General features: G+C 44.9%; 2 protein-coding genes, 1 long non-coding RNA gene and 1 other non-coding gene across 7 annotated transcripts in view; 2 read left to right on the top strand and 2 right to left on the bottom strand.

Moving 5' to 3' along the window:
* FBXL7 (F-box and leucine rich repeat protein 7) overlaps window positions 1–361,300 on the bottom strand; it is a 498,006-nt gene extending 136,706 nt beyond the window's left edge. Inside the window, exons 1-2 of the mRNA XM_030207251.1 lie at window positions 360,784–361,300; window positions 170,790–170,879 (exon numbers count right to left, since the gene is read on the bottom strand). Coding sequence (XP_030063111.1) covers window positions 170,790–170,879; window positions 360,784–360,820 — 127 coding nt within the window. The 5' untranslated portion in view covers window positions 360,821–361,300. The remainder of the gene's footprint in view (window positions 1–170,789; window positions 170,880–360,783) is intronic.
* On the top strand, window positions 288,832–288,933 carry LOC115460844. Its single transcript, XR_003940617.1, has one exon. It is a non-coding gene; the product is annotated as a U6 spliceosomal RNA (small nuclear RNA).
* Window positions 361,301–619,520: 258,220 nt separating the features above from the next.
* ATF7IP (activating transcription factor 7 interacting protein) lies at window positions 619,521–1,122,645 on the bottom strand. Of its 4 annotated transcripts, XM_030207208.1 has the most exons (17): window positions 1,007,051–1,007,062; window positions 1,006,863–1,006,946; window positions 994,455–996,139; window positions 939,590–939,673; window positions 911,851–911,996; window positions 911,606–911,740; window positions 870,847–870,912; window positions 863,976–864,049; window positions 855,370–855,455; window positions 829,031–829,138; window positions 801,651–802,280; window positions 743,664–743,731; window positions 701,890–701,977; window positions 673,397–673,558; window positions 653,349–653,534; window positions 643,088–643,191; window positions 619,521–624,450 (listed from the first exon to the last, which is right to left on the bottom strand). In XM_030207208.1, the coding sequence occupies exons 2-17, from the start codon at window positions 1,006,931–1,006,933 to the stop codon at window positions 624,037–624,039; spliced, it is 4,107 nt and encodes a 1,368-aa protein (XP_030063068.1). In that variant the 5' UTR covers window positions 1,006,934–1,006,946; window positions 1,007,051–1,007,062; the 3' UTR covers window positions 619,521–624,036. The 4 variants fall into 4 exon arrangements, with proteins under 4 accessions (XP_030063068.1, XP_030063076.1, XP_030063085.1 ...); XM_030207216.1 differs by lacking the exons at window positions 1,006,863–1,006,946; window positions 1,007,051–1,007,062 and adding an exon at window positions 1,122,517–1,122,645; XM_030207225.1 differs by lacking the exon at window positions 1,006,863–1,006,946 and having other exon boundaries at window positions 1,007,051–1,007,093.
* On the top strand, window positions 980,331–998,998 carry LOC115472802. Its single transcript, XR_003942559.1, has 3 exons — window positions 980,331–980,346; window positions 990,040–990,049; window positions 998,912–998,998. It is a non-coding gene; the product is annotated as an uncharacterized LOC115472802 (long non-coding RNA).
* Window positions 1,122,646–1,153,433: the final 30,788 nt, after the last annotated feature.

The following is a 1,153,433-nucleotide window of genomic DNA, read 5'->3' as shown; positions in this document are numbered from 1 at the left end:
AAAAGAGACCGTAGTAGATCAGGTGTCCCTAAATAAAAATAAAAATCAGACAAAAGATTGCAAATTAGTACTGTCAAGTACTAAGCATGATGTAAATAGGAGCAACAAACACAGTTTGAAATGTCTATATGCGAATGCCAGGAGCCTAAGAAATAAGATGGGAGAGTTAGAATATATTGCACTAAATGAAAAATCTCTCTATATAAAAGGCACCACCAACATTCTAAATGAAGCCTCCAGCCGGAAGTGTGAAGGGGGAGAGATATCCGGTTTCCCCATGAGTGTCTGCCCCGCCCTCGCTCTCTCTGTAACACAATCAGTGAAGGAAAACACAGCAAAGCATGAAATCAAATGGCTCTCTCTGTAACAGTGAAGGACTCAGAGGGGGGAGGGGAGAGAGGGCAGAAGCCCTCACTATCTCTGTAACACAAACACAGCACAGCAGGAAACTTAACACTGAAGGACTCGACCCAGGGGGGAGGGGACAGACAGCACAAGGGAAGGGAGAGAGGGCAGAGGGCAGGGACACACACACTCCCACATGCCCACAGAAGAAAACCTTGCTAGCCCCCGTTTCATTCGCATCAGAAACGGGGCTTTTTTACTAGTTAGATATAATAGGCATCTCTGAGACCTGGTGGAAGAAGGCTAACTAGTGGGACACTGTCATACTAGGGTACAAATTATATCGTAGTGATAGGGTGGATCGAATTGTATATTAACGAGTGCCTTGAATCAAATAGATTGAAAATTCTGCAGGAAACAAAACACTTCTTGGAATCACTTTAAAAAAAAAGCGTTTAACTTTAAAAAAGGAGACTATGATAAAATGAGAAAAACGGTGAAAAGAAAACTTAGAGGAGCGACTGCGAGGGTCAAAAATTTACATCAGGAGTGGATGCTGTTCAAAAACACCATCCTGGAAGCCCAGACCAAATATATTCCGCGTATTAAAAAGGGAGAACGGAAGACCAAACAACAACCAGCATGGTTAAATAGTGAGGTGAAGGAAGCTATTAGAGCTAAAAGAAAATCCTTCAGAAAATGGAAGAAGGAACCGACTGAAAATAATAAGAAACGGCATAAGGAATGTCAAGTCAAATGCAAAGCGCTGATAAGGAAAGCTAAGAGGGACTTCGAAAAAAAGATTGCCTTGGAGGCAAAAACACATAGTAAAAAATTTTTTTTGGTATATTAAAAGCAGGAAGCCGGCAAAAGAATCAGTTGGACTGCTAGATGACTGAGGAGTAAAAGGGGCAATCAGGGAAGACAAAGCCGTAGCAGAGAGATTAAATGAATTCTTTGCTTCGGTCTTCACCGAGGAAGATTTGGGTGGGATACCGGTGCCGGAAATGGTATTCAAAGTTGATGAGTCGGAGAAACTTAATGAATTCTCTGCAAACCTGGAGGATGTAATGGGGCAGTTCTACAAACTGAAGAGTAGCAAATCTCCTGGACCGGATGGTATTCATTCTAGAGTACTGATAGAACTGAAAAATGAGCTTGTGGAGCTATTGTTAGAAATATGTAATTTATCCTTAAAATCGAGCGTGGTCCTGGAAGATTGGAGGGTGGCCAATGTAACACCGATTTTTTTAAAAAGGTTCCAGAGAAGATCCGGGAAATTATAGACTGGTGAGTCTGATGTTGGTGCCGGGCAAAATGGTAGAGACCATTAAGAACAAAATTACAGAGCATATTCAAAAAAGCATGGATTAATGAGACAAAGTCAACATGGATTTAGGGAAGGGAAATCTTGCCTCACCAATCTACTACAGTTCTTTGAAGGGGTGAACAGACATGTGGATAAAGGGGAGCCGGTTGATATTGTGTATCTGGATTTTCAGAAGGCGTCTGACAAAGTACCTCATGAAAGACTCCAGAGGAAATTGGAGAGTCATGGGATAGGAGGTAGTGTTCTATTGTGGATTAACAACTGGTTAAAAGATAGAAAACAGAGAGTAGGGTTAAATGGACAGTATTCTCAATGGAGAAGGGTAGTTAGTGGGGTTCCCCAGGGCTCTGTGCTTTTTAACATATTTATAAATGACCTATTGATGGGAGTAATTAGTGAGGTAATTAAATTTGCTGATGACACAAAGTTATTCAAAGTTGTTAAGTCGCAGGAGGATTGTGAAAAATTACAAGAGGACCTTACACGACTGGGAGACTGGGCGTCTAAATGGCAGATGACGTTTAATGTGAGCAAGTGCAAAGTGATGCATGTGGGAAAGAGGAACCCGAATTATAGCTATGTCATGCAAGGTTCCACGTTAGGAGTGACGGACCAAGAAAGGGATCTAGGTGTCGTCGTTGATGATACGTTGAAACCTTCTGCTCAGTGTGCTGCTGCGGCTAAGAAAGCAAATAGAATGTTAGGTATTATTAGGAAAGGAATGGAAAACAAAAATGAGGATGTTATAATGCCTTTGTATCGCTCCATGGTGCGACCGCACCTCGAATACTGTGTTCAATTCTGGTCGTCGCAGCTCAAAAAAGATACAGTGGAATTAGAAAAGGTGCAGAGAAGGGCGACGAAAATGATAAATGAGATGGGACTACTTCCCTATGAGGAAAGGCTAAAGCGGCTAGGGCTCTTCAGCTTGGAGAAAAGGCGGCTGAGGGGAGATATGATAGAGGTCTATAAAATAATGAGTGGAGTTGAACAGGTAGATGTGAAGCGTCTGTTCACGCTTTCCAAAAATAGTAGGACTAGGGGGCATGCGATGAAGCTACAATGTAGTAAATTTAAAACAAATCGGAGAAACTTTTTCTTCACTCAATGTGTAATTAAACTCTGGAATTCATTGCCAGAGAATGTGGTAAAGGCGGTTAGCTTAGCGGAGTTTAAAAAAGGTTTGGACGGCTTCCTAAAGGAAAAGTCCAGACTGTTATTAAATGAACTTGGGGAAAATCCACTATTTCTGGGATAAGCAGTATAAAATGTTTTGTATATTTTTGGGATCTTGCCGGGTATTTGTGACCTGGATTGGCCACTGTTGGAAACAGGATGCTGGGCTCGATGGACCTTTGGTCTTTCCCAGTATGGCAATACTTATGTACTTAGAATTAAAAATGTGCAGACCAAAATTGAATTGGAAACAACAAGAAGCCAGGTGTTGCATGCAATGTGACTGGGTTTTAAAAAGGTTTGGACAAATTCCTGGAGGAAAAGTCCATAGTCTGTCATTGAGGCAGACATGGGAAGCAACTGCTTCACCTGGGATTTGTAGTATGGAGTGTTGCCACGATTTGGGTTTCTGCCAGGTACTTGTGACCTGGCTTGGCCACTGTTTGGAAAACAGAATAGTGGGCTAGATGGATCATTAGTCAGACCCAGTATGGCTAGTCTTATGTTCTTATGAGAAAGAGAAACTGAAACATGTTTTACTCATAGGAGAATTCTGCACAAGTGCAATGTGGATTTCTGTAGAATTCTCTGCAGAAGAGGGATAGTGAAGACAGAACATTATCATCAGCCCTTGTAGGCTGGAAGGAAGCATCAGCACATTGCAGAGGATGGAGCATTTGCAGAGGGTCACACAGGCTGAGGTGCAGCTCATTACAGCCCGGGAGAGAGAGGCAAATTGAGGAGTCAGGCTTGGAGAAGAAATCACTTCACCCCACCTAACCTATGTGTAGTTCGATTTCCATCCTCTGTCTCTGCTTGTTTGTAGCAGTGGCGTAGCCAGAAGGCAATTTTTGGGTGGGCCAACAGGTCAGATGGGTGGGCACCAGTGTTGCCAACTTTTTGAAACTGAAAAACTAGCCACCTGATGCCCCACCTCTACCCCACTGCTAATAACTTCAATGAGAGTAGCAGTGCAGGCTTCAGTGACTGCAGGCCACATTGAGGGCTAGAGAAAAGTACAAGAGATTGCACTCTTCAGCCTCCATTGAGCCTCGGTCCCCTAACACACATACTTAGCCTGTATAGCAAGACCAAACACTTTTTAGCATATCTCTCCAGTTACACGCTGTAGAAATGATGCCAGAAAGTATAGTCTACTCTAGTATTAAATTCTGCAAATAAATTCTGCATTCATAGAACCCCCTGGCTTTCCCCCAATGGGTGCAGAGCAGAGTTAGGACATTTCCCCATAAAACTCACCGTAATGTCAACAGCCACCATATAGTAAATAAAACAATCTTTAAAACAAAATGTCACTTATAACCTAGAGCAAATTTACGATGCCAGCACTAACGTCCAAAACAAGGATCCTACCTATGAAAAAGGCATTGCCTTACATATTACGGAGGGGCCCTAAAATATCAATACATCTATTGGGAAAACTAAACAAACCAAACTTACTACAGAAGGCTACATAGAAAATTCATGCTAACAGAATACCTCAATCACACGCATGGAACAAAAATGCTAAATATAGAATAACTGACTACAAATTATAAAAATAACCAAAACCCCAGGAAGCCAGACCTTGCATGCAATACAATACCAGAAAAACAGAACGAAATGCATTTCCTCCTGCGCAAAATATAGAGGTAGTACGTGCCGGGGATGGTGTTAGAGGAGTGAAACTGGAGCAATTGCTGTTGGTCCCCTGACCAGAGAGCCACAAGCATGATGGAAGGTGAAGGCAGTACAGCCTGGTGATTGGCTTTGGGGTTCCCTCCCAAATTTATGACCTGGGCTCCAGCCATGTCTAACACCAGCTCTGGCAAGATGTACATTCCAAATCTGACATATTCTAATCAGAAAATAGAAAATAATTTTTTTTTCTACCTTTTGTTGTGTGGCTATTTTACTTTTCAAATCAGCTTGGTCCTAGTCTCTGGTTTCTTCTTTCCTCTGTCTTAACTTACTCACCAGAGTCTCCTGTCTATTTGTCATGTCTTTTCTCTCCATGTCCACCATCCATCTCCCTTCTCTGTGTCCCCATGGTTCCTTGTCCAGTATCTCCACTATGTTCAAATTCCTGCATCCATCACCCTTTTATCCCCTACCCCTGTGTCCAGCATCATCCTTTGTGTCCCTATGCCCTCCCATGTCCAGTACCTCTCTTCTGAGTTCCTATTCTCCCCTATGTCTACTATCTGTCCCCTTTGTGCATATACCGCTCCCTCCCAGTGACCAGCATAGCCTCTCTATTCCCAAATTTCTACCCCCCTCCCCCCCGGTCAGGCATTGTCATCCCCATATAGCTTCTCACATCTGTTTCTGTATTTCCCCTTTCTCCCTCACCCACACCAATGTCTCTCTCTCTTCTGCGATCCCACCTATCCAGCTTCTCTCCTTCCAGCTTTGGGCTCTTTCTTCCACTGTGAGGTAAACATTTGTCTCCCTCTTTCTTCATCCCCTTGACCTGTCACCTCTCTCCCTTCCCTCTAATCTCTCCCCCTGATACAGCACCTCTGTTCCTTCCCTCCAGCCTCTAGCCCCCCCCCCCCCCAGGTCTAGCACCTCTCTCCCTTCCTTCCAGCCTTCCCCCCTTGCAGGTCCAGCAACTTCCTTCCTTTCCTCAAGCCTCTCCCCTTTGTAGGACCAACACCTCTCTTCCTTCCCTCCATCGTCCTCCTGCTATTACAGGTCCAGAACCTCTCTCTCTTGCTTCCAGCCGCCCCCCCCCCATAAGTCCACCTTTGCCTCCAGTCTGCTACTCCCCCCCCACTTTTGCAGGTCCAGAACCTCTCTTCCTTCCCTGCAGGCAGGCAACTCACCACCCACACACAGACACACCCCACCACCCACTCACATGGTCCAAAACCCTATCCCTTCCCTCCAGCCAGTTAGCCTCCTCCCCCCCCTTGCAAGTCCTGAACCTCTCTCCCTTCCCTTCGGCCTCTAGCCCCGCCCCCCCGGTGCAGCCACTGTCTCCCAGCCCGCCCCACAGCAGGTCAGCATTACTCTGTCCTTTTTCCTCCCTCATTCTGCGCTGCTAAGTTCTAGTTTAAATTAAGGGCACCAGCCGACAGCGATTCCGAAATGGAGGCCCACTCCAGGGCGTTCCCTCTGCCGCGATCCGCGCTCTCTGTTACAACTTCCTGTTTCCGAGAGGGCGGATCGTGGCAGAGGGAACGCTCTGGAGTGGGTCTCCGTCTCTGAATCGCTGTCAGCTGGTGCCCTTAATTTAGACTAGGTGCTTGGCGGGGGTGAGGGAGGGAGAAGCTGATTCACCTCAGCCACGGGCCACCACTCGGATCATGGAAGGCTCCGGAGTTGTCTCGCTGAATCTCTGCTGGCCAGCGCCGGAGCGCCCTTAATTTAAACTACTAGACGCTTCGCGGTGGGGCTGAGGGAGGGGAAAAAAGCTTCATCTTGGCCACCGCATGATGCCCGATTGCGATCCACTGTTTTTAGATGGGCCTAGGGTAGAAATGGGTGGGCCTGGGCCCACCCAGGCCCACCCGTGGCTACACCCCTGGTTTGTAGTCTTTTCTTTAGTTTCCTCTCTGCTTCTACACTCCTCATTTAACACTTGTATTGTCTTGTACTCATTTCTTTCATTTCTGTTCTCTACAGTTTTGTCTTCTCTCATTTCCTTCCAGTCAGTCTCAAACTACCTACCACTTCCTTCCCTCTCCTCCCCTGTCCTTTCCCTCCCTCTTTTTAACCCTTTCATGCCTCTTCCATCCACCATAAACCCCTCTCCTTATAAACCTTTCCCTTAGCTCTGTCATGCATACACAAAACTTCACAGATAACCGGATGTCCTCTTTCCTGACAGTAGATATTCAAGAGAACTCGATATTCAGCTGCTAATTTCTTAACGAAGGCCTGAACTTACTTTCGAGAGCAAAACAATCCCAAAATAAAAGCAGGAGTGTATGAGTGGAATTAGGGGGAGTTCATATAGCCTTTTGCGATATAAAATGGTATTTTATAGCTTCAGCGATCACTGGTCACAAAAATCCATATGACCTCTTACTTCCGTGACGTCATGTACAATTCATGAAGTGGACTGGAGGCAAATAGGCAAATAGGGAGGCAAATAGGGGAAACAAATTTACTTGGTAGAAGCAACTCAGAGCTGTAGTGGTAATCCAGCATATAATGGTAGATAAACTGCTACTTCACAACAGAGAGCAGGATGTTATAAAACTCGGTTCCTTTTTCTCATTCTTCTTGGGTTCTTAGTCAAAGCATTCCTGCAGGCAGAACTCTTGTGGGCACTAGGCCCATACCACAGAATGAGCGTTGCCAGATTTTACCCTTAAGATTTCTGTCTTTGATTCTTTGTGTGTGCTGTAGAAATACCTAAATAAGGCAGTCCCTGCTTCCTGGTCCTTGCAATCTGGTCAAAACAAAATAAACCTTTTTTTTTTTTTTGCCTGGATTAGGCCTAGCAGGATTACTTTACTTTGAATAAACTAATTTTGTGGTGGGGCCAGGTCAGGGCCAGTGTCACTATGGAGACATTGGCAAAAACAATCCACACTCTTCAGTGGCACTCAAAAACACTTTGAATGGACTGTGTCGTCATTGCCACGTGCTTAGTAAACATGGGGGGTATGTGCTTATAGAGAGAGAGTGGTTGTATTTATAAATGACAGGTTTTGTTTTTTTAAATAATATTGTGTAGTATTCTTCCGTTCTCACCCAGCTACTCCTTTATGCCACCAAGCTGCCAAAACTTTATGGGGAGAACATTGTGGTATCAAGGACTAGATTCTGTATATGGCGCCTGAAAAATCGTTGCCGAAAATATTTCCTCCTAGGTGTGTTCTGTAAACAGTGCCTAGATTTAGGCGCGGTTTATAGAATATGCCTAGCATCCATGCCTGCGCCTAACTCTAGGCGCATCCATTTACACCAAGTAAAACTTGGTATAAATACCGGAGCTTAAGTTAGTCCAGAGCTGGTGTATTCTATAACCGTGCCCACGCTCCGTCCATTTCACGCCCATGGTCATGCCCCTTTTTGGCAGCGTACATTTGAATTTACGTACACAACTATACAGAATATGCCTAGCAAGTTGTGTGCATGAATTCTAATTAATGCCAATTAGTATCAATAATTGCTAGTTAAGTGGCAATTATCAGCACTGATTGGATTGTTAAGTAATTAAATTGTGTGCACAAGTCCAGAATACGACCAGATTTGCGTACACAATTTCGATCATGCTATATAGAATCCGGGAGCAAATGTGTAAATGTTGAGAACAACACTGGTTAGTCCAAGATTTTGTTTATAATGTTGCATAATTGTACTGCTATTGGTTATTTTTTTTTTAAATTAAATATATGAGTTTTCCTAGTTTATGTACATAACAGCTTCCTTTCTATCCACAAATTAAGTATTGTGTGTGTAGGAGTAAATTCACTTCCAGTTCTGGCCCTGCCCCCAGTTCCACTTCCTCTTTGTTTACAAATTAAGCCTTGGCAAGAACTTAATTCAATGCAAAATACTTATGCCTGACGTAGCCACATTTTGCCAAATCCTGAATATTTCCTACAGGACTTATCCCCTTGAATATCACAATAGAGAGAAGTGTGCATTTGACTTTGCCTCTCTAGTTTCGCCTCTGACGCAGCCTTTGGCGAAATGTGGCCACATCAGGCATAAGTATTTTGGGTTGAATTAAAGTTCTCACTACTACTTCCAATGTGTGTTGGTCTGCTGTTTGTTCTGCTGTGCTTGCATCACAGATTTTCTGCCTCTTCTCTTTCTCTAGTGCACGGTACGTGCATGGGCATGTTATACCAGTTTATTTTTACATAGACTTGCAATTTGGGCATGTTATTTGCAACTGTGCATTATCTCCCACATGCTAAATAGAGTGACTTAAGTTGTGCATGCAAATCCAGTCGTATTCTGAATTTGTGCATGCAACTTAATTTAACAAGCCAATTGGCGCTGATAATTGCCAATTAATAAGCAATTATTGACAGTGCTTGACATTAACTAGAATTTACGCGCAGAACTAAGCGTATTCTGTAATGTGATACACGTAAATTCTAAGTCACATAGCTGGAATGGGGGTGTGGCCATGGGCATGGAATGGGTGGGTCATGGGCGTTTCTAAAATCTCTGCATGATGTTATTGAACACACCCGGTCTGCACCTAATTTAGTTGTGGACATTTAATCCAAGTTTTACTTGGCGTAAATGCCCGCAACTGAATTTAGTCATGTGAACAGCCACTTGGCGTGTTCTATAAACTGTGCCAAAATTTAGGCTTATTCTATAAAGTACGCCGAAATCTAGTTGTACTTTATAGAATAGACCTAGGGGTATTTTTTTTTTTTGCATGTGGATTTTTTAGGCATAATATATAGAATCTGGTCCTATACACCTAGAAATACGGTACTCTCCTTTATAGAATACAAGCATAAATCGAATATGTATGTGTGCACTTTGTTGTGAACACAAGCATGTGCCTAAATGCATGAGGTATGCATGTAACTCGTGTGAGCCCTGCCCACATTCCATTTATTTGTACTCCCCTCTGTAAAAATCCATGCTATGTAAGAAAAGCACATATTTACAGAATATGCTAGTAATATAAATATTTGCATGTGCCACTGCCACGCAAATGGTAACGCCTACTTTATAGAATTACTATCTTTGGCATAATAGTGATTTTTACTTGAGTGAACTAGTCTGCATTAAAACTACCCTCCTTTATCCATCATGTTGACTTTTCTGCCCAAGTAATTTCTTTTTCAAAATATAACTAACTGCAAACTATATACAAGTAAAGGTTTCTCAAAAATTGCCCCTTGCTCAGACGACATGCAGGTTCTCCTTTCACAATCTGGCTAAAAACACTAAGGGCAGTGAGTATGAATAATAGAAAATGGAGCTGCTTATTTTCTTTGTCAAATATTTTTTTCCTATTTTTCACTGATGATCTTTCTCAGAAAAAAAAAATAAAGTTCAACAAATAGTCAAAGCTGTCTTTAATTAAAGAGCTGCTGGGAATTGGAGAGTAGAGATTATTTACTGCTTCATTGCTTGGGTACTTAGTCCAGCAAACATTTTCCCATAAAGATCTTATAATTAATTCAGCAGCTCAGTGTGTGTGTGTGTTTTATATATATGTGTATTTGTGTAAAATATTCTTTATTTAATCCAAATTTATATTTCACACAATCTGGCACATATTAATCTCAGCAAAGAACATCAAAATTAAATAATACAAATAATATTAAAACATTAAAAACAAAGCATTAAAAGATGACAATTTTTGAAAAACACATTTTAAAATCACATAAACTTACCAAACACGTGAGAAAATAAGAATGCCTTTAATTGCTTTCTAGACACCAAATAATTTATTTTGGTCCTTAACACCACAAGAGGAGAGTTTCATAAAAGAGGCCTCATCACCAAGAAGAGCATCTTACAAGTAAAAACTAACCTAGCCAACTGAACAGATGGTACCAACTAACAAATTAGTCCCAATAGATTTCAGGATCCTAGCAAAAGGCTGAAAGGTCAAAAGCCTTGCCAAATATGCAGGACTGTCTGCATATAGGGGTCAATGAATTAAACAACAAATGTTAAACTCAATGCACTTACATACTTTACATCAGGCGTTCTCAACCCAGTCCTCGGGACACACCTAGCCAATATGGGTGAGAGATATAAATAAATAAATAAATAAATATGTGTGTGTGTGTGTGTGTGTGTGTGATTATATATATATATATATATATATATATATATATAATCACACACACACCAATGTGAATATGGGGTCCTTTTACTAAGGTGCGCTGAAAAATGACCTGCGGTAGTGTAGGCGCGGGTTTTGGGAGCGCACAGATCCATTTTTCAGCGTGCCTGCAAAAAATGCCCCTTTATTATTTTTGCCAAAAATGGACATGTGGCAAAATCAAAATTGATGCACATCCATTTTGGGTCTGAGACCTTACCGCCAGCCATTGACTGAGCAATAAGGTCTCGCGCGTTAACCGTGTGGTAATCGTTTACACGCACAGAATGACAATTACCGCCTGGTTTCTGCCATGCACCAGAAAACAAAAATTATTTTCCGGCATGTGTAGTGCACGTGCATCAAAAATGAAATTACTGCAAATGCCACGCGGTAGCTCCAAACTGATGCATGTTGGGTGCATGTAGGCGCCTACGCAGCCTAGTAAAAGGGCCCCTATGTTAGAACACACACATCAGGTTGGGCTTAAATAGAGTTTCAACCAGCTAAAAGTACAGGCATGTTTTCTTATGTGTGCATACTAATACCCAAAATTAACTGAATAACCAAGAGAAGTATCTCAGGGCAGAAGACTGCATGTGTATATTAAAGGTTCAGAAGTATGCTCTGTAGATGTGTGTTCGTAACCTCCTTTTTTGACAAGACTTAAAGTACCTGAGTAGATTTCATTTACGCAAGCAGCCTGTGGCGTTCCTAGTGGCGCTGACACCCGGGGCGGATCGCCGATGCGCCCCGCCCCCCCCCCCCGGAACAGCGCGAACCCCCGGCGAAAGAACCCCCCCCCGGAACAGCGCGACCCCCCGGCGAAAGAACCCCCCCCCCTGTTCTGGGGCAGAGGGAGCATGAAAACGAAGAGCCGACAGGCACACGGCACCCCCCCAGCAGCGTGCACCCGAGGCGGACCGCCCCCCCCCCTTGGTACGCCACTGCAAGCCGCTGATCTTCAAACGCAAACTACACAGACACTTTGCATTTGAAGATAAGGTTAGTTTGTGAGGGCTGCAAACATATCTGTTAATACCTAGCATTTTGTTTGGACTGAACTGAACCCGCTCTCTGGCGCACATGCTGCTTAAAAAACAATACACAAATTAAGAAGTAAAACTTATTATTGGGGTTCCAAGATGGCGCTGTGACCGGACGCACCTGAGTTTGCTGCCGAAGAGACTCTGGAGTTCGCTGCCGATTTCGCTGCCTTTGAGGTCTCCTAGATGGGGAAACGAAGGGGGAAAGTCAGGGAGCATTCCTCGGCTCCCGGGGCGTCCATAGCGTTGCGACAGACGACCCTGCAGTTTCCTAGTCAGCAGCCGGGACCTCGGGGAACCTCGACCCCTTCTGCCGCTCTCGACGCGTTGGTGTCGATTGAGAGCGCGAACGGGGCTTCCCTGAGCCCCGTAGAGCGCATTGCTCCGCCTCAACCCGGAAGGGAATTACTGGCAGCCCAAGCAGGAACGGCGAACGACGACGCTCAGCCTAACCTCCTCGAGGAAGGGTCTGCGGTAATAGAACATGTTTCCCAGCCTAGAGAAGTACTTTTTCAAGCAGCCATACAGGTACTTCCACTGGACACCGTCTCAAAACTTTCTCAGGTTGGTGAACAGGCTCAATCCCTTCCTGGAATTTCTGGTGTGGTAAGACCTGCAATTGTGACCTTAGAGTCACTATGGGACATGGTACATGATATTCAAATCTCCATGCAACCTACTTTAAAAAAGAATACTGAAAATATAAGAACTCTTTCTGAAGCTGCGCTACTCCAAGCACAGGTAGCTGCACAACAGGCCACTAAAATGGAAAATTTGAATATTAAATTACAAGAGATGGGAAGTTTAGAGAATGCCTTGGTTAAAGATAATATTTTCCTTCATAAACGGACTGAATACCTTGAAAACCAGATTCGTAGGTTTAACCTTAGGTTCCTAAACTTCCCTAAGTCTCCTTTAATTTCACCTCTTGAAATGGTCAAGAAATATATTGTGGACATTCTTGGAATGGACAAAGACTCATTGCCCCCCATAACAAGGGCCTATTATATCTGGAACCCACAGGGAGACGGTCGAAATCTCCCAAGGGTGGGGGATGAAATGAACTTAACTTCATTCCTTGAGAGCTCACTGGAGATAATTACGCAGAGGTCTACTTTGCTTGTTACCTTTGTGTTGGAGCCTGATCGCAATGCTATATTGAGACTTTCTTTAAGACACTTAGAAAACTTGTTTATGGGTTCAAAGGTTCGTGTTTTTCCTGACCTCTCAAGGCCTACTCAGGTTAGACGCAGGGCTTTTTTAGAACTGCGTCCTAAGGCATTGGCCTTGGGGTTTAACTTTGTATTACGTTTTCCTTGTATTTGTAATTTGATGCTTGAGGGAAGTCAGTTTCAATTTGTAGACCCTAAACAGTTAAAGGAATTTCTTGATGCTAGAGTAGATACGAATCCTATGTGCCCCCCGTAAATAGCAGGCTGGGATCAGTAACCCCGAGATATGCAAAAGGTGTTTTTTTTTTTTTTTGTTTGTTTTTTTCTTTTCTTTTTATTGCTGTTTGTAATATAATTCCCTGTATCTTGGAACCAATTTCCTTAATTGTGGACGAACAGGCCTAAAAATTTATTCTTAGTTTTGTTATTTCCTTTTTAATGCCTAATGCATATACATAATTTGTTGTTAAATAATGATTAATACTAATAAAATAAAAAAAAAAAAAAAAAGAAGTAAAACTTATTCTTTAAGGGGCCCTTTTACAGAGTGGCGGTAAGCCCGCTCGCTCTTCCGGGACTACCGCCGGCCCAACGCGGCCACCTGTGGTAGTCCTGCCCTGAGTGCATGCCATTTCTGTGGGAAAAAGAAAACTTACATGGTGATAACCTAGCGGTAATCGGGCATTGCCACACGCTGCCCAGTTACCACTGGGTTAACACAGGAGCCCTTATCACCACCTCAATGGATGGTGGTAAGGGCTCCCTGCCGCATGGCCACACAGTAAGAGTTGTCTCACTGTGTGGCCATTTTTTTCTCAGCTTTTACTGGCTTTGGAAAAAACAGCCCTGGCGTGTGAGAAAACGGCTCCGGCCGCTAGCACAGGGCCCTTTTTCCCCGCAGCTTGGTAAAAGGACCCCTAAATTATTTGAGCATTTACAGAGACCTCTAGAAATCGGTCTGATTCCCATTTCAATCTGGAAAATATGATGGAATCTGTTAATTTTCAGTTTCCAATGACATATCACAGACTCTTCTCCACTTACTTTTCTGCTCTTCTCGTTCTTTCCCAATTTCCAGTACAAACTTTGTTCTCACGGTCTCCCGTTGAAAGCTACTCTATGTATTATTTACCTTTCAGTACTGTGTCTCCAGCTTACCATCTAACTGCAAATTAAGTTTATATATAGATTGCTAAGTGCACTAATTTCATAATTGCTGAAGCAAACCATTGGTTTTAAAATATTTCTGCATTTACCCTTCATTTCACAATGTGAGTACTCTTGCTTTTTGAAAGTTCACATAGTTGGAAAACACAGCAAGACCTACTGAAATTATTTTATTTATTTATGCATTCTTGTATCCCACTATTATCCAGAACAAGTTTCGGTTCAAAGTGGCTTACATTTTACGTTTTGGTGGAGTTACAGTAGTAATGTGGAGAGGGCATCTGTAGTTTGTGTGGTTATTCATAGAGTTTTTGAAGAGAGAGATTTGAAGAGGAGAAGGTAGTTCACATGTAGGTGTTAAAAATTGATCAGATTTTGCAACATGATCATACTGCCATTGCCCTGCTGGAAGCCAGACTCGGTAATTTGTGCATTTACTCTCGGATATACATTGTAATTCACCTCTATCTTAGTTCCCGATTTCTCTATATACATCACTTGTGTCCTGTACATAGGTCAGGATTAACCTTTGGTGGGCCCTAGGCAAACGAGTAGATTCCCCCTCCCCCATTATCATGTAAATATATTTTAAAACTCTGACAAATGAGGCCCTGTGTGGTTTTGACTACAATGGAAACAGACAGAGAAGACACAAGAACGAAGTGCAGCTCACAGATTCCTCCTGTTGGCTGGAGGACAAGGGGGATGGGAAGTATAGGCAGAACTCTGTGAGTGGCACTGTCTCAGGCTCTTCCTACTCTCCATTGGTCAGCAGCTGATTTACCAGGGCTAAAATCTGTCTTGAGAGTTATTGAATTAGTACTCTGAGAGGGCCTCTCCCAAACATTTAGGCCCCAGTCATGTGCCTAGTGCTCTTATGCCTTAATCCTGCCCTGTTTATACCCTATACACCTGATGACTCTGCTCTTTGTTTCTCTTCTTGGGCTCTGAACCAAGACACCACAGGATCCCTGTAGGAATTCAAGTGCCAACATGCCATTCCTAATTGTTGGCAAGGTTAAAGCATTTCAAGATTTTAACATTTCCAACCTCTTGATGCCCAGTTTTACATCAAGTTGTGCAAAATATTTTTTATTAGTCTCCCCCCCTCCCCCACACTCACATATACCCTTCACTCCCATTAATAAAGTTTCCTTTTCTTTACATAGAAAAAATATAATCCTCTAAGCCAAAAACTGGTGTCTGCAACTCTTTTGACCTGAAGCATAAACTAGCAACCCACTGGGTTTCTTTTGTATGGTGTTGCTGAACATGCCAACTTCTTTGAACAATCTGCCTGTTGCTTTTCCTCAGAGGCTGCCTTCTGTATGCCTGTTGTGCACTCGGGCAGCTTGGGATGCCCGTGCTTCTGTTTTCAGTTGCAGACGACAGCCAAGGAGTTGGAAACGGCAGTATTTGATGCCGCTGCTGGTTTATTTTTCTTTAATAAATTAGTAACGGCCCCCAGGTGGGTAATGAAAACCTGAAAACTGTTGAGTTTAACGAGGTGGTTAATGTGTAGGGAAAGAATGGCTGAACCTGATATTCATGGAGTAATATGTCAGAGGAATAATGCATCGAGGTAGTACATGTGATCTGCAGCAGCTTGATCTTTCTCTAAAGTGTCTCCACTCTCAATTAAGAATCTGCAGAGTAGCTTCCAGCATGCTCATGCCTTGTGCCCAGGGACCGGTCAGAAGTTTGTGGGTCCCTGGGCCAACTAGCACATAGGGGTCCCCCCCAATTACTAGCCACAACTGCCAAGTACATAGTTTTACTACCCATCACACAAGGACCACATATACATGCAACTTTTTTTAACAATTCCAATTCTTATCTTTTTCGTTTTAAAGTTTGCACTTAGCAGCACTACTTAAAATCTTACAAGTCATGTAACAGTATCGACAACAACTGATAAAATTTCAATGATAAATGACGTAAGCGGAAGTAGGTTGCATAGAGTGTGAAATGTATCTATGTAGATATCAGTAGATGGAAGAAAAGAAAATATTTTGCTTTGTCAAGTTACTGTAGTGTTATAGGGTATTGACACGAGCATGAATAAATGGTAAACATCAGTGTTTTAGCAGAGTTTATAAACAGATTTATCACATTCCTGAAAAACACAATCACTGATTGTACAGGTGGGCTGCTATGAAAAGTACGCCTTGATAATGAGAAGGCTTCCCCCCCCGAAGACCTTTGGGACCCTGGGCCCGGGCCCAGGCCCACTAGGCCTGTGCAGGAATTTGTCCCTCCCCGGCGATCAGTGCTCTGTAGATAATGAGAAGCCCCCCCCCCCCAGATCTTTGGGACCCTGGGCCTGGAACCGAGCCCAATAGGCCTGTGCAGGAATCTGTCCCTCCCCAGCGATTAATGCTCTGTATTCCATATCTTAGTAGTACTATTTAGGGTTGCCAACTGGCTGCTTTTAAGTTTTGCAAAGGCCAGGCTGGATGCTGGCAGACCCTTAAAACCAGCATCCAAAAAGCTGTTTTGTTGGATTCACCAGGCACCTTGCCCCTTAGTCCTGTGGGTTCAGCAGCCTCTCCTCCTCCATTTCCTCACCCCCCAAAAATATGGTTTTTGCCACCCCAAAGTCGCTCCTTCCACCTCCCCCCCCCCCCCCCCCCCCAAACTTGCTCTCCTTAGGCAGCTCCCTCCTGCTCCAGTACTGTCTCTGGGTTACAAAAAAAAAATAAAGCAAAGGGCAGCTGGCACAGAGCCTCGGCTGAAGCTCTGTACTGGCCTGACTGAGGGCTAGATGCATCAACCAAACGTTAAAAAATCTAAATCGTAAAAGTGCTTAACGAATTTGAAACAATGAAGAATGCACAAAAGAAACAGCTCAGAAATGTTCAGTGCGGTATTGAAAAGTACAATGTATCAAGCGTTCGTAATCCCCCTCGTTAATTTGCCCCTTAAGCATGCGCAGAGCAGCCACAAACGTATTAAACCTACGTAGGTTGCTTACGTCAGACTGGGGCGTGCGAGGGGGGGATCCCGACCTGCAAGCCTTTTAGCTGTCTGATCTAGCAGAAGAGTGCAGTTGAAGATAACTCTAAAAAGAACGACCCTGTAAATCCCCTTTTGTAACAAAAGACCTCTTTGCAGCTTGTTTACAGTACTGGGGAAATTGGCTTCAGGGGATAGCAGAGAGTGTTAATTTTCAAAGCTGTGGGAGAAGGGGAGAGACAGGATTTTTAAGCTGCAGGGAGAAGCAGTATGTTTTGTTTTGTAATGATGCAGGGGAAAGCGGAGAGCCAAGTGTTTGTGTTTGTATCTCACTTTTCTTTTTAAACATGCTGGCTTGGATTTTTATGGTGCAGGGGGCAGCGGGGAGATGATAGACAGGTCTGAGCGCACGTAAAATTTCTGACGGTAAATGATTCGTTGCAATCGTCGGTACGGTTAGTGCATTCCGAATTGTCCACATTTCAATAGTAGTTTCTCCTTTGCATTCTGTTTTCGTTAGCTGCTTGCTTCGTAGGAAAAAGGCCTTTAATGTATGCAACGGTTAGGAATTTCCTTCGTTAAAGGGTTGTTAGAGGGTCGTTAAGGTTTAGTGCATCTAGCCCTGAGAGAGCTGCAGCACCAGCCTTTGCTTTATTTTGTTTTTTGTTTTTTATCACACTGCTGACCAAGGAGGTTTGATTGAGAAAAGGAGACGGCATTTCATTGAAACACTGAAGCCACTTAGGTTAGTCTATGTTTCCCCTTCCCCACACAACCATCGCTCTGCATACACTCAAAACAAAGCAAACAAACCTATGAGCTGCTGCATCCCTGTTGTCGTTCTTTATTGTTGGTAGCATTTTTATTTCAACTCACTTATATTTTCAAACATGCCAGCTTGTGCAGCATACGGATGTGCACAGAGGAAGTATAATAACAGAATAACTTTTCATAGGTAGAGTAGTAACTTGTTATAAATCGTAATCAGTGTGTCATTTGGAAGGTCTGGTTATAGGGATATGTGTTATTCGTGCAGAGATTTTTTTTCCTCCTGCAAAAGGGCCACTAAAACAGACATCATGTTATGAGAATCAGGTGCTCAACATTCAGAGTATCTATCTATCTATCTATCTATCTACTTATTTATGGCAGTTATATCCCACATTAAACCAGGGGCGTATCTGCGTGGGGCCACAGGGGCCTGGACCCCCGCAGATTTCGCCCTGGACCCCCCTACCGCCGTCAACCCTCCCCCACCGTCACCTACCCCCGCCGAGGTCCGCTTCCTCCTGCCTGCCGGTGCCTTTTACTTTAGCTGGCGGGAGACCCCAACCCCCGCCAGCCCAGCCGAGGTCTTGTTTAAGTTTTCTTCCTCATGTTGTGCTGTTAAAAGCTGCATCCCTTCCCTTCCAGTTTCAGACGGAGTCTGACATTGCAGCACGTTGTACGTGCAGGACGTCAACGTGCTGCGACGTCAGACTCCGTCCGAAACTGGAAGGGAAGGGATGCAGCTTTTAACAGCACAACATGAGGAAGAAAACTTAAACAAGACCTCGGCTGGGCTGGCGGGGGTTGGGGTCCCCCGCCAGCTGAAGTTAAAGGCACCGGCAGGCAGGAGGAAGCGGACCTCGGCGGGGGTAGGTGACGGCGACGGCGGGGGGGGGGGGGTTGACGGCGGTTGGGGGGGGCGCCGGTGGCGGCCGGGGGGGCTATAATGTGCCCCTCACTCTAGCCCCTGCCCCCCCTACCGCTGAACCTCAGATACGCCCCTGCATTAAACATGAATTAGGTTGAAACCTGGGAGCATTTAAAATCTTTTTTTTCCTGTGCCTAGATCAAAAGAGAAAGATGGTTTGTGAGAACTTGCTCCTTTTGTTTTGTGGAATGCAGTGGTATATTACAAAATGCACTTAATATTTTTATTACTACTATTTAAAAGAAAGATTATTAAATAATGAGGGCAGAGCTACCTTCATGCAGAAGTTCAGTGTTAGTCTAAATATGCCGACATTTCTGTGATATATATTTATTTCTTCTTCAAGTTAGTTTGCAACAGCATTTTCTCAGTTATTACCCAAACGTGAACACAATTATTATGTTAATTAATACGTTTTGGATGTTATTGAATTCTATTATTCTGTCTCACTGTATTTCCAGTTTCGGCACAGTATAAGTCATCACAAGGTCAAAATATAAGAAAGCCAATGGACTGCATTAGGGGCTTATAGCCCATTTAGATATGTTTAAACAAATGAGAGCTCTGCATGAAAGAAAATATTTATTTTTATTCTTTTGACTTAAGAAAACCACTTGTCCCTGAAACATGCTCAGAACAGAATAATCCATTTGTACAAAAGAGATTAGGTGAAGATGTGATTCCATGTGCCCCAATAAAAGGAAAGTTTAATTTTACTTCCAATTTTTATAACACCAGGCTTCCCAAGGCAGATTACAACAACAGTTAAGATGAACCCATCAGTAAACAGGATATACTCACTGAACTTTGGCCATATGTTACTGTATTGTATAGAACAGTGTAGAATAATGAGCACAAATACAGCCTTTTATTAGTGCGTTTTCACAGTACAGGTCTCATAACGTGGCCAGTGATGTTGTTTAATGCTCAAATTACTTTATAGTAGTTCATCTAATAACAGAGTTCATTTATAATCATTTTATGAAACCGGTTTGAATAAGGCAACACATTTGTTTCTCACAATCTTTTCCAGACATCTGTTCTGTTTTCAGGAAGGCCTTGGGATAGACAGGCAGTGGGAAGAAATGAATACAATTGAATCAGTTATGCTGATTGTGAAAACTGAACAAGATGTGCTAAAACCCAACAAAATTTACAATGCAATAATTTTTTTTTTTTTGGGGGGGGGGGGGGGGGGGGTTAAGTATCATTACAGCAGGAGTACCCATAGTCATTGTCTCCTTCAGGCTTGAGGGGTTCAGGTTTCTTATTCAAGATATTCTCTTGAATAAGAAACCAAGTTTTCATATGAAAATATTAATGCAATTACAATAAAGTAAATGAAAAAACAAATCTGAACAACTACTCAGGTCCTCAAATATGTGGAGATTAAAGATATCAAGTGGCATGAAGAAAAAAGATACAAAATCTTCACAATGTCAAGAAATCAACCAAAAAGGAGGACTGTGCAAAATATCCATATGGTTATAAGACAGGATTGAGACGAGTACTCTAAGCCCTTGAACACCACCCTATTACTCAGCAACAAACACAACAGAGATGGATTAAATAAATAAATATACATATAACTCTAGGGCACATTAAAAGAAAGTGCATATATTTTTTCTGAGTAACCTTTGCAACATCTGGAAAATTCTCACAACTAAGCGGTCCTTTTACTAAGGTGCACTGAAAAATGGCCTGCGCTGGTGTGGACACATGTATTGGACGTGCGCAGGTCCATTGTTCAGCACACCTGCAGAAAAGGCCTTGAGGGGGGGGGGGGCTGAAAATGGACATGCGGCCAAACAAAAATTGGTGCGCGTCCATTTTGGGCCTGAGACCTTACTGCCAACCCATTGACTTAGCAGTAAGGTCTCACGTGTTAACCGGGAGGTAATGGTCTACACACGTAAAATGACGATTACCGCCCGGTTTCCACTAAGCGCTGGAAAATAAAAATTATTTTACAGTGAGCTAGCAGGTGTGTGTAAAAATCAAAATTAGCACCTGGGCCACGCGGTAGCCAGGCGGTAACTCCGAATTGATGCACGTTGGGTGTGCATAAATGCCTATACGGCTTAATAAAAGGTCCCCTAAATGTCTAAAGTTCTTTCGTAGGCATCTGGTGTAAGAGGTGTGGGTGTTGTGTGGAGGGGAACAGTAGAAAGAGAGAGCAACTGAGTGGGGAAGGGTCAAAATGGTAAACAGGCACCATTAAAAACCAGTACAGTGCAGGGTAGGAGAAAATGAGGCTGTTTGAACTACAGGGTAGCTTGTGAGCTCTTGGCCTCTGCTGGGTCTAACCTTTTTTCAACACAATACAAGAGACTGAGAACTTACAATCTGACTTCCTCTCCCTTGCTGGCAGCTGTCTCCAGAGACACCTAAGAAATCTCTTTAGGTGCTGGTCTCTCCCTTCTTATTGCCTGTAGCTACCTGGGAGGGGTGTTCTCTACTGAGTGAAAACCTAGTAAACAGTAGAACTGGGACATCCTGCTCTTAAGGTGCAAAAACCCCCATCTATCTCATAGCCAATTTTAACAATAAAAATATCAGGCTTTCCTTTTCGAAAATATTTGAGAAGAACGTTCTTGTACTGAAAACATCCAAAACGAACCGCCGTTTTCCAACATGAAACATTCAAAATAAGCAGGCACAAAAATGTCTGTCTGGTACCATTTATATAAAAATGGCTAAACAGACATCCCTGCAGAGCAGAGAGGCAGCCTAGTGATCAGTGTAGTGAACTTTAAACAATGGGAACCAGGAACAAATCCCACTTTATTTCCATTATATGTTATTGTGAGCCTTCCAGGAACAGATAAAAACCTACTGTACCTAAAGACACACCACCACTACAATAGCGAGTCCAAGGAGTAGGGTAGATTCTATTGCATGTTCACAGACTTTGGAACAAACTTGTTGATTTAAAGTTGCATGTTATTTTGGACACATTGCCTACCTGTGTACAACGAGCAGCACGAGACTCCTGATGCAGGCGTTTTGATGCCGAAACACAGCTGTTGTGTTGAGTCTCATTTTGTTTCAATAAAGATCACCTTGTTTGAGTTGACATCTCCCTTGGTTTTTTTGGAAGAGCCTAACTACCCTACTCCTTGGACTCTCTCTTGCTGGTGTATGTAGGGACTGAGTGTTCCTCTACTTTGTGTGGTTGACACCACTACAATAGCCATCATGCTTGCAGGTGTCATACCTGAATTTATTTTTATAAATTTTCACCTGCAACCATGATGTCTGTTGTAGTGGTGTACCTTTAGGTACAGTAGGCATTTCTGTGTTCCAGGAGGTCTCAAATATTTGTACAGATACAAGAGTTAAAGTGGAGGAGTGGCCTAGTGGTTAGAGTGGTGGACTTTGGTCCTGGGGAACTGAGGAACTGAGTTCGATTCCCACTTCAGGCACAGGCAGCTCCTTTGGACTCTGGGCAAGTCCCCTTAACCCTCCATTGCCCCATGTAAGCCGCATTGAGCCTGCCATGAGTGGGAAAGCACGGGGTACAAATGTAACAAAAAAAAAAAGTCCACTGCACTGACCACTAGGCTACTCCTTACACTTGCTGGTCTATTATGAATGGCCATAATACCTGAACCTGGTATCCACTGTCAGTTTCACTTCTTAGGTAGTGGGAGGGGGTCAGTAACCATTGGAAGATTAAAGAAGGGTTATGCCTTCATCCCTCCAGTGGTCAGCTACTGAATTAGGACACTTTTTTTTTTTTTAACCTGGATATGATTGAAACAGATCTAGATAAAAACGTCCTTTTTTGCCTTGGATGTTTTGAAAGATGTCCTAATTTTGGGCCTGCCATAGTCCCACCCAGAACACACCCCTTTGCTATTTGGACGAACTTCAGTGTAAAACATCCAATTCTGCCTTTTGAAAATTGTGATTTGGATGTTTTCGGCAGGTGAACATTTTTTTGGCCATTTTGAGACATCCATCTGCTTCAAAAATGAGTGCCTTAGGGCCAGGAAAGAAGGATAGTGCTGAGATCATTCCTGGAGGGGGAAAGGGAACAGATTGTGAAAATGTATATGAGAGAATGTCTGGGCTACCCCAGGGTGTCTAAAACTGAAAAGTTCCCAGGTATGTTCCTGGGGCCTGCATGTTTCAATTTCTAGGTGCAGTGTTTTCCTTATGTTAACTCAAGTTTGCAATGTTTCTTAGTAATTTTTGCCACTTTTTTCTGGAGGAGAATATGATGTATATATATATATATGAAGTTCTACTTCTTTTCTTAAACCTCCCCTGCCCATTTCCATGAAGTTCAGAATCTAAGCGTCTACCAAGGCCTCCCCCCTGCCCTACTTCTTCCTCTCCTCTGGCAAGAACAGGGATGCTTTCCTCCTGCTGTCTTGCCCACCACTGCCAAATTGGTGCCTGTTAATACTGCTTTTCACTTTGACCTGTGTGTGGTCAGAACATGATTTTGACAGCAATGGGCAAGATAGCAGGAGATAAAGAACCTTGGAGGGGAGGGGGTAGGTTTTTAATCGTGCTAATGTCAGCATTGTTTTTTTAAGTCCTGTGTCATGAAGACATTACATATGTGTCTCTTATATTCCGCTTATTCAATTAAAGTTCAAAGTGGATTTCAAAAACAAGAGCCAGACCATTTGTCCAGGAATTACAATTATCAGTAATACTTACATATCTAAATATAAAACTGATTACGTGTTCTGACGTAAAACATATTCCTTGAATAATCTACTTTTGATAGCCATCTTAAAAGCTATACAACTATCCAAAGATCTTATATCAGCAGGAAGTGAATTCCAAGCCTTTCCTGCTTGATAGGAAAATAAAGAGGAAAATATTTTTGTGGACTTACTGCTTCTAGGATTCGGAAAAATCAAAATACCAGAAATGTGACAAGGATATTTCCTATTAAAACAGGAGAAACAAATTAGCTTATACCTGTAGCTGGGTGCAGGTCCCTGAAATATTCTAAAAAATCAGACTGTATACAAAATTCTGGCTTCTACAGGGAGCCAAGGTAGCTCAATTAACAGCAAAGTTACCCTTTCATATTTATGAAGGGCAAATATTAAGCGGGCTGCTACATTTGCACTGTTTGTAATCTTTTTCAAAGATTTTTTTTGTAGAATCCAAGTAAACGATATTACAATAATCCAATTTAGACACTATCAATGATTATTTATACAACCAATCTAAACTTGTCCTGTTGGAAATATTTTCTTATTTTCCTCAGTTTACACATAATCCAAAAACAGCCTTTCACTAATGAATTCACTTGTGTCTCCATACTCCAATGTAATCCATAGTTCTTCAGTAAGGTTCTAATTTACACACTATGTTGTCAATATCTAAAAAAAAAAATTCCAAATTTTCTTTTGTTTTAGTCCCAACTAAAAGGAAGTTCGTTTTATCCCGGTTTAGTTTAAGATGAAAGGAAGCCAGCCGTTCTGTGATGGGGAACAAATTGATATCCTTGATTTAACCCCATTGAAGTAAAGACCCACTGGTAGCAAAGTAATAATATTGGCAACATAGATACAGACATGAAATACAGCTTCTTCTAATTTAGTTCCCATGGAAAACATAAGAACATTGAAGAGGATAGGAGAAAATGGGGAGCCCAGCATCTAGGCAACCTTTTTTGTGTTGAATACTTGCCAAAGAGATTAACATGTAGGGGCATAATCGAATGGGGGCGCCCATCTATAAGGTCGGCCCCATAAAGCAGCGTCCCCGATCGTATTATCAAAACAAGATGGGTGGCCATCTTTCGTTTCGATAATACAGTCGGGGATGGCCAAATCTCAACATCTGGGTCGACCTTAGAGATGGCCGACATTGGTTTTCGCCGATAATGGAAACTAAGGACGGCCATCTCAAAACCGGCCAAATCCAAGCCATTTGGTCATGGGAGGAGCCAGCATTTGTAGTGCACTGGTCCTCCTCACATGCCAGGACACCAACTGGACACCCTAGGGAGCACTGCTGTGGACTTCACAAATTGCTCCCAGGTGCATAGCTCCCTTACCTTGGGAGTTTGATAAGGTCCCTCTGGTTTCTTTGCACTTTGTAAGATACGATCCATTCAAAGCTATCTAGATTTTGTGTCTCTTCATTCATTGTTTCATGCATTTATTAGTTCCCATTTAGACCCTCTCTAACCGCCCAGTTGTTAAGATCTATAAATGATCATAGACTTGTTCTTCCAGGCCCCTTACAATCTACAAGAAAAAGTGCTTTCTACTTTCTAGTCCCTTTTTTAAATGGAATGGACTTCCTCCCTCACTTAGGTCTGAATAAATCTTTTCTCTTTAGCATTCAATTGATGGCTGCTTGAGATCCATGGACGATTCGCAATTGGTTGATGTGTTTTGTTATTTTAAGGCAGTTTTGCCAGTATGTTTCTCGTTTCCCCTCTTTCCCTTGGTATGTTTGTTGACTATTCTGTACTTTATGGAGTTCCTTTTCTTGCTTTTATTATTATTATTTTGTGATTGTTCATTGCTCTGATTTACTTTGTAATAAGGGTGGTTTTATCAAACCTCAATAAATAAATTCTCAGGAAAGACATTTCAAAGTGCAAGGCAGAGTGGGAGTCCTTGGTGTTTAAATAGCTTCAAGTACCAAATCGGAAAGGTTGTATCATCAGGGAACCAATCAGAACAGGTCACATCATCAGGATACTCCTTTCACTGAGCACAGCATATTAAAAATAAAAAAAAGTAGTCACACACTGAGCACTGGTATAGCACACTTTTATGTTTGATTGTTATAAGGTTTCTTGATCCATATTTTAGAAATAAAAGAGTGGAAACCGAACTAAAGCTAACCCGGAAGAGTGTATTTGAACTAAAATTTAGGTGTCAGGAAAAATCCACACTAAGCACTATTCTATAAAGGATGCTCCGGGCTGAGTACTCTTTACAGAATAGCGCTTGGCACTGATTCCTGCACCCAACTTTGGGTACAAGGAGCTACGTCTGCTAAAATCTGGTGTACATAGTACAACCCCGGTATTCTATAACACTGCACCTAAAGTTTTGGGACACCTTTGACCTTCCCATGCCTTTTCCCTTTTGGGTTGCAGATGAGACACTTGGGGCATGCAGGGTTACAGAACAGCAGGTAGGCAGATGCACATCTAAATCCAAATGAGTACCATTTAACTCCAATCAACATCAATAATTGGTTGTTAGCACCCAATTGACTATAGTTTACATGAACATCTGGATTCTGCACCCAACTTTGGGAAACCTATATAGAATCCATAGGGATAATTTTATAAGGGACTCGAGCATGTAGAACAACAAAGGGATGAGCAAGTTGAAGGCACAGGCCAGTCAATGAGTGGGATAGCACACGGAGAAATAGATATTACAGTCATTTTAAAAATGTTGAAGTTTCAAATATATAGTAAACTTAGGTATTCTGAGAGGCAAAATATAAAATTAATCAAATCATATAACAGATTTATGGTTACAAATAATTACTCAGTACGCTATCTAGCTGACCTCAGATTCACCCATTCTACAGTCATTTCTTTCTATAATAGATAACTTAACACAGCATTCCTTTCAAACCTGTGAGAAAAGGAAAGATTTTTCTTACTGAGAATCATTAGCACTAATTGGCTAAATCCATTTAAGTTATTCTAGCTTTAGCACAGTGGGCTGAGAACCTGGGGTAACTGGGTTCGATTCCCACTGTGGCTTCTTGTGATCCTGGGCAAGTCACTTAACCCTCCATTGCCTCAGATTGTGAGCCCACTAGGGACAGAGAAAGTACCTGTACATAATAAGAAATGTAAACCACCACAAAAAGGTGGTCTATCAAATCTATTACCCTTTACCCTCTTTCCAGCTTTACTGATGCTTGAGTAAGTAATGAGGAAGAGCCTTCAGACTCAGACACAAAGGCCAGATTTTCAGAGTGTGTGATCAACAATGGCCAACCTAATCCTCAGGCATGTGTACACGAGTACTGGTGTGTGTTTTTCCCTAAATGTGAAGCAGGGGCCTATGTGATCATGCAATTTAATTAGGGAGGTCTGTTCATCTAATACACGATTGCCCAACATGGAAAAAGTTGGCTTTATTTTATTGACATACAATAAAAAAAAGAATTTCATAAACAATGCACAGGTCTGGTTAAATTGTAAAGTATAACTTGGAAAAAAAGCTGGTAATGATTTCTCCATCGTCATAAAGTTCTAGTCTGCGTTTGATTTTTCCAGAGAAATGAATTAGGGAACACCCAACCGGGAACCTGATACCTTGGACATTCTATAACTATCCAATAGTTGGAGTGCTTTCTCTGTTATCCTATGATCACATGAATGTAGAACAGTGCTTTCCAAATTGTGGATCTGGACACCAAGTGGAGGCCACACCATCAGTAGATCTAGTCACAGAAAAAGGGCTGCTCATACTTGCCCTCCCTCTGGACCTCCACTGCAACCTAGGCCCAGGAATCGCTTAGTATGGGGACTGAGAGCTAGTGAACATTTAGAGCTCCTGCCCCCCTTCTCTGTGGGTTTTCTGTTAGACTGGAAACACATTTTAGAGTCTATGAGCACACACTGACATTCTGCTATCAGTGGTGTAGACAGAAGAGAATAATTATTTTTTGGAGGGGGAATGGGACAATAGTTAACATAGGTGGGCACTTGGAACCCCTTTTCCTCTTCCCTTTCTCCTTCTGCCCTTCCTCCTCTCACCAAAATAAAAAAATAAAAATTATTAGCTAGTGGGGATCCATAATCCTCGCCAACTGAAGAAAATCCACAGCCTGCGCCAACTCAGCAGAAGGAGCTGAGGCAGAGAGGTCTCCAGGGACATAGTTGAGAAGTCCCACCTCCAGTCTGGCAACCTCTGTGCTGCTACAAAGGAGAAAGATATCCTGAAGGGAGAGCATCACTGTGGAGAGGTAGAAAGTGATCCTGTAGCCAGGACCTACCCTCCAAGGGATGCAACATCCTCTCGCAATGAGGACGTGTCTCCAGGGGCTTCTGCCCAGGAGGAAAGGGTTAGGACTGCTGTTGCAGTTGGAGATTCAATCATTAGGCATGTAGATAGCTGGGTGGCTGGTGGACATGAGGATCGCTTGGTCACTTGCCTGCCTGGTGCAAAGGTGGCGGAACTCACTCGGCAACTAGATAAGATTTTAGACAGTGCTAGGGAGGAGCCAGCTGTATTGGTACATGTGAGTACCAATGTACATAGGAAAATGTGGGAGAGAGGTTCTGGAAGCCAAATTTAGGCTCTTAGGTAGAAAGCTCAAATCCAAAACCTCCAGGGTAGCATATTCAGAAGTGCTCCCCATTCCATGCACAGGGCCCATGATATATATATATATATATATATATATATATATATATATATATATATATATATATATATATATATATATATTTAAATCAGTTTTCTTTTTCTCCAGAAGCTTGGTTCTATTTCAGGTAAAACCTTCTATTCACACTTAGAGGTAATTCTACAGAGTGAGGCAAAAAAAGTAACCCCCTACAGTTTTTTCTGCAGTTTTCTCAGCAACCGCTTTGAATGTCAGTGGGAAATTGAGTTATCATTCTTATGTATTACTATTAAACAACATTTAATTATCTTAAGCTATGTTGATGTTACTAACATTTAGCATTACTACCTAGCGATTTTTGCGCATTAAAAATGTTTGACCTACAACACAATAAAATAACATCACTCAAAGATTACATTTAACAATGTGTCAGAATTTTGTAGTCATGCTGATACATTTTCTTCACAGTGCTGAACTTCCAGTTCTCAAGATAATCCTCAGCCACTATCGCCTTGCAGCTCTGAAATCTTGTTCATACAGTGTCTGGATTCTCATTTTGTCCACTACCGACATCTTGCCCAGGATTACTATTCCAATCTGAAATGCTTTTAAAGAAATTATCTGTATATTATCTTATTATCAAAAATAAATTATTCATATTTAAATTATTGTTTACAAAGTCTACGTCACTGTGATATCATTAACAGTAAGCTGGTACCCCGGGGTTTTTTTTTTCAACTTTCCAAAAATGTTACCATCTTTTATAGTGCAAACGTTTTTGAAAGAGAGAAAATTGTTTAGTGATTATGCTAAAAAGTCTGCCTACCTATACAATATGGGCTGGATTCTATAAATGGCACTCAAAAATTTGACACTGAACTGTATTCCATAACGGGCGTTCTGGGATTGGCACCCTTTATAAAATAGTGCATGGTGCCGAGATCCGTGCTCAAGTATGGGAGCAATGAGTTACAAACTGAGGGCATGGATCTTAATTGCTCTATAAAGACCACCAAATAATGCGGGCCAGCAATAACATCCTGGCCACCAAAGCCCAACCCAACAAGATGCAATCTGGAGAAAGCAGATTAGTCCAGCTTAAAATACCACAAAACAGTCAGAGACTCTTGGAAGCCATGAGCCTCAGGGCAGTGGAGAATCTGGCTGACCAGGCAAATTAAGGCGTGGTAGGAAACTCAGGCTTTTTCTGGGGAGTCCATCACCTCCCAGCATCCTGCATGATAAATTTTCAATATTGCTGGATAAATTAACATAAATTGAATATCTTTCTCAGCAAGTGTACAGCAGATAGGTGCAAAGGTCTGGCATTTCTCTGAAAGCACAACAGAGTAATCCTGAAAAATCCGAATAGGGGTATAGTCAACAATTCCCTTTTAGCTCTATATTGCTGTAGGATATCCATTCTCTGCTAGGGATAATGAAATTTCGATATGATGATTTGTGAATTAACCTCACCTGCTTGACGGCGCTCCAGATGATGTGCACGATCCAGTTGCACATGGCTCAGGCCTTCTCATAACAAAAACTCCTTGTTCAACCAGTCCTCCAATATGGTGACAATCTGGGAATCAGGCAGCATTTCAAGAAAACCACAAATTCTCCCAACGGGAGCAGTTTTCAAGGTCCTCCAACTGCTCATAGCGTAGTCAAGCTTGTGTACAGAGTGTCACTATCTCTGTCTTCAAGGCCTGAGATTAATTCTCAGTCTGGGATAGTCGACTTTCCAACACTATGGTTCTGGTGGTAATGTCCATGAGCAAAGATTCTAAATGAGGCATTTGTGCAGAAATTTGTGACAACCATGGCTCCATCACGGAGGTCACCACTGCGGTTAGCTCCAACAAGGCCGAGGGTGTAAATTGTGAAACTGATATCCCCAATACCTCTGCCAGCTTGTCCTCGATGAGTTTCAGGCCTGTTCTTCTCATTCCAAGTTGATTTAAATGGCTTGAAGGCATATTTTCAAAGAACTTAAGACTTACAAAGTTGCATAGTAACCTATTGTACTTTGTGTGTCTAAGTACTTTGACAATGTGCTCCAAAGTCTCTCCAATTCTATTTAGATATCTGTTCATATGCTGTTCAAGTCAGGGGCTGTAAACTTTATAATGTGCCGTTTGAAAATTTCAAAGAGGGAGGCATAAGAGTGGGGGTCCCCTAGAGCTAGCAATGAACACGTCCTCACTCAATCACTGCATCACGTGACACCCCCTCTGCATTATTTGATAACACTGCATACATTGTAAGGGAATGCCCCTGACTCCCCATGCTTCTCTCTTGGCCACGCCCCCTTTGCAAATCCAAGTGGAAACACTTAGGCGCTATTCTACAAATGAGTGCGTAAGTGTGTTTTCACACAGATCTACCATTTCTGCACTGTTTTGGCTCCTTGCAATCCATTAGAAAACTCAGCACGGAAGTAGCACCTAACATTAGGTGCCATATAGAGAATTCCCCCTCAAAAGGAAAAGAAAAATTGAAAATTCTAACATCTGTCTTAAATGTAGACATAGAGCATTCAGTATGCAGGTATTTAGGCAAATGCAAAATAGTGAGTAACTTCAAGACTTGCTTTTGAAGGAAGAGGAATACACAACAATATGGGTTGTTTTAGCACAGGGTCCCATTTTATACAATAAAACTTTGTGCTAAAATAGCACAACTTGTGGTAAAATAAACCGTCTTAATGGTAGCCCACATTGATACCTTTCCCCCTAAATAGTACTGGAGCCAGTACAGAACCCTGAAAGAAAGGATAAGAAGCTGACAGAGTGGAATTAATCAAGCACAAGCCTGTGTGTAACCCAGCTGTTACTAGCCTAATGCTTTGCTGGTTTACATTTTTCATTTTACAGGTACTGGATCTATCCCTAGTGGGCTCACAGTCTAAGTAGTACATTGTACTACTGTTGTACCTGGGGCAACAGAGGGTTAAGTGAATTGCCCAGGGTCACACAGAGATACAGAGGGAACTGAACCTGGTTTCCCAAGATCTCAACCCACTGTCAGCCAGCAGCTGGAATAGAACCTAGTTCCCCAGGTCCACAACCCACTACACTAACCATTAGGCCACTCCTCCACCCTATGCACAATCTCCAGTATTTTCTTCCCACATCTCAGCCAAGTATTGCACTAATCTCTGGCCTTGAGTGCAGAATGCAGCTCGCTTTCAGGTAATTATTATGTACCCTGGTTTAAGAATGAGGTCCATTTCCATCACTCTCCAAACAAATCACACCCAGCTGGAGACACTATGAAGAGAGTAAAGTGTATGGTCTATTAGATTCATGTGTGCTGCCTCTGACACAATTCCATTATTTGTATTTGTCTACATCAAATTATAAAGTAGGCATTTCTGGAAAAGTCTTCATTTCTTTTCTTATTTGTACTTCAGAGATTGATTGTGGGCTCCACACTGGAGTGCTGCCATCAACACCACCAAGGCGTCCAGAAGGCCACAGCAGTAGGTGGCATCAGCCTATGAAACATAATACAGCTTGGACCACTGCATGCATTGATCAGCTGAACAAGAAAAGATAGCTGACATCAGCATATTGCTCACAGCATGAGAAGGTCTATGCCCTGTGGAGTAAAACCATTCCTGTGAACTCTGAGGCATGCAGTGTATGTGCGGTGCCCATTAGTGAGCTTTTCTGTTTGAGTCCTTTATTTTTTTTAAAAGCATTTCTTCATTCCCCAAGCCATGTTATCATATCCAGTCTAAAGGAGGAACAGTTTAACACAGTCCTGCAAAAGCTGTCAGCTGCATCGGACAGCTCAAGTACTTAAAAAATATTTTCGTGCTGTGTTGAAAGCGAGCAATGCTGATTATCCCTCTTGTCACGTTTCACGAACTGCTGATCCAAATAAATATTAATTTTAGCAAACCGAGATCCAGGGAACATTTTTTTAAAGCTAAATCTGGCCAAGCTAGGCACCGACAGCAGTTCGTCATTAACAAATGACGCAAGGCAGAGATCCTAGAACCATCATTGGCCAGGGTGGGGAGAAGAGCTTTGCCATTGTCTTTTCTTCAATAAAAATAAAAGGGAAAATTTTGCTTGAGTGGCTTTTTCATTCTTCTACTCTATCAAAAGTTCTTAGCTAATGGGAGAAGCACTCTAAAGTGTGACAGGTTTGCCCTGTAGTACACAGTTAGTTATCAGCCATATCACATGAAAAGCTGAAGTCTGCCTGGGGTGCATGACAACAGAAAGATCTGAGTCACACAGCACATTTTGTTGTCATGAAGGCCACACACAAGTCAACTACAGACTTCACAGACAACCTCAACCTATTCTACTACTACTACTACTTATTTCTATAGCACTACTAGACGTACAAAGCACTGTACACTGAACATGTAAGAGACAGTCCCTGCTTGACAGAGCTTACAATCTAATCAAGGCTGACAAACAGGACAAATAAGGGATAAGGGAATTACTCGAGGTGGGAATTATAAAACAGACATGGGTACTGAATAAGTGAATAGGAGTTAAGAGTTAAAAGCAGCCTGAAAAAGGTGGGCTTTTAGCCTAGATTTGAAGACGGCAAGATGGAGCTTGATGTACTGATTCAGGAAGTCTATTCCAGGCATATGGTGCAGCAAGATAAAAGGAACGGAGTCTGGAGTTGTCAAGTGGAGGAGAAAGGTACAGATAAGAGAGATTTACCCAATGAATGGAGTTCCCGGGGAGGAGTGTCGGGAGAGAAGAGTGGAGAGGTACTGAGGAGCTGCAGAGTGAATGCACTTGTAATTCAATAAGAGGAGTTTGAATTGTATGCGGAAATGGATAGGGAGCCAACAAAGTGATTTGAGGAGAGGGCTAATACGAGCATAGTGACACTGGCGGAATATGTCATGCCACAGAATTTGGAACAGATTGAAGAGGAGAGAGATGGCTTAGTTGAAGACCTGTGAAAAGCAAGTTGCAAGTTGCAGTAGTCTAAGTGAGAGGTGATAAGAATATGGATAAGGGTTTTGGTAGTATGCTCAGAAAGGAAGGGACAAATTTTGGTGATGTTACAAAGAAAGAAAGGACAGGTTTTAGGTTTTCAGTAAAGGCATTTGCCTAGCTTTAAAATATGGAAAAAACCAACAAACTTTGTACAAGATTTCTATACAAGTTTGAGGTGGAAGAGACAGAGTATGTGCAAAATTGCGCCAATGCACTCAGTTCGACAGAGCATACACACCACTGTCCTGTTTGTCTGTCCTAATTAGATTGTAAGCTCTGTCGAGCAGGGACTGTCTCTTCATGTTCAAGTGTACAGTGCTGCGTATGTCTAGTAGCGCTATAGAAATGATCAGTAGTAGTAGTAGTAACAAAATGCAATCACATCTTCCATAGCACATGCAGTGAGCATGTGTGCTAAGCTTTTGGTAATTTTAGCAGCTGAATGTAATCTCCTTCTACTAGATAAATGACTAGGTCGCTACTGACTATTTTAAAATTTGCTTTTTAGTACCTCAGGCCCCATATTTATCTAGCAGCAGTACTGTTTACAACCTTTGTCCTCTATAGCAGTTGGTCCCAGTTTGTCTTTTTGCTTTGGAAGTCAAAAGTTGTCAAAGGACTCGGCACACATTAAACCTAACCACAGCTTTTAACAGTGATTATCTCAATTTTCATTTCAGAAGACTGTACCACATAAAAAACAGAAATAGTGAGGCCTGACTAGTCTGCATATTTTCTCTACCCATGCAGATCCTACTTTTCGACTAAATCCTTCTTTTCCTATCCTCTCTCCCTCGTCCATTCATTTTAAATTCTGACTTTTTAAATTCTGACATTGTTATTATATGTATTAGCTTCACTGGAAGGCTACCCAATCAATCCACTTCTCTTTCTGTTATGGAATTTGTATCTGTTTATTTATTTATCTGATTTAGGACTGACATCTTGGTGATGTACAAAGTTGTAAAGCAAGCAGAAGTCATTAACAATACCACACAAATTTAAAAAAAAAAAAAAAAAACAACTACTCTGAAACTATAAAATCTTAAATAGGCCACACAAAAAGTGTGAACAATGAATAAGACAATATCAATAGCCTAAGACCATGAAAATATAACAGTGTCCGGGGAGGGGAAGGGAAAGAACAAGCTTACCCAGCATCAAACATACACAGAGAATTAACTAAAGATATATAGCCATGTCTAACATTTAACTTATTACAAACTCTTAACACACACTTTCATGGGTAGTGCTTTGTAAAGTGAGGGACCCAAAAAACTTGCAAGCAGCTCTATGGGATTATTCCAATCTTAACACTGAAGGCAAAAGAATAACCAAGAGATTAGCCTAAGGAAAGACCATTGGGGTAAATGAGGGACGTGAAAAGAGTTGAAATAAACAGGTATTCCATTATAGAAGATGTGATGAGCTAACATCAAGGTTTTCAATTTAATTTTACTGCTATTTGGGAGCCAATGTTGCTTAACCAGCAAAGGGGACACAGGATCTGTGTGGGGTGTGTTTTTTTTTTTTTTTTTTGGGGGGGGGGGTTACATTATATAATATTTTCATGGTTATATTTTGCAATGGCTGTATACATTTCAGATTATAATATCTAGCATGAGTTAAAACAGAGATATAGTACACCAATCAAGTAATAACTAAGGGGTCCTTTTACCAAGCTGCAGTAAAAAAAGGCTCTGCGCTAGTGGCGAGGGCCTTTTTTGCCACGCGCTGCAGCCCTTTTTACCACAGTGGGTAAAAAAAGGCTGAAAATGGCCATGGCCATATGGTAAGTGGAGGAGTAGCCTAGTGGTTAGTGCAGCGGACTTTGATCCTAGGGAGCTAGGTTCAATTCCCACTGCAGCTCCTTGTGACTCTGGGCAAGTCACTTAACCCTCCATTGCCCCAGGTACAAAATAACTACCTGTACATAATATGTAAACCACTTTGATTATATATTATGTAAACTGCTTTGACTGTAACCACAAAAGGTGGTATATCAAGTCCCATTCCCCCCTCTTACTGCAGGGGGGTACACTTACTGCCACCCACTGCCTGATTTCTGCTGGGTAGTGCCAAACTATTAAATAGTGGGAAAATACGGGTCCCTAGCATGGGAAGTAGTGTGTGCTGGAGCCCCCATAGGATGAGGTTTTCAATGCTCAAGGCCAAGACATAAGGAATTTGATTTTCCTATGTATATAATAGTTGCCTAGAGAGAGAATGGTCTGCTTGGTGGGAATCAAGGATTCCAAAATACATGGCTGAAAAAGAGGAATTGTCTTGTTTCTAGAAAACCAAATAACCTCTGACTTCAGGGGTTCAGAATAAATTTATGAGAGACCTGATCCAGTTAGCAATACTTCCTGAATGACAGTGTTGCAATTCAGTAACCAAATACTCGCTTGCAATAAGTAAGTAGGTGGAAATGCACTACTGTAAATGCTTATCGCTAGGCCATATATTTGGGTGGTCAGTGAAGCAAGGAAAATATTAGAGTCAAGTCCAGAACTAAGCCTCTCATTTAATTGTTTTATTCTTGCGTCTATCCATTTGCTGCCTCGTATAATGATCCCTTCCTCTACAGCAATTTTCTATATAACTGCCTCTAGCAATTCCCTTATCTCTTATTATGTCCTGTTTGTCCTAATTAGATTGTAGGCTCTGTGGAGCAGGGATTGTCTCTTTATGTCCGGTGTACAGCGCTGCGTACGTCTAGTAGCGCTATAGAAAACATAAGTAGTAGTAGTAATCTCACCAACCTCTACTCCCAATTCTGTTCTGATTTAAATACCGACCTCCCATCCTCCTCTTTCCATCTCTCCTTAATCTTATCCCTCCTTACCCCTTGTGGGAAAGCGCGGGGTACAAACGTAATAAATAAATACCTGTAAAGTATTTTAATGCCTCAGTTATATCCCTGCCCCATCTCATCTAGAACATATTAAGGCAAGTTCTTAACTTTTATTTCATAGGGCATAAGGAAAGATTTTGTAGTAGTTTGGTAGTCCTTCTCTAAGTGATCTCTACTCTTTCCTGAGCTCTCTGGTGATGTTATGGTTTATTCAAATTTTCTATGCCACTTTTGGTAAAATTTATGACAAAGCTGTGTATATTTCATACAATAAGAAAGAAGGAAGAAAAATCTATTTCTGAGATAGGCCAGATCCTAACCACAATCAATCAACCAACCAAAAGATAACTGTAAATGGGGTTCAGAACCCTATCAAACAGAATCACATAGTATAGGTCAAAAAACATGCAGAAACAATATCAAAACGTAGGTAATCACATCCATTCTTCTGCACTGATCTAATCCAGTGTCCCATGCATAGCAGGCAAATAGTTCACATATCAAGTGGGTCGTATACCATAAGCTATAGTGAACATGTGTGTTTCCTTAGCGTCCCTCCAGACCGGCCCAGGGTTGGACTGCTGGGTTGTGCACGCCTTCTAGCAGGTGGAGACTGAGAAACTTCTGACTCTAGAGAGCCAATAAGAGCCCTGGCCATGTGACCCTAGCCTCAGTATTTTCTGAGTCTCCAGCAGGCAGTAGAAGGTGAGCCTATTAGTCTCTAGCTTTGGCACAGTGCCCCCTTCCTTTATTAGTGGTGACTCCAGTACAACATCCCTCTTACTCTCTCCTTTTACCAAACATCAATTCTGGTCGCTGTATCTCAAGAAAGATATAGTAGAATTGCAAAAGGTGCAGCGAAGGGCGACTAAAATGATAGTGGCATGGGACGACTTCCCTATGAAGAAAGACTAAGGAGGCTAGGGCTTTCCAGCTTGGAGAAGAGACGGCTGAGGGGAGACATGATAGAGGTATATAAAATAATGAGTGGAGTGGAACAGGTGGATGTGAAGCGTCTATTCAAGCTTTCCAAAAATACTAGGACTAGGATGCATGCGATGAAACTACAGTGTAGTAAATTTAAAAGAAACCGGAGAAAATATTTCTTCACCCAACGCGTAATTGAACTCTGGAATTCGTTGCCGGAGAACGTGGTGAAGGCGGTTAGCTTGGCAGAGTTTAAAAAGGGGTTAGACAGTTACCTAAAGGACAAGTCCATAAACCGCTACTAAATGGACTTGGGAAAAATCCACAATTCCAGGAATAACATGTATAGAATGTTTGTACGTTTGGGAAGCTTGCCAGGTGCCCTTGGCCTGGATTGGCTGCTGTCATGGACAGGATGCTGGGCTCGATGGACCCTTGGTCTTTTCCCAGTGTGGCATTACTTATGTACATAAGTACTTATCCCTTTCTTTTTCCTAAGCACCATTATTTCCCCACTTCCCATGATGTGGAAGGATATGGGGTTGGCACAAAATCACTTCTTTCCTGTGTTTTCCTATAGCTCTGTAGCATGGAGCTTGCAGCCCCAGATCTACAGACTTAAAGGGGAAAATATTTGTCCCCCAAGGTGAAAAAGTAATCTTCATACCTGGATCTGGCTTCAGTCTGAATTGCATTTGGATTGAAAACAAAAGGATTATGGCAGTGATGATGAAAAAGGTCATCAGTTAACACCCCTGCCATACAGAAGAGGGAATCCACCATCCACCTAAATTTCATCAGAGACCGAGGTTCAGATCCCTAGTGCTTTTTGTGTTTGCTATATATGGATGCTACGAGAAACATGTACCATGTATTAAATCATTTGTGCTGAATAAGTTTTACAGTAAAGACTTATTTTTTCAATCATCACTGTGGGGAGAGGTTTTATTGAAATCCAGTACCTGGAATCTTGGGCCCTGACAAATAAATTCTTTCTGCCATTAGAGATCACCACCAAACACAGAAAAAGCAAACATTTTCCAGATCTATATAGAAAACTTGTTATAGTAATAGAAATAGAAACCGAAATGCAAGATATCAGAGACGCACATTTCCCAAAGCTGACATATTCCAATTAATAAAGGAAAAAATACATAATTCTATCTTTGTTGTCTGAGCATGGCTTTGGTCCCAGTTTCTCTTTTCTGTTTTTCTCAGTCTTCTTCCTTAATACTCATCCTAGGGTCTCCTACCCTTTCGATATTTTTTCTCTCTATATAACCACCATCCAGCTTTCCAACATCCATCTTTTCTCTGCATCCCTATCTGTCCTGTCTAGCATCTCCCCTCTGTGTCTCTGACTCTATCCTCTCCCCCCCCCCCCCCCCCTGTGTTCAGCATCTCTCCTCTCTGTCCCTTATTTTACTCTGTCCAGCATTCCTCCTGTGTTCCAATCCCTCCCTTTGTATCCAACATCAAATCTATGTCCCTGTCTCTCAATGCACCCTCAATGTTCAGCATCTTGTGTCCCTGTCCTCCTCATGTCCATCTTCTCCCCTCTCTCTTCCCTTCCTAACACTTATCCCCTCCCCCATGGTGCAGCATACCTCTCTTCCTTGATCCAGGTCTTTCTTTCTGCTTTCCCCTCCAGGTCCAGTATCTCTCCCCCTCTTTTTTGTTCCAGGTTTCTCTCTCTTCACCCCCTCCCCGGCATGTCCATCATCTCTCCAACACTCCAACACTCCCTCCTCCCACCATGCCTTGGTCCATCATCTCTGTGCCCCTTCCCTGCACATCTGGCATCTCTCCCTCCCTCCCTCCCTCCCTCTATCCATGAGACTACCCATCATCTCTCTGCCCACCCCCACCCCCACTGCATGTCCAGCTTCTCTCCATCACCACCCTCCTCCCACCTGCGCACTGGTCCTAAAGCTCTCAATCCCCACCTGGTCCTCCCAAAATCACATGGGTCACTGCATCACACGGGTCACTGGCCGAGGCAACCCTGAAAACTAGCTGCATTGGGCTTGGCTCCTCCACGGCCTTTCTTCTGCTGCATCCCGCCTGTCTGATGCAACTTCCTGTCGGTGGGCCATTGCAGAAGAAAAGTCCTGCAGGGCTAGGCTTGATGCAGCTAGTTTTCAGGGCTGCCTCGGCAGCTGATCCATGCATGTTAGAAAGACTGCAGGGTAGGTGCAGAGGAAGGGAGGGATGCTGTAACTGCAGGAGGGGTGCAGAGCAATAGAAGGGATGCTGGAACTGAAGGGGGCAGAGAGGACAGATGGGGTACTGGACCTGTGGGGGGGAGGGGGAGGTTTTGAACTGCAGGTGGCCCTGGGCATTTTGCCAAGCTCACTTAATGGTAGCTATGCCCCTGATAGGCAGTAAGAATGATTCAAAATCTTATGTATATTTGTTTATGTTCTCTTCTGATATGCTTTGTTTGCATTTAGCTAAATCTGTAATCATTAATCAGTTTTACAATAAAAAAGAACTGAAAGAAAAAACATTATAATATACTGTATGCATTGTACCACTGTAAAACAGCCTAGGTTATGGGGCTTTCAGTTTCCCACTAGTCTGGTTTTGGCTGAACAAAACCTCTCAGATAGCTTCCTTTTTTGGTAGCCGCCACTCTTGTGCATAAGAGTTGAGAAAAATAAAATTTCTCCTGATCACACTAATCCATGCTTGCTGTAATGGCCTGGCTCAAAGCCAAGGTCATATATCTGAAGGGTCACCTCCTCCTGAGCCTTTTCTTTGTTACCATTACACTTCAAACAATGGTCATTTTGTTCCAAGGTTAAAACATGGGAGCTGTAATGCAGCAGACAATTGTGAGATCCTTGGACAGACCTGTGTCCCAACTTTATTTGGAAACATGCCGCAGAAAAAGGCTTTTGAGTAATCCCTTTGAAAAGATAAAGGAAAGGATAGGAAGAAACAATAGGACAATGCCATCGGACACAATGCATTTGCCCAATTTCATATTTCTCACAGAAAGACTTGCTAACATTTTGCATTTGATGGAAAGGTTATGTAATATTCCCTCCGCCCAGCCCCATATACTACAGTATCTTCAATGCATCCTGTTAACTCTGTTCATTTCCAGTACATGGCCTGAGGAAAGGAATTAAATAGTCTGAGAGCTTGAACTTCAAGTAATTGCTTTGCCTCCTAACCGCTTTTTCCTTTAATTTTAACTCATCCTGTAAAGTTATTACGTTTTACTTCTCTCTTTTGAATTGAGGCATTACTACTACGCTTACAGGGATCTGAAAAACAAAAACACTAGTCTATAACAGTCTAATTTTTCACAGCAGCGTTTCTCAACCTAGTCCTCAGACCACACCCAGTCAGTTGGGATTTCAGAACATCCACAATGAATATGTATGAAACAGCTTGAATACCAAGGAGGCAGTACAAGCAATTCAATCTCATGCATATTCACTGTGGATATCCTGAAAACCTGGCTGGCTGAGTGTGCCTGAAGGACTGCGTTGAGACACAATGCTCTAAAACTGCAGTTCTCAACCTTTTCTTCAGGAGGGACACATCTGACGGGCGATGCTTACATACGTGACGCACTGTATACATGTCCCTTAAGGACCTTTGGTCTAATACAATATAGCAGTTCTTATGGATTAAATGTAAATGTGCTCTGTATCCACAAATACCCTATCTACCCACAATTGGCACAGATCATAACTAGCACATTTTGTCCATGGAAGTTACCATACAAAAATAACAAAGCAAATAAAATTATGATTCTCGTGTCATTGGAGTGTAATAGCAATCTCTCCACTACCAGCCACGATGTGGAACAAGACCTGAAACAATCCTAACTCAAAATACATGTACTACTACTACTACTATAAATCATTTGTATAGTGCTACCAATCATACGCAGCGCTTCACAATTTAATATGAAGAAAGACAGTCCTTGCTCAAAAGAGCTTACAATCTGAATCAAAAGCAAATCTACCATACAATAGTGCTCAACATAAATTTTAATGCAGTGTCCCATATCAAAACACATTATTCTTATGAACCGCTAACTTAGCTCTGTGGTATCCTGCCCAAGGCTTCCAACAATTCACCCATGTGGCTTTCCCAGCTCTACTTTCCACCAACACAGTTCTGTAGCTTCTCACTGCCCCGGCAATGCATTAATGTTCCAACAAAACACAGGTACAGCTTTCTAGAGCAGATTCACCCAGCAGTACTCAGGTCTTAAAAGGTCTCCCACACAGCTTCTTAAGGGTTTATACAGTCCAACAGCTTTTAGCACAAATATGTCTTAGCACTGTTAAAGTCTCCACACTATCTTAATTAGCAACAGAAAAAATATCCAGCCCTGGGGTTTTTCTACCTCTGCCACCAGAGCTGGGGCAGCCACCTCCCTTGCAGTGTTCCATAGACACTGCCCATAGCCATCATAGAAGAAAAATAGTACACTGTGGCTAGCACTAAGCACTGCCAACCTAAAACAATACAATATTATTTAGGGACTTATCTCATTGCCAGATGCTAAAGACAAGATTTAATTTACATAGACATCACATGAAAAATGCCAGTGCCAGCCAAGATGCCACATCTGTGGGGCAGCACTTTACAAAACCAGAACACTGTACCAGTGATTTCATAGTAAGAATCCTGAAAGGTAACTTTAAAACAATCCAGGAACGTAAGACCTTTGAAGTTAGAACGATCAAATATTTTGACACCCACCAAACAGGACTTAACAAAGATATGGGTTTTCTAGCCCATTATAAACCATAAAGTTGTAATGCTCTGTTTGTCTCCATGCATATCTACCTGTCTCTCACCCATCCACCCCCATCCTGTTAGACTGTCACTGAAATGCTTTGATGTTTCACTTATATATACTGTCATCTATCAACATTTGCTTATTTTCGATCTGTCGAAGAAGGGCAACCTTCGAAAGCTAATCAAGAAATGTATTAAGTTATGTCCAATAAAATAGGTATCATCTTATTTTCTTTTCCATGTTTTATTTTATTTCTATTGATTACCTTTAAAAGTGGACTAACACGGCTACCACACCTCTCTACTCAGGGTTAGTATAAAAATGGGAGTTTCCTCTTCACTCCAGCTCACTGGCCTCTGCTGGTTCCATGTGCTTGAACCACATGCCTTTCCAGAGTCTCCTGGCCACACTCCCTTTTGAGTCACGCACTGTTAGAGTTAGGCGCCATGCCTTATAAAATAATGCATAGCCAGATGCGTGCGCAAATTTTAATGGGTGCCAATTGACATCAATAGTTGGATGTTAACGCCCAATCACTGATGTTAATACTACTACTACTACTACTACTTAACATTTCTAGAGCGCTACTAGGGTTACGCAGCGCTGTACAAATTAACAATTAAGGACGGTCCCTGCTCGGAAGAGCTTACAATCTAAAGGACGAAATGTCAAGTTGGGGTAGTTAAGTTTTCCTGATTAGGTGCCGAAGGCGACATTGAAGAGGTGGGCTTTGAGCATTGATTTGAAGATGGGTAAGGAGGGGGCACGGCGTATAGGCTCAGGGAGTTTGTTCCAGGCATGGGGTGAGGCGAGACAGAAGGGGCGGAGCCTGGAGTTGGAGGTGGTGGAGAAGGGTACTGAAAGGAGGGATTTGTCTTGAGAGCGGAGGTTACGGGTAGGGACGTAAGGGGAGATGAGGGTAGAGAGGTACGGAGGGGCCGCAGATCGAGTGCATTTGTAGGTGAGTAAGAGAAGCTTGAACTGTATGCGGTATCTGATTGGGAGCCAGTGAAGTGACTTGAGGAGAGGGGTGATATGAGTATATCGGTTAAGGCGGAAGATAAGACGTGCGGCAGAGTTCTGGATGGACTGAAGGGGGGATAGATGGCTACGTGGGAGGCCGGTCAGGAGTAGGTTGCAGTAGTCAAGGCGAGAGGTAATGAGAGAGTGGATGAGAGTTCGGGTGGTGTGCTTGGAGAGGAAGGGGCGAATTTTGCTGATGTTATAGAGGAAGAAGCGACAGGTCTTGGCTATCTGCTGGATGTGCGCAGAAAAGGAGAGGGAGGAGTCGAAGATGACACCGAGGTTGCAGGCAGATGAGACGGGGACGATGAGGGTGTTATCAACTGAGATAGAGAGTGAAGGGAGAGGAGAAGTGGGTTTGGGTGGGAAGACGATGAGCTCAGTCTTAGACATATTCAGTTTCAGGTGGCGGTTGGACATCCAGGCAGCAATGTCGGATAAGCAGGCCGAGACTTTGGCCTGGGTATCCGCAGTGATTTCTGGTGTGGAAAGATAAAGCTGGGTGTCGTCGGCATAAAGATGATAGTGGAAACCATGAGAAGAAATCAGGGAGCCTAAGGAAGAGGTGTAGATTGAAAAAAGAAGGGGCCCAAGGACAGATCCCTGAGGAACTCCAACAGAGAGCGGGATAGGGGAGGAGGACGAACCATGAGAGTGTACTCTGAAGGTACGATGGGAGAGATAAGAGGAGAACCAGGAGAGGACAGAGCCCTGGAACCCAAGGGAGGACAGGACTTATTATCCAATTAATTTGCAAGCACATCTCAGGCAGCACAAATCATGGCACCATATATAGAATCTGGGGGTAAGCGTGTATGCAGGTATTTTATAAAATAGGTGTGCACATTCCCCCAAATTCTATATATGGCACCTTAAGTTGTGCACATTAATTTGCCCACATGGCCAAATTGCATGCACAACTTAATTGATAAGCCAATTAGTGCTGGTAATTGGTATTTGATAACCAATTAGCAGCACTAGTTTGCTTTAATTAGACTTTACGTGCACAACTTTTTGGGTACATTCTATAACGTGGTGTGCGTAAATTCTAATGCATACAGTTGAAAAGGGGGCGTGGAATGGGTGGGTTGTGGATGTTTCAAAAAACTATGCACACTATTATGGAATACAGTTATGACTGCCGTTGACTTGGCATAACTGTTGACACCTAACTTTAAGGATGCTGATGCCAACATAAGCTAGTATTCTATAATGGTATATTGGCGCCCAGATGCTGTTATAGAATTGGTGCTAAGCACATGAAAGTTGGGTACCTAAATCTTGGTGCCAATTTATAGACGTGCCACCATAATGTTTTTATTGCATGGCTAATTGCATTTTATTGTAGTTTGTATTTTCACAGAAGAAAAGCTGTAAGCTCCTAACTTGGCATGAAGCTGAGACACAAACTTGAGTTGGCAGAGAACATTTCTGGGGAATGTCACTAAATTTAGTCACGTGGTTGGGCGCTCAGCGTATTCTATAATCCACGTGGAAATTTAGGTTTATTCTATAAAGTATGCCTAAATTTAGGTGTAGTTTATAGAATATGCCTAGGTGTATTTCATTTCAGTGCTGATTTCTTAGGTGTCATATATATAGAATCTAGTCCATATTATGTTAAGATGAATACTGTCTTTTTAAAAATAATGTTTAAGAAAGAAATCGGAGGTGGAAGAGAAGGGAGGTATAGTGGCTAGCATAGGCGCCAACTCCATGGGTACTGTGGGTTTTTGAGCACCCCCAATATTTTGACCCGCCGGAAGATCCCTTCCCAGCCAGCCCGATCTGCCCGGTGCCCGCCCGCAACAGTCCTCCCCCCTCGCCTTCCTGCATGCCGCCCAGAATTTAAAACTCATCTTGCCTCGGGGTCCTGGCAGCAGCAGTTAAAGGCAAGCAGGCTTGGCGCTTCAACCTTCCCTTATCTCTCAGCTCTGGTCCCGCCCTTGCGGAAACAGGAAATGAGGGCGGGACCAGAGCTGAGAGAGAAGGGATGGCTGAAGCGCCAAGCCTGCTCTACTTTCACTGCTGCTGCTGGGACCCCGAGGTAAGATGAGTTTTAAATTCTGGGCAGCACGCAGGAAGGCAAGGGTGGAGGACTGTTGTGGGAGAAGAGGTTGGGCTGGGGTTGGGACTGGCACTTGGAGGAGAGGGGGTCTGGAACTCGGAGGGAGGGAGGGGCCTGAAACTCAGAGGGAGGGAGTGCGGGGGCCTGGAACTCGGAGGGGGGCCTGGAACTCGGAGGGAGGGTGGCCTGGAACTCGGAGGGAGGGCGGGCCTGGAACTCAGAGGGAGGGAGGGGGCCTGGAACTCGGAGGAGAGGGAGGGGGGCCTGGAACTCAGAGGACAGGGGGGCTGAAAAGGGGCAGGTGGTGTTTGGGGCGCATTACTGGATATGGAGGGGAGGGGAGCAGTGGCGTAGCCAGACCTGACATATTGGGTGGGCTCAGAGCTAATATGGGTGGGCACTATGTATGAGTAGTGTTTCTTGGGATCAGGGGCATAGCTACGGGTGGGCCTGGATGGGCCCAGGCCCACCCAATCTCAGCTCAGGCCCACCCAAATGACGACGACTGTAACGGCGACTTTTTTACTCGAAGTCGCAGCGATGAACGGGCGGGCAGCGCTTCGGTAGTAAAAGCAACAAGGAGGCAGGTTGACTGCTCCGTCATTCGCTTCTCTGCTTGCCCTCTGCGTCCCGCCTTCCTCTGACGTCATTTCCTTTCGGGCAGGCGGGACGCTGAGAGGGCAGGGAAGTGAAGGACAGAGTCGAACCTACCTCCTTGTTGCTTTTCCTACCGCTGCCTGCCCGCTCGTTCATCGCTGCAACTTCGGGAGTGCAAACAGCAAGCAAACCTGTGAGCTGCTTCATCCACGTTGTCCTTACAGGTGGCTGGGAGATGCTGCGAAGGGGGAGAGGGGGGGAGATGCTGGACAGAAGGGGGAAGGGGATGGGCAGAAACAGGATGGGCAGGGGAGAGAGGAGAATTGCTGGACAACAGGGATTGATGGAGGGGATGGGGAGAGAGGAAATTTGCTGGAGATGGATGGAGGAGAGGGCAGGGGAGAATGGAGAGTTGCTGGACGGAGCGGAGGGCAGGGGAAGGAGGAGAATTGCTGGGGATGGATGGAGGGGAAAGGGGAGAGAGGAGAATTGCTGGGGATGGATGGAGGGGAAAGGGGAGAGAGGAAATTTGCTGGAGGTGGATGGAGGAGGGGCAGGGGAGAATGGAGAGTTGTTGGACGGAGCAGAGGGCAGGGGAAGGAGGAGAATTGCTGGACACGGATGGATGGAGGGGAAAAGGGAGAGAGGAAATTTGCTGGGTATGGATGGATGGATGGAGGGGAGGGCAGGGGAGAGAGGCGAATTGCTGAACATGCAGGGGACAGAGGACATTTGCTGGATATGGGTGGATGGAGGAGATGGCAGGGGAGAATGGAGAGTTGCTGGACAGATGGATGGAGGGAGGGGAGAAAAGTCAGGGAGGAGATGCGCATGGATGGAGGGGAGGGAAGAGAGCAAAAATGCTGGACATGGATGGAGTGGAGGGCAGGAAAGAGAGGAAAAATGTTGGACAAGGATGGAGGGAAGGAAAGATAAAGGAAGGAAATGCACATGGATGGAGGGGAAGGGAGAGAGGAGAAATGCTGGACATGGATGGAGGGGAGGGAAGACAGAGGAAGTAGATGCGCATGGATGGAGGGGAGGGAAGACAGGAAGTAGATGCACATGGATGGAGGGGAGTGAGGAGAAATGCTGGACATGGATAGAGGGAAAACTGCTGAGTTTAAGGGCTGGTTTGGAACACGTTAAGGGCAGATACTGAAACTCGGGGAAGGATAAGGGACAGGGCTACAGATGGTAGACAGGACACATAAGGAAACAGGAGGATGGTGGACATGGTGAGAGAAAAAATATCAAATAGAAAGAAGACACTGCATAAAACAGAAGACACTGTGACCAAAGCGAATAGATCAGACAACAAAGGTAGAAAAAGTATTTTATTCAGAATTTATTAATTGGATTATGTCAGATTTTTGAAATGTGCATCTGTGATATTTTGCATGTAAGTTTCAATTTTTCTGGTATTGCTGCATGCTGAGTCTGACTTCTTGAGTTAACTTTCCAGTTCAGTATTTTGCCTTCATATTTTTTGATTTCTAGTTCATTGTGTCATGTCTGTTGTGTCATGTGTTTTTCATGTGTAATCAAGGTGCAGTATTCTCTAGCGTGTAGTATTTGCAGCCCTTTTTGTTTTGCTTTTTTTTTTTTTTCACGAGGTAGTGTATTGGTGTTTTAGAGCCTAGTGTAATTACAGTTCTGCCTTTTCAAGCATAAGGTTGTAGCTCATCCTGTCCTTGGAATTAGTGCTGTTATGGTTTAGTAAGGGTATGAGTGAGTTTTTGCACAAGTTTGTGTATAGCATTTTGCAGTAGAGAGATTGTGGGATAATGTAATTATATTTAAAAATATCAATTTTTCCATTAAGTATGTATGTGGTTATACTGATGCAGGGCAGCTGTTGGGCAGACTACTTAGAAAACCATCATCAAGTGAATTCTAAGGCATTATTTTGTAGGATCCCAAGAGACACTACTCATATAGACAGTGCATGCCCACCCATATTAGCTCTGGGCCCACCCAAAATCTCAGGTCTGGCTACGCCACTGCTTGGGATCCTACAAAATAATGCCTTAGAATGCACTTGATGATGGATTTTTAAGTATTCTGCCCAACAGCTGCCCTGCATGAACATAAACCACATACATACTTAATGGGAAATAACAATATCCTGTATAATAATTCTCACCACCAACATTCTAATGTGGGACTGCCTGTGTCCGTGGCTCCTGGAGTTGCTGAGCTAGGCTCCGTAGCCAGGATGACGTCAATCACAGCTGATTCCAAGGCAAGGGGAGGAGTAGGGAAACACACGTGTTTCCCTACTCCTCCCCCTGCCTGGGCATCAGCTGTCAGTGCGCCGCTCCCTGCCACTTCAGAGCAAGTGGGAGGGAGCGGCACATCAAAAAACTACAAGCGCGGCACCACAGAACCCCCCCCCCTCGGCGCATCACCCAAGCCCCCCCCAGCACATCAAACACCCCCCCGAAGCACATCAAACACCCCCCCGAAGCACATCAAACACCCCCTCCCCCCACCCGAAGCACATCAACACCCCCCCCCCACACACATGTCACGGTCTCCCTCCCTCCCAGATCTTAAAAATCCATCATCAAGTGCATTCTAAGGCATTATTTTGTAGTACCCCAAGAAACACTACTCATACATAGTGCCCACCCATATTAGCTCTGAGCCCACCCACAGTCTCCCTCACACTTTCAGGATCCCCCCTCCCTCCCTCCCTCCCAGTTCCAGAATCCCCCCTCACTCACCGTTCCAGGGTCATCGTGCCTCCCTTCCTCCCTCCCTTCCGTCCACTGCCAGCCCCCCTCCTTACGAATTTTTGAAGTCTTAGTTACCTAGTTGGGGTTATGGTGGACGGCGGTGGCGGCACCGGCAGCATCATCGGTAAACGGCGTACAGCCTGGCTCGGCCCATCTCTCTCATCTCTGGTCCCGCCCTTGAGGAAACAGGAAATGAGGGTGGGACCAGAGCTGAGAGACAGAGATGGCCCGAGCCTGTACGCCGTTTACCGATGCTGCTGCCGTCGCCGTCGTTGTCGTCAGCCGTAACCCCGACTGGGTAAGTGAGACTTCAAAAAATCGTAAGCAGGGGGGCTGGCAGTGGACAGGAGAGAGGAAGGAAGGGAGGCACGACGACCCTTGACACCTATATTTAAAAAAACCCTGCAGCCACTAAGGAAGATACAGCTAATTATAGACCAGTGGCATCTATTCCTTACTTTAAAGTAATGGAGGCAGTAGTAACATGACAATCAGTGGCCCACTTAGATCAATTTAATTTGTTACATTCATCACAATCGGGATTCCGTGCTGACCATAGCACAGAAACATTATTGATCTCATTGTTGGATTACTTCAGGTCTCTTAAGTATCGGTCAGAGACCTCTCATTATGCAATCGGATTTATCAAGTACTTTTGATTTGACTGATTATAAGGTTTTACTGGAAATTCTTGGTAAATTTTGGTGTCACGGGTAATGTTATGTCCTGGTTTAAGAGTTTCTTGACTACAAGATCGTATTGTGGTAAACTTCAAGATCAAATATCCGAGGCTGTGTCTCTCTGTGTGTGACACACACAATCAATCGACATTCTGTCTTTCTCCATCACACACACACTCTGTCACAGTCTATCTCTCTCTCACTCACACACACACATACACACTGTAACACACTCGCACATTCACTCTCTCTCTCACACACACTGTCACTGTCAAACACACTCTGTCAAACATACACACTCAAAAGAAAACTTTGCTAGTGCCCATTTCATTTCTTACAGAAACGGGCCTTTTTTACTAGTTTTTAAATATAGTTACATTATACCATATATAAGTTACAACAAACCAGATATGTCTACTATAAAGGTAAATATGTCAACATACATAACAGGATTCTGCAGTAAAATTACAGCAATGGCATATGCTTTGCTTTATAAAAAATGTAAATGCCTGATTAAGTAAAACAGGTAAAATACCTTTGAAGTCCTTTTCCCTTCCTTTGGCACCCAGAAAAAAAAAAAACGTCTACACCCATAGCTATGCCCCCAGATGGCAGAATCTGAGGCTGTGGCTGTTCAGTTGCTGTAAATCTGGGTGGGCCTGGGCCCACCCGTAGCTACGCCCCTGGAGGGGAGGGAGGAGAAATCGTTGGACATGGAAGAAAGGGCAGGGGAGAGATGAGACTTGTTGGACATGGATGGAGGGAGGGGAGGGCAGGGGAGAGAGAGGAGCATTCACTGGACATGGATGAGAGGGGAGGGTAGGGGAGAGAGAATTGCTGGATATGAATGGAGGGGAAGAGAGGGGTGGAGGGGGGAGAGGGGGAGGGGGATGCACCACCCTTAAAAAAAAAAGTTTCAGCACCCTCAATCATTTTGAAAAGTTGGCTCCTATGGTGACTAGCTAGAAAAAGTTATCCTGACTGCAGTCTGCTGCCAATATTGTTAACTGCCTTTTCACTAACCCCCCCCCCCCCCCCCCCCCCCCCCAAAAAAAAAAAAAAATTCATGCAGTAATAGCCACCTTGACTGAGTCCATTGTCTTTTCATGGCCAGTAAAAGAATAATAAAGTTAATCTGGTCAATTTCTTAGGGAATAGAGCAGTACTTTGAGAGGAACAGATTGTGCAGGCAAATATGAACATTACAGCATACATTTAGGGCCCTCTTTACTAAGGTGCATTAGTGTTTTTAGCACGCCTCCACTTAGTGCATGCGCTAACCATGTAGGCGCCTATAGGGATATTTTAGGCACGTACATGGTTAATGCACTTTTAAAATGTTAACGCGCCTATAACACTGCTTAGTAAACAGGGCCCTTAACCAGCTGGTCTTCCAAAAAAAAAAAAAACATAAACCGGGAAGCATGGTTTACAGTATTTCTGCTAACACAGAGCAAATGCAAAATAATCATAGCCCATGTGGAGCAAATTTTACCCTATACAGAGGAACAGCTATAGACAATATTCTACAACAGTTTCAAAGTACAGCACTCATACACCACAACACAAACCAGATGCTGCCCAATGTAATTTATGACTGAACAAAAAAAAAATGGATCTTTATCTGTAATGTCTAAGAAATGCCACTGTTGCAGTGCAGCTGTTTGATCCTTTGCTTTATTTATAACTGATCTCATCTCTGAAGACAGTGGTAAGAAGCTTCCCAGTGGCCTCTCAGACAGCTTATCTGGTCTACGAGGCATGATTTTATTTTTGTTTGTTCTAACAAAGAAAATCAGTCAAAAGCATCTGATATCAACAGCAAACCAAAGCCAAGCATGATGTACTCGGGTGCGATAACACAGATACGTTGTGGTAACAATGGTATCCTGTACACAGACCATTTCTTTCATAAATGGGGGTTGTTGCAGCTGTAAATTACATGTGTCAGTGATCCCCATATAAATACGGTAATGGCCTTGTTCCAGGTGAATGATGAGTGGATTAGGCAAGTCTGCCCACATCTATAATTGTTTTATCAACTGTAGAGCAGGATAAATTGGAAGTAGTGTTAAGTGCAGGTTACAGCAAGTGAGAAAGCAGCATTTTCACACTAACTGAGTGTCTACTATACTGTGGTTGCAAGAGAAAGGAAGAGGGGAAAAAAAGCTAGAGGGCAAAGATAAGGCAGACAGAAGTAAGGGAAGGAGGCAGGCAGGCTCAGACTGCATGGAGAGTTGAAAGAGCTTAAGAACAGCAAGACAAATGAGAGGCTACAGCAAGCACTGATGCAGAGGTGGACACACAGACAGTGCTGAACAACAGGTTTTGGAACAGGGATGAACTGAGAGTAGTCTGGGCCCCCCACATGGGAGCTGCCCGACACACCCTCTACTGCCGCGCTGCTGCCCTCCCCTCCTGTTGCAGCTGATACCCCCGCTGTCCCGGTCCTACCTGAAGGGCCCCGGTGGTCTAGTGGTCTCTGCGGGGAGACGGGGGGGGGGAGCATGTTCTTTCCTGCCCACTGTGCTGCTGCTATTCCCCCACCTGCCAGTGTTGCTGTATTTTCAAAATGGCAGCTGAGACTTCCCGCGGTAGTCTCTTGGGTCTCAACAGTCTTGCAAGACTTCAGCATGGAGTCTCGGTCACCATTTTTAAATACAGTGGTGCCGGGCAGGGTGAATGGCAGCAGAATAACAGGCAGGAAAGAATATGTCCCCCCCCCCCCCCCCCCGAGGCCACTAGATCACCAGTGGCATGCCTTTAAAGGTAGGACCGGGGAGGGCTGTAGCGTGTGGCAGGCATCTGGGCAGAGCCTCTGGGTCCCCTGGGCCCTCGGGCACTGCCTGGTTGCCCAAATGGTCAGTCCACCCCTGTTTTGGAACCAGGACCATATAGCTGGCCTGTCTCAAGGTTGAACTCATCTGCAGGTACGGATGAACCTCAACGCCTTTATGGACTTATATGAGGAAATCAAAATGACATTGATCCTCTAACAGAATCTCACACCTGATCCTTCTAAGCTTTTGCACTTCTAGGCCTATTTGAAACATCATGGTTATAGCTAGAATGGAGCTAGCCACCTTCCCTGGGTGTTTCAAGTATTATGGGTGGAGCTTCTACTCTTAGTTGTTTATAAATTGACCCCCTCAATATTTAAACTCTGCGCTTGGTGTTTCTCTGGAAGCCAGCTGTGCCATTTAAGGATATACCCAAAATTTCAGCACAAGCCGCAATGGGGGGGGGGGGGGACAGCAATGAGTAGAAGCAATACAGATCACTGGCAAGCTGTTTCCAACAGGCAGAATCTGTATCCCCTCAATACCCCTTCCAGGAAGAGGTTCTCTTCTGTCTTCACGGAGAGAGTGGTGGATGCTTGGAATGCCCTCCCGCGGGAGGTGGTGGACAGGAAAACTGTAACGGAATTCAAACATGCGTGGGATAAACATAAAGGAATCCTGTTCAGAAGGAAAGGATCCTCAGGAGCTTAACCGAGATTGGTTAGCAGAGCCAGTAGTGGGAGGCGGGGCTGGAAGTTGGGAGGCAGGGATAGTGCTGGGCAGACTTATACGGTCTGTGCCAGAGCCGGTGGTTGGGAGGCGGGGCTGCTGGTTGGGAGGCGGGGCTAGTGCTGGGCAGACTTATACGGTCTGTGCCCTGAAGAGCACAGGTACAAATCAAAGTAGGGTATACACCAAAGTAGCACACATGAGTTGTCTTGTTGGGCAGACTGGATGGACCGTGCAGATCTTTTTCTGCCGTCATCTACTATGTCTGCTGTGGAGCTCTGAAGGCAGGGTAACCTTCTTTCCCTTTACTTAGTTCCACGCTCAGTCCATTATTCTACTAGACCCATCCTTCCTGCTTGTCCCCAGCACCTCCCCTTAGCAGTTAAAGCAGCCCTTTCTTCTTTCTATTGCCACTGCTGTTGCCCCCATGGCTTCCCATAGTTATTCTTGCAGCCCTGAGGGTCTTTCCCGCCACTGCCACAGAACTTGCTGCCTAATACAATCAACAGCTGTTCAGGTGGGAGCTGTCCGGTGCACTCCCTCTTGCTGCCGGGTCTGCCTCCTCCAACTCCTCCTGTGGCTGTTTCTTTCACAGCTTCAGGGCACCACAGTCTACTCCCGAGAAGTATTCTTTACCTATTTAACAAATTTGTATCTCGCCCAGGGTCATCTTTTTTCAACTGTTTATAGAAGAAACCAGACTACAAATATCGAAATCCACTGGGATACAAGTTCAAATCCATAAATGACTGAAGTTTCTCTCGAGGAACTGGATCAGCTGGCAGTTCTGTATAAGCACATGCACCTATGTTAACAATATGTGTACATTTGTTTCCAAAGTAAATGGTAAAACACATATAACATTTTTTTATTGTTTCTTGTGGGGTAAAGAAAAATGATTATACCCCCGTGAGTGGACCTGCCAGAAAGAAAAGACTATAATACATTATTGTGCTAGATCACTTACTATGACGATGATTTCCTCAGACAATATCACATTGCAGAATGTCTCATGCTGGTATTTCAATTGAGAGGCAATCTCGAGTATTCTGTAGTCAATATCTTTAGCATGTCAGCATTCATGTTTATCACTGCAGTCTTGGGCACAGAATGTTAGCAAAACCTAATGAAAACCTGATTTGGAGTGCTGGCAGATACTACTAAAACAGTGGTGAAACAAAAGTCCAATCAATACCAGGCTCAGTGGGACAATTGCTTATGAAATGTGATGCCAGAACGCTGCTAACCTTCCCTCCCCTCATCTTTTCCCTCAGCTCCTTCTAATGTTCCTATCCTTGAAGCTTGTATGTGTACAATCTGGATTTTGGAAGTGTTCCTATTTCAGTTTGCCAAGGAAAACATGACCGATGGAGCTGTCAAATTCTCTTGTGAAGGAGTAGATGCTTTTCAGCCGTGTGTGGCTTTGGGCTGCAACAAGTGTAAATCATGAAAATCTCAAGGTAAGCTGGGTTCCCAGAGATGTAAGCAACATCCATAGGACACCATCAACATCTGCCACACGGAACCCCCTTCAGAATACATGAAGTGTACACAGTACATGTCTTAGATCACTGGTCACACATTTGTTTTCCTTATAATATCAGATTCTTTTTCAGGGAGACAAAACACATCTCTGGTTGGCCCTCTGGAGACTTCTGACACAAGCACACAATACTTCAGCTGCCCAAAATAATGCAAAACTGAATTTTGTGGTCCTCAAAGAGAGACTGAAAAGAAGATTACCTTGAAGGCAAAAGCACATATTAAGAACCTTTTTGGGTATATTAGAAGGAAGAAGCCAGTAAATGAATCAGTTGGACTGCTGAATGACCAAGGGGTAAAAGGGGCATTCAGGGAGGATAAGGCCATAGTGGAGAGACTAAGGGGCTCATTTTTGAAACAGAAAATCATCTAAAAAATGGCACAAAGCAGCAGATGGATGTTTTCTTGCAAAAACATCCAAATCACTATTTTCGAAACATATTTTTAGACATTTTTCTATGCAGTTCATCTGCAGTACATTCAAATCACAAGGGGGCGTGTTGGGACTGTTTTAGTGATGGGATATGGGCATTCCTAACACTTGGACATTTTTCTGCAATAATGGAACACAGCAAAAATGTCCAAGACTAAAACCTAGATGTTTTGGCCTAGTTTAATAACGACTAAATCACAAAAAGGTGCCCCAAATGATCACGGGAGGGATTAAGACATGACACCCCCCCTATACTCCCCCAGTGGTCACTGACCCCCTTCCACCCCCTAAAGATATAAAAGAAACAGTACATGCCGGGCTTTATGACAGCTTCAGATGCTATGGCCAGTCCTATTAGAGCAGCAAGCAAGTCCCTAGATTAGCCTAGTGGTCAGTGCAGTGTACTGTAGAGAAGGGGACCCAGGCCCATAAACCACTTTAACTGTTACACTTGCGGTGGAAAGTGTAAGCCCTCCAAAACCCACCAAAAACCTACTGTACCCACAAATAGGTGACACTTGCAGACATAAGGGCTATTGTAGTGGTGTACAGTTGGGTACAGTAGATTTTTGGTGGGCTTTTGTAAAGCTCACCATACAATAAGGGGGTAATGGTGAGATGTATACCTGGGACCTTTTATGTGAAGTCCACTACAGTGCCCCCTAGGGTGCTCCTGCTTTGCTGGGTTGTCTATGTAGCCAGTCTACTATGAATGATGGCTCCTCCTACATCCCAATTGCTTGATTTTGTGCGTCTTTCACTTGGACTTTTTTTTTTTTTTATAAATGGTTAAAAAAAAGATAGCTGCATTGAGCATAATATCTAGCAAATGGCCATTTTTGAAAAAAAAGATGCTTTTCAGGTTCGAAAATGGCCATGTTCGCTACTGGCTTTTTAGACATTTTACGCACAAAGTCTAAAGTTGGATTTAGATGTCACATTGAAAATGCCCCTCTACATGAATTCTTTGCTTCAGTCTCCACTGAGAAAGATATGAGGGAGATACCTGTGCCAGAAATGGTATTTAATGGTGCTGAGTCAGAGGAACTGAAACAAATCTTTACAAACCTGGAAGATGTAATAGGGCAATTTGACCAACTAAAGAGTTCCAAATCACCTAGTTCAGATGGTATGCATCCCTGATTACTTACAGAACTAAAACATGAAACTGCAGATTTATTATTAGAAATTTGTAATTAAACTTTAAAATCAAGCATGGAACCGGAAGATTGGAGGGTGGTCAGCCACTGTAATTTCAATTTTTAAAAACTGTTCCAAAAAGTAACCGGGGAAATTATAGACCAGTGAGCCTGATGCTGGTACCAGGCAAAATGATAAAGACTATTATAAAGAACAAAATTACTGAACATATACATAGGCAGGGATTGGACAAAGTCAACATGGATTTAGCTAAGGGAAATTTTGCCTTACCAATCTGCTACATTTCTTTGAAGGGGTGAATAAACACATGGACAAAGTCGAGCCAATTGATATTGTGTATTTAGATTTTCAGAAGGCATTTGAAAAAGTACCTCATAAACGACTCCTGAAGAAATTAGAAAGTCATGGGATAGGAGACAGTATCCTATTGTGGATTAAAAGATAGAAAAGAGAAAGTAGGAAGTAGGCTTAAATGATTAATCATCTCAATGAAGAAGGTAAATAGTGGGGTTCCCCAGGAATCTGTGCTGGGACTATTGCTTTTTAACATATTTACATATGACCTGGAAATAGGAATAATGGGAGAGGTGATCAAATCTGCTGACAACACCAGGACTGTGCATCCAAATGGCACATGACATTTTCCTTGGGATTCTATATATCGAGCCGAGATTTCTGTGTGAAAATTGAAGCGTATTCCAGAACAATGCACATAAGCTAATTGGTTAACAAGCTAATCAGCATTGCTAATTGGATGTTAACAACCAATTATCACGGATATCAGGAATAGAAGTGAGCCCTTGTGCTGATCTAGGGACTAGCAGTCAAAAGCCCAATGCTTCACCTGTGGCGACCACTGTTCGCCAGCGGTTGAGCCTCTGGGTTTAGGTGGCCAACAGGACTTAGGAAGTCGGGCGAGAGAGAGGACTCAGGCTCAGACAGAAGGAGGTGATGATCAAGCTATGCAGAAGTCAGGTCCAGGCAGTGGTCAGGTCCAGGCAGTGGTCAGGTCAAGGCAGGCGGAAATCCAGTAGTGGTCGGGTCCAGGCAGTAATCAGGTCAGGCAGCGATCCAGCAGATGTCAGGTCCTGGCAGTAGTCAGATCAGGTGAAGAACTATGGAAGAGCACCAGACACCAAGAAGGTAGTAGCCATGGCAATGAAGTAGTGAGAAGTTCCTGGTTTTAAAGTGAAGGCGTCTGACATCAGAGTAGGCGCGCCCAAAGTGGAGATACTCAGAAGAGAGGTATTAAGTGCATCGCAGGTGCGTATATCTAGCTCCACGTTTGATATTCCAGGTTCGTAATACCAATTATCAGCACTAACTGGCATTAATTAGAATTTACTCACAGAACTGTCTAAGCTTATTCTGTAACGTGGTGCGAGTAAATTCTAAGTCGCATAGTTGAAAAGTGGGCATGCCTATTTGTGTGGAATGAGCAGGTCATGGGTGTTTCTATAATCTATGTGCATTGTTATAGAATACAGCTGGTCTGCACATAAAATTTAGGCGTTGGGATTTACATCAAGTTTTACTTGGCGTAACTGCCCATGACTAAATTTAGTCACACAGAGCAGCGCTTGGCATATTCTATATACACCGCAGAGAAATTTAGGCTTATTCTATAAAGTACGCCTAAATTAAGGCATACTTTATAAAATATGCTTAGGTGAATTTCAATTTGGCACCAATTTTTTAGGCGTGTAGAGCATCAGCCTAACAAGTGAAATACATACCTAGGATTTGGAGCTGCGGTAAGTGTTGGTACCTAAATGTCTACATTCCTATATGCAATAGGCTCCTACCAGGCGCCCTCTGGCCCCCTAAGTTAGTCCATTTTTGCTGCATTAGGCATCAGTTTTTATCATGTACATGCATACATTATATGTCATAATCTACTCGTATTCTTGAGCTCTCCACCCACATTCCACCCTCGCGCACACCCACTAGCAAAGTATACACCATCATGTCATGGCATGTAGTTTGCAACTAGCTGGTATTCTGTAAGGGATCATTTATGCACATATGTTGCCACATCCACATGTAAATGATCCAAATACTTCACAGTGGGTGTGAAGTTTACCACTTAAAGTTCCTACCCCCTTATGGAATTATTCATGTATGCATTTACACCCTTCCTCAGCATAAGTGTAAGTGGGTGCATCAGTATTTGAGTGCTACTGGAGCTGGATATGGGAGCTTATTTTACAAAGGAACATAGGCACCTAGCTTGCCTTTACAGAACAGGCTTAAAATACGTACCTTTTTAGACTTCTCACATTGTCATCCGGTTATAAGATTGAGCACATTAAGACTAAACCACTGAATTTGTCATGATTTTGTTTGCTATAGTAATGGTTTGTTTTGCTAGTGCTAATGTTTCAATAAAAGAATGAGGGTAAAGAGAGGCATCAGAATGTTCCATTACCATTTTCCTGTAAAAGAGCACAATAGTAAACATAGATCAAGAGATAAGGAAATGGTGGCCAATCCATCATTCTGTGGGGATGACAGAAATCTGAAGACTAGTGATGAATGAAATAAAACTTCCTGATCACATGGGTTAAGAACCAGAGATATCTCTTCTAGTTAGTCAGCAAACTTACCAGTACAAGCACTGTTTGGAAGGAATTATTGAATTGTGAATGTTTTTTTTTTAATGTTATGCAATTTTAGTGAGATTTTTAAAAATATATTAGTTTTATCTTTTGTTATATATTTATTCTAATTGATTTGATGCAATTATTTATGAGATGTGGCTTAAATTGTTGAATTTATATTACTTAAGTTTCAATACTCAAAGAAAATTAATATAGATACATATACTATCCAGTATTGACCTGACCCAGAAAGATCAAAGAATAATTAATTGCGCTAATTTTGGTGTGTGACATTCTCTGCTGAAATGTCAATGTGTGGTTCTCTTGGCTTTTCCATGTTCATTTTAAACAGCAACACAGACCTTTCAACACAACTTAAATCAGGGTGACAAAGGAAGTCACATTTTGTTTAACATTGGGTAAAACAATTTGAAATAAATCTAAGTCCAATCTAAAAGAGGAAGGAATTTTTTATTTTTATTTTATTTTTTTAGAGATTAACCAGAAGAGGTTGTGATTTGGTACTGACACACTGGAAGGATTTCCTTTTGATTGAAATCCCTCTTGATTCCAGTGTAACCTTTTTTGTTCTGGTCTGGATGTGAACTATCAGAAATCTGAATTTAACCTTGACGCCTCCCTATCATTTCTACTCTAGATTGCACATCTAATCTTTCCTTGTTAACTTTTCGACAATTGAGGGCCATTCGCCACCTCTAACCACAATAATTTCCACTCACTTATTCTCTCCTTTTTCACTTCCCGTCTAGATTACTGCAATATCATTTATGCAGGTTTACCATGCACTACTTTGAAAAGATTACAAACTCTTCAAAACACAGCTGTCAAACTGTTATGTAGATCCCATTGTACTGACCGCTCTATACCGTCGAGCACCGCGTTCCTTACAAAATTGCACTATTAACTTTCAAGGCATTCATGGAAGGTTCTCCTGACTATCTAGCTAGTCTTACTATTGCCTACTCACCAGATAAGGTACTTTGCTCTCTCAACAACCATCGATTAGTTCTTCCTAATCCTAACTGTGCATCTTTAGAATCTACCAGGCACTGTGCTTTTTCTTTCTTGCTCTTTTTGTTTGGAATAATCTCCCCCTCACTCTTTGAAGTGATCTGTCTTATAAAAGCTTTAAAACCAATCTTAAAACACGGCTTCTTAGGCAAGCCTTTGGGGAGACAGTTTGATTGGACTCTCCAGATAGAGACATCTCCTAGTTCTTCTACTTTCTCCTTTTTTGTCTCTCTTTGTGTAACTGTATCACTTTCCTATCATTGATTGCAGTACCTTTTCCATATTGAGCCTGCAAATAGGTGGGAAAATGTGGGATACAAATGCTACAAATAATAATAATTTTAGCCTGTACACTGCTCTGTTCCACCTCGGTGGCTAGAGTGGTCTAGCAAGTAAATAAAAATAAATAAGTAAATACTTCTTGCAAGTTTCAAGTCTAAGTAATTAGATACTTTGCCTTTGAAAATTGGTGCAAAGTTCACAGGTTAAAAAGTACCCATAGTCTTTGTCCTAATACAGACAGCTTGAAAATTAACATAAGAACGTAAGCGTTGCCATACTGGGACAGCCCGAAAGTCCATCGAGCCCTATATCCCGTTTCCAACAATGGCCAATTCAGGTCACAAGTACCTGGCAAGATCCCAGAACAGTAAAATAGATTTTATGCTGGTTATCTTAGAAATAAGCAGTAGATTTTCCCAAGTCCATCTTTATAATGGCTTATGGACTTTTCTTTTAGGAAATGATCCAAACCTATTTTAAATCTTGCTAAGTTAACTGCTTTCCCCACATTCTCTGATTTGTTTTAAATTTGCTACTTACTAGCTTCATTGCATACCTCCTAGTCCTAGTGTTTTTGGAAAGAACAAACAAGCGATTCACTTCTACTCATTTCACCCCCCCCCCCCCCACCCTCAGTATTATAGAGACCTGTATCATATCTCCCCTCAGCTGTCTCTTCTCCAAGCTGAAGAGCCCTAGTCGCTTTAGTCTTTACTCATTGGGAAGTCATCCCATCCCCTTTATCACTCCATCACCCTTCTCTGTACCTCTTCTAATTCTGCTATACATTTTTTGAGATGCGGTGACCAGAATTGCACACATTAATCAGTCATGGAGCAATACAAAGGCATTCTCATTTTCCCCTAGACTACTAACAACATAGTTTCAGAAAAATGTACTAGTATATCATCATAGTCTTAGTTTTATGATTTGCTTGAGACAGAAACCAAAGTTATGTCTTTTTCTGACATCTTAAATTGTTTGGTTTTTAAGCTATTACAGAGTGAAGCTCCATTGCTCTTGAGCCAGCTATTGATCTTTCCTTCTCATCTGAAAAACTTACAACAAGGAACATAATTGCTCCATTTCCCAGATGTAAAGAAGATTAAGTACAAAAGGATTTTCTTACAAACAACAGCATATCAAGCAGTTTTAACTTGGAATGCACTGCCCTTGGAAATCAGATTACTAAACAACTATATGATAATTTGTCAGAAATTGAAAACTTCTCTCTTTAAGAAACACTTATCTGGTTGATTATATTTTAACTTTATTTGGTTATCCGAGGAATGCCTAGATTCTACCTTTGTAATTCGCATAAGACCATTTTGGTAACATGTGGAATATAAGTTTCATCTGCATCACACCACTGCAGGTATCTACAGTAAGAACCCAGACATCTACTGGAATATAAGATTGTCTTTACCAATGCTGTGAGACAAGTGATATTATGTTCACTTTTGTATCTCCAAGAAAGATATAATTGTGAAGGAACTGAGAGATTCTTGCCCACTTCAACTGAAACTCATACTCATAGGAGGCTCATAAAATAGCAGAGGCTTGAGTATGGAACCAGAGGCAGTAAACTGGATCAGAAATTGATCAATTGAAATGTAGCATAATATGGTAGTAAATGGAACGTACTAAAAAGAAAGAAAGGTGAATAGAGGAGGGCCTCAAGGATCTGTCTTGGGGCCAATTCTATTCAATATTTTTGTGAGTGATATTGCCAGATGGTTAGAAGTATGCCTTTTGTGGATGACATGAAAATTGGCAACAGAGTGGACACCATAGAGGGAGTGAAATGCATGAGAAGTGAAAAGAGATATAAGTTGGGATTGGGTGAGAAAAATTAGAAACTTAGGCTAATGCTTGTCAGATAAGCTTGAATAGGAAGAAATTTAGGGTGATGTATTTAGGGTATAGAAATCCAAAGGAGCTCTATGTGATAGAAGGTGAGAGGCTGATGTGCACGGACCAGGAAAGAGACCTTGGGTGATAGTGTCTGAGGATCTCAATGTGGTGAAACAATATGATAGGTGGTGGCCAACACCGGATGCACTGAGAAGGATCTAACTATCAGAAAAAAGGAGGATGATGTACAAGTCATTGATATAGAGTAATGTGTTCAGTTTTGGGGGTCATTTCTAGCCAAAGATGTAACAAAAAAGAGTCAAAGGGGTTCAGAGGAAAGTGACCAAAATGGTATGGAGTCTGCACCAGAAGACGTATGACAACAAACTTGAAGACTTGAGGATGCTGGGCTCGATAGACCCTTGGTCTTTTCCCAGTGTGGCATTACTTATGTACTTATATGTATATCCTAGAGGAGAGGAGGAACAGGGGAGATATGAGCCAGACATTTAAATCCTGGAAAGATAGTAGCCAAAAAACCTTTTCCAAAAATGGTAGGCTACAGAACTAGAGGATATCAAATGAAGTGGCAAGGAGGGAAACTTAAAAGCAACATCAGGAAATACTTTCTATTATGAAGAAGGTTGTGGATGCCTGCAATGCTTTCCTTGAGGAGTAGTGATGAAATTCAAAAAGGCTTGGGATAAACAGAGGTTTCCTATATGGCATGAAGATGCAAAGCATAGAGTATAGAGCATTTCCTGTCAAAGTAAAACAAATAACTCATACTTTAAAGAATTTTGTTTAAAAAGAGACATGGGGGAGGGGGATAAGACTGCATCAGATATAAGTTACAACCCTAAAGACAAGGGTGAAGGTAACCCACACCAAGTTGCGGGTACAACTCTGCCACTTTTCTGTGCAGACTGGATGAGCCATGCTGGTCTTTATGAGAACATAAGAGTTGCCCTATTGGGTCAGACTAAGGGTCCATCTAGCCCAGTATCCAACAGTGGTTGGTCCAGGTTACAAGTACCTGGCAGAGTCCCGTAAATTGGCAAATTCCATTCTACTTAATCACAAGGATAAGTAGTGCAGGTCTACCTTAATAATGATTTATGGACTTTTCCTGCAGGAATCTGTCCAAACCATTTTTAAAACGAGCTACATTAACTGCTTTTACCACTTGCTCTGGCAAAGAGTTCCAAACCTTAACTATACACTGAGTGAAAAAAAAACCCATTTTCTCCTATTTGTTTTAAATATACCATCATGTTAATATGTTGCATCTTTGTGAGGTGTCTTTTTCTCATGGCCGGAGTGATGGCATCCCACCAAGATGGATGAAACAGCAACGCTCTGGCCTGGTTTTCCTGACATCTGCAGTCTGCACGTTTTTCTACAACTTGCTGTTCTTTCCTTGTGTTTTCATTCTTTGGCCAACTGCTCAGTAAATTGTTCCTGCTTTATTTTTAAATATTTGGACTGTTTTGTTTCCGCTAGGAATCTAAATATACCACTAAGGATTACTACTCTCACTACATCTTCCATTCGTTTTCTTTTTTTCACCTGAAATAAGGCACCACTGAAGGCACAAGCTGAGTTAACTAGTATCTTTATACTGGACTGAAGGGTGTTACACACTGTTACTCTGCGACAGTGGCATAGCTAGGTGGGGCCACGGGGGCCTGGGCCCCCCCCCCAAATTTTGTCCGGGCCCCTGGTTTTGCTGGCAGGGGTCCACAACCCCCACCAGCTGAAGCCTTCTTCAGCGCCGGTCTCCTGCGCGCCGCATTCCTTGCCCTGTGCTCTTTCTTCCTCCTGACTTCCAACACGTTCCTTTAGGTGAAACTGAGCATGCTCAGTTTCATTTACAGGAGTGTGCACAGAACATCAGCAGGAAGAAAGAGAAGGGCAGCAAACGCGGCAGCCTCAGAGATCGGTGCTGAAGGCTTTGCTGGCGAGGATTGGGGACCCCCAACAACAAAGGTATTTGCTGCTGTGGGATGCGGCGAGGCGAGGCGATGGGGGGGCGAGGTGGGGGGGCAGCAGACTAAAATGTGCCCCCCACCTTTGGCTCTGGCCCCCTCCAACCGCAAGGTCTGGCTACGCCCCTGCTCTGTGATTATACTACGTGATCTTTATTCTTAAACAGATCTCTTTCAATGTGCTTGAATAAGTGCCCTGGCACTACCAGTCTGTTCTTACACTCCATACGATTTTTTATTTAATTTTTCTTTTGTCTGGCTATAGCTGGCTTTCAGCATAACCAGAAGTGTTGGAAGAAATTTACAAGGTGAAATCATGGGTACAGTACATTCACACTATTTGGACATCCTGTAGTTTTAATGCATATACTTCAAGCATGGAAAATACTGATACTAATACTGTCATACTCCTGAAGCTGTAATGAACCTTATCAGAAAAAAAAAATCAAGAGAGGAAGTGATGAGGGACTGTACTGGTGGTGGAAAGGAACAGGGAGGAGTAGGATCATATGTGACTGCTGTGGACACTGCAATTACAAAGAATTACGATACTGCATCTATCACAAACTTTGCCTCCAGGGATGCCCGTCCACACATGTTCTGAATAAAAGTAGCAGCTATCGTTTAGTGAAGTGGTTTTCAACCCAGTCCTCAGGGACTACGTGGCCAGTCGAGTTTTCAGGATATCCACATTTAATATGCACGAAAGATATTTGTATACAGTGGAGGAAGTGCATGTTAATACATCTCATGCATATTCATTGTGAATATCCTGAAAACTGTCAGACATTGACCTGGTGTAAGTGTTCACATCTAAGTACCAGAGATACACAAACAAATTATAGCACTCTGTAAGTTATGTGTGTAAGTGTGATTCCTGTCCACTGTATATGCTCACTTGTAAAATATGCACTGTGTAAGATACATGCATCTTGATAGGAAAAACACTTATGCAGAACTTTGGCATTTACATAAGTATGTGCTTTAAGGTCCCATTTGTGAAAGAGAGAGAGAAAGAAAACAGAAATCTTTGTGTTACAACTGAGCATTTCTATAGTGATTGCAATAATACACAAAAGAGAAAGACAGCCATGGCAAAAAGAAGCTACATTCCTGTGTAAGCTGTGATACCTATCATAAACCTAGCACAAGGGAGGTTCTAACACCTGAGCTTTGAAGACCACATAGGCCCCTTGTCAAGAATGAGACACTAAAATTAGAAAGACATATTAATGGCTTAAAAAGCAAAGAAAGTGAAATATTTTACCATGACACCTATTAAGGATGCAGAAGCAAAGATTTTTTGGTTTGTTTTTGGAAATGTTCCCAATTTTTTAGTTCTTTTGAATCATTTCACATATTCAAGTTTATTTGGAAACTTATTATCCCACCCATCAAATAAATGTCTAGAGGGTTACAATCTAAAATTAAAAGTAAGAGAAGATTAGACATTAATCCATGATGACATGGAAAAAGAGGTAACAGGGAGGAACTACAATGCTGAAAGGAAAAGGGTGGGGGGATACACAAGGGTTATTGTTGCTCTCAGGACACCCTACAGGTGGTCATTTAGGGATAGTAAAAGAGCAAGAGTGAACTGAAGCCTAAGGTGAAGTGGTAGTGCATTCCAGAGTTCTGGACCCTGAATAGAAAAAATAGAATGTCTAACAGAGTCATGAGAAATCTCGCAAAAAAGAAGGAATAATGAGTTTGTTCTGCTAGAGGGAACATAGGTTGCGTGATGGACAGTAAGGGATGAGGTACTGAAGGAGGAATGAAGGATGACCAGTGGTACAAATTTTAAATACCAGAAGCTTGAACAGAACACGGCGAGAGACTGGCAGCCAGTGGGCGTCTTTCAGGATAGTGTAACATGATCATACTTCTTCTGGCCAGTAAGGAGTTTTATAGCTGTATTTTGTATAAGTTAGAGAAGGTGTAAATCTTTAATTCTGATCCCCCGGTATAGGGAGTTACAAAAGTCGAGCCGATTGAGGCCAAGTGAGTGATGAAGAATATTTTTAGGGCAGAGGGGTCCAAGAAGGCACAGATAGAGCGGATCACGCAGTGGGAATTGGGCCCAGTTCCCCAGGATTGGGGTCCACTGCACTAACCACTAGGCTACTCAATTTACCATAGAAGAGGAAATAAACCATTTAACAAAATAAATTAATGTAAACAATGAAGTGGAGTGATTAAGCTGTATACCTAGGCAGACTTATACGGTCTGTGCCAGAGCTGGTGGTTGGGAGGCGGGGCTGGTAGTTGGGAGGCGGGGATAGTGCTGGGCAGACTTATACGGTCAGAGCACAGGTACAAATCAAAGTAGGGTATACACAAAAAGTAGCACATATGAGATGTCTTGTTGGGCAGACTGGATGGACCGTGCAGGTCTTTTTCTGCCGTCATCTACTATGTTACTATGTTACTTGTAAAAAGAACTCTTAGTTAAAAGGCTCCAAGATAACCCTCAGAATCTTTACACTGGGGAGGAACGGAACAAGAGGAACTCAAAAGTAGAGGAGAGACCAGTGTCTAGTCAGCAGAATTGGAAAAGAGGATAGCATGGGATTTTGTAGGGTTAATGGACAATTTATTCTCGCTTAACCATGTTGTGACTGCAAGCAGATTCTGATTAATAGTTGAAATTCATTGGACATTATTGGGATCAACTGGAGCTAACACCTATATGTCATCAGCGTAGTCCAAGGCTGCAAGTTCAGGGACTGGAGGAGGGTTTGTAACGGAGCCAGAAAGATGTTGACTAGGGTAGGGGAGAGAATGTGCCCCTGTGGAACCCCCGAGTCCAGAGTGAACAGTGAAGAGGTAGAATCACTGGTGTGAACTATATAATGATGGTCAGAGAGACAGGAAGAGAACTACTTCCATATGGTACCCTGCAAACCTATCCGGTGCAGGCGATGGAGAAGGACAGAGTGGTTCACTAAGTCAAAAGACACAGGTAGGTCTATGGACAGAAGGAGAACCGATTTGGTGTGATACCAAGAAGGGTAGCTTTTGTATCATAGTGGACCCGGAACCTTGTCTGATTTGGATGTTGCGTCTGGACTTCAGTCAGAAAATCCTGCAACCGGCTATGGACGATGAATTCTAATACCTTTGATGTAAATGCGAGATGCGCAATAGGATGATAATTGTTACACTCAGTAATATGATGGCTGGAGTTTTTTTTAGCTTGGGTCTCAGGGTAGCTAGTTTCCAGGCTGGAGATACATCGCCATCAGTAAGGCTGGCAGAGACCAGTGAGAAAAGAAATGGGAGTAAAGTGGTAAGGAAGTGTTTTATAATGCCTGAAAGAATCGGGTCCTGGGGGGCCAGTAGTAAGTTTCATAGATTATATGACACGGGATAACTGATTCTCAGAGGGGAGGTTGAACTGGACGAGAGTGCCTTTATGAAATTAATTTTAGTAAAAAAAATGTTAACATACACACAAATCATGCCCTGTTATACACACACTATGAGTCTGGTACTATCTCATTTCTATTCATCTGCTTTGACAGTCTGTATAAATTACAGATCTAGTCCAGTGCTCTGCACCATTTCTCTTATGTTCCTACTGCTGATGTTATCTCTATATATAAAAGGCACCACCAACGCTCTAAATGAAGCCTCCAGCCGGAAGTGTGAAGGGGGAGAGATATCCGATTTCCCCATGAGTGTCTGCCCCACCCTCGCTCTCTCTGTAACACAAACAGTGAAGGAAAACACAGCAAAGCACAAAATCAAATCGCTCTCTCTGTAACAGTAAAGGACTCAGAGGGGGGAGGGGAGAGAGGGCAGAAGCCCTCACTATCTCTGTAACACAAACACAGCACAGCAGGAAACTTAACACTGAAGGACTCGACTCCGAGGGGGGAGGGGACAGAGAGGACAGACAGCACAGGGGAAGGGAGAGAGGGCAGAGGGCAGGGACACACACACTCCCACATGAACACAGAAGAAAACCTTGCTAGCCCCTGTTTCATTTGCATCAGAAATGGGGCTTTTTTACTAGTGAAATGATAAAGAAGCAGCAAGATTAAAGGTCTTATTGTTTTATTTCCCTTTTTTAACACTGCACACACTGATCAGCAGTCACCATTAACTTGGAGAGAAATGTGCCACAACAGTAGGTCTCACCAACTGGATGTAAAATATTTGCTCACATTTAAACACACAACCCTTATTCAGAATGAAGATGGCAAACATATATAAACAGTGTTGTAGCCTGTGCTAACTCTAGTTCTTTTTGTTTTCTTTACTCAGATGGTAGTCACGGCATCCAATGGCTCCACCTCCACAGTTGGAGGATAATTCATTGTGCATCTATTTAAGGGCACCCAGAGGGCACCTGATAGGACCATACTCTATACGTGAATGTAAGCACCTTCTTTCCTTTATAGAATATTAACATAATCGGATATATAGGTGCGTATAATTTAGGAATAAGCACTTACGCCAGCAACAGAGCATATAGAAGTGCTCACGCTCAATGCTGTAGACGCGTGCATAATTTACAGTGTTCTATCAGTTATACATTTAAGTGCGAGTCCCACCCATGTTCCACCCAGGGCCGCTGAGAGGAGACAGGGGGGCAAGATTCTCCCTGGCCCGGCCTCCAAAGGGGGCCCGGCCCTGGGGCCTGTCTCTCTCTTGCTCCTGACGCAGGTAATCACGTCCTGACAGGAGCAGGAGAAAGAAAACTCTGAGGCTGCCCCCCCCCCCTTGGAGGCTGGGGAGGAGTAGACACAGGGCTTCAGAGCCTCTGGTTTGGCTGGCGGGGGTCCCCAAGCCCTGCTAGCAGAAGCCTTCCTCCAGCGCTGTTCTCTGCTGCATTGCCTGTCCTGCAGCTGCTTTTCCCCTCACGTCGTGCAGCTTCAGGGCAATGCAGTGGAGAACAGCACTGTAGGAAGGCTTCTGTGGGGTCAGGAGCTTAACCGAGATTGGATAGCAGAGCCGGTAGTGGGAGGCGGGGCTGGAGGTTGGGAGGCGGGGATAGTGTGGGGCAGACTTATACGGTCTGTGCCAGAGCCAGTGGTGGGAGGCGGGACTGGAGGTTGGGAGGCAGGGATAGTGCTGGGTAGACTTATACGGTCTGTGCCAGAGCCGGTGGTGGGAGGCGGGGATACTGCTGGGCAGACTTATACAGTCTGTGCCAGAGCCGGTGGTTGGGAGGCGGGGCTGCTGGTTGGGAGGTGGGGATAGTGCTGGGCAGACTTATACGGTCTGTGCCCTGAAGAGCATAGGTACAAATCAAAGTAGGGTATACACAAAAAGTAGCACACATGAGTTGTCTTGTTGGGCAGACTGGATGGACCGTGCAGGTCTTTTTCTGCCGTCATCTACTATGTTACTATGTATGACCCCCGCCAGCCAAGATATATAGAGTTGCAGCAGGGAGCAGGGAGGTGGGGCAAAATGTACCCCTCTCTGGGCTCCACCCCCCCCCCCCAATTGTTGTGGTCTGGCTATGCAGCGGTCCTGGGGGGTGGGCAGTAGCGGCCCTACCCCAGGCCTGGTTCAGTCTCTCAGCGGCCCTGGTTCCACCTAAGCTCCACCTATGGCCATTTCTAAAATACGCGCTACGTAAGATTTACGCATATTTACAAAGGAGCACTTAAGCAGAATGTTGGCATTTACATGTGTATGTACATAAATGCCATTGTTACAATCATTTATGTACGTAATCGGTGGATAAAGGTTTGCACCCACTTATAGAATTAGCCCCCTTGGTACATACTGTAGCCCTCCCCCATTTAATACATGTACAAAGGAAGGTATAGTAGATGGAAAAACAAGTGCTGAGTTGAAAGAAAGCAGCATATATCAGGCCTCCTGGCAATGCTACATACTTTAAGAGTGTCCTGATGTGTTATAAATTACTGTAGAAATGAAGCTAATTACACTTCAGTGTACAGCCAGAAAAATGTACTGTGAAATGAAATGCGTCAGAGAGAAAAACATTAATTAATATTGCAAATATTTGTAGCACTGGATGATTTTCAGGCACACAGCAAAATGTTATTCTATCTCTTAGCGAAACCAAAACAAAAAGAAACTCATTAGGAAACGTTCACTCCTAAACAGATTTACTGTTTCTGGCATGCCTTGTAAAGATTGGGGTATAAATCAGTTTAGGTTCCTGATGATATGACTTCATTGTATATATAGCACTTATTCTGTAATATATCAACATAAATGTTCATATCACGTTAGGCTCAGTGAGTTGATTCATAGGAGGAAAAAAGTTCTGGCTTCCAGTAGGTCAATATCATGGTGGTCGAATGAGCCATTTCCAGCTGTGCCATCCTGTTCTCCTATTTCTTGTTTTATTGTTGTCAGAATACAAAGTTTTTATGGTAAACGTAACATTTAGAGCCATCGATGAAGGCAACCAACACCAATAAGGCAAACATATAAGCAGTCTATTCTTATCTCTAAGCACAATTGGGGCTCATTTTCAAGAGACTAAAACCACTCCAAAATGACATAAAGTGGTATTTAGATGTTTTCCTCTATATTGCATCCAAATCACAAGGGGGCAAGTAAGGGGTGGGATCTGGGCATTCCGAAAACTTGGACGTTTTTCTGCTATAATGGAGCAAAGCAAAATGTCCAAAATTGGATTCAGACATATCAAAAATGCCCCTCCATATATCCCAAGGTGGGAAGATTATTTTATTTATTTATTTGGATTTATTTGCCGCCTTTTTGAAGCAAATCACTCAAGATGGTGTACAGTAAGAATAGATCATACATGAGCAATAGGCAATTATAGCATTAAAAATATTCAAATAATAAAAAGTATGGCATAGTATACTACTTACAATGTCGATACAATACGTAATAGAACATTTTAATTGCCAGTGTAGGGTATAAGCAAAGATGGAACATATAGATAGGTAAGAGAGTAAGAGGAGTTAGAAAGTAAGGTGACTAATTTAAAGAAAGGTGCACTTGAGGTCAGAGAGAAGGTTAAATATAATCTCAGCTAGGGTAGGAGTGGATAAACCTGTCTTGCTGCAGTATGTGCAGCCCGAATCATTCCTTGTGTGTGTGAGTGAGACCAACACGTTAGTTACTTCTTCCATTAAAGGCCTGGTTGAAAAGCCAATCTTTCACCTGCTTTCTGAAGTAGAGGTAGTCTTGTGTTAAGCGGAGATTTTCAGGCAGTGCATTCCTGCAGTAAAAGAGGGCCTTGGCACGTGTCAAAAACACGTGCTGATGTCAACGCAGGCTCCCTTTTGCCATAACATGACAAAAGGACCCCATGTGCTGTATCCTACAAAATCCAACAATGGATCGTCTCAAAAATATGGCTGGGAGAGACCAATCCCTCATCGAAAAGTGCCGTAATCGTTCTGCAGCACTTTTGGAAAGCGCATGAGCCCTTAACTACACCTAATTCTGCTGCATGACTAATATTCCGCCAGTGTCGTTATGCTCATATTAGCCCTCTCCTCAAGTCACTTCACTGGCTTCCTATCCATTTCCGCATATAGTTCAAACTCCTCTTATTGACCTATAAGTGCATTCACTCTGCAGCTCCTCAGTACCTCTCCACTCTCATCTCTCCCTACATTCCTCCCCGGGAACTCCGTTCACTGGGTAAATCTCTCTTATCTGCACCCTTCTCCTCCACTGCTAACTCAAGACTCCGTTCCTTTAATCTTGCTGCACCATATGCCTGGAATAGACTTCCTGAGCCGGTACGTCAAGCTCCATCTCTGGCCATCTTCAAATCTAAGCTAAAAGCCCACCTTTTTGATGCTGCTTTTAACTCCTAACCCTTATTCACTTGTTCAGAACCCTTATTTTATCATCCTCACTTTAATATTCTCTTATCTCTTGTTTGTCTGTCCTAATTAGATTGTAAGCTCTGTCAAGCAGGGACTGTCTCTTCATGTTCAAGTGTACAGTGCTGCGTACGTCTAGTAGTGCTTTAGAAATGATAAGCAGTAGTAGTATTTTCTAGGCCGTAAGGGCACACAGTAATCAGTGATATAAATGCAATGATTAGCACTGGGCATGCTTACTCTCTACCCTCACCAAATACACCCCCAGTGCTAAAAAATAAATAACAAGTATTAGTGCATACTGCAACCTAATAAAATGGCCCCTAAGTTGCTATTATAACATCCAGCTCTTAAATCCCAATGTAATATGCCAGAAAAAAACACTTCCCAAAATACTGTAGTAAAGTCCAAAAATATACACAGCAAAACCAGTTATTCTAAATCATGTACAATTAAAAAAAAAAAACTTATCCTGAACAGCTGCATCCAAAATCTAAATATATTAATAAAAGCAATATTCTGACATAGGTGTGTTTCACCCCAAAGAGTTTCATCAGGGAACTGTAACTTCCCTGCTTTGTTTAATCCAGGGGCGTAGCCAGACCTCGGCGGGAGGGGGGGTCCGTCCAGAGCCCAAGGTGGGGGGGGGGCACATTTTAGCCCACCTCCCCCAGCCACCGAACGCCCCCCTCCGCCGACCCTTCCCCACCACTTTCGACCCCTCCCCGCCACTGCCGCTGTAAGGTACCTTTGCTGGCGGGGGTCCCCAACCCCATCCAGCCTTAGTCTTCTTCAGTGCCAGTCTCCGGCACGTTCGCTGATCTGTGCTGTGAGTCCTGACATCCTGCGTTTCACTTAAAGGAACGTGCAGGACGTGCTGGATGTCAGGACTCACAGCACAGATCAGCGAACGCGCCAGAGACCGGCGCTGCAGAAGTAAGGCTGGCTTGGGTTAGGGACCCTCGCCAGCAAAGGTACCTTGCGGCGGCCGGTTGAAAGTGGCGGGGGAGGGTCGGCGGGGGGATTGAGAGTAGAGGGGGCCAAGACTAAATCTGTGGTCACTGAGGGGAGTGACTGGGAGAACCCATAGTATTCCTATAGGCATCCTTATATGGTTAGTGCGCGCTAAAAACACTAGCGCACCTTTGTAAACAGGGCCCTGTTACCAAACTGTGGTAAAAAGTGGCCTTTAGCACATTTTTATGCGGGTCATTCCTGTGTGCTAAGGCCATTTTTACCACCAGGGGTAAAAGATGGCCGATTTTTCCATTTTCCCCATTAATGGCCACAAGCTAATTTTCCCATTAGTGTGTGGCCAATAGCGTGTGAGCACCTACCGCCACCCATTATGTAGACAGCAAGGGCTCACGCATTAGGTATGCAATAAGTTAGCACAATGCAATCTAGCTTCGTTAACCAATTAGCGCTGAAGTCGCCCACTCTCTGCCCCAGCACTAAAAACACAAAATTTTATTTTTTAGCATGTGGGTAACGAGCACACATGTAAAAATTACTGTAGGATGCCTGAGCGCACCCCATAGTAAGTCATTTTTTGCTGCGGTAAGCATGCATTAGTCCTTACCACAGCTTAGTACAAGGACTTCTTAGTTGCTATTACAGCATCTAGTCCTTAAATCCAAATGTAATCATGGTGTACCAGAAAAAAAAACAAACTTCCCACTTTATAGTAAAGTTCAAAAATGTACAACAAAACCAGTAATCCTAAATCATATAAAATTTGTAAAAGCTTATTTTGAATAGCTGCATCCAATATCCAAATATATTGTGTCTCCATAAAATAAGCTAAAAATAGGTGCCCTCCTGCCCTATTAGTCTAGGCAGGCAGAAAATGTAAGCAGAGTTTACAAAATACTGAGAATTTCAATAGGTGGCTCAAAGCCTGGTGTCATCAAGAAGGTTTTAGGTACAAAGGCATTTAAACTAGAAGGCGGGGGTAGCATATGGAGGCAGGTCAATTCCAGTGGTCAGCCCCCCCCCCCCCCCCAGCTAAAGACAAGGTGTGACAGTTGTTTTCATTGTTTTCTTTGCTACTATCTTAGCAAATCACTTCTTACCAACACAGCAGAAATTGAGAATAAAGAAAAAATCTAAACCGAAGATGAGACTGTCACCGAAATGTAACTGGAAAGCGATGACCACAAATGCTCGCAGTCTAAGCAACAAAGTTCATGATCTGCAAGCACTGATGTTAGAGGCAGACTTAGACATTGTTGCTATCACGGAGACATGGTTCAATGCTTCCCATGAATAGGATGCAAACATACCAGGCTACAATCTATTTAGGAAGGATAGAGATGGTTGTAAAGGTGAAGGAGTAGCTCTGTAGGTGAAAAACGATATTACAGCAACTGAAATGCCAGGGGCCTGGGGAAAGGAAGAAGCGATATGGATCACCTTGAAAAGAAATGATGGAACCTCTGTCCACATGGGTGTTGTCTACAGGCCTCCGACGCAATCGGAGGAACCAGATAAAGATCTGGTTACATATATCCAAAAATTGGAAAAGAAAAGAGAAAAGTGCTTTTGCTGGGAGATTTCAACTTGCTGGATGCGGATTGGAAAGTTCCATCTGCGGCATCGGCAAGAAGTAGAGATCATGGATGCCTTACAAAGCGCTCTGCTCAGACAAATGGTGACAGAACCCATGAGGGGAGAAGCGACGCTGGATCTGGTACACACAAATGGGGAAAGTGTGTCTAATGTCCGAGTGGGTGCAGACCTGGGTAGTAGTGATCTCCAAACAGTTTGGTTTGATATAAAAGCTAAAGTTGAGGGCAGTCACTCAAAACTCAAAGTCCTGGATTTCAAACATGCTGACTTTAGCAAAATGAGAGAATACCTGAAGAAAGAGCTGACGGGCTGGGAGGACATACAGTACGAGAAGTGGAAAGGCAGTAGTCCAGGCTGAAAGGAGCTATAAATATGGCTACTAACCTTTATGTAAGGACAGTAAATAAAAGCAAGAGGAAAAGGAAACCAATATGGTTGTCCAAGCAAGCAGCTGAGAAAATAAAAGCAGAAGATTTGGCATTCATGAAATAAAGAAAAACTCAAGAAGAACACAAAGAGGAATACCGGATGAAACTGAAAGAAGCCAAGAGACAGATATGTCTGGCAAACGGAAGAACAAATGGCTAGAAATGTAAGGAGGGGCGACAAGAAATTTTCAGGTATATTAGTGAAAGGAGAAAGACTAAAAATGGAATTGTGAGACTGTCACTTACTATATTACTATGACCAAAGAACAGATGGCAAAAGTCCAAACAATTTATTAATAACAGCAGCAGTGAAAGGGGTAAAACTGTGCTCAACTTGGCCAAGTTTCAGGGCCTCTAGTACTATAAAACAAAATACATATATATATAAATTCCACAATGAGCACAATTTTAGGAGTGCGGTTGTTTTTAAATAGGTCCTAAGTCAGGCTTCTAAAATTGTGCCCTATATTCAGCCAAACGTAAGAGCTGAAAATCCATCTTCACTTGAGGCCTTAAACGTTTTGGCCTGATAGTCAAAAAGGTTTAACCAGGCAGGGCTTATTTTAAAATGGTACCTAAAGAAACATATACTGAGCACAAACACGTCGGGAAAGTAGTGATTTCTGAAAAAAAAAAAAAAAAGACTTTTTCCAGTTTGAAAATTGCTGTGTTCAGGATGAGAATTTTTGAGGTACAATTGGGCTTTGACATCATATTGAAAATGCCCCTCCACATGTAGAGAGGGCACACTTTTCTTAGAATGAACAATTAGTATTGAGGGTGCCCTCTTCTTAAAGAAAGCATAGTCTTTCCCAATAGTGCGTACGTGCATGGTTTTTCGTATGCACAGGGCTGCCGAAAGGGGGGGACAAAATTCACCAGGCCTCCAAGAGGGGCCCGGTGCTGGGGTCTCTCTGTCTCTCCTGCTCCTGACGGGACCCGAGTGATCATGTCCCGACGGGAGCAGGAGAGAGAAAACTCCAGCGCCAGACCCCCCTTGGAGGCTGGGGAGGACCCGGAGCTTCCTCCAGTGCTGCTCTTCTGCCCATTGCTGAGTGGCTGCTTTTCCTCTCAGGCGTGCATTCTCGGTTTTGAAACCAAGAATGCCCCCAAGAGGAAAAGCAGACGCAGGGGCAGGCAGTCAGCACTGGAGGAAGACGTTTTCTGCTGGCGGGGCCTCAGGATCCTTGACAGCCAAGGTATTTCAATCTTCAATCCTGTTGTGGCAGCGATGGGGGGGGGGGGGACAGCGGCAGTGATCGGAGGGGGGGTGGCAGTAGACAACGACTTGGGGGGGGGGGCAGTGGCCCTGCCCCGGGCCCGGTTCAGTATCTTGGCAGCCCTGCGTATGCATGATGATTCTCGTATGCACACATTATTGAGAAAGAGTGCACGGTCTTTCACACAGTACACAGTTTTAAAGAAAAGTATGCCCTCTTTACACAGTGCGCATTCCTTTGCAAAGTGCGTACTCTTGACAACATTTGTTCTAGAAAAATGACACAAGATTTTTTTGGCTGCTCATCCTTAAAAATTACATTACTTGTCTCCAAGGGAGGAAGGGAACAGTGAGTAAACCCATTTATGTTTATGATGTTAATACAGAGAGAGAACATCTTTATTAAAAGTGAAAATCCTGAAAGCCCAGATCAGAGGAAAGGCCTTAAAACATATTTGTTCCCTCCTATATTAAAGAATCCACGTTGTTTGCAGTAAGAGGTGAAAATATATTCTTTTGTCATATGATGCTCACTTCATCACTGGCCTAAAACCCGGAATGGCTGTTAAGCAAATATTTCAGCTTGCCAAGAATTAGCTAAACAACCCCAGAAGTTAACCAGAAGGGTATAAAGTCTATTGCAATCCCTCCATTAGAATATCAATATTTCAGCCAACAATCCAAGTAAAGACATCGAGCCAGCCAAGCAAAATTCTCCTTATTTGACCTGCATTTGAAGTTAGAATTATCTGCTTAACAGTGAAGGATATTTTTTGACCATTTCCAAGAGTAAGTTACAAAAGTATTATAACACCACAATATTGCTATGATTCATTGGTTCCTAAGGTTGTTCTTAGGCTTCATATTTCGTTTATTGTGGATTATGCTCTTTTCCCTTTCAATCACTCTGTGTAACCACAAATAAAGTAAGAAAAGATTGTAGCATTTAGGGATACTCCCTGCAGCTGAAACTAGTGTCGGATTATTCAGAGACAGAGGTTCATATGCAACAGAATGTGGAGTATGTCTTGGACAACACACACTGTTTGAAAAGCATGGACCACGTATCCAGAAATGAAAAGGAAACATTTCTGGACCTTTCCACTTGCCATGGCACATGAATGATGCACTGATTATCACACCATAGGTATTTTTTCAAGCAGAAGGCGATGTTCAACAGTGATACAGAATGGAAGCTTCTTATGAATCGTCGGAGATGCTTTCTAACCATCACAGAATTTTAAAAACACAATAGAGGAAAATAATTACACTCTTCTGTGGTTAAAGGAATGGCACGTTTAGTACTGGCTCTCTGATGATGGGGCTTTGCAAATCACTAAGGCTGTTTGTAGTCTACATTATTATTAAACACTGGAAAGCATCCGCTCCAATGATTTTCAGTGGTGGAAGCCAAGCCCAACCACAAATGTTCAAGAAGGGGGCAGCAAATGCCTATAATTTTTCAGTGGTTGGAAACATACCATTTAGCTACTCAAGGTGGATGAGAGATCTTAGTGGTCAGCCTATACATGCCTACCGTAAATGGAGAAAATTAAGAAAAGCAGATCGGGGAGTCCTGCTGAAGAGGACTAGGGTCTCTTAGCAGCTAATTTTGTGCCTATGGGTGTCAACACTTTAAATCAGTTTGTAGTATTGTGTGCTGTGTTTTGGTATGGTTAGCCTTCATTTTTGTTTCGGGAGGCAATCTTTCAATATAGTGGGCATTATTTGCACAGAAGGCACACTGCAAAGAGACAAGAAGTTACAATCATCAATAGGAAAGACGGGAAAAGAAAAGGGAAAAAGAAACAATTCAGACAACGTATGTTAAAATAAATCTGCTGTCATGCATCCCAAGACCCTAATCCCAAACTAGTACTCACCCAAGTCAAAAACATCCACTAAATTACTTATGCATCAAAAGCCTTATTTAAAAAAAAAAAAAAAAAAAAGGTTTTTTTTAGGCCAATTTTATTTTATTAATTGAAGGTAGTAATCTAAGATGCAATGGAAGATAGTGTGGGTAGAAGTGTAACACTAAGGGGGAAGTTATCAATGTGGGCTAACGTTAAATTGGGTTATTTTACCACAAATTGAGTTATATTAGCACAGGTTCCTATTTTATGCAATAAGACCCTGTGTTAAAATAATCCGATCTGTGGTAAAATAATCCAAATTAAGAGTAGCCCAAATTGACAACTTCCCCCTAAACAGAGAATGACAAATAGTATCTGGGTGCAGGGGCGTATCTGGAATCCGGCGGTAGGGGGGGCCAGAGCCAGAGAGGGGGGGCACATTTTTGCCTCCCTTCCCCCCCCCCCCGCCGCCGCCGCCGCCGCCTCTCTCCACCCCCTCCCCGCCGTCAACCCTCCCCCGCTGCTTACTTTTGCTGGAACCCCCGCCAGCCGAGGTCCGACCCGCAATCTCCATATTTCGTCTTCCTTCGTGGCCATGTGCTTCAAGGAAGTAACGCTGCAGTGCTGATTGGTTGAATCCAGTTCGGCGTCTGACGTCGAACTGGATTCAACCAATCAGCACTGCAGCATTACTTCCTTGAAGCACATGGCCACGAAGGAAGACGAAATATGGAGATTGCGGGTCGGACCTCGGCTGGCGGGGGTTCCAGCAAAAGTAAGCAGCGGGGGAGGGTTGACGGCGGGGAGGGGGGCCAGGGCGAAATCTGCGGGGGCCCAGGCCCCTGTGGCCCCACGCAGATACGCCCCTGTCTGGGTGGATAATTCTGAAAGCAGGAATCTCAGAGTACATGACGACAAGTAAGGAATCAAATGATGGAACAAGAAAAGAGTAAAACACTTTGGTGGATACTTTACAAGTGCTATTCACACTTTAAACATCTCAATCCCATGTTGGGGCCGGGTAGGAGGCATGTTTTAGGTGGGACTAGGGAGGGCCCAAAAACAGGACATCCAGCATCTATAATCAAACAGGAAGAAATGTCCAAGTCTTAGATTTATGATGTCCTAAGTTAGACCTGTTTCAGCCACGTCCAGGGTAAAAAACAAAGTACTCTGACTGAGCAGCTGACCACTGCAAGAATTAAGAAATGACCTCTTCCTAATTCCCCAGTGGTAACTGTCCCCATCCCTCTCCCCTGAAAGTGAAAATGGAAAGGAAAACCAGGCTCTATGAAAGCTTCAGGTATTACAAGTAGGGCTGTCAACTAGATCCAGATTCGCCCGACAGGGTTGAGCCAGTCCTGGGCTTACCCTTTTGCATGCGGGCGCCTGTGGTTCCAATTTCCCCATTGAATTCCCTAAGAAAAGCAGGGCTACAAGCCCCTGCATGCATTGGGGTAAGCCCAGGGCTGGATCAACCCTGTCTGTCAAATCTGGATCCAGTTGGCAACCCTAATTCAGGGGCGGACTGACTATTCGGGCAACCAGGCAGTGCCGGTATTAGGGGTGGGCAAAAAGGGCAATTGCCCTGGGCCTCCATGTCACTGGGGGCCCCAAACCTGCCTATAGTTGAAAGAGGGATAATCTACAAGCAAGCTTTGGGGCTCCCTCCCTAGCATCTGCCCTGGACCCTGTCATGTCTAGTACTGACCCTACCCAAGGGCCCAGAGGCTGTAGGGGGCCCAGAGACTCTGCCTGGTTGCCCGCTGCCTATGCACACTACAGCCCTTCCCGGCAGTCCTACCTTGAAGGGCCCTGGTAGTCTAGCGGCCTTTGCGGAGGCAGGAAAGAATCCTACTCTTTCCTGCCGACTACCGCTACTCTGCTTGGTGCCCCATCACCTTGTTTTAAAAATGGCTGCCGAGACTTCCTGTGCAGTCTCTCTAGACTTCAGAGATCCACGAGACTGCTGTGGGAAGTTTCAGCAGCCATTTTGAAAATACAGTGGTGCCAGCCCCGGGAACAGTAGCAACAGCGGGCGGTTCAGGGAGGGCTGGAGATCCGGTGGGTCTCCAACCCTCCCAACCCCCCCCCCCCCCAGAATTGGCTAGGGTCTCTGGTGGTCCAGTGTCAATCCTCCCCCCTCCCTACCCCCTACCTTGGGTTGGAGGAGGGAGGTAGCCTGCCTCCCTCCTCTTTCTTCGACGCTGCAAAATGGCGACGCCCATCCCTGCCCAGTGCATCCTGGGATGCGCTGGGCGGGGCTACACACCATATAAGGCACTTAACCGGCTATATTTTAGCTGGCTCCCTATACCCAAAAATTCAGTGCAGGAGCCTGCACATGACCTGACACTGAATTGCCAGGTATAATGCTGGCAGTGGTCGCTGCTGGCTAAATATTGGGCCTTCCAAATCCTGACCACTCAGTCCTCTTATTCTCCAGACACAAAAATAAAAATCAAACTTGTATTAGACTTCCTATACTGAAAAAGAGAACCAAGGAAAAAGCAAATGGCAAGCTGTCATGCAGGCTGAGCAGCGGTGGGAAAGCAGTCATCCCAAGATTTCCTTATCTCCCTTCTGTCATAATAGCGCCTGTCGTTCTGGCACTGTGTCCACGGCTTCCCTCTAAACATGCTCTTACAATCACAACAATAGTGTCCTCAGAACAACCCCGCCACAATCAATGCTGGATGACCCCATTCATCATGGTCAGTAGGTAGTGCAGAATTCTAAGAGCTGTATTTTTCCTGGAGAAAACAGATTTCTTTGTGGCTGGGACATGTTACATTTAGACCAATGTACGATCTCACCACCCGGAAAGAATCAAAGTATTTCTGAAGCTGGCTACTTTCAATACGCCACACAATGTTGAGAATGAATCCTAATCTCACTTTCATTAGCTGATGCGGTTTCTGTGGAAAAAAATTCAGTCAAGAAAATAAACACAGTGTTAGCTTTTAAACCTCTATGAAATATTAGATTTTAACTTGACTTGGGGGAAATAATTTGATGTAAAAATGCAGACTTGTAGTGTTGCTGAAATCCTGTCTGTACTTCCAAAACAACAACATAACGAGGACAAGTTTATGACAGGTTACCTTGATCCAGAGCCCAAATAAATGCCTTTTATGAAGGCACACATAAAATGCAAGCACAAAAGCAGCCAAAGTCAGAGGTATAATGCGACTGCATACATTTACATCAGTTCAGGAGCAAGTGTAAAAATATGTTGCTGAACTAGGTGCATACTTCATGACTACACCCACAGTTTTCTCACCAGTGGCATAGCCATCCCTCCCCACTTTGGGCTCAGGCCCCCTCCAAACCTGCACTGCACCTGTTAAATGTCTGGTGGGCATGCCAAAGCCCCACCATCCAAAGAAACTCCCTGCTAAGCCGCTCCCCTCTTCCTTGCGCTGCTACAGTAACCCGAAAGTCGGCGGGGTGCCTCCAGCCACTGACGCCAGGACTCCTCATGCATGTGCACTTTGCACAAGAACTGAGCGTACTTGGGGAGTCCCTGATTTGAGGGTACTGCAGCTGCGTGAGGAGGAGGGGAGCAGCTCGGAAGGAATTTCTTTAGCTGGCAGGACTTTGGCATCCTTTCCAGCAAAGGTATTATTTTTAATACACTAGGGGGGCCTCCCCAAAATCTTAGGGCTGGCTACACCTCTACTGCCCACACTCCTTCTCCAAACACATTTACAGCCAGGTTGCATAGTAATAGGGTAGATATTCAGCTGGCGGTGGTCAGCATTTCTCTTGACAGCTGCTGGCATTCTTGGATATTCAATGCTGGATTTTGTCCAGGCACTGGCATTCAATATCTGGTCATAATTAACTTACATGGTTAAGTGCAATATTAAGCACTTAATCACATAAGGTGAACCTCATAAAGATAGGACTGTGTTTTATGCGGTTACCTTATGCAGTCAACCACTGAATACTGGCAGATAACCACATAAGTGCCGACTCTGCCCTCGGACTACCTACAAAATAGCCGGTTTTGAGTTTGGCAGGTAGTAGTGAATAATCAGCAGATATCTCTTGGCCAATTAAATCACTTTAAATATCAACCGGTACATTTATTTGGCAGAAGACCATGGGTGTAGTTTTGGGGGGGGGGGGGCAAGGGGGGGAATTTCCCCCCCAAACGCAGGGCTGGTGCAATGCTGCAGGCAGCTCTCGGTCCCTCCTTCCCGCCCTCAGCTTCCCGACAGTCCTCCTCTCCGTTCCTTCCTCCCCCCCGCGTTTAAACCTTTTATTTTCAATTGCAGCAACGGCAGTGAAGAAGACAGCACAGAGGGCTCACCTCCAGCTTCTCCTTTCCCTCACACAGTGTCCCGCCTTCCTGCGATGATGTATTTTCTGTTTCCACGAGGGCGGGACACTTTGTGAGGGAAGGAAAAGGCTGGAGGCGAGCCCACTGTGCTGTCTTCTTCACTGCCATCGCTGCGACTGAAAATAAAAGGTTTAACCGCGTGGGGGGGTGGGGGGCAGGAAGAAACGGAGAGGAGGGCTGTCGGGGAGCTGAGGGCGGGCAGGTGGGTCTGGGTTGGAATTGAAGGAGACTAAAAAGGGGAGCTAGGGAAGTCACTGGACATGGATGGGAGGGGAGAGAGGTGAAATCACTGGATATGGAGGGGAAGGGCAGAGGAGAATCACTGGACATGGAGGGGATGGGAGGACAGGGGAGAGAAGAGAAATCGCTGGGCATGTAGGGGAGGGCAGAGGAGTGAGGAGAATTTCTGGACATGGATGGATGAAAGGAGGGGGCAGGGGAGAGAGGAAATTTGCTGGATATGGATAGATGGTGGAGAGGGCAGGGGAGAATGGAGGGTTGCTGGACATGGATGGATGGAGGAGAGGGGAGAGAGGAGAATTGCTGGACATGGATGGATAGAGGAGAGGGCAGGGGAGAATGGAGAGTTTCTAGACATGGATGGATGGAGGGGAGGGCAGGGGAGAGAGGAGAATTGCTGGACATGGATGGATGAATGGAGGGGGCAGGGGAGAGAGGAAATTTGCTGGATATGGATAGATGGAGGAGAGGGCAGGGGAGAATGGAGAGTTGCTGGACATGGATGGATGGTGGGGAGGGTAGAGAGGAGAATTGCTGGACATGGATGGATGAATGGATGGGGCAGGGGAGAGAGGAAATTTGCTGGATATGGGTGGATGGAGGAAAGGGCAGGGGAGAATGGAGAGTTGCTGGACATGGATGGATGGAGGGGAGGAAAGTCAGGAAGGAGATGCACATGGATGGAGGGAAGGGAAGAGAGGAGAAATGCTGGACATGGACGGAGTGGAGGACAGGGAAGAGAGGAGAAATGTTGGACAAGGATGGAGGGAAGGAAAGACAAAGAAAGGAGATACACACGGATGGAGGGGAAGGGAGAGAGGAGAAATGCTGGATATGGATGGAGGGTAAACTGCTGAATTTAAGGGCTGGATCGGAACACTTTGAGGGCAGATGCTGAAGCTGGAGGAAGGATAGGGACATGGCTACAGATGGTAGACAGGACGCATAAGGACACAGGAAGGATGGTGGACATGGTGAGATAAAAAAATATCAAATGGAAAGAAGACTCTGCATAAAACAGAAGACACTGGGACCAAAGCGAATTGAAAAACTAAATGATCAGACAACAAAGTAGAAAAAGTATTTTATTCAGAATTTATCAATTGGAATATGTCAATTTTTGGAAATGTGCATCTGTGAGATTTTGCATGTAAGTTTCAATTTTTCTAGTATTGCTGCATGCTGAGTCTGACTTCTTGAGGTAACTTTCCAGTTCAGTATTTTGCCTTCATATATTTTTATTTCTAGTTCCTTGTGTCGTATCTGTTGTGTCATGTGTTTTTCATGTGTGATCAAGATGCAGTATTCTGCTAGCGTGTAGTATTTGCAGCCCTTTTTGTTCTGTTTTTTTTCACTAGGTAGTATATTGGTGTTTTAGAGCACAATGTAATTATAGCGCTGCCTTTCCAAGCATAAGGTTGTAGCTCGTCCTGTCCTTGGAATTAGTGCTGTTATGGTTTGGTAAGGTTATGAGTGGGGTTTTTTGCACATGTTTGTGTATAGTGTTTTGCAGTGGAGAGATTGTGTGTTGGCCTTACTGAGGTGGCACCAAAACATCAGAAAAGGTGTAGAGCCTAAATCATGACACACTACCTCTTGAAGGTTCTACATATAGAGCTTATGCATTTCTAAGGTCTACACTGGCATGGTATGGGAAAGGGGGTGGGGAAATACTACTGGAGAGGAAGAGGGAGTTCTGGATAAGGATGAAAGAAGGAAGGAAGAGAGAAAGAGCTGGCTTTTTTGGGAATAACCATAATGTATATGTATGAGATATCTCATACATATTCATTATGGTTATTCCCAAAAAAGCCAGCTCTTTCTCCCTTCCTGCCTTCCTCCATATTAGCATATCATTTGCCCCCCCCCCCCCCCCCCCCCGCCGAATGAAACAGTCAAACTACGCCCATGCAGAAGATATACCTGTGGGTGGAGGAAGCAGTTTTATAAGAGCTACTTTATGTACCCATATCTATTGTATCCTATCTCCTAGGTGAATATGCGAGTCTGTAGCATAGGTGTAGTTTGGGGTGGGGGGCGAGGAAGATCATTGCCTCCCAAACGCTGCTGGACTGAGTGCCTCACTCTCCCTACCCTGCCTGGCGCATTCTAGTATGCATCTCTTTCTCTCTCCTCCTTCCTTGTTCTGCTTTGTCCTTTCTTGACCCCCCCCCCCCCCCCCCCAATGCATCCGCTCCCTCCCTTCAAACCTATCTTAGTCCCGTGGCTCCTTCCCAGTGTAGCCGCCGTGAGCAGGAACTAAAAACAGCTGGTGCAAAGTCCTGTGTTTCCAGCCGGGCTCTGCCGGACCACCCTCTCTGGCGCACATCCTGCTGCTGTGGAGGCAGTTCTGACAGAACCCGGCTGGAAGCGCAACAGCATGAGGCTCTGCGCCTGCGGTTTCTAGTTCTTGGGAAGGTCTATGGCTGGTGGCAAAGACTGAGACCCAAAATGGATGCGCGGCAATTTTGATTTTGTGGCATGTCTATTTTTGGCAAAAATTTTTAAAAGGCATTTTTGGTAGGTGCGCTGAAAAATAATTCTGAACGCACCCAGAACCTGAACCCTACACTACCGCAGGACACTTTTTACCGCGCCTTTGTAAAAAGACCCCTTAGCTCTTTTCAAAATTTTTGAGTCAAGTAGTCTGATTGTTGTGATTTGGTTGAGTAACCTGCAGGGGTGGAAGAGCTGTGGGGAGGAAGGGATTGGATGTGGGTTCTGTGTGTTTGGTCTATCCTATATTTTATGGCATTCATTTCTGTTTTTATTGGATTTTTTATATTGTAAACCACTCTGACTGTATCACAAAATAGAGTAGTATATCAAATGTTTTAAACTATTAAACTGACTAATGCATTAGAATTGATTCTGAATAAATTACTCTACACGTAAAAAGTCTTTTGATTTTTAAAATATCAAAAGAAATGGGCCGGTTAGATTTCCTTTGTGAGCTTGCTTCCTGGGGACAAATCAGAGAACTGCCTGTATACAATGTGGTTTTGTTTTTCTGTTTATCCTCACAACTGCTCCCCCCTCTTAATTCTTCCCATCTGGTTTTTATCGAGACCAGGATGCACACTTCCAGTATTTCTCACTCAAGGCCAGCTCAAGGGCTTGTGGTGCCCTGAGCCAACTTTTGCTTTGGTGCTCCCAACTAAAGGGCAAGTCATGCTGTATGAACCACACAAAGATCAGAACTCATACCACAAGAATGGCCCCACACCAGAAGAAATCTGGTGCTGGAGTTTAAATGCCATTTTTTTTACCCAATTTTGGGACTTTAAAAGTATTCTACACATGCAGATCCCAGAGATTGGTCCCCCTCCATAAATGAGCACTTTCTCAGCTGCTGCCATGTTCTGCCTCCCTATCTGTGCATATGCAGACTCTGCACCCTCCCTCCCAGTCTCCCCTTACTACTCCAGCAAGTCCAGTAACTGCGCCTGGCAAGCTCCAACAGAGCCAATCGGAAGACAGCAAACTGCACTAGGCATTAGTCAACTTGTGGTAAATGTGAACGAGGGTGGGCCCTGAACACAGGTAAGACAGAGCCACACTGCGGTTGCAAATGAAGGAAAATAACATTTATTAAAGGTGTTAGGACAGGGATTCTGTTCCATCCACAGGTCAGACAAAAAAAAGGAAACAAAACTAGTCCACAAATGTAACAATGTCCTTGTGTGGCCTGTTCCTGCAGGGCCAATATGTACCTTACTGTCTCTCATCACAGCAGTATATTTTACTTGTTCCTGGCCTGGTTCCTCAAAGTTACCTGTGTAGGCTCTAGCAATTACAAAATCTGCAAGGTTCCAAGTAGAGCTTGACCTATCTGACTGTAGCAGGTGCAGTTGTAAATAATGAGCAGGGGTGTGCATCCTGAAACAGAAGGAAAGGGCACTTTGAAACAAGGTAAAAAGGTTTAAGCTATGTGAGCCGGGGACTCATGATCTGATATGACATTCTTGCGTGCAATCAAGCGTGGGAAGTGAGTAATTATGGATGGACAAAGGAATGTGGTTTGGTAGTTGAAAGAAAACAGAATGATCTTTTAGGAAGATAATTTGTTAAACCTATGGGAACATAAAGGATATAAAAATAGTTGAAGCTGTACATTACTTTGGAGAGACAGTGGCAGAAAACACCTATGTGTAGCGGTGGCTGTTCTCCCATGAGAAACTATTGATTATATCTGTACCTTTATATATCTGTATTTTGGTAAGTAAATAAAAAAAGATTACTTTTCTCATACATAGCCTTTCTAGTCTTTTATCACTTCAAAATATCGTAGCTGGTACATAATTGTTTTGGGGTGGTGGTAAAAAGACTAGATTAAAACATTGGTAACCCTGACGTCGATAGAGGGGATTGTTGACAAACGCCCCTCTGGTTGACCCTGTTTTCAGGTTCCCAGTGAGAAGGGTCCTGGTTCAGTCACGAGATTCCAGGCCCAAGTACGGAGTGCCCTGGTTCAGTCCGGAGATTTCCAGGCACATTAAGGAGAAGAAACAGTATCCTGGTTCAGTCCGGAGATTTCCAGGTACGTTCGTGAAAAGAAACACGGGTGTCGATTCAGCTGCAGGATTCCTGACACCACAGACACTCCTGGCAAGGACGAAGATTGGTAAGTCCCAAATTTTTGTTTAAACTTTGAAACATAATGGCTACGCCTCTTGAGATAGTGATTAAGTACTTTCCATTAGAACAGAGAGATCTGATGAAAATATGCCAAAAATGGTATAAATGGAATCAAAAACAGACTGATTTCTGTTGGCCCCTAAATGGATCCTTTGATTTTAAATTTATTATGCAAATTGATTAAATATAATGCGACCTATAAAAAAGGTAAATCTCGTATGAAACATTTGCAAGCCATAAATAAATGGATCCTTATTAGCAATAAGAAATTTGAATCAAAATCCTTGCCCGATTCCTCTAAGTTTCCGCCCCCTCCACCAGCACCCACAGCTCCGTCTCCTCCACTATATGGTGAGCCGACTAATACGGAAACCACTAAATTATTACCTTGTGGGACTGCTGTATGTTATAAGAAGTTATATCCGGATTTAAAAAACGAAATTCCCATTCAATCAGGAAGTAATTATGTTCAAATTAAGGGAATAGTGGATCTTTGTGCTCCTTCTGTTTCTCATGCTTCAACTGAAGACGCAGAATCATTTAAACAGTTTCTTGGTCAGAAACGTCATCGCCAGAGCAGTAAATCCGAGTCTGACAACATAAGGGTAGAAGAAGAAATTATACAAACCGTCTCCTCCTTTAATCAATCTGGAGAATGTGTTATAGAAGATAGTGCCCTGAGTTCAGGTACTGTTACAAGATCACAAGTCAAAAGTAATGAAACTAAAGCATTAGTTCATGCCACCGAGGAGAAATCACATAAACCCAGTGACAATTTTGTGGCATATTGTGGCTCTAAGCCCTCCACAGTCAATGAATATGTAGCCCAACAGGAGAATTCCTGGTATTTTGTGGTGCCATGGACTGATAACCTTGCGGTTTGGTCCGAATCCTTATGGCCCCAATTCAGTGTGTATCCCCGTGAGGGATCTGTCACAACTGAGAAATTGAAAGTTGCTAGAGACCTAATTAATTTATACCCTGACCCCGGATGGGATCCTTAGGTTAAGACTTATATGATTGAAGGTCTCAAAGTTTGGGCAAAATATGAGGGCAAATTTCCCTCTACAAAGTCCGGCCCTCCAACAAACATTTTACCCTTGTTTAATAAATTATCCACGGGTGTCCCACATACCAAGTATACCCCATACTCTAATGTAGAAATAAAAAGTTTAGCCCAACAATTACCTGATCTTACAAAAGGAGGAAGTAAATGGATACGCAAATTCAGCGAATTGACTATGGGGACTACAATGGCTATAGGGGATATTAAAGCATTATTAGGGCGTATCCCGCAAGCTAATGTTATTGATCTTTTCGCTGCTGCCGGTTTCGGTAATGCAGCCACAGCAAATACATGGGATGGTGATAAATTTTCTGATGTTACTAAAACCAGAATATGGACAGCTATCCGCACTCACTTTCCAACACATAAGGATTTCTCTGTCCTAACTTCCCAACGATGGGAAATTACTGAGCCTATTGAAACATATATGCTTAAGTTACAACAGTTGTATAGAGAAGAAACGGAGGAGCGCTTTGATGCCCCAAATAGTCTCCCAATATTTTATCATCTATTTAAAGAAATCCTACCTTCTAAAATTAAGGAGGGTCATGATAATACTGTAGATCTTTCCCAGAAACCATGGCCGGAAATGAAAGAACATATTTTCCACCACTGTAGAACATTTCTGAAAAATACCCAAAAACAAGATAAGGAGATGCAGAAATTGCAAACTCACTTAATGTCCCTACAAATAAAGCAAATTGAAGATCAAAAACCCAAACCTAACTCTCCTTCATGCGGAGATTCACATAGTAATCCTTCTGTTCTAACTTTGATAACAGCTCTCACATTCTGTATATGACTGGCAGAGGCAGGACAGCAATTAGAGGGAATTTCCGAGGTAGAGGGATTTTCATGGGAGACAGGGAAGTTTTGGTTTTCTGGTCGTGCTAGAGATGGGCAACCTAGTCTACTCGCTGACATACTACTATTTAGCATTTCTATAGCGCTACAAGGCATACGCAGCGCTGCACAAACATAATATCCAGTGTTGGCAATGTAATAACATAGGTCATTTTGCCTCAGAATGCAGGAGTGGACCCCAGACATGAGGGGGTTCCCAAAACAATCCTTTCTATCCTCCCCAGCATCAGTCTTTTCCATTATGGAATCCCGACAATCAGGAGCAGACACAGTGACTAGGAGTAGTACACACACATGCAGGCTACAGTGATCCTATGGTAACATTACAAATTAAAGGTATTCCTGTATCTTTTCTGGTTGATACCCAGGGCTTTTTTTTGAGGGGGTACTTGGGGGTACTGAGTACCAGCACCTTTTCCATTGTCTGCTAAAATTGATCCATGGTCCCCAAGTTTTAATGAAAGATCTCAGGCTCTACACACCAATTCTGCCTTGTCATAGATTCTGTGAGTGGTTGCAGGGAGCCTGGCTATTGTGGGATGGGTCTCTCAGTGATCACCCCATCCCTGAAGGGTGGCCCGGCATTTGAGTACCGGCACCTTTTTCGCTGGAAAAAACGCACTGTTGATACCTGAGCATCATGCTCAGTGTTAGCTAGCGCCCCTCTGAAATTGCAGAAGCAATTGTAATTGTCCACTGAGAATGTTACCACAATGGGCTTTAATGGATTACTAACTGACACTCCTATGTTAGAAGCAATGAACATCCAGTTCTCAGGTCAAGAAATAATAGCTCCCTTGTTATATGCCCCATTGTGCCCTGTGAATTTGTTAGGAAGGGATTTATTAACACAATTTAAATTTCAAATGTATTTTGATATCCCAGAGCTAACTCAGAATAACTCTTTGATATTTGCTGTGACAACTCTTGCTGAACAGACAGTATCTAGAGCACTACAAAAATTACTTAACTATCTTTGGGCATCCCCGGACACACCGTACCGGGAGGTTCAAACAAAAGCACATCGTATTGAATTGCTGCCTAAATGTGATGGACCTAAAATAGGACAGTATCCCTTGAAGCCTGAAGTTATACAAGGAGTGAAAGAACAGATCCGGCAACTGCTGAATCAGGGTATCATAGAGGTGTGCCATTCACCGTATAATATGCCATTATTTCCCATACAGAAAAAAGAACCAGGGCAATGGAGAATTGTACAAGATTTACGTGAGCTTAATAATATGGTAAAACATATTTTTCCCAATGTAGAAAACCCTACTACCCTGTTGCACAGCGTTACTTTACAAAATTACCACTTCACTATTGATTTATCTAATGCTTTTTTTTCTATTCCACTTCACCCTGACAGCAGACCTTTAACTGCCTTTCAGTTTGACAATGTGACCTACCAGTAGACCTGATTGCCGCAAGGTTTCACTGATAGCCCCACCATCTTTTCCCAGATTCTGGCACAGCATATTCAAGAATTTAAACCACAATATGCTTGGCCAAATCATATCCATTTGCTACAATATGTGGATGATATATTGATAACTTCTCATGATTTTGATATGTGCGTACAGGTGACCTGTGATTTTCTAGCCTTTTTAGCTGAAAAGGGGTATAACGTTAATAAGAAAAAATTGAAGGTGGCACAGACCCAGGTTACGTTTCTGGGCCATGAAATTGGTGCCCGGAAGCGGAGCCTCGGTCCTGAAACTTTGAAACATGTTTCCCAATTACATATGCCTTCCAATGTTACTGAACTTAGAGATGTACTAGGTATGCTTAACTTTTGTCGCTTGTCAATACCTAATTATTCAGAAGGAACTAAACCTTTTTACCAGAAATTGCTAGGCAAACATAATTCTAAATATGAATCTCTTGAATTTACTGATGCTGAAACATTAGCCTTAGTGACTTTGGTAAAAGATGTAATGCAGAGTTCTCCACTTGCTACAGTTGATGTGTCCCACAAAGTACATTTGTGGATAACCCATGATGAAAATACATGGGCTGCTTTGATAAATCAGCATGATGATGACATAGCTTGTGGAGATTTATCTGGAACTTTTACCCCAGTTGAATTAGGATTTCCATTGTGTGAAAAAGGACTCGTAGCTGCCACTACTGCTGTTTTAAAATTGTATAGCTATATACCTCATCTGCCAGTAGTTATTCATAGCTCACAAGATATAAAGTATCTTTTGGACAAACATATTAGTCATATGACCCCTTCACAATTGCATAAACATCAAGTGGTACTACTCAGCATTGTGCACCATTTACAGCCCCTTACTTCAACAGATTTGCAACGTTTGGATCCTTTGATTACTGTTAATGAAAAGCCTGGTTTATTTCCTCACCAGTGTACTGCTCAGCTACCCTCGTTGCCTGCTTCTTTAAGGATTCAATTTGAAATATTGCATACGAGACCCGTTTGGTTTACAGATGGCTCCCACCAAAACGGCAGCGTAGGCTTTGCTGCGGTACATTACACTGCTGATGAAATACCTATTGAAATTGTATAATATAGACTTCCGGACACTTATACTACCCAGTCTGCAGAATTAGCTGCTGTACTATATGTCTTGCAGTTTAAAGCATTGCAGGAGGATGCGTCTATAGTTACTGATTCTAGCTATGTCTTTTCCTCATTATACTCACACATTCAGAAATGGAATCAGAGAGGTATGATCTCTTCCACTGGTCATCCTTTAAGTCATATCACTTTGTGGAATAAAATGTTTGAGGCGTTACAAGAACGCTACAGGAAAAAGTTATGTACAGCCATTAAATGGATTAAAGCCCACCAAGAAACTGTGTTCTCTTATGAAATTAATGGTAACCATATGGCTCATTATTTAGCTAAAGAAGTTACTGACACACCCCTTAATGCTGATGATGATAGCACAGAAGATGTTATTATGGTTGCAGATACTTCTGTGTCCAAAATCATGACCAGGCATGAGCTGTATGAAGTTTTACAAGCCTCGGTCACACAGGCCGAATTACGAACTTGGCAACAAGCTGACTGCTCCCTGAGTCCTGAAGATCTCTGGGTGCACCCTGCTGGCCAGATTTGTGTAATGCAATAGCATTTATTTTTATTGTTACATTCCCTTCATTACCTTTTGCATTTGAATGCTAACACCCTGTATGATCACTTATCTTCCAAACTCTGGGCACCACAAATGCTTTCTGTATGTCATGCTATTGTACAAGGGTGTTATAAATGTTTTTTGCACACCCCCAAATGTGGAAAGGTGGTACCATTTGGTTAGGGTTACCATATGGCTCCAGAAAAAGGAGGACGGATTGAGCCAGCCGGGTTTTACTTCCATTGCTTTCAATGGAAGTAATTGAGCCGGCCGGGTTTTACTTCCATTGCTTTCAATGGAAAGCAATGGAAGTAAAACCCGGCTGGCTCAATCCGTCCTCCTTTTTCTGGAGCCATATGGTAACCCTACATTTGGTCATCTACCCACAGTCCAGGGCCCAAGATTGCACTGGTACTGTGATTTTACTGACATGCTTATACCTGTTAAAGGGAAGAAATTTTTACTTGTGTGTGTTGATGCTTTTTCTAAATGGGTTGAAGCAATTCCCTGTACCCGAGAAACTGGTCAGGTGATGGCACAAGTACTCTGTAATGATATTATCCCCAGATTTGGCATTCCTTGTAAAATTACTACTGACAATGGTTCTCATTTTGTTAATGAGCTAATTCAAACCTTGACTTCTAAACTGCAAATTACTCACTGCACGGTGAGCATTTACAAGCCCACAAGCAATGGCTTAGTTGAAAGATACAATGGCTTGTTGAAAACCAAATTGCGACAACTTATGTCTAATGGCATCAAATCCTGGTTAGATGCCTTACCCCTGGTGCTTCTCACTCTGCGCGCCTCACCATCTGCCTCACTAAAGTTGAGCCCATTTCAATTCTGCACTGGACGTAAAATGCGTCTCAATCCCGGTAACCCTGACCATCACCTGCCAGATGCTTACTCAGTGTATTGGCATCAATTACAGTCTATAATAACATCTCTGTCTTGCCTTTCCCAGGAATTGCCAGACAGAAGGGGGGATAGTTCAGAAAACTCCAACTCCAAGGTGTTGGAAATAGGAGACTTAGTCTACAGAAAATACTACACCCACAAGACTTGGAAGGATCCTGTTTACATTGGTCCATTCAAAGTTGAAGCTGTAACTGCTACAGCAGCCAAGCTTCAAGATCATACCTCTTGGGTTCACTTAAAAGACATTAGGATTTTCAGTAAAGTACATGCCTCAAAATCAGGAGGTGTCCCTGACACGACAATTTCAGGAAATGAATAACATCAAACTTACAGTTTGGGGACTTGTTTTCCTGTGTACTTTTATTTTAGCATTAATCTTGATGATTCTTGAAAAATACTGTATTATCTTTTGTTAAGTTTTTATAGTTTTAATTGCAGATTGTTTTAACATGTATATTACTTATGGGGCACTCACTATTATTACCTTTACCCTTGTCTCAGTCACCTCTGCAGATGATTTTTAACCCTTTTGGCTCTACCTTTGATTACATAGCAAAAGGCCTAGACCCCCAGGAGGTGGATAAATATTTAGGACGCTATCCAGTCAAGATTACCATAAAATTTAATGCAACTGATAAGTCACATTGCAATTAGATGTTTGTAGTATAGCCTCCTGTGGATCTTTGACTTGGCAACAACGGTATTTCAAATATCCTGTTTACCTATGCATGTATGAAGAAATGCTTGATTATGCTTCTCCCTGCCCTCACTGGGGACGTATATGGTGGTACACGGGACGTGGGTCTTTCCCCTGTGACTCACCCCACCCTTCTGACAACAGAAAGTTGCATCAGAATGGTGGGACAGGTCAGAGGGGAAAGTCCCACTGCATGCCGGAGGCGGCCAGTGAATAAGGCTGCCACCGGTGCTGCAGTAACGAAGACTTCAGGAAAGTTACCAGTAACAAAGAGCAAGTGGGCAGGGCCGTGCGAGGAGACGGAGGGAGAGGGAAAGAAGGGGAGTGTAAAGGGGGGGTCTTGGGGGCCTGGGAGAGGGGCTGGATGCTGGGTAACAACTACTGCCTGAGAATCTGGTAAGTCCAAAAATCCGGACTGACCCAATCCCCAAAGAGTCCGGAGTTTTGGACTTCTACTGTATAATTATTCATTCACATGGAACAATCACCAACAAACCAATAAAACTCCCCAACAATGGGTCACAAGAAGAAGTAAGAAGTTTCACTTTACAATTCAACATTAAAAAATACTATTCTATTTCTGCCACCACAGTAGTGACGGAAACACAAAGTCTTCATTCTTCTGGTCACAGACACTGCGTGATGTAACAAGAACTCAGCAAAAAGACACTCTGAAAATCACCACACTATATCAGTAGTGAGTCCAAAAACTCAAACTGCATCAACCCTACATATTGGGAGTCAGCACTGCAAATATTCTAGGGAACCAGTGCACGTCCAGTTAGGAAAAGAGATCATGCCGGGTAAACCTATATGTTAACAGAATCCTTCACTGCAGTTACACATACAAAACAGAGACAGTCACCTAGTAAAGAACAAGAGACTGCAAACAAGAAACAAATATCCAGACAAAAAATGAAATGGAAAACCCAAGAACAAACAATCTGAAGCAATGGAATACCAAAGTAAGAAACAAATATATATCCTCCTCTATGGAGCAAAATACAAATAAATGCACAAATTCAGGGCTCATATATTTATTCTCTAAAAACTGAGAATAATCTTTTTTGGCACCTTTGTTGTCTGATTGTTTTATATTTCCAGTTGGGTTGGTCCTGGTCTCTCTTTATATATTCCTCTTGTTGGTTTTCTCCTATGACCTTTTCCAGGGTCTCATTTCCATTTTCTGTTTTTTCACTCATGTCATTTTCCCTTCCTGTCCTACATCTATCTCCAACATTGATCCTTCTGGTTCTTTTTTCCCCCCCATTTTCCTCACCTGTCTTTTTACCTACGTATAGCTAGATTTTAATCCTCTTCCTCCTGCCTCCTCTCCAGTCTCCTTCTTTTCATTTTTCAACTACTTACTATTTCCTACTCACATCCATAATCTTCCCATTCTCCACCTGACTCTTCCTCTCCCAGCTCCTATCCCCCACATCCTTTATCTTTCTCTCGTACCTTTCAACCAATCACCTAATCCTTCTTGTCCTTTTTATCCTAGTTTTCTCTGCCCTGCTATAGCGATGTACACTTGTTATGTCTCTCTTTTCACTCCCTCCCTTCTTCTGTGTCTTAGTTGTAGTTAATAGAATACAGTTAATTATTGTGAATGTTAAATTTGACTTTTTGGTTTATTTTCTAATATAATTTTGATTTTACATAATTAAACTTGTAGCCTAGGCTATCCTACCCTTTCTTTCGCCTTAATTTCTTCAGTTTTTCTATATGATTTTTTTTAAATATTGTAAACCCCTTAGATGTCATGATTTTGTGGTATATTAAATAAATTTGAACTGTAAACTGGTAAAGCTGGTCCAAGATCACGAATAGAAGGTGTGGTGAAAGAGGAGGAGGGAGGAGAAAAGTGAGTGACATACAACCCACATGCAAGAAAAATCTGTTTATTTGTAAATATTAAATACACAAGGCAAAGCAAAATAATAAGAGCTCTTTTTACTAAGCAGTAGTAAGCCCAACGCAGGCTTACCGCTTGCTATTAAGGAAATACCGCCGGGCCACTCCTACCGCACCGTCATTTCAGACACCACACAAATTTGTAGCGCTGGATACTACCCGGCAGTAATCGGGCAGTACCGGGCACTGCCCAGTTGCCGCTCGGTTAGCGCAGCAGCCCTTACCGCCACCTCAATGGGTAGTGGTAAGGGCTTCCCCCCTGAAATGGCCGAGTGGGAAGTGCTTTACTTGCCGTCCGGCAATTTCCTGGGATAAGCATCATAAAATGTAATGAACGTTTTGGGGATCTTGCCAGGTATTTGTGATCTGGATTGGCCACCAACTGTTGGAAACAGGATGCTGGGCTTGATGGGCCTTTGGTCTGTCCCAGTATGGCTATACTTATGTATATACTTATGGCTCTTTTATCAGCTGCAGTAAAAGGGGGCCTCGGTGTGTGACACCAACGCAGGCCCCCTTTTGTCACAGCTTGGTAAAAGGGGGCCTTAATGTCTTCAGATATGTAGGTAAAATGATGCTGCAAATATCTTAATAGGAATTACAGGGCTCCTTTTAGAACACACAGGAATTCCAATTATAGCAGTTTATAGCAAAGCATGAAATTTCAGATTAAACTTCACTGTCTGCCCCCCCTAAAAAAAATGCTGACCTGCATCCTTCAGTGAGATGTATTGTATGCATTTGGTTTGGGGGATTAATGGCAGTGGTGGACTGTCTTGCAGCCCTCTTTTCTCTATTTCTTGATCAACAGGCTTCTCTTCCTTCCAGCCCTCTTCTTTCCCACTCCTTTTGGTCTACAGCTCTTACACCACACCCACCACCACCACCAACCAGTACTCATTTTCTTCCCTCTCCCTTCTCAAAGGCTGGCAGCCATCTTCTCTCTGTCTTCCTTTGTTCTACAGTACTCTACCCTTCCCTCTAGCAGTTCTCTCCTGTCTCTTTCCTTCTCATCCCATCCTTATTCTTTTTTTTTTAGCCATAGTATATGGATGGGAAGATGATTTCAATGTAATTACTCATCTTCCAGGTCGTGGGGAAGGAATTCCCTGGGTGCCTCCTCTCTTTATCTGACATCATCCACTGACAGGAAAACTGTGTTGCTCAAGGCAGTGTTATCCCTGAGTAGATGGCACCAGGCATTCAAGAAAACTGTTTTCCATTCACTAGCTATAAATTCTTGGCTGCCACAGGCAACCTGCCAAACATATATTTTGCACTGTATTTATAACATTGTTAAACCATCTTATTTGCCTTGGCTTGGATCTCACAAAGAGATTGAATGACTCTTCCTCTGGAGAATTCCACATCTTCAGTTACAGTGCTGAGGCAATAAGCAAGGCGCAGTCACATTAGTGTATACGAGGTACAAGCTAATAACTGCACCATTCACAGTTTGATTTTGGAAAATAGAATGGCCATCCTTTTGACCTTCCAAGATACAAATGTTCTTTCAAATGTTTATAGATTACAGTGCTGCCAAACCTTGTAATATGAAGTGGTCAATTTGTCATGTCTTTCGGCACAAGCATTTTTCTAGAGCGCCTGTCACAGTGAAAGGAAAGAAAAGCTGTACAGCGATACTACTATTATTTATTCTTAGGATTTATTTTTATTAGGATTAGTAAAGCAACAATGAGTTCAATAGCAAGGAGGAATGGAAGACTTTTTTCTAACATAATGGTGTCATGTATAATCCATCCTCAAACCTCCTTTAAAAGCTAAAACATGTAAAACTATTTTAGACAGCCAATCAGCTTTCTGTCTGCCTTAAAATATAACAGCCCCTCTCTTCTAGAGGGAAAGCAAAGCTAATCATGTACTGTGAAGCCAGGCCAGTTTAGTCTGAGAGACTTATTGCAAAAGAAACCACAGAACATATGAAGATATGGTTTGGATTGTACCATTACTAAAAAAAAAAAAAAAAAAAACAGTAAATATTTTGAAAATTCATCTGTGTTTTTGTTTCAGTTTATTAGGGTTTTCAATCATGAATGAGGAAAAGCTGATTTTTATTTATTCACATTGATATTTCAACTTGTTTTAAGTATGTAGTTTGATATCAACAGCAGACATCCCTGCTGCCTGCAGATCCCATAACACAAAGTATTTTGCTTCTGTTTTGATGTCCTAAATATCTAATAAATACTGTGATCCTTCTTATTGATAACTTGGGGTAATTTTTTATAAATTTGTGGGCTGAAATTTACATTTGTAAGTCACTTTGAAAATTAACAAAACTATTCACAAATATTTATACCTATACTTAGTTTTTTTTCTTTTGAGAAATTTACATGCATCCTTTTTAAAATCAAAAAGTATATGCATATATGAAAACTCTTCCCTTGTACCCTGGAACGTCTAAAGGGTTTAGGTAAAAGTACATCCATACATGGGTTATTTGCACATTTTTAACTGCATATCTGAAGGGCATCTTTACAAGAAGACATTTCTGTATGTAAAACACTGATTTACCTATGGAAATGGTTTTCAAACTGTCTTCATTATGATTTACCAATTGAAGAGCCAATAATTTTCCTCCAATCTAGGCATGGGCAGGGCAGTTCTGTAGAAGGGCACCTAATAGGAGCCTATTCTATAAAGAAAAGTAGGTGCCTATTGACTTCCAGTATGCAAGGGAGCTATAGCGATGCAGGAGAAGAGAGGTCCACCATGCCTCGTTAAGGAGTCCTTTTACAAAGGCGAGCTGAAAAATGGCTTGTGGTAATGTAGGCGCAGGTTTTGGGTGCGCGCTGATACATTTTTTAGCGCGCCTGTAAAAAATGCCTTTTTTTGCTGAAAATGGATATGAGGAAAAATCCATTTTGGGTCTGAGACCTTACCACCAGCCATTTACCTAGTGGTAAAGAATCTGGGCAGCAATGACCTACGGGCATCAAATGCCACGGCGCATATCTACTACACTCGGCCGAAAAAAATATATTTTCCAGACGCATGTTGGGCGCACGTAGACACGCGGTTTAGTAAAAAGGCCCCTAACTAAACATGCTCAGTGAATTCTCTCTGAAATGCAGGTAGCAGCAAGTAGCAGCAGGTGCAAACCGGAACCCGATGAGTACCAGGTGAGTTCATGGCCTTACTTACAAGATGGTGAAACAGAATGTCAGCAAAAGTACCTGGCCTGGACGGGACAAGAGCAAGAGTGGAAAATGAAAAATGGCAACAGAGGGTGAGAGGCTATTTGCAGGAGATCTCTAGGACCATACTGGCAGCCCTGGAGGATAACTCAAATAAACTTCAGTCAGTCCTTGATGAGATTCAATAGAAATTTGATTCTCATGGCACCTAGGGGACATGGAGGCCCGAATCTCAGCCCAAGAAGATGTGACAATGTGTCCGAAGGAACAGATGGCACATTTGTAGGCAGACAGTGCTAAGATGATCAAGCACCTCAAAGACTAGGAAAATTAGAGTAGGCACGACAACATTCGGATGATTGTTTTACTGGACACTGTAAAAGATGTGGAGTTGGTTTACATATTTGAGTCTTGGCTGACTCAGAGACTAGGCCTGATGGGTCAGGAGACCTTGATTAGATGTGAGCCGGCACACAGAGTGTGGCTGAAGCCAGTCATTGCCTAAAATATAAAAGGAGCATATAAATACAAACATAGCATTACTGTGAAGAGTTGGTATTTGCGGGTAAAAAATTGTTCCTGTTCCAGGATTACTCAACATAGGTAGTCATAAGAAGGAGAAGGATGGTGTCAGTATGTTTAGATGTTTACCCTGTTCTTCCTAGGCAAGCTTTGGGTGAGACATAATGGATGGTTCTTTTACTTTGTGACGGTGGAGGAAGTTCATATTTTTTTTGCGTCAGCTTAATCGACCAGGAGATACACCTTGAAAGGCCACAGCCTTTATGCACATAACACTGAGTTATGTGACCTGCCCAAGTTAGGTGGAAGGAGGTTAGGACACATTTCAGGGTTACAACCCAAAGAGTTGCTGAGAAGTGAACAGTTTGCAAGAGATAGGTTTTTCAGTTTGGCATACAGACTCTGATGTACACCTAGCAGGCTTATGGGTGTTGAGGACTAGTTGTTCTGTGTCGGGTGCCTAAACTGGCCAACTCTGTAGAGATTGGAGTGGCTATATGGAGGGCTGAGACTGAACTGTGTAAACACCATTCAATCAAGGAGAGGCTCTTTGACTACATTAGAGAGAACCTGTAGGCATAGTAGGCAAATCCCTGTGGTCTATAACAACCAAAAGACATGTAAAAAAATGGACTGTTGGTGGGGGGGGGGGGGGTTACTAGTGGCTGTGAGGTCACTGAAGAAAGATGGGAGCGATGAACGTGTTGGATGAGTAGCAAGATGAAAAGGTCAATCAGGGAGTTGGGAATGGGATGAGGGAGGAATCCCAGCACAGGAGGGTGGTGGAGTTTGGAGAGTGAAAGAGGGTTGGGAATCAAGGAGAGGAAGAGAGGAGTGGCATAGAAGCAGTTGTAGTATGGGAAGGAGATGAGTGATATCAAAAATCCCAGAGTGCTTAGGCTGGGAGCCATCACTGAGGGAACTCTGCTGGGGTGAGACAGATATATAAAATAGCAGACATATGCTCTCTCATTAAAAAAAACCATTACTAAATATGTTCAAAAGGTTAGAAATTGATATTGTGTTTAGGAGAAACCGTGTCTTAAAGATGTTGAACATCACAAATTAAGAAGGGAATGGGTGAGCCAAGATGGGTATTTGGCCTTTAATAGTAGGAAATGTAGGGAGGCCCTTTGAAATGGAGGCTAACGCTGGGAATGAAGTGGGATGGTATGTGCTTACCGCTGAGAGTTTATATGGGTGGAATGTCTTGTTAGGCAATGCATATACCCCTAATGTTTGCTCAAAGAACTTTGTCCAACAGTTAATTGCAGTAGCACTTAGGTTCCCAGATTATCAATTGATACTCAGTAGATATTTCAATATATATAGTGAACAGATAAAATGGGAATTTGCACATTTTACTGCATCACATGAGTTACTGTGTACCTATTTAAGTCAAATTTTCAGTAAATATATAGGAACATATTAAAAACAAAGCAGTAACAATGCTCATTCCCACACTCTAATGCTGTTGTCGCATACATACCTTGTACAATTCAAAAATTTGAATGAAACAGTTGGCCAGTTAGCAAAAACTTATGCTATCTTTTTCACAGTAACAAATGTGGAGCTACTCTGCAAAGTAAACGATAAAGTTAATTTCAGTCAGTTTGTTTAAAAAAAGACATTAGTTTCAATTTTGGCTTCTCAGTTGGAAGCCAGCCCCTGACTTAGTAGAAAAAGATCAAACAGGATTTATTAGAGGGCAGAGCATGATAAATAACATGAATAGATAGCTGCCTTCATTTGGGATGAAGGCATGGCTTTGAGTCTGGATGCTGAAAAAGCATTTGATATAATCATATAGAATGTATGTTCTGGACACTGGAACAGTGAGGTATTGGAGATACGATAATGACTTAGATTCAATTATTATATTCCTAGCTTAGTGTGAGACTTCTAATCAACGGGATAGTGTTTATGTTTATGTGCATGAGCCATTTGACAAACCATCTTTCTGTAGTACAACCTAAGCGGTTTACAGTTAGATACGGGTAAAGTAGGTGTTGGTGCTGGAATTTGGCATTGATGAAAGGAACCAGGCAGGGCTGCCCTCTCATTCTCCCATTTTGTGTTTACTGCAGAACTCCTGGCAATGCGCTTAAGACAGGAAAGAGGGGATAAGAGGGATAAAGGTGGATGATGATATTTTGTAATTCTTGGGTGCTTCTCAGCACACTGTGCTGGGGGGGGGGGAGGGAGGTGGTTAGATCTATTGGGGCAATTTGAACAGTCTGCAGGGCTAAAGGTGAATTTTAAAAAGTCGGTGGCTATGCCTGTGAATTTATTGCTACTGGAGCAGTAGCGAGGGCCTGTCCCATTTCAGTGGCAAAGGGAGATAACTTAATATATGGAAGTATGGAATCCTAGGAAGCTGATAACCTCATATAGGCTGAATGTGGAGGAAATGGTGGATAGGACAGGGAAGCAGTTAGATCTCTAGAGAGGTCTAACTGCTGACTTTATTGGCAGGTGCACATTATTTAAGATGGTACTCCTGCCAGGGTTGTTGTACAGCCTTCAGGTAATACCCTACCAGTTATTGTGGAAAAGATTTGACTGTGCTATAAACAGCAATTAATAGATTTATATGGAGGGGGAGATGCGTTAGAATAAGCAGGGCTGACATTAGGGGTGGCAACCAGGGTAATCAACCTGGGTCTACGTGCCACAGTGGGCCCCATGATTGCTTCAGAAGGAAGGAGACAGAGTGCGGGAGGGCATTGGAGCCCCCTTGCCAGTTTCTGCCCTAGGCCTTTGCATGTCAACGCTGGCCTGAGAATAAGTTCGGTTAAAATGCAAAACTCAAAGTTCTTAGATGGGATGGGGAAGCCCAACCTTTGAATGCATAATGTCATCTGCCAGATGAGGGTTGTATGAGAGTGGCTCTCTGGGCAGTACATATTCTGCATAGGATTGGTGGAAAGTATGTTGGCCCCTTACCCCTGCAAGTGGTAGGAATAATGGCTTTTATGTGCATATGTGTGACTTATGTGTGTAAATCCCAACATTTTCCCTGTTCTGTAAATACATGAATATTTTACACAGAGACGGCGCAAGACAATCTGCCGCCTCAGGTGAAGAATCCATCGCCGCCACTGCCTCCTCCTGAGGCAAGGAATGAGCCACCGCCACTGCCATGCCACCCACCCACCACAGTCTGCCATCTTCCCCCTTCCTTCCACAGCCCCCTTCCACCAATTTACCTTTTCTTTCTTGTTTTTCCAAAGGTGCCAGCAGCGATTCCCAGAGGCTGTCCTGCCATTGGTCCTGGCCCCTTCTCTCTACTGCGGCCCGCCTCTCTGATGTAACTTCCTATTTACTCCGAGGCGAGGCAGGCCACAGTAGATAGAAGAGCCAGGACCTGCGGCAGGGTAGCCCCTGTGGGAATCCCTGCCATTGCTTTTGGAAATACGAGAAAAACATGTAAATTGGTGTAAAGAGGTTGGGGAAATAAGGTGGGAGGCGATGCCGCATCAGAAGAGTTCTGCCCGAGGCCTAATGGTAGGGCCGCCCACAATTTTACATAATGCATATTTTACAGGTACACATAGGGCAGAACTCATACTTAGATACCATAAGTTAGCGTGAATTTCTGACATTTAGGTGCAAACACAACACCAGCTCTATGGCTGGCATATGTGCTCATACCTAAATCCTAGGGGACCGATATTCAGACCGCGGGAGTTGGACTGGCTAACTCCTGCAGTCGGCGTTGAGCCTGGATTTTCAATGCCGGGCCGTTTCCGATGACCGGCATTGAAGATCTGGTTTATTTTTGGCTGGTTTAAAGATAACCAGCTAAGTCAATATTCAGACTTAGCCAGTTATCTTTGAACCAGCCAAAGATCTCCCATGTTTTCACGTGACCAAATATAGCCACTAAACCGGCTTTAAAAATCAGCCAATAGCTGGTTATATCGGACGATATAACCAGCTAGCTGCTAACCAGGGATATTCAGCAGGGGATAGCCAGTTATCCCCCATTGAATACTGGCGGATAGCCAGTTAAGCGCTATTTAACTGGTCAGTAGACATTCTGGCCAGTTAAGTAGCACTGAATATTGGGTGTAGGTGTGTTTTCACCCATTAGGTTAGTAGCTGAATATTGGGGGTAGGTGTGTTTTCACCCATTAGGTTAGTAGCTGAATATCGGGGGTAGGTGTGTATTTCACCTGTTAAGTTAGTATTGTATAAAGGAAAGTAGGCATCTACTTCTCTTATAGAATAGGCTCCTATCAGGTGCCCTATTACAGATTTGCCCTGCACATACTCAGCAATGGTCCAAAAGCCTTCTTTCAGTACAATAGTACAGGAAATTAGAAAAAAGACCTTAAGTCCCGCTGAGTACATACACAGATGAAAACTGGGCAAATTAGACATCATTCCACCTCATATTTAGTCCTTGGCAGATATTCAATGCTGGGCCATGTATGGTTCCAGGTATTGAATATCCGGGTCTCAGCAGTTACCCGGAAATTAATCGGGCACTGTCTGATATTCAGACCATAATTATGAATCTTATAAAAAATATTCTTTTTAAACAGGAAGCAGGAACACAATCAGTACTGGAACTCAAGAATAAAGAGAGAATCTATCATGGTGGGAAACTGAGAAAGTCTAGGGCCGACAAGTGGGGTCTGTGCTACTGCAGTAGGCAGGGAGAATTGGGAGTGACCAGGGCCAGACAGAGCATGAAAACTTTGCGGGTGCTTTTGGGGGCACTTTCTCCCTTTCTAACCCTCTTTTAAATCTTCCCCAGCCCAAGACCCTGTAGTGTTTCTGTCAGTTCCCCCACTTGTGCAATCCTCTCTATAACTAGAGGAAGCAACGGAAGTAAAACCCGGAATGGCTCAATCTGTCCTCCTCGTTCTGGAGCCATATGGTAACCCTATCTACAACTCTACCTTCCCCACCCCACACACGCTTTTCCCCCAGCCTTCCTCTGGTACGCAAAAGGAGAATAGTGCTCCATACCTATATCTACCATTCCTATTGCCTGGCTTCACTAAGAGGTTTCAGTGCATGGCCCTGCAAGTCTTGCAAGACAAGGGCAGCTTCCTCCATGTGTTCAAACCATTAGAGGAGGCAGGCGTGACATGAAGTGCCACTTTCCTTCCATCTGAAGGAGGGAATGTGAGTATTTTCCTGGGCTGGGACTGATGAATATGCATGAGGAGTGCAGGGTCAAAACAAGGAGGAGGCAAATATCTCCTACTTACCCCGCCCCTCCAGTGGTGACAGGCCTGGCAACATTGGCAGTTATCTGCTGTGACATTACTCATTCCCGGGCATACAGGAATTTCTGTTCTGTGCTGCTGGTTTTCTCAACTGAATACTGATCACCTTCCTGCTTCCAAATGTAGGCAGATCGTGGCTAGAAGGCCAGATATCCCAGTTTTTATCTTCATTTTGTGATCATGACTAAGGGCCTGTCACTCCCTACTATCTACCTTTGTAGGGGATGTGCTGTAGTAGCACCCTGTCTGCACAGGATGCTGACAATGTAGGTAAGGTAAGTACTTCCAGATGTGCCTGTTTCTTTGCAGCGAGGGCAAGAGCAGCGAGGGCAGGCCATGGAAACATGCAGTGATATTGTGGAACTTTCTCTGTCTGTCTTTAACCTTCAAGCAGCGAGCAGCACTTGGAAACAGATGGGGGCGAGGAATTGTTGGTGGTGGCTCTGTTGTTACAGTACTTTTTGGCAACACTGCAACTGGAGTTAGCGAAGCTCTTTGTGGTACTTTACAGGCGAGCCTGGAGTATCCATTTCTTGGACTGCTGCAACAATTTAAAGAGAAAATAAAGAGTAGGACACCCACCCACCCTCCTTACTAAAAGCTGTTACTGCGGAAACAAGTTGGAAGGACTTGAGGCTCTACAGCCATAAATGGTAAAAGCTACCCTGCTCCACTGCCAATGAGGCCTGTGAGAGAACAAGGTTTTAATCTGTAGGAGCAGCACAGCACAGGTCTCACTGCCAGACTTCCTTCACGGCTGCTGTAAAATGCGGTTTGCTGTGAAAAGGAGGGATTTAATAAGCAGCCTGAAGCATTGGCTGCCCTCTCATTCCACAAGGAGGCTGCCTGGGATTCTTAACCAGAGGTGCTTGCCCAGATGTCAAATGGGGTGGGGAGAAGAGTCTTGAAATCAGAGGCAATTTATTGAAAGCAGTTACCAGAACAGTTATTGGTAGTATATACCTGTGTACTACCGTAATTTTCATGGAATGTCAGCAGTTAGCACTGATAGCAGCTAACAGCGCAAGAACAGGCGACCACTGTCCTCGAGGGCCACAACTCAGTCAGGTTTTCAAGATTTCCACAATGAATTTGCATGATATTGATTTACATGTACTGCTTCCATCGTATGCAAATAGATCTCATGCTCATGTAGAAATCTTGAGAATTCAACTGACTCGTGGCCCTTGAGGACTGTGGTTGCCCACCCCTGGGTTAGAGACATATGTAGCTGTCAGTAGTCACTATTGGATATGTAGTTTAGGAAGGAGGAGCAAGAGTTTCATTGATCGGTGGGAATGAAACTGTGGCAGACAGGTGGTGGCAGAGAAATTGAAACAGAAAATTGAAAAATTGAGATTTTATGGTCCTGTCCTTGCTATGGATTTTCTACTTTTATCCCTAACAAAAACACAGCTCCTCTCAGGTATTTCACACACACCCTCTCATATTTTTATTGATACTGTAACTTCCATTTAATTTTAATTTGATCATGCCCTTCATTATGTACGCATGCAGCCAGATTCAGTAAATGGTGCCCAAAGTTAGGTGCCATTATGATCCGCGCTAAGGGGTCCTTTATACTAAGCTGCGGTAAAAAGGGCCCTGCGCTAGCGGTGGGGGCCATTTTTGCAGCATGCAGCGGTCCTTTTTACCGCAGCGGGTAAAAAGGCAGAAAGAAGACATGGCCATGCGGGGGGGGGGGGGGGGGGGGGGATGACTTAACAACACCTATTAAGGTAGCAGTAAGGGCTCCTGCACTAACCCAGTGGTAACTGGACAGCACGTAGTGCTGCCCGATTACTGCCGGGTAACTGCTGCGCTAAAAAATAGGGACCTATTTCCCCTAGCATGGGAATGGCATGTGCTGGGGCTGGAACTTCCAATGGTGCCTGTGTTGGCCTGATGATAGCTCCAGATTGGCGCGTGGTCGCTTTGTAAAAGGCCCCTATTCTGTAGAGGGAGCTCCGTGGAGACTGCCTTGTACAGAATAGTAAATCGGTCGCTTCTCACGCCTAATTTTGGGCACAAGTGCTTATATTTTGCAAAAGCTGATGTGAACACTCACAGCCAACTGATGGCCGTTGGGTGTACAAATCAAAGCATTCCAAAACATCGCACCTAATTTCTGGGATGCATCTATATTCATTTATAGAATAAGCTCCCGTCAGGTGCCCAATTGTAGTATCCCTGAAAGGGATAATTTTATAAAGCCATTTTCACACCTATATGCCAAATATATGCACATATAATACCTCAAAAAACTGCCCCACATGTACAAGTTTGCACATTCACCCAATTCTGTAAAAAAGTCACCAAAAACTGCATGTGCAAATGTGGAAATGCGCCCAATCTGCCCACACAATTTAATTGAATAATGAGCTAATTAGTGCCAGTAATTGGCTCTTTAACAAGCAATTATCAGCACTAATTAGATTTCACTGGAATGTACATGTCTAAATTTTATGCATGATGTGTGTTGTACATGCATTCATTTATGCCTGCCCTCGAGCCAGTGAAATGAATGTGGGGGTTCCTATCTGCGATTTCTGCAGGATTTGTGCTAGTATTTTATAAAGACACACAGGCACCTTTTCTCTCTGTCAATCCAAGTGGCCTTTTATTAAATTATCCCCCAGATGTTAGAAAACCCTTGGCTCTATGAACGAGGCTCCTAGAAGTACCTATATTCTGTAACTTAATTTACATCCAGTGACATATCAAGGGCGGGGTGGTCTGCCCCAGGTGCAGGCAGAAAGGGAGTGCGCTGCGCAGTTGTGTGGCTATTGGCTCTGACGGTCTCCTGCCACCTCTTACGTCAACTTCCTCTTCTGGGGCAGGGGACTGACAGTGCCGACAGCTGCGTGACTGCTCAGTGCACCCCCTTGCTTGGAGGAGGGAGGGCGGGGGTTGACGGGCCTAGAGGAGGGGGGTGCTCTGCCCCAGTTGGCTACCAGGCTAGGCATGCCACTGTTTACACCAACATTAAAAAAAGAAAGAATTTGTTTTTCTACAATTTCATTTCCACAGCCCTAACAAGTGTCCCTTCCATCTTCAGTATATTCACTCGGGGCTGAGACAAAGGCTATGAGAGGAGCATCCATTCTATCCTGAAAACCTGACTGGCTGGGGTCCCCTAGTACCAGTGGCGTACCAAGGGGGGGGGTGGGGGCGGTCCGCCCCGGGTGCACGCTGCTGGGGGGGGGTGCCGCGCGCCTGTCAGCTCCGCTCATTCTCTGCTCCCTCTGCCCCGGAACAGTCCTGTTCCGGGGCAGAAGGAGCAGGGAACAAGCGAAGCTGACAGGCGAGCGGCACCCCCCCCCCCAGCAGGTAAAAATGCACCTGGGGGGGTGTCCTTTCACCGGGGGGGAGGTGTCCTTTCACCAGGGGTGGGGGGTTGCGCTGCATGCATCCGGGGGGGGGGGGCGCTGCACCCGGGGGGGGCGCATCGGCGATCCGCCCCGGGTGTCAGCTACCCTAGGAACGCCACTGCCTAGTACAAGTTAGTTGACATTCCCCATATGCTTGTGCTTCCCTTTATTGAAATGTTATGGGCATGTCTCTTTGGAGAGTGCTTGTTTGGAATGTCCACAGGGCAAAAATTGTCTTTATTTTTTTTTACTTCTCAGGAGTCTTGTTGACAGAGCTAAGGGTTTTCTCCCATCTTAGGGGTAACTTTTGGACTTTTTTTGTTTGTTTTGCACATTGGTTTTGATTAAAAAAACACGTTAACATACATTCACACTTTTTAATACATGCTAATCAACTCCACATATACTAATTCATAGCTTAATGCATGCTAAATTGATTTAGCATGTGCTACATTTTTAAAGACAGATTAATGAACCAAATGCACACTGAACTCACATTCCTAGAGAATGTCCCTACTCATCTGTCACAATTTCCACGGCATCTATCAAACACACATTGTTCTACCAGTTCATGCTATCAGCTGGATAATTATCAGCTTTCTACAACGCAAACAAATATTCCAGGTCTTTGCATTCAGATTTTTTTGTTTTTGCAGGCGCATCCATTGACAGTTCATAGTAAAGTTTATACAGTAGCTGCTGTTTGTGGTCCTGCAGGGATTATCTGTCAAACTGTCCCACCAGACTCTGCACATTGTCAGCACTTCATTTGGTCCTCACATCTGTGACAGCTGCTTAACCTCGCTCTGGCTGCCTATGAACATGTACACACACACACGCACCCTCTCTGCTGCAAAATAAGTCAAAGAAGAAACACAGTATCTAGATTGTGAGATAGCTATCCTTAGAGTCACCCATCAGAGGACATTTGATGCACTTTGTGTGTGAGGCCATGATTCTGCAATAGCAGCCTAAAGAAAACCATATGGGCCTTTCCCCTTTATGTGAAATAGGCTGGGGCAGGGGTATGAGATTCCTCCATTGACTGGTGTCTGCAGAAATCTGCAGCAAACATGTCCACCACTACTGCCCTGAAGTGATTTATTAGGAAAAGAGGAATTCAGGGGAGTCTGTCCTCCCTTTCCACTGCATGACATATGTTCCTTCATCCATCCAAGCCACTAAAGAAAGCATAGCCTCCAGATGTCTGTGCAAGACACCTTGGATTGTTTTTCTATTTTGCGACTCATGATCAGATGTTGAGCTATGGGGTTGGAAGAAGAAAAGGGAGGCTGGCATTCACAGGCTGGAAGGAAAAAAAAAGAGGCAGACTCATGCATGAGAGGACTACAGAGGCTGGTGAGGTTATGCCTGTAAGGGAGGGAAGAAGCGGAGGGAACAGAGATCTGGGGAACAGGTCAGGGGAGAGGGGGGAAGGGAAAATGGAGGGTAAGACTCTAGGGAGGGCATGAGGCGAGAGAGACAGAGTGTGAATTGAATTCAGGCCTAACCTGTAATGCACCAACTACATTACTCCTGGGAAAATGCTGTTTTACATACATAAAGGGCCTCAAAAAATTACTCCTCTGGGTACAAAAGTAAAGTACACATTGTGATGCTAGGATTTTATAATAGCAGTTGTGTACACAGTTCATCAGCATGCAGCAACCTGGTACTAAAGTTTAGGCAATCTTTTGAACATTACCCAATATTATGGGCCGGATTCAATAAAAGGTGCCCAAAAATAGGTGTTGGGAAGCATCTGAGTTAAGCGCTGTTCTCTAAAGGATGCTCCAGGCTGAGCAGCCTTTAGAGAATAGCAGTTAATACAGATTCCTGCATCCAACTTTGGGTGTGAGAATTTACACCTACTGAAACCTGGTGCACAAGTTGGGAGGTAATCCTGTCTAAATGTTGGGAATGCTCCTAACCTGCCCATGCCTCTATTGTGGCCACACCCCCTTCTGAGTTGTGCATGCAGTGGTGTGCTGGAGCTGGCTCGCACCAGCTCGCAAGAGCCGGTTGTTAATTTTTCTGACATTTTGCGACCAGTTGTTGAGGCAGGGCGACCCAGTTTGCCTCTCCTCCCCCGAGCCGCAGGGTCCCAGCACTTACCTAAAGGCAGCCACCCTGGTGGTTTAGTGGATTCTTCGGGGCAGGAAAGATCCCCAGTCTTTCCTGCCCGCTGCCGGCGCTGACCCTCCGCTGCCGCATAGCTCTTTAAAAATGCCTACCTAAAAGGAGAAGGCATCTGACATAAGGGGAAAGGCAGAACCCCACAAGGAAAGCCAAAACCGTCTCCAAGGGGAGGTGCCATGATCACCGGCTGGAGCGAACAGCAGCGCCCGAGAGGGGAGGAGCCAATTGCGCATATTGGTGGTGGAGTAAACCGCCAGCAACAAGGAAACCCTCAGCGGCAGAGAGAACTGCTGGCAGCACCCACAGCCTGCCACTGCACACCTGAAGCAGGAGGAAGGTGGCTAAGTGTTCTTGTGTCTGCCGTGTCTCTTGCATCCCCCCAGCACTGTGACAGTACCTAATTCCCAAGAGCTCCCCCCCCCCCCCGATTTGACCCCTGTCTTGAAGAATAGCAGGAGTGGAATTCTCAGATAAACCTGGAGCATGAATGTTAGTTGCTGGCTCCCAGGAGTTATCTTCAGGACCGAAGTGCTTCCAGAAGAGTAGATAGTAAAGGCGACCCGCGCGTCACTTAGAATCCAGGATCTCTGCTACTTTGCCTTCTGGATCTGGAGTGGCATCGGGAAGGATGGGTTATACTGGTTCAGGGTGCCATTTAGAGGGTATGAAAGGATTCAGGAAAGAGACATGGAAAGCATTATATATCTTCAGGTTGGAGGGTAAGCGTAATCGATAAGTGACGGCTCCCACAAGGGACTGTACAGAAAATGGTCCAATGAACCTAGAGGAAAATTTATAGGAAGTCAGATGTAATCGCATATATTTTGTATTGAGTCAGACCTTTTGTCCTGGTTGGAAAACAGATGCCGCTTGTCTTCTTTGATCAGCAAAATATTTGTATCGGGCTGAGTCCTGCTGAAGATGGATTTGGACCTTCTTCCATATGTTCTGAATATCCTGGAGGGTCCAATGAACAGTTGCAGGCTCCGAGGTCCCAGGGATCAGTAGTGGTATTCGAGGATATAGACCATATACAATATAGAAAGGCCATATTTGAGAGGATTCATGGAAATTATTGTTATAGGCAAATTCTGCCCAGGGAAGAAGAGAGGCCCAATCATCTTGTTGATTGTTAACATACATCCAAAGGAAGCTCTTGAGGGTTTGGTTTACTTGTTCTACTTGACCATTCGTCTGGGGCTGATAAGCTGAAGAAAATTGGGAAGTGATGCCTAATGTGGAACATAGAGACCTCCAGAATCGTGAAGTAAATTGAGGACCTTGGTCACTCAGGATTTGCAGTGGAAGTCCATGGAGATGGAATATATGTTGGACAAAGGCTTGGGCCAAAGTCGCTGCAGAGGGGAGAGATGTCATAGGTATAAAATGGGCCATCTTGGAAAGGCGATCAACAACCACCCAGATCACAGTATTACCTTTGGAAATGGGTAGGTCTGTGATGAAATCCATTGAGAGCTCCTGCCATGGGATTTGAGGAACAGGTAGCGGTTGAAGAAGTCCCCAAGGTCTGGTGTGAGGACCCTTATTTCGGGCACAGGTAGGGCAAGTGCCTGTGCCATGCGTGGTCACCAATAGTGTCACAAGATAAGGTACAAGGTTTTGTGAAATCCTGGATGTACAGCCAGATGTGAAGAATGCCCCCATCGAATGATAGCCTGTCTGAACCGGGGTGGTACTAGAGTAGCAGTAGGTGGAGGAGAAATACCAGTCATGGTTATAATGCAAGCGGGATTTAACATGGGTCAGGTCTCTTCAGATTCCTCAGGAGGTTCAAAAGCTCTGGATATTCTGCCTGGACATTCTTTTCACTTGGTCTACAGGTCAGCTAAAAGTTGAAATGGGCAAAAAAACAAGGACCATTGAGCCTGTCAAAGGTTTAAGCGCTTAGCCTTTTGTAAATATAGAAGATTCTTGTGATCCATTATGACAGTGACTGGATGAACTGTTCCTTCCAGCAGGTATTGCCACTCTTGCAGAGCTAATTTTAGGACCAACAACTCCCGGTCTCTGATGGTGTAATTACGTTCTGTAGGGGTGAACTTCTTTGAAAAGAAGAAACAAGGATGAAGTTTCCCAGGCACCGAGGCTTGAAATAGGTTGGCTCTGACTCCAAGGGAGGATGCATCAACTTCTAAAGTCAAAGGCCGTGTTACGTATGGACTCTGAAAAACAGGTGCTGACAAGAAGGCTTGCTTCAAATTGTTGAAGGCCTGAGAAGCTTCTGGGGACCAGTGTTTGACGTCAGCCCCCTTTTTAGTGAGATCCAGCAGGGGAGCAGTAATAAGAGAATATCAGTCTATAAAGTGTAATAGTTTTCGAATCCCAGAAAGTGTTGTAAAGGCCATAGACCCTGTGGATGGAGGCAAGTCTTGGATAGCCCAGATTTTATCTGGATCCATTTGTAGACACTTAGATGAAACAATGTACCCTAGAAAGAGGATGGAAGATAGATGGAAAATACATTTTTCAAGTTTGGCATATAAATGGTTATCTCAAAGTCGCTGGAGGACAGTTCGTACATGAGCCAGATGTTCTCATGGAGAGGCTGAAAAAATAAGGATATTGTCCAGGTAGACAATAACAGATGACTATAGGAAAGCCTGGAAGATATGGTTGATGAAGCCTTGAAAGTTAGCAGGAGCATTACATAAGCTGAAGGGCATGACCTGGAACTCATACTGCCCATCATGAGTATTGAACGCAGTCTACCATTCGTCTCCACTATGAATTTGGATTAAATTGTAAGCTCCACAGAGGTCTAACTTAGTGAATATCACCACCCCTTGCAGGCGGTCCAACAGTTTGGATATAAGTGGAAGGGGATACTGATTCTTGATGGTAATATCATTTAACCCTTGGCAGTCTATGCAAGGGTGGAGTGTCCCATCCTTTTGGAGACAAAGAAAAACCCTGCCCTGGTTGGAGAGGTGGAGGGTCTGATGAAACCCTTTTTAAGATTCTCCTGGATGTAGGTACTCATAGCCTTAGATTCATCTCGAGAGAGGGTATAAACCCATCCCCTGGAGGGGGCGTCTTCCCAGAAATTAGGTTAATAGGACAGTCAAAACTCTTGTGGGGAGATAAGACCTCGGCCTCCCTCTTACTGAAGACATCTTGAAAGTTGGCATATTCAGGTGGTAGGGAACAGCCCCGGGTAGGAGATGATAGAATGGTGGTTGTAGCACCGGGGGTCATTTTCTAAATTTACCATTGGCTTTGAGACCAGTGCCACGTGATGACAGACGTCCTGTGCTGAAGCCACCAGACAACTGTACCTTAGACCTTGATGATGACAAACCAACAGATGAGACATTGGACTTCAGCAGTGAAAATGATCCAGATTTTCTGCCATTACAAACAAACCTCATATAATAACTCAATTTAAATTAAATGACTTGGACAGTGAATTACACATTTCAGCCAAACTCTGTGTGACAGCTACACTGCAAGGTTATATTCTGATTCAGGGTTGTAAATTGTTTAGTGTTATGGAGTCAATATTTAAAACCTGCAGTCAGCTTTAAAAAAAATCAGATGAAGCATTTAAATAAATTATGTATATTCATCACCGCTATCCATCTAGTCAGGGCCGCTGACAGAGGGGGGCAAGATTCCCTGTGCCCAGCCTCCAAGACGGGCCTGGCACTGGGGTCTGTGTCTCTCCTGCTCCTGTGTGTCAGGACCCAGGTGACTGAGTTAATAAGATAATCAAGGTCCCGGCACATAGGGAGAGAGTGACAGACCGAGGGAAGATCAGATGCAGGAAGGTAAGGGGGTGGGAGCTGCCTGAGTGGGGGGTGGGGTGGGGCCAGCCCGAGTGGGAAGGGGCAGCGGAGGCCCTGCCCTGGGCCCAGCTTTGCCTCTCGGTGGCCCTGCATCTAGTAAGCAGCACTGAATAAATGTAGAAAATGCTGATCAGCACCAGCTCTACAGACAGTAACAAGATAATTTAAGTTCTTTAATATAGGACAGCTGGCCTAAATTGAACCCCATAGCTATATGAATAGGCGCTAAACATCACTGGCTATCCATAGAGTTACCATCAAATCAATATAAGAGGTTCCACAAAATTGATTTTTAAAAAAAAAAGCTTTGGACCATCAGAAGGTGGGTATGCTCACACTGTGTCTCTTAAAGAACGTCAACACAAACAAACAGTGGATCCAAAAAGAGTCCTCTCATTTTTATTAATTTGGAATAAAGACCTTGTTTAGGAAACACCTTCTGTGAGAGGACACTTTTTGGATCCACTGTTCGTTTGTGTTGACTTTCGTTTCTCCTGTGGAGAGATCACCCTCTGTTGGTGTTGGCTTCTCTTAAAGAACACCATATACTATCACCAGTTGTTCTCATCGGTCCTTCTACCATATTTTTTAAAGAGTTTTTTTTTAATATAGTTCCCAAAATTCATCACTTAATAGTCACTTAAACATTAGTAGTTCCCAAATTTCTTCACTTTAAGCAATTCAACAGTTCAGTACTTCTTAAATTCATTATTCATACAAGCAAGCACTTATCTCAGAATTGTAGAGTCTCCATTTTAGAATCCACAAACTCCACAATGGTAATATTAAGCGTATGGCCAGAAATGAAACTAATAGAGAAAAAGGCAGTTTTATGGCTGTGCATGAAATGAGCTTAGTGCGCTGGAAAGACCTGTGTAAGGGCTAAGCCCATTTCTTTACACAACTTAGTAAAAGAGCCCCCTGGTTGTAAAATTAAGCACCAAACAGCATTAACTGGCACTAATTTGTAGTTATACGTGTGACTGCACTTAGACACTGTTCTATAAACGTAGGGCCTGATATTCAGCAGGCAGCAATCAGTGTTTTGTTGACCGCTGCCGGCATTATCCCTGAAAGTTTAATCAATTTTGGGCCACATCCGGACTCCGGCATTGAATGTCCAGGTTTACAGAGCCAATGAAAACATGGCCGGCAAAGGAGCCCTTTTACAAGGCCATAGTGCAGCTACTGCAACATTGGAGCACACCAGTCTGGCACTACAGCCAGCTTACTGCAGGAGCTGGCAGTAGTACCGGCCCAGCATGTGCCATTTCCGGTGCAACCAGAAATATTTTTTAATTTTTCTGCCAGGTTGGCACAGGAGCCCTTACCGCCTCCTAAATAGGAGGCGGTAAGGACTCCCCCAGGAAATGGCCGCATGGCAAGTTTGTGCTTACTGCACAGCCATTTCCTTCTTTAAAAAAAAAAAAAAAAAAGCTGCAGTAAATCCACCCTCCACTGCAGGGCCCCTAAATGCAATATTCAGCACCTAACCAGCTAGGTTAAACCACATAAAGAAAGAACTGACCTTTATGTGGTTCCATTAGCTAATTATCAGCATTTAATCAGCAAAGTATGGACTCTGCCCCTGGAATACCCCCAAAACAGCCAGTTTTGAGTTGGGCACCAACCAGTTAAGTGTCATTGAATATGACTGGTAAGCCTTGAACAAGTGATTTAACCAGCCACGAACTGTTTCTGGCTGGTTAAATCATTTTGAATTTCAACCCTCTAGCCCCTACATGCTATAGCATGGAACTACAAGGTGTGTGTGGGGGGGGGGGGGGGGGCGTGCACATGGATGAGTCAGGGGTGTTTCTTACAGTTTTGTGTGTTATTACAACTTTACACATGCCATTACCAACTTTACTACTACTACTAATCATTTATATAGCGCTACTAGACATACACAGCACTGTACACATTATATGTAGGTACTTTCTCTGCCCCTAGAGGGCTCACAATCTAAGTTTTTGTAGCAGAGGCAATGGAGGATTAAGTGACTTGCTCAAGGTCACAAGGAGCTGCAGTGGGAATTGAATCCTGGTTGCCAGGATCAAAGCCCACTGCACTAACCATTAGACCTCTCTTCCCTTTAGGCCACTTTAGGCGTGAGTATTACACCAGTGTTTGACAAGGTGTTAAGTGCTTGCACCTAAACTTAGGCGTGCACTCTTACCAACTTAAGTTGTATTCTACCATGATAATTTTACGTGCAATTGCCGTAATAGAATTGAAGCGTGGAGGGGCATAATCGAAAGGGGCGCCCAAAATTTCCTGAGGACTCCCTCGCAGGATGTCCCGGCGAAGGGACTGGGAAACCCGTATTATTAAAACAAGCCATCTTTCATTTCAATACTATGGTTGGGGACATCCAAATCACGAAATTTAGGTCGTCCTTAGAGATGGTCGTCCCCAATTAGCGGCGATAATGAAAACCGAGGACGCCCATCTCAGAAACAACCAAATCCAAGCCATTTGGTCATGGGAGGAGCCAGCATTATTAGTGCACTCATCCCGCTGACATGCCAGGACACCAGCCGGGCACCCTAGGGGGTTCCCTTACCTTGTGTGCTGAGCCCCCCAACCCCCCCCCAAACCCTACCCACAACTGTACACCACTACCATAGCCCTAAGGGGTGAAGGGGGGCACCTACATGTGGGTACAGTGGGTTTTGAAGGGCTCACATTTACCACCACAAGTGTAACAGGTGGGGGGGGATGGGCCTGGGTCTGCCTGCCTGCCTGAAGTGCACTGCACCCACTAAAACTGCTCCAGGGACTTGCATACTGCTGTCATGGAGCTGGGTATGACATCAGAGGCTGGCAGAAAATATTTCAAAAGGTTTTTTTTGAGGGTGGGTTAGTGACCACTGCGGGAGTAAGGGGAGGTCATTCGGTCAGTTTGGGCACCTTTTTGAGGCTTGGTCATAACAAAAAATGGACCAAGTAAAGTCACCCAAGTGCTCATCAGGGACACCCTTCTTTTTCCCATTATCGGCCGAGGACACCCATGTGTTAGGCACACCCCAGTCCCGCCTTCGCTACGCTTCCGACACGACCCCGTGAACTTTGGTCGTCCCCGCGACGGAAAGCAGTTGAGGACACCCAAAATCGGCTTTCGATTATGCCGATTTGGGCGACCCTGGGAGAAGGACGCCCATCTCCCGATTTGTGTCGAAAGATGGGCGCCCTTCTCTTTTGAAAATAAGCCTGTTAGTGTCTATAATTTTTGCACCTAATTTTTGGCACACTTTTCTTGAATCTACACATTAGAGGGTAAATTTTTAACAGAGTGGCTAGGATAAGAGGGTAAGAAAGAGTCTACTTACAATAACAATAACAATTCCCTACAAATTACTAGATATGCTTAAGTCAAAAATTATTCCAAATTTGTTCTATTAAGAATTCTCTGAAATAATCAGGGTTTCATTTTTTTCTGAAAACACATATAATCTGTCATGAAAGGTTATCTGGAAGATTATTCCAGAGTTTCACCATCTAATAAGGGAGAGACTGTTCAGTTTTCCATATCTTACTCCTTTCCGATTTGGGAAATAAAATTTAATAGAGGCCCTACTTTTCCTTATAAAATACTAGCATAAGTGACAGGTGTAAATATCTAGACAAATATTTGTCATCTCTGCGCGTAAATTAGAATATTTTAGAATCTATATGCACTCTTCCCAAACACCACTCCTGTGGACGCTCACCAGCAAAGTATGCATCATCATGTCATGGCATGTACTTTTCAACTAGTCCATATTCTGTAAGGGGTCATTTACACACATTATGTTACCACATCTGCACATAAATCATTAAAATACCCCCTCTTATTTATATTACATACACACCACTAATCCACCAGTGACTGTGTTTTCCGTCTAGATTCACTACTGCTTGTTGTCACTCTACAAGAAGACTGAAGAATGAACTCCATATGAATCCGGAAATCATTTATTCCACTCACTCAGTGAGGCAGCTTCACTTCTATTCCTGCCATACCTATTTCAAGGACAATTAATTCTGAATTACATTTATGTGACCACATTTCTAGAACTCATTCCAAAAAAGTGTTTGAACATACACAGAAGCCCTTCCACGTTTGGAGGGTCATTTTTTTTCCAGAAACTTTATTAATTTTATTTAATACAAACAAAAATGTACAAATACAACCAATTCTCTAAGGGGTCCTTTTACCAAGCTGTGGGAAAAAGGGCCCTGCGCAAGCGGCGGGGGCCATTTTTCCCACACGCCAGGGCCCTTTTTAGCGCAGCGGATAAAAAAGCCCCCAGACACACATGGCCATGCTTACCACATGAACACAAGAAAAGCAAACACTGGGCCTTCAGTATTGAGAAAAATGTTATCCTTTTATTCAGAAAATGATCCAACACGGGCCATGTTTCGGCGTACAAACGCCTGCCTCAGGGGTCAAAAAGATCCTATGGGTATACTCATAGACATATGAGATAAATCAAACAATCAGGATGTATTTCCCAGAATATGGTGATTGTCCGTACAAGCTTTGAAATGCAGTCGGTAAAAAAACCCTGAGGCAGGCGTTTGTACGCCAAAACACGGCCCATGTCGGGTCAATTTCTGAATAAAAGGATAACATTTTTCTCAATCCTGAAGGCCCACTGTTTGGTTTTCTTGTGTTTCTGTTGATTTTTGTATGCTGTTACCCTCTCTTTTGTGACCTTGCATGCTTACCGCATGGCCATGCGGCAGGAAGCCCTTACTGCCACCCATTGAGGTGGCGATAAGGGCTTCTGTGCTAACCCGGTGGTAACTAGGCAGCGCTTGGCAATGTCCGATTACCACTGGGTTACCGCCATGCAAACCATTTCCGGGAGTTTTCTTTTTCTACCAGAAATGGCATGCACTCAGGGCGGGACTACTGCCAGCAGCTGCGTTGGGCCGGCGGTAGCCTGGGAAGAGAAAGCGGTAAGCCCACGTTGGATTGATCACCACTCTGTAAAAGGTCCCCTAAGTTACCTATATTGAGGCAAATTGCTACCTATAAGCAGTAAATTTACCATGTAGTAACAAAAAAAGGTATATAAAGGGCAGTGCATTTTTTCTAATGAAAAAAGTGCCGGTACTCAAAGGTACTCAAATGCCAGGGAACCCTTCAGGGGTGGGGTGATCACCGAGGGACTCACCCCACAATAGCCAGGCCCTCTGCAACCAGTCACAGAATCTATGACAAGGCAGATTTGGTGCGTAGGCCCTGAGATCTTTCATTATAACTTGGGGACCATGGGTCAATTTTAGCAGACAATGGAGAAGGTGCCGGTACTCAGTAGTCCCAAGTACCCCCTCAAAAAAAGCCCTGATAAAGGGTAATTTTAAAAGGCATTTCCATGACTAAAAAAGTGTTTTTATGTGCAGAAATGTGGAGTGGGGGTGGGGGAAAGTAGGCAGAGGGATTATGAACAAGAGTTGGAGGGGAAGATGGTGCTGTGGCTGAGAATAAAGAAGTAATACAATGGGACCCAAACAGCTTGGATGCATGTATAGAAAGCAATATATCATATCTATGTAACTAAATAAAATAACCAACTCTTTATAAAACTGCCAAGAGTACACAGGCATAAACATATAGGCACCCAACTTGTGTACATATATGTTTATCTGACCTGAGTGGAGGTGTTCCCAGAGATGGGTTTGCAGTGCAGTTTGGATTTATGTGCATAAATTATAAAATGGTACCAAGTTAAGAAAAAGATTAAAAAGGACCGATGACGACAAGGGAGATTTATTCTCGATGGAATATGAAACTCATAACCGTTGAGTTTTTCCAATGAAATTGTGTAATAAGATCTTCTATGTTCAGGTTGTTTTATTTAGTAAGTGAGTTCTGATTTTTTGACACCTGAAATTAGTAGATTATTGTCAAATATATTAGTAAATTATAAAATATGTGCATATGTAGGGAAAATTAGACAGAAGTGTGACATGTCAAAGAGCAAATGTAAACATATACATGCATTTCCATGGGGTAATTATTTGTAAGGGAAAGTATGTACATACTTCCCCTTAGAAAATGCTATAAATGCTATTTGAGTTAGGTAGCCTGTTATAAAATTTACTCTTTTCATTCTGGAGTATTATTTTATTTAGTACACATCTTTTCAATACTAACTCAAGGTGAGTTGCATTTAGGTAAGAACATAAGAACAGCCATACTGGGTCAGACCAGGCTTGTACAGAATTACCCCTGTATGCACACCTAACTGATTAATATATGTTTTAATTTTACCCCTACAATCTATAAATGGAGTGCTGCTGAGATGCATGTGCAACTTAATTGTCAAACGAGCAGTTAACCATCAATAACTGGACGCTAACAACCAATTACAGAATACTGGCTTTACCCCTGGATTCTATATAGTGCGAGTTAAGTTCCACACGCAAATCCGGTCATATTCTGGAGTTGTGCATGCAACTTAATTAATTAACAAGCCAATCAGCACCAATAATTGCCAATTAACAAGCAACTATTGACACTAATTGGCATTAATTAGAATTTACGCACACAACTGTCTAAGCATATTCTTTAAAGTGATAGGTGTAAATTCTAAGTCGCTTAGTCGAAAAAGGGGCATGGCCATGGGTGTGGAATGGGCGGGTCATGGGCATTTCTAAAATCTGTGCGTGTTGTTATAGAATACACCCAGTCTGCGGCTAATTTAGGCGTCGGCATTTACACCAAGTTTTACTTGGCATAACTGCCCACAACTAAATTTAGTCATGCGGATGGGTGTACTTTATAGAATATACCTAGGAGTATTTTTTTTGCCACCGATTTTTTAGGTGTGATATATAGAATCTAACCCTTAACACAACTTTATGTGTGACCAATTATACCAGGTCAAAGGCTGGTGGAAACATTCGAACTTAAATGCTGACAGTTACTCACTTAACTGAAAGTGTTCTATATCCTTAGTGTGTAAGTGCTGGACACATCCCTGACCTGCCCATGCCTCTCCTAAGTCCACAGCCCCTTAGCAGTTATGGGCTAAAGGATTTAGGTGCTAAGGTTACACAATTACAACTGAAGCCCCAATGCTCAAAACTCTGGCGCTGTACTGAACAGCCCTGGAGAGATAACGCCAGAACAGCACATCAAAACAACTCCCTAATGCTCAATGCTAATGAGCTGCAAATATAGGTGCGCTCATGGCGTTGAGCATTAGGGTGTTGTTTAGAAGTTAGGGGGAAGATGATGCCTAGCGCACACCCTCAAGAGTTGTGCGCTAAGCAGAGCTCTTCAGCGCATGCTCAGAACGCCAGAGGGGAGGAGGAAGAGGTGCCGGTTATCGGTTAGATACATACCTTTATCACTGGGTGCATGTTCTGAAGCACATATTGGCATCTGGTTTCTGTGCCTTTAAATATAAGTGTTTCAAAAATTTTTTTAGTGTGGAATGCATATATTTAAACACAGGAAACAGGCGCCAATATGTGCTTTCATTTTTGGGTCTGCTCTGACTCACGCACATTTGTTTCTCACAGCCCACACTTACAGGCTTCCACAGGCCATCTTCTGCTTCCAAAACCAATCAAAATCGGCAGATTTTAAAGAAAGAATCACAAGAAATCCTATCTTCAAACATCCTAACACCTGCTCTGAGCAGGCTTTATTTTTTGCAGCAGTAAGGCGGCTTTGTTTTATGCATTGTTCTCTGAGCATTTGGAGGGAACAGGAAATGACCTCATTTACATCCATTTGAGTACATTAGAATGCTACTTATACTAATCCTTGGCACACTCATTGTTTCCCATGCTGCAGCTTTCTGACCATTCTGCGCTAGTTAGTTCAAATGTTTATTAATTTTAGCAATAAATCACAATAGCATATAAAATAGGTAAATAGCAAAGACATTTAATCCCCTCACCCATCTCCCTCCTTTAACAACACTATCGACCACCAAAATGAAGGAAACCTCCCAAAATCAACCTAGGAAATCCTCCAGCGGAAAACAGCCTGGACTCTTATGACTCTCCCCAAGGAAGAAGCCCAACAGCAAGCATTGAAAAGATGTATGAACACACCCCCTCCCAACCCCTCCCCCTTATATAAACCCAACCCTACAAATAAAGGCAGATACATACAATAAGTATTATAAATTCAAACCCCTGAGTACTAAACTACGTGCTCTGCATGGTAAAGATTGGATATATACACCCTATATCGCCCAAAAAGTCTTCTTGCGTTTAGGGGTGTGATGAGCATCTCACATCTCCACTACCATTAGAATGTGAAACAAATTCCTCCAATACCAATATGAAGGTGGGTGATCCAACATCCAATATTGCAGCAAACATTTTTTAATCAAGAAAATAGGATTTATGGATCAGCAACCGCTCATACTGGGTGAACGACCCACAATGGGCCATCTTCCCAAACAGAACAGCCAGTGGGAATAGCTTTCTCCCCACAAGGATTGTAAAAAGTGCAACACTTTAGCCCAAAATGCCTGAATTGAGGGGCAGAGCCAAAAAGCATGAGAAAGAGTCATGTCTGCACAAAGCCAGTATAATAAACTTGTTTTGGAGAGAAAAAGGCTCTAGTGAGCATCCAAAACTGACACTCTCTATGGGTAGCACTGTGTACCAGACTTGGTATGGGAGTAATAGCCCTAAGCAGATCTGCCAGCTGCAGGTGGATCCAAAGCTCTGCAATCCATCTCTGAGTTATAACCTCATGATCCTTTGAGAGGGCTAATGTAGTAAGCAGCTTATAAAGACTAGACACAGACGTTGGTGGTTGACCCGATGAAGCAAAAATGTTAACTAGAGTACCAGCCAAGCCTTTTGCAAACGTCCCTTGTAATAGATATGTGACATAACGTGAAATATCTGAGTCAGGTAGACAATAGCTAGAGGGTTACAAAGGACTGCAGCCTCCCCTCTACTGTCAGAAGGTCCACTACCGAGGAAATTCCCTTGGATGCCCAACAATGAGAGGTACCAGTATCTAATCCTGGGGTGAAATCTACATTCCCCAGGATAAGTAGCATGTCAGTAGAAGTAGCAGATTGTTTAAGCGAGGTTAATAAAGTATGCCATGTGTCCCGCATAGGTGTTAGAAGATGGCGAAACTCTCCAGGTACATGGGATCGGGTGGCATGAAGAAGTTGAGTAAGAGTGGTAAGGTTGAAAGAAATCTTTTTCAATAGACCATGGCGTAGACTCCTCCGAACCCCATACCCAATCCTGACGATGCCTTAAGAAGCATGTCTGGTTGTATCTCCGAATATCACTAGCCCAGTTATCTAATATAAGGTTTAGTTTTAGCTTTGACTTCCTCCCCTTCAAGCAGAATTTCGCCAAGGCCCAATATGGGATCCGAAGATCCTAATTTGTTACCTGGAGGGGGAGCTGACGAAGGACATACAGCCACCTGGGAAAGACAAAGCATAAATGTCTTTCTGGTTGGACGATAAGAAGATTCCCAAATATCAAAAGCCTGCAACTGTCCATTTTAAAAGAAAAGCCCCCACCCATCCATCTCAAAGGGACTGAGTAGTACCAGCCCCCTCAGATTTATCCATATTAAGCTTAAACCCCAAGAATGCTCAAAATTATATAAAGCTGTCTAAAAGTACTGATAAAGATTCTTGAGAATTAGTAATATGAACCATAATGCTATCTGCAAAGGCAGATATATTCAATTTGGATCACCCAATTCGGATACCCTGAATTTCAGGATTGGCCTGAATCTCCCGGATAAGGGGGTCCAACATCAAAGCAAAAAGTAACGGAGAAAGCACACAGCCCTGCCTTGTTCCACGAAATATTGGGAGCGCAGATGACATGATACCATTCACTGACACCAAGGCAGAAGGTGAGCTGTACAAAGCCTGAACTGCATCTGCAAAAACCCTCCACGCCATAATGGTGAAGCACTTGAAACAAGAATCCCCAGTTAACGCTCTCAAATGCCTTCTCAGCATCAAAGCCGAGGTTGGGGTATGAGATGCCCGGGCCACTTCCAAAGAAGCTATGATGCTCCGAATATTTTTCACCGTGTGGCGGTCCTGAATAAACACTACCTGGGATGCCGCTATAAGAGTAGGGAAAACCCTAGCTGGCCAAGTGGATAGGATCCTAGCAAGAAACTTAGCCTCATAACTAATCAGAGATATGGGCCAATAGGACCCTGACAGAAACCTGGAAGGGTGGGATCCTTCCCTGGTTTGGGAAAAATTGTTGACCTCGCGGTTTCTAAATGAACATGGAAGACACTTAACCTGCATTATCATATTAAACATGGCGGTAAGGGGTTGGGTGATATCATTCTGCACTAGTTAATGCGGGCGTTAGTCTGGTGCTAATGGCCTCTAGCGCTCACGCTTGCTTCTGAGCATTGGGGCCTAAATGCAGTTAAGTGTATTAACTGCAAATTATGGCAATTAGCACAAATTAATTATAGCCAATTATTGGAGGCTGCCTCCCATGGGCCAATTCCTCCCTTGCCAGCCTTCCACAGGCCCATATCTATCAGAATGTCCAAATTTCTCCCAAACGAAGCACACTCACATTTCATAGCCAGTAGTTTCAAAATCTGTCTGAAGACTTGCAACAGAGCGGCCAAGTTACTCAGCTCCAGGATGGAGTCTTTCTTTGGCCAGTCCTTATATACTAAAGGATGTAAGGAGTGGAGAAGTAGTCTAATGGTTAGTACAGTTGGCTTAGAACCTGGGGACATAGGTTTGTTTCCCACTGCAGCTCTTTGTGACCTGGGCAAGTCACTTAACCCTCCATTGCCTCAGGTACAAACCTTAGATTGTGAGCCCAGTAGGGACAGAGAAAGTACCTGAATATAATATGTAAACAGCTTTGGTTGTACCACAGAAAGGCAATATATCAAATCCTAGTGGTTAGTGCAGCAGACTCTGATCCTGGGGAACTGGGTTCGATTCCCACTGCAGCTCCTTGTGACTCTGGGCAAGTCACTTAACCTTCCATTGTCCCAGGTACAAATAAGTACCTGTATATAATATGTAAACCGCTTTGAATGTAGCTGGAAAAACCACAGAAAGGCGGCATATAAGTCCCATTCCCTTTATTCTACCCACTGAAGTCGATGCTGCAGGTTCCGTAATGCACCTGAAAGGGTTGTCACAAATCCACGACTAGCCCAAAATCTCCTTCCTGGAAATGGGTAACTTCACAACTCTGGGTACTTCTAGCTCTGTGGGTTCTTCCTCAGTTGGTTTGTCTGAGAACTCTGAAGGGCTCTCCAGTAAACGCCACCTCCTTCCCTGGACCACATCACTTACTACTTACTAATCCAGAGAGGTAGCTCAGACATATACTTTCCCACAGTTTCTAGGACAACAACTGGAGCCAGGGCTGCTCTCTAATTCAGTGCCTACACAGCTATTTAAGCAGTCCTACTTCCCAGTTAGCTATGCAGGTACCACTACTTACGTATCACCAGTGCCCATGTAACTCCTAGCTCTGCCCAGACTCCATCCCAGGACTGCCCTGGCACCAACCAAGGAGTACTGCGACAGTCAGAGGGGATATTCAGCAGCTCTGCTCAGGTAAGTACCACCAAATACCAAGTACCTCTCCTGACTCAGCGTGATTTATGCGGGCAGAAGTCTGGTTAAGTGCTGCTGAATCTCAGTGACTAGCCAACTCAGCAGGGTATAACCGAGCAGGAGCCTCTCCTGTCTGCTTAAACCCTTTTGAATATTGACCTCTTAGAATTTTCCTTTTTATTCGCTGGCATACAGTTCTGGAAACATAAGAAACTATTAATTAACCCCATCCAATACAAACATATGATGACCACAGATTAACCCCACCCTATGTACTTATCTAAAAGCTGTGCAGTGCATTTTCGGCAGAATCTGAAATTCTCCCCCCCCCCCTCCACCCCCGCAATCACGCTCTGCCCCCCCCCCCCCCCCCCCCCATTTCTACTGGAACTGGCTATGCACAGGAGCAATTGGAGATAGGCCCTAGAGGGGGCCATCACAAAGGGGTGGGCTCAGAAAGGGGGATGCCGTCAGGGGTTTTTAGGGAGGGGGGTTTTATGGTGAGGTGAGGGAGTGGGGACTGTTGGGAGATGGCAGGTTTGGTTTCACTTTCTGCCAAAACTGAGTGGCCAATTTCGGTCGCAGATTCAGTTTCAGCAGAAACCAAAGATCCTGGTTTCGGTTTGACTCTACACTTATCTTCTAGCCATACAGCAATAGATTCAAGTAGCCACGTTTTTAAAAGGCATCAAAAATGGAAACAATGTGATGTCTTCATGTCTAGAATAAAGTACTGTCCAGGTTATAAGAGAAGAAAGGTTACAATACGGGACATTTTCAATAGTGCGTCTAAGTCAGACTTTGGATGTTTTGAGCTAAACATACCAAATCCAAATAGGAAATATATCCATTTTCAAAAAACAAAAACATCTTTTTTTTTTCAAAAATACCATGTCAAACAAGGTTTTGTGCTTTGTGTGTTCATCTTTTTAGGCCATTTTCAGGAAACAAAAATGCACAAGTTTAAAAAACATAAAATGAAGCCATTGGGATGTAGGAGGAGCCAGCGAATTCTCTCATCCATCTGACCTTGTGACCTTGCTATATAAAAGAAAAGTTCTGTGACACAGGCTGTCTCAGGGAGTAGTGCAGCCAATCAGCATTCAGCTCTCTTAACCTCAGGCACAGCTACACTTGCCAATTTTAATTCAGGTTTAAAATAATATCAAACTTTGCTTTAGTATTAAACTTCACTTATAAATGTCAGCAGACCCTAGACTTTACTTTTATGCAAAAAATTAATCCCACAATTTAAGCTCTTTAGAATGTTATAATTGATTCTGAACTATTTTAATCAGAGACAAGTGTAAGGGGGGCTCCTGCCACTGCTTAGGAGCCACTTACAACTCTCCCAGGATCCCCAGATGAAAAAAAAAACTTTAGTTACATTAAACAGAATAATTTATGTTGTTCAGAGCACTACAGTAGTGCTTTGTGAATGTTCATGACACAATTTGACTATTCCTCAGCCTGAATTCTCAACACTGCAGCTATCTTGCATCCTTGGACAGGATTCTTTTAATTCCAATTTCCTCTCCTGGTGTTTGCTTTGGAGTTATTGTTGTTTTGGGGGGGGGGGGTTTCCTGTTTATTTGCTAAAGCTGACTAGATCTTGGCACCATAGAGACTAATATTATGTACATCACTTCAGCCTCACTGAGGTCAAGCTGGCTAGAATTTCAAGGGAAACAAGGCCCAGGCAGCAAGGACAGCTCCATCTCACATCCTGCAGGAGGAGGATGGAAATGGAGAAGTGTCAGAACATCACATCTCAGCCTGTGTCATTTCAGAGGGTTACTGATGTTTGATGCTTCACAGCTGTCAGTCAGGTTTACATCTCCTCCTTAAGCAATTAAGATAAGCAGTGGCTTCATTGATTTATTTTCCATTTGGGAGTAGAAAAATATACAACTGGCCTAAGAATTACAAATTGTTACATTCTGCAGTCCATACATTTTGTCCCCTTGAAATTTCAGATGCTAAGGAGCTTTGGGCTTGATGGCATATCTCCTAAGATCACTGGGGCCTATTTTCTAAACTATAGTAAGGAGTCCTTTTAGGGCTAGGTTTACTAAGCGGCACTATAGGCGTGTTAGCATTTTTAATGTGTGTAAATAGTTTACGCGCATTTAACACTAATGCGCCCATAGAAATGTATAGAAGAATGCAGATTCTGCATCAGAACTTTATACATGTATTAACAACATTTCAACAAAAGAACTAAGAAAACCAAAATCGAGGCGCCACCAGTACACCAGAGATCAAGCTGATTGTAGCTGAATGCATGATTACTTGGATGTCCTTCTACACCATTAATTCATGTCATTCTTGAAAACTCAAATCAGTTAATTCATCCTGAGACTGAAATGCTTCACTAAATATATTTACCCTGGCAGGCACTGTTAGGAGCAACACATTGGAACATTTGCTGAATCTTATAGTGATTTAAGTGTATCAAAGGGCAGACAGGCATGTGACTATACGTGGGTTGCAAAGAGCAGACTATCAAAAAACTCCAAACTGCCCAGAACACTACCGTCAGACTCATATTTGGAAAAACTAAATATGAAAGCTCAAAACCCTTAAGAGAGAAGCTCCACTGGCTCCCACTTAGGGAACGCATTGCGTTCAAGATCTGCACGATTGTACACAAAATCATTCACACGGACGCCCCAATCTACATGATAAACCTCGTGGACCTACCTCCAAGAAACGCCACAAGATCATCCCACAAATTTCTCAACCTACACTTCCCCAGCTGTAAAGGACTAAAATACAAGCAGATGCACGCCACCACCTTCTCCTACATAAGCATGCAAATATGGAATGCATTGCCTACAGACCTAAGAACAATCGAAGAAACAACTGTTTTCCACAAATCTCTGAAGACTTATCTCTTCAACAAGGCCTACAATGAGAACCAATAGCCACACTAATCCCTCTCACCAACCCACTCAGTTAAGAAAGCCCACCTCCTATAATTACCCTAACCCTTCCTTCTTCTTTCTTCCTTCACTTAATTTCTACACAATACTAAATGTATCTGCTATCCTGTAACGACAATGTTTACATACTATGTAAGCCACATTGAGGCTGCAAATAGGTGGGATAATGTGGGATACAAATGCAATAAATAAATAAATAAAATTATGGTGTTGTGGTCTGAGCACTGTAAATTGGGATGTCAGGCCCAATGCCCTAACCACTAGCTTGCTTCTCCACTCAAAAATTGTTAAAGGATAGAGCATACAGGTTGCACTTAACAGAGGTGTCCTTAATGTCCATTACCTACCCTGTGTTAGCAGCATGGATGCATTCTCCCAAATGCCAGGAACGCCTCAGACTATTTCCTCGGAGCTCATGCAGCTAGAACAGCATTTGCAGCTATTACGGATTAATGTTTGCAGTTACTATACCTGAACTACAAAACCTTAATGAGTTTTAGTAAATAGGGACCATTATTAGATAACAGATCTTCTAGTTTAAACCATTATAAAATAGTGTTGCTTGCTACATCTGTTGATGTTTTAAATGTTGCAGGATGTGTCTGGATCCACTCTAGTCTTTTTTCTTCCCTCTCAGTCTCTATGCTGGCTCTACACAGACTTTGCCCCTGGAAAGTGCAGCAGCAGTTGGAGTGGATATTCAGTTAGGGTTACCATATTTTCCACAAGAAAAAAAAGGACACATACCCCGCCCTGCCTTGCCCCATATCACATCTCACCCCGCCCACTGTCACACCCTGCCCCGCCCTGTCACACCCCCTAGTCTCGTGAGGCCGCTGCTTGAGCTCTCGGCAGCCATTTTGAATCGGCGCCAGGAGCAAGAGAAGTCTACAGCCATGCCAGGCAGGAAAGAGGGGGTTCTTTCCTGCCCCAAAGAAGTCACTAGACCACCAGGGCACCACATTAAGGTAGGGGAGGGGAAGATAGGACACCCCTGAGGCCCGTGTGCCCCTGCCTCCGCCAGCCTACCTATTCGTCTGTAAATCTGGACAAACAGACGGGCTGGCAAAACTCTCCCGGATGCCCGGGACACGTCCGGGTAAATCCGGATGTATGGTAACCCTATATTCAGTGGCACTGTCTGAGCTCAATTTAACAGAGCAGGAGCCTCTTCTATCCAGTTAAATCATTTTAAATAGCAGGTCATGTGTTTCCATTCAAAGACTAATTCAGAACCAGTGAAGAGTTAACAAGATTCATCCACCCTTGACAGTCAATGAATATAGAGCTGCAACAAAATGTCTATAGATACAGATATCTATATATGTGTAATTATTGTTGCCTGTGGGCTTGGAAGGGGCTCTGCATATCCGGATCCCACTTCGCAGGCGTCCTCTTCCTGCAGTTATTCCAGATAAGCTCTAGCCAGCTAAAACAGTCTACACAATGTCTATATAGAAAAGAATCACTTCACAAAGTGGTTATTTAAACCACTCTTTTCCCAATAGTAATGACCAAAATAGATAGCTTCATTAGTTTCAAGACCAGGTCCCTTTAAGGAAGCTGGGATCAGTAGAGCACTGCTTGCATCCAGCTATAAGTGGGTGTGTAATTCCCTGATAGGCAGACTTGGCTCAATAAACAGTTTTTATCTTAAGGCTTTAAATAATAGCCTCTTTCTTACATCATCTCAAAATACAATACAATCTGAAGCAGTCTTCAGAAGTCAGCTTTCAAACCTCTGTAGCAATCCTGAGCACAGAGCAGTTTACAAACACTCACAAAAAAAAAAAAGAAAAAGAAAACTGCAGTCAGCATAAGTCCATTGACTGCCCCTCCCTGCCCGTTTCAGTGCTGTTCAAGGAAACAGGGCTGTAATAGCAGCAACCTCCCTTATGGTAGCTAAAACGTCACTGCTTCCATGCATGCTGTGTAAAGAAAAAGTAAGAAAAGTTCTAAACAACACAATAAGGCCCAGATGCTCAAAATATCGACACAGTTCCAATTAGCGTCATTTAAAAAAAAACAATGAAACAGCGCAGAAAAACAGCTCCCTAATGCTCAATGCTAAGGAGATGCAAATATAGGCACACCCATAATGTTGAGAATTAGGGGGTTTGGCGGGAGAACTGTGCTTGGCGCATGCTGAGAGGTAAGCTTAGCTCCTGTGCGCATGCGCCTGGCAAAAACCCGAACATGAAGCACACATTGGCGCCTGTTTTCTGCGGCCTAAATACAAGCATTTTTAATTGTTCTCTTAGCTTGGGCGCTTATATTTAAATGCAGGAAACAGATGCCAATGTGTGCCTTCACTTTTGGGTCTGCTGTGAGTTGCGCATATTCGTTTCTCACAACCAGCACTTAAGGGCTTGCAAGGGCTTCCTTCTGCTTCCAAAAGCAATCAAATCCGGGAGATTTAAAGACAGAATCGCCCTAATGCCTGCTCCAACCTGGCATTACATTTGTCAGCAGTAAGGCAGTTTTGTTTTGGGCGCTCTTCTCTGAGCAATGGGAAGGAATAAAAAATGACCTCATTTGCATGTGCTCAACTACAGTAGCATGCTACTTGCGCTGTTCAACTGCACTCGTTTGCTCCTGCGCTCCAAGCCTCTGAACATTCTGTGTAGGTAAATGTAGGCACTAGTCTGGCGCTAATGGTCTCTAGCGCCCGCGTTTACTTTTGAGCATCAGGGCCTTAGCTTCTTGTAACTGATTTTTGAACCTCTTACTATGCAAAGCAAGGCATCCCTTGTTCCACATACTCCATCTCAAGTTTCCTGTGGCTCTGGAAAAAGGCCAATCTCTACCTCCATAAGTTGTTGTGCTTCTTTTAACAGCTCCCATGCTCATGTGACCACACACTCCCTACCTGGCAGTATGACATACACTTTGGTCTCCCAAAGAAAAACTTCCTCTCTCCTGGCCTGCCTTCCAGTGGTAGGAAACTGCTCTAATTCTCCCTGACTGACTTCACTATGCTAAGCTACCACTTTTCAATCCTCTCTTGGAGGCACACCTAGCCATTCAAGTTTTCAAGATTACCACAATCAATGTGCATGAGACAGATTTGCAGCCAACTGGTTTCCAGCGTATGCAGATTTATCTTATGCATATTCATTGTGGTAATCCTGAAAACCCAAGTAGCTAGGTGTGTCTCCAGGAAGGGTGTTGAGAAGCACTGCCTTAAAGACCTGTTGGTTCCTCCCCCTTTCCTGGAAATAAGGTTTACTGCTGGGCTTGGGAGGCAGCAAGAGACTCCTCTTGTTGTTTCTTTAATTGATGGGTCATGAATGAGAATAGATTCTTGGGGTCTATGTTATGATTTCCCCTTGATGTTTGCTGGAAAAGGAAACAATAGAGAATGAGCCAAGTGTGGCCCTTCTCTCTGTATGGAGCAGGCCTTTCTATCTGGTGGCCTCCTTGGACAGTTCCCTTTGGTGCCCTCCAATCTCTTTCACATGGATAATCCAACAAAAGTTTGGACTGTTGCTGATGTGTCATGGGGTTCCCCTTCTAGTGGGCAGCCTGGGATGTTCCTGCTTAGCTTTTCAGCAGTTTCCTTGGGATATCCTCCTGTGCCATGCATCTGCCTCCAGATGGAGTGTGCTTAGCTTGCCTCTTGTCTCCTCTGGGATACACACTTCCACCACAAGTGCCTCCAGATAGGGAGAGACAGAGAGAGAGAGAGAGAGAGAGAGAGAGAGAGAGACTGACTCTGGAGTGCCCTCCAACACGACAAGATAATATCTTCATGCTTGCACTTTCCAGGATATGAGGAGATTTATTGGTGTCCCAAAATACAAATGTTTGCACAGGTTCAATATAAAGATTTGCACCAGTCCCTCCTGAACAGGTTTATCTTCAGGTGAGTTCCAAATTCAAACCTTCAGTCCTTCACAATTTCAACATGATATTCAACAGGTCCTTGAACAAACTAAATAAGATATCTATATATGTGTAATTATTGTTGCCTGTGGGCTTGGAAGGGGCTCTGCATATCCGGATCCCACTTCGCAGGCGTCCTCTTCCTGCAGTTATTCCAGATAAGCTCTAGCCAGCTAAAACAGTCTACACAATGTCTATATAGAAAAGAATCACTTCACAAAGTGGTTATTTAAACCACTCTTTTCCCAATAGTAATGACCAAAATAGATAGCTTCATTAGTTTCAAGACCAGGTCCCTTTAAGGAAGCTGGGATCAGTAGAGCACTGCTTGCATCCAGCTATAAGTGGGTATGTAATTCCCTGATAGGCAGACTTGGCTCAATAAACAGTTTTTATCTTAAGGCTTTAAATAATAGCCTCTTTCTTACATCATCTCAAAATACAATACAATCTGAAGCAGTCTTCAGAAGTCAGCTTTCAAACCTCTGTAGCAATCCTGAGCACAGAGCAGTTTACAAACACTCACAAAAAAAAAAAGAAAAAGAAAACTGCAGTCAGCATAAGTCCATTGACTGCCCCTCCCTGCCCGTTTCAGTGCTTTTTCAAGGAAACAGGGCTGTAATAGCAGCAACCTCCCTTATGGTAGCTAAAACGTCACTGCTTCCATGCATGCTGTGTAAAGAAAAAGTAAGAAAAGTTCTAAACAACACAATAAGGCCCAGATGCTCAAAATATCGACACTGTTCCAATTAGCGTCATTAAAAAAAAACCAATGAAACAGCGCAGAAAAACAGCTCCCTAATGCTCAATGCTAAGGAGATGCAAATATAGGCACACCCGTAATGTTGAGAATTAGGGGGTTTGGCGGGAGAACTGTGCTTGGCGCATGCAGAGAGGTAAGCTTAGCTCCTGTGCGCATGCGCCTGGCAAAAACCCGAACATGAAGCACACATTGGCGCCTGTTTTCTGCGGCCTAAATACAAGCATTTTTAATTGTTCACTTAGCTTGGGCGCTTATATTTAAATGCAGGAAACAGATGCCAATGTGTGCCTTCACTTTTGGGTCTGCTGTGAGTTGCGCATATTCGTTTCTCACAACCAGCGCTTAAGGGCTTGCAAGGGCTTCCTTCTGCTTCCAAAAGCAATCAAATCCGGGAGATTTAAAGACAGAATCGCCCTAATGCCTGCTCCAACCTGGCATTACATTTGTCAGCAGTAAGGCAGTTTTGTTTTGGGCGCTCTTCTCTGAGCATTGTGAAGGAATAAAAAATGACCTCATTTGCATGTGCTCAACTACAGTAGCATGCTACTTGCGCTGTTCATCTGCACTCGTTTGCTCCTGCGCTCCAAGCCTCTGAACATTCTGTGTAGGTAAATGTAGGCACTAGTCTGGCGCTAATGGTCTCTAGCGCCCGCGTTTACTTTTGAGCATCAGGGCCTTAGCTTCTTGTAACTGATTTTTGAACCTCTTACTATGCAAAGCAAGGCATCCTTTGTTCCACATACTCCATCTCAAGTTTCCTGTGGCTCTGGAAAAAGGCCAATCTCTACCTCCATAAGTTGTTGTGCTTCTTTTAACAGCTCCCATGCTCATGTGACCACATACTCCCTACCTGGCAGTATGACATACACTTTGGTCTCCCAAAGAAAAACTTCCTCTCTCCTGGTCTGCCTTCCAGTGGTAGGAAACTGCTCTAATTCTCCCTGACTGACTTCACTATGCTAAGCTACCACTTTTCAATCCTCTCTTGGAGGCACACCTAGCCATTCAAGTTTTCAAGATTACCACAATCAATGTGCATGAGACAGATTTGCAGCCAACTGGTTTCCAGCGTATGCAGATTTATCTTATGCATATTCATTGTGGTAATCCTGAAAACCCAAGTAGCTAGGTGTGTCTCCAGGAAGGGTGTTGAGAAGCACTGCCTTAAAGACCTGTTGGTTCCTCCCCCTTTCCTGGACATAGTTAGGGCTCCTCCCCCAATTCCCGAACTGTTCTTTAAGGCTGTCATCATGATGATTTTGAGTGAATGCTTGTCTTCTATGTCTACAAATTTTTAGCTATAATGTTCTACTTCAGGTATGCTGCACTATTTCCCATCCCCCATTTCTCTTTTCCTATCAGCTATATGCAGGAATTTCTGGCTGGCCACAGACTCTGATTGGGCCTCCTGTTGCTAGGGCAACTCAGCTACCTGTTATAACTTGTTACAAATGTAATTTACTGAGAAGAGGTGTGCCAAGGACACCAATTGCCATCCTCCAGCACATATGCAGCACCTATGATTGGTCCAGGGTAGAGGAGAAGTGAATGCTCACCACAGCCTACAAAAGGACTCTGCAGACAAAGAAACTCTGAAAACTAGCCATGCTGGTAAGAGAGTTTCATACCCTTCTCATGGCCTATTTTTCCCGAAGGGGGGGTACTTTCCCCCCCCCCACCTCATACAAACTAATTCTCTATAGCTAAGAATCTTTCTTTCTTCCTTTCTTTCTCTCTGTTCTATGACCTTTGTATGACAGTGAGGAATAAAATTTTCCTTTGTTTTTAATGCATGTAAATGGTTTACATGCGTTAAATGCTACCGCACCCATAGAAATGTATAGGCGCATTAGCGTTTAATGCGCCTTAAATTTACAGGCACATTAAAAATGCTAACGCACCTAGGATGAAACAACTGAAGTAAATGTAGAAAATAATTTGGAGAAATGGCAGCTTTTACTTCTGTATATATTATTTGTTTTGATTACTTCTCTAACTCTACCACTCCCCCCTCCTTGTTTTGAGGTCTAAGAAAGGCTAATTGTGTTTCTTTAATTGATTAGTTAATTCTAATTTTCTTCTCCCGTATAAGATATTTCTTCTTTTTTTTTTCTTTTAAGTTTTGATCAGTGCAGGATGAGAATATCAATATTACTTATTATTTGCCTGTTTTATGTTCGCAAGGTTAACCTTGTTAATTGTATATTGAATACATAAATAAAGAATTTTTAAAAAAATGCTAACGCACCTTAGTAAACATACCCCTTAGATTGTGAGCCCTCCAGGGACAGGGAAATACTCAGTGCACATGAATGTAACTCACCTTGTGCTATTATTAAAAAGGTGTGAGAAAAAAAACAAAATAAAATAATTAATGGCTTTCCTGTCTCATGATTTTATATGTTTTGAATTTTATTGGACATCACCCAGACCCTTGATGATCTTGGATTAGGCGGTATAGTAAATTTTATTAAAACATAAACAATATGCATATGTATGTGACAAAATATGGATAGAAGAACTCAGATGCTGCATCAGAACTTTATACATGTATGAACCTTTCAACTAAAAAAAACTGTAAGGAAACCAAAATCGAGGCACCACCAGTACACCAGAGATCAAGCTGATTGTAGCTGTGTGCATGATTTATTACTTGGATGTCCTTCTACACCATTGATTCATGTCATTCTTCAAAACTCAAATCAGTTAATTCATCTTGTGTCTGAAATGCTCCACTAAATATATTTACCCTGGCAGGCACTGTTAGGAGCAACACATTGGAACATTTGCTGAATCTTATAGTGATTTAAGTGTACCACAGGGCAGACAGGCATGTGATTATGGTGTTGTGGCCTCAGCACTGTAAATTAGAGAGATCTGACAGCGTTTCCATTGTAATCCACACTTTCTAAGGTTTTGTAATCTGACCAAAGCAATATATTTAAGGCTGTATTTAGAAAGCAATGTTTCAGTCTGGAGATGGGATTTATGTATTTAGTTTTCTTCAATGTGAAATTTTTTTTAAAAGCATGCTTGAGATACTAGAGGAGTAACTGTAAAAACATTGCCCTAGATAAAATGTTCTTTTATATGTTTTAATACATTGACCAAATATATGGGCCCCTTTTACTGAAGTTACTGCGCATTCAGCCTAATACAGAATAGCGGTAAACACTTTTGCAGTAATTACAGCATGCTAAGTTGCTCGTTGATAGCATTTTGGGTAGGGCTGTACGGAAAATTTGTTTTCGATTCGATTGGGCCCCGAATACATCATTCACATTCAGCCAAATAGAGATTTAAATACGAATATGAATAATCCAAAGCCCTACTGTGCTAAATCCTACTGAAATAAACATTTAATCTCTGATTTCACGTTGCTTCTTCTATTATTTGTTATGTTAATGCTCAGTGTCCGTTATTCATATTTGGTATTCATATTTGGACGAATAATAGTCTCCATTATTCGTATTCGACCAAATACTAAAATATGCTATCCGGTACAGCTCTAAGGAGTCCTTTTACGAAGCTGCGGCAAAAGGGGGCCTGCGCTGATGTCAGTACATATTTTTGACATGCACTGAGGCCCCCTTTTACCAAAGTGGGTCTTTTTTTTTTTTTTTCAAGAAATGGCCATGCGGCAAGTGAAGCACTTCCCGTGCGGCCATTTCGGGGGAGGGGAGCACTTACCACCACCCACTGAGGTGGCGGTAAGGACTCCCATGCTAACCCAGGACACAACACTGCCCGATTACCACCAGGTATACATTGGCGCTACAAAAATTGAAATATTTTTGTATCGCCAGAAATGGTGCACGCTGGGGGTGGGAACTACCACTGGGCTGCTGCAGTAGCCCGCCAGAACTTCCCTTTTAGTGAGTGAGGGTGAAACAAAGTGGGCCATAGGTGGAGAAAGGGAATGAAGTGCTGTTAACATGCTGAACTTACTGTGCACTAACCAACCAATGCACTGTTAACATGGGACCACTTACTTACTACTACTTAACATTTCTAAAGCACTACTAGGGTTACGCAGTGCTGTACAGTTTAACATAGAAGGACGGTCCCTGCTCAAGGAGCTTACAATCTAAAGGACAAGTGTACAGTCAGTCAATTAGGGGCAGTCAAATTGGGGCAGTCTAGATTTCTTGAATGGGTATAAAAGTTAGGTGCCGAAAGCAACATTGAAGATTCCTAAATAGGAATTGTTAGGTGTCTCCATGCTAACATCAGTCGGAATACTATGCATTAATATCAATGCCACCAATAGTTGCTAAACGTTTTGCAGCTACTGCATGTTAATTCCCTGCATTATGCCATGGTAACTGCACACATTCTGGAATTTGTTGCCAGAGATCATGGTAAAAGCAGTTAGCTTAGCAGGGTTTTAAAACGTTTTGGATAATTTCCTAAAAGAAAAGTCCATAAGCCATTATCAAGATGGAATTGGGAAAATCCACTGCTTATCTCAGCATAAAATCTGTTTTACTGTTCTGGAATCTTGCCAGGTACTTGTGACCTGAATTGGCCACTGTTGGAAACAGGATACTGGGCTTCATGGACTTTTGGTGTGTTCCAGTATGGCAACGCATATGTTCTTATGTAAAATCAAATGCACTTTAGTAAAAGGACCCCTGTATATAGGTAAAGTGCCTACAGTCTTTTTGTGCTTAAATGTACTTAAATAAGCAGTCATTCCTGGGAAGGAGGGGGAGATTAAGGAAGGATTAATTTATATGCATGCGTGCATAAAATAATTCATAGAAAAGGAAGACCTTATATTAATATTAAAATAGTAATGATTGAATCAATATAAAACATAAAAGATAAAGGGGTTAGTTATTAAAAAGCTGAGCTTTTACCACACCTTAGTTTACCGTGGTTAGTTTACTGTGGAAATCACTAACCTGCAATTTCTCTGTGACTTCCACAGTACACGAATAGCACAGCTTGTCCAAAAGCATATCTTAGAGGGGATGCTGAGGAGGTATTGTATATTTAGTTAAAACTGAAGATGAATGGAACAATTTTTATCATTTTATATAAAGTGATTGTGATATTGATAATGTGAATACAACTATGCTATGTGCTGTGATAGCTATTGTAAGTAATTTTTGGAGAATATGGTGATGTTAACCTTAACAAACACTGTGGGCAAGCTAAATGATATTCTCTCCCCTTTTTTCAAACATTTGGTTTCTCTTCCAATTAATAGCAGCTCGGCACTAAGGGGGGCTTTTACTAAGTGGCCTGCGGTAGTATGAGCTCGTCTTTTGGGCGCACGCCTGGCCATTTTTTACCACGTCTAGGAAAAAGGGCCTTTTTTAGGAGCCAGAAAATGGACGTGCGCTAAAATTGAAATCAGCCTGCATCCATTTTCGGCCTGAGACCTTACTGCCACCCACTGACCTAGCATTATCAGTCCTTAGTCCGTTATTGAGATGGACATGGGGGAAGCCACTGCTTGCCCTGGGATTGGTAGCATGCAATGCTGCTACTATTTGGGTTTCTGCCAGGTACTTGTGTCCTGGATTGGCCACTGCTAGGAGCAGGATACTGGGCTAGATGGACCTGTGGTGTGACCCATTATGGCTATTCTTATGTTCAGGTAGGAACCATTTCTACCTGGATAAATACCATTAATTAGTGCCATACCTAAATTTTCAGCAGTATTATTTGGATACTGCTGCTGAAAAGTCTTTCTGACCACTTTGGCACTATGAAGGCAGTTCTAGGACTGGATGCCTCTGATTAGACACCTGGAGGGAGCCAACTTTCCTCTATAGAATACTAGTGTAACTGGGTATTAATTTGCCTAATATTCAGGTGCTCAAACGCTACCCATCAAGCTGGTGTTCAGCCGGAACATGTGTAACTTACAGCAGTGTTTCCCAAGTCGGTCCTGTTGTACCCCCTTGACAGTCAGGTTTTCAGGATATCCACAATGAATATGCAAGAAAGAGATTTGCATACAATGGAGGTAGTGTGTGCAAATCAATCGCATGCATATTTATTGTGGATATTCTGAAAACCTGCCTGCAAGGGGGTACTCCAGGAACCACTTGGGAAACACTGACACAGTATTTCCCGCCTATCCTGCTCATGTCCATCCCCATGTACACCCCTTTGCAAATATGCACTATGTAAGTACGTATTTGCAAAATAGGTCTTAGGTGGCACTTATGTTCATAGATACACACATATGCATGTAAATGCTAGCATTCTAAACATTTACGTGCATCAGAAGCTGTCCTAATTTAGTTTGCAAGGGCTCAGGGTAAATAGTTAGCAAAATGCTGATTCAAATAGGACTCCTTATTACCTCACAGCTAGGTTATAGAATTGCCTTGTATCTGGGTAGTGCCAGGGGAGTCTGGGGAGGAGCCTAAGCAAAATGTCTGGTTACCCAGTTGGTGGTGATATTGAATCTGCTAACAGGTAACTATACGTAAAGTCTGAATATCAGAGATACCCAGCAAGGTTATATTCAGATAGTCAGTGCCAGCTGGTATCTAGATACCAGTGCTAAATAGCCAAGTATAGCTGAATATTTGGGGAAACAATTTTAAAAACACTTGCATAGCAAATGGGCCCATTCAGTTCAGTGGAAAGTCAGGGAGGTCAGAGTCCCAGCACATTATGATGTCATCAAGCACCATGAAAGCTGCCCTGTCACTGGTGAACAGTGAGCATTTTCAAAGCTAATCTGCCATTGGTTATTCCTTGAGGTCAAAGAAAGAAATTAGGCACCCTGAAATGTTCACACATCTCATTAGTTATGTGGTGTTTTCCTGGTTTTTTTTTTTTTAAGTTTTTTTTTACCTGTTGTTGAAATACAGAGAAACACATTTCAAATCTTGATCAAATTTGGTGCATGCTGGTTCTCGTTTTTAAGTAATTTCATATTTAAATTATGCTACCTATTCTCAGTGGCTTAGGCCCAAAACTCCCACTGATGCCAATCAAAAATGTGCTTAGCTAGCAAACAAATGGATGCACACTAAGAAACAAACTCCTCAGAAAATGTAAAACATCATTGCAGAGAGAAGAATAAAAAAGAGAAATGTCAGCAAAACTTCCAATTCAACAGTGAAATGGAAAGAAACATGTTTTGCTTGTTGGTGCTTTCTTTCAGACCTCATGCTGTCTTTGATCTATGAGCAATTCCTTAGAGTTCATCTTTTTCCTTTGCTGCCTTCACTATGTTTTTATATGATCTGCACCTGTCATAATCCTATGTTTGTATGATTTAGCTTTAACTGTTCAAAGGACACCATTGAACTGAGCTTTCTTCGTTGGCTTCTTCTGGGACTGACCTGGCAAATGGATTTGAAAAACTAGTGAACTGGCTTAGTTATTGTTTTGGCAAAAGTCTCGGCTGACAGATTGGGCCAGCTAATGAATCCAGTCAGTCACAGGAAGCACAGGATGACTGGGAAACTCTTCAGACAACTAGACTTAAACACAGTGAAATGATTGATTCAGTGGTGGTGCCAAGTACAGCACAGGTGCTTCATGCTATTATGGAGGTCCTTTGTTGGTGTGAGGAACACGCAGTCCCATCTGAATCAGCATTTTGCTGACTGCATACTTTGAGTCCCTGCAAACTAAATTAAGAGAGCTTTTGAGAGACTCAGAGGTTCAAGTTCTAAGATTTAACCAGCAGGTGGAGACCTGAAGAACGAACATCTCATCTGTGCCACTTCGGGTCCTAGCATGGAATTCCCTTCCAGGCTGGACCATCTTAACGCCTCTAGGAAGACAATGAGGCACCACTGCAGAATCTGCTTCTTCAAGGAGCCTTTTCTGTACTCTGCTATTGAGGACTGTGTCGGGACTTTATACCGTGCTAGTATCCCTCAATATTTCTAGGATGTGTTAATAATTCTAAGCCAACTGTTCACAGGGCGCCGGTACTGAATATTGCGGCATCCACATAACTGCTGGCTCCTCCCCAATCCCACCACCTATACTTCCCCTGATCTGCCCTTTTTTTTTTTTTAAAGGCCAGTCAGAGCCGATATTCAGTGGCACTATCCGGTTAAGTTGCTGCTTAATATCAGGGGTTGAGAAGCCAGGAGCTATTTAAGCCTCTCTTTTCCACTTAAATTGTTTGAATAGTGGGCTGAAAGTATATAAAGCATCTGGCAGTGGAATGAGAGTGCATTAAGGTGATGCCATTTTAACATCCTAGCTCAGAGGTACCTGAACCTATCCTGGGGAGTGGAGACTCTCAGTCATTCAAGTTTTCAGGATATCCACAATGAATATGCACAAGATAGATTTGTACACACTGTCTCCATTCATTGCGGATATCTTGAAAACTGACTGGCTAGAGGTCCTCCAGGATAGATTTGGAAGCCTAGTTTCATTATTGAGAAATATGGAGTGTGTGTTAGAGAACTAGAGGAGCAGGTTTTATATTAAGATTCTGTCCAATTTTATGTAGAATCTGGACTTCCACTCCCATATACAGCAGAATTATTCACTGAATGATGCTATCATTTGTTATGGTTATTGGTACTGGCTGGTGGCTTTCTGCACGCATAGGCGTTTGGGATTTCTTTTTAATGTAGTGTCTTTAGTAGGAGGAGGACTCTGATATTACAGTAGGCACGGTGTGGACAAGTCATTTTGACTTGCCACCTTCCATGCCTAACGTTCCCTCCTCCCCCTCCCCAACCCAGTGTTACCTCATTTATTTCTGTCTAGAGATGCCACTGCGACAGTGGCCAGAGTTTCATGGTCCTTTAAAACACCACTGCTTTGAAGAGTTACCTGAACCAGGAAAATGCTATGAATTGACAAACAGATCATCATTTAGAGATTTTGCCTGGGATTCTAGACATATTGTGTCTTAATTTCCGTTAGGAAATCGATGCATATTCTATAACAATTGCTTAACGAGCTAATCAGCACAGTCAATTGGATGATAACAGGCAAATATCAGCACTAATTGGCATTAAGATTTATGCATGCAACTTGCTAAGTGTATTCTGTAACGTGGTGCGCAATAATTCTAAGTTGCATAGTTGAAAAGGGGGTGTGGCCATGTAAGCATGGGCGGGGCATGGACATTTCTAAGCACCTGCTCTGCACTTAATTTAGAAGTAGCGATTTACACCAAGTGAAACATAGCGTAAACGGCCACAACTACATTTGGTCACATGGTGTAATTCTATATGCCACATGGAAATTTAAACCTATTCTATAAAATTTAGGCATACTTTGCAGGCACCATATATAAAATCTTGCCCCTTACAAGCACAATTATATATTATTTATAAAACAGTCTCTGTAAAAACAGCTTCACTAGTGGTTGCGAATGTGGTTGCAAGGATGTGATTGAACATTTTTTGTTTTTAAGCCAGGCCACCATTTTATCTTTTTTGTCACATGAGGTTATAAGTTCACCAGTGAAGCTGTGAGTATTTACAGTGACTGTTTTATAAATAATACATAATTTGCATGTAAAATGTCTAATGGGGGAAGTGATCAATGTGGGCTATTATTAAAACAGGTTATTTTACCACAACCTCATGCTACTTTAGCACAAGTTCCCACTTTATGCAATGAGACCCTGTGCTAAAATAGCATGACTTGTGGTAAAATAGCCAGTCTTAACTGTAGCCCATGTTGCTAACATCCCCCACTAAATGATGATCTTTTTTTAAATTTGATGCCATTTTCCTGATCCAAGTGACTCCCTGAAGCAGTGGGGTTTTAAAGGACTGTGAACTGCTGGCCACCATCAACAGACTAAACAATTGCAAACTAAGTAATACAATAGTGAAGTGGGTTTGGATGCAAGAATTTTAAGCATTTTTATGGAGCACAAACACAAGAGAATTGTTTTAAAGATGATTTCAGGAAGGTTTTTGCTGATGACTGAGAGCGGGGAGTTGGGCGAGAGCCTAATAGTTCTCTGAGGCTTTTTTTCTTCCTGTTGGAACACTTTGATTAAGCTATTTATTAAAACTTTGAAACAGAAAAATTATTGTGACAAGAACTGAATGATCCATTAGTGGCACAACTCCAAGTCCAGTGACATCAAGGTGACTTTTGATCTGGACAAATGTGCAACTGAAACGTTCCTTAAAGGAAAATTGAGCAAAACTGAAGAAAAAAAAATCCTTTTGATTGAAGACATTGAGATAAAAGAACTTGAGCAGACCTTATAGACTTGCCTACTAGGAAAGCAAAAAGATCATTACGCACATTCCTCAACCTCCACTACCCTAACTGTAAAGGGCTAAAATATAAATCCACCTACGCGACCAGTTTCTCATATATCTGCACGTAGCTATGGAACGCACTACCGAAGGCCATAAAAACAACGCAAGACCTAACCATTTTCCGAAGGCTACTGAAAACAGATCTGTTCAAGAAGGCATACCAGAAACATTCATCCTAAATACCAAATAATAACTTTATACACGATCTATACAAAACCAAACTTTTATCGCACGACTGCTTAACCTCTCTGCTATTAATGATCAAGAACTACCAATTGAACCTTATGTCGAATAGGGTCCCTCTAAAGTCGATGACCTAATCTATGTTACAACTCAATTTATTACTCAGGAACCTTCATGCAATACCATAATGTATTCCTCCCTACCATGTATGTATGCACACGATATATATACATACCATGATCTGTTCCTTATATATTATGTTCCATGTATGTTATTACTACTACTACTACTTAACATTTCTAGAGTGCTACCAGGGTTACGCAGCGCTGTACAGTCTAATAAGGAAGGACAGTCCCTGCTCAAAGGAGCTTACAATCTAAAGGACGAAATGTCAAGTTGAGGCAGTCTAGATTTCCTGGATAAAGGTATGGAGGTTCGGTGCCGAAGGCGACATTGAAGAGGTGGGCTTTGAGCAAGGATTTGAAGATAGGCAGGGAGGGGGCCTGGCGAATGGGCTCAGGAAGTTTATTCCAAGCATGGAGTGAGGCGAGGCAGAAAGGGCGGAGCCTGAAGTTGGCGGTGGTGGAGAAGGGTACTGAAAGGAGGGATTTGTCTTGAGAGCGGAGGTTACGGGTAGGAACGTAGGGGGAGATGAGGGTAGAGAGGTAGGGAGGGGCCGCAGATCGAGTGCATTTGTAGGTTAGTAGGAGAAGCTTGAACTGTATGTGGTACCTAATCGGAAGCCAGTGAAGTGACTTGAGGAGAGGGGTGATATGAGTATATCGGTCCAGGCGGAAGATAAGACGTGTGCAGCAGAGTTCTGAACAGACTGAAGGGGGGATAGATGAGGAGGCCAGTGAGGAGTAAGTTGCAGTAGTTACCATGTATGTATGCACCTTAGCGCAATACCACTTGTAATTCTGTTACCCGGAAATGGCAACCGCCATTACGGCAAATGTAAGCCACATTGAGCCTGCAAATTGGTGGGAAAATGTGGGATACAAATGCTACAAATAAATAAATATATATATAAATATCTAGGAGTCAAAGACAAGCATAAATCACTGAAATAATACAGGAGATTAAAATAATACAGGAGATTAAAATTGATGCTGAAGAGTGCACTGGCATCATAGAATAAAATAAAAGCCAGTAATCAACTGACAATGTCTGCACTTCCATACGGCTTTGGTATTGCAGTCTGGCATCTTAGAGAACTTGAAAAACTGTGTGTATGAAGACAAAAATTCCACCATGCTCACTAGGTCATTTATAAGAGTAAGTGTATGCCAAGACCGTACATTCCCTGAGCTGAAGGAGGATGGGTTTTATATAAATAAATTATACCTATGGAACTGCTATCATAGACCACCAGGCTTACTTAACAATATCATCAGATCCAAATAGGAAATCCAGAAGAGGAAAAAGAAAAGATGCAGAAAGAGCAGAACAGGTCAGAAAAGCAGAACACGTCTTCTAACAGTTGAAAAGGCTTTTATTCTTGCCTCTTTAAAACACAACCTGTGGCCGGGTGAGCCCGGATTGGTTTTGGTCTGATAAATGCACGCATCCTGGGAGATCAGCGGCTCACCCGGCTGCGGGTTGTGTTTTAAAGTGGCAAGAACAAAAGCCTTTTTAACTGTTAGGAGACGTGTGTTCTGCTTTTATGGACTGTATCAGATCCAAATATACAAAAGATGTTGATATATGAAAAGCAAATTTTCAGAATGTCTCCATTATTAAACTTGGACAAGCATTCTAATGAGTAGAAGAAATGAGTATTCACCAGTATAGGGAAGGAAACAGCAGAATTTGCAAAAGAGGAGGAAAAATAAAACTCTTCCAAGAATTAGATCAACAAATGAGAAAGTGTTACTCCAGGAACCCACTCACTGGTCAAATCTGAACACATGAATGATTAAGGAGAGGTGAATTAAAACTCTTGGTTGCAACCCTGGACAGAGGATTACAAATGAGATAGCTCCGGCAAGCAGAGAAAAAACTGGCACAACAGGTATCTGTAGATTTTGTAACAAAGAGCTGGAAACAGTTACTCATTTCATAGCTTGCTACAAAGTTCTTCTATATAGAAAGGCATAATAAGGTGACATGTCTCATCAATTTGAAACTCTGTAAACATTACAGTGGCATAGCCTAATGGTTAGTGCAGCAGCCTGGGAATCAGGGGAGCTGGGTTTCATTCACGCTGCAGCTCTTTGTGATTTTTGACGTCTCTTAACCCATCATTGCCCCCCCCCCCAAGTACAAAATATATACCTGTACATCATATGTAAACCACTTTGATTGTAGCCACAGAGCGATGGTAGATCAAATCCCACCCCTATCCCTTTCCTTACTGCAGTACTGAAAAGGCAGTAGTATCCTGACCACCTGAGACATCCCCGTTCTGACTGATAAATTGCTGGATGCAAGGAAGCTTGAGAGGGATAAAATCTTCAAGTATCAAATAAACAAAGTCAGAGACCAATAAAATGTGACAGAGAGATACAGAAATATTTCCTATTGTACTCGGAGACACAGGTTTTTCAAGTATGAATTCTAGAAGGAAGTTCTTTTTGGCATGATGCATGGACTACACAGCAAGCCTTAGCAGTAAATCTGAGAGACTCCTTATACCCTGGCTTAGGGGTAAAGGTTCACTGCCATTCATGGTATCCATAAAATTAACCCATTTATTTATTTATTTGGTGCATTTTACCCCACATTTTCCCACAAGAGCAGGCACAATGAGGCTTACATTAATTCAAAAGGATACAATACAATACATAGTAGGCACAGATACGGAATGAGATAGGAGGGGAAGGAACATGGGATTACACGGGGAGAATGTCATGGGCGAAGCAACCGGCAAAAAAAACAACAACAAAATAAACCCGTACAGTCAACAAGAGGTAGAGGAGACATTTGGAGACATTGCCCCTACAGGTAGTCTGTCAGAGCCCTACTGTGCTTGAAGAGGGTTCAGGTTATAGAATCACTCTGCCCTTTTCCAATAAACAGAAAAAACAGGCAATTCAACCAGAAAGGAAAGCACTGAAAATAAGGAAAGCACTGAAAATACGGAGCAACCTAGTTTCAAACTGACTAGAAGTAGCCTTCTTGGCTCAGGGCACACTATTTTGTGTCATTTCATTTCATTTTACTGTAAACTAAACTAAGTGAAGTGCAATTGGGGTAATTTTATAATTGTATGCTAGTTCCTTTTTTTAGGAAAAAAAAAGATTTAAGCACTAAGAGGTCCTTTTACTAAGGTGCACTGAAAAATGGCACATGTTTTGGGAGCACGCAGATCCACTTTTTAGCGCGTCTGCAAAAAATGTCTTTATTTTTGCCAAAACTGGACATGCGGCAAAATGGTACATGTCAGTTTTGGGTCTGAGACTGTACCGCCAGCCAATGACTTTGCAGTAAGGTCTCTCACGCATTAACCAGGCAATAATGACCTACGTGTGTCAAATGCCACTTGGCGCGTGTAGCAAACGACCACCAGAAAATAAAAATTATTTTTGGGATGCGCATATCGGACGTGCACCAAAAATGAAATTACCACAAAGGCCACGCAGTAGTCGGACACTTACACGGCTTAGTAAAAGGTCCCCTAAACTTCCATCCACATCCGTTCCAAAAGTAGCCACCAGAGTTGATCCAGTAGATATAAGATCCTGTGAAGATTTCAAGAAATCTATTTACTTAACTATAGAAGGATTCTTACCCAGTTGAGCCTCGCCTAGTTTGCCATTAGGTAAATCAGTAACAAAGGAAACATAATACCCTTTAGATATAACCATAGTATTAGAAGGCTGGGACATGCTTCCATTTGGAGAAAGCATTTTAGTTGGAAATTTTGAAACATGTCTGTTCCTAGGATATGAAAAGGAGTGAGAAAATGACTAGGCTGACCAGGCACAAACAAGGAAACTTCTAAAGATGATAGAACGTTTATTGGTGAAGACTCGACACAGCACTTTGTTTCGGCAGTCAGCCTGCTTCAGGAGTCTTCATATCATGTATGGAAAATGACCAAAGGGTAAATGATCATAGATGAAAGTAGATAAAAAATCTGGTCTTTAAAAAGACCTTTGTAGCATAATGGAAAATATGGGTTTCCCCGCCCCTGGATGGGGACGTTTTACGAGGGCGTCCAATTCGAAATGAGGACGTCCCTTTCGATTATGCCCCTTCAAGACTTAATTTTATTGGTTCAGAATAAAACCTGGACTGGACCGCACTTTTTGAGAGTAGAGAGAAATAGGGGTGATTCCAGGGGTCAACTGCCCGGCTGGTCCCAACCACAAGAACCCTATATCCTATGAGTGGGACACTTATACAAAACAGTTCACCCCTCCCATATGTACCCCAGGTCTCCACCACAGTGAATTCCAACCAATTGAGGAACCACAGACCATGGCAGCTACACAGAAAAACACTGTGAAATAATAATGAAACCACACAAAAACCGATACAATTTTCTACATAAACACACAACTCACTTTTAGCTACACATTATGGACACATATTTGGATATGTTACTGGACATATGGCATGGCATAATTCCCACCAAGGGCAGTGATGTAAGTAACTGTGTTCAGTAATCTGAGGAGCACATCTAGGTTTCTATCATGTTATCATATGAAACTAGGCCTCTCACTTTACATCACATGTTAAACAGTTAAAGGGAATTATAAAAAGTGCATTATTGCACATAATCTCGTAAATGTCATGGAAATGTCATTCCATTCTACAGTGCCCATCACTGGCTTACCACATTTTATAAATATATGGCACGGTGGAAATTTCAGTCTTGATCCTATTATGGCTGGGCACAAAGCCACCATATTGTTTTAATTATGAAAAGACATCCAAAATATATGTGGAAACAACCAAATCCTACTGAGGGCAGACTGTAGTCACACTACAACTTCTTCTAGCTCAACAGTAGAAAAAGAAACGAAACACGCCCTGTTCTATCTGGCTGCACTTCTCAGTCAGATGTTTCCTTAAAAAGGCCCTATCAAATTAAAACAATGGGAGGGTCTTCAGAACACAAATTCAAGCCCCACCTAAACAAATGTTAGGCAGTCTAACTTGGGGCTGGTTAAGAAAGTGTGCAGATGCTTCTTGTTTAGGGAAGTGTGAAGTACTGATTCTCAATCTCAATCCTCTCCAGAGTATCTACAAAGAATATGCATAAATATGAGGTTTCATACATATTCACTGTAGACATACTAAAAATCAGACCTGGGGGATTGGGTTGCAAATCACTGAGGGGCCCTTTTACTAAGCCACGTAGGTGCCTATGCACACCCAACAAGTGTCAGTTTGGAGTTACTGCCCGGCTACTGCGTGGCCCATGTGGTAATTTCATTTTTTTTACGCGTGTCCACTATGCGCACCAGAAAATACATTTTATTTTCTGGCACGTGGCAAAAATCGGGCGGTAACTCCGACTTGACATGCATAGGCGATTACCGCACAGTTAACGCGAGAGACCTTATCGCTAAGTCAATGGCTGGCGGTAAGCTCTCAGACCCAACATGGACATGCACCAATTTTTATTTTGCCACATGTCCATTTTTGACAAAATTTTTAAAGAGTCCTTTTATACAGGTGCGCTGAAAATTGGATATGTGCACGTCCACAACACGCGCCTACACTACTGCAAACAAAAAAAGCAACACTGGGCCTTCAAGACTGAGACAACAGGAGTATTTTATTGATAAGTGACCAGACACGGGCTGTGTTTCGGCATTAGACAACACCTGCCTCAGGGATCTCCGAAAATAGACAGAGAAGATCTTTAAAATCAAGCTTGCCTGTCGGGATCAACAGCCACAATTTAGAGTTTCCCAGATGTCAGTATGTAGGACCTTTAATAAAGTCAATGGTATCAGCACATCAAGAACCTAATACGGTCATGTTTTGGTTTGTGAGCCTGCTTCAGGGGTCAAAGAACCTGTAGCATATTTATTTATTTAGATTTTGCTCACACCTTTTTCAATAGTAGCTCAAGGTGAGTTACAATCAGGTACACTAGATATTTCTCTGTCCCAGGAAGGCTCACAATCTAAGTTTGTACCTGAGGCAATGGAGGATTAAGTGACTTGCCCAAGATCACAAGGAGCAGCAGTGGGATTTGAACCGGCCACCTCTGGATTTTAAAACTGGTGCTCTAACCACTAGGCCACTCCTCCACTATGTTTCTGTACAATGGTCCTATACAGTGTATGGAGATACATTTGTAAACTGTACTGGAGCGCAAAAAAACTCAAGGTGGAGCGTTCTGGCTCTGGGAGAACCGAGCAGCATTCTGCATGCAAATCAGACCCACACACACACACACTTACAGCAGCCAGAGAGACGGGCACAAATAATTTACAGTATTCTGTTAATCACATAAAAGGGAGCCCCACCTATGTCTTGGCCATATTCCAGTCCTGTATACTTGCCCTTTGCAAATATGCAATATCTATGTTACTAGTATAAAAGGCCCGTTTCGGTAGGCAATGAAACGGGCGCTAGCAAGGTAATCCCCCCCCCCCCCGCAGCGTCCTTCCTGTCTCCCCTGCCCCCCCTGCAGCCACCCATCTGGTCTCAGGACCCCCTCCCCACCAACCCTCCTCTCCCCCTGCAGCTACCCATGTCCAGTGACCCTCCTCTCCCTTGCCCCCCTGCAGCCACCCATGTCCAACGACCCTCCTCTCCTTTCCCCTTGCCCCCCCTGTAGCCACCCATGTCCAGCGACCCACCTCTCTCCCCTGCCCCCTCTGCAGCCACCCATGTCCAGTGACCCTCCTCTCCCCTTGCCCCCCTGCAGCGTCCCTTCTGTCTCCCCTGCCCTCCCCTGCAGCCACCCATCTGGTCTCAGGACCCCCTCCCCACTTTCCTCTTCCCTGCCCCCCCCCCCGCAGCCATCCATGTCCAGCAACCCTCCTCTCCCCCTGCAGCTATCCATGTCCAGTGACCCTCCCCTCCCCCCCTCCAGTCACCCATGTCCAGCGACTCTCCCCTCCCCCCTCGGCACATCACCCAAACCCCCACCCCCCCCAGCGCATCACCCAAGCCCATACACCCCCTCGGGCACATCAACCCCCTCGCCACCCGCAGCCGCCAATACTAACGCTGTCCGGCCGCTGCTGCGTCTCCTGTTGAGCAGCAGCGGCCGGTACAAAAAGAAAAAAGCCAAAAATAGATTTTAAACCTGAAACACGGCTCCGTAGACAACCATCTGGCATTGGCTGTCATCTCTGCAGCCGCTCCTCCTCTCCCCTCTGACGTCGCTGTGCTCCTCCGGGGTCTTCCTGCAGGGGCAGTGACGTGAAGGGGAGAGGAGGAGCGGCTGCAGTGACGACAGCCAACGCCAGATGGCTGTCTACAGAGCCGCGTTTCATGTTAAAAATCTTTTTTTGGCTTTTTTTTTGTACCAGCCGCTGCTGCTCCACAGGAGCAGCAGCAGCAGCCGGACAGCGTTAGTATTGGCGGCTGCAGGTGGCGAGGGAGTTGATGTGCCCGAGAGAGGGGGGGATAGGGGCTTTGGTGATGCGCCGGGGGGAGGGTCTTGGGTGATGCGTCGAGGGGGGGGTAGGGGCTTGGGTGCTGTGCCGGGGCGGAGGAGCTTGGGTATTGCGCCGAGGGGGGGCACTGAGAGCTGATTGGTAGGCTCGCGGTTTTGCAGGGCAAGGGCTTGGGTGTTGCGCAGAGGGAGGGGCACTGACAGCTGTTTCCCAGGCAGGGGGAGGAGTATTTTCCTACTCCTCCCCTTGCCTTGGAATCAGCTATCACTGACGTCAGTGCATTCTAAACTGCCTAGCAGACCACCTCCGAGGGAGCCACGGTACCAGGCACATTAGAACGTTGGAGGTGAGAATTATTATATAGGAAGTGGGTATTTGCAGAATTGTCCTTTATCCTCTTCATTCTATATAGTTCATCAAATGTTAGGGGCATTCATTTGGGAGGGGTATGTGGGGGCCATGGGTCTGTCACCACGCGGCATGTGCAACTTATAGAATAATGTCAGTTGTGTGCTCAGGGTACTACATTTAGGCACATGGCGTAAGTGGGTGTGTCTAAATGTTGGCATGTAACTGCCAAATTAGGCTTATACTCTAAAACAGATTTGGCACGCAAATTTGCTGTTATAGAGTACTAGCTTAACATTCAGATGTTTGGCACCTAACTTTTAGCACCCTTTACAGAACTGTGCTCTATGGAGTTAAGTTTAAAACTGGTCGTCTCGAATTAGGCGCCAATTCTACAACGGCTCTTAGGCATGCCCAAGTCATTATAGAATACTAGCGTAATTAGCACGCAGCCATTTTCTAAAATTACCGCAGATGAACTTGCGGCTTGAATCTAAAACATAGTATTAAGACGAGGGGCACTTCTGCTTCACTGCAGCTAAAATTGTCTTAGATTTTGCACATCAAGAAATGAGAGGTCAGTCAATGAAATCTATTATTTGGAACACAGATCAGACCAGGTCAAACCCTTGAAAATCTCATGACAGTTTATAAAATTGATTTAACCATGATAGTTAAAGCAGTGGCGTAGCTACATGGGGCCACGGGGGCCTGGGCCCCAAAAATTTCCTATGGGCCCCTGATTTTGCTGGCAGGGGTCCCCAACCCCCGTCCGCTGAAGCGTTGTCCAGTGCCAGTCTCAGTTTCACTAAAAGGCGTGCCGGATGTGAGGGGAAGACAGAGCAGGGAAGGCAACGTGGTGCCGCCACACACCGGCGCTGGACAACACTTCAGCTGGCGGGGGTTGGGGACCCCCACCAGCCAAGGTATTTGCTGCGGCAGTGGGTGGGGAGCAGCAGGGCAGCGAGGCAGCAGACCAAAATGTACCTCCACCTCAGACTCTGGCCCCCTCCCACCGCGAGGTCTGACTACGCCCCTGATTAAAGTCTGTTTTAAATACCATAAGTCAGTATTCCATCTCAAATAGCAATAACAGAAACAATCATATTAATATTTTCTTTAAAAGCCACAACAGAATCCTAAGTAAACACTTATTTAGACAAACTATAGAATGCTGCAGACAGTTAAATTGAATTTCAGTAATTTAGACCATATTTGTTCTAAGGCAGAATGTTTTCCTTTTCTCCAGAATAACAAATTATCACTAAGGGGCTTATGCAATAAATATTTTAACTTGTAAGACAGCAAACATTAGTCTACATGATAAATAATACTTAAATCTAATCTAATCTAATACAGCAGTTATATTTTGCAAATGGCCTCACAAGTTCTATGCGGATTACATACGAAGAAACCAGGCATACCTGGGAATATACAATAAAAATCCTTGCTATGTTAATAGCTTACAGATAGTCCAATAACCTTTGTCCTTAATACAAATTCTTCTTGAATAGCCATGTTTTAAAAACTTTCCAAAAGAAAAAATATTTATTAAAGATGTAGTATATTCGACAGTAGCACATTCCACACTTTAGTTCCTGCAAAGGAGAAGGAAGACTGAATGAACTTCTTTAACTGCTTTAACAGAAGGTAAATGCAGAACCAAAAAAGCCCTCAGTTTTACAGTACTAGCATAAGATAGAAAAATTATTAATAGGACCATATATTGAGGAACTAGGCCATGCAATATCTTGAAAACAGCAGTACAAGTTTTGAAAAATATTCTAGCCTGAAAAGATAACCACTGGGCCTTAATCAACAGTGGTGTTACGCTGTCGAATTTTCCCACAGAGTAAACCAACCGCTGTATTTTGCAAAGTTTTCAACCTTCTTAAAAGTGTATTGTTACATCCTACATACAACATATTACAATAATCCAGCTGACTCAATATCTAAGCTTTCAGCACCAACTTAAATTGTACACCTTCAAAACCATGCCCAATTCTTCTTAGTCTTTCGTAGACACAGGAAAACTGACTGATTTGGATTGAATAATAAAAAAAACTTATGTTTTATCTAAGTTTAGTTTTAACTTATCAGCAGTAAACCATTTCTCCACTATCAAACATATAAATGGCAAGTGACCAACTCACCTGCAAATGCGCAGTAGAGACTTCCCTCTCTGTCCCGCCCTCACGTCAAGACATGATGACGTCAGAGGGCAGAACAGAGAGGGAAATGGAGTCGGACTGTCGGACGCTGCTGCTGGAGCCTGGAAACGAACATCCACCCTCCCCTCATCTCCGCCGCCACTCCCACCCCCCTCCGTATCGGGCCCCCTGCACTGACCTGACAGCACCGCTCACCTCCGTGTGGAAGAGCTGCAGGCAGCAGCAGAGCAATCTGCTGCTGCCTACAGCGCTTTCACACAGAGGTGAGAGGCGCTGTCAGGTCAGTGCAGGGGGCCCAGCATGGAGGGGGGAGGGAGCGGTGGCAAGGAGGGTAGCTAGACATGGGGGGAGGGCAGGGGGGAGAGGGCATGGTTGCTGGACATGGGGTGAGAGCAGGGCAGAGAGGAGGGTTGGTGGACGAGGGAGGGGGAGACCAAGGGAAAGAGGAGGGTTGCTGGATATGGGGGGGGAGGATCGCTGGATGGGGTGAGGCCAGGGGAGAGAGGAGGGCTGCTGGACATGGGGGAGGGCAGGAGAGAGAGCAGGGGAGAGAGGCAGGGTTGCCAGGTGGAAAAATTTTTTCCCACCCAAACGAGCCCAAATCCAGCCCAAAACCCCCCCAAAGTCAAACCCCACCCCTGACACCCCCACCCCCGTGTCATCACCCCGCCCCCGCCGTCATCAACCCCGCCCCCGCCGTCATTGGCCCCACCTCCCCCGTCATCGGCCCCGCCCAGAACGTCACTAACCCCGCCCCCCACGGCCGAAAAAACCACTTTAAAAACCACCCAAAACAAGCCCAAAAAACCGCAACCGTGGCGGTTCGCGGAAAACCGCCCAATTGGGCGGTAAAACCGCCCACCTGGCAACACTGGAGAGAAGATGGTTGCTGAACAGGGGGGGGGGAGGCCAGGAGATACAGGACAGCTGCTGGACATGGGGGGGAGGGCAGGGGAGAGAGCAGGGTTGCTGGACATGGATCGGGGGAGGGGAGGGCAGGGAAGAGAGGAGGTTTGCTGCACATGGATGGATGGAGGTGAGAATTATTACATTTTGCAAAACACAAATCTTGCCCGTTTTAACGGGCTTAATGGCTAGTATTAACATAAAACAGATTAATATAATCTGATATATCTTTTATTTACAAAAACAGTGTAACATCATCTGCATATATAACATTTTTAACTATGAGCTTTTCCAGAGCTTTCCTCAAAAAGATTAAACAATATAGGTGACAAGGGGGAACCCCACATCCTGCCATCCAAGATGGGGCTAATTCATCATTCATTTATAGGTTCTAAGGGGAAAGGGAAATGGGACTTGATGTACTGCCTTTCTGAGGTTTTTTGCAACTACATTCAAAGCGGTTTACATATATTCAGGTACTTATTTTGTACCAGGGGCAATGGAGGGTTAAGTGACTTGCCCAGAGTTACAAGGAGCTGCAGTGGGAATTGAACTCAGTTCCCCAGGATCAAAGTCCTTTTACTAAGCTGTAAACCAGATAGAGTCCACAGAGAAACCACTGCAGACTGTTGCAAAATGAATTCAAACAGCTGAGGAGATTCTAGACTTCTTGTTCCCCTCTCAGAAGCAGGAACTTGATCTCTGGGGAGGACTCCTCCCCCCAAAAAACTTCCACAATTGCATTCTTCCCCTGGGTGCAGCACGATCTCCCCCCCCCCCCCCCCCCCCCCCCCCGGGTGCATTCTTGGCTGCTCGGAGCAGCCACGCGGCTTCGCTGGCTCCCTGTTCCCTCTGGCCCGGAACAGGAAGTAACCTGTTCCGGGGCAGAGGGAACAGGGAACCAGCGGAGCCGACAGGCGCGCGGCTGCTCTCTGCACCCCTCCAGCGGCGTGCACCCGGGGTGGACCGCCCCCACCGTCCCGCCCTTGGTACACCGCTGGAGGCTACCATCTTGCTTTGCTGCAGGTGGGTGTACATATGAGTGGTCTCTGGGTGGAACATATTTACATGCAATCACCAAACAGTATAATATCTCTGACATTAATCACATCACGTAAAAATGAACAAGAATCTTAACAAAAACTTCCCAGCTTTAATAATACATTTTTATTTGGATTTTGCTCACACCTTTTTCAGTAGTAGCTCAAGGTGAGTCACATTCAGGTATACTGGATATTTCTCTGTCCCTGGAGGGCTCACAATCTAAGGGGCCCTTTTACTAAGCTGCGTAAGGCTTTACGTGCACCCAACGTGCACCAAGATGGAGTTACTGCAAGGCTACCGCGTGGCTCTTGTGGTAATTTCATTTGTGGTGCGCAGCCGATATGCACAGCCGCAAAATAATTTTTATTTTCGGACACTCGTATCGGATGTGCGACACGTGGCATTTGGCGTGCATAGGTCATTACCGCCCGGTTACTGTGTGAGACTTTATTGCTAGATCAATGGCTGGCGGTAAGGTCGCAGACCCAAAATAGATGCGCGGCAATTTTCATTTTGCCGCATGTCCATTTTCGGCAAAAATTTTAAAAAGGGCTTTTTTATAGGCACACTGAAAAATGGACTCACGCATGCCCAAAACCCACACCTACACTGCCACAAGCCATTTTTTAGCACACTTTAATATTTATTTATTTTTATTTATTTATTTATTTATTGCATTTGTATCCCACATTTTCCCACCTTTTTGCAGGCTCAATGTGGCTTACAATACATCATGAATGGTGAAGATGTATAAGAAATAAACATTTAGTATTACATAGGATTTTGGGTAACATGATAATGATACAGCATGATATTAGTATAACAAGCAAATATTCAAGGCAGTGCTGGATATATGTGAAGGAGTTCACATTTGTTGGTCTTTGTGGTATGCCTTGTTAAAGAGATGGGTCTTCAATAGTTGGCAGAAGTCAGTTAGTTCATAGATCGATTTTAAGTTGCGCGGCAGCGCATTCCAGAATTGTGTGCTCAAGTAGGAAAAGGTTGACACGTGCATTAGTTTGTATTTTAGGCCTTTGCAGTTGGGGAAATGAAAATTGAGGAATGTGCGGGATGATTTTTTAGCATTCCTGGATGGTAATTCTATCAGGTCTAGCGTGTAGGCTGGAGCATCTCCGTGAATGATTTTGTGGACTAGGGTACAGATTTTGAACATGATGCGTTCTTTGAGAGGGAGCCAGTGCAACATTTCTCGTAGTGGTTTAGCACTCTCATATTTTGTTTTGCCGAATATGAGTCTAGCTGCTGTGTTTTGGGCTGTCTGAAGTTTCTTGATTATTTGTTCTTTGCAGCCAGCATAATAAAAGGACCCCCTAAGTCTTTGTACCTGGGGCAACAGAGGGTTATGTGACTTGCCCAAGGAGCTGCAGTGTGAACTGAACCCAGGTTACCAGGATCAAAGCGTGCTGCACTAACCATTATGCTACTCCTCCACTGCTGTGGTTCAGAGATACACATGTAGCTTATAGTATTTTATAAGTTATGATTTACGTTTGTGAATTATGGAAGATTGAATATAAATTGTTTTATTTAAATTTTTACTTGTTTTGGTGGGTTGGATTTTTAGATAGATAGATTTTATATTTGAATTTTATGCTGTAGTCCGTTCAGTACATCTTTTTGATTATACGTAAAAGCAGATTATAAGTGATGTAATTAAATGAAATCTGTTTTTACTGACATAAGCCGGTCTTCTCTATTCTTGGTCCGCTAACGTTCATGACATTTTTTTTTTTGTCCATCGAAGACTGAATTTGCCCCATCCCCATCTCCAATTACATTCGATTATTATGACTGAAATGAAGTCATTTTCTGCATTCTTGCAGGGTAAGGCAGGGTTTCAACCTGAAAACGATGCTCGGTATTTCCACATTTCCTCCCCTATCCAGAGGAAGTGATGCCTTAAGCAGCAGGGCCTCAATTCTGCAGGATTCCCAAGTTGCTAAACAGTGATATTCAACCCACAGCATTTTTTTACACAGCTGCAAAAAAGTCATCAGAATAATATGCAGAGACAGACTCTTGTGTGGCCTATTTTCACAATTCCAGTGTTTTCCCACAGTTTCTTTTAGAGGCAATACTCAGCCTGTGGCAGTCATCATTTTTTAAATGGTGGCCACCATCTGCTTTTTATACCTGAATATCCATTGCCGGGCCATACCCGGATACCGGCACTTTATATCCAGGCATGTAGAATTGATATTCAGACTGATACCCAAATCACAGCATTTTCCTTGATAGTTACTTGTTTAATGGTCTGAATACTGCTTCCAACTGGGCAGTGGTAATAGTTACTGGTGGGCCTGGGTGGGTAGGGACCACTCAGTTTGGGTTCAGACCCATCCGGCAATGCAGCTGCTGCACATTCCCAAGCCTTGCCAGTTGAAATTCTTATGCTTCAGTACTAAACCAGACCAAATCCCTAAGTCAATTACCGTTAACCAAGTGAACTTCAATCTCTCTCCTACCATTAAACTCCTAGGCATTCAAATCGACAGCATTATTTCCATAGAAGCGCAAGTCAATGCCCTGACCAAAAAATGTTTCTACCTAATGAGAAAGCTCCGTACCATCCGGAAGTACTCTGAAATCAACCAATATGAAGGACTGGAAAACGCACTGGTACTATCATTGCTTGACTACTGAAATGTAATATACCTAGGCTGCACAAAAACCTCATTCAGGAGACTCCAAACCATTCAAAACACAGCGATCAGATTAATCTTCAGGTTATCAAAATTCGATAGTGTCTCCCCTTCCTACATCACACTACACTGGCTCCCCTTCAAGGCGAGAGTATTGTTCAGGCTGGCCTGTTTCCTCTTTAAAACACTGGAAGGACTGATCCCCAGCTATCTACTAGCTCATTTCTGCTTTGCAACTGCAACCAGATCAAGTAGAAAAAAAAGCCACCAAATTTTTCATTATCCCCTCAACTGAGAGCAAGATGAGAGTAGCACCTTTCGACAAATCTCTTGCCATTCAAGCTGCCAGACTTTGGAAAGACATTGCCGGAATGTATTCTCCTACACAATTTTACCTCACGCTCCGACATCTGCACTTCTGTCTCTGAACCCCATCCTTCCCTGTTGTACCATGCAGGCATCTTTGGTGCCTGCAGCAATTCATTCTCGCTGCTTGTGCCAGCCCCGCAGGCTTCCATCTGCCACGTCCCATCAGACAGGAAATAGGTAATGATGTCAGTGAGGGCGGGATAAAGGCATGTGGCAGATGGAAGCCTGCAGGGCCGGTGCAAGCAGCGAGAATGAATCCCTGCAGACGCCAAGGATACCTGTATGGTATGCCAGGGAAGGACGGGATTCAGAGACAGAAACACAGATGCCGGGACGCTGCGGAGAAGAGGAGGGAAGATGCGGGGTAAGTGAAAAAAAAATCTCTATTTTTAAAAATATCTCCTGGAAGATATTTGGAGGTTTGGGGTGTGGAAGGGCCCATCCAAGTTACCTCTGGGCCCATCCAAAATACTGAGTCTGATTATGCCTCTGCTCCAGTACTCTGCCCCATTAAACTACAAATTCTTTAACGGCTCTTCTTTTCCAACTCAATGCATGATACTTTTATGTTTTTCACAGGTATTTGCTTTCAAGAGCTACAGCAAATAATGGCCAACGAAGCCAAGCATTACACACCATAAGTTTTGTGAAGCATAATAAACTCAGGTTTTATACATGTAAACCAGATCCCTTTTTCCTGCCCTGTTTGTACAGACCTCTTCCCCTCTCCCCTTGTGATACATGGAAGGATGGAGTCCACTCATCTGTTTCCTCATGCCAGTTCTCCCTCCCTATGTGAAATGACACTCACCCACCTGCATACTGGATTTCCAAGACCCACCTCACTTAATCTACTGTAACCTGAACAAGCAACAGGACTCTTTCCTTCATGCAGAACACCTGTGCCAGTTCATTAGCACAAAATACTGGTGCATTCATTCTCCCACCAAAAACATGTCATAATATAAATGCACAGCTGGTTTGTTCTCTTTTTGCTTGTTTTTTTGGGGGGAAGGAGACTTCAGTTAGGACTGTAAGGCTTTGCTTTAACGCCATGATTATACAATGCGTAGTAAATGTAAATGATACACTCTCAAAGTTAGGAGCATAAATCTTTTAAATATTGAGCCCAAGTTCTCTCCTTCAGGCTGTCTAACAAAGTGAAGTATACCTGAGACAAAAAGACAGTTGGTAAAATAAATACAAAGCAACTCTCTAAGTGGAGGCTTAGGGAAGCACCTGGGTGTCAGATCCCTTTCCATATGCAGTGCTGAGTCCTTAAGAGGCATGGCTGGGATGCACCTGGATGTCAGGTCCCTTCCTACAATACTGAGTGTTCTTTTCCTCCTCTCCCAACAGAGGTATAGACAATTACCTTTCCCTTGGTACACTGGAAGGGCTGCCGAAAGACTGAGCCGGGCCCGGGGCAGGGCCGCTTCCCCCCCCCCCAAACGCTGCCACCACCCCCAACCGATCACTGCCGCTGCCACCCCCTCCTCACTGCCGCAACAGGAAATACCTTGGCTGGCAGGGATCCTGAGGCCCCGCCAGCAGAAGACGTCTTCCTCCAGCGCTGACTGCCTGCCCCTCCGGCTGCTTTTCCTTTCAGGGCATGCTCGGTTTCAAAACCAAGCATGTGCGCCCGAGAGGAAATGCAGTGGCTCAGCAGAGCAGCGCTGGAGGAAGCTCTGGGTCCTCCCCAGCCTCAAAGAGGGGCTCAGCACCGGAGTTCTCTCCCTCTTGCTCCTGTTGGGACGCGATCACTCGGGTCCCATCAGGAGCAGGAAAGAGCGAGAGAGACCCCGGTGCCAGGCTCCCCTTGGAGGCCCAGGCCTGGCGAATTTTGTCCCCCCTGCCTCCTGCCCTCCCCCTCTCAGCGGCCCTGTACACTGGCTCTTTTGTTGTTCAACTCTCCCTTCACTCTCCTCCCTTTATGCAGCCTAGCATCTTTCTGGCTACAGCCACTGCTTTGACACATTAGAGGGGAGAGAGTGATAAGCACAGCTCAGGAGAGAGAGACCATGGGGTGATGGTGTTTGCTTTGTCACCTTAAGCTCCTCAATCTCATGCATCTCCTTTCCACTGTGCAACTGAAGTGCATCACTCTGCACTTCTCTGCATTAAATTTTAACTACCAGCCCTTAGACTATTCTTCTAATTTTTGTAGATCTGCTTTCATGTTTTCTACTCCTTCCCTTCCAGTATAGAGGGTGGTAGTAAATGAAACCTGCTCAGAGGAAAGGTAGGTGAGTAGTGGAGTGCCTCAGGGGACAGTGCTGAGTGATGCTGCCGAAGGGTTAGAAGGAAAAGTTTGCCTTTTTGCAAATGACACGAGCATTACCCAGAGAGAGGGAGTAGAAAACACGAGAGCCAGTCTACAGAATGGGATAAACACAAAGGATTCCTATATGGAAAGAGAATGGAATCAAAACCAAAACTTAGTCATGCTTAGACTGCGAATCCAGTAGTTGAAAAGACTGGTGCCGGGCAGACTTCTACAATCTGTCTCCCAATTGGGGCTAAACAGATATAGTTGGACTGTAGTGGGCTTCAACAGCGGCTTCAGTACTTAAAAATTAAGCCCTTACCGAGCAGACTTTTACAGTGTGTGCCCTGAAAATGGCAAGGACAGAGCAATCTCAAACATAGATATATCATATGCTATACGTTTATCTTGTTGGGCAGACTGGATGTACCATGCAGGTCTTAATCAGCCATCATCTACCATATGACTATGAGCCTTCCTTATTTGTGTACTCCTTTTTCACTTTTTTTTCCAGCATACTGCTGGTTCGTGCCTTCTGGGCTGTAGGTAACTGTCACCTTTCTTGCAAGGCCAAGATGGTCACATCAGTTGCTTCACCCAGGCTATGCTGTGCCCAAGCTGTGGGCTTAGTCAGGCTCTCCCTATTCCCCTTTCTCCTTGCAGAAAGACGACCCTGTGCACTTTTAAGCCAGGCCGTTTTATAGTTGTAGCCAATTAAGTGAGGCAGCCTCTGAATGACAAGGACGTCTATCCTGCTTTACACCATATTTCTAGGGTTTAGTTAGAAGCAAGGGGCTCCAGAATGTTCCTCAGAGAGCTATTGATAGCAGATTGATGTATCCTATTATACAGTACAATATCTGCAGAAAGTGAGTGTTCTGCAGCCAGAAAGTTTATAGCCATTTAGGGATGGGGAAAAAAAAAAGCTTTTGTTCAGCATTCATCTGCCCATTCTGGTCTCAGTTGCCTTCAAAAACTGCTAATTTTGGGTTGCCAAATCTCAGATCATTTTGTAAGGATGATGTCATGACAGAATGATCTTTCAAAGCAGTCTGGAATTCAAATGGTACCAGAAAGTAACAGGGCTATGCATGCTTAAAAGTCATCTCTGAACTAAGCATCATTGAAGCCAGATGGGCTGGAATGCTGCAGGAATAATCCTAATTAAAGTTCTGACCTTGTCTAGGCCCTCTGACAAAACCTACAAAACCACAGCTAGAAAATGTAGTTTATATCTCAAAATGTAGCACTCTCAGCAGGTAAAATCCATGGTAGTATTTCAAAGGCTATAGTGCTTTCTAATACTATTTTGCCTAGAAAACCAAACATGGACAGTTGTACAGATAGATAAAGAAATGGACATAATAGTCCTCACAATCTATCAAGACACTCTGGGCTTGGAATGGTCACTGTATTAGATTAATTGCTACCAAAACAAAGCAGGAAAGTGCTTCCACAATAATGCAAAGTAAAGAAAAGAGTGGAAGAGATAGTTCCAAGAACTACCAGAAGTCAAATATCTTCAAATAAAAGTTTATTCTCCAATAAAAATAACAGACACCATCCAGACCCTACACGGGCCATGTTTCAGCTGTGTGCCTTCTTTGGGGGTCACAACAGACAAAAGTAATGTCAGCAATAAACATCATAGTCAGCAACTGTAGTGCAGCGTGTCTGTCCAACAGATGAATAGTTTTGCACCAAAAAACGCTGACATTGCGGTTATTCTCCATATTGAAAAAGGAACTGCAAAAGTTAAAAAATGGTCTAATGTTTGCCAATTAAAATTCAATGCAAAGAAATGCAGAGTGATGCACTTAGGGAGTAGAATTCCGAGGGAGATGTACTGTATGTATGAGGTGGCGAGAGGCTGACATGCACAGACATGGATAGGGACCTTGGGGTGATAGTTTCTGAGGGTCTGAAGGTGATGAAGTGTGACAAGGCGGTGGCCGTAGCCAGAAGGATGCTAGGCTGTATAGGGAGAAGTATAACCAGCAGAAGAAAAGAGGTGTTGATATCCCTGTACAAGTCATTGGTGAGGCCCAACCTGGAGTATTGTGTTCAGATTTGGAGGCAATATCTTGCTAAAGATGTAAGAAGACTTGAAATGGTCCAGAGGAAGGTGACAAAAATGATATGGGGTTTGCGCTAAAAGATGTATGAGAAGAGACTGGAAGACCTGAATATGTATACCCTAGAGGAGAGGAGGAACAGGGGACGTTTAAATACTTGAAAGGTATTAATATAGAAACAAATGTTTTCCAGAGAAGGGTAAATGGTAGAACTAGAGGACATGAATTGAAGTTGCGGGGTTGCAGACTTTGGAGTAAAGTCCAAAAATTCTTTTTCACGGAGAGAGGATGGTTGATGCCTGGAATGCCCTCCCAAGGGAGATGGTGGAGAAAAAAACGGGCAGAATTTAAAATGGCGTGGGATAATCACAGAGGATCTCTAATTAGAAAATGAATGGTACAAAAAACAAAACTTAACGGATTGCATATGTGTTTGCATATCAAGTGGGGCTTAGTTGGTAACTCTGGCCAGTGCCGGAGTGGCTTGTATGGTCTGAGTCCTGCATGTAGCAATCTGGTTTAGGATGAGCTGTAAAGAGCTTCGACAGAAATTCCAGTAATTTGGAATGTGAGGACAGTGCTGGGCAGACTATTACGGTCTTTGTCCCACAAATGACAAATCGGATAGGCTGGAGTGGGCTTTGACAGCAACTCCAGTAGCTGGAACATAAGGACAGAGCCGGGCAGACTTATTTTGTCTATGTTCCAGAAACAGCAAAGAAAGACCATGATCAAGTGTATAATATCACGTTCATTGTTGATTTAATCTTGAACTGATAATGAATGTGACTGTTGGGCAGACTGGATGGACCATTCAGGTCTTTATCTGATGTCACTTACTATGTTACTACGTATTCATCTGTCACCACTCTAATACTACCTGTTTAGTTTAAGACTGAAGCTAAATAGATACTGGTCGATATTCATAATGGTTTAACCAGTCAGAAACTGCCACTGACCTGTTAAATCACTTGTTCAGGGCTATCCGCTAATTTTCAGTGGCACTTAAGTGGTTATCGCTACTGAAATTAGCACCTAAGCCAAGGTCGGCTATTTTGGGGGCATTCTGGCAGCAGAGTCAGCATTTGGCCGGTTAAGTGCTCATATCTGGCACTTGACTGGTCAGGGTAACCACATAAATAGGACCGCATAAAACACAGTCCTATCTTTATGTGGCAACTCATAACCAGTTAAGTTCTGAATATCAATTTGAGCAGTCTTGTGTTTGCCGGTGCCACATAAACCAAATTTTCAGTGTCAAAGCCCAGACATGACCCAGCACTGAATATTCGAGAATAAAACCGGCGGCAATCAGCAAAATGCTCACCACCGCCGGCTGAATATTTACCCCATAAACATCATTTAACAGCTGAATATCCACTAACCCCTGGATTCTATATAATGCATTGTGAGTAATGTGTGTTGAATTGTGCATGCGCCCAATTTACACGCACTACTCAACTGAGTAACGAGCCAATCAATGATGAAAATTGGCCAATAACAACTAATTATCATCACTAACTGGCAATAATTAGAATTTACATCCGCTTCTTTTTAAGCGTATTCTAAAAAGAAGTGTGTGTAAATTGTAATGCGAATAGCTGAAAAGGGGGCACAGTCATGGGAGAAGTGTGGGCGCATCAGGGCGTTACTCAAATTTACATGCACTGTTACTGAATTCGGGCGAACGTGCCTACATTTAGTCGTGGGTATTTACACCAGGTTTTCAGTGGCGTAAGTGGCCTCACTTAAATGTAGGCTTGTTCCCTGGTCCTATGCGCTATTCTATACACCATGCCTAATCTTAGGTGTGTTATAGGGAATAGCACTAGGCACTTTAATCGGATGCATCTAGATTTTAGACACCATTTACAGAATCTGGCCCAAAATGGATAATTTCTGGCACTGCCTCTGCACCTTCCCTAAACCGACCCCTTATTGTACGGATACTATGTGGCCATTTAGCGATTTAAATGGCCTGATATTATCTGTATAATTTTTGAAAATACAGTACAGTCTCAATTATCCAACCTTCACTAATCCAACCATCCGGCATATCCGACATAACCCCCGGATGATGTCACTGCATTGCCTTTACGCGCGCGACTTCTCTTTATGTTTTCCAGTGTAGCACAGAGGAAGGTTTCACACCTGAGACAGTCAGTTTCAACCCCAGGACCCTGCTTGAACCGCAAAACAGTACCATTTTGAGCTGAGACCCTGCTTTTACTGCACAGTGAGTTTTAACTCTCTTTTTCTGCAACAACAGTAGGTATGTAATACTGAACTACCGTGCTGTATTTTTATTCTTCCCTTTTGGATCTGCAGAAGATCACTTCTGAAATGGCCAGTCAAAAGAGGAAAAAAGTTTGTTTTGTCTATAGAGTAGAAACTTGGCGCTTTAAAAAGAATTGACAAGGGTGAATCCATCCAAAAAAATTGCAACAGAACTAGGAGTGGGGAGAGTAACAGTTTTTGACTGGAAAAGGCAACACAGCGAGCTGGAGCAACGGAGCTCAAATCATTCCTCTGTTTTCTTTGGACACTAAAAAAACTATGAAAAAATGCAAATATGAGAAGGTGAGCGAAGTCTTATTCCTGTGGTTCACACAGAAGAGACAAGGGAATACCTATATCATGGCCTGTATTGCAAAAGAAAGCCCTGTTTTTTTCAAAACAAATTCAATCAATGACACTGATTTCATTGCTAGTATCGGGTGGCTTGATCGATGGAAGAAAACATATGGAATAAGGCAACTCTACACTACCAGGGAAAAGCTGTCAGCGAATTCTGAGGAATTTGTCACATTCAAAGCAAAATTTCAGAATCTTCTTAAAAAGGGAAGGCGTATCAAGGGACCAGATATACAACTGTGATGAAACCGGGTTAAATTTTAAAATGTTGCCATCAAGAACTCTTGCATCACAGCTCAAGGCCTCGGCTCCAGGTTATACACAGAGTCGAGAATGAGTGACTGTTCTGGCCTGTAGCAATGCAACTGGTAAACATAAATTACCACTGACTTTAATTGGAAAATTGAACAATTCAAGGGCTCTCGCTGCACTTCTAGTGTCCTATAGGGACCAGAGGAATGCCTGGATGGACAAAGACATTTTCCGTAACTGGGTTTTCAAGGTATTTGTTCCATCAGTAGAAAACGTCTGGAAAATAATAAACCTGCCTAGGAAAGCAATCTCATCTTGACAAGGACGAACTGAGAAGTGCTGACATCAGTGTGCTTTTTCTGCCTCTCAATGTCATATCATTGTGTCAGCCAATGGACCATGGAGTATCGGAAGCCTTAAAAAATATAAATCACCATAAGCTTCTTACAATGCTTGTTTGTGCGCTTAAAGAACTTACCACATTCAAGATCTGCATGATTGTTCATAAAATCATATACGGAAATGCCCCATCATACATGATGGACCTCATTGACCTACCACCCAGAAATGCTAAAAGATCTGCCCGAACATTTCTTAATCTACACTTCCCCAGCTGTAAAGGAGTAAAATACAAACTAACACACGCGACCAGCTTTTCCTACATGAGTACACAATTGTGGAATGCGCTCCCAATTCACTTGAAATCGATCAACGAATTAAGTAACTTCCGCAAATTTCTGAAAACCTACCTCTTTAACAAGGCTTACCAGGAGATCCCATAACTAACTCCTATCTATCTCTCTATAAACGCTTGACCAGATCCTCTTGTCTTCCTTGACTTCTGTATAACATCAATTGTATTATGTACCCTGGGATGGCTATGCCATAACAGGTCTCTGTAAGCCACATTGAGCCTGCTTAAGGTGGGAAAATGTGGGATACAAGTGCAATAAATAATAATAATAACTAATAATGTTATCTTCTGGATCGCTCAGTCATGGGATGAAATTGAGCTTCCAACCCTAGAAAAATCATGGAGAAAGTTAATTCCTGAGATGTGAAAATGAACAAGGACATGACACTGGACACGGAGCAGCCAAAGAAGATGTCTACCCTTTGTTACAGGAAATACCGGACTATGCGAATGCTTGTGAAGATGACATACAAGAATGGTTGCAGGCAGATGAGCAAGAATTGCTATCTGACAATGATGTGATTGCTCTGGTAAATGGAAATGGAGATGATGGTGATGAAGACACCTCGAGTGAGGCTGAACCTAGAATTGTAAAAATCAGTCATAGTGAAGGTATCAAGGCAATTGAGATTGCACTGGCATATGTGGAACAAGAAATGACAGCTACTGATATAGATAATGTTATTGAGATGCTTGCAGTGAGGAAGAGAAGTAAAATAGGAAAACAAACATTAATGACAAAATTTTACATAACCGTTTTACAATTTACAATTACCAGTTGCATCGCTACTAGGCATACAGTACAGTACGTACTCTTCCTGATTGTGTTTTTACAGTTCTGTGGTGGTCTTATTTTACAGTATAGTACAGTGATTACAGAATATTTTTGCACTGTAATCATGCTGCAGACTGTGCTATAGTGCTGTTAATAAAGAATTTTTGAAAATCAGGAACTCTATGCCTTTCTTTATGCATTTTTTAAGGGGTTACCATTGTTTTCTGTATTACATGACTTTTCAATTATCCGACACTGGGCCGGTCCCATTTATGTTGGATAATCAAGATTCTACTGCATTCTAGTAAGCAAGTTATACATTCACCACCCACAGTGAATGACTCGTTCTGAATATCAGCCAATCTGTTGCTAGTTGGTGTTATACATTGAGATACTGGCTCCAAGTCATATAGGCCGGCTGAACCAAACCTGGTTTTACCTTTTACCCTATGTTATCTATGGACTTTGGCAAAGGCCTGGCCCCTCCTTTTCTTAGAAAGATCGGGACTATAGGCCCACAGATTCAATGTAAAATTCAAACCAAGAGAAAATGATTTTACCATTTAAGCATTTTCAAATGGTTGTCTAGCTGATAGTTGTCTCTGACGATGCATGAATTTAGCAAGGGAAAAGTTCTGCCTTACAAAGCAATTTGAGTTCTTTGAAAAATATGAATTAAATGCATCTAGATTTCACAAAGTCCTTCAAGAGAGGCTCTTCAGGAAATTAAAACATTGTGGAAGAGGAGACAATATCCTAGTTAGGATTGGTAACTGGCTAAAAAAATAAAAAGCAAATGTGAAGGACTAAAAAGTCAGTTTCACAATGGAGAGAGGTAAATAGTGGTTTGCCTAAGGGATTTGTACTAAGACCCCTGTCCATAGGCGCAAAGATTTCAAAATGATTGGAGGTGTCAAACACAATACAAATCACCCTTCCTTAAACATAATGAAGAAGCTTGCTCAATATTGGGGGTACTCAGCACCCATTTACTGGCTGCTATGGGTGTAACTTTTTCATTAACAAATTATAAAAAGGAACAAATAGTGAGGTGATCAAATTTGGAGATGACACAACAATTATAAAATTAGTAGAAAACAGGGGTGTAGGACAGATCCCCCCCCCCCCCCCCAATTTGGGCCCAAGCTCCCTACAATATTGTGGCACTGGATGCGGATGCCCAAGCCTTGCCAGACAAAGAGATTCTCTGCTGGAGCCCCCTACAAAGGGGTTCTACGTCGATCTTATCACTCGCAATGGGTAGCCAATGATAATCCTATGCAAATATATAACAAGCCAATTAGTATTAAAATGAGCATTCCGAACGATGCACAGCTGTTTCCAAATGATGCACAGAAAACAGTGCTTACCTTTAATGTGCAAAATTTTCTGGGAGGTCTGGAGCTGTTGTAGCATGACGGCGACTTCTCAGCGGAGCGGTCTGCTGTCATATTTTAATAATACTTGCAAGTGTATGTTAAATATTACATATGTATGAGCAGCTGATGCCGGCATTTCCATGCATAGGTTTAAAAAAGGTTTGGAAAGTCCATTATAAGTGAGACAGACATGAGAATAACTTCCTATTTTAGTGGAAAGATGTATTATCTGCTATATCTGTTGGGTACTTCAAAATAACCTGGGTTGGCCTCTGTTGAAGTCTAGACCCTGATCTTGATGAACCACTGATCTGAATTAACAGGGCACTTGTGAAGAGCCAACTTGCTTTCCCCCCAACCCTGCCACCCTGAGTTTTAATTCTCAAACCTTGACTTTTACATGAAGTATGCTCTTTAAAAATGTTTTAGCATCCCTGGAGTTTATTAAAGAACTAGGAGAGGGATGAATCCTGAAACTGTAACTATCACATCATAGATATTCATTTTAATAAATATCGTGTCCATACCTTACTTCCAATAATAACCAAAGGGCCATATTTACTAAAGTGTAGTAAAATTTTGCAGTTATTTTGCATTGTCAAAATTAATACACGGAAGCTGAAAAACTCTGTGTTAACTGTTGGAGGTGTCCCTAGAAGTTTCCCATTACTGTGTGTCAAATCCATGGCAAATAATGCAATGCAGTTATACCTATTAGGGTGGTTTCAACTATTCCACATTATCTGCCACGTTAACAAATAATAACTGCCTCCACATTAACTAAAAGGCACCATCCCAACCAATTTCTACGCCTCCTTACATGTTAACTGTTAACATTGGCAATTAGCATGCATTATCAGTTAATGTGGTTGTTGGTATATGCTCACTTGCACATTAAGAGATAACACAGCTCAGTAAAGAGGCTCCAAAGCCTGCTACAATATACCAAAATTATAAAAAAAATTTCTATCCACCAAAGCCAATTAAATCAATATGAAAAATAAAACTAACATTTAAAACATATCAGCTAATGCATAATCTTACAAAACAAACCCAATTCCATTGACTACCAGAAGGAAAAATTGGTTCTTCACCAGTAGAAAGAACAAGACCTATGACAGTACATGTGAGAAGAGCAGGAACCAAGACACTGAAGAATGTGCGCACACTCTTGCCAGACCAGTCTTCATGACTGTCCATCCTTCTGCCTTCCACATTGTTTAGAAAGGAATTATGCTACAGGAAAACAAGGCCTGTTGTGATGCATCTGGGAGCATGTGCTCAGTCATTCTGCCCCCACAGTGCCATGATTTGGAGAAAGAGATCAGGGCTCAGCAAAAGCAGTCTCTCCTGCAATTTCAAGCTTAAGCCTTGTGCTCTCTCCACAAGACAATGGAGAGGAGGAGCATTAGTGGTGAATGTGGAGTTAGACTGCCAAGATGGTGCCAAAGAGTGAAACTGAAGGAAGCATCAGGCTTCTTGTGTCATACATCAGAGCTGTGCAACCATTCATGAAAGAGTTTGGAATGCCCTCTGGAAGCAGTGGCGTTCCTCGGTCGGCTGCCACCAGGGGCAGATCGCTGCTGCGCAACCCCCCTCCCCCCCGGGTGCAGCATCATCTGTCCCTCCCGGGTGCAGGATGACACCCCCCAGGTGCAGCACAACCCCCCCCCCCCGGTGCATCACCTCCACACCTTCAAGCCCCTCCCCCCCCCCCCCGGGTGCATTCTTCCTACCTGCTGGGGTGCTGGGAGCAGCCGTGCGGCTGTCGGCTCCGCTGGTTCCCTGATCTCTCTGCCCCGGAACAGGAAGCAACAGCAGAGGGAGCAGGGAACCAGCAGAGCCAACAGCCGCATGGGTGCTCCCTGCACCCCTCCTGCAGAGTGCACCCGGGGCAGACCGCCCCGTCCTGCCCTCAGTACACCACTGTCTAGAGGTTTTGAAGCTTGTTCTGGCTCTTTGTTTTTGTGAACTGCTTAGAACTGAAAGGTGTGAGCGTGATACAAGTCTAGATGTTATGTTATGTTATTTTATGTTATGTTAAATTAGTTAATTAAACTTAAATAGATACGCCTTGAATCTGTGAGTCTGTATTGAATTTGAGGGATCCTTGGCAGGCAGATCCAATGTGGATTCCTACAAATTGGTGGACCTGACTCAAAATTCCCAAAATTCCATCATCTGAAGCAGATTGAAAGGGGATGGATGGAAGTCCATCTGGTTCAGTTTTGACCTCAACATTTTCATGCATCTTTACTGTAAAATACCATAGCAGCTGCTCCTCTTCCTAGAACGACTGTCAGACAGAACTGTATTTTCTGACCCGATGTCCTCTTGTACTCTGCCCAATACAGACACTACTTTAGAGAGCTTACATGGGGTTCAAATTCAAAACAGATCTATGCAATAGCTAGCATACTTGGGTCTATTAACACAGTCAAAGAGATTATTCCTCCCTGCTCCACCTTTTATTAACACTCATCACTCAAGCTGTTCCTCTGTTTTACATTTCCATCTCCCATACAGTTGAGGGCAAAAGGCTTAATCTCAGTTAATGGTACAAGCTACTATTACAGCCAATTATTTCAGGCAAATGCTAACTACAGAGAAACAAAACACTTAAACATAAAGTATATAACCCTAGCGCAAAACCATTCACCAGTAAGCCAAAGTCCCAGCTGGAAGTATTTCCACCTGTTCACTGTTACTCAAGGCATGTTTGACTTTGTGGTCAGAATCTTTACCTTCTCAAGGTTTGTTCCCACTGAACACTGTGCTTTATAACATCATAGAAACCAAAGGTTTCAAGGCTTCCAAACAGCCTAAAAACATTTAAATAATTGTAACGTTTAACACTGATCTGAAACAAGACAGCCCATTGGATAGGACACAGTTCCAAAACCACATCTGCAGTTTCAACACAATCATGGCAGTCTACTAAATACTTCTGAAAATGTTCTTTATCAAGTCTCAAGCTGACTTTCTTCTATTTAGAACAAGAATCTTGGTATTACTTTAGAGCATTTCCAGATATATTTTGCATAGGTGTCTGTATATGAATGCATACATCTCTCTCTCTCTCTCTCTCTCTCTCTATCTATACACATATATTTCCTGAAAATATAGTATTGAATACAGTGATGGCAAGCAGAAATCCAGAGAAATACAAAAGAAAATGAATACCAGACGCCTACCTTCACTGGTAGCCACATTCCTCTGGGCTTTGGTCGGAGTGTGATCTGTACTTGAGCTCACGTCGGATGAGATGCTTGAGCTGCCTTTGCCTATGAAAGTGAGCAGAGTAGGAAATAGCATCAGTTCATTTAGTGAGCAACATAAGGTGCCAAGAAGTGGCGCCGTCACAGTCCCTCATAGCTACAGTACAAGGAGTTAAAGGGTTTTCTGGTAGTTTGTCTGTTTCCACAGGTTAAACCACGCAATATTGAATTCTTCAGAATCTTTCTGGCATGGATAGAGAGAATGAAAGCACACTAACCCCCAGATTCTATATAGAGTGAGCTAAGTTGCATGCACAAATCCAGTCGTATTTTGGATTTGCACACGCAACTTAATTATTTAACAAGCCAATCAGCGCCGATAACTGCCACTTAACAATCAATTATTGACACTAATTGGCATTAATTAGAATTTATGTTCAGAAGTCTAAGCTTATTCTATAACATGATGCTTGTAAATTCTAAGTCGCATAGTTGGAAAGGGGGCGTGGCCATGGGCATGGAATAGGTGGGCCATGGGCTTTTCTAAAATCTATGCGCGTTACATAATACACCAAGTACGCACCTAATTTAGGCGTCAGCATTTACATCACGTTTTACTTGACTTAACTGCCACTACTAAATTTAGTCACGAGGACGGGTGCTCAGCGTATTATTTTATATAATTAGCCTAAATAACCATGCAGAAAGTTATGCTTATTCTATAAAATACGCCTAAATTTAGGCATACTTTATAGAATACGCCTATGCATACTTCTAACTGGCTAATATAGAGTTAACACAGGACTGCTTACTGCCTCCTACATAAGAAGCGCTAAGTGCCTCTGCATTAACGGAGCAAGTATTGCACATTAATCTGAATGTTAACGCATGTGTAGATACCCCTTCCTGATGAAGCATTAGTTTTGGCATTGTCGAGTGTTAAAATTCTTTATTATAGTGTGTTAAGACAAAACTTAATGCATTTTGGGCAACCTACATAGAATCCCTTTTTTTCTTGGGCATGCATATTGCAACAACACTTAGTGAGTGACTGTTTTACACATGCGCTAAGCACTTTCCCTATGAGCTACTTGCTGAAATTTCATGCAGTTCATTTGCATGCGATTTCCTTTGAGCTTTGCTCGCTATTTTGAAATCAGAAACTTCAACTGTGGATCTAAACGTACACATTTTTACAGTGATTTTTGCGCATCTGTCCCTTAGGGAAGTCCTGGCAACTCAAGTTTTACATTTTCAACACTACTTTAGAGTCAGGAGTGGTTCTAGAGGAACAGAGACAGGCAAATGTGGTTCCTCTTCACAAAAATGAAAGTAAGAAGGAGGCTGGCCATCATAGGCCGGGCCGTCCACTTGGTGGTAAATTAATCTCTGCTAAAACTATCAACAATCAACAACTCAATGCTCAGCCATCAATGGGTTACAGAAAGTCTCCACTACTGTAAAGGAGAACCTTAGGTCCCAAATGGCCTATGGCCCCTCACCTGGCTCTAATAGCTTAAATAAACAAAGGACCACTACGAACGTACTTAGTTTTATCCTTTTCTTCCACCTTGGTAGTTGACCTCTAATGGTTTAAAGACATGCACCCCTGCTTCATGTACTGGACTTTAGCCCAGCAACAAAGCAGCTACACAATCCAACATCTTACTTTCTCAAGGGGGGGGAGCAATGTACTGGAGATCAAGCCTGGACTGTAGGAATATGACCAGCACATAAAGGAGAGATAACAGGCAACCCAGGGTCACAAAGAAAATAATGCCAAAATAGGTAGCAGAAATGACAAAAAATAGCTCCTATGTGGAGTTATGTGGGATAAACATAAAGGAATCCTGTTCAGAAGGAATGGATCCTAAGGAGCTTAGCCGAGATTGGGTGGCAGAGCCGGTGGCGGGAGGCGGGGATAATGCTGGGCAGACTTATACGGTCTGTGCCAGAGCCGGTGGTGGGAGGCGGGGCTGGTGGTTGGAAGGCGGGGATAGTGCTGGGCAGACTTATACGGTCTGTGCCCTGAAGAGGACAGGTACAAATCAAAGTAGGGTATACACAAAAAGTAGCACATATGAGTTTATCTTGTTGGGCAGACTGGATGGACCATGCAGGTCTTTTTCTGCCGTCATTTACTATGTTAACTATGCTACTATGTGGAGTTTTTGGAGACGAAATGATCAAAAGCTCCACCCTTGTTATCCCCCAGATGTAGGAATTACAAGAAGCAGAAGGAAAGGAGGTGAAGGGTATACCAGGAACAGGAAGTACAGTCAAAAATAGTGTGGAGGATGATGAGGAAGCAGATATCAATGTGGAAGACATGGGGAGAAGGTGAGAGCCCTCAGACAGTGACATCCAAAAAAGATAAGAGCAGATAGATGTAGAGCATTCATCAAAAAGAGTAGCCAGAGGCCTATCTCAAGAAGACTTTCCACACCTTTTCATACAGCTCAGTCTCTGCACCCACAAATCCTCAGCTTGTGACTACTCATCTGAGATTATTATATAACCCTGTAATCATGTGCCCTTATGTCCAGCCTCTAGGTATCACCCTTGCACAATGACTACAACTAAGCACTATCTCCATAGCATCCCCAGCCCTACTCGATCTGAGGAACAGAGACCTGACTTGGCATAGGCAGCAGAATAGGGTGGGGCACAGAAGAGGCCCTACCAGACAACAGATTTTGGGTGGGTCTAGGCAAGACGTGGGTAGGCACCAAGTGTTCTCCCTCCACCTTCCACCCCCCACCAAAAAAATATCTAAGCTGGTAGGAAAACGCTTCTTTCCACCTTGGCAGTCTGCATCAGGCATGCGCTGAAAACTGAGCATGTGCAGGTGCTGGTATCCTGGAAAGTAGCATTTTCGTTACCATCAGGGGGAAGTCTTCAGCTGGCAGAGCTTGGGATCCCCACCAGCTACCGCTAAACGTGTGCTACTGTTGGGTTGGCCTGAGCCCTAAGTGGGTGGGCCCTGGCCCACCCAAGCCCACCTGTGGCTACACCACTGGGTCCTACCAATACTTTGCACAAACATCATCACCAAATAGAGAGCTTGGGAGTGGGGGCCAGAGATTGGTTTATTTGGCCCCTTCAACCAAAAAGCAGTTCTGCTGCCCCTGTGACCCAGGATTCAAACCACCCTGAACCACTGAGCTGGCCTAGCAGAAAGAAGACAAACCAAATACTGTTCCCCAAAATATGCTCCCATTAACACCCTTACTTGGTTATAAGCAGCTTTTCGACTGAAAAGTCCTGAAGTTATGTTTTCAATCAGATATAGTACATTTTTTAATTTATACTGTAAGAAGAGAAAGCTGACACCATGCTTCTGGCACTTAAGGAAACTTCTAATCCCAGGAATGTTAGCAGGAGACTTTTCTGCTCTGTTATTTCAATCAAGCACTCCTTGGGTTTCTGTATTATGCCTGGTGTTCATATTGCTTGGATGTGAGGAGGTCTGGGCTTCTCAAGGTGTGGGTATGCTGGAGCTTTTAGGCTTTCAGCGGTAAATTAAGTTCCATAGTGCAATTTCTGTGCTAGAAAAACAGATAAGCTGCGTTTCAGCACTTTCCAGGACTGTCCTTGCTGCATGCACAAGAAGGTTGTTTCCTTCTCATAAATACATAAGTAATGCCACATTGGGAAAAGACCAAGGGTCCATCGAGCCCAGCATCCTGTCCACGACAGCGGCCAATCCAGGCCAATGGCACCTGGCAAGCTTCCTAAACGTACAAACATTCTATACATGTTATTCCTGGAATTGTGGATTTTTCTCAAGTCCATTTAGTAGCGGTTTTTGGACTTGTCCTTTAGGAAACCGTCTAACCCCTTTTTAAACTCTACCAAGCTAACCGCCTTCACCACGTTCTCCGGTAACGAATTCCAGAGTTTAATTACGCATTGGGTGAAGAAAATGTTTCTCCGATTTGTTTTAAATTTACAACACTGTAGTTTCATCGCATGCCCCCTAGTCCTAGTATTTTTGGAAAGCGTGAACAGACGCTTCACATCCACCTGTTCCACTCCACTCATTATTTTATATACCTCTATCATGTCTCCCCTCAGCCGTCACGAACAGAATATCAACAGCAACAAATCTCAAAGGTTAAATCTCCTGAGCTGTACTTGTAAACAGCTTGGAGCATGACATGCTGTATGCTGTGCACGCATATATACATTAACACAAGAAGAATTCAGGTATGATCCCTCTAAGCCATAAGTTTAAAACAGCTGATGTACAGCCACTGAAAAATATCAGGGGTAAAACATAATGGAACAAATGAAAAAGAATATTTCAACTGATAGAAAATATGAAAGCAGACACCATAAGGCCAGGCTTCTGCTGTCCTAAAAGGTGTTGTATATTAGCAATATACGGTCAGGACAATATTCGAAATAGAGAACATAACGTAAGAATAGCCATACTGGATCAGACCAGTGGTCCATCTAGCCCAGCGTTGGTCTCTGAAGGCTAATCAAAAATATATTAAAATCAGTCCAATATAAAGGTATCACCTTATTTTCTATTTTGCATTTTATTTGCATTTATTAACCTTTATTAACACACCTACCACATTACTTTATCCTAAATTAAAAAGAAAATGATTTTTTTGTATTTTCGTTATCTGGCCATTTACTTTTTCTAATTGTGTTGGTCCCATTCTCTTGATTCTGCTTTCCTTCGTCTTCTCTTAACTCTCTTGTCAGGGTTTCCTGTCCATTTGTCATTTTTCTCTCCTTCTTTGTTTTCTTTTATTTTTCTCTGTCCAGATTTAATTCATTCTTACTATCCATTCTTTAATTTCCCCTCTTTTTACTTCATCTACCTATGGTTTTTCATCTTTTTCACACCTTTGTTCTCTCAATGCCTCGTCCTCTTATTCTCCAGTCTTTCACTAACTCTATCCTCTCCCCCTTTCTACCCAGCATCTCCCCTCTTTCTCTCCTCATCCTTCCAGTGTCTCCCCCTCTTTCTCTCTGCATCCTTCCATTCAGCATCTCCTCTCTTTCTATCCTTCCATCTAGCATCTCCTCTCTTTCTCTCCTACCCATCTATCCAGTTTCGTCCCTCTTTCTCTCCCCATCCTTCCACTCATCTACCCTCTCCCAATCCTTCTATCCAATGTCTCCCTCTATCTCCCCTTCCTTCTAGCTAGTTCTCTCTCTCTCAACCCTTTTCCATTCAGCATGTGCCCTCTCTCTCCCCTCCCCCATCCTTCTAGTGTCTCTCTCTTTCTCTCTGCATCCTTCTATCCAGCGCATCCCCTCTATCTCCATACCCTTCCATCCAGCATCTCCCCTTTTTCTCTCTCCATCCTTCAATCCAACATCTACCCTCTCTCCCAATCCTTCCCATCTAGTGTCTCTCTCTCTCTACCTTTTTCCATTTAGCATATCCCCTCCCTCACCCCATCCTTCCAGTTTCTTTCCTCTTTCTTGCCTTATCCTTCCATCCAGCAACTTCCCTCTTTCTTCCCCCTCCTTCCAGCATTTTCCATCTCTCTCCCTCCTTTCATCCAGCATTTCTCACTTTCTCTCTCCATCTGACAAACCAGGGCCTCCCCCTTTCTCCCCATGCTTCTCCCCAGCGGCTTCTCTCTCTCACTCCTGCCCTTTTCCATTTCTACTCTTTTTCTTCCCATCTTTCCACTCATCTCTCTATCTCTGTACCCCTCTTCCATCCAGCATCCCTAGTCTTCTTTCATTTTCTCCCCTCTGCTCTCTCCATATCACCTCCAGCCTCCCTCTCCATGCCCTTTCCCCCTTCCCCTCCTCTTTCCACCCAGTACCCAGTGTTTCCTAGCCACTACTGCTTCTCCCGATGAGCAGCAGCGGCCACGACAAAACAAGAAAAGCAAGGGCGGGGTTGCAGCAGCCTTCAGGCACGTGCTGTCGGCTCTGCCATCCTCTGACCCCACTGATGCCAACTTCCCGTTCTGGGGGGCAGGACTGGCAGAGCCAACAGCGCATGCCTGAAGGCTACTGCAGCCCCACACTTGTTTTTCTTGTTTTCCCACGGCCACTGATGCTCATCAAGAGAAGCAGCAGTGGCGGCAATGAATCCCCTGGTGTACAGTCTCAATGGGAGACTTTGCCATTTTGGCAGGAGTGCAGGAGATGACCCACCAAAGCGGGAGTCTCCCACTGAATGTGGGAGAGTTAGAAGGTCTGCAATTAGTAGCATCATTCCATGCTACCAATCCCAGGGCAAGCAGTGGCTTCCCTCATGTCCATCTCAATAACAGACTATGGACTTTTCCTCCAGGAATGGGGATCATGGAAATCCTGCAGGGATTGAAGAAGTAGTCAAGGGATTCCCACAGAGATGGAAGAAGTTGCCACAGTATTCCCTTGGGAATATAGTCAGAAATTCTGGCTTGCAATGCCCAGAAAGGTGGCCGGAACATCAGTCTAAAGCTTGGATCTCACTGGTTGAAAAATTTAATAGTTTAAGACATTTGCTATACCACTCTATTTTGTAAAACAAAGTCAGAGTGGTTTCCAATATAAAAAATCCAATAAAAGCAGAGAAGAAAACAGAAGGCTGTTGGGAGTCAGGAGAAAACAAAGCATTTCTCCCCTTGCCTTTTCTCTCCCCATCCAGCAACTCTCCTAGGGCCACTGCTGCTTCTCCCAATGAGCAGCAGCGTCGGGCAAATCAAAGAGTAAAAGGCGTGAAGCAACAGTGCTCAGATGCACGCTGTTGGCTCTGCCAAGCCCCTGCCCTACTGACATCAACTTTCTGTTCTGGGGCAGGGGATTGGCAGAGCTAATAACGCATAAAGCCCTGCACCTGCTACTCCCTGCTGTGCCCGTGGCGCATAGGAATTGAATGGACTTCTTCTCATTTGCTGCACTGAGACTCGGTAGCAAGGCTTTGTAAAAGAAGGCTCGAGAAAAACAGCTATGGCCGCGGGAGCGAGGTGGAAGATGGGGGAGATGAGCAGGGAAGGGAAAAGCTCTGGTGATACATACATACAGCCCAGCCATCGTATTACATTCAGCACCACTGACTATACCTATAGGAGCATTCAATGTGTGATTTAGGGAGTCTTTTACAAAGGCGCACTAATAATTAGCATGCGCTAAACCCTAGAGACGCCCATTTAGTGCGCGCTAAAAACATTAACACACCATTGTAAAAGGGCCCATTAAACACTGGGGCTGGAATTTTTAAAAATTGCTGTCTGCAGGATTTCAATATTGACCCGCAGGATTTCACTCTTTATTAGAAACTTTTCTAAACCATTGTCTAATCCTTTGCTCTCAAATATACACCTACATGCCAACTGGGACTAGGGGAACATATTTAAGATCTTAAATCAACTCCAAAGGTCTTCTGATTGACAAAAAATTAACTCAGTTCAGACTTTTGGCTGTGGATTCATAGCTTCCGCACAAGAGTCCAACTCCAGCAAAATGTCTAGACTAGATATCAGCTATGACGAGTGATTTATGAACTGGAGATGTTTGACCTAGTTAATTGAATTGGACTTTCCTTTCTAGAACATAAGTCACCACTTGCAACCAATAAATATACTAAACATATGTTGGCATTGACAGCACATAGAGCAAAAGAGGAGAAACAGGCACACTTCAACAGTAATAGCCCATAGGCTCTTTATTCAATAACTAGTAAAAAAGGCCCGTTTCTGGAACGAATGAAACGGGCGCTAGCAAGGTTTTCCTGGGAGTGTGTATGTTTGAGAGAGAGAGCCAGAGTGAATGTGTGGGTGTGTGACAGAGTGAGACTGTCTGTGTGACAGTGTGTGTGTGAGAATGAGAGTGTGTGACAGGGCCCCCTCCCCTGTTCCTAATGCCCCTCACCCCGTTCCCTCCCCTCCTTTTCCTCCTTCTTCCCACACTTTGGGTTCCTTAAGGCTTTCAAAAGTCTATGTACCCCCCTTGGCTCTAACGCCCAGTATCCGGATACCCCACCGCTTTCCTCCTCACCCCTCCCCCAAGATGTAATAGTTTCACGTCCTTCATTTTTTTTTAAAGTGTCCTATCTACCCTGTGTACAAATGCCCGGCATTCAGATTGTGTTCCTCTCGTAAATTTTCATTTCTTTCATTCATTCAGTACTTGCCCCCCCCCCTCCCCCCCCGAACACTTTTGGTTCCTTCAGTCTTTTAAAACTGTCCTATGTACCCTGTGTGCTAATGGCCAGCATTGAGATTGTTTTCCTGTCCCAAATTTGCATGTCTTTCAGTCATTCACAACCCCCCCCCCCCCCCCCTTCTCCAGTTTAACACTTTCGTTTCTTTCAGTCTTTTAAAACTCTCCTATCTACCCTGTGTCCTAATGGCCAGCATTCAGATTGTTTTCCTTTCCCAAATGTTCATGTCTTTCAGTCGTTCAGAACTCCCCCCCCCCTCCCCCCATTTAACACTTTCGGTTCCTTCAGTCTTTTAAAACTCTCCTATCAACCCTGTGTCCTAATGGGCAGCACTCAGATTGTTTTGCTTTGCCAAATTGTCTGTCACTGTTCCGGCAGGCACGGTCCCAAGCACATCCTGTTGGAGGTGAGAATTATTATATAGGATAAGACACTCACTATCAAGCTCTACTGCCTTACCCTGACATAACAGAGAAAGTGGCAGCTGTGCAGGCTCTGAAAAATAAATAAATAGTTTAATGTTAATGGCCACCACGTTCCATAAATACAATATATAGAATGATGGCCTACCAAAAAATGATCTAAATGTAATCCCTGTTTCCCAAGCTAACAGAACTTAAGGGTATATTGCAGATCATTGGGGAGCAGAAGCTCCATGCTCCCTGGGTTATTGACTTGGGGAAAAAGCAAGACTTTCAGTGCCCTAATCTTCTAGAGAAATCTTCTTGCACAGCTTCTGTAAAAACAACACACACACACAAAGAAGAACCACACATCAACCTGTGGAGATGTAAAGTGGAAGAAGATATTCAAATGGTCTGGGATAGTGTGAAGTGTCTTGCAGAGTTTGGGCTCAGGCCCAACCAGCACTGGTGCACCCTATGACAGCGCCAGCGCGTGGGGAGCAGACTGGGCTCCCATGGTCCTGCATCTCCATCCCTTAAGAAGTGGTATTCTTGCTTCAACAGGTCCCCCAGCAGCGGTGGCAAGTTCCACACACTGCCTGCTGCTAACCCAGATACCTCCCCTCTGCCATGTCCCACCCAGCCAGAAACAAAGTTGCGACGGGGGAGGGGGTGGGACATGGCAGAGGGGAGGTTTCTGGGTTAGCAGCAAGAAGGGTGTGGGACTTGCTGCTGCTACTGCTGCCAGGGACCTGTTGAAGTGAGAGGGGAGTTGTGGGCAGTGGCATCTCTAGAGAGAAATATGGCAAGGGGGGGGGCAAGCTAGGTATGGAGGAGGGCAAACCAAAGTCACATTTCCACACACCATGACAGTGATCAAGGCAGGAGTCAAAAAGCAATTAGGCATGTGGTGTGCCAAATCCAACGTGGAAGATAAAACCAAGAGGCAGACCTTGTAAGAAACACAGTCTTTATTTATTAGCTAAAAGCTCCCAGGAATTGAAGCATCTGTGCCCAATATGGCCATGTTTCACCAGAGATACTTGATGTCAGGAGCAAGATTACCAGCTGGTGTAAAACTGCAGACTCCACCTAAGCTGGTCTAACAGATAAAATGAGGCACAGGCAAGCAATGCTCCTGTTCCAGGATGTGTTTGGCAAATACAAATACAACAAAAAACGGAAAATATACCATTTTATTGGACTAAATACATTTTTCAATTAGCTTTCAGAGGACCAAAACCTCCTTCCTCAGGTGAGGATGGAATCCTATCCCTGAGGAAGCAGGTTTTCATTTCTGAAATTTAGTATAAAAAGGTATTAAAATTAATCTAATAAAAATATATCATTTTATTTCCATTTCCATTTTTATTTTCCCAAGGCCACTGCTGGTACATATGTCTAGTAGCGCTATAGAAATGATAAGTAGTAGTAGTATTTTTAAATATTTATTAATACAGCTACCAGTGAAGGACTAGCCTAGTGGTTAGAGCACCAATCTTGCAATCCCGAGGTGGCCAGTTCAAATCCCACTGCTGCTGCTTGTGATCTTGGGCAAGTCACTAAAGCCTCCATTGCCTCAGGTACAAACTTAGATTGTGAGCCCTCTTGGGACAGAGAAATATCCAGTGTACCTGAATGTGACTCAGCTTGAGCTATTAATAAAAAAAGGTGTGAGCAAAATCCAAATAAATATTACATTATCTTAAACAAAAACTATTTTTTTCTACTTTTGTTGTACTTTTTTCAGTTGTGTTGGTCCCAGTCTCTGCTTTCCTCATCTTTTCTTAACTTTCTTGCAGGATTTCCTGTCTGTCATTTTTCTCTCCTCCTTTTTCTTTCAGCTTTCTTCAGTTTTTTTCTGCCTCTGTCCAGATTTAATTCTTTATTACTATCCAGTCTTAAATTTCCCTTTTTTTACTGTGTCTACCTACAGCTTGCCACCTCTTTCCCTCACCCCAGCTCTCCTATTTCATTTCCTCTTTTTCCCTAGTCTCTTACTAAATCTACCCTCGCCCCCCCCCCCCCCCCCCAAATCTGGCATCTGCCCTCTTTCTTCCTTCCCCTTCCATCTAGCATCTGCCCTCTGTCTATCCTCTTTCTCTCCCCCTTTTCCATCCAGAATCGGCCCTCTTTCTCTCCTATCCAATGTTTTTGGCCCTCCCTACCCCTTACGTCCAGCAAGTGCCCTCTTTACTTAATCCTCCATTGCCCTAGGCACAGAAAAATTATTTCTGAGCCCACTAGAGACATAAAAAGTACATATATAATATGTAAACTGCTTTGATTGTAACCCAGAAAATTATTATATTAAATCCCTTCCCCCTTTCCATCCAGCATTTGCCCTTTCTCTCCCCATTTCCATCCAGCGTCTGCCCTCTTTCTGTCCCTCCTTTCATCCAGCATCTGCCCCCTCTCCTCTCCTCCCCTTTCCTTCCAGTGTCTGCCTTTCTCCTCCCCACTTAGGTTTATTAAGTTTATGTTTATTTCATGATTTGATATATCGCTTTAGCTAACAAAAGGTCAAAGTGGTGTACAATATTAACCAACTTGAATAGCATACAATAAGCATAGAAAAGAACTCCAATTTTGACAGGAAAGAACACTTGCAGACATTCAGCAACAAATGTAATTAAAGAAATTAAAATAGATTAAATAAAATCAAATTAAAATTAAATATTGTTTTTAGCTACTCCTCTAAAAGAATTGTCCAGGCGGCATCATGTAGTAATTAACTAATGGGCAGGTTAAATGTCCGCTGGAAATAATGACTTTTTAATAATAACTTAAATTTTGGTAAGGACAATTCAGCTCTGATATTAGAGGGAAGGTCATTCCATAACCTTGGTGCCAAGAAAAAGAATACTGAGGATCTGGTACTTTCATAATGTGCAGATTTTATTGGGGTGGATGGTGGGCATCTAAAAACGAAGCTAGCATACTTCCTTCCAGCATTGCCCTCTCTGCACCTCACTTCCTTCCAGCGTCTGCCCTCTTTCTCTTCCGCACTTCCAACCAGCGGTGTCCCTCTCTCCTCCCCACTTTCTTCCAGCGTCTGCCCTTCTCCTCCCCACTTCCATCCAGCATTTGCCCTCTCTCTCCTCCCATTTTTGTCCAGTGTCAGCCCCTATCCTTCCCACTTCCATACAGCCCCCACCGACACCTCCACTGCTACTGCTGCTTCCCCAGACTTGCAGTGGCAGGACAAAAAATACACCCATCACAGGACTGCTCTGTGTAAACCTGCAGCTGCTGGTCCCGCCCCCTCAATCACTTCTGTGCAGTAGGCCCAAATTGCTGCATGGCTCCTGAAGAGAAGGTGCATGGCCGTGCAGCTTAGAGGGAATAATGGGTTTGCCTCATGGAGGAGGATGAACAGAACCAGTGTCTTGCTGGGAATTTGGGAGAGAGATCAGGTAGACCAATGAATGTTGAGGGACAGGGAGAGAGAATGGGGAGGGCACTGAATGCTCAGGATTAGGGAGAATGGGGAGCACAGATAAAGCTGAGAGGTAGGAAGAAAGAATGGGGAGGACAGGAACTGTAGAAGACAGAGAGGGTGGAGAACAGGTGAACATAAAGAGGGAAGGGAGGCAGAGAAAATGGGAGGTATTCACCCTGGAGAAAGGGCAGAGAAAGCTGGAAGCTGAACTTACTGGAGAGGAGAAGAAAAAGGTATACAAGCTAAGAGATAGCTGGCACATGAGGTGGTTAGAGTATTTCAGGGGGGTAATCAGCCCTTATAATAGACGAATTCTGCATAAGAAAATTACAATAAAGAGTACAGAATTTTCAAATATAGTGCATAGAATTTTCAATCTTTTTTTGCACAGAATTCCCCCAGGAGTTAACTTAGGCCCCTATTTAATAACTTGCATTAAAGAATTAACACATACTTTAATGCATATTAATGCACATTAGTTTGAGCTAAATGCACTGTTAGCAATTAGGCGCCGTAGAGAATAATTGAGCTTGCATTATAAAGGCTCCTTCTACCAAGCAGCGGTAAAAGGGGTCCTGTGCTGGCGTCAGCGTGCGGGTTTGCCTTTTACAATGCAAGATCCAAGGAAATGGCCATGGAGTAAACACTTGCTGCGCGGCACTGCCTGATTACCGCTAGGCACACCCCCAGCACTAGAAAATACAAAAATATTTCCTAGGGCTGGGAATAGCATGCGGTGTAGGTTGGAGTACTGCCGGGCTCCCTCGGGAGCCCAGTGGTAGAGTCAAATTGCCACTTGGCAAGCCCACAATGACGTGCACTCCACCAGAGCCTTCTTTACAATACCTGGGGAAACTGAGAACATCCCATCCTGGATGCAGGGGCAAACTACCCGTTCGTGCAACCGGGCAGTGCATTAAGTTGCAGTAACACATTAAGTGTTTCCCTGTCCCAGAGGTCTTATAATCTAAGGACCTCATTTACTAACTTACATTAATGTATACGACTGTCACACACTTTGCGCTACCCATGAGAAATCCAAATAAATACATTTAGCTCACACGTATTGTTTTCTTTAGCATTGCTTCTATAATCTTGTCCACTACAGAAGTTAGCCTAATTAGTGTGTAGCCGAGTGCCTCCTTGTTCCCACTTTTGAGTAGTGCAGTGGTTCAGTCCTCAGGACACACACTTGTAAACTGCTCAGACATCCTTTGATAGGTGGTATATCAAGCCCCCAATAAACTTAAACTTGAACCTAGCCAGTCACATTTTCAATATACTCACAGTGAATATGCATGAGATAAATCTGCATCCACTACCTCCTTTGTACCCAAATCTCTCTTATATTCATTGTGAATATCCCGAAGACCTGATTTGCTAAGTATGTCCTGAGGACCAGGTTGAGAGCCCCTGGTGTAGACAGATAACATTCACACTGTCACAGTTGTGGCCCTGCCCTGTGTTTATATTCACCTCTCTTCCTGGCGACCAGGCTGCTGTGGACTGCTTTTTCCCTGTTTCTCAATCATGCCCCAGAGATCTTTCCAGTCCTACTCTGATGTTCCAGCATTCAAGCCTCACTCTGGTGTTCATGTAGCCAAGCCTTACTCTGATGTTCCTCAGTGCAGCCAAGCCCAAGACTCAGTTGTTGTGACATCATCAGTAAAGTCCTTTATAATTATAAAACACCTTGGAACTTTCATGCTCTGCCTTTGCAACAGACATCTTCAGATCTTGTCTGTGTGTGTGATTGTTGCACTTGCAGCCTGCTCCTGCTTTGTCTCTGGTCTTTAATCTTGCTTATGTTTCAGCCCTGCTTGTCTTCTGCTCCAGTTCCAGTCCTGTCTGTTCCAGCCTTGCTTGTCTTTAGCTTCAGTCCCTGTCCTGCTTGTATTCTGTCCTGTATGTTCCCGCCCTGCTTGTCTTTAGCTTTAGTTCCTATCCTGCTTGTATTTTGTCCTATCAGTTCCAGTCCTGCCTGTCCTCAGCTTCAGTTCCAGCCCTGCTTGTTCCAGTCCTCTCTTGTTTTCAGCTTCAATCCTTGTTAGGGGTAGTTCTCCTGCTGCTGCCAGTCGCCGGCACCAGGGCTGCCGAGAGACTAAGCCGGGCCAGGGGCAAGGCCGCCCACCCCGCCGCCGCCTCCCACGCCGATGCCCTCGCCACCGGCACTGCAGTCCCCGGTCTCACCTGCCTGCCCTCGGCTCCGTCCGCCACCGGGCCCCCTGCATTAAAATCAGCAGCGCCTCAGCTCCATTTGGAAAGGCAGATCGCCTACCTTCAGGCCTTCCCTCACTGTGTCCCGCCCTCATCTAATGTGACTTCCGGTTTCCGTGAGGGTGGGACACAGGGAGGGCCCGAACTTGAAGGGAGGCAATCTGCCTTTCCAAACAGAGCTGAGGTGCGCACTGCCAATTTTAATGCAGGGGGCCCGGTGGTGGACAGAGCTGAGGGCAGGCAGGAGAGACCAGGGACTACAGCACCAGCAGCCTGACCCCGGCTCCGGGCCCCCAGGGAATTCTGTCCCCCTGCCCTCCCACTTGGGGCCGTGGTCGGCACCGGCCCAGGGGCTCACTATCCCTGAATCATTGACACACTCTCCTTCAGTGCCTCAGAACATCGCATCTTCAAAGACAAGTTGAACAGAGTTGTGGGATTCAATCAGTGCTTTCTTGAGTTCTTTTAGTATCTTGGGATATGCACCATTGGATTTGATGACTGTCCACTTTTATTTGTGTACCAATTCATTTACTGCGTCACTCACATTACCTCCCTCTTTTGTAAATGGGCTTGCAATCAATTCATATTTATTAATGCCATTTCCTGTATTAATAGGGGGAGCTATTTTAGATCTAGTCCTTAGTGGAATGCAGGGAATTGAACGAAAAACAACAGCGTTAGATCCGCTGGGAAACAGTCATCATAACATGATCAAATTTGAGCTGATATTTGGAGACAAATCACTAAGGAAATCAACTGTAGCAGCATTTAATTTTCAAAAGGATGACTATGACAAAATGAGGAAAAAGTTAGGACTTTAAAGTAGGCATGGACATTGTTTAAAAAGACCATTGTGAAAGCCCAGACTAGATGTATAACATGTATTAACAAAGGTGGAAAGAAGAGCAAGTAACAGCCAGCATGGTTAGAAGGTGAAGTGAAAGAGCATCCTTCAAAGAATGGAAAAAGTATCCAAATGAAGAAAATAAAAAGTAGCATAAGCACTGTCAAGTTAGATGCAAAGCATTGATAAAGAAGGCTAAAAGAGAATATAAAGAAAAACTTGCCGCAGAGACAAAAACTCATAGTAATCCCTTTTTTCAGGTACATCAGAAGCAGAAAGCCTCTGAGGGAATCCATGGGACCGTTAGATCGTGAAGGAGCAAAAGGTGCACTCAGGGAGGACTAGGCCATAGCGGAGAGATTGAATTAATTTTTTGCTTCGGTTTTCACTAGATGTAAGAGATGTACCTGTACTGGAAATGGTTTTCAAGGCTGACAATGCAGAGGAACTGAAAGAAATCTCGGTGAAGCTGGAAGATGTACTGAGCCAAATTGACAAGTTAGAGTAATAAATCACCTGGACCAGAAGGTATACACCCCAGGGTACTGAAAGAACTCAGAAATTAAATTGCTGATCTATCGTTAGTGATCTGTAACCAGTAATTAAAATCATCCATAGTACCTGAAGAATGGAGAGTGGCCAATGTAACAACGATTTTTAAAAAAGGTTCTAGGGGTGATCCAGGAAATTACAGCCTGATGTCAGTGCTAAGCTAGATAGTGGACACTATTATAATGAATAAAATTACAGACCAAGTAGACAAACTTGGGACAGAGTTAGCATAGGTTCAGCCAAGGGAAGTCTTGCCTCACCAATTTGCTTCATTTTTTTTGAAGGTGAAAATAAACATGTGGATAATGGTGAGTCGGTTCATGTAGTGTATCTAGATTTTCAGAAAGCTTTTGACAAAGTTCTTCATAAAAGACTCCTGAGAAAATTAAAAAGTCATAGAATAGGAGACAATCCTGCTTATAATCGAAATAGAAAAACGCCTATACTGTGACCCAAATCGGGAGATAGACGTTTATCTCACAAAAACGAATAAAGCGGTATAATCGAAAGCCGAATTTGGACGTTTTCAACTGCACTCCGTCGCGGATGTGGACAAAGTTGATGGGGGCGTGTCGAAGGCGTGGTGAAGGCGGAATTGGGGCGTGGTTATCTGCCGATCAGAGATGGGCGCCTTTCGCCGATAATGGAAAAAAAATATGCGTTTTTAGCGAGAATTTAGGGCACTTTTCCTGGACCCTGTTTTTCCACGAATAAGGCCCCAAAAAGTGCCCTAAATGACCAGATGACCACTGGAGGGAATCAGGGATGACCTCCCCTGACTCCCCCAGTGGTCACAAACCCCCTCCCACCATAAAATATGCCGTTTCACAACTGTTTATTTTCACCCTCAAATGTCATACCCACCTCCCTGGCAGCAGTATGCAAGGTCACTGGAGCAGTTATTAGGGGGTGCAGTGGACTTCAGGCAGGTGGACCCAGGCCCATCCCCCCCCACCTGTTACACTTGTGCTGGTAAATGGGAGCCCTCCAAACCCACTGTACCCACATGTACGTGCCCTCCTTCACCCCTTAGGGCTATAGTAATGGTGTAGACGTTTGGGCAGTGGGTTTTGAGGGGGATTTGGGGGGCTCAACACACAAGGGAAGGGTGCTATGCACCTGGGAGCTGTTTTACCTTTTTTTTTTTTTTTTGTAAAAGTGCCCCCTAGGGTGCCCGGTTGGTGTCCTGGCATGTGAGGTGGACCAGTGCACTACGAATCCTGGCCCCTCCCACGAATAAATGTCTTGGAGTTATTCGTTTTTGAGCTGGGCGCTTTCATTTTCCATTATCGCTGAAAAACAAAAAAGCCCAGCTCAAAAAAAGATAAACGTCCATGTTTTTCGAAAATACGGTTCGGTCCGCCCCTTCACGGACCCGTTCTCGGAGATAAACGCCCAAGGAGATAGACGTTTTCGTTCGATTATGCCCCTTAATGTCCTTCTGTGGATTAGGAATTGGATATTGAACAGAAAACAGAGGGTAGGGTTAAATGGCCATTTTTCTCAATGGAGGAGGGTGAATAGTTAAGTGCAGCCGGGATATGTACTGGGGCCGGTGATATTTAACAATACATGATCTGAAAAACCGAACAACGAGTGAGTGATTAAGGGGCCCTTTTACTAAGCCACGGCAAAAAGTGGCCAGTGGCAGAGTGAGCACATCTTTTGGGTGCGCGCCAGGTCAGTTCTTGCAGCATCCTAGAAAAAGATCCTTTTTTAAAGGACCAGAAAATGGACGTGCATCAAAATAAAAGTCAGCGTATGTCTATATTTGGCCTTAGACATTACCGCCACCCACTGGCTTAGCAGTAAGGTCTCTTGCACTACACGGGTGGTAGGCATGCAGCGCACATACACTGACGTTTACCACTGGGTAAGCGCCATGCAGTAGAAAATAGAAAACATTTTCTACTGCATGTTTTCAACACACGCTAAATTCAGTATTACCATCCGGGGCACGTGGTAGCCAGGCGGTAATGCTGATTTGGCAAGCAATGGACGCGTGTAGGGCCTTACATGCTTTTGTAAAAGGGCCCCCATATTTGCAGATGACACAAAACTATTCAAAGTTGTCAAAACGCATGCAGATTGTGAAAAATTGCAGAAAGAACGTAGGAAACTGGAAGACTGGCATCCAAATGCCAGTTGAAATTTAATGTGGACAAATCTAAAGTGATACATATTGAGAAGGATAATCTGAATCATAGTTACCTGATGCTACGGTCCACCTTAGAAGTCAGCACTCAAGAAAAAGATCTAGGTATCATTGAAGACAATATGCTGAAATCTTCTGCCCTGTGTGCGGCAGTGGCCAAAAAAGCAAACAGGATGCTAAGAATTATTAGGAAAGGGATGCAAAATAAGAACAAGATTATAATGCCTCTGTATTGCTCCATGGTACGACCTCACCTTGAGTATTGCATTTGATTCTGGTCGCTATATCTCAAAAAAGATATAGTGGAATTAGAAAAGGTTCAAATAAGAGCAACCAAAATGAAAAAGGGGATGGAACTCTTCCCATATGAGAAATCCTAAAAAGGTTAGAGCTCTTCAGCTTAGAAAAGAGAAGGCTGAGCGGGGATATGACTGAGGTCTATAAAATCTTGAATGATGTAGAACAGTCAAAACTGAATCAATTTTTCACTCTTTCAAAAAGTAGAAAAACCAGGGGACACTTGATGAAATTACATGGAAATACTTTTAAAACAAATAGAACACATTTTTTCATTCAACCAATAGTTAAGCGCTGGAACTCTCTGCCGGAAGATGTGGTAACAGCAGTTAGTCCATAATCTGTTGGGTTTTTTAAATCCAAGATATATTATTAGAATGATTAATGAATATCAACATTATATGACCAAAGAAACAGTATAAAATCTGCCATATATCAATATTACATATCAACCTATTATACAAATAAATTTGTTACCCATCATGAGTTTTCGACCATGTTTTGGAAACAGAAATAATATTGCCTAGTTTATCTGTTAATGAAAGTTCAAATTTATGAATTTGTAAAATAGTATGCCACCAGAAATGAACATTTACATGTGTATTGTCCTTCCTTTGTAGAACCTTTTTTTTTTTTTTGCAATCGCCATCAGGATACATAATAATTTTATATTTTCCATAGACAGTCATAGTCTGTTACTGAGATGGACTCGGGAGAAGTCACTGCTTGCCATGAGACTGGTAGCAAGCATAGGAGCCGACTCTTTGGGTGCTGTGGGTGCTTAAACACCCCCAATATTGAGAAAATTCCTTGTATGTGTCCAGGGAGGGGTTATTTCCATTAGGCTTAGCACCCCCAATAACTTTGAAAAGTTGGCTCCTATGGTAGCATGGAATGTTGCTACTAATTGAGTTTTTGTCAGGTACTTCTGACCTGGATTGGCCACTGTTGGAGACAGGATACTGGGCTAGATGGACAATTTGTCCGACCCAGTATGGCTATTCTTATGTTCTTAAGTCCATTACCTCCCTCATCTTTGTGAATATTATTTACAATTTCTGTCCTTTGCTGGTGCTCTTATTAGCAAAACCCACTTTCTCCCTTTATCTTTCCTGTTTCCCTTGATTTTTTTTTTGTCTTTCCTTATTTAGCAAAAGAAGGTTTTATGAGGAAGTAGAACTTCCTGAAGGATAGCTAAGGCTATTGGGTATAATAATTTGTTTACGATATAGGAGATAGCAGCATGCCATTCTTGGAATCAAAAACAAAACCGGTTTTGACAAACCGGTTCTTTTTTTACTTTTCCTGGGTTAATAATGCTAAGGACTACAGAGGGAGTTAGCTGAAAAGATTCACCATGATGGTTTACCTCAGTGTTTCCCCAGTCCCTTCCTGGAGTTCCCCTTGCGGATATTCACAATGAATATGGATGAACTTGATTTGCATGCACTGCCTCCATTATATGCAAATCTCTTTCATGCATGCTCATTGTGGATAATCATGAAAACCTGACTGGCAAGGGGAAAACCAGGACCGGACTTTGGAAACACTGGTTCACCTCAACCTAACCTTACTACTATAGCAGCCTCTTTTACATGTTTAAAATGATGTAGCAAATTAGATCGGCATATTTTAGTGGACAGATCACCAAATGTTGGTTTAAATAATAATAATAATAATACTTATAACCTGCTCAAGCCTTTCAGTTCAAGGCAGTTTACAAAGTAAAAAGAGACTGGACAGGACCAGTGATAACAATAAAACCAAACTAAACTTTATATTTAAAAAGAAACATCAAGAGGGTAGCACATACTTTTTAAACTGCAGTGTTTTAACATTTCAGCGAAATTCCCTATAAGAGCCAGATAATCTGATTACCTTTGAAATAACTTTCCCTAATTTAGCAGCCTGATATACCAAAAGACATCAAAATTCTACAAAGTTTTAATACCCTTGGAGGATGGAAAGACAAAAAAGTTATTATTCCCTTTCCTGAGGTTTTTTTTTTTAGCTTCCACTATCTTAAAATGTTCATAAAAGTAGCAAGGAACCAATCCAAATAAAAGCTTATATAGAAAGCATGCCACTTTGAATAAAACCCTTGGCTCAACAGGCAACCAAAGCAGCTTAATGTGGTAAGATGATAGTCTGACTTCTTCAAAGAAAAAAATGACGCGAAGAGCTGTATTCTGGATAGTTTGAATTCTTGTCTGAAGATTCTTTGCACAGCCTAAAACCAATATTACAATAGTAAAGCTGATTCAAAATTAACCTAAACTGGTCCATCTTAAATATTTTACAAATCTAGTTAGAAAGTTCACTTGTATTTTAATAGTGGACACAAATTTATAATAATTCTGATTAATAGAAATCATTGATGGACGCAGACTTGAAGAATTCCCAAAACATATAAACTTTCAATTTTCAATCAAGGCTAGTCCCTGTTGAACCTTAGGTTACTCCAACTCCAAATTATTAATCGGGATTAATATGGAGATATCATTTACATAAATATATATTTCCTCAACTTCAAATCCCAAAGAATACAGAAACACATTAGAGAGGATTGGGGATAGTGGAGAACCCTGGGGTACACCACATGGGTTTTTCCATCCTTCTGACTTAATGCCTCCATACATTTTATGTTTAAACTGTTTTATTGACAATATGTATAATACAAATCAGCTTGACTTATTCATACAACATGGCTCAGTATACAAAATCGACATTTGTGGTCGGCATAATACAATATCTAATAATCACTAGAACATCTATAGTCTCCAAAACCTTTTTTTATGGCTACACTGACAACTGTACTGCTTTACTAAATAGTTTTGAGAGTAAATTAAAAAATGCAGTATATTATTCTAATCGGCTTATCTTAAACTTGCACCATGCTGCTTTATATAATTGATAGTTCTGCAGTTCTCATTTCCATAGTATTAGTAATGAATGAACCTGGAATGCCGAAAATTGTCGCTCAGCCACAAAAGAATTGAAAAACAAAGTGCTACGTGGTAACTATAACCAGCATCAAAGAGTTCACAGCTGGGATTGTGCAACAGCCTTCAGATCAATAGGATTTGCGTAGAGTTACTAATGAGATTCAATCATTAGATTGAGCCCTGCTCCAAAACAGCTACTTCTCAAAAGTTCAAAAATTGGGCTTCATCTCTGAGGGAACAAAAAGCAAAAGAACAGAATAAATATAAAGTTCAGGTTTATAAGTCAAGCTTCTGGCTGGGTTGGAAAGGAATTTTTGCTGACATGACCCAATTCCGACGCTCTCCGCTTTTGTTTGTCATGCTTCATCTAGATCCTGTATTGTACAATTTCTACATAGTTTACCAAAACTCTTCCACCTCAGTCATCAACTGGAGAAGTGAATTGATCACTGAGTCGCAAGGCCTTCATAGGTAGAATGCATGAAACACAAGAAAGGACTAAAAATAATTTTTAAAACACACACACAAAGACAAAAGCAATCATTAACCACAAAGAGAACCAACTAAGTTAACATTTAAAATGGATCAAAACGAATAACCTCAGCAAGGAAGAGAAAAATGCACATAGAGATAAACAAAAACTTTATTTGTCTCTACATATGTGCATTTTTCTCTTCCTTGCTGAGGTTCCAGTTTTCAGATCTGTGAAAATGAAAGAAGTTGGGTAAGAAAACAAAAAATGATCAAGAAATAACTAGATAGAATGCTCCATTTTTAGGGCCCTGTTTACTAAGGTGTGCTAACATTTTTAGTGTGCGCTAAAAATTAGTGTGCACTAAAGCTAGACACCTATAGGAATATATGGGTGTCTAGCATTAGCCTGTGCTAAAAATGCTAGAGCACCTACAATGTGGCTTAGTAAACAGAGCCCCCTAGATCGTAGGCGGTCAGTGGCCCAACTGTTTGGGGGGACTAAAGGGGGTGGGGTTAGGGGTGGGGCTTACATCCATAATTGTCTGACAACACAGAAAAAAAATAAGTAAAAATAAAAGTCACAATTAATACCTTTTATTAAATGTAGATATTAGATATGTATCATATGTCAAAAAATAAAGTGGTTGCTCAAAGCATATACTAACCAATGTATACTATTCAAAAATGTTATCAATTATTAAACACTGCTATTTCCATCCATGGAAAATCCCAAAATGAAATGGTCACATTAGTGAAGTAACATCTGGCGACTAGACTTTGCATTATAGGTGTCAATGATCTGTTCAGGGTTAGTATCTAGGGGAGCGAAGGGTGTCCCATCCCAAATGTGAAAAGTTACAAGTACTACCCTAATTAGAGAGATTGAAGGTTAGCAAGTGAAAGTTTTCTTGCAGTGTATTCGGTATATAAATTTGTCATGGTGGAAAAGAGACTGAGTCCCAAGGAAGGGCTGCTGGTTATTGATAAGTAATGCTTCTATGTGCATGTAAAAATGGATTTATATATTATAAATGACATATCATATTTTAAACTCAATTATTTCAAGCAGTTACCAACACTAAACCACATACACATCTATGGAACAATTCAACACCAGATCATCCAAAATATTCTAAAACCAAACCATGTCTGATGTTATAACAAACTAAAATTAAATTAAAGTGTTGATGTTTGTCACCTCAATATGGCCAACAACACACTCAGAACCTTACTGTACCATAAATGCTACACTGGGCAGACTCTAATACACCAATATACCACCCATACGGAAAACACAGACCATTAACAATAGGAAACAAGGGATCATATCACAATTCTCATGTACAGCCACAAAACATCCTTTTAGGGTGGATAGTGTTCACAATGAGCTCCTTTTATTAACAACCAGATAGAGATAAGAGTTTTCAAATTTCAATTTTGGCACTGTATTAGGGGGCTTATAACTCATTTAGTTATGTTTAAACAAAAGAGATCTGCATGAAACAAAATATTTATTTTTTATTTTGACTTATAAAACCTGCATCACAGTTCTTATTTGCAGCTAAGAACACTTACCAATCTTCAATCCTTCCCCAGCAGCAGGGTTGCCAAATTAAAAAAAAAAAAATTCCCACACAAAACAGCCCAAAACCCGCCCAAAAACTGCACACACCCCACCCCCGCCGTCATCAACCCCGCCCCTTCCGTCATCACCCCCACCCCCGCCGTCATCAACCCGCCCCTTCCGTCATCACCCCCGCCCCGCCGTCATCAGCCCCGCCCCCACCGTCATCACCCCACCCCCGCCCCCACCGTCATCGCCCCGCCCAATACGTCGGCAAACCCCGCCCAAAACGTCACAAACCCCGCCTCTGTCGCCATTAGCCCCACCCCCTGCCGGCCGAAAAACCACCCCAAAACCCGCACAAAAAAAACAAAAACGAGCCCAAAAAAACGCAACCCGCTGCGGGCAAAAGTTTCCCGCGGCGGGTTGCAGAAAACACCCCAATTGGGCGAGAAAACCGCCCGTCTGGCAACCGTACCCAGCAGTTCTGGCTTCCTCCTGTGAGTCACACTTCCTCTCTCCCCCCTCCCACCAGCTTGTTGACATTTATTATTCCCCTTCCCCTCCAGCACTTCTTTCTATCTGTCCAAGTCCATCCCCCTTTCCCCAAGGTCCAGCAGAGCAGCACGCCTACACTATAAACCTCTTTCTCTCCATCGTTCCTGAAGCCAAGTCTTGTGTCTCTCCCCTCCCCCCATCGCAGTTCTAGCATCTTTCCCTTTCCCGCCCTACCCACAGCCCAGTGATCCCTTGCATTCTACTTGCCTTGACCACCAATGCTGCTACCAGTAGCAGTACTGTAGGGAGATCAGCAATCTACCTCAGCACCTCATGGGGAGGTTTTCTCTCCTGAAATCCATCATGCCACAATTTTCCTTTAGTGAACAGTATTAAAACTCAGCCAGCCTTCCCTACTATGATGGGTCCCGTGCGTTTCCGCCTTTGTGGAACAGGAAGTTGCATCAAATGAGACAGGAGCTGTGGTAGGGAAGGAGAAGGCGCTGAAGCAGATTGCTGTAATCACTACAGTACTGCTACTGGTAGCGATTAAGGGAGCAGGAGAGATGCCATCCCTGAAGTGAGAGATGCAGGGAGTGGGACAGGTTGGAGAAGAAGAGAAATCGTGGCGCTGCAAAAGAAGAGAGGACTGGAGGAGGAGAAAGATGGGAGAAACTGCTGCAAAAAAGGCAGGGTCTCTCAGATCCCCCTGTTGCTTGTTGCTGGGTAGACAGCCAGCAGTTTTTTGTCATGTGAAGGCTGACTGCACTTGTGGCTGGGGAGGCTTATAGGGGCATTTTCAAAAGAGAAGGGCGCCCATCTTCTGACACAAATCGGGAGATGGGCATCCTTCTCTCAGGGTTGCCCAAATCGGCATAATTGAAAGCCAATTTTGGGCATCCTCAACTGCAGTCCATCGCGGGAACGACCAAAGTTCACAGGGGCATGTCGGAGGTGTAGCGAAGGCAGGACTGGGGCATGCTTAAGAGATGGGTGTCCTCAGCCAATAATGGAAAAAAGAAGGGTGTCCCTGACGAGCATTTGGTCGACTTTACTTGGTCCATTTTTTTTCACGACCAAGCATCAAAAAGGTGCCCAAACTGACCAGATGACCTCCCTTTACTCCCCCAGTGGTCACCAACTCCCTCCCACCCTAAAAAAAAAAAAAAATTAAAAAAACATTTTTTCCAGCCTCTATGCCAGCCTCAAATGTCATACCCAGCTCCATGACAGCAGTATGCAGGTCCCTGGAGCAGTTTTAATGGATGCAGTGCACTTCAGGCAGGCGGACCCAGGCCCATCCCCCCCTACCTGTTACACTTGTGGTGGTAAATGTGAGCCCTTCAAAACCCACCCAAAACCCACTGTACCCACATGTAGGTGCCCCCCTTCACCCCTTAGGGCTATAATAATGGTGCACAGTTGTGGGGAGTAGGGTTGGGGGGGGGCTCAGCACTGAAGTCCACTGCAGTGCCCACTAGTGTGCCCGGTTGGTGTCCTGGCATTGAGGGGGACCAGTGCACTATGAATGCTGGCTCCTCCCATGACCAAATGCCTTGAATTTGATCATTTTTGAGGTGGGTGTCCTCGGTTTACATTATCGCCGAAAACCGGGAACGACCATCTCTAAGGTCGACCGTATTATCGAAATGAAAGATGGATGCCCATCTTGTTTCGATAATAGCGGTTTCCCTGCCCCATCGCCGGGACGTCCTTAGAGATGGTCGTCCCCGTTTGATTATGCCCCTCTTAGCCTCCCGAAGCCTCTTATACTGGGTGCCTATGCCCTAGATCTTTTTTTTTTTTAATTATTTATGCAATTTTAAATAATAAACAGTCAAGATATACTTGTAAAGAAAATTATGAAAGCAGAGCAATACAAATATACATTTCAAGGAAATACAGAATATAGCCCACAAATTATGGGACTGTAGCAATTGCCAGCAGGAGAAATTAAGGTAAACTAATATTAAACTAAAAAAACACACTTGCAAACTCAACAAACAATTATAAAGACGTTTAGGATGGTTCCCTGGGATTAATGCACTTGAACACAAGGAATCAGATTCTATATATATAAGGCACCAAAAAAATCCATGTGGTAAACATCTCTGCCTAAGCGTATTCTATAATTGGTGCAGTTTATAGAATACGCTTAGTATTCCGGCAGAATATACTTAAATGAAACTTAGCATTACTGAGTTTCAACATCTCTTTAATATATCTCTCCAACATCAGACCCCTTTCTGCTTTGGAAAATTAATAAATCTAAGATTTCTAACTCTAATAATATTTTCAACAGCTTCCAACTTTCTATGAATCAAAGCATGATCTTTTACCAAGGCTGCCTCCGCAGTTTCCAACTTTTTCACTTCAACATCAGTTCCATTAAGATTCTCAAGTTTTTTTTCTCTTGCTTGACTACTTTAACAGAAAGAGTGGCAGAAACTTTGAAAAGTTTTAAAACCTGAGCATTCTGACCTTGAAATGGTTCTAAACGTGATTTCTTCAAGCAAACCTTCTAGCAAACCATAGTTTCTAAATTGAATACTTGAGAAACTGAAATCCAAGAGAGGGAGTCCACTTGAGCCAGGAGCCTTTGCTGCACTTGATGATCTCACACAATCCTGTGCTGCCACCTCTGCAGAACACTCACCCTCCCATGGGGGAGTAAGATCAGAGAGAAACAAGCCCTTTTCTACCTGCTCACTACCCAGAATTGGTATGGGGTGTGGTGGCTGTCTATCATCCTCCAGACTAAGGGATACATTGAAAGCTTGGAAGATTGCCAGCTCTCCCAAAGTTGGAGTGTCAATCAGTGCCCTCACCTGCTCCAGAGCCTAAGCTGAGCCGGAGCCACGACAAACAAACCAATTGATTGGCCCAACAGCTGGGGAGGGTGAGGACAAACCCCGAACTCCACAGGCATTATCCGTCTTCTTCTTCCCCATGGTGGCAGGCCATCAAACCAAAGGCAAAAATCATGAAAGGTAAAACATAGATCCTACGGAAGTGCTTCAAGATGCCATCTTGCTCCATCTCCTCCCTTCATTTTTTAGATTAAACTAATTTTTACTATTAAAAAAATCTATTATTCAATTTTTACTTATTTTCAACCAAATCATGTAACACTCAGTGTGGAAAACTTTGTTCTTGTCCTTCAGAATTTCATGACTGGTCCAGGCTTCTTCCGCCCCTAGTACTAATTTGTTTACCTGCAAACCCCAATAATGTTCCCAGGTCTACTTTCTTCTGCCCTACTTCCCCCCACCCCCACCCCACCTCTTGGCACAATAAGAGAGGCTGAGACTACAATATCTTTTATTCAACAAAATACACCGGGACAGCTAGCCAGAAAAATTATAACAGAAGAACTACCGTATTGGGTCAGACCAAAGGTCTATCAAGCCCAGTATCCTGTTTCCTGCAGTGTTTAATCCAAGCCACAAGTACCTGGAGGGATCCCAAAAAGTTGATAGATTCCATGCTCCTAACCACCAGGGATAAACAGAGGTTTTCTCCAAGTCTACTTTAATAACGGTTCATGGACTTTTCCTCCAGAAACTTGTCCAAACATTTTTTACACCCACCTGGCCTAACTGCTGTTACTGCATTCTTCAGTCATGAATTCCAGAGATTGTGTTGTGTGAAAAATATTTTCTCCAAATTGTTTCAAATGTACTGTGTACTACTTAGTAACTTCATGGTGTGTTCCCTAGTTTTGTACTTGTTGAACAGTAATCAACCAACTCATTTGTGCCTACCTGTTCTACTTTTTCACTATTTTATAGATATCCATCATACAGTATCTCCTCTCAGCCCTCTCTTCTGCGAGTTGAAGATCCTTAACCTCTTTAGCCTCTTAGGAGAATCTTTCCATCCCCTTTATCATTTTGGTTACCTTTCTCTGTACCTTTTTAACATTCTGCTATATCTTTTTCGAGATGTCGCTAAACACAACTGCACACAATACTCTAGGTGCAGTCAAACCATGGAGTGATACAGAGGCAGTATGAGGTTCTCTATTTATTCTCCATTCCTATTCTGTTTACTTTTTTGGATGCTGCCACACGGTGAGCAAAGGATTTCAACATATGGTCTACAACGATGTCTAAATCCTTTTCCTGGATGATGACTCCTAATGTGTGTCCTAATATTGTACAGCTATAGTTTAGGTTATAAATATTCTATTGGGTCCTTTTACCAAGCTGCGGTAAGCACTAGCGCATGCTTACCAGAACTTAAAAAGGCTTACCGTTAAGTACGCTAGGACATCCGGTGATAAGTTCCGGGTTAGCACGGACATACCACGTGGTAAAAATAATTTTTATTTTTACCTTAAAGGGGTATGTCTAGGGACATAGAATGGGTGAGTCTGTGGTAATGTGCAGCTACATTGCCATGTGCTGATCAGTGCGTGAGGCCTTACTGCCTATAAAATAGGTGGAAGTAAGGGCTCGAAGGATAATGGCAACATTACCATGTGGCCATTATTACAAAAGTTATAAAATTGGCCATTTTACTACTGCGCTAAAAATGGCCTTACCTATATGGTGCTTGAAGTTACGCATGTTAAATAGGGTGCACACCCAATTTACATGCGTAACTTAACTGAATAACAAACAAATCAAGTAACAACCAATTATCAGCACTAATTGAGCTTAATTAGGAGTTAGGTGCAAATCGGATCTGCGTCTGTAACATTACATGCGTATCCGATCTGTATCTAACTTCTATCGAAAGTAACTATATGGGGGCATAGTTAGGGGTGTTCCCAAAATTTACACACTTAAGTATAGAATCATGCCTAAATGGCTCGCGTAAGGGCACACTAAGGCCACTTTTTCCACAGTTTGGTAAAAGGGCCCCATAGGAAAAAAATGGCAAAGATCACTTGACCTTTTCAGTCTGTCCAGCTGAGATTCTTGGGCAAATTAGCATATAACTTCCCATATGGAAATCAAAATCACCTTCACACTACCTGAATCCAACACTAATCTAACCATCATCCACAGTGAATGGGAAGCTGTTAAGTGAGTTGAAGTTAAGAGCCAGACTCTTTCTTTGAACCTGAGAAGTCCTTGACAAAGTACCTCATGAAAGACTCCAGATGAAATTGGAGAGTCATGGGATAGGAGGTAGGGTTCTATTGTGGATTAAAAACTGGTTAAAATGGTCAGTATTCTCAATGGAGAAGGGTAGTTAGTGGGGTTCCCCAGGGGTCTGTGCTGGGACCGCTGCTTTTTAACATATTTATAAATGACCTAGAGCACACAGCTATGGAACGCACTACCCAAGACCCTGAAAACCACGGACAACTTAACCAACTTTCGCAAATCTTTGAAGACATTTCTCTTCAACAAAGCCTACAAAAATAATCCTCGATGAATCAAACTACAAATCCTTGAAGACATTTCTCTTCAACATAGCATACAAAAACAATCCTGAGGAATCAAACTACTCCATACATCACCCAAACGCTCTAAAACACTTCGACACGACCTTACCCACTACCTTCTAACTAACTCCTCTTTTACTTCCAACTTTATTACCAACTGTATCTAATACTATGTAATGATCATACTAAATTAACACCCTGTAAGCCACATTGAGCCTGCAAAAAGGTGGGATAATGTGGGGTACAAATGCAATAAATAATAATAATAATAACAACAAGTGAGGTAATTACATTTGCTGATGACACAAAGTTAGTCAAAGTCGTTAAATCGCGGGAGGATTGTGAAAAATTACAAGAGATTGTGAAAAATTACGAGACTGGGAGACTGGGCGTCTAAATGGCAGATGACGTTTAATGTGAGCAAGTGCAAAGTGATGCATGTGGGAAAGAGGAACCCGAATTATAGCTACGTCATGCAAGGTTCCACGTTTGGAGTCACAGACCAAGAAAGGGATCTAGGTGTCGTCGTTGATGATAAGTTGAAACCTTCTGCTCAGTGTGTGCTGCTGCGGCCAAGAAAGCAAATATAATGATAGGTATTATTAGGAAAGGAATGGAAAACAAACATGAGGATGTTATAATGCCTTTGTATCGCTCCATGGTGCGACCGCACCTCGAATATTGTGTTCAATTCTGGTTGCAGCATCTCAAAAAAGATATAGTGGAATTAGAAAAGGTGCAGAGAAGGGCGACAAAAATGATAAAGGGGATGGGACAGCTTACCTATGAGGAAAGGCTAATGCGGCTAGGGCTCTTCAGCTTGGAGAAAAGGCAGCTGAGGGGAGATATGATAGAGGTCTATAAAATAATGAGTGGAGTTGAACGGGTAGATGTGAACCGTCTGTTTACGCTTTCCAAAAATACTAGGACTAGGGGGCATGCGATGAAGCAACAATGTAGTAAATTTAAAACGAATCGGAGAAAATATTTCTTCACTCAACGTGTAAATAAACTCTGGAATTTGTTGCCAGAGAATGTGGTAAAGACGGTTAGCTTTGCGGAGTTTTAAAAAGGTTTGGATGGCTTCCTAAAGAAAAAGTCCATAGACCATTATTAAATGGACTTGGGGAAAATCCACTATTTCTGGGATAAGCAGTATAGAATGTTTTATGCTTTTTTTGGGATCTTGCCAGGTATTTGTGACCTGGATTGGCCACTGTTGGAAACAGGATGCTGGGCTTGATGGACCTTTGATCTTTCCCAGTATGGCAATACTTACGTACTCTGAGCTTTGTGTCAAAGTGCCTTGAAAGCACCCTCTCCCCTGACGTGAAGGAATGGAATGAGACAGAAGTTGAGGACAAGCAGAGATTTCTTTGAGACAAGTCGAAGTCCACTGAATACTGCCAAGGCATACTCTGAGACAGCTCAAAACTAGCCAGGGAGAGCCCATACTTCCATGGGGTTTGCAATGGAAGAGTTGCCCTCTTATTCTAATGATGATGCCACTAATAATGGTGTGCAGGAGGTGTGTTTGCCATACTGAAAAACTTTGGCATGATGGTGTGTACTGATATCACCTCACACTCTTCTACAACAGAGTGACCTGACAGTGAACTCTGGACTGATCCCCAAAGGCCTGACCGATGGGATCTAGTATGTCTGAGCAACTAGAAAGAGTGGTTCAAGAAAAAGTACCTGAATTCTAGGGAAAAGGGATGGAACTTGATATGTTGCCTTTCTGTGGTTGCAATAAAGGAGTGTCTATATTATATACAGGTACTTGTTTTGTACATGGGGCAATGGAAGGTTAAGTGACTTACCCAGAGTCACAAGGAGCTGCAGTGGGAATTAAACCCAGTTCACAAGGATCAAAGCTCAGTGCACTAACCACTAGGCAATGCACTGTCTATACATTTTTTTTTATGGATGATCACAATGGAAAAATTACAAGATGGAAGGTTAAAGGACTTTCCAGAGGATGGCGAGATGTTCAACACAGCAGAGGAGAAGATCTGTACATTCTGGAACTCTAGGCACAGTGTTCCTAAGGACAATGCAATGTGCATAGCCACGATTGGATAGAAGCAGGGGTAGATTTATCATTAGGCAGAGTGATGTAGCCACCTTGGGTGACAATTTGTTTTGAGAAGGGGGGGATTGAAATGTGGTAGCAATTTCCTCCAAAATGACTCTGCACTTCATGGTGGGGAGAAGCTGCTTTCTCTCCTGTTGTGCCCCAGAGGGAAACATGGTGGTGTTGCAACATAATCCCTTATGTAAACATGATACGTTGGTATGGTCATGCTAAAATGGGTGTTCTATTCACTTCACTGATCTTCAACCTGCCAAAAACAAAAGTATGACAGCTATAATTCAAAGCAGAATTACTGCATTTAGAAAACATATATCACTTGCAGTGCATTCTGTGTACCTGGACCTCTTATATATGTAACCTGGGTCTCACCCGTGCGCTAGCTCCAGTCCTGGGCTACAAAAATAGATCTTCAGTTCAGGTTCCCATTCAGGGCCAATCTCCCCTCACTCATCAGTTCCAGCACACATGCTTGGGAGTGGGTCAATGGTCTGGAATAGAGATCCAGAGGTTTGAGAGGCTATGCTTTATCTTCTGGAGCTGATTGGTTCCCTCAGCTCTCTCTCTCTTCCACAAACCAGGCATTACTCAAATAGTCTCAAACAAGTGCAAAACGTTTCTTCGAACTCTTGCAACAGGCAAACGGCAACTGGCAAACTATCAAACCAAAGTATTCCTTGTTGTTATTCTCCAGGGGGAACTCCTTTTTTCCATTTCTTCCCTGAATTATATTTACAGGATACTTAATGTCAGGGCTTTTTTTGAGGGGGTACTTGGGGGTACTGAGTACCGGCACCTTTTCCATTGTCTGCTAAAATTGACTCATAGACCCCAAGTTTTAATGAAAGAGCTCAGGCTCTACTCACCAATGCTGCCTTGTCATAGATTCAATTTTGGCTAAGCTTCTGAGGATCCATTCCTACTGCAAAGGAATCCTGTGCAGTAGGAATGGATCCTCAGAAGCTTAGCCAAAATTGGGTGGCGGAGCAGGTGGGGGAAAAGAGGTTGGTGGTTGGGAGGCGAGGATAGTGGAGGGCAGACTTATACGGTCTGTGCCAGAGCCGGTGATGGGAGGCGGTACTGGTGGTTGGGAGGCGGGAAATACTGCTGGGCAGACTTGTACGGTCTGTGCCCTGAAAAAGGCAGGTACAAATCAAGGTAAGGTATACACATATGAGTTTTGTCGGGCAGACTGGATGGACCATGCAGGTCTTTTTCTGCCGTCATCTACTATGTTACTATGTTACTATATTCTGTGACTGGTTGCAGGGGGCCTGGTTATTTTGGGGTGGGTCCCTCAGTGATCACCCTATCCCTGAAGAGTGGCCTAGCATTTGAGTACCAGCACATTTTTTGCTAGAAAAAACACACTGCTTAATGTTATATTTACAGGTATTTACAGCTTCTCCTGTCTGTGCCTATCCTGCAGAGAGATATTATCCCCATTGGCTTCTTTGCCTTGGTTTACTTTTGCGGGCTCAGAGCCCCCTCGATCTGACCTTCCTTCAGTGGTGACCCCACCTTTGGTCCACTCTGGTTCTAGGATGGGCTCTACCTGGCTCCAGTCCCCTGGGCCCTCTTCTACCCACCCATAGCACACTATCTCCTGGTTGCCACTTATTAGAGCTGCAACCTGCCTCTCACAGCCAGTGGATCTCTCCAATTCTCAGGACTACCCCCTCTTTCCTCCTGGTCAATGGCAGGGGGTGTACAGGCAACTTCAGACCTGTAGGCAACCAAAGACCCCCTCTAAAGGTCGTAACTTTAGCTTTATCTCCTTCCAAACTTCTCTCCCCCACCCCCTCGTCACTCTTCAATACCAGGGCACTATTTCTCTGCATTTTATTTCAAAACCACTTCCCTTGGGCTGGGCTTCCTCCCACCCAGGGACAACCTATTACTCCATCCCTCTATCAGGGACCACCCTCCCCCCAGGGACCAGGGCCGCCGAGAGCCGGAGCCGGGCCCGGGACAAGGCCAACCCTGCTCCCCCCCCCCACCCGAGGTCGCCAGGCCCCCCTCCACCCGCTATCGGGCCGGGCCCTCGGAACTAACCTTAAGCCTCCTTTCACTTCGCAGCAAGCAGCGGCAGGGCAGACCTCTCCTCCTTCCTTCCGTGCCCCGCCCTCGCGGACGTTACGTCAGGCGAGGGTGGGACATGGAAGGAAGGAGTGGCCTGACCTGCTGCTGCTTGCTGCGAAGTGAAAGGAGGCTTAAGATTAGTTCTGGGAGTGACGGAGGGCGGGCCAGGTGGCGACAGAGGGCGGGCCAGGCGGTGGCGGCGCCAGGCCCCCCTGGAGGCCCAGGCCCCGAGACTTTTGTCCCCCCTGTCCCCCCCTCTCGGCGGCCCTGCCAGGGACCTGGAAAAATCTATCACTTTAGTAATACCCATTCCCATGAGATATTACATATGCATAACCCGGGTCACTGCAGAAAGATTTAAAAGGTGTCCTTCCCTGGAAAAAATGAATCAATGGTAAAATCATTAACATTCAGTACTAACTTAAAAAGTGTTCTATTGCTGCCAAAAGGTTCTAGCAAAAAAAAAAAAAAAAGAAGAAGGGATTTAGAAATGAAAGACTTATTGTTCCAAACATGCAAAACTCCAGCTACATTTTCTAGATAGGTGTGGATGTTTACTCACATTGCTTTTTATTTTGTTTTGATTTTTTTACTAGGCAGCCTCTGGGTAAATGTGCATGGAATGCAGGCTGATAATTTGACTGTTTTACCTGGCAGTGGCAAGAGAAAAGCTTGGAGCAAAGCTGTAATTAGGAAATACATATATACAGTATATTTAAGATGCAACTATTGCTTTGATTTGCTTTAACATTAAATAAGTGTACTCCTCATAAAATTTAAATAAGGACGTTTGAGGCTCTCTTTCCCTACATTTTATTACAAACTAGTAAAACAAGCCCGTTTCTGACACAAATGAAACGGGCGCTAGCAAGGTTTTCCTCGGAGTGTGTATGTTTGAAAGAGAGAGAGAGAGAGAAAGTGTGTGTGAGAGAAAGTGTGTGTGAGAGATGGAGTGTGTGTGTGAGTGACAGAATGAGTGAGAGACAGAGTGTGTGTGTGTCAGAGAGAGAGAGTGTGTGAGAGACAGAGTGTGAGTGTGTGTGAGAGAGTGTGAGAGAGAGTGTATGTGAGAGACAGTGAGTGTGTGTGTGGGGGGGGGGCTCCGAGTTCCATGACCCCCTCCCTCCCTCCCTCTCCTCCCCTCCGAGCTCCAGACCCCTGTCCAAGGTGCAGGCCCCCCTCTCTCTCTCTCTCTCTCTCTCTCCCTCCCTCTCTCTCTCTCCCTCCCTCTCCTCTCTTCTCCCTCTATTCTCCTCCGAGTTCTTGGCCCCCCCTTCCCTCCGAGTTCCATGCCCCCCTCCCTCTCCTCCCCAGCGTGTTCCATGCCCCCCTTTTCTCGGAGTGTGTATGTTTGAGAGAGAGAGTGTGTGGGTGAGAGATGGAGTGTGTATGTGAGAGAGAATGAGTGAGAAAGACAGAGTGTGTGTGAGAGAGAGAGTGTGTGAGAGAGAGAGTGTATGTGAGAGACAGAGAGTGAGTGTGTGTGTGTGTGTGTGAGAAAGTGAAGCCTTCAAGCCTTGAAGCATTCATGCGCTCTGTAAGGCTCCATCTCCTCAATTGACAACACGTTCCGGAACGTTGCAGGAATGCTTCAAGGCTTGAAGGCTTCACTTTCTCGGCTTCAGAATGTTGGAGGTGCGTTTTATTATATAGGATATGACAATAGGGAAAAGACAACAGCCATAACAGACAGAAAATTCCAAGGCAAGGCTCAACCTTATTGTAGTCTTCTATAGGAAGAAAATTATTTGGATTAGGTACTGTGTATCTGTCTTCCTTCTAACATCAAATAAGTCTATAAGGGAATTGCTGGAAGAAACAGAACTCTTTGATAAACTCAGCAGGAGCTTGGGATTCTGCCAGGCAAGGAGCAACACTGCTCTGGCACCTGGCAAGCTCCAAATTTCAAAGCAAATAATCCTTAATTAAAAAGTTATTTTCACATTCCAGTGGTGCACAGCATTCGGCTTTTCTGCTATATTCATCCATGCTATTTTTTTGGCATTATCTAATGTAAACCATTGAAAAAAGATATCTTTGAGGTCCTTCCTAAGCACCAAAATACATTACCATGGCGCATACTCAGATGTCCAGCGGCAGTTCTGGCATCTGCGCACACTTCCCTGGCACTAAATAATACGTGTTTGGGGGCAGAGAGTAGGCATGCCCAGTGCAAATCAGTTAGCTCCGCTACATCGCTGCACACCTACCAATTAGCACACGGTTAGCGCGTGAGCCCTTTCTGCCTACTACATAGGTGTTGGTAAGGATTCATGCGCTAATGGTTATAGGCCAATTGGCAAATTAGTGTGTGGCCATTAATTGGCGCTACAAGTGGCCACCTTTTAGCACAGCTCAGTAAAAGGGCCCATTTATTTGCATCCAGTCCAAGGAAAGAGGGGAGTATAGGCCTGAGGGGTAAAGAGAATTTCCAGTCATAGGGCTGCTACGAGACTTACCAACTGACTTATAATCGTTTATAAGTTATCATTTATAAAATTTTCTATGCCACCCCGTCTGGAATAGCCAGACTTAGGGCCCTGTTTACTAAGGCGCACTAGCGTTTTTAGCACGTGCATAAAATTAGCACATGCTGTGTAGGCACATAGGAATATTGTGGGCGCCTACACAGTTAGCGTGTGCTAAAAATGCTAACGTGCCTCTAATGCTGCTTACTAAACAAGACCCTTAGTATTCTGGGTCGGCCTGCCCTTCCATGCCCCCCCCCCCCCCCCTCCAGAAGATATATAAAATAGTTTTGTTTTTTTTACTTTCACCTCAACTTCCCTCCCCTCCCATTCAATACCTCTCCCTCTCTCTCTCTTTCCTCAATCCCCTGCCCACAAATCAGCAACTCCCGTTGTCTCTGAACTCCCTTCCAGGTGTACCTCAGAGGCGGCAGCAGCGATTCATTTTCACTGCCTGCGCTGGCCTGGCAAGCTTCCCTCTGCCATGCCCTGCCCTTGCTGACATCACTTCCTGTTTCTTTACTGGCAGAACTCGGAAGAGGGAAGCCTGCTGGGCTGGTGCAGGCAACAAAAATGAATCTCTGCAGCTGCCTCTTAGGTATATCTGAGAGGGGATTCAGAGACAGGGGCAGATACTGGGCTGCTGGCACAGGAGAGGGAGAGAGAGGAGAGCAGTGCCACTGCTGGGTGGGCCTGAGCTCACCTAGGCCCACCCGTATCTCCACCATTGCCTGGCTATATGTGATCACATCAGTTTACAAAGAACAATAAATAAAATAGAAAATAACTCCATAATAAAATAGGATAGACCTATAGCGTACATAAAAGCTTATTAGTATAACTGTGATCTAAGATAGAACTATACACATTGCTTTATCATACAAGAAATATCATACATAATAGTATAATTGCTCCAGGCACCAAAGGGAGCAGATATCTGTAGTATCATTCACTTTGCAGCAGCTCTGACTGGGCTACAAGGGAGTAGGATAGATCCTAAAAAAATACTTTTGTGGATGTGAATGTTGAAGGACTTCTCAACATCCAGTTCCCTACATCTCCCCTCCCCCATCTCACTCCCACAGAACCTTGTAAGCAGCAGCCAGTAGGCTCGGGCCAAGTTTGGATTCAACTACAGGCCCATGGAGTCTAAGAAAGTTGGGCTAAGAAACAAAAAAGTATGTTTATTTCTAATTGTTCCATTTTGGCATAGAACAGCATCGTAGACGAGAGGCGTGAATTTCAGCATGTTCAGCTCCCACTATGTCAAACGCTGTTGTAACAGAACTCCTCTTAAAGAAAAGTGAGCTGAATAAAAGAAATTAACCAAACCTCACTAGACTGTACTTCTTTCTTCTGAAGGGTCGCATTATTCTTAATTCAGCCATATATTAGTCATGACCTAGCCAGTAAAATAGTCCCAACAGTGTAAAATGTAACCCTAGATAGAATTATTGTGGAATCCTATATGTTGGACAGAACTGTATAAATACAACAGGCAGCAGCCATAATAGTGCTCAAATATGGTTTAGATTTTTTGACCTTAGAATTGCCCCTACTGGACAATAAATCTGACTACAAAACCATCAAACATGATGAGAAACCTGACTCAGTAGTCAGTCTTTGTCATGGAGCCCAAAACTTTGGAGTCCAGAGACTTTGTTAAAGAAAAATCTTGAAATACACTAAAAGATAGGCAAAACACTGAAAACAGCTGTGGAATGAGGTTTTTGTTGTTGTTGTTTTAAACCTTCTCTGTTATTTGAATTTCAGTGCTATTAAATGTGTATATTTGTGATCCTGTTTCGTGTTAGTCTTATTATTAGGTTTCAATTTGCTATTTTCAAGTTTTGCTTTTTCATTGTATTTATGTTTATACTTGTGCATTTTCCTATTGCTATCCTGTTAACAAAATTGTAAGTCTGATATTAAACTGTACCTACTGTACAAAGCCTTGAGTGAATCTCTTCATAAAGGCAGTTAATAAATCCCAATAAATAAATAAAACGTTCCTGTACTACTTGTGGTGCTATTTCTATCAGTACTGAAATGTCTCGGTGCCTGCACAGTTATGTATTGCGTTGTGACTGCCAGGGACCCCAGCCATTGGGAGGGGTCCACTGAAAAAAATCTAAAAGAATGCAAAACCCTCAGAGCTGACTAAGGACAAGTTTAATTAGCACAAAGCTTAATGCAAAGTTTAAAACAACCAACCTTTGCATGTGTAGAGGGCAACCAGATTCTGCCTGTCAGAAACAGCTTGGCAGTGATTTCTACAGTCAGGTGTGTGAACTTTTGACTTGGAAAGCTCTTGCAGTTTCTAGGACTAGGGTTGATCCTTCTGCCTAGTAGCAGCAGTAGAAGGAGGCACCACTGTGGGGGGAAACTGAAGAACTATGAATGCCAAGCCTATGGTATTGTCTTTGGCTTCTTGCTCCCCTGGCCACTGTATCCTTAAGTAATGGTGACTAATAAACATAGCCAGTGCACAGGGGAAGGAAGGAGTGAGGAAACAATAACAAAACCTACCAGTTGCTGTACCAATTCCAGGCAGATCTGGATTCAGGAACCAGACCACCAACACTGTCTTCACAGGATAAATAAGGCCAGCAGCAATGGAAACCAGCTATCCAGATCTCATTGTACATGGTGTCCAGAAAACACAGGACGCCTTACATAGTTTCAAAATACTTTGCAACTGTTTAAACATTTAGTACAACCTTGAAAATACAGTAGTATAATGGGGAGTTTTCTTAGTTAATTCCTAATTTGTCTTCAAAGTGTCCTCCTTCAAGCTCGACACATTCACAAGTCTTTGACGCCACTAAGCTGTTGGCTCAATAGATTCTGGGTTTCATTAATTAAGGCTCCACTGTTTTGCAAGTCAATGCACTGGAGCTCCATCCTGTTGAAAATAAAGCACTCAGAAATGTCTCAAATTTCAGGCAGACGTTTCTGCTGCAGTAGGATATTTCTGGGTTATTTGGGGGGGGGGGGGCATTTTTTCCAGACAATGTGTAGAATTTGTGCTTAGTCACCATTTTCTTGGTGCACTTTACAGATTTACCCCCATAATGTACGAGGCTCCTGTCACTGCCTCAACGGGGGGGGGGGGATTCCTAAAGGTGGGGGTACTGACACCACCCTTGCCTTTGGGGCCCTTTTACTAAGCAATGGTAAGCACTAATGCGTGCTTACTATGCAATAAAAGGCACTATTGCTGGGCACACTGAAGCATCCTGTGGTAGTTCTGGGATTGGTGAGCGCCAATCCCGTGCTAAAAAATAAAAATATATTTTTTAGCATTAGAGCATCTTTGGGGGTGAAGAGCAGGCGTGCAGCCAATTAGCATGGGTTTAGCACGGGAGCCCTTACCGCTTAGTCAACAAGTAGTGGTAAGGGCTCCCTCACTAATGGCCACGTGCCAATTGGGAAATTAGTGCGTGGACATTAATGGAAAAAACGAAATTGCAGCCATTTTACCACTGCACTAAAACTGGCAGCACACGGGAAGTCCACATGCTAAAAATAGAGCAGGCCACTTTTTAACGCAGCTTAGTAAAAGGGCCCCTTTATGTGGGCTGACCTGCCAAGCTACCCTTTGAGCTGCAGCAATGAAAGGGTTTTGTTTTGGGTTTTTTAAAATTTGTATTGATTCCCAACTATCTTCTGTTAATAAGTCTTCATACTTTACCCTTCATAAAATACGCTCTATGAAAACCTATTTCAGTGTCTCTGATTTAAGAATACTTGCCTTTTGATCAATTAAGTAAATTGCATTACGCTGCCTCTCTCCTTACATCAAGAAGTTAAATCTTATCCCAGTTGTGCATGCCATGAGAACATGTAATGCGCTCTACAATGATCTGACTACAAAGGGCCTGCACCAGCTCCAACAGATTCAAAATGCTGCAGCAAGACTAATAGAAGGTTGCAAGCGACGTGACTACATCACACCATTTTGGCAAAAACTTCACTGGCTACCAGTACAATACAGGGCTAAATTTAAAACTCTGTCTGATCTTCAAGGCCTTTAAAGGAAATGGCTGAGAGTACCTGAAGAATAAGATGATCCTCTAAACACCTCCAAGGACACTAAGGTTCTCTCAAGGACTATCCCTAAACACACCCTCTCCAAAAGACATTACACAATATGATACCCGCAAGCAAGCCTTCTCCGGAGTAGCCCCCACACTCTGGAATGCACTTCTGAAAGGCTCCGCTTAAGACAAGACTATCTGTACTTCAAGAAGCAGGTGAAAGCTTGGCTGTTCAACCAGGCATTTCATGGAAGAAGTAACTAACTTGCAAGTCTCATTCACACACACAAGTGACAAGAGCTGCCTGCACATACTGCAGCAGGACATGTTTATCCACTCCTACCCTAGCTGAGAAAATATTTAACTATCTCTCTGACCTCATGTGCACCTTTCTTTAATTAGTCACCTTACTTTCTAACTCTTCTTACTCCCTTATCTATCAGGGGCATTTTCGAAAGAGAAGGGTGCCCATCTTCAGACACAAATCGGGAGATGGGCATCCTTCTCTCAGGGTCGCCCAAATCGGCATAATCAAAAGCCGATTTTGGGCGTCCCCAACTGCTTTCCGTCGCGTGGATGACCAAACTTCATGGGGACATGTCGGCGGCGTAGCGAAGGCGGGACTTGGGTGTGCCTAACACATGGGCGTCCTCAACCCATAATGGAAAAAAAAGGGCATCCCTGACGAGCACTTGGACGACTTTACCTGGTCCTGTTTTTCTTACGACTAAGCCACAAAAAGGTGCCTGAACTGACCAGATGACCACCGGAGAGAATCGGGGATGACCTCCCCTTACTTCCCCAGTGGTCACTAACCCCCTCCCACCCTCAAAAAACATCTTTAAAAATATTTTGTGCCAGCCTCAAATGTCATACTCAGGTCCATGACAGCAGTATGCAGGTCCCTGGAGCAGTTTTAGTGGGTACAGTGCACTTCAGGCAGGCGGACCCAGGCCCATCCCCACCCTACCTGTTACACTTGTGGTGGTAAATGTGAACCCTCCAAAACCCACCACAAACCCACTGTACCCACATCTAAGTGACCCCCTTCACCCGTAAGGGCTATGGTAGTGGTGTATAGGTGTGGGTTTTCGGGGGGGGGGGGGGTTGGGGAGCTCAGCACACAAGGTAAGGGAGCTATGTACCTGGGAGCAATTTGTGAAGTCCACTGCAGTGCCCCCTAGGGTGCCCGGCTGGTGTCCTGGAATATGAGAGTGACCAGTGCACTATGAATGTTGGCCTCTCCCATGACCAAAGGGCTTGCATTTGGTCGTTTCTGAGATGGGCTTCCTTGGTTTTCATTATCGCCGAAAATCAGAAACGACCAAGTCTAGGGACGACCATTTCTAAGGACGACCTAAAAATCAAGATTTGGGCGTCCCCAACCGTATTATCGAAACAAAATATGGACGTCCATCTTGTTTCGATATTATTGGTTTCCATGCCCCTCCACCGGGACATTTTGCGAGGACGTCCTCATCAAAACTTGGGCATCCATTTTGATTATGCCCCTCCATGCCATACTTTTTATTATCTGAATATTTTTACTGCTGTTATTGTATATTGCTCATGTTTGATTTATTCTTACTGTACACCGCCTTGAGTGAATTCCTTCTAAAAGGCGGTAAATAAATCCTAATAAATAAATACTGTATCAGCATTAAGTCAGCAATTTACCTGTCAACATTTAAGTGCACCCACTTATCCCATATCTATGCCGGGTGTAAATACACATGCCTAAATGCTGCACTTTGGGGTGTAAATTACAATATTACAATATTTTATGGCATGTGCATATAATTATGGGAGACACCAATGTCCCACTTACATGAACACCCCCTTGAAATTGTGAATTATGCAAGTTGTGCGATAAGATTATAGCATATCACTTAATGCCCAACTAGCACTTATAAGCAAATATGTACCATTCATGAACATAAGTGCACAAATGATGCATGCCTTTAGGCGCTGACATTATAAAATGAAGGAGATTTATGCAAGGGGTACCTGCAGCAGCCACAGCCTAAAAGAAGAGAACAGCAGCAAGGCACTGCATGTGGGCCACATGTAAATGTGTTCTTAAATATTCAGTGGTGGAGCCTCCAACTGGTGTCAAAATATGAATGCATTCTGCCATTCGATGGTCTTCCTGCTGCAGGTGTCACTGCTCCTCTTCCTCTGTTAATCCTCCTTCTTCCTCCAAACAAATACCACTTACATATTTTCCATCAGTCTGCTCTGCTGTCTGCAGTATGCCTTCCTACTCCTCTTCCTCCCTCATCTAGATGGCTCACATTTATATATTTATTGCAGTTCAGCCCAAGTAAGGCAGCTCATTGGGGGGGGGGGGGGGGGGGGGGGAGGGGGGCACCGCCTCTCTGAGTCCCACAAGTGGAGGAGTAGCCTAGTGGTTAGTACAGCGGATTTTGATCCTCGGTAACTGGGTATGATTCTCACTGCAGCTCCTTGTGACTCTGGGAAAGTCACTTAACCCTCCATTGCCCCAGGTACAAATACCTGTATATACTATGTAAACCGCTTTGAATGTAGTTGCAAAAACCTCAGAAATGCGGTATATCAAGTCCCAATTCCCTCCCTCCCTCCCACAAACTATGCCCCTGATGGAATTCCTGTATATTGCAAACAAGAATATCTTATTCATTAAGGTGCCTTTTTAAAGAACGGCGGTAAGCCCAACGCGGGCTAAGCATGTTAATCTGAAACTATCACCTTCCAAACTCAGGCATCAGCAGTAGTTCCAGCCCTGGCGCGTGCCATTTGCCACACTACAGAAAATAGGTAGATATTTTCCAATGTGGCGCTAACCCAGCAGCACCATGTGCTACCCAGTTAGTGCAGGAGCCCTTAACGCCACCTCAATGAGTGGTGTTAAGTGCTCCCCCCACCTGGCCACGTGGTAAGTGAAATCTTACTGCATGGCCATGCCATTTGTTGCCCTTTTTACTCGCTGTGGTAAAAAGCGCTGCAGTGTGTGGCAAAAGGGCCCCCACCGTTAGCGCAGGGCCCTTTTTACCGCAGTTTGGTAAAAGGACCCCTCAAATTCTTACAAACTCTATGTCACTTTAGTTTCAGAATTAGGTCCCAGCAGCAGGGCTGATCCTGTGGGTGAAACACAGCAAACTCCACTGCACTCCAAGATATTGAAGAGTGTGGGGCTCTGAGATCAAAAATAGGGGGAGGGGTGAGAGAAGTACTGTTTCTTCTGGTTTAGTACAAATGTCTGTGCATGTGGACTACTGCAGCTCCTGCGCCATCAGCTCATGTGAAAAACAGGAAATGATGTCAGATATGAAGCTTGGCGAAGCTGTTACTCCCCCTCATCCCCCCTCCCCCACGGATGACCATGCTCAAGTGTAGTGGTGAAGTATCAGCATACAATGTGTACAGTGCTGCGTATGTCTAGTAGCGCTATAGAAATGATTAGTAGTAGTATCCAAACTATATTTGCAACCATCATTTTTTTGAAAAATTCTCTCCTTACTTCTTAGTTTCTCCCTCTCAAGGAGGTTGGATGAACAGGAGATGAAGTGAACCTATCTAGTCCATTATATGAGCTGAAGCCAGTAGGTGGAGCTTCAAAACAGTAGGCGGAGCTTCATGCCATTTTAGTTTACCAAAACAATAGCAAAAGCTATTGAAAACAATAGTCAAAGGTTGCTAGAAATAAGGGACAGCCTGTAAGTGGCCCATCTGTAAAAAGCCTAAAGCTGTTCCAGTTGGATCGGCACTGCAGTGCCTTAAAAGATGGAGGACAAAAGGGTTTTTTTTAAACTTATTTGACAGCTTTTTAATTTATTTTAAAGCTTCCCATATCTAGATATAAATATCATGAAATTAAAACTAAATATCAGTAAAATAGCTTACAAAATTATTGAATCGGTAGAAACAGAACTTATAAACTCTGTATTTTGTGCTCATTTTTCTACACTGTTCTACACAATACAGATGGACAAATTTCAGCGGATATCCTGTTTCCTGATGGGTTCATCTTAACTGTTGTAATCTGCCTTGGGAAGCCTTGTGTTATAAAGATGGAATATACTGAAATTAAATGGAATCAAAATTAAACTCTCCTTTTATTGGAGCACATGGAATAACATCTACATCTGTTTTGTAGAAGTTTACATTTTAGATACACAAATGGATTATTTTGTTGTTTGAGCATGTTTCAGGGATGAGTGGTTTATAAGTCAAAATAATAAAAATAATTATTTTCTTTCAAACAGATCTCTTATTTGTTGAAACATAACTACATTGGCTATAAGCCCCTAATACACTCCATTGGTTTTCTTATATTTTGTTCTTGTGATGGCTTATACTATGCCAAAACTGGAAATACAGTGACACAGAATAACAGAATTCAGTAACATCCAAAACTTATTTTTTATGTTTTAATCATCTTTACTAAAAGCAAAACATGTTGGTTGATCAGCTTCATACAGAACAAGAAAAACCAGTGAACCATCCAACATGGCACAATATAAATATTTACAGATAACATGCACCAAGAACTCTTCCTCTCCCATAATCTCCTCCTTCCCTATAAGCCCACCTGTTTCCACCCGCCAAAATAACACAACAGATGTACATATCAGTAGGACCCAAAGCAGTACAAAACACGTAAAGTCATAAACACAGTTTGTACAAAATTGTTTAACCACCATTAGGTTTTGCCTTTGGGTGTAAGAAGCAATACCATGTGTATGTAAGGTCTAGATAAATGAATTTAAATAATCTATGGTTAAGGCACATGCCCTAAATATGTAATACTTGGTAGCAATAATGAAAGAGTGATGGAATATTCACATAGCAGGTAGGCAACAGATTTAATTTCCACTGAAAATAATTAACTTGTATGAACGTAAATGTCATTTCGCTCCAACTGTTCTACTGCTGCTTTCCCTTAGCCATCAATATTCCTGGGATTCATCTGTATACAAACACAAAGCCAGGAGACAAAGATTAACCTCCCCCCACCACCACCACCACCAAAAAGAAAAAACATGCTTTTTACAACCAGACTTGAAGAAGAAATAAATATATATCACAGAACTGGAAAATGTTGGCATATTTAGACTGACTCTGGACTTCTGGATGAAGGTAGCTCTGCCCTTATCATCAAATATCTCTTCTTTAAATAGTAGTAATAAACAATATTAAGTGCATTTTTATAATATACCACTGCATTCCACAAAACAAAAGGAGCAAGTTCCCACAAACCATCTTTCTCTTTTGATCTAGGCACAGGGGAAAAAAAAAGAAGATTTTAAATGTCTCCAGGCTTCAACCTAATTCGTGTTTAATGTGTGATAGAAATTTATAAATAAATAAATAAATAGAAACTCTGAATGATGAGCACCTGATTCTCATAACATGATGTCTGTTTTAGTGGCCCTTTACCAGGAGAAAAAAATCTCTGCATGAATATAACATGTGCTAGGGTGTCCCTATAACAAGTCCCTCCAAATGACACACTGATTACAATTTATAACAAATTACTACTCTACCTATGAAAAGTTATTCTGTTATTATACTTCCACTGTGTACATCCGTATTCTGCACAAGCTGGCATGCTTGAAAATATAAGTGGGATTGAATAAAAAATGCTACCAACAATAAAGAACAACAATGTGAATGAAGCTCATAGGTTTGTTTATTTGTTTGCTTTGTTTTGAATGTACTAGATGACGGCTGCGCAGGGAAGGTGAAACATAGACTACCCTAATTGGCTTTAACTTTTTGACGTCATGCCATCTCCTGTTTTCTTCAACCTCCTTGATCTACCCCCCTCCCTTCGCCCCTCTCATTTCTTCACTCCACTTTCAGGTTGCAGGATCAATAGCAACAGCAGCAGGAAGAGGAAGGGAAGGGAGTTGGGATTTAGTTCACATCTTTTACATAGTAGCTCAAGGTGAATTACATTTGGGTACAATAAGGTGGTAATGCCCAAGATCACAAGGAGAAAACAGTGGAATTTGAACCCTGGCTTCCCTGGTTCTCAGCCCACTGTACAAAGACTCAAAAAATGAACATCAGAAAATCCAGTATTCAGTTACGTAGCCAGATGATTCTACAGACTCATGCCTTTTGACCAGCCTTTCTCCATACAGAATGCTTTTTCTACTGATCTTTTGTATCTCGCCTTTCACATGTAACAGATGGTTTATAACACATTCCTAATTACTGCGAATAGAAATTCATCAGTACACAAAGATGTATGATTCTGACAGCAACTATAATGGTTCCTGAGACTTTTTTTTTTCATTTTCTGTGTTAGTGCAAACTGTCTTTGACATTATCAGTTTCAAAAGTGATCCCTAAGTTGCTTCCCCAGAGAATAGCTTAGGCCTTCTAGAATGTATACCATGACACCATGGTTTTGGAATACGTGAAACAATGTGAATTGGCATTGACCTTAAGAGTCCTGTTTTGCATCATGGCTAGAGCAGACACAATTTACTTGCAAGACTCTCTTGGACTCTTGCTGTATTTTTTTTTCTTCTTGTTCACTACTGCGAGCATGCCACGCTTCATGGAAACATATACTGCCAAACAACTGGGTCTGATGATCTTGGCGAGCTGTAACAGATTTCAGCAAAAGCCTTAAACTTGAAAGAGGTGGACAGTGTGTCACTTTCAAATTCAGCAAAAAGGGCAGACAGCACATTGCCTGCATCAAAACTGTATTTTCAAAAGGAGCTAAAGCATTTCAGACAGGGCCAAAGGTCTTCAGATGCAATCGACAAGCAGAGTGAAGACCACAAACCCCACTTTCTCAAGGTGTCCTAAGGTTGCCAACTGGATCCAGATTTGCCCAACAGGGTTGATCCGGTCCTGGGTTTACCCCACTGCATTCAGGGACTTGTAGTTCTGATTTCCCCATTGCATTCCCTAATGAAAGTAAGATTACAAGCCCCTGCGTGCAGGGGGGGGGGGGGGTAAGCCCAGGACTGTCTCAACCTTGTTGGGCAAATCTGGATCCAGTTGGCAACCTTACTTTGAGTCAGAACAGAGCGAGAAAGCACTAAGAACATACACCACAGCAAAGCAACACTAGATGTACAGCCAAGGACTGACTGAATGAACCACAAGAAACATGCTGAAGTTTTGAAGAAATATTTTTTGACTTATATGGACAATGTTTCATCCACTGCCTGCATCAGGGGTCAGCTATTGTCCTTTCAATGGTAAACAGTTGATGTAAGAATGATAAATAGAATCTAAAGGGCAAACTGCATAACAAATTGAGTGGGTAGCTCCGCCCTCAACAATACTTCTGCGGAGAGAACCATCCACTCAATTTGTTATTCTATTTATCATGCTTACACCTACAATTTACCATTGAAAGGACCATAGCTGACCCCTGGTGCAGGCAGAGGCCAAAACACGGTCCATGTCAGGTCAATAAATATTTCTTCATACTTCAGCATGTTTCCTGTGGTTCATTCAGTTAAGCACAAGTACAGGGAAGGGATTAGTTGAGAGGAGAGGAAGTGAAGGGAGTTTCACTTTTTTTCTCTCTGTACTCAATAGCACATTCAGCTTTTGAGATTCACCTTAACAAGAACAGAAAGTTAATTTTTCAATCAAGCTATGAGCTGTCTCCACTTTCAGCAATGTATTTGCCTTTTTGCTTTCAGGATGAGTCTAAATGACATTTCAGTGTGCCGATAATCACCCAGCTGTTGAAATTGTACTTCATGTTTTGTTGCTTGACTGTTCCCCTTTCAGCTCATTTGATAAGGATGCAGAAAGAATTTGCATAAAGTTGTAGCATATGGTCTGCGCCTAGAAATTTTAAAGTGATGCTTTGTGTTTGGTTATCATGTTTCTTAACTTGCTGATTTAATGTTATGGTGGGTATTCTTGGCAAAGATCTTCACTTTCTTAGTGCTCACTGTTTTCTTTTAATTTATAAAAGTTGGCACATACTAGCTATAAATTTCCACTCCTGTAATATTTATTCCAGTCAGTACCACCCATCCATGCACAAACAGTCTTCTGCCTCACTCCTCCTAGAGATCTGGGTCACTGAGGACTCAAGATGTAGCAAACTTCTGATGAAGGGCCTGCATTGCACCAAGTGTTGCGGGCGCTCCACTTGTCTGCTAGATGAGGAGAAGAATTAGACTTTGTAGTAGTGGAGGAGAAATGTATGAGGATTTCATGGATTCTAGCTCAGTTTTGAGGTGAACTTTGCTTGTTATGCAGTCTTTGCTTTCTTGACTAACCTTTCTTTACTATCCTTTCTTTTCTAACAAAATTACTAGGACTTGGGGGCACGCAATGAAGCTACAAAGTAGTAAAATGAATCGGAGAAAATATTTCTTCACTCAAGATGTAATTAAACTCTGGAATTCATTGTCAGAGAATGTAGTAAAAGCAGTTAGCTTAGCAGGGTTTAAAAAAAGTTTGACTAGCTTCTTAAAAGAAGAGTCCATAAGCCATTATTAAAATAGACTTGGGGAAAATCCACTGCTTATTTCTAGGATAAGCAGCATAAAATATATTGTATAGTTTTGGGATCTTGCTAGGTACTTGTAACCTGGATTGGCCACTGTTGGAAACAGGATGCTGGGCTTGATGGTCCTTTGGTCTGTCCCAGTATGGCAATACTTATGTACTTATAAATTGCTACTTTGCACGAGCACTGACATCCAATGACATCACTTAATGTGAAACCTTGAATGACTTGTCAGACATCCCAAAAAGATTAAAATGAAGGGAGGCAATTTGCAGAACATCCACTTTGGGACAAAGTCTGCAGGTGATTTTTACTTGTGCTCTTTGCACCAATGTTCACAGAGAAAGCAAAAACCTAGTTTCCTTTAAAACTTGCTGTGCATACAAAGTAGCCATGGACTTTTGCACCTTTTTTTATAGCAGGTAGATTTTATATAGAAAGTAATGAGCATAGATTTGAAAATAAGGGGGTGGATATTTAAAACAATTCAACCAAGCAGGAGAGGCTCCTGCCCAATTAAAACACAGTGAGTGGGCCATCCCTGGATTTTCAGTGGCATTTAACAGCACAGTGTCACTGAAAATCCAGTATGACTACCACAGCACTATCTGGGTGATAGAAATATTTAGGATGGCAACGGGGGGGGGGGGGGGGGAAGCTAGATATGGGGGGGGGGGGCAAGCCAAAGCAATATTTTCACACATCATGCCCACCACTACATCACATACCCCTCTCTTCCACCCTCACTTTTAAATTAGCAATATAAGACTCCAGGACTTTCTATGCTTAAAGAACCCCCCCCCCCCCCCAAGCTATCAGTATAAATAAAACGGAAGAGCCCTTATCAGAGTCCTGAAACAAATCGGTATCAGGGATGTCAATTTAGTCTCTGTATTGTAGATAGATTGAAAACCAGATTGTCTCTGATCCATGTAATCAGCCTCATGTATAAACTTTTTTTGTTTGTTTATCCACCCCCCAAAAATTCTTGGACAATGGACAGAGGTTGTTCAAATCATCTGAATCAAGGTTTCTTTTGCAGCAATGTCTCCAAATTGGTTATTTTTACACATGATACTGCTATAAGCTTTGCGATTTATTTTTACACATATCATGACACTAATGAACCTCACTCTTAAGTCAGTATGTGCAATATGATCTCAGTCCCTTAAATTTACAGCTAAGGCTCGCTGTATTAGCTGTATTGGGCCAAAGAGAGCTACCTTCTGGAGTTCATATCTATAGCTATGTTTTGTATAGGCTACCCTTTCAAAGGATGGATTATAAATATTCATAATCTAATTTAAAATTTCACTTTTTACTCCTTAACAATCCCCACAAAATCTTGTCTATTTCTACTTTAAGACTATGGAACTAACTTGGTAGCAATTAAAGTTGTGATGGGGCAGGGTACATTTAATGGTGGACCAGCTGAATTACCCTGTAGTTTTCTAAGGTGCAATATATTTATTTAAAAACAAAAAGGGTGTGGCAATATGGCGGCCGGATGTTGCAGCCACTGAGCGTTCTTGCTTAGCCGGAGCTATTTGTTTTTTCTTTGTTCCAATATGCCTCACAACAAAAGGAAGGGGGTGGTAAACACTATGCTACCGCCCACAGTGGTTTCATCTCCGATCCAATCTATGCTGCAGCAGGCCTTTGAATGAAATGCTGCAAGATCCCAACTAAGTGCACCAGTAAGGAGCCCTGTTTTGTAGTTGGAAGAAGGAGACTCCGACTCTTTGGGGCAAGACATTTCTTTGTCTCCTCCAGTGGCTTTTCCACTTCCTTGTCCAGCGGCGTTGAGGGTTGAGGTTGCGACCGAAGCTGCAGCGGAAGTCGCTGCAGCAGACGTCGATAGCGGCAAACCTCTCCCTCTGGAGATCGCTACTGAACTGAAGAGCTTTGAAGCAGCTGAGGATAGCACTGCCCCCAAAGAGGTAATGCTGGAGATTCTTCAGACGGCTATCCAGAAATTGGATGTTACATTGAGAAAGACTGCAGTAGATACTGCTACACTTGTGAGTAAAGTTGATACTCTGACTCAAACAGTGGATAAAGTGAGGCAGGAAAGTTTTGATGAAGTACAACAAACACCAATTGAAGTGAAAAATCTTAAAGCTGCCGTTGCTACGGTAATTACAGATCAAAAATGTATCCATAGAAAGACTGAACAGCTTGAGAATTTTAATAGATTAAATTTGAGAATGCTAAACTTTCCAAAAGTAATGGGTGTGACCCAGTGGTGTGCTGGAGCAGGCTCTCACAGGCTCGCAAGAGCCGGTTGTTAAGTTTTTAAGAATTTTGGGAGCCGGTTGTTAAAGTAGGGCCCTCCATGGCTACTTTAACAACTGGCTCCCAAAATGTGGGCTTGGGCCCCCTGCTGAATTCTCTTTTACTTTGCTGGTGGGGATGCTGAGCCCTGCCAGCCAAGTAAATAGACTGCTGCTGCTCCCCAATCCTTGTTTCCAGCTCTGAGCAGCAGGCTGGGACTTCTCCAGCATGAGTGAGAAGTTTCAGCATGCTGCTCAGAGCAAGAGGTTGGGAGTGGTGGCAGTCCATTTATTGCCTGCCAGCAAAGGTACGCCTAGCGTGCCCACACGAAGGGAGGGAGAAGAGAGAGGCAAGTGTTGCTCCCCCCCACCCCGGCCACCCCTAGCTCTTCCAACTGCAGAGCTGGCTACATCTGGAGGAAGAGCCTGTTGTTAAAAATTTACTAGCACACCCCTGGTGTGACCCCTGCAGATATGTTTAAAAAGTTTCTTCACAAAGTGTTGCAGTTTCCTACTGAATCTATTCCTACCTTGAACAAAGTGTATTACTTGTCTGCTTTAATTTAAAAAAAAAAAAAGGCTACAGAGGTTCAACCCTTAGAGGATGAACTAAAAGCTTGAACTTTGGTTCAGCCAATCGATGGAGGTATCGACTTGAATAGAATGTCTGATATTTTGGAGGCCTCTTTTTCAGAAGTGAATGAACGTGCTACCCTGATTACTAACTTTGTTTTCAAACAGGGTTTACATTCAGTAATAAGACTTTACTTTAGAAATGCTGTTTTTTTATTTTCTGGACAATGAGTACAGATTTACCCTAAGGAAACAATTCTTGGCTATAAGGGAATAACTCCCCTATTTACTAAAGCTTGCCTCAAGTTATCTGCAGTAGGACCCAATTTATTCCTATGGGCCCTGCTGCAGATACCTAGGTTTAAAATTCTTTTTGCCTGAACATTTGAGATCCTTTATGGACCTGAAGAAAATGTCCAGCAAAATAACCTCATAATTAAATTATAATATATAGTGGGATTTAATCTTGGTTAGGCCTTTGTCTTAACAAATGTTTCCTCTGTTCTCCTTAATTTTACTTTGTACACCCCCCCCCCCCCCAATTGCCTTCAAGAAGTGGTCTAAGGAAACTAGATTTCTTTTCTTTTTATTTTGAAATGCTTCCTCTATAGTAAGTTTGTCTGTATTGCTGAAGCAAGGTGTTTTGATTTGTGATTTCTTAATGAAAATTATAAATAAATAATAATTTTTTTTAACCGTCTACAAGAAATAGCCCTCTGTGCACTCTCAAATCAGCAAACAATCCTCATTTAGGGCCCCTTTTACCAAGCTGTGGTAAAAGGGCCCTTAGAAAGGAAAAATTATGTCTTACCTGATACTTTTCTTTCCTTTAATCACAACAGATGACTCTAGAAATTGTAAGCTATATCCATCTACCGGCAGGTGGAGATAGAGGGTATGAAGCTGATCTCCGTCATATAGGATGGTCGTTTTTGTTTTGTTCCATGATGGCAGAAAAATGTCGAAGTGTTACTAATGCCCAAATCCTGCCCCCAACATGCAACCTTATGATTTGCATTCACTGCCGACGAACTGCATACCAAAACGTATAAAATATGGGTTTCAAAAATACCAATTTGAACATTCTGGCAAGCAAAATGTCCAAATGCCAGTTTATGCCATTATTTGAATATTTTTCTTTTTTGAAAATCAGCCCCAAAGTATTGTAAGTGAGGCCCCTTTTAAAACCCTCCTGAAGGAATGCCACGATTTGAGGCAATGATGACTAAAAAAGAGATATAGCTTTCTCTGAACACCAAGGCTCAAAGACTTTCCAAACCCTCGATTAAGCAGTAGAACTAGACCACTTTCTAGCTTGGATAAAAGTGGTGAACACTTCTAAATATCCCTTCTTCCTCAACTTCGACCGCTGCACAACTAATATTCCGCCAGGGTCGTTATGCTCATATTAGCCCTCTCCTCAAGTCACTTCACTGGCTTCCTATCCGTTTCAGCATACAATTCAAACTCCTCTTATTGACCTATAAGTGCATTCAATCTGCAGTTCCTCAGTACCTCTCCACTCTCATCTCTCCCTACATTCCTCTCCGGAAACTCCGTTCACTGGGTAAATCTCTCTTATCTGCACCCTTCTCCTCTACTGCTAACTCCAGACTCCGTTCCTTTTATCTTGCTGCATCATATGCCTGGAATAGACTTCCTGAGCTGGTACGTCAAGCTCCATCTCTAACCGTCTTCAAATCTAAGCTAAAAGCCCACCTTTTTGATGCTGCTTTTAACTCCTAACCCTTGTTCACTTGTTCAGAACCCTAATTTTATCATCCTCACTTTAATATTACCTTATCTCTTGTTTGTCCTGTTTGTCTGTCCTAATTAGATTGTCAGCTCTGTCGAGCAGGGACTGTCTCTTCATGTTCAAGTGTACAGCGCTGCGTACGTCTAGTAGCGCTATAGAAATGATAAGTAGTAGAAGTAGTAATGAGGAGGTCCAAGGAAGTGAGAAACTCCCCTGGCTATATTGCCACCATGTCAGAGTGCAATATTTTCATTTGAAAATGCTTGACTCAAAGAGACTTGTTGACATGTTTGAAATCCAGCACTGGATTAAATGATCTCCCTTTCTTTGGAGCTACAAAATAAATGGAATAGTGGTCTTGATCTTATTTGGAAGGAGGCACTGGAGTTACTGCCCCCAACTCTTTCAAGAGTTGCAAGGTGGACAGAACCACCTTTCTTTTGTGAAAGGCCTTGCCAGGGGAGCACTGAAGAAGACAGCTCTAATCTGTAACCATCTTTGATTAGCTCTAGAACCCATTGATCTGACGTAACTTTGGTCCACCAAAAGTCAGTAAGGCACCCTCCTCTTCTCTCTAGAGAACAGTGAATCAGCACATCATCATTGGGCTGAGAGAGAGAGACCAGGGAAGATCTGGAGGATTGGGCAGAGTTTCTTTTGTCAGACCAAAAGGACGGTTTCTGTTGCTACCTGGGCCTCTGGAAAAAAGTAGGCTGACCTGGTCTACATCACTTAAGATCTTTAAGGTGTGAGCACGACTGATGTGACCTAAAAGAAGACTGGGGCTTATCTTCGGGCAAACACTTTGAATCACCCAGATCCTTGATCAGCTTCTATAAATCTTCTCCAAAGAGCAGTTTCCCTCTGAAGGGAAGTTTAGTAAGACATTGCTTGGAAGAAGCATCTGCTGCCCAATAGCAGAGCCATATCAATCTCCTAACTGTAACTGCTAAGGCCATCTGTTTGGCAGAAGCCTGAAGCAGATCATAAAGGGAATCCGATACTACACCAGACCAGTTTCAATAAAAGGTCATTGAAAAGAAGTGGCTGAGTTAGAGTCGGCCAGGGAATCAGCAGCCTACTGGACCCAGCTGAGACATGCCCTGCCTGCACAAGAACTATACACTAACACTTGCAAGGGCAATACAGCTACCACAAATGAAGGTCTAAGGAAAGTTTCTAATTTTCTATCTTAAATACCCTTGAGAGCAATGCCACCCTCCATCAGCAAGGTGGACTTCTTAGTGACAGCAGCCACCAGAGCATCTAGCTTAGGCAATTGTAAATTTTCCACCTCCTCTGGAGAGATAGTGTATAAGCAAGTCATCACCTGAGCCACTTTCAATCTAGAATCAGGAACGGACCACTGGACTGTAGTAAGTTCCTAAATGGCCTCATGAATATGAAAAGACTTAGGTGGCTTCTTATTACTGGCCATCACTGGATGAGCTGACGCAGGAGTCTGCACGGAAGCAATATTAAGGATTTCAAGGGCTTTGGTAATAAAAGCAGGTAACTCTTCTTTATGGACATGGGATCATCAGCCTCAACCAGGGGAAGCTCCCTTTCTTCCAGAACTTCTGGGAAAACAAACCGAATACAAGTCGCTGAAAATTCCCTTTCAGACCGCAGAGGTGGTGAAGAAGACCCAGGATCCTCCTCTGACAGCCTCTCTACATGCTTCTTTTTACATATAAATTAGAGAGCAAACTCTGTGAGGAAGGGAGGATTTCTTCCACCAGGTGAGCCCTTTTCAGCAAAAAGGCCTGGCATCTGAGTGGTAGAAGAGGTCGATGAAATGTTTACCTGAGAAGCAGCAGGGAGCTGTGGATCCAGAGCAGAGGCAGCAGCGCAGCCATCCAAGAAGGCCACCATAACCATATTTAAATCGGGACCTGAGAGAAGCCTGATGATGCGGCTTCCCCCTCGCAAGAATCCAACTGTGCCAACAGCAATGCAGAGGAGCCCGACTGTCCCTAAGCTGGGAAACAGTTGGAACACAGCCCTGAAGCTGGTCTTCATAATGCTCAATGCGAGTAGAGCTTAACTGTGTCAGCCACCATAGGAAAATGAAACCGAAGCCAAAGCAGGGGACCTTACAAAGATAAAGAAATTAAAGTGGTACTCGCCCCATGAGGACAAGCTTACCAACTTTAAGCCATGCTGCTTGCCAGGTCCCTGCTAGATTGGATTTTCTAAGATGCACCAATTTGGAACTTACCACAGGCCTCAGTGTGTCCCTCGGTAAGCCATATTAAGCTGTAGTAAGGCAGTGCTAGTGCTTGCCACAGATTAGTACAAGGACTCCTTAATAAATCCTCTGCTATTATGGTATCTTCTCTACAAACAAATGTTTTGAAGTAAAGCTGCTGTCTCCTGGATGCCATGCTGTTGTCTCCTCCATCCCAGCTCGTCATCTTCACTGTTGGCCAGATTGCTGCCTTCGCGATCTTCTGGCAGCCGGCTGGATTAATTTCCTGGCTCTTCTTCTTCGGCCGAATTGAGGGAATTGCAGTGGTGGTGGTCCCTGGCTGGAGTGCCCCAACGGTTGAGGCTGCGGAGGATGACCGTTGGTCCGCCATCTTGTTCCTTGCTCTGATGACTCCGTCGCCGTGGTTGCCTGTCTCCAGCTTCATCTGTAACACCTGGGCCCTGCAGCAGTCTGGAATGGAGATTAGTTTGCTGGACTTCCGTCGGTCATTTCTGTCTCCCTTTCTTTTTTCCTTTTCTTTCCTGTTTTCCCACTCTAATTCACTAAAATGTAACTGCACTGTATTTGTTTTTATTTATTTTTTTAATAAGTTCATTGTAAGCCGCTTTGGGGCCGCAACACTGTGGCAAAAGGCGGGGTATAAATGTACTGAAATAAATAAATAAATAACGAAACTGACTCACTACATTGATCTGTCTGGAAAGATGTATTCTTTCAAGGTAGAAATTAAAATTCTGGAACACTATCCTTACCTTACTGTCTATTTAATATCATTTTCCAGTCACAAAGGTTAATACTTGTTTAAGAGCAGTTAACATTTCAAAGAACAAAAACACCCAGAGCCCAGGGCTGTTTCAGCAAAATTGCAGGTCCCCACTGTAAACCATGAAGCTGAAGAAAGGAGGCCACACCTCTACATCCTCTCTCTTTTTTGTTCACTTTTTCTCCGTTTTCTACCAAAATTTGTTTCATTCCTTAAAAGATAAAAGAACAAAAATAAACTCCTCAACCTGTAATCTTCTAACCAGAACCAGCCAAATCCGTATTTTTGTTCCAGATGTGCTGTACTTCCACTGTGAAAACAGCAGATCTGCATACTTGGTAATTATAATAGCAGTGACCTTCCTCTCCCTTTCCAAAGCTGAATGCAATGTCCATACCACTGTGCACGACCACAGAGCCTGGAGGAAGCTGCCTGTGTGTTTCTGAACAACTACCGCATATTACTGTGACTAGGTTGAGTTTATGACTGGAGGAAGAAGTCTGCACACAGCATTCTCATTGTGGGATGAAGGAAATGTGCAGAGGTAGATAGGGACACATTTGTACTGTGGTAATTCAATTTTCTTCCAGCTTTCATTGCAGTGTGCCAATGTGAAACCTACACATAACAGCAGAGATTCCGAGCATTGGGTGTGGGACACAAGCATTCAGATGACATCACACACTCTCTTGTTTGGCAAGAGCAAGAACAGACTGAAAGGAGGTCAGCAAAAAATGTGAAATGTATGAAGTCAGCAGCCACAGGTGCGCAACAGAGAACACACTGGAATGTAGGTAGCAGATTTTGGAGCTGGAGTTTGGTATACCTTAGAGAGCAGGGAATGGGAGAAGCGAAGAGTGTCCAGAGCAGAGGAAAGCATAACATTTTAGAAAGAGACAGTCTCATTGACAGACTTGAATAACTTAGTGAATGAGAGGAGAGATGAAACAACGGTGGAGAGTGCAAGGGTGGTGGACTGGACAAGAGTGAGGGGGAGAGTAATGCTTGAAAGTTGTCAGATGATGGTCAGAGAGTGGAAGAGCATTAGAGAGTGAGCAGTTGGAGAAGACAAGATTGAGGCATCGGCCATGCTGGTGAGTAGGGGTAGTGGAGTACAGCTGGAGACTGAGCAAGCAACAGACGCATAAGAGTCAGAGAGGTTGTTAGGATGAATGTTAAAGTCCCCAAGAATGAGGGAAGGGGACAATGGTTTGAGAAAGAAAGAAAGCCAGGAGTTAAACTCAGTAAGAAAGGAAGAGAAGCACTTATCAAGCAGTTGATAAATGACAGCTATTCAGGAAGGTAATGAAGCAAATAGGCGGAGTGGACTTGGAAGAAAAGCAGTTGGATTGAGATGGAAGAGGTTGAAATCTACATGAAGGCAAGAACACTAACAGGCTTATTTTCGAAAGAGAAAGACGCCCATATTTCGACCCAAATCGGGAGATTGGCGCCTTTCTCTCATGGGTGCCCAAATTGGTATAATCGAAAGCCGATTTTTGGCGCCTCCAACTGCAGTCTGTCGCGGGAACGGACAAAGTTGACAGGGGAGTGTCGGAGGCATGGTGAAGGCAGGACTGGGGCGTGTTTATCGGCCGAGGAGAGATGGGCACACTCGGCCGATAATGGAAAAAAGAAGGGCGCCAGAAGCGAGAATTTGGGTCACTTTTTCTGGACCCTTTTCTTTTCACGAACAAGTCCCCAAAAAGTGCCCCAACTGCCCAGATGAACACCGGAGGGAATCGGGGATGACCTCCCCTGACTCCCCCAGTGGTCACTAACCCCCTCCCACCAAAAAAAAGAACTTTAAAAACTTTTTTTGCCAGCCTGTATGCCAGCCTCAAATGTCATACCCAGCTCCATCACAGCAGTATGCAGGTCCCTGGTGCAGTTGTTAGTGGGTGCAGTGGACTTCAGGCAGGTGGACCCAGGCCCATCCCCCCCTACCTGTTACACTTGTCCTGATAAATGTGAGCCCTCCAAATCGCCCCCAAAACCCACTGTACCCACATCTAGGTGCCCCCCTTCAGCCATAAGTGCTATGGTAATGGTGTAGAGTTCTGGGGAGTGGGTTTTGGGGGGGGGGATTTGGGGGGTTCAGCACCCAAGGTAAGGGAGCTATGGACTTGGGAGGTATTTAAAAAAATGTTTTAATTGTTACAAGTGCCCCCTAGGGTGCCCGGTTGGTGTCCTGGCATGTGAGGGGGACCAGTGCACTATGAATCCTGGCCCCTCCCACGACCAAATGCCTTGGATTTGTTCATTTTTGAGCTGAGCGCCTTCGGATTCCATTATCGCTGAAAACTGATACCACCCGGCTCAAATCCGCCCAAATCCGGTGTATTTGCCCGGCACCAACCGTATTATCGAAACAAAAGATGGACGCCCATCTTTTTCGAAAATATGGTCTGGCCCGCCCCTTCGCGGACCCGTCCTCGGAGATAGACGTCCATGGAGATGGGCGTTCGCGTTCGATTATGCCCCTCCACGTACACTCCTAAACTCCGCCTTCCCATCACTCAACCCACATACACCATTGTCTCACTACACTTTATTCCTCTAATCCTCCCCCCCAGGTCTGGATCTCCTCCCACCCGGGGACATCTCAGTCACTCCCCCCAGTGATACTCCAGCGGACCATCTCCCACAGAAATCCCCACATGAAAGGAGCAGGCAAGGAGCTAAAGACAAAGATTTGAACTGAGCACACAGGGTTTGATACACTTGGAAAGTTTCCTCCACAGAAACAGGGTGAACTCCTCTGCAACTACCAGTGATGTCATGGTAAAGTAAAGCATATTATTTTAGTAGAGCCTCTGGATGTCATTGCGAGCACCCTTAAAGCAGGACCCTATGATCTTTACATAAGAATTTTGGGAAGGAATATAAAAGATACGGACATTTCCCTAGATAACTGAAGATAACGGCAGCAGAACCTAGCCAAGGTTCTATCCAAGCTAGAAACTGTGAAAAGAGAACAAATCACTAGATATGTTTGCTGTGTAATCCATAGTAATCTACTGACCTGTGGAAATCTGTGACAGATTTTCCCCAGTGAATTTCTGTGAATCTATCAGTAGAGGAGTGTGGTAGCCGTGTTAGTCCACTCTTACGGCTATCAATAGAAATCAAACAAAATAAAACATGGAAAAGAAAATAAGATGATACCTTTTTTATTGGACATAACTTAATACATTTCTTGATTAGCTTTCGAAGGTTGCCCTTCTTCGTTAGATCGGAAATAAGCAAATGTGCTAGCTGACAGTGTATATAAGTGAAAACATTCAAGCATTACTATGACAGTCTGACAGGGTGGGAGGATGGGGGTGGGTATTTTAACACCCAACAGAAAGGACTTAACAAGGACCTGGGGTTCCTAGCCCATTATAAACCATAAAGCTGTATGTCTCTGTTGATCACCCTCCCCTCACCTATCCACACCCATCCTGTTAGAATATCAATGATATGCTTTGATGTCCCCATGCATACCTCCGACCCACCCCCCTCCTCCCACCCTGTCAGACTGTCATAGTAATGCTTGAATGTTTTCACTTATATACACTGTCAGCTAGCACATTTGCTTATTTCCGATCTGAGAAAGAAGGGTGACCTTCGAAAGCTAATCAAGAAATGTATTAAGTTATGTCCAATAAAAAAGGTATCATCTTATTTTCTTTTCCATGTTTTATTTTGTTTGATTTCTATTGTGAATCTATCACAAAGCCAGTACTGGGCAGACTTCTACTGTCTGTGCTCTAATCGTGGTTAGACAGAATCAGCTTCAGAAGTTGGAGAACAAGGCTAGCTCTATGCAGACTTCTAAGGTCTGTGCCCTGATTGTGGCTGAATAGATTTGGATGGTATGGAGTGGAGCTGTTCAGGGGCTTCGACATAACTTCAGAAAGTTTAGAACAAGGACAGTGCTGGGCAGACTTTTAGAAATGCCCACAACCCGCCCATTCCATGCCTATGGCCATGCCCTCTTTTCAACTATGCGACTTAGAATTTACCACATCACATTATAGAATATACTTAGACAGTTCTGCTTGTTAATAGACAATTATTGACTCTGACTGGCTTGTTAACTAATAAAGTTGCGCATGTAAAATCCAGAATACAACTAGATTTGCACACGTAACTTAAGTCCCGCTATATAGAATCCGGGGGTATGGGGGGAATTTTATAAATGGCACCAGGAAGATCCATGCTAAGCTAGTATTCTACAAAGGTCACTATGCAAAGTTTACTAGATCTCATGCCTAACTTTGGGAGAAGTACTTATGCCTACCGAAACCTGGTATAAATAAAGGTTCACAACTAATGGCAGATAGGCGTGCAAATGACCCTATTCTATAACACTAATTTCTGGTAACACCCCTGACCCACCCTCTAATGGCCACACTCCCTTTTGAGTTGCACTCTATAAAAGTTTAGGCACATATTTTATAGAATAGGGCGCAGAGCAGATCCATGTGCACACCCAAATGACTTCCAATTAATACCAATTATTGACTGTTATTGGGTCATTAATTAATTTATACATGGATCTGGGATCTGTACCCTAATTTGTGCACTCAACCTTGGGCGACCTATATAGAATTTGGGGGGGGGGGCATAAGAATTACATGCTGACCTTATAGAACACCGCTGAGTGTGTGCCTGGAAGTTACACGTGAACGTTACGTAAGAACATAAGCATTGCCATACTGGGACAGACCGAAGATCCTTCAAGCCCAGTATTCTGTTTCCAACAGTGGCAAGATCCCAGAACAGTAAAATCAGATTTTATGCTGCTTATCCTAGAAATAAGCAGTGGATTTTCCCATTTTAATCATGGCTTATGGACTTTTTTTAAGGAAATTATCTAAACCTTTTTTAAACCCTGCTGAGCTCACTGCTTTTACCACATTCTCTGGCAACAAATTCCATTACGTGACTGCTAGTATTCTACAATATTAGCAGGCAAATGGCGCTTACATTTGAGCATGAAGGTTATAGAATTAGGGGGATAGAGTATACGTATACACTTACACCTTCTTCAAAGGAAGTATAAATTTGTGCAAGAGGATCTGTGTGTGAAAAGGGCTGGTTTGGGATTTTTCACATAGGTGACCTTTTATTAAATCAGGCCTAGATTGTCATACAAATGTTATTGTATTTAGTAAATCCTTTGGTGGCACTTATACATATAGGTTTGTAAAGTGGGCCAGCTAGATATTGAAGCAGTGCTATTTACAAGTGGTGTATTTATTCAAGGTGTGTGTGTTGCGTAAGCATCTCCTGTCAGAACCAGCCCCCTGCCCCATGCCTTAAAATCAACTCTGTTCCAGTTTTCGCTCAGGCAGCAACAGCGGCACTCATAGGCTGCCTGCGAAGTGCACCAGCACTTTCTCTCTGAACCACTCCACCCCTTTTGATGCAACTTCCTGTTTTTTGAAGGGCAGGACAGTTCAAAGAAAGTCCTGGTATATGCTGTAGGCAACCTATGAGTGCTGCTGCCCAGGCAAAGACCGGAGCTGGGATGGGGGGATTGCACTGCCATTTACACTTGGAAGTTGCAAAATCAGTTGCAAGCACTTCCAAGTGGAATCTATTGAGTTCATGCCACTATTTTTTCCACATGTATATTTGTAAAATGGCAGCTTCCCCGTGCAAGCTGCAAATACACATGCATTCCTGCACATCCTACATTTTACAAAAGAATCCACAACCGGGAGAGCTTTTTCTAAAATGTCACTAGAATTAAGCATGTCCAGACCTAGATATGTAAATTTATTTATTTATTGATCCATTCTTGTATCCCACTATTATCCAAAAGCAAGTTTCGGTTCAAAGTGGCTTACAGTTTACAATTATTGAAATTACAAATAAAACATTAAGATTAGAACTGAGATATGTGCACATATTTTTTGGTAACAAAAATAAATTTTGGTTAGGGTTATTGGGATGGATTAGGGATACAATTTAATGTGAGCTTTCAAATGTTTATTTGGAGATATTTCTGCTTGTAATAGGAAATGAATAAGTATTTCATTATCCTTGGCTAGAGATCTTATCCTTAGCAACTGAAAGGGTACAGCTACAGTATATAATCAGTGGGTTAGAGTATTTTTTACTTATTAAATATGAAACTGTTGCAGCCAAAAAAATATAATTGACTATGAACAATTCAGGAAATCCAGAAATCTGTAGATCATTATGTATCCCAGGTCCTTCTTTTTTGGATCATTAGATAAACCATGTTGTACAATATGGTAGCAGTATTCTCCCACATAAGTTAATGATATGTTCTCTAAACAGAAGCTCTTGTAGCAGGACACCACATGTACCTCCCTATGCAGTTCAAGGAGGAACCAAGGATGGCCCAAGGCAATCTGCCGCCTGAGGCAGGGATGAAATAACGCCCTGGAACCCCCAGCATCGCGCCTCCACCCCCTGCCAACTCCTTCCTCCCCAGCCATGGTCTAGCATCTCTCCTCTCCCCCAACCCTACCTTTTTTTGTTGTTGTTTTCAAAAGTCAGAGGTGGCAGCGATCCCCGTGTTCAGCCCTGATGCTGGCACCAGCGTCTCCTCCGTACTGCGGCCTGCCTCTGAGGAAACAGGAAGTTACATCAGAGAGGCGGGCTGCAGTACAGAGGAGATGCCAATGCCTGCAAGGTATTCCAAAAGACTGGATCCAATACAATTACACAATTTCACTCTTGATATTAACCTGGTAGAAGGGACACATAATAAGAAGCTTGACAAGCGATGCCACACAAAAAGGACTGTGCTGACAAATTACATCTTTCAAGCCCAATCCTGCAAAGATCTCTGAGTACTTTAAATAGTAACGATCCTAATGTATGTTTAGCCCAGGATTCCACATGAAGCCAGTGTAATGAGATCAACTAAGGAGTAATATGTCGGTTGATATTCAGCCACTGACAGTCAGCGTTTTTAAAAAATGCTGATTGCTATAAGCAATATTAGCCCCGCATATTCAGTGCTGGGCCACCCACCTCTGAGGATCCTCCTCCACCACTGATCCTTCCTCCTTATCTCTCCCCACAATGAGGCAAGATCCCCCTCCCTTTCACCCCCCTCCCCATGTCAAGGCAAGATCCCCCCTCCCCATTGATGACAGATTCCTCCTGGGCATACCAAAAGTCCCTGCTGGTCCAGTGGGGCCGATGGTGGCAGGAGAGAACCCCTACTCACTCCTATCTCTAGCAGCTGTTTCTGGAAAATGGCTGCCACGACCTCAAGCAGCAGCCTTGCGGTACTTTGTTAATGCCACAAGGTCGCTGCAAGAGGTTGTGGCAGTCATTTTCCAGAGGAAGCCTCTGGAGCATGAGCGAGTGAGGTTCACTCCTGCCATCATCGCCCCACTGGACTACCAGGAACTTTCAGTAGGACAGGGAGGCCTATCATCAGTAGGGTAGGAAAAGTAGGTATGGAGCAGAGGACTGGGAAGGGGGATCTTGCCTCAGTGGGAGGAGGGAGATAGGGGGATTGGAAGAGGGGCTATGTGCTTCTGGGAGGATGGGAGAGAGAGGGATCAAAACTGAAAGAGGAAGATGTGCTTCCCAAGGAGGGAGGGTAGGGAGGGAGGGAAGGAAGGAGAAAGGATCAGAGGGGAAGCTTTGGGATGTTCTGGGGGTTGGTGACACTTCAGGCTGGGACCCAATATTCAGACCAGTGCTTAAAGTTAGGACATCTTTTTTTACATCCTAACTTTATTCAGTTGCTCATCTGATTAGCAGACTGAAAATCATCACTAATTGGCTTGCTATCTGCTCTGCCCTAACTCCGCCCCAGACCACCCACAAGCTAGCCAGTTTTGGCATGGGTGGTTAGAAGGGATATTCAGCAGCACTGTCAAAGTGCCACTGAATATCTTAGATAACCCTGAAAACGCAATCTAAATGGCCAGGAGCCTCTCTTCGCCATTTAAAATAGCTTTGAATATCTACCCCATGATCTCTGCATGAACAGCCTGAGAAAAGACAGACTGCAGCATTTTGGGCTTGTTGTACCGCTTTAACACTTGTTGAAGGAAAACCAATCTACAACAATAAATTACAATAATCTTGTACCGGTATAATAAAGCTTGAGCACTGTGTGAAAATCAACTTACATTAAAAAAAAAATACAGTTCCTAATCTGGGGCTTCATTGACAAGCCAGAGTCTAAAATAGTCTTTAAATACAGTACATCTATTACAACTGGAATAAAACTCACACCCCACTTGATGTTCCCCGGACTAATATCCCTAGAGCTCTGAGTTATCACCATCATCTGTGTCTTGGCAACCAGTCAGCAACCTTAGCAAAACCATCAAGTACTTTACAATAAGGCAGGACATCTCAACCTAGTCCTTGAGACATACCCAGCCAGTTAGGTTTTCAAGATATCCATGATGAATATGCACGAGATAAATTTGCAAGGACCAAATCAAATGAGGCACATTCAATTTAATACTGGATGCTCAAAACTACAATCTGGCATGTCTAATATACTTCATAGACCTCCATATATTCCAGATAAAATCAACACCAATGGAGGGTTGGCCAGTGAACCTCAGTGGTAATGCACTGTATTAACCTCCTGTTGTCCATAGTTGGCGACTTTCAGCAGGATGAGCAGAGGCTAACATTGAGGGGACTTCCTTGATAAAGCGATTTAGCGAAACACGTGCCGTGTCAGAGAAGAGAGCCCCTATGCCAACCAGATTACAAAAACGTTTTTTTAACGATGAGTACATTAACAATTCATTAATATATTTAGAAGAAGTATTGAATACGTTTATCTATACTAATAACACAGGAAGGTAGCGGCCAACAAACCAGTGAAGATTGGAACATATTACTGTATATAAGGAGGTTAATACAGTGCATTACCACAGAGGTTCACCAGTCAACCCTCAATTGGTGTTGACTTTCTCTGGAATACACGGAGGTCTGTGAAGTTTATTAGATATCCCAGATTGTAGTTTTGAGATAAATTTGCATGCACTACCTCCATTGCATGAAAATCTCTCTCATCCATATTCATTGTGAGTATCCTGAAAATCTGACTGGCTAGGTGTGCCCAAGCACTGGGTTGAGAGCCACTGTTATAAGGTATTCCTTCAGAGATCCTGTATGGCATGAAAAGTATAATATTGACAGCATATGAATAGTATTCTACATTGCTTTATGGTTGAACATAAATGCTGAATAATGTTTGGATATTGTTGACCCTTATGGCACTCCAAAACACAGGGGTTCCTACTTTGAACTGCTTGTGTGCATCCTGGCTACTAAAGACATAGAAAGTCCTGTGCATGTTTCGCCTTTTAAGCATTCAGCCCAGCAATCAGGCAACAAAATCTGTTTCCTATTTTCCACAATTAGCTAGAAATTGATAGAGGGTTTGTACTATAATGAGAATTTCATTTGCTATAGGGAAAAAAAGTGAATGTAGACATTTATGATCATGCTTCTCTTGGACATCTCTGTGGCTCAGCCCCAACTATGCTTTTTATGTGTCCTCCTCCTCCCCCCAAGGAAACCTTTTGAGACTCCTGGATGCAATTCATTTTCTTGAAAAATCCTCTGAAGCTTTCTTCCATCCAAAGCTGTCTTAAGTCCATTTCAAAACTTGCTTTTAAATTAATCTTTATTTTTAAAACTTGGTTTGTTTCTCTCTGTCTCTCTCTTTCTCCATTCTGAGCTTCCAAAGTAAAATCAAATCACCCTTCTTCCACCTTGTGCTTTTCCTTCCAAAGCAAATTACATTTTCCTGGATGTTTCCTTTAACTCTCACATTCCCTCTACCTTCTATAAAACTTTTACTACAAACTGCGAAACTATTTGCAATTAAATGTAAAAAAAATTGCAAAGGCTAGGGCTTTTGAATTTGTGGAAAATATCAAAGATACATGCCTCATCCCCCAAATTCTTCAAGGTTTTTTTTGTTTTGTTTTGAGACCAACAAAAAGAAAGCATCCTTTTCACTATATTTCATCAAATTCTAATATATAATAGTCCCAACTGACAAAGACTACCCAGTGCAGTTGTACACCATAAGACAAATCTACACGTTAAAGCATCTCAAAAATATGAAGGTGGTTATTTTAGAAGCATCCCCACATGCGAATGGCAGGATTAAAACATCTGGAGAAACCCAGATGTTAAATGCCACTTCAGAATAAGGGTATCAGGCTGGGAATAGGAGTGTGCATATACTTATATGCCCTAAGTACAGTGGCGTACCAAGGGCGGGGCAGTGGGAGCAGTTTGCCCTGGGTGCATGCTGCAAAGAGATGCACGGAGCAGCCTTGCAGCTGTCAGCTGCGCCAGTTCCACACTCCCTCTGACGTTACTTCCTGTTCCAGGGCAGGGAACCGGCGGAGCCGAAACCGCACAGCTGGTCCCTGCACCCCCAGGAGGTGATGTGCTGGGGGGGGAGGTAAAGCACCAGGAGGGAGGTGATGCGCCAGGGGGTGCACAGCAGCGATCCACCCCAGTTGGCAGCCGACATACGAATGCCACTGCCTAGGTGCTAAAGCCTAGTAACAGCTTTGTGTGATAGATACATTTTTGGGAGCTCCTCTGAGGCTTATTAATCCTTGCTCATAAGAATCCATGCCTAAATCCTAAAAATTGATTCTGCAGTCTGGTGAAGATATATGTGTATTTAAACTGTACACCCATACTTTTCCTTGTACAGGAACCAGTAAATTTTCCTCTTTATTTATTTTTTTAAAAATTATATATATATATATATATATATATATATATATATATATATACACACACACACACACACACACACACACTCTCTCTCTCTCTTTGCCATCGCAAAATTGTGTACAATCACAAAACATTAAAACCCCCAGTTAATATCAAGGAAACAGCAGCGCTTTCACTGCTTCAATGTGAGGGGCATTTTCAATATGACACCTAAATCTGATTTTGGGTATTTTGCAGAAAACGTCTAAAAATCCAGTAGCAAACATGACCATTTTCAAACCAGAAAAACGTCCAACTTTTCATTTTGAAAATGGTCATTTGCTAGATGTTTTTGTGCTCAGTATGTCTATCTTTTTGGATAATTTTCAGAAAAAAAAAGTCCAAGGGAAAAACACACACAAGCAAGCTGCTGGGATGTAGGTGGAGGCAGCATTCTTAGTAGGCTTGCCACACAGACATCCCAGCAGAGCAGTGGGGCACCCTAGGAGACACTTCAGTAGACTTTGCATAAAAGTTCCCAGGTACAACATCTCACCATTTCCCCTTTATATTGTATAGTGAGCCCTCCAAAACCCAACAAAACCTACTCTACCCAACTATACACCACTACAATAACCCTTATGGCTGCAGGTGTCACCTATATGTGGGTACAGTAGGTTTTTGGTGGGTTTTGGAGGGCTCACACTTTCCATCACAAGTGTACCAGTGGGATAACTCCAGGGACCTGCTTGCTGCTCTAATAGGACTGGCCATAACATCTGAAGCTGTCATAGAGTCTGGTATATATTGTTTCTTTCACATCTTTAGGGGGTGGGAGGGGGTCAGTGATCACTGGGAGAGTAAAGGGAGTCCTCCCTTAATCCCTCCATTGGTCATATGTTCATTTAGGACTCCTTTTTGTTACTTAGTTGTGATTGAAACAGGTCTAGACCAAACTGTCTAACTTTTAGCCCCTGATGTTTTTGCTTTGTTCCATTATTTTGAGAATGCCAAGATCCCGCCCTTAACATGCCCCCTTGTGATTTGGATGCAGTGCATGCGAACTGCATAGAAAACCGTATTAAAAATGGGTTTTGAAAATAGCAATTTGGACCTTTGGCAACCCCCCCCCCCCAAAAAAAAAAAACATTCATCTGCCACTTTGTGCCACTTCTTCGGCATTTTTCTGTTTTGAAAATGAGCCCCTAGCTTCCATTTATGCCTGTTCTTGAATATGCACAGATTCCCCAGGTTAATATACACGTATAAAGTATACACATATAAATGCACACCCTTGCCTTCCTAAACTCCAACCCTGGAAACATCTCTGGTCAGTTGAGGTAGTTATGCGCACATATCAGAAATGCAATTATGTTTTATTTTTAAAATTAAACTCTGCATGGAATATTGCAAAATGTGTGGGTACCCACCAGATCAAAAATTTGTGAGCTGTCAAATTCAGAAGGTAATGATACAGTATAGTAGGATATTAGTGGGTGCAGTTTGGTGAATGCAGGTAGTGGGGCAATGCCTCCCCCCCCCCCCCAAGAAAAACAAGTAAAGAAAGGCATTGGAACATGGGCCTTCCTCCTGTCCACATGGTCCAAACATTTCATCTGTGCTCTGCTTCCTCACCACTTCGTAGTCTACCACCTCCCCTCAAACTTATGTCCCTGTTGCAGCCATTATAGTGTCACAAATAAAAGGACTTGTAACACACCACAGAGCCTTCCCACTCAAACACTCTGCAAGGCTCTACTGGCCATGCCCCCTCTTACACACACTTCCTGGTGCCTTGAGGGAAGATGCTGAACCACTGGAGGGGTGATGGGTAATTCTGGACCACAGAGGTGGGGAAGGGAAGAGATGGGGGAGAATCCCTTACCTCAGTTACATAGGAAACACACAGACAGACCATCACTTAAGAAAGGAGACTTGAAAACAGAATCAAATTTGCAGATATGAGGTGAGGGATTCTGTTAACATATAGGTTCTGTGTGGGAATCTGTAGTCCGGCTTGTTCTCTTTTCACAACTAGAGGTGTAGTAGTTTTCTAGAATATTTGTAATGCTGAGGTTTTCTAGGTAGGGTTGATGCAGTTTCAGTTCTTTGCCAGTATTGATTTTGGGAGGGATAAAAAAACACACTGGGGGATTAAAGGGTTGACTAGTGGTGTGCTATACAAAATGAGTAACTTTCTAAAACCTAGATGTCCTCGAGGACAGAAGTAAATCTCAACATTTATGTCAGCAAACAAGCATGCATTCCCCATCTGAAATAAGGAATGCATGTGTACCTTTTGACCTGCCCAAACCACACCCATACCAGACTCCCTTAACAAATGCATATATTCGAGTTTTAGACACGTATATCCTGGTTTTCTAAAATAGGGATTTAGATGTGTATGCAAAATACACCTCTAAATGTTGGTTTATGCAAATCTAAAAAGTAAATGGGGCTGCTAAATGCCATACTGTATGAATTGAGAAAGAGAGAAAGATATTGTGCTTGAGGGAAAGAGTACGAGGAGAAAAGGTGTGTCAGGAGGAGTGGGAGGGTGAGAGAGCACTGGGGAGGGTAGTTGAAAGGTGGGAGTGAGATAAAAGGAAAGGGAGTGAGGAGGAAGAAGGAAAGAGATGGGGAAATGGAGATAAAGGAGGGAAAGAAATTGGGAGGGAAGAGAGAAGGAAAAGGCAAGAGGAAAAGGGGGGTGAAGAATGGAGAAGAAGAGATGATGAGGAGGAAGAATAACAGAAAATGGTGGGGAGGAGACTGAGTGGGAAGGGAAGAAGTGGAGAGACTGAAGGAGATAAAGGATGGTGTGGAAGAGAGAGTAGCAAGGCGGGAAGGGGAGGAAATGATGGGAGAAAGAGTTGAGGAATGAGGGAAATATGGAACAGTAGGGAATGGTGAGTAAGTGGGGGAAGGTGGGTGCGCACAGAGTATGTGTGAGGGAGTAGGAATGGATGGAGACTAGAATGCAAGAGTATAGGTGGGATAAAGAATAACACAAGGAAAGGGAACCTAAGCAGAGGAAATCAACTGGATTGAAAAATCTACAGGACATCCTGAGTGAATACAATGGATAACAGAAGAACAAATCTTTGAAATTGGAGGGAAATGTAAATATGGAAAAAGGAAAATGAATCATGAAGGAAAGGCTAGAGAAATAAAACTCTAAACAACAGAATAAAAAAGAAACACAAAGGTTTGAAAAATGTGTTACTATGTTTTGCTGCAGCAAAAACTGAACAGGTTGGAAGGTTGAGACTGGGGGTTGAAGGCTTGAGAGGAGGGGGTAAGAGAATGTGAGTGACACTAGGAGGGAGAGAAAGCTATTCAATGCCAATCTGAAGGGAAGGAGAGGCAGTTTTTCCCCACCCCCAGCAACAAATCTGAGCTCCATACTTCATGTCCCCCCCCCCCCCCCCCAAACAAAACAGGCAAACTATGCCTATGCAGTTGTTAAATGTAATAAAGAGTTGTCAAGTTACTATAGCATTTAAATAATTTAGAAGTGAAATTTGAATGCCTAAAACATGTTACATTACAGTTAAGCATGATAAAGGTGGAAATGCATGTGTGTGTGTGTGGGGAGGGGAAGGAGCTTAGATTTTCGAAGAAAAAAAAAAAAAAGACAGCATGAACTATTGAACAGAATCACAGATCTAGCAGCTGGATCCAGAGAGTGGAACTTGTATACTGGTGGTGTGGAAAAGGACTTAAAGCACTAAAATGAAGTTTGATTTATAATAAAACAATTGTAAGAGCTCATGGAGGTCTATCAGCCTACCATGAGGCTGGAAAAGGTACATTACACTACTTTCAGTCTGATTGTGTCAGAGATAGAGGACTATCATTGTAAAGCTTCTAAAAGGTTATTTGAAAGAATGAGTCACACAGATCTCCAGTGAGTAAAGAGTTAATATTTCATGCAATGCAAATTCAAGATTTTTTTTTTCCCAGACTGCAGGTCTGAAACACAGCAGAGCAGGGTGGTTCATGCATGAACAAAAGGACCAATAGAACTGATGATCGTATGTGGTAACAATTTAAAATGCATGGGGAGGTGCCAAACACAATACAAATTACTCTTCACTGGACACAATGAAGGAGCTTGTTCAATACTGGGGGTGTTCAGTATCCACTGCACCCAGGGAGCTGGTACCTATGCTGAGGATTTCAATTCAAGTTATACCATTCCATTTAGCTAAGATTGATTACCAAAGACATTCAGATGCATGCAAAGACTCAGATTAGCAGAACACATTTCTTCCATCATTACAAGCTTCAAAATCTTGAGTTCCACATACTAAGGAAATATTACCTGTAGAGCAGGAGAAGGCTGGCACAGAATAACAATGCAGAGTTGTGAGAGTTACAGGCCAAGCTGAAGGGTATTAGACACTCTAAGCAAATCTACAGCTGTGCACCTTTCGAGGGGTGACTCAAAGCCCTACCACACCCCTTCCCTCATAATTCAGCATCTCCCACTCCTATTCTCTGGGTTGTCAACATCTCCCTTCCCTCTCTAACCCCCCTCCCAGTTGGCTGACATTTTGAGGGGCATAATCGAAAGGTGCGCCCAAGTTTTCCTGAGGACGTCCTCGCAGGACGGCCCGGCAAAGGGGCGGGGAAACCCGTATTATCGAAACAAGATGGGCTCCATCTTTCGTTTCGATAATACGGTCGGGGATGCCCACATCACGAAATTTAAGTCGACCTTAGAGATGGTCATCCTTAGAGATGGTCGTCCCCGATTTTCAGTGCTAATGGAAACCGAGGACGCCCATCTCAGAAACGACCAAATGCAAGCCATTTGGTCGTGGGAGGAGCCATCATTCGTAGTGCACTGGTCCCCCTCATATGCCAGGACACCAACCAGGCACCCTAGGGGGCACTGCAGTGGACTTCAGAAATTGCTCCCAGGTGCATAGCTCCCTTACCTTGTGTGCTGAGCCCCCAAAACCCACTCCCCACAACTGTACACCACTATCATAGCCCTAAGGGGTGAAGGGGGGACCTAGTGGGTACAGTGGGTTTCTGGTGGGTTTTGAAGGGCTCACATTTACCACCATGAGTGTAACAGGTAGGGGGGGATGGGCCTGGGACCGCCCGCCTGAAGTGCACTGCACTGCACCCACTAACAACTGCTCCAGGGACCTGCATACTGCTGTCATGGAGCTGGGTATGACATTTCAGGCTGGCATAGAGGCTAGCAAAAAATATTTTAAAAGTTTTTTTAGGGTGGGAGGGGTTTGGTGACCACTGGGGGAGTAAGGGGAGGTCATCCCCGATTCCCTCCAGTGGTCAACTGGTCAGTTCGAGTACCTTTTGAGGCCTGGTCGTAAAAAAAATGGACCAAGTAAAGTCACGCAAGTGCTCGTCAGGGACGCCATTCTTCTTTCCATTATCGGTCGAGGACGCCCATGTGTTAAGCATGCCCCAGTCCCGCCTTCGCTACGCTTCCGACACCCCCCCCCCCCCCCCCCCCCTGTGAACTTTGGTCGTCCCTGCGACGGAAAGCAGTTGAGGATGCCCAAAATCGGCTTTCGATTATGCTGATTTGGGCGACCCTGGGAGAAGGACGCCCATCTCCCGATTTGTGTCGAAAGATGGACGCCCTTCTCTTTCGAAAATAAGCCTGTTTATCTGCTATTCCCTACCCCCTCCCTTCAAAGCCACTGCCAACACCCCATCATTTCCTCCTGCAGGCTCTGTAAGTACAGGCCCCGTCCTGAAGGTGCTGCAGTATCCCATCCCCCTCTGACAGTTTCTCATGAAGGATGAGTAGTGGGTGGCAGTAAATCTTTTAATATTTGTTCTTGATTTTTCCAGCTTTGGATTAAACAGCCATTCTTTGTATTGTGTTAGGTTCCTGGAGATGAATTTGGTGGTAGTTTTTTTGTTTGAAGAACTTGTGGTCAGAACTGACATATTTGTCCCTATCTTTTGGGTAAGAGCATATGGAGCGATACTGTATGATTTGACTGTGTAATAGTTGATTTTTTTGATGCAGAGAGTTCAAGCTGGAATTGTCAGTCAGTTTCCTATATATAGATGTTTGCAGATGGCCCTTGTCGACTGAGACTGTGGGATGCAAAAAGCTAACTCCTTCTATACAGTTGTCCACTTTGAGTCGCATTAAAGAATAGAATGCAATAAAAAAAATTGTGAAATTACTTGAGAGTTTCTCCTTTCGCAGCCCAAACCAAAACAAAATGTCACCAACATACAGGCAATACCTAAAGGATATAGTGTGACATCTAGTGAAAAATCTCACTTCAAATTCAGCCATCAAGATGTTGGCATGCTCTGGTGCCACCCTGCTGTCCATAATGATATTCCAGTTCTGTAGATAGATGTCAGTATTGTAGTTATGGGTCAGGAGGATTTTAACTTATTTTGTAATGGTTTTTGGTTTGTGTTGGTGGTCCACACATTCCCCCTGGCTATGTAATGCTATTTGAAGTCCTGTTTCACATCATATAGCCATAATTCAAATGGAAGATAGAACAAACTGGAATATTCAGTTATCATGAAGAACAATGCATAACTCATTGTCTTCTTGGATGATAACACATGCTTGGGTACACACAGGGAGTTTTAAATTCAATGATCTCAGCAGGCTGCTTTTGTACCTCTCTCAACATAAGAAAGCCAGGTGCAAGGCCACAGTTTCTTTTTCAGGTTGCCAAGCTTTATAACTGAAAAGGAATTCTTTAAAGTGGGCCTCCAGAGATATCAGTCTCTTTCCAAAAATGAGACCTTCAGGTTACTTGCATATGGCTGTTGTATAATTTATAGGTCACGCTTGCTCAGTTTTCAGTTTTCAAATAATTTGTTTGCACATTGAGCTAAAGCACAGCAAAAATGCATTCTTTCAACAGATCACTGGTTCTCAATTCTGTTCCTCAAGGTTCACACAAAAGATCTTTCAAGCTATCTGCAATGAAAATACCACGGACATATTTTATGCACTTGGTCACAGAACCAAGTTAATTAGCATATTATGGTAACCCTGAAAGCCAGGAACTGTTGCTGGCACTTGAAGATCGGAGCTGAGAAATCTTGGGAGAGCTCCTTCCTATTACCTGCCGATGTCAGCCCCCCTCACCTCCCCCTACAACAAATCCGCATAATTTGTTTGCATACATCATTAGAATGTGCAATTTTGGGCCCTGATAGAGCACTTCGTTGGTGAAAGGATGGTCTTTGTTGGGCTAATTTTGAGGTAAGTATCTTACGAAAATATTTGTGAGTGCCCTTCATATTATTGTAGATATATTAATACAGCTACATGTATATATATATATATCGTGCAGGCGTACTTTTTTATTTTTGTTTAAGTAATGATTGATAAAAGATTGCCTAATAAGCATTATACTGTTTTATAGGCATCTGTATCTGGTTCCTTTTTTCTCCTCTTTTGACAGGCTTTTCTTTGCTGCAGCAATTTTTGTTCTAATACCTTGGTCTTGCATATTAGTTTAGAATATTTTTGAAGATATATATATTTGAAATATCTCAAGGGCATTAATGTACAGGAAATGAGCTTTTTTCAACTGAAGGAAAACTCTGGAACAAGGGGGCATACAATTAAATTGCTTAGGAGTAATTTAATAAAGTATTATTTCACAGAAAGGGTGGTCAAGGCATGGAATGGCCTTCTGGTGGAGGTTGTAGAATCGTGGACTGTGTCAAAGTTTAAGAAGGCATGGGATAACCACATGGGATCACTTAGGAAAAGAAAGAGTTAGGGGGTTAGACTGGATGGGCCATTTAGCCTTTATCTGTCATCAGGTTTCTATGTTTCTATATTCAGAAAGAACTACACAGTGAATATGTTTTGGTCTCGGACTGCACATTTATTCATACCATGGGGATAATTGTCAAAAGGTTGCCTAAAGTGAGGTGCCTGGGATAAGTCCACATTTGCACGACTAACTTTAGGCACGATCACTTATACCAGTGTTTCCCAAGTCTGGTCCTGGAGTATCCACAGTCAGGTTTTCAGGATGTCCATAATGAATATGCAAGAAAGAGATTTACATATAATGGAGGCAGTGTATATGCAAATCAAGTTCATGCATATTCATTGTGGATATCCTGAAAACCTGATTGGCAAGGGATACTCCAGGACTGGACTAGGGAAACACTGACTTATACTATGTCAAAGACTGGGGTAAATTTTCACACTTAGCTATAAATTGTCCGTGCGACCAATGAGCACTCTTCTGACCCGCCCATGCCCCTCCCAGGTCCACGCCCCCTTGAAATGTGTGGTAGATTCTACATGTGCAATTTATGAAATACCAACTGATGGACTCTATATAGCTCACCTAGAAATCAGCGCCGAAATCCAGGCATATTCTATAACGACTTAATCGGCTTAATAAGCCAATCAGCGTTTTTCAACAACAAACAAGCAATAATGAGCACTACTTGGCAATAATTAGAATTTACACACATAACTCGCTAAGCCGATTCTGTAATAAACTGCCTAAATTCTAAAGCGCACAGTTGAAAAGGGGTGTGGCTATGGGCAGGGAAATGGGTGTTTCATAGGCGCTCCAATGCCCATAGTTATAGAATATGACCCAGTGCACGTATACTTATACACCAGGATTTACGCCATATTTTCATTGGTGTAAATGGAGACGCACAGTTTTAAGCGCTGGGACATCAAATAAGTGTATTCTATATGATGCGCCTAAATCTAGGCATCGCTTATAGAATATACTTAGGCAGAAATGTTTACCGTGCGGATTTTTTAGGCGCCATATATATAGAATCTAGCCCATAACTGACAAGTAGTGACAATTAGCACAATCAATACCAATTATAGCCAGTAATTGGATTTAATGCCAATTAGCAGCTAATTATTAAGTTACATGTACAACAGACACTACTGTATAACTCGTGCATGCAACTTTGTGTGCTAAGTATTAAATTGGGACTCGGGAATGCAAGTCTATAGAATTAGGGGCATGTGGAAGCTTTTCTGGATTGCATAGTCTGGGCAAAGCTGACACACAGAGTAGCATAGGTCAATATTCAGCTGCCATATTCAACAGGTTTTTTTTTTTAGTCTCTGTCTGCAGCAGTCAAAACAATATCAGGGTAATGGCCGGCACTGAATATTGGATAAGGCAGTCGGTGGGGGAACTTATCCAGATAGTCCAAGAAAAGGAAAACCGAACACTTCCACAAAGCACAACAAAAAAAGAAAAAGGCCCAAGTGACCACAATACATATGTTCCAGGACAATATAAATTCAAAGTGTATTGTTATACAAACAAACTCAAATTGAAGTACTTGTGCTTTATTATAGATGGACCCAACATGGGCCTTGTTTCGGCTCACATGCCTTCATCAGGAGTTCTGCTATAGAACACACAAAGCGCACCCAAAAGTGAGTCAGACTATTAATAGTAAAACAAAAGTGAAAAACTGCAAAACGTTGAAACTTCTAATCAATTTGACGGTTTCTTCTGTAATCCATGTGCACTCCAGCACTATGCAGTTAAAGGACAGTTCTATAACAGGGCACCTGGTAGAGTGGAGGAGTGGCCTAGTGGTTAGGGTGATGGACTTTGGTCCTGGGGAACTGAGAAACTGAGTTCGATTCAGGCACAGGCAGCTCCTTGTGACTCTGGGCAAGTCACTTAACCCTCCATTGCCCCATGTAAGCCGCATTGAGCCTGCCATGAGTGGGAAAGTGCGGGGTACAAATGTAACAACAAAAGCCTATTCTAAAAAGAACAGATTCTGACCCCAGTCCTTGAGACATACCAAGCCAGACTGGTTTTCAAGATATCCACAATGAGTATGCATGAGATAAATTTGAATTCACAGCCTCCATTTATGTAAATCTCTCTCAGGCATATTGATAGTATCCTAAAAACCTGACTGGCTGGGTGTGTCCTGAGCACTGGGTTGTGAACCCCTGAGGCAGGCGCAGTTTGCACTGAAACATGGCCCATGTTAGGTCTATTGAATTAAAGGGCTCTCTATTGTTCCAGTTTTGAAGGCCCATTTGTGCTTCTTTTTTTGTTGTTTTCTTTTTCTTATTTTCTTTTTTTGTTGTTGTTGCTGCCAAGAAAAACCAGCTTTCTGCTGAATGTATTTGTCAAGCTGTGGGATGCTGTTGGTACAGCACGGTATACCGAAGGTCTTTCTCCATAAAAAATATTTTAAAGAGTTTATTACAATAAACTCTGAACAATTTATTTTTCAATATTCAGTCCTGTTGTAGTTTTGTGGAGCAGTCATTAGATGACTGTAAACATTTCTCTCCTTTTGAAATAGTTTACTTGTATATTGTGGATTTCCTTTATAAGACAGGCATGCAATGGGCACCTTTTTCAACTTTTTGCACAGGCATTCTGTTTTTTATATATTTATTTATTTATTTGGATTTATTTACCACCTTTTTGAAGGAATTCACTCAAGGCGGTGTATAGTAAGAATAGATCGAACATGAGCATGAGATATAAAATGATCCCAACAATGCACAGTCCTTACTACTACCAGCTTTCAATGTAGTCAAGACAGACAAACAGGACAGACCCATGAGAAACAATGAAGAGGATAGTGTGGCTCAATAGAGGATTTTGGTTGAGCGTTATCAGATGTGGATTTGTGAGCTGTAAATATTTGATAGGAGAGCTCTGGTAACGAATTTTGCACTGATATGTCTACTGTTGTTTCAAACAGCAAAGCACTGAAGATGTATCCCTGTCTGCTTGTAAATCAGGTAATTGCTAAAGGCTTATCCCAGTTATCATGAATAACTGACGCCCTGGGACATTTACATTCCACTGCAGTGATTCTTACCTATTTATTTACTTTTCTAACATGGGCTGATCGCTTCAGATTTGTTTTGTTTTATTTTGCACAAGGGAAGATGCAAGACTGATTGAAGTAATAAAAATAGATAGGTTGACAGATCCATTAAAAAAATCAGCAGCAATAAGCAATTGCCAGTGGTGTGAATTCAAATTCTGGGCACCCAAGCAAAATTGTGTTTGGGGAGCCTCTTAAGCAGTAGTGTGGGAACCTCGCCCCCTTCTCCCCCACACTGTCTGACTATTGATGGTGGCAGGAGGACAGTGAAGCACGTTTCACAATAACAGCCACAAAATCATGCCGCTCTTATTGCAAAAACTTTGCCCTGGTAGCAGGAGACAACATGTTTAACCACTCCCCCTGCTGCCAGTTCTGATCAGGTAATTCATTTAGGGGCCCTTCTACTAAGCTGTGGTAGAAGGGAGCCTGTGCTAGTGTTAGCACATGGTTTTGACGCGTGCTGAGGCCCCCTTTTACTGCAGCAAGTAAAAGGTCGTTTTTGTGTTCATTTTAAAGCAATGGCCATGCGGTAAGTGATATAGCAAAGAGAGGGAACAAAGTACAAACAAAAGTCCAAACAGCAAAACTAAAAAACAAAAAGTACCAGGAGCCTTCAAAAAAAGGAATAAGAGCTTTAATCAAATGTTTCGATGAAACAATCCTACAATCGTACAATATTGAGCGGAGAGATACTCTCAAGAGTGAACTTATTCCGGTCACGAGATCAGAGGGACAGCACATTGCTTCCAGTCCATAACCGTACGCTCTGTGCTACACTTCGTGACCACTGACGCAGGCGCTCTGCGCCGAAACACGGACCGTGTCGGGTCCACTCTAGGCTTGTTTCATCGAAACATTTGATTAAAGCTCTTATTCCTTTTTTTGAAGGCTCCTGGTACTTTTTGTTTTGCCATGCGGTAAGTGAACCACTTACCGTACAGGCATTCTAGAGGTGGGGGGAGACTTTACCACTATTGAGATGGCTGTAGGGACTCCCATGCTAACCTAGTGGTAACCGGCCGATGGGTAAGCCCCGGCACTACAAAAATAGAACATATTTTTGTAGTGCTGGAAATGTCGCACGCTGGGGGTGTTTAGTTCCAGATTGGCACGCGGCAAGCCCGTTGCCATGAACCAGCCCTTTAGTAAAAGGGCCCCTTAAAGAAGAAGGCCAGAAGGTGGTGCAGAAACATTGCAAAGAGGGAAATGCATTATTTGCTACATGCTTCTCTGTCTCCACAGTTTAGGGATCTCTGGCTCCTTCTTGACTGTGCCTCTCCCCCACACTGCAAACACTTTGGACTCAATTCTGTAAATGGTGCCCAAAATTGGGCACAAAAAAGAATACACGCTAAGTGCTATTCTATAAATGGCGCTCCACCTTGGTGCATTTATAGAACAGCGCTTAGCGCCAGGGACTGCACCCAATTTTGGGCACAAGAATTTATACCAACTGAACCCTGGTGTAAATCCCCCCCAAAATTTACGCACACATCTTTATAGAATAGTGACTATAAAGACGCGCACATAAATTCCAATTATTGCCAATTAGAGCCAATAATTGTTAGTGCCCAATTATGAGCTAATTGGCTCATTAAGCAATTAAATGGCGTATACAATTTGGGCATGTGCTCAAATTTGCACATGCAATTTTGAACGCTATATATAGAATGAGGGCAGTGGTTCCCAAACCTGGTCCTGGAGGCACCCCAGCCTGTTAGGTTTTCAGAATATCCATAATGAATATTCATCAGAGAGGTTTGCATGTACTGTCCCCACTGCATGCAAATCTATCTCATGAATATTTATTGTGGATATACTGAAAACCTAACTGGCTGGGGTGCCTCCAGGACCAGGTTTGGGAACCACTGAATTAGGGGGATATTGGATGATATTTACACCAGTGGTTGCTGAAGAAGTACAATTCTCAATCACTTTGCTATATTCTTGCCTCCTCTTGATTTGACTGATGAGTTTCTTCGATTGGTGTAAAAATCCTTTTTTCTTGTTAAGTAAATTGTGATTTCACAAGCACTAAATTGTAACACCACTTTGTAAATCACAAGAAAAAAGGTGGATCACAAAAGAAATATCCAGGACTGGAGCACCCACAGAAATATGCTTACAGAGGCCCAGCACCCACAGAACCCAGCTGCCAAAGAGTCTTTCATCTTGACCAGTGATAAGAGTAGCAAGAACCCATCCTATCTTGGATTTCCCAGTCTGTCCCATTTCCAGGATACCTGCAAGGAATATGCACGAGATGAAAATGCACTCAGTGGAGGAAGTGTATTCAACTCTATCTCATGCATATTTATTTATTTAAATAGTTTTCCTACTGCCTGTCTAAAATTGTAAACAGTTACAATAAACATTAAACACATGTAAAATAAAATGTAAAACACATCCATAAAAATAACACAAGAATATGGAATACAATTATTAACAAACAACCAAATACAATATCAAACAATATTCAAACATGTATAATACAGCCAATAACTCAACTCCTACAATGAGTACAAAAATAAACATTAACAAAATCAACCCAGTGTCATTAAAGAAACTTTTAATACAACCAATTAGCCTATTCATTGCAGATATCCTGATAATCAGAATCTGTGGGTCTTGGGAATAACTGGTCTAGAAACCGTTCACCCCCACAACATCTCTTTCTCTGTCTCATAACTATCCATTGATGATTTATTTATTTATTTGTTGCATTTGTATCCCACATTTTCCCACCTATTTGCGGGCTCAGCATGGCTTACAATAAGACTTGAATAATGGAAATACATTTGTTACGACTAGGTTATAGAATACATTGAACAGAGTTGTGCGAGACATTCGAATATCCTTAGTAGTATAGCAGTGGGACAACAACATAGGGACATTAGAAGGAGACAATGAGAGAAAAAAGGGCATTAATAGGCACCTAGACATATAGTGTACATACTGTAGTTCCATGGTTGAATGTGTGATTGACTGGATAAAGGGATGATGGATCAGATGTGGGTGTGTATTGCATTGTGAACAGTCAGTAGTTTCTATGTGTTTTGGCTCTTTCCGTAGGTTTGTTCAAACAGGTGTGTCTTCAGTAGTTTACGGAAGGAGGTTTGTTCGTTAATCATTCTTAGGTTGCGTGGTAATGTATTCCAGGACTTCGTGCTCTTGTAGGAAAAGGTTGACGCGTGTATCGTCTTGTACTTCAAGCCCTTGCAGGTTGGGTAGTGGAGGTTGAGGTGAGTTCGGGATGATCTTTTGGCGTTTCTAGGTGGTAGGTCTATTAAATCAGACATGTACGCTGGGGCTTCACCGTAAATGATCTTATGGACTAGTGTGCAAGTTTTAAAAGTAACGCGGTCCTTGAGTGGAAGCCAATGTAGTTTCTCTCGTAGTGGTTTTGCCCTTTCATATTTAGGTTTTCCGAAGATGAGCCTGGCTGCTGTGTTCTGGGCTGTTTGAAGTTTCCTCAGTATTTGCTCTTTGCAGCCTGCGTATAATGAGTTGCAGTAGTCCAAGTGGCTAAGGACGAGGGATTGCACTAGGCTACGGAAGACGGATCTTGGGAAGAATGGTCTAATCCTTTTCAATTTCCACATGCTGAAGAACATCTTCTTGGTTATGTTATTTGCGTGAGTTTCGAGTGTTAGGTGGCGGTCGATAGTCACTCCAAGGATTTTTAGCGTTTCTGAGATTGGAAGTTTTAGGTTTGGTGTGTTTATCACGTTGAACTCAGTTGTGTTGTATTGGGAGGTGAGTATCAGGCTTTGGGTTTTTTCTGCGTTTAGTTTCAGGCGGAATGCATTTGCCCATGTGTTCATGATGTGTAGACTTTGATTGATTTCGCTGGAGATTTCTTTGATGTCTTGTTTGAATGGGATGTATATGGTTACATCATCGGCATATATATACGGGTTGAGGTTGTGGTTTGATAGGAGTTTTGCTAAAGGGATCATCATTAGGTTGAATATAGTTGGAGAGAGAGGTGATCCTTGTGGGTGATAGTAGCAATTGAGGATAATCCCTGCAACCCTCAATACTATTTCCTCCCACCTTCAATCAACATGGAGGAAAGGAGAAACAGGGGTGATATGATACAGACGTTCAAATATTTGAAAGGTATTGATCCGCAAACTAACATTTTCCGGAGACGGGAAAGCAGTAGAACTAGAGGACATGAAATCAGATTGAAGTGGGGCGGACTCAAGAAAAATGTCAGGAAGTATTTTTTCACGGAGAGAGTGGTGGATACATGGAATGCCCTCCCGCGGGAGGTGGTGGAGATGAGAACGGTAACGAAATTCAAACATGCGTGGGATAAACTTAAAGGACTCCTGTTCAGAAGGAATGGATCCTCAAAAGCTTAGCCGAGATTGGGTGGCAGAGCCTGTGGTGGGAGGCGGGGCTCGTGGTTGGGAGGCGGGACTAGTGCTGGGCAGACGTCTATGGTCTGTGCCCTGAAAATGGCAGATACAAATCATGGTAAGGTATACACAAAAAGTAGCACATATGAGTTTATCTTGTTCGGCAGACTGGATGGACCGTGCAGGTCTTTTTCTGTCGTCATCTACTATGTTACTATCGTTACACTTCTCACCCACCTCTTATCTATCAACATCTAATGGGACATTGGAATAGAGGAGAGATGAAAGTGTAGAGACCTCTAGAGGCTCTACTAGGTAAAAGAGTTGTTGCAGTGCAAAACCAAAGAACTTCCCAGGCTACAGAAACCAAAAACCAAAGGGGATTGAAATTGTATAAATAATTAAGTCTAACGGCACAACCTTGTCTTTGGCTGGCTAAGCTGCTGCAACAACAACATTATCTCTTTGGCCGACTAAGCCACTGGACAACCACGAATAGGAGGTCTCAGAAGAGAGGAGAAATGGGGACTTTCTGTTCCTTGAAGAGAAGTGGGAACAATCAGAAGAAACTCACAGGAGGGCAAAGGATCCATAGACAAAGGAACCTAAGCTTGATTAAGACTAAGACCAGTCTCTTGTACCTTAAATGAACTCAACTGGTGTTTGAGGAGAAGACAGGGATATCCTTTGTGGAAGCCTCAGGAGTTAATCCTGAAGCTGGAAGCGGAAGGGGACCTAACAATTGGAGTTTCTATGCCTATAAATGGTGGCAACGGAGAACTGAACTGTGACTATAATATTTTATTCTCTGAAATCTTGTATTAGTTTTTGCCTGTTCAAATCTAAAAAAAAAAATCTAAGTAAACTTTATTGACCCAGAACAAACATCTGAGCTGGACTGTTCACTTTTAGGAGTGGTGAGTGAGAGCAGTGAGCAGTCCCTGGGGCCAGTCACTTTCCAGCATTAGCTGGGTCCAGCCCATGAACCCTGTGACTCTAGTGAGAAGAGAGCTTCTTCCACCAAAGTATGTATTCACACAGTCTCCTTCCTGAATGCGCATACCCTAGGGGGGGGTGGGAGGCAGCTGCAGAAGCATAGGTGAAAGGTCAAGAAACCCATTTTCCTGCAAGTTTCAGCAAAACACTAGATTGTCTGTGTCACAGTGTAGGATGCCTGGGGATCTCTTGGCTCAGATATGAAGGTCATGGCCTTAAATCACAATAACAAGTCAAACACAGTGAGCATTACAAATGATGGGAACAGCAGATGATGTTCAATACATTAAAGCTTTATTGCAACATATGAAACTCGACACGAGTAGTGTTTCAGCCAAAAACGGCCTTCCTCAGGAGTCTTCTATTGGATGTATCAAATTCTTAGACGACCTCTATAACATATCATAATCACATATTTCTCATTATATTTTTTTCCTCCAGTTCCTGAAATGGCAACAGTGTCAGGGTGAGCTGCTGTGGCACTGGCAAAGCATGTTTTCAGTATTCCTGTGTCCACTTTCCTGCTTATTTTCGAAGGAGATCGCCAGCCATCTTCCGACTCAAATCAGGAGATAGCTGGCCATCTCCCGAACCCAGCCAAATCGATATAATGGAAAGCCGATTTTGGCCGGCTCCAACTGCTTTCCATCGCAGAGCCGGCCAAAGTTAAAGGGGGCATTTCGGAAGGGTATGGAAGGCGGGACGGGGGCGTGGTTATGAGATGGCCGGCTTCGGCCGATAATGGAAAAAAGATGGCCGGCTCTGACGAGCATTTGGCCGGCTTCACTTGGTCCATTTATTTTTAGGACCAAGCCTCAAAAAAGTGCCCCAATTGACCAGATGACCACCGGAGGGAATCGGAGATCACCTTCCCTTACTCCCCCAGTGGTCACCAACCCCCTCCCACCAAAAAAAAAAAAATTTAAAAACATTTTTTGCCAGCCTCTATGTCAGCCTCAAATGTCATACCTAGCTCCGTGACAGCAGTATGCAGGTCCCTGGAGCAGTTTTTAGTGGGTGCAGTGCACTTCAGGCAGGTGGACCCAGGCCCATCCCCCCCCAACCTGTTACACTTGTGGTGGTAAATGTTGAGCCCTCCAAACTCCCTTCAAAACCCACTGTACCCACATGTAGGTGCCCCCCTTCATCCCTAAGGGCTATGGTAGTGGTGTAGAGTTGCGGGGAGTGGAGTTTTTTTTGGGGGGGGGTTGGGGGGCTCAGCACACAAGGTAAGGGAGCTATGCACCTGGGACCAATTTTTGAAGTCCACTGCAGTGCCCCCTAGGGTGCCCAGTTGGTGTCCTGGCATGTCAGGAGGACCAGTGCACTACAAATGCTGGCTCCTCCCACGACCAAATACCTTGGATTTGGCCGGGTTTGAGATCGCCGGCATTAGTTTCCATTATCGCCAGAAACCAATGTCGGCCATCTCTAAAGCCAGCCCAAATGCTGAGATTTGGCCAGCTCCAACCGTATTATCAAAACGAAAGATAGCCGGGGGAACCGCTTTACGGCACCGGCCAAATAGATGGCCGGCCATCTATTTGGCCAGTGCCGTTCAATTATGCCCCTCTAAATCTCACAAATGGCCACAAGAAATCTTACTTTTCAGAAACAGCAGATGAAGGACGGTGTTTATGCAGTCTATCTGAATGCCTGTCACTTATCACCCAAGCCATAGCTTTGGCTCTTTTGGAGGCGAGTTAGAAGAGGCAGACGGTAGCTGAATATAGCAGGGAGAAGGAAAGAGAGAAGTTAATTTGAGATTGAAAGATCTGGAGGCAGCAAAATAGGGGAGTATTATATGAAGGCCAAGCAAGGAAATAACAGGGTTGAGATGAACGTTGAGAATGGGGTGATGGAGTGACGGAAGTTGAAAAGAAAATAAGTAGAAACCAGAAGCTGGGAAAAGGAGAGAGAAAAAGAGGGGGAATGGAGACAGAGAAGATGTGGTTGGGATAGAGGCTAGATATATATGAGAGAAAGACATGAAAGATTAAGCAGGAAAGATGAATGAGAGAGAAAGAGAGAGAGATGGCTCCCTGTCACCAAGAAAACCCATGTGAAAAATAGGACCACCATGGATCCTGGGGGCACACATGCCCAACTGATAAGCCCTGTGCTGATTTTATCTCATGTTATTGCTGCACCCTACCGACAAGGACAAGGCACGCTCAGGTGATCATCAGAGGTGGGAGACCTAGGAGAGAGAAAATGTTCTGCACTCTCCCATGGCAGGAAGGACAATTTGTCCTGCCCACTGCAATGATTTTGAGAGGAGAGGGTCTCCAAGTGCTCATGGGAGACTAAACTTTAAATCTGGCCCTGCTTATTACTGTATTATTTAAGAAAAATAGTAATCCCAGCACAATTCATGCTGATGACAGACTGGATACATTTGAAGTCTTCTCATCCATAAAAACAAACGAGTTGCATCCAGAAGTTGTTCTCTGTTTCCATTTAGCTTTCAGTTATGAAAAAAGAAGAAAAGAAAAATACAGAAAAAAAAAATAGTTTAAGAACAGATCGTGGCAACTTCTTTCTTTCCACAAGCATTGAAAACTATGCAAACTCCAAAAGAGACCCTTTTTTCAGTATCCTTTGTTGAACTGCAGGACTGAGTTGGATTTTTTTTGTTTTGTTTTTAATAAATTATAAATCACAAGACAAGCATAAACTCTGTCTTTCTGAGTTAGAAACAACAGCCTGGAGGAAAGTTGAACACTAACTTAGGTTTGCATCTAGGCCAAAGGAAAAGTGTGGGAACATACAGTTCAACAAATCTGATTAAATACACTGCATGCAGGAGATCTGGATGTGTATCCCAAGTATGGTTTTTGTCCCTTCCGTCATCCAGATGATACTCCCCTTAGGAGGGGATGGGATCCTGTAATTCAGGGGTTCTCAGTCAGATTTTCAGTATACCCATAATTAATATGCATGGAGGCAGTGCATGCACATTTCTCTCATGCCTATTCATTGTGGATATCCTGAAAACCTGATTGGTTGGGTGTGTTCTGAGGACTAGGTTGAGAACCCCTTCTGTAATTTGATAACGGTGACATTTTGGGTCCACACTCAAAATCCCCCGTTACTGAGTTCTGCAGGGAGCTGCACAAAGGCGAGTGCACCATTCTTTGAAAGACTTTGTAAAAGCTTTTTTAAGTGTGTGTGACATAACTTTATCTTCTTCCCAATGGAAAACTGGCCTTGGATTTATGTAATATTGAGCTCTTAGAACATTTGTTTTAAAAGTCTGTATTTGTATACTGGACTTTGTTTTATTGTAAGTATATTCTTGATGCAGGCAAAATGCCAAAACTTGGCCCCTGTCAGATTTTAAATGAGGATTTTACTTGCTTTTTTTTTCTTAGGTAGAGGAGTGTGGTAGCTGTGTTAGTCCACTCTTAAGGTTATCAATAGAAATCAAACAAAATAAAACATGGAAAAGAAAATAAGATGATACCTTTTTTATTGGACATAACTTAATACATTTCTTGATTAGCTTTCGAAGGTTGCGCTTCTTCATCAGATCGGAAATAAGCAAATGTGCTAGCTGACAGTGTATATAAGTGAAAACATTCAAGCATTGATGATTGAATATTTTAACACCCAACAGAAAGGACTTAACAAGGACCTGGGGTTCCTGGCCCACTATAAACCATAAAGCTGTATGTCTCTGTTGATCACCCCACCCCTCACCTATCCACACCCATCCTGTTAGAATATCAATGATATGCTTTGATGTCCCCATGCATACCTCCGACCCACCCCCATCCTCCCACCCTGTCAGACTGTCATAGTAATGCTTGAATGTTTTCACTTATATACACTGTCAGCTAGCACATTTGCTTATTTCCGATCTGACGAAGAAGGGCAACCTTTGAAAGCTAATCAAGAAATGTATTAAGTTATGTCCAATAAAAAAGGTATCATCTTATTTTCTTTTCCATGTTTTATTTTGTTTGATTTCTATTGATTTTTCTTAGGTAAAATTGGATTACCTATTTATGTGGCTATGTATTTATAATCCTCTTTCAGACTAAGTTGTGTGTTGCCATTAAGATTAGTTGCAGGATTCCTGCTCTGGTTTGTTGGACTTGTCACATTTTCCACTCCCTCAGTCAGCTAGGCCTGAGGGTACTGCAGAAGAGGATGACCTAGTAACTACACAAATGTGACACCTAGTGGTCAGATTCAGGGCCTATAATTGCAAAGTTCTGGGGAAAAAAACATGGCTTCCAGAAAGAACTGTGATTTGTGACCCCTTGGCTAAGGCTATGGGTGGAATGGGTTGGGATAACAATATAAAAATCATTGGGAAAAAAAACAGATAAATATGAGTGAATGCTTGTAGATGAATAGAAAATAGATCTAATTAAACTGGAAGACCGAAAGAGCAAGAGGAAATAGACATCCCTCCCCACAAACAAGCACCACATTCCCACTACTGCAGTACTATATTTAATATATGTAAACAGCTACTTGTCAGAAAAAGATACAGTTGTGGGGGTGGAGCTTGGCAAGCAAGGAACAGATGGAATAAGAGCTCCTTCACTGCAGCCTATTTTATGCTAGAAAATCATGTCTTCCCAAATCTTTTCTTTGGCTTTACTGTATATTCTATACTTACCTGTGAGGGAGTGGATGGTATAGAGAAGAGCACTCCCTCACTGTTGTTACAGTTCAGCCACCTTGCAGTAGGTGGCACTAGTCTGCCAAGGCGGAGGCTGAGCCTGAGTCAGAGGGGCAGGGCTCAGGCCACGAGGGCGTTAAATTCCCTGAGCCAGAACAGGTCAGGGAAGCCCCAATATAGAGGCCCTTGGAGGAGAGAAGCCGCTCTAGAGGGGTTTCCACAGCTTGTAAGTAAGCTACCGAACCTGATACAAGATAAGCTAAGCTTGACTTTAAGCTTCATAAGGACACTGTTCTTGCGGTCTGGTGGGAGGTAGATCCGTGTGGTAAAACCTGGCAAGTGAATGTGTATGTGTGTACATACTGTGGGATTTAAGGCCAGTAGTTTTACAAGCTTGTGCAAAGTTGCCTCTGGAATAAAGAGCCTATAGTCTTTATTCACTTTATTCCTGTGGGATAACAGGCTTCAGTAATAGTTTAATAAAGGAGTTTTATTTCACTTCCCCCTTTGGCTGTACTTTTATGAGGCCCTCATGCCCAACTCGGTTCATGTAATCACATTACCTTAAAGTTCTACTGACGACCACCTCTAAATCTCCTACAGTGGATTCATCATTTACAGTTTCTTCTGGACAGAAGCACCATAAGCCGGAGTCGCTCATGCCAGATAAAATGGTGTCAAAGGCAACTGAGGCACAACTCAACCTCATTGTTCAGGAAATGTGCTCCCTCAAAGAAATTACGCAAGAACAAGTAGACGCAACGAAAACTGTTCGTTCGGAATTGGAACTTTTAAATACTTAATTTGCAGAAGCTATTAAGTAAAGTGGAAAAACATCAATGTGAAATATATCAGTTACAAAGAGATCTGGAAGACCTAGCAAATCACATTAAGCGACGTAATATTCAAATACTGGGCCTAATGGAAAGTGCAGAAGCAACAGATATGCTACCATTTTTCCCCAAACAACTACCAAAACTACTAGGCCTTCAACTATCGATCCCAGTTGAATTTGAATGCGCACATCAAGTTCCCTCCAGACCAATGCCTAACACTAAACATCCGTGGCCAGTAGTTGCCAAGCTTCTGCGCTACCAACAAGCTCTCTTAATTCTGACAACAGCCAAAGAGCAATCACAACCTCTTTTTCAAGGTCAGTGACTTCTCACTGTTCCGGATCTTGCTAAAACATCTACAGTTTGACAGGAGGAATTTCCTCAGAGAAAACAACCACTTAAAGATACTGGTGCTACATTTTGCCTTTTATATCCTGCCTGTATGCGTGTGACCTACAATAATCACATGTATACCTATCTGGATGTGTAGATTTAAAAGTATTTCTTGAATCAATAAAGATGCAGTGAAATCTTGGCTTTTAGTTATGCATCGGGAAGAATTTTCAATGATCATTTATAATCACGGTCTGCAGTGACTACTGTGTTTTTCTCCACTGTACTCCCTTGGAGGCATATTCAAGAGTACCCATGCCATTTCTGTTTGAGTGTTGTTATCTGGTCAGTGTCCTGCTTGTTGCATGGATCAGTGTTACCAGGCTTTTGGAGGAATAAGTATATGCATTATACATAATATGACTTACCATAAAATGTTCATGATACATACACTTGCATGTTTTTGAGAACTTTTCTGTTTATTGCAATGACTGATTTGCCTATCATTTCTTTCAAAATTAATGGGTTAAATCACCAGTCACAAAAGAAGTTATGTCAGCATTTGAAATCTATTTCAGTCATATCTACAAGAGTGTACTTTTGCTTTTCTGTTATTAAAGTCATACACCCTTGAGTTGGAATTTCATTGGTTGTCCCCCAATATTTTTTTCTTTTTGTTTAGTTGGTCTGCTTGGGGTCCTTCTCTTTTTTATTTTCATATTTTAGGGCAATGGTATGAACATCTAATTTTTAGTGGGGACTTTAATCAACCTCTAGATATTACACATGATAGAACATCCAGTTGTAGATCATCCACATCTAAAACTTTACTTGAACTGCATAACCTAGTGCGAAATGCTAGTCTGACTGATGCGTGGCATTTACTCCATCCTATAGATAGAGAGTTCACACACAATACTTGTGCGAGATTAGATTTTTTTTGTTTCAAATGCTTTATCCATTGATCTTACCGAATCAATAATACATCACATTTACCTCTCTAATCATGCAGCTGTATCCTTATATTGGAAAGTAAATATACAGAAGAAATCAGATAGAACCTGGCGGTTTAATAATTGGATATTAGGTGATCCCGATCTTGTATAAGTCTTATACATTTCTGCTCTGACTTCTTTGAGAGACATGCCAATCTAGAGATCTCTCCTCCAATGGTTTGGGAAGCTTTTAAAGCTACGTTACGAGGAAAGGTAATAAGTAAATGGGCATGAAAAAGGATTTTGAAACAGAGAAACATCTAGAACAGAACATTCTCTCCTAGAAGTTAGGCATATTATGAATCCCAGTCTGGAGGTTTATCACCAACTAGTAAAATATAAATATGAATTTACCCCCAGATTCTATATAGCACGACCAAAATTGAGCGCTCAAATTCGGCTGTATTCTGGATTTGTGAGTGCACTTTAATTACTTAACAAGCCAACAGGCAATTATTGATACTAATTGGCATTAATTAGAATTTACATGCACAATTTTCTAGGCGTACTCTGTAAAGTGGTGCATGTAAATTCTAAAGCGCGCTGTCAAAAAAGGAGTGTGGCCATGGGAGTGGAATGGGCAGACTGGTGTTCCGAAAGTCTATGTGCACAGTTATAGAATACACCTGCTCCGTGCCTAACTTAAGCATAAATTGACATGCCTGGAGTTACGAAGTCCCCTTCAGCGCCGGCCTCTGAGTCCGGCACGTTCATTGATCTGGATTCTGTTTCTTTGAGTCCTAACGTCCTGCATGTTCCTACTCACAGAAACAGAATCCAGATCAGCAACGCGCCGGAGACCAGCGATGTTGGGGACCCCCGCCAGCAAAGGTACCTGACGGTGGCAGCGGGGGAGGGTTGGCGGCGGAGGAAGGGGGGTCAAATGTGGCAGGGGAGGGTCGTCGGGGGTGAAAGCAGGGGCTAAATCTGCGGGGGCCCATGCCCCCACCTAGCAACGCCCCTGCTATGCAGAAATATTTTCAGCGCCGATTTTTCAGGCGCCATATATAGAATCTAGTCCTTAACTCTCTCCTGCCAGCTAGATCTATAAATGAGATTTTTACACAATCTTCAAAACAGTATTCAGGAGCAAACAAAATGGGACGTCTGTTAACCAGATTCTTAAACGGTAAAAATTAAAGAAAGCACATTTCCACACTTCATAATGACTTAGGACAAGTAATAACTAGCCCAACTGGGATGTAAACCTTATTTGAACAGTTTTATACTAAATTATTTCAATCAGATGCAACAAATTCAGATGCAACAAATTCAGTCCAGAATATGATGGATTTTCTAGAGCCTCTTGAACATTCCTAACCCTTTCTCAGCTATTAGAAACTGCTCTGGATGCTCCCATTGATGTAGAAGAGTTACAGATTGCTTTAAAGAGTCTAGCTAATAATAAAGCTCCAGGATTTTATGGTTTTAACCGAGTTTTTTAAAGAAATTTGGGAATACATCTAGCACTCCAACTACTAGAACATTATAACTTCATTAGGCCCATCCAGATAAGCAAGGTAGATTCACAGAGGTAACTATTATTATTATACCGAAACCAGGGAGAGACCCACATAGGGTACAAAATTACAGGCTCATTTCTCTCTTAAATTTGGACTGTAAAATACTTGCCAAGATTTTGGCTGAATGACTAAACAAGATATTGGATCTCTGATTATTTTTGATCAAGTAGGCTTTCATAAACATAGATTTATTAGAGATAATCTGAGACTCTTTCATGGCATTCATTTTCTATCTAAGACTATAGCGGAACCTTATAGCAGGACTTGCCCTTGATGTGGAGACAGCTTACAAATGCGTTGAGTGGCCATACCTATTCTGGATTCTTAAATGGTTGGGTTTTGCCGATTCATTTGTAGATCGGATTACAGCTTTGTATTGGCGTCCTGTTTCCAAAGTTTTAGTCAATAATACCCTTATACGTGATATCCATCTTTGTAGAGGCACTCGTCAAGGGTGTTCCCTTTCTCCTTTTCTCTTTAATTTAGCCTGGAACCCCTTCTTTCTGCCATTTGCCAGTCTTCCCTCATTCAAGGTATTAATATTGCTGAAAGGCAAATAAAATTAGGTGCATATGCTGATGACATTTTTCATCATAAATCTGAATTTGTCATTATCTGTATTCATTAATCTTGTTGATAAATATTCCTGTTTTTCTGGTTATAAAGTAAACTGGGAAATGTTGGAGATTATTTCTTTGAATAATAAGACTGATCCTTCTGATTTCTCTGAAATGAGATTCATTTGGACCTCCCAAGCTCTTAAATATTTGGGAATTTTAGTTCATAAAAGTTAGTAATCAGATACTATCTTTGAATATATATATATATATATATTATGAAATGGACAATTATACATTGGTCCCCATTACACCTTTCATAATGGGTCAGACTGTGTACCATTAAAATGTCCCTTGCTCCTCGAATTTTACATATTTTGTCTATGCTCCCTGGCTTATGCTCCAAATCCTTTTATAAATGGTTAGATTACGAATTATCTTCCTTTTTATGGAGGAACAAGTCCTCATGTATAGCTCTGCAGAAACTTACAGCCTCCAGACCACACGGTAGTATTAATATGCCTGATTTATATTTATATCATCTTGTTTCTTTGGCACGATATGGTGCATTTTGGCTGCAAAATTCTTTATATTCCACAGAGATTCCAGTGTGGTTCAGAGTGGAAATTGCTTTATGTGCCCCTGTTTCTTTATCCATGTTCGGAACTATGTTGCCCTCACCGAATCTCAGGGTTATGGTCTCTTGCATGATACTCGGTCTGTCCTACATGCTCTTGATGAGATGGCTACAATATCTTTGTGGAAAGAATCACAAATGTGATTATGGAATAACCCGAAACTTAAAATTAAAGGTGAAGTTATTTTGGGAAAAAACGGAAGAAAACTAGTTTATGGACCTTGAACTAGATAATTTTGAATGGTCAACTTGAAAATTTTACAGATTTTAGTTTGGCACATCCATCTATGGCTTCCTGTGAGGCCCAATGGTTGAGACTATTTCAATGCATCCATGCCAGTGACATCTCATTGAGGGGCCCTTTTACGAAGGCACGTAGGCACCTATGCGCATCCAACGCATGTCAAATTGGCACTACCACCCACCTACCTTGTGCCCCGGGCGGTAATTCCATTTTTGATGTGTGCCCAAAACATGCAGTAGAAAATATTTTCTATTACGTGGCGCTTACCTGGTGAAAGGGCTTTTTTTGAGGGGGTACTTAGGGGTGCTGAGTACCGGCACCTTCTCCATTGTCTGCTAAAATTGACCCATGGTCCCCAAGTTTTAATGAAAGAGCTCAGGCTCTACACATCAATTCTGCCTTCTCATAGATTCTGTGAGTGGTTGCAGGGGGCCTGGCTATTGTCGGGTGGTCTGGAATTTGAGTACCAGCAACTTTTTCACTAGAAAAAACACACAGCCTGGTGGTAGTCAGCAGTTCACATGCTCTGAACACTTACCAACGGGTTAGCATGGGAGATAGGTCTCAGGTCAAAAATTAAAACGCTGGTTTTAATTTTGCCGCACATCCATTTTCTGGCACAAAAAAAATGCCTTTTTTCCAGGTGCATGAGGAAATGGACCAACTTGCGTCCAAAACACCAGCGCAGGCCACTTTTAGATGTACCTTAGTAAAAGGGCCCCTGAATGACATCCAAACAAGCCACATTTACAGACTGGTGTGATTTAATTCTTACGGAGAGAAAGGCTGTGTCGACCTTCTATACATTTCTACATGACAAAAATACCACCTCTCGATTTACAATATATTTGGTGAGCGGATTTGATGAACACTTCTCTGAAACTAAACTGGCAATTATTGTGGAATACCGTTAATCGACCGCTATTGGAGGCAGGCTTATCTCAAACTTTATTCTTTTCTACATAAGGCAGTTTGGACACTGTGGAGAATGTGGCGGGCCAAAATAAAAGTCTGCTACCTGTTGGCACTGTTCAAAATCAACTGGTATTTACCACACAAGATCTTTGAATGCCCTCCTGTCCGCTTCTATTGGTCAGAAATCTGGTCGATTATCAAGCAAATTATTCAATGTTCATTTCATATCTCCTTGGATATTATACAGTTGCTTTCTCTTCACCCTGATCTCAGTAAATCTCTTTGTAAACCACAACTGATCAAATGCTCTTATTGCTGTTGGGATTCAACGGATTTTCAAAAATTAACTGCACATTTCGGCGGAACACAGTCTGCCTCTATAGACAACACGAACTTCATGCTGTGGAAAAAACACATGCTTATGTGAATTTCATTCTTATGTGGAAACCAGCTGAACTGTTTCTTCTGTCTTCTTTTCCAGATACGTTAGCTAAAACACTATCCTAGTTCTACCTACAGTTATAGTTATACTGCTGTTCTGTTCTTTATTCAATATTTTGCTACTTTGTAATTTATGCTTTTTACGTCTCTGTTAAATTTAATAAAAAAATTGAACTAAAAAAAAATGATGCTGTTTCCAAAATGAAATCCTAGCATGGTAAATGATTACAGGGCTCATTGGCTGTAATGCCCTTCAAAATATCCAGAATGTTCCCTCTTGAAGATAAATCCTACAACCACACATACCTCTTGGGTCTTTACTATAGTTTGCAGGTTGTAAAAAAAGAATTGTGATAATAAATCTCAAAGCAATACGCACAAATTAATGATACTTTCTGAAAACGACAACTTGTTGCTGACTTCAGTGCAAATATCATCCAGAGACATTTCATGCCTCATTTACAACAGACTCCAGATCACTCCTGTTATTTACACGCTAACAGGGAATTTCATTTTCCATAGCAAAAGGTTCATAAATACAAGTACGATTGAGCTACTGTTTAAGGTGCAACTTTTCTTTCAGCTGGCAGTACACAGAAAAGAAGAGGAGTGGGCAGTGTACCGTCTCACTGGGTGGATAAATAGTCAGCCCAAGGTAGGGAGTTTAAAAAGATTGAAATCAGAGTTTTATTTTTCTTACAGCCTACTTCAGTAGTGTGACATTTGACAGTACAATATGTTTTTGTTAAAAAAAAAAAAGGCCACATATTTCTCACATTGCCCTGTAAACATTATCATTCAGCGGTTTGTGAAATACTAATAAGGAAAAAGAAATGAAATCATACAAAAATCAGATTATTATAGGGGTAATGGAAGGGAAAATGAATGGGGAAGCTAAGCCTACTCATAAAATTCTTCAGACCAGCAGAGACAGCAGAGAACGACCAGCATGGTCCATTTGCTCTGCCAGGGTTAAATCTGATGCTCTGTGCAGGTTTCTCCCCCCCCCCCCCCCCCCCCCCACCTTGTTGTCAGGGTTCTACCTGCCTCCTTGTGCATGGTACACCCCCTCCCCCCTGCCACTTTTATTCCATCCTCTATAAAGGTTACCCCTCTTTATTGTTAGGGTCAAGATACTCAATAGGCCAGAAACTAAAGATACATCTTTAGGATGGCCATTAAATTGAGAGCAATCTGATTGACTTCGAACCAATGGGGGAAGCAGAAAATAAGTGCATCTGGTACATTCTAGCTGATAGATAAAAGGTGACAAGAGTGTGGGGAACAGATGGCATGAGAGCAGGCCGAGGGCATCAAAAGGTTTGAGAGAGAGAGAATGGGATCCCAGAACAAAGAACTCTTATGTACTAGTAGGAATATCTTAAATTGGATCCTGAATGTTATAGGAAGTCAGTGCAAATTGTTAACGGCTGGTATGATGTACTTGAATCTCCTGGTTTCTATGAGAGATCTTGCTGCCATGTTGTGCTGTAGCTGAAGTCTGTCAGTAGAGGAATGGTTCAAACTTTGATAAAGGGAGTTACAGCAGAGACATTGCTTTCACAGCAAATATTTGTCATAGAGCAATAAGTGAGGATTTGAAGACAGAGATAATTCAAGGTTAGGAATGAGTTAATTTTGAAACAATGAATAGTGATACATTCATTTTGTGGCACTGAGGAATCTGACAGTTGGAGAGATATTTGGAAGGGGCGGCCTGCAAGAGATACAAATTGCCTTCCATTTTGAAGGATTTATTTATTTATTTCATAACATTTGTTACACTGCCTTACAATTAACCAAAAACATTCAAAAGGTCAGTTGAGTCAAGGAATCATAGTAGGATCTATGTGATCAGCGTACATACCCCTATGTACTCCTCCATGACTCCTTCCATCGTCACTACTTGCATCTGAATCCCCAGATGATCCCTCAAGTGGCTGCTGTTTGTTGTTGTTTGTTTTCCCTAATATTTGTAGTGCGCTTCCAAGAGTATACAATATCCTGATGATAATCACTTTCATCCCGTTTATATTTCTTAATTTTTGTCTGACGCGTTGTTTCCTTAAATGCATTAGTGGTTTGTAATAGATCAGCATGTTGTTTATTATATTCTTCCAAATTGTACTTCTCTTTTAGTTGTAATTCAACCTCACCAATCTGTGTCTTAATCTCTTCCTCAGTAGTAGTTGTTTTTTCCACTATTAATAACATCAAATCACGACTACATCCATTTATCTGTAAATTATTTGTCATATGTAAAAAGTTTAGGTTCCTTCAGAACACGGAGTCCCCTCCATCCTATATAATAATTCTCACCACCAATATTCTGAGGCTGCCTGGAACCGTGGATCCCTTGGAGGTGGTCTGGAGTTGGAGTAGATAATAGTGACGTCACACAACCCACACCAGATTGGCCAGTAGAAGGGAGAGGGGCGGAGCCACGATACCGGGAGCAGCGAATCAGCACAACACTGGGAATGCACAGCAGCAGGAACAGAAGCCTCTCTCACACAGTCACTCTCACATACACTCTCTCAAACATACACGAGGAAAACCTTGCTAGTGCCCGTTTCCTTTCAAACAGAAACGGGCCTTTTTTTACTAGTATCATACATTTCTTTAGATACTGTACCAGTGTACTGCCATGTAATTCAACCCTAATCAGTCATAAGTACATAAGTAATGCCACACTGGGAAAAGACCAAGAGTCCATTGAGCCCAGCATCCTGTCCACGATAGCGGCCATTCCAGGCCAAGGGCACCTGGCAAGCTTCCCAAATGTACAAACATTCTATACATGTTATTCCTGGAATTGTGGATTTTCCCAAGTCCATTTAGTAGCTGTTTATGGACTTGTCCTTTAGGAAACCGTCTAACCCTTTTTTAAACTCTACCAAGCTAACCGCCTTCACCACATTCTCCGGCAACAAATTCCAGAGTTTAATTTAATTATGCGTTGGGTGAAGAAAAATTTTCTCCAATTTGTTTTAAATTTACTACACTGTATTTTCAATGCATGCCCCCTAGTCCTAGTATTTTTGGAAAGCGTGAACAGACGCTTCACATCCACTTGTTCCACTCCACTCATTATTTTATATACCTCTATCATGTCTCTCCTCAGCCGTCTCTTCTCCAAGCTGAAAAGCCCTAGCCTCCTTAGTCTTTCTTCATAGGGAAGTCATCCCATCCCCGCTATCATTTTAGTCGCCCCTCGCTGCACCTTTTCCAATTCCACTATATCTTTCTTGAGATACGGCGACCAGAATTGAACACAATATTCAAGGTGCAGTCGCACCATGGAGCGATATAATGGCATTATAACATCCTCACACCTGTTTTCCATACCTTTCCTAATAATACCCAACATTCTATTCACTTTCCAAGCCGCAGCAGCACACTGAGGAGAAGGTTTCAGTGTATTATCAACGACGACACCCAGATCCCTTTCTCGGTCCGTAACTCCTAATGTGGAACCTTGCATGATGTAGCTATAATTCGGGTTCTTTTTTCCCACGTGCATCACCTTGCACTTGGCTCACATTAAACGTCATCTGCCATTTAGCCGCCCAGTCACCCAGACTCGAAAGGTCCTTCTGTAATTTTTCACAATCCTGTAGAGAGTTAATGACTTTGAATAACTTTGTTTCATCAGCAAATTTAATTACCTCGCTAGTTACTCCCATCTCTAAATCATATATAAATATATTAAAAAGCAGCAGTCCTAGCACAGACCCCTGAGGAACCCCACTAACTACCTTTCTCCATTGTGAATACTGCCCATATAACCCCACACTCTGTTTCCTATCCTTCAACCAGTTTTTAATCCACAATAGGACTTTTCCTCCTATCCCATGACTCTCCAATTTCCTCTGTAGTCTTTCATGAGGTACCTTGTCAAACGCCTTTTGAAAATCCAGAAAATCTTTTATGGTAATTCAATAGTTTGTTTTTTTTGTTACATTTGTACCCTGCGCTTTCCCACTCATGGCAGGCTCAATGCGGCTTACATGGGACAATGGAGGGTTAAGTGACTTGCCCAGAGTCACAAGGAGCTGCCTGTGCCTGAAGTGGGAATTGAACTCAGTTCCCCACGACCAAAGTCCACCACCCTAACCACTAGGCCACTCCTCCACTTTCAGTCCAAGAGTTGGAAGAGGCGCTCTCAGCGTTGTCATCTAACAGCGCCGGCCTTTGTACCATACGGGAGAATTGCTCCTCAGAAAATCCCATACTAGTGCAGATCAGTTATTCAAATATGTAAACGCACCAATTATTATTACAATCGAAGGGAGCTCACAGTCAATTAATTAGAAACACTCCTGGTGAGTAACGGTCGAGATATGTTCCAGGACATAGTAAGTCTATTTTGTACTAAAAATTATTGCTATTTGTTTATAGGAGACTACCTTGAAACAGTGTTGAAACGCGAAACATGGATCTATGTCGGTGACAACTTGTCTCCAATATTGAGAACGTAGTAAAAGCTAGGTATCGCTGTGAAACCGTTATGTGGATATAGTATATATGTATACAAAAATTGAAAAATTGAAAGTAAAAGGCTGAAAATGCTAGAGAGTACTAGAACATTATAAGTATAAAGAGTTACATCTCAGGATTGATGAGGATTGCGATACTACCCTTGAAAGAAAAATGCTTGGCTCATTTTAGCCAAAATAGGGGTATGTACGCTGATCTGATAGATCCTACTATGATTCCTTGACTCAACTGATCTTTTGAATGTTTTTGGTTAATATGATGAAGCAGAGCGTATTTTGAATTAATTGACTGTGAGCTCCCTTCAATTGTAATAATAATTGATGCGTTTGCATATCTGAATTATTCATATATTCCTATGGGCATCTCTAGCATTTATTTATTTATTTATTTTATTGCACTTGTATCCCACATTTTCCCACCTATTTGCAGGCTCAATGTGGCTTACAAATACCTGTAATGGCAACACCATTTCAGGGTACAGAAATACAATTGGTGTTACAAAGATGACAAGAATAGTAAGCTTAACATATCGATCTAATCAAACAGTTGTAGAAAAAAAAGATATTCGTAATCAGGGAAGCGTGTTGGTGTGTTGTAGTTAGTTATGGATTTTCATGATAAGCTTTGGTGAAGAGATAGGTTTTCAACGATTTGTGAAAATTAGTTAATTCGTTAATTGTTTTTAGGTGTTTTGGAAGTGCATTCCACAACTGCGTGGTCATCATTAATGCGTGCTAAAAAGACTAGCACACCTTTGTAAAAGACCCCCTCATTGCATATAACAGTAGCATAAGCCTGATTCATCAACAGCTTTTCATACATTGAATCATCCCCAGTATTATAACCAACAGTTTTCAAAAATTGCAAGTCCTTCACTGAGACGAGGACACATTCATTGCATGCTCCCTGCAGGGACGGACTGACCATTCGGGCAACTAGGCAGTGCCCAAGGGCCCAAAGGCTCTGCCCGGATGCCCGCCGCACACTACAGCCCTCCCTGGTCCTACCTTTAAAGGTGTGCCACTGGTGGGCTAGTGGCCTCTGTGGTGGGGGAACATGTTCTTTCCTGTGCATTGTGCTGCCGCTATTCCCCCTGCCCAGAAGTCTCGGCCACCATTTTGAAAACAGGCGGGGGAATAGTGGCAGTGCAGCGGGCAGGAAAGAACATGCTCCCCTCCCCCCTGCAGAAACCACTGGACCACCAGAGTCCTTCAGGTAGGACCTGGGCAGCGGGGGCGTCGGCAGCGGTGGTAAGGAGGCAGCAGCACAGCGGTAGGGGGTGTTGGGCAGCGGCCAGGTGGGGTCCCTGACCATCCTCAGTGCCCAGGGGCCCAGACCACTCTCAGTCTGCCCCTGGCTCACTGGCACTGCCTATCTGGTACCTAACACATATATGTAATCTCTGCTTATGGTGTGGTTCATATATATACTGTATGTGTTGGCTCTTAAACAGTCACAGTTGAGCAGATGGTGTAGTGGACTGATAAAGTGAAGCAATCTGCTGGAGAGCTGACCAGATTTCAGGGGAATAAGAAATTCCCTTCTGGGTGGCTTTGACAGCTGACAGAATGACTTTCCAGCTAGAAATCAACTCAAGCTTTCTGTTTTCTGCGGTTGGCTCAATTTTAGTCTGCAAAGTTAAACTAGTTCAGCATTCCCAGAAAAGAGCCTTATAGTGGTAAATCATTTGCAGATAAGATACTTTTGGTTTTATTATACACTACACAGTGTCAAGCTGAAAACCAACAAGACATAATACAAATACAATTTATATAAAACTGTACTGAATTTTCGCTTGAGAATGCAGTATTTGTGCTTCAAACCAAATACGCTCTGTGGGAAAAGCTACAGTATGGGTACATAGGAACCAACTTTCCAAAATGAGGATGCTAAACACAAATGACTCCTGTCTGGCCACAATGAAGTTTCTTTGATATTGGGGGTTCTTTAGCATCTACTTTATCCCCAGAGCCGGCACCTATACATGGGTAAATGAAGCACCAAAAAGCAAATATAAAAGCCACTGCTTGTGGTGCTCTGCTGTTTCTCAGCAACCCTATTTCAAAGTACAGCAAAAAGCACCAGGAGCCTTCAGAAACGAGACACAGTCCCTGTAATTGAAAAAAATGATTATCCAATGTAGACCCGACACGGGCTGTGTTTCAGCGCACAGCGCCTGCTTCAGGGGTCAAATATGATTTGATATGAAATGAATACTGTGTGCATCAATCAAACTTCTTCCTCATGAAATAAAGAAGAATTCCGTTCACTCTAAGAGGTAGTTATTTCACGCACTGAGAACAAAAAATCCCTTTCTCCTTAGAAAAAGCTGTTGGATAATCGGTTTTTCAATTAAAGGGACCGTTTCTCGTTTCTGAAGGCTCCTGGTGCTTTTCGCTGTACTTTGGACTTTGTTCTGTACTTGTGTTGTTGCAACCCTATTTCACACATTTTTCTAAACCTTGCATCAGATTTCCAATGTCCATGTCAAAACACAAAAGTCTAGAGCAGATTTTAATAAGTTGGAAAGTGTGTTCTAAAAGTGTGACACAAAGGAATGCTTCTCTATGTAATATCTGAGTGTACAAATTATTTTTTTCTAGAGTAAGTGAAGGTTGGATATATGTGATAAAGGTCAGTTAGATGTAGGGGCTGTAGGAAGGTGGGAGGGATGGAGCTGTGTTTTAAGTATGCAAAATGGAGTCTGTTTGTGCAAGTGGTACATGTGAATGAGTGGATTGGGGTATGTGTGTGCAAGACAGAGTGAGAAAGAGAGAATATATTGATTGTAAATGACTAGGGTGTGGTGTGCTTGAGTGGGCGGGTGTATGAGTCACTCCTTCATTTCTTTCCTGTTTCTCCCTTTCTACCCTTCCTTTTCCTTCTTTTCCCTCCCTCTCGTCACCTCCCTTCCCTTCAGCTCTGCTCATTTATTATTTTCAGGTGCTTGATATACCGCAAAATGCCAACATTGGCTTCTATGTGCTTTACAATAAAACAAAAATACGCTGCCAAGAAAGAGAGAGAGAAAGAAAAAAAATCAAAAATCAATGCGTGACAGGGTATGCAATCTCAAAAAGGTGAGTTTTCAGAGCTGCCTTGAATTTTACGTAGGAAGGCTTAAGACAGAGGTGTGCAAGGAGAGAGTTCCAGAGTTTAGGTCCAGCATAGCCGATGGCAGTGGAGCTTTGATATCATCTGAACAGACCTTCTCTTAGGCCAGTAGGGGTTGGGAATACCACTGGCTCTTCAAATTTAGTTCAACCACTGTGGGTCTTTTGCTTCAGTTGGTGGGGGGTGGGGACACCATTGGCACATCAAGGTTAGCTCAGCTGCCGCAGGACCTTCACTTTGACTGGCAGTGGTTGAGAGCCCTGTCAGTACTGCTGGACACTCTCTCTGTTAACACTTACCTTCAGTGCACATGAAGTTTTAATTTCAGAAGCACTTCTGGAGCTATAACTTCATGTGTACAGATGGACAGACAACACAACCCTCCACAACCGGTGCTCTAGAGCAAAATGCACATCAAAGCAAGAAAAGCTATAGGCAGCATTCTCCTCTGCTGTAGAAGTCCAGTGTTGTCCAATGTATTTCTAGCTGTTTATTGTAATGGATATTTTAAGTTTGAGAATATGAGTTACTAGTAAAAAAGGCCCGTTTCTGTTTGAAAGGAAACGGGCGCTAGCAAGGTTTTCCTCTGAGTGTGTATGTTTGAGAGAGTGTATGTGAGAGTGACTGTGTGAAAGAGGCTTCTGTTCCTGCTGCTGTGAATTCCCCGTGTTGTGCTGATTCGCTGCTCCCTGTATCGTGGCTCCGCCCCTCTCCCTTCTACTGGCCAATCTGGTGTGGGTTGTGTGACGTCACTATTATCTACTACATGATCCAGACCACCTCCAAGGGATCCACGGTTCCATGCGGCCTCAGAATGTTGGAGGTGAGAATTATTATATAGGATATGTGTGAGTGAGAAAATGGCTGCATGTAATATTCTGGTAGCAATAGGACATGACAGATATGGATGACTGATCCCACCCAGTTAAAATCAGAGAGACGGATGTGTATTAGTCCCTGTTAAGATAAGCAGATTATTACCCTTGTTCTTTTACTGCTAGATCTGTAAGAAATGTGTTTATTTTATTCAATAATTGTATTTATTTATTGGGATTTATTAACCACCTTTATGAAGTGATTCATCCAAGGTAGTGTACAGTAGGTACAGTTTAACAGCAAACTTACAATTTTGTTAACAGCATCACAACAGTAAAATGTACAAGTATAAACAAAAATACAAAGAAAGAGCAAAACTTGAAAACAGCAAATTGAAACCTAACAATAGCACTACCATGAAACAGGATCAAAAATATACATATTTAGCAGCACTGAAATTCAATTAACAGAGATATAATATGATGTAAGCATAATAGTGATGGAATATGTAATAAGCACACAATTAGAACATTCAAATAACACTGCTACGATACTAATGATTTTCTACAATACAGTTTTCCATATAGCTGAGGGGCCAAGTTCAGATATTTAGATGGGGACAAGATGGGTGGTATAGATTCAGTTGGGATAAATAAATGGGTGGATAAACTAAAGGCAAGCTCTTTATACAGTTAATCAGGATATAAGGAACTGGTCTGTGTGTAGCAAGCTAGTCCAGGTGCAGAATGGGTATATTTTATTAGGGACAATCACTTTGATACTGTTTGTGTTACCAAATCTTGGTTACATGATACCAATGCAAATTTTAAAACAACAGTGTCCCCCTCACTATGTAATTGTCTCTCAACCACGTGCCTACAAACCACAGGTGGACTTGTAATTGTTTTATGTGATTCTTTTAAGTTGAATAGACTGTGGGATGTTTGCCAAGTTAAGAGTAATCTATAAAATTATAGTCTTGTCAGCATTTAATTTGAGGTGGACCAGTCTCTGATCCTCCTAGTACAATCATCAATGGCAGAAGAAACAAAACCAATATCACGATTGATAGGAATCAACACAAAAATATCATCAGCATATGATAACATCTAATAATATTTCTTTGAATTTCTCTTGATCTAGTGACATTTCTTGCTAAAAATTTGCTAAAGCACTTCAAAATGTCAAAATTAAGTCATATATATTATGCCATCCTTTGACTCAATTTCGTTCCCTTTCAATGATCCTTTGCCATCAAGGTCACATTTTCTATAGTTTCTAGACTGGGTAGACTCTTCCCTTAATAACACCTTATGTGCCTTAGATGTGTACTCATGATTTGTACTCAAGGCTCTCAAAGATAAAATCCGTGTTTCATTAGCAGTGGTGATTCATAAATCATTGATTGAAGGTGTTTTTCCAGATTGTTTGAAAATGGCAATAGTACATTGTCTTTTGAAGAATGGTAAATTAGATTCTCAATCCTCTGATAATAATTGTCCTATACCACCTCTACCTTTTCTTTCCAAAATGATTGAGAAGTTAGTGCTATTGTCAATGCCAATGAAGATATTGGACCAGTACCAGTTCAGATTTTCTCTAATATATAATACCAAACTAGGGGCATTGTTTACTAAGGTGCATTAGCGTTTTTAACATGCCTATAATTAGTGCAGGTGCTGTGTAAGCGCCTATAGGGATATTGTAGGCGTGTACACGGTTAACACGCATTAAAGACGCTAACGCACCTATAACACAGCTTAGTAAACTAGTGGACATGTAGTTTAGGAAGTGGGTTTGAGGGTTTCATTGATCAGTTAAAGAGTGGCAGAACCCCAAATAAAGGTTAAGAACCCCTGATCTCTATCCTCTGCTATTGAATTTTTGGATTTCTGTTTAAAACTTGGTTATCTGCCAACCATCTTTGCCATAATGGACTAGATTCTATATATCACGTGTAAAAAATTGGTGCAAAACAAAGTATGCCTAGGTGTATTCTCTAAAGTACTCCTAAATTTAAACGTACTTCATAGAATAACCCTAAATTTCCACATGGTTTATAGAATACACCGAGCGCCCATCCATGTGACTAAATTTAGTTGTGGGCAGTTACGTCAAGTAAAACTTGGTGTAAACACCGACACCTAAACTATGTGCAGACCAGATGTATTCTATAACCATGTGCATACATTTTAGAAATACCCATGACCCACCCATTCCATCCCATGGCCACACTCCCTTTTCAACTATGCAACTTATAATTTATGGGCATCATGTTATATTTATTTAGATTTTGCTCACACCTTTTTCAGTAGTAGCTCAAGGTGAGTTACATTCAGGTACACTGGATATTTCTCTGTCCCAGGAGGGCTCACAATCTAACTTTGTACCTGAGGAAATGGAGGGTTAAGTGACTTGCCCAAGATCACAAGGAGCAGCAGTGGGATTTGAACTGGCCACTTCTGGGGATTGCAAGACCAGTGCTCTAACCACTAGGCCACTCCTCCACACTTATAAAATATGCTTTAGACAGTTCTACATGTACATTCTAATTAGTGCCATCAATAGAAATAAAACAAAATAAAACATGAAAAAGAAATAAGATGATACCTTTTTTATTTGACATAACTTAGTACATTTCTTGATTAGCTTTCGAAGGTTGCCCTTCTTCGTCAGATCGGAAATAAGCAAATCTTGGTAGATGACAGTATATATTAGTGTCAATTGATTGTTAAGTGACAATTATCGGCGCTAACTGGCTTGTTGACTAATTTAAGTAGTATGCGCAAATACAGAATATGACTGGATTTGCATGCACAACTTAAGTCACGCAATATAGAATCTGCGGGAATATGGATAAGATACAAATTATGTTTTTGTCAGGCACTTCTTCATCATGTCCTGAACATTTCCTGGTGGATGGCATAATTATTTGCACTTCAAAACATTTGCGGTATTTGGGGAGTTGGTTATATTCTGCTTTGGTTTTTTGTGTCTACACCCATTCTCCACCGCTGACACACCCCATCCAGAAAAGTAATATGAAAAAATGAATACCGTGCACTTAGAGGGGCATAATCGAACGGGGTGCCAAGTTTTCATGAGGGAATCCTCGCAGGACGGCCCCGTAAAGGGGCGGGGCAAACTATTATCGAAACAAGATGGGCGGCCATCTTTTGTTTCGATAATACAGTCAGGGACGCCCAAATCATGAAATTTAGGTCACCCTTAGGTCGTTTTTGAGATGGTCGTCCCCGGTTTTCGACGATAATGGAAACCAAGGATTCCCATCTAAAAAAACGACCAAATCCAGGCCATTTGGTTGTGGGAGGAGCCAGCATTTGTAGTGCAGTGGTCCCCCTGATATACCAGGACACCAGCCGGGCACCCTAGAGGGCACTGCAGTGACTTCATATATTGCTCCCAGGTACATAGCTCCCTTACCTTGTGTGCTGAGCCCCCCAACCCCCCCCCCAACCCTCCCCAAAACCCACTACCCACAACTGTACACCACTACCATAGCCCTTACGGGTGAAGGGGGGCACCTAGATGTGGGTTTGTGGTGGGTTTTGGAGGGCTTGCTGTTTCCTCCACAAATGTAACAGGTAGGGGGGTATAGGCCTGGGTTCCTTTCCCTCTTTGCTTCATCCTAGTTTTGTACACAGCTTTGGTTTTCTTTTAAGAAAGGCGGTATATCAAGCCTCTCTTTAAACACATTATGTTTTATGCATTTGTTGGTTTTACATGTTAACTTGTTTTTATGATGCATTGTGTCTTATCCTGGACAGTTTTGGATGAATGAAATAAATACTAAAATAATAATAATAATAAAAAATTGATCATGAAATGAAAGATCAAGTGTGATCATTCTATTTCTCATTCTAGATTTTGTGATTTGAAAGGTTAATATGACAACTAACTACGTGGCCTTGGCCATCCAGCTGCTTTGTAGGCATCTCACAAATTTACTGTGACTGATAATACCAGAGACTCAGGCTGGTGTTGATATGGCAGAAATGATCTGGCAAGACGATTCATCTATAAGCCACTGTTCTGGCGCAGGAATGTTTGGCTGTATTATTCCAAAAGTGTAACCCATAATTCTTTCCACATAAATCCACAGAGATGGAATGTCTTATCGTCCAATCTCTCAACACCTACATGAAGAAGAAACTCGTGAGGCCTTGGAATGAGAAGAGGGGAAAAATACCCATTTCAGAATGTGCCAGACATTCCAGCATTTTTGGAAATCAAATTTCTTGGGAAGCATATGGTTCCTATTACAAAAAACAATTGTAAAGTTTCTGCATCGTGGAGATTAGTGTACAAAAAAAATGTAGGACTGCTTGTTCTATTTTTGTTAGAATGTATTTTATGAGCAGAAGAGATCAGAGATGCATACTGTGTAAGTAGCTAATTAATTGACTCCATTTGGTCTGTACGACAGTAGTTAGCACACATGATCTGCTGTTTAAGGTCCTATATCAGATTAATGGATAAAACAAACATCTGATGTCAATAGATAAAGTATTTTATTTATTAAAAAGAAATGTAACCCAGCTATCCACAAATCTAGGCAGGTAGCAATTTAAACAATGTGATCAATAAAATCCAACACAACACAAAGACAATTACATATTCATGCCAATACCATGGGTTTAAAAAATACCATGGACATAATTTTATTAATTCAGGATGCTGGAAAATGCTTCCCAATGCAAATGAGCTTTAAGCTCTTTGAATAGTGGGCTTTAAGTTCTTTGACTCAAAATGCTTGTTTGAACAAATGGATTTTAAGCTGTTTATGAAAAGCTCCCATAGGGGTAGATTCTATGTATCCCATCTAAAAAAATCGGTGCCGAAAAAAATACGCCTAGACATATTCTATAAAGTACGCCTAAATTTAGAAGCGGTTTATAGAATACACCTAGTGCCCGTCCACAGGACTAAATTTAGTTGCCGGCAGTTACATCAAGTAAATCTTGGTGTAAATGCCGACACCTAAATTAGGCACAGACCAGGTGTATTCTATAACAATGCGCATAGTTTCTAGAATGCCCACAGCCCTTCCATTTCACACCCATGACCACACCCCTTTTTCAACTCTGCACCTTAGAATTTACGTGCATTTCTTTACGGAAACGCTTACAGTTGTGCGCATAAATTCTAATTAATGCCAATTAGTGCCAATAATTGCTTGTTTATTGTAAAATATTGGCACTGATTGGCTTATTTGCTAATTAAGTTGCACGTGCAAATCAAGAATATGACTGGATTTGCGTGCGCAACTTAAGTCGCGTAGTGTAGAATCCGGCGAATAGTGGAGATCACTCAAATCTGGTGGCAGTATGGGCCAGCTATACCAAATATTGGGGTCCTTTTACCAAGTTGTGGTAAAATGTGGCTGGCGCAGGTGTCAGTGCCTGGGTTTCCCACGCACTGTGGCCACTTTTAGCACAGCGGTGAATTGGTCGCGTTGCCATATTTTTTGCAATGGCCGCATGCTAATGTCTCCATCAGTGCATGGCCTATACCGCAAGAGCCATTACCGCCACCTGTTTAGGAGAGGGTAAGGGCTCCTGTGCTAATCGGGTAGCATGTGGTAATGTGCCTGCTCCACTTGATTAGCACATGCATGCCTACTTTCCACCCATGGGCCCGCCTCCTGCGCTAGAAAATATTTTCCAATGTGGGATTAGCACGTCCCACAGTAGTGCTCGTTTAGGTCCACATTAGGCCTACCACACCTTAGTAAAAAGGCCCCATTGTGTTTTGGTATAATTCTCAATGTTACTTGCCCAAAGGAGGGTATAATCAAAAGGCCTTTATCAGCAGAATGTAAACTCTTGGTGGACAGTAAGGGTTATATCTACTAAAACGTGTTAAGCCCTAACATGTGCTCAGCATGTGCCAAAATGCTTACCACAATATGCATTAAAGCTTTTGTGTGGTTTAAGCTGTTTCAGCACAATAACAGGTGAATTTTCGAAAGAGAAGGGCGCCATCTTCCGACACAAATCGGGAGATGGGTGTCCTTGCAAGGTTGCCCAAAACAACATAATCGAAAGCCGATTTTGGGCGCCCTCAACTGCTTTCCGTCGCGGGGACGACCAAAGTTCACGGGGGCGTGTCAGCAGTGTAGTGAAGGCGGGACTGGGGCGTGCTTAGGAGATAGGCGTCCTCGTCCGATAATGGAAAAAAGAAGGGCGTCCCTGACAAACACTTGGGCGACTTTACTTGGTCCATTTTTTTTCACGACCAAGCATCAGAAAGGTGCCCGAGTTGACCAGATGATCACTGGAGGGAATCAGGGATGACCTCCCCTTACTCTCCCAGTGGTCACCAACCCCCTCCCACCATAAAAAAAAGTTTAAAAAAACTTTTTTGCCAGCCTCAAATGCCATACTCGGGTCCATCGCAACAGTATGCAAGTACCTGGAGCAGTGCAGTGTACTTCAGGCAGACGAACCCAGGCCCATCCCCCCCCCCTACCTGTTACATTTGTGGTGGTAAATGTGAGCCCTCCAAAACCCACCACAAACCCACTGTACCCACATGTGGAGTGGAGGAGTGGCCTAGTGGTTAGGGTGGTTAGGGTGGTGGACTTTGGTCCTGAGGAACTGAGTTCGATTCCCACTTCAGGCACAGGCAGCTCCTTGTGACTCAGGGCAAGTCACTTAACCCTCCATTGCCCCATGTAAGCCACATTGAGCCTGCCATGAGTGGGAAAGCGTGGGGTACAAGTGTAACAAAAAATAAAAAAAATAAAATAAATGTAGGTGCCCCCCTTCATCCCTAAGGGCTATGGCAGTGGTGTACAGTTTTGGTTTGGGGGCTCAGCACCCAAGGTAAGGGAGCTATGCACCTGGGACCTTTTTCTGAAGTCCACTGCAGTGCCCCCTAGGGTGCCCGGTTGGTGTCTTGCCGAAAATCAGAAACGACCAAGTCTAGAGATGACCAAATTTAAGGATTTGGACGTCCCTGACCGTATTATCGAAATGAAAGATGGACGTCCATCTTGTTTCGAAAATACAGGTTTCCCCGGCCCTGGATCAGGACGTTTTTCGAGGACGTCCATTTCGAAAATGCCCTTCTATGTGACTTAGAATTTTCTTGCATCACATTACAGAATATACTTAGATAGTTGTGCACATAAATTCTAATTAATGCCAAGTTTTGTCAATAATTGCTTAATTGGCAATTGTCAACACTGATTGGCTTGTTAATTAAGTTGCACGCACAAATTCAGAATATGACTGGATTTGCGTGTGCAATTTAAGTCACACTATATAGAATCTAGGGGATAACGCATGCTTTATATGTAATTTTATAAACAACGATACCCCTTGCACGCTATATGTATGAGTGCACTATACAAAAGTTTTTTTACACAGCTACTGCCTTCAGGTTCCCCCTCCTCAGAGTCCTCCACATGCCAGCATTTCCTCCATCCCTCAGCTGCCTTCCTGCTGTCCACTCTCCTTTCCTTCCTCTTCCCTCTAGTCCTCCTTACTTGTTTTAGTAATACGTTCCAGCAGGGACTCTAACAGGCAGCCTTTCACATCATCGGGGGCCTTTCCTTCTCTGACATGTACACAGGAAGTGGATTTTTTTAAAGACTCTCTTTTTCTCTTTTGATGTTTCTGGCAACAGCAGCAAAACACATATGCTGTCTGCGGCCTGACCCAGAGCCTTTGTTCTGACTTGTCCCACCCACGCAGAAACAGGAAGTTGCATCCAAGGGGGTGGAATGCATCAGAGGAATGGCTCTGGGTCAGGTCACAGGAAGTACATGCATTGCTGCTGTTGCCATCAGCAACCTCTAAAAGGAGAAAAACATTTAAGACAGATTGAGGGTAGGGGCGTTGAGAGAGGGGGATATGCCAAACTTGGGGGTGGAGATGAGGGAAAGAGGGGTGCTGGACCAGGTGATGGAGAGAGGGCTGGAGGGGAGTCTCATCATATACATGGGTCACAGCAGTTTTGGCCAATTTTATTCCCAGAACTGCCCTTGAATTACACATGAGTATATATGGTGCTCTCTTTTATAATTACCCTCTAGGTGGGTAAAACTAGGTATACTGTTTCACATCACAAAAATTTTTACCTGTGTCTTCAATTTTGTTTGTATATTCATTACACCTACTTCTAGTCAGTTCCCTTTGCTCAGGGTACCCACATGGGTTTTGCGTCAAGGGAAATCCTTGTTGTGCTAATACAAAAAATATGTATTTTGCGGAGATTTAAAAGAAGAAAGAATAAGTCACACTGGCTTTCATTTGTTTTAACTTTGAAAAGAAAGGCTATGGTATCCTTTTTAACATAGAAGTGAACATTGCCTTGGCAGTAAAGGAGTTAAAAAAAACTACCGTAATTTATAAAAGGGCGTGATGGGGATTGATTTGGTTATGGAAATGAAAGAAATGCCTTTTTTCTTACAAATGCTTCTAGTAAGATACATGTGTACAGCCAACATTATGGAACAAATGAAGAACATCTGTATTATTATGCATAAATTAATTTTGCAGAACATCCAGTATAACCTTTCAGGAGACCTCTGCATTCCATTCAATTTTACTTGCTCTTAAAATGCATGCCACTGACATTCAGAGATATTCACAAATCCCCACCGGTAAGAGGCTGAATGTTAAACCTCAGAAAACAAGCTAAGGAGTCACATAACTCAAGGTCATGACTGCTGAAGCCTTTTGTCAGTAAACTAGTTGAGAGAGATCCACTAGTCAGCAGTTACATTCTGATCCAGGATTTTGTTTTGTCACAGGTAAAACAGAGAAACTTACAGCAGTAGTTCTCAACCCAGCCCTTGGAGCAAACTCAGTCAGTTGGGTTTTCAAGATATCCGCAATGAACATGATTGAGATAGATTTGCATAAGAAGGAGGCAGTGCATATAAATCTTTCTCATGCGTTTTCATTGTGGATACCTTGAAACCCCCCCCCCCCCCTGAAAATGGCAGATATAAATCAAGGTAAGGTATACACAAGAAGTAGCACATATGAGTTTATCTTGTTGGGCAGACTAGATGGACCATGCAGGTCTTTTTCTGCCGTCATCTACTATGTTACTATGTATGAGTGTGCTCAGAGGACTGGGCTGATCGTCACTGCCTTAGAGTACACGGAAATAAGACTCTACCACCAGCATTGAGTAGGAGGTCCATATTCAAAAAGACATGAAGCAAGAAAGGAACTGGGTACCTTCCTCTGGATATTTAGCCTGTACCTACGTAGGCTAACGCTTTGGCCTAAAGATAACTCTATAAAGCTGTTATTTATCCAATCAGATTTACCTGGATTGTATCAGTCTGGACTGGCCAGGAACAGGGTCACTTTTACCTAAGGACAAAAGGGACAGCTGCCCTGGGTCTCTGCATCATGGAGGCCCAGATGCCTGAAGGTAAATTTATCCCCAAGTGCAGGCTGTTGAAATTTACAGTTATTAAGTCTGACTCTTCCATGATCCTCTTCACATTGCTACCATTTTCAAAGCTACTGCGACGGTAGCTACAGGCCAGGCTTCACCTCCCCTCCCCCCACCCAAAAAGAAAAAAGCCACCAGTCAGCGAAGTGGCTTGCCACTCAGCTGAATCATTCTGCCTGTATTCCATAGCCCAGACACAGGCTGTTACTATGTAGTGCAAAAAGCAAAAAGATCAGCTGCAGCCATGGCCAAGGCCTTGCCACATGAGGTCATGATATTGGCTCACAGTAGAGGCTAACTGAAATAGCTATTTTCGATGTCAGCTGAATCTGAAGCTGCCACTGAAACTGTCTGAAAGGTTTTGGTCAAAGCAGGCGCCACTTCTGCCCATGCCGGCTCCAATCTCTAAATGGCTGCCACGACCTCCAGTGGCAGTCTCATGACAGTCTTATGAGACTGCCGCTAGAGATTGTGGCAGCCATTTTTGGTCGTGAAAAGGACACGGACAGGAGCATGTGGGCATCGCCTCTGCCCTGACCACCCATTAGGACCATTAGAGATGGATGGTAGGTCCAGGGAAGGTGAGGGGGGGGGCTCATTTTGCACATGGAGGGGGAGAGGGAGGGAGGTTTGTTCTGTGCATGGGAGGGAGGGAAGGGCCCTGTCCTGTGTGCAGGAGGGGGGAAGGACAGTGAAACAAGGCCAAACACGAATTTCAGGCCAGTTTTGGTGCTGAAGCCAAAGCCAAAATCAGAACAGCCTCTGGGATGATTGGCTGGGGTTGTCAATATGTGTGGCATGGTACTGGTAGCACTGTGGCTCCACATCATTCAGCAGTAGAGTATGCAGACAGTGTTGGAGACAGGTCAACCCAGGTCCCAGGACAGAACTTATCTGAGCTGGGGGCACCCTCCTCTCCCCCTCCAGTGCTATTTGTCACTGGCTGGCACTGCTGCTATGTTCCATTTAAGCCCTGAGTAGCTGTGAAAGAGCCATAGAGTCTTGCCCTGGCTGTGTGACAGATTGGATAATCACAGTGCAGTCCTAGTGGCAAGAGCTGACATCTTCTTCAAGAATCACCTAAATGCTTGTGTGGGTAGCATTGCATAGAATGCAAAATCAGTTCCCTTCCTTGTTCAGGTATTTTTTTTGGGGGGGGGGGGAGGGGAGGAGGAACGAATATTTTTAGTAATCGTATGTATCCCTGAAAAGCCTAAGCCCTTGACTACACAAACATTTTTGAAATACTTGTGAGCCAAAAGACTCATGAGGTACTGCACTGAAACAGAGTTTCTTAGCCCAATGCTCTTGACATATCCTATTCATTGTGAGTGTTCTGAAAATCAGATTGCCAGCTTGGTTGTACGTGCCCAGAGGATAAAGTTAAGAATACAGGTGCCTAGAGAGATCAATAACAGGGGAGCAAAGAACAGAGAAAGAGATAAGACCATTAGGATAAAGTTAGGACAGCAAACGGATAACATGTTGTTGTAAATGCAGTGGCCCTCTGGCACCTTTGTTCAGAGCACTGTCTGATGGGAATGAAGGGGGAAACACTCTGCTCCCATCTTCCAGATCCTTGAGGGGTCAGCGGAAGGAAGACTCACTTAAATTACTTTTTTCCTGCCTTCTCTCTTTCTTATCTTTTTTTTGGTCCTCTAATCACTGTTAGTGGGCTGCAAGTAAGGCATCAGAAGTTAACTTCTCTAATTCTCGTCACATCCTTCTTCTCTGGGTGCCAACTCAGGTTTCTGGGATAAGGGCCAGGTCATCTTTTCCAGCCTCAAACATGCCTCTTCTCTCCTCATTCTCCTTCTTGACAGGGCTTCAGGGCTGTTAGTAACCCATGGATACAGCACTGCCTGTCCCAGTTGGCATATGAAACACAGAAGCTGCATTCTTATACTATGCTGCTTAACTACAGCACTGACAAATTAATGTAAAGGAAGCTCTGGTAAAGCACAGCATTTTGGATTATTACTGTATTTAGCTCAGGAAAAACTGGATGAAAGAAAGAGCCTCCTTTTATAAATGGAGCAATAACATGAGAGGAAACATTTCTTTACATTTCAATAGCTGACAACATCAACTTTCAAGGGGGCATCTACTTTAAGTGGGCAAGTAACTCAGTGACTAATAGCCTATGTTGTGATGCTGTGCTGCAAAAGTGTTTGCTGTTTAGTTTTTACTTTCTATGTATCGACTGTTTCAGGGGCGTAGCTACATGGGGTCAAGGGGGCATGGGCTCCCGTAGATTTGGCCCTGCCTCCCCCGCCGCCAACCCCTTCGACCCCCTCCCGCTGCCAACCCTCCCCCGCCGCCATCGGGTACCTTTGCTGGTGGGGGTCCTCTTCTCCAGTGTGGCCGCGTTGCTGATCTGCAACAGAAGCCTGCCCTTGCAGATAAGCAACGTGCCTGCGCCGGAGAAGAGGACTTCGGCTGGCGGGGGTTGGGAACCCCCACCAACAAAGGTACCCGATGGCGGGGGGGGTGAAGAGGGGGTCAAAAGGGTTGGTACCAGGGGGGTCAAAGGTGGTGGTGGCGGCGGGGGGGGGGGGTCAAAAATGGTGGCGGGGAGTTAAAAATGGCGGAAAGGGTTGGCGGCGAAGTCTGGCTACGCCCCTTATAGTATAGTAACATAGTAAATGACGGCAGATAAAGACCTGTACGGTTCATCCAGTCTCATTTTACATCTATATGCTATTTCAATCGTACGTATGTAGATTTTCCAGCAATATATTTTTCTTTTTTTCCAATTAACATTTATGTTATGTAAATGTAATAATGAAACTTATAAATAAAGAATTTAAAAAAAAACTCATTTTACATGGTATGTGTTACTTTATATGTATACCCGAGTTTGATTTGTCCTTGCCATTCTCAGGGCACAGACCGTAGAAGTCTGCCCAGTACTGTTCTTGTACTAAGTTCTGAAGCTAACGTCGAAGTAGTAAATTTAAAACAAATTGCAGAAAATATTTCTTCACTCACTGTATAATTAAACTCTGGAATTCGTTACCAGAAAATGTAGTAAAAGCAGTTAGCTTTGTGGAGTTTTAAAAAGTACTGGATAGCTTCCTAAAAGAAAAGTCCATAAGCCATTATTAAGATGGACTTTGGGAAAATCCACTGCTTATTTCTAGGATAAGCAGCATAAAATGTATTGTACTGTTTTAGGATCTTGCCAGGTACTTGTGACCTGGATTGGCCACTGTTGGAAACAGGATGCTGGGCTTGATGGACCTTCGGTCTGTCCCAGTATGGCATCACTTATGTTCTTATATACCCACGTGTTAGCCCTCCTGTGCTTTATAAAAGGGCCCCTTTGTTAGGTGGTTTTGTTTGACATCTGTGTTTTGAACAATTGGGGACTTGTCTTTTCTTTTTTACTTACATATTTTATAAAGGCAAGAGAGCTGCCCCTATGCCTTCATAAAATACGCACTCCCCAAAGTGCACAAATTTTCACAAGTAAATTTACACCTGCTCCAAATTTGTGTGCATATTCTATGTGTGGATACTTCACAACTCCACCCCAAACAATGGGGTCCTTTTACTAGGCTGTGGTAAAAAAGGGCCCTAAGGTAGCAGCAGGGCAATTTTTGCTGCACACCAGAGCCCTTTTTACCACAGTGGGTAAAAAGCTCCTAAAAAACACTTGGCCATGTGATAAGATTATTCTTACTACACAGCCATGCGGGGGGGGGAACACTTACCGCCAACCCATTAATGGGCTCCCATGGTAACCCGGCAGTAACCGAGCAACGCGCAACACTGCCCGATCAGCACTGGGTTAACGCCGCACTAGAAATTATGGAATTACTTTCCATAGCGTCAGAAATAGATTGCCATCGAGGCAGAACTACTGCCAGCAGCCTGTTCTATAAATATTTAGCGATAATGTTCTACTTCAGGTATGCTGCACTACTTTCGCATCTCCCATCTCTCTTTTCCTATCAGTCACATGCAGGAATTTCTGGCTGATCACAAACTCTGATAAGGCCTCCTGTTTTTACTAAAGCTACAGTCCTTTACAAAAAAAAAAATGACAAGCCACTTTGAGCCAGCAGTAGTTCCGGGTTGCCAAGTGGCAACCCTTTAGTAAAAGGTCCCCTATGTTCCCAGCAGCACCTACATGCAGTGTGAAAACACGTACACATGTTCTTGCTAGCGTACATGCATATACATGTGTAGCAGGTACTCGATTTTATAAAAGCGACTTTACGTACAGAAAATAACCCCAAATGTTTCCTTTGTGATGACAAAGGCAGGACATTTTATCACACTCTACATGTGGGAAAGAATGCACATCAACTGTGTCAAAACTGTCTCTAACAGTAAAAACAGGACTATTGAACTGTGAGGTGAGAGGCTAAGCAAAAGTCACCAACAATTATTTAAGATAGTAAAGAACATCTGTGTCTTCACTTTATGACAATGTTTAAAGTAAGATGCCAAGAAAAGTCTCAGCGTGAATGTTAAAGTTTATGAACATATACATCATGTGTCACCAAGACTTCTAAGCTATTGTCATTTTTTACCCTCTCATCCTCCTGCCAAATTGGAAAAAATTACATGTCCAGGTACAGAGGAAACAAAATCTTAAATACTCTAACAGAGTATTTTCACGTGGACAGGCCTGGACTTCCTTCCTGAGGGTAACCTTCACAGTCACTGAATCGGACCCCATGAGAACAGGAACTGTGGGCCTCAGATTAAAAAGAAGCAGATAGACACAGCCAGAGCGATGAACAATTTTCAGTAGATTTCACTAAAGCAGCAGCTGCACAGGACAATCCTCGACTAACATTTTTCACTTAATAAGCCAAAAATTGGTTTGACAGAGTTTAAAACAACTGGAGTCAATATTCACAAACATTTCTCTGCGTAAATTCAGGAGTTACATAGACAAATCGGTTCTAGGTGAGTTCCCACCTGGATAATTCCCACTGGACAGTTCCTACCCACTAATTACCCTCTGGATAATTGCCATCTAGGTCAATTTCCCCCTAACAATCTCCAGCAAGGACAATTCCCCTCCATAATATTTATATTGCCAAGTATACTTCTACACAGTATAAATCGAAGGAAAAAAAGAATGTTACCTATTTAATTGTGAAGCGCTGCGTATGACTGGTAGCGCTATAGAAATGATTTGTAGTAGTAGTAGTAAACACTGCAAACATATATCCAATTATAAATACTCAATTGTAAATAAATATCAAGTTACAAATCAACTCGTATTCCAGGAATTTAACATATATACTAAAAAATAAGATTACGAGCTATACCTTGGCGAAAATCTTTCACAGATTTCTTGCCAAAATCTTCAACATGAGCAACCAGGCAGCCTAAAAAAATGTGTAAACATAAGCCACAAGCCCTGTAATTATATCCGTAAATAATCATGAAATCAGAAAACACATTTAAACCATCAAACCATTATTGATATTTTACAACAGAACATACCCAAAAAAAGGAAAAATTCACTTACATCAAAAAGCACTAAATGGAACTGCCCATATGGCAAAAAGCGAATTTTCAATGCATAAGCAAATATCAGTAAGCTTAAAGGCGTGACACACAATGCTCCGTGTAGATGACATCATAATGTTATTTATTCATGTACTGCAAAACCTGCCAGGATACCCTAATCGAGCCATAAAAATTGTAAGCAGTAGCGTGGACTAATCTATAATATAGAATGGGAATTTACGGGGGGGGAGGGGGGGTTATTGCTCAGGTGGAAATTGACATTTCAAGGAGGGAACTGGTCAGGGGGATTTGATCTACATGGCAATTGTTAAGAGGCCAATTGGTGAGTTGGAATTGTCCGGGGGGGGGGGGGGGGGGGGGGGGGGGAATTTTCCAGGTGGTTACTCACTGGATACCAGACAAATCATTGGTTTTTTAACACTTCACTCTAGTAGACCTGATACATTTTTGCTGGATAACATATCTCACCAAAATTTAACTAAGCGGTCCTTTTACTATGCCACGGGAAAAAGTGGCATGTGGTAGTGTAGGCATGTGTATTGGGTGTGTGCCAAGCCAGTTTTTACCGCATCTACAAAAAATGGTTTTTTTAATGGGACGGGAAAAAGGCCTGCAATAAATATGAAATCAGCGTGTGCCCAAAACCGGCCTGAGCTCTTAACGCCACCCATTGATCTAGCAGTAAAGGCTCATGTGCTACATACATGGTGACCGATTGGTGCACGCCAAGTGCTGATTACTGCCAGAACCGGCACGTGTAGGAGGAAATAAATAAATAATTCATCCAGGCGATATGGGTGCTTGCCAAATCTGAAATTACTACCACCAGGCCAGCGTGCCCTCCTGGCGGTATCATTTTGGCATGCGCTGCACGCGAGTAGAGCCTACCGCGGCTTAGTAAAAGGGCCCCTAAATGTGAAGGGATTGGAGGCACAGAGGGGACACAGTTCAGAGTTAACCAGCACATATACTAAAACTGGAATAATACAGAGAAGATTAGCTTAACTCCTTCACAATGATGGTAATGAAATTTCTGAAGTATTTCATACTTTTGCTACAGTCCATTGGGGAGGAGTCCATTTTGTCAGTCCAGAAGAGCCTGTGGTTTCCTTGACATAGCAGTTCTAGTCGGTAGCTGAGCAGTTTGGAGTGGCATGAAGTCCGACTCCTGTGTTGACACAGGGCCAGTAGCTCAGCAAAAAGGCCAGGAAATGCTATAGAAAGTGGCAACAAGCATATGCTTATAAGAGCGTGACCAAAGGGGAATATCCCTTTGAAGCTTCTTCAGAGCCTAAGAGAAACCGTGCGGAGCTAAGAATAAATATAAGTTCATTATTCAGTTCGATGTGTATGCTGCTTTTTGAGAATTTTGGACTCCCTATAAGAAAAGGAAGATCAGACATCCATTAGTGGTTACATCTGCTTTTGTACAGGGGCCTATGGATTCATTTGTGACCTTTGGACACCCCAGAGGTCATCTGAGTTCTGATATATATCCAGGGGATCTATGGACAATGAAATTTCTCTAAGTCCAGTCCCTTTCTCAATTTCCTTACCACCTGGAGCTAGTAAGGACTTCATTGTGGCTGGTGAAGTTACATTGGGTAATGGATCTCTCCATCACATCTTAATCAACTGTACATATAATTTGCCTTCAGTGTAGCCACCCATCATCTATTTATCCCAATTATTTTAGCCTATCCATCTTGTCCTGTCTATATATCAAGTTTCAAGTTAATAAAATTTTACCATCCCATCTGGGTGGCCTACAATCTAAAAACAAGGGGGGGGGCAGGTTATCTTACTGGACAACACACAATAGGAAAAGTGAATAGAACTACAATCAATGATAGGACAGGTGGGGGGAGGAGGGGAGAGAACAGAAAGCTAGCATATCAATGCTTCAGGACTCCATAACTGGTTCCATCTGTCTACCAGCCACACTCAGATAACTATTAAGACATTCCATTATATTATATGAACAGTGTTAGCATTATATTTATGTCATTTGAATGTTGTAATGTATGACTATTAAGATTTTTTTATCTATTTAAAATATTTATTAACTGCACTATCCACAGTTCTAGGCAGTATACATAGCAACATACATAATAAGATATCATTAAAACAAACATAAAATATACAATAAAAATAGCTATATGGTAAGCTGTATTGTAGAAAATCTTTAGCATCATATTTATGTTAGTTGAATGTTCTAATGCATGCTTATTAGGTGTGTCATTAGTATTATGCAAACATATTATATCTCTGGTATTTGAATTCTAGTGCTGTTAAATGTGATTACTTTTGATACTGTTTCACAGTAGTTCTATTATTAGGTTTCAATGTACTATTTTCAAGTTTACCTCATTAAGGGCCCTGTTTACTAAGAAGCATTATAGGCACATTAACATTTTTAAAGCGCGTTAACCATGTAAGCACATATGTGCCTACAATATCCCTATAGGCGCCTACATGGTTAGCGTGCATGCTAAGTGTAGGTGCGCTAAAAACACTAATGCACCTTAGTGAACAGGGTCCTTATTGTATTTATGTTTATTCTTGGTTAGTTTACGATTGTTATGCTATTAACAAAATTATAAGTTTTATGTTAAACTGTAGCTAGTGTACACCACCTTGAGTGAATCTCTTCATAAAGGTGGTTAATAAATCCCAATAAGTAAATAAAATACTAACGCCATAGAATACAAAAGAACAGTTTGCAAAAAATGGGTCACTTGCTCAGAAATGAAAAAAAAAAAATAAGACCGCAATATGCCTAATTGCAATAAGTCAGATTAAATAAGTGCGCCTTCAACAATTTTCTAAAGTGTAAAACAGAATCAACACTTCAAAGCTCAAAGGGCAAAGTATTTCATAGACGTGCACCTTCAACACAGACCATAGAGGTCCGATAGACGGTACCCGGTCAAAATAGCCCCGACAAAAAAAGCTTCAAACAAAAAAAAGCTCCCAATATAATAGCCCCTGACATAACAGCCACTGTCAAAATGGCCTGCCCACAATATAGCCCTTGACAATTCAGTCCCCTGACAAAAAGGCCCGATCAGGCTGCCCAGAATATGGCACTGCATTTTTTCTAGGGGGCTATTTTGTCTAGGGACTATTTTGTCAAGGGTTATTTTGTGTGTGTGTGGGGGGGGGGGGAGCATTTTGTCAAGGGCTATTTTGTTAAAGGCTGATTTGTCAAGGGCTATTTTGTTACCAGGCTGTTTTGTCAGGGCTATTATGTCGGGGTGCCCCGATAGACATCAAGCCTAATTTGTTTAAACGAAGATACTTCTAACAGTAATTTGTCAATAAATCTCAAACGTCTTGGTCGATACATTTTCAAAGCAGTCGCAATTGCGGAGATCTTTCACTATTCAAAGCTTTATAAATCACAGTGAGAACTTTAAACTGCACACAAAACCAACAAAACTCCCTTACAACTGGTGTAATATGACAAGAATGAGCTAAACCAATTAATAACCTTGCAGCTGCATTCTGAGCTACCGGCTGTAAAGCCTATAAAATATTATTTGGAAGTCATAAAATCAGGGCATTACAGTAGTCAAATACAGGTAGGACTAATCAGTGGTGTGCTGGTAAATTTTTAACAACAGGCTCTCCCCCCGGTCCACCTCGGCGCCCCCCCCCCCCCCCCCCCCCGTCCACCACTGCGCCCCCACCCACCTCTGCGCCCCCCCAAAAAAATTGCAGAGCTGGCTAAACCCGGGGGGGGGGGCGGCAGCCAACACATTACTCTCTCCAGGAAAAAAAAATTAAATGATCCCAGGTTCCAATCTAATTCATGTTTAATATGGGATAAAATGCCATAAATAAGTAAATAAACATAAACTTTTAACGTTCAGCACCTGATTCTCAAAGTGGACATATTCCAAACACTATAATGAAAATAAAATTATTTTTTTTCTACCTTTGTTGTCTGGTGACTTTGTTTCTCTGATCATGCTGGTCCAGTATCTGATTCTGCTGCTCTCTATCTGTTCCCTTGACTCCATTTCCAGGGCTTCCTTTCCATTTATTTCTTTTCTTTCCTCCTTTCTTCTTCATTTCTGGTCCTCCGCATACTTGACTGTACAGTGGATCCAGCTTCTGCCTATTTTCTCCATCCATGTGCAGTTTCTCTCCTCACTTCCTTTTCCCTCATCTAATCTCCTTCCTCTATCTTCCCTCCATGTCCAGCATTTCTTCTCTCTCCCTTCCCTCCCCTCCATCCATGTCCAGAATTTCTCTTGCTCTCCCCTGCATCCATGTCCTTAAACTCTCCTCTCTCTCCCCTGCCCCTCTCTATCCACCCAAACTCATCAATTCTCTTCTCTCCCCTGCCCCCTCTGCCCATCCATGCCCAGCAATTCTCTCCCCTGCCCCCCTCTGCCCATCCATGCCCAGCAATTCTCTCCCCTGCCTCCCTCTGCCCATCCATGCCCAGCAGTTTCTCCCCTGCCCCCCTCTACCCATCCATGCCCAGCAATTCTCTCCCCTGCCCAGCAATTCTCTCCCCTGCCCCCTCTGCCCATCCATGCCCAGCAATTCTCTCCCCTGCCCATCCATGCCCAGCAACTCTCCCCTGCCTCCCTCTGCCCATCCATGCCCAGCAGTTCTCTCCCCTGCCCCCCTCTGCCCATCCATGCCCAGCAATTCTCTCCTCTGCCCATCCATGCCCAGCAATTCTCTCCCCTGCTTCCCTCTGCCCATCCATGCCCAGCAGTTCTCTCCCCTGCCCCCCTCTGCCCACCTATGCCCAGCAATTCTCTCCCCTGCTTCCCTCTGCCCATCCATGCCCAGCAATTCTCTCCCCTGCCTCCCTCTGCCCATCCATGCCCAGCAGTTCTCTCCCCTGCCCCCCTCTGCCCATCCATGCCCAGCAACTCTCTCCCCTGCTTCCCTCTGCCCATCCATGCCCAGCAATTCTCTCCTCTGCCCATCCATGTCCAGCAATTCTCTCCCCTGCTTCCCTCTGCCCATCCATGCCCAGCAATTCTCTCCCCTGCCTCCCTCTGCCCATCCATGCCCAGCAGTTCTCTCCCCTGCCCCCCTCTGCCCATCCATGCCCAGCAATTCTCTCCCCTGCTTCCCTCTGCCCATCCATGCCCAGCCATTCTCTCCTCTGCCCATCCATGCCCAGCAATTCTCTCCCCTGCCCCCCTCTGCCCATCCATGTCCAGCAGTTCTCCTCCCTCCCCTGCCTCCCGCTCCCATCCAGGTCTAGCGATGTCCTTCGCCCCCCCCATCCTCCCCTGCCGCTCCCATCCATCAGTTTCAATTACCTGCCTCGAAGCGCTGCATTATTTAAGGCCTGCCTGCTGCCCATCTCCAGCTGCCTTCCCTGCTTGCTTCTGAGGAGTTCGGTTCGCGCCCTTAGTCCCACCATGGGAAAAGGAAATGACATCAGAATGACGTCAGAAGGCGGGACTAAGGGCGCGAACCGAACTCCTGAGAAGCAAGCAGGGAAGGCAGCTGGAGACGGGCAGCAGGGCTTTAAATAAGGTGGCGCTTTGAGGCAGGTAATTGAAACTGACGGATGGGAGCGGCAGGGGAGGATGGGGGGGCGAAGGACATCACTAGACATGGATGGGAGCGGGAGAGGAGGTAAGCATTGCGCCCTCCTGCCATGCTTACCTTGTGCAATGGAGCCGGCTCGCCCCGTACAACAACCGGCTCGTAAGAGCTGTCAAAATTTAACAAGCGGCTCTTGCGAGCCGGTGCGAGCCGGCTCCAGCACACCACTGGGACTAATCCTTGCAAAACCATGCGATAATTATCAGTAGATAACAAGTCTTTCAACTGTCTAAGAAGTTTCAATATAAAGAAAACTTTCTGAACAATACTAGATACATAAAGTTTAAATGACAATGATGAATCAACAATCACTCCTAGGTAACAACTTTTTCTAACAATTGACACTTCCACATCATCAATTAGTATAGTAGAAGGAAACTCTGTAGGTACAGGTTTACCTAACAAAATCAGAATTTGTGTCTTACTAAGATTCAGTTGAAGGTGGTTTAAGTGTCTGTTACGCATGAACTTTATTCCACCACAACATCACTTTGTATTTGTTCATACCGGAATTGGCGAACGCCACTACGGTACTATGTAAGCCACACTGAGCCTGCAAATAGGTGGGAAAATGTGAGATACAAATGTAACAAATAAATAAAATAAATAAATAAACTTCTAGTCACCTGCAAGCAAAGTTTCAAAAAATGTACAGATTCTTTTACTGAATTCTTCAAGGAAAAATAAAATTAAATATTATCAGCATATATTTTGGATTGAACTTCCAGTGATGTCAAGATGCGACAGAGTGGGGCGAGATAAATATTAAAAAGTAGTGCAGAAAGCGCTGAACCTTGAGATACACCAGCACAGATTGTAAACCAACCTGAGTATTCGCTCCCACTCTGCACACCAAATAGACCTATCAATTTGGAACATAAACAAATCCGCAAGACCCTACCTAACCCTCCACTTCCCATCATTCAAAGACATCAAATACAAATCGACTCTTACAACCAGCTTTTCCTATATCAGCACCAAAACCTGGAACACACTCCCCAAAGACCTAAAACTGAAAGAAAACTACCTAAACTTTCAAAAGCACCTAAAGGCCCACCTATTTAAAAAACACATCCCCGTCGGCCCAACCTAACTTTCCAGGGAACCAACTGGACCTAATTACAAACCCAAGCTGGAACCCTACTTTGACTTGCTATGTTTATGTGAATCTCATCCTACCCCTACCACGAAGCATGTTACCCGTAAGGAATCCACCAAGGTCTTAACCTAACTCTATACTTCAGTGAGAGATCCCCACAGACTCTCGCTGTCTCCATCGAATTGCTAACCCCATGTGCTACATTGTAACCACCCACTGTTCCATGTAAGCCACATTGAACCTACCATTTGATGGGAAAATGTGGGCTAGAAATGCAATAAATTAATAAATTAATAAAATAAATAAAACATCGATTTGACAAAAAAATATCTAAACCAGCTCAAAACTGTACCATGAATACCAAAACCTTCCAACCTGTTAAATCAAAATATTATGCTTCACAGTGTCAAATACAGCAGTAATATCCAACATCACCATCAAATATTCTTCCCCTCAATCAAAACCAGCTTTTACTGAGTCACACATGGCAATCATCAAGGTTTCAGTTGAATGTTTTGGTCTGAACCCGAATAGCATAGGATCTAAACATTATTAGATTCCAAAAAAATCTCGCAATTGAATCAAAATAGCTTTCTCTAAAATCTTTGCAAGAAACATTAAAGATGAAATTGGGTGATAATTACTATCTAAATTAGAATCAAACAATTCAGTTTTTTTTAAATATGATGAATTGAAGTCCTCTTCAAGATGTCTGGAATCAAGTCTTCACTCAGGGAACTGTTAACAGTTGCAGCCAGGGCTTAATCCAGAATGGAGTGAAACGGCGTTCCAGCACTTCTTTGGGCTCAGGAAGTGATGTCACCACCCATGATTTCCTTTCCCCCACCCCACGGTCAGTCTCTCCCTTTTGCTTTCTCTCTAATGCCCAATGGTATCCCTCCCTCTCCCCACCCCACCCCACCCCTATATCTTTTCAAAGCTGTCTTCTGTCTTAGAAGTTGCCAGCAGCAGGCAGTAATTCACAACACGCTGCTTGTGCTAACATTGGAGCCTTCTGTCTGACGCAACTTCCTGTTTCCACATGGGCAGAAAGGACATACAGAAGGCTCTGATGTCGGTATGAACAGCACATTGTGAATCGCTGCTCACTGCTGGCAACCTCTAAAACAAGAAGGCAGCTTTGAAAAGGTATAGGGGTGGGGAGAGAGAGGAAAGGAGGGAGGGAAGGATACCATCGCACATTAGAGAAGGAGCAAAAGGGAAAGAAGCCTGACTGTGGAAGGGGGAGAGAAGACATACAGGACTAATGGCGGGTAGGGGGAGAAGAAAAGCTGGACCAATGGTGTGTGTGGGGTGTTATGGAGACAAGGAGAAAAACTGGACCAATGGTTAGGGGGCTGGCTGAAGGGAAGATTTTATTGAAGTATGCAAAAAATAGACAAAAAAATATTTCTCAATAAATAATTTAATGACAACATAAGCTATATAAATATTAGGACTGTACCAGATATCTGTATTTGATTCAATACCGAATAGTGCCCCGAATTCATTATTTGTATACACGCGAATCAGGGGCGTAGCCAGCCTTCCGTGGGGGAGGGGTCCAGAGCCCGGGGGGAGGGGGCACATTTTAGCCCTCCCCCCGGCGCCGCCCCCCCACCGCCGACATTGCCGCCCCCCCTCCCGCCGCGAACCCGCCGCCACTGCAGCCTACCTTTACTTTTGCTGGCGGGGGATCCCACTCCCCGCCAGCCGACGTCTTCTTCTCAGTCAGCAAACAAATTGAAGAGCAGGAAGGACTGAGAAGACGTCGGCTGGCGGGGAGTGGGATCCCCCGCCAGCAAAAGTAAAGGTAGGCGGCGGCGGGGGCGGGTTCACCGGGAGGGGGGTCCTGGGGTGAATCTGCGGGGGCCTCGGCCCCCTCAGGCCCCACGTAGCTACGCCACTGACTCGAATAGCGATTTAAATTCGAATAAGAATAATCCGGGGCTCTACTGTGCTAAATCCTACGAAATAAACACTTGATCTCTGATTTCACGTTGCTATTTGTTATGTTAAAGCTCAAAGCCCATTATTCATATTCAGCCAAATAATATTTCTCATTATTTGTATTCGATCAAATAGTATAATATGCTATTCGGTACAGCTCGAATAAATATGGTAATTTAATATACTATGCATATTCCAGATAATCAAGAGGTTTAGAGAATAAGATTTCTGATTAAGATTAAAAGTATGTGACCTGGCCAGGCCATTTTCCTTAAATTGGTGTTATTATATAAATATCTCCTCATTTATAAAGCTTTCCTCCCTCCTTCTTTTTTCTTTTTTGTGGTCTAAGAAAGCGATTGACTGTGGATAAAACATATTCTTGCCTTTATTTCTTTTTCATTTTATGTATTGTATTAGACTACAGTCATCTCTGTATTACTGTTTACAAGTGACCCTTGTAAAATAAAAGATTATAAATAAATAAATGAAATATACTATGCAGATTAATAACCGAGCAGGTTAAAAAAGTACACTGCAATTTGCTAAAGTCTGAGAGATGTTTCAGCCAAACAACTTGCATTAGACATAACAGGAGAATCCAGGCAAAATGACTCCATGGTCATTTGTTTTATTTACATGATAATCTTCAGATGAAGAAATAATGTGTGGGAAGGACATGGGCATGTTGAATGTTTCTTAGTTAATAGGAAGCAAATCCAGGGGAACGTTTCCAACATTAGGAGAAGATAAGCAGAGCGTACAAACGGAGAAGGAAGGAAATGTCTAAGCAGAGCAGACAGAGGTTACAAGAGGAAGGGCTGGGACCAAACAACAGTGAAATATATAGAAGAGACAAGTAAAATGAACAAAGCAAATGAAAACAAAAAAGATCAAACGTAACAAGCAACACAGGGCAAAAAACATAGTAAAGGCAGAGGGAAACCCTTTGGTTCTGAAAATAACAAGAAGAAATAATTAGTGAGATAAAAATAGCAGAATGCAAATAGAGATGTAATTATGCTGATTGATGAAGCATTTAGTCAGATTCTAAAGGAGAAAACAGAGAGTGAATGAAATTGTTATAGCTCAGGAGAATGAATCTCAAGCAGACACTAGTCTGCCAATGCATACAGCTGGATTTTCCAGTGTTTCTCTGTAAACCAAATGCAAATGAAATGCTGTGGGTCATAGAAATGTTTTTTAAAAATGTGAACAGCAATACACAAATCTGTACAAACAAGAGACACATTTAATACTAGAACAAGTAAATATAAGTAGCCAACTCCCTCCCTTGTACAATTCTATTTAATTTCTGAAACTTATAATCACAATGAGCAAACCCATTTATACAGAAAAGCAATAAGATTATGAAAATAACATGCATCTATTTAACTACTAAGCAAAAAGAAACTATATCATGAACTCTATGCCACAATATGGAGGAAGTAGCATAGAAAAGCAGAAAAAGGAAAATAGTTTACCGAAGTAGAAGGAAATGGTTTTACTACAGCCAACCACACTAAAAAAAAAAAAACTAAGCGAACATCTTAGCCATTACCTCCAGAAGGTACAAGAACACTTGCAGCAACTGGTCTATTTGCAGGCTGAAACATATAAGCTGAGATCTTGGCTGAAACTGTTTTCTCTTACTCTCCTTTCTTAGGGGGTCCTTTCACTAAAAGGGAGCCTGTGCCAGTATCACCACATGCTTTTGACAGGCGCTGAGGCCCTCTTTTACCGCAACGGGTAAAAGGCTGTCCATTTTGGGGAAAAAGAAATGAACGTGCGGTAAGTGAACCACTTACTGCACGGCCATTTCGGTGCAGAGATGGTGGTAAGGGCTCCCATGCTAACCCGGCAGTAACCAGGCAGCCAGTTAAGTTCCGTCGCTACAAAAATAGGACAGAGGGAGCAGGGAACCAGCGGAACTGACAGCCACGCCGCTGCTCCCAGCAGGTAAGAATGCACCCGGTGGGGGGCCTTGGGTGATAAACTGGGGGTGTTGTGCTGCACCCGGAGGGGACGGATGCTGCTGCACCCGGTAGGGGGGTGGCGCAGCGGCGATCCACCCCGGGTGGCAGCCGACCAAGGATCACCACTGTTGAGCAACACACATAAATTGTCCACACCTATAATTTAATGTACGATACTCGCTGCACCTTATATAGAATCCAGCCCTAAGGCCCTGTTTACAAAGGTGTGTTAGCCTTCGTTAGCACGTGTCAACTGTGTAGATGACCACAATATTCCTAACACGTCTTTGTAAACAGGGCCCTAAATATATAAGTGTTCTATCCCTGAATTTCTTACAGATTACCCTGGCATTATCTGAATAATCAATCTGATACACACTGGGGTACATATTAATGTCCAATGGAAGTACCGGCAGGCTACCGCAGCAGCCTGGCAGTACTTCCCACCACTACTGCGTCGTCATTTCCAGCACTACAAAATTTATTTATTTTTGTAGTGCCAGACTGTACCCGGCAGTAATCGGGCAGTGCTGCATGCTGCCCGGTAATCGGGTTAGTGCGGGAGCCCTTACCGCCACCACAACAATGGGTGGTAGTAAGGGCTCCCCCCCCCCCCCCGAAATGGCCATGCGGCAAGTGCTTTACTTGCTACCCGGCCATTTCCTGCAGGAAAGCGAGACCTTCCCTTTTAACAGCTGCGGTAAAAGGGGGCCTCGGCACGCCTGTAAAACACGCGCTGATGCCAGCGCCGGCCCCCTTTTCCCACAGCTTGGTAAAAGGGGCCCTAAAGAATTTACATGCGTATTTTTATAAAATAGAGCTTAGCAAGATGTGCATCGAAATCCAAATTGTTGCCAATTAGCACCAGTAATTGATTGTTGGCACCCAATTATTGGAGCAAACAGGTTTGTTAATTAAACTGCACACAATTTTAAGCACCATTTTTAACATTCCCCTGCATGCAGCACTGAATACACATAAATGACAACCACCATGGCTGGCATTTAAATAAAAAAATATCCTGACCATAGGACTTAATTAGGTTTTGTAAAAATTCATGGCTGGAAGAGTTATGCATTCGTCACCCATAACTGAATGCATAATCACTGAATATTAACCCATCTGCTTTTATATGTGCTGTATTTCGGATAATAGTGGTGAGACCTCATTCCTCACCAGCAGAGTTGGAACTGCCACCTCTTTGGCCAGACAGCAACGCATCAGCTTCCTTGCTACTTGGAAACTTCATTCAACAACATTTTGTTGTAACAGAATATTGAGACCTGGATTTGATAGGCAGAACAAGGAGAGTTGTTATAATGGAAATTTGTACTGGCTCGCCTCCTGTGTGGGGGACAAAGTCTGCTACAATCCTGTTTGTAAAAGGGAAAGCCTGAGCCTCAGTCTACACAGCCAACAGATCTGCCCATTACATTTTTCCACTCTCATCTGTCTCATCCTGTGGGACACATGCCAAGCAAAGTTAAGTAGAGATGCCTGCAAAATATCTACTCTTCGCAGGTCAGGACAGAAAATGCAAATGCATTATCCTGGATGTGAAATTAAATATTTTATAATACTTTTGACTCCTGAGAAATGCTCACCCAGATGGCATTGGAGATTTGATCAGTCACAGCAGAAACAAACCATGAAAAAAGGCATAATGTAAATTCATATTAGAGTATCTAATAGGAATGGTAAGATCAGAAGCAACACACTCTTCCAATAAGCACAGTGATCAGCCAGGTGGTGGCACATAGTCTGATCAAAGACTTAGGAGCCCTTTTAAAGTGTGCTAATCACAGAGGCTAGGGATGCGAGGGAGTAGGGCTCAAGTAGGGGACGATTGAATTTTGTTTTTGGTTACAGTGCCAAAACAAGCCCAAAATGCTTTTTCTGCTCAGTTTCGGTTTTGGCTGAAAGGTAATTTTAATTTTTGGCAATGTTTCGGTTTCAGCCAAAAATGTCCATGTGTTTTTTTATCGAAAGTCAAAAATTTGTGCTTTGACCCATTTGTCTCCCTCCCTCCCCTTAAGCAGGAGTTCACTCCTCCCCCTTCTGATGATCCCCCCTGGCTTATTTTACAATCTCTGGTGGTCTAAGAGTGTTGTTGGGGCAAGAGCAATCTCCAGTTACTCCTGTCCATTCCGATTCTGCTCTCAAAATGGCTGCCATAACTGGAGCATCGCTCCTGCTCCGACTACACCACTAGACTAACAGGGATTGTAAAATAGTCTGGTGGGGGGGGGGGGAGGGTGAGAAAGCTACTCTTTATATTCTTTTTTTTTGTACTACAATTGAAATACTTGTCTTTAGATTGTTTAGATTGTCTTTAGATTGTACACCTGTCTTTTAGATTGTAAGCTCCTTGAGCAGAGACTGTCCTTCCATGTTAAATTGTACAGCGCTGCGTAACCCTAGTAGCGCTTTAGAAATGTTAAGTAGTAGTAGTAGTTATAATCTTGCACAATAGTTTATATGCTACTTTGCATTTCTATAGCGCTGCCAGGGTTACGCAGCGCTGTACAAGTTTAAACACGGGGAGGGACAGTCCCTGCTCAAGAGAGCTTACAATCTAACGGTAACAGACTACGTAGTCAGTGTAGGTAACAGGAATGGGGAAGGTGGTTAGGCGCCAAAAGCAAGGGAGAAGAGATGGGCCTTGAGTAAGGACTTGAAGATGGGCAGGGAGGGCGCATGGCGTATGGGCTCAGGAAGTCTGTTCCAGGCATAAGGTGCTGCGAGGCAGAAGGGGCGGAGTCTGGAGTTAGCAGTGGTGGAGAAGGGTACAGATAGGAGTGATTGGTAAACAGAGTGCTCCAAACAAATGCTTTTGATACAAAATTTTAGCAGAAATTTAAATCCTTAAATTTGGGATGATAAACTCCTTCGGAATTAGCCTCTGTGTGGAATTATGACATCAGCTGTCACTCCGAGCTAGACGTAAAGTCAGCCACTGTAAAAGCACTTTTTAGTTTCAGTTTTCATTAGCAGTTGTACATTTGTGTGGAGACTATTTTGCTTGGAGGTAAAATATGGTCTATCATTGTTTAAATTATTATATTCTGGCTCAGATACTGTGGATTTAGCAGACAGATGCAGACTGCAAGCTCTGACAATCCCCAATAGCCCTCACTGGTCCACATTCACACATCCAAACTTGAGTTTTTGATTTGTTTTAGCCGTAACCAGGTGATGAGTTTCAGCTGCAATTTTGGTTTCAGCCAAAAGCTTTCAGACAGTTTCGACCTTTAAGTTCAAGAGTCACAAAAAGGCCAGGTTTTCAAGATATCCTCAATGAATATGCATGAGAGAGATCTGCATGGATACTACCACTACTGTATGTAAATCTATTTCATGCATATTCATTAGGAATATCCTGGAAACCTGACCTGTTTGTATCACTTGGGACCTGAACTTCTAGATCCCTGACACCAGGGGCGTAGCCAGACACCCAAGTTTGGGTGGGCCTGGGCCCAAGATGGGTGGGCAGAAGACCTCCACCCTGTCCCACAAGTGATTTGGTCTCTCCCTCTCTCGCCTGCATGCCATATGGTCTCTCAAACATCCCCCTCCCCCCATACCTTTTAAATAGCAGATTTTCACTGGCAGCAAGCAGCAAATAATACACACTGCTCATGTTGGCTCCACAGCCTTCCCTCTGATGCAACTTCTGTTTCCGCATAGGCGGGAATACATCAGAGGAAAGGCTGGTATGCAGGAAGGACAGGAATTTTCGGCTGGTGGGGCTTGGGAATCCCTGCCAGACACTTCATAGGTGTGCTACTACTGGGTGGGCCTGAGCCCAAAGTAGGTGGGCCTGGGCCCACCCAAGCCCACCCTTGGCTACGCCACTGCCTGACAAAGGGGGAATCTTGACTCCTTTATGCAGTGCTGCTTCAGATAAGTATTCACCTCTGTTTAATAATTTCTTCTACTTCTAAGTTTTCACATGCACATTTTTGATTGAAGCACAATTTATGCTAAAACGTTAATAGCAGATGATTGAGGGGCCCTTTTAATAAGCCGTGTAGGCGCCCATGCGTTCCCAATGCACATCAATTTTAAATCACCGCCCAGCTACCACGTGGCCCTTGCGGTAATTTCATTTTTGAAGCACATCTGCTACGCGCGCCAGAAGATATTTTTATTTTCTGGTGCTCAGGTGGTAATCTGGCAGTAATTGGTATTTTATGCGCATAGACCGTTACCGCCCGGTTACCACGTGGGACCTTACCACTAGGTCAATGGCTGGCAGTAAAGTCTCAGACCCAAAATGGACATGCGGCAATTTTCATTTTACAGCACATCAGGGGCATAGCCAGATAACAGATTTTGGGTGGGCCTAGGCAAGAATTGGGTGGGCACCAAGTGTTCTCCCCCCCCCCCCAAAAAAAAATCTCAGCTGGTGGGAAAACGCTTCTTTCCACCTTGGCAGCAGGAATGCACTGAAAACTGAGCATGCGCAGGTGCCGGGGTTTTGGAGAGTAGCGTTTTCGTTACCATCAGGGGGAAATCTTCAGCTGGTAGAGCTTGGGATTCCCACCAGTGACCACTAAACATGTGCTACTGTTGGGTGGGCCTGAGCCATAAATAGGTGGGCCCTGGCCCACCCAAGCCCACCTGTGGCTATGCCACTGCCGCACATCCATTTTCGGCAAAAATTTTAAAAAGGCATTTTTTTACAGGTGCACTGAAAAATGATTCTGCATGCGCCCAAAACACATGTCTACACTACCACAAGCCATTTTTCAGCACATCTTTGTAAAAGGGCCCCTGAGAAAAGCTTGTAGGTCTGGATACATTTAAGGATCAATTCCTGAGAAAGTCCTCTGACCTTTGTCAACTACAGGGTCTCTGATGCCCTAAAACTCAGGACTCTAATAATTTTACATTTGTTTAGATGTATTTAATTTAAACACCGTATAAAGTGTGACAAGGCTACAGCCCAGAGGTACAAAATGAAACAACAAAATCCTGAACTACGTCTCCCAGAATGCATTGCCCGTCCCAGAAAAGGGAGCTCCAGGGATAGACAAGATGGGTATATACCAACTCTGACCACAAGAGGGAGGGAAAAGGAAGAAGCCCAGTTCCCTGGCTCCGTAATCAATACATGATGCCTCCCACCTGTAGAGGGAAGGGTGGGGTGAGAAGCAGGTGGAGGAGGGGGTTAAGGCTGCTGAGCAAGAAGCAGAAGGAGGATGGAATGGGAGCTGGAGAGCCCTGAGGAAGGTAGCACCTAAAGGGGGAAAGCTATGTGTTTAAAAGTTTTGATTTAAAACCTGTTGTAAGGAAGAAGCCTGTTTGGATTTGAACTGTTTGCTGTGGGGGAAGGGCAGAGGATTGGAAGAGTTATAAGCCTGGTTCCCCAGTTGCTCCTGTTTGTTGTGTAAGAACTGTGGGAGCTGGAAACCCTGGTTGGACAGGAGGGAACAATTTTGCTTTGGGCCAGCACAGCTTGTGATACGTACTTTGGGGCCAGCACTGCTTGTGATACGTACTGTGAAAAGGAAGTATTTCCAAAGGGGACTATTGCAGCCCTCAAGAACGGTCAGAGACTTTGAATTGCTGGGTGAGGGGCAGCACTACCCTGCCTGGGGCAGCCCTAACCCCAGGGCTGGACTGAAGCTTTTGTTTGTTGTAGATAGAATGTATTTGGATACAGGCAGCAGATGATGTTTTCTATATTCCTGAGAATCTAGCATGTGATGTTTTTGTTCTTTCCTGAGAAAGTAGCAGAATAGCAGGTGATGTTTGTACATTCCTGAGCAGGTTCACGAGCTGTTCATGTAGAGTTGTTCTTGTAAGCAATGCATGATCATGGTTGTGTAAGCAAAATGTAACCAATAGTAATGATAATACATGTAATATCCATGAATATTCATAGAGTATATAAGAAGGGGATTGACTCCCAAATAAAGAGTTTTTTTGCCCAGACACACGAGAGGAGAGTTATTTTGCAACATCTGGTGACCCCGACGTGATCGGTGAAAACGTGACGTACTTACTACGACTGGAACAGTCAGCGCGCCATTCCTTCTACGGAACACTGTAAGTATGGGGGGAAATTTAACATCATCACATAAACAACATGCACAGGAGCTATATACTATAACGCAAAGATATGGTTCCTCCCGAAATCCAATAACTCTTAAAGATATAGAGCGTTTAATTGAGGAAATAGGTTGTCAATGTCCCTGGTATCCAGAGAAGGGATCATTCGATCCTCAAACATGGGAAAAGATAGGGCAGCAGTTTCGTTTAGAGCCTAGAGTTTCGACTCCTATATTATTGACTTGGAGAGAGATATATTCTACTATAGTAATTCTCTCTTCTGGATTGACAGGCATTACTAACGAAAATATATCCAACAAATTGCCAGGCAAGACCTGGTCTCTTTTACCTCCCGCGACTCTTGGACCTACACCTTCTCCTCCTTCTTGTCGGCTGGCCACCGATATGGGAAGGGAAGAGCAAAACAAAACTCCTGACTTTACTACTACTACCCCTAATAAACCAATTGAAAATATCCAAAACAACAACGCTAATGATAGCGTTATTATTACCAAAACACCAAAGAGCGTAGAACGACCTAGTTTAATTCAATTAGGTATACAGCAAGCACGAAAAAATGGTGAATTCATTTGGAACGATGATCTATGGGATAATTCGGAACCTAATCCTAATTTATACCCAGTTACTAGAACTACAACAATAGAGGCAGGGAACGAAACACATCATGCAGAATGGACTGCTCTACCTTATCAAGTTTTGAGAGAATTACGTAGAGCTATCGTAGAATCAGGTTTAAAAAGTTCATTTGTTCAAGGCATGATAGAAGGGATTAGTAACGGTTACTTAATGACTCCAAAAGATTGGAAAGACCTTTTCCGTATGCTGTTAACTCCTGCGCAATATGTAGTGTGGGATAATGAATATAAGCAAGCAGCACAACTTATCACTGGGACTAATTTGGTGCCTGATCAAATTTATGGATCGGGACCATTTTCAACCCTTGATATGCAAATTCAACAAAACGATACCTGTTTTCAAGCCATAGGCACTTGTATCTTGCGAGCATTTAAAAGAACACCAGAAGGGAATAAACCAACAAAATCTTTTGCATCAATTAAACAGGGTGCAACCGAATCTTACCTTCAATTTGTTAATCGATTGCAGGAAGCTGTAACTAGGCAAATTGATAATCTTGATGCGCAAACAGAGTTATTGATTAAATTAGCCCAAGAAAATGCAAATTCAGATTGCAAAAAGGCATTGCAGACTGTAGCTCATCGCCCAGGAATTACTTTAGCAGATTTATTGAGCGCATGTGCAGATGTGGGGACTCATGGTTATTCTATGAATTTGTTAGCAGGAGCTATACAAAAAGGTAATAAGCCACAGGGGACGTGTTTTAATTGTAAGAAACCAGGACATTTTCGAGCTCAGTGTAGAGCCCCAGGAGGGGGTGCCAACTTTGCAAAAGGACCTTCTCGACCTTCTCGAAAATGTCCTCGATGTCAAAAAGGATATCATTGGGCCAATCAATGTCGCTCTAATCCAATTAATTCCACACCGCCACCCCCAAAAAACTTTGCTCCGGGTTAACTCCTAACCTCGGTCCAAAGGGAGTGCAAGGGTCTTTTGCTCATAGTACTACTGCTACACAAGGTAGTGCAGGAATTGACCTTATTGCAGCGGAATGTAAAACTGCCATCTTACCTCATGAAGTTTTGGTATATAATACTACCTTTAAAGGACCCATTCCAGCGGCTACTGTAGGTTTAGTATTACCTCGCTCCTCTGCATCGAAGGCAGGTATTCATGTTATCCCTGGAGTTATTGATGCTGATTACACAGGCATTGTTAAAATTCAAGTATGGTCCTCATCACCTTTAACAATTTCTCCCGGGGACTCGTGGGCACAATTAATTATTTTACCATATTTTACAGCACCTATTCCTTCTACTGTCTCTCGTACAGGGGGCTTTGGATCTACGCGACAGGTAAGTGCAGTTTTAAAACCGGTTTCTAATGCACGACCCACTGCTCAATTTTTATTGCAACAAAAGCCCTTTGTTGGTATATTAGATACCGGGGCGGATGTTTCTGTCATAGCTTATAAACAATGGCCTGTGGAATGGCCCATTGAAGATACTTCACATGTGACAGGAATAGGGGGAACTCAGTCAGCCTCCCAAAGTTCTCAATGGTTATCTATTACATATCCTAACGATACCAAGGTTCTAGGACATATTAAGCCCTGTATTTTACAAGTACCCTTTAATTTATGGGGTCGTGACCTTTTGGAACAATTAGATGCATCATTGATCCTACCTGATTAACAGTTCATAAATATGTCTTTTTCTCTTCCTTTGGAATGGAAAACTGACAAACCTGTTTGGGTAGAGCAGTGGCCGATTACCAGAGAAAAACTGTTGATTTTACATCAATTGGTGGAAGAACAATTACAATTAAATCACATTGAGCCTACCAATTCTCCATATAATACTCCGGTATTTGTGATCAAGAAAAAATCCGGAAAATGGAGATTTTTACATGACCTACGAGCTATTAATGCGATTTTAGAACCAATGGGCCCGTTACAATGTGGTATTCCAAATCCTAATTTGATTCCTTATGATTATCAATTAGCTATTATAGATCTGAAGGATTGTTTTTTTTCAATTCCTCTCCAGGAAAAAGATTATAAATACTTTGCTTTTACTGTACCTGTTTACAATAATGCACACCCTACTACTAGGTATTGTTGGAAAGTTTTGCCCCAGGGAATGTTAAATTCACCCACTATTTGTCAATACTATGTTCATCAAGCCTTGCAACCATTTCGTGCCTATTTCCCTCAACTTTTGGTATATCATTATATGGATGATATACTAATTGCAGGGATAACTCTTCCCCCTTCTTGGAAATCTACTTTAATTTCTATCTTGGCCTCCTCAGGATTAACAATTGCCTCAGAGAAGGTTCAAGAAAAGGAACCCTATTTATATCTAGGTTTCCGTATGACTAAAGCTGCAGCCCAACCTGTCGCTCCTCATCTCAATTTACAGTCTCCCACGACATTACATCAATTACAAGAGATTTTAGGAAATCTCAATTGGTTACGTCCCTACTTGAAACTTCCTACAGAATTTTTACAACCCCTGTTTCTCGCATTAAAAGGTCATAAAACACCTGCTGAATTAATTACACTCACTGCATCGCAACAAACAATTCTGTCACAATTGGATCAAATCTTACAAACAAATGGACAGATAGACGAGATGCATTTGCCCTTTTTTGTTTTTGCGTTCTCAAAGACCCCACCCACCGACAACCGTTTGGTGTCTTATATCAAGATACAACTCCTCCGAAATTGATAGAATGGGTCTATTTACAGAATACTCTCCATTCTACTATTACACAATGGCCCCAGCAACTAGCCTTGCTGATTACTAAAGCTCGAGAGCGAGCAACATTCATGACTGGTTTCGACATTCTTAAACTCATCATTCCTCATTCTTTGTGGCAGTGGGAAAAAATGATTCAGTTCTCCGACGACTTGCAATTTATTTTAGCCACTTATGTTGGTATTATAGATTGCCACTATCCTAAAGACCCTCGCATACAGGGCACATCCATTTTGCCAATCACTCTTCATGATCCCATTTCTTTACGTCCACTCCCTACTGCTCTCACCGTCTTTACAGATGGTAGTCCCACTCGTGGGGTGGTTACTTGGTACAATCTGAACAAATGGCACGTCAAATTTACCTCTCCACAAACCTCTGCTCAACGTTCAGAGCTTGCTGCCATCATCCTGGCTCTTTCTTTATTTTCAGATCAACCACTGAATCTTATTGTTGACAGTCAATATTGTGCTAATCTTGTCCGTCGCATGCCCGACAGTTATGTATCATTCAAAATGGATGCCTCTTTTTATGCTTTACTGTTAACCCTCCAAGGTTACTTGGAGAATCGCCTTTCTTCTCTCTTTATAGGTCATATCCGCAGTCATCAACCTTTTCCTGGTGGTCTGTCTGAAGGGAATGCTCGAGCGGATCGCCATCTTCATTTTTTCTCCACAGCACACTGCAGTCATGAACTTCATCATCAAAATGCACCTAGCCTAGCTCGCCAGTTTCAAATTTCTTTAGAAGAAGCTAGAGCTATTATCAAAAATTGTCCACAATGTTCCTTTTCAGCTCCTACTACCTTTTTTCCTGGAGTTAATCCTCGTGGTCTGGAAGTTAATAGCCTCTGGCAAATGGACGTTACTCACTTTCCCCCTTTTGGTCAATGGTCTAAGCTTCATGTGGTTGTTGATACTCATTCTGGATTTTTGTGGGTCACTGCACAAAAAGGGGAAACTACATCTCATGTCCGCTCTCATCTTCTCCAAGCTTTTGCGGTCATGGGTGTTCCTAAAACTCTCAAGACAGACAATGCCCCTGCTTATACTTCCACCTCCTTACAGGAGTTCCTGACCCTCTGGCATATTGAGCACCTTTTTGGTATCCCCTATAACTCCACTGGTCAAGCTATTGTTGAACGTGCTAATCGCACACTGAAAACTGCTTTAAGTAATCTGACTACAAAAAAAGACGGTATTCTCCGTCATAGAGTAAGCATTGATGAATGCTTAGCACAAATCCTTTACACACTGAATCATCTCAATCTCATCAATAATCCTGCTACAAAAACTTTTTCTTCCAGATTTGAACAACATTTTCGTACTCCTGCCCCACCTTTATCTCGTCCTTTGGTCATATACCGACAACTACCTTCTGATCAGTGGAGTTCCCCTGTGCCTCTCCTTACCTGGGGTCGTGGTTACGCTGCTGTTCAAACAGATTCTGGCCCGGTGTGGATTCCAGCAAAGTGGGTGAAACCTCATGTCGTGGCATCAAGGTCTTCACAACCCAATTCCCAATTTCACACTCACCCTTCAAGGACCGCAGATGCAAACACGCAAACGGTCAGTGACTCGTCAACCTAATGCTCCTGTTACTTGGGGACAAATTAAAGCCTTGAGTCAACAAGCTACAGAGACTTTAGAAAAAGCTCATATTGAAAAGACTGATGATAACTTCGTAGTGGCTATTATTGCAGCGCTTAATGCTAATTCCATTACATTGCTTCTACTGTGTTGTTGTTTGTACATACCTTGTGGACAGTCACAATTACTTCCCACAAAAAATATTTGGGAAGCGTTTGCAATTTCACTGAACCAAACTGATTTCTGTCTTTCTCATCAAAAGGCAGTTGGAGAAGTTTTGGCAACTTGCCTGATTCCAGTATGTCATGACCCTAAAGATATGCAAAATGATACTTGGTTTTATTCACAGCTTCCTGTTAATTCATCCTATCGAAATGCTTCTTATGAATACCATAATTGGGGAACACAAACCCTGTTGCCGCCTACTTTGGCAATGCATGTGAGAACCAATCAAATAGCTAGTATCAATATGACATGTGCTCGTATGGTTAATTGTACCCGATCAAATTGTGTTAATTTTGGACCAACTTTGTTAAATTGTAGCTCCTACGAAAATGTTTCATATATTTATAAATTTACTCATTTACCCCCTGGCTGGTTTTGGTCATGTGGAATGTATACCTTTAATTATATTCCAGCTAATATATCTGATGGTACTACATGCTGTCTAAGTCGACTCACTATGGTACTTCCCAGTAAACATATTTTATTTTCTAACTCCTCACATATGCGATCCAAGCGTATGACCCTTGCTGCCAATTGCAATGATAATGTTAAATTTCTGAGTCAAACTGAATATCTGGCACTTGCATTTTCATTAATAGGTGTCCCTGCATTGGCAGCGGCAAATGCAAAAAATATTCGTGAATTAGCCTGTTGGGCAATTAAATCAATCAATGCAACCTCCACTGCTATTAGTTTACTTAATGCTGAGCAACAGCAATTACGTCATGGAGTTTTACAAAATCGAGCAGCCATTGATTATCTTTTATTACTTAACCATCATGGTTGCGAAGAGTTTCAGGACATGTGCTGTTTTAATTTATCTGACAATTCAAAGGCCATTGACAAACAATTAGCTTTCCTACGGAATTTAACTACTCATATTACTATTCATAATAACCTACTCTCTGATGTATGGGATCAATTGTGGCAATGGATCCCTTGGACCTGGCTCCGCCCTATTATCCAGTATTTAGTCATTGGTATTTTTGTTTTCACTATTTTTTGCTGTTGTATACAATGCATTCCTAACCTTTTTTCTTTATGTTTTCCTCGTCCATTCGCTCCAACACGTCACTCTGCTCAATATGTTTATAAGCTATTACAAACATCTCCACCTCCATCTCCAGCTGGCACACCACGGAGATTTCATTAAAAAAAAAAAAAAAAAAAGGTGGAGATGTAGATAGAATGTATTTGGATACAGGCAGCAGATGATGTTTTCTATATTCCTGAGAATCTAGCATGTGATGTTTTTGTTCTTTCCTGAGAAAGTAGCAGAATAGCAGGTGATGTTTGTACATTCCTGAGCAGGTTCACGAGCTGTTCATGTAGAGTTGTTCTTGTAAGCAATGCATGATCATGGTTGTGTAAGCAAAATGTAACCAATAGTAATGATAATACATGTAATATCCATGAATATTCATAGAGTATATAAGAAGGGGATTGACTCCCAAATAAAGAGTTTTTTTGCCCAGACACACGAGAGGAGAGTTATTTTGCAACAGTTTGTAACTTGGAAACAAAAATAAAAAGAAAAGAATATTTGAAAGTATCTGCTGGTGGCAATTTGGGGGGCTTGGATTACTCCTGGGGAGGAGACTTCCTTCCTCCCCCTACTGGCGCAGCGGTCCCGTTTACAAAAGGTATTTTCACTCATTTTCTGATATTTATGTTTTAAGATATATATCCATACCTGTTTGTTCTCATACCCCCCTATATTCAGAACATTGCTTTCAAAATCTGCACCACGGTCCATAAAATTATCTACGGCGAAGCCCCGGCATACATGACAGACCTCATAGACCTACCAACAAGAAAGACAATCAGATCATCACGTACATACCTAAACCTCCACTACCCAAGCTGCAAAGGACTTAAATACAAATCAACCTATGCATCCAGTTTCTCCTATATTAGCACACAGCTGTGGAACGCACTACCAAAAGCCGTGAAAACAATGTACGACCACCTAAACTTCCGGAAATCACTAAAAACCAACCTGTTCAAAAAGGCATACCCCATCGACCCAACATACGTGCCTAAACCCTGCAACACAACAATACCAAACTTGTAACAGACTATACATAACTCTTCCTCTCTATGATTCCCAAATGTGTCTCTAACACACGATCCTTATCCGGCCACAGCAACTCCATATATTTGTTTCTCTACCAGAGATGGCAAACGCCTCCTCGGTACAATGTAAGCCACATTGAGCCTGCAAATAGGTGGGAAAATGTGGGATACAAATGTAACAAATAAATAAATAAACAATTTAGCCCCTTACAAGGCACTTGGGTGGTTGTCTGGCGATATTCAGCTGGGAATAGCCGGCTATCCCCAGCTGAATATCGCCAGTTAGCGCCTAGCAGATAGCCAAGTGATATAACAGACTATCTGCCGATTTTTAGCGTTAAGCCAGCTGAATTTATGCATACATGGTATATCTTTGCCCGGTTTGAACGTGAATGGCCAGCGCTGAATATTAGCTTGGTCAGTTAAGTTCAAACCGACCAAAAATAAAATGGATATTCAATGACAGTCACCAGAAATGGCTTGGCATTGAAATATCCGGTATCACTGTGGACCGCGGGAGTTAGCTGGGCTAACGCCGTGGTCTGAATATTAGCCCCATAGTATTTTTTGTCCCCATTTTTTGAAATGTAGCATTTTTGGGAGGAGTGGGAAGATAATGGCCTTATTATGTTTTTGGATTTTACATTTTTACCACACTTTAGTAGAAGGGCCCCGTGCAGTGCAAACATGGAAAGAGCTCTCAGAGCGAAATCTTTATTTCCAGTAAAGAGTAGCTTCAAAGATTTAATGGTTTGTATAATATCACAATGCGTGGCAAAAATGCCAGAGCTGATTATCCTGAGTTGCTGAAAGAAATTCGGGATACAACACAGAATAATTTTAAATGTTAACTTAACAGGCCTTTTATGGAAAAGAACTTTTACTGTCAAGGAACAAATACTTGTGCCAGAATTTCCTTTCCAAAGACTGCCTGACATTTCTTCTGGGAGGTAATGCTGTGAGTGATTTCAAATTGAAGCTCCTGCTGGTTCGTTATTCTCAAAATCTAAGGACTATGAAGAGCCATACAGAGTCAAATTTACCAGAATTGGAGATCAAACAAGAATGCCCAAGTAGTTAGCACTAAGGGGTCCGTCCATTTACTAAACTTTAGGGTGTGCTAACGGAATTTTTTATTTATTTTTATTTTATTTGTTACATTTGTATCCCACATTTTCCCACCAGGCTCAATGTGGCTTACATAGTGCCGGAGATGCGTTTGCAGACTCCGGTGTTAACAAATACAGAGTGATGTTGAGATAAGAAAAAGTTCATTTGGCACAGCCACACAAGGTCATCGTGCAGCGGGAGAATTGTGTTTTGTCCATTCCAGAATTACTGCGCACTCATAGGTATAAAATGGACTTTTTAGCATTTATCGCATGATAATTCTATTAGTACATGCTAAGCTTTAGTAAAAGGGTCCCTAATATTTTTCAGAGGTTCTTCACAGCTTTTATGTTCCCTGTAGTAAAATGCTACTGTGCTAGGAATAATCTTGAAACAATGGGTGGCAGAAGATCCTTTATTTGAAATCAAAATGACCCGACACAGACCATGTTTCAGCTGTATGGCATGAGTCAGGGGTCTATTGACATCTAAACACAACAAACAATAAAATAATTATATAAATAAATGAATAATAACATAGGGGCCCTTTTACTAAGCTGCGTAAGCGTCTACATGCACCCAACGTGCGCCAAAATGGAGTTACCACCCAACTACCTTGTGGCTCTTGCGGTAATTTCATTTTTGGCGTGCATCCAATACGCGCATCTGAAAAATACTTTTTATTTTCGGACACACATAACGGACGCGCGCCAAATGGCATTTGGCACGCGTAAGTCACTACCACCCAGTTACCGCGTGAGTCTTTACCACTAGGTCAATGGCTGGCGGTAAGGTCTCAGACCCAAAATGGATGCATGGCAATTTTCTTTTTGCCACACGTCCATTTTCAGCAAAACAAAAAGGCCTTTTTTTACAGGCCCACTAAAAAACGGATCGGCACGGGCCCAAAACCCGCACCTACAGTACCGCAAGCCATTTTTCAGCAGGCCTTTGTAAAAGAACCCCATAGCACATTAACCCCTCTGTTTACTAATTCATGCAGCAATGCCGACACAGCCCATTCAAGGTGAACGGGCTATGTTGCATTAGCGCACGGCTTAGTAAACAGGAAGGTAAAATAGACAAATGGCATGAACAATATGATTGTATGAAAATATATACCACAGAAATAAGATACCAATAAATATTCAAAATTGAATATCATGAAAAGTCACAAACTAATATCAATCACTAAAACTCAGAGATCTAAAAAGCAATCAAGTGGATACAACCTACTAATTTTGAATCAATGTAATAATTAGCTTGCCCACTTTTTAGATCTCTGAGTTTTAGTGATTGATAATAGTTTGTGACTTTTCATATTATATTATTTATTAGGATTTATTTACCGCCTTTTTGAAGGAATTCACTCAAGGCGGTGTACAGTAAGAATAGATCAAACATGAGCAGTAGGCAATTGGAGCAGTAAAAATATTCGAACAACAATACAAAGTATGGCATGGTATACTACTTGCAATGACAACACAATGTGTACTAGAACTTTATAATTGGTAGTGAGAGGTAAGGCCAAGTTGTAACATATAGATGAGTAAGAAAGTAGGAAGAATTAGAAAGTAAGGTGATTGATTTAAAGAAAGTTGCACGTGAGGTCAGAGAGATGGTTAAATATCTCAGTTATGGCAGGAGTGGATGTTTATTATATAGTTTCATACAATCATATTGTTTGTGCCATTTGTCTAATTTAATGTACTATATTATTCATTTATGTATGTAATTATTTTATTGTTTGTTGTGTTTTAGAAGTCAATGGATCCCTGGTGCAGGCCTTAGAACCAAAACACAGTTCGTGTTGGGTCATTTTGATTTCGAATAAAGGATCTTCTGCCCCCCATTGTCTACTTTGCTGTTTCTTATTTGTGTCTCAGTATCTTGTGAAGAGCATCCTTGGTTTTGTGCTAGGAATAATCTTGCCTACAAAGAATTGGCTGCGTGTTACTAGCAGGATAACATGTATGCTAACACACCATATTCAGTCCTCTGGCATTCCACATTATCTGGATTCTGTGATCATTCCGTACAGTCCCATCCATTCTTTAAAGTCATCGCAGGCAAACTGGTTGGTTTATCCTGTCTCCTCTGTTTCTGTGGTTTGAGACACAAAGTTGTTTCTGTTTCTCATATCTGGCTCCTGCTTTATGGAACAATTTGCCTTTTTATCTACATATGGAACAATCTGCCTGGAAAGTCATGTCTGGACTACAGCTAACTGATGTGGTCAAGGCTGGCTCGCTTCCTCATTTATTTCTTTCTAACTTCTGTTCAATTACACATAGTCTAGGAATACCCATGTTGTGCACTTCATCCCCTCTCCTTATGTTTCTGTGTTCTAGAAGAAGCACCTGTGTTTTTAAGCTTTATGGTTATTTCTTTTTAATTTGTTTGCGATTTGTGTGTATACCCAGTTTATCAGGGCTATTGGAAACTGCTCTGATTTAATTTCAAATTGTGAAAGATGGTGTATCGAGTGGCTCTAAATAAATAAAATAAAGTTGCTCCAGGTAAATAAAAGCCCTCAGGTAAGAAAAACATTAAATACCTTTATAGAAATGAGAAAAAAGGGCAACATTTGGAAAGCAGTATATACTAATGACTTTATGATGGAAAATAAGGTGATGGATTATGGATCTAGAGATTCACTTGAATTTAGGGCAGTCATGGAGAGGTGGTTCAAGAAGAACCATGACTGGGATATAGTTATACCGGGTTATAATCTATTCAGGAAGGACAGGGTAGGAAAAAAGGGAGGGGGAGTGGTGTTACATATTAAACATAATATTAAAGTGATAGAACTGCAGATTATGAGATAATGAAGATGCACTGTGAATAAATCTGAAAAGAGGGAATGTAGAAAGTGAATTAATTGGACATTCACAATAATGATATGATAGAGAAAGTACTACTAATAGGTGATTTCAATAAACCGGATGTTGATTGGGGTATCTGCATTACAGGGTCATCTGGAACAGTGCTTCTCAAAACAGTCATTGGGGGCATACCCAACCAGTCAGGTTTTCAGGGTATCCACAATGCATATGCATACGATAGCATTACATGCACTACCTCCTTGGTATGCAAATCTACCTCATGCATATTTACTGTGGAAATTCTGAAAATCTGACTGGCTAGGTGTGCCCTGAGAACTGCTGATTTAGAAGTAGGGAAATCCTGAATTCTCTACATGGAGAACTGTTCCAGCAGTTGGTGATGGATCCCACGTGGGAAGGGGATGTACAGTACTGGACCTGATGTTAACGAATAGGAAGAGTGTTTCTGATGTTATAATGGGAGACCTTTTGGCTTTCAGTTGTCACCAGATGGTTGTTCAATATTAAGACATACATGGAGAGGGTTTATTCATAAATAATAGGGCTGCACATTTATCATGTTAAAAGTTCAACGCACGTTAAAAAAATCAATGCGATTAACAGCCCCAACCTTCTGCTTCCTGGGCCCACTGTCTCACCAGGTTTGCATCATTTGTTTTTTTTTTTATCTGGCTCTCCCATCTCCAGCCCCCAAGCATCCAGCATTGCCTGTCTACCCTCACCCCACTTCCACAACCATCTGGCATTGCCAGTCTCTGTCCCTTTCCTGTCTTACCTGCACTCATTTTGTCCTGGCTCCTCCTTCACTCCCGCTTTCACCAGTCTGCATACATGTGGCAACATCACCAACAAATAGAAGGCAGGCATGTAGAAAGCACCGCCCTATGCACGCCACTGCTAGCTCTGATGGTTCCACCTCTCTGTAACAAGAAGTTACATCAGAGGGGTTGAGACCAGAAGACCCTGCAGTGGAATGCCTGCCTTCTATTTTCTATTGATGTCACTGCCACCCCGGCATCAGTGATATAGGAAGAGGGATGGAGTGCCCGGATGCCACCTTGGCAGGGGTGCCACCCAGCAGCAGCCTAGCATCTCCCCCGATACCTCTTAAATACTTATTTTTCACTGGCAATGAGTGGGACTTCCACTTGTAGCTCACGATGGCCCCAAGCTCTCCATCTGAGTAGCCTCCTATTCACAGGGAAAGCTTGAGCTGGTGCAAGCAGTAGGTAGGAGACCATGCTCGCTAAGCTCTGCAAATTCAATCACTTCATTTGTCATTCCCTTTCCCGGATCATTTATAAATATATTACAAAGCACTAATCCGTATTCAGATCTCTTGGACATTTCACTATTTACCTTTCTCCACTGAGAAAACTGACCATGTAGTCCTCCTCTGTTTTCTCTTTTAGCCTGTTCCCAGTCCACAATAACACACACTGCCTCCTAACACATCAACTGGCTCACCCTTATCCACATTGGAGTGGAGGAGTAGCTTAATGGTTGGTACAGTGAGCTGTAATCCTGAGTAAGCAGGTTCAATTCCCACTGCAGTTCCTTATGAACCTGGACAAGTCACTTAATCCTCCTTTGCCCCAAGTACATAAAAAACCCACCTTAGATTGTGACCCTACTAGGGACAGAGAACTTACCTGCACACAATGTGTACAGTGCTGTATACACCCAGTTGTGCTACAGAAATTAGTAGTAGTATCAGGGCTTTTTTGTGGGAGTACTTGGGGGTACTGAGTACTGGCACCTTTTCCATTGTCTGCTAAAATTGACCCAAGGACCCCAAGTTTTAATGAAAGAGCTCAGGCTCTACACCAATTCTGCCTTGTCATAGATTCTGTGACTGGTTGCAGGGGGCCTGGCTATTGTGGGGTGGATCCCTCAGTGATCACCCCACCCTTGAAGGGTGGCCTAGCATTTGAGTATCGGCACCTTTTTTGCTAGAAAAGATGCACTGAGTAGTATACACATATTTTTAAACACCTTTAAAAATATCTCACAGATTTGTATGGTGATTACCCTCTACTGAAGTCATGTTGGCCATACTTCACTCCATTAAGCCATGTCTATCCATAGGGCCATTAATTATGCAAGGCACTTAAATAAAATACAGTAGAAATATAAAAATCCGGACCGCCTGCGAATCCAGACCTTTAAAAATTGCGATATTTGGACAGCCCAAGAATCCGGACTACAAGTGATGTACACCTTCTCCCTCCCTCCCGTGCCCTCCCCCCCCCCCCCACAAGGTCCAGCGTCTCTCCCTCCCCTCCTGGCTCTGCCTGCGGCTCTCTCTCAGTCATGCAAATCAACCTACTCGTGGCCCTCAAGGACCACTGCTTTAGCATCATGATATGTGCAGGGGGGTCTGGAAACTAAGGTGGAGAGTGTGTGGGTGCAGAGAGAGGGGCTGGAAAAATATGGATGCTGTATGTGTGCAGGGAAGGAGGCTGGAAGAAAAGATGGATAGTGTGTGGGGGTGTATGAAGTGTGGGTGCAGGGAGGGCGATGAAAGTAAAAGTGGATGGAGTGTGGGAGGCTGGAAAAAGGTGGATGAGGTGCATGTGTGTGTGCACACCATGGGAGTGGGGTAGAAATCTGCATGGAAGTGCATGGGAAACTGCCAGCTGTTTTTACTGCCGGTTCGCCGCGACTTCAGGTAAATTAAAGGTTTCAAGGAAAGTCAGGGAGCCGAGGGAGGGCAGGGGGGAGCACGGGTGGACAAACGGAAGGGAGCGGGCAGGTGAGCCGGACCTCACAAAAAAGGTGCCGGTACACTGTACCGGCGTGTACCGGCACAAAAAAAGCACTGGTCATACATAAAATTCTGATTGATTTTGAATCAGACCGTCAAAACAATTTTTACGTTACAGATAGTGGAGCAAATGTAAAGGCTGCATTTCACAACCAGGTCTGGCTCCCAAGTACTGGGCACAATATCAATTTGGTTGCGCATTGGACCCTAAGCCCATTGCGATTAGTTCACCATTTCAACCAGTTATTGAGCTGAATACAACGTGCAAAGAAGCCGTCACTAGGGTTAAGTACACCTATGCACAACACTGTTTGGAAACAACATTAATGCAGGTTGTTGCTACCAGATGGAACAGCACGCTGACAATGCTAAAATCTGTCTCAGAAAATCCGGAACGCTTGAAGTTACTCGCCGACAGTGCGGAAGGCTGCATACTTACACAGCATCACTTGGATGTTAACGAGCACCTTCTTTCAGATGTAATGAAGGCACTTGCACCATTTGATGATGCAACAAGACTCGTTTCATCTGATCAGGCACCAACACTACATCTTTGTAGCTACTGTTCATGTGAAGCTGGCAAAAAGTCTTTCAAGCCTTGGTGACGAAGTCGAACCAGTTCGGCATCTTAAACTGAAACTGAAGAATTCTCTTAACAGCCATTTTCCCTTTGCATAAACTCCACTATTACTACTACTACTACTATTTAGCATTTCTATAGCGCTACAAGGCATACGCAGCGCTGCACAAACATAGAAGAAAGACAGTCCCTGCTCAAAGAGCTTACAATCTAATAGACAAAAAATAAAGTAATCAAATCAATTAATGTGAACGGGAAGGAAGAGAGGAGGGTAGGTGGAGGCGAGTGGTTACGAGTCAAAAGCAATGTTAAAGAGGTGGGCTTTCAGTCTAGATTTAAAGGTGGCCAAGGATGGGGCAAGACGTAGGGACTCAGGAAGTTTATTCCAGGCGTAGGGTGCAGCAAGACAGAAGGCGCGAAGTCTGGAGTTGGCAGTAGTGGAGAAGGGAACAGATAAGAAGGATTTATCCATGGAGCGGAGTGCACGGGAAGGGGTGTAGGGAAGGACGAGTGTGGAGAGATACTGGGGAGCAGCAGAGTGAGTACATTTATAGGTTAGTAGAAGAAGTTTGAACAGGATGCGAAAACGGATAGGGAGCCAGTGAAGGGTCTTGAGGAGAGGGGTAGTATGAGTAGTATGCCTGCCCTTATGGATCCCCACCTAAACTGTAATAATAACCTTATGGAACCTGAGAAATAACAGGCTGCCATTGAAGGCATCCATAAGATGCTCTCAGATATTCCTGATCGTCCTGTGACTGATTTGATGAACAACTTCTCAACTGTTGGTGAAGATGTCAAACCACTTCCTTCCAAAAAAAAAACAAACAAAGCTAAATGCTGATAATTTTCTTGGCGACATTTCTTACTTCTGTGGAGCCTGAATCTGATGAGCTGGATTTGTATTTGGTTTCCACAGATTCTTCAGATGACTTGTTAAGCTTTTGGCATCTGAAATCTGATGTCTGGCCAAAGCTTTCATCTGTTGCCAAAATTATCTTGGCTATTCCAGCCACAGAAACATCTTCTGAACGTGTGTCCTCATTAGCTGGTCATATAATTGAGGATCGGCAGACTCAGTTAAACACAGAGACAGTGGATGATTTACTTTTTCTTAACGGATTGAAAGGTGAACTATTTTAGTATTATTATTATTAGCGTTTCATTAGCAGTATTAAACATTGTTTCACTTTCAATATTAAATATTGTTATTTGTCCTTTAAACTGTAGGCCTAAAAGTTTTACTTGCAATGCCTATTAGGCCCATAAAACTGCGTCAAATCTTCCTTTCTGCTTTCAGTGGGGAGGTGCAGGGAAGAAAATTAAGACTGTGGGGATGGAGGGGACAGGGATGGAGAATATGGGGATGGGGTTACAAAGAGGGGCATAATTGAAAGGGGCGCCCAAGTTTTGCTGAGGATGTCCTCGCAAAACGTTCCGGTGAAGGGGCGGGGAAAGCCATATTATCGAAACAAGATGAACGCCCATCTTTTGTTTTGATAATACGGTCGGGGACGCCCAAATCTTGAAATGTAGGTCGTCCTTAGAGATGGTCGTCCCTAGACTTGATCGTTTCCGATTTTTGGCGATAATGGAAACCAAGGACACCCATCTCAGAAACGACCAAATCCAAGCCATTTGGTCGTTGGAGGAGCCAGCATTCGCAGTGCACTGGTCCCCCTGACATGCCAGGACACCAACCAAGCACCCTAGGGGGCACTGCAGTGGACTTCATAAAATGCTCCCAGGAACATAGCTCCCTTACCTTGTCTGCTGAGCCCCCCAAACCCCCACTACCCACAACTGTACACCACTACCATAGCCCTTATGGGTGAAGGGGGGCAGCTAGATGTGGGTACGGTGGGTTTTGGAGGGCTCACATTTACCACCACAAGTGTAATACATAGGGGGGGATGGGCCTGGGTCCGCTTGCCTGAAGTGCACTGCACCCACTAAAACTGCTCCAGGGACCTGCATACTGCTGTGATGGACCTGAGTATGACATTTGAGGCTGGCACAAAATATTTTGAAAGATTTTTTTGAGTTTAGGAGGGGGTTAGTGACCACTGGGGGAGTAAGGGGAGGTCATCCCCGATTCCCTCCGGTGGTCATCTGGTCAGATCGGGCACCTTTTTGTACCTTGGTCGTAAGAAAAACAGGACCAGATAAAGCCGTCCAAGTGCTCATCAGGGACGTCCTTTTTTTTCCATTATGAGTTGAGGACGCCCATATGTTATGCACGCCCCAATCCCACCTCAGACACGCCCCAGGGAACTTTGGTCATCCCCGCGATGGAAAGCAGTTGGGGACGCCCAAAATCGGCTTTCGATTATACTGATTTGTGCAACCCTGTGAGAAGGACGCCCATCTTGCGATTTGTGTCGAAAGATGGGTGTCCTTCTCTTTCAAAAATAAGCCTGAAAGTCTGCTTGACTGCAGGGATGGGGTGCGAATGTGAAAATATCTTTTGTTGTGGGGAGGGAAAGGGAATAGTTTATAGTTTATTTCAACTTGCTAGACCGCTCTAGCTGCCAGGATAGTACAGAGCGGTGTACAGACTAAATATTAGAAAGGGACAGGAACTCCATTGTAGACAGTAAAGCTCAACAGTCCTGCAGAAATACCAAAATACAAAGCAAGAAAAAAAGGAAAGGGAGAAAAAGGCCTCTGCTGATGAATCCAAAACAAAACATTCAGTTAATCCGACTCTCCGAAGGCCTGATGAATCTTTGTCCCCACGTCACTCTTGCAGGGAGGAGGGCTCTCCTGCGCATGCTTGGTTTCACCTAAACCGAGCACGTGCTAGGGGAGAAGGCCCAGCACGGAGGTGGCAGGCAGCAGGTGCATTTCTGCTGGCAGAATGGGGGACCCTCACCAGCTCAGGTATGTGGGGGTTGTGGGGGGACAACGAGAGGTGTGGCAGGGTGAGGCAAAATTATGTCATCCTCCCACCTTGTGCTCTGGCACCCCCAAAATTTGAGGTTTGCCTATGGCATGAGATGAACAATTCTGCCTCGCAGCATTATAAGTTTTCATACGTTTCCAATGAAAGTATAGTGACAGAATTGATGTACTGCTGTTTTGGTATATATTTATTTTGTTTTAGTATAATGCTCCCTGAAGAAGCCTGTGGAGGCTAAAAACGGTTGGAGCAGAGCTGATATGTCAGTTTGATGTGCTGATATTTATTTTAAATGTTTATATGAGACTTCTCATCTTTTTCACTTTTTTGTGAAATTATTTTTGAGGATTTTTCCTTGCTGGAGAACCTTATTATTTTCAGAGCATTCTGAGATATGGATGTTTTGATGGATTAATAAAGAGTTGTTTATATTTTTCTACAATATTTTTGAAAGTTTTTTAGGGAGTATAGTAAGAATACCACCTTTTCTGGGACAACATGTGATAATTGCCACATTAATCCCCTCCCCTCAAAATGTAGCTGTCTCTGGAGAAATGTTCCTTACAAAAACAGAAATAACAAATACATTCTATTTTACCTTAAAATCCCCTAGAAAAGTGAAATCCTTGCTACAGTAGATCTAATGTGCACTCTCCAGCCAACACCAGACAGAAAAAAAAAATCTGAACTAGTAAAACACTCCAGTAAATCAGGATTATTCAATACAGACAGAAACAGAGTTAAAAAAAAAAAAAAAAAAGCTTACTTCAATCTTAGTGAACTGGCCTGTTATGCCAAAGAGATCAGTGGATACAGTGTTCAGGATGCCTTCCTAAATTTGGTTTTATATCCTCAAAGGAACAGTGCCAAACCTTTACCTATAACTATCATTTCCCATTACAATCCAATACTTATCAGGCTTTGCCCTGTTCAGTTAGTAAATTACATCCTTCAGGAGAATCGCCCACTAATACAACAGCTTAAAATAAGGGAGCACGAATCACTATTCGTCATTAAAATTACAAAGTATTCATCTAGAGATCCTGAGTTTTTCCACTCCTTAAAAACTCTGTTAATGATGCTCTTTTTAATCACTAAAGAATCTACATAGAATACAAACTGGAAACACATCAAATGGAAAGACTACACAAGGGAGAACATTAATTTTTAGAGATGGTATTCTGCCAAACCACGAAATGTGGTAAGGGGACCATATTGTCAAGTCAAGATTAATTTTACAAAGTAACAGAAGAGTCAGAACTTATGGTTTCTTCATAGTGATAGGCTGATGCACTTTCAAATGTTTCACATGACATTTTTTGTCATCCTAAAATGAGTTATAACTGGAACAAACTTTTTACTTCTAGTAAAATTTTGATTCCCACTGTTTCTCTTTCTTTCTTACGCATCAGATTGGGAGAAGCCATAGATGCCCACGGTACTCCCAAATTTTCCTTCCCTCCCTTCTGCCATTAGGTGTTTCTTTTTTTCTCTCTCTCTCCCAGGGTTGCAACACTGCAATCAGCATAACTACAGAAACATTGCAGCTGGCCAGCATGGGATTTTGAGCATCTACGCATGCTCAAGACCCCCGAAACGGCTGGTCACAATGCTTCTGCAGTTATGCCGATAGTATCTGCACCACCCCGGGGGGAGGAAGGAAAGGCAAGAAACATCTTGCAAGGGAGGGAGAAGGAGGAGGTGGAAGGAAGGAAGGAGAAAGATGCTGCAGACCATGGGGAAAGGGGTGAGAAGACAGATGCTGAAGAGGTAGGGGGAGGGAAAGAGAGACATGCTGGATACCATGGCGTTGTGTTTGAAAGATAAGGAAGTAGAGAGATGCTGGGAGAGAAACTATGGGATAATAGGAAATAGAAGTGGAGATGTGGGCTTGGGGGAGGAGCTTGCCAAACAAAATGGCATTCTACTGCTTGTTTTCTTTAATTTTGAATCCTGAAAATATTTCTATCTCCAACAGACCAGAGAAATCATCCTGTTCACATGCAACATATTTATATTTAGTACATGCCTTTTTCATTTGTACTACAGCTAAAGAAGAGTGTCAAGACCACTAAGGTTCTGCTCTAGCTGGATAACAGAGACCTCTAGTGGCTCTACTACAATACTGGAAGTTGACTTGTGAATAAACCCTCTGCTTCTGAACAAGGGAGGGGGAAAGCGGCTATGACCAATGAAGTAATGGTGGAAGGAGACCCCTTTTGGACAGAAACTGTGATTGTATAAAATCCCAGCCCTGTTTGAATTCTTTGGCTTCTGCTTCCCTGGCTATCGTACTGCAGAGTGAGGGCAAAGGTCTTTGACTCCAAATCCGCAGCCATTGTACCAAGTTCTAGAGGTGATCAAAGACTTTGGCTAGCCCAGCACCAGTACTAAGAGGAGTGCATAAGTGGTCAGCGGTGTCAGCCTTACTGGGAGTATAAGCCTGACAGGGAACCAGTCCATTGCTCCTGCTCATTTAAACCACATTGAATGGGCCGGCTACCAATATTAAGAGATTCTTAACTAGGCACTGCATCTGAATATTGTCTCTAACCTTTCAATCAAAAAGCAGCCAGACAGTATTGGGCAGAGTTAAGGATAAGACCACACAAAAAGCTGTCCTAATTGTGGTCACTTAGCAATGCATGTACCAACACTAAGTATGTGCAGACACCAACTTAAAGGTTGTCGCCTCTACCAACCCCTCCCCCAGTTCCAATGTCCCCTCTTGGTCCCCCTCCTCTGTTCTGATCTCCCTTCTAAGGCTCCTCTCTGCATTCACACCCTGACTAGGTTTCCCTCCCTCCATCCCCAGACCCCTTAGGCACCCCGGGACTTACCCGGAAATGATACCCAAGATAATCTAGTGGTGTTGGGCTGGAGTGGTGCTCTTTCAACATTTACCTATTTGGCTCCATGTTTCAAAATGGCAGGGCTGACCTCTAGTGGTAGTCTCACAACACTACTGCTAGGGGATCAGCCTTCCACATAAAGGTAAAGAGTGGTGTTCTTTTTCAAATGGAAATGGAAAGTTCTTAGAGCTTACACAGCTAAGACTGAAATGAAATAAGGGTCCGCTTTTTTAACAGCTGGAGTATGCATCTGCAAGCGTGAAGTCCTCTTAGAGAACTGTCACAAAGACTGGGCAAGAAGAGTAGCCTTGTATACTTGCCCTGAACCTTGCTCTCCATAACAACACATAACTACTCTATTACTCAGTATGTGCTCTCTTTACACCATGGGCTCTTGTCTATAACAGCTTTTAATCTTCGCTGTTAACCTGATGATTGTAGCCTCTCTCTTACAATGCAATTGCCACACAATAGATTTGTTGTCATAGTAGGTTCCCTGCTACTCTGTAACCTTGATGATTACAGCTCTCTATTCAATTCATTATCGTTATGCTGTAAACCTGTTGATTGCTGCCCCTGATTACAGTGCAAACCATATTAACTGATTCTGTTACACTGTAAACCACATAGAACTGAACTCTATTTGGGATATAAGGCTACATAAATGGAAATGGACCCCTGGCAGTGAGCCAGGGAGGGGGACACGTCACCCATTTCAGTCAGTTGGCCAGCATGCACCAAAGTCAACTCTTGCCTGGGGTGCCATTTTGCTTTCTCCTCTTCTAAGCGAGTCAGTAGCAGGTCAATATTCAAATGCCGCGATCAGCAGTTTTTTAAAAAAGCCAACTGTGGCATTGAAATGTATCATATATGTTCAGTGCTGCTGCTGTCCCTATAGCCATGTGTTTTAAGTTAGGAAAGCTTAACTAACAAGCCTAAATTAAAACATAGAGCTATACAGATAGTGGCCAAATATTACCTGACTATCAGGGGAGTGAAGGAAAATGCTCACACTCTGCCCGTGCTCTGCCCTGATGCTATCCAGGTAGTGCCAGGGTGGTCTGTATGACTATCTGGTTAGTGCAGCATAATATTACTACTACTTATCATTTCTAAAGCGCTACTAGACGTACGCAGTGCTGTACACATATTGATGGAAACAACACTTATGAATAGCCATCAGGCACCAATTTGAAGCCTATTCCATAAAGGAAAGTAGGAACATAATTTTGTTTAGTGTTGTAGCTGGGTATATATGAATGCATGTATTTAAGGGCAAGGGGTTGGGACATACACGCATGAAGGGCCACTGGAATCTTGCAGTATGGCTGCCTCTACTTTAATATATCAATGTACAATAATAAATGAGGAATAATTATCTAATTATCTCTTCCAACAGCACTGATTGTTCCATACAAATGAAGAGAATATATAATTAAATAGAATTGATCAGAGTTAACAGTCTCTAAAATTTTTCTATTAACAACTAAATAACTTATGTGAATAAGTGTATGAAAAAGTGCTCAGTGTTATCCGGTGATCACAGCTGAGATAGCAATAAATTGCTAAGCAAGGCTGGTGACCCCTCATTCAATCATTGCACCAAAATTTGTGAAACAAAAATATACATATATATACATACGTGAAAATGACTTATCTGATTGAGGGGTTGAATTGCTTGTCTGTTGGAATTAACAGCTGATGAAATGACCACAGGATCTTAATTGTGTCAATAACCCACAAATCTCCCACCACGTTAAAATGATAGATAAATTGATGCATAAACGTGGTATCCAAAAATACAATAGCCAGAAAATCCTCTGTTTAATCCATGACAATGATCCACTCTGAAGTTGAATTAATGTTCTTCTCAAAAAGGCTACTGGTGGATATCCACTTGACCAGGAGTAGATGAAACTTGACTCCCAGAACCACGATGTATCTTCTTAATGCATTTCTACGTGTCTGCTCTCAGTCTCTCCTCAAATCTATTCACTGCTCCAATCTTATATGTCCCGATCAACTGGATATCCACCTGTGAATTTAACAGTACCCTTTTTGAGAAGAACATTAATTCAACTTCAGAGTGGATCATCGTCAGTGGATTAAACAGAGGATTTCTGGCTATTGTATTTTTGGATACCACGTTTATGCATCAATTTATCTATCATTTTAAAGGTTGTGGGAGATTTGTGGTTATTGACACAATTAAGATCCGGTGGTCATTTCATCAGCTGTTAATTCCAACAGACAAGCAATTCAACCCCTCAATCAGATAAGTCATTTTCACGTTTATTTATATATATATTTGTTTCACAAATTTTGGTGCAATGATTGAATGAGGAGTCACCAGCCTTGCTTACCAGTTTATTGCTATCTCAGCTGTGATCACTGGATAACACTGAGCACCTTTTCATACACTTATACACGTAAGTTATTTAGATGCCTCAACTTTAAGTACCTTGTGCCTGACATCAGTAGTTGCTAGGCACAGCATTACTCAGTCACAGTACATTCCAGCCTTTTCCAGAAGGAAATTCGATTTACTGACCCAGTATCATAGCCAAGCTTACTCCCCTCCCCTTTTACAAAGCCGCATGGTAATGAATTACCGCACTGGAAGCTACTAGCGCGGCTTTGTAAAAGGGGGAGGGGTTAGATTGTGAATCCATTAGGGCCTCAGAAAATGATTGTACCTATATGTAATATGTAAATCACTTTGGCTATATCACAAAAAGGTGACCCTAGTAACCCTAGTAGCGCTTTAGAAATGTCAAATAGTAGTAGTAGTAGTTTATCAAGAATCTCAAACATAAACCAAAGGGGGAGAACTGTTTACTAGGGAACTTCCCTGAGCATAAAATTCAATTTTACATATGTGTATAACTGTCTTGGCTCATTTGCCTCCCCAGCCACTAACCATACACAAAAGTGGAGAGCCCTCTAGCCTACAGCCCTAGCTATACAGGCTCAGAAATACAAAGGACTGTCAAATCATGATACTCTTGCTGCTCTAAGGAGGTGAAAGAGTAATTCAGGAGTGAACAGGAGACAAAAGCCACTTAAACATCTGCCTTGTTGGGTGTCTAAGGGAACAGGAAACCCTCTACATCCCTTCGGAGAAAAAAATAAAGGAGAACCTGAGGATCCAAGCATACTTCAGCTGATCCGGATTCAACAACCTGCATCAGAGTCTCAGGGTTCCCGAGTCTCTTCACATCTGTAACCAGAACTGTAAGTAGAGATTGTGAAGAGCTGTACTGACTACCTGCTACCCTCAATAGTAGAACTGAAGAGAGGGCGAGTTGGACGTCCTCTGGTATGTGGAGTTAGGAATATAAAACTCCAGAGACATTGTAAATAAATCTAGCTGCTATTTGTTGCCACTGCCTCACATTTACCTCTCCCACATTATTTTCCCAATGAACTTGTTTCAGTAAACAACTGCTTCAGATCAAATAGCACTGGCTTGGCCTGAGTCATTGTGAGAGTGGAGGAAAAGGACAAGAGTGTGAGAAGCTGCTTATAGCCTCCCAGTGATTACCCAGTCCCGGCCCTGGTCCCATCCAATACAGTTTATGTAGGGGTTCCCATCACTATCTGGGCATACACCGGCACATCCCCACTACATGTATATTTATAGTATTCTATAAACTATGTGTGTTATAAATAGCCCCCAGATAACCTGGGAACCTATACAAAATAGGACTCACAAATCAGATTGATGAACCAAGGCTTAATTAAGTAATTTACTGTTCAAAAATCATCCTTGCAAGAATGGATGCGTGTCTGTGTCTCTACACTGCGAGCCACACACACACCTTCTATAAGATTCCACAGATTTTATAGATACATTTAAATGTCTGCCCCTAAGTTTTTCTCATTGGCCGATGGTCACCTGCCTGCTAGTGTTCTGCTTAACAGCAGCTGGGGACTTCTCACTCTCTTCCCCCCCTAACTTCCCCCTCCCTTTTGCTCTCTTTGTTCATAGTTCCCTGCTATCTCACAGATGTCCATTTCCCGCCTTCTGACCTTGGGCTCTCACAACATCTCCCTTCATGGCCTCATGCAACTGTTTATCTCAGCTCTGGGGCCTGACTGAAGTTTTTCCCCTGTCTCAGTAGTTTTACAAGCCCCCCCCCCCCTCCCCCACCCTTCTCCTGTTCCTGCTTCTTACAAGTAATAATTCAAACAGCTATAATGTACTTCTTTCTGTTACAAAAGAGCTAGTTATATCCTGAACTATACATTTACAGCTATGTTATATGGAAACACAATATATTTATTTCCAACGTGTGAAAGTGTGCACCCCGCCTACATTCCACCCAGACTCTGCCAAAGTGAATGCCTGCCTGCAAAGTATAGTGCATAACTGATCATGTGCCTATGTGTGAATAGAATACCAGCATTTAGATGTGACTATGCCACCTAATTTTAGGTGGTTTCTCATAGAATTACCCTCTTAGTGGCTGCCCTCTAAACGCATAAGTATGTCAGACCCTAGATATTCCTAACAATCTTTTATTGCCTCAGGTAGATTGTAAGCCCTCCAGGGACAAGAAAAAAAAACCTACTGTACCTGAATATAATTCACTTTGAAGTACAACTGAAAAAAGTGCAAGTTAAATCCAAAATCCCTTTCCCTTTTGTGTTTGGTAATTTATCCTCCCTGCTTTGCCTTTTTGTTTTTAAATTATACTTACTACTGGGCTGGTGAACTCCAAACCCCAAGAGCCACAAACAAGTCTGATTTTCCAGATAACCAAAATATGCAAAAACTGGATTTGTAGACCAAATATGGATATATTTTGATGAATACACAATGCTAGTACCTAGAAAACCAGGGACTTTTTCCATAGTGGTCTTAAACCACCCCTGCCATTTCCTCATCCCTGTCTTACTGCCCTGAGATCCCCCACCATTTCTCATTGAAGCCTTGATTTTTCTTCTCTGCACAGAAATCCCTGTGAAAGAAAAACAGGAAGAAAGGACGCCAAAAGTAGGAGAGGTTTCCTCTGTGCAGCTAGCGCCGACATGGCTACTCCCCAGAGTTTCCTGTTCAGTTTTTCACTGATGCTGAGGCATCATTCCAGCTCTCACTGACATTCTTGTTTGTTGTGAATATTCCAGTGTATTCTGGAAAGGATCAAGGTTGCTTAGGAAATATAAGTACAAAGTAGTAAAGTGGTTGAAAACAGCAAATAACAAAACCATCTGTGACGACTAATCACAAATAACTGAATTAGCCTCATAACTAGCTTAATTGTTGTTCAGCCTGTTTAAACACAGGTTTTGTGTGATCATCATCTGAAAAATATCTTCAATCACCATCATGGATTCTGCCAAGGATTCTTTGCCTTTTATAATTCACATATCTCCCTTCTCAATGCAAAGATGAGGCAAATTGTCTTCCAAAATACTTAAGAGAGGGAATATTACCTTCTGAAAGCTAGTCAAAAAACTGTACTTCTGGTCCAATCAAAAGCTATCACCTTATATTCTTGTTTTTGGTTTGTCTTTAATAACCTTTAAAGTGGACTAACATAGCAGCCCATATGGCTGGCTCAGTGGCAGTGCACAGAGATTCCGAATTCGATCCCCAAGTTAGGTCTCCTGCTCCCTGGATCAAACTGGGGCAGGTGATGCTGCAGCACCAATGTTCATAGTTCTAGGGGGATGGAGATTTGGTAATTGCTTTAGAACTGACACCAATAGGATTAATTCTACCACATGGGCACCTACATTTAGAATACTAGCATATATGCATGTATGTATCGTAGTAACATAGTAAGTGATGGCAGATAAAGACCTGAATGGTCCCATCCAGTCTGCCCAACAATCTCATTCATTCTCAATTCAAGATAAATGTGATATTATATACTTGATCATGGTCTTTCTGGGTCATAGACCATAGCTCTATCCTTATGTTTCCAACTACTGGAGTTGCCGTCAAAGCCCACACCAGCCAATATGTTGCTCATACTGCATGTACAGTGCACTGCATTTAAGTGCACGTCGGAATAAGCACTGCTCTGTTAACTGCATGCCGTACTTCGGTCCTGTTTTGGCCACCATCAATTTCTATGGGACAAACTTCGGTTTAGCGCAACACTGATAAGTGCAAGATTCGCTTATATGCATGGTTCAAGAGCGCTCCTCTGCAGGAAACGACTCCGCATAAGTGCACGCATGGAATATAGAAGCCGATTGGCGCATGACAACCAACAAGATTTCAAATTTACTGCCTCTTTAACTGCCATAGGCAGAATAAGCGAAACAATGTTGTTAGAGCGTACACCTGGGTCGTCGTCACGGCGGAAATGTAAGACTTCAACACTAGCTGAACAAATAGAAGTTCTTAAAAATTAGAAACAAAGTCAAGCATCTATTGCTAAAGAATATGGTGTCGATCCCAGTCAAATTTCACATGTCTTGAAGCAGAAAGACCAGCTTCTGGAAGACTGGCATAACAATACAAATCCACAACAGAACGAAAACGGGCGGGAAAAGCTGAGGAGATAGAAGATACTCTTCTTCGGTGGTTTTCTCAAGTCAGGAGCAGTTTCCTTGTCAGTGGTCCACTGCTTATGGAGAAAGCTATCCAGCTAGCTGAAAGTCTTGGACTAACTGAATTCAAAGCCACTGTTGGATGGTTGGAAAGATGGAAGGAGAGGAATAAAATTCAAGAAACAGCATGGAGAGAAACAAGACGCTGATGACTTTGGTGCTGAAAAATTGGGTTGTTTCAGTTCTTCCTACCATCTTGAACGAGTTTGCACCTCGTGACATTTTCAATGCTGATGAAACGGTCTCTACTGGCGAGCGATTCCTGATTGAACACTTGCATTCAAACATGCCGAAACTACAGGAGGTAAAACGTCGAAGAACCTGACTGATGATCCTCCTTTGCTGCATATGGATGGGAGTGAGAAGTTGGAACCCCTCGTCATTGGAAAGAGCAAACAGCCCCGTTGCTTCAAGAAAGTTAAGCGACTTCCTGTGACATGAGGCTAACGCAAATTCATGGATGACTAGGGAAATTTGGAAACCAGTGGCTAAAGAAGTTAGGCACTAGAATGCGGGCACAAAACGTCAGATTTTGTTGCTTTGTGATAATTGTGCTGCACACAGGGATGATGTCAGGCTGTCTAACGTTAAGGTGGTCTTCCTGCCACCAAACACTACCTTTCTGATCCAACCTATGGATCAGGGCATAATAGCCAATTTCAAACAACATTATCGGGCTCTTGTGCTACGTCGTCTGATGAGCGTTATGGATGACCAGACTGGCAAGGATAAACGTAATCTATCATTGTTGGGTTCCCTACATATGCAGAAAGAAGCCTGGAATCACGTTACACAGGCAACCATTGTGAACTGCTACAAGCGGGCAAGCTTTGTTAAGGATGTGGAGAGGGATGAAACAGATGCAGCTGTTGCAAACGCGTCAGATGAACAGGTTTATTGACATCCCAGCTGGTGTTACTGAGAGGAGTTTCATCGCTATGTAGCTGCTGATTACGATCTACAACAGCTGACGACAGCACTGATGTCGAGATATGCGCCTACCATGCAGGCACACAATGGCTGATGATGAAATGAGCAGCGAGGCACATGTTGACGGAATTCAACACCTCTCGTGTCACTTTTGCAAGAGCACTGGAGAGTCTACACACTGTGCGGGCCTATCTGGAGGCCACTGGATGTCAGTGCTATGACAGTTTTTACCGTCTGGCAGACGTAGTCTATGGAACTCACAGACCCAATAGTGTACAGAGGACTATAACTGCTTACTTCAAGTAAGGCCTAACGTCAGTTAACAGGACTGTATACTATATGTATAATAATAAACAGTACTGTACATATGTTTATCAGATGTCAAGCTTCTTTGGGTCACAACGGTTAAGTGCACGCTCCGGTTAACTGCATGCATTTCTTTGGTCCCAGACCCTTGCACTTTAGCGGATTGCACTGTATATGCCAATACACTGCCTGGGTATTAGTGTACAAATACAAGCAGAGATCTGATAGCATATAGTTTGTAAGTTGGAATACACATGGTTGTCAAACTGGCTGTAGTGTAGGCAGGACACTGAGTTATACACATATCCCAAAATGCAGATGAAGATTGTGCCTTGGACAACTATTTCTAGTTTTTTCTCATTCTGATTCCTGTTTTAATTTCTGATTGTTCTTGTTTACCTTTACTGTGATCCGCGTTGACTTATTGAGGTATATGCGGAATACAAGAAATATTGCAATGCTATATATATATATATATATATATATATATATAGTTATACTACTATTCCTATTCTACAAAGGAAAGAAGACACCTTTCTTTATAGAATATGCGCCAATCAGGGATGTTATCAGTGGTGTACTGCAGGGATTGGTCCTTGGACCAGCTCTTTTTAAACATCTTTGTCAGTGATATTGCTGAAGGACCTGGTCTGGCAAAGTTATCTCTCTGCGGATGATACCAAACTCTGTAACAGGGCTGATTACCCCGGAGGGTGTGGATGACATGAGGAAAGACCTGGCAAAACTTGAAGAATGGTCCGATAATTGGCAACAACAATTTAATGCTACGAGTACCTAAATTTTCTCCACAAGATCTGTTTAAGAACTTTTTGATCATGACTTTAAAAATTCCAGCAGGGAATATTCCTCCTATTGCAATGGTGTTCTATCTTCCCCCAGCAAAAAAAAAGGGGTCTCTGAAGAACATTTGCAATCTCCTCAGATATCTATAGACAGTTAGGATTTGACACAATTCTTAGAAAGATCCGATTCTGCTGGTTCTCATACAACTGTAACACGGCTTATAAGGTTAGCACTTGAATCGGATAGAGACTGGCTTATTTTATTTATTTATTTATGGTTCATTTATATAAGCGAAGAAGATAAAACAAGGGGGCATTGACTAACAGCGGAAAACTAAGCAGGGAGGGGAACGTAAGGGAATATTAATCAGCAGGAGAACTAGTGGAGTAGGTTGCAACAAAGAAGTAGGTCTTCAGTAATTTCTTGAAGAAATGTTAACATACACATATTATGTGTATGTTTTTCAAGGTTAAAGATTGTGTGTATATGAATTCCTGTATATGTATTTTCCCTGATTTCTCTAGGGCAACACAGCAAAGGCGGCATCAGTTTTTGTTGCTTCGCCCTAAGATTCGGCAATTAGGTGGTCTTTTTTTCCCCTGTATTTTCCCTGTAAATGTTCGATTAAAATTGGAGGTCAGAATTATATTTTCTTTGATCCACAACAATTGGCAATGTCTGTTACTAATAGGATGTCAACTGATCCACAATTAGTTCACGGTTTGGAGAGGTTATGTGATTTGAGCATTGTAAGGTGGTGTTTCGTTAGTTAGAGGACTTTATTTCCTTTTTTCTTATTTACATATTGATTTGTGTTATCTTTGTACCCCTCACCCCCCCCCCCCCCCCCCCCCCCCAATATTGTGGACTATTAGAAAAAGTGTGTTTTGTTTTTCTTCCGCATTTATTACCTGCACTATTGAATGGCTGTGTAATGCTTTTTCTTTTTCTATTGCAAGTTTATGCTTGTAATGCATGTTTGAAATTTATAAATTTAAGAGAAAAAAAAAAAAGAAGAAATGTCCCAGGACAGATTTTCCTAGGAATGTAATCTGCCAGTTAGAACCCTGACTTGGTTTGTGTACAGAAAAGGCTCCACAGCAAAGCAGAAGGTCTTTCCTTAGGAGCTGAGTGTGTGACCTTTTCATGCTGGGGGTAAATCAGTGTTATCTCAGCTTGCTAGTCTTCAGCAAGTCCTCCATACAAATTATCCCCACAGTTCAATAGTTCTGGGGCAGTTTGACCCAGAAAGCATTTCCTACATGCTTTGACCTGAACAGTCAGAAATACTGCAAGCCAAGACAGAGGTATGCAGACTTGGTAAGCAACTCCTACGGACGCTTGGCTCCAGTCTCCACTTCCATACAGTCAAGTCTCCGAGAACCACTACGAATGAGCAAACTCAAACTTTCCTCTCAGCTAATGAACAGCTGGATAAAGTAATCAGCGTCAGCACACAATGAAAAAGAACTGCCACATAAACAAAGTGGGACTAATCCAGAAGAATGGCGCAGATGCGTATTTTAAAAAGAAGCAAATGTTAGGGGAGAAATTAATCATTCAGAAAACAACAAAACAGCATTGAAAACCTGAGTGTACAATAGCACTGACTCTAAAACCCAGTGAAAATTTTTTTATGATCAGTCAGCAATCAATTACAGTGATCACAGAGCATGGTCCTAAAACAGTGGTAGTCACCAGTGGTCCTAGAGGGCCACTAGTAGGTTGATTTGCATGCCTGCTACCTCAAATTGTATGCAAATATATCTCATGCATATTTATTAGAAATATCCAGAAACCCTGAATCACTTCTGATCTTTGACAGCTGGAAGGGATTGCCACGTTCTAAAACATTATGAAAACTTAATTATGGAATTCTTTGCAGGTTTTCATATCATTTATTGAACTACCATAACATTAATCCAAAACTTTACTTGAGCTTTTAAGGCTGCATGGGTCCAGAGCTCATCACAAAAGAGTTAGCAATTTATTACTAGAGAGAAACAAACCAATGGAAACAAAAGAGAAAAACTCAGCATGTAGAAAAATTAATCAGCCAATCGCAGAGCCTTTAGGAACTTTCATTTTACAGATTAGTTACATTATAGATATCCTGAAAACCTGACCCATTGGTGGCCCTCCAGGACTGGAAGTGAAAACCAAGGCCCTGGATCTAAGGTAGATAGACCTACATATGGAAATCAAATACATTGCTTCTGTTCAGAAATTACTATGAAGGGCATAATCGAAAGGGACGCCCAAGTTTTCCTGGGGACGTCCTTGCAGGACAGCCCCATGAAGGGGCGGGGAAGCCCGTATTATTGAAACAAGATGGGCGTCCATCTTTCATTTCGATAATACAGTCAGGGACGCCCAAATCCTGAAATTTAGGTCGACCTTAGAGATGGTCGTCCTTAGACTTGGTCGTTTCTGATTTTCGGCGATAATGGAAACCGAGGACGCCCATCTCAGAAATGACCAAATTCAAGCCATTTGGTCGTGGGAAGAAGCCAGCATTCGTAGTGCACTGGTCCCCCTGACATGCCAGGACACCAACCGGGCACCCTAGGGGGCACAGCAGTGGACTTCATAAAATGCTCCCAGGTGTATAGCTCCCTTACCTTGTGTGCTGATCCCCCCCACACCCCCCGAAAACCCACTCCCCACAACTGTACACCACTACCATAGCCATTAGGGATGAAGGGGGGCACCTAGATGTGGGTACAGTGGGTTTTGAAGGGCTCACATTTACCACCACAAGTGTAACAGGTAGTGGGGGGATGGGCCTGGGTCCGCCTGCCTGAAATGCACTGCACCCACTAAAACTGCTTCAGGGACCTGCATACTGCTGCGAGGGACCTGAGTATGACATTTGAGGATGGCACAAAATATTTTTAAAGTTGTTTTTTTGATGGTGGGAGGGGGTTAGTGACCATTGGGGGAGTAAGGGGAGGTCATTGGGGGAATAAGGGGAGGTCATCCCCGATTCCCTCCGGTGGTCATCTGGTCAGTTCGGGCACCTTTTGAGGCTTGGTTGTAAGAAAAAAGGGACCAAGTAAAGTCGGCCAAGTGCTCATCAGGGACGCCCTTCTTTTTTCCATTATGTGTCGAGGACGCCCATGTGTTAGGCATGTCCAAGTCCCACCTTTGCTATGCCTCCAACACGCCCCCGGGAACTTTGGTCATCCCCGCAATGGAAAGCAGTTGAGGATGCCCAAAATCGGCTTTCAATTATGCCAATTTGGGCGACCCTGGGTGAAGAACGCCCATCTTCCGATTTGTGTTGAAAAATAGGCGCCCTTCGCTTTCGAAAATAAGTCTGCTAGTGATAAATACTTCTTAGATATACCTTGGAAATTTGGAAAAACATTCAAAGGATAATTTTCACGAGCATTTCCACAGGTAAAACAAAGCTTTGTCTGCAGAAATGGGCTAGTATAAGATTGCCTATCTGATGTATGGATAAACTTAGGAATTCACAATCTGTATAGTATATGCTCAAGTGGAAGCATTCAGGAGAGGGGGAGGGGAGTTGGGGAGGAGCTTGTGTGTACATTATTTCCCTAGACTAATGTTCAAAGCATGCACATTTTCTCTCTGAACGTCCAGTCAAGTCCACACAGAAATACTTATAAATGTACTTTTTACAAGTATACCCCCCCTTAGCACCCGTACGTATCTTCTTAAGCAAGTCAAATACGGGTTATCTTGATTAGGCTAGCGAACTACATTGTCCCAAACTACTGCAAAACACAGCCATGAGATTGGTTAAAGGTGCCAAAAAATGGGATCATGTTACAATCACTGTTCCCTCTAAGCCATGCGGAGTCCTTCACCTACAGCCCTGCCAGTGGGGGGTGCTGTTTCACTATCACATTTTCAATAGTGAAACATAGGCAGACTCTGCAGGACTCTAGGGAACCTGCCTGTCCCTAGCGATTGAAAACACAATATTGAAGCGCCACCTCCCACTGGCAGCAATGAAGTTGGAAGACTTACACTCAGATTAAAGGAACAGTGGTTACCATGTTGGTAAGGGAGGAACCCTGGGTACCAGTTTCATACAGAATAAAGATCCTTTTTTTTTTACTTGGAATTTTATTAAAAATATTGAAACTATCAATACGAGGTACAAAGCAATAATAGACTGAAATAAGGTTCATCAGCTTACCATAATTTCATAACTGTAATCATAATTGTACTCGCAAATCCCTCCCAACCCCCTCCCCTCCCCCGCCAAGGCCGAGAGAGGACTTCATGCATGATTCCGACGTAAACATGATTCAGCCGTAAACTTGAGAATTCTCAGCAACGCTCCAACTTTTGGTGAATTTACCTTCTATGTTTGTTTTAAGAGAAGTCTATCTTTCCATCAGTCCCTTATGCCAAAGATCCACTGTGGGATGTTCAGATGATCAAAGGTGACAAAAATTGAAGTTAAGACGATGCCTGTTAATAAAAAGGTTTATTAAAACATCCAAGACTCAACAGGAGTTGTGTTTCGGCCCAACTGACCTGCCTCAGGAGTCTTCTGGTGGATGTTTGAACTGCTAGTGAACTTTGTAATGATAATATATATTACTGTATACTGCTAACAGAACCAGTAAATAGACTACAGTATCAAGAAACACCTTGTAAATATTTCTTTCGACCAAACACTGACGCGTGAATGCTTGAAAAATCTGTAATCTATTTAGTGGGATTGGAGGAGGTAGGTCTTAATCTAGCTACAACTGATGAGAGCCCTAAACTGCTCTTCCTCTAGAGTAAAGATCTAATGTGGTTTATACATTTTATTATTCTGGAAAACCAACAACTCTGTCTCGTTTTTTAGTACTTTTATCTTCACATAGATCACTACGATCTTCACATTTATTTATTTATTTATTTTATTGCAGTTGTATCCCATATTTCCCACCCTTTGTAGGTTCAATGTGGCTTACATAGTACAAGAGAGACGATTACAAAATTTCAGTCTTAAATTTAGATACATTCATCTTGATTTGATCCATGACTCTATTTTTAGTATTGCAGGTCCTTCCCTCTGGAATCATTTACCTAGTTTCCTACATCTACGGCATAGGTTCTCAACCCTTCACTCGGGACGCAATCAGCCAGTCAGGTTTCCTGATATCCACAATGAATAGGCATGACAGAGATCTGCATGCAGAGAATGTAATCATGCAAATCTCTCTCATGCATATTCATTGGGGGTATCTTGAAAACCTGACTGGCTTGGTGTGTCCGGAGGACTGGGTTGAGAACTTCTGCTCAAGGGAGCCCTCATTTTGACAATTTGGGGAAAAAATCTAAAGGCATTCCTTTTTACTGTCAGTGCAGTGGTTAGAATTTTGGCAAAACAGTCAGAATGACAGTCTGTGACACCAGTGCTCTTTTGCTTCTCTGTTCTAAGAAAGATTGTGAATGTACCTTTCCTTTAATTCTGGCTATCTCTACTTTTAATTTACTTATTTAACTTTGTAAACCACTGTGCCAGTATATCCAATCACTAAACTATTGACAAAATTCACATCTCTTATGATGATGTAGTCTTCAAACTCACGTACACCATGCTACGTTTATACTGCTATATAATCCAGCGTTCTGTAGAAACAATGCAGCTGCTTGAGCTCTATATTCACACCCCCCCCCCCCAAACATATACACACACCCCTTCAGGAAATAAAAAATTGTAAAGAAAAAAGAATAGTGTGCAGATTACTATCTGAACTGTCAGTATGTTGTGGTGCTGTGTCACTTTGATCCAAGGTATAACAAGAGGATAAAAAGAACTGGTCTGGAATAGGCCTTCATCTGTTTCACTGGCAGGAAGGAGGTGTGGTCCGGTGATCAGTGCACTGAGCTAAGAGTTCAGAAAGCTCTGAGGATGCAAAGCTCATGCTTCCTCTCCAGCCCTGCTTAAGACACGTGAGGACACAAGACAGATTTGCTACCAATATTACTTTTCCATCTTAATCTGTATTTTTTTTTTTACTACTATTTCTGTGACACAGCTTCTCCGACTAAGAACATGCATGAAAAAAATGTAGGGTTTGTTTTCGGGCACTTTTTGGAGTATTCCCCCGTCTTCAGACATTGTTTTGTTTGTTTCATGCATTCACTGGTGCAATCATACTTTAGGAATATGAATTAACTCAACAAATGCACATTAATTTATGAGTTAACCGTACATTAAATCAATTTAATGTGCCCTTACATATTTAATGTGCACTAATGAACTGAATGTGCTCTAACAAATGCAACTCCCTACCTCTAACTATGATTTGCCACTACAGGGACAGGGAGAGGGAGAGATATGAATCCAATACAAAAGTCAAGGGTGAACTTATGCAGCCATTGGCATTTTGGAAATAAAGGATTTTTCAGCTATTACTGGAAAAGGTGCGAGCTAAATCCAAAATAATATGAAGAAATAGTAACTTATGAAAAAGGAAAACCGATGAGGCCTAGCACCAAATTTTAATTTACCCATATAGGTTTTATTACAATTGAAATAGGCAAAATGATACCCATGGAAAGAAAAAACAATGTGTAACTTAGAAATACAGCTGTGGCTTCCAGCTAAGGGGAGTAGTTACTAACATGTTTAAGAGAATAACACACAATGGGCCTTGTTTACAAAGGCACACTAAAGTTTTCAGAATGTGCTAAAAATTAGCATGCCGTAACTGTATAGATTCCTATAATATTCCTATGGGCGTCTACATAGTTAACGAGAACTAATTTTTAGCACGCACTAAAAATACTAGCACACCTTTGTAAACAGGGTCCAATATTTGCCAATCAACACATGTTAAACAGAAAAATCTTGAAAGAGGTCTCATGGTACCATATAAGAGAGCAAATGCTGAACCGCTAAGCTCCTGCACTTCCTCACCAATTTAACCCCTTTACCTGCTACAAAGGCTTCAATTAAGATAGAATTATCTATCTGGTGAGTGTCAACTCTAATACCTCTATTACAGGAGCAAAATCTTACCTTATGGCTGCAAAGCCACCTGAGAGAGACAGGGAGAAAGGCAGAGCTCCAGAAGGAAAGATAATGGAGACATCAGCCTGCCGAGCCCCTTGTGTCTTTCAGCCTGGATGGCGAGAATTACTGCTGAGTTGACGGCGGGGGTGGAAGCCATGTTGATTAAGAAGTTGCAAGCTATTTACGACCGAGCTAAGGCAGCACATGAGAAATTGGACAGCTATGGCCTTCAATTTGCTCAGCTTCAGCAATGGTTGTGATTAGAGGATAAAATGAAGACAAGAGGAAAACGACACCATGCATAAGAGGCTGATTGACCTGGAAAACAAGCTTGACGATATGGGAATAATCATTCCAGGAGGTACAACTTGGGCCACAACAGTCAAACTTAAGCTGAACCGAGACAAACCAAACTCCTGGTTTTATTCCAGACAGCACAGATCCACCTATTTACCAAAACTCATAATAGCTCAACAATCTTACACAATCGAAACACAAATAAAAATACTAGGAATCATTCTCGACAACATCTGACCCTCGAAGACCAAGTTCCTACAATCACGTCAAAAAGCTTCAAAACACTGTGAAACTGAGAAGAATCAGAGAATATTTCCCCAGACAGCCATTCCACCTTACAGTACAGACGCTGATATTGTCCCAACTAGACTACTGTAATGCAGCATAAGTAGGCATTGCAGACCTTCCAAAATACAGCAGCAAGACTGATATTCAAAAAATCAAAATATGATAGAGCAACCCCACTACTCATAATGCTACACCGCTCCCGATCAAGGCCAGACTGTTTTTCAAAACCAGCAAAATCATCATTTCAAAATACTGTTTGGCGTGTCACCGGACTACATGCTAGACATGATCAAACTATCACCAAAAAATGCAAACCCAGGAACCAGAGGTTACCTACTACTTCACCTGCCTAACTGCAAAAGCATACTATACAAGTCCACCTACATGGCGGGATTTAGCTACCTAGGCTCAAAATGGTGGAACTCATTTCCCATAGTCATAAGAAGCATCCTGAACTACCTCCAGTTCAGAAAAGACCTAAAGACCTACCTCTTCAGAAAATTCTATGAGTAAAATATGCACTAATCATTCTGGAACAATACCCAACACAACCTCTAACTGTAACGCATCCTTTCATGTAAGAAATGAACTATGACATATCTTCTCAAGAAACCCAATGACAATTCCATACGCACTGTTATCTTGCCAACCACTGTAAAACACAGCATCATACAACCTTGTAAATGTAATTGAATCAATGTAATTTCTAACAACTGTTAAATGTAGCCACATTGAACCAAAACTCGTTTTTGGATATTGTGGGATACAAGTATGAATACATAAATAAACTTGAGACTGATCGGGCTTCCAGAGTCTCTAAAAGACAATGATTGGTGGGCTTTTGGTGTTACGTTGGTGAAATCGCTGTAGCTGGGATCACAGTTGGGCCCGTTGCAGGTGGAGAGGACATATAGAATGGGCCTTCCCTGACAAAATGGCACTAAACCTCATGCTGTGACTATGGGCATAAACAGGCCATTCTGTGAGCCACTTGCTTGGCCATTCTGTGACCCATTTGCTTAGGGCAATCTCTGACTTATGACGGTCAGTGCATTTTGTGTTTTCAGGACTATTCGTCATAAGTAAAGCTTTCACTATTCTATCCAGCAAAACAAGTGCAGCATGAGGGATCTGATAATTTTTTGAAGATGTAGGTCAGGCTAAAGAATTCTTAAATGTGCTGAACATCATGCCTTTGAATCATGCACTACACAGACAAATAGGGGTCTACTTTGATTTGTAGCACAGGCTTCAAATAGACAATTTCCTAGTGCCTAAATCTAGGTGCTCTCTTATAGAATTACCATGCTCATTCAGGGTCATAAGCTCAAATTCTGGGCCTCCAATGTTTTGCTTGGGGCAGGGGATCTTTGTTCTCCACCTGTCTGACAAAAATTTAATCCTCTACTGAGACTGACCGGAGGCGACTATCTCACCTCTAACAGTGTTGCTGCATCGCCTCCCAACCTTATGCATCAAATTGATTACTCAACTGGCCCAGGCAGAAGGGTATGTGTTTAGGTGAATCATTCCTAGTAGCTGGGAAAAGGCTTGCAATTTCAGTGTTTGTATGCCCTAAATACCTAAGGGGTCCTTTTACTAAGCTACAGTAAAAGGGGCCCTGCAGTAGTGTCGGTACATGGATTTGCCATGCAGTGATACCCCTTTTAGCGCAGTGGGCAAAAATTCAAAAAAAGGAGATGGCTGTGCAGTAAGTAACACTTGCCTTGCGGCCGTTCACAGGAGTGTCCTTACCACCACCCAAAGCTCCCATGCTAACCTGGCAGTAAACCCCGGCGGTAAAAATAAGAAAACATTTCTGGGTCCACCAGAAATGGCACACACTGGGAGTAGAACTACTGCCAGCATCCATGTTAGGCCAGAACTAGTTCCGATTTTCCACGCTGCAACCCTTTAGTAAAAGGGCCCCTAAAATTGGTATTATATATTTCTACAGTCTTACATTTGCTTGATTTTTTCATTAATAATATATACAATCAAAACTTCTGTGGAGGAGTAGCTTCATAGCTAGAACAGCAGGCTAAGCCAGGGTTCAAATCCCACTGCCACTCCTTGAGATCTTGACAAATCCCCTTATCCCTCCATTGCCTCAGGTACAAATTTAGATTATAAACCCTCCGGGGACAGGTAGATACCTGGTGTACCTGAATGTAATCCACCTTGAGCTACTAATGAAAAGGTGTGAGCAGAATCCAAATCTCTCTCTCATTAACTAAATGTGACCCATATGTCACTACTTGAAGCAGGTTGCTCCATCACTAGCATGCTTGTGAGACTATGGGCAAATGACCTCCTTTTTGCTTCCGTTTACACCACTGTCACCCTGGGATGTAACACCACTTACTTGCAGAAATGGGATTTTAGAAAATTGCCCACTCTTGTTTACCTGTGGGGAGCAACTGGATACAGCTTTAACCGCGATGAGAAGAGATGTCACTGCAGACAAGGCAGGGGAGGGGTTTGAACTTACATACATTTCTTTCACATTTTAATAGTCTGCGCGTATCAGAAAATATACCCACAGAGCTTAGCAGGTGTGGAGTAAAGGAAGAGCCTGGTGATTCAAGAGGTAGGCTGAGAACAAGAAAAGCCTGAGTTCAGATCACGCTGATGTCCCTTCTGACCTTGGACAGATCACTTAACCTTCCCTTTGCCTCAGGGACTAACAGATTGTCAGTTCTCTGGGGACAGGGAAATGACTGTACCTGAATGTAACTCACCTTGAGCTTACTTCCAGAAAGGTATGAATTAAAATCCAAATGAATACATGTGTGCATGTCATTTTTCTGAGCTAATTATCATGGTGGGAGCATGCAAGTACTTTCACTTTGAAAACTGGGCCAAAATGCATGGGATAAAAGGTATACACAGTACGGGCAGCTAGAAAGCTATCCTCGAAAGGGTAAATTTCTTAAAGTGCTGTTACCATGCACTGCATACAATGGGATCTGTGGTAAATAACGTGTTAGTGCATGATAGCACATGGTAAGGACGTAGCAGTCTGTAGTAAACCCAGCCCAAACCACACTATTGACAGCCTACTTTTCGCACTAAAACAACTTCTGTTTTAACACTGTGCTTTAGCACACAAATGTGTTCAAGCCTAATCACTACAAACAGCCTATTTACTAACATTCATTAGCTGTTTTACACGGTTTGATAGAAATTAATAGTTAATGCAAAGTTTTTAAAAGTTCATGTGTCATGTTAACAGCATACGTTAAACACCCAACATGGAAATTCCTATTGGGGGATGGGGAGGAGAGCTGTCATTGTGCGTGTAAACAAAAGGCAGAAACGTCCAGTTAATGCAAGTCTCGTTACCACACATGTTAACTCTTAAAAGGGCAGATAAAGTATTAACAGGGGTGTAGTAATTGCCTTTCGTTAACACACAGTAATGAAAACTACCCTGAATGACTGGCACAGCTGCTTTTCTCTAAATGCTGGCAATGCCTCCAACAGTTAACACAGAGTTTTTAGATTTTGTGCTCACCTTTACCAAATCCAAGCTCAAGGTGTGTTACATTCAGGTTCACTTACTGTGCTTTAACTTTTGGCTGTTTGTGTGTGTTCACTACAGGTAAATGCAAGCCTGAGTATGCTAAAAATATCACACTTATTTTAATATATTTTATTTATAATTTCCAAAATTTACAATACAAGCATAAACTTGCAAAAGAAAAAGTATTGCACAATCATTCAATATTACAAAATTAGAAATAATTATTACTGAAGATAATAATACACACTTTTTCTACTAGCCCACAATATGGGGGGGGGGGGGGGTAGGGGTACAAAAATAACACAAATCAATATATAAATAAGAAAAAAGGAAATAAAGCCCTCTAGTTAATGAATGCCACCTTCTAATAGTTAAAATTGCACAGCCTCTATTCATGAGGCCGACTCCAAACCTTGAACTAACTATGGATCTGTAGACATCAATACAAAAATTGTCCATTGTGGATCAAAGAAATATAATTCTGACCTTCAGTTTTAATCAGGCATTTACAGGGAAAACAGAGGAAAAAATGACCACCTAATTGTTGAATGTTAGGGAAAAGCAACCGAAATTGTTGCCCGCCTTTTCTGTGTGCCTTAGATACATCAGGAAAAATACATATACGGGAGTTCAAACACACACAATCTTTAACCTTGAAAAACATACACATTAATCAGTCTCTCTCCAATTCAAGTGTTAATGTTACCTCAGGGATCTGTCCTGGGACCTCTTCTCTTCTCCATCTATACTTCTTCCCTTGGTACTCTGATCTCATCCCATGGTTTTCAGTATCATCTTTACACTGATGACTCCCAGATCTACCTCTCCACACCAGAAATCTCAGCCGAAATCCAGGCCAAAGTATTAGCCTGCCTGTCTGACATTGCTGCCTGGATGTCTCAGCACCATCTGAAACTAAACATGACCAAGACTGAGCTTCTTATCTTTCCCCCTAAACCAACCTCTCCCTCCTCCCCCATTCTCTATTTCTGTGGATAATACTCTCATCCTTCCTGTCTCATCAGCTCATAACCTTGGGGTCATCTTCGAGGCCTCCCTCTCCTTCTCGGCACATATTCAACAGACTGCTAAAACCTGTCATTTCTTTCTCTATAATATCAGCAAAATTCGCCCTTTCCTTTCTGAGCACACTACCAGAATCCCCATCCATGCTCTTATCACCTCTCGCTTAGACTATTGCAACTTGCTTCTCACACGTCTCCCACTTAGCCATCTCTCTCCTCTTCAATCTGTTCAAAATTGTGCTGCACGACTAATATTCCGCCAGTGTCGTTATGTTCATATTAGCCCTCTCCTCAAGTCACTTCACTGGCTTCCTATCCGTTTCCGCATACAGTTCAAACTCCTCTTATTGACCTATAAGTGCATTCACTCTGCAGCTCCTCAGTACCTCTCCACTCCACTCTCATCTCTCCCTACATTCCTCCCCGGGAACTCCATTCACTGGGTAAATCTCTCTTATCTGCACCCTTCTCCTCCACTGCTAACTCCAGACTCTGTTCCTTTCATCTTGCTGCACCATATGCCTGGAATAGACTTCCTGAGCCGGTACGTCAAGCTCCATCTCTGACCGTCTTCAAATCTAAGCTAAAAGCCCACCTTTTAGAGTCTGCTTTTAACTCCTAGCCCTTTTTCACTTGTTCAGAACCCTTATTTTATCATCCTCACTTTAAAATTCCCTTATCTCTTGTTTGTCCTGTTTGTCTGTCCTAATTAGATTGTAAGCTCTGTCAAGCAGGGACTTGTCTCTTCATGTTCAAGTGTACAGCGCTGCATACGTCCAGTAGCACTATAGAAATGATAAGTAGTAGTAGTAATGTTACAAGCAGTGTTACAGTTGTTTGAGAACCAGTAGAATCAGATCTTTCCTAGAATTTGTGTCAAATCCAGACTATCCATAGGAATCTGAGCAGATTGCAAATGCTCCTCAGAAACTCTCTTTTTCGCTGAAGGAAGATAGAACACCCTTGCAATAGGAGGAATATTCTTTGCTGGAATTTTTAAAGACATAATCAGAAAATTCTTAAACAGATTATATGGAGAAAAGTTAGGAATCCTTGGAAAATTCAAAATCCAAAGATTTTTCTTATGTAACATCCTATGCATAGCAGCACAATCTTTCATGAAAAATTCTCCACGCTGTTGAACAACTTTCAGCGAGTCATCCACATCACCCACACGTTTCAGTGAACCCAATTCCTGAGTTTGCTCAGCTGCATTTTGCAACACTGCTGAAAACTTATCATTAATAGGAAATGTTTGCCTTTTTGCGAATGACACGAAGATAGCCAATAGAGTGGATACCCTAGAGGGAGTAGAAACCATGAGAAGGGCTCTCCAAACATTAGAAGAGTGGTCAAGGGTCTGGTAGTTAAAATGTAATACTAAGAAGTGCAGAGAGATGGGGTGCAGAAATACAAAAAAGATGTACCAGATAGGAAAGGAGAGATTGGTAAACTCAGCTCAGGAAAGGGACCTTGGGGTGATGGTGTCTGAAGATCTCAAGGTGACGAAACAGCGCGACAAGACGGTGGCCACGGCCAGAAGGATGCTAGGCCTCATAGAGAGGGGTATAACCAGCAGAAGAAAGGAGGTATTGATGCCCCTGTACAAGCTGTTGGAGAGACCCCACTTGAAGTATTGTATTCAGATTTTGGAGGCCTTATCTCGCTAAGGATGTAAAAAGACTTGAGGCCGTTCAGAGAAAAGCGACTAAAATGGTAAGGGTTTTACACAGCAAGATGTACATGGACAGACTTACTGACCTAAACATGTATACCCTGGAGGAAAGGAGAAACAGGGGTGATATGATACAAATCTTCAAATATTTGAAAGGTGTTAATCCGCAAGCAAACCTTTTCCAGCGACGGGAAGGTAATAGAACCAGAGGGCATGAACTGAGGTTGAAAGTATTTTTTCACTGAGAGGGTGGTAGATAACTGGAATGCCCTCCCGCGGGAGATGGTAGAGATGAAAACGGTAACGGAATTCAAAAATGTGTGGGACAAACACAAAGAATCCTGTTTAGAAGAACTGGATCCAAAGAAGCTTAGCGGAGATTAGGTAGAAAGCTAGTACTGGGCAGACTTCTACGGTCTGTGCTGTGATCGAGGCTGAACAGATTTGGATGCGCTGGAGTGGAGCTAGTCAGAGGCTTTGACAAGAACTTCAGAAATTTTAGAACAAGGTCAGTACCAGGTAGACTTCTACGGTCTATGCCCTAAACATGGCAAGGATAAATCAAGATCAGGTATGCATATGATGTAATCACTTCATACCATGTGCAATGAGTTTATCTTATTGGGCAGACTGGATGGACCATACATGTCTTTATCTGCCGTCATCTACTATATATGTTACTATGTATGTAACTGAGTGGAAAGAGACCGTTCCAACGGAGATATGCCTTCCCACAGCGATTCAAAATTAAAGGAAGAAGGTCTCACCAGGGCGGTCTTCTTATCAGTCACAGTTAAGGAAGGTAAAACAACTTCTCCAACCTGATCCTGAGTCAGGGATTCCACCCCGGATGAAGAACGCAGCTGAGAAACCACAGCCACTCCCTGCAGCGCCGAGAAAAACGCTACTGACAGGGCTTGAGCCTGCACTGCTCCCTGCCCTGCTAGAGATGACTCGGTGGATATCACACTCATTGGCAGTGGTGGTGGTGGTGGTGGTGGTATTTAAGCCTCCTGGCTGATTGAAACTTCCAGCTTTGACTGGTGTGGTGATCCTCCTTCCGTCCCTGAAACCAGAAGCGAGATGCCCGAAGCTAACGGCATTCCTGGGCATACAAAGTTGTCCATCAGACCCCACACTGGTGTCAGTGTCTGTACAAGATACTGCTTAACCTTTTGTTTGGGCCCCATACAGCAAAGAAGCCAGAAATCAGTGCGGCAATCAAGGAAAGGCAGGAGCTCGGCACAAGTATGTCTAGTCAGGACACCATCTTAAGTCCACCCCCACACTTCTATATTCAAGTGACTTTGCTAATCATGTTTATTACACAAATTACACAGCAAGCACAACTATGGAAAAAAGTAGGCTAAGAGTGTAGCATGAAAAAACTGCTTTTAATTTAACTTCACTTCTAACCCTGAAGTTAAATTCATACCTCTAACCACTACAGTTAAAAATCCAGTGATAAAAATCGCACACTTTCTTTACAGTCATGGAAGGTTCTGCTCAATCAGTTCGAGTAGGCCAGACTCCTAGAGAGGGGGATGATAAAGGCCAGGGCTGCTTTTAAACGGTCTATGTTGATGTTTCTTATATTACAAGGACATGCTCTTCAGTATATGCGTAACTTGAACAATCGCCATTTTTACCTGAAGTCATCTAGATATGTTTTAAATTTTCATTTTCTGAATCCCAAGGGGGTACAAAACAAAAATATGTTAGTATGGTCTTTTACATATCAGGCAGCTAAATAGTGGAACATGTTACCAATAGAGTTTAGATAACTGTCTCATTATAAGTTGTGTTGAAAATCCCTAAAAAAGCATTTATTTCAGAAATTTGTATTGAATAACTCTTAAATTTTATGTTGTTAATTCCTAGGTATTTCTCATTCTCTTACTGGCTAAGTCGCACTGAAATGTTTATAAGTATATGAAGGATACAAATATTTTTAATGTACTATAGGGTCCTTTTACTAAGGTGCACTGAAAAAAGGTTTGCGGTAGTGTAGGCGCAGGTTTTGGGCGCACGCCGATCCATTTTTCAGCTCACCTGTAAAAAAGGCCTTTTTAAAATATTTGCCAAAAATGGACATGCGGCAAAATCAAAATTGCCACGTGTCTATTTGGGATCTGAGACCTTACCACCAGCCACTGACCTAGTGGAAGTCTCACGTGGTAACCGGGCGGTAATGACCTACGCGCGTCAAATGCTAAGTTGGCAGGTGTCCGATACGCGCGTCCAAAAAATAAAAATTATTTTTCAGTCGCACAACAAAAATGAAATTACCGCAAGAGCCACATGGTAGCCGGGCAGTAACTCCATTTTGGTGTGCGTTGAGTGTGCATAGACGCTCATGTGGCTTAGTAAAAGGGCCCTATAATGATACAGAGCATACTCTAACTCAGCCAAACCCTACTCTGAAAGTAATCTCTCTGTCATACTAAGATCTTTAAGGAGAAAGGGAAAATGAGTACAAGACCTGTATGCCTACGTGGGATAATGATTTACAGGGAAATCTTGGATTAAAAGAAAAGTTCAGTGATGTGGCAGAATGCCTGAACTATTCCTGTATGCACTGACATACACTAAGAAGCCTTTGATGTATTTACAGAATGTTACAAAGAGCATACAGATACCCTACGCCATTTGCCAAGTTCAGTAGGTCTAGCCCTCTATGCTGGAGGGGATTTAGGCAAAAAGGCACATATCATTGTATGGTGGGACTGTATATATGCCAAAAGTTTCTGTTCGTCACTGGAAAATGTTATTCTTGACATGAGGGGCCTCTAAATCTTTCTAACTACTCTGATAGGCTTGCTAGGTTACTGAGCAAATGCACTGTTTTCTGCTGATAGGAAAGTGCCGATAAATCATTTGCTGCTAGCTAACAAGAGCTTTTTGGGAGATCAGTGCCCAGCAGGGAATTCTGGGATAACAGAGTGGTTAATACTGGCGGGTCTGAAAGAATAACTTTTGTGTTTAAAGGGGCCCTACAAAGTATAGTCAGATTTGGGATTTATTCTGAACCGGTGCTCTAATATTGCTAGTAGGCGGGCGTCAGTTTAAATTCTGGGCGCCATTTTGAGTCCAGGTAGGCAGATAAGATAGAAGCCGACACGACAAGAGGTATGTGTTAGGCCAAGCTAAATGCGAATTCATGAGTTTTCATTGTGTTTCTCTGTATCGTTTTAAGACAACTTTTGATTATAGGTTTCACGGAAGCACGGGGTCCTGCTCCTTATGAAGAAAGAGCGAAACAGGAGCTCGCTGTCGAGCGAACCCATCAGTGCAAACCTAACAACAGATAAGTGCTGGTCCCCTTCTATTTGAATAAAAAATTTAAAAGAAATAATAATTAATAAAAAGTATATTAAAAAAGAGGGAGGACTCTAGGGTGAGGTTTTTCTGATTTATGACGATGCCCACCAGCTACTTTACAGTGACAAACGTTACATAAGTACATAAGTAATGCCATACTGGGAAAAGACCAAGGATCCATCGAGCCCAGCATCTTGTCCATGACAGCGGCCAATCCAGGCCAAGGGCACCTGGCAAGCTTCCCAAACGTACAAACATTCTATACATGTTATTCCTGGAATTTTGGATTTTTCCAAGTCCGTTTAGTAGCGGTTTATGGACTTGTCCTTTAGGAAACCGTCCAACCCCTTTTTAAACTCTGCTAAGCTAACCGCCTTCACCACATTTTCCAGCAATGAATTCCAGAGTTTAATTACACGTTGGGTGAAGAAACAATTTCTCCGATTTGTTTTAAATTTACTACACTGTAGTTTAATCGCATGCCCCCTAGTCCTAGTATTTTTGGAAAGAGTGAACAGACGCTTCACATCCACCTGTTCCACTCCACTCATTATTTTATATACCTCTATCATGTCTCCCCTCAGCCATCTCTTCTCCAAGCTGAATAGCCCTAGCCTCCTTAGTCTTTCTTCATAGGGAAGTCGTCCCATCCCCGCTATCATTTTAGTCGCCCTTCACTGCACCTTTTCCAATTCTACTATATCTTTCTTGAGATGCGGCGACCAGAATTGAACACAATACTCAAGGTGCGGTCGCACCATGGAGCGATACAACGGCATTATAACATCCTCACACCTGTTTTCCATACCTTTCCTAATAATACCCAACATTCTATTCGCTTTCCTAGCCGCAGCAGCACACTGAGCAGAAGGTTTCAGTGTGTTATCGATGACGACACCCAGATCCCTTTCTTGGTCCGTAACTCCTAACGTGGAACCTTGCATGACATAGCTATAATTCAGGTTCTTTTTTCCCACATGCATCACCTTGCACTTGCTCACATTAAACATCATCTGCCATTTAGCCGCCCAGTCTCCCAGTCTCGTAAGGTGCTTCTGTAATTTTCACAATCCTGTCGCGAGTTAACGACTTTGAATAACTTTGTGTCATCAGCAAATTTAATTACCTCGCTAGTTACTCCCATCTCTAAATCATTTATAAATATATTAAAAAGCAGCGGTCCTAGCACAGACCCCTGAGGAGCCCCACTAACTACCCTTCTCCATTTTGAATACTGCCCATTTAACCCCACTCTCTGTTTCCTATCCTTCAACCAGTTTTTAATCCACAATAGGACATTTCCTCCTATCCCATGACCCTCCAATTTCCTCTGTAGCCTTTCATGAGGTACCTTGTCAAACGCCTTTTGAAAATCCAGATACACAATATCAACCGGCTCCCCTTTGTCCACATGTTTGTTCACTCCTTCAAAGAATTGAAGTAAATTGGTCAGGCAAGATTTCCCCACACAAAAGCCGTGCTGACTCGGTCTCAGTAATCCATGTCCTCGGATGTGCTCTGTAATTTTGAAAGTACGTTTGAAAGTAAAGGCTGAGCGGCGCGGTACCCACCATTAAAAGCAAAAGTGGAGGTTTATCAGGTATCTGAAGTCTTTTCCTCCTTCTTAATGATACAGAGCTAATATTATTTGCAAGTTGTGGATCTTGATTAGTACTGCCCAATGCAAAATTTTTTTTTTTGCTACGTTTGTACCCCACGCTTTCCCACTCAGGGTAGGCTCAATGCGGCTTACATGGGGCAATGGAGGGTTAAGTGACTTGCCCAGAGTCACAAGGAGCTGCCTGTGCCTATGACATAAGCAGCAGCTGTTAGGGTTATGTACAGCTAAAAAAAAGTTCACCTCGGGCCCTTTAACTACCCACGGTAAAAAGTGCTGGGACATATTTTACCGTAGCGGGTAAAAAGGCCCTTTTTAAATGGGGCGGTAAATGTCCATGCGCTAATATTAAATGTAGCACGTGGCAATTTATTGCCTGAGTCCTTAACACCACCTATTTACTTGGTGTTAAGGGCTCACACGCTACTCCTGCAGTAATCTGGTTCAGAATGTTATCTACGGTGAAGCCCCGGGATACATGACAGACTTAATCGACCTACTACTAGAAACACATCCGAATCAACACGAACGTACCTAAATCTGCACTATCCAAGCTGCAAAGGACTCAAATACAAATCAACTTACGCATCCAGTTTCTCCTACATAAGCACACAACTGTGGAACACATTACCAAAAGCCTTGAAAACTACATACGACCACCTAAACTTCCGGAAAAAAACTAAAAACTAACCTGTTTAAAAAGGCATACCCTACCAATCCAACATAAATGCCTAATCTCTGCAACACAACAAAACTAAAGTACGTAATGGACATAACACAACTCTTTCCGTTGCACGATTCCCTAATGTGGCTGTGCCACATGAACTTGATCTTACCACAACATCACTTTGTATTTGTTCACACCGGAGCCTGCAAAGGCAGAAATTGTTAGAAGAATGGCACATACGCATGAAACACGCCACAATTCCATCTAAGCGCTATTCTATAAATAAAAGCATGTCATACATAGCATGCATTTTACAGGAAGGTGTACACATAGGCAGGAATCACACACACACACTGCCAGATTCTATATATAGCGCCTTAATTTCTGCATGGAAATCGAAGCATTATCTATAGCAATGCGCATAACTTAACTGGTTAACTAGCTAATCAGCGCAGTCAATTGGATGTTAACAATGTTATCAGCCATAATTGGCATCAATTAAGATTTATGCGCACAACTCACAAAGTGTATTCTGTAATGTGGTGCACGTAAATTCTAAGTTGCAAAGTTGAAAAGGGGGCAGAGCGTGGGCATTTCTAAAATGTATGCACATTGTTATAGAATACACCCGCTCTACACCTAATTTAGGCATCAGGATTTACGCCAACTAGAACTTGGTGTAAATGGCCGTCACTAAATTACTATGTAAGCCACATTGAGCCTACAAATAGGTGGGAAAATGTGGGATACAAATGTAACAAATAATAATAAAAGAAGGCTGAAGTCTCCAGAAAGAAAAGAGGTTTTAATGAATTCTGTTAGGGCGTCTTTTACTAAAGAGCGCTAGCGTTTTTGGCACATTAGCTGGTGCCAAAAGATGAGACACCCATTATATTCCTATGGGCATCTCAGCGTTTAGCGCCAGTTGATTTTTAGCGTGAGGTAAAAGCTCTAGCACACCTTACTAAAAGACCCCCTTAGTGAACAATTTGCAATAGAATACTTTTATGTGGAAAAATAAAAAAGTTACAGAAGTTCAAACATGTAACTTTATCAGACTGCTGAAGACCCATGACATGAAAAATCAGCCATTCCTAAAATTTTGGATCTGCTACTTGTCACTTTTTCCGAGAGACAGTCACAAATGTATGAAATGAACTGGAAAATGCCTGAAAATTTGGAGAGCCAGTCTAAAATTTGCGCAGAAAAGAACCGATTATTCTTTCTGTGTCTACCCCCAAAGGTCAGAGACCCTCTAACCTGAGACTTTGGAACATATAACACTGATTCAAAAATACAGTGCTGGGCAGAGCAAAAGGCAGCACTATGGGCAGGGCCGGCATTAGGGGGTGGAAAACAGGGCAATTGCCATGGGCCCCCACATCATAGGGGCCTCAAACCTGCCTCAAGTTAGAGGAGGCATAGGCTGAAGACAAGCTTTTCAGCCTCCTCCCCGGTTTCTGTCCTGGGCCCCTGAATGTCTAACACCAGCGCTGACTATGGGAATAATTCTATAAAGTATATGCTAACATTTATGTGCTGATTACAAGCAGAAATTGTTAGAAGAATGGCACATACGCATGAAACACGCCACAATTCCATCTAAGCGCTATTCTATAAATAAAAGCATGTCATACATAGCATGCATTTTACAGGAAGGTGTACACATAGGCAGGAATCACACACACACACTGCCAGATTCTATATATAGCGCCTTAATTTCTGCATGGAAATCGAAGCATTATCTATAGCAATGCGCATAACTTAACTGGTTAACTAGCTAATCAGCGCAGTCAATTGGATGTTAACAATGTTATCAGCCATAATTGGCATCAATTAAGATTTATGCGCACAACTCACAAAGTGTATTCTGTAATGTGGTGCACGTAAATTCTAAGTTGCAAAGTTGAAAAGGGGGCAGAGCGTGGGCATTTCTAAAATGTATGCACATTGTTATAGAATACACCCGCTCTACACCTAATTTAGGCATCAGGATTTACGCCAACTAGAACTTGGTGTAAATGGCCGTCACTAAATTTGGTCATGTGGAAAGGCGCTCGGCATATTCTATATACCGTGTGGAAACTTAAGCCTATTCTATAAAATTTAGGCGTACCTTTGAGAATATGCCTAGGCGTGGGGTTTTTTCTGCGCAGAATTTTCAGGCGCCAAATATAGAATCTAGCCCATGACCTCTGGAATGCTACAAGTTATGCGCATATCTCCAGGATGTACATCAGCTCTGTGGCTGGTTTAAGTGCTCATTCCTAAATTATAAGTGTGTACTTTAGCTGTCATGCTAGTATTCTATAAAGGAAAGTAAGGTTCTACGCTCCTTTATAGAACAGGCGTCTATTTATATGCAAACAAAACGAAAGTGAAAGTCACCAAAAAACAAATATTCAAGACCGTGAATAAACATATACAGTCCAATAATAATAATGTCCATCAATTGTATTCATCCATATTCAGTAAAAGCTTAATCCATTTACAGAAATAAGACCCAACAGGAGCCAAATATGGATGAATACAATTGATGGACATTATTATTATTGGACTATTTATGGTTATTCACTGTTTATGTTTATTCATTTGTTTTTTGGTGACTTTCGTTTTGTTTGCTTTTTGATTTGTTGTGGAAGACATTTTTTTCCTTCCTTTATTTTTTTGAGATTTGTCTATTTAAAAGCACACAGTTGTAGAATTACCCTCCTCAATCACTTCCCCCACAAGCTTCTTTTACAGAGAACAGGCACAGCATCCGCACTGAACCCCACTCTGGAAATTCACAAGTGTCCCACTGATCCCAGAAAAATCAGCTGTACAGTACGCCAGGTCCTCCTATGAAATTGAAACAGCTTTTCTAAATCTGATCCAAGCAAAACGTCTCTTCAGCTGAAGCAAAACTGCAGAGGTAGCATTTACAGCACACAGCTGGAGAACATTACTACAGTTCCCTTCCCCCCCCCCTCCCCTTATTTCTCCCTTTGTCTTTCTCCCTTTCTCCTCCCCCTCTACCAATTGGACCTAAGTTTGTGTTACTCAGACAGGAAGAGATCATCTTCCATCCTGTACAACATAAGAAATTTTCAGATAGGAACTGCAAAGGGGTAAGAAGCGTTCCCAGTCAGCTCTGGTCGAACACCTCTGTCACTGGGCCCTTTCCTGTATGTACATCCCTGCCATGAGCATATGGCCTAAATGCCAGAGCTGGGATTCTCTATACTCACTCCAGCAGTTAGAAGAAAAAAAGTGTCAGGGGGAATCAAGGTATCGAGGAGGAGTTCTGGATGCATTCAACTTTCTTATTTCTAATGGGTAAAAAAAAACCAAGCAAAATTCTGTGTAATTACTACCCACAAAAAAAAGAAAGAAAACTTCTTAGAGACATTCTAACATTTAACAGGGGCAGTAAAGCACCGTTTTGGTTGGATGAGGCCAAAGAAACTGATCTCCAGCCCTGCCTGTAGTTGAAGATGCTGTGTTGGACAAAATATTGGTCAAGCCATGGACCAACGGTCCACCCCCCATTCCACTACATATGCACTAAACTGAAACAACAGGATGCAAAACTCGAGAAGTGAAGAGGGACCGATGTACAGCTCCAAAAATAACTGAGAGCCTTGAAACAATTACAAGTGCTAAATGAAGAACAGAAACATTGCTGCCCTCTCCCCTTCCTCCATTTGTAACCTTTAAGGACATAAATGTAATACCAAAGGAAAATGACAGAAAAAGGAGAAAAAAAATGGGACAGGCAGGACTAGGCGGAAGGAAGGTGGTCAGGAACTGTGACTTTTTCTAAGGGAGGGAAGTGCTAAATAAAATGACAGGATCACTAATACTCCAGTACAACACCGCTCTCCAAGTGGTTCCATGCAAGTCGCCAAGACCTCATTTACTGCTGAACGAAAAAGCAAAGGCACACCCCTGCAAAGCCCACAAAGGCATATTTCCAAACAAAGGGGTCCTTTTACTAAGGTGTGCTAATGGATTTAGCACACGCTAACAATTAGCGCGTGCTAAATGATAAAATGCCCGTTATATTCCTATGGGTGTCATCATTTAGCATATGCTAAATCTGTTAGTGCACCTTAGTAAAAGGACCCCAAAATGAATTCAACTGTTTTTTTTAATTCACTAGGTACCTCCAGTTTCTTTAGAAAATTAGCCATTTCTTGACATATCGAGGGTAATTCTATGAAGAGCAGCCTAGCGTTAGGTTACATGAATAAATTGAAGTATTCTAGTCATTTATAAGCATAAATATTTGTTTGCTTTTTTTAACTCAGCAGAATGACAAAAACAAGTAAACACTGATATTTCCATAACCCAGTCCAACTAGAGACAAACCAATGAACAACAAAATCATAAACTCACAATATAACCATGAACCAATTACTAATTCACTGTACCCACTGGTGGGTTCGTAAACAGAGGGTATAACTGGGTGATTTTCTACCACAACCTTCCCCACATTCAATCCCCACTCCCTCCCTTCGTAAATGCTTTCTTGTAGAATATCAATTCGCAAATAAAAACACAGAATATGCACACACTGCCAGTGGACATGCACATGGGCGGAGTGTGGGCAGGGCACACATGGAGTGGTCTAGTGGTTAGAGCACTGGTCTTGCAATCCAGAGGTGGCCAGGTCAAATCCCACTGCTGCTCCTTGTAATTTTGGGCAAATCACTCCATTGCCTCAGGTACAAAGTTAGATTGTGAGCCCTCCTGGGACAGAGATATATCCAGTGTACCTGAATGTAACTCACCTTGAGCTACTACTGAAAAAGGTGTGAGTAAAATCTAAATAAATGTATGCACATAAATTACAGAATGCTAACTTACAAGCATCCATCTAGGTGCTTACACCCATTACAGGTCTGGTATAAGTGGTTGTGCCTAGATTTTTTTGTTTGTTACATTTGTACCCTGCACTTCCCACTCATGGCAGCAGCTTACATATTGTATACAGATACTTATTTGTACCTGGGGCAATGGAGGGTTAAGTGACTTGCCAAGAGTCACAAGGCACTGCCTGTGCTTGAAGTGGGAATAGAACTCAGTTCCTCAGGACCAAAGTCCACCACCCTAACCACTAGGCCACTCCTCCACCCATGACCGCTCATTCTTTTCATAATTCTAGTGCTCCACCCAACATCCTTTTTTTTTTTTTTACTTTACCATCTCTCTCTCTCTCTCTCTCTCTCTCTCTCTCTCTCTCTCTCTCTCTCTCTCTCTCTCCCCCCCCCCCCCCCCCCCTCTTCTTTCCCACCACAGGAAACTAGCAGGACCAAAGCATAGAGCAGGCTCATCCAAGTTCAGTCCTTGGGGGCTAAAAGCAGACCAGGTTTTAAGGATATCCCTAATGAATATGCATGGAAGAGGTTTGCATGCAAATCTTTCTCATGGATACTTATTAGGAATATTCTGAAAACCTGGCCTGTTTGCAGCCCTTGAGGACTTAACTTGGACAAGCCTGGCATAGAGCCTTCCCCATTCCCTCTTCCACTCCTCAAATTCTCACCCCTTCTCCTCTGCTGCTTCAAATTCCTCTCTTCTCTTCACTACCCTGTTCCTGTTTCTACTGCTTCAGCTCCAGCAAGAAGAGGACACCATAAACAGAGATTTTCTACCCCCCTGTCATCTGCAAACTTCTGACTAGATTTGGGGTTAAAAGTACCCCATTCTCCACCCAGGAGTGTCCTGAGCTGGAATCAAATCCTGCGCAACACATCCCCTAGTGCCCCGTTTCAGGGCCGCCGAGAGACTGAGCTGGGCCCGGGGCAAGGCCGCACCCCCCCTAAAGGATCCCCCCACCCACTCCTCAATCGCTACTTCTGTCGCCTCCCTCTCCTGCTCCCAGGCTGCCAGCGTCGCAGTTCCCAGTCTCCACCCACTTATCCTCTGCTCCCTTCTGCCTGCCATCCGACCAACTTTATTTAAAAAAAAATCTCTAAACCAGCAGCGCCTTCTTTGCGAAAGCGGCAGATCGCCTCAGGCAGGCCTTCCTTCATTGTGTCCCGCCCTCGCGGAAATAGGAAGTTACATCAGAGGAGGGCGGGACACAGTGCGGGAAGGCCCACCCGAGGCGAACTGCCACTTTCGCAGAGAAGGCGTTGCGCTGCTGCTTTAGAGATTTTTTTTAATGCGGGGGGGCAGAGGGTAGGCAGGTGGAGACGAGACTGCGGCACCAGCGGCCTAGGAGCAGGAGAGGGCGAGAGACTCCGGCACCGGGCCCTCCTTGGTGGCCCAGGCCCGGGGAATTTTGACCCCCTGCCCCCCCTCTCAGTGGCCCTGCCCCATTTCACTCACTGCTCCACAGCCATGCTCCCCCATCTCCCTTGCGCCCTATGCGGCCACACCACTTGCAAAGCCCTCAGGACAGCCCTGTCTCCACTCCCTGAAGGCTGGCTCAGTGTGTTTAGGGCTGTCATGCACTTCTTTTGGAAATAGAGTGAGCAGCATTCCTTGAACCGTCCCTGGCAGAACTGCTTGTGGAAGTTGGGAACAGGAGGAGGAAGGGGCCTGCTATGATTTAGGTGGGCCAGTTATGGAACTATCAGCAGACAGTAAGCACCTGAAACCCTCAGAGTACCACTGACAACTAATGCACTTCAGTGTCTTCCTTCCCCTGGATTGCCCCAAGCAAAAATGAAATGATTGGAAAAGTATTCTAACTTGTAGAATGTTAATTTTCACAAATATGTCACTATTGCTGTAAATTGTTGCAATTAATCTCGATTTCAAGACACCAGTTGGCAGCAGCTAACTTACGTAAAGGGTAAGTCAGTGCAGCTAGTTCAGAAAGTACAAAATAGCAGAGTTCTGTGTGTGTTTTGCATGCATCAGCGGTGGGCATTAAATGACAATTAGGTTGCTTGTCTAACTCCCACTGAGCAAGAACATATTCTCCAAACATTCCTCTGGGAAAAAAAGTAGCAGACCAGAATATAATAAAAGACACTGGGGGGAAAAGCGGAAGCTGCCAACTCCTTCAAAATGTTCAGTCAGAATTTCGTTTTACACTTTTCTGCAGGATAAAGTCAATGGCTAACACACAGAACACAAAACACAATATGTCACCAAAGTGCTATGTCTGAGTGTTCAGGGCGGAGAAGGAGCAGGAGGCGTGCACCGGTAGGACAGCAAGCCAAACTTGCCCTAGGTGCTAACTTGTAAGCTCTCTGGGGCAGGGGAAACACCTACTGGACATGAAATTAACTTGTCATAAACTCAGATTTGGAAAGGCAGGTCACAAAATCTAAAACTAAAATCCTAAGCAGAAGAAGAGAGACGTGCAAGATAAGGCTGGGACTTTCTCAACCGGTACCGGAGTCAACAAAACGAGGCAAGGACTTGAGCCCACCTCAACACTAAACAATATCAAATTGCTAAAAAAGTAAACTTTTTTTTTTAAAATAAAACGATTTTCCTGTTTATCCTGGAAAGGGCAGTTGTCTCTGCAAATACTGTGGAAGAGATTTGCAATTGCAAAAGGGGGAGGAGGGGAGGCATTTTTTGTCTACTAGATTGTAAGCTCTTTGAGCAGGGACTGTCTTTCTTCTATGTTTGTGCAGCGCTGCGTACGCCTTGTAGCGCTATAGAAATGCTAAATAGTAGTAGTAGTAGTAGCATTTATCTCCATGTTACATGTGTAGAGCCTGTCAGAATTAGGGAAGGGGAACGCGTTTGGACTTCACAGCGTTCTCTCCAGGGACCTTTTCATCCAAAGTCGATTTCCCTCCTCCTGTCATTTAATCGAGAGTGTCAGAAGTTAATTTGGAGTTCCGGGAAAAGTTCTTTTAAATGGGGGAATTAATTTCCTCCCCTGTCTCATTCCCCCCTCCCCCACTCAAAAACATGCAGCTGCCTCTAGGTGGATGGGTTTTGCACCAGGTCACTCACCCTCACTGCCGTACTGCTTGCCATTGTTCGCTCCCATCCTGCAGGTTTCATATCTCCATCACCATCCCACTTCGCAGCGCTGCCATCAGCAAAATCAGAAACCGTACCTCGTACCCGAGAAACAGTTGAATCATTTTCTCAACAACAACAACAAAAAAATCCCAACTATTGCCTTTAAAAAAATTTCTACATATGCAAAAATCAACACAATAGAAAAAACATCTCCATAAATAGCTCCAAGTCTCTTTCCTTCAGTTTCCAGGCAACATGATCACGAGAGAAATGGGTGTCCAAGAAGTTCCACTACATTAAAATCCACAAATGGCCGAGAAGACACCGCTTGCCTCACTCCACATCCCCCACGTCTTGCTCTGAAACTGTAAAAGAGCAAAAATGACTCTGAAGGAGTTTCCCCCCTCTTCCCTTTTTCTTTGTTTCTTTCCCCCAGAAATGATGGATCTTGTCCTTCTAGCTGGAAGTGCCCTCTCTTAGCTGCAACAGGAGAGGAGCCTCTGTGGAATGAACATGAAGCCAGGTGTAAGCTTTTACCCGAGGGGGGGGGGGGGGCTTCTTCTGCAGTTTGGGCACAGTAACACTACCAAACTCCACACTGGAGAGCTGCTTGCACTGAATTCCCTAACCACTCCTCCTGCAAGACTTCCTTCAGCCATAGATAAGGGCTGAGCATCTAGACTAGACTTCTAGTGCCACCTAGTGGCGGATTCTTCCCGTATCATCCTTTCAGACATGCTCTCTTATTTCAGAAATAATAATGTAAAACAAATTTATTTTAGATAGATTGCTTTAGAGCAAGACATCGAGGAAGTAATTTGAAATGTTTATATCTGGTTTTCCGGTGTCCGAGACACATATATAAGTTATGGGTGCAAGTCTATAAGCTTGTATCTAGTTAAAAACATAAGAATAGCCATACTGGTCCATCTAGCCCAGTATCCTGCTTCTAACAGTGACCAATCCAGGTCACAAGAACCTGGCAGAAACTCAAATAGTAGCAACATTCTAGGCTACCAATCCCAACTACCAATAGCAGACTATAGACTTTTCCTCCAGGAACTTGTCCAAACTCTTTTTTAAACCCAGATACGCTAACCACTGTTACCACATCCTCCAGCAACAAGTTCCAGAGCTTAATTATTCGTTCAGTGAAAAAAATATTTCCTGTTATTTGTTTGGAAAAGTATTTCCATGTAGTTTCATGGAATGTCCCCTAGTCTTTGTATCTTTGAAACAAATAAAAACTTGATTCACTTCTACTCACTCTATATCACTCAGGATTTTGTAGACCTCAATCATATCCCCCCCCCCCCCCCCCCCCGCCCATCCATCTCTTACATGTGTCAGTGCCTTTAGTTGCCAGTTTCACATGTAAGTGAACTAGGTGTTATTCTATAAAATAGTGCAGAAGTCCAAAGTGGGCAGATATGTGGGAGGAGCATGGGCAGGCCATGGGTGTGATGCTCAATAATGCACATAAGTTATAGAATACTGTCATTTATATGTATCACCAGGAGCACTTAGGTGCGACCATTTGCATCAGCCATTGACATGACATTAAGTATTCATGCCCGAGATAAGGCACACCAGGGCTTCCTTGTGCTAATTTTATAACAGCTTGGGCACATCCATATGCAGAGATGCCAAGCAACCAAGTTCCAGGCTGGAGATTTGGGGGCAGTCCTAGTTTTGAATTTACAACACAAAGCAGTGTGGGATTTGTAGTGCCTGATCCTGCCCATTGAAATCAGTGCTGACAGTCCTATAATGCACCAGGATGTGGTAGACAGAAATCCAGGACTGTCCTAAAATCTCCAGTCTGAAGTTGGGGAACTTGGCATTTTTGCATATGCCAGAGGCATAGCCAGACTCGGTATTTTAGAAGGGCCCAGAGATAAATTGGGCCCTTGTATGCACACATGCCCCCTCCCCCCCAAATCACACACCACAAATATCTTCCCGGAGATATTTTTTAAGAACATAAAAGTTTTAGTTTTCACCTACCCCACATCTTCTCCCTCTCCTCTGTGACATCCTGGCATCTGCGCTCCTGTTTCCAAACTCCGTCCCTCCCCAATGTCAGTACAGGTGTCCTCTGCACCTGCAGTGATTCATTCTCGCTGCTTGCACCAGCCCCTCAGGCTTTCATCTGCCATGTCCCACCTTCGCTGATGTCATTGCCTGTTTCCTGTCTGGCGGAACATGGCAGATGGAAGCCTGTGGGACTGGCACAAGCAGCAAGAATGAATCGCTGCAGACGCCGAAGACACCTGTACCAACACCAGGGAAGGAAGGGGTTCAGAGACCAGAGTGCAGATGCCAGGATGCCAGGGAGGAGATGGGGGAAGAGAGCAGTGTGCCACTACAGCTGGGTGGGCCTCAGCCAAGATTGGGTGGGCCTGTGCCCACCCAGGCCCACTCATAGCTATGCCACTGGCATATGGCATTATAGAATTAGTTCTCAGCACCTGGCATCAGGCACCGAAAATGAGGCCCCAAGCCATACAATTCCATCATATATGTATTTAATTTAATGTATTTATTTATTAGGATTTATTTGCCACCTTTTTGAAGGAAGTCACTCAAGGCGATGTACAGCAAGAATAAGTCAAAAATAAGCAATAGACAATTACAGCAGTAAAATATCCAAACAACAATTGAAAATATGGCGTGGAGGGGCATTATCGAACGTAAACGCCTATCTCCATGGGTGTTTATCTCTGAGAACGGGTACATGAAGGGGCGGGCCGAACCAAATTTTCGAAAAAATGGACGTTTTTGAGCTGGGCGTTTGTTTTTTTTAGCAATAATGGAAACAAAAAACGCCCAGCTCAAAAACGTCCTAATCTGAGCCATTTGGTCGTGGGAGGGGACAGGATTGGTAGTACACTGGCCCCCCCTGATATGCCAGGACACCAACTGGGCACCCTAGAGGTCAGTGCGGTGGACTTCAGAAAAAGCTCCCACATGCATAGCTCCCTTACCACGGGTGCTGAGCTCCCAACCCCCCTCCCCCAAAACCCACTACCCACAAATGTACAACACTACCATAGCTCTTAGGGGTGAAGGGGGCACCTACATGTGGGTAAAGTGAGTTTTGGAGGCCTCCCATTTACCAGCACAAGTGTTACAGGTAGGGGGGGATAGGCCTGGGTCCACCTGGCTGAAGTGCACTGCAGTACCCACTAAAAGTGCTCCAGGGACATGCATACACGCAGGCCTCTAGGACTTGTTGCTGCTGTATAACATTGGCACAGCGGTTGACACCTGAAAACTAATCTCTCCGAAAACGTCCTTTATTGAAATAACCGCCTTTACTCACAGTTAACTGCAGATCAGAGGTTGTGCCCCACTGGCAACGAGTCTCCCTGGTACTTAGATTAGCAGTAGGTCAGAGCTGGCAGAATGCTGTACAATGCCCTCTTTCAGCCACATTCAAGATAATAACTAAGTTCTCTAACGTGGCTAACACAGGAAAGGGAACTAAAACTGGCTTACAAAAATGGCCACTACCTCATGGACTACAACAGGAAACACAACAGGGCACACTCTGACCCAGTAGGCAGGGGGAAAGCACCATGGGAGAAGAGCCTACCAACTACCAACATCGTGAGACTGTAACACAAGCTAACACAATACCCTACACCCACCACAATGCAATGCTGATGTGACCCTGTACTGCACCCGAGAGCCACATCTGACCCAGGGAAAGGCTGTGACAGGATCAAACACATTCTGGTGTTATGGAGGTGGGTATGGCATTTGAGGCTGGCATACAGGCTGGAAAAAAAGTTTTTAAAGTGGGGTTTGTTTGGTGGGAGGGGGTTAGTGACCACTGGGGGAGTCCGGGGAGGTCATCCCCGATTCCCTCCAGTGGTCATCTGGGCAGTTGGGGCACTTTTTGGGGACTTGTTCGTGAGAAAAAAGGGCCCAAAAAAAAGTGACCCAAAATCACGGTCAAAACGCCTTTTTTTTTGATTGTCAGCTACAGACGCCCATCTCTCCTTGGCTGATAACCACGCCCCAGTCCCGCCTCCGACACGTCTCTGACACGCCCCCGTCAACTTTATTCGTTTCTGCGACGGAGTGCAGTTGGAAACGCCCAAAATTGGCTTTAGATTATACCGATTTGGGCACCTTTGCGAGAAAAACGCCCATCTCCCGATTTGGGTCGAAATATAGGCGTTTTTCTCTTTCGATTATAAGCTGGATAGTATACAACTTACAATGTCGACACAATACACAATAAAACATTTTAATAGACAGCAGAGGGTGTAAGCAAAGATGGAACATATAGATAGACTAGTAAAAGAGGCCCATTTCTGTGCAAATGAAACGGGCGCTAGCAAGGTTTTTGTCGCCAACACCCCCCCTCCCTCCCTGCCAACCCCTTCGTTGTTCTGCCATTGCTCTGCCCCCAACGTCATGACGTTTGGCATGAGGGCGGGGCTCGGAGCGATTTTCCCCCCCCCCCCCCCCCCCCCCGCCTCCCTGCCTCCCTCCCTGCCAACCTCTTCGTTGTTCTGCCATAGCTCCGCCCTTGAGGGCGGAGCCCGAAGCGATTTTGGTGGCTTCACCACCACGAACCTTCGAACCTTTTTGAAGGAAGTCAGGGCTTGGCTTCACTGATGTCAGTGCCCTCAGAACGTTGAGGGTGAGTTTTATTATAGTAGATAAGATAGAGTAACAGGAGTAAGAAAATAAGGGACTAGTTAAAGAGTTGCAAATGAGGTCAGAAAGGTGCTTGAACATTATCGCAGCTAGGGTAGGAGTGGATTAGTATGTCCTGCAATAGTATGTGCAGCCAGTGTCATTCCTTGTGTGTGTGTGACTAGCAAGTTAGTATAGAAACCGTATATCGATATTTATGAATATAACATAGATGTATGCCCCCTTCTCCATATTTATAATGCTATATGTATAGTACCACCTGATATTTAAAATCAAAGCAGCTTATGTGGAGCCATGTTGAATGCATATGTGCCTGTTAAGTATTAGGCTTTCTCTATATATCTTTATATCTATATATCTGCACATTGTGTTATGTTGATGTATATTTATTTCCATGTACTTCATATACCACTAGGCCTGCACAAAGGCAAAAAGCAGTTAACAATCAAATCACAGAGGTAAGTAAAGCAAACTAGAAGGCAGTGGAAGGACTAGGCAGCTATGGAGAAAATGGAAGAGAAGAGGTGTGTTTTTAAAGCTTGTTTAAGGTTGCAATGTTAGGCTGGCTTCTGATATGTAGGGGAAGGTTGTTCCATAACCAAGGTCCTAGATAACTAAAAGCAGATTCACAGGTGGAGGAAAGTCGAATATGTGCAGGTGGAGGGACTGCAAGGAAGTTATTGTCTGATGAGGGGAGGCAGCAGACGGGGGTATAAGGGATAAGGAGGTTGTTAAGATATGTGGGGGCAGATGGGGATCTGGACTTATAGACTAGCAGAAGAATTTTGAACTTGATTCAAGCAGAAATTGGCAACCAGTGTTTTGAACGGAGAAGCTTGTGTATTGTGGAGAAGCTTGACTGCAGTGGATTGAACTAATTGAAGATGTTTGATAGAGTGTAGAGGAAGGCCAGTAGTCAAGATGGGAAATGACCAGGGCCAAAATAAGGGGATGCAGTGAGGAGGCAGGTAACAGGGAATGGACAGCACGTATGCAGTGGAGTGCGATGAAAAAGGGAGCACGGAGAACTGCATTTATTTGCAGTTTGAAGCTTAGGAATGGGTCAAAAATGACACCCAGGATTCTGATGGAGTCTTTAAAGGGAAGCAGTTGACCATTCAAAGAGGGGAGTGGTAGCAAGACTGCATGAGAGGTTGGGAAGAGGATAGCTTCACACTTCGTGGAGTTGAGAAAGAGAAGATTGGACTTCAGCCAAAGTGCAAACTGGGAGACAAGTGTTCGTGCAGGAAAGAGAAGAGGCATCAGATATTTTGCAAAGAATTTGAATATCATCCGTATAACAAAAGGGGTTGAAGAGTGATCCTGGATAATGGTAAGAAGTGGTGCAAGGAAGATGTTGAAGAGGGCTGAGGAAAGAATGGAACCTTGTGGAACGCCAGACAGGAGAGGAAGGGATGGAGTGGAAAACTGATGAAAAAGCTGATAGGATTGATTAGAGGGGTAACTGGAAAACCATGACAGTACAGTGCCCGAGATACCAGTGGAGCAAAGACTGTGAAACAGAAGCTTGTGGTCAACTAGGTAGAAGGTGGAAGACAGGTCGAGGGAAACAATGATGACAGAAGAATGTTGGTCTAAGGAAATGCGGATGAGATTGTATAAGCCCACCAAAAGGGTGTCAGTGCTATGATGATGATGATAACGAAAGCAGATTGATATGGGTGCAGGATGTTACTTTGCTTAATACGCTGAACTAGTTGTGAGTAGACAATCTTTTCCAAAATATTGGAGATGAATGGGAGGTTGGAAATGGGGCAGAAGCTTGACAGAGAGGAGGGGACGAGGTGGGGTTTCTTGAGGAGTGGGCGAGCAATAGCATGTTTCCAGGCAGATGAGACAGTGTTGGATGCAAGAGAGAAATAAAGAAGAGGGAACAGGTGAGGAATGAGGGGCTGAGACAGACATTTCACAAGAGAGGCAGGCCAAAGATCAGGAGAAGAGGAGAGTCAAAGGAAAGCAATGGCCACAGAATCAGAAGAAGCGGTAGGGAGGTTGAAAGAGGACCATGAGGAGGAGGGACATAAATGCTTTGGATTGAAAGAGGTGGGAGAAGTTGAAGAGAGAGAGGTGGGAGAGCTGAGTGAGGTCAGTGATGAGGAAGGAGAGGTATGGGCTTGGGAAATGACATGGCATGGGTGCAGTGCTCAGAAGAAGGGGGAAATGAGGGAGCAAAGAGGCATGGAGAAGAGGGTGCAGATGAGGGCAAGAGTGCTGAATGGAGTGACACAGTCTTGGACTGCCAGACAGTTGCAAGGGAGTCCAAAGGTAAAATAAATTGATGATAGTCAGTGGAGGTACTCTGTGTGACTCTTTCTCACTGACAGCTACTGACACAGACAGTTGAAAAAAGAACAGGACACTCTAGTGGGCATTGCAGCGAACACAAGCTAGAAGTGGCAAGGGCCAAGCCCAGCAGCAAACAGACGAGGTTTGGAACACACCGAAGTTCTAGGCAAGGTGCAAGCAAGCAAAGTCAGGAACAGGCAGGCAGGAATGCTGGAGCAAGGCAGGGCACGAACACTGGAGCAGGGCAATACACACTAAAACCTACTGGACACCAGAAAACCTGTTGCCAAGGCACTGATTTAGTGTAGGGAGCTTCCTTAAATACCTAGGCAGGATGTGATGTCATCAGTCAGCCCCAACCTGCAGGGCTATAAGAAGGAAGTGCAGAATTCCAGGAAGTAGAAAAGATTCTTCAGGTATGGGAGGCTGCTGGACGCTAGAGGACTTCTGGAAACAGGTGAGGGGTGTGACAGAAAGTATAGAAAAAGCACCGTAGGAGGAGGTTCTCGACCGAGTAAATAAGTCCGAAGGCAGTGCAAAACCCTGACCAAGGAAGCCTGTCCGTATGCAAGAGAAAACTACAAAAACGTGAGGGGGAAGGAGGGCGCATTAGCAGAGCAGACACCCATAAGGATGCAGACATTCAGTTGAGGCCACAGCCCAACCACAAGGCTGGTCCCTTGAAGAAATAACACAGGCAGGGGAGAGTGCCACACCACACCTCCCAGGAAGAGCACTGCAAATCCAGACAAATCCTACAAACTCCAACAAATACACACATGCACTCACTCCATTGAGCAAAGCGATCTTGAATGCTAAGACAAAGAGGTTTAATGGGCAACTAAGCCTCTCCTCCCAACACAGGCCAGTAGCCAATAGTGTAACCACAAGTTGTTGATGTTCTCCACAAAGGTGGGGCTTCTTAAAAGTCAAAGTCTGCTTCAGGAAGTGGCAGCCAGCCCAGATGGGGGGAGGGGGGCCATGACCATGTCTCTGTGACTGGTTGCCGCCATGTTATTTTTGTTCACAAGCCATGCAGCTTGTGGTCTCCTATTAATAATCAAACACAGGGACGGCTATGTCTGTCCCTTCCAGCAGAACTACATTTGATTATTATTATCTTTGAGATGAATTTGGTAATACAACCACTCAGAGGTATTATACCCCTGATGCAGCCCTTGGTGGAGTGAAATATGGCCCTGTCGGTTTGATTTTAAGTTGTTTTCTATGTGTTGTAGTTAATAAACCTTTTACATTGTTTTGCATTTGCTTGGACCATTGATCTGCTGTAGAATTTTGTATTCTGGCTTGTGCAGGTCTTAGCCTCTCTTGTTTGTTGGTTTCAGGCCTGCGTTGAAAGATTAGAGCTTACCATCCTGAATCTAATGATATCTTTTTTTTCCCCCTCTCCCCTCCAAAGCCTGGAAACTCTTGCAAGTCCTACTGAAACATCACAGGGCAGTAAGCAACATCTTCACTGTGTCAACACCATGGGTGATGGGCTGATAGCATTTGACAGCTTCCCCGCCTCAGTGTTCAGCATTAATGCCACTGTGGAGTGACAAAGGTAAGAACCACTAATCTCCCAGACTACACTCACTAATCCTCTGTAATCCTGTCTAGTGCCTGAGATGTTTTGTATTATAATTCCCTGAAGAGATAAAGATCAATACAACACAGAAGCTTATTACATTATTTATTGCATTTTCTGAGAAATTCAGAGGAAATATACTTAAGATAACAATCTTGTGTTGTCCCACTTTCTGCGGTTAATTCCTGAAAAATGATTTATGTAAAGCCACAGGGCAATAGATAAAATGAATTTGCATCCAAGTGGAGGCTAAGGGGAATACAGGATACAAAAGATACACCAGATTCATTAAAGAGAAATAAACTCAGCAAATGATTGAACAGAAGCTTTTAAAAATCAAATTTTGCAGGTAACTGAAGATCACTGCTTTTTTATAAGTTCAAGTCTTCTTTCTTGAAGTTCTAAAGAAAAAAAACATGAACAGCTAGGAAGAGGGAGTAATAGCATTGTAACATTATATAGCTTGTAAAGTATAATATACAATTCAAAGGTATTTCACAAACGGCAATATTCACTATTATACAGTTAGTTGTATACAAAATATGAGGTATCGTAATAATACCCAGTGTACCTGAATGTAACTCACCTTGAGCTACTACTGAAAAGGTGTAACTAAATAAATTAAATAAATAATTATGGGGCCATTTTACAAAGGCACGCTGAAAAATGGCCTGCGGTAGTGTAGACGCGTGTTTTGGGCGCACCTGTAAAAACTGCCTGTTTAAAATTTTTGCCGAAATGGACGTGTGGCAAAATCAAAATTGCCACTTGTACATTTTGGGTCTGCGACCTTACCACCAGCCATTGACCTAGAAGTCTCACGCAGTAACTGGGCGGTAATGACCTACGCGTGCCAAATGTCACTTGGCACGCGTCCGATACGTGCATCCGAAAATAAAAATGATTTTTCGGCCGTATGTGTCAGACACACGCCAAAAATGAAATTATATGGTAGCTGGGTGGTAACTCCATTTTGGAGTGCGTTGGGTGTGCATAGAGCCTTACACGGCTTAGTAAAAGGGCCCCTATGTTACCAAATCATCTAATAATCATCTAATTATTCTTCAAACAGAATACTTCCAGTGGTTCCCATATTTTAAGAAATTTACAAAAAGAATTATATTTCTCTGCTAACTTTGCTTCATATTTATGTATGAGGCACACTGAGTTCCACAAAAATGTACAAGAAACTTTACTATTATCTTTCCTTTCCTTAAGAACAGTTTTCAAAGCAATAAAAAGTAAGTAATATGTCAAACAGTTTGTCTTTTTGAGGAGACAAATCAAGGGCGTAGCCAGACCTCACGGTGGAAGGGGGCCAGAACCCAAGGTTGGGGGCACATTTTGAGTGCCGCCCCCCCCCCCACCTCGCCTCCTCGTCCCCCCACCGCCTCGCCTCCTCGTCACTCTCCCTCACCTCCTTGCCGCTTCCCCTCACCGTCTTGTTGCTCCCCCCGCAAAAACAAATACCTTTGCTGGCAGGGGTCCCCAACCCCCACCAGTTGAAACCTTCTTCAGCCTTAGGAGCGTCAGCGTGCACAGGGAGAGCAAGAAGAAGGAAGAGCAGGGCAGCGAACGTGGCTGTACCAGAGACCGGCGCTGAAGAAGTCTTTGGCTGGTGGGGGTTGGGGACCCCCGCCAGCCAAACCAGGGGCCTGGATGAAATTTGTGGGGGCCCAGGCCCCCATGGCCCCCTGTAGCTATGCCACTGAGACAAATATCCCTTAGAGCAGAGAGAATAGAAAATAATAGTTTTTTTATTCTAATGAGAAACAAATATTCAGGGGTTCTTTCACAAAGGTGCACTAGCGTTTTTAGCATGAGTGTTAAATATGCGTGCACCAAATGCTAGAGATGCCCATATAATCCCATGGCCGTCTCTAGAGTTTAGCGCGTGCTAAAAACACTAGCGCACCTTTGTAAAAGACCCCCCTCAATAACTTGGAAATTCAGTCCCAAACCATAGACCAAAAAGATTGTAAGCTGGGACAAGAAAATTACATACGTTCCAACATGCCTACAGCTGAGTTGCATGATCAACATAAACTAGGCATTTTGGGGCTCTTTTACTAAGCCGCAGTAGGCACTAGCCCGAGCCTACCGCGGGGCAAAAAGCACTGCTGCAGGTGTGCTGAAGCGTCCCATGGTAGCGTACCCATCAGCGCGCACTAATCCCGTGTTGAACAATATTTTTATTTTTCAGCACAGGAGGTGTGACTATGGGCGGAGAGTCAGTGTGCCCTGCACTAATTGGGTAGCGTGAAGACATTGCTGCATGCTGCTTGTTGACCGCAGGGTTAATACAGGGGTCAATACTAGATAGAAACTACAGCCTAAATTATAAGTGTTATGTTGGTATAACAGAGAAAAGCCCTCAGAAACCGCTGGCAAAAAATGTCTGCGGTTTAGTGCAAGGTTATATATAATTCAATTCATAACTCCTGCAGCGTTTCTATCATTGGGCAAAAACTCTGTAACAACAGGGCTATATATTTACAAGCCTCAACTGAGATTATACTGACTGACAAAGACGAGTGCTCAATTTCAGTCCAAAAGCTAAGTCTTTTCTTGCTGATTTGATTCGGGCCATGAGTGGGGCCTGATAATTTAAAAATTATTGCTGTCAGTCAGTATAATCTCAGTTGAGGCTTGTAAATATATAGCCCTGTTGTTACAGAGTTTTTGCCCAATGATAGAAACGCTGCAGGAGTTATGAATTGAATTATATATAACCTTGCACTAAACCGCAGACATTTTTTGCCAGCGGTTTCTGAGGGCTTTTCTCTGTTATACCAACATAACACTTATAATTTAGGCTGTAGTTTCTATCTAGTATTGTTTCATACGTTTTGCTACAGCACACTGCATTCTGTTTTGGCTATTACGTGATTTAGATCTGAGCAGTATGTCACAGAATCCATGGAGTACAGGCTTCAGTTTCTCTAATGACCAGTTCAAAAGTCTGCTTAGCTTTCCGTCAGATTTTGCCACAGATATACAGTCTCCGATTGTTGAGAACAATTGGAGCGATATCACTTTAAAATCAAAGAACATTGTAAAAGTTGAGTTAAATAGTGGCCTTCTCATACAATACTGTAAAACAGAGAGAATTCCAAGGGGATTACGCATCAACAAAGCTCCCCAATGTTTTACAGATGATAAAGATTTCATTGAAAAATGGAACAAAATACTAAACAAGTGTTCTCTTGATCTAATGTTGCTTATCATTGAAAGAAGCCAAATCAGTTTGAACAAGTTGAAAGAAGAGTTAGATGCTGATCTCATCGCATTAAAGAACAGCACTACTCTCGTAGAATTTGACAAACAACATTTAATTCTAAAAGATAATATAAATAAATTCCGCGAGAACATCAAAAAATCCAAAACTAAAAAATTAATTAGAGACGAGAAAGATTATACAACCAACAAGGTATACCCTTGGATGCAAATTGATGACATAGAACCATCTTCTAATAAAAAGCGCACCTCATTTTATGACTCTTCATCATCCAACAGCAGTGGGGAAGCTAGCGACTCGAATAGGCAGAAGACTTTTTTAGGGAACAGACAGGGAAGAGCAAACAGAAGAGGGAACACGGGACAACGGAACAGACCACGAACACGATCTCAGAAATAAATTCTGCTGTTATCAATCTATCCAACAGAATACTAACTCCCGTTGAAAAATCTGTATTATTAAAAGGTCTGTCTTATGTCCCCTCAACGCATTTCAATGATTTTCAGTTCCATGTTGACTTAGAGAAATTCATTAGAAAATTAGAAATCAAATTGTTCTTTGATAACCAAGAGGTTACACATGATAGAACCATCATTAAACCTAAGAGCATTTGGAGACCCCCTGTTTTACCAATTCCAGCATTGCATACATTTAAAACTATGATTCTCAATGATCTGGACAAACATAAACGCAATAGAAGTTTCTTGCACTCTAAAAAATTTAATACCACAAAAGAAGAAATGCAAGCACTTAAACTATTGAAAGATGACAACAGCATCATTATCAGGAAGGCAGACAAGGGTGGCGGCATTGTGGTACAAAACCGTAGTGACTATATTAATGAAGCCTTAAGACAATTGAATGACAGTAAATTTTACAAAAGGCTCATGTTGAATCCAACACATAGACTCAAATCCCTCATTAATCGTATCACCACTAAAGCTTTGGAAGAAGGATTTATCACCCCCAAAGACAAAAGATTTCTATGCCGTAGCTCTCCAACCATTCCAGTCATGTACTTTCTACCAAAAGTACATAAGAGTCTCACCAATCCACCAGGGAGACCCATCCTTTCTGGAAGAAATTCTGTCTTACAACCATTGTCCTCCTTCATCGACACTTTTTTAAGACCTGAAGTGTCCAAATATCAATCATACATCAGAGACACCACTCACTTTCTTCAAAAAATCGGGGAGTTTGAATCTGAATATCAAGATGCCCTTATGGTCACATTGGACGTATGTTCATTATACAAGTCCATTCCTCAGGATGAAGCATTGAACAACATCAAGAACATTCTTGACAATAGAACAAGACCACACAGCATACCCACAGATTTTCTTCTCACGCTTGCAAGAATTGCAATGAAAGAGAATTATTTTCTTTTTCTAGATAAACTTTACCTGCAAACGAGCGGGGTAGCGATGGGGGCTACATTTGCCCCATCCATTGCCAATTTATACATGTCCCAGTTTGAGTCAACATGGATTGATAAATCTCCATTTCGGGAGGTTATTGCACAGTGGTGGAGATATATCGATGATATCTTCATGATATGGACAGGTACTGTGACAGACCTATATAAATTCATGATATGGCTTAACAGCTGTGATGACAATATTCAGTTCACCGAACAACATTCATTCGAATGTATTCATTATCTAGATGTAGAAGTAAACAGCACATCAGATGGATTTATTACCAAAGTGTACAAAAAGGAGACAGACAAGAACACTTTTCTACACAGCTCCAGCTGTCACCCTACACATTTGAAAGATAGTCTTCCTTTCTCACAAATGCTGAGGATTAGACGCATATGTTCGGATTTCTCTACTTTCAAAATTCAAGCTAAGAACCTCATGTCAAATTTATTGGACAGAGGCTACAGCAGATCTATTTTGAAGAAAGCGTATCGGAGAGCCAGATACAACAATAGGAGTTTACTTCTCTCCAAACACATGAAACATCAAGAAGATGGTAAATTTACCATGGTAATGCAACATAGTGAGCACAGTGAATTTCTAGCAACAATGATCAAAAAAAGATGGGAAATTATGAAGACCACACACACCTTTGAAAGTTTAGACTTGCGGGTAGCCTTCTCGAGGACGAGAAACATTAAGGAGATCCTCAGCCCTGCAGACATTAGACTATCAATTCACAAAGATCCAACCAAAATTCGTGGTCACTTTAAATGCGGTCACTGTCAGATCTGTAGCATCACTACTCAAACCAAACAAATTATGAATCCCAAGACCAAAAAAATTTATGACTTATTGCATTTCACCAATTGCCTTTCTGACCATGTAATATATTGTCTCACGTGCCCCTGTAATAAAAAATATATAGGGATGACCACGAGACCTTTAAAGGTCAGAATACTTGAACACCGATCTAATCTCAGAAGATCAGCGATTAAGGAACCCATCGTTGAACACTGTATTCAGTACAAACATAAATTTGAGGATTTACAATGCGTGGCAATTGATTGGATCAAATTGCCACATCGGGGTGGCAACCGCAAGCTAATACTAGCAAGGAAAGAAGCAAAGCTGATTTTTGAATGGGACACTTTAGAGCCCAATGGGCTGAACAATTAAATTGATTGGTTCAATTTTTACTAGCGTTCAACACGTCATGGTGACGACAGTATTTTAACCAGCTGTTCGAACGTGAACGCTGAGGCGCCATTTTGGAAAAGTTCACGCCTTCCAGTACGTCTGTCCGTGGTGTGATTTTCTCTGTGTTTTGTATTTTCATTTTTTGACAGCAATTCATAATTATATGCAATGTTTGTTTCAGATTTCAGCACATTAGCACTCCGTTCCTGATGAAGCCGTGGTCTTAGGTGAAACGGTGATCCCCGTCAAGAACGGACAAAGACGAGTGCTCAATTTCAGTCCAAAAGCTAAGTCTTTTCTTGCTGATTTGATTCGGGCCATGAGTGGGGCCTGATAATTTAAAAATTATTGCTGTCAGTCAGTATAATCTCAGTTGAGGCTTGTAAATATATAGCCCTGTTGTTACAGAGTTTTTGCCCAATGATAGAAACGCTGCAGGAGTTATGAATTGAATTATATATAACCTTGCACTAAACCGCAGACATTTTTTGCCAGCGGTTTCTGAGGGCTTTTCTCTGTTATACCAACATAACACTTATAATTTAGGCTGTAGTTTCTATCTAGTATTGTTTCATACGTTTTTGCTACAGCACACTGCATTCTGTTTTGGCTATTACGTGATTTAATACAGGGGTCATTAGCACCAATAAAATAGGTGTCGGTAAGGCTTCCTGTGGTAATGGCTGTGCATTAATTGGGAATTAGCATGTGGCCATTAAAGAACACCACGGAAATGTGGCCATTTTACAGCTGCTTTAAAAGTGGCCGCAGCACGTGGAAAACCCACACGCTGACAACAGAGCAGGCCACTTTTTGGCACAACTTGGTAAAAGGGCTCTGTTATTCTATTTTGTTTAACAGGAGCCCATCCAGCTTATTTTCGAAAGAGACGGACGCCCATCTTCCGACACAAATCGGGAGATGGACGTCCGTCTCAAAAACAGGTATAATCGAAAGCTGAATTTGGACGGCCCCAACTGCTTTCCGTCATGGGGACGGGCGAAATTCTTGGGGGCGTGGCCGAATGGTAGCGAAGGTGGGATGGGGCGTTCCAGGGCGTGGTTAACAGATGGACCTCTGCGCCTGATAATGGAAAGAAGCAAGACGTCCCCGACGAGCATTTAGTCCACACAAAGTTGGTCCTGTTTTTTTCACGACCAAGCTTCCAAAAAGTGCCCAAACTGACCAGATGACCACCGGAGGGAATCAGGGATGATCTCCCCTGCCTCCCCCAGTGGTCACTAACCCCCTCCCACCCTAAAAAACAAACTGTTTAAATATTTTTCCAGCCTCTATGTCAGCCTCAAATACCATATCTAGCTCCATGACAGCAGTATGCAGGTCCCTCGAGCAATTTTAGTTTAGTTGGTGCTGCATGGGACCCATGCAGAGAGCAAAAATTGGAAGAAAACAAACCATGCAAGTGCAGTCAGGGACATCCAAAAAACAAGCCATGCAAGTGCAGTCAGGGACGTCCAAATTAAAACAATAGTAATAGGGAGATTCAAACCAGCCACCTTCTGATTACAAGACTTGTACTCTAACCACTACACCACTTATTCAGACATTCCTTCCCTTTCCATTAAGTCCCTCCAAGTTTCTGTCAGCCAATCACAGCTCATTTACCTGACATTGGTGTCAGCTAAACGAGCTGTGATTGGCTGACAGAAACTTGGAGGGACTTAATGGAAAGGGAAGGAGGTCTAGGCAGCTGAATAAGGGGTGCAGTGGTTAGAGCACAGGTTTTGTAATCAGAAGGTGGTTGGTTTGAATCCCCCTATTACTATTGTTTTAATTTGGACGTCCCTGACTGCACTTGCATGGGTTTTTTTTTCTTCCGATTTTTGCTCTCTGCATGGGTCCCGTGCAGCACCAACTAAACTAAAATTGCTCCGGGGACCTGCATACTGCTGTCATGGAGCTAGGTATGATATTTGAGGCTGGCATAGAGGCATCTCAGGGGGACCAGTGCACTACGAATGCTGGCCCCTCCCATGACCAAATGGCTTGGATTAGGTCCGTTTTTGAGATGGCCGGCAGCGGTTTCGATTATCGCTGAAAACCGCGGATGGCCATCTCTAGGTCCAGCGATCTCACCATTTGTGTTGTCTATCTGTAGATTCGACACAAATGATGGGATTTCAGCGGGCTGAACCGTATAATCGAAACCGAAGATGGACGGCATCTCGTTTTGATTTTACAGTTCACTCCGCCTCTTCACGGAGCCGTCTCCGGAGATGGACGTTTTTACACATGGGCGTTCGCGTTCAATTATGCCCCTCTATATGGTTTTGTGCATGCTGAAAAAAAATGTTAATTTTGGACCAAAAAATGTGACCACTGAGAATCATCAAATGAGATGCAGAGATTCTTGCTCCAGAGATGTTGTAACGTATTATTATGATTCTGAGTTTTAAGCAAGACCATATTATAAAACTGAGATGCAGAGTTATCCTTAATAAGGGCATCAGAAAGAATAGTAATAATCTCTGGAGGAGTAGCTTTATTTGTGCTGATAATTTTAGAAGAGCTTAAAACAGATCTAATTTGTAAGTATTTACAAAATTGTCATTTAGTTAAAGAAAATTTCGCTTGAAGGGAATTAAAAGAATGAATTACATTATTATTCAAAACGTCACAAATCCTTTATATACCTTGTGAAATCCACAAGTTCCATGTAATTGTTCTTTTATTTACTTTAATAACTGAATTTCTCCATAAAAGGCATAAGTTATGCATAAAGGGCTAGATCCTACACATCACGCTTAAAAAAATTGGCGCTGAAAAAAAGCACACCTAGATGTCTGTGCAACTAAATTTACTCACGGGCAGTTACGCCAATTAAAACTTGGTGCAAATGCCTACACTTAAATTAGACGCAGACCGGGTGTATTCTATAACAACATGCATAGTTTTAAGAAACACCTGTATTCAGTTCTCTTAAGACTTGAAACTAACAAAATCTTAATATCCTGAAGCATAAACCTTGGCACACCAGCACACCCTGAAGCATCTTTCTTTTTCTGATATTTTCTTTATTGCATAAACACATCAATGTATTCACAGTCAGAAGGGATGCTTCATAGCACAGAGACTTCGTAAGTCTGGGCTGAAACAATGCTTGGAGGTAGAAGTCTGAGGAAAAACAATTCTACTGTTGAGGTGGAAAACAGATGAACAGGCAGAGAGAGCTCAGAAATGGATGCCTGGAACGTGCTATATCATATTGACAAGATATATTTTACAAGGTAAAAAACCAAGTTCTCTTCAGGGAATTTATCGGGCCAAGTATTGACAGAAAACAAGATGGAGAAAGTTTCAAAGCTAGAACAAGGGGAAAAGCAGGGGGGCTCCCAAGCCCAAAGAACAAGAGCATAAAGACCAATGAGACAGAGCCATCAGGTAGCAAGGCAGTCAAGCTAGGCTGAGAAGGAGAAGAGGTTCAGGCAACATTACATCAATGATAACAGTTTTTAAACAAACAGACAAGTGTGTCTGCACTAGCTGTGAACTATATTGCACATAATGCATTGCTCCTCTAACTTACAGACAGATCTGCAGTAACACATTAAACACATTTCAGGAAGTTACTATAACTAAGGCAAGGCTGTCAAAGGACAGAACAACCTGTGCCCCTCCCATCCCACACCCATGGCTACGCCCCCTTTTCAATTAGGTGCTTTAGAATTTATGTGCATTATTTTACAGAATATGCTTAGACAGTTGTGCATATAAATTCTAATTAATGCCAATTAGTGTCAATAATTGATAAATGGCAATTATCAGCACTGATTGGTTCATTATTCAATTAAGTTGTGCTCAAATCCAGAATACGACTGGACTTGCACATGCAAATTTACCCCCCTGTTTACTAAACTGCGCTACTGGCTGCCGTGCAGCAATGCTGACACAGCCCATTCAAAGTGAATGGGTTGTGTTGGTATTACCGCACCAACAGCCGCTAGTGTAGCTTAGTGAACAGGGGGGTTAGTCACACTATATAGAATCTGGGGGGAAAGGGGTGATTTCAAATTTTGCCCAATTTATTTATTGACTAATTTAAATAACTGATGGATGACTACTGAATAACTTATGTTACATCAATAATAAAGCAATCTATTCTCTCAATCAGAGTGGTATTTATTTTAACGGAGGAAAAGACTTCAGAAGCTCAACCTGCTGGTTTACTTATAATTTGAACATCGCATGGTTGATGCCGAATTATCCAATAATCAAGGAAACTCCTTGTATTTTAAGGATATTTGGCCGGCTCCTCATTAGTCCAAAAAACCTGCTGAAAATTGTTACAGTCTTTTACTATCATGTCAATATACCATAACTGCACTTATCTGAGCTTAAATCAGGCTGGGGACGCTCTACAGCAAGCTTCTGTTTCGCTTAATGCTTCTTTAGGAGCGATATTCACCAATTAATAGTATAACCAAATAGCATACCAAGTTCTTGAATAATTTGAAAAATATTGGGAACTGAGATGTATGGGGAATATACATATAATAAGACATCACCAGCATAAGAGCATAAGGTGATAGTTTGATTTGTGTGTTTGCAATATTAATACCATGAATAAAGCATGATGTTCGAATAGTAATTAGTAGTGTCTTCAAAGGAGTGGGGAAAGTGGTCAATCCTGCCTATTGCCTCTAGTTAATGGAAATTATTGAGTTATAGTAGAGTTAATAAACAAGAAAGCAGAGGTGTTGGAATATAGAATTTTTACCATATTAATAAATTTATCTCCTAGGTTAAATCAGTCTAATACTGAGAAAAGGAATTTCCATTCAATGTAATCAAATGCCTTTTCAGTACCAAGAGATATTACACATGCTAGCTCTTTCATATCCCATGCAACTTTAATGATATATGTAAGGATCCTGGTGTTATCGGAAGCTAATCTACCCTTCACAAATCCTGCTTGAGAAGGGTGGATGAGTGAACCGATGACTTTGGTTAGACGGTTGGCTAAAATCTTTGCCTATATTTTTCAGTCATAATTTAATAAAGAAATTGGTCTATAATTCTGTGCAAGTAGTGGATCTCTACTAGGCTTTTAATTTCAATGACAACAATATTGGCTTCAGTAAAAGACCCTTTACTATAATATTTGGAAATAAAGTAGTTATAAGTCTTTGCAAATTTGGAGACACAAGAAGTGAGAAATGTTTGTAAAATTCTATTGTAAAGCCATGTCCACCTGGAGCTTTTCTGGATTATAAGGAAGATATGGCAGATCCTATTTTGGTTAATGAAATAGGCATATTCAGTCATTCTGATTCAGCCTTAGACAGAATTGGTCTATATATTTTATTTAAGAAATCAGAGATTTGCTGATTTGAAGAAGACATCTATGATCTGTATATATCAGAATAAAATTCTAAAAAAATAGTTAAGAATTTATTTTACCTTTGAAAGGAGGGTGTTTTTCTTCCTGAAGGCTGATATATGTGTAGATTTTCTTTTCACTTTTACATAGTTAGCCATTTTTCTGGCTCTGTTTAAACCACCATAATATGTAGATTGTTGGGGGAACAGTATAATACCAGCAGCCATACTATGTAGTTGGTTATATTTAATTCTCACTTTTTGGATGGTCTCTGAAAATGTTCACATTCAAGAGCTTTTAATTAACAATCCAATTTAGAAAGTTCTTCTATCTTGATTTTGTTTTTATATGGCCTATATTTAATGATCTCTCCACTGAAATAAGCCTTAAAGGCATCCAAGATGGTATAAAAATCCATGTCTGGGAGATCATTTACAGTAAAATGATCTTCTGACCATTTGGTAAGACAAATCACAGAAGTCATGTAACATAGTAACGTGGAGGGGCATAATCAAACGAAAACGTCTATCTCCATGGGCGTTTATCTCCGAGAACGGGTCCGTGAAGGGGCTGACTGAACTGTATTTTCGAAAAAAATAGACGTCCATGTTTTATTCGACAATTTGTGAGCTGGGCGTTTTTGTCTTTCAGCGATAATGGAAAATGAAAGCGCCCAGCTCAAAAACGAATAATTCCAAGGCATTTGTTCGTGGGAGGGGCCAGGATTCATAGTGCACTGGTCCCCCTCACATGCCAGGACACCAACCGGGCACCCTAGGGGGCACTTTTACAAAAACAAAAAAAAAAGGTAAAAGAGCTCCCAGGTGCATAGAACCCTTCCCTTGTGTGTTGAGCCCCCCAAATCCCCCTCAAAACCCACTGCCCACAAGTCTACACCATTACTATAGCCCTAAGGGGTGAAGGGGGGCACCTACATGTGGGTACAGTGGGTTTGGGGGGGTTGGACTACTAATAAGCATTAAGCAGCACAATTGTAACAGGTAGGGGGGGATGGGCCTGGGTCCACCTGCCTGAAGTCCACTGCACCCCCTAACAACTGCTCCAGGGACCTGTATACTGCTGCCAGGGAGGTGGGTATGACATTTGATGGTGAAAATAAAAAGTTGTGAAACATCATTTCTTTGTGGTGGGAGGGGGTTAGTGACCACTGGGGGAGTCAGGGGAGGTCATCCCCGATTCCCTCCGATGGTCATCTGGTCATTTAGAGCACTTTTTTGGGACCTGTTCGTGTGAAAAAAGGGTCCAACAAAAGTGTCCTAAATTTCCGCTAAAAACGCCTTTATTTTTTCGATTATCGCCCTAACACGTACATCTCTCCTCGGCCGATAACCACGCCCCAGTTCCACCTTCGCCACACCTCTGACACGCCCCCATCAACTTTGTCCGCATCCGCGACGGAGTGTAGTTGAAAACGTCCAAAATCGGCTTTTGATTATACCGATTTATTCGTTTTTGTGAGATAAACGTCTATCTCCCGATTTGGGTTGAAATCTAGGCGTTTTTCTCTTTCGATTATAAGGTGGATAGTAACATAGTAAATGACAGCAGAAAAAGACCTGCATGGTCCATCCAGTCTGCCCAACAAGACAAACTCATATGTGCTACTTTTTGTGTATACCCTACTTTGATTTGTACCTGTCCTCTTCAGGGCACAGACTGTATAAGTCTGTCCACCACTATCCCCGCCTCCCAACCACCAGCCCCGCCTCCCACCACTGGCTCTGGCACAGACCGTATAAGTCTGCCCAGCACTATCCTCGCCTCCCACCACCGGCTGGCTCTGCCACCCAATCTCGGCTAAGCTCCTTAGGATCCATTCCTTCTGAATAGGATTCCTTTATGTTGAATCTAGTGGATGCAGAAAGTTAACAGATTTAAAAACATAATATAATGCAAGCATGGTCTGATACACTAATAGGTTCAATAGAAGCTTTCACAATACATAAGTACATAAGTATTGCCATACTGGGACAGACCAAAGGTCCATCAAGCCCAGCATCCTGTTTCCAACAGTGGCCAATCCAGGTCACAAATACCTGGCAAGATCCCAAAAAAGTACAAAACATTTTATACTGCTTATCCCAGAAATAGTGGATTTTCCCCAAGTCCATTTAATAATGGTCTATGGACTTTTCCTTTAGGAAGCTGTCCAAACCTTTTATAAACTCCGCTAAGCTAACCGCCTTTACCACATTCTCTGGCAACAAATTCCAGAGTTTAATGCTTGAATTAAGCGATTTAGAGACAAAAATATAGTCCAGGCTTGAGAATGAGTCATGTGGATCTGAATAGAAAGTATAATCCAGGCCAGCTGGATGAGCTATTCTCCAAGTATCAACAAGTTTCCAAAAATTAATCAGTTGTTTTAGAGCCATATTGGCTTTCAAACATCTGACTTTAGCTGTGGACTTGAGGCCCATAAACACATCCAGGGGCATATTCATGTCACCTTCAAATATTATGTTATCAACACCTGATAAAGCAATCTGGGATGATAGATTATTAAAGAAAATTGGGTCGTCAATATTAGGTGCATATAAGTTTAATAATGCATACTTGTGCTGGGCTATTTGCAAACTAAGCAAAATCTAATGACCTTCAGAGTCTGCAACATGAGAAATCACTGAGTATTGTAGAGATCTGGCTAATAAGAGTGCCATTTCTTTTTACTTTGAGCTGAGGAGTAAAACAGTGTTTAACCCAGTCCTGTTTCAGTTTTATGGTTTCCATCGCCGATAAATGTGTTTCTTGCATAAACATTATGGCAGGATTGAATTTTTTAAAGTATAATAGAAATTTATTTTTTCTTAATTGGGTGGGATATGTCTTTAACATTCATGGAGAGAATATTTACAACCTGAGACATGACAACTGAAAAGAGCATGCATGACAGCAGTTACATAATACTTAAATCTAACAGAAATAGAAAGGCTCACCCTTAAAGGGGAGCCGATTACAACCGGGCTGAAGGCTCAGGAAGAATCTGGGGTGGGGGGGGGGGAGAGGGAGGGAGGAGTGGGAGTGGATAGGAAGGATAAGAGATTGAAGGGTGATGGGTAAAGGGGCGGGTAGGGAGGAGGGGTGAAGAAGGGCTGTGAAGGGAAACACAGCGCCATTTGGATTTCAGCAAGCAGAGGGACGGGATGCATTTGATTGGACAGCGTGCTATAGCAGACAGCACTGAGGAGGAACAGGGTGCTTGGACGGCACAGCCTGTAGTAATATAAGCAAGAAGGGCTGTGTACTCGGAGGGAGATGTTTATCAATGATGTTTACCAATGATTGTTTATGTGAAGGTTTACGGTAAATAAATTTTTGCGGACCTGGCTGCGGCCTAAATAAATCCACATTCGTTAAAGAAATTGGCTTCTGGTGTGGTGTTTGGATAGAAGGGGGTGACTGAGTGAATGCCGAATGCCCGTGTTGTAGAATTTCAGAGAACATCTGTGCAGTGGGGTATCAAATACTGCATAATGAGGAGAAATGAAGTCATTGTATCCCTCTGAATGGAATGAAGATAATGGCATTATGAATTACAAACATAAAAAATATATATATATAAACCACAAACACCACCTCACCCTCAAATAGAGGAAAAATGGAGGCTGAGGGAAAGGAAGCTGCAAGGAGGGTGGCAAGCACGCCCATCAGATAATATATAGAAACATAGAAACATGACGGCAGATAAAGGCCTTATGGCCCATCCAGTCTGCCCATCCTCTGTAACCCCTAATTCTTCCTGTTCCTAAGCGATCCCACATGCTTATCCCATGCCTTTTTAAATTCTGGAACAGTCCTTGACTCCACAACCTCCACCGGTAGGCCATTCAACGCTTCCACCACCCTTTCTGTAAAATAATACTTCCTTAGATTACTCCTAAACCTATTCCCTCTTTTTTTTTTATTTGCATTTACATTTTACTTCAAGTACATACTCTTGAAACAGAAAAGATGATTACAAGTCAATAAGAATATTAGGAAATGAATTACAAACAATATCAAATCTTATTTTTGATCTATTTGCTCATCTTTAGCCCACAATAGGGAGGCATTACACAATTACAAAGGAAACCTTTAAATTATCTCTATTTATAGAGAAAAAAATAGGAAAAAGGCAATAGAAAAGAAGTACGAGTGATATTATACATATTACTGCGTAGAAGTTATCACATTCCTTGGTTGTGGCTTAGGTGAACTAGCTAACTTAGCATCCAAAAAAGAGTTCAACTGTTTAGCATCAAAGAAAGTATATTTAACAGAATTAAATTTCAAGACACGTTTACAAGGAAAATTTAACCAAAATAATGCGGCCAATTGAAGAGCCTTCGGGCGTAGTTTAAGAAACTCTTGTCTTTTCTTTTGTGTAGTCTTAGAGACATCTGGGTACATTCGTATTTTACAATCAAGGAAATTTTGTTCTCTATTAAGAAAATATTGCTTAAGTATCCAGTCTCTATCAGGTTGTAAAATAAAAGTTACTTTAAGTGTTGCTGTTGTCAATCCCACTTTATCATCTTCTAATATTTGTGTCAAATTCATATCCAAAGTTTCCACAGGCATTTCTGCTGTATGTTCATGATCCAAATCTTTCTTCAGGAAAGGCGTTATGTAGTAAATTTTTGATATAGGTGGATGTGACTGAATTTTCAAAGTGATAAGAGGTGAGATTGAAAGTTGCTTCGGATAATTTATGAACCTAAGGGTATTTGAACGTTGATAATTTTCCAGAATTTCAATTTTATTTTGTAGGAAAAGATTTTCTTTAATCATACTAACTTGCATCTGTTGGCACTTTTGTATTGTCTTAGAGTTATTTTCAATATCTTTCCCCATTGTTGCAATCTTTGTATCTAATTTTGGTATTTTTTCAGATATAGAGTAAAGCTGTTGATTTAAAGATGTAAAATTTTGTAAGAAGGAAACTTCAAGGCCCACTAGGGCTTCCCATATTGTGTCTAGTGTTATAGTCTCGGGTTTCTTAGGAAGAAAGGACTTACTTGGTAAGCCTGCCTGCAAAATAGGATCCACCGGTAGCTGTTTCTCCAAGGCCACCAAACTTCTTCCAAGGAAGTTCTCCCCTCCGTCACCCGCTACTTCCAATGCGGGGATAGTTGGCGTCTCTACTCTCAAAATGGCACCCGCGCCCAGAGACCCTGTTGACGTTGAAACATCCGGGTTCTCCAGAACCACACTCGGGGATTCCGCCGGCATCGGAGGGGGAATATGCGTCTCGGGGTTTAATGATGTCTCAGCTTCTAGCTGGGAGACTGGCTGACCTCTCTCCAGACTTCCTGGCAGTGAAGAAGCTCCCGCCAAAGCGCTCAACAGTAAGAGGCGATCGAGTGTCCCAACTGAGGGTAAAGGCAGCGCCGCAAGGCTAGCGCATTGCCTGCCTCTCCTTTTGGGCATCAGGTAATAACGTTTTCAATGAAGTGAAGAGGTAAATCTAGAGCGACTTCTCTGACTTCTCATTCGGCCGCCATCTAAGCTTATTCCCTCTTTACTTTGTCATATGCCCCCTCATTCCAGAGCTCTCCTTCATTTGAAAAAGGCTCTCTTCCTGTACATAAATGCCCTTGAGATATTTAAATGTCTCTATCATGTCTCCTCTCTCTCTCCTCTCTTCCAGCGTATACATGTTGAGGTTCATAAGCCTGTCCGTATAATTTTTGCATTCAAGACTGCTTACTAATTTCGTAGCCGCCCTCTGGACTGACTCCATCCTGTTTATATCTTTCTGTAGGTGCAATCTCCAGAACTGCATGTAGTACTCCAAATGGGGCCTCACTAGAGACTTATACAATAGCACTATCACCTCCTTTTTCCTGCTGGTCATGCCTCTTTATGCACCCAAGCATCCTTCTAGCTTTGACCGTCGCTTTTTCTACCTGTTTGGAAGCTTTAAGGTCATCAGACACAATCAACCCCAAGTCCCGCTCTTCCTTCGCACACTGAAGCACTTCACCCCCTATACTCTCCCGTTCCCTCTGATTCTTGCGACCCAAGTGCATGGCCCTGCATTTTTTGGATTAAACCTTAGTTGCCAAATATCGGTCCATTCTTCCAGCTTTGCTAGGTCCTTCCTCATGTCATTCACACCCTCCAGGGTGTCCACCCTGTTGCAGTGTTTAGTATCATCCGCAAAGCGACAAACCCTACCAGACAGCCCTTCCGCAATATCGCTCACAAAGATGTTAAAAAGAGCCAGCCCTAGGACCGATCCCTGCGGTACTCCACTGACGACATCCTTTTCTTCAGAACAAGCTCCATTTACCACTACCCTCTGTCTCTTACCATTCAACCAATTTTTAACCCAATCCATTACTCTAGGTCCCATACCGAGGGCACTTAATTTATTTATCAGTCGCCTGTGCAGAAGAGTATCAAAGTCTTTGCTGAAATCCAAGTATACCACAACAAGCGCCCCTCTCACATCCAACTGTTTGGTCACCCAGTCAAAGAAGACAGTCAGATTCGTCTGACATGACCTGCCACTAGTGAAGCCATGCTGCCTCGGGTCCCACATTCCATTTAGTTTAAGAAATCTCACAATCCTCTTCTTTAGAAGCGTTTCCATTAGCTTACTCACCACTGAGGTCAGACTGACAGGTCTGTAATTCCCAACCTCCTCCTTACTTTCACTCTTGTGCAAAGGAACCACATCTGCCCTTCTCCAGTCCACCGGGACCATTCCAGTTTCTAAGGAAGCATTGAAGAGGTCCGTCAGTGGAGCCGACAGAACTTCTCCGAGTTCCTTAAGCACTCTTGGGTGTATCCTATCTGGCCCCATCACTCTGTCTACTTTTAGTTTGGCAAGCTCTTCACGAACACAGTCCTCCATAAACGGGTCTTGGTCTACCATATATCCATCCCCTTTAGCCTTTGTTTTCTGCAGCCTTACTCCCAGTCTTTCATTCGTGAACACAGAGCTAAAATAATTGTTAAGCAGTTCAGCTTTTTCCTTATCATCTTCCACACATTTCTCTCCCTCAGCTTTGAGCCTCACAATGCTTTTATGGCACTTCCTCTTGTCTCTTACATATCTGAAAAAGGTCTTATCACCCAATTTTACCGTATTAGCTATCTTTTCCTCCATTTGCCGCTTCGCTTTCCTGATAACTTTTCCAGCTTCTCTTCGCTTATTTAGGTATTCTCTAGTCCAGGCATATTAATTTATTTATCAGTCGCCTGTGCAGAACTGAAAATTAGGCACCCATAAAAATCGATGCTCAATGCTAATAACGCGCCTAAATTTGCATGTTATTAGCGTTGATCATTGGGGAGTTAATTCCCTGTGCTGTTCTGCTGTTATTTTTACGGCACTGTTTCAGAACAGCATGAGGAATTGATCATTGGGTCGTCAGGTTCCAATGAGGAATCTGACACCACACAGCTCCCATCCACCACCACACATGCTAAAGGTCTCTGACTTATATAGGGGCAGGCAGTACCATTGCAGTCATCCCAGGAGGGGAATTCTGTAACAGAATAGTATATACCTCCTCTCTAGAAAGACAACTTACACATGTAAAGATCTTTGTAGTACCCCCACTTGTTCTGTATGTTCCTGCCTCCAGATCACACCCTTTCCACAAATCATGACTTACATTTTTATGTTTCAACGTTTTTATTGATGACACACAAATATAAATAATTTTAACCTCTGGCAAAACTGAAGTGTCAACAGCAATCTATTCACCATCTACTGAACTGTTAAAGCTGTCATCAAACATTTTACAGTTTTCTCCCCTCCTCCCTCTCCCACCCCCTACCCCCCTCCAGTACGTTCACAACTAACATAGTAGCCCTACAATCTCACATGAAACTCTTATGTATGTAGGTACAAACATTTTTAAATGACATGGATATTCCTAATACAGTGAGTTGTTTCCTTGTTAATGACTACAGAGCAAGTAGTCAAATCAGTGCAGTTTTCAGGATTTACTTTATAAATGGAAATGATCATGATTGACTGTGTGTGTTTGTGCCGTTGTATAAGTTTGAAAGGAAGCTTGCATGTCAACTTTCACTCTATTATGTTTCAAACCTCCAAGGTATTACATCTAAAAACAGGGAAACACAATGGAAAGACTGTTTCAACTTAAACTGGAGTGGCATAGTATTTATCGAGCAAGTTGCCACGTCTCTCTCAGTATAAGCCAGTGGCATAGCCACAGGTGGGCCTGGGTAGGCCAGGGCCCACCCACTTAGGGCTCAGGCCCATTCAACAGTAGAACATGGTAATGAAAATGCTGCTCTCCACAATACTGGCACCTTTGCATGCTCAGTTTTCAGTGCATGCCTGCTGCAGTCTACCAAGGTGGAGACTGGAGAGAAGCATTTTCCCACCAGCTGAGATATTGTTTTGATGTGGGGGTGGGGGAGAGAACATTTGGTGCCCACCCACTCCTTGCCTAGGCCCACCCAAAATCTGCTGTCTGCCTACGCCCCTGGTATAAGCTATTTTAGACTTTCTCAGAGCCGCACCAATGTTTCTGAATTATTTCCTCATCAAAATGTAATTATTGAAAAGATGTTTCTTGAATTGCCCTGCTGCCATAACCTAGGCAATTTCTGTTTTGTTGCATTCTGTTGCACTGTTGCCTACAGGCAGCTGAAAGGACAAACCCCTGGATTTTTACAAAAGTCGTCCAAATTTGTGTGCCCAAAATTAGGTGTGGATCCCAGATCTGAACACAAAATAATTAGTTAATGTTCTCCAATGATTTCATTGTTGGAGTTACTAAACCACGGTAGCATTTTTAGCCCGCAGTAGAAATCAGCTGGCAGTAAACGCCGAGACACCCATAGGAATATAATGGGTGTCTTGGCATTTACTGTCAGTTGATTTTTTACTGCGAGCTACAAATGTGCTACAGTGTGCACTTAAATTGGATCACATGAAACCCAAAAGGGGGTGTGGCCATGGGAGGGTCATGGGTGGGTCAGGGGAAGTCACAGAAGATAAACACAATGTTACAGAACAGTGGGGATCTGCACCCAACTTGTGCACCAGGGTTTACACAAGGTTTCAGCTGGCATAAGTCTTCATGCCCAAAGTTGAGCGTGGAATTCAGCGCTCAACACTGTTCTACAAAGAGTGCTCACCTCAGCGTGACCTTTCTAACTGTTCTTTTTAGATAGTAAATCACCTTGTTATGCCTTCAAGTAAAGTAATCCATAAACTATAAACCATAGACCTCTATCATATCTCCCCTCAGCCATCTCTAAGCTGAAGAGCCCTAACCTTTTAAGCGTTTCCTCATGAGAGAGGTTCCATCCTCTTAATCGTTTTGGTTGTCCTTCTTTCAACCTTTTCTAATTCGGCTGTACCTTTCTTGAGATACAGTGACCAGAACTGCAGGAAGTACTCAAGGCGAGGTCACACCATAGAGCGATACAGAGGCATTATAATAGTCTTTGTTTTATTTTCTATTCCTTTACTAAGAATTCCTTAACATGCTGTTTGCTTTTTTGGCCGCTGTTGCCCATTGTGTACATTTCCACATACTGTCCACGATGACACGTTGGTCTTTTTTCTTGGTGATGTGGAACCTAGCATTGAGTATCTATGACTTAGATTACTCTTCCCGATATGCAGTGGCGTACCTAGGGTAGTTGACACCCGGGGCCGGTCATTTTTTAACACCCCCCCCCCAAATCCAGTACTAGGCATGCCGAGAATACAAAACACTCAGGACCTATAGAGCAATTCTACCATACCATAAGCAGTCATTTCTACGAGTCACACAAGGAAAAGGAAAGCATCTTAAACACTACAGTGAGCACTAGAACATCAATTCACCTATTGTAAAACGAAACCAGACAGAATAGTACAGATCGTAGATCCTGCACAGTCAATGCCAACTGAAAGCCATGTCTTTTTCACAAACACAGATACACCCTAATCCACTATAGAATAAGTAATCATAAACTTTCTATTTAGACAAAAATTAAACTGAACCCCCAATGCCAGACTCTGCATACAATGCAACACCACAGAAACAGAAACTGTCCCCTAGTACTATGCAAAATATAAAGACAGCAGATGTAAATTTGAAAAAAAAACCTAACAAGTACCAATCACCACTTTACAAATTAACAAATAGAAATAAAACAAATATAGAAAGTAAAATAATACCATTTTATTGGACTAATACATTTAGCTTTCAGAGGCCAAAACCTCCGTCCTCGGGTCAGTACAGTATAGTGCTGTTACAGTATCCTATCCTGACCTGAGGAAGGGGGTTTTGTTCTCCGAAAGTTAGTCAAAATGTATTAAAATTAGTCCAATAAAAAGATTACCTTATTTACATGTTCTATTATAAACATTTAACACATCTACAATACTTTATCCTAAAGCAAAAAAAATAAAAAAATATATTTTATTTACAGTTTGTTGTCTCTGGTTTCTGCTTTCCTCATCTTCTTTTCACCGTCTTCCTTCCATCCAGCATCTGTCTTCACTCTCTCTCTCTCTCTCTCTGCCATCCAGTGTCTGCCCTCTCTGCCGTCCCTTGCATCCACTGCCTGCCCTTTCTCTCTGCCCCTTCAATCCACCATTTGCCCTCCCTCTCCCATCCATCCAGGGTCTGCCCTCCCTCTCGCTCTCCTTTCCATCTAGGATCTGTCCCCTCTCTCTCTCAGCCCCTTTTTTCAGCCCCCAGTTCCAGCCCCCTTCTCCCCTCTGAACACCCCCACCCCAGTCCCCTTCTCCCCTCCCCTTCTCCTGTCTGAGACCCCCACCACAGTCCCCCTCCCCTCCCCTGTCTGAGACCCCCACCCCAGTCCCCTTCTCTCCTCTGAACACCCCCATCCCAGTCCCCTTCTCCCCTCCCCTTCCCTTCTCCCCTCTGAGATCCCCACCCCAGTCCCCTTCTCCCCTCTGAGTTCCCCTGTCTCCCACCCCAGTCCCCTTCTCTCCTCTGAACACCCCCATCCCAGTCCCCTTCTCCCCTCCCCTTCCCTTCTCCCCTCTGAGATCCCCACCCCAGTCCCCTTCTCCCCTCTGAGATCCCCTGTCTCCCACCCCAGTCCCCTTCTCTCCTCTGAACACCCCCACCCCAGTCCCCTTCTCTCCTCTGAACACCCCCATCCCAGTCCCCTTCTCCCCTCCCCTTCCCTTCTCCCCTCTGAGATCCCCACCCCAGTCCCCTTCTCCCCTCTGAGATCCCCTGTCTCCCACCCCAGTCCCCTTCTCTCCTCTGAACACCCCCATCCCAGTCCCCTTCTCCCCTCCCCTTCCCTTCTCCCCTCTGAGATCCCCACCCCAGTCCCCTTCTCCCCTCTGAGATCCCCTGTCTCCCACCCCAGTCCCCTTCTCTCCTCTGAACACCCCCATCCCAGTCCCCTTCTCCCCTCCCCTTCCCTTCTCCCCTCTGAGATCCCCACCCCAGTCCCCTTCTCCCCTCCCCCTCCCCTGTCTGAGATCCCCACCCCAGTCCCCTTCTCCCCTCCCCTTTTCCCCTCTGAGACCCCCACCCCAGTCCCCTTCTCCCCTCCCCTTCCCTTCTCCCCTCTGAGATCCCCACCCCAGTCCCCTCCTCCCCTCCCCTGTCTGAGACCCCCACCACAGTCCCCTTCTCTCCTCTGAACACCCCCATCCCAGTCCCCTTCTCCCCTCCCCTTCTCCCCTCTGAGATCCCCACCCCAGTCCCCTTCTCCCCTCCCCTGTCTGAGATCCCCACCCCAGTCCCCTTCTCCCCTCCCCTTTTCCCCTCTGAGACCCCCACCCCAGTCCCCTTCTCCCCTCTGAACACCCCACCCCAGTCCCCTTCTCCCCTCCCCTTCTCCCCTCTGAGATCCCCACCCCAGTCCCCTTCTCCCCTCCCCTGTCTGAGACCCCCACCACAGTCCCCTTCTCTCCTCTGAACACCCCCATCCCAGTCCCCTTCTCCCCTCCCCTTCTCCCCTCTGAGATCCCCACCCCAGTCCCCTTCTCCCCTCCCCTTTTCCCCTCTGAGACCCCCACCCTAGTCCCCTTCTCCCCTCTGAACACCCCCACCCCAGTCCCCTTCTCCCCTCCCCTTCTCCCCTCTGAGATCCCCACCCCAGTCCCCTTCTCCCCTCCCCTGTCTGAGACCCCCACCCCAGTCCCCTTCTTCCCTCTGAACACCCCCACCCGAGTCCCTTTCGCCCCTCTCCTTCCCCACCTCAGTCCCGTTAAAACCGGGAAGCAGCGTCGCAGGCAGCCTCGTGCCCTGCTTGTAAAAGAAAATCAAATCTCCTTCCTTCTCCTCGTCTTGACGTCGACTCGGGCCTTCCAATCAAATTGATTGGAAGGCCCAAGTCGACGACAAGACGTCAAGACGAGGAGGAGAAGGAGGAAGGAGATTTGATTTTTTTTTTTTTTTTTTACAAGCAGGGCACGAGGCGCTGCCTGGCTGCAACGCTGCTTCGCCGGTTTTTTAAATGTGCGGCACCGCGGGAACGGCCACAGGAGGCGGCGGGAGCGGAGCACCCCCCACCCACTGGCACCCGGGGTGGACCACCCCCACTGCCCCCCCCTTGGTACGCCACTGCCGATATGCATCACTTTGCGCTTGTCCACATTAAATTTCACCTGCCATTTGGATATCCGGTCTTCCAATTTCCTAAGGACTTCCTGCAATTTCTCACAGTCTCAATGCGATTTAAGAACTTTGAATATTTTGTGTCATCTGCAAAATTAATCACTTCACTCATCGTTCCCTTTTCCAGATCATTTATAAATATGTTAAAAAGCACTGGTCCCAGTATAGATCATTACAGTATTTCACTATTCATCTTCTTCTGAGAGAATTGGCCATTTAGCCGTACCCTCTGTTTTCTATCTTTTAACCAGTCCTCAGTCCACAACAGAACATTGCCTCCTATCCCATGACTTTTTATTTTCTCAGGAGTCTCTCATGAGGGACTTTGTCAAAAGCTTTCTGAGCATCTAGATACAGTACATCAACCAGCTTACCTTTATCCATGCCGTCAAAGAAATGAAGCAAATTGGTGAGGCAAGACTTCCCATGGCTGAATCCATACTGACTCTGTTCTATTAAACTATGTTTGTCTATTTATTTATTTAGATTTTGTTCACACCTTTTTCAGTAGTAGCTCAAGGTGAGTTACATTCAAGTACTCTGGATATTTCTCTGTCCCAGAAGGGCTCACAATCTAAGTTTGTACCTGAGGCAATAAAGGATTAAGTGACTTGCCCAAGATCACAAGGAGCAGCAGTGGGATTTGAACTGGCCACCTCTGGATTGCAAGACTGGTGCTCTAACCACTAGGCCACTCCTCCATATGTTCAGTAATTATTTTCTTTACAATAGTTTCTACCATTTTGCCTGGCACTGATACCAGGCTTATTAGTTTGTAATTTCCCGGATCACCCTGGAACCCTTTTAAAATATTGTCATTACAGCGGCCACCTTCCAGTGTTCAGGCTAACCAGCCCAGAATTAGGGAGATTGTGAGAAATAGTTAAAAACAATATGGGTGTGAACAGGAGAATAAGGTGTTAAGATTTAAAAGCAGCCTCAGAACGAGAGATTTTATAGAAATAGATCCCTGTGCTCAGCTTTGTAAAAGCAGCTAGCCTAAACATTATGACTTGCCTCCCTTCCTATCTAACATCATCTTCACACGTTATGAATGTATACAAACTCTGTAACTCATGCCCATCATTCAGGCCAACAAAGAGCTTGAATTATGGGTATGAGTCTAGCATGATTCAAACAATCCCCAAAATTTATATAGTCTAAAACACATAATCACAGCAAACACATGTACTATTCTAAGCATACTCTGTATCCAAATCACATAGTGTCGGATTCAAGATGGTGGTTAATTAAATCTCATCTGCAGCTGTGGTTCCACATTGTGCCAAACCACTCTTCTGTGGTTCAGTAGAAGTGGAAAAACTCAGTCTCTCTCATAGCATGCTGCTTCCTCAGTGGATACAAGAGCCTATTTGTAATCCTGACCAGGTAAATGAAGCCCCATGGGTCTCTAAAGAAAGGTATAAATGTGTTCACACAGAACTCTATTTTACATAGAATGTAGAAATCAGAACTGAGGCATCCAGGTCAGGACGGACTCAGTTCCAGTGATTTTCAGAAAAGGCTCTGCTATTGCACAACCTTTTTAAAAATACCTGCAGGAGTGCATGTATATTTGCTGCACATGCAGCAGGAACATCCATTTTACAAATATACATATTGAAAATATCAACGGCATGCACCTGACAGCTCCCACATAGGTTTGCTGACTGTAATAGTTGTAGCCCCTGACGCAGCCTGTAGGAAGGTGAAACATGGCTATGTTGGGCATTGTTTGATTTTGAAGAGGTGGAATAAAAACCTGTTTAGAAGATGAGTGTTCTGCTTTTGTGGACTCCTTTGTGCTGCCTGCAGACTACTGTTTCCTCTTCTGGACTTCCCTGCTTGTCAGCAACAGAGCAGACAGCACGATTGGTGCAAAGGAGTAATCCTGCCTCGGTGGAATGTAGTCAGGGCCTTCAGGAGATACACTAAATCAAAAGGGGTTTTTTTTGGGGGGGGGGGGCTATCAGATGTGTTGAGGACTCGGGAGCCTTGGATTGCCAACTGGATTTTTTTGGATTCTACAAAATTTATAAATTATTGGGCTCAAAGTCAAGATGATGGCTAAAGTATCTGGATATTTTTCACATATTAGCCCTCTATTGCTCTCCAATTTTACCCCTTCCAGTGCAGAGACTGTGGTAGGAAGCATCCATTGGAGAGACTTCTAGTCACAGGATGGAGGGACTGAGTTGCGAGGGCTGTAGTAGGTGGAGGTGGAGTCCTGTATGGGGTTGTGGAACCAATGTGTATTATGGGGGAACGGGAACGGGATTGTTCAAAGGAAGGTAAAATTATGTATAATCATACCTGATAATTTTCTTTCCATTAATCATAGCTGATCAATCCATAGACTGGTGGGTTGTGTCCATCTACCAGCAGGTGGAGATAGAGAGCAAACTTTTGCCTCCCTATATGTGGTCATGTGCTGCCGGAAACTCCTCAGTATGTCGATATCAAAGCTCCATCCGCAGGACACAGCACTTAGAGAATTACACCCACGAAGGGACACTCTGCCCAGCTCACCACCGCCGAAACGGGGGAGGGGAATTAACCCAGCTCATCCCCACACAAGTGGGGGAGGGGAATCCGTCCAGCTCATCCCCGCGGAGCGGGGGAGGGACACCACACCCGCCGATGCGGGGGGATCTGGCTTATCCTGCAACCGCAACCGCGGGAGGAGCTGACTGACCCTAACACCGCCGAAGCGGGAGGGGTACAAAACTGCCCTACAGCCGCACGAAGCGGGAGGGAGTGCCGGCAGAATTTTAAGTCTCAATCCAGCCCCGTGAAACGGAGGGGAGAGGAATGCAGCAGCTCACTGTAACACAAACTCGTCTTAACTCTTGAAGAATCCAAGTGAAAAAACTTGAACACGACGTCTTTCTGAAGTAACTGAAGACTAAACTTGAACCTGAAATGCAACCAGAATAAAAACAATACAGATATCTGGGAGGGGCTATGGATTGATCAGCTATGATTAATGGAAAGAAAATTATCAGGTATGATTATACATAATTTTACCTTCCATATCATCAAGCTGATCAATCCATAGACTGGTGGGATGTACCGAAGCAGTACTCACCCAGGGCGGGACCTAGAAATCCCTGACCGCAACACTGAAGCTCCAAACCGGGCCTCCGCCCGAGCAGCCACAGTCAAGCGGTAATGCTTGGAGAATGTATGGGCCGAAGCCCAAGTTGCCGCCTTGCATATCTCTTCCAAGGAGACGGAACCGGCCTCTGCCATCGAGGCCGCCTGAGCTCTTGTAGAGTGAGCCTTCAGCTGGATAGGCGGCACCTTCCCCGCGGCCACATAAGCCGCTGCAATGGCTTCCTTGACCCATCTTGCCACTGTAGGCTTAGCAGCCTGCAGACCCCTACGAGGACCTGTATACAGGACAAACAGATGATCCGATTTCCGGAAATCATTGGTCACTTCCAAGTATCTGATGATGACTCGTCTCACATCCAGATATTTAAGAGCAGAGTACTCCTCTGGGTAGTCCTCCCTACGAAAGGAAGGGAGACATAGCTGCTGATTCACATGGAAGCGAGAAACAATCTTGGGCAGGAAGGAAGGCACTGTGCGAATAGTCACTCCTGCCTCAGTGAACTGTAGAAAAGGCTCTCGACATGAGAGCGCCTGGAGCTCGGAAACTCTTCTGGCTGAAGTGATAGCCACCAAAAAGACTGCTTTCAACGTCAGGTCTTTCAGAGATGCCCTTGACAAGGGTTCAAACGGCGGCTTCTGCAATGCTCTTAGCACCAGGTTGAGATTCCACGCAGGCACCACTGAGTGCAGAGGAGGGCGCAGGTGATTAACCCCCTTGAGAAAGCGCACCACATCTGGCTGCGAAGCCAGGGAAGCACCCTTCAGGCGGCCCCTGAAGCAAGCCAGAGCCGCTACCTGGACCTTAAGGGAACTGAGCGACAGGCCTTTGTCCAGACCTTCTTGCAGGAACGCCAACACTGAAGAAATTGGAGCAGTGAAGGGAGAAAGTGAGCCTGCTTCACACCATGCTGCAAAGATACGCCAAACCCTGGCGTAAGCAGTAGAAGTAGAGCGTTTCCTCGCTCTCAGCATAGTGGCGATGACCTTGTCTGAGAAGCCCTTCTTCCTCAGACGCTGCCGCTCAATAGCCAGGCCGTAAGACCAAAGGGGGAGGGATCCTCCATCACCACGGGACCCTGATGTAACAGGCCCTGCACCACTGGCAGCCGCAGAGGATCGTCGACTGAGAGCCTGATCAAGTCCGCATACCAGGGACGCCTGGGCCAATCCGGACCCACCAGGATTATCCTGCCGGGATGCTTTGCCACCCGGTCTAGTACCCTGCCCAACATGGGCCAGGGCGGGAACACATAGAGAAGCTCTTGTGTCGGCCATTGTTGGAGAAGAGCATCTACTCCCAGGGATCGAGGGTCCCGTCCTCTGCTGAAGAAGCGCGGCACTTGGCAATTGGCCGATGACGCCATCAGATCTAGGCTCGGCTGGCCCCAGCGCTTCGTGATGTCCAAGAACGCCTGAGCAGATAGCTGCCACTCTCCGGGCTCCAAGGTATGGCGACTGAGAAAGTCCGCCTTGACATTCATGACTCCGGCAATGTGGGCCGCTGACAGCTGTTCCAGGTTCGCTTCCGCCCACTGGCATAGACTCATAGCTTCCTTGGCTAGAGGGGCGCTCTTGGTACCTCCCTGGCGGTTGACATAGGCCACAGCCGTGGCATTGTCCGACAGGACCCGTACAGGCTTCAACACCAGTACCGGGATGAACTCCAAAAGCGCCAACCGAATGGCTCTGAGTTCCAGGAGGTTGATAGACCACTTTGCCTCTGCAGGAGACCAGAGCCCCTGCGCTGTCCTTCCCAAGCAGTGGGCTCCCCAGCCCGATAACGAGGCGTCCGTCGTGACGACAATCCACTCTGGGGACACCAGAGGCATTCCCGCAGACAACTTGTCTGTCTGCATCCACCAGCTCAGCGCCTTGCGCACTGCTGGATCCAAGGGAAGACGCACCGCATAATCCTCCGACATCGGAGTCCAGCGCTGCAGCAGAGAGTGTTGTAGTGGTCTCATATGAGCCCTGGCCCAGGGCACTACTTCCATCGTGGCCGTCATAGAGCCCAACAGCTGCACATAGTCCCAAGCCCGAAGAGGAGAGGCTACTAGGAACTGGTCCACCTGAGCCTGAAGCTTGACAATCCGATTGTCTGGCAGGAACACTCTGCCCACTTGGGTGTCGAATCGAACTCCCAGATACTCCAGGGACTGAGTCGGGCGCAGCTGGCTCTTCTCCCAGTTGATGATCCATCCCAGGGAGCTCAAAAGAGCAACTACCCGGTCCACAGCTTTGCCGCACTCTGCATAAGAGGGGGCTCGGATCAACCAGTCGTCCAGATAAGGATGGACTTGTACTCCTTCCTTTCGCAGGAAGGCCGCTATGACCACCATTACCTTGGAAAAGGTCCGCGGAGCAGTAGCCAACCCGAACGGGAGGGCTCTGAACTGGAAGTGTCGGCCCAGGACTGCAAAACGCAGAAAGCGTTGATGAGGAGGCCAGATGGGAATATGCAGGTACGCTTCCTTGATGTCCAAGGATGCCAGGTACTCCCCTGCCTTCACCGCCGCTATAACAGAGCGGAGAGTCTCCATGCGAAAGTGCCGCACTTTCAAGGCCCGATTGACTCCTTTGAGGTCGAGGATAGGCCGGACAGAACCTCCTTTCTTTGGGACCACAAAGTAAATGGAGTAACGCCCCTTGCCAAGCTGACTTTCTGGCACCGGAACGACCGCACCCAGGCGGATCAGATTGTCCAAAGTCTGCTGCACTGCCACAGCTTTGACCGGAGACTTGCAGGGAGAGAGTACAAACCTGTCTCTTAAGGGTCGGCAGAACTCTAGCTTGTAGCCGTCTCTGATGACCTCCAGCACCCAAGCGTCTGAAGTTATTGTGGTCTACTCGCCCAGAAACGAGGACAGCCGTCCTCCAATCTGCACTGGGGCGTGGACCAATACCCCGTCATTGGGTACGAGACCCTGGGGGAGGACCGGAGGGAGCACCTCCGGGACGGCGGTCTCTGCGAAAGGAACGCTGCTTGGGGGAGAAATTCCTCTTAAAGGAAGAGGGGGCAGAAGCACCCGACCTGCCCGGGCGATACCGACGGGCTTCCTGAAACCGTCCTCTGGAGGTACCGGGACGAGCACTAGCCCGAGCCCTGACCTCCGGTAACTTCTTGCCCTTAGACGTGCCGAGATCAGTCACGATTCTGTCCAGCTCGACCCCAAAGAGCAGCTTGCCTTTAAAAGGCAATCTAGCCAGGCGGGATTTTGAGGCGTGGTCAGCAGACCAATGTTTCAGCCAAAGCCACCGCCGCGCAGAGACAGTCTGAGCCATGCCTTTAGCTGAGGCTCTCAAGACATCATACAGCAAGTCTGCCAAATAGGCTAAGCCCGATTCCAGGGCTGGCCAATCATCCCTCAAGGAATGATCCGAGGGGAAAGCCCGCTGCACCATAGTCAGGCACGCCCTGGCCACATAGGAGCCGCAAACTGAGGCCTGCAAACTTAAAGCAGCCGCTTCAAAGGACGACCTTAAGGCCGCCTCCAACCTCCTGTCTTGGGCGTCCTTTAGGGCCGTGCCACCTTCCACCGGCAATGCCGTTTTCTTAGTCACCGCAGTGATTAAAGAATCCACGGTAGGCCACAGATAGGCCTCCCGTTCACTCACAGCCAAAGGATAGAGGCGGGACATAGCCCTAGCCACTTTAAGGCTCGCTTCCGGGACATCCCATTGAGCCGAAATTAAGGTGTGCATGGCATCATGCACGTGGAAGGTTCTAGGCGGGCGCTTCGTCCCCAGCATAATGGCAGAGCCAACAGGGGCTGAGGGAAAGACGTCCTCCGGAGAGGATATCTTCAAAGTGTCCATGGCCTGCAACAACAGGTTGGGCAAATCCTCCGGGCGAAAAAGCCGCGCTGCAGAGGGGTCATCCGCTCCATCCGAGCGGGGATCCGTCTCCTCCAAGGAATCCGCAAAGGACCGTTGGGAGACCTCAGACACGCTGCCCTCATCTACATCGGAGGAGACAAATTCCTCCAAGGCCTGGGAATCAACCCGAGGGCGTTTACCTCTGGGAACCTCAACCTCCTTACCAGAGGAGGGAGCGGGGGCAGCGTTGTGCATGAGGAAGGCCCGATGCAGCAGCAAAACAAACTCGGGGGAGAAACCCCCCAGACTGTGCACTTCCGCAGCCTGGGCAACAGCCCTAGGCGCGCTCTCAACCGGCGCTCGCAACAGCGGGGGAGAGACTTGCTGCGCATCCAAAATGGCGTCCGGCGCGAAACTCCGCGAAGGAGCCGCGCGGGAAGAACGGCTCTTAACTTTAGCCGCTTCTGTGCCGTCGCCCAAATTAAGGGCGTTCATGGCATTAATGTCTCCAACCTCAAGGGCGGCCCAAGAAGAAGCCGTCCGAGCCGCGTGGCCGGCCAAGATGGCGGAGGCGAGGAGCGGGGGATGGGCGTTTATGGCGGGAAAAACCGCCACGCCGGAGGAAGGACCGGGACATGCATCGGTCGCGAAACTGTCACCCACCAAGGGCGAATCCGGCTTGAAGACCCCCGCATCCCCTCTAGAAGAGCTCGAGCGACCCGGGGAGCGACCCTTTGCGCCCTCGCCCTCCGACGCCATGTGCCACGAGGAGAAGAATCGGGGAACCCCCGCCCGCTATAAAAAGGTAAAATTACCTGCTGTCCGCTCCGAGTCGTAACGACCTGGTGTCTCAGTGAGTAGCTGCAATAGACGCTTAAATAAACGTCGAAATAAACGCCTTTAAGGCCGTTCAAAATTTTTTTTTTTTTTTTTTTTTTTAACGGAGCCAGCGGGAGGGGGGAGAAAAGGAGGGACCTGGGACCACCAGGTTTGCACTTGCTCAAAAGAGCCCTCAACCCCAGGCACTCAACAAAACCTAAAAATTAGGCTTGGAGGCCTAGCCAGAGCTGCTGCTGTGTGTGACCACCACCTGCTGAGATAGAGAACATACTGGGGAGTTTCCGGCAGCACATGACCACATATAGGGAGGCAAAAGTTTGCTCTCTATCTCCACCTGCTGGTAGATGGACACAACCCACCAGTCTATGGATTGATCAGCTTGATGATATGGAAGTAGGAATTTAAGGAGAATGGGAGAAAGTATGAAGAGTCTGCTGCAGGCTGAGGAAAAGAACTGGCAGCAAATGCAAGAACTCTGCTTGATGGTGTGGAGGTGGGGGATGCTGCCTGAGACAGTGAATGCATTGGTGTATGTTTCTGCGTCATATAAATAAAGCCTCCTTTTGAAAACTTGGGCTGAGCTTCCCTTTGAAAAATGAAAGAAAGTTTTCAGCACAGGGAATTTACCCAGCTAGCTATTAAGTTTCCTGGGCAAATTCCTTTGAACACTGTCCTAATACTACTGCCTTCTCTGTCTATATCTTTTCATAAACACCAAAGAAAGTTACATTTTTTTATTTTGCTGCTTCCATTTATGAATCTTTTCTCACACGTAAAACTTTGTAAATATATACCTCAGACACATTGCCCTGTGGTTTGTACCAGAGGCAATGGAGGGTGAAAATGACTTGCACATCTTCTTGTGATGTGTGATGTGACTATCTCTACTTCAGGAAGCAGGTGAAAGCTTGGCTCCTCAACCAGGCCTTTAATGGAAGTAGTAACTAACTTGTTAGTCTCACTCACATACACAAGGAGTGACTCGGGCTGCACATACTGCAGCAGGACATGTTTATCCACTCCTACCCTAGCTGAGATAATATTTAACCATCTCTCTGACCTCATGTGCAACTTTCTTTAAATCAATCACCTTACTTTCTAACTCTTCCTACTTTCTTACCTATCTGTATGTTACATCTTTGCTTTACCCTTCCCATCAATTATAATGTTCTATTACATATTGTGTTGACATTGTAAGTAGTATATCATACCATACTTTGTATTGTTTTTGAATATTTTTACTGCTGTAATTGTCTGTTGCTCATGTGTGATCTATTCTTACTGAATACTGCCTTGAGTGAATTCCTTCCAAAAGGCGGTAAATAAATCCTAATAATTAAATAAATCCTAATAAATAAATGTTTCTTGTATACTGCTAATTCCGTCTGAACAGAAATTCAAAGCGGTTTAACAAAAGAAGTAACAGAGACAATTAAAAATTATGATAAAGAATGTTTGAACAGAACTGTCTTTAACTGTTTCCTATAAGAAAGATAGCTGGGAGATCCTCAATGCCTGAGGAAGAGATAACCAAAATTGAGGTGCCTGAAAACAAAAAGATGATTCTAAAGTTTGTTTGAGTCTAATATCAATAAGATCTACAAACTAATGAACTTCCGCAAACTGCTGAAGACCCATCTCTTTAACAAGGCATACCACAAAGATCAACCAATGTGAACACACACAATTCCTCCACATATATTCAAAACTGTCTTATAATATCTGCTTGTTATACTATTATCTTGCCTTTTCATTATCATATTGTCCAAGATTCCTCTGTAATACTAAATGTTTATTTTTTAATGTCTTCTATTTTTCAAGATGTATTGTAAGCCACATTGAGCCTGCAAAGAGGTGGGAACATGTGGGATACAAATGCAATAAATAAAATAAATAAATAAACAAAACGGGTCTCTTGCTCTTAATGTATTGCAGACACATGGAAATGAAATTAACTTTAAAAAATATTCTGGTATAGAACCACCAAACATTTTAAAAACCAACCTTGCCAATTTAAACAAGACTCTAGGATGAACTGGTAGCCCATGAAAGGCAACCAAAGCAGCTTTTGAACTATCAGATTTTTTTTAACCCTAACATAAATTTAGCCGTCGTATTCTGCAACAATTGTAATCTAGCATAAAGTTTTTGTGTAAGAGAAGCATTGCAGAAATCCAGACAACTTAAGCTACATGATTGTACTAAAATAGTGAAATTGTTTTTAACAAAGTACTTTCGGATGTGACGTAATTGGCGTAATTTGATAAAAAAATAGTTTGTGACAAATTATTAATCTGAGGTTCTAAGCAGAGAGAGAAACATCCAGAATTTTGGAGGTTGAATCAATTTTTAACTACTAGTATGTTTCATCATTATCATGTTACCCAAGATCTTTCTGTAATGCTAAATGTATATCTTCTTATATGTCTCCACTATTCATGATGTATTGTAAGCCACATTGAGCCTGCAAAGAGGTGGGAACATGTGGGATACAAATGCAATAAATAAATAAATAAATAAATAAATAAATAAATAAATAAATAAATAAATAAATAAAAAAGACTCAGGAATATTACTGCCTTTGTATGATAGCCAAAGTAATTTGGTTTTGTCTTCATTTAGGTTAAAGCCATGAATATAGCTATAATGTTTGATCTTATTCATGCAGTTATCTACCTTTAAGATGGTATCTGACAAATGCTCACAAACTGGCATCATCAGTAGCATATCATCAGCATATGAATAATAATTCACTCCTAAGGAAGAAAAAACAAAATCCATCAGTTCAGCCCAAAGCCACAGTGTTTGTGATCTTCTTAACTGGTTATGTTTCCAGTGTTAAGGGCATTTTAATGGATGTTTCAGGCAGCTGTATCATCAGTTTGACTCATAGTGACACTGATTTTGTGTTGTCTACTGTCACTCCTATTTGAGTATGATCTGGAGAAGGAATGAGTGACAAGACAAAGCTTATTTTGTTTTGTTGCATGTACCCTGGTCATGTGTCTCATGCTCTCTGCTTTTGCCTCTTATTTGTGGGTACACAATAATTTACTATTTCAGCCTCAAAATATCACACAGTCTGTACCGCTCAGAGTATTTTTTGATGGAATCTGCAGTTAACAACATAAGAATCAGATCATTGGTCCATCTAGCCCAGTATCCTACTTCCAGCAGTGGCCAAACCAGGTCACAAGTACCTGGTAGAAACCCAATTTGTTCCATGCTACCAATCCCAGGGCAAGCAGTGGCTTCCTCCATGTCCATCTCAATGACACTATATGGTGTAGAACTCTGAAGGACAGATTTTGGAAAGGTGGTGGTGATGCAGAATTTAAGAAGTGGCAAATGTTATAGGTGACTCTCAGAAAGAGACCAAGATGTGACATCATTCAGCACAGTAAGTACATTAACCTTGGATAAGGATATGTATTGCACTAATGTTTAGCACAGGGATCCAACCTCGGTCCTCGAGGGCTGCAATGTAATTGGGTTTTCAGGATTTCCTCAATGAATTTGCATGAGATATTTGTGTGCTCTGCACCCATTGTATGCAAATAGATCTCATGCATATTCATTGTGAAAAATCCTGAAAACCTAACCTGGCGAGGGCCGAGGTTGGTCATCCCCGGTCATCTACTGAATCCCCTACTATAAATGTCACTGCACACCACTGCTCTGAAGGGCCATGCTGAAAAGATTGTGGGTCTCCCTCCTGCACTCCTACCTGCGCTTGTGCAAGAATGCGATAGCAGGCAAGCACTACTGATATACCACCTTCACACATCGTAAAAAAGAAAAGTTGACAAAAGCAGTACAAACAAATTACTCCCCCTCGGAACAACACGTGCTCTGATTTTTTCCAGCTTGTACTTCCGGCTCACGTGAAGGAAGGAAGAGGAAATGACCTTTTTTTTTGGGGGGGGGGCTCTGATGGGACCCTGTGTCACAAGAATGCCAGCTAGGACCTGGCATTATTCTGCGGCGCTGTGTTTTGGCATAGCGCAGTTCAACAACTCTGTTCATGAGGCGCTAGTTTTCGATCATCCGTGAGGAATGGAAAATGACCTCTTTTACATGAGATTGACTACATTTAAATGTCCTGTGCGCTAGTGCCTGGCGTGCTTGCAGTTTCCAGTGGTAACCACATTGACTTGCGCGCTCACGTTGACTTTTGATCATGAGCACCTTAGGTAGGACTGCTGCTTATCTGTTTAATGTTAGGACTGCTACTTGTGAGGTCCAACTAAAAGGATTAATTTCATGGGATAGCTGCTGAATATTCCCAGTGTGGACTAGATTCTATAAATAGCGCCTAAATATTGGCACAAAAAAAATAGCATTTAGCGCTATTCTATAACCCATGCTTACAGATAGTCACAGTTTGCAGAATAGCGCTTAGCACTGGGAACCCTGACCATTTACACCAATGAAAACCTGGTTTAAATCCTCATGCATAAATTAGGCGTGGATCCCGCTAATTCTATAATAATGTGCATACATTTTCAGAACACCCCCAACCTATCTATGCCCCTCTCATAGTCATGCCCCCTTTTTAAATGCGTGTACTAGAATTTACATGCATCTGTTCTGAGAATATGCCTAAAAAGATGCACATGTAAATTCTAGTTATTGCCAATTAGTGCCTATAATTGCTTGTTATTGGTCAATTATCAGCACTAATTGGCAATAACTTGTTAATCAATTAAGTTGCATGTGCAAATTGAACATGCGTCCATTTTTGATGGAGGTAAAGGCAGTGGCGTCGTGAGGGCAGCTGACACCCGGGGCTGCGCACCCCCCCCCCCCCCCGGGTGCAGCACGGTGCCCCCCCCCCCCTCCGGAGCGCAACCCCCCCCCCCCCCCCGAGAACATATCTGGAAGGCGGTGAGGGGCAGGCGGGAGAGCCAATCCGCCGAGTACATGCCGCTGGGGGGTGTCGGCGCCTCGCTGGTTCCCTGCTCTCTCTGCCCCGGAACAGGAAGTAACCTGTTCCAGGGCAGAGAGAGCAAGGAAACAGCGAGGCGCCGATACCCCCCAGCAGCGTGCACCCGGGGCGGACCACCCCACTGCCCCCCCTTCCTACGCCACTGGGTAAAGGACAGTGGGAGATGGACAATGGCTTCCAAAGGAGAAACCAGAAGGACTTAGAATTCAGTTTATTGATGAATGAGGACTCAACATAGTATTGTGTTTCAGCTAACTGGCCTGCTTCAGGAGTCTCATTACTTTATCTCATGAGTAAAAAGATCTGGTGGTCCAAATGAATGCCAAGAAAGTTTAGTAAATGGTCTTGAAAAAGACCTTTGGTAACACTTGTGAAGGTGCAGCGATGCTCTCTAGAGGTTTACAAAGTACCTCCTGTGTTTCTCATGGCACTTTGTTGCTCTTCTGCTATGGCAGACTGGTTTGTATCCATTTTTGCAGCACATAATATTTTTTTTAGAAAACACTTATTGGATTGCACCCCCCTCAAGACTGGATAAGTGCTTCTGTATATTGATCCGTGTAGTTTAGAGGTCAAATTTGTGCTTTGTAGATGCTTAAAGAGCAATTCTATAACTGAGCACCCTCATTTCCATGTCATTGGACTGTGTAAATGTACAGAATATCAGCACTTTTGCATGCAAGCATATACGTAAGTGGCAGCAAAGCAACTAAGCCCTATCTGTAAGGGTACACAAAGGGGCATAGTGTATAAATGCGAGAGGCATTCACATGGGTAGAGTATGAGTGTTCTGTTCTAGGCTAGGAGAGGTGACAAAGCTTCAACAGCCAGCTAATCCATTCCCAAGTCAAAACTTTACCAGTAGACTCTTAGTTCTTAATCCAACTCAGAGGGGGAGCTATCAAGCCATTGCACAAGATGGATGCCTGAGTCCTTTGCTTTCCCTGCTCAGTCTTGAAAATTACTCCGATTTGAAGACTGACCGACAATTCAACTTGTTCTTTCCAGCATGGAGATCTCTCACAGTCAGGTTTATAATGTCTGCATCAAAACCCAGAAAATCTGATGAACAAAACTTGCTCACAGCTGGCTCAAAAAGAACAAAGCATGACCCTCCATCCCTGGATAAGATGGCAGCAGCTGGGGAAAGTGCTCAATCAACATCAGATATAACAGTAGAAGAGCTAAGAGCCTTAAGAGAATTAACATCTAAACACTATGAACCTACCTGCGAACTTAAATCTGAATTGCAGTCTCTTACTACGATGCTCTCTCCTTTTCAGCTCCACATTGAAAATCTTGAAACACGTGCTGATCAAGCAGTGTTGCTTTTAGCACAACAGCAGGGAAACATTAATAAATGCTTTTAAAAAATGGAGCAAGGCATTGAAGACCTTTCTAATTGGAACCATTGGAATAACATTCGGATTATCAGTCTCAAAGAGGGAGTAGAAGGATCAGATGTGATCAAATTTCTGATGACATGGATACCAGAGACTTTACACCTCACTGTGGATCTCCCGCTCCAGTTTGAGCAAGCTCATTGAACACCATCAAAACTTAAACCAGGTCAACAACAACCCAGGTCCATTGTGGCTAAACTGTTGAGATTTCCACAAGCTCTCATGATTTTAAGAGCCTCATGCAAAACTTTAAGTCGGATCTCACTAAGACGACTACAAGGGAATGGAAGTTCTTTTTAGAAACGTGTGCTCACCTAAAATCCTGAGGAGCTCGCTATGGCTTGCAATATCCTGCCAAAATGACTGTCACCTTGAACAATACAACTCGCTACTTTGATTCCTTTTACCAGCTTCAGCTACATCTGGATCGGTTCCAATCACACAGAATGACCACCTGAATCTTCCTCGTTGCGCATGCTTTTCTGCTTCATGCAGTTTTTTCTGCTTGTATTGTAAGACTAATTGATTCTTTACCTTTGCTCACGTTAGCTGCTAGATAGAAGTTAATGCTTTCTTTTATCTATTATATTCAATTGTCTTTTATTCACACATACTAAATATTAGTGAAAGTAACCATTTTTATTTTTTACTTTCTTTTTCGGTATCTCTGCATATATGATGTTCAATTAGTTATATAAACTTTAGTAGTTGTTCAAATATGAAACGATATTTGGAGTTTTTATATATTATTTTTGTTTAGTAAGGCAGGCACTTGGGGTCTTATTCAGGCTCATTTTTGAAAGAGAAGGACAACCATCTTTCGACATAAATCGGAAGATGGACGTCCTTCTCCCAGAAACGTCCAAATTGGTATAATCGAAACCCAATTTTGGACATCTCCAACTGCAGTCCATCGCAAGGACGTCCAAATTTAAAGGGGGCGTGTCGGAGGCGTAGCGAAGGCGGGACTTGGGTGTTCCTAACACTTGGATGTCTTTGACCCATAATCGAAAAAAAAGCAAGGACGTCCCTGACGAACACTTGGACGTTTTCACCCGGACGTGTTTTTCTTACGAATAAGGCACAAAAAGGTGCCCAAAATGACCAGATGACCACTGGAGAGAATCGGGGATGACCTCCTGTTATTCCCCCAGTGGTCACTAACCCCCTCCCACAGTCAAAAAACATCTTTAAAAATATGTCGTGCCAGCCTCAGATGTCATACTCAGGTCCATGACAGCGCATGAAGGTCTCAGGAGCAGTTTTAGTGGGTACTGCAGTGCACTTCAAACAGGCGGACCAAGGCCCATACCCCCCCTACCTGTTGCATTTGTGGAGGAAACAGCGAGCTCTCCAAAACCCACCACAAACCCATTGTAACCATATATAGGTGCCCCCTTTCACCTGTAAAGGCTATGATAGTGGTGTACAGTTGTGGGGGTTGGGGGGCTCAGCACACAAGGTGAGGGAGCTATGTCCCTGGGAGTATTATATGAAGTCCACTGCAGTGCCCGGTTGGTCTCCTAGCATGTCAGGGGGACCAGTGCACTACAAATGCTGGCTCCTCCCATGACCAAATGGCTTTCATTAGGACGGTTTTGACATGGACGTCTTTGGGTTCGAAAATCGCCGAAAGTCAGAAACGTACATGTCTAGGGACGTCCAAATCTAGGGCCATCCAAATTTAAGGATGTCCTTGGATTTGGACGTCTCTGACGGTATTTCCGAAACGAAAGATGGACGTCCATCTTGTTTCAAAAATACGGTCCCCCCCCCCCCCCCCCCCCCAGATTTAGACGTTTTGCAAAGACGTCGAAATCGTAACTTGGATGATTCTTTCAAAATTGCCCCTCATTGTTTCCTGCTCATAGTTCCACTCTTTATATAATTCTTTCTGGTTGAAATATAATGGTTCTTTATACCATTGTTATTATTATTATTATTAATATTATTGTCCACAGATAAACTGCATCACTTTTCTTCTTATTTCTCTTTAAAGGCAAAGGTTGTACACTATAGTATAATATGTTTCAAGATACTTTTGATATACTATAATAATAGTTATCCAGGACATTCCACTAACCATAGTTTCCTGGAATGTCAATAATTTAAAGCAGCCAATAATATCTTCATCCTACAATGCTAGATCAAGAGATTGATATGAGTCGCAGATGGGTAATTCTGAAACTGTCCATTTATAATGAAACTATGATTCTTGTTAATATATGTGCTCCAAACTCTGACTTCCAGAATTTCTTACAGCTTTATTTCAAAAAATTGCAAAGTTTTGAAATCATCCCAATTGTCCTTGTAGGGGATTTCAACACTCCTTTAGACCTATACTTGGAAAGACATTCCAAAATAAAACTCTTTCCATCTAAATCCTCCATCACTCTTCATTCTTTAATGACTCACTTTAACCTACTAGACCCCTGGAGGTTGCAAACATCCCTCGGTCAGAGAATACACTTTCTTTTCTGCTTCCCACAATAGCTTCTCTAGACTTGATTATTATTTTACTCTCACACTCTTTGCTTGATTTCATTCTTAACACATCAGAGATAATTATAGGAGATGTGAACACTAATATATCTCCTATAATTTCACATCTCCTATAATTATCTCTGATCATGCTTTAATCTCACTAACAATTAGGGTCATGCTTTGTTCTTTTTGAACCAGCTGGGAACAAGTTTTGTACATTGGATTTCCTGGGTTTTAAGTGTAAAGTTTCTGCTGTTCCTAAATCACCTCTGTGACATTTTACATACAAATCTGCTAGCTGATGAAAAGGTTATATTCCATATCAAACAATTTATAACAGAATTTCTTGAAATTAATACTTCACATGATGTTAACATCCTCACAGTTTGGGAAGCTTTTAAAGCAGCCCTTAGAGGCAAGTGGATTTCACTAAATGCCAATAAACTGAAAGAGATTAATGCTATCACAGAAAGTTTGGAAAAACAAATAAAGGAAACAGAGAATAACTACATAATGTCTGACAATCCCTTGACACTCAATAAATTATCTTAAATCAACATATTAGTACCAAGGTGGGACAGGAAATTTTTGAATCTAATTCCTGACATTATGCTGGTGACCTACATTTGTGGAGGAAACAGCGAGCTGTCCAAAACCCACCACAAACCCACTGTTTCTGAAATCCTAGCTATCTGCAAGGTTCCCAGAAAGCCCTGTAATCCAATGAAGTGATTCTTTGAGGAAAGCAGAGCCTGGGCAGAGGCAGCAGATGGCGCTTGGGGAGCCCATGCAGGTCCGGCGAACAGCACCGCTGTCACCCTCAGAGCAGGGAGAGGCATCTGAACCTCTCCCCACGGGGGACCGCACGAGGCTCGCGGGACAGTGATCACGCGCCCGACTCTGCCTCCTCGCCCCCCCCCCCCCGCCAGTAACTCAGATGGCAACAGGAGGAGGGGAGCCCTGTCCAGTGGAGCTGCCCCAGGAGCATGGGAGCTATGGAGGCATCAGGACGCTCTCGGAGGGAATCGCCGAGGCCGCTGAGGGCTCAGTCGACAGCGCCCAAGACCAAAGCGCAGCAGCAGAGGAGAAGGGGCAACACGGCAGAGGCGTCCCGGAGACAATGGACCGTAACTTAACACTAAAGAGCCAAGTGGCATCCACAACAAAGAAAATGTTCCACTCAATGTGGAAACTCAAACACGTGAAACAATTCTTCCCAAGGGAAACATTTCACAACCTGATACAATCAATGGTACTAAGCCACGTAGACTACTGCAATGGAATTTATGCGGGATGTAAAGAACAAACCTTAAAAAACCTCAGACCGCTCAAAACACGGCAGCTAGGCTTATATTTGGTAAAACGCGATTTGAAAGCGCAAAACACCTCTGCGAAAAACTACACTGGCTCCCAATCAAAGAACGCATCGCCATCAAAATCTGCACCCTGGTTCACAAAATCATCTATAGTGAATCCCCAAGATATATGACAGCAAGTACCTTTCCCTGATTAAGAGCAACCTGGGGCCAACCTGCCAATTACCAAGGACAGCCAGTTGCATATGTGACACCTCCCTGTTAACTACCTTGAAAGTGCTCCGAAATTCCCCCCTCCCTCTGCCTCCCCTCTGTCTCTAGCCAAAACCAGAAAAAGGAGCTGATGATACCCTGGGCAAGAAGGGTGAGAAGCAATTAGTTGCTATGAGACAGATTAAAGAGGACCCTGATTTGAAGCTACTCTCCCCCCTCCCATCTCCTCTGCTCACTAACTTATCATCGAAACTGGACCCAATACTGATCTCAACAGCTGAAAGGCAAGCCAAACTAACACAAAAGACCAGAACACCAGTTCCCACACCTAAGAACAAAGCCCTATTATGCATCCAATCATCAGAACACTGTCTTAATAGTAGCCACAGGGAAATATATACCATAATGAATACCCTCAAACTACTCCTAATAATCTACTCCTTAACACTGATCCACTTAAAACCAGGGGCATATCTGAACTGCGGCGGTAGGGGGGGCCAGGGCCAGAGTGAGGGGGCACATTATAGCCCCCCCCCGCCACCGCCGCCGCCGCCGCCACCGCCGCTGCCATTGCCGATCCCCCTCCCCCCAGCCGCTGCCATTGCCAACCCTCCCCCTCCGTTGCTCGCCTACCTTCGCTGGCGGGGGACCCCAACCCCCGCCAGCCGAGGTCCGCGTCCTCCTGCCGCTGCCTTTAAAAGAATTCTGTCAGCTGGCGGGGGACCCCCAACCCCCGCCAGCCAAGCCGAGGTCCTTTCATTTTTCCACTGAAGCTGGCGCCGACGAAAGTTTCTTTTGAGTCTGACGTCGCTGCACGTTGTACGTGCAGGACGTCAGACTCAGAAACAGAATGAAGCTGTTTCTGAGTCTGACGTCCTGCACGTACAACGTGCAGCGACGTCAGACTCAAAAGAAACTTTCGTCGGCGCCAGCTTCAGTGGAAAAATGAAAGGACCTCGGCTTGGCTGGCGGAGGTTGGGGGTCCCCCGCCAGCTGACGGAATTCTTTAAAGGCAGCCGGCAGCGGCAGGAGGACGCGGACCTCGGCTGGCGGGGGTTGGGGTCCCCCGCCAGCGAAGGTAGGCGAGCAACGGAGGGGGAGGGTTGGCAGCAGTAGGGGGGTCCAGGGCAAAATCTGCGGGGGCCCAGGCCCCTGAGGCCCCACGCAGATACGCCCCTGCTTAAAACTAACCACCCCACTTGCAGAAAGCAACATCATACCCATACTACACAATCATCATAGATTGATCAAATACACCACACCTCATCAAACTGACAACAACTCAAACAAAGGAAGAACACTGACATGCGAACAACCACAACAGAAGGGAAAGAAGGGCACCTTAACAAAGAAATGACAACTAACAAAAGTCCATACAACACCAAATACAGAAGACCCATTCCAAACAATCCAAGTGGGCTACGTCAACGCCAGATCCATTGTAAATAAAACAGCAATACTAACAGACTGGATCATGTCAGAAAACCTTGACCTACTCTTCTTCAATGAAACTTGGATCCATGACCAAAAGGACCCTATAATCCTAGACCTGTGCCCTCCAGGATACAAACTCACACACTGGACCAGAAAAGAAAAGAGAGGTGGAGGCATAGAACTAATCTATCGATCCCACTTTACCACCAAAACCACTGCCGAGTCCATAACACCTCAACTTGAAATTGCCTCAATCAGAATCCACAACAAAACCCTACACGATCATTTGAATTGTGTCTTGTTTTACAGACCTCCAGGTAATTGGAACGAAGGCCAGACTAACTTCATGGATTTCATTTCAAACACATGTGTAACCAACTCCAATATACTAGTATTAGGAGACATCAACCTTCACTTAGAAGACCCGAACTCTATCAACGCACGAGAATGTAAGGAATTCCTCCATTTATGGGATCTCAAATGGCCACAAATGCAAGCAACCCACGTCAAAGGGCACACAATTGATCTCATCTCACACAAACTCTCAACAGACCAGAACCTAACAATAACAGATACTAAATGGACAGAAACACCCTGGACCGACCACTACAAACTAAACTTATCCCTACATTGGCGGAAGAAGGGTTTACAACTAATACAAGAACACACATCCTACAGCACAAGAGGTCAAGTAGACACGAAAACATTCTGGCAACTGACATACAATAACGAATGGACAGCACAAACAGACTCCATATACTACCTCATAGAATGGGATAAAAGATGCAAAAGCATACTAGATGAAATTGTACCCTTATGAACAAGAATCTCATGCAAGCATAACTCGACACCATGGTTCAACGATGAACTGAAAAAGCTAAAAACACAAACCAGGAAACTCGAATGAGCATGGAGTAAAACAAAAGATGAACATACACTCTACACATGGAAACAAATACAAAGAAAATACAAATACGCAATAAGACAGACCAAAAGATCATACTATAAAGCCAAAATAGGGACAGATTACAAAGACATGAAGAAATTATACCAACTCATGAACAAACTCCTAGACACCAACTTGGTCACTACCACGAATACAGACATCCCATCTGCAGATAAACTTGCGAAGTATTTCAATGAAAAAATTATAAACCTATGCAACACGCTACCTCAGAACAACACTGACATTGAAAACTTCCTTAATGAGTTGGACCCAACCTGGCAGTCCGGACCTGGTTAAACTTTGCCCTCCTTGCCATCGAAACAGTTACCCAGGCGATTAGTAGGTTTTCTAACACTCACTGTAAACTAGATACCTGTCCCAGCTACCTAATGAAATCCGCCCCTGACCGCTTCATAGCAGACCTCACATCCCACCTAAATTACATGCTTCAGCAAGGCCTCTTCCCTAAGGAAAATAGCAATATCCTACTCACCCCAATACCAAAAGATACCAAGAAAAAAAACCAAATGAAATCACTAACTACCGCCCAGTAGCATCTATCCCGTTGGTGGTCAAACTGATGGAAAGCATGGTAACCAAACAACTTACACATTATATAAACAAATTCTCAGTATTACACGAATCACAGTCAGGTTTTCGCCCCCTCCACTGAAACAGTATTACTCACTCTTCTAGCCAAATTCAAGCAGGAAATAGCAACAGGCAAAAACATCCTTCTCCTCCAATTCGACATGTCTAGTGCATTCGACATTGTAAACCATAATATATTAAAAAGATTACTAGATAAGTTCGAGATTGGTGGAAACATACTTAGCTGGATCAAGGGCTTCCTAACCACAAGAACATATCAAGTAAAATCAAATTCAAACATATCATCACCGTGAAAAGCAGACTGTGGAGTACCACAAGGATCACCGCTATCACCGATCCTATTCAACTTAATGATGACCCCACTTGCCAAGTCCTTATCCAACCAAGGCCTTAACCCTTTCATATATGCAGACGATGTCACAATATACATTCCTTACAAAACCAAACTAACAGAAATCACTAACGAAATCAAGCTCAGCTTGAACATCATGGATTCATTGGCAAATGCATTTCAACTAAAACTCAATAAAGAAAAAACACATTGTTTCATCCTCTCATCCCAACACAGCGCGGACATCCCCACAACTATCAACACCCCAGATCACACCCTTCCTATCTCAGACAGCCTGAAAATCCTCGGCATTACAATGGACCGTAACTTAACACTAGAGAGCCAAGTGGCATCCACAACAAAGAAAATGTTCCACTCAATGTGGAAACTCAAACGCGTGAAACAATTCTTCCCGAGGGAAACATTTCACAACCTGATACAATCAATGGTACTAAGCCACGTAGACTACTGCAATGGAATTTATGCGGGATGTAAAGAACAAACCTTAAAAAACTTCAGACCGCTCAAAACACGGCAGCTAGGCTTATATGTGGTAAAACGCGATTTGAAAGCGCAAAACCCCTCTGCGAAAAACTACACTGGCTCCCAATCAAAGAACGCATCGCCATCAAAATCTGCACCCTGGTTCACAAAATCATCTACAGTGAAGCCCCAAGATACATGACAGCATACCCTACCGATCCAACTTAAATACCTGATCTCTGCAACACAACCAAACTAAAGCACGTAATGGACATATCACAACTCTTCTATGATTCCCTAATGCAGCTGTGCCACATGAACTTTATCTTACCACAACATCACCTTGTATTTGTTCACACCGGAGTCTGCAAACGCCTCTCCGGTACTATGTAAGCCACATTGAGCCTACAAATAGGTGGAAAAATGTGGGATACAAATGTAACAAATAAATAAATAAAAATGCTGAGTCTAATAAAAGTAACAAGATGTTAGCGAACTATCTAAAGCAAAGGCATATTAAGGCATAGCCTAATGGTTAGTGCAGCAGGCTTTGATCCTGGAAACCTGGGTTCAATTCCCACTGCAGCTCTTTGTGACCTTGGGCAAGTCACTTAACCCTCTATTGCCCCAGATACAAAAACTTAGATAGTGAGCCCTCTAGGGATAGAAAAAGTATCTGCATATAATGTATACAGTGCTATATACATCTAGTAGCACTATAGAAATGATTAGTAGTACTAAATTCCAGTTATAAAGCTACAAATAAAAGCTCCTCCTCCCTGAGTGATATTTCAAGGAAATTCCATTCCTTTTATTCTCAGCTATATAAATCAGAATCCTTTAATACCTCTGTCCAGGTAGTTTTTTTGACCTTTTTGCATGGTCCTACATGATCTGACCTTGACTCCAATTCTCTTCAAGAAACATATCCGCCCACGAAATAATTCGGGCTATTAAAGGGACTCCTTCGGGTAAGACACTAGGACCAGACGGCATTCAAATAGAGTTCTACAAACGTTTTTCAAACTGAACCGTCTACTGTCATGTTTAAACTGTTTAATTATTTGTTACCAGAGACCGCTGGTAACAAGTCATTTTACTGAGGCATTGATTGCAGTAATTCCTAAACTTAATAAGGATCCTTTATTAGTACAAAATTATCATCCCATCTCTCTACTTGATATTGATTATAAAATTTGCACCAAGATCTTATCTAACAAACTGAAAAAGATCATATGGAAAGTTATACGCTCTAATCAAGTTGGCTTTATGCCAGGCAGTCTTATCCAAGACAACACTGGACTTTTTTTTCCAACTTTTCCATATTGCTCAATCCCATTCCCTGCCATTGCCCTATCCTTTGATGTGGAAAAAAACCTTTGACAGGGTGGAAAGGGAATGAAATGGTTTGGTGCACCTCATTCCTTTTTGCAAAAGGTAAAAAAAAAGTCCTATATACCAATCCAATTGCAAAAGTCCTTACTAACACTTTATTGGATTCCATTTTTTAAAGTAGGGACACAAGGCAGGGTTGCCCTTTATTTATTTATTTATTTATTTATTTATTTATACCCCACATTTTCCCCACAGACATGCAGGCTCAATGTGGCTTACATAAACCAGAAAGCGAGAGAGAGAGAGAGAGAGATCTCCAGGAGATATCAGATACAAATTAGAATAATAGAGTAGAAGGGCAAGAAAGAAAGAATACTTTACATAGAACAGTACAGAAGAATAGGACTAAACAGGATCCACATATGCCAGCTGGCAGAGGCCAGAGTCCTACATTGTTCCCGGTGAAAATGCTTTGGTAAACAGATGCGTTTTCAGTGCCTTGCGAAAGGTAAGGTAGTCTCTCAGACTGGTGATGTCTCTAGGAAGTGCATTCCATAGTTGTGCGCTGATGAAGGGAAAGCTTGATGCCTGAATAGAGCCATGCTTACAGCCTTTCCAACTGGGGTAGTGCAAGGTGAGATATAATCTTGAGGACGGATCAGCATTTCTGGTTGGCAAATCAACCAGGCTGAGCATGTAACTTGGGACAACCCTGTGGAGGATTTTGTGAACCATGGTGCAAAACTTGAATTCAATACGATTTTTGATTGGAAGCCAGTGAAGTTTTACAAGAAGAGGTGTCGCGCTATCGAACTGGGCTTTATTGAAGACAAGCCTCGCTGCCGTGTTTTGGACAGTCTGCAGTTTTCGCAAGAAAAAGCCCTTACACCCTGCCAATGTACCATTGCAGTAGTCCGTATAACAAAGCACCAATGATTGTACCATATTTCTAAAGAGTGGTCTCGGGAAGAGGTGGCGAACTCGCTTGAGCTTCCATAGCATGATGAACATCTTCTTGGCTTGCGCCTTTGCTTGACCTTCAAAAGTTAAAAAAACGGTCAAATATTACTCCCCAAACTTTCAAACTTTCAGAGATAGGAAGGGTGTGTCTATTGACCACAATAGAAGTGGGAGGGATGAACTTGCGCTGGGAAGTCAAAACAAGGCAGTATGTTTTGTCAACATTAAGTTTGAGCTTGAAAGCAGTTGCCCAAGAGTCCATTACTTGCAGGACATTGCTGATGGACTTAATAATCTCTTTATCCCCATATTTTTTCAATATTGCTTTAGTACCCCTTCTTCTTTCAATTAGGGCACATTCTCAAATTAAAGGGATTACTTTCTGTGAACTTGAAGTTAAACTTACAGCTTACACTGACAATGTCCTCCTGAAATTTCTATCCCTGATCTTTTTCAGTTAATATCTCTTTTCTCTGCTTTCTCGGGATATAAGATACGTCAGCAAAAGACAGAAACTCTCCCTTTAAATTGGTACGCCCATCCCCATATTGACAAAGCTTTTAATCTAGTGTGGTCTAGTTCAAAACTTAGATATCTAGGAACAGATGGTGTCCTGGTGGGGTGGACTAGAGACTAAAAAATGATGGTTTCTCCCAATGTTAATTTTATTATGAGTATTATCCCTGTTTTGTTTCCTACATCCATTTAATTGCAATTAGATAAACTCCTCACCTCTTTTCTCTGGAACTTTAATCAACACGGAATTGCTTTAAAAAAAAAAACTAAAGAGCACAAAGGAATTGGGCAATGTCTTATTTCCAGACTTTATTACTCATCATAAAGCCTACATTCTATAACAAAATGTTTGATTTATTCTTGCTATACACCACCTTGAGTGAATTCCTTAAAAAAGACAGTAAATAAATCCTAATAACTAAATTAATTAATTAATTAACAAGGATTCTCTTGGTTTTTTCTAAATCTTATTACAAACCAAAATGGTTGGAATTAGAAGAATCAGCTATTTATCCATTACTTCCCTAAATGTTTTTTCAGCCTCTTCTATATCAGCTGATCGTTTAAATCCAATTATCCTTTCTACTATTAAATGTTTACTTGAATTTGATAAAATCTTAGCTCATCCTACTAATTTTACTACTCACTCATCTTTATGGTATAATCTGAATGTTCATATTCATAAGAAATCATTTTTCTGGAAAGAATGGAGAGATAAGGGAATTCGGACAATCAATGATATCCTACGTTGATAATAAACTACTTTCCTTTTCTGATCTACAACAAAGTTACTCATTATCTGCCACCAACTTGTACAAATGGTTTCAACTTCAACATTGCTTGACTACTAAAGGACTTCTCAATGATTTAACTACCGACTTACCTACCATATATTATCTGGCACAATCTTTTCTTATTTCTGGTCACACTGTTTCTGCTGTATATAAATTGTACATAGTCTTCAAACATTATAATTATTAGCGTTTGTATAGCGCTACCAGACGCACGCAGCGCTGAACATCACTAAAAACAGATGCTGGTCATAGTCTTTCAGAAAAACAGTGGCCTCATTTTTGGGCATAAACACTGAAACCTTTGACTTCAGCTTCTGCTCTTCAATCCGTATACCTTTTTTATCATAAGATGTCATGGACACCACAAAAGCTTTTCACAGCAGGACTAGCATCAACTAATAAATGTTGGAATTGTAATACACACATTGGTGCTTTCCTTCATATGCTTTTTTGAGTGTAAAACAGTAATGGTATACTGAAACGACATCTGGTGCATAATTAAAAAGATTTTCCATATTGAATGTGACATATCGCCTTCCATTGTTATTTTCAAATCTCTTTCATCAGATTTAAATCTTCAAGACTCACATAATAAACTTTTTGACATATTACTTACTATTGCACATAAAGCAATCCTTTCCAATTGGAAATCCTTTCATTTGTTGAAAGTGCACTTCTGGTGGCAATCTGTTCTCATGCATCAAAAACTGGAATTCACTTTAACAGAAAAATATGGCACAATTTTAAGTAAAAGGAAACTATGGTTTCTCCTTGATCTCTATGTGCAAAATTTAGCTTCCTCATGGAACTGTTAAAGATCTTTTTTTGCCTTGCCTTCCTTTTTATTGCTTCATATTACTTTCCTTTTTTTTTTTACTGGCGCAGCTTTTCTGATGGTCTATGTTGTGCTCTTGTTATTTGTATTATATATTTTTTTCTGTACACATGTTTAATGCCACTTGGGCAATGTATTTTTTATTTATTTATTGTAATATTCAAAATCTTTCAATAAAATTTCAAGAGAGGAAAAAAAAAAATCTTAATCCAACTCTTCTTTAATGTAGCAATCATAGCAAATAAAGAAAATCAACTTTCAGTTCACTTGTTTGAACAGATTCTGCATAGAGTCCATATCTAGCCACCTCAGAGGCAAGGAGATGGCCAGAACCTCAGCCCAGCTGAGAGATAAAGCAGTAATACTCAGTGGGGAAAATGACCGGTGAAACTGTGGGAAATGCCTTGGGAAAAGTGCCCTGGGAAGCGGTGAAGAAGTTTGATGAAATCACAGTAGATTAAGGAGGGATCAGCCCCTAGAACAGCTGCTGATCACAAAGGCATGCTAAGAAGGATGGGACTCTCTCACACAGCCCCCAGGGGCAGAGAGGGAGAGCTGACCCTAGCTCAGAAATAAGGGCCTGATGCACAAAGCTTACCGTGCTGTTAATGTTTGCTTTAGTCTGGTTATATAGCCAGCCTAAAGCAAACCTTTTTTAGCCAGAAATGCACAAAGAGGTTTTCTCTAGCTCTAACATGTGCCGTTAGCAGCTGCCAAAAACCCTGTGCAAATGCATTACAAGGAGCTCATTAGTATTAAAATGATAATTCCAAGTAATGCATAGACCAGTGGTTCACAAACCTGGTCCTGGAGGCATTCCAGCCAGTCAGGTTTTTAGGATATCCGCAATGAATATTCATGAGAGAGATTTGCATGCACTGCCTCCACTATTCATTGTGGATATCCTGAAAACCTGACTGGCTGGGGTGCCTCCAGGACTAGGTTTGGGAATCACTGGCATAGACAGCTCAATGCACGGAACATCTCCCTTTAATGTGAAAATTTTACAGCAGGTCTGGACCTGTTGTTATGGACAGTAGTCTGCCTGTACTGTATAGTAGTGCAAGCAGACTTCTCCCCATAAGGTAGGCACTCAAGTGCATGGAACCCCCAAACCCCTAGAACCTTTTGGCATCCCTGGTGGCTCACTGGACCGCCTTTCAACCCCTTACCACAAAGAACCTCTAGTGGTCCAGTGGATCCTGATCTTCCCTGCACCTTCCAAACCACCCGTATATGGTGCTAAATCCAATCCAGTGCATCCCAGGATGCACTGGGCAGGGCTGGGTGCTGCCATTTTGTATAGGGCAGGCCTAGGGCAGGAGGGTGGGAGGTGTTGCTCCTGCTCTCCTGCCTCCATATTTTTCCAGGTACAGGGGGAAGGAGGGGAGGGGATCACTAGACCACCAGGGCCATTGTTGCTTTTGAGGGGGCTGGGAGAAGGGTTGGGGTTTGCAATTCTTGCTTGGGGGCTGGTAGGGGTGTGAGGGATTAGTGGGAGAATCAGGGTACTTTTTGCGGGGGGGGGGGGGGGACAAGAGGCATGGGGGTGCAGGGAGTCAGGGTCAGGTCTGTATCATGAGCTGTCAAATGCATTTGACTGCTCGGAGTCACAAACAGTGACCAATGCACAAAGGGGGATCCATGCATCTCATTTGCATTGTGCAATGGTCGCTGTTTGTGACTCACTAAATTTTACTGTGGGGGCACAGAGAGAGGCTCAGGGTCACTAGATCACCAGGGTCATTCTTGCCTCAGAGGGGGTCAAGAGGGGGTTTGGGGTTTGCGATTCTTGCTTGGGGGTCTGGGGTCCACTGGGGTCCCTGGGGTCCAGGGATTTTTTTATGAGGGTCAGGAGGTGCAGAGAGGAGCCGGTTGAGGGTGTAGGCGGGATTGGGATCCACTGCATCGGGAGCTATCAAATGCATTTGACTGCTCGGAGTCACAAACAGTGACTGATGCACAAAGGGGGATCTGTGCATCTCATTTGCATGCGATCCCCTTTGTGCATTGGTCGCTGTTTATAACTTGCTAAATTTTACCGAGGCAGCTGTATTTTATGGCTGCCTTTATGCATTGGGCCCTAAGAGCCAATAGGGAAAGCCCCCAAGGAGTCAATCACAGGATACTGCAAACTATAGGGATAGTAGCCCTAACACACAGTGCTATCTATACACAGACAATGCAGTTGAATACAAATAATACTCATACTAAATATACATAAGAATACAACCTGGCTCCATGAATACGGGGGCAGAACAATGAGAGAGGCATAGATGAGGCTGGAGGACCAGCCTGTTGGTTATTGTAGTGGGCAGAGAACCTTGATTCCCACTGTGGCTCCTTGTGATTCTGGCCAACTCACCTAACCCTCCCTTGCCCCAGGTACAAAAATTTAGATTGTAAGCCCACTAGGGACATATAATAAAAATAAACTGCTTTGGTTGTATCATAACCAAATCCATGACCCTTTACATACACAACATACGGAATACAGTAAATTATGCGCAGTTAGGCACCTGCAGTTATGCCAAGTCTATGACTGGGTAACTCTAGGCACCAAAACTTTAGGTGTGCTGATGCCAGGTTACACTGGTGTTCTATAATGGCACCCAGATGCCATTATAGAATAGACTCTCACTGCATAGCATGAGAGGGGGGGGGTGTGCTATAAGGAGATGCCTACTTATAGACTTGCCCTATAAATATCTCCCTGATACAATGGAAAAATAAAGAGTTTAGAGATCTCTTCTTGGAAAAATAGTTTATTAACTACTTACCTCAAAGAAAATCTAAATATTCTTAAGGAAGCTAATGCATCTATGTGTTCCAGATAATTTCTTAAATTTACATAGTTTACACCTTTTCAGTAATAGCTCACTGCTGGTTATATTCAGACACACTAGGAGGTGTATTTTCAAAGCACTTAGACTTACAAAGTTCCATAGTAACCTATGGAACTTTGTAAGTCTAAGTGCTTTGAAAATGAGCCTCTAGGTATTTCCCTGTTCCCACAGTTCTTAAAATTGAAGTTTGCGCCTGAGGAAGTGAAGGGTTAAGTGACTGGCTCACCGGAAGCAGGCTAGCCAGTGCTTAACATCCAAAAATTGTCTGTCAACAGTTTGGATGTCTCCATTCCTGGAATCCCCTTAGGATGAAGAGGTACTAAGATCACTCCTGTGGTCTCTTTTGTATTTGGAAAAGATAAGCCTGGATTCTTAAGCTCCTTTTATCCAACCCTGGTCCAGTAATAGGCCACTGGGCTTATCTCAGGAAGTGTGACAGTAAATAATGCTTTTGATTCCTCATTTAAAACTGAGTAACAGAAACAAATATGATTTATGTTAGACAGAGGATTTCTATTTTAAAAATACACTCACGTATGCACACAAACATGTATTTTTCGATCTAATGATTTTCTGAATATTTATAGATTTTAAAGTACACACATCCTGAAATTAAACACAGCATAGAAAGATAGGCGTCGATATTCAAAGCGGTCTGTTTACTAAGCTGCGTTAGTTGGCACTACCACACAGCCAGCCATGCTAGCAGCTTGGTAAACCCCAGAGAAAGTGATTTAATAATCCAGAAATGGCTCCTGACTAGTGAAATCACTTGTACGAGGCTATCCACTGATATTCAGGGACAGTTTACTGTTTAGTGCCGCTGAATATCATCACAGACTGTTAAACTGAATATCTCACTTAACTGCATAAGTTTAAAGTTTCAAGTTGAATTGCACTTCATTGGTTCTCCTATTTCTTACATAATCGATCTTTTCTCATTCGCACCACTGCTGGCACTTCCAAGCTTCACCTGTGGTGTACCACAAAGGTCAGTATTATCCCTTCTTCTCTTTAACATCCTTATTAGTCCCCTTGCAACTCTTATTCAGTCTTTTGGCATAAAAGCTTTCCTCTATGCAGATGATACCATACATCACCATTTCATATTGAACTTTCTCCTCTGCAGAATTGTTTGTCAGCTATTGTGGGATGGTTAGAATCTCCCAAACTAGTTTTAAATCCAGATAAGACAGTGACATCTTGGATTACAGGTGCCTTACCGTAACCAGGCATTGCTTCTATTCCTTTTGGAATCCCAATTGTCCCAGTTTCATCTTTTAAGTGCCTAGGTGTTTGATTTGAAATGCAGTTATCAATTAAGAAATGGATTTCAGAGATTGTAAAAGTAGGATTTGCAACCCTACGTACACTCAAATACCTATGCAGTGTTTTGGACTTTCCCTCTCTACGTTCTGCATGTCATGCTTTTTTGATTTCACATATTGATTACTGTAGCATGATTTATGCTGGTCTCCCTCAATCCCAAATAAGACATTTACAAACATGGCATAATACTGCAGCCTGACTGCTTTGCCGATCAAATAAATTTGACCATATCACCCTTTTATTTATCTGTTTGCATTGGTTGCCTATCTCTTTATTGTATATGGTTCAAAATTCTCATTCTAACTCAAAATACTTACTACATGGGTTACCTCTCTTTGCCTGAATTCAATTTAAACTGTGCATTTTAATTTATAAATCTTGGCTTCAGTCAGCACCAGATTATCTGGCACATCTTTTCATACCATATGCACTCTCCCAACAGCTTCGTTCCTCTGCATCAGGTCCACTCTGGATACCCCCTCCCTCTAGTATGCATCTCAATATTACTTGTTCTACTGCTATTAGCTATGCCGGACTCCGGCTCTGGAACTCACTCCCTGTCCAACTCCGTCTAGAAACTTCCAACACGCAGTTCAAAGCAGCACTGAAAACATACCTCTTCACTTCCACTTATGTTTCCAGTCAATAATATTGTATGTGTTTCTTTGAAGTGTACCTTTTCTTAAGGCAACTTTAATTTTTATTGTAAACCGCATAGAAGCCAACTTGGCACCCTGCCAAGCCTTTGTAAATAAATAAATATATAAATACACTGGTGAACCATCATATTTATCATCCCTGGTGATTCCATATACACAGGCTTGTTCTTTACATTCTCTTGATTCAAATCGTTTGGTCTTTCCAAACCCAAAAGCTGCTTACTATGAATCCATTACCAGCAAAAGCAGGAGGATGGAAGAGCAAAACACATCCAAGCACACAAAAAAAGTCTCCCAACAAAGTGCAAAAAAGCTATCAAAATGTATTCAATACATGAAGGAAACTGATCCACATATATGCATCAGAAATACAGTTGTAAAAATCACTTCCACAATGGAAAATTAAGCATCATTTTTTAAAGAGCTTGTGGTTACCAAAACTTAAAGCAAAAGCAGTGTACTCAACGCTGCTATGCATGAACCAACGGGACCCATTTCACCAAAAAGTATGGCTTCATCAGGTTCTTGAAATCTACAGGCAACCAATTTTGAAGTTGCTGTGTATGTAGCAGAGACAAACTTTTCATCTCAGCTAGGCACTGATGAATCCACACACATTCAGCTTTCTTTTTTTTTTGTCTCCGAAATTATGGAATGACTTGCCTTTACAGATTCGCAGTGAAATGTCCTTCCCAAAGGTTCAAATCTCTTTTCAAGACACTTCATTCCTCTGCATCCCCACTTTTCTTTTTTTTACTTTAGCTATTACTTGCTTAAATTGATTTAATTGTCAGAACAATCTATAGAATGCTATCAGTTGAACGCATTGCATTCACTGCTCCCTCTAAGCTGAGCGGGAATCCTCCAATCGCATTGCTGCCAGTGGGGGGTGGTGCTTCAGTATTGTGTTTTCAATTGCTAGGGACAGGCCGGTTCCCTGGAGTCCTGCAGAGTTTGCCTGTCCTTTGCTATTGAAAATGTGGTAATGGAACAGCACCACCTACTGGCAGGACTCAAGTGGAGGACTCCTGCTCAGCTTAGAGGAAACAGTGATTGCATGGCACACTTAGGCACAGGGCCGGTCTTAAGGCGAGGCGACCGAGGCAACCGCATAGGGCCCCGCGGTCAAGGGGGCCCCGCGTGGCACGCCTCCTTCTCGCCCTCGGCCCGACCGGCAGCCCTCCTCCGTTTCGTTCCTACCTCCTCCTCCTCCGTTCCATCCCCCCCCGCAAGAGTGCTGAACCCTTTTTCTTTCAGTAGCAGCGAGCGACGTGAAGACACTGCTTCAAGTTCTCCCTTTCCTGTCTTCGCACAGTGTCCGTCCCGCCTTTACGATGACGTATTTCCTGTTTCCGCGAAGGCGGGACGGACACTGTGTGAAGACAGGAAAGGGAGAACTTGAAGCTGGCGAGCTTGGTGCCGCAGCTCCCTCGATCAGGTTAGCAGGGGGCGGGCCCGCTCTGCATACAGAATGAGCGAGCGATCCTGGTTCCGGCTGCGGAATGAGAGGGCAGGGCAGGGCACTGCGCGGCCAGAGCTCCCATGCCGTTTGTTGTGTTCTTGGTGGCTGCCTGCTGCTGCTGTTGCCTGTGTTGCGGGCTCCTGCTCCTGCCGTGCCACAGGTTTGCAGGGAGACCCCGCTGGATCCCGAGATTTATGGCGAGGACAGAGAGACCCTTCTTCAAGATCGCATGAGTTTCCGCCAGGCGCATCGCAGGTGTTCTGGGCAGATCTGGCCTGATACATGGGGAGGGGGCTGCAGGGGGAGAGATGCACATGGAGAAGCGATGCGAGTGGAGATGAGGAGTGCGATTCATCTCCTAGAGGACGGATGGGAGTTGGGTGCACGCAGAGGACTGATGGGAAGTGGGGTGCACAGGGGTTGGAAGTGGGGTTCACGCAGAGGACTGATGTGAGTGGGGTGCAAGCAGATGACTGATTCATTAATATCAGTCATCTGCTTGCACCCCACTCACATCAGTGAATGAATGAGGTGCATGGAGGGTGCATGCAGAGGATTGATGTCAGTGGGGTGCATGAGGGTGGAAATGGGGTGCATACAGAGGACTGACATCAGAAGGGTACATTGGAGGGTGGGGAGTAGAGTGCATGCAGAGGACTTCTGTGAATGGAGTGCATGTGGGGTATTGCTGCATGCTGAGTCTGACTTCTTGACCGGTGGTGGGAGGCGGGGATAGTGCTGGGCAGACTGATACGGTCTGTGCCAGAGCCGGTGGGTGGGAGGCGGGGCTGGTGGTTAGGAGGCGGGGATAGTGCTGGGCAGACTTATACGGTCTGTGCCCTGAAGAGCATACGTACAAATCAAAGTAGGGTATACACAAAAAGTAGCACACATGAGTTGTCTTGTTGGGCAGACTGGATGGACCATGCAGGTCTTTTTCTGCCGTCATCTACTATGTTACTATGTTCAGAAATTTGCCTTCATATCTGTTGTGTCATGTGTTTTTCATGTGTGATCAAGGTGCAGTATTCTGCTAGTGTGTAGTATTTGCAGCCTTTTTTGTTTTGTTTTGTTTCACTAGGTTGTGTACTGGTGTTTTAGAGCCCGGTGTAATTATAATGCTGCCTTTCCACGCATAAGGTTGTAGCTCGTCCTGCCCTTGGAATTAGTGCTGTTATGGTTTGGTAAGGTTATGAGTGTGTTTTTGCACAAGTTTGTGTATAGTGTTTTGCAGTGGAGAGATTGTGTGTTGGCCTTACTGAGGTGGCACCAAAACATCAGAAAGGGTGTAGAGCCTAAATCATGACACACTACCTCTTGAAGGATCTATATAAAAGGAGCTCATTGTGAACACTATCCACCCTAAAAAGGTGTTTTGTGGCTCTACATGAGAATTTTGACATGATCCCTTGTTTCATATTGTTGATGGTCTGCATTTTCCGTATGGCCGGTATATTGTATATTAGGGTCTGCCCAGTGTAATATTTATGGTACAGTAAGGTTCTGCGTGTGTTTTTGCACAAATTTGTGCTTAGTGTTTTGCAGTTGAGCGATTGTGGTTAGTATACGCTTTGAGCAACCACTTTATTCTTTGACATATGATACATATCTAATATCTAAATTTAATTAAATGTATTAATTGTCAGTGGGGTGGAGCTAGGGTGGGTGGAGCTAGGTGGGCGGGGCTAGGATGGGGCCCCACCAAATTGGTCTGCACAGGGCCCCGCACTTGCTAAGACTGGCCCTGCTTAGGCATGCCAGCTTACACCAGACATTGACCTGTTGTAAGTGGGTATGAGTACATTTTGTTGTATCAACACGTTTTTGCACTACTATTTCTAAAGTAGTTTAGGAGTGCTGTTATAAACTTTGTGCTAAGCATGCCCTATTGTGGTACCAAGCTATAGAATTGTCCCCTTGTTTTTTTTTGTAAACAGTGTTGCTGTACTGCATCCTGGCATCATTCTTTAATCAAAACTTTGCTCATTAGCCAGAGAACCACTTAAGTGCAGCATCTCCTGCTGCAAGGTCCAAGTCTCACAATAAACATTTCTCTGGCTGCTGAGCTGAGCACAGAATGTGTGCAAACAATAGAGGCAGTGGATGCAAACAAATCTCATGCAATTTAGGGCGATTATCTTGCAGATCTAACTGGCTTGTGGACCAGAAGATGCCTGGCCCTGATTTATGCAATTATAAATTGGAGAAATGAACAACTGTAATGTATTAACTTGGAAACTGGATAATGCGCCTTTCTGGTTCTGACAAAATGCCAGCTATTTTTATTTTGTTGTGGTTTGTTTTTTTTAGTTTAAATATTTTTTATTGAAGTCACCAAATGAACAGATCGCAAATGGCAAAAAAAACATTAGCACAATCAGTCTAATGAAACATAATACTCTCTAAACAAGGGGACAATAGCAAAAACCTTTTTTGAAAAATAACCCCCCCCCCACGCACACACACGGCAATGTGTCACCCTCCCTCAATGTCTACAGACCCCTAGCCACAACATCCCCCATTCCAACACATCTTTCTACCCTCCCCCCAACTATTGACACAAGTTTCCCACAAACTCTAAAAAACTAAAGCATTAGGTTCCTAACTGAGTATTCACTGGAAAGTCTACATTTCCAATGTATTAAAAAAGGTGGAGCGCACTTTCATTGATAGGGTGGCCAAGTATGGAGTCCATACTTTGAGAAATCATTTCTTGGTCCTTGGCCCTCTTGTGTCCCTGGTATAGCATTCCATGAGCAGTAGTTCATACATTTGGTTCGTCCATTGCATGATGGTGGGGGCTTGGTCTTTAATTCACTGGAGCATAATACAATGCTTTGCAATCAAAGCTACCTTACAGAGCAATAATATTGAGACTCGAGTGACTTCCACTATATTATGCATATTATCCAGAAGGCAATGCTATGGGGTTGGTTCCCACTGACGATCATACATTTGTCCAAGCTGTAGCCACCATAACCCCCAAAACTGACAAATAGAGGCACAATCCCATATACAATGTTTACATGATACATCCATTGTGCCACATTTAAGACAAGTCCCGTCTATCAAGAGACCCGTCTTTTTTTGCACGAGAGGGATATATATAGATGTGCATAAGAAACATAATGCAACTCTTGTAATTGAATACTCTCCACCAGTTTAGAGCCCTCTTTCAAGCTGACCAAAAAAATCATCCATCCCGTAAGGATCAAAGTCTCCAATCTATTTGTCCAAAATGAATGACAACTGTGTAGAACCCAAGGGTTTCTGATGCCAGCTGTTTTAAGTAGTTTTGTATTTGAAGGTGGACTGCAACAGAGTGAAACATTTAAATCTGATCAGCTGATATTAAAATTCCCCTGCAACAAAACCTGCAACGTTTCAAACTGCACTGGGGTGTCCTTTTGCTCTCATGGACCTGGTGTTTTTAACATGCTGAATTAACAGTGGCAAACTAATCTTTGAGATTATTCATTTCTACTCTACTGTCTCCAGCCATCTTAAAACCAGAGACAAAAGATCGATTTCCTATCATGCTACAATTTCCTGCCCCTTGCATTCAGACCTTACTCTGTTAAAGGCCCTTCAACTGATGGCAATTGTGTGACCCTAGCCAGGTAAGCAGCAGTCAGAAGCCAGTATAAAGTTCCTCAATCAGTATGAAAATGAATATTGTGACTTATTACCTTTGCTTATATAGTTACTTTATAAGCTATATGTACCCTTACCACCCCACATCCAAAACAAAAGAGCACAGCCACTGCGTGAAGGTGGTTCCACTTTAAAATGTTTTCGAAAAGCTGCGGCTTGTTAAATAAGTAACTTATAAATTCATCACAGTTGATTGTCAGCGTATTTTTGTAACCACAATGCCCGAGGGACAAGTCGATCATAAGTAATTCATCAGACTTGGACTGAGGTTTACTGCATGTAACTGATACTGTTTGTAAATCTGGGACTTATAAAGGATTATGCTGATTGAAGGAGAAGAAGCAAATGTTTCTGCTGTTTCAACTAAGGAATGGGGAAAAAGTGGCAAGTAAAATAAAAGTGACCTAACTGACTTATAAAAAGAAACCCTAGAGTATGGTTTGGTTTTCGCTTTGAAAGCTTTTCTTGACTTTTGTCTCTCTTCCTTTCTTTAATATTATGAGAACATGTGAAGGTCTTAATTAGCAGACTATTATTCAATGACAGCTAAAAATGGATCAGTTTCAGTTCTTTCTGTGGATACCATAAGGTTCCATGCCCTTAAGGATTTACAGAGACCTCTATTGACTCTACCATTGTATTGTAAGTTCTGCCCCCATTTGGATGGAGGCAGGTTGCCTATTGTTTATATGTATATGTTGGACATTATTTATATCAGATTGTATTGCCTGTAGCAATGTACAGTGCTTGTGCCCTTAAGAAAGGCAGGAAGTGCCTTTGGACTACAAATCTTAGTCCTCCTGCAGTACTCTGTAATAGGCTTTTCCTGAACACATTTCATAAGTACATAAGTACATAAGTAGTGCCATACTGGGAAAGACCAAAGGTCCATCTAGCCCAGCATCCTGTCACCGACAGTGGCCAATCCAGGTCAAGGGCACCTGGCACGCTCCCCAAACGTAAAAACATTCCAGACAAGTTATACCTAAAAATGCGGAATTTTTCCAAGTCCATTTAATAGCGGTCTATGGACTTGTCCTTTAGGAATCTATCTAACCCCTTTTTAAACTCCGTCAAGCTAACCGCCCGTACCACGTTCTCCGGCAATGAATTCCAGAGTCTAATTACACGTTGGGTGAAGAAAAATTTTCTCCGATTCGTTTTAAATTTACCACACTGTAGCTTCAACTCATGCCCTCTAGTCCTAGTATTTTTAGATAGCGTGAACAGTCGCTTCACATCCACCCGATCCATTCCACTCATTATTTTATACACTTCTATCATATCTCCCCTCAGCCGTCTCTTCTCCAAGCTGAAAAGCCCTAGCCTTCTCAGCCTCTCTTCATAGGAAAGTCGTCCCATCCCCACTATCATTTTCGTCGCCCTTCGCTGTACCTTTTCCAATTCTACTATATCTTTTTTGAGATACGGAGACCAGTACTGAACACAATACTCCAGGTGCGGTCGCACCATGGAGCGATACAACGGCATTATAACATCCGCACACCTGGACTCCATACCCTTCCTAATAACACCCAACATTCTATTCGCTTTCCTAGCCGCAGCAGCACACTGAGCAGAAGGTTTCAGCGTATCATCGACGACGACACCCAGATCCCTTTCTTGATCCGTAACTCCTAACGCGGAACCTTGCAAGACGTAGCTATAATTCGGGTTCCTCTTACCCACATGCATCACTTTGCACTTGTCAACATTGAACTTCATCTGCCACTTGCACGCCCATTCTCCCAGTCTCGCAAGGTCCTCCTGTAATCGTTCACATTCCTCCTGCGACTTGACGACCCTGAATAATTTTGTGTCATCGGCGAATTTAATTACCTCACTAGTTATTCCCATCTCTAGGTCATTTATAAATACATTAAAAAGCAACGGACCCAGCACAGACCCCTGCGGGACCCCACTAACTACCCTCCTCCACTGAGAATACTGGCCACGCAATCCTACTCTCTGCTTCCTATCTTTCAACCAGTTCTTAATCCATAATAATACCCTACCTCCGATTCCATGACTCTGCAATTTCTTCAGGAGTCTTTCGTGCGGCACTTTGTCAAACGCCTTCTGAAAATCCAGATATACAATATCAACCGGCTCCCCATTGTCCACATGTTTGCTTACCCCTCAAAAAAATGCATTAGATTGGTGAGGCAAGACTTCCCTTCACTAAATCCGTGCTGACTTTGTCTCATCAGTCCATGTTTTTGTATATGCTCTGCAATTTTATTCTTAATAATAGCCTCCACCATCTTGCCTGGCACCGACGTCAGACTCACCGGTCTATAATTTCCCGGATCTCCTCTGGAACCTTTCTTAAAAATTGGAGTAACATTGGCTACCCTCCAGTCTTCCGGTATTACACTCGATTTTAGGGACAGATTGCATATTTCTAACAGTAGCTTCCAAGTTCCCTAGGCATTATGGGACTTTTCCTATTGGCTGGCCCTTGTCCCTGTGTATGCTGGGCTGTAGCCCGCCCCTTCTCTCTCTATTGGGGTTGAGAGTGTGTCTATAGCATGCTTTTCTAAGATCTGTAAGCTGACTTGCTGTACCTTGTTGCATACTCTTTCTTCAAACTAGTGTAAAATAACCAAGTTTTTACCAGTTTAAAAGTATTCACAGCATCTGCTCTCTCAGCTTGGTACTGCGATCTCCTGGCTCCCCTTGTATACAGGGTGAACTGGTAGAGAACAGACTCCCAGTTCTGCAAGGCAGAGACTCTTGTTCAGCACATGTATTTATTTTATTTATTTATTTATTTATTTATTCATGCTTGTATCCCACAATTATCCAAAAACAAATTTGTGTGGTACAGTGTTATTACAGAATGATAACATAATCTTATTATTGCACATAGATTAATCACAGAATTTTTTGAAAAGATAGGTTTTTAGCTCTCTTCTGAACTGGAGGTAGTCTGTGCTGCTTCTTATGATCATTGGAATTGAATTCCACCATTTGGAGCCCAGGTAGCTGAATCCTGCCGTGTAGATGGATTTGTAGATTATGTTTTTGCAGTTGGGCAGGTAAAGTACCCTTGGTTTCTGGGTTTGCATTTCTTGGTGATAGTATAATCAAGTCTAGCATGTAGTCTGGAGACATTCCACACAGTATTTTGAAAATAGTCTGGCCTTGATTGGGAGCCAGTGTAGCATTATAAGCAATGGGGTTGCTCTACCATATTTTGACTTTTTGAATATCATTCTCACTGCCATGTTTTGGACGATCTGCAGCAATTTTAGCAAATTTTCTTTGCAACCTACATATGCTGCATTGTAGTAAACTAGTTGGGACAGTATCAGTGTCTGTACTATAAGACGGAATGATTGTCTGGGGAAATAACCTCTAATCCTTTTCAGTTTCCATGACGTTTTGAAGCTTTTTCTCATGACTGCAGAAACCTGGTTTTCAAGTGACACATCTAACATTGAAAAAGACACCCAAGAGTGGAAGTAGCCAACCACAATTTCCAAGATGATCACAAAAGTGTTTATTAATCCAAAGCTGACAGGCAGACTGAATCCAACGCGGGCCATGTTTCAGCACCCAAAACCTTCATCAGGGGTTCTTAAAAGAAAATATAATAGCATAAAAAACAATTAAAAATACACATAAAATACTCTGTAAGAACATAAAATAATAGCATAACAATATAATAAAATTTCAGATAAAATTGCAAGCCGAGGATAGAAATGGTAAAACATGTAAACAACTAGCATACCTGTTGAGCCAGCAAAATATTCATAAAAATGAGTGCAGAACAAATCAGCTTATATGAAAAGCTACTAATAAAAGTCATATGAATATTAATATATTATACAAAAAAATTTTATGCAAAAATTATAAACATTAGCATAAATGAAATAGTTACACCAATGTAAATATTAATAAACAACATCAATGACCATGAGGGGCATTTTCAATATGACGTCTAAGTCCGACTTTGGACGTTTTGCAAAACACGTCCAAAGTCTGAATAGGAAAGAAGGTCTTTTTCAAAAACAGAAAAATATCTATCTTTTGTTTTAGAAAATAGAAGGTTTTGTGATATGGACGTTTTGTTTTTTGGTCCATTCAAAAAAAAATCCAAGTGCAAAATGCACAAAATCAAGCCATTGGGATATAGGAGGAGCCAGCATTTTTAGTACACTGGTCTCCCTGACATCCCAGGAAAGCAATAGGGCACCCTAGGGGGCACTGCAGTGGACTTCATAAAATGCTTCCAGGTACACATCTGACCATTGCTCCCTTACCTTGTCTGCTGAGCCACCCATAACCCACTACCCCCAACTGTACACCACTGCCATAGCCCTTATGGGTGAAGGAGGCACCTATATGTGGGTACTGTGGGTTTCTGATGAGTTTTGGAGGGCTCACAGTTTTCTCCACAAGTGTAACAGGTAGGGAGAGGTAGAAGCCTGGGTTCACCTGTCTACAGTGCACTGCACCCACTACTAGACTACTCCAGGGACCTGCATGTTATTCTGATGGACCTGAGTATAACATCTGAGGCTGGCAAGTAATGTTTTTCATCACTTTTTTGGGGGGTGGGAGGGGGTTAGTGACCATTGGGGGAATAAGGGGAGGTCATTCCTGATTCCCTTCAATGATCATCTAGTTATTTAGGGCACCTTGTTGTGCCTCATTCGTTATAAAAACAGGTCTAGCTCAAAACGTCTTAGTTTTAGTCTTGGACGGTTTTGTTTTTTCCATTATGGCTGAAAAACGTCTAAGACTCAGGAACGCCCAAGTCCCGCCCTGCACACACCCTTGATACGCCCCTTTGAGATATGGATGCCCTTTTGACGGACTTGAAAGAAAAACGTCTAAAAATAGGTTTTGAAAATACTGATTTGGGTGTTTTTATGAGAAAAACTACTACTACTACTACTATTTAGCATTTCTATAGCGCTACAAGGCATACGCAGCGCTGCACAAACATAGAAGAAAGACAGTCCCTGCTCAAAGAGCTTACAATCTAATAGACAGCTTACAATCTAATAGACGTCCAAATGCTGCTTTATGCCACTTTTTAGATGTTTTTCTGTTTTGAAAATGAGCCCACATATGTTATAAAATTATCTATGTAAGCACACCTTACTTGTTCAGTTTGCTATTGTGATTCTGATTTTAAAACATCAGAGTGCATACTACTACTACTAGAACTACTATTTTTCTATAGCACTGTACACTGGACATGAAGAGACAGTTCCTGCTTGACAGAGCTTACAATCTAATTAGGACAAACAGAACAAATAAGGGATAAGGGAATTACTAAGGTGGGAATGATGAAACATGGGTGCTGAACAAGAGAGTAAGGGTTAAGAGTTAAAAGCAGCATCAGAAAGGTGGGCTTTTAGCCTAGATTTGAAGACAGCCAGAGATGGAGCTTGACATAATGACTCGGGAAGTCTATTCCAGGCATATGGTGCAGCAAGATAAAAGGAACGGAGTCTGGAGTTAGCTGTGGAGGAGAAGGGTGCAGATAAGAGAGATTTAGCCAGTGAACAGAGTTCCCTGGGAAGAATGTAGGAAGAGGTAACAGTGGAGAGGTACTGAGGAGCTGCAAAGTAAATGCACTTGTAAGTCAATAAGAGTTTGAACTGTATGCAGAAATGGATAGGGAGCCAATGAAGTGAGCATAGCAACACTGGCGGAATATAAGTCGTGCAGCAGAATTTTGAGCAGCTTGAAGGGGAGAGAGATGGCTTAGTGGGAGACTTATGAGAAGCAAGTTGCAATAGTCTAAGCGAGAGGCAGTGGCGTAGGAAGGGGGGACGGTGGGGCGGTCCGCCCCAGGTGCACGCCGCTGGGGGGTGTCGGCTCCGCTGGTTCACTGCTCTCTCTGCCCCGGAACAGGTTACTTCCTGTTCCGGGGCAGAGAGAGCAAGGAACCAGCGAAGCCGACGCAGCTCCCAGCAACGATGTGCACTCGGGGCGGAGCGCCAGTGGTAAGAATGTGCTCCAAGGGGGAGGTGCACCGTGCTGCACCCGGGGGGGGGTTGCGCAGCGGCGACCCGCCCCGGGTGTCAGCCGCCCTCGCTACGCCACTGGCGAGAGGTGATAAGAGTGTGAATAAGGGTTCTGGTAGTGTGCTCCAAAAGGAAAGGATGAATTTTGGTGATATTATAGAGAAGGAAACGCAGGCTTTAGCAGTCTGTTGAATACATGCAGAGAAGGAGAGAAAAGAGTCGAAGATGACCCCAAGGTTACGAGCTGATGAGACATGGAGGATGAGTGTTATTCACAAAGATAGAGATTGGGGAAGAGGAGAGGTTGGTTTAGAGGGAAAGATAAGAAGCTCAGTCTAGGTCATATTTAGTTTCAGATGGTGGTGAGACATCTAGGTAGCAATGTCAGGAAGGCAGGCAGATACTTTGGCCTGGATTCCTGCTGAAATTTCTGGTGTGGAGAGATAGATCTGGGAGTCATCAACGTAAAGGTGATACTGAAACCATAGGCTGAGATCAGAGTGTCAAGGGAAGAAGAATATATGGAGAAAAGAAGAGGTCCCAGGACATATTCCTGAGGTACACCAACTGATAGTGGGATAGAAGTGGAGGAGGATCCACCAGAGTATACGCTAAAAGATATGAAGAAAACCAGGAAAGAACAGAGCCCTGAAATCCAAGTGAAGACAGCGTATCAAGGAGTAGGTGGTGACCTACAGTGTCAAAAGCAGCAGATAGATCGAGAAGAATGAGGATAGAATAGAGACCTTTGGATCTGGCCTGGAACAGGTCATTGGAAACTTTAGCAAGCGCTATTTCAGTTGAATGAACAGGGCAAAAGCCAGATTAAAGTGGATCAAGAATAGCTTGAGATGAAAGAAAATCAAGACAATGGCAGTGAACAGCACATTCAAGTATCTTGGATAGGAAAGGGAGGAGGGAGATGGGGCGATAGTTGGAACGACAAGTAGGGTCCAATGAAGGTTTTTTGAGGAGTGGTGTGACTACGGTATATTTGAAGACATCAGGAACAGGAACAGTCACAGCGTAAAGTGAAAGATTGAGGATATGTCAGATAAAGGGGATGACAGTAGAAGAGATAGTGTTAAGTAGATGGGTGGGGATAAGATCAAAGGAACAGGTAGTTAGTTTCGAGGAGGAAATAAAATGTGCAGTTTCCTCTTCACTGATTTCAGAAAAGGAAGAAATGGAGGCAGGGGTTGAAGGAGGGTTGAAAGAATGGACTAAGGAAAGGAGAGGTGGAGGTGACTTGGTTGAGAATTCAAGTTTAATCTTGTGAACCTTATCATGAAAGTACTCAGCCAGAGCCTGTGGAGAAAGCGAAGAGGGAGTTGGAGGTGAAGGCACTTTTAGGAGAGAGTTCAGTGTGGCAAAGAGACATTGAGGGTTTGAGCCAAGAGAATTTGCTAAGGGAACCTGCCTACAACTGCCACCTGGAACAATAGCCTTTTTCGTTATTACACTGAGAAAGAGTAGCAGTGAAACTAAGGGGGTGTTAGACATATCTAAGAAAAGACAGGGGTGGACTTCTAAAACTGAAGGATGCGGAAGACCAATAGGTGGAAAATAAGGAAAAAATAGAAATGCTGTTCTGTTTGGTATTCACAGAAGAAAGCCCTGGACAAGGACTACAGGTAACTAGTGTATATATCAAAATGCCATAGATAGAGAACCATTCACAGATGAGAACGTTTATAAAGAACTTGCAGGGCTTTGGATGCATTTCATTTAGTACCACAATAATACACTTGCTAAGCAAACTTCTCTCAGCAACCCTGCTAGAAAATGATGAAAGCAAAAACTCCTGATGAAGGCCATGAGGCTAAAACACAGCCTGTGTCAAGTCTTGGATGTAATAAACACTTGAACCTTTTAAAGTATCATCTGAACATTTCTCTTGTCTCATTCACTGTGCCTGTGCGTCTCTTTTGACTGTGAGGGCTTGTTCTTCTGTATCTTCTTCTACTGCAATATCTTTGTGAGCAATATTGTCGAATGGTTGAAAGAGAAAATTTGCCTTTTGTGGATGATACAAAGATCTGCAACAAAGTGGACTCCCCAGAAGGAGCAGACAAAATAAGAGGTGATCTAAAAAAAACAAAATAGAAAACTTGCCAGTTAACCTTTAATGAAATAATTGCAGGGTGATGCATTTGGGGTGTCAAAATCCAAGGAAGAGAACAGAGGCTGGTGTGCATGGACTAGGACAGAGACCTCAGGGTGATAGTGGCAAGGGATCTCAAGATAGCAAAAAAATGTGCAAGCAAGAAGGATCCATAGAGAAGGACATACAGTAATCAGAAGGAAAAAGGAGGTGATGATGCCCCTGAATAAGACTCTGGTAAGACCTCATCTAAAATATTATGTACAATTCTGGAGACTGCTCCTCTAAAAATATATAAACAGGATGGAGTTGGTCAAGAGGGCAGCTATTATATGGTTAGTGTTTTCATCATAAAATATATGAGGACAGACTTAAAGATCTCAATTTGTATACTTTGGAAGAAAGGCGGGAGATGGGAGATTTGATAGGGACATTTAAATACCTATGTGGCATAAATACACAGGAGGTGAGTTTCAATTGAAAGGAAACTCTGGAATGAGGAGGCATAGGATGAATTTGAAAAGGGATAGACTGAGAAGTAACCTGAGGAAATATTTCTTCATTGAAAGGGTGGTGAATTCGTGGAAAAGCCTCCTGGTGGAAGTGGTGGAGACGAAAACAGTATCTGAATTCAAGTAAGCTTGGGACAAATACATATGATTTCAAAGAGAGTGATAGGAAAAGTAGATGACATGGATGGGCAGACTGGATAGACCATATGGTCTTTGTCTGCCTACATTTTTCTCTGTACAAGGATACTAGTAAGGCCTTACTTGGAGTATCTCCCTAAGGCAATAAAGGGGGAAATTCAATAAAGGGGTGATCAACTGGAGCCTATTCTGTAATATATAATATATGCTATACAATAATAGCATAATATTATATATCATTACATAATAATAGCATAATTATATATATACAGTGCAATCCGCTTAAGTGCAAGGGTTTGGTACCAAAGAAATACATGCAGTTAATCGGAGAATGCACTTAACCGTTGAGACCCAAAGAAGCTTGACATCTGATAAACATATGTACAGTACTGTTTATTATACGTACAGTATACAGTCTCCATTAACTGATGTTATACAGTCTCCATTAACTGACGTTAAGCTTACTTGAAGTAATCAGTCATAGTCCTCTGTACACTCTTGTGTCTGTGAGTTCCATAGACTACATCTGCCAGACGGTAAAACTGTCATAGCACTGAAATCCAGTGGCCTACAGATAGGCCCGCACGGTGTTGAGACTCTCCAGCGCTCTTGCAAAAGTGATAGGAGGTTGTTGAATTTCGTCAGCATGTGCCTCGCTGCTCATTTTGTGTAGGCGCATATCTCGACATCAGTGCTGTCGTCAGCTGTTTGTGGATTGTAATCAACAGCTACATAGTGATGAAACTCCTCTTCAGTAACACCGGCTGGGATGTCAGTAGCCTGTTCATCTGACGCGTTTGCAACAGCTGCATCTGTTTCATTCCTCTCCACATCCTTAACAAAGTTTGCCCGCTTGTAGCAGTTCACAATGGTTGCCTGTGTAACATGATTCCAGGCTTTTTCCTGCATATGTAGGAAATCCAACAATGATAGCTTACAAGCCAGTTCAACAGCACCTTTATCTTTGCCAGTCTGGTCATCCATAACGCTCATCAGACGACGTAGCACAAGAGCCCGATAATGTTGTTTGAAATTGGCTATTATGCCCTGATCCATAGGTTGGATCAGAGAGGTAGTGTTTGGTGGCAGGAAGACCACTTGACCTTAAACAGCCTGACATCATCACTGTGTGCAGCACAATTATCACAAAGCAACAAAATCTGATGCTTTTGTGCCCGCATTCAAGTGTCTAACTTCTTTAGCCACTGCTTCCAAATTTCCCCAGTCATCCATGAATTTGCGTTAGCCTCGTATGACACAGGAAGTCGCTTAACATTCTTGAAGCAACGGGTCTGTTTGCTCTTTCCAATGATGAGTGGTTCCAACTTCTCACTCCCATCCATATTGCAGCAAAGGAGGATCGACAGTCGGTCCTTCGACGTTTTACTTCCTGTAGTTTCGGCTTGTTTGAATGCAAGTGTTCCATCAGGAATCGCTCGGCAGTAGAGACTGTTTTCGTCAGCATTGAAAATGTCACAAGGTACAAACTCATTCAAGATGGTAGGAAGAACTGAAACAACCCAATTTTCAGCACCAAAGTCATCAGAGTCTTGTTTTTCACCATGCTGTTTCTTGAATTTTACAGGTTTACCTCCGATAACATCTATTGAGGGTACTAATGGGCAGAAAGGACACAGGCGATGTGGACACTGCAGAACATGCTCAATAACAATTGAGACTGATCAATTCATCAACCCGAATGATGGCAGACTCTTTAAATTAAAACAGAATACTGATTATCAAACAGGCTATGTAGTATACATTTTGATCTGTGATTGTCAGAAAATTTATGTGGGAATGACGATCAGATGATTACACCAAAGGATTATAGAACACAGCTCCTGTGTTAAACATCAAAAGAAAGGGGTGCCACTAGTAACACACTGTATTACAAACAAACATGGCTTTGAAACCTTTAAATGTTTAGTTATAGATCATATGCAGCCCAATTCAAGGGGAGGAAATTGTAATAAAATCTTAACAAGACGTGAACAATGATGGATTCACCAGTTGAAGTTATTAGAACCAGGGGAGCTGAATTCTCACATAGAATGAACAGCTTTTCTTTAAGATGAATAAAATCATGACAAACTAATTAAGATTGACATTTATGCCAATGAGAAATTGCGCAGTACATATAAAGGGTGGAGTTCCACTTCCAGTTTTGAGGTCAGTGTCATACAGCCAGAGAAATGCCATTTTGAAGGGTGGCACTGCATTATTCTTAGTGAGACAACTCTCTGCTTGGTAAATTGTGTCTAGAGGTTTTGTTTGTTACCAGTAAAGAAGCTGATCAGTTCATTTTGTTGCAGGCACTTAGTCCTCTGAAGAAGCTCAGCAAAGGAGTGAAACAGAGAGCCCCGTTGGGACATGAGTTTTAAGCTAAGTGCCATATATGATTTAAGGAATAATGCACCGTGTCTGATCTGAAATTGTGCCAAGTATTGGTATTTTGAAAAAATAACAAAAATAACATAAAAAGAAACAACAAAAGAGTAAATTAGTATATGTGCAGGAGGAACAAAGGAGTTTATGGCCAATGATAAGACCATAGTCCAAGATGTGCTAACATTAAGCTTGACTGCTTGCTGCCAGCTAAGGATATTTGAGGTCTTCTCCTCCCAGCAATTAAAAATAACAAAATTAAAATTAAAAAAGTTAATAAAAAAAGACTTAATTTTTTTGACAGATTCTTGCAGGAGGATTATCAAGAGTGGTTCTTCAGCTCGTTGTAGGGTCTTAGTTAGCGATATCGCTGAAGTGAGTCTTTGGTATTTAAATACCTCTCTTTTATACTCCCAGGTCTGGGCTTCACCCCTCCTGGCTTCGTTCCGGAGTGGGACCAGTGCTCTTAAGGTGGCCCCGGCTATCAGGGACTGTTCTTAAGTTGGCCCAGGCTATCGAGAGGACGTTTCCTAAAGGTGAGGGGCAGTTTTCTGTAAACCCCTTCACACCGCTCTATTCAATAGTACTAGGCAGTGTACAAGTTAAACATACATAATCACAAAGAAAAAAACAAAACAATAGACATGGTAGAACAGTTACAAAATATGTCATAATCTTAAGAGAAATTTTCATACAATGAGCAACCTTGCACAATTACTCTGAAAAGGCCTGAGAGAAAAAGAGCACTTTCAAATGTTTCCTGAACTGGAGTGTTTTACTTCCACTTTTACTTCCACCTTCCAGGTGCTGGGACTGAACCAAGCTCCTACAAAAAGGACAGGTTTATTCTGACCCCTAAATCCCAGACTCTTCTCAAATTGACTGGCATTAGGTGCTGGGACTGAACCAAGCTCCTACAAAAAGGACAGGTTTATTCTGACCCCTAAATCCCAGACTCTTCTCAAATTGACTGGCATTAGGTGCTGGGACTGAACCAAGCTCCTACAAAAAGGACAGGTTTATTCTGACCCCTAAATCCCAGACTCTTCTCAAATTGACTGGCATTAGGTGCTGGGACTGAACCAAGCTCCTACAAAAAGGACAGGTTTATTCTGACCCCTAAATCCCAGACTCTTCTCAAATTGACTGGCATTAGGTGCTGGGACTGAACCAAGCTCCTACAAAAAGGACAGGTTTATTCTGACCCCTAAATCCCAGACTCTTCTCAAATTGACTGGCATTAGGTGCTGGGACTGAACCAAGCTCCTACAAAAAAGACAGGTTTATTCTGACCCCTAAATCCCAGACTCTTCTCAAATTGACTGGCATTAGGTGCTGGGACTGAACCAAGCTCCTACAAAAAGGACAGGTTTATTCTGACCCCTAAATCCCAGACTCTTCTCAAATTGACTGGCATTAGGTGCTGGGACTGAACCAAGCTCCTACAAAAAGGACAGGTTTATTCTGACCCCTAAATCCCAGACTCTTCTCAAATTGACTGGCATTAGGTGAGAAACATACCTGATATTGTCTAAAATTTTTAAGGCTTGTTGCTTAATCAATTTAATTAGCACTGGGAAACCTCTCTGTCTGTCTGTCTGTCTTTCTTTCTTTCTGTTCCTGCCAAACTCTGATAGAGGGGAGGGGCATTTTTACATAGCTGACACTGCTATAATTATTGGCAATATCTAGATTTATTTAAAAGGAAAGTTATTAATATCTTAGGGCAGTTTTAAAAAGTATAATAAATTGTAAAGTGCTGGATCAGACACTACCATTTTGGTCCATTCAACTAGAGAATTCCCTTGATAGCAGCACTTAAGCTGACCCATTGGGACTTATAATCCCACCCACCCCAGGGTTGTCCACTCATTTATAGACAAACCAAACCTTATTAACTTTACTCCACAGTCATACACAGGCAGTCTTGCAGGCGGATACTCCAACATAGTACACCTGTTCATACCCATTTCAACCAATCAGGATGACTTTTATTCTCTGCAATAATTGTGCTGCTTTGGTTTCAAGGCCAATCATCTGGAAACTTAAAGCTTGTCCTATCTGCCTTCAGCTATCTACTTTAAAACAAGAGCTATATAAAGTAATGCAAGAATTAGATGCAATTAAAGCAACTTATAGGACTGTGCAGAATCATAACTTCTCACCACTGCCTCAGAGAATAAAACCACAAAGGAACAGATGGCTCACAGTAGGCTCAGGCAGAATTCGTCATGTGACACAGAAGCATCCACCCGCACAAGTGTTGCCACTACAAAATTCTTTTGCTCCACTACAGCACTGTGATGTTTCTGAAACTAAAACTGAAGCAGAAAAAAAAGAAAAAGCAAAGAAGAGGGAACAAAAAGAGGAGAAGGTACCCAAAGACAAAAGACACTCACAAATCACTAAACCCAAAACACATACTAGGAAATGTAGTTGGAAAGCAATGACCACAAATGCTCACAGTCTAAGCAATAAAATTCATGACCTTCAAGCCCTGATGTTGGAGACTGACTTGGACATAGTTGCAGTCACAGAGACATGGCTCCATGGTTCCCATGAATGGGATGTAAACATACCAGGCTATAATCTTTTTAGGAAGGATAGAGAGGGACGTAAAGGTGGAGGAGTAGCTCTGTATGTGAGAGATGATATCGCAGCAACTGAAATGACAGGGAAGTGGGGAAAGGAAGAAGCAATATGGATCACCTTAAAAAGAGAGGATAGAACCTTGGTCCACGTGGGTGTTGTCTATAGACCCCCGACACAATTGGAAGAACTAGATAAAGATCTGATCACTGATATTCAAAAGTTGGGTAAGAAAAGAGAGGTGCTGCTGTTGGGAGATTTTAATCTGCCGGATGTAGATTGGAAGGTTCCATCTGCAAAATCGGAAAGAAGTAGAGAGATTGTGGATGCTTTCCAAAGTGCTCTGCTCAGACAAATGGTGAACGAACCCACGAGGGAGGGAGCCACGTTGGATCTGGTGCTCACGAATGGGGATAGTGTGTCAAATGTCCGAGTGGCTGCACACCTGGGAAACAGTGACCATCAAACGGTTTGTTTTGATGTAACAGCTCATGTGGATGGCAGCCACTCCAAACTCAAAGTCCTGGATTTCAAGCGAGCTGACTTTAACAAAATGGAAGAATACCTGAGGAAGGAGCTGATGGGCTGGGAGGACATAACGAGAAGTGGAAGGACAGTGGTCCAGGCTAAAAGAAGTAATAAACAGGGCCACAGACCTTTATGTAAGGAGGGTAAATAAAAGCAAGAGAAAAAGGAAACCGATATGGTTTTCAAAGCAAGTGGCTGAGAAAATAAAGGCTAAAGAGTTAGCGTTCCAGAAATACAAAAAATCTAAAGTAGAGGAACACGGGGAGGAATACCGGATGAAACTGAAAGAAGCCAAGAGAGAGGTACGTCTGGCGAAGGCGCAAGCGGAAGAACAAATGGCTAGAAATGTACGGAGGGGAGACAAAAACTTCTTCAGGTATATTAGTGAAAGGAGAAAGACTAAAAAGGGGATTGTGAGACTAAAAGATACAGCAAAACGCTATGTAGAAAATGATGAAGAAAAAGCCAATTTGCTAAATAGATACTTTTGTTCTGTTTTTACTGAAGAAAATCCTGGGGAAAGACCGAGAGGGACTGGCAAAAGTACACCTGAAAACGAAGTGGATAGAGCACCATTCACGGAAGAGAGTGTATATGAACAACTTGGAAAGCTAAAGGTGGACAAAGCCATGGGGCCGGACGGGATCCACCCCAGAATACTGAGGGAGCTCAGAGAGGTTCTGGCGGGTCCTCTTAAAGATTTGTTTAATAAATCCTTGGAGACAGGAGAGGTTCCGAGGGATTGGAGAATGGCGGAGGTGGTCCCTCTTCACAAAAGTGGGGATAGGGAAGAAGCTGGAAACTACAGGCCGGTAAGCCTCACTTCGGTTATTGGAAAAGTAATGGAAGCCATGCTGAAGGAAAGGATAGTGAATTTCCTGGAAGCCAATAAGTTGCAAGATCCGAGACAACATGGTTTCACCAAAGGGAAGTCGTGCCAAACGAATCTCATTGAATTCTTTGACTGGGTGACGGGAGAATTAAATCAAGGACGTGCTATGGACGTCATCTACTTAGATTTCAGCAAGGCTTTTGACACGGTTCCCCACAGGAGGCTCTTGAATAAACTAGAAGGGCTGAAGATAGGACCCGAAGTGGTGAACTGGATTAGGAACTGGTTGACGGGCAGACGCCAGAGGGTGGTAGTGAATGGAGTTCGCTCGGAGGAGGGAAAGGTGAGTAGTGGAGTGCCTCAGGGATCGGTGCTGAGGCCCATTCTGTTCAATATATTTGTGAATGACATTGCCGAAGGGTTACAAGGTAAAGTTTGCCTTTTTGCGGATGACACCAAGATTTCCAACAGAGTGGACACCCCGGAGGGAGTGGAAAACATGAAAACAGATCTGAAGAAGCTGGAAAAATGGTCTAACGTTTGGCAATTAAAATTCAATGCGAAGAAATGCAAAGTGATGCACTTAGGGAGTAGAAATCCAAGGGAGGCGTATGTGTTAGGTGGGGAGAGCCTGATAGTCACGGACGGGGAGAGGGATCTTGGGGTGATAGTATCTGAGGACCTAAAGGCTATGAAACAGTGCGACAAGGCGGTGGCCGTAGCGAGAAGGTTGCTAGGCTGTATAGAGAGAGGTGTGACCAGCAGAAAAAAGGAGGTTTTAATGCCCCTGTATAAGACGTTGGTGAGGCCCCACCTGGAGTATTGTGTTCAGTTTTGGAGGCCGTACCTTGCGAAGGATGTTAAAAAATGGAAGCGGTACAAAGAAAAGCTACGAGGATGGTATGGGAGTTGCGTTCCAAGACGTATGAAGAGAGACTTGCTGACCTGAACATGTATACTCTGGAGGAAAGGAGGAACAGGGGTGATATGATACAGACGTTCAAATATTTGAAAGGTATTAATCCGCAAACGAATCTTTTCCGGAGAGGGGAAGGCGGTAGAACGAGAGGACATGAAATGAGATTGAAGGGGGGCAGACTCAGGAAAGATGTCAGGAAGTATTTCTTCACGGAGAGGGTGGTGAACGCTTGCAATGCCCTCCCGCGGGAGGTGGTGGAGATGAAAACGGTAACGGAATTCAAGCATGCGTGGGACAGGCATAAAGGAATCCTGTGCAGAAGGAATGGATCCACAGAAGCTTAGCTGAAATTGGGTGGCGGGGGGAAGAGGGGTTGGTGGTTGAGAGGCTAGGATGGGGGAGGGCAGACTTATACGGGGTCTGTGCCGGAGCCGGTGATGGGAGGCGGGACTGGTGGTTGGGAGGCGGGAAATACTGCTGCACAGACTTATATGGTCTGTGCCCTGAAAAAGACAGGTACAAATCAAGGTAAGGTATACACATGAGTTTATCGTGGGCAGACTAGATGGACCGTGCAGGTCTTTTTCTGCCGTCATCTACTATGTTACTATGTTACTATGTTGATGTCATATGTAATTCAGTCAGTAATATGTTCCAAATAAATACAGCTTCAACCTGAAGCATTGCTGTGCGATTTGTTTTCAATCTGATAATGGAATATTTAATAACAATTTGTCAGCAGATCGTAAACTATGGATAGGCCAATGAAGCCTTAGTGATTAAGCTAAAGCAAGTGGATGGTAACCTGCATATTGGAACTCCACGCTCCCTTCTCTCCCCCTGACGCCTCTGTCACCCTCCAGATGCTGGCAATAGCCCCCCCCCCCCCCCTGGGGGAGTGGAGTTAATTTAAATAAATTGTTTACCTGTATTTATAATATCCAGCAAGTGCTAAACTAAGACCAACAAATACATCACTTTTAAAAGATGAGCATTCCAAGAATTCATGAGTTTGTTTTAATTAGGGATGGATTCCTGAACTTCATCATCCTAGGCAAAAACATCAATGCCGAGGTTTGTTGCAAAGAACAGTGAATTCAGCTTTATGGGGACCTTCATAGAGTTTACATAGAGTGTACATAATGAAAATATCCGTACCCTGAGAACCAGTTCCAGTACTGATTCACATCAGGCTATGAGAACTGATGTTCTTGTTTTTGTATATTTATCTAAAGGAGTTTTGACATGGAAAAGCCCATGAAATACAGAGGCAACTTCATCTGTTTGTAAAACAAAGATAGGCCCAAATTTTGCAACATTCCAAAGACATGGAAATTCCAAGCATATTTGAATGTGTCATGTGGAGATTTATTCCTGAATGTAGCTGTTTCACATTTCATTTATTTCAGTTTAACAGTCAAAATGCTTTCAACAGAGAACCTAACATCATCATTTTAATAACACAATATAAATGTGTAATATTGTCATTATATAACATCAAAAAAACAAAGCAATTAAAGTTTCAGTGACAATGAACATAAAAACAAATCAACCAAGACAAAAATGTAATATTTAAACTAACTGTTCAAGGTTAAAATACTCATTCCTAGCAGAAGACTGTATCATATAATCCTATTTCCTGCACAGCAAAGAATACTAGAATAACAACTTTTTAAAAGCATTTCCAGAGGCTAGAACCACTCTAAATTGGATGTTGCTAGCATGGTAAGCTCTGTGCATTGGACCCTGAGTGACCCTCTTAATTTTTCCAATTTTAAATTTGTTATTCAGAGTGTGATAATTTCATGTTTAGATTACTAGAAACTACACAACATTAAATGCTCTCCCTATAGTGTGTTGGGTAGCAGGCTATCTCAGGCAGGAATCAGAACAGACTGGACTAGGATAAACAGACTCAACAAGGCAGGACAGAGGTAACTAAACACAATGGACAACACAAGAACCGGATCCAGACGAGGCAAGGAAAAGAAGGCAAAGGGCCAGAACTGGAACCCAGACAGGACAAGGCACGACTCAGAACTGGATTAAAACTGGGACTGGGACCCAGAAATGCAAGACAAGGCAAAACACGGAAATAAATTAAAACTGGGTCCAGAAAAGGGCAAGACAAGGACAAGGCAAGGACTGGATCCGGACAGGACTAGACTGAAAGAGACAAGACAAAGCACACCTAGACAGGCAAGACAGGAAAGGAGCAAGGCAACAAGAATAACAGAAGCAAGACAATAAACAAGGCAGAGACAGGATTCAGGATTCTCAAACTGGCTTGGCTGGAACCGGATTCTGGAACGGGCTTGGCTTGGCTTGACTGGAACCGGATTCTGAAAGGAACTTGGCTTGGCTGGAACTGGATACTGAAAGGGACTTGGCTTAGCAGGGAACTGGGACAGAACTAGCTCAAACATAGAGCAGGAGCAGAACCTGGCTCAAACACACAACAGGAACAGAACTTAGCAGAAGCAGAGCTCAAGAGCCAGGAAGCAAACATAGCAGGCAAAAGATTAAGCTGACTAAGGGAAGACAAACAAAGAAGCAATGTGCTTACCAGCATCCACAGCTGGAAGGGAAAGGCCAGGCAGATTAAGAGGCAGCAGACACACCTGCATAGCAGTGAGATAATTAGGACAATGCTGGCTTCTACAGACTCTCAGAATTAACAGACAAGAACTAAACACACAGGAAACAGAACAGGTAAAACAAAAAACAGGAACAGAGCTTGGCTAAACACAGAGATTGGCTTAAACACGGAGCTTAACTATAGCAAGAGTCAAAAGCAAGGCTAGACTAAAAGCAGAAGCCAAGGGAAGTCAAACAGATACAGACACCAAGGACAGGGTGTGGCTCTAGAGCCAGGCCTTCAGGATCAAGGTTCAAAAGCAAACTCAAAGAAACAGAACAAAGCATTGAAACACAAGACTCAGGGAAACACAGAACAGACCTTCAGGAGCAAGACTCAGGAACAAAGCCAAGCATGGATAAGATCTAAACAGGTAACACAAGATTAAGAGACCTTTTGCAAAGGCAATGTAGGAAAGCTCCCTGGGTCCTTATAAAGGAGTAGGCTGATGATGTCACAAGTAGGAAATGAAGCAGAAGCAGAGAGACCAAAGCGAGGCTTGGCTAACAGGAAGAACAACAACAGGAAATGAAGCAGAAGCAGGGAGACCAAAGCGAGGCTTGGCTTACAGGAAGAACAACAATAAGAAAAAAGGCAAACTGGAGAGGTCACAGAGCTAGATACAGAGAAACAGTAGGTCTGAACATAAGGGCATGGCCACAACCGTGACACGGGCAGACCCAGATCATTTCCAGTAGCTGGATTAGACCTGCTACTGAATATCTGGGACTAATTCAACAAAAAGGAAAAGCAACCTTTCGTATAAAATCCAAACAGAAGAAAAGTAAGGATGCACGAACAGCCTTCCAATCCAGCCACAGAGATGTAGGTGATTCTGAAAATATTTTATTGATGAATATCAGTAAAATGAGCAAGTAGACTCGACACGGACCAGTGTTTTGGTGCCAAGCACCTGCCTCAAGAGTTGTGTATCTTGTGCAATACTTGCTGTATCTCAGTTTATCAAAGCAAACACTGCAAGGGTGTGATGACAGCTAAAGTGCCCTGTCATGGACCTCGTACAACTGCGCAGGCACTAGGCAGCTCCCAGCTGTTAGTACTTTAAAAAACCATGGCCAAGGTGTGCTAAATATTGACCTCTAAATTTATAAGTTCTAATTCAGATTTTAAAAAGCAGATAGGCAAATCCATGATGTCTGAGGGCAGAATAAGAATTCTATGTATCAACCATGAACTGAAAAAAGAATGGAGAGAAGCACAGTAACTAGATACTGTTTAGCTACAGCTCAAGAAACTTTATCGTGCACTGTAAAAATATTCTGGAATACCCTTGCAGTTACTCAGAACTGGATGTTCTTATCTGCACAATCCCCTGGATTCTATATATGGCACCCAAAGTTGTGCTTCCAACTTTGGGCACACTTCTGAGAAGCGCAAGTAAATAAATTAGACAATGAGCTCTGAACCGTCAAAATCAGGGTCTAACGACCAATTATCAATGTTAATTGGCACTCATTAAAATTTGTGGGCACATCTGGATGTGCGCTATTCTATAAGGCAATGGTTTCCAAACCTGATCCTGGAGGCATCCCAGCCAGTCAGGTTTTCAGGATATCTACAATGAATATTCATGAGATTGATCTCCATACCAAGGAGGTAGTACTTGCAAATCTCTTTCATTGTGCACAATTTACATGTGCACTTTATACTTTATGTTATGTATGATTTGGACTGCTTTGGTTGGGCAATTTTATAATGACACAAGACACCTATATGTCCTTATAAAATGGGTCCAAAGTGTGTGTCTACTCACCCTCCTAACCTAAGCGACCTATTATACAATTATCTTCTACACATATAAGTTATAAATGTAAGTGCTGACTGATAAATAGTAGATATAACCCCATTTAAAGTTGCACATGAATTTTTAGCAGTGGTACTTAAATTGTGCCCCATTGAAAATATGTATAACTTAAGGTCAAGTCAATAAACTGGCTCCTCAGTCTAGGCACCCCAATGCCATGCATTTAGTGCCAATTCTATAATGGCATCATTGCACCAAGATTCTGTTATAGAATAGCAACGTAAGGACGGCATTGGCAAATCCCTGTGTAAGTTCACCCTCTTATGCCATGTCAATGGTAGGCATAAGTTTCGCCAAGAACTGTTCCATCTAAGCTGAACAGGAGTGCTCCACCGACAGTCCTGCCAGTAGGGGGTGCTGTTTCACTATCACATTTTCAATAGTGAGGGACAGCAAGCTCAGCAGGACTCCAAGGAACCTGCCCGTTCCTAGTGATTGAAAACAAAATATTGAAGCAACACCCACACACACACACAACCCACTGGCAGCAATGTAATTGGAGGACTCCCACTCAGCTTAGAGGGAACAGTGGGGCCAAGCACATACCCCCCAGTATTCAGCCTGCAGCGCTCAGCATTTAAAAAAAAAAATGCTGATCGTCGCCAGCTAAATTACCCCCCAATATTCAGTGCTGGGCCATGTCTGGGCACTAGCACTGTATATCGGGGAATAATTTGGGGCGGGCAGGCTACCAGAGGTTATGCAGGCCTAGTCGATATTCAGCTGGGGCTGCATAACTTTTTTTTTTAAGTCTGCCCCCCTCCCGCCCACCAATGTCCCCTATTTCTCTCTTTCCCTCTCCCAGCCCACAGTAAGACCCCCTCCTCCAGCAAGACCCTCCCCACCACCACCAGTGAAGGTAAGCCCCCAGGTTTACCTACATCCCTGGTGGTACAGCAGGGTCATTGGGGGCAAGAAAGCAACCCCCTCACTCCTGTCCCTTGCATGTGATTTGCAACGCATCTTAGAGGCAGTGTCTTTAAATGAGCGATATTTGTGCAGTTATTTATTGTCATTACACAGGATTAGACCATTGTGTAATTTTGTGGTATTGACTCTTGAGGCAGGCCTTACAGCCAAAACATGGCTTATGTTAAGTCATTGATCATCAAGCGTGTGATTTGTTTTGTCAGTTTCTCAGTAAATTATGGAACAACACTATCTGGTGTGAGGTGGTCTTTATATTACTACTGCTACTATTTATCTTTTCTAAAATGCTACTAGAAGCATGCAGTTCTGTACATATACACAAAAGGGACAGTCCCTGCTTTGTGGAGCTTCTGATCTATTCAAGACAGAACAAACAAGAAAGTTAGGGTGTTTCATTTATTGTGGGAGCGGTTAAAAACAACTTGGGTATGAATAGGAGAACAAGGGGTTAAGATTTAAAGACAACTTCAAAAAAAGGTGGGCTTTTAGGCTGGCTATGAACAGGGCCAGAGAGGAAGCAAGAGGAATCCGATCAGGAAGTTTACTCCAAGTACATGCCATAGGAACATGGAAAGAATGGAGTCTGAAGTTGATGGTGGAGAAAAACGGCACAGGTAAGAGTGACTTCCCAAGGAGGTGTGTAGGGGGAGATAAGGTAGGAGAGGTAATGAGGAACTGTGAACCTTGTGTGGAAACAGGGAGCCAATGAGTAATTTGAGTGTAATGACACTGGCAGAATATAAGTCATGCAGCTGAGTTTTGAAATGTGTTGGAGAGACATGTCTCGGTAGGGGACCTGTGAGGAACAGATTGCACTAGACTAAGCAGAAGATGAGAGTGTGGATAAGGATTATGGTAGTCTGCTCAGAAAGGAAGGCAAAAATTATGTAATTGAGAAAGAAATGACAAATTATAGCAGTGTGCAAAGAAATAGGATTCAAATATGACCCCAGGGTTATGAGCTAAAGCGACTAGAATAACAGTGTTGTCCACAGAAAAAAAGGGGGAGGGGGATGTGGGTTTAGGGAGAAAGAAGGGATCTGAAGAGGATTCCTAGATACATGGCTGTGCCCTATTGTTTTGTCAGTCACAAAAGAGAGGGACAACAGCATACAAGTACAACAAAGCAAACAAAAAAGAAGCAAAAACTGGGCCTTCAGGATTGAGAAAAAATGCAGTCCTTTATTATCATAAATACCCGACACGGGCCGTGTTTCGGCGTACAAACGCCTGCATCAGGGGTCAATAGACTCCTATCGGTCAGCTTGCAAACTGAAGCACAAAAGGTAAGTAAACCAATCGGGGTAAGAATCCCGTTGTTCGAACCGCTCGTCTCTATTCAGAAAAACGCCTTCAAACCTGGCAACCTGTTTTGTATCACAAGGAGGTTACACATATAATTCAGTTTCAACTTCAGTGCAGTAGGCATGACCTTCATTTTCTCTTTTCCAGTATGCAGAGTGATTCTCATGAAGTCACCAACATCTGGATTGGCTGAAGGAAATCAACATGAGCATGCCTCTGCCATGAAGTCACCTTGACCTGAGAATGGAAAGTCAAAAATGCTTGCTTGCACTTCAGTCACCACAATAGCTTATTTAGATATGCTCACATTTGATCAACCTACTTCATAGGGAGCAATAAAGCAAAGGAAAAATAAAACACAAGAAATCTATGAAAGAAAAAAAACTGCCACATCTAGAAGGATGTCAAAGGAGTCAGGAGGCTCATGTGTGAAAAATCAAAGTACAAAATAAAATGTTTATCCCATTTGCACTTTGCTTTTCTCTCTTGGCTTCAGCAAATAGCCTGTTGACAAATTTGTTTAAAATCTGAAGCTTTATAGTCTCTACCCTTTTTTCAGGGTAGACAGTGTTGATTTTTTGCTGGGTCACCAACGTGAAAGCTTTTTGTCCTGCAGAATACATGACTTTCATGATTATGATACCTTCCACATACTATGGAAATGCTTTAAGACACAACTTCCCAAACTGTGGGTGTGGACTCCAAATGGGGTCACAAGCCAGGTGGGCTCTCTATAGGTCAATCATTATTCTGCATCTCCAGGGGCTCACATAATTTTATTTGGCCACAATTATGGGGTCACAGGCACAAAAAGATTGGGGAATACTGCTTTAGGACATGGGAGAGATGTAAACAAATGCAGTGAGGTTCCACTAAGAGACCTTGAGGGGGTCAGAACATCAGTAGGTTAGTGTGTGTGGACTAGAGTACGGTGGGTTGTTGGATGGGGTTTCAGGTGAGGTAGATTAGTAAGTGTGTTAATCTGAAAATAAACAAAATGTTTCCCAGTGAAATGTCTCCAATTTATTAGAATATCCAGGAAAGCGATAGAAAGAAACTACAGTGATAAGTCCAGGCAAAAGGCTCTCCATTGGGAAACTGAACCCAAGTTTCCCACATGACAGTGGCGATACTCACCACAACTGGAGGCTAAAATAATGAGCTCGGCAGGTGGGTGAGGAATTTAGAAGGTAGGGCTTCAGGGGAGGTCGGTTAGTAAGTGGAGGCTAAAGTGGTGGGCTGAATTGGTGGGTGAGGGATAACAGGTGGGGGACTTTAGTACAAGGATTTACTGGGTGAAGTGAGTTGGTGAATTCCCAAGGGAGCATGGCCATGGGAGGGGCGTGGGTGGGTCAGATGTATGCCCAGCATTTAGGTGGTTTTATAGAATATTTGCATTTACGCACCTAAATGCCAGTAGATGGGCACAAGCATTTACACTAGCCTTTGGCAGGTGTAAATGCCCATGTCTCCAGTTAGTGGCAAGAATGCAGACTTAAGCTAGTATTCTATAATGGGAGATCCACATGGAGCCATCATTATAGAATTCACACTTAGCGCCTTCTATCTTGGTGCCTATCTTTAGGCACCATTTACTGAATCTACCCCTGACTTCTTAATGTCAATAATACTAATAATAAAGATATAGGCCCCGATATTCAGACTGTGGGAGATAGCCAGGCTGTGTCCCGCGATCAACGCTGAACCCGGATATTCTTAAATTTGACCAATTCCACTTAACCGGCCAAGCCGATTTTCAGCACTAGCCAGTCAAGTTGGAGCCAGCCAAAGTTATTCACCTATTGTGGCAGCTTTAAACCTATCCGGTTCCGTGGGGAAAATTGCTGAATAGCAGGTTATATCGGGCAATATAATCGGCTATCTTTAAGCCGCTATCCAGCGACATTCAGTGCCAGATAGCCAGCTATCTGGCACTGAATATCACCCGATAGCCGGTTAAGTGCCGTTTCGGCTGTCAAACCATTTTAAATATCAGGCAAATAGAGAATAGCATTAAAACTTCTTGTTCTTTGTTCCTACAGGTCTCAGGTTGTCAAGGGCACAAGTAACAGTAAATATCCACTAGAGATGTGCAAGGACACAACTTAAAAAAAAACAAACCCAGTTCATTTTCTCTCAGTTTTCAAGTGTTTCTTTCCATAGGGGGATTTTGGATTTAGCTCATGCCATTTCAGTAGTAGCTCAAGGTGAGTTACATTCAGGTGCAGTGGACATTTTCGTGTCCCCAGAGGGCTTACAGTCTAAACTTGTTGTATCTGAGGCAATGGAGGCCAGGGGCGTAGCCACGGGTGGGCCTGGACGGGCCCAGACCCACCCACTTTCCCTCCAGGCCCACCCAACATCCATCGCATGTGTGGCGCGCTGCAACGAAAATGCTTGTCCTCCCCGCCAGCGCTGCCTCGGCCCCTGCACGCTACCCTGCCTCTGTCCCTGCCTGCATTCTTTTCTTCAATCGTCGCGTCGCCGGCAGCGCTGCCATTCACTCAGGCAGCTCCGCTCCCCTCTGCCGCATTCATCTGGCCCTACGTAAACAGGAAGTGTGTCAGAAAGAGCCGGATGGATGCGGCAGAGGGGAGCGGAGCTGCCTGAGTGAATGGCAGCACTGCCGGCGACGCGACGATTGAAGAAAAGAATGCAGGCAGGGACAGAGGCAGGGTAGCGTGCAGGGACCGAGGCAGCGCCGGCGGGGAGGACAAGCATTTCCGTTGCAGGCGCGGTGGGACACAGGGGTGGAGAGAGAGGCAAAGAAGGGCACGAAAGCTGCCTTGCAGCAATTCCTCAAGGCCGCCACACTACAGCAGTGGCCATGAGGAGAAACTAGTGGTTGGGCATCAGTGTCCTTGCCCTGGGCCTGCCCGTGAGAGGGGGTGGGGTGGAGAGAGTGAGTGAGTGAGACGGTGGGGTGGAGAGATAATTGTTTGACATGGGGGAAGGGAGAGATGCAGGAGGAAAAGAGAGGGAGAATTGTTTGATATGGCTATGGTGGGGAGAGGAAGGGAAAGGCTGCAGAGGAGTGGCAAAGGACGATAGAGGAAAAAGGATGAGAGAGGGAAATATTGAACATGGCTGGAGGGGAGAGAAAAAGATGTTAGACCAGGGGCTCAAGGCAGGGAGAGAGAGAGAGAGAAGAAGAAAGAAGAGATAGTGGACAATATGGGAGAGATGTTGGACATAGAGGTGGAGCAAAGGGAAGGAGAGGTGCTGCACAAGAGAGGGGAAAGAGGGAGATATTGGATCCAGGGGCAGAAGGGAGATATGCTGGACAATGGGTAAGAGAGAGAAATGCAGGACCGTGGAGGGAGGGGGTAAAAGGGAGATGTCAGGCTATGAGAGTGAAGAGAGGATAAAGAGAGAGGGGAGATGGTAATAAAATGAATGAAAGGATAGTGATTACAGGTGGTAGAAATATGGTAATGGTGCATAGATTGAGGATGGAAGGGAATGGAAGGCTGGGAAGGAATGAGTTTGGATATGGGTGAGGTAGTGGGTGAAAGGAGAAGAAAATTTGATAGATATCTGAAAAGTAAAAAGGAGGAAAAAGTTTAGAAAGAGGGTTAAATTTGAGTAGACAGAGGCAGAAAAGAACAAAATACAGAAAGGAAAGAGCTAAAATGGAAAGATCAATATTTCAGAAGCAGTTGTAGTGAGGAAATGGAACGAGAGGAGAGAAAAGACAAATGGACAACAGTTGCTTGAAGAATTAGCAGAAGACGACGGGAAAGTGGGAAGGAGAAACTGAAACCAACATGATAGAAAATAAAATGTCCAGACAACAAAAGGTAGAAAAATAATTTTATTTTGAATGTTTTAAATGGAATATGTTCAGTTTTATTGTGTTCAGTAGAAAAGGAAATGCATTTTTGTTTTTATTTCTCCAGTGTTGCACTAAATGTTGAGGTTCTCAGTTCAATTTTTGTCTACATATTTTTATTTCTAATTTGTAATCCCTTGTTCTGCATTTGGTGATGGTCTGTCAGTGTGAGACTGTAAGGGCAGATGTGGAGATTAAAGAGGAGAGGGCTTCTTTATTTTCTTCCCTGGGCACCAGCATGGCTAACCGCAGTCCTGACCCTTGCTGTAGCTGGTGGGGATCCCCAAGCCCTGCTAGCTGAGGACCTCCACTGAAGGTGGCCAGAAATCCCTTCTGCTGAGCTTGGCAGATGGGGGCAGCATCCTTGAGCCACTGACAACTAAGCATGCATTGGGTGCCGCTGTCGGTGGCTCAAGGAGTTGTTGCTTCCGACCAAGCTTGGTAAAAGTAAATTCTGGCCATCTTTGTTGGAAGTTTTCAGATGACAGAGCTTGGGGATCTTCATCAGCTAAAGTATTTATCTTTTGAGTTGGGAAATGCTGGGAGAGGGGGTTAGAGAGAAAATTTTGTGCCCGCCCACTTTGGGTTCAGGCCCACCCAAAATTGGCTGTCTGGCTACGCCACTGATGGAGGCTTATGTGACTTACTGTGGATCACAAGAAGCAGCAGTGGGATTTGGAGCTCACTCAATGCACAGTTAAGTTCTGCAACTCGTTGCCAGAGGATATGGTATAAACAGTTAATGTGGCTGTGTTTATAAAAGGTTTGAACAAATTTCTAGACATAAAGGCCATAAACCAGAAAAGCTACTGGAGGTAAGTAGCATTGCTACTTTTTGGGATTCTCCTGCCTGGTACTTGTGACTCTAAATTGGCCACTGTTAGAAACAGGATGCTAGGCTACATGGATCTTTGGTCTAACTCAGTATAACCCTGGGGGTTAAATTAATTAATTAATTAAAAAAAGAATACATGGCCGTGCCGGGACCAAAGGCATTCCAGGTTGTGAGTCATGGCATGTCATGCAGTGGATCCGGGTCATGGCAGAAGGAGTCAAGAGGCAGTGTTGCCATGGATGCTGGGGCTCTAGGCCTGTGGGAAAGAGAAAGTGCTGTGGAAGGCTGTGGCCTGGAACCTGTTTGCGCATGTGCAGCTTTTCACGCATGCGTGGTATGTTCCAGACTTCAGGAAAGGCCGGGTTGTGTCAAGCCAGTTCAGGTCTTTACTGAGCATGCATGGTTTCCCATGCGTGCACTGGAGAGCCTTGAATTGGGCCTGAGCAAAGCCGGTCCAACAGGGATCTGGGCTGATTCTGGTGTTGGGGTTGGGCCCACGAAGATGCCAGCCATGTCGAGGAAAGCTCTGGAAAGTTTTCCCTAAAGGTTTGTTTGGGTCAGGCAGGAGCGGCCCAGGATTGTTGTGTGCGCATGCGCACCAGAACGCAGCATCGGGCACAAGTGGCTGCCAACTCGTGGGCAGAGCCATGCAGCAGAAGGTGAACTAGTGCATGGAGAAGACGGAAAGTGAAGCAGAAGAAGACCCTGGCAAGGTAAGGAAAAGGGTGTTTGTTTTTTTGTGCTTGCCAGGAATATCAGGTGCAGGGCAAGTGAGGGCAGGGATGAAACTTGTTGTTGCTGCAGCTGACTGTAGCTTATGCTGCTGAGAACTGACAGAACTCCAGGGCAGGATTCTAAACTGCAGTTTCAGGCAGATGGATGGGTAACATAGGAAGAGAAGGGTGTTTGAGTGTTTTCTGTGTATGTGAGAGTGGTTTTAAACCAATTTAAGGAGGATTGGGGTTATTTAAGGAGGACAGTGGTTGAGGATTAGCTGAATTATTTAAATTGTGGAGTCCGTGAGTTTTTTTTTACTCCAGGTAATGGTGTGACTGTTTTGCGAGAGTTGGTGTGAAACATTAATGAGAGAGTTTTTACTTATACTTTTATTTAAAAATATATATACATTCAGTTCTTCAGTGAAAAATGCATTTGCTCAGGGAAGAGCTTCATTTGATGGTGAACCTTATTAAGAATGTCAGAAAGTAATGAGTCTGACAGTGTGGGAGGTTAGCTTGCTTTACCTGAGCATAAATTATTATGCTTGAGTTTAAATTGAGTTTCTCTTGAAGCTGCCATTAAAGAAAGATAGAAGAAATTAATTTCTAACCAGTTACGCTTGGCTACTTCAATAAAGGTGTCAAGGTGAATTTTGGGGTTCCTATTCTAACCATTGTCAAGTTGAGAGAGCTACCAAACTGAGAGCTAAAGAATTTCCCAAATTTAGGTGAGCAGCCATTCCATAACTTGTTCATCAGGCCACCAAGGATAAAAAAAACCTGCTTCTGGAAAATCAGGAATCCCATCACTGAAATCTGATTTGTACGATTTGACCAAAAGAGAAAGTAGCTGGTGGTTACAGATCTCTAATTGCCTTGTGTGAATGCACAGAGAAAGAAAGAGAGAGGGAGAACTTTGGGGAAGAAAGAGGATTTAGCAGGGACTTCAATTATCTTTTACTTTTATTAGAAAGTAAGGGATTTGGGGCCATTAGTCCTACCTGCTTGCCATCCAGCAATGATCCTACACCAACCACCTAGTGGCGCTTTTAACTGGGGATATGCAGGCTTAGTACAAAGACCTTTCAGAGTGCTAATCATTTCATTCAGAACAGCCTGAACAGTAAACAAGACTGCATATCATCTGATCAGTACGTCACAGGAATGCATGCGTTAGATTTCCCAGTTTAAAATGTTATTCTCAAAATACTTTCATCCATAAAGATTTTAAAAGTCAGGCCAATGTTCGGTGTCAGCATCAATTTTTATACATTTCCCAGCAGAAATTTTCAGAGCTGTTGTTTTAAATTAAATTCTCTCTAAGTATATACAAAACCTCTATGAGCACTTTCCTTCCCTTCCAGAGAGAGATTAGAGAGACAGCATTTATAGGATTCGTGTTTTTACTAATTTGTGGTTCACAGCAGTTGAACATGAAAAGTGCCCCACTGGGCTAGCTGGAGTTTATGTAATCATCCTGTTATTTGGCATTAATGTTAAATACCCATTGGACCCCAGTCGCTGAGATTTTTTTCACTATTGTCTAGGATGAAAACCAAAGCCGCAGTTAATAACAGGACAAGGGAATGTAGAGGTGAGCTCAAAGTGGCCCAGAGAACGGTTCTATTCATAGTTACAGTGACTTTCTTTTAATCCTAGGAAACAAATAGGCAGACGATCCATAATATTCAGACCGGAACAGATCACAAGGGTGAAATCCACAATGTCCAATTTATTCACCACACATACAAATATCAAATCATAAAATGAAAACCCGACAAGATCTTGTTTCGCCCTCACCAAGGCTACGTCAGGGGCTTCAAAAACAAAACCTGAAGGTGGTTCCACAAAATACCAGCTATAGGTAAAAACAGCTTCCACTGACTGTTAACAGTACTTGATAAGGCCTTGATAAATGGCATGTGAATGCCACCAGCAAACTTACAAACCAAAGGTAAAACGTGTGGCAAAGTGCTGACGTGTAAACACTGTAGAATGGTTTACCTTTGGTTTGTAAGTTTGCCAGTGGCATTCACACACCATTTATCAAGGACATATCGAGTTCACTGACTCATTAGCAATTATTGTCCTGTGAGGAAAGCTTGCAGTACCCTTAACATCCAGTAGAAGCTGCTGTTACCTAAAGGTGATATTCTGTGGATCCAAGACTCTGATATAGCCCTGATGAGGGCAAAACAAGATCTTGCTGGGCTTCCATGTTATGATTGGATATTTATATGTGTGGTGAATAAGTTGGACATTTTGGATTTCAACCTTGTGATCGGTTTCTTTTAATCCTTCCAGGAAAGTTGTTGATTTTGTCATTGAACTTAGCTTTGAAGACTGACATTGCAGGTATCTTTGGCAAAGAACAAATGATAACTGTAAGGCTATGGAAAGATGCAAACTTTTTGTGTACCACATGCATCCAAGGAAATTATATCTGTATTCAACTTAAAACAGACATATCTGCTTAAAGAATGAATAGATTTTTAAAAATTGTCTGCATAATTTTCTTTGTGAGCATCCACTGGGGGGAATTTGTATGTGTAAACTTCAACACTATGTTCACATCGAGCTCCTACAATCCAGGACAAATAATACTCTATTTGCTTATCTACTGCTCAGAGTTTACTTACTTTTCCTCAGTCTATGTTGGGGGACCATTCCTGAGTGTTATTTTTACTTTGAGTTTCCTTTCTTCACTTAGTTAATTTCATTTGTTTTGTTTGGATAAATACACTTTTTGCATCCCTGCATTTTTCTTACAAGCACACTCTCTCTTTGTTTGTGAAATAAACTGGAACTACAATTGAAAACCCTCCAGAGATCTGCATCAATTGGAACAAAGGACACCAGGAGCAGGAACTGCTAACTGGAACCACAACTACAACTTATGAGTTAAAGTTCATATCTATAACTTATATTATCTCTAAATCTCTGATATCTTGCTGAAGCTTCCTCAGCTTTAAAACTTCCAAATAATTTCACAGGCGTGAAACACAGCCATCTGATGCATATCACTAATGAACAGAGGTGCTTGTTAAATATTAGATACTATACTTTATAAACCAAATTACCTTACTTCAAGTTTTAAAAGTACAAAATGTAGGTAGAATTAGCTGACTGACTTCATATCTCATTCCAAATAAAAAATCTTTATTGAAGCAACAACAAAGCTCAGCTTCCTTGGAAGCTGATACTTCAAAAGATCTCAGACCCTCAGCAAGCACTGTCTACATAATTAACACTCCATTGTTAACTGCTCCCAAAGAAAAAACATCTTTATCTAAACTCTGAAAGGATATGTTTACATGCAGTGAATTCCTAACCAAGAAAAACAATATTTCTGACTTAAATGAGACTGCTTAAAGTGAATTTAGTTATTAGCTACCAATCATTTCTATAGCGTTACTAGATGTACACAGCGCTGTACAAATTATATGCAGGTACTTTGTTCCTAGAGAGCTCACAATCTAAGCATTTTTGTACCTGGGGCAATGGAGGATTAAGTGACTTGCCCAAGGTCACAAGGAGCTGCAGTGGGAACTGAGCCCAGGTTTCTAGGATCAAAACCCGCTGACCTAACAATTAGGCTAATCCTCAAGAGTTAAGCAATAAATTGACTCAACATTTTGTACTGAATAAAGATAACCAAGGGTAATCATCAAGACCCAAGTTTTGTGGAGATTTAAAAACAGTACTCTATTAGTATTTCCTCTGGCTACATTCTAAGGTATGCTTAAGGTCAATGATGCCCCTTTGTCTTACAAATACCTGAACTGCTCAGATCACCCCCTTGCCCCCCCCCCCCCCCCCCCCCATTGCCTGCAGTAATTCCAATCCTGCAACTTGAATAAGAGAATTATCTGGATTTTTAAACATGAGAGCTACACAGTGCATGATTGACTACGGAAGAACATAAGCCTGGTAGAGGAACCCAAGGCTTGCTTAAGGTCAATTCTCTCCAATGACTTACAAATACCTATCCTGCTCAGCTCTGTACTTATAACCATACCTCAAACAGCAAATAAGAGAAATTAACACTGTGGCCTCTTGCCCAATCTAAACTCCCCCTACTGCTGCACAACTGACTATGGAAGAACGGCAGCTTAAATTAGGAACCCTACCTAATTATAGTGAGTATTAGCATCATTTTGAAGGCTGCCACATCGGAACATCCATACATCCCCACCTTATGAGTACCTGAGACACTATGATCTCTCCTCACCATCGGTGGCATCTACCTTCAAGGAGGTCTCCATTCTGAAGTCTATAACAGCTCACATCTAGGACTGATAAAGAGTGCCAAACCTGATTGACTTAAACTAGCTCCAAAAGCTATCACCATGGAGTGGATCACATGGATTTGCAAGCCCTTTTGAGCACGTCGGAAGGCAACCTACCAGATAACTTAGTGTTAATCCTATCCCCATAATCTATAACCCATCTATAAAACCCTGTACTAAGAAACACTCTAGTTGTAATGTCAGATATCTGCTAGACAATGCCAATATATATTGTCAGAACACTTCTATGGTCACAGACCAGAACCAAATGCCTAACATTTGATGGTCTAAAAAACATTGCTACCTTTTGCAATTATCCAAACAATTCTCCCCTTTGGAAGACAAGTCTCAACTCACTCCTGTCCCCACCATTTATATTAACTCCAGGTCTTTGGGGAATAAGACTCTTACTCGGGGATCTGCTAGAATCTTTAGATCTGGGCTTTCTGTTTATCTCAGAAACATGGTTCACAGAAGTTGATATTCTGATACTGCCCCACATCTATCCACCCAGTTATGGTATTCTTCATTCTCTAAGACAGGGTAAAAAAGCAGGCAGACTTACTCTTACCTTTAAGAGTTTTTCCATGTGTCTTTAGTTAGTTCTGGGGTTTTCCCTGAACTGGAATACATGCTGTGCAAATTCTGCAATGATTCAAAAGAGGCAAATCAAATCACCTTACTTCTCATTTATTGTCCTCCAGGAGCATGGTCCAAGGCAGAACCTCTACTTGAAAAGATTACGTCCTCTGAAATGTCACAATGTTCAAGGATTATTTTCCTGGGAGATTTAAGCCTATACTTGGAAAATGATGAAGACACCAATGTCCACAACTTCAAATCATTCCTGAAGGCCTGCGAACTAGTACATTCTCCGAAGGTGCAACTCATGAAAAAGGCCATATGTTAGACTTCATGACTTCCTATCCTAATAGCTTGATTAGTTCATTCAAATGGAAGCCAATTCCATAGTATGACCACTTTCAACTGGATTTCACCATTGATATCTGTATGTCAAGCTTAACCAGACACAAGTCATCCAAACTCATCTCCACCAAAGGTAAAATCAACAAGGACACTTTGTGGTCTGAGCTAACAGATTCCCTCACCACAACATCTCCTAAACATGGTTCAGTCAAATCCTGCTGGGACATCAAGGTAAAAGCCATACTAGACAAAATTGCTCCATTTACCACTAAAAAGGTCAAGACATCCAGAAATTCACCATAGTTTATGGAGGAACTATCCATCCTAAAAAAGGAATATCAACACCTTGAAAAGCAATGGAGAAAGAACAAAGATACTACTGATAAATCCAAATGGAAGTCAGCCTTTTGAAGCTATAAAAAGAAGATAGTGGACTGAAAATGCCAATACTATAGCAGCCTAATAGGTCAAGATGATCTTGACAACAAAAAACTTTTCTCCTTAGTTAAAACACTAGCTTTCACTAATAAGGATGAACACTCATAGAAAACATGTCCAAAGACATAGCTGATCATTTCACCAACAAGATCCTCCAAATTAGGTCCAAACTATCTAAAGCTGCACCAACAGAGGAAAATAGTCCAATCCATAGCTCAGCCTTAATCACCGGAGATCCTACAGCCCAAGGCCTCAAAACTGACCAAAACTGGGAATCTTTTCAACCACTAACAGTTGAAGATGTAAGATCAATGCTGTTGAAATGCTCCCAAGCCAACTGCTCCCTAGATCAATGCCCAAGACACCTACTCAAATCCATCTCTATGGAAGCAGTAAACTGGTTACTCTATAATCTCAATGAGCTGTTAAAAACTGTTTCTCTTCCTCCTAAGGAGATCTTGGCTAGACGTAACATCACCTGTAAACTACCATCCAGTGGCAGGCATACTTCTTTTTACTAAAGTGTTAGAAACCTAATTAGTAAACATCTCTCTTTATATCTGGAAAAATTCTCTATTTTACACTGGTCACAATTTGGCTTCAGATCATCACTTAGTACGGAAACATTGCTGCTAGTTCTAACTAAATATGTCAAACACTTATGCAAAGGCGACCAAGTAATTCTTCTCCAATTCGATATATCGAGAGCATTCGATGTGGTTGATCACACATTACTACCCAAACACCTAGATCAGATGGGCTGTGGAGAGGGAAAGAGGAGAAGAGAAAAAGATGGAGGTAAACTTTTGGGGATGAGTTGCAGTTGGGGTGGAAGAGAGACTGATAAGACTTTAAGTGTTTCCCCAGGTTTTCTTTTACCCATGAGCCCTCTTCATGTGTGCACTACCTGTATTGCCAGTCAGTTGATCGTCTGTGCCATCCTGCACAGTTTGGTTTAGGCTGCTGATGAAGGCATGCCTGCGAAATACGGCCATGTTGAGTCCTTTGACTGTACATTTGCAGTACTTTGGAAACAATAAATAGGATGTTTTACATCATTAAGCTTTGGCTTCCTCAGTTTTCGTTTCCTCACTCCTTTTTGTTGGTTTTTACGTGTTCATGAGGACTGGAGTTTCTCCTTCTTTTGCCTTGCCAAATTCTGCCTTTCAGCATTGTCATGTCCCCTACCTCAACGCAAGCGGCGTCCTCAGGCTGCGCGGGGTCACATCGACACGCACACTTGACTGGCACTGCCTGAGCCCTGTGTGTGTAGTCCTCTCTGGGTTTGTTCAGAGAGCAGTGGTTGCAGGCTCCTTAATTGCTTTGCTTCCATACACCTGTTTCTGCTCTCTCTCTCTCTCTCTCTCTCTCTCTGCCTGGCTTCCAGGCTCCTTGGTTGCTTTGCTTCCACCCACCTGGGTCTGCTTTTCCTCTGCCTGGCTTCCCTTGCTTCTCTCCTATTGGTCTTCCAGTTCCTCCTTCCCCATGCTCTTGTCCTATGGCTATGCCCCTTCTCCCTGCTGATGTCAGACGCCAGCACTTTATCAGCTGAGCTCTCCCTGGACTCCATGCTTCGGCTTCTACTTTGGTAAGCGTTTCTAACTCTGCAGTCTGCTTCTCTTCTGCTGGTCCCTCATTGCTGACTTTGCCTGTACCTGGATTACCCTTCTGCCTGCCGCCTGCCTACTGACTTGCCTGTACCTGGGTTACTCTCTTGCCTGCCGCCTGCCTACTGACTTTTGCCTGCATCTGGATTACTCTCTTGCCTGCCGCCTGCCTACTGACTTTCGCCCATACCTGGATTACTGTCTTGCCTGCCTACTGACTTGCCTATACCTGGATTACTCTCTTGCCTGCCACCTGCCTACTGACTGCCACTTGTACCTGGATTACTCTCTTGACCTGCTGCCTGCCTGGCCGATACATTCATCACCCCACTTCCAGCTCCATCCCATAAGTCCTGCAGGCTGCCTGCACCTAGGGGCTCAACCTCTGGGGAACGGCGGTCAGCGCAGGTAAAACCCGGGGTTGTCCAGCCGCCAAGCAGAACCTGGTCCGAGTACCAGGCTCAGCAGTGCTCTACTTGATACAAGAACTCACAAGTCTGACAAGCGTAGAGCAATTCACACTCCTTTCCCTACCAACAAAAGTCCAATAAAGATACCAGAAAACTTTACTTAATGGAGCAATTTAAAATCTGGGTTCTGCATTTGGTTATATAAACTCTTTAAATGTGAAACAGCTGTGCTGTACATCTGTTTCATTTCTGGAAGCCACAACATATGTGTGTCTGTTTGTTCATGCACAGTTCATAAAAGATTTTTTTTAATTTCCTTTGTGTATAACGTTATGCCAACTCCCATAAGATAGCTGCTTTTCCTACTAAGTTTCAATCAGTTGATCAGACGATAGATTTGTGGAATGGTGATATAGAGAAAGCTATTGATTCTTTTGCCAACCTTAGAACAAGTTTTAAAATAGGAGGTGGAGAGGCTATTTGGTTTACTTCTGTACTAACATTGAAAAAGAAAAGGTGAATGGAAATGGAAAAAAATCATTAGCCCCGGAGGATAAGGAAGAATGTAGACAACTGTGAAACTCTTACAATGCCAAGATTGTTATGGTAAAGAATGCGCATTTCTCTTTCACTTTAGCTTGAAAAATAAGAAACTAAAGGAGTTGTTTAAAATCACCTCTGCTTTATTGTCTTCGTAGTCAAGTGAGAAGGCAACAGTGCTGACTCAGTTGGATTATAGTAAGTTTGCTAAGTATTTTTCCTATAAACTTAATAAAATCAGAGGGGGGGGGAGAGGGGGGAATTATGCTTCTCCTTGTTTCCTTGCTTTACCTTATTAACAGCTACAGTTACTAACATGCACTAACACCATCAACATGCATTTTTTTTTACCGCAGGTCCCATTTTACACAATGGGACCTAGTGGTTAATAACCCACAGTTAAGAGTGTAAGTGTGTGCTAATAAAGAAAGACACATTAGACACTGTAGCCTTAAGTTGGAAATCAATGATACAGATTGTATGGCAGGTTAGACCAGCACTGTGTGAGTTAGATCTGTGTCCAACATAACTGGTTAAAGCCATGGAAGCAGATTGTATATCTGTTATACAACTGATTATTAAGAAATCTACAGAATGCTACCTTCTTGAGATTTTGAACAGAGCAGTGACTTAAAAAGCCATCTTTAAATGAAGATTCTCCTTCTAACATAGTTACATAGTAAATGATGGCAGATTAAAACCCATATGGTCCATCCAGTCTGCCCAAGATGGACAGAGTTGTGTGTGCTGCTCCATGCAACTTACACCCTTCTATGCCCTGTTTAAAGCATAAAGGCCATTTAATTTTGCTTTTGATTTCAAGCCCTTTCTATATAGGGAGCTGGTGTGTTTATCCCATGTGTTTTTGAATTCACTGTGTTTGTCCCCACCATCATCCCCAGGAAGGAATTTCAGGCATCGACCCCCCTCTCCATAAAAATAAATTTCCTGATCTTACACCTACACCTACCACCCTGCAACTTCAATTCATGTCCTCTAGTTCTACCATTTCTCCATCTCTGAAAAAGATTTGCTTATATATTAATTCCCTTCAAGTATTTATACGTATGTATCATATCTCCCCTGTCCCTCCTTTCTTCTACGGTATATATATTCAGGTCTTCAATTCTCTTCTGAGATGTCCAAGGTGCAAATCCCATACCATTTATGTTGCCTTCCTCTGAACCACTTCGTCTTTATATGTTCTTAGTGAAATACAGTTTTCAAAACTGAATGCAATACTCCAAGTGGGGTATTATCTGCTGTTTATGCCTCTCTCTGTGCAGCCCAGCATCCGTCTACCTTTGGCCACTACCTTGTTACATTATTTCACCACCTTGAGGTCCTCAGACTCTATCACTCAAGCCTTGACAATTTTTCTCAGGATCTGGGAGCCAACCCAAAAATCTAGGAGCCAGACTTAAAAACCTGGAATTTTTATTTATCCACATTTATGAATCACATATTCATAATGCCCAACATCCTTGTCGGTAGGGGAATAGGAATCAGTTTTCCAGAGTATGGCAGATCTGATAGTTCATTTTACCAGCATTATTATTTTGGGGAATTTTAATATGTATATGGATGAGCCTTCCTGTCAACCCTCCTGTTGCTTCTTGGAATTTATGGCTGATTCCAGATTGAATCACATATAGGGGATTCTCACAAATAAACAATCTGCAACGAGTGTGTAGTTATAACAAAGAAACTATCAAACACATCACTCCAATATAGTGTCACACTGGGGATTCAGATCTGAAGGATAAAATATATTAAATTTTAAAAAATAGCCTCAGTGTAACAGGGAGCCTGACTTTTATGCTCCACTGTAAATATTACCATCACAGGCTTCCACCACCTTCCGAAAATAAACACAGAGAAAAACTCCCAGAATATTTCAAAAATTCTAAAGAAATGGGAGAAAAGTCTGTGTTTAAAAAACAGCTGTCATCCGCGACGATTAAAGAAAGCTATTCCCATTGGGCAGTTCCTACGTATTAGGAGAATCTGCAGTACCCTGAAAGAATTCAGGAAACAGGCTCAAATTTTAACTAAATGTTTTTTGGAAAAAGGCTACCCTCCCTGAATAGTTAAACAGGCGTATTATCGGGCACGCTATGCTAATCCAGAACTGTTGTTACAATACACTCATAAAGAACTGTCAGACAAACAAATATGTATTCTATCTCATTCAGACAAATCGGCAAAAATAGCGCAAAGCATCCACACACATCGGCATGTGTTACAATTATATAGTAACATAGTAGATGACGGCAGAAAAAGACCTGCACGGTCCACCCAGTCTGCCCAACAAGATAAACTCACATGTGCCATTTTTTGTGCATACCTTACCTTGATTTATACCTGTCTTTTTCAGGACACAGACCGTATAAGTCTGCCCAGCACTATCCCCGCCTCCCAACCACCAGCCCCGCCTTCCACCACCGGCTCTGGCACAGACCGTATAAGTCTGCCCAGCACTATCCCCACCTCCCAACCACCAGCCCTGCCTCCCACCACCAGCTAAGCTTCTGGGGATCCCTTCCTTCTGAGCAGGATTCCTTTATGTTTATCCCACGCATGTTTGAATTCCGTTACCGTTTTCCTCTCCACCACCTCCCGCGGGAGGGCATTCCAAGCATCCACCACTCTCTCCGTGAAAAAATACTTCCTGACATTTTTTTTGAGTCTGCCCCCCTTCAATCTCATTTCATGTCCTCTCGTTCTACCGCCTTTCCCTCTCCGGAAAAGGTTTGTTTGCGGATTAATACCTTTCAAATATTTGAACGTCTGTATCATATCACCCCTGTTTCTCCTTTCCTCCAGGGTATACATGTTCAGGTCAACAAGTCTCTCCTCATACGTCTTGTAACACAAATCGCATACCATTCTCGTAGCTTTTCTTTGCACCGCTTCCATTTTTTTAACATCCTTCGCAAGATACGGCCTCCAAAACTGAACACAATACCCCAGGTGGGGCCTCACCAACGTCTTATACAGGGGAATTAAAACCTCTTTTTTTTCTGCTGGTCACACCTCTCTCTATACAGCCTAGCAATCTTCTAGCTACGGCCACCGCCTTGTCACACTGTTTCGTCGCCTTCAGGTCCTCAGATACTGTCACCCCAAGATCCCTCTCACCGTCCTTACCTATTAGACTCTCCCCGCCTAACACATATGTCTCCCATGGATTTCTACTCCCTAAGTGCATCACTTTGCATTTCTTCGCATTGAACTTTAATTGCCAAACGTTAGACCATTCTTCTAGCTTCCGCAGATCTTTTTTCATGCTTTCCACTCCTTCCGGGGTGTCCACTCTGTTGCAAATCTTGGTATCATCCGCAAAAAGGCAAACTTTACCTTGTAAGCCTTCGGCTATATTACTCACAAATATATTGAATAGAATCGGCCCCAGCGCCAATCCCTGAGGCACTCCACTACTCACCTTTCCCTCCTCCAAGCAAACTCCATTTACCACCACCCTCTGGTGTCTGCCCGTCAACCAGTTCCTAATCCAGTTCACCACTTCGGGTCCTATCTTCAGCCTGTCTAGTTTATTCAAGAGCTTCCTGTGGGGAACCGTGTCAAAAGCTTTGCTGAAATCTAAGTAGATTATGTCCATAGCACGCCCTTGATTTAATTCTCCGGTCACCCAGTCAAAGAATTCAATGAGATTCATTTGGCACGATTTCCCTTTGGTAAAACCATGTTGTCTCGGATCTTGCAACTTATTTGCTTCTAGGAAATTCACTATCCTTTCCTTCAGCATCGCTTCCATTACTTTTCCAATAATTGAAGTGAGGCTTACCGGCCTGTAGTTTCCAGTTTCTTCCCTATCACCACTTTTGTGAACTTGAAGAGGGACCACCTCCACCGTTCTCCAATCCCACGGAACCTCTCCCGTCTCCAAGGATTTATTAAACAAATCTTTAAGAGGACCCGCCAGAACCTCTCTGAGCTCCCTCAATATCCTGGGGTGGATCCCATCCGGTCCCACTGCTTTGTCCACCTTTAGATTTTTAAGTTGTTCACACACACTCTCTTCCGTGAACGGTGCTATATCCACTCCATTCTCACATGTACTTTTGCCAGTCAGTTGCGGTCCAGCTCAAGGATTTTCTTATGTGAAAACAGAACAAAAGTATCTATTTAGCAAATTTGCTTTTTCTTCATCATTATCTATATAGCAGTTCTCAGCATCTTTCAGTCTCACAATTCCCTTTTTAGTCTTCCTCCTTTCACTAATATACCTAAAGAAAGTTTTATCACCCCTCCTTACATTTCTAGCCATTTGTTCTTCCTCTTGCGCTTTTGCCAGGTGTATCTCTCTCCTGGTTTCTTTCAGTTTCATCCGGTATTCCTCCCCGTGTTCCTCTTCTTGAGTCTTTCTGTATTTCAGGAACGCCAACTCTTTAGCCTTTATTTTCTCAGCCACTTGTTTGGAGAACCATATCGGTTTCCTTTTTCTCTTGCTTTTATTTACTCTCTTTACATAAAGGTTTGTGGCCCTATTTATAGCTTCTTTCAGGTTGGACCACTGTCCTTCCACTTCTCGTTCATCCTCCCATCCCATCAGTTCCTTCCTCAGGTATTTCCCCATTTTACTAAAGTCCGCATGCTTGAAATCCAGGACTTCAATTTTTGAGTGGCCGCCCTCCACTTCAGCCATCGTTTGATGGTCACTGCCGCCCAGGTGGGCACCCACTCGGACATTTGACACACTATCCCCATTTGTGAGCACCAGATCCAGCGTTGCTCCCTCCCTCATGGGTTCCATCACCATTTGTCTGAGCAGAACACTTTGAAAAACATCTACGATCTCTCTACTTCTTTCTGATTCCACAGACGGAACTTTCCAATCTACATCCAGCAGATTGAAATCTCCCAGCAACAGCACCTCTCTCTTCTTTCCCAACTTATGGATATCTGTGACCAGATCTTTATCTAGATCCTCCAATTGTGTCGGAGGTCTGTAGACAACACCCACGTGTATAGAGGTTTTATCATCTCTTTTAAGGTGATCCATATCGCTTCTTCCTTTCCCCAGGTCCCTGACATTTCAGTTGCCTCGATGTCATTTCTCACATACAGAGCTACTCCTCCACCTTTTCGACCCTCTCTATCCTTCCTAAATAGATTATAGCCCGGTATGTTTGCATCCCATTCATGGGACCCATTTAGCCAAGTCTCCGTGATTGCAACAATGTCTAAGTCTGCCTCCAACATCACAGCTTGAAGGTCATGAACTTTATTGCTTAGACTGTGAGCATTTGTGGTCATCGCTTTCCATCTACATTTTCTGGTATGTGTTTCAACATTTGTGATTTGGGGTTGTTTTTTTGTCTTTGGGTACAAGGTGTTTCAGTCTCATCCTTGTATAGCCTTTTTGAGAGGAAAAAATCTGTCTAACCACCTGGTATCTTCTACATTTTCTGCCCACTCTCGTCAAGGACCCCATAAGTATGAGGGTCACCAACCCTGTGGACATTGTAAAGCTTGTCCCATGTCCTTGAATCTGCAGACTTGGCAACATCCTAACACTTTGAAAATGTATAGATTGTAATTGTATGTGGACACTAACTGCTCATCTGATAGGGTAGTATATGTGGTTATATGCCCCTGTCCTAAGATCTATGTGGGCCATATGGGAAGACCTATTTGTCAGTGATTGAGTGAACACAGAAGTAGATTAAAGAACAAGGTGTTAATGGCTCCTATGGTGACCCATTGTGCAGAGTACAGTCACACTTTTGAGGATATGAAATGGTTTGTGATTGAACAAATTACTGTTGATTTTCAGGGAGACTGGGAGAACTATTTAACACTATGAGAACAATACTGGATCTACGAGTTAGACGCGGTGATACCGGGTGGATTAAATGACAGTATAGAATGGACTGCCACCTTATGAATAAACGTAGTGGTGTAGGGTTTGCCTGGATGTCTGAGAACCGGAATTAGTTTAACATAATTATTATTGAACAGTACGTGATCATGTAGAGAGCCCTGGACTTCCGATTTAAAGGGCACTTCTGCCACGGGCTGGAAACGTTTTCAAAATGGAGGATGAATACAGAAGCACACTGGCGTGCCTGAAGAAGAGCGTGGTCTTGAAACAGAATGTTCTGTAGGACGTACTGAATCCCTTCGGGGTTCTCTCTAGACATTCTATTTACACCCAACTGTTTTTCAGTTGATTTAGGGATTGATTACATAGAATTAGTTCAATATTCAGTGCCGGCAACTGCATCACTAATCAACTAAAGTTAGGGCAGCCCTTTGTACAGTCCTATTTGGTTGCATAGTTGTGTGGACAGTGTCATCAAATATAGCTGGTGTCTTCATACCTTCTGGCTCCTCCCTGTCCCTGCCCCTGGGACACCCCTACACTACTGAGTTGGACTTTCAGCAGTTAGAGCCAGTATTCAGTGGCACTGCTTAGTTAAATGCCACTGAATTTAGGCAGCCAGCCACTGAGCGTGGTTTAACTAGGCAGGAGCCTCTCCTCCCTACTTAAGTCACTTTCAATTCTGACACCATTGTTTCTAAAAATTAGCACCATGACCAGAGATGGGATGTAGCAAAGTACTTGTACTTTATTACAGTAAGTACAAATGGCAGTACTTTTACTTGTAAAGAGTTACATTTTTTGCCATACTTTTTATTTGCAATGAGTTACATTTAAGCTGTACTTTTGTACTTAGTAACAAAGTATAAATTTGGAAAGTAGTTTTTAAAAAAAGGATTGGGCCCAAACTTCCAGTCCCAAAAACAAGTTTCAAGTTTATTAATAACTTGCTATCCCGCCTATTGGGCATACCAACTAAGCGGCTTACAGGCTAATAAAGAAAGAGAGGTGGAAACAAGAGAAACAACAGAGACTGCACTGATAGAAGGGAAAAACTACAATAGAGGGAAGAACTACAATAGTCTTGATAGGAAAGAGGGGTAGGGGAGCATAATAGGAGGGGGAATGTACTCAGAGCCAAACGATGCCTACACGCATGAGGCAATAGTGATCAATGAAAAGATAGGTATAGAGTTTGAATTTAAACCGAGCCAAAATGGTGTGTGATCTAAGGTGTTCTGGGAGCTGGTTCTAGAGCTCAGAGCTTTGCTCAGAAAAAACAGAGTTTCTAATTTTGGAGTGACCAATTTCTCGATGTGAAGGGACAATCAAGCGGTGCTGAGAGATCGGGCCAGAACATATGGAAATAGCAGACAGGTGGGAAATGAGGGTTCCTCAGAGGAGCATATCTTAAAAACCACCAGTAAACTTTTGTTGGTAATGCAATAAGATAGAGGAAGCCAACGAGAAACATATAATAGTGGCGCGACACGGTCGTATTTGCGTGCACCATGAATAAGTTTAATTGCAATGTTCTGAACCAACTGCAGTCAGTGAAGATCCTTCAGTGTTAGCGATTTATAGAGGGAGTTGCAATAATCAAGTTGGCTAAGGATAAGTGAATGAACCAAGATATTAAGAGCAGATGAGTTTAAGAGTGGTCTAATAGAGCAAATAAGCTTAATTTATAAAATAAGTGAGAGATGAGAGATGCATGTGGTAGGAAAGTTTATTATCCAGAATAACTCCAGGAATACATGTACTAGATACTATAGGAACCGGGTGTGACCGAGCAGCAACGGAGAGCCAAGAAAAACCTCTTTTTCACCAGTGAAAAGAAGAAGATTGCATGTCTTAGGATTGAAAGCCAATTTGTTAGACCAGAGCCAGTCAGCAAGCTGTTTAAGCTTAGAATTAAGGGCAGAGATTTCCTGTAAATTGGTTGGATCTAGGGTACAGAGCAACTGTATACCATCTGCATAGACATATGTGGTGAACCCTAGGGAGTCTATTAAAGTAAGAAATGGTGCTAGGAAGACATTAAACAGGAGAGGGGGCCAAAATTGAACCCTGTGGTACCCCAGAGATGAGAGAAAAAGGAAGAGAATCAGATTTATTGGTCCTAACTATATAGGTATGCTGGTCTAGGTATGAAACTAACCATCTGTAGGCTGTGTCTCGGAGCCCCATCAAATGGAGGCGAGCAAGTAAGATGGAATAGTCAACTAAATTGAAGGCAGCAGTAAGGTCAAGCGAGAGCAACAGAATTGATTAGAACTTATCAAGATGGTGATATAAGTAGATTGTGATGCCTAGCATAGTGAATTCTGTACTGTGATTCAGATGAAAACCAGTTTCGAGTGGATGTAAAATTTGATTCTTAGAGGCCAGATCAGAAATTTGTTAATGGACTGTATATTCTGTGAGTTTGGCCAGGAAAGGAAGATTTGCTATTGGATGGTAGTTTGCAGGGTCATCATGAGGTTACGAGGAATCTTTGGTCTTAGGACATACATAGGCAGTGTTCCAACTAGTGGGAACTAGAGAGTTGCACGGGGACAAAAATCTTACCCATCCCCACCCGTCCCTGCTGGAATCTTATCCATCCCCACTGGAATCTTACCCATTCCCACCCATCCCCGCAAGAATTTAACCTGTCCCCACCCATCCCCGCAAGAATTTAATGGTACATAAAAGAAAATTCCAGTCAGCTCTCATTCTTTCTCTGGATTTGAGCCACAGCACTGCAGGCAAGGAAGAAACAGACTGGTGCTCACATGCAAGATTTGTCTCTGATTCACTGGCACTCTGTGTTAAGAGGTCGCCACATACACGTGCCAGTAGGTCAAGTGACATCTGTTGCTCGTGCCTGTGTCAGAGCTGAGGTCTGTGCATCAGTCCGGGAACAAAGAGGATTAATAATAACATAGTAAGTGACAGCAAATAAAGACCTGTACGGTCCATCCAGTCTGCCCAATAGTCATACTCATTATCAATTCATGATTAAATCAACAATGAACGTGATACTATATACTTGATTATGGTTTTTCTTTGGTATTTCTGGTACATAGACCATAGAAGTCTATCCGGACATCCTTATGTTTCAACTGCTGGTGTTGCCATCGAAGCCCAATCCAGTCTTTTCGTCTTCTCATTTGTGGGACACAGACCATAAAGTCTGTCCAGCACTGTCCTCATGTTCCAGCCACTGAAGTTCCTGTCTAAGCCCTTTCCAGCCCATCCTAAACCAGATTGCCATATATGAGACACAGACCATACAAGTCTGCCTGATATCGGCCCTAGTTCATCACAGCTAGAGTCGCCATCTAAGCATCACTCGACATATCTACACGTATGCAGCCATTTAAGGTTAGGTTTTATATAACGTCCATTTTCTAATTTGAGATCCTCTGTGTTTATCCCATGCCTATTTGAATTTGTACTCATGAGCAACACCAATCCCATGTTGTGTTGTGTTGAGTTGCCTACGCCTTTCTACTAGTGCTGCATGGAGCTAACCTGGTGGCCAGCAGTGTGGAGACAGTCACAAACCCTTTTCTTTCAAAAGCATGGTGATCAGGAGCAGTGCCCAGCTGGAAGGAAGTAAGCTGTGCGGGGCTCTGGAGTGGTGAATATGTGCCAGTCCACTGCTAACTTCTGCTTTTACTTCCGTCCCTCTCTTACAGCCCTGAATTCTTTTGTTACCATTTCAATGGTTTTGAGTAGCTGTTTTACAGAGCACGGGCTGAGCTGAGCACAGCCAGGGTGCTTCGCAAACAGACCAACTCTGAGCTGGCGTAGGGTTTGCAGCGGGAGGAGCACCCTTGTTTGTCATGCTGACCTCTGTGCATTGGGGATGATAGGCGAATCATCCCATTAGCATACATTTGCATGCTCATTGAGCTCAGAGCCATGAGCTCTTTGATTCACACGCTTGCCGGCTCTGAGCATTCAGCATTAGCAAATGTTGGCGCTAATCCAGCGCTAATGGCCTCTAGCATTTGCATTTGCTTCTGAGCATTGGAGCCTGGGTTGTTTATGTGAAACTGATACCTGGGGCAAGGTAAGTTGTTATTCTGCACCTGAAGCCATGGAGTCCTACATCTGTGGATACCACAAAATATGGCCCCTCAGATATGGCAATTCCTATTACTAATCTAATAGCGGTACTTCTGTACCACCTTTTCCCATCGAAGATGGGCCCAAAGCAGTTTACAGAAAAACTACTACTACTACTTAACACTTCTAGAGTGCTACTAGGGGTATGCAGCGCTGTACAGTTTAACAAAGAAGGACCGTCCCTGGTTAAAGGAGCTTACAATCTAAAGGACGAAATGTCAAGTTGGGGTAGTCTAGATTTCCTCCATGGATCAAGACTTTTGTTAAAAACATTTGAAACAGTAAAGTTATCAAATGTTTACAAAATAACACACATGAAGAACATTTCTTTGAAGTAGTAGGAAGATCATTCCATACCTAAATAGCTCTATAAGAAAATGACTTTTTCCAATATACTTTTGTAACAAACCGATTTAAAAGAAAAGAGTAATGGTCTTTCAACCTAACAGTTCTATCTCCATGAGTAAAGGACATTAATGAGTTGAAATTTTCTGGAACCATTAGTTCATGTTTATATACTGCCTTTCTGTGGAACAATCAATAGTTTGCATACTTTATTCAGAATGGCAGCAGTGCTGGCATCCTTTCTTGGACCCTGACTGCATGGCAAGGGGCCCAATGCCAGATAGCCTCACTTTGGTTATGAGGAGCCTGACACCAAGAAGCTGACCTGACCCTACCAACAGAAAATATCTGTGTCCCATTTTGAGTGTGTGTGTGGGGGGGGGGGGGGGGGGGGGACTAATCAAATAAGTCCACACTAGAGGTCTGTTTTATTCCCTTCTTGCAAACGGGTCCAGAACTGACCACAGAACGGAGGAACTCCTGTAAGCTATAATGTCTGGAAATGTGACAGTCAGTTCAAGGTCAAACTAAAGAGAATAAAGGTACAAGCCATGTAGCATTTGAGAAAGCAGAACCATAAATTAGAGAGAGAGCAACTACGCCTTGAAGAAAGTGAGGAGGCAAAAGGGGGGCTGTGGCATTTTTTAAGAACACAAACTCCATAGTCTCATTAGCATGCTATCTTAATTTAATCAGTTTATGCATATGTGCCACAGAATTTTTCTAACCCTTACTACAGAAGCTACATCTGAGCTGCTACAAGAAGTTGGAAAGGCCTTGATTTGAAAATAGACTTCAGCCATGCTATTAATGAGCAGTGTACCAGATCTAATAGATTTGAGTGTGATCTCTATTTTGTCTTTACATTTAAGTATTAATTCCATTTTATTCTGGGCTGTAAAAAAGCTGGTTATATACAAGAGTCACATGTGATTGCAGAGCCTTGGATTGTCAATGACATAAACCAGTCTTTTATTCCTTTTTGGTTCCTGGAGGCACTTTAGGAAAAGAAGTTCACCCAATGTGCTAGCAGGTCATACTTTCCTGAGAAATCTTGTCTCAAATAAAAGAAACATTTAGACATCTGAAGTGATGAAAATGTTAGAGCTCCAGGAAGTACTTTATGAGCCAAAGTTATCTATTGAATGAAATATATTTTTATAACATCACATATTGTTTTTGTACCTAGCATATGGAAGGAGATTTGAAATTATGATACATGTGTATTTTTCCATATAAAAGGCTTAGGGCCCTGTTTACTAATCCGTGTTGTAGGCATGCTAGCATTTTTAGCACATTAAAAATTAGCATGCGCTACCGCTATAGACACCCATATATTCCTATGGGTGTCTCTAGCATTAGCGTGCTCTAAAACGTTAGCGCACCTAAGTAGGGCTCTAAGTTTAGCCTGAGTAAAACTTTGGTTAGAAGTAACTTCACATTGCATGACTTTAGTTCCCATCCTGAGACCTTCAATTGTTACTAATTTTGAAGGTAATTTTAGGAAATTAAAGGCTTGTTTTACAGGCAGAAGAGTATCCAGTGGTATATATGCACATATAAATACGTGCATTGACAAGACAGCATATCTTATTTGTATGTTATGTGTAGATGTTCCTGAAGCATTGTTTGGGTGGAGCAGGAATGGAGGTGCTATATGTCATCTGGTCAGTTGGAGCATTTTTTGGAGGCTTGGTCCTAAAAATAAATGGACCAAGTGAAGCCGGCCAAGTGCTCATCAGAGCTGGCCTTCTTTTTTTCCATTATCGGCCGAAGACGGCTATCTCATAACCACGCCCCTGTCCCACCTTCCATACCCTGCCGAAACGCCCCCTTTAACTGGGCCGGCCCTGCGACGGAAAGCAGTTGAAGCTGGTTAAAATCGGCTTTCGATTATACCGATTTCGCCGGGTTTAGGAGATGGCCGGCCATCTCCCAATTTGTATTGGAAGATGGCCGGCCTTCTCCTTCAAAAATAAGCAGGAAAGTGACTTCCAGGTTTAAAAACTGGTTAAATGGAAGGAGACAGAGGATAGTGGTAAATGAAGCCTGCTCTGAGGAAAAGGATGTTATCAGTGGTGTACCCAGTGCTTAGCAAAACAGCAAAAGTAGAGGCTGACAAATGCGCAAACCAATAGGGAGATAATATCAAAAAACAGTTTATTCAGAATATTCATATCAAGGACCCGACACGGTCCATGTTTCGGCGCCAAAGCGCCTGCCTCAGGGGTCACAAACAACTTTCTACAAAAAACACAGGACAAATTGAAAAAAAACTTTTTTTAACATAATATTAACAGATATCATATAAAATATATCTGCTTTAATTAGTTTACTGCATTAGTTTACTTAGAGGGGCATAATCGAATGGAAACGCCTATCTCCATGGGCGTTTATCTCTGAGAACGGGTCCCTGAAGGGGCGGGCCGAACCGTATTTTCGAAAAAATGGACATTTTTGAGCTGGGCGTTTGTTTTTTTTAGCGATAATGGAAACTAAAAACGCCCAGCTCAAAAACATCCTAATCCGAGCCATTTGGTCATGGGAGGGGCCACGATTCGTAGTACACTCGCCCCCCTGATATGCCAGGACACCAACTGGGCACCCTAGGTCAGTGCGGTGGACTTCAGAAAAAGCTCCCACATGCATAGCTCCCTTACCACGGGTGCTGAGCTCCCAACCCCCTCCCCAAAACCCACTACCCACAAATGTAGAACACTACCATAGCTCTTAGGGGTGAAGGGGGCACCTACATGTGGGTACAGTGGGTTTTGGAGGCCTCCCATTTACCAGCACAAGTGTTACAGGTGGGGGGGTGGGCCTGGGTCCACCTGGCTGAAGTGCACTGCGGTACCCATGGTGCTCCAGGGACCTGCATACACGCAGGCCTTTAGGACTTGTTACTGCTGTATAACATTGGCACACCAGTTTACACCTGAAGACTAATCTCTCCGAAAACGTCCTTTAATGGAATAAGCACGCTTACTCACAGTTAACTGCAGATCAGAGGTTGTGCCCCACCACTGGCAACGAGTCTCCCTGGTAGTGAGATTAGCAGGTCAGAGCTGGCAGAATGCTGTACAATGCCCTCTTTCAGCCACATTCAAGGTAAGAACTAAGTTCTCTAACGTGGCTAACACATGGAAGGGATCTAAAACTGGCTAACAAAAATGGCCACTACCTCATGGACTACCGGAAACACAACAGGGCACACTCTGACCCAGTAGGCAGGGGGGAAAAGCACCATGGGAGAAGAGCCTACCACATCGTGAGACTGTAACACAAGCTAATGAAATCACGGAGCCCAATACCCTACACCCACCACAATGCAATGCTGATGTGACCCTGTAGTGCACCCGAAAGCCACATCTGATCCAGGGAAAGGCTGTGAGAGGATCGAACATATTCTGCTGTCATGGAGGTGGGTACGGCGTTTGAGGGTGGCATGCAGGCTGGAAAAAAAGTTTGTAAAGTGGGTTTTTTTTTGGTGGGAGGGGGTTAGTGACCACTGGGGTAGTCCGGGAAGGTCATCCTCGATTCCCTCCAGTGGTCATCTGGTCAGTTGGGGCACTTTTTGGGACTTGTTCGTGAAAAAAAGGGTCCAAAAAAAGTGACCCAAAATCGCGGTATCAGCTAAAGACGCCCATCTCTCCTTGGCTGCTAACCACGCCCCAGTCCCGCCTCCGACACGCGTCCGTCAACTTTATTCGTTTCCGCGACGGAGTGCAGTTGGAAATGCCCAAAATCGGCTTTCAATTATACCTATTTGGGCGCCTTTGCCAGAAAAAATGCCCATCTCCCGATTGGGTCGCAATATAGGTGTTTTCTCTTTTGATTATAAGCTGGTTAGGCATTTGCCTGATTAGACATAATACATGTTTTACACCTATGTTTTGTATAAAGATGATGATCTATATATTTTTTGTCACATTGTACCCCACACTTCCCACTCATGGCAGGCTCAATGTGGCTTACATGGGCAATGGAGGGTTAAGTGACTTGCCCAGAGTCACAGGGAGCTGCCTGTGCCTGAAGTGGGAATTGACTCAGTTCCTCAGGACCAAAGTCCACCACCCTAACCACTAAGCCACTCCTCCACTCCATATAGAATGGCCTATTTTAACTGATTCACATTTTATGAAAATACAGGAATTTTATCCCTTTGTAGTATCTCAAAAATGTTTTTAATCCTTTTACAGTGGATTAACTTGTTTTTATAACCATGTGCATACATGAATTATTCAAGCCAATCAGCTTCTTCTCAGAGGTTTGACATTATTTCATTGAATTATATTATAATTAATATGTAAATATAATGTAGTTTTAAATGGTGTCAGATCATGATGTTTTGAAGTATTTTACTTGTTCAAGTTGTATAAATGTATTTTTTACCATCAGATCAGGATAAATATATATGTAGATATGTCGATGTTTCATCAGCCTGACCTATGTCTTTCATTTATCAGTCATTATTTTACAGTTATCACTTTTCATTGTTTGGTGTTTCTCTGTCCATAATATCTGCTCACATAATTATAATATATTAAATTTTTTTACATAATTTATCATTATATATTTACAAATGTGTAATACTATTATGAATGTCTATACATGTTTGGCTATATATTTATTAAGGCAGATATATTTTATATGATATCTTTTAATATTATGTTTAAAAAAAATTTTTTTCAATTTGTCCTGTGTTTTTTGTAGAAAGTTGTTTGTGACCCCTGAGGCAGGTGCTTTGGCGCCGAAACATGGACCGTGTCGGGTCCTTGATATGAATATTCTGAATTAACTGTTTTTTGATATTATCTCCCTATTGGTTTGCGCATTTGTCAGCCTCTACTTTTGCTGTTTTGCTTTGACTCTCCGTGGAGGCTCCTCCTGTCTTCTTGGATTGCGCGTACCAGTGCTTAGCCACACTCCTTATACCAGCCATGGCGCATATAAACAGACATCATTGAAAATATTATACTAGTATAGGAGAAAAAAAATAACGTCATTTATTTTCATTATAAATAATTTCTGTAAGCTGTTACAGCTCCAGTATACCCAGTGCAAAATAAGACAGCAGATGTAAATTCTCTAATTGGACATATTCCAATACTAAATGAAAATAAAATAATTTTTCTACCTTTGTTGTCTGGTGACTTTGTTTTTCTATCCATATTGGTCCCAGTCTCTGATTCTGCTGCTCTCTATCTGTTCTCTTAACTCCGTTTCCAGGGCTTCCTTCCATTATTTCTTTACTTTCCTCTTCATTTCTTGCCCTACATCCATAAGTAAAAGCTGGGTCCTCCTCTGTGGAATTGACTGGAGGAGGTATAACGTGGATCCAGCTTTTGCCTATTTTCTTTATCCATGTGCAGTTTTTCTCCTCACTTCCCTTTCCCTCATCTCCATCCATGTGCATCTTCTACTTTTTTCTTTCCTCCCCTCCATTCATTTCCAGCACTTCTCCTCTCTCCTCCCCTCCATCCATGTCCAGCATTTCTCCTCTCTCTTCCCTCCCCTGTATCCATATAAAGCAATAATTCTCTCTCCCCTCTCCCCCATCCAAGCCAGCATTTCTCCTCTCTCCCCGCTAACCCCTCCATCCATCCATGTCCAGCAATTCTCCTCTATCTCATGCTCTCCTCGCCATCTATTTCCAGCTTTCTCCTCTCTCCCCTGCCCTCCCCTCCCATCTACGTGCATCTCCTTCCCTGTCTTCCCTCCCTTCCATCCATGTCCAGCATGTCTCCTATCTCCCCTGCCCTCCCCTCCCATGTCCAGCAATTCTGCTCTATCCCGTCCTCCCCTACCATCCATGTCCAGCGATTCACCTCTCTCCCCTGCCCTACCCTCCTATCCATGCCAGCAATTCTCTCTTCCCTGCCTTCCCCTCCCATCCATGTCCAGCAATTCGCCTCTCTCCCCTGCATTCCCCTCCTATCCATGTCCAGCAATTTTCTCTTACCTGCCTTCCCCTCCCATCCATGTCCAGCAATTCTCTCTTCCTGCCTCCCCTCCCATCCATGTCCAGCAATTCTCCTCTCTCCCCTGTCCTCCTCTCCCATCCATGTCCAGCGATTCTCCTCTCTCCCCTGTCCTCCCCTCCCCTCCATGTCCAGCGATTCTCATTTGCCCCCATTCTAACCCCGGCCTTCCATGTCCACTGACTCGCCCCAGCCTCTACCTGCCCCTGCGATCGTTCATCCCCACCCCACCTGCCTGCCCACAGCTCCCCGACCTTTCCGTTCGTGCACCTGTGCTCCCTGCGTTGAAATATTCTGTTACCCGAGTTGCGGCGAACCAGCAGTGAAAAGCAGCAGGCAGGCTTGCCTCCTCATCGCTTCCCTTCTCTCTCAGAGTGTCCCGCCTTCCTCTGATGTAATTTCCTTTCCGTGAGAGCGGTACGCGCTGAGAGGGGAGGGAAGCACATGAGGAGGTGAGCCTGCCTGCCTGCTGCTTTCATTACCGGTTCACCGCGACTTCAGGTAAACAAAAGATTGTCAACTCAGGTAGCACGGGTGCACAAACTGAAGGGAGTGGGCAGGTGAGCTGGACCTCAGAAAAAAGGTGCTGGTATGCCGTACCAGCATGTACTGGCACAAAAAAAGCACTGGGGTGTACCGTAGGGATCGGTCCTTGGGCCGGCTCTTTTTAACATCTTTGTGATTGTAAGCTCATTTGAGCAGGGACCGTCCTTCTTTGTTTATTTCTACAGCGCTGCGTAACCCTAGTAGTGCTCTAGAAATGTTAAGTAGTAGTAGTAGTAGTAGTAGTAGTAGTGAGTGATATTGTGGAAGAACTATCTGGTAAAGTTTGTCTCTTTGTGGATGATGCCATACTCTGTAATAGGATTGACACCCTGGGTGTGGATAGCATGTGGAGGGATCTGGCAAAACTGGAAGAATGGTCCATTGACTGGCAACTCAGATTTAATGATAAAAATACAGGGTCATGCATTTAGTTTGCAAAAATCCAGGGAATGGTATAGTATAGGGAGCGAAGTGCTTCTGTGTACGAAAGAAGAGCAAGACATGAGGGTGATTGTGTCAGATGATCTAAGTTGGCCAAACAGGTAGAAAAGGTGACGATCAAAGCCAGAAGGATGCTTGGGTGCATAGAGAGAGGAATAGCCAGAAGAAGAAAAGAAGTGATAGTGCCCTTGTATAAGTCCTCTGGTGAGGCCCCATTTAGAATACTGTATGCAATTCTGGGGACCACATCTACAAAAAGATATAAACAGGATAGAGTGGGGTCCAGAGGGCGGCTACTAAATTAGTCAGTGGTTTCTCTCTTAAAGCATATGGGGACAGACTTAAAGTTCTCAATATGTATATATTACAAGAAAGGCAGGAGAGAGGGGATATGATAGAAATGTTTAAATACCTCCGTGGCATTAATGTACAGGAGGTGAGCCCCTTTCAGCTGAAGGGAAACTCTGGAATGAGAGAGCATAGGATGAAATTAAGAGGTTATAGGCTCAGGGATAAGCTAAGGAAGTACTTTTCACAGAAAAAGTGGTGGATCCTTGGATCGCCTCCCAGTGAAGGACTGTGTCTGAATTTAAGAAAGCATGGCACAGGCACATGGGATCTCTATAGGGAGAGGAGGGATAGCGGTTGCCATAGATTGGTAGAACTGGATTGTGCCATTTGGCTCTTATCTGTCATCATGTTTTATGACATACAGCAGGTATAAGTGATGGCACCTAAATTTAGGCACCAAATTGCTGACTTACATTAGTATTTTATATGCATGGGGGGGAGGGGCTTTTACAAAGCCATGCTAGCATTTTAGCTTGTGGTAAAAAATCAGCTGGTGGTAAACACTGAGATGCTCATGCCAGTGTGCACTATTTCTGGTACTAGGAAATTTTTTTATTTTCTAGTGCCGGGGGGGCCATGCCCAGGGGTATTGGGCAGCTGTGAACGCTGCCTGGTTGTACCACCAAATCCTCTCCACCTCCTATGTAAGAGGCGGTAAGGGCTCCCCCAGGAAATTGCCACACACCAATGTGTTTCTTTAGCGCATGGTCATTTACTGGGCCCTTTAAAGAAAAATTACCTTTTAACCCATGGTGGTAAAAGGTGGCCTTGCATGCAGCATCCCATCTGTCAACACCACTGAGGGCCACCTTTAACGCCGTTGGTTAAAAGACCCTTAAGTTTATTTTTAAAAAATTTCCTTTGTCTGATATTTCCTTTATCTTTTATGTAAATTTCTTCATTCATGTTATATACTTGAATGTAAATTGAAATGGCATAAATAAAAAAATGTTTTAATTAAACAAAAAGAATGTATTCACTTATAGTGTGACACAATGGTGCATCACCCGTTCATGTCATTTATTGTTTTAAATTATATTCTTCTATTTTTATTTATGTTTTTTTTTGTGGGGTTTTTTGTTTTGTTTTTTGTTGTATTTTTTGTTTGGGTTTTTGTTTTTTGTTTTTTTAAATTATGTTTTGTTTATGCAAATTTTTTAATGCTATTTAAACTAGCCTGTGAACTAGCACTGACAATAAAAGATCACTTCAGTCTAAAGTCTTTTGAAGCTAAAATGTCTTTCATTTTTATGACTTTGCATACTTTTACTTAGCTATAAGAAGCATTTACATCTGAAGTCAGCAATAAATTTCCTAACAATCAACCTTGTTAAAAGCTTTCTAAGCTTAAAGAACAATGCAGAGAGAAAAACTGAGAGCAGAAAATAGCCCATGTATCTTGGCACAAAAAGAAGAAAATATAAAAAAAACAAAGATGTTGTTCTAGGCAAACTAGAAGAGAAATGGGTGGGACTCAAATATGTGCTGGAGTTCTGTCAGAAAGGCCTCAGACTGAAATCATCTGGTTCTGCATTAGTATAATTCAGAGCTATTATTAACAACCACTCAAGCACAATTTCCTCTGGCTTATGTTATATTATGCCCACATATGTCTCTCAAGTATTTCTGCAGCCATTTGATTACAGTTTTACCAGCATTTTCTTTACAAAGTTCCAGTCTTAAATTACTGGTGTTTTGGTCTTACACAACATCTTTAAATCACAGCTTGAGGTAAGCACAATTACCCCCTCAATCATTCCTCCAAAGCCTAAGTCCAAAGGTACAGTTAGCTGACATTTACATGTGGCTCAGAGCAAGTGCAAAGGCCAACATGCACATTTTTAAAGTATGTGTGTATTGCTATCACAAAATACTTTTCAGGCTTAAACCATGCTTCCTATCCCATGACTCTTTAATTTTCTCAGGAGTCTCATGAGGAACTTTATCAAAAGCTTTCTGTAAATCTAGATACACTACATCAACTGGCTCACCTTTATCCATATGTTTATTCACACCTTCAAAGAAATGAAGCAAATTGGTGAAGCAAGACTTCCCTTGGCTGAACCCATGCTGATTCTGTCCTATTAAATCACGTTTGTCTACATGTTCTGTAATTTTATTTTTTATAGTTTCCACTATTTTGCCCGGTACCAATGTCAGGCTTACCGGTCTATAATTTTCCAGATCACCCCTATAACCTTTTTTAAAAAATCAGCATCACATTGGCCACTCTCCAATCTTCCGGTACTATGGACGATTTTAACAACAGGTTATATTGCTAACAATAGATCAGCAATTTCATGCTTGAGTTCTTTGAGTACCCTTGGATGTATGCCATCCGGTCCAGGTGATTTACTACTCTTTCAAGTGAATTTTCGAAAGAGAAAGACACCCATCTTCTGACACAAATCGGGAGATGGGCGTCCTTCTCTCAAGGTCGGCCAAATCGGCATAATGGAAAGCCGATTTTGGGCGTCCTCAACTGCTTTCCATCGCGAGGACGACCAAAATTCAAGGGGGCATCAGCACCGTACCGAAGGCGGGACTGGGGCGTGATTTAGAGATGGGTGTCCTCGACCGATAATGGAAAAAAGAAGGGCATCTCTGACGAGCATTTGAACGACCAAGCCTCGAAAAGGTGCCCGAACTGACCAGATGACCACCAGAGGGAATTGGGGATGACCTCCCCTTACTCCCCCAGTGGTCACCAACCCCCTCCCACCCTAAAAAAAAAATTTTAAACATTTTTTGCCAGCTTCTATGCCAGCCTCAAATGTCATACCCAGCTCCATCACAGCAGTATGCAGGTTCCTGGAGCAGTTTTTAGTGGGTGCAGTGCACTTCAGGCAGTTGGACCCAGGCCCATGCCCCCCTACCTGTTACACTTGTGGTGGTAAATGTTGAGCCCTCCAACCCCCCCCAAACCCACTGTACCCACATGTAGGTGCCCCCTTCACCCCTTAGGGCTATGGTAGTGGTGTACAGTTGTGGGGAGTGGGTTTTGGGGGGTTCAGCACTGAAGGTAAGGGAGCTATGCACCTGGGAGCAATTTGTGACGTCCACTGCAGTGCCCCTAGGGTGCCCGGTTGATGTCCTGGCATGTGAGGAGGACCAGTACACTATGAATGCTGGCTCCTCCCATGACCAAATAGCTTGGATTTGGTCATTTTTGAGATGGGCGTCCTCGGTTTCCACTATCACTGAAAACTGGGGACGACCATCTCAAAAACGACCTAAGGACGACCATCTCTAAGGTTGACCTAAATTTCATGATTTGGGCGTCTCCGACCGTATTATCGAAACAAAAGATGGACGCCCATCTTGTTTCGATAATACGGGTTACCCCACCCCTTTACGGGACCGTCCTGTGAGGACGCCCTCATGACAACTTGGGCACCCCGTTCAATTATGCCCCTCCACGTCAGTTTGGCTCAATACATCTTCCAGGTTCACTGAGATTTCTTTCAGTTCCTCTGCATCATCACTCTTGAAAACTACTTCTGGTACTGGCAGATCTCTTACATCTTCTTCCATATAAAATGGGCTTCATAGCATTTAGCGCAGGCTAAATCTGTTACTGCACCTTGGTAAAAGGACCCCTTAGTGTTCAGTGTGTCATATACATGAACACTGTCTGTCAGGGGTGTCACAACAGAAGAAAGGTTGAGAACCACTGGTGTACATAATTAAATCTGTATATCATAGACAAAAAGTGACAAAAGAGAGAAGCATCACAGAAATATTAAAATACAACAAAATTAAAAATCATGCACAAGAAGCAAACATTTTTCAGGGAAAGTTAAATTCTTAAATAAAAGGCCATGATATGAGGCTTAAAGGAAAAAAAATCAAGTATCTTTAGAAAATATTTCTTCATAGAAAGCATGGATCTGCCTCTCAGTGGGGTTGGTGATGGGGAAATACAGAAACAGAAGAAAACCTGGGCTAGAAACATAGAAAACTAGTTAAAAAAAAGGCCCGTTTCGGAAAGAAATGAAATGGGCGCTAGCCAGGTTTTCCTCGTAGTGTGTATGTTAGAGTGAGTGTGTGTGTGAGAGTGACTGTGTGTGAGAGAGAGAGAGATTGAGTGCTTGTGTATCTGTGTTTGAGTGTGTGTGTTTCAGAATGACTGTGCGAGTGCGTATGTTGGACACAGTGAGTGACAGAGACAGAGTTTTCCGAGAGCTACAGTGTGTTTGACAGAGCGTCTGGTTACTTACCCCCCCCCCCCCATTCGTACTTTTCCCTTTTGTTGGGCCCCCTCCGTTTCCTCCCTCTTTTCCCCTCTCTTGCCTTCCCCCTCCCCATCTCTACTGAGTGAGTGTGTGCCCCTCCCTCCCCACCTGCTTTTCCTTCTGTTAAGCAGTTCTGTCTTCCTTCACTAATGTCCTCTTCCTCCATGCCAGCATTCTGACTTCCTCCTCCTCCATGCGAGCATACCCTCCCAGGCAGAGTTGACCCTGTTGCTATGAGATTAGGTTGTGTGTGTTGATGTCGGTTACCGAGGGTGGCTCCGGGATCTCGGTGCAAGTTGTGTTGTGTGATGCTCTCTTTACCGCCCCGCCGTTGACGTCATCGCTTACCGAGGGGGGCTCGGGATCTCCGTCCAAGTTGTGTATGTGCAACGCTGTTTGTTCCGCCCTGCCGTCGACGTAATCGCGTGGTGACGTGAGGGCGGAGCTACACGTCCCTCTTCGTCGTTCCGCCCTCTCTCCTGCTTTCGGCTACTGATTGGCTCCTTGAATGTGCTCTGCCCTCAACGTCATTACGTTTGACGCGAGGGCGGGGCCCACAGACTGTGTTTCTGCTGCTTCAGAGCTTCGAACAAACGAACTGGCTTCATTGACGTCAGTGGTCAATGGAACGTTGAGAGTGCTTTTTATGTCCAGATGGGGCGCAGGTGGGCGTGGCTGAGTGCGGGAGTCCGAATAGCCTAGGTCAGGAGCCACAGTTGGAGTGAGGTGAGCTTCAGAACGTCTGAGGGGGATTCAGAATGTCTGAGGGGGATTTTATTTATATAGATGTCTGAGGGGGATTTTATTTAAATAGATGATCCTATATAATAATTCTCACCTCCAATGTTCTGAGGCTGCCTGGGACCATGGCTTCCGCTGGAGGTGGTCTGCTTCATGGAGTAGATCAAAGTGACGTCAGCAGCAAACAGCAACCCAGGCAGGGGAAGGAGTAGGCAGCAGCAAACAGCGACCCAGGCAGGGGGAGGAGTAGGCAGCAGCAAACAGCGACCCAGGCAGGGGGAGGAGTAGGGAAACACGCCTAGGAATCGCACCAGACTGGCTGCCAACCTCCCGAACCACATGCGCACACTAACCGCCCTCAAAAAAACGCCGCCACCCTCCCTCTCCTCTCCAAGTCCGGATACGGACTGTTGGAGAGGACGAAGAGGGAGAGCGGCGAGACGGCAAGTGACAGGCTGCGCCGACTGTCCAATGTGGAGGAGGCGGGTGAGGGATCAGAGCGGGGGTCGGGGTCAACTCGGAAGAAGGGGGAGGGAAAGACCAGCGGGTCTGACTCCAGCGCATCTGTCATCCCTGTTCCCTTACAACAAAGCAAGCAAACCTATGAGATGCTGCAGGACGTTTAATAGACAGGAGTGGAAGAGAGCACAGCAAGTCTACGGTAAGCAAGGAAGCCCATTGGTTAATCTCTGTTTCCATTCCCCTACGCTGCCCTCATTGGCATACACTCAAAACAAGCAAACCTAGGAGATGCTGCTGCACATTGTCGTTTTAAAATTGTTGATAGACAGTGCCTTAAAACGTCAAGGACAAAAGGAGGGGGGAGACAGACAGACCCTGCAACTGGGAAGGAGGGGGAAGGAGGGGGCAGGGGGGGAAACAGGGAGGACCCTGCAACGGGGGAAACAGGGAGGAAGGAAGGAAGGGAGGGAGGGAGGGATGGAGGGGGGACCCTGCAACTGGGAAAAGGGAGGGAGGGGGGACCCCCCTGCAACTGGGAGACAGACCGGGGGGGATGATGACCCTGGAACTGGGAGGGAGGGTGGACCCTGGCACATACTCTCATTCTTACACACACATTCACACCCAGTCTCACTCTCTCTCTGTCACACACACACTCGCACATTCACTCTCTCTCACACAGTCACTGTCACACACACTCACTCAAACATACACACTCCCAGGAAAACCTTGCTAGCGCCCATTTCCTTTAAAACAGAAACGGGCCTTTTTTACTAGTAACCAATAAAGACCATGCGGCCTATTCAGTCTGCCTATCCAACCATTTACTATCCCTTCCTCTCCCTTAGAGATCCAATGTGCTTGTCCCAAGGGTTAGGATGGCCGTTGAACTTGGAGATTCAATCATTAGGCATGTAGATAGTTGGGTGGACATGAGGATGTTCTAGAAGCCAAATTTAGGTTCTTAGGTAGAAAGCTCAAATCCAGAACCTCCAGGGTAGCATTTCAGAAGTGCTCCCCATTCCACAAGAGACAGGCAGAGCTACAGAGTCTCAATGCGTGGATAAGGAGATGGTACAAGGAGGAGGGTTTTAGATTTGTTAGGAACTGGGCAGCATTCTGGGGAAGGGGGGGGCCTATTCTAGAAAGATGGACTCCACCTTAACCAGAGAGGAACCAGGTTGATGGAATTAACATTTAAAAAGGAGATAGATCAGCTTTTAAACTAGAAACTGGGGGAAGACTGACAGTCACTTAAAACTGCATGGTTCGGAACAAGGTACCTTTAAGAGATATCACCAAAACAAGGGAGACAGGGCACCTGATACTGAGGTTGCAGTAGAGACCATAGTAGACATATTATGTGTCTTTAAATAAAAATCAGACAGATTTTCAAGATTGCAAATTATAACTGTCAACTACTGAGCAAGTTATAAATAGGAATGACATGCTTTTTAAATTCTGACACAGTCATCAACTCCAAGACCTCCACCAGGAGGCCATTCCACGCTTCCACCACCCTTTCCGTGAAATAGAATATGTTGCACTAAATGAAAAGATAGATCTAATAGGCATCTCTGAGACCTGGTGGAAGGAAGACACTGTCTTGTGACCTGAAGGCATTGCCTTCAAAAGCCAATAAAAAATATATAAAGTTTGTCCAATATAAAAGGAATCATCTTTTTTGTGTTATCTCTATTTATTATACATCTTTCCATATTTACCCCAGTGACTGCAGAGCTGGGGAGAAACCCACCAGATTCCAGCTGGCCCTACCCCACAACCAAAACATCTTTCAACCCTTCTTTCACCCCCCCCCCCCTTATGTCCTCGACCCCCTGTCAGCTCATCATTGCCCTTCTTGAGTCCCTCTATCAGCTCCGCTTTCCCTTTCTCGGTATCTCTATCAGCAACTCTCCCTCTGTTCACGGCAAAGGCAGGAAGTCTCTCCTCATGTTCTATACTGCTACTGCTCTCTTCTCCACCCACAGCCCATTGGTCAGGCATTCCAAAACCACCCAACAGACTGCAAGCAGAGGTGGGAACAGTAGCAGGGAGATAGAAGCTTTCCCTTTCTCTGTGGCCCTGCAACACGGTGCTCGACTCAGATAAGTATAGAAGGTAATTGGTCTGCTTAAGCACCCATAGCACTCACCGAGTTGGTGTCTGTGGCAGCAACATAGGTATCCCTGCACCAACTCTGTCTTTATGAATTAAATGTATTTCTTTAATAGCAGGAAACATCTTTAACATTTCTAGTTTTCTGGCATATCTGTCCATGTCAAATTAATATTTTATCATTTTACATTGTTTGGTTGACAGTATTCCAAGATATATAACATAAAATTGCTAGAAATCGTTGGCAGTAAACTAGCTAAAGGTATTTATTACTGTTTTTGATCTTATTATAAATTGAAATGTTTGATAGATTTTAATATTCTAGGGACTACAAGGAACAATGCCAGCATGCATACAGCCAAGTCTAAAACTACATTTATTAAAAAATGCATTTTTCATTTAATTTTTATTGAATTTTCAGTTATAAAAGTATACAAAAACATGAAAAACATGTACATACATAAAAGCAGTTTTCTCCTAAAATTAATCATGGTCTTATCTACAGATCTGAACAGACATTAAAAATACAGCATTTGTTCATCCACTGCCCCACTGCCCACAAAAGTTTAATCCTGTTTAAATTCTGTTTATTTTTTATTACCAAGTTCACTGCAAAGTCAAATGGATATTAGTATATAAAGAAAATACAATGGATTTTAAAACAGCACACTTGAAGTGTTTATGGTGAAATTAAGTCTCTGGGATCCTTTTACTAAAGTACGCTAAAATGTGCAGTTACTGCAGCTCAACACAAGACTTTACCACTCAAGTAGCTGCACATTTTGTGCATCAACCAGTGGGGGCGGAACCATCATTTTCATAGGGAGGTCTCACTTTAAGGGCTCCTTTTACTAAAGCTTAGTGCGTGCTAGCAGAATTAGTGTGCACTAAATTCTAAGAAGCTCATAGGAATATAATGAGCTTAGCATTTAACGCATGTTGTTGTCCATTAGCATGTGCTATTTAGTAAAAGAGCCTCTAAAGGTACCAACTAGTGCTACTACTACTAATCATTTCTGTAGCACTACTAGATATACACATTGTTGTACATATTATATACAGGTACTTTTTCAGTCCCTAGAGGGCTCACAAGCTAAATTTTGTACCTGGGGCAATAGAGGGTTAAGTGACTTGCCCAAGGTCACAAGGAGCTGCAGTGGTAATTGAACACAGGTTGCCAGGATCAAAGCCTGCTGCACTATTAATGTGGGAGCACTTACTGCCTCCTATTTAGGAAGCAGTAAGTGGTCCCACGTTAACTGCACAATAGCCAGTTAGCACACAGTGGACCAGGTTCAGTAAATGGGGCCCAAATATAGGCGCCATTAAGATATGCGCTAAGTGCCAATTCTATACTGATCACTTGGCGCTAAGCAGTCTTGTTTGCTTTTTTATTGCCTGTAGGTTAGTCCAGCTTACTTTGATCCTGGGGAACTGGGTTTAATTCCCACTACAGCTCCTCCTGACTCTGAGCAAGCCACTTAACCCTCCATTGCCCCAGGTACAAATAAGTATCTGTATGTACTATATAAACCTCTTTGAAAGTAGTTGTAAAAACCACAGAAAGGCAGTGTATCAAGTTCCTTTTCCCTTTCAGCTATTGTGTTTGTTTTGTTGCAGAATCCAGTGTTGTCTTACCAGATTGCTTTTATCTGCAGCGAGCTGAAGACTCGCCCACAACACACACGGAAGTGACAGTCTGGTGTTGTGTTGCCAGATTGTTTTTTTCTGTGAGCCACAATAGCAGCGAGCTGAAGAATCGCCCGCAAGATACTAATGCAGTACATGCCTGAAGATTGTGCCTCAGGAGTGCGCACAAAGAGCAGGAATTGCATAATATTAATGTCTATGTTTGAAGGTTGTAGTGGTTCACATTTACTTATTCTTTTTATTTTGTTTTGCACCATGTTGTCCTCTTCTTTTATCCCAGTTCATTGGGGATACTGGCCTAAACGCGTCAGACTTCTTGTTAAAATGCTGATTTGGACATTGTAGTCATTTTCTTTGGCTTCCACCGCGAATATAGGGCCCAGTTTGGTTAATGATTCTGCGAGTGCACGCTTGGGATTGCTCAGCATACACTTTCTAAAAGGTAAGCACTATCTTCTCAAAGATGTGATCATTCACCATGTATTAGATATCGCCTGTCTTATGGAAACTTAGTTGGCGAAGGGCTATCTTTCCTATTTGAATCTAGAATGTTCCCTGGGTTATTCCTATCTCTGTGTCAATCATACTGCCACTTACTATGTTACCATGTTATGTTACTTTTCCTGTATGACAATCTCATACTGTGACGGTGTCTCCATTTGAATTTCTGTCCTTTACGATGGCACTTTTAGTATATTGTCCACCACCACTCACAGCATCTACTGCTCAGTTATTCTTTTCTGTTATAACAGATCATTCTTTTCAGGCACATAGCCCAATAGCCTTAGGAGATTTTAATCTGCATTTTGAGGATTCTAATGTGCCGTATGTAGCAGATTTTCAAGCTTTTATTCTTTAAAATTATTGCATCTTAGTACTTCTTCTACCTACAAGGCAGGGCATGTTTGGATACTTTACTCTACTCCCTATCATCTAAACTGATGATTTCTGTTGGAGCTATAAATTCCTTGCCTTGGACGAATCACTATCTCTTAGAATTTAGGTTTATAATTTCCTCTCGTAAATCTTCTCAGGACTCAAACAGATTGTCAGTATCATGATTCTCAGAATTTCATAGCAGATGCTGCTTCTTTTGCACAAATGCCTCTTAAAACATTGAAGCACTAACGACAGCTTGGGATTGCAAGCTCCGCACAATATATGATCATCTCGCGGCTAGTAGTGGAAATAGGAAGTGACATGATGCATAGAATAGTGGCTGCCACCTTGAAAAGGGGCATGGCTGTGACATCACTTCCTGTGACAACACAAAATGGGAGGGGGTTGTTAGAGCTATGTAAAAAGGGGTGGGGAATGGGGCAGTGTTATGTAAACAGTGTGGGACAAGGGGTGTGACTATGCAAAAGGAGTGGGGCTTGGGCAGGGTCAAAACATCATATCAGGTAATGTCATCCAATGTGGCAGGAAGAGGACATTGCTTGGGTGTGGCTTGGATGGTGACATCATCAAAGGGGGTGGGGAGTGGACATGGCTTGAGTGCTTCCTCACTTCTAATTGACTGAAAACCCAGAAGTGGGCATGTCACCTGTCAAAATCAATTAATTTTGACAAATACAGGTGAGGTACACTACTGGGACATGATTTACACAGTAGATCTTATTGACCATTGGAGGAATTTATATTCTACCAACAGGGATTTCATTTTATTTCTCACAACTGTATCTTTCCTTCTCTAGAATCAACTTTTCATATTGAAGGATAAGCCCCTACTGGTAGATCTCCAAGACCACTGCAAAGGGTCATTGGTACACTTTGGTTGATGGCACCAACCTGGGCAGCACCTGAGGGTGACCGCTGCTGCCTGGGCCCCAGAATTATGAATGAAGTTCCTGGGTAAGTTCTTGAAGTTGGGAATCAGGATAGAGGAATGTAGGGGTCTTTAGGAGTGGGGTTTTGATGTCAGGAGTGAAGTTAGATGTTGAGGAAGGGATTAGGGGGCTACACTGATGCACTGTCTCCTTCCCACACATTAATATTGAGAAGGAGAGAATTGTTGGAGTTGGATGTTGGAGAAGGGATCAGGGGTATGTTTTGATACTTGAAAATGGATTAGTCGGCAGTCCTCTGGTGGGCGAGGGTGTTTTTGGGTAGAGGTGATGCTTGTTTGGGGAGAGTTTGGGAAGGGACATTGTTTAAGGAGGGGAGATCTATTGGGGTACTGATATTGGGGGGGTTCAGGAGGGGACACTGTCTATAGTAGGGGTTCAAGAGAGGAGGTCTCGGTGATGAACTGCCTCGGTGAATTGTCCTAGTGATAAAATGTCTCAGCGATGAAATGTTTCAGTGATGAAGCATCCCAGTGATGAAGTGTCCGTGATGAAATGTCTCAGTGATGAACTGCCCCAGTAATGAAATGTCTGAGTGATGGATTGCTATAGTGAATTATCCCAGTGATAAACTGTCTCAGTGATGAACTGCCCCAGTGAATTGTCCTAGTGATGAAATGTCTCAGTGATGGATTTCTCCAGTAATGAGTGCCCCAGTGATGAAGTATATCGGTCATGAAATGTCCCAGTAATGAAGTGTCTTGGTGATGATTTGTCCGAGTGATGAAATATCCTAGTGCAACTGCAAAAAATTGGCCCACTGGTATATGTGGTAAAAGGGGCCCTGCGCTAGTAGCAGTGTGTGTTTTTTCCATCCGCTGAAGCCCCTTTTACCACAGAGGGTAAAAATGCCAAAAAATGAAATGGCCATGTGGTAAGTTCGGGGGAGAGCACTTACCACCAACCATTGAGGTGATGGTAAGGGCGCCCACACTAATCTGGTGATAACCGGGCTGTGCATAGCACTGCCCGATTACTGCTAAGTAACACTGGTGGTAAATATACAGAAATAAATTTCTGTAGCACCGAAAATGGCACATGCTGGGAGTGCAATTACCGCCGGGCTGCTGTGGTAACCCAGCAGTAGTTCCGGATTGGTGCACGACAAGCCTATTGCAGTGCGCCAACCCTTTAGTAAAAAAAAGCCCCTTATGTAGCAGTGATACATCAGCAGATGTAAACTAACAGCCTTCAATATTATCATCAGCATTAAAAAAAAACTCCATCCAGTACTAAAAGAGGAAAGGATTACCAGCAAAAAAAATGCAAGGAGCTTCAACAGTTCATCATGCACCAAATATCACTTATCTGCAATAGTCTTTCATATCTGCTGTACAATTTCTTCTGGCACCCAATCTGGTAATAAATAAAGTAGACTGTATAAATATCTGTTTCCTACTGGCTAATATATGCAGATATCCTGGTAGGAGGAAAAGGTCTCATAAATCACAGGGATTTATCACTGACTAGCGATCTGGAAGTATATCAATCCCTTTGTTGTGATTGTGAATAATCATAGACCTAAAACAAAACCTCCTTCCTTAATGTGTACTATAGTGCATAGCAAACTGAAACGTGAAAAACAAATATTTTTCTTACTGTTTTGACTTTTTTTCCTTTTTTCTTTCTTTCTATATTTTTATATTATTACTAGTAAAAAAGGCCCGTTTCTGGAACGAATGAAACGGGCGCTAGCAAGGTTTTCCTGGGAGTGTGTATGTTTGAGAGAGAGAGAGCCAGAGTGAATGTGCGGGTGTGTGACAGAGTGAGACTGTCTGTGTGACAGTGTGTGTGTGAGAATGAGAGTGTGTGACAGGGCCCCCTCCCCTGTTCCTAATGCCCCTCACCCCGTTCCCTCCCCTCCTTTTCCTCCTCCTTCCCACACTTTGGGTTCCTTAAGGCTTTCAAAAGTCTATGTACCCCCATGGCCCTAACGCCCAGTATCCGGATATCCCACCGCTTTCCTCCTCACCCCTCCCCCAAGATGTAATACTTTCACGGCCTTCATTTTTTTAAAAAAGTGTCCTATCTACCCTGTGTACAAATGCCCGGCATTCAGATTGTTTTCCTCTCGTAAATTTTCCTTTCTTTCTTTCATTCATTCAGAACTTGCCCTCCCCCCCCCCCCCCCAAACACTTTTGGTTCCTTCAGTCTTTTAAAACTCTCCTATGTACCCTGTGTGCTAATGGCCAGCATTGAGATTGTTTTCCTGTCCCAAATTTGCATGTCTTTCAGTCATTCACAACTCCACCCCCCCCCCCCCCCTTCTCCAGTTTAACACTTTCTTTCCTTCAGTCTTTTAAAACTCTCCTATCTACCCTGTGTCCTAATGGCCAGCATTCAGATTGTTTTCCTTTCCCAAATGTTCATGTCTTTCAGTCGTTCAGAACTCCCCCCGTTCCCCCCCATTTAACACTTTCGGTTCCTTCAGTCTTTTAAAACTCTCCTATCAACCCTGTGTCCTAATGGGCAGCACTCAGATTGTTTTGCTTTGCCAAATTGTCTGTCACTGATGTCACTGAGGTCAGTGCGTGCCTGCCTAGCAGACCACTTCCGGCAGGCACGGTCCCAGGCACATCCTGTTGGAGGTGAGAATTATTATATAGGATGACCTCATCTTCCCAAACGACTAACAGTTTAGCAAGAGCATGTGTTGTTCCACTTATCATTTCAGCTCAGAGCTGTTAGTCGTTTGGGAAGATAAGATCATAATAATATAGAAATATGTGCTTTACTTATTGCATCTTTTACTTTTCTTCTGGCTGTTTCCTATTGCTTTTGTAGTTCTTTTCACAAGGTTGTTAATGTAAACCACTCAGAAGGCTCTTAATGGTGCAGTATATCAAATTATAATCAACTTGGAAACTTTATAGAATAGCATTTAGCGTGTATTCCTGCACCCAACTGTGGGTGTGAGGACTTATGCCTGCTGAAATCTGATACAAATCCTTGCGTCCTACAAATCCAAGTATTTTGTAATATCACGCCTAATTTCTGGGATTGCCCCTGATCCACCTATGCCCTTCCATGGCCATGCCCCCTTTGAGTTGCGTGCTATGAAATTTAGGCACACATGTTATAGAGCAGGGCATAGGGCAAATGCATGCACAACTCCTAATTATTGCTAATTAAGTGCCGATTAACTCCAATGATTGATTGTTAGCTCCTAATCGACTGATTAGTTTATGTGCCCATCTCGAATCTGTGCCCAAATTTGGGCACCCAACTATAGAGAAACCAAGGGAGTAAGTGCAGCATGTAACCAGGCTAACATTTCCACACCCATTCTCTGCCCATGCCATGCCCCCTAACAAGAAAAGCACTTAACATTGTTACAGGCAAGAGACTTCTGACACTGATTAGCTACTTCTCAACATTTTCTTTCTGGCCACAACCATTCTTCCTTCCATAGAACACAGTTCTCATGAGCCATTCCATATTATTAGTCACCAGGATTTATTAAGGTTTGAAACGATGCAACACAGTCTTAGCTTTGAGTGCCTGGTTAACCCTGCAGTATCCATTCCAAAGTTGATACCAGTCTGTCTGTACAGTCTCTCCCCTGGACTCCCTCTCCTTCAGGCAAACCCTGGGCTACCAGGCTAACCCCCTCCAGGTTTTGAGGGTCTTCACTCTCCCCTCACCTTCTTCTTTTCACTTTCTCTTTTTCCAATTCTGAGGCACTTCCTTCAGTTTACTTAACATAGCAATAAAATTTATATTCCGTTATGTACCTTTCGGTTCAATGCAGAGCGCATTTCCAAGAAATACATAAACGATTAATATTAAAACAAACTGATTGCACTTTATAAATCAGGTATGATTCATTACAAATTTCTTAAATAGATAAGTTTTTATCTGTTTCCAGAACTGCCTGTAATTAGCTGTAGAAGATAGTGTGCGTTGAACATATTTGTCCAAGCCAGCAGCCTGATAAGAGAAAAGAATGTCTAAAAGTTTAGTCCTTTGAGCATTGTATAGATGGATAAGTAAATAAAGCCAACGATCTAGTAATCCTAGATATTTATAATAGAACAAAATGGTGCATAAGATATGAAGGAACGAGACCGTATAATATCTTGTAAGGAAAACAATAAAATGTAAACCATAATCTGGCCGGTATAGATAATCAGGGTAGTTTTCTATAATATTGAGAAACTTCATCATACTTTGATAGTGAATAAATGAGTCGCAACAACACATTTGAACAGTATGTAGTTTTTTAGGATTTGTTTAGATGCTCCTAAATAGATGATATTACAATAGTCAAAGAAACTCAAGATCAAAGATTTTACTATGAATCAAAAGTGTTCTTGATCAAAATATTTTCTAACACATCGCAAATTTTGCATTAACAAGATCTTTGCATTAGTTTATTAATCTGAGAGTCTAAAGACAATCTATTGTCCAACTGAATCCCCAGTATTCGTATAGAAGAAAAGAAGTGATATAAATTCTGGTTGATCCTCACAGAAGTTTAATTTTCTTCTTTAGAACGACTAACAAAAATTTAGTTTTATCTGAATTTAGTTTTAACTTATGTTGTTTCATCCAAGAATCCAAAGTATTAAGAATATCGTGAAATAAATCTAATTGAGAAGAACCTGAAGAAAGAATAGGAACCATAATCATTATGTCATCCACATAACTATACAGACACCCAACTTATCCAGGACATATCCCAAAGAGTGCATATAGTTGTTAAAAAGTATGGGGGGAAGTGGGGAACTCTGAGGAACACCACTAGTGTTCTACCATTTATTTGAAAATTGACCTTCTAACTTTATAAGAACAGTCTTTTAGAAATCTGGAGAACCAGTTGTATACATTTCCAGCAACATCTATACTATCAACTGTCTGCAAAAGGATGTTGTGGTCATCCAGATCAAATGCACTAGATAGGTCAAACTGTAGCACCAGAGCTTTTTTAGCTTCAGAAAAAAGTTTTCAGATATTATCAAAAAGGGAACCAATAACCATCTCAGTGCTTCAGTTTGACTTAAACCCTGATTGAGAATAATGCAATACATTGTGATGTTCCAAATAGTCAGTAAGATACAAAGCCACCACCCCCTCTATAAATATACAAAACAGAGGAAAGGAAGCAACTAGTCTGTAGTTACTTAACAGGTGACTAAATTCCTATATCCTTAACAATGGGAGTTATAATAATTTTTCCCATATGGGATGGAAAGAGCCCAAAGTCTAGAGAAGATTGTAACCATTCAAGTAATATCAATTTAAATTTGCTAGATGCCAATTTTATATGGAGTGGAGGAGTGGCCTAGTGGTTAGAGCACCAGTCTTACAATCCAAGAAGTAGCCAGTTCAAATCCCACAGCTGCCCCTTGTGATCTTGGACAAGTCACTTAACCCTGCATTGCCTCAGGTACAAACTTAGATTGTGAGCTCCTCTCTTGCTGAGTCCTTTCACACCAGCCCTCACCTCAGGCTGCTTTAATTAATAAAACACAGTCCTTTAGCCAACAGAAGCCTCCAAAGGCTCAAATAAAACTTCTCTTCAAACTTGTCTTCTTTGCTGAATTTCCTCCTTCAGCTTGAGGGCTTTTACTACTACTACTTATCATTTCTAAAGCGCTACTAGATGTACACAGCGCTGTACACTTGAACATGAAGAGACAGTCCCTGCTCGACGGAGCTTACAATCTAATTAGCACAGACAAACAGGACAAACAAGAGATAAGGGAATATTAAAGTGAGGATGATAAATAAGGGTTCTGAACAAGTGAATAAGGGTTAGGAGTTAAAAGCAGCATCAAAAAGGTGGGCTTTTAGCTTAGATTTGAAGACGGCCAGAGATGGAGCTTGATGTACCGGCTCAGGAAGTCTATTCCAGGCATATGGTGCAGCAAGATAAAAGGAGCGGAGTCTGGAGTTAGCAGTGGAGGAGAAGGGTGCAGATAAGAGAGATTTACCCAGTGAACGGAGTTCCCGGGGAGGAATGTAGGGAGAGATGAGAGTGAAGAGGTACTGAGGAGCTGCAGAGTGAATGTACTTACGAGCAGGGGCGTACCAGGGGGGGGGGCAGTGGGGGCGGTCCGCCCCGGGTGTCAGCGGGTCGGGGGTGCTCCGCGAGAGCCGACAGTTTTTTTTTTAATCCATGCAGCGATCGCCGATGCAGGCAGCGCCTCGCGTCTGCCGTGCATGAACTGAAAAGAGGAAATCGCTTTGCTGACGTCAGGCCTTCCCTCGCTTGTTGTCCCGCCCTCGAGGAAATAGGAAGTTACCTCAAAAGAGGGCGGGACAACAAGCGAGGGAAGGCCCGACGTCAGCAAAGCGATTTCCTCTTTTCAGTTCATGCAGGGCAGACGCGAGGCGCTGCCTGCATCACTGCACAGATTAAAAAAAAAAAGCAGGGTGGTGGCTTTAGGGTGAAGAGGGCTCAGGCCTCTCGACGGAGGGGGGGCTCAGATGGGGAGGGTGCTCAGAGGGGAGAAGGGGATTGGTGAGGGTGCTCAGAGGGAAGGGGATTGGGAGGGTGGTCATAGGGGAGAAGGGGATTGGGGGGGGTGGGGGTGCTCATAGGGGAGAAGGGGATTGGGGAGGGTGCTCAGAAGGGAGAAGAGGATGGGAGAGGGTGGGGGTGCTCATACCGTAGGGGAGAAGGGGATTGGGGTGGGTGCTCAGAGGGGAGAAGGGGATTGGAGAGGGTGGGGGTGCTCATACCATAGGGGAGAAGGGGATTGGGGAGGGTGCTCATAGGGGAGAAGGGGATTGGGGAGGGTGGGGGTGCTCATAGGGGAGAAGGGGATTGGGGAGCTCAGAGGGGAGAAGGGGATTGGGGAGGGTGAGGGTGCTCAGAGGGAAGAAGGGGATTGGGGAGAAGGGGATTGGGGAGGGGAGTGCTCAGATGGGAGAAGGGGTCTGGGGGTCTGACATGGGGGCAGGAGGGAAAATGGATCCATGCCTGGGGCAGGTGGGAGAATGGGTCTGGGGCTGAAAAGGGGGGCTGCAAGGCATGTGGTGGATGTAGGGGGCTGGAACTGGGGGCTGAAAAGGAGGGTATTTTGGATAAGGGGGCTAGCACTGGAACTGGGGGCTGAAACTGGGGGCTTTAAAGGGGACAGGGAGAACTGGCTGGGGCTGAAGCTCGGGACTGATGGAGAAAAGGGCTGGGGACTGGTGGGATAGTGGGGCTGAAAAGGGGGGCAGGTGGGAGATGTGGGCTGGGGCTGGAACTAGGGGCAGGTGGAATAAGGGGGCTGAAAAGAGGGGGCAGAGAGAGAGGGTACAGACCCTGGATGGAAGTGGGGAGCGTGAGGGAGGGCAGACCTTGGATGGATGGGAGAGGGAGTGCAGACGGATTGAAGGGGCAGAGAGAAAGGGCAGATGGTGGGTGGAAGGGGGAGAGAGAAAGAGGCAGACTGGGGTAAATGGTGGATGGAAGGGGCAGAGATAGAGGGCAGATGTGGATGGAAGGAAGAGAGAGGGCAGACAGTGGATGGAAGTGGGCAGAGAGAGAGGGCAGACAGTGGATGGAAGGGACATTAGAGAGGGCAGACACTGGATGGCAGAGAGTGAGCGAAGACATGCTGGATGGAAGGAAGACAGTGAAAAGAAGATGAGGAAAGCAGAAACCAGAGACAACAAACTGTAAATATATATTTTAATTATTTTGCTTTAGGATATAGTATTGTAGCTGTGTTAATAAATGTTTATAAGTAGAACATGTAAATAAGGTCATCTTTTTATTGGACTAATTTTAATACATTTTGACTTAACTTTCAGAGAACAAAACCCCCTTCCTCAGGTCAGGATAGGATAATGTAACAGCACTATACTGTATTGACCTGAGGAAGGAGATTTTGGCCTCTGGAAGCTAAATGTATTAGTCCAATAAAATGGTATTATTTTATTTTCTGTATTTGTTTTATTTCTATTTGTTATTTGTAAAGTGGTGATTGGTATTTGTTAGTTTTTTCAAATTTACATCTGCTGTCTTTATATTTTTGCACAGTACTAGGGGACATTTTCTGTTTCTGGGGTGTTGCATTGCATGCAGAGTCTGGCATTAGGGGTTCAGTTTAATTTTTGTCTAAATAGAAAGTTTATGATTACTTATTCTATAGTGGATTAGGGTGTATTCTGTGTTTGTGAAAAGACATGGCTTTCAGTTGGCATTGACTTTGCAGGATCTACAATCTGTACTATTCTGTCTGGTTTCATTTTACAATAGGTGAATTGATGTTCTAGTGCTCACTGTAGTGTTTAAGATGCTTTCCTTTTCCTTGTGTGACTCGTAGAAATTACTGCTTATGATATGGTAGAATCGCTCTATAGGTCCTGATGTTTTGTATTCTCGGTATGCCTAGTACTGGATTTGGGGGGGGGGGGGGGTGTTAAAAAATGACCGGCCCCGGGTGTCAACTACCCTAGGTACGCCACTGCTACAAGTCATAAGAGGAGTTTGAACTGTATGCGGAAACAGATAGGAAGCCAGTGAAGTGACTTGAGGAGAGGGCTAATATCATTGCAGCCAGAGAAGCACTGTGGCTGGCAAAAACTGCACTTTGTTTATGAAACTCCATCTCTTTATTAAGGTGACTCTTCAATGTGATGCCAGTGAGACAATCTTGTGCCCTTGAAGTCACAACATCTGGGATAAATAAAGTTATGTGTGCATCACCGACAAGGCCAGAATGCACATCATTAGCCCAACTGTAGCTTGTGATTTCCATATAAAAGGGGCTCTTATCTGAGGGAAATGTCTGCTGTGTTGACATTCCATCTGAAGTGCAGCCCTGCATTGTGTCTGACTGACCATCTGAGGAACACTCTACCATCTCGCTGGACATGCTACATCAGGTTGTATAGTTGCCATGTATAGATGTTTTATAGGTGCTGTGGATGTAGAGTAGCTGACTGAATTATAAATCTGCCTAGGATAATGTGCGTTTAATCTAAGCTGGTTTCTATGATAAGACCTTCATCTTCATTCCTGCAATTTTCATATTTTGTTTGCTGCTATGTAAATAAATAAGCACTCTATTTTTTTATAATATCCTTGATGTGGTCTTAGTTCTGTTATTACTTGGGCACTGTGAGCGTGGATCTAGAGATAAGAGGAAACACATCGTCTTCTGATACTACCTTGTCCATGCTAGAATGTGGCAGGGTCCCGTTCTTTTGTAAACTATAAAAAGTGTCACATTCTAATAACACCCAAAAGGTTGTATACACCCCACAGAACATCTGGATTAATAGGTGGTCTTGAGCTGGCCAGGCCACTCTGAGTGTTCCAGTAGATAAGCTGATGAGATGAGTAGATATTAGATCAGAGCAGTTCACAATATCCCTTGTTTACACAGTAGGATGTCCTTTACATATCATTTGATTAAAGGCAATGTCACTGAAGATTAGATAGATGACTGTTGTATCCTGTATGTTGTGGCTCAGAAAACCACAAGAAAGTATTTTGACGTTATTCTAGAAACCTTTTCACCAAATTCTGACACCAAGGAGACTGGGTCACCCTAGCGAAGGGCTCTTGCCATGGTTTTTCCATTCTTGCATCAGTGCAAGTCTTGGCAAAGTGCAAGCCTTGGCAAAACTCAAAGCAAAGCTCATGCTGTATTGAAGCATCAGCACTGCTCATTTGTAGTCTGAAGCTCAAGACCAAGCTCTGTATTGCACTAGTATAGTGGCATGGGTCTTACCTCTATGTAAAGGTTTTATCACTTTACTGTAAAAAAGTATAAGGAACATTTGTTACTTTTACTCTTACTGAAATAATAATTTTCACCAATTTTTGCTACTTTTACTTAGTCCACCTGTTTCTTGAAGTAAAAGCAGAAGTGAAATATAAATGAAATTGCTTGGAAACCAAATGAAGCAGCAAAAACTAGAACAGGATTTTGCTATGCAAACCTCATCAGACAAGCAGCAGTGGATCATCTCATCTTAAATCTTGCTGTTGAGGGAATACAGCCTATGAGAACAGTCAAATTGCCTGTGTTTGTTGAACTGGTTACTGGTCTCCAGCTAAACAGAACAGTGATGAGTTGGATCACTTTGAAGCAGAGATGAAGCAGAAGCGGGTTGTAATTCTTGGTGAACAGACATGTCTGTATCACAACGGATTGCTGGACATCCCATGGAAAATTTACACTGGGGCAACTATCCACTGGATTGATAGAGTCTTTAGAGAGGACGTCTCATTGTCTGGCCTTAAAGAAGATTGGAGGGTTGATATTCATATTTGATGTTCGTGCATCAGTGTCTTGAAAACATTCATATAGAGTTTTGCTAACCAGGCAAAAATGTTTTAGAACAATAACAGACAATGATTCCAACTTTGTGAAATCTCCTCCATAATTAGACATCATACTACTACTACTTAACATTTCTAGAGCGCTACTAGGGTTACGCAGCGCTGTACAAATTAACAATTAAGGACGGTCCCTGCTTGGAAGAGCTTACAATCTAAAGGTGACAATTAAAGATGAAGAAGAAGATATAAGCGATGAATTAGACCATACTACTTCAAATGCAGATGATATTAACAATGATGATAATAAACATCCTTTGCTATAAGGAAATGAAGTGTTTCAGACAGAGATTCCTTGATCAATAATATCAGAAGACCCAGACAGAAGACATCTGTAGTATTGCAGCTTGGTCTGATTTGAACAAACTTTTTATTACACCCGCGTTAGTGTCATCATTTTCAAATTTTAGTTTTACTAAAAGTAGAGCAATAAAGTTATCGGGATAAAATTACTCAAAAAGTGTTATATTAGGCAATACATTTTTACTTTCCTTAAGTAAATTTTAAATGTTGTTCTCTGTACTTTTACTTTAGAATTAAAACATACATTTCACTTTTACCTAATAGTTTAACCCTAGTACTTTGACCAACACTGCTTCCTGATGAAAAGGAAATACGTTAGGGCTCCAATGTTTGAGTAAAAAACAAGTTTTATTTGCGTGGATCAATCTCTGTGGCAGATCTACTATCTGCCACAGAGATTGGTGGACATTAATGAAACATCTCTGAAGACACATCCTCCTAAACACTCTGAATATTTTTTTCTACTCTGCGAATATTATTTTCTTCTTATGTAATTCTTTAATATCCTGCTTTAAGAATAACAGCTAGTCAGCTTTTTTCCAGCATTGCGCTCTCTAGCGGGACAAATTTTGCTTGGAAAAAACAGAATCATTAGTGCATCCAGTACATATCTCTCACATCTATTCAGACAAAGTTAATTGCTTTTGGCATGTATTTTTGTTCAATAATGGAAGACCGACAAACCTTCCCCTTATAAATGAGGCAGAATGCAGAGATTTATCAAGCTACATTCCACAAAGTTCTTTTTGATGTGATCTTTTGGTCTATGTGTTTATTATCTTAAGCCTCTAACTATGCTTAACTTCTAACCTTTACTGGCTAATTTGATTAATTTATTAACAATATTCCCGATATTCTTATTACATCATGGCAGCTTACATTTAAAAGCACAACACACAACTTAAATCATAAATAATACAATAAAATGAATTACAAAACAATAAAAAAACAAGTGCAATAACCTTCTACCTCTGTTCAGAGTATTCTTCAACATCATGGCTGTAAGCAGCTTCCCAAAGGACAAATAATCAAGAAGGTGTTTGTCCAGATGTAAGGTCCTGTATAAGAAAAATGATTCTCTATTTGGTTAGGTAGTGGTATTGGAATACTGGGATAGCCTCTTAATGAAGGTTATATTGGTGGCGCTTTAAAGTGGATATAAAATGGTAAGACGTGAATTGGGGTCTCATGGTTTTGCCCTTTACTTCTTTGCTTTTCACTTGATGGTGCAGAAGCAGTGAATGCACAAGTTTTTGTTCATGGAGTGAGTGAAACCAATACTTTGCTCCTAGGCTTTGGTCTCTTTTCTTTGTTTAATGAGTCATTGAAAGGGTCTGTGGTTATCAGAAAAGAAAATCGGGACATTGAAAATCTCATCATTATCTCATCGTTTATCTCTTTTCAAGATAAGTAAGCAGATTCTTGGTGTACTCGCATGACCGCTGCGGGACATGGCCAGAGAATGAATTTTGTTTAGATGCAGATTTATCTTTGCTGTTAGTAATTGTGCTTCTGCTTGTCGACCTTCAGTCGTGAAAGTCTGTGGCATTCATAGTTCCCAATCCGATTTTGTTCTGAATAAACTGATATTATTATTACTAGCAGCAATTGGGTAATGAACCCACAAACATAAAGGGTCATATCCAAGATTTAATTTTTGTTAAATTTTTATTACCTCACCCACTGGCATATGTTACTGAAATGCAAAATGTTTCCTTGGTCTGATCATTTTTTAATTAAGTTTAGTTTGAAGTGCAAATTGTCTTGTGCTAAAAAGCCTGATTTTATTCGATCAGAACGATTAGGAAACTAGAGTCTGTATTAGAAGTAAGATTGAAGAATTGGAATATTTGGCTGTTTCAGATGGAGTAGCCTAGTGGTTAGTGCAGTGGACTTTGATTGTGGGGAACTAAGTTCAATTCCCACTGCAGCTTCTTGTGACTCTGGGCAAGTCACTTAACCCTCCATTGCCCCTGGTACAAAATAAGTACCTGAATATATGTAAACCACTTGAATGTAGTTGCAAAAACCTCAGAAAGGTAGTATATCAAGTCCCACTTCCCTTTATAATCTGCTTTGAATACTCTTGCCCCTAAGGAGGAAGTAGTTAGTAAATATCGGAAAAAAGCACATTGGTTTAATGATGAGCTCAGATTTTCAAAAAACGAATGTTGTGGAAGTCTGAACGAAATTGGTGAAAATACCTTGTGTTCCTAATTTGCAAACAACAGTATTGTTCTCTAAAAAAAAAGAATACTGTAATAAGCTTATCAATAAATCTTCATACCCAGTCAAAAGAATTGTTTGCTACAGCTGCTAAATTTACAGTGCTAAATAGGAATGAGGTAAAACATATTTCTTCCCAAGAGATGGCACAGGGTTTGATTGAAAAAGTGTCTAAAATAAATCAGGTATTTTCTAAGTTTCCCATTCCTTCACAGCTTCCAGCTGCCTTAGATTCTGACTGACTTTGGTCAAACTTTAGTCTATTATGATTAGAACAGGTCATGGCAAACTTTTAAAAAGTTAAAAACACTCATTGTTCTTTAGATATTTGTCATCCCACAATTTTGAAGGGTTTAAAGAATTTATTTCCATAAGTGTTACGTTATTTAGGGGCCTTTTTACTGAGCTGCGGTAAAAAGGGCCCTGCTCTAGTGACAGAGGCCGTTTTGCAGCAAGCTGTGGACCTTTTTACCGCAGCGGGGAAAAAAATCTGAAAAAAAGGCCATGTGGTAAGAGTGCTCTTACCACATTGTCATGCGGGGGGGGGGGGGAGCACTTATGTAACCAATATGGAAAAAATAATTTTTTATTATTTACCTGGCCACTGGGAGCTGTAAGGGGGTTTCGGGGGTCTACTGGGTGGTTGTGTGCTTGGGTCCGCCATGTTTCCACCGCGATCTGCAGGGTTTCGAGCTGCCATTGGATAAAGGCAGCCAGCTGAGGCTGCAGGAAGATTTCCGGGCTGGTGGACGCCTGTTGGGGCTTGGGATTGGCTCAGTGATAGGGGCGGCATTGAGGTGCGTGCTGATGTCAACAATGACATCGCAGTGCTGAGCCATCGTTTGAGTCTGCCTGATGGCTCCAGAATTGTTCCAGAGTGTCGGGGACACTGCATTACCAATAATTTATTTAAAATATTGTTATGGGGCATAATTTGACCCAAAGAAGGGTCTAATTAGTGAAATATACATGCGGCCAAATTCGGGGTTTGGTCACCATTCGCACATGCCCGAAGCACTTGCATATGGCACATTTAATAAACTTTACCCCAGAGGCTGATGGGAGAAGCAGGGAGGCATCCTGATTGCTAGGTTGACCCGAAAACAGCGCAAATTTTGGTGTAGGGCACAGTACAGTCAAGGGAGACCTGCACTGACACTTGCAAATTTAAAAGTAGCAAAAATAAATTTTAAAAAGCGCTTGCAAAAGTTTAATGGTAGAATTTAAGTGTAGGAAACCTGTAGATGCTTGCTATGGGTTAGTTAAGCTTTAATTATATGCAAATTAATCTGATTTCTGAGGTTCTAGTTTAGCTATTTGGGGGTCAATTTAAATGAAATGTTCCATATAATAGACATTAGGACATTGCTATGACTTGAGTATATAATTAAAATCCAAAAACAAAGGTTTTAGATAGTGTTTTAAATAAAAAAATGCATAATGGAATGTCAGTATGGAAATGTGTCTTTAGAGGGAGCTTTCTGATTGGCTGCGCTGCTCTAGTTAGGAACCTAGCTAGAGACAGTTGGTGGGAGAGCAACAGAAGATTTTCAAGAGAGAACACCTATATCCTGACTCGTCTGTCTGAAAGGGTGAAAGGAAGGAATAAATGAAAAGGTTTTCAGTGAAATAATCAATGAAATGTTTTGATGTCCCCATGCATACCCCCACCCTCCCACTCTGTCAGACTGTCAAAGTAATGCTTTGATGTTTCTCTTATATATGACTATCTGCTACACATTTGCTTATTTCCGATCTGACGAAGAAGGGCAACCTTCGAAAGCTAATCAAGAAATGTATTAAGTTATGTCCAATAAAAAAGGTATCATCTTAGTTGTCTTTTCCATGTTTTATTTTGTTTGATTTCTATTGATAACAGTGAAATAATAAAAGAGTGTTTGGGAATATCATAACTGAGAGTATTTAAAACTAAGGAGGTTTGTACAAATTTGAGAGGTTTTATTATTTTCTCTTCAGGGAGAAAGCTTGTAGTTGACAGGTTTAATATTTAATAATTGATAGTAGTTAATTGATATGATATTACTCCTGAAGGAAAAATCTCATTTGAGGTGTAAAAATATTAAGCCTATTTAGAAAGAATTTATTTATTTAAAGTCTGAACTTGACAGTTAAATAATCTGAACTCAGAGAAGTAAAGAATAGATTCAAATCAAATCTCCTAGTACTGTGTGAATAATGAGGCTGTGTGTGAGTTGTATGAATTGCTAAAGATCTTCACGGACACAGCTAATTCTATAAAGAGGACCTGCTCTCTCATTAGTTATTTAGAAATTAGTTTATTAGAAATAGTGAAGAATCCAGACTCAGGGAATTTTAAATTTATTTTATTTTTATTAAATTAGAATATTCAGTTAAGGATCCTGTAATAGGCAGGCACACTCATAGATATACACACATTGAAGGAAGATAGTTTCTTTCCCTTTAATTTTATTTGAGTAAAGGTTTAGGGTGAAGACCAAGGCAAAGTCATCCAAGACAGATGAAATGTTCAAGAGCCAAGGAAGCTGGAATTGGAGAAAAGTAAAGAAGAAAAAATAATAATTCTACAGGACTGTGAAACAGAGAGACACTTTACACTTGCATTAATTACTCATACTTACCTAGAGAAACTTGGAACTTAAAAAAATGTTAAAATAGTTTAATTATTCATGACAGTACAATTGGTCTCTGATATTATACTTGATACTTACCTTAAAGGTAAAGCCTAAAAGAGAAAACAATTATAATAGCTTTATTTATTCAACGTTCAGTGATATAGTTTATGTGCAATATTTACCTATAGATTCTCAGTAATAACACTGATTTCTGTAAGAGAGAGAATATTTTAGCATTGTAAACCTGGATCCAGGAGGGAATTTAATTATTATATATTTATAGTTTTACTGTTTAATAAGCGTGATGATAACCGAGGGAAAAAAAAACTTTTAGAAATGCACAGGACATTGTACAACATCCCCAAAAAGGAAAAAAAAATATTTAAAAGATATATCACAAGCTATCAGGCCCAGAAAAGCAAGGGGTAGATTTCAGCAACATGGAAGATGATCTTGCATAGATAAGTTTACAAAAAAAAATCAAATGTAAATTTTGGTGTAAATAAGTACTAGCTGTTGGAATTAACACTGCACACTGTGCATCAGATGCAACCACAGAGTACCAGAATATGTGGAAAGCAATACTGTAAAGGTAAGTCACCCTTAGACCTCTTGTCTAGAAAATCTCTCACATTATTCCGTTTATCAAACACTGAAAATGGTTGCTAAGGAAACAAAATCACCTCCTTAGCACTATTCCCTCTAAGCTGAATGGAAGTCCTCCATCTACAGTCCTGCCAGTGGGAGGTGCTGTTTCATTATCACATTTTCAAATAGTGAGGGAGAGACGAGCTCTGCAGAACTCCAGGGAAACTGCACAATGTAATGCTAGTCACTGCTAGCTCTATTGCCCCATTCATAGACTGTCCCAGACTCTAATGCCTTAATTCTTCCCAGCAGGTCGCTCAGTACATTCCAACTATAGGTGCCAGCTTTGTGGTGGAGTGGGTGCTAAGCATTCCCAGTATTCAGTAACCTCCTTCGTTGTAGCCAGGAAGGGATAGCATAAGTAGATACAGACTAAAAGAAGCAGACTGATTAAAAATATAATTGTATAACCACTGGTCTGGCGATAGCCTTATCGGTACATTGTAAGCCACTTTGAGTCTACATACCTGTGGAAAAAAGTGGGTATAAATGTGCATAAATAAATAAATATAAAGAATAATTTATTGAAGCAAGACCCAGAGGTAGAAGTAAAAACAATACCCGACGTGGCCAGGTTTCACCCTCAGGCTGCGTCAGGGGTAAAACTACAAAATAAAAACATAGAAATGAAATCATCATGTTTACACATCATATACATGTATATCAAAACTGAGAGCATATTCCAGCCATCCATAATATCACTTAAAATAAAATAACAATAGAATAAAATTAGATATCTAAACAATATACAATACAATAATACAGTAATAAAATTAATACATTCAAATACACTGAAAATGGAAGATTAAGAACAAAAGTGAAAAATCAAAACATATATGAGAGGTGGCTATAATGTTACTGAAAAACATAAAAATGTATAGTATAGCATACACATGCTTACACATTTAACGAATTTTCAAAATTTCAAATTAAATATGTACATACCTAAAAAAGAGGGGTTGTGGGAATGCACCCCTAAAAAATAATAAATTGGGGGATCCAAGATGGCAGAATGAACCTGACACTGATCTCCGCGCTCCTCGACCAGTTCTGAGTTGTTTGCTCTCTTTCTTCGTCATGCCGAAACGCAGAGGGAAATTGGCTGCCGCAGTTCCCCCAAGCCGATCTACTACTCAGCTTTCGGGTACATTGGATACCTTTTTGCGGAGATCCGGAGTTCAACAGCGGTCGGAGAACAGCACGCTTGCAACGCCTGGAATAGGTGGAAGCTCTGAGACGCCGCTAGTGCATGACATCTCTCTAAGCCCCGACCAGCGTGCTCGCCCCCCGCAACCCCTGGGCGTCTCTCCCCCGGCGGCGGCGGCGGCGTCTCCTCTGCAAGCCGGAAGTGTTTTAGCAGTGGAGCAACGGGAGAATACAATAATCTCACCGGAGGATCAAAGTGTGGAAGGGAGTTTTACTCCTTCTCTAGCCCAGGAGTCTATATCTTTGTTTGCGGGAGTTCCTCTGAGACCAACAGGAATGCAACCTGTAAGTACTTCTACTGAAGGGCAACAGACTTTAAACACTTTTGCGTTTTTAGAAGTTAAACCACCAGAAGTGACCCTGGACAATTTATGGCTCTTGATAGTTAATTTAGGAAAAGCTATATGTCCTCAAATTCAAGTATTAGAATCTCGAGTAAAGAAATTAGAAGAAACAGTTGTAGCCGCGGAAATTGAAAGGAAAGATATATTAAAAAATGAAAAAAATCAATTGGAACTTATAGGAAAAATACAAGAGACACAAACAACTTTAATTAAAGACTGTACTAATATGAGAAGGAAGATTGAATCTCTGGAGAATTCCCAAAGGGCTAACAACTTGAGATTTTTAAATTTCCCTAGGACAATTACGATTGCTCCTAGAGAACTCTTGAAAAAATATTTCAAAGACTCTTTGGGGATGCCGGAGGACTCTCTTCCCCCTTTAATTCAAGTATACTATTTACCAACTAAAATGCCTGGAAATACTTCAGATCAATTATTACATGTTTCCGCAGCATTAGAGGCTCCAACAGCTGAATTAGTCTCTCCAGCAACATTATTGGTAACAGTTGCCTTTCCTTCAGACAAAGCGTGGATTATGAGACAATTCTTTAAAAATAAAGATAAAGAATTTATGGGTTTAAAATACATATATTTCCTGATGTTTCTAAGGAAACACAAAGAAGACGTAGACAATTTTTGCTTCTAAAACCAGGTGTCCTTCAGTTGGGTGCTACCTTTTACCTACGTTATCCTTGTAAGTGCGTAATCTGTTTCCAGTCAGTGAAGTATGTTTTTTATGAATCCTCACAACTTACAGAATTTCTTGTTGCTAGAAGAGTTTGAGAACTTTATGGAATACTAGTAAAAAAGCCCTGTTTCTGATGCAAATGAAACGGGGGCTAGCAATGTTTTCTTCTGTGTGCATGTGGGAGTGTGTGTCCCTGCCCTCTGGCCTCTCTCCCCTCTCCCCTCCCCCCTCTGAGTCCTTCACTGTTACAGAGCCAGGGATTTGATTTCCTGCTCTGCTGTTTTCCTTCACTGACTGTTTGCGTTACAGAGAGGGTGGGGCAGACACTCATGGGGAAACCGGATATCTCTCCCCCTTCACACTTCCGTCTGGAGGCTTCATAGAACGTTTGGTGTTGCCTTTTATATAGAGAGATAGAGCTATGATTGAAATAGGAACTCTTTGTTTAGCCAGGTTTAATAATTCTTAATATTATACTTCTTTATATTCCACATGTGTAATTCTTGGATCGTAAAACTGAGGACTTGAGAGTACTTTAATCTGGTAATTTTCAATTGTGAATTAAGGATGTATTTGTTTTTTGTTTCTTTTTTCTTTGATGAAGTACCTTTTCTGTTCAAGATGTAAAGCTTGATGAATAATGTAAAAATTATAAATAAATAAATAAATAAAAAATTGGAACCTCCTAAAATAAAGATATATTTTAAAATATATTAATAATTCCAATAAAACAATATCTAAGACAAAGAAATAGAGAGTGAAAGCTACCAGATGCACACACATTCAAAAAGATGTATATACGCTTCTATTTATCTAATCAACAATTGCTATTCTTCAAATAACTATCAACGATGGGAAAGAAATTTTCCACACATTGCCTAATCATTTTATGCACGATCCCTCTCTTCCAAAATAATATATGAACGTAGAATAGTATTGATCTAATTAAACTGTCTTGTTCATTTTCCAATCTGCCTCCATCTTATGGATATCTTAGTGTGCTTAATCATCATCCCCAACAATTATGATCATACTTCAATTGTGACTTAATGTAAAGCCAGTGGCGTACCAAGGGCGGGGCGGTGGGAGCGGTCCACCCTGGGTGTCAGCAGGTGGGGGGGGGGTGCTCCGCTGGCGCTGCAGTCCCCTCCTGCCTACCAGCTCCATCGATGGACAGATGACCCTCTTCTCCTGCCACCCAGCATCCAGCCTTTAAAAAACCCTGTGAAGCGCCTCGCATCTGCTCTGCTGTAAAGGAAGCAAATCGCCTCGTCGATGAATGGTTATCACTGCTGTACACGATATTAGCTGTACATCTCATTTTCAAAGCACATATATTTACAAAATTACATGAGCCTTTATGTAAGAGTAAATGATGGCAGACAAAGATCGGCATTGTTCATCCAGTCTGCCCAACAAGGTGGCCAGAGCTACGCCTGCCACTCTGTGCAGCCCCAGTCACCAATGCTTAAATGCTGGTTGTCAAGGCTCCATCATGTCAACCATATAGGCAGGCAACCATGATAGAGTCTTTGTTATAACCACATATCATCGCCAAGTATTGCTGCCAGTATTCAACTTACAAGTCACGATGTCTTCCGTCCCCCCCCCCCCTTAGCTGCACAGCACCCTCACTCACTGCATGTGACAATAAAGTGATCTACAACCACAGAATTGCCAAAGCTTCACCTGTCTTTTGCCATTTGCTGGCCACAACCTGTAGAAGTCTGGCCAGCTTTTTTCTAAGTTCCTTCAAACTGGATTTGACTAAATTTCTTTCAGTCTTTTGCCATTTGCGCAATACAGACTGTAGAAATCTGTCCAGCATTGGCTTCAGTTCCTCCATGCTGGGTTTGGCTAACCATCTTTCAGTCTTTTGCCATTTGCGGGACTCAGACCATAGAAGTCTGTCCAGCATTGGCCTCAGTTCCCCTTGCTGGATTTGACTAATCTTTCATTCTTATGCCATTTGCAGGACACAGTCTGTATGCCATCAGCCTCAGTTCCCACTACTCTTACCCACCTCAACAGCCATGTTGCATTTCCATTCTCTTCTTATTTAGGCATCCCCTGTGTCTATCCCATGAATTTTTAAATTCGCTCACCATTTTTGACTCTACCACCTCTCCTGGAAGGGCATTCCAGGTGTCCACTACCCTCTCTGTGAAAAAGTATTTCCTGACATTATGTTCAGCATCTCCGCTTTATGTCCTTATCCTTCCATGTCCAGCATTACCCCCTATATGTCCCCTGTTCCTCCCTGTGTTCAGCATCACTCTATCTGTGTCGCTATCCATGCTCCATGTCCAGCATCATCACTGTGCCCTTGCCCTTCTCTCCTTGTCTAGCATCTCCAATAATGTGTCTGTATCCCCTCCCCATGTCCAGTATTCTCTCCATGTCTATATACTCCCACTTATGGAAATCACAATACTGTAACACCATATAAGGTGCAGCACAATGCTTTGTAATTCAGGCAGGAAATCTGATTACTGAGTCTTTGTCTCTCAGCGCTGATACAATAAACATGTTCTTATGGGACTTGGTTATTTAATTCTCTACCAGTGTTGGTGGATGGAAATCTGGAGACTTTGAATTGGACTGCTTCAGATTGCCCAGGGATACCGATTACCACTTGGCACCAGGTAAGAAAATGTGTTCTTACTATAGTTCTGTGTATGGCTGGGTTTTCTCTGTGGTCCCTTCAATGCCTCTCACTTTTCTTTCCTCCTGCTAGTACAAAGCCAAAATAGTATTATAGAAACTTTGAAGATGGTTTATTTAACTGAATAATTTGGACAAATATTTCCACTATCACTTTTTTTACTTCCATCTCACAACTAGGAATTTTTCTGTTCTTATCTCAGTGTTTTACTTTCAGGGTTGGTTTCAGAGATATCCTTCTTTCCAGTTTGAAGGATCCTCAAGCCCCATCTAGGTGATGCCCCTCTTTCCTGGTTCAGGGGCTCCAGGGTCTATCTCATCAATACGAAGGAGAACCATGCTAGTTCACCGTAGCCAGTCATTTCAGAGACTACTTTTAACCAATGTAGTATGGATTATTTTAAATTAAGAAATGTATAGGTGTGCAATAAGGAAGTTTCTGGAGTCTTGCTTCTGTTTGTGGATAGGTTAGCGTATCTGGGTTTAAAAAAGGTTTGGACAAGTTCATGGCGAAAAAGTCCATTGTCTGCTATTGAAGTAGATATGGGGGAAGCTATTGCTTGCCCTGGGATTGGTAGCATTGAATGTTTCTTCAAATTGGGTTTCTGCCAGGTACTTGTGACCTGGATTGGCCACTGTTGGAAGCAGGATACTGGGCTAGATGGACCATTGATCTGACCCAGTATGGCTATTCTTATGTTCTTAAGAGGAAAAAATAGAGAAGTACATACTGTACCAGAGGAAGGTCTGGAGTGAGGAGCAACTAGATTTATGTGTGTGTATGCTGGAATATTTTGTATAACCAGCTTTCTACATACAAAATTATTCTGAACTTGCCCCATTGTAACTCTTCCCTAATAAGCATTTTAGACAGTGAAAGAACCATCCTTACAGTTTTGGAAAAAAAAAAAAAACTAGAAAGCAAATGAAGTCCTTCTAACTTGGAAAATTGTAATGCCTGTGGCTGAAAGTGCCTGCTTGTGAAATGATTCATCTCTACAAAATGGGCCTTTAGATTTATTGAAGGGAAAACAAAGAGAGGATTTGATTGGGGGGGGGGGGGGGGTGTAGAGATGAAGGAGGTGCAAAAAAGACCTCACAAGAAAACAGAATGAATGTAAAGCTGGAAAAGCAAGAGACCACCATGCCAAACCACTGATCATAATACCTTTTGTGATTAGAGGAAATGGGAAATTTAGTGAGTCTTGCATTCTTTTTTTTTTTTCTTCCCAACTCAACAGAATATTGGAAAGAAATTATACATAAGGGTTGGAGAATGTCTGTCAATCTCCCTGTCTGGAAGCAAAATAACTCCTCAAAAACTTAACCGAACAGAACCAAATTTGAAATGGGGGGGGGGGGGGGGGGGTGGGAATGGGGGAAACTCATCAAGTTCAAAAATGAGTCAGATCAGACTGAGGGTTCCAGAGAAATAAATTCCTCCAAAAGGTAACTCAAAACATTTCTATGGGAGAGGCAGTTCCAGAAGCTGCAGCATAGAAACATCAATATATTGAAACACAGCAATCAAGGAATTGCGCCTTTCAAACTGCCCCTCCCCCTCCCAGTGGCACACACATACACCCATACACAGATACTTGGAGTGGAGGAGTGGCTTAGTGGTTACAGTCACTTAACTTTCCATTGCCTCAAGTACAAAATTAGATTGTGAGTCCTCCAGGAACAGAGAAATACCCAGTATACCTGAATATAACTTACCATGAGCTACTACTGAAAAAGGTGTGAGCAAAATCCAAATTAAAAAAAAAAATAATAAACATAAACGTACATAAAGCGAATGCTACATACCTGTAGAAGGTATTCTCCGAGGACAGCAGGCTGATTGTTCTCACTGATGGGTGACGTCCACGGCAGCCCCTCCAATCGGAATCTTCACTAGCAAAGGCCTTTGCTAGTCCTCGCGCGCCAATGCGCACCGCGCATGCGCGGCCGTCTTCCCGCCCGAAACCGGCTTGTGCCGGCCAGTCGTATATGTAGCAAACAAAGACAAGGGAAGACACAACTCCAAAGGGGAGGCGGGCGGGTTTGTGAGAACAATCAGCCTGCTGTCCTCGGAGAATACCTTCTACAGGTATGTAGCATTCGCTTTCCTCCGAGGACAAGCAGGCTGCTTGTTCTCACTGATGGGGTATCCCTAGCCCCCAGGCTCACTCAAAACAACAACCATGGTCAATTGGGCCTCGCAACGGCGAGGACATAACTGAGATTGACCTAAAAAATTTACCAACTAACTGAGAGTGTAGCCTGGAACAGAACAAACAGGGCCCTCGGGGGGTGGAGTTGGATCCTAAAGCCCAAACAGGTTCTGAAGAACTGACTGCCCGAACCGACTGTCGCGTCGGGTATCCTGCTGCAGGCAGTAATGAGATGTGAATGTGTGGACAGATGACCACGTCGCAGCTTTGCAAATTTCTTCAATGGAGGCTGACTTCAAGTGGGCTACCGACGCAGCCATGGCTCTAACATTATGAGCTGTGACATGACCCTCAAGAGCCAGCCCCGCCTGGGCGTAAGTGAAGGAAATGCAATCTGCTAGCCAATTGGATATGGTGCGTTTCCCTACAGCTACTCCCCTCCTATTGGGATCAAAAGAAACAAACAATTGGGCGGACTGTCTGTTGGGCTGTGTCCGCTCCAGATAGAAGGCCAATGCTCTTTTGCAGTCCAATGTGTGCAGTTGACATTCAGCAGGGCAGGAATGAGGACGGGGAAAGAATGTTGGCAAGACAATTGACTGGTTCAGATGGAACTCCGACACAACCTTTGGCAAGAACTTAGGGTGAGTGCGGAGGACTACTCTGTTGTGATGAAATTTGGTGTAAGGGGCCTGGGCTACCAGGGCCTGAAGCTCACTGACTCTACGAGCTGAAGTAACTGCCACCAAGAAAATGACCTTCCAGGTCAAGTACTTCAGATGGCAGGAATTCAGTGGCTCAAAAGGAGGTTTCATCAGCTGGGTGAGAACGACATTGAGATCCCATGACACTGTAGGAGGCTTGACAGGGGGCTTTGACAAAAGCAAACCTCTCATGAAGCGAACAACTAAAGGCTGTCCCGAGATCGGCTTACCTTCCACATGATAATGGTATGCACTGATTGCACTAAGGTGAACCCTTACAGAGTTGGTCTTGAGACCAGACTCAGACAGGTGCAGAAGGTATTCAAGCAGGGTCTGTGTAGGACAAGAGCGAGGATCTAGGGCCTTGCTGTCACACCAGACGGCAAACCTCCTCCACAGAAAGAAGTAACTCCTCTTGGTGGAATCTTTCCTGGAAGCAAGCAAAACACGGGAGACACCCTCTGACAGACCCAAAGAGGCAAAGTCTACACTCTCAACATCCAGGCCGTGAGAGCCAGGGACCGGAGGCTGGGATGCAGAAGCGCCCCTTCGTCCTGCGTGATGAGGGTCGGAAAACACTCCAATCTCCACGGTTCTTCGGAGGACAACTCCAGAAGAAGAGGGAACCAGATCAGACGCGGCCAAAAAGGAGCAATCAGAATCATGGTGCCTCGGTCTTGCTTGAGTTTCAACAAAGTCTTCCCCACCAGAGGTATGGGAGGATAAGCATACAGCAGACCCTCCCCCCAATCCAGGAGGAAGGCATCCGATGCCAGTCTGCCGTGGGCCTGAAGCCTGGAACAGAACTGAGGGACTTTGTGGTTGGCTCGAGATGCGAAGAGGTCTACCAAGGGGGTGCCCCACGCCTGGAAGATCTGTCGCACTACACGGGAATTGAGCGACCACTCGTGAGGTTGCATAATCCTGCTCAACCTGTCGTCAGACTGTTGTTTACGCCTACCAGATATGTGGCTTGGAGCACCATGCCGTGACGGCGAGCCCAGAGCCACATGCCGACGGCTTCCTGACACAGGGGGCGAGATCCGGTGCCCCCCTGCTTGTTGACGTAATACATGGCAACCTGGTTGTCTGTCTGAATTTGGATAATTTGGTGGGACAGCCGATCTCTGAAAGCCTTCAGAGCGTTCCAGATCGCTCGCAACTCCAGAAGATTGATCTGCAGATCGCGTTCCTGGAGGGACCAGCTTCCTTGGGTGTGAAGCCCATCGACATGAGCTCCCCACCCCAGGAGAGACGCATCCGTGGTCAGCACTTTTTGTGGCTGAGGAATTTGGAAATGACGTCCCAGAGTAAAATTGGACCAAATCGTCCACCAATATAGGGATTCGAGAAAACTCGTGGACAGGTGGATTACATCTTCTAGATCCCCAGCAGCCTGGAACCACTGGGAAGCTAAGGTCCATTGAGCAGATCTCATGTGAAGGCGGGCCATGGGAGTCACATGGACTGTGGAGGCCATGTGGCCTAGCAATCTCAACATCTGCCGAGCTGTGATCTGCTGGGACGCTCGCACCCGCGAGACGAGGGACAACAAGTTGTTGGCTCTCGCCTCTGGGAGATAGGCGCGAGCCGTCCGAGAATCCAGCAGAGCTCCTATGAATTCGAGTCTCTGCACTGGGAGAAGATGGGACTTTGGATAATTTATCACAAACCCCAGTAGCTCCAGGAGGCGAATAGTCATCTGCATGGACTGCAGGGCTCCTGCCTCGGATGTGTTCTTCACCAGCCAATCGTCGAGATATGGGAACACGTGCACCCCCAGTCTGCGAAGTGCCGCTGCTACTACAGCCAAGCACTTTGTGAACACCCTGGGCGCAGAGGCGAGCCCAAAGGGTAGCACACAGTACTGGAAGTGACGTGTGCCCAGCTGAAATCGCAGATACTGTCTGTGAGCTGGCAGTATCGGGATGTGTGTGTAGGCATCCTTCAAGTCCAGAGAGCATAGCCAATCGTTTTCCTGAATCATGGGAAGGAGGGTGCCCAGGGAAAGCATCCTGAACTTTTCTTTGACCAGATATTTGTTCAGGGCCCTTAGGTCTAGGATGGGACGCATCCCCCCTGTTTTCTTTTCCACAAGGAAGTACCTGGAATAGAATCCCAGCCCTTCTTGCCCGGATGGCACGGGCTCGACCGCATTGGCGCTGAGAAGGGCGGAGAGTTCCTCTGCAAGTACCTGCTTGTGCTGGAAGCTGTAAGACTGAGCTCCTGGAGGACAATTTGGAGGTTTTGAGGCCAAATTGAGGGTGTATCCTTGCCGGACTATTTGGAGAACCCACTGATCGGAGGTTATGAGAGGCCACCTTTGGTGAAAAGCTTTCAACCTCCCTCCGACTGGCAGGTCGCCCGGCACGGACACTTGGATGTCGGCTATGCTCTGCTGGAGCCAGTCAAAAGCCCATCCCTTGCTTTTGCTGGGGAGCTGAGGGGCCTTGCTGAGGCGCGCGCTGCTGACGAGAGCGAGCGCGCTGGGGCTTAGCCTGGGCCGCAGGCTGTCGAGAAGGAGGATTGTACCTACGCTTGCCAGAAGAGTAGGGAACAGTCTTCCTTCCCCCGAAAAATCTTCTACCTGTAGAGGTAGAGGCTGAAGGCTGCCGGCGGGAGAACTTGTCGAATGCGGTGTCCCGCTGGTGGAGCTGCTCTACCACCTGTTCGACTTTCTCTCCAAAAATGTTATCCGCACGGCAAGGCGAGTCCGCAATCCGCTGCTGGATTCTATTCTCCAGGTCGGAGGCACGCAGCCATGAGAGCCTGCGCATCACCACACCTTGAGCAGCGGCCCTGGACGCAACATCAAAGGTGTCATACACCCCTCTGGCCAGGAATTTTCTGCACGCCTTCAGCTGCCTGACCACCTCCTGAAATGGCTTGGCTTGCTCAGGGGGGAGCGCATCAACCAAGCCCGCCAACTGCCGCACATTGTTCCGCATGTGTATGCTCGTGTAGAGCTGGTAAGACTGGATTTGGCCACGAGCATAGAAGAATGGTAGGCCTTCCTCCCAAAGGAGCCTAAGGTTCTAGAGTCCTTGCCCGGGGGCGCCGAAGCATGCTCCCTAGAACTCTTAGCCTTCTTTAGGGCCAGATCCACAACTCCAGAATCATGAGGCAACTGAGTGCGCATCAGATCTGGGTCCCATGGATCCGGTACTGGGACTCGATCTTCTTGGGATGTGGGGATTAGTTAAAGGCTTGGTCCAGTTCGCAAGCAATGTCTTTTTTAGGACATGGTGCAAGGGAACAGTGGACGCTTCCTTAGGTGGAGAAGGATAGTCCAGGAGCTCAAACATTTCAGCCCTGGGCTCGTCCTCCACAACCACCGGGAAGGGGATGGCCGTAGACATCTCCCGGACAAAGGAAGCAAAAGACAGACTCTCAGGAGGGGAAAGCTGTCTTTCAGGAGAGGGAGTGGGATCGGAAGGAAGACCCTCAGACTCCTCGTCAGAGAAATATCTGGGGTCTTTTTCATCTTCCCACGAGGCCTCACCCTCGGTGTCAGACACAAGTTCACGGACCTGTGTCTGCAACCGTGCCCGACTCGACTCCGTGGAGCCACGTCCACGATGGGGGCGTCGAGAGGTAGACTCCCTCGCCCGCATCGGCGAAGCTCCCTCCGCCGACGTAGTCAGGGAGCCTTCCTGGGAGGCGACGGCAGCCGGTACCGCACGCGGTACCGACGCCGGAGACCTCACCTCGGGCGATGGGCCAGCCGGCGCCACGCTCGACGGCACCGGTGGCGCAAGCACCGCCGGTACCGGAGGGGTAGGGCGCAGCAGCTCTCCCAGAATCTCTGGGAGAACGGCCCGGAGGCTCTCGTTCAGAGCGGCTGCAGAGAAAGGCATGGAGGTCGATGCAGGCGTCGACGTCAGAACCTGTTCCGGGCGTGGAGGCTGTTCCGGGCTGTTCAGAGTGGAGCGCATCGACACCTCCTGAACAGAGGGTGAGCGGTCCTCTCGGTGCCGATGCCTGCTGGGTGCCGACTCCTTCGGCGACCCAGAGCTCTCGGTACCGACATGGGAAGGGGACCGGTGACGATGCTTCTTCGACTTCTTGGGACAAAGCATGTCACCGGAGCTTCCCGGTACCGACGAGGAGGACGTAGAATCCAGCCGTCGCTTCCTCGGGGCCGAGATCGAAGAAGGTCGGTCTCGGGGGGGCTGTACCGCAGGAGCCCTCAGGGTAGGGGGAGACCCACCCGAAGGCTCACCGCCACCAGCAGGGGAATGGACAGCCCTCACCTGCACTCCAGATGAAGCACCACCGTCCGACGACATCAGCAGACGAGGTCCCGGTACCACCGACGTCGATGCAGCTGTCCGATGTCTCGGCGCCGATGCAGAGGGCCGATGCCTCGATGCACTCGATGTAGTAGCCGCCGAGATTGAAGGTCTGGACGCTGAAGACGTCGATGCACTCGATACCCCCGGTGCCGATGCCGACGAAGAGCCCAAGAACAAAATGTTCCACTGGGCTAACCTCGCTACCTGAGTCCGCCTTTGCAAAAGGGAACACAGACTACAGGCCTGAGGGCGGTGCCCAGCCCCCAGACACTGAAGACATGACGCGTGCCTGTCAGTGAGCGAGATTACCCGGGCGCACTGGGTGCACTTCTTGAAGCCGCTGGAAGGCTTCGATGTCATGGCGGAAAAATCACGCCGGCGAAATCGAAAGACGAAATGGCGAAATTTGGCACAGAAAAAAGGGAAATTTCGACCGGGGCCTAAGTAAGGTCTACCCCGACGACGAAAGAAAACTTAACGGGGCGAAAAAAAAACTCGAAGTAGAGGAAAGGAAAAACCAAGAATGGTTAATCCAAACAATTTGTGGATTTCTCACAGAAAAGGTCGAAAAACGACGCGCGAGGCCGACTTTTCGGGGCACGAACGGTAAAGCACAACCGTACCGAGCGCGGAGAAAAGAAGACTGGCCGGCACAAGCCGGTTTCGGGCGGGAAGACGGCCGCGCATGCGCGGTGCGCATTGGCGCGCGAGGACTAGCAAAGGCCTTTGCTAGTGAAGATTCCGATTGGAGGGGCTGCCGTGGACGTCACCCATCAGTGAGAACAAGCAGCCTGCTTGTCCTCGGAGAAACATATATACACAAAGCTTGCATGCAGTATGTAAATTTAAAAAAAAAAGAAAAAGAATATACAGACAAAATAGACACACCCACACATACACGCACAAATAGATATACAAACATGCATAAACAGAAATACACATAAAGACACACATGTAGCTGGTCCTCCAACAAGTGAGGCTGAGGGTGACTCCTGAGGTGGATACAAAACAGTATTATCAGTGTCTGTGGCTCAATACTATCTCCTCCACCCAAGGCACTTTAACCACCTATGGGGCCACGAGCAAACTTTTTGTGGATTCCTGCCCCCTCCCCCAGTGCCCTTTACCCCGGTTCCCTTTGCAAGTCCAGAACTGCCCCTACTCTCTTCCATCCTCTCTTATTCAGTCTGTGTCCTTTCCTCCCAGTCTAACATTGTCCCTACTGTCTTCCCTTCCTCCCCCTCCCAGTCCAGCAGTGCCCTTCCCCACACCCCACACTCCAGGCCAACATTGCCCCTATTCTCTTCCTTCTCCTCCATCCAACATCACCTTTCTTTCTCTTCCTACCTTCATGAGTCCAGCATCATCCACACTCTTCATTTACCCCCATCCCAAGTCCAGCAATGACACTTTTCTCTCCCCTCCCACCCACATGTCCAGCATCATCCCTTCCTTCTCTCCCCTCACCAGTCCAACATTACCCCTTCTCTCTCTTTCCCTTCCTTCACTATTCCTGCATTTCCAAATGTACCTCCCTCCCTTCAGTTACCACTGCTGGCTGTCCCTTCACCATGCCTCCAGGTCTGTAGCGGCAATGAGCACCCGGGAGCCTTCAAGCCCATGTACTCATGAAACCTTACTGGTTCCATACCCATGAAAAAATACTTTCTGACATTACTCCTGAGTCTGCCCCCCTTCAACCTCAATTCATGTCCTCTAGTTCTACCACCTTCCCGTTTGATGTGAGATTTGAATCTGGATCCCTTGGTGTACAGTCCAGTGTAGTAACCTACTTTATACTCTGTTAGACAGTGAAAACCACTCTACTCTAGATTGAGAGCACCTGCTATCCAAATTTTGAATTATTTTATAAATTCATTAAGTTTAATTTTTAGTTTAGGTCTTTTATTATAATTACTAGATTGTCCTAGTCTTCATAACTGTTATCCACATGAAACGTAATAGGTTATTTACAGTCTATAAGAACCAACGTTTTTTATTAAAAATGTCTATAATATCTAAAACTATCATAGAGCCTAGTATCCCTTTCTGGTTTCACTTTCAGAAGAGATGGAGGGGGACAACAACCAATGGGAGTTTACGGGGGTAATCGCTGTTGAATGTCCAGATTTCAGGCCCTCCTTATTCCCACTCAAAACACACCCAGAGCACCCCGCCTCCTTGCTATTTGGGCGTACAGCAGTATTGGTTGTCCCTATTCTGCCTTTGCAAAATCGGGATTTCTATATTTCAAACATATGCACGTCCATTTTGGCCTTTTGAGACATCTATATGCTTGGAAAATGAGCACCAAAGTCTAATCTTCCTACAACCCAGTCCCTGATAGAGCCACACAGTCTCAGTATGCCTTAGTCTTTGTCTTCAAGATTAATGAAAACTAGACCTGGCTCTGGTCTGGTCTCTAGGATTAGAATTTCACAAGGTAATAGGACCTGGGCAGCAGGGGCGTCAGCTGCGGTGGTAGGGGGGTGTCGGGCAGTGGCCGGTGGGGGGGCCCAGACTACTTTTAGTCCACCCCTGCATTAAACACTGCCTCTGCAGCACCTCCAGCCCTACTGGACCCAAAGAACATAAGAAAAGGATTAAACTGAGAAATTTTGCATGACTACAAAGCTACTGAGCCAGTCCTAGAGCCCCTGCTATTATACCTAGGTAGAATGAGCACAGAAACATCGTCTGTAATCCAAAGGTTACAGGCCTCTCAAAAAAAAAGTAAGTGTAAGTAAACAAATGTTCAGCTATTCCTGGAAGAACAGATGAGGAATCTGTGACAATCAAACCCACATCTCATTTTCCCTAAACATTCTGCCATGAACTCTTCTTCCTGTTTCCAATACCGTTTCTTTATTTGGAAAAACACTCAGACAAAATAAGTTATACACTTGTGCTGGCTTAGTTCAGGATTTATGTTGTAATAAGAACATACTTGCTGGGTCAGCTTATGGTGCTTGACAATAAACCCCTATGATTGTTTTGGCTTGGTGCAGACTTGATTCATGTGGTGGGGCCACAGTATATAGTCTGACACCAAAGACCTTGATAGTTTACAGAAAAACGTCTTTTTGGTTTGGATCTTACCCAAACACAATTGCATATGCAGTTAAGCTGCTTTTTAACTCTATACTGCCTTTTGGATCTAATGGAAATGCATTACATTTTGGCAGTGTTATCCTATCATTACTTTAGCACAGAGTGTTCAAGAAACTAGGATATATGTCTGAGTAAGCGAAGGAGGAAAACGTGAGCATGGCTCATGAAACTCTTTTCAACCCTTCTGCTCATTTGTGTGTATCTGTTCATGTCTGCATACATTTTTATGTCTGTGTTGCCTCTGTGTGTGCATATTTATTTATTTTATTAGGATTTATGAGAGATGAGACAGAGAGAGAGTGTGCATGCGTTTGTACCTGTGTTGCATCTGTGTGTGTGGGTATGTATGTCTGTCTATATACAGTGCACTTCATTTAAGTGCACATCGGATAAGCACTTGCTCTGTTTAACTGCATGGCGTACTTCGGTCCCGTTTTTGGCGCCATCAATTTCTATTGGGACAAGCTTCAGTTTAGCGCACCACTGATAAGTGCAAGATTCGCTTATATGCATGGTTTAAGACCACTCCTCTGCAGGAAAGACTCCGCATAAGTGCACGCACGAAATATGGAAGCCGATTTGCATGTGACAAAGGGGCGATAAATTTGAAATCTCATTGGTTAACTGCCACAGGCAGAATAAGCGAAAGAAAGTTGTTAGAGTGTACACTGGAGTCGTCATCATCGCGCAACTGTAAGACTTTAACACTGGTTGAACGAATAGAAGTTCTTAAAAAATTAGAAAATAAACAAAGTCAAGCATCTATTGCTAAAGAATATGGTGTCAATCCAAGTCAAATTTCATGTATCTTGAAGCAGAAAGATCAGCTTCTGGAAGACTGGCAAAACAATACAAATCCACACAGGAAACGAAAACGGGTGGGAAAAGCTGAGGATGTAGAAGATGCTCTTCTTCGGTGGTTTTCTCAAGACAGGACAGTTTCCTGTCAGTGGTCCACTGCTTATGGAGAAAGCTAATCAGCTCGCTGAAAGTCTTGGACTAACTGAATTCAAAGCCACTGTTGGATGGTTGGAAAGATGGAAGGAGAGGAACAATATAAAATTCAAGAAACAACATGGTGAGAAACAAGACGCTGATGACTTTGGTGCTGAAAATTGGGTTGTTTCAGTTCTTCCAACCATCTTGAACGAGTTTGAACCTTGTGACATTTTCAATGCTGATGAAAACAGTCTCTACTGGTGAGCGATTCCTGATGAAACACTTGCATTCAAAGAAGCCGAAACTACAGGAAGTAAAACGTTGAGGGACCGACTGACGATCCTCCTTTGCTGTAATATGGATGGGAGTGAGAAGTTGGAACCACTCATCATTGGAAAGAGCAAACAGTCCCGTTGCTTCAAGAATGTTAAGCGACTTCCTGTGTCATACGAGGCTAATGCAAATTCATGGATGACTGGGGAAATTTGGAAGCAGTGGCTAAAGAAGTTAGACACTAGAATGTGGGCACAAAAGCGTCAGATTTTGTTGCTTTGTGATAATTGTGCTGCACAAAGTGATGATGTCAGGCTGTCTAACGTCAAGGTGGTCTTCCTGCCACCAAATACCAACTCTCTGATCCAATCTATGGATCAGGGCATAATAACCAATTTCAAAAAACATTATCGGGCTCTTGTGCTATGTTGTCTGATGAGCGTTATGGATGACCAAACTGGCAAGGATAAACATGCTGTTGAACTGGCTCGTAATCTATCACTGTTGGATTCCCTACATATGCAGAAAGAAGCCTGGAATCATGTTACACAGGCAACCATTGTGAACTGCTACAAGCAGGCAAGATTTGTTAAGGATGTGGAGAGGGATGAAACAGATGCAGCTGTTGCAAATGCGTCAGATGAACAGGCTATTGACATCCCAACCAGTGTTACTGAAGAGGAGTTCCATCACTAAGTAGTTGTTGATTATGATCTACAAACAGCTGACGACAGCACTGATGTCGAGATATGCGCCTACACGCAGGCAATGGGTGATGATGAAACAGATGATGAAATGAACAGCGAGGCACATGCTGACGAAATTCAACAACCTCCTGTCACTTTTCAAGAGCGCTGGAGAGTCTCAACACCATGCGGGCCTATCTGGAGGCCACTGGATGTCAGTGCTATGACAGTTATTACCGTCTGACAGAAGTAGTCTATGGAACTCACAGACACAAGAGTGTACAGAGGACTATGACTGATTACTTCAAGTAAGCCTAACATCAGTTAACGGAGACTATATAACGTCCGTTAACTGAGACTGTATACTGTACGTACTGTATAATAAACAGTACTGTACATATGTTTATCAGGTGTCAAGCTTCTTTGGGTCACAACAGTTAAGTGCATGCTCTGGTTAACTGCATGTATTTCTTTGGTCCCAGACCCTTGCACTTAAGCGGTTTGCACTGTATATATATATCTACACCTATGTCTGTCTGTCTATCTATCTATATATATATATATATATATATATATATATATATATATATATATATATATAATATGAATGTCATAATGTCTCTGTATCGCTCCATGGTATTACCATGCCCTGCGTATTATCTGCAGTTCTGGTCGCCTCTCAAAAAAGATGTATCGGAATTGCCAAAAATAGAAATTCAGCTTTTTGGCAGATTATCTAAGAGATGGCCTGAGTGTGCGGGAAAATCATGTGCTAAAAGTAGCAGAGGCCATTTTTTAGTTTGCGTTTGTAAAAAGGCCCCTTAAAAATGCAAGCCCATAATAAAATAAAATAAATAAACATTTTCCAATAGTCGAAATACCCTAAAAATGTTTAGAAAGAGGATGCACTGCAAACATCATAGATGTTCTGAGATAAAGATCTCTGCCAATCAGAAATACAGTACGCAAAACGTGCAATAGTGGTACTGGGCACCCAGTCATAATAGTTCTGACAAAATAGCCCCGACAAAAAAGCCCTGACAAAACAGCCTTGTAACAAAATAACCCTTGACATTTCACACCCTATTAAAATAACCCTTGACAGGTATTCATGATCTGTTCTACTATTTAAAGAAACTATTCTTCCATCAACATGCTAATTAAAAAAACAACAATATTGTCATAGTCTTACTAACCTTATCCTGTTTGGCAAGGTAAGATTATTAGGAAAAAAATGAAGTCTCATATTCTTGGCAGCCTGATCGGACCCTTTTGTCATATGGCTAACTCTGTCAAGGGTTATATTGTGTGTAGGCTGTTTTGACAGTGGCTGTTTTCTCAGGGACTATTATGTAGGGAGCTTTTTTTGTTTGGAGCTTTTTTGTCGGGGCTATTTTTTGTTGTTGTTGTTACATTTGTACCCCGCGCTTTCCCACTCATGGCAGGCTCAATGCGGCTTACATGGGGCAATGGAGGGTTAAGTGACTTGCCCAGAGTCACAAGGAGCTGCCTGTGCCTGAAGTGAGAATCAAACTCTGTTTCTCAGTTCCCCAGGACCAAAGTCCACCACCCTAACCACTAGGCCACTCCTCCAATCTTGTACCGCAGTACTGGTCGCCACATCAAGAAAACGTCTGCAGCAAGAGCAGCATGTTTTCTCCATGTGCATATATGCTTCTTGCACGTGGAGGAACATTCCTCAGTGTGAACAGTCATTTTTTTTGGAAGGAGCCTAATTTCAGTATGCCAGAGACAGAGCTCCTGGTCCTCCTGTGCCTCAGCACCACACCACCTGCCCCCCCCCCTCCTATAATAAGGGCATGGAGATCCATTAGAGTTAACATGAAGCAGTGCCCCCCCCCCCCCCCCCCCAGGATCACAGCACCACTCATGTACAAGCTCCATACATAGGCAGGGTCATATACAGTGTTGCAATACATGTTATTGATTTTTCATAAGAAAAAATAACAAAACATTGGTGATATCAGAATGTCTAGAATATCCAATGACAAGGAATTATGGGGCCCCCTCCAATAACCATTCAATGCTGAAATAAGGGGTTTCACATAACTGGATACCCCCCCACCAGCATTCTGTCCCACGCCTACATTCTGATGTGAACGTTAGCAGCAGCTTAGTAAAGTACATTGAGCCACCCAAAGGCACACCTGCTTTATCCCCCACTGACAATCCCCACCTCCCAGCAATGGTGCACATGCTCCACAGAAAGGCCACCATGCAGTCCTCTATCCCCATTGCCACCTCAGCTCACACAGCACCAATGCCTGTGCACTGCATACCCATCCCCTCAGCCCCCCCCCCCCCCCCCAATCTGGCTCTAGCCATCTGTCGCATGCTATGTGAGGAGAACTGCACAACATGTCTTAAAAAATAATAATGTATATGATGCCAAGAAGGCCCATTGCCTGAACCCTGTCTCCACCAACTTTTGTTTTGTAGAAGATTCAGCATACACAGGGGCCTTGAGATGCCCAGGCACTGGTACCATAAGATATGGCATAGAGATCCAGGCCTCATCCAGCACATGAGGGAGTGCCTCAGGGCTCAATTTAAGTACCACTGACATTGCACTCTTATAGCGTCAAGTTTCCTATGGTTAACAAGAGATTGAAGGTACCAGCTATTAGAACTGCCTGCTGTTCTAATTCCATCTTGTTGTTTTGGGAGGTGCCTGGGGAAGCATGGCGGTGTGGTGCTAAGCCCCACTCACTCTGACTTTGACATCAGCACCCAACACCAGCCCTGGGGGGCTAAAAGCGTGCCAGTCCCTAGGACTCTCTTACCATCTATTACCAGCTACAAAAACTGCCTGCTGTTAATATTCCATCTTGTTGCTTAGGGAAGTGCCTAGAGAAGCTTGGCGGCACAGCACTAAGCCCCACCCACTTTGACTTCGACATCAGCACCCGACACCAGCCTGGGGGCTAAAAGTGTATCAGTTCCTAGAGTGCATCACCAAAGGGGCATGTCTAAGGGGCATGTAATGCCCCTTAGTATACCCCTTGGTGGGCAACTTTGTGGTTAATCTGTGGCTGTTAGGAAATGCCTTATTTTGGTAAGGTACTGCTGTGTACTGAGTTAGATTAGAGAGTTTTGTTAGCTCTTTAATGTGGAATTTGCATGAGGTATAATTGGGTGGTTTACTGTAAACTATAGTTTTTCTTAGCTACAATTTTCTTCATCCGTATCGAAGTTTTAAGATTTTAAATTCATTTTTTGTTGTATCATTAGGATGGAACTGTTTTGTAAGACCTCTAACTATAAACCAACCAAATTATTTTTTAAATTACATTCAGGGTGTAGTTTCCTGCTAGGAAGTGGGTTTGATCTTACCTTTCAAACTGAATCTTTAAAGATTTATCCTTGACCAATTGTGGTAATTTCAAATTCATGACACAGGCAAAAACAGAATACTAAAGCGAAGTTTAAACATCAATCTAGGAATAATCTTATATACATTAAACCTATTGAAACTATAGATAGAGAATATGTTCCCACCCCTTTCTTCTATATAAATGCTTGTTCACTTTGTAATAAGTCAAGTATAGTGAAAGATTGGCTAGAGGAATCTCAGCCTGGCTGTGTTTTTATAACTGAGAACTGGCTACATTCTTCAATAGATCCATTAGGTTATAAGCTTGTACTGGGAAACGGGGAGAAGGCACTGCTTTGATATTCTGAGATATATTACTGGAGTTATCCACGTCACCTGATTTGGAAATTTTACAGCTATTTTGTTTTATTGTCCTCCAGGCCACTGGCAAAAGGCTAAGGATATTTTTTATGAATTTACTCTTAAGAACTCGATCCATTCCCAGTTTAACATCTTACTTGGGGATATTAATATTCATTTGCAGAATATAACTGATTCTAAGGTGATAGAATTAGATTCTTTTTTTATCATCAGTGAATTATTCCACTTCACATTCTCAAGTGATGCACAATAAGGGACATCATTTACATCTTTCCGTCTTTACTACTGTTATTAGGCCAGTCTCTTCCATACAATTAGCACAAATTCTCTGGTCTATTATCTGGTCTGACCACTACCTGCTTCAATTTACAATAAACTGGGAACAGAACAAACAACGAAAAAGTAAGTCAAAGGAGAAATATATGTCTAGAGGGAAAATAGACCCAGCTAATTTTTTGATACATTTCAGCAATTATTATGAAAAAATGTAATTAATAGATATTAAAATTATATATAGTACAGCCCGACACAGGCCGTGTTTCGCCCAGCAGGGCTGCTTCAGGGGCTACAAAACAGATAAAATGACGTTTTAAAGCACAATGCAAATATGACAAAAATAGTAATTATTATACTCACATTACATATATATGTATTTGTATGTTGCATATCAAATACCTAAAGTAAATGTAACATGAAATAAATGTAACACAAATATCCTACACATATAATAAATGATTATAAATATATAATGCTGATGTAGGTTTGCATTAAATAATAACACAAATATATCTCACATATATAATAAATAACTAAAAAGGTGTAATTAATTTATCATAAATAAGAAACCATTCCACAATTATGTCACACGTATATAATAAATAACTAAAAATAATTAAAAAGATAATGAAAATCAATCAAAAATATATACATATATATAGAGAGAGAACTGCTGTTTGTATCAACTATAAATGATCATGAATAAGGAGCCATATTTACTTAATCAAACATAATAATATGTCCAAAGTCTTATTTTAAGCAAAACAAGACACCCACCTACGCAATGATCCTCTACTGTCAAAATAAGGTAGATTTGATGAAACCAACTAGATAATATCAAAAAATGAATGACGAACTTGAGATTGAATCAATAACAAAAATAGTTCAAAAAAAGAAAGAAAGAAATTTAAAAAAATAAATAAATAGTAATAAAGAAACTGAATATCCAATGAACTCACATTCAGTTTCTTTATTACTATTTTTTTTATTTATTTTTTGGACATATTATTATTATCAGGAGAATAGCCATATAAGTCTTCTCAAGATTCCTTCTCCTCTAATTCTGTTTCAATACTTTACCAGTTTAAAGATATGAGCGTATATTTATCTCAAATCAGTATTAACACCTGGAACTATCTAACAGTATATCAAAGAGTATACAATGTCCAGGAAACTAAATAGTGTATAATGTGCTTAGAAACCTTTTCTCACAGTGACCACAGATTGTCGATCCTGAACAAATCGCACAATTGCTCCCCTGCCAAGGTTGGTAAAAACTCCTCCAATCTATTAGCTAAACGTTTTGGTAATAACTTAATATCTACAGTAAAAAGCGAAATGGGTTGGTAGGAATCTGCTAGTTCTTTAGGCTTGTTGGGAATTAAGGTTTTATATATTATGAAATAACTGCAAAATCTCACTCTATAAGTTCAATATTAGAATCAAAACCAAAAAAGCTAGGAGCTACTGGGCTGGAGAATGCCACCTGATTTTTTAGTTATTTCATAATATTTATTATTTTCAGCCTTTAAGTAAGACCCTCTGATGAAGCCATTTAAGTCCAGCACAACAGGATCCTTGTTGGGGTAATAATTGATGAAACACTCATTTGAGTCTATCTCCAATGTGAATTAAGTTAAGTATATATTTTTGCTGCTATAAAGGACTGTTTGCATATTTTGCATCATCCTGTGCGATGATTGAGATAAAGGTGCTTATTCATGTTTTGAAAATCACTTTGGGGCACCGTATTATGTCTGAGCGCATTATACACATTTTTATTTTGTGTTTATTTTTTTGTTTATATAACAAGTTCCTCGTATACTGTATACTCTATAAATACTTTACCACCTTCCCACCCAAAAATCTTCTACTTCTCCAGACCTCCCTCTGCCCACAGGAAGACACCCTTTTCCAGCAGCTATATTTAGACATGTTATGAAATGCGGCAGCTTGATTCAGCCCCAGAGAAATATACAGTCTACTCAATATCAGAATTAGCCCCAGATATTCAAGACCACACTATGTACAGGCACTAGCATTGAATATCCGGGGCTAATTCAGGATATGGAAACCACCAGAGTTTATGTGAGTCCTCATCGATATTCAACCAAAAATTGCTGGTATTGGAGAAATCAAATTCTTAGTAGATTGAATTATTACCTGGATCCTTTTGTCTTAAAATGCACTCAAGAGATGCTATTGATGGACAAGATGAACTGCTCTCCCTAAGTACCATAACCTTCTATAGAAGAATGATTATTTATTTACCACCCCCCCCCCCCCCCCCATTTACAAAGCTGTGCTAGCGGCTACCAGTGCAGTAATGCCGACACAGACCATTCACTTTGAATGGGCTGTGTCGGCATTGTTGCACAGCTTTGTAAACAGGGAATTAGTTAGGGGCCCTTTTACTAAGGCGCGCCTAAAAGTGGCCTGCGCTGGTGTAGGCATGTGTTTTGGATGCGCACAGGTCATTTTTTTCAGCACACCTGGAAAAAAGACTCTTTTTTTTGTGTCCAAAAATGCATCCAGTTTCAGCCTGAGACCTTATCGCCACCCATTGACTTAGCGGTAAGTTCTCACATGCTAACCAGGTGGTAAGTGGCCAACACACGTAAACTGCTGATTACTGCCGGTTAAGTGCCACACGGTAAAAAATTGACAATATTTTCTACCGCGTGCTTTGGATGCACATCAAAAATGGAATTGCCACCCAGGGCATGCTGTAGCCGGGCGGTAGTTCCAATTTGGTGCACATTGGAAGCGCGTAGGTACCTATGCACCTTAGTAAAAGGGCCCCTCAGTTATTTTATATACAAACACTTGAAATACCACTATTTGAAATATTGCATCATAGCAGTTTAAAAAATAAAAATAAGAACTAAGGAGAGAAGATTTGTCCAAAAAAACAGGCTTAGAGGGATTTTGTAAAATAGGGAAGGGAAGACTGTAACTTAATAGCGACAGGTAGAGTGTTCCAAAGTATTAGAGCAGCATATGAAAAAGCAGTTTCACTTGTCATGTCCAATCGTATAGTGTATGAGGAAGGGAGCTGTAGGAGGTGCTGTTGAGAGAAGCAAAAGTTATGGATTAGAGTATATGGGGTTAGGAGATTTGAAATATAGTCTGGTGAACCTGGTTGTAATCCTTTATAAACAAGAGAGAGGTTTAAACTGAATTCTTGCAGAAACTGGCAACCGATGTTCTTTTTGAGTAGAGGTGTGACATGATCAAATTTCTGCGTGCCATGGAGAAGTTTTACTGTAGATGATTGTGTTAGTTGAAGACACTTGAGAGATGAGAGGAGGAGGCCAGCAAAGAGAGAGTTACAGCAACCTAGATGAGACGTGACTAATGAAAGAAATGAAAGACATAAGCAAGAGAAAGGTAAATAAGGTTTAATGGAATGAATGCGATGAAGAGCAGAGAAAGAAGAATTTTAAAGAAATTTAAAGGTTAGCTTATGCTCAAATATAACTCCTAAAATCCTAAGGTGATCTGTATATGGAATAAATGGTGCATTGATGATAAGAGGAGGTGGTATAGGAGAATAGGGATTAGAGAAGTGAATAGATTCACTTTTGGAGATATTGAGAAACAGTTTATGGTTATGTAACCAAAGGGAAACTTCGCTTAGACATGAATTAATTAGTGAGAGATCAGTGGTCCCAGAAGTATAAGTGTAGAAGATCTGTATATCGTCAGCATAACAATATGGACTGCAGTCAGAGGATTGGATTAATGCGATTAATGGTGCCAAAAAATAAAAAAGATTAAATAAGAGGAGAGCAAAGACAGAGCCCTGATGAGCACCACAGTTATCACTGACTGTTTTGGAAAGAGTACTATGGGCAGAAATTTGATAAGAACGGTTGGCTAGATGCAGCTGAACTCATGAAAGAACAGTAGTTTTGAGTCCCATAGAGGATAGATGATATAGAAGAAGGTTGTAGTCGATCAGATTGAAAGCAGATCTGGAGAGACTACAACTACAGATGCATTGTGATCTAGAACAACTCAAATTTTTTCATTATAGAATGCACTCATTAAAGTTTCAGTGCGAAAACCAGCTTGTCTAGGATGTAAAACAAAAGTTTGTTCAAAGAATGATGTTAGTTGGTTCAATACTATCTTTTCCAAGAGTTTAGAGAAGAGAGGTAGATTTTATATAGGTCGATACTTCAAAGGGTCAATGGGGTCTAATTCATGATTTTTCACAATTGGTATGACAACGGAGTGCTTCCAAAGATCTGATACAGTTCCAGTTGTGAGTAGAATGTAGGGCAAGAGGAGTGGCATTATTAAGGAAGAGAAATGGTTGATTAAGCGAGGTGGTCATGGGTCTAGAGGGGAGGAAGAAAGGTGAAGGATGTGGAAAGTGTCTAATAGTTCAGAATGTGTGGGGATATTGAAAGAACTCCATTGGGTAGTGTGAGAGAGGTGAGCAACAGGGTCCAAAGCTGGTGAGGAAGACATAGATGTAAGAGAGAGAGAGAGACAAAGGGAATGTATTTTGTGTTCCCAAGCAGACATAAATGCATCAGAAGAGATGATGGAATCTATAGGATGTAAAGTGGCATTATGTGAGGGGAAGATTTGATTAAGAATCTGTAAAAGTTTTGTGGTTTATTTGAAGCAAAAAATATGGCCTTGGAATAGTATTCCCGTTTGGCAGCAGAGATAGCTGAGCAATACTCCTTGTAGGTGTTTTTAAATTGGCAATGAGATGAAAGTGAATGGAGTTTGCACACTTATGCTCAGCACTATGTAGCTGAGTCTTAAGTAGGTGTAACCTACCATGATACCAAGGAGCGAGCTGGCATTTAGGGATAGTCAAGTGTCTGAGAGAAGTCAAAGTGGCGAGGGTATTAGTAAGTGAGGAATGAAATAGATAGACCTGTTCAGAAAGGGGTAAGTGAAGGAACTTTATCCTACCTCTACAATTACATTTGTAAAGAAACTGTTGATTTTTTTCTCTTCCCTTGAGAATCACTAGAATAAACTATTAAGTTACTGTACTTCTCTCATCATGATCCTTTGCTGATCTTCTGAGTTATCAACTTCTTAACAGACCTAAGCTTCTTGAAAAAAACCCCCCCAACTCTGTCAAGTAACAGAATATCTAATTTCTCTCAGCAGACTCAGAACTAAACATCACAGTTTCTCTCCAGTCTGGCATTCTGTCTTGAGTGGTTTAACTTTAGTGAAATCCCTTTGCAAGTGTAGCAGGAATTAAAATAATGTGAGAAACATTTTACCTTTGTATTCTCCTGGAATTTTTCCTTGTTTCTGATCTTTAGTGAATTCACTTTGGGGAAGCCTTTCAGCTGGTTTTCATTTGTGGGGTCAGTGAGGGTAAATGGACCCTTCCAATGTGTAAAATCTTTGGGCTTGGGGGATGGTTAAGCTGTTGTGACTATGTCCATGAAAACTCAAAAGTACTTACTGCTTCTTTCTGATTTTTTTCAAGATATGAATGTTATAATAATGGAAGCACAATATTATTTTACTGTTTTAAGTCAATCTTGAGTGTGACTAATTTGTTGGGGAATTTACTCTGCCACCCCCATGCTTCCTTTCTCTTTATCTCTTCCTCCTCAAGCTGCCTGAGACACGTCACACAAGCTATTTTAGTAGGGAGGGATGTGCAAGCCAAAAATTTTCAATTCTTACTCATTTTGGAATCACCCATTAGGTTCATTTTCAGATGCTGAATGATTTCTTTAATCTTTTCCATTCTGTCCCCATTGAAGACAACGGGGAAAGCTATTTTGCATTCTAATAGTGGGTTTTTCCTCCATTGTGAGCACTAGCTAGTAGGTATTTGCCACAGAGGCAACAACACTCCAAAACAAACATGGCATGAAGACCCCCCCCCCCCCCCGAACCAAAAGAGAGGCAAAGGGCACTAAAAGTGGCATCAAGACTGTAGTCTACCATGAAAAGGACAAAGTGGCACAAAGAGTGGCAGGAAGACCCCAAGGCATGAGATAGAGCCAAAGCAGCATCAGTATTGTCTGAAAGACCCCAAAACATCTGAAGAGGGCCAAGCCAGCAACAACATTAGCCAGAAAGCCCCAAAACACCAGAAAGCAGTAATTTATGGGCTAACATTAACAAGAAGACAAATCATCCAAGGATAGGACAAGCAAGTACCAAAAAGGTTAGGTCAAAGGCAAAATGAGCCCCTTTGAAGGATGAATGAAGTATGATCCAAGTGTCTTCATTGACAGGCTTTCCCAGGAGATTTTGACGGGACCGATACTTTCTCTTTGAACCATCCCGCCCTTCACAAAACAGGAAGTTGCATCAGAAGGGGCTCCCGCCCTTCACAAAACAGGAAGTTGCATTAGAAGGGAACGGAATGGTTCAGAGAGAGGGTCCCAGTGCAGGCTGCAGGTAGCCTATGAGTTCCGCTGCCACTGCCCAGGCAAAGACTGGAGCAGAGATGATTTTAAGGCACAGATGGGGGTCAGGGGGCTGGGTTTGACAGGTGGTGCATACCAACACATGCACCTTGAATAAATATGCCACTAACTAGCAATAACAAAACACAGCTACAAATCAAGAGGCTGTACAGTGGCAGGGCAGGTAGTGGCACAGGTAATAGCAGGAACAGTGGCATGAGAAACAACACAGTAGAGCAATGAAGAAGGCCAGGCAGCAATGCAGAGACAAAGGCAGCAGCAGCAGCAGCAGCAGAGAGACATGGGAAGAGGTTTTTTGTTTGTTTGTTTTTTTAGATATGCTGTGATCATTTCTTTGTTCTATCTAACCCAGAGGAATACTCCACTCATTCCCGTGGTTAGGGAGAAACAAAATAGACACCACTAGATATGAGAAAAAGAATCTTTGTGCTTTATTCACTTACCCCGTTAGAAAAACAGACAGGCAGTATCAGTACAATCTAAGGCTTTTCTCACAGGAGAGTACTCGGCTGCAAACAGATGCAGTCTCAGAGTAATTTCTCTCAGATATAGGATATACCTTCCTGTTTATATGGATAGTTTAACATTATGTCTATGGGATACATATAATTAGACCTACCCCTTTTATGTTCCTATTTTTGACAAAAACTAATCAAGATTTGTTTGGGTGGTCCCCAGAAGCACAAGCTTGATAAGTTTGTTTATGAACTTGTTCCATGGTCCATTTCACCAGCAATCTGATATCACATGTTTCCATCACTTGCATATCCAGATAATTTGCAAAGAGCTCCTTCACACATTCTGTCCTACATCTCTAGCTGGAACTTAGTTCCTCTTTCTGCAAGCTGCAAGCAAGCTGCAAAAGCCAGCCTGCCAGCTGCTCATTTCTGGGTCAGACAGAGGTGATGCTTTTAGTATTAGCTGTTAGCTTTAGTCAGGCCTTCAGGACTTTGGTTCAGAGAGAAGGCCCTGCCAGGTTCATTATTATCATATCCCCCCTTGAAGGCCTGCGTAAGCAAGGGCTTCACAAACAGGGATACGTGAAGATGATGGCGTTGGGAAATGTCCCAATGTACATAACACACAGTCCAGTCCTGCAGCTGGAACCGTGACTTGTCTTCATTTGCAATATGTTAGTACCCCAGTCATAGACTGTCTTAGGTTGTAAGAGGGAAATAAGCACTCACATTACCCATCCTGGTCACACGACCTCAAGAGCACTAACATGGGAACAACAAAGGATGAGTGTGGTCAGAATGTGCATCTAGGGCCTAATCTGAAGGCTGAGGCTCTGGAGGGAACTCAGTGATGTCTCTGGCCAGGGAGTCTGCGAGATTGTTCTCGTTGATTTCAAAGGAAAAAACAGTATCCTGGTGGGCCTTAATCCACATAATAGCCGTGTGAAGCCCCTTTTGGTGGCACTGTTGCAGGGCTTCAAAAACTTTGGTCCATAATGTAACATGGGTCAGGGAACGGCCAGTGGAAGAAACCATGCCTCGTTGGTTCCACTTCTGTATGTGAGAATGCAGGGAAGAAAAAACAGAACTAGAATCAGTGACTATAGACAGGTCATCATTTAGTGTTTTAGAATGCAGAACAAATAAAACAGCAGCAAGTTCGGCAGTCTGGGAAGAATAGGAGGGGGTAGTCTATACTGTACAGTTTCAATAGTTTGTTTATCAGCTGAAAAAAGTACCCCCTGAAAACTAGACAGCAGGTAGACAATAGCAGGGCAGCCAATAACACAGGTGACAGCAGTGCCACAGGCAACAGCAGCACAGAGAAACAGAAAAAGAGGATGTTTTCCTTATTTATATGTTTTTTTTATTTACATTTTTGGATGTGGGGATAAAGTTACACATCGGATTCTAGACTGCAGGCAGGAGCAACTGCAGTGGAAACTTACAAAAACAGCACTGGGCATATATGGTGTGCAACTGGGCATGTGTTGCTTATAAGACCTATACAATTGAAAAATTGAGGGAAACCAAGCAGAAAGAGGTTTGTCAGTAGAAATACTAGTGTTTTCCACCATGTCTGTTGCCAGCTATTTATTTATTTAGATTTTGCTCACATCTTTTTCAGTAGTAGCTCATGGTGAGTTACATTCGGGTACACTGGATATTTCTCTGTCCCAGGAGGGCTCACAATCTAAGTTTGTACCTGAGGCAATGGAGGGTTAAGTGACTTGCCCAAGATCACAAGGAGCAGCAGCAGGATTTGAACTGGCCACCTCTGGATTGCAAGACCAGTGCTCTAACCACTAGGCCACTCCTCCAATAACCCCTACCACAGAAAACATATATTCATTAGGCATGCTGGTTGGTGGGCAGGACAGGAAATGCTGGATAACTTTGGCCAGATCTGGCCACACTGCAGACTTGTGTGCCCAGTATGTCAAGGATTCTGTGGCCATGGCCTTGATGGCCTGTGCAAGGTAACATACATAGTAGATGACGGCAGATAAAGAGCCTGTATGGTCCATCCAGTCTGCCCAACAAGAGTACATATGTAATGAGTTTATGATGTAGCATGTCATAGAAATTCACACAGGGTTCTCACTTGCAGTAGACTAATTCTGGTCTCTGCCACTTATCACTACAGCTAGGGTTTCATGTCTACGACTCCTACGGCATACTCACTGTCCTCCACATCTGACGCTCCTTTTCCTCCATCTTGTTCACCAGCTTATCCTTCTAATAAATCTGTGTGTTACACTGCAGTACAATAGTTTCCTGCATCCATAGGTCACAGAGAGTAGTTAGCATGTAAACACCCTACTTGGTGAGGAATTTCAATCTTTTTTCCACTAAAACATGCAAGTTGAGTACCAAACCCCGGCTGTGAATCCTTGTCACTGCTGAAAATCCTGGAACATCACCTGTAGAATATTTACTATTAGGGTGGCAATGCTCAAGGTAGTCCTTCTGGAACTCAGTTTCTCTATGGCATTCTTGAAGGGCTTTGGAACATCTATGACCTAAGTCATATTTGGCCAATCTCGACACCCAGAGGGCTTTATATACCAATCTTAGTCCCCAATGGCATATGATGTAGGGATACCTGTTGCTTCTCTTATCTCTCTAACATCAGATAAGTGGAATTCCACCTGGTGTCAGCATCCTGCGTGAGCTGGTACACAGGTGCCCTGCTGTTCCTGCTTCTCATGCAGCTCATGACCACCTTTTACACTCCAGAGGAAATACCCTGCTATTTTTCAGAACTTCTTAACTAGAACATTTCAGGACAAGGCTGCCACTTCCCTTGTTCCCCAGAGCTAGAGAATTTCTTATGACCAGGTGCAAGAAGTGTGCAAAGAATCTGGTACCGTGAAAGTACCCCCCCTCCTTCACTGCCTTAAGCATGTTCATCCCACTGTTTGTTGCAAAAAAGCCAGGAAGCATCCCCCTTATTTCTGCTATAATACGGGCCTAGGTATGGCTCTCACCTATCACCTGGATGTGCAGTATAGCTCACCTGTACCCTGCTGCCAGTGTACCCCCATACCTATAAGTCTGTCCCTGCTGCCAGGGAGAGATAAGCATGTCTACCATTATGACTAGTCCAGATGTTACTGGTGAAATGCATGCTACTATTCTCTACTTTTCTGAGCTCTGCCTACATCTGGGCATACAACTAATTATATAGGCTTCAGATCACCCACCTAACTAAAAGTTGTCCTGGAAGGCACTTGGTAATTGGAGACTAAGAGATACAGCAGCCTCTTAAACCCCATGTTCTCAACACCTGCAGGGGCTAGTCATTCCTCCAATGTGCCATGTCACCACCTTCAGTGCTACTTGCCCCCCCCCCACCCACCCCCACACACACACACTCCTCCAAACAGTGCTGCCTATCACCCTATCACCTCCATGGTCAATCACTTAGATGATCTTCAGGAATGCTATTCTGACACCTCATGGGGAAAGAGGCTGGGGACTGAAATTGAAAAATAGATTTTATTTTTTTTTCTGTAGCTTTCCCATTGCTGTTATTTGCATTGCTGGATGGAGTCCTTAGCCTAGGATCAGTGCTGTCCCTTAAACGTGGCTGAAAATGGCATTTTTTTCTGCAAATGATGCATCAAGCTACAATTTAAAAGATGGTCCATCAGCTTTCCTGTACTAATGGCCTTTCATCAATAACAATTCACAAAAATATTGGATTATTAGTAGACTGTCAGAAGATGGGTATGTGAAGAGTATTCTTCAACATCAAAACATGTTCTCCAACACTTATATTCCTCAGAGGTCCTTTTCCTATTTTTTTTTCTTTTTCAGTTATGTTATGAATTGCTCAGTTTACTTGTACAACATAATCTTCCAAATATTCATGAGACTTATTATATAATGCAGACTTATCCCCAAACTGGAGCAACAGATGTGGGGTTCCCCAAGGCTCCCCCCTATCCCCAATACTGTTCAATGTTTTCCTCCAATCCTTAAGCTCACTGTTAGATAAAAATGACTTTACATAAGTACATAAGTATTGCCATACTGGGAAAGACAAAAGGTCCATCAAGCCCAGCATCCTGTTTCTAACAGTGGCCAATCCAGGTCACATATACTACTACTACTTATCATTTCTAAAGCGCTACTAGACGTACGCAGCGCTGTACACTTGAACATGAAGAGACAGTCCCTGCTCAACAGAGCTTACAATTTAATTAGGACAGACAAGCAGGACAAACAAGAGATAAGAGAATATTAAAGTGAGAATGATAAATAAAGGTACTGAACAAGTGAGTAAGGGTTAGGAGATAAAAACAGCATCTAAAAGGTGGGCTTTTAGCTTAGATTTGAAGATGGCCAGAGATAGAGCTTGACGTACTGGCTCAGGAAGTCTATTCCAGGCATATGGTGCAGCAAGATAAAAGGAACGGAGTCTGGAGTTAGCAGTGGAGAAGAAGGGTGCAGATAAGAGAGATTTACCCAGTGAACGGAATTCCCGTGGAGGAATGTAGGGAGAGATGAGAGTGGAGAGGTACTGAGGAGCCGCAGAGTGAATGCACTTATAGGTCAATAAGAGGAGTTTGAACTGTATGCGGAAACGGATTGGAAGCCAGTGAAGTGACTTGAGGAGAGGACTAATATGAGCATAACAACATTGGTGGAATATTAGTCGTGCAGTAGAATTTTGAACAGATTGAAGAGGAGAGAGATGGCTAAGTGGGAGACCTGTGAGAAGCAAGTTGCAATAGTCTAAGCGAGAGGTGATAAAAGTGTGGATGAGGGTTCTGGTAGTGTGCTCAGAAAGGAAAGGGCGAATGTTGGTGGTATTATAGAGAAAGAAACGACAGGTTTTAGCAGTCTGCTGAATATGTGCAGAGAAGGAGAGGGAGGAGTCGAAGATGACCCCAAGGTTACGAGCTGATGAGACAGGAAGGATGAGAGCAGTGGTGTGCTGGAGCCAGCTCGCAAGATCCGGTTGTTAAATTTTGGCCGGACTTGCGAGCCGGTTGTTGGAAAGGGCGAGCCGGCTCTCCCTCCCTCCGCCCTCCGGATCTGGTCCCTCACTGATCCTACCTTGACTATCAAATTCTTCGGGGCAGGCAGTGTTGCCTGCCCGCTGCTATCGCTGACTTTCCTCCGCCGCCTGTTTGCGCTTTAAAAATGTCCGCCGAGACTTCCAGAGGCGGCCTCGCGAGACTTCTGTAAGTCTCGGCGGCCATTTTGAAGCGCGATCGGGCGGCAGAGGAAAGTCAGCAATGGCAGCGGGCAGGCAACACTGTCTGCCCCGAAGAATTTGATGGCCAAGGTAGGGTCGGTGGGGGACCGGATCGGGAGGGAGGGAGGGAGGAAGCAGGAGAATTTGCAGAACAAGTCGGGAGGGGGTGGCAGGGGAGAGAAGGGAGCTGCTGGCCATGGGTGGATGGAGGGCAGGGGAGAGAAGGGTCGCTGGCCATGGGTGGATGGAGGGCAGGGGAGAGAAGGGTCGCTGGCCATGGGTGCATGCAGGGCAGGGGAGAGGAGGGTCACTGCTGGCCATGGGTGGATGGAGGGCAGGGGAGAGAAGGGTCGCTGGCCATGGGTGGATGGAGGGCAGGGGAGAGAAGGGTCACTGGCCATGGGTGCATGCAGGGCAGGGGAGAGGAGGGTCACTACTGGACATGGGTGGATGGAGGGCAGGGGAGAGAAGGGTCGCTGGCCATGGGTGGATGGAGGGCAGGGGAGAGAAGGGTCGCTGGCCATGGGTGCATGCAGGGCAGGGGAGAGGAGGGGAGAGAGAATAAATGCTGGACATGGATGGAGGGGAGGGAAAAGTGAGGAAGGAGATAAGATAAGGGAAAAGGAAGAGAGGAGAAAAACAGCACATGGATGAAGAAAATAGGCAGAAGCTGAGGACCAGAAATGAAGAAGAAAGGAGGAAAGGAAATAAATAAATGGAAAGGAAGCCCTGGAAACGGAGTTAAGAGGACAGATAGCAGCAGAATCAGATACTGGGCCAGCATGATCAGAAAAACAGTCACCAGACAACAAAGGTAGAAAAAATCATTTTATTTTCATTATAGTGTTTGGAATATGTTCCCTTTGAGAATCAGGTGCTCAACATTAAAAGTTTATATTTATTTACTTGTTTATGGCATTTTATCCCACATTAAACATGAATTAGATTGGAACCTGGGATCATTTAATTTTTCTTTCCTGGAGAGAGTAATGCATTGCCCCACCCCCACCCCCTGGTTATAGCCAGCTCTGCAATTTTGGGGGGCACAGAGGTGGATGTGGGGGCGCAGAGGTGGATGGGGGGTGCAGTGGTGGATGGGGGGGCACCGAGGTGGACCGGGGAGAGAGCTTGTTGTTAAAAATTTACCAGCACACCACTGGATGAGAGTGTTATCCACAGAAATAGAGAATGGGGGAGGAGGAGAGGTTGGTTTAGGGGGAAAGATAAGAAGCTCAATCTTGGTCATGTTTAGTTTCAGATGGTGCTGAGACATCCAGGCAGCAATGTCAGACAGGCAGGCTGATACTTTGGCCTGGATTCCTGTTGAGATTAGAGGTAGATCTGGGAGTCATCAGCGTAAAGATGATACTGAAAACCATGGGATGAGATCAGAGTACCAAGGGAAGAAGTATAGATGGAGAAAAGAAGAGGTCCCAGGACAGATCCCTGAGGTACACCAACTGACAGTGGGATAGAAGTAGAGGAGGATCCACTAGAGTATACACTAAAGGTACGCTGGGAGAGATAAGAAGAAAACCAGGAAAGAACAGAGCCCTGAAATCCAAGTGAGGACAGCGTATCAAGGAGTAGACTGTGATCAACAGTGTCAAAAGCAGCAGATTGAGAAGGATTAGGATAGAATAGAGACCTTTGGATCTGGCCAGGAACAGATCATTAGAGACTTTAGCAAGTGCTGTTTCAGTTGAATGAAGGGGGCGAAAGCCAGATTTAAATGAATCAAGAATAGCTTGAGATGAAAGAAAGTCAAGGCAACGGTGGTGAACAGCACATTCAAGTATCCTGGATTGGAAAGGGAGGAGGGAGATGGAGTGATAGTTGGAAGAACAGGTAGGGTCTAATGAAGGTTTTTTAAGGAGTGGTGTGACTACAGCATGTTTGAAGGCATCAGGAACAGTCGCAGTGGAAAGTGAAAGATTTAGGATATGACAGATAAAAGGGTTGACACTAGGAGAGATAGTGTTAAGTAGATGGGTGGGAATAGGATCAGAGGAACATGTAGTTAGTTTTGAGGAGGAAATAAGATGTGTAGTTTCCTCTTCAATGATTTCAGAAAAGGAGGCAGGGGTTGGAGGGTTGAGAGAATGGACTAAGGGAAGGAGAGATGGAGGTGACATGATTGAGAATTTAAGTTTAATCTTGTGAGCCTTATCATGAATGTACTCAGCCAGAGTCTGGGGGGGAAAGTGAAGGGGGGGGGGTTGGAGGTGAAGGCTCTTTGAGGAGAGAGTTCAGTGTGGCTAAGAGACGTCAACGGTTTGAGCCAAGAGAATTTATCAATTGGATGTAATAGTCCTGTTTGGCAAGTAAAAGAGCAGACTGGAAGGAGGTCAGCAAGAATTTGAAATGTATGAAGTCAGCATGGGCACAGGATTTCAGCCAAAGGTGTTCGGCAGAGCAGGCACAGGAACGTAGGTAGCAGATTCTAGAGGTCAGCCAAGGCTGGGGTTTGGTACGTTTTACAGAACGGGGAATGGGAGGAGCGAGAGTATCCAGAGCAGAGGAGAGAATAGTATTATAGGAAGAGACAGCCTCATTGACAGACTTGGATAACAGAGTGGTAGAGAAGATATTTGAAACACTGGAGGACAGAGTAGAAGGGTCAATAGCCTGAAGATTCCTAAATGTATTGGTTAAGATTGGACGGGACTAGGGAGGAGGGTGTTTAAGTGTGAAAGTTATCAGATGATGCTCAGAGAGGGGAAGAGTTGAGGCACAGAAACTGGAGAATGAGCAGTTTGAGAAGAGGATAAGATCAAGACAGTGGCCATTCTGGTGAGTGGGGGCAGTGGAGCACAGTTGAAAATTGAAAGATGTTGAAAATGTTAAAGCAAGAAAATGAGAAGCATAAGAGTCAGAGGGATCATTAACATGACTGTTAAAATCCCCAAGAATGAGGGAAGGAGATGAAGGTTCAAGAAAGAAGGAAAGCCAGGCATCAAAGTCAGTGAGAAAGGAAGAAAGGGACTTTCCAGTGGGGTTGATAAATGACTGCTACTCGGAGAGGTAGAGAAGCAAATAGATGGATGGAGTGACCTTCGAAGGAAGAAAAACAGTGAGACTGAGGTGGAAGAAGAGGTTGAAATCTACAAGAGGGTGAAAGTAGTAGCCCGACACCACCTCTGTGGCCAACCGGGCGAGGAGTATGGGAGAAAAGATAACCTTCATGACATAGGGCCACGACTGACGCAGAGTCTTCAGGGTAAAGCCAAGTTTCAGTTAGGGCAAGCAAATGGAGAGTACGAGACATAAAGAGGTCATGGATGTAGGAAAGTTTGTTACAGACAGAGAGGGCATTCCACAGAGCGCAAGAGAAAGGCAGGGAAGAAGGGGGGAGGAGAGGAACAGAAATTAGATTGGAGATATCATGGTGTGACCTGCACAAATAGGATGAGAGCTGATGTGGAGGACCAGGATTGGGAGTAATGTCCCCAGCAGAGAGCAGGAGAAGGAGCAAGAGAGTATGGAGAAGAGTAGGAGAGGTATGACAACAGCGTCGAAGGCAAGATGTACTCAGAGAGAAAGGAGATGGATGAATGGAAGGAAGGAAATGTTGAAGGTTGAGAGCTGAGAAAAAGGAAGAGGAAAAAAGAGATGGTGAGATGATGAATACAGAGGGTGGACAATGTGTTCCTGCAGTGTACAGTGGTTTCAGATGGAGAAACAGATTAGGAAGGGAAAGTGCCAAGAAGAAAAATTGTACTGGAGCCATAAGTAGTAACTGGGAGAAAAATAAATGTAAAGAGAAAAATGCCTAGAGCGGAGGCCCTGAGTGGATTGGAGTGGACCTGGGAGTCACCCCGGAGAAAGCTGTAAAGGATATACAGATGAGCTGCAAGTCCTCCACAGCACCTGAAAGGCAGCCGGTGGTAGAGCTGGGCACCTCTCAGCCAAGGAAAGGCTTACCAGGGGTTAGGCCGAAGCCCAGCAATCCTCCCCCTGAATGCGGCAGCCAAAATTTTCCTCATGGAATAGGAAGGTATGCCGTCTATGCTATAAAGTGGTACCTCGATGCATAGGATTCATAAAGTAGAACAGTTGAATTTAGCATTCATTCCATATTAAGGCACACTTGACCCCTGACGCAGGCGCTGTGCACTGAAACATGGCCCGTGTCGGGTCTATATTGGAATATTGTTTTTTTTAATAAAAGAACTGTGTCCTGTTTCTGAAGGCTCTTGGTGCTTTTTATTGTACGTAGAACTAAACTAAGCAGTTTTAACACAACTGAAAAACAAAGAAAAAATAGAGATGTTTTGATGTTGAAGAATACTCTTCGTATATCCACCTTCTATTTATTTATGGATAAAATGTATAACCCACGCCATCTTCTATTCTGAGCAGATAACAAAATATAAGCATAATTATCAACATAGATTACAAATACAGACAAACCTATTAAAATAAAATTTAAAAAATGGTCCACCAATAATCCAATATTCTTGAATGAGAATTGTTATTGATGTAAGTTAGACTTTTTTGACTCTCAGGATCAAATTTATAGTGACCACCTTCATCAGTATAATTATTGGATAAATACTTTTAACAGTAACTACATTCTGCACAGCATTGATCCTGAAGCACTTTAAAATGTCTGTACATCTCTGAGGTTTTACCAGACTTCCTCTCTACTTCCTCTGGGATGACTGCTGCTGCTGTTTAGGTTTATGTTTATTTGCTTAACTGCCTTTCAAAAAACATCAAAGTGGTGTACAATCAATAAAACTTGTAAATATTTTAAAAAACGCAATAATGTATACACACTTACATCCAACAATATAAAAACAGGAGAGCGTCTTTCCCACTCTTAACTGTCTGATCTATCTGCGGGTTGCTTTTGTCCCCGGCAGTATCACTTATTACTGTATCTCCTCAACATGTAATACACTAATACCAAAACCTTCCAGACACTCTTCAATTATGAAACTTTCAATAGCTGATGCTTCCTATGGAAATCCCTCACATGATGATTTATCAGATGCTGTAATAGCAATAGTAATGGTAATGATACTTATATTCTGCAAATTCCCATATACAAGTTCAAAGCAGATAACATAAGATCCAAATACAATCATGTAAAATGACAAAATAAAGAAAGAAACATAAATCTGTAACTTAATAAAAAAATTTTCAAACAGATAAGCTTTTAAACACTTACGAAATAACAAATATGAAGGGATTGTCCTAAGTTTCGTAGATAAAGAGCACCATACTGAACCTGATTGATAAAAGAAAGTGACACAGATAGTAGATCAGGCAAAACTCCATATCTCATGATGAAGACAGAGATAAAGGAAAAGAAAATAAAGAAAATAGATATTCTGGGCCTGTGCCTCTAAACATTTTAAAAACCTAACATGCTAATTAAAAAAAAACATGGGCCTTAATAGTCAACCCCAATGAAATTCCATCAAGGTGGGTATGACATGATCCAACCTTTTTTGTCCAATAATCAACCAAGCATCAGGATTCTGTATTTGCGTAAACCAGCTTCATATAGTTGTTAGCAGGGGACAGGCTATGCCTGCTCTATACTCTGCTGGCTCTTCCTAATGCTGGTCTCCTGTTCCCCTACACTGTATTAGAGATGAGCAGTCATTAATAAGACAGAGGAAATGTACTAGAGATAGGCAGCCATTAACAACACAGAGGAAATGTACTAGAGATAAGCAGTCATTAACAAGACAGAGGAAATGTGAATGGCATTTCCTCTGTCGTGTCCTGTTGGCAAATGCAAAAGGGCATGGTTTTGTTTGCCAGCATCAGATTTGTCAACAACAGGTCTCCCGCCCCTCATGATCCAAGGTTCCTTATTTCAGTCTGCAGCCCCTCTCCCGCTCCCCATGGCTGGGGTTACCATATTTACGGAGACAAAAAAGAGGACACATTTTTTTAACCTTAAATGACAGGAGGGGAAAAACCCTGAAATGGGGGAGGGAGATGTTTCAAGTCAATAGTTTGCATCATTGTTCAATAATGTGTGTTATTTATCAATAAACATATGTTGAATAAAACCACATTGTACAATAGTCTGTACTGCTGAGCAGTAGGGCCAACTTTTGATGAACTCCAGAGCAGTATTAATGTTCCTCCAATATACTTTGTGACAACGTTTGTTACAGTTGGTGTGTGGTAGACACCTATCCATCATTCAGTATGACTATTATGTAATGTAATACAGCTCTTGTATCCCGCTAACTCCCACAAAAGTGGTTGAAAGCGGGTAATAATAAAGAATGATATAACAAAACTAACACAAAAAGTTCTTAAACAAAAAAGGTTTTAGATTTTTATGAAAAGAGTCATAAGAACCCAAACAGTGTAGTTCTAATGGAAGATGTGACCAAAAATGAGGAGCTTGATAAATAAAAGAAGCCTCAAGATAACACTTGTATCTGACTCCTGAGAAGGAAGGCAGAAACAAGCAAAATGAATATGAAATGAAAAAAAAAAAGCAAGACTATAAGGAGGAACAAAATCATCAAACATTTTGAATATTATACAGGACAATTTAAACAAAACACTGGCTTGAAATGGGAGCCAATGAAGGTAAATGAGAGCTGAAGAACTATCCAATCTTTTAAGCCTCAATATCAATTTGGCTGCAGTATTTTGCAAGATCTGTAATTTTGAACGAAGTTTGACAGTAATGGATAGATATAAAATATTACATTAGTCAAAATGAGATAATATGATAGCCTGCACTAAGGCAGCAAAATGATGAGCATGAAAGAAATGACGAATTTTACGTAACTGAGAAAGTTTGAAAAATAAGTTGTATAATATGATTTACTTGAGGTTCAAAAGAAAGAGTGGTATCCAAAATGACGTTCTATCAACTTTAAAGAAAGACTATCAGAAATAATTATAGAATCAGGAACAGAATCAATATTTCTATCTAACCAAAGTAGTTTAGTCTTATCGGTGTTCTATTTAAATCCATGGATAAGACTGTAATGATTAATTTTAGAGATACAAAATACAACCATTGATGAAATGTCACTCAATCCATTCTCAATTGGAATTAGCAAAAGCATATCATCAGCATAAGAGTAGTATTTTACATCTAGAGAAGAAAAACCAAAATCCATCTGGGTCATATAAACATTAAACAGGATGGGTGACAACGAAGAACCCTGTGGGACTCTGCATGGTTGATGCCAAGATTCTGAAAACATATCTTTCATTTTGACGTTGTAATGTCTATTAGTCAAATATTCTTTAAACCAAAGTAAATCATTATCAGAATGGAATTAAGCTTAGAAAGAAGAATATCATAATGAACTATAACAAATGGAGCACTGAGGTCAAATTGAAGCCAAAAAAGACCTGGCATCTGAAACAAGAGAGAGCAAGACCAACTCTGTATTATGGAAAGATCGGAATCCAAATTAAAATGGACTGAAAACAGCTATGTTTATCTAAATAAGAAGTTAGTTGAGAAGCTACAATAGACTCCAAAAATTTAGCCAATAATGGAATGTTGGCCACCAGTCTAAAGTTAGCTGGAAGAGTACGGTTCAAATTAGACTTCTGAAGGATAGGAGTAAGAATGATTCCCCCTAATTCAACTGGATAGAGGCCCTGTTGTAATAGATAATTGACAAAAGATGTAAGCCAATTAATAATTATGGATGATGGAGATTTCATAAGATATGAAGGGCAACTATATAATAGACAAGAAAAAACAGAAAGTTTGGATAATAAACCCTTAACTTCTATAGCACTAACCAAAGAAAAGACATTCCAGTGCCAGTCAGCAGGAATAGCTAGAGAAGTTTTAGAAGCAGAGATGGAAAGATCAACTACTAATTGTAAATCAGATGGGACTACTACTACTACTTATCATTTCTAAAGCGCTACTAGACGTACGCAGCGCTGTACACTTGAACATGAAGAGACAGTCCCTGCTCGACAGAACTTACAATCTAATTAGGACAGACAAACAGGACAAAGGGCCTTGTTTACTAAGCCGCACTATAGGCGTGCTAGTGTTTTTAGTGAGCACTAAAAATTAGCATGTGCTAACACTAGAAATACCCATAGGAATATATGGGCATCTCTAGTGTTTAGCACACGCTAATTTTAGCGTGCACTAAAAACACTAGCGCACCTTAGCAAACAGGGCCCTAAGGGGGTCTTTTACGTAAGGCGCACTGGTGTTTTTAGCGCGCGTTAAAAATAGGTGCATGCTAAACGCTAAAGACGCCAATGTATTCCTATGGGTGTCTTTAGCATTTAGCGCACACCTATTTTTAACGTGCGCTAAAAACACCAGTGCGCCTACTTAAAAGACCCCCTAAGTTCCTAATTTTTAACCATTTATCTTGAAAATAGGTAGCCAAACAAGAAGAGGGAAAACATTCTTCATCAACATCTGATAAAGTACTTGGCACTAAAGTCCTAAATAAACCAAAAAGCTGTTTAGAGGATGCACTCTCTATAAGTGAGGAAAAGTAATTTTCTTTCGCTTTGAAAATAGCAGATTTATTGTGTATGTGGACAATTTATTTTGTTATACCCCTGATGAAGATAACTGAAACAAGGCCATATTGGATTGTGTGCTGAATTAGACCACTAAAGTTGTTTGGAGTTTGTATCCCCATTGACCTGGTTTCTTCTGGAATGCTCTGTTTTGTTTCACTGTCTGGTGTGGATCCTCATATTTTCTTGCTCTTGTGTCTCTGTACAATACTGTGCACTACTGAGCAATAGAGCCCACTCTTTGAGGAACAGGGTTAACAATTGTGTAGTAGTCACACTACTGATAACAATGCCCCCGAAATGAAAAAAAAATTTGGACAAAATGAGAAATTGCATAAATTGCATGGGAAACTAAACAAAATTAAAGTTTTGACCCCTAGTCATTTCTCTTTCTCTGTGCTATTTTGTATCATCTGTCAGTCTGTCTTCTGCTTTTTTCAAGTACCTGGATAGTCCAGGAGGCTGGCTGTTCCTAAACCATCCAAGAGATAAAATAGACTCATATATAGTATATATTTAAATGTAGGCTTGTGATAAACATTAGCTACTAGTGGAGAAGTAGCCTAGTGGTTAGAGCATCAGTCTTTACCTCCAGCGGTGGCTGGTTCAAATCCCACTGCTGCTTCTTGTGATCTTGGGTAAGTCACTTAACCCTCCATTGTCTCAAGTACAAAACTAAATTGTGAGCCCTCCAGAACCAGAGAAATGCCTAATGTACCCAAATATAACTCACCTTGAGCTACTACTGAAAAAGGTGTGAGTATCACCAAATACACATTTTTCCTGCAGTCTCATACACATTTTACAAAAGGCTATGGGGGTCTTTTACTAAGGCACGCTAGCGTTTTTAGCTAAAAACACTAGTGCGCCTTAGTAAAAGACCCCCGAATCATGTTCAGTGAGCTTTTTATAAAATACAGTGAAATTGTGAACGTCCTGATGTGGATGTCCCTTTTCCTATCTATATAGTTACACATTATTTATTTATTAGGATTTCTTTCACCAAGACAGGATACAGCAAGAAAACGCCAGCCAAAGGCAATAGACAATTCAGTCCTTTATCAAGGCAAGTGTCTAACAGGGGACCTACCTTGTAAATCCTTCACATCTCTTTGGAAGCTGAGGAGAATCAAATCCATCTTTCTACGCCTACCTCCCAACGCTCATTTCCTTCTGAACCCAATTCCTCCTATGTTTAACTTACTTTCCATTAACCCCATTAGTTTTGCGTTTACCACAAACTGTTATATTCTTTTTATGACTTTGTAATTATTTATATTGTTGCTATGTAAGCCACATTGAGCCTGCCATATGTGGGAAAGCATAGGGTACAAATGTAATAAATAAATAAATATTACTTGCCAGACATTTTTAGACTGCTAATTCAATCCTTGATTTTAATTCAGTTCGATTACTGCAATTCCCTCTATGCTGGATGTAAGGAGGGTGTCCTAAAAAGGCTACAAACGGCCCAAAATACTGCAGCTAGGCTCGTTCTCAAGGTATCGCTTTATGATAGAGCCATTCCATTATTATGCAAGCTACTACTACTACTATTTAGCATTTTTATAGCGCTACAAGGTGTACGCAGCGCTGCATAAACATAGAAGAAAAACAGTCCCTGCTCAAAGAGCTAACAATCTAATAGACAAAAATAAAGTAAGCAAATCAAATCAATTAATGTGTACAGGAAGGAGGAGAGGAGGGTAGGTGGAGGCGAGTGGTTACAAGTGGTTACGAGTCAAAAGCAATGTTAAAGAGGTGGGCTTTCAGTCTAGATTTAAAGGTGGCCAAGGCTGCACTGGTTGCCCATTAAAGCCAGGATTATTTTTAAATTATGTGGTTTTGTCTTTCAAATATTATATGGCATGGCACCAGCTTATAAACAGCTCTTTATAATTATTCCCCTATGCAATATAACCTCTGGTTCTAGGGACTACCTTAGACTTCATCTTCCAGATTGCAAGAGAGTGCGTTATATGTCAGTTCACTCTGCTGACTTGAGATACCAGGGTGCTAAGTGTGGAATTCACTACCAATGACAATCAAGGGTCAGCCTGATTACTTGGTGTTTCATAAAAGACTGAAAACACTCCTCTTTGAGAGGTTTCTATCCATTGATGGAGTATCTTAGATTGCAACTGGCCATCAACGGTCTATATTTGATATTTTGTTTATGGCTTTGTAATCCTTGTCTGTTATTTATTTACTGTTAGCCACATTAAACTCGAATATGTTCGGGATAATATGGGGTATATATGTCAAAAATAAATAAATAGCAGAAATACACATAAGTTATGTCTATTTCATAATGGAAATTGATGAACATATCGGTATTCATTAAAATAAAATCCTACCCCTCTTCCTTTGCAGTCCCCAGTCTCCATCTGCCTACCCTCAGCTCCCTCATCAGCTCCCTTCTGTCTGCCACCGGGCCCCCTGCATTAAAAATAAAATCTCTAAATTGGCAGAACAGCGCCAGCGAGCAGCACCTCGCATCTGTGTGAAAGCGGCAGATCGCCTCGGGCTTTCCCTCACTGTGCCCCGCCCTTGCGGAAATAGGAAGTTACATCAGACGAGAGCGGGACACAGTGAAGGAAGGCCCGTGGCAATCTGCCGCTTTCACAGACGTGAGGCGCTGCTCGCTAGCGCTGCGCTGCCGATTTAGATTTTTTTTTTTTTTAATGCAGGGGGCCCGGTGGCAGACAGAAGGGGGTTGTCAAGGGAGCTGAGGATATGCAGGTGGAAACTGGGGACCGCGGCAACGGCGGCCTGGGAAAAGGAGAGGGAGAGATACCCTGGCACCGGGCCTTCCTTGGAGGCCCGGGCCGGGAGAATTTTGCCCCCCCTCTCGGCGGCCCTGCTGTGCACTAAGGGGCTAACACAAACTTTATGGGGTGTATAGTCTTGGTAATTCTAAAAATGCCTATTTCTGTACTTAACACTGTTTTTCCCAAATTTACACCCTAAAAGATCAATCAGTATATTTTTTTCTCTTCCAATTTGGATGTCAGTTATAAAGCCATTTACTCTCATTTCTAACCTAACCAGACTACAACTACAAAAAGATCCTGCTGACTGTGCAGAATCAACACAGCTTCTTCAACCCTTAACTTTAACATGAAAAACAGGGTGTCTATATTTTTCACTTAATTCTCTTATAAGTGGCAGGTCCTTTAATCTACCTCATTAAGGGGTCTTTTTACCCCTCCGAAGGGACACCACCTTGTAGTGGTGGAGGGGCTTCTGTGTTTCAATGACTCAGAGGGCTATGCTGAAGGGTTACCCATATAAGACAGGCCTCTGAGGAGAAACCAGACAAAGAGTGTCCCAAACTGGGAGAGTGGTAAGATGGCGGCCTGAAGTTCGTATGCCCAACGACCCAGCTGCCCTCTGAAGTTTCGTATTCTTTACGTAAATTTCCTCTCTGCAATTGCAGTTACCTTAACTGAGAGGAAGGGGACAACCGGCGGTCAGCCGCCAATGGCCAGCGTTTTGTCCCCTGAGCAGCAAGTGCGATACCACTGAGTGACGAACTGCCCACAGATGAAAGGGTAGGCGAGTCCTTTGATGAGTGCCGGCAAAAGAGCATTGACGCTCTTGGACCTGGAAAAAACAACTCCATCGCTCTCGAATTATTCAACCACCATGTCCAAAGGAGTGGAGGAGTGAGTTAGAGGCATATGCTGAAACGGAGGATGTTTACAGCAGAACCCAAATCGGCGGAACCACTCCTAAACACCTAAGAGAAATCAACTTGGAGTTTTTGGCTCCCGTGGAGGTTACATTGAATACCATCTGGAAGGCGCTTCTGGACCTAATGGTGGCAGTAAATAATTTTGTTTCAGATATAATTTTATTAGAGAGTTACATGGACAATTTAACTGAACCCTTTGAGAGTGAAAATTTGATATAACAAATGATTCTACACGAGCAAAAAGTGGTTATGATTTTGAAAATGATAATAGACCAGAAACTTTGAATAATAAAATGAAAATTATTATAGACTAGTAAAAAAAGGCCCGTTTCTGGCACAAATGAAATGGGCGCTAGCAAGGTTTTCCTTGTAGTGTATATGTTTGAGAGAGTATGTGTGAGATTGACTGTGTGTGAGACAGTGAGAGTGAATGTGCGAGTGTGTGTGTGAGAGAGAGAGCGAGACTGCTGGGCAGGGCCGTGCCTAGGGTCTCTGGTGCCCCCCTGTAGACTATCAGTTGGTGCCCCCCCCCCCCCCTCCGTCTAGCAGAGCAGGAACAGAAGGGAGCAGGCAAGTAAGCCGGACCTCAGGAAAAAATAGCACTGTATGTATCCCTCATTGATAAGTCTCTGACTCTAAAGTTTAGCAATTTCATTAAAGCAAAATGTATTTTCATAACACTTCAAAGATTTCCAACTCAAAACAGGAATGCTAATTCAAAATGTGAGCAAAGTCCTCTTAGTTTCCAAAGATTCTTTTTCTAATCTCCTTTGCACCAAAGGATATAATTCAGATCAAACATTTGTCTCTGATCAACTATCTCAGATCAAATATTAAGGTTTCCTTGCTTACAGTCACTTAAATCTACCTAGCCTTTATATAGCTTATAGGATTTAAACACTCTTAAACTGAAATTCACCCTTTTCTATTCTTCATAAACTTCAAGTAATCCTGAAATATTCAGATCCTTTTTCACTAGAGAAACCTCAAACTTCAATCTCCATCAACCTCTTTTCATTCATATTTTCTCATTTACCACATAATCTGACAGTCTTTTATAATTTCAGTCAACAAACACAGGAACTCACAGCTGCATGTCTCTCTTGGCCAAACCCACAGTCAGTTGCTGTCTCTGTTCCCTTCCGGGCAGATTTCTAACAGAAGCTGATCATCCAATCAGAGAGCTGTATTTGAATGCAGATTAACATACAGACACTGTAATGGGAATTTTTAGTGAAAAACACTAGATAAACCCTTCGTTTTTGGACCAAACTTCACACTTTTGATCAGATCCATGCCCTAACATTAAGGCTGTAAACACTTCCATCATTTTTTATTCATAAATATGCAAATGAGAACCTCCCAAAAACGGACTAATTTGCATATGATTTAAACAAATCTGAGCATATGACAACCAAGTACAGACTCTCAGCACCTGAATTCTGCAATTAGATTTAATACAAATACTTTTAAAACTTATTTTTAGCACTTTTAAAATTTCAGGTTCTCTTTAATTTGAATGCTGTTCAAGCTCTGAAGCTCACCCTGAGTGAGGAGTTAGCCCCAAACCATAGCATATATAGCAATTTGGTTGCATTCTCTCATAACTTGAAGAGCCTGTCTGCCTCAGTGAATACTGCTGCCTTGCTTTCACTTCTGGGCGATCGCAACTTCAGGTAAAAAGGTTTTGTGAGTGGAAGGCAGGGCAGCAGCAGCGCCCCCCCCCCTGCCTTGCTTACCCCTGCATTGGCACGGCCCTGCTGCTGGGTGCGAGTGTGTCTCCTGTGGCCCCCCTGCATCCACCGTGCAATTCTCCCCTCCAGCCACCCAGCGATTATACTTTTTCCCTTGCCCCCCTGCAGTCACCCACCAATGGCGTTCTCTCCCTTGCCCCCCCCTGCAGCCAACCTGCGAGTCTCCTCTGTCCCTTGCCCCCCTGCAGCCATGCAGCGAGTTTCCTGTGTCCCCTGCGCCCCCTCCAGGCACCCAGTGAGTGTTGTATGCCCCCCTGCAGCCACGCAGCGAGTTTCCTGTGTCCCCTGCGCCACCTCCAGGCACCCAGTGAGTGTTCTATATTCCCTGCCCCCCCTCCAGCCACCCTGCATTTGTTGTCTGTCTCATGGCCCACCTCCAGCCACCCAGTGATTATCCTATCTCCCCTGCCCTCCCTGTAGCCACCCTGCTATTGTCCTGTGTCCCCTGGTCCCCCTGCAGCCACTCAGCGATTGTGCTGTGTCCCCTGCCCCCCCCCATGCAGCCAGGCAGTGATTTTCCTGTGTCCCTTGTCCCCCTGCAGCCACCCTGCGATTTAGGTGTGTCTCCTGCCCCCCCCTCCCCCCGGTGCAGCCAGCCAGCGATTATATTGTGTCGCTGCCCCCCTGCAGCCTCCCTGCGAATGTCCTCTCACCCTGGCCCTTTTGGCATGCCCCCCAGCGTCCGTCACCGTTCCCTTCCCCCGATGTGTGTGTTGCCAGTGTACCCCCTTCCACCCCCACCGATGTCGTCGCTGCCGGCGCTCCCCCCTCTCTGAAGGCCCCCCCACCCCACTGACCTGCCGAAACAGAAGATTTGAGCGTCATGTCAATGACCCTGCAGTAGGAACCGATAGAGTAACGTGTGCCCCACCCTCGACGTCATCACGTTTTGATGCGAGGGCGGAGCAGAGCTACAGTGCAGTAGAACGTTGGAGGTGAGAATGTGCTCCACCCTCAACGTCATAACATTTGACGCGAGGGCAGGGCCCAGAGACTGTGATTTTGTGTGGCTTCAGAGCATCGAACTTACGAAGGTGAGTTTTATATATATAGAAGATTAATATCGAGATTATTGTTTTTCCCAGAGTTCCGGGTATGACGCCTAAAGTTTTCCTCAGAAATATTTCCTCAATTATGACTTTAAAAGAAGTGAAGCCTGTGAAACTGGGATTACTTTAATCAGTGAGATTTGAATTAGAGATTTAAGTATATGTATTGTTAACTTCTGGTTTTTAAAAGAGAAAGAATGTAATCAGATGTATTATTTCTAACTAATATTGGACAATAAGTATGTTTTCAATGAAATGATTTGATTATACACCATATTGGCCTTGAAGAAGCCAACCAGATGATCAATGTGGAATAATGAATTAGACGAGTAATACCTGGGGATAATCAGGTTAATACCACGTTTTTTTTTTCTGTTTACTGTTTAATTGATCTCGTTGTCTTGTTTCACTCTCCCTATTTAGTGGTCTAAGGAAGAGAATAGAATTACCTGACTGAAATAATTCCTATATATTACTTTCTCTGTATTTCCGGCAAGTTGTTTTATCGCTTGTAAAAATTTTAATGGTTATAAATAAAAAAAAATTTTTTTAAGGGGCCTTTTTACTAAGCTGCAGTAGGCTCTACACACGTGCAGAGCATGCCCAAATGAGACTACCACCAGGCCAGCGCATCCTCTTGGCGGTAATTTCAGATTTGGCGCATGCCCATAATGTGTGGATAAACTATTTATTTATTTCCTTCAACGCCAATCAGCACTTGACACGTTTCGGCCGGTCACCGTGCATGTAGCACGTGAGCCTTTACTGCTAGATCAATGGGTGGCTTAAGGGCTCAGGCCTGTTTTGAGTGAACTGCTGGTTTCATTTTTACCACAGGCCCTTTTCCCATCCCATTAAAAAAAGGTCATTTTTTGTAGATGTGGTAAAAATGGCCCGGCGCACGCCCAATACATGCGCCTACACTACCACATGCCACTTTTTACTATGGCTTAGTTAAAGGGTCCCTAAATTATATAAATTAGCACATTTATACTTCTATACTCTGTTTACATTCCTTTTACATAATGTTCAGTCCTCTGGAAATTATTTCCATGAAGACACTGAAGGTAAAAGTGCCACTGCTACTGGCAGTCTGGCAATGCTTTGTCGCTCTCTTGTGTTGTGGTTTGGCCATTGCAACACCATCCACAGTAAAAGGCATAATTTACTTTCATTTTCAGCTGTCTGTATTCATTTTCTTGTATATCCAATGGATTCCTTTGTCATAGTCAGCACTGTTCCTGATTAATAGACCTGACAGAGGCAGTATGAGAGCAGCTCTATATCACAGCACCAATATTTAGGAGTCTAGATGTCATCTATATCGTGCAATATAATCGGCTATCCATCGATTTTCAGGGTATCACTGGTTAAGTTTTGCGGCCAAATTTGGCCACGTCATTAGCTGGAATATCTTTGGCCAGTTAAACTTAACTGGGCAGCACCGAATATCGGCTTGACTGGTTACGTTCAAAACTGGCCAAAATTAATCCGGACATTCAATGTTGGACACTGGAAATGGCCTAGCATTGAATATCTGGGCTCAGTGCCAACCACAGGAGGCAGCCCGGCTACCTCCTGCAGTCTGAATATCGGGCCCCCTATTCTATAAAAGAAAGTAAGGCGCCTACTTCCTTTATGGAATACTAGCATAACAGGGTAGATACATAAGTATATTTTAGGCACAAGCACTTATGCCGGACACAGAGCTAGGGTAAGTGTTCACGCCTAAATTGCTGAAACACGAGCAGAACTTATAGTATTCTATAAGTCATGTACATAAGTGTGAGTGTCACTTATGCTTCAGCCTGACTCTGCTCGTGTGTATGCCCACCTGTCAAATATACACACTAAGTAAGATGCGCATATTTACAGAACGCTTAAGCAGATTTTTGGCATTTATGCACATATGTTTACACATGTGCACATATATTCCTGTATTCTAATCATTTACACTTGTATTCAGTGCATAAATGTTAGAGCCCACTTTACAGAATAATGGGGCAATGCTACATCTAGGTGCCTCCAATTCAGTGGTGTCATTAGAAAAAAGTATCTGGGCCTATCTGGAGTGGAGGAGTAGCCTAATGGTTAGTGCAGTGGACTTTGATCCTGGGGAACTAGGTTCAATTCCCACTACAGCTCCTTGTGACTCTGGGCAAGTCACTTAACCCTCCATTGCCCCAGCTACAAATAAGTGCCTGTCTCTAATATGTAAACTGCTTTCAATGTGGTTGCAAAAACCACAGAAAGGCAGTATATCAAGTCCCTTTCCCTTTCCCCTTTCTATGTGTTGCAGAGGCAAGTCAAAATGATATATTTCTATATATTACACACCTTCCCTCCCTTCCCTCCACCCTTTAAATCAGCAATAAAAGATACTATAAGTCCCAAAGGCCTTAGAAACTGCTTTATCCCATTTCAGCCACACAGAGAACAAGTATTATTTCATAGCACTGTTCAATGAATTCTTCTATAAGGGAATGAAGTTTGGAGTCTATAGAGCAGTGGTTCTCAATTCAGTCTGGTTTTTAGGATATTCACAATGAATATGCATTAGACTGATTTTCATAATAAAGGGGGGCAGTGCATGCAAATCTATCTCATGCATATTCATTAACGATATACTGAAAATCTGACTAGCAGGATGTGCCTTGAGGGCTGGGTTCAGAAGCACTGCTATAGAAAATGGGACAGAAACTCAGTATAAACCCATCACTCCCAGTTCTGTCAACCACTCCACACTCCCCAATAATGAAGCTAGGACATAATTCAGCAATCAAAATATATACATATTAAAACTCTAGTATCATCTTAGGAACACACATCTTCCACCGAAAATACTTTATGAAGTAACACAAAATCCTGCAAAAAAGACACTCAGAACCCAGCAAATACCATGCAAAATACATAGTACTGACTCTCATGATTCAAAATACAACAACCCTACCTGTGAAAAGGCAACACTGTAAATATTGCACCAGGCCCTAGAAAAATCAACACACTTCCTTCTGGGGAAACTTAACAAATCAAACTGCTAGCAGGGCTAGTGTTAGACATTGAGGGGCCCTGGGCAGAAACCGGGGAGGAGGTCCAAAATATGGCCTTCAGTTCAACCTATGCTTCCTTTAGCTTGAGGCAGGTTTGGAGCCCCCTATGGTACAGGGGCCCAAAGCAATTGCTCTGTTTGCCACCTCCTAACCCTGGCCCTGACTGCTAGAGATCCTTACACAGGAACTACACACAAGCTGAATCCTTCATCTCAGGCACACATGTAAATTATGGATATACCTTCATCTAATACAGAATAAGAGATCACAAATTAGAAACAGAAAATGCAGACGAAAACTGAAATAGAAATGCCCCAAAAAGCTAGACTGAGAAGTGAAGTAGTAGAAAAAGAAAAACTGAAATGCATTTCATCCTGTATTTTGCAAACACATAAAAATACAGATGTGCACAAATCCCAATGGCTGTCCCTAAAAATGAAAAATGTTTTTCTTTTCTACCTTTGTTGTCTCATCATCTTATTTCTCTGTTCTCCATTTTTCTTGTCAGCCTTCTAGGTTCTTTTTCAGGGTCTCCTTTTCAGTTCTTCTGTCCTACTGTTGTCTTTCATTCCTTCTCTATGTATCTTTTTTCTTCTTTTTTTTCCTTATCTCCCTCACAACTTACTCATATCTATTTTACCCATTTTCGTGTTTTTCACACTCATCTTCATCTTTTCATCTTTCACCTACCTTCTAGCTTTCCATCTCTCACCCTTTCTCCAGAGCTCCCACTATCCCGTTTATCTCTGTCCTATACCCCTTTATATTTAATGAATTCTATATCCTAGTCCTTCATTTCCATTCTCTGTCCTTACTCTCTCTCTTTCATCTTTTTCCTGACATTTTTCTTAACTGCCTTTTGATCTTCTTTTAGCTAGACTTTCTTTCCCCTTTTCCCTCCATATGCTTACTTCTCTAGTCCTTCCATTTCCACGTCATTGATTCCTGTCTTTCAACCACCTTGTACTTCATTCTTTCCACTCTCTGTACTCATAGCCTGGTCAGTGTCATCTATCTCCACCTCTCATCACCTCACCAACCCCGTTCCTTCCCTTTCTTATGTCTTACCCCCTTAAACAGGCTTCCATTCCCTCTTTTACTTCCCCATTTCCATCGTCTCTCACTTCCTTCAAACACTTGCCTCCCTTCCTTTGTATCTCACCCTCTTCATAGCCTTCTGCCTCTTTATCCTTTTTTCACCAAAATCCATTGCCCAACCTTTCTCCCATTTGTAGCATTCATTCTCCCATCTCATCCTCCTACCATCTTCCCCAGCATCTGCTCACCTGCCTCTTCCTCAAATATTAATTCACCCTGCCTTTTTTATGTACCCCAGCATCTACCCTCTACTCCTCCTTCTCCACATTCTGCTGCATATGCCCTTGCTTCACCCCTGCCACACTGTCTGTCCTCCTCTTTCTCACTTCCCCAGCATCAACCCCCATCTTTCACTGTCGTCTGTCAACTACTTCTCCCTTCTCCTTGAATCCCCTTCTATCAACTCAATCCCACCCCATGTGTTAGCCCTCAGCCACCTTCTCCCAGCCCCAGCATCAGACTCTTCTCCCTAAATAAGCCCCCTTCTCCCAGCCCCAGCAAAAGACCTTTCTCTCTTCTCAATCTCTAGGCCAACATGTGTCTTGTTCTCCCATCCCCAGTCTGCCAGCCTGCCTCCTTCCAGCCCCCAAATCAAACCCTCTCCCACCACAAAATAGTCCTAGCTTTGTTTTATTATTATTTATTATTTTATTTATTGCATTTGTATCCCACATTTTCCCACCTCTTTGCAGGCTCAATGTGGCTTACAATGTGTCGTTATGGGTAGATAGTAGATTAGGAGATTGCAGTTAGTGTTACATAGCAAGTAGTCTCATTGAAAGTTAAACAGTAAATATAGGTAGAAAACATTAATGATAATAGTTGGGTGGAGATGTCATAGGAAATAATGTGATCGAAATTCAGACAAGTAGATATAAGCAAGAATATTGTTGATAATAAGTAAGGTTGCGATGTGTTACATTTCTAGTTGCTGCTCTTATTGGTGTGCCTTGTTGAATAGGTGGGTTCTCAGGGATTTGCGAAAGTTAATTAGTTCACAAGTAGTTTTTAAGCTGCGCGGCAATGCGTTCCACAACTGTGTACTCAGGTAAGAGAAGTTAGATGCATGTGTTAGTTTGTATTTTAGGCCTTTGCAACTGGGGAAGTGCAGATTGAGGAATGTTCGAGATGACCTTTTAGTGTTCCTGGGCGGCAGGTCTACCAGATCTGACATGTAGGCTGGGGCATTTCCGTGGATGATTTTATGAACTAGAGAACATATCTTGAACGTGATGCGTTCTTTAAGTGGAAGCCAGTGTAGTTTCTCCCTCAGGGGCTTAACACTTTCATATTTTGTTTTTCTGTATATGAGTCTAGCTGCGGTATTCTGGGCGGTTTGTAGTCTCTTGATGATTTGCTCTTTACAGCCTGCGTAAAGTGCATTGCAGTAATCTAAGTGACTAAGCACTACTGATTGTACCAGGTTGCGAAAGATGGTCCTTGGGAAGAATGGTCTTATCCTTTTTAGTTTCCACATTGAATGGAACATCTTTTTAGTTGTATTTTTCACATGATTATCAAGTGTAAGATGTCGGTCTAGGGTAACTCCAAGAATTTTCAATGTATCCAATACGGGAAGGGATAATTTTGGTGTGTTTATTGTGGTGAATTTGTTCGTGTTATGTTGTGAGGTGAGTATAAGGCATTGCGTTTTTTCTGCGTTGAGTTTCAGCTGAAATGCATCCGCCCATGAATGCATGATATGGAAACCTTGGTTGTTGTTGTTGGTAATTTCCATTAAATCCTGTTTAAACGGTATGTAGATCGTTACGTCATCTGCATAAATGTATGGATTGAGGTTTTGATTGGATAATAATTTGGCCAAGGGTGTTATCATTAGGTTGAAGACAGTTGGCGAGAGGGGGGATCCTTGTGGGACTCCACATTCAGGTGTCCATGTGTCTGAGGTGGCAGAGTTAGATATCACTTGGTAAGATCGTGTTGTTAGGAAGCTTTTGAACCACTTGAGGATGTTGTCTCCAATTCCAAAGTATTCAAGGATGTGTAGTAATATTCCGTGATCAACCATATCGAAAGCACTGGACATATCGAATTGTAGGAGAAGTATGTTATAGCCAGTTGCGATCAATTGTTTAAATTTAGACATGAGAGTAACTAATACTGTTTTGGTGCTGTGGTTAGACCAGAATCCCGATTGGGAGTTGTGCAGTATGGAGAATTTATTAAGGTAGTCTGTGAGTTGATTGGTCACTAGTCCTTCCGTTAATTTGGTTATCAGCAGAACAGATGCAACTGGGCGGTAGTTGGTTAAGTCGCTTGTGCTTTTTTTTTTTTTTGCATCTTTGGGTATAGAGGTGAGTAAAATATTTCCTTGATCCTTTGGGAAGAGTGCATTTTGTAGCATGTAGTTCAGGTGCTCCGTGAGATCTGTTATGAATTGTTGAGGGGCTGACTTTGTTAAGTTGTTTGGGCATGTGTCTAGTTTGCAGTGAGATTTGGCAAATTTTTTGAGCTTTTGGGAAACGATATCCTCTGATAGCATATCAAAGTTGGTCCAGGTTCTGTCCGCAGGGTATTCACCAGGGTTTGGGTCTAGACACTCAAGAAGTTCTATGTAGTTTGTGGTATTGACAGGTATCAGGAGACGTAGTTTTCTGATTTTCTCGTTGAAGTATTTCGCGAGACTGTTTGCTGCTGGTTTGTCTGTGTTGTTAGAAGTTACCGGTGTAGTATCTAGTAATTTGTTCATGAGTTGGAAGAGTTTGTGTGTGTCTTTGAATTCTGGTCCAATTATAGTTTTATAATATAATCTTTTAGTTTGTATTATGGTGTATTTATATTTCCTTTGTAGTTGCTTCCAGGTGGTGAATGTGGAATCATCTTTCTTTTTATTCCAGGCTCGTTCTACCCTTCTAACTTGCGTTTTTAACTTTTTCAGTTCTTCGTTGAACCATGGAATTGAGTTCTTTCTGTGTGAGGTTCTGGTTTGAATTGGTGCTATGTCATCTAATATGCTTCTACATCTATTGTCCCATTCTTCGAGGAATTGGCTTGTATCTGTCTTTATAGACCATCCGTAACTGTTGCCAGAATGTTAAAGGATCTATTTTCCTCACGTGGTGTAGGTGGTGTGTTCTTGTTTGTGGGTTGATTCTTTCATTCACCATATGAGGGAGAAGTTTGCTATATAGTGGTCGGACCATGGTATGGGTGTCCAGTTTATATCCGTTAATGCCAAATTTGAGTCAGGGGCGAATTTGTGTGTGATGATATCTAGTGCATGTCCTTTAATATGGGTTTGCTGCGTAGTTGGCCTGTGAAAATCCCATAGTTGAAGGAATTCTTCGCATTCTTGGACATTTATTGAGGTAGAATCTTCAAGGTGTAGGTTGATATCTCCTACTATAAGTAAGTTTGAGGTAGAGACACATATGTTCGATATGAAGTCCATAAAGTGTGTTTGGCAGTCTTGCCAGTTGCCTGGCGGTCTGTAGAGCAGGATTAGGTTGAGGTGATCCATTAGGTTTGGGTGGCTGATTCTAACTAAGGCAATTTCGAGTTGGGGCAGGATGGATTCGGCTACGGTTGTAATGGTGAACTGGGATCTGTAAATTATGGCTATTCCTCCTCCTCTTTTTCCATTCCTTGTCCAGTGGATGATTTTGTAACCTGGGGGCAAAGATCTAAGATTATGGGGTCTTTCTGGTCATGGATCCAGGTTTCAGTAATAATTAAGAGATCAATTTTGTCTGTGGTGATCCAGTCTATAACTGTTGTTGTTTTATTAACTACCAATCTAGCATTTACATAGCCTAGTCGAATTGTTTGGTAGGGATCGGTTTGAGACATGGAGGTGTTGATTTTTATTAGTTGTTTGTTTTCCTGGTGTCTGGATTTGTTGTGTCCTTTCTTCCCTTTCTGTTGGTTGTTACCGTGCGTAGTTGCTTTTCCTTTTAATTGGTTGTTATTTTTTTGTTCTGTTGTACTGTAGTTAAGTTGTCTGTAGAGTTTATGTGGTGCGGGTATATTGTTGTCTGTGCGGGGGGTTGTCCATGCATAGTAGATTAGGGGGAGAAAGTAGGTAATTAGAAGCAGTTTGTTAATATTCATTTTGGCTTTGTTTTCATTCCCCGACCCCCCCTCCCCAACCTTGATTTAGCAGCATTTCCCCCACTTCCCTTCCTTTCCCTCTTCCCTCAAGCTTGCCCTCCTTCTACAATTCCTTCCAACTCCAGGACTGTCAACACTGTTAAAAAAACAACCAAACAAAGTAAAGCAAAGGGCAGCCTAGCTCTGTTGAAGGCTGCAGCTCTCAGTCAGACCCTGTCAGTCCTTCCCCCCCCCCCCCACAGCAGCAGGAAGTATACATCAGAGGGGGTAGGACCGCTAGAGCCTGACTAAAAGCTACAGCACGAGGCTTTGTGCCGGCTACCTTTGCTTTAGTTTGTTTGGTTGTTTTTTTTCACAGTACTGCTCCCCCCACCAAGGCTGGCCTACACACACACACACAACAGACCCTAATAAGCACCCAAACCCCTGATTCAACCAACCAATCCCTCCCTTGAGGAGCGCCCAACCCTGATCCAACCAATCCTATCCCCCCAATGAGCACCTGCCCCCCCCAATTCAAACAATGCTAACCTCTGATGAGCACCTGACCCCCAATTTAACCAGCCCCCTGATGAGCACCCAACCCCCAAATCTAAGCAACCCCTGATCCAAACGACCCAAAATCTCTTAACAGGCCCTGCCCCCAACATAAAACTCCACCCTTCCCTGACAACTACCCTCCCCCCTGATTCCACCCTTGTGTCTTACCCTGGGGTCAGTATTGGTGCTTCAGTGGTCCTGGGCTGCAGCGATCCCCCTGTTGCCACTGAGGTCTGCACTAGGATTCAAAATGGTGCCGATGACCCCTAGTGGTAGTCTTGCAGTACTATTGCTAGGGTCATCCTTCCCTAACATAGAGAGAATCTACATAAATATATGTGCTCATCTGGGGGGGAAATGGTTGGATCAGGGGATTGGGTGCTCATTGGGGATCGGATTGGTTGAAGCAGGGGTATTCTAGTTCAGGATATCACTTGTGGTGACAGCTAGTGAGCGGTACCGAGCTATGTGCTAGCTGTCACAACCAGCCACACCTCCACCCACCTATGTCACTCCCAGACCCAGCCAACTCTTGTGTTAGGCAGCTAACATGGGATTTTTAAAACAGCAGCTACCTTTTTAATGCAGGAGACGGAGGCACAGGTCCACGTTACTGTCTACCGCATGGTAAACCACACACTAGCTGCATTAAGCAATGGGATTTGAACTGGCTTTCCCCAGTCCTCCGTCTGCTGTACTAACCATTACACTACTGGTTTGTTAATACCATACTCTGTAACATGCTTGTTTATTTGCTGATGTATTTTGTGATTTGTTTGCTATGTTATAAGCTGTTTTCAGTCCTTTTTGAGGTGGGTGGCATATAAATTGAAACCAGCTATAGTTCATCCACATCCACAGGATTCAAAGTTGGATACAAATATTGTTGGCAGTTATCAACCAATTGCAAATCTTACATTTGTTCAGTGGCGTTCCTAGGCTGGCTGACACCCGGGACAGATCGCAGATTCGCCCCCCCCCCCCCGGGTGCAGCACGCGCCTCCCCCCCCCCCCCCCCCCCCCGGGTGCAGCGCGACCCCCTCCAGGTGCATTTTTACCTGCTGGGGGGGATGCCACGCGCCTGTCGGCTCTGAGTCCGCTCATTCCCTGCTGTTCCCTCTGCCCCAGAACAGGAAGTAACCTGTTCTGCGCAGAGGGAGCAGCAGCAGGGAGGGAACGAGCGGACTCGGCCAACAGGCGCGCGGCACCTCCCCAACGGCGTGCACCCAGGGCGGACCACCCCCACCGCCCCCCCCCCCCAACTTGGTACGCCACTGCATTTGTTTCTGAAATACCTGAATTTATAGTAGATGATCATTTAACTTATTTTGTTGAGAACACAAAAGTATCACATCCAAACCAAACAGGGTTCCGCAAATATCACAAGACAGAGAGGCTCTTTAGGGCAGGGGCGTAGCCAGACTTTGGCAGGAGGGGGGTCCAGAGCCTGAGGTGAGGGGGCACATTTTAGCCCCCCCCCCCCGGCACCGCCGACCACCCTGCCATTTTTAACCCCGCTGCCATTTTTTACCCCCTCTCCTCCGCCGCCACTACCACCACCTTGACCCCCCCCACGCCAACCCTTTCGACCCCTCTTCCCGCCACCACCAACCCTCTCCCGCCGTCGGGTACCTTTGCTGGCGGGGGTCCCCAACCCCCGCCAGCCGAAGTCCTCTTCTCCGGCACGGCCACATTGCTGATCTGCAAGGGCAGGCTTCTGTTTCTGTGAGTCTGCAGATCAGCAACGCAGCTGCGCAAGCTTCTGTTTCACGTAGCTACACCACAGACTCACAGAAACAGAAGCCTGCATGGGCGCGTTGCTGATCTGCAAGGGCAGGCTTCTGTTTCTGTGTGTCTGACATCCTGCATGTACATGCAGGAAGTCAGACTCACAGAAACAGAAGCCTGCCCTTGCAGATCAGCAACGCGGCCGCGCCGGAGAAGAGGACTCCGGCTGGCGGGGGGTGGGGACCCCCGCCAGCAAAGGTACCTGACGGTGGCAGCGGCGGCAGGGGAGGGTTAGCGGCGGGAGGGGGGCCAAGGCCAAATCTACGGGGACCCATGCCCCCGTGGCCCCACATAGCTACACCCCTGCTTTAGGGGTGATCACAACAATATTGACATTTCTTAATCAAGACAAACATTTTACTCATATCTCTTAGGGCCCTGTTTACTAAGATACGCTAGCATTTTTAACATGTGCTAAAAACTAGCAGTGCTAACCATGTAGATACCCATAGGAATATTATAGGCATCTACACGGTTAGTGTGCGCTAAAATGTTAGCATGTCTCTAGCATGGCTTAGTAAACAGGGCCCATGATCTAACAGAATTTGATCTTGCGAAGCATAACACATTGCTTCACAAGCTACATGAAATAGGTATTAGTGACATGGCTTGGCTCTGGTTTTGTTCTTAGGACATTTAAAGTGAAATGGCATTCCATGACTTCACATATATATTTGCTCACTTGTGAAGTACCACAAAGTTCACTGCTAGTTCCAATTTTATTGAACACATTTTTGACCCCTTTAGCCACACTAATTCAATCTCTAGATCAGAGGCATAGCTAGGTTTTGATGTCTGGGGGAGCAGACGTTTGTAAAATAGGCACCAGACATGGGCATAGCTTGACTGTTTCATTTTGGGGGGGCAAAGGGTGTGGCTTGGCACATTTGCATATTCATTTGCATATGTACATCTCATACGTATTTGTTAAGGCTATTTAAAAAACACACACACACACACACACACACGCACCAGACTAAAATGCTGAATATGAAGCCAGCATATCAAAAACAATAGGGCCAGACACTTTATGAAATAACACAAAACCCTACAAAAAGACACTCAAAATCTATACAGAAAACTTAACACATAAGAGCCCTAACCCACCTATGAAAAGACACTGGACCCTACAGTACCAATATACCTGCTACTGGAAAATGGAACAAGCTGGACTGTTACACATTCCTACACAATACACTTCATGCTAGCGGAATCTGTCACCTCAGTCACATATGCAGAACACGGACAGACCCTCCTGTGATACAAAATAGGAAACCACAAAAAACATGCCCACAAAAACTGAAATGTAGATCTCTTCAAGAAAGCCAGACTCTGTAAGCAGTGCAAATACTGGTAAAAGATAAACAGAAATGTATTTTCTCCTGTACTCTGCAAAATACAATAATACGAAAAAAAAATGTACATTTCACAAAGCAGGCACATCGTAGTCCTTAAAAAGCATTAAATAAAAAGAATGTTTTGTTTTCTACCTTTGTTGTCTCAGCATTCTATTTTTCTAGTTGGGCTGGTCCCAGTCTCTTTTCCACTTTTCATGTGTCAGTCTTCTCCTAAATTATTTTCCAGGTTGGCTTTTCCATTTCTTTGCTCTTCTCTTGTCTTCTTCCTGTCCTTCTCTGCATCTGTCTGGCACTGAACTTTCATCTTATGTTTTCCCCCCACTTTTCTCTCACTCTTTAGTCCTTAGTATCCATCTACCTACTGGCTTTGACCATCTTCCTCTCATTCCCTTTCCAGCACTCCTGTTCCCCCCTCTATCTCTCCCTTACCCAGTCTCCTAAGTTTCTCTCCCATCTTTCACTTACTTCATTAGTCCCCAATTCCCATCCTCTGTACTCACTCTCTTTGCCATCATCTACCCTCCACTGCATCTCATCAGCCTATCGGTCCCAGCTCCATCCGTGTCTCCTTTCTTCCCTTGCCTCCAAGGTCACGCTTCTGTCTGTTACCCTATACCCCATGCTCAATAACTTCTCTTTCACCATCTTTTTAACCCTTTCTACCCTAACTCAACTCCCTTCAGAAACTCATCCCCTTCTCCTATATCCCTCACCAGTACCCCAATCCCTTTTCAATGCCTCTTATCCTCTTTCTAGTCTTCCAGGTAACATAGTAACATAGTAACATAGTAGATGACGGCAGAAAAAGACCTGCACAGTCCATCCAGTCTGCCCAACAAGACAACTCATGTGTGCTACTTTTGTGTATACCCTACTTTGATTTGTACCTGTGCTCTTCAGGGCACAGACCGTATAAGTCTGCCCAGCACTAGCCCCGCCTCCCAACCACCGGCTCTGGCATAGACCGTATAAGTCTGCCCAGCACTATCCCCGCCTCCCACCACCGGCTCTGGCACAGACCGTATAAGTCTGCCCAGCGCTATCCCTGCCTCCCAACCTCCAGTCCCGCCTCCCACCACTGGCTCTGTCACAGACCGTATAAGTCTGCCCCGCACTATCCCCGCCTCCCAACCTCCAGCCCCGCCTCCCACTACCGGCTCTGCTATCCAATCTCGGTTAAGCTCCTGAGGATCCTTTCCTTCTGAACAGGATTCCTTTATGTTTATCCCACGCATGTTTGAATTCCGTTACCGTTTTCCTCTCCACCACCTCCCGCGGGAGGGCATTCCAAGCATCCACCACTCTCTCCGTGAAGAAATACTTCTTGACATTTTTCTTGAGTCTGCCCCCCTTCAATCTCATTTCATGTCCTCTCGTTCTACCGCCTTCGTATCTCCGGAAAAGGTTCGTTTGCGGATTAATACCTTTCAAATATTTGAACGTCTGTATCATATCACCCCTGTTTCTCCTTTCCTCCAGGGTATACATGTTCAGGTCAGCAAGTCTCTCCTCATACGTCTTGTTACGCAAATCCCATACCATTCTCGTAGCTTTTCTTTGCACCGCTTCGATTCTTTTTACATCCTTAGCAAGATACGGCCTCCAAAACTGAACACAATACTCTAGATGGGGCCTCACCAACGACTTATACAGAGGCATCAACACCCCCTTTCTTCTGCTGGTCACACCTCTCTCTATACAGCCCAACAACTTTCTAGATACAGCCACCGCCTTGTCACACTGTTTCGTCACCTTCAAATCCTCAGATACTATCACCCCAGGGTCCCTCTCCCCGTCTGAACCTATCAGACTCTCGCCACCTAACACATACGTCTCCCGTGGATTTCTATTCCCTAAGTGCATCACTTTGCATTTCTTCGCATTGAATTTTAATTGCCAGACCTTAGACCATTGTTCTAGCTTCTTCAAATCCTTTTTCATGTTTTCCACTCCCACCGGGGTGTCCACTCTGTTACAGATCTTAGTATCATCCGCAAATAGGCAAACTTTACCTTCTAACCCTTCGGCAAGGTCACTCACAAATATTTTGAACAGAATCGGCCCCAGCACCGATCCTTGAGGCACTCCACTACTCACCTTTCCCTCCTCCGAGCTAACTCCATTCACCACCACCCTCTGGCGTCTGTCCGTCAACCAGTTCCTAATCCAGTTCACCACTTTAGGTCCTATCTTCAGCCCATCCAGTTTATTTAAAAGCCTCCTGTGGGGAACCGTGTCAAAAGCTTTGCTGAAATCTAAGTAGATTACGTCCATAGCTCGTCCCTGATTCAATTCTCCTGTCACCCAATCAAAAAACTCAATGAGATTCGTTTGGCACGATTTCCCTTTGGTAAAACCATGTTGTCTCGGATCTTGCAACTTATTGGCTTCAAGGAAATTCACTATCCTTTCCTTCAGCATTGCTTCCATTACTTTTCCAATAACTGAAGTGAGGCTTACCGGCCTGTAGTTTCCAGCTACTTCCCTATCACCACTTTTGTGAAGAGGGACCACCTCCGCCATTCTCCAATCCCTCGGAACATCTCCTGTCTCCAAGGATTTATTAAACAAATCTTTAAGAGGACCTGCCAGGACCTCTCTGAGCTCCCTTAATATCCTGGGGTGGATCCCGTCCGGTCCCATGGCTTTGTCCACCTTTAGCTTTACAAGTTGTTCATACACACTCTCTTCTGTAAATGATGCTGTATCCACTCCACTATCATTTGTACTTTTTCCAGTCCATCGCAGTCCTGCGCCAGGATTTTCTTCTGTGAAAACAGAACAAAAGTACTTGTATCTATTTAGCAAATTTGCTTTTCCTTCATCACTATCTACATAGCGGTTCGCAGTATCTTTTAGTCTCACAATTCCCTTTTTAGAGGTCATCCACATTATTTCTCAACCTTTCCCCATATCATCCTCTTTTCTTGCCCTTCTTCTCATATCCCTATTTTCACATCCTGCTTCTTCCCCTCTCCCACCCCCAGTCCCTTCCATCTCCTGCTCCTTCCCTCTGCCCCAACCTCTCCCAGTCCCATCCATCTTCTGCTCCTTCCCTCTGCCCGGATCCAGCATCTCCTCATTCCTCCCCTTGCCCCCCCTCCAAAGGTCTGGTATCTCCTCCTTCTTTCCCTTGCCTCGTCCAATCCCATCAAGTCTGACATCAAGAAGGTTGAAGAAAATAGGAGATGGGATGATGACATCAAAAAGTTAAAGCCAATTAAGTTAGTCTATGTTTCCCCCTTCCCTGCGCAGCCATCATCTAGTACATTCAAAACAAAGCAAGCAAACCTATGAGCTACTATATTCTTGTTGTCATTCTTTATTGTTGGTAGCATTTTTATTTAATCTCACTTATTTTCAAACATGCTGGCTTGTGCAGCATATGAATGTACACAGAGGAAGTATTGGTTTCATTGATTAGAATACTAATTTGTTCTACATTTTAAATTAGTATCATTTGGAGGGGCTGGCTATAGGGACACCCCCTGTATTCATGCAGAGATGTTAGTAAAGGGCCACCAACCAGCTTATTTTCGAAAGAGAAAGACGCCCATATTTCGACCTAAATCGGGAGATAGGCATCTTTCTCCCGTGGGCGAACAAATCGGTATAATCGAAAGCCGATTTTGGTCGTCTTCAACTGCACTCCATCGCAGGAATGAACAAAGTTGATGGGGGCGTGTCGGAGGCGTGGCGAAGGCGGGACTGGGGCATGGTTATCGGCCGAGGAGAGATGGGCGTCCTTAGCTGATAATCGAAACAAGAAGGGCGTTTTTGACGAGAATTTGGTCCGCTTTATTTGGACCCTTTTTTTTCAGGTCCAAGTCCCAAAAAAGTGCCCCAACTGACCACATGACCACCGGAGGGAATCGGGGATCACCTCCCCTGACTCCCCCAGTGGTCACTAACCCCCTCCCACTAAACAAAAACCCAATTTAAAAACTTTTTTTCCCAGTCTCTATGCCAGCCTCAAATGCCGTACCCACCTCCATGACAGCAGAATGTGTTCTATCCTGTGACAGCCTTTCCCTGGTTCTGATGTGGCTCTCGGGTGAGTGGGACAGCTTTTCTGTTATGGGCACTGCAGACTCACATCAGCAATGCATTGTGGTGGGTGTAGGGTATTGGGCTCCGTGATTCCACTAGCTTGTGTTAAATGCTCACGATGTTGGTAGTTGGTAGGCTCTACTCCCATGGTGCTTTTCCCTCTGCTTACTGGGTCAGAGTGTGCCCTGTTTTGTTTCCGGTAGTCCATGAGGTAGTGGCCATTTTTGTAAGCCAGTTTTAAATCCCTTTCACGTGTTAGCCACGTTACAGAACTTAGTTCTTACCTTGAATGTTGCTGAAAGAGGGCATTGTACAGCATTCTGCCAGCTCTGACCTACTGCTAATCTCAGTACCAGGGAGACTCTTTGCCAGTGGGGCACAACCTCTGATCTGCAGTTAACTGTGAGTAAACGTGCTTATTTCAGTAAAGGACGTTTTCGGAGACATTAGTCTTCAGGTGTCAACTGGTGTGCCAAGGTTATACAGCAGCAACAAGTCCTAGAGGCCTGCATGTATGCTGGTCCCTGGAGCACTTTTAGTGGGTACCGCAGTGCACTTCAGGCAGGCGGACCCAGGCCCATCCCCCCTACCTGTAACACTTGTGCTGGTAAATGGGAGGTCTCCAAAACCCACTGTACCCACATGTAGGTGCCCCCTTCACCCCTAAGAGCTATGGTAGTGTTGTACATTTGTGGGTAGTGGGTTTTGGGGGAGGGGGGTTGGGGGCTCAGCACCTGTGGTAAGGGAGATATGCATGTGGGAGCGTTGTCTGAAGTCCACCGCACTGACCTCTAGGGTGTCCAGTTGGTGTCCTGGCATGTCAGGGGGGTGAGTGTACTACGAATCCTGGCCCCTCCCACGACCAAATGGCTTGGATTAGAACGTTTCTGAGCTGGGCGTTTTTATTTTCCATTATCGTTAAAAAAACAAATGTCCAGCTCAGAAACGACTAAATCCATGGCATTTTGGTCCGTACAAATCGTATTTTCGAAACGAAAGATGGACGCCCATTTTTTTTGAAAATACGGTCTGTCCCGCCTCTTCACATACCCGTTTTCGGACATAGATGCTCATGGAGATGGGCGTTCGCGTTCGCCCCTCCAAGTGACCAAAACAGACATCAGATGCAGATGTGATTCCATGTGTCCCAATGAGAAGAGAGTTTCATTCTATTTCCATTTAATTTCAATATATTCCATCTTTATAACACTAGGCTTCCCAAAGGCAGATTACAGAAACAGATGAACAGTTAAGATCAAGAAACAAATAAACAGTTAAGACCAAGAAACAGGATATTCTCACTGAAATTTCTACATCTGTATTGTATAGAACAGCGCAGAAAAATGAGCACAAAATATAGAGATAACTGCTTGTTTCTACCAGCTTCCCATATCTAGATTTAAATATCATGAAATAAAAATTGAACATCACTAAAAGCTGTTTAGTGATGTTCAATTTTTATTTCATAGTATTTAAATCTAGATATGGGAAGCTTTCAAATAAAATAAATCTGACTTACAGGATATTCGAAATGAACCTCCCCCGGTGCTAAGTTTCTCCTCCTCAGTGGAAGGAGATTCATCTCACCTTGAACTACCCAAGACCCGTCCCCCTGACACTCCCATTCCTTCAGGGGCATGTTGTATGCCACAACATGGCATCACATTGGCCAGTATGGGAGATGACCTCGCATTCGTTTCAGAAGGACTTCGTTCCTTACGTAAGTCCATTTCAACACTCCCGGATACTATTGCACCAGATGCATCAAAATCCGAAATACCCCAACAACATGATGTAATTTCTCATCATACCAGACAACGCCACCCTCAAAGTTATCTTACTAATGAGGGATCTAGCCGCTGCCTTGCAGTCATTGATAGTCCCCGTCACCCTACAGGTCTGAATATCAGTACAGAACCCATCTTATCTAGTTCACCTAACACACCTGCCCAATATGTGGCATTACATGAGAATTCATGGCATTATGTTCAACCATGGATTGATAATCTTGCAGGATGGTCTGAGGCGCTCCAGCCCCAGTCCGCCCTCTTTCCACGTGAAGGATCCTTGCGGTCGGACAAGCTCTCACTAGTGAGAGATCTTATTTATGACCACCCTGACCCCCATTGGGATCAGAAAACAACCCTCTACCTAATCCAAGGTCTTCAGGTTTGGAAAAAGTACGAGAATCAATTTCCCCCAACCGCCGCGATCGATCTTCTTACTTCTTCATTGGTTAAACCCTTTGAGAAAGTAAAACTCCTTCCCCTGCTGAATAAAATGTCAGGTGGTGTTCCTCATACGGAATACACTCCACTTTCAGCTGTTGAATTAAATAGCCTCATACTACAACTCCCGGATATTGCATCGGGAGGCAACCGATGGTTAAAGAAATTACAGGACATAACGCTGGGTACTACCCTGTCAGTAGATGATATGAAAGCATTGTTGGGTAGAACTCCACACGCCAGTGTCACTGACATATTCACCCAATCAGGCTATGCAAAATTTGTGACAGATACCCAGTATGACGGCAACCCTTTGACAGAGATTCAGACCAAAGTATTTCAGGAGATCCGGACCATGTATCCGGCCCTCAAAGATTTTTCAGTTATCACTTCCCAAAGATGGGAAATGGATTCAGAGCCTATTGAGGCTTATTTACTCAGACTCCAAGATCTCTTTAAAGAAGAGACGGAGGAGAAATTTGACTCCGATAATGCTCTTCCGGTGTTCTATCATTTACTTAAGGGAACCCTACCTTCACAGATCAAAAACAAACTAGAGGACACAGTTGGTCTCCAACTAGAAAAATGGCCAAAGATTCGTGAACACATCCTTCATCATTGTAGAAAGCTTATAAAAAGCAAGCAAGATGAGGTCCAACATCGTAAGACAGTACACACTAACTTAGAAGTGCTGCAGACTGAAGATCTCAAAGAGAAAAGAGCCTCCAAGAGCTCTGACACAGATCCCAATACCCCGGAGACCTCTCCCCCTGTTATTGTTATGTATGCTGACCAACGCTATGACAATAACACCCGCAATCAGGGCCCACGGCCCTACCGCCCAGACCGTAGAACTGATTACCCAGAAGAAAGAGGTCGTCGCGCTCAACCTCAGCGAGGACCCCCAAGGGGTCCTCTTGATGATAACAGGCGATCCAGAGACTATCGTTCCCGACCTAGTCCTGATCGCTATCCGGATGTCCAGTGTTATCGCTGCCAGCAGTATGGGCACTATGCTGCTCAATGCTCTCACCCCCAACGACTTATGCCTCGTCGCACGCGGCAGAGGTCTCCAGAAAGGCAGTCTTTCCCTCTATGGAACCCAGATCAACGCCGCCCACAGTGACTAGGCGTAGTCCACACTGCTGCCGGCTTGGATGATCCTATGATCACCCTGCTCATTTGTGATGTTCCTGTCCCCTTTTTAATAGACACAGGCGCTTCTCGCTCTGTGCTGGCTCACATTCCACACAAATTGCAGAAACTTCTTAAAGTTTCCCCTAACAATATTACCACCACAGGATTTGATGGTGTCCCAACAGTCACACCCCTGCTTGAGCCCTTGCCAATTACATATGCGGATCAACAACTATCTGCTCCCTTTTTATATGCTCCATTATGCCCTGTCAATTTACTGGGAAGAGATCTGCTGACATTGTTTCATTTTGAAATTCATTTTGATCCTTCCCCTAATGAAAGCACTTCACTCATGATGGCTGTCACTTCTATGGTTGAGAAACAAATAGAGGTAGCACTGAATTATTTGCCGGGTTTCCTTTGGGCCACACCTGATAAGCCCTATGGTGAAGTATCAGGCTCTCCCCATCGTATCCAGCTCTTACCTGGCTGTAAAGGCCCCAAAATCGCCCAATATCCACTGAAGCCTGAAGTTATTGCTGGAGCTCAGCAACAAATTAATTCCTTGTTACAGCAAGGTATTATTGAAAAGTGTAATTCACCATACAATACTCCATTATTCCCAGTGCCAAAGAAAGAGCCTGGCGCCTTCCGTATAGTACAAGACTTACGCGCGCTAAATGACCTCACTTACGCGGTATTTCCGAATGTTGAAAATCCGACTACACTCCTCAATAGCATTACTTTGCAGACATATCATTCCACTATTGATTTGTCTAACGCCTTCTTTTCCATCACCCTTGACCCTGTAAGCCGCCCGCTAACGGCTTTCCAATTCAATAACACAACATATCAGTGGACTCGTCTCCCCCAGGGATTCACAGACAGTCCTACAGTCTTTTCCCAAACTCTGGCAGGACACATACAGGAATTCAAACAGTACAGATATGATCTCCCACCACAAACCTCTATTGTTCAATATGTAGACGATATGCTCATCACCTGCCCTGACTTTGACACATGCGTGCAGGTCACCTGTGACTTTCTTGGCTTTCTTGCTACGAAAGGCTACAAAGTCAATAGAAAGAAATTAAAAGTTGCTCAGACACATGTTACCTTCCTTGGCCACCACATTGGCCCCCATCAGAAGGGCCTAGGTCCCGATACGCTCCAACATGTCTCCTCCTTGCGAATGCCCACTACTGTTTCTGATCTCAGAGGTGTCCTTGGTATGTTAAATTTTTGTCGCCTTTGGATACCAAACTATTCAGCCCGGACTCAGCCATTTTACACGAAACTACAAGGAAAACAGAAAGTGAAACATGAACCCTTACACTTTACAGCTCAGGAAACCGCTGATCTTATGGCCCTTGTGAAAGATGTTATGCTTTCCTCACCTTTGGCAACCATTGATGTGTCCCAGGACGTGCACCTTTGGGTTGTGCATACTGAGGATACTTGGTCTTGCCTAATCACACAAGACCATGATGATCTAGCATGTGGTTATCTTTCAGGAACTTTTTCACCTGTTGAAAGAGCTTTTGCTACTTGCGAGAAAGGCCTTGTTGCCGCCAGCACTGCTGTTACAAAATTATACAGCTACATTCCTCACCTTCCGGTGATTCTTCACACGTCCCATGATGTTAAATATCTGTTGGATAAACAAATTAGTCACATGACTGTCTGCCGTTTGCAAAAGTATCAAGTACTTTTGTTTAGTGTAGTGCACTCCATTCACCCATTAACTTTAACTGACCTTCAACGCCTAGATCCATTACTCACTGTAACAGAGACAGCACAGAATGCAATCTTTCCCCATGAGTGCACTACCCAATTGTCTGTTCCTGAATCCCTCCATCTGCATTCAGAAATCTTGCAGAGTGGCGAGGTTTGGTTTACAGACGGTTCTCAGCAAAACGGAGTTGCCGGTTTTGCCGCCCTCCGTTATACACCAGAAGAAGATATCCTGGATCCTGTACAATTCAGGTTACCAGATGCATTCACAGCCCAAACCGCAGAGCTTGCAGCGGTTTTGTACGTCTTACTGTTTAAAGCACTACACTCAGATTTGAGCATTGTCACCGACTCGGACTATGTTTTTGCTTCCCTGCATTCCCATGTTCGCAAATGGAACCAGAGGGGTTTGATTTCCTCTACTGGGCAACCTCTCAGTCACTTACCTTTGTGGACGGCACTTTTTGATGCGTTGGAGAAGCGCCATCAAAAAGGCCTCCGCACCAGTATCTCCTGGATTAAAGCACATCAGGAGTCAGTTTTTTCTTTCGCCATTAATGGCAACCATGCTGCTGATGACCTAGCCCGTGAAGTCACTTCCTATCCCAGTCTTCCTTCCGTATCCGCTTCAGATGTTACGCTTCCCGTAATTGCGTCCGAAGCGCATCCCTTCGACACACCTCCTTCTACTCCTTCGGACCCTACACACTCTGGCTCCTCCTCCCCAAACACCCCACCTATTTTCCCAGTACCTCCTGTCATTACCTCCTTACTATCTCCTGAATCAGAGCCCCCTGTAACGTCCCCTCCCTCTGAATCCCTAACCTCAGACTTCTCTACTACCCTCACTTCCTCCCTTTCACAAGCCGAACTCACTTTGTGGAAGCAAGCTGGATGTTTTCTTAATCCACATGGTATTTGGACCCATCCTAATGGTCAATTATGTGTTTCACAGCATGTTTTATCCCTTCTTTTGCATGCCCTCCATTATCCTTTACATTTAAATGCTAATACACTGTATGATCAATTGTCTTCCAAATTATGGGCTCCCCAAATGATGCCCATGTGTCACACTGTAGTTCATAATTGTTACAAATGCTTTCTGTACACACCCAAACGAGGACCTGTCATTCCTTCAGGTCATTTACCTGTTGTCCAGGGACCTGGCCAACATTGGTATATTGATTTCACAGATATGCAGACACCTGTTCGTGGTAAACGGTATCTGCTTGTCTGCGTGGACGGTTTCTCTAGGTGGGTGGAAGCTTTCCCTTGCTCTAGAGAAACCGCACAAACGATGGCACAGTCACTGTGTAATGAGATTATTCCTCGATTTGGTATTCCTGGCAAAATTACCACAGATAATGGTACACACTTTGTGAATGAACTCTTGCAGAACCTCCTTCCGGCACTTGGCATTACTCACAGAACTGTCTGTGTTTACAAACCCACCAGTAATGGTTTGGTTGAAAGATACAATGGATTGCTCAAAACAAAAATGCGTCAGCTTATGGCAAATGGGATAAAGAATTGGCTTGACGCCCTCCCGTTGGCACTTTTATCTCTTCGTGCCACCCCATCCTCTTCCCTTAAACTGACGCCGTTCCAATTATGTACAGGTCGCCAGATGCGACTCCTACCTGGCAATCCAGACACTCAAGTGCCCGATAAATACTCAGTATATTGGGATATCTTGCAGACTATTGTAAGTTCTCTGTCTTCAATTCCACAGGCCATTTCGGACAGAAGAGGGGATTGTGATGCCAATAGATCTCCCCCTTACAAAGTGGGCGATCTAGTGCACCGGCGTTATTACACGCACAAAACCTGGCGAGATCCCATCTACGTTGGCCCTTTCAAGATAGAAGCTCTGTCAGCAACAGCTGCTAAGCTGGAGGACCACACATCCTGGGTCCATCTGAAAGATATACGAGCCTACCCGAATACCGAATCAGGCCTCCTGGATGTTTCCATTGATGTTTCCAGCTCAGCAGCTCCTGGAGAGACCAGTCCCACCACGAACCCCATCTCCACCGCCACTGAGCCCAAGACCACCGACCCCACACCCAACACTTAATCACCTTGATCAACTCGATCAAAGACTCAACCACTTAATCAACCAAGATCATCCATCTCCTGAATCGCACCTCCTTGATCTCGCTGATATCATCATCCAAACAATCCCTGAATCTCCAGAGTCCCCACCTGAACAGCCACCAGTACTTGAACCTGCTTTTGAGTGGCCATCCTCACCTCCACCTTCCAGTGTTCCAGAATTTCCACTTCCCTACGTAGATCTTCGTATCCGCCTCATCAGAATCCGCAACTGCGCAGCAGATTTGGAAGAAATTGCTCCGGGCGAACCTGGTTCTATTCACTTTTCCACAGTACAGAATTTGAAGAGCAACATCGGTAAGCTGCTTGACATTCTACATTTGTATTTCCCGAATCAAGCCAGATAAATGCCACAAGTAGTTCCGCCGCTGTTCACTCCAGAGGAACTACTTCCCTTACGGACTATTTCTCTACATAAAGTTCCTATACCAATAGCACCTTTCCCTACCACTCCTGTGAAAGTTTTAATACCACCACCCTCTCCAGTTCTCCGTAGAGAACCAACAGCTGCCAACCTTGCCGATATCAAGGACCCAGATCCACCAGACCCACAGAACATTGCACTTTACCCTGTTGATAAGTGCGACTCTGAGCAGTTATCTGAAACCAATTCCCATTGGTCCAACGACTTTGACGGCACTTTTCTGGAAGACAACACCGTTCCAGACGACACCAGCACCCATACAAGTGTTGTCTCAGCAGCAGTGACGGTGTTACATCAGTACACCCTCTTCTTCTGCTTCCCATCTGCTCGACTGTTTGCTGTTGGACTCGTGTGTATGATCCTACTTTGTATAGGTTTGGTGTTGTTTTTCACTACCCTGTTTACCTATACTGTGGACAGAAACCTTGCAGATCTTTGGATCACTCTTAGTGCCTTTCCCACTGGTAACGTCACCTTACCCGTTGGAAACGCCACGGTACTTGCAACTACTTCGGTACTTGCAACTACCTCAGCAGTGCTTGCAACTACCCCAGCAGTACTTGTTGCTGCCTCGGTGTTTGCAACAACTCCGGTTCCAATAACTACTACTGCAGACTACACAAAGCCCCACCAGTATACCACGTTCACACGCTTGTTCGGACACAAATCCTTTCAAACGATCAATCAGATCAGTCCCCTTGCCACCAGTAATCCCACCCCCTGGGCAGACGCATCTGCCTCCACCGACTTTTCAACTGGCAATCCTACAGTGCCTATTGAAAACTCTGCAACTACTCCTGTCCGCACTAATTCTCCTATTTTGCATGCTACAAGTGTTCCCAATCATATCAGTAGCTCGGTCCATATTGTCCCCAATCGTACAACTACTTTTGAGGATAATATTACCTTGCCTGAATTACAACCCACCCCTCCTCCTTATCCTTTGGTTCCTGATAGTGACGTTCTTCCTCCCACGAATATTACCTTAGCCACCTCTACTATCCCAGCTACTCGTCCTCCCAGATAGTTCCACACCCCAAGTAACTACCAATATATGTCCCGTGAAAGAGAATCTCCACCATTGTCGCCTTTCAATTTAGGTGAACAGCTAATCCCTATACCCCCAGAATACCTTCTGGATCCTCGTGAATTATTATTTCCCCATTGGGACCCCGCTCCAGAAGACAACCCCAATTGGGATCCCCTTACTCGATATCAGACCCTGTGTGAACCTTTACTTGAGAATTGGACACTCGGCCCCAGTCGAACAGTTACTCACACTCTGGTATTGTTTGGAGGAAGTTTGGGTCTACAAGTTGAACAGACCGACGATCTCCTAATAAGGCCAGAAACTGGTGACGTAGTAGATTTTTGGTTGTTCACATACGCCGTTATTGACACTGATTGGATACCTTTTCTGTTTCTCAGAGAGGTTGGATTGGGACCTTTGGAAATATATAGTCTCTTTGAAGTACCCGATCCCATTGAAAGAGGGGCTATTAGAGTTTACCCCCCATACCCAAGTCACACTTAATGATATATCAAGCCTTGATTTATTTTGGAATACTGATTGTTGTGATAGCAGCTCTTGCTAAGACCCTAGGGATAGTTTTGTTGCTTACCTTAATCATTAGCCGCCACTTACCCTTCGTACAATCTTGATACAGTATTTGATTATGAAAACCACCAACATGAAGTGCTTAACCCTCCTGTTGTGTGTGCTCACCATACCCATGATACAAGGAGCACAGCATCTAGAAAATTTTCTGCAACAATTTACGACCACATACGAAATAACATTACCCACTACCAAGGATACAACCACAATAACCCTTGATGTATGTTCTTATACCATGTGTGGGGAACATCCTGTGCAGCAATATTTGTCAGCTTTTGAGGTATATCTGTGTCCCTTCTCCAATTGTGGAGGTTGGGCGCAAGTATGGTGGTATACAGGTTCATGGGTTCCCTACTCAGGTAGTGAGATTCCAGATCTCAAAAAGAGCATTTCCATCATGAAATTGCGAGTGACTGGCCTTTGTCCAATGACCAAATGTAATCAAGTGGCTATCACTTTCAGAGGAGTAACGGCTGTTACATACAGAACTTATTCCTTAGGAATTGATGCCACAGGTAGAGATCCCATTGGAAAATTCAAGATTGTTCCACCTCCAGCCCAACCAGAAAAAAATCCTCTGATGCCGACAAAGATCCCAGAAATAAAGATACCTTACCAGATTGTGCCGATTAATGATTCTAAAGATTTAGTGGCACTAGAAACAGGATTTGGAGAGACAAACCTGTGGCTCGAATGGGCACATTATACTACGAAGAGTTTGAATGTCTCTAATTGTTATTTTTGTGCCCATGCAAGAGCAGAACCAACTGTAGTTCCTTTCCCTTTAGATCTCCACAATGATCCAGATGGTTTTTGGTGTATGCTAGAGTTGCTTCAGGTAGCAACGGCAGTGAATAAGTCTTGTCAACATCTTGACAAGCACCACCCCTACTTACCCCCTCGGCTGAGGGTCCCACCCGCATTCAGGATTCCAGATCCAGCTACCAGATATCATACATGTCTGGAACGATATGGGGTGAAGAATACACGGTTTCTAGGAAATTTGACCAATTGTAATACAACCCTAGAAAAAGGGACTCTGCGAAATCTAAATCTCACAGATTTTTCACAAGCTAGAGCAGACATATGGTGGTATTGTGGAACTCGCACTATCCACCACACACTTCACAGAAGTTGGACAGGCAGATGTGCCTTAGTCAAATTGGTAATTCCAATTATAATAGCCTCTTTGCTCCCTCCTCATAGCAGCTCTTCCTCACGAGTGAAGAGAAATGCAATGCCTGGATCTTTTGATGATCGGGTCTATATAGATGCAATTGGAGTTCCAAGAGGGGTTCCTGATGAGTTCAAAGCCAGAAACCAAATAGCTGCGGGATTCGAATCTGCCTTCTTTTGGTGGGCTACTATCAATAAGAATGTAGACTGGATCAACTATATATATTACAACCAGCAGAGATTTGTCAATTATACCAGGGATGCAGTTCAAGGAATTGCAGCGCAATTAGACGCCACCAGCAGAATGACGTTAGAAAATAGATTAGTTCTTGACCAGATTTTAGCATCGGAAGGCGGAGTGTGCCGGAAAATAGGTACACAGTGTTGCACCTTTATCCCCAACAATACTGCTCCAGATGGATCAATCACCAGAGCTTTACAAGGCTTAACCTCACTGTCACAAGAATTGGCAGAGAACTCTGGTGTTGACACATCCTGGACTGGTTGGATGGATAGAGCTTTTGGTAAATGGAAGACATTTATCATTTCAGCAGCCACTACTATAATTATAGTGGTAGCAATTTTTGTTTTAGTAGGATGTTGCATAATCCCTTGTGCTAGAGGCTTAGTAGAACGCTTAATTGAAACTGCAATAATGAAAAAGACAACCGCAGGACAATATGTCCTGTACGAAAATCTCCTCCCCAACACCACAGGAGATAACACTTTGGACTATCTCCCTCTGAGAAGGACCAATCGCTATGCAAGTGCTAGAGACACTAGAGAGATGTCTGCAACTGTATAATCAGGTAATAGCACATAGGGATACTATATAACCATACAAAGCTTTATAAGATGATGTGATACATGAGAAAAATGTTTACATAACCTATGCAAATCAATGCAAATGTATACTCAAGATATAATCAGTATATAACCAAAGATTTTATGATTGATAACAATATATACTCACTTAGGTAAGAATAAGTTAGAACCTGCATAGTAATGGGTTGAGAAAAAGTATTGATATAAAAGAAATGACTGAAGTAGTGCCTATGTTATGATCTGAATCTCAGTAATTTGACCATATCAGGTTTTAGAATAGACTCTGCAAAACAACAGTTTTATAAGGATACCTTCTGGAATGGATGGTACCATGGTACGTTAACCCTGGTGTCACCCTATGGGATAGGGTGAAGAGGGGAATGTTAATATGGATTAGAGCTAGAGTGTCCACTGGAATGGTGGTAAGCCAGGTTACAGGACTTTGGTCAGCAGAGAAGCCTTGACTAGGCCTGATAACCCACTAATGGCATAACAGTTGAGAACCTGCAAATGCAGGACTATATGATGAAGTCTTAATAAAACCTGAAACAAATTACAAATTGAGTATAGCATACATGATGGTAGAATAATAGATAAAAATGGTTTGTAAAATCTAGCTTGTATTCCTATAACATGGCACACAAGTCATAAGATTATATAAAAATAGATTATGAAACTGGATGTTTCTATAAAAGATAAAGTCAAGATGTTCAGGGTGACGGAAATGATATGAAGTTTTGAAATAGCAAAAACAAGAGATGTTTACCGGAAGAGACAGTTGGGTACAAATAGATGGACACCTGGGGCGGAAAAGAAATGTTTCAAAATAACTAGAACAGGAAAGAGTTGGTACAAGATGTTACAAAAAGTGCAAATGACCATCTGCCGGAAATTGGTACAGAGATATTGGGTAATAAGATGGAAAAAAATAGGTACTGCCATAGGCATCTATTGAGATCTTTGCCTATAAAAGAGCAAACATTCAGACAGAAAAGTTAGAAGCTTCTTGAACACTTGACCGACAGCAGAGCTCTGTGCATTTGAACCCAGATGTATGTATTGAACTGAAGACTTTCTCTTGGTAAGAATAAACAAGATCTCATTCTTGAAACCTATCCTTGTCTTTATTTCTATAGGCTGTATTATATGTGCTCTTTCCTTATTATCTACTATGCACAAATAAGCCACTCTCATTGAACCACAAAGAGCAGATTAAAACATATATATATATGGGAACATAAATGGCCCAGGATATACATAGATCCAGAAAGGCAGAAAGCAGTGGTCATGGGAATCAGTTTTGAATTACGGCTCTTGATGCCTCCCCAAAACCAACCTCCCTGGGATTGGAGGGAAACTGTAAAGAACCTTTTGGATGAACTTGAGATGTTTCCCCCCCCATTTGGAAGAGTCCAGAAGGGGTCTAAAAGAGGTCCAATTAAACATAAGTAAAAAAGAAAACAAAATCTTTTGTCCTCCACCTTTGAAGGCACTGCCTAATGCTTATCCAACTGGCATAGCTTTAGACCTTTTACAGATGGACCACACATTTATTTTTAATAATCTTTTGCTACTGCTTTAGCACACACACACAGCATGCGCCATGGAACGGTCCCTGGACCCTTCTTACCTTACCCCTACAGCCAAGCCAGCCGTTAAAGAAGAAAGAAGAACAGCTCACATCCATCAGCCTCACACAACCAAGGCCAAGTGCCACTGTTGAACAGATGGGATGCAGCAGTGCAACCTGCCCTGCATCGACCACACACCGGGCGATGTGGATTGTGCGCTGAAGAGGACCCTGGCCTGGGCCCCGCGCGCCCCCACATAGCTGCCTGCCTGCACTGCTTGAAGCCAGGAGAAGAATGTTGTTGAGACAGCTCACAACGGCCGCAGCTCTCTGGATGACGTTCTCCTTCTCCTGGCTTCAAGCAATTCTGCAGGCAGCACAGTGTGAGGACGGGAGACTGGGCGGCTCACAGCAGCAGACGACGACGATCCTGTTCTGGAACTGGTAGTGGCACCGCGTGCAAGCGGTAAGTTGGTGGCACATTTGCATAGGCAGGAAGGTGAGACGCTTGCATGCGCATAGGTGACGGGTTTTTTTGAGAAATCGATTCAGGTGCGCCCCACCTAGCTATGCCACTGCTCTGGATCTAAAGTGGATGATGGACAAATTGTATCTACTTTTGATCGAACCAATCCACAAGAAATTGATTCTCTCAATTCCAAGCTGACTTTACTATCCACTGTGGCAGGAAAAATAATCCTTGATGAGAAATTCAGACAATATGTTTCTAGGCGTTTAAACTAGAAGGCGGGGATGGCATATGGATGCAGGTCACTTCCAGTGGTCACCCCCAACTAAAGACAAGATGTGACAGCAGTAAAGAAAGCAATGTAAACAACAATGTTAGCAAATCACTTCATACTAACACAGTAGGAAGTGACACTAAACAAAAAAACTAATCAGAAGATGAGACTGCCACTGAAATGTATCTGGAAAGCAATGACCACAAAAGCTCACAGTCTAAGCAACAAAGTTTATGATCTGCCAGCCCTGATGTTAGAGGCAGACTTAGATATTGTTGCTATCACAGAGGCATGGTTCAGTGATCCTCATGAATGGAATGCAAACATACCAGGCTATAATCTATTTAGGAAGGAGAGATGGTTGAAAAGGTGGAGGAGTAGCTCTTTATGTGAAAAACAATATCAAAGCGACTGAAATACAGAGGGCTTGGGGAAAGAAAGAAGCGATGTGGATCACCTTGAAAAAAAGAAGATGAAGCCTCTGTCCACATGAGTGTTGTCTACAGACCTCCAACACAATCAGAGCAACTAGATAAAGATCTGGTTACAGATATCCAAAAGATGGGAAAGAAAGGAGAGGTACTGTTGCTGGGAGATTTCAACCTGTCAGATGTAGACTGGAAAGTTCCATCTACAGAATCAAAAGAAGTATATTGTGGGTGCCTTTCAAAGTGCTCTGCTCAGACAAATGGTGACATAACCCACGGTCTAGTGCTCCCAAATGGGGAAACTGCATCTAATGTCTGAGTGGGCTTCCCCCCTACCCCCTTCCTTTCCATGTCTTCTCATAGGTTGGGGGTTGGCTGCAACACATTCTAGTAGATATGGGGTGGGGTTTGTGGGCACACTATAAGGAGGGTAGCTGCATTCTCAGGCCTGGATCAGGGACAGATCTGTTATAGGGGTGCTATGTCTGTGATACTTATGTCAGGTCTTGAGACGTTCCCGCATGCGCAAGATTAGGGCGGGGTCCTCACGCCGGACATGTCTGTACTGGCTCCAGAGCAACTCAAGGTCCCAGTGAATTCCAAAGCATCTGCAAAACACAAGTTGGTGGAAACAGGGTTCACGTGATGAGGCTTCTTGGCATCACATACATTATTATTTTTGACATGTTGTGCAATGCTCCTCACATAACCTGTGACAAATAGCAACAGGCAGATTGAGGGGGAGGCTGAGGGGGTAGGTATGCATTACACAGGCACAGGTGCTGTGTGAGCTGAGATGGCCATGGGGAGAGAGGATGGCATGATGGTCTTTCTGTGGAGCGTGTGGACTGTTGCTGGGAGGTGGGGATGGGCAGTGGGGTAAAACAAGTGTGCTTTTGGGTGGCTCAATGTACTTTAGGGAGCTGATGTCAACATTCCCATCAGTATGCAGGCATGAGTCAGGATGCAGGGGTGATTAGGGGATCCAGATATGTGCAGCACCTCATTTTATCATTCCATGGTAAGTGGAGTGGGGCCCCATAATTTGTTGACATTGGATTTTCTGTACATTCTGATTTCAGCAATGTTTTGTTATTCTTTCTTATGAAAAATCAGTAATATGTATTACAACAACAAAGGGACCTCACTGTATGTGATTCTCAGGGGCAGCCCGACCATACGGCCACCTGAGGTGGGGGCCTAAGGCAGCACTCTTTCGGGAGTGTCATCTCCCCTTTCCTTCCTCCACCCCATTCCCTGAGTTTACCTTCTTTCTTTATGTTCCACAAGCTGCCGGTGGTAGCAATTCCCATATGCTGCCCTGCCACCAGCACCCGCCTCTTCTCTTTACTGCAGCCGCCTCTCTGATGTAACTTCCTGTTTCCTCAGAGGTGGTCACAGTAGAGAAGAGGCCGGTGCCGGTGGCAGGGCAGCATATGGGAATCTTATATTTAGAAGGAGGAAATAGATACCAATGTATGTTTTCACTTTGAGAGTTTTTAATATTCTTAACATGGATGCTCTAAATTTAGACGCAAGAAACAGACACCAATGCATGCTTTCGCTTGGGTCTTCTGTTTCTCATGACCAGCACATAATGGCTTGCACGAGCTTCCTTCTGCATCCAACAGCAATCAAAACTGGCAGATTTTGCAGAAATATTTATGAGAGAAGCATGAGAACCATGAGAAATACTCTCTTCCAACACCTGCTCTTGACCTGGCGTTTTTGTTTTTTGTTTTCTTGCCGCGGTAAAGCAGTTTTGTTTCGGGTGCATAAGTACATAAGCACCGACATACTGGGAAAAGACCAAGGGTCCATCAAGCCCAGCATCCTGTCTCCGACAGCGGCCAATCCAGGCTTCAAGAACCCGGCAACCCCCCCCCCCCCCCCCCCAAAAAAAAAAATGTTTTTAATAATGTTCAATGGACTTTTCCCTCAGGAATCTGTCCAAACCCCCTTTTCTGAGCATTGGGGAGGAATACAAAATGACCACATTAACATGAACTTGAGTACATTAGTATGCTACTTGCATTGTTCATCTGCGCACTCATTTGTTCTCACGCTTCGGGCCTCTGAACATTCTTTGCAGGTAAATGCGGGTGCTAGTAGTATCCCCTTTTTCTCAGGTCCTCTGTCTGTATGGAGACAAGGAGTGAGAGGGAGAAGGAAGTTGGTTGGCAGATTTATGACAGATGTTTCAGAATGCTACATTGCTATTTGCAGTGGGGTTTTACATAAGGGAGTAATATCATAGGGTTAACCTAAGCCAGGCCCTCCTGTAGGAGTTATAGCTCCTTTTTCTGTGGCCAAGTATAATGAAATACCTGGCTGGCTTGGTGAGGAAGAGCCTGGCCAGCAGTAGTGTGTCTGCCTCTGAAAAATTGGGCTGCCTCCTCGTGGTGGCCATTTATCACAGTGTCCCCACATCATAACATAATGCACGCTGACGTTGATGCTCAGGTTCAGCTTGGATGTAGAATTTCACACTAAATAGATTGCACCATATATAGAATTGTGCATAGCATGATTCTACAAAGGGTGTATGTGCCATATTTTGAATCACACTTTGCGTGAACATTGGTGTGATTACTTAGCCGCTCAGGCCAGTGATTGCGCCATCATTCATGCTATGTGCAATTCTATATATGGTGCACTCCATTTATGGAATCACGTTAAGCGTGTGGATTTTTGGGTGCAGATTTTAGCCACCACCTAAAGATTTTACCCCATTCTCTTCATGGGCCAGGGCCGGTCTTAGGGCGAGGCGACTGAGGCGGCCGCATAGGGCCCCATGCGCCTGGGGTCGCCCCGCCCGCCGCTCCCACCCCCCTGACGATCAATCGCTGTTCTGTAAAAAATTTGAGAAGCGCCGAGTAGCAGGCAGCACCTCGTGTCTGCCCTGCTAGTAAAAATCTCCTGCACGTCGTTGGGCCGACCTCCCCGCATTAAGCCCCGCCCTCCTCTGAGGTAATAGGCTATTACCTCAGAGGAGGGTGGAACTTAATGCGGGAAGGCCAGCCCAACGACGTGCAGGAGATTTTTACTAGCAGGGCAGACGTGAGGCGCTGCCTGCTACTCGGCGCTTCTCAATTTTTTTTTAAGTTAGTGGGTGCAGCAGGAGAACAGAGTTGGTAGGTGGGTCGGGTCGGGGGGGGGACTCAGATGGGAGAAGGGTGTGGGATGGGGGTTCTCAGTTGGGGGGAGGGGGTAAGGGGGACTCAGATGGGAGAAGGTTGCAGGGTGGGGGTTCTCAGATGGGGGAGGGGGGTAAGGGGGACTCAGATGGGAGAAGGATGTGGGATGGGGGTTCTCAGATGGGAGAAGGGGGCTGGAACTGGGGTTTGAGAAGGGGCCATATGGGAAATGGGGGCCATGCATGGGGCTGGTGAGAAAATGTGGCATGTGTGGGTCAGGTGGGAGAATGGTTCTGGGGCTGAAAAGGGGGGCTCTAATACAAGGAATGTGGATGAAGGGGGCTGGAACTGGGGGCTGAAAAGGAGGGTAGGTGGGATAAGGGGGCTAGTACTGGGACTGGAGGCTGAAAAGGGGCAGGGGCTGAAACTGTGGGTACTGGGGGCTGAAAAGGAGATAGGGAGAAGTGGCTGGGGCTGAAGCTTGGGACTGGTGAGAGAAAAGGACTGGGGACTAGGGTTGAAACTGGGGGCTGAAAAGGGGACAGGGAGGAGTGTCTGGGGGCTGAAGCTCGGGACTGGTGGGAGAAAAGGGCTGGGACTGAAATGGGGGACTGGTGGGATAGTGGGGCTGGAACTGGGGGCTGAAAAAAAGGTGCAGCGAGAGGGGCAGATCCTGGATGGAAGGGGGAGCGAGAGGGAGGGCAGACCCAGATAGATGGGAGAGGGAGGGCAAATGGTGGATTGAAGGGGCAGAGAGAAAGGGCAGACAGTGGATGGAAGGGATAGAAAGGGCAGACAGTGAATGGAAGGGGCAGAGATAGAGGGCAGATGTGCACGGAAGGGGCAGGGAGAGAGGGCAGACATTGGATGGAAGGGACAGCAGAGAGGGCAGACACTGGATGGCAGAGAGAGAGAGCGAAGACAGATGCTGGATGGAAGAAAGACAGTGAAAAGAAGATGAGGAAAGCAGAAACCAGAGACGACAAACTGTAAATAAAATATATTTTTTATTTTTTTGCTTTAGGATATAGTATTGTAGCTGTGTTAATAAATGTTTATAATAGAACATGTAAATAAGGTAATCTTTTCATTGGACTAATTTTAATACATTTTGACAAATTTTCTATATTTGTTTTATTTCTATTTGTTAATTTGTAAAGTGGTGATTGGTATTTGTTAGGTTTTTTTCAAATTTACATCTGTTGTCTTTATATTTTGCACAGTACTAGGGGACATTTTCTGTTTCTGTGGTGTTGTAGTGTATGCAGAGTCTGGCATCTTGGGGGTTCAGTTTAATTTTTGTCTAAATAGAAAGTTTAAATATTACTACTTATTCTATAGTGGATTAGGGTGTATCTGTGTTTGTGAAAAAGACATGGTTTTCAGTTGGCATTGACTGTGCAGGATCGACAAGCCCTGGAGCTGGGGGCCTTGGAGCTCGGAGGGAGGGGTGGCCGGCTCTGGAGCTAGGGTGGGGGCGGGGCTAGGGTGGGGCCCCGTCAAATTGGTCTGCATAGGGCCCCGCACTTGCTAAGACCGGCCCTGTCATGGGCCATATTGTTCCATCAAAAGAATATGATGCTCTCATGACTAGTGTGTGGCCATCCTGAGTGCCACCTGGTATCAACTTATCCAGGACAAAGGTGCCCTCTAACAGAAACTGTAAAGCAGTATTACCACTAGTCATAGAGTGCCACCTGGCAAGTGGATCCAGTGCCTGTTTGCCATGATGGCGCAACATCTTATTCCTAGGACTCTTAGATTTGCTAGCAATCTCATTAACTTTCTTTTGCCATTCATCTTACTGTGCCTGATGCTTTTTACAAACACCTTTTCTCAATGTATTTCCTATATTTGCACTTACCCCACTGAACAGATGCTAGGCTCTGAATCTGACAAAAATGGCACCAAACTGATGGTTGTTGAAACCTATGGGTCTTCTTGCCCTTACCTCAACTCTTATATTTCAGAGCCCAAGGTGTGTTCAAGGAAATAAACGCACAACACAAGTTACAGCTAAAACTAAAGCCAGCTTCAGGAGAGAGTAGCAGCTGCAAAAGTCCAGCAGCTTTGCTAGATAAGTCTCTGATCTTTCCTTTAACTGAACTGCTTTTATTAGCAAATTTCAGAATACAGATTCATTCTTTGGCATGATAACATAATTGGCAAACAACATACTTTTTTTTCCTTTTTTCAAGCCCTATCTGTTCCATCAATAGCTACACCATAACATGTTGGCCCATGCACATCCTTCTTTGGCTATGCTCCTGACAATTTTTCTCTGCTTTTTTTCAGACCTAGGTTTAAGGCCTTTTGCTAGTACATTTGGTTCAACAGACAATTAGCCTAAGCCAAGCATTCAGAGTTTATGGTCTTCAAGGCCACTGTTTTAATTCTCAGAAAATCTTAAACTTCTTTCATTATGACTAACAGAGATTTCCCATTTCTTCCTTATCCCCTGCTAGATCCCCAGCTGTAGTTCCCCTGAGTCTCCTTCAAGGTTTCTTCAACACTAGAATACTAGCATAAGTCAGCAGTTACTTGCCAAACTTCCGGCATGAGTGACCACTTATGCCATAGGAATGGTGGCATCTAAATGTGGCAGTTGGATGTGTAAATGGAAGTATTCTATCATGTATACACAGTAATAGTTGAAACACCCCTTCCACATCCACAACAGAAGCAGGAAGACACCCTCTATGAAAATCCAAAGGAACCAAAGCAGGAGTAGAGGATGACACAATGACAATCCACCAGGGAGATAAAGTTCAAAGCAGCTTTATTAGAGCACCAAAACAAAAAGACCCAACATGGGCCATTTTGGGTCTCAGAATAAATATTGCTTCCTCTTTTAAGAACCCTATTGCATTCTTGTCTTCTTCATCCCACCTGTGGCCCACTGCACTTGCTTTTGCAGTTCTTCATTTCTGTTGTTGATTCCCTCTGCCTTTTCATCGTGTATTCAGTTGGACTAAATTTTTCACATGCATTAGAATTCATTGCATGTGCATTAATTCCTAGGTTAATGTGCATTAAATCAACTTTGCATGCACAAAATATGTTAAGGCACACTAATGAACTGAACACAGACTAGTAATGCACATTCCTTACTAAAAGGTAAAATTATGTATAATCATACCTGATAATTTTCTTTCCATTAATCATAGCTGATCAATCCATAGACTGGTGGGTTGTGTCCATCTACCAGCAGGTGGAGATAGAGAGCAAACTTTTGCCTCCCTATATGTGGTCATGTGCTGCCGGAAACTCCTCAGTATGTCGATATCAAAGCTCCATCCGCAGGACTCAGCACTTAGAGAATTACACCCACGAAGGGACACTCTGCCCAGCTCACCACCGCCGAAACGGGGGAGGGGAATTAACCCAGCTCATCCCCACACAAGTGGGGGAGGGGAATCCGTCCAGCTCATCCCCGCGGAGCGGGGGAGGGACACCACACCCGCCGATGCGGGGGGATCTGGCTTATCCTGCAACCGCAACCGCGGGAGGAGCTGACTGACCCTAACACCGCCGAAGCGGGAGGGGTACAAAACTGCCCTACAGCCGCACGAAGCGGGAGGGAGTGCCGGCAGAATTTAAATCTCAATCCAGCCCCGAAAACTGGAGGGGAGAGGAATGCAGCAGCTCACTGTAACACAAACTCGTCTTAACTCTTGAAGAATCCAAGTGAAAAAACTTGAACACGAAGTCTTTCTGAAGTAACTGAAGACTAAACTTGAACCTGAAATGCAACCAGAATAAAAACAGTACAGATATCTGGGAGGGGCTATGGATTGATCAGCTATGATTAATGGAAAGAAAATTATCAGGTATGATTATACATAATTTTACCTTCCATATCATCAAGCTGATCAATCCATAGACTGGTGGGATGTACCGAAGCAGTACTCACCCAGGGCGGGACATAGAAATCCCTGACCTCAACACTGAAGCTCCAAACCGGGCCTCCGCCCGTGCAGCCACAGTCAAACGGTAATGCTTGGAGAATGTATGAGCCGAAGCCCAAGTTGCCGCCTTGCATATCTCTTCCAAGGAGACGGATCCGGCCTCTGCCATCGAGGTCGCCTGAGCTCTCGTGGAGTGAGCCTTCAGCTGGATAGGCGGCACCTTCCCTGCGGCCACATAAGCCGCTGCAATGGCTTCCTTGACCCATCTTGCCACTGTAGGCTTAGCAGCCTGCAGACCCTTACGAGGACCCGCAAACAGGACAAACAGATGATCCGATTTCCGGAAATCATTGGTCACTTCCAAGTATCTGATGATGACTCGTCTCACATCCAGATATTTAAGCGCAGAGTACTCCTCTGGGTAGTCCTCCCTACGAAAGGAAGGGAGACATAGCTGCTGATTCACATGGAAGCGAGAAACAATCTTGGGCAGGAAGGAAGGCACTGTGCGAATAGTCACTCCTGCCTCAGTGAACTGTAGAAAAGGCTCTCGACATGAGAGCGCCTGGAGCTCGGAAACTCTTCTGGCTGAAGTGATAGCCACCAAAAAGACTGCTTTCAACGTCAGGTCTTTCAGAGATGCCCTTGACAAGGGTTCAAACGGCGGCTTCTGCAATGCTCTTAGCACCAGGTTGAGATTCCACGCAGGCACCACTGAGTGCAGAGGAGGGCGCAGGTGATTAACCCCCTTGAGAAAGCGCACCACATCTGGCTGCGAAGCCAGGGAAGCACCCTTCAGGCGGCCCCTGAAGCAAGCCAGAGCCGCTACCTGGACCTTAAGGGAACTGAGCGACAGGCCTTTGTCCAGACCTTCTTGCAGGAACGTCAACACTGAAGAAATTGGAGCAGTGAAAGGAGAAAGAGAGCCTGCTTCACACCACGCTGCAAAGATACGCCAAACCCTGGCGTAAGCAGTAGAAGTAGAGCGTTTCCTCGCTCTCAGCATAGTGGCGATGACCTTGTCTGAGAAGCCCTTCTTCCTCAGACGCTGCCGCTCAACAGCCAGGCCGTAAGACCAAAGGGGGAGGGATCCTCCATCACCACGGGGCCCTGATGTAACAGGCCCTGCTCCACTGGCAACCGCAGAGGATCATCGACTGAGAGCCTGATCAAGTCCGCATACCAGGGACGCCTGGGCCAATCCGGACCCACCAGGATTATCCTGCCGGGATGCTTTGCCACCCGGTCTAGTACCCTGCCCAACATGGGCCAGGGCGGGAACACATAGAGAAGCTCTTGTGTCGGCCATTGTTGGAGAAGAGCATCTACTCCCAGGGATCGAGGGTCCCGTCCTCTGCTGAAGAAGCGCGGCACTTGGCAATTGGCCGATGACGCCATCAGATCTAGGCTCGGCTGGCCCCAGCGCTTCGTGATGTCCAAGAACGCCTGAGCAGATAGCTGCCACTCTCCGGGCTCCAAGGTATGGCGACTGAGAAAGTCCGCCTTGACATTCATGACTCCGGCAATGTGGGCCGCTGACAACTGTTCCAGGTTCGCTTCCGCCCACTGGCATAGACTCATAGCTTCCTTGGCTAGAGGGGCGCTCTTGGTACCTCCCTGGCGGTTGACATAGGCCACAGCCGTGGCATTGTCCGACAGGACCCGTACAGGCTTGAACACCAGTACCGGGATGAACTCCAAAAGCGCCAACCGAATGGCTCTGAGTTCCAGGAGGTTGATAGACCACTTTGCCTCTGCAGGAGACCAGAGCCCCTGCGCTGTCCTTCCCAAGCAGTGGGCTCCCCAGCCCGATAACGAGGCGTCCGTCGTGACGACAATCCACTCTGGGGACACCAGAGGCATTCCCGCAGACAACTTGTCTGTCTGCATCCACCAGCTCAGCGCCTTGCGCACTGCTGGATCCAAGGGAAGACGCACAGCATAATCCTCCGACATCGGAGTCCAGCGCTGCAGCAGAGAGTGTTGTAGCGGTCTCATATGAGCCCTGGCCCAGGGCACTACTTCCATCGTGGCCGTCATAGAGCCCAACAGCTGCACATAGTCCCAAGCCCGAAGAGGAGAGGCTACTAGGAACTGGTCCACCTGAGCCTGAAGCTTGACAATCCGATTGTCTGGCAGGAACACTCTGCCCACTTGGGTGTCGAATCGAACTCCCAGATACTCCAGGGACTGAGTCGGGCGCAGCTGGCTCTTCTCCCAGTTGATGATCCATCCCAGGGAGCTCAAAAGAGCAACTACCCGGTCCACAGCTTTGCCGCACTCTACATAAGAGGGGGCTCGGATCAACCAGTCGTCCAGATAAGGATGGACTTGTACTCCTTCCTTTCGCAGGAAGGCCGCTATGACCACCATTACCTTGGAAAAGGTCCGCGGAGCAGTAGCCAACCCGAACGGGAGGGCTCTGAACTGGAAGTGTCGGCCCAGGACTGCAAAACGCAGAAAGCATTGATGAGGAGGCCAGATGGGAATATGCAGGTACGCTTCCTTGATGTCCAAGGATGCCAGGTACTCCCCTGCCTTCACTGCCGCTATAACAGAGCGGAGAGTCTCCATGCGAAAGTGCCGCACTTTCAAGGCCCGATTGACCCCTTTGAGGTCGAGGATAGGCCGGACAGAACCTCCTTTCTTTGGTACCACAAAGTAAATGGAGTAACGCCCCTTGCCAAGCTGACTTTCTGGCACCGGAACGACCGCACCCAGGCGGATCAGATTGTCCAAAGTCTGCTGCACTGCCACAGCTTTGACCGGAGACTTGCAGGGAGAGAGTACAAACCCGTCTCTTAAGGGTCGGCAGAACTCTAGCTTGTAGCCGTCTCTGATGACTTCCAGCACCCAAGCGTCTGAAGTTATTGTGGTCCACTCGCCCAGAAACGAGGACAGCCGTCCTCCAATCTGCACTGGGGCGTGGACCAATACCCCGTCATTGGGTACGCGACCCTGGGGGAGGACCGGAGGGAGCACCTCCGGGACGGCGGTCTCTGTGAAAGGAATGCTGCTTGGGGGAGAAATTCCTCTTAAAGGAAGAGGGGGCAGAAGCACCCGACCTGCCCGGGCGGTACCGACGGGCTTCCTGAAACCGTCCTCTGGAGGTACCGGGACGAGCACTCGCCCGAGCCCTGACCTCCGGTAACTTCTTGCCCTTAGACGTGCCGAGATCAGTCACGATTTTGTCCAGCTCGACCCCAAAGAGCAGCTTGCCTTTAAAAGGCAATCTAGCCAGGCGGGATTTTGAGGCGTGGTCAGCAGACCAATGTTTCAGCCAAAGCCACCGCCGCGCAGAGACAGTCTGAGCCATGCCTTTCGCTGAGGCTCTCAAGACATCATACAGCAAGTCTGCCAAATAGGCTAAGCCCGATTCCAGGGCTGGCCAATCATTCCTCAAGAAATGATCCGAGGGGGAAGCCCGCTGCACCATAGTCAGGCACGCCCTGGCCACATAGGAGCCGCAAACTGAGGCCTGCAAACTTAAAGCAGCCGCCTCAAAGGACGACCTTAAGGCCGCCTCCAATCTCCTGTCTTGGGCGTCCTTTAGGGCCGTGCCACCTTCCACCGGCAATGCCGTTTTCTTAGTCACCGCAGTGATTAAAGAATCCACGGTAGGCCACAGATAGGCCTCACGTTCACTCACAGCCAAAGGATAGAGGCGGGACATAGCCCTAGCCACTTTAAGGCTCGCTTCTGGGACATCCCATTGAGCCGAAATTAAGGTGTGCATGGCATCATGCACGTGGAAGGTTCTAGGCGGGCGCTTAGTCCCCAGCATAATGGCAGAGCCAACAGGGGCTGAGGGAGAGACGTCCTCCGGAGAGGATATCTTCAAAGTGTCCATGGCCTGTAACAACAGGTTGGGCAAATCCTCCGGGCGAAAAAGCCGCGCTGCAGAGGGGTCATCCGCTCCATCCGAGCGGGGATCCGTCTCCACCAAGGAATCCGCAAAGGACCGTTGGGAGACCTCAGACACGCTGCCCTCATCTACATCGGAGGAGACAAATTCCTCCAAGGCCTGGGAATCAACCCGAGGGCGTTTACCTCTGGGAACCTCAACCTCTTTACCAGAGGAGGGAGCGGGGGCAGCGTTGTGCATGAGGAAGGCCCGATGCAGCAGCAAAACAAACTCGGGGGAGAAACCCCCCAGACTGTGCACCTCCGCAGCCTGGGCAACAGCCCTAGGCGCGCTCTCAACCGGCGCTCGCAATAGCGGGGGAGAGACATGCTGCGCATCCAAAATGGCGTCCGGTGCGAAACTCCGCGAAGGAGCCGCGCGGGAAGAACGGCTCTTAACTTTAGCCGCTTCTGTGCCGTCGCCCAAATTAAGGGCGTTCATGGCATTAATGTCTCCAACCTCAAGGGCGGCCCAAGAAGAAGCCGTCCGAGCCGCGTGGCCGGCCAAGATGGCGGAGGCAAGGAGCGGGGGATGGGCGTTTATGGCGGGAAAAACCGCCACGCCGGAGGAAGGACCGGGACATGCATCGGTCGCGAAACTGTCACCCACCAAGGGCGAATCCGGCTTGAAGACCCCCGCATTCCCTCTAGAAGCGCTCGAGCAACCCGGGGAGCGACCCTTTGCGCCCTCGCCCTCCGACGCCATGAGCCACGAGGAGAAGAATCGGGGAACCCCCGCCCGCTATAAAAAGGTAAAATTACCTGCTGTCCGCTCCGAGTTGTAACGACCTGGTGTCTCAGTGAGTAGCTGCAATAGACGCTTAAATAAACGTCGAAATAAACGCCTTTAAGGCCGTTCAAAATTTTTTTTTTTTTTTTTTTTTTTTTTTTAACGGAGCCAGCGGGAGGGGGGAGAAAAGGAGGGACCTGGCACCACCAGGTTTGCACTTGCTCAAAAGAGCCCTCAACCCCAGGCACTCAACAAAACCTAAAAATTAGGCTTGGAGGCCTAGCCAGAGCTGCTGCTGTGTGTGACCACCACCTGCTGAGATAGAGAACATACTGAGGAGTTTCCGGCAGCACATGACCACATATAGGGAGGCAAAAGTTTGCTCTCTATCTCCACCTGCTGGTAGATGGACACAACCCACCAGTCTATGGATTGATCAGCTTGATGATATGGAATCTCACTTTAAAAATAACCAGTGCCCATACTTGTTTCAGTTTACTTATTCTCATAATGCATCTCTTCTTAGCCCATTAAATCAAACACCTCAGTAGGTGAATTTCTCTTCTTAAATTCCAGACAGTCACAAATCGGTTCATTTAGCTAGTTAGTATTCATTTCCAGGCTTCTTATTGGCTCATAGGGATGAGCAGGTAATATTGATCACCTAATCAAGATGTATGCCATACATCACTACTCCCTTGTTCTAAGATAAAAGTTTACCATGAATTACAGAAAAGCAGTGTATCAAGTGCATTACCCATACTCAGTTTTGAAGTGCAACCTGAAGTCCTCATACCAAGAAGCAGGGAGGGTTACAATGTAACATCTTTATGATAAACAAATGGTTATCAGATCAAAGGAGGAAGTCATTTGAATTCCTGTCCCAGCTAGTGTGAGCAATAAAAGCAAGTTACAAAATTTACAAAATGAATGTACGAAAGAGAATTCCAGAGTGAAACTTAGTTAATTGCTTATAATTCTCTTGACTTACACATGGAATAGTCTCCCAGTGGATGAGATGGAGAGCAAAACACTAACAGTTTTTTTTTCCGGGGAAAAAAAAATCCATAACATGGGCAATCCTTAGTTGTAAGGTTGTGAGGATAAAACCTGAGATCAGGTAGACTTTGCAGAACAGCATCAGGAATGGTCATCCCAGTCTTTGTCTGCCATCATACTCTTTCAGGGGAAATCTAAAAATAGTGCGCAAATTTTCACGTGCAAAATTACATGCTATTCTGAGATGCATGCATAACTAAATTGCTTAACAAGCTAATTAGCACTAATTTGGTGCTAATTATCAATTATTGGTATTAATCAGCAACAATTTGGATTTGCACGCCCATCTTGCTAAGTGCTATTCTGTGAAGATCCATGCACAAATCTTGTAGCATGCAATTGAAAAGGGGTGTTGCCATGGGAGGAGCATGGACAGGTCAGGGGTGTTCCCTAAACATGCATGCAGTATTATAGAATTTAGGGAATCTGCGCCTAACTTACACACCAAGATTTACAACAGGTTCAATTGCTATAAATCCTCACACTCACACGCAGAGCCCAGCACTAGGTGCTATTCTATAAACAGCGCCCAAATCAGAGGACCATTTATTGAATAGCGCTCAGCGCACATTTTTTTTCAGCAGCCAAAATATGGGCACCATGTACTGAATCGAGTCCTTAGTTTCTAAATAACATTGTACATTAAATCTATCCGAACACCAGAGAGCTTTCCAGTTGCCAAAGGTGTGAACATGCAACTGCTCCAGAAAAACATGGAAACTTATCCTGTAACTGACAGCCAACCACAAGGAGTTAATCAAATTGATTTGTTAGCTGTATGAATAAAAGCAAATAATGCAGTCCTTTGTTGCCATAGCAGCCTATGATTGCCCAGGGTTTCTGCTAAGCAAATATGTTAATTAGCAAACTATTTCTGCACAAAACACTCCTGGAGGTCCTTAACTGTGGGCTTTATAGAGGAAATTTTACATGGATACTGAGCTTATTCTCTAGACTGGAACAGAACCACTGGAGAGTCCGGCCAGATTCTACATTTATCTACTCTGCTCCCCAAGGGTACACAAAAAAAGCACTTTTACAAGGCTTCACATCAAGCTAACGCCTGTCATTTATTGGCAAACAGCGCACAGGATCAGATTAAATGGGAAGAGAAAGGGAAATGGAACTTGATATACTGCCTTTCTGTGGTATTTTGCAACTACATTCAAAGTGGTTTACATATATGCAGGTACTTATTTTTGTACCTGTATGCTGCTTTAAAAAAACAACTTTCAGAACTGTAAACTGTAAAGAAGGCTTGAAATCACTGTTCAAAATTTAAACTGGGTTTTGCTGTACAAGAATTACACATCAGTGATTTCAACTAACAATACTCTGCTGCACATTTTTTTTGGGGGGGGGGGGGGTGGTAATACTGCACCCATAGTGGTCAGCATTTTTTTAAACAGTTGCTGTGGATGAAAAAAAATCCAGAACATCAGTGGCAGTATCTGAATAGTGGTTCCACTGAATATCTGGAGTCTGCGATCAGCACTGCAGCTGTCTGGTGTGAGGAATATGAGGGTGAGAGGGAGAATGAAGGCACATGGAGGAACGAGGAGGCTCGAGAGGGAGGGAGACTGGGTACAGAAAGGAAGGAGTCTTTTCTACTGGGGGGCTGGAGAAAAGGGAAAGACTACAATTCCCAGCAGCCCCTGAGTAGGTCCCATGGTAGAAACAGGGACTTCAATCCTCAACAGCCCCCAGAGGAGGTCAGGAGAAGGGCAAGAGAAGGGAGTTGGAAAAACCTGTCCCAGAGAGCTAGGATGAGGGAAGGAGTTCTGAACCTGCCCAATCAAGCAAATGATGAGCAGCTGAGCAATGGGTGTGGGGAGGAACCTATGGACTGGCAAAGGGGAAGAAAAGGGGGGAGGAACTGGAGCAAGAGGGGCCGATGGAGATTGCTACTCTGACTAAACTGGAAGGAAAGGAGGTGAAACAGCAGAGGGCTGCTTGGGAGGAGAGCCTGGTAGAAGAAGGGAAAAGGTGGCTATCCCACGAGGGGAGCTGAAAGAACAGGTTTACCACGGAAGGGTCATGCAGGTGATGGTCAGGGTATAATGCTGGCCTGGTTGGGGTGGGACCCTTGCCACTCTCCCTTGGTTGATTTCTTTTGAAAGGAAGAGAGGAGGAGTGGTGGTTTTGGGCACAACTGCTATACATGAACTGCTGGGGAGTTTGAACCCTTTTTGATCTACCGTGTTTGGAGAATTACTTTGCATAACTGCTATACATTAACTGGTGGGAGTTTGAACCCTTTCTGAACTGCTGTGTTTGGGGAGTTGTTTTACCTAACTGCTGACATGAACTGCTGGAGGGTTTGAACCCTTTCTGGAGCTACCATGTTTGGAGAATTACTTTGCATACCTGCTATCCATGAACTGCTAGGAGTTTGAGCTCTATTTGAGCTACTTTGTTTGAAGAATTGCTTTGCATAACTGCTTTATATGAACTGCTGAGATTTTGGAACCTTTTTTTTTGAGGGGGGGGGGGGGTTGTTTTGTTTTGAATACTATGCTGTTGAACTGCTATGCTTTGTTGCAAAATAACTCTCCTCTCGTGTGTCTGGGCAAAAAACTCTTTATTTGGGAGTCAATCCCCTTCTTATATACTCTATGAATATTCATGGATATTACATGTATTATCATTACTATTGGTTACATTTTGCTTACACAACCATGATCATGCATTGCTTACAAGAACAACTCTACATGAACAGCTCGTGAACCTGCTCAGGAATGTACAAACATCATCTGCTGCCTGTATCCAAATACATTCTATCTACAATGCTTCTTGAGAAATGCTGTGGTGGGAACTATCTTTGGAGGAGCAGTTGACACTGAAGGATTACAATAAAGTATAATGATCTGACCTTGTGGATTGCCATGTGCTCTTTAGCAGTGGATTACAGCACACAGCTCAGCTAAAGGGCCGAGGGACTCAAGAGTCTCCTGGTGCAGGAGACTTTTCCAAGAGTCTCCCGGTGGTGGAGACTTTACACTGGATAGTGGTGATATTCAGTCAATTCACATTGTCACCACTAGGGGTTGCACTGGTGAGGGTTCCCAGGTCCAGTCCTCTGTCTTAGCAGAGCTTGGTGCTTAGGACCCAGCACAATATGGGACTAGTGTGGTCCTAAAGAAGCTGCTCTGTCAACATGGCACTCTTGCTTATAGCAGGCCTTCCCCTTTGTCTACCTAGGCCACCATGCTTCCCAAAAGACTAATTTTCCTTTAATAAAGAACCAGGCTCTAGACTGTAGCATTCATTAAAATTTAATAAATAGTTGCTAACATGTGTACAAACTTCCCCCTTTTTGCTTAGGAGGATATTTACAACACATAAGGTTTAATTCTTATTCTCCAGATAAGCCCTTTTGAATATGGCCCATTGAAATGTAAGATATTTACCTCGTTATTGTATTGTATTTTGGACATCCCCAACTGCACTCCGTTGCAGGGACGGCCAAAGTTCAAGGGGGGTGTCAGAAGCATAGCGAAGGCGGGACTTGGGCGTGCCTAACACTTGGATGTCCTTGACCCATAATCGAAAAAAACAAGGACGTCCCTGACGAACGCTTGGATGTTTTTCACCCGGACCTATTTTTCTTATGACTAAGGCACAAAAAGGTGACCGAACTGACCAGATGACCACCAGAGAGAATCTGGGATGACCTCCCGTTACTCCCCAGTGGTCACTAACCCCCTCCCACCCTCAAAAAACATCTTTAAAAATATGTAGTGTCAGCCTCTGTGCCAGCCTCAGATGACATACTTAGGTCCATGACAGCAGTATGCAGGTCCGTGGAGCAGTTTTAGTGGGTGAGTGCACTTCATACAGGCGGACTCAGGCTCATCCCCCCTCCCCTACCTGTTACGTTTGTGGAGGAAACAGCGAGCCCTCCAAAACCCACCACAAACCCACTGTACCCACATCTAGGTGCCCCCCTTCACCCATAAGGGCTATGGTAGTGGTGTACAGTTGTGGGTTTGGGGGGGGGGGGTTGGGGGGCTCAGCACACAAAGTAAGGGAGCTATGTACCTGAGAGCAATTTATGAAGTCCACTGCAGTGCCCCCTAGGGTGCCTGGTTGGTGTCCTGGCATGTCAGGGGGACCAGTGCACTACAAATGTTGGCTCCTCCCATGACCAAATGGCTTGCATTTGGTCGTTTCTGAGATGGACGTCCTTGGTTTTGAAAATCGCTGAAAATCAGAAACAACCATGTCTAGGGACGTCCATCTCTAAGGACGACCAAATTTAAGGATTTGGACGTCCCTGATGGTATTTTTGAAATGAAAGATGGACATTCATCTTGTTTTGAAAATACGGGTTTCCCCGCCCCTGGACCGGGACGTTTTGCAAGGACATCCAAATCGAAATGTGGATGTTCCTTTCAAAAATGCCCCTCCACATATTCCTCCCCTTCACCTATTAATCTCACAATGTCACTTTTGCACCTCCTGCTATCACTAACATATCAAACTTCACATATGTCATTTATTGTTTATTTCAGGCTTGCTAGACTGCCTTATTTGTGATACAAGTCAAAGCGGTATACAAAACTAGGGCCCCGTTTACTAAGCCACGTTAACGTTTTTAGTGCATGCTAAGCATTAGTGTGTGCTAGCTGTGTAGATGCCCATAATATTTCTATGGGCATCTATACATTTGGCACGTACTAATTTTTAGCATGCGCTAAAAACGCTAGCACCTTAGTAAATAGGGGCCCTAATAAGAAAAAGGAAAAGGAACTCCAAAATGACAATAGAAAAGCAGACACATTCAAACTCAGAGACAGACGTCCCAGATCTCATATATGCACTATTTCTAACCATTTACATGTGTATTCTACATGTAAATGTTAGCGCTGACTTTATACGATTACCCCTTAAAACTGCAGCTCAAGTGTGCTAAAGACTTTTTTTTTTTTTTTTTTTTGTTACATTTGTACCCTGCTGGACTTCACCGACCAAGAATGTCTCAATGGTACTACTTTGATAGGGCTGCCATACAACACCTCTTTGATCAGCTATAACCCCTCCTCCAAGCCAGGACATGCAGGAATAATCCAGTGCCAGTCCATCTTAAGGTCACAGCCTCCCTCACCTTTCTTGCCACCAGCACTTTTCAGTCAGTGCTAGCAGTTAATGCAGGCTTCACCCAACCCGTCGTCTTCTACTATTTTGCTCAGTTCCTCAATGCCTTCCTCGCCACACCTCACAGTACCTTCCTCACTACCGCCCAAGCCTTCCAGAACAACATGGCTCAGTTTTACACCACAAACCATTTTCTCTCAGTAATAAGCATCATTGACTGCACACACATTGCACTCAGGACCACCCCCCCCCCCCTCCAGGCACAAAAAGAGACCTATGGGAACAGAAAATCATATCACTCCATGAACATGCAGGTCATATCTGATGCTCAGGGGGGAGATTGTGGATGTGTGTGCTTGCTATCTGGGGTTCACCCATGATGCCTATATACTCAAACATTCAGGAAGTTACCACAGGTTTGACCAAGAGGAGATCACTGGCAACTGACTCCTAGGTAATCAGTACAGGGATTCCTAATCCCCATAACCCACTCCCCTCATTATGTCACCACCCTCCCTCCATCAAAATGCTCCCAGAACCCACATCCATGACCCACACTCCACAAGGTCCACATAACAGCCACATGTCTGTGATTCCTGCTCCCCCTACAGGTGACAGAGGCTACCCCCAGTGAACCTGGCTCATAATTCCCATTGTCCACCCCATAAATGAGGCAGGGGAGGAATACAAGAGCCATAAGAACACCCACACCATCATCAAACAGACCTTTGGCCAGCTCAAGAATAGATTTAGATGTCTCGACCGTTCCAGAAGGGAGCTCCTCTACAGCCCAGAAAAGGTCACCAAGATCTTCATGGCGTGCTGCATGCTTCACAGCTTGGTATAACATAGAAGACAGCCCCTGCCAGAGGACACACAGCAGCAGCACCTGCAGAAGCCAGACTAAGAGGATGATGATGACCCCACCCCCTGCCCATACAGCTGACCAGGGACCACGTCAGCTGGGAGTCCGCAGCAAAGATTCATACAGAGAAATTTTCAGTAAAGTTGAGTGTAGTATTTATTTGTGCTCACCATATCTTTTATATCTCCACCACCGCTACCACTACCCTCCCCCTCTCCCTCAGCCCCCCAGCACACACCACCATAGCATGGTAATATAGTGCCTCACAGCCTTACCTCATCCTCCCCCTTCCCCTCCTTTTTCCCCTCTGGAGGCCACCTCTCCCACCCTCACTCTATCTGCTGGGGATGGTGTAGGCCTTTCAGGAGCAAACACAATGTCAGAGTCCTCCCCAGTGGAGCTCCCACTGCCCTCAGAATCCTCAGGAGATGCAGCTGCCTCTGCTCCTCCAAGGAAATCTGTCCATCTGGTTGGCCCTGTGGCTGAGCCCAGCACCCATCAAGTCGGTATATGCAGCCCCTGAGGGACGTGGTATCAAGGTTGACCTACTGGCCTTGGGTCCTGTGAGTCTCATCTGCACCCACTTGGATGTTGGTTGCTTCTCTGCAGCTGAGGTGGTTGCTTTAAAGCTGGGCTGGGTGCTGTGGGCACTGGAGACACTTGTGGAGGGTGGTGGTACTGCTGAAATGGTGACCTCACGGTTCCACTGGGAGGGTCCAGCACCCTACTGGGTGAGCAGTGTGCTGGACAAGACCTCAGTGTAACTCTTTAGTGTCCAACGTTCCCATCAATCTGTTCCCATATGGCTTATTACAGGAACGTTGGACACCAAAGGGGTAATGCTAGAGATCTCTCCAGATCCATAGAAACTGGTGAAATATATGCCCAGCATGCCAGCTCTCCTGCTGCATGGTACACGTCAGCTGCAGGCAGTTCTCTTGGGCATGGAGCCTCTGTGCTAAACTTGTCCACACTCATGCAGCAGCTGTAGCTTCTGGCACTAGTAGTCAGCCAGCTGCATATTTTGGACCAAGGGTTTGTTGGCCAGTCGCACAATGGTCCCTTACAGGCCAGCAGTGGCTCCTCATCTTGCTGCTAAGCCTCTACAGAGGCATTTGGCAAATCCAGGCAGGGGGTGTTGATTACACTAGTAGTTGTTCCTGCTCTTCCTTCCCTGCAGGCAGCTCCTAGCTGGTGTCCTCAGCGTGCTCTTCTGCTAGCATGGTGCCCTCTTTTGATGCCTCCACTGCCACTGACTCAGCCTGCTGAGGCACCTGCATTGGCTGCTGGTCTCAGCCTCTCCCTTGGACTCATATTCCTCCATGTGCACTCATATACCACAGGCAGGACCGGTGTTAGGGGGTGTCAAACAGGGCAATTGCCCTGGGCCCCCTTACTATAGGGGGCCCCCAAACCTGCCTGAAGCTTAAGAAGGCATAGTCTGGAGACCAGCTTTAGGGCTCCCTCCCTAGTTTCTGCCCTAGGCCCCTGAATAACACCACCCATGACCATAGGTGATGAAAGCCGCCATTATCTTGCCAACACATGATGCATGCATCCACATCATACACTTCAGGAGACAAGGGGTAGGGTGCACGGTGTAACTCAGAAGCCAAGATGCCAGACAGCCACACAGACAGGTGGGTAAAGGAGAAAGCATAGTGGGAGTGGTGTTAAGCGCACAGTGAGATAGCCACAGATGCCTTGAAACCAGGACTGGTTGGCGATGGACCCAATCAGAAGGGGGTGGGAGAGAAGGCACCTAAAAATGACAGCCACATTGGGCCACAAACTGTTGACTTGAATGCTTCCAGACTAGGTTTACCATATGTCCAGTTTTACCCGGACATGTCCTCTTTTTTTGAGGACATGGCTAGGCAACCGGGCGGGTTTTGCCAGCCTGCCCGTTTGTCCAGATTTTTGGACAAACAGGCAGGCTGGCAGGTGGGCCTAGTGGTGTCCTATCTTCCCCTTCCCTTACTGTACTGCCCTGGTGGTCTAGTGACCTCTTTCCTGCCTGGAACACCTGCAGACTGTTGTTTGCTGACTCTGGTCCTGGCGCCGATTTAAAATTGCCGCAGAGAGTTGAAGCAGCCTCGTGAGACTTCTGCAGAAGTCTTGCAAGGTCATTCTTGGTGGCTATTTTGAATCGGCGCTGATACGGGAGGGAGCAAGACAGTCTCTGCAGCCGTTCCGGGCAGGAAACAGGAGGGCATGACCATATCACACGACCCCATAACAATCCTCACCAGAGGACGGATCGATATCGACAACTTCTGGAAACATATCTTCGCCAATAATTGGTCTACACAACTGAACTCAGACCACTTCCTTACAAATTGGAATAATAGATGTAATATGATCCTGGATGAAATTGCACCACTACATGCCAAGACTTTACATAAACGCAAACCTTCATCGTGGTTTAATGCCCTCTTGAAAAACCTAAAATCACAAACCAAGAAACTGGAAAAAAACTTGGAGGAAATCAAAAAACAGTTTTAACTTTAATGCATGGAAACAATCTCAAAGAAACTACAAATACGCTATTAAAACTGCCAAAAGAGACTATTATACACAAAATATTAGACCATACTATCCTAACTAAACTTTTGGACAAGCTTAGGATTGGCGGCAATGTTATCAACTGGATAAAGGGCTTTATTACAACTAGATCCTATCAAGTTAAAGGGATTACAAATATATCATCCCCATGGTCATCTGATTGCGGGGTACCTTAGGGATCTCCGCTCTCCCCGATACTTTTCAACCTCATGATGATTCCCCTGGCCAGATCACTGTCCAAACATGACCTTAACCCCTTCATCTACGCAGATGATGTCACCATATTTATCCCTTTCAAATCAAGTTTAAATGAAATCTCCGACAAAATAATTACTGGTATGTCTACCCTAACCTCTTGGGCCAATGCCTTTAAGATGAAATTAAATAAAGAAAAAACTCAGTGCCTAATTCTCTCATCTCAATACTCTCCACCCCTCCCGACTACTCTTAGCATCCCCGACGTTACACTCTCCATATCTGACAACCTAAAAATCTTGGGAGTAACAATTGACAACCACTTATCATTCGAAAATCATACCAATTCCATCACGAAGAAAATGTTTAACATGATGTGGATGCTAAAATGAGTGAAAGAATATCTTTCCCTGGATACCTTCCGGAACCTAGTACAGTCCACAGTACTTACCCATGTGGACTATTGCAACAGTGTCTTTACTGGATGTAAAGCCCAAATCCTGAAGAAACTGCAGACTTCCCAGAACACTGCGGCCAGACTTATCTTTGGCAAATCCAAATTCGATAGTGCAACACCTCTTTGGAAGAAGCTTCACTGGCTCCCCATCAGGGAAAGAATAACCTTCAAAGTACATACTCTGATTCACAAGATCATGCATGGAGAATCCCCTAGTTACATGAATAACCTTATCGACCTTCCTATCAGAAACAGCTCAGTGTCTTCATGTACTTACCTTAATTTACACCTTCCCAATTGCAAAGGAATCAAATACAAAACAATCTATGCATCCGGCTTTTCCTTGCTGGGCAGCCAGCTTTGGAACCCATTACCAAGATCCATCAGAGCAAATAATGACCATTTACCTTTTAGGAAAATGTTGAAAACCTATCTCTTTAAGCTAGCTTACACAAACAACCCGACCTAACCCTACACATTTCTATTATTATGACGATGTCGATATATTAACCATGTCAACCTAGCTACTCCATACTATCCTAGTCTTCCTTCATCATACCCATCCCTACTTCCTTATCTATCTTTATTACTCCTTCCCATGTTAATTCACACATACTCAAAGCATTCTATTATTATGTTACATTATAGTTCGTAATATTCTTCTTAATGAATCTAATAATTGTAATTCTGTTTATTATGTAAGCCGCATTGTACCTGCTTCTGTGGGAAAGTGCAGGGTACAAATGTAATAAAGCGAATGCTACTTACCTGTGGAAGGTATTCTCCGAGGACAGCAGGCTGATTGTTCTCACTGATGGGTGACGTCCACGGCAGCCCCTCCAATCGGAAACTTCAATAGCAAAGGCCTTTGCTAGTCCTCGCGCGCCCATGCGCACCGCGCATGCGTGGCCGTCTTCCCGCCCGAACCGGCTCGTGTTCGTCAGTCCCATATGTAGCAAGACAAAACAAGGGAAGACACAACTCCAAAGGGGAGGCGGGCGGGTTTGTGAGAACAATCAGCCTGCTGTCCTCGGAGAATACCTTCCACAGGTATGTAGCATTCGCTTTCTCCGAGGACAAGCAGGCTGCTTGTTCTCACTGATGGGGTATCCCTAGCCCCCAGGCTCACTCAAAACAACAAACATGGTCAATTGGGCCTCGCAACGGCGAGGACATAACTGAGATTGACCTAACAATTTTTCCAACTAACTGAGAGTGTAGCCTGGAACAGAATAAAACATGGGCCTAGGGGGGTGGAGTTGGATCCTAAACCCCGAACAGATTCTGAAGCACTGACTGCCCGAACCGACTGTCGCGTCGGGTATCCTGCTGCAGGCAGTAATGAGATGTGAATGTGTGGACAGATGACCACGTCACAGCTTTGCAAATCTCTTCAATAGTGGCTGACTTCAAGTGGGCTACCGACGCTGCCATGGCTCTAACATTATGAGCCGTGACATGACCCTCAAGAGCCAGCCCAGCCTGGGCGTAAGTGAAGGAAATGCAATCTGCTAGCCAATTGGATATGGTGCGTTTCCCCACAGCCACTCCCCTCCTGTTGGGATCAAAAGAAACAAACAATTGGGCTGTTGGGCTGTGTCCGCTCCAGATAGAAGGCCAATGCTCTTTTGCAGTCCAAAGTGTGCAGCTGACGTTCAGCAGGGCAGGAATGAGGACGGGGAAAGAATGTTGGCAAGACAATTGACTGGTTCAGATGGAACTCCGACACAACCTTTGGCAAGAACTTAGGGTGAGTGCGGAGGACTACTCTGTTATGATGAAATTTGGTGTAAGGGGCCTGGGCTACCAGGGCCTGAAGCTCACTGACTCTACGAGCTGAAGTAACTGCCACCAAGAAAATGACCTTCCAGGTCAAGTACTTCAGATGGCAGGAGTTCAGTGGCTCAAAAGGAGGTTTCATCAGCTGGGTGAGAACGACATTGAGATCCCATGACACTGTAGGAGGTTTGAGGGGGGGCTTTGACAAAAGCAAACCTCTCATGAAGCGAACAACTAAAGGCTGTCCTGAGATCGGCTTACCTTCCACACGGTAATGGTATGCACTGATTGCACTAAGGTGAACCCTTACAGAGTTGGTCTTGAGACCAGACTCAGACAAGTGCAGAAGGTATTCAAGCAGGGTCTGTGTAGGACAAGAGTGAGGATCTAAGGCCTTGCTGTCACACCAGACGGCAAACCTCCTCCATAGAAAGAAGTAACTCCTCTTAGTGGAATCTTTCCTGGAAGCAAGCAAGATGCGGGAGACACCCTCTGACAGACCCAAAGAGGCAAAGTCTACGCTCTCAACATCCAGGCCGTGAGAGCCAGAGACCGGAGGTTGGGATGCAGAAGCGCCCCTTCGTCCTGTGTGATGAGGGTCGGAAAACACTCCAATCTCCACGGTTCTTCGGAGGACAACTCCAGAAGAAGAGGGAACCAGATCTGACGCGGCCAAAAAGGAGCAATCAGAATCATGGTGCCTCAGTCTTGCTTGAGTTTCAACAAAGTCTTCCCCACCAGAGGTATGGGAGGATAAGCATACAGCAGACCCTCCCCCCAGTCCAGGAGGAAGGCATCCGATGCCAGTCTGCCGTGGGCCTGAAGCCTGAAACAGAACTTAGGGACTTTGTGGTTGGCTCGAGATGCAAAGAGATCTACCAAGGGGGTGCCCCACACCTGGAAGATCTGGCGCACTACTCGGGAATTGAGCGACCACTCGTGAGGTTGCATAATCCTGCTCAGTCTGTCGGCCAGACTGTTGTTTACGCCTGCCAGATATGTGGCTTGGAGCACCATGCCGTGACGGCGAGCCCAGAGCCACATGCTGACGGCTTCCTGACACAGGGGGCAAGATCCGGTGCCCCCCTGCTTGTTGATGTAATACATGGCAACCTGGTTGTCTGTCTGAATTTGGATAATTTGGTGGGACAGCCGATATCTGAAAGCCTTCAGAGCGTTCCAGACCGCTCGTAACTCCAGGAGATTGATCTGCAGATCGCGTTCCTGGAGGGACCAGCTTCCCTGGGTGTGAAGCCCATCGACATGAGCCCCCCACCCCAGGAGAGACGCATCCGTAGTCAGCACTTTTTGTGGCTGAGGAATTTGGAAAGGGCGTCCCAGAGTCAAATTGGACCAAATCGTCCACCAATACAGGGATTTGAGAAAACTCGTGGACAGGTGGATCACGTCTTCTAGATCCCCAGCAGCCTGAAACCACTGGGAAGCTAGGTCCATTGAGCAGATCGCATGTGAAGGCGGGCCAAGAAAGTCACATGAACTGTGGAGGCCATGTGGCCCAACAATCTCAACATCTGCCGAGCTGTGATCTGCTGGGACGCTCGCACCCGCGAGACGAGGGACAACAAGTTGTTGGCTCTCGTCTCTGGGAGATAGGCACGAGCCGTCCGAGAATCCAGCAAAGCTCCTATGAATTCGAGTCTCTGTACTGGGAGAAGATGGGACTTTGGGTAATTTATCACAAACCCCAGTAGCTCCAGGAGGCGAATAGTCATCTGCATGGACTGTAGAGCTCCTGCCTCGGATGTGTTCTTCACCAGCCAATCGTCGAGATAGGGGAACACCCTGCACTCCCAGCCTGCGAAGCGCCGCTGCTACTACAGCCAAGCACTTCGTGAACACTCTGGGCGCAGAGGCGAGCCCAAAGGGTAGCACACAGTACTGGAAGTGATGTGTGCCCAGCTGAAATCGCAGATACCGTCTGTGAGCTGGCAGTATCGGGATGTGCGTGTAGGCGTCCTTCAAGTCCAGAGAGCATAGCCAGTCGTTTTCCTGAATCATGGGAAGAAGGGTGCCCAGGGAAAGCATCCTGAACTTTTCTTTGACCAGATATTTGTTCAGGGCCCTTAGGTCTAGGATGGGACGCATCCCCCGTTTTCTTTTCCACAAGGAAATATCTGGAATAGAATCCCAGCCCTTCTTGCCCGGATGGCACGGGCTCGACTGCATTGGCGCTGAGAAGGGCGGAGAGTTCCTCTGCAAGTACCTGCTTGTGCTGGAAGCTGTAGGATTGAGCTCCCGGCGGGCAATTTGGAGGTTTGGAGGCCAAATTGAGGGTGTATCCTTGCCGGAGTATTTGAAGAACCCAACGGTTGGAGGTTATGAGAGGCCACCTTTGGTGAAAAACTTTCAACCTCCCCCCGACCGGCAGATCGCCCGGCACTGACATGTTGATGTCGGCTATGCTCTGCTGGAGCCAGTCAAAAGCTCGCCCCTTGCTTTTGCTGGGGAGCCGAGGGGCCTTGCTGAGGCGCACGCTGCTGATGAGAGCGAGTGCGCTGGGGCTTAGCCTGGGCCGCAGGCTGTCGAGAAGGAGGATTGTACCTACGCTTACCAGAAGAGTAGGGAACAGTCTTCCTTCCCCCATAAAAACGTCTACCTGAGGAGGTAGATGCTGAAGGCTGCCGGCGGGAGAACTTGTCGAAAGCGGTATCCCGCTGGTGGAGCTGCTCTACCACCTGTTCGACTTTTTCTCCAAAAATATTGTCCGCTCGGCAGGGGGAGTCCGCAATCCGCTGCTGGATCCTATTCTCCAGGTCGGAGGCACGCAGCCATGAGAGTCTGCACATCACCACACCTTGAGCAGCGGCCCTGGATGCGACATCAAAGGTATCATATACCCCTCTGGCCAGGAATTTTCTGCACGCCTTCAGCTGCCTGACCACCTCCTGAAATGGCTTGGCTTGCTCAGGAGGGAGCTTGTCCACCAAGCCCGCCAACTGCCACACATTATTCCGCATATGTATGCTCGTGTAGAGCTGGTAAGACTGGATTTTGGCCACGAGCATAGAAGAATGGTAGGCCTTCCTCCCAAAGGAGTCTAAGGTTCTAGAGTCCTTGCCCAGGGTCGCCGAAGCATGCTCCCTAGAACTCTTAGCCTTCTTTAGGGCCAGATCCACCACACCAGAGTCGTGAGGCAACTGAGTGCGCATCAGCTCTGGATCCCCATGGATCCGGTACTGGGACTCGATCTTCTTGGGAATGTGGGGATTACTTAGAGGCTTGGTCCAGTTCGCCAGCAATGTCTTTTTTAGGACATGATGCATGGGTACTGTGGACGCTTCCTTAGGTGGAGAAGGATAGTCCAGGAGCTCAAACATTTCAGCCCTGGGCTCATCCTCCACAACCACCGGGAAGGGGATGGCTGTAGACATCTCCCGGACAAAGGCCGCAAAAGACAGACTCTCAGGAGGAGAAAGCTGCCTTTCAGGGGAGGGAGTGGGATCGGAAGGAAGGCCATCAGACTCCTCATCAGAGAAATATCTGATGTCCTCCTCCTCTTCCCACGAGGCCTCACCATCGGTATCAGACACAAGTTCATGAACCTGCATCTGAAGCCGTGCCCGACTCGACTCCGTGGAAACATGGCCACAGTGGGAGCGTCGAGAGGTAGTCTCCCTCGCCCGCACCGGCGAAGCTCCCTCCGCCGACGTCGTCGGGGAGCCTTCCTGGGAGGCGACCGAAGTCGGTACCGAAAGCGGCACCGATGTCGGAGACCTCACCCCGGGCAAGGGGCCAGCCGGCGCCTCACTCGACGGTACCGGTGGCGCAAGCACCCCCGGTACCGGAGGGGAAGGGCGCAACAGCTCTCCCAGGATCTCTGGGAGAACGGCCCGGAGACTCTTGTGCAGAGCGGTTGTGGAGAAAGACACGGAAGCCGATGCAGGCGTCGAAGTCAGAGTCTGTTCCGGGCGTGGAGGCTGTTCCGGGCTGTCCAAGGCGGAGCGCATCGACACCTCCTGAACAGAGGGTGAGCGGTCCTCTCGGTGCCGATGCCTACTGGATGCCGACTCCCTCGGCGACCCAGAGCTCTCGGTACCGATGCGGGAAGGAGACCGGTGTTGACGCTTCTTTGACTTTTTCAAACGAAGCATGTCACCGGAACTTCCCGGTACCGACGAGGACGTAGAATCCAACCGTCGCTTCCTCGGGGCCGAGGCCGAAGAAGGTCGGTCTCGGGGGGGCTGTACCGTAGGAGCCCTCAGGGTAGGGGGAGACCCACCCGAAGGCTCACCGCCACCAGCAGGGGAATGGACCAGCAGCCCTCACCTGCACTCCAGTCGAAGCACCACCGTCCGACGACATCAGCACTAGTGGAGGTCCCGGTACCACCGACGCCGCCTTTCGATGTCTCAGTACCGACGATGCAGAGGGTCGATGCCTCGATGCAGTCGATGCCGAGGTCGAAGGTCTTGAAGCTGTCGATGTCGATGCACTCGATGCCCCCGGTGCTGTTGCCGACGAAGAAACCGAGAACAACACGTTCCACTGGGCCAATCTCGCTGAGTCCTTTTCTGTAAAAGGGCGCAAAGACTACAGGCCTGCGGGCGGTGCCCAGCCCCCAGACACTGAAGACACGACGCGTGCCTATCAGTGAGTGAGATTACCCGGGCGCACTGGGTGCACTTCTTGAAGCCGCTGGAAGACTTCGATGACATGGGCGGAAAAATCACGCCGGCGAAATCAAAACTCGTAATGGCGGTAAAGGCACCAAAACTAGGGAGAGAAAAAACCCGAACCGAGGCCTCAAAAGGGCCTATCCCGAAAACGAAAGGAAACTTAGCGGGGCAAAAACTGGAAACACGGGAAAAAGGGGAAAAGACCGTAAAGGTCTTCTTCTAAGTTCTTTTTTTTTTAAGCAAAAACTCAAAGACGCGCGAGGGTCAACTTGAGGTGCGCGAAACAGCGCAAACACGATCGTCCCGAGCGCGGACAAAAGAAGACTGACGAACATGAGCCGGTTCGGGCGGGAAGACGGCCGCGCATGCGTGGTGCGCATCGGCGCGTGAGGACTAGCAAAGGCCTTTGCTAGTAAAGTTTTCCGATTGGAGGGGCTGCCGTGGACGTCACCCATCAGTGAGAACAAGCAGCCTGCTTGTCCTCGGAGAATAGAGGTATATAAAATAATGAGTAACATACATAGTAACATAGTAGATGACGGCAGAAAAAGACCTGCATGGTCTATCTAGTCTGCCCAAGATAAACTCATATCTTGAATTTGTACCTGTCTTTTTCAGGGCACAGACCGTATAAGTCTGCCCAGCAGTATTTCCCGCCTCCCAACCATCAGTCCCGTCTCCCATCACCGGCTCTGGTACAGACCTTATAAGTCTGCCCTCCCCTATCCTAGCCTTCCAACCACCAACCCCTCTTCCCCCCACCTGCTCCGCCACCCAATTTCAGCTAAGCTTCTGAGGATCCATTCCTGCTGCACAGGATTCCTTTATGCATATCCCACGCATGTTTGAATTCCGTTACCGTTTTCATCTCCACCACCTCCCGCGGAAGGGCATTCCAAGCATCCACCACCCTCTCCGTGAAAAAATACTTCCTGACATCTTTTTTGAGTCTGCCCCCCTTCAATCTCATTTCATGTCCTCTCGTTCTACCGCCTTCCCATCTCCGGAAAAGATTGGAGTGGAGTAGAACAGGTGGATGTGAAGCATCTGTTCACGCTTTCCAAAAATATTAGGACTAGGGGGCATGCGATGAAACTACAGTGTAGTAAATTTAAAACAAATAGGAGAAAATTTTTCTTCACCCAAAGTATAACTGAACTCTGGAATTCGTTGCTGGAGAACATAGCGAAGGCAGTTAGCTTGGCAGAGTTTAAAAAGGGGTTGGACCATTTCCTAAAGGACAAGTCCATAGACCGCTATTAAATGGACTTGGGAAAAATCCACAATTTCTGGAATAACATGCATAAAATGTTTGTACGTTTGGGTAGCTTGCCAGGTGCCCTTGACCTGGATTGACCGCTGTCAGGAACAGGATGCTGGGCTTGATGGACCTTTGGTCTTTTCCCAGTATGGCATTATGTACTTATGTCCAATTTGAGAATGTATATCTGCTGTCTTATTTTGCACTGGGTACACTAGAGCTGTAACAGCTTATAGAAATTATAATGAAAAAATATCACATTATTTTTTTCTCCTATACTGGTATAGTATTTTCCATGATACTGCTTATACGCGCCACAGCTGCTATAAGAGGTGTGGCTACCATATAGGCAGAGCCATAGATGGTGACTCCACCCATGAGTACCAGTACCTTTTTTGCTACAAAAAAAAAGCACTGCATATATCTGACCAACTCCCTCCAAAAGTGCTGAACCTGAGGGCAGCTCCACAAAGAATGATAAATGGTGTTCTCTGTCCCCTGATATTTAATACAGCTGGAGGAGGGCAACTTCTCTGCTTTATACATTTGAGATTGTATAAAATTAAACCTGGTGTACTATGTGAAAAAGTGGTTCTCTCAAAATATCTGCACTACAGGTTAACTATAGGATCCCTTTTAATAGTGGGCAGCACATGCCGGTCATTATAGCTTTGTGAATGCCCTTAATGGAGATCTTGTCCTTAGACATTTTTCTTAACTCTCCCATGCAAGCTTTAAAAGCTTCACGGATCCCGAGGTTGCACATTTCACTTGGCAGTACGCATACCTAGTTTTTGTTTTCACGTTTCACTTTTTGTTCAGTTCCTGAGCCAATCGCTATTCAGGCACTGACTGAAAGGGTAACATTTTGCAATGAGTTGTAGACTACTGTTGTGATTTTAACGTAGCAGTAATTTACATGCTCACTGCTTATAAGCCCATTAGGGACGAAGTACTTGAATGTGATAGATGTAAACTGCTTTGATTGTACCACAGAAAGGTGGTATATCAAATCCATTACCCTTTACCCCTTTTATACCACACCACAGCTTTCTGCATCAGCACCTCAAAGCCTAGTGATCAAGGAAAGTGTTAAAAAATTCATTCAACTTTTTAGGAATAAGGACCTGCTCCTTTTCAATCTGGATGAAATGCAATCTGTTCAATATTACTTTGATGATCATGCCACAGCAATGAGGAACAATGCTTTAAAAATATTTCTTGTGAGATATGAACTACATTAGGTTGAAAGGACAGTGGACTCAGAACATTAAAAATCCAGTAGTTTATTTCAAAGTATAAATTTCAGGCTTGCCAGACAAAATCCCACTAACAGGTAGGTACACTTGAACAAACACCAGTCTACAATACATACAAAAATTGGGGAAAGTTTGCACTCAACCAGTCTGAATCAAACATGAGGCATAACCTACATTATTTTTATGTACAAATACAGCTTCAAAATCAGTTTTATTGTAAGTATCCTACAAGGATTTTTCCTCCATTTTATGGCTAATAATTTACTAGACTGAGAATGAAAAAGATAGAGGGAGTGTGCCTGTGACACTGGGGCAGGTGTAACGATATCCAGTCTCATTAGCTTATAAAGGGCTTATTTACTAAAGGTTTTCTTCCATTTTGTTTCTTAACCTTGTTAAAAGCATGACAATACTTTAATATATACAATACAGAAGTAAGTTTGGGGGGTTTTTTGCAGTAAAAAAAAATTAAAATTCTTAAGTGATATTGATTTTAAAATAAAATATTAAATGGATTTGCTGGAGAAACAAGAATAATTACAGTTCATTCACTCAATTCATTCTGATGTTCTCTCAAGAAAAGCCCAGGTGTGACAATGCTTTTCTAACATACCCACATTTAACAAAAGTTCAATCACTTTACAATTTAAATAGATATTTCTGGTTGCAAAAGGAAACACCAAGAATAATTACAACAGTTACAATTTATTTAAAAAAAAGTTTTGAATATATTTTTTACGTCCTATCTAAAAAATGGGGCAAAGTTTATTTTGTTTGGAAAAATGATAAAACAACATAACCAAACAGCAAATGGTCTTACCATTCAACAGAAATAAGTTTCAGTTTTGTGGTCACTGGAAAATCAATACTGCAACAAGTGAACTTCAGTAGATGAGCAATTAAATTTGACAGATTCATACTGTGTTCAAACCTCAACATCTTAATGCTTCTTATGTGCAAGACTGTTACCAGCAAACAAGGTCACTCACTTGTTTATGCTATATGGTAAAAAGTAGAAAAGTCAAGCATCTTCCTCTAATCATCTTGCTTTTGAATATACGTATCTGTTTATTTGTGGCTTTTCTATGACTACTGAATGATATCTATACTATTCTACTGTAATCTAGTTGTGTCTGGTAGAAATCTGTCTTTGTTCACACACACAATAAAAATGGAACAAAGTTCAGACAGTAAATTGAGAGATATGACCTGGAAGTCATACAAATATAAAAATTACCTGATGGTTGAATGAAACCACTTAATAGAGAAAAGTTTTAAAGTTTTGCTTTGATTACAAATCTGCTAAGCACAACATTAGCAGATACCCATTACGCTCTAATATCAGGATGTAGTGGCTAGAGGTCAGGTTGCTTTTCATCACAGTTAAGTTAAATTTATTCCATAAGTTCTTAAGGAATAGACATCATTCGTCAAGAAAAAAGTGAATGAGTGATCAAATATGTACATTTATGCTTGTGGGAGTGGGAACTTCTTTCAATCACTGACAAAAGCAGTCATCCTGTAACTGCATGTAAAGAAGTGGCCTCAGTTTTAATGAGTCCAGAACTGATTAAGTTACTGGTTCCTTTCCAGCTGTACAAAGAGCTGCAGCCTTTCTGCTTTTTAACAAAAATTATTTTTTTTACACACTTGTGAGATTAAAAGAACAACAACAAAAAAACCTAGCTGCCACTGCAATATGCAAAGGACAGCGCCAATACCTTGAGAATAAATAGCACCATTTCTGTAAGAAATTTGGGAAAAGAAATAAAAATATCAAACATATCTGAAATGTAGAGCTCCCTAAGAGATGGGATCTTAAAGTTATAATATGCAGATGTAAAACTGTGTGTGTGCACGCACGCAGGCGCATGTGTAAATGTTTTTCGGTGCACATGTTCAAAGGAAAAATCACTGTTGGTAACCATCCATTTTTATTTCAAGTACTGAGAAAGAATAGCCACTTGTGTTAAATAAAAACATATTATACAATGCCAGGAGCACTGCCTGTGATGCTCATGTTCGCTCTCTATCTATATATCTATAGATATATAGCTACACAAACACATATTCACATGGAGTAAATTATATATACATATATATACATAAGCATACACAGAGGGAAAAAGAACCAGTATGGTACAGGCTTTATTTTATGAGCTCTGAATGACTGCCCTATAGCTCACAACTTTTTTTTTTTTTTTAACTAGAGGGGGAGGAATGGCATTTTTTTCATCTGCCTCATGTAAACTGACTGGTAGTGAATTAGAAGAGACATGCACATGATATGGAAAATAAATAATGTGCAGTAGCTAAGTTTAAAACCTACTATTTCTCTTCACCTTTTATTTCCATCATAGCTACATTTTATTATACTATTTAGACGTCTACCCACAGCTAAGTTTAAAGGACCCTAACATGGTTATATAAGCACATTGTATGCCAGAGAGTAGGACTTCAAAGATCTGCTATTTTTACAGCTACAAGCCAGCAGAAACTGTAGTGACAATTACAGTGTAAAGTGGTGTTATTCATCACTGCCACCAGGTTAAAGGGGCAAGGAAAAGCAATACACGCAGCTTTGGTCAAGAAGCAGAAAATCTTTCTCTCTCAGTTGAAAAATATGATGGAAACCTTCATTCACAGGAGTCAAAGTTCTAAAATAACTCTACTCATTCATAGAGAGGATATTCAATTATAGAAAAAATATATTAAAAAGGGTTGTCTCCATTTTGTGTTTACAGGTAAAATGTTTAGTATATCTGGCCCCTTATATCAAGTTAAAAAAATAATTTAGACTCGAAGTGCCATCTGTACTGTGAGCTGTTCAGAGGCAGAATATGACATATACAAAATTACATTCGTTTGTCTTATTGGAGCTTTGAAACTATGCACATTCTGTCATAATACATAATGCAAGTCTCAAACTATGTCCAAAATGATAAGTTTCCTATTTTACTTTACATACATACTATATTTAAAATACCAACTGAGCTCCAGTAAGGGAGAAATTTGATCTAAGAATGGGAAAATGGAAAAGGTAAGAATTGGGAATCAAGTAAAAGCAGAAAGTACATCAAAGCCTTTTTAATAGAAGATGGTACCAGTATGATGTTGGAATGGGGATATTTTTTCACACCACATCAGAAAACATAAAGGCAAAGGAGGACACTGCTTTTATTAAGGAATTAATATAATTTGGGTTCAATTTCTGAAATGATTACATTAGAAAACATTACAGAAGATTTTAAATCAGAGTATGCAAATATCAAATAAAGGTGAAGGATTAATACATGTGTGGCTGCAGTGCAGTAAGTATAGTCTGTGCCATGGGAACAGTCTATACATAACTATAAGGAGAATCTTATTCTTTCAAAGTAGCTCTCACTCATTCATTTTACTGCAAGTATGGGTTAAATATTGCCAAACATCCAAATTAAATTCAAAAGTGCCACATTATATACATTGTTTTATATGTACGTATTATATGTTTACTAGATTATCCTCTCTAAACATATATCCAACCATGGGATGAAATTAAACAAAAAGATACGGCAGATAGATTGGATGTAAGAGTGCAGCTCAATGTGTTGCCAGGCTATTGTAAGCGTATGTTGTAGCAGGCAAAATAGCAGAACTTATTAATGTATATAAGCATAGTTGGGAAACTAAGCAATAATATGTTCTGGTCACATTTATTTTTGAAGTTATTATTTAGATCCCCCCCTCCCCAAAAAAACCAAACCAAAAAAAACAAAAAACACCACATTACAAGAAGAAACAGGAAACAAAATCTTTGACCTAGGAAAAAAAGCCACAAATCCTGCTTCATAAGAAACAGTTTCTGACTTTTTAAAATAAGAACCAAACACAGTCTTGTCAACCTGGTTCTTAATGGTGTGGTACATTTTATAGCGCCTAACTCCATTCTTAACAGATTCGTCATTGTTATCTTCTGTGTAACTCCAAAGAGTACAGTCTATGCAACAAAACATCCAGTAGCTTAAGTATAGACGTCAATGATAATACCAAGTTCCAGTCTTCTTTGCTGGGCACCTCTATTGTGCAACCTTCTTTTCAGAAGTATGCAGAAGGGAATGGGCTTTTTCCTTCAGCAATCGTGATACCTTGGGGTTTTAGCTGACACAGTTCAAGCCTCAATCCAATAGTATGATCCTGCCCCCATCAATACAGAAACTCAGTGTTCAGGCACTGGTCCATAGCATGGCCCCTTGAACTTGCATGAAACAGGAATAGCTGGCAGGGGTGGGGCAGCAAGGAATGAAGATGGAATAATTAAAAACAAAATCAAGATAACTCAAGACTTAACTGTCCAAGAAAATGTTTTCTAGTTAATAATTTTGCTTTTGGTTATAAAGAGATGTAGTGTATACACATACTCCTGTGAAATCTGGGGGTAATTTACTGAGAATTTCATGCACATAGTTTAGAAAAAAAAAAAGAACTAACCCTCATATAGGACAGTTTAATATCACCAGATTTTCAGGTCTTTATTTTAATTTTTCTTTAACTGCTCTGGGATATTACATCCGTTGACTGAGGGTCACAAAAAGATCCAAAACGCCCATAAATATCCTTTGCTCGTACAGCAAAGTAGTACTTGCTGCCAGACACAAACTGAGTGAGGGTACATGCCATAGGCAGTGGCAGAGCCTTCACTTCACCAATTTTCTTCCATTGGGAGGGTGTGGTGGCTGCAGGATCTTCATGGTAAGCATACAGATGGTAGCTGTCAACAGCAGCACAGCTCCTGTCCACCTCTAGGACACTCCAAGAAAGTACAATGCCATTCTGACTTTGCACCCGGGCCAGTTTTAAATGTGGTTTCTGAGGCAAGGAGGTACCAGCAGCTTCAGAAGGAAGTCGCTGGGGCTGTGGTGCCTCTGGAAGTGGTGCTGGATGCAAAGGACGGACGGGTTCCTATTAATAAAAAAAAAAGAGAAAAGGTTTTATTAATGAAATTGTAGTTCTTGAAAAAAGAAAAGAATAAAACAAGCTTACCCTTTAAATGGGTATTTGAAGTGGCCATCGATTCAGTGGTTGAAACCTTTCATCAGTTATTGCTTTCAGAAGACTGGTGCATAACAGTTTAATAGGGCCCATATTTCAAACCCAACTGTGACTACCTCCATCTTTAACTGTTTTGCATCAGCTTATTGTTGCTCTCACTCTTACAACACAATATAATTGTAATGAAAATTGTATATTCATTTAGTGGTTAAAGATGCACACATAAATGGCAGCAGACAAAAATCTCAACAGTAGAAAAAAACAAAACAAAAAACAAAACAAAAATGCACGCAAAGTCAACTTGATAAGGAACCAAGTCCAGGTTATGTCCTCTGCTCCCCATGCTAAGAAAGGTTCAGAAAGAACATCATAGTTTGTGAAGAAAAGAGAGTTGTACCTACTATGATGGTTGGTCTGTGTATAAGAGGAATAAGAGGAATATAAAAACAGGGGGAAAATCCTGGGTAACTGCGAATGAAGGTTCAATGTACTCTACCCCATCGGAACCCAGTTCCAACTAAGCTGACAACACTAATGAGGAAGGAAGTGCTTTTTTTTTTTTCCTTGCCTGGCATGTAGCTGTTTTTTTGTTTTTAAAGATTTGTGTCCACACTTTTCCCTTGGCAAAAAAGCAAAATTACTCACCTGTAGTAGGTGTTCTCTGAGGACAGCAGGCCAAGGAGCCCTTTTATTAAGCTGTGTAAGCGCCTATGCTTGCCAATTTTGAGTTACCACCTGGCTACTCGTGGCCCTTGCGGTAATTTCATTTTTGACACACGTCCACTACGCATGCTAGAAAATATTTTTACTTTCTGGTGTGCGGGCGGTAATCAGCTTTTTATACAAAAAGACCATTACCACAAGTCCATTTTTGGCAAAATTTTTAAAAAGGCATTTTTTTTTACAGGTGCGCTGAAAAATGATTTTGCAAGCCTAGAACACAAATCTACACTACCGCAGGCCATTTTTCAGCATGCCTTTGTAAAAGGGCCTGCAAGTATTCTCACATCTGGGTGATGTCAGCTGACGAAGCCCGGTGTGGACGCTGGCTAGCGAGATAATAGTAGAAATTTTTAGCAGTGTCCCACTGCACATGCACTGGTGCCTTCCCGTCCGGGTCCCTCAGTCATATAAAATAGCTAAAGAATAAAACTCCAAGGGGAAGTGGGAGGGTATGTCACAATACTTGGCTTGCTGTCCTAGGAGAATACCTGCTATAGGTGAACAACTTTGCTTTCTCTGAGGTCTAGCAGGCCTTCCGTATTCTCACATCTGGGAATCCCTAGCTACTAGGCTCACTGAAAAAAAAAACAATGCTAGGACAATAGGGACTTCAAATGTCAAGGCCTGGAAGACAATTAACCTGAAATTATTTACATACTAGTTGTGAAGGTGCAGCCTGAAACTCAAGAAAATTGGCCTAGGAGGGTGGAGTTGGATTCTAGACACTCATCAAATTCATCAGAACTGTCTGACCAAACCGGCTGTAACATCCAGTATCCTGCTCAAGGCAGTACTGAGATGTGAATGTGTGGACAGAAGACCATGCCGCAAGTTTTGCTAATCTCCTCCATGGAGGCTGATCTCAAGTGGGCTACCGACATCGCCATGGCTCTGACCTTATGAGACTTGACATGACCCTCTAGAGTCAGCCCAGCCTGGGCGTAAGTGAAGGAAATGCAATCTGCTAGCCAATTAGAAATCGTGCACTTGCCGATGGCTACTCCTATCCAGTTTGGGTCAAAATAAATAAAAATCTGGGTGGACTGTATGGGCTTTAGTCTGTTCCAGGCCTGTTTGCAATGTTAGGTATGCAGTACACTTTCACCAGGATGGGCATGTGGTTTTGAGAAAAATGTTGACCGAACGACTGGCTGATTAAGATGGAACTCAGACACTACCTTAGGAAGGAACTTAGGGTGAATGCGGAGAACTACTCTGTTGTACTGAAACTTGGTGTAAGGTGGGTCAACTACTAGGGTATGAAGCTCACTGACTCTGTGAGCTGAAGTGACCACCACGAAAAACACAACTTTCCAGGTCAAATACTTCACATGACAGAAATCAAGTGTCTCAAGAGGAGCTTTCATCGACTAGGTAAGGACAACGTTGAGATCTCACGACGCAGTAGGAAGTTTGATGGGAGGCTTTCTCAACAAATAATCTCTCAGGAAGCGAACAAGTAGAGGCTGTATAGAGATGGGCTTACCTCCTACATGGAGATAAGCAGCACTAATTGCACTGAGATGAACCCTTACAGAGAGATGCTGGAGGTATTCAAGCAGTTTTTGTGTAGGACAAGTGAGAGGATCCAAGGCCTTGCCCTCACACCAGACAGCAAACCTCCTCCATTTAAACAAGCAACATTTCTTAGTGGAGTCTCTCCTGGAAGCCAGCGAGATGCAAGAGAAACCCTTCAGTAAATCTAAGAATTTGAATTCTACCTTCTCAACATCCAAGCTGTGAGCGCTAGGGATTGGAGGTTGGTCTGCATGATTCCAATCTCTACGGATCTTCAGAGGACAACTCCAGAAGAGGAAATCAGATCTGCCTTGGCTAATTAGGGGCAATTACGATCATAGTTCTCTGGTCTTGATTGCGTTTCAGCAAAATCTTGTCTATGAGAGGTACTGGAGAATACGCATACAGACCTTTCCCCCAAAGGAGGAGAAAAGCATCCAACACTAGTCTGCCATGTGATCTAAGCCTGGAACAGAACTGAGGGACCTTGTTGTTGAGATGAGTGGCAAAAAGATCCACGGGGTGATAATAGTGAACCTGTCTGGGTCTGATCTGAACCAAGGTTCAGAGGCCTAGAACGGTTTGCCTGCTCTTAAAATCATGTCCTTTGTCTGACCCAGAAATAAGCAGCTTGCAAAAAGAGGAAGTGTTTCAGCCAGGGGCGTTGGACAGAATGTGTATAGGAGCTTTCTGCAAATTAGCTGGACCTGCAGACATAAGATAAAAGGGCTGATGAAATGGACCGTGGAGCAAGTTCATAAACAAACTTATTGGTCTTATGTGTCTGTGGACCACCCTAAATAATCTTGATTAGCTTTTGTAGAAAAGCGGAACATAAAAGAGGTAGGTCTAATTATATGCACCCCATAGACATAAAGTTAAGTGTTTCATATATAAATGAATGTATATTCTATATCTGCAGAGAAATTACTCTGAGACTGTATCTGTGTGCAGCCGAGTACTCTCCTATGAGAAAAGCCTTAGACAGTTCTGATATTGCCTGTCTGTTTTTCTAACTTGATAAGTTAATAAAGCACAGTATTTTCTCATATTATCTGCGTGGCTTCTACTCTGTTTCTCCCTAACCACTGGGAGTGTGTGGAGCACACCTCTGGGATGGGTAAAACAAATAAATAAACGGGGGAGGGGGGCCCACTCTTGAAAGATCTTCAAGCTATGCACATGTTGAAACCATTCGTGTGGTCGCAAAAACCAACTCACTTTGTCTGCCAGGCAGTTGTCCTTTCCTGCTAGGTATGTGGTTTGGTGGACCATTCCATGAAGAAAGGCCCGCTGCCTCCTGATACAAAGGATAGGATCCTGTACACCCCTGCTTGTTCACACAGAAAACTGCAACCTGGTTGTCTATATGAATGAGAATAATTTGGTTTTGTAGCAGAGCTCTGAAAGCCTTTACAGTGTTCCAGATGGCCCTGAGCTCGAGGAAGTTGATATAGTAAGTTGTTTCCGGAGCAGACCAAGTACCCCGGATGTGGGCCCATCCAGATCAGCTCCCATTCCAAGTTGGATACATCCGTTATTAACACCTTCTGAGGAGGTGGAATTTAGAATGGTAGTCCCACAGTCAAATTTGGCTGAAATGTCCACCAGAGATGCGCATGAGTCAACAATGAAGGAATCTGGATAACATCCGCTAGATTCCAGTCACCTGAGACAACTACCGTGTTTCCCCGAAAATAAGACACTGTCTTATATTAATTTTTGCTCCCGAAGACGCGCTAGGTCTTATTTTCCGGGGGAAACATCGGGGTCGCTCCCCCACCCGAGGTCGCCGGGCCCCCCCCCCCACCCGCCCTCCGTCGCTCCCGGCCGGAACTAACCTTAAACGCCTCCTTTCACCTTCACACTTGCAGCAGCAGGGCAGGCCACTCCTTCCTACCGTGTCCCGCCCTCGCCTGACGTAACATCTGCGAGGGCGGGGCACGGAAGGAAAGAGAGGTCTGCCCTGCTGCTGCTTGCTGCGAAGGTGAAAGGAGGCGCTTCAGGTTAGTTCCGGGAGCGACGGAGGGCGAATGGGGGGGGGGGGGGCGACCTTGGGTGGGGGCGGCGGTCTTATCCGGCTCTCGGCGGCCCTGCTTCAAAAGAAAAACTTTGCTAGGTCTTACTTTCGGGGGAGGCCTTAATTTACCAATATGCAGCAAAACCTCTACTAGGTCTTATTTTCGGGGGATGTCCTATTTTCGGGGAAACACGGTAAGAAGCTAGGGTCCGATGAGCCTCTCTCAAATACAGACATGTCATAGGAGTGACATATGTACTGTTGAGGCCATGTGACCCATTAATCTCAACATTTGCCAAGCTGTGACCTGCTTGCTGCTTTGGAGCTGCAAGGCGAGTATTATCAAGGCCTCTGCTCTCGCTTGGGGAAGAACAGCTTGATCCTGCAATGTATCGAGCAGAGCTCCTATGTTCGCTAATCACTGAACTGGGAGAAGTTGGGACTTGGGGTAGTTTATCACAAACCTCAGTAGCTCCAACACCTGAATAATTAGGCACACTGACTCTGTTGCTCCCTCCTGCGATGTGCTCTTAACCAGCCAATTGTCCAAATAAGGAAACACATATACTCTCAGTCAGTGCAAAAATGGTGTATAACTACTGCTAGACACTTAGTGAATACCCTGGGAGCTGACGCGCGGCCAAAAGGCAGAACGTGGTACTGGTAGTGGTGTTTCCCTATTTGGAATCTGAGATACTTCCTTTGACTGGGAAGTATCAAAATGTGTGTATAGGCTTCCTTTAAGTCCAGAGAGCACAGACAATCTCTTTCCCAAATCATGGAACATAGGGTGCCCAAGGAAATCATCCTGAACTTTTCTTCGACAAGGAATTTGTTCAGGGCCTTAGCTGTAGGATGCCAGGCATATTGAGACAAAAGGCCAAAAAATAATCCTAAATACAGAGTGAGGCAAAAAAAAAAAAAAAGGTATCCCCCTAGTGTTTTTGTTTTTTGTTGTTCTCAGTAACTGCTTGGAATTTCAAAATGAAATTTTACAGTTTTATTTGTTGTTACTATCTACATTTACGTACCAAGTGGAATTAGATTATCTTTAAACACAGCAAAATTATAGACCTTTTAGCATGACTATCTAGCGATTTTCACACATTCAAAAATGTTTGTACTATAAAACTACCATTATTTGAAAAAAAAAAAAAAAAAAAAAGGGGGGGGGGGGGGGAGTACCAGCTTACTACTACTACTACTACTATAAATCACTTCTATAGTGCTACCAGTCGTACGCAGCACTTTACAATTGAACATGAAGAAGACAGTCCCTGCTCAAAAGAGCTTAAAATCTATCTGTTAATGATGTCACCGTGACTTAGACTTTTGTCTAGGGAGCAATGCAGGAGATCTGTATATTTGAATGAATGCTGAGAAACTTCCTTGGGTTGTCCCTAACACAGGATGCACCCAAAGCCGCAATTGTCTAACACAAGGAAGCACGGCAGATGATCTGGGCAGCCTGCCATAAGGACTGATCAACAAAGCTGTTAAGAACTTCCCAAAGCGAGGTCCGTGGACAATTTGAGCATTCACAGTGACTGTGAAATTCTGACACAATGTTAATTGTATCATTTGACTAACATTATTTTACCGTGTTTTAGCTCAAACATTTTTAAAAAACAAGGGCTGGAAAAAATAAATATGGATGGCATCTGTATAGGGAGGGGGTCTGTAAGATGGGTAAAGTGTGTGTGGGGGGGGGGGAAGGGCTGGAAAAAATAAATATGGATGGTATCTGTACAGGGAGGGCTGTGAACAAAGGTGGATGGCTGTGGGTACAAAAATATTGTTTACAGAAACTTGCAGAGTTTCAAATTTTTTTTTTGCGCAGAATTTTGAATTTTTTTGGCGCACAGCTCTAGTAGGAGTAAATCTTTCTCTCCTCTTCCCATCCCTTCATATGCGGCCCTCCCTCCTTCCCATCCAATCTGTTCACATGCAGCAATTCCTTCAGATGTCTCTCTCTCCACCAATGATGCCTGTCTCGTCCCACACTATCCAGCATTGTCCCTCTCTCTTTCTACCTTCTCCCCTCAAGCCTCTCTTCCCCAACCATTCAGTATTGCCCAGTTCTCTCCCTACTCCCCTCCCCCCACTATCAAGCTTTGCCCCTCTGTCTCTCCCCCACTCCTCTCTCTTTCTTTCCTCCCCATTTCCTGCCTTCAACATTACCCTCTCTCTCTCCTTTTCCTCCCAACACCAGCCAAGAAAAACTAACTTTGAGTGTCCTCTACCGCTTGCCAGTCTGCCTGAACCTGCTGTCTCACTGATTCAGTGGTTGTCAAATAAAGAGAAACCCTGCAAGGGGCCATAGAGCTCTGCATGCCGCTGACAGCTCTGCAGAGTTCCTGCCCCCTATGATACAACTTCATGTTTGGGCATGAACAGCATCGCTCTCAGCAGTGTGCAGAACACTATGGCCCCGTGCACAGTTTTTCTTTATTGACAACCACCAAATTGGGAAGACAGCAGGTTCAGATAGTCAGGCAAGCAAGGAAGGGAAGCTCCCAGTTTGATTTTCATGCTGCCGCCAGCCCCAAATAACTGAGAAGAGAGGAAGGTCGTGTTGGGCTGGGACATTTGCTCCCACTCCCCCTCAGTGATGCTTATGCTTCCGGAGTCGGCCAGGGATCAGTATTCATCGAACATAGGAACAGTAAGTTTTCTTCAGAGTTTGTTCTACCCCTGTCGGGCCTTTTGTCAGGAGTGAAATTGTGGGCAGGCTGTTTTATGGGCAGGCTTTTTTGTCGGGGTCTATTTTGTTGGATGCTTTTTTTGTCATGGCTATTTTATTTTGAGGCTTGATGGGGCTTTTTTGTCAGGGCTATTTTGACCCGGTAGCGAGTGTAGGGTATCACAATGTTCTAAATAACCCGAAAATTGTGTAGGAACAACACCTTCTATCTCTTTTACAAGAGGGGAGATGGAAGCAACTGGTCTATAGTTTGACTGGCTTATACTGAGGCTTGCAAACATATTTGACTTCCAGGCCAAACCCTGGGAAGGTCAATCTAAATGCTCAATGACATTACCCTACCCAGAATATCTTACCTCAGAGGAGAGTAAGAAAGCTACTTACAGTTCTATCAATTTCCTCACTCACTTGGCTCCTTTGTAAAAACAATGCTGGCTTCAAGGCAGTCTTCTATCTGTGTACAAACTCTTTCTAGAGTGGGATCTAAGGTAACTCCATCTTAATATGGGAAGTTAGGTGAGAAATCAGCTGTGGCTGCTTTGAACATGGGACAGCTTCACCTCATTATGTCCTTGGAGTTGTGTACCAGTACAAACAACTAAACCTCGAAGCTTCTAACTGAGGCTCAATGCACTTTCATTTCCACTCTTGTTTCAAGTATTTCAAAGGGTTCTCAAACGGTTGCAATCATTTCTACAACCCCTAGCACACTGTTTTTCTAGGGTGCTGTGGAGATCCCATGAAAATCCCCTCTACTGAGATATGCAGCATCTTCCATCCATGCCACAAGCTTCCACCCGAAACAGCATCTTACATCCGCACCACCCCTCCATCGAGGTCCACCAACTTTTTATTCCTTTCCTCCTCCTTCAACGCTCTTCCAACCTTCTCATTCATTATCAGCAATGACAGCGATCAAGGCAGGCCAATCCTAGAAGCTTTCTTTCTGCAGCTCCCACCTCCTCTAACGCAAATGTGTGTCCCTTCTGCCTATTAAGGCAGGAGCTGCAGATAAAAGCTTCAGGGAGCAGCTTGCCTGGACTACTGATACTGAATGAGAAGGTTGGAAGAGCGTCAGGGAGAGGAGGAAAGGTATAAAAATAGTTGCTGGACCTCGGGGAGGGGGGGGTGTGTGTGTGTGGAAGATGCCATTTCTTGGAGGAGAGGCATGGGTGGAAGATGCTAATTTGGGGTGGTGGTGAAAGATGCCGGTTCTGGGGGGGCATTGGTGAAGGCGGAAGATGCCGGTTCTTGGGGGGCTGCGAGGGTGGAAGATGCCTGAACTTAGGGGGGACAGAGGAGAAAAATGTTGTCCATCAGCTAAGCAGAGTAGTACAGGATGGGCAAGGAAAAAAAGATGCCTGACCATGAGGCAGGGAGGGAGACAGATGTTGGGGAGGGGGAGGTGATGTGGAGATAAGAGAGAGATTGGACAAAGCAGTGAGAAAGAGAGTGGGAGAGAGGCTAGAGTAATGGAGGGAAGGGGGAGAGAGAGAGAAACAGATGCTGGGGTGGGGTGGGAGGCAGGTGAGCAGAGGGAAGAGTGGGAAAATCGCTGGTCCCAAAGATGGAAAAAGTCAAGAGAGATGCTTGCCCTTGGATGAGGGGAAAGAGCTGGGAAGTAGAAGGGGCAGGGGCACAGAGGGCAGGTGATAGAGAAGACAGGACACAGAGGGAGAAGAAGTGTCAAATGGACTGGAAACCCTCGAAAGAGCAGAAGATGGGACTCAGGGCTAGGGAATCAGAGATGATGATGACTGGGAATTAGGGATTGAGTTGACGTGTGCTTTGGGGGGGGGGGGGCTATGGCTGGAAGATATACTTTTGAGGGGATAGTGAGGATCTGACATAATTGGTAAGAGTGAAGGTGTGTTGATGGGTTGGGAGAATGAGTGAGGGTGTGAAATGGGAAGACAGGGGTAAGAGAGAGGGAATGAACTGGGTAGGGGGGGGGGGGGGAAGGCTGAGATATAATGTAAATAACCTGGTAGGATAGACGATGAGAGGCACTGAAAAGGGATGGGGGTTCTGAGGAGGGGTATTAGAGGAAGGGGATGATGGGTCTCTGAAAGGGTTGGGTAGGAGTGGAAATGGGGTTTAAAAAAGTGGTGAAAGAGAGGCAATATGAGTGGGGTACAGAGTAAGAAATTAAAAGTACAGCGTGGAGGCAAGAGAAGAATGGAAAGACAGGGATGGAACTGGGACTGATGAGGGGATGAGATGCAGTGCAGGGTAAGTGAGGATTGAGAGGGAATGCGCAGAGGATATTGAGCAGAGTGGATGGACTGTTCAGGTCTTTATCTGCTGTCAAAAGTACATACGTATTGCCATATTGGGAAAGACCAAAGGTCCATCAAGCCCAGCATCCTGTTTCTAACAGTGGCCAATCCAGATCACAAATACCTGGCAAAATCCCACTATATTACTATGAAATGGAGGACTAGGCAGAGAGACTAAGGGAGCAAGGGGAATGCTGGAGAGGGGATGAGAGGGAAATGGGAAAATCAGTAGGCAGATGAGACGTAAAAAGGAAGAGACGAAAAAGAGGTTGAGAGAAAGAGAGAAGTAGGGTAAATTCAAATAGGTAAATATAAAGCCAGAGAAGAGAAAAGTGGAAACAGAAAAACAGATCAGTGGCAGACAGATGCAGAGAAGAAAAAGAGGAACAGAAGAGAGAAAAAATGGAAAAGCAAACCTGGAAAATAATTTTGAAGACTAATACAAGGGGTCAAGGAGGGCGAGAGGTTCTGAATGAAGGGCAAGGAGGGATGGTGGTGCTGCATCGGGGGTGGAGGGGGGCAAGGAGGGAGATAGGCGTTGGGCAGGGAGCTTCCAGGACCTGCAAGGAAAGGAAGAGGAGGAGGAACGACAATACCATACAGAAAAATGAGTGAACTATGTTGCACACATAGGGAAGGGAAGAGATGAGACATGATGCACATAAAGGGAAGGGAAGAGGGGAGACATGCTGCACATGAAGGGAAGAGAAAGGGAAAACAAGGCTGATTTGAGAAGGAAAGGGAAATGGGACTTGATATACCACCTTTCTGAGGTTTTTGCAACTACATTCAAAGCGGTTTACATATATTCAGGTACTTATTTTGTACCAGGGGCAATGGAGGGTTAAGTGACTTGCCCACAGTCACAAGGAGCTGCAGTGGGAATTGAACTCAGTTCCCCAGGATCAAAGTCCACTGCACTAACCACTAGGCTACTCCTCCAGAGTAAACTGAGGAAAACAGAATGCAAAAGATCAGTGCCAAACAGACATAGGGCAAGAGGTGAGAAAAGTAGAAATGAGGCCCTGGAAACAGAGTTAAGAGCACAGAGAGAGGAAAGCAGAACCAAAGACTGGGAAAAAGATGACTGGAATAATAAAATAACCAGAACACAAAGGTAGAAAAATGATTTTACTTTCAGTTATTGATTGAATTATGCAGGTGTTGAGAATTTAAATCTGTCGGCTTTATTTTGCACAGTACAGGAGGGCATGTATTTCTTTCTATTTTTCTTGTGTTGCACAACATGTAGCGTCCGGTTTTGTCTGCATGTTTTTTTTTTTTTTTTTTTAATGTTTGAATATTTTATTGAGCATCATTACAATACAACAATGTAAACTTCTTCATTTTTCTCCCACATTTCCCCCCCCCTTTCCCCCCCTCCTCCCCCTCCCAGCTCTATGTCAACTGTCCTTATTGGGTTAATCGCTTAAATCGAGACCACAGTTCAGAAGATGGGCTGTACCTTCCCATTCTTTTGTCCGTTAGTTGCTCCAATTCCCCGACTAGGGAAAGTTTCAGAGTCCAGTCCAGCTCTGAGGGAGCCACCTGTTTCTTCCAGTGCATTGCAATGACACTCTTAGCCGCTGTTAAACAAATCCTCTTAAGGCGCCTCTGCCATTTAGTTCCTCTTCTGTTACCAAGACCCAAAAGACACCAATGCGGCGTACATTGAAACGGCTTATTCGTACTTTCTGAAATTTTTGTCGTTACTGTCTTCCAGAATGTTTGTAAAGTCCGGCACGACCACCAAATATGCAAGAAAGTCCCCTCCTCATCTCCACACCTCCAACACAGTGAGGATGCCGAGGAGAACATAGCATGTAGTCGATGCGGGGTGTAATACCACCGCGACAATACCTTAAAGGCATTTTCTTTTAATAACACACAATTCGAGGCTTTTTTGACTTCTACTACTATAGCCTTCCACTCATTTACTGTAAACTCCCGTTGCAGATCCTGTTCCCATTTTATCATATAAGCACATTTCTCAAAAGATCTACCTCTAATCAATTTGTACAACATAGATATAACTCTTCTCATTTTCCCCAATGATCCCCACAAATTTTCAAGTTCCTCTTATTCTTCCGGGTCCCTTTTCAACCACCCTTGTTGGCTCATATAGTGCTTTACTTGTATATAAAAATAAGTATCTCCCGCACCTCCCCCACACTGTTCCCGGATCTCCTCTAAGGGTCTTAACTCCCCATCATCCAGGAGATCCCTAAAACAAATTACTCCCTCCTCTTCCCACCACCCTGCAACCTGGTGGCCCATTCCCACTTGAAAAGCCGGTTCCCAACCTATACCTGCCATTGTGGAAGTTTTCCTCTTTATCCAGAACCTGGTTCTGAAAGAGGCCCACAGGGTCAACAGATGGTTCACAAATGGATTCGTTGTCATTTGACCATATACCCTCGGTTCTAGTGAAGCCCATATAACCGACTTCAACTTATAACCCTGCACCATCTCTTGGTCTAAACTAGCCACCACTGATGGAGGCTCCTGACTCCATGCCACCACAAACTTTACCTGTGCAGCCCAAAAGTACCATTCCAAATTGGGCACCCCTCTCCCCCCCAGGTCTACCGACTTCCACATCAATTTCCTATGTATTCTCGGAGCTTTACCCCCCCATATAAATTTCATAATCTCCCCCTGAAGCTTATTTATTTCCTTTTTAGGTACCTGCACAGGCAAAGTCTGAAACAGGAACAAAATCCTGGGTAAGATATTCATTCGTACTGTGGCTATTCTCCCCCACCAAGATAGCCATTTACCCTGCCAGCTCACCATGTCTCTATGTACTTGTTGAAACAACGGGCCATAATTTAGTGAATATAGCTGATTCAACTCAGAGGGTATCTGGACCCCTAAATATTTGATATTGCCCTTCTTTAGTCGAAATGAGAACCCCTGGAGCATTTCTTCCAGTCGACCCTGTGGGATAGTCACCCCCAGAACTTCAGACTTGTCATAGTTTATCTTAAACCCTGAAATTCTACCAAATTGATTAAGCTCTTTCACCAAGTTTGGTAAAGTCATCAGGGGACTCGTGACAAAAAACAGAATATCGTCGGCAAATAATGCCATCTTGTGTTCCCTGCCCGCTACCACCATCCCTTTTATGTCACCCATCTCCCTTATCCTCTGCGCCAGCGGTTCAATCGATATCGCAAACAACAAGGGAGATAATGGGCAACCTTGCCTCGTGCCTCTCCCTATCTTAAATGCATTAGAATACCCCCCGTTTACCTTGATCCTCGCCGAGGGTCCTTCATATAACCTTTGCAACCATCCTATCAACCCCTCTCCCATACCAAGATGCCTCAAAACCTCCCATAAATAGGGCCACTCCACCCTGTCAAAAGCTTTTTCAGCATCTGTGCTTAGCAAGGCCATATGTCGACCCTTCTGTTGAGCCTCCCAAATAATATGCAGTGTACGGCGTATATTATCGGCTACTTGTCTCCCCGCTACAAACCCTGATTGGTCTGGGTGGATTAATTTGGGCAATATCCCCCCTAATCTGTTCGCAAGGACCTTAGAGAGAATTTTAACATCCAAATTAATTAAGGAAATTGGTCTATAGGACCCACACGCAGAGGGGTCTTTGCCTGGTTTCAGTATGAGCGATATACCAGCTTCATGCATACTAGATGGGAGGGAACTGCCCTGAAAACAAGCATTTCCCACCCTTACCAACAACGGTCCTACCTCCCCAGCAAAGATTTTATAAAACTTTGCAGAGTAGCCATCCACCCCTGGGGCCTTCCCTCCTTTAAGTCCTTTTATGACCTGCCTAATGTCCTCCAAATGAAAGGGGGCCTCTAGCTTTTCACAATCCTCACGAGATAACTTGGGCAACTTAAGAGAACACAATTCCTTTCTAATTTCACCTTCCTCCACTCCTATAGTGCTAGTATATAGTGTACTATAAAATTTCAAAAATTGATCCCTAATATCTCTGTCCTTGTAAAGGATCTGATCCCCCTGCCCTTTAATTTTGGTAATCAGCGAGTCCCGTTGACGGTGTCTCAAACAGTTAGCCAGCATCCTCCCTGACTTATTACCAAATTCAAAAAACTTATGCTGGAGACGTTTCCTCAGGAACTCCACCCGCTCAACCTGTATTTGATCCAAGGCCGCCCTCCATTTACGTACCTCGCGCAACTCCTCTCCTAACCCCCCTTCCTGATGCTTACGCTCCCAGTAGGCCAACCTCTCCCTGGCTTCCAGTTCTTTTGCCTCCCGGTCCCGTTTTTTCCTGGCGCCCCATTTAATTAGGTGACCCCGTACCACCGCCTTTAAAGCATCCCAGAGTGTGCCCTCCGATACCACCCCTATGTCATTCATACTACAGTAATCTTGAATTACCTTGCGTACATCCTCACATACCTGTTTATCGCCCAAGATGCCCTCATTAAGCCTCCAAAATCTCTGTTTATCCTCTTCTCCCAACCCCTTCAAGTCAAGTTCTACCGGGGCATGGTCAGAGACTGAGATAGACCCCACATCTGCATCCACAACGTGTTCCCATAAAACCCGGCTACACCAAATCATATCAATACGTGTATATGAGTTCTGCGAGTGAGAAAAGAATGTATATGCCATCTGGGTCGGATGTTTAAGTCTCCAGACCTCTAAGAGATCCAATCTAGAGGCCAGTGCCTTCAAACTCCGAGTATAAGGCTTGTGTACTGTAATGTGTCCCTTAGAATGATCCATAGATGTATTCCATAAATTAAAATCACCCCCCATAATCATCCCACCTCTTTGAAATTGAAAAAGTTCCTCCCTTATATGCTCAAAAAACTCTCCCTGACCTGAATTAGGTGCATAGATATTCACAATTGTCACAGATTTCCCATATAAGAGCCCTCTGACCGCTAAACAGCGCCCCAATTCATCTCTATAAATGTCATCAGTTACAAATGGAGTCCCTTTCCGAATATAAATGGCCAAACCGCCCACCTTTCCCCCTCTTTTGTCAAAATGTGCAATACATTCACTGTAGGCCCTCTGCTGTAATAAATGTGCCTCTCGGCGTCTAATGTGTGTCTCCTGCAGCAAGACTATATCCCATCTACTCCTCTGTAACTCCCGATATACCATATTTCTCTTCCTCTGCGAATTTAACCCATTCACATTCCAAGTTCCCACCCTCAACCCTTTCCCTCCCTGTACCCCCCTCCCGCCCCCCTGTTGCTGAGCGGTACCATTTGCCGCCAGCCTAATACTGTAAGGAAATAACCCCTCGCCAGAGCTGACTCCCCCCTCTCCCCCTCTGTTTTCCCCCCCTCCCCCCAAATTCGTATTCCCTCTCCCTCCGCTCCACCTTCCCCAAACTCATTACATTATAACAGTGTAGTAAACATCCATTCTCTGAACTTATAACAGAAAATAACTATTGCAAACCCTGTCCGGTAACCCTCCCGGGCTACTCAACCACCTATAACTGTGGTGAACTGAAACCAGTAGTGTCTCATACTTTCCATCAGGGTACTCTGTCCATTTCCGGCCTATGTGAGCCCGGTCCTTTGCGAGAGCCCGCCTTTTGCCACGACGATCCTCTCTTCTCGGTTGCTGCTTTCCATGGTTTCCCTGTATCTCCATCAGAAGGCAAATTGTTACAGCCAAGCTCCTTCAGCACTTTCCATGCTTCAACCAGCGAGGTCACCCGCCTCGTGTGGCCCTCTACTGTGAGCTGCAATCCAAACGGGAAGACCCATCTGTACCTGTAATTGGCCTGCTGTAGAAACTTGGTCAAATCTCGAAACTCTCGTCTTCGTTGCAGCGTGCCCAGGGCTAGGTCTTGAAATACTAGCACTGTTTGATTATCCCAGGGTATTTCACCCATCAATCGTGCCTTACGCCAGACCAGATCTTTAGTCTTATAATCCTTAAAGCATGCCACTATATCCCTGGGCTGTTTATCTCTTCGGGGTCCCAGGCTTCTGTGTACCCTATCAAATTGTATCTCAGTCCCATCTCCAAGCATGTGTTCATCTCCTTCAGATGCCAGGATAAAGGCACAAATTGCTTTCACCACCTTAGTGCAGTCCATATTTTGATCCGTTTCTAGGACCCCTTTGAATCTTAAATTATTTCTTCTGGATCTATTTTCTAAGTCCTCAAGATCCAACTGCATTTTATCTTTCTCTGCACGCAGGGAGCCAATCTCTGTTTTCAATTCCAAGATGTCTCCCTCCACGTGCTCCAGTGCTTCCTCAGCTTGTTCCACCCTGGTGCCAATTTCCCTCACCTCTTTCTGAATGTCCACCACTGCATCCTTGATTGTTTTCCTCACTGCTGCCATTTCAGCTTTAAGCGCTTTAAACCAGCGCGTTACCTCCTGCTTCGTGAGTTCAGTATCGCTCTCCTGCTGCTCCATTAGCCCCTCCGTATCCGAGCCCGAGTCCGCCATTTTGTCTCGCGCCTTGCGCGGGGTGCGGCTCGATGTTGCCACTCCGTCCCGCTGATCAGCGCTATATTTAAATTTCTCCAGGCGCTTTCGGGTCGCCATCGATCTCCGGACTCAGACCGCCTAAATTCGCGATCGCGGTTTCGCTGGGGGAAAATCGCTGTTTTCACTGCTGCCCCGACGGAGCTCAAACTTCAAGCAGCCATCTCTGACGGTGACGTCACTTCCCCTGTTTTGTCTGCATGTTTTTTATGGTTCCCTATTTTGTTATCAGATGAGAGTCATGTTTGCATCTGCAACTGAGGTGAAGGATTCTGCTGGTATGTGGAGTCTGTGTAGGAATCTTTAACCATCCTGCTTCATTTTCCCAGTAGAATGTATATTGGTGCTCTAATGTATTTCAGTAGCATAACTGAATGAAACAACAACTTCTGAAGGTTACAGGTATGGGTGGGGATGGAGGAGATTACTTGCAGAGATGGAATGGATCTTAGCGGGGACAGGCGGGAATGAGTTAAGATTCCAGTGGTGTGCCTTGACAATTTTTGCGCCTTGTAAGTGTGCCATGAGATGAAAAAGGTTGAAAATCACTGCTCTAGCATCATGATGATGTGCCAAAGTCACTGATAACAGCTTTGACAAGGAGAAGTGGAGGAGTGGCCTAATGATTAGTATAGCAGACTTTGATCCCAGCATCCTGGGTTCGATTCCCACTGCAGCTCCTTGTGACCCTGGACAAGTCACTTAAACCCTCCACTGCCTCAGGTACAAAAACCAAGATTGTGAGCCCTCTAGGGATAGAGATAGTACCCACTTATAACTGGATTGTAAGCCACAATAAACCTGAACTCTGTTTGGGATAATGCGGGATACAAATGTCATTATAAATATAAATAATTGGTGGTTTCCAGGATCTTTTCCCTGGGCAGGGATTTACAGACAACTCTGAGCTGGATTTCTAGATATTAGTAAATTAAAAACTGAAGCCTGGGGGAGCTAAGGGAAGTATTACTCATTTATACTCAGCTCTTCTATTGCACACAACCCCACTACAGTATTATACTATTAAATAGGAGCAAGATCTAGGTAAATCTTTTACTGGGGAACAACGGGAAAGGTCATTTCAATATCTGTTTGAAGTGTCTATTGCAAGCAATTTGGTTGAAAATGGCTTTAAGATTTTCTACCGCTGGTATTATACCCCAGTGAGACTTCAGAAAATGATTCCAGGAACCCTGGACTTCTGTTGGAGAAATTGTGGAGAGGGGAACCTTCCTTCATGTGTGGTGAACCTGCCCTGTCTTAAAAGCTTTCTGGACCTTGGTAATGGATACTTTGTAGGAAATCTTGGGGGGGTATTTATCCACTGCACGCAGACCACTGTTTACTTCATCATAAGCCAACCACAGTCACGGTCTCTCATCATAAACTGCTATATTGTTCTTTACGGTTAGTAAATTGGCTATTGTACAGGCTTGGAAATAAACTGGCCTACCTCCTTTGTCTCAAGTGTTGTAGAAGTTGGACTGTATTTTTCAACTATCTAAGTTCACAGCACTCCAGCATGGATGACTGAACAAAATTTATGATATTTGGAAAATTTATGAACAGTGGAAGATACTATATAAGTGCTCCATCTCCATAAGACTCAGCATCTTTGTTAAATATTACCGGGTTTGGGATATGGCATTTACACACCACTGTTGTCCTGGGTTGAGAGGGTTGTGGGAGGGGGTTTAATTTTTGTTGTTATACTATCATCATCTGTTTTTTTTTTTGTTATAGTAACATAGTAGATGATGGCAGAAAAAGACCTGCATGGTCCATCCAGTCTGCCCAACAAGATAAACTCGTATGTGCTATGCATTGTTTCAATAAAGTACATTAAAAAAAAACAAACACTGAAGCCTGAACCACTTAAGGCAGCACTTTCAAGCAAATGTTCTATAAAGCAGTGCAATTCATCTGCAGTTTTTGAGAGCCACAAACAGTCTGGGTTTTTAGGATACCCTTAATGTATATGCACAAAACAGATTTGCACACAGTAGAGATAATATGCATGTGAATCTCTCACATGTATATTCATTGGGTTTTTTTTTAATACCCCTAATCTGAAGTGCTTAAGGATCATCAGTGAATGACACTGACCCAGGAAGATCTCAGTCTTTATTGAAGTACTGTAATACGCCTGGTAATGATCCATCATAGATTTCTTGAAGGAACACTGTGAACATTTCTTGAAGTAATTGCAAGAAAAAAAAAGAAAAAAAATACCCCATATACTTCAGTAAAGAATAGCACCTACTGTGATCAACACACAGATTAACTCTGTGCCAAAAAAAAAAAATTGCTAAAAGAACACTGCAAGTGAAAATAATCCACAACAACAAATAATGAAAAATCAAGTTTCATCACTGAAATACAGTAAAACATCAAGGGGTCCTTTTTACTAAGGTACATTAATGGATTTAGCACACGCTAAATACCGCGCAACCCACTGTATATCTATAGGCTATATGGCACTTAATGTACATTAATTCATTTGCGCATGCTAAATCCATTAATGTACCTTAAGGACCTCCAAGTGCAATAGGCTTCCTTGAACTGAGAATTAAACAATGTCAGCTGGTCTCTGGACATGCGCATCTCTCTCCATAAACTCCCAGGTCTCTTGGAATGCTCTATAAGCATTTCTGTGATAACACATGTAAAGCAAATCATGTGATTTGCATGTGATTCTCATTGAATCTGCCTGTCAAAGAACATCAAGTTGTATTTTTATTTGTAATGAATTAAGTTATTTATTTCTCAAGCTTATTTATCCTACATAATACAACGCTTAGTGCATAATTGTAGAAGAACACATTTAGGAAATATACCTGTGGGGGTCGATGATGAACTGTAAGTTGAGGCCCTCCAGATCCAATAGCAAGTCCATTATTTACAACATATGCTGTAGTTTGAGGTACTCTCACAGTGACTCCTAGAAAAGCCCAGAAAACAATTAATGATAGCACAAACTATGGCACAGCTAAGCTTTCCAAATATAGACATTGTAGATCAAGGTCATAAGGTGCTGGGTATCTATAATATGGGGACCACTTAGATTCCCCACTACTACTATATGTTGATTTTATAAAAATAGGTATTATGCTCTGTTTGTAAGAGCACCCCTTTTTGGGCATGCCATAGTACAAGGTGCCTGCAGTAGGATACATAGACCCCTAGTGTTTCTAAAGAAATCTGTCAGGAATGGGAGCAGCTGCAGATTTATGTGCAGAGTCTGTATGTGACCATCTCTGGAAAAAAGTGACTAAAGTCTCCAGAAACAAAAAATAAGGTTTTAATGAATTCTGTTAGAGCAAACAATTTGTAAAATCACAGTTCAAACCCCATCCTTCTACACTGTAAAAAGTAAGTCACAGAATTTCAAACATTTAACTTTTAGACTGCTTTATGGACCTGTGACATGAAAATTCAGCCATTCTCAACATTCTGAATGTGCTACTTTAGTCATTTTTTCTAGAGATGGGGGAGTAGGAAGTCCCAAAATATTTATTACTGTTTCTGACAATCATTTGTATTACAATCAAATAAATTAAATTCTTGATGCGTTTGAGAGAGAGAGAGAACACGAAATTTTTAAATATAATTGGCACCAAGGCCTAGCTCTTGACCGATGGGCTAAGAACTCCTTACGGCGCTTTTGTGTCACAGGAAATATACATATTAATGAACCTAAATGTGTAGCACCATGTTACAATCTGGTTCTAGAGCAAAAGTCACAAGCAAAGTTGTTCGAGATATTATTACCCCCGAGGAATTTTCCAGAAAAGTAGTAAACTGATGTGGTAGCTGTTAGTCCACTTTTAAAGGTAATAGATATAAATAAATCAAAACATAGAAAAGAAAATAAGATGATACCTTTTTTATTGGACTAACAATACATTTTTTGATTAGCTTTTGAATATAACCTTTCTTCTTCAGATTGGAAATAAGCAAATGTTGACAAATATCAGAATATATAAGTGAAACACAAAAGCATCCCAATGACAGTCTCACAGGAAGAGGGAGGGGTAGGTTAGGTGAGAGACAGGGAAAAATAGATGGCTGATGAAAGCTTGTTGTCTTCTTCCCCTCTCTATCCCCCACCCACAGGTCACCAGCATTTCCCTTTCTCCCCTCTACTCTGCCCCCCCCCCCAGTGGCCAATATCTCCCCTTTCTCTCTAATTGCTCCCCTTCACATCTTGCTGCTGCCCCCCCTACCTTCTTCTGAGCAGGCTATATTAAAAGAAGCATCAGTTCTGCACTGGCCCTATCAGAACAAACCTGTGCTGAAGTGCTGCTCTGCCCCACCCCGCTCTGACAAAAACTCTTCCTCAGTGGGGGCAAGACAAATCAGTGCTTCAGTACACGTCTGTGCTTATGGTTCTGTGCAGCGCTAATGATTCTTTTGGTTTTCTAACTGGCCGATGATTAATAATTAGGTCTGCCACCTCTGTTGGGCAGCGGAAACCATGAACTTTCTACTATCCTGATAAGGATTGCATGTTCCCTGCAAATACTTAATTACCCCAACCTTGTGTCTGCTCATGACAGTTTTACACAGTCTGAGCTGCAGCAGGTTCCTCAATTAGAAAAAAACCCAGTATTCAGTAGATATAATAGTATAGACTGGGCACTGACAAGCTCCATAATCAGAAGAACTCACTGGGATAAAAGGTGAAATTAGGCCTTACCTGCTAATTTTCTTTCCTCTAGATCGGTGATGGCGAACCTAGGGCACGCAGAGCCCTCTCTGTGGGCACGCGCGCCTCTGGTCGTCTCACCCCGTTCCAGCCCTCCCTCCCATCCACCCAGTGTCAAGCATTCCTTCGTCCCTTCCTCCCACCCGGCACCAGCCCGCCTGGCCTCCCTCCCTCCCTTCGAGCAGAAAATTTAAGTCTTCCCTTGTCGCTGTTAAAGCCGCATCAGTAGTAGCGGTGAAAGCGTGCTGCTGGTTCGGCACGCCTTCAGCCTTCCGTCTCTCAATCTCTGGTCCCGCCCTCATTTCCTGTTAGGGCAGGACCAGAGTTTGAGAGACGGAAGGCTGAAGGTGCACCGAACCAGCAGCACGCTTTCACCGCTACTACTGACGCGGCTTTAACAGCGACAAGGGAAGACTTAAATTTTCTGCTCGGAGAGAGGGAGGGAGGCCGGGCGGGCTGGTGCCGGGTCGGAGGGAGGGACGAAGGAATGCTTGACGCCGGGTGGGTGGTCTGGTGCCTGCTGCCAGGTGGGTGGGTGAGTGGGAGGTCGGCCTGGTGCCTGGGAGGGAGGGTGGTCTGGTGCCTGCTGCCGGGTGGGTGGGAGGGAGGCCTGGTGCCTGACGCCAGGTGGGTGGGTGGGAGGGAGGGTAGTCTAGTCTGGTGCCTGCTGCCGGGTGGGTGGGAGGTCTGTCGGCCTGGTGCTGGGTGGGAGGTCTGGTGGGTGGCTGGGAGGCCTGGTGCCGGATGGCCTGGTGCTGGGTGGGAGGTCTGGTGGGTGGCTGGGTGGCCTGGTGCCGGATGGCCTGGTGCTGGGTGGGAGTGCGGCAGGCCTGGTGCTTGGGTGGGAGTGCTGGGTGGGTAGATGGCCTGGTGCTGGGTGGGAGTGCGGCAGGCCTGGTGCTTGGGTGGGAGTGTTGGGTGGGTGGATGTCCTGGTGCTGGCTGGGAGGTCTGGTGGGTGGCCTGGTGCTAGGTGGCCTGGGTGGGTGGCCTGGTGCTAGGTGGCCTGGGTGGGTGGGAGGTAGGGAGGCTTGGTGCTGGGTGGGTGGCCTGGTGCTGGGAGGGAGGCAGAGAGGCCTGGTGCTGGGTGGCAGGCCTGGTGCTGGGTGGCCTGGGTGGGTGGCCTGCTGCTGGGTGGGAGGTAGGGAGGCTTGGTGCTGGGTGGGAGGCCTGGTGCTGGGTGGGTGGGAGTGCTGGGTGGGAGGGAGGCCTGCCTGCCTGCCTGGTGCTGGATGGGAGGGAGGCCTGCCGCTGGGAGGGCAGGGGGGAGAGGAGGGTGGCTGGACATGGGTGGCTGGAGGGGAGGGCAGGGGGAGAGGAGGGTGGCTGGAGGGGAGGGCAGGGGGACAGGAGGGTGGCTGGAGGACAGGAGGGTGGCTGGAGGGGAGAGGAGGGTTGCTGGACATGGATGGAGGGTAAGAAATGAAGAAGAAAGGAGGAAAGTAAAGAAATAAATGGAAAGGAAGCCCTGGAAACGGAGTTAAGAGAACAGATAGAGAGCAGCAGAATCAGCAACTAGGACCAATATGGAGTACTGTGTTCAGTTTTGGAGGCCGTATCTTGCAAAAGATGTAAAAAGACTGGAAGTGGTGCAAAGAAAAGCTACAAAAATGGTATGGGATTTGTGTTGCAAACTGTACGAGAGACTTGCCGACCTGAACCTGAACATGTATACCTTGGAGGAAAGGAGAAACAGGGGTGACATGATACAGACATTCAAATACTTGAAAGGTATTAATCCGCAAAAGAAACCTTTTCTGGAGACAGGAATGTGGCATAAGTAGGGGACATGAATTGAGGTTGAAGGGGGGCAGACTCAGGAGTAATGTCAGGAAGTATTTTTTCACGGAAAGGGTAGTAGATATGTGGAATGCCCTCCCGTGGGAGGTGGTGGAGATGAAAATGGTAATGGAATTCAAACATGCGTGGGATAAACACAAAGGAATCCTGTTTAGAAGGAATGGATCTACGGAATCCTAGCGGAGATTGGGTGGCAACGCCAGTAATTGGGAAGCAAAACCGGTGCTGGGCAGACTTCTACGGTCTATGCCCTGATCGTAGCTGGATATGGAAAGTTCAAGAATAGTGCTGGGCAAACTTTTACGGTCTGTGTCCTGAGAAATGCAAGAAAAAAATCAAACTCAGGTATACATATAAAGTATCATCTTGTTGGGAAGACTGGATGGACTGCACAGGTCTTTATCTGCTGCCATTTACTATGTTCTCGTGGCAGGTGGGAAGGCACTCACGCATGAGCGATGGAGCGTGTCTCGCGCTCCAGAAGGGAAAATTAGGTTCTTACCTTGGTAATTTTCCTTCCTTTAGTCATAGCAGATGAAGCCATTATGTATGGGTTGGGTCCATCAACCAGCAGGGGGAGATAGAGAGCACTCAACTTTTCACAGTGCCTCATGGCCAGCCAGCTCCACTGCCTCTTCAGTATTTGAAGCTTCCAAAGCAGTATGGCAAACCGCAATGGGAATAACATGAACTTTCCTCACAGCGAACGATGGCCCCTTAACAAGGGCATGAACTCAAAAGGAAGGAATGAACACATCCTCCTGGAGGGAATAAACTCGTCCTCCTTATTGTATAACTGGAGGGGATACACGCAACCTCCTGGAGGGAATAAACTCATCCTCCCAAAACATAAACTGGAGGGAATGGACTCATCCTTCTATAAGTGAACATGAATCCTGAAGACTGTTTTCCAACTTTCTCCCAAGGAAGGAACTTCAGGAAACAAGAACAGAACCTGAAACATTCACAGCATACAGACAATCATACAGGGAGGGCTCATAGCTTCATCTGCTATGACTAAAGGAAAGAAAATTACCAAGGTAAGAACCTAATTTTCCCTTCCTTGTCATCAAGCAGATGAAGCCATTACGTATGGGATGTAACAAAGCAATCCCTATATAGGGTGGGAACAGGTCACACCACGCGCTAGCACTTGTGCTCCAAAACGCGCATCCCTCCTAGCAGTCACATCCAGCCTGTAATGTCAGGCAAAAGAGAGCTTAGAAGCCCATGTTGCTGCACTGCATATCTCTTGATGAGAGAGTGCTCCAGTTTCAGCCCAAGAGGAAGAAATCGCTCTGGTAGAATGCGCCTTAAAGGCTACAGGTGGAGACCGGCCGGCAAGCAGATAAGCTGAAAAGATAGTTTCTTTGAGCCAGCGGGCAATAGTGGCTTTAGACGCTGGAGACCCTCTGTGAGGACCTGATAGCAAAACAAACAGATGATCATAGATCCTGAAAGAGATAGTAACTCGCAGATACTGCAGCAGAGTCCTGTGCACATCCAACAGGTGCAACTGCCCAAAAGATTCTGGAAACTCCTCCTTATCAAAGGAGGGCAAGAAAATAGGCTGGTTTAGGTGAAACGCTGAAACCACCTTAGGCATGAAGGAAGGCACGGTCAGAATCGTGACCCTGGACTCTGAGAATTGCAGAAATGGGTCTCTACAGGACAGCGCCTGGAGCTCTGATACCCGTCACGCCGAAGTAATGGCCACAAGAAAAACGGCCTTTAGGGTCAAATCTTTCTCCGATGCTCGCCGAAGCGGCTCAAAAGGAGAAGCCTGCAGGGCCTTCAAAACTAGCCCCAGGTTCCAAGCTGGACAGGGTGCTCGCACGGAAGGCCGGAGCTGAAGCACCCCACTAAGAAACCGTGTCACATCTGGATGAGCAGCTAAAGACACGCCTTCAACCTTACCACGAAGGGAGGCCAATGCTGCCACTTGCACCCGCAGGGAATTATAGGCCAAGCCTATTTGTACACCATTCTGCAAAAAGTCCAGAATCAGCGAGACAGGAGCCCGCATGGGTGTGATCGCTTTTGAAGCACACCAAGACTCAAACTGGCGCCAAATCCTGGCCTAAGCCACGGAAGTGGAACGCTTGCGGGCCTGCAGGAGAGTGGAAATGACTGTGTTTGAATAGCCTTTGTCCCTCAATTGCGCCTTCTCAATCGCCATGCCATAAGACCAAAGCGGCAGGCGTCCTCCATGGCTACCGGGCCCTGTGACAACAGGTTCGGTACAGAGGTAAAGGAAGGGGAGCCTCCACTAGCATCTGTCGGAGGTCCGCATACCAAGGCCTCCTGGGCCAATCCGGGGCTATGAGGACCACTTCTCCTGGGTGCAGCCGAATCCGCAGGAGCACGCGCCCTATCAAGGGCCACGGAGGGAACACATATAGTAGGCCCGGAGGCCAGGGCTGAGTCAAGGCATCCAACCCTGCCGAGCAAGGATCTCTCTGTCTGCTGAAGAAGCACGGGACTTTGGCATTTGAACTTGTCGCCATAAGATCCATCACGGGCTTGTCCCATTTGGCACATATCTGCAGGAATACTTCGTCTGCTAGTTCCCATTCTGCTGGATCGATCTGATGCCTGCTTAATCGGCTTGCATGTTGCTCTGACCTGCAATGTGAGCTGCCGACAGAAACTGAAGATGCAGCGTGGCCCAGTGGCAAATCTGTTCGGCCTGCGTGGCCAGAGCTCTGCACTGAGTGCCGCCTTGTCGATTTATGTAGGCCACTGCTGTTGTGTTGTCCGACATCACTCTGACAGCCAATCCTTCCAGGGTCACTTGAAAGGCCAGAAGCGCCTGAAACACCGCTTTCAACTCCAGGCGGTTGATGGACCACTCCGACTCCTCGGGTGTCCATAGACCCTGGGCATGCTTCCCCTTGCAATGTGCACCCCAGCCCTTCAGGCTGGCATCTGTCACTACTAGACACCAATCGGGGAGCGCCAGCGGCATTCCTCGCCGCAGCATGCTGCCTGAGAGCCACCACTCCATGCTGAGTCAGGCCGCAGGGAGCCAAGAAAGTCTGCATTGATAATCCTGAGAAACTGGAGACCATCTTTGAAGTAGGGAATACTGTAGAGGTCTCAGGTGCGCTCTCGCCCAGGGCACCACTTCCAATGTGGCTGTCATCGATCCCAGCAGCTAGACAATGTCCCAAGCTCGCGGGCGGGGCATCCTCAGGAGCAGATGGACCTGATTCTGAAGCTTGCACCGCCTTAGCTCGGGTAGGTATACATAGCCCGAGTCTGTGTCGAACCTGGCCCCCAAATATTCTAGAGATTGCGAGGGGGTCAGGTGACTTTTGGCCATATTGACGACCCAGCCTAGAGATTGAAGTACTGAGACCACTCTGGCTGTAGCTTGATAGCTCTCTGTTACAGAGTCTGCTCTGATGAGCCAGTCGTCTAGGTACGGGTGAACCCTGATACCTTCTCGCCTGAGTAAAGCAGCTATTACCACCATTACCTTCGAAAAGGTTCGGGGAGCTGTGGCGAGGCCAAAAGGCAAGGCCCGGAACTGGAAATGTTTTCCCAACACCGCAAACCTCAAACTTCTGGTGCGGGGGCCAAATTGGTATGTGCAAGTAAGCTTCTTTCAGGTCTAGAGACGTGAGAAACTCTCCTGGCTGTTCCGCAGCAATGACGGAGCGCAGGGTTTCCATGTGGAAATGCTGCACGCTCAGGGACTTGTTTAATTCTTTTAAGTCCAGAACAGGGCGAAAAGACCCACCTTTTCGCGGCACCACAAAGTAGATGGAGTATCGGCTGTAGCTGTGTTCGGCGGGAGGTACCGAGGACACGGCCCTTAACTAAATCAGACCTTGCAAAGTCTCCTCTACCGCCGCTCGTTTGGCGGCAGAACCGCATCAGGACTCCACAAACACGTCTCTTACTGGGGCGTTGAATTCTATTCTGTAGCCATCTCTGATCAGGTCCAGAACCCACTGATCTGAGGAAATATTGGCCCACTGCTCGGCAAAGAGGGAAAGACGTCCTCCGATGACAGGAAGCGAGGAGGGGGCCGGCGCACCACCATTGAGAGGGTCGCCCCTGAACTCCAGGCCTAGAGCCGGTGGCTGCGGAACACTTGTCTGAGCGAAAGGAGTTCCTCTGCTGAAAAACGGGCATGAGAAGTGAACCCAGCAGAACGCCCCGGGCGGTACCTTCTAGCTTCATGGAAGCGAGGTCTGGAAGAGGAGTGGACCGCCTGGCCCTTGGAGGAAGGCTGCGGCCTATCTTCGGGCAAGCGCTGGGGTTTAGGATCTCCCAGGCCTTTAACAATTTTTTTCCTCAACTCCTCACCAAATAGAAGGCCTTGAAAGGGCAACTTCACCAACCTTTGCTTAGAGGCCATGTCCGTTGCCCAATGTCGTAGCCAAATAAGACGGCGAGCCACCACTGCTACTGCCATTTGTTTAGCCGAAGCTCTGACAATATCATAAAGGGCATCAGCCAAAAAGGACGAGGCCGACTCCAGTCGCAGAGCCACATCTGAGAAGGGCTCCGCTCCATCTCCAGGCTGTTCCACTGCCAGTTGCAACCATGCCAGGCAGGCTCTAGCAGCATAACAACTGCATGCAGACGCCCGAACAGTAAGACCTGCAATTTCAAAGGACCATTTAAGTGCTGCTTCCAGCCTACAGTCTTGTATATCCTTCAGGGCAACTCCTCCTTCCACAGGGAGGGTAGTTCTCTTTGTCACCGCAGTGACTAGGGCATCTACTTTAGGCATTGCAAAGCGAGCCAAATGCTCCTCACGCAGAGGATATAATTGCACCATAGCCCTGGAAACTTTCAAAGGTCCCTCGGGGTCAGCCCACTGAGCAGAAATAAGCTCTTGGATGGAGTCATGCAAAGGAAAGGCTCGAGCAGGCTTTTTGGTACTAGCCATCCTAGGATTCACAGAGGAGGCCGTGCCACTGTCAGGCTCTTCAATAGAAAGGACCTGTAGGGCATCTGAAATAAGCCCTGGCAGCTTATCACGGTGGAAAATCCTCACCGCGGAAGGATCATCCAGATCCTGTGGTAATTCTGCACCTGACTCTGGCTCCTCAGACCACGAAGGCCTGCCAGAACTCTCCGAATCCTCACAGCCCGACCACTGGGAGGAAAAAGGAGGTGCACCACAATCTGAAGGGGAATTAGCCCTTCTACGCTTTTCTTTATGCCAATTATCAGGGAAAATAGCCTCAGCGGGCAGTCCCAGGCCAGAATCCACTGGTGGGGACAATAGAAGGGGCCTCAGACGACCCTTGAGGGAGAGCTCTTTTCAGCATGTATGCTTTATGCAATAACAACACAAAATCAGGGGAGAAAAACTCGCCCTGGGCATCCAGATCCCGTCCGGGGCTAGCCGCTCCCCGAATAGCCTCAATTCGAGGTCCCCCCCCCCCCCCCCCCGGGCTCAGGGCTCTCCGTCTCTACGGAGGCCGCGCCATGCGGAGAATTCAAAATGGCATCCGCTGCCAGCTCTGAGCGGGAAGAATCATCACTCGCCATGCTCGGGCCGGCTCTTACACCTGTACAGCACGATTTACAGAGCCCCGCTGCTGATTTGCGCTTGCCACACCGGGAACAGCCCTTTACATTCTCTGCAGCCATTGCCGAAAACGACGGGAAAATTCAAAATGGCGGTTTCGCGCCAAAAACGCCCCGATCGCGGGCCCACCCCGGAGGAGTTAGAAAACACTCTTACCTCACCAGACCGAGTTTCACAGCTCCGGTCCCATAGAAGAATCAAAGGAAAACCTCTGTTCCATTTTTTTTTTTTTTTTAACGCTGTGAGGAATTTTTTTAACGCTGTGAGGAAAGCAGAGGTAATAAGAACTCCGGAGGCTCATATGAGTGGGAAAGGCGAACCAATGTGCCTGCATCCACTGAGTGGGAAAGGACAGGGAAAAGCAAGCTAATATGTCCACATCCACGGGGGCATGGGTAAGGCAGGGAAAGGGCTAACCTATGTGCCTTCAAAGTGAAGCTGCTATAGCCTCTAACACCCCGGCTAACAACTAGCAAGCCAAGAGCCACCCCAGGCAGGTTTCTGATGGAGCTCGAAGAAGCTGCAGCCACCCTGCTTGAGGAGATAAGAGAATACTGAAGAGGCAGTGGAGCTGGCTGGCCATGAGGCGCTGTGAAAAGTTGAGTGCTCTCTATCTCCCCCTGCTGGTTGATGGACACAACCCATACGTAATGGCTTCATCTGCTTGATGACAAGGAAAGCTCTTGTTAGACTTTTGTAAATTCCAGATTGGGTGATGCAGATCGGAGTCATCCACTTATGAGAATTACTAAGCCTACTTGTAGTAGTAGTAGTAGTACTTGTCCTCGGAGAGAATTCTAACATCTTTAACAATAAATGACTGCTGGCAATGCTGCTACACAAGGAAGTGAGGATTTCAAATGACCATAAGAGTGGGTGAAAGACTAAGGGATGGGAAGAAAGGAAATATAATCAAATTCATATAAAAATAACTTCAGTTATGAACCTGAAATAAATATGTGAATGAGGAAAACTATAAATATGCTGTACTGAAGCATTATGCTAAAAATGAGAAAATGCAGACTGAAGAATCTTACCACCAGTTTGCGGATTGACTTGTCGTAGTCCTTGACTTTGCATGACACCATTTCGTACTGGTGTCTGACCTGCACTTGTGGAAAGGGTAGTGTACACCAACTGTTGGCTAGGGGGTGCTCTTGGGATGGGAACTCTTGCTGTAGCCTGAGTTATTGGACGATGTGTTACATTCACAGTTGTCTGAGCTGAAAGCAATAAGAAAGAAGTGATAAAGATTACAACAAAAAATAAAACAAAACTACAGGATACTGCAGGTGAAGAAACTCTTCTCACTCTGTTCCATCATGCACAGAGCAAAAAACTTAACTTATGCTATACGCTTAAACAGTCCAGGCAATATAATGCCAAATAGTGACCTTACTCAATCCAATGAGTATTTTAAGTGCAGATCTGGCTCTTCAAAATGGTAGCAAGTATATGATTTTAGCAGTAGATAAATATATCATTTCTGCTGTTGTGCCAAGAATCTTGGGCCCTTATTTACTTAGCTCTGTTCTGACAATGTTAATGGGCTACCGATGCAGCCATAGCTCCAACATTAAGAACTGTAATATGACCCTTCAGAGTCAAGCCTGCCTGGGCAAAAATGAAGGAAATGCAGTCTGCTAGCTAATTTGAAAGTGTGTGCTTGCTGATGGCAGTCCCCATGCTGTCTGGCTCAAAAGAAACAAAAAGCTGGGTGACTTCTCTATGGGCTGTAGTATGCTCCAGAAAGGTTCTCTTCCAGTCCGAAGTGCGTTTTCACCTTTGTGGGCAAGAGGTTTTGGAAAAAATGTTGGTAGAAGAATTGACTAGTTATGGAATTCTGACACTGCCTTAGGAAGGAACTTAGGATGTGTGTACAGAACAATTCTACTATTGAAAACATCGTGTAAGGTGGATTAGCTAGTACCGCTTGGAGATTACTGACCCTACAGGCTGAAGTGACCATGACCACGTGATTACTGACCCTATAAGTCTTAAGTGACCATGACCACGAAAAATATCAGGTACTTCAGGTGACAGGTATCTAGCAGCTCATCAGCTAGGTTAAAATGATGTTGAAGTTCCATGAAACTGCAGGAGGCCTGATGGGAGGCTTCATTAGAAGTCAGTCCTGCATAGAGTGAACAACTAAAGGTTCAGCAGAGATGGACTTACCTTCTACTTGATAAGCACCAGTTTCACTAAGGTGAGCCCTAATAGAGTTGATCTTATGACCAGATTGATATGTGTAAGGTACTCATGCAGTTTTTGTGTAGTGCAAGAAAAAAGATCTAGGACTTTGCCTTCACAATAAATAGCAAACTCTTCCATTTAAAACTGTAAGACTTCCTTGTGGAAACTCTTCTGGAAGCCAACAGAACTCAAGACACACTGTTAGGTAAGTTGAAGGAATCTACTATCACCACTCAACATCCAAGTCATGAGGGCTAGGGACTGAAAGTTGAGATGTAGTAGGGATCCCTGATCCAGAGTTATTAACGTCTTGGAAAACATTCCCATCTTCACAGTTCCCTGGAGGAAAGCTCCAGAAGAGGAAACTATATATGACTTGGCAGTAGGGGGCAATCAGAATCATGGTTCTTCGATCCTGTTTGAGTTTCAGAGGAGTTTTCGCTACGAGAGGTATTGGAGGATATGCATACAGAAGCCCTTCCACCAATGAATGAATAGGGTAATCTGCTGTGTGATCCTAGCATGCAGCAGAACTGAGGGGCTTTCTTGTTGTATTGAGTGGTAAAAAGATCTATCGAGGGGGTGCCCCACTCTCAAAAGATCTTCCAAGCTATGTTCTTATCCTGAGACCACTCAAGGTTACAGAATCTGATTCAGTCTATCCATCAGACAAGTGTCTTCCCTTTATCTGGCTCTGAGGGACATCCTTTGTGAGACAGCCTATTTCCACATTCTGACTGCTTCCACACATATACTAATCTGCCCTTCCATGCATGTTGTTGGAATACCTTGCAAACTGGTTGTCTCTCTGAATTATCTGACAGCTGATCTTTGAATGCCCTTAGCTCCAGGAAGTTTATCTTATGAAGCTTTTCCTGAGCAGACAACAGACCCCGAGTGTACAGTCCATTTACATGAGCTCCCCCATTCAAGGCTGGACACACCCGTTGTTAGCATCTTGTGAATTTGAGGAATTTGGAAAGGGATTCCTTTTTGCCAGATTGGACAAACAGAGTCCTGTAGTAGAGCAGTGACAGATATATTCTGAAGGTTCCCCATGGCTTGTGACCACTTGATGGCCAAGGTCCACTGAGCTTGCCTCAAACTGAGGTGTGCCATGGGAGTTACAAGAACTGTGGAGACCAGCTGCACTTCTAATACTACTGATATGAGAGTTAAGATTTGATGTTGTGGAAGAAATGCATATGCCAGAGTCATGTCTAACAGGGCTTCGATGAATTCACAAGCACAATATCACAATCACAGAGTTTATAGGCCGCCTAATCCCATAATCTGGTTCTACGGGGCTACAAAAGACAAATGAACATAAATTATAATAAAAAGAAGCATTACACTCAAAAAGTTAAATAACACATAAGCTACCTTTAAATATTTCTGAAATACCGATTTCAAATGTTTACGAAATAAGATATAAGTAGGTAATTGTCTAAGAAATAACGGCATCATATTCCAATACTGAGCTGCTAGATAAGAAAAGGAACTGTTCAGCATTCTCTTAAAACGTACTCCCCTACTTTTCCTACCTGATAAAATATAAATTAGATTTGTCAACTGCAATGGTGCTTCTCCACTGAGAATTAAAAAATAAAATATTTTAAACACTCCGTGAACTCACTGACAACCAGCATAACTTTATAAGTACAGGTGAAACCTGATCAAACCTCTTTAGTTTAAAAATTAATCTAGCTGCTGTATTCTGAAGCAATTGGTTTTTCCTCAACATCTTCAAAAAATTGCAGCATAGAACGAGTTACAAAAATCCCGCGACGTCAAGATCATACTCTGAAGACAACAGAAATGCTCCTCCTTGAAAAATTAATGTACCGTTTAACTGCATATGCTTGAAACAAACTTTTTTATACAGATTATTTATCTGAGATTCCATCGATAAGGATGAGTCTAAGATCATACCCAAAACTTTAGCTGTATGATCAACTGAAAGATACCGATTTAGGTCCTACTGAAATTTTATAAGGTACTAGTAAAAAAAGCCCGTTTTTCATTGAAATGAACTGGGCGCTAGCAAGGTAATCACCTTCTGCCATTAATGTTCTTAAGGAAAGTTCCAGCGTCCCCCCTCCCTCCCAGTTCCAGGGTCGTCGTCCCTCCCTTCGAGTTCCATGGTCGTCGTCCCTCCCTCCCTCCCAGTTCCAGGCCCCCTCCCTCCAAATTTTAAAAGTCATCTTGACTTACCTCGTCAGGGTTACGGTGGCCGACAGCAACGGTAAAAAGCATGCAGGCTCGGCACTTACTTCAGTTTTCCCTTCTCTGTCTCTCAGCTCTGGTCCCGCCCTCATTTCCTGTTTCCGCAAGTGCGGGACCAGAGCTGAGAGACAGAGAAGGGAAAACTGAAGTGCCGAGCCTGCACGCTTTTTACCGCGCGAGGTAAGTCAGGATGACTTTTAAAATTCAGAGGGAGGGGGTCTGGAACTGGAAGGGAGGGAGGGACGACGACCCTGGAACTGGGAGGAAGGGGGGACCCTGGAATTGGGAGGGAGGGGGGACACTGGAACTGGGAGGGAGGGAGGGGGTACGACGACCCTGGAACTCAGAGGGAGGGAACGAACTTCCGGTGGGCGAATATTATATGCAGCCTTCTCTTCTCTCCGAGGGCGGGGCACTGAGAGCAAGTGTGAGGCCTGTGGCGGGGCAGTGATCGGGACTGCGATTACGAACCCTACGAACACTACACGGCTTCACTGCCAAGGAGTCAGCTTCAGAACGTTGGAGGTGTGATTATATTAGATATTCTCATGATGGTTACTAAACCATAATACTTTTGTTTTGGTTTTATTTAGTTTTAAAAACTGAGATTCTGCCCAAATTTTAATCTTAGTGATCCATTTAATAATCTTTTGATAAGTCTGATCCAAATTAGGCAGACATGGAACTAATACAAAAATGTCATCCGCATAAAACAATGAAATCTCTTCACTTTCCAGGTTAATACAGCCCAGAGAGCTCATAAAAAATATTAAAAATGGGTGAGCCCTGAGGGATGCCACATGGTGGTCTTCATGGTTGTGATAAATCACCATTTTTACTTTACTTCTGTTCATCAGAAACTGAGAAAAAAATTCATATACAACCCTGGTAATATCCAACTCAGTTTAATCAATAAAATGAAATGATCAACTGAATCAAAAGCCATATGTCAAATTGAGAGTAGGACAACTTGATTATCAAAGCTCAGCATTTTCCTCACGTCAGATGTTAAAGCTAAAAGTAGAGTTTCTATGTTATGTAGCCTTCCAAAGCCAAATTGTGACAAATGTAAAGCATTATGATCTACAACAAATTCAGACATGCAAGATATCATCTCAATTTAGTTAGTAGTGGAATACTAGTTACAGGTCTGAAACTGCTAGTCTAAGCTAAATCTAAGTTAGGATAGGAGTTAAAACAATTTCAACCAATTTTCAAAACACAGTTCACAAAACTGGCTAAGCAGTTAATTTATTGCACAGGATCACACAACAAAATAAAGCTGGGAATCTGTCCAAAATACAACTTGTTTTTGTGAGATTACCAAGTATAGAAGATGCATCCTTCAAAGATCTCTCCCTAAACACAGACCATAATCTATTCACAGATAGATAAACTTATTTATCTGTTAAGAACGGCAAACTTACTTGTCTCAGTACTAATACTTTCTCAGATAAGTAATTTGCAAATTGAGTAGCATTTGCCAAGTTGAAGAAATTATCAAGTCTTTGGATGAAATGAGAACATTACCTTTTGGTCAGGATTCAGGGATCTTATTAATTTAGAATAGTGGTGTTTTTTTTTAGAATTTTATTGACTTCAAACTTATATGAAGTATAATGATGTTTCCAGTCCACCCTATCAGATACATTTCTAGATTTTCTCCATTTTCTTTCCAGTCTCCTACATTCACTCTTTTTTTTTTTTTTTTAATCTCAACGCTGGGGAATACCAAGATACTGATTTCTCTGTGGTAACCAAGTTCCAATTGGATAACAAACACTCAGGGTCTCTAAAATCCTTTAATAATTGAGAAGAGACACCTGACCAATATTTCTCTTTACTGATCTATCCCCTAATAAAAAGAATTCCTACATTCGGATGGCAATACTTGTTCATTCATAAAGATATATAAAATAAAGTCTAACAGATAATGATCAGACCAAGACTCCTGATCTCAAATCATTAGGCACTACTAGATTAAGAGAACATGCTAAAAAGTCTAAAGCATTTCCCTTGACATGTGTAGGTGAGATTGGGCAAGATGTTTATGCCTTCCGGGAATGCTAGGACTGGGGGGCATGCGATGGGGATACAGGGTAGTAAATTTAAAACGAATCGGAGAAACTTTTTCTTCACTCTACGTGTAATTAAACTCTGGAATTTGTTGCCGGAGAATGTGGTAAAGGCGATTAGCTTAGAGTTTTAAAAGGGTTTGGATGGCTTCCTAAAGGAAAAGTCCATAGACCATTATTAAATTGAAATCCACTATTTCTGGGATAAGCAGCATAAAATATTTTGTACTTTGTGATCTTGCCAGGTATTTGTGACCTGGATTGACCGCTGTTGGAGACGGGATGCTGGGCTTGATGGACCTTTGTTCTGTCCCAGTATGGCAATACTTATGTACTAAAAGACTAAATAGATATTGCAAATATTATTAAAGTGCTCAGATGTGTGTAGTGTAGCAAAAAGGTGGATAAGCTGGCACTCTTTAATCATTGCACTTCCATTGGTAATCCTGATGCTCTCTCATGTTGATGAAAAATTATTTGCATATAACTTATCTTGTATATTCACATGCTTTGAGGTCCTCCAATATCCATTGGAATTCTGAGAATGTCCATTTACACTCGCTTTGAAACTGGTGAAGTGATTTAAGTGTTAAAGCTTGAAGTCCCCAATATCACTCCAAATTCATGCTGAGAAATTACTCCAGTGATTAAGCGAATCTCAGTATGCTGAATCTCAACGTGGTTCATGATGTATATATTTTAATCATATCCCCTCAATAATATATTTGATCTTGAGTTCATAGCAACTGCTGAAGCACTTTTACTGAATACTGGATCCTCAGGAGCTTAGCCAAGATTGGCTGGCAGAGCTGGTGGTGGGAGGCGGAGCTGGTGGTTGGGAGGCGGGGATAGTGCTGGGCAGACTTATTCGGTCTGTGCCAGAGCTGGTGGTGGGAGGCGGGGCTGGTGGTTGGGAGGCGGGGATAGTGCTGGGCAGACTTATACGGTCTGTGCCAGAGCCGGTGGTGGGAGGCGGGGCTGGTGGTTGGGAGGTGGGGATAGTGCTAGGCAGACTTATACGGTCTGTGCCAGAGCCGGTGGTGGGAGGCGGGGCTGCTGGTTGGGAGGCGGGGATAGTGCTGGGCAGACTTATATGGTCTGTGCCCTGAAGAGGACAGGTACAAATCAAGGTAGGGTGTATACAAAAAGTATGTGCTTGATGATTATGCTAAATTAATAAAAACATTTAAAGTTAAAAAAAAAAGTAGCACATATGAGTTTATCTTGTTGGGCAGACTGGATGGACCATGCAGGTCTTTTTCTGCCGTCATCTACTATGTTACTATGTTAACTGCAACATTCCTAAAAAAGAATACAAATTCTTCACATTTGAATCTGCTAAACCCTACAGATAAAAATTTAAATCACCAATTATCAAAAATTGTGAAAATTTTTTGATAATTGATGATTTAAATTTGCATCTCTTGCATGTATCTACCCAATTGTGAAAAATGGGTAGATACATATAAGAGAATGTCAAAAAGTTTAGCCTGAGAATCTAACCGGCTTCCCAGGAGGGGGATAGGGGCTGTCTATAAATTAATAATATTCCTATTGGACCTGGCTTTAATCATCTTGCAATCTTTATAAAATTACCACCAAACCACCAAATATTTGCATAACAGAAGACAATGATTCATATGGTATCTCACTGGACATAAATCAACCAACAGAGCACTATTCAATGTCAGGGAGCCGTGTTTCAACTATAAAAACACATCCCCAATCAGTTTTTTTAACAATAAATGTTTTGCTACAAACTGATCTTGAAATAAAATAAGCACATTGAGCAGGTGTGGGAGATATGCATCCTGAAAAAAAACAAAAAACAAAAGCTTCCAGAGATGGAGTTTGATTTGTTTGAAAATGCTAAAAAGGTATTACTTCAATACTTTTCATAGTGTATAGCTGACAGTCTAACAACCATCTATATCTCTATCCTTATCACCTCCATTTTCTAGTTTGCGCTACTACTACTGCTATGGATTATGAAGTTGATATATTATCAATTCTTCCTTCTAAAGACAATCCCAATATAAACCCAATAAAAGAGAGTCAAATCCAACACATTTTCAAATAACATAAATTCCTAAGAATAGAAGAAAACTTTCTTAATCCAATAAAGACTTTCATCAAAACCAGTAAAGCCCTATGCAAACATATATTAAAAACTACTATCCAAGTGGCCCCTAACGGGGCAAAATCACTCCCTTTAGGCAGCACAACTCAGAAACAGGCGCGCTTTTGTGGAAGAGTTCAGCAGGAGTTTATATCACTAATGGGCAGGGATAGTGGCTGCACCGCCAAGGCTTTGTTGCCACAATTCAGCCAAGAGAACCTGCAGTATGTCCCAAGATATATTAGTTCTTGCAGTTGTTCTCCAGCATCATGACAATCTTTCTCATACAGACTCTGCAGCTGGAGGGTTGCTCTGCTTCCCTGAACCTCTCCACAGGCACTGCATCTCAACTTGGAACTCCCTTGGAGGATCTCTCTTTTTTTTTTTCTACTGAGGCCTTAAGCTGTGACCTAGGATAGTTCATAATGAACCCTAGCAGCTCTGGGACCTGAATGGATCATATGCATTAATTCATTTGCTCCTTCCTGTGATATGCTCTTGAAAAGTCAATCATTCAAACATGTGTACCACCAGTTTGAGTAGAGATACTGCAATAACTGCTGGGCATTTTATGAATACTCTTGGTGCTGAAACGAAACCAAATGACAATACATGACACTGGAAGAGGTGTTCCCTTCTAGCAATCTCAGATACTTCCTGTGACTTGAATGTATCTGTTTGTGTGTACAAGTATCCTTCAAGCCCAGAGAGTATATCAATCCCTTTTTTGTAGAATGTGAGTAAGGGTACCTAAGAAAGCCACCTTAAACTTCTGTTTGGCCAGATACTTGCTCAGGAACCTTAGTTCTAGGATGGGACAAAATCCTCATGTGTTTTTTGTGACCAAGAAGTACTTGGAATAAAAACCCTTTCTTCTTTCTTGTGGTGGAACGGGCTCAACCACACTAGCATGTAAGAGGGGAGAGAGCTCCTTGGTAAGCAATTTTTGATGTTAAGAACTTAACTTTGCTGCTCTCGATGGGCAATTTAGAGGACCGTTCTCTAATTGCACATGCTAACCTTCCCAGACAATTGTTAGAACCCACCGTCAGAGGTTATAAGGGGCCATCTACTGCAAAAGAAATTTCAGCATCCCTCCTTGCAGAAGGCTGTCCAAAATGGCTATAGGGATTAAGGTTATGCTCTTCTGGAGCCAAAGAAAACCCCTTCTTTGGTTTTGACTGTGCAGCTGGTTGGGGGCTTCTGGGCCCTCAGCTGTCTTGTGTGAGATCAAAGTCCCTGATTTGTCAGGAACAAGAGAGATGAGAAAGCCTGTGGAAGTAACAGAATCTCTATTGTCCTCCACTATAAAACCTCCTAGAAAAGGAGGCTGAGTCAGAAGTGAGCCTGGAAAGAGTTAAGATGTGCTGCAGCCTCCTGCACCTCATTTCAGATGAGATTCTATCTGCATCCATATTGAAAATATCATAAGTCACATGAACCATGTATTTTCTACACTCCCTTCCCTGGTTACTAGCTCATGGAGCTCACTGGCCTTTTCCTGAGGGACAGTGTCAACAAACCGCTACACCGTACAAAACATTCCACAAGTACATGCTGTCGGTAGGATGATACGTGGGATGGGAGTGTAGCATTTTGAAAACAAAAAAACAATTCCCAAACACAAGGTCATTGCCTCTCTCCCAAGGAGAACTGAGTGGAGGAGTGGCCTAGTGGTTAGGGTGGTGGACTTTGGTCCTGGGGAACTGAGTTCGATTCCCACTTCAGGCACAGGCAGCTCCTTGTGACTCTGGGCAAGTCACTTAACCCTCCATTGTCCCAAGTAAGCCACATTAAGCCTGCCATGAGTGGGAAAGCACGGGGTAGAAATGTAACAAAAGTAAAATAAATAAATAAAATTCATACTCTTGGCTCTTTTGAGAGTGAATTTGGTGAAGAAGCTGCAGATTCTTAAATACCAGAGCCTTTTGGACTTCATACATACAGCTGACCTTATTAACAGGAAATATTAGGGGGGGAGTCTCCCATATTCTCATCTATACTTTCTTCAGGATTCTGTAATTGCACACTGTTCCACATTCCTTTGGTGTGGAGACCAAGGAATTAAGAGGGTATTCAATGTTTCTGCTCTGGTTTTCTCCTTTGCCTCTAAAGAAAATGGGATGGCCGTAGGTCTTTCTGACATAGGTATTACTGGGTCTCTCCAAAACTGGTTCTTTTTATTTCCTTCTAACCATTCATTCATTGTTAACACGAATTCCTTGACTTCATCTACTTATCCCATCATGTGGTGTCCCTCAGGGTTCTGTTTTGTCCCCTTTACTTTTTAACACCTTTGTCAGTCCATTAGCCACCCTCATTCAATCTTTTGATATTAAATTTTTCATATGTGCAGATGATATTTTATTAATTTTTCCAGTTCTACCCCACAACATTGATCTTCATCCACTTCCTGTCTCTGCATTGGCAGAGTGGCTCGCTAGCAACAAATTTAAGTTGAACCCTGACAAGATAACAGTCTGTTAGGTTTCCAGTACATTCTTGTATCCCAATTTGTCACCAAATCAATTTGATCATAAAATCTCCCCAGTCCATATTTTCTGCGATTATCAAGGAAGATTTCTCAGCTTATTTTGCAGTCTTTACACTCTATCCTTGCACACTGCTATTCACGCTTTCATTACTTCCTAGCTGGATTACTGCAATCTATTCCAGTCTTCCTAGCTGGATTACTGTGATCTATTCCGGTCTCCCAGCTGCTTAAATTAAGCAACTTCAAACCCTTCAGAACTGTGCAGTCCGCCTTCTCTGTAAAGCTAAAAGGTTTGACCACACATCACCACTTGCGTTCACTGGCTACCAAATACTGTATTTCTTTTAAAATTCTTGCATTAGTCTACAAGATTTACCCTTAAGGACACCTCCCCCCCCCTAATCTGTCATTAGCTATTCCCTACACACCTTCTCACAATCTTCATTCTCTAGATGCCAACCGGCTTGTACTTCCTAGCCCTGTGTCAGTACACTATGAATATACACGTCAAATTATTTTTTCCATCCATGCTTTGGAACAATTTGCCTTTTAATATTCATAATGAAAAGTCTTTTTCTAATTTGAAGACTCTTCTAAAAATGTATTTTTTCCAACAAGTGTTTAACTGAGGCCTTGTTCATACTGAATCAAGGCCTGGTGTGCAGAATTCATTCTGTTTGTTAGTTCTTTTGTTTGACTGATTTGCAGGCTCATTTTCGAAAGAGATGGATGTCCAAAAAGTGACATAAATCGTCACTACTACTACTACTATCACGTGGACGTCCATCTCTCAGAGACATCCAAATCGGTATAATCGAAACCCAATTTTGGACGTCACTAGTGGAAGTCCGTCCAAATCTGAGGTGGGAGTATCGAAGGCGTGAAGGCGGGACTTGGGCGTCTTTAAGCCATAATGGAAAAAAGCAGAGAAGTCCAAGGCTAAACCTTGAAAGTTTTCTCCCAGACCTGTTTTTATTATGAATAAGGCACAAAAAGGTGCCCGAAATGACCAGATGACCACTGGAGGGAATAGGGGATGATCTCCCGTTACTCCCCCAGTGGTCACTAATCCCCTCTCACCCTCAAAAAACATCATTAAAAATATTACGTGCCAGCCTCTATGCCAGCCTCAGATGTCATACTCAGATCCATGACAGCGCATGTAGGTCCCTGGAGTAGTTTCGTAGTAGGTGCAGTGCACTTTAGACAGGTGGACCCAGGCCCATACCCCCCTTACCTGTTACATTTGTAGAGGAAACAGCGAGCCCTCCAAAACCCACCACAAACCCTCTGTACCCACATATAGGTGCCCCCCCCCCCTTCACCCGTAAGGGCTATGGTAGTGGTGTACAGTTGGGGGTAGTGGCTGTTGGGGGGCTCAGCACACAAGGTAAGGGAGCTATGTACCTGGGAGAATTTTATGAAGCCCACTGCAGTGCCCTCTAGGGTGCCCGACTGCTGTCCTGGCATGTCAGGGGGACCAGTGTACTACAAATGCTGGCTCCTCCCACATCAAAATGTTTTGCATTTGGACGTTTTAGACTTGGACGTCTTTGGTTTTTTCGAAACGAAAGATGGACGCTCATCTTTTTTCGAAAACGACCTTTTCCCCGCCTCCGAATCTGGACGTCTTACAAAGACGTCCAAATTCCAGCTTAGACGTTTCTTTTGAAAATGCGTCTCTTGGTCTTCTAGGCTCAATGGCGTTCTTTTCTACCTCAATTTTATGTTTTTAATTTTTATGTACACCATAGAGATCCTGTTACATTTGGAATCAGCACTATATCAAGTTCAATAAACAATCAAATATCTCCCTGATAAAAACAGCAAACTACAGCTCCTCTGAGGGAAATCGTGTCTTTCATGTGGTGGTGAGGACCAGTGGACACCTCCTCTGAGAAGGTCCTGGCTCTTCTTTAGATGCCCAGAAGCATTCTGATTCAGACTAATAAAAGTACTCAGCAGGAGACATCCAAGTCTCTGCTTGCCCTCTTGGTCAGGCTTGAGGTGCTGAAGACCTCTGAAGCACTGGAGAAGCTTCCTCTCCCAATGGACTGGAGATAGACACTGGCACAGTCAGCACTAACTCCAAAGCCCTTCAAAGCTTCGGTACTGATGCCATGTCCTACGGGCAGAGAATGAAATTCAAGTATAGGTCAAACTGTCTCAAGTGGTCCTCATGCCAGGAGAGTTTTGTGGACACCAAAGGGGCTCAATGACAGTGCACCCTGGTCTCCACCTGATGTCTAGCATCTTTGTTCCTTGGCACTAATGAGGACGAAAACAAATCCTTCCTCTTCCTTGGGAGAGAATCATACAACAACTGATCTCAATGACCTCTATCAATGCTTGAAGTTAAAGGTGCTCAAGACACACTTGATGCCAATGCAGCTCTTGGAGCCATTGAGACCAGTGTTTCCAATGCCAACTGACAAGTCTTATTGGCACTAAAAATCCATTTGTGCTGCTTTTCATGGTCACAGAAGCCCATCTCTGATATCTGTGAACATCAAAGACGACGAGAGGAATCGAGACTAGGTCCCAGGCATTGCACTGGGAACAATTTTTATTGTCAATGGGAACTTTCTTCTTGGACATATCCAAAAAAATAGCCGCAGGGAAATCAAAGAACTTGATGAAAAATACTTGACCATGTGCCCTAATCTTATTGAGGTCAAGATAGCTGACAGAATGAAAGGAAACTTAGAAATGCCGAAAAAACACATAACTAAAGCAGCTATCAGGAGAAAAAGACCCTGCAATGGCAACAATAGGACTTACACAAAAAAACACAACCATTACAAAAAACATTTCAATTGCAAAAAAACCAGGGCTGTACATTTAACGCATTAAATGTTTAATGTACGTTAAAAATTTTAACGCGTATTAAAGGGCAGCACTCTCCCACCCACAACCATCCAACCTTGCTCACCTGAGCTGCATGGACTGGCAGCTGGGTCAGCCCTGCTGCTGTGGCAAAAGGCACCACCCTACTACAGTGAGGGAAGCAAAGCCAAATGCACCTGTGAACAGAACTGACAGCGGAGATATAAGCCTGCGGCACTTCTGGTCCAGGGCAAGGTGGGAGAGGCTCTAGACAGCAGTACTGGGGCTCAGAAAAGGTGGCCCATTGAAGAAGGCCCGCGTTCTCTCACTAATGTGGGACGTCCACGGCAGCCCCAGGTCTGGAAAATCTTCCTAGCAACAAAAGTTGCTAAAGCCTTCAAGTGCGCGCGTGCGCGCACAGCGCATGCTCGGCCATCTTCCCACCCATCGTGCGAGAGTCCCTTTTCAGTCAACATATGAAACAAAAACAAAGAAAAGAACAACTCCAAAGGGGAGGCGGGCGGGTTGATGAGAACAATCAGCCTGCTGTCCTCGGAGAATACCTGCTACAGGTAAGTAACTTCGCTTTCTCTGAAGACAAGAAGGCTCCTTGTTCTCACATATGGGTATCCCTAGCCCCCAGGCTCAGTCAAAACAACAAACAGGGTCAATTGGACATCGGTACGGCGAGGACATAACAAAAAATTGACCTACGAAGAAGCATCTAACAGAGTGCAGCCTGAAACAGAATAAAAATGGGCCTAGGGGGGTGGAGTTGGATTCTAAACCCCAAACAGATTCTGCAGCACCGACTATCCAAACCAACTGTCGCGTCGGCTATCCTGCTGAAGGCAGTAATGAGATGTGAATGTGTGGACTGATGACCATGTCGCAGCCTTGCAAATCTCTTCAATAGTAGCTGACTTCAAGTGGGCCACTGATGCTGCCATGGCTCTAACACTATGAGCCGTGACATGACCCTCAAGAGTCAGCCCAGTTTGGGCGTAAGTGAAGGAAATGCAATCTGTTAGCCAATTGGAAATGGTGCGTTTCCCGACAGCCACTCCCCTTCTGTTGGGGTCGAAAGAAACAAACATTTGGGCGGACTATCTGAAGGGGCTTGTCCGCTCCACATAGAAGGCCAATGCTCTCTTGCAGTCCAATGTATGGAACTGACATTCAGCAGGGCGAGTATGAGGACAGGGAAAGAATGTTGGTAAGACAATTGACTGGTTCAGATGGAACTCCGACACCACCTTCGGCAAAAACGTAGGGTGAGTGCGGAGGACTACTCTCTTATGATGAAATTTAGTATAGGGAGCATGGGCTACCAAGGCTTGAAGCTCACTGACTCTACGAGCTGAAGTAACAGCCACCAAGAAAATGACCTTCCAGGTCAAATACTTCAGATGGCAGGAATCCAGTGGCTCAAAAGGAACTTTCATCAGCTGGGTGAGAACAACGTTGAGATCCCATGACACCGTAGGAGGTTTGACAGGGGTCTTTGAAAAAAGCAAACCTCTCACGAATCGAACAACTAAAGGCTGTCCAGAGATAGGTTTATCTTCCACACGATAATGATAAGCACTAATAGCACTAAGGTGAACTCTTATGGAATTGGTTTTAAGACCAGACTCGGAAAAGTGCAGAAGGTATTCAAGCAGGGTCTGTGTAGGACAAGAGCTAGGGTCTAGGGCCTTGCTGTCGCACCAGACGGCAAACCTCCTCCATTTAAAAAAGTAACAGCTCTTCGTGGAATCTTTCCTGGAAGCAAGCAAGACTCGGCAGACACCCTCAGAAAGACCCAAGGAGGCAAAATCTAAGCCCTCAACATCCATGCCGTGAGAGCCAGAGACTGGAGGCTGGGATGCAGAAGCGCCCCCTTGTTCTGAATGATGAGGGTCGGAAAACACTCCAATCTCCACGGTTCTTTGGAGGACAACTCCAGAAGAAGAGGGAACTAAATCTGACGCGGCCAAAAGGGTGCAATCAGAATCATGGTTCCGCGGTCTTGCTGTAGTTTCAGCAAAGTCTTCCCCACCAGAGGTATGGGAGGATAAGCATACAGAAGGCCTGACCCCCAATGTAGGAGAAAGGCATCCGAGGCTAGCCTGTCGTAGGCCTGAAGTCTGGAACAGAACTGAGAGACCTTGTGATTGACCTGAGTGGCAAAAAGATCCACCGAGGGGGTGCCCCACGCTCGGAAGATCTTGCGGACAACTGCCCTGTTGAGAGACCATTCATGAGGTTGAATTCTGCTCAACCTGTTGTCCAGACTGTTGTTTACACCTGCCAGATACGTGGCCTGGAGAAACATGCCGCGATGGCGGGACCAAAGCCACATCTGGATGGCTTCCCGACACAGGGGGCAAGATCTGGTGCCCCCCCTGCTTGTTGACATAGTACATGGCAACCTGGTTGTCTGTCTGAATTTGGATAATTTGATTGGACAGCCGATCTCTGAAAGTCTTTAGAGCGTTCCAGATCGCTCGTAACTGCAGGAGATAGATCTGAAGACCTGATTCCTGAAGGGACCAAGCTCCCTGAGTTGGAACCCATCCACATGAGCTCCCCACCCTAGGAGAGATGCATCCGTGGTCAGCACTTTTTGAGGCTGAGGAATTTGAAAGGGACGTCCCAAGGTCAAATTGGATCGAATCGTCCACCAGATCAGGGAGTTGTGAAAAGCGGTGGACAACAGGATTGCATCTTCTAGATCCCCTGCAGCTTGATACCACTGGGAATCTAGGGTCCACTGAGCAGATCGCATGTGAAGGCGTGCCATGGGAGTCACATGAACTGTGGAAGCCGTATGGCCCAGAAGTCTCAACATCTGCCGAGCTGTGATCTGCTGAGACGCTCTGGCCAAGGAAACCAAGAACAGAAGGTTGTCCGCCCGAGCTGTCTGAGAGTCCAGCAGAGCTCCTATGAATTCTAGTTGTTGAACAGGAATGAGATAGGACTTTGGGTAATTTATAACAAACCCCAGTAGCTCCAGGAGTTTGAGAGTCATCTGCATGGACTGTAGAGCTCCAGCCTCCGAGGTGTTCGTCACCAGCCAATTGTCGAGATAAGGAAACACATGCACTCCCAGCCTGTGTAGCGACGCTGCAACGACCGCCAGGCATTTTGTGAACACCCGGGGCGCAGAGGCGAGCCCACAGGGCAGCACACAATACTGAAAATGCCGTGTTCCCAGACGAAATCGAAGATACTGCCTGTGAGCTGGCAGTATCGGGATGTGTGTATAGGCATCCTTCAAGTCCAGGGAACATAGCCAATCGTGTTTCTGAATCATGGGAAGAAGGGTGCTAAGGGAAAGCATCCTGACCTTTTCTTGGACCAGCTATTTGTTCATGGCCCTTAGGTCTAGGATAGGACGCATCCCCCCTGTTTTCTTTTGCACAAGGAAGTACCTGGAACAGAATCCCAGCCCTTCTTACCCCTGGTGGCACGGGCTTGACCGCATTGGCGCTGAGAAGAGTGGAGAGTTTCTCTGCAAGTGCCTGCCTGTGCTGGAAGCTGAAGGACTGAGCTCCCGGTGGGCAGTTTGGAGGTTTGGAGATCAAATTGAGGGAGTATCCTAGCCGGACTATTTGAAGAACCCACTGATCGGAGGTTACAAGAGGCTACCTTTGGTGAAAAAATTTTAACCTCCCCCCGACCGGTAGATCATCCGGCATGGACACTGTTATTGCGGCTATGCTCGCCTGGAGCCAGTCAAAAGCCCGTCCCTTGCTTTTGCTGGGGAGATGCAAGGGCCTGTGGAGGCGCACGTTGTTGACGTGAACAAGCATGCTGGGGCTGAGCCTGAGCAGGCTGGCGGGAAGGTGGATTGTATCTACGCTTATTGCCGTAAAAGCGTCTACCTGATGAGGTAGATGCTGAAGGCGCCCGGTGAGAGAGTTTGTCGAATGCGGTTTCCCGCTGGTGGAGCTGCTCTACCACCTGTTCGACTTTCTCGCTGAAAATATTAACCCCCCGGCAAGGAACATCTGCAAGCCGCTGCTGGACTCGACTGTCAAGGTCAGAGGCACGCAGCCATGAGAGTCTGCGCATCACTATACCTTGAGCAGTGGCTCTGGATGCCACATCAAAAGAATCGTAAGTACCCCTGGACAGGAATTTACAACACGCCTTCAGTGCCTGACCACCTCCTGAAAAGGCCTGGCCTGCTCCGAAGGAAGCTGATTGACCAGGTCCGCCAGTTGCTTCACATTATTCCGCAAGTGAATGCTCATGTAGAGCTGGTAGGACTGGATTTTGGAGATAAGCATAGCTGACTGGTAGGCCTTCCTCCCAAGAGAGTCCAAAGTCTGAGCCTCCCGTCCCGGGGGCGCCGAGGCGAAATCTCTCGTACTTTTGGCTCTCGAGAGCAGAATCCACAACCCCCGAGTCATGAGGCAACTGGGCCTTCATCAACTCTTGGTCCCTGTGAATCCTATACTGGGACTCAACCTTCTTAGGAATGGTGGGGTTAGATAGTGGTTTCATCCAGTTACTCAACAGTGTCTGCTTAAGGACATTATGTAAAGGAACAGTGGATGAATCCTTAGGTGGTGAAGGTTAGTCCAGGACCTCGAACATCTCAGCCCTGGGCTCATCCTCAGTTACCACTGGGAAGGGAATGGCCGTAGACATTTCCAGGACAAAGGACAAGAAAGACAAATTCTCCGGGGGAAAAAGCTTTCTCTCTGGCGAAGGAGTCGGATCAGAGGGAAGACCACAAGACTCCTCTGGGAAGCAGAGGAAGACCCAAGAGGCCTCTCCTTCGGTATCGGACAGGAGTTCTCTGACTGCAGTCCGAAGCCGAGCCCGTCTCAATGCCGAGGAGCTATGTCCTCGATGGCGATGCCGAGAAGACGACTCCCTTGCCGGTGGCGATGAAGCTCCCTCCATCGACGTCGAGTCAACTCGGGGGGCAGCCAAGGCCGATGCTGCAGGCGGCACCGAGGTCTCACCACAGGCGGGGAGCCAGCTGCCGCATCTATTGACGGTACCGTCAGCGCAAGCACCTCCGGTACCGGAACAGACGGTCGCAGCAGCCTTTCCAGGATCCCTTGAAGAATGGCATGGAGGCGCTCATCAAGAGTTTCTGTCGAGAAAAGCTGTGGCGTCGGTACAGAAGTTGAGGCGGTACCGGGCTGTCCGGAGACCGGCGCATCGACACCTCTTGTATGGAGGGTGAGCGGACCTCCCGGCGTCAACGTTTCACGGGTGCCGATTCCCTCGACGCCCCGGAGCTCTCGGTACCGTGACGAGAAGGGGACCGATGACGGTGCTTCTTTGCCTTTGCTCGAGGCATGTCACCAGTACCCCTTGGTACCGACGAGGAGGATGTGGAATCCACACGTCTCCTCGGGGTCGGGTCCGAAAGGGGTCGGTCCCGATGGGCCTGTACCGCAGGAGCCCTCGAGGCAGGTGGAGACCCACTCAATGGTTCACTGCTGCCAGCATGTGATGGTACAGGCGTTCCCGTTGAGGTTGTCTCGACGCTTGTGTCCGCTTTTTAAGGCTAAGACACAACTTACATGCGTCTGGGCGATGGTCGGGCCCAAGGCACTGGATACACCACATGTGAGGGTCAGTGCCTGAGATTGCCCGGTTGCACCGAGTCACTTCTTGAAGCCGCTGGCGAGCCTTGATATCATCGACATCGATGTCATCGACAGAAAAATAGTGGCGGCGAAATCAAAATTTGCGATGGTGCCAAAGGAAGGCACAAAAAAGGGAGAAAACACGTATGGGCGGCCAAAATGGCTGCACACGATGACGAAAGGAAACCTGAGGGCAAAAACTAAGAAAACTTTATGAGAAAAACTTTTTTTTTTTTTTTAAAGAAAAAACGAACAGCTCGTGCACGAGCACGAAGAAGAAGAAAAAAATGGCGAAAAGCCAACTAATACTAAGGCTCTTCTTTCAGGGGCACAGAACTGCCGTAAGCAGCCACTCTTGATCGCGGAAAAAAGAAGACTGAAGCGGGACTCTCGTGCGACGGGCGGGAAGATGGCCGCGCATGCGCGGTGCGTGCACCCACACGCTCAAAGGCTTTAGCAACTTTTGTTGCTAGGAAGATTTTCTGGACCTGGGGCTGCAGTGGACGTCACCCATATGTGAGAACAAGCAGTCTTGCTTGTCCTCGGAGAAAAGAGTAATACAGAGTTCAGACCACAGGAAAGCAGCACCAGAGAGAGCGTGAACAAGATTAATTTGAAAGATAAAATCGCCAGAAAACAAAGGTGAGAGAAATTATTTTATTTGTAGTTTAATAATGGAAATATCTCAGTTTTGAGAATTTACATCTGCTGTCTATATATCGCATAGCACAGGAGGAAATGTGAGGGGGCACTTTAAGCGATTAATCGTGTGATTAAACATTTGTGGTTGTGATTAATTTTGGAGGCGACCCTTTTAATCAATGAACAACCCTAAAAAAAAAAAAAAATACGTGAGGTGAGAGGTAATAATAGAACAGTGTCAGCTGAAAGGAAATATCAGAACAGTGTGGCCACTATGCTACACAGGAAAATGGCAACTGACTAGGTCCCATGCAACAGTGGCAAGTGTGCAAGCACGCATAGTGAATTCTCTCAAAAGTTTTTACGAAGCTTTCATGCAGGGCTCTGTCGGAAGACATCATTCACATGTAAGAATATGATATCCTGCTTGCCTTGGAGAATGATTTTGATATGATCAGAGACTTAAATCCAAACATTACAATTCAAAGACAGATGACCTGGGGCACCAGAAGTAAGAAAACCTTTTCAAATATGTGTGTAAATACTTCAGGCAACAATTACTCTTAAATGAGATAAATAAAGAAGCCAAGAACCTTATGAAAATTCAATGCAATCAAAGTAAATGTTATTTATTAAAACTATGTAAAGAATTCTTCATATCAGTAGGTGGTAAAGTGTCCTTTTGACCTGCAAATATGAACTAGAAAATATGCATACATCTACCCTTCCATTCCTCCAACATTATCATGTCTCCAGAAATGCCTTTTTTTGAGTGATTAAATATAGCTGACTAGTCCTCTATGCAGAGGACAATTTTCAACCTATCTAGCTGTTTAGTTGGCTGGCTAGAAAGGTCTGAAAAATGTTCTCAATTTATTCTTATTAAGGTACATTGACAGAATCATATTACCTGTAGGCAGGACATGGATGGTGGTCTGGGATGGCAACCCTGCTGGTACAACAGCTTGTGGCAGAGTTGTCGTCTGTGGTTGTTGCAATGGTCTAGAAAGGACCTGGGTGGACTGGCTACTACCAGATGCACTGATCTGGTTTGTCTTCCTGGAACTAGAATCTGAAAAAAAAAATACATAGCATAAAAAACCCTAGAAAATTAAGAAATAAGGTAAATTATCATGAAACAAAGACACAGAGGGGCCAATGCAGAAAGGTACATGAACCTAACTATAATACTGGCTAAGCAATGTTGAGAGGGGTTGAGCACGGGTATTAACTCACATGGAAGACTGAGCCACACAGTGCATTGAAATGGATGCTAATGAGGCCATTAAGCATTCCATTGCAATGAACATAAAAAAAGGGGGGGCTTCTAAAGCATGGTTATAACGAGCACTTTTTTACAAGGTCCAGGAAAGCGTAGCGCAACCTGACCCTCTGCCCTGATAGTAGAGAAATTAGGTCTTACCTGCTAAATTGATTTCCTTCAGTCTCTCCGGACCATTCCCTAGGAGTGAGTAATATGCACTCCTACCAGCAGAGGGAGACTGAGAATTATTGAACAGTTTTCCTGTATAAGGGACTGTGCAACCCTGACCTGCTCGGCAGTTCGAATAGTCAAGCAACACCTAAAAAAACTTCAACCACAAGGAACTGAACACTTAAAACACCATCAGAAGTTGAGCTTCCAGAAGAAACTCCACAAAAGGAAAAGAGCACCAAAAAGAATAACTGGAACAAACTTTAATAAAAAACAGATGCAGTTGCAATCCCAGACGGAATAAATCTCAACGATCCCACTGTTCCTGGGTGGGCTAGGGAATGGTCTGGAGAGACTCAAGGAAAGCAAATTAGCAGGTGACCTAATTTCTCCTTATCATCTTCTCCAGAATATTCCCTACGAGTGGGAAATACCAAAGCAGTACTCACCAAGGGTGGGAACGCCCCCGGAGCAAGACGGATGCCCCAAAGGAAGCATTCTGACGTGCCTGCATGTCCAACCTGTAATGCTTGATGAAGGAATGCAATGAGGACCAAGTCGCCGCCTTACAAACATCCCGTGGTGGAACGAGAGACTATTCTGACTAGAAAGAAGCCTGCACACGAGTAGAATGCACCCGAAAAACCACGGGCACCTGTTTCCCTGACAGCAGGTATGCCGAAGAAATTGCCTCCTTGATTCAACGAGCAATGGAAGATGCCTCCCCCTTTTTGAGGTCCCCCGAACAAGACCCAGAGGCGGTCAGACTTCCAAACGTCGAACATCCAACTTATACAACCGAGGGGACTCATCCCCCAGGAAGGAAGGCAAGGAAATAGACTGCTTGACATGAAACTGAGAAATCACCTTAGGAAGAAATCGTCTGTAACAACACCTTCTCCTTAGTAAGGACCAGAAATGGCTCATGACAGGACAGAGCCTGCAACTCGGAAATATGCTGCGCCGAAGCGATAGCCATCAAAAAGACCACCTTAAGTGTAGCCTGCCCTAAGGGCTCAAAAGGGGCTTGAACCAAAGCCGACAGAACCAAATTCAAGTCCCAGGGAGGGACCACCTGACACTCAGGATGCTGCAATTGCTTAACCCCCTGAGGAAAAAACGAGACATCCGGATGAAGGGTTAGCAATTTCCCCTGAAGTGAACCCTGAAAACACACGAACCAACTGAACCAGAAGGGAGGCCAGCAGCAATCCTTTTCCAGACCTCCCTGTAAAAATTCTAGTAGATGACCAACGGAGACCCTCAATGGCTGCACCTTCCGCTCTTTGCACCAGGCTTCAAAAAAACACCAAACCCGAACATAAGCCAAAGAAGTAGATGCTTTCTGGAACTCAGAAGGGTACGCACCACCGCAACCGAGTAGCCCTTCTTCAACAGTCGTGCCAGCTCAACAGCCAAGCCATAAGCGAGAATCGAGCCGAGTTGGGCATCCGGACAGGTCCCTGAACCAACAGACACTCCCCCGAGGGAACAGGAAGCGAAGCGTCCACCTGCAATTGCATGAGATCTGAATACCACGGTCAATGTGGCCAATCGTGAGCCACCAGAATCAAGCGACCGACATGACCCTGGATACACTTTAGAACCTGACCGATGACTGGCCGTGGAGGAAACACAAACAAGAGGACTCGATGAGGCCAGGGCTGTGCCAACGCACAAGACCCTCCGACAACGGCTCCCTTCTGCGGATGAAAAACGGCAGAGCCTTGGTAATCTCTGCTGTGGCCATCAGATCCATTACTGGGGTGCCCCACGATCAACAATGAGCTGAAAGGCGAATGGGGCTCAACGCCCACTCCCCTGGATCCAGATGATGTTGACTTAGATAATCCATCTGTAGGTTGGATGCCCCCGCAACATGTGCTGCCGAGAGAAGCCAGATGTTCTGTTCCGCCTAGGCCAAGATCAACACCACCTCCTGTGCTAAGAGAGAACGTTTGGTCCCCCCACCCCACCCCCCACCGATGACTGAAGTAAGCAACTGCTGTCACATTGTCAGAGAGAAATCAGACATTGTGAAATAGGAGCATCGGCTGAAAATGCATCAGAGCAAGACGAATTGCCCTGGTTTCCAGACGAATGATGGACCAGCTAGACTCCTCTGCTGAACAGGAGCCCTGAGCAACTTGTCCTTGACAATGGGCTCCCCACCCAGTCAGGCTGCCATCCGTTGTTACTAACACCCAGTCCAGAGTGTTGAGGGGCATGCTCTCGCTCAGATGATGACAATCAAGCCACCACTGACGGCTGAGCCATACTGGAAGACAGAGAGAAACTCTCCTTGAGAGAGTCCCACCTGAGGGGACCAGCAAGCCAGGAGAGCAGCCTGAAGAGGATTCATATGTGCCTGTGCCCACGGAATCACCTCGATGGACGCCGCCATAGACCCCAGCACCTGCAAAATATCCCACGCTGACGGAGTTTGGATCGCCAGCAACTGACGCACGTGGGACTGGATCTTCAGGATGCGCACTGCCAGAAAGTGCACCAAGCCATCGCATGTATTGAAACGCACTCCCAGGAATTCCAAGGAATGAGAGGAAACCAGCGAGCTCTTGGATGCATTGACAATCCACCTCAACCGCTGGAGAAGGAGAACCACTCGAACTGAGGCTCTCCGGCTTTCCTCTGCCGACTTTGCCCTGATTAACCAATCATCCTGGTAGGGATGCACCAAGATCCCCTCCCGACGCAACTGAGCCACTACCACCACCATTATCTTGGAGAAGGTCCGTGGCGCTGTAGCAAGCCCGAAGGGCACTGCTCGAAACTGGAAGTGATCTCCCAGGACTGCAAAGCGAAGAAACTTCAGATGGTCCAGAAGAATAAGAATGTGAAGGTACGCCTCCTTAAGATCTAAGGACGTGAGAAACTACCCTGGCTGAACTGCCACAATAACTGACTTGAGAGTCTCCATGCGGAAGGGCAACACCTGCAAAGCCCGATTCACCCTTTTTAGGACTAGAATCGGATGCCAGGAGCCCTCCTTCTTGGGCATGACAAAGAGCGAAGATACTTACCTGTAAAAGGTATTCTCTGAGGACAGCAGGTGGATTGTTCTCACATGTGGGGTTGACGTCCACGTCGGCCCGGGAATCTGGCGATATGCAAAAGCAAAAATAAACAAGTTTTGCCAGAGTCTTCTGGTGCATGTGCTGTGCACACCACGAAGATTGACTTCACGCCCACGGCGCAAGCGCGTCTCCTCAGTTAAATCAAAAGCATATGAAATAAATAACTCCAAAGGGGAGGTGGGAGGGTTTTGCTGTCCTCAGAGAAAGCGAGGTTACTAACCTGCAGCAGGTATTCTCTGAGGACAGCAGGCTGATTGTTCTCACTGATGGGTGACGTCCGACAGCAGCCCCAGGATCGGAAGATCTTCCAAGCAACAAAGTTTGCTAGCTCTCGTGTGGACATGCGCGAACCGCGTATGAGTGACAGTGCTCCCCAGTCCAGTGAAAAGCAAAAGATAAGGGAAGACACAACTCCAAAGGGGAGGAGGGCGGGTTTGTGAGAACAATCAGCCTGCTGTCCACGGAGAATACCTGCTACAGATTAGTAACCTCGCTTTCTCCAAGGACAAGCAGGCTGCTTGTTCTCACTGTTGGGGTATCCCTAGCCCCCAGGCTCACTCAAAACAACAAACATTGGTCAATTGGGCCTTGCAATGGCGAGGACATAACTAAGATTGACCTAAACAGAAACAACTAACAGAGTGCAGCCTGGAACAGAATAAAATGGGCCTAGGGTGATGGAGTTGGATTCTAAACCCAAAACAGATTCTGCAGCATCGACTGTCCGAACCGACTGTCGCGTCGGGTATCTTGCTGGAGGCAGTAAAGAGCTGTGAATGTGTGGACTGATGACCACGTCGCAGCCTTGCAAATCTCTTCAATAGTGGCCGACTTCAAGTGGGCCACTGACGCTGCCATGGCTCTAACATTATGAGCCGTGACATGACCCTCAAGAGCCAGCCCAGCTTGGGCGTAAGTGAAGGAAATGCAATCTGCTAGCCAATTGGAAATGGTGCGTTCCCCGACAGCCACTCATCTTCTATTTGGGCGGACTGTCTGTGTGGGCTTGTCCGCTCCAGAGAGAAGGCCAATGCTCGCTTGCAGTCCAATGTGTGCAACTGACATTCAGCAGGGCGGGTATGAGGACAGGGAAAGAATGTTGGCAAGACAACTGACTGGTTAAGATGGAACTCCGACACCACCTTTGGCAAGAACTTAGGGTGAGTGCGGAGGACTACTCTGTTGTGATGAAATTTGGTATAAGGAGCATGAGCTACCAAGACTTGAAGCTCACTGACTCTACAAGCCGAAGTGACTGCCACCAAGAAAATGACCTTCCAAGTCAAGTACTTCAGATGGCAAGAATTCAGTGGCTCAAAAGGAGCTTTCATCAGCTGGGTGAGTACAACGTTGAGATCCCATGACATTGGTGGAGGTTTGACAGGGGGCTTTGACAAAAGCAAACCTCTCACGAATCGAACAACTAAAGGCTGTCCCGAGATAGACTTACCCTCTACACGATGATGAAAAGCACTAATCGCACTAAGATGAACTCTTACAGAGTTGGTCTTAAGACCAGCCTCAGGTATTCAAGCAGGGCCTGTGTAGGACAAGAACGAGGATCTAGGGCCTTGCTGTCACACCAGGCGGCAAACCTCTTCCATTTGAAAGCATAACACCTCTTCATGGAATCTTTCCTGAAAGCAAGCAAGACTCGGGAACCACCCTCAGAAAGACCCAAGGAGGCAAAGTCTACGCTCTCAACATCCAGGCCGTGAGAGCCAGGGACTGGAGGTTGGGATGCAGAAGCTCCCCCTCGTTCTGAGTGATGAGGGTTGGAAAACACTCCAATCTCCACGGTTCTTCTGAGGACAACTCCAGAAGAAGGGGGAACCAGATCTGGTGCAGCCAGAATGGAACGATCAGAATCATGGTTCCACAATCCTGCTTGAGTTTCAGCAAAGTTTTCCCTACCAAGGGTATGGGAGGATACACATACAGGAGGCCCTTCCCCCAATGAAGGAGAAAGGCACCCGACGCTAGTCTGCCATGGGCCTGAAGTCTGGAACAGAACTGAGGGACCTTGTGATTGGTCTGAGTGACCACTCGTGTGGTTGCATTATCCTGCTCAACCTGTCGGCCAGACTGTTTACGCCTGCCAGATATGTGGCTTGAAGGAACATGCCATGACTGCGAGCCCAAAGCCACATTCCGACGGCTTCCTGACACAAGGGGCAAGATCCGGTGCCCCCCTGCTTGCTGATGTAATACATGGCAACCTGATTGTCTGTCTGAATTTGGATAATTTGGTTGGATAGCCAATCTCTGAAAGACTTTAGCGCGTTCCAGACCACTCGTAACTCCAGGAGTTTGATCTGAAAACCTGTCTCCTGGAGGGACCAACATCCTTGGTTGTGGGGCCCATCGACATGAGCCCCCCACCCCAGGAGAGACACATCCGTAGTCAGCACTTTTTGCAGCTGAGGAAATTGAAAGGGACGTCCCAAGGTCAAATTGGAGCAAACTGTCCACCAATGCAGGGATTCGAGAAAAATGGTGGACAACCAGATCACGTCTTCCAGATCCCCCGCAGCTTGATACCACTGGGAATCTAGGGTCCATAAAGCAGATCTCATGTGGAGACGGACCATGGGAGTCACGTGAACTGTGGAGGTCATGTGGCCGAGCAATCTTAACATCTGCCGAGCTGTGGTCTGCTGAGATGTTCGTACCCAGGAGACAAGGGACAGAAGATTGTCTGTCCTCGCTTCGGGGAGGTAGGCATGAGCAGTCTGGGAGTCTAGCACAGCTCCTATGAATTCTAGTTTTTGCACTGGAAGAAGCTGGGACTTTGGATAATTTATCACAAACCCATAGTAGCTCCAGGAGATGACTAGTAATCTGCATGGACTGTAGAGCTCCTGCCTCCGAGGTGTTCTTCACCAGCCAATCGTCGAGATAAGAGAACACATGCACTTCCAGTCTGCGCAAAGAGGCTGCAACTACTTCCAGGCATTTCGCGAGACCAAAGGGTAGCACACTGTACTGAAAATGCCGTGTTCCCAGATGGAATCGAAGATACTGCCTGTGAGCTGGTAGTATTGGAATGTGAGTATAAGCAACCTTTAAGTCCAGAGAGCATAGCCAATCGTGTTTCTGAATAATGGGAAGAAGGGTGCCCAGGGAAAGCATCCTTAACTTTTCTCGGACCAGATATTTGTTCAGGGCCTTTAGGTCTAGGATGGGACGCATCCCCCGTTTTCTTTTCCACAAGGAAGTACCTGAAATAGAATTCCAGCCCTTCCTGCCCCGGTGGCACGGGCTCAACCGCATTGGCGCTGAGAAGGGCGGAGAGTTCCTCTGCAAGTACCTGCTTGTGCTGGAAACTGAAGGACTGAGCTCCCGGTGGGCAATTTGGAGGTTTGGAGATCAAATTGAGGGAGTATCCCAGCCGGACTATTTGGAGAACCCACTGGTCGGAGGTCATGAGAAGACACCTTTGGTGAAAAAATTTTAACCTCCCCCCCCCCCCCCCCCCCCCGACCGGTAGATCGCCCAGCACGGACACTTTTATCTCGGCTATGCTCGCCTGGAGCCAGTCAAAAGCCCGTCCCTTGCTTTTGCTGGGGAGCTGCAGGGGCCTGTGGAGGTGCACGCTGTTGACGAGAACGAGCGCGCTGGGGCTGAGCCTGAGCAGGCTGGCGAGAAGGTGGATTGTACCTACGCCTATTAGAAACATAGGGAACATTCCTCCTTCCCCCATAAAAACGTCTACTTGAAGAGGTAAATGCTGAAAGCGTCCGGTGGGAGAGCTTGTCGAATGCAGTGGTCCCGCTGGTGCAGCTGTTCTACCACCTGTTCGACGCACTCACCAAAATGTTATCCCCCCCGGCAAGGAGCATCCGCAATCCGCTGCTGGACTCTATTCTCCAGGTCAGAGGCACGCAGCCATGAAGAGTCTGCGCATCACTATACCTTGAGCAGCGCAACATCAAAAGTGTCGTAAACATCCCTGGACAGGAATTTTCGACACGCCTTCAGCTGCCTGACCACCTCCTGAAAAGGCTTGGCCTGCTCAGATGGGAGCTTATCGACCAAGTCCGTCAGCTGCCTCACATTGTTCAGCAAGTGGATGCACGTGTAGAGCTGATACGACTGGATCTTGGACACGAGCATAGTAGAATGGTAGGCCTTCCTCCCAAAAGAGTCCAGAGTCCTAGACTCCCGCCCCGGGGGCGCCGAGGCGTAATCTCTAGTACTCTTGACTTTCTTGAGAGCCAGATCCACAACTCCAGAGTCATGAGGCAACTGAGTCTTCATTAACTCTGGGTCCCCGTGGATCTGATACTGGGACTCGATCTTCTTGGGAATGGTGGGATTACTTAAGGGTTTCGTCCAGTTCGCCAACAATGTCTGCTTCAGGACATTATGAAGGGGAAGAGTGGACGACTCCTTAGGTGGTGAAGGATAGTCCAGGACCTCGAACATCTCAGCACTGGGCTCATCCTCAGTAACCACTGGGAAGGGAATGGCCGAAGAAATTTCCCGGACAAATGACGAGAAAGACAGACTCTCTGGGGCAGAAAGCTTTCTTTCTGGCGAAGGAATGGGATCAGAAGGAAGAGCACAAGACTCCTCCTCAGAGAAATACCTGGGGTCCTCCTCTGCCTCCCATGAGACCTCACCTTCGGTATCGGACACCAGTTCACGAACTTCAGTCCGAAGCCGAGCCCGTCTCGACGCCGAGGAACTAGGTCCCCGATGGCGGTATCGAGAAAACGACTCCCAACACCGCTGGCGACGAAGCTCCCTCCAGCGATGTCGACGGGGAGTGAACCTGGGTGGAAGCAGACGCCGATGCAGCAAGCGGTACCGGTGTCACCGTCCTCACCATGGGCGGGGAGTCAACTGCTGCATCTCTCGACGGTACCGGTGGCGCAGGCACAGACGGTACCAGAGCAGGTGGTCGCAGCAACCCTTCCAGGATCTCCGGAAGTATGGCTCTGAGGCACTCGTGCAAAGTGGCTGTCGAGCAAGGCAGTGGGGTCGGTACCGGCGACGAAGTCAGAACCTGTCTGGGGCGCGGAGGCGGTATCGGGCTGTCCGGAGCAGAGTGCATCGACACCTCCTGTATGGAGGGTGAGCGGTCCTCCCGGCGTCGACGCTTCACGGGTACCGAATCCTTCGGTGTCCCGGAGCTCTCGGTACCGTGACCGATGACGGTGCTTCTTCGCCTTCGCGCAAAGCACGTCAGCAGTACCTACCAGTACCGAAGAGGAAGACATGGAATCCAGACGTCTCCTCGGGCCTGGGTCCGAAGGTGGTCGGTCCCGGGGGGACTGTACAGCAGGAGCCCTTGAGGCAGGTGGAGACCCACTCAATGGCTCACTGCTACTGGGATCTCTGGACACCCATCACCCGCACTCCGGACGTCAATGCACCCTCCAATGCAGACATCGATACCGGCGATGACCTCAGTAACGCTGGCTCCGTCGACGTCGAAGGACCGGACGAGGCTCCGAACAGAATGTTTCACTGAGCCAATCTCGCTGCCTGGGTCCTCTCAGTGAGCGAGATCGTCCGGCTGCACCGCGTGCACTTCTTGAAGCCGCTGGCAGGCTTCAAGGACATGGGCAGAAAACTCGCCCCGGCGAGGTCAAACGCGATGATGCCAGAAAAAAGGCACCAAAAGGAGGAAAAAATCTGCACGGGCGGCGAAAAAAGCTGCACCCGCCAAAGAAAGGAAACTTACGGGGAAAACTCTAAAAAGTAAAGGAAAAAACAAACAAACTACTTTTTTTTTTTTTTTTAAATAACACGAGAGAGCTTAGAAGCAGCCGAATTTGGCAAAAAGCGCGGCGAAGAACGCCGCGCAGGCCTCTCTGGGGCAGAGAACAACCGATACACAGCAGTTCCGAACCATGGAAAAAGAGAGACTGGGGAGCACGTTCGCACTACGGGCGGGAAGATGGTCACGCATGCGCAGTTCATGCATGTCCACGCGAGAGCTAGCAAACTTTGTTGCTAGGAAGATCTTACGATCCTGGGGCTGCCGTCGGATGTCACCCATCAGTGAGAACAAGCACCACCCTGGTTGTCCTCGGAGAATACCTGTTTCAGGTAAGTATCTTCGCTTTCTCCAATGACAAGCAGGATGTTTGTTCTCACAACTGAACATTGGTCAATTGGGCATTGCAACGGCGAGGACATAATGTAGATTAACCTGAAACTATATACAGCTAGCTGAGAGTGCAGCCTTGAACAGAACAAAACGGGCCTGGGTGGGGGGTGGAGTTGGATTCTAAACCCCAAACAGATTCTGCAGCACTGACTGCCCAAACCGACTGTTGCATCGGGTATCCTGCTCAAGGCAGTAGTGTGATATTAATGCGTGGACTGAAGACCACGTTGCAGCTTTGCAAATCTCTTCAATGGAGGCTGACTTTAAGTGAGCCACCAATGCAGCCATGGCTCTAATATTATGAGCTGTTACATGACCCTCAAGAGTCAGCCCAACTTGGGCATAAGTGAAGGAAATGCAATCTGCTAGCCAACTGGAGGTTGTGCGTTTTCCGATGATGACTCCCCTCCTGTTGGGATCGAAAGAAACAAACAACTGGGCGGACTGTCTGAAGGGTTTCGTCTGCTCCACACAAAAGGCCAATGCTCTCTTGCAGTCCAAGGTGTGCAAGCTGCTTTCGCCAGGGTGGGCATGAAGTAGGGGAAAAAATGTTGGCAAGAAAATTGACTGATTCAGATGGAATTCCGACACCACCTTCAGCAGGAACTTAGAGTGCGTGCGGAGGACTACTCTGTTGTGATGAAACTTAGTACAAGGTGCATCCACTACTAAGGCCTGAAGCTTACTGACCCTATGAGCTGAAGTAACAGCCACCAAGAAAACGACCTTCCAGGTCAAGTACTTCAGGTGAATAGTGGCTCAAAAGGCGCTTTCATCAGCTGGGTGAGAACGACACTGGTGGAGGTTTGACAGGGGGCTTTGACAACAGCAAACCTCTCATGAAGCGAACAACTAAAGGCTGTCCAGAGATAGGCTTACCCTCTACACACCGATAATAAGCACTAATTGGACTGAGGTGAACCCTTACGGAGTTGGTCTTGAGACCAAACTCTGACAAGTATAGAAGGTATTCAAGCAGGGTCTGTGTAGGACAAGAGAGAGGATCTAGGGCCTTGCTGTCACACCAGACGGCAAACCTCCTCCATTTGAAAGAGTAACACCTCTTAGTGGAATCTTTCCTGGAAGCAAGCAAGACTCGGGAGACACCCACTGAAAGACCCAAGGAGGCGAATTCTAAGCTCTCAACATCCAGTCCGTCAGAACTAGAGACTGGAGGTTGGGATATAGAAGTGACCCCTCATTCTGAGTGATGAGGGATGGAAAACACTCCAATCTCCACGGTTCTTCAGAGGCCAGAAAAAGAGGAAACCAAATCTGATGCGGCCAGAATGGTGCAATCAGGATCATGGTTTCACGGTCTTGCTTGAGTTATAACAAAGTCTTCCCTACTAGAGATTATGGGAGGATACACATACAGAAGGCCTGTTCCCCAATGTAGGAGAAAGGCATCTGACGCTAGTCTCTAGTGGGCCTGAGGCTTGGAACAGAACTGAGGGACCTTGTGATTGTAACCCATAATCTTAATGTAACAAACTGTACTTCCATCATTCACAATGTATTGTAAGCCACACTGAGCCCGCAAATAGGTGGGAAAATGTGGGATACAAATGCAATAAATAAATAAATAAATCTCAGTGGCAAAAAGATCCACCGAGGGGGTGCCCCACGCTCAGAAGATCTTGCGGGCTATGCCCATGTTCAGTGACCACTCGTGAGGTTGCATTACCCTGCTCAGCCTGTCGGCCAGACTGTTGTTTATGCCTGCCAGATAAGTGGCCTGAAGAAACATGCTGTGACAGCATGCCCAAAGACAACGTCTGGACGGCTTCCTGACACAGTGGGCGAAAACCGATGCCCCCCTGCTTGTTGGTGTAGTACATCACAACCGATTGTTTGAATCAAGGTAATTTTGGTTGGACAGCCGATCTCAAAGACTTTAGAGCGTTCCAGATCGCTCATAATTCCAGGAGGTTGATCTGAAGACCTGTATCCCGAAAGGAGCAGGCTCCCTGAGTGTGAAGCCCATCTACATGAGCTCCCCCACCCCAGGAGGGATGCATCTGTCGTCAGCACTTTTTGTGGCTCAGTAATTTGGAATGGTCGCTCCACGGTCAAACTGGATCGGATCGTCCACCAATGAAGAGAATTTTGAAAGACGGTGGATAGTTGGATGACATCTTCTATAAGGAAAGGAATAGCTGTAGCCATGTCCCAGACAAAGGAAGTAAAGGACAGACTCTCCAGAGGAGATAGTCTCCTTTCAGGTGGAGAGGAAGGTTCAGAGGGAATCCCATACGACTCACCAGAAGAAAAGTATCTGGGATCTTCCTTCGACTCCCATGAATGCTCCTCCTCAGTATCGGATAACACGTCTCTCAGAGCACTCCAAGACTGAGCCTGCCTCGACGCCGAGGATCGACGTCCTCAATGGCGATGTCGAGAGGTCGACGCCCGCCTGGACTGTGGCGAAGCTTCCTCTACTGATGAAGGGGAGTCAACCTAGGTGGAGGCTGACACCAGTACCGCAAGCGGCACCGAGAACGAGGACCTCACCGCAGGTGAAGGGCCAGACGGTACGGAAGGCAAAAGCACCCCCGACACCCCGGCACAGCAGTCCTTCCAGGAGCTCTGGAAGCAGGACCCGGATGAGCTAGTCGAGAGCTGCCATTGGAGAAGGATCTGGGGTCGGTGGAACAACCGGTAGCAGAATCTGCTGAGGTTGGGAAGCAGGTAACGGGCTGCTAGGAGACAGACGCATTGGCACCTCCTGAATAGAGGGGGAGCGGTCCTCTCGGCGCCGACGCTTCTCGGGTGCCAAGTCCCTCGACGCCCCGGAGCTCCTGGCACCATATGTAGGAGATCGATGATGGTGCGTCTTCACCTTCACTCGATGCTCGTCATCGAGACTCCTCCGTAGCAACGAGGACATGGACTCCTCACGTGTCCTCGAGGTCGGATCCGACGATGGTTGGTCCGGGGGGCCTGCATAGCAGGCGGCCTCGAGACAAGTGGAGACCCACTCGATGCCTCACTACTATCAGCAGCTATTACCTCTGCTCCAGATGTCGACGCCGATGTCAAAGGACCGAGCCCCAAAAAGTTTCTCTGGTTGGGCTTCTCGAGCTACTTGGGCCCAAGGCACTGGATACACCAGGAATGGGTATCAGTACATGAGATGGTCCGGTTGCACCGGGTACGTTTGAAGCCGCTGGGTATCCTCAATAACATGGAAGGAAAAACGGCCTCGGCGAAATTAAAGGACTCGATTGTGCCAAATAAAAGGGGCACAAAAAGGTGAAACTCGACCGCGCGGCAGAAAACTTTAACTTGTAAAAGAGAACTAGAAGAAATTATAAATGAAATCCTAATACACTTTTTAATTAAAAACAACGAAGAAGAAAACTAACTAGAGCATAAACGCGAAAAATAGCAAAAAAAAAAGAGGAGAAGACTCTTTCCCCAGGCAAACAAGGAGCACGAGAAAAACCCTACCGCACCTCGTTGCAGGGAAAAAAAATCTGAGGAGACGCGCTTGCGCGGCAAGTCAGTTTGCGCAGTACACGCATCAGAAGACTCTGGCAAAACTTTGCTTATTTTTGCTTTTGCAAAATGCCGGATTCCTGGGACAACATGAACATCAACCCCACATGCGAGAACAAGCCCTGCTTGTCCTCTGAGAATAAGTGGAATATCTGCGGGAACCTCTCGCCTGGAACGGAAATCACAGTCCGCAGAGCCAGAAGACGATCCAGGGTCTGACACACGAGCCTGGCATTGAACGGTGACTTGCAAGGAGAAACGAGAAAGGCATGTGGAAGCAGATGGCGAAACTCCAGGGCATACCCCTACCTGACTATAGCTAAGATCCACTGGTCTGAAGTTAAGTACATAAGTATTGCCATACTGGGAAAGATCAAAGGTCCATCAAGCCCAGCATCCTGTTTCCAACAGTGGCCAATCCAAGTCACAAATACCTGGCAAGATCCCAAAAAATACAAAACATTCTATACTGCTTATCCCAGAAATAGTGGATTTTCCCCATGGTCTATGGACTTTTTCTTTAGGAAGCCCGTCCAAACCTTTTTTAAACTCCGCTAAGCTAAACAATTTTACCACATTCTCTGGCAATGAATTCCAGAGTTTAATTACACGTTGAGAGAAGAAAAATTTTCTCCGATTCGTTTTAAATTTACTACATTGTAGCTTCATCGCATGCCCCCTAGTCCTACTATTTTTGGAAAGCGTAAACAGACGCTTCACATCTACCCGTTCCATTCCACTCATTATTTTATAGACCTCTATCATATCTCCCCTCAGCCGCCTTTTCTCTAAGTTGAAGAACCCTAGCCACTTTAGCCTTTCCTCATAGGGAAGTCGTCCCATCCCCTTTAACATTTTCGTCGCCCTTCTCTGCACCTTTTCTAATTCCACTATATCTTTTTTTGAGATACAGCGACCAGAATTGAACACAATATTCAAGGTGCGGTTGCACCATGGAGTGATACAAAGGCATAACATCCTCATTTCTGTTTTCCATTACTTTCCTAATAATACCTAACATTCTATTTGCTTTCTTAGCTGCAGCAGCACACTGAGCAGAAGGTTTCAACATATCATCGACGACACCTAGATCCCTTTCTTGGTCTGTGACTCCTAACGTGGAACCTTTGACGTAGCTATAATTTGAGTTCCTCTTTCCCACATGCATCACTTTGCACTTGCTCACATTAAATGCCATCTCGTAAGGTCCTCTTGTAATTTTTCACAATCCTCCCGTGAATTAATGACTTTGAATAACTTTGTGTCATCAGCAAATTTAATTATCTCACTAGTTACTCCCATCTCTAGGTCATTTATAATATGCTAAAAAGCAGTGGTCCCAGCACAGACCCCTGGGGAACCCCACTAACTACCCTTCTCCATTGAGAATACTAACCATTTAACCCTACTCTCTGTTTTCTATCTTTTAACCAGTTTTTAATCCACAATAGAACACGACCTCCTATCCCATGACTCTCCAATTTCCTCTGGAGTCTTTCATGAGGCACTTTGTCATATGCCTTCTGAAAATCCAGATACACAATCAGGCTTATTTTCGAAAGAGAAGGGTGCCCATCTTCCGATACAAATCGGGAGATGGACGTCCTTCTCTCAGGGTCGCCCAAATCAGCATAATCGAAAGCCTATTTTGGGCGCCCTCAACTGCTTCCCGTTGTGGGGATGACCAAAGTTCATGGGGGCGTGTTGGCAGCGTAGCGAAGGCAGGACTGGGGTGTGTTTAAGAGAGGGGCGTCTTCAGCCGATAATTGAAAAAAAAGGGCGTCCCTGATGAGCACTTGGCCGACTTTACTTGGTACTTTTTTTCTTGCGACCAAGCCTCAAAAAGGTGCCTGAACTGACCAGATGACCACAGGAGGGAATCGGGGATGACCTCCCCTTACTCCTCCAGTGGTCACCAACCCTCTCCCACCCAAAAAAAACTTTAAAAACATTTTTTGCCAGCCTTTATGCCAGCATCCAATGTCATACCCAGCTTCCCTGACAGCAGTATGCAGGTCCCTGGAGCAGTTTTAGAGGGTGCAGTGCACTTCAGGCAGGCAGACCCAGGCCCATCCCCCCTACCTGTTACACTTGTGGTGGTAAATGTGAGCCCTTCAAAACCCACCAGAAACCCACTGTACCTACATGTAGGGGCCCCCCTTCACTCCTATGGGCTACAGTAGTGGTGTACAGTTGTGGGGAGTGGGTTTTGGGGGCTCAGCACACAAGGTAAGGGAGCTATGCACCTAGGAGCAATTTATGAAGTCCACTGCAGTGCCCCCTAGGGTGCCCGGTTTGTGTCCTGGCATGTCAGGGGGACCAGTGCACTACGGATACTGGCTCCTCCCATGACCAAATGGCTTGGATGTGGTCATTTCTGAGATGGGCGTCCTCGGTTTCCATTGTCGTCGAAAACCGGAGACGACCATCTCTAAGGTCGACCTAAATGTTGAGATTTCGGCGTCCCCGACCGTATTATCGAAACGAAAGATGGACATCCATCTTGTTTCGGTAACATGGGTTGCCTCGCCCCTTCATGGAGCCGTCCTGCGAGGACGACCCCAGGAAAACTTGGGCGCCCTGTTCAATTATGCGTCTCAATATCAACCGGCTCACCTTTATCCACGTTTGTTCACCCCTTCAAAGAAATGTAGTACATTGGTGAGGCAAGACTTCCCTTCACTAAATCCATGTTGACTTTGTCTCATTAATCCATGCTTTTGAATATGCTCTGTAATTTTGTTCTTTATAATAGTCTCTACCATTTTGCCCGACACCGACGTCAGACTCACTGGTCTATAATTTCCCGATCTCCTCTGGAACCTTTTTTAAAAAATCGATGTTACATTGGCCACCCTCCAATCTTCCGGTACCACGCTCAATTTTAAGGATAAATTACATATTACTAACAATAGCTCCGCAAGCTCAATTTTCAGTTCTATCAGTACTCTGGGATGAATACAATCCAGTCCAGGAGATTTGCTACTCTTCAGTTTGTAGAACTGCCCCATTACAACCTCCAGGTTTACAGAGAATTCATTAAGTTTCTCCGACTCGTCAGCTTCGAATAGCATTTCTGGCACCGGTATCCCACTCAAATCTTCCTCGGTGAAGACTGAATTAAAGAATTCATTTAATCTTGCCGCTAGGGCTTTGTCTTCCCTGATCACCCCTTTTACTCCTCGGTCATCTAGCGGTCCATCCGATTCTTTTGCTGGCATCCTGCTTTTAATATACCTAAAAAAAAGTTACCCGGACCCAGCTCCGATAAAACAGCTGAAGCCTGCCTCCTACGGCCATAACCAGAGACTGGGCCCCCGCACCTTCATCGGGAGGTTATGGAACTGCTGGATCCCCCGGCACCTCCGTCACGACCTCCTCTACGGTTATCCCGAAAGGGCTGAAAGGACTGACTTCTATTCCAGAACTGAGTATGTTGAGAACTAGCACTTCTATCTGGCCTGTATTTGCGAGCCTCCCTGAGGGACCCTCAGGCCGCAGACAAGGAAGCCAAGGGGGACCTATCCTCCGGAGGCAGAGCCCCGTTGGACTCACCCACTCTCTTGACAAGTTTCTCCAATACCCAGGAAAGGAAGCTGATTCAGACGTACTTTGGATGCTACATCAGCCGCCCAGTGACGGAGCCACAAGAAGCGACGTTCCGATACTACCAGTGCCAGATTCCTCGCAGAGATCCAAACCAAGTCATACATGGCATCTGCAAGAAAAGTGGTGCCCATCTCCAGATTAATGACATCGGCCACCGAATGAGGAGTGTCAGAACATCGGGGAGACGCTCAGCCCAACAAAATCAGGCCTGAGTCACATAGCACCGGCAGATGGCCACCTGCAAGGCCAAGGCAGAAACCTCGAAGTAGTGCTTCAACAAAGCCTCCAACTTGCGATCCTGTGGGTCCTTGACAGACGCCCCACCCTCAAGAGGGATAGCAGACTTCTTGGTGACTGTGGTAACCAGTGCGTCCACCTTGGGGACCCGAAAGTGTCCAGATCTGCCTGAGGGAGCTGATTAAGACAAGCCATGGCACGACCGATTCATAAATGCGAATCGGGAACTAGCCAATCCGCCTCCACCAGTTCCTTCAAATCCTCATGATAAGGAAAAGTTTGTGGAGGTCTACGAACCTCCTTAAGAAACGGGCCCCCTTTCCAGGACACCTGAGGGGGATCTTCTGATAATTTAAGTGTCTGAAGTACCTCCTCAAAAAGGGAGAGCAGCTCTTGCCTTCTAAAAATGTGTACTACCAAAGGATCCTCACCTAAGGGAGCCTCTGAGGGTTCATCCAGGGATCCTGCGTCCCAAAACTCTCCACCTTCCGCATCTACCGGGGGGGGGGGGGGGTCCTGAACTAAAGGGAGAGAGCCTCCCCCAGATCCTCCACACCAGCCAGATGTGGCCTCTTGGACCCGGGTGCCTCAACTGCAGGCCCCAAGGACCCATCTCGTGGAGGAAGAGCCGGAGAACCTGCTGCAATATCAGGATAAATTCCTCTTCAGGCAATAAGCCTGATGGAGTAGCAGCACACATTCTGATGAAAACGGAGCTGCTGAAGCCCCTGAGGAGTCCTGCCACAATATCTCCAGCGGCTCCTCAGAGAAAGAAGGGACCCAAATCTGGCTCCACCCCAGAACAGTGCCTCACCTCCTCGCAAACCCTGAACAAGCTGGTGCTATGGGAGACCACGCGGCACGCTGAGCAGGCTGTGCAACGGTGTGGCTTCTCAGACTATACTGCCATCGGAGGAGGAAGGGCGGGAAGAAAAGCCACCCTTGTGGGGACCAGGAATAGCGGCGTCCCACCGCCAAATTCCCTCCAATCCTCCTAGATTGCCATTTTTTTTCAGGATTGCAGCTGCAAAAGCGAAGGCACCAAAAACCGGTGCCAAGAAACCAAAGCACCTACTGCCCCCAAGGCGTTTCCTATGTTATAAATGTATGTATGTATGTATGTATGTATATATATATATATATATATATATATATATATATACACATACATACATACATTTTTTTTTGAAAGAGAACGGTGCTCTATTCTCACCAGGGGCCTTGCCTGAAGAAACTTCTTCTGGAGGGGAGAGAAGGCCAAGGTGCACTGGAGGGACCCAGAGAGTGAATGATACATACCTGTAGCAGGTGTTCTCCGAGGACAGCAGGCTGATTGTTCTCACGACTGGGTGACGTCCGCGGCAGCCCCCACCAACCGGAAAAAGCTTCGCGGGTGGTCCGCACGCAGGGCACGCCCACCGCGCATGCGCGGCCGTCTTCCCGCCCGTGCGTGACCGTTCCCGCCAGTTGAATGACAAGCAAAAAGATGAAAACGCAACTCCAAAGGGGAGGAGGGAGGGTAGGTGAGAACAATCAGCCTGCTGTCCTCGGAGAACACCTGCTACAGGTATGTATCATTCACTTTCTCCGAGGACAAGCAGGCTGCTTGTTCTCACGACTGGGGTATCCCTAGCTCTCAGGCTCACTCAAAACAAGAACCCAGGTCAATTGAACCTCGCAACAGCGAGGATACAACAGAAAATTGACCTACGAAGAACAACTAACAGAGTGCAGCCTGACCAGAATAAATTCGGGTCCTGGAGGGTGGAGTTGGATTTACACCCCAAACAGATTCTGCAGCACCGACTGCCCGAACCGACTGTCGCGTCGGGTATCCTGCTGGAGGCAGTAATGTGATGTGAATGTGTGGACAGATGACCACGTCGCAGCCTTGCAGATCTCTTCAATAGTGGCTGACTTCAAGTGGGCCACTGACGCTGCCATGGCTCTAACACTATGAGCCGTGACATGACCCTCAAGAGCCAGCCCAACCTGGGCGTAAGTGAAGGAAATGCAATCTGCTAGCCAATTGGAGATGGTGCGTTTCCCCACAGCGACCCCTAGCCTGTTAGGGTCGAAAGAAACAAACAATTGGGCGGACTGTCTGTGGGGCTGTGTCCGCTCCAAGTAGAAGGCCAATGCTCTCTTGCAGTCCAATGTGTGCAACTGACGTTCAGCAGGGTGGGTATGCGGCCTGGGGAAGAATGTTGGCAAGACAATTGACTGGTTAAGATGGAACTCCGACACCACCTTCGGCAGGAACTTTGGGTGGGTGCGGAGCACTACTCTGTTGTGATGAAATTTGGTATACGGAGCATGAGCCACCAGGGCTTGAAGCTCACTGACCCTACGAGCTGAAGTAACTGCCACCAAGAAAATGACCTTCCAGGTCAAGTACTTCAGATGGCAGGTATTCAGTGGCTCAAAAGGAGGTTTCATCAGCTGGGTGAGGACGACGTTGAGATCCCATGACACTGCAGGAGGCTTGATAGGGGGCTTTGACAAAAGCAAGCCTCTCATGAATCGAACGACTAAAGGCTCTCCAGAGATGGCTTTACCTTCCACACGATAATGGTAAGCACTAATCGCACTAAGGTGATTCCTTACTGAGTTGGTCTTGAGGCCAGACTCTGATAACTGCAGAAGGTATTCAAGCAGGTTCTGTGCAGGGCAAGAACGAGGTTCTAGGGCCTTGCTCTCACACCAAACGACAAACCTCCTCCACTTGAAAAAGTAACTCTTTTTAGTGGAATCCTTCCTAGAGGCAAGCAAGACACGGGAGACACCCTCAGACAGACCCAACGCAGTGAAGTCTACGCCCTCAACATCCAGGCCGTGAGAGCCAGGGACTGAAGGTTGGGGTGCAGCAACGCTCCGTTGTTCTGCGAAATGAGAGTCGGAAAACACTCCAATCTCCACGGTTCTTCTGAGGACAACTCCAGAAGAAGAGGGAACCAGATCTGACGGGGCCAAAAGGGCGCTATCAGAATCATGGTGCCGCGGTCTTGCTTGAGCTTCAGTAAGGTCTTCCCCACCAAAGGTATGGGAGGATAAGCATACAGGAGGCCGGTCCCCCAATGAAGGAGAAAGGCGTCCGACACTAGCCTGCCGTGTGTCTGAAGTCTGGAACAGAACAGAGGCAGCTTGTGGTTGGTCTGAGAGGCGAAAAGGTCCACCGAGGGGGTGCCCCACTCTCGGAAGATCTTGCGTACCACTTTGGAATGGAGCGACCACTCGTGCGGTTGCATGACTCTGCTCAGTCTGTCGGCCAGACTGTTGTTTACGCCTGCCAGGTATGTGGCTTGGAGGAGCATGCCGAACTGGCAAGCCCAACTCCACAACCCGACGGCTTCCTGGCACAGGGGGCGAGATCCGGTGCCCCCCTGCTTGTTGACGTAATACATTGCAACCTGATTGTCTGTCCGAATTTGGATAATTTGGCAGGACAACCGATCTCTGAAAGCCTTCAGTGCGTTCCAGATCGCTAGGAGCTCCAGGAGGTTGATCTGCAGATCCTTTTCCTGGAGGGACCACAGACCCTGGGTGTGGAGCCCATCGACATGAGCTCCCCACCCCAGGCGAGATGCATCCGTCGTCAGCACTTTCGTGGGCTGTGGAATTTGGAATGGACGTCCCAGGGTCATATTGGTCCGAATGGTCCACCAGAGCAGTGAAGTGCGGCAACTGGTGGAGAGGCGGATGACATCTTCTAGATTCCCGATGGCTTGGAACCACTGGGAAGCTAGGGTCCATTGAGCAGATCTCATGTGAAGACGAGCCATGGGAGTCACATGGACTGTGGAGGCCATATGACCCAGAAGTCTCAACATCTGCCGAGCTGTGATCTGCTGAGACGCTCCGGTCTGGGAAGCCAGGGACAGGAGGTTGTTGGCCCTCGCTTCGGGAAGGAAGGCCTGAGCCGTCTGGGTATTCAGCAGAGCTCCTATGAATTCCAGAGACTGGGTTGGCTGGAGATGGGACTTTGGGTAATTTATCACAAACCCCAGCAGCTCCAGGAGTTGAATAGTGCACTGCTTGGACCGGAGGGCCCCTGCCTCCGAGGTGTTCTTGACCAGCCAATCGTCGAGATATGGGAACACGTGCACTCCCAGCTTGCGTAGATACGCCGCTACCACCACGAGGCACTTTGCAAACACCCGTGTGGCAGAGGCGAACCCAAAGGGCAGCACACAATACTGAAAGTGCCGTGCGCCCAGGCGGAATCTGAGATACTGTCTGTGAGCTGGCAGTATCGGGATGTGAGTGTATGCATCCTTTAAATCCAGGGAACATAGCCAATCGTTTTTCTGAATCATTGGCAGAAGGGTGCCCAAGGAAAGCATCCTGAACTTTTCTTTGACCAGGAATTTGTTCATGCCTCTCAGGTCTAGGATGGGACGCATCCCCACTGTTTTCTTTTCCACAAGGAAGTACCTGGAATAGAATCCCTGCCCTTCTTGCCCGGGTGGTACGGGCTCGACCGCATTGGCGCTCAGAAGGGCGGAGAGTTCCTCTGCAAGTACCTGCTTGTGATGGGAGCTGAAGGATTGAGCTCCCGGAGGACAATTTGGTGGCAGGCAGGCCAAATTCAGGGCGTATCCGCACCGCACTATTTGGAGAACCCACTGGTCGGAGGTTATGAGAGGCCACCTTTGGTGAAAAAATTTTAACCTCCCTCCAACCGGCAGATCGTCCGGTACGGACACTTTGAGGGCGGCTATGTTCCCGTGGATCCAGTCAAAAGCCCGTCCCCGGCTTTTGCTGTGGAGGCGCAGGGGGCTGTTTAGGCGCACGCTGTTGACGAGAACGAGCGCGCTAGGGCTGTCCCTGTGCCTGACGAGGCCTTCGGGCCGGCTGGGTGTACCTACGCTTTGCAAAAGAATAGGGCACAGCCTGCCGGGCCCGGGAAAAACGTCCACCTGCTGAGGTGGATGCTGAAGGCGCCCGGTGGGAGAGCATGTCGAGGGCGGTTTCCCGCTGATGCAGTTGGTCCACCAGCTGCTCGACCTTCTCACCAAAAATATTATCCCCCCGGCAAGGGACGTCGGCCAGTCTCTGCTGGGTGCGGTTGTCCAGGTCAGAGGCACGCAGCCATGAGAGCCTGCGCATCACTATACCTTGGGCCGCAGCACGAGATGCCACGTCACAGGTGTCATAAATACCCCTGGACAGGAACTTTCTGCACGCCTTCAGCTGCCTGACCACCTCCTGATAAGGCCTGGACTGCTCCGGCGGGAGCTTATCGACCAGGTCCGCCAGTTGCTTCACATTGTTCCGCATGTGGATGCTCGTATAGAGCTGGTACGACTGGATGCGGGTCACGAGCATGGAGGATTGGTAGGCCTTCCTCCCAAACGAGTCCAGAGTGCGAGACTCCCGCCCCGGGGGCGCCGAGGCGGTATCCCTCGAACTCCGTGTCCTCTTGAGAGCAGAATCCACGACCGCCGAGTCATGGGGCAATTGGGGCCGCATTAACTCTGGGTCCGAGTGGATTCTGTACTGGGACTCTGCTTTCTTGGGAATGATGGGATTAGATAGTGGTCTTATCCAGTTCCGAAGCAGTGTCTCTTTGAGGACATTGTGCAACGGCACCGTGGAGGACTCTCTAGGTGGTGATGGATAGTCGAGGACCTCGAGCATCTCAGCCCTCGGCTCATCCACAGAGACCACGGGGAAGGGAATGCAAATAGACATATCCCTTACAAAGGAGGCAAAGGAGAGGCTCTCAGGAGGCGAGAGCTTCCTCTCTGGTGAAGGCGTGGGGTCCGAGGGAAGACCCACAGACTCCTCTGAGGAGAAATATCTGGGGTCCTCCTCTTCCCCCCACGAGGCCTCTTCCTCGGTATCGGACATAAGCTCATGTAGCTGAGTCCTTAACCGAGCCCGGCTCGACGTCGAGGCACCGAGGCCTCGGTGTCGTCGAGTGGTGGACTCCCGCGCCGGCGGGGACGAAGCTCCCTCCATCGACGTCGACGGGGACTCCACCTGCGTGGCAGTCGAGACCGGCGCCGCAAGCGGCGGCGGTGTCGACGGCCTCAGCACCGGGCTAGAGCTCGCCGGCGCCACAGTCAACGGTGCAGAGGGCGCAAGCACCCCCGGCGCCGGCACAGCCTGGCGCATCAGCCCTTCCAGGATCCCTGCTTGTCCTCGGAGAACCAAGTGTACACCCCCCAAAATAGGCGCAGGGGCCAAGAGCACAAGACCAATGCAGCTGTTTCTCTCCCAAGGTTTCTTTTTGTTCCTTTTTTTTTCTTTACTAAACCACTAAGCAACATCTCTAAAGGGAACCTGTAACCTAACTAAAACCAAGGGGACAAAACCGGTGCACCCACCAAAAACATGGAGCAGGGTTGAACAGCACCTACCTCTGCTGGGAGACTGAGAAATACTGAGCAGGTCAGAGTGCTGTTCAATAATTCTCAGTCTCTCTCTGCTGGTAGGAGTGCATATTACCTACTTGTAGGGAATGGTCTGGAGAAGACCATAAGGAATTCCTGTTTGTGCTTGAGCAGCAACTGGTTCAGGCATTGACAGAAAAGGTGACATTTAAAAAAAACAACAACAAAATGTTGTGGGGGGGTCTATATCCCCCTCCCATGCCCTTTCCCAAAGCCTTTCCCTAATGTCTAGTGTACCCCACCCTAGTTCATAACTTAAGGGAGGCAGGAGCAATGCCTACTTGCTCCTGCCTCCAGTAGTGCTACCTTGAAAAATGGTGGCACCCAGCCCTGCATGGTACATCCTAAAAAGCACTGGGCAAGGTCAGTCTGCCATATATGTTTGTTCCCCTTATTTTGTAGTCTCTGCCCAACTACCAAATTAGGAAAAAATTCTCTTAAATGGCAGACTCACAGTTTCCCAATCTGTTACTCCACAAGTGACTTGCACAGTTCAGCTTCTGCAAAACACTAGCACACCAAGCATACATGTCACAACTGGATGCAGGTGGGTATCAAAGAACTCATACTGGAAGAACAAAAATCTTGGGAAAAAATAAGGCAGCAAAGAAATCTGGGAAACTAGACACTGGACCAGTGGCACAGTAAGGGAGGGAATGCAGCCAATGAGCTAGGATGGTCAGACAGAACCTTGATTTGACTGGAGTCAACACGAGGCAAGGGAGCTTAAAGGAAGGCAGTACAACCTACATTTCAAGGCTGTTCAGAATGCAAAGCATTACCTGGGAAGTAAAATCCTGGTATAGAATGCAGACTTTAAAGTTTGTAGACACACACATGTATGCTTGGTGTGCTAGTGTTTTGCAGAAGCTGAACTGTGCAAGTCACTTGTGGAGTAACAGATTGGGAAATAAAACTGCTATTTTAGTACACCTGTGTTTTTGGAGTATGAGACCAGATCTGAACAGGGCATGGCTAACGTCCTCTCATACTACGCAGATATAATCTTTAGGTTCAACTATAAGATGATAACATACACAAATATAACAGAAGCCATTCAAAAGAAAGCATACAAAGCGGAGGTGCAGTTCATAGGACAATTAAATCTACCAGATGTAGACTTAAGTGTTCCAGTTGTGGGATCAACAATTAGGGGGGGGGGGGGGGGGGGGGGGGGGGAAAGGAATAAGAATACTTGTAAATAGTCTCTCTCAAGCAGCCAGTTTGAAAAGCTTACCCATGGTGAAGTGAAACTACAGCTGAAATTTACAAAGGCCTTATGCACCTGTTATACTGACCCATTTGAGCTACACCGAAGTACACAACAGGGTTGTGCAGTGTCCCCTCTCCTATTTGCTATCTCTATAGAGCCTTTGACGCTGCTAGTGCGAGCAACATTTAACATTCGGGGAATCTCAAGAGGGGGACAAGAGCATAAAATTATGCTTTTTCCTGAAGATGTTTTGCTGACACTGACTGAACCTGCAGAGTCATTGGCAGGGTTCTCCCAGTTGTTGACTGGGTATGAAAAGGTCTCCAGTTTAAAGTAAATACGACCAAGTCGGAGATTTTGAACCTTAGTATGGGGGCCCAGGCAGTCCTGCAACTTCAGCAACATTTTCCCTTTTATGGACAAGAAAACATATTAAATACTTGGGAATCTCTGTGACAGCCCAATTGACAGGGCTATATCAGGCTAATTTTCCTGCTAAACTCACCCAACTGTTTGCTGAACTGGATCGATGGGAGGGCTTAACACTTACATGGATGGGAAGGATACAGGCAGTTAAGATGATGCTGTTGCCCAAATTGTTTTACCTCTTTATGGCACTGCCTTTCCCATATCACAGTGCTTTTTTCGCCAACTAAATATAATTTTTGCTTAAATCTGGAGGAAGCGTCCACCCAGGGTGCAGAGGTCCATGCTCTATCAGCCCTATCAACTTGAGGGGTATGGGTGTGCCCTACTTTGAGCTCTACTTTAAAGTCACTCAATTGCGGATTATAGCTGACTGGATGCAGGGTGGTATGAAAAAATGGACACCCTGGGAGCAGCATTGGCTGGGTGTTATTCTTACATGGGCCACCTCGTGGCTCCCGAGGAGGGACCTTCTCCACTTGACCCGGATAGCTCCTTTAGTAATGAGTTATCCCCTACATACATGGTATAAGGTGTGTGGGAAATTTTTTCCAGATAGGCATTATCATCTCACCACAGCTATACAATATGCCCCCTTCCTTTGTTCCAGGGTCACAGGATCAAGTTTACAAGAGGTGGGCCTGCAATGGCTTGTGCTTACGAGGACAGATTTGGGAGAAGGGGGAATACATTCCCTTTACAGACTTGAAAGATGAATATGGTCTATTATTAAGGGATAAATTCCACTACAGACAAGTGAGGAATTTCATCCAACGTAAGGCTTGTGGCGAACCTGGCCTACAGGAAACCCTGCTAGAACTAGTCCTCCGAGTAGGGGGAGCTAGGGGAAGTATCACTCGCATATATTGCTTTTTAGGTCTCCGCTGCACTGTTATACTAGTAAATGAGAGCATCAGCTGGATACATTTTTCACAGGGGACATGTGGGACAGCTCATTTAAATATTTCTTCAAAGTATCTATTGCTAGCAACCTGATTGAGAATGATTTTAAGATTTTCTATTGATGGCGTTATACACCAGTGAAACTCAAAAAAATGTTCCCAGGAGTACTGGATATGTGTTGAGGGGATGTGGAGAGAGAGGGACCTTCCTCCACATGTGGTGGTCCTGTCCAGTTGTACAGACTCAATGGGCTGTAATAATTGACACCTGCAAGAAATATTGGGAAAGACTTACCCACAATGGGCAGAGCACTGCCTACTCCATCATAAACCAACCATAATTACTGTCCCCCAACACAAATTCGCTACACTTCTGCTCAAAGCTAGTAATCTGGTCATTGCACAAGCGTGAAAACAAGATGCTCTACCTTCTATGTCACGCATCCTGCAGAAACTGGATGTTATTTTTCAACTATCAAACTTAAAGCTTTACGATATGGTCGACTGACTAACTTTTATGACATTTGGCAGGTTTATGAACAATGGAAGACGAGAGCTCATGGACTGCACCTCGGCTGACTTACTCTAGCCCTGAAACATGACAAATGCATGCCACTGTATTACAGGGGAACAGGAGGGGTTGCGGGGGCAGTTTTTTCTGTGTTTGTATGGTTATCATTCTTGTATGCAGTTTGTTGATTTGCAGTATCTCAATAAAAAAAGTTTGGCAAAAAAAAAATACAATAAAAAAAAAATGATGCTGTGCCTTGACGATTTTTGCACCTTGTAAGTGTGCCAAAAGATGAAGCAGGTTGAAAATCACTGGCCTAGACTGAGAAGGCATCTGGGACTTTTTACCTCGCAGCTGCCTTGGACTTCAACGCTGGGGAATAATCCTTTGAAGTGGGGAAGGAGTGTAACGGTGCTTAGGCATATAGCAATTGGAGAGTCAAAATTATCTTGCAAATTTTCTAGAAGAAGCGGTAGCAGAAGTCTGTGGCCTGGATAGAGTTTTTATAGCATCTGTATGTTTTTTTTTAATCAGGTCGGCTACTTCGTTGACTTTGTCACCAAACAAATTATCTCCACAACAAGGGACGTCTGCCAGATGCTCCTGGACAGCAGATTCGAAGTTTGAGACCTTAAGCCACAAAAGACACCACATTGTTACTCCTAAGGTGAAAATGCACGTTTGCCCAGCACTGGCCTTGTTCCCAAATTACTGAATATCTAAAATTAAAGAGACTAAGCACTTCAAAACTTATATGAGTCTTGCTTTAACTTACTACCAAAATAATTTTACTGCCTCTGTCATCTATCACTCATGTTTTCCCCGCCCACCCTATCCAACACTTCTGCCTTTCCACATCATGCTACCATCAGATATACATAGAGGCATATTTTCAAAGCACTTAGCCTTCCAAAGTTCCATAGAAACCTATGGAACTTTGGAAGGTTAAGTGCTTTGAAAATATGCCTCATAGTAACATAGTAGATGACAGCAGAAAAAGACCTGCACGGTCCATCTAGTCTGCCCAACAATTTAAACTCATATGTGCTACTTTATGTGTATACCTGACCTTGATTTATTTCTGCCATTTTCAGGGCACAGACCGTAGAAGTCTGCCCAGAACAAGGCCCACCTCCCAACCATCAGCCCCGCCTCCCCCCACCAGCTCTGCCACCCAATCTCAGCTAAGCTTCTGAGGATCCCTTCCTTCCGAACAGGATTCCTTTATGTTTATCCCACGCATTTTTGAATTCCGTTACCGTTTTCATCTCCACCACCTCCCGCAGGAGGGCATTCCAAGCATCCACCACTCTCTCCGTGAAGACATTTTTCTTGAGTCTGCCCCCCTTCTGTCATATCAAATCAAACCGTTTGATGGTCACTGCTGCCCAGGTGAGCACCCACTCGGACATTTGACACACTATCCCCATTTGTGAGCACCAGATCCAGCATCGCTCCCTCCCTCGTGGGTTCTGTCACCATTTGTCTGAGCAGAGCACTTTGAAAAGCATCCACAATCTCTCTACTTCTTTCCAATTTTGCAGACAGAACCTTCCAATCTACATCCGGCAGATTGAAATATCCCAGCAACAGCAACAGATATGGATGCTAAGACTCGCAGAGCCTGCAGGCATATGTGTGAAAATGCAGACAGTACATTGGCGGGAAAGGAAACCAGGGCAAAAAACTGATTTAACACCTGTATACATTAGCAACTACCCTGAAAATGAAAAGACCTGTCTGGATTTCCTGTCTACCCTGCTTGAAAAAATTCTTCCAAGTACTCAACTGAACTGTTAATTTCGTAGTCTCTGCTACCATCTAGTGGCAGATAGAGGCATATGCATCTTCCATTCAGATGCAATGGTCATCCATGCTGCATATATACAACTAAGAAAACCCTTACGCCTGTCACTGTCTACTTTCATTAACAATGCTACATGTTGAGATCTTACCTGTCCTACCTTGTGAAGCACCATCCTCTTCATCATCCAGTGTGAGATCAATGACACCAGCTGAGTCACCACCAGCAGCCTTTGTACTCTGAAATATTAAAAAAAAAAAAAAAAAACCTTAACCATTTGACAAAAGCAACTTCAAGGAGCACAACAAAAAACAGACACTAATTTTTAAAGAAATATCAAGAGTGGGAGTGACCAGTAGCAAGAATCATGTGCTGCGAGTTAGATGACCCTATGAAAGTCTGATTTTAATCTAAGACCTCTTCGGATTCATTGGAAATGATCTCCCTGATTACTTGTCATCAGTATAAATCTTCCAGGAAAACAAGGAATGTAAATACCAATACTGTAATATAAACAACATTGTACCTCTTAAACACTCCATTTACTTTAGGCCAACATGTGTCATGATGGACTAGTGACATAAGCAAACCAAAAAGTGGGATTTCTATTCCAATATTTCAGGTCTCACTAATGAGATGTATAATATTCATAAAACCAGGATAAAATATCGGTTAAACTTACAGTGGTGGAAATAAGTATTTGATCCCTTGCTGATTTTGTAAGTTTGCCCACTGACAAAGACATGAGCAGCCCATAATTGAAGGGTAGGTTATTGGTAACAGTGAGAGATAGCACATCACAAATTAAATCCGGAAAATCACATTGTGGAAAGTATATGAATTTATTTGCATTCTGCAGAGGGAAATAAGTATTTAATCCCTCTGGCAAACAAGACCTAATACTTGGTGGCAAAACCCTTGTTGGCAAGCACAGCGGTCAGACGTCTTCTGTAGTTGATGATGAGGTTTGCACACATGTCAGGAGGAATTTTGGTCCACTCCTCTTTGCAGATCATCTCTAAATCATTAAGAGTTCTGGGCTGTCGCTTGGCAACTCGCAGCTTCAGCTCCCTCCATAAGTTTTCAATGGGATTAAGGTCTGGTGACTGGCTAGGCCACTCCATGACCCTAATGTGCTTCTTCCTGAGCCCACTCCTTTGTTGCCTTGGCTGTATGTTTTGGGTCATTGTCGTGCTGGAAGACCCAGCCACGACCCATTTTTAAGGCCCTGGCGGAGGGAAGGAGGTTGTCACTCAGAATTGTACGGTACATGGCCCCATCCATTCTCCCATTGATGCGGTGAAGTAGTCCTGTGCCCTTAGCAGAGAAACACCCCCAAAACATAACATTTCCACCTCCATGCTTGACAGTGGGGACGGTGTTCTTTGGGTCATAGGCAGCATTTCTCTTCCTCCAAACACGGCGAGTTGAGTTCATGCCAAAGAGCTCAATTTTTGTCTCATCTGACCACAGCACCTTCTCCCAATCACTCTCGGCATCATCCAGGTGTTCACTGGCAAACTTCAGACGGGCCGTCACATGTGCCTTCCGGAGCAGGGGGACCTTGCGGGCACTGCAGGATTGCAATCCGTTATGTCGTAATGTGTTACCAATGGTTTTCGTGGTGACAGTGGTCCCAGCTGCCTTGAGATCATTGACAAGTTCCCCCCTTGTAGTTGTAGGCTGATTTCTAACCTTCCTCATGATCAAGAATACCCCACGAGGTGAGATTTTGCGTGGAGCCCCAGATCTTTGTCGATTGACAGTCATTTTGTACTTCTTCCATTTTCTTACTATGGCACCAACAGTTGTCTCCTTCTCGCCCAGCGTCTTACTGATGGTTTTGTAGCCCATTCCAGCCTTGTGCAGGTGTATGATCTTGTCCCTGACATCCTTAGACAGCTCCTTGCTCTTGGCCATTTTGTAGAGGTTAGAGTCTGACTGATTCACTGAGTCTGTGGACAGGTGTCTTTCATACAGGTGACCATTGCCGACAGCTGTCTGTCATGCAGGTAACGAGTTGATTTGGAGCATCTACCTGGTCTGTAGGGGCCAGATCTCTTACTGGTTGGTGGGGGATCAAATACTTATTTCCCTCTGCAGAATGCAAATAAATTCATATACTTTCCACAATGTGATTTTCCGGATTTAATTTGTGATGTGCTATCTCTCACTGTTACCAATAACCTACCCTTCAATTATGGGCTGCTCATGTCTTTGTCAGTGGGCAAACTTACAAAATCAGCAAGGGATCAAATACTTATTTCCACCACTGTAATTGCCCCACTACCATCCACAAATACAAAGAAAAACAAACTTTCTCCAAAAAATAGATGCTTTGTATAATTTTTTATCATACACTTAAATGTATTACAGCAATGAAAACTTTATAAAAATTGATGATATTAATAAAAATTGAAAAACAAAAGTATATCAACTTGGGGTACAGGGCTACAATATAGTGAAGATATCTGTAGCAGGTATTCTCAGAGAACAGCAGGCCATTCATTATCACATGTGATGTCATTCACATTGCCTGGTGTGGAGCACTTTAGTAGCGTATATACTTTTAAGAGCACACGCTAGCATCCCTATTGCACATGAGCAACTGCATTCCTGCCCGTCACAAGAGTACAGTACAAAAGCATTCAAAAGAACTCCAAGGGGAGGTGGAAAGGTCTGTGAGAATAAATGGCCTCCTGTCCTCAGAGAATACCTAGTAACAAGCAACTATCTTCGTTTTCTCTGAGGACAAGCAGGCCATATCCTTCTCACATATGGGAATCCCTAGCAACCAGGCTCAATGAAAACAACAGTAGGACAACTGGAACTTGCAACGGTGATTTCAAAATAGTAATCAATGTGTAAGAGTGCAGCCTGGAACAGAAAACGGGCCTAGGAGGATGGAGTTCGATTCCAGACCCCAAACAAATTCTGAAGAACTGTCTGTCCAAACCAACCATCGTGCTGGGTATTCTACTCAAGGTAATAGTGAGATGTGAATGTGTGGACTGAAGATCACGTTGCAGCCTTGCAAATTTCTTCTATAGAGGCCTACCTTAAGTGGACTACCAACGCAGCCATAGTTCTGGCATTAAAAGTCTTAGCATGACCCTCAAGAGTCAGCCCAGCCTGGGCATAAGTGAAAGAAATGCAAACTGCCAGCCACTGTAAATTTCCCGATGATGACCTCCATCCTTTTGGGATCAAAAGAAACAAAAAGCTGGGTGGACTGTCTGTAGGGCCTAGTCTGCTCCAAGTAAAAAGCTAATGCTCGCTTGTAGTCTAAATTGTGCAGTGCACTTTCTCCAGGATGGGCATGAAGTTTCGGAAAGAATGTTGGAAGAACAATTGACTGGTTCAGATGAACTCTGACACAACCTTAGGCAAGGACTTGGTTGTGTGCAGAGAATTACTCTGTTATGATGAAATTTCATTTAAGGTGGATCTGCTATTAGGGCCTGAAGCTCACTGACCCTGTGAAATGAAGTAACAGCCACCAAAAACAAGACCTTTCAGGTCAAGTACTTAAGATGACAGGAATAAAGCGGCTCAAAAGGAGCTTTGATGAAAAGCCCTAATTGAACTAAGGTGAACCCTTACAGAGTTGGTCTTAAGACCAAACTCAGAGAGGTGCAGAAGGTATTCAAGTAGGGTCTGAGTAGGGCAAGAAATAAGATCTAGGGCCCTGCCCTCACAACAGACGGCAAACTTCCTCCACTTGAAAGAATAACACCTCTTAGTGGAATCTTTCCTGTAAGCCAACAAGACCCTGGAGACATCTTCAGGAAGATGCAAGAAAGCAAACTCCAAGCTCTCAACATCCAGGCTGTGAGGGCCAGGGACTGGATGCTGGGATGTAGAAGAGATCCTTCGTTCTTCATGGTTTGAGTCAGAAAACACTCCAATCTCCAAGGTTCTTCGAAGGATAACTCCAAAAGAGGGAACCAGGTCTGCCTGGACCAAAACAAGGGGGGGATCAGCGTCATGGACCTCCGGTCTTGCTCAAGTTTCAAGGTCTTCCCCACAAGAGGGATGGGAGGATACACATATAGAAGGCCGTTCCCCCAATGAAGAAGGCAACCGACGCTAGTCTGTTGTGTGACCTGACCCTTGAACAGTACTGAGGGACTTCGTGGTTGAATGGAGTGGCAAAGAGATCCACTGAGGGGGTGCCCCATCCCAGAAGATCACACGTCTGTCCTGAGTTACCACTCATGTGGTTGCATGACCCTGCTCAGTCTGTTGGCCAGGATGTTGGATTTGCCCACCAGGTAAGTGGCTCTGAGAACTCTCCCATTCTGGATGACCGAGTGTCACATCCCAACAGTCTCCTGACACACAGTGTATGATCCAGTACACCCCTGCTTGTGCGTGTAATACATGGCAACCTGATTGTCCATTTGATTGAGTTTTTGGTTGAACATCCGATCTCTGAAAACTTTTAGAGCGTAGCAAATTGCCCGTAACTCCAGGAGGTTGACCTGAAGTTCTGTTTCCTGCGTTGACCAAGCACCTGGGTGTGAAGCCCATCTATGTGAGCTCCCCACCCAGGTGGAACGCATCCATCATCAGCACCTGCTGGGGCTGAGCAATTTGGAATGGAAGTGCCACGGTCAAATTGGATCAAATTGACCAGAGGAGGGACTGAGTCAACTCCAGCGTAACACGGATGACATCTGTCAGGTTTCCAGAGGCTTGACACCACTGGGAAGCTAGAGTCTACTGAGCAACATGTACTGTGGAGGTCATGTGGCCTAGCAACCTCAACATCTACCGAGCTGTGACTTGCCGGCTGGCTCAAACACGAGTGGCAAACGTGCTTCTAGCAGGGCTCTAATGAATCCAATTACTGAGCTGGGAACAGATGGGACTTGAGGTAATTTAAAATGAATCCTAGTAGCTCTAACATTCAAATAGTTCTCCGCATGGACTCCTGAGCACCGTTTCCAATATGCTCTTCGCCAGTCAATCATCCAGGTAGGGAAACACATGGACTCCCAGTCTGCGTAGCAATGCTGAGACTACCGTTAGGCACTTGGTGAAAACCCTGGGAGCTTACGTGAGGCCAAACGGCAACACACAGTACAGGAAGTGACGTGTTACCATCCAAAATCTGAGATATTTCCTGTTGCCTGGAAGTATCGTGATGTGAGCGCAGGCATCCTTTAAGTCCAGAAGGCATAGCCAAGTCCAGGGAATCCTGAACTTTTTCTTTGATCAGGAATTTGTTCAAGGCCCTCAAGTCTAGGATGGCATGCATCCCCAGTGGTGTGCTGGAGCCAGCTCGCACTGGCTCACAAGAGCCGCTTGTTAAATTTTGACAGCTCTTGCGAGCCGGTTGTTGTAAGGGGCGAGCCGGCTCCATTGCACGAGGTAAGCATGGCAGGAGGGCGCCATGCTTACCTCCCCTCCCGCTCCCATCCATTTGTAGCGATGTCCTTCGCTCCCCCATCCTCCCCTGCCGCTCCCATCCATTAGTTTCAAATACCTGCCTGGAAGCGCCGCCTTATTTAAAGCCCTGCTGCCCGTCTCCAGATGCCTTTCCAGATTGCTTCTCAGGAGTTCGGTTCACGCCCTTAGTCCCACCTTCTGACGTCATTTCCGAACTCCTGAGAAGCAAGCAGGAAAGGCAGCTGGAGACGGGCAGCAGGGCTTTAAATAAGGCGGCGCTTCCAGGCAGGTATTTGAAACTAACGGATGGGAGCGGCAGGGGAGGATGGGGGGGGGGGGGGGGGGGCGAAGGACATCGCTACACATGGATGGGAGCGGGAGGGCAGGGGAGGGAGGAGAACTGCTGGGCATGGATGGGCAGAGGAGGGCAGGGGAGAGAATTGCTGGGCATGGATGGGCAGAGGGAGGCAGGGGAGAAAATTGCTGGGCATGGATGGGCAGGGGAGAGAATTGCTGGGCATGGACGGACAGAGGGGGGCAGGGGAGAGAATTACTGGGCATGGATGGGCAGAGGGGGGGCAGGGGAGAAAATTGCTGGGCATGGATGGGCAGGGGAGAGAATTGCTGGGCATGGATGGACAGAGTGGGGCAGGGGAGAGAATTGCTGGGCATGGATGGGCAGGGGAGAGAATTGCTGGGCATGGACGGACAGAGGGGGGCAGGGGAGAGAATTACTGGGCATGGATGGGCAGAGGGGAGCAGGGGAGAAAATTGCTGGGCATGGATGGGCAGGGGAGAGAATTGCTGGGCATGGATGGACAGAGGGGGGCAGGGGAGAGAATTGCTGGGCATGGATGGACAGAGGGGGGCAGGGGAGAGAATTGCTGGGCATGGATGGGCAGGAGGCAGGGGAGAGAACTGCTGGGCATGGATGGGCAGAGGGAGGCAGGGGAGAGAATTGCTGGGCATGGATGGGCAGAGGGGGGCAGGGGAGAGAATTGCTGGGCATGGACGGGCAGAGGGGAGAACTGCTGGGCATGGATGGGCAGAGGGGGCAGGGGAGAGAATTGCTGGGCATGGATGGGCAGGGGAGAGAATTGCTGGGCATGGACAGGCAGAGGGGGGCAGGGGAGAGAATTGCTGGGCATAGACGGGCAGAGGGGGGCAGGGAAAAGAACTGCTGGGCATGGATGGGCAGAGGGAGGCAGGGGAGAGAATTGCTGGGCATGGATGGGCAGGGGAGAGAATTGCTGGGCATGGACGGGCAGAGGGGCAGGGGAGAGAACTGCTGGGCATGGATGGGCAGAGGGGGGCAGGGGAGAGAATTGCTGGGCATGGATGGGCAGAGGGGGGCAGGGGAGAGAATTACTGGGCATGGATGGGCAGGGGAGAGAATTGCTGGGCATGGATGGGCAGAGGGGGGCAGGGGAGAGAATTGCTGGGCATGGATGGGCAGAGGAGAGAATTGCTGGGCATGGATGGGCAGAGGGGGCAGGGGAGAGAAGAGAATTGCTGGGTATGGATGGATAGAGAGGGGCAGGGGAGAGAGGAGAGTTTCAGGACATGGATGCAGGGGAGAGCAAGAGAAATTCTGGACATGGATGGAGGGGAAGGAAGGGAGAGAGAAGAAATGCTGGACATGGAGGGAAGATAGAGGAAGGAGATTAGATGAGGGAAAAGGAAGTGAGGAGAGAAACTGCACATGGATGGAGAAAATAGGTAGAAGCTGGATCCACTGTACAGTCAAGTATGCGGAGGACCAGAAATGAAGAAGAAATGAGGAAAGAAAAGAAATAAATGGAAAGGAAGCCCTGGAAACGGAGTCAAGGGAACAGATAGAGAGCAGCAGAATCAGATACTGGACCAGCATGATCAGAGAAACAAAGTCACCAGACAACAAAGGTAGGAAAAAAATTATTTTATTTTCATTATAGTGTTTGGAATATGTCCACTTTGAGAATCAGGTGCTGAACGTTAAAAGTTTATGTTTATTTACTTATTTATGGCATTTTATCCCATATTAAACATGAATTAGATTGGAACCTGGGATCATTTAATTTTTTTTTCCTGGAGAGAGTAATGTGTTGGCCGCCCCCCCCCCCCCCCCCGGGTATAACCAGGTCTGCAAAATTTTTTTTTTGGGGGGGGGGGGGGGTGCCGAGGTGGACCGGGGAGAGAGCCTGTTGTTAAAAATTTACCAGCACACCACTGTGCATCCCCCTTGTTTTCTTCGGAACAAGGAAGTACCTGGAAAAAAAAATCCCTGCTCAACCTTGTGGGCCTTTAGAAGGGCAGAGAGTTCCTCTGCATTTACCTCTCTGTGCTCAAAGCTGAAAGAACATGCTCTCAGGGGGCAATTTGGTGGTCTTTGACACTAATGAAGGGTGTAGCCAAGATAGACGATTTGAAGAATCCATCAGTCATAGGTTACAAAGGGCCACCTTTCTTGGAAAAAACTCCCTACTCCCCCGACCGGTAAGTCATCCGGAATGGTCACTGGTACAGTGGCTCTGCTCTGTTTGAGCCAGTCAAAAGCTTGACCCTGTTTTGACGAGAGCTGACTACGCTTTAAGCACATGTTGAAGAAAATGAACGTGCCGGGGTTACCCTTGCTGAGGCTGGAAAGAAGGAGCATACCTACACCTCAGAGTAGTAGGGAGCACTCTGTCTTGTCTGAAAACCTCCTAGAGGAGGAAGGTGCAGAATGCATCTGGCTTGAGAGAATATCAATGGTTATCAGTATGCTTTTTTCAAAAAAGATTATCCACCCGGCACGTGGCATCCGCAAATCGTTGCTGGACTACAGGGTCCAAGTAAGAGACATGCAGCCATGAGGGTCTCTTCATTGCTATATTCTGAGCAGAGATCCTGGATGCCACATCAGTTATTGTAAGTGCCCCTAGTCAAAAACTTACAACACGCCTTCTGCTGCTTGGTCAGCTGGCAAAGAGATTCAGCTTGCTCCGGTGGGTGAGAGTCCGCCAAATCAAACATTCTGCGCACTAAGTTCCGCAAGTAAAGGCTTGTGTAGAGCTGGTATAATTGTACACAGCAGCTGAGCATAGAGATCTGATTCTTCTGCCCAAAAAATGTCCAAGGTTCGAGTTTCTCTGCCTGGAAGTGCCAAAGCAAAGTCTCTAGAACTCCTGGCACTTTTAAGCGCGGATTCCACCACCAAGGAACAATGAGGCAACTGTGGCCTATCAAACCCAGGGGAACTCTGGATCTCATAAATGGTGTCTACCCTTCTTGGGAAGGGCAGGGACCAACAGAAGTTCTTCACCTGAACATCTTGCAGGATCTTGTGAAACAGGACCGTCACAGCCTGTATAGAAGGATAGTCGTAGTCTAGGACCTCAAACATTTTAGCCCTGGGCTAGTACTCCAACCAAATTGGAATAGCAGCCACCATTTTCCTAACAAAAGCGGGGAAGGAAAGTGGAGACTTTCTCCTTTCCTCTGGAGGGGAGGCATCAGATGCTATACCATAGGACTCCTTCTCCGAGAAGTACCTAGGGTCCTCATCAGTGTCAGACAAAAGCTCCTCATGGGAGGGCTGAGACCGAGCCTGCCTTGAAAGAGGAACCATGCCCTTGTCTGGAAGGGCGTCGAGGTGTAGGCACCACCATCGACCAGAGAAGCTTCCTCCATCAAAGGTGAGAGGATGGCCAGCACGGGTGGCTGCTGGCACCGGCATCAGGCGCCTAGTCCTGGCTGCATGAAGACCCCCGCATCAGTACCGCCTCAGTGGAAGGGGTGCGGTCCTCCCGGTGCTGATGCTTCTTGGGGACTGGAATCCTCGATGCCCCAGTGCTCCGGGCACCATGCTTCGAGGGGGAATCAATGCTTGTGCTTCTTGGCCTTCATCCAATGCCAAGCATCGACACTCCTCGGTGCCAATTAGGATGAGATTGAATTCCCACCTGTCTACAGTGTCAGGTTCGATACTGAACAGTCCTGGGGACCTGAATAGTGGCCGACGCTGAGGCAGTTGGAGACCTGTTCGATGCACACCCACTCCTAGTGTCAGACATGGGTCTCGCAGCCATGGGGACCGATGCACCTGATGCCAACGATTTGGATCAGGATGCAAAAATTCTCTTTGAGCCTCTCTGGACAGCCCGGTTCCTTTCTGCATATTGTAAGGAGGTTGGAGGGTCTAAGCAGGTTAGGAGGAGGTATGGGGTCAGACAGTGAATGATACATACCTGTAGCAGGTGTTCTCCGAGGACAGCAGGCTGATTGTTCTCACGACTGGGTGACGTCCGCGGCAGCCCCCACCAACCGGAAGAAGCTTCGCGGGCGGTCCGCACGCAGGGCACGCCCACCGCGCATGCGCGGCCGTCTTCCCGCCCGTGCGTAACCGTTCCCGCCAGTTGAATGACAAGCAAGAAACAACATGAAAACGCAACTCCAAAGGGGAGGAGGGAGGGTAGGTGAGAACAATCAGCCTGCTGTCCTCGGAGAACACCTGCTACAGGTATGTATCATTCACTTTCTCCGAGGACAAGCAGGCTGCTTGTTCTCACGACTGGGGTATCCCTAGCTCTCAGGCTCACTCAAAACAAGAACCCAGGTCAATTGAACCTCGCAACGGCGAGGGTATAACAGAAATTGACCTACGAAGAACAACTAACTGAGAGTGCAGCCTGACCAGAATAAATTCGGGTCCTGGAGGGTGGAGTTGGATTTACACCCCAAACAGATTCTGCAGCACCGACTGCCCGAACCGACTGTCGCGTCGGGTATCCTGCTGGAGGCAGTAATGTGATGTGAATGTGTGGACAGATGACCACGTCGCAGCCTTGCAGATCTCTTCAATAGTGGCTGACTTCAAGTGGGCCACTGACGCTGCCATGGCTCTAACACTATGAGCCGTGACATGACCCTCAAGAGCCAGCCCAGCCTGGGCGTAAGTGAAGGAAATGCAATCTGCTAGCCAATTGGAGATGGTGCGTTTCCCCACAGCGACCCCTAGCCTGTTAGGGTCGAAAGAAACAAACAATTGGGCGGACTGTCTGTGGGGCTGTGTCCGCTCCAAGTAGAAGGCCAATGCTCTCTTGCAGTCCAATGTGTGCAACTGACGTTCAGCAGGGCGGGTATGCGGCCTGGGGAAGAATGTTGGCAAGACAATTGACTGGTTAAGATGGAACTCCGACACCACCTTCGGCAGGAACTTTGGGTGGGTGCGGAGCACTACTCTGTTGTGATGAAATTTGGTATATGGAGCATGAGCCACTAGGGCTTGAAGCTCACTAACCCTACGAGCTGAAGTAACTGCCACCAAGAAAATGACCTTCCAGGTCAAGTACTTCAGATGGCAGGTATTCAGTGGCTCAAAAGGAGGTCTCATCAGCTGGGTGAGGACGACGTTGAGATCCCATGACACAGCAGGAGGCTTGATAGGGGGCTTTGACAAAAGCAAGCCTCTCATGAATCGAACGACTAAAGGCTCTCCAGAGATGGCTTTACCTTCCACACGATAATGGTAAGCACTAATCGCACTAAGGTGATTCCTTACTGAGTTGGTCTTGAGGCCAGACTCTGATAAGTGCAGAAGGTATTCAAGCAGGTTCTGTGCAGGGCAAGAACGAGGTTCTAGGGCCTTGCTCTCACACCAAACGACAAACCTCCTACACTTGAAAAAGTAACTCTTCTTAGTGGAATCCTTCCTAGAGGCAAGCAAGACACGGGAGACACCCTCAGACAGACCCAACGCAGTGAAGTCTACGCCCTCAACATCCAGGCCGTGAGAGCCAGGGACTGAAGGTTGGGGTGCAGCAACGCTCCGTCGTTCTGCGAGATGAGAGTCGGAAAACACTCCAATCTCCACGGTTCTTCTGAGGACAACTCCAGAAGAAGAGGGAACCAGATCTGACGGGGCCAAAAGGGCGCTATCAGAATCATGGTGCCGTGGTCTTGCTTGAGCTTCAGTAAGGTCTTCCCCACCAAAGGTATGGGAGGATAAGCATACAGGAGGCCGGTCCCCCAATGGAGGAGAAAGGCATCCGACGCCAGTCTGCCGTGGGCCTGTAGTCTGGAACAGTACAGAGGCAGCTTGTGGTTCGTCTGAGAGGCGAAAAGGTCCACCGAGGGGGTGCCCCACTCTCGGAAGATCTTGCGTACCACTCTGGAATGAAGCGACCACTCGTGCGGTTGCATGACTCTGCTCAGTCTGTCGGCCAGACTGTTGTTTACACCCGCCAGGTATGTGGCTTGGAGGAGCATGCCGAACTGGCAAGCCCACCGCCACATGCCGACGGCTTCCTGACACAAGGGGCGAGATCCGGTGCCCCCCTGCTTGTTGGTGTAATACATTGCAACCTGATTGTCTGTCCGAATTTGAATAATTTGGTAGGACAGCCGGTCTCTGAAAGCCTTCAGTGCGTTCCAGATCGCTCGGAGCGCCAGGAGGTTGATCTGCAGATCCTTTTCCTGGAGGGACCACAGACCCTGGGTGTGAAGCCCATCGACATGAGCTCCCCACCCCAGGCGAGATGCATCCGTCGTCAGCATTTTCGTGGGCTGCGGAATTTGGAATGGACGTCCCAGGGTCAAATTGGTCCGGATGGTCCACCAGAGCAGTGAAGTGCGGCAACTGGTGGAGAGGCGGATGACATCTTCTAGATTCCTGGTGGCTTGAACCCACTGGGAAGCTAGGGTCCATTGAGCAGATCTCATGTGAAGATGAGCCATGGGAGTCACATGGACTGTGGAGGCCATATGACCCAGAAGTCTCAACATCTGCCGAGCTGTGACCTGCTGAGACGCTCTGGTCTGCGAAGCCAGGGACAAGAGGTTGTTGGCCCTCGCTTCGGGAAGGAAGACCTGAGCCGTCTGGGTATTCAGCAGAGCTCCTATGAATTCCAGAGACTGGGTTGGCTGGAGATGGGACTTTGGGTAATTTATCACAAACCCCAGCAGCTCCAGGAGTTGAGTAGTGCACTGCATGGACCGGAGGGCTCCTGCCTCCGAGGTGTTCTTGACCAGCCAATCGTTGAGATATGGGAACACGTGCACTCCCAGCTTGCGTAGATACGCCGCCACCACCACGAGGCACTTTGTAAACACTCGTGGGGCAGAGGCGAGCCCAAAGGGCAGCACACAATACTGAAAGTGCCGTGCGCCCAGGCGGAATCTGAGATACTGTCTGTGAGCTGGCAGTATCGGGATGTGAGTGTATGCATCCTTTAAATCCAGGGAACATAGCCAATCGTTTTTCTGAATCATTGGCAGAAGGGTGCCCAAGGAAAGCATCCTGAACTTTTCTTTGACCAGGAATTTGTTCAGGCCTCTCAGGTCTAGGATGGGACGCATCCCCCCTGTTTTCTTTTCCACAAGGAAGTACCTGGAATAGAATCCCTGCCCTTCCTGCCCGGGTGGTACGGGCTCGACCGCATTGCCGCTGAGAAGGGCGGAGAGTTCCTCTGCAAGTACCTGCTTGTGATGGGAGCTGAAGGATTGAGCTCCCGGAGGACAATTTGGTGGCAGGCAGGCCAAATTCAGGGCGTATCCGCACCGCACTATTTGGAGAACCCACTGGTCGGAGGTTATGAGAGGCCACCTTTGGTGAAAAAATTTTAACCTCCCTCCGACCGGCAGATCGTCCGGTACGGACACTTTGATGGCGGCTATGTTCCCGTGGATCCAGTCAAAAGCCCGTCCCCGGCTTTTGCTGTGGAGGCGCAGGGGGCTGCTTAGGCGCACGCTGTTGACGAGAACGAGCGCGCTGGGGCTGTCCCTGTGCCTGGCGAGGCCTTCGGGCCGGCTGGGTGTACCTATGCCTTGCAAAGGAATAGGGTGCAGCCTGCCGGGCCCGGGAAAAACGTCCACCTGCTGAGGTGGATGCTGAAGGCGCCCGGTGGGAGAGCTTGTCGAGGGCGGTTTCCCGCTGATGCAGTTGGTCCACCAGCTGCTCGACCTTCTCACCAAAAATATTATCCCCCCGGCAAGGGACGTCGGCCAGTCTCTGCTGGGTGCGGTTGTCCAGGTCAGAGGCACGCAGCCATGAGAGCCTGCGCATCACTATACCTTGGGCCGCAGCACGAGATGCCACGTCACAGGTGTCATAGATACCCCTGGACAGGAACTTTCTGCACGCCTTCAGCTGCCTGACCACCTCCTGATAAGGCCTGGACTGCTCCGGCGGGAGCTTATCGACCAGGTCCGCCAGTTGCTTCACATTGTTCCGCATGTGGATGCTCGTATAGAGCTGGTATGACTGGATGCGGGTCACGAGCATGGAGGATTGGTAGGCCTTCCTCCCAAACGAGTCCAGAGTGCGAGACTCCCGCCCCGGGGGCGTCGAGGCAGTATCCCTCGAACTCCGTGCCCTCTTGAGAGCACAATCCACGACCGCCGAGTCATGGGGCAATTGTGGCCGCATTAACTCTGGGTCCGAGTGGATCCTGTACTGGGACTCTGCTTTCTTGGGGATGGTGGGATTAGATAATGGTCGCATCCAGTTCCGAAGCAGTGTCTCCTTGAGGACATTGTGCAGCGGTACCGTGGTGGACTCTCTAGGTGGTGATGGATAGTCGAGGACCTCGAGCATCTCAGCCCTCGGCTCATCCACAGAGACCACGGGAAAGGGAATGCAAATAGACATATCCCGCACAAAGGAGGCAAAAGAGAGACTCTCAGGGGGCGAGAGCTTTCTCTCTGGTGAAGGCGTGGGGTCCTAGGGGAGACCCGCAGACTCCTCTGAGGAGAAATATCTGGGGTCCTCCTCTTCCCCCCACGAGGCCTCTTCCTCGGTATCGGACATGAGCTCATGTAGCTGAGTCCGGAACCGGGCCCGGCTCGACGTCGAGGCACCAAGGCCTCGGTGTCGTCGAGCGGTGGACTTCCGCGCCGGCGGGGACGAAGCTCCCTCCATCGACGGGGACTCCACCTGTGTGGCGGTCGAGACCGGCGCCGCAAGCGGCGGCGGCGTCGACGACCTCGGCACCGGGCTAGAGCTCGCCGGCGCCACAGTCATCGGCGCCGAGGGCGCAAGCACCCCCGGCGCCGGCACAGCCTGGCGCATCAGCCCTTCCAGGATCCCCGGAAGGATGGCTCGGAGGCACTCGTCCAGGCCCGCTGTCGGGAAAGACGTGGGGGCCGGTAGAGGCATCGGTGCCGGAAGCTGCTCGGGTCCAGGAGACTGCACCGAAGTGCTGGGACCCTGACGTGGCGGTACCTCCACCACCGAGGGGGACCTCTCCTCTCGACGCGGACGCTTCGGCGTCGACTCCTCTCCGGTACCGAGAGCCGGATGCGTCGAGGGCGACCGGTGACGGTGCTTCTTTGCCTTCTTACGGTGCCCGTCACCGGTGCCGGGTGGTATGGAGGAGGAGGAGGTCGATCCCCCTCGGTCCCGAGGAACCGGGTCAGACAGGGTTCGGTCCCGAGGGCCACGGGCTGAAGGAGTGACCGGGGCCGACTGCCCACGCGGTCTCTCACCTCTACCCTCACCGGAGGACCGGCGGGCCGACGGGACCTGTTCTCCTGGGGTCGATGCCATCGATGCCGATTTTTCGGGCATCGATACCGGTACCGAAGGACCGGGCGTCGATACCGATGCCGTCGAAGTCGACGTCGAGGGGCCGGCGCAAGTTCCAAAAAGACGATCCCGCAGAACTTGCCTCGCAACCTGAGTCCGTTTCCGGAGACCGAGACACAGGGAACACGACTTGATATTGTGCACCGGCCCGAGGCACTGGAGGCACCAAGCGTGGGTCTCGGACTGCGAGATCGGCCGGCCGCACCGACCACACTTCTTAAATCCACTCGGGACCTTCGAGGACATCGACGGAAAAATCGCGTCGGCGAAGTTAAAGTCGTCGATGGTGGCGGAAATCACACCTCGAAAAAATAAATCGATCGCGCGGCCACAAGGCGACGCCCTCGCTAGAAACGAGGGAAAAAGGAGCGCGTGCTCTTTTTTTTTTTAAGAAAAGAAACTGGGGCACGCGGTAACCAAAAACCTAAACGAAACTGAACAAAATTGCGTAAACGCGACGGTCTTTCCGGGGCTGCGAAGGGAGAGCGGCGACGGCACGACTCTCCTCAGGCGCGGAAAAGAAAAGACTGGCGGGAACGGTCACGCACGGGCGGGAAGACGGCCGCGCATGCGCGGTGGGCGTGCCCTGTGTGCGGACCGCCCGCGAAGCTTCTTCCGGTTGGTGGGGGCTGCCGCGGACGTCACCCAGTCGTGAGAACAAGCAGCCTGCTTGTCCTCGGAGAATACATTCCCCTCCCCACAAGACCCTGAGAGAAGGAATTGGGGTGGTAGGTTCCAAAACCCGTTAGGGACACCACGTGGAAGGGAGGGAGGTAAGGACTGGAAAGAGCAGCTGCTATGGAAGACAAGAGCCAGAAGGGGGAGCTGAGGGAGCCGCGATGACAAAGCTCAATTCCCTTGGGTCAGAAATCAGTACAAGATTCCTCCCACCTGGGAGGAAGGGGAAGGCTCTAACCAACAAACTAGCAGAGAAGCAGAGTTAATGGAGTGCTTGGAGGAAGGAGAGTCAGGAGGGCTCAGCTCATCACGTTTGGAGGAACCAATTGACATGGACTGTAATTGTACTCTGGGGCAGGGTTGCAGGGATTGAATGCAGTGGGTGGTCACAGGAGTCAAGTAGCTGTGTTGTGGGAGGTGTACTGCCATCCTGTAACCCTCAAGAGGAAAGACTTTTAAAATTGAAACCCAGGAGGTTGGAACTGGGAGAACTTGGATTTAAATGGAGAGTTTTTCTTTTGCTATGTTTTGGAACTGCATGGGACATTAACCCTTTGAATTGAGTTTTGTGGAGGAGGAATAAACTGGTTTGAACTAAAAGCTGTGTTGTCTGGAAGGCTTTGTTTTGGACTGCTGAAGGGAGCCTACCACCCCCTAGAGGGATTGCTACAGGGGACGATTATTACAGTGGCACCCCAGATGATATATCATCTTTGCGGTTTATCATTGATCTTTTATCTTTTATTTTAAACCTATATGTATGTATTTATTAAGTTTTATGATGTATTGTATGTTTTGTTTTTTAGACCCCTGAGGAAGGCCTCTTTGGCCGAAACACGGACCGTGTAGGGTCTTGTGCAATAAATTTGGCTTTTCATATTTTTGAGTCTGGTTCTTTTGAACTCTTCCGTTCTTTTGTTTTTTCTGTTGTTTTTTACGGGAGAATTGGACTCTCTTTGTTGTTTGTGGGAGGTGTACTGCCATCCTGTAACCCTCAAGAGGAAAGACTTTCAAAATTGAAACCCAGGAGGTTGGAACTGGGAGAACTTGGATTTAAATGGAGAGTTTTTCTTTTGCTATGTTTTGGAACTGCATGGGACATTAACCCTTTGAATTGAATTTTGTGGAGGAGGAGGAATAAACTGGTTTGAACTAAAAGCTGTGTTGTCTGGAAGGCTTTGATTTGGACTGCTGAATGGAGCCTACCACCCCCCCCCCTCCCCCCCCCAAGACGGATTGCTACAGGGGACGATTATTACAATATGCAGGCAAAGAATACAGCTGGCAGGGTTATGTTCTGGCCCCAAACACTGGAGACACCAAGAATGTGTGTCCTTGCTAGGGATGGTCCGACTGCACTCAGCACAGCACTTGAAGCTACTGGGAACTTTCGATGACATGGAAGGAAAAACAGCCGTGGCCAAATCAAACAACTCAATGGTGACCTCAAAAAGGGGCAAGTACCAGAAAAAAAAAAAAAAAAAGATAGGGAAAAACTCCTGACCAAAGTTCATGCCTAAGAGGGCCTAAAGAGCATGAAAAAACAAGGAAACTTAAAAGTGAGTGTGTGTGTGTGTGTGGGGTGGGGGGGAACCTGACAAACAATAAAGGCAGACAAAATACACCGAATGGAAAACAAAATAAGAGAGAAAAATATTGCAGAGAAGGCATTGAAAAAGCTGAAACGTGTTTCCATCACCAGACACTGTGAGGAGCTGCGGACAGTGCATTCTCTCCTCACAGCAGATGAGAAGAGACTGCTGGTCCTGTGCTCTGACAGCAGGCAGGAAGGAAGCACTCGCGCGTGCTCTTAAAGGCATATACACTATTAAAGTTCTCCACACTGAGCGATGTGGCTGACATCACCTACATGTGAGAGGGATATTATCTGCTTGTCCTCAGAAAATATATTATACATTATTCATACAAACTTAGTCTCTCTGTAGTTTAGCTTTTGGAATACCAACGAAAATTTTAAATAAAGTTTAATTACAGATAGTACAATATAAAAACTACGGTTGAACCAAATAATTGAATTCAATTCTATTTGGCCCCGAATACAATATTTGTATGCGGCCGAATAGTGATTATAATCGAATACAAATAATCTGGGGCTCTACTGTGCTAAATCCTACTGAAATAAACACTTGCTCTCCGATTTCACATTGCTTCTTTTATTATTTGTTATGTTAAGCAAATAATCACCATTACTAGTATTCGATATTCGTATTTGGCCGAATAGTAAAATGCATTATTCGGTACAGCTCTAATAAAAACCATCACAAGCAACATATTACATCAGCCACACTTCAACAAAATTAAACACTTACTGTCTGACAAGAAGGCTCCATCCACAGCAAATAAATAACTGCACACTAAGTTTTCCCAAAACCACCATTTAAACCCAGCAGACTATTTGGAAAGAAATCACCTTCTATCTTAACTTCTTATGAATAGTTATTTGGAAACCTACCATCTCACCAAAGAAATGCCTATAAATTTTAATATGTACAAAGAACTAGGACTTCCATCTTGTCTTGAACTTAGGTAAAACATTAAATTGTTAGCCAGAGCTTCCCAAACTGTAGGTCAGGATCCTAAATGGGGTCACAAAACCTGTGTTTGGGTTCACAAACTGAGAAGGCTCCCCATAGATGCATCACTATTCTACACCTCCAGGGGATCACAACCACAAAAAGTTGGACAACCACTGATGTAAGCCCTATGGGGACAGGGGAATACCTAGTGTACCCGAGTATAACTCACTGAGCTACTATCAAAGCAGCTATGGGATAAATCCAAACTCAATATATAAATAAAATATACAGACTATTTTAATTCTCAATTTTGTATTTTCTGTATATTGAATTACCATTATATATATGTACTTGCGTATTTTATATTTTACAGACTCCTGCTGCAGGTCAGTTGGCCGGAACACAGGTCTGTGTTAAGTCACACCTTGTTCTGATTAAAGTATTAACAGCACCATTATTGACTCTGCATTCTTTCATTGCCATCTTCGCTGTGTTTGACACCAACTCCAAAACCATCACATCAAAGGTACTGGGAGAATGCTCTCAGGACCAGTCTCTGAAAAGATGCGATGTTGATGCATTCCAGTCTCTGCTTGGCAACCAGCAATGCCAATGAAGATGACATCTATAGACACTTGATGTCAAGGGTGATCGAGAGACAACTGTAAATGTCTATGCATCCTCAGAGTCTGTTGCTGCTCTGGGACCCAAGGTGACTAATGCTGATGTAGATGGACTTGACTTGTCTACCCAAAAATCCTTTTGTGCTGTTTCTCAGCCACAAATCCCCCTCCTTGACATCTGTGAACACAGTATACAATGAGCGCGCTCACGGTCAGGCCCCAAGCATTGCAGGCACCAACTGTGTATCTGTGACAGACATGGTGCTGTTTGGACTTTTTTCATCAGGAAAAACAGCCATAGTGAAGTTAGACAACTCAGTGATGAAAAAGAAACCTGAATGGGAGCTGAAGACCTAAAAGACCTATACTGAACTGACATAAAAATTAAAGCGAATTTGAAAAATGCCAGAAAAAACAAACTAGGAGAACTATCAGGTAGCGTACCATCATGACAGTGACAGGAGCTCACACAACTTATACACCAAATATTTGGCAAAACATGAGACAGGTATGGTCCTATGTGACAGTGGCAGGCTGGAAATGGCATATGTGTGTGGCTGAAATGGCTCAAAATTTCTATATATCAGTACTGGAGTAAACTTTTCATGCCAGGCTCCATCAGATGATGTTCACCCATGTGGTGAGGATTTCAGTATCCTGCTTATTCTCGGAAAACACCAAATACTAAAGCTACTAATTGGGTTTCTGCCAGGCACTTGTGACTTGGCTTGGACACTGCTGGACGCAGGATACTGGGCTAGATAGACAATTGATCTGACCCAGTATGGCCATTCTTATGTTCTTATGATTGGGTGGGAGTAGTGCATGTTTCATTGGGGGGAAAGAAGAATGGGAGCTGCTATTCTTTAGGTGAAGATGCTCAATGTCAAAGTACTATCAGCAATTAGTGAAGGAGTAGCCTAATGGTTAGTGCAGCAATCTAAGAACCTGGATAACCAGGTTTGATTCCCTCCGCAGCTCCCTGTGACTTTGGGTAAGTCACTTAACTATCCATTGACCCAGGTACAAAGTTTGATTTAAAAATATCCAAAATGATGAATCAAATTATATTTTATTATATATTATATTTGTGTTTGGCTTAGAGATGTAATAATTAGTATATATAAACTGAGTTTTGATATTGTGTGTTGATTTTTTTATGCATTATTTTATTGTATTTGTTTGTTTTGTGAACAACTTTGGGTTGGATTATATATTAAAAAAGGGATCCTGGGAAGTGTTTCATTATTGTTAAACAGTTTAAGGGAGTCAATATGTACTGAATTCACATTATCTTACTTTTTTTTTTTTTTTTAAATACCATACAGAAACAATATGCTCTGTTCAGATCTCCCAATATTAATGGCAAGGGACTTTGATACAGTTAATAACCCCAATGTAAATAGATCAGTGAATACACAGCAGGTACCAACAGAGTCAGAAATCTTTTCTCAGCACTGTATAGAGCAGGGCTGCCAAAAGGGGTAGGCAGGGAAGGGGGTAAAATTCCCTGGGCCTAGGCCTCTAAGGGGGATCCGGCACCGAGGTCTCTCTTCTGACAGGACCCAAGTGATCGCGTCCCAACAGGGGAAGGAGAGAGAAAACTCCAGCACTGGGCCCCCCTTGGAGGCTGGGGAGGACCCGGAGCTTCCTCCAGTGCTGCTCTTCTGCCCATTGCTGAGCGGCTGCCTTTCCTCTCACGTGCATGCTTGGTTTTGGAAACCGAGCATGCCCCGAGGAAAAGCAGCTTCAGGGGCAGGCAGTCAGCGCTGGAGGAAGTTGTCTGCTGCTGGCGGGGCCTCGGGATCCCCGCCAGCCAAGGTATTTCAATCTTGTTGCAGCAACAATCTGGGGAGGGGGGGGGGGGGGTCTGGCGGCAGCAGCCCTGCCCTAATTCAGTCTCTTGGCAGCCCTGATGAGGAGGTTTAGGTTTGGTGGATCCCTGGTAAGTTTTAAACCCAGGGGAATGTGACTACACTCATCTCTCACGTACATAGTTCTCAGCCCTAAATAAACTACATTTTTGAATCAAATTGTCCTTTTTCTAGGTTAGAAAAAACAAGAACCACTGGGCCAACAGAAATCAGGGAACATTCAATGACACAGAGTTAGGGGAGGTGTGAAGGGCTGCAGGAAGTTTATGCTGGAAGTTTCCTGCTTATTTATATTCAGATTTGTTTAGATGCACTTACAAAAGAAATAGGCTGACTAATGCAGAAGACCCTATCCTATTTAGCATGTGGGGAAAACAGTAAATAGAAAAAGAAATTAAAGTCTTTGTAAGTAAACACAATAAAGAGATAGCCAAGGCAATACTCAAATATGAAGGGCAATTGTGGAAGGATACAAAAGGCACATCTACTAATTCAATACAAGGACCAGAAGGCACGAAATGAAGCTAAACAGTAAATTTAAAAGAAATCAGACAAAATATTTATTCACTCAGGGGTCCTTTTACTAAGGTGTGCTAATGGATTTAGAACACGCTAACAATTGGCATGTGCTATATACTAAAATGCCCATTATATTCATATGAGAGTCTTATCATTTAGTGCACACTAATGATTAGCGTGCCTTAATAAAAGGACCCCTCAATGTGTAATTAAACTCTGGAATTCGATGCCAAAGAATGTTGCAAAAGTAGTTAGTTTAACAGGGTTTAAAAATATTTAGACAAGTTCCTGAAAGAAAAGTCCACAAACCATTATTAAGATGGACTTGGGAAAATCCACTGGTTATTCCTGGAATAAGCAGCATAAAATCCACAAGGAAACAGACCCCTTTCCCCTGGAATGGTAGTCTCTATGAATATTGCTAGAATTTATCATCTCCCTTAGGCAGATTAACTGTTCCCTACTAATTTAAGTACCAAAAATAGAGTGCAGGACTGCTTGTGGAGCAGCTCACTGCACTTAATTCAGAACCCAAATGGCTTGATTAAAAGAGAAGATCCCACAGGCTTGGTAGGTCCCCTCACCAAGGTAGGGTCCAGAAAGAAAAATATTGCAATGGTCAAGAACCCCAGCGCGTAGGGATTAACGAAAGAAAGCTCTATTCTCCATTAGAGTGAGGCTACAGAAGGGACACCAGGATTCAACTCTAAAATATTAGAGGCTGAGCAGACTGCAAATCTTGACTGAGCAATATCCAGAGGAGCTTGGATCCTTCGCTTGCTATGGCACCGGGTAATCTAAAGTTGGAAGCAGAAAGAACACCCTCACTCTGTGAGCTCCCACAACAGGTTTAAATAAAAAGGAAAGTCCTCCCAAATTCTGAGGCGAATAAAATCCTGCTCCCAGGTATTCCTATCAGACTATGAGAGACCCCTTTCTACTGACAGGACCTTTCTTTAAAAATCAGCAACATAGGCAAGCAGCCGGTCTGCTCTGGTAAAGAGTTAGAAATTGGGCTTGCTGCAGGCGGTCACCCAAGATGACTGCTTGTACCCAGAAACTGTGGGTTTGCAAGATACCACTAAATGTTACTTTTTGTTTTTCCCCAAAAGGTAGGTGGTAGTCAGGTCCTGGATTGTTTTGCAGTCAGCACTCATATAGAGGCTCCAGGGACAACAAAGTTACTCACCAGTAACAGGTGTTCTTCAAGAGCAGCAGGATGAGTATTCTTACTCCTGGGTGAAGTCATACGATAGAACTTGCATGGGAAGTGCTTCTTAGCAATTGTGATAGAAGTGTCTAGAAGCATCTCACTGCACATGCACATGCTTCAGGACCTGGTCAGTCTATCATATACAATAAACGGAATTCAATTCCAAGGGGAGGTGGTGCGTGAGTAAGAATATTCATCCTACTGCCCTCAGAGAACATCTGCTACAGGTGTGCAACTATTTTCTCCAAGGACAAGCAGGATGAAAATATTCTTACATCTGGGAATCCCTAGCTACCAGGCTCCCCTTTACAAAAACAGGAAAACATAGCTAAGCCTGCAACAGGCAATGCCATGCAACAATGTTTCCCAAGTTAGTCCTGGAGTACCCCCCTTGCTAGTCAGGTTTTCAGGATATCCACAATAAAGATGCATGTAAGAAATTTGAATATAATGGAAGCTGTGTATGCAAATCAAGTTTACATATGCACCGTGGATATCTTGAAAGTCTGACTTACAAGGGGGTACTCCAGGACCGACCTGGGAAATATACTACTGCACATGAAATAACTCACTCACTCTCTTTTTTTTTTTTTTTTTAAATAAAGGCAACCTGGAATAGAACGAAAATGGGCCTAGGTAGGTAGAGTTGGATTCTAGACATTAAAGGGATCCATCTTGAAGTTCTGTTCCAATCTGTAGAGATATGACTGTGTGGAACAAAGTCTATGTCACAGCTCTGCAAACTTCATCTGTGGAGGCCGATCTCAAGTGGGTTACTAACATCATGGTTTTGACACTGTCAGCTGTGCAATGACCCTCTAGAGCAGAAGTAATCAACCATGGGGGGGGGGGGGGGGGGGGGAACAAAATTCCCAGGGCCCAGCCTCCAAGTGGGGCCCGGCGCTGCCGCTGTGTTCACAAGGCTTCCAGTGGCAGGCAGAAGGCTGCATTGGTCTCGTGGCGTCTCTTCTGTATGCCAGCTGGGTCCCACTGCGCTAACTCGTTTTCTCTGCCACCACATGTCCTTCTTTCTTCCTGCCTGTCCGGCCTCCTCCTGTGCAAAGAACTTCCTATTTCCACCATGGAAGGGGAAGTGGCAGGAAGAGGATTTGTGGCGGCAAAGAGTTAACATGTTACCGCGATAACCCGGGTCCTGTGGCCGGCAGCATACATAAGCACAAGCACAGTAGCAGGAGAGAATGAGAAGACGCTCAGGATTAAGGAAAAGAGGGGGCTGGGATGAGAATGCCATATTAAACACGCACGTTCCTGAAGAAGCCACACAGGTGAAACAGCAGCCCCGTCGGACTTTAAGCAAAGTGCTGTTGATTTTTTCTGGCGCTGATGTATAGAGTCTAATTATAACTTAAGAAGTAGACAGACGTTTTGAGAGACATTTTGAAAGACGATTGAGTTAAATACGTTAAAAAGCAATAAAGCAAATACAAGGAGTTTTTCCCAATGATAGAAACTTAACAACGGCATAAAAGTCTTGCCATTGTAAACTTAGGATTTGGGCAAATACAATAGGGTTCTGAGGGTTTTCTCCTTGCAAAAGTGAAACATCACGATAGTCTTGATAAGCTTATGATTGACTAGTGTTCAAAAGTGCTTGTATAGATTTACCTGATTATTACACTAGTTACCTCTTGTCATGGTTGTGGCCATGCCCTTATGTTCAGACCTACTGTTTCTCTGTATCTAGCTCTGTGACCTCTCCAGTCTGCCTTTTTTCCTATTGTTGTTCTTCCTGTAAACCAAGCCTTGCTTTGGTCTCCCTGCTTCTGCTTCATTTCCTGTTGTTCTTCCTGTTAGCCAAGCCTTGCTTTGGTGTCCTTGAAGCCATGCCTCGCTTTGGTGTCCCTGCTTCTGCTTCATTTCCTACTTGTGACATCATCAGCCTACTCCTTTATAAGGACACAGGGAGCTTTCCTACGTTGCCTTTGCAAGAGGTCTCTTAATCTTCTGTTCCTGTTTAGATCATTTCCCTGCTTGGCTTTGTTCCTGAGAATCTTGCTTATGAAGGTCTGTTCTGTGTTTCTTTGAGTCTTGTGTTTCAATGCTTTGCTTTGTTTCTGTGTGTTTGCTTTTGTACCTTGATCCTGAAAGCCTGGCTCTACAGCCATACCCTGCCCTTGGTGTCTGTATCTGTTTGACTCTACCCTTGGCTCCTGCTTTTAGTCTAGCCCTGCTTTTGACTCTTGCTATAGTTAAGCTCTGTGTGTAAGCCAATCTCTGTTTCTGTTTTCCCTGTTCTGTTTCCTGTGTGTGTAGTTTTTGTCTGTTAATTCTGAGAGTCTGTAGAAGCCAGCATCTCCCCTGATTACTTCACCGTTATACACCTGTGCCTGCTGCCTCTCAGTCTGCCTGGCCTTTCCCTTTCTAGCTGTGAGTGCTGGTAAGCACATTGCTTCTTTGTTTGTCTTCCCTTAGTCTGCTATGTTTGCTTCCTGGCTCTTGAGCTCTGTTTCTGCCAAGTTCTGTTCCTACTACTACTTATCATTTCTATAGCGCTACTAGACGTACGCTGTTATGTGTTTGAGCTAGTTCTGTCCCTGTTCCCTGCTAAGCCGAGCCCATTCCAGTATCCTGTCCAGCTGAGCCGAGCCCGTTCCAGTATCCTGTTCCAGCCGAGCCCGTTCGAGAATCCTGAATCCTGTTCCAGCTGAGCCCGTTCGAGAATCCTGAATCCTGTTCCAGCCCAGCCCGTTCGAGAATCCTGAATCCTGTTCTAGCCCAGGCTGTTCGAGAATCCTGAATCCTGTTCCAGCCCAGCCCATTCGAGAACCTGAATCCTGTTCCAACCAAGCCTGTTCGAGAATCCTGAAACCTGTTTGAGAATCCTGAATTCTGTCCCTGCGTCTTGCCTGTCTAGTTGTGCTTTGTCTTGTTTCTTTCAGTCTAGTCCTGTCCGGATCCAGTCCTTGCCTTGTCCTGCCCTTTTCTGGACCCCGTTTTAATCTACTTCTGTGTTTTGCCTTGTCTTGCATTTCCATTTCTGGGTCCCAGTCCTAGTTATAATCCAGTTCAGAGTCTTGCCTTGTCCTGTCTGGGTTCCAGTTCTGGCCCTTTGTCTTCTTTTCCTTGCCTCGTCTGGATCCGGTTCTTGTGTTGTCCAATGTGTTTAGTTACCTCTGTCCTGCCTTGTTGAGTCTGTTAGTTTATCCTAGTCCAGTCTGTTGTAATTCCTGCCTGTGCCAGCCCCAGTAATTTGTCTGCCAAAGCTCCGGCTTTGGTCCAAGGGCTCACCATTCCTGACAGTTGTGACACCTCTGCACAATTTTGCACAGTGTTAATAATTTGGTTCTCCAATCAATCTCTGAATGTCTTTAATGTGTTCCAGATCACTCTTTCTTCCAGAAGATTTATCTGGTAGAACTTTCTCTGAAACAGATCACAGACCCTGGGTGTTAAGCCAATCTACATTAGCTCCCCATCCCAAATTGTATACATATTTTAGAATTTTCTGAATCTGAGGAACTTGGAAAAGTACACCTGGTCAGATCGTCCTGAATTAGTCACCATGACAGGGACTCCCTTTGTGAAACTGTGTGAGGCGACATCCTGAAGGTTACCTCTGGCCTGCAACCACTGGGAAGAGAGGACTGAGATGTGCCATGGCAGTTACATGGACTGTGGAAGTCATGTGGGCCAACATTCTCAACATCTGCCAAGATGATGCTTGCTGACACTGGTTCAGCTCCACAACTACAGAAGTCAGAGACTCTATCGATTGTTGACAACGAAATGTGCACAATTGACTCCAACTTCAAAATAAATTTTCATTTGACAGCATTTTTTTTTCAAGTTCTGTGTTCAGCCTTCAAATAAATATATTTTGTGGTCCATTAGCACTAATTTTGTACATAAAGAAATATCCTGTTTCTGTAATTAATCAAATTTCTCATAGATTTACTATACATAGTAGGACTCAGTAAGGATCAGACAGTAGAAAAACAGAGAAGTTGGAGTCAAAGATTTGGTGCACCAACTCCACAGCCCAATCAAGAAAAGACTAGACATCTGCAGGATACAAGGAGAGCTCCTATGGATACAACCTGTACATCTGGACTGGTCTAGGACACACAGCGAGTTGTAATTATATATTGCCTTTTTTTTTTTAAATACATACTCCAACCCAAAGTAGTTCACAAAACATAAGAATACAATAAATAAAGCATCAAAATACATCAACACACAATATAGCACAATTCATATATACAAATACATCTCAACAAAGCACATAACACATTTTGATTCACCATTTTGACTTTTTTAAAACAATTTCTTTATATATCATATACATCATTGTACTTATACAGATTGAATCTTATTTCTCAGAATGATATTATGGGCCAATTTTATCGCTGGGCACCTATGAGAAAAGTCCATAAAGGTGCCTATAAAGGAAATACAGGGCCCTAGAAAGTAGACTCATAATGACCACCAGTAGGGCACTGCTGCTCCAGCAATAAATGCACGAGTATACACATGTATTTAATAAAAACACACAAAGTAAAGCGTCATAGATTTGATATACCACCTTCCTGTGGTACAACCAAAGCTGGCATATATTATATGCAGTTACTTTCTATATCCTTAGTGGGCTTACAATCTAACCCGCTGTTTACAAAGCCACGCTGAAATGCCAACACAGCCTATTCAAAGTGAATGGGCTGTGTCAGCATGATCGCACCGGTGGCCGCTAGTGTGGCTTTGTAAACAGGCGGTTAAAGTCTGTATCTGGGGCAATGGAAGGCTGTAATTTACCTTGGGTCACTAAGAACTACTGTCATGTCTGTGGCCGTGACCACCCTCAGCCTTACCTTGTTTCTGGGGACCAGCCTCTGTGCTGGCTTCTGTCTGTCTCTGTTAGTTTTGTCTCTGGCTCTGTGTGCTGATTACTTCACTAGACCTCACCTTTGTGGGCTATGCCTCTCCGGGGAGCCAGCATCTAAGATGGCTGCCGCCTACTCTGTGCCAGCTTCCAAGATGGCTCCTGCTTGTCTTTCCTGTGTGTTCACTTCCTATGTGTACCCAGCCTTCCCTTGGTGTGAGTGTGTTTCCTGCTCCTATCCTGCGCAGGTGACATCATCAGTAAGGGCCTTCATAAGGAAGTGCTGTGCTAGCATTCAGGGCCTTTACATGGTGTTATGCCTTTAGGCCAGGTCAGGTTAGTTAGTGTTCTGCTGCACTACTGCTTAGCCTTTCTCTGGGTTCTGGCCCAGCTTCTCTTTGTGTCTGTGGGCTCTGCCCTTCTGTTTGTGTCTGTGGACTGCTAGGCCTTCCGTGGGGGGCTCTGCCCTGCTACTCTGTGTCTGTGGACTGCTTGTTCTTCTTAGGGTTACCATATGGCTCCAGAAAAAGGAGGACGGATTGAGCCAGCCGGGTTTTACTTCCAGTGCTTTCAATGGAAGTAATTGAGCCAGCCGGGTTTTACTTCCATTACTTTCAATGAAAAGCAATGGAAGTAAAACCCGGCTGGCTCAATCCGTCCTCCTTTTTCTGGAGCCATATGGTAACCCTAGTTCTTCTACTCCCTTGCTCTGTGTTTGGCTCTGAAGCCTTCAGTCACTCTCCCTCGGTTTGTGGTGGGAGTCTGTAGCTTCAGCCTGACTCTGCTAGTTCCTGGTGTATTCTATCGTCTGCTGCCTGTCTCTATTGCCTGAACCCCGATATTCTCTGCTTGCTGCCTTCCTCTGACTATTGCCTGAACCCCGATACTCTCTGCTTGCTGCCTGACTCTATTGCCTGAACCCCGATATACTCTTCTGCCTGCTGCCAGCCCTAGACTCCGTTAGTTCCTGGTTCTCCTTCAGTTTGCCTGACGAGTTTGACTCCTGCTTGTTCCTGAGTTTCCTCGCTTGCTGCCAGCCCTGACCTCTGCCGGTTCCTGTCGAACCCTGCTTCTGCCTAGCTAGGGCGTTTACCCTAGGGGTTATCCTGAACCCTGCCTCTGCCTAGCTAGGGCGTTTACCCTGAGTGCCTATCCTGAACCCTGCTTGTATATCCTGAGGGTATATCCTGAACCTTGCTTGTATATCCTGAGTGCTCATCCTGAATCCTGTCTCTGTCTAGCTAGCGTGTATTTCCTGGGTGCTTATCCTGTAACCTGCCTCTACCTAGCTACTGGGTTTACCCTGTGAGTATTCCCGGTACCCCGTTCTGCCTAGCTTGCTGTGTGCCCTTGTCCTTGCTCCTGTTGCGCTTCTGTTCGTCTTGTCTCCCTGGTCTGTCTTGTGTTCCTTGCTAGGGGCAGCGCAGCAGCTTTCAGTCTGAGTCTAGTAGTCTAGCTTCCTCGTGTTCCCTGACCCAGGGTGGATCCTCTAGATCTCCAGTACCGGCCTCCTCCTGCAAGTCCTGTCGGCCCCCGCACGCTGGAGCTCAACTCCATGGGAACGGGGCCAAGTGCAGGTGAAACTGTTCCTGTTCTGCCGGTTCCAGTTGGCTGCCTCAGTCCCGACTCCAGTCCAGAGGTCCAGCCCTGTCCTTCTGTGTATCCAGTTCCAGGGTGGTCTTGCATGCCGCTGCCGTTCCTCGGCAGTGGTCCAAGGGCTCACGTATTCTGGTTCTGCCTCAAGGACCTGACAGAATGCAAAGGCCCTCGAGAACCCGACAACAGCAAAGGGAATCAAATTCGGTCCCCCAGGTTCTCAGATCACTACATTAACCATTAGGACAGTGGTTCCCAAACCTGGTCCCAGAGGCACCCTAGCCAGACAGGTTTTCAGGACAGCCACAATGAATATTCACAAAATAGATTTGCATGCACTGCCACCACTGCATGCAAATCTATCTCATAAATATTCACTGTAGATATACTGAAAACCTGACTGGGAACCACTGCATTAGGCTACTTCATCCCAGAGAATGTCTGCATGCAGACTGCCTCAAGGTGGATGTAGTATATCTTTTTTTTTTTTTAAGTCTGTGTACTATGTATAAGGTGACTTGTGGGAACAAGACCTTTGCATTTCTGGAACCAGGATCCTGAAAACTGTGGCAGCGTTTTCCTGGTAAAAGTGTGTCTCTAACACCATTATTTTTCTGCTTAACCTGCTCCTAAATCCCCCCTCCCCCAAGCAACATCCCCACATCTTAGGTATTGTCGTATCTTTTTAATATTGTATACCAATTGAATCTGTTATGTAAGGTGCTAAATCAAGTCGGCCAAATACATAAATTAAATAAGTCAATCAAAATGGTAATTCAACAGTACCAACAGTAGCTCAAAAGACAATGCTTTGTATTACTTGCCTGGGTCCACTTACTGTACACTCACAAAAGATGGGAAAATTAGGGTCTTACCTTGGTAATTTTCTCTCCTTTAGTCACAGCAGATGAATCCATTAACTGATGGGTTGTATCTGCCTACCAGCAGGTGGAGATAGAGAACACTGAAAAACCATAGTGCCCTCTTGGACAGCTACCTCCATCTGCCTTCAGAATTTGAAACTTCCAAAGCATAGTGAATCCTCAAAGTAGAATAACATGAACTTTCTTCACAGCGAACTAACATCCCAAAACAGGAACCATAACCATACAAAGGAGGGACAATCTCAACCTCCTGTGATAGAACAGTATATAGAAATCTTGAAAACTGTTTTGCAACTCCTCCCAACGAGGGAACATATCTGCATGAGAGAACTGAACAAAAAACAGAGTCAGACAGGGAGGGATCATGGATTAATCTGCTGTGACTAAAGGAAAGAAAATTACCAAGGTAAGAACCTAATTTTCCCTTCCTTGTCATCAGCAGCAGATGAATCCATTAACTGATGGGATGTACAAAAGCACTCCCTAATTAGGGCGGGAACAGGTAACTCCGCGAGCAAGCACCTGCGCTCCAAAATGTGCGTCCCGCTGCGCTGCAACATCCAGCCTGTAATGTTGGACAAAAGAGAGCTTAGAAGCCCAAGTAGCCGCACTACAGATCTCTTGAAGAGAGAGTGCCCCTGTTTCAGCCCACGAGGGGGAAATCGCTCTCGTGGAGTGCACCTTGCACGTGTCAGGCGGAGACCGCCCTGACAGCAAATACGCAGAAAAAATGACTTCCTTGAGCCAACGGGCTATAGTGGCCTTAGACGCTTGAGACCCTCTTCGAGGACCTGATGATAACACAAAAAGTTGATCAGAAGTCCTGAAAGCATTAGACATCTTCAGATATTGCAACAGAGCCCTGCAGACATCCAAAAGATGCAACTGCCCAAAAGATTCCGGAAACTCCTCTCTAGAAAAGGAGGGCAGATAAATGGGCTGGTTCAGGTGAAACGATGAAACCACTTTAGACAGGAAGGAAGGCACAGTATGTACCGTTACTCTGGACTCTGAGAATTGCAGAAAAGGGTCTCGACAGGACAGCGCCTGGAGTTCAGACACACGTCTCGCCGAGGTCATGGCCACCAAAAAGACTGTCTTTAGAGTCACATCCTTCTCTGAAGCTCGCCTCAGCGGCTCGAAGGGCGAACACTGGAGAGCCTTCAACACCAGCCCCAGGGTCCAAGCCGGACACGGCAGCCGCACTGGTGGGCGGAGCCAGAGCGCCCCTCTTAGAAATCGGGCAACGTCCGGATGAGCGGCAAGGGAACAGCCAGAGACCTTCCCTCGAAAGCATGCCAATGCTGCCACTTGCACTCGCAGGGAATTGTAGGCCAAGCCTATTTGTAATCCAACCTGCAAAAAGTCCAGTATCGGCGAGACTGTAGCCCACATGGGTATGATCGCCTTTGAAACACACCACACCTCAAACTGGCGCCAGATCCGAGCATAAGCAACTGAGGTGGACTGCTTGCGGGCCTGCAAGAGAGTGGAGATGACTTTGTTAGAATAGCCCTTGTCTCTCAATTGTGCCCTCTCAAGAACCATGCCGTAAGACCAAAGCGGCAGGGATCCTCCATGGTCACCGGTCCCTGCATCAACAGGTTCAGCACCAGAGGCAAAGGAAGAGGGGCCTCCACCAGCATCCGCCGGAGGTCTGCGTACCACGGACGCCTGGGCCAATCCGGGGCAATGAGAATCACCACTCCTCGATGTAGCTAAATTTGCAGAAGGACTCGCCCAATCAAGGGCCAAGGAGGGAACACATACAGGAGGGCCCGAGGGCCAGGGTTCAGCCATAGCAGCCAACCCCACCGAACAAGGATCTCTCCGTCTGCTGAAAAAGCACGGGACTTTGGCATTGGCGCTTGACGCCATAAGATCCGCTACGGGCGTACCCCATTTGGCACAGAGCTGAAGAAACACTTCGTCTGCCAGTTCCCACTCCACAGGGTCGATTTGATGCCTGCTTAGAAAATTGGCTTGCACGTTGCTCTGACCTGCTACATGCGCCGCAGAAAGAAGCTGCAGGTGTAGCTCGGCCCAGAGGCAAATCTGAGCGGCCTCTGCGGCCAGTGCTCTGCACTGGGTGCCGCCCTGGCGATTTATGTAGGCCACCGCTGTCGTGTTGTCTGACAGAACTCTGACAGCCAGCCCATCCAGAGTCTTGTGAAAGGCCAGAAGAGCCTGGAATATTGCTTTCAGTTCCAAGCGATTGATGGGACCACCCCGTTTCCACGGGTGTCCACAGACCCTGGGCATAGCTTCCCAAGCAATGTGCTCCCCAGCTGACCAGGCTGGCATTGGTTATCACCAGGCACCAAGAGGGAAGCGCCAGCGGCATTCCTCGCCACAGCATGCTGTCGGAGAGCCACCACTCCATACTGAGTCGGGCTGCAGGGAGCCACGTTAGTCTGCGCTGATAATCCTGGGACATTGGAGACCATCGTTGAGGCAGGGCAATCTGCAGAGGTCTCAAGTGCGTTCTCGCCCATGGCACTACCTCCAAAGTGGCCGTCATCGACCCCAGAAGCTGGGCAAAGTCCCAAGCTCATGGGCGAGGCATCAACAGGAGCAGATGGACCTGATTCTGAAGCTTGCACTGCCTTTGGTCGGGCAGAAAGACAAACCCCGAGGTCGTATCGAACCGGACCCCCAAATATTCGAGAGACTGAGAGGGGGTCAGGTGACTTTTGGGTATACTGATGACTGAGCCTAGAGACTGCAGTACTGTGACCACTCTGGCTGTGGCCAGACGACTTTCGTCTGCCGAATTCGCTCCGATGAGCCAGTCATCGAGGTATGGGTAGATCCTGACACCCTCTCGTTTGAGAAAGGCAGCTACTACCACCATTACCTTGGGAAAGGTGTGGGGAGCTGTGGCAAGGCCAAAAGGCAAGGCCCGAAACTGAAAATGTTTTCCCAACACCGCAAACCGGAGAAACCGTTGATGCAGGGGCCAAATAGGAATGTGCAAGTAAGCTTCTTTTAGGTCCAGAGACGTGAGAAACTCTCCTGGCTGTACCGCCGCAATGACAGAGCGCAGGGACTCAATGCGAAAATGCCGCACTCTTAGTGCCTCGTTGACTGACCTTAAGTCGAGGATCGGTCGGAAAGACCCACCTTTTCGAGGCACCACAAAGTAAATGGAGTAGCGACCGCAGCCGCGTTCGGCACAGAGATCACCGCTCAGAGGTGCAACAAGACTTGTAAGGTCTCCTCTACCGCCGCCCGTTTGACGGCAGTATCGCATCGGGACTCCAAAAACACATCTCTCACCGGGGCACTGAATTACAATTGGTAACCTTCTCTGATCAGGTCCAGGACCCACTGATCTGAGGTAATCTTGATCCATTCCTCGAGAAAGAGGGAAAAGCGTCCCTCCTACTGCAGGAATCGAGGAATGGACTGGCGCCCCGTCATTGAGGGGGCCGCCCCTGAACTCCAGGCCTTGATCCGGCTGCTGCGGAACGCTTGTCCGAGCTAAAGGAGTTCCTCTGCTGAAAGCGGGCACGTTGCGAAAACCCAGCAGAGCGCCCCGGGTGATACCTGCGAGCTTCACGGAAGCGAGGTCTGGAAGAGGAGGGCCACACAGAACCCTTGGAAGAAGGCCTCGGCCTATCCTCGGGAAACCGCTTGGGCTTAGGGTCCCCCAGGTCTTTAACAATTTTCTCCAGCTCCTCTCCAAATAACAGGAGGCCCTGAAAGGGTAGCCTCACCAGCCTGTGCTTAGAGGCCATGTCAGCCGCCCAATGCCGTAGCCATAGAAGGCGGCGGGCAGCAACCGCCACAGATATCCGTTTAGCCGAAGCTCTGGCCAGATCATAAAGGGCATCAGCCAAAAACGAAAGGGCCGACTCCATCCGCGGGGCAACCTCAGCGAGGGACTCCGCACCATCCGCGGGCTGCTCCACTGCCTGTTGTAACCAGGAGAGACAGGCCTAGGCAGCATAGGAACTGCAAATAGGTGCCCTTAAGGCGAGGCCCGATATTTCAAAGAACCGTTTCAGAGCGGATTCAAGCTGCCGGTCCTGCATGTCTTTCAGGGCAACCCCTCCCTCTACAGGGAGGGTGGTCTTTTTAGTCACCGCCGTGACCAAAGTGTCCACTTTAGGCATCCCCAAAGGGGCCAAGTGCTCCTCACTTAGAGGGTAAAACTGACCCATAGCCCTGGCCACTTTCAAAAGCCAATCGGGTTCAGACCATTGAGCTAAAATAAGCTCTTGGATGGAGTCATGCATAGGAAAGGCTTTTTAGTACTTGCCATCCTAGGATTACCAGAGGAGGCCTCGCCCTTGGCAGGATCATCAATCGAGAGGATCCTGCAGGGCATCAGAAATGAGCGCTGGCAGCTCGTCGCGGTGGAAAATCCGAACCACATTGGGATCATCCAGATCCGGTGGCAAACCGGCACCTTCCTCTGGCTCATCAGACCATGAGGCCCTGCCAGAACCCTCAGAATCCCCACAGCCCGACCACCGGGGGGGAGGGGAGGAGAGGGAAGTGCATCACTCTCCGATGGGGAATTTACCTGTCTATGTTTAGCGTCCTTCCAACGCTCGGGGGAAGTAGCCAACCCCGGGCCATCAACACCTAGGGGGAAACCAGGTAGCAGCGCAGTGTCAGACACCTGTGGCAGAGCTCTTTTCAGCATGTAGGCTTTATGCATTAAAAGCACAAACTCAGGGGAGAAAAACTCACCCTGACCCTCCGCCTCCGAATTAAGAGTAACGGGAATAGGAGCTCCTCTGGTAGCCTCTGACCGAGGCGTCCCCCTGCACTCAGACTCCTCCGTGAGGGTCCAGATATGCAGCGCTTCCAAAATGGTGCCGCTGCCAGCTCCATTGAGCAGGAAGAATCATCACTCGCTATGCTCGTACCAGCTCTAGTGTCTAAAGAGTACGTCTTACAGAGCCCCGCTGCTGATCTGCGTTTACCACAATGGAAGCAGCGTTTAACTCCTTCAGCAGCCATTGCCCAACTGGATGGAATTATATAAGTAAAATGGCGGCTTTGCACCAAAACTTACCCCGTTCGGAACGGCGTCTGCGGGACCTCCCCGGAGGAGCTAGGCACCACTCTTACCTCAAAAGACCGAGTCAAACGAGCTCTGGTCAAGCTGCACGCTGAAAATAGCCTCAGAATAATTACGCAGAATCAATGCATACTCCTTTTTTTTTTTTTTTTTTTAACGCTGTGAGGAAAGTTGGAGGCAGGCAGCAACCGAGGTACTCCGGTAGGCAGGGGGATGGGTAAGGCAGGGAAAGGGCGAACCTATATGCCTTCGAAGTGGGCACCATCAGCCACAACACCCCAGCTTCAACTGGCAAAGTACAGGAGCCACCCCAGGCAGAATTTTTTCCAGGAGCTGATCAAGCTACGTCCACACCTGCTGGGAGATAGAGAAATACTGAAGGCAGATGGAGCAAGCTGTCCAAGAGAGCACTATGGTTTTTCAGTGTTCTCTATCTCCACCTGCTAGTAGGCGGATACAACCCATCAAGGAATATTAGATTGCAAAAATCCAGGTTTTTAATTAAAGTTGCTTATGGTGCATATATTAAAGTGCTGTACCACTGTTACAATCCATGGTAAATTGATGTAACACTCAAAAAAAAATTCTAGACTGCATTATTCTAAGATGCAACATGTTAGCTGTTAAAGTGACAATACAATGGTATGTCTGCCTTGACATGATATCAACACCTAAGTATCTGCAAATTACTGAACATCAAATAACTTATACAGCTGAAGTCTAAACAAACATTCTATCATACTGCATACTCATATATTCAGCATTGGTATTTATGCATTTTGACAAACTAAAAATGTTTAATAAAAACAATATTCTTCTCTTAAGACTTCAAGTATGTAGTTGAGCACAATTTTCTAATTGGCTATAAAATTATCTGGTTATATTAACCTCAATGCCAGGCCACCGCATGTTGGTGATGATATAACCAACACATATGACTAGGGGATGTGTCTATTTTAGCATAGCAGAAAGACAAATCATGTCAAATACACAATGCCTCATAAAACAAGTGCAGAAAGCATGAGGAACATAGCTCACAGAATTCTTTCCAATCCCATGTATCTGTAACCTAAATAGGAGAGGGTGGGGTGCTTTGAATGGAGTAATATAATGAAGATACATACCTGTAGCAGGTATTCTCCGTATCTTCATTTTCTCCAAGGACAAGCAAGCTGAATATTCTCACTGATGGGGTTTCCTTAGCCCCCAGGCCTACTCAAAACAATGAACACTGGTCAATTGGGCCCCGTAACGGCCTAGGAGGGTGGAGTTGGATTCTAAACCCCGAACAGATTCTGCAGCACCAACTGCAGAAACTGACTGTCGCGTCGGGTATCCTGTTGAAGGCAGTAGTGAGATGTGAATGTGTGGACTGATAACCACGTTGCAGCCTTGCAAATCTCTTCAATAGAAGCTGACTTCAAATGAGCCACTGACGCAGCCATGGCTGTGACATTATGAGCTGTGACATGGCCCTCCAGAGTCAGCACAGCTTGGGCATAAGTGAAGGAAATGCAATCTGCTAGCCAATTAAAGATAGTGCGTTTTCCGATGGCAACTCCCCTTCTGTTGGGATTAAAAGAAACAAACAGCTGGGCGGACTGTCTATAGGGCTTTGTCTGCTCCAAGTAAAATGTGAATGCTCTCTTACAGTCCAAGGTGTGCAACTTGTCTTCACCAGGGCGGGTATGTGGACGGGGAAAAAATGTTGGCAAGACAATTAACTGGTTCAGATAGAACTTCGACACCACCTTTGGCAAGAACTTAGGGTGAGTGCGGAAAACTACTCTGTTTTGATGAAACTTGATATGAGGTGCATGCACTACCAGGGCTTGGAGCTCACTGACTCTACGAGCTGAAGTAACAGCCACCAAGAAAATGACCTTCCAAGTCAAGTACTTCAGATGGCAGGAATTCAGTGGCTCAAAAGGAGCTTTCATCAGCTGGGTGAGTACAACGTTGAGATCCCATGACACTGGTGGAGGTTTGACAGGGGGCTTTGATAAAAGCAAACCTCTCATGAAGCGAACAACTAAAGGCTGTCCAGAGATAGGCTTACCCTCTACACACCGATGATAAGCACTAATTGGACTGAGGTGAACCCTTATGGAGTTGGTCTTGAGACCAAACTCTGACAAGTGTAGAAGGTATTCAAGCAGGGTCTGTGTAGGACAAGAGACAGGATCTAGGGCCTTGCTATCATACCAGACGGCAAACCTCCTCCATTTAAAAGAGTAACACTTTTTTGTAGAATCTTTCCTGGAAGCAAGCAAGACTCGGGAGACACCCTCTGAAAGACCCAAGGAGGCAACCTCTAACCTCTGTGAGAGCCAGAGACTGGAGGTTGGGATGCAGAGCGACCCCTCGTTCTGGGTGATGAGGGTTGGAAAACACTCCAATCTCCGTGGTTCTTCGGAGGACAACTCCAGAAGAAGAGGGAAGCAGATCTGACGGGGCCAAAAGGGCGCAATCAGAATCATGGTTCCATGGTCTTGCTGTAGTTTCAGCAAAGTCTTCCCCACCAGAGGTATGGGAGGATACGCATACAGAAGGCCTGTCCCCCAATGAAGGAGAAAAGCATCCAACGCTAGTTTGTCGTGGGCCTGAAGTCTGGAACAGAACTGAGGGACTTTGTGATTGATCTGAATGGCAAAAATCTTTCGAGGGGGTGCCCCACTCTTGGAAGATCTTGAGGACAACATTCGTGTTCAGAGACCACTCGTGAGATTGCATGATCCTGCTCAACCTGTCGGACAGACTGTTTTTACGCCTGCCAGATACATGGCCTGGAGAAGCATGCCATGATGGTGCACCCAAAGCCACATCCTGACGGCTTCCAGACACAGAAGGCGAGATCCGGTGCCCCCCTGCTTGTTGGTGTAATACATAGCAACCCGATTGTGTGTCTGAATTAGTTGAACAGCCGATCTCTGAAAGCCTTGAGAGCGTTCCAGATCGCTCGTAATTCCAGGAGGTTGATCTGAAGATCTTTTTCCTGAAAGGACCAAGCTCCTTGAGTGTGAAGTCCATCTACATGAGCTCCCCACCCCAGCAGGGATGCATTCATCGTCAGCACTTTTTGTGGCTGAGGAATTTGGAATGGACGTCCCAAGGTTAAATTGGATTGAATGGTCCACCACTGAAGGGATCTGCAAAACTCGGTGGAGAGATGGATCCCATCCTCTAGATCCCCTGTGGCCTGACACCACTGAGAAGCTAGGGTTCACTGAGCTGATCTCATATGTAGACGTGCCATGGGAGTTACATGAACTGTGGAGGCCATGTGTCCCAAGAGTCTCAACATCTGCCGAGCTGTGATCTGTTGAGATGCTCGAGCCATGGACACGAGGGCCATGGGATTGTCTGCCCTTGCCTGGGGAAGATAAGCTTGAGACGTCCGTGTGTCTGAGCTCCAATGAACTCCAATTTCTGTACCGGAACAAGGGGGGAACTTGGGATAATTGATTACAAACCCCAGTAGCTCCAGTAGTCAAATAATCATCTGCATGGACTCTACAGCCCCTGCCTTCGAGGTGCTCTTCACCAGCCAATCGTTGAGATAAGGGAACACATGCACTCCCAGTCTGCGTAGCGATGCTGCGACAACTGCCACACTTTGTGAAGACCCTGGGCGCAGATGCGAGGCCAAAGGGTAGTACACAGTACTGAAAGTGCCGAGTTCCCAATCCTGTGAGCTGGAAGTATCGAGATGTGAGTATAGGCATCCTTTCAGTCCAGAGAGCATAGCCAATCATTTTCCTGAATCATGGGAAGAAGGGTGCCTAGGGAAACCATTCTGAACTTTTCTCGGACTAGCAATTTGTTCAGGGCCCTTAGATCTAGGATGGGACACATCCCCCCTGTTTTCTTTTGCACAAGGAAGTACCTGGAATAGAATCCCAGCCCTTCTTCCCCTGGTGGAACAGGTTCAACCGCATTGGCCTTCAGAAGGGCGGAGAGTTCCTCTGAAAGTACCTGCTTGTGCTGGGAGCTGAAGGACTGAGCTCCCGGTGGGCAATTTGGAGGCTTGGATACCAGATTAAGAGTGTATCCTAACCGGACTATTTGAAGAACCCACCTGTCGGAGGTTATAAGAGGCCACCTTTAGTGAAAAAATATCAACCTCCCCCCCCGACGAGTAAGACGTCCAGCACGGACACTTTTTCTGAGGCTATGCTGCACTGGAGCCAGTCAAAAGCCCGTCCCTTGCTTTTGCTGGGGAGCCCTAGGGGCCTTAGGCACACGGCGTTGACAAGAACACGCATGCTGGGACTGAGCCTGAACCGGCTGCCAAGAAGCAGTAATATACCTACGCCTATTATAGGAATAGGGAACTCTCCTCCTCCCTCCAAAAAACCTCCTAGATGAGGAGGTGGGAGCAGAAGATGCCCGACGGGAGACAGAATCCATAGCATCATGGTCTGATCGACCATGTCCTCTACTTTCTCTTCAAAAAGATTATCCCCTCAGCAAGGAACATCCGCCATTCGCTGCTGGGTCTTATGATCCAGGTCAGAGACACGCAGCCATGACAGTCTGCGCACCACTATACCCTGAGCAGCTGCAGCTACTTGGGATGCTACATCAAATGTGTCGTAAGTCCCCCTGGCCAGGAATTTGCGGCACACTTTCTGCTGCCTGACCACTTGGTGAAAAGGTTCAGTGAGTTCCGGAGGAAGTGCTTCAACCAAACTAGACAGTTGCCTCACCGAGTTCCAAAAGTGGATGCTCGTGTAGAGCTGGTAAGTTTGGATCTTGGCGGCGAGCATAGCGACCTGATTGGATTCTTTTGGGAGAAGAACCTAAGTCCTAGACTAGGGGGCGCCGAGGCATAGTCTCTAGTACTCTTGGTTCTTCTGAGACCAGAGTTCACCTCCATGGAATCGTGAGGAAGTTGGGCCTTCACAATTACAGGCTCTCCATGGACTCTGTACTGGGACTCGGATTTTTTGGAGACCACTGGGTTAGAAAGAGGGCATGACCAATTACGCATAAGTACTTCCCTGAGAGTATTATGCAAGGGGGCCGTCGCAACCTCAGCAGGCGGAGAAGGATAATCCAAGACCTCGAGCATCTCAGCACTGGGCTCATCCACAACCTCCATAGGGAAAGGAATGTCCTTAGCCATTTCCCGAATAAAAGATGAGAAAGAGAGACTCTCAGGCAGAGACATTCTACTCTCAATTGGCGGAAAGTATCTGGGGTCTTCCTCCTCTTTCCACGAGCGATCCTCATCGGTATCGGACAAAAGCTCCCTAAGAGCAGCCCGAACCCGAGCCTGTCTCAACATCGAGAATTGACAACTTTGTGGGGGGTGTCGAGAAGTCGACCCTTGCCTGGACTCCGACGAAGCTTCCTCCACCGACATCGAGGGGGAATCGACCAGGGAGGCAGCTGATGCCGCAAGCGGCACCAAAGACGGGGACCTCACCACAGGGCGATGGCCCAGATGCTGCCTCCGCAGTCGGTACAGAAGGCGCAAGCACCCCTGACACCGAGGCAGAGTGGTGAAGCAACCCTTCTAGAAGCTCCGGAAGAAGGGCCCTGGTGCACTCGTCGAGAGCTTCCATCGGAAAAGGCTGGGGGGCTGGTGCAGGAGTTGGTTTGCAGAATCTGAGGGGGGGCTTGAGAGCCGGTACCAGGCTGCCAGATGACCGACGCATCGGCACCTCCTGTATGGAGGGTGAGCGATCCTCCCAGCGCCGATTCCCTCGGCTCCCCGGAGCTTTCGGTACCATGAATAGAAGGAGAACGATGACGGTGCTTCTTAACCTTCGCTCGATACCCGTCATCGAGACTCCTCAGTACCGAAGCGGAGGACGTGGGATCCTCACGCCTCCTCGGGGCCGGGACGGGGGGGCCAGCATAGCACTAGATCTCGAGAGAGGTGGAGACCCACTCAATGCCTCGCTGTTCCCAACGCGATGCGGTCGTTCAGCAGCCATTACATGAGCTCTCGATGTCGCTGCTTCCCTCAACGTTGATGTCTCTGACATCAGTACCGAAGTCGATGCCAACGTCGAAGGACCGGACTTGATCAGAAAAAAGTTTCTTACGTTGAGCCTCCCGAGCCACTTGGGTCCGTTTCTTAATCAAAAGACACAGCTTACAGGCAGCTGGCAGATGGTCGGGCCCAGGGCACTGGAGACAACACGCGTGGGGGTCGGTACCCGAGATGGTCCGGTTGCAGCGAGTACAACGCTTGAAGCCGCTGGGAATCCTCGATGACATGGACGGGAAAACAGCAGCTGTGAAATTAAATGACTCGAACATGCGACGGAAAAAATAAGAAATCTTAAAAAGGTGAAGAAAATCTAAAAAGTAAAGGAAAAAGGGGCTTTTTTTTATATTGAAGAGAAAATAAAAATCAGCTGAAAGAAGTAAAGGGGGGGGGGGGGGGGGGGGGGGGGGGAAGCGGTAAACACGTACCCGGGTCTCCTGAGCAAAGAAAACACCGCCTAACACAAGACATGATTCTCCGATCGCGGATCAAAATAACTGAAGAGGACACACTCGCGTCGCAGGTGGGAAGCCGTTTGGCGCATGTGCGGTGCACTCGGCCCGCGCGACTGAGCGTTCCAGAGACTTCTAGATTTTCCAAAGTTGTCGCGGACGATGACCCATCAGTGAGAATATTCAGCCTGCTTGTCCTCGGAGAACTAAATATACTGTTGGCTTGGAAAGAATTATCAAATAAAAATGTGATAATATACTTAACTGCTAGATATCACTGTCAATAGATTTCAAAGTATGGATTTTGCTGTTGCCCTGATAGAGTGCTCATTCCAACATGAACATTTTCCCATTCTAACTACACCATATATTTTTGTCCCCTTACACAGATTTCTAGCCCTACGTGCTTGTTGTTTAACTTGGTCAGCAGGTGGAACTGTGTATAGTTCATTGTTATAAAAAGAAATTAGGGTTTATAAGTTTCCTGTTCCTCAAACGGATATGGGTCTAATTACAAAATTATCCATCACCTCATTCATCTCTTTGTGAACTCAAACAAACACACACTACAGAGTTTGTGATTTTTAGTAATGCAGGCATCAATGTGAAGAATCCAAAGTGCATACAGCCAAAAAGATGGCATGAATGGCCTGCCACAGAATCATGGTGAAATGGAGAGCTCTGTTCCTATGGATTATAATTGCATACTTTCAGAACCAAGTAGTGAAGGGATTCTACCTGTGTGATGCTCTCAGCTGCCCTCTTACTTGCTGATGAATCAGTTGTTGGTGTTCTGTTCTGCGTCTCTGTAAGAGAGGAAAATGTTTTTAAATTTAATGTGTAAAGTCCCACACAGTGGTTGAATGAAGCTTGGAGAAGAAAAAATAACATCTATACAATATGATCAGACTGAGGCACCTTTGCAGTAGTAGGTTGTAAGTGAAGTTACTCACCTGTAGCAGATGTTCTCCGAAGACAGCAGGACATATATTCTTACATATGGGGTGATGTCATCCGACGGAGCCTCGGTGCAGATGCTATCCCGTGTTCTTGTATCTTTACAAAGCCTTTGACATCATCACACCGTGCATGGGTGAGTGCCTTCCTGCCCAATGTGAGTGAGCTGGTCCAGCAGAACAATATCAAAGATAACAGAATTCAACTCCTAGGGAAGGTGGGAATGGATGCAAGAATACATGTCCTGCTGTCTTCGGAGAACATCTGCTACAGGTGTTCACCTTCTCTGAGGACAAGCACGACATTGTATCTCACATATAGGAATCCCTAACTACAAGGCTCACTAAAAACAACAAACCAAGGACAATAGCGACAAGGCTAACCAGAACCAATCACTCTTAACTATACAGTATTGTTGAGAGGATGCAGTCTGGAACAGAATAAAAAAGGCCTAGAAGGGTGGCGTTGGACTCTAAACACTAACTGCAGAAATGTCTGACTGAACTGTCGTGTTAGTTTTTTTTTTTTTTTCAAGACAATAACGAGATGTGAATGTGTGGACTAAAGACCACACTTCAGCTTTGCAAATCTCTTCATTGGAGGCTGACCTCAGTGGGCTACTGACACAGCCATGGCCCTAACATTGTGAGCCATGACAGGACCCTCCAGAATCAGTCCAGCCTGGGTGCAAGTGAAAGAGATGCATTTTGCTAGACAACTGGATAAAGCGTGCTTACCAATGGTTGCCTCCATCCTGTTTGGATCAAAAGAAAAAGTTGGGTGGACTGTCTATGGGGTTTAGTCTGTTTCAGATTGAAGGCCAAGGCTCGCTTGAAGTCTATGATGTACAGTGCACTTTCGCCAGGATGAGCATGAGGCTCTGGGAAAAATGTTGGAAGGACAACTGACTGGTTAAAATAGAACTTGGGATGCAAGCAGAAAACTACTCTGTTATGATGAAACTTTTTGTAAGGTGGATCAGCTACTAGCGCCTGCAGCTCACTGACACTAGGAGCAGAAGTGGCCACCATCAAAAATAAGACCTTCCAGGTCAGGTACTGCCGATGACAGGAATCAAGTGGTTCAAAAGAACCTTTCATGAACTGGGCGAGGACAATGAAGTCCTATGCCAGAATTGGAGGTCTGATAGGGGGCTTAGTCAACAGCAAAACTTTCATGAACTGAACTAGAGGCTGTACAGAGAAGGGCTTACTTCCTACCCAGTGGCAGTGGTGCTTCCCCACCCAAAATCTGAGATACTTTCTGCAACTCAGAAGTATCTATATGTGCATATGATCAATCTTTTAAGTCCAGAGATAATAGCTAATTGTTTGCCTGAATGATGGGAAGAAGGGTGCCCAGGGAAAGCATCCTGAACTTTTCTTTGACAAGGTTATTTGTTTAGGGCCCTTAGTTCTAGGATAGGACAAAATCCTCTCCTATTTTTGGGCACTAGGAAGTACTCAGAGTAGAATCCTTTCCCTACTTCCCCTGGCGGAACAAGTTCAAGCATGTGGGCCTTCAGAAGGGAATAGAACTCTTCTGCAAGCACTGTCCAAAGCTGAGAGATGTAAAAACAACCTTGGTGGGGTGGCCTAGTGGTTAGAATATCGGTCTTGACATCCAAAGATGCCCAGTTCAAATCCCATTGCTGCTCCTTGTGATCCTGGGCAAGTCACTTAACCCTCCATGGCCTCAGGTACAAATTTAGATTGTGAGCCCTCCAGGGACAAGGAAATACCCCGTGTACCTGAATGTAACACACCTTGAGGTACTACTGAAAAAGATGCAAATAAAAAAAAAAAGAAATAAATGTTGAGGAATTTGGCACCAATTGAGGGTGTAACCCCTCCCCCCCCCCCCCCCCCCCCCCCCCCCGGACTATCAGTTCACCTCTGATGGAAAAAAATTGAGCCTCCCTCCTTCCCTCCCACTGGTGCGTCATCCAGGACAGTCACTTTTACTATAGCTATGCTCTCTTGGAGACAGTCAAAAGCTTATCCCCTTGATTCGACTGGGGAGCTGGATAGCACTTCTAGGGTTTCTGTGCCGAAGTTTAGTGGGCCCCTTGGGACTACTGAAAAGGCCAAGCTGGAGGAAGTGTGCCCACACATTTGAGAGTAGTAGGGCCTCCTCTGGGTTTCTGCCCAAATACCTCCAAAAAGCGGAGGCCGCAGAAAGAGTGGGTCGAGAAAGTATTTTCATGGCGTCGGTTCTCTTCTTAATGAGATCAGTAACCTCCTCCATCTTGCCTCCAAAAAGACTGTCTCTTTGGCATGGCATCTTTTCCTGAACAGCTGGTTCTAGGTCTGACACACACAACCAGGTGAGTCTGTGCATACCAATACCCAATGTGGAAAATCTGGATTCCACACTGAAAGCATCATAGGTTGTCCAGGCCCAGTTATTTCAGTACTCCTTCTGCTTGGCTACTATCTTGCGTATTTCTGCAGCCTTATTTGCCACAAGAGAGTCTGCAAACTCTGATACACTGCGCACTAAGTCCAGCAAATAAATGATCATGTAGAGCTGGTAAGTCTCAATGCAGAACACAAACAGAAGCTAGGTAAACCTTTCTCCCGAAAGATTCCAAGGTTCTAGCATTTTGCACCAGGGGCACTGAGGCATGGGTTCTAGAACTCTGGGCTCTTTTGGGAGCGGATTCGACCATCATATAGAGTGGTGGAGCAGCTGAAGCTTCTTGAATCCAGGAGCATTTTGGACTCTGTACATAGAGTCTTGCTTTCTTAGGAACTGGCTGCTCAGAGAGAGAGAGGTCTCCCAATTCTTCATCTGCTGCAGGATGTCATGCACAGGCACTGTCACAGCCTTCTTAGGGGGATTCAAGGATGTCCAAAAAAGCAGCCCTGGACGCATCCCTGGTTTCCAAATCAAATGGAATGGCCCTAGCCCACAAAGGAGAGTTCCTCTGGAGAGGACTTTCTGTTCTCTAGAAATGGGGAGGGGTCTGTAGGTACATCTACTACTACTACTGTTTAACATTTCTAAAGTGCTATCAGGGTTGTGCAGCGCTGTACAATTAACAAAGAAGGACAGTCCCTGCTCAAAGGAGCTTACAATCTAAGGAAGACTTCCTTTGAGACCATCTCTGATTCTACCTCAGACACCCAGGAATAGTCAGAATCAGACTCAGCAGAATACTCTTCCTGAGAAGGCTGAGTGTGTGTCTGCCTTGGGTGAAAAGACTGGTGTCTAGACTTGGGGGGGGGGGGGGGGGGGGGGGGCCATGAGCACTGAGGGGCAGGTCCTGACCTGGACACTGAGGGAGCTTCCGCTCACTGATGGGCTACAGAGGAACACCGGTTCTAAGGCTAATGTCGACCCCCTTCTAGGTGCCGGTGTTGACCTCAGACAACAGACAAGGCATAGGCCTTCAGGATCAGCTGGGGTGGCACCATGGCTGAAATCAACGCCGTTGAGGCCTTGACATTGTGCTGAGCCAAGATCAACTCCTTCTGCAGCATGGACTGGAACCATTCTTTGGAGGCAGGCAATGGTAAAGGCAGGGCAGGGGATGGTTTGATGACACGTTGCATAGACTCGGCATTAGGAGACTAGTGCATCAGCATCAACTCCACAGAGGGACAGTGGCTCTCGTGGCACAGACGTTTCTCGGGTATTGAGGGTACCAGTGACCCAGGCCTCCTGGGATCATGCTTCGAAGAGACCGATGTCAGTGCTTCTTTGTTTTTGATCGATGCACGAAACTGGGGTCCCTCAGTGCTGACAAGGACAATATTTTTTATTATGTTATTTGTAGTCCGTTTAGGTGTATGCTGATTCAAAATTTTTAAAATGAATCTAGTTGTGTCCTCAGTGTTGGGTCTGATGCAGACCAGTCCGACAGGGCCCTACCAGTGCCAGATGTTGTGGTAAGGGGAGATCTCATCGATGCTGGTGTATTCCCAGTGTCTGAAGCACTCCTCCAGGCATAGGGACAGATACCTCCAGTGCCAATGGATCAGTCTTAGAAGAGCCAAAAAGTTTCTCATGCAGGGTCTCTATTTTTTTCTAAGTACGTTTCTACATGTTTAAACAGCAAACACAGGACAGGCCTCGTGGTCAGGGCCTAGGCATGACAGATACCAGTTATGGGGGTTAGAGCACTATTTATAACCACTGGGAGTTTTGTGTGACATCAAGAGAAAATTAGCTGATGCAAAATCAATCAGATCAATTATGATAAAAAAATAAAATAAAATGATCTCTTCAGAGAAAGCTACCCTGGCCAGTACATGGGCCTAAGGAGCTGCCCAAAAAAAAAAAAAAAAATCAAGGAAACAAACTTCCCTAAAAAGCTAATAAATTAGAGGAGTAAAGAAAAAGACAATAAAAACAATGATGAAAAACCCCATAACGGCGCTGTTAAAAAAAGATAAATAAAACACTGTAGAGAGCTCATTGTATGTAACTTCTCTGTCCTGCGGAAAAGCAAAGACTACTGGTCCCATGTGTGGTGCAATACTGCCAAAGGCTTCTTAAAGATACAAAACTCTGGGTAGCATCTGCACCAGGACTCCGTTGGATGACATCACCCCATATGCGAGATAAAATGTTCTGCTTGTCCTCGAGAAAGTCATTTAACCTTGCCTCCCTAACACGTGCTGCTACAGTGATTCTTGTTTGCTAATGAAAGAAAGCTCTTCAGGTCCCCCATTCCAGTTATTCAGAACTTTCTAATTACTGTCAAGTGTTCTGACAAGTTTATATATCAAACGTTTCACAACTAAAAAAAACCTAGCCTTTCACTCAATGCTATAAGGCACACCAATATTTTGGCAAGAAAAATCTAGGAATACAGTATTTCAATGAATGACCTAATCAGAATCAGTTTCTCCTGATGTATTTAAATACTCCATACATATTTTACTACCCCTTCCAATCTCTCTCTCTTTCTCTCCCCAAATCTGCCTCTTATCTTCCTCACCAGCAACCTGTCCCTTTGCCATAATCATCTCTTCCATCCTCCCCTCCTTGCCCTCAAAATCTCATCATGCTCATTTTCTAACATCTTAATGGGGCTAGCAAGATATATTCATTTTGAATATTTGCTGTAACCAGAAGTTGATCTCAAGTATAAGTTGAGTACAGTTTTAGACCTAAAAATGGACACAAATGCTGTGACACACGTGTAAGTCGAGGCTCACCTCCAGCCCTCCCTCCTTCACCTGGGCCAGTAACTCTCTCCCCCTCCCTTCGACCTCCGGGGTCCAAAATTGTTCCCCTTGTCTCCTTCCACCAGCCTGCTCAGCATTTCAGTCCTCTCCTCTTCAAATACAGCCGTGACAGTGCAGCGATCCTCCCACGTTGCCTACGTCTCCTCTGGAGCACTCTCTCCAATCTGAATTCAGTCAGAGAGGGCAAGGATTGCTGTACTGCTACAGCTCTACAGAAGATCCGTTTGAGAAAGTCCGTCACGAGAGGCAGCTGCAAAAAAATTTTAAATGATGGTAAAGGAGACAATGTTCTGTTGTGGATTACAAACTGGTTAATGGACAGAAACAGAAGGTAGGGTTAAATGGCCATTTCTCTCAGTGGAGGAAGGTAAATAGTGGAATATCCCAGGGATCTATATTGGAACTGGTGTTATTTAACACATTTATGTATGATCTAGAAACAGGAACAATGAATGAGGTGATTAAATTTGCAGGTGACACAAAACTATTCAAATTTGTTAAAATGCATGTGGACTGTGAGAAATTGTAGGAAAACCATAGGAAATTGGAAGACTGGGCATCCAAATGGCAAATTAAATTTAATGTGGACAAGAGCAAAGTGATGTACACTGGGAAAAATAATCCAAATCACAGTAACCTGAAAAGATATAGGTGTCATTGTGGACAATATGCTTAAATCTTCCATCCAATGAGTGGCGGCCGCCAATAAAGCAAACAGAATGCTAGGAATTAATAGGAAAGGGATAAAAAATAAGAGAAAACACTATAATGCCTCTGTATAACTCCATGGTGCAACCTCATCTTGATTATTATGTGCAATTCTGGATGCTGTATCTCAAAAAAAAAAAAAAAAAAAGCTATAGCAGGATTAGAAAAGGTTCAAAGAAGGGTGACTAAAATGATTAAGGGGATGGAACTCCTCTCATATGGAAAAGTTATGTTTTACCTGATAACTTTCTTTCCTTTAGTCCTAACAGACCACTCCAGACAAATACACTGTCCCCCTCTACCAGAAGATGGAGACAGAGGAAGAAAATAGTTCTTGTGATTTGCCCCTTAAGGGAGTATGCAACATAGAATGTTCAATTTCAAATAGCCAAGCAATAGTGCTCAAAATCTGCCTGATGACCACTACTGAAACTTCGAGACCAAGTGACTCAATCAGGTCATAACCTTACCAGCTAATGAGGCATATACTCTACTGACATGCAGATAGTTCACTTAGTTAGGAGACATGTGACATACAATAGTTTAGGAAAAACTTAAAAGTAGAATTAGTGATATCTGAAAAATATAGCTTGTAAGAAAAATATAATTAATCAACCAAGGAGGGATTCTGGAATGGTTTGACAGGACTAAAGGAAAAAGTTATCAGATAAGAAATAATTTTTCCTTACATAACATCCTATGAGACCAGTCCAGAAAAATGGGATGCAGCAAAGCAGTGTCCTCAACATACTATTACTACTACTTATCATTTCTATAGCGCTACTAGACGTACGCAGCGCTGTACACTTGAACATGAAGAGACAGTCCCTGCTCGACAGAGCTTACAATCTAACATAGGGCAGGACTAAAAGATCTAAACACTCAAAAAAAAAAAAAAAAAAAAAAAAGAAAGAAAGAATGAATTTTGCAAATAAACTCATCATTAATCTCCCCAGTCTAATAAATCGACAGAGCGATACATAAACTGGAATAGTCTTAGAGGTCCTTTCCAGTGGTACCTAGTAGAGAGGACCAAGAGAATCAGACGGGCTCTGGAAAGACAAAAGGTATGGAAAAGAAAAAGGATGTGAGTCCCATGATAAGAAAGACCGTGGAAGAGATTCGCAGACCAAGAAAAAGTATTTGAAGGCAACAGCCTAAAACTAAGGCACATCTACGAAAGGAATATTGCAACTACAATGGAAGTTCTGGAGGGGATGAATATCCAGAGATGGAAATATAGGAAGAAAGCTATCGGGGGTTGAAAAAACACTGCTGCTTCCCTATCTACATCTATGACAACCAAGAAAAATTAAGAAGCACCCTTCGTTGAGAGTAAAGAAGAGAGCCCAATGAGAATAGCTACTGACTGACCTGGAATCAGACATGAAAACCCAAATATTATAAAAGCAAGAAGGGCCATAAGGGCCCAGAGATGTTTCAGACAGGACAACCCATGATGGGACCCTATTAATCTGAGAATAAAACCACAGTATTAAAGACTTCCTGCAGTTTATTTATTTGTATATTTGATACACCATAAACTAGATCCTTGACAGGCAACTAAGTGGTTTACAATAGGTTCATAAAAGAGAACTGACAATGCTGATGTGTGAAAAGGGGGTGGGAAGGCAGGGGAGAGGGTAAAAGAGAGAAAGGAAGGGGGATGAGGGGACAGAACAAAAAGAAGGGCCCACAAAGGAGAAAGTAGGAACTTCAAGGGGAGGCAGCGCCAAATGTATCAGTGAAATAAATGATTTCAAGAGTTTTTTTTTAACGTTTGTGAGGCATAGGTGATCTGAGAGCAGAAGGAAGAGAATTCCAAAGTTTAGGTTCTAAGTAACAGAAGGCAGAATCGTGCGAAAGTGAAAGATGCAAAGCTGAGGGTGATGGTATGTAAAGAAGATTGTCTGATGAAGAGCCAAGGGTGCGAGTGGGAATCAAACATATAAACGGTGAGTGACCGACTCACTCGCAAATGCGGAGTAGAGACTTCCCTCTCTGTCCCGCCCCCGCGTCAATACGTGATGACGAGGGCGGGACAGAGAGGGAAACTGCACCGCCGAGGTTGATACCGCACCCGCCCACCCGAGGTCACCGCTCCCGTTCCCCCCCCCCCCCCCCCACCCGGCCCGGGACCTCTCTCCGCTACTAAACTTACACATCCATTCGCCGGAACGCAGCATGCACATCAGCTGAGCTGCCATCGGCCTTCCTTCCCTGCCTGTGTCCCGCCCTCGCTGACGTTACGTCACAGGAGGGCGGGACACAGACAGAGAAGGAAGGGCTGACGGCAGCTCAGCTGATGTGCGTGCTGCGTTCCGGCGAATGGATGTGTAAGTTTAGTAGCGGAGAGAGAGAGGGCCCGGGCCGGGTGGAGGGATGGCGGCGACTCCGGGGGGGGGGGGGGGGGGGGGGGGGGGGAACGGTAGCGGTGGCGACCTCGCGGGGCTCAACTGCTAGTATATGGGATAAGCAACTTGTTCAGATATAAAAGATGCATGTGGGAAACAACCTTTAAAGACGAGCATTAAGAGCATGAAACAGATACGAGCAGATACAGGTAGTCAGTGTTCAAGGCACAGCAGGGGGCTGATGTGATCAAAGCAGTGTGCACAGTGGATTAATTTAATGGCTGTAGATTGAATTAGTTAGAGGCGTCTGAGAGAGGAAAAGGGAGGAGAATTACAATAGTCGATATGGGTCACTACCAGAGCAAGGACCAGAGCGAGGATTGATTGGGATGAAAGAAATAGACAAATTGAGACAATACGGTGGAGAGTGAAGAAAGATGACTGAACTACCGAATCGATGGGAAAATTAGGTTCTTACCTTGGAAATTTTCTTTCCTTTAGTCACAGCAGATGAATCCATTACGAATGGGTTGTGTCCACCTACCAGCAGGGGGAGATAGAGAACACTGAAAACCATAGTGCCTCTAGGACGGCTAGCTCCATCTGTCTCAGTATTTTGAAGCTTCCAAAGCAGTGTTAAACCGCAAAGTAGCATAACGTGAACTTTCCTCACAGCGAACGAACGCCCCAGAACAGAAGCAATAACACAAAAGAGGGACGAACTCAATCTCCTGTAGTAGAACAGAAATCCTGAAGACTGTTTTCCAACTTCTCCCAATGAGGGAACATGTCTGCAGGAAAAACTGAACAAAAAACAGAGTCAATCAGGGAGGGATCATGGATTCATCTGCTGTGACTAAAGGAAAGAAAATTACCAAGGCAAGAACCTAATTTTCCCTTCCTTGTCATCAGCAGCAGATGAGTCCATTACGAATGGGATGTATCAAAGCAATCCCTAGATAGGGCGGGAACAAGCCACACCACGCGCAAGCACTTGTGCTCCAAAACGCGCGTCCCTCGTGGCAGCCACATCCAGCCTGTAATGACGGGCAAAAGAGCGCTTAGAAGCCCAAGTAGCTGCACTACATATCTCTTGAAGAGAGAGTGCTCCCGTCTCAGCCCAAGAGGAGGAAATCGCTCTTGTGGAATGTGCCTTAAAGGCGTCAGGAGGAGGACAGCCAGATAGCAGATATGCAGAAAAAATGGCTTCCTTAAGCCAACGGGCTCTAGTGGCTTTAGACGCTGGAGACCCTCTGCGAGGACCTGACAACAATACAAAAAGGTGATCAGAGATCCTGAAAGTATTTGACATCTGCAGATAATGCAACAGAGCCCTGCGCACATCCAGAAGATTCCGGAAACTCCTCCCTAGTAAAGGAGGGCAGAAAAATAGGCTGGTTTAGGGAAACGCTCTCAGTTCCAAGCGATTGATGGACCACCCCGTTTCCTCGGGTGTCCATAGACCCTGGGCATAGCTTCCCTGGCAATGTGCTCCCCATCCCTTCAGGCTGGCATCCGTTATCACCAGACACCAATCGGGAAGTGCTAGCGGCATTCCCCACCGCAGCATGCTGAGAGCCACCACTCCATACTGAGTCGGGCTGCAGGGAGCCACATGAGTCTGCGTTGATAATCCTGGGACATTGGAGACCATCGTTGAAGTAGGGCAATCTGCAGAGGTCTCATGTGCGCTCTCGCCCATGGCACCACTTCCAAGGTGGCCATCATCGACCCCCAACAGCTGGACAAAGTCCCAAGCTCGCGGGCGAGAGGGGGTCAGGTGACTTTTGGGTATACTGACGACCCAGCCCAGAGACTGCAGTACTGAGACCACTCTGGCTGTTATGTGACGACTCTCTTCTGCAGAGTCTGCTCTGATGAGCCAGTCGTCGAGGTACGGGTGAACCCGGATACCCTCTCGCCTGAGAAAGGCAGCTACCACCACCATTACCTTGGAAAAGGTTCAGGGAGCTGTGGCGAGGCCAAAAGGCAAGGCCCGAAACTGGAAATGTTTTCCGAACACCGCAAACCTCAGGGGAATCCACTTCTGACATCAGCCCTGGGCCATCATCAGTCGGAGGGGGACCAGGTAGCAAAGCAGTGTCAGACACCTGCGGCAGAGCTCTTTTCAGCATGAAGGCTTTATGTAAAATAAGCACAAACTCGGGGGAGAAAAACTCACCCTGACCTCCCGTCTCCGAATTAGGAGCCACGGGGAACGGAGCTCCTCTGATAGCCTCGGCCCGAGATGCCCCTCTGCTCTCAGACTCCTCCGTAACCGCGGGGGTCGAGCCATGCGGCGCTTCCAAGATGGCGCCCGCTGCCTGCTCCGAATGGGGGGAAGAATAATCGCTTGCCATGCTCGTACTGGCTCTACCGTCTAAACAGCACGTTTTACAGAGCCCCACTGCTCATCTGCGCTTGCCACAACGGGAACAGCGCTTAACTCCCTCAGCAGCCATCGTCAAAAAATGGCGGAATAAAATTCAAAATGGTGCCTTCAAGCCAAAATCACCCCGATCGGAACTCTGTCCGTGGGTCCTCCCTGGAGGAGCTGAGTACCGCTCTTACTTCAAAGGACCGAGTCCATGAGCTGCGGTCACACTGCACAGTCAGGAAAAGCCTCAGAAATAGCAGCGCTGTCAAAGCGCGATTTTTTTTTTTTACGCTGTGAGGAAAGTTGGAGGCAAACAGCTACAGAGGTACTCCGGAGGCAGAAGAGGTTGGGAAAGGCAGGGAAAGGGCGAACCTATATGCCTGCATCCACACAGGGGGAAGGGTAAGGCAGGGAAAGGGCGAACCTATTTGCCTTTAAAGTGGGCTCCACTTAGCCACAACACCCCTGCTACAACTCGCAAAAGCACAGGAGCCACCCCAGGCAGAATCTTCAAGGAGCTGAACAAGCTGCGTCCAACCCTGCTGGGAGATAGAGAAATACTGAGAGGCAGATTAAGAGAGCAGAAAGACAAGAATAGAGCGCTGCACAGGAACAGGTTAGCAGTAATCTCCTCCAGGTCCATGGAACTCCTGTGGGGATGGATGCAGGTTCTACGGGGTTCCACTGGAAGTGTAGTGCCAGGCCAGCCTACCTATCCTTTCCTTGTGCCATGACAATTATAATAGCACTAAAAAAATTAGTGGATATGGTTGATAGCATTGAAATCCCTGAGAGGAGAAGATATGAACATGGGCAACTGTTGAGTTATTTTACCACGTCAGGTTATTCTAGAACAGGGGACAGGCCGGGATGGCGGAGATTACTTGCAGGGACAAGCAAGGATGGAGGAGATTCCAGTGACAGTGGGTGGGGATGGGTGAAATTTATGTCCTCGTGCAATTCTCTAGACAAGAGCTTAGGCTAGCAAGGGGGGAAAAATCAGAAACCCTATGGAGAATTTTAATGCCCTCCATACAACGAAAAGGCAAGCAACCCTGATCCTGAATAATAGTGAGAAGTGGTGAAAGAAAATTGTTAAACAGAGTGGGAGAGAGAATAGAGCCCTGTGGCACTCCAGATTAGACAGAAAAGGAACTTGACAGAGCACTACTGTGTGAAAGTTGGAAAGTACACTCGGTGAGATAGTTGGAGAACCATAAAAGAAATGTGCCCGAGACACCAATAGTTCAAAGACGACAGATGAGAAGGGTGTGGTCAACAAGATCAAATGCTGAAGAGAGATCAAGAGAGACAAAGATTGAAAAGTGATGATCAATGGCGACAAGGATGGTGTTGTGTAAGGTTCGAAGAGTTTCAGTACTGTGACGTGTGCGGAAGCCTGATAGGGGTAAAGGATGTTGGAGCATTCAATGAAAGAGTCAAGCTGCTTTTAAGGACAAGTTTGTCTAAAAACTTGTTGTATAACAGCAGTGGCTAATGCCAGTGCTATCAAGTTAGCTTTGCAAAATAGCTAGACTGTAGTATCACACAAAGTAGGTGGGCTTGTATAGCCTAAGCCATATGAGCAACCGGCAAAACTGTACTAAATAGTTGTGGAGAGAGGATGAGGCACCTAGAGGGGCATAATTGAAAAGGACGCCCAAGTTTTCCTGGGGACGTCCTCGCAGGACGGCTCCAGCAAGGGGTGGAGAAACCCGTATTATTGAAACAAGATGGGCGTCCATCTTTCGTTTCGATAATACGGTCGGGGACTCCCAAATCAGCAAATTTAGGTCGACCTTAGAGATGGTCATCCCTAGGACTTGGTCGTTTCTGATTTTCAGCGATAACAGAAACCGAAGACGCTCATCTCAGAAATGACCAAATCCAAGCCATTTGGTCATGGAATGATTTAGCATTCGTAGTGCACTAGTCCCCCTGACATGCCAGGACACCAACCGGGCACCCTAGGGGCACTGCAGTGGACTTCACAAATTGCTCCCAGGTACATAGCTCCCTTACCTTCAGCCAGATGCACTAACTAAACGGAAAAAGCCCTTCCCTTACTGATCCCTTAGCGATTCGGAAAGCAGCAGGCATGCATGAAGGAAATCGCATGCAAATGAGCTGCTCGCTGTTAGCACACAATTTCCTTCCTAAGGAGAGGAAGCCAGTACAGAGCAGTCAAGTATTATGCATGGCTGCTCTGCGCATGTCAAAGACGGCTTCATACATGCAGACAAGCTGCGTGTATAATAGCCATCTACAACCTTCAATAAATTGCCGTCTACAACCTTAGAAAAACACAAGTCCAGGTGAAAACGTCAAAGTGCTCATCAGGGACGTTTTTTTTTTTTTTTAAAAAGAGTATGGGTGAAGGACGTCCTTCGCTATGCCTCCCGTCCCTGCGACGGCAGTTGAGGACGTCCAAAATGTGGATGTTTCTGTGAGAAGGACGTCCATGCCTTTGCTATGCCTCTGACATCCCCTTTATTTATTTGGATTTTGGATCACAAGTAGCAGCAGTGGGATTTGAACCGGCCACCTCTGGATTGCAAGACCAGTGCTCTAACCACTAGGCCACTCCTCCACTCCACTGAAATTTGGCCATCCCTGTGTGTGTGTGTGTGTGGGGGGGGGGGGGGGGGGGGAACAGTTCAGGATGTCCAAAATGTTTGAAAGAAGGATGTCCACGCCTTCGCTATGCCTCCGCTGACACACACATCCCAGGGACCTGCATACTGCTGCGATGGACCCGAGTATGACATTTCAGGCAGGCAAAAAAAGTTTTTAAAGTTGTTTTCTTCAGGGTGGGAGGAGATTAGTGACCACTGGGGGAGTCAGGGAAAGTCATCCCCAATTCCCTCCGGTGGTCATCTGGTCAGTTTGGGCACCTTTTTGAGGCTTGGTCGTAAGAAAAAATGGACCAAGTAAAGTCGGCCAAGTGCTCATGAGGGACGCCCTTCTTTTTTTCCATTATTGTTCGAGGACGCCCATTTGTTAGGCACGCGCCAGTCCCGCCTTCGCTATGCCTCCGACACACCCCCAGGAACTTTGGTTATCCCCGCGACGAGCAGCAATTAGGGACGCCCAAAATCGGCTTTCGATGATGCCGATTTGGGCGACCCTGGGAGAAGGACGCCCATCTACCGATTTGTGTCGAAAGATGGGCACCCTTCTCTTTCGAAAATAAGCCTGCTAGTCAACCACCAAAACCAGCAAAGGCAATTTACTGAAACAGCCATGCACCATAAGTAAATGCATCAAGAGATGTTATATATGTAGCCGCAGTAGCTAGAGCTATAGACATGGCTACCAAAACTGGAGACATCCAGACCATTGCTGGAGCAGGAACTGGAGGCGGTGGCTGGTGTAACTGTTGGTACTACAGAGGCAGCAGCTGGTGCAAGAGATGGCAACTGCTGCTGCAGCTGGTGCCATAGAGGTGGCACCTGTGGCTGGTGCCACAGAGGCAGCTAAGGTAACTGGCGACAACACACAGGTGGCTGCTGCCTCTGAAGCCATATCTGCGGATGCTGTATGCAATATAACATGCACTTGCCATAGCTGAAGTATGGATGCCAACTCTGATGCCCTACTTATGGTTACCACAGCCAGTTGCTGTGTGGGATGCCACATAAATGTTCATCCAATATATCACAGACAGCTGGTACATCTGATGTCACACATGCAGGTTTGTAAATGTGCCATACACTCAGCTTCCATAATTGGGCCATACAGAGTCGTTGGAATTGTGCAATACAGGCAGCTGGTGCACATACCGGGTGACAGAGTAGCCTTGCTGCACAGCTGGCTACTAGAACAGCGCTATATAACTGATTTGGAACGCTAGGACAGGCTGCTAAAGGTAAAGAAGACATTTGGCTGATTGTGCAACCATATAAGATTGATGGTAGTTGCATCTATGAACTACCAACACTGTGCAATCCAGGTGGTTATTGCAGGCACAGATAATAGATGGCTGCGTAATCTGAGTAGTACCGGCAGTTGTTGAAACTATGGAACAAGACACTTATTGCAGGTAAGCAAACAGTGACTACTGCAACTACACAACAGAAATAGCAGAAATAGTAAGTTACATCAGAGGAGGGCGGGACACAGTGAGGGAAGGCCCACCCGAGGCAATCTGCTGTTTTCACACAGAAGGCGCAGATTTTGATATTTTTTTTTCTTTTAAATGAAGGTGGTCAGATGGCAGACAGAAGGGAGCTGAGGGTAGGTAGGTGGAGACTGGGGATTGCGGCGCGGGTGGCCTGGGAGCAGGAGAGGGAGGCGACAGCAGCAGCGATTGGGGGGAGGTGGGAGCGATCTTTGGGGGAGGGGGGCTGGTGGCGCCCTTGCCCCCAGTCCGGCTCAGTCTCTTGGCGGCCCTGATTCCCTCAGGTCATCTGGTTCGTCTAGAGAAAGATTATTCCAGGATTTCTATAGCTGGTCTTATTATGTAGAATGATCTTCCGCTATACATTAGACAAATATCACTACTTTCTTGAATTCAGAAACCAGTTAACATGTATCTGTTGCAGAAGGCATTCTGTTGAAGAACCTCTGTTTGGTATTTGATACTAAGTTTGTTTTTCATATTTTATGATGGGTTGGATGTATTATGTGTCTTTTATTTCTTTTTCTTCATTTATATTTTATTATTATGAGTATTTAATTATAAGCATGGGTTATAACTTTGACAAATGAATAATAAATTAATACATACATACAGGTGGTTGCTGCTATAGGGGACCAATCCAGAAGAATACTGCAATTGTGTAACAGGTGAAAAAGTCAAGCCAAATATAAGACAGAGCTTAATAAAATAACATCTATAAAAAGCAGAAAGTCAAAACAAGAGGTAAAATAAACTTAGAAGAATTTTGGTCCAATATCCCATTAGACACACTCCTCACATCTTCACAGTAATGACTTTAACCACACCTGGGACAACCTATGTATAACTTTGCTTAATGGCATAGCACCAATGAAAACAAAATTCAACTTCCCCTCCCCCCCACAAGAAAATCTCACCCTGATTCTCAGAGGACATCCTTAACGCAAAAAGAAACTGCAGACACATAGAAAGATTATGGTCAAAATCAAAACCCAAAATGAACTGGGAAAATTGGAGAGAATCATTAAGAGAGTACAAAAGTAAAATCAAAAAAGCCAAAACATCTCGCTATGCCAAATATATTTGCTAATTCTCTCTAAATACTAGGAAACTCTATGCCCCAGTTACTACTACTACTACTACTACTATTCAGCATTTCTATAGCGCTACAAGGCATACACAGCGCTGCACAAACACAGAAGAAAGACAGTCCCTGCTCAAAGAGCTTACAATCTAATAGACAAAAAAAAATAAAGTAAGCAAATCAAATCAATTAATGTGAACGGGAAGGAAGAGAGGAGGGTAGGTGGAGGCGAGTGGTTACAAGTCAAAAGCAATCTTAAAGAGGTGGGCTTTCAGTCTAGATTTAAAGGTGGCCAAGGATGGGGCAAGACGTAGGGGCTCAGGAAGTTTATTCCAGGCGTAGGGTGCAGCGAGACAGAAGGCGCGAAGTCTGGAGTTGGCAGTAGTGGAGAAGGGAACAGATAAGAAGGATTTATCCATGGAGCGGAGTGCACGAGAAGGGGTATAGGGAAGGACGAGTGTGGAGAGATACTGGGGAGCAGCAGAGTGAGTACATTTATAGGTTAATAGAAGAAGTTTGAACAGGATGCGAAAACGGATAGGGAGCCAGTGAAGGGTCTTGAGGAGAGGGGTAGTATGAGTAAAGCGACCCTGGCGGAAGACGAGACGGGCAGCAGAGTTTTGAACCGACTGGAGAGGGGAGAGGTGACTAAGTGGGAGGCCAGCAAGAAGCAGATTGCAGTAGTCTAAACGAGAGGTGACAAGGGTGTGGATGAGGGTTTTGGTAGAGTGCTCGGAAAGAAAGGGGCGGATTTTACGGATGTTGTAAAGAAAGAAACGACAGGTCTTGGCAATCTGCTGGATATGAGCAGAGAAGGAGAGAGAAGAGTCAAAGATGACCCCAAGGTTTCGAGCTGAGGAGACAGGGAGAATGAGAGAGCCATCAACAGAAATAGAAAACGGGGGGAGCGGGGAGGTGGGTTTGGGGGGGAAAATGAGAAGCTCGGTTTTGGTCATATTTAATTTCAGGTGGCGTTGAGACATCCAGACAGCAATGTCAGACAAGCACGCTGAAACTTTGGTTTGGATGCAAGGTGAGCTATCAGGGGTAGAAAGGTAGATTTAGGAGTCATCAGCATAGAGATGGTAGGAAAAGCCATGGGATGAGATTAATGAACCAAGGGAAGAAGTGTAGATAGAAAAGAGGAGGGGCCCTAGAACAGAACCCTGAGGTACGCCGACAGGCAGAGGGATAGAAGTAGAAGAGGATCCACCAGAGTGAACACTAAAGGTGCGGAGGGAGAGGTAGGAAGAGAACCAGGAAAGGACAGAGCCCTGGAATCCAAGTGAGGATAGGGTATCGAGAAGTATGCTGTGATCGACAGTGTCAAAAGCAGCGGAAAGATCAAGAAGAATGAGGATGAAATATTGACCTCTGGATTTAGCCAGTAATAGGTCATTGGAGACTTTAGTAAGCGCAGTTTCGGTTGAGTGGAGGGGGCAAAAACCAGATTGTAGTGGATCAAGAATAGCATGTGAGGAGAGAAAATCAAGGCAGCGGCGGTGAACAGCACGCTCAAGTAATTTGGAGAGAAAAGGAAGGAGGGAGATGGGTCGGTAATTAGAGGGACAAGTAGGGTCGAGTGAAGGCTTCTTAAGGAGAGGTGTGACCACAGCATGTTTAAAGGCAGCAGGGACAGTCGCAGTGGAAAGTGAGAGGTTGAGAATGTGACAGATAAAAGGAATAAGAGCAGGAGAGATGGCATTAAGAAGGTGGGTGGGAATGGGATCAGAGGAACAGGTGGTACATTTTGAGGAAGAAAGGAGAAGTGTAGTTTCCTCAATAGTAACTTCAGGAAAAGAGGAAAGGGAATGAGGGGAAGGAGAGAGAGGGGAACGGACTAGTGGAGGGAGAGGTGGTGAGGTAGAGAAAGCAAGGTTTATCTTTTGAACCTTGTTGTGAAAGAATTCAGCAAGGGTCTGAGGAGATAATGAAGGGGGAGTTAGGGGAGGGGGCACCTTGAGGAGAGAGTTCAATGTGGTGAAGAGAAGTCGAGGATTAGAGCCAAGAGAGTTGGTCAGTTGGATATAATAATCCTGTTTGGCACGTAAAAGAGCAGATTGGAAGGAGGTCAGCATGAACTTAAAGTGTAAGAAATCAGCAAGGGCCCGAGATTTCCGCCAGAGGCGTTCGGTGGAGCGGGTACAGGAACGTAGGTAGCGGATATTAGAAGTCAGCCAAGGTTGGAGTTTTGTACGCCTTACAGGGCGGGTCATCAAAGGTGCAAGAGTGTCTAAGGCAGAGGATAGAGTATTGTTGTAAGAAGAAACAGCCTCGTTGACAGACGTGGATGGTGCCACAGTAGAGAGGAGTTAACAATCTACTAAACACACAACTCGTAACTATTGGTAAAGAATCAGCTCCTTCTACTGACCAAGTAGCAAATTATTTTGAACAGAAAACGGTCAAACTCAGGAACGACCTGAAATGTTCTGCAAGTCCAGTGACTGTATACATGCCACATCTCCCAATTGCCTTCATACAGACAGAATATGGATTTCCTTCTCCAAACCAACATTAGACTCAATTAGGGTTACCATATTTGCTCCCCCTCAAAATGAGGACACATGCCCTGCCCCACCCTGCCCCCTTTCACACACCCCGTCACATACCACCCAACCCCTTTCACCCCCTCCCATCACACACCTCTAAGGATGTCCTATCCTCCCCTCCCCTTACTATACTGCCCTGGAAGTCAAGTGACCTCTTCGGGGCAGGAAAGAGCCCCCTCCCCTCTTTCTTGCCCGGAGCACCTGCATACTGCTCCTTGCTGACTCCGGTCTCGGCGCCGATCCAAAATGGCCACAGAGTTGAAGTGGCCTCGCAAGACTTCAAATCTTGGCGGCCATTTTGAATCGGTGCCGGGACCGTCAGCAAGGAAGTAGTACGCAGGCGCTCTGGTAAGGAAAGAGGGGGCTCTTTCCTACCCCAAAGAGGTCACTAGACCACCAGGGCAGTATAGTGGGGCTCTTTTCTGCCCTGAAGAGGTCACTAGACCACCAGGGCAGTATAGTAAAGTAAGGGGAGTGGAGAATAGGACACCACTAGGCCCACCCACCCGCCCCCTTGTTAAACGGGCAGGGTGGCATAACCTGCTCGGTTGCCTAGCCATGTCCTCAAAAAGAGGACATGTCCAGGTACAACCAGACATATGGTAACCCTAGACTCAAGTCAAGCACTGCTTGCTAAAATATGCATCCCCTCAATGTATACTTGACTCACGTCTCAGCTACCTCTTAAAATCAGCTCCTGAACAGTTCCTACAATGCTTGCAATCAAATATAACATTTATGCTATCTCATGGAACTTTTACTTCAAAAAAATAAAAAAATAATCCTAACCCTAATTCCCAAAAACTCACAATCCAGCTTGAATGAAGTTTCAAACTACAGGCCTGTAGCCTCTATCCCACTGTTAGTTAAAGTAATGGACGGCCTGGTTATCCCAACAACTCATGGACTATCTTAACTCTTTCTCGATATTACATGCCTGCCAATCAGGTTTAAGGTCCTCTTACAGCACAGTGAATGATACATACCTGTAGCAGGTGTTCTCCGAGGACAGCAGGCTGATTGTTCTCACGACTGGGTTGACGTCCACGGCAGCCCCCACCAACCGGAACAAAACTTCGCGGGCGGTCCCGCACGCAGGGCACGCCCACCGCGCATGCGCAGCCGTCTTCCCGCCCGTGCGTGACCGTTCCCGCTCAGTTGAATGACAAGCAAAATGATCAAACGCAACTCCAAAGGGGAGGAGGAAGGGTAGGTGAGAACAATCAGCCTGCTGTCATCGGAGAACACCTGCTACAGGTATGTATCATTCACTTTCTCCGAGGACAAGCAGGCTGCTTGTTCTCACGACTGGGGTATCCCTAGCTCTCAGGCTCACTCAAAACAAGAACCCAGGTCAATTGAACCTCGCAACGGCGAGGGTATAACAGAAATTGACCTACGAAGAACAACTAACTGAGAGTGCAGCCTGACCAGAATAAATTCGGGTCCTGGAGGGTGGAGTTGGATTTACACCCCAAACAGATTCTGCAGCACCGACTGCCCGAACTGACTGTCGCGTCGGGTATCCTGCTGGAGGCAGTAATGTGATGTGAATGTGTGGACAGATGACCACGTCGCAGCCTTGCAAATCTCTTCAATAGTGGCTGACTTCAAGTGGGCCACTGACGCTGCCATGGCTCTGACACTATGAGCCGTGACATGACCCTCAAGAGTCAGCCCAGCCTGGGCGTAAGTGAAGGAAATGCAATCTGCTAGCCAATTGGAGATGGTGTGTTTCCCCGACAGTGACCCCTTTCCTATTGGGGTTGAAAGAAACAAACAATTGGGCAGACTGTCTGTGGGGCTGTGTCCGCTCCAAGTAGAAGGCCAATGCTCTCTTGCAGTCCAATGTGTGCAACTGACGTTCAGCAGGGTGGGTATGCGGTCTGGGAAAGAATATTGGCAAGACAATTGACTGGTTAAGATGGAACTCCGACACCACCTTCGGCAGGAACTTTGGGTGAGTGCGGAGCACTACTCTGTTGTGATGAAATTTGGTATACGGAGCATGAGCTACCAGGGCTTGAAGCTCACTGACCCTACGAGCTGAAGTAACTGCCACCAAGAAAATGACCTTCCAGGTCAAGTACTTCAGATGGCTCAAAAGGAGGTTTCATCAGCTGGGTGAGGACGTTGAGATCCCATGACACTGCAGGAGGCTTGATAGGGGGCTTTGACAAAAGCAAGCCTCTCATGAATCGAACGACCAAAGGCTCTCCAGAGATGGCTTTACCTTCCACATGATAATGGTAAGCACTAATCGCACTAAGGTGATTCCTTACTGAGTTGGTCTTGAGGCCAGACTCTGATAAGTGCAGAAGGTATTCAAGCAGGTTCTGTGCAGGGCAAGAACGAGGTTCTAGGGCCTTGCTCTCACACCAAACGACAAACCTCCTCCACTTGAAAAAGTAACTCTTTTTAGTGGAATCCTTTCTAGAGGCAAGCAAGACACGGGAGACACCCTCCGACAGCCCCAACGCAGTGAAGTCTACGCCCTCAACATCCAGGCCGTGAGAGCCAGAGACTGGAGGCTGGGGTGCAGCAACGCTCCGTTGTTCTGCGAAATGAGAGTCGGAAAACACTCCAATCTCCACGGTTCTTTGGAGGACAACTCCAGAAGAAGAGGGAACCAGATCTGATGGGGCCAAAAGGGCGCGATCAGAATCATGGTGCCGCGGTCTTGCTTGAGCTTCAGTAAGGTCTTCCCCACCAAAGGTATGGGAGGATAAGCATACAGGAGGCCGGTCCCCCAATGAAGGAGAAAGGCATCCGATGTTAGCCTGCCGTGTGTCTGATGTCTGGAACAGAACAGAGGCAGCTTGTGGTTGGTCCGAGAGGTGAAAAGGTCCACCGAGGGGGTGCCCCACACTCGGAAGATCTTGCGTACCACTCTGGAATGGAGCGACCACTCGTGCGGTTGCATAACTCTGCTCAGTCTGTCGGCCAGACTGTTGTTTATGTCTGCCAGGTATGTGGCTTGGAGGAGCATGCCGAACTGGCAAGCCCAACGCCACATCCCGACAGCTTCCTGACACAGGGGGCGAGATCCGGTGCCCCCCTGCTTGTTGATGTAATACATTGCAACCTGATTGTCTGTCCGAATTTGAATAATTTGGCAGGACAGCCGATCTCTGAAAGCCTTCAGTGCGTTCCAGATCGCTCGGAGCTCCAGGAGGTTGATCTGCAGATCCTTTTCCTGGAGGGACCACAGACCCTGGGTGTGAAGCCCATCGACATGAGCTCCCCACCCCAGGCGAGATGCATCCGTCGTCAGCACCTTCGTGGGCTGTGGAATTTGGAATGGACGTCCCAGGGTCAAATTGGTCCGAATGGTCCACCAGTGAAGTGAAGTGCGGCAACTGGTAAACAGGCGGATGACATCTTCTAGATTCCCGGTGGCTTGAAACCACTGGGAAGCTAGGGTCCATTGAGCAGATCTCATGTGAAGACGAGCCATGGGAGTCACATGAACTGTGGAGGCCATATTACCCAGAAGTCTCAACATCTGCCGAGCTGTGACCTGCTGAGACGCTCTGGTCTGCGAAGCGAGGGACAGGAGGTTGTTGGCCCTCGCTTCGGGAAGGAAGGCCTGAGCCGTCTGGGTATTCAGCAGAGCTCCTATGAATTCCAGAGACTGGGTTGGCTGGAGATGGGACTTTGGGTAATTTATCACAAACCCCAGCAGCTCCAGGAGTTGAATAGTGCACTGCTTGGACCGGAGGGCCCCTGCCTCCGAGGTGTTCTTGACCAGCCAATCGTCGAGATATGGGAACACGTGCACTCCCAGCTTGCGTAGATACGCCGCTACCACCACGAGGCACTTTGCAAACACCCGTGTGGCAGAGGCGAACCCAAAGGGCAGCACACAATACTGAAAGTGCCGTGCGCCCAGGCGGAATCTGAGATACTGTCTGTGAGCTGGCAGTATCGGGATGTGAGTGTATGCATCCTTTAAATCCAGGGAACATAGCCAATCGTTTTTCTGAATCATTGGCAGAAGGGTGCCCAAGGAAAGCATCCTGAACTTTTCTTTGACCAGGAATTTGTTCAGGCCTCTCAGGTCTAGGATGGGACGCATCCCCCCTGTTTTCTTTTCCACAAGGAAGTACCTGGAATAGAATCCCTGCCCTTCCTGCCCGGGTGGTACGGGCTCGACCGCATTGGCGCTGAGAAGGGCAGAGAGTTCCTCTGCAAGTACTTGCTTGTGATGGGAGCTGAAGGATTGAGCTCCCGGAGGACAATTTGGTGGCAGGGAGGCCAAATTCAGGGCGTATCCGCACCGCACTATTTGGAGAACCCACTGGTTGGAGGTTATGAGAGGCCACCCTTGGTGAAAAAATTTTAACCTCCCTCCGACCGGCAGATCGTCCGGTATGGACACTTTGAGGGCGGCTATGTTCCCATGGATCCAGTCAAAAGCCCGTCCCCGGCTTTTGCTGTGGAGGCGCAGGGGGCTGCTTAGGCGCGCGCTGTTGACGAGAACGAGCGCACTGGGATGGTCCCTGTGCCTGACGAGGCCTTCGGGCCGGCTGGGCGTACCTACTCTTGGTAAAGGCATAGGGCACAGCCTGCCGGGCCCGGGAAAAACGTCCACCTGCTGAGGTGGATGCTGAAGGCACCCGGTGGGAGAGCTTGTCGAGGGCGGTTTCCCGCTGATGCAGTTGGTCCACCAGCTGCTCGACCTTCTCGCCAAAAATATTATCCCCCCGGCAAGGGACGTCGGCCAGTCTCTGCTGGGTGTGGTTGTCCAGGTCAGAGGCACGCAGCCATGAGAGCCTGCGCATCACTATACCTTGGGCCGCAGCACGAGATGCCACATCACAGGTGTCATAAATACCCCTGGACAGGAACTTTCTGCACGCCTTCAGCTGCCTGACCACCTCCTGAAAAGGCCTGGACTGCTCCGGCGGGAGCTTGTCAACCAGGTCCGCCAGTTGCTTCACATTATTCCGCATGTGGATGCTCGTGTAGAGCTGGTAAGACTGGATGCGGGTCACGAGCATGGAAGATTGGTAGGCCTTCCTCCCAAATGAGTCCAGAGTGCGAGACTCCCGCCCCGGGGGCGCCGAGGCGGTATCCCTCGAACTCCGTGCCCTCTTGAGAGCAGAGTCCACAACCGCCGAGTCATGAGGCAATTGGGGCCGCATTAACTCTGGGTCCAAGTGGATTCTGTATTGGGACTCTGCTTTCTTGGGGATGGTGGGATTAGATAGTGGTCTCAACCAGTTCCGAAGCAGTGTCTCTTTGAGGACATTGTGCAACGGTACTGTGGAGGACTCTCTAGGTGGTGATGGATAGTTGAGGACCTCGAGCATCTCAGCCCTCGGCTCATCCACAGAGACCACGGGAATGGGAATGCAAATAGACATATCCCTGACAAAGGAGGCAAAGGAGAGGCTCTCAGGTGGCGAGAGCTTCCTTTCTGGTGAAGGAGTGGGGTCGGAGGGAAGGCCCACAGACTCTTCCGAGGAGAAATATCTGGGGTTCTCCTCCTCCCCCCACGAGGCCTCTTCCTCGGTGTCGGACATAAGCTCGTGCAGCTGAGTCCTCAACCGGGCCCGGCTCGACGTCAAGGCACTGAGGCCTCGGTGGTGTCGTCGAGCGGTGGACTCCCACGCCGGCGGGGATGAAGCTCCCTCCATCGATGTCGACTCCACCTGCGTGGCGGTCGAGACTGGCGCCGCAAGCGGCGTCGGCGTCGAAGGCCTCGGCACTGGGCTAGAGCTCGCCGGCGCCGAGGGCGCAAGCACCCCTGGCGCCGGCACAGTCTGGCGCATCAGCCCTTCCAGGATCCCCGGAAGGATGGCTTGGAGGCACTCGTCAAGGCCCGCTGTCGGGAAAGGCGAGGGGGCCGGTAGAGGCGTCGGTGCCGGAAGCTGTTCGGGTCCAGGAGACTGCACTGAAGTGCTGGGACCCTGACGCGGCGGTACCTCTACTACAGAGGGGGACCTCTCCTCTCGACGCTGCCGCTTCCTCGGCGTCGACTCATCTCCGGCGCCGGGAGCCGGATGCATCGAGGGTGACCGATGACAGTGTTTCTTCGTCTTCGTGCGGTGCCCGTCATCGGCGCTTGGTGGAATTGAGGAGGAGGAGGTCGATCCTCCTTGGCCTCGAGGGACCGGGTCCGACAGGGTTCGGTCCCGAGGGCCCTGGGTAGAGGGAGTGACCGGGACCGATTGCCCACGCGGCCTCTCACCCCTGCCTTCACCGGAGGACCAGCGGGCCGACGGGACCTGTGCTCCTGGGGTCGATGCCATCGGTGCCGATTTCGTGGACATCGATACCGGTACCGAAGAACCGGCCGTCGATACCGATGCTGTCGAAGTCGAGGGGCCGGCGCAAGTTCCAAAAACACGATCCCGAAGAACTTGCCTCGCTACTTGTGTCCGTTTCCGGAGACCGAGACACAAAGTGCACGTCTTTGTATCGTGCTCCGGCCCGAGGCACTGGAGGCACCAAGCGTGTCGGTCTGCGAGATATGCCGGCCGCACCGACCACACTTTTTAAATCCACTCGGGACCTTCGAGGACATCGACAGAAAAATCGCGTCGGCGAAATCAAAGTCGTCGATGGTGGCGGTAAAAATCACACCTCAAAAATAAATCGACCGCGCGGCCACAAGGCCGCAACGCGACGCCCCAGCTAAGAGACGAGGGAAAACCAAAGTTCAGCGTTTTTTTTTTTTTTTTTTTTAAACTAAATAGAAAAACGGAGAACAATGAAACGAAAAAGAGAAAAAAGAAAAATTTGCGGTTAAAGCGCGATCCGGTTTCCGGGGCTAACAGAGAGAGAGACGAACACGGCTCTCTCCAGCGCGGAAAAGAAAAGACTGAGCGGGAACGGTCACGCATGCGCGGTGGGCGTGCCCTGCGTGTGGCACCGCCCGCGAAGTTTTGTTCCGGTTGGTGGGGGCTGCCGTGGACGTCAACCCAGTCGTGAGAACAAGCAGCCTGCTTGTCCTCGGAGAACGAAACAATCCTAACAATGTTTATTGCAAACTTCAGAAAAGTAAAGTAAAAGCAGAAAGATCATCATCTTACAATTTGATATGTCCAGCGCTTTTGATACAGTGGGCCATGACATTCTACTCAATCTATTATATTGGTATATCTGGCAATGTTCTTCAATGGTTTAAGGCAGGGGTTCCCAAACTTTTTTTCACGGCACCCTTAGTGTCCGAGAAATTTTTCGCTGCACCCCCCCCCCTAGCCACATGGGTCTCCTTTTCCCTGCAGCCCCCTCTTCCCAGAAAGTCCAGCACACAATTCGCTGCAGCCCCTCTCCTCCCATAATTCCAGCACACCTCTGCCTTCCCCAAATCCAGCATCACTAGCTACATTCTTTTCTGCAGGTCTAGGATCACTGCTGCTTTCTTCTCCTTCCCCCGCTGGAGTGCTCACAGCTAACATTTTTGGGCCGTTCGCGATTCACACAGGCAGGCACTCCGGGGCCTTACTACTACTACTACTTAACATTTTTAGAGCGCTACTAGGGTTACGCAGCGCTGTACAAAATAAACAAAGAAGGACGGTCCCTGCTCAAATGAGCTTACAATCTAAACGACGAAATGTCAAGTTGGGCAGTCTAGATTTCCTGGGTAGAGGTGTAGAGGTTAGGTGCCGAAGGCGACATTAAAGAGGTGGGCTTTAAGCAGAGATTTGAAGATGGGGAGGGAGGGGGCCTGACGTATGGGCTCGGGGAGTTTGTTCCACGCGTGGGGTGAGGCGAGGCAGAAAGGGCGGAGCCTGGAGTTGGCGGTGGTGGAGAAGGGTACTGAAAGGAGGGATTTGTCTTGAGAGCGGAGGTTACGGGTAGGATCGTAAGGGGAGATGAGGGTTGAGATGTAAGGAGGGGCTGCAGATCGAGTACATTTGTAGGTTAGTAGCAGAAGCTTGAATTGAATGCGGTACCTGATTGGAAGCCAATGAAGTGACTTGAGGAGAGGGGTGATGTGAGTGTATCGGTTCAGGCGGAAGATAAGACGTGCAGCAGAGTTCTGAACGGACTGAAGGGGGGATAGGTGGCTAAGTGGGAGACCAGTGAGGAGTAGGTTGCAGTAGTCAAGGCGAGAGGTAACGAGAGAGTGGATGAGAGTTCGGGTGGTGTGCTCAGAGAGGAAAGGGCGGATTTTGCTAATGTTATAGAGGAAGAAGCGACAGGTCTTGGCTATCTGCTGGATGTGCGCAGAGAAGGAGAGGGAGGAGTCGAAGATGACACCGAGGTTGGGGGCAGATGAGACGGGGACGATGAGGGTGTTATCAACTGAGATAGAGAGTGGAGGTAGAGGAGAAGTGGGTTTGGATGGGAAGACAAGAAGTTCGGTCTTGGCCATGTTCAGTTTCAGGTGGCGGTTGGACATCCAGGCAGCAATGTCGGATAAGCAGGCCGATACTTTGGCTTGGGTTTCCGCAGTGATGTCAGGTGTGGAGAGATAAAGCTGGGTGTCGTCAGCATAAAGATGATACTGGAAGCCATGAGACGAGATCAGGGAGCCCAGGGAAGAGGTGTAGATAGAGAAAAGAAGGGGTCCAAGGACAGAACCCTGAGGGACTCCAACAGAGAGCGGGATAAGGGTGGAGGAAGAGCCATGAGAGTGTACTCTGAAGGTACGATGGGAGAGATAAGAGGAGAACCAGGAAAGGACAGAGCCCTGGAACCCAAAAGAGGACAGTGTGTCAAGAAGTAAGTTGTGATTGACAGTGTCAAAAGCGGCGGATAGGTCGAGGAGAATGAGGATGGAGTAATGACCTTTGGATTTGGCGACGAACAGGTCATTACAGACTTTGGATAATGTCGTTTCTGTCGAGTGAAGTGGGCAAAAGCCAGATTGAAGCGGATCGAGGATGGTATGAGAGGCGAGAAAATCAATGCAACGGCTGTGAACGGCGTGTTCAAGTATTTTGCAGAGGAAGGGTAGGAGGGAGATGGGGCGGTAGTTGGAGGGACAGGTAGGGTCAAGTGAAGGTTTTTTGAGGAGAGGTGTGACAACAGCATGCTTGAAGGTGTCAGGGACAGTCGCGGTGGAGAGAGAGAGGTTGAGAATATGACAGATGGGAGGGGTGATAGTAGGAGAGATGGTGATAAGTAAGTAGGTGGGGATGGGGTCTGAGGAACAGGTGGTGCATTTCGAGGAGGAGAGAAGATGGGCGGTTTCCTCTTCGGTGATATCAGGAAAAGTAGAGGAGGAGGCCTGGGTTGAGGGAGTGGGTGATAGGATGAAGAGGAGGAGAAGGTTTAGTGGTGAATTCGAGGTTGATCTTCTGGACCTTTTTGCGGAAGTAGTCAGCCAGTGATTGAGGAGAGAGTGAGGGTGGCGAAGAGACGATGAGGGTTAGAGCTGAGGGAGTTAGTCAAGTGAGTGTAGTAGTCCTGTTTGGCGAGGAATAGGGAGGACTGGAAGGAGGATAGCATGAATTTGTAGTGAATGAAGTCAGTATGGGTGTGAGATTTCCTCCATAGGCGTTCAGCTGATCGGGAGCAGGAGCGAAGGTAACGGGTGCAAGGGTTAAGCCAGGGCTGGGGATTAGTGCGCCTTGTGGGACGGGAAACAGACGGTGCAAGGGTGTCTAGGGCAGAGGAGAGAGTGGCATTGTACTTGGAAACAGCCTTGTCAACGGACTCGGAGGACGTGATGGACGGGAGGAGATCGGAGATACTAGCGGATAAGGTGGTGGGGGGGGGGTCAACAGCCTGGAGATTCCTGGAGGTAGTGGTTAGTGTTGGGCGGGACTGAGGGGGAGGGTGATGAAGTGTGAATGTGATCAAGTGATGGTCAGAAATGGGAAGAGCAGAGACGCACAGATTAGAGGGCGAGCAGGTAGAGGAGAGGACAAGATCAAGACAGTGACCAGATTTGTGAGTAGGGGTGGTGGAGCTCAGTTAGAGGTTGAAGGAGGAAGTTAGGGTGAGGAATTGAGAAGTGTATGAGTCGGATGGGTTATCAGTGTGTATGTTGAAGTCACCAAGAATGAGGGATGGGGATGAGGGCTCAAGAAAAACGGAGAGCCAGACATCAAAATCAGTAAGGAAGGAAGGGAGGGACTTATCATGGGGGCGGTAGATGACTGCAACTCGGAGTGGCAGCGAGTAGAATAGACGGATGGAATGGACTTCAAAGGATGAGAAGCAGTGAGACTGAGGTAGGAGGAGGAGTTGAAAACTGCAGGAGGGCGAAAGTAGTAGGCCAACGCCACCACCGCGGCTAGCTGTGCGGGGAGAATGGGAGAAAAGGTAGCCTCCGTGGCAAAGGGCTGCGACTGAGGCAGAGTCGTCAGGGGTGAGCCTTCCCAGTCTGCCATGTCTGGCCCTTTCTGATTCAACTTCCTGTTGTGAGGGCCGGATGTGGCAAAAGGAAGTCCTGTGTGAATCGCGGATGGCCCGAAAATGTAAGCTGCAAGCACTGCAGCGGCGGCGAGGGACGAAGCAGGAAGCGGCAGATTTCAAACCTGCGGGAGGGGAAAGTAGGGAGCGATGCTGGATTGTGGGCGGCGGGTGGGAGGTCAAGATGTGCCGTGGCACCCCTGAGAATTCGCTGTGGCGCACCAGGGTGCCGTGGCACACAGTTTGGGAAATGCCGGTTTAAGGGCTTTCGCACCTCTAGATTCTACCAAGTAAAAAAAATCAAGCCTCATCTCAGCTCCCTAGTCCCTTAATTGCGGAGTGCCACAAGGCTCTCCTCTCTTTCCTATCCCGTTTAATATGAGTTTTCTACTTGAATCAAATGGTTTCAACTGTTTCATGTATGCCGATGATGCTACAATCTATGTCACTTTTGACAAAGATTTCGAAGAAATCTTAACCAATATAAAAATCAAGCCTAGGCCTAGATCTAATGGAATTATGGGCAAACAATTTCAAACTGAAACTTTGACAGAAAACCAAATTCTTAATACTAACAAACCTTCACCAACCAATTATTTCTTCTACTTTTACTATTAGTAACAAAACTTATCCACTGGAGCATAATTTGAAAATCCTGAGAATAATAATTGATCAGTTTCTCTCATTTGAACCATAAGCACCCAAATTAGTGTCTAATGTATTCAAATCTTTATGAACACTAAAAAGATTAAGACCTTATTTTCAAAGCACAATTTTCAGATCATTACTCAAACCTTGGTACTATCAAAATCTAATTACTGCACAACAGTCTATGCAGGACTTAAGACCTCACTAATCAGAAAATTACAAACTGCTCAAAACACAGCAGTTCATCTTGTACTTAAAGCTACCAGATACTCCAAAGAGACCCTGCTTCTACTCAAACTACACTGGTTACCTATAAGTTCACGCATTACTTTCAAATTATGTGCATTCATCCACCAAATAATGTATGGTTCAACCCCATCTTACATGCAGAATCTTATAGAGTTATCAACACATAATGTTAAAAAATCATCTAGAGACTTTCTTGTAGCACTGAATCTTGCTACTATTGGGATTCTGTCGGGCACTTGTGACTGGATTGGCCAGGTCTGTCCCAGCATGGCTATTCTTATGCAGAAGGGGATAAGGGGCTGAAAGCCACCAATGGAAGATAACATCAGTGGTCACCAGTGCCCACTCAGAGTTCCAGTGAGACTAAGGTTACCATATTTTGTCCCCCAAAAAGGAGGACACATGCCCCCCCCAAACCCACCCCGCCCCCTTTCACACCCTCGCTCCGCCCCCTGTCACATTTTCCCCTCCCCCCTGCCACATACCCCATCACCCCCCCTCCCCTTACTACTGCCCTGGTGGTCTAGTGACCTCTTCAGGGCAGGAAAGAGCCCCCTCTTTCCTGCCCGCGCTGCCCTGTATGCATCCTTCCTGTTGCTGATCCTCGGCGCCAATTCAAAATGGCCGCCAAGAGTTGACATCTCGTGAGGTTACTTCAACTCTCAGCGGCCATTTTGAATCGGCGCCGAGGATCAGCAACAGGAAGGATGCATGCAGGGCAGCGCTCCGGGCAGGAAAGAGGGGGCTGATCCTCACCGTGGTCCCTTAACAGTTCCCATGAAAGATGAGGTGTTAGCGTCCCTCATCCTCAAAGAGGCAATTTCTTTTGAGCCTTCAATGCCACAAGCTAGAGGAGCAGCTTTCCAAACGGAAGTGTCCTTCAATCTAGCCCTAACCCCTGGAAAAGTGAGGGGAAGCATGTGGGTGATCCTCAAGATGTTTGTGCCTTGTCTTCTCCAGGTCCTTCCCCACAGAGCAACATGCCTCTTAAAGGAACTTACTGAGCAGAGCCTTGAAGGCTACATCAGCCACCCAGTGCAGTAATCACAGCTGCCAACAGGCCATCCCCATGGAGGCTATCAATCAGGAGGAAATACAGACCAGATGGTAAAGAACAGCTGAAAGGAAGGCCACCCCTGACTTCAGGCACGCCACCTCCAGTTATTCCAGCAATTGCTAAATCCAAGACCTGAATCTTGACAACCGAGGCAAAGACTGCTTAAGGAGCTACTCCACCTTTCTGTGCACCCTATAGTGCCAAACCCTGCTCAATCAGGATTTTTGCCTTCTTGGTCATCACTGTGACCGGAGCATCCACTCTGGGGAGCTGAAGACAACTTGTCAAGAGCCCTCACACCACTGTCATGCTTCCACAATCACAACCTTTCTGCAGGCACTGTGCCTTTAAGACTCCAATTTCTATTACCCACAAAGGCTCCATTTTCTTTCTACTAGACCTCCGTATGTCCTCCCAGGTGACCCCTTACCCTCTGATGCCCACCTTGACCAAAAATTAACACTTTTAAAAAATCAGGAATGGTTCCTTTAAATAATCATAAATCTGAGCTTCCCAGTACTGCTTCAGACATCCCCTACCATTTCCCTTATATGTGCAGCCTCTCCCCAGTAATCTTCTTACCATCCTCAGCTTCTACCTCCCAGTGCTAGATCATCATATAAAAACAGTGTAGCCCCTATAAATAAATTGCAACCAAAGCGTTGCATTAGCATCAGGTCTCTATGACTGCTTGTAGTTGTCAATGCCACTCTCTCTTACTCCAAAGCAGGATCTAATAAATAGTGGCCTGCTGGTTGAGCCTCTTCCTGCCTGCCTTAACCACCCAGCCTATCCTGTAGGGTGGATTGATTCCGCTTTTTGACCAGCTCTGACCTGTAGCCCCAGCTTTCATTTTTAGCCAAGTTCATAGCTTCTTTCGTTTAAAAGACAATCTGGCCAAGTTCCTGGTCAGGGTCCAAAACCCTAGGGGCCCCACAAGCCGCTTCAGCCAAAAATAGCCTGGGGGGGGGGGGGGGGGGGGGGCAATGCATTACTCTCTCTGGGGAAAATTTTTTTTAATGCTCCCAGGATCCAATCTAATTCATATTTAAAGTGGGATAAAATGCCATAAAGAAAATTAGGTTCTTACCTTGGTTTTTCTTTCCTTTAGTCATAGCACATGAAGCCATTACGTATGGGTTGTGTCCATCAACCAGCAGGGGGAGATAGAGAGCACTCAACTTTTCACAGTGCCTCATGGCCAGCCAGCTCCACTGCCTCTTCAGTATTTGAAGCTTCCAAAGCAGTATGGCAAACCGCAATGGGAATAACATGAACTTCCCTCACAGCGAACAATGGCCCCTTAACAAGGGTATGAACTCAAAAGGAGGGAATGAACACATCCTCCTGGAGGGAATAAACTCGTCCTCCTTATTGTATAACTGGAGGGGATACACGCAACCTCCTGGAGGGAATAAACTCATCCTCCCAAAACATAAACTGGAGGGAATGGACTCATCCTTCTATAAGTGAACATGAATCCTGAAGACTGTTTTCCAACTTTCTCCCAAGGAAGGAACTTCAGGAAACAAGAACAGAACCTGAAACATTCACAGCATACAGACAATCATACAGGGAGGGCTCATAGCTTCATCTGCTATGACTAAAGGAAAGAAAATTACCAAGGTAAGAACCTAATTTTCCCTTCCTTGTCATCAAGCAGATGAAGCCATTACGTATGGGATGTAACAAAGCAATCCCTATATAGGGTGGGAACAGGTCACACCACGCGCTAGCACTTGTGCTCCAAAACGCGCATCCCTCCTAGCAGTCACATCCAGCCTGTAATGTCGGGCAAAAGAGAGCTCAGAAGCCCATGTTGCTGCACTGCATATCTCTTGATGAGAGAGTACTCCAGTTTCAGCCCAAGAGGAAGAAATCGCTCTGGTAGAATGCGCCTTAAAGGCTACAGGCGGAGACCGGCCAGCAAGCAGATAAGCTGAAAAGATAGTTTCTTTGAGCCAGCGGGCAATAGTGGCTTTAGACGCTGGAGACCCTCTGCGAGGACCTGATAGCAAAACAAACAGATGAACATAGATCCTGAAAGAGATAGTAACTCGCAGATACTGCAGCAGAGTCCTGTGCACATCCAACAGGTGCAACTGCCCAAAAGATTCTGGAAACTCCTCCTTATCAAAGGAGGGCAAGAAAATAGGCTGGTTTAGGTGAAACGCTGAAACCACCTTAGGCATGAAGGAAGGCACGGTCCGAACCGTGACCCCGGACTCTGAGAATTGCAGAAATGTACATAAGTACATAAGTAATGCCATACTGGGAATAGACCAAGGGTCCATCGAGCCCAGCATCCTGTCCACGACAGCGGCCAATCCAGGCAAGGGCACCTGGCAAGCTTCCCAAACGCACAAACGTTCTACACATGTTATTCCTGGAATTGTGGATTTTTCCCAAGTCTCTACAGGACAGCGCCTGGAGCTCTGACACCCGTTTCGCCGAAGTAATGGCCACAAGAAAAACGGCCTTTAGTGTCAAATCTTTCTCCGATGCTCGTCGAAGCGGCTCAAAAGGAGAAGCCTGCAGGGCCTTCAAAACTAGCCCCAGGTTCCAAGCTGGACAGGGTGCTCGCACGGAAGGCCGGAGCCGAAGCACCCCACTAAGAAACCGTGCCACATCTGGATGAGCAGCTAAAGACACGCCTTCAACCTTACCACGAAGGGAGGCCAATGCTGCCACTTGCACCCGCAGGGAATTATAGGCCAAGCCTATTTATACACCATCCTGCAAAAAGTCCAGAATCGGCGAGACAGGAGCTCGCATGGGTGTGATCGCTTTTGAACCACACCAAGACTCAAACTGGCGCCAAATCCTGGCCTAAGCCACGGAAGTGGAACGCTTGCGGGCCTGCAGGAGAGTGGAAATGACTGTGTTTGAATAGCCTTTGTCCCTCAATTGAGCCCTCTCAATCGCCATGCCATAAGACCAAAGCGGCAAGCGTCCTCCATGGCTACTGGGCCCTGTGACAACAGGTTCGGTACCAGAGGTAAAGGAAGGGGAGCCTCCACTAGCATCTGTCGGAGGTCCGCATACCAAGGCCTCCTGGGCCAATTCGGGGCTATGAGGACCACTTCTCCTGGGTGCAGCCGAATCCGCAGGAGCACGCGCCCTATCAAGGGCCATGGAGGGAACACATATAGTAGGCCCGGAGGCCAGAGCTGAGTCAAGGCATCCAACCCTGCCGAGCAAGGATCTCTCCGTCTGCTGAAGAAGCACGGGACTTTGGCATTTGAACTTGTCGCCATAAGATCCATCACGGGCTTGCCCCATTTGGCACATATCTGCAGGAATACTTCATCTGCTAGTTCCCATTCTGCTGGATCGATCTGATGCCTGCTTAGATAATCGGCTTGCACGTTGCTCTGACCTGCAATGTGAGCTGCCGACAGAAACTGAAGATGCAGCGTGGCCCAGTGGCAAATCTGTTCGGCCTGCGCGGCCAGAGCTCTGCACTGAGTGCCGCCTTGTCGATTTATGTAGGCCACTGCTGTCGTGTTGTCCGACATCACTCTGACAGCCAAACCTTCCAGGGTCATTTGAAAGGCCAGAAGCGCCTGAAACACTGCTTTCAACTCCAGGCGGTTGATGGACCACTCCGACTCCTCGGGTGTCCATAGACCCTGGGCATGCTTCCCCTTGCAATGTGCGCCCCAGCCCTTCAGGCTGGCATCTGTCACTACTAGACACCAATCGGGGAGCGCCAGCGGCATTCCTCGCCGCAGTATGCTGTCTGAGAGCCACCACTCCATGCTGAGTCGGGCCGCAGGGAGCCAAGAAAGTCTGCATTGATAATCCTGAGAAACTGGAGACCATCTTTGAAGTAGGGAATACTGTAGAGGTCTCAGGGTGCGCTCTCGCCCAGGGCACCACTTCCAATGTGGCTGTCATCGATCACAGCAGCTAGACAATGTCCCTAGCTCGCGGGCAGGGCATCCTCAGGAGCAGACGGACCTGATTCTGAAGCTTGTACCGCCTTAGCTCGGGTAGGTATACATAGCCCGAGTCTGTGTCGAACCTGGCCCCCAAATATTCTAGAGATTGCGAGGGGGTCAGGTGACTTTTGGCCATATTGACGACCCAGCCTAGAGATTGAAGTACTGAGACCACTCTGGCTGTAGCTTGATAGCTCTCTGTTACAGAGTCTGCTCTGATGAGCCAGTCGTCTAGGTACGGGTGAACCCTGATACCTTCTCGCCTGAGCAAAGCAGCTACTACCACCATTACCTTCGAAAAGGTTCGGGGAGCTGTGGCGAGGCCAAAAGGCAAGGCCCGTAACTGGAAATGTTTTCCCAACACCGCAAACCTCAGAAACTTCTGGTGCGGGGGCCAAATTGGTATGTGCAAGTAAGCTTCTTTCAGGTCTAAAGATGTGAGAAACTCTCCTGGCTGTACCGCAGCAATGACGGAGCACAGGGTTTCTATGTGGAAATGCCGCACTCTCAGGGACTTGTTTAATTCTTTTAAGTCCAGAATAGGGCGAAAAGACCCACCTTTTCGCGGCACCACAAAGTAGATGGAGTATCGGCCGTAGCCGTGTTCAGCGGGAGGTACCAGGGACACGGCCCTAACTGAATCAGACCTTGCAAAGTCTCCTCTACCGCCGCCCGTTTGGCGGCAGAACCGCATCGGGACTCCACAAACATGTCTCTTACTGGGGCGTTGAATTCTAAATTCTGTAGCCATCTCTGATCAGGTCCAGAACCCACTGATCTGAGGAAATATTGGCCCACTCCTCGGCAAAGAGGGAAAGACGTCCTCTGATGACAGGAAGCGAGGAGGGGGCCGGCGCACCATCATTGTGAGGGTCGCCCCTGAACTCCAGGCCTAGAGCCGGTGGCTGCGGAACGCTTGTCCAAGCGAAAGGAGTTCCTCTGCTGAAAAACGGGCACGAGAAGTGAACCCAGCAGAACGCCCCGGGCGGTACCTTCTAACTTCAAGGAAGCGAGGTCTATAAGAGGAGTGGACCACCTGGCCCTTAGAGGAAGGCCTCGGCCTATCTTCGGGCAAGTGCTGGGGTTTAGGAACTCCCAGGCCTTTAACAATTTTTTTTCCCAACTCCTCACCAAATAGAAGGCCTTGAAAGGGCAACTTCACCAACCTTTGCTTAGAGGCCATGTCCGCTGCCCAATGTCGTAGCCAAATAAGACGGTGAGCCGCCACTGCTACTGCCATTTGTTTAGCCGAAGCTCTGACAATATCATAAAGGGCATCAGCCAAAAAGGACAAGGCCGACTCCAGCCGCGGAGCCACATCCGAGAAGGGCTCTGCTCCATCTCCGGGCTGTTCCACTGCCTGTTGCAACCACGCCAGGCAGGCTCTAGCAGCATAACAACTGCATGCAGATGCCCAAACAGTAAGACCTGCAATTTCAAAGGACCGTTTAGGTGCTGCTTCCAGCCTACGGTCTTGTATATCCTTCAGGGCAACTCCTCCTTCCACAGGGAGGGTAGTTCTCTTTGTCACCGCAGTGACTAGGGCATCTACTTTAGGCATTGCAAAGCGAGCCAAATGCTCCTCACGCAGAAGGAATAATTGCCCCATAGCCCTGGAAACTTTCAAAGGTCCCTCAGGGTCAGCCCACTGATCAGAAATAAGCTCTTGGATGGAGTCATGCAAAGGAAAGGCTCGAGCAGGCTTTTTGGTACTAGCCATCCTAGGATTCACAGAGGAGGCCGTGCCACTGTCAGGCTCTTCAATAGAAAAGACCTGTAGGGCATCTGAAATAAGCCCTGGCAGCTTATCACGGTGGAAAATCCTCACCGCGGAAGGATCATCCAGATCCTGTGGTAATTCTGCACCTGACTCTGGCTCCTCAGACCACGAAGGCCTGCCAGAACTCTCCGAATCCTCACAGCCCTACCATGGGGTGGGGGGGGAGGTGCACCACAATCTGAAAGGGAATTAGCCCTTCTACGCATTTCTTTATGCCAATTATCATGGAAAATAACCTCAGCGGGCAGTCCCAGGCCAGAATCCACCGGGGGGGGTACAATAGAAGGGGCCTCAGACGACCCTTGAGGGAGAGCTCTTTTCAGCATGTATGCTTTATGCAATAATAACACAAAATCAGGGGAGAAAAACTCGCCCTGCCGCTCCCTAAATAGCCTCAATTCGATGTCCCCCCCCCTCCCCCCCGAGCTCAGGGCTCTCCGTCTCTACGGAGGCCGTGCCATGCGGAGAATTCAAAATGGCATCCGCTGCCAGCTCTGAGCGGGAAGAATCATCGCTCGCCATGCTTGGGCCGGCTCTTACACCTGTACAGCACGATTTACAGAGCCCCGCTGCTGATTTGCGCTTGCCACACCGGGAACAGCGCTTTACATTCTCTGCAGCCATCGCCGAAAACGGCAGGAAAATTCAAAATGGCGGTTTCGCGCCAAAAACGCCCCGATCGCGGGCCCACCCCGGAGGAGTTAGAAAACACTCTTACCTCATCAGACCGAGTATCACAGCTCCGGTCCCATAGAAGAATCAAAGGAAAACCTCTGTTCCATTTTTTTTTTAACGCTGTGAGGAAAGCAGAGGTAATAAGAACTCCGGAGGCTCAGATGAGTGGGAAAGGCGAACCAATGTGCCTGCATCCACTGAGTGGGAAAGGACAGGGAAAAGCAAGCTAATATGTCCACATCCACGGGGGCATGGGTAAGGCAGGGAAAGGGCTAGCCTATGTGCCTTCAAAGTGAAGCTGCTATAGCCTCTAACACCCCGGCTAACAACTGGCAAGCCAGGAGCCACCCCCAGGCAGATTTTTGATGGAGCTCGAAGAAGCTGCACCCACCCTGCTTGGGGAGATAGAGAATACTGAAGAGGCAGTGGAGCTGGCTGGCCATGAGGCACTGTGAAAAGTTGAGTGCTATCTCCCACTGCTGGTTGATGGACACAACCCATACGTAATGGCTTCATCTGCTTGATGACAAGGAAATAATAAATAGAAACTTTGAACATTGAGAACCTGATTCCCATAACATGATGTCTGTTTTAGAAGCCTATTACCAGGGAAAAAAAAATCTTTTCATCTATAACAGGGTTAATTGTCATAAATAAATAACTAAATAAATAGATAGAAACTCTGAATGTTGAACACCTGATTCTTATAATATGACATCTTTGTTTTAATGTTTTAATGACCGTTTACCAGGAGAAAAAGATCTCTGCACAAATATAATACATGCTAGGGTGTCCCTATAACCAGCCCCCCTAAATGACACACTGATTATGATTTATAACAAATTACTACTCTATCTATGAAAAGTTATTCTATTACTATACTTCCTCTGACCTCTGTGTACATCTGTATGCTGCAAAAGCTGGCATGTTTGAAAATATAAGTGAGATTGAATTAAAATGCTACCAACGGGGGGAAGTGACGCCACCGAGCCAAGATGGCTGTTTGAGTGAAGAGCTCCAGCTGCCCCAGAGCGAAACCATTAACCGAGAGCATTTAAAGCGGCGAAAACGGGATATCAGCAATAGTGAATAAACTAGGAAGTAAGAAGGCACAGAATGAGCGTGAATTCCCGAGCATCGAAAACAGCACTAGCGGGATTCGCTTATACGGGGCCTAGCGCGTCGACGCCGCACACTGAAGTGGCGCGCAAAAACCCGGTGATGGAGTAGGCCAAGCAAACTCAAATGTCGCAACCAGCGGAGTTGGGATCCCAGTTGCTTTTCACCCAGGAGACTGAACAATCCTCGGACAGAGACCCCCTAGTAGAGATTCGAGAATGGCTGAAAGAAATAACGGGAGAACTGAAAGCGATGCGCACTGACTTGAATACTCTAGGGGCGGATCTCAGAGGAGAAATCGGCGCGCTGGGAATCCGAGTCACGGAAACAGAAGAACGGCTAGAAGAACAAATGGAAATATTGCATTCGATCAATGAGCAGGCAGGAGAAGATAAACAAAACTTTCAACAATTATGGGATAAAGTGGAGGACATTGAAAACCGGAGCAGGCGCCACAACCTGAGATTTCGGGGCATACCGGAAACCCCAACATACACTGACTGTGAGAGGACTATACAACAAATAGCAAGTGCACTGCTGAAAGAAATGCAAATCGATAAAGAGCCATCAGAGATTGCATTAGAGCGGGCACATAGAGCGCTGGGGGCGCCTCGAAATAATCAACCCAGAGATTTGGTAGCATGCTTTGTGGATTACAAATTGAAAGAAAACTTGCTAAAAGCATCGCAAGACCATCCTGAATTTCGATGGGACACACATCGAGTAGGAATATACCAAGATCTTGCACTAACCACGCTCCGACGACGCGCAGAATTGCGTCCAGTGACGCAATACCTACGAGAGCAGAATATACAATATTGATGGAGTCACCCATTCGCATTGCGCTTTTATGAGGATGGCAAACTCCACCAAATCCGACAAGCAACAGATGCAGCGACGATATTCCCGGAGAAAGAGCTACCAAATTTAGCAGCAGCTGCAAGGCAAGTGGGAACACAACGCCAGGCTAAACCCAGATGGCAGCGAGTAGCAACTGGTAAAGGGAGACTCCAAAGACAACAATCAGACGCTGCCCTGAGGCGGGGAGGCACCCCAGTGATGGGAAATACTTGATGGGGATTCGCCCTCGTATCAGAAACAACACTGAAAAACGTCATAAATCAGACTGAATGTCAGATGAGTACAATGTTGGTTTAGCTGATATAAACGATGTAAACATGTGTAGACAATAATAACTGTTGATGAGGTTTAAGGTAAAATTATGTATAATCATACCTGATAATTTTCTTTCCATTAATCATAGCTGATCAATCCATAGACTGGTGGGTTGTGTCCATCTACCAGCAGGTGGAGATAGAGAGCAAACTTTTGCCTCCCTATATGTGGTCATGTGCTGCCGGAAACTCCTCAGTATGTCGATATCAAAGCTCCATCCGCAGGACTCAGCACTTAGAGAATTACACCCACGAAGGGACACTCTGCCCAGCTCACCACCGCCGAAACGGGGGAGGGGAATTAACCCAGCTCATCCCCACACAAGTGGGGGAGGGGAATCCGTCCAGCTCATCCCCGCGGAGCGGGGGAGGGACACCACACCCGCCGATGCGGGGGGATCTGGCTTATCCTGCAACCGCAACCGCGGGAGGAGCTGACTGACCCTAACACCGCCGAAGCGGGAGGGGTACAAAGCTGCCCTACAGCCGCACGAAGCGGGAGGGAGTGCCGGCAGAATTTATGTCTCAATCCAGCCCCGTAAAACGGAGGGGAGAGGAATGCAGCAGCTCACTGTAACACAAAGTCGTCTCAACTCTTGAAGAATCCAAGTGAAAGAAGAACTTGAACACGAAGTCCTCCTGAAGTAACTGAAGGCTAAACTTGAACCTAAAATTCAACCAGAATATAAACAGTACAGATATCTGGGAGGGGCTATGGATTGATCAGCTATGATTAATGGAAAGAAAATTATCAGGTATGATTATACATAATTTTACCTTCCATATCATCAAGCTGATCAATCCATAGACTGGTGGGATGTACCGAAGCAGTACTCACCCAGGGCGGGACATAGAAATCCCTGACCTCAACACTGAAGCTCCAAACCGGGCCTCCGCCCGTGCAGCCACAGTCAAACGGTAATGCTTGGAGAATGTATGAGCCGAAGCCCACGTTGCCGCCTTGCATATCTCTTCCAAGGAGACGGATCCAGCCTCTGCCATCGAGGCCGCCTGAGCTCTCGTGGAGTGAGCCTTCAGCTGGATAGGCGGCACCTTCCCCGCGGCCACATAAGCCGCTGCAATGGCTTCCTGGACCCATCTTGCCACTGTAGGCTTAGCAGCCTGCAGACCCTTACGAGGACCTGCAAACAGGACAAACAGATGATCCGATTTCCGGAAATCATTGGTCACTTCCAAGTATCTGATGATGACTCGTCTCACATCCAGATATTCAAGAGCGGAGTACTCCTCTGGGTAGTCCTCCCTACGAAAGGAAGGGAGACAGAGCTGCTGATTCACATGGAAGCGAGAAACAATCTTGGGCAGGAAGGAAGGCACTGTGCGAATAGTCACTCCTGCCTCAGTGCACTGCAGAAAAGGCTCTCGACATGAGAGCGCCTGGAGCTCGGAAACTCTTCTGTCTGAAGTGATAGCCACCAAAAAGACTGCTTTCAACGTCAGGTCTTTCAGAGATGCCCTCGACAAGGGTTCCAAAGGCGGCTTCTGCAATGCTCTTAGCACCAGGTTGAGATTCCACGCAGGCACCACTGAGTGCAGAGGAGGGCGCAGGTGATTAACTCCCTTGAGAAAGCGCACCACATCTGGCTGCGAAGCCAGGGAAGCACCCTTCAGGCGGCCCCTGAAGCAAGCCAGAGCCGCTACCTGGACTTTAAGGGAACTGAGCGACAGGCCTTTCTCCAGACCTTCTTGCAGGAACGCCAACACTGAAGAAATTGGAGCAGTGAAGGGAGAAAGTGAGCCTGCTTCACACCATGCTGCAAAGATACGCCAAACCCTGGCGTAAGCAGTAGAAGTAGAGCGCTTCCTCGCTCTCAGCATAGTGGCGATGACCTTGTCTGAGAAGCCCTTCTTCCTCAGACGCTGCCGCTCAATAGCCAGGCCGTAAGACCAAAGGGAGAGGGATCCTCCATCACCACGGGACCCTGATGTAACAGGCCCTGCTCCACTGACAGCCGCAGAGGATCGTCGACTGAGAGCCTGAACAAGACCGCATACCAGGGACGTCTGGGCCAATCCGGACCCACCAGGATTACCCTGCCGGGATGCTTTGCCACCCGGTCTAGCACCCTGCCCAACATGGGCCAGGGCGGGAACACATAGAGGAGCTCTTGTGTCGGCCACTGTTGGAGAAGAGCATCTACTCCCAGGGATCGAGGGTCCCGTCCTCTGCTGAAAAAGCGCGGCACTTGGCCATTGGCCGATGACGCCATCAGATCTAGGCTCGGCTGGCCCCAGCGCTTCGTGATGTCCAAGAACGCCTGAGCAGATAGTTGCCACTCTCCGGGCTCCAAGGTATGGCGACTGAGAAAGTCCACCTTGACATTCATGACTCCGGCAATGTGGGCCGCTGAAAGCTGCTCCAGGTTCGCTTCCGCCCACTGGCAAAGACTCATAGCCTCCTTGGCTAGAGGGGCGCTCTGGTACCTCCCTGGCGGTTGATATAGGCCACAGCCGTGGCATTGTCCGACAGGACCCGTACAGGCTTCAACACGAGTACCGGGATGAACTCCAATAACACCAAGCGAATGGCTCTGAGTTCCAGGAGGTTGATAGACCACTTGCCTCTGCAGGAGACTAGAGCCCCTGTGCTGTCCTTCCCAAGCAGTGGGCTCCCAGCCCATCAAAGAGGCGTCTGTCGTGACGACAATCCACTCCGGGGTCACCAGAGGCAATCCTGCAGACAACTTGTCTGTCTGCGTCCACCAGCTCAGCGCCTTGCGCACTGCTGGGTCCACGGGAAGGCGCACAGCATAATCCTCCGACATCGGAGTCCAGCGCAGCAGCAGAGAAAGCTGTAGTGGTCTCATATGAGCCCTGGCCCAGGGCACTACTTCCATCGTGGCCGTCATAGAGCCCAACAGCTGCACGTAGTCCCACGCCCGAATAGGAGAGGCTACTAGGAACTAGTCCACCTGAGCCTGAAGCTTGACAATCCGATTGTCTGGCAGGAACACTCTGCCCACTTGGGTGTCGAATCGAACTCCCAGATACACCAGGGACTGAGTCGGGCGCAGCTGGCTCTTCTTCCAGTTGATGATCCATCCCAGGGAGCTCAAAAGAGCAACTACCCGGTCCATAGCTTTGCCGCACTCTGCATAAGAGGGGGCTCGGATCAACCAGTCGTCCAGATAAGGATGGACTTGTACTCCTTCCTTTAGCAGGAAGGCCGCTATGACCCCCATTACTTTGGAAAAGGTCCGCGGAGCAGTAGCCAACCCGAAAGGGAGGGCTCTGAACTGGAAGTGTCGTCTCAGGACTGTAAAACGCAGAAAGCGTTGGAGAGGAGGCCAGATGGGAATATGCAGGTACGCTTCCTTGATGTCCAAGGAAGCCAAGAACTCTCCTGCCTTCACTGCCGCTATAACAGAGCGGAGAGTCTCCATGCGAAAGTGCCTCACTTTCCAGGCCCGATTGACCCCTTTGAGGTCGAGGATAGGCCGGACAGAACCTCCTTTCTTTGGAACCACAAAGTAAATGGAGTAACGTCCCTTGCCAATCTGATTTTTTGGCACCGGAACGACCGCACCCAGGCGGATCAGGTTGTCCAAGGTCTGCTGCACTACCACAGCTTGACCGGAGACTTGCAGGGAGAGAGTACAAACCCGTCTCTTAAGGGTTGGCAGAACTCTAGCTTGTAGCCGTCTCTGATGACTTCCAGCACCCACGCGTCTGAAGTTATAGTGGTCCACTCGCCCAGAAACGAGGACAGCCGTCCTCCAATCTGCACTGGGGCGTGGACCAAGGCCCCGTCATTGGGTACAAGACCCTGGGGGAGGACCGGAGGGAGCACCTCCGGGACGGCGGTCTCTGCGAAAGGAATGCTGCTTGGGGGAGAAATTCCTCTTGAAGGAAGAGGGGGCAGAGGAACCCGACTTGCCCGGGCGGTATGGAGGTATCGGGACGAGTACTAACCCGAGCCCTGACCTCTGGTAATTTCTTGCCCTTAGACGTGCCGAGATCGGTCACGATTTTGTCCAGCTCGACCCCAAAGAGCAGCTTGCCTTTAAAAGGCAATCTAGCCAGGCGGGATTTAGAGGCGTGGTCAGCAGACCAATGTTTCAGCCAAAGCCACCGCCGCGCAGAGACTGTCTGAGCCATGCCTTTAGCTGAGGCTCTCCAGACATCATACAGCAAGTCTGCCAAATAGGCTAAGCCCGATTGCAGGGCCGGCCAATCAGCCCTCAAGGAATGATCCGAGGGGGAAGCCCGCTGCACCATAGTCCGGCACGCCCTGGCCACATAGGAGCCGCAAACTGAGGCCTGCAAACTTAAAGCAGCTGCCTCCAAGAACGACCTTAAGGCCGCCTCCAATCTTCTGTCTTGGGCGTCCTTTAGGGCCGTGCCACCTTCCACCGGCAACGCCGTTTTCTTAGTCACCGCAGTGATTAAAGAATCCACGGTAGGCCACAGATAGGCCTCACGTTCACTCACAGCCAAAGGATAGAGGCGGGACATAGCCCTAGCCACTTTAAGGCTCGTTTCCGGGACATCCCATTGAGCCGCAATTAAGGTGTGCATGGCATCATGCACGTGGAAGGTTCTAGGCGGGCGCTTCGTCCCCAGCATAATGGCAGAGCCAACAGGGGCTGAGGGAGAGACGTCCTCCGGAGAGGAAATCTTCAAAGTGTCCATGGCCTGTAACAACAGGTTGGGCAAATCCTCTGGGCTAAAAAGCCGCGCTGCAGAGGGGTCATCCGCTCCATCCGAGCGGGGATCTATCTCCTCCAAGGAATCCGCAAAGGATCGTTGGGAGACCTCAGACACGCTGCCCTCATCTACATCGGAGGAGACAAAAGTCCTCCAAGGCCTGGAAATCAACCCGAGGGCGTTTACCTCTGGGAACCTCAACCTCTTTATCAGAAGAGGGAGCAGGGGCAGCGTTTAGCATGAGGAAAGCCTGATGCAGCAGCAAAACAAACTCGGGGGAGAAACCCCCCAGACTGTGCACTTCCGCAGCCTGGGCAACAGCCCTAGACGCACTCTCAACCGGCGCTCGCAATAGCGGGGGAGAGACATGCTGCGCATCCAAAATGGCGTCCGGCGCGAAACTCCGTGAAGGAGCCGCGCGGGAAGAACGGCGCTTAACTTTAGCCGCTTTTGTGCCGTCGCCCAAATTAAGGGCGTTCATGGCATTAATGTCTCCAACCTCAAGGGCGGCCCCGAAGAAGCCGTCCGAGCCGCGTGGCCGGCCAAGATGGCGGAGGCGAGGAGCGGGGGATGGGCGTTTACGGCGGGAAAAAACCGCCACGCCGGAGGAACGACCGGGACATTCATCGGTCACTAAACTATCACCCATCAAGGGCGAATCAGGTTGTAAAACCCCCGCATCCCCTCTAGAAGCGCTCCAGCGATCCGGGGAGCGACCCTTTGCGCCCTCGCCCTCCGACGCCATTGCCACGAGGAGAAGAATCGGGGAACCCCCTGCCCGCTATAAAAAGGTAAAATTACCTGCTTGCCGCTCCGAGCTGTAACGAACTGGTGTCCCAGTGAGTAGCTGCAATGAACGTTTAAAGAAACGTCGAATTAAACGCCTTTAAAGACGTTTAAAAATATTTTTTTTTTTTTTTTTTTTAAACGGAGCCAGCGGGAGGGGGGAGAAAAGGAGGGACCTGGCACCACCAGGTTTGCACTTGCTCAAAAGAGCCCTCAACCCCAGGCCTCAACAAAACCTAAGGATTAGGCTTGGAGGCCTAGCCAGAGCTGCTGCTGTGTGTGACCACCACCTGCTGAGATAGAGAACATACTGAGGAGTTTCCGGCAGCACATGACCACATATAGGGAGGCAAAAGTTTGCTCTCTATCTCCACCTGCTGGTAGATGGACACAACCCACCAGTCTATGGATTGATCAGCTTGATGATATGGAATCTAAGATTGAATTAAGAAAGTTAATGCAAGGTGGAAGCTCTGGGGCACGGGATTGAAACAGACCCCTATTATACACCTATCCGAAATATGGAAGGTGCATTTTGGTTGAAGGGGAGGGAACAAGGGAGGGGGGAGGGATATGACAACGAGCTAAGAAGGGACACACGAGTAAGTTGCCTGGTAAAACAGCAAAGGAGGAGTATGAGTTTTCACTATAACATACACAGATGGGGGCACTCACTTTATTAACACTTAATACAAAAGGCCTAAATTCCCCAGCAAAGCGGCAACTATTATTCAAAGAGGCACGGAGATTGGAGGCAGATATAATTTTTGCACAAGAGACACACTTATTACCAAGCCATGAACGAGTATGTAAACATAATCATTACACGGAGATCTATTTTGCATCTAATCATTTAGAGAAAAAAAAAGGGGGGGTATTGATTGCATTAAATAATAAACATCCCTGGCGGGTACAACATATAGTAAGAGATAAGGGAGGACGCTATATAATATTAAATGTACAAATGGGTAGCGAAACCTTCACCCTGGTGAACATATATGCCCCAAATGAGAAGCAAGGAAACTTCTATGTGACACTCTCAGATAGATTGGGACACTATATAGACGGGGAGCTGCTGATTGGGGGGGATTTCAATTTAACATTAAATCCACAGATGGACAATACAACACAAGGGATTAGATATGCTCGGGCGGATAGAGCAAAGCTCCATAAGTTCTTGAGTACCTGGCAAATGATAGATTTATGGCGACACTATTACCCAGTCAATCGCGAATATACATACTATTCGGCTGTACATGGATCACACTCACGAATAGACTTATGGTTGGGGGGACAATCTTTGCTTCAACGGGTACAGCACATACAAATACAGAATAGGACATGGTCTGATCATGCACCGCTAACCTTAAAAGTAGAATGTACAGCAGCTAATATTAGACGTCCGCCATGGCGAATGGATGATAGTTTGCTAGCTGACCCGACTATTAGGCAGACCATAGAAGAAGAGATAAAGGAATTTGTTATAAATAATGATACGGATGAGGTAGATGACCTGATTTTATGGGAGAGCTTGAAAACAGTCATACGCGGACAGATCATATCTCTACAGATATATAGAAATAGGAAAAAAAAAGAAAAAAATGCAACAATTGCATGAGGACCTAGCTAAACTACAGCAGGAGACTACTAATCAGCAACAACAGCAAATTTTAGAAAGACAGGGACACCAAATCTGGATGGAGCTTAGAGAGCTGCAGTTAGCAGAGGTGGCAGAACACCTTCAAAAGGTGAATCAGCAATATTTTGAATTTGGAAATAAAGCCTCAAGATTGCTAGCACATAAATTAAAGAATAATAGAACCAAGAATTATATACAGGTGATAGAGGAGAATGTAGGACAACGAGTAGATACAACTGAAGACATCAGCAAAGTGTTTAAGCACTTCTATGAACAATTATATGCGGAAGACACAAATCCAAGTAGGCAGAGCATAGGGGATTACTTGAAAGAGATAGAGCTTCCACAAATAGTATCCTCAGACAATGATAAGCTCTCCAGGCCCATCACAGTAGATGAAGTATATTGGGCTATTAAACAACTTCCTAACGGGAAGGCACCCGGGCCTGATGGATACACTAAAGCGAATGCTACATACCTGTAGAAGGTATTCTCCGAGGACAGCAGGCTGATTGTTCTCACTGATGGGTGACGTCCACGGCAGCCCCTCCAATCGGAATCTTCACTAGCAAAGTCCTTTGCTAGCCCTCGCGCGCCTGTGCGCACCGCGCATGCGCGGCCGTCTTCCCGCCCGAAACCGGCTTGAGCCGGCCAGTCTCATATGTAGCAAGACAAATACCAGGGAAGACACAACTCCAAAGGGGAGGCGGGCGGGTTTGTGAGAACAATCAGCCTGCTGTCCTCGGAGAATACCTTCTACAGGTATGTAGCATTCGCTTTCTCCGAGGACAAGCAGGCTGCTTGTTCTCACTGATGGGGTATCCCTAGCCCCCAGGCTCACTCAAAACAACAACCATGGTCAATTGGGCCTCGCAACGGCGAGGACATAACTGAGATTGACCTAAAAAATTTACCAACTAACTGAGAGTGCAGCCTGGAACAGAACAAACAGGGCCCTCGGGGGGTGGAGTTGGATCCTAAAGCCCAAACAGGTTCTGAAGAACTGACTGCCCGAACCGACTGTCGCGTCGGGTATCCTGCTGCAGGCAGTAATGAGATGTGAATGTGTGGACAGATGACCACGTCGCAGCTTTGCAAATTTCTTCAATAGAGGCTGACTTCAAGTGGGCTACCGACGCAGCCATGGCTCTAACATTATGAGCCGTGACATGACCCTCAAGAGCCAGCCCCGCCTGGGCGTAAGTGAAGGAAATGCAATCTGCTAGCCAATTGGATATGGTGCGTTTCCCCACAGCCACTCCCCTCCTGTTGGGATCAAAAGAAACAAACAATTGGGCGGACTGTCTGTTGGGCTGTGTCCGCTCCAGGTAGAAGGTCAATGCTCTCTTGCAGTCCAATGTGTGCAGCTGACGTTCAGCAGGGCAGGAATGAGGACGGGGAAAGAATGTTGGCAAGACAATTGACTGGTTCAGATGGAACTCCGACACGACCTTTGGCAAGAACTTAGGGTGAGTGCGGAGGACTACTCTGTTATGATGAAATTTGGTGTAAGGAGCCTGGGCTACCAGGGCCTGGAGCTCACTGACTCTACGAGCTGAAGTAACTGCCACCAAGAAAATGACCTTCCAGGTCAAGTACTTCAGATGGCAGGAATTCAGTGGCTCAAAAAGAGGTTTCATCAGCTGGGTGAGAACGACATTGAGATCCCATGACACTGTAGGAGGCTTGACAGGGGGCTTTGACAAAAGCAAACCTCTCATGAAGCGAACAACTAAAGGCTGTCCCGAGATCGGCTTACCTTCCACATGGTAATGGTATGCACTGATTGCACTAAGGTGAACCCTTACAGAGTTGGTCTTGAGACCGGACTCAGACAAGTGCAGAAGGTATTCAAGCAGGGTCTGTGTAGGACAAGAGCGAGGATCTAGGGCCTTGCTGTCACACCAGACGGCAAACCTCCTCCATAGAAAGAAGTAACTCCTCTTAGTGGAATCTTTCCTGGAAGCAAGCAAGATGTGGGAGACACCCTCTGACAGACCCAAAGAGGCAAAGTCTACGCTCTCAACATCCAGGCCGTGAGAGCCAGGGACCGGAGGCTGGGATGCAGAAGAGCCCCTTCGTCCTGTGTGATGAGGGTCGGAAAACACTCCAATCTCCACGGTTCTTTGGAGGATAACTCCAGAAGAAGAGGGAACCAGATCTGACGCGGCCAAAAAGGAGCAATCAGAATCATGGTGCCTCGGTCTTGCTTGAGTTTCAACAAAGTCTTCCCCACCAGAGGAATGGGAGGATAAGCATACAGCAGACCCTCCCCCCAATTCAGGAGGAAGGCATCCGATGCCAGTCTACCGTGGGCCTGAAGCCTGGAACAGAACTGAGGGACTTTGTGGTTGGCTCGAGATGCGAAGAGATCCACCAAGGGGGTGCCCCACGCTTGGAAGATCTGGCGCACCACTCGGGAGTTGAGCGACCACTCGTGAGGTTGCATAATCCTGCTCAGTCTGTCGGCCAGACTGTTGTTTACGCCTGCCAGATATGTGGCTTGGAGCACCATGCCGTGACGGCGAGCCCAGAGCCACATGCTGACGGCTTCCTGACACAGGGGGCGAGATCCGGTGCCCCCCTGCTTGTTGACGTAGTACATGGCAACCTGGTTGTCTGTCTGAATTTGGATAATTTGGTGGGACAGCCCATCTCTGAAAGCCTTCAGAGCGTTCCAGATCGCTCGCAACTCCAGAAGATTGATCTGTAGATCGCGTTCCTGGAGGGACCAGCTTCGTTGGGTGTGAAGCCCATCAACATGAGCTCCCCATCCCAGGAGAGACGCATCCGTGGTCAGCACTTTTTGTGGCTGAGGAATTTGGAAAGGACGTCCCAGAGTCAGATTGGACCAAATCGTCCACCAATACAGGGATTCGAGAAAACTCGTGGACAGGTGGATCACGTCTTCTAGATCCCCAACAGCTTGAAACCACTGGGAAGCTAGGGTCCATTGAGCAGATCTCATATGAAGGCGGGCCATGGGAGTCACATGAACTGTGGAGGCCATGTGGCCCAGCAATCTCAACATCTGCCGAGCTGTGATCTGCTGGGACGCTCGCACCCGCGAGACGAGGGACAACAAGTTGTTGGCTCTCGCCTCTGGGAGATAGGCGCGAGCCGTCCGAGAATCCAGCAGAGCTCCTATGAATTCGAGTCTCTGCACTGGGAGAAGATGGGACTTTGGATAATTTATCACAAACCCCAGTAGCTCCAGGAGGCGAATAGTCATCTGCATGGACTGCAGGGCTCCTGCCTCGGATGTGTTCTTCACCAGCCAATCGTCGAGATATGGGAACACGTGCACCCCCAGCCTGCGAAGTGCCGCTGCTACTACAGCCAAGCACTTTGTGAACACCCTGGGCGCAGAGGCGAGCCCAAAGGGTAGCACACAGTACTGGAAGTGACGTGTGCCCAGCTGAAATCGCAGATACTGTCTGTGAGCTGGCAGTATCGGGATGTGTGTGTAGGCATCCTTCAAGTCCAGAGAGCATAGCCAATCGTTTTCCTGAATCATGGGAAGTAGGGTGCCTAGGGAAAGCATCCTGAACTTTTCTTTGACCAGATATTTGTTCAGGGCCCTTAGGTCTAGGATGGGACGCATCCCCCCTGTTTTCTTTTCCACAAGGAAGTACCTGGAATAGAATCCCAGCCCTTCTTGCCCGGATGGCACGGGCTCGACCGCATTGGCGCTGAGAAGGGCGGAGAGTTCCCCTGCAAGTACCTGCTTGTGCTGGAAGCTGTAAGACTGAGCTCCCGGTGGACAATTTGGAGGTTTTGAGGCCAAATTGAGGGTGTATCCTTGCTGGACTATTTGGAGAACCCACTGATCGGAGGTTATGAGAGGCCACCTTTGGTGAAAAGCTTTCAACCTCCCTCCGACTGGCAGGTCGCCCGGCACTGACACTTGGATGGCGGCTATGCTCTGCTGGAGCCAGTCAAAAGCTCGCCCCCTGCTTTTGCTGGGGAGCCGAGGGGCCTTGCTGAGTCGCACGCTGCTGACGAGAGCGAGCGCGCTGGGGCTTAGCCTGGGTCGCAGGCTGTCGAGAAGGAGGATTGGACCTACGCTTGCCAGAAGAGTAGGGAACAGTCTTCCTTCCCCCAAAAAATCTTCTACCTGTAGAGGTAGAGGCTGAAGGCTGCCGGTGGGAGAACTTGTCGAATGCGGTGTCCCGCTGGTGGAGCTGCTCTACCACCTGTTCGACTTTCTCTCCAAAAATGTTATCCGCACGGCAAGGCGAGTCCGCAATCCGCTGCTGGATTCTATTCTCCAGGTCGGAGGCACGCAGCCATGAGAGCCTGCGCATCACCACACCTTGAGCAGCGGCCCTGGACACAACATCAAAGGTGTCATACACCCCTCTTGCCAGGAATTTTCTGCACGCCTTCAGCTGCCTGACCACCTCCTGAAAAGGCTTGGCTTGCTCAGGGGGGAGCGCATCAACCAAGCCCGCCAACTGCCGCACATTGTTCCGCATGTGTATGCTCGTGTAGAGCTGGTAAGACTGAATTTTGGCCACGAGCATAGAAGAATGGTAGGCCTTCCTCCCAAAGGAGTCTAAGGTTCTAGAGCCCTTGCCCGGGGGCGCCGAAGCATGCTCCCTAGAACTCTTAGCCTTCTTTAGGGCCAGATCCACAACTCCAGAATCATGAGGCAACTGGGTGCGCATCAGATCTGGGTCCCCATGGATCCGGTACTGGGACTCGATCTTCTTGGGGATGTGGGGATTAGTTAAAGGTTTTGTCCAGTTCGCAAGCAATGTCTTTTTTAGGACATGGTGCAAGGGAACAGTGGACGCTTCCTTAGGTGGAGAAGGATAGCCAGGAGCTCAAACATTTCAGCCCTGGGCTCGTCCTCCACAACCACCGGGAAGGGGATGGCCGTAGACATCTCCCGGACAAAGGAAGCGAAAGACAGACTCTCAGGAGGAGAAAGCTGTCTTTCAGGAGAGGGAGTAGGATCGGAAGGAAGACCCTCAGACTCCTCGTCAGAGAAATATCTGGGGTCTTCTTCCTCTTCCCACGAGGCCTCACCCTCTGTGTCAGACACAAGCTCACGGACCTGTGTCTGCAACCGTGCCCTACTCGACTCCGTGGAGCCACGTCCACGATGGGGGCGTCGAGAGGTAGACTCCCTCGCCCGCATCGGCGAAGCTCCCTCCGCCGACGTAGTCGGGGAGCCTTCCTGGGAGGCGACGGCAGCCGGCACCGCACGCGGCACCGACGCCGGAGACCTCACCTCGGGCGATGGGCCAGCTGGCGCCACGCTCGACGGTACCGGTGGCGCAAGCACCGCCGGTACCGGAGGGGTAGGGCGCAACAGCTCTCCCAGAATCTCTGGGAGAACGGCCCGGAGGCTCTCGTTCAGAGCGGCTGCAGAGAAAGGCATGGAAGTCGATGCAGGCGTCGACGTCAGAACCTGTTCCGGGCGTGGAGGCTGTTCCGGGCAGTCCAGAGTGGAGCGCATCGACACCTCCTGAACAGAGGGTGAGCGGTCCTCTCGGTGCCGATGCCTGCTGGGTGCCGACTCCCTCGGCGACCCAGAGCTCTCGGTACCGACACGGGAAGGGGACCAGTGACGATGCTTCTTCGACTTCTTGGAACGAAGCATGTCACCGGAGCTTCCCGGTACCGACGAGGAGGACGTAGAATCCAGCCGTCACTTCCTCGGGGCCGAGGCCGAAGGAGACCGGTCTCAGGGGGGCTGTACCGCAGGAGCCCTCAGGGTAGGGGGAGACCCACCCGAAGGCTCACCGCCACCAGCAGGGGAATGGACAGCCCTCACCTGCACTCCCGACGATGCACCACCGTCCGACGACATCAGCAGACGAGGTCCCGGTACCACCGACGTCTATGCAGCTATCCGATGTCTCGGCGCCGATGCAGAGGGCCGATGCCTCGATGCACTGGCGGCCGAGGATGAAGCTCTGGACGCTGAAGACGTCGATGCACTCGATACCCCCGGTGCCGATGCCGACGAAGAGCCCGAGAACAAAACGTTCCACTGGGCCAATCTCGCTACCTGAGTCCGCCTTTGCAAAAGGGAACACAGACTACAGGCCTGAGGGCGGTGCTCGGCCCCCAGACACTGAAGACACGACGCGTGCCTGTCACTGAGCGAGATTACCCGGGCGCACTGGGTGCACTTCTTGAAGCCGCTGGAAGGCTTCGATGTCATGGGCGGAAAAATCACGCCGGCGAAATCAAAATCCGAAATGGCGAAAATGAGCACCAAAACTTTGAGGGAGAAAAATCTCGACCGAGGCCGAAAGAGGCCTACCCCGACGACGAAAGAAAACTTACCGGGGCAAAATCTGAAAATACGGGAAGGGGCAAACGAAACCCGAGGGGGCTTCCGGAACACTTCCCGAACAGTTTTAAGGATTTTCCGAAGAAAAACTCGTCGAAAAAAAGGACGCGCGAGGTCGACTTTCCGGGGCTCGACACGGCGAAAACACGACCGTACCGAGTGCAGACGAAAGAAGACTAGCCGGCTCAAGCCGGTTTCGGGCGGGAAGACGGCCGCGCATGCGCGGTGCGCACAGGCGCGCGAGGGCTAGCAAAGGACTTTGCTAGTGAAGATTCCGATTGGAGGGGCTGCCGTGGACGTCACCCATCAGTGAGAACAAGCAGCCTGCTTGTCCTCGGAGAATAAATTTTATAAAAGCTTTGGAAAAATCCTGGCACCTCTACTGGCGAGAGCAATTAATGAAATTGAACACAAGAACTTACCTTACTCGTGGAGGTTGGCCCACATAAGTGTCATTTTGAAACTGGGGAAGGATCCGAAGCGTTGTGGATCCTATCGGCCAATATCATTGCTAGATACGGATTATAAAATATTGACTAAGATACTTACTAGGCGATTGCAGGCCTATATGCCTCAATTGATTGGTGATGATCAGACAGGATTTATAGAGGGTAGGCAAACCTTTGATAACATCAGAAGAGCCATACATATCATAGAAGAAGTTAATAGCACACAACAACCAACACTCCTTCTCTCCTTGGACGCAGAGAAGGCATTCGATAGAGTGCATTGGCCTTATATGTTTGAGGTACTCAAGAAAATAGGAATATCTGGCCGATTTATAACTTGGTTACAACGCTTATATGATCAGCCTCTAGCGGCGCTGAGTATCAATGGAGAACGGTCAGATATATTCCATCTAGAAAGGGGGACACGACAGGGATGTGCCCTGTCGCCATTATTTGCCTTAACATTGGAACCCCTGGCCCAGATAATTAGATCGCAGCCTAACATACATGGTGTCAAAATAGGACATAGAGAACACAAACTCATGCTATTTGCAGACGATATACTGCTCACAGTGACAGAGCCCCAGCAATCATTGGACGGTATAGAGCACTGTTTACAACAATTTGGGATAGTCTCGGGCTTTAAGATCAACATGGCCAAGTCTGAACTTATGGGGATACACATGGAGGATGATAATATCAGACAGATACAAAGGCAGTTCCCCTTTAGTTGGACCACAAAACATCTGAGATATTTGGGAGTTAACCTCACACCTAGGACACAGGACTTATTTAAAGCCAACTTTCCTTCCAAAATGCGGGAGCTTTTCCAGGAGCTAGATAGATGGGAAGGACTCAAACTATCCTGGATGGGGAGGGTGCAAGCTATCAAAATGATGATATTACCTAAACTGTTGTACTTATTCTTAGCACTGCCACTCCCAATACCATACAAATTTTTTAGGCAACTAAAACGTAAAACATTCGCATTTATCTGGCGTCATAAGCCACCAAGAGTACAAGCTGAGATGCTTTACATGCCTAAGAGGAAAGGAGGAATGGGAGTACCAAATTTCTTCTATTATTTTCAGGCACCACAGTTACGGGTGCTAGCGTCTTGGGTCAGGGATGTTAAAAAACCATGGTTACAAATTGAAAAACACTGGGTAGGGCTTAATCAACCAGCTATGCTTCTATGGCTGCCTAGAAAGCGTATACAAGCAATGGCACAACTTCTGCCAGTGGCCTTGCAATTCCCCTTACTAACATGGAGTACAGTCCGACAGCGGTGTTGCCCGAATAGACAATATTTTCGTAAAATGTACATACGGGGCGCACCAGATTTTGGATGGGAAGAAGGGGACAAAATCTATAAAGATTGGGAACAGAGAGGACTGAAACACTTAGGGCAACTGTGGGAAGAGGGAACAATGTGCACATATGAGAGAATACAGGAGGAATTTGGTCTCCCAACACACCATATAATGTATTTTGCAAGAATACGAGATTATATCACTAGGAAAGCTAAGAAGGAGTTACAACATGAAGAGATAGAGATAGAACGGGCAATAGGAGGGGGGGATAGTCGGAAGAGCATTACACGACTATATGCAGCCCTGCAGTCATCTAAAAACCCACTTTTACACTATGCACAAAAGTGGGACAAGGATATGGGGATCAATCATGACCACTCACAATGGGAGCGAGCACTAGGCTCACTATTGAGAGGCTCAGTAAGTAGTGCCATGATAGAGAGTGGCTACAAGATATTATATCGCTGGTATTACACACCAGATAGAATAGCAAAGATGAAACCGGGGGTATCCAATCGATGCTGGAGAGGATGTTTAGAGGCGGGAGATATGCTCCATATATGGTGGTTATGCCCAAAAATCAAGACATATTGGGAAGAGATCCATAGAACAATTTAACAAATGTTAGACAGAACCTTCCCATGAACGATAGAACAATGCTTACTACACTTTAGGCCACAGGGGCTGCTGCCATCACTATATCAACTGGCCACCACATTCCTGGTGGCGAGTAAAATAAATGTGGCGGCAGCATGGAGAAATCCAGTGGCCCCGCCAACGATAAAGGTGATACATAAAATGGATTACTTCTACCAGATGTCGAAATTGACAGCGATTCGAAATGGACAAATGAGCCAATTTATCAAGGTGTGGGACAAATACAAAACATGGAGAGCACAAACTGGAATAGAGCTTGATGCTCCTCAACTAATTGTGCCTCAGATATGAGAACCAAAGACTATGAGAGAAACATACTCCAGATCGATAGAGACTCTAATTCTAATTAACCAGGATAACTGTGTTATAATATTGAATAGCGAGGAACTCCTTTCAAAGGAGATAGGGAGGAGGGAGGGGGGAGGGGAGAACAAGACGGGGTTGCAAGAAAGATAGGTTCTTAGACATCCTGAATGTTAAATGTTAGACTTGATGGCTGTATTATGTTAAATATTTGACTTTTTGATGTTATGCTGTTATACTTCAAGGCATATATAAAATAAAAACAAAATATGGAAAAAAAAATGCTACCAACAATAAAGAATGACAATGTGGATGCAGCACCTGATTCTTATAACATGGTATCTGTTTTAGTGGCCCTTTACCAAGAGAAAAGAAAATCTCTGCACAAATAGAACACATGCAAGAGAGTGTCCCTATAACCAGCCCCTCCAAATGATACACAGAGTACGATTTATAACAAACTAGTAAAAAAGGCCCGTTTCTGACACAAATGAAACAGGCGCCAGCAAGGTTTTCCTCGGAATGTGTATGTTTGAGAGAGAGTGTGTGTGAGTGACTGTGTGTGTGTGTGAGAGAGAGAGAGAGAGAGAGAGAGAGAGAGAGAGTGAATGTGTGCGTGTGACAGAGAGAGAGTGAGACTGGGTGCGAGTGTATCTGTGAGAGACTGTGTGTGTGTGAGAATGAGAGTGTGTGTGCCAGGGCCCCCCCTCCCTTCCTACCCCCCCCCCCTCCCAGTTTCAGGGTCGTTCCTTTCCTCCCTCCGACTTTCAGGGTTGTTCCCCCTCTCCCTCCGACTTTCAGGGTCGTCCCCTCCCTCCCTCCGAGTTTCAAGGTCCCTCCCTCCCGAGGAGTCGTGGCGGCTGCCCACACACCCTCCCATGGGGCCCAGAGGGGCAGCCGTGGCCGTCGCCTGCTTTCCTCCTCGCAGCGCCGCTCCGACTCCTGAGGTCCCCCCTCCCCAGTGCAGGAACGTGCGAGCGCACTGGCTCGGCACAGCAGCACGCTCTCCGTGGCTCTGCCCCCTCCACTCACGCCCGAGGACTCAGACCTTTCCCTGCCATCGGTCGCGAAGCTCTCGGCTACTCCGCCCCACCACTCCTCCGGCTCTGGTGTTCTACATGACATCAGCCTGATCTACGGAGCCTAGCAGACCAACTCCGAAGAAAGCCACGGACACAGGCAGCAAGACGCATAGAATGTTGGAGGTGAGAATTATTATATAGGATTACTACTACCTCTACGTACATCCATATGCTGCACAAGCTGGCATGTTTGAAAATATAAGTGAAATTAAAGTAAAATGCTACCAACAATAAAGAATGACAACGTGGATGCAGCAGCTCATAAGTTTGCTTGATTTTGTTTTGAGTTTAACGGCGAAGACAGCTGCACGGGAAGGGGAAACAGACTAACCTAATTAGCTTCACCCTTTTTTTTTTTTTTTTTCACTTCATGCTGTCTCCTCTTCTCATCCAAACACAGCATCATCTCCCTCCCGCTCCTCTGCGATTCCTACCTCTCTCCGGCCATCCTTCAAACTTTACTCTTCCAGCAGCTCTAGCGGTAACACGCTACCTGGTTGACCCAGAGCCTTGTCTCTGCCGTGTAGTGCCCCGCTGATGCAACTTCCTGCTTAAGCGTGGGTGGAATCTGGCAGCAAAAGGCTCCGGGTTGGTCAGGCAGTGTGTTACCACTAGCGCTGCTGGAACAGTAATGTCTGACAGATGGTGGTGAGGGGGGATTGATGAACCTGAGGGAAGATATGATGAGGTAGGAAGCTGAGGTATGCTGGGGGCACACGGGCGGGTGGGGGCTGGGGGAGGAGAAAAAAAAACCCTCAGATGTTTGTGTGCTTGCTGCCTGACTCCATCAACAACCAGCTCGCAAAATTCAGTAAAACTTAACAACCGCCTTGTGCAAGCCGGCTCCAGCATACCACTGCCCCAGAGCCTCCCTGGAGCCCAGGTGTTTTATTTATTTCTTTAAACCTATTTACATTTCTATTTACCATCAGCTGTGCATCCTACAGATTTAAATTCTTGTATAATTAATAGCAATCTGTTTTATAAAAACCTATATCCAATTACACAAAATTTACATGAAATTAGGTCAGCTGCGTTCAGAATATCATAAGTCAGATACAATGACTGATTTTTAATTCAAATACATTTAGTCATATTTAATGCTTTTATAGTGTTTAAAGTTACAGGACAAATTAGAATATATTTCATTCTCCTATAAACAACTATTAATAAGTACTAGTTTTGATAACAAAATACTTACCAATTCTTGATGCTGCAGGAGAATCAGTGGGCGATGAGTTGTTGAATGCTGAAACAGGGATTTTCATCTGTACTGGCCCCCTACTGGGGGGAGGATTGTAAGGGCCTGATGTGCTTACTGTGGGCAAAGAAGTCCTTGCAGCTTGAGTTACAGAATGTGCTGTGGAAACTGCCTGTACTGCCAGTGTTGTGCTCAATGATGATGAGCTAGCTGGAGAACTGCGTTGCATTCCTGGGCTAGATACAGCAGGGCTATTATTTGGTTTTACTGTACTGGCTGATGCCAAAGACACTGGAGTTTTTGTAATGTTTCCAACTGCAGGTTGGCTTTGCACAGGAATAAATTCAACACTACCCGATTGCTGATTTGTGACCAAAGTACCTGTGGTGCCTTGCAGGAGTTGAGACTGGGAAGAAACAGCAACAGGGACATGTAAAATTACAGGCAGAGACTGAAGTGAGACAGACATTGGTTGGGCACCACCACTGGGGACTTGGTTAGTGCCAACAACTGTAGCTGTGCTAGGTGCTGGAAGAACTGATGTCATCACAGAGGCAGAAGTCACTGGTGTTGGAGGCTTGGGCTGCCCGCTGAGAATGGTCTGAGGAGCAGCAATACTAGCTGCTGGTACTACAAAATAAAAGTAAAGAAAAAAATTCATTAACTTATTTGTTAATCTCTGAGAAAAACTATCATAGTTGAAAGAGTTGCAAAGGAACAAGAACACTCAGAATGAAGCAGCGTATACTAAACATTGTAAAAGATGATAAAGCATGTCAGCTTGAACAATTTCCGGGAAAGTTCTTTTTAGGCGTGTTTTGCTAGAGCAGGGGTAGACAACCCATGACCCACCAGCCACAAGCAGCCAGACAATGAATTTTATGCAGCCCACAAGCAGATCTCCTCTCTCTCCATTCCAGTTCCTCATGACTCCATTCCAGTTCTTCATGACCACAGAAAAGTATCTGACCTTGCTCAATACAGGTGATTAACTTTGTCACGCAGGAGCCTTGGTGTCACACGCTTGAAGGCCCTGCTGGTCCCGACTCCACTGATGCATACACAATGTATATGGAATGCATGGGGGGGGGGGGGGGAGCAGGACAATTTGGGTCTTTGTACATATGGTGCCAAGGCTCCTCCAGGACAGGGAGGGAGAGGGAAGATCTGCTTGTGGTGAGAGAGAGAGATAATGGTTAATTGGATTGTAGGGCAGGGAAGAGAGGAGGAAACACCTCACATGATTTGTGAGGCAGGTGGATGGAAGGACGGGTAGGAAGTAGAGAAATGCAGGAGAACATTTGGAGGGAAGAAAGGAGGGAGTTTCTGGAGACAAAAAGGCATGGGAAGGGAAATAGGGAAGAAGAGAAATAAAGACTAGATGGACTACATCCTATATATCACGCCGAAGAAAAATACGCCTAGGTGTATTCTATAAAATACACCTTAAGAATGACCTGATAATCAGTACCATTGAGTGCGTAAAATTTGAAATATCAGTTCTGGACCCCGGATGCAGGCAGATTACGCCAAAACACTGCCATGTTGGATCATCATGAGTGCCCTGAATATTTACTGGAATTATAGGACAACACAATAAACATTTGAATTCTGGTGAACTCCAAACAGTATAGGCACATTCCCTCTTCCCCAAGTCATTCAAGATTCTACAGACAAGAGACCAGATGGTATGTAAGCGTTGAACAAGAATGAACTAAATATCCAGAACATAGCCTTCCTTGTCTCTAGCTAAGTATCACTCAGGTAGTCTTAAACTTTTTGTCCTGGAACTTGATGCCATTGTGAAAACACTGCCTACATTTTTTGTTTAAGGGTTATCGGCAGTTTCCTATACGACAAATCAAGTAACAAGGAAAGTAAAGAGAGACCCAAAAGGCTCAAGTTGAACAAGCATCTGCTTTCTGAGTATTACGACATTGCACATTTGAAGTGAGCAAACAATTTTCCAGATGCATTAGACAATGCATCACAACAGCCTTGCCAGTACCAAACAACGGATTAAACTATGGTTGGTTTCGATGCTGAAAAGCATTAGACTGTAGAAATTGCCAACTGTTGTTTGAAGTGACAAAACGTGGTTTTGTTTTGTTTTTTACTATTTTACATCCTTACACAATCTACTGTTCCACTCAAAAGAAGTCTCATCCAAATGCACAGTGGTACACAATATAGTACTGTATGACTGTTGTTCTGTATTCCTTCTAGAATGTATAGTTCCACAAATCTTCTGAAAAGAAAACCCCCAAATAACTTTGGGTTTCTTTTCTAGATTTGAAATATTAAATCTTTGCTTAGCGCGGGAAAATGCCTCTGTACGTCAGCTGACTGAATTACTCTCAATTCCGACAGACTCGCTGAACTGACTTCATTGGCTAAAAACCAGAATTGATTTTTTTAATTTTTTTGAATTTCTGATCTTTTGATATTGGAAGCAAATCAACTAAAAGCAAAAGAAGCACAAAGTTTACTTATCTTCAGGTCTCCACCAGCCATGGAAGTAACAGACTGTGGAAGCCATGTGGCCCAGTAATCTCAACATATGCAGAGCTGTGACCTGCTGCGACGTCCGAGCCTTGGACGCAAGGGAGAGAAGGGTTGTCCGCATGCATCTCTGGAAGGTATGCTCAGACAGTCCTGGTATCGAGCAGGGCCTCTATGAATTCCAATTGCTGAGCCAGATGGAGATGGGACTTGGGGTAGTTTACGATGAACCCTAGTAGCTCCAGCACCCGAATAGTCATCACCATGGACTCCCGAGCACCCTCCTCAGAGGTGCTCTTCACCAGCCATTTGTCGAGATAAGGGAACACATGAACTCCCAGTCTGCGTAGCGACGCAGCAACTACCGCTAGACATTTAGTAAAAACCATGGGGGCTGATGTGAGACCAAAAGGCAACACGCGGTACTGAAAGTGATGTGTTCCCAGCCGAAATCGAAGATACTTCCTGTGGGCTGGAAGAATCGCGACGTAAGTGTATGCATCCTTCAAGAGAGCATAGCCAATTGTTTTCCTGAATCATGGGAAGAAGGGTGCCCAAGGAAACCATCCTGAACTTTTCTCGGACTAGCAATTTGTTCAGGTCTAGGATGCAACGCATCCCCCGTCTTTTCCTGCACAAGGAAGTACCTGGAATAGAATCCCTGTCCTTCTTTCCCTAGTGGAACGGGGTTTGACCGCATGGGCCTTTAGAAGGGCAGAGAGTTCCTCTGCAAGTACCTGCCTGTGCTGAGAGCTGGAAGAATGAGCTCTCGGTGGGCAATTTGGAGGTTTGGCGCACTGCAGAAGTGTACCTACACCTAGAATAGGAATAGAGGGCACTCCACGATCTACCAAAATACCTCCTGGATGAGGAGGAAGCTGCAGAAGACGCCCAGCGGGAGAGAGAAGACCTAGCATCAGTGTGCTTCTTGATCTCTTCAACCTTCTCTCTGAAAAAGATTATTCCCCCCCCCCCCCCCCCCCCCCGGTAAACGGCATCCACCATCCTCTGCTGGACCGAATGGTCTAGGTCAGAAACGCGCAGCCATGAGAGTCTGCGAATTGCTATACCTTGAGCAGAGATTCTGGATGCCACGTCAAAGGTGTCGTAAGCGCCCCTGGCCAAGAGCTTGTGACATGCCTTCTGCTGCTTGACCAACTGGTGAAACAGCTCTGCCTGCTCCAGAGGGAGCGTATCTACATAGTCTGACAGCTGCCTCACCAAGTTCCACAAGTAAACGCTCGTGAAGAGCTGGTAAGACTGAATACGAGCGATGAGCATAGCGGCCTGATACACCTTTCTCCCAAAAGAGTCCAGGGTTCTAGCTTCTCTGCCTGGGGGAGCCGAGGCATAGTCCCTAGTACTCCTGGCTCTCTTGAGAGTGGCATCCACCACCATGGAGTCATGGGGTAACTTAGAACCCACCAACCCAGGTTCCCCATGGATCCGACATTGGGTGTCAATCTTCTTAGGGACCACAGGGGGAAGACAGAGGGGACACCCAGTTCCTGACGAGGACTGCCTTCAGTACCTCGTGGAGAGGAACCGTCATGCCTCCTTAGGTGGAGAGGCGTAGTCCAAGACCTCAGGCATCTTGGCCCTGGGCTCATCCTCCACCTCTATGGGGATTGGAATGGCCTCAGTCATTTCCCATACAAAAGAGGTGAAGGAGAGGCTCTCTGGTGGAGAAAGTCTCCTCTCAAGTGAAGGCTCAGAAGGGATCCCCATAAGACTCATCGGAGAAGTACCTGGGATCTTCCTCTGATTCAAATGAGCGTTCTTCTTCGGTATCGGACAGCACTTCCCTCAGGGATGTCCGAGACTGGGCCCGCCTCGACGTCAAGGATCCATGCCCTCAAGAATGGTGTCAAGGAGTCTGATCCTGCCTTGACTCTGGCGAAGCTTCCTCCACTGATGTTGAACAGGTACCGGCCTGGGTGGCAGTTGGCACAGGGGCTGCAGCGCCGGCTTCGGAGGCCACACTGCAGGCTGAGGGCCAGGCAGAGTTGCAGCAGAAGGCATGGCAGATGCAGGCACCCCCAATTCTGATGCACCTCGCTACATCAATCCCTCCAAAAGCTCAGGGAGCAAGGCCTGGATACGCTCATCGAGAGCCGCCATCGGTAAAGGTGAGGGGCCGACTGGAGCTCAGGCTACTCAATTGCCTGGGGTACAGGAGCAGGACCCCGACTGCTGGGAGATGTATGCATTGACACCTATTGAATGGAGGGGGAGCGATCCTCCCGGCGTCAACGCTTCTCAGGTGCCAAGTCCCTCGGCGTCCTGGAGCTCCCAGCACCATGCGTCGAAGGAGATCGGTGACGGTGCTTCTTGGCCTTCGCCCAGATGCACCTCACCCAAGCTCCTCGGTGCCAAGGACAACGTAGAATCCTCCCATCTACTTAGGGTCGGGTCCAACGATAGACGATCCTGGGGGTCTGCACAGCAGGAGGCCTCAAGGCAGGTGGACACCCACTCAATGCCTCATTGCCCCCAACGACTCACAACAGCCATTCCTACTTTAACTTCCAATACCAATGCCTCACTTGACGTCGCCGACCTCGATGCCAATGTCAAAGAACCAGACCGTGCTCCAAAAAGTTTTGCGCATTGAGCCACTCGGGAAATTTTGGTCCTTTCTTTGTACGAAGACAAAGAACACAATTTGCCGGGCTATGGTCGGGCCCAAGGCACTGAATACACCAAGAATGTGTGTCAGTACTCAATATGGTCCAGTTGCACTGGTATAACGTTTGAAGCCACTGGGAGTCTTTGATGACACGGAAGGAAAAATGGCTTCGGCAAAATTAAAAGTCGCGATTGTGCTTGAAAAAGAGGGAAGAAGGCACAAAAAACAAGAGACCCATCCAAGCAGGCCTAAAAGAGTCCCACGCCAAAAAAACAAAAGAAACTTAAACGCGGGTCAAAAGCTAATAAAAAATAAGGGACTCTTTTTTTTTTAATAATAATAAGAAGACAAAATGAAACAAAGAAATAAGAGAGAGGGAACAAAAAACACCGCCGAAGGCACGAAAAATTAGCTCCCTCCTGGGCGTGTGAGGAGCAATGAGAAGAACCGCTATTTCTCACAAGGAGAAAACAAAACTGAGAGGCACGGTCGTGCTGCCAGCGGGAAGGCAATAGCGCATGCTCGTTGGAGTGCTGCTCGCGCTCCAGAAAGCTCTTCTCCTTTTTTTTCTTTGGTATTCTACCGACCCGGGTGACACGGGATTGTCTACCCACTTGTGAGAATGAGAAGCCTGCTTGTCCTCGGAGAAAATTATCAGGTAAGGATTAATTTTATCTTCCATAGCGTCCCACAGATCAATTCAGAGACGAGTGGGATGTATGAAAGCAGTCCACAACTAGGGTGGGACATTACAATCCCTGAAGACAGATACGCCTCGGTCTGCTGGCCAACAGCCCACAACCATAGAAGTTGTCGTGAACGTCGAGCAGCCCTGAACAAACACCACTTGAGGGAAAGAGCAACAAATCCCTTGACAAGCCAAGGAAAAGGTCAGGTGAATCCTCAAGGAAATCGGGGAAGTACATGTAAGGTCACCAGAACCTAGCGCAAAGACCGAAGACTACCAGCAAGCAACGCCCAACCAGGCCAATACCGAGAGAAACCCTTAGTCACTTGGTGAGCACCGCAGTGTCCCAAACAGGGAAACAAAGACGAGAATCCACCACCCACATGGAAACCCCTGCGGCACCCAGGCCCATGCCAGACAGAACGCAGAACCAGAACCAATGAATGGCCAAGATGCAAGGCAGGGGAACGTGACCTACTGCAGTCGCAGAGCACAACAAAATGGCATGGAAAGAAATCCAAGAACGAGATAAAAGTTCGAAGCTGGCAGCTGGGTATGGTGAGCTCCTACCTGGTCTACTGGGGAGCACTCGGAAGAGCAACCACAGAAGGAGTAGAGCTCCAATATAAACCAGGGATCCCGATGAACAAACCGAGATGTAACCCGGGATCATGAGAAAGGGAAAATCCCGAGAACAGAGAAAAATTCTCATGACCGACTCAACCAGTGCTGTACACCCCATATAGGCAACGTATAGCGACTGCAGCCATTTAGATGGACGCATCCCTGGCCAGAGCCGACGTCAGGCCAGCCGTCATGCTGCTGCAAAGGCTGCAAGCCCATGCTGAAGGAAACACGACTAGTCATGCCAGATCAAAGGACATGGACAGAAACGGGACAACGCCTGAAGAGCCACGAAAAAACAGCACCAGCCCCCACAGGCAGACTCCCCACCCCGAGCTGAGCTGGAACCAGGCAAGCGAGGCAGAGCAGACAAGTGCTTGACCTGAGCGGCCAGGTACGTGGCTGGAGCCAAGGAAGGAAATGTCAACTACAGCCAGTAGGCAGCAGAGCCAAGCCAGATGCGAAGGCAATGACAAGACTAGGTCAAGTGCAATGGCCAGAGCCGGAACTAAGTTAGGCCCAACTGCAGGGATCGGAGCTGTGGTTAGGCCAGGAACAATAGTCAGAGACGGAGCTAAGCAAAGCACAATGGATGGAGCCAGAGCTGGGCAGTGTTCTACGGCCGAAGCCACAGCTAGACAAGGTCCTACAGCGGGAAACCAGGCAAAGCTCTACAGTCGGAGCAAGAACTCATCAAGGATCTATGACTGGAGCTGGGCCAGGCTCCCTGGCTACAGTCGAATCCATAGCCAGGAAAGGTTCTACAGCCAGAAAAGAAGCTAGGCAAGGCTCAACAGACGAAGCCGGAGCTAACCAAGGCTCTATGGACAAACCAAAGCTAGGCAAGTATCTACGGCCGTGGCCAGAGCTAAATAATTCCCCCCCCCCCCCCCCCCCATGGCCAGAACCAGCACCAGGCAAGGCCCTACAGAGTCGGAACTAGGCAAAGTTCTGCAGCTGTAGGCCAAGAAAATATGGCTCAACGGCTGGAGCCGGAATCTCAGTAAGGCTCAATGAGCAGAGCTGGAGCCAGGCAAGGCCAACGGCAGGAGTCGCAATGGGTTGGGACAGGCGCTAGGCGAGGCTTGATGTCCGGAGCCAGGCAAGGCTTACCAGCCAGATTCAGATCTTGACAAAGCCAACCGGCCAAGGTTGGGGCAAGGCTTGATGTCCAGACGATTAAGGAAACCAGGTTCACCCACCAGCGCCCGATCTGGGCAAAGCCAGACAGTCAAGGTCTGAGTAAGGCTCGATGATCAGACATGATGGCTAGAGCCAGATGCAGGCAAGGCCCGACGGTCAAAGTTGGAGCGAGGGTAGGCCGGAAAACTGACCCCAGAGCCAGGGCCAAGTGCGGCAGCCAGTCCCAAAGAACCTCCAGGGACCACGGTCATGCCGGATGAAACCGGAACCCAGTGCAAATGGCCAGAGCTACAGCCAGACCAGAACAAGGCTCGACGACCAACTGGAGGAAGGTCAGACCTGCTGAGAAACGCCAGAGGGAGGTCTCCCAGGACGTTTGAGGTCAGATGCAGACCAATACAACTGCAAGCTAACAAGTAGAGAATGACACAGGGACAAAGTGTGTCCCCATCCCCGCGAACTTTGCCCCCATCCCTGCGAACTCTGTTCCCATCCACAGAAGCCTCACTGTTTAACCACCCTTAAGATTTACCTTTGGGTTTGAAAAGCAAAATTATGTGCATGTAAGGACTGCATAAACAAATTAAAACAAAATGCCCTTAAAATGTAATAATGCTGTACTGATCTGGCAAGCAATAATGAAACGATGGAATATTCATTCACATAGCAAACAATAATGAGCACTAATTTTTCTAATCATTCTACAACTCCAAGCACATTTAATTCTTTTCTCACTATACAAAACAGGGAACCACAAAAAAACTGAAATAGACATCTCCCTCAAGAAAGGGTATGATACATACCTGTAGCAGTTGTTCTCCGAGGACAGCAGGCTGATTGTTCTCACGACTGGGTTGACGTCCGCGGCAGCCCCCACCAACCGGAAGAAGCTTCGCGGGACGGTCGGCACGCAGGCCACGCCCACCGCGCATGCGCGGCCGCCTTCCCGCCCGTGCGCGACCGCTCCCGCCAGTTGAATGACAAGCAATAAAATATGAAACACACAACTCCAAAGGGGAGGAGGGAGGGTAGGTGAGAACAATCAGCCTGCTGTCCTCGGAGAACAACTGCTACAGGTATGTATCATACCCTTTCTCCGAGGACAAGCAGGCTGCTTGTTCTCACGACTGGGGTATCCCTAGCTCTCAGGCTCACTCAAAATAATAACCCAGGTCAATTGAACCTCGCAACGGCGAGGGTACAACAGAAATTGACCTACGAAGAACAACTAACTGAGAGTGCAGCCTGACCAGAATAAATTCGGGTCCTGGAGGGTGGAGTTGGATTTACACCCCAAACAGATTCTGCAACACCGACTGCCCGAACCGACTGTCGCGTCGGGTATCCTGCTGGAGGCAGTAATGAGATGTGAATGTGTGGACAGATGACCACGTCGCAGCCTTGCAGATCTCTTCAATAGTGGCTGACTTCAAGTGAGCCACCGACGCTGCCATGGCTCTGACACTATGAGCCGTGACATGACCCTCAAGAGTCAGCCCAGCCTGGGCGTAAGTGAAGGAAATGCAATCTGCTAGCCAATTGGAGATGGTGCGTTTCCCGACAGCGACCCCTAGCCTGTTAGGGTCGAAAGAAATAAACAATTGGGCGGACTGTCTGTTGGGCTGTGTCCGCTCCAAGTAGAAGGCCAATGCTCTCTTGCAGTCCAATGTGTGCAACTGACGTTCAGCAGGGCGGGTATGCGGCCTGGGGAAGAATGTTGGCAAGACAATTGACTGGTTAAGATGGAACTCCGACACCACCTTCGGCAGGAACTTTGGGTGAGTGCGGAGCACTACTCTGTTGTGATGAAATTTAGTATATGGAGCATGAGCTACTAGGGCTTGAAGCTCACTGACCCTACGAGCTGAAGTAACTGCCACCAAGAAAATGACCTTCCAGGTCAAGTACTTCAGATGGCAGGTATTCAGTGGCTCAAAAGGAGGTTTCATCAGCTGGGTGAGGACGACGTTGAGATCCCATGACACAGTAGGAGGCTTGATAGGGGGCTTTGACAAAAGCAAGCCTCTCATGAATCGAACGACTAAAGGCTCTCCAGAGATGGCTTTACCTTCCACACGATAATGGTAAGCACTAATCGCACTAAGGTGATTCCTTACTGAGTTGGTCTTGAGGCCAGACTCTGATAAGTGCAGAAGGTATTCAAGCAGGTTCTGTGCAGGGCAAGAACGAGGTTCTAGGGCCTTGCTCTCACACCAAACGACAAACCTCCTCCACTTGAAAAAGTAACTCTTTTTAGTGGAATCCTTCCTAGAGGCAAGCAAGACCCGGGAGACACCCTCAGACAGACCCAACGCAGCGAAGTCTACGCCCTCAACATCCAGGCCGTGAGAGCCAGGGATTGAAGGTTGGGGTGCAGCAACGCTCCGTCGTTCTGCGAAATGAGAGTCGGAAAACACTCCAATCTCCACGGTTCTTCGGAGGACAACTCCAGAAGAAGAGGGAACCAGATCTGACGGGGCCAAAAGGGCGCTATCAGAATCATGGTGCCGCGGTCTTGCTTGAGCTTCAGTAAGGTCTTCCCCACCAAAGGTATGGGAGGATAAGCATACAGGAGGCCGGTCCCCCAATGAAGGAGAAAGGCATCTGACGCTAGCCTGCCGTGTGTCTGAAGTCTGGAACAGAACAGAGGCAGCTTGTGGTTGGTCTGAGAGGCGAAAAGATCCACCGAGGGGGTGCCCCACTCTCGGAAGATCTTGCGTACCACTCTGGAATGGAGCGACCACTCGTGCGGTTGCATGACTCTGCTCAGTCTGTCGGCCAGACTGTTGTTTACGCCTGCCAGGTACGTGGCTTGGAGAAGCATGCCGAACCGACACGCCCAACGCCACATACCGACGGCTTCCTGACACAGGGGGCGAGATCCGGTGCCCCCCTGCTTGTTGACGTAATACATTGCAACCTGATTGTCTGTCCGAATTTGGATAATTTGGCAGGACAGCCGATCTCTGAAAGCCTTCAGTGCGCTCCAGATCGCTCGGAGCTCCAGGAGGTTGATCTGCAGATCCTTTTCCTGGAGGGACCACAGACCCTGGGTGTGAAGCCCATCGACATGGGCTCCCCACCCCAGGCGAGATGCATCCGTCGTCAGCACTTTCGTGGGCTGCGGAATTTGGAATGGACGTCCCAGGGTCAAATTGGTCCGTATGGTCCACCAGAGCAGTGAAGTGCGGCAACTGGTGGAGAGGCGGATGACATCCTCTAGATTCCCGGTGGCTTGGAACCACTGGGAAGCTAGGGTCCATTGAGCAGATCTCATGTGAAGACGAGCCATGGGAGTCACATGAACTGTGGAGGCCATATGACCCAGAAGTCTCAACATCTGCCGAGCTGTGATCTGCTGAGACGCTCTGGTCTGCGAAGCCAGGGCCAAGAGATTGGTGGCCCTCGCTTCGGGAAGGTAGGCCTGAGCCGTCTGGGAATTCAGCAGCGCTCCTATGAATTCCAGAGACTGAGTTGGCTGGAGATGGGACTTTGGGTAATTTATCACAAACCCCAGCAGCTCCAGAAGTTGAATAGTGCACTGCATGGACCGGAGGGCTCCGGCCTCCGAGGTGTTCTTGACCAGCCAATCGTCGAGATACGGGAACACGTGCACTCCCAGCTTGCGTAGGTAGGCCGCTACCACCACGAGGCACTTTGTAAACACTCGTGGGGCAGAGGCGAGCCCAAAGGGCAGCACACAATACTGAAAGTGCCGTGCGCCCAGGCGGAATCTGAGATACTGTCTGTGAGCTGGCAGTATCGGGATGTGAGTGTATGCGTCCTTTAAATCCAGGGAACATAGCCAATCATTTTTCTGAATCATTGGCAGAAGGGTGCCCAAGGAAAGCATCCTGAACTTTTCTTTGACCAGGAATTTGTTCAGGCCTCTCAGGTCTAGGATGGGACGCATCCCCCCTGTTTTCTTTTCCACAAGGAAGTACCTGGAATAGAATCCCTGCCCTTCCTGCCCGGGTGGTACGGGCTCGACCGCATTGGCGCTGAGAAGGGCGGAGAGTTCCTCTGCAAGTACCTGCTTGTGATGGGAGCTGAAAGACTGAGCTCCCGGGGGACAATTTGGAGGCAGGGAGGCCAAATTCAGGGCGTATCCGTACCGCACTATTTGGAGAACCCACTGGTCGGAGGTTATGAGAGGCCACCTTTGGTGAAAGAATTTTAACCTCCCTCCGACCGGCAGGTCGTCCGGTACGGACACTTGTAGGGCGGCTATGTTCCCATGGATCCAGTCAAAAGCCCGTCCCCGGCTTTTGCTGTGGAGGCGCAGGGGGCTGCTTAGGCGCACGCTGTTGACGGGAACGAGCGCGCTGGGGCTGTCCCTGTGCCTGACGAGGCCTTCGGGCCGGCTGGTTGTACCTACGCTTCGCAAAAGAATAGGGTGCAGCCTGCCGAGCCCGGGAAAAACGCCCGCCCGCGGGGGCGGGTGCTGAAGGCGCCCGGTGGGAGAGCTTGTCGAGAGCGGTTTCCCGCTGATGCAGTTGGTCAACCATCTGCTCGACCTTCTCGCCAAAAATATTATCCCCCCGGCAAGGGACGTCAGCCAGTCTCTGCTGGGTGCGGTTGTCCAGGTCAGAGGCACGCAGCCATGAGAGCCTGCGCATCACTATACCTTGGGCCGCAGCACGAGATGCCACGTCACAGGTGTCAAAAATCCCCCTGGACAGGAACTTTCTGCACGCCTTCAGCTGCCTGACCACCTCCTGATAAGGCCTGGACTGCTCCGGCGGGAGCTTATCGACCAGGTCCGCCAGCTGTTGCACATTGGTCCGCATGTGGATGCTCATATAGAGCAGGTAAGATTGGATGCGGGTCACGAGCATGGAGGATTGGTAGGCCTTCCTCCCAAATGAGTCCAGAGTGCGAGACTCCCGCCCCGGGGGCGCCGAGGCGGTATCCCTCGAACTCCGTGCCCTCTTGAGAGCAGAATCCACGACCGCTGAGTCATGGGGCAACTGGGGCCGCATGAGCTCTGGGTCAGAGTGGATCCTGTACTGGGACTCTGCTTTCTTGGGAATGGTGGGGTTAGTTAGTGGTCGCACCCAGTTCCGAAGCAGCGTCTCCTTCAGGACATTGTGCAACGGTACCGTGGAGGACTCTCTAGGTGGTGATGGATAGTCGAGGACCTCGAGCATCTCGGCCCTCGGCTCTTCCACAGAGACCACGGGAAAGGGAATGCTTATAGACATATCCCGCACAAAGGAGGCAAAGGAGAGACTCTCAGGAGGTGAGAGCTTCCTCTCCGGTGACGGCGTGGGGTCCGAGGGAAGGCCCGTAGACTCCTCTGAGGAGAAATATCTCGGGTCCTCCTCTTCCCCCCACGAGTCCTCATCCTCGGTATCGGACATTAGCTCATGTAGCTGAGTCCGGTACCGGGCCCGGCTCGACGTCGAGGCACCAAGGTCTCGGTGTCGTCGAGCGGTGGGCTCCCGCGCCGGCGGGGACGGAGCTCCCTCCATCGACGTCGACGGCGGCAGCGGTGTCGACAGCCCCGGCGCCGGGCTAGAGCTCGCCGGCGCAAGCACCCCCGACGCCGGCACAGCCTGGCGCATCAGCCCTTCCAGGATCCCCGGAAGGATGGCTCTGAGGCACTCGTCCAGGCCCGCTGCCGGGAAAGGCGGTGGGGCCGGTAAGGGTGTCGGTGCCAGAAGCTGCTGGGGGCCAGGAGACGGCACCGAGGTGCCGGAACCCCGACGCGTCGGTACCTCCACCACCGACGGAGATCTCTCCTCTCTGCGATGACGCTTCGGCGTCGACTCCTCTTCAGGGTGCACCGAGGGCTCCCGGTGACGGCGCTTCTTATCTTTTTTCCGGTGCACGTCACCGGTGCCGGAGGGCATGGAGGAGGAGGAGGTCGATCCCCCTCGGTCTCGAGGTACCGGGTCCGACAGGGTTCGGTCCCGTGGCTCACGAGTTGAGGGAGTGACCGGGGCCGACTGCCCACGCGGCCTCTCAACCCCACTCTCACCGGCGGACCGGCGGGCCAACGGGACCTGTTCTCCTGGGGTCGCTGCCATCGGTGCCGATGTCTCGGGCATCGATACCGGTACCGAAGAACCGGCCTTCGATACCGATGCTGTCGAGGTCGACGTCGAGGGGCCGGCGCAAGTTCCAAAAAGACGGTCCCGCAGAACTTGCCTCGCAACCTGAGTCCGTTTCCGGAGACCGAGACACAAAGCGCACGACTTGAGATTGTGCTCCGGCCCGAGGCACTGGAGGCACCAAGCGTGGGTGTCGGTCTGCGAGATCGGCCGGCCGCAGCGACCACACTTTTTAAATCCACTCGGGACCTTCGAGGACATCGACGGAAAAATCGCGTCGGCGAAGTCAAAGTCGGCAATGGTGGCTAAAATCACACCACGAAAAAATCAACCGACCGAGCGGCCACTAGGCCGCAACGTGGCGTCCCCGCTAGAAAGCGAGGGAAAAGGGGGAGCGCGTGCTCCACACGCGCAAAAAGAAATTTCTTTTTTTTTTTTTTTTTTTAAACAATACAAACAAAAAACAGAGGGAACCGAACGGTCCAAGCGACGATCCGCGTAAACGCGGTCGAAAATCCGGCGGCTGAACAGAGAGAGAGGCAAACGCACCACTCTCTCAGTCGCGGGAAAAAAGTAACTGGCGGGAGCGGTCGCGCACGGGCGGGAAGGCGGCCGCGCATGCGCGGTGGGCGTGGCCTGCGTGCCGACCGTCCCACGAAGCTTCTTCCGGTTGGTGGGGGCTGCCGCGGACGTCAACCCAGTCGTGAGAACAAGCAGCCTGCTTGTCCTCGGAGAAAGCCAGGTAAACACTGGTAAAAGAAACAGAAATGTATTTTCTCCTGCACTCTGCAAAATACAAAAATAGTAAAGACGTACATTTCACACAGCAGGCACATCTCAGTCCTTAAAAAGTATTAAATAAAAAAATCTCTTTTCTACCTTTGTTGTCAGAGCACTTTATTTTTCTAATTGGGCTATTCCCAGTCTCTTTTCCACTTTCCTCGTGTCAGTCTTCTTTAAATTCTTTTCCACGTTGGCGTTACCATTTCTTCTCTCTCCTCCTCCTGGCTTCTTCCTTTCCTTCTCTACATCTGTCTGGCAGTGACCTTTTTATAAAACACAAAAAAAGGCGGAAGACAAACCAAAACAGACCAAAAACAAGGGAGTTAGAGCGCCAGAAAAGTTTAATAGGACCCTACACGGTCCGTGTTTCGGCCAGCAGGCCTTCCTCAGGGGTTTTTTAATATCAACTCACTACTGGTCCCTATTCACCCATGTAGCAGGTTGTGTACTGTGGCAGCTGTGAAGCTTGAGAGAGAGAGGCTAAATTATTCTGAAATTTGGGTGAATAGGGACCAGTAGTGAGTTGATATTAAAAAACCCCTGAGGAAGGCCTGCTGGCCGAAACACGGACCGTATAGGGTCCTATTAAACTTTTCTGGCGCTCTAACTCCCTTGTTTTTGGTCTGTTTTGGTTTGTCTTCCGCCTTTTTTTGTGTTTTGTTTTGTCTTCACGGGAGATGAGTGACCTTTTTATGTCTGTCCATCCCCCCCCCCCCCCATATTTATGTTAATCCCTCTCTCACCTTAGTCTCTGTTTCACTTGCTTCCAAGGCTCTATACCCCGTGCTCTTCCTTCCTCTTCCCCTTTCCAAGGTCATGTCACTCTCCCTCCCTCCCTTCTTCCTTCCCTCCAAGGTCCGGTGTTGCTTTCCCTCCCTCTCCCCCTCCACAAAGTCTGGTGTTGCTTTCCCTCCATACCACCCCACCTCCTCCCCCCCACAAAATCTGGTGTCGCTTTCCCTCCCTCCCTCCCCCTCCCAAATTCGATGTCGCTCACTCAATCTTCCTGCCTCCCCACCACAGAGTCGGTGTCACTCTCCCTCCCTCCGTTCCCACAAGGTCCGGTGTTGCTTGCTCTCCCACTCCAACACCGCCGCGTCCTGTGTCGCACTCTCCCTCCCCCCTCTGCAAACGCCGGTGTCACTCCTCCACCTCTCCGCTATGCTTCCCTGCTGCCTTTCCATCTTCCGGGCTGCTGGCAGCGTTAGCAATATAAGCACGCTGCCTTTGTGTGCCGGGAAGCCTTCTCTCTGCAGCAAGTGACCTGCCTACACGGAAACAGGAAGTCGCAATAGAGAGAAGGCTTCCGGGTCACGCAAACGCAGTGTGCTTAACATTGCTAACACTGCTGGCAGCCCGGAAGATGGAAAAGCTGCAGGGAAGCATAGCGGAGAGGTGGAGGAGAGACACAGGAGCTTGCAGAGGGGGGAGGAAAAGTGCGACACAGGACCCGGCGGTGGTGGGGGGAGAGCGAGCAATGCCGGACCTTGTGGGAACGAAGGGAGGGATGTGGGGTACTAACACCGAAGCTTGTAGGGGGGAGGGAGAGTGCGATACAGGACCCAGCGGCGGCGGGGGGGGGGGGGGGGGGGAGGGAGAGCAAGCTAACAAGCAACACTGGACTTGGAAGGAAGGGAGGGAGGACGGGAAAAAGGTAGGTGTCTGTTGTATCACGGGTGCAGGGGTTATTTCCGCTCCTGTGGGGCGGGGAAATAACCTCTTTTGCACCCGCGGTAAAACTTTGAAAATGTTTCCGATTCCTGCGTTTTTACTGCGGATTACTGCTGTTTACCGCGCAATTACCCACTCCCGTGTCATTCTCTACTAACAAGCATGCAGCACCAGATCACGATGGTCCTGGGTGGGAACCGCAACTGAAGCGGTGCCACCGCAGCCATTTGGGCAAGAAGAAAGGGAAGTAACATCTTCCTAGTGCATAAGGCCCCCAACGGAGTTCTCTGGCAAGAATTACTGGAGCCAGAGTACAGCCTCGGGCGCCGCACAAACCGTCCCCACAGAGAACAATTAAGACTTCCAGGATTGACATGGTGTGGTGCAGCCGCCAATTATGGGACCATTGGCTGAGTCACATGTGGGGTCCATATCTGCATCAGACCATGCCCCAGTGGAGCTTGAGCTTAAGGGCCTGACAGAGGAAAGGCGCCAAGTTTTTTGGAGATTAAATGAACTAATTCTGGGGGATGGTGGGGTGCGGGAGGATATACGCCAGGTCATTCAGGATTACATGCTTATGAACGATACTGGTGAGGTTCAGGATGGTACATTGTGGGATGCCCTGAAGGCTGTGGTGAGGGGTCATCTCATTAAGTGGGGAGCACGGAAAAAGAGGCAACGAGAGCAGAGGGAATTGGATTTAAGGGCACGACTAGTGAAGCTGGAATGCCGTCACCAGGAGGGAGGTTCTGGGATAGTCCTGAGAGAGTTAAGACAGTGCAGGGCGGAATTAGAGAAATTGCAAGTAGAACGCGTGGAGTTTTTACGTACGATACTACAACAAAAATTTTATGAATTTGGGAATAAATCTGGACAGATGCTGGCTAATCTTCTGAGGCATAGACAAAGGAGCCACACAATAACAAAAATTAAAGGGGCAGGAGACAAGATGTACTATGGAGATGGAGAAATTAGAGATCAGTTTGAAAAATTTTATCAGGTCTTATACCGTAGTGAGAGGGGGGCAGAGGGGGGAGAAATCAGGAAGAGTTTAGGGGAGTTGCACCTCCCAAGGCTGTCCAGTTTGGAACGCAAACAATTAGAGGCCCCATTCCATCTTGAGGAGATTCAACGGGTGATTAAGGGTCTCCAAGGAGGGAAGGCGCCCGGCCTGGACGGCTATTCTGCCAGGTTCTATAAGACTTTTGTTGGGGAGGTGGGGCCCATATTGCTGAGGGTTGGGAATGCGTGCTTTGCTGGCCAATCGTTGCCGGGGAGCATGCATGAAGCAGGGATTCCCTGCTTTTGAAACCAGGAAGGGACCCGGCGGTGTGTGGCTCCTATCGCCCCATCTCACTGATAAACCTAGATGTTAAGATCTTATCCAAGGTAATTGCTGATAGGTTAGGAAAGGTTCTGCCTACGCTGATTCACACTGACCAATCGGGGTTTGTCATGGGGCGGCAGGTGGCGGACAACATTAGACGCACCCTACATGTTATGTGGGTAGCCCAACAGAGGGGGATCCCAGTGGCTTTTTTGAGTACGGACGCAGATAAAGCGTTCGACAGGGTGGAATGGCCCTATTTATGGGAAGTGCTGGAACATCTGGGGTTTGGTCAGGGGTTGATAGGGTGGCTACAGCGGTTATATGAGCAGCCAGTGGCTAGAATTAAAGTCAATGGGGGGTATACACCAGCTTTCCAGATTGAACGGGGAACTAGACAAGGGTGCCCGCTGTCACCACTGCTATTTGCACTCTCGATTGAGCCTTTGGCTCAGAGGGTGCGGGAATCAGTTGACATTCCAGGAATTATGATAGGTGGTTCTGAACACAAATTGGCTTTATTTGCTGATGATGTGCTATTCTTTGTAAACAATCCGGGGTTGAATCTCCCTATATTGTTGGAAGAGTTCAGTAGGCTTTCTGGTTTTAAGATAAACTATGACAAATCTGAAATGATTGGGGTGTCCATAGCACAACATAGGATGGAAGAGCTCGCACGTAAATTTCCTTTTAGATTGCAGAGGGATAATATTAAATATTTAGGAGTGAAAATACCTGTTCAGATCCCTCAGCTATACCAGCTAAATTACATACCGTTATTCCACCAAATACGTAAGGATATGGAGGGTTGGATGGGTAAGTGGGTGTCCTGGTGGGGAAGGATAGCATCAATTAGGATGAATGTATTGCCTAGACTTTTGTTCCTGTTTCAGACATTGCCGGTAGCGGTCCCTGGGAGGGAGTTGAGGATCCTACAACAAGCAATATTGAAGTTTATTTGGGGGGGCAGAGCTCCGAGGCTCAGTAGGAAGCTGCTTTGGCGGTCGACAGAGTTGGGTGGGAGAGGGGTACCGAACCTTGAGTGGTATTATTGGGCAGCACAACTGAAACTTATATCCACGTGGGGTCAGGAGAAATGGTCAGTGGTAGCATACATGGATCAGGAGATGGTGCAGCAGCATAGCCTGCAGTCAGTAATATGGGCATCCTCAACTTACCCCACTATTGGCAGGCTCACTACCAATCCGTTTGTTGGGCATTTATTGACACTATGGGGTTCCCTTAGGACACGCTTTTGGAAAACTAGAAATACATCTACATACGCTTATATTCGGGGGGAACCTACATTTAGGGTGGGGTTGGGAAATCCGGTAGCAAAGAGGTGGGCTGAGAGGGGCATATTGAGGTTTCGAGATTTATTAGAAGATGGGAAAATGAGATTGTTTACAGAGCTCAAGGAAGATTATGGGGTTTTGGATAGGGATAGATTCTTTTATTTACAGGTCCAACATTACATTCATACACAAGGATGGTTACGAAAGGATCCAGAGGATCATGAAGAATTAGAGAACTTGTGGGGCTCTCTGGGAACAATGAAGGGAGTTATATCTAAGTTGTATAAATATATAAGGGGTAGGAGTTTTGAGAAATGTTTGTATATGACTAGATGGGAAAGGGATTTGCAGAAGGAATTAACAGTACATGAGTGGAAGGCCATTATTTTGGAAGTTAACAAAGCATCGACATGTGTGTTGCTGAAAGAAAATGCCTTCAAGGTACTCTCGAGATGGTATTTTACCCCACATAGGCTGCATGTGATGTTTCCAGGGGCCTCACAGTATTGTTGGAGATGTTTAACGGATGTGGGAACCTTTTTACATATTTGGTGGTCCTGTGGGAAATTACAAGTGTATTGGCAAACTATTACTGCAAAGATAACTGCCCACACAGGCAAGAACTTTCTGTGTGAGCCTCAGTGGTGCCTGTTGGGCTTAGGGAACAGACGAGGAGCTAAATGGCAAAGACGTTTGAAGAGGATGTGCTTGACAGCTGCAAAGAGTGTCATTGCTCGGTTTTGGAAACAGCAGGAGGCACCAACAGAGCAAGACTGGCTTCTAAAACTGTCCCTAATTGAGGAGATGGAGAAACTAACCGACAAAAGGTTAGGAAATTATAATATGAACGATGAACTCTGGACACACATAAGAGCCATGACCCAAGTGAGTTAGCAATAGATGTGTGATGGGAGAGGGGAGGGAGGGTAAGGGGGGGTTGGGGAAGGGTGGGGGGGGGGGGAGAAATAACAAATTAAAGTTTGTATTTGTTCATTTGCAGATTTATAGTTGCTTAATAAGAGAGAATGCTTAGAATGAGAGATGTATAGCATTGTATACTATTGAGGAATTATTCAAATGTCTGCTTTGAATGGTGGAAGTAATGTTTATTCTGTTGTTTATTAATAAAAAACTATTGAAACAAAACAAAAAAAAAACAAAAAAAAAACAATTAAGACTTCCTGTGTCAGACAAGCCGCCGGAGGCAGCGCATTGCAGAAACAAATGGTTGGGGGTTTTTTCAGAGGCAGGAGTTCCAATGAAGAGGATGAAAATGCCGGCATGCTGGGAGGGCTGAGAGGGGGGAAAGGGGTATGGGAGGGATCGTTCACCACCAGGTGTGCCCCAAACTGGTCAAGCGCTGCAAAGGATTCCCACTGCAGACACAGGCAGCTCCTTGTGACTCTGGGCAAGGCACCTAACCCTCCATTGCCCCAGGTACAAATAAGTACCTGAATAAAATATGTAAGCCGCATTGAACCTGCTATGAGTGGGAAAGCGTGGGGTACAAATGTAAGGAAAAAAAAAAAAAAAAAAAGACCCCCAGCTCAAGCCCTATTTTGGCTGGGCTAGAAAGCAACTTCCAAAGATATGAGAAGAGCATGGTCAAACAAGGCCAGAGAGGCTAAGAAACGGGGGGGGGGGGGGGGGGGGGGGGGTGAACTGGCCCCACCAGGTGTACCCCAATCAGGCTAGCATCAACAGCCCAGACCCCCAGTTCAACTAAACCTGCGGGAACAGGCTAGGAGCAAACACCATCCAGAGTGATAGTGAATGATACATACCTGTAGCAGGTGTTCTCCGAGGACAGCAGGCTGATTGTTCTCACGACTGGGCGACGTCCGCGGCAGCCCCCACCAACCGGAAAAGGCTTCGCGGGACGGTCGGCACGCAGGGCACGCCCACCGCGCATGCGCGGCCGTCTTCCCGCCCGTGCGCGACCGCTCCCGCCAGTTGAATGACAAGCAATAAAATATGAAACACAACTCCAAAGGGGAGGAGGGAGGGTAGGTGAGAACAATCAGCCTGCTGTCCTCGGAGAACACCTGCTACAGGTATGTATCATTCACTTTCTCCGAGGACAAGCAGGCTGCTTGTTCTCACGACTGGGGTATCCCTAGCTCTCAGGCTCACTCAAAACAAGAACCCAGGTCAATTGAACCTCGCAACGGCGAGGGTATAACAGAAATTGACCTACGAAGAACAACTAACTGAGAGTGCAGCCTGACCAGAATAAATTTGGGTCCTGGAGGGTGGAGTTGGATTTACACCCCAAACAGATTCTGCAGCACCGACTGCCCGAACCGACTGTCCCGTCGGGTATCCTGCTGGAGGCAGTAATGAGATGTGAATGTGTGGACAGATGACCACGTCGCAGCTTTGCAAATTTCTTCAATAGTGGCTGACTTTAGGTGGGCCACTGACGCTGCCATGGCTCTAACACTATGAGCCGTGACATGACCCTCAAGAGCCAGCCCAGCCTGGGCGTAAGTGAAGGAAATGCAATCTGCTAGCCAATTGGAGATGGTGCGTTTCCCGACAGCGACCCCTAGCCTGTTAGGGTCGAAAGAAACAAACAATTGGGCGGACTGTCCGTGGGGCTGTGTCCACTCCAAGTAGAAGGCCAATGCTCTCTTGCAGTCCAATGTGTGCAACTGACGTTCAGCAGGGCGGGTATGCGGCCTGGGGAAGAATGTTGGCAAGACAATTGACTGGTTAAGATGGAACTCCGACACCACCTTCGGCAGGAACTTTGGGTGGGTGCGGAGCACTACTCTGTTGTGATGAAATTTGGTATATGGAGCATGAGCTACTAGGGCTTGAAGCTCACTGACCCTACGAGCTGAAGTAACTGCCACCAAGAAAATGACCTTCCAGGTCAAGTACTTCAGATGGCAGGTATTCTGTGGCTCAAAAGGAGGTTTCATCAGCTGGGTGAGGACGACGTTGAGATCCCATGACACTGTAGGAGGCTTGATAGGGGGCTTTGACAAAAGCAAGCCTCTCATGAATCGAACGACTAAAGGCTCTCCAGAGATGGCTTTACCTTCCACACGATAATGGTAAGCACTAATCGCACTAAGGTGATTCCTTACTGAGTTGGTCTTGAGGCCAGACTCTGATAAGTGTAGAAGGTATTCAAGCAGGTTCTGTGCAGGGCAAGAACGAGGTTCTAGGGCCTTGCTCTCACACCAAACGACAAACCTCCTCCACTTGAAAAAGTAACTCTTTTTAGTGGAGTCCTTCCTGGAGGCAAGCAGGACCCGGGAGACACCCTCCGACAGACCCAACGCAGCGAAGTCTACGCCCTCAACATCCAGGCCGTGAGAGCCAGAGACTGAAGGTTGGGGTGCAGTAACGCTCCGTCGTTCTGCGAAATGAGAGTCGGAAAACACTCCAATCTCCACGGTTCTTCTGAGGACAACTCCAGAAGAAGAGGGAACCAGATCTGACGGGGCCAAAAGGGCGCTATCAGAATCATGGTGCCGCGGTCGTGCTTGAGCTTCAGTAAGGTCTTCCCCACCAAAGGTATGGGAGGATAAGCATACAGGAGGCCGGTCCCCCAATGGAGGAGAAAGGCGTCCGACACTAGCCTGCCGTGTGTCTGAAGTCTGGAACAGAACAGAGGCAGCTTGTGGTTGGTCTGAGAGGCGAAAAGGTCCACCGAGGGGGTGCCCCACTCTCGGAAGATCTTGCGTACCACTCTGGAATGGAGCGACCACTCGTGCGGTTGCATGACTCTGTTCAGTCTGTCGGCCAGACTGTTGTTTACGCCTGCCAGGTATGTGGCTTGGAGGAGCATGCCGAACTGGCACGCCCAGCGCCACAGCCCGACGGCTTCCTGACACAGGGGGCGAGATCCGGTGCCCCCCTGCTTGTTGACGTAATACATTGCAACCTGATTGTCTGTCCGAATTTGGATAATTTGGCAGGACAGCCGATCTCTGAAAGCCTTCAGCGCGTTCCAGATCGCTCGGAGCTCCAGGAGGTTGATCTGCAGATCCTTTTCCTGGAGGGACCACAGACCCTGGGTGTGAAGCCCATCGACATGAGCTCCCCAACCCAGGCGAGATGCATCCGTCGTCAGCACCTTCGAGGGCTGCGGAATTTGGAATGGACGTCCCAGGGTCAAATTGGTCCGGATGGTCCACCAGAGCAGTGAAGTGCGGCAACTGGTGGAGAGGCGGATGACATCTTCTAGATTCCCGGTGGCTTGGAACCACTGGGAAGCTAGGGTCCATTGAGCAGATCTCATGTGAAGACGAGCCATGGGAGTCACATGAACTGTGGAGGCCATATGACCCAGAAGTCTCAACATCTGCCGAGCTGTGACCTGCTGAGACGCTCTGGTCTGCGAAGCGAGGGACAGGAGGTTGTTGGCCCTCGCTTCGGGAAGGAAGGCCTGAGCCGTCTGGGTATTCAGCAGAGCTCCTATGAATTCCAGAGACTGGGTTGGCTGGAGATGGGACTTTGGGTAATTTATCACAAACCCCAGCAGCTCCAGGAGTTGAATAGTGCACTGCATGGACCGGAGGGCTCCTGCCTCCGAGGTGTTCTTGACCAGCCAATCGTCGAGATATGGGAACACGTGCACTCCCAGCCTGCGTAGGTACGCCGCCACCACCACGAGGCACTTTGTAAACACTCGTGGGGCGGAGGCGAGCCCAAAGGGCAGCACACAATACTGAAAGTGCCGTGCGCCCAGGCGGAATCTGAGATACTGTCTGTGAGCTGGCAGTATCGGGATGTGAGTATATGCATCCTTTAAATCCAGGGAACATAGCCAATCGTTTTTCTGAATCATTGGCAGAAGGGTGCCCAAGGAAAGCATCCTGAACTTTTCTTTGACCAGGAATTTGTTCAGGCCTCTCAGGTCTAGGATGGGACGCATCCCCCCTGTTTTCTTTTCCACAAGGAAGTACCTGGAATAGAATCCCTGCCCTTCCTGCCCGGGTGGTACGGGCTCGACCGCATTGGCGCTGAGAAGGGCGGAGAGTTCCTCTGCAAGTACCTGCTTGTGATGGGAGCTGAAGGATTGAGCTCCCGGAGGACAATTTGGAAGGCAGGGAGGCCAAATTCAGGACGTATCCGCACCGCACTATTTGGAGAACCCACTGGTCGGAGGTTATGAGAGGCCACCTTTGGTGAAAAAATTTTAACCTCCCCCCGACCGGCAGATCGTCCGGTACGGACACTTTGAGGGCGGCTATGTTCCCGTGGATCCAGTCAAAAGCCCGTCCCTGGCTTTTGCTGTGGAGGCGCAGGGGGCTGCTTAGGCGCACGCTGTTGACGGGAACGAGCGCGCTGGGGCTGTCCCTGTGCCTGACGAGGCCTTCGGGCCGGCTGGTTGTACCTACGCTTTGCAAAAGAATAGGGTGCAGCCTGCCGGGCCCGGGAAAAACGTCCACCTGCTGAGGTGGATGCTGAAGGCGCCCGGTGGGAGAGCTTGTCGAGAGCGGTTTCCCGCTGATGCAGTTGGTCCACCATCTGCTCGACCTTCTCACCAAAAATGTTATCCCCCCGGCAAGGGACGTCAGCCAGTCTCTGCTGGGTGCGGTTGTCCAGGTCAGAGGCACGCAGCCATGAGAGCCTGCGCATCACTATACCTTGGGCCGCAGCACGAGATGCCACGTCACAGGTGTCATAGATACCCCTGGACAGGAACTTTCTGCACGCCTTCAGCTGCCTGACCACCTCCTGATAAGGCCTGGACTGCTCCGGCGGGAGCTTATCGACCAGGTCCGCCAGTTGTTGCACATTAGTCCGCATGTGGATGCTCATATAGAGCAGGTATGACTGGATGCGGGTCACGAGCATGGAGGATTGGTAGGCCTTCCTCCCAAACGAGTCCAGAGTGCAAGACTCCCGCCCCGGGGGCGCCGAGGCGGTATCCCTCGAACTCCGTGCCCTCTTGAGAGCAGAATCCATGACCGCCGAGTCATGGGGCAATTGGGGCCGCATTAACTCTGGGTCAGAGTGGATCCTGTACTGGGACTCTGCTTTCTTGGGAATGGTGGGGTTAGTTAACGGTCGCACCCAGTTCCGAAGCAGTGTCTCCTTGAGGACATTGTGCAGCGGTACCGTGGAGGACTCTCTAGGTGGTGATGGATAGTCGAGGACCTCGAGCATCTCGGCCCTCGGCTCTTCCACAGAGACCACGGGAAAGGGAATGCTAATAGACATATCCCGCACAAAGGAGGCAAAGGAGAGACTCTCAGGAGGTGAGAGCTTCCTCTCCGGTGAAGGCGTGGGGTCCGAGGGAAGGCCCGTAGACTCCTCTGAGGAGAAATATCTAGGGTCCTCTTCTTCCCCCCACGAGGCCTCATCCTCTGTATCGGACATAAGCTCGTGGAGCTGAGTCCTGAACCGGGCCCGGCTCGACGTCGAGGCACCGAGGTCTCGGTGTCGTCGAGCGGTGGACTCCCGCGCCGGCGGGGACGGAGCTCCCTCCATCGACGTCGACGGGGACTCCACCTGCGTGGCGGTCGAGACCGGCGCCGCAAGCGGCGGCGGTGTCGACGGCCCCGGCGCCGGGCTAGAGCTCGCCGGCGCCACAGACATCGGCGCCGGGGGTGCACAGCCTGGCGCATCAGCCCTTCCAAGATCCCCGGAAGGATGGCTCTGAGGCACTCGTCCAGGCCCGCTGCCGGGAAAGGCGGTGGGGCCGGTAAGGGTGTCGGTGCCAGAAGCTGATGGGGGCCAGGAGACGGCACCGAGGTGCCGGAACCCTGACGCGTCGGTACCTCCACAACCGACGGGGACCTCTCCTCTCGACGATGACGCTTCGGCGTCGCCTCCTCTCCGATGTCCGGATGCACCGAGGGCGACCGGTGACGACGCTTCTTGTTTTTCTTTCGATGCGCGTCACCGGCGCCGGGAGGTATGGAGGAGGAGGAGGACGATCCCCCTCGGTCCCGAGGAGCCGGGTCAGACAGGGTTCGGTCCCGTGGGCCACGGGCTGAGGGAGTGACCGGGGCCGACTGCCCACGCGGCCGCTCACCTCTACCTTCGCCGGCGGGCCGACGGGACCTGTTCTCCTGGGGTCGATGCCATCGGTGCCGATGTCTCGGGCATCGATACCGGTACCGAAGGACCGGGTGTCGATACCGATGCCGTCGAGGTCGACGTCGAGGGGCCGGCGCAAGTTCCAAAAAGACGGTCCCGCAGAACTTGCCTCGCAACCTGAGTCCGTTTCCGGAGACCGAGACACAGGGAACACGACTTGATATTGTGCTCCGGCCCGAGGCACTGGAGGCACCAAGCGTGGGTGTCGGTCTGCGAGATCGGCCGGCCGCAGCGACCACACTTTTTAAATCCACTCGGGACCTTCGAGGACATCGACGGAAAAATCGCGTCGGCGAAGTCAAAGTCGTCAATGGTGGCTGAAATCACACCTCGAAAAAAGAAAACGATCGTGCGGCCACTAGGCCGCAACGCGGCGTCCCCGCTGGAAACGAGGGAAAAAAGGGAGCGCGTGCTCCACACACTCAGGTTTTTTTTTTTTTTTTTTTGAAAAAGAAACCGGCGGTAACAAAAACGAAGAGAAAAAGCAACGATCCGCGTAAACGCGATCGAAAATCCGGCGGCTGAAAACAGAGAGAGCGGCAAAGCACAACTCTCTCCAGACGCGGAAAAAAAGGAACTGGCGGGAGCGGTCGCGCACGGGCGGGAAGACGGCCGCGCATGCGCGGTGGGCGTGCCCTGCGTGCCGACCGTCCCGCGAAGCCTTTTCCGGTTGGTGGGGGCTGCCGCGGACGTCGCCCAGTCGTGAGAACAAGCAGCCTGCTTGTCCTCGGAGAAGCACAGGATATGTTGATCCACCTGCTGATAGACAGAATACTGAGGTTAAGGTGGCTGCACATGACCACATATAGTAAACCTCTGAAGTTCTATCTCCACCTGCTGGTAGAAGGATACAACCCACTGGACTGATCTGTGGGACACTATGGTATAACATCTTTTTGGCACAGAAATAGGGGTAATAGTTCAGTACTGAAATCATATGATAAAAGGGATTAGAGGCTGACCAAAACTGCTTTCCTAAAAAGCCAATATTGTGCAATTCCAAGGATATTTTGTATATCTTAAAAAAAAAACTTGGGCATTAAATTGGTAAAGTAAATTCAAGTCACTAGGAATAGTGATACCCAAATTCATAGTATAACCCTACCTCAGAGTGGGAATTGGGCCTTCAGTATTCGTTCTCAGCATCCCCATTAAGAAGTGCTGAAACTAAGGCCAACTTATTAATCTCTTGCAAAGCTTTTCATAAGGAGTTCCTAGAGTTAGTGAACTTACAAAATTTATCTATAATTTTTGATGAATACTTAGAAGCAAGAAAGATTATCCCTTCAGATATTAAACTTTATAATACAACTTGAAACATGATGGATTTGTGCGACTGGCTAAAAAGCACTTTGCATTATATTCCTCTTAAGATAGTGCAATTCTAAGGGACCGACCATACGATCTGTGTTCTGCACACTAAACCTTCTCAGCTTCAACACAGTTAAAAATCACTCTTTCATCAAATCTTTGAGGAAGACATGGTTATGGTTATAAAATATGCAAAAAAAACAAGCACCTTCTTGCCCTATTAATCTAGGTACCCTGTTATAAAATTTCCCTCCTACAGTATCAACCAGATCCCAATACTTACTTCTTTGTCTGATCAGCTTCCAGTCTGGTGCAGCCCTTGTGGGAGTTTGTCCAGCTGGTGATTGTGTAGTACTTGGAAGGCGCTGGATTGGCTGGTTGGAAGAAGGCCCTGAAAAGACATTAAATACCGATTTATTCACATTGTATATAAGGTTCTTACTTCAAAGCAGAAAGAGTAAGATGAAATTCGATTCTCTACATAATCATCTGAGTGACATGAATTGAACATCAAAGACAATTCTCATGCTTTTGAAAATCAAGAACCAATGGGCCGATGCTCGGAATTCCAGCAGTAAGCCAACTGCGCAGAAACAATACCACTAGAACAGCGCAAAAATCTATCAAAACCTATCTCATTAATGCTCAAAGAAAATGGTATTCAAATTATATATGCGCTGTAAAAGTGAAAAATGGGGGGGGGGGGGGGGGGGGGGAATGTGCTTGGTGCATACGCTGAAGAGTTTTGCGGGAAACAGGTGCTAATGTATGCTTTCACTTTTGGGTTTGCTCTGACTCGCACACATTTGTCTCTCATTACCAGTGCTTAGTGGCTTGCACAAGCTTCCTTCTGCTTCCAAATTATATAATACCTGGCAGATTTTAAACAAAGAATCATGAGAAATCCTCTCTTCAAACATCTTAATGCCTGCTCTGAGCTGGTGTTATTTTTTCAGCGGTAAGTACATAAGTACGTTAGTAATGAAACACTGGGAAAAGACCAAGAGTCCATCGAGCCCAGCATCCAGTCCCCGACAGCGGCCAATCCAGGCCAAGGGCACCTGGCAAGCTTCCCAAACGTACAAACATTCTATACATGTTATTCCTGGAATTGTGGATTTTTCCCAAGTCCATTTAGTAGCGGTTTATGGACTTGTCCTTTAGGAAACTGTCTAACCCCTTTTTAAACTCTGCCAAGCTAACCGCCTTCACCACGTTCTCCGGCAACAAATTCCAGAGTTCAATTACGCGTTGGGTGAAGAAATATTTTCTCCGGTTTCTTTTAAATTTACTACACTGTAGTTTCATCGCATGCCCCCTAGTCCTTGTATTTTTGGAAAGCGTGAATAGACGCTTCACATCCACCTGTTCCACTCCACTCATTATTTTATATACCTCTATCATATCTCCCCTCAGCCGTTTCTTCTCCAAGCTGAAAAGCCCTAGCCTCCTTAGTCTTTCTTCATAAGGAAGTCGTCCCATCCCCGCTATCATTTTCATCGCCCTTCGCTGCACCTTTCCCAATTCCACTATATCTTTCTTGAGATGCGGAGACCAGAATTGAACACAATACTCAAGGTGCGGTCGCACCATGGAGCGATATAACGGCATTATAACATCCTCGCACCTGTTTTCCATACCTTTCCTAATAATACCCAACATTCTATTTGCTTTCCGAGCTGCAGCAGCACACTGAGCAGAAGGTTTCAGTGTATTATCGACGACGACACCCAGATCCCTTTCTTGGTCCGTAACTCCTAACGTGGAACCTTGCATGATGTAGCTATAATTCGGGTTCTTTTTTTCCCACATGCATCACCTTGCACTTGCTCACATTAAACGTCATCTGCCATTTAGCCGCCCAGTCTCCCAGTCTCGTAAGGTCCTTCTGTAATTTTTCACAATCCTGTCGTGAGTTAACGACTTTGAATAACTTTGTGTCATCAGCAAATTTAATTACCTCGCTAGTTAATCCCATCTCTAAATCATTTATAAATAAATTAAAAAGCAGCAGTCCTAGCACAGACCCCTGAGGAACCCCACTAACTACCCTTCTCCATTGTGAATACTGCCCATTTAACCCCACTCTCTGTTTCCTATCCTTCAACCAGTTTTTAATCCACAATAGGACTTTTCCTCCTATCCCATGACACTCCAATTTCCACTGTAGCCCTTCATGAGGTACCTTGTCCAACGCCTTTTGAAAATCCAGATATACAATATCAACCGGCTCCCCTCTGTCCACATGTTTGTTTACTCCTTCAAAGAATTGAAGTAAATTGGTCAGGCAAGATTTCCCCACACAAAAGCCGTGCTGACTCGGTCTCAGTAATCCATGTCCTCGGATGTGCTCTGTAATTTTGTTTTTAATAATAGCCTCTGCCATTTTCCCCGGCACCGACGTCAGACTCACCAGTCTATAATTTCCCGGATCTCCCCTGGAACCTTTTTTTTTTTAAATGGGCGTTACATTGGCCACCCTCCAATCTTCCGGTACCACGCTCGATTTTAAGGATAAATTACATATCACTAGCAGTAGCTCCGCAAGCTCATTTTTCAGTTCTATCAGTACTCTAGGATGAATACCATCTGGTCCAGGAGATTTGCTATTCTTCAGTTTGCTGAACTGCTCCATTACGTCCTCCAGGTTTACCGTGAAGTCAGTAAGTTTCTCCGACTCGTCCGCTTGAAATATCATTTCTGACACCGGTATCCCACCCAAATCTTCCTCGGTGAAGACCGAAGCAAAGAATTCATTCAATCTCTCCGCTACATCTTTGTCTTCCTTGATCACCCCTTTTACCCCTCGGTCATCCAGCAGCCCAACCGATTCTTTTGCCGGCTTCCTGCTTTTAATATACTGAAAATTTTTTTTTACTATGTTTTTTTGTCCCTAATGCTATCTTTTTTACGTAGTCCCTCTTGGCCTTCTTTATCTGCGCCTTGCATTTGCTTTGACACTCCTTATGCTGCTTCTTGTTATTTTCAGACGGTTCCTTCTTCCATTTTCTGAAGGCATTTCTTTTAGCCCTAATAGCTTCCTTCACCTCATTTTTCAACCAGGCCGGCTGTCTTTTGGAGTTCCGTCTTTCTTTTCTAATTAGTGGAATATGTTTGGCCTGGGCCTCCAGGCCCATCCCACCCCTACCTGTTACACTTGTGGTGGTAAATGTGAGCCCTTCAAAACCCTTTGTACCCACATGTAGGTGCCCCCCTTCACACCTTAGGGCTATGGTAGTGGTCTACAGTTGTGGGGAGTGGGTTTGGGAGCTATGCACCTGGGAGCAATTTATGAAGTCCACTGCAGTGCCCGCTAGGGTGCCCGGTTGGTGTCTTGGCATGTCAGGGGGACCAGTGCATTAACAATGCTGGCTCCTCACACGCCCAAATGGCTTGGATTTGGTCGTTTCTGAGCTGGGTATCTTCGGTTCCCATTATCGCCGAAAATCAGGTACGACCATCTCTAAGGTTGACCTAAATTTCGTGATTTGGCCGTCCCCAACCGTATTGTCAAAACGAAAGATGGACGCCCATCTTGTTTCGGTAATACGGATTTCCCCGCCCCTTTGCCGGGACGTCCTCAGAAAACTTTGGCGCCCTTTTCGATTATGCCCCTCCAAGTGCTAAAAACTGAGGACCTGGAGAATCTGTCCCAACACAACAACTTGTGCTTAGTACGTGTGCCGGAGACCTTACTGGGTCAGTGTTTGAGGTCCTTACTGGAAGCACAGCTTCAAAAGGAATGTACAACTCCCGACGCCTTGGGCCCCATGTGCCTGGAACGTGCACACCATCTAGGCCATAGACAAGAAGGTGCAGTTAGGCCACAAGTGCTAATAGTAAAAGTACACAACTATCTTCACAAGCAGGCTATCCTCCATCAATTTTGCAGTAAGAGAAACTCCTTGGAGTATGAGGGGGTTACTATCAATATTTTTCAAGACTATTCACAGGCCCTCCAGGAGAAGCGGTGCCATTTTACACCTGTGTGTGTTCATCTCAGTGAGCTTAATTACCGCTTCATTCTCATCTATCCGGCCACGCTTAAATTATATGCTGAGAGTCAATGGCATGCATTTGACTTACCACAAACAGCGCGACTACATAGCTGACCTTGCTTGTTCTGGGGTGGCTTCAACAACTTGAACTTTCTGTTTGGACTGTTTTCACTTTTGATTGGACAGGCTCTAAATGACAGGGTCTGTTTGTTTGTGGATGCTCATAGTGTATGAATTAACGATATTTCTTCCTCAGGTGTACGGAGAAATGACTTCAGTTTTGATTGATGTTTAGTATGCTTGCTCTTTAAGGGCAGGAGGGTCGAAGGTCCCCTGGCATGTAACGTATGTCCAGCTGGCTAGTGTGTTTTGTGCTGGTGGGTCTATGGGCTTGTTAGTGGAAGTTGTTGGTTTGGGAATTGGAGGGGGTGGGATTTTGTGTTGGGAGGACAGGTTTACTTGGAACTGCAGGAAATTGCTTTTTATGTCCTCCCGAGAGAAGCTGGGCGCCATTGGAGTTTGGTCTTTATTTCTTCGCAGCAGCCTTCACCTCTTCCTGATTTGATACTGTAGTTGGGACATTTGCCACAACTAGGCTAACCTCCTGGAATGTAGGCAGTATCACCTCGCCAATTAAGAGAACTAAAATTCTGGCAGCATTTAACTGCCAAGCGGTACATATTGCCTGCCTCCAAGAAACTAGACACTTGGATTCAGAGCATAAGAAACTGAAATGTTCCTGGGTGGGACAGGTGTATCTGCTGCTGGGCATAGGGGTGGGATTGCTGTACTGATCCGCAAGTTTTTGCCCTTTGAAGTCTCCTCCATTTATAAAGATACTGAAGGGTGCTTGTTGTTCCTTAACCTGCTTCTCCAAGGGAAAACCTTCACTCTCTTAGTAGTTTATGGGCCTAATGTCTTTTTTGCTTTCCATAGGAAAATTGTGAGGCTCTGTACACCGTATGCTGACCAAGCCCTGTTTTAACTGGGAGATCTTAAGTTAATCATGGACCCAGTTTTGGATCTTTCTATCGGGCGGGGTATTTGTCTTGCCAGGGAGCCTCTTCTTTTTTTCATCTTAGCCACACATTGAACTTGGTAAATCCTTGGCGTTTATACCACCCCACTGAACGTGACTACATGCTCCTATCTAGATCTCATGGTATGATGTCTCAACTTGATTGTATTCTGGTGTGAATGTCCATGTTTTCGTTGATTCCACATGTGGGGCCCCTAGAGGTTTCTGATTACAACATGGTATGAGTGGATTTGAAGATCGATCCTTTTTATGCCCAACATCCAGGACGGCATTTTCCGAGTTATCTATATAAGAATGAGGACTTTCATAAACAACGAAATTTATACCAGAACTGAACAAAACCAAACGCTCTATACTTGATTGCTTACTTTGTCACTAATGAACTTTAAACGCAATACCACTTTATTTCTCATTCTAGTAATCAATAGAAATCAAACAAAATAAAACATGGAAAAGAAAAATAAGATGATACCTTTTTTATTGGACATAACTTAATACATTTCTTGATTAGCTTTCGAAGGTTGCCCTTCTTCCTCAGATGGGAAATAAGCAAATGAGCTAGCTGACAGTGTATATAAGTGAAAACATTCAAGCATTACTATGACAGTCTGACAGGGTGGGAAGCTAATCAAGAAATGTATTAAGTTATGTCCAATAAAAAAGGTATCATCTTATTTTCTTTTCCATGTTTTATTTTGTTTGATTTCTATTGATAACCTTAAGAGTGGACTAACACGGCTACCACACTCTACTCATTCCAGTAATGAACTCTCCATACCTGAATGCTTAATTTACTCTATCACTTATGAACTTTAATGCAATACCACTTTGTATTTCTCATCCCGGAAATGGCGCGGCATAATGTAAGCCACATTGAGCCTGCAAATAGGAGGGAAAATGTGGGATACAAATGCAACAAATAAATAAATAAAACAAATAAATAAATAAATCACTTGGCCCAGTGGGAGGATTTGTCTTTTAATGAACATGCGCTGAATCTTATTGTTTTGGCCTACTGCAAAAGTAGCCCTGCACGGAGCCATGATTGCTTACACCGGTGCTAGGAATAAACGCATGGCAGAAGGCACTATTCAGCTGTAGCGGCAACTCCGCCAGGCAAAGTTTGATTTTATATGGGTGCCTACTAGTGCTGTTCGTGACACTCTTACAGGCGGCTCTCAACATGTTAATCCACAAGAGAATGCCTTGCATGCTTATCGGAAATACTGCTTTCATGCTTTTGGGAATAAGCCTGGAGACTGTTGGCATGTATGATCAAGCAGCTGGGGGGTGGATGGCATACTCTAGCATTAAGGGGGGAAGACGGCAGCACAATTACTTGGGGTGCAGAACTCGCTGATGTTTTGTCCAGTTCTTTTTAACTCAAATGTATGATGGGGAGGTAAGTGGGGCCTCACCTGATTCCCTGGCCACTTACATGGAGGGCTCTGGCATGTCTTGATTAACTCCCAAATAGGTTTCTGTTCTGAATATGCTGCTCACTGCGAAACTGCAACAGACCATTAAAAATGCTCCTTTATATAAGGCACCAGGTCAAGGCATCTATACCAGTGAATTTTATAAAATTACGTTGCAAGTCCTTCGCCCACTGTTGGCCTATTATACTGCTGTTGTGGCTAAAGGTTTCTTTCCGCCCCATGAAAACATGGCCTTAATTAGTATTCTCCTTAAGCCCGTTAAACTGCTAGACTTGCCAGGTTCCTATCATCCAATTTCACTGCTAAATGTGGATTTGAAATTGTTCTCCCTGATCCTGGCTGATTGCTTGGCTGGGTTTCTTCCTCAATTAACGGGCGAGGAACAGATGGGAATTGTTAACTGACGCCCCTCAGTCCTTAATGTGCAGCATTTGCTTGTCTCGGTGCAAAAACAAGGACGAGAATGCCTTACTTGAAAGCCTTGATGCACAGAAGGCTTTTGATAAAGTTAAATGGCCTTTTCTCCATGAAGTGCTTTCTTTTGTGGGCTTCCAAGGGTGGTACTATCAGGCTATACGGGCAATGTATGAGGGGCCCCAGGCTGCCCTACTGATAAATGTAATTCAGCCTCCGCCCTTTCCTATTAGAAGTGGCGCATGTCAGGGGTGTCCCCTTCCCCCTTGCTTTTTGCATCATCACTTGAACCGCTGCTTTGTCATATTCAGTCCTCTCTGGGGATTGCTGGGGTGCAGGTGGGTCCTTGCGTTAAAGTCCTTGTCGATGACTTATTGCTAGTCTGAACCAATTGGCCTCCTTTACTTCACAAATTGCTTTGTTCTATTCACACTTATGGTGAAGTATCCAGCTTTACGCTTAACTTGTCCAAATCCCAAGCATACTTGGTCTGGGTCCTTTCCCCTCACTTGGGCTACTGGGCAGCTAAAATACTTGGGGGTATACATTCCTGCCAATTTAGATATGTATAGTAGTAATGTCTCCCAATTGATTAGGGTGGTGGGTAGGAAATTGGACTTAGATTAACTATTTCAGTCAGTCTTTTTAAAATTGTTTCTTTTGAGACACTTGCATGACTCTTTAGATTTTGAAAATGTTATAGTCGTACAGAGTATGGATTAATCTCATTTTAATTATTGTAATTCCCTTCATGTTTAAATCATTTTAATTGAAGCCAAGTAACAATAAACAAGCGACAATTCAGACATGCAAATTTCTTAGAAACAATTAAGCAAAGCCCCCCCCCAAGGGGGGGCAGGACTGAAGCTTGGCAGGAACCAGGAGACAAGGAAGGTTACACAAGAGACAAGACAAGGCACGGCTCTGGTGACCTGTTGTGAAGGCAAAGCTGAAGGAAGGTCCAAGGACTGAAATACCTCCACCGAGGAACATCATCAGTGAGCGCTGCCCTCTGCTCCAGGCTGCCTGCTCCTTTAAAGCAACATCTTCGGCACACACGTTGAAGGACACCGGCATCGCGTCATGAACCACAGAGGCCGGAGCTTGCTGAAACTGACAGGGAGCGCCACCCGAGCGAGTCATCATGATAGGGTGGAAGCAAGTGCCCTGAAGATGCCATGAGCTGGGTCAGGGGGCCCAGACACAACTGCGGCCTTGACAATATCCCCTCCCCAAAGGCCTCCTCCTTCCAGGACCCAACTTGGGGTTGTGAGGAAACATACAATGGAATCTTTGGGGGAGGAATGGTGCATGCACTTGAGTCGCAGGTTCCCAAGAATTTTCCTCTGGGCCATAGCCTTTCCAAGAAATTAGATGGTAGAGTCTCCTCATATCAGCTGGGGAGTTAAGGATGCTCTGGATTTCGAACTCAAGTGTCCGAGGCAACGTCAATAAAGGATCTCAACTGTTGCTCCTTAATACAAAAGGCTTCAAGAGAGACACGTGAAGCATGTCATGAATCATAGAGTAACAGGCAATTTCAGCTGATATGCCATAGGTCCCACCTGCTGAATAACAGGATATGGCCCAATAAACATGGAAGCAAACTTGACCTGGACTGGCCTCTGCTGGAAACAAGATACTGGGCAAGATGGACCATCTGTCTGCCCCAATATGACTATTTGTATGTTCTTGAAATATTCACTTGAGGGAACCAAAGGAGGTAGTTATCTCCTATTTGTTGTGTGATGTCTACTGACATTACAACAGGGACTTATCCTCAATTCCAGACTAAAAGTTCAGGTTCAGTTTATTTGATATACCGCAAATTAAAACAAGTAAAATCTAAGCAGTTTACAGAATAAAAACAAAGAGAAAGGGGAGATACGTCCAAAAACAAACAAATGACAGGCAAACATAAAAAAAGTTCAAGACCTGTGATACCTGTGGGTCACCACATCCAGTGGCGTAGTGTTCCAGGAAGTCTGCTTTGAAGTACCAGTTTCCACAAGTGATAAGGTATTTCTCCAAGCTCCCACACCTATTTGTGTCAAGTCCATGCTTCCTTTGATACACCAATATTTTAAGAGATGAGAGGCCCAACAGATTTCTTATGGCTTCACTGCTGGTTTTGTTAATTCTCTTTCCAGGGTCCCTGCTTCAAGCTGCAAGACATAGTGCTCCACTACATTGGCATCACTTGCTACACATTGTTGCAAAGAAATTAGTTACTGTATTGGCTTTGGAATGCATCACAGGTCTTGTCCATGAACTGCCCCCTTCCTAGGATGTATCCCCCTAAGAAGGACCCTTAGATATTCCAGCTCGTACACAACTTGTCACATCAACCATTTCATACCTGTTTATTCCTCTACTGTTCGGTATTTGTCTTTCGATATTGCATTGGACCATGTCATAGCCACTGCTCCGGGGGATCTCATGGCCAAGGCAGAATCTGCACTGGATCCATCGGAATTGTTTTCTACTGTTCCACTTTGGAGGGCAGTACTACTTCAATAAGTGCATGCCCATGGACTATGCTGTGTCTTGCCATCATTGAGACCTAATGAAGGTGTCTTCCAAAAATCTTGTACACTAATTGAATGACTTTTCTTTGTGGACCTGAACAATTCTGACATCTGTAAAAACCTCTGTTTTCAATGCAGTTGCCCAGGACTCTGGCATTCTCACTGCACATAGCAAAACCACTGAACCCAACTGTGCTATTCCCTTCTTGTGCACTGAAATTGACTTCTTGTGAACGATCACCAAACTCCTGCAGGAGAAACTACTTTCCTTGAAACACAAGATCATCTATGCCACTGGAGCTTCCAAACTTACACTGTATTAGATGCAATCCTTCATTGGTTCCTTGAATTTTGCCTGCCTGGTCATCCCCATGGGCCAATTTTCACTGGAAGACTGGCAGCAGCCACTGTTGGTGTAAAACACAAGAACCGTCACACCAGAATAACCTTACCTATAAAGCAAAACTTTGGCAACATTTTTGCAAGGCTTTAACGAGCTTGCAGTGATACAATCCGATCCTGTGTTGAATGATGATCTCAACCTTTTATGTTTATATATATTTAAAATTTGATATAGTCTTTTCTGATGAGCAGGTCCTTTTACTAATGCAGTGGGTGCCACTGGTTTTTGGGCACATTGTCACGGAGCTTGGTTTGCTGGAACTTGGCCTCAGACATGGAGACTCAGTTATCATAAAAAGCATTATATTCCTTAACTATGTCCAGCTGTTGTTGCTTTTTTTTTGTTTGGGGATAAAGATTCAGTGATAAGGTGGTTACATTCTGGACGGAAAACACTGCAGTGGTGGAAGCCACCAACAGGCGAACAGCAAGATGTCCTCAAGTTGAGCTCATCTGGATCGTTGTGTTGTGATGCCTCCAGCTTAACTTAAAAGCACGTGCAAAATATGAATAATAGAACTGATGCTTTCTTCCATCCCCAATTCTATATCTTTTAGCAGCTTGCACCACTCTCAAATGGGAAGTTCATGGTGATCCCTGAGGAGCTGTGAGAGTTGGGAAGCATACAGTCAGTGTCCTGATCTCTGGAGCCTTGGCCCTGTCCACTTGGGTCAGTGTATAGGAAAGCATTCAAAGATGTCATTGTTATTTCACATTTATATGTCATTGTTGGGTGAGGTTTTCTCTCATTTAAAGGTAGAATATAGGATATATGCTGATGAGATTCTTTTTTTTCCCACAGTACGAGGGGGTTTGTTAGGGTTATGTAGTGAATTAAATAAATGTATGACTGAAATTCAGAAATAGATGAATTCTCACCGACTTGTGTTAAATTTGAAAAAAAAAGAAAAGAAAAAAAAGGTGATATTCTTTGGGAATGATGGATCTTTGATGCAATGTAAGTCCGTATGTGTGGGAGATTTGGAGGCATATTTTCAAAGCACTTAGCCTTCCAAAGTTCCATAGGTTTCTATGGAACTTTGGAAGCCTAAGTGCTTTGAAAATATGCCTCTTGGTATTAGAAGTTAAAGATAAGAGGAGGGTACTTGGTTTGATCTTAGACTCCTAATTATCTATACAAGATCAAGTGTTGTCAGTTGTTAGAACTGCTTTTTTTTTTTCAGCTTCACCCTTTGAAAATGTTGAAACCTATGTTATCACAGTACGATTTTAGGTCTGTTGTACAAAGCATGGTGCTCTCTTAAATTGATTATTGCAATGTTGTGTACATGGGTATTGCAAAATCTAGGATGCAGGCGCGACAAACAATTCAGAATGCTGCGGCTTGACTGTTGAGTGGTACATCTCGTTTTCAACATGTAATGCCTGTGCTCCTTTCTTTGAATTGGTTACCTATCCAATTTAGAGTATTATACAAAATTGCATGCTTAATTCATCAAACATTCTATGCAGTTTCTGTTCCTTGGTATTTGAAAGAATCCACTGTTGTGTATTGGCCATTAAGAGCCTTGAAATCATGTGATGCTGCTAGTAACTGGAGATTTGCATTCTACAAAATATATTTGTACTTGGAATTCAGTGTTCTCACTCGCTGGTCCACAGTTTTGGAATGCACTACCTGGAGTTATTGGATTGTTTGACATCTTTTCATAAATAATTGAAGACACATTTGTGTGTGCAGGCAAGGGGCAAATGTTAAATTTTGTACATTGCTGCAGTAAAATAGTTTTTAATTTATTTAATTTGCTGAGACCACATTTGTATGTGTTAGTATGGATACTTGTCAGCAAAACGAGAAGCTCTTCTGATCCACAGTGTCAGATGTAGAAAAAAAAAACAGTTCTCACAAATTTCTTTATTATCAAAAGTACCTGACGTGGTCCACTTTTCACCTACTAATGGACTGCCTCAGGGGTATAACTAAAAATTTAACACATAAACATATAAATAATATTAAACAATAAACAGATACATGAGCAGTAAAAACAAACACTATAAATAGTCAAACAGAATTAGACACCAACAAAACATGCACAGTGTATGGGAATTGGCAAATGAAGTGGGTACAAACACTCAAGAAGCAATCCTATATAATAGAACGCACTTCCAACATTCTGAAGCTGAGAAAGTGAAGCCTTGAAGCATTCGTGCTCTCTCTAAAGCTGTATCCATCTCCTGAAGTGACGTCAGCGTACTTCCGGGTACGTCACACACAGCACTGACCAACCACAAGTGGGAGGGCAGGTGCACAACGGCGATTGGCTCTAACATTCTGTGGGCGTTCACGCTGAGCTATGCACGGCAGTGGAGGTTGGGCAGTTGGCGGAGGGGAAGAGATTTGGGCGGTGTGGTGCTGTAAGGGGAAGGAGAATCGCTGGGTGGCTGGGGGCATGAGAGCAGAATCGCTGGGTGGCTGGGGGGGGCAGGGGACATAGGCGAATCGCTGGGTGGCTGGAGTGGGGGGGGCAGGGGAGACAGGACAATCGCTAGGTGGCTGGAGGGGGAGGCAGGGGAGACAGGACAATCGCTGGGTGGCTGGAGGGGGAGCAGGGGAGACAGGAGAATCGCTGGGTGGCTGGAGGGGGGAGCAGGGGAGACAGGAGAATCGCTGGGTGGCTGGAGGGGGGAGCAAGGGAAAAAGGAGAATCACTGGGTGGCTGGAGGGGGAGCAGGGGAGAGAGGAGAATCGCTGGGTTGCTAGAGGGGGGACAGAGGAGACACACTCGCAGCCAGCAGTCTCACTCTCTCTCTGTCACACACACACTCGCACATTCACTCTCTTTCTCTCTCTCACACACACAGTCAATCTTACACATACTCTCTCAAACATACACACTCCAAGGAAAACCTTGCTAGCGCCCATTTCATTTGTGTCAGAAACGGGCCTGTTTTACTAGTAAAGTAATAAAACACATAAATTAAACATATCCAGTATGATGTGGTCTGTGTAGTAAGTCACGCATGGCAGATCATTTCAAAGATATATGTTGTGACATTAGGAGTTCTCCAGAATGTAGCAATGCAGTAACATAGTAACATAGTAGATGACGGCAGAAAAAGACCTGCATGGTCCATCCAGTCTGCCCAACAAGATAAACTCATATGTGCTACTTTTTTTTTTTTTTTTTACTTTAAATGTTTTTATTAATTTAGCATAATCATCAAGCACATACTTTTTGTGTATACTCTACCTTGATTTGTACCTGCCCTCTTCAGGACACAGACCATATAAGTCTGCCCAGCACTATCCCCGCCTCCCAACCACCAGCCCCGCCTCCCACCACTGGCTCTGGCACAGACCCGTACGTATAAGTCTGCCCAGCACTATCCCTGCCTCCCAACCACCAGTCCTGCCTCCCACCACCGGCTCTGGCACAGACCGTATAAGTCTGCCCAGCACTATCCCCGCTTCCCAACCACCAGCCCCGCCTCCCACCACCGGCTCTGGCACAGACCGTATAAGTCTGCCCAGCACTATCCCCGCCTCCCAACCACCAGCCCCGCCTCCCACCACCGGCTCTGGCACAGACCGTATAAGTCTGCCCAGCACTATCCCCGCCTCCCAACCACCAGCCCTGCCTCCCACCACCGGCTCTGGCACAGACCGTATAAGTCTGCCCAGCACTATCCCCGCCTCCCAACCACCAGCTCCGCCTCCCACCACCAGCTCTGCCACCCAATCTCGGCTAAGCTCCTGTGGATCCAGTATTCAGTAAAAGTGCTTCAGCAGTTGCTATGAACTCAAGATCAAATATATTATTGAGGGGATATGATTAAAATATATACATCATGAACCACGTCGAGATTCAGCATACTGAGATTCGCTTAATCACTGGAGTAATTTCTCAGCATGAATTTGGAGTGATATTGGGGACTTCAAGCTTTAACACTTAAATCACTTCACCAGTTTCAAAGTGAGTGTAAATGGACATTCTCAGAATTCCAATGGATATTGGAGGACCTCAAAGCATGTGAATATACAAGATAAGTAATATGCAAATAATTTTTCATCAACATGAGAGAGCATCAGGATTACCAATGGAAGTGCAATGATTAAAGAGTGCCAGCTTATCCACCTTTTGCTACACTGCACACATCTGAGCACTTTAATAATATTTGCAATATCTAAGTCTTTTAGTACATAAGTATTGCCATACTGGGACAAAACAAAGGTCCATAAAGCCCAGCATCCTGTTTCCAACAGTGGCCAATCCAGGTCACAAATACCCGTCAAGATCACAAAGTACAAAATATTTTATGCTGCTTATCCCAGAAATAGTGGATTTCAATTTAATAATGGTCTATGGACTTTTCCTTTAGGAAGCCGTCCAAACCTTTTTAAAACGCTAAGCTAATCGCCTTTACCACATTCTCTGGCAACAAATTCCAGAGTTTAATTACACGCTGAGTGAAGAAAAAGTTTCTCCGATTCGTTTTAAATTTACTACTTTGTATCTTCATCGCATGCCCCCTAGTCCTAGTATTTTTGGAAGGTGTAAACAGAAGCTTCACATCTACCCGGTTCCATTCCACTCATTATTTTATAGATTTCTATCATATCTCCCCTCAGCTGTCTTTTCTCCAAGCTGAAGAGCCCTAGCCGCTTTAGCCTTTCCTAATAGGGAAATCATCCCATCCCCTTTACCATTTTCGTCGCCCTTCTCTGCACCTTTTCTAATTCCACTATGAAGCATATTTTCAAAGCACTTAGCCTTCCAAAGTTCCATAGAAACCTATGGAACTTTGGAAGGCTAAGTGCTTTGAAAATATGCCTCCATATCTTTTTTGAGATACAGCAACCAGAATTGAACACAATATTTGAGGTGCAGTCACACCATGGAGCGATACAAAGGCGTTATAACATCCTCATTTTTGTTTTCCATTCCTTTCCTAATAATACTTTACATTCTAGTTGCTTTCTTTTTTTTTTTTTAATTTATTTGTAATTTTAATGAATTTTACAAGATACACTTGTACAGAAAAGGAGTATTACCATACCATACAAGAAAATATTTTATAAAGAAAATCTATTAAATGATAATTACTGCTAAAGTCCACAATTATAGGCAAGGCACAATTCAAAAATTGGTTAACATAGGAAAAAATGAGTAGAACATGTTCCCACTTATCCTATCACGGAGTAGATACTAATGGAGGAAGCACAAGAGAGTTTACGGCTGGTTCTTGTCTGGAGTCCAGGAATTTTGCTAACTGATCACTCTCAAAGGAAACATATTTAATTGATTGAAATTTAACAACACATTTGCAAGGAAAATTAAGCCAGAAAATTCCCCCCTGTGACAATACACGATCACGAAGTTTCAAAAAAGACTGACGTCTTTTCTGAGTTTGTCTAGCAGTATCAGGAAATACTTTGACTTTGCAATTCAGAAAGACTTCATGTCTATGTTTAAAGAAAGTTTTCAAGATCCAGTCCCGATCCAGCTGTAGAACAAAGTCTATAATTAATGTAGCAGGTTGTACTCCACATAGTTCATCTTCAATTGTTTGTGATAAATTCAAATTTAGCTCCTCAAATGGGGTTTCCATAGATGGTATTATGCGCTCACTTGGTTTCTTAACATAGGGAGCCAAATAATAAATCCTTGCTACAGGTGGAAACAATTGTTCAGTAATTTTTAATACTTCAGAAAGATATCTTTTGAATGTTATTAAAGGAGCCACTGCTGGAACTTTAGGAAAATTTATAAATCTCAATGTTTTCATCCTTTGTAATTTCTCTAAAGTTTCTATTTTCCTCTGTAAGTATACATTTTCTTTTATTAAAGTTATTTGACTCTCTTTAATTTGATTTGTTTCAAGTATAATTGTTTGTTCAAAAGTTTTAGATTGTTCCAACTGTTTTTCCAAGTCTGCTATTTTAGCTTGATTTGATTGAGTAACTTTAACTATTGGAGATAGTTTCTGGGTTAAAGAATCTTCTAAACATTCCAAAGCATCCCAAATTTTTTCTAGGGTTTTTTAGGAAATAATTTCAATGTTACCTCTTCCTGAGCTCCTTTCTCAGAGCCAGTCTTGCTCTCCTGTAATTCAACTCCTACTCCTTCGGTATTCTCAGCAGTAACCACCAGCACTGCTGCACTCGGCGTTCTGCTAGCAGAGTCTGCCCCTGCTCCCAGATCAGACATCTCCTCATCGGGTCTAGTCAATCCAGGGCTCTGGTCTGCCAGCATTGCCGGCATCGAGGGAGGACTCCGTTCCTCTGGGCTCAGAGTGGTCTCTCCCTCAGGCAGGTAGGTCGGTTCTCCTCTCATCGATCCCTCCTGCAGCAGGGGTTGTTGCCCAGTCAATTCTACTCTGGGAACAGTGAAACGGTCCATCGGTCCCAATTCCTGTCTTGCAGAGGGAGCAGGGTAAGCCCTCTGTTTGCCCCGTCTCTTGGGCATGGAAATGTATTTTTTAAGGAAAAAAAAACAGCAAGAGGGTGTTGAGTGAGGAGCTGTTTCACACACGTCCTATTCAGACGCCATCTTGCCTCCACCATTCTAGTTGCTTTCTAAGCCAAAGCAGCACACTGAGCAGAAGGTTTCAACGTATCATCAACGGCAACAGCTAGATCCCTTTCTTGGTTGATAACTCCTAACGTGGAACCTTGCATGACATAGTTATAATTCGGGTTCCTCTTTCCCACATGCATCACTTCGCACTTACTCACATTAAACGTCATCTGCCATTTAGACGCCCAGTCTTGTAAGGTCCTCTTGTAATTTTTCACAATCCTCTCGTGATTTAACGATTTTGAATAACTTTGTCGTCAGCAAATTTAATTACCTCACTAGTTACTCCTATCTCTAGGTCATTTATAAAAAATGTTAAAAAGCAGCAGTCCCAGCACAGACCCCTGGGGAACCCTACTAACTACCCTTCTCCATTGAGAACACTGACCATTTAACTGTACTCTGTTTTCTATCTTTTATCCAGTTTTTCATCTACAATAGGACACTACTTCCTATCCAATGACTCTCCAATTTCTTCTGGAGTCTTTCATGAGATACTTTGCCAAACGCCTTCTGAAAATCCAGATATACAATACCAACCGGCTCACCTTTATCCACATGTTTGTTCAACCCTTCAAAGAAATGTAATAGATTGGTGAGGCAAGATTTCCCGTCACTAAACCCATATTGGCTTTGTCTCATTTTACCATGCTTTTGAATATGCTCTGTAATTTTGTTCTTAATTAGTCTCCGGCACTGACGTCAGACTCACCGGTCTATAATTTCCCGGATCTCCTCTGGAACTTTTTTTTAAAAAATCGGCGTTACATTGGCCACCCTCCAATCTTCTGGTACCACGCTTGATTTTAAGAATAAATTACGAATTGCTAAGAATATTTCCGCAACTTCATTTTTCAGTTCTATCAGTACTCAGGCATGAATACCATCTGGTCCAGATTTGCTACTCTTCAATTTGTAGAACTGCCTCATTACATCCTCCAGGTTTAGAGAGATTTCATTCAGTTTCTCCGACTCGTCAGCTTTGAATACCATTTCTGGCACTGGTATCTCTCCCAAATCTTCCTCAGTGAAGACCGAAGCAAAGAATTCGTTTAATCTCTCCACTATGGCTTTGTCTTCCCTGATTGCCCCTCGGTCATCTAGTGGTCCACCTGATTCTTTTGCCAGCTTCCTGCTTTTAATATACCTAAAAAAAAACGTTTACTATGCGTTTTTGTCTCCAACACAATCTTTTTTTCAAAGTCCCTCTTTGCCTTCCTTATCAGCACTTTGGATTTGACTTGTCATTCCTTATGCTGTTTCTTATTATTTTCAGTTGGTTTCTTCTTCCATTTTCTGAAGGATTTTCTTTTAGCTCTAATAGCTTCCTTCATCTCACTTTTTAACCATGCCAGCTGTTGTTTGGTCTTCCATCCTCCTTTTTTAATGCCAGAATATATTTGGCCTGGGCTTCCTAGATGATGTTTTTTAACAGCATCCACGCCTGATGTAAATTTTTGACCCTCACAGCCCCTCCTCTAAGTTTTTTTCACCGTTCTTCTCATTTTATCATAGGCTCCTTTTTTAAAGTAAAAAAATATACATACAATGAATAGGGTTTAAAATGAGACCGAGAAGCCGCAAATTCCCTCATATAAAATCCACAGCACAACAGTATTAAAACATAAATAAAATATTTGGAAAAATATATTAAGAGATCATATTCACAAAAGTATCTATTGTGTAGAAGTATCTATTATGCAAAAAAAAGGTTTGCCTTACCAGACAAGCATAAGGCAATTCCTACAGCAAGCTCACAGAGTCCTCTGTGCAACAAGCAGGAGGGGTTGATGGGAAGGTTATTTTATATAGATCACTTCCTGGATTGGGAAACAAGAATTGGACTGAACCTTAAATAATTAGTGCAGGCTCAGTATTAACAAATAAATGAAGACCCGGACGCCAGTGATCAGTGTTGGCGTTGTGGATTGGCCGTAGGCACATTTTGGCATGTCTGGTGATCATGTTCTTCCTTACAAAACTTTTGGTTGGAAGCGGTGCATAATCTCACAACTGTCCTGGTCTCTTGAGTTTCCCTACGATCCCAAGTGGTGCCTTTTAGGATGGGGGAACAGAAGAGGGCTAAAATGGCAGAGGCATACAAAACGTCTTTGTCTGGCAGCGGCAAAGACAATCATAGCTCTCCATTGGAAATCGAGTTCTGGATCCACTAAACAGCAGTGGTTAACAAAAGTCAGACTGGTGGCCGAATTGGAGAAACTGACAGAGCGTAGAATGGGGCGCTTTGACCAAGAAGCGACAGAATGGGTGCATTTGGATCGTATATTGGATGCAGTGTGAAAGTTGTAATTATTAGGGTAAATATGAGGGGAGGGGAGGGGGGTGCTGCTGTAAAGGAGGTTGGTGGATTGGGGGGAGGGGGTATTATCTAGAGAGCATTTGAATTAGAATAAAGTGAGCTACCTGGTTTTTTTTTTTTCTTTTAAATGTCTGTACTGAAACATTACTTTATTGGTGGTTTAGAGTTGTTAAGCCATTTCAAGCTCAATTCAAACTTAAAAAAATAAATAAATGAACAGATCAATCCAAGCTAAAATCACTTTAAAAAGTGAATTAAAAATGATGGAAAATGTTGAAAGAAATATAAAACACATTAGGAAACCTATGTGCTTCACGGAACACAAAAGCTGTTTGAAGAGATTAAGAACAGAGGCACCGATTGTAGAGCATTGTTTAAAATTTGGACATGATTTTACTTCACTCCAGGTCTGTGCAGTTGACCGTATATTGGAGGATTCTCCAGATATATTAAAAAAATGGTTACAAAGGGAGCAATTCTGGATCTTTCTTTTGAAAACGGAGGAACCCTCAGGATTAAATCTGAGAATAGCCTGGAAGAGCTTTTTTTTTTATTTGGGACTTGAGATCACAATTGTTAGTGCTATACCATTAAGGCAATATAATGGACTGGAAGAGCTTTTTTGATTTGTGATCAGAGACGAAATGTTTAGCATGACCTTTTAAAGAAAAATCAGATGTTTTATACACCCCTCAGGATGTTAAGTTATTCAGTGTATATATTTTTTTGTTTATCTTTGGAGAAGAGGTCATTTTTCTATATCGTAGTGGTATCAGCAATGACTAATTGGGGACTCTCATATGTGTGCCTTTTATTCTAAGTGAGATGCAAATGAGAGATTTGCGACATCGACAGGAAATGATGTAGATGATGTTGCAAACATTGAACTCTATAAAGAAAAGATGCCATGGACATGTTGGGAAGGATCCTTAAACATTGAAGACACTAAGTGTCTTAAAGTTACGGGCAAGTACTTGATGTTTAACTAGATTTAATTTCAATGACATTTGGATTTTAAGAGTTTTGATGAAAATTGTGTGGACGTTCATTATATACACACATATATTTTTTTAGATGTCATCCACGCCTTGAGACAGCCCACGGTAGCGAAACTCTGGCCACAGTCAGTGTGATTGACCCATTCTGCACGTTGTGTCTACTATTTAGAAGTTTAAGCTAAGAACTTTTTCACTTCTTCCTTTGGATCCACGAGTTGTCATTCCTGTGAAGTTTTTAACAATAAACAGTACAAGAGATAAGGGTTTTTTATGCTGATGAAGAAATTCACAGGAACATAGTATTATACTAAGTATCTTGCAATCTACTTAAGAGAAGTTTTTTTGTACTCATATATACTAACATACTCTCTTATCCTTTTTGTGGGTTCCAATGATGCCATAAGCAATGTATCCAATATGACAGCACTAAAATAGGCCTAAAAGCAATGGCATATAATGAAGCACAAAATTTAAAAAAAACATAGGTGTTAATTTATGTTTAAAAAAACCTGCAAACTTCAAAGGTGAAAGTAAAAAATGAAAGTAAAAAACAGGGAGAAATATTAAAGAGTTATTTATATAAGTAAAGGGCCATTTCACTAAAGCTTAGCATGTGCTAAGTCTGTTAGTGCATACTAAATGCCAAGAAGCCAATAGGTTTAAAATGGACTTTTTTGCATTTAGTATGTGCTAACGGAATTAGCTTGCACTAAGCTTTAGTAAAAGGGCCCCTAAAAGAAATGCATCAGATCACTAAATGAGGGTAATAGCTTCTATAAAATATATCAGGTATGTTAACATCTAAATAATGTAGAGGCTCATTTTCGAAAAAGAAAAACATCCAAAAAGCAATAGATGGACTTTTTTGCCAAAACGACTGATTAGTTATTTTTGAAACACATTTTTCTATGTGGTTTGTATGCAGTGTGTCCAAGGGGGCGTGTCGGGAGCGGGATTTGGGCGTTTCCAAAACTTGGACATTTTTTTCTGCCATAATGGAACCAAGCATAAATGTTAGAAGTTTCGGTCTTAGACCTGTTTCAATCATGCCTAAGTCAAAAAGGTGCCCTAAATAACCACTGGAGGGATTAAGGTATGACCCCCTCCCCTTTACTCCCCCCAGTGGTGACTCTCCTCCTCCCACTTCCCAAAGATGTGAAAGAAATAGTATATACTATCCTCTATGACAGCTTCAGATGTTATGACCAGGTCAATTAGAACAGCAAGCAGGACCCTGGAGTAGCCTAGTGGTCAGTGCAGTGGACTGTAGAGAAGGGAACCCAGGCAAACTGTTGTAGTTGAAAGTGTAAGCCCTCTAAACCCCACCAAAACCTATTGTACCCACATATCTCTCAGCTCCTGATTTCCTGGCTTAGAATCCTGTGACAGCAAGCCATCAAGCACCTCTTTTGTTTTTCAAATTGATTAATTATCATTCTATGATTAACATGGTGAAAAAAAAATCACAAGGGGGATGCTAGCTGCGTCCCTCTTCCTGCTTTTAAAAGACTGAAGCGCCACTCTCCCAAACGAAAGCTGCAGCTGAATCAGGCTCTGAAATCATACGGTGCTCAATGGAGGAAATATCGGTAAGAGAGCTTCTACCCAACAATCAATATTCTACTGAAGAGATGAAACAGTATATTTCAGAACCAAAAACACATCTTTCAGATGCTGGCTTGCGGCTGGATATAGCTAAGATCACATGTACTGCTAACACGGTGGTCGTTGCTTCTTTACATTGTAAGACTTGTTTTTTGTTTTGTTTTTTTTAAATAATATTTATTATTTTCTAAACACAGTGTTTACAAACAACACCTCATGCTATAACCATGTATTGTTAACACTTCACATTCAACATTTCCAAATTTTCCCCCTTCCCCTCCCACCCTTCTCCCCCAGTTCAAGCGTTTAAAATTTTGCTCCTAGCAACTGGTGTCAGGGTGTCCCAGTAGGGGGACCAAATTTTGCAGAATAGGTCTCCTGCCTCTGATGCAAGATCCGAAATGCTGTGCCGTTCCAAAGCACGTTTGTATCATCAGCGATCTCCAACGGCTGACTGTGGGTTGCTCCTCTGTTAGCCACACTTGTAGGATTGTTTTCTTCCCCATCAGGGTTGCCCTCTGGAGGAACGCCCTTACGCCAGTCGGCGCTTGCCCCTGAATAGTGAATACATGGAAAAGTTGTTTGGGAGAGTGGTACCATCGAATTCCCCACATGTCCGATACATGCTCCGCCAAGTTTTTCCAAAAACCATGTACCTTTGGGCAGGACCAGAACATGTGGCCCAGGTGTGCATTTGTGCGGGCGCATTTCGGCCAGGAGTTAGTGTCTCTCAGCGTGGCTCTATACACTCTATGCGGTGATATGTACAATCGAAAGATAAATTTAATCGTAAGACTTGTTAAATAGACTTTCTGCATAAAAACTTGAGAACCTAAATAACAGGTCCCAAAAAAAACAAGCTTCGCATACTGGGTATCCACGAAGGTGCAGAGGGCAAAGATCCTATTGCTTTCCTTGAGTGCCTGCTGCCCAAACTCCTGGATATTTCTTTTTAAAAACCCATGGAAATCAAAAGAGCGCACCACATTCTGTTGGCACACGCTGACAGTGAAAAATTCCCTAGGCCATTTGTCTTCAAATTCCTGTGACACCCTCACACTTTGGCCATTCTCCAGAAAATGAAACTGAAAGCACCTCTCATATACAATGAAATGGGGATAATGCTTTTCCCATACTTAAATACAAATACCACCCTGAAGCACAAAACTTCCTTGCAATGTGAGCTCAACTCAAACATGCAGGTCCCAATTTGGACTTTTTTTTACCCTGCGAGGATGAGGATTATGATCCACAATTCTGCTCGTACCTTCAAGGACCCTGAAAGCCTTGCAAACTTACCTAGACTTGCTAAAACCCTGATTTCTGGCTCTAGGTCTCCATCTCTGTTTCATGCTACGTTAATCTTTCTGCTCAGTATTGTGCTGTATTTAAGCCGCTATAGGCTCCTGTGTCTGTTCTCTGAAGACATGATTTCTACTTGTATATTATACTACCTAACAATGAGTACTGCAGCAATTTATAACTAATTGCATAACAAATATGTAATACTGATACCCTACATTACTTTATGATAGATTTGCTTCTACTAGCTAGTTGTTTCAAAACTGTTTAGTGTACAATGTTTAACTGCTTGCTTCCATGCTGCATTATGTTTAATAAGGAGAGGTTGGGCACTCTGGGGCTCATTTTTGAAAGAGAAAGACGCCCATCTTTCGATATAAATCGGAAGATGGACATCATTCTCCCAGGGTCGTCCAAATCGGTATAATCAAAAGCCAATTTTGGACGTCCCCAACAACTTTCCGTCGCAGGGACGGCCAAAGTTGAAGGGGGCGTATCAGAAGCGTAGCAAAGGCGGGACTTGGGCATACCTAACACTTGGACGTCCTGGATCCATAATCGAAAGAAACAAGGACGTCCCTGACGAAGACTTGGGCAACTTTATCTGGTCGTGCTGACATAATATGATACATCTATGTTATTTGAATGTCCTAATATAATTTCTATCAAGGAGTATCATTTCTATTGTGCTGACATGGTTAAGAATCATGTCTGTGTTATATGAATGCTCCTCCATGCTGCCGATCATGATGTATCATTTGTACCCTTCTGACAAGTATTATATTCTTAGCATATTATTCCTATTATGGAGGGTCATGGGATAGGAGAAAATGTCCTATTGTGGATTAAAAACTGGTTGAAGGATAGGAAACAGAGAGTGGGGTTAAATGGGCAGTATTCACAATGGAGAAGGGTAGTTAGTGGGGTTCCTCAGGGGTCAGTGCTAGGACCGCTGCTTTTTAATTTATTTATAAATGATTTAGAGATGGGAGTAACCAGCGAGGTAATTAAATTTGCTGATGACACAAAGTTATTCAAAGTCGTTAACTCGCGAGAGGATTGTGAAAAAATTTACAGAAGGATCTTACGAGACTGGGATACAAATGGCAGATGACGTTTAATGTGAACAAGTGTAAGGTGATGCATGTGGGAAAAAAGAACCCGAATTATAGCTACGTCATGCAAGGTTCTACATTAGGAGTTACGGACCAAGAAAGGGATCTGGGTGTCATCGTTGATAATACACTGAAACCTTCTGCTCAGTGTGATGCTGCAGCTAGGAAAGCGAATAGAATGTTGGGTATTATTAGGAAAGGTATGGAGAACAGATGTGAGGATGTTATAATGCCGTTGTATCGCTCCATGGTGCGACCGCACCTTGAGTACTGTGTTCAATTCTGGTCGCAGCATCTCAAGAAAGATATAGTAGAACTGGAAAAGGTGCAGCGAAGGGCAACAAAAATGATGACAGGGATGGGACGACTTCCCTATGAAGAAAGACTAAGGAGGTTAGGGCTTTTCAGCTTGGAGAAGAGACGGCTGAGGGGAGACATGATAGAGGTATATAAAATAATGAGTGGAGTGGAACAGGTGGATGTGAAGCATCTGTTCACGCTTTTCAAAAATACTAGGACTAGGGGGCATGCGATGAAACTACAGTGTGGTAAATTTAAAACAAATAGGAGAAACTTTTTCTTCACCCAACGCATAATTAAACTCTGGAATTCGTTGCTGGAGAACGCAGTGAAGACGGTTAGCTTGGCAGAGTTTAAAAAGGGGTTGGACGGTTTCCTAAAGGACAAGTCCATAGACCGCTACTAAATGGACTTGGGGAAAAATCCACAATTTTGGGAGTAACTTGTATAAAATGTTTGTACGTTTGGGTAGCTTGCCAGGTGCCCTTGACCTGGATTGGCCGCTGCCGGGGACAGGATGCTGGGTTCGATGGACCTTTGGTCTTTTCCCAGTATGGCATTACTTATGTACTTATATTAAGATCTGATTTGCCTGTCTCCAAGTTTGCCTCATTGAATAAATACAGTCATTTTACTATTGTATGCTGTTAAAATTGTAAGTTGTACACTACCTTGGGTGAATCTCTTCATAAAAGGGTGTAGTTATGAACATGGGATACTATTAAGATGTGTTATTTTACCACTAACTGACGCTATTTTAGTTCAAGTCCCGTTTTATGCAATGAGACCTAATTACTGATAACTGGGGTTGACACTAACATAGCACATTATAATAGTAGCACACGTTGATAACTTTCTCCCAGCGGCAGTAAATAAATCTCAATAAATAACACACACATATCTAATAAAATACTGACAAAGGGCAGGAGTAAGGGGGTTTCGCTCATGCCTCCAACAACCCCCATGGACCAACAGGGATTTCAGATAGGGCCGGGGGGGCATACCTAGATCTCAGGAAGGTTGGGGATGGGAGGAGGGGAAGAGGCTTTAGGTATCATGGGCTGGGGGAGGAGGAGGAAAGGGGTTCTTTAGGAGGTGGGGAAGGGGATCAGGGAAGAGCTTTCAGGGTCAATAGTTATGCAGGTCCCAGCCCTCAAAGCTAAGAAAGTTAATTTAAGAAGCTTTTGTGCTGTCCTAAATTAACCCACTTAGCTATGGGGATACCGTCAATCAATATTGCTAGCACCTGTATAACTCTGGGCACCTCTATAACACCGCCCCTGACCTGCTCACTTTTTTTTTTGCAGCGGTCTGAGTCCATATTCAGTGGCACTACCAGCTTTAGTGCCGCTGAATGTAAGGGGGATAGGTGGTGACAGACTATTTTAGCGGGCAGGAGCCTCTCCCCACTTAAATCGCTTTGAATATCGGCCAAATTGTTAATGACTTTATTGCTTCTTCTACACTTACTGAGTCAAATGCTATATTGGCTGAGGAACAAAACAGAAAAATATCAAGAATGCACAACTACATTCAGCCAATAGCACAAATAAACCTGATTGATGGGACTCATGAACTTGCAGCAATACAGAGCTCTGTTTCTACACAGAATGCAACTTCTGCACTAATAGCTGCCAAGACTTTTGTGCTGGAAGCTTATGTTATATGGATCTGTGCAAAGGACCCCATGTTCCTTGATAGGCATTTTCTCTCTTCCCTTGAGAGACTCAGGCCAGCAAAACCTTTGGAACAATTCTCAGCCCCCCCCCCCCTTTTTTTTTTAATGAATTTCTTTGGTGGTATTGGACAATCCAATAGTGAGCAATGAAGGTCTTTCATCTGTAGTATCTAAAGCATCTTGCTCTTGACTATACCCTGGTGTCGTCAAAACAGTTTAAAGCATCATGCTCTGCGGTAGCATTTTTGATTGATTTCAGTGATGAATATTTTCCACATGCAGGAGCATCTTAAAGTTATTTGCTATGTCCTGCGGCTATGTTGAACTCAATTTTAAAATGGAAAAATTATTTTGAGAGAAGAATGAGTGAGGGAAACAGAGGGAAAAAAAAAGGAAGAAGGAAAAAAGAGAAAATAAATTCTTTATCTGAGAAGCAAAATAGAAAAAAAAAATAGCAAGAATGCACAACGTCCAGACAATAGCACAAATAAAACTAAACTCATGGGACACACACACTCAGAAAAATGTACTTGGCCATCCGTGTTGATGTCATCCTATGACATCTGCTTCAGTAAGCGATTCACCCTTCTTGTCAATGGATCACCATGCTTGTCTTTAAAATATGAGAACAATCAGTGTAAAAATATCTCTCTAGTCTGAGAATATTTAGACAAGTGTCTAAATTCTGTCCCCTATCAAAGTCTTGTTTCTAGATTAGAACCTAGTATGGGTTTGAAAATTGTAAGTAATTAGAGCATTGTTTTTCTAGGCTCAATGAATCTAATGTAGAGCAAAGTATCCAAGCTCTACAAAGACATTCAAATCCACTACAGACACATTTTTTATTATATATAAAAGATCACTGTACATTACAATTTGGCAGGGATAGATAGCTAAAAGCTTTCTATGCGTTTGCCTTAAATTATGCACTATCAAAAACTCTACCTGTGTTTGCAGGGGCTTGGAAAGGTGTTGTGGCCTCTCCAATGTTTCGCTTGGACTCCAACATCTGCCTTACTGTGCTAGCATTTCTAAGGAACAAAATTTTGAAGTTAGTAATATCCATAAAGAATATGGGGTGCAGTAATAAGTGCAGAAGACAAGGTGTCAAAAGTAATAAACACACACACAAATTTTAAATGATCTATCACAGTTTTTACCTTTTGTTCCAAGTTACTTTTCAGAACAGACAGTATCCTCTCCTATTTAAACCAAAGCAATCTCATATTCAAGAATCAGGTCTACACAAATACCTCTCTCTACATAATAAGAAAACTAAAGATGTCATTTCCTAAACATCAGCACACACTAAAATCTTTATCATGTGTTATCTGCTACAGAACCCATAGGAATAAAACAGGCCCTATGGCTGGTAACGGTATCATTGAATTCTATTAGCAAATGATCATCTGAATGCTTTCCAAATGGCTGAAAGCACCCAATCTAAAAAAAAAAAAACTGAGTTCTTTATAAGTGAAAAATATACCAAATTAAATTGATATACAATTGCATATTATGTGAGACAAGTGTTTTCATTTAAAATGTCTGATGTACTCACGGAGGATAACCGTGTACCAGGGCAGGAAGATGCCTTTTTTGGCCCTATTTTATAAAGGCACTAGAACAAACCCTACAGAAATCGCTCCTAGATTGAAGGTACAGCCATTTACAAAGGCTTGAGAGTTGTAAATCACAGCACATAAAGGGGCTCATTTTTTGAAATTGAATAACTTCCAAAAAGTGTCACAAAGTGGCAGATGGACTTTTTTTTTTTTGCCAAAACATCAAAATTGCTATTTTCAACACACATTTTTAAGACATTTTTCTATGTAGTTCATTTGCAGTATGTCCAAATCACAAGGGGGCATGTCGAGGGTGGGATTTAAGCAGCATTCCCAAAACTTGGACATTTTTCTGCCATAATGGAATAAAGCAAAAACCACTGGGGCTAAAGTTAGACATTTTGGACCAGATCAGTTTCAATCACGACTATGTCACAAAAAGTTGCCCTAAATGACCCCCTCCCACTTCCCAAAGGTGTGAAAGAAATAGTACATAGTAGCCTCTATGACAGCTTCTGATGTTATAGCCAGTCTTATCAGAACAGAAAGCAGGTCCCTGGAGTAGCCTAGTAGTCTGTGCAGTGGACTGTAGAGAAGGGAACCCAGGCCCATATCCCACTTGTGGTGGAAAGTGTGAGTCCTCCAAAACACTTCAGCTTCAGACTAGAGTGGGCCAAAGGCCTACGTAAAAAGCTAAGGGCCCCGCTTACTAAGGTGTGCTAGCGTTTTTAGCGTGCGCTGTAAGAGACACCCATATATTCCTATGGGTGGGTGTCTCTAGCTCTAGAACATGCTAAAAACACTAGAGTGCCTATAGCGCAGCTTAGTAAACAGGGCCCTAGGTCTTTAATTTGGATTTAAAACTCTTAAAAGAGGGGTCGGCACAGATATCCAAATGGAATTACTTCCAAAAAGATGGTGCAGAATGTATGCTGTCTAGTATATTCCAACTGAGCATATTTGGGGGCAAGTAAGACTAAACAACAATCATTTAAGAAATAAAGGAGGTGAGTCAGTGAGTATAGAATAGTGAATAAAGACAGATAACGCAGAAGGCCAAGTCTATATGCCTTGAATATTTGAAGATAATCCACTGTTTGACTAGTATCCAGAAGCTGAGGGAGTAAGTTCATTGAGGGCCACCATCAGGAAAGACTGCGGTGCTGGCTGGGGAGCAGGCTGAAGAGTTACCAGGGCCAATGCAGGAGCAAGATCACGGCTGCCTGGAGACATACACATTGACAACTCCTGTATGGAGAGGGAGCGGTCCTCCCAGCGCTGACGCTTCTTGGGTGCCGAATCCCTCGGCGCCCTAGAGATCCTGGCACTGAGTGTCAATGGAGATCGGTGACAGTGCTTCTTGGCCTTTGCCCAATGCACATCACCCATGCTCCTAGGTGCCGATGAGGATAATGTCGAATCCCCATGTCGCCTTGGGGTAGGGTCCGACAAGATGGTCCCAGGGGAGGGGCTGCATAGCAGGAGGCCTTGAGACAGGTGGAGATCCACTCGAGGCCTCACTGCTTCCAGTGCCTTGGCATCTCAAAGCAGCCATTCCTAAAGTGACTCCCAGTGCAACACTGGATGTCGACACCGCCGCCTCTGACCTCGATGCCAAAGAACCGGACCTGGCACCAAAAGTCTTCTCACGTTAAGCCTCTCGGGAAACCTGGGTCCTTTTCTTCATACGAAAACAAAAGACACAGTTGGCAAGGCTATGGTTAGGCCCAAGGCTCTGAAGACACCAAGAATGGGTGTCCTTTCCCGAGAAGGTCCAGTTGCACCGGGTACAATGCTTGAAGCCACTGGGAGTCTTTGTGGACATGGAAGGAAAAATGGCTTCAGCTAAATTAAAAGTTGTGATGGTGCCTAAAAAAGGGGAAGGCAAAAAAAGGAGACCTGATCGAGCAGACCCAAGAATGGCCCGCGACGAAAAAGAAAAGAGAAGCGGGCAAAAGGTTCTAAAGAGACTAGGGGGTGTTTTTTTTTTTTTTTGGGGGGGGGGGGGGTTGACAGAACAAAAGAAAAAGAGGAGCGGGTAGCAAAAACTGAACCAACGCGTTCGTGCTGCGGGCGGGAGGACACTCGCACATGTGCACTGGAGTGCTGCTCGCACTCCAAAAAGCTCTCGATTTTTCTATGGCTTATTTACTGAACCAGGCGACATGGGATGGCATATACCCAGTTGTGAGAAGAAGCAAGCCTGCTTATCCTCGGAGAAGGCCTAATAACACTCCAAGTAAAAGGCCAATGATCGCTTACAGTCCAAGGTCTGCAGTGCACTTTTACCAGAATAGGCATGAGGTCAGGGAAAGAATGTTGGCAAGACAATCGACTGGTCAAGATGAAACTCCAACACAACTGCAGGAAGGAACTTAGGGTGTGTATGGAGAACTACTCTTTTGTGATGAAACTTAATATAAAGCGCACCCACTACTAAGGCCTGAAGCTCTCTGACCCTGCGAGCGGAAGTAATCGCCATTAAAAATATGACCTTCCAGATCAAGTACTTCAGATGACAAGTATCAAGTGGCTCAATAGGAGCTTTCATCAGCTAGGTGAGAATGATGTTGAGATTCCATCACACAGGTGGAGGTTTGACAGGGGGCTTTGTCAACAGCAAACCGCTCATGAAGTGAACAACTAGAGGCTGTCCAGAGATGGGTTTACCTTCTACATAGTGATGGCAAGCACTCATTGCACTAAGGTGAACCCTTACAGACATGGTTTTAAGACCAGACTCACAGAGGTGTAGAAGGTGCTCAAGCAGGGCCTGTGTAGGGCAGGAAGCATGATCTAGGGCCCTGCCCCCACAGCAGATTGCAAAACTCCTCCATTTGAAAGAGTAACAACTCTTGGTGGAATCTTTCCTGGAAGACAGCAAGATCCAGGAAACACCCTCAGGATTTTGGAAGATGCAAGAAAGCAAATTATAAGCCCTCAACATCCAGGCTGTGAGGGCCAGAGATTGCATGAAGAGGGTCGGAAAACGCTCCAATCTTCACAGTTCTTCGGAGAATAATTCCAGAAGAAGGGGAAATCAGATCTGTCAGGGCCAATAAGGCGCAATCAGAATCATTGTCCCACAGTCTTGCATGAGTTTCAGCAAAGTCTTCCTTGCAAGAGGTATGAAAGTATACGCATACAGAAGACCTGACCCCCAGTGAAGGAGGAAGGCATCCAACACTAGTCTTGTGGGCCTGGAACAGAACTGAGGGACTTTGTGATTGGACTGAGCAGCAAAGAGATCCACCGAGGGGGTGCCCCACATTTGAAAGACCTCAAAGGCAATGCCTATGTGGAGTGAACACTCGTGCGGCTGCATGACCCTGCTCAGTTTGTCAGCTAGACTGTTGGATTTGCCCAACAGGCCTTGCGGAGCATTCCCTGCTGTACTGCCCAATGTCACATCCCGACAGCCTCCTGACACAGAAGGCGTGATCCAGTACCTCCCTGCTTGCTGGTGTAATACATGGCAACCTGATTGTTAGTGTGAATGAGAACAATTTGGTTGATCAGTCAATCTCTGAAAGCCTTTAGAGCATTCCAGATTGCCTGGAGTTTCAGAAGATTGATATGAAGATCTGTCTACAGGGCTGACCAAGCACCTTAAGTGTGAAGCCCGTCTATATGAGCTCCACACCCCAGATGGGATGCATCCATCATCGGCACCATCATGGGCTGTGGATTGGAATGGAAATCCCAGAGACAACTTGGATCGAATTGTTCACCAAAGCAGAGACTGAACCAGATCTGGTGACAACTGGATGACATCCTACAGGTTCCCCGTGGCCCAACACCACTAAGAAGCTAGGGTCCACTGGGCAGTTCTCATGTGAAGATATGCCATGGGTGTCACATGGAGGCCATGTGGCCAAACCACCATAACATCTGCTGAGCAGTGACCTGCTGACCTGCTCAGACTTGAGCAGCAAGTAAGACAAGAGTGTCAGTCCATGCCATAAGGTGGAAAGTCTGAGCTTGCTGAGTGTCTAGTAGGGCTCCAATGAAATCCAATCGCTGGACAGGAAGAAGATGGGACTCCGAGTAGTTTAGAAAACGAACCCCAGTAGCTCTAACACCCGAAGAGTTATCCTTATGGACTCCTGAACACCGTCCTTGGCCGTGCTCTTCACTAACCAATCATTGGGATAGGGATACACATGGACTCCCAATCTGCTTAGCGACGCTGTAACTATAGCAAGACACTTGGTGAAAACCAGGAGAGCAGACGCGAGGCCAAAAGGCAACAAATGGTACCAGAAGTGACGTGTCCCCAGCTGGAATCGAAGATACCTCCTGTGAGCTGGAAGTATCTGGATGTAAATGCACGCATATCCAATCGTTTTCCTGAAGAATGGGGAGAAGGTTGCCTAGGAAAACCATCCTGAACTTTTCTTTGACCAGGAATTTGTTCAGGGCCCCCTTCACTTCTTCCCCTGGTGGAATAGGCTCGATTGCATGGGCCTTTAGAAGGGAAGAGAGGTCCTCTGCAAGTACCTGCTTGTGCTGAGAGCCGAAGTAATTTGCTCTCGGTGAGCAATCTGGAGGTCTCTTTCGCCAATACGGAGCATAACCGAGACGGACTATTTGTGGGACCCATCTATTGGAGGTTACAAGGGGCCACCTTTCTCGAAAAAATTTCAACCTTCCCCCGACCGGCAAGTCATCCAGGATGGTCACTTTTTTGGCTATGCTCCGCTGCAGCCAATCAAAAGCTCACCCCCTGCTTTGACTGGGGAGCTGTCTGGGTCTCAGGCACACACTAATGAGAACAAGTGTGCTACAGTTGAGCCTGATGAGGTTGGTGAGATGAAGTGGTGCACCTATGCCTCTGTGAGAAGTATGTACTCCTCTTCAACTTGCCGAAACCTCCTAGATGAGGAGGTAGCTGCAGGTACCCAGTGGGAGAGAATATCGATGGCATCAGTGTGCTTCTTGATGGGGTCAGCAACCTCCTCCACCTTCTCTCCAAAAAGATTATCCCCCTGGAACGTAACATCCGCCAACCTCTGTTGGACCATCAGGTCCAAATCAGAGACATGCAGCCATGACGTCTGTGCATCGCTATGCTCTGAGCAGTGATTCTAGACGCTACATCAAAAGTGTCATAGGCGTCCCTGGCCAAGAAATTTTGACATGACTTCTTGACCAACTGACGAACGAATTCAGCCTGCTCCGGAGGGGGAGAGTCTGCCAAATCAGAACTCCTGGCCTTTTTGAGCGCTGATTCCACCACTAGGGAATGACGAGGCAACTGATGCCTATCAAACCCAGGAGAAGACTGAATATGGTACACACTGTCAATCTTCTTGGGAAAGACAGGAACAGACACAGGGAACTCTCAGTTCATCACTTGAATGTCCCGTAAGATCTTGTAAAGCAGGATCATCACAGCCTCTCTAGAAGGAGACTTGTAGTCCAAGACCTCAAACATCTTAGTTCTGGGGTTGTCCTCCACGTCCAAAGGAACTGGAATAGCATTAGCCATTTCCTTAATAAAAGATAGGAAGGAAAGGCTCTCAGGTGGAGACTTTCACCTTTCCTGTGGAGGGGAGGGATCAGATGGGATGCCATAAGACTCCAGGAACTCCTCATGGGAGGGCTGAGACTGAGCCCACCTCAATGATTCAGTACTTGAGTGTTCATCCCCTACCGATTCTCTAGCCCATGAGCCTCTGCTGCTTTACAGATGTTCTGGACTATCCAGCAGACCACTGCCCAGCTGATTTCCTGGTCCATAAAAGTCCCAGACTGCATCTGCTGCCTTTCTCCCTGCCTGTGCATAATACTACTGGTGCAACCTAGAAAAAATTTATCATAGACCCACAATAAGAGCATTGCAGACCATAGGTTAAGAACCAATGTACTAGTCAAATAATTCATCTTCATTGCTACCCTCTTGCCCAGCTAAAATCTACTATAATAAAACATCCTCAACGTTCTGAAGACAACGTTCTGAAGTCACTCAGTCACTCACTGAAGGGTTCATGGATTCATGGTGGTGAAGCCACAACACTGACCATGTCTCTCTGCCCCGCCCTCGCATGACGGACCAATCAGAAAAAACACCCTCAACATTCTGAGACACAAAGGACCATCACAACACCGTTCCCAGGCAACACTAGGCAACGTAAGACGGACCAATCAGAGGAAACTACGTGACAATAAGGGAGGAGCATTCCCCAGCAGAATGGCTCATTATCTGTGCAGCACGGAGAGCACAGAACCACCGCTGGAACGAGAGAAGAATATTCCTGCTGTGGGTATGTGCAAAAATAGACCGGGGGGGGGGGGGGGGGGGGGGGTGGGGGGGGGGGAGAGAAATTTTTAAATGCCTAATGCCAGTACTGAAGAGTGCCAGAGGGCCTATAGCACAGACTATATTTGGGATCGCTTGACATGGAGTCAGAGGAGCCGGAAAACAACGTGCCTGTCACCATCTGGGATGTGGGCGAACAGGACAAGCTGCGGCCCAGCAGGAAGGATTACCCGCGACCCAGCCAGCAGCAAACAGCGACCAAGGAAGGGGGAGGAGTACTCCTTCCCTGCCTAGGAATCGCTGGAGACTGGCTGCCAAACTAATGAAACAACCGCTCACCAACACACCACCTCCATCATTTGAAAGGCATCCACTCTTTCTTCAACAGAAATGCAAACTAATAATACAAAACAAACAAAGAATACATGGTTTCTCAGGCGGCTGCAGGTAACTCCCCACCCCCTTCCTCTTCCCCTTTTGCCGAAGCGGCCAAGGACGTGCCCAACCATCCCCAGCCTCAGGCAAGCTGTCTCCCACATCGAGGATTCCCCGAGCACCCAGAAAAAGATGGCGCTGATTCCTGCAGCGCATAAATGTTCCAGCATTGCCCTGCAGCCGGCCTGAAATGGACCAAATATACCGGATCACCCCCCGACGGCCCGAGACCGTGCTCTTCTCCCTTCCGCCAACTTAAAACAACCATCCCCGTCCTCAGGCAAGCCGTCACCCAGCTCCAGGATGCCCAGAACCCCAGCCCAATGGAAAAAGATGGCGCTGCTTCCAACAGCACATTTCTCTTCCAGCATTCCCCTACAGCAGCCCTGAAATGGCCAAAAAATACCGACAAAGAACGTGCTCCTCTACCTTCCGCCCATCTAAAACAACACTGCTGCCTCAGCACAACACAAAACAAAAACAACACTCAACAAAGGCTGACCCCCCTACAACCACATTTACATTTCACCAACAGAAAGACCCCCCTCCACAAACCTCCTTGACAGACAAAACCACACACACACAATACAACAGAAACACACCCTCAAAGCCACACACCAATCCAACCCACTTTGCCAGCACAGCACAGCACAGCACATCCCCCAACCAAAAAACAAAACAAAACAAAAAAAGACACACATCAACAACCTGCACACACACCGCACCCTCACACACACACACAAAATAACTCTGTGACACATATACACACACACAAAAAAAAACACATGCTAGCGCCCGTTTCATTGGTTTCGGAAACGGGTCTTTTTTACTAGTATACAATATTTCAGTTTTTCAGGAACATAGTTGCTAAAGATTTGAGAGGCATTACTCCAAGATATGTGATCTCCAGGAGTCTCAATTAACAAGATATTTAGAGTATGAAATATCTTGTGACTGTGGCAGCAACATAAAGCTTAACACATTGGTTTTAGAATAATCTGATACAAATCCAAGCGCTTCAATAAATGTACTGCTACAAATGCTAGCACCTTCTTAGGCACAGCCAAGTACGGTCTGAAAAAGTAATTTTACGTTCTTTTTTTTTTCCTCCCGATACTCCTCTAATTTCAGATTTCTGGAGGTGAGATCAAGTTTGTTCTAACTTTAAATACATTTTTGACACAAAGAGCACTATTTATGGTTTCATTCCTCTTTATAGCATAAGTCATGGTTAAGCAAGAAAATCTCTGCACTAGAAGATCTATAAAATGACATTTATAGTTATTTCGTACCGATATGTCATGCTGTTGTTGGCACTAGTATCGCTGATAGGTTTTCCAGGAGATGCAGGTGGATTTGCTGGTATCTGCAAACAAAGAAGTCAATGTCACTTTCAGAAGCCTTGCTTCAGACAGTGTACACATTCACTACCTCAAAAATGAAAACTTACTAGAAATAATTTTATAAAATCATTCAACCATCTATGTGGCCACATACGCACATAAAATGACAGCGACACGTACTTTGCTGGTGAGAGAGCACAGGCACAGAGTTTGAGCAGAGCACAGACGGAATTCAGCACATACATGTGTAGATCATAAAATTCCTTAATCTAGGTGCACTTGTGCATAAAGCAAAGTTATTCATATGTAGTAGGTGTTCTCCAAGGATAGCAGGACATACATTCTTGCATATGGGTGATGCCATCCAACAGAACCTGACACAGAGACACTGTTGGATGACATCGCCCATGTGCAAGAACGTAAAACATCGCCCATGTGCAAGAACGCCCATGTGTAAAAGCCTTTGGCAGCATCCACTGCACAGAACCAAGACGGTCTTAAATAGCAGTCGGTAGAATACTACTCCTAGGGGAGGTGAGCGGGTACATGAGAATGTGTTCTGCTGTCCTCGGGAGAACACCTGCTAGGAGGTGAGTAACTTCACTTTCTCTGAGGACAAGCAGGACATCAACATTCTCACACATGGGAATCTGTAGCTATCAGGCTGTCTGAATTTTTTAAAAAAGGGAAAAAAATAACAGGGCCTGCAACAGGCAAGGCCTAAGAATGTTTTTTTTCTTGTTTGTTTTTTTGTAAACAGCCTGGAATAGAAACAAAATAGGCCCATGGGGTGTAGCTGGACTCTAGAATTCAAATAAATGCTGAAAGATTGTCTGACTAGTCCTTCGACAAGTCTGACCAATAGGCTGTTGTGATGGGAATCTTGCTCTGGGAAGTAGTAAGATGTGTATGTGTGGATGGATGACCACATCACATCTTTGTAGATCTCATCTATGTAGATTGATCATCAGTGGGTTACAGACACAGCCATGTCTCTGACATTATGAGCCATGACATGACCCTCCAAAGTCAGCCTAGCTTGGGCTTAAGTGAAGGGAATACAATCTGCTAGCCAACTGGATAAAGAGTTTACTGATGGCTGCTCCCATCTTGAAAGGATAAAAGAAACAAAAAGCTGGGGATTGTCTCTGGGCATTAGTCTGCTCCAGATAGGCAGCCAAGGCTCTCTTGTAGTCCAGTCTGAAGTGGGATGGGTATGGGGTTCTGGGAAGAATGTTGACAAAACAATTGACTGGTTAAGACTAGAATTCCAACACCACCTTAAGAAGGAACTTTGTTTGCGTTTGTAGAACTACTCTATTACGATGAAATCATATATAAGGTGGATCCGACTACTAGAGCCTGAAGCTTCCTGATACTGCAGACTGAAGTGACTGCCACCAAAAATAAGGTCTTTCAGATCAGGTACTTCAGATGATTAGTGACAAGTGGTTTACAAGGAGTGTTCATCAGCTGGGTAAGAACAATGTGGAGATCTCATGACACTATGGGGTTTGAAGGGGGTGGGGGTAGTAACAGCATAAAGCAAACTTCTTAAGGCTTAGAAGGGCTTACCCTCTACACAGTGATGAGCTCCAACTGCACTGACGTGAATCCTTACAAATTTGGTCTTGAGACCAGACTCAGAAAAGTGTAGAAGCAGTTTCTACACAGGACCAGAGAAAAGGGTATAGGGAATTGCCCTCAAACCTCCCCCTTTTAAAATATGACCATTTCGTGGAATATTTTCTGGAAGCAAAGAGGACATGATACACACCCTCATACAGTTGGAAAAGTCTCAACTTCTAGCCTCTTAAACATCCAAGCTGTGAGGGCTAGAGACTGAAGGTTGGGAGGCAGAGGGGATCCCTTATTCTGAGTGAAGAGAGTCGGAAAGCACTCAAGTCTCCACAAAGCGGGGCTCTGGAGGGTAACTCCAGAAGTAGAGGGAGCAAAATCTCTCTCAGCCAGTAAGGGGTAATGAGGATCAAGGTTCCCCGCTCTTGCTCGAATTTCAGCAAAGTTTTCCCTATAAAAGGAATAGGAGGATACACACAAAGAAGCCCCTTCCCACAATCAAGGAAAAAGCAACGAGGCTAATCTCTCATGCTATCCCAGTCTGAAGCAGCACTGAGGGACCTTGCTGTTCAGGTGAATAGTGAAGAAGGTGCCTCACTCTCGAAATCTCTCTGAAGTTACAATGATGTTGAGAGACCACTTGTGTGGTTGAATTATCTGGCACAGTCTGTCATCCACACGTTTGCTTTCCTCTACCATGCATTTAGCTCTGAGCACCATGCATGCCATAGCTGGATGCCCAACACCACATACTTACTGCTTCCTGACACAGAAGTACGACCTCATGCCTCACTGTTTATTTACATAATACATCACAACCTGATTGTCTGTTTGAATGAGAATATTTTGGTGCATTAGCTGATCTCTGAAAGCCTGTAGGGCGTTCCATATGGCCTGGAGTGTGGAGCCCACCTAAATGAGCTCTGCAGCCCAGATTGAATGCATCTGTCATTAATGTTTTATAGGGTAGAGGAATTTGGAATGGAAGTCACATGGCCAAATTGCTTCAAATTATCCACCAAGCTAGAGACTCCTGGAAAGGAATGACAGTAATCACATCCACTAGGTTACCTGTGGCCTAGGACCATTGAGAAGCTACAGTCCACTGGGCCAGCCTCAAAAGAAGGCATGTCTTGGGTGTGACATGCATGTGCCCAACAATCTCAACATCTGCCAAGCTGAAATCTGCTGGTTTTTATGAACTGATAACACTAAAGAGATCAACGCTTCCGCTTACCATTCTGGAAGAAAAGCTTGAGACTGAATTGTGTCTAACAGGTCTCCTATGAACTCCCACTGTTGTACAGGAAGGAGATGGGACTTTGGATAGTTTATGATGAACCATAGCAGCTCTAGCACCCAAATAGTTTTGCACACTGATTCTTGAACTCCTTCCCTTAATGTACTCTTTGCCAGACAAATGTCAAGGTAGGGAAACAAGAGCATACCCATTCTGTGTAGTGATTCAGCGACTACTGTGAGACATTTTGTGAATATTCTGGAACTGACACAAGGCCAAAAGGCAGAACATGATACTGTTTCCCTACCTTGAATGCGAAATATTTCCTGTGGGTGGAGTTTATCTGAATGTGGGGATACACATCCTTTAAAGTCCACAGATCAAAGCCAATCATTATCCAGAATCATGACAATTAATGAGCCCAAGGAAACCGTCCTGAACGACCTTTGAGAGCTATTTCAGAGATATTTGTCTAGGATGAGACGAAATCCTCCTGTTTTCTTAAGGACCAGTAAAATCCCTTCCCCGTTTTCCCTGGTGGGACGGGTTCAACCACACTAGCTTATAGCAGGGAACAGAGCTCCTATGTAAGTAATTCCCAGTGCACAGATCTTAATTTTGATGCCCTTGGTAGGCAATTTGGAGGCATTGTTTCCAATTTCAGAGTATAGCCTGTCAGGGCTATTTTGAAAACCCACTGGTTCAATGTTACAAGGGGCCACCTTTCCTGCAAAAAATTCAGCCTCCCTCCTACTGGTAGGCTGTCCAGGACAGCTACTTTTACTGAGGCTATGCTCTCACAATGCCAGTGAAAATTTCACCCCTTGCTCTGGGGAGCTAACCGGACCCTCGGAGAACTCTCCTGTGGCAGATGAGAGAGCACGAGCTCTGGGCCATCTCCTCTATTGCTCTCCACCAGAATAACTCAGAGAGGAGGTGGCTACGGAAGCAGCAAGCCAGGGACAGTCTTGGCCATCTCCTGAACAAACTCAGTAAAGGAAAATTCCTAAGGGGGAGGTCTTCTCATTTCATAGGGAGGGGAAGGATCTGGATCCTGATCAGACTCCCAGGAGCAATCTTAATCAGACTCAAAGATGTCTTTGAGGAGAAACCAGAGTCTGTGCCTGCCTCTGTCTACTGGGTTGATGGCCAGGCTGAGGAAGCTTCCTACCCCAAAAGATTGGATAGCGATTGGTGCAGACCCCACTGTTGTTCAAGGCCCCAGTGTCAACACACAGCGATCAGGTAATGCATGGACCTCCAGTATGGGCTGTGAGCTCCATCAGGGGATCAACAACAAAGCCCTCAATGCTTTAGTATCACATCAAGCAAGGCGGCATCCCATCTTCTGCTGGAGAGCGGCCAGGATCTGGTCTTTGAGGCTGGGGTAGGTAGTACAGAGATATCCTTCACAGGTACCCGAGTTCATCAATGGCCTGGTTCCAGCTTGACAGGAGACTGGCACGAACGCTCCAGAGCCTCTGAGAGGGAGCTACTCTCTCCGCTCAGATATTTCTTGGATACCAGTGCTAATGTCCTGGTGCTCCTGACACTGTGCTTCTAAGGGGACTGATGCCAATGCTTCCAGGGTTCTGCATGACATCAGTGTCCTCGGCATTTATGAGGCCAAAATTGAATCCTTATGGGCTCTTGGATCGGGATCAGAAGACGCCCAATGCTGATGGGTGCTGCTGACACTCAATGGGGGAGACCTGATGCAGCGCTGTGAGCCTTAGAGACCAATGTCTCTGTTGCCATAGGTGATGGAATGAACTTGCCTGTGCCAAAAATATTTTTGTGCTGCTGTTCTCGTCTCACAGGTGGCAAGAAGAATGATTATGGTTGGGTCCCAAACATGATAGGCACCATGAATGGGTGTCCCTAAGGAGCATGATCCTGTTGCACCTGGAACACTTCTTAATACCAAAGGGAGCTTTCTGGGACATATTGGGAAAACAGTCACAGCAAAATCAAGTGACACTAAGAGACTAAGTTGGAAGAGTATCTGGTCCCTAAAGGCATGAGAAAAATAGCCCCAGGAAGGGAACAAAGACAGAAAGAAATTCCCACAATAGAATAAGTTTAGGGGAAAAAAACACAAACTTGTCTTCTCTGCTCCGTGGAAAACTTAAGACTGACTTGGTCTCACATGATAATGGTGGACAGAAATGTGCACACATGTGCAGTGGACAGAGCCAAAGGTTTTTTACGGTAATGCACATTGAGAAGCATCCCCGCTCCAGGCTCCATCAGGCGAAGTCACCCACATGCGAGAATGTAATGTTTTGCTTGGCCTTGAAGAAAGACCTAATCTTCATTTACACCCTCTCAAGCAGGTGTGTGCATCCACCACCCCAAGTGCTATATAGTACATCTATAGGCAACTATCCATGGCCTCCTATTATAAAATTATCCTCATTAAGGATATTTCTATAAATGGAAGACTGATAGCAGCCTATCATATAAGGGAGAGTAATCTATCTTCTTCTAATGCAGTGGTTCTCAACCCAGTCCTCAGAGCATATTCAGCCAGTCAGGTTTTCAGGATATCTACAATGAATATGCATGAGATAGATTTAAATACCAAGGCTGTCATGCATGCAAATCTCTCTTATGTGTATTCATTGTTGATAGCCTGAAATGTGAATGGCTGAGTCTGCTCCAAGGACTAGGTGAAAAGTACTGCTCTATAGAATACTAGCCTAACTGGTGAGAACCACACAAATAACATAGGTATGAACACTTATGCCAGCAAAGGGCTGGTGTGTGTGTACCTATACTCTGGAGATGTGTACATAATTTATAGTATCACATAAGTTATATAATTTGTGCCCTGACCCATGTCCCACCAAATTCACCTATGTGTACACCCACCCTTAAACTATGTGCTATTGAAGGTGTGTATTTATAAGCACCTATCTGGACCATAAATGAGTATTTGCACACAAAGGCACATACATACTGGTATATTAACGGTTTACATGTGTATCTAGTGTCTAAATGTAGACGCCTTCATTACAGAATTACCCCCATCGTGATGCAAATCTATAACTGGCACCTCTATTTAGGTGCCTTGAGGGCAGACAGTAGGAGCTTATTCTCTATCAGAATCTAGGTACTTGGGTTCTGAGTAGAGTAGCCATTAAGAAATGGAGGAGTAGTCTAATGGTTAGAGCAGTGGACTGAAATCCCACTGTGGCTCCTTGTAACCTTGGGCAAGTCACTTCACCCTCCACTGCCTCAGGTACAAACATAATGTGAGCTCATTAAAATAGGGAAAAAAGGTGTGAGCTAATGCTTTATGTAAATAAATATATAAAATACTAGCATTACCTGATATCTGTTTGCCTAACATTTAGGCACCTGGACTTAAACCACCCACAGAACCCACTGAATGCAGGTACCTAAACGAGACAAGGATGTGACTATGCGGGAGCTCTGTCTACGCCCCGCCCATATGTACACCCCCAATGAAAAAATGCATTCAAAATAGCTGTAAACTTATGCTTGTATATGCATGTACACGCAAATGAAATTGTGTTCTAAATATTTATGCACACAAAAGGTGCATAAATATCAGAATATATTTACAAAATTATCCTTATTGTGTATGGGAATCAAAGTGTAATGGGTGTTCTGAGAAAATCTGTATGCAAATCTCTTACACATTCATTAGAGATCTTGAAAACCCCACTCCTGGACTAGAACTTTGAATTTTTGTTTCTCAACTTTCACATTATCTTAAGACCTACTATTAAAAAAAAGAAGAAGAAGAAGAAGAAAAGACTGCAAGCCCTGGGGTGGAGTGGAGGAGTGGCCTAGTGGTTAGGATGGTGGACTTTGGTCCTGGGGAACTGAGTTCGATTCCCACTTCAGGCACAGGCAGCCTTGTGACTCTGGGCAAGTCACTTAACCCTCCATTGCCCCATGTAAGCCGCATTGAGCCTGCCATGAGTAGGAAAGCGCGGGGTACAAATGTAACAAAAATAAGTATATATATACCTCTTGCCTTTTTTTCAGATCTTCCTTTGCTGCCCCAAAACGTTTTGATAACCGGGCAATTTTAGCCTATGGAAGACAAACACTTCATAAATGTAACATGATAAAAGCAGCAATACTTTGACAGGGTTATTTATTAATAGCAGGTACTAAAGGTATAAATGCACATGATAGATAAATAACCATCTAACTATTCAAATATTAATTCAAGGTAAACCTATAACAAGTCAATTCAACCTTTCTACTACAGCTGTAACGAATAATATATTTTACTATTCAGCTCAATATGAATAAAATGAAGATACATACCTGTAGCAGGTATTCTCCGAGGACAGCAGGCTGATTGTTCTCACGACTGGATGACGTCCACGGCAGCCCCGATGATCGGAAATCTTCCTAGCAACAAACGTTTGCTAGAGCCTTCGAGCGCGCGTGGCCATCAGCTTCCCGCACGTCGCGCGAGAGTCCCGTAGTTCGATAACAAAGCAAAAAAGGAAAAGACAACTCCAAAGGGGAGGCGGGCGGGTATGTGAGAACAATCAGCCTGCTGTCCTCGGAGAGTACCTGCTGCAGGTATGTATCTTCATTTTCTCCGAGGACAAGCAGACTGCTTGTTCCCACGACTGGGGTATCCCTAGCCCCCAGGCTCACTCAAAACAACAAAGAAAGGTCAATTGGGCCTCGCAACGGCGAGGACATAACAAGGATTGACCTACGAAGAAAACATCTAAGAGTGCAGCCTGGAACAGAACAAAAATGGGCCTAGGGGGGGTGGAGTTGGATTCTAAACCCCAAACAGATTCTGCAGCACAGCCTGCCCAAACCGACTGTCGCGTCGGGTATCCTGCTGAAGGCAGTAGTGAGATGTGAATGTGTGGACTGAAGACCATGTCGCAGCTTTCCAAATCTCTTCTATAGTGGCTGACTTCAAGTGGGCCACTGACACTGCCATGGCTCGAACACTATGAGCCGTGACATGACCCTCAAGAGTCAGCCCAGCTTGGGTATAAGTGAAGGAAATGCACTCTGCTAGCCAATTTGAAATGGTGTGTTTCCCGACAGCAACTCCCCTTCTGTTGGGGTCGAAAGAAACAAACATTTGGGCGGACTGTCTAAAGGGGCTTGTCCGCTCCACATAGAAGGCCAATGCTCTCTTGCAGTCCAACGTATGCAACTGACGTTCAGCAGGGCGGGTATGAGGACAGGGAAAAAATGTTGGCAAGACAATTGACTGGTTCAGATGGAACTCTGACACCACCTTCGGCAGGAACTTAGGGTAAGTGCGGAGGACTAATCTGTTATGATGAAATTTAGTATAGGGAGCGTGGGCTTCCAAGGCTTGAAGCTCACTGACTCTACGAGCTGAAGTAACAGCCACCAAGAAAATGACCTTCCAGGTCAAATACTTCAGATGGCAGGAATTCAGTGGCTCAAAAGGAGGCTTCATCAGCTGGATGAGAACAACATTGAGATCCCATGACATTGAGATCCTATGACACTGGTGGAGGTTTGACAGGGGGCTTTGACAAAAGCAAGCCTCTCATGAAGCGAACAACTAAAGGCTGTCCAGAGATAGACTTACCCTCTACACGTTGATGATAAGCACTAATTGCACTAAGGTGAATTCTTACAGAGTTGGTCTTGAGACCAGACTCTGATAAATGTAGAACGTACTCAAGCAGGGTCTGTGTAGGACAAGAGCGAGGATCTAGAGCCTTGCTGTCACACCAGACGGCAAACCCCCTCTATTTGAAAGAGTAACTCTTTTTAGTGGAATCTTTCCTGGAAGCAAGCAAGACTTGGCAGACACCCTCTGAAAGACCCAAACAGGCAACTTCTAAGTTCTCAACATCCAGGCCGAGAGAGCCAGAGACTGGAGGTTGGGATGCAGAAGCGCCCCCTCGTTCTGAGTAATGAGGGTTGGAAAACACTCCAATCTCCACGGTTCTTCGGAGGACAACTCCAGAAGAAGAGGGAACCAAATCTGATGCGGCCAAAAAGGAGCTATCAGAATCACGGTTCCACAGTCTTGCTTGAGTTTCAACAAAGTCTTCACCACCAGAGGTATGGGAGGATATGCATACAGGAGACCCTTCCCCCAGTGAAGGAGAAAAGCATCCGACGCTAGTCTGTCATGGACCTTAAGAATGGAACAGAACTGAGGGACCTTGTGATTGGTCTGAGTGGCAAAAAGACCCACCGAGGGGGTGCCCCAAGCTCGGAAGATCTTACGCACCACGCCCCAGTTGAGCGACCACTCATGAGGTTGCATTATCCTGCTCAACCTGTCGGCCAGACTGTTTACACCTGCCAGATATGTGGCTTGGAGAAGCATGGCGTGAGCGTGAGCCCATAGCCACATCTAGACGGCTTCCCGACACAGGGGGCAAGATCCGGTGCCCCCCTACTTGTTGATGTAGTGCATGGCAACCTGATTGACTGTCTGAATTTGAATAATTTGATTGGACAGCCGATCTCTGAAAGCCTTTAGAGCGTTCCAGATCGCTCGCAACTCCAGGAGATTGATATGAAGACCTGATTCCTGAAGGGACCAAGCTCCTTGAGTGTGAAGCCCATCTACATGGGCTCCCCACCCCAGGAGAGATGCATCCGTTGTCAGCACTTTTTGTGGCTGAGGAATTTGGAAGGGACGTCCCAAAGTCAAATTGGAGTGAATTGTCCACCACTGAAGGGAGTTGTGAAAATCAGTGGATAGCTGGATTGCATCCTCTAGATCCCCTGCAGCCTGAAACCACTGGGAAGCTAGGGTCCATTGAGCTGATCGCATGTGAAGACGGGCCATGGGAGTCACATGGACTGTGGAGGCCATATGGCCTAGCAGTCTCAACATCTGCCGAGCTGTGATCTGCTGAGACGCTCTGGCCAAGGAAACAAGACACAGAAGATTGTTCCCCCTCGCCTCTGGAAGATATCATGAGCCGTCTGTGAATCCAGCAGAGCTCCTATGAATTCTAGTTTCTGAACTGGAAGAAGATGGGACTTTGGGTAATTTATGACAAACCCCAGTAGCTCCAGGAGTTGAATAGTCATCTGCATGGACTGTAGAGCTTCTGCCTCTTAAGTGTTCTTCACCAGCCAATCATTGAGATAAGGGAACACATGCACTCCCAGTCTGCGTAGCAACCCTGCAACTACCCCCAGGGTTTTGGTAAACACCCTGGGCACAGACGCGAGACCAAAGGGCAGCATACAATATTGAAAGTGCTGCGTTCCCAGACAAAATCGAAGATACTGGTTGTGAGCTGGCAGTATCGGGATGTGTGTATAAGCATCCTTTAAGTTCAGAGTGCATTGCCAGTCGTTTTTCTGAATCATTGGAAGAAGGGTGCCCAGGGAAACCATCCTGAACTTCTCTCGGACCAGGTACTTGTTCAGGCCCCTTAGGTCTAGGATGGGACGCATCCCCCCTGTTTTCTTTTGCACAAGGAAGTACCTGGAATAGAATCTCAGCCCTTCTTGCCCCGGTGGAACGGGCTCAACTGAACTGGTTCTGAGAAGGGCGGAGAGTTCCTCTGCAAGTACCTGCCTGGGCTGGAAGCTGAAGGACTGAGCTCCCGGTGGGCAATTTGGAGGTTTGGAGATCAAATTGAGGGAGTATCCTAGCCAGACTATTTGGAGAACCCACCAATCGGAGGTTAAGAGAGGCCACCTTTAGTGAAAAAATTTTAACCTCCCTCCGACTGGCAGATCGTCCGGCACGGACACTTTTATAGCGGCTATGCTCAACTGGAGCCAGTCAAAAGCCCATCCCTTGCTTTTGCTGGGGAGCTGCAGGGGCCTGCCTAGGTGCACGCTGCTGACATGAACGAGCGCGGGGGCTGAGCGTGAGAAGGCTGTCGGGAAGTAAGCATAGGAGAGCAGTCCTCCTTCCCCGGAAAAAACATCTACCTGATGAGGTAGATGCTGAAGGCGCCTGGTGGGAGAGTTTGTCGATGACATTCTCACGCTGGTGGAGCTGCTTTACCACCTGCTCGACTTTCTCGCCAAAAATATTATCCTCCCGGCAAGGGACATCTGCAAGCCGCTGCTGGTCATGATTATCCAGGTCAGAGGCACGCAGCCATGAGAGTCTGCGCATCACTATACCTTGAGCAGCGGATCTGGATGCAACATCAAAAGAGTTGTAAGCACCCCTGGACAGGAATCTATGACGCGCCTTCACCTGCCTGACCACCTCCTGAAAAGGCCTGGCCTGCTCCAAAGGGAGCTTATCGACCAAGTTCGCCAGTTGCTTCACATTGTTCCGCAAGTGGATGCTCGTGTAGAGCTGGTAGGACTGAATTTTGGACAAGAGCATAGAAGACTGGTAGGCCTTCCTCCCAAAAGAGTCCAAAGTTCTAGATTCTCGTCCCGGGAGTGCCGAGGCAAAATCTCTAGAACTTTTGGCTCTCTTAAGAGCAGAATCCACAACCACAGAGTCGTGAGGTAACTGCGACTTCATCAACTCAGGCTCCCCGTGGATTCGATACTGGGACTCAACCTTCTTGAGGATGATGGGATTAGAGAGTGGTTTCGTCCAGTTCTTCAGCAATGTCTGCTTAAGGACATTATGCAGAGGAACAGTGGATGACTCCTTAGGTGGTGAAGGATAGTCAAGGACCTCGAACATCTCAGCCCTGGGCTCATCCTCAGATACCACAGGGAAGGGAATAGCCACAGACATTTCTCGCACAAAGGAGGAGAAAGAAAGACTCTGTGGGGGAGAAAGCTTCCTTTCAGGCGAAGGAGTGGGATCAGAAGGAAGACCACAAGACTCCTCAGAAGAGAAATATCTGGGATCCTCCTCTTCTCCTCACGAGGCATCCTCCTCGGTATCGGACAACAGTTCGTGAACTGCAGTCCGAAACCGGGCCCGTCTCTACTCCGAGGAACCACATCCTCGATGACGACGTTGAGAAGTCGACTCCCGTGCTGGCGGCGATGAAGCTCCCTCCAGTGATGTCGACGGGGAGTCAACCTGGGTGGCAGCCGAGGCCGATGCCGTAAGCGGTACCGGCGTCAGGGACCTCACCACAGGCGAAGAGCCAGCTGCCGCTTCCATCGACAGTACCGAGGGCGCAAGCACCCCCGGTACCAGAACAGACTGACGCAGCAGCCCCTCCAGGAGACCTGGGAGAATGGCTCGGAGGCGCTCGTACAGAGTGTCTGCCGGGAAAGGCTGTGGGGCCGATACAGGAGCCGGAGGCAGAACCTGTGCAGAGCAGGGAGGCAGTACCGGACTGTCCGAAGACCGATGCACCGACACCTCTTGGATGGAGGGTGAGTGGTCCTCCCGGCGTTGACGCTTCACGGGTGCCGAATCCATAGATGCCCCAGAGCTCCCGGTACCATGTGTGGAAGGAGACCAATGCCTATGCTTCTTAGCCTTCGCTCGATGCACGGCATCGATACTCTTCGGTACTGACGAGGAGGACATGGAATCCACACTGTTATGATTCTGCCGGTTTGGCTGAGGGGGAGGGGGGACGTCTCTTCTGATTGGCTGCCAGGGGTTGTGCTGACGTCAGGGGATAGTACTTTAGCCTGCAGCTGAAGAGTTTCTCTGCTTTTGCGTTACTTATCTGGTGGTAACAGGAAAGCCTGATAGGTTTCTCTCAGAACGTGCTCTAGGTTCTGACAGGGATCTGTGTTGATTTAGAGTATTCTTTTCCTTCCCTCTGGGTTAGCTGCTGCTGTGTGTGTGTGTGTGTGCGTAGCTCTGTAATCAGGGTCAGCTGCTCGTTTGTTTAGTGGGGGCTGGGCATTGCTCAGCCTCCGGGGCTCTGGGCTGAGTGAGAGCGTTCTCCTTTGTTTGTTGGTTTTAAGGATTTCTCTTCCCAGTGTCCTGGCCTGCTGGCTCAGTGAGTTTAACCCTTTGTGTACTGTGTGTATTGTATTCCTGCCTCTGCCAGTGTGTTTGTTTGGATGGGCCCCACTCCCTCTCGGGAGAGGAAGCATTCTCTCTGATTGTTTGTTGATTTATGGCACTCTCTCTCTGCTGGCTCTACAAGCTTAACCCTTTATGTTCTGTGTGCCTCTGTCTACAGTGGGTTTGAGGCAAAGGCTTTCTGCCTTCCTTGGTGTTTGGTTCCTCTGGCTTCTGCCTGGGGCTCCTACCCTGGTGGGGAGGGGGTTGCTGTGTTAGTTCCCCTGTCCTGCGCTAGTCCCCTGCGTGGGCGTGGCCCGCTCTGGTCCTTTGTTTCCCCCTCTGCCCTATTGCTGGTGTTCAGCGCGTGTCTGGCATCTTGGGGCCCTCTGGGTTCTTTCACCCCTCCCTGTGTGTGATTGGGTTCCAGTTCAGCCGTGAGGCTCGCACGAATGGCTCTGTCTGCGTGGGTTCCGGTTCGGCCGCGAGGCCCGCCTGTATGCCTATTTCCCTTCTTCCTGAGGGACTGGGGGGAGGGGTAGCTTAGGGGGTATTGTGTAGCTGGGGTGTGCGGTGGTGGGTCGGTCTCCCCTTGGCCTGGGTCGGCGCCCTGCTGGCCTCGGCCAGGGCCCAAGGGCTCACGACCAACCCAACGGATTACACACACGCCTCCTCGGGGTCGGGTCCGAAAGTGGTCGGTCCCGATGGGCCTGCACAGCAGGAGCCTTCGAGACAGGCGGAGACCCACTCGATGGCTCACTGCTCCCAGCGTGTGGTGGTCTCCGGACAGCTATTACCTGCTCTCCCGATGTCGATGCCATCTCCGGTGCCAATGCCGACGCCGCCAACCTTGGCACCGCTGTCGACGCCGAAGTGCCAGGCAACGCTCCAAACAGACGTCCCCGCTGAGCTTTTCTCGACGCCTGTGTCCGCTTTTTAAGGCTAAGACACAACTTACACGCGTCTGGGCGATGGTCAGGCCCAAGGAACTGGATACACCACGAATGTGGATCGGTACCTGAGATTGCCCGGCTGCACCGACCGCACTTCTTGAAGCAGCTAGGAATCCTCGATGTCATGGATGGAAAAATAGCGGCAGCGAAGTCAAAGTTCTCGATGTGCCAAGAAAAAAGGGCACAACAAGGAGAAAAGGGGCCGCGATGGCAACGAAATGAAACTTAAGCAGGGCTAACGCTAAAACCGCAAGGGAACTCTTTTTTTTTTTTTTAATATAAGGCGCTCAACAGAGCACAAAAAAGAAATTTAAAAAAAACGCAAAAACTCGCGAAAAACACGAAGGCTTTCTCTCAGGGGCACAAACAGAGACGGAAAACAACCGCTCCCTACCACGGAAAGAGAAAAACTATGGGACTCTCGCGCGACAGGCGGGAATCTGATGGCCACGCCCGCGCACACTCTAAGGCTCTAGCAAACTTTTGATGCTAGGAAGATTTCCAATCACCGGGGCTGCTGTGGACGTCACCCAGTCGTGAGAACAAGCAGCCTGCTTGCCCTCGGAGAATAAAAATATTCAACTGGATATGAATACCAAATGGGCACTGAGCTTTAACATAACAAATAACTTAAAAAAGCAGAGATCACATGCATATTTCAGTAGGATTTAGCACAGTACAGCCCCGCATTATTCGGCTGAATATGAATAATATATTCAGGGCACTATTCTGGGCCGAATCAAACCGAGTATAAATATATTCGGCACAGCCCTACTTTCTACAGAGTCCGGATATTTGGAAATCTAAATTAAACAAAAAAAAAAAATCAAGCAATTACAATTCAGCATTTAGAAACATTTGAACAAGATGTGAAAGTTGCTTTATGCTCAGAACATTTTTTAGCCTAGCTTGCTTCTTTGGGCTCCCAGATGAATCAGAACTGGCCTCCATTAAGCTATGGCACCATAATTTGAAATTACAAGGGATCATACTCTCTACTAGTGGAAATTTCAATCAAAAATATCATGAAGAAAAGAGATGTAACCTTGGGCATTTGTCAGATTGAGATATATAAAGCTGCCTGAAGTTAGATGCGGGGCCACTATTTCTGGGATGGGCGGGACAAAATGCTTGTTCTTTTTGCCGCTGTTGGAGACAGGGTGCTGGGCTCGCTGGTCCCTTGGTCTCTCCCAGCATGGCGATGCTTATGTCTTATGGGCTGTCGGCTCCGTTGGTCCCCTGCCCCCACTGACATCAACTTCCAGTTCCGGGGGCCGAGGACCAGCAGAACTGACAGCACATGCTTGAAGGCTGCTGCAGCCATGCACTTGCTTTTTTGTTGTTTTTCTGCCGCTGCTGTCTGCAGTAGCAGTTCAAGCAGAAGGGAGGGAAACACTGTCTTTCCTCATAATTTTCTCTCCTTTAGTCCTGCCAGATCAGTTCAGACAAATGGGTAGTCATGCTCATCCACCAGTGGATGGAGAGAAGCAGAAAATTGTTCCGTGTAACTTGCCCCTGTTAGGTCCATGCACAGCTGTAGACAGCTCAGTATGTTCTGCCTCCAGCAGATGGTGAATAGTGCGCACAGCTCCCATCTGATATTTCTCAGTCAGCTCCTGAACGGGGGGGGGGGGGGGGGGGGGGGGGGGGTGGATGGATGTCCTTTGGTGCTCAGTTGAGCAGTAACTCCTGCCATAGAGAAGAGGCTCCACTGAAATGTGTGGTACAAACTTTGAGCTAGGGGAAACCTGGAGGTGCCGGGTCCCTGTTCTGCTTTCTTTCCTTCTTTTGGCCTTCGCAGACAGTGGGAGTACAGTAGTACTGGAGCCTGACTTGGAGAGCCCACAAAGAATACCAGCGAAGCTTGAGGTAACTTTCCTGGCTGACCTTTTCTGCAGTTCTAGACTCCAGGTCGATGCATCTAGAACGAGTGCTGTCGGATGCACAGGGAAACACCGTTTCAGTGTTCTCTCTCCTTTTTATGTTCAGTTTTGGCGCCCCATTCTATCTCTCGGCAGCATGCAGTAACTGCGTCAGCATGTGTCTTTTGGCCTGCAGTACTCTTCTGGTTGCAGCGTTTGGAGCTTCTGATGCAGTTCCAGAGTGCACAGAGGCATGCTGTGAGAGCTTCTGCAGTCGCCCGAAGGATTGGACATCTTTTTGTTCTCACCTCCAGAAGTCTCTTTCTTGACTTTGCTGGCATCTCCTGATAGTTGTTGCAGCTGCCACAGTATCAGGCTCATTTTCGAAAGACATGGACATCCACAAAGTGACATATATTGTCACTTGCACGTCCTTCTCACAGAGATCCAAATTGGTATAATCGAAACCCGATTTTGGACGTCTTTGTCAGAAGTCTGTTGCAAGGACGTCCAAATCTCAAGGGAGCGTATCGGAGGCGTATTCGAGGCGGGACTTGGGTATTCTTAAGACTTGGACGTGTTTGAGCCATAATGGAAAAAAGCAAAGACGTCCATGACTAAAATGGATATTTTCACCCAGACCAGTTTTTATTACAATTAAGGCACAAAAAGGTGCCCAAAATGACCAGATGACCACTGGAGGGAATCAGAGATGACCTCCCCTTACTCCCCCAATGGTCACTAACCCCCTCCCACCCTCAAAAAACATCATTAAAAATATTACTTGCCAGCCTCGGATGTCATACTCAGGTCCATGACAGCACATGCAGGTCCCTGGAGTAGTTTGTTAGTAGGTGCAGTGCACTTCAGACAGATGGACCCAGGCCCATACCCTCCACCTGTTACATTTGTGGAGGACACAGCAAGCCCTCCAAAACCCACCAGAAACCCTCTGTACCCACATACAGGTGCCTCCCTTCACATGTAAGGGCTATGGTAATGGTGTACAGTTGGGGGTAGTAGGTTTGGGGGGTTCAACATACAAGGTAAGGGAGCTATGTACCTGGGAGCATTTTATGAAGTCCACTGCAGTGCCCCCTAGGGTGCCCGACTGCTGTCCTGGCATGTCAGGGGGACCAGTGTACTACAAATGCTGGCTCCTCCCACGTCCAAATGGCTTGAATTTGGACATTTTAGGTTTCGAAAATGGGCGAAAATCAAAGACGTCCAAATCCAAGGACATCCATGGTATTTTCGAACACAAAGATGGACGTCCATCTTTTTTCAAAAATGACCTTTTCCCCGCCTCCAAATTTGGATGTTTTACAAAGACATCCAAATTCCAACTTACAAGTTTCTTTCGAAAATGCCCTTCTATATTTCAGATCACTGTCTGAGGATTTTTGGTACGGCAGCAGTCTTCTCTCTTCTGAGACTCTCAGGTTTCCTGTATTTAGTGCGCCAGCAGCCTTCTCTCTTCTGGGTTGGAGACATTTCCTATATTGCATGGCGGTAACGTTCTCCTTTTTTACCGAGTGGCTCCAATGGTCTCTGTTCTTCTGCACAGCAGATGTCTCTGCTATTGCGTGGCTACAGTGGTCTCCTCTTGTATAAGTCACAGACATGTTGAGTCTTTTGGAGCCTCTGTGGTCTCATCTCCTCTGGGATTCAGTCATCTCCAGGCTTGGGACCTACAGAGGTCTCCTCTCTGTGAAATTACAGGCCTTTTCTATGGTGCACAGTGTTACAGTCTCCACTCCTCTGAGTGGTGGTCATCTTCTGCAGGTCACTACTGCAGCAGTCTCCTCTTCAAAGTCACAGATCTGGATTATATTTTGTGGCTACTGCAGTCTCCTCTCTTCTGGGTGGCAGACATTGCCAGTACTTCTAGGGCAGTGGCATCCTCTCTTTGGTGGTGCGGGCATCTCTGGTGCTTCCTGGTTCCACCAGTTTCCTCTGTTCTGGGTTGTAGTCTTTCTGATGTGTCTCAGTTTTGCAAGTCTCTTCTCTGCAGGCATCTTTAGGGTTTCTCGGCTGCACCAGTCTCCTCTCCTTTGGAGGGGCCGGTGTCGCCGATCTTTCATAACTGTACCAGTTTCTTCTGAGGTGTGGGCATCTCGAATGTTCCACCTCTGCCCCAGTCTCCTCTCTTCTGAGTTAAAGACCTCTCTGATTCTCTTCAGCTGCACCTGTCTCCTCTTTTCTGAGTTGTGAGCGCATATGATATTTCTCATCTGCTCCCATCTCCTCTCTTAGAATAGTGATCTTCTATGGGATTTCACAGTTGCCACCTGCTCCTCTCCTTCTGAAATTGAGAACATCTCTGGTATTTAGCAGCTGTGGCCCATCTCCCCTCTTCGGAGTTGCAGACAGCTCTGGTGTTGCACAAATGCACCAGTCTCCTCTCATCGAAGTTACAGACCTCTCCACAGTTTTACAGATGCACCAGTCTCCTCCCTTTGGGGTTCTAGACATCTCCGGAGCTTCAAAGATGCACCGGTCTCCTCCCTTCAGGGATGCAGATCTCGTCTGTGTTTTACTGCTGCACCAGTCTCCTCTCTTCGGAGTTGCAGACCTCTCCAGAGTTTTGCAGAAGCACCAGCCTCCTCCCTGCAGGGTTGCAAACACCTCTGGCCTTTCACAGATGCACTAGTATCCTCCCCGCTGGGGTGCAGATCCTGCTTGTGTGTTACAGCTGCCCCATCTCTCTCTTGTATAAATCTACGATATTTCATGGTTACCCTCTCTTTGGAGTTTCAGGCATCTCCAGCATTTCACAGCAAATTTTGTCTCCTCTCTGAGGAGCTGCAGACATCTCCAATGTTTCACAGGTGCCTGCAGTCTCCTCTCCTCAGAGTTCTGACATGTCCAGTATTTTGAAGCTGTGTTTGTCCTTTCTCTTTGGTGTTACACGCCTTACGGCTTATTTCATAGCTGCTCATCTCCTCTCTTTGGAGTTTGCAGACTTCTTCATTTTTTCCCCAGCTATATCAGTCTTCTGTCTTCGGGGCTGCAGACATATCCGGTAGTTCACGGCTGCATCAGGCTCCTCTCTGCGGAGTTGTGGACATCTCCGATGTTTTCTAGCTGCACCAGTCTTCTCTCTTCGGAGTGTTTCACCAGTGTTTCACCGCTGTGCTAGTATCCTCTCTCCTGGATGTCAGGCACTCTTTTCTCCTGCAGAGGGGTAGGCTTTTTTTGTCTCTGCTGCCAGCATCTCCTTCCAGTCAGCGGATCAGAACTCTATCTAGGATTCAGCTGTGTTTATGTCCGGTCAGTTGCAGCTACACCAATTTCTCGCCCTCTGAGTTGCAGAATGAGGCAAACTGGCCACCTGGTCTTGGTCTCTGGGGCGGTGGTCCACCACTGCCCTTTCTCTTTTTCAGTTCTGAGTAGGGCTTTTCTGCTCTGCACAGGTCCTGTATGGACTATGTTGGAGCTGGCAGCTCTTCAGGCCAGGTGTGTTTGTTTTATCCTCAGGTTATCCTCCCTTCATCTCTAGGGAATTTCGTTCAGCCTGGTCTCAGAGGTTCATCCTCTGCTAGGGGGCTGGTTTCCAAATTTCTGTCTCTGTTCAGTTTGGATCCTACGGTTCCAGTCCACTTGTTGGTGTGAGGCACTGGGGTCTTCGCCTGGGCTTTGTGCATCTGGAGTCCTTTCTCTGCCCAGTGCTGGTTCATCTGTGGTCAGCTCTCAGTTCTGGCTGCAGTCTTGTGATGTGTTTTTCTGCCAATGGGTTCAGCTGTTCTGGCTATGCCTGGGTGGGCAATCTGCCAGCGAGGGACAAAGTGGTTTATCTTTCTTTCTTTCTTCCAGAGATCCGGACTGGTCCTCTTGGACTCTCTTATAGCCAAGACTACTGCCTTTCGGAGTGCTGGCTGTCTTACGATGCTGAGCACCTGGGTTGGGATTGGACCTATACGCTCTCTCTTGCATTTGTTCCAACTCTTCCTTTTGCACTAGCTTGCTGCTAAAACAAGACCCAGATGACCCCTCTTTTTCTTGCCAGAAGTTTCTCTCGTGGCTCCACTGGGAGGGGCATATTTAGCCTGCTGGTCAACTGCTTTCTATGGGATTGCCCAACTCATTCTGTTGCCTCATTAGTGTACCTACCACTTCGGTGGTAAAGCAGATTAAGTGTGCCTGGCACATGATTCTCTGGTGTTGACAGAGGTGGGTGCATAGCGGTCAAAGAGGGGTGAGGTTTTCCTGGGCCTGCTACTTCTGCCATGTATTTCCTGACATGAGTCTATGGTCAGGCCCCTTTCACTTGTCTTTCTCACCCAGTGCCCTACGAATTGCCCTTCTCTAGTGGTATCTCAGTCTGACTGGCTTCTAAGTTCACAGCAGAGAATGGTGTGGGGGGTCTCCGTTTCTCTCTACACTAGCAGCAGAATCTAGCTTCTTGGTTTCCAGCTTGCCGGTTCCTGGGCTAGCAGTGTAGCCGGCTATTGCTTTTTCCCAGCCTATGCTCGGCCACTCTGCTGGGAGCGGATAATTCCCTTCCTATTCCTTGAGCTCAGTGGGCCAGTCAGCTCTGGGTTGGAACTGACTGCATTTTTTGAGAATGGTCTCGTGTTGCTTCCTGCTGGTATTCTGATCCTGGATCATAGGTGCTGGCCTGCAAGGGACTGCACTGAGCGTTTTCCTTCCTGTTAAGTTTATGCTGTCTTTCCAGAGTGTCTGTCTCATTCCACTTTCTTCTGGGCCAGGTGTTGGCTGTCACTGTTTTTCTTTGATCTTCTACCACCACAGTAGTCCCACCCTTTTTGGGGAACTGCTTTGTCACATCTGATTTGTCTGGACTGGTCTGGCAAGGACAGAAAAGGGAGGGAGAATTTGTCATATCTGATCATTTTCTTTTCTTTAGTCATGCCAGACCACTCCAGGACCCTCCTATTGTGTTTGTTTTCTTTTTCAGGCATGTGCCCATTCTTTTTGTTTGGGGGGGGGGGGGGGGCCTTCATTTCATACTTTGTTTCACATGTCCTTCAGCTCTTCATGCCGTTGTGAAGTGTTTATCAATCAAGGGCATGATATTCAGGGAGTGCGGAATGAGTGCCTCCTGATTCAAAGCAGCAACTAACAGTGGAGAATGGGCCTGCCTTATTCAGTGGCATAGGGCAGTGTGCGGCCTCACGAAGCAGTGCAATATCTGCTTGTCAGTAGAGAGCTTCCTATTTTCATCTGCCACATTGGACTGAGTACGCGTCTCCTGACTTGGGTCACACCTGCCTGTCAGTAGAGGGTGTACCTGCTTTTGTCAGGGTCATACTGATGCGCTGCACCCTTCTTGGCTTGGAGGAAGGTCTGTACGCTAGTGGGGGATTGGCCTCCTGTTTGCATCCATCTTCTGAATGAGAATGAGTTCACGCTCTACTGTCTTCGGTTACCCAAGGGTGTGGATCAGTGTACCATGGCTTGGCTAGACAGTATACTGAGTGGTCTACAGCTGCGCACAGCCCTAACAAGGGCAAGTCACACAGAACTACTTTCAGTTTTTGTCTCCATCCGCTGGTGGATGAGCACAACTACTCATTTGTCTGGACTGGTCTGGCAGGACTAAAGAAAAGAAAATTATCATCAGGTAAGACACAAATTTTCCCACTGAAACTTTCAGAATGTGGGGAACTAGTAGTTTTAGAGATTTATGATGACTTTAGTCCAAAGGTAATGACTTGGCCTTCAATCTGTCTAGAAAGTTTTAATAAATTGTTTCAGATTTCAAGATACCCCCCCCCCCCCCCCAATTTGACTTCTTCCTGCACCCCTTAGGTGACTCGGTATTGATATAATCTATCTCTGTGACCCATTTGTCTAGACTGGTCTGGCAAGGACGCAAACGAAATTGCTCAATAGGCACGTGTGTTGTGTCTGACAGGGGCAACAGCCATCCCTCTCTTGTACTCCAGTATATCGTTGCAACCTACTCAAAAAAAATGTCTTTTGTAGTATGCAAACAGAACCCCACAGAAAGGTAGTATATCAAATTCATGACCCGCTTACGAACTCAACTTTTCAAGTTTTAATGCATATTAAAATCTGTGTATTCTGTATAATTAATGGCTATATAAACAAGCTGCTCTGCACAGACAGTATTTTAATTTAAAATATATACTTATATTCTGCTTAACCCAAAAAGAGGGGTTACAAAAACACACATTTCAATATCATAAAAAGAGATAATCACAAAACAATATAGCTTAAAATCACACCAAATCAAAATTATTAAAAGAAATAAAAATGAAAATATAGTCAGATTAATCACCAAGTTATTCCATTTATACACTCCTTTAGCACAAATAATGCTCAAGTAGATGCATATATCTATTAGACATCCTTATTTTGGGGGGACGTGAGTTACAAGAAAATAGAAATGTTATAATCACAAAACTACATCATAAGACTTCTTATAAAAACATTCCCTCTGAGAAGGAAATGACAGTTTATTAACTAACACTGATCTGGTGGAATAGGCTATGGAACCTGCCACATTCAAATGTAGAAAATACAGCAGGGTTAAGCCACAGATAATCTATTAGGACAAACAAAATAATCTGAACTTTTGCAGAAAGTGATAGCAGTGTAGCTTAATAAAAAAGGGAGTAACATGCTCCCATCACTTCCCCAATTTTGCTTCTTTATTCTTTAAAGATTGCAGTCGGGATAATAGTCCATTGGAAATACCCAAGAAGACTATAGTGAAGTTGAGAAACAGGGGCCACTTCAATGACATGTTGTTCAGGTAAACCTTTATCTAGTGATATAATTTGACTTGAGAACTTTTTTAACCACCTGACCAATCCGCTCTTCCACAGTTAAGGCTGGATCTACAGCAGCACTCACCATTCAAAGGCCACAACTCCAATTTGTGTGCTCAGCTCATAACCCCAAACATGGGTTTCATGACCCCCAACCAGTCTGGGAAGTTCTGATCTAGACAAACACCCAGAATTTTAAAGAACACATCAATGGAACATAAGAACCCACTAACATAGGGCCCAGATCTGAAATGTATTATTTCAGTCACCAACCCACAACAGCTTCATCTTTTCTGAATTTAATTTCAAGATGATTTTGAAACGCCCAATGATGAATCCTACACACTAAAGTGTCATGAAAAAGGTAATAAAAAAATAGATAGATAGATAGATAGATAGATAGATAGATAGATAGATAGATAGATAGATAGATATAGATATAAGTACACAAGTAATGCCATACTAGGAAAAGACCAAAGGACCATCAAGCCCAGCATCCTGTCCCCGACAGAGGCCAATCCAGGTCAAGTGCACCTGGCAAGCTTCCCAAACGTACACAAACATTCTATACATGTTATTCACGAAATTGTGGATTTTTCCCCAAGTCCATTTAGTAGCGGTCTATGGACATACATACATACAGACACACACACACATATACACAGTGCAATCCGCTTAAGTGCAAGGGTCTGGGACCAAAGAAATGCATGCAGTTAACCACAGCATGCACTTAACCGTTGTGACCCAAAGAAGCTTGACATCTGATAAACATATGTACAGTACTGTTTATTATTATACGTACAGTATACAGTCTCCATTAACTGACATTAGGCTTACTTGACATAATCAGTTATAGTCCACTGTACAATCTTGGGTCTGTGAGTTCCATAGACTAAATCTGCCAGATGGTAAAAACTATCATAGCACTGATATCCAGTGGCCTCCAAATAGGCCTGCACGGTGTTGAGACTCTCCAGCGCTCTTACAAAAGTGAGAGGAGGAGGTTGTTGAATTTCATCAGGATGTCCCTCGCTGCTTACTTCTTCATCTGTTCCATCATCAGCTGTTGTTGCCTGCATGTAGGCGCACATCTCGACATAAGTGATATCTTCAGCTGTTTGTAGATCGTAATCAACAGCTACGTAGCAATGGAACTTCTCTTCAGTAACACGGGCTGGGACGTCAATAACCTCTTCATCTGACGCGTTTGCAACAGCTGCATCTGTTTCATCCCTCTCCACATCCTTAACAAAGCTTGCCCGCTTGTAGCAGTTCACAATGGTTGCCTGTTTAACATGATTCCAGGCTTCTTTCTGCATATGTAGGGAATCCAACAGCGATAGATTACGAGCCAGTTCAACAGCACATTTATCCTTGCCAGTCTGGTGATCCATAATGCTCATCAGACGACGTAGCACAAGAGCCCGATAATGTTGTTTGAAATTGGCTATTATACCCTGATCCATACGTTGGATCAGAGAGGTAGTGTTTGGTGGCAGGAAGACCACCTTGATGTTAAACAGCCTGACATCATCACCGTGTGCAGCACAATTATCACAAAGCAGCAAAATCTGACGCTTTTGTGCCCGCATTCTAGTGTAACTTCTTTAGCCACTGTTTCCAAATTTCCCCAGTCATCCATGAATTTGCGTTAGACTCGTATGACACAGGAAGTCGTTTGACTTTCTTGAAGCAATGGGGCTGTTTGCTCTTTCCAATGACAAAGGGTTCCAACTTCTCACTCCCATCCATATTGCAGCAAAGGAGGATCATCAGTCGGTCCTCCGACATTTTACCTCCAGTAGTTTCGGCATAGTTGAATGCAAGTGTTTCATCAGAAATCGCTCACCAGTAGAGACCGTTTTCGTCAGCATTGAAAATGTCACGAGGCGCAAACTCGTTGAAGATGGTAGGAAGAACTGAAACAACCCAATTTTCAGCATCAAAGTCATTAGCGTCTTGTTTTTCACCATGCTGTTTCTTGAATTTTATGTTGTTCCTCTCCTTCCATCTTTCCAACCACCCAACAGTGGCTTTCAAGGTAGTCCAAGACTTTCAGCTAGCCGGTTAGCTTTCTCCATAAGTAGTGGACCACTGACAGGAAACAGCTCCTGACTCGAGAAAACCACCGAAGAAGAGCATCTTCTACCTCCTCAGCTTTTCCTACCCGTTTTCGTTTCCGTTGTGGATTTGTATTGTTTTGCCAGTCTTCCAGAAGCTGGTCTTTCTGCTTCAAGACACATGAAATGTGACTGGGACTGACACCATATTCTTTAGCAATAGATACTTGACTGTTTGCTTTCTAATTTTTTAAGAACTTCTATTTGTTCAGCCAGTGTTAAAGTCCTACAGTTCCGCCGTGATGACGACCCCGGTGTACGCTCTAACAACATTCTTTTGCTTATTCTGCCTGTGGCAGTTAAAAAGGCAGTAAATTTGAAATCTCGTTGGTTGTCACGCGCCAATCGGCTTCCATATTCCATGCACGCGCTTATGCGGAATCTTTCCTGCGGAGGAGCAGTCTTGAACCATGCAAATAAGCGAATCTTGCACTTATCAGTGGTGCGCTAAACCGAAGTTTGTCCCCATAGTAATTGATGGTGCCAAAAACAGGACCGAAGTACGGAATGCAGTTAAACAGAGCATGCGCCTACCCGACGTGCACTTAAATGGAGTGCACTGTACATTATATATATATATATATATATATATACACACACACACATATATAGATAGATAGATAGATAGATAGATAGATAGATAGATAGATAGATAGATAGATAGATAGCAGCAGCAATGTAAGCAGCATGGGTACTAGCTGGCTGCAGGACATCACACAAATGTAGCACTCACACGCAGGATGCAGATAAACCTCAAAACACTATGTACACAAAGGGACAGTTATCAGCTCTGTTTTCTCACAGGCTTGATACTTCTAATGAAGTTTCCTCAAGTGCAGTCCCAGTTTCAGTAGCATGTCCCTAACGTGCCTACACACTTTAACATACAACAACTTTCTCTAACACAGTGGCAGCCCTACCCTTAGGCCAACTGAGGCGGGAGCCTCAGGCGGCACTCTCCCTTTCCCTCCTCAACCTTATTTTCTTTTCCCAAAGGCAGCAGTGGCAGCAATTCCCATAGACTGCCCTGCTGCTGGCACCGGCCTCTTCTCCAAACTGCAGCCCACCTCTTGACAAATCCACAAGGCATTCTGCTGGGGATTTGCAGGCATGTAGTTTTGGAAGGGAGGGTTGTTTAGGGGAATTTGTTGGTTGTTTTGTGAATAGTGCATTTATAGTGCATATGTGTGTGTACTGTTTGTAGTAAATTTTTGAAAATAAAATATTAATTGAAACAAAAAAAAAAACCCATAAGGTAGTACCCATTTACCAAATCCTCTCTGGTGAGATAGTTTTTGGCAGAAGTAGTCATCCCTTGTAGGAACTCAGCTGACTTGATAAACACACAATTGTGGGTAAGTGACATTATTTTATTCTGAGCTTGGTAACAAAGATTGCAGTTTAAAAGAGTAATTGTAGGCTACTGATAAACACAGAATTTTAAAATAAAAAAAGGCATGCAAACTTTATTAGCTAGTTTCCATACACATTTCCCCATAGTTTTAAAACTTGAAGTTTCTGTCACAGCATTAGTCTCTAGAAGGCACAGAAGGGCCCAGACGAAAGATTGTGAATAATTTCAAATACATAAGTACTGCCATACTGGGAAAGACCAAAGGTCCATCAAGCCAAGCATCCTGTTTCCAACAGTGGCCAATCCAGATCACAAATACCTTGCAAGATCCCAAAAAGTACAAAACATTTTATACTGCTTATCCCAGAAATAGTGGATTTTCCCCAAGTCCAAACTTCCTTTAGGAAGTCGTCCAAACCTTTTAAAAACTCCACATTCTCTGGCAACGAATTCCAGAGTTTAATTACACATTGAGTGAAGAAATATTCTCTCCCATTCATTTCAAATTTAATACATTGTAGCTTCATCGCATGCCCCCTAGTCCTAGTACTTTTGGAAAGTGTGAACAGCCGCTTCACATCTACCCGTTCAACTCCACTCATTATTTTATAGACCTCTATCATATCTCCCCTCAGCCACCTTTTCTCCAAGCTGAAGAGCCCTAGACGCTTTAGCCTTTCCTCATAGGGAAGTCGTCCCATCCCCTTTATCATTTTTGTCGCCCTTCTCTGCACCTTTTCTAATTACACTATATCTTTTTTGAGATATGGCAACCACAACTGAACACAATATTCGAGGTGCGGTCGCACCATGGAACGATACAAAGGCATTATAACATCCTCATTTTTGTTTTCCATTCTTTTCCTAATAATAGCTAACATTCTATTTGCTTTCTTAGCCACAGCAGCACACTGAGCAGAAGGTTTCAACGTATCATCAACATGGAACCTTGCATGACGTAGTGTAGGAGTATTTCCCTGTGTGTCTCACTTTGCGGGCCTTGGCCTGTATAATCCTATGACAGCAAAATGGAGGCTGTAAACGCTGACCTGCACAGCAGTGGATTTAGCTAATTCAGCTTTCTGGAAAATCACTAGCAAGTCATGTATCATCCAAGGACATGCTGTGGGCAAAACAGGCCCCCCTTATCTCTCCGAGAAGCTGAAGGCTCCAGCAAGGTGGGTGAGAAACAGAAACTGCATACCAAAAATGTAACAACTTGAAGGTCAAGAACAACGGACGTTTCTTGCCATGCAGTGAGCCGAGGAAGATCCAGATTGGTCCTGGCTGGTCACCTGTGTATCAGGGACTCAGGAGAGCGGGAACAAGGAGAATTCAGTTAGTCGGAAACCTTGGAAGAAGGTGGAGGTGGAAAGAAGACCAGTGAGACCTAATAAGGTCCACCAACTGATGAACTGTGTAACGCGAGGAAAGTATCGTGGTTCAGCTGTATCTGCACTGAGTGACCTGTGCCCTCCTTGTCTGCTGCAGAGTTCCCTTCCAGCTCTGACTGAGACTCGCTGTGAATCCAGTTTGAGTCTGTGGAGTATCCCATGCCAGCTCCCGAGAGACGGCCCTGAGGTCAGCCTGGTGAGCAACACAGTGATTTATTTCCTGTTAGTCGGGGGCTAGTTAGTGGTAATTACCTGAGCAGAAGGCTGGTGACGTCATACTTGTGATCAGGAGGAGCTGCTAATAACTGTACTACCTCGTAACATAGTGTGACTTATCAGTGGTATAATATTATCTGGTAACCAGTAAGAATTAGTGTTTAGTAGTGTGACATATGAGTGTAATTTTTATCAGCCAGTAATTTTGTACTCAGCCAAAGCTTTGCCAGAGTGCCTATATTTTCTTATCTATAATAAATCTAATATATATTCCAGCCTGCGTTTTCACTTGCAGTTCTTTCTAACGGAAGTATTTGGCTAAGTTCCAAGGTTCCCACCCCTAGGCCGAGTACAGGATAATTTGCTTGCAGATAGTTCTGTTTGGGGAACCTGGGACACAGGTAATTTATTATCTATGGTTATCCCTCAAATGGGGGCTCGTCCGGGATAATTTATTATCTGTGGTTATCCTACAGTAGCTATAATTCAGGTTCCTCTTTCTCACATGCATCACTTTGCACTTGCTCACATTAAACGTCATCTGTCATTTAGACGCCCAGTCTACCAGTCTCGTAAGGTCCTCTTGTAATTTTTCACAATCCTCCCGCGATTTAACGACTTTGAATAACTTTTTGTCAGCAAAATTAATTACCTCACTAGTTACTCCCATCTCTAGGTCATTGATAAATATGTTAAAAAGCAGCGGTCCCAGCACAGACCCCTGGGGAACCCCACTAACTACCCTCTCCATTGAGAATAATGACCATTTAATCCTATTCTCTGTTTTCTATCTTTTAACCAGTTTTTAATCCACAACAGGACACTACCTTCTATCCCATGACTCTCTAATTTCATCTGGAATCTTTCATGAGGTACTTTGTCAAACGCATTTTGATAAATCCAGATACACAATAGCAACAGGCTTACCTTTATCCACATGTTTGTTCACCCCTTCAAAGAAATGTAATAGATTGGTGAGGCAAGATTATTATTTCTGGGATATGCAGCATAAAATGTATTGAACTCTTTTGGGATCTTGCCAGGTATTTGTGACCTGGATTGGCCACTGTTGGAAACAGGACGATGAGCTTGATGGACCTTTGGTCTGTCCCAGTGTGGCAATACTTATGTACTTATGATAGTTAATAACACATTTACATGGAAAATTAAGCTAAATGAAAGAAAAAAGTATGTCTTACCTCATCATTTTCTTTCCTTTAGTCACAGCAGATGAATCCAAAAACAAATGGGTTATATCCATGCCCCAGCACGTGGAGATAGAGAACACAAACTGATTTGTGTTATATATGACAGCCTGCAGTCTGGTCAGTCAGTATACTCCTGACAAAGCAGAAAGCAAGGAAAAAGAAAAACTTCCCCTTCCTCACAAGGGAAGAACCACATAGAAACAATGAGAAGAATGAGAACTCCCTCAGCAAACCTGAACTGAAAAATCAACAGCAGAGACGTAATACATCAGGGTGGGGTTCTGGATTCATCTGCTATGACTAAAGGAAAGAAAATTTTCAGGAAAGACATAATTTTTCCTTCCTTGTTATCATGCAGATGAATCCAGAAATGAATGGGATGTAGCAAAGCAGTCCTCAAGTCGGATGGGAAGCAGATGACACCGGAGCCAAGAGCACCAACGCCCCAAACTTCACGTTAGAGCTCACTGCAACTTCAACCCGATAATGCTTCACAAAGGTATGCAGAGAAGAACAAATAGCCAAGCGGCAAATTTTCTCCAGGGACAGAGACCGAACATCTGCCCAGGAATGGAAATCGCCCCAGTAGAATGTGAATGCAAAGAAAGCAGAGACGACTTACCGACCAGTAAGTACGTTGAAGATACACAGTCCTTGATCCCATGTGCCACTATAGCCTTGGACATAGCCGCACCCCTATTTGCCTGGAGAAAAGCACACAAAGATAACCAAATCTATGGAAGTCATTAGTGACCTCCAGATAATGCATCAGCACCCGTTGGACATCTAGGGAACGAAAAGGATAGGCTCCCTCATAGGCCTCCCTTGTAAATGTCGGGAGAAACAATGACTGATTGAGGTGGAATGCAGACACCACCTTGGGCAAGGAGGGGATGGTTTGAAGGGACATGCCCGCCTCAGTTAAACGGAGGAACGGATTCCAATAGGACAGTGCCTAGAGTTCAGAAATGCACCTGGCAGATGCAATAGCCACTAGAAACAGAGACTTCAAGTTGAGATCCTTAAACATCGCCTTCCACAAGGGCTCAAAAGGAGGTGAATGCAAAGGCCACTGTGGACCCTGGACTTTCCCAGGCATTTGACCAATATTTCTAGGTCTTCCCCAAACAGAAGCCTCGTTGCTTGGATGCACTGGCAGCAAACCATCCACAAATGCCGAGCCATAACAGAAAACATGATCTGCTTTGCGGAGGCCCTTATCAAATCACATAAAACATCCGCCAGATAGGCAACTCCTATTTCCAGGGCAGGGAAGTCCATGGCCTGAAGACCCTCCACCTCTGGAAAGGAATCCACTGCATGCTACACCCAAGTCAAACAGGCACAAGCAGTATATGAATTGCAAGGACAGGCTGGAGACCTCAAAGGAGAGCTTAAGAGCCAACTCCAGCAATGCTGCCCTCTACTGGAAGAGTTGGCTTCTTGGTGACCGCTGTCATCAGGGAATCCATCTTAGGCAGCTTCAAGAGGTCAACCTCCTCAGGGGAAATGGAGTACAACTCACCCACTGCCATGGCCACTGAGGCCAGCGTCCGGTATATTCCACTGCTCTGAAATGAGCTCCTGCGTGGTCTCATGCACAGGAAAAGTATATGTGGGCTTTTTGGTTCTTACCATCAAAAGGTTGGCTGCCAAGGTTGATGAAGGTGAGGAAACAAATATTGAGCACCTCCAGAGACTTGGACAATGAAGGAGGGGAGTTCCTCCCTGTGGAAGACCCGCACTGCAGAGGGGTCATCCATCTCATCCAGAAGCAATTCCCTTTCCTCCAGGATGTCCTCTAGAGGAGAAGGCAGCAACCAGACAAACAGCCCCCCCTCCCCAGAGAGTAGAGGAGGAGGCGGCAAGGCCGGAGATAGGGCAGTGACCGTGTTCACTTTCCACTGTTTAGTAGAGGTAGTTGCTACGAAGCTCACACCCAGAGTCAGGGGAGCCGGAGAAGGCAGGGGCCATTTCATTACGTAAGCCTGGTGTATTACCAAAAAGAATTCCGGAGAAAAAGGCACTTGTGAAGCCTGTAAAGAAGCCTCCCCAGCAGAAGCGCTAAACTCCACATCCGAGGTACCCGTCTGCACAAAAGAGATAGGGAGAGCAGAGCCTCAAGACAGCAGTTGCTCACCACGTGGTTCGAAAATGGCCACCACCGCTAACCCCGATGCAGAGGTGAAGGGAAGAGCATGGGAATCCACAGCACCATCCATGACATGAGTGAGGCACAAGTCTATGAACCAAACAGCACTGCTGGGACCGCTGGAACAGCAAATCATGATACTGAACAAAAGCAAAAGTAAACCGCTGAAACAAACCCAGACAGTAATTAAAAGATTTAAAGCAGTACACACCGCATTCCCACGGAAATGTGACCGCAGGTGCAAGTTCTGAAAAGTGTCCAGCGAGCTGGATTTTAGTTAACAACCCCTGCCACCCACAGCAAAATAAACCATGGCTTCTGAACTGATCTCTCAGTCAAAGAGGTTCAGAACTACAGGGAGAGCTCTACTGTTTTTATTGGGGGGGGGGGGGGGGGTTTTGTTGTTGTTTTTTTGCTCTCCACAATGAGGAAGGGGAAGCCTGCAGCCAGGGGGAGGGGACTAGGAACCACCAGGTATACCCCAGGAGGCACCAGCCAAGGCCTCCCACCCCAGGCTCGAACAAACCTAAAGGAACAGGAGCCATCAAACAGAAGACCAGATGCAGATGGGAAGCTGTCCACAGCCTGCTGGACATAGAGAATACTGGCAGACCAAACTGCAGGCTGTCCTATATAACACAGTTCAGTTCGTGTTCTCTATCTCCACCTGCTGGTAGATGGGCACAATGCATTTGATTAAGGATTCATCTGCTTGATTACAAGAACGCATCAATTTTAACACTCCCTTCATGTTGGGAAATGTCTGCATGCTCTATACTATCAGTGTTTTCTATACTGGTATTTTCCAAATGAATTCAAAGTGGTTAACATTTTACGAAGATACTCCAATAATAATGGAAGAACAAATATAACACAAATTCACCAAAAACTAAAACAGAAAACTCAGAGTCAACAGAGTCAACAACTAGAACAAAGTTACAGAATATACTATAAAAACCTGCATATAGGTCCCCCTCGTGTATAAGTCGCATTCCTATTTTCTCCTTTAAGAACTGTAATGATTTGTGCATCAGTTGCCCCAGTCCCGTCTATACATGGGTCCACAGCATTTCTGCTCCCTACCCATCCATGCCAGGTCCAGAATCTCCCCTTCCCCGACCTCTTCCTCCTGGTGTACAGCATCTCCCCTCTTGAGATGCAAAAGTGTTGTGTGCCGGCATGAGACCAAGCTTTACAGGTCTGTACTCATGTGCCACAGTATCCCGCCTGCTCTCTGACAGAGAATGAATTATGGGAACTCTTTGGAAAGAGCAAGGAGTCCGACTACTGAATGGACCTATAGGTTGCCTGTATATTTCTCTAGCTTTGGACTGCAAAGGAATACAAGATGGAGAGGCATTTTCTGTGTGGCGGTCATGTTCTGTGCTCTAGTTTTTGAGGCAAAGTGGAAATTTCTTAAAGCTGTTATGAGTACTTGACTCACGCTCTCTCTTGAATTACGCTTCTTGAGGATCTGGCCATCTGTAGCCAAAGAATGGAGAAAAACTTGTCTTATCTCAGCAAACAAGCTGAGGAGTTAAAGGAAGTTTAAAGGAGTTGGAACCAGGAGGGTCAGGGCCCTGGAGGGAGAAAGATGCCTCAAGCTTGAAACCAAAATCTTAGCTCATCTTGTGAAGGTATCTGACTGGAGTTTGAGGAGGAGAAAAATGTCATTTGTGGAGTCTGAGTTGGCAGCTCTAGAGTTAGCGACAAGCAGCTAGGAAGTTGAATTTCTTTACCAAGTGCTAGAGGTAATGGAGAAACCAACTGTGATTTCAATTTTATTCTTTATATTCTTTTACTAATTTTCACTTGTTCAAATATTTTGATAGATAAGTAAATTTCATTTTGGTTCACAAACCCAAGCCTGGATCGTGTCTTTTTGGGACTGGACACTGAAAGGAGAGAGCAATTACCAGGTTCAACAGTCTCCCAGCAATACACAGTCATATCTCCAGAAAGAAAAGTTACTCACCTGCAACAAGTGTTCTCCAAGGACAACAGGACACACATTCTCACGTATGTCACAAATGAGTGATGTAATCTGGTAGAACTTCAGTACGGGGACATTCTCCAGCATTCAGATACTGAAGATGCTTTTGGCAGTGTCCATCACATATGCAAGCGCATTCCTCCTTGCTGACGTCAGGTTGGACTAAGCCGGGCTAATATAAAAGCTGAAAGAATACAACTCCTAGAGAAGGTGTGGGTAAGTGAGAATGTGTGTCCTGCTGTCCTTGGAGAACACTAGCAAAGGGTGAGTAACTTCGCTATCTCCAAGGACAAGCAGGACAATTTTAAACATATGGGAATCCCTACTGTCCAAAATAAAAAGGGGAAAAACAACAGGGCCTGCAATAGGTAAAGACTTTTCTTTTTCTTTGGAGCAGCATGAAAAACAAAATGGTCCTGAAGGAAGAAGTTTGATTCTAGACCCCAAATAAATAATGAAGGACTGTCTGACAAAACTGGCTATCATGTTGGGAATTCTACTCTACATCGTAGTAAGATGTGAATGTGTGGATAAATCACCACATCGCAGCTTTACAGATCTCTTCTATGGAGGCTGAATTTAGGTGAGCTACCGACGCGTTGATGGCTTTGATATTATGAGCCATGACATGACTCTCCAGCTTGGGCATAAATGAAGAAAATACAACCTGCTAGCCAATCAGATAAAGTGCATTTACTGATGGCTGCTCCCATTCTGTTAAGGTCAAAAGAAACAAACAGCTGGGTAGACTTTACGTGGCTTTAGTCTGCTCCAGATAGCAAGCCAAGGCTCTCTTGCAGTCTGAAGTCTGCACTGCACTTTCACCAAGATGGCCATGGGGTTTTGGGAAACATGTTGACAGAACAAATGACTGATTAAGATGGAACTCCACACCTTAAGAAGAAACTTAGTATGCATACGCAGAACTACTATGTTGTGATGAAATTGCGTGCAAGATGAATCAGCTACTAGAGCCTGAAGCTAACTGATTCTGTGGGATGACGTGACTGCCACCAAAAACAAGGCCTTTCAGGGTCAGGTACTTCAAATGTCAAGTGGTTCAAAAGGCGCTTTCATCAGCTGAGGAGGATGATATTGAGATCCCACGATACTGTACAGGCCTTTGCAGGGGACTTTTTATAGCAGCAAACCCCACATAAAGCAAACTTGTTAATGCTAAGCAGAGATGGGTTTACCTTCTACATGGTGATCAACTCCAATTGCACTGAAGTGAACCTTTACATAGTTGGCCTTGATGTCATACTTGGAAAGGTGTATTAGATATTCAAGCAGAGAACGGTCTAAGTCCTTGTCCTCAAACCAGACAGCATATCTTCAATTAAAATATGACCTCTTAGTGAAATCTTTTAGGACAGGACACATACCCTCATGTCATGATTGCTCCGCTAGACCAGGAGGGGTGGGGGGGGGGAGAGACTTGAGCCATTGGGATTCCATCCTTTTATCTATGTGAATGTTTATTTATTATTTATTTATTTGTTGCATTTGTATCCCACATTTTCCCACCTATTTGCAGGCTCAATGTGGCTTACAATTTTCCGTCATGACTTATGTCATGTTGCTATTTACATCCCTTTTCGAGGTGACATCCAGGGAATTCTATATAGGATTAAAACTGGTCTTGATTTAATGGAATTCCGGGCGTCTGAATACAGGCTAAAATTAAATTGGAAGAAGACAAAATTTTTTCTAATAACTAATCTGTTTGACCATGATCCCTGCAGCAAATTTAGCACTGACAGTATTTCTTATCCTTTGGAGTCCACTCTAAACATTTTAGGGGTTGTTGTCGATCGGCACTTAACCTTTGAATCTCAGGTGTCTTGGTGGTTACTAAATCTTATAAATTACTTGGATGCTAAAACTTATTAGGTCTCTTTTTTTAATTGATATTTTCAGATTATTTGTCCAATCTCTTGTCTTGATCCTATTTGATTATTATAATTCTATCTATGCAGGGTGTAAAGAATGCATCTTAAAAAAAAACTGCGAACTGCCCAGAATACTACTACTACTACTATTTAGCATTTTTATAGCGCTACGTACGCAGCGCTGCACAAACATAGAAGAATACTGTGGCTAGACTTGTCATGCATGTACCACACTCTAAGAGGGCTACTCCCTTGCTCATACATTTACACTGGCTTCCCATTAGGGCCAGGATTGTACTTAAACTCTGTGCTTTCATATTACAGATTTTGTATGGTATTGCCCCTGACTATATGTTGCCTCTTGTTACTTTGCCTTCTTGCAACTCAATCTTTGATGTAACAGACTACCTGCGTCTTCATTTTCCAACCTGTAAGAAAGTAGATTATAAATCTATATATTCAGCTACTTTTTCATACCAACCAGCTTATAATCAAAAGTGATCGCCAGCCATCTTCCGACACAAATTGGGAGATGGCCGGTGATTTCTTAAAAGCGGCGAAATCGGTATAATAAAAAGCAGCATTTTTGCAGCTTCGTCGGCGAAAGTTCAAGGGGGCATGTCGGTAGATTAGCGAAGGCGGGACATGGGCAGGCATGGGCGTGGCTACCAGATGGCCGGCTTTCGCCGATAATGGAAAACAAAAAGTGGTGTTAAGCAGTATTTCACCGGCTTTACTTGGTCCTTTTATTTTCACGACCAAGCCTAAAAAAGGTGCCCCAACTGACCAGATGACCACTGGAGGGAATGCGGTATGACCTCCCCATACTCCCCAGTGGTCACCAATCCCCTTCCAAACTAAAAAAATAAAACTAAAAACCTTTTTTGCCAGCCTGTATGCCAGCCTCAAATGCCGTACCCACCTCCATGACAGCAGAATGTGTTGTATCCTCCGACAGCCTTTCCCTGGTTGCGATGTGGCTCTCGGGTGAGTGTGACACCTTTTCTGTTAGGTGCCCTGCAGAGTCACATTAGCAATGCATTGTGGTGGGTGTAGGGTACTGGGCTCTACTCCCATGGTGCTTTTCCCCCCTGCTAACTGGGTCAGAGTATACCCTGTTTTGTTTCCTGTTGTAGTCCATGAGGTAGCGGCCATTTTTGTAAGCCAGTTTTAGTTCCCTTTCCTGTGTTACCCACGTTAGAGAACGTAGTTCTTACCTTGAATGGTGCTGAAAGAGGGCATTGTACACCATTGTGCCAGCTCTGACCTACTGCTAATCTTAGTACCAGGGGACTCTTTGCCAGTAGGGCACAACCTCTGATCTGCAGTTAACTGTAAGTAAACGTGGTTATTTCAAGAAAGGACTTTTTCAGAGAGATTAGTCTTCAGGTGTGAACTGGTGTGCCAAAGTTATACAGCAGCAACAAGTCCTAGAGGCTGTATGCAGGTCCCTGGAGCATTTAGTGGGTGCAGTACATTTGTGGGTAGTGGGTTTGGGGGGGGGGGGGGGTTGGGGGGCTCAGCTCCCAAAGTAAGGGAGCTATGCACGTGGGAGCTTTTCTGAAGTCCACCGCAGTGACCCCTAGGGTGGCTGGTTGGTGTCCTGGCATGTCAGGGGGGGCCAGTGCACTAAAAATGCTGGCTCCTCCCACGGCCAAATGCCTTGAATTTGGCCAGGGTTTGAGATGGCCGACATAACTTTCCATTATCGCTGAAAAACAAACCCAGCCATCTCAAAACCAGCGAACTCCACGGCATTTGGCCGGGCTAAACCGTATTATCGAAAAAAAAGATGTCCGGCCATCTTTTTCGATAATACGGTTCCGGCCAGCTGTAGCGCCGCCGCCAACATAGATCGCCAGCGATCTATTTGGCCGGCGACGTTCGATTATGCCCCTCCAAGGTACTAAATGGTGGAATTCCTTGCCATAAAATATAAGCTCCCAACATGATTACTTGGTTTTTGGTAAGTTTTTTAAATCTTTCCTTTTCAAAAAAATTTCTGTCAATTAATCCTGGTGCCTAATCTGCCGCCCCCCCCCCCCCCCCCCCTTTCCATTCTCCCCAATATGCTTTACCATCAAATTCTTTATATATTTATGAGTCTTTCCTTATTGATGAGCAGGTTTATGTACTTTTATTCATATTTTGTAATGACTTCTTCTTACCTTGTTAGCCACATTGAACTCAAAACTGTGCTGGAAAATGTGGGGTATAAATGTCATAAATAAACGCTGTCTCAGCCAATAAGTGGCAATGAGTATCATGGTTCCCTGGTCTTGTTCGAGTTTCAGCAGAGCTTTCCCTATGAAAAGAATAGGAGAATATGCACAGAGCATATCCTTTCCCCAATTGAGAAATGCAGCCAAGACTAGTCTGCCATAAGCTCCCATTCTGGAGCAGAACTGAGGGATCTTGCTGTACAGGCGAGTGGCGAAAAGATCAAATCGAGGAAGTGCCTCACTCTCTAAATCTCTCAGGCTATTCTCATGCTGAGAGACCACTTGTATGGTTGCATTATCCGGCTCACACAGTTGCTCTTCCCTGCTAGGTAAGTGGCTCTGACCATGATACTATGGCTCAAAATCAATACCACATCCTGACTGCATCCTTACATAAAGTATGGCGGTGCTTCCCTGCTTGTTTACATTGATATATTGCAACCTGATTTGTCTGTTTCAATGAGGATAATGTGATGCATTAACTGACCTCTGAAAGCCTTTATCAATATCTCGTGGGGTGGAGCAATTTGGAATAGAAGTCCCATACTCAAATAGCTTCTAATTATCCACCAAGACAAACTCCTGGACAGAAAGTGACAATCACATCTGGCTCGGGACCACTAAGATGTTATAGTCCACTGGGCTGGCCTCAAATGAAGGCGTGGTACAGGTGTGATTTAAACAGTGGCCCAACAATCTCATCATATGTCAAGCTGAAAGCTGCTGGCTCTGATGAACTTACAGTGCTGAAGAGGTCAACACCTCCGTTCGCTGTTCTGAAAAAAAAGCTTGAGCCAGAACTGTGTCTAGCAGTGCTCCTAACAACTTCAACTATTGTACAGTAAGATGGGACTTTAAAAACTTTACGATTAACCTTAGTAGTTCCAGCAACCAAATAATTTTACGCATTGATTCTTGAGCTCCTTCCTTTAATGACCAATCATCTAGGTAGGGACACACACTCCCAATTTGTGTAGTGATTCTACGATTACTGCAAGACATTTTTTGAATATTCTAGGAACCGATGTGAGGCGAAATGGCAGAATATGATACTGGTAGTGATGTTTCCCTACTTTGAATCCAAGATACTTCCTATGGGTGGGATGTACCTGAATGTAGATATACATATTCCTTAAGTCCAGAGACCATAGCCAATCATTGCCCTAAATCATAGGAATCAAGATGACCAGGGAAACCATACTGAACTTTTGTTTTACTAGATATTTGTTCAAGAACCTTAGGTCTAGTAGAAGAGACAATCCTCCTGTTTTCCTGGGGTCCAGGTAGTAGTTGGAGTAAAATCTCTTCCCTTCTTCACCTGGTGGGATAGGCTCAACCACACTGGCCTGTAGCAGGGTGAAGAACTCCTAAATACATAATTCTTGGAGCCGAGACCTCAATTTTGATGCTTTGGGAGGGCAATTTGGAAGAATTCTTTCGAATTGTAGAGTGTAGCCTGTCCAGACTATTTTGAAAACTCACTGGTCTAGTGTTACAAGGGCCACCTTTCCTAGAAAACATTCAGCCTCCCTCCTACTGGTAGGCTGTCCAGAACATCTACTTTTACTGCGTCTACCCTCTCTTGGACCCAGTCAAAAATTTGCCCCTTGCGTTGACTGGGGAACTAGCTGGGATTTCTGAAATAGAGGGTGGAGGAAACCTATGCCTTTAAGAGAAGTAGTCCTTCATTTCCCTCCACCCAAATACCTCTGAGAGGAGGTGGCTGTGGAAGATGTGGGCCAGGACAGTGACTTAATGGTATCAGTAAATTTCTTGATAAAATCAGCAACCATCTCCACCTTGTTACCAAAAAGATTATCACTCCAGCATAGGACTCCAGCTTCTCCTATGTCTTAGGCACACAGCCAGACAAATCTACTCATCCCAATACCCATTGCGGAAACCCTAGACACCACATCTAAAGCATCATAAGCTGCCCAAGTCATGTGCTTTCTGTACTCCTTCTGCTTGGCTAGTAGTTGACAGAGCAGCCTTCTAAGGTGGTAGTATGTCTGCGAACTCTGCTACATTGCGCACCAAGTTTCACAACTGTACACTCATGAACAGCTGATAAGACTGTACGCAAGAGGCTAGTACAACATTCTGAATACCTTTCTCCCAAAAGACTCAAAGCATTCCTTCCCTGGATACCATGGCGTGAGTCTTAGAACTCGTGAGAGCAGATTCTATCACTATAGAAAGGTGAAGGCGCCAGAGATTCTGGAATCCAGGAGCCTTCTGGACTCTTTGTACAGGGTCGACCTTCTTATAAATAGGCTGCACACAAAAAAAAGGGAGGGGGGGCTTCTCCCACTGTTCATTCATACGGACTGAAGGATTCTGTGCACAGGCACTGTGGCAACTTCCTTATGAAAGGTGTCAAAGTCAAGGATGTCCAACATCTCAGCCTTGGGCTTCTCGACATCCAACTGAAATGGGATCATCTTATGTTACTATGTTACTATCTTGGCCATCTTCCATACAAACTCAGTAAAGAAGAACTCCACAGGGGGAGTCCTTCTCTTTTCATGAGTAGGGGAGGGATCTGATAGGCTATGAAGAGATCCCTCCTCTGAGACCACCTCTGGATCCTGATTAGACTCCCGAAAGCAGTCCCATTCAGACTCAAAGTTCTCCTCCCAAGGAGAAACTTGAGTCTGTGCCTGCCTTGGTCTACTGAGTTGCTGGTGAGGATCAGGGCAACTGGAGTCCTCCTGTGCTACAAAAAAAGCTTCCTTCCCCAAAGAACTAGGACTGACTCCGACACCCCTCAAGTTCCTTGATTTTGCACATGGCAAGCAGGCAATGCATGGGCCTCCAATATGGGTTGGGGGTCTATCAGGGTTGACACCAATACCTTTGATGCCTTGGCATCATGTCAGGTCAGAAGGTGCTCCAATTCCTCCTGCAGCATGTCTCCCATCCTCTGCCAGGTACTTGTGATCTGGATTGGCCACTGCTAAAAGCAGGACACTGGGCTACATGGACCTGTACCCGCTCCGCCGAACGCCTCTGGCGGAAATCTCGGGCCCTTGCTGATTTCTTACACTTTAAGTTCATGCTGACCTCCTTCCAATCTGCTCTTTTACGTGCCAAACAGGATTATTATATCCAACTGACCAACTGTCTTGGCTCTAATCCTCGACTTCTCTTCACCACATGGAACTCTCTCCTCAAGGTGCCCCCTCCCCCAACTCCCCCTTCATTATCTCCTCAGACCCTTGCTGAATTCTTTCACAACAAGGTTCAAAAGATAAACCTTGCTTTCTCTACCTCACCAGCTCTCCCTCCACTAGTCCGTTCCCCTCTCTCTCCTTCCCCTCATTCCCTTCCCTCCTTTCCTGAAGTTACTATTGAGGAAACTACACTTCTCCTTTCTTCCTCAAAATGTACCACCTGTTCCTCTGATCCCATTCCCACCCACCTTCTTAATGCCATCTCTCCTACTCTTATTCCTTTTATCTGTCACATTCTCAACCTCTCACTTTCCACTGCGACTGTCCCTGCTGCCTTTAAACATGCTGTGGTCACACCTCTCCTTAAGAAGCCTTCACTTGACCCTACTTGTCCCTCTAATTACCGACCCATCTCCCTCCTTCCTTTTCTCTCCAAATTACTTGAGCGTGCTGTTCACCGCCGCTGCCTTGATTTTCTCTCCTCACATGCTATTCTTGACCCACTACAATCTGGTTTTCGCCCTCTCCACTCAACCGAAACTGCGCTTACTAAAGTCTCCAATGACCTATTACTGGCTAAATCCAGAGGTCAATATTCCATCCTCATTCTTCTTGATCTTTCCGCTGCTTTTGACATTGTCGATCACAGCAATACTTCTCGATACCCTGTCCTCACTTGGATTCCAGGGCTCTGTCCTTTCCTGGTTCTCTTCCTACCTCTCCCTCCGCACCTTTAGTGTTCACTGGTGGATCCTCTTCTACTTCTATCCCTCTGCCTGTCGGCGTACCTCAGGGTTCTGTTCTTGGTCCCCTCCTCTTTTCTATCTACACTTCTTCCCTTGGTTCATTAATCTCATCCCATGGCTTTTCCTACCATCTCTATGCTGATGACTCCCAAATCTACCTTTCTACCCCTGATATCTCACCTTGCATCCAAACCAAAGTTTCAGCGTGCTTGTCTGACATTGCTGCCTGGATGTCTCAACGCCACCTGAAATTAAATATGACCAAAACCGAGCTTCTCATTTTCCCCCCCAAACCCACCTCCCCGCTCCCCCCGTTTAATATTTCTGTTGATGGCTCTCTCATTCTCCCTGTCTCCTCAGCTCGAAACCTTGGGGTCATCTTTGACTCTTCTCTCTCCTTCTCTGCTCATATCCAGCAGACCGCCAAGACCTGTCGTTTCTTTCTTTACAACATCCGTAAAATCCGCCCCTTTCTTTCCGAGCACTCTACCAAAACCCTCGTCCACACCCTTATCACCTCTCGTTTAGACTACTGCAATCTGCTTCTTGCTGGCCTCCCACTTAGTCACCTCTCCCCTCTCCAGTCGGTTCAAAACTCTGCTGCCCGCCTCATCTTCCGCCAGGGTCGCTTTACTCATACTACCCCTCTCCTCAAGACCCTTCACTGGCTCCCTATCCGTTTTCGCATCCTGTTCAAACTTCTTCTACTAACCTATAAATGTATTCACTCTGCTGCTCCCCAGTATCTCTCCACACTCATCCTTCCCTACACCCCTTCCCGTGCACTCCGCTCCATGGATAAATCCTTCTTATCTGTTCCCTTCTCCACTACTGCCAACTCCAGACTTCGCGCCTTCTCTCTCGCTGCACCCTACGCCTGGAACAAACTTCCTGAGCCCCTACGTCTTGCCCCATCCTTGGCCACCTTTAAATCTAGACTGAAAGCCCACCTCTTTAACATTGCTTTTGACTCGTAACCACTTGTAACCACTCGCCTCCACCTACCCTCCTCTCTTCCTTCCCGTTCACATTAATTGATTTGATTTACTTACTTTATTTATTTTTTGTCTATTAGATTGTAAGCTCTTTGAGCAGGGACTGTCTTTCTTCTATGTTTGTGCAGCGCTGCGTATGCCTTGTAGCGCTATAGAAATGCTAAATAATAGTAGTAGTAGACCATCGGTCTGACCCAGTATGGCTATTCTTATCTTCTTATGTTATGTTGTTCTTGTTGATAACTGAACACAGTTGACAAGAAGCATTATGATCGGGTCCCAGACACTGTAGGCATTATGAATGGGTGTCTGTAAGAGACATGGTCTTGACGCATCTCCCATATGTGACATACGTGAGAACTGTTGACCTGCTTGTCCCCAGGAGATTTTTGTGGCGTACAGAGGACAAGGGTCAGGGAGTCCAGGCTTTTCTTTTTTAAGTCACTCTTCATATCACTGTCTAAGCAAATCCCAAGGCACACATAATGACAGGGAGACATTTATGCCTGATGAATCAAACTGCAAACTACAGTAATTTACATGCCATTAGTTTACTGCATCTGTCTTACAGTGAAGGTACTTACCTGTAGCAGGTGTTCTCAGAGGACAGTAGGCTTTATATTATCACAAGTGGGTGAGGCCCACCTGTATTGCCCCATTTGGGACTTCTAACAAGTATAAGTAGATGTCTGTGGAGAGCGAGACATGCTCCACCATGCATGCACAAGTGCCTTCACACCCGCCGCGAAAACGCGATCTCCTCAGTTTAATAATATAGCAAAAATAAAATTAATATAACAAAGGAGACAACTCCAAGGGGAGATGGGAGGGATTGTGAGAATAAAATGCCTGCTGTCGTTGGAGAACACCTGCTACAGGTAAGCACCCTCGCATTCTCCAAGGACAAGCAGGCTTATTTATTCTCACAAGTGGGGGATCCCTAGCATCCAGGCTCACCAAAAACAACAAACAATGGACAATTGAGCCTCGCAATGGCCCAATTACACAGATTAACCTGAAACAATATACAATCTGAATGAGAACGCAGCCTGGAACAGAATAAAAATGGCCTAGGAGGATGGAGTTGGATTCTAGACCCAAACTGATTCTGCAACACTGTCTGTTGGAATTGACTGTCACATCAGGTATCCTGTTCAAGGCAGTAGTGTGATGTGAATGTGTGGATTACATAGTAACATAGTAGATGACGGCAGAAAAAGACCTGCACGGTCCATCCAGTCTGCCCAACAAGACAACTCATGTGTGCTACTTTTGTGTATACCCTACTTTGATTTGTACCTGTGCTCTTCAGGGCACAGACCGTATAAGTCTGCCCAGCACTAGCCCCGCCTTCCAACCACCGGCTCTGGCATAGACCGTATAAGTCTGCCCAGCACTATCCCCCGGATTGAAGACCAAGTTGCAGCCTTGCAAATTTCTTCCATAGAGGCTGACCTCAAGTGGGCTACCAGCCATGGCTCTGACATTGTGAGATGTGACATGACCCTGTAAAGCCAGCCCAGCCTGGGCGTAAGTGAAGGAAATATAATCTGTCAGCCAATTAGAAATGCTGCATTTCCCAATAGCGACCCCCATCCTTTTGGGATCAAAAGAAACAAAAGGTTGGGCAGATTGTCCGTGGGGCCTGGTCCACTCCATGTAGTAGGCCAATGCTCTCTTGCAATCCAAGCAGTAGAAGCTGCTTTCGCCAGGATGGCCATGAGGTCAAAGAAAGAATGTTGGCAAGACAATCGACTGATTCAGATGGAATTCCAACACAACCTTCGGCAGGAACTTAGAATAAGGTGCATCCACTACTAAGTCCGGAAGCTCACTGACCATACGAGAGGAAGTAAGAGATCAAGTACTTCAGATGGCAGAAATTCAGGGTCTCAAAAGGAGTTTCATCAGCTGGGTGAGAACGACGTTAAGATCCCATGACACTGGTGGAGGTTTCACAGGGGGTTTGACAAAAGCAACCTCTCATAAAGCAATCAACTAGAGTCTGTCCGGAGATGGGCTTACCTTCTACAAGTGGATAAGCACTAATTGCACTAAGATGAACCCTTACGGAGTTGGTCTTTAGACCAAACTCTGATAGGCTTAGAAGGTATTAAAGCAAGGTCTGTGTAGGGCAAGCAAGGGGATTAGAGCCCTGCTCTGACACCACACGGCAAACCTTCTCAATTTGAAAGACTAGCACTATGAAGAAACAGTGTGTTTTAAGCCTGTAAAATGTATTGGATATTTTCCTGCATTATGTTCTAAAGTGTATTTCTCCTATTTCGCCAGCAGGTGGTATTTCTTTGCTGCAAAGCTGTTACAAAGCACTAATGTTTTTTTCTTTAGCTTGACATAAACAGGAAACAAGAAGCAGTATATATTTGAAATCTTGCTGACTGGGCTCTGATTGGCCCAGGAGCTTATCTCATTTGGACTTTATTGATTTTGCGTTCAGTCTTTGTCAGGGAGAAGAGAGAGACAGATCTCTTTGCTTACCGAGGATCCTCATGCCGGTAACACGCTTGATATCGATGCTGATGCCGAGCAACCAGACTTAGCTCCACAAATCTTCTCCCGCTGAGCCTCTCTGGTAAAATGGGTCCTCCTCTTCATGCGAAGACAGAGAATACAGTTAATAGGGCTATGCAGACACTAGGAATGGGTGTCCTTCCCAGAGATCGTCCAAATGCACCAGGTACAGAGCTTAAAGCCACTGGGAACCTTCATGGGCATGGAAGGAAAAACTTCCTCAGCTAAATTGGGGCAAGGCAAAGCAAAAACAACAACAAAAAAAAAGGGAAAATTCCCAGCCGAAGCCAAGGCCTAAAAGCGGCTGAACGACGATGAACAATAAAGGCCACGTAAAACCAGGTAAAGCAAACTAAAAATATATGGGAAAGACAAAAAAGGGGGTTCCACAACTGGGAACATAATTGGAAGATGAAAAAAAGTCACCGAAAGGCACAAAAAAAGCTCTGTAAGACCAAGCATTGAGAGGAGACGGTAAAAAATAAAGCCCTCTATTCACCATGGTAGAAAAAGAACTGAGACCATGATCTCATGGTGGGCAAGAAGGCACTTGCGCATGCGAGGTAGAGCGTGTCTCGTGCTCCACAATGCTCTACTTATACTTGTTACAAGTCCTGGACCAGGTGAAGCGGATCGGTGCCACCCACTTGTGAGAATAAATAAGACTGCTTGTCCTTGGAGAAAAGATTTTATCAGGAACACTGTGCCCTGAAGATTTGCACATCATTCTAATGTACAGTGTATTACACTAGCCTCAGAGTGAGCAACCTGGTGAACGGCAACAATATTGTTATAGATAGTTTTATCATCGTTCATTATATAACTCCTCTTGGGCCGCATCCAGACTGCTAGATTCATCATTCATTACATAACTCCTCTCAGGCCGCATTCAGACTACTAGATTATCTTCAGGCGAATTTCATTACAGAAAACATGTGGGTCCTGAGAATCTTCAATTACTTTTCTCTCCTCAAAAACAAAAAAGATTTGGTAATAAACTGTATTCTTTGCAAATAAAACATTGGGGCTCATTTTCAAAGCACTTAGCCTTACTAGGTTACTACGGGGGTCATTTTCAAAGAACTTAAACTTACAAAGTTCCATAAGTTACTATAGAACTTTGTAAGTCTAAGTGCTTTGAAAATACACCTCTATGGTAATTCTAAGGCCCAGATGCACTAAACCTTAACGACCCTTTAACGAAGAAATGTTCAACCGTAGCATGCATTAAAGGCCATACGTCAGGGCCCCTCCCTGCCCATCTTCAAATCTTTGCTTAAAGCCCACCTCTTCAATGTCGCCTTCGGCACCTAACCTCTACACCTCTACCCAGGAAATCTAGACTGCCCAACTTGACATTTCGTTCTTTAGATTGTAAGCTCATTTGAGCAGGGACCGTCCTTCTTTATTTTGTACAGCGCTGCGTAACCCTAGTAGCGCTCTAGAAATGTTAAGTAGTAGTAAAGGCCATTTTCCGACGACGCTAGCAGCTAACGAAAATGGAATGCAAACGAGTAACTACCATTGAAATGTGGACAATTCGGGATGCATTAACCATACTGACGATTGCACCGAATCATTTATCGTGATAAACTTAACGTGAGGTCAGAGCTGTCGTTAAGGCCTGAGCTGTCACCTCCCCGCTTCCCCCTGCAGCATAAAAATCCAAGCTGGCATGTTTAAAAACAAAAGTGAGATAAAAAACACAGACACATGGCTCCCCGCTTCCCTCTGCATAAAATAGAAAATGAAAACAAAATCAAAAAAGGATCGGGAGGGGGCAAAGGCGTTCGTCAGGAGCATCCTGTATGGACAGCCTTGCCCCCCCCCCCCCCGAGGTTCCCGCTGCTCCCTGCTTCCCCCTGTATTAATAAAAAATCAAAACAAAAATCAAAAGTTTAGCAGCCCCGGCCCCCCTCCCTTCTTCTCTCTTTCTCCTTCTCCCATAGCTCCGCCTCCCGCCATTCTCCGCCCCATGCCCCGCCCCCCCTGAGGTCATCACCGCTGCTCCCCCCCCTCCACCGGACCCCCCTCCGCCTTACCGGGCCTGCGCAGTGCCTCTCATCTCTGTGTGAAGGCGCTGCACGGGCAAGAAGATCATCTGATCGCCGCCAGTCTTCAGGACGTCTCTCCTTCTTCCCCGACCTGGGCCCGCCCCCATCTGACATAAGTAACACGTCAGACAGGGGCGGGCCCAGGTCAGGGAAGGAGAGATGTCCTGAAGACTGGCGGCGATCAGATGATCTTCTTGCCCGTGCAGCTCCTTCACACAAGAGGTGAGAGGCGCTGCGCGGGCCCGGTAAGGCGGAGGGGGGTCCGGTGGAGGGGGGGAGCAGCGGCGGCGACGACCTCAGGAGGGCGGGGCACGGGGGCGGAGGATGGCGGGAGGAAGGTAGGGGGCAGGGCTGCTAAACTTTTGATTTTTGTTTTGATTTTTTATTAATACAGGGGGAAGCGGGAAGCAGTGGAGACCTCGGGGGGGGGGGGGGGGGGGGGGGGGGGGAAGGCCGTCCATACAGGATGCTCCTGAGGAGCGCCTTTGCCCCCTCCAGATCCTTTTTTTATTTCATTTTCTATTTTATGCAGAGGGAAGCGGGGAGCCACGTGTTTGTGGGGTTTTTTTGTTTGTTTTGAAGTTTGTGGCATGCCCAGAGCAGCCAGCACAACGCTTGGCTGCTCTGCGCATGCTTTAGGGGCCGATTATCGACAAGGATTACAAATCTGTAATGCATTGTACTTTACAATACCGCACCGAACATGTTTGACTTGTTTTTTTTGGTGCAGTCTTCATTTTTTCAAATTCGGTAAGCACTTTTACGTTTTAGATTTTTTTACGTATGGTTGATGCATCTGGGCCTAAGTGCTCTGAAAATATGCTTCATAGTAACGTGTTAACTGGCAATCAACATGTTATTAAAGAAACAAAGAAGCACTTAAGACAATATAACACTAGTATGGCTTGTTTATTGGACAACAGAAAACCTGGTACAGCCAAGTTTTCATTTTGATTTTATGAAAATACCCCTAAAGCAGGCAACTGCCAATAAGTGGCTATGTTGGGTCTTCTGTAGTCCAATAAACACCTTTTTACCGCACTGGTTCCATTGTCTTCAGTGCTTCTTTGTTTCTCTGACTGCTTTTACATTTTTCACCTCTTCCTTGGCTGAAATAAACATGTTATTGCCTTAATGCAGCTTAGTAAGTAGGAGACTTAAAGGTGTAATCAGCACATTTAAACAGTCCCATTTTGAGAAGCAATGTACTCCAGCCTAACAACTGTTCTTATAATAATTTTGTATAAACTCACACAGAACATTTACCTGTATGCCATTCAGAACATTTTCATGCCTTTTGCATTCTATCTTCTCAACTCTTGTTTTCAAATCAGCCAGAGTTTTATCAAAAACAGCACACTGCAAGGCACTAAGTTTCTCCTCCAGGAGCCTCTGTATAACCTAAATAAACACAATAGTGTTGGTGTCTACAGGTAAATCAGTTAAAATTATATTAGATTAATATTGGCATTTTGCAGTATCACTATAATTGTTATTAGAAACTGTAGTACCTTCTCCAACTTCTGATTAACATCTCCCCGAGCAGTAACCTTCACTTGAAGTTCTGCTTCATATTCCTCTCCCTCGTACCGACGACGTTTAGACTGTACACTATCCATGTCCTCAGACTTTGAACGTTTCCTTCGGGAAACTTCACCTGCATGGGCAAATATTGTTAACCATTAAAGACTTTCTGTACAAAAACAAACAAGTCATACCATCATTGAGCTTTAAAGATATTCAAAATGCTTCTCTAACCACAATCACCACAGTCAGTCATACTATTTATTGGGCTTTTCAGATGTTCAAGGCTCTTCTCTAACCACAATTCATCCAGTTCCCTAATATCAGGCAGGTGGATTCAGAGTTGACAGACTAGACTATGAGCCTCACCATACATTCCAAGTACTGAGCTACAACGGTGGTTAGCCTGGTTATCCTTCAGCATAATACTGTGCTTTTGAAAAAAAAATTGCATTAGCCTCCTATAGGCATATTTGTGTAATTGCAGTTTTAGTAAAACCATGATCTAGCTTATCCATATACTACTTTTCCAGTGACCTAATTTTTCCTCCACAGCTCTCTGCACTACAAAATGAAAGTGTGGATCCTGCAATAAGCTAGAACTGAATGACCCTTTAGGAGCCCTAGATTGTGGGTACAGCTAAGAAAAAGGGAGAAGGCAAAGTGATCAGAAATTATAATACCATGAATTTCTGAGTGTAAGATAATTTTATATTTGCTGTATATATGATGATGCTAGGATGCTGGATGACAGGTGTATTGAAACTAAAAAGTCTATATGGGAGTATGAGAAATATGTGTAATCCCTTTCTGTATAGTGCTGAACCCACCATGGGTCTACTAACCCAACTTGGAAAGACTGAAGTATATAGCCCCTAATTTAGTAGGCCTAGACCTGCATCTAGAATTTCTGTCCAATTAAGTGTCTGACTGAAGTCTCCCCCAACTATCAGAAGAATTTTACTAGTTCCAGCAATGATATTAAAACAAAACAACAAAAAGAAGTATCCCCGTAACCATAAACCACACAATATACTAAAAAAGAGAAGTAGGGGGTAGGCCAAATGTGTATCCAAACAGGTTTATTCTCACAATTTAAAAAAAAAAAAAAAAATCAAAAGACTCGACGCAGTCCTTTGTTCTGGCGCTTACCGCACCTGCCTAAGGAGTCAACGTCAACTGTCTCTGTATAAACAACAAACAACGTGAACATTTTGTATCATCGAATCATAATAAAATAATAAAAATACATACTGTAATATTTTGCAAATAAAAATAAAGTATAAAAAAATATAAAATGTATTATGGCATATAAGTCACATCTTCAAAGGGTATATATAAAAAAATTATATTATAAAACATCAAAGTCACACATATCTTCAAAAGATATATACATATTGAACATTATAATAAAAAATGATTAATATCAAAAAATAATGTAACTACACACAGCCAACTGTAGGGTCACTTGTCAATATGTACATGATGTAACATACCAGCCACTGACAATAACAACACATAAATGGGCTTGAGAATCCAATAATACAGCATCTAATAAGGAATAAGTGAAGAGTAATAGATGCACAATAATTCAATAAACAGAATATCATGAAATCAATATAACCAACAATTTGAATGTTTTGACATACACACACATATGTGTGTGTGTGTGTGTGTGTATGTGTGTGTATATATATATATATATATATATATATATATACTAGCCGTTCAGCCCGTAAAAACGGGCTAGTATAGGAGGGGGGGGGGGTTGAAAGGCCCCCCACCCCGCCGCCGAGTTCGCCACTGCCGCTCCCCCTCCGAGTTGCCCCCCCAGAGCCGTCGCCACCCACCTTCCACCGGTCGGGCCCTCGCTCCGCTATTGAAACAGCGAGGGCACGCAGCACACAGCTCTACTGCTGAGCTACCGTGGCCTTCCTTCTTCTCTGCCTGTGTCCCGCCCTCGTGTGATGTAACATCGTCAAGGGCGGAACACAGGCAGAGAAGAAGAAGGAAGGCCGACGGCAGCTCAGCAGAGCTGTGTGCTGCGTGCCCTCGCTGTTTCAATAGCGGAGCGAGGGCCCGGCCGGGTGGAAGGTGGGTGGTGGCGGCAACTCCGGGTGGGGGGAGCGTTAGCGACAGCGGTGTCCCTCGCAAATGCGCAGTAGAGACCCTCTCTGTTCCGCCCCCGTCATCACGTATAGACGCGGGGGCGGGGTAGAGAGGGTCTCTACTGCGCATTTGCGAGTGAGTACGACACTCGCCATTTATATATATATATATATATACATATATATATATATATATATATATATATATATATATATATATATATATATGACTACAAGCCTTATTTGGTAGAGATGCAACCGAAGTGATTCTAAGAATGACATTAAAAAACCATAAAAAAAGAAAACATAGCAGCAAACTGTCATGTTGAAGTGCTTTAAAAGTAAAATAAAAAGGACTACAAACATGAATAAAACACCAAACAATATTCACAAAACATGCTGCTAAAATAGTGCAGAATAAATCAAGTAAAAACAGCTGTCTAAAATACCTGAAATGCACAAAAGCATATTCAAAATATCCAACAACTGATGCTGCACGGATATATTTAAAATATTCAACAAATAAGTATATTTGAAATGTCCAACAAATGATGCTACATGAATATATCAATTTGCTTAAACACTAGAAAACAGGGGGGGGGGGGGGGGTGCAACTCTAGCAAAGAGATATAACAAAGGAATTAACAAAAATATGTCCATGACTACACATGGTTACAAAAGGACAAAAGAGGAAAAATGAAGAAAAAGAGAAATATAAAAAGATATGTGTTCAAAAAAGTGCCTAATAAATATCACCTAATAAAAATGCTCATTGGATAAAATGCTGTTCAAAATTGAAAAAAAGATAATGAGCAATAATGTGATTAACTACAAAAGTAGTACGACAGTTGTACAATTCTGACTCATAGATATAATAAAACACTGGCAGATGGTTGTGGCGATCTGTGTGTGTTGGTCAGATATTCAACAGTGTACACACTATCCAGCTTATTTTCAAAAAGAGAAAGACACCCATATTTTGACCCAAATCGGGAGATGGGCGTCTTTCTCCCGTGGGCATCCAAATCAGTATAATCGAAAGCCGATTTTGAGCATCTACAACTGCAATCTGTCGCGGAAACGGCCAAAGTTGATGTGGGCGTGTCGGAGGCGTGGTGAAGGCGGGACTGGGGCGTGTTTATCGGCCGAGGAGAAATGAGCGTCCTTGGCCGATAATCAAAAAAAGAAAGGTGTTTTTAACGCGAATTTGGGTCACTTTTTTTGGACCCTTTTTTTTCACGAACAAGTCCCAAAAAAGTGCCCTAAATGACCAGATGACCACCGGAGGGAATCGGGCGCTCCAAACCGCCCCCAAAACCCACTGTACCCACATCTAGGTGCCCCCCCTTCAGCCATAAGTGCTATGGTAATGGTGTAGAGTTGTGGGGAGTGGGTTTTGGGGGGCTTAGCACCCAAGGGAAGGGAGCTATGGACTTCAGAGGTAGTTTGCTTTGTTTTTTTAATTGTTACAAGTGCCCGGTTGGTGTCCTGGCGTGTCAGGGGGGACCAGTGCACCATGAATCCTGGCCCCTCCCACAACCCAATGCCTTGGATTTAATCGTTTTTGAGCTGGGCACCTTTGGTTTCCATTATCGCTGAAAAACGAAACCGCCCAGCTCAAATCCGCACAAATCCAATGCATTTGGCTGGCACAAACTGTATTATCGGAAAAAAGATGGATGCCCGTTTTTTTTCGAAAATACGGTTTGTCCCGCCCCTTCACGTACCCGTTCTCGGAGATAGACGCCCATGGAGATGGGCATTCGCGTTCGATTATGCCCCTCCACGTATATATCTTTTGAAGCTATGTATGACTTATGTTTTATAATTTTTTATATATACCTTTTGAAAATATGTGACTTATATTCCATAACACATTTTATGTTTTTCATACATTATTTTTATTTGAGAAATATTACAGTATGTACCGTATTTTTCGGACTATAAGACGCACTTTTTCCCCCCAAATTTGGGAGGAAAATGGGGGGTGCGTCTTATAGTCCGAAGGTAGCGAGGTCAGATTTCGGGATCGCCCTCCCCCCGAGTTCGGGATCGCCCTCCCCTACTTACGTCACGCGATGTTCCCTGGTGGTCTAGTGACGTCGGGGCAGGAAAGAATTGAAGTCTCGGCGGCCATTTTGAATCTCGCCGAGACCGTCAGGCAGCATATATACAGGAGGACGGAGAGCAGCGCGCTGGGCAGGAAAGAGGGGGCTCTTTCCTGCCCCGACGTCACTAGACCACCAGAGAACATCGCGTGACATGAGTAGGGGAGGGCGATCCCGAACTCGGACAAGACGCACCGGAGCACCTAGGTTTTAGAGGAGGGAAAAAGGAAAAAAAAATTTTTTCCTATTTCCCTCCTCTAAAACCTAGGTGCGTCTTATGGTCCGGTGCGTCTTATAGTCCGAAAAATACGGTATGTGTTTTTATTATTATTTTATAATGATTCGATGATACAAACTGTTTATATTATTTATGTTTATACAAAGACAATTGACACTGACTCCTGAGGCAGGCGCGGTAAAAGCTGAAACACAGGACTGTGTCGAGTCTTGATATTTCAATGCGAGAATAAACCTGATGTTTGGATACACATTTGGGGCCCTGTTTACTAAGCCGCGTTAGCATTTGTAACGCATGTTAACCATTTATGCGCGTTAACCATGTACGAGCATAAAATATCCCTATAGGTGCCTACACAGTTAGCGCACGTGCTAATTGTAGGCACATTTAAATCGCTAACACACCTTAGTAAACAGGGCCCTTGGTCTAATCCCTACTTCTCTTTTTTTACATATCCAGAAATGATATTAACCAGAGGCTAAAAGAACTGCAGGCAATCAGCACTGAGAGCAGAAACATTGGTCAGGGGGCAGAAACATTGATTGAAGACATATCCATCTTAATCAACTGCTGTTCCGTGTTCAAGGCCAATGATACACTCAATCGAGAATTGGGAAATACTTTTTTTTTTTTTTTTTTAAACTAAAGTGGGAATTCCATTTAGGGTCAGAGAGAGGGCTTTTACCTCATACTTCCCATCTTTCAACTTTAGGGACTCTTTAAGACAAATGAGTTTATTGAACCAGTACAATGGCTGGGCTCATCTCATTCACATAAATTGGTACTTTCCTCCTAACAGGGTTGGAAACCACCTTACTTATTCATCCTTCTTGATATACTACATGAAAGTCAATGAGGATACTATACAGTTTGCTCAATAAAATCAAAAGCTGAAGGGACAGAAGAGGGGAGAGAAGAGGTTAGAGGGGTACCAGGGAAAAAGAAACAGTCAGAATGCTACTTATAAAAAGTTATCTCCTCTTCATGTAATCATAAAAATGCAGGCATAAATAATTGAGTTTTCAGTAACTTCCTAAAATGTGTCCCAATAACACACTGGCAGAGCTGACCAGACAATGCATTCCACAATAAAGTTCCAGCAGAAGCGAAGGCAGAGGCTTGAGTATCTGCATAATGCAATTGTATCAATATATCAGTTGACAATTGCATTGCAGTATCAGATCTCCATGCACCAGTTGGATGGTAAACTATCAAACTCTGATTCAAATAAAATGGTGCAGCCGCGAACAACACCTGATACATAACTGTCAACACCATAAATCAGACAACCAATATAATTTCTTAATCATGTGTCACATGGTAAAATGTTGCCACTCCCATTACTGCTCTGGTGCTGCATTCTGTACTACCTACAATGCTTTAATACTCAAGGAAAACATACCTATGCAAAAAGCATTGAAGTAGTTCAAGTGTAACAACACCATACTTTGGATCACACATCAAAAATCATATCCAGAAATCATGGGTTTCAATCTACATATAACATATGCAAATGTTTAAAAGCAACTTAGACCACATTGACAACCTGAGGCTTCATTGACAGCTTATTGTCCAGAATTACCCTTAACAATTTCATCTCTTTTCTAACTGGTATATTCATATCACCAAAGCAAACTGTAACAGGCCATTCTGTCAGTTCTTCTCTACTCACAAGCATCACCTCCGCAGACTCATTATGAAACAGAAAGAATAGAAACACTATCACAGGCACTGAGCAATAAAAGGTTCTGCAACAGGCAGACAGATATCAGCATAACCCTGTGCCTGAAATGGGCCACTAGACAAGGGAAAACAAACAGGGAATCAACTGTGAAATCTGGAAACATATTATCCCAACTGAATGATATATACCACATTTGAAAATGAGCACATGTAGGGTCCCCTCTTATGATGAATGTTTTCCTATGTGAGTGACTGTGGGATCCTGAGAAGCGTTGGCACGGTTTGCAGCTTAGTACATTCTAGGGATGTGTGTCATTCTCTTCTTTTTGAGCTTCTATTGGGAGCTTGTTTTTCACTAATTTTTGTTTCAGATTAGCTGGTTGTCGGAAGGCCAGCATTGGTGGAGTTGGGAATCTATCTTTCAGCAATTCATCCTCCTGGAGTGGCTGTAGATCTTTTCTGATTCTTCTCAGTTTTTCCACTACAAGGGGGGCTCTCTCTGTGGTTTTCTTTTCTTTGTACGTCAACAGGTTTTCTCTGGGTGTTTTGGAGAAAAGGCAATATTCTTGGAGATTTTGGGGTTTTTTTTGTTTGTTTGTTTGTTTGTTTGTTTTTTTTAAGGATTCCGTCAAGATCTTGAGGTGGTTATCTTTGTTTCTTTGGAAAGAGCTGGCTGTGTATAATGGGCTTTTCTGTATGTGAACGGTGGAAGCTGGAGTTGAGGAGGTAGCTGCATCTGTCTGTAGGTTTCCTGTATATGGATGCTTGTATAGACATTGTTGATGGACGTGTCTTATTTTGAATCCCTTTCTTAATAATTCCTAGCATCTAGTTTGCTTTTTTGACCGCCGTAACACACTACGCAAAAGATTTCAGTGTATTGTCTACAATGACGCCTAGATCTTTTTATTGAGTGCTGAATCCAAAGGTGAACCCCAGCATCAGTTAACTATGATTTGGAATATTCTTCCCCATGTGCATTACTTTGCACTTGTCCACGTTAAATTTCATTTGCCATTTAGATGTCCAGTCTTCCAGTTTCCTAAGGTCTTCCTCAAATTTTTTCACAATCCACATGTATTTTGAATAGTTTTGCGACATCTGCAAATTATCACCTCACTTGTCATTCTGATTTCTAGATCATTTATAAATATGTTAAAGAGCACTGGTCCCAGTAGAGATCCCTGCAGCACTCCACTATTCACCCTCCTCCACTGAGAAAAACAGCCATTTAACCCTACCCTCTCTTTTCTATATAACAACTAGTTCCTAATCCACAGAAGGACATTGACTCCTATCCTAGGAGTCTCTCATGAGGAACTTTGTCAAAAGCTTTCTGAAAATCTAGATACATTACAAGAATAAATACTTCGATCTCACCAGAGCAGTTTTGTCTTGTAGGCATTCAATTTAAAAATGCTATGATCACCATTTCCCAGCAGATCCAATACTGTTACCTCTCGTACCATGCAGTGACGTAGCTATGTGGGGCCACAGGGGCCTGGGCCCCCCCAAAAAAATTTCCTCTAGGCCCCTGATTTTGCTGACCCCCACCAACTGAAGCCTTCTCCAGCGCCACCGCATTGCCTGCCCTGCTCTCTTTTGCCCCTCATGTCATGCTCCTTTTAGTGCTCAATTTCACTAAAAGGAGTGTGCAGGACATGAGGGGGCAGAGAGAGCAGGGCTGGAGACCAGCGCTGAACAAGGCTTCAGCTGGCAGGGGTTAGGGGACCCCCGCCAGCCAAGGTATTTGCTGCAGCAGTAGGTGGGGAGCAGCAGGGCAGCGGCGGTGGGGCAGTAGACCAAAATGTGCCCCCCACCTTGGGCTCTGGCCCCCTTCCCACCGTGAGGTCTGGTTTTGCCCCTGGTACCATGCCCTGCATTCCACGAAGGGCTAGATCTAAAATAGCTCCCCCTCTTGTCGGATCACTTGATAAAAATGCATTTATTACATCCAGGAATTTTACTTCCCTAGCGCTTCCTGATGTAACTTCTATCCAGCCTGTATTGGAGTAATTGAAATCAAAAATTATCCCACAATTCTACCCTATACACAACGTGTTTATGGGCAACTATGGCAGGCAATGATGAAAAAAGTGGAGAAAAAAGACCTCAGAAAAATCATCCTCGTTCTTAAAGGACACGCCTTTTGTATAATGAGGGAACCACATGCGTCTTCAAAAAAAAAAAATTCACTGTATCAACTTCAGAAAAACACTGCCATTGTACCCTTACAAACACTTATATGGAGACTCAGTTTTCATCAAACAATGACTTGGAAAAAGTACTTACCTTAGATGACGATATCTCCATGAATTTTTATAATGTCCAGCCTTACAACAGTTGTTCTCTCAAATTCCAGAAAGTCCCGACAGGGGAACCCTGTTTCGCTAAAATATAGCTGCTTCAGGGGAAATCTCTTATTATAAACATATCCAAGTAGTTGACATGTCCCATAGTCTCCGTGTCACCCTAGTACAGAAAATGGCGGACGGCTTCTTTTTCAAACGCATTGCTTAAATACTCAGCGTCAAAGACGTCTCCTCCAATCCAATAAGCAATGCAATTAAAGAAATGCTTTCCATTTGATGGATACGTTTAAACCTTTGGGAATGACAGTCTAACACAAATATCCACCGTTGCTCTCTTTGTCGTAATAATCGCCTAATATCTCCCCTCCGTTCTGTTACTTTCAACTGTTCCACCACAATGCATTTCAGATCTGAAAATTGATGATGTTTCTTTAAGCAGTGAGATACCATAGGTTCATAAGTTTTTTCAGCCTGGATACAGTGTCTGTGTTGTATTAATTGTGTTCTCAAAAAATATATAATGGGAATATTACGCCAAACTGTTACTAGATAATTGTATACTAAAATCTTCCCTAATTCATACTCCCCCTTGTTTTCTTTTTTTTTTTTTTAATGGGGTCTAAGGAAGCAGAACTATTATATTGTATATGATTTTAAAATGTAATTTGATTGTAAAAAATCTTTTTATTATCTTTTCCTTAAAAATGATTACCTGATTATTTATATGTAATTACGGCTGTGTTTCAATAACAAGGATGTTCTTGTTAAAAATTTAAAAGTTAATAAACAAATTTAAATATAATCGTGTTCTCAAAAGACGAGATGTGTGTCCTACATAAAGCAGTTTACACGGACAGCTTATGATGTATATTACATTGTCAGAAGCACAATTGGTTATAGAACACAAAGGATAAACATTATCTGAACGTATATCCAAAAATACATTCGATTCTGCCATAGTTGCCCACAAACACGTTGTGTATAGGGTAGAACTGTGGGATAATTTTTGATAATATATTCTACTTATTCCATGAACTTGCAGTGTGACTAAATCAGGAATACACATGGCACAGAATTGGAAAACGGGATTGGGCTTTTTACAAGAACAGAGAGAAGAAATTTTGAACGTACCAGGGTTATTGTTAAGCAAGGCTATGATAGCTGGATGGAGATCTTGGAGATCTTGAACACACACAAATCGATGATCAGATTAGAATTACATAGTGCCTCGTTGGCTGATTACTGTAAGCAGAAAGTGATCCCTAGGGGTTTAAGGATGCTAAGGGGTTCAAAGATGTTTCAGGACGAACAAAAATTTTGTAGCACAGTGGAACATGATCCTTAACAGATGTTCCCTTGATTTGATGGTGCTGTTGGTCAAAAGAACACAGGAACAGATTGTGATTGAAAAAAAGCAATGTAAGGATTTTTTGAAAGCTCAAGAAGATGCAGTGAATTATGCTGAAGAAGTTAAAGATCTTAGATTTGAGTTGGATAAATTTCAGAAGGAATTACGCGCTCAAAAAATCAAGTATCATCAGCGTGATGAGCGAGATTATAAAGAAGGATACATTTATCCATTGATGAAAAAGGAGCCAGTTGATAATGGTAGTAAGAAGCAAACTAGATTTCAATTTTCTTCAGATACATCGAGCAGTAATGAAGAGTCCAACGACCCGCCTGGGGATACAAGAAAAGACCCATATGCAAGGAACAGGACTTGGAGAGCGCAAGGCAAATCAAATCGGAATACCAATCAAAGACCTCAAACAAGATCACAAAGACGCAACCAGCAGTGGTAGTTCTTCAGGGATTGCATTTCTTGACATATGGTCAGTTTACATCAAGATCATGTAGAAACTTCTGTGTATACCAAACCTACAGATAGAAATACTACGTTGCAATATAGTAGTATGCATCCACACCATTGTAGAACGAGTATTCCCTTTGCACAATTCCTCAGATATAGGAGGATTTGTTCTTCTAAAGCTGGATACCAACAACATGCTAATCAGCTGGAATTGAAACTGATCGATAAAGGTTATCCTAAAAAATTAGTTTCAACAGCCAAAAAGAAAGCACGAAACAATCACAGAGAATGGCTATTACATCCAAGACCGATGCCTCAGAATTCAGAAGAAGTGTTGACATTTGTCACACAATTTAATGCCCATTCGAATAAGACGACTAATATCATTAGAAAATATTTACCTTTATTGCAAGTTCACCCTTGCTTTCAGAATCTTAAGTGATTTTTGCTTTTCAACAGAATAACCTTAATGATGTATTATGGCCTGCGGACATTTGGAAACGTGAAAGTGTCAGGAGACAGAATGAAGGGTTGCACAGAGCCTGTGGTCATTGTTCTGTGTGCAGTATCATGATAGAATCGAATGTATTTTTGGATAAACGTTCAAATAAAGTTTATCCTTTGTGTTCTATAACCAATTGTGCTTCTGACAATGTAATATACATCATAAGCTGTCCGTGTAAACTGCTTTATGTAGGACAGACATCTCTCGTGCTTTGAGAACACGATTAATACAACACAGACACTGTATCCAGGCTGAAAAAACGTATGTACCTATGGTATCTCACTGCTTAAAGAAACATCACCAATTTTCAGATCTGAAATGCATTGTGGTGGAACAGTTGAAAGTAACAGAACGGAGGGGAGATATTAGGCGATTATTACGACAAAGAGAGCAACGGTGGATATTTGTGTTACAGACTGTCATTCCCAAAGGTTTAAATGTATCCATCGAATGGAAAGCATTTCTTTAATTGCATTGCTTGCTGGATTGGAGGAGACGTCTTTGACGTCAGACGCTGAGTATTTAAGCAATGCGTTTGAAAAAGAAGCCGTCCGCCATTTTCTGTACCAGGGTGACACGGAGACTATGGGACATGTCAACTACTTGGATATGTTTATAATAAGAGATTTCCCCTGAAGCAGCTATATTTTAGCGAAACAGGGTTCCCCTGTCGGGAATTTCTGGAATTTGAGAAAACAACTGTTGTAAGGCTGGACATTATAAAAATTCATGGAGATATCGTCAACTAAGATAAGTACTTTTTCCAAGTCATTGTTTGATGAAAACTGAGTCTCCATATAAGTGTTTGTAAAGGTACAATAGCAGTGTTTTTGTGAAGTTGATACAGTGGATTTGTTTTTTAAGACGCATGATTGAAGTGGTTCCCTCATTATACAAAGGGTGTGTCCTTTAAGAACGAGGAAGTTCTGATTTTTTCTCCACTTTTTTCATCATTGCCTGCCATAGTTGCCCACAAACACGTTGTGTATAGAGTAGAATTGTGGGATAATTTTTGATAATATATTCTACTTATTCCGTGAACTTGCAGAGTAATTGAAATCACCCATTAATATATTGTTGCCCAATTTGCCAACTTTCCTAATTTCTGTAAACATTTCTTCATCTGTTTGCTCGTTCTGTTCTGGCGAACAGTAGTACCTATCTGTAAATTCCTTCTGGAATTTCTTTCCACAAAGATTCCACACTGCTGTTTCATGTAGAATGTTTATTTTGTTTGACTCATAACATATAGTGCAACCCCACTCCAATTTGATCAACTCTATGATTGTCCTCCTTCCACCACGACTCTGAGAAGCCTATTATATCTATTTCTTGTAGCATTTGTACATGGACAATTCAAATTGTGTTTTTTCCTTGCATCTACAAACTGCTTTGAAATTGACGGGGATAATTTGCATACTCTGTTCTCCCATTAAACACTCCTGGCTTTCTTTCACTATTATTGAAACCTATCGGGATTCCCTAAAGATCCTGTTTCAACAGTATCATATAAGGATACTCCACAATGAACTGTGTACTCCTGGGAGACTGTTCCCCTCCTCCCAAAAAATGTTAATTTAAAAGCTGTTCTATCGCCTTTTTAAATGTTACTGCACCTACATAAGTACATAAGTAATGCCACACTGGGAAAAGACAAGGTCCATCGAGCCCAGCATCCTGTCCACGACAGCAGCCAATCCAGGCCAAGGGCACCTGGCGAGCTTCCCAAACGTACAAACATTCTATACATGTTATTCCTGGAATTGTGGATTTTTCCCAAGTCCATTTAGTAGCGGTTTATGGACTTATCATTTAGGAAACCGTCTAACCCCTTTTTAAACTCTGCTAATCTAACCGCCTTCACCACGTTCTCAGGCAACGAATTCCAGAGTTTGATTACGCGTTGGGTGAAGAAAACTTTTCTCCGATTTGTTTTAAATTTACTACACTGTAGTTTCATCACATGCCCCCTAGTCCTAGTATTTTTGGAAAGCGTGAACATCCACCTGTTCCACTCCACTCATTATTTTATATACCTCTATCATGTCTCCCCTCAGCCGTCTCTTCTCCAAGCTGAAAAGCCCTAGCCTCCTTAGTCTTTCCTTCATAGGGAAGTCGTCCAGGAATAACATGTCATCATTTTAGTCGCCCTTCGCTGCACCTTTTCCAATTCTACTATATCTTTCTTGAGATGCGGCGACCAGAATTGAACACAGTACTCAAGGTGCGGTCGCACCATGGAGCGATACAACGGCATTATAACATCCTCACACCTGTTTTCCATACCTTTCCTAATAATACCCAACATTCTATTCACTTTCCGAGCCGCAGCAGCACACTGAGCAGAAGGTTTCAGTGTATTATCGACGACGACTCCTCCCAGATCCCTTTCTTGGTCCGTAACTCCTAACGTGGAACCTTGCATGACGTAGCTATAATTCGGGTTCTTTTTTCCCACATGCATCACCTTGCACTTGCTCACATCATCTGCCATTTAGCCGCCCAGTCTCCCAGTCTCGTAAGGTCCTTCTGTAATTTTTCACAATCCTGTCGTGAGTTAACGACTTTGAATAACTTTGTGTCATCAGCAAATTTAATTACCTCACTAGTTACTCCAATCTCTAAATCATTTATAAATATGTTAAAAATTACACAGCACAGACCTCCTGGGGAACCCCACTAACTACCCTTCTCCATTGTGAATACTGCCCATTTAACCTCACTCTCTGTTTCCTATCCTTCAACCAGTTTTTAATCCACAATAGGACAGTTCCTCCTATCCCATGACCCTCCAATTTCCTCTGTAGCCTTTCATGAGGTACCTTGTCAAACGCCTTTTGAAAATCCAGATACACAATATCAACCGGCTCCCCTTTCTCCACATGTTTATTTACTCCTTCAAAGAATTGAAGTAAATTGGTCAGGCAAGGGTCTCAGTAATCCATGTCCTCGGATGTGCTCTGTAATTTTCTTTTTGATAATAGTCTCTACCATTTTCCACGGCACCGACGCAAGACTCACCAGTCTATAATTTCCCGGATCTCCCCTGGAACCTTTTTTTAAAAATCGGCGTTACATTAGCCACCCTCCAATCTTCCGGTACCACGCTCGATTTTAAGGATAAATTACGTATCACTAACAGTAGCTCCACAAGCTCGTTTTTCAGTTCTATCAGTACTCTAGGATGAATACCATCCGGTCCAGGAGATTTGCTACTCTTCAGTTTGCTGAACTGCCTCATTACGTCCTCCAAGTTTACCGTGAAGTCAGTAAGTTTCTCCGACTCATCCGCTTGAAATACCATTTCCGACACCAGTATCCCACCCAAATCTTCCTCGGTGAAGACCGAAGCAAAGAATTCATTCAATCTCTCCGCTACGTCTTTATCTTCCTTGATCGCCCCTTTTACCCCTCGGTCATCCAGCGGCTCAACCGATTCTTTTGCCAGCTTCCTGCTTTTAATATACCGAAAACAATTTTGCTGTGTTTTTTGCCTCTAATGCTATCTTTTTTTCGTAATCCCTCTTGGCCTTCTTTATCTGCCCCTTACATTTGCCTTACATTTGCTCTGACACTCCTTATGCTGCTTCTTGTTATTTTCAGACGGTTCCTTCTTCCAATTTCTGAAGGCGTTTCTTTTAGCCCTAATAGCTTCCTTCACCTCACTTTTCAACCACGCCGGCTGTCTTTTGAACTTCCATCTTTCTTTTCTAATTCGCGGAACATGTTTAGCCTCCAGGATGGTATTTTTGAACAGCGTCCATGCCTGTTGTACAGTTTTTACTCTCTCAGTTGCCCCCCTAAGTTTTTTTAACCGTTCTTCTCATTTTATCATAGTCTCCTTTTTTAAAATTAAACGCTAACGTATTTGACATCCTGTGTATAGATACTTCAAGGTTGATATCAAAACTGATCATATTATGATCACTGTTATCAAGCGGCCCCAGTACCATAACGTCCCTCACCAGATCATGCACTCCACTAAGGACCAAGTCTGGAACTTTTCCTTCTCTCGTCGGCTCCTGCACCAGCTGCTCCATAAAGCTGTCCTTGATTTCATCAAGGAATTGTACCTCTCTAGCGTGTCCCAATGTTACATTTACCCAGTCTATATTTGGATAATTGAAGTCACCCATTATTATCACGTCTCTGATTTCTTTTATCATTTCTGCGTCTACCTGCTCATCCTGGCGAGGCGGACAGTAGTACACTCCTATCACCGTCCTTTTCCCTTTTATACATGGAATTTCAACCCACAATGATTCAAAGGTGTGATTTGTGTCCTGCTGAATTTGTAATCTACCTGAGTCAAGGCTCTCGTTAATATACAATGCTACCCCCTCCACCAGTCCGGTCCACCCTATCACTACGATATACTTTGTACCCCGGTATCACAGTGTCCCACTGGTTATCCTCCTTCCACCAGGTCTCAGTAATGCCTATTATATCCAATTTTTCATTAACTGCAATATATTCCAACTCTCCCATCTTATTTCTTAGACTCCTAGCATTTGCATATAGACATTTCAGAGTATGTTTGTTGTTCCTATTTACATCATGCTTAGTACCTGACACTATTGATTTGCCATCTTTTGTCTGATCTTTAGTTGTATTTAAGGGCACCTGGCCTACCACGGTCTGTTGTGCAACCTCACTATCCAGAAACCCTATCTTCCCTGTTTGTGAGGTATCCTTGCAAGATACCTTATCCCGAACCATGCGCTTTTGAGTGACTGTCGGCCTTCTCCCCATTTCTAGTTTAAAAGCTGCTCTAGCTCCTTTTTAAATGCCGATGCCAGCAGCCTGGTCCCACCCTGGTTAAGGTGGAGCCCATCCTTTCGGAATAGGCTCCCCCTTCCCCAGAATGTTGCCCAGTTCCTAACAAATCTAAAACCCTCCTCCCTGCATCACTGTCTCATCCACGCATTGAGACTCCGGAGCTCTGCCTGTCTCTTGGGCCCTGCGCGTGGAACAGGTAGCATTTCAGAAAATGCTACCCTAGAGGATCTGGATTTGAGCTTTCTACCTAAATTTGGCTTCCAGAACCTCTCGTCTACATTTTCCTACGTCATTGGTGCCCCCATGTACCAAGACAGCCGACTCCTCCCCAGCACTATCTAAAATCCTATCTAGGTGACGCGTGAGGTCCGCCACCTTCACACCAGGCAGGCAAGTCACCAGGCGATCCTCACGTCCACCAGCCATCTATACGCCTAATGATCGAATCACCAACTACAACAGCTGTCCTAACCTTTCCCTCCCGGGCAACACTTGGAGACATATCCTCGGTGCGAGAGGATAGTACATCCCCTGGTGGGCAGGTCCTGGCTATAGGAGTACTTCCTACTTCACCAGGGTGATGCTCTCCTTCTAGGAGACCTCCCTCCTCCAAGGTAGCACAAGGGCTACCAGACTGGAGGTGGGACTTCTCTACAACATCCCTGTAGGTCTCCTCTATGTACCTTTCTGTCTCCCTCAGCTCCACCAAGTCTGCTACTCTAGCCTCAAGAGAACGGACGTTCTCTACGAGCTAGGAGCTCTTTGCATCGGGCACACACATATGACATCTCACCAACTGGGAGATAGCCATACATGTGACACTCAATGCAAAAGACTAGATAGCACCCCTCTCGCTGGACTGCTGACTCCATCTTAGTGATTTTGAATTTTTCAATAATTTAAAACGTGCTACAGTATTAAGGATAATAGCTTAATATAAAAATGTCTTAGTTTCTATAGTATATTGTATGATTTATTTAGTGTTTCCTTCTTAGATGGTAATGAAATGTATTTAAAAACTCTAAGAGCACTCCTTGCTTGTTACCCTAATTACAATAACTGACTATAATTGAAGAGTTGTCCTAGGGGTGGGTGGGTGGGAAGACTAAACTAGATCCTGTAGTGCCTGTTAGGCTCTGTTAATGCTGTGATACAAAGCTTTTAAAACTAAGTGGAAAAGACTGTGGAGATTAGTTTTTAAAATTTGCTTTTTATATTTTTATTTTGCCTAACACTAACCTATAATTCCTCCTTTAAACCCCAATATTTAAGCTCCCAAAGCACAAAGCAATGTAGCGTTCACTTACTAGAGAAATGTCCTCTTCTCTCAGAACTTCTCAGAAAGAAAGTTCAGTGGAACCTTTCCTCTTTATGCACAGCTTTAATTCTAAATTTCTCACCTTGCACATCCATCAATGTAATGCCACCCTCCACCGGGAGAGTGGTCTTTTTTTGTGACTGCCGCTATTAATGCGTCCACCTTATGTAATTTGAGCTTGTCCAGCTCAGCGGGCACTGTGGAATAAAGCTGAGACATAGCCCTGGAGACCCTCAAACCCACATCTGGGGAGGACCACCAAGTCGAGATGAGCTCTTGAATAGCCTTGTGGATCGGAAATGCAGTAGGCGGCTGCCTCGTGCTAGCCATTTTAGGGTTGGCAGATGTAGACCCAGTATCAAAGGTGGTACTATTAAGAGCCTGCACAGCTTTTGTGATAAAGGAAGGCAGCTCTTCCTTATGGAATATCTGAACTGCTGTCTGATCATCAATCTCATCACGGAGTAGCTCCCCTTCTTCCAACCCCTCAGAAATGAGAGACTGAACCGAAGGACAGCCCTACTTCTGAATGAGGAAGAGATGGAGGAGCTACACACTCTCTTCCTGAGACAGAATCCAAATGTCTCCTTTCAGCAAAGGACTCCTTTTGCAGAGAATGAGAAGAATGCAAGTCACCAGAGGTGCCTTCAGAAGACTGTCCCATAATAACAGGGAACCCATGCAGGTTTGGAGCATTCCTGAGGAGATACGCTTGGTGGAGCAAAAGGATAAGATCCAGAGAAAAAAACTGCCCTCAACCAGCAGCAGCTGCCCCAGCCAAAGGTATCGTTGATTCAGAGGGCTGGAGATCCCAAAGTTGCGAGGGAGGAGGCAGTAAAACCACAGGAGAAACAGTGGGGACCGCTGGCTGGCAAAACAAAATGGCTGCTGGAACACAAACCATGTTGAGAGCAGGAGACTGGGGAGAATGCATTGACGAATCATCACTGAGGGAAAGAAATGTGCCTTCTGTGCAACCTACCCCTTTACCAGAAAAGGGTCTGGACAGCCTTCCTAACATTTTCCCAATGCTGCTCACCACTTCTCACAGCGGAAACAGCATTTTACTGCCTCAGCCACCATGCTCTGAAAATGAGGGAAAAGAAGTGCAAACTCACAGAGCTGCAGGAAAAGTGGCCGACAAACCTTTCTCTGTCACACTGGCTGCAGTTCAGAGGGAAAACGACTCTATGTAGCAGAATAGCCATGCTGGCAGAAAACTACTGCAGGTGCCACTTGGAAGAAAATGTGCTATAGCCTCTTAGCCTTTTTCTTATTTTTTTTTTTTTTTAATTATAGTAACTTAGTAGATGGCAGCAGATGAAGACCTCTATGATTCATCCAGTCTACCCAAAAATATAAACTCATTACATATGGTATGACGTGTTACATCATATGTATACCTTCCTGGACCTATACGTCTAGCTCCATCTCTACCTGTTTTCAAATCTATGCTGAAAACCCACCTTTTCACTGCTGCTTTTAGATCCTAGCCACAATTGCCCTCCCCTTGTCCCTTCCTCCCTTCTCACCCATTACTTCCCTCACCACTAACTGTCTTGTCTGTCTGTATTATCTAGATTGTAAGCTCTTTTGAGCAGGGACTATCTCTTTGTATCAGGTGTTCAGCGCAGCGTGCGTCTGGTAGCGTTATACAAATGCTAATAATAAAAATATTCTTGATTTATCCTTGCCATTTTTGGGTATAGACCATAGAAGTATGACCGGCAATGGCCTTAATCTAAAATTTCTTGTCAAAGCACTTCTGTGAGGAAGGAGAGGAATTTAGTGGCTAAAAGGGCTATGGGGTAGGGGAGGGATCTGGTACCACCAAGTGTACCCACCTAAAGCCAGCACTGCTCAAGCCCAGGCACCTCCCCTCACCCCACAAGTGTAACAGGTGGGGGGGGGGGGGGGGGGGGCCTGGGTCCGCCTGCCTGAAGTGCACTGCACCCACTAAAACTGCTCCAAGGATCTGCATACTGCTGTCATGGACCTGAGTATGACATCTGAGGCTGGCACAAAATATTTTTAAAGATGTTTTTGGAGGGTGGGAGGGGTTAGTGACCACTGGGGGAGTAAGGGGAAGTGATCCCCAATTCTCTCCGGTGGTCATCTGGTCAGTTCAGGCACCTTTTCGTGGCTTGGTCGTAAGAAAAACAGGACCAGGTAAAGTCGTCCAAGTGCTCGTCAGGGATGCCCTTTCCCCACCCCCACCCCCCCATTATGGATAGAGGACATCCATGTGTTAGGCACGCCCAAGTCCCACCTTCCCTATGCCTCCAACACGCCCCCGTGAACTTTGGTCATCCCCGCGATGGAAAGCAGTTGGGGACGCCCAAAATCGGCTTTAGATTATGATGATTTGGGCGACCCTGTGAGGACGCCCATCTTCCGATTTGTGTCAAAAGATGGGCGTCCTTCTCTTTCGAAAATGAGCCTGTATACCTCCAACTGCTGGTAGATGGTGACAACCCACATGTCTCTGAATTCATCTGCTGCAGACTTTAAGAAACGCTTGATTCCATTATGTGTGTACTATTCTAAGCCGCCTAGATTTGTAGATAGGTGGGATACAAGAAAGTTTTAAATAAAATTGTGCATCTTATATACCTGAAGAGACTAGAATGTCAACATGCTTGAAATCTGAAACTCAGAGCCAGGAGAGTCTCCCATAGCAGAGCATCTTGATGCCATATGAAAAATATCATAGGTCGCTCAACCCATATTTCTGAGCTCCTTAGCAAGCAGAGTTATCCAGCCTTCTACTGAGGAAGAGTATCTACAAATTCCCCACACTACACACAATGTTCCACAAGTACATGCGCACAAAGAGCTGATAAACTATGAGGAGTAGTGAACACAACATTCTGAAAAAAAAATTTTTTTGCCAAAAGACTCCAACATCTGAGCTTCTCTCCCCAAGGACACAGAGAAATAAGCCTTGGAACTTTGGCTCTTTTGAAAGCACATTTGACTTATGGAATGGTGAGGAAGCTGTTACTTCCTAAATCTGGGAGACATAGGCATATCTTCAAAGCACTTAAACTTATAAAGTTCCACAGTAACCTATGGAACTTTATCAGTCTGTGCTTTTAAAATGAGCCCCCAAGTCACCCTGAGAGGCACCACAGACACGAGAGTCTCCCACATTCTCATCCATATGTTCTTCAGGATTCTGTAAATTAGCACTAACAGCCTCTGAGTGGGGGAGGGGTGAAATCGAGCATGTCCAATGTTTCTGCCCTGGGTTCCTCCTTTGTTTCTAACTTAAATGGAAAAACTTCTGCCATTTACCTCACAAAATCAATGAATAAGCGCTCCTCCAGTGGAATTTTCTTTCCACATGTAAGAGACAGGTTTGATAGTAGACCAGTTCAGCCCTCTTCAGAGAAGGCATCTGGCTCGTAATCAGGGTCTCAATAGTATTCAGATTCAGACACGGAAAAATACTCCAGAAGATATACCTGCATCTCTACCTGTTTTGACCTACTGACATCGGAGTCAACCCTTGGATGTGGGCATCAAAACACCAAGGGTCTCCAATGCTTTGGTAAAGATTCCACTTCCTGAGTATCAGAGACCGACAGAGGTATGGCAGATAGACTCCGAAGCTCCCAAGGTTTTGGTGCTGATACCTCACCTGTAGGTAGTGTGTGAATTTCACAGACCAGCTGGATGTCTCTCAACCACAACTACCTCTATTAGACACCTGTGAACATAATTTGCAGTGAGAGATATTATGGTCGGGACCCAAGCACTGCAGCCACCAATTAAGGGTACCTGTTATGGATATGGTCCTGATACACTAGGTGCACTTCTTAAAACCACTGGGAACTTTTCTGAGACATCTCCTCTGGAAAAACAGCTACTTCAAAATCAAAAGCCTTGAATTTGAAAATAAGTTGTTCGACTAGGAACTTGAACTCCAGTAAGGCCTATACCAGGCAATGCTATATTTAAAAAAAAAAATCTAAAGATCAGAAACAACCAAAAACACATTCACAGGGAAAAAAGTACTGCATGACAGCAAAAGGACAAAAGAAAACAAATTTAAAAAGCACAAATTTGTACAGAACACATGTTCAGACAAGTTCTAGTGATATGTGTCCAACCAGCTCCATAGAAAGACAAAGACTGAGGTGTTCTCATGCAATTGCAGCTGGTGGGAAGTAGCACACATGAGCAGCAGAGGGACTTAAGCACTGCGCATATTTTAAGCCAGAAAAGCTTCCCATGTGGGCTTTGTTATTGATGTCACCTATGATGTGAGGACTTGCTATCCTGCTTATTTTCTTGTTAAAAAAAAATTTATACTGTAAAATTCAGTACAGTGCCATCAACATGCAGAAAAACAATTTTCAATAGCAAAGAACTTAATAGCAAATAGCAAAGTACTCAAATCGGTACTCAGGATACACCTAGCCAGTAGGCGTTTCAGGATATCCATATTGAATTTCATGAAATAGTTCCACATAATAGGAAGGCAGTGCATGAAAGTCTCTCTCATGGATATTCATAGTTTATATCCCGGAAAAATGATTGGCTGATTATACTCTGAGGTCTGGGCTGTGAACATCTGATCAAAAATAAGGGGGTCACAAACATTCAAAACAGGCAGACTGAAGAATAACATTAGAAAACATCTTCACAGCAAGCTAGGAAGGGAAAATTAGGTTCTTACCTTGGTAATTTTCTTTCCTTTAGTCATAGCAGATGAAGCCATTACGTATGGGTTATGTCCATCAACCAGCAGGGGAGATAGAGAGCACTCAAACTTTCACAGTGCCCTCTTGGCCAGCTAGCTCCACTGCCTCTTCAGTATTTGAAGCTTCCAAAGCAGTATGGCAAACCGCAATGGGAATCACAAGAGCTTTCCTCACAGCGAACGATGGCCCATCACAAGGGCATGAACTCATAAAGGAGGGAATGCACATCCTCCTGGAGGGAATAAACTCATCCTCCTTATTGTATAAGTGGAGGGGAACACACGCGCCTCCTGGAGGGAATCACACATCCTCCCAACACACTGGAGGGAATGAACTCATCCTCCTATTTATAGAACTGGAGGGGAACACACGCGCCTCCTGGAGGGAATCACACATCCTCCCAACACACTGGAGGGAATGAACACATCCTCCTAAATTTAAACTGAACATGAATCCTGAAGATTGTTTTCCAACTTTCTCCCAAGGAAGGAACTTCAGGAAATTAGAACAGAACCTGAAAAACAGATTCACAGCATACAGACAATCATACAGGGAGGGCTCATGGCTTCATCTGCTATGACTAAAGGAAAGAAAATTACCAAGGTAAGAACCTAATTTTCCCTTCCTTGTCATCAAACAGATGAAGCCATTACGTATGGGATGTAACAAAGCAATCCCTAGATAGGGTGGTGCACCAAAACGCGCATCCCTCCTGGCAGCCACATCCAGCCTGTAATGTCGGGCAAAGGAGAGCTTAGAAGCCCATGTTGCTGCACTGCATATCTCTTGAAGAGAGAGTGCTCCAGTTTCAGCCCAAGAGGAAGAAATCGCTCTAGTAGAATGTGCCTTAAAGGCTACAGGCGGAACCCTGCCGGCCAGCAGATAAGCTGAAAAGATAGTTTCTTTGAGCCAGCGGGCAATAGTGGCTTTAGACGCTGGAGACCCTCTGCGAGAACCGGATAGCAAAACAAACAGATGATCAGAAGTCCTGAAAGAGTTAGTAACTCGTAGATACTGCAGCAGAGTCCTGCGCACATCCAAAAGGTGCAGCTGCCCAAAAGATTCTGGAAACTCTTCCTCTGAAAAAGAGGGCAAGAAAATAGGCTGGTTTAAGTGAAAGGCTGAAACCACCTTAGGCATAAAGGAAGGCACGGTCCGAACCGTGACTCTGGACTCTGAAAATTGCAGAAATGGGTCTCTACAGGACAGCGCCTGGAGCTCTGACACCCGTCTCGCCGAGGTAATGGCCACCAGAAAAACGGCCTTCAGTGTCAAGTCTTTCTCCGATGCTCGCCGAAGCAGCTCAAAAGGAGATGCCTGCAGGGCTTTCAAAACTAGCCCCAGGTTCCAAGCTGGACAGGGTGCTCGCACTGGAGGTCGGAGCCGAAGCACCCCTCTAAGAAACCGTGCCACATCTGGGTGAGCAGCCAAAGACACGCCTTCCACCTTACCACGAAGGGAGGCCAACGCTGCCACCTGCACCCGCAGGGAATTATAGGCCAAGCCTTTTTGTACACCTTCCTGCAAAAAGTCCAGAATCGGCGAGACAGGAGCCCGCACTGGAACAATGGCTCTGGAAGCACACCAAGACTCAAACAGGCACCAAATCCTGGCATAAGCCACGGAAGTGGACCGCTTGCGGGCTTGCAGGAGAGTGGATATAACTTTATTGGAATAACCTTTATCCCTCAATTGCGCCCTCTCAATAGCCATGCTGTAAGACCAAAGCGGCCGGCGTCCTCCATGGCTTCCGGTCCCTGAGTCAACAGGTTCGGTACCAGAGGTAACGGCAGAGGAGCCTCCAGGAGCATCTGTCGGAGGTCTGCATACCAAGGTCTCCTTGGCCAATCCGGGGCGATGAGGACCACTTCTCCTGGGTGCAGCCGAATCCGCAAGAGCAGGCGCCCTATCAAGGGCCATGGGGGAAACACATAAAGTACACCCGGAGGCCAGGGTTGAGCCAAGGCATCCAACCCCGCCGAGCGAGGATCTCTCCGTCTGCTGAAGAAGCACGGGACTTTGGTATTGGCACTTGTCGCCATTAGATCCATCACGGGCTTGCCCCATTTGGCACAGATCTGCAGGAATACTTCGTCTGCCAGATTCCATTCTGCTGGATCGATCTGATGCCTGCTCAGATAATCGGCCTGCACATTGCTCTGACCTGCAATATGAGCTGCCGACAGACACTGAAGATGCAGCTCGGCCCAGTGGCAAATCAGTTCGGCCTGCGCGGCTAGTGCTCTGCACCTTGTTCCGCCTTGTCGATTTATATAGGCCACCGTTGTCGTGTTGTCCGACATCACTCTGACAGCCAATCCTTCCAGGGTCACTTGAAAGGCCAGAAGCGCCTGAAACACCGCTTTCAACTCTAGGCGGTTGATGGACCACTCCAACTCCTCGGGTGTCCATAGACCCTGGGCATGCTTCCCCTTGCAGTGTGCGCCCCAGCCCTTCAGGCTGGCATCTGTTACCACTAGGCACCAAACGGGGAGCGTCAGCGGCATTCCTCGCCGCAGCATGCTGTCCGAGAGCCACCACTCCATGCTGAGACGGGCCGCAGGGAGCCAAGTAAGTCTGCATTGGTAATCCTGAGAAATAGGAGACCATCTCCGGAGTAGGGAATACTGTAGAGGTCTCAGGTGCGCTCTCGCCCAGGGTACCACTTCCATCGTGGCTGTCATCGATCCCAGCAGCTGGACAATGTCCCAAGCTCGCAGGGCGGGGCATCCTCAGGAGCAGACGGACCTGATTCTGAAGCTTGCACCGCCTTAGCTCGGGTAGGAACACATAGCCCGAGACTGTGTCGAACCTGGCCCCCAAAAACTCTAGAGATTGTGAAGGGGACAGGTGACGTTTGGCCATATTGACGACCCAGCCTAGAGATTGCAGTACTGAGACCACTCTGGCTGTAGCTTGTAAGCTCTCTGTTGCAGAGTCTGCTCTGATGAGCCAGTCGTCTAGGTATGGGTGAACCCTGATACCTTCTCACCTGAGAAAAGCAGCTACTACCACCATTACCTTCGAAAAGGTTCGGGGAGCTGTGGCGAGGCCAAAAGGCAAGGCCCTGAACTGGAAATGTTTTCCCAACACCGCAAACCTCAGAAACTTCTGGTGCGGGGGCCAAATCGGTATGTGCAAGTAAGCTTCTTTCAGGTCTAGAGACGTGAGAAACTCTCCTGGCTGAACCGCCGCAATGACGGAGCGCAGGGATTCCATGTGGAAATGCCGCACTCTCAGGGACTTGTTCACTTCTTTTAAGTCCAGAATAGGGCGAAAGGACCCACCTTTTCGCGGCACCACAAAGTAGATGGAGTATCGGCCGCAGCCTTGCTCGGGTCACTGCCTCTAACTGAATCAGACCTTGTAAAGTCTCCTCCACCGCCGCCCGTTTGACGGCAGAACCGCATCGGGACTCCACAAACACGTCTCTTACTGGGGCGTTGAATTCTATTCTATATCCATCTCTGATCAGGTCCAGAACCCACTGATCTGAGGAAATATTGGCCCACTCCTCGACAAAGAGGGAAAGCCGTCCTCCGATGACAGGCATCGAGGAGAGGGCCGGCGCACCATCATTGAGAGGGTCGCCCCTGAACTCCTGGTCTTGAGCCACCGGCTGCGGAACGCTTGTCCGAGCGAAAGGAGTTCCTCTGCTGACCACGGGCACGTGAAGTGAACCCAGCAGAACGCCCCGGGCGGTACCTTCTAGCTTCACGGAAGCGAGGTCTGTACGAGTGGACCACCTGGCCCTTAGAGGAAGGCCTCTGCCTATCTTCGGGCAAGCGCTGGGGTTTTGGATCACCCAGGCCTTTCACAATTTTCTCTAACTCCTCACCAAATAGGAGAAGTCCTTGAAAAGGCAACTTCACCAACCTTTGCTTAGAGGCCATGTCCGCTGCCCAGTGTCGTAGCCACAGACGACGGCGAGCCGCCACTGCTACTGCCATTTGTTTAGCCGAAGCTCTGACAAGGTCATAAAGGGCATCAGCCAGAAAGGACAAGGCCACCTCCATCCGCGGAGCCACATCCAAGAAGGGCTCCGCTCCATCTCCGGGCTGAGCCACTGCCTGTTGCAGCCAAGCTAGGCAGGCTCTCACAACATAACAGCTGCATGCAGATGCCCGAACAGTGAGACCTGCAATTTCAAAGGACCGTTTCAATGCTGTTTCCAGCCTACGGTCTTGAACGTCCTTCAGGGCAACACCTCCTTCAACAGGGAGGGTAGTTCTCTTTGTCACCGCAGTGACTAGGGCATCCACTGTAGGCATCTGAAAACGAGCCATATGTCCCTCACGCAGAGGGTATAACTGCCCCATAGCCCTGGAAACTCTCAAAGGTCCCTCGGGGTCAGCCCACTGAGCCGAAACAAGCTCTAGGATGGAGTCATGCAAAGGGAAGGCCCGAGCAGCTTTCTTGGTACTAGCCATCCTGGGATTACCCGAGGAGGCCATGCCACTGTCAGGATCTTCAATCGAGAGGGCCTGCAGGGTATCTGAAATAAGCGCTGGCAGCTCATCACGGTGGAAAATCCTCACCGCGGAGGAATCATCCAGATCCTGTGGTAAATCCGCACCTGACTCTGGTTCCTCAGACCAAGAACGTCTGTCAGAGTTCTCCGAATCCTCACACCCCGACCACGGGGGGAAAAAGGTGCACCACAATCTGAAGGGGAATTAACCCTTCTGCGCTTATCTTTAGGCCAAGCATCCGGGAAAAAAGCCTCACTGGGCAGTCCCAGGCCAGAATAAAATGGCGCCCGCTGCCAGCTCAGAGCGGGAGGAAACATCGCTCGCCATGCTCGGGCCGGCTCCTACGCCAATACAGCACGATTTACAGAGCCCTGCTGCTGATTTGCGCTTGCCACAAGTGGAACAGCGCTTTACATTGTCCGCAGCCATCGCCGAAAAACGGCGGTAAAATCCAAAATGGCGGTTCGCGCCAAAATCGCCCCGATCGCGGGCCCACCCCGGAGGAGTTGGAAAACACTCTTACCTCAAAGGATCTAGTGTACAACTACGATCCTGCTGAAAATCAGGTCAAAAACCTCTGTTCCAGCGTCTCTGCGTTTAAAAACGCGACGCGACTTTTTTTTTTTTTTAAAGCTGTGAGGAAAGCAGAGGTATTGAAGACTCCGGAGGCTCAGATGAGTGGGAAAGGCAGGGAAAGGGCGAACCTATATGCCTGCATCCACTGTTGGTGGGTAAGGACAGGGAAAGCAAGGCAATATGTCCACATCCACAGAGGTATGGGTAAGGCAGGGAAAGGGCTAACCTATGTGCCTTTAAAGTGAAGCTGCTATAGCCTCCAACACCCCGGTTAACAACTGGCAAGCCAGGAACCACCTCCCGGCAGATATTTCTGGAGCTCGAACAAGCTGCAGCCACCCTGCTAAGGGAGATAGAGAATACTGAAGAGGCAGTGGAGCTAGCTGGCCAAGAGGGCACTGTGAAAGTTTGAGTGCTCTCTATCTCCCCTGCTGGTTGATGGACATAACCCATACGTAATGGCTTCATCTGCTTGATGACAAGGAATATATCTTTTTTTTCTCTCCAGTAAGGAGCATGTTCACGTAACAGAATTCAAGAAAATATGGTACAGGCATATAGGCATATAGTTACAAAGCAGTGAAGCAAAAACTGGTGATTAACTGAGCAGACTAAATGGGCTGCTATTTTATATTTTTACATCTACAAGAGAATGAAACAAATGTGAGTGCTCTGTTTTAGAACATTTATTGCATTAATATCTCATCAGAAATACTGCACAAATTACATGCACTTTTAAAAAGAAAATCAGATATTAGATGTACTTCATGCAAAAACTAGATATATATTTAAGTCATTCTCAACCTCATATAGGGGGTCTTTTACTAAAGGTTTGCTCGAGTTATCTGCAGCAGATTCCATTTTATTCCTATGGGCCCTGCTGCAGGTTAAGAGCCATCTTTAGTAAAAGACCTCCTTACGAAAGCTTAGTTTGAGTTATCTGCAGAAGGAGGGCCCCTAGAATAAAATGGGCCCTGCTGCAGATAACTCAAGCTAAGCTTTAGTAAAAGACCCCCCCACAGAATTCAGTTAACACATCTTACACTCTTTTCTCTGTGCAGTTCAGCTGTAATGCCAGAGGAATTTCTTTATCCTGCCTTATACCAACCTTTTCCTGGATATTTTTCCTCTTCTTTTCGCTCTTCCTTTGACAGTTCCTCCTTCTTTGCCATGTCCTCAAACACTTTATCCTCTAAATAAAGAAATACAAAAATATTATACTTCTTGAAGTAACAGTATTCATATACGTCCATATCTGGTTCCTTATTTAGGAATAACTGTAGGAGGTGCCTAGAAATTCAAAAACACATTGAGCAGCTAATTTTAGTTTGTTAGGTAAGCATTCACCTGACCCTAACCAACTTGATTTGCAGCTGAATAGTCAAATAAATCTAGCTAGTCAAAATCTGACTGGCTCGATTTAGTACAATTGTTGTTGTCCCCAATTAATGTAAGCCGATTAAGCAATTAAACACTACCTGATTTTGTACAAAAAAGCTGCTCACTCCCCTCCTCCAGTCAAATTTTCCTTTCCTCTATCCGTTAAAATAGATAAAAATGCCATTGATGCTCATTAGCTTAGATGCAGAAAAAGTGTTTGACAAGGTCATATGGGAATTTCTATATAGAAATTTAGATGCTTGTGGGATCAAGATTTTTTTCAGGATGCTGTTAGGACACTTTATTATGCTCCGGTGGCACAAGCATGGGTCAATGATGTTCTTGCAGAACTTTTCACTACTTGTAGAGGGGCAAGGCAGGGCTGCCCCCTTTCTCCTTTGTTGTTTGTTCTCACATTAGATCCTTTAATTAGAGACATACAACAAAACCCAGATATCAGAGGCTTCACTTTGGGACAGTCCAGCTTGCTGATGATCTTTTTAGTTCACATAACGGAGCCCGTAATTTCTTTCTTGATGCTGTTAGACAGAGAATTTGGGGACTTTTCAGGGTTTAAAGTTAAACTTATCTAAGTCTGAACCTTTAGTAAGTTCAGACTCATTGCCAAGATACTGGAGTGAGGAATTCCCATTGAAATGAGCTCTGCGGTCTTTATGGTATCCTGAGGATAATTCTGACTATGGATATATCTCCCATTGATATCGATTAAATGTAGATAAATTGTTAAATGAGACTAGAAGGCAATTAGATAGCTGGGGCAACCTCTCACAGCCTTTATCTGGGAGGATAAGTTTGTACAAAATGATGGTGTTTCGAAGATGGCTTTATATGTTACAGAGTTTGCCAGTTCACCTGTTATGTGGAGACTTATTAGCTCTTTGGCATATTCTTAGGCATTTTTGCTGGGGAAGGAAAATCTAAACTGAAGTGGAAATACAAGCAGGGTACGTGGAAACAGAGAAGCCTCAGGATACCCAATATGAGGTTATAAAACCAGGCTTGTCCATTGAGACATTTATGTGACTGATTGAAGGCAAGTTCCGATTTTATTCCACTGGAATTTAAGCATGCTTATTTTAAGTCACTGCATATAAATTTTTTGTTGCATGCTAGGGGAAGAAAGGTGCACTTAAGAGGTGATAAACAGTATTATTCTGAAGCCTTTGTAGCACTTATAGAAAAAAACCCTTCCTCTCCAAGATACTTGAACTGCCGTTCACAGCCGCTGCCTTGATTTTCTCTCTTCTCATGTCATCCTCGATCCACTTCAATCCGGTTTTCGCCCTCTACACTCGACAGAAACGGCACTCACTAAAGTCTGTAATGACCTGTTCCTTGCCAAATCCAAAGGTCACTACTCCATCCTCATCCTCCTTGACCTATCCGCCGCTTTTGACACTGTCAATCATAATTTACTTCTTGCTACACTATCCTCATTTGGGTTCCAGGGCTCTGTCCTCTCATGGTTCTCCTCTTATCTCTCCCACCGTACCTTCAGAGTACATTCTCATGGATCTTCCTCCACCCCCATCCTGCTCTCTGTTGAGAGTTCCTCAGGGATCTGTCCTTGGACCCCTTTTTTTTTTTTTCAATCTACACCTCTTCCCTGGGCTCGCTGATCTCATCTCATGGTTTCCAATATCATCTTTATGCTGACGACACCCAGCTTTATCTCTCCACACCAGACATCACTGCGGAGACCCAGGCTAAAGTATCGGCCCGCTTATCCAACATTGCTGCCTGGATGTCCAACCGCCACCTGAAATTGAACATGGCCAAGACCGAGCTCATTGTCTTTCCACCCAAACCCACTTCTCTCCCTCCACTCTCTATTTCAGTCGATAACACCCTCATCCTCCCCGTCTCATCTGCCCGCTACCTCGGAGTCATCTTCGACTCCTCCCTCTCCTTCTCTGCCCATATTCAGCAGACAGCCAAGACATACATAGGAACATAGTAGATGACAGCAGAAAAAGACCTGCACAGTCCATCCAGTCTGCCCAATAAGATAACTCATATGTGCTACTTTTTGTGTATACCCTACTTTGATTTGTACCTATGCTCTTCAGGGCACAGACCGTATAAGTCTGCCCAGCACTATCCCCGCCTCCCAACCACCAGCCCCGCCTCCCAATCACCGGCTCTGGCACAGACCGTTAAGTCTGCCCAGCACTATCCCCGCCTCCCAACCACCAGCCCCGCCTCCCACCACCGGCTCTGGCACAGACCGTATAAGTCTGCCCAGCACTATCCCCGCCTCCCAACCACCAGCCCCGCCTCCCGATCTTGACTAAGGTCCTGAGGATCCATTCCTTCTGCACAGGATTCCTTTATGCTTATCCCACACATGTTTGAATTCCATTACCGTTTTCATTTCCACCACCTCCCGCGGGAGGGCATTCCAAGCATCTACTACTCTCTCCGTGAAAAAATACTTCCTAACATTTTTCTTGAGTCTGCCCCCCTTCAATCTCATTTCATGTCCTCTCATTCTACCACCTTCCCATCTCTGGAAAAGGTTCGTTTGCGGATTAATACCTTTCAAATATTTGAACGTCTGTATCATATCACCCTCCAGAGTAAACATGTTTAGTTCAGCAAGTCTCTCCTCATACGTCTTGTCGCTTCTTTCTCTATAACATCAGCAAAATTCAACCTTTCCTCTCTGAGCACACCACCCGAACTCTCATCCACTCTCTCATTACCTCTCGCCTTGACTACTGCAACCTACTCCTCACTGGCCTCCCACTTAACCATCTATGCCCCTTCAATCTGTTCAGAACTCTGCTGTGCGTCTTATTTTCCGCCTAGATCGATATGCTCATATCACCCCTTCTCCTCAAGTCACTTCACTGGCTTCCGATCAGGTACCGCATACAGTTCAAGCTTCTCCTACTAACCTACAAATGCACTCAATCTGCAGCCCCTCACTACCTCACTACTTCTACCCTCATCTCCCCTTACGCTCCTACCCGTAACCTCCGCTCACAGGACAAATCCCTCCTCTCAGTACTCTTCTCCACCACCGCCAACTCCAGACTCCACTCTTTCTGCCTCGCCTCACCCTATGCTTGGAATAAACTCCCTGAGCCCATACGCCAAGCCCCCCTCCCTACCCATCTTCAAATCCTTGCTCAAAGCCCACCTCTTCAATGTTGCTTTCGGCACCTAACCATTGTACCTCTATCCAGGAAATCTAGACTGCCTCAATCTTGATTGACTGCACTTTTTGTCCTTTAGATTGTAAGCTCCTTTGAGCAGGGACTGTCCTTTGTTAATTGTACAGCGCTGCACAACCCTGGTAGTGCTTTAGAAATGTTAAATAGTAGTAGTAGTAGTTATGCCTTCTTTCTTATAGGAGGCAATGCAGATTTTTTGCCAGGATTAGATAATGGAGTCTTTATCCGTTGAAAAGCACAGGGGGTAACATTACTTCTCCATTTAATTTGGGAAGATGGCACAAGAACTGTGACAAAAAATTATGTGCAAGACTTGGATCTTCTTTGCTTAAAGTTGATAGAAGGCAGTGCTAAGGGGTCGGGGTTAATTTTGTGGTTTTATAAGCTTCTTAGCACTTATATGCCCAGAAAGGATTATGACCCCATTCTGGAGTCATGGAGTTGGGAATCAGGTGAACCTTTAAAAGATTTAAGTGTGCACAGGTTGATTTATCATTTTCCAAGTATAGGGTCTGGCATAGGAGTTGCAAGAGTGTCAATTTCATGTTCAACATAGGGTGTATATTTGTCAAAAACAAACCTATAAGGCAGGGTGTTTCACCACTTCTTGCTGCTCTGCCATCTATATGATAATACCTTTGCTCATGTTTTCTGGCAATGCAGTAAGATACATATGTTTTGGTGCAAAAATCAACATGTATCTGGGGAACTTACCAGGAAGACGAACTGTACTTAAATCCACTGGTATACTATTTAATTACTCTCCACATTATGGGGTCTCAGGTAAAGATACTCAATTATTCCTTAGCAAAGCATACATTGCTGGGGAAAAAATGTATCTTACTTAATTAGATGCAAGATACCCCATCTTTTTGGCACTGGTAGAATAAGCTACATAAATTAATGTTGTGGGAATCAAGAGATGCTTCCATATCCCCTAGGAAACAAAAAGCATTTTTCCTTATTTGGAATAGCTATATTCAATCCTTGACACCTAAAGAATGGTTTTCAGACTAGAGTGTAGCTAATGGTAAGAGTTCTTATGCACATCTGAAGCTACAGAGGGAGAGAAGGTATAGGGAGGGATGGAGTATAAGTATTTTTGAGTTTATGATGGAGGGAAGATAGGGGTTATAAGCGTCAAATCCTTCATTCAGCTGGCATTCTTGTGCTGTATACTGTATGCTATAGTGTTTTGTATGGGAGGGTGTTGGGGAAGAGGGACTGTGCATGGGACTAACACTGGCAAACAAATTTATTGTACTATTTCCGTTCTGTATTATTGAAATTTTGTTTAATAAAAAGAATGTAAAATGTAAAAGGAAAAGAAATAAAAATGCACCAATGAACCAGGGTGCCACTTTCCTTCCTCTACCCTTTAAAATAACTAAACAATAGACCCAAGCAGTGATGACTCCTCCTGCTGTCTCTGCCCTCCAGCTATACCTGTCAAAATATGGCTTGCGTTAGGATAAGCTTTTTTTTTTTTTACAGATAGAGGATTTTGGTAGTTGCAGAAATTCCTCAAGAATTTTTCAGGATCTCTAACATATCTCTTGAGCATACCAATAAGAGAAACAAATAACAAATTAAATCTTCAACTGTGGCTCTTAAGTTTTTTCAGCTGACTGGCTAGGTGCTCCCAAGGACTGGGTTGAGAACCTCTGAATTAAGAGCAGCAAAAAGGCTGCCCTATGTTAACTGGGTAGATATCTGGGTACTACCACAGAATATTGGTGGTCTCTGGGTAATTCCTAGCAGCTACCCCAGTGCTGGTACCCATATAACCCCGGATGGCCCCTAAAAATCTGCACTGAAACTGAAGCTGAAGCATATTCTATAAAATGCGCACAACTTAATTGGTTAACTAGCTATTCAGTGCTGTTAATTGGATGTTAAGCAATTATCAGCACTAATTGGCATTGAGATTTATGCGCCCAACTGAGTATATTCTATAATGTGGTGCGCCTAAATTTTAAGTTGCATAGTTGAAAAGGCGCCATGGCCATGGGTGGGGTGTGGGCATTTCTAAAATCTATGTGCATTATTATAGCATACACCCATCTGCGCCTAATTTAGGTGTTGGGATTTGCACCAAGTAAAACATGACCTAAATGGATGCAACCAAATTTGGTCGTGAGGCAAGCCAGTCGGCATATTCTATATACCGAACGGAAAAAGTCTATTCTATGTAATTTTGGCATAAAGAATATGCCTAGGCAAAATGTTTTCCTGTGCGGATTTTTCAGGCGCCATATATAGAATCTAGCTCATAGATGCTAACACTCCATATTTACCAGTAAGTCTAATTCAGCAAGCAGCAACCAGTACTTAAAAAAAAAAAAAAATGCTGACCATTGCTTGTGGAGGGTAGGTCCCCCTACAGTATAAATGAGGCTCTTGTCACAGTGAATCTTAAGCTTCAGAAGGACCCTCTAAGCCAAGGGGTCTTTTAGAACTATTTCTTTACTAAATGTGGAACATAAAAAAAACATTGGCCAACCACCTTGCCCTATATCTTTATTTATTTTTTTGTTACATTTGTACCCCGCGCTTTCCCACTCATGGCAGGCTCAATGCGGCTTACATATTGTATACAGGTACTTATTTGTACCTGTGGCAATGGAGGGTTAAGTGACTTGCCCAGAGTCACAAGGAGCTGCCTGTGCCTGAAGTGGGAATCGAACTAACCTTGTTTATGAATCCCAAGTAGGGTTCATTTAGGGGCATCACTCTGTAGCAAATATTAGGAGGATTTTGGCATCCCTAGGGTATTGTGTTTCTCATGGGATACCATCCTTGTCCATCAGCTTCAGCGCTGAGAAAACCTTTGATATGGTAATGTTAGAGCAGCTTGGACTGGGAGATTTTTTATGAATGTGGTCCACCTTTTGTACTCTGCCCCCAAAGGAGTTCTTTTCAACGGGTCAAAAAGTTTGGTTTTAGTGGAGTACCATGCAGGGTTGCCCAGAATCCACTGCTACTACTACTACTTGACATTTCTATAGCGCTACTAGGGTTACGCAGCGCTGTTTTTAACAACTTTGGAATCTCTGCTCTGTAGGATTCAGGGTAATGTGCTAGTAAAGGGAATGCAGATGGGGGAATGCAAATTTAAGCTGTCAGTTTTTGCAGATGATCTCTTGGTCCATATTACAGACTCAAGGCAAACCCTTTGTCACCAGATACAGGAGTTCAAACAGTTTGGTAAATCGTTGGGATTCAAATTAAATCTGGAAAAATCTGAAGCCTGTCAACTCAACCTAGTTTGGAAAACTTGGAGAAGATTATTCCCCTTGCATTGGGAAGAGAAATCTTATGTATTATTATTATTAACATTTGTATAGCGCTACCAGACGCATGCAGCGCTGAACACCTGACACAGTCAGTCCCTGCTCGATAGAGCTTACAATCTAAAAATATTATTAAAAGTATTATCCTATCAGAAAACCAATGACTCCCCACCCTTATTAAGAGATACAGAACTCTCAGCTGGAACGTTGTAAGGATCTTCCATTGTCATTGGGAGCTAGAGTGGCAGGTTGTAAAATCATGACCTTTCACCAATGGCTATTTATGTTGCAAATGTTGCCTTTGCACCTTTTAAAATAAAATCTGGAGAAAGTGGACTGCACATTAAACAAATACTGGTGGAGAGAGCGAGAGTAGAGCTTGCATTCCACTGAATTGCTTGAAAGATCCCTGGCAACAAGGGAGTACAGTATTGGCAAATCTGGAGGGATATAGTTTACCATGTTATTTGCACCACCTTACATGATGGCTTTTTGAGACAATAGATCATGCCCTACTAAATAGTTTCTCCCTTTTCTTTGAAATGTGCTGCATTCTAATCTTGGGGGCTTGCCACAGGTCATCCAACATTTGGACCAACTCCATTCAGTACAACTAGTGTGGAGACGGACGAATAAGCAATAAAATCATCGGCATAGTGTTTTGGTTTATTTGCTATTGCAAGGCAATGAGGGCTTTCTGTCCAGCAGTAAGCTGCAAAGCTTCAGGCACTGGGGAAATATACAGGGATAACACAAAGCAGTTGGGTCATGGAAGAGGGGGAAGATACATCATTTTCATATTTGAAGCAACAATATGGATTGGGTGATCAAGACGTGTTTCCATTTCTTCAACTGTATCACTATTTAAGGGAGATATAGGCTAGAACAACTTACTAGTGAGTTTTTTCTCTTCGGCAACACTGGTTGGGTGAAGACAGTGCACTTGCAAAAGATATATGCAGATCTGGTAATACCGAGGGTGAGTGAAGTAATGGGACTAGGGCTAGATCAAATGAAGGGAGGCTCCTGATAGCTACAGAGAATTCCACAGTTGCTGGCTAATGTGGAGCTAAGGGACTTAGATCCACATACTCCATCACATTATCGTCCCATTTCAAGCTTATGTTTCTTTTCTAAAATCTGTGAAAAAAATTGTTTTCTCCAAGTTTACCTCTTCCCTAAAAAATTCACTAACTTTGCATTCTAGGCAATCAGGATTTAGCCCTTTTCATAGCACAGAGACTGTCCTAACTGCACTTGCAAGATTTACTCTCATCTGGATAAGCACCTCATCGTCCTTGCCGGCTCTCTTGAACCTCACAGCAGCATTTGATCTTGTCAATCACTCAACTTTTATCTCATCTTTCCTCACTTGATTTATCTGGCACAGTTCTGGCTTGGTTTGCATCCTATCTCTGACTGTTCATATCAGGTAGCTACTTCAGTCCCAGTTTCTTCTCCACAGGCTGTCACTTGTGGGGTTCCTCTGGAATCTGTCCTGTCACCCTTGCTGGTCAATCTATTTATTGTTTATTTTACTTGATATACCGTTTCCCTTGTAGTCAAACCAAAACAGTTTACAATATAGCATTAGCTATGCTTATTCAGTCCACCGGGATTTCTTTTCACTTTTATGCTGATAACATACTTCTCATTTTTCCCACAAATCCTTCTTGTCCCAACATTGACCTTCTGTAAGAATGTTTCGACAAAGTCTCTACTTGGCTATCTGCACACAGACTAGTTCTTAATCCCCAAAAAACTATTGCTTGCTGGTTTGCGGGTGGCCTTTCTGCTCCATCTTTTCCTTTAAATCTTTTTGGCACCCCTGTTTCCCCAGTAGAGTTGTTCCCTTATTTAGGTATCTGTTGCGTTCTCGGGGGCCTTTGCATTCTGTCAGATCCTCGAGGCAGAACCGGGAATCATGAGCCATTGGACCCCTGCCGAAGAGTGGCAGAGGCAGGCAAGACCACCCTGGAACTGGACATACGGAAGGACAGGACTGGAACTCTGGATTGGAATTAGGCAACTGGAACCGGTAGAACAGGAACCGCTTCATCTGCACTTAGCCACCGTTCCACTGGAGTTGAACACCAGCATGCGGGTGGCCAGCAGGGCTTGCAGTACAAGGCCGGAACTGGAGATCCAGAGGACCCACCCTGGGTCTAGGAAACACGAGGAAGCAATACTAAATACTAGAGTGCACTGAGCGCTGCACACAGCCGCTAAGCCAGAAACACAAGACAGACTATGAAGACAAGATGTACAAGAGCTTAGCAGGAGCAAGGACTAGGGCAACATGCAAGCTAGGCAGAAGGGGGTTAAGGGCATACCCACAGGGTAAACCCACTAGCTAGGTAGAGGCAGGATACAGGATAATCACCCCGGAAATACACACTACATAGACAGAGACAGGATTCAGGATATACACTCAGGATATACGTTAGCTAGGCAGAGCAGGAAACCGGATAACACTAGCTAAGCAGAAACAGGATTCAGGATATACACTCAGGATATACAAGCAGGGTTCAGGATATACACTAGCTAGGCAGAGCGGGAAACCGGGTAAACACTAGCTAAGCAGAAACAGGCTTCAGGATATACACTCAGGATATACAAGCAGGGGTCAGGATATACACTCAGGATATACGTTAGCTAGGCAGAGCGGGAAACTGGATAACACTAGCTAAGCAGAAACAGGCTTCAGGATAGACACACAGGATATATGCTAGCTAGGCAGAGCGGGAAACCGGATAACACTAGCTAAGCAGAAACAGGCTTAAGGGTTGACACACAAGCTGGGCAAAGCAGGGCTCAGGGTTAACATAAAAGCTGGGCAAAGCAGGGCTCAGGGTTAGAGAGAAAACCAGGAATAACAGGCCAAGGGTCTTGGGCTGAAGCTACAGCAGCTCCACACACAGCCAGAGAAATAAACCCCAGACTGTAGCTGAGTATCTCCAAACCCAGGCTGAGAACAAACAAAGACAGAGGCTACAAACACTGAGGAAAGCAGAGGAAAGCACTAGAAAGACTAGCAGTCCCCAGACACTCAAACAGAGAGGCAGCGCCCACCTGGAAGGACTAGCAGTCCACAGGTACAGAAAGCAGATGGGTAGGAACCCAGAGACAGGCTTAGTAGCAGCGCAACAGAACTCTCACTAACCTGCTGACCCTTAGGCATGACACCATGCAAAGGCCCTGAATGCAAGCACAGCACTTCCTTATGAAGGCTCTCAATGACGAGTCACCACCAGCAGGACAGAAGCAGGAAGTACACTAACCCCAAAGAGAGGCTTGACACACATAGGAAGTGAGCCCACAGGAAAGACAAGCAGGAGCCATCTTGGAAGCTGGAATAGAGCCGGTGGCAGCCATCTTAGATGCTGGCTCCCTAGAGAGGCAGAGCCCACACAGGTGAGGTCCAGTGGAGCAATCAGCACACACAGCCAGAGCCAACACTAACACAAAGACAGACAGAAGCTAGCAGCGCTGCTGACCCCCAGAAAGAAGGTAAGGCTGAGGGTGGTCACGGCCACAGACATAACAGTATCACACTTGACTCGTCTTTTTTTTACCCCTCAGATCTCTGGTCCTTGTAAATCAGGTTTCTTCACTTTGAGTCAACTCCACTCTATCAGAAGTATTTTGATCACACCTCTTTTTCATGCACTTATTCTATATCCCTTCTGGTCTAATCTGGATTTCTGTAATGTTGTTTATTTGGGAATTAGTCATTAGCTCATTTGCTCCACTCTCTTAATGATTTCTGGCTTGTTCTCCCCAGTCTTAGAAATGCACAACTTGAATCCACCAGGCACCGTGCTTTCTATTTTGTCTCTCCTTCATTGTGTAATTCCCTTCCCCTCGCTACTCGATCTGAGCAATTTTTTCAAATGTTTAAACTTTTATTGGAGATTTGGCTCTTTAAAAAGGCTTTTTCTTTAAATCAAGTTGGAGTGGTTGTTCTCTGTTGTCCTTATGGTTTGTTCCTTTTTCCTCTGGCTTGCTCTTCCTTGCCCTTTTTCCCATGTTTACTCTTAGGTATATACGAGTATGATATGACTGTGTATTCTTTCCTGTCACGATTTGTAGCTCCTTTCTGATTACCTCTTTATTTTAAATTTTGTACACTGCTGTGATCTACCAGTTAGGTATGGCAGTATATCGAGCGCAAATAAATCATTAACAGTTTTCTTCTCCGTGGGCCATGGCTTTCTGAGTACATTGGGCACCTTCCCTGTATGACACTAGGTCATATGTTCTTGGATTGCCGTAAAGTACAGGAGGTTCTAGGAAATTATACAAGTTTTCAGCAAAGACAAGAGGACTTAACGATGTGAGGAGCTCTAAGGTGATTAGCGTTAGTGGGGTACAAATTCTGGGAGCGGGCAGAAAGCTGTGGGCTATGGTTCATAGGGCTGAAATTCATCCTGTTGTCACAGCTATTCCTGAAGCTGAAGCATATATTCCATCAGGCAGGACCTGTTCCAACCCCAAAGTAGTTGACCACAGGGATGACCAGGGTCACCACCAAAGGTTTTTAAGAGGTAACTTGCTCATAAACAAGGTAAGTCCTGAGAACTATTATAGTACCCCCATTATACATCTCCAGTTCTTTCACCTACTCCACATCAACTACAGCAGCTGAGGTGCTGGTCAATCTTGAAACCCCCAAAACAGTATCTCCCTCTTGTAGCCACTAGTGAGTTCACAAAGGCAAAACCTGATCTAGCTAACAGCTTGAAAGAATCTCCCCAATTTCTCCAGTTATTGTGGCTTCACTGGACCTTCGGGTGTTCCTGAAGGAACAGAACATATTTTCGATGAGCTAAGATTTTTTTTTTTGTGATTATATGTGGCTAAGAAGTCTTGGCAAGGTGGAGACTGAAAAATAGTTAAAAATTGAGCAAAGCTATATTTTTGAACTTAACAACCTTTATCCATATGATATTAAGATACTGATTTTATGTTGAGACACCGAGGTCACATTGGTAGGTATCCCTATTATCAACCTCTGAAGGTATTCAAGCTTACATGTCTTAAAGATATCTCTGAATTGATAACTAAATTCAGCAAGGGTTATTGCCACCTAGGTTCTCATCATGATAGATTGTTTAAGCATCTCCCAACCAAGTGGTTATGTTGGCTTCTCCCAATTGTAAATTCTTCTTTGCCATTTATGTATGCATATGTTATATACATATATTATGATCTGTTCCATGTATGTTACGTTCCGTATATATTACCATGTATGTATGCACCTTAACACAATACCATTTGTAATTCTGTTACCCGAAATGGCAACAGCCATTACGGCAAATGTAAGCCACATTGAGCCTGCAAATGGTGGGAAAATGTGGGATACAAATGCTACAAATAAATAAATAAATTGATTTTTCCAAGTTCTCTGGCCTTAATTACGTGAACTCCTCTTCTTATAGATGCAAAGATAGTTATACTCCTGTATTATATCAACTTGCCAACATTCCTTTTGCAGCAAAGATTCTATTAACAGCAGAAATGTCTCAACTACAAGATAATTTATGAAAATTCAATATGTTAGATTCACAACAGTCAGTGTTTAGAAGAGATTTTAGTACTGAGACTTGTCTCTTAATCCTAACTTTGGAACTGAGGCAACTTTTGGAAGGTGGAAAAACTGTTTCTTTCATGCAGTTAGACTTTTCTGCATTTGATCTAGTCAATCACAAAATTCTACTGATAAAAGTAAACTCCATTAGGATTTCAGGTACTGTTTGATCAAGGTCATTTGCCTTTCTAAAAACTAGATCTTCCTGGGTAGATGAAAGTGGAGAGTCTCTCATACTTGGAACTCCAAGTGTGATGGTGTTCAGGGTTCCTCCTTATCCTCGATTTTGTTCAATGTCTTAAACTTATTAGGAGAAATATTCTGTCTTATGGCTTTTTCTTACTTCATCTATGCTGATGATATACAGATTATCTTTCCAACTACTAGCTTGCTGAATGATACTTATAATCAGTTAGTAACATTTTACTCTTCATCAGAATGGATAAACAGTAAAAGCTTAATGTTGATAAAATAGTAATAGTTTGGATTGGCAATATTCTATACTAAAGGGCCATGTATTGGATTACCACTTAACACTCAATCTTCATACTGAGGATTTATCTTAGAATCCTCATCAACGGAGCTTCAAATCTCACTGGTAATGAAGTCCACTTTCTGCAAGTTACAACTACGTAGTCAGATTTGTGACTATTTTTTGCTTGATGATCTTCAAACTACAGCTCAAGTTCTGATTTTATCTTGTATCAACTCTTGTAACATTTTTTATTTTGGAATTTCTTTTAAAAAATTAAAAAATAAGTTGTAATTGTTGTAAAGTGTGGCATCGAAGATAATTTTCGTAAACAGAAATTTGATAGAATGACACTATTATTAAATCTCAACACTAGTTAACAATGTCAGCAAAAGTTGAATTTAAATTAGCCTATCTTTCGTTTAAGATTCTAAATGGCCTTAGTCCTTATTATTTGCAAACTTTGGCATTTCAAAGAAGATCTAGGTTACATCTTCCCATTGTTTTCAGATGCATATGCCCTCTGCCTCAAGTATTAAGAAAAAACAAACAAGTCCACAGCTGCTTTTACAACTATCATAAAAATTTCATAAGAATCTGGAACTCATTACCAACTGAATTAAATTCAGAAGTTGATTATTTAAGAGAGAGGAAGCAACTAAGGAGGTCTTTTACTAAAGATTATCTCGAGTTATCTGCAATAAGGCCCACAGGAATAAAATGGGCACTGCTGCAGATAACTCGAGCTAATCTTTAGTAAAAGACCCCCTTGAAGACGTGGTTCTGAAAAAAGGTTTCCTCTTGAACATTTAACTTTGTAGAACTTTAGGAGATAAGATGTTAAGATTATACGTTGATGCGAGATCTCTACTCTTTTGTGAACCACTCTTGGTCAAGACAGTATATAAACAACTGGTTATTTTACTGTGTTTATGAGGTTTATAAAGTTATTATTTAATAGTCATCCATAATTTTAGACATGAGAATTGTCATGCTATGTCAGGCCAAAGGTCCATCTAGTCCAGATTTCTGTTTCTAACAGTTGCCAAGCCAATCAAAAGTATTTGGCAAAATCTCCCAAAATAGCAAGATTATAAGCTACCTACCCTCGGGGATAAAAAGTAATTTTCCCCATGTCTACCTTAATAATGGTTTATAGACTTCACCTCAAGAATCTGTCCAAACCTTTTTTTAAACCCAGCCATTAACACTGCTTTTACCTCATGCTCTTGGGAACAAGTTCCAGAGCTTAAGTGTGTTGAGTGAAAACATATGTTCTTCTGTTTTGAAAGTATTACTAGGTAACTCCAAGGCTTGTCCCCTAGTTATTTCTACTTTTTGAAAGAATAAACAATATATTTGTATTTACCTCTTCCATTCAACTCAGGATTTTATAGACCCTTATCATATCTTCACTCAGTCATCTCTTTTCCAAGCAGAAGAACCCTAACCTTTTTAGCCCTTCCACTTTTCAAAGAGGATCAGCCTGTCTCCCACTGGTAAGTTGGTTGGCACGGACAACTGGACAGTGGCAATGTTCTTTATGTTTAAATATATTTTATTGAAGAGATAGCTTCCATTGTACAAGCAATCTGCTTTGAACCACAACAACATAAATACAACTTTTTCTCTTCATACATTTTTCTGCCCCCCCTTCCCTCCCCCTAAACCTCCCACCTCTCTTCCCGGGATTCACTCTGTCTGCAGTCTCCTACTTTTGTCCTCATTTCAAATGTTCATTAAATGACCTCTAGCTGCAGGTGTCAGGGATAGCCAAATAGGACTCCAACAGTTCTGAAACGCTCTTGCTTTTGTTGGCTTTTGACAATTTTGGTCCATGCTTTCAATCCTCATCAAAAGTATCATCTTTCCTCTCCAATTCTGCGTAGAAGGGCCCTCATTAGAGAGCCAGGCTGTCAAGAAAGTCTTCTTCACTACCATAATTGCACGTTGCACAAAAGCTCTGCATCCTTTGGGCAGTGGTTGAGCTAGGTCTGGGCGCCCAAACAGCAATCGAACATCATAGTGCCACAACTTATTGTCCAAAGCTTTGAAATCTGCTTGATCAGTTTTTTTCCAAAACCCACTGACCTGAGGGCAATGCCAAAACATGTGGTCCAGTGTTGCTCCCTCCCCTTTGCATTTTGGACATGCACCATCTGGGGAGAGTCCCATATGGAACGCCCTCCTGGGGGGAATATATGCTCGCATAGCAAACTTGTACTGCACTTCCCAATAGGTTGTTAGTCCTGTGGTCTTTCTTTATCCAAGGTGGTGCTCTCTCACTATTTCAGCGTAATTGTTGTCCTTAACTCTGCATGCCACGCTTTCGCTAGTGTTGCAAAGTTCGGCTCCTCTGCCATGTCTTTAAGATGTCTACGATAATAGGCCAGAGGAACCTTTTGTTGCACTCCCAATGAGAGAGCTGAGCCTAATTCCTCTTGTACATCCTCCGTTAGCGAATCTTGTGATAGGCTCTCTATGTAATGTTTTAATTGATAGTAGTGAAACCAATCAGTTGGCCTTAGAGAAAACTGGGCTTGTAAGTCCTCCCAAGATTTAATCTTTCCTTCCGTGTTCAGCGCGTGCATAATATACACCAATCCTCCTCTGCTCCATCTTTGAAACGCTTCATGTATCTTTCCCGGTAGGAAGTCTTAGTTTCCGCATATGGGCAGATATGGGGTTGCGTGTGTCGTGAATCTGTGATAACGGCACACCCAGCACCACGTTGCTCTGGCAGCTGGTAGCATCTGCGCTATGTTCAACAGGTTGTTCTCCTCTCCTGTTCGCTTATGCAGCAGGTAGCTTATATGATTATCTTTTCTCTCTCTCATTTCGAGACCAGTAGGTGTAAAATACTGCGTCGACCTGAGCCAATCATTCAGATGTCTCATCCCGCTTGCTATCGTCATGTGTCTCATATTCAATAGTCCCAAGCCTCCATATTCCACAACACCTGCAGCAGGGGCGTTGCTATTCTAGGTTTTTTCCCTTGCCACAAAACGTTTTGAAGGATCTTTTTAATTTCTGCTCATCAAAATTAGACAGATATAGTGGCAATGTTTGAAACACATATAGCCATCTAGGCACTATCATCATATTATACAAGGCTATTTTTCCCAGGAGTGTTAAAGGAAAACCTAGCCATATTTGTAATCTTATTCTAGTATCATTCAACAACAACTTTACATTCCATGCATACAGGTCTGTTAATTCCCAGGGGATTCTGACTCCCAAATAACTAAGAGCATCTGGTTCCCACTCTATATTCACTGGCAGTCTCTGTTGCATGTTATCCTCATTTAACACCTGCAACGCTCTCGACTTTTGTATGTTCAACGTATATCCCAAGAGATCGCTGTATTCCTGCACCACCTCCATTATCTTGGGGATCGATTGGTCGGGCTCTTTTACTATTACCAGCAAGTCGTCCGCGAATGCCAGTGCTTTGACTATGCCTCCTTCTAATTCTACTCCTCTTACTCCTACTTCTCTTTTCAGAGCTCTCAATAGAGGTTCCATTGACAGCACAAATAAGAGTGGTGAGAGTGGGCATCCCTGCTGGGTTCCACGTCGGATCTGAAATTGCCCCCCTTTCACCCCATTCACCAAAATGGATGCCTCTGGCTTGTTATATAAGGCTCGCAGTGCCTCGTAGTACCATCCCTGGATTCCTATGTACCTAAGTACTCCAAACAGGAATCTCCAGTCCACTTTGTCAAACGCCTTTTTGGACTCTAAGCTTAAGATCACTGCTGACGTCTTTTCCTGCTTACACTTTGCCATTGCTAACAGTAAGCGCCTAACATTACTTCTCGCTTGCCTATTCTGCACAAATCCCACTTGCTCCTTTCCTATAAGCTTTGGTAGGATCTGCCCTAATCATTTAGCCATGATACGAGCCATAATTTTTACGTCTACATTAATCAATGAAATGGGTCTGTAGGATTCTGGCTTTGTGTCTGGCTTTCCTGTTTTGTGTATTAGGGTGATCAGGGCCTCATTCACATGCGGGGGGAATTCGCTATCTTCTATCACCTGATGCAGGTATTTGCCCCATTGCCCCTAATCCCATTTTAGGCAGTGTTTTATAAAATTCCCCCGAGAACCCATCAGGGCCCGGCGCTGAATTAAGGGTCAACGCCCCTATCGCCTCTTGTAATTCCTTGCCCGTTATTGCTTAAGTGCTCTATATTCTGCTTTTGCAGCCGGGGGAATTCCATGCCCTCTAGGTATGCCTCTAAGTCTCCCGAAGCCTTCTCAATTCTACCCTCATATAGTGAACTAAAATAAGCATGGAATACCTGTGCTCTTCGCTTTTATATTTTAAGGTTTCCTTTTGATCTTTCACTGCCGTTATCACTCTATTTAGTCTCCCTGTTTTCACCAATCTAGCTAACATCGCCCTCGTTCCATTTCAAAACCACTGCAGCTTGTATTTGTAATATATTGAAGAATGCATAGTTTGCTATGAATTAATGTATTAAGGGTCACTTACAGCACCTGGTACTGCTCTTTGTTCTTTGCACTTGGTAATTCTATATATTTCTTCTTAGCCTTTTTAAGTTGTGTCACTAAGTGCAAGATAGCTTTGGCTTGTTTTTTCTTACGTGCTTGCACAAATGTTATTATGTCTCCCCTCAATACTGCTTTTGGCGCGATCCAGTAAAAGTTTGGGGTTGTCCATGTGCTGTCCGTTGAACCTTTCATATTCTGTCCATCTGTTAGCTATGTATTCTGTGAATTACTTATCTCCGTGTAGGTATCCCAGGTATCTCCATCCCCCTTTAGTTTGATAGAATTTCGGAACCTCCACCTCTACCCATATAATCGCGTGGTCCTATATCTCTGTGGGCCCTATACCAGCCCTGCATCCATGGGAACACCGCTTTGTTCACTAATATGTAGTCAATTCGAGAAAATGTCCCATGTGTCCTGGATAGGTGTGTATAGTCCCTCCATGGGTCCATCAAATTCATTGTACGCATGAACATGGGCAGCGCTCTTTTCCTAGCTCCCCCCTGTGGCGCTAGTCTTGGATTAGTTGTATCTGCTTCCGGGTCTGCTATTAGATTGAAGTCCCCCGATATTATTGAGTGACTGGTATGGTGCGCAGTGTTTTACAATCGATTGGAAAAATGTTGGCGTGTAAGTGTTTCTGATATGGGCAGGTACTTGTTCTTAACAGTCCATATGGTCCATCTTAGTTTGCTTGTTACATCCATCAGTCTCTGCACGCTTCTTCTTAATACTGCTTGCGGCACGCCCCGCCCATGCTGATTTTGTCCCGGTCCCTCATATTGGGCCTTCAAGGCGCTAACTTATGCTCTTTTAGATAAGCTTGTGTTTCTCCTGGTGTTTTAAAAATCTTCCAGGCTCCCTCATGCATGATTTTCAGAATCGCTGGGTATATCAGTCGAAATTTACTCTGCACCTCTGCCAGCCTCTTGTATACCGGGCAAAAGAGCTTGCATCTTTCTTGTAATTGCGGTGAATAGTCCTAAAAAATCTTTAATGTGGCTCCCTCATATAATAAATTGTTCCATTTTGTTTGAGCTCTACTTAGGATTTCTGACTTATGGCCACCTTCCTGCTTTCTCCCTATTCTCTTGTGAGCTTGCTCCAAGCAGAAAGGCCCTGAGCTGTCCGACAATGCAAATTCCTCCTTCAGCCACTTTTCCAACAGTGCAAGTAGTGCATGTTCAGGCACTTTCTCAGGTACATAAGTACATAAGTAATGCCACACTGGGAAGAGACCAAGGGTCCATCGAGCCCAGCATCCTATCCACGACAGCAGCCAATCCAGGCCAAGGGCACCTGGCAAGCTTCCCAAACGTACAAACATGCTATACATGTTATTCCTGGAATTGTGGATTTTTCCCAAGTCCATTTAGTAGCGGTTTATGGACTTGTCCTTTAGGGAACCGTCTAACCCCTTTTTAAACTCTGCCAAGCTAACCGCCTTCACCACGTTCTCCGGCAATGAATTCCAGAGTTTAATTACGTGTTGGGTGAAGAAAACTTTTCTCCGATTTGTTTTAAATTTACTACACTGTAGTTTCATTGCATGCCCCCTAGTCCTAGTATTTTTGGAAAGCGTGAACAGATGCTTCACATCCACCTGTTCCACTCCACTCATTATCTTATAGACCTCCATCATGTCTCCCCTCAGTCGTCTTCTCCAAGCTGAAAAGCCCTAGCCTCCTTAGTCTTTTTTCATAGGGAAGTCGTCCCATCCCGCTATCATTTTAGTCGCTCTGCGCTGCACCTTTTCCAGTTCCACTATATCTTTCTTGAGATGTGGAGACCAGAACTGAACACAATACTCAAGGTGCGGTCGCACCATGGAGCAATATAACGGCATTATAACATCCTCGCACAACATTCTATTCGCTTTCCGAGCCGCAGCAGCACACTGAGCAGAAGGTTTCAGTGTATTATCAACGACGACACCCAGATCCCTTTCTTGGTCCGTAACTCCTAACGTGGAACCTTGCATGACGTAGCTATAATTTGGGTTCTTTTTTCCCCACATGCATCACCTTGCACTTGCTCACATTAAACGTCATCTGCCATTTAGCTGCCCAGTCTCCCAGTTTCGTAAGGTCCTTCTGTAATTTTTAACAATCCTGTCGCGATTTAACGACTTTGAATAACTTTGTGTCATCAGCAAATTTAATTACCTCGCTAGTTACTCCCATCTCTAAATCATTTATAAATATATTAAAAAGCAGCGGTCCTAGCACAGACCCCTGAGGAACCCCACTAACTACTCTTCTCCATTGTGAATACTGCCCATTTAACCCCACTCTCTGTTTCCTATCCTTCAACCAGTTTTTAATCCACAATAGGATTTTTCCTCCTATCCCATGACCCTCCAATTTCCTCTGAAGCCTTTCATGAGTTACCTTGTCAAACGCCTTTTGAAAATCCAGATACACAATATCAACCGGCTCCCCTTTGTCCACGTGTTTGTTTACTCCTTCAAAGAATTGAAGTAAATTGCTCAAGCAAGATTGCCCCCACACAAAAGCCATGCTGACTCGGTCTCACTACTCCATGTCCTGTAATTTTGTTTTTAATAATAGCCTCTACCATTTTCCCCGGCACCGACGTCAGACTCACCGGTCTATAATTTCCCGGATCTCCCCTGGAACCTTTTTTAAAAAATGGGTGTTACATTGGCCACCCTCCAATCTTCCGGTACCACACTCGATTTTAAGGATAAATTGCATATCACTAGCAGTAGCTCCGCAAACTCATTTTTCAGTTCTATCAGTACTCTAAAATGAATACCATCCAGTCCAGTTTGCTACTCTTCAGTTTGCCGAACTGCCCTATTACATCCTCCAGGTTTACCGTGAAGTCAGTAAGTTTCTCCGACTCGTCCGCTTGAAATATCATTTCCAACACCGGTATCCCACCCAAATATTCCTCGGTGAAGACCGAAGCAAAGAATTCATTCAATCTCTCCGCTACGTCTTTGTCTTCCTTGCTCGCCCCTTTTACCCCTCGGTCATCCAGCGGCCCAACCGATTCTTTTGCCGGCTTCTTGCTTTTAATATACCGAAAAAAAATTTTCTATGTTTTTTTGCCTCTAATGCTATCTTTTTTTCGTAATCCCTCTTGGCCTTCTTTATCTGCGCCTTGCATTTGCTTTGACACTCCATATGCTGCTTCTTGCTATTTTCAGACTGTTCCTTCTTCCCACTATTCTTAGATTTGACCTTCTGGACCTATTTTCCAGGTTGTCTAAAAGGCGATCTTGTTCCTTCACCTATTGTTGCAGTTTGGCTATTTGATCCGTCATTTCCTTTTCCCCATATTCTACCTCCGACAGCCTTTGCTCTAAGTCTCCTGTTCACTGCACTGTTTCTTCCATCAGACCTTCCAGGCTCACCATCTGGTCCATTAACTGCGGTTCTATTGCTATTTTTACCGCCTTGGTTAGCTGTTTCATCTGGGGTGCTGAGAATAACGGAAGCGCAGTCGAGATTGGACTCGCTGCCATCTTAGGCACCACGACTCCTCGAGTCTTGTCTTGCTCTTTTTTCGCTGGCAACCCCGTCGTGCCTCTCACTACAAAGTCGTCCATGCAGTATATGCCTTGCTTATTAACTTACTTCACCATTTGCAGTGATTTTGGACCTTGGTCAGGATAAGCAGGGGAGGTTTACCCGGAGGAGAGCTTCCTTGTGTCTCCTCCCCTCAAGTCATCACGTGATCTCTCTATGTGGCAATGCTCTTTATAAGGAGTCAAAAACTAGGTTACTCTTTAGGTTAAGAAGGGGCCTGTGACTTCTGCCCTCATTGCTGTCGTGGGCGAGGACACTGGGATGCAGTCCTCTGAGGAGAAAGAGGAGAAGGAGGAGTGTAATGATGCTCAGATGTGTAGCTCCCAAAAATCATCTAGAAGTGGTAGAGGGCAGTGGCCTGGAGAGAATTTTAATGCTATCTGTATGCTTTTTAAATCAGGTCAGCCACTTCCATGACTTTTTCACCAAATAAGTTGGCTCCATGACAAGGGACAGCTGCTGAATGTTCTTGGAATGTAGATTTGAGAATGGAAACTCTGGGCAAGAAAAGATGTCTCATTGCTACTCCTAAAGTGCAGATACAAGAAGATATGTCAGAGGCATCAAAGGCCTCTTCCTGCCAAACATTTGTGACAATCCAGAAGTTTCCTTTGGAGTTTAAGAACATAAGAATAGCTGAACTAGGACAGACTAATGGTCCATCTAGCCCAGTATCCTGTTTCCAACCATGGCCAATCCAGGTCACACGTACCTAGAAGAAACCCAAATAGTAGCAAGATTCCACACTACCAATCCCAGGGCAAGTAATGGTTTTCCCATATCTATCTCAATAGCAGACTATGGACTTTTCGGGTTCACCGAGATTTCTATCAATTCCTCCACATCGTCACCCTTGAAAACAGGTAGATGTCTTACATCTTCTGTCATAAAAACAAAAGCAAATAATTCAGTCTCTCCTCTTTGATATTGTCCTTCCCGAGTGTCTCTTTTGCCTCCTTCATGATCTAACGGTCCCAAAGATTCCCTCACAGGCCTTTCTGCTTCTGATGTACCTGAAAAAGTTAATGTGAATTTTTGCCTCTGTGGCAAGCTTCTCTTCATATTCTATTTTAGTCTTCTTTATTCAATTTTTTGGATCTAACTTGCCAGTACTTATGTCGCTTCTTATTTTCTTCATTTGAGTCCTTTTTCCATTCTTTGAAAGACTTTTTTTTTGGCTCTGACTCTTAACCATGCTGGCTGTTTGCTCTTCTTTCCACCTTTGTAAATATGTGGAATGCATCTTGTCTGAGCTTCCAAGACAGTAACATAATAAATGACAGCAGATAAAGACCTGTACGGTCCATCCAGTCTGCCCAACAAGATAAACTCATTTAACATGATATCTGATACTATATGTATACCCAAGTTTGATTTGTCCTTGCCTTTCTCAGGGCACAGACCGTAGAAGTCTGCCAAGTACTGTTCTTGTAGTAAGTTCTGAAGCTAACATCAAAGCCGCTTAAAATTGACACTCCAGCTCATCCCTATCTATTCAGTCACGATCAAGGCATAGACCACAGAAGTCTGCCCAGCTCACATTTTGTTTCCCCAATTACTGACATCGCCACCCAATCTCCGCTAAGATTCCATGGAACCATTCCTTCTAAACAGGATTTCCTTTGTGTTTATCCCACGCATCTTTAAATTCCATTTCTATTTTCATCTTCACCACCTCCCTCTGTAGCATGTTTATATATGGCGTATTATGAAGATCTATATGTCTACAACTCACCATACACTTCCAACATCATTATATGGAAGAGATACATAGATGATGTGTTTCTAATATGGAGAGGTAATAGAGATTGGTTGACGCAATTCTGTGAATATCTTAATAGATGTGATCCTAACATTAAATTTGAAGTTAATATCGGCATGCAGAAGGTCAATTTCTTGACATCCAGATCTCTTTCCAGGAGGGTACATTCCACACGCAGTTATACCATAAGTCGACAGATACCAATTCAATATTACACTACACTAGTTTTCATCCAATTGCACAAAAAGAAGCTATCCCAATAGGGCAGTTCCTAAGAGTCAGGAAATTATGTGATTCTAACACAGATTACCTGCATCACTCAGAAATACTAAGGGACAGATTTATACAACTTGGATATCACAGTAGGTGTGAAAAAGGCACACAAGAGAGCCAAGAGAGCGGCTACTTTAACTTCGACAAGACAACACAAGACAATCTGATTCTTTAACAGGTGTTTTACCTTTCTCATCCAGAGCGACTCAGATCAAACATATCATAAAAAAGCATTGGCCGATTATGCATCTGCATTGAATTCATCAGGTCCCCCGATTTGAGTTTATTAGATCACAAAATCTAGGGCAGATATTAACTAAGCAAAAAGGTAGGGGACCTGATACAGTGGATAGAGGACATAACAAATGCAAAGGATGTACCTACTGCCGATTTGCGTGGGTTACAGATACAGTTACACATCTGGTGTCTGGACTTACCATAACTTTATACAATAATACTAACTGTGATTCTTCACAAGTAATTTATGGTATTAAATGCCCGTGCGAGAAATGGTATATCGGCAAAACAAAAAGGAAGATCACACAGAGAATAGGAGAGCATCTGAGCAATCTATGTACCCACAAGAGGGACGCACCACTGGTAACACACTGGGATGAGACGGGACATCAAGAAGCAGATCTACGATTTGTAGTTTTATTTCAATTTTATAACTATCAGGGTGGCAACATTGTTTCTAGCCTTTTAAAGAAAAAGGCACAATATATCTTGAAGTGGCAGGCTACACACCCGAGGGGACTCAATAAAGCTATTGACTGGTGGGCGATTGCGCAAGCATAGTATCTCTATCTCGAGGCGGGAATATAAAAGAATGTGCACATGCACCGGCGTTTTTTGCCACAGAGGAGTGAGGGGTGGAGGTCTTACTGATCTACACCAGACAGTCTCGGACAAATGTAAGTTAAAAATTTTCTGTGTTAAAGGACTTATTAGATGAAAGATACAGTAACAAATTAAGCATTTATGACACAATATGGCTTAACTCATTTAAATCTGTTATAGGTTACATTATAAGTTCTCCTGAAGACACTTTATGCGAAACATGCAGGCATGTTGAGAACAACAATTTGGGAACGACTATTTGGGGCTAAGGAAATAGCCGCATCTCAAGAAAGATATAGTGGAATTGGAAAAGGTGCAGCGAAGGGCGACGAAAATGATAGTGGGGATGGGACAACTTCCCTATGAAGAAAGACTAAGGAGGCTAGGGCTTTTCAGCTTGGAGAAGAGATGGCTGAGGGGAGACATGATAGAGATATATAAAATAATGAGTGGAGTGGAACAGGTGGATGTGAAGCATCTGTTCATGCTTTCCAAAAATACTAGGACTAGAGGGCGTGCAAGGAAACTACAGTGTAGTAAATTTAAAACAAATCGGAGAAACATTTTCTTCACCCAACGCGTAATTAAACTCTGGAATTCGTTGCCGGAGAACGTGGTGAAGGCAGTTAGCTTGGCAGAGTTTAAAAGGGGGTTAGACGGTTTCCTAAAGGACAAGTCCATAAACCGCTACTAAATGGACTTGGGAAAAATCCACAATTCCGGGAATAACATGTATAGAATGTTTGTACATTTGGGAAGCTTGCCAGGTGCCCTTGGCCTGGATTTGCCGCTGTCGTGGACAGGATGCTGGGCTCGATGGACCCTTGGTCTTTTCCCAGTGTGGCATTACTTATGTACTTAGATTACTTCTAGCGCACGACCCTCATCCAGTTCTTTAGTCACCCAGTCAAAAAAGTCAATAAGACTCGTTTGGCAGGATTTTCCTTTGGTAAAGCCAGGTTGCCTTGGGTCCTGTAACCCGTCGGCTTCTAGAAAGTTACATATCCTTTCTTTCATCAGCGACTCCATTATTTTTCCTACCACCGATGTGAGACTTACCGGTCTGTAGTTTCCCACTTCTTCCCTGTCTCCACTTTTGTGAAGAGGGACCACATCTGCTCATCTCCAATCTCGCGGAACCTCTCCCGTCTCTAAAGATCTATTAAATAAATCTTTAACAGGTCCTGCCAGGACCTCTCTGAGCTCCTTCAGTATCCTGGGATGTATCCCATCCGGCCCCATAGCTTTGTCCACTTTCAGATTCTCCAGCTGTTTATAAACTCTTTCTTCCGTAAACGGCGTAGTATCCACTCCATTCTCAGATGGTCCCTCGGCAGCCAACTGCAGTCCTTCTCCAGGATTTTCCTCCATGAACACCGAAGAGAAATAATTGTTTAGCACGTTCGCTTTATCTTCATCACTCTCCACATAGCCATTCTCATTATCTTTCAGTCTCGCAATTCCATTCCTATCTCTTCTCCTTTCTCCAATATATCTGAAAAAGGTCTTGTCAACTCTCTTTACATCTTTAGTCATTTTTTCTTCCGCTCGTACTTTCGCTAGCCATATTTCCCTCTTCGCTTCTTTGAGTTTTATCCGATAATCTTTTCCGTGATCCACTCGTTGCGTTCTTTTGTATTTATTGAACAAAGTCTCTTTTGCTCTTATTTGTTTAGCTACTTGTTTGGAGAACCATGTAGGCTTCCTGCTTCTCTTGTTTTTGTTTACTTTCCTCACAAAAAGATCAGTCACCATATTTACAGCAGCCTTTAGCTTGGACCACTGTTTTTCCACTTCTCCTAACGCCTTCCCACGCCAACAGCTTCTTCTTCAAGTATTCACCCATTTTATCAAAATCAGTACGTCTGAAATCCAGTACTTTAAGTTTTGTGCGTCAGCACTCCACCTTCGCTCTTATATCAAACCATACGGTGTGATGATCACTATTACATAGGTGGGCACCCACCCGGATATCGGAAACACTACTTCCATTAGTGAGCACTAAATCCACCATCGACCCTTCCCTCGTGGGTTCCGTCAACATTTGTCTGAGCAAGGCACTTTGACAGGCATACACGATCTCCCTACTTCTTTCTGATTCCACAGACGTTCCAATCCACGTCAGACAAATTGAAATCTCCCAACAGTAGCACCTCCCCTTTCATACCAATCTTTTGAATATCTTCTATCAGATCCTTGTCTAACTTCTCCGTTTAATGGTATTTTTAAACAACACCCAAGCCTGATTTAAAGTCCTAACCTTTCCAGCCAATCTCTTTAGCTTCTTTTTAACCATTTTCCTCATTTTATTATAGTCACCCTTTTGAAAATTAAATGCTGCTACAGTAATTTCCTTTGTGACATCACTCCAGATATTAGCCCAAATTTGACCATGCTATTGATCACTGTTTCCCAGTGAGCCCAACACCATTACCCCTCATACTATGCCCTGCATTCCACTAAGTCCTAGATCTAAAATAACTCCCCATCTTGTTAGTTCCTGTGGACTAGTTGCTCCAACAAGCAGTCATTTATTATGTCTAGGAATTTTACCTCCCTAGAGCTCCCTGATGTAGTATTTATCAAGTGTCACCCATTATTATACTGTTGCCCAATTTGCCATCTTTCCTAATTTCTGTAAACATTTCTGTTTGTTCGGTCCTGGCGGACGGTAGGACAACCCTACAACAAAATACTTCCCTTCACACATGGAATTTCTAACTATATTCTGTTTCACATAGAACATCCCCCCCTTCCAATTTGATCTACTCAGTGTGATATAATTTGTACCCTGTTAACACAGTGTCCTATTGATTGTCCTCCTTCCACCAAGTCTCAGAGATGCCTATTATATCTACCTCATCATTTAGTGCAGTATACTCTAACTCTCCCATCTTATTTTTTAGGCTTCTAGCATTTGATTACAGACACTTCAAATTGTTGTTTTCCCTTGCATCTACAACTTGCTAACAGGATGATGGGAATAATGTTCATCATTTACTCTGTGCACTCCCCTTAAACACTTGTGTCTTTATTTCACCACTGTTGAAACCTTTCTATAGGAATTCCCTAAATGTTCTATTTAAATAGGCCAAACCCATGCACTCCTGGGCAACTGCCGGCTCCCCCCTCCCCCCACATTTTAGTTTTATAGTTGCACTCTCTCCTTTTTAAATGTTAGTGCCAGCAGTCTGGTTCCATCCCAGTTAAGTTGGAGTCCATCCTTTCAGAATAGGCTTTCCATTTCCCAAAATGCTGCCCAATTCCTAACAAACCCCTTATCCCTGCACCATCTCAACCATGCACTGAGACTTTGGAGCTCTGCCTGCCTCCTGGGTCCTGCACATGGAATAGGAAGCATATTTAAAAAGGGTTCTAGGGGTGTTCTAGGAAATAATAGACCATCGGTGCCGGGCAAAATAGTGAAAACTATTATAAATAATAAAATTACATAACACGTAGACAAACATTGTTTAATGTGGACAGAGTCTGCATGGGTTCAGACGAGGGAAGCCTTGCCTCCCCAATTTGTTTTATTTCTTTGAAGACATAAATAAACATGTGGATAAGGGTGAACTGGTTGATGTAGTGTATCTAGACTTTCAAAAAGCTTTTGCTAAAGTTCCATGTGAGAGACTCCTGAGAAAATTAAAGAGTCATGGGATGTGAGGCAAGGTTCTGGTGTGGATTAGGACTTGGTTATTTGACAGAAAACAGAGAGTAGGATTAAATGGTCATTTCTCTCAATGGAGGAGGGTGAACAGTGGACTGCTGCAGGGATCTGTACTGGGACCAGTGCTATTTAACATATTTATAAATGATATGGCAATTGGAAAAACAAGCAAGGTGATTAAATTTGCAGATGAAACAAAACTATTCAAGCTTGTTAAAACACGTGAAGACTGTGAAAAATTGCAGGAAGACCTTAGGAAATTGGAAGACTGGGCATCCAAATGACACATAAAATTTAATATGAACAAATGCTAGGTGGTGCACATTGGAAAGAATAATCTGAATCATAGTTACCTGATGCTACGGTCCATCCTGGGGGGAAATTTTCTGCTCAGTGTGCAGCAGCGGCCAAAAAAGCAAACAGGATGCTAGGAATTATAAGGAAAGGGATGGTAAATAAGACTGAAAATACTATAATGCTTTGTATCGCTCCATGGTGCGTCCACACCTTGAGTGCTGAATTCAGTTCTGGTTGCTGTATCTCAAAAAAGATAGTGGAATTAGAAAATGTTCAAAGAAGAGCAACCAAAATGATAAAGGGGATGGAACTCCTCTCGTATGAGGAAAGGCTAAAGAGGTTAGAGCTCTTTAGCTTGGAAAAGAGAAAGATAAGGGGAGATATGATTGAGGTCTACAAAATCCTGAGTGGTGTATAATCAGTAGAAATAAACTGATTTTTTATTCAGTCCAAAAGTATAAAGACTAGGGGACACTCGAGGAAGTGTCATGGAAATACTTTTAAAACAAATAGGAGGAAATATTTTTTCACTCAATGAATAGTTTAAGCTCTGGAACTCTTTGCCGGAGGATGTGGTAACAGCAGTTAGTGTACCTGGGTTTAAAAAATGTTTGGACAAATTCCTGGAGGAAAAGCCCATAGTCTACAGTTGAGACAGACACGGAAAGCAACTGCTTGCCCTGGAATTTGTAGTATGGAGTGTTGCCATGATTTGGGTTTCTGCGAGGCACTTGTGACTTGGCTTGGCCACTGTTTGGAAAACAGGATACTGGGCTAGATGGACCATTGGTCTGACCCAGTATGGCTACTCTTAAGTTCTGAAAATACCACTCTGGAGAATCTGGATTTCAGCTTTCTACCTAAGAGCCTAAATTTGGCTTCCAGAACCTCCCTCCCACATTTTCCTATGTCATTGTTACCCACATGTACAAAGAGAACCAGCTCCTTCCCAGTATTATCTAAAATCCTATGTAGGTGATGCACGAGGTCCGCCACCTTCGCACCAGGCAAGCAAGTTACCAGGTGACACTCACATCCACCAGCCACCCAGCTATCGACATGCCTAATGATCAAATCACCAACTACAACAGCTGTCCTAACCCCTGTGTCCTGGGCACAAAGTTTCTGGAGACACAACCTTGGTGCAGGAGGATAATTCATCCCCTGGTGGTCCTGGCTACAGGATTACTTCTTATTTCAGCAGGGTGATGCTCTCCTTTTAGGAGACCTCCTTCCTCCAATGCAGCACAGGGGCTGCTAGACTGAAGCTGAGGCTTTTCTACAACGTTCCTATAGGTCTTCTCTATGTAGCTCTGTCTTCCTCAGCGCCTGCAAGTCTGCTACTCTAACCTCAAGAGAAAGGACTTGTTCTCTAAGAGCTAGGAGCTCTTTGCATCGAGCACACACATCTGTGGAGGAGTGGCCTAGTGGTTATGGTGGTGGACTTTTGTTCTGGGGAACTGAGGAACTGAGTTTGATTCCCACTTCAGGCACAGGCAGCTCCTTGTGACTCTGGGCAAGTCACTTAACCCTCCATTGCCCCATGTAAGCTGCATTGAGCCTGCCATGAGTGGGAAAGCGCGGGGTACAAATGTAACAAAAATAAATAAATAAAAAATAAATCTCCTCTTGCAAACTGGGAGATAATTATATATGTGACACTCAATGAAAATGACAGGATAGCACCCTTCTTGTGGGACTGCTGCCTGCATCTTAGTATCATTGAGTTGTTTAATTAAAACATATTGAGGTACTAGGGATATTAGACTAATATAAAGAGCCTTAAGATTACATGGTATATTATGTGATTTAGTGTTTACTTCTCAGAAATGTAATTAAAACTCTGTAATGAAAACTCCCCTCATTATACTAATTAGAATAATTTTAAGGAGGAAGGAAGTCTGTGAAAGAGAGAACACACTAAATTAGAGACTGTGGAATAAAGCTGATTATCTAACTTGCGTTTTTTTTAGCATAGAGGCTTGAAAAAGAGTCCAAGGTTCTAGCTTCTCTGTCTGGAGGCATAGGCATGAGATCTCACACTGTGATACTCTTCAATGTCGCCTTCGGCACCTAACCACTACACCTCTATTCAAGAAATCTTGACTGCCCCAATTTGACATTTCGTCCTTTAGATTGTAAGCTCCTTCGACCAGGGACTGTCGTTCTTTGTTAAACTGTACAGCGCTGCATAACCCTAGTAGCACTCTAGAAATGTTAAGTAGTAGTAAAGCAGATTCCACATCTGAAGAATGATGGTGTACCTGTGTTTTTTTTCAAACCCAATGTATTTCTGTATCCTACACATTATCAGTTTTCTTTGGAGCAACCTGAACAGTTAGTACAGCTTCCCACTTTTTGAAAAGAGCATCCTTCATAACTGCATGAAGGGGAACAGCGATTCCCTCTCTAGGAGGAGAGTCATAATCTAGATCATCAAAGAGCTCTGAACGAGTTTCCTCTTCAGTCTCTAGTTTGAAAGGTATGACCTGGGCCACCTCACAGACAAAACCAGGTGGCAAAAAAGGTTCAGATGGAATGCCATAGGACTCCACAGCTAAGAGGTCCTGTGGATTTTGTTCAGACTCTCAGGAGAGAAAAGTACTCATCTTGGGAAATACATGGAAGAATGTGTTGATCAGTGTTGGCTCTGCGTGGAAGAGCACTGAGGCAGGTGTCTCTCTGAACCAGGAGAGAGCTTTTCTGCTAATGTCGACGCATGCGTCGGTCGGGTTCATGCTACCCCCTACTGACAACGCCGAGCTAGTGTGCAGGACCTCTCCTGTGATTGTCTTTCTGATGTATCATCAGGTTGGTCTTAGGCTGGCACAAGCACATTTGTAAGCCGGAGAAGACAGCATACACAGTAGCCCTGAAAGCTCTTCCGTAAGCATAGCCCAGATTTCTTCCTGTAGAGATGACGGTGGTACCAGCCGGGAAAAGGGTGTGGATGTGGAGGCAACTAGAGTTATAGCCTGACTAGGCATGGGAGACCACAAGGACCCCAAAATCTTGTCACTGAGGAGTAATCAGAAGGAGAGCGATTACTGAAGCATGGATGCTTCCCACGCACTGAAGATGTCAATGCAGGGGAGGTCTCAGCACTGTGTCTGGAGGGAGAACAATGGTAATGCTTGTTAGGTTTTTTACGCTGCAGGTCCCTCCATGCATGCGACGATAACGACATGACGTCCTTACACGGCCACGGTAGCGAGTCCAATGCCGGGCATTCCTGATGTAGCACTGGTGCACCCGATGTCAATGCAGGTTCTACAATCAGTGCCAAATCCCCTGTCATGTTGATGCCAACGCAGAACCAAAATGTTTTTCACATTGGACTCTGTGGGCTTTAAATGTCTTCACTTGCGTTTATAGACAGATGCTAAACTGTATATCCCAGTGCTCTGAACCCAAGAAATCAACACACCAGTTATGGGGGTCTGTGCCCGAAATAGTCCTACTGCCCAGAGTATACTTTTTAAATTCACTCGACACCCTCTTTGACATGGCGGGAGAAGTGGCAGATGCAAGGTCATAAGGTTCTATGGTCTGGGGAGCTCAAGTACATCTCCAACCAGAAATGGTCACTGTTCTGCCAAATAAAGGTGTCAAGAGGCCCCAAAGGCCAAAAGATGAAATAGAAAAAAAAAGAATTAAAAAAAATGTTTTGGTTAAATATAACAAATGAAAAAAAAGAAAACTGTGACAGAAAAATATTCTGAAAAAGGAAGGCACCATACAGAGAAAGCCTGACGTGCTGAGCAGTGAATAGAATTTGAACCTCTTTGCTCTGCGGAAAACACAGGAATGTTGGTCCCATGCTCGAGCGTTGGGTGGGAAGGCACCCACACTTGCGTGGTGGGGGCAGTTCCTAGAGGTTTTAAAGTGACAGTAAACTATGGCAGCATCCGCAAGAGGCTCCGTGGATGACGTCACCCATATGTTAATATTATGCCTGCTTGTCCTTGGAGAAATTAAATGTACCAAATTTAAAAATGAGTCTCTCTCAGTTCACATATTTACATATAAATGAATTGTTTTTATGGCTATTTTTTTAATAGGAATATTCAACTTATGTTATTGAGATCTGTTGATTTGGAGAAAAGATTGGTCATTCTTTTAAAATTCTTTGTGAATAATACATCTCAATCAAATGACCTTTTTTTTTTTAATGGCATATGTTTCAAGATTAGGACAGCTTGTCTAAAAGAAAGTCAAATAGGATCTAATATATTCATCTAGACCCACTAAATTTATTTAGAATACTTTTCACATATCTACATTTATGCAGGTAGTAATACTTTTTCTTGATTTTTTACTGATGGAAAGTTTTGAATCTGGATGCATATGAAATGTTTGATGATTGAGTTTATTAAAAATCACATCTATTGTTCATTTTGGGGGTCTTTACTGAAGTGTGGTACTTAAAATGCATTAGCCACAAAACCTAGTGCAAAGTGCAAAGCCTTTGCGGAAAATGCATGGGGCAGGCCCCATATTTATCCTGCATTCACCACACAGGGGCAAACACATACCAGAAGGCACTGTATTAGCTGCAATGCTAGATAGTATGGGCACCTGCCCTATCTGTCACAGCAGGTAAAGTGGTGCAGACCCAAGCAGAAATAAGTAAATATGAACAAAAATCTGCCGTTGCACTACCCCCACACACACACACCCCGATCCCCCTTCCTGACTCCCCCCCTATCCAATCCCAACCTTGAACCCTCCTGACAGCCACAATAGCAATCCTCTGCCTCCCCAGCACCCACGGATCCCATTATTCTGATAAGCCCCTCCCAGGGCATCCAAGGGGGGGGGCAGGGGGAGGCAAAATTTCCCAGGGCCTGGTTCCAAGGGGGGGCCCGGTGCCTGCACAGCACTAGCATGGCTCTCCTACTCCTGTGCGCTGCAGAGTTATCGTGCTATCGCATTAACTCTGGTCTACTGGACACAGTACATAAGTATTGCCATACTGGGAAAGACGAAAGGTCCATCAAGCCCAGCACCCTGTTTCCAACAGTGGCCAAACCAGGTCACACACACCTGGCAAGATACCAAAAAGTACAAAACATTTTACACTGCTTATCCCAGAAATAGTGGATTTTCCCCAAGTCCATTTAATAACACTCTATGGACTTTTCCTCTAAGAAGCCGTCCAAACCTTTTTTAAACTCCGCTAAGCTAACTGCCTTTACCACATTCTCTGGCAATGAATTCCAGAGTTTGATTACACATTGAGTGAAGAAGCATTTTTTCCGATTAGTTTTAAATTTACTACATTGTAGCTTCATCGCATGCCCCCTAGTCCTAGTATTTTTGGAAAGCGTAAACAGACGCTTCACATCTACCCATTCAACACCACTTATTATTTTATAGACCACTATCATATCTCCCCTCAGCCACCTTTTCTCCAAGCTGAAGAGCCCTAGACGCTTCAGCCTTTCCTCATAGGGAAGTCGTCCCATCCCCTTTATCATTTTCGTCGCCCTTCGCGGCACCTTTTCTAATTCCACTATATCTTTTTTGAGATGCGGCCACCAGAATTGAACACAATATTCGAGGTGCGGTCACACCATGGAGTGATACAAAGGCATTATAACATCCTCATTTTTGTTTTCCATTCCTTTCCTAATAATACCTAACATTCTATTCGCTTTCTTAGCCGCAGCAGCACACTGAGCAGAAGGTTTCAACGTATCATCAACGACAACACCTAGATCCCTTTCTTGGTCCGTGACTCCTAACGTGGAACCTTGCATGACGTTGCTATAATTCAGGTTAATCTTTCCCACATGCATCACTTTGCACTTGCTCACATTAAACGTTACCTGCCATTTAGATGCCCAGTGTCCCAGTCTTGTAAGGTCCTCGTGTAATTTTTCACAATCCTCTTGTGATTTAACGACTTTGAATAACTTTGTGTCATCAGCAAATTTAATTACCTCACTAGTTACTCCTATCTCTAGGTCATTTATAAATATGGTAAAAAGCAGCGGTCCCAGCACAGACCCTTGGGGAACCTCACTAACTACACTTCTTCATTGAGAATACCGACCATTTAACCCTACTCTCTGTTTTCTATCTTTTAACCAGTTTTTAATCCACAATAGAACACTACCTCCTATCCCATGACTCTCCAATTTCCTCTGGAGTTTTTCATGAGGTACTTTGTCAAACGCCTTCTGAAAATCCAGATACACAATATCAACCGGCTCACCTTTATCCACGTTTGTTCACCCCTTCAAAGAAATGTAGTAGATTAGTGAGGCAAGATTTCCCTTCACTAAATCCATGTTGACTGTCTCATTAATCCATGCTTTTGAATATGTTCTGTAATTTTGTTCTTTATAATAGTCTCTACCATTTTGCCCAGCACCAACGTCAGACTCACTGGTCTATAAAGCGAATGCTACATACCTGTAGAAGGTATTCTCCGAGGACAGCAGGCTGATTGTTCTCACTGATGGGTGACATCCACGGCAGCCCCTCCAATCGGAAACTTCAATAGCAAAGGCCTTTGCTAGTCCTCGCGCGCTCCTGCACACCGCGCATGCGCGGCCGTCTTCCCGCCCGAACCGGCTCGTGTTTGTCAGTCCCATATGTAGCAAAACAAAGCAAGGGAAGACACAACTCCAAAGGGGAGGTGGGCGGGTTTGTGAGAACAATCAGCCTGCTGTCCTCGGAGAATACCTTCTACAGGTATGTAGCATTCGCTTTCTCCGAGGAAAAGCAGGCTGCTTGTTCTCACTGATGGGGTATCCCTAGCCCCCAGGCTCACTCAAAACAACAACCATGGTCAATTGGGCCTCGCAACGGCGAGGACATAACTGAGATTGACCTAAAAATTTACCAACTAACTGAGAGTGCAGCCTGGAACAGAACAAACAGGGCCCTCGGGGGGGTGGAGTTGGATCCTAAAGCCCAAACAGGTTCTGAAGAACTGACTGCCCGAACCGACTGTCGCGTCGGGTATCCTGCTGCAGGCAGTAATGAGATGTGAATGTGTGGACAGATGACCACGTCGCAGCTTTGCAGATCTCTTCAATAGTGGCTGACTTCAAGTGGGCTACCGACGCTGCCATGGCTCTAACATTATGAGCCGTGACATGACCCTCAAGAGCCAGCCCAGCCTGGGCGTAAGTGAAGGAAATGCAATTTGCTAGCCAATTGGATATGGTGCGTTTCCCCACAGCCACTCCCCTCCTGTTGGGATCAAAAGAAACAAACAATTGGGCGGACTGTCTGTTGGGCTGTGTCCGCTCCAGATAGAAGGCCAATGCTCTCTTGCAGTCCAATGTGTGCAGCTGACGTTCAGCAGGGCAGGAATGAGGACGGGGAAAGAATGTTGGCAAGACAATTGACTGGTTCAGATGGAACTCCGACACAACCTTTGGCAAGAACTTAGGGTGAGTGCGGAGGACTACTCTGTTATGATGAAATTTGGTGTAAGGGGCCTGGGCTACCAGGGCCTGAAGCTCACTGACTCTACGAGCTGAAGTAACTGCCACCAAGAAAATGACCTTCCAGGTCAAGTACTTCAGATGGCAGGAATTCAGTGGCTCAAAAGGAGGTTTCATCAGCTGGGTGAGAACGACTTTGAGATCCCATGACACAGTAGGAGGCTTGACAGGGGGCTTTGACAACAGCAAACCTCTCATGAAGCGAACAACTAAAGGCTGTCCTGAGATCGGCTTACCTTCCACACGGTAATGGTATGCACTGATTGCACTAAGGTGAACCCTTACAGAGTTGGTCTTGAGACCAGACTCAGACAAGTGCAGAAGGTATTCAAGCAGGGTCTGTGTAGGACAAGAGCGAGGATCTAGGGCCTTGCTGTCACACCAGACGGCAAACCTCCTCCATAGAAAGAAGTAACTCCTCTTAGTGGAGTCTTTCCTGGAAGCAAGCAAGATGCGGGAGACCCCCTCTGACAGACCCAAAGAGGCAAAGTCTACGCTCTCAACATCCAGGCCGTGAGAGCCAGGGACCGGAGGTTGGGATGCAGAAGCGCCCCTTCGTCCTGTGTGATGAGGGTCGGAAAACACTCCAATCTCCACGGTTCTTCGGAGGACAACTCCAGAAGAAGAGGGAACCAGATCTGACGCGGCCAAAAAGGAGCAATCAGAATCATGGTGCCTCGATCTTGCTTGAGTTTCAACAAAGTCTTCCCCACCAGAGGTATGGGAGGATAAGCATACAGCAGACCCTCCCCCCAGTCCAGGAGGAAGGCATCCGATGCCAATCTGCCGTGGGCCTGAAGCCTGGAACAGAACTGAGGGACTTTGTGGTTGGCTCGAGATGCGAAGAGATCTACCAAGGGGGTGCCCCACACCTGGAAGATCTGTCGCACTACACGGGAATTGAGCGACCACTCGTGAGGTTGCATAATCCTGCTCAACCTGTCGGCCAGACTGTTCTTTACGCCTGCCAGATACATGGCTTGGAGCACCATGCCGTGACGGCGAGCCCAGAGCCACATGCTGACGGCTTCCTGACACAGGGGGCGAGATCCGGTGCCCCCCTGCTTGTTGACGTAGTACATGGCAACCTGGTTGTCTGTCTGAATTTGGATAATTTGGTGGGACAGCCGATCTCTGAAAGCCTTCAGAGCGTTCCAGATCGCTCGCAACTCCAGAAGATTGATCTGCAGATTGCGTTCCTGGAGGGACCAACTTCCTTGGGTGTGAAGCCCATCGACATGAGCTCCCCAGCCCAGGAGAAACGCATCCGTGGTCAGCACTTTTTGTGGCTGAGGAATTTGGAAAGGACGTCCCAGAGTCAGATTGGACCAAATCGTCCACCAATACAGGGATTCAAGAAAACTCGTGGACAGGTGGATTACGTCTTCTAGATCCCCAGCAGCCTGGAACCACTGGGAAGCTAGGGTCCATTGAGCAGATCTCATGTGAAGGCGGGCCATGGGAGTCACATGGACTGTGGAGGCCATGTGGCCTAGCAATCTCAACATCTGCCGAGCTGTGATCTGCTGGGACGCTCGCACCCGGGAGACGAGGGACAACAAGTTGTTGGCTCTCGTCTCTGGGAGATAGGCGCGAGCCGTCCGAGAATCCAGCAGGGCTCCTATGAATTCGAGTTTCTGTACTGGGAGAAGATGGGACTTTGGATAATTTATCACAAACCCCAGTAGCTCCAGGAGGCGAATAGTCATCTGCATGGACTGCAGGGCTCCTGCCTCGGATGTGTTCTTCACCAGCCAATCGTCGAGATATGGGAACACGTGCACCCCCAGCCTGCGAAGTGCCGCTGCTACCACAGCTAGGCACTTTGTGAACACCCTGGGCGCAGAGGCGAGCCCAAAGGGTAGCACACAGTACTGGAAGTGGCGTGTGCCCAACTGAAATCGCAGATACTGTCTGTGAGCTGGCAGTATTGGGATGTGAGTGTAGGCATCCTTCAAGTCCAGAGAGCATAGCCAATCGTTTTGCTGAATCATGGGGAGAAGGGTGCCCAGGGAAAGCATCCTGAACTTTTCTTTTACGAGATATTTGTTCAGGGCCCTTAGGTCTAGGATGGGACGCATCCCCCCTGTTTTCTTTTCCACAAGGTAGTACCTGGAATAGAATCCCAGCCCTTCCTGCCCGGATGGCACGGGCTCGACCGCATTGGCGCTGAGAAGGGCGGAGAGTTCCTCTGCAAGTACCTGCTTGTGCTGGAAGCTGAAAGACTGAGCTCCCGGTGGGCAATTTGGAGGTTTTGAGGCCAAATTGAGGGTGTATCCTTGCCGGACTATTTGCAGAACCCACTGATCGGAGGTTATGAGAGGCCACCTTTGGTGAAAAGCTTTCAACCTCCCTCCGACTGGCAGGTCGCCCGACCCTGACACTTGGATGTCGGCTATGCTCTGCTGGAGCCAGTCAAAAGCTCGCCCCTTGCTTTTGCTGGGGAGCCGCGGGGCCTTGCTGAGGCGCACGCTGCTGACGAGAGCGAGCGCGCTGGGGCTTAGCCTGGGCCGCAGGCTGTCGGGAAGGAGGATTGTACCTACGCTTACCAGAAGCATAGGGACCAGTCTTCCTTCCCCCGAAAAATCTTCTACCTGTAGAGGTAGATGCTGAAGGCTGCCGGCGGGAGAACTTGTCGAATGCGGTGTCCCGCTGGTGGAGAGACTCTACCACCTGCTCGACTTTTTCCCCAAAAATGTTGTCCGCACGGCAAGGCGAGTCCGCAATCCGCTGCTGGAGTCTATTCTCCAGGTCGGCGGCACGCAGCCATGAGAGCCTGCGCATCACCACACCTTGAGCAGCGGCCCTGGACGCAACATCAAAAGTGTTATAAACTCCTCTGGCCAGGAATTTTCTGCACGCCTTCAGCTGCCTGACCACCTCCTGAAAAGGCTTGGCTTGCTCAGGGGGAAGAGCATCAACCAAGCCCGCCAACTGCCGCACATTGTTCCGCATGTGTATGCTCGTGTAGAGCTGGTAAGACTGGATCTTGGCCACGAGCATAGAAGAATGGTAGGCCTTCCTCCCAAAGGAGTCTAAGGTTCTAGGGTCTTTGCCCGGGGGCGCCGAAGCATGCTCCCTAGAACTCTTAGCCTTCTTTAGGGCCAAATCCACAACTCCAGAGTCATGAGGCAACTGAGTGCGCATCAGCTCTGGGTCCCCATGGATCCGGTACTGGGACTCGATCTTCTTGGGAATGTGGGGATTACTTAATGGCTTGGTCCAGTTCGCAAGCAATGTCTTTTTCAGGACATGATGCAAGGGAACAGTGGACGCTTCCTTAGGTGGAGAAGGATAGTCCAGGAGCTCAAACATTTCAGCCCTGGGCTCGTCCTCCACAACCACCGGGAAGGGGATGGCCGTAGACATCTCCCGGACAAAGGAAGCGAAAGACAGACTCTCAGGAGGAGAAAGCTGCCTTTCAGGAGAGGGAGTGGGATCCGAAGGAAGACCCTCAGACTCCTCGTCAGAGAAATATCTGGGGTCTTCTTCGTCCTCCCACGAGGCCTCACCCTCGGTGTCAGACACAAGTTCACGGACCTGTGTCTGCAACCTCGCCCGGCTCGACTCCGTGGAGCCACGTCCACGATGGGGGCGTCGAGAGGTAGACTCCCTCGCCCGCATCGGCGAAGCTCCCTCCGCCGACGTAGTCGGGGAGCCTTCCTGGGAGGTGGCCGCGGTCGGCACCGCACGCGGTACCGACGTCGGGGACCTCAACCTGGGCGATGGACCAGCCGGCGCCACGCTCGACGGTACCAGAGGCGCAAGCACCGCCGGTACCGGAGGGGTAGGGCGCAACAGCTCTCCCAGAATCTCTGGGAGAACGGCCCGGAGGCTCTCGTTCAGAGTGGCTGCAGAAAAAGGCTGAGAGGTCGATGCAGGCGTCGACGTCAGAACCTGTTCCGGGCGAGGAGGCTGTTCCGGGCTGTCCAGAGTGGAGCGCATCGACACCTCCTGAACAGAGGGTGAGCGGTCCTCTCGGTGCCGATGCCTGCTGGGTGCCGAATCCCTCGGCGACCCAGAGCTCTCGGTGCCGACACGGGGAGGAGACCGGTGTCGATGCTTCTTCGACTTCTTCCGAAGCATGTCACCGGAGCTCCCCGGCACCGACGAGGAGGACGTGGAATCCATCCGTCGCTTCCTCGGGGCCGAGACCGAAGAGGGTCGATCCCGGGGGGGCTGTACCGCAGGAGCCCTCAGGGTAGGAGGAGACCCACCCGAAGGCTCACCGCCACCAGCAGGGGAATGGACAGCCCTCACCTGCACTCCTGACGATGCACCTCCGTCCGACGACATCAGCAGACGAAGTCTCGGTACCACCGACGTCGATGCAGTCGCCCGATGCCTCAGCGCCGATGCAGAGGTCCGATGCCTCGATGCAGTCGATGGAGCGGCAGCCAAGGAAGATGGTCCGGACGCTGACGACGTCGATGCACTCGATGCCTCCGGTGCCGATGTCGACGAAGAGCCCGAGAACAAAACGTTCCACTGGGCTAATCTCGCTACCTGAGTCCGCCTTTGTAACAGGGAACACAGACTGCAGTTCTGAGGGCGGTGCTGGGCCCCTAGACACTGAAGACACGCAGAGTGCCTATCAGTGAGCGAGATTACCCGGGCGCACTGGGTGCACTTCTTGAAGCCGCTGGAAGGCTTCGATGTCATGGGCGGAAAAATCACGCCGGCGAAATCAAAAGCCGAAATGGCGAAAATTGAAGCACCAAAATTTAAAGGGAGAAAAATCTCGACCGAGGCCAAACTAGGCCTACCCCGACAACGAAAGAAAACTTACGGGGCAAAAGCTGTGAAAAATACGGGAAGGGCAGAAAACCCGAAAGGGTCTTCCGGAACACTTCCGGAGCGCTTCCCGAACTTTTTTAAAGGAAAAACAAGGAAAAACACGTCGAAAAGGACGCGCGAGGTCGACTCTCTGGGGCACGAACGGCGTAACACGACCGTACCGAGCGCGGACGAAAGAAGACTGGCCGGCTCGAGCCGGTTTCGGGCGGGAAGACGGCCGCGCATGTGCGGTGCGCATGGGCGCGCGAGGACTAGCAAAGGCCTTTGCTAGTAAACTTTCCGATGGAGGGGGCTGCCGAGGACGTCAACCCATCAGTGAGAACAAGCAGCCTGCTTGTCCTCGGAGAAAAAGGTGAACACAAACAAGACAAATACGACTGAGTTTTAAACAAGAACATAAGCATTATATATCATATATACTGCTCAATGGGCACCCAAGTAAAGCCATATTAGAGTGGTGCTGATATAGTCTGAACCAACCCATGCCTGCTAAAAACCAAGCAGCCGCCTGCAAAACAAACTGCAAAGAGCAAAGGTACAAGCTAGCAAGCCATGCAACACTGTGTTCCCAAAATCCAAACAGGGTATAAGCAGACCTTAAACACAATAGAAATCAGATTCTGCTAAGGGAAAGGGAAGGGAAATGGGACTTGATATACCACCTTTCTGTGGTATTTTGCAACTACATTCAAAGTGGTTTACATATATACAGGTACTTATTTTGTACCAGGGGCAATGGAGGGTTAAGTGACTTGCCCAGAGTCACAAGGAGCTGCAATGGAATTGAACCCAGTTCCCCAGGATCAAAGTCCACTGCACTAACCACTAGGCTACTCCTCCACATGCATCTATGTATCTTCAGCTTCAGGAAACAGTTCTTGATTGCAGTGGTAGCAGGAGGACATGAAGTCAAACATGAATCCAACAAAACACCAACATACCAGAATTCTGCACACACAGAAATGTCCACGTCAGCCATTCGAACAGGAGGACCAAAAGACTTCTCGTGTCACAAAGAGGGCCTTAGTTTTATGACAATTTACCACTAGACCATAACCAGTCAGCCAAGAAACAGCACCCAAACAGTCAAAAAAAAAAAACTTGCCATTTTAAGTAACATCCCCCAGGGCAAATCAAATGCCATCTCCATTAAAATGTTAATTAAAAAAACTTGCCATTTTAAGTAACATCCCCCAGGGCAAATCAAATGCCATCTCCATTAAAATGTTAATTTAAAAAACATGTCTGCTGGACCCTTTTCCTTCCCCTTGGCTGAAAATTTCTGAACTTGGACTTTTACCAAAAATTCTAATCATTAATGACAATCTCTCTTTTGGACAGTTTCCTTCTATCTGGAAAGCTGCCATCATTCACCCACTTTTAAAGAAGCCTTCTCTTGACCCAACTATCCCAGAGAATTTTTGTCCCATCTCCAATCTCTGTTTTCTGTCCAAAGTTCTTTAAAAAATTGTTTTTGCACAACTAACAGACTTCATTGAGAAATCTTTTGCTCTACATCCAAAACAATCTGGTTACAGACCCCACTTTAGTACAGAAACAGTCTTGACAGCCCCTTTAAGTTAAATATATTCTCATTTGGATAAGCATTATATTGTTCTTGCAGTTTCTCTAGATCTATCAGCTGCTTTTGATCTCATCAACCACTCTCTATTATTAGCTAGGCTCTCTTCACTTTGTATATCCAGTACATTTCATGCTTGGTTTTCTTCATTTTTCACAGGCCATTCATACAGTTCTCACTGCTTCTTCTATGTCATCTCCTTGTTTCTTATCCTGTGGTGTTCCTCAGAGATCAATCCTGTCTCCTCTTCTTTTCAATCTATTTCTAAGCCTTCTTGGTGCTCTTACTCAGACTTTTGGCATTTCCTATCACTTCTATGCAGATGATATTTTGAATCTTATTCACCAGATATCCATCATCTACAAGATTACCATGAGTGTCTTGCTGGCTTGTCTCCTATCAGCTAGTGTCGAATGCACAAAAAACAATACCATGCTGATCCTGGGGAACTGGGTTCGATTCCCACTGCAGCTCCTTGTGACTCTGGGCAAGTGGTGAACTGGTTGACGGACAGACGACAGAGGGTGGTGGTAAATGGAGTTCGCTCGGAGGAGGGAAAGGTGAGTAGTGGAGTGCCTCAGGGATCGGTGCTGGGGTCGATTCTGTTCAATATATTTGTGAGTGACATTGCCGAATGGTTAGAAGGTAAAGTTTGCCTATTTGCGGATGATACTAAGATTTGCAACAGAGTGGACACCCGGGAGGGAGTGGAAAGCATGAAAAGGGATCTGAGGAAGCTAGAATAATGGTCTAAGGTTTGGCAATTAAAATTCAATGCGAAGAAATGCAAAGTGATGCATTTAGGGAGTAGAAACCCACGAGGAACTTATGTGTTAGGTGGTGAGAGTCTGATAGGTACTGAGGGGGAGAGGGATCTTGGGGTGATAGTATCCGAGAATCTGAAGGCGACGAAACAGTGTGACAAGGCGGTGGCTGTAGTGAGAAGGTTGCTAAGGCTGTATAGAGAGAGGTGTGATCAGCAGAAGAAAGCAAGTGTTGATGCCCCTGTACAAGTCGTTGGTGATGCCCCACCTGGAGTATTGTGTTCAGTTTTGGAGGCCGTACCTTGCGAAGGATGTTAAAAAAATGGAAGCGGTGCAAAAAAAAGCTACGAGAATGGTATGGGATTTGCGTTCCAAGACGTATGAGCAGAGACTTGCTAACCTGAACATATATACCCTGGAGGAAAGGAGGAACAGGGGTGATATGATACAGACGTTCAAATACTTGAAAGGTATTAATCCGCAAAAAATCTTTTCCGGAGATGGGAAGGCGGTAGAACGAGAGGACATGAAATGAGACTGAAGGGGGGCAGACTCAAAAAAGATGTCAGGAAGTATTTTTTCACGGAGAGGGTGGTGGATGCTTGGAATGCCCTCCCGCGGGAGGTGGTAGAGATGAAAACGGTAACGGAATTCAAACATGCGTAGGATGTGCATAAAGGAATCCTGTGCAGTAGGAATGGATCCTCAGAAGCTTAGCCAAAATTGGGTGGCGGAGCAGGTGGGGGTAGAGAGGTTGGTAGTTGGGAGGCGAGGATAGTGGAGGGCAGACTTATACGGTCTATGCCAGAGCCGGAGATGGGAGGCGGGACTGGTGGTTGGGAGGCGGGAAATACTGCTGGGCAGACTTGTACGGTCTGTGCCCTGAAAAAGGCAGGTACAAATCAAGGTAAGGTATACACATATGAGTTTATCTTGTTGGCCAGACTGGATGGACCATGCAGGTCTTTTTCTGCCATCATCTACTATGTTACTATGCTGGTTTATTTATTTATTTGTTACATTTGTACCCCACATTTTCCCACCTATTTGCAGGCTCAATGTGGCTTACATAGTATCGTAGAGGCTGTTGATAACAGATATTGGTGGCTGCCCAGTACCAGACCTTCCCTTAAATCTATTTGGGACTATGATTCCGTTTTCTGAATCTTTCTGTTACTTAGGTGTTAGCTTAGATTCTGTACTGTCCTTCTCTCAACAAGTCTCAGCTGTATGCAAATCTGGTTTTACTATCTTAAGACAATTACACTTTATTAGATGATATTTTGACTATGACTCCCTTCACTCACTTATTGTTTCCCTACTTACCTCTAAAATGGACTACTACATCATCACTTATTTAGGCTGGCCTCGTTCACGTTTAAGGAAGTTACAAACTCTTCAGAACACCGCCATACACCTCCTATGTCATGTCGATCGAAATGATCACATTTCACCACTACTCCATAAATACCATTGACTTACAGTTGAGCAACGACTCATTCACAAGACATTGTTACTTGCTTTCAAGACCGTCCAGTTTGGCCTTCCTGACTACCTATCTTCACTCACCATTCCTTATTCACCATCCCGTGCACTTCAGTCCCTTAATGATCACCTTTTGGTTATCCCAGGCCCTAAACAGGCCAGTCTAGAATCTACTACACACCAAGCCTTCTTTTTTGTTGCACCTTCCCGTTGGAACTAGAAGCCTCTATCACTCTCTGTCAAACAATCCTTGAAGCAATTTAAGATCTCTCTAAAGTCATAGCTTTTGGAGGAAGTGACGTCAGCCCTAGAGATGGCAGCTTGATTTGAGAGCTCTGCTGTCTTCGGAGCAGAATAGAAGCTTCCCCTGCGCTAAATTGAAGAGTTTACTCACCAAAACGAAGGAGAGACCATCGGAACGATGGCAGCGAAGAAAAAGTTGGCGAAGTTTAAATTCGGGGCTGATACGCCCAGTGCGAGTAAGGGATCGAGCCTCCGGACACACGGTGCAAAGATGGCCGCCGAAGAGAGTGAATCCGACCCAGATCCCGAAGAACAAATGGAGAGTGAAACGGAGCTGAGCAAACGGGACTTTGTGCGTTGGTTCAAAGACCTTAAAACTGAATTGATGGCAACTCGGCGAAGTATTCAAACTGCGGTAATGGAGCTGCACGAAGAAATAAAAGAAATTGGAAATCGAGTGGCGGAGAATGAAGAAAAAACGGAGGCAGCAGTGGCGGAAGTGAAAGAACTCCAGGGAGCGCTTAAAGCTGAACAACAAGTAAGAGCAGACTTGGAAATAGCGCTGGAAGACCTGGAAAATCGCACAAGACGGTGCAATTTGCGATTTAGGGGCATTCCAGAAGAAGATCAGTATAAAGATCCAGAAAAGGTAGTAAAAGAAATTTGCACCTTTTTACTTCAGCAAGACTCTAACGGGGAAGGGCAGCAAGAACAAGAGCCCATAGAACTGGAGAGAGCCCACAGAAGCTTAGGGCCACCAAGAGGGGGTTTGCCCAGAGACATAGTGGCATGCTTCCACAAATATACTGTTAAAGAGAGAGTATGGAGGCGAGCAAGAGAAATGGGGGAAGTAAACTGGCGGTCGGTTAAAGTTAAAATCTTCCAAGATCTAGCAAGGAAAACATTGCAGAAAAGAAGAGACTTTAAAGAAATTACAGCATATCTGCAAAAGGCAGGATTGCGGTACCGTTGGCTATTTCCATTTGGATTACAGATCACAGTGGGAAATAATACCAAGCGTCTACACACACATCAAGGAGCGTGGAAATTACTGAGAGAGATGGGATGCACAGATGTTCCCAGAGATGAAGAGGCGAAAAGGCATCCTACTAACAACACAAGGAGGATGGAGCAGAATAGTTGGCAGAAGGTTGGGGGAAAGAAAAATCACTTACCCCCAAGGGAGGACAGAGGGGAAGAACAGTCAGTAGCAGTTACCTGAATGAGAACTATACAGCTTCTGGATTTACGCTATCTTTTTGATTGGAGTTGGTGAGAGACTTGGGGGTGGGAATGTTATATGCAGATGTTAAAATGGAAGAGAGCAAATGTTAATGATTAAGTTGGAAACGCAGGGGGTTAAGATTCTATGGATAAATATTGGAGCGGTTAGGCTCTGGGGAAGGCTAGCTTCCTAAAGGGTAAGACTGGCACGAGATATAGTTTGCCAGTTACAGGGGGGTACAAGGGGGGAGAGGGGGGCTAGGGGGGGAAGGGGGATTGGGTTGGGGATGGGGGGAGTACGAATTGGATCATGGAATGTTAATGGATTAAATAACCTGGGTAAGAGGAGCATTATATTCAGGGAACTGCGTAAACTGAATTGGGATATAGTAATGTTGCAAGAGACGCACATTAAACAATGTGATGAATCTCTAATCATGAATAAAGGTCTGGGTATGGGGTACGCCCTAGCAGACTCCAGGGGAAATAAAACGGGAGGGCTGGTGATTTATGTGAAGGACCATTTGAAGTTTAATAAAGAAGCAGTTTACAAGGACAGAGAGGGGAGATGACTAGCAATTAAAGGGAAATTGAATGGTCGAAGTGTTACACTTATCAATGTATATGCTCCTAATGTGGGGCAGGGAAAATACTTTGATTCGCTTCGGAAAAATTGCTCCCTTTTGTGGGGGGGGGGTGGTGTTGATGGGGGGGGGGGGACTTTAATCATTCAGTGGGATCACTGGACCACTCCATTAGGCAGAAGGGAGGGGGTGGTTATAATGGGCGACAATTCCACAGATTGATGAGAGAACTAGATTTGATTGATATATGGCGTTTGAAACATCCGGGCCGACGACAATTCACACACTATGCACACGTACAGGGGACATATGCGAGAATAGATGCCATTTGGGGAAGCAGGAATGAGTGGGGGGAAGTGCGAGAAGCAGAAATTGAAAACATTCATGCCTCTGATCATGCACTGGTATGGGTGAAGCTAGATGGGTTAGGGGAACAGGGGGGGAAGTCAAATTTGGAGATTAAATGAATCCCTCTTAGACAAGGTCGAAGACTGCCAAGAAATACGATCCACCATTAAAGAGTATTTAGAAATAAATGATACAGGGGAAGTGTCAGAGGGGATCCTCTGGGACGCACTTAAAGCGGTGGTGAGGGGGGTGCTCATACGTAAAGGAGCATATCTGAAAAAGAAGAGCTCAGCCCATGAGATGGAAGTGCGGCATAACTTGGCGAGATTGGAAGCACTTCAGAAGGAGGGTAAACCCAAGCAGCTACTGGAGCTTAAAAAGTGGAGGGGAGAGCTGCAAAAAATTCAGCTGAGAGCAATGGAATTCCATAGGCAGTTACTACAACAGAGATTCTTTGAATTCAGCAATAAAGCGAGTGCAATGCTAGCCAGAGGGCTAAGGGATAGAAGGGTTCGAAACACGATTACTAAAATAAAAGGGCCAAAGGACTCAATGCTTCACCAAGATGGGGAAATTAGAGAGCAATTTGTAAAGTTCTATAAGACATTATATAGCAAGGAATCCACAGCCTCCAAAGGGGAAATCAGAGAATTCCTACAGAGCCTGGGACTGCGGAGGGTAACGGCCCAACAGAGGGAGAAAATTGAAGCCACTGTGACCTTAAAGGAAGTAGTAAAAGTTATCAAAGGGTTGAAAGGGGGGAAATCCCCTGGGACGGATGGGTTCACGGCCAAATATTATAAGCTCTTTCATCAAGAGCTAGGGCCACTGCTGGTAAGATTGGGCAATGCTTGTTTTGTAGAAAAGGGCATACCGCCAAGCATGCATGAAGCTGGGATATCGGTACTCCTAAAACCTGGGAGAGATCCAACAATATGCGGCTCTTACCGCCCGATATCCTTGCTGAATGTAGACGTAAAAATTCTGGCTAAGCTTATGGCAGATAGATTGAGTGAGATATTGCCCTCTCTTATTCATGAAGATCAATCTGGCTTTATACGTCAAAGACAAGTGGCGAATAACATTAGACGAACTCTTAACCTGATCTGGGGAGCGCAGAGAAGAGGGGACTCCATGACACTTCTCACAATAGACGCAGAAAAGGCGTTCGATAGAGTGGAATGGGATTACCTATGGGAAGTAATGTTAGAAATGGGGCTGGGTAGACCTTTTGTGTGATGGGTGAAAGGGCTATATGAACATCCAGTAGCAAGAATTAAGGTAAACGGGGGATGGTCAGGCATATTTAATATACAAAGAGGAACTAGACAGGGGTGCCCCCTATCCCCGTTATTGTTTGCTATTTCTATTGAGCCTTTAGCTCAACAAATCCGGGGGCTTAAAGACGTGAAAGGAGTTCGGATGGGAGGACAAGAACACAAATTAGCCTTATTTGCAGATGATCTATTATTTTATATAGGTTCCCCAGGGAATACCCTGCCAGTGCTTATTAGAGAGTTAAACAGGTTTGGAAGTATGTCCGGGTTTAAAGTAAATTTTGATAAATCGGAACTTATGGGGGTAATAGCAACAGAGCAGGAGGTGGAACAAATGAAGAGATCCGGGTTCCGTTGGACCGACAGAAGTTTTCGTTACCTAGGCATACATATCCCAAGCGATCTTAATACACTATACCAGTTAAATTATGTACCACTTGTAGCAGCAATCAGGAGAGATCTAATCCATTGGAAGAAAGGATGGTTATCGTGGTGGGGCCGCATAGCGGCGGTAAAAATGAATATACTACCAAGGTTACTCTTCCTCTTTCAGACTCTCCCAATTGCTGTACCTAAGAGGGAGTTACAGAAAATACAAACAGAGCTGGGGGAATTTGTATGGGGAGGTCACCCAGCTCAACTATCAAAGAAAATAATGTGGAAGACGATAGAACAGGGAGGAAGAGGCATGCCAAATATTACCTGGTATTATTGGGCGGCGCAACTCAGGCAAATTGGGGCTTGGAGCAGTGTGGACCTATCTCCCGTAACGAGATTTGAACAGATCTTTGTCCAGGAGGGTAATCTAGATGCTTTGTTGTGGGGTTCGGCCATGTATAGATCCCTGACCCTAAATCCCTTTATTTCCCCACTTACTTACAATATGGGGGAAACTTAAGAAGAACTTGAGGGGTACGCAGAAACAGAAGCCTGCGCAGCCTTCTACATGGAATGTTGCTAGTGGAATAGCAACATTCCATGTAGAATCTCCAATAGTATCTCCTATGCCTGGATAACTCAAGAACCAGGATTCCCTGGCGGGCGGGAGAATAACACATTTGCAATATGGTTTGATAAAGGGCTGATAAGATTTCGAGAACTCATAGAGGAGGGGAATCTTAAGAGCTTTGAAAAGTTACAACAAGAATACAATCTTCCACAGACTGACCTTTATGCATACCTACAAGTAAAGAATTACATGAGCAAAGAAAAGTGGTTTAAAGATAAAGGGTTGGAGAGTGAGAAGTTCGAAAATTTATGGGGAGGAATAGGAGAGGGTGGGAAAGGAATCTCAAAGCTATATGAGCATATAAGGGGCTCTGGGATGGTAAAGCTTTCCTATATGAGGGCTTGGGAGCAAGATCTTAAAATGGAATTTAATGAGGGGCAATGGAGGAATATTTGCAAAGAGGTGAAAAAGGCATCAGTGTGTGTCCTAATTAAAGAAAATGCCTATAAGGTCCTGAGTCGTTGGTACTATACTCCAGACCAAATAAAGGCTATGTATCCTAATGCCTCGGACACCTGTTGGAGGTGTGAGGAGGGGAAAGGAACATATTTTCATATATGGTGGGAATGCCCGAAGATACAGACATACTGGGAGTTAGTTACCGGTTACATATCACTAGCGGTAGGAATTCAATTTTCTTGTGAACCCAAATGGTGTTTACTAGGTTTGGGGAAAAAAGGGTGGGAAGAAATGGCAAAGTAGAATTACACGAATGGGCCTGGCGGCAGCAAAAACAACCATAGCATTGAAATGGAAGCTGAAGCTGGGCCCAACAGGGCAAGATTGGAAGGGTAAACTTCAGCTAATGATGGGACTGGAAAAATTGACGGATAGACGTAGGGGTCACTATAATCCGAACGCGGAAGAGTGGCTACACTTAGCAGAGATTTGGAAAGATGATTAAGGGAGCAATAAACCTGGGGTATAAGATGCGGATGAGGAAGGGTGGGGGGGAGGGGGAGAAGGGAAGATGGAGGGAGGGGGATTGAGAGCCCAGGGAGGGGGGGGGGGGGAAAATTTGAATGTGATATTGCTTGAATGTTGCTGTTTTTGAAATTTTCAAGGAGTATTTGTCTCCAGATGTTGTTATTCTGATATGTTAATAAAAACTTTTACAAATTAAAAAAAAAATAAAGTCATAGCTTTTCACTCAGGTTTTCAATGACAACTGAAGTAAGGGCTGCCAGATCAAACTTTTTGTACTCTTTTCCACATCCATTGACCATCTTGTCTTTGGCCTAAGTCCTTCCCCTTTTTCTCCCTACTTTGTAAAGTATGTTCTTTGTGTGCCTGAATTTTTTTTTTCTTTCTTTCTTTCAACTACTGTAGTTCTATTCATTACTCTTCAACCACTGTAACTTGTTTTTAGATTGTGCAGTGCCCTGGTCTGCCAGTTAGGAAAGGCGGTATAGAAAGTATAATAAATGAATGAATGAATGAACATCACAAAGAACATACAGTGGTGGAAATAAGTATTTGATCCCTTGCTGATTTTGTAAGTTTGCCCACTGACAAAGACATGAGCAGCCCATAATTGAAGGGTAGGTTATTGGTAACAGTGAGAGATAGCACATCACAAATTAAATCCGGAAAATCACATTGTGGAAAGTATATGAATTTATTTGCATTCTGCAGAGGGAAATAAGTATTTAATCCCTCTGGCAAACAAGACCTAATACTTGGTGGCAAAACCCTTGTTGGCAAGCACAGCGGTCAGACGTCTTCTGTAGTTGATGATGAGGTTTGCACACATGTCAGGAGGAATTTTGGTCCACTCCTCTTTGCAGATCATCTCTAAATCATTAAGAGTTCTGGGCTGTCGCTTGGCAACTCGCAGCTTCAGCTCCCTCCATAAGTTTTCAATGGGATTAAGGTCTGGTGACTGGCTAGGCCACTCCATGACCCTAATGTGCTTCTTCCTGAGCCACTCCTTTGTTGCCTTGGCTGTATGTTTTGGGTCATTGTCGTGCTGGAAGACCCAGCCACGACCCATTTTAAGGCCCTGGCGGAGGGAAGGAGGTTGTCACTCAGAATTGTACGGTACATGGCCCCATCCATTCTCCCATTGATGCGGTGAAGTAGTCCTGTGCCCTTAGCAGAGAAACACCCCCAAAACATAACATTTCCACCTCCATGCTTGACAGTGGGGACGGTGTTCTTTGGGTCATAGGCAGCATTTCTCTTCCTCCAAACACGGCGAGTTGAGTTCATGCAAAGAGCTCAATTTTTGTCTCATCTGACCACAGCACCTTCTCCCAATCACTCTCGGCATCATCCAGGTGTTCACTGGCAAACTTCAGACGGGCCGTCACATGTGCCTTCCGGAGCAGGGGGACCTTGCGGGCACTGCAGGATTGCAATCCGTTATGTCGTAATGTGTTACCAATGGTTTTCATGGTGACAGTGGTCCCAGCTGCCTTGAGATCATTGACAAGTTCCCCCCTTGTAGTTGTAGGCTGATTTCTAACCTTCCTCATGATCAAGGATACCCCACGAGGTGAGATTTTGCGTGGAGCCCCAGATCTTTGTCGATTGACAGTCATTTTGTACTTCTTCCATTTTCTTACTATGGCACCAACAGTTGTCTCCTTCTCGCCCAGCGTCTTACTGATGGTTTTGTAGCCCATTCCAGCCTTGTGCAGGTGTATGATCTTGTCCCTGACATCCTTAGACAGCTCCTTGCTCTTGACCATTTTGTAGAGGTTAGAGTCTGACTGATTCACTGAGTCTGTGGACAGGTGTCTTTCATACAGGTGACCATTGCCGACAGCTGTCTGTCATGCAGGTAACGAGTTGATTTGGAGCATCTACCTGGTCTGTAGGGGCCAGATCTCTTACTGGTTGGTGGGGGATCAAATACTTATTTCCCTCTGCAGAATGCAAATAAATTCATATACTTTCCACAATGTGATTTTCCGGATTTAATTTGTGATGTGCTATCTCTCACTGTTACCAATAACCTACCCTTCAATTATGGGCTGCTCATGTCTTTGTCAGTGGGCAAACTTACAAAATCAGCAAGGGATCAAATACTTATTTCCACCACTGTAAGTAAAGATTAAAAAGCAGTGCAAAGAGGGTTGAACCTTGAGGAACGCCACTTCTGAAAGAGTACCATGAAGACACCGATATCCCTAAATGAACCTGCTGGTGGCTGTTAAGTAAGAAGAAAACCAGTGGTAAACAGTATTGCACAGACCTATAAAACTAAGCTGATGTAACGTGAAGGGGCACAATCAAACGGGGTGCCCATGTTTTCCTGAGGACGTCCTCGCAGGACGCCCCGGGGAAGGGGTATTATTGAAACAAGATGGGCGGCCATCTTTCGTTTCAATAATACAGTCGAGAACGCCCAAATCTCAACACTTAGGTCGACCTTAGAGATGGTCGTCCCCGATTTTTGCCGATAATGGAAACAGAGGACGCCCATCTCAGAAACGAACAAATCCAAGCCATCTGGTCGTGGGAGGAGCCAGCATTCGTAGCGCACTGGTCTCCCTGACATGCCAGGACACCAATTGGGCACTGCACTGGACTTCAGAAAAAGCTCCCAGGTGCATAGCTCCTTTACCTTGTGTGCCAAGCCCCCCAACCCCCCCCCCCCCCCAAACCGTAGAACACTACTAAAGCCCTTAGGGATGAAGGGGGGCACCTACATGTGGGTACAGTGGGTTTGTGGTGGGTTTTGGAGGGCTCACATTTACCACCACAAGTGTAACAGGTGGGGGGGGGGGGGGGGATGGGCCTGGGTCCGCCTGCCTGAAGCGCACTGCAGTACCCACTAAAACTGCTCTAGGGACCTGCATACTGCTGTCAGGGAGCTGGGTATGATATTTGAGGCTGACAGAGGCTGGAAAAAAATATTTTTAAAGTGTTTTTTTTAGGGTAGGAGGAGGTTAGTGACCACTGGGGGAGTAAGGGGAGGTCATCCCCGATTCCCTCCAGTGGTCATCTGGTCAGTTCGGGCACCTTTTTGAGGCTTGGTCGTAAGAAAAAAAATGGACCAAGTAAAGTCACCCAAGTGCTTGTCAGGGACACCCTTCTTTTTCCATTATCTGTCGAGGACGTCCATGTGTTAGGCACGCCCCAGTCCCGCCTTCGCTATGCTTCCAACACGCCCCTGTGAACTTCGGTCATCCCTACGACAGAAAGCAGTTGAGGACGCCCAAAAACGGCTTTCCATTATGCTGATTTGGGCGACCCTGTGAGAAGAACGCCCATCTTCCAAATTTGTGTCGAAAGATGGGAGCCCTTCTCTTTCGAAAATAAGCCTGAAAGTATCATAACAGAATCAAAAGCTATGGAGACATCAATAAAGAGTAAAAAATGCAGTACCAGGTGGTTCAAAGCCCTTAAAGGTAGCCAATAACCCAAAGTTTCAACACCATGAAAATGGATGAAAGCCATGCTGTTGGGAATCAAGAGGAGAATGTTCATAATAATAAGAATTAAGTTGGTGGAGGATCAATGCTCCAGAAGCTTTGCAAGCAAAGAAAAATTAGAGAAAGGCTGATAACAGATAGGATGTAGGGTGTCCTAGGAACAGGTTTTGGAGGCAGACTGGACATTTGCCCTTTTTCGTTGAAAGGGCAGTACACCTGTACATAAAGAGAAACAGATAAAGTAAGGAATTTTGAAAGCTTGTATGGGCAACCTTTATCTAGCTAGCAGGACAGGGATCCAGGGCTGAAGTGGTAGCATGTAAGGCTACAATAAGCCTTACTGGTATCCTCTTTTCTAGGACGTCAAGTCCATCTATTGTGCTGAAGTACACAAAGGGGAGTCAAGAATCACCCTGCTGCCCACATCTGGCACTCAAGTGCATAGAGGATCACGATTCATAATAATCTGCCTTAACATCAAGATGAAGAGCAGAAGTAGTAGACAGGAATGGGAACATAACAGCTCTAGGACAATCATGCGAAGCTCTCATGAACAGTTCGATGCCTTGTCTAGACAAAAATACAAATAAGATCATTTGGTCTATGCAACTCCATGCCTATATCCAATAAGACCCAAATATTGACTTCTGAAGAGCTAGTAAAAAGCTGTGCGTGAAAGTGAGCGTAACGTTCTGAAAAAATCTCTCCCAGAAGTGTCCAATGTCTGGTGTCCCCAGGAAGAGAAACCCAAACAATGACACTGGACCTATTGGCTTTTCTGACAGTAGATCTGACCACGACAGAATGCTGCTGTTTCTCAAATCCAGGAGCCTTCTGAACTCCTCACATCGAGTTAACCTTATTAACTCGATCTACCTCTCCACACCAGAAATCTCGGCAGAAATCCAGGCCAAGGTATCTGCCTGCCTGTCTGACATTGCTGCCTGGATGTCTCACCGCCACCTGAAGCTTAATATGTCCAAAACTGAGCTCCTTATCTTCCCACCTAAACCAACCTCTCCCCTTCCCCCATTCTCTATTTTTGTGGACAACACGCTCATTCTTCCTGTCTCATCAGCTCGTAAACTTGGGGTCATCTTCGACTCCTCCCTCTCCTTCTCTGCATACATTCAACAGATTGCTAAAACCTGTCGTTTCTTCCTCTATAATATCGCTAAAATTCGCCTTTTTCAATGGAAAGCAATGGAAGTAAAACTCGGCTGGCTCAATCTGTCCTTTTTCTGGAGCCATATGGTAACCCTGCCCATACCACCCATATTTTTTTTAAAGCTGCTGGAGGCTCTCTTTTGGGGCATGTTGCTTAAAATACAGTTACAGCTAATTCAAATTCTATCTTGAAAAATTACTCAGCCAGGGCACCCCTAAGCTTATATAAGAAGGCTTCACAGAAAGTACACAGGAAAAAAAAATATAATTCAACAATAAAATCTTACTAGGGACCATTAAAGGAATACTTTAAAGGCCTGCAAAACAGCTATGTGAAAAAAAAATTGGAATTTTTACAAGGTTTTCTTCAGCGTGCAGTGAGGATGCATGTTAATGGCTCTAGAACCTGAGAGAGGCCCAGCATGACAGCCACAAGCAGATGGCACACCTGCACAGTGAGGCTTCTCAAAAAGCTTCTAGACACATCTGAGCTGGATATTTAACTAGCTATTTTTCTTAATCTAGCTTACTAATATTTATGGTAAATTAAAAGGTAGATTTGGTAACGTACACTACGATATTAATGCATGTTCACATAAGTCAATGCGTTTCCCCACAGATCCCATTTTATGCGATGGGACCTATTACTAACATCACAAACAAATGGTATTCGCACGTACTAATGTGGTAGTGCATTTTAGTAAATCTACTCTCACGTCTCTCCTGAAAACAAAATTGTATACTTCAATATTAACCAAAAATAAAAGTAATATTATAAAATGATTCTAACCTTGACTGTCGGAATCTTTTGGAATCAGCACTTCCGTATCTTCTTCCACAGTACAAGGTTCTTCTTCATCAGAAAGGACCAAAAATGCTTCTGTGGGCAAACTCTCCGCACCCTCCTGTTTTGATGGTGAACACAGACTATTTTCTATTTTGCCATCCAACTCATGGCTTATTTTATCTTCTGAAAGCAGAGAAACTTTGGGAAAAGAATTCAATTCATCTCCTACTGGTGCCAGCTTTTCCAAAATTGGAATGATTTCATCTGTTTCCATAGAGTCTGGGCTTTCTAAACTGCACCCATTTAGTAGATTTGATGATTTATCAGCGCTGGTTTCTGGAAAGTCTATTGATCCCTCTTCCTCATCCTTTGGGCCCTGGTCAATTTCCATACTACTAGATATGGCCTCTTCCCCAGCATCATCATCATCATTTTCCTCCTCTACTTCCAGTTTTTCTGCTTCTTTCTCCTCTTGTGGTCCTTTTTGTATCTCCCCTTCATCTTTTTCCTTTATTTCCTCATGCTCAATTCTCGACTCCAAAATCCCTAATTGAGCTCCTTCCTTTTCCATTTCCTGCATTACTCCTGGCTTTTTCTCTTCCTTTATAGCTTTTAATATTTCTTTCTCCCTTTCTTCCTCCTCAACTTTATCCTCATCCTGCATTTCTTCAATTATTTCTTGTTTATCTTCTTTTCCTTCCACATTTAGCACCTTTGGTTTTTCCTCTTCTTTCACTATCCCATTTTCTTCTTTATTCTCCACTTTTGTCAATATGTTACCTTCCTTCTCCCCCTTCTCATCTTTCTTTAATTCTTCTTCCTTTATCTGCCCCTCACCCATCTGTTCTTCCATAGTCCCCTCTTCCTCTTTGTTCTCCATTTCTATAAGCACCCCCATTCCTTCTTCCTTTTTTATTTCATCTGCCCCCTTTTCTTCTTTTCCCTGCTCTTCTTCCACAACTCCTTTTACCTTATTATTCACTTCAACTAACCCTTTCCCATCCTCTTTCACCATTATGTTTTCCTCTTCAGACTCATGAAGCTCCTGAAAATCAGAATGTAGAAGATCCAGACTGTGAAATTCAGGAGGTATCAAATTACATGAATTGGCATTCAATTCCATTTTTTCTTCTAAAAAATCCTGCTCATGTCCAATTTCACTTTCTAACAAAACGTCCGTTTCTTTTTGATCAACACTTTTGCTTTTTATTCCATTTTCTGTGGGACAATCATTATCGTTATGGATATCAAACACCTCATTTTCTGTTTCAGTAGCTGTTACGTTAGATTGTTCCTGCTCTTGTTCATGAATTACAGCTTCCAAAGATAATGGTTTAATTTCTAGGTTCAAGTCTCCATCTTGGTCACAATTTTGACAGTCTGTTCTTAAGTCAGAATATGTGACGCCAGGAGTTTCTTCATCTTCCTTCTTGTCATCAGGTTCAAGGCAGACATCTATACCATTGAATTCTATTTTATCCTCTACGTAAGCCATGTCATTTAAAGGGGAAGCTGCATCAGAATCTCCATTCTCATGTTTCCCATTGAACAGTTTAACTTCACTAGATTTTAGTGAACCATCTTTCACTTTATACACAGCTTCCAGCTGCTGACGATCACTTGTTCTCATTGTTTTACGAGCCTTGAAGACCTTTTTCTGAGGTTCTTCTGTACCCTCCATTTTGAACCTTAAACAAAAAAAAGAAAAAAAAATACAAGTGTAAACATTTAAAAGAGGTACAGAAACAAGAAACATATCAATTTAGAATATCAGTAGTCCCTGCCTAGACAATATCTGATGTGGTGCAAATAAAATTCACAAACTTTTTCTACCATCCATTACTGCTTTATATGTCCCTAAAATTTATAAGCAGTTTGGGAAGCCAGTAATAAATGACATCCTGAAATTATTTGTGTATGGGAATTTCATATTCTGAAGAACGATTTCTGCTTCAGAAAGACAAAGCAGCAATCTGGAGTAGCATAAAATATCAACAACAAGTATGTAATGGAAGAGCTATTGCAGAAATAGAACAGGATCATATCCTAAAGCATGCAGAGATAAATTTGAGAAAATGGATAACTGATATCACCTTGAGCTCATTTCATCATCACTGTATGCGAACCTTGGTCCCATGTTCTATATGGATACAAAATAAATTCTTTTGTATATTTTAAAAACTCCATGCAGTTTTATACGTCATTTTTTAATGTGCAGAAAATGTGTTGCACATGGAAATGCTTTACAAAATTTACATCCTTAGGGTGTAATTTTATAAACAATTTTTCAAACATAATGGCCTTTTTTATGTATGTAGAAGGGTTCTTATAAATAAGGTTACACCCGTTAAGTAGACACAGTGCTACATGTGCTTATACAAAATCCATGTGTAGGCATATTTGAGGTGAAGTTTGGGGTGTCACAATTTACATGCATTGTTCTCAAAATACATGCTAATTATTAGACATGGAGGGGAATTTTAGACATGACATCTAAGTCGATTTTGGATATTTTGCTCAAAACATCCAAAATCCAAATAGAAAAAGGTCATTTTCAGAAATGAAAAACATTTTTTTTTTTTTTTTTTTTGCTGAAAATACTGTTTTGAACAAGGTTTTGTGATTTGGATGTTTTGGGTTTTTTTGGTCTATTTAAAAAAAATGTCAAAGTTCAAAATGCACAAAATCAAACCATTGGGATGTAGGAAGAGCCAGCATTTTTAGTAGACTGGTCCACCAGACACCCCAGGAAAGCAATAGGGCACCCTGAGGAGCACTGCAGTGGAATTCATAAAATGCTCCCAGGTACACATCTCACATTGCTCCCTTATCTTCTCTGCTGAGCCCCCCAAAACCCACTACTCCGAACTGTACACCACTACAATAGCCCTTATGGGTGAAGGGGGCACCTATATGTGGGTACAGTGGGTTTCTTGTGAGTTTTGGAGGGCTCACAGTTTCCTCGGGCTCACAGTTTCCTCCACACGTGTAACAGGGTAGGGGGAGGTATGGGCCTAGGTCCACCTGTCTGCAGTGCACTGCACCCACCACTAGACTACTCCAGGGACCTGCATGCTGTTCTAATGGACCAGAGTATTAGAGACTGGCATAAAGGCTAGCACGTAATGTTTTTAATCACGTTTTTTTGGGGGGGGAGGGGGGAGGAGGTTAGGGACCACTTGGGGAGTAAGGGGAGGTCATCCCTGATTCCCTCTAGTGGTCATCTGGTCAGTTAGGGCACCTTTTTGTGCCTTATTCATTATAAAAACAGGTCTACCTCAAAACATCTTAGTTTTAGTCCTGGATGGTTTTGTTTTGTTCCATTATGGCTGAAAAGCGTCCAAGTGTTAGGAACGCCCAGATCCTGCCCCTAACACACCCATGACATGTCCCCTTGTGATTTGAATGCAATTCTGATGGACTTTATAGAAAAACATCTACAAATTGGTTTTGAAAATACCAATTTGGCCATTTTTGTGAGAAAAACGTCCAAATGCAGATTTATGCCACTTTTTGGATGTTTTTCTCTTTTGAAAATGAGCTCCATAGTAACACAGTAAGTGACAGCAGATAAAGACATGAATGGTCCATCCAGTCTGCCCAACAGTCACATTCATTATCAATTCAAGATTAAATCAACAATGAACATGATATTATATACCTGTTCACAGTCTTTATTTGGTGTTTCAACTACTGGAGCTGCTGTCAAAGGCCATTCCAGCCTATCCAAATCAGTCTTGTCATTTGCGGCACAAAGACCGTAAAAGTCTGCCAGGCACTGTCCGCACATTCCAAATTACTCGAGTTTTCATCTCAGCTCTCTCCAGCCCATCCTAAACATCTCTATCTTTATAGAAAAGGCTACACATAAGTGCCCTTTTGCATTATCAAAGGGTCATTTTACAACAAAGTGCATAGGTTAATACTTGGGGGGGGGGGGGGAGGGAGCCTTTATTTTTTATAAAGACAATGACACACAGGTGACTAAAATGCTAGGATTAATCCTGAAAAAATGGTGCCTAGATTGAAGGTGTGGACATTATGCCTGCTTAAGCGCAGGTGCAAATGAACACACATATAAAATATGCATATAAATTTTGACTCTACCCAAATTCCACCCCTGAGCATGCCAACTGTACAAGTACGTGCCAGACTGCACAGTACATAATTTTATGTGTGATCTAATTAAAAACTCGTGATCTCTCTCAGGGCTTTGGGAAGAGGGAGTTCTCTTCCCAGAGTTCATCAATGCATTGGATTTTAATACAAATGCAGTTTCTGCCACAGACAATTTATTTTTATTTATCTATTTTACTTATTTGGATTTTGCTCAGACCTTTTCAGTTGTAGCAGAAGGTGAGTTACATTCAGGTACAATGGGTGTTTCTCTGTCCCTGGGGGGTGTTTCTCTGTCACTGGAGGGCTCACAATCTAGGTTTGTGCCTGAGGCAATGGAGGAGTAAGTGACGTGCCCAAAACCACAAGGAGCAGCAGTGGGATTTGAACTGGCCACCTTGGGATGTCAAGACAGGTGCTTTGGCCACTACGCCACTCCTCCACTCCACATTAGTTCATTAGTGCATCACTGGATCACACACTAATCTATAGAGCTACTTCAGGTAGTTTAGAAGCTTTCCTATTCCTTTTCCTGCCTATGCTAGAACCAAGCCTAAGTGTAGCAAAGCTCCCTGAAGCTGGGAATCAGGCAGCTATCTTGATTGGACATCTTCACCCTGGGAACCCAACTTTCTAAATTTGTAAGAACCAATAGTTCATACAGTTTATACAGAACCTCTACCTTCCTTCAAGAGGCAAATCCTCCCACATGAGACTAGAGTTCTAGATGTGAGGAACCAGTCAAAAAATCACTAAGTTTTGACTATTGTACAAATTATATAGTTTCAATGGTTATGTGGACAAGAAAAAAGGTTCTACAGAAGGTGGCCGGTATATGGAAGAAAAGCAGTTCCAGAATAAAATTAAAACCCTGCTGGTCTACTTGTCTGCTGCCTGGAGGGTGTATCAAGAGGCAACAGCCCCATGACAACCTGTAATCTTATCAGATACCTTGGCCTTCTTTCCACTGCACATCATGTAGCCTGTTATGCATATCATCTTTGAGGCCCAAGGGTGGGAGCCATAAGAGTTTATTAGCTCAAACTGAAACTGAAGTGGCCAAAGCTCTCAATACTCCTCTAAAAGCTTCACTAAATGATCAAAGTCTTCCTTGTTCCCTGGAAAAAGTTCAACAAATTCCAATACCTTTTGCAGAATGGCATGCATATGGTCAAAGGGGGCAGAAAAGTAGAGAATGCAACACGAGCTTCACCAAAGGGAGTGTTCAACAAAAACTTCAACGCAGAAAGTGTTCAACAAAGCACCTTTCATTGCACCACACACAGACCAGACACAGGACTATGTTTTGGCGGAACAAACTGCCTGCCTCAGGGGTCTAAGGAAACACTGCTGGTGAGATAAGGATATGGTGCCTTTGGTAAAGTAGTCCTGGTTTGGTAGTGTGTAGTTGGATCACACAGATTCAAAAGACTATGCCCTGGTGCCAACAACACCACTGCTGCAATTTCAAAGAAAGTCAACCATGAAGACCTATTAGGATGCTATGCAGGAACTAAAAGCATTCTGCAAAAAATTTTTTACCTTATATCTCTAAGGCCCTTGCCTCACGTAACAGCACAAAAAAATGAGCCTTAATTTTGTTAGGTTTTTTTTTAGGCCTGATTCAACAACTATGGACTGGTGCAGTTACTGGACTTTGCTGAATCCAGGCACTGGATGAACAAGGTTCTTAAAGTCTGCATGTTTTCTTCCCCAACAGGAAGGACAGTGTGAAGTATTTCCTATATCTTTTTCCATACGTATCAACAAATATTGTGGATGGGCACTGCCATCAGCTCTTTAGGGCATCAAGGTATTTAAGGAAGCCAAAAACCAGGTGTTGCTTGGCTCACCTTCCACCTACAACACTGAAGAGAATGGACTCTGTTCTATGTCAAAAGGTGGAGAAGAACAGATCCTTGAGTGGAGGAATCTCATCCTACCTGTGAATGAAAAGAATCTGAAGAGAGTCTGATATGAGGATGCATCAGACTCAAACTCCAAAATTATTAAAGTTGCAGATATCTGAGGAGGCCTCAACCCTAAAGCCTTATCCTTAGGATGAGCACATCGGTAAATTATTTTGGCCTTAAAACTGATCAATGCAGAAGACCTAAACAGGCTTCCCTCTCAGGTGGTTAGCTATGACTCAAGAAGTAAGCTCCAAAGTTGAGTCATGGTATTAAGGCACTTATGTCTAACTATTTGGAGCTGTGGCAAGAGTTTCAAGGACTGTATCACCAACACCACACTTAATGTGCTTGAAGTCAACATATTCACTTAAGATGCAGAGAGAAAGCCTTAAAGACCTTCCCATCTAGGTCCTCAAAAGATGCTAGCACACAAGTTTGCACACATCCTATTTGCATAGTTTACTGCATCAGCACATACTATATTTGTGTTAGAAAGTTATGCATTAATCTTTCAGCACACAGCTCTCTATGCAAGCTTACTGCATCAACCCCTTAGTGAAAACGGCTTGATAGTCCCCATCTTCCTGCTGGGCTTCTGACTACGTTCTGTCATTGTTAGTTATCTAGCGCTGCTAACGTAGTAAGGGATGTTTACATTTTAAAGGCCTCCTTTTGTTTCTCTAGGGGTTAAGTGGGAATCAGAGTCCATGCCAGCGCACCTCTTGTTACAACACGCTGTGATACCAAACTGTCAATAGCTCAGCTACACTTACTACTTCCTCTTAAGGTGGAAGTACATTGGCTACGTATTGACATTCCTGACAGCTAGCACACCATAATATCTATGCTCTGCCCATTCATCAAAACTGTACAGTCTGTACACTAAACCTTCGACTCCCACTCAGATTCCTCTGTTTTCCCAACTCCTGTCGATATTAGGCTTTAAATTTTTTTGTTCTGGATCTAAAGTACTGGCAAACAAAGCTTTAAATCCAGGACAAAGCTATGTATATATAAGTATAAAATTACAAATTCACCATATATTATCATGCTTTTTTATTTTGAAACTGGAGTCTAATCAATACATTTTTACTAACTGACTCCATCCAAAATTGTTCCAACTCCATAGCCCTGCCACTCATGTCACGCCCAGATCTCACCCTCTCTCAGAATGTTACTGCAATGGCTGCCTTTTTAACAAAGGGAACAGTAGTGTGGGTCTGCACTACTGTCTACTGCCTTGTAAATTCCACATTAGCTGCTTAACACTGCTTAGTAAAAGTGCCCATAAGACTATTTGTCTTGAGGAATTTTAAACAAGTTTAAATTCTATGGGGTTTTTGTTGTTGTAATTTTAGAATTACCTAAATATTTTGTAACCTGCTTTGAACACTGGAAAGAGCAGCCTATATCATAATAATAATAATAAGCAAAACTGGAGAGAATCACACCTAAGCAAACATCCTGCTCAATAAGCAAGAGGGATGTACAAATGGTTGCTGTATGGAGCCCTACAGACCACTGAAGATGTGCCACCAAGAGATTACCTCTGGACGAAGCCACTTAAACAATATAATGTGTTTGCAAGACTGAAAAGGTCTTTACCTTAGCAGAAAATAAATAAATGGTCAGCCCGAGAATACCTAGCATCGAAAGCTATATAATCTTTTGTTAATAAAATAATTCTATACTGAGTTAGCATGACAAATCTATGTCCAAAACACATTCTTCAACTCCATTTTTATGTCATTAAAGTTACATTCTAGAAAAAAAAAATACTAATGTTCAACCCCATTACCCTCTACAAACTTAAAAGATATAAATATCCAAGTAGTATATATTTTTTACACTACAATTTTTTTTGACGTTTTTAAAATTCATTGTAAAATGGTGCAGTTAAAGAATAGTCAATTCCTCATCACAAACACAATGACAAGTGTGTCAACAAGAATGGTGGTATATTACTTCTCACTTGCTTATACTGGAGAACTACCTATCAGATCCACAAGGGTGCACAATGATTCCACCAATGAGATACTCTGCAGCGTGAGTGAGACAAGGAAATGGAACTCAAAAATAGTGTTGATATTCATATACATCTGACTTCTCTTTTGGATTAATCTGGTCATTATCTGTGCAAGCCAATCTGCAGCCTCCTCTCAGAAGTCTGCTCTGCTTCAGCAAAAACATGCATGAAGGCTAGAGTGCTGGAGACCAGAAAATCCGAGTAATACACTGAGTACTCACAAATATCTGGTATAATATTTTCCTCATTAATAACCTTGAAGTAGAATTACTTAATTTCTATTCAGTGAAAATTGTCAGATGTAGCAAAGTTCTTGAACTGTGATGAAACCCTAGTTGTCTTCATTACTCGTAATATAGTTCTAACCAAAGGACTTAATCCAGGTCAGATTTTACATTACACTTTGAATCTGCATGGATTTAGAAAGCAAGTTCAACATATTTACCATCACTTTTAAGGTCATTTGCTACCATGAAAAACAGTGGCTGACACAAAAGATTAAAAGAAATATGGTACAGTACAATATATCTGCCAACTTCAAAATTTAATTCCAGATGCCTGGGCTTGTGTCACATTTTTTTCAGAAAACATATGTAAGCTCTGAGGCTCCAAGTCTACAGGTCCAATAAAGGGGGGGGGGATGATATTTACACGTTAGATAATCTTGTTACCTTTCCAGTCCCCTACTATAAGTATAATTCAAAATGCCATCTTCCACCTGAAATATCACATATAAACCCATTATAAATCATCTGATTTAGAAATATGAATGACAGCGTTGGGCAGCCATGTGGCACAACCAAAAAATAGAATGGTAGTTACACGTCTCTTATCAATAACCAAAAGCCCCCTCACTTTATCCAATTAGAAAATTATTTCCCTGCTTTATTTGCAGAGATCATCAATGCCAAGCCACAAAGGAATATATTAGCATAACTGCCATGGATTGGCTCAGCACAATCTGCTCATAGTAACAGCTCAAAAACTGCTCATAAAGCTAGCCAATCAGCACTCAGTCAGCCAAATCCTGCCCAGCAACAGAAGGCAGACAAAGAACAGATTATGGAAAGGCAGTGAAAGAAAACCAGATCTACAACAATAGCCAGTGCTCTGAATCTTTGCATATGAACACTCTTGTTTACATTAAATCCTTTGAGAGTAAGCAGAGTCAACCAAAACCAGGATGAAAATATTTCACCAAAGAAACAGAAAAGGGAGAGGTGGTAAAGGAAGTAAATGTGTTGTAAAGGTCACCTTTTAGTATTTAGTAACGTATCAGTTCAACACACTGCAGACAGAGAAACCATATAGCACGGTGGCAAGGTTCTAGGTACGAAACTTTGTTCCTGCTTGCAAGGTGCATAGAGATAAGAGATTTGGAAATCTGAAAATGATTGTGCTTACTTCAGACATGCAAAATTCAATCTGTTCCACGAGGTTTTTCTAACTCAACATTACCAGTATTATCGCTAACTGGTTAAAATATGGCATATGCTTATATAAAAATCGGGTGTATTAATTTAGATATGCTTTAAAAAAATAAAAAATACAGAAAGTAGCAGTGACCAGAACTCCAAATCTCTATTTAACAATACTGTGAATGAGTAATTTATATTGTTCCTGTACGTGCCAAATGAGGCATTAAAGCATTCAAGTTGTGGCCGAGTCCAGTAAAAGAACAACTGTAGAGCTAGGGCAGGTCTCTTGGAGCTCTGAAATCTTAACAACGCCTCAGCTGCTGCTGAACTGCAGTGCAGATTAGAACATGGAATATATAAGGATTACAGAAAACCTAAATTCTAAATGCTATGAAATCATATTGAGGTAGAAAATATTTTAGGAAAAAAAAGTGCTTCAGATTAATGCTGTATGGCGCTCAAAGGCACAGAGTTCCGAACATGACCTACCTCAACTGTCCAAGAAGGCACTTATTTATATTGTCATGCACTGATTATGCACCTTAGGAGCAAATGTTTGATTTATTGATAGTAACACTGGCACATCAGTTTGCTATCCAGAAAGAGTTTCCAACTATTGGATCAATGCTCAGGCCACAGAGTGTACACCAAAGAGAAATATACAGTTTGTATTTAGATCCTTCAAGTCCTAGTTAGTTCTAAATTCAGTTACAAGCGTTCCGATACATGCTTTCAGTATAAATATAGTAACATGAAGTGAAAGGGCTAGCTCCTGGTTCATTTTACTTCAAACTAAAGCCTTATTCTCACTATGTGGAGAAGTGTCAAATATGTCCTCTCATTTAACATTAAAATATGTCCTCTCATTTAACATTAGGGTTGTTTTTCATTTTCTTTGTTCCACTGTACTTCAAGGTTAATTATTTATTTACAAAGCAACAAAGAAGATTTATCCGCAAATGATTTTAAACTAAGAAAAATGTAGTTGTTTACAGTTTAATTCAGTATTTAATCTTCAAAGTAATAAGAAAAAAAGCATTTTCTCTTCAAAAGTCTAGACAAATCTTGTAATTTTTCTAACATACCCAAGAGGGAGCCCAATGCAGTCTCGCTGTTAGTTTCATAACCTCCCCCTCAGAAACATAAATCAGCCACACACTTCAGTTATTGCATCAGCCAAAAAAAAAAAAAGCCACCACCGTATCTGATTGGCCCCATCAAGCAGCTGCCTTGCAACCAATCACATGTCGGTTTCTCAAAGCTTGCCCAGCAACAAGAAAGGCATAAAAAGGGTAATATCAAGACTTCAAGAGAATTGAGAAAACCAGAGTGAGACTCAAATGAAATCTTTTCCTTTTTTCATACAGATTCTTTAGTTGTTAAAATGTTTTAGTGTTTTTCATTCTGGAATCTCTGAGGAACTGAAGGTTTACTCGGACTTATGATTGCTAGATCTATTTAACAGGCAGGAAATCGCAGATGTCAATTCAGTAGCTGTTTTTAACACCTACTGTTCTAAAAGGGTGTGAGCAGAGTCAGAGCCCACACTACAACGGAACTAAAAAAAGAGATGAGTGATGGGAAGAATATGAACAATACCATACTAACATTTTCATTAACCCTTTTGTTTACAACACTGCACAGTTTGTGCACATTTCACTATTCCGAAAGCAGTATGACTGCTCACTAAGTGAAGAAAAAAAATCACCACCATAAAATGTTTTCGGACACAGAATGGGAAAAAAAACCTACTGTATATCAGGCCCATAGTTACAACTCAAACTGTTATCATTCATCTGTTTCACTTAACCCATACATTCCAGGTTTCTAGTAACTTCTTTACATTTCTGTTATTGCGTACAATTTGTCATGAATTTTGCTTACATCACTTGAGTGTTCACATGCGGTACCCCTGCATCTCTAAAATTAGATAATTTAAATCTCCAGAGCTGCCAAAGCCTTTAAGAGGGTAGGTTATACTTTCTCATTCATCGCTCCTCCCACAGCCATAATTCAGAAGGCACCATTACCTCTTATTCCTCTTCTGACATCTTCTATGCCATGTTACCTTCAAAGCTGTTCAGTTTCAGCATTCTTTTTGACACAAATTTAAGGCCATTTTGTACTCCCACTAAACCCAAGCAGCTCAAAAAGGACAATGTCCATTCCAGCCCACATGGTTTACAGAACACTAACACATAAAAACACAAGTTTAGAGATTTAGCTAGTAAGGTAATAGTACATAATATATTCAGTTTTTAAAACTGTCTAATCTTAAGAATGCAATGCTTATTTAAAATAAAAAAAGAAACTTCTGTGTCTGGCTAATGAAATGGTTAATGACCATTTTTATTCAGGATACATTTTAGACTTTATTGGCAAATTTTTCATCTTTGTATATAATTTCTTCTTGAATCCAATTGTATATTTGCCCTCAATGTCTCTCAAAATCAGTATGAAATTAACATCTAAAGAAGTTATGCATTAATATTTTGCCTACATGTGAAACTGATGGCCTTTTTTTAAAAACTCAACTTCTATATAAACAAGGCCTGCATGTTGTAACTAGCTGTACAGACACAGTTGAACTGTAGGCCCATGTGATTGGAGATCTCCTATCTAAAGCCTGTGATGTCATTAACAGTGACATTCTGAGGTCACCTGAAAAACATAAGAACAGGAAGTGGATAGAAAATGACACAGGAGAATGAAAAGGGAAAACAAACATAAGTTTAAATTTAAAAATAGCTGTTAATGACATTTTAGAAAAACATTTAAATATTCTGAGAGCTATAATGCTGATTTCATAGAAAAGTAACATACTGTTACACCCACACTTTGTGTAAATATCTCAAACACACAATTTTTATGAAAGGGAAGCACTATTTATCCTTTCAAATTCCACCTGCCAAACAATGCACTGTCACAGGTATCTCACCCAATATTCATCAAATCTGGGATTAGGAGGCAAGATCCTTTTCCCTCCTTCCCAGTTTCGAGGCACAACATGTTCTTTTATCTCCTGTAATTAAAAATCAGTTAGATGATTGACTATATGTTTATAAAGAACATATTTCTGTTTACTTTTATACAAATAATGATGCATGGTAAATATAGAAAACATACCCAATAGGAAGCCCCCTGCAGCCATGTTGCCATCTTATCAGCTCTCTCAGCAACAGAAACTACACTTGACTGGTCTGATGTCAAAGGACTGAGGGAGAGATTTGCATATACACTCCAATTGGCTGAGGCAGATCTGCCTATGCAAGCCAATGGAAGGTTGAAGGCAGAACAGCCAAAAGAAACATGTAACAGTCTGCCTGGCAACAGACAGAAAACCAGAAGGCATGCAACTCTTTGAAACCTGGATAGGGGTGTGAAAAAGAGCAGGCTGCATGCAGAGGCATGAAGCCTGCGACATTTTCCACCCTTTTCTAATATTGTATATGCGCATGAACAAAATTACATTCTCTAAATATATGTATGTCCTTACTATAGCATCTATATGTAGCAGGCAAATAACTTTCCTACAAACATAATGTTTATGTATACACAGTCTTCAAATTAAAAAGCAAAGATGTTTAAAAAAAACTGTATGACAATGAGATGTCTCTTACTCCACCAGTTACAACGGCTTGTCTATTTTACATTACTATACAACTTTTATTTTTTAAATCAGGAGCTGTTAAAAACTGTATTTAAGAAAACCACTAATTACTGAATACCATCATGATGCTCATAATCATTCTATATAATTTCATATTTTTTCTATACTAAAAAAAAATCACTGGACTGTAAAGCTACTATAAAAAAAAAAAAAAAAAAGCAGAGCACAATACTAAAAAGGAGTACTTTATCAATATTTGAAAGCTAAATACAGGTACAACATTTGAAAGCTAAATTCAGGTACAAAATAAGTACCTGAATATTTGTAAACCGCTTTGAATGTAGTTGCAAAAACCTCAGAAAGGTGGTATATCAAGTTCCATTTCCCTAAACAGATTTGGAAGATAAAATGCTCTTCTCATCTGCAAGTCTCTGCTTTAGTAGAAATGGCAAATGGAAAGTCACATAGGGACCTTATACTAAAACTTACGTGCACACACTAACAGAATTAGCACATATTAAATGCTAAGAAGCTCACAGGTATAAAATGGGCTTCTTAGCGTTTAGCATGTACTAGCTGTAATTTCGTTAGCACGTGCTAAACTTTAGTAAAAGGGCCCCATAGTAATCAGACTGTCCTCTTCTCAGTCCAGCCTTTTAAGTACATAAGCATTGCCATGCTGGGACAGACCAAGTGTCCATCGAGCCCAGCACCCTGTCTCCGACAACAAACAATTTGTCCCACCCATCCCAGAAATAGTGGATTATTCCCACATTCTATGGTATTTTCCTACAGGAAGCCGTCCAAACCTTTTTTAAAGTCTAAGTCAACTGCCTTAATCACTTTTTCCAGCAACAAATTCCAGAGTCTAACTACGCGTTGAGTGAAGAAAAATTTCCTCCGATTCATTTTAAATTACTACACTGCAGCTTCATCGCATGCCCCTTTATCCTAGTATTTTTGGAAAGCGTAAACAGACGCTCCACATCAACCCATTCCCATTCCACTCATTATCTTATAGACCTCTACCATATCTCCCCTCAGCCGCCTTTTCTCCAAGCTGAAGAGCCCCAGCCTCTTCAGACTTTCCTCACAGGGAAGTCGTCCCATCCCCTGTATCATCTTTGTCGCCCTTCTCTGCACCTTTTCTAATTCCACTATATGTTTTTTCAGGTGCGGTCACACCATGGAGCAATCCAACAGCAGAATATCCTCATTATTGTTTTCCATCCCTTTCCTAATAATACCCAACATTCTATTTGCTTTCCTAGCCGCAGCAGCACATTGAGCAGAAGGTTTCAACGTATCATCAACGATGACACCTAGATCCCTTTCTTGGACCTTGACTCCTAACGCTGAACCCTGCATGACATAGTTAAAGTTTGGGTTCCTCTTTCCCACAGGCATCACTTTGCACTTGTTCACATTAAACGTCATCTGCCATTTAGACGCCCAGTCTCCCAGTCTCGTAAGGTCCTCTTGTAATTTTTCACAATCTTCCCGCGATTTGACGACTTTTAATAACTTTGTGTCATCAGCAAATTTGATTACCTCACTAGTTACTCCCATCTCTAGGTCATTTATGAATATATTAAAAAGCACAGATCCCTGAGGGACCCCACTAACTACCCTTCTCTATTGTGAATATTGACCTTTTAATCCAACTGTTTCCTATCTTTCAACCAGTTTTTAATCCACAGTAAGACACTACCTCCGATCCCATGTCCCTCTAATTTCCTCTGTAGTCTTTCATGAGGGTCCTATCAAACGCCTTCTGAAAATCTAGATACACAATATCAACCGGCTCATCTTTGTCCACATGTTTGTTTACTCCTTCAAAGAAATGCAGCAGATTGGTAAGGCAAGACCTCCCTTCACTAAATCCATGTTGACTTTGTCCCATTAGTCCATGCTTTTGAATGTGCTCTGTAATTTTGTTCTTGATAATGGTCTCTACCATTTTGCCCGGCACCAACGTCAGACTCACCGGTCTATAATTTCCCGATCTCCTCTGGAACCTTTTTTAAATATCGGCATTACATTTGCCACCCTCCAATCTTTCGGTACCACGCTCGATCTTAAGGATAAATTACAAATCACTAACAGTAGCTCTGACAGCTCATTTTTTAGTTCTATCAGTACCCTGGGATGAATACCATCTGGTCCTGGAGATTTGCTACTCTTCAGTTTGCAGAACTGCTCCATTACGTCTTCCAGATTCTGAGGTCTTTTTTTTCTCCATTTTTTTTTCATGCGTGCGTCTATCATCATCTTTCACCACTCTATACAACTGTAGAATATTTTGGAAAATTGATGTGATTAGATTCTACATATTCCATAAACCTGTGGTAATTAAAATCACCTATTATTATTGCGTTGCCTACTTTATTAGCGTCACTAATTTCCTTTAACATGACTGCATCCGTCTGCTCATCCTGGTCGGGCAGACAGTAGTACACCCCTATCACTGTCCTTTTCCCCTTAACACTTAGAACTTCGATCCACAATGATTCCAAGGGGTCTTTTGTTTACTGCAGAATTTTCAATCTATTTGATTCAAGGCTCTCGTTAATATACAGTGCTACTCCTCCCCCAATCCGGTCCTTATCACTATGATATAATTTGTACCCCGGTATGACAGCGTCCCACTGGTTATCCTCCTTCCACCAGGTCTCAGAAATGCCTATTATGTCCAATTCTTCTTTCAGCGCAATATATTCCAATTCTCCCATCTTTTGTCTTAGGCTCCTAGTATTTGCATATAGACACTTCAAGCTAGGCTTGTTATTCCTTATTACAGCATGTTGATTACTTGACAGTACTAATTTGCTATCTTTTGTCCGTTTTTTGTTTTTTATTTATGGACATTAAATCCACTACAGTCTCTTTTTCATACTCACTACCAATAAACCCTGTCTTCTCAGTTTGGACGATATCTTTGCAAGATACCTTATTCCGAACCATACGCTTTTGTGTGACTGTCGGCCTCCCTCCCCCCCCCCCCCCCCCCCCCGTTCCTAGTTTAACATACCTGAAACTCCAGGTCTCCTACTACTCCTTGCAAACTGTTTATAAAGCTGAGTGGGAAGGGGCACAGGAAGCAGAGGTAGCACTACATCTTTGTGAACTAACTTCCCCCATAATACTACAATGCCATCTCTGCTGGCTTATAATCAATTAGCAGGAAATAAGTAGAAATTAATATACAAACATCTGAGCAATATGTTAATGGAGGCAATTTTATAAAGCATTTTCTTCTATCTAGCAGGACAGATAAACCTATTTAAGATGATATGCTTCCCAGGTGTTAAAACTTATCCCCATAAGACTATTAAAAATTTGAGAGCGCTTTCTAGGTTTCTCTGGGGTAGGAATAAGGAAAAATTACCTTTGGAATGTCTCTGACTCTAGGAGTAGGTTGGGAGTAACAGATGTGAGAAAATACAAGAGAAATTGGACGGTAAGTAGGCAGAACTATACCCCTATACACTACCAGGGTGCCTTTATCTCATCATAGAATTTCTTACATTTTTGCATGCTCCACTGATTAAAGCTCAGAGAATGGTGACTTCAGATAGATATGGAGAGGTAAAGGCGAAGACAGTGAGGGAATTACATATAGGGGCATTTTTGAAAGAAACGTCCAAGTTGCAATTTGGATGTCTTTGCAAAACGTCCAAATCCAGGGGCGGGGAAAACTGTATTTTCGAAAAAAGATGGACGTCCCATCTTTCGTTTCGAAAATACCATCAGAGACGTCCCTAGACATGGACGTCTGACTTTTGGCAATTTTCGAAACCAAAGACGTCCATGTCAAAAACATCCTAATGCAAGCCATTTGGACATGGGAGGAGCCAGCAATTGTAGTGCACTGGTCCCCCTGACATGCTAGGACACCAACCGGGCACCCTAGGGGACCCTGCAGTGGACTTCATAAATGCTCCCAGGAACATAGCTCCCTTACCTTGTGTGCAGAGCCCCCCAAAACCCACAACTGTACACCACTACCAAAGCCCTTACGGGTGAAGGGGGGGCACCTATATATGGGTACAGTAGGTTTTGTGGTGGGTTTTAGAGAGCTCGCTGTTTCCTCCACAGATGTAACAGGTAAGAGGGTATGGGCCTGGGTCCGCCTGTCTGAAGTGCACTGCAGTACCCACTAAAACTGCTCCTGGGACCTTCATGCGCTGTCATGGACCTGAGTATGACACCTGAGGCTGGCACAACATATTTTTAAAGACATTTTTTGAGGGTGGAAGGGGGTTAGTGACCACTGGGGAAGTAACAGGAGGTCATCCCCGATTCTCTCCGGTGGCCATCTGGTCACCTTTTTGTGCCTTATTCATAATAAAAGCACATCCGGGTGAAAACGTCCAAGTGTTCGTCAGGCACGTCCTTGCTTTTTTCGATTATGGGTCAAAGACGTCCAAGTGTTAGGCACACCCAAATTCCGCCTTCGCTACGCCTCCGGCATGCCCCTTGAAATTTGGATGTCCTTGCAACAAGACTGCAGTTGGAGACGTCCAAAATCAGGTTTTGATTATACCGATTTGGACGTCTCTGGGAGGAGGACGCCCATCTTCCGATTTATGTCAAAAGATGGACGTCCTTCTCTTTCGAAAATGAGCCCAAAAGTAACATAGTGACGGCAGATAAAAACCTGAATGGTCCATCCACTCTGCCCAACAGTAACGTTCATTATCAATTCAAGATTTAAATCAACAATGAACATGATATTATATACTTGTTCACGGTCTTTTACTGCCTTTGTTTCTGAATTGTTTGAGGAGTTACCATTGTTTTCTGTATTATCCAACATTTAATTTATCCGATAACAGGTTGGTCCCGTTTAGGTCAGATAATCAAGACTTTACATTACTGAGGAGCACTAATTCGCTTTTAGAGCACTCTTGTGGGATGAGCTAATTGGATCCAAGGGGAATGCTGCTTGATCAGGTACATGTTTTGGGAGTATGAGGAAAAGCAGTTGGGCTGTTGAAGAAAGCTTGCTTAATCGAGAAAAAAATGCATCATGAGACATTGGGTGTAGAATGACGCTCCCTCAATTAGGATATGAAGGAACACTGTACTATGAGAACTATGATATGGGAACGGGAAGGTGCAAAAGTGGCTCTTGAGCAGAAAAAGCTACTCTTTCTGATATGGGGACCTTATGTACATATGCTCCCTCCAAGGGCTCAGAGCCTAATTCTGAATAGTTCTGAGGTGTGACAAGTTTTATTAGTAGGGCAAATGACATTGGTACGAGTGCTTTGGAGGTACTTGTTGACAGAGGTGGAGGAATTGAAGAGGGGAGGAGGAATAGAACCTGGGGTTTATAAGGGAACACACGCACTCCTAGTCTGCATAGCGACGCTGCAACTACTGCCAGGCATTTTGTAAAGACCCTGGGCGCAGACGCCAGACGAAAGGGCAGCACACAATACTGGAAATGCTGCGCACCCAGACGGAATCGAAGATACTTCCTGTGAGCTGGAAGTATCGGAATGTGAGTGTAAGCATCCTTTAAGTCCAGAGAGCATAGCCAATCGTTTTCCTGAATCATGGGAAGAAGGGTGCCCAGGGAAACCATCCTGAACTTTTCTTGGACAAGGAATTTCTTCAGGGCCCTTAGGTCTAGGATGGGACGCATCCCCCCGTTTTCTTTTGTACAAGGAAGTACCTGCAATAGAATCCCAGCCCTTCTTGCCCTGGTGGAATGGGCTCGACCGCATTGGCGCTAAGAAGGGCGGAGAGTTCCTCTGCAAGTACCTGCCTGTGCTGGAAGCTGAAGGACTGAGCTCCCGGTGGGCAATTTGGAGGTCTGGAGACCAAATTGAGGGAGTATCCTAACCAGACTATTTGAAGAACCCACCGATCGGAGGTTATGAGAGGCCACCTTTGGTGAAAAAATTTTAAACCTCCCCCCGACCGGCAACTCGTCCAGCACGGACACCTTTACAGCGGCTATGCTCAACTGGAGCTAGTCAAAAGCCCATCCCCTTGCTTTTGCTGGGGAGCCACAGGGGCCTGCCTTGGCGCACGCTGTTGACGAGAACGAGTTTGATGCGGTTGAGCCTGAGAAGGCTGTCGAGAAGGAGGATTGTACCTATGTTTGTTATAAGCATAGGGAGCATTCTTCCTTCCCCGGAAAAAACGTCTACCTGATGAGGTAGTAGCAGAAGGCACCTGGCGGGAGAGATTGTCCATAGCGGTTTCCCGCTGCATGATCTGATCAACCACTTGCTCGACTTTCTCACCAAAAAATATTATCCCCCCCCCAGCAAGGAACATCCGCAATCCGCTGCTGGACTCTGTTGTCCAGGTCAGAGACAAGCAGCCATGAGAGTGTGCGCATCACTATACCTTGGGCAGCGGTTCTGGATGCAACATCAAAAGAATCGTAAGCATCACTGGACAGGAATTTACGACACGCCTTCTGCTGCCTGATCATATCCTGAAAAGGCTTGGCTTGCTCCGGAGGGAGCTTATCAACCAAGTCCACCAATTGCTTCACCGTGTTCAAGTGAATGCTCGTGTAGAGCTGGTAGGACTGAATTTTGGCCACGCATATAGAGGACTGATAGGCCTTTCTCCCAAAAGAGTCCAGGGTTCTAGATTCTCGTCTCGGGGGCGCCGAGACAAAATCTCTAGAACTCCTGGCTCTCTTGAGAGCGGAATCCACAACCATAGAGTCGTGAGATAACTGCGACTTCATCATCTCAGGTTCTCCATGAATCTGATGTTGGGACTCAACTTTCTTGGGAATGGTGGGATTACTTAGCGGTTTCATCCAGTTCCGCATAAGTGCCTCCTTGAGCACATTATGCAAAGGAACAGTGGATGACTCCTTAGGTGGCGAAGGATAGTCAAGGACCTCGAGCATCTCAGTCCTGGGCTCATCCTCAAGATACCACAGGGAAGGGAATAGCCACAGACATTTCCTGGACAAATGAAGAGAAAGAAAGACTCTCCGGGGGAGAAAGCTTTCTTTCCAGCGAAGGAGTAGGATCAGAGGGAAGACCACAAGACTCCTCAGAAGAGAAATGCCTGGGATCTTCCGCTTCATCCCACGAGGCATCCTCATTGGTATTGGACAAGAGTTCTTTAACTGTGAAACCAGGCCCGTCTCGACGCCAAGGAACAATGTCCTCCTTGGCAATGCCGAGAAGTCGACTCCCATGCCGGAGGCGATGAAGCTCCCTCCAGCGATGTCGATGGGGAGTCGACCTGGGTGGCAGCCAACACCGATGCTGCAGGCGGTACCGGCGTCAAGGACCTCACCACAGGCATAAAGCCAGCTGCCGCTTCCATCGACGGTACCGAGGGCGCAAGCACCCCAGGCACTGGAGCAGACTGACGCAACCCCTCCAGAAGACCTGGAAGAATGGCTCGGATGCGCTTGTCTTGGGCAGACTTCATCATGTGACACAGAAGCATCCGCCCGCACAAGTGTTGCCACTACAAAATTCTTTTGCTCCACTACAGCACTCTGATATTCCTGAAAATAAAACTGAAGCAGAAAAAGAAGAAAAAGCAAGAAAGGGGGAACAAAAATATGAGAAGGTACCCAAAGAAAAAACACCCTCACAAATCACTAAAACCAAAACACATACTAGGAAATGTACATGGAAAGCGATGACCACAAATGCTCGCAGTCTAAGCAATAAAATTCCTAACCTTCAAGCCCTGATTTTGGAGTCTGACTTGGACATAGTTGCAGTCACAGAGACATGGCTCAATGGTTCCCATGAATGGGATGTAAACATACCAGGCTATAATCTTTTTAGGAAGGATAGAGAGGGACGTACAGGTGGAGGAGTAGCTCTGTATGTGAGAAATGATATCCCAGCGACTGAAATGACAGGGAACTGGGGAAAGGAAGAAGCGATATGGATCACCTTAAAAAGAGAGGATAGAACCTTGGTCCACGTGGGTGTTGTCTATAGACCCCCAACACAATTGGAAGAACTAGATAAAGATCTGATCGTTGATATTCAAAAGTTGGGGAAGAAAAGAGAGGTACTGTTGTTGGGAGATTTTAATCTGCCGGATGTAGATTGGAGGGTTCCGTCTGCAAAATCGGAAAGAAGTAGAGAGATTGTGGATGCTTTCCAAAGTGCTCTGCTCAGACAAATGGTGAACGAACCCACGAGGGAGGCAGCCACGTTGGATCTGGTGCTCACGAATGGGGATAGTGTGTCAAATGTCCGAGTAGCTGCGCACCTTGGAAACAGTGACCATCAAACGGTTTGTTTTGATGTAACGGCTCATGTGGATGGCGGCCACTCTAAACTCAAAGTCCTCGATTTCAAGCGAGCTGACTTTAACAAAATGGGAGAATACCTGAGGAAGGAGCTGATGGGCTGGGAGGACATACAAGAAGTGGAAGGACAGTGGTCCAGGCTAAAAGAAGTAATAAACAGGGCCACAGACCTTTATGTAAGGAAAGTAAATAAAAGCAGGAGAAAAAGGAAACCGATATGGTTCTCAAAGCAAGTGGCTGAGAAAATAAAGATTAAAGAGTTAGCGTTCCAGAAATATAGAAAATCTCAAGAGGAGGAACACGGGGAGGAATACCGGATGAAACTGAAAGAAGCCAAGAGAGAGGTACGTCTGTCGAAGGCGCAAGCGGAAGAACAAATGACTAGAAATGTAAGGAGGGGAGACAAAAACTTCTTCAGGTATATTAGTGAAAGGAGAAAGACTATAAAGGGAATTGTGAGACTAAAAGATACAACAAAACGCTATGTAGAAAATTTGCTAAATAGATACTTTTGTTCTGTTTTCACTGAAGAAAACCCTGGGGAAGGACCGAGAGAGACTGGCAAAAGTACACCTGAAAATGAGGTGGATAGAGCGCCGTTCACAGAAGAGAGTGTGTATCAACAACTTGGAAAGCTAAAGGTGGACAAAGCCATGGGGCCGGACAGGATCCACCCCAGAATACTGAGGGAGCTCAGAGAGGTTCTGGTGGGTCCTCTTAAAGACTTGTTTAATAAATCCTTGGAGACGGGAGAGGTTCCGAGGGATTGGAGAACGGCGGAGGTGGTCCCTCTTCACAAAAGTGGGGATAGGGAAGAAGCTGGAAACTACAGGCAGGTAAGCCTCACTTCGGCTATTGGAAAAGTAATGGAAGCCATGCTGAAGGAAAGGATAGTGAATTTCCTGGAAGCCAATAAGTTGCAAGATCCGAGACAACATGGTTTCACCAAAGGGAAATCGTGCCAAACGAATCTCATTGAATTCTTTGACTGGGTGACGGAAGAATTAAATCAAGGACATGCTATGGACGTCATCTACTTAGATTTCAGCAAGGCTTTCGACACGGTTCCCCACAGGAGGCTCTTAAATAAACTAGACGGCCTGAAAATAGGACCCGAAGTGGTGAACTGGATTAGGAACTGGTTGACGGACAGACGCCAGAGGGTGGTGGTGAATGGAGTTCACTCGGAGGAGGGAAAGGTGAGTAGTGGAGTGCCTCAGGGATCGGTGCTGGGGCCGATTCTGTTCAATATATTTGTGAGTGACATTGCCGAAGGGTTACAAGGTAAAGTTTGCCTTTTTGTGGATGACACCAAGATTTCCAACAGAGTGGACACCCCGGAGGGTGTGGAAAACATGAAAAAAGATCTGAAGAAGCTAGAAGAATGGTCTAACGTTTGGCAATTAAAATTCAATGTGAAGAAATGCAAAGTAATGCACTTAGGGAGTAGAAATCCAAGGGAGACGTACGTGTTAGGCGGGGAGAGTCTGATAGGCACGGACGGGGAGAGGAATCTTGGGGTGATAGTATCTGAGGACCTGAAGGCGACGAAACAGTGCGACAAGGCGGTGGCAGTAGCTAGAAGATTGCTAGGCTGTATAGAGAGAGGAGTGACCAGCAGAAGAAAGGAGGTTTTAATGCCCCTGTATAAGACGTTGGTGAGGCCCCACCTGGAGTATTGTGTTCAGTTTTGGAGGCCGTATCCTGCGAAGGATGTTAAAAAAATGGAAGCGGTGCAAAGAAAAGCTACGAGGATGGTATGGGATTTACGTTCCAAGACGTATGAAGAGAGGCTTGCTGACCTGAACATGTACACCCTGGAGGAAAGGAGGAACAGGGGTGATATGATACAGACGTTCAAATATTTGAAAGGTATTAATCCGCAAACGAATCTTTTCCGGAGATGGGAAGGCGTTAGAACGGGAGGACATGAAATGAGATTGAAGGGGGGCAGACTCAGGAAAGATGTCAGGAAGTATTTTTTCACGGAGAGGGTGGTGGACGCTTGGAATGCCCTCCCCCGGGAGGTGGTGGAGATGAAAACGGTAACGGAGTTCAAACATGCGTGGGATATGCATAGAGGAATCCTGTGCAAAAGGAATGGATCCTCAGAAGCTTAGCTGAAATTGGGTGGCGGAGCAGTTGGGGGGAAGAGGGGGTGGTGGTTGGGAGGCGAGGATAGGGGAGGGCGGACTTATACGGTCTGTAACAGAGCCGGTGATGGGAGGCGGGACTGGTGGTTGGGAGGCGGGAAATACTGCTGGGCAGACTTATATGGTCTGTGCCCTGAAAAGGACAGGTACAAATTCAAGGTAAGGTATACACATATGAGTTTGTCATGGGCAGACTGGATGGACCATGCAGGTCTTTTTCTGCCATCATCTACTATGTTACTATGTTACTATCTAGCAGGTCGGTGGTCATAACTGTGCAGCTCTGGATGAATCTGGCTCCTAGTGCTCTTTTGGGTCTAGTTGAGCTTGGACTGGGGTTGAGGCCTCTGTTAGGCAATTGAGGTGAACACCCCTACCTCCCCCCATCTACCCTCCCTTCGTTTGCTGGTAAAAAATAGATAAATCCGGCTGGCTGTCTCTCCTGCCTCTTTAAAAAAAAAAAAAAAAAAAAAAAACTGAATACAGCCTCGAGATAAGCAGATTTAGTGCTTTGAAAGGATTCCTCGTAGACCCGTGCTGCGGCGGGGGCTGAGAGGGGAGCAAGTGAGAACTCCGTTAAGGGGAGCGTTTGGCCGCATGTCAGTACCCTCGGAAGCCGCAAAGCGCTGCTCCCAGTGTGGGAACCAGCGAGCAGCGTCGGGGGAGTGCGAGGCATGTGTACGTCGGGCGACGCTGGAAGTGGAGCGCGTTTTAGCCTCTCCCGGGAAGCCCGACGGCGGAACAGCGTTGGGTAGTGTTTTGGCGGGCAGCTCTGGGGCTGGTTTGTCTTGCGAGCCAGCAGGCGCCATTTTTTCAGTGTTCCTGCGCTCGGACAGCGTGGCGCTCGGAAATGCTGCAGCTCTCGCTTCAGACGGTGAGCAGCTTGTAGGGCCGTTGGAGATGGTCAATGACTCAGTTTTAGAGCCTTTTCCACCAGAATGTGTGGTATTTATGAACAAGGCATTTATGTTGAAGCGGGCTGGGGGGTCCTTAGGAGCAGGATTTGTCTCAACTTTGCCTCCTCAGTTTGAACCTCCTTCCGCCTTCCCTCCCTCGCAGTCTAAGCGCCCTTAGGTGGACTTGGATTTGGGTGATGTGTCAGAGGAGAAGAATTGGGGTAGCCTAGGGGGTCTCCTTCAGGATCAGTGGATTTTTTGGAGGACGTGGACCAGCAAGAGGAAGGTGATGACCCTACTGTGGCATGTTTGTTTCACAGGGAGGAGTTGCCTAATTTGATTGTTCGGGCATTGGAGGTGTTGAATCTCTCTGCGCCAGAGGCGTCAGTGGGCCTCCTCTCCCTCCTCCGTTCAGTATGTCAGGTACCAAGTGTCTTTCCAGGTCTTTTTATGTTCATGAGGCCATGAAAGTTCTTATCTCAGCACAGTGGGATTCTCCTGATGGGGGACTTACGGTAGCACGTGCCATGAGCCGGCTTTATCCTCTGCTGCTGGCGGATTTGGAGTCCCTTAGGCTTCCGACCGTGGATTCCCTAATCACGGCGGTTACTAAGAAGACGACCCTGCCAGTAGAGGGAGGCATTGTCCTTAAAGATTCTCAGGATAGAAAATTAGAGGCTTCTCTTAAGTTGTCATTTGAGGTGGCGGTGCTTTGTTTGCAGGCGTCGGTGTATGGTTCATATGTGGTGCAGGCCTGTCTGTCTTGGGTTCAGAAGGCGTCCTTGGCAGATGAACTGATTAGTTGTTTGCCAGCCATGGAGTCCGGCCTTGCTTATTTAGCGGATTTGCTTTATGACCTTCTCCGGGCTTCGGCTAAAGGCATTTCTCTTGCTGTTACGGCTCGCCGGTGGATATGGCTGAGGCATTGGGCGGCGGACATGGCATCTAAGTCCCGCCTCGCGAAATTGCCTTTTCGGGGCAAGTTACTGTTCGGGGACAAGTTGGCAAGAATTGTGAAGGAGCTAGGAGATTCCGAGGGTCAGCGGCTTCCGGAAGATAGGCCTAGCTCGAGGGCTACGGTTCTCAGGTCTCGTTTTCGGGACACTAGGCGTTATCGGCTGAGTCGAGTGGGGACATTCCACAAGCCGCATTTTTCCCCGAAGCAGCAGCCCTTTCGGGGAGACCGACGTCCACCCGCCTCAGGACGGGCTCAGCCAGTGGCAAGGTCCTCCCAATGATGGGGCCCTGGTCTATCCCTTTCCGGTTATAGGGGGACGTTTGTCCCTTTTCCTGGGGGAGTGGGCCAGGGTAACTTCAGACGAAAGGGTCTTGGAGATCATCCGAGACGGTTACAAGCTGGAATTTGCTCATCCTCTGCCAGATTTTTTTTCTTGAGTCCCTGTGCAAATCGCCAGCCAAGATAAAAGCCGTCCGACAAACTTTGGAAAATTTGCTTCAGCTGGGGGCGGTCTGTTTGGTTCCGCCGGCAGAAATCAGACGAGGGCGTTATTCCATTTACTTCGTGGTTCCCAAAAAGGGAGGAGCTTTTTGTATCAAAAGAGTAAACAAGGCTCTCAGGGTGCGTCATTTTCACATGGAAAACTCTAAGGTCGGTTATAGCGGCAGTTCAACCAGGGGAGTTCTTGACGGCTCTCGATCTCAAGGAGGCCTACCTTCATATTCCCATTTGGCCTCATCACCGTTTCCTCCGCTTCGCAGTGCTTGGGCAGCACTTTCAATTCCAGGCTATGCCCTTTGGGCTAGTGACCGCTCTGCGAACATTTTCCAAGGTGTTGGTAGTGGTGGCGGCGTTCCTGCGGAAAGAAGGAATCCAAGTTCATCCTTAACTAGACGATTGGCTTATACGGGCCTCATCGTTCCAGGAAAGCATTCGATCAGCAGACAGGGTGATCAAGTTGTTGCAATCCTTGGGTTGGGTCATCAATTTTCCCAAGAGTTACCTGCAGCCGGTTCAGTTGCTGGAGTATCTCGGAGTCTTGTTCAATACCTGACTGGGGACAGTGTCCCTTCCAGTGGCTTGGGGTCTAGGGATTCAGGCGCAGCTGCAAATTTTGTTGAGAATTCCTGCTCCCAGGGCCTGGGATTATGTTCAGGTCCTGGGGTCTGTGGCTGCCACCATGGACATGGTTCTGTGGGCCACAGCACACATGTACCCTCTTCAGTGGCATCTGTTCAGTCGATGGTCTCCTCTTTCTTGTTGGCGGCTCCGGAGTGGATGGTAATTACAACAGATGCGTCCTTGACAGGCTGGGGAGCGCAGTGTTTGGGTCACATGGCTCAGGGGAAGTGGTCTCTGCAGGAGGCAGCATGGTCCATCAACAGGCTGGAACTCAGGGCTATTCGCTTGGCACTGAGAGAGTTTCTCTCCTTGATATGCGGACGCCCGGTGAGGATTCTTTCCAACAACGCTTCTGCGGTGGGTTATATGAACAGGCAAGGGGGCAACAGGAGCCTTCTTTTGGCTCGGGAGGCTGCTCAGATCTGTTGGTGGGCAGAGGAGCAGGTGTTCGCAGAATATTCAAGCAGACTTCCTGAGCCGAGACAGCTTGGATCCAGGGGAATGGGAGCTGTCTCACTTGGCCTTTCAACAGATTGTGGCACAATGGGGCCATCTGGTGCTGGATTTGATGGCAACTTGCCGCAACGCCAAAGTGCCCAGTTTCTTCAGCAGGGGCAGGGAGGCGGGCTCCAGTGGGATCGATGTGCTTCTTCAGCAGTGGCCGTTGGGTCTGCTGTATGTTTTTCCTTCCTGGCCCATGGTGGGGAGACTAGTTGCTCTGATAGCCAGGCACCCCAGTCGTGTAAGCTTGGTCGAGCTGAATTGGCTATGGCGCCCGTGGTATGCGGATCTGATCCGCTTGTTGCTCGATGGTCCGTTACGTCTCGGTCTAGGGAAGGGCCTGCTGTGTCAGGGTCCCCCTTTGGCCTTACGTCATGGTCCTTGAATGGAAGAGGTTGAGGAGAATAGGTTATCCAGAAGCTGTGATTACGACAATGCTTCAGGCACGTAAGTGGTCGACTTTAACTGCTTATGCGAGAGTGTGGCACACTTTCGAAGCGTGGTGTACCCAGTCGGGGGGTTTGGCTATGTCGGCCTCCGTTTCGGTAATTCTTGATTTTCTTCAGCAGGGACTGAAAAAATCCCTGTCTTTGAGTATGTTGAAGGTTCAGGTGGCGGCGCTAGCATGTTTTAGGGGATGCCTTCAAGGCGGTTCACTGGCGGCTCATCCGGATGTCGTTCGTTTTCCTTAAGGGAGTAAACCATCTGAGGCCGCCTCATCCTACACTGCTTCCGAGTTGGAGTCTTAATCTCGTCCTCAGAGCTATGCAAAGACCTCCTTTTGAGCCTTTGACGCTCCCTTTTCTGCAGTTCACAGAAGCCGGGGTGTCCATTCGTACGGTTCTGTCTTTCTTACCTAAGGTGTTATCACGGTTCCATCTAAACCAGTCTTTGGTGTTACCGTCATTCGCAGAGAGGATAATCAGGAGGATTTTAGAGCCCTGCGTTGTTCGGATATTAAATGCATCTTGATGAGATATCTGGAAGTCACCAATGACTTCCGGCGTTCGGATCATTTGCTTGTTCTTTTTGTAGGTCACAAGAAAGGTTCGCTGGCATCAAAGGCTACGGTGGCCCGTTGGCTTCGGGAGGCGATTGCAGCCGCTTACTTGGCCTCAGGGAAGGATCCTCCTTTACAGATTTGGGCTCATTCTACGCGAGCGCTGGCTTCTTCATTGGCGGAGATCCGTTCAGTGTCTTTGGAAGAAATTTGCAAAGCGGCCACTTGGGCTTCGGTACATACGTTCGCTAAGCATTACAGGTTGGATGTGGCTGTGCGAAAGGACGCGGTTTTTGGAGCGCTGGTTATTGCAGCAGGGTTGGGGATTTCCTGCCCTACTTGAGGACTGCTTTGGTACATCCCACAAGTCTCTGGATTGATCTGTGGGATGCTATGGAAAGTAAAATTAGTCCTTACCTGATCATTTTCTTTCCATTAGTCCCAACAGATCAATCCAGAGGCCCACCCGGGAGTTCTTCTTTTTGATTGCTGCGGTTTCTATAAGGATTCCTTTGTTAGCACTGTTTTGTTGTTTGTTCAGGTTTGATCGGTGGTTTGTTTCCACAAGCAAGTTTGTGGGTTTAAATTGTTCTGAAGAGGCAGGAGAGTGAGATTAATTTCTTCATGTTCCTTTCCACTGCTTTGGTATCGTTCATACTGAGCTGTGAGTGGCTGCACAGGACCACATATAGCAGGACTCTGGCGTTCTCTCTATCTACACCTGCTGGTGGGGGGACATAACCCACAAGTCTCTGGATTGATCAGTTGGGACTAATGGAAAGAAAATTATCAGGTAAGGACTAATTTTACCTTATCCTCTACTGAATATTCACAGATAGCCAGTTAAGTGCTATTTAACTGGCCAAGAGCCAGTTTATGAATGCTGACTTTTTGACTGCCTCTTAATTAACTTAGTAAATAGTTGATTCAGAATAACACACCAGAAGTTGACTGAGTGGAGTGAGAGAGTACAATTATGAGATCACTGCATATAGGTCTTCTAGTTTAAACTGATCCCATCTAAATAGAGATCTTGTATATATATACCAGGAAATTTGACATCCAGGTTTCAGTAGGCCCAGCAGCAGATGAATCCAGAGTGTAGTGGGCTGTGGCCATAAAGATAAAGAGATAAAGAGCGCTGGACTGAAGTGCCTTATGGGACTTGAATGCACCTTGGCTAGTCAGTATTCTCTATCTCCATCAGGCGGATGGACAGTCTCTTTCTTCTTCTGGCTTCATCTGGTGCTTCCTCCTGTTCTGTCCTCAGTTCAGTGTAGCTTTGGGGAGAGCGGTTGAGCTGTCTTTAGGAGGGTACACGTGATCACCCCAGGTCCCTCTCCCACCTTGTTCCCGTTTCCAGCCCTTTCTCCTTCCTCTCAAGTCTATTCTCAGCCAGTTTGTTGACAGTCTTGGGCAGTAGCACTTGCTTGACTTTGGGAGGTTTTCTGGTTTCCAGAATTTGGGAGAGTGTGGGTTTGAGGAATCTGCAACAACTCTAAGTGTCTCAGACAGGGCTCCTGACAGTTACTTCTGCTGGGTGAGTGTACCTTTAAGTTTATTCTATTCATTGGGGCTTCAGCTTTACTTTGTTTCTCTATGATGGCTGCGGAGCTGGTTATGTTTCAACATTTTTATTGTTGACAGAACAAAAGAAACATTGCCAACATTGTAAACATCTGCATAAGGCCAAGAATAAGAATCCCACAAGAACAGCTGATAAAGAGAGTCATCAACTTGTCCCCACTCTCTCTCCCCTACCTCTGCCAAAAATCCATCTCTCCTTCTAGTTGATGAGCACAGTTGAACTTGTAAAATAACAACCTACCCAACTCCATAAAGTTACGAGTACAATTTAATTAAGAAACCCCCCTCACCCAAACAATTGGTGGCACCAACCGCCTGGTTTCTTCCGGCGGACAGAGATCAAAGAACCGACACTGAATTAAGCCCCAAATCCCCCCTCCCATTATTCCAGAACACAATCCTCCCAGCTGGAATTATCGATATTACAAAGGACTAAACAAAAGATCTTGGCCCCTAGGCTGCAATATATCAAGATAAGCCTTCCACACTTTCAGAAAGCGAGTCTTCTTCATCTTGAAAAAACCCCTCCCTCACCTCCCAAAAGTCAAGCAGATGGACTTGATTCCGCGAATGCCAGAAGGTTGGGAGTGTAGGAGAAACCCAAGATTGCAATATACGTTTCCAAGCTACCAAGATAAGCTTACGGGACAACAAAGTGCGTTCCTTCGTGGTTCTTAGAAAAATGCTCGGCTGATCCAATACCAGCAATTACACTGAGCCTTGGATAGAAAACCAAAAATAAATTCCAAAAAGTGCAACACAGAGGTCCAAAAAGCTTGAATCATCCTACAACTCCAAAAAGCACCAATTGCATCCCCACAATTAAGACACAGCTGTGATTGCTTTCTCCCCATCTTTGATAGCTGGAGCTGTGAAAAGTATGCCCTGTGAATTGTCCGAAAGTAACATTCCTGAAGCCATGCACCCAAAATAACCCTAGGACTCTCGCTAATGGCAGTTTGTATATCCCAGCCAGCCTAAATCCTTTGCCTACTTATCTTTCAAGTTTCTAAAAGATAACTTTGGTAGTATCTTTTGGTAGTAACTTTGCCTTATATAAGCTGGGAACGGAGACGCCCTGTACTGTGGTACTGTGAAAAAAAATCTCTCAATTTGGCCCCCAAACCCTTTCACAGAGTTCCTCCCTCAAATGAAGCAACATAATGTTTAACTTGACAATGTGCAAACTTGTAACCCCAATGGACTTTCACCCGCGGGTGAAAATCCTCTAACGGAAGAATCCACCCTCTGCCGCTAAAACATGTTCCAACCGAACTATCTCCTGACATTCCCAATCCAGAAAAACTGAATTCTCCGAGGACAAGCAGGCTGCTTGTTTCAGCTACTCTTTCTTCGCAGTGAAGAGAGGCAGCGATTTGCATCTCTTCTGTCCCACTCAGAGAGCCTTCTGCCGTTTTTCCGGAGTTTTTCTCCGGTTTTCTTCGTTTCTTGCTTGTTAAATTAAAAAAAAAAAAAATACTGAATCCTTTATTTCCTTGTCATCAAGCAGATGAAGCCATTACGTATGGGTTATGTCCATCAACCAGCAGGGGAGATAGAGAGCACTCAAACTTTCACAGTGCCCTCTTGGCCAGCTAGCTCCACTGCCTCTTCAGTATTCTCTATCTCCCTTAGCAGGGTGGCTGCAGCTTGTTCGAGCTCCAGAAAAATCTGCCGGGAGGTGGTTCCTGGCTTGCCAGTTGTTAACCGGGGTGTTGGAGGCTATAGCAGCTTCACTTTAAAGGCACATAGGTTAGCCCTTTCCCTGCCTTACCCATACCTCTGTGGATGTGGACATATTGCCTTGCTTTCCCTGTCCTTACCCACCAACAGTGGATGCAGGCATATAGGTTCGCCCTTTCCCTGCCTTTCCCACTCATCTGAGCCTCCGGAGTCTTCAATACCTCTGCTTTCCTCACAGCTTAAAAAAAAAAAAAAAAAAAAAGTCGCGTCGCGTTTTTAAACGCAGAGACGCTGGAACAGAGGTTTTTGACCTGATTTTCAGCAGGATCGTAGTTGTACACTAGATCCTTTGAGGTAAGAGTGTTTTCCAACTCCTCCGGGGTGGGCCCGCGATCGGGGCGATTTTGGCGCGAAACCGCCATTTTGGATTTTACCGCCGTTTTTCGGCGATGGCTGCGGACAATGTAAAGCGCTGTCCCACTTGTGGCAAGCGCAAATCAGCAGCAGGGCTCTGTAAATCGTGCTGTATTGGCATAGGAGCCGGCCCGAGCATGGTGAGCGATGTTCCTTCCCACTCTGAGCTGGCAGCGGGCGCCATTTTGCTTACACCGCATGGCGCGGCCTCCGTGGACACGGAGAGACCTGAGCCGGGTGGGGCACCTCGAGATGAGTTTATTTCAGGAGTGGCTAGCACCGGACAGGATTTGGGTGCCCAGGGTGAGATTTTCTCCCCGGATTTTGTGCTTTTGCTGCATAAAGCATACATGATGAAAAGAGCCCTTCCTCAAGGGTCGCCTGAGGATCCTCTGATTGCCCCCCCCCCCCCCCCCCCAATGGATTCTGGCCTGGGACTGCCCAGTGAGGCTTTTTTCCCGGATGCTTGGCCTAAAGATAAGCGCAGAAGGGTTAATTCCCCTTCAGATTGTGGTGCACCTTTCCCCCCCCCCCCCCCCCCCCCCGTGGTCGGGGTGTGAGGATTCGGAGAACTCTGACAGACGTTCTTGGTCTGAGGAACCAGAGTCAGGTGCGGATTTACCACAGGATCTGGATGATCCCTCCGCGGTGAGGATTTTCCACCGTGATGAGCTGCCAGCACTTATTTCAGATACCCTGCAGGCCCTCTCGATTGAAGATCCTGACAGTGGCATGGCCTCCTCGGGTAATCCCAGGATGGCTAGTACCAAGAAAGCTGCTCGGGCCTTCCCTTTGCATGACTCCATCCTAGAGCTTGTTTCGGCTCAGTGGGCTGACCCCGAGGGACCTTTGAGAGTTTCCAGGGCTATGGGGCAGTTATACCCTCTGCGTGAGGGACATATGGCTCGTTTTCAAATGCCTACAGTGGATGCCCTAGTCACTGCGGTGACAAAGAGAACTACCCTCCCTGTTGAAGGAGGTGTTGCCCTGAAGGATGTTCAAGACCGTAGGCTGGAAACAGCGTTGAAACGGTCCTTTGAAATTGCAGGTCTCACTGTTCGGGCGTCTGCATGCAGCTGTTATGCTGTGAGAGCCTGCCTAGCTTGGCTGCAACAGGCAGTGGCTCAGCCCGGAGATGGAGCAGAGCCCTTCTTGGATGTGGCTCCGCGGATGGAGGTGGCCTTGTCCTTTCTGGCTGATGCCCTTTATGACCTTGTCAGAGCTTCGGCTAAACAAATGGCAGTAGCAGTGGCGGCTCGCCGTCGTCTGTGGCTACGACACTGGGCAGCGGACATGGCCTCTAAGCAAAGGTTGGTGAAGTTGCCTTTTCAAGGACTTCTCTTATTTGGTGACGAGTTAGAGAAAATTGTGAAAGGCCTGGGTGATCCAAAACCCCAGCACTTGCCCGAAGATAGGCAGAGGCCTTCCTCTAAGGGCCAGGCGGTCCACTCCTCGTACAGACCTCGCTTCCGTGAAGCTAGAAGGTACCGCCCGGGGCGTTCTGCTAGGTTCACTTCACGTGCCCGTGGTCAGCAGAGGAACTCCTTTCGCTCGGACAAGCGTTCCGCAGCCGGTGGCTCAAGACCAGGAGTTCAGGGGCGACCCTCTCAATGATGGTGCACCGGCCCTCTCCTCGATGCCTGTCATCGGAGGACGGCTTTCCCTCTTTGTCGAGGAGTGGGCCAAGATTTCCTCAGATCAGTGGGTTCTGGACCTGATCAGAGATGGATACAGAATAGAATTCAACGCCCCAGTAAGAGACGTGTTTGTGGAGTCCCGATGCGGTTCTGCCGTCAAACGGGCGGCGGTGGAGGAGACTTTACAAGGTCTGATTCAGTTAGGGGCAGTGACCCTGGTGCCTCCCGCCGAGCAAGGCTGCGGCCGATACTCCATCTACTTTGTGGTGCCGCGAAATGGTGGGTCCTTTCGCCCTATTCTGGACTTAAAAGAAGTGAACAAGTCCCTGAGAGTGCGGCATTTCCACATGGAATCCCTGTGCTCCGTCATTGCGGCGGTTCAGCCAGGAGAGTTTCTCACGTCTCTAGACCTGAAAGAAGCTTACTTGCACATACCGATTTGGCCCCCGCACCAAAAGTTTCTGAGGTTTGCGGTGTTGGGAAAACATTTCCAGTTCAGGGCCTTGCCTTTTGGCCTCGCCACAGCTCCCCGAACCTTTTCGAAGGTAATGGTGGTAGTAGCTGCTTTTCTCAGGCGAGAAGGTATCAGGGTTCACCCGTACCTAGACGACTGGCTCATCAGAGCAGACTCTGCAACAGAGAGCTTACAAGCTACAGCCAGAGTGGTCTCAGTACTGCAATCTCTAGGCTGGGTCGTCAATATGGCCAAAAGTCATCTGTCCCCTTCACAATCTCTTGAGTTTTTGGGGGCCAGGTTCGACACAGTCTCGGGCTATGTGTTCCTACCCGAGCTAAGGCGGTGCAAGCTTCAGAATCAGGTCCGTCTGCTCCTGAGGATGCCCCGCCCGCGAGCTTGGGACATTGTCCAGCTGCTGGGATCGATGACAGCCACGATGGAAGTGGTACCCTGGGCGAGAGCGCACCTGAGACCTCTACAGTATTCCCTACTCCGGAGATGGTCTCCTATTTCTCAGGATTACCAATGCAGACTTACTTGGCTCCCTGCGGCCCGTCTCAGCATGGAGTGGTGGCTCTCGGACAGCATGCTGCGGCGAGGAATGCCGCTGACGCTCCCCGTTTGGTGCCTAGTGGTAACAGATGCCAGCCTGAAGGGCTGGGGCGCACACTGCAAGGGGAAGCATGCCCAGGGTCTATGGACACCCGAGGAGTCGGAGTGGTCCATCAACCGCCTAGAGTTGAAAGCAGTGTTTCAGGCGCGTCTGGCCTTTCAATCCTGGAAGGATTGGCTGTCAGAGTGATGTCGGACAACACGACAACGGTGGCCTATATAAATCGACAAGGCGGAACAAGGTGCAGAGCACTAGCCGCGCAGGCCGAACTGATTTGCCACTGGGCCGAGCTGCATCTTCAGTGTCTGTCGGCAGCTCATATTGCAGGTCAGAGCAATGTGCAGGCCGATTATCTGAGCAGGCATCAGATCGATCCAGCAGAATGGAACCTGGCAGACGAAGTATTCCTGCAGATCTGTGCCAAATGGGGCAAGCCCGTGATGGATCTAATTGCGACAAGTGCCAATACCAAAGTCCCGTGCTTCTTCAGCAGACGGAGAGATCCTCGCTCGGCGGGGTTGGATGCCTTGGCTCAACCCTAGCCTCCGGGTGTACTTTATGTGTTTCCCCCATGGCCCTTGATAGGGCGCCTGCTCTTGCGGATTCGGCTGCACCCAGGAGAAGTGGTCCTCATCGCCCCGGATTGGCCAAGGAGAACTTGGTATGCAGACCTCCGACAGATGCTCCTGGATGCTCCTCTGCTGTTACCTCTGGTACCGAACCTGTTGACTCAGGGACCGGTAGCCATGGAGGACGCTGGCCGCTTTGATCTTACGGCATGGCTATTGAGAGGGCACAATTGAGGGATAAAGGTTATTCCAATAAAGTTATTTCCACTCTTCTGCAAGCCCGCAAGCGGTCCACTTCCGTGGCTTATGCCAGGATTTGGTGCCTGTTTGAGTCTTGGTGTGCTTCCAGAGCCATTGTTCCAATGCGGGCTCCTGTCTCGCCGATTCTGGACTTTTTGCAGAAAGGTGTACAAAAAGGCTTGGCCTATAATTCCCTGCGGGTGCAGGTGGCAGCGTTGGCCTCCCTTCGTGGTAAGGTGGAAGGCGTGTCTTTGGCTGCTCACCCAGATGTGGCACGGTTTCTTAGAGGGGTGCTTCGGCTCCGACCTCCAGTGCAAGCACCCTGTCCAGCTTGGAACCTGGGGCTAGTTTTGAAAACCCTGCAGGCATCTCCTTTTGAGCTGCTTCGGCGAGCATCGGAGAAGGACTTGACACTGAAGGCCGTTTTTCTGGTGGCCATTACCTCGGCGAGACGGGTGTCAGAGCTCCAGGCGCTGTCCTGTAGAGACCCATTTCTGCAATTTTCAGAGTCCGGAGTCACGGTTCGGACCGTGCCTTCCTTTATGCCTAAGGTGGTTTCAGCCTTTCACTTAAACCAGCCTATTTTCTTGCCCTCTTTTTCAGAGGAAGAGTTTCCAGAATCTTTTGGGCAGCTGCACCTTTTGGATGTGCGCAGGACTCTGCTGCAGTATCTACGAGTTACTAACTCTTTCAGGACTTCTGATCATCTGTTTGTTTTGCTATCTGGTTCTCGCAGAGGGTCTCCAGCGTCTAAAGCCACTATTGCCCGCTGGCTCAAAGAAACTATCTTTTCAGCTTATCTGCTGGCCGGCAGGGTTCCGCCTGTAGCCTTTAAGGCACATTCTACTAGAGCGATTTCTTCCTCTTGGACTGAAACTGGAGCACTCTCTCTTCAAGAGATATGCAGTGCAGCAACATGGGCCTCTAAGCTCTCCTTTGCCCGACATTACAGGCTGGATGTGGCTGCCAGGAGGGATGCGCGTTTTGGTGCACAAGTGCTAGTGCATGGTGTGGCTTGTTCCCACCCTATCTAGGGATTGCTTTGTTACATCCCATACGTAATGGCTTCATCTGCTTGATGACAAGGAAGGGAAAATTAGGTTCTTACCTTGGTAATTTTCTTTCCTTTAGTCATAGCAGATGAAGCCATGAGCCCTCCCTGTATGATTGTCTGTATGCTGTGAATCTGTTTTTCAGGTTCTGTTCTAATTTCCTGAAGTTCCTTCCTTGGGAGAAAGTTGGAAAACAATCTTCAGGATTCATGTTCAGTTTAAATTTAGGAGGATGTGTTCATTCCCTCCAGGAGGCGCGTGTGTTCCCCTCCAGTTCTATAAATAGGAGGATGAGTTCATTCCCTCCAGTGTGTTGGGAGGATGTGTGATTCCCTCCAGGAGGCGCGTGTGTTCCCCTCCACTTATACAATGAGGAGGATGAGTTTATTCCCTCCAGGAGGATGTGCATTCCCTCCTTTATGAGTTCATGCCCTTGTGATGGGCCATCGTTCGCTGTGAGGAAAGCTCTTGTGATTCCCATTGCGGTTTGGCATACTGCTTTGGAAGCTTCAAATACTGAAGAGGCAGTGGAGCTAGCTGGCCAAGAGGGCACTGTGAAAGTTTGAGTGCTCTCTATCTCCCCTGCTGGTTGATGGACATAACCCATACGTAATGGCTTCATCTGCTATGACTAAAGGAAAGAAAATTACCAAGGTAAGAACCTAATTTTCCCTTTCTTTTTGTCCTCTAAAAGTTTCCTTTCGCTTCGACCGCGGCTTCTCTTTTTTGTGCTCTTCTTTTTGGCACAATCGCGAATTTTGATCTCGCCGCCGCTGTTTTTCCGTCCATGCCATCGAGGACTCCCAGCGGCTTCAAGAAGTGTTCTCGGTGCAACCAGACGATCTCGGCTACCGACCCCAACACGTGGTGTCTTCAGTGCCTTGGGCCCGACCATCGCCCAGACGCATGTAAGTTGTGTCTTAGCTTGAAAAAGCGGACACAGGCGTTGAGACAAGCTCTTTGAGACCGACTTTTCGGAGCTTCATCCGGTTTCTCAGCGTCAACTTAGGTACCGAGGTTGGCGGCGTCAATATCGGCACCGGTGATTGCATCGACTTCAGGAGCGCAGGTAGTGGCTGTCCACAGACCACACACTGGGAGCCGTCAAGTGGGTCTCCACCTGTCTTGAAGACTCCTGCTGTGCAGGCCCACCGGGACCGACCACTCTCGGACCCGACCCTGAGGAGGCGTGTGGATTCCACATCCTCCTCATCGGTACCGAGGAGTATCGATGACATGCATCGAGTGAAGGCGAAGAAGCATCGTCATCGATCTTCTTAACACGGTACTGGGAGCTCCGGGGCGTTAAAGGATTCAGCAACCATGATGCGCCGACGCCGGGAGGAACGCTCACCCTCCATACAAGAGGTGTTGGTCTTCGGGCTGCCCGGTACCGCCTCCTCAACCTCCACAGATTTTGAGGCCGATTCCTGCACCGACCCCGCAGCTTTGCTCAACAGCGAGAATACTGAGCTGTGAGTGGCTGCACAGGACCACATATAGCAGGACTCTGGCGTTCTGTCTATCTTCACCTGCTGGTGGGGGGACATAACCCACAAGTCTCTGGATTGATCTGTGGGACGCTATGGAACTGGCTATCCGTGAATATTCAGTGGGGGATAACTGGCTATATCCCGCAGAATATTCACAGTCAGCGTATAGTAGCTAGCTGGCTAACAGCAAATATTCAGCAAATTGCTGGCTACGTTTGGTGGCCAACTGGGCCACCCAAATAGCAAGCCTATATTTGGCCACTATAAACATAACCAGCCAGCGCTGAATATTACATAGCTGGTTAAATTTAAGCCCACCACCACCCCACCCCCCGGGCCCAGCACCAAATATCTGAATTTCACACCAGCGTCAGGCAGACAGCACACTGCCTGGTGCCAGCTGAATATTGTCTGGAAAGTTTCTCAGGCTTCACCTCCTTTTCTAGGGATGTTCCATCTCCTTATCTCTGAGATGGCCCTCAGCTTGTGAAGGTTGATATGGAGATCTGTTTCCTGAGCAGACCATATCCCTTAGGTGTGAAGCCCATCGACATGAGCTCCCCATCCCAGAGTGGATGCATCCGTTGTCAGCATCTTCTGAAATGGCAGAATTTGGAATGGTAATCCCAAAGTCAAATTTGACCAACCTGTCCACCAGTGAAGAGTGTTTCAACTCTGGAGGAACCTGAATTACAAACGCTAGACCACTAAGAAGCTAGGGTCCACTGGACCTCTCTCAAATGGAGAAGAGTAATGGGAGTGGCATGCTATGTGGAAGCCATGTGACCCAACAACCTCAACATCTGTTGAGCTATGATCTGCTCGCTGCTTCAGACTTTCGAGGCAATTGGTATCAAGGCACTCTCACTTGGGGCAGAAAAGTCCAAGCTCCTATGTACTCCAATTGCTGTACTGGAAGAAGGTGGGACTTGAAGTAGTTTATGACATACCCTAGTAGCTCCAGTACCCGAACAGTACTGTGCATTTAATATTGCACCCCAACCTGCAATGTGCTCTTGACCAGCCAATCGTCCAGGTAGGAAAACAAGTAAAAATCCCAGTCTGCATAGTGACGCTGCAACTGCTGCCAGACATTTGGTGAATACCCTGGGAGCTGACACGAGGTCAAAAAGCAGAATGCGATACTGATAGTGGTGTTTCCCTATTCGGAATCTGAGATACTTCCTGTAACGCCGACTTTTTAAAAGGTTCCAGAGGAGATCCAGAAAATTATAGACCAGTCAGACTGATGTTGGTGCCGGGCAAAATGGTAGAGGCTATTATAAAAAACAAAATTACAGAGCATACTCAATAGCATGGATTAATGAAACAAAGCCAACATGGATTTAGTGAATGGAAATCTTGCCTCACCAATCTATTACATTTCTTTGAAGGGGTGAACAAACATGTGGATAAAGGTGAGCCAGTCCATATTGTGTCTGGATTTTCAAAAGGCGTTTGACAAAGTACCTCATGAAAGACTCCAGAGGAAATTGGAGAGTCATGGGATAGGAGGTAGTGTCCTATTGTGGATTAAAAACTGGTTAAAAGATAGAAAACAGAGTAGGGTGAAATGGACAGTATTCTCAATAGAGATGGGTAGATAGTGGGGTTCCCCAGGGGTCTGTGTTGGGACCACTGCTTTTAAACATATTTATAAATGATGTAAAGATGGGAATAACTAGTGAGGTAATTAAATTTGCTGACGACACAAAGTTATTCAAAGTTGTTACATCGCAAAAGGATTGTGAAAAATTACATGAGGACCTTGCAAACAAGGATCCAACCTTAGACATGTGTATGGCCCCAGGCCCCTACAACAGCGAAACCCGAACCTCCAAAGCCTGAGGAAAGGCGACATTCCACAGAAAGGGAAAGAAAGTCCCGGAACGCCAGAAAGAAAATATATTTCCAAGCCTCAACATACGACGATGGAGCTAAAGCGAACGCTGAACTATGGAAGTATACCCAGAATGCAGCGATGGAACTGTGCCCAACATGGAATCGCAAAACTGCATGGAACAACGAACCTGAGCTGGAACAGCGCCCCACATACAGTGAAAAAGGTGTGCTCAACATACAAAGAGGGCAAAGTGCCCAACATGCAGCAAAGGCACTGAGTGCAACCTACAGCAAAGGCCGTGAACTCAACAGCGAAGGAGCTGTGCTCAATAGCAGCCAGGAGCACATGCAGCGAAGCTGCCACACTCAACATACCTAAAAAGATCCGCTCCCACCATACAGCACATTAGCTGCGCTCAACACACAGCGAAGAAACTGTGTTGAAATGTACAGCTGGGGCTGTGCTCAACACACCTCGATGGAGCTAAACTTCACATGCAGTGAAGGAGCTACGCTTAACCTGCAGCGTTGAATCTGTGCTGAACCTGCAGCAATGAAGCTGTGCTAAACATGCAGCAATGGAACTGTGCTAAACATGCAGCTGTGCTTTAACCTGTAGCAATGGAACTGTGCTAAACATGCAGCTGTGCTTTAACCTGTAGCAAAGAGCTGTATTCCACATGCGGCGAAGGAACTGCGCCCAACATGCGGCGAAGGAACTGCGCCCAACATGCAGCGATGGAACTGCGCCCAACATGCGGCGATGGAAATGGCTCTGCATGTGGAGATGGAGCTGCGTCCCGCATGCGGCAATGAAGCCGTGCTCAACACGCGACGATGGAGCGGAGCTCAACAGGCAGCGAAGGAGCTGTGCTCAACAGGCGACGATGGAGCAGAGCTCACCCGCGGCGAGGGAGTTGATCTCAAAATGCGGCAATGAATATGTGCTCCCCATGCGGCGACATAATAGTGCTCAACCTGCAGCAATGTAGCTGTGCTCACCCAGCAAACTGCCAACAGCCTGTGGAATAGCCACAGAAGAAGGCTCTGTCAGAAGACCAACAGGAAAGGAGCCCAACATGAGAAAATGCCGCTCTGGAGCTGCACTTCCCTACCCCAGAGGGACCAAAACTACAACAAGAGAAAGCACCACGCCTCAAGAGACACTCTAGTTCCTCTGATGGACACTGAGCCCAACAGACCGCTCTGCTAGGAAACTGAGACGGATCAACAGCCAACTAGAGAAGAACTCCTCCAAGAGGAAGTTAAGCATAAAGGAGCCGTAGTCCCCCGACTATAGAGAGCAAATAGCAGCCGTATGGCAGAAGACACCACTCTCGGCAGAGCAGAACAAAGCGAAAGATGACCACTAACATCAAACTCCCGACTGAACTCCGATCCACTGCTCCGCAAACAGTAGAGCAAAGCCCACAGCTAAGAGGCGAACAGTCAAATGCAGAACAAGATGTGCTAAGCCGGAAAGCACTGTGTCTCTTACAGAGGAAGGAACGATTGCCAAAGGTGCCAGGATAGAGGCCAGAAACTAGAAAAGGCAAAATTCGCCTGTGCCAGGCAAAACTCCCACCCGAAAGCCAGGGAAGAAAATAAGAACTGAGGCAACTAAGTCTCCAAAAGGCATATTCCCGAAAAGTCAAAGCAACAGACTGGCAATAAGGTGCTCCCGAGGGAATCTCCAAAAAAGGATAGAGCTAACCGCTGCATATCAAGGGCACTCTGCTCCCCAAAGGAAAAGTACCCTGCAGACAACCGAGAACAACAGGAGGGATCCACGGGGTCGAGAGAACGAGAGCCTCCCTAGGGGCCCAAAATCTGTGGCCACCAGCTATGGCACCCCCTAGCAGCATCCAAGCCGTTGATACAAACTCCAGCGAAGGAGAACTGAATTATCAGCAGAATCCCTCATGAGAACCAAGTTGTCTCAAAGGTATCCAGCGAGATGGGGACCAAAGCAGAGAAGAACTGGCTGAGACCCAAGAGAGAACATCCAAGCCGTTGATACAAACTCCAGCGAAGGAGAACTGAATTATCAGTAGAATCCCTCATGAGAACCAAGTTGTCTCAAAGGTATCCAGCGAGATGGGGACCAAAGCAGAGAAGAACTGGCTGAGACCCAAGAGAGAACATCCCAGGAAGAGCACGTTGCTCCCTCGTATCCCCATGGCATGGACCTGACAGGGAAAGAAATACCTGACGTGAGATGGCCTCTGATACTAAGGCTCTAAAGAGTATTACCCAGGGCTACATGGAACCGTAGTCCTGAAAAGTCAAGATTAGAGAGGGAAACAACTGACTCTTGACGAAGTTGTAGAATCCCTGGATAGAGAGAGAGCTGCATACCGCCAGCCCCGCAGTGTGGCAGCACCTGTCCTCCATCTCATGAAAGAAAGCTGCCACTACCACCATGACTTGTAAATATGTCCCCGGCAACGAGGGCTGAAAAACATGGTCAAAAACCACTAATATCCCTTGCCACCAGGAGGCCTAGAACTGAGGAAGTAAAATTCCTTGCAGGCCCAGGAGGCAATAACTCTCCCTCCCCCCCCCCATGTGATGATGCCCCACGAAGTAAAGTTGCTCTTGCATAAAACTGACGAACCGCTCCAACAGCAAAAATGAAAATAACACTCACCTCAATGTGAAGCAAAAACAGGGCCCCAAAGGAAGGAAATTACCAACTGCTGTGGTGCAAGACAAAAAAAGCCCTCTGCTCTGCTTATTTTCTTCTGTCTTCAACTTTTCCTTTTTTTTTTAACGGCAGGAGTTGTAGATAGAAACAGAAGCTGAGTGCCCCGGAGTGTTACCAAGCCTGGCACCATAACAGGGTTAGGGGAGCGACCTGGCACCCCCAGGTGTACCCCATACTGGCTCTAGCTGGCCACAAACCCTTAGCTCAACTAATCCTGAGGGTACAGGCTAGGAGCAAATCTCAAACAACTCAACCAATCCTGAGGGAACAGGCTAGGAGCAAATCTCCAACAGCTCAACTAATCCTGAGGGAACAGGCTAGGAGCAAATCTCCAACAGCTCAACTAATCCTGAGAGAACAGGCTAGGAGCAATCTCAATCCAGAGAGCTGCACAGGATATATCCATCCACCTGCTGAGATAGAGAGAATACTGAGAGTAAGCTGGCTGCACAGGTCCACATATACTAAGACTCTGAAGTTCTCTCTATCTCCACCTGTTGGTAGGGGGACATAACCCACTCGTCTCTAGATTGATCCGTGGGACGCTATGGAAGCATCTTCAACTTTTCTTTGCATAGGAATATTTTTCGGGCCCTTAGGTCTAGAATGAGACAGAATCTCCCCATTTTCATGTGCACAAGGAAGTACCTGGAATGGAATCCCTTCCCTTCTTCCCCTGGTGGCACGGGTTTGACTGCATTGGCATGTAGAAGGGTGGAGATTTCCTCTACAAGCATGTGCTTGTGCCGAGAGCTGATGAATAATGCTCTCGGTGGGCAATTTGGTGGTTTCTGATGCCTATGAAGTGCATAACCAGGATGGACTATTTGAAAAACCCACCAGCCAGAGGTTATAAGGGGCCACCTTTATGACTGGGGCTGCCAATATAACATCGCCAAGCCTCCACCACTCCACCCTTGACACAAAGAGATCACTGAAAATTTTAAAGGAACAGAATAATTCGAAAGATCTAATGATAAAGAATAAACCAATTCTGTGGCATCCACTGTGCAAATTACCCAAAACGGACCCATTTTTTCTGACTTCTAAACCGATAAGGCCTAGGGCCCCAAATAAGCTGAACAGCATATGAAGTAAACATATTAATGGCAACACGGAATGAAAAAATACAAAACATACCTTTGAAGGAGGTTGCCAAGCCACCAAAACAGGGGGGGGGGGGGGGGGGGAGCCAAGGAGCAAGTCACAATATTCCACGTAACCTGTGTCTGTAATACCGAAATAATTCTGTATTTAGGGTTTTCCTGCTGAACAAACCTACTCCTTTGAACTATGAATCCAAATTGACCCTTACAGGGAGTTCTCCTTTACACTGGTATCTTCAGCATACACAGACTTCCCAATGCAAATTTTCCTTAACGGTACTTCCCTACTGTGTTGGCTCCAGCTAGGGGCTCTCTCTTTTCCACTCCTCTGCTTGCAAATCAAGCCATAATATCCACAGCTTCACTGCACTGTAGTCAACACAGAGGGGTAAGTAAAGCATCTTGTTTTCACATACATACTTCACCAGAGACAAATTCAAATTCAAGAAAAATTCTACACAAGATAGCCAAAAAAAAAACCCCACACACACTGCCTCAACATAGACAATCCAAAACAAATCTACAAGCAAATATATACTGTAATCTAGGGATCACTGGATTTTATAGAATCTTTTTTTTTTGGGGGGGGGCAACACACACTAGGTTACAGCAACCCAGATGAGGATGCTGTGGCAGAATGATTTACACCTCCCCACTAAATTATGGTGTATGGTCCTGCTACAGTGTCAACAGGATATATGTATTTATACGTTAGTGGTATTTATCATTATCATATCTCCCTTATTCTGTCACTTCATCAAAATATACATATTTAGATCTTCAAGTATCCTTTTGAAAGTGTGGTCTCCAGAACTGCACACAGTGCTTCAAATGATGTCTCGCCAGAAACTTGTACAGAGGCAATATCAGTTTTCCAGGGGAACATTCTTCCCCTTATGTACCCAAACATTTCAGCTTTGGCTTTTGCCATCACATTATCTCCCTGCTTGGCCACCTTAAGATCAGATATGACCACTCCCCATATCCTGCTCTATGTTTTTTGTGAAGAACTTCACTCCTTATTGTACCACCTCCTTGGACTTTTATAGCTGAAATGCACAACCTAATTTTTTTTTGTTTGGTTGTGTTGTTTTGGTTTTTATTTATTTATTTATTTATTTATTTATTTATTTATTTATTGCATTTGTATCCCACATTTTCCCACCTTTTTGCGGGTTCAGTGTGGCTTACAATATGATATAAATGATGGAAATACAATTTGTTACAACTTGGTTATGGATTACATTGTGTAGATTTAAGCGAGACAGTCAAGTAACGTTAAGGAATATAACAATGGAACACAGACATTGAAACATTGGAAGGGGACAATGGGAGGCTTAAAGGGCAATATTAAGGCATGAAGACATATGGTATACATATTTCTCTGAGTGGAGGTATGAGTGGTGTGAGATTATGGGGAGAGGATTGTAGAATTGGATGTGTGATGCATTATTGAACAGTGAGTATGGACTTTATGTGTTTTGGGACTTGATATACCACCTTTCTGTGGTTTTTGCGACGCCCACCTTTTTGATGCTGCTTTTAACTCCTAACCCTTGTTCACTTGTTCAGAACCCTTATTTTATCATCTTCACTTTAATATTCCCTTATCTTTTGTTTGTCCTGTTTGTCTGTCCTAATTAGATTGTAAACTCTGTCGAGCAGAGACTGTCTCTTCATGTTCAAGTGTACAGCGCTGCGTACGTCCAGTAGCGCTATAGAAATAAGTAGTAGTAGTAGTACATTTAAAGCAGTTTACATAGTTTATACAGGTACTTATTTGTATCTGGGGCAATAGAGGATTAAGTGACTTCCCCAGAGTCACAAGGAGCTGCAGTAGGAATTGAACCCAGTTCTTCAGGATCAAAGTTCACGCCACTAACCACTAGGTTACTCCTCCACTTCTTAAGAATAAGCAACTTAAAAAAAAAAAAACAGCTCCTGAACAGTCTTAACTGAGTTATTTTTTAATACAATTAGTCCTTTATCAGTAGGGCAATGGTAGACCGGAAGCTGGTACAAACAGTTAAGAAAATTCAGGTCAGTAAATAGGTAATCTTCTCTATCTCAACAGTCCAGCACTTTATCAAAGGGTCCTGGTATAATGGCAGAGAATAAATCTCAAGGCCAAGGCTGGAAAGCAGAATGGTTGAGTTAAAATCACAGAAGATCCAGGAAGACAGAAAACAAACCCTCGACTGGTCTCTCTCCAGTCAAATAATAATGAACAAAAGCAGTGTAATTAAGTAGGCAAATAGAGAGCAGCACAACACAAAATGCTTCAGGTTTGCTCACAAGTAATGGCAGAGTCCTGGAACTTGCTCCCTGGCCCCCGGGTATCCTTTTCCTCTGCTTACAATCTTGTAAGTTCCTTATAGGACATGGTAGGCCCCCCTTCCTTTACTCTGTAGTCAGTGAAATGTTCCTTCCTATAGTTTCAGAGACACCAAGCAGGAACATGGATTCTCTTTATGATACAATCTTGTTCCTTGGCAACACCAGTTGTCCATGCTCCAGAAATGTGTCATAAAGGGATCGTATGAAATGGTCTTACCTGCCTGGGAGAGTCAGAGGAGAGTTATTGTAGAGGGGAAAAGGGCCCCTGCAAAGGAAATCCACCTTGCCTCCACGTGAGCAGGAGGGTGCATACCCCCCAAATCCTACTTGGCTTAAGGTTGACATTATTTGGTGAAGAAGGGGAGATCCTCCAGGAGGGATCAGATGACAAGGAGAAAAAGTCAGCAGCTCAAACCCATAGCCAAGTAGGGAAGGGGTAATAGGGAGAAGACTGGCGACATAGGGACAAAGGACCCCAAGTATAAAAATGAGAGGGTCCTGCTTATTCCAAGAGTAAGCCAATCATTTGAATATTTTCTGGACTGCAGCAAAGCATTTCCCAAGGCTTTCTCTACTTCTTGAAGAACAAGCTGCCCATTGGAATTCAACCCCTCGAAACATACTAGAACAGGCTGCTCCCCCTGCCATCGATCTCCCAGAAGCCTCCCAGGAAGTCCAACCCTGGCATTCAAGGTCCACACCGGCATCTAAACCCTCTTTTAGAGAACTTTCCAGACCAGAGGTTCTCAACCTGGCGAGTCTAGTTTTGGATATCTACAATGAATTTGCATGAGATAGATTTTCATGCATGTACTACCTCCACTGAATGCAAATCTGACTCATACATATTCATTGTGGATATCCTGAAAACCTGACTGGCTAAGAGGTGCATTTTCAAAGCATTTGGACTTAAAAAATTCCATAGTAACCTATGGAACTTTGTAAGTCTAAGTACTTTGAAAATGAGCCCCTAAGTGTGTCCCGGGAACTGGGTTGAGAGCCACTACTCTAGACAATACAAACAAGCAATAAACACTGATAAACTGCACTATTTCTCAACACTTTTGAAAAAAAATGCTAATCCTTCTCGTGTATATGTACCTGTAAACAATTTAGTGTCACCTGATGACTTGGCAACTGCCTTCCATAGATAAGGTTTCGCTTCTGTGGGATGCTTTCCATCCATTTTCTCCTCTAATTCTTTCACCTCTGTCTCTTGATCTGGATCTACCACAAAGCACTATTCATTCCTCCTCTATTTCTTGCATTACCCTGTCTTTCTCTTCGCACATTTCTCAAATTAAAGAAGAATGAAAGTCCTTATCTCACTACTCTTACCCTCTTCCTATCCTCAAGTGTTTTTTTGAGCCTGTGCTTCCTTTAAACTCAGTGATGACCACTAACCTTTTTTATGGTCATCTTTCTGACTGCTGCAAACCAGCTGTTATCTCCCACAATATAAGGATACAAAAGGAAACCTCTCATCTCCCTCAAACTAACATCCAATATCAAATCTCCTATTTGTCTCCAAGATAACTGAAAAGTTAGTTGTTGACCACTTAAGACGAATGCACTTCACACCCATGACAAACTGGTTTTCCGGCTCATCACTCAACCCAATGTTCACTTCTTTGGACTCTACAACTCCAAAAGCCTCTTTCATAATAGCAACAGGGTTTTTTTTTTTAATTATTAATTGGGCTCTTTCTGCTGCATTTAACCTTGTGAAATCACTCCTTTCTCCTTCAACAACTGGCTGGCCTAAACATATGCGATACAGCTTTACAATGGTTCAAATCTTACCTTACCAACCACTCTCTTTCTTTCTTTGTGTAAATTCCATAGCATCAAAAGTTAAGATGCAACATTCTGAAATGCCACAGGGATCTATCTTGGGGCCAATCCTTTTTAATATCTTATCACCACTAGCTCTACTCATTCAATCTCTAAGTTTCACTTTCTTCATATACACCAATGACATTCAGACTTTAACTCCTCTAGAATCATCTACTTTACAACATATGGCTACAATATGGAGGAGTGGCCTAGTGGTTAGGGTGGTGGACTTTGGTCCTGAGGAACTGAGTTCAATTCCCACTTCAGGCACAGGCAGCTCCTTGTGACCCTCCATTGCCCCATGTAAGCTGCATTGAGCCTGCCATGAGTGGGAAAGCGCGGGGTACAAATGTAACAAAAAAAAAAAAAGCTCAAAAAAAATTGCTGACTGGCTAGCCACCAATCTTACCTCTAATGCATGGTAATACAGTTCCTTTCAAGGAGACAAGATACTTTGGACAACACATAAGTACATAAGTAGTGCCATACTGGGAAAGACCAAAGGTCCATCTAGCCCAGCATCCTGTCACCGACAGTGGCCAATCCAGGTCAAGGGCACCTGGCACGCTCTCCAAACGTAAAAACATTCCAGACATAAGTATTGACATACTGGGAAAGACCAAAGGTCCATCAGGTGCAGCATCCTGGTCAATCCAGGTAATGAAAACCAGGCAAGATCCGAAAACAGTACAATACGTTTTATGCTACTTATCCTAGAAATAAGAAGTGGATTTTCCCCAAGTCCATTTTAATAAAGGCTTATGGACTTTTCGTTTAGAAAGCTATTCAAATCTTTTTTAAACCCTGCTAACTGCTTTTACTATATTCTCTGGCAACAAATTCCAGCGTTTAATTACATGTTGCATGAAGAAATATTTTCTCAGATTCATTTTAAATTTACTACTTTGTAGTTTCAGTGTATGCCCCCTAGTCCTAGTATCCATAGAAAAAGCAAACAATATATTCACATCCACCCATTCCATTCCACAGACCTCCATCATATTTATTTATTTAGATTTTGCTTACACCTTTTTCAATAGTAGCTCAAGGTGAGTTACATTCAGGTACACTGGATATTTCTCTGGATATGTCCCCTCAGCCATCTCCTCTCCAAGCTGAAGAGCCCCTCCAGCCTCTCCTCATAGGGAAGTCATCCCAACCCTCCATAATTTTCATTGCCCTTCTGTTTTTGAATTCTACCACATCCTCCCTGAGATGAGGCGACCAGAACCACACACAACACTTGAGGTGCGGTCGCAACATGGAGCGACACAAAGGCAATATATCATTATAATTCCAGTTTTGCATTCCTTTCCCAATAATACCCAACACTCTATTCACCTTCCTAGCTGCCGCCACACACTAAGCAGAGGGCTTCAAATCTCTAATGTAGTCAGCAAATGTTTCTATACCTTGCAACTACACTCAATTTAATCTATACTCGAACCCTCCTCCCTTCGAATCTTATTCTCACCCTGGTAACAGCCAAGGAGAAATTAGATATTGCCTGCTAATTGCTTTCCTGTAGTCCCTCCGGACTGGCCCACAATGTGACTGATGGGTTGTGTACGCCTTCCAGCAGGTGGAGACTGAGAACTGTGACTCTCATGAGAGCCAATAAGAGCCCTGGTTAGCTAGAATGAGATTCAGTATTATCTTCACAAAGCAGGATAGAAAAGCTTCTGTGCAACTGGAGAACTCAAACAGCCACTGTGAGCATACAGAATACTTGTAGACCTTCAGGTTACAGTCAATTGCCCACTTTTTTTTTTTTTTTTTTTTTAAATCATCAATAAAGTCAAACAGACAAAGCAGCTCTTCCCTAAGGCTTTGGAAAGGGAGGGTTCTGGGCCGGTCTGGAGGGACTAAAGGAAAGCAAATTAGCTGGTAAGATCTAATTTCTCCTTCCTTAGTGTCCCTGGACCAGACCAGAATGTGACTGATGGGACATAACAGAGCAGTACCTTTAAGGGAGGGACCATAACTATCTGGCTCCAAAAAATGACATCCTGATAACACTGGACATCTAACCTCTAAAGTTTCAAAAAAAATGCAAAGAAGACCATGTCGCTGCCTTACATCCAAAAAGAAGAACCAAAGAAAAAACGCTCTGCTCGTATCACCTCTGGTAGAATGGACTTCCAGTCCCTCCGAAAATGACTTCTTCGGAAAATTAAGCACAAGCAAACATCTCTTTAAGCCACCTAGAAATGGTGGGTTTAGATGCTGCAAACCCTGAGGGATCCCGATCCCCCCCCCCCCCCCCCCCCCCCCCCCCCCCCCCGATTAGAGGAAAATACGAGCTGATCGACTAAACTACTTAAGGGAAAGCAAATATTATTTCAAAACTGTGTCTACGTAGGCAGCGCTAAAGAACCCAAGACCGGCAAAACTACTGTATGCCTCGAATGAAATCTGGTAAAGACTTCTGGAAAGTAAGAAGGAGCAGGGCGCAAAAGATCACCCTTTTGTCAGGAAAAAAAAAAACTCCCCCCCCCCCCCCCCACCATAAAAAGAAGAGTGGCAGGAAAACGTTCACCACCCTAAAACACACGTAGCAGAGGCAATGGCCCATAAGAAAATTGAGTTGAGTGATAAATCCTTAAGAGAGCAGGCCGACAAAGTCTCAAAAAGAGGTTTAACGAGGACTGAAAAAACCAAGTTGAGATCCCAACAACCTAGAAAGAGGGCAAAATAAATTCACACCCCGAAGAAAACGGACAACACTGTCACGCCTGTGGCCGTGACCACCCTCTGCCTTACCTTCTTTCTGGGGGTCAGCAGCTCTGCTGGCTTCTGTCTGTCTTTGTGTTAGTTTTGGCTCTGGCGTTGTGTGCTGATTGCTCCACTAGACCTCACCTGTGTGGGCTCTGCCTCGCGAGGGAGCCAGCATCTACAATGGTTGCCACCGGCTCTATGCCAGCTTCCAAGATGGCTCCTGCTTGTCTTTCCTGTGGGCTCACTTCCTATGTGTGTCAAGCCTCTCTTTGTGGTCAGTGTACTTCCTGCTTCTGTCCTGCTGTGGTGACTCATCAGTGACAGCCTTTATAAGGAAGTGCTGTGCTTGCATTCAGGGCCTTTGCATGGTGTCATGCCTAAAGGTCAGCAGGTTAGTGAGAGCACTGTTGCGCTGCTACTAAGCCTGTCTCTGGGTTCCTACCCATCTGCTTTCTGTACCTGTGGACTGCTAATCCTTTCATGTGGGCTCTGCCCCTCTGTTTGTGTGTCTGGGGCCTGCTAGTCTTTCTAGTGCTTTCCTCAGTGTTTGTAGCCTCAGTCTTTGTTTGTTCTCAGCCTGGGTTCGGAGCTACTCAGCTACAGCCAGGGTTTATTCTCTGGCTGTGTGTGGAGCTGCTGTAGCTTCAGCCCAAGACCCTTGGCCTGTTATCCCTGGTTTTCTCTCTTACCCTGAGCCCTGCTTTGCCCAGCTTTTATGTTAACCCTGAGCCCTGCTTCTATGTTTACCCTGAACCCTGCTTTGCCCAGCTTGTGTGTCAACCCTTAAGCCTGTTTCTGCTTAGCTAGTGTTATCCGGTTTCCCGCTCTGCCTAGCTAGCATATATCCTGAGTGTCTATCCTGAAGCCTGTTTCTGCTTAGCTAGTGTTATCCGGTTTCCCGCTCTGCCTAGCTAGCATAAATCCTGAGTGTCTATCCTGAATCCTGTTTCTGCTTAGCTAGTGTTTACCCGGTTTCCTGCTCTGCCTAACTAACATATATCCTGAGTGTATATCCTGACCCCTGCTTGTATATCCTGAGTGTATATCCTGAATCCTGTCTCTGTCTAGCTAGGGTGTATTTCCTGGGTGTTTATCCTGAATCCTGCCTCTACCTAGCTAGTGGGTTTACCCTGTGGGTATTCCCTGAACCCCCTTCTGCCTAGCTTGCATGTGGCCCTAGTCCTTGCTCCTGCACGTCTTGTCTTCATCGTCTGTCTTGTGTTTCTGGCTTAGTGGCTGCGTGCAGCGCTCAGTGCAGTGTAGTATTTAGTATTGCTTCCTTGTGTTTCCTAGACCCAGGGTGGGTTCTCTGGATCTCCAGTTCCGGCCTTGTCCTGTAAGCCCTGCCGGCCACCCGCACGCTGGAGCTCAACTCCAGCGGAACGGTGGCTAAGTGCAGGTGAAGCGGTTCCTGTTCTGCCGGTTCCAGTTGCTTACTTCCAATCCAGAGTTCCAGTCCTGTCCTTCCGTATGTCCAATTCCAGGGTGGTCTTGCCTGCCTCTGCCGCTTCTCGGCAGGGGTCCAAGGGCTCACTATTCCCGGTTCTGCCTCGAGGACCTGACAGAATGCAAAGGCCCTCGAGAACGCGACAAACATTCAGATATCTAGCAAAATTCTTTCCCTTGAAACGAGCAGGGAAACCAAGAAGCACAGTAAAGGGAGAATGCGCCAAGCCTTTTATGAAAGCCATCCTGAAAAAAAAAAAATCTGAAGCATGCAAAGGAGGAATTTGAATCTCGGCACACCTAGAGTAAAGAATGTGTGAGGTCCGAATATAGCATTCTATCACTTTAGCAGAATAGGCAGTCTTTAAACAACTGCACCCTATGAAGGGTCAAGCCATAAGACAAAATCAAGACGGATCTGGAAGGGCCGGTGGTCCGTTAAGGCGGCAGCCGAGAGGCTCCAGAAGCTTCAACAGAGAGTCCACCAGAAGGCGCACAAGATGAGCGTTCTAAGGCCTTAAAGGCCAATACGATGCTATCCAGAATAGAAGACTATTGTGAACCATAATCCTTTGACTGTATCTGCCTAAAAGAGGCCACAGAGAAAAAGAATGCAGATGAAGAGCATCTATGCCTTTCACTTTGAGATTCTTCCTGAGACTGCAGAATCGTGGAACATAGCAACTCAGATTTGGCGGCATGAGAACCATGATGAGGAGACCCCAATGGTGAAGAACTGATTGAAATGCATGTGCTCCGAGGCCACGCGCCCTGGACAAGACTGCGACAACAGAGAAATCTACTGGAACATTTGTCATCCCCGCTACAAAAGACACCAACAGTTTCAAAAGATGCTGTTCTGTCCAGGCCATGAGAAGTGCTGCCTCCTGTAGTAAAGGTCGTCTCTTCGTCCCTCCATAATGAGTGACCTAGGCTACTGCTGCCATGTTGTTCGAGAGCACCCAAATAGATTCAAATTCCGCTAAACGTTGGCAAGACTGCAGAACAGAATGAACTGCCTGAGATTCTCACAGAGCGATGGAACAGCATACTTTCCACGGGAACCACAGACTCTGAACAAGATGCCCCATACAGAGAGCTCCTCTGCTCCCAAGACTAGCATCGTTGTTATCATTATCCACTGAGGCCGATCCAAAGGAAAACCTTTGTTAAGAATTGGAATCAGACACCATCCACAGAGACTCTCTCTTGTAAAAGTTCTGAGAGGCAGTTTGACAGTCAACATGTCTGTAAATGCAGACCCAAGGGACATCTCTAGGGGTCTGCTAAGTGTTCAACGCCAAGGCACTCCTTTTATTGTTGCAGTCATGGAACCCAAAATTTGAAGATAGTCTCTTGAACAGGAAAAAAACAATCCAACCTTGGGAATGACCATCATGTCCTACGGAAGAAACACCCGGCCCTGTCGCTTCATGTTCAAGTGTACAGCGCTGCGTATGTCTAGTAGCGCTCTAGAAATGATAAGTAGTAGTAGTAGAAACTGATAATGCTTGTCCAAGACCTCAGAGAGAAGAAACCGCTGATGTGGACAGACTGGTATGGGAAGAAAGACCTCCAAAATTCGAGAGGAGTAAGAAACCCCTCCGAATGCACAAAAACTGTGAAGGAAAGAAAAGCTTCCTGAGAAAAGAGGAGATCTTGAGTGGTCAGATGCCCACTTTGAAAACTAAAATCGTCCTAAAAGGACCCTTTGTATCTCGAACTGACTAGCAGAATAGCATAGAGCCCTGTTCCTATATCTGCCAAAGGTACCGAGCCCACAGCATGAATTTTGAAGACCCTGTGCCAAGAAGTCCTGACGACTCCCGCCTGGAGACGTGATTGACAGGGAGGCTCTAGGAAGGTAGCTGGCAGCGGCCACGCAAACTCTAAAGTGCTTTGCTTCTATCACCCCGAACCAGCAGCCAGGAAAAAATAAAGCTGCCATCACTAAGGGTAGCAAAGAGTAGTGAGAAGGGAGGATGACTGAATCAACCAGAAAAAGGGAGGGCACTTGGCCGGTTTAGAAGATATTGGTGGAGAATCTAATGGGACCTAGTAGACAGCGACATGCAGGAAGGAAGAAGCATTGCAATTCCATAACAAAGTAAACTGTGATAACAGTAATGTAATCAGTGCTAAGTAGGGTCTTGCTCTGAGAAAAGCACTCAACTCTCCACTGTCCGAGAAACAAACTCAGAACTCTCCACTGCTCCAAATACAACTCAGATTGTGACCCCACCAGGAGCAGAAAAAATACCTGCATATAAGAAATGCCAACCGCCTTCAAAGTAGCCACAGAAAAAGAGATATATCAAATCCATGAGCTGTTTGCATCCCAAGATTTGGTACATGAACGTTTTTTTAAAAAATTTATTCCAGTGGCATTCAGTGTTCAGAGTCCAAGAGACTGACATCAAAGAACGTCTAGGGAGAGGTGAAAATTGGATAGCCAAGAGGATGGAACGACATTAACTGAATTACGTATATTACTGTAATGTTCTGAAATAGTAACGTTATGAATAGTCATGCATCTACAGGCACTGTAGGTAGAATAAAACTGCTTAAACAGAAGATACAGCGTCTGACTACCGAATGATCTTTCCCAGGTAGAACATACTGAATCAAAAACATGGAATCAGGGGCCTCAGAAAACTCTAACATCTCAACAAGTATAAGCTTATAAAAGAGCGTATCAGGGTCTGAATAAGACACAGGATCATCCACCAGGTCCCGGGAAATCCTGGGACACTTAACGGAAGATAAAATCTCCTCTGCAATAGCAGGGAGTAGAGCAGAGGGAGCAGCCTCATGGAAAAGAAAAAAGACTTAGTACAGCACCAAAACTCAGAAGGAATATCCTGCTGGTGACAGGAAAGCTGAGAAGAAACCCATGAAAGAAACCAGCTTCTCTGCCTCAGCAGTGTGGCTCTGTAAAAATGGCAGTGTTTCTCTCCGAAACTGAACCAGACGCTAACCGGGTTCCCGCAGCGGTGAGAGAACAAACCAAGGCAGTAACAAAAAGCCATAATTTCTGCCTTGGTAATGTGGCTCTGTAAAAAATGGCGGCGTTTCCCACCAAAACTGAAGCCGACGCTAACCGGGTTTGTACAGTGGTGAAGAAAACTACGGCATTAACAAAAGAAACCACCAACTCAGCAGAGAAACCGTTGGGAGCTGTCTGACAGCCTCTAAATTACTCTGCTTCACAGACCCCGAAATGCTTCAGTTTCTCTGCCATAGCAGAGCACTGCGAACTCTGCTTTTTTTTTTTTCCCAACTCGATACTCTCCCAAGCAAGGAAAGACAGCCAACAAGCAGCGAACCCAAAAAAAGGGTACTGATGCAGAAGAAATCCAAAATAGAGCTGCTTTGCTTGTCTGTTTAATCCTCCCCCCTCCAAAAAAAAAATAAAATAAAATAAATCAGCGTGGCTGTCTCTTGTGGCTCTCAGGAGACCTTTCCTGAGAAGGGGCTGAGGCAATGCCAATCCAAAACTTCAGCCAACTGACAGAGACATTCAAACAAACATTTGGGAGGATTTAGGGGGGGGGAGGAACCCAGCCATCCGAGTTTAGCACCCCTGAGGCTTACAGAGAACCTCCACAGGCCTCAGCCTCCAACCTTCAGAGAAAAACTGGAGCACAGAATGTACAGAATATAAACAGAATTAGTTGTTAAAACCAAAAGGAAGAAGTCAGAAGGAGACTGAAGGGCTCACCTCCTTCCACCTGCAGGAGACTGAGAATATTGAATCTCACTCTAGCTAACCAGGGCTCTTATTGGCTTTCACGAGAGTCAGAGTTTTCAGTCCCTACCTACTGAAAGGAGTGTACAACCCATCAGTCACATTCTGGACTGGTCCAGAGGGACGCTAAGGAAGTTGGACTATTTTAACTCTCTTTTATCACAGTTTTCCATCATCTCAGATAAGGAGATTACAATTTATACAAGACACAGCAATAAAGGCACTTTACAATGAGAAAAAAATATGATCATGTCACCCCTCTTTTTCATCTTGAACACTGGCTATCAGTCACTTTTCAAATCATCTATACATTTTCTTTACTGTTAAGCACGCACTTTCTGGCAGTCCTTCATTTTCATCAGACTTAACTCATACCTTATATTCCAACTCGCTGTCTGTAGTCATCTAATCAACAACATCTCCATGTCCTATCACAACGTCACATATTGTTAGATACAATTTTAAATTTATGCTCTTCTGTTGTTGCCCCATCTATCTGGAATAGTCTCCCTCTTACTCTTAAGACAGAACCTTCATAATTAAATTTTAGAAAAGCACTAAACATATCTTTTTACCCAGGCATGTCCATGACTTTCAGTGATAAACTTATGCTCGCACCTCAATGTCTTAGGCACATGCATTATAGAAACCCAATTTAGACTTTTCCTTTTATGTTTGCCCTTCCCCTTCTTTTCCTACACTCATCAAAAACAAGAATTTTAACTTAGGCTTTCCTTTTGTATCTCCCTGTTTGTTGTCTGTGATGTATGCCCTAACTTACAAATTTCCCCTTTTACTTTTATATATGTAAACAGCTTAAATTTTTTATTTTATGAACAGCAGTATATCAAGAACACAATCTGAAGTGTCTATATGGGAAAATTAGATTCGTACCTTGGTAATTTTCTTTCCTTTAGTCACAGCAGATGAATCCATTACGAATGGATTGTGTCCACCTACCAGCAGGGGGAGACAGAGAACACTGAAAACCATAGTGCCTCTAGGACGGCTAGCTCCATCTGCCTCTCCGTATTTTGAAGCTTCCAAAGCAGTGTTAAACTGCAAAGTAGCATAACATGAACTTTCCTCACAGAGAACGAACGCCCCAGAACACGATCAATAACACAAAGGAGAGACGAACTAAACCTCCTGTAGTGGAACAGAAATCCTGAAGACTATTTTCCAACTTCTCCCAATGAGGGAACATGTCTGCAGGAAAAACTGAACACAAAACAGAGACAGTCAGGGAGGGATCATGGATTCACCTGCTGTGAGTAAAGGAAAGAAAATTACCAAGGTAAGAACCTAATTTTCCCTTCCTTGTCATTAGCAGCAGATGAATCCATTACCAATGGGCTGTATCAAAGCAATCCCTAGATAGGGCGGGAACAAGCCACACCACGCGCAATCACTTATGCTCCAAAAAGCGCGTCCCTCCTGGCAGCCACATCCAGCCTGTAATAACAGGCAAAAGAGAGCATAGAAGCCCAAGTAGCTGCAGTACATATCTCTTGAAGAGAGAGTGCTCCCGTCTCACCCCAGAGGAAGAAATGTGGAATGTGCCTTAAAGGCGTCAGGAGGAGGCCAGCCAGATAGCAGATATGCAGAAAAAATGGCTTCCTTAACGAGCTATAGTGGCTTTAGACGCTGGAGACCCTTTGCGAGGACCTGACAACAATACAAAAAGGTGATCAGAGGTCCTGAAAGCAATAGACATCTGTAGATGCTGCAACAGAGCCTTGCGCACATCCAGAAGGTGCAACTGCCCAAAAGATTCAGGAAACTCCTCCCTAGTAAAGGAGGGCAGATAAATAGGCTGGTTTAGGTGAAACACTGAAACCATCTTAGGCAGGAAGGAAGGCACAGTACATACCATTACTCCGGACTCTGAGAACTGCAGAAATGGGTCTCGACAGGATAGTGCCTGGAGCTCAGACACCCGTCTCGCCGATGTAATGGCCACCAAAAAGGCTGTTTTTAGAGTCACATCCTTCTCCGAAGCTCGCCTAAGTGGCTCGAAGGGCGAACACTGAAGAGCTTTTAATACTAGCCCCAGGTTCCAAGCCGGATAAGGGGCCCGCACGGGAGGCCGGAGTCGAAGCACCCCTCTAAGAAACCGTGCAATGCCCTGATCGCAGCCAGGGAGAGGCCAGCGACCTTCCCCCGAAAACATGCCAAGGAAGCCACATGAACACGCAGGGAATTATAGGCAAGGCCTTTTTGTAAACCATCCTGCAAAAAGTCAAGTATCGGCGAGACAGAAGCCCACATGGGTGTGATTGCTTTAGAAACACACCAAGCCTCAAACTGGCGCCAGATCCGAGCATAGGCCACGGAAGTGGAACGGTTGCGGGCCTGCAAGAGAGTGGAGCTGACCTTATTATAATAGCCCTTGTCTCTCAATTGCGCCCTCTCAATAGCCATGCTGTAAGACTAAAGCAGGGATCATCCATGGTCACCGGACTCTGCGTCAACAGGTTCAGTATCAAAGGCAAAGGAAGGGGAGCCTCCACCAGCATCCGCCGGAGGTCCGCATACCACGGCCGCCTGGGCCAATCCGGGGCAATGAGGATCATCACTCCTTGATGCAGCCAAATTCGCAGGAGGAGTCGCCCTATTAAGGGCCAAGGAGGGAACACATACAGGAGGCCCGGGGGCCAGGGTTCAGCCAAGGCATCCAACCCCGCCAAGCGAGGATCTCTCAGTCTGCTGAAAAAGGACGGGACTTTGGCATTTGTGCTTGAGGCCATAAGATCCGCTACGGGCGTTCCCCATTTGGAACAGATCTGAAGGAACACTTCGTCTGCTAGTTCCCACTCCGCAGAGTCGATTTGATACCTGCTTAGAAAGTCGGCTTGCACGTTGCTCTGCCCTGCTATGTGAGCTGCTGACAAAAGCTGCAGATGTAGCTCGGCCCAGTGGCATATCTGAGCAGCCTCTGCTTGACACTGAGTGTCGCCTTGTCGATTTATGTAGGCCACTGCTGTCGTGTTGTCCGACAGAACTCTTGACAGCCAGTCCCTCCAGAGTCGTGAAAGGCCAGAAGAGCCTGGAATATCGCTCTCAGTTCCAAGCGATTGATGGACCACACCATTTCCTCGGGTGTCCACAGACCCTGGGAATAGCTTCCCTGGCAATGTGCTCCCCAGCCCTTCAGGCTGGCATCCATTACCACCAGGCACCAATCGGGAAGCGCTAGCGGCATTCCTCGCCGCAGCATGCTGTCTGAGAGCCACCACTCCATACTGAGTCGGGCCGCAGGGAGCCACGCGAGTCTGCGTTGATAATCCTGGGACATAGGAGACCATCGTTGAAGCAGGGCAATCTGCAGAGGTCTCATATGCGCTCTCACCCGTGGCACCACTTCCAAGGTGGCCGTCATCGACCCCAACAGCTGGACAAACTCCCAAGCTCGCGGGCGAGGCATCCTCAAGAGCAGACGGACCTGATTCTGAAGCTTGCACCGCCTTTGGTTGGGTAGAAAGACAAACCCCGAGGCTGTGTCGAACCGGACCCCCAAATATTCTAGAGATTACATAAGTACATAAGAAATGCCATACTGGGAAAAGACCAAGGGTCCATCGAGCCCAGCATCCTGTCCACGACAGCGGCCAATCCAGGCCAAGGGCACCTGGCAAGCTTCCCAAACGTACAAACATTCTATACATGTTATTCCTGGAATTGTGGATTTTTCCCAAGTCCATTTAGTAGCGTTTTATGGACTTGTCCTTTAGGAAACCGTCCACCCCTTTTTAAACTCTGCTAAGCTAACCGCCTTCACCACTTTCTCCGGCAAGGAATTCCAGAGTTTAATTATATGTTGGGTGAAGAAAACTTTTCTCCTATTTGTTTTAAATTTACTACACTGTAGTTTCATCGCATGTCCCCTAGTCCTAGTATTTTTGGAAAGCGTGAACAGATGCTTCACATCCACCTGTTCCACTCCACTCATTATCTTATAGACCTCCATCATGTCTCCCCTCAGCCGTCTCTTCTCCAAGCTGAATAGCCCTAGCCTCCTTAATCTTTCTTCATAGGAAAGTCGTCCCATCCCCGCTATCATTTTAGTCGCCCTTCTCTGCACCTTTTCCAATTCTATTATATCTTTCTTGAGACGCGGCGACCAGAATTGAACACAATACTCAAGGTGCGGTCGCACCATGGAGCAATACAACGGCATTATAACATCCTCACACCTGTTTTCCATACCTTTCCTAATAATACCCAACATTCTATTCGCTTTCCTAGCCGCAGCAGCACACTGAGCAGAAGGTTTCAGTGTATTATCGACGACGACACCCAGATCCCTTTCTTGGTCCGTAACTCCTAACGTGGAACCTTGCACGACGTAGCTATAATTCGTGTTCTTTTTTCCCACATGCATCACCTTGCACTTGCTCACATTAAACGTCATCTGCCATTTAGCCGCCCAGTCTCCCAGTCTCGTAAGGTCCTCTTGTAATTTTTCACAATCCTGTCGCGATTTAACAACTTTGAATAACTTTGTGTCATCAGCAAATTTAATTACCTCGCTAGTTACTCCCATCTCTAAATCATTTATAAATATATTAAAAAGCAGCGGACCTAGCACAGACCCCTAAGGAACCCCACTAACTACCCTTCTCCATTGTGAATACTGCCCATTTAACCCCACTCTCTGTTTCCTATCCTTCAACCAGTTTTTAATCCACAATAGGACATTTCCTCCTATCCCATGACCCTCCAATTTCCTCTGTAGCCTTTCATGAGGTACCTTGCCAAACGCCTTTTGGAAATCCAGATACACAATATCAACCGGTTCCCCTTTGTCCACATGTTTGTTTACTCCTTCAAAGAATTGAAGTAAATTGGTCAGGCAAGATTTCCCCACACAAAAGCCGTGCTGACTCGGTCTCAGTAATCCATGTCCTCGGATGTGCTCTGTAATTTTGTTTTTAATAATTGACGGTGTCAGGTGACTTTTGGGTATATTGACGACCCAGCCCAGAGATTGCAGTACTGAGACCACTCTGGCTGTTACATGACGACTCTCTTCTGAGGAGTCTGCTCTGATGAGCCAGTCGTTGAGCTACGGGTGAACCCGGACACCCTTTCGCCTGAGAAAAGCAGCTACTACCACCATTACCTTGGAAAAGGTTCGGGGAGCTGTGGCGAGGTCAAAAGGCAAGGCCCGAAACTGGAAATGATTTCCCAACACCGCAAACCGGAGAAACCGTTGGTGTGGGGGCGATATAGGAATGTGCAAGTAAGCTTCCTTTAGGTCCAGAGACGTGAGGAATTCTCCTGGCTGTACCGTCACAATGACGGAGCACAGGGTTTCCATGTGAAAATGCCGCACTCTTAGTGACTCATTGCCTTTAAGTCAAGAATGGGCCGAAAAGACCCGCATTTTCGCAGCACCACAAAATAAATGGAGTAACGACCGCAGCCGTATTCGGCGGTAGGCACAGAGATCATTGCTCCAAGGTGCAACAAGACTTGTAAGGTCTCCTCTACCGCCACCCATTTGGCGGCAGAACCGCATCGGCACTCCACAAACACGTCTCTCACCGGGGCATCGAATTCTATTCGGTATCCGTCTCTGATCAGGTCCAAGACCCACTGATCTACGGAGATTTTGGCCCATCCTCAAAAAAAGAGGGAAAGTCTTCCTCCAATGACAGGAAACGAGGAGGGGGCCGGCGCACCATCATTGAGAGGGTCGCCCCTGCACTCCAGGCCTAGAACCGGCAGCTGCGGAACGTTTGTCCGAGCGAAAGGAGTTTCTCTGCTGAAAGCGGGCACGAGAAGTGAACCCAGCAGCACGCCCCAGGCGGTACCTTCTAGCTTAACGGAAGCAAAGTCTGTAAGAGGAGCGGACCGCCTGACCCTTAAAGGAAGGCTTCGGCCTATCTTTGGGCAAGCGCTGAGGTTTGGAATCCCCCAGGCCTTTAACAATGTTTTCCAGCTCCTCACCAAAGAGGAGAAGGCCTTGAAAGGGCAACTTCACCAACCTTTGCTTAGAGGCCATGTCCGCCGCCCAATGTCGTAGCCAAATAGTGCAGCGAGCCGCCACTGCTACAGCCATTTGTTTAGCCGAAGCTCTGACCATATCATAAAGGGCTTCAGCCAAAAAAGGACAAGGCCGACTCCATCCATGGAGCCACTTCAGATAAGATCTCCACTCCATCACCGGGCTGTTCCACTGCCTGCTGTAACCAAGCCAGGTAGGCTCTAGCAGCATAACAACTGCATGCAGACGCCCGAACAGTGCGACCTACCAAACCAAAGAACCGCTTCAGAGCTGAATCAAGCCTGCGGTCTTGAATATCCTTCAGGGCATCCTTCCACAGGGAGGGTAGTTCTCTTTGTCACAACCGTGACCAAGGCATCCACTTTATGCATTGCAAAGCGAGCCAAATGTTCCTCACTCAGAGGGTATAATTGCCCCATAGCCCTGGCAACCTTCAAAGGTCCCTCGGGGTCAGCCCACTGAGCCGAAATAAGCTCTTGGATGGAGTCACGCAAAGGAAAGGCTCGAGCAGGCTTTCTGGTACTAGCCATCCTTGGATTAACAGAGGAGGCTGTGCCACTCCCTGGATCTTCAATCGAGAGGGCTTGTAAGGCATCTGAAATAAGCGCTGGCAGCTCCTCGACGTGGAAAATCCTCACCGCAGACGGATCATCAAGATCCTGTGGCAATTCTGCACCCGTCTTGGCTCCTCAGACCAAGAAGCTCTGCCAGACCCCTCAGAATCCTCATAGCCCGATCAGGGGGGGGGGGGGGGGGGAAGGGGGGTGCGCCACACTCAGAATGGGAATTAGCCCTTCTGCGTTTATCAGGAGGATAAGAAACAGGCAAAGCCAACTCCAAAAGGCCAGGATCCATCGGGGAGGGGGGGGGGGGTAGGCAGAGGTTCCGAAGATCCCTGTGGAAGAGCTCTTTTAAGCATGTATGCCTTATGTAGCATTAAAACAAAATCAGGGGAGAAAACCGCTGCCTGACCGCCCAAATCCTGCCCAGGGCTATCAGCTCTATTATAAGCCTCACTCAGAGGACCCCCCCCCCACCCCCGATTCAGGGCTCTCCGTCGCAACGGAGGCCGCGCCATGTGGAAAATCCAAAATGGTGTTTGCTGCCAGCTCAGAGCGCAAAAGATCGCCGCTCGCCATGCTCGGGCCGGCTCTACCGTCTGTACAGCGAATGATACATACCTGTAGCAGGTGTTCTCCAAGGACAGCAAGCTGATTGTTCTCACGACTGGGTTGACGTCCACGGCAGCCCCCACCAACCGGAAAAAAGCTTCGTGGGCGGTCCCGCACGCAGGGCACACCCACCGCACATACGCAGCCATCTTCCCGCCCGTGCGCGACCGTTCCCGCTCAGTTGAATGACAAGCAAAGGAATGAGCAAAACGCAACTCCAAAGGGGAGGAAGGAGGGTAGGTGAGAACAATCAGCCTGCTGTCCTCGGAGAACACCTGCTACAGGTATGTATCATTCACTTTCTCCGAGGACAAGCAGGCTGCTTGTTCTCACGACTGGGGTATCCCTAGCTCTCAGGCTCACTCAAAACAAGAACCCAGGTCAATTGAACCTCGCAACGGCGAGGGCATAACAGAAATTGACCTACGAAGAACAACTAACTGAGAGTGCAGCCTGAACAGAATAAACTCGGGTCCTGAAGGGTGGAGTTGGATTCAAACCCAAAACAGATTCTGCAGCACCGACTGCCTGAACCGACTGTCGCGTCGGAGATCCTGCTGGAGGCAGTAATGTGTTCTGAATGTGTGGACTGATGACCACGTTGCAGCCTTGCAAATCTCTTCAATAGTGGCTGACTTCAAGTGGGCCACTGACGCTGCCATGGCTCTAACACTATGAGCCGTGACATGACCCTCAAGAGCCAGCCCAGCCTGGGCTTAAGTGAAGGAAATGCAATCTGCTAGCCAATTGGAGATGGTGCGTTTCCCGACAGCGACCCCCTTCCTATTGGGGTCAAAAGAAACAAACAATTGGGCGGACTGTCTGTGGGGCTGCGTCCGCTCCAGATAGAAGGCCAACGCTCGCTTGCAGTCCAATGTGTGCAACTGACGTTCAGCAGGGCAGGTATGCGGTCTGGGAAAGAATGTTGGCAAGACAATTGACTGGTTAAGATGGAACTCCAACACCACCTTTGGCAAGAACTTAGGGTTAGTGCGGAGTACTACTCTGTTATGATGAAATTTGGTATAAGAAGCATGAGCTACCAGGGCTTGAAGCTCACTGACTCTACGAGCTGAAGTAACTGCCACCAAGAAAATGACCTTCCAGGTCAGGTACTTCAGATGGCAAGAATTCAGTGGCTTAAAAGTTTGATCTTCACTGATTTGGGATACATTTTTGCGGACTGTGACATTGTTGGTATAGACTGTGGTTAGGTCTTAAGAGATCGATTTATGAGATTATCTTAAGTGCATCAGATCCCTCATTCCATCTCCTTAGTTTGATAGTGGATTTTAAATGAAATTGCTTATGGCAATATGAATAAAAGTTTTACATATTCTATAACCAATAACAAAATGTTTGAGTTATAGCCTATTTTGTATGCCACCTATTTAGCCTAGGTTATATACTGACAGGCATATGGAGTATGATTGAAGTATGCAGGAGTCAGAACCACTTAACTAAACTAAACATGACCAAGACTGAGCTTCTTATCTTTCCCCCTAAACCAACCTCTCCTCCTCCCCCATTCTCTGTTTCTGTGGATAACACTCTCATCCTTCCTGTCACATCAGCTCCTAACCTTGAGGTCATCTTCGACTCCTACCTCTCCTTCTCTGCACATATTCAACACACTGCTAAAACCTGTCGTTTCTTTCTCTATAATATCAGCAAAATTCGCCCTTTCCTTTCTGAGCACACTACCAGAACCCTCATCCACGCTCTTATCACCTCTCGCTTAGACTATTGCAACTTGCTTCTCACAGGTCTCCCACTTAGCCATCTCTCTCCTCTTCAATCTGTTCAAAATTCTGCTGCACGACTAATATTCCGCCAGGGTCGTTATGCTCATATTAGCCCTCTCCTCAAGTCACTTCACTGGCTTCCTATCCATTTCTGCATATAGTTCAAACTCCTCTTATTGACCTATAAGTGCATTCACTCTGCAGCTCTTCAGTACCTCTCCACTCTCATCTCTCCCTACATTCCTCTCCGGGAACTCCGTTCACTGGGTAAATCTCTCTTTTCTGCACCCTTCTCCTCCACTGCTAACTCCAGACTCCGTTCCTTTTATCTTGCTGCACCATATGCCTGGAATAGACTTCCTGAGCCGGTACGTCAAGTTCCATCTCTGGCCGTCTTCAAATCTAAGCTAAAAGCCCACCTTTTTGATGCTGCTTTTAACTCCTAACCCTTGTTCACTTGTTCAGAACCCTTATTTTATCATCCTTAGTTTAATATTCCCTTATCTCTTGTTTGTCCAGTTTGTCTGTCCTAATTAGATTGTAAGCTCTGTCGAGCAGGGACTGTCTCTTCATGTTCAAGTGTACAGCGCTGCGTACATCTAGTAGCGCTATAGAAATGATAAGTAGTAGTAGTAGTTAAAAGGAGGTTTCATCAGCTGGGTGAGGACGACGTTGAGATCTCATGACACTGCAGGAGGCTTGACAGGAGGCCTTGACAAAAGCAAGCCTCTCATAAATCGAACGACTAAAGGCTCTCCAGAGATGGCTTTACCCTCTACACGATGATGGTAAGCACTAATCGCACTAAGGTGATTCCTTACTGAGTTGGTCTTGAGACCAGACTCTGATAAGTGCAGAAGATATTCAAGCAGGTTCTGTGCAGGACAAGAACGAGGTTCTAGGGCCTTGCTCTCACACCAAACAACAAACCTCCTCCACTTGAAAAAGTAACTCTTTTTAGTGGAATCCTTTCTAGAGGCAAGCAAGACGCGGGAGACACCCTCAGAAAAACCCAACGAAGCAAAATCTACACCCTCAACATCCAGGCCGTGAGAGCCAGAGACTGAAGGTTGGGGTGCAGAAGCGCTCCGTCGTTCTGCGAAATGAGAGTCAGAAAACACTCCAATCTCCACGGTTCTTCGGAGGACAACTCCAGAAGTAGAGGGAACCAGATCTGACGGGGCCAAAAAGGCGCTATCAGAATCATGGTGCCCTGGTCTTGCTTGAGGTTCAGCAAGGTCTTCCCCACCAAAGGTATGGGAGGATAAGCATACAGGAGGCCGTTCCCCCAATGGAGGAGAAAGGCATCCGACGCCAGTCTGCCGTGCGCCTGTAGTCTGGAACAGAAGAGAGGCAGCTTGTGGTTGGTCTGAGAGGCGAAAAGGTCCACCGAGGGGGTGCCCCACTCTCGGAAGATCTTGCGTACCATTCTGGAATGGAGCGACCACTCGTGCGGTTGCATGACTCTGCTCAGCCTGTCGGCCAGACTGTTGTTTACGCCTGCCAGGTATGTGGCTTGGAGAAGCATGCAGAACTGGCAAGCCCAATGCCACATCCTGACGGCTTCCTGACACAGGGGGCGAGATCCGGTGCCCCCCTGCTTGTTGATATAATACATTGCAACTTGATTGTCCGAATTTGGATGATTTGGTAGGACAGCCGATCTCTGAAGGCCTTCAGTGCGTTCCAGACCGCTCGGAGCTCCAGGAGGTTGATCTGAAGATCTTGTTCCTGGAGGGACCACACTCCCTGGGTGTGGAGCCCATCAACATGAGCTCCCCACCCCAGGCGAGATGCATCCGTCGTCAGCACCTTTGTGGGCTGCGGAATTTAGAATGGACGTCCCAGGGTCAAATTGGTCCGAATCGTCCACCAGTGCAGCGAATTGCGGCAACTGACGAACAGGCGGATGACATCTTCTAGATTCCCGGTGGCTTGGCACCACTGGGAAGCTAGGGTCCATTGAGCAGATCTCATGTGAAGGCGAGCCATGGGAGTCACATGAACCGTAGAGGCCATATGGCCCAGGAGTCTCAACATCTGCTGAGCTGTGACCTGCTGAGATGCTCTGGTCTGAGAAGCAAGGGACAGGAGATTCTGTGCCCTCGCTTCGGGAAGAAAGGCCTGAGCCATCTGAGAATTCAGCAGAGCTCCTATGAATTCCAGAGATTGGACTGGCTGGAGATGGGACTTCGGGTAATTTATCACAAACCCCAGCAGCTCCAGAAGGTGAATAGTGCACTGCATGGACCAAAGAGCTCCTGCCTCTGAGGTGCTCTTGACCAGCCAATCGTCGAGATATGGGAACATGTGCACCCCCAGCTTGCGTAGATACGCCGCAACCACCATGAGACACTTCGTGAACACCCGTGGTGCAGAGGCGAGCCCAAAGGGCAGCACACAATACTGAAAGTGCCGTGTCCCCAGATGGAATCGGCGATACTGTCTGTGAGCTGGCAGTATCGGGATGTGAGTGTAAGCGTCCTTTAAATCCAGGGAACATAGCCAATCGTCTTTCTGAATCATTGGTAGAAGGGTGACCAAGAAAAGCATCCTGAACTTCTCTTTGACCAGATATTTGTTCAGGCCTCTCAGGTCTAGGATGGGGCGCATCCCCCCTGTTTTCTTTTCCACAAGGAAGTACCCGGAATAGAATCCCTGCCCTTCCTGCCCAGGTGGCACGGGCTCGACCGCATTGGCGCTGAGAAGGGCGGAGAGTTCCTCTGCAAGTACCTGCTTGTGATGGTGTGCAATTTGGCAGGGTGGAGAGCAAATTCAGGGTGTATCCGCACCGCACTATTTGGAGAATCCACTGGTCGGAGGTTACGAGAGGCCACCTTTGGTGAAAAACTTTCTACCTCCCCCCGACTGGCAGGTCGTCCGGTACGGATACTTTGATGGCGGCTATGTTCCCATGGATCCAGTCAAAAGCTCGTCCCCTGCTTTTGCTGTGGAGGCGCAGGGGGCTGCTTAGGCGCACGCTGTTGACGGGAACGAGCGCGCTGGGACTGTCCCTGTGCCTGAGGAGGCCTTCGGGCCGGCTGGGTGTACCTACGCTTGCTGTAGGTGTAGGGTGCAGCCTGCCGGGCCCGGGAAAAACGTCCACCTGCAGAGGTGGATGCTGAAGGCGCCCGGTGGGAGAGCTTGTCGAGAGCGGTTTCCCGCTGGTGTAGTTGGTCCACCAACTGCTCAACCTTCTCGCCGAAAATGTTATCCCCCCCGGCAAGGGACATCTGTCAGTCGCTGCTGGGTACAGTTGTCCAGGTCAGAGGCACGCAGCCAGGAGAGTCTGCGCATCACTATACCTTGGGCCGCAGCTCGAGATGCCACATCACAGGTGTCATAGATACCCCTGGACAGGAACTTTCTGCACGCCTTCAGCTGCCTGACCACCTCCTGAAACGGCCTGGACTGCTCCGGGGGGAGCTTGTCGACCAGGTCCGCCAATTGCCTCACATTGTTCCGCATGTGAATGCTCGTGTAGAGCTGGTATGATTGGATGCGGGTCACGAGCATGGAAGATTGGTAGGCCTTCCTCCCAAACGAGTCCAGAGTGCGAGACTCCCGCCCAGCAGGGAATGAAATAAAATCAGAACAAAATGGAGTACGGAGGAGAGCAATTTACTTAGGTCAACTGGCTTATCTGGAAATTGACCTCCTGAAGTTAGCTAAAAACTGCATATGGTTTTCACAAAGTGGGTACTTTTAGGTGTTTAGGCTTATTTTGGTTGTAAGAGTAAAACCATTTTCAAATTATATCCTTCCATTTCATCACTCACACAAATTAAATGCCTCTTAATTCTGTGAGCTTATTTTCAAAGGCAGTTAGTTACTCTGTGAAATTAACTATAGAATATTGTCACCGCTCCTCTCGGCCGCATAATTGTCTCTCTCCCTTATCCGTGCTGTCTGCTTCCGACTCCACACTCGTCCGTGCAGTTCGCTCTCACTGCCACACAGTTCCGCTAGCAAGGCGGGGCAACACAATTCAGCTTGCCAGTCTTTTAAACAAAGTTCAGCTAGTCAGGCTTTAAACACAGCCCAGCTTAGCCAGGCTTTCTCTCCAAAGTTCAGCTAGCCCAGCTTTCAAACACAGTTATGCTAGCCGGGCTTCAAACACAGTTCGACTAGCCAGGCTTTCCAACAAAGTTCAGCTAGTCAGGCTTTAAACACAGTTCTGCTAGCCGGACTTCAAACACAGTTCGACTAGCCAGGCTTTCCAACAAAGTTCAGCTAGTCAGGCTTTAAACACAGTTCTGCTAGCCGGGCTTCCAACACAGTTCGGCTAGCCAGGCTTTCCCCCCACCGCCCTCTTCAGCAAGGCCTCAAAATAGTTCAACTTAGCTAGGCTTTAAACACAGCCCAGCTTAGCCAGGCTTTCTCTCCAAAGTTCAGCTAGCCCAGCTTTCAAACACCGCCCTCTTCAGCAAGGCCTCAAAACAGATCAGCTTAGCTAGGCTTTTTACACAGCACGGCTTAGCCAGGCCTTAAAGATCCACCACCCTCATTTGTCAACACTTTACCTCTTGACATCCACCCGCCGGATCTCTCCTGACTATTATTTTTTTCTTGATACTTTTGGGCTCCTCTAGAAGTCACCCTTCTTCTCCAGCCACTTCCTCTCCCACCTCCATTTCCTCTTCCACACCTTCTCCTCTTACCTGCTCCAACTCCTCCCATTCCATCCCCTCATTCTCCACCCCCTCCCTCAGGTGTTCCACCCTCTCCTCAGCTGATTCCATCTCCCAATCAGCCCCCTCTCCTTTCCTCTCCTGCAGCTCGGGTACTCGTTTGTCCTCCTCTCTCCTATTCTTCCAGGCACTCTGAAATCTGTGTTCTCTACGCTCCTGCCTCCTCCCCTCCCGCAATGCATTCTGGGATCTGTAGTTTTCCACTCTGGCTTTTCTCTCTTCCCCCCTGCATTCTGGGCTCTGTGGCTTCTCTGATTCTCACAATATACACAAGAAACGTATGTGTACTTTAAGCATGCCATTCAAAATTGTCCCTAAACAGTTCATTGATTTCCCTAAGTAAATTACCAAAAAAAAAAAAAAAAAAAAAAAAAGAATACTGGTAAACCTACTTCCACTCCATTTGTAATATGAAGAACTACTAACCAGTTACTGTAATTTATTACAAGGGACACCACAGCTTGAGTTTCCGAAGTCATTTTCACTGTGCAGTCAGTATTGTGTGAAAAATATATACACAAAGATTCCCAATAGCAAGCTAAACAAATAAGATCTTAAAATCATGGGATGAATTCTTGGACACTATGGCTCTAGGTCTGATTTCACATTATCTTACTTTTGATTTTGAAATCGTTTAAATAATTTAAATGAAAAATGCAAAAATATTAGACACTGTAAAATGCTGCAAATCCTCTTGTGCAACAGGCTCTCCAGGGTGACCTCCGCAACCAAATATGCAAGCTAACCTGTATCCATATCTTTCAAGTTAACACTCACCAATGCCAAAATTGCATGGGGAAATCCAATTCTGAAGGTGAAAAACACTGGGACTATATAAATTCAGATCCTCTTCTCACCCTAATCTTGCTCCCCCCCCACCCCATGTGTCAAAGTTGCCAAAGCAAAGACTTATGAAGAACTACACCAAATCAACTTCCTCCCTACAGCATCTGCTAATTCAAACAAAGGAAGCAGACTAACCACAGTCTAAACCATATAATTGCCTGCCAAAATAAGAGAAAGAAAACAGGATCAAATTACACATGAGCCCACAACAGGGATCTCTTTAGTAGAAAGAAACCAATGATTGTTCAAGGAAACCTAGGCCTAGATGCACAAAACTCTAACGACCCTTTAACGACAAAATTTGCCACAGTTGCATGCATTATAGGGCTTTTTCTGAAGCCACTAGGAGATAACGAAAATGGAATAAAAACCAGAAACTACCATTGAAATGTGGACAATTCGCAATGCAATAACCATACCGACAATTCTGACGAATCATTTAACGTGACAAATTTAGCGAGCTCTCAGACCTGTCGTTGAGGTCTGAGCTGTCATCTCCCCACTCCCTCCTGCACCTTAAAAATGCAAGCTGGTATGTAAAAAAAAAAAAAAAAAAAGTTATATAAAACGCAAACCGGTAGCTCCCCACTTCCACCTGCACTAACCAAAACAAAAAAAATATTCAAATAGATCGGGAGGGGAAAAAGGCGCTCGTCAAGAGCGTCCTGTATGGGCGCCCTCCCCCCCCCCCCCGAGATTGCCGCTGTTCCCCCGCTTCAGCCGATTTTAATAAAAACAAATCTCCAAATTTTCTCATCCCCAGTCCCCCTCACTTCCTGTGTTTCCTGTCCCTTGCTCCAGGGCTCCACCTCCCGTCATCCTCCGCCTCCGTGCCCCGCCCCCTGGGATCGTCACGTCAATGGAGGGCGGGCCCAGGAACAACAGACTGACGTCGAAGAAGGGAGAAGCAAATGGCGATCAGATGTTTTATCCCGTGCAGCACCTTCACATACAGGTGAGAGGCGCTGCACGGGACGGTAATGCGGAGGGGGGTTCCGGTGGAGGGTGGGAGCGGCGGCGACGATCCCAGGGGGCGGGGCACAGAGGCGGAGGATGGCGGGAGGTGGAGTCCTGGAGCAAGGGACAGGAAACACAGGAAGGGAGGGGGACTGGGGACGATAAAATTTGGAGATTTGTTTTTATTAAAACCGGCTGAAGCGGGGAACAGCGGCGATATTGGGGGGGGGGGCAAGGGCGCCCATATAGGACGCTCCTGACGAGCGCCTTTGCCCCCTCCCGATCTATTTGGATTTTTTTTTGTTTTGGTTAGTGCAGGGGGAAGTGGGGAGCCACGTGTTTGTGTTATGGTTTTTTTTGGACGTTTGTGTCATGCGCAGAGCAGCCAGCATAACGCTTGGCTGCTCTGCGCATGATTTAGGGGCCAATTACGACAGGGATTATGATTCATTGATACATTGTACTTTCGCAACGAACATGTTTGACCTGTTTTTTTTTGTGCATGCTTCGGTTTTTCAGAATCGTTAAGGACTTTAACGATTTAGATTTTTTTACGTTTGTTTGATGCATCTGGGCCCTAGTGAGGAGTCTGCAATAAATCAGAAGTCATCTTTCTTTCTGTTCTAACTCACCATGAAAACCTAGAGATCAGCCTAGAGATCACAGTCACAACTATTTTCCAAGTACCACTGCTGAGGAATTTCCAGTTTCTACGTAACTAAACTCCCCAAACCTCCCCCACCTCCAATTTCACCAAGTCTGCCATTTATCTTCTATGAAAGCACATGGTATGCAGGGACATAAAAGCAAAACCAGTTCAAACTGGATCATCTGTGAGGATCAGCACAATTTAAAAGTGGACTGACCAGTTTTATATTATGTCTAGATTATCATCTACCTTACTTGGGAATTTAAATAGACCATTATTTTTCATACATTTAGATCCAGGTCCAAAATTAAATTTTCAGAAAGACTTGTTAAGAAAATATCTGTTTTGTAAACATACAAATTAATTTGCAAGGTGATGAGTATAATAAAAATTCCAGTTTTACAAAGATATTTGTCTTTAAAGACTAATAGTTAAATCATCTCTAGGAAGCAGTGAAAAGCAAGATGAAGAGAAAGTAAAAGACTCTTAGGAAATAATACAAATAAGTTTGGGCATTTGGAGTCAATGGTTTTAAACACGCTGATGTGCCTCTACACTTCAAATTCTTTGAACAGGATTCCAGATGAAAAGAATCTAGCATCAAATGGTCTCCCATTTCATTCAATTTAGCTCAAAGATAACACTTTTTTTTTTTTTTTTTTGCAACAGTAAGCTTTTATATTCCATCTAATATTTTATCTCAATATCATCCTAATTTCCGATGCTCCTTTGAGTTTTGGGGTTGTGTTACTGAATGCCATCTATTGCCCTGTTTTCTTGTATTTATGGTCAGCCTCTTTTTAATATAGAAATGTGGCTACTGTAGCAGTCACCTTGGATATGTGTAAATAAAAAAGCGTACAAACCACCTGTATATGATGCAAATGTATTGCTAATTCAGTAAAGGAAACAAGTTTACAAGAGCTATAATTTACAGGCACCAAAGACAAAAGAAAAGTTATTTTGGAAACATCTAGATGTGTAAATGGCAACATTTATATATCGAGACTGTATACATGTGCAAACAGAAATTTTAGAAGCACACTATTTGGAAGTGTAGAACACCCAGGAGGACACAGAGATCTGAAGGGGGTGTGGTTTGGGTATACAAAAAAAAAAATACACGGGAAGCATATTCCAGCTCCACCCAGGCTTTATGCCTGGACCACCTGAAAACTAACCATTGGCCAGCTCTGTGGGGAATAACCTGGCAGGAGCCTCTCCTGAAGGAGTTAAACCTTTTAATACTGGGCCCACATGGGTACTTCCCATTTTTCACCACTGTAATGTATGCACAAGTGCCAGCTCCCAGTGTAGACCTGGGGTATGTATCAGGGAGCAGGGGAAAATGCTGACAGAACACCTCCTGCCCCCACCCCACCTTGGATATGAGACAATCACCCCTCCCCCAACTACCAACTACTATCCCACCTGAACCTTCTCCTAGCTTTTACTGGGGTCTGCCTACCCACAGAAAGTTGTATCAGAGAGGACAGACACAACACAAGAAAGACTAAGGCAAGGCATCCATTTCAAATGTCTCTGCCAATGGCCTGTGGAGCACTTTGATAACCACAAGGGAGAGCAGTGGAGTGTTACAGAGACCAGATATGTGGGATTGGGGAAGGCAAAGGAAGGGATGGATGTTGGACTTGCAGGAGGAGGATGGGATTCACCACCCTAAATGGTCCTTACCACTTGGCAGCCCAAGGCATTTTATTGTGCTTGCTCAATAGTAGCTACATAAGTATTGCCAATACTGGGGCAGACCAAAAGTCCATCAAGCCCAGCATTCTGTTTCCAACAGTGGCCAATCCAGGTCACAAGTGCCTGGCAAGATACCAAAACAATACATTTTATGCTGCTTATCTTAGAAATAAGCAGTGGATTTTCCCCAAGACAATTTTAATAATGGTCTATGGACTTTTCCTTTAGGAACATAGTAACATAGTAAAGCCATCCAAACCTTTTTTAAAACCTGCTGAGCAAACTGCTTTTAATACATTCTCTGGCAACGAATTCCAGAGTTTAGTTACACACTGAGTAAAGAAATATTTTCTCCAATTCATTTTAAATTTATTACATCGTCATTGTGTGCCACCTAGTCCTAATATTTTTGGAAAGAGTAAATAAGCGATTCACGTCTACCCATTCTACTCCACTCATTATTTTATAGACCTCTATCATATCTCCCCTCAGCCATCTTTTCTCCAAGCTGAAGAGCCCTAGCCGCTTTAGCCTTTCCTCATAGGGACATCATCCCATCCCCTTTATCATTTTCGTCGCCCTTCTCTGTACCTTTTGTAATTCAATTATATCTTTTTTGAGATGTTGGTGGTTTCAGATAAGGTAAACAAAATATGAGGCTCTCTAATCTCTTATTTTAACAATCATTGTGATCAGGGTTAAGTAAGCACTAATTAACAATTTGGTTCACATAAAATTTCAAATATGTGATATGTTAGACAGGACTGGAGAACCATGATGAAATTATCTAGTTCAGATAGTGCTAGAAATTGCAACAGTCTTTCTGTGGGGCTACCATAAAAAAAATGTAGGTTCTCTGGTAAGTTTTAAATTTGGAAGTTTGTGTTCTCAGGGCATGCTTTCAGATGGTTACCTATGCAATTTCAAAGTCTATTTAAAATGATGGCAACTGTGCATAAGGTAACAGCGAATGCTACATACCTGTAGAAGGTATTCTCCGAGGACAGCAGGCTGATTGTTCTCACTGATGGGTGACGTCCACGGCAGCCCCTCCAATCGGAACACTTTCTAGCAAAGTCCTTTGCTAGTCCTCGCGCGCCGATGCACACCGCGCATGCGCGGCCGTCTTCCAGCCCAAATCGGCTCGTGCCGGCCAGTCTCATATGTAGCAAGACAAAGAGAAGGGAAGACACAACTCCAAAGGGGAGGCGGGCGGGTTTGTGAGAACAATCAGCCTGCTGTCCTCGGAGAATACCTTCTACAGGTATGTAGCATTCGCTTTCTCCGAGGACAAGCAGGCTGCTTGTTCTCACTGATGGGGTATCCCTAGCCCCCAGGCTCACTCAAAACAACAACCATGGTCAATTGGGCCTCGCAACGGCGAGGACATAACTGAGATTGACCTAAAAAATTTACCAACTAACTGAGAGTGCAGCCTGGAACAGAACAAACATGGGCCTAGGGGGGTGGAGTTGGATTCTAAACCCCGAACAGATTCTGAAGCACTGACTGCCCGAACCGACTGTCGCGTCGGGTATCCTGCTGCAGGCAGTAATGAGATGTGAATGTGTGGACAGATGACCACGTCGCAGCTTTGCAAATCTCTTCAATAGTGGCTGACTTCAAGTGGGCTACCGACGCTGCCATGGCTCTAACATTATGAGCCGTGAAATAACCCTCAAGAGCCAGCCCAGCCTGGGCATAAGTGAAGGAAATGCAATCTGCTAGCCAATTGGATATGGTGCGTTTTCCTACAGCCACTCCCCTCCTGTTGGGATCAAAAGAAACAAACAATTGGGCGGACTGTCTGTTGGGCTGTGTCCGCTCCAGATAGAAGGCCAATGCTCTCTTGCAGTCCAATGTGTGCAGCTGACGTTCAGCAGGGCAGGAATGAGGACGGGGAAAGAATGTTGGCAAGACAATTGACTGGTTCAGATGGAACTCCGACACAACCTTTGGCAAGAACTTAGGGTGAGTGCGGAGGACTACTCTGTTATGATGAAATTTGGTGTAAGGGGCCTGGGCTACCAGGGCCTGAAGCTCACTGACTCTACGAGCTGAAGTAACTGCCACCAAGAAAATGACCTTTCAGGTCAAGTACTTCAGATGGCAGGAGTTCAGTGGCTCAAAAGGAGGTTTCATCAGCTGGGTGAGAACGACATTGAGATCCCATGACACTGCAGGAGGCTTGACGGGGGTCTTTGACAAAAGCAAACCTCTCATGAAGCGAACAACTAAAGGCTGTCCTGAGATCGGCTTACCTTCCACACAGTAATGGTATGCACTGATTGCACTAAGGTGAACCCTTACAGAGTTGGTCTTGAGACCAGACTCAGACAAGTGCAGAAGGTATTCAAGCAGGGTCTGTGTAGGACAAGAGCGAGGGTCTAGGGCCTTGCTGTCACACCAGACGGCAAACCTCCTCCATAAAAAGAAGTAACTCCTCTTAGTGGAATCTTTCCTGGAAGCAAGCAAAATGCGGGAGACACCCTCTGACAGACCCAAAGAGGCAAAGTCTACGCTCTCAACATCCAGGCCGTGAGAGCCAGGGACCGGAGGTTGGGATGCAGAAGCGCCCCTTCGTCCTGTGTGATGAGGGTCGGAAAACACTCCAATCTCCACGGTTCTTCGGAGGACAACTCCAGAAGAAGAGGGAACCACATCTGACGCGGCCAAAAAGGAGCAATCAGAATCATGGTGCCTCGGTCTTGCTTGAGTTCCAACAAAGTCTTCCCCACCAGAGGTATAGGAGGATAAGCATACAGCAGACCCTCCCCCCAGTCCAGGAGGAAGGCATCCGATGCCAGTCTGCCGTGGGCCTGAAGCCTGGAACAGAACTGAGGGACTTTGTGGTTGGCTCGAGATGCGAAGAGATCTACCAAGGGGGTGCCCCACACCTGGAAGATCTGTCGCACTACACGGGAATTGAGCGACCACTCGTGAGGTTGCATAATCCTGCTCAACCTGTCGGCCAGACTGTTGTTTACGCCTGCCAGATATGTGGCTTGGAGCACCATGCCATGACGGCGAGCCCAGAGCCACATGCTGACGGCTTCCTGACACAGGGGGCGAGATCCGGTGCCCCCCTGCTTGTTGACGTAATACATGGCAACCTGGTTGTCAGTCTGAATTTGGATAATTTGGTGGGACAGCCGATCTCTGAAAGCCTTCAGAGCGTTCCAGATCGCTCGTAACTCCAGAAGATTGATCTGCCGATCGCGTTCCTGGAGGGACCAGCTTCCTTGGGTGTGAAGCCCATCGACATGAGCTCCCCATCCCAGGAGAGACGCATCCGTGGTCAGCACTTTTTGTGGCTGAGGAATTTGGAAAGGACGTCCCAGAGTCAGATTGGACCAAATCGTCCACCAATACAGGGAATTGAGAAAACTCGTGGACAGGTGGATCACGTCATCTAGATCCCCAGCAGCCTGAAACCACTGGGAAGCTAGGGTCCATTGAGCAGATCTCATGTGAAGGCGGGCCATGGGAGTCACATGAACTGTGGAGGCCATGTGGCCCAGCAATCTCAACATCTGCCAAGCTGTGATCTGCTGGGACGCTCGCACCCGCGAGACGAGGGACAACAAATTGTTGGCTCTCGTCTCTGGGAGATAGGCGCGAGCCGTCCGAGAATCCAGCAGAGCTCCTATGAATTCGAGTTTCTGCACTGGGAGAAGATGGGACTTTGGATAATTTATCACAAACCCCAGTAGCTCCAGGAGGCGAATAGTCATCTGCATGGACTGCAGGGCTCCTGCCTCGGATGTGTTCTTCACCAGCCAATCGTCGAGATATGGGAACACGTGTACCCCCAGTCTGCGAAGTGCCGCTGCTACTACAGCCAAGCACTTGGTGAACACTCTGGGCGCAGAGGCGAGCCCAAAGGGTAGCACACAGTACTGGAAGTGACGTGTGCCCAGCTGAAATCGCAGATACTGTCTGTGAGCTGGCAGTATCGGGATGTGCGTGTAGGCGTCCTTCAAGTCCAGAGAGCATAGCCAATCGTTTTCCTGAATCATGGGGAGAAGGGTGCCCAGGGAAAGCATCCTGAACTTTTCTTTGACCAGATATTTGTTCAGGGCCCTTAGGTCTAGGATGGAACGCATCCCCCCTGTTTTCTTTTCCACAAGGAAGTACCTGGAATAGAATCCCAGCCCTTCTTGCCCGGATGGCACGGGCTCGACCGCATTGGCGCTGAGAAGGGCGGAGAGTTCCTCTGCAAGTACCTGCTTGTGCTGGAAGCTGTAAGACTGAGCTCCCGTTGGACAATTTGGAGGTTTTGAGGCCAAATTGAGGGTGTATCCCTGCCGGACTATTTGGAGAACCCACTGATCGGAGGTTATGAGAGGCCACCTTTGGTGAAAAGCTTTCAACCTCCCTCCGACTGGCAGGTCGCCCGGCACTGACACTTGGATGTCGGCTATGCTCTGCTGGAGCCAGTCAAAAGCTCGTCCCTTGCTTTTGCTGGGGAACCGAGGGGCCTTGCTGAGGCGCACACTGCTGACGAGAGCGAGCGCGCTGGGGCTTAGCCTGGGCCGCAGGCTGTCGAGAAGGAGGATTGTACCTACGCTTGACAGAAGTGTAGGGAACAGTCTTCCTTCCCCCGAAAAATCTTCTACCTGTAGAGGTAGAGGCTGAAGGCTGCCGGCGGGAGAACTTGTCGAATGCGGTGTCCCGCTGGTGGAGCTGCTCTACCACCTGTTCGACTTTTTCTCCAAAAATATTATCCGCAAGGCGAGTCCGCAATCCGCTGCTGGATTCTATTCTCCAGGTCGGAGGCACGCAGCCATGAGAGTCTGCGCATCACCACACCTTGAGCAGCGGCCCTGGACGCAACATCAAAGGTGTCATACACCCCTCTGGCCAGGAATTTTCTGCACGCCTTCAGCTGCCTGACCACCTCCTGAAATGGCTTGGCTTGCTCAGGGGGGAGCTTGTCCACCAAGCCCGCCAACTGCCGCACATTGTTTCGCATGTGTATGCTCGTGTAGAGCTGGTAGGACTGAATCTTGGCCACGAGCATAGAAGAATGGTAGGCATTCCTCCCAAAGGAGTCCAAGGTTCTAGAGTCCTTGCCCGGGGGCGCCGAAGCATGCTCCCTAGAACTCTTGGCCTTCTTTAGGGCCAAATCCACAACTCCAGAGTCATGAGGCAACTGAGTGCGCATCAGCTCTGGGTCCCCATGGATCCGGTACTGGGACTCGATCTTCTTGGGAATGTGGGGATTACTTAATGGCTTGGTCCAGTTCGCCAGCAATGTCTTTTTGAGGACATGATGCATGGGTACCGTGGACGCTTCCTTAGGTGGAGAAGGATAGTCCAGGAGCTCAAACATTTCAGCCCTGGGCTCGTCCTCCACAACCACCGGGAAGGGGATGGCCGTAGACATCTCCCGGACAAAGGAAGGGAAAGACAGGCTCTCGGGAGGAGAAAGCTGCCTTTCAGGAGAGGGAGTGGGATCGGAAGGAAGACCCTCAGACTCCTCGTCAGAGAAATATCTGATGTCTTCCTCTTCTTCCCATGAGGCCTCACCCTCGGTGTCAGACACAAGTTCACGGACATGTGTCTGCAACCGTGCCCAGCTCGACTCCGTGGAACCACGGCCACGGTGGGAGCGTCGAGAGGTAGACTCCCTCGCCCGCACCGGCGAAGCTCCCTCCGCCGACGTCGTCGGGGAGCCTTCCTGGGAGGCTACCACAGTCGGTACCGCAAGCGGCACTGATGTCGGAGACCTCACCCCGGGCAAAGGGCCAGCCGGCGCCTCACTCAACAGTACCGGTGGCGCAAGCACCCCCAGTACCGGAGGGGTAGGGCGCAACAGCTCTCCCAGGATCTCTGGGAGAACGGCCCCGGAGGCTCTCGTTCAGAGCGGCTGCAGAAAAAGGCATGGAAGTCGATGCAGGCGTTGATGTCAGAGTCTGTTCCGGGCGTGGAGGCTGTTCAGGGCTGTCCAAAGGGGAGCGCATCGACACCTCTTGAACAGAGGGCGAGCGGTCCTCTCGGTGCCGATGCCTACTGGGTGCCGACTCCCTCGGCGACCCAGAGCTCTCGGTGCCGACACGGGAAGGGGACCGGTGACGATGCTTCTTCGATTTTTTGGGACGAAGCATGTCACCGGAGCTTCCCGGCACCGACGAGGAGGACGTAGAATCCAGCCGTCTCTTCCTCGGGGCCGAGGCCGAAGGAGGTCGGTCTCGGGGGGGCTGTACCGCAGGAGCCCTCAGGGTGGGGAGGAGACCCACCCGAAGGCTCACCGCCACCAGCAGGGGAATGGACAGCCCTCACCTGCACTCCAGACGAAGCACCACCGTCCGACGACATCAGCAGACAAGGAGGTCTCGATACCACCGACGCCGCCTTCCGATGACGCCCCGATGCAGAGGGCCGATGCCTCGATGCACTCAGGGACGAAGATGAAGGTCCAGGCGCCGACGACGTCGATGCAGTCGATACTCCCGGTGCCGATGCCGACGAAGAGCCCGAGAACAAAACGTTCCACTGGGCCAATCTCGCTACCTGAGTCCGCTTTTGTAAAAGGGAACACAGACTACAGGCCTGCGGGCGGTGCCCAGCCCCCAGACACTGAAGACACGACGCGTGCCTGTCAGTGAGCGAGATGACCCGGGCGCACTGGGTGCACTTCTTGAAGCCGCTGGAAGACTTCGATGTCATGGGCGGAAAAATCGTGCCGGCGAGATCAAAACTCGAAATGGCGAAAAAGGCACCGCAAAAATTAGGGGGAAGAAAACTTCGACCGAGGCCTAAACAGGGCCTACCCCGACGACGAAAGAAAACTTACCGGGGCAAAAACTGGAAGTATGGGAAGGGAGACGACCATAAAGGTCTCCTTCCGACACCTTCTTTTTTTTTTTTTTTTTTGAAAGACACAGTCGATAGACGACGCGCGAGGTCAACTTAGGGGTGCGAACGGCGAAACACAACCGTACCGAGCGCGGACAAAAGAAGACTGGCCGGCACGAGCCGGTTCGGGCTGGAAGACGGCCGCGCATGCGCGGTGCGCATCGGCGCGCGAGGACTAGCAAAGGACTTTGCTAGAAAGTGTTCCGATTGGAGGGGCTGCCGTGGACGTCACCCATCAGTGAGAACAAGCAGCCTGCTTGTCCTCGGAGAATCCGAGTTACCCGGAATTTGCTAAAAAAAAAAAAAATACTGGCCATGGAGGTCACAGATCAGAGTCTCAGGCTTTAGTTCAGGTTCTGTCATTTAAAGAAATTAAAGAAATGTGTTCTAGGGCTTTCTCATTTATAGGCACTATCTATTGTACCAGCTCCCATTAAACAGGATTTTTTTGTTTGTTACTTTTAGGAAGGTACTAGAAGTCCATTATTTTCAGGTAGCACTTGGACTACGTTTTGCAGGTGAACTGAATTATGAAATAAAACTGTAGAGCCATTGCAACTTTAAGAACAGCTTGTATCTTGGTTTTCTGGAACCTGAATGAAGGGTGGTTTTATATAGTTATGAGATCATCAAGAGTATGTCAATTTTGTCAGCAGTGCTGCTGCGGCTAAGAAAGCAAATAGAATTGTTAGGTATCATTAGGAAAGGAATGGAAAACAAAAATGAGGATGTTATAATGCCTTTGTATTGCACCATGGTGCGACCGCACCTCGAATATTGTGTTCAATTGTGGTCGCCGTATCTCAAAAAAGATACACTGGAATTAGAAAAGGTGCAGAGAACGGCAAAGAAAACGATAAAGGGGATGGGACGACTTCCCTATGAGGAAAGGCTAAAGCGGCTAGGGCTCTTCAGCTTGAAGAAAAGGTGGCAGAGGGGAGATATGATAGAGGTCTATAAAATAATGAGTGGACTGGAACGGGTAGATGTGAAGCGTACGCTTTCCAAAAATACTAGGACTAGGGGGCATGCGATGAATCTACAATGTAGTAAATTTAAAACGAATCGGAGAAAATATTTCTTCACTCAACTTGTAATTAAACTCTGGAATTCGTTGCCAGAGAATGTGGTAAAGGCAGTTAAATTAGCGCAGTTTAAAAAAGGTTTGGATGGCTTCCTAAAGGAAAAGTCCATAGACTGTTATTAAATGGACTTGGGGAAAATCCACTATTTCTGGGATAAGCAGTATAAAATATTTTGTACTTTTTTGGGATCTTGCCGGTATTTGTGACCTGGATTGGCCACTGTTGGAAACAGGATGCTGGGCTTGATGGACCTTTGGTCTTTCCCAGTATGGAAATACTTATGTACTTTGTTAGTCACTGTTTTACTAATCTTGATTTTATGTATATAAGGTTTGTAAAGCATTAAATGCTGGATTTTCCATGAATGAGAACTATTTAATACAAAGATAATAAACTAACTCACACGTCTATCAGCACAGAACTCAAAGTGATAATGAGGCTGAATGCAAAAAACTACCAAATACAGATGTTAAAATACTGCTGAAAAAAAAAATATATATATATATACAGTGGTGGAAATAAGTATTTGATCCCTTGCTGATTTTGTAAGTTTGCCCACTGACAAAGACATGAGCAGCCCATAATTGAAGGGTAGGTTATTGGTAACAGTGAGAGATAGCACATCACAAATTAAATCCGGAAAATCACATTGTGGAAAGTATATGAATTTATTTGCATTCTGCAGAGGGAAATAAGTATTTGATCCCCCACCAACCAGTAAGAGATCTGGCCCCTACAGACCAGGTAGATGCTCCAAATCAACTCGTTACCTGCATGACAGACAGCTGTCGGCAATGGTCACCTGTATGAAAGACACCTGTCCACAGACTCAGTGAATCAGTCAGACTCTAACCTCTACAAAATGGCCAAGAGCAAGGAGCTGTCTAAGGATGTCAGGGACAAGATCATACACCTGCACAAGGCTGGAATGGGCTACAAAACCATCAGTAAGACGCTGGGCGAGAAGGAGACAACTGTTGGTGCCATAGTAAGAAAATGGAAGAAGTACAAAATGACTGTCAATCGACAAAGATCTGGGGCTCCACGCAAAATCTCACCTCGTGGGGTATCCTTGATCATGAGGAAGGTTAGAAATCAGCCTACAACTACAAGGGGGGAACTTGTCAATGAACTCAAGGCAGCTGGGACCACTGTCACCATGAAAACCATTGGTAACACATTACGACGTAACGGATTGCAATCCTGCAGTGCCCGCAAGGTCCCCCTGCTCCGGAAGGCACATGTGACGGCCCGTCTGAAGTTTGCCAGTGAACACCTGGATGATGCCGAGAGTGATTGGGAGAAGGTGCTGTGGTCAGATGAGACAAAAATTGAGCTCTTTGGCATGAACTCAACTCGCCGTGTTTGGAGGAAGAGAAATGCTGCCTATGACCCAAAGAACACCGTCCCCACTGTCAAGCATGGAGGTGGAAATGTTATGTTTTGGGGGTGTTTCTCTGCTAAGGGCACAGGACTACTTCACCGCATCAATGGGAGAATGGATGGGGCCATGTACCGTACAATTCTGAGTGACAACCTCCTTCCCTCCGCCAGGGCCTTAAAAATGGGTCGTGGCTGGGTCTTCCAGCACGACAATGACCCAAAACATACAGCCAAGGCAACAAAGGAGTGGCTCAGGAAGAAGCACATTAGGGTCATGGAGTGGCCTAGCCAGTCACCAGACCTTAATCCCATTGAAAACTTATGGAGGGAGCTGAAGCTGCGAGTTGCCAAGCGACAGCCCAGAACTCTTAATGATTTAGAGATGATCTGCAAAGAGGAGTGGACCAAAATTCCTCCTGACATGTGTGCAAACCTCATCATCAACTACAGAAGACGTCTGACCGCTGTGCTTGCCAACAAGGGTTTTGCCACCAAGTATTAGGTCTTGTTTGCCAGAGGGATTAAATACTTATTTCCCTCTGCAGAATGCAAATAAATTCATATACTTTCCACAATGTGATTTTCCGGATTTAATTTGTGATGTGCTATCTCTCACTGTTACCAATAACCTACCCTTCAATTATGGGCTGCTCATGTCTTTGTCAGTGGGCAAACTTACAAAATCAGCAAGGGTTTCAAATACTTATTTCCACCACTATATATATATATATATATATATATATATATATATATATATATATATATATTGTAGGGAGTAAGACCTTATCCAACCAAGGCCTTTCATCTATGCAGACGTTGTCACTATATTTATCCCTTACAGATCTACACTGATAGAAATCGCTAACGAAATCAAGATCAGCTTGAATACCATGGACTCTTGGGCAAATGCATTTCAACTAAAACTCAACAAAGAAAAAACACACTGTCTTATCCTTTCATCCCAAACACACCATGGACAATCCCACAACTATCAACATCCCAGATCACACCCTCCCTGTCTCAGACAGCCTGAAAATCCTCGGTGTCACACACTGGACCGCAACATAACACTAGAGAACCAAGTAAAATCCACAACAAAGAAAATGTTCTACTCAATGTGGAAACTCAAACGAGTGAAACAATTCTTCCAGAGGGAAACATTTTGCAACCTGATACAATCAATGGTACTAAGCCATGTAGACTACTGCAATGGAGTCCACAGCAGAGGAGTGGAACAGGTAGATAGTTACAGGTGCATTGGTTTATGTTATTACACAACTACCTCTGGTGCAGGCAGCCAAACCATAGCCATGTTAGAAATTAAAAATTATTGCCACATTGGAACCTATTTATGCAAATATGTTTTAAAATTTATTATAAACATTAACTTTTCCCCACAATCATTTGTTTGGAACTTCCATTCATCTTGGTCAGTTGCTGCTTTTCCCTTGCTTTCTTCAGTTTGTCTTTTCACTTTTTGTAGAGAAAATCCCTCTGGTAGCATAAGCATGTGAGTGTTACAGAAATATGAGAGATTAAATCTGCAAGAAATGTTTAAATGATGTGGGACTACAGCTTTTAAAGCACAAGCAGTGCTCAGAAAGCCAGTGTATTGATTCAGTCACAGGACAAGCAACAATAAGTTCTTTAGAATGCTTGATTACAGTGTAATAAGCATTCCTTATGGATGTGACACACCTGTAATGGGAAGAGAGAATGGTTATCAACAGGCATAATACTCCCATATACCAGAAAAGTAAGCTACATTTCCTTTCCAAGAAAATACATAAAGGGTAAAGGGTCATATTTGCTATACCGCCCTTCTGTGGTACAACCAAAGTTTACATGTATTATATTGAGAACTTCCTCTGTAGCTAGTGGGCTCACAATCCTTTCCTTTTTTTTTTTTTTTTAACTATCATCCTCAGTGTAATCTCCCATACCATGTCTGATCAGCAAGGGTTTCACTGTACATTTTCACCAGAAGGTATGCATCATTAAGATAAGGCTACAATACTCAAAAAAGGGATTGCCAGTGCCAGTCCATATAATATCGATACACATAAGGAAGCTAAAAGCATCTACCCAACCCTCCCCACCACAACATACATCTTTTAAAATGATAAAGAAAGGGAGATTTAGCGTATTCTTTTCAAGTATTAACTCAAGGCGAGTTACCCATTGTGCATGAATGTATGTCACTACACCCTAACATCTGAGGCAATAGACGATTTTGTGACTTGCCCAAGGTCACAAGACGTGTCAGTACGATTTGAATACTGGCTTCTTGGGTTCTCCAACCTGCTGCTCTAACTAAGGTTATACATTTATTTCAGTCTGTTATTTTTTTAATTACCAGGTATTGTTATAATGAGGGTTGGGGGGTGCATTTTTATGGCATAGACTGTTTTAGAGTATTCAATATTGCATTTACAAGCTTCATCAATTCTGTACACTGCAATATGTACTTGCTACAATTTGCGGTATAAAAGAATGTTTAAATAAACTGATTGCATACATGGTGCAGGTGCCTAGAGCATGGATACACCAGCCACAATAAAAGATTTGCTAACCCAGTTTGACAGTGGATTTCACAATACCCCCCCCCCCCCCCCCGCACAAAAATGAAGACATGCATGTGCTCTGTAAAAGCTAAAGCAATATGTGCATTATTGCCAAAAGCAAAACACAATAGAGCAATTAACCATTAAGTCGCCATGATCGGTATAACGAAAACAGCAGTCCTTGCTGAGCACAGATACTTTCTACATTCATTGATTACTCCAGGTACACACAGAGACTCCCCTCGAGTACTGTACTAATTTTTATCATTCTGATGATGTGTAATTAGTCAATCTTTTAAAACAGCCTGTCTAATATGTCCATTAAGGTTGTTAGGGATATAACTGCCACTCCATGCAGGTTACCCCATGCCTGATTTAACTTTGCACTCTTACGATTTTAGCATTCACCATCTGTTATGGAAGAGCATTCCTTCTCATAAAAATAAATTGCCACTTTTTGGAACTCTGCCAGGGTATTTTTAACCTTACTAGTCACTCTTGGAAACAGAATACTGGGCTAGATGGACCCTTGGTCTGACCCAGTAGGATAACTCTTATGTTCTTATATTTCTCCATTTGACAAGAAAGATAAAATCAGCTATACAAGTGGGTAATGTCATACGATGGTGTGGACACAAAATGCTGTCTCAGACATTCAGGTTCTTCCAAGTATTTATAAGGGTTCTGTGCATCATCTCCCTTTCCATGACCTTCAATTTCTATCTGAACTTTACAGGAGACATCTCCGAGGATTTTTCCTTGATGAATTTTTTTTTAAAATTTCCAACAATTTAGCTGCTCCTTCCATTCATAGGTTAAAAAAAAAAAAAAGAAAGCTACATTTCTCTTTCAAAGAAAAGGAGTCAATCTAGTTAAAACATGGCTGGCCAGATCAAAGTATGCTATATTTTCCAGTTGCACCTGCTAGATATACACAGAAGATCCCTAATGTCAAGAGATCATAAACCTAGCACCGAGTGCTTCAGAAATTAAATGACATTTTGCAGTTCTAAGTGGTATGGAGCAGCAGTTGCAATCCTTAATGAAGGCACTGAGAATAATCTGCACAAATTTACAGTTACAACTCTGGGCCACGTCAATTCTTATTTGCTGTCATCTACTGTGTAAAAACTATATACAACTAGAATTCTTTAAATATTTAGAAACCCCAACATCATATTACACCATCAATGTAATCCCTCCTATACCCAGCTACTTTAATTATTCCCAGTTATGGCCTTGCTACATCCATCTGGTATCCTTTGTCTATACAAGTTATAATCACCAAAGGATCAAAATCAGAAATGGGTAAGTCTATGATAGCAACTCTATGCTGAATTTTCAAGAGCTCTAAAATATTTTATGCAATTCAGTGAAATTCAATGAAGGAAACAGTTTCAATTTTATGCTTCTGGTGATGTTGTCCACATTACAAAAGACATTCTGAAGAGTCATCAGTACCTCTGACTATTCAATACTGCCTGATGTGGCAACAGTCCTTCCTTCCAGCCTCGCTTTCAACAAAACTGCAGGAGCACCATTAACTCTTTTTCATTTCCAGTCACAAGATGGTAAGATAGTTGCTAGGCAACCGCTCTAATGCTATAGCTCAAGGCTATTTCAATTTTGGCTTTCTGCCACTTGGGAATTCTTAACTGAGCCTAGAGCTTGCATTTTAAACTAGAAGCAATGTGCTGCTAAACGCAATTGGATAATTCTGAAATCATAATCTACAACATGACCAACACAAACACATTTGCTGGGGAAAAAGACCTTGTTTGATTTTATTTAGAAATCATATTCTTTTCTTATATCTCCTTGAAAAAATAAAATAGGTTACTGTTTACGGCCCCTTCCCCCATTCAATGTTTTTTGCATCTTTTGCACTTTTAGGGCTATATACACTACTAGAGAATGACACTATTACTGTTACCGCAGATATACCATGTTAAATCCACCATTACAGCGGGTGCAGGAACAAAACTTCTTACCGTTCCACAGGAACAGTAAAATTCCTTCTTCTTGCAGTTTCTCTCCTTCCCATATGTGTCACTCAAAGAGGTTTTGGTATCACACTTTTCTGCAGCCAGCAGCATTTCACATAGGCCAGCGCCATGGCCTTCCTTCTGCCAATGGGAAAATTAGGTTCTTGCCTTGGTAATTTTCATTCATTAGTCATAGCAGATGAATCCATTACGAGTGGGTTGTGTCCATCAACCAGCAGGGGGAGATAGAGAGCACTGAAAAACCCTAGTGCCTCATGGCCAGCTATCTCCATCTGCCTCTTCAGTATTTGAAGCTTCCAAAGCAGTGTTACACCGCAAAGCATAACAACATGAACTTTCCTCACAGCGGATGAACGCCCCAGAACAGGAGCAACAATTTGAAGGAGGGGACGAACTCAACCTCCTATAACAGAATAGAAATCCTGAACACTGTTTTCCAACTTCTCCCCAATGAGGAACATATCTACAGGAAAAACTGAACAAAAAACCAAGATCAATCACATAATGAACCACTGAGGGAGGGCTCATGGATTCATCTGCTAGGACTAAAGGAAAGAAAATTACCAAGGTAAGAACCTAATTTTCCCTTCCTTGTCATCAAGCAGATGAATCCATTAAGAGTGGGATGTAACAAAGCAATCCCTAGATAGGGTGGGAACAAGCCACACCACGCGCCAGCACTTGTGCTCCAAAATATGCGTCTCTCCTGGCAGCCACATCCAGCCTGTAATGTCGGGCAAACGAGAGCTTAGAAGCCCAAGTAGTTGCACTACATATCTCTTGAAAAGAGAGTGCTCCAGTTTCAGCCCAGGAAGAGGAAATCACTCTTCTGGAATGTGCCTTAAAGGCTTCAGGGGGAGGCCGGCCAGACAGCAGATATGCTGAAAAAATAGGTTCCTTGCGCCAACGGGCTATAGTGGCTTTTGACACTGGAGACCCTCTGCGCGGACCTGATAACAGAACAAAAAGATGATCAGCGGTCCGAAAGGCATTTGACATGCGCAGATACTGCAACCGAGCCCTTCGCACATCTAGGAAGTGCAATTGCCCAAAGGATTAAAGGATTCTGGAAACTCCTCTTTAGAAAAGGAGGGCAGGAAAATAGGCTGGTTTAGGGTGAAACGCTGAAACCACCTTAGGCATGAAGAACGGCACAGCACGTACCATAACTCCGGACTCTGAGAATTACAGAAATGGGTCTCGAAAGGACAGCGCCTGGAGCTCAGACACCCGTCTCGCCGATGCAATGGCCACCAAAAAGACCGTCTTAAGGGTCACATCCTTCTCCGAAGCACGCCTAAGCGGCTCGAAGGGGCGAACACTGAAGGGCCTTTAAAACTAACCCCAAGTTCCAGGACGGGCATGGAGCTCGCACGGGAGGACGGAGCCGAAGCACCCCTCTGAGAAACCGTGCCACATCTGAACAAGCAGCCAGAGAGAGGCCAGCGACCTTCCCTCGAAAACATGCTAAGCAATATACCACTTGAACACGCAGGGAATTATAGGCAAGGCCTTTTTGTAAACCATCCTGGAAAAAGTCAAGTTTCAGCGAGACAGAAGCCCACATGGATGTGATCGCTTTAGAAGCACACCAAGCCTCAAATTGGCGCCAAATCCTGGCATAAGCCATAGAAGTGGAACGCTTGTGGGCCTGTAGGAGAGTGGAAATGAATTTACTGGAATAACCCTTGTCTCTCAATTACACCGTCTCAACAGCAATGCCGTAAGACACCCCCACAAAAAGTTTTTTTTTTTAAAACAAGTTTCTTGTTCTACAAGGTGCCAAAGCTACAGAGCCCACAACCACCACTATGGAATGCTGGATTCATCTGCTGCAGTTAAAGGCCAGAAAATTATCATTAGGTAAGGCATAATTTAGTGGGATGTAGTCCTTATTGGGGAGGGGGGCAGAATCCAACAACCCCGCAGAAAGAACCGGCAAACTGTGAATCTCAGCATGCCACCACAGGGCCCTATATTTTTTAATATATTTACATATTAAATTGTAACATGCATTTCTGCCTTCTGTATTTCCCTTATCCAGTATTGTCTGTCCCCTTTCTTTTAACCTTAATTTTATTGTAAACCATGTAGATGTGTGTGTTGATTCTGCAATATATCAAATAAAGATAATGATGGACAGGAGAAATAGGGTGAACTCCCCTAGGAAGCTGTACTAGGAATTGAAAAGCGGGGAAACAATCTGGGATGAAGAAGGTAAAATTATGTTCTTACCTGATAATTTTCTTTCCTTTAGCTGCAGCAGATTAATCCATCAACTAGTGGGGTTGTATCCATCTACCAGCAGGTGGCGATAGAGATCACTGACTTCAGTGAGTGGTATTGGACAACCATCCCCTCTGCACGTTAGTATATGTCTCATCACAAAGCCAAAATAGCTCCACACTAACCAGGATAAAAACCTTCCTCACCAGAATGAAAACTTCAACAGAACCATAGGATTAGAAATTGTAAATGCAACTCTGTCCAATTCTTAATATTCATGTATAAAACTGTAAAAAAAAAAAAAGACAGACCAAAACTGACAGATTGAACATAACCCGAAAGGCGACCGTAAGCTAGGGAGGGATGCTGGATTCATCTGCTGCAGCTAAAGGAAAAGAACATAATTTTACCTTCCTTAGTACAGGCAGCAGATGAATCCATCAACTGGTGGGATGTACCAAAGCAGCCTCTAAACAGGGAGGGACAACCATCAGCCCCCTCTAGCCAAGACCGCCGCACCAAAAGAAGCATCAGATCTAGCTGCCACGTCCACATCTATAATGCTTGGAAAAAGAGTGGACAGAAGCCCAAGTAGCTGCCCGACAAATCTCCTGCAAGATCAAAACATTAAAGTACATAAATAATGCCACTCTGGGGAAAAGGACCAAGGGTCCATCAAGCCCAGCATCCTGTCCCCGACAGCAGCCAATCCAGGCCAAGGGCACCTGGCAAGCTTCCCAAACATACAAACATTCTATACATGTTATTCCTGGAATTGTGGATTTTTCCCAAGTCCATTTAGTAGTGGTTTATGACTTGTCCTTTAGCAAACTGTCTAACCCCTTTTTAAACTCTGCCAAGCTAAACCGCCTTCACCACGTTCTCCGGCAACGAAATTCCAGAGTTTAATTATGTGTTGGGTGAAGAAAACGTTTCTCTTATTTGTTTTAAATTTACTACACTGTAGTTTCATCACAGGCCCCTAGTCCTAGTATTTTGGAAAGCGTGAACAGATGCTTCAACATCTACCTGTTCCACTCATTATTTTATATACCTCTATCATGTCTCCCCTCAGCCGTCTCTTCTCCAAGCTGAAAAGCTCTAGCCTCCTTAGTCCTTTCTTCATAGGGAAGTCGTCCCATCCCCGCTATCATTTTAGTTGCCCTTCGCTGCACCTTTTCCAATTCTACTATATCTTTCTTGAGATGCGGCGACCAGAATTGAACACAATACTCAAGGTGCGGTCGCACCATGGAGCGATACAACGGCATTATAACCATCCTCACACCTGTTTTCCATACCTTTCCTAATAATACCCAACATTCTATTCGCTTTCCTAGCCGCAGCAGCACACTGAGCAGAAGGTTTCAGTGTATTATCGACAACGACACCCAGATCCCTTTCTTGGTCCGTAACTCCTAACATGGAAACCTTGCACATGACGTAGCTATAATTCGGGTTCTTTTTTCCACATGCATCACCTTGCACTTGCTCACATTAAACGTCATCTGCCATTTAGCCGCCCAGTCTCCCAGTCTCGTAAGGTCCTTAATTTTTCACAATCCTGTCATGAGTTAACGACTTTGAATAACTTTGTGTCATCAGCAAATTTAATTACCTCGCTAGTTACGCCCATCTCTAAATCATTTATAAATATATTAAAAAGCAAGCCGTCCTAGCACAGACCCCTGAGGAACCCCACTAACTACCCTTGGAAGGAGCAGAAAGAAAGAACTCTGAAAAAGACTAAGTAGCGCTGCATTTTGATTAAAAATTTTAATCCCAACTGATCTTACAATTAAAGGACCAATATAAGCATCTCTCACTCCCCTCCTCCCCCAGTACACCGTTTGCATCACTCCCTCCCTTCACACCATCCCAAGGTCCATTGTCCTCTTTCTTCCCTCTCCCCCATCCCGCCCAGTCCAGTCTAATATCGCTTCCTCTCTCTCTTCCTTCCCACCACTCCACCTCTGTGTCCACCCATCGCTCCCCCTTTATGAGTTGCCAATCTAGCTATTTTCCCGCCCAATTGAACTGGTTTTTAAAATTGGTAGCAGGCAATTTTCAGCGTGTTGCGTGTTTTTGGGGGGCAGTAGTCAAACGAGGCTGTTATTTCCAGTTCCAGCTCTAGTTCCCTTTGTATTTCAAGCCTCATTCTGGGGCACCAATAGCTTCTCTCGTTGTCCAATACCATTCTGGGGCTCCACCCAATAGGAAAGACTGTTGTAGGTGAGTCATGTGATGTCATCACCACTATATTGGGCATACACAAGGGAAAACCGTGGAATTGGGCAGTTTCCCACAATCCCCCACGTGAAAAATGCAATAGCTGTGGGTAGCAGTTTTTTGGGCTGTTTTCCTGCGGGGGCCCGTGGGTTGGTGGATTTTTCCCCTCGCCAATCCTATTGGTCAAATTTGACCAACAGGATGGCAAGGAAGGCGGAATCTAGCCCACTTTTTTTTTAATCTTTATTTATAAATTTTGAATTAACAATCATTTAACATGACTGCAATTACAGTACTTAAATTACAGCAAAGAGGAGAAAAAAAATACTGGAGGTATAACCTCACATAGGCAAATAATTTCATTTAGTTAGTCCACAATAAAGCGAAACAAAACACAAGGAAAAAAAAATCAAAATTAGAAACATTTTCCAACTTTGTAGCAGGAGAACTACTAAACCCACAATCGATTAACGCATTAGCCTACAGGACTGTTCTGGTTAGAATGATTTTCATCCTCCTTGGAAACGATAAAGTCTTGCAGTTTCTTCAGGTCAGTAAACATACAGTTAACAGAATCAAAGGAAAGAAAGCATCTGCAAGGAAATTTCAATAGGAAAGTTCCTTTCAAGGAAAGAGTCCTCTGCTTTAAACCCAAAAACTCACGTCTTCATCTCATTGTTCTCTCTGTTTAAATCTGGAAATATTTGTATACTGGCTCCGAGAAACAATGCTTTCATATGTTTGAAATATAAACAGAAAATATAGTAGTGCGCTCAGTTATTACTTCAAGAAATTCAGTTAAATTAAGTCCCAGTTGAGATTGTATTAAAGTTCCTTTTCCTGTAATATATTGAGCTCTAGTAATTGGAGGATATGCTTCTTTCGGGATAGCCAAAATTTCATGGAAATATTTCTTTTAACATATCGATAGCTGACAACATGGGAGATTTCGGGAAATTAAGCAGTCAAGTTTAATTTTCTGGCATTATTATCCAGGTATTCTAATTTCCTGTTAATAATCTCTCTTTCTTTTGTGACTGCCCCTGCAAAAGTTTGTAAAGTTTTTATCTCACCTTCTAGCTTAAGAATTCTTTCCTCCTATTTTTGAACAGTCTCAGACAGAGGTAAATAGGTATTTTTCAAACTAGTCGTTTCTTCTGTAAACGTTTTTGTTACCTGGAGAAGAGAGCCGGTCAGTTCCTGAATCGCATCCCATAGGGTGTCCAATGTCACCACGCTTGGTTTTCCGCTTCTCTTCCAGCTCATGGTAGCAGGCCCCAGGTTTGAAAAAAAAGACGGCTCCTCCTGTCTTTTATTCGATGTTAATTCTGGGCTAGAAGTGGCAGGGGGGTCTCCTCCAGGCATCAAAGAACTCACCACTTCGGGTTGTTCTTGAGTCTGCTCCACTGCCTGTAGAAAACTGTTTCCCGGTCTGAGAGGTGTCATGCTCGACGGAGAGCTCAAAGAGATCTCCTCTATGCTGCGGACTTCCCTCTCCATAGAGGGGAGGGAATGCCAGTTCACAGTGAGCGTCGGAGTTCCCGGTACCTGAGCAGCAAACATCGTCAGTGTAGTCTGGCGAAGTGCAGGGTTCCCTCCAAGGGTTAAGGAGGCCTGCCCCCTGGACTTCCCTTTTCTCCGCCCACAAAGTAGATTGCACCCTAGTGGAATGAGCGCACAAAGGTTCCGGCGCGACTTGATCAGCCAATAAACACACCGACGAAATAGTCTCTCTAATCCACCTCGCAATAGTCGGTTTGGAAGCAGCCTGACCACGATGAGAACCTGAGAAGAGCACGAATAAGTGATCTGTCTGTCGGAATTTATTCAACATCGCCAAATAGCGGAAGAGGACACGACGCACATCCAAAAGATGAAGACTGCGAAAAGTCCCAGGAAAATCCTCCTTCCAAAAAGAAGGAAGAAACAGTGGCTGATTAAGATGAAAAGTTGAAATAACCTTCGGTAGAAAGGAAGGGACTGTGCGCAACGTGACACCCGCTTCCGAAAATTGCAAAAAAGGATCTCGACAATAAAGGGCTTGAATCTCAGAGATTCTAAAAGCAGAAGCAATAGCCACCAAAAACACTGCCTTGAGAATGAGATCTTTTTCCGAAGCCTCCGGTAACGGCTCAAAAGGAAAATTCTGCAATGTTTTAAGGACCAGATTAAGACTCCGCAACGGACAAGGCCGCCTTAAAGGAGGACTAAGATGAAGTGCCCCCGCAAAAACCAGACTACGTCGGGATGCACCGCCAAAGGGAATCCTGACACTCTCCCCCGAAAACACGCTAGGGCTGCAACCTGAACCCGAAGAGAGTTATAGGCCAAACCCTTTTGTAAGCCATCCTACAGAAAGGCCAACAGCTGAGCCACAGAAGCCTGAAATGGAGACCACACGCGGGCATCACACCAGGACACAAAGGTACGCCAAACACAGGCGTACGCCGTCGAAGTAGATCGCTTATGAGCCTGTAAAAAAGAGTAGCTATAACTACATCTTAATAGCCTTTCTTCCTCAAACGCGACCTCTCAATAGCCAGGCTGTAAGACCAAAGTGGGAGGGATCTTCCATATTACTGGACCCTGATGAAGATCGACCCTGACCGGCAGCCGAAAGGCGACTCCACCAGAAAACGCACTAGATCCACATACCGGGCCGCCGAGGCCAAACTGGAGCCACCAGAATGACTCGACCCAGATGCCGAGCAATCCTGAGAAGAACCCGCCCTATCAAGAGCCAGGGAGGGAACACAGAAAGTAGACCGTTTAGCGGCCACTGCTGAAGAAAAGCGTTTCAGACCTGCAAACTTTGGCTCCTTCCTTCTGCTGAAAAACACTGATATCTTGGCGTTGCTCTGGTTCGCCATGAGGTCCATTGTCAGACTTCCCCACTTCTGACAGATCAATCGAAACACCTCCTCCGACAACTCCCACTCCGCCGGATCCAAAGTGTTGCGACTGAGAAAGTCCACTTGCACATTGTTGATCCCCGCAATGAAAGCTGCCAACAGAGATTCCTGATGAAGTTCCGCCCACCGAAGGAGACGACTCGCTTCCGTTGCCAGGGCTGAACTCCGAGTGCCGCCCTGACGATTGATTTAAGCCACTGCCGTCAGTTGTCCGAAAAAAACACGTACCTGCTTCCCCTCCAACAGAGACTGAAACTGTACGAGGGCATTGAACACTGCCCTGAGCTCAAGACGATTGATCGGCCAACTCACTTTGGTCGCCGACCAAATTCCCTGGGCATACCGTTGTAGACAAAGAGCTCCCCAACCTGAAAGGCTGGCGTCTGTTACAAGAACTAGCCACTATGGAATTGCAAGAGAAATTCCTCTCCGCAAGTGGGGACCGTGAAGCCACCACAACAGACTGCGCTTCGCCGTGGCGATCCAAGAAACTCTGCGTTGATAATCCTGAGAGACCGGAGACCATCTGCTTAGAAGCGACGACTGAAGGGGCCTCATGTGAGCTCTGGCCCAAGGAACCACTTCCAAGGTCGCTGCCATGGAACCTAGGACTTGCACATAGTCCCAAACCCGAGGATTGGACATCCGACGAAGATAGAAAATCTGAGCCTGAAGCTTGAGTACCCTCTCCTCTGTAAGGAAAACTCGTCCTCTCGCAGTGTTGAATCGAACTCCAGAGCCGCCAAAGCATTAGAAATCAAGGAAGAAAGCTCTTCCTTATGGAATACCCACACAGCAGTAGGGGTATCCGGCTCTTCCTACTTGAAATCCCCTTCTTCAAAATCATCAGCCCTAGAAGGGCGAAGAGAATCCCCTGACAGGTCAGCCAACGAAGGCAAGGGAGACCCCTGACTCAAGGATGCGCCCTCAGAAAGAGAGGAAATTCTCCTTCTTTTAGGAGCATCCGGAGCAGAAGATATAGTCCGCTCTACTTCTGGCAAAGCAGAAGACAAAGGCTGCAACACACTCTGAGGAGCCTTTTTTAAAACAAAAGCTTGGTGTAATAAAAGAATAAACTCTGGTGAAAATGCAACTTCTGACTCCCTAGGCACCAAAGTGGAATCTCCTGACAGACGGACTGACGCTGCAGACAGCCGATCCGAGTCCACTGCGGGTAAGGGCTCCGAAACCGTCATCAGCTGACTGGCGGGAGCCAACTCAGAGGCAGGCAAAATGGCGCCTGAAGGAATGCCCGCCGCGCAGGAAACCGAGGATTCCGCAATCAGTTCAGCAGGTACAAGTTTAGTGCAACCGGCTACACACACTCCCGCTGCTGATCTCTTCTTACCGCAGTGGGAGCAACGCTTCACTAACTCCGCGGCCATATCGGATGATCCCCGACTGCACCCAACAAAATTGCTACTCACCCTGCAGCCAAACTTCCACAGACCTCCCAGCAATGGCGAGCCTGCATTCTTGTTGTCAGTAGCACAGAAAGAACCTGGCTGGCTGTCTTGTCTCTACTTCGCTCTTTTTTTTTTTTTTTAAACAGGCAAAGCTGAAAAAGTCCTGAACCTGTTCTTTAAAATCCTGTTTGGGTTTTGTTTTTTTAACTGGTGAGGAAGGAGACAGCAATCAGGTAGGGAGGCTAACAGGGACACAGGGTGAGGCAGGGTCCCCCGAGAAAGTATGCCCCTAAGGATGGCACAGTAGCCAAACGCCCCTACACTCAACTGGCTAGCCCAAACTAGCCCAGGAGGAGTCCCAAGGAGCTGAATCCAGGAGCTGGTCAGAATATGTCCATCACCTGCTGGAGATAGAGATATACTAAGTGCAGAGGGGCTGGTTGTCCAATACCAATCACTGAAGTCAGTGATCTCTATCTCCACCTGCTGGTAGATGGATACAACCCACCAGTTGATGGATTCATCTGCTGCCTGCGCTAAGGAGTACTAAGACACGCTTATTAACTTACTTACGTACAACTAAATACAATTTAAAAAAAAAATAGAATATGGGGACTGATGACAATTTTTTGGAGCTTCTCCAAGAAGCTATTCCCCCACCCCACCCCCAAAAAAAAGGTCCTCTTTTCATTGAAGTGGCAATTTATTCAGTTCTTGGTGTTTAACTTTGTTCAATGTCAGTTTGTTCACTTAGGAATTAATGGAAACACAAACTGTGACTAGGGGATGCCTAAACATTTCCACAAAACTATAAATTAATCATCAATTATGTTTAAATGTATTCAAAAGGAACAAAATGGCATTCTCTAGGGCAATGTCAGTGTTAAGACCATCCCATGAGCCCAGCCAACCCACTTGAACAATATTCCACACCACAATCTTCCCTCCTGCCAGCAGGAGGTGGAAGACAACAGTCTTACCTTTTGCTGCTGCTTCTGCTAGTTATCATCTTAACTGACTGCACAGAATTTTTATGTTCAGATGTCAGATGAAAGCCAGCAGATGTAGCAGCACACTGGCTACCCTCCTGTTGCCTATAAACAAGAAAGGTGAAGGGCTGTGTTGCAGTAAAGAAAGCAGATAAAGCATAAATGAGGAAAAGGAAAGATGAGATGAACTACAACAATGATAGAATGAAAACAAGATAGAGGAGAAAGTCACATGTTAAAGGGACCTTGCACTATCCCTGCGGTCAGTGTCCCTAGAGTCAGCCCTGGTAGAATAAATTAAAATTTAGAGCCCCAAAAAGCAGGGAAACTCAACTAAAAATAAACAAGAGCAGCTACAAGTGGTCCCTTCATTCTTTTGTACCCATGCACTGCAAAGGCAGCTCAGAGAAGAACAAATGATTTGCAATACTGGGTCAAATCAAACGTTCATCAAGCACAATGTCCTATTTCTAACACTGATCAATCTGGATTAAAAAAAAAAAAATAGCTAAATCCAATGCTGCTCACCCCAAAGATAACCTGTGGCTTTCCTCAAGTTTATGGACTTCCTTCAGGAATGTGTTCAAACCTCTTTTTTTTTTTTTTTTTTTAATCTAGCTACATTTAGGGTCCTGTTTACTAAGGTGCATTTGCGTTTTTAACGCGCCTACAATTAGAATGTGCGCTAACCATGTAGGCACTTATAGGGAAATTGTAGGTGCGTACATGGTTAACGTGCGTTTAAAACGCTAACATGCCTATAACGCAGCTTAGTAAACAGGGTCCCAACTGCTTTAGCCATATCTTCTAACAACTGCAGAGTTCAAACATTGCTTAATTATGGAATTAATGCCAATGGCTGGCCCTGATCAACATCTTATTTTGATATCAGATTTAGAGTTTGTTCATAATCTTAGCTCATTTTGCAGACATTTAAATTTCCCATTGGAAAACTGGACCACCACAATATCACCACTTAGCACCAGAGAAACTAATGGAAAACAAATATTAGCACATTCTGAAAGATTAAAAAAAACTAAATACAATTCTGATGGGAAAAAAAGAAAATTAGAATCACATTTTCAGCAGACAATGGATTGAAAAGATCACATGTTCAAACTGCCTTCTTGCAATGAGAAATGTACTTAAGTATGAAGTTTTTGGTCAAATGAACACTATTTCAGTTTTCTACACCTTAACAAAGGGGTCCTTTTATTAAGGCCTGCGCTAAATAATATGTCCACAGGAATATAATGAGCACCTTATTTATTTAGCATGTGTTCATTAGCACTCCCTAGTAAAAGGACCCCTAACTTTAAGGGCCACATGCACTAAGGTCCTCGGAAGAGCCCTTCCCCTACCAATTCCATAGCGAATTGGTAGGGAACGGCCATGCATCAAGAAAATGGAATGCAAATGAGCTGCTCGACTTGCATTCTCTATTCCCTCGGAAGCCAGTCGGCTGGTCGAGCACAAGCAAAGCAGCCAAGCGTTATGCTGGCTGCTCTGCGCATGCCAAATACGTCCAAAAAGGGCGTCCCTGATTACGTCCGCCTTTTCCGCTTTGCCTGTGGCCATCCCTGCGCCTCCCTGTGCCGCCGGGGAAAGGAAGACGCCGCGATGCTCACCCCCCTCCATACCTGCTGCAGGAAGGCTCCGATGCGGTTCGGGTTCCTCTCTTCCGTGATCCTAGCAGGAGAGCGCAGTTGAGGACGTCCACATCTTCGACACCCGTCCATATTCCGCCTCTAGGTCTCTCTCAGCTGAGCTAAACGGGATCACGCAGTGAAGGATGTGAAAAAAGGACGTCTTTTTTGGAGTGGGGTCCTACAAGTGAAGGACGTCCAAAAAGAACGTCTTTTTGGAGTGGGGTTGGGTTTTTTTTGTTTTGGTTTTTTTTTTACAGGTGAAGGATGTCCAAAAAGGACATCTTTTTGGCGGGGGGGGGGGGGGGGGGGGGGTTCCCCAGTGAAGGACGTCCGAAAAGGACGTCCCTGATGACATTTTTTTTCTTCCAATTCTTTCCTTTGCCCCACAGAGAGGTGTAGACCTACCTCCCTTTAGGTTTTCCACAGTAAGGGATCGGAAAACGGTATGCATCTCATTATAATAGCCTTTGGATCATTTGCATTCCGTTTTCGTTAGCTGCTACCGTGACAGGAAAATGCCCTTTGTGCATGTCCCCGGTTTACTACTTGTGTGCTAAACTGGCTAGAACCAGTTTAAAACCCACGTTGCTGGCTCGTTAGGTTTAGTGCATCTGGCCCTAAATCACATCTACATTCCCATCAAATTACCTTAGCTTAATAAAACTGTTTTAAGTTAAAAAGTAAAATATTCATGCAACAATGGAAGTCTTTTACTAAAAATGAGCACGTTATCTATAGCAGGCCCCATAAAAAAATAAAATGTGTCCTGTGGCAGATAACATGAGCAAATCAGAATTTTTTTCTTTGAATTTACTTCAACATGAAATTAGTGGCAAAAGTTACTGGAAGTTTTTCACATGAAATGCCAGATTCCTAGATCTTTCAAAATTTAAGTCATTTCATTATAATGCTTCTGAAGGTTACAAAGTGCTAAAATTCAGAGCTACACACCAAAGGAGAGAGCGTCTCTTTAAGTTACTTCTGCCATTATGCCATTAAGTTACTTCTGCCATTATGCCATCTTGCGGGCACTATCATCTTTCCCCTTTCATTTACTAGGAAGCTTGCTTGTGTCCTTTAGAGTTCAAACATTCTAATGTCATGATGCATTATTAGATCATAATTATCTCCACAAGAAGAAAAACAATTTACAGGAAAAAAATATATATTAAACAAAAACAGAAAGCGCAAATTATACAGGAAAATAAACTTACGTTCAAACATTTTACAGTAACACCAGTTAAACTTTTTTTAAAGGCTGCATAAATTTAGCACTTTTCCTAACGCTTGTTCCTACTTGTCCACCGATCCAGTTTTCAAAAAGAACAGCAAAGCTACTCCTAATCTCCTGTAACTGAAACATGTGACTTGCAGCTGTAAGAATAGATCTTATCAGCACCAGTCAGATTAAAGTGCAAGCAGAAGAGTCTTGCTTCAGTCAGCCATTTTGATACTGTGCCCTCTCAGCTTCCCTGAAGTACATCTAAAATGGTTGCTCTATACACTTAAGAGTAATCAGCATTAACTGCACCATAATAAACACCACACAGTGATAAGAAAATAAGTTTGCTTATTATAAACATTGAACAGGAAAAATAATATGAAATGACAAAGCAATGCACACTATTAAAGATGCACAAAACATGGGAAACAAGTTTCAACTATGTGATCTTACCTATAGCTCTGGACAAATTATATGCTTTAGGCAAATGTCTATTTGCCAGAAAATATTAACTACAGGTACACTAACTAAAAAATACTTAATATACTTTCAGAACTGGAATTCTAAGCAACTGTGGAGAAATTTACCCTTACCTAATAGTTTCATTTCCATGAGTCCTGCAAGAACAGTCCAGACTGTAGGCAGAGACTTCTTCAATATCATCAACAACACAGGTTCTGCAGCCAGGAATATTCCCAGTAGGCTAATGCCAAACCTAAGAATTAACTAAAGAAGCCTAAATACACATGAAAACCTCTGCAAACCCCAGAACATTTAACAAACAGAAAAAAAAAACACTACATTAATGAACAGGAAAAGGAAGACTGAAGCTAAGGTCTAACAGGACTTCACTATCTTCCCAGGTGGCTCCTGGACTGGTCTAGCAGGACTCGAGGAAAGAAAATTATAGGTAAGGAAAAATTTATGTTCTTATCTGATAATTTTCTTTCCTTTAATCATACCAGACCAGTCCAGACTAATGGGTTGTGTCCATCTACCAGCGGAAGGAGACAGATAAAAGAGTTCCAAGTAAATCGCCCCTTAAGGGTATTGTGTAGCCTGGAATGTTCAATATTTTGAATAGCCAAGCAATGGTGCTCTGAAGTCTAGAAGAAAACACAGTTAGTACCAAACAGGCAAACTCTTGGAGCCAAGCAGCAGAACCTCACTGTTCCTGCTTGACCAAAGGCAAGTGACCTCCCCCCCCCCCCCTCACAGTAAAGTAAGCTGGAGGGAATGGTCCATTCCGAGCTTGCCCAAGAACATAGAGATCTACCCCTGAATCCGGGGAAAGAACTCCGTGATCCCAAGTAACAGGAGTAATACAGAGCTGGCACAACAACAAGTGGCAGGAGAGTGAATCGAGAAGATGAAGTAGGCAGTGCTGTAGGACATCCTACAATATTGAATCATCGTGGAACAGCCAGGGATACCTAAAGGAAACACACTCTGACAGACTTTAGCCAGGAAGGGCATCTGGACTGGTCTGGTATGATTAAAGGAAAGAAAATTATCAGGTAAGAACATAATTTTTCCTTGTCATCTATACCAGACCAGTCCAGACTAATGTGATGTAGCAAAACCAGTTTCCAAAGAGGGGGGGGGGGGGGGGGGGGGGGGGGGAAAAGAAGAATGTAGAAGGTTGAAAAATCAACAAAGCTATACACACAGCAAAAAAACAGATCAGCAGAAAAGGATTTGAATATCCAAACCACAGGCTATCAAAATGGAAAGAGTTAGACACTAGAAAAGGAACTGAAGCAATAGGACGTAAAACAAACATCCTGAGCGAAAGAAAAACTACGTATCCCTGTCCCGAGAGTAGCAAAAGAAGAAGCAAAGATACTAATGCCAAAGGACCCCCCTTGGAAGGAAGGCAACAGTCGTATCCGAGCAACAAGGAGCAGAACCATCTCTCCTAGACCAGGAGCCACTTCTCCAAATTCTGGCAAGACAAAGACTAACTCTCAAACCTGCCGGTCTGCCTTGAGTCCAAGACGGTCGATGGTCGGAGGAAGCGACCCTAACAAGTACTAGGAGTATGCAACCCCAACAGTGCGCCACACTTCATAGAAGAAAGGAAGCAAGGCCCTGGAACCACCCAGACCCACGCCTAGTGAGAGATCAAACTCCACAGAACAAGAAGAGACTCCAGAGTCAAGACAACCAACTAACTGGAGTGCTAGTCTCTCCAGGAGAATCATAAAGAAAAAGGCAGCAACATACCAAGGTACAAGCGTAGAAAGAGAGTACTCCTAAACCAGCTTATTCTGGACTTAGGTATGAAAGAACAGAGCCAAGAAAACAAAAGGAGACAAAAAGGAAGTCGAGAGCCATACGTGGAGAAAAGACCCCCAAGGTGCCAAGAAGCTACGAAAGGAGCAGAGACAAATTCAAACTCCAGCAATGGAGAAAAGTTTCTCGCCAGCCACCAAGAGGCTACAGCAAGAAAAGGTGCCACAGGAATGGTAGCTAATAGGAGACAAGGCAGCCTTGTCTAGCAATCTAAACCTGCGGTATGCCACAGCTATCGAGAAGTTACTGTATCCAACCCGCAGAAAAGAGCTGGGGTTGACCGACAAGGTGAAACAGTGCCCAACAGGCAAAGGTGAATATACGCTCCACAGTCAGAGTCAGAAACAAAGCTGCGCTCATCAGGCAGAGTAGGATCAATGCTCAATGAGAACAAACAGATTTGCACTCAAAAGCACACAAACTCAGCCACGCACCACGGGCAGAGGAGTTGCACACCTCTGGCAAAGACAGAATTGCACTGAACAAGAAGAGAAGAAGCTGAGAGTAACAGATAGAAGATGAGCAGTGCCCCACTGAAAGAGCTGGATGTTAGAGGTACCTGCAGAACTGAAGCTGCGGTAGTGATGGCTGTGTATAAAACGCAGACAAGGAGATGCTTTCCACACGCAAAGAGCTGCGCTCCGGACGCCAGCAAGGAGCTGTGCTTCCTATGCAGACATGTAGCTGTGCAGCACCTGCAGTCACAGATCTGTGCTCCACATACCGCCCTAGAACTGTGCCCAATCTGCAGAGAAGAGCTAAACCCACAGAGATGGAGCTACACTCAACAGGCGGTGGAGCTGCGCTCTGCACGCAGACAGGAAGCTGCGTTCCATACACAGAGAGAGGGCTGCATGCCACACAGAGACAAGGAGCTGCGTTCCACAGGCAGACACAGAGCCGTGTTCTACATGCAGACACAGAAATGCGCCCCACACTGAGACCTGCAGAGAAAGAACTACACTCAACATGCGACAATGGAGCTGCGTTCAACATGCAGAGATGAAAGGTTGCAGAATATGCAGTGAAGGAACTTCACTCAACATGCCATGGATAAGAGCTGTCCCCAACATACAGCAATGGAGTTAAAGCCAACCTGGAACTGTGGAACCGGGCCAATGTGCAGCGATGGAGCCGTGTCCAACATGAAACACTGGAACTGCATGGAACAATGGAGCCGGGCCCAATGTGCAGCGATGGAGCCGTGTCCAACATGAAACACTGGAACTGCATGGAACAATGGAGCCGCGCTCAACATGCAGCGATGGAGATGTGTTCAACATGGAGCAGTGCTCAACAAGCAAAACGCATAGATGGAGCCCCAGGGAACAGCCAGAGAAGAGGGTGCTGCCGGGAGGCCAACAAGAAAGGAGCACAACTTGTGGAAATGCAGACCTGGTGCTGCACTCCCCTGGCCCAGAGGGACTAAAACTACTAGAAAAGAAGGCCCCGTGCCCCAAGAGACACTCTCAGCCCCAAGTTGTCTCTGAGCCACAATGACCACCATCCTAGGCAACCGAGATGGAGCAGCAGTCAATGTAGGGAAAGAACTCCCACCAAGAGGGAGGTAAGCACCACAGATCTGGAATTCTCAGACATAGGGAGCAAAATGCAGCCATAAGGAAGTGAGGAAGAACAAACTCTCGCTCCGGTCAGGAACAAAGAGGAAGCTGGCACTAACACCAAACCAAGGGAAAAAAAAACAGCTAAGGGAGCGTCAAACTCCAGACCTAGAACAGAGCCACTTCCTTGCAGAAAAGTAGAGAAAAGCGCAGAGCTAAGAGGCGATAATCCAGATGCACAGCAATAGATCTACTCAGCAGGAAAGAACTGCGCCCCTTACAGAAAAAGGAAAGAGTGCCAAAGGTGCCAGGAGGCGCTCCTAAAACTAGAAAAGTAAAATCCATCTGTACCAGGCTAAAATTTCCAACCGAAGCAAGAGAAAGCAAGGAAGAGCTGTGGCAAACTAGTCCTAAAAGGCACATTCCCGTAAGAGACACTGAACTGAGTCCAAGCAAAAGACTGGCAAGAATGGCGCTCCAGAGGGTACTAAAAGAGGTTATTCCAGAGCTAGCAGTTGCACACCAAGGGCAACTTGGACCCCCGCCAGAAGGAAAGTACCCTGCAGGCAAAACACAGCAGACAGGAGGGATCCACGAGGACGAGTGAACCAGAACCTCCATAAGGAAGGGAGGAAAACTGCTGCCAAAACAAGAATCAAATAGCAGGGGCATCTAGTGGAGTCTGTTTCAAAAAGGAATGACGAGAACCAAATATCTTCAGGGCTGACCATCAATGTTTCCTCTAGGAGTGGCCTGGTGTGTGAAATTTTTTTTTTCGTGTGAGCAACAAGTTTTAAAAACCAACAACTTGAGTGCCAGTATTAGCAATGCATTTCTGTATATAGCACAAAAAACATTATTTTTGTGAGCAATTGTAAAACTGTGAGCGACGCTCCTAAACGCATGAGCAGACCCGCTCATGCTTTCACCCAAGAAGCTGCCTAAGCTCCGTGACCCACTGGAACCTCATTTCAGTGAGAAAGTAAGCTGCTCCTATGGCATCCTTAATCCAATGGCCAATAGTAGATTTTGAGCTCACTTCGCCTTTGCACTGCACAGTATATGAAAAATGGATAGCCTATTTACATATTATTACGACTTTGTATTATTTATATTGTTGCTATGTAAGCCGCATTGAGCCTGCCACGTGTGGGAAAGCATGGGGTACAAATGTAATAAATAAACATGAAAAGAATTTGTGACCTTCAGGTAACAAAAGGGTTCTGCATATATACAGCTTATGAAGAATGAGAGGAACCTGACCTGGATACTGTTAAGTGGGAAAACTCAAATAAAATTGTTTAGGAACAGCAATAGAACCGGTACTTTCAAAAACTAGGACGTGTAGGCAGTTTTAGCATACACATTTCACTCTCCATATAGCGAGACAGACCACTCCAGGATTGATGTTTTGAACCAATTTACTTATTTAAAATTGTGTAAGGCAGTAATTGGGATATTATCAATAGAAGAGACAGTAAATATGGTTCAATCTTGTCCCTGCTCCTTTTCAATGTATTTTAGTCCCCTTAGCCACTATCAGTCAGTATAATGGCCTCAGTTTTACTTTTATGCAGACAATATTTTCTATACTTCTTTTCAAAACCCACATCTACTGCCACTACAAAATGTCCTGAATTAGCCGACTGACTCAACATCATCAACTCAATTTTAATTCAAAGACAATGTGTTCAGGCTTACTAGTCAAAGCAGGACTGTCCTTCTGTTACTCCATTTCTACTAATTCTTACATTCAGCCTGTTGACTTCATTTAAATATCTCAAGTCACAAATGATCAGAATTTTTTTTCTCAGCTTCTTCTCTCTAATGTGAATTCAGCTTCTCTGAGTTCCAACTTTGAGCAGTTCAGTTATTTTGCTAATATTCTATGTATGTTCATGTATTTTTTGATTTCCAAGTTAGACTACTGTAATGTAGTCTACACAAGGTTACTTTGCCATAACTAAAATGCCTTCAAACACTGCAAAAACACATGAGCACACAATACATTTGTAGATTTGAGCATGACTTTCTACAATTGATTGATTTGCATTGGCTTCTTGTTTCATTGTGCATGTCTTCCTACTTTATATTCCATTTAGGGCCCTTCGCTCTGGCCAGCAGTGTTTACTGGCCATACCTGTTGTCCGTGAGGTAGGTACCGTTGAGCACATATCGTGCATCTATGTTCAACGCTATGAATTCTACACTATGGTTGGGTTCCACACTATGGAATGCCCTCCCTTTGCCACTACATATATAAGATATCCTTTCTAAATTTAAAGTTCTGTTAAAGACCCATTTATTTAGACTCACCTTTCTGTGTGACCTGGGCTCTTATATAAACTGTCACGCCCTTCAAATCTGTAGCTTTCTGGAATATAGACTTGTTTTATGCTACTGTTTATTTCCGATTGCTTTCTATGGATTGTAGTTTCTATTTTATTATTTATATATAACCCATTTTTATGGCTGACCCTAATGCGGATATTCAAATAAATGTAACCTTGAACCTTGAAGATTCTTCTTTAGGCTTTCAGGGCTCTTCATGAGGGCAATCCCTATTATCTGGCAGGGCAACACAACCACACACAACCTGTATCAGGATTCTAGATCAGCTCCAGAGCCTGAAAAAATAAGAACCACTTACAGCTTGCATGTCTCCAGCCAAGACCAAGACATTAAGTGATACTTGGAGCCTCAGAGCCCCTGAGTCTCCCAGCACCCAACAAAGACACTGATTGTCTTCATTTAAACTAAAAATACTACCTGTTACACTGTTATTAAGGAAAGCTAAGGAGATATGTTATAAACCTACTCTATTAAAAAGGAAAGCTAAAGAGGGGATAAGAAACTTTGTAAATATTCTAGTAGAGCCTTAAATTGTCACAGTGAGCATCCTTAAAGAAGGGCCCTGGGGTCTCTACAACTATTATATGATACCTTGTATGATACCGTTAAGTACATGCTAGTAATGTTGATTGTTGAATCGGTGTTCTCCTTTGAATTCTGGAATGCAAAGGGGACTTATCACAGGGCTCAGGGAGCATTTGTCTCTTTTTATACAAGTCATCCACACTGTAGCTGGCACAAGTCCCAGAACTCTGATTCAGGTGATGGACAGATTAGCACAAGGAAAACTCCAGCAGCCTGATGGTGTAAGGGGCCTATCTCCTGCAGCACAAACGCAGATGTAAGGTGTATAGGATAGGGATGGTGTTTGCTTAGAGCAAGGGAGGCCAGGTTTGAATCCCACTTCTACCATTGATGCTCCATGTGATCTTGGGCAGATCACTTCTCATAATGCCTCAGTTATCCACTTAGACTGAAGGTCTGTGGGATTGGGGCACATTATACTGGAATACTTATTTTATCACTGTACAGCGCTTATATACCCAGGAGCACTGTAAAATAATCTTTAAGCAATAGTCAGTCACTTCAGCTCCTCATTCACCCACCTTTTTGTTTTCTTTATTTTATTCACAAAATTGTCCATTCATTCCCTTTAGTAAACAAGAAAAAAAAAAAAAAAAAGAGTTGCAGATAGTGTTATGCCAGTTTCTTTGTTCATGCATGAACAATCAGTAATGGTAGCTGCAGAATGAGCTTTTTACTTCTTGGACCATTAAAGCTTTGGGTCTTTGGGGCACTTCTTTGCGCGTCTGAGTCTAATAGCTAACACTTTCATTACCACTGATTTAACTTTATATTTATTGAAATTAGATATTAATTAACAAGCAATCAAATAACAAATTAATCCAGATAATACAAACAGACCCAGTTATAAGAAATCCAGTTCTGCATTGTTTATATATATATATATATATATATATATATTATCTCTCTATATAAAAGGCAAAACCAACGTTCTAAGAAGCCTCCAGCCGGAAGTGTGAAGGGGGCGAGATATCCGGTTTCCCTATGAGTGTCTGCCCCCCCCCCCCCCCTCTGTAACACAGTCAGTGAAGGAAAACAGCAGAGCACGAAATCAATCGCTGGCTCTGTAACAGTGAAGGACTCAGAGGGGGGAGAGGAGAGAGGCCAGAGGGCAGGGACACACACACTCCCACATGCACACAGAAGAAAACATTGCTAGCCCCCGTTTCATTTGCATCAGAAACGGGGCTTTTTTACTAGTATATATATATTACAGAGAACTGGATTTCTTTTTAGGAGGATCCTGAAACATTACAGGAGAAAATATAAAGAAACCAAATTAGAAGAAAAAGCCTAAGTGTATGTACCCTTAGTACACCCACATATAAAAGACAAAGCAGTCCTCCTCACAATAAAACAGTAGGTCAGTAATCACCTGGTAGGAAACTTGGAGATACGGTTTTCAAAGCACTTATACAAGTGCTAAACATCCAAAATCCAAATAGCAAAAGTAATTCAGTCCTACCTGCTAATTTGCTTTCCTTTAGTCCCTCCGGACCGGCACCTTCTAGCAGGTGAAGTCTGAGAACACCGATTACTGTGATAGAGCCCAGCTTAGCCCCTGTAAGCCTCAGTATATCAGTAACATATATATGTACGTTTGTGTGTGTTTATATACGTATCCTCCATTGCCTGCCGCATTGAGCCTGCCATGAGTGGGAAAGCGCGGGGTACAAATGTAACAAAAATTAAAAAAAATATATACAAACACATAGGAAATGTATGCTGGTGATTGACCAACGTAATAGAACTTATGTTCATTTTTTGCTTTTAATTTCCCCACTGAGACATGAGGAACAACAGAAGACCACAAACAACCTCCAACAAGTGTCCAGCAACAAAGAAAAAAAAAATCACCGATTGCAAAGGGAGGGATCTGGGCCAGTCCAGAGGGACTAAAGGAAAACATATTAGCAGGTAAGACCTAATTTCTCCTTCCTCAGTGTCCCTCCAGACAAGAAGACTGGTGGGACATACCAAAGCATTCAAATCAAGGGAGGGACCTAACCAGCCCAACTGTGACCGAAAACCATGTCCTGACACACCAGCACATCCACTCTGTAATGCCAGACAAACGAATGCAATGAGGACCAAGTGGCCACTTTGCAAATATCCACTGGAGAACCAAATAACTCTCCGTCCAGGACACAGCCTGTCCTCTGGTAGAATGAGCTTTAATATCCTTCGGAATCGGTCTGCCCTTGAGAATATAGGTCCGAACTAATCGCCTCCTTAATCCATCTGGCCGGCATAGCCTAGAAACTGCCAAACCTTTCCAAGCAGCACCGAGACAAAAATATTGAGTCTTCCGTCCAATGTACAAACTTCTTCAACACCCTGTACATAAGTACATAAGTAGTGCCATACTGGGAAAGACCAAAGGTCCATCTAGCCCAGCATCCTGTCACCGACAGTGGCCAATCCAGGTCAAGGGCACCTGGCACGCTCCCCAAACGTAAACCATTCCAGACAAGTTATACCTAAAAATGCGGAATTTTTCCAAGTCCATTTAATAGCGGTCTATGGACTTGTCCTTTAGGAATCTATCTAACCCCTTTTTTAAACTCCGTCAAGCTAACTGCCCGTACCACGTTCTCCGGCAACGAATTCCAGAGTCTAATTACACGTTGGGTGAAGAAAAATTTTCTCCGATTCGTTTTAAATTTACCACACTGTAGCTTCAACTCATGCCCTCTAGTCCTAGTATTTTTGGATAGCGTGAACAGTCGCTTCACATCCACCCGATCCATACAACCTATTGAACAACCTTTGCTCCTCTGGCCTCCAGAAAGCATCGAGGGCTAGAAGGACCAACAACTGATTAAGATGAAAAAAATGACACTTTTGGAATAAAGGACGGAATCGGCCTCAGCACTACCCGATCCACTGAGAACTCCAAAAAGGGCGCTCGACAAGAAAGAGCATGCAATTCCGATACACATCTCAACAACGAAAAGGCCACCATGGACACCGCTTTTAGGGTAAGGTCTCTATTAGTAACTGAAGGGCAGCGGATCAAATGGAAGATGAATGAGAACCGAGAGAACCAAATTAAGATCGTAAGATGGAAATGAAGGACAAAGTGGTGGGCGCGAAATATTCACACCTCTGAAAAACCGCACCACATCTGGATGACTAGTCAAAGACTTGCCTTTCAACATGCCCACAAAAGCACATCAACACCGCCAACTGCACCTTAAGGGAGGCTAATGCCAACCCTTTTTGAAATCCATCCTGTAGAAAATCTTAACCACCTGACACAAGGAAGCATGCAATGGGACGATTTCCAGATCACGCCGCCATGCCTCAAAAATCCTCCAATCCGAACATACGCCAACGAGGTGGAGTGTACGATCACCCTAGTAGAATAACCAAGCTTCTTCAACTATGCCCTCTCAAGAGCCAAGCATAAGAAAACCGAGCCGGATTCAGCATGAGTATCGGACCATGAGATAGAAGACCAACCGATTGGGGAAGGGGAAGCTCGGGCGCCACCCGAAGACGCCCCAACTCTGTGTACCATGGATGCCTTTGCCAATCAAGAGCCATCAGGACCACCTGACTAGCATGTCTTTCTATGTGCTGAATGACTCGACCTAAGAGAGGCCAAGGTAGAAACATACAGGAAACCCGCTGGCCATGAGCGAAGCAGGGAATCCAAGCCCTCCGAATCCTGATCTTTACTGCAACTGAAGAACCAAGGCACCAACACCAGCAAGCCCACGTGTGGGACTATACCTCGTAAGCCTCCACGCTGAGTGACCATTCCCCCGAATCCAGAGTCTGACGACTGAGGAAATCCGCCTGCACATTGAGGACTCCCGCGACAAGGGAGGACAACAGATCCTGGAGGTGCCGCTCTGCCCTAGATATTTGCGTAGCCATCTCTGAACCAACTAAGACTTTTTGTGCTGCACTGACAATTGATGTTATCACTGCTGTTGTATTGTCTAATGACAAGTGCACTGCTCTGCCTTCCAGGAGACTCCAAAATTCATTACAACACAAGATGAATTGCCCTGGGCTCCACAGATTGATGGAATACTTGACTCTCCACAGTCCACTGTCCTGTGCCAGCAACCCATGCAGAGGGCTCTCCAGTCCAAGATGCATCCATGGTCACCTCCGTCCAGCCCATCTGCGTATCCTCACATCCTTCTCTGTGGTGACTCTCAGGTCCACCCGATCATCCAGGGCCTCCTCCAGCGCTTCCACCAGTTGCCTTCCAGGTGTAGTGGAGGACTTGCAGCCCATCTGCATATCCTCACAGCCTTCTCCCAGGTCCACCCCAATCCATCCAGGACTAAGTACATAAGTAATGCCATACTGGGAAAAGACCAAGGGATCATCGAGCCAGCATCTTGTCCACGACAGCGGCCAATCCAAGCCAAGGGCACCTGGCAAGCTTCCCTCAGGTGCCGCACACCGAATCATTTTCTGTATAACCTTATATTTTCTCTTCAGTTACTTCTTATGGCTGCAGTACATCTGTCCCTTCCAAATCTCTTTCTCCATTTGAAGCCATGTATACCACAGAACACATTGACACCTGTGTTTTCATCATCTCACCATCTCTTTTGTCTTCTCCCTTCTCTTTAGCTCTAAACCAACACTTCCTTCCTTTCATTCAATCAGCTCCATTTTGTACGAGTACATCTTGCCTTCGTCACTGTCGCCATGCCTCTCCTAGTTTTCTCCGTATTCTCTTGCTCCTTCTTCTGCTCTCGCTGGGGATATCAACACCAATCCTGGTCCTCCACATCACCCTCTTTTCCTATTGTACAGGTCACAACGTGATGTCTCCAATCTAATTCTGTTCCTTTACTCTCCCCTTTTCTCTGCCTTCTCATGTGCTCTATGGAATGCCTGCTCTGTCTGCAACAAACTTTCCTACATCCATGACCCTCTTTCTCTCTCATACTCTCATCTGCTTGCCCTGAGACTTGCTTTTGCCCTGAAGGCTCGCTTCAGCTGCGGCCCTATGTCATGGAGTTATCTTTCTCCCATCATCCTCGCCCGGTCACGGAGGTGGTGGCGGGCTACTACTCCACCCCCCTTGTAGATTTCAGCCTCTTCTTCCAATCTCACTGCTTTTCTTCCTTTGAAGTCCACTCCATTCGTTTATTCGCTCCTCTACCTCTCTGAATAGCAGTCATTTATCGACCCCCTGATAAGTCCCTTTTTCACTGACTTCGATTCCTGACTTTTCCTTCTTTCTTGAACCTTCATCTCCTTCCTCATTCCTTGGGATTTTAACATTCATGTAATAATAATCCCTCCAATCTTATGCTTCCTTCAATCTTCAACTGTGCTCCACTACCCCCTTCTCACCAGAATGGCCACGGTCTGATCTTATTTCTCCGACTGGTCACTCTCCAGTTTCTGTGCCTCAGCTCTTCCCCTCTCTGAACATCATCTGATAACTTTCACACTTAAACACCCTCCTCCACTGTCCCATCCAATCTCCACCAACACATTTAGGAATCTTCAGGCTATTGACTCTTCTACTCTGTCCTCCAGTGTTTCGAAACCTCTTCTCAACGCTAAGTTATCCAAATCTGTCAATGAGGCTTGCCTTTCCTATAGTACTATTCTCTCCTCTGCTCTGGATACTCTTACTCCTCCCATTCCTCGTTCTGTCAGGAGTACCAAACCCCAGCCTTGGCTGATCTTTAGAATCCGCTACCTACGTTCCTGTGCCCAATCTGCCAAATGCCTTTGGCTGAATCCCATGCTCATGCTGACTTTATACATTTCAAATTCTTGCTGACCTTCTTCCATTCAGTCTGCTCTTCACTCGCCAAACAGGACTACTACATCCAGTTGACAACTCTCTTGGCTCAACCCTGACGTCTCTTTGCCATACTGAACTTTCTCCTCAAAATGCCTTCACCTCCAACTCCCACTTCATTTTCTCCCCAGACTCTGGCTAAGTACTTTCATGATAAGTTCACAGATTAACCTTGAGTTCTCAGCCAAGTCACCTCCACCACTCCTTCCCTCAGTCCATTCTCTCAACCCTCCTTTAACCCCTTCCTCCTTTTCTGAAATCACTGAAGAAGAAACTGCACATTGTCTTTCCCTCAAACCTAACCCCTATTCTCCTCTGATCCTATTCCCACCCATCTACATAGCACTCTCTCTCTCCTATTGTCATCCCTTCTATCTGTCATATCCTCAGTCTTTCACTTTCCACTGCAATTGTTTCTGATGCCTTCAAACATGCTGTAATTACACAACTCCTCAAAAAACCTTGATGGACCCTACCTGTCCTTCCAGCTGTCGCCCCATCTCCCTCCTCCTTTTCCTATCCAAGATACTGGAACATGCTGTTTCACCACGTTGTCTTGACTTTGTCATCTTAGGCTTATCTTGATCCACTTCAATCTGGCTTTTGCACTCTCATTCAACTAAACAGTAAAGTCTCCAATGACCTGTATCTGGCAATCCAAAAGGTATCTGTCTATTCTATCCTCATCCTTCTCAGTCTCCCTACGCTTGTGGACACTGTTGATCACCGTCTACTCCTTGATAAGCTGTACTCCCTGGATTTCAGGGCTCTGTTCTTTCCTGGTTTTCTTTCTCATCTCTCTCATCGTACTTTTAGTGTATTACTCTGGTGGATCCTCCTCCACTTCTACGGTGTACTCGCGGCTCTGTCTTGGAACCTCTGTTTCACCATCTATACTTCTTCCCTTGGTGCTCTGATCTCATCCCATGATTTTCAGTATCACCATTATGCTCTATGACTCCCAGATCTATCTCTCCACACCAGAAAATCAGCAGCAATCCAGGCCCAAATATCAGCCTGCCTGTCTGACACTGCTACCTGGATGTCTCACCACCACCTGAAACTAAACATGACCAAAACTGAACTTCATATCTTTTCCCCATTCTCTATCTCGGTGGATAACACTCTCCATCCTCCCAGGTCTCATCAGCTCATAACCTTGGGGTCATCTTTGACTCCTCTCTCTTTCTCTGCACATATCCAACAGACTGCTAAACCTGACATTTCTTTCTCTATAATATCACCAAAAATTTGGCCTTTTATTTTTGAGCAACTACCAAAACCCTTATCCACACTCTTATCACCTCTAGCTTAGACTACTGCAAGTTGATCTCAAACATCTCCCACTAAACCATCTCTCTCCTCTTTAATCTATTCAAAATTCTGCTGCATGACTTTTCTGCCAGTGTCTCTATGCTCATATTAGCCTTCCTCCTCAAGTCACTTCATTGGCTCCCTATCCATTTCCACATACAGTTCAAACTCCTCTTATTGACTTACAAGTGCATTCACTCTGCAGCTCCTCAGTACATCTCCACCCTTATCTCTCCCTACACTCCTCCCAGGAACTCTGTTCTTTGGGTGAATCTCTCTTATCTGTACCCTTCATCTCCACTGCCAACTCCAGACTCCATTCCTTTTATCTTGCTGCACTATATGCCTGGAATAGACTTCCTGAGCCAGTACATCAAGCTCCATCTATGGCCATCTTCAAATCTAAGCTAAAAGTTCACCTTGTGACTCTGGGCAAGTCACTTAACCCTACATTGCCCCAGGTACAAATAAGCACTTATATATACTATGTAAACCGATTTGAATGTAGTTGCAAAAAACACAGAAAGGTAGTATATCAAGTCCCTTTCCCTTTTTTTATGCTGCTTTTAATTCCTAACCCTAACCCCTATTCACTTCTTCAGTACCCATGTCATGTCTGTTTTATCATTCCCACCTTAGTATTTCCCTTATCCCATATTTGTCCTGTTTGTCTGTCTTGTGTACATTGTAAGCTCTGTAGACCAGTGACTGTCTCTTCATGTTCAAGCATATAGCGCTGCGTATGTCTAGTAGCCCTATAAAAAATGATAAGTAATAGTAGTAGTAGGATGGAGGGTCCAGTGGTAAACCTTTCGACAAGTTGCTCGTACGGAGCCACCACCATAGATCCTGACACACCTTCGCTGGTAGAGGTAACTTGCACCACAAGGAGTCCAACTGAGGTGACCACCCGGAGAGAAACGACTGCTGCAGACTCATGTGAGCCCTGGCCCACTGCAGATTCTATGGTCACACCAATTCTATGGTCACCACCATCGAACCTAACACTTGAAGATAGTCCCGAGCACACAGAGCTTTGCGACTTCAAAGTGTGCGTACATGACTTTGCAGCTTGAGCATTCATGGCAATGGAAGGAACACCCTTGTCTGAAGCTTGTCAAAGTAGACCCCTAGATACTCCAAGGTCTGTGCTGGAACTAAACGACTCTTGAGCAGGGTTGATCACCCCATCCTAAGGATTCCAAGAACTGGACCACTTGTGCAGTTTCCTCACAACTCTCCCAATACGGCTTTGCCCGGATCAACCAACTGTCCAGGTACAAACAGACCTGAACATCCTGACAGCAAAAGGCAGCTGCTACTACCACCAGGATCTTGGTAAAGGTCCTGGGGGCTGTCACAAGGCTGCTGAACAGCATCGAACAAAAACTGAAAATGCTGACTCAACACCGCGAACCAAAGGACCGCCTGTGCAATCGCCTGACAATTCTCCTGATACGACTTCGCCCGGTATTAACCAATCTAGGTAAGGATGGACCTGACTATCTTGCCAGCGAAGGGCAACTGCTGCTACCACCATGATCTCGGTACAGGTCCTGGGAGCAGTCGCAAGGCTGAACATGCTGACCCAACACCACAAATTGAAGAAAACGCTGGTGTACCTGGTGAATTAGAATGTGCAAATAAGCCTTTGTCAAATCCAGTGCCGTGAGAAATTCGCAAAACGCACGGCTACAATAACCAACTGCAACGTTTCCATCTGGAATGGAGAAGCACAGTTGAACTTTTTGAGATCTACGATGGGAAGATTCTTCGGGACCACAAAACAGATGGAATGCCATCCTGTGCCCTGTTCGGCACAGGGAAAAACCACCCGCAGGGCAACTAACCTGGTCATGGTGTCTCTAATCACTCAGACCTTTAAACGTGACTGACAGAGGCATTCCAAAAGGCATCTGGCAGGGAATGAGCAAACTCGAGAGTGTAGCCGTCGCAAATACTGTCGAGAACCCATCTTCCAAAGAACTCTTACAACCGTGCTCCCACTGGATTGAGGATGGGCGTGAACACCTTCACTGAGCAGGACAACTTCGAACTGGGAAGCAAAACCAGTGTCCCGGCCCCCACAAAAGGACTGCATACGCTGGTAGTAACAGGGCCTTTGAAAGGTAGCACCTCTGCTCACCCAAAAACATCTGGTATTGCGTCCACATTCATGCCCTCTAGTTGCTGAAACTCCCCCTGCCAAAGGTCTCAGGACGATTCCCCCAAAACTCTTAACATATTCAACTCCTCACCAAACAGCAATGATCCCCAAAAAGGAAACTTACTTGGCTTCGACCTTGAGGCCACATCCGCTGACCAGCCCCAAAGGCAGAGACACCTCCGTGCAGCCACACTCAACGCAATGGACTTCACAGACACCTGCAGCAGGTCATAAAGTGAATCCAAACAGAAAAGTAGAACCCATCTCAATCTACCTCCTGGTCCAGTAAGGAAAAGTCATTCGCGCCTCTGTCCAATACTCTCTCTGATCATCAGAAGCACGCCCATGCTACCAATGCCCCGGAAATGGCCGCTTGCACAGCCAAGGCCAAGACATCAAATAATGCTTTAAAAGAGACTGTCTGTGACGGTCCCGAGAGTCTCAGAGCCATACCACCATCTACAGGTACAGTATTTTTCCCGGTCACTAAAAAAAAAAACACGTCACCACTGGGGGCTTGAGCCAGTCCTCATCCTACTTAGCACCAGATAAAGTCTAACCATAGAGCGAGCTAAGCAGAAAGGGGCATCTGGAATATCCCACTGCGCCTGGACAATATCCCCAGTGTCCTGATGCATAGGAAACGACCTATGACTTACAGACTCCCTTAACCAAGGGATCCACCTTGCACTGCACTGAAACCTCCTGTACTTTCTCAAAATTCAACACAGAAGAAATTAGCACAATAAGCTCCTGAAGGTTCTCCTTATGAAAGACCCTTGCTACCAAAGGGTCCACTTGGGAAGTAAAAACATCTTCCTCAGCCCCAAACTCCTCAGTGTCCACATCCAAGTCCATCAGATCTCCCCCAAGGGATTCTGCCTCAATCTCCAAAGGGAACTCCTAATCCTCCCAGTGCACTCGGGCCCATTTGGTCCCAGAGTCAGTTGCCCTGAGAGCCACAATAGCCAGAGGATAGGGACTGTTAAATTAAAAATGCCCTGTTACAGTGCTAAAACAAATTCAGAAGGAAATCCCCCCTCAGGGATCATTCTCTGCAGAGCTACAGGCTAGAGAATGGACGGGGTCCAGCGGTACCGCAGGGATGGGGCACGGACAGAGCCCATGAGGACGGGAACAAACTTTTGTCCCTGTGTCACTTTCTACTTTGAAGCCTGTTAATGAACTGGACTGTTATTATGTTTGATTGATGAGGACGACAAGATTTTTATTTTTGGAAAAAACAAGCAAACATGCTGGCCACAGCTAGCAAAATTTGTGTGGGTGATCCTGTACATCCTGCTACCAGCACATCTTCTAAGAAGACATCTTCTATTGCAGGAGGGACTGTGGAAAACAGGAGAGCTAGACTGAATCCTGAGATTGCTGATGACTTCTTATCATCCACAGATTCAAAAAAATCATAATAGTGCTTCATAGGGCATATTTCTCCCCTCTAGGGCATACAGAACGGGTTGTATTTTGTACCCCTGGACATGTTAACAGGGAGGATTAGGATTCCTTGGGGTAGTAAAAGTCAGCTATTCTTCAGGTTGGAGGGTAAAGGGTGGTGGTGGGGAGGGTTATTATAGCTGCTCGTTATTATTGTTTTCTATTTGTAATTTATACACAATAGTTACATAGCATAACGTTCCTTATTATACTTAATAAAAAGTTTGAAATACAAAATCATAAGTATTTGAGGCTTCTGCAGATGAGAACATAGCCCACAGGGACGGGATGGGAACGGAGACAGAACACACAGAGACAAATTTTGTCCCTGTGTCATTCTTTACTGCAGACTCCAACTCTAACCTCTGAACCTGCTGTGACGGTTGCGCTGTAGGCTACACCGAGAACGCCAAATCCAGATGGCTGATGTTCCCACCAAAACCAGACCCGACTGACCGACCATGCCGTGCTCTGAAGAAACTGCCATTACAACGGGAGCCACTATAGAGCAAGGTCCCGCATCAGCTGTGAAAGTCTGAACCACAGAATCCGAAGCGGAGCAGATTTTACAAATGCCAGTCGCAGAGAGACAAGGATATTGACACACTGAACACAGGCATAACTTTTCAGCCATGACACTGGTGGAGCCATCTCGAGCCTCTGAGGGGAAACAGCCACTAAACAAGGAAATAAGCGGAGCCACGTTGGTCATTATTTTTTTCTTACCCAATAAAACTCCATTAAAACGCTGTAATGGAAGTCGTCGGCTTTTTTTTTTTTAATTAAACACACTCTGACTGTTCCTCTTGGCACTGCAACACTCTTTTCTCGAAGGGGTGGAGGCCTCCTAGAGCAGGAAAGCTCGGGGAGACAGGGGAGGAGTGACAGCCACGAGTGTGCACCCCCCCCCCCCCCCGAGGCAACAGAACCCCCGAGGGTCTCAGCCTCTGCCAGCTACTACAAACCCAGTGGCGAACAGAGAAAAATACTACTCTACCAAGTTGTTGTTTTGTTTTTTTAATAAAAGATAGAAATAAAGACTGAGACTGAAGGGTTCACCACGTCTTTCACCTGGAGAATACCGAGGCTTACAGGGGCCGAGATGGGCTCTTATCGGCTATCACAAAAATCAGTGTTTTCAGTCTCCACCTGCTGGAAGACGTGCACAACCCACCAGTCTTCTGGGCTGATCTGGAAGGACGCTAAGGAAGTAACCATTTTAAATAAATTAATTAAATTAAAATAAAATAGAAATTGGAAAAAAATGACTTTTTTTCTAAATACCATTTCGAACAAGGTTTTGTTGCGTTTACCTTTTTAGGCCATTTTCAAACAAAAAAACACAAAAGCTATTGGAATATAGGAGGAGCCAGCATTTTTGCAGACTGGTCCCTTAGACATCCCAGGAGAGCAATGGGGCACCCCTGTGGAGTTCATATAAATGCTCCCGGGCACACATCTCACAGTTGCTCCCTTATCTTATCTGCAGAGCCCTCCAAAACCCACTATCTCCAACTGTACGTCACTACAATAGTCCTTATGGGTGAAGAGGGCATCTACATTTAGGTACAGTGGTTTTCTAGTGCATTTTGGAGGGCTCACAGTTTCCACCACCATAAGTGTAACAGGTAGGAGGAGGTATGGGCCTAGGTTCACCTGTCTCCTGTGAACTGCACCCTGTGGCACTACTACACTACTCCAGGGACTTGCATGATCCTCTAATGGACCTGGCTATAACATCTGAGGCTGTCACAGAGGCTGGTGAGTACTATTTTATTCAGATTTGGGGGGGATGGGGTGGGTCAGTGATCACTGGGGGGAGTAAGGGGGATCATCCTTGGGGCACCTTTTTGTGTCTTATTAGTTAGAAAAACAGGTCTAGACCAAAACATTTTGGTTTTGTTCCATTATGGCTATAAAACGTCCAAGAGTTAGGCACTACTACTACTACTACTATCACTTCTATAGCGCTACAAGGCATACGCAGCACTGTACACCATACATGAAAAGACAGTCCCTGCTCAAAGAGCTCACAATCTAAATAGGATAGGCAAACAGACAGAACAACTAAGAGGTAAGGGAATTAAAGAGGTGGAGATAAAAGGGTACAGGGCAAGTGAGTAGTGGTTAGGAGTCAAAAGCAGCGTTTAAAGAGGTAGGCTTTTAGCCTGGATTTGAAAATGGCCAAAGCCGGGGCTAGACGTACAGGCTCGGGAAGACTATTCCAGGCGTGCGGTGCAGCGAGATAAAGGAACGGAGTCTGGAATTAGCAGTAGAGAAGAAGGGGACAGACAAGAGAGATTTATCCACAGAACGGAGTCCCCGAGGAGGGGGACGTAGGGAGAGACAAGAGTGGAGAGGTACTGGGGAGCGGTAGAGGGAATGCACTTATAGGTCAGTAAGAGAAGTTTGAATTGAATGCAGAAACGGATAGGGAGCCAGTGCAGTGACTTGAGGAGAGGGCTAATGTGAGCATAGCAACTCTGGCGAAAAACGAGTCGCGCAGCAGAGTTTTGGACTGATTGAACAGAGAGATGGCTAAGTGGGAGGCCGGTGAGAAGCAGGTTGCAAAAATCTAGGCGACAGGTGATAAGAGTGTGGATAAGGGTTCTGGTAGAGTGCTCGGAGAGGAAGGGACAGAATTTTGCTGATGTTATAGAGAAAGAAATGACAAGTTTTGGCAATCTGCTGAATGTGAGCTGAGAAGGAGAGAGAGGAGTCGAAGATGACCCCAAGGTTACGCGCTGATGAGACAGGGAGAATGAGAATGCCATCCACATAAATAGAGAAAGGGGGGAAAGGAGAGGTGGGTTTAGGGGGAAAGATGAGAAGCTCGGTTTTGGCCATGTTAAGTTTCAGATGACGTTGAGACATCCAGGCTGCGATATCAGATAGGCAGGCTGATACATTGGTCTGGATGCTAGTTGAGATTTCGGGGGTAGAGAGGTAGATCTGGGAGTCATCAGCGTATAGATGGTATTGAAAGCCATGGGATGATATCAGAGAGCCAAGGGAAGAAGTGTAGATAGAGAACAGGAGAGGACCGCGAACAGAACCCTGAGGTACACGATTGGTAGTGAGATAGAAGTGGAAGAAGATCCACCAGAGTGTACACTAAAAGTAGGAGGAGAACCAGGAAGAACACTAAAAGTAGGAGGAGAACCAGGAAAGAACAGAGCCCTGGAATCCAAATGAAGACAATGTATCAAGGAGTAAGCTGTGATCAACAGTGTCACAAGTGGCGGATAGATCGAGAAGGATGAGGATAGATGAGGATGAATAGAGACCTTTGGATCTGGCCAGTAACAGGTCATTGGAAACTTTGTAAGTGCAGTTTCAGTTGAATGAAGAGGGCGAAACCCCACACACATCCCCTTGTGATTTGGACGCACTGCAAATGAATTGCATACAGTGGTGGAAATAGTATTTGATCCCTTGGCTGATTTTGTAAGTTGGCCCACTGACAAAGACATGAGCAGCCCATAATTGAAGGGTAGGTTATTGGTAACAGTGAGAGATAGCACATCACAAATTAAATCCGGGAAAATCACATTGTGGAAAGTATATGAATTTATTTGCATTCTGCAGAGGGAAATAAGTATTTAATCCCTCTGGCGCAAACAAAGCCCTAATACTTGGTGGCAAAACCCTTGTTGGCAAGCACAAGCGGTCAGACGTCTTCTGTAGTTGATGATGAGGTTTGCACACATGTCAGGAGGAATTTGGTCCACTCCTCTTTGCAGATCATCTCTAAATCATTAAGAGTTCTGGGCTGTCGCTTGGCAACTCGCAGCTTCAGCTCCCTCCATAAGTTTCAATGGGGATTAAGGTCTGGTGACTGGCTAGGCCACTCCAGACCCTAATGTGCTTCTTCCTGAGCCACTCCTTTGTTGCCTTGGCTGTATGTTTTGGGTCATTGTCGTGGCTGGAAGACCCAGCCACGACCCATTTTTAAGGCCCTGGCGGAGGGAAGGAGGTTGTCACTCAGAATTGTACGGTAACTGGCCCCATCCATTCTTCCCATTGATGCGGTGAAGTAGTCCTGTGCCCTTAGCAGAGAAACACCCCCAAAACATAACATTTCCACCTCCATGCTTGACAGTGGGGACGGTGTTCTTTGGGTCATAGGCAGCATTTCTCTTCCTCCAACACGGCGAGTTGAGTTCATGCCAAAGAGCTCAATTTTTGTCTCATCTGACCACAGCACCTTCTCCCAATCACTCTCGGCATCATCCAGGTGTTCACTGGCAAACTTCAGACGGGCCGTCACATGTGCCTTCCGGAGCAGGGGGACCTTGCGGGCACTGCAGGATTGCAATCCGTTATGTTGTAATGTGTTACCAATGGTTTTCGTGGTGACAGTGGTCCCAGCTGCCTTGAGATCATTGACAAGGTCGCCCCTTGTAGTGGTAGGCTGATTCTAACCTTCCTCATGATCAAGGATACCCCACGAGGTGAGATTTTGCGTGGAGCCCCAGATCTTTGTCGATTGACCAGTCATTTTGTACTTCTTCCATTTCTCTTACTATGGCACCAACAGTTGTCTCCTTCTCGCCCAGCGTCTTACTGATGGTTTTGTAGCCCATTCCAGCCTGGTGCAGGTGTATGATCTTGTCCCTGACATCCTTAGACCAGCTCCTTGCTCTTGGCCATTTTGTAGAGTTAGAGTCCTGACTGATTCACTGAGTCTGGTGACAGGTGTCTTTCATACAGGTGACCATTGCCGACAGCTGTCTGTCATGCAGGTAACGAAGTTGATTTGGAGCATCTACCTGGTCTGTAGGGGCCAGATCTCTTACTGGTTGGTGGGGGATCAACTACTTATTTCCCTCTGCAGAATGCAAATAAATTCATATACTTTCCACAATGTGATTTTCCGGATTTAATTTGTGATGTGCTATCTCTCACTGTTACCAATAACCTACCCTTCAATTATGGGCTGCTCATGTCTTTGTCAGTGGGCAAACTTACAAAATCAGCAAGGGATCAAATACTTATTTCCACCACTGTAGATAGGTTTCGAAAGTACAGATTTGGAAATGATGAGAAGAAATTTAATCAAATGGTGCTTTTTGGACGTTTTTCTCTTTCAAAAATGAGCCTCTATGTGTTCTAATTGAACTCTGAACTAAACGCTTTGGTTTTAATTATCCTGTTTTAATGTTTATAAATCAAAGCATCTAATGAATCAAGGAATGCCAAAAACATGGCATTCTTGACTAGACAATGAGAGGATTCATGTGATCTTTTCATATTTTTAATGAACAACTCCTTGCAACCATTTCTAACATGGGACAGTTGAGATTACTCAACTAGAAAAGGTTACTCCGATTTTTTTTAGAAATACTATTATTTGATGCAGATTATTAAAGATGTTTTCTTTTGAAACATATGTAGTTTCATACAAGAAAAATTCTAAAATGGACATATGAGCACAGCTTGTATGAATGAGTTTGCCTTGATACACTGGCTATTGTTGGCAGTATGACTTGTCTCTTACTATGTTGACAATATTAGAGTTTGAAATTAAAGTGAACATTTGGCCATTTGACAGGTCTATTGCTACACATGATACCAGACCAAGGGCCATGTTTACTAAGCAACCACTGTAGCACGCTAACTTAGTAAACAGGGCCCCCAAATATTTTAGATTTTTATTACGGACATTTTTCTACAGTATTAATTTGATATTACTAGTAAATCACTTGAAGCAGTTCAGTAATAATTCTTAGGTTTTGTTTTATTGGGTTTTTTTTTTAATTAGCAAAGATGTTAGGACCCAATACACCACTAATTGTTTAGTGCTTAAATACTAAGCCAGTGGTTTGACTAAGGTCTATTTCTCTGCTAACAAAATAATTTTAAAATATATTTACAAGTTCTTAGAGATTGGTACTTTAAGTATCACTTGTATTATTTACCTTAACTGCTTTAAGCAAGTTTTAAGTGATTCTGAGCCCTGTTTACTAAGCCATGCTGTAGGTGCGCAAATTGTTTAGCGCGCGTCAAAAATTAGCACATGCTAACGCTAGAGACACCCATAGGAATATAATGGTGTCTATCGTTAGCACGCCTAGTGCAGCTTAGTAAACAGGACCTTCTGTTTTGGTTTATATGTCAACAATGAAGGATCACCACGAGTATTGCTGCTCTCAGCCATCTTGCTTTGCTGGTCTCCTGTTATTCAATTACTTTACTTCTTCCTCTGCAACCGTACTGTTTCAATTCAACTATTCTTCCTAGCAGGGACACTATGGTATCATCATAAACGCAACTGGCAGGACACAAAGCACTTGACTCGCAGCCAAGCAGTCACAGCCAAATCCTAAGTTTTGTGCCTAGAGGAAATGGGAGTTCAGAACTGAAAATCAAGTCCTGGGGCTCCATACAACATGCTACATTGGACAGATAACTCAGCAGGATAAGTTTACTGTCTCCCCATCCATTTGCCTATCAGGTAGAAAATATGTCCAAATACCAAATAAGATTTTTCATGGATCATTCTTATGAATAAGCACCACAGCTAACCAGAGACCTATTCTTCATCTAGTCAATCTCCCTCTGATCCCACGGAAGAGTCTGCAGTGTTAGAAGTACTTCTTGAGGATCTCTGGATGGAGCAGAATATCTTTTGGGCTCCTCCCTCAACCCGGAAGAGGTACATCTTTGAGCCTTGGAAAAGAAAAGTATTCCTGATCCATCAGGCATGTGCAGCATGACTTTTATTAACATTGTATTTTTTATCCTTTAGCAACTGTTCTCGCCAATCAAATAAAATAACTATCAATTATGATTTGGGGAGGGCTTCTCTATTGAATGTTAATTTTTTTTTAATGTTTCACAACCCTCTCAAGGCACCCTAGCCAGTCGGGGTTTTACTGCTGCCATAATGAACATGAACAAGGTAAGATTTGCATATTCAAGACATATCTATACAAATCTCTCATGCATATTCAGTAAGAATATACTAAAAATCAGAATGCCTACAGAAAAGATTGAGAAACAGTCAGACAGTAAAGCATATCGTACAGAAATGTTCTACTGCAAAAGAAGAGTTTCACGTTTATAAAAGTGAGCTTGTATCTATTTTTTTTATATCTAAATAGGCAAGGCATGCTTTCAAATAAAAGTTTAAGCCAAAACAAAGCACTTATAAAATACAAAGATATTAGCAGAACTGGATTATCTGGGTCAAACCTACAAGTACAATAAAAATATTCTAGAAAATAATTATACTGAACTGCTCATTTAGGTGTCTACAAAGCTGCAGTAAAAATTGGCCCCAGCACGCCCTTACGTAGGTCTTTCCCATGTGCTAAGGCCATTTTTACAGTGGGTATAAACCCCCTTATTTTCCATTAATTTAGTTTATGGCCATGCACCAACATTACCATTAGCACGCTGCCATTTTTTTTTTAATTACCGTGAGCTTACTGCCACCTATTTAGGAAGCATTGAAAGTCCCCTAAAACACCCTAAAAAAAAAAAATAATAATAATTAAAGCTCAGTTAGCACATGCCAAAACAAGGCACACGTTAGCATCTAATGCAGTTTAGTAAAAGGAACCCTTACTTAGCAACTACTATTTACATGGGACATTCTCTCTCTATAGTCAATAATGCTAATTCTAATATTACTGCACTTTATTAACGCTATTGCCAAAACATCACTCCTCCTTTTTAGTACAACAGAATTTAGATAATTTTACAGGCTCTAAACTGATTCACAGCATGATAAGCTTTGGTATTAATGTTTAAAACCGTAGCACTACACTAATATAAAATTCAGTAACAGGGTACCTCCTACAGGTACTAGTTAGAGCACTTACTTTAATTTTATTCTGTAAAAAAATACACTTTTCTTTATAGCCTCTATGGCTAATATAAAAGCTTCCACCTATACGTTGACAGGATTCTATCTTTTACATGCAGACCTGTGCACTCCAGCCAAACTCCACTCATGCATGCATATTACCACTGACAAAATATACACCATCAAATCACGGGGTGCACTTTTCTGTTAATAAGTAAATCTGTAAGATGCCATTTACTCACCTTACAGCTGCCTAGAATTAGGCAGCCCTTTACAGAACTACCCACAAATTTCTAAATAAAACATCAGCAATTATTTTATATTAGATATTTAATTCTGGCACTTAAATAAAAATTCTGAATGTTCCTTTGACTTAATGAGCACCATCACTGAAAATCTCAGTGAGAGAAAATGGTACTATATAGATCCTCCTCAGAATCATGTGTAAAAAACACAATGTAGAATCAGCTAAAAAAATAAAACATAACAGACACGTCTTCCCAATTAAAAAAAAAAAAGACACAAAAGGATACATCAATAATAAAGTGTGTTAATGTTCCTAGGGTCCCTTTTACTAAAGCTTAGTACGTGCTAACAAAATTAGCATGAGCTTATACTAAAAAGCCCACAGGTATAAAATAGGGCTTCTTGGCATTTAGCGCGCACCCAACAGAATTGATACAAACTAAGCTAAAGAGCCCCCTAATGTTTTACAAAAGTAAAGTGATCTAGGAACAAAACCAGGATATGAGAAAGAACAGAACCCAGTGTTCAAGCAAGCTGAGAACCAGGGAAACCAGGGTTCAAATCCAACTAATTAAGTAATTTGTGCACGATCACAAGAAGCACTATCCACAACCACCTTGTGGCTACATTTCACTAAAAGGCACTACCATATTAACATGTGGTAATGCACACTAGGTTACAGAATGGTAAATATTTATAAATAATGTACATTAATGGTGTTAGTTGCACACTATGGTGGTAGCATATTAACATTTTTAGTAAAGCTCATCTGTGGACAGGGAAATACCTACTATATATAAACATAACACCTCCTGCTACTGCTGAATAAATCATGAGCTAAATTCAAAATGCAAGTATGAGTAAGCTAATACTAAGAGGATGGTCAAAAAATTATTGCTGCTTTAAGAAATATCATTACCAATTTAAAATAAACACACAACGTTCACAAAATATTAGAGGATTTATTAGAGACATATTCAAACAGTAGTAGGCCATTTTGTCCAGTCAGAACACAAGTTAAATAAATCATGCATAAAGTGGCTCTCAATACTTTACAACTGAGATAAGCCTTATTCAACCTTCATACAGGCATAAAAAACACAAATAAAAGCATACTGGGATTACACAAGTGGGAAAGGGGAAATGGGACTTGATATACCGCCTTGCTGAGGTTTTTGCAACTACATTCAAAGCAGTTTGCATATATTCAGGTACTCATTTTGTACCAGGGGCAATGGAGGGTTAAGTGACTTGCCCAGAGTCACAAGTAGCTGCAGTGGAATTGAACTCAGTTCCCCAGGATCCAAAGTCCATGGCACTAACCACAAAACAGGAATTAACATTCAACATTTTTAATTTACAAAATGACAAGAACATTTCTAAGATGCACAAATATGAAAGGTATTATGGGACAAAATAATAATGCCCATGTTGCAAAAATCTCAACGTTAACTGATCACTTATCTACACTGCATCCCAACAACAACATACTTCTCATTGGTTGGAATATGGTGCATAAATGTTTATGCCTCGATTTCAATATTTATTTAAAAATCACTCTGCCCACAACTAAGCGGATTACAGTAAAAACATACATAATCACTATCTAAACATAATAAAACTCATATCACATGACAAAATAAACTCAAATTACAATGTACAGAAATTAACATATTAACACCATGCCTGCACACACCAGTCTTTCAACAATTGTGAAAATAAGTCATACTGCAGCACAATCTAAAAGTCCCAGGTACAGCATTGCAAATCTTGCAGACCTGCAAGTGAAAAAACTAAATTCAAGTACAGGCTTTTATTTACAGAATGCAAATCTCCAGTTACCAATAACATTGCATGATCTGTGAATATATTTCTACATCTGTACTCAAAGCCCTTAAAGACCCAAAGAAACCAAGTATGCTTTCTTTGATTAAATGTTTCTTCCAGAATGGGTTAATACAAACAAAAAGTATGAATAATAAGAAACCACAACAGTAGAAACTTTCGTATGCATTTCTCCCTAGAACTAACATTTAATATTAAAGATGTGCTGCATGATTTTAATTTTTGAACTGGGAATTCATTTTGTAATACTTACCATTTGTACCTTCTATCTAGAACCAATTTAAACAAACCTTATTGTTTAAGACCTATGGATTTATTAAATGATCACTCAATTGCCAGTCACACACTTAAAAAAAAAAAAACATTTTTGTGGAAGTGAAGAAAATACACATTTACAAGATTAACAAAAATAGAAAAACAAATGTTTTTATCTCCAATTAGAAACATTATCTTTATACCCTGTCCATATTCAAAACATCAAACAAGATATACATTTACCTACCTCTCTTACCAATCTGCAATACCTAAAAGTAATGCCTCAAAGTTAAATTACTGTTTCTTCAAACGTTGGCATACTAAAACAAAAAAACATACTAATTTCCTAAATGGCGCCCAACTGAGGAGGGAAATGTACAGAGCATGCGTGACTCATGCCACAAGGCGTCCAACACCAATGCATTGGATCACGTGCTCCACTGCAGCTGTTGCAACCGCGCTATCAGCTATGCGCATGCGTAGAAAGAGAAAGTGAAACGATCTCGACTCGCTATCGCCATCAGGAAGAAAAACAGAACTACCAACAAAAAAAAAAAAACTAATTTCAACGCAACTAAACACAAATTAATAAAATAATAAGGCACAACCTACCTTCACAAAAAACACTATCTCCTTCGTGTCTATCGGCGGACACACCTCGACTAGCTCCAGCGTATTTTCTCACCCACCTTCACCGTTCTCGCTCTTTCTTCTTGCCGAGAGAGATTCAAACAAACTAGGTGGCAGTGGCTGAACACAGCCTGCCCCTCCTCCCCCGCAGCATGCGCTAGTCCGTTATGCAAATTACAACAAGCAGAGACGCCCCCCTTTCTTACTGTGAGCCAATCAACTAGCACGTTCTGTGATCGTTAATATGCAAAGCAGTTGGGAAGATATTTAAATAAAAAAAATGTGGCTTTTGGGTACACCCTTTTGTTGTCCGGTACTGGCGCGAGCGGGATGCGATCATTCCGACGAGTGGTTTTTATTAAGGTAGAACTGAATTGTTAGCTGTACGGTTGAAGCCAGGGAGGCAAATACTAGACTGAAGAATCTGTTTCTGTCTGTGGATCAACAGCTACAAATTTTAAGAGGAGCTCACAGTTGTTTTATATTGAAGAGGAGAAAGTTTTTTTTTTGGACATCATAAAGTTAATAACAACTATAATACAAGGGTTAAGCGTATACTTTGTTATATTGGGGGTGGGGGGTTGTATTTGTAAAATAAATTTTAGGAGGTAACGTCTTTAGTATGTCAAAATTAACAAATTCTGCCGTTAGAAAAGGGTTTAAACACTTTTTTCAACCTAGTATTATTACTAAACCTATTAGATTCGAGATTAAAACAATAAAACATTTGTTAAGATTAATAGCTATTCTAATCCTTCTAAATGTATTCTCTATTGTATATTAGGTCATGTATTTATCAAAAAACATACAGAGATATAAAATGGTATAACTAAAACAATACAAAAAACATTATTTTTGGTTAAATATTATTTTTTCTGCTCATTCAGGACACAACATGGGAATATTGGATTAATATACCACATGTTTCTCTAGGGTGTTTGTGTTGTTGTTGTTGTTGTTTGGTTTTTTTAATTTTGAGGTCTATATTTACACTTTTAATGCCCCGGGCAAGACTAGCCACATGGCCCTAGAGTAAGTAGGAGTTGCTTTTCTTTGGCCTGTATGTCTGGCTTCTTCAAACTTTGTACTTCAGGCAGTTGCCTATGCCTAAATCCTGACCTATATCTTTTGTCATACTGGAGAAATTCCTGTTGTGCTCAGCTAGAGGAGCTAGCTAGTTCTGTCTGTGCCAGTGTTTGGTGACTGTGCTCTTGGCTATGAACAACTGGCAGAGGAGAAACCAGATAGTAGAAAACAGCAGGAGGAGGGTTTTGTGTCATCAAAGGAGATATTTAGAAAACAATGGCTGGCCAGAGTTATGAGGTACATTGATGAACAACACAACGCGACACTTCATTTCTCACCTCTTTACTGGTTTCAGGCTCTTTAGTTCAAAGTTCTCTGTGTACTTTAGAAGACTTGTTAAAACAGCATTTCAATATAATTTGAGGACATTCTATATTTTCCTCATCGCCCTTGAGACAGCAGTGTGTTATGTTACTAGGGGGTTAGATTTATGGGCACTACCACACAGTGTGTGGTGTTATTAAATAGGTCCTATTTTATGCACCTGGACCACACATTAGTATGTGTTAATGGAGCTGAAGCAGTAAGCTTGTGTTAGACCTGTATACTGACACTTAAGCAAGGCTTTTTTTGAGGGGGTACTGAGTACCGGCACCTTTTCCATTGTCTGCTAAAATTGACCCATGGGACCCCAAGTTTTAATGATAGAGCTCAGGCTATACACACCAATTCTGTCTTGTCATAGATTCGTGTGACTGGTTTGCAGGGGACCTGGCTATTTGGGGGGGTCTCTCAGTGATCACCCCACTCTTGAAGGGTGGCTAGCATTTGAGTACCGGCACCTTTTTTGCTAGAAAAAACACACTGCACCTAAGGACCCTTTTACTAAAGGGAGTTAGAATTTGTGCTTAGTGTGCAGTAAAGTCCCATGTTAAGAAGCGCTAAGACGAGATTCAATGTGGCAATATTTAGGGCTTTGTTGGTTTGGGGGGTTTTTTGCAGGTCCCTGCTACTTTTTCTATTAGTATGCGAAACTTGGACTAAATTAATGCAGGAGCACTTAGCACTTCCTATTTAGGAGGTGCTGAGTGCTCCTGTATTAACTCAGCATTGGCGCTTGCTAATGCGAAATGTGCTAGCTGGTTAATAAAGACCATTCTCCTAATACAAGACCATTCTCCACCCATGATGCCCCTCCAAAAAAATATTTAAATAGTTAATGTATGCTTAACACACACTAACAGGCAAAACACCACAAAACCTTAACACATTTTGCAGTAGTAGTTTTTTCACTCACTAAGCACGTGTTAGGCTTTACGCCCTTAGTAAAAGGGTCCCTTCTTGCATAAATTGTAGCTTCCAAATGTAGTAACCAAATAGTTTGATAATAGATCCTGTATGAAAAAAATGTGAGTTTTAACATGGGAGATCACACTAGTTGCATATGCACACAGATGTAAGCACAAAAAAAAACGGTATCACATCTGGAGCTGCATATGCACACATCTACAGCCACGTTAGAATGTTATGTTGTATATAAATTGTTTGCAATAATAATTATGCACAGAATAGCATTCTAGCACGTGCACAGGTGTATACGCATATCAGGTGGCAATCATAATTGTGCGCATACTTGTGCATTTATACAGCTCTCAATAGTTCAGCTCTTCTAAAACAAAATATTTTTAGCATATGCTTTTTTTGTGGAATCAAAAAAAATAGTGGCTGGAAGAATCAGGCATGAATCCCCAGAACTGTGAACACAGAAGAACAAGCTAACCTTTAAAGCTTTATCAACCCTGCAGTTGTCTTCAGGCATTGTCTTCTATGCAGTTCTCTGCAAGAACAGCTAGTAGTCTCTTTACGCTGGATTTAAATATGCTGTGCGCTAGTGTCTACACAAGGCTTCATACAGGGTTAGCTCATGTACAAAACCCCTTTGTTATATCTGGGTACCCACAAACCTGTGCACCAAAGCTGAACTAAACTTGTACAAATCTTAGAGCAAGTGGGGGGGCCCTTCTATCAAAAGGCATTAAGTCCTTTGTATGCAGTTAGCACATGCTAACAGACCACAGCAGAAATGGATTAGAGTGTTTTGCAGTATTTTGTCTGTTTATGGGCATTAACCCAAGTTTTTAGTTTTCTGAGGGAGGGTGTCATGAGTGGAAAGAGTGGGTATTCTTGCGCTGTCCTGCTAGTGTGTTATGATTAGCACATGCTAACTGGAAGATGGAGATTTAATATGGAAACACTTAGCACCTCCTAAATAGGAGGTGTTAAGTGCTCCCTTGTTAAGTTTTTACAGGTTCTGTGTGTTAATAGTAGTACAGATGCACAACCTAAAAAAAAAGCACAGCATTAAATCTGGGTCTAGTGCAGGGGAAGTCCCATGTTAGAACATGCTAATCCCAGATTTTACCACACTTCAGTAAAATAGCTTCTAATTTGCAGCCCCTTAGCACCCTTTTTAGTACAAACAAGCAAAATAAATAGGGTTCTTGCGTGAGGCCTGACAATAAAACAACAAAACAGAGGGATGAAGTTCCACAAAAATATACAAATGTGCAGCTGCATCCATTCTGCTTCTCCCTTGAGTTAATGGATATAAGAGATATAAAGTATAGGTTTAAGTGTGGGGTGGGAAGGGGGATAGGGGATGGATTTCATATTGGACGCACTTCTGTATTCGTGATAACGGTGGGACATGGGTTAAGGGAAGGGGAAAAAGGTTGGACTGGGTTTTCATAATATTTCGCTTTGATACCGTATTGCTTTTGTTATACTCCCACCTCTCGCTGTCAAAAGCGTTTGTCATAAATGAGGGTTTGGAAAGGGGGGAAGGTGAAAAACAGAAAACAATTTGATGAGGACTTATACTATTGACTTATGTATAAGATTGATAATTTGGACTTTTGTATATAAAGATTCATGGTTGTATCTGTTTTGCACAAGGTCTCAATAAACATGTTGAACATAAATGTTCAGCTGTCTCTATGGATTAGTTTCTTCGCCACTCCAATATTCTACTAGTTTTAAATGGTAAGAGTATGTATGCATATTAATTAATAAAGGTGGTTAACAAAGCCCAATAAATAAACGTGATTACTGCACTGTTGTGTCTAAGGTTTGGGAAATTCTGGATGTTTGACTGGCAGAGGTTACAAAATGTTTGTGATGCAGTAGCATTCAGAGAATCTTTAAGAAACATTTCCATCAACTCTGAAGCCAGAAAAGTTTTGTCACCCAAACAGTGGAAGATACAAAGAGAGTCATGAGATAAAAATTGGCAAAAAGGGTAATGTTTGAATTGTTATTCAATAAAACTACCAAATATGTGGAATTTCTGCAATTTTAAGCAAATTTTGTGCCAGTTGCCTTTAGTATCAATTTACATGGCCCTCAACACAGATTTATTTATTGTTATTTATTGCATTTGTATCCCACATTTTCCCACCTTTTTGCAGGCTCAATGTGGCTTACAATAAATCATGAATAATGGAGATATGTAAGAAATAAGCATTTAGTATTATAGAAGGATCTTGGGTAACATGATAATGTTAAAGCATGATATTAATATAACAAACAGATAGTAAAGGACAATTCTGGGTATGTGTGAAGGAGTTCATATTTGTTGGTCTTTGTGGTATGTATTGTTAAAGAGATGGGTCTTCAATAGTTTGTGGAAGTTGGTTAGTTCATGGATCGATTTTAAGTTACGCTGTAGTGCGTTCCAAAAATGTGTGCTCAAGTAGGAAAAGGTTGACGCGTGCGTTAGTTTGTATTTTAGCCCATTACAGTTGGGGAAATGAAGGTTAAGGAATGTGCGGGACGATGTCTTAGCATTCCTCAGTGGTAAGTCTATCAGGCCTGATATGTAGGCTGGGGCATCTCCATGAATGATTTTGTGGACCAGGGTACATATTTTGAACGTGATGCGTTCTTTAAGAGGGAGCCCATGTAGTTTTTCTTGTAGGGATTTAGCACTCTCATATTTTGTTTTACCGAATATGAGTCTAGCTGCTGTGTTCTGGGCTGTCTGAAGTTTCTTGATTATTTGTTCTTTGGCATCCAGCATAGAGTGCGTTGCAGTAGTGTAAATGACTGAGTACCATTGATTGTACCAGGCCTCGGAAGACGGTCCTTGGGAAGAAAGGTCTTACTCTTTTTAGTTTCCACATTGAGTTGAACATCTTCTTGGTTGTGTTTTTCACGTGATTCTCAAGTGTTAGGTGTCGATCAATGGTGACTTCAAGAATTTTTATAGAGTGTCCGAGATTGGAAGATTCAGTGTAGGTGTGTTAATGGTGGTGAATTTGTTCGTGTTATGTTGAGAGGTGAGTATAAGGCATTGAGTTTCAGCCGAAATGCGTCCGCCCATGAATGCATGATATGTAAACTTTGGTTGATGTCGTTGGAAATTTCCTTTTAAATCTTGTTTAAATGGGATGTAGATCGTTACATTGTCTGCGTATATGTATGGGTTGAGGTTTTGGTTTGATAGTAATTTGGCCAAGGGTATCATCATTAAGTTGAATAAGGTCGGTGAGAGGGGGGATCCCTGTGGGACTCCACATTCAGATGTCCATGTGGCTGATGTAGTAGAATTAGATGTCACTTGGTATGATCGTATAGTTAGGAACCCCTTGAACCAATTGAGAGCGTTGCCACCTATTCCGAAGTACTTGAAGATATGTAGTAGTATTCCATGATCAACCATGTCGAAGGCGCTAGACATGTCAAATTGTAAAAGTAGTATGTTCTTGCCAGTTGCAATCATTTGTTTGAACTTAGTCATGAGAGTAACTAGTACTGGTTCAGTGCTGTGGTTGGTTCGGAATCCTGACTGGGAGTCGTGTAGTATTGAGAATTTCTCTAAATAATTAGTGAGTTGTTTGGGTCACCATCCCTTCCGTTAGTTTGGTTAATAAGGGAATGGATGCTACTGATCTATAATTGGTTAGTTCATTCGCACTTTTCTTTGCGTCTTTGGTTATGGGGTGAGTAGAATATTTCCTTTCTCCTTTGGGAAGAGTCCATTTTGTAACATATAATTCAAGTGGTTCGTTAAGTCTGTTATAAATTGTTGAGGGGCAAATGTCATGAGGTTGTTTGGGCATATGTCTAATTTGCAGTGAGATTTGGTGAATCTTTTGAACGTTTGTGAGATGAGGTCTTCCGATAATATCTCGAAGTTGGTCCAGGTTCTGTCTGCTGGGTATACACCAGGGTCTGGGTCTAGGCAGTCTAGGAGTACGGTGTAGTCGATGGTGCTGACAGGTATTTTAAGTCGTAGTTGTATTATTTTCTCATTGAAGTATTTCGCAAGTTTATCTGCTCCTGGTGTATCTTTGCTGTTGGTTGTGACTGGTGTGATGTCTAATAGTTTGTTCACGAGCTGGAAGAGTTTGTGTGTGTCTTTGTAGTTTGGTCCAATTTCGGTTTTGTAATATATTCTTTTGGTTTGTCTTATGGTATATTTTCTTTGAAGTTGTTTCCATGCGTTGTGTGGGTTCGTCTTCTTTTTATTCCATGCTCATTGGACCGGTGCTATTTACTATATTTATACATGATACGGAAATAGGAATAACAAGTGAGGTGATTACATTTGCATTAGAGTAGGCGGGAAGTGCCTGAGGAAGTCTCCAATGCTGGCAGAAGGCTGACTATGTGGATCACCGGTGCCGGAGGGAGAACGCTTCAGGGCAGTGAAAATGACCACGCAGACAGTAGAGAGCGGGCGAAAGATGTAAGACGGAGGAGGGGGGTGGGGAAGACAGAAAGAGATGCCCAAGGAGGTTTAATAGACAGGAGTGGAAGTGAGCCAATCTAGCCCATTGTAAGCAAGGTTAATCTGTTTCCATTCCCCCGCGCAGCCGTCATTGCCGTTCACTCAAAACAAAGCAAGCAAACTTATGAGCTGCTGCATCCACCTTGTCATTTTTTATTGTTGGCCCATCTGTTTCGTTTGGATAGGCAGTGCCTTAAAAGCTGGAGTAGAAAAGAAATAACAATTGAATATCACTAAAACAGCTTCAAAAATTATTGTAGCTGGTAGAAACTGCAATTATAAACTCTATAGGTTGAGCTCATTTTTCTTCAATGTTCTATACAATACAGATGTCCAGATTTCAGTGAGGATGTCCCGTTTCTTGATGGGTTTATCTTAACTGTTGTTGTAATCTGCCTTGGGAAGCCTGGTGTTATAAAGGTGATAGAATATATTGAAATTAAATGGAAGTAGAATTAAACTCTCCTTTAATTGGGGCACATGGAATCACATCTTCATCTATTTTGTAGAAGTTTCTTTTAGATACACAAATGGATTATTCTGATTTGAACATGTTTCAGGGGCAAGTGGTTTTATAACTCAAAATAAAAATAAATACATTGTTTCATAGAGATGTATTTTGTTTAAATGTAAATGGGCTATAAGCCCCTAATGCAGTCCATTGGTTTTCTTATACTTTGTGCTTGTGATGACTTATACTGTGCCAAAACTGAAAACTCGTATCTCTATCTGGTCGATAATAAAATGAACACTTTCCACCCTAAATAGTTGTTTTGTGACTGTGCATGAGGAATTGTTATATTGAATAAATAAATGTATGTTTGTGTCCCTAGTCATGCATCCTATGTTTATATAATCCTTTCAAGAAATCCATTAATCATTTAACAGTAGTGGAACATAGCCACAGGAGGCATAGTATGGTCGCGTTTTTAATATGGTAATACTAGGGCCCATCTAAGGAACTGGATCACTTGGCAGCTCTATTACACAGCTATTTGATAGTGGGGACATAAAACGAAAGATCAGTGCCAACAAATGTAGAGAAGACAAGAGGCGAGAGATGAAATGGAAAGGCCAACCTGGAAAAGAATTTGTAAGGCTGACTTATGGAACATTTTATTTTATTTGTTACATTTGTATCCCACATTTTCCCACCTTTTGCAGGCTCAATGTGGCTTACATATAACCGTTAATGGTGTTAGCCAATTACGGTCTGAACAAATACATGGTATGACTGAATACAAAGTGATATTGTAGTAGAATGAGGTAGATTTAAGGTGGTTACATGTATGGTCAGTGCGTTGGGGGAAGTTAGAGAGGGAAAGTGTTAGGTTCTCAGGTTCAAAACACGCAGGCACGGACTCTGGAGTAATCATGAGCCCTTGGGCTGCTGACGAGGAGAGGCAGCAGCAGGCAAAACCCACCAACCAACACTGGGCTAGAACGCACCGGACTGGTCCGCACTGGACTGGTACACACTGAACTGGAACACACTGGACAGGAACACACGGGACTAGAACCAGGCTTCACCTACACTTAGCCGCCGTTCCCCAGGGGTTGAGCCCCTGGGTGCAGGCAGCTGGCAGGACTTGGCGGGAAACCGGTACTGGAACTAGCAGGCTGGAACACCAGGAATCAGGATTCAGAACTGCCCATAGGCACCTAGACAAAGCAGGACAGACAGGGTTCAGGAGTGCCCACAGGTACCTAGACAAAAGCAAGGCAGACAGGGGTTCAGGGTACTCAGACAGGAGGGAAAGGAAGCATAAGCAGACAGGATTCAGAAGTGCCACCAGGCACCCAAACAAGAGCAAGGTAGAAGTGCTAACTGCACCAGGAATACAGGGTTCTCAGACAGGAGGGAAAGGGAGCCAAAAGCAGACAGGATTCAGAAGTGCCACCAGGCACCCAGACAAGAGCAAGGCAGAAGTGCTAACTGCACCAGGAATACAGGGTTCTCAGACAGGAGGGAAAGGGAGCCAACAGGACTGGAATCAGGATAGGATTCAAGGCAAGCAAGACAAGGCAGAAGTGCTAACAGCACCAAACACTAACCTGGACCTTTGGCGTTTGCAAAGGCCCTGAAAGGAAGAACACCACTTCCTTATCAAGGCCCTGACTGATGATGTCACAACTCCTGGACACAGGCAGGAAGCATACTGAAGCACAGAGAGGCTTAACACACACAGATGCAGTGTAGTGGAGTAATTAGAGCCACGCTGAAAGCAGCCAGCACACAGAGACACAGCTAACTCAGGCAACACACACAGGTGCAGTATAGTGGAGTAATTAGAGCCACGCTGAAAGCAGCCAGCAGACAGAGACAAAGCTAACTCAGGAAGAACAGACAGAAGCCAGCTAAGAAGCTGACCACCAGAAATAAGGTAAGTTTGAGAGGGTCACGACCACAATCGTAACAGAAAGGTGAAGAAGAGTCAGATAATGTTCGTTATGGTCTTTGGTTACATTGTGTCGCATGTGACCAGGTATTTTTATGTTGGGTCGATGGGGTATGCTCTTCTGAACAGGACAGTCTATAGTGCTTTCCGAATATTTAGGTGATCGAGCGTAGTTTTTACTGCTTTTGGTAATTCATTCCATAGTTGTGCGCTTAGGTAGGAAAAGCTGGTTGCATAGGTGGATTTGTAGTTGAGTCTTTTGCTGCTTGGATAGTGGAGGTTTAGGAATGATTGTGTAGATTTTGTGGTGTTTCTGGTAGGCAGGTCGATGAGGTCTGTCATGTATCCCGGAGCCTCGCCGTAAATAATTTATGAACAGTCGTGCAGATTTTGAAAGTGATACGTTCTTTGATTGGTAGCCAGTGCAATTTTTCTTGGAGTGGTTGGCGCTGTCAAAACGAGTTTTTCCAAATATTAGCCTGACTGCTCTGTTTTGGCAGTCTGAAGAGTCTTTATGATTTGAGCCTTGCATTCCGCATAGATTCCATTACAGTCATCTGCATGGCTTAGTACCATGGACTGTACCAGGTTACGAAATATTTATCTCAGGAAGAATGGTTTTATGCGTTTGAGTTTCCACATTAAGAAAACATTTTCTTTATGGTGGATTTTGCTTGGGTCTCTAGTGATAGATTACGATCGATTGTTACTCCGAGAATTTTCAGGTTGTCTGAGACAGGGAGTGTGTATCCTGGGGTGATTATGTTTGTGGGTTTGTATGTATTGTATTGGGATGAGATGATGAGACAGTGTGATTTTTCTGTATTGAGATTTAGTTGGAATGCATTTGCCCATGAGTTCATGATGTTTAAGCTTAGTTTGATTTCGTTGGTGATTTCCGCCAGATCATGTTTGTATGGGATGTAGAGTGTAACGTCATCAGAGTAGATGAATGGGTTAAGGCCTTGGGTGGATAGGGTCTTGGCTAGTGGAGTCATCATGAGGTTGAAAAGGATTGGTGATAATTGTGATCCTTGTGGTACTCCGCAGCCTGGTTGCCACGGTGACAATATGTTTGTTTATGATTTCACCTGATATGTTCTTGTGGTTAGAAAATCCCTAATCCAGTTGAGAGTGTCCGCCACTGATTCCGAAGTAGTCAAGGAGTCCTAGCAGTATGTTATGGTTGACCATGTTGAATGCACTTGACATGTCAAATTGGAAGAGGAGTAAACTCTTGCCTATTGCTATTTCTTTTTTTTTTTTCTTTTCTTTTTTTTTTTGCAATTTTTACTTTATAATACAAGATTACTCTTGATTCAGCAAAGTGTTTTACATAAATCAATAATTCCTACAAAAATCAGGAAACAATATATATAATATGCAGATTACAAACACTCAAGTCCACTATATGGATCCAAGAGTCTATTACAGGAATTTAACAGGAAATCATATTAAGGTTATCAGCATATAGAGGACAGTACAATTTATGTATACTCCAACTGCTCTTTTAGAGGATATTGAAATAATGCATTTACAAAGAAACCTTAAACAGAATACTCCTCCCAGTTGGAGAACGGCCAATTTCAATAACAGAAATTGTTTACACCTTTCTGAGTCTCCTTTGAAATGTCAGGAAATATTTTATTCTTAAACCAAGGAATAGCTTTTCCCGCTTAAAAAAAAATAATCGTAAGAGCCACTGTTTGTCCGGAATTAGGACAACAGTAGCTACTAAAGTAGCCGGTTGAGCTTGTTCTTTTTCAGAGGTTTCCAGAAAGTCGTTAGATTTAAGGATTGTTCTCTATCTTGTTGAGGCAATTCCTTTTGTGGTATATAGTACACTTGACTAAAAGGTGGTAGATTCTCTTCAGGAATTTCTACAATTTCTCGTAAATCTCTTCAACATATCAGTTGGCTTTTATCATCTTTATCCTGGGAAAGTCTATTAATCTTAGGTTGTTCCTTTTATGATTATCATAAACCTCAGTTTTTCTCCTTAAGTTAGTAATATCTTTCAACATTGATGTTTGCAAATTCCCCATATCTGCTACAGTTTTTTCAGTATTTCTTTTTTTTATATATATCTTTATTTATAATTTTGAATTAGAAAACACGAACATAAGAAAAAAAAACAAATGACAGTGGATTAACATTGAATATAACAGACAGCATATGTAGACAAGTAATTTATAAGTTAAACAAGTAAAATAAGCAAGTTCAGGGAACTCTTCGGTGTAATTTAAAGCTATTAAGAGCATTTTGTTGATTGTCTGGACAAATGGGTAGTTTGTGTTGTAATTAGTATTTTCTAACTTTTCATTTACTGTTATATCCTCTTCAATTTTCAATACTCTCTGTTCAATCGCCTCAACTTTCTCAGACGTAACATCAGTTTTATGAGTGATCCTATATAATAATTCTCACCTCCAACAGGATGTGCCTGGGACCCTGCCTGCCGGAAGTGGTCTGCTAGGCAGCACGCACTGACCTCGGTGATATCAGTGACAGACAATTTGGCAAAGCAAAACAATCTGAGTGCTGGCCATTAGGACACGGGTTGATAGGAGAGTTTTAAAAGACTGAAGGAACCGAAAGTGTTAAATGGGGGGAGGGGGGGAGTTCTGAACGACTGAAAGACATGAACATTTTGGAAAGGAAAACAATCTGAATGCTGGCCATTAGGACACAGGTAGATAGGAGAGTTTTAAAAGACTGAAGGAAACAAAAGTGTTAAACTGGAGAAGGGGGGGGAGTTGTGAATGACTGAAACACATGCAAATTTGGGACAGGAAAACAATCTCAATGCTGGCCATTAGCACACAGGGTACATAGGAGAGTTTTAAAAGACTGAAGGAACCAAAAGTGTTCAGGGGGTGGGCAAGTTCTGAATGAATGAAAGAAATGAAAATTTACGAGAGGAACACAATCTGAATGCCGGGCATTTGTACACAGGGTAGATAGGACACTTTTTTTTTTTTTTTAATGAAGGACATGAAAGTATTACATCTTGGGGGAGGGGTGAGGAGGAAAGCGGTGGGGTATCCGGATACTGGGCGTTAGGGCCATGGGGGTACATAGACTTTTGAAAGCCTTAAGGAACCCAAACTGTGGGAAGGAGGAGGAAAAGGAGGGGAGGGAACGGGGGGAGGAGGGGGCCCTGTCACACACTCTTTCTCACAAACACACTGTCACACAGACAGTCTCACTCTGTCACACACCCGCACATTCATTCTGGCTCTCTCAAACATACACACTCCCAAGAAAACCTTGCTAGCGCCCGTTTCATTTCGTTCCAGAAACGGGCCTTTTTTACTAGTAGTTGATATAAACTGTGAGATTAAATCCCATAATGAATCAAGCGTTACGTCCTGGGGTTTCTCCAAATCTTTGTTGGAGTACTATTATGAGAAAATTAAATCATTCTATGTATGTATTTGTGATTGTGCTTACCTTAGAGAAATGCATGGTGTTAAATAGAATTAGTTAGGCCTTATTGCAGAATAGAGTAAAGAAAGGTCATGCATAGGCCATGATTGAAATTCACTAGCTTGTTAGCAAGGAAATAGGCTAAAAGCTGGGTATGTGAGCCTTATCTAAGTAGCCATTAGAGGGGAAAAAGCAAAGAAATGTTTATGTATTTTACTTCATTAATTGTTGACCAGAAGTTATGCAGCTGTGAAAGCTTGCTAGTCAGAAAACCTGTTCAGCTGTGGTCATCACATTGGTATGTTTTAATTAGCTAGAAGTCTACTTATCTTATTAGAGAAACATAACTTCAAAGGTAAGAAGAGTTTGATTGCTTTTCACCTCATTAAAACTCAGTTAGAAACTATGCACCTGGTGATGGTTAGATAGCAGCTTCTGTGTCTATTTAAGTTAGCTGGTTTAGTTTCTAGATCAGACTGCATCAGGAGTTGCACCTTGATGGCTTGTCTCTCTGTGCACAGATAAATAAATGTACAAAGCTTTGCTCAAGAGTCCTGAGAGTGTGCTTTACTTTGGTAAGAAAAGCATCTGTTCACGTTTTCCAAAAATACTAGGACTAGGGGCATATGATTAATCTACAATGTAGTAAATTTAAAACGAATCGGAGAAAATATTTCTTCACTCAACGTGTAATTAAACTCTGGAATTCATTGCCAGGGAATGTGGTAAATGCGGTTAGCTTAGCGGAGTTTAAAAAAGGTTTGGACAGCTTCCTAAAGGAAAAGTCCATAAACCGTTATTAAATGGACTTGGGGAAAATCCACTATTTCTGGGATAAGCAGTATAAAATGTTTTTGTACTTTTTTGGGATCTTTCCAGGTATTTGTGACCTGGATTGGCCACTGTTGGAAACAGGATGCTGGGCTTGATGGACCTTTGGTCTTTCCCAGTATGGCAATACTTATGTACTTTATGTAGATGTAAATTTCCATAACAAGTATTACCAACACTTTCTGATTTCTTCGCTTCCTCCATATCCCGAGATTCCGCAGTCGTTTCAACAGGACCATTCTCCCCGTTTGGTTTCACCCATCCTTCGATTCGCCCCTCGGACAAAACTTGAGCCTCAACCGTGGAGTCCCTGCTCTTCGGCAGGACTACCATCGGACCCTCGAGGGGTGAGCTGGTCAACTGCAGCTGCGGAGATGGAGCTCGATGGTCTGGGCTCAGAGTGGTATCTAAGCCCGAAGACACCAAACTTCCCTGTATCACGCCGGCATCTTCTAGGGGTACGCCCATGACCCATTGGTTCTGTCCTGGGGTGCTTACATATATCGTCCATCGGACCTGGAGGTAAGGAGGAAGGCAATTGTGACGCTCGGGCTGTTGCCCTCCCTCGTCTTTTTGTCATTTTGCAAAGGAGAAATGTGAGCTCCTCTCACTGGTTACATGCTGGTGGCCATCTTGGATCCGTCACCTTCTGCCTATTGCTATTTCTTGTTTGAATTTGGTTAGGAGAGTGAGTAGTACTGTTTTGGTGCTATGTAGGGGTCAAAATCCTGATTGTGATTAATGTAGTACAGTGAATTTGTTTATGTAGTCATTGAGTTGCTTGGTCACCAGTCCTTCCATTAGTTTGACTGCTAATGGGATAGATGCTACTGGGTGGTAGTTGGTAATATTGTTTGGTTTTTTTCTTGGTGTTCTTTGGTATTGGGGTGAGCAGGATGTTGCCTTTTTCTTGAGGGTAGGTGCCTTGTTGAAGCATGAAGTTTAGGTGGGATGTGAGATCTTTTATGAAACGGTGGGGGCAGATTGTATTAGGTAGCTGGGGCAACTGTCCTGTTGACAATGGCTGTTTGAGTATTGTTTAAGCGCCTGGGTAACTGTGTCGGTGCTGAGCAGAGTAAACGATGACCATATTCGGTCAGCAGGGTATTCGCCAGGGGTTGGGTCTAGGCCATTAGTGAAGTTTTCTATGTCCATGTTGTTCTGAGGTAGGGTTTGCGTAGGTTTATGATTTTTTAATTGAATATTTAGCAAGGTTGTCTGCAGATGGGGTGTTAGTGTTGGTAGTGGTGACCGGTGTTGTGTCTAGTAGTTTGTTCACGAGATGGTATTCTTTGTGTTTTTGTAGACCGGCCCAATTTTAGTTTTGTAGTACGACCTTTTGGTCTGTCTTATTGCGTATTTGTATTTCCTTTGTAGTAGTTTCCATTTGTTGAGTGTGTGTTCGTTTTTTATTTTTTCCATGCACGTTCTAGTTTCCTAGATTGTGTTTTTAATTTTTTCAGTTCTTCATTGAACCACAGTATAGAGTTGTGTCTACGTGAAGTTCTTATTTGTAAGGGTGCTATTTCATCTAGTATTTGTCTGCATCTATTGTCCCATTCTGAGAGGTAATATATGGATTCCATTTGTGCTGTCCAATCGTTGTTGCATATCTATTGCCAGAAAGCGATTGGGTCTATTTGGCCTCTCGTGGTATAGGTTGTGTGTTCTCGTGTATGGAGAGAACCTCTTTTTCACCATTTTAGGGATAGGTTTAGTTTATAATGGTCAGTCCATGGTGGTTCTGTCCATCTAGTTTGTGTTATGGTTAGGTTCTGATCAGTCGACAGTTTGTATGAGATGAGGTTGAGTGTGTGACCCTTCATGTGGGTTGTTTGCATGCGTGGCCATGTGAGGTTACATAGATGGAGGAAATCCATGCAATCTCATGCGTTGGTAGAGTTAGGGTCTTCGAGGTGAAGGTTAATGTCTCCTAATACTAGTGTATTGGAGTTGGATACACATATGTTTGAAACTAAGTCCATGAAATCCGCCTGGCTTTCGTTCCAGTTACATGGTGGTCTGTAGAATAGGATGCAGTTTAGGTGGTCGAGCAGGGTTTTGTGGTGGATTCTGATTGAGGCTATTTCGAGGTGGGCTGTTATAGATTCCACAATGGTTTCAATTGTGAGGTGAGATCGGTATATGAGTGCTATGCCCCCTCTTTTCTTTTCTGGTCCAGTGGAAAAAAGACTGGGACCAGCCAAATTCCCAGACAACAAATGTTGAAAAAAAAATTATTTTTATTTAATACTTTGTAAGGACTAAGATGTACCTGCTTTGTAAAAGGTACATTCATTTCTACTACTACTAGGTTACGCAGTGCTGTACAATTTAACATAGAGGGACGGTCCCTGCTCAAGGAGCTTACAATCTAAGAGACAAGTGAACGGACAGTCCGATAGGGGCAGTCTGGATTTAGTGAATGGTAAGAGTTAGGTGCAGAATGCAGCATTGAAGAGGTGGGTTTTAAGCAAAGACTTGAAGATGGGCAGGGAGGGGGCTTGGCGTAAGGGCTCAGGAAGGTTGTTCCAAGCATAGGGTGAGGCGAGGCAGAATGAGCGGAGCCTGGAGTTGGCGGTGTTGGAAAAGGGTACAGAGAGGAGGGATTTGTCCTGTGAACGGAGGTTACGGGCGGGAACATAGGGGGAGATGAGGGAGGAGAGGTAGTGAGGGGCAGCAGACTGAATGCATTTGTAGGTAAGAAGGAGAAGCTTGAATTGGATGCAGTATCTGATTGGAAGCCAGTGAAGTGACCTGAGGAGAGGGGTGATATGAGTAAATCGGTTTTGACGGAATATGAGACGTGCCGCAGAGTTCTGAACAGATTGAAGGGGGGATAGATGGGTAAGTGGGAGGCCAGTGAGGAGTAAGTTGCAGTAGTCAAGGCGAGAGGTAATGAGAGCATGGACGAGCGTTCGGGTGGTGTGTTCAGAGAGGAAAGGGCAAATTTTGCTGATGTTAAAGAGGAAGAAGTGGCAGGTCTGGGCAGTCTGCTGGATATGCGCAGAGAAGGAGAGGGAGGAGTCAAAGATGACTCAGAGATTGCGGGCAGATGAGACGGGGAGGATGAGGGTGTTATCAACTGAGATAGAAAGTGAAGGAAGAGGAGACGTGGGTTTTGGTGGAAAGACGATGAGCTCGGTCTTGGACATGTTCTATTTCTATTACATTCATTTCTATTTTTATTTTGCAAAGTACAGGAGAAAATGCATTTGTTTCTTTTTTTTACCAGTATTGCACTGTTTATAGAGTCTGGCTTCCTTGTGCAGAGAGGAGGGGGTCTCTATTTCAAATTTTTTTGTGGCTCCCTGTTCTGTAGTAGATTGGTAGCATGGAATGTTGTCACAATTTGGGTTTCTGCCAGGTGCTTCTGACCTGTGTTGGCCACTATTTGAAACAGAATACTGGGCTAGATGGACCATTGGCCTGACCTAGTATGGCTACTTTTATGTTATATAGATGAGGGTCTGTCCATGTTCTGCATATGTGACTGAGGTGAATGATTCTGCTAGCATGTAGAGTCTTTGTAGGAATTTGTAACAGTGTAGCTTGTTCCAGTTTCCCAATAGTAGGTATATTGGTGCTCCAGAGCCGAGTGTAATATATATAGCACTGTCTTTTCATAGGTGTGTTAGGGCTGTTATGGTGTGGTAATTTATTTATTAGGATTTATTTACCGCCTTTTTGAAGGAGTTCACTTAAAGCGGTGTACAGTAAAAATAGATCAAACATAAGTAATAGGCAATTACAGCAGTAAAAATATTTGAAAACAGTACAAAGTATGGCATGATATACTATCATATCACCCCTGTTCCTCCTTTCCTCCAGGGTATACATGTTCAGGTCAGCAAGTCTTTGGTCATACGTCTTGGAACGCAAATCCCATACCATTCTCGTAGCTTTTCTTTGCACCGCTTCCATTTTTTTAACATCCTTCGCAAGGTACGGCCTCCAAAACTGAACACAATACTCCAGGTGGGGCCTCACCAACGACTTGTACTGCTTTCTCGTTGAGGCTGCCGGCGGCTCAGGGATTGGAGGACTTGGGAGGGTGGGGAGCAATGCGGGGCGCTGCGATGCTGGAAAGACGGGAGCAGTGAGCGCCTTGATCCAAGAGGAGGAGATATCGGGGGTTGACCGAGGAGGAGGAGGAGCTGCAGCTCCGAGCCATGCCGTGCAGGAGGAGGAGGAGGCTGGCGGTGCTCCGAAGTGATGGTGGCTGCAGCATCACTGTAGTCTGCGGCGGGAGCAGAGAGACGGTGCCGGGCGGGGGAGGGACATGCCGAGAGCCTGAGATGGATGCTGCTGCTGCTGCTGCAGTTCATTTGCCGGGGGGGGGGGGGGGCAATTGCCTTCCAAACTATGGCCATGCATTCTGCTCTTTTTCCTGTCAGCTGTCATGGCAGAACTAAAAGGCTGTGCACTGATTGGTTGGACGAGTAGGGAAAACTGGGTGGGCCTGAGCTGTGATTGGGTGGGCCTGGGCCCACCCAGGCCCACCCGTAGCTAAGCCCCTGAAGAAGACAGCCTGCTCTGGCCAGTCCAGGGACCTCTTCTGCATCATGCCTCCTGATGTAACTTACTGTTTACTTGTAGATAGGATGCAATAGAGACAGCCTATATTAATCAGTGCCCGCTACAGCCCCTGAGCAACAACACAGACACTGCTGTCTAGCTGACACGAACCGGCACCTATTTTATAAAAGTCTGCTCCCCTACAGATCAAAACCTGGCTACACCTCTGGAAGAATAATCTGAATCATAGTTACCTTAGGAGTTAGCACTCGAAAAACATCTAGGTGTCATTGTAGACAATATGCTGAATTCTTCTCTCAGTATTCAGCAGCAGCGGTCAAAAAGTAAACAGGATGCAAGGAATGGAAGGGGATGCAAATAAGACCAAGGGCCCTGTTTACTAAGCCACGCTGTAGGCACGCAAGCTTTTAGCGCATGCTAACAATTAGTGCATGCTAACGCTAGAGACACCCATAGGAATATCATTAGCACATGCTAATTTTTAGCACACGCTAAAAAGTTAGCGCGCCTACAGCATGGCTTAGTAAACAGAACCCCAAGAATGTTATAATGCCTCTGTATCGCTCCATAATGTGACCTCTCCTTGAGGATTGTGTTAAATTCTGGCTTCTGTATCTCAAAAAAGATATAGTGGAATTAGAAAAGGCTCAGAGAAGATCGACCAAAATGATAAAGGGAATGGAACTTCTCCCATATGAGGAAAGGCTAAAGAGGTTAGGCCTCTTCACCTTGGAAAAGAGACAGCTGAGGGGGGGGTTATGATTAAGGTCTATAAAATCCTTGAGTGGTGTAGAACGAGTAAAGTGAATCTCAATTAAATTACACGGAAATACTTTTAAAACAATACGAAATATTTTTTTCACTCAAAGAATAGTTAAGCTCTGGAACTCATTGCTGGAGGATGTGGTAACAGTGGTTAGCATATGTGGGTTTTAAAAAGGTTTGCACAAGTTCTGGAGAAAAAGTCCGTGGAGGGGCATAATCGAACGGAAACGCCTATCTCCATGGGCGTTTATCTCCGAGAACGGGTCCGTGAAGGGGCGGACCGAACCGTATTTTCGAAAAAATGGACGTTTTTGAGCTGGGCATTTTTTTTTTTTTTTTTTTTAGCGATAATGGAAACTAAAAACGCCCAGCTCAAAAACGTCCTAATCCGAGCCTTTGGTCGTGGGAGGGGCCACGATTCGTAGTACACTCGCCCCCCTGATATGCCAGGACACCAACTGGGCACCGTACGTCAGTGCGGTAGACCTTCAGAAAAAGCTCCCACATGCATAGCTCCCTTACCACGGGTACTGAACACCCAACCCCCCTCCCCCAAAACCCACAAATGTACAACAGTACCATAGCTCTTAGGGGTGAAGGGGGCACCTACATGTGGGTACAGTGGGGTTCAGAGGCCTCCCATTTACCAGCACAAGTGTTACAGGTGGGGGGGGGATGGGCCTGGGGCCACCTGGCTGAAGTGCACTGCGGTACCCACTAAAAGTGCTCCAGGGACCTGCATACACGCAGGCCTCTAGGACTGGTTGCTGCTATATAACCTTGGCACACCAGTTGACACCTGAAGACTAATCTCTCCGAAAACGTCCTTTATTGGAATAACCGCCTTTACTCACAGTCAACTGCAGATCAGAGGTTGCACCCCACTGGCAACGAGTCTCCCTGGTACTGAGATGAGCAGTTGGTCAGAACTGGCAGAATGCTGTACAATGCCCTCATTCAGCCACATTCAAGAGAAGAACTAAGTTGTCTAACGTGGCTAACACAGGAAAGGGAACTAAAAACTGGCTTACAAAATGGCCACTACCGCATGGACTACAACAGGAAACACGACAGGGCACACTCTGACCCAGTAGGCAGGGGGAAAAGCACCATGGGAGAAGAGCCTACAAACTACCAACATTGTGAGACTGTAACACAAGCTAATGAAATCACGGAGCCCAATACCCTACACCCACCACAATGCAATGCTGATGTGACCCTGTACTGCACCCGAGAGCCACATCTGACCCAGGGAAAGGCTGTGAGAGGATCGAACACATTCTGCTGTCATGGAGGTGGAGCATTTGAGGCTGGCATACAGGCTGGGAAAAAGTTTTTAAAGTGGGTTTTTTTTGGGGGAGGGGGTTAGTGACCACTGGGGGAGTCCGGGGAGGTCATCCCCGATTCCCTCCAGTGGTCATGTGGGCAGTTGGGGCACTTTTTTGGGACTTGTTCGTGAAAAAAAAGGGTCCAAAAAAAGTGACCCAAAATCGCGGTAAAAACGCCTTCTTTTTTTTCGATTATCAGCTAAAGACGCCCATCTCTCCTCGGCTGATAACCACGCCCCAGTTCCGCCTCCACCACGCGTCCGACACGCCCCCGTCAACTTTATTCGTTTCCGCGATGGAGTGCAGTTGGAAACGCCCAAATCGACTTTCGATATACTGATTTGGGCGCCTTTGCGAGACAACGTCTATCTCCCGATTTAGGTCGCACTATAGGCGTTTTTCCTCTTTCGAATGGAATGTTGCTGCTACTAATTGGGTTTCTGTCAGGTACTTGTGACCTGGATTGTCCACTGTTGAAACCAGGATACTAGGCTTTCTCCGAGGACAAGCAGGCTGCTTGTTCTCACGACTGGGTGACGTCCGTGGCAGCCCCCATCAACCGGAAGAAGCTTCGCGGGCGGTCCGCACGCAGGGCACGCCCACAGCGCATGCGCGGCCGTCTTCCCGCCCGTGCGCCACCGTTCCCGCCAGTCTTTTCTTTTCCGCGCTGGAGAGAGTCGTGCGTCGCCGCTCTCTCTTAGTCAGCCCCAGAAAACTGTTGCGTTGTCCGCGAATCTTCGCGTATTTTTTGTTTTTTGTTGTCGCGCGCCTTCAAAACTTTTTTTCTTAAAAAAAAAAAAAGAAGAGAACGCGCTGAATTTTTCCCTCGTTTTCTAGCGGGGGCGTCGCGTTGCGGCCTTGTGGCCGCGCGGTCGATTTATTTTTCGACGTGTGATTTACCGCCACCATCGACGACTTTAACTTCGCCGACGCGATTTTTCCGTCGATGTCCTCGAAGGTCCCGAGTGGATTTAAGAAGTGTGGTCGGTGCGGCCGGCCTATCTCGCAGACCGACACCCACGCTTGGTGCCTCCAGTGCCTCGGGCCAGAGCACAATATCAAGTTGTGTTCTTTGTGTCTTGGTCTCCGGAAACGGACTCAGGTTGCGAGGCAAGTTCTTCGGGACCGTCTTTTTGGAACTTGCGCCGGCCCCTCGACGTCGACCTCGACGGTATCGACGGCCGGTTCTTCGGTACCGGTATCGATGTCCGCGAAATCTGCACCGATGGCATCGACCCCAGGAGTACAGGTCCCGTCGGCCCGCCGGTCCTCCGGTGACGGTAGGGGTGAGAGGCCGCGTGGGCAATCAGCCCCGGTCACTCCCTCTGCTCATGGCCCTCGGGACCGAACCCTGTCTGACCCGGCTCCTCGAGATCGAGGGGGATCGACCTCCTCCGTTCCACCTGGCGCCAATGACGGGCACCGCAAAAAACAGAAGAAGCACCGTCATCGGTCCCCATCGGTGCGCCCGGCCCTCGGTGCCGGAGAGGAGTCGACGCCAAAGCGTCCACGTCGAGAGGAAAGGTCCCCCTCGGTAGTGGAGGTACCGACGCGTCAGGGTCCCAGCACTTCGGTGCAGTCTCCTGGACCCGAGCAGCTTCCGGCACCGACGCCTCTACCGGCCCCCCCGTCTTTCCCGACAGTGGGCCTGGACGAGTGCCTCCGAGCCATCCTTCCGGGGATCCTGGAAGGGCTGATGCGCCAGGCTGTGCCGGCGCCGGGGGTGCTTGCGCCCTCGGCGCCGTTGACTGTGGCGCCGGCGAGCTCTAGCCCGGTGCCGAGGCCGTCGACACCGCCGCCGCTTGCGGCGCCGGTCTCGACCGCCATGCAGGTGGAGTCGACGTCGATGGAGGGAGCTTCGTCCCCGCCGGCGCGGGAGTCCACCGCTCGACGACACCGAGGCCTCGGTGCCTCGACGTCGAGCCGGGCCCGTTTGAGGACTCAGCTGCATGAGCTTATGTCCGATACCGAGGAAGAGGCCTCGTGGGGGGAAGAGGAGGACCCCAGATATTTCTCCTCAGAGGAGTCTGTGGGCCTTCCCTCTGACCCCACGCCTTCACCAGAGAGGAAGCTCTCGCCTCCTGAGAGCCTCTCCTTTGCCTCCTTTGTCAGGGACATGTCTATTTGCATTCCCTTCCCCGTGGTCTCTGTGGATGAGCCGAGGGCTGAGATGCTCGAGGTCCTCGACTATCCATCACCACCTAGAGAGTCCTCCACGGTGCCGTTGCACAATGTCTTTAAGGCGACACTGCTTCGGAACTGGATGCGACCATTATCTAATCCCACCATCCCCAAGAAAGCAGAGTCCCAGTACAGAATTCACTCGGACCCAGAGTTAATACGGCCCCAATTGCCTCATGACTCGGCGGTCGTGGATTCTGCTCTCAAGAGGGCACGGAGTTCGAGGGATACCGTTTGGGAGGAAGGCCTACCAATCTTCCATGCTCGTGACCCGCATCCAATCTTACCAGCTCTACACGAGCATCCATATGCGGAACAATGTGAAGCAACTGGCGGACCTGGTTGATAAGCTCCCGCCGGAGCAGTCCAGGCCTTTTCAGGCGGTGGTCAGGCAGCTGAAGGCGTGCAGAAAGTTCCTGTCCAGGGGTATCTATGACACCTGCGACGTGGCATCTCGTGCTGTGGCCCAGGGTATAGTGATGCGCAGGCTCTCATGGCTGCATGCCTCTGACCTGGACAACCGCACCCAGCAGAGACTGGCTGACGTCCCTTGCCGGGGGGATAATATCTTTGGTGAGAAGGTCGAGCAGCTGGTGGACCAACTGCATCAGCGGGAAACCGCCCTCGACAAGCTCTCCCACCGGGCGCCTTCAGCATCCACCTCAGCAGGTGGACGTTTTTCCCGGGCCCGGCAGACTGTGCCCTATTCTTTTGCCAAGCGTAGGTACACCCAGCCGGCCCGAAGGCCTCGTCAGGCACAGGGACAGCCCCAGCGCGCTCGTTCTCGTCAACAGCGTGCGCCTAAGCAGCCCCCTGCGCCTCCACAGCAAAAGCCGGGGACGGGCTTTTGACTGGATCCACGGGAACATAGCCGCCCTCAAAGTGTCCGTACCGGACGATCTGCCAGTCGGAGGGAGGTTAAAATTTTTTCACCAAAGGTGGCCTCTCATAACCTCCGACCAGTGGGTTCTCCAAATAGTGCGGTGCGGATACGCCCTGAATTTGGCCTCCCTGCCACCAAATTGTCCTCCGGGAGCTCAATCCTTCAGCTCCCATCACAAGCAGGTACTTGCAGAGGAACTCTCCACCCTTCTCAGCGCCAATGCGGTCGAGCCCGTACCACCCGGGCAGGAAGGGCAGGGATTCTATTCCAGGTACTTCCTTGTGGAAAAGAAAACAGGGGGGATGCGCCCCATCCTAGACCTGAGAGGCCTGAACAAATTCCTGGTCAAAGAAAAGTTCAGGATGCTTTCCTTGGGCACCCTTCTGCCAATGATTCAGAAAAACGATTGGCTATGTTCCCTGGATTTAAAGGACGCATACACTCACATCCCGATACTGCCAGCTCACAGACAGTATCTCAGATTCCGCCTGGGCGCACGGCACTTTCAGTATTGTGTGCTGCCCTTTGGGCTCGCCTCTGCCCCACGAGTGTTTACAAAGTGCCTCGTGGTGGTAGTGGCGTATCTACGCAAGCTGGGAGTGCACGTGTTCCCATATCTCGACGATTGGCTGGTCAAGAACACCTCGGAGGCGGGAGCCCTCCGGTCTATGCAGTGCACTATTCAACTCCTGGAGCTACTGGGGTTTGTGATAAATTACCCAAAGTCCCATCTCCAGCTAGTCCAATCTCTGGAATTCATAGGAGCTCTGCTGAATACCCAGACGGCTCGGGCCTTCCTTCCCGAAGCGAGGGCCAACAACCTCCTGTCCCTGGCTTCACAGACCAGAGCGTCTCAGCAGGTCACGGCTCGGCAGATGTTGAGACTTCTGGGTCATATGGCCTCCACAGTCCATGTGACTCCCATGGCTCGTCTTCACATGAGATCTGCTCAATGGACCCTAGCTTCCCAGTGGTTTCAAGCCACCGGGAATCTAGAAGATGTCATCCGCCTCTCCACCTGTTGCCGCACTTCACTGCTCTGGTGGACCATTCGGACCAATTTGACCCTGGGACGTCCATTCCAAATTCCGCAGCCCACGAAAGTGCTGACAACGGATGCATCTCGCCTGGGGTGGGGAGCTCATGTCGATGGGCTTCACACCCAGGGACTGTGGTCCCTCCAGGAAAAGGATCTTCAGATCAACCTCCTGGAGCTCCGAGCGATCTGGAACACACTGAAGGCTTTCAGAGATCGGCTGTCCTGTCAAATTATCCAAATTCGGACAGACAATCAGGTTGCAATGTATTACGTCAACAAGCAGGGGGGCACCGGATCTCGCCCCCTGTGTCAGGAAGCCGTCGGGATGTGGCGTTGGGCTTGCCAGTTCGGCATGCTCCTCCAAGCCACGTACCTGGCAGGCGTAAACAACAGTCTGGCCAACAGACTGAGCAGAGTCATGCAACCGCACGAGTGGTCGCTCCATTCCAGAGTGGTACGCAAGATCTTCCGAGAGTGGGGCACCCCCTCGGTGGACCTTTTCGCCTCTCAGACCAACCACAAGCTGCCTCTCTTCTGTTCCAGACTTCAGACACACGGCAGGCTAGCGTCGGATGCCTTTCTCCTTCATTGGGGGACCGGCCTCCTGTATGCTTATTCTCCCATACCTTTGGTGGGGAAGACCTTACTGAAGCTCAAGCAAGACCACGGCACCATGATTCTGATCGCGCCCTTTTGGCCCCGTCAGATCTGGTTCCCTCTTCTTCTGGAGTTGTCCTCAGAAGAACCGTGGAGATTGGAGTGTTTTCCGACTCTCATTTCGCAGAACGACGGAGCGTTGCTGCACCCCAACCTTCAGTCTCTGGCTCTCACGGCCTGGATGTTGAGGGCGTAGACTTCGCTGCGTTGGGTCTGTCTGAGGGTGTCTCCCGTGTCTTGCTTGCCTCTAGAAAGGATTCCACTAAAAAGAGTTACTTTTTCAAGTGGAGGAGGTTTGTCGTTTGGTGTGAGAGCAAGGCCCTAGAACCTCGTTCTTGCCCTGCACAGAACCTGCTTGAATACCTTCTGCACTTATCAGAGTCTGGCCTCAAGACCAACTCAGTAAGGAATCACCTTAGTGCGATTAGTGCTTACCATTATCGTGTGGAAGGTAAAGCCATCTCTGGAGAGCCTTTAGTCGTTCGATTCATGAGAGGCTTGCTTTTGTCAAAGCCCCCTATCAAGCCTCCTGCAGTGTCATGGGATCTCAACTTCATCCTCACCCAGCTGATGAAACCTCCTTTTGAGCCACTGAATACCTGCCATCTGAAGTACTTGACCTGGAAGGTCATTTTCTTGGTGGCAGTTACTTCAGCTCGTAGGGTCAGTGAGCTTCAAGCCCTGGTAGCTCATGCTCCATATACCAAATTTCATCACAACAGAGTAGTGCTCCGCACCCACCCAAAGTTCCTGCCGAAGATGGTGTCTGAGTTCCATCTTAACCAGTCAATTGTCTTGCCAACATTCTTCCCCAGGCCGCATACCCGCCCTGCTGAACGTCAGTTGCACACATTGGACTGCAAGAGAGCATTGGCCTTCTACTTGGAGCGGACACAGCCCCACAGACAGTCCGCCCAATTGTTTGTTTCTTTCGACCCTAACAGGCTAGGGGTCGCTGTCGGGAAACGCACCATCTCCAGTTGGCTAGCAGATTGCATTTCCTTCACTTACGCCCAGGCTGGGCTGGCTCTTGAGGGTCATGTCACGGCTCATAGTGTTAGAGCCATGGCAGCGTCAGTGGCCCACTTGAAATCAGCCACTATTGAAGAGATCTGCAAAGCTGCGACGTGGTCATCTGTCCATACATACACATCACATTACTGCCTCCAGCAGGATACCCGATGCGACAGTCGGTTCGGGCAGTCGGTGCTGCAGAATCTGTTTGGGGTGTAAATCCAACTCCACCGTCCAGGACCCGCATTTATTCTGGTCAGGCTGCACTCTCAGTTAGTTGTTCTTCGTAGGTCAATTTCTGTTGTGTCCTCTCCGTTGCGAGGTTCAATTGACCTGGGTTCTTGTTTTGAGTGAGCCTGATAGCTAGGGATACCCCAGTCGTGAGAACAAGCAGCCTGCTTGTCCTCGGAGAAAGTGAATGATACATACCTGTAGCAGGTGTTCTCCGAGGACAGCAGGCTGATTGTTCTCACCTACCCTCCCTCCTCCCCTTTGGAGTTGCGTTTTCATCATTTTTGCTTGTCATTCAACTGGCGGGAACGGTCGCGCACGGGCGGGAAGACGGCCGCGCATGCGCGGTGGGCGTGCCCTGCGTGCGGACCGCCCGTGAAGCTTCTTCCGGTTGATGGGGGCTGCCGCGGACATCACCCAGTCGTGAGAACAATCAGCCTGCTGTCCTCGGAGAACACCTGCTACAGGTATGTATCATTCACTAGATGGACCATTGGTCTGACCCAGTATGGAGATCGTTATGTTCTTATGAAAGCAATTATTTTTTTCCTCCATAGAAAACCAATGGGAATTTTTTTGGAGACTTAGGGGGCCCTTTAACTAAAGAGCAGTAATATATTGTAGTTGATAACTGTTTGGGGCATGTGCAGCATCTTCCCATACAGTTACTGCACCAAATGAACTTACTGCTTCTTATTGAGATGGCATTAATTGATCTGCTCTGTCTGATGTGATAACAGCTAACTGTAAGTTTCCACTCACTGAGTACAAAGTGCAGTCCATGCCCATAACTGCTCCATTTCACATTCAGTCATTACCAAGTGATTTAGCCAGTGCTAAGCATCATACCAGTTTGGTAACTTTCTGTGGCTATGCACCAGTGCATGCAGTCAGGGTCTTCAAGTGATTTCTGTGATTCTCCGAGGACTAGCAGGCTGCTTGTTCTCACTGATGGGTCAACGTCCACGGCAGCCCCCACAAATTGAATTTTTCAAAGCAAAAAATCTTCAAGGCTTTGATAGAACCTTCTGGCGCATGAGGTGCACACACTGTGCATGCGCGGGCCGTCTTCCCATCCGTCGCGTGAGAATCCCGCTCAGTTACCTTTTTTCCGCGGTGAAGAGAGGCAGTGATTTCTCGTCTCTTCGGCCCCCTCAAAGAGCCTTTGGTCGTTTTTTTCCAGAGATTTTCTCCGGTTTTCGCCTCTTTTTCCCTTGCCTTTTACAAAAAAAAAAAAAAAGTAAAAGTAGATCTCCTTATTTCTTTAGTTTTGCCCTTCCCAAGTTTCCTTTCGCCTCTGTCGCGGCCCCTCTTTTTATGCTCTCCCTTTTGGCACAATCGCGAATTTTGATCTCGTCGCCACTATTATTCCATCGCCACTATTATTCCATCCATGTCATCGAGGATTCCCAGCGGCTTCAAGAAGTGTATTCGGTGCAACCGGACGATCTCAGGTACCGACCCCCACGCGTGGTTTCTTCAGTGCCTTGGGCCCGACCATCGCCCAGACACATGTAAGTTGTGTCTGAGCTTGAAAAAGCGGACACAGGCGTCGAGACAAGCTCTTTGGGATCGACTTTTCGGAGCTTCGTCCGGTTCCTCGGCGTTGACGTCGACATCGGTACCAAGGTTGGCAGTGTCGATATCGGCACTGGGGATGGCATCAACTTCAGGAGCGCAGGTAATAGCTGCCCGGAGACCACCACACGCTGGGAGCAGTGAGCCATCAAGTGGGTCTCCACCTGTCTTGAAGTCTCCTGCTGTGCATGCCCACCGGGACCAACCACTCTTGGACCCGACCCCAAGGAAGCAAGAGGATTCCATGTCCTCCTCATCGCTACCGAGGAGTATCGATGACTTGCATCGAGCGAAGGCGAAGAAGCATCGTCATCAGTCTCCTTCCAAGCACGGTAACGGGAACTCTGGGGCGTCGAAGGATTCGGCACCCGTGAAGCGCCGACGCCGGGAGGAACGCTCACCCTCCATACAAGAGCTGTTGGTGCATCGGTCTTCGGGCAGCCCGGTACTGCCTCCTCAACCTCCACAGATTCTGAGGCCGATTCCTTCACCGACCCCGCAGCCTTGCTTGACAGCGACTCTGGACGAGCGCATCCAAGCCATTCTTCCAGGTCTTCTGGAAGGGTTGCTGCATCAGTCTGCTCCGGTACTGGGGGTGCTTACGCCCTCGGTACCGTTGATGGAAGCAGCAGCTGGCTCTCCGCCTGTGGTGAGGTCTCCGATTCTGGTACCGCCTGCGGCATCGGCATCGGCTGCCACCCAGGTCAACTCCCCGTCGACATCACTGGAGGGAGCTTCATCACCGCCAGCATGAGAGTCAACTTCTCTACATTGCCATTGAGGACATGATTCCTCGGCGTCGAGACGGGCCCGGTTTCGGACTGCAGTTAAGGAACTCTTGTCTGATACCGATGAGGATGCCTCGTGTGATGAAGGGCAAGATCCCAGGTATTTCTCTTCTGAGGAGTCTTGTGGTCTTCCCTCTGATCCTACTCCTTCTCCAGAAAGAAAGCTTTCTCCCCCGCAGAGTCTTTCTTTCTCTTCCTTTGTCCGGGAAATGTCTGTGGCTATTCCCTTCCCTGTGGTATCTGAGGATGAGCCCAGGACTGAGATGCTCGAGGTCCTTGACTATCCTTTGCCACCTAAGGAGTCATTCACCTGTTACTTCTGTCACTAGCTCCCAGATCTTGAGCCCTTGGGCACAGGCCGTGAACAGAAGGGGAATCTAGGAACGGCCTGGGGTAGACCGAACCACAACTAGAAAAAAAGTAATAAACCACAGGGTACTCACCCAGAACACCAGTCTCCCGAGGAGAGGTGAAAAACTCCTCAAAGGTAGAGAACTTCAGGACACGTTCGGCCTGCACCAGCAGGCTAGGCTGCAGCCAACTACTGGAAGCGGAGCCACAGGAACCGGCTGGCAACACCAGGACTCCACGGGTAAAGCAGGGACAAAGATACTGGAACAGCTTCTCGAATCTTCACCTGCACTTAGCCACTGTCCCCCAGGAGTTGAGCCCCTGGGTTCAGGCGGCCAGCAGGACTTCAGGCCAACTGAAGGCAGCAGTTGTATCAGGTGAAGCTGAACCAGACAGATAGGCAAGACAGACCAGGCAGAATCCAGCAGTACAGAACACTAAGCAAAAGAAGTACAGGCTAGAGCAGGGCTTTGGTACAAATAACCCACACAGCCAGACACAGAGAGCGATGGGTTAACATAGCACACTAACCCCAGAAACAAAGGCAAGACCACAACAGAAAGATAACTAAAACAACAAGCTAGAAGGACACAGAAGACAAACACTACAGCCAGTCAAACAGAGAGCACAGCACAGCTGCAGAGAGTAGCTAATTAAGCACGGAGAAAACTCTGACAAACCAGCAACCAGACAAACACAAAAGAGGGGAAACAGATTCCTTCAGAGCACAGAGCAACAGCTCTCAGAAGAAATCAGATAAGAGGCCACCGTAGGAGAATCCTAACGCTAGAGCAACGCTTACCTGAAAACTGCAGGTAAAAATAGATCCTGATTACTGACGTCTGTAGCTGCAGACGTCAGCCACAACCCAGCTGACCAATAGCAAACAAGTCCCACCCAGCTACCCTAGCAGAGAGGTTTCCAGCCCCTCCTTAGCCCTAGCAGAGTGGGTTCCAGCCTCTCCTCAGCCTGCTTAGCAGAAACATAACACCACCATTCCTTTGCATAATGTGCTCAAGGAGACACTTATGCGGAACTGGATGAAACCGCTAAGTAATCCCACCGTTCCCAAGAAAGCTGAGTCCCAATATCGGATTCATGGAGAACCTGAGCTGATGAAGTCGCAATTGCCTCGCGACTCTATGGTTGTGGATTCCACTCTCAAGAGAGCCAGGAGTTCTACAGACTTTGCCTCGGCACCCCCGGGGAGAGAATCTAGAACCCTGGACTATTTTGGGAGAAAGGCGTATCAGGCCTCTATGCTTGTGGCCAAAATTCAATCTTACCAGCGCTACACGAGCATTCACTTGAGGAACATGGTGAAGCAAATAGCGGACTTGGTTGATAAGCTGTCTCCAGAGCAGGCCAAGCCTCTTCAGGAGGTGGTCAGGCAGCAGAAGGCGTGTCGTAAATTCCTGTCCAGGGGTGCTTACGATTCTTTTTATGTTGCATCCAGAACCGCTGCCCAAGGTATAGTGATGTGCAGACTCTCATGGCTGCGTGCCTCTGACCTGGACAATCGAGTCCGGCAGTGGATTGCGGATGTTCCTTGCCGGGGGGATAATATTTTTGGTGAGAAAGTCGAACAAGTAGTTGATCAGATCACTCAGCGGGAAACTGCTATGGACAATCTCTCCCGCCGGGCACCTTCTGCTACTACCTCATCAGGTAGATGATTTTTTCGGGGAAGGAAGATTGCTCCCTATGCTTATAACAAGCGTAGGTACAATCCTCCTTCTCAACAGCCTTCTCAGGCTCATCCCCAGCGCACTCTTTCTTGTCAACAGCGTGCGCCAAGGCAAGCCCCTGCAGCTCCCCAGCAAAATCAAGGGATGGGCTTTTGACTGGCTCCAGTTGAGCATAGCCGCTGTAAAAGTGTCCCTGCCGGACGGCTTGCCAGTCGGAGGGAGGTTAAAATTTTTTCACCAAAGGTGGCCTCTCATAACCTCCGATCGGTGGGTCCTTCAAATAGTCCGGTTAGGATACTCTCTCAATTTGATATCCAAACCTCCAAACTGCCCACCGGGAGCTCAATCCTCAAATTCCCAGCACAGGCAGGTACTTGCAGA

This window comes from Microcaecilia unicolor, chromosome 1, assembly GCF_901765095.1.
Source record: "Microcaecilia unicolor chromosome 1, aMicUni1.1, whole genome shotgun sequence".
Classification (NCBI taxonomy): Eukaryota; Metazoa; Chordata; class Amphibia; order Gymnophiona; family Siphonopidae; genus Microcaecilia; species Microcaecilia unicolor.
The sequence above is the reverse complement of the archived record's forward strand: the minus strand, read 5'-3'. Positions and strand labels throughout refer to the sequence as shown.

Bases quoted from the DNA above. Each gene is read 5' to 3' on its own strand.
- ATF7IP (XM_030207208.1), bottom strand. From the start codon at position 1,006,933: ATGTTGTGCCTCGAAACTGGGAAGGAGGGAAAAGGATCTTGCCTCCTA. The intron at 802,281-829,030 runs GTAAGTATTGGG...TTTATTTTGTAG, and splicing joins GAAGCTGATCAGACAAAGAA to TACCAGCAGCTAGTATTGCT. The intron at 673,559-701,889 runs GTAAGATCTCAA...TTTTTTTTTCAG, and splicing joins TGCTTCACAAGGTAGGACAG to ATTCTAGTTCCAGGAAGACA.